The following is an 833,628-nucleotide window of genomic DNA, read 5'->3' on the forward strand; positions in this document are numbered from 1 at the left end:
TTACACCTGGCCTGAGCCTGTCGACACCAACATGGGACTATTGATGATTGGAAACATGTTGCCTGGTCGGACGAGTCTCGTTTCAAATTGTATCGAGCGGATGGACGTGTACGCCTGGTCGGATTAGTCTCGTTTCAAATTGTATCGAGTGGATGGACGTGTACGGGTATGGAGACAACCTCATGAATCCATGGACCCTGCATGTCAACAGGGAGCTATTCAAGCTAGTGGCGGCTCAGTAATGGTGTGGGGCGTGTGCAATTTGAGTGAGAAGGGACGTCTGATACGTCTAGATACGACCCTGACAATTGACACGTACGTAAGCATCCTGTGTGATCACCTGCATCCATTCATGTCCCTTGTGCAATCCGATGGACTTGGGCAATTGCAGCAGGACAATGCGACAATGCGACACCCCAACGTCCAGAATTGCTACAGAGTAGCTCCAAGAACACTCTTCTGTATTTAAACACTTTCTCTGGCCACCAAACTCTTCGGTCATGAACGTTATTGAGCGTATCTGGGATGCCTTGCAATGTGCTGTTGAGAAGAGATCTCCACCCCTTCGTACTCTTACGGGTTTGTGGACAACTCTGCAGGATGCATAGTGTCAGTTCCCTCCAGCACTACTTCAGACATTAGTCGAGTCTATGCCACGTCCCGTTGCGGCAGTTCTGCGAGCTCTCGGCGACCTACACGATATTTGGCAGGTGTACCAATTTCTTTGGCTTTTCAGTGTACAACAGCCACAGCCTTGCATCTAGTGTGTATTTTATGGATTATTCTCTTGTGTGACAATATAATCTCCAGAAAGACCCATATTATTCACACTTCTTGGTAGATGTTTTTTTAGAGTGTTATGTAAATATTGTCGAAATTCCATCAAGAAAACACAAATCACCCACACCACTTGCAGTCGTGCAGCCCGAGATAAGTACTCAGCTTCCTCCATGATTAACCGCGGCTGTTACATTTCTTTCTTCAGTTTTCTTCTTCCCACACTGTTACTAGCCCGTTTGGCTTACACATCTGAAACCGACTCTCGTCAGTAAATACAACCTTATTGCTGAAATCAAACACATCGGATTTATGTCCTCTTCCAAATGCTACCCGCTCTCTTCTGTTGATTTTATTGATGTTCGACCTCCATACCCAGCTTCACATAGTACATTTCTTGCAGTCTGTGCTGAAACAGCGTTTCCTGTATGCATCTGAACTGCAGCAGCAAGTTTTGGATTTTTCTTGACTTCTCTAAGTAGCTGTCGTTTTTCCATCTTGGATAGAGCTGCAGAACGACCGCTTCGTGATTAATTTTCGTACGTTTTGGTCTGATTAAACCTGTATATAATAGTCTTCACTGTTTGGTAAGTATGCCTATGGTTTCTCCGATCACTTGTAAAGATTTTCCTTTCCATGCAGCTTGGTGCAGAATTGTCTTACTTCTTGTCTAGTTTCGCGACATTTTCAATTTGTATTACTTAAATACCTCTCAACGGCTTTGAAAACGGAGAACTATCAACCACAGTGGATGAAACGCAGCTGTCATAAGGAGAGGAAGAGGGGCGTGTGTCAGTACGGCACCACAGCTCGGATCGTGTTTACTAGACCAGTACTTGTTTGACGTTAAATGGGGTACGGTTATAAATAAGGTGGATTTGTTCTCAAATTAAGCAACACATGAACCGAAATAGCGGTTTTTTTCTAAATTTAGGTATTAACGGGTGTAAGTAAATAGTTATTGTTCGTTTCTTAGCTACATTTTTGTGATTGTGTTGGTTATATTCTATGCGCTATGGCCGGACGAATATTTTTTGAAGTCACTGCACACGTTTCATCACCTATGCTCTACAATGCCGTTCTCAAGCAAATTACAGCATAATTGTTTAGTCCAGTCTTATCTAGGGGGTGTAACCCAGAAATTTGATTGTGCACGTGGACGCACGCCTAACAGTACAGTCGTGTAGCGGCAGGCCTGCTGGAACAGCTGTGCCTCACGTGTGGACCGGTTCGGACCAGGCTGGTATATGGCCTGGGAACACGACACCCCGGTGCAGCACGCAGGCGTCTTTCTGTGCTATTCACGCACACATAACTAGCGCTGTCGGAGATGAGACATAAACCTGTTACTCGTTTAAATAATCGGGCATTGAAGTGAGATTAATACAGGGTGGTTGCAATTAAACTGTCGCCACTCGAGAGGCCTCCCATGGAAAACGAGTGATGGTAGGGCAATGAAACTTTGAGGAAACATTTGTAAGAACATAAGGAGAGAAATAACGAAACAATTGAAAGAAATTTTAATTTCCACAAAAGAGGGTAACATTTGTTAACCATCTGCATCCACGACAGCCTGGAATCTCACTAGAGATTCAAATGTTTTTTATTCCAGTCTTTGATCACAATATCAATTCTTTTGACGATGACCAGTTTCAGTCCGTAATGACCATCCTCAGATCTACAATCTACAAACATATACACCTAGTGAGCAGTGTGTCTTTCAACACAATACAGCAATACGTATCACAATATACTATCATACAGCCAGGGAAATGTACAGATAAAATACGGTAAAACGTACCTTTTCTACACAATGTCCTGAAGTGATAAGGCCATAATGGCATCGTCAGAACGTATAAATATAATCAGTATAGCATCGTCACATAGATCTAAAATAAGGTGTCATTATTGCAACTGGCTACTGAGGTACAGTCGCTACCAGAAATCTGTTTGCCTACATACTACCTAGATGTCGCTACTGTGGGCTTAGATGTAGTCATCATTTACGCAAAAAACATAATCTGATAAAAACACATTAGGTAAAATACACGTAGCAGACTTTTAAATATTGATAACTATCATAGCAACCAATTGTGATACATTGAAAGACGAAAACAGTTACCGATATAAAATTATTAAAAGGAAATATATGAAGAGAATAGATCCGACCCTTTTATGATGAATTTACGGTCAAAAATTAATATACGTAATACATTGCCTGGAGCAACCTATAAATAACCCATGAAAGATATATGACAGCTGAAAAAAGACAGATCAATGATCACCGCCCTCGGTTGGGTCGCCCGCCAGGATGTTATTAGGCGCGCACCGATCGTAAATGATAACTACAGCTAAGCCCACAGTAGCGACATCTAGGTAGCATGTAGGCAAACAGATTTATGGTAGCTGCTGTACTTCAGCAGCCAGTTGCAATAATGACTGTGTGGACGATGCGGCCTATTCTACACATTATTTTAGATCTGTGTGACGATGCTGTGCTGATTATATTTATACGTTTTGACGATGCCATTATGGCCTTCTCACTTTAGGACATGGTGTAGAAAAGGTACGTTTTAACGTATTTTATCTGTACATTTCCCTGGTTGTATGATAGTATATTGTGATACGTATTGCTGTATTATGTTGAAAGACACACTGCTCACTAGGTGTATATATTTGTATATTGTTGATCTGAGGATGGTCATTACGGACTGAAACTGGTCATCGTCAAAAGAATTGATATTGTGATCAAAGACTGGAATAAAAAACATTTGACAGTATTGGATCACTATTCGTATGCGCGATTATGTCGCAGCTGGTGTCACTAGAGATGGTTCGCAGCAATTTTCGAACGGTGGACCATGGAATGTTAAGCTGTCGTGACACAGCTCGTGCACTGCTTGGAGATCGCCAGGTGTGTCCAGCATTCTCAGCCGTGGCAGCAATAACTTCAACAATTTGTGGCATAATTGGCTGTTGGCCTCTGCCAGGAGCAATTCCCAAATCGCCAAGTAATTCTAACTACCGAATAATGTCCTTCAACTCCGGTGCGGAAAAAGTACCTCTTCGTGTTCCTCGCGAAGACCACCAGCACTATTCTATTGCTATTCTTTCGGTAAGACAACATCACGAGTAAAGCCCTGCTCACCTTGTCCAGATCCATGATGACTGTCTGCATGTGTAATGCACACTGACGCTTGTGTTTCAACCCCACGTCGGCGTACCAGTAACGGCGGCTAACGGCAAAATAATGACACCAACACTAAAAACAAGGCAAATCCTGTAGAGTACAGTCTGAACATCATTCCCATAAAATTGGGTACCCATACAGACATATCTGCCACAGATCACCATCTCTTCCAATTTACAAAGCAGGCAAGCCTCCAACTTTCACGTTCTGTAACGAGACGTCCATCATCTTGTCGTATTGTGCGATTTCACCATTCTAAATCCACTTTCTATAGATGATCACGACAACACCAAGAAAACCACTGAGGAGCTTCGCCGCCTGCGAGATATTTGTTCCCCGGCGTTGAGCGAGATTTCCCCACTTGCGAGCTATCGTCACTGGCACAAGTAGCGAAAGTTTAACTATAACCATCGTGTATAGGCTGCCTACGTATGCTCTTACCCTGTGACCTTAATATTCACTACTTTCGCATAAAACAATTTCTATGTTCATTCGTTTCAAATTCTGCCTCTATACGGCACTGATGAGCTATGAGGGGCGTTTCAAAAGTCCGTGCAAAAATAAAAACTACTTACGTGTTTGGGGTAAACCTTTTTTTATTTTCCGACATAGTCTCCTTTTAGATTTATACACTTCGTCCAACACTGTTCTAATTCGTTCATCCCTTCCGAATAATAGGAATTGTCCAAGTCTGCAAAATAGCTACTAGTTGCTGCAATCACCACCTCGTTTGAATAAAACGTTTGTTCCACCAGCCATTTCTTCATAATTGGGGAACAAATAGTAGTCCGAGGGAGCTAAGTCTGAAGAATAGGGAGGATGCGAAACGAGTTGGAAGCCTATTTCCATTAATTTTGCGACCATAACGCCTGAGGTGTGTGCTGGTGCATTGTCGTGATGGAAAAGGATTTTTTTTGCGGTCCAATCACCGGCGTTTTTTTTTTTTTTTTTTTTTTTTTTTTTTTTTTGCTGCTCGGTTTTTAAACGGTCCAATAACGATGAATAATATGCACCTGTAATAGTTTTACCCTTTTCCAGATAGTCGATAAGGATTATCCCTTGCGAATCCCAAAAGAGAGTAGCCATAACTTTTCCGGCAGAAGGGATGGCCTTCGCCTTTTTTGGTGCAGTTTCTCCCTTGGTAACCCATTGTTTAGATTGTTCTTTGGTCTCAAATTGTTCAAATGGTTCTGAGAACTATGGGACTTAACTTCTGAGGTCATCTGTCCCCTAGAACTTAGAACTACTTAAACCTAACTAACCTAAGGACATCACACACATCCATGCCCGAGGCAGGATTCGAACCTGCGACCGTAGCGGTCGCGCAGTTCCAGACTGTAGCGCCTAGAACCGCTCGGCCACCCGGCCGGCTCTTTGGTCTCAGGAGTGTAGTAATGTATCCATGTTTCATCCACTGTGACGAAACGACGCTTGAAGTCCTGCAGATTCTTCCTGAACAGCTGCAAACAATCTTTGCAACACTTCACACGATTTCGTTTTTTGTCAGTCATGAGCAATCGTGGAACCCATCTTGCGGATAGTTTTCTCATGTCCAAATGTTTATGCAAAATATTATGTACCCGTTCATTCGAGATGCCCACAGCACTAGGAATCTCACGCACCTTAACTCTTCTGTCATCCATCACCATATCATGGATTTTATCAATGATTTCTGGAGGCATAACCTCCACAGGGCGTCCAGAACGTTCAGCATCACTTGTGCTCATATGGCTACTCCGAAAATTTTGAAACCACTTATAAACTGTTCTAATGGAAGGTGCAGGGTCACCGTAATTTTTGTCAAGCTTCTCTTTAGTCTCCTGAGGCGATCTGCCTTTCATAAAGTAATGTTTAATCACCACATGAAATTCTTTTTCGTCCATTTTTGACAACCACTCCACTTCCTTGATTCACACGAATGACAAACACAAATAAATAGACCAATATGGCCGAAACTTGGTGTGCATTCTTTCCAAAGATGCTACTAACTAAACATGACCTCGATACGCGCCGGTGGTGCCATCTCTCGGACTTTGCACGGACTTTTCAAACGCCCCTCGTAAAATTTTATGACCAGCTCAAGATTGAATGCCGTCTGATGACGATCGCGTACGTGACACGGTAAGGAAAGTATATAGGTTAGAGGAACAGAGACGAATGCGGAATCATTCAAGCGACGATAGCTCGCAAGTGGGGAAATCTGGCTCGACGTCGGGGAACGAACATCTCGCAGACGGCGAAGCTCCTCAGTGCTTCTCTTGGTATTGTCGTTAGCATCTATACAAAGTGAACGTAGAATGGTGAAATCGCTCTAAGACGACAAGATGATGAATGTCTCGTCACAGAACTTGAAAGTTGGAGGCTTGCCCTTTTTGTAAAGTAGAAGAGATGGTGATCTGTGGCAGATATGGAGATAGAGTATAACGGAGTTGCAAGCACAAGTATTTGGAGCACACCGTCAAGAGCAGATTGGAAACAGGGCTCCGCAGCAGAGGAGCTCTACCTGTTCCCATTTTGGGCTATCTACATCGGATGAATGACGTTTCTTGCGGGTCGATCGTCGTGTCCGGATACGCAATCATGCAGAAGAACGGCTGCTCGAAACATGCACCTGGGTCACTCGCCGTTGATGGCAGTATTTACCTATGCTTGCGTGGGACCTGTGGTAGTAATCGAAGGAATCATGACAGCTGTGAACAGTATGGCAAACCACCTACATTCCTTCATGATTGATTTCTTCACCGTTAGAGATGGTATCAACTCACGTTGATGTCTTGACCACCAAATTCGTGGAACACATGTGCGATACTACCGTGCACCAGTTCTGCACCCACGAACCACAAGTGCCTAATTTAAGGGCAGTGCATGAACTGAGCTTTGGCATCGGGTGCCACATACCTCCGAAAACCAACCAAGGGTTTGTCAAATCCATGCCACGCAAAAGTGCTGCTACATTGCATTCCACCAGTGGACGAACACACTATAAAACACACGGGCATAATGTCTTGGCTCATGAGTGTATATGGGTCATATTCAGTTCTTTAGTTTAAATCAATGTCGTTATTCATCCACTCTAATTTCTAACTCTATGCCATATGGCTAATTGGAACGGCATTTGGATAATCTCAGCACACATTCAACATGTGGCATGTTACGTAGCACTATTGCCTCACCACCACTGTTTTGGATGCTGCGGGTGAAGAATTCCACTGTGAGATGGGTTCAGCTGAAACTACTACAATTTAATATCCATATGCATATTAAATAAAGGCCATGAATGAACACAGGTCAAGTAGATGCAAGTAGCTACGCATGGCAGGTATGACCTCAGATAACGATCTTCCCTCAAGGTCAGTGACTTCCTGTGTCAAGCTATACCTGAGGCAACTGGACAACTTATATTCAAGGTCATCCAGGGGAGCCTCCAACTTACCCATCAACTTATATGTGGTACATTCAAGGTCAACCCCCCCCCCCCCCTCTTCCACCCCAGACTTGCCTACGCAGTTGTATGTGGTGCATTCGAGATCATGACATAACCCAAAACTGGTCACATGGTCGTCGGGCATTTATGGGGGTTATATTCAAGTTCAGTATGTAACCTGAGACACCATCCATGCATCTTAGGCAATTGTATGACTCAAGATTAGCAGCAAAATGGAGTTCATCGCCTCTCCTCCCCTTTCCCTCTGGACCAATAAGATAAAGCTTTCCCCGCCCTTCTAAATCCTTCATAACTAGAACAATTATATGGACAACTTCATTTCTGTGTTGTGCGCTATATGGAGAGCATGAGGTCTGCTGTAAAAAAATCAAATTCTAAACTATTATTAACAATAATTTTTTTATCTCAACGGTTCACTTATACTCTATAGTGAAACTGGCAGGTCGTTTTTGTATGTACGAGGGCAGTTCAATAAGTAATGCAACACATTTGTTTTCTCGGCCAATTTTGGTTGAAAAAACCGGAAATTTCTTGTGGAATATTTTCAAACATTCCCGCTTCGTCTCGTATAGTTTCATTGACTTCCGACAGGAGGCAGCGCTGTACGGAGCTGTTAAAATGGCGTCTGTAACGGATGTGCGTTGCAAACAACGGGCAGTGATCGAGTTTCTTTTGGCGGAAAACCAGGGCATCTCAGATATTCATAGGCGCTTGCAGAATGTCTACGGTGATCTGGCAGTGGACAAAAGCACGGTGAGTCGTTGGGCAAAGCGTGTGTCATCATCGCCGCAAGGTCAAGCAAGACTGTCTGATCTCCCACGTGCGGGCCGGCCGTGCACAGCTGTGACTCCTGCAATGGCGGAGCGTGCGAACACACTCGTTCGAGATGATCGACGGATCACCATCAAACAACTCAGTGCTCAACTTGACATCTCTGTTGGTAGTGCTGTCACAATTGTTCACCAGTTGGGATATTCAAAGGTTTGTTCCCGCTGGGTCCCTCGTTGTCTAACCGAACACCATAAAGAGCAAAGGAGAACCATCTGTGCGGAATTGCTTGCTCGTCATGTGGCTGAGGGTGACAATTTCTTGTCAAAGATTGTTACAGGCGATGAAACATGGGTTCATCACTTCGAACCTGAAACAAAACGGCAATCAATGGAGTGGCGCCACACCCACTCCCCTACCAAGAAAAAGTTTAAAGCCATACCCTCAGCCGGTAAAGTCATGGTTACAGTCTTCTGGGACGCTGAAGGGGTTATTCTGTTCGATGTCCTTCCCCATGGTCAAACGATCAACTCTGAAGTGTATTGTGCTGCTCTTCAGAAATTGAAGAAACGACTTCAGCGTGTTCGTAGGCACAAAAATCTGAACGAACTTCTCCTTCTTCATGACAACGCAAGACCTCACACAAGTCTTCGCACCCGAGAGGAGCTCACAAAACTTCAGTGGACTGTTCTTCCTAATGCACCCTACAGCCCCGATCTCGCACCGTCGGATTTCCATATGTTTGGCCCAATGAAGGACGCAATCCGTGGGAGGGACTACGCGGATGATGAAGAAGTTATTGATGCAGTACGACGTTGGCTCCGACATCGACCAGTGGAATGGTACCGTGCAGGCATACAGGCCCTCATTTCAGGGTGGCGTAAGGCCGTAGCATTGAATGGAGATTACGTTGAAAAATAGTGTTGTGTAGCTAAAAGATTGGGGAATAACCTGGTGTATTTCAATGCTGAATAAAACAACCCCTTTTTCAGAAAAAAAATGTGTCGCATTACTTATTGAACTGCCCTCGTAATAACAATGATATAACAACTTACGGTTTATTAGCAACAATTTTCTGTTAACAATACTTTTTGTGCTTTATTAACATATATTTCAATCTTTCTTTTACATATATTTTATTGATAAAGCTATTTTACAATAAATAATTTTTTCTGATGACTTAAACACATTGCTAATACTATCAGTTACATTCATACACTAGTTACTAGTAGAGGGAAAAACTCATATACTACATTTCCCATTTTTTTCCATGTTCTGTATACACTTATCATTTCCTATGTGGTATGTGTACATTTTCGATCTGAGCCTCACAAAATCACAATCTATGAACTATTCACTCCTCTTTCATAATGCCAGTAGCCTTCTGGCTTTGAAATGTTATTTCATAAAGATTATTGGTTCAAATGGCTCTGAGCACTATGCGACTTAACTTCTGAGGTCATTAGTCGCCTAGAACTTAGAACTAATTAAACCTAACTAACCTAAGGACATCACACACATCCATGCCCGAGGCAGGATTCGAACCTGCGACCGGAGCGGTCGCTCGGCTCCAGACTGTAGCACCTAGAACCGCACGGCAACTCCGACCGGCATAAAGATTATTGGTCGCATAACCAGACATATCGAATGCTACAGGATTGTACCTAATTACTTCTTCATACGGATCACAGACTTTCACCCTACAGGTGAAACTCTCTCTATTCATGCAAGGTCATTAGAAATCAGCGAAGTTTTGCTTCGCAATCTCATAGTGGAATCGGTGCATATGGACTTTCGAGACGTCCAAAACACACCTACTGACATAGACAGGCTTCGTGAACTGCGTCAGAACCTTAACCATCTCCACATCGACTAGTTCCTGATTAAAGATGGTGGCCCACCTGAAATTTTGCCAGGAGATGTAATCTCTTGCGCCATAACGACCTCTCCACCCCCCCCCCTCTTCTCCACCGGTAAATTAAAGGAATCTGACAGTATTTTCTAACATTTTGCATGGTTTTCCGGAAAATTGAACCATTCACTAATTTATAAACATCTTTTTCGAAGTTACACTTTGCGAGCGCCCTCTGTTTGGTGTTTACGTCAATGTACTGCTTCAACCAGCGACGCTACTTGAAGGAGATGCTGTGGGTGGTTCTAATAAGTTCCATCGGCAAGCTGAGAAATTGTTGGAGGTAACTGTAGAGGAGAAAATATCTCTACTTATTCTCCAGTAATATCATCAGCTTGGACATGGAGCCATTGTACAGGACTAGGCAATCTGGACACAGTGGCAACTTGCTGTATTCGCCATGCAAATGAGTAGGACATGTCAGCTCTGCCTCCAAAGCATATCCTTCACCAATATCAGCAGCAACATCATGGATCTTTTCCTTCAATCTGGCAATTGTCTCTTTGGATAGCCATCAGATCCTCCAAACGGAAGAGATTGTTGCATGTTACTTAAATCATCATGAAACGTAGTGAACCCAGCAAAAGGGGCATTACTTTCGGTGTGATTCACTTAGGAAATGAAATGTAATGTTCAACGGACGTCAGGGATGACTCTAAGCTTATCCTCTTTCAAACCAAAATCACTCAAGTGCTCAACAAGAAAGTGAGCATCATACCCACTCAAATTATGGAAGGAGACAGATATGTGTAGATATTTCAAGTTGCATGTGTTATAGGCTGCACCACAGAACTTCCGTGTTAGACGACAATGGTCTCTACGTGTCATTTCTCCTTCTCTACCCAATGGCAGCCCAGAAATATGACACTTAACTGCTTAACTGCTTGTCCGTATAAGCCATCACTCTCCAGCGAGTTCGTAATGGCTATGTTGTCGTGATAAACACAATCGACTACCCATGCACGTTTTTCGAGTTGAGAGAGCAACCATCTCGCAGTATTATCCCTGAGGTATGATTCGAATTTGTTGAGTTTTGAGCCATACGAACATACAACTTACTATGCTGCAGCATACGGTACGTACCGTTCTGTGATGGTGGTATGTAAGCGACTGAGATCGCCTTCAGCCGGCCGCGGTAGCCGAGCGGTTCTAGGCGCTTCAGTCCGGCACCATGCGGCTGCTACGGTCGCAGGTTCGAATCCCACCTCGGGCATGGTTGTGTGTAACGTCCTTAGGTTTAAGTAGTTCTAAGTCTAGGGGACTGGTGACCTCCGATGTTAAGTCCCATAGTGGCTAGAGCCATTTTTTTGATCACCTTCACAATGCACTGCAGGAGCTAGGAGACACTCGAAGTCAGCATATACAATGAAGGGATATAGATCCTGGTGGTTCCTAAGGAACATCTCGTTCTCATTTGCGTGACCCAAAAGCTGTTCACAGACTACGAGGCGAAGGTCTTTCACGCCTTGACTCTTGACACCTGGGACGAACTTGGTGGCAACACAATGCATTCCAAGATGCTGTGTCAGGATTTCATGACATGATCCGACTGAAATGTTACATTCTTCTGCAATCTCTCGGACAGTCAGTCTTGAATTGGCATGTACATATTCGTCGGCATTCCTGACAGGAGGGTCGTCGGTAGACGTCAAAGGACGTCCTGAATGAGGGCCATCTTTAACTTCCGTCTGGCCATTTTTAAACCGAGTGAACCATTCATAACACTGAGTATGGATTAAGCACTCATCGCCTAAATCATTAGGTGTGTCTCTGTAAAGGTTTTCTTGAGTTTCACCCCAAAATTTAATGCAGATGCATTGCTCCTCTAACTCTGCAATCTCGAAATCTGCAAACTGTGCGACACAACTTTCTACTCAATACAGCACTTAACAAGAACTAAGAGACATACAACAACGAAACTTCCGGCAGTTGCACATTAAACACAAGCGTGTGCAGGAATGCCAATCGCATTTCGCTCCAACACACTACTGGCTCGAAATTATGACTGTTTTGGAATTTCTTGAACAGGCCTTGTATGTGAGATATTGGCTTCCATAAATCATCCAAACAACATATTATGGCACGTCTATGAAGGAATGTTTTGAGCACTGTCCTGTGGAGCTGGCTCGGGCTCTGAGCACTATGGGACTTAAAATCTGAGGTCATTAGTCCCCTAGAACTTAGAACTACTTACACCTAACTAACCTAAGGACATCACACACATCCATGCCCGAGCCAGGATTCGAACCTGCGACCGCAGCGGTCACGCGGTTCCGGACTGAAGCGCCTAAAACCGCTCGGCCACAGCGGCCGGCCCCTCCTGTGGAGTTCACAGACACTGTCTCGGTATCTATTATGATTCAGTAATGCATCTTTCTTAAAGCTCTGGCATGATTGATATTATTTCACTCGTGTGAACTGTATTCCCTGCGGCGGCTGGTGCTGTGTGTCACAGTAATCGTTCTATGATTTCATTAGGGTCATCACAGTAAATATACTCCAGAGGTAGTGTGTTCAGCTTTTTTTATGCAGAATGCCAATGCCAACACTTTCGCAATGTACACAGTTAACATTGGTTAAATAATGTTGATGTGTTTTCTGATGATTGTAATTTTTTTATCGTCCATTTGGGGTGTTGTCTCGCCTATGTGCGTTAGTCATATGTAAAATTACAGACTACGATCTTATCTCTTTCAGCAAATAGTTTTTGGGGTTCAAAGTTTTTAGGAATCTTAGTTCCATTAACCCGGGTACTACCTCTAACCCCTTTTTCTCCAGTGAGTATTGTGTGCTTCATTAAGCATGTAGGACACTTTCTCTACATATACGGCTAGTCCCGGCTGACCCCGTATGCCACATCTAATCTGCTAGCACTGTGATGGTTGATGAAATTGGCAATAGTACATTCTTATTCTTCTTCCTCCCTTCCCCTTCTTCTGCTACCATCTGCAGTGTGTGAGAGCTGTTTGATACTTTCTGTTAGTGACTTAAACATTTCAGTGAGAGACTGTTCCCACTCCAGCTGTCCTAATTTTGACAGCTCATATTTCAGTCGAGTAGGCTTCCACGCCTTGGTGACTTTACGTGTTGTCACCATATACTAAACTGACTTCAGTATGGTGTATCTCTTGTATACTCTTACACAAGTGGCAGCTGACACCACTTCACCTCACTTGCAAGAAAACAAAATAAACAAAATTACTTAAAATGGTTCAAATGGCTCTAAGCACTATGGGACTTAACATCTGAGGTCATGAGTCCCCTAGACTTAGAAATAGACTTAGCCTGTGGGCTAAAGATGACACGGCGGCCGGTCGGTACCGTTGGGCCAGCTATTACTATTATGTTGTAAATGCAAGGTGCCAGATTAATGGAATACCTCCTATTAAAATGCACTGTGTTAGTTGTAAAAGTAATACGTAATAAATAAATGATTTTGTTCTGAATGTATCTTTTTTCTTTAAAAATAACAATATGTGTAGGCAGGTTGGTTGGATTATGGTACTGGGAATCTACTTAGAAATCAAACATGCTACTGATAAAGCCACTGCGTCTACATCTTTTCTTAAGCTTTTAATTCATAGTGAAATAGTGCCTGTTGCTGTTGGAGAAGGACCATAAAGCACTCAACTGTATGAGTGTTGACCATTATGAAGCTATGCGTATGTAGGCAGCTTATCGCACCAGCAGTTCTCACCAAAGCCATGGCTGCATCTATCTCTACGGTGGTCAGACGCTCTCGCACAAACATCGATGAGTGTAGAGACAGTGTGGGAGGCGGTGGTAGGTGGTGGCAGATGGCAGCAGCAGTGGGCGGTGTGTAGTGATGGTGGTGGCGGGCACACGCAGGAGCCAGGTTGTGGTAAGTAGCAGTATTTTTTGTATGCTTGCTTGTTCATTAAATAATATAGGTAGGTTTTTCTGAAGGATAGGACCGGTGGAAATAACAACAATTTATTTGCAGGACATATTTTGTTTTATTTACATATATACATTTTTAGTCACTGTATAGCACTGTATATTGTAAAAACTTAACTTCTGCATGCCTTAAACTCAGCTTGGATAGCATCCAGTCCAACAGATGTGACAACATATATAGAAATGCCTTCCATGAATTCTGCTTCACTGGATTTTATACGATTTACAAATGGTTCAAAATGGTTCAAATGCCTCTGAGCACTATGGGACTCAACATCTTAGGTCATAAGTCCCCTAGAACTTAGAACTACTTAAACCTAACTAACCTAAGGACATCACACACACCCATGCCCGAGGCAGGATTCGAACCTGCGACCGTAGCAGTCCCGCGGTTCCGGACTGCAGCGCCAGAACCGCACGGCCACCGCGGCCGGCTTTACAAATGGTTCAAATGGCTCTAAGCACTATGTGACTTAACATCTGAGGTCATCAGTCCCCTAGAACTTAGAACTACTTAAACCTAACCAACCTAAGGACATCACACACATCCATGCCCGAGGCAGGATTCGAACCTGCGACCGTAGCAGCAGCGCTGTTCCGGACTGAAGCGCCTAGAACCGCTCGGCCACATCGGCCGGCTACGATTTACATTTATACACTTTGGCACTGGGGAAATACATGTACTTATACAATACTCTAATTGCTTCATATTTACACTGTTCTCATGCAAATAGTCCACAAAATCATAGTATGCACTTCTTACATATGGACACCAGTAACAAAGTCTGTCTGTGGTGACCACTAGGCACAGTATAACTCGCGCATAATAAGAACACGACTGTGTCTGATGTACACACATGTTCAGAAATAACACAACGCTTTGAATTACCAGAGATAGGATGTTTGTATTCACAGGACATGTACATTAGTATGTTCTGCAGAAATTATTAGCATTTTCGTCACCTTGGTTAAGCATGTGTCCTGTTGTCTAACAGGTAACGGGGCTGCCATCGGCCCTGATAAATTGTTCCATGCGTGATGGCATTGATGTGTATTAGGCGTGAATGACATCCTGTGATATAGCCATCCAAGCTGCATTCACCTGGTTCCAACGTTCATCTGAGGTGACTGGCATTGGGTAACAGTTTGTATTCAACGTTTCACCATATCCCACATGTACCCAATAGCACCTCACACCATAACGCCCTGAACTGGCGAATGCGAATGCAGTCACTGTGATGTCACTCCCCTGTCTGCGGCAAAGCAAAATACGACCATCGTTTTGAAACCAACCGAACCTGGATTCGTCCGAAAACACTATCTGATTCCATTCCCCAGTGACGTCATTCCATACACCACTGCCATTTAGCATGTTTCTGCACACTGATCAAAGGTAGGTGGAGAAGTGGACAATGCGCATATAGACCATGCCGTAATAAATGGCGACGGATTGTCACTCCGGATACTGTACGATGTGTTCCACTGTTGCGCCAGAACCAAGGAGGACACAGATCCGTCCTGCAGTCCTATTTAGATGAGGTGTCGATCTTCTCGGTGGGTGGTCCAGGTGGTGCGACCTGACCCATCTCGTCGTATTCTACGGCCTTCTGTGAACAATTCTCCATAGACCCGTAGCATTACTGAAACACTTCGTCCCACACGAGTATCACATTCTCCCATGCCAATAATGTGCCCTCTTTCAAACTCACTGATTTCACAGCATGGTTCACGCATACATCTATGAGACATCCTGAACGTCTGCCCAAGTCATGCTGATCCTTTATCTACGGTTTATAGCGACAAAGAGAGCCACGGGCACATTTTACCATTAGGTGGTGCTACGTCGCGATATCGACGTTGACCTTGAACCCACAGGCTGACATGATTGAAATGCTAATCATTTCTGCTGAACGGATTAATGTACATGTCCCGTGAATATGAATGTCCTATCTCTAGTCGTTCAAGGTATTGTGTTTTTTTCTGAGCACGAGTCTATATGTCTGTTTCCCCTGACAATTCAAGCACTACCTCTCCATACATACCAACTATGGAGACCTTCCTACCGAGCATATGAACGTCCGTAGGAGTATCAAATGGGTGTAATCCATCGCCATCTTTTTCTCTATACACTCCATCATATGAGACCGGTGTAATCCATCGTCATCTTCTCTATACACTCAAGCTTGTTACAAAGGTAGTGCCACTCATACCACGAATACTGCACTTAGGCACCGACACATTGTGCATTTTCTACTTCTATAGCTACTTTAAAGTCATTGTCAGGTGCTAGGCCTACATTCACACGTTTAGACCCACTAGCAGTCAAATGGTATGTGTTGGCGAACGGTAGTACTCTTGTGGGACTTAACAGAGACTTAGTGAACTGAGAAAGTGACGGTGCAGAATAGCTGAACGGGCGGGTCCAATAAATCAGGAAGCCACCTGGTGGCTGTTGTTGCTGTGATGGTATGTTGAACACTCGAGTGTCCTCGTCCAGCATTTCAGCAGTTGCGAGACCAGGAACCCATTGTGCTGCTGGAAAAATAGCAGAACGGAAGTATAAACGAATATATTAATAGCAATAAGAATAATTATATTGGATGGACAAATACTTAGCTGCGACTCAGCCTTATTCTTCTTATTATGCCTTGGGGCGCCAACTGGTTCCTGCTGATGTTTCATGATGATCCTTTCACTCTGAAGAACAGACGTGAAATGAGGAAGCTCAGACAATTGGATTCTTATAATAAAAAGGGGGATGGGATAGGAGAACTTTACTCCTATTGGTCGACAGGTTTCCCATCTTTTTTAAGCCTTCCTATTTGGTACAGAGAGAAGTGGTTGAGGGGTGCATGGGAAAGATGTGCAACCTGGTACTCACGGCCTTTTGTATCTAGAACCAGTACTGCCTCAGGTGTGTGGGTAGGAAAGGAAAGAGGGGGGGGGGAGGGGAGGTGATCTTGAATGTCCCACATAGAAGCAGGTCAGAGGTTGCCCTGGATGTCCTTGAGTATAGCTCGCCCAATTGACTCAGGTGTACCCTGACACCAGAAGTCCTTATTAATGGCCATGCAATAAGAATGTTATCTGAGCTCGTAACTACTGATTCAGTATTTCTTGATGATCAAAAATCTTTTGTTTATGTATCTTACCAACGCTTATTAATGAAATTACAGTCATCTTGGACAGCTATGAAACTTGTGACTGGAGTTAGAATTTCTTGATAGGGAGGATGCAGCATATTATTTTGAATAGACAGTCTTCCGAATGTATCTACAGATATTCAGGTACGCACCACTAGAAGTGTATTAGGAACATTGCTGTTCATGTTGTATGTTACGGATCTGGCAGACAATATTAATAGTAGCCTCAGACATTTCCAGCCGATGCCGTTATCCAGAAAGAAGTACTATCTGAAAAAAAGCTTCCCACATATTCAAGGAGGTCTTAAAAAGTCGTGCACTCCACAAAATGAAAAAAAGAGCATCTAGAATGTCATTCGACATGTACTACCTGAGTATACCATGTTGGAGCGATATAGAATGAGATGATCACATACGTAAAGTACGTGGCAGATTTTGGTTCGTTGGTCAGATACTGGGAAAATACAGTCAGTCAATAAGTTTGCTTACTAAACACTCGAGTGACCCATCCTGCAATACTGCTGAAATGTGTGGTACCCATACGAAACGGGTCTAAGAGGACATTTTGAGCGTAAACAACGAAGGGCTACACCAATTCTCACACGTTTGTTTGACCCATTGGAATGCTTCATGGAGATACTGTGTAAATTATCTGCCCATTGTAATAACGAGGATATGTAATTAGCTGATTTAGTGCTTGTAGAAGTTAAATACAAAATATTCAGAATGTTCCTACATGAGATGCATGACACAATTAACATGAATAGTGACACAGTTGTGAGACCTGGAAGAGATAGAGATAAGGTTCAATAGCTTGTGAACCAGCTACTCCTGCTATAAACACCTGTGACTGTCTGACACTCCTTACCACCTCTGCATTTCTTATATCTTTAAAAATATTGCTTGGCCCCTGCACACAATGGAAGTATCCTAGAAATGCAGCAAGTTCTATTTATTATTTGAGGGCCATCTAAGCACAGGAAAGTTGAAGGATGTAAGGGAGCTCAAAAATGTGTAAGTCAGATAGAGAATACAGAAATTTTTATTTAATATAATCAAGTAAGCAACTGACAATGAACTATAAAGTTCAGGCTTCTGAATATTGTTGCGAACTAAACTGAAATGGCTCTAAAATGTTCAAATGTGTGTGAAATCTTATGGGACTTAACTGCTAAGGTCATCAGTCCCTAAGCTTACACACTACTTAACCTAAATTATCCTAAGGACAAACACACATATCCATGCCCGAGGGAGGACTCGAACCTCCGCCGGGGCCAGCCGCACAGATGGCTCTAAACTTCGTGGGTCTCACGTTTTATTGGAAGACTGCAGAAAGCAAAATTAAGAAGACTTCATTATCTGTGTAGCTCGTAAAAGCAAGGTAAATGAAGCAGAAATTTAATATAGCTGACTGAGCATCACCAAATGTGATAAATGCAAGCTGCTCAGAAGGTGGGTTATGCTACTGCCTGAGTGAAACTTACTTTCTTCTAGTAAAAGAAGTAGTCGCCAGTCATTACCAGCTGAAAGCCGGGAAACGAATATTATCTTAAAATAAAAGTTCTCTCGAGAACCTCCACAATTTCCAAGTTCCACTTGGAGGGGAAATTAAACGCTGCTGTAAATGTGACCAACGAATATGTTTCTTTTTCTAAGTAAAAACAGGGGAAAGCGATAGTAACTTCCCACTCAAATCTTGTGAAAAGCATTATTATGGTTCACGAGACTGGTAACAGTTACGAGCTGTCTGTCTCCATTGGTCAGTGCCAACTGCACCGTGCCTGTTAGCGGGGCGTTACGTTACATTGGACAGCCCTTAGTTCTGGAGGAAAGCAACGAACTTTCTCACATCAGGGAAGCGCCAGTAGGTGCCCTTCTCGTTGATCTGCAGACAAAAGGACACATTTCACCCTCAAGCACCCTTGAGGGAAAGGTGTAGTGAGGGCCGCACCCTGCCTGTGGCAACAGGATTAGCGCCAGGAACTGTGAACAATAAGCATTTCGGGAAACGGAACCATTTCCACGAAAACTGGCTGCCACCCAGGAGTAGCTCGTTCCCCACTATTGAGACACCGTGAAAAGCCTTCTCTTGACCTTACCGGTCTGCCGGGCCCTCTTCTGGTGATAAATGGCAAACTCATGAGCAAGCAGTGCCCTTGGTGGGGAAAGTGGCCTTTCCAGTAAGGACCCTGCAACTGTTCTACAGGCACACCCAAAATCGATTGCCCATTTCCAGTTCGACTGTGTTGTGCAGTTAGCGATGATTTACGTTGATTCTGTTCGTGCGATTTTAGTTACTAGCATCAGTCAATCCAGTTTGTGTATTCTGTGATACACATATTTATTCAGAAGTGATGGATCAGCAAACTACATCGCAAGAAAATGTGCACAACACAAAGAAGAGGTATTTTCAGAGTAAAGAGCATTCAATCGCCTCTAACGTAATTACAGCTTGTATTCAACGAGTTGAAACGAAAATAACTGCCGGCTAATGTTGCCAGTCCCACAAAAAGCGCTGCAATTTATGCAAAAGTCAGTCTTGCTACAACAGAATGTATGTAGCCATGTATGGAAGTGAAACATGGACGATAAATAGTTTAGACAAGAAGAGAATAGAAGCTTTCGAAATGTGGTGCTACAGAAGAATGCTGAAGATTAGATGGGTAGATCACATAACTAATGAGGAGGTGTTGAATAGGATTGGGGAGAAGAGAAGTTTGTGGCACAACTTGACTAGAAGAAGGGATCGGTTGGTAGGACATGTTCTGAGGCATCAAGGGATCACCAATTTAGTATTGGAGGGCAGCGTAGAGGGTAAAATACTTGATATAAGTAAGAACATTTAGAGATGAAGGCGAAAAGTCCTTTTATATCACGTAACATGGGTGTGCAACATTAAGTATAGGAAACGTTGGCTGGTTCCTGGCATTGACGGCATCATGGACAATGTTAGTCGAAGCAACAGGATTATTGTGGTGAATACTAGATCTAATGCTGGCTTGATTTATGTGTCTACATCAATCCTGATCTCTTCGAAATACTTCCCGTTACATGATACACCCTCATGCCAACTCTTTTTCCAAAACCGGGAACTTTTCTGGAACTCTATCTTCGGGACAGATTTTAGTCCTCTCAGCGACGCGTTTTCAATCTCGTCTGTGCCTGTAAAAGATTGCCCTTTGTAGTCTCCTTTATTTCTGGGAACAAAAATAGTTACATGGAGCGCATATGGACGCTAGGCCATCATCATAATATTGTTTTTGGGCATAAATTCACGAATACGCAACGAAATGTTAGCAGGTGCATTATCGTGGTATAAAAATCAGCTTCACGCGAACGACATTGAAATTCTGAGTAATACTCCTCATTGTTCGTTTCACCTTGTAGCAAAAACTCATGGTACGCTGTAATGTTAAAATCGAAGAACACTGTGAGCATTGCCGCATAACCTTTACATATGACCGCACTTGTCGATCTTCTTGCGGTCTTGGCTATCCAGGTTGCTCCCACTGAGGCGTCATATCCGTCAACTCGTGTTTCGTAACTTATTATGGCCCGTTTCAATACCTCTGTATCGCTGTTGACTTCATCTAGCGGCTCCTGAGCAACCTGCATTCGCCGCTTTTTTTTTTTTTTTTGTCCAAAATTCGACGATTTCGGAACAAATTTGCTCAAAACATAGGAAACAGTTTCATGAAATTAGCCCGTTGATATGTCAACAGCATCACCGTCCTCTCTGACTGTGCTCTAGCGATCTCTCAAGTCATTTGTTTCACTTTTTCCACGATTTCATCGCATGATGTGCTGGGGCGTACAGGGAGCTCATCGTCTTCAGTGCCCTCACGGTAACACTTGTAAGTCCTTGTTTTATTCATTGCATTTTCGCCAAAAGCAATATTTAACATTTCTGAAACCTCGATGTACTTTATTCCATTCTTATAACAAAATTTAATACAAAGTCTCTCATTCATTTTTCTACAAAATGAAGGATAGCTTGTAGTACCAAAACACCTGTAACATTTCGACAACTGACAATAAACTTAATGTTCCATATACCTAACATTGTACAGATACTTCTCAGACATGTTTACCAACACAATGACAAAAAATTGGTGCGAATCGGACTAATACAACACGCGAAATTACATATTCCTCGTTACTTTTTAAGCGCTCCTCATGTAGCAAGAACTGTTGCGTATCAGCACAGCCATTCAAAGAAAACTTGTACCTCTTATTAGCAACGCAAACTGAGAGTAAGCCTTAAATTCTATAGGATAGTTGCAGTATATGGTGTTCAAAATTCTTTCGGAATATATCCATCGTTTCAGGAGGAGATAGTAGACGAATATGCATTCAGATGAACAGCCAGTCGATTCTATTTGTGTATTAGATATATAAAATCTAACTTCCGTTCAGACGTTAATAATGTTGTGCTTCAGATGAAGACAATCGTCTTTTCTGTTCCGTATGGTGCTGACGAATTTATCTAAAAATAAATGCTGCCCAGACGTATCTGCGCATTTAATTGCCGCAGATTTTAAGCGCGCGCCGTGACAGGGCCGGTACAACTTTGTGAAACAGTCTGTACAAGCACGGGGACCAACGAGATACGCGGGCCCTGCTGTGAACGAGGCCCACGAGAAAGCAGGCCGCGACGCGTACGTCACGAAGGTAGGCCTGAGGTGCTATTCTGTATAGTTCATACCGATCGGTGCAGTAGGTTAGCCTCAGTAGTGACGTCATTTTCGGTTCTTTATCCGAAGTTGCTATTCTGTAAGCTTCTGAGGCCTGTTACCGATGGGTCGTCCTGCCGACTTCTCGACAACTGTACAGAGAGTTTTTGGATTTCGGTATGGCGCTCTCGTTCGGTTTGGTGTGATTTATTTACACCTAGAATTTGTTGTTTTAAACATATTGAGCGGTTTTAGCGTCGGATTTAGTGGTTATGTTACTGAAGAATCACCGGGACGCGTCTGGGTGGAAAGGAAGTTCATAAGAGACTAACTTCCTTTGTTAGAAATATGGTTTCTATTGTTATTGTGAATGATTATAACATAAAAAAATAGTTTCAGTCAATATTCTCACAAAATACCCATTATTTTAAGTAATTAAGAGTTTTAAAAAATCATTAAATTTCAAAAGGTCGGCTCTGCTTACGTATATCACATGAGTGTTAGCTGAAATTACTAGTGACTTCGCATACTTTTTCCACAAATGGTTTACTTATTAACTATCGAAACACGTTTAAAACTTTTAAGTAACTACGCGAAGCAATTTTGTCAAGCCTGCTAGAGGAAACCTTCCAAAATTTCATGCATTTACAGCTTATGACCGCATCATTCCGCAACTGTCAGCCTATGTCTCTCTTGACTGGAATTATGGGGAATAAAATGCGTGGGCAAGCGAGTTGTAGTAGCCCAGTGTGTAAGGCAGCATGTCACAGGGTTGGGTACCTGCTGTAACAAAAAACTGAGTAAATGGGTGTCATCGGCTGTCCGCTCTGAACAGATTCAACAAACAATACAGAACAAAATGAGATCAACACAAAAAAACTACCATGTACAAGATCGTAGGTTCGCATACCGCTGGGTACAAAAAATTTTGTTTCCTCTTTTCGTTTGTGTAACACATTCTGAGACTTCGTTAATCGTCAAAGTTAAGCATTATTCTGATATATTCGTTGTTATTTACACGTAAGAAATCGCTTTCTCAGTAATGAGTATCTTCGATTTCGTGACTGAGATATGTTTAAGAAATGAAAGATGAAATTGCTGTGCGTGAAACAACTGACAGTGACATTTATATTCTTTCTTCTCACAAATTATTCACCTCGTTTTTCTGAATACGTAGCGATTTCGGAGTGTGTGGTCAGACAGGAATCTAAGAGCATAACTTAAATTACTGCAAATGAAATTAGCAGCAATCGTCTTTATACTTCAGCTTGTCACAAGTATTTATCTGCGCTCTAATCCTTAACAACAGTAGACAGAGATAAAAGATCCCCACCACAATATTTTTAAACTATACCACTATGTATGAAATATTTTGATTCAGCAGATGCATGTTATAAGCTTCAACGAACTTCTATAGCTGCACTCGCCACACGCTCTCGAATAGGCGTTTTTTAAAATTTTGTTTTTATGAACCAAATCGGTGATGTATCATATAGGGAAGTAGGCTACTTCATCATTTGGATCTCTAGCAGCGAGTTACGACCACATACTATGCATGTTTGTATTCTTTGACACTCTCGTAAACAATTTTTCGGGTTCGTGGAGATGTGTTCTGTCTATGCAACTAATTGAAGGCAGTTTGTTTATTGCCATACTCCTTTCGCTTCTTTTATTTGTTCAGCATCTTTACAAATAAAAGAAGCGAAATGCGTGTGGCAATAAACAAACTGCCTTCAATTAATTTCATAGACAGAATGTACCTCCGTGAATTTTGAAGCAACTAAGGAACGATGGAAAACAGAAAAAATGACGAATTTTTCGGGTGTTTCTATTCACGTATTTGTACAATGCGGTACTACACTCAATTCCTAACTCATAATCCGAAACGTAAAATCCAAAACAAGACGTCGATGTGAATGAAAATAAAATGGCATAATGAGACATTTATGACAGTTTCTAGAACACAGCCAATATTCTGTCATTGTCATGCATTCATGGAAGCATGTGGCCAGCGAAATTTGAACAGTATTACGTACTCTAACCACTGACAACAGCGTTTCGGTTCGCTGGGACCATTCGGCATCGCTTCCGAAATGGTTACAGAATAGTGCTGGGGCTCTCGTTCATAAACAAGACCGTTCGATGCGCTCGCATACCGAACTGATCGGCAAAATGGCGGAAAGATGCAGACTAGGGCCCTTGAACTCTCTCGCTCGCTCGCTCGGCACAGCAGACAAAATGCGTTTCTGAACATGTTAACTCGCAGCTGGGCGTGTAACAAGAATTGCATCTTCTACTGCAATCTGCTATTATGAAGTCTTACTGATTAACAGTACTACAACGAAATTTAATTTAAGATCGATACTCGATATAAATGGCATAATGGCTTGTTTATTTCCTATGGGCCCTGCACGAAGCCGAGCATTCACGAAGTGTGACGGACAAGCCGACTAGTGTGACGTCACAAGTTCGTTGTATGGCCCATATATCTCGTTGCCCCCTTCGCGAACACTCGGCTTCGTGCAGGGTCCACGCGAAATCAATACTTAATTGAAAAGGTACCCACTAAAGGTCTTCATTTTGTCGTGTCCTACTGAGAACTTGCATGCATTTAAACGCGCAGTCAAGAATTATTAAACTCGTCTGAAATTGTTACTCACTCCCTACCGGACACGGCTTTTGGCATTGCAAGACCTGTAATGTAACGTGCTGTGACGTACGCGCCACGGCCTGTCTTTCTCATGGGCTTCGTAGAAGCGCCTATTGACGTATTGGGTAAGCATAATGGGGACTCGTTTGCTCGCTCATGAGGTTTCAGTCGGACTATACTTGCCGCTCCCAGCACAATGTAGCAAACACACATAGTTAATTATTGAGTAATCAAGACAGAACAGAGACAAAATCGCAAAGCAATATGTGACAGTCATGTCACAACTGAAAACCATAAACTTACAAATGCTTGAAGATAGATGGCAACTATCCTGGAAAGCCTACATACGACAGTTGAAGAACCTGTATTAAGTGAGTAATCTAGGAATAGATTCATTCCCCTATGCATGGTCCCTATATGGGTCACAAAGAGAAGAGTAGAGCAATTCAGAGCTCGCAAAGGCATTTAAGCAATAATTCTTTCTATGCTCAAAACACAAACAGAATGTTAAGAAAGGCAAGCAAGTGGTACAATGGGAAGTGCATCTTGCCATACACTTCATAGTGGTTTGCAGTGTAGATGCAGATGTAGAGCGTCGAACTACAATAAAAACACTACATAAATTATACATAGGATTTATTATCTTCGTTTTCAACATCGACATGTGAACACATCATTGCTTTAGTGCATGATGCGCTTCATGACACCATGGGAGGAAATGTATGGTCAAGTGCGAAAACGTATATCTACGTGTATATCTGGCAGGACATGGATACCAGCCCGGAATTTATATTGTTGGACATGGGAAACCGCCTAAAATCCACATGCAGGCTGGTCAGCTCACCAGCCCTCGTTGTCAACAATGAAGTGGATTCGATCCGGGCCCGGGCCTTCTCATATCTTGGAAGCATTGCTTAACGAGCTCGGCTAGGTCAAGGTTTGTTTGCAATTCATAGTAGTATAATTAATATAAAAATTTTTTCTTATTAAGAATACATTCGCTTTTTTTCAGTGCGTATGTTTATTTTAAAATAGAATTGCCCACTAAAAAGCCGTGGTACCTTGCTATGGCGTCAAGTGTCTTTATGCTGCCCATCAGACGTTACTGATGTTAAGACAGCTATGTTTCTTGCAAAAAAGACAGCTATGTTTCTTGCAAAATCTCGCTAACGAATCAAGTTATCTGTAAATGGTTACCCCTAACTTCGTGAGCATAAGAACATACACCTGGCAGCTGGAAGAAAAAATATTATGGGTACTGGTTCGGATGAAGTGGGGTAAGAAGAAAATCGGCTTTCCGTGAAATCTAAGGTACTTCAGACTAACAGAATTTCACGAAACATGCTTTCAAAAAGCTGTGAGCTTAGTACATTTTGCTGGGACTGGTAAGTATTCGAGTCCTCGCCAGAAGAGAGTGGGATCTAGAGGGCTCAGTAGTCCTGTGGGATCAGCATAAGGCTTTCCATGCCGTCTCAAAAGCGGGGAACAAGCGCTTCCTGGGTGGCAGGTAGTTTTCGCGAAAATGGTCCTGATTCTCGAAACGCTTATTGTGGAAATCCTCTTACTGCCCAGCGCCACTTTTTTCCCCTAAGAGTGCCTGAAGATAAAATTCGCCTTTATGTCTGCACATCAAAGAGGAGCTGCCTAATGGCACATTCCTGCCATGAGAAATTTCGTTGCTTCCTTCCCATATTATGGAATTTGCAGTCCAGCGTAACACCCCTGCCACCAGATGCGATGCGGACGCTGCTGCCCAATGGAGAGAGACCGTATGAAACCAGTAGCGACATCATGAACTGTTATGATGCGTTTTGCAAGGTTTGAATGGCAACAAAAGTCTTAAGGCTTCCGTGGACGCTTGGTGACAAGCTGCCTGTTGACTTCTGACTCGGGTTCTTCGGCTGACATTTGATTGACGATTTTTCTAACGTTTCACCAGCACGAGTGCCTGGCATTGTCAAAGGTTCACCCTCCATTGCTAGTGGTGGGCTGGAGTAGAGCTCGCGGCAGCAGATGGTACGTACCTGGCACGCCAACGTCCAAGACGTGAAATAGCTCGTGAAGACGCATGCATGAAGGAGCTTGGTGATGGCTTGCGGGAAAATTGAACCCATGTCCTCCAGAGGGTAACAAAGAAACAACGTCAAAGCTGATCAGGATGTCGTTTGGTCCAAGTTTTCGTTTCTTCAGCTTCTCAATGAAATGTCCTGAGTCCTTTATGTGACAGTCTTCCCCACGTGTGGTTGGAGTAGAGGGGCCAAGTGTTTTGCCAGTTTATACATCAGTAAGACAGGAGCGCTAACAATTGACCTTAATGAAATATTATTGTTATGGATCTTTGGTACTCCATACAGCTGAGATGGAAGGGTTCTGTGTTGCGCAGGTTCCTCTGTATGTCAGCCGACAGAGGAGACGTCTTGATTAACCGATACGTATTCTGTGTGATCCGATGCGTCGGATCTACGATTAGTTTTCGGTATGTCGTCTGTTCTAATAGGCCTCAGGTCTTCTGCTCGTAATCTCCGGTCTTCATTACGACTGTTGCCTTTTCCTTATCTACAGGCAGTACCAATACACTCTTGTTGGCACTGAGACTCTTAATAAGTTGTTTGCGAGATTCCGGAAGCAGGTTAACAAGTCGATTCCAGACCAGTCACGCACAGTGATCAACCTCACTGAAGGACAATTGACCAAAGAGGAATAGTTCGTCCTTCAAAAAGGAGAGAATTTCGCTATCATTCCGAGACCTATACCTGTGGAGAACATCATTGCTAATACCGAAGCGGCCATCTGGACCCTTCCTCGTGAAGGAGCTGAGGAAATACGCACTGAAACCGCCAGGATACTACGCTGAGCAAAACCACCAGCTTGCAACCTGAGAAAGAAGAGGTACAAGCTATCAAGAGTAGTAACGCCGACAAGAGTATATTGGTACTGCCTGAAGATAAGGGAAAGGCAACCGTCGTAAGAAAGACCGAAGACTATGAGCAGAAGATCCGGGACCTATTTGATTAGACGACGTACCGAAAACTAATCGCAGATCCGACACATCGGATCACACGAAATATGAATCGGTTAATCACGGCCTCTTCACTCTCGGCGGACATACAGAGGAATCTCCACAACACAGAAGTCCTTCCATCTGGGCTGTTTGGATTACCAAAGATCCATAAGAACAATGTTTCATTAAAACTGACTGTTAGCGCTTCTGGCTCACGGACGTACGAACTGCAAAACACTTGGACTCTCTGCTCCAGCCGCACGTGAGGAAGACCGATACATACATAAACGACTCAGGACATTTCATTGAGAAGCTGAAGAAACTAAAACTTCGACCGAACGACATCATGGTCAGCTTTGATGTTGTTTATTTGTTTACCAAACTGCCACGAGTGACTCTCTGGAGCACATCGGTTTCACTTTCCAGCAAGACATCACCAAGCCTCCTTCATGCATGTCTTACCACGAGCTATTTCATGTGGAATGGCAACTTCTGCGAACTGCTGGAAGGCGTCTCCAAGGGTAGTCCCCTTAGTTCAGTGGTGGACAACTTGTTCATGGAACATTTCGAAGCACATACACTGGACTTGGCACCTTGAAAACCTAATGTGTGGTACAGATACGTCGATGATACCTTCGTTGCGTGCAGCAATGATGAGGAACAGAACAGTGACTTCCTGAGACACTTGAACAGCCTCCATGCCAACATAAAAATTGCCAAGGAAGTAGAAAAGGACAAACAACTACCGTTTCTATATGTGCTGATCACAAGGCATTGTGGAAACCTGGGACACAGCGTGTATCGAAAACCGAAACACACGGACCGATATCTGCACAAACTGTCAAACCACCATCCGAGCCAGAAAAAAGGTATGATTAACACGCTCGTAACGCGAACAAGACGAATGTGTAAGCCACAGTACCTCAGACGAGGGATGCAACACCTGGAAAGCAATGGGTACTCCACCAGTTTTATAAGTTTAACAGAGACAAACACTCGACGAAGTGACATAGCGGAAAAAGAAATATCGGGTACACACTTTCTGCCGTACATCCCCAGAGTAACGGAGAGAACCGGCCGTATATTCCGCAAAAACACGTCGTAAAGAATATTTATAAACCGACAAAGAAGATCAAAGAGTGTCTCAGATCGACAAAGGAGAAAAGGGACCCACTTGCTATGTCGAAAGTATACCGCATGCCATGCACATGCTGAAATGTTTATGTCGGAATGACGGGACGATCAGTTAATACTAGGATCACAGAACATAAGCGGCATTACAGGTTGGAGCAGGTAGAGAAATCGGCCGTGGCAGAGCACGCACTGTATGAGGCCGACCACATATCATTATACTTTAGTTTGCTACAATTTTCATAACATTCCTCTGTATTATTCCGGAAGTACGCATACGAAATTGTGCTAAATACACACATAAAAAAAAGTTTTGCATCACCCCAGTTCCCAGAATTCCTAAAGATAGACGTTGACTGTGGATATTGTATCACAGACACAGTCCCCGTGACTGTTCAGAGATGTCACTAAACCCGCCAAAGATGTAAACAACCATGCATGAGCAGCCCCTATTAGACGGAGGGAGTCCGACAGGCGATCAGTTCCAGTCATTCCACCAGTAAGGAGGACAGGAACGTACATGTGATTAGCAGAGTATCCATGTAGATGTAGATGTAGGTACAGATGTAGATGTTTGGAATGGTTTTGGCGTTAAAAGTCAATGTCACGCTGCCACAAGTAAAAACTGATAATACACTCCAGCTGTAAATTGTTCTCTTTAGACACACTGCAAACTTAGTTTCAAAGGCTCTGTTCTGTTTAGCTGTCTTTTTCTTCCTGGCCCTTCAATCACTGTCTTCAAATACGCGAAATATAATAACTTATCAACTGTTTTCATTACTATATAGTTAATTTTCGGTATATTGATGTTACAAGACGAAGGGTAGTATGAAGTATTAACTATCTCCTCGAAAAAAAAAGTTGGTAATTAATTTTTTGTTTGTTTACAGTTACATGCCTGTAGTCCTGTACATAATGAAATCCACATGCAACAGTAGAGCAGCTCGCCACCAAACGACCCGAGACGAAATGGTGGAACCCGTTGATAGAGAGTATCGTGCGGCAATTTGTTTTCTGCACGTGAAGAGCAAACACGCTGTAACAACCCATGATGCGCTGATGTCGGCAACAACGAACCATTGTACGACACACTGGTCAGTTGGAGCAGACGCCTCCAATTAGGTTAAACAAGTGTCAATGACGAAGAACAAAGTGGCAGAACGTCTGTCAGCAAAGAACTGGCAATCGGAACAGTAGTGGAGGCCCCGCTGCTCAAAGACAGGTGTATCGCAGTAGAGGCGATAGTGGAAAAGGTGAAAATGAAACATGGGTCTTTTTCCACGACATATTGAACACGACGATGGTCACCATTGCTGGGTTTCTCGACTTCTCACACACATTGCAAAAGCCCTCCGAATTGAGGCAGCAGCGCAAAAATTGCAGCTGTATCGGGCCAGTCCAGATGAGTCCTTTAGCCGTCTACTCACTGTGGACTAGTGCTGGTTGTCGCGTTATGACTCCGAGACAAGCAGTGGAGGAGGCGGAGGAGGAGGAGGGAGGTGATCAGTGTTTAACGTCCCGTCGACGAGGCCATTAGAGACGGAGCACAAGCTCGGATTAGGGAAGGATGGGGAAGGAAACCGGCCGTGCCCTTTCAAAGGAACCATCCCGGCACTTGCCTGAAACGATTTAGGGAAATCACGGAAAACCTAAATCTGGATGGCCGGTGACGGGGTTGAACCGTTGTCCTCCCGAATGCGAGTCCAGTGTGCTAAGCACTACGCCACCTCGCTCGGTCAAGCAGTGGAAGGAAAAATGTTGATGCACCACCGCCCAAAGAGGCGATGACCCATACATTGTCGAGGAACCTGATTTTGAGTGGTTTTTGGGTCTGTCATGGTGTAGTACAAACAGATTATGCTCGTAACGGCCAAACCACCACAGTAGCGTACTACGACGGCGTGCTGAAAAATAATGCCTCCGTATTTTATATGTAAAAACTCTTAAAGCTTGTTAAACAAAACTGCTGCTACGGTCACAGGTTCGAATCCTGCCTCGGGCATGGATGTGTGTGATGTCCTTAGGTTCGTAAGGTTTAAGTAGTTCTAAGTCTAGGGGACTGATGACCTCAGATGTTAAGTCCCTTAGTGCTTGGAGCCATTTTTTGTTAAACAAAACAAACCTTGTTATCGTTCTATATCATTATTCTTTATGTCCGCCTATTTATTTCTCAACATAATCACCCTGGTGACGAACACATTTCTCCCAACGAGAGACAAGTTTGTTGATACCGTCACTGCAGACGGTTTGACTTTTTGGCGGAGCCACAACCTCACCTCTGCTTGTATTCCTTCATCAGCATAAAAGTGAAATCCTCGATGGCATTCGTTAAATTTTGGAAACAGATAAAAGTCGGATGAGGCCAAGTTCGGACTGTATGGAGGATGATCTGTGACACTGAACCCAAGGCGTCGGCTTGTTGCAGGTGGCGCAGCGCTCGTGTGTGGTCTGGCATTATCATGTTAGAGGAGAGGGCGCTCCATGTGTGGACGAACTCTTCGAATTCGAAACTCGATTACAGCATGCTGTTTCTCACTCACCGACATAGTTACGTTACACACCGCCACGTTACACGCTGCAATTCTGGGCCCCCTTGTTCCAGGCGACTTGAAATACGCAGACGTGAAGAATAAAGATATAGAATGTTAACATAATACGTTTTATTTAAAAAGCGTTAAGAATTTTTTATGCAAATTTAAGGTGGAGGCAGGAGCAAAGCAAGGAAAGGGAAGGAGCTGATGATATCAGCTGCATCGGGACTTTATGCGGAATCAGCGGCGACGAGTGAAAATGTGTACCAGATTGGGACTCAAACCCGGGATCTTACTAGGCAGTTGCATTAACCACTGCGCCACCCAGGCACAGCGTTAATCGCAAATTCACGGACTAGCTCTGCACGCTCCTCGGCCGACTCACATGCCTGCCTAGCGCCACCACTTATCCTCACACCCCGTCCATCTCCACCGTGCTGTCCGCGGCTCCTGGTCTTGCGGTGGCGTTCGCGCTTCCCGCGCAAGGGGGCCCGGGTTCGATTCCCGGCGGGGCCAGGGATATTCTCTGCCTCAAGATGACTGGGTGTTGTTTGTCTTTGACCATCTTTTCATCCTCATTCACCTGCTAGTCGCCGTAGTGGCATTAAAGGAGGGGTCTCACGGCCACCAATGCCGTACGCTCATTATCATTATGCTCCGTACTCGCTAATTTTCGATTCCTGCTAGAGGGAGAAAGTAACTGTGCCTCTGCACTGATGGGTGTGGATTCATATCCTATCGAGGTGTGATCAAAAAGTCAGTATAAATTTGAAAACTTAATAAACCACGGAATAATGTAGATAGAGAGGTAAAAACTGACATACATGCTTGGAATGACATGGGGTTTTATTAGAACTAAAAAAACACCCCATATTTCTAGACTCGTGAAAGATCTCGCGCGCGTGTCGTTTGGTGATGATCGTGTGCTCTGCCACCACTTTCGTCATGCCTGGCCTCCCAGGTCCCCACATCTCAGTCCGTGCGATTATTGGCTTTGGGGTTACCTGAAGTCGCAAGTGTATCGTGATCGACCGACATCTCTAGTGATCCTGAAAGACAACATCAGACGCCAATGCCTCACCATAACTCCGGACATGCTTTACAGTGCTGTTCACAACATTATTCCTCGACTACAGCTATGGTTGAGGAATGATGGTGGACATATTGAACATTTCCTTTGCTTTGTCTTACTTTGTTATGCTAATTATTGCTATTCTGATCAGATGAAGCGCCATCTGTCGAACATTTTTTGAACGTTTGTATTTTTTGGTTCTAATATAACCGCATGTCATTCCAAGCATGTGTGCCAATTTGTACCTCTCTATCTACATTATTCCGTGATTTATTCAGTTTTCAAATTTATACTGACGTTTTGATCACCCGGTACATCACTGCATGGTGTCTGTTCTTTCAGAGCCGGCCGGTGTGGCCGAGCGGTTCTAGGCGCTTCAGTCTGGAACCTCGCGACCGCTACGGTCGCAGGTTCGAATTCTGCCTCGGGAATGGATGTATGTGATGAAACTTCCTGGCAGATTAAAACTGTGTGCCCGACCGAGACTCGAACTTGAGTTCGAGTCTCGGTGGGGCACACAGTTTTAATCTGCCAGGAAGTTTCATATGAGCGCACACTCCGCTGCAGAGTGAAAATCTCATTCTGGGATGTATGTGATGTCCTTAGGTTAGTTAGGTTTAAGTACTTCTAAGTTATAGGGGACTGATGACCTCCGCTGTTAAGTGCTCAGAGTACTTTGAACTATTTTTTCTAAGTTCTAGGGTACTGATGACCTCAGATGTTAAGTCCCATAGTGCTCAGAGTCATTTGAACCATTTGTTCTTTCAGACACGTCCGAAAGAACAGGCAGCACGCATTCATATGGTTTAAGGTCGTTCACATTAAAAAAATCGGAGGCATTATATGTCAGCGTACCCTCGTACTGAAATTCATGGCGAAGTTGCGTGAGGCCCTCAAGGCGAAGCGTAACGGGAAGCTGTACAGTGGGGTGTTCTTGCTCCATGGTATCGTCCCAGCTTACTCTGCACACGACACAATCAAACATGCTGCTCATTTCTGCTATTAAATTTTGCTGCCCCCCTCCTCGCTCCCCGTGTTCTCGTGACATGGCGCCCAATGATTTCCTTCTCTTCCCTCGCTTGAAGAAACCATCGCATGACAGGTATGTCCAGAATGACTACAGGATCCGAGATGAATTTCGAGCTGGAACATTAGTTTGTACTACTTTCTTTTCTACACAGGGTGAACTCAAATTGGCGCACTCGGATGCCACAGCGTGATTCCTAGAATACTAGAAGAACAAAAACGTAGCTAGCAAAATTTCGTTCCGTGCGCATTGTCTGTAGAAAAGACACGTAGAAGGAAAGCAGTTTGGTAACACTGTAATCACACGTGCGGGAGAGCAGGACAAAGTGGCCGTTGGGGTCCTCGGCGCTCTACATTAAGGTGACAAGAGTCATGGGATAGAGATATGCACATATACAGATGGCGGTAGTACGGCGTACACAAGGTATAAGAGGGCAGAGCTGTCATTTGTACTTGGGTAATTCATGTAAAAAGGATTCTGACGTCATTATAACCGCACGACAGAAATTAACAGACTTTGAATGCTGAGGAGTAGTTGGAGTTACACTCATGGGACATTCCATGTCGGAAATCGTTAGGGCAATCAACATTCCGACATCCACATTGCCAACAGTGTGCCGAGAATACCAAGTTTCAGACATTACGTCTCACCACAGACAAAACAGTGGCTGTCGGCCTCCACTTACCGATCGAGAGCAGCGGCGTTTGCTTGGAGTTGTCAATGCTAACAGACAAGCAACACAGCGTGAAATAACCGCAGAAATCAATGTGGGACGTGTGGCGAACGTATCCGTTTGGACAGTGCTCCGAAATTTGGTGTTAATGGGCTATGGCGGCAGACAACTGACTCGAGTGCCTTTGCTAACAGCACCACATCGCCTGCAGCGCCTCTCCTGGGCTTGTGACGATATCGGTTGGACACTAGACTGCTGGAAAACCGTGGCATGGTCAGATGAGTTCCTATTTTAGTTGGTATGAGCTGATGGTAGGGGTCGAGTGTGGCGCAAACCCCACGAAGCCGTGAACCCAAGTTGTCAACAAGGCACTTTGCAAGCTGGTAGTGGCTCCATAATGTTGTAGGCTGTATTTACTTGGAATGGACTGGATCCTTTGGTCGTACTGAACCGATCATTGACTGGAAACAGTTATGTTCGGCTACTTGGAGACCATCTGCAGCCATTCACGGACTTCATGTTCCCAAACAACAATGTCATGTTACTGGGCCACAATTATTGCGATTGGTTTGAAGAACGTTGTGCACAACTCTAGCGAATGGTTTGGCAACCCAGATCGCCGGAAATGAAACCCGACGAACATTTATGGGACACAATCGAGAGGTCACTTCGCGCACCGGCAATTCTTTTGCAGTTATGGGCGGTTATAGAGGCAGCATGGCTGGGCCCAGTCGCCCCATCAAGTACAACCCGTCTGCTGTGCCGTTCCTCCGTGTTATAATAATTTTTGTGGGGTTCAGTTATTTTATGTAAGGTAAGTGGCCAGTTTGTGTGTTTGTTGTGGAGAGGGAATGAGACTTAACGCCTTTTTAATGAAATTGTGTTGCAAATGTCATATCTTGGCTCCATAATACTACGTTAGTTATTGGAATTTCGGTCATGCTTTTGGAGGATATATACGTCATTTGTGTAAAGCCGTTAATGCGGGCAAAGTGCCCATCTCAGTGGTGGCTTCTCGTCACTTTGTGTGGAGGAAGACGTAACAGCTGTGGCGGGAAGAAATTGTTATAACAGTGACCTAGAAGAGGAAAACAAAGAAGCAAAAGGAAAAGAAGGAAAAACGAAAACCTACCGAAGAGAAGACATGTAGTAAACAGAAAACTGCGAAGAGCAGAAAACCCAATCCTAGAAGAACTCTTTTTAACAACAACAATGAAGACACAGAGCGAATGTAGTAAGAAGAAAAGTTTTTAAATTGAAGGCCAGAAGAGCAGTGGATTATGTATCAGCTGTGCTGTCTCTGGGCTCACGAACTTTGTATGGGAGCTGAGGAACATTTTCGATTTTTATTAGTGAAAAATGTAATTCGAATTATGTTTCACTATAAAATATATTTAGTTGTTTCTTGAAACAGTTATTTTTCTCCCTTGTTTTTGAGTTTAAGGCTAAGTGGCCACTTTGCCAGCTCATGTCGGGCAAAGTGGGCGTTTCACCGCCTTGTGAAACCAGAAATGTTCGAAGTACTTAATTTGATCCCAAACTGAGTAAACCACTATATTTTATTCTTCAATAGTCGTAGAGTATAATAATTGATTTCTATGCATTTCCATCAACTGATAATCAGCTTAAAAAATAGGAATTCCTTAGTCTGGCCACTTTGCCTGGCTCTCACCTAAGACAAGCATTTTCATTCAACAGTTTGTAGTTGTGCTCTACAGTTAGCGCAGTGAGTATGGTTTTGCGTCAGAATATTCGAGTTCGAGAGTTCGATCCCTGATCTACATGTAATTTTTATTTGTTTTTCAGACTGCATGATATGATAATCAGCTTCTTAATCGTTATCCACCAATTACAGCAAGTCTTATACAAAATACGAACAGTTAATTAATAGTAACACAGAAAGGAGAGTATGAACTTTTTTATTGTTTCCCTTTTAAAGACATATTTTGCTTTCAAATGTCTCTCCTTTGCCTTCCATGCTCTGCAGCCCTCCATGCTTTCCAGCCCATTGTCAGCTCTGTAACTCTTATATTCAGCAATACCCCCATCCCAAACCAATAAATAAAACCCCAATTCGACCCCTCTCCTTCTTCGTTCATCTCCGTTTGTTTTTTCCTGTGTAGTTTCCATGCAACCCCGCAAGCGATATTGTCTAAGTAAACCTATATTGTGTCACACGACTTCATCAACAGCATTCGAATGCAGACTCTGCTATGCATTTCTACGATTAATTCGGTCGATTAGTACCAAACATCATGTATATCATTACATTTCCTTATGACATCACTAACAGAAATAACAACGTGCTGCACATGTAATTATCGAACTCTGAAACTTCCTGGTAGATTAAAATTGTGTGCCGGACCGAGACTCGAACTCGGGACCTCTGCCTTTCGCGGGCAATTGCTCTACCAACTGAGCTACCCAAGCACGACTCACGCCCTGTCCTCACAGCCTTACTTCTGCCAGTACCTCGTCTCCTACCTTCCAAACTTTACAGAAGCTCTCCTGCGAACTCTGTTACTATTTTGATTAGCATCGTGGAATAAATCCTAATTATGTCTTTCAGCTGCCATTCTTACTGAAAGTAGACTGTATATTTGATATCACAGCATAGATAAGATTTGTAGTTATTTCTAGCTGATGACAGGTAATTAATTTTGATGACGGGTAATTATTTTTAACTGCGCATCACTCTTTATGAATACTTATGGTATGTCTCACCAATAATTGTTGTCCTCAGCTTTAAAAACTGTAGTTGTAGGATGTCTACGTTTAAGAAACAGTGTATTCTACAGTATTATTGGGCTGATCAAAAGTAGAAAATGTATTTAAAAAAAAAAAACGAAATCCTACTCTCCAGCTCGAGTATTCAAATGTAAAACTTTACCCACTGCACTAATTTGGCAGCAAAGCCGAATATTATTGAATGACGATAGTCCTCGTGCATGTGCAGGGTGACAATTATTGAACTATATAAAAAAACTTAAATTAGTTACAAATTATGGCGTGCAGGCACTTTATTAAACACGTAAACTTCACTACAGATACACGTATTTTGGTTATGACATGTTCGATATGCCTACCGTCATTGGCGACGATGTGGCGCAGACGAATAGCGAGATTCTGCATGATCCGCTAAAGTGTCGGAACATCGATGCTGTCGATGACCTCCTGAATGGCTGTTTTCAGCTCTGCAATGGTTTTGGGGTTATTGCTGTACACCTTGTCTTTAATGTAGCCCCACAAAAAGAAGTCGCATGTGTTCAGATCCGAAGAATATGGCGGCCAATCGAGGCCCATGTCAGTTGCCTCTGGGTACCCAAGAGGCAGAATGCGGTCCCCAAATACTCCTCCAGGACACCACTATCCTGCTTCGGTGGAGTCGAGCTCCGTCTTGTATGAACTAGATCGCGTCGAAATCAGGGTCACTTTGTATAATGGGGATGAAATCATTTTCCGAAACCTTCACCTTCCGTTCGGTAGTCACCGTGCCATCAAGGAATATCGCACCGATTATTCCGTGACTGGACATTGCACACCACAGTCACCCGTTGAGAGTGAAGAGACTTCTCGATCGCGAAATGCGGATTCTCAGTCCCTCAAATGCGCCAGTTTTGCTTATTGTCGAACTCATCCAAATGAAAGTGGGTCGCCGGCCACGGTGGCCGAGCGGTTCTAGGCGCTTCAGTCCGGAACCGCGCGACTGCTACGGCGCAGGTTCGAATCCTGCCTCGGGCATGGATGTGTGTGATGTCCTTAGGTTAGTTAGGTTTAAGTAGTTCTACGTCTAGGGGACTGATGACCTCAGTTGTTAAGTCTCATAGTGCTTAGAGCCATTTGAACCGTTTTGAAAATGGGCGACAACAATAAGCCGCGTGCGCATGCGCATACTAATTCCTATCATGCCCCGCGGCCAACCGTGCAGTTTGAACATCATAACGCAAACCGATCAGAACTTATGACGATTTTATTTCAAACAGTTCAGTAATTGTCGCCCTGTTATTACTGCGTTTCCAACCTGACTTCCTTTGATGTCGATTTTCTACCGCAAATAAGCGCTTGCCGAAAATCTGTTAGTGACATTTTTGTACCGTTAGTGTGATGGGAATCGCACTGTGATTCCGTATGTGCGATGTAGGTTCACCCTGATAGCCTATTCGTATCAGATTACGAGAGATCGTCATAAAGATACAATTATCACCCTCAAATCCCTAACTGCCGCTTTCGGGTCATACAGACCCGACCAGTAGAGCAGGGTTAGTAGTGTCGCTCGTCGAGACGGGGACAAGAGTGTGTGTTTGGGCACCTGTTGGTGTGCAGCGTGGGAGGAGCGGAGGCTGGTCCACCTGCGAGAAGCTTTTAGTGGCCCGGAGAGGCCGCGCCGCTTCCGGCCATCCCGGCGCGCGGCGGACGTCATTAGTCAGGCCGCGCCGGAAGCCGCCGGCGGGGGAAGGCCGGCCCACGCCGCGCGCCGCGCACCACGCGCTCCTCCGCCCGCGTCAATACGCTGCCACAGACACACACCACACGTCGCGCTTAACGGTACTAACTCGACACGCGCAGAGAACTACCCCGACACGACCGCCACTGCTTCCGATACCCACTGCCTCACAGAACAAATCGAGCACCCAGCAGAGGAGGAGGAAATGAAACTTCAGGAAGTATTTGATGTTAGTTCAGAGGTTACAGAATTACAAAGAACTTGGCAGTATGAGCCCATCTTATCAGTATGACGTTCAACCACCTCTGGTCTGGATCAGTACACTGATTCGGTCTGGAAGGGTGCCATAAGATGTATCCTCTCCTGAGTCAAGCCACAATCGGGTAAATGATCCTCGATATGCTGCGTACTGGCACTGGGACGAAGTCAAAGTCCCAACTTGTCGGACACATTGTGCTGAAGCCGGAAAGAAACTGCTACACCTGCCTAATATCGTGTAGGGCACCCGCGAGCAAGCTGAAGTGGCGCAGCACATCGTGGCGTGGACTCGACTAATGTCTGAAATAGTGCTGACACCAGCCAGCCTCTGTGACCGAGCGGTTCTAGGTGCTTCAGTCCGGAACCACGCTGCTGCTGCGGTCGCAGGTTCGAAACCTGCCTCGGACATGGATGTGTATGATGTCCTTAGGTTAGTTAGGCTTAAGTAGTTCTAAGTCTAGGGGACTTATGACCTCAGATGTTAAGTCCCATAGCGATTAGAGCCATTTGAACCATTTTTGAAGAACTGACACCACGAATCCTGCAGGGCTGTCCATAAATCAGTTAGAGAACGAGGGGGTGGAGATCTCTTCTGAGCAGCACATTGCAAGGCATCCCAGATATGCTCAATAATGTTCATTTCTGGGGAGTCTGGTGACCAGCGAAAGTGTTTAAACTCAGAAGAGTGTTCCTGGAGCCACCCTGTAGCATTTATGGACTTGTGGGGTGTCGCATTGTCCTGCTGCAATTGCCCATGTCCGTCGGAATGCATAATGGACATGAATGGATGCAGGTGATCAGACAGGATGCTTACGTACGTCTCATCTGTCAGAGTCGTGTCTAGACGTGTCTGGGGTCCCATAACACTTCAACTGCACACAGCCACACCATTACAGAGCCTCCACCAGCTTGAACAGTCCCCTGCTGACATGCAGGGTCCATAGATTCATAAGGTTGTATCCATACCCGTACACGTCCACCCGCTCGATACAATTTGGAATGAGAGTCGTCCGACCATGCAATATGTTTCCAATCATCAAGAGTCCAATGTCGGTGTTGCCAGGCGAGACGTAAAGCTTTGTGTCGTGCAGTCATCAAGGATACACGAGTGGGCCTTCGGCTCCGAAAGCCCATATCGATGATGTTTCGTTGAATGGTTAGCATACTGACACTTGTTGATGGCCCAGCATTGAAATCTGCAACAGTCTGCGGAAGGGTTGCACTTCTGTCACGTTGAACGATTCTCTTCAGTCGTCGTTGGTCCCGTTCTTGCAGGATCTTTTTCGGTCCGCAACGATGTCTGAGTTTTCATGTTTTACCGGATTCCTCGTGAAATGGTCGTTCATGAAAATCCCCACTTCATCGCTAGGTCGGAGATGTTGTGTCCCATCTTTCATACGCCGGCCTTAACACCATGTTCACACTCACTTAAATCTTGATAACCTGCCATTGTAGCCGGCCGCTGGACCGAGTGGTTCTAGGCGGTTCAGTCCGGAACCGTGCTGCTGCTACGGTCGTAGGTTTGAATCCTGCCTCGGGCATGTATGTGTGTGATATCCGTAGATTAGTTAGGTTTAAGTAGTTCTGAGTCTAGGGGACTGATGACCTCAGATGTTAAGTCCCATAGTGCCTAGAGCCATTCGAATTTTTACATTGTAGCAGCAGTAACCGACCTAACAACTGCGACAGACACTTTTTGTCTTATACGTTTACATATCTCTGTATTTGAATACGCATGCCTATACCAGTTTGTTTGGCGCTTCAGTGTATATGCACTGTGTCATACTTGCCTCATCTGGTCCATATGGCAGTTTCTCGCACTATCCCTTGTCTGAAAGTATTTCACATAGTGCAGTATCAATGAAGCGCAGTACCCTATTTGCTTTAAAAGATTAAGAACGGAATGAGCCACAACGAACTTGCGACACCATATAAAGAGAAAAAACTTGACGATTCGTTCATCGCTTACAATAAAAGTAGAAAGTAGCTGATCTGTTACCTGTCTCTACATAATATGCCTTTATCTGCTTATAGCTTTTGGAAACGGACGATTTACCATGAAAAACATAGTTCTTCAACCTCAGTTTTCGTCCTTTAACTCTGACTATTCGTAATCCACAAATAGTGGTATGCTCCTTGGTTACAAAATGACTTTTGGGCAGAGTTTCAAAAAAATGGTTCTAATGGCTCTGAGCACTATGTGACTCAACATCTATGGTCATCAGTCCCCTAGAACTTAGAACTACTTAAACCTAACTAACCTAAGGACATCACACAACACCCAGTCATCACGAGGCAGAGAAAATCCCTGACACCGTCGGCAATCGAACCCGGGAACCCGAGCGTCGGAAGCGAGAACGCTACCGCACGACCACGAGCTGCGGACTGGCAGAATTTCAAAAACTTAGAATCAATACTAGTGATTTTTAATAGTATTCAGCCACTTACCGCTTTAGAGAAAAGCCGCGAACGGTGGACAGACTAAGTTTACTTTTATTTGTATATTTATTTTAATATTTTGATTCTATGTAGCTTGAAACCGAGGAAGTCAATTTTTTTCAGTCTTTGTTCGATTTCTACGTTTATTACAGGAAATAATCGGAACAAAAATTTCAGGTTTAACTATTGAGAAAGTAGTGGCCACTGATAGCCAATACACTGACTCATAAATGTTTGCAAGTTTTTCACAATAAAACCTCGAACTTCGAGAAACGACAGCATAAGCAAAGTTGTAGACCTATTAAAACACTTGATGGGGAAAGCCCGCGTTGACGTTAACCTCTGACAACTTCTCCCCGTTAAGAACATCATGCTCTTTACTATTTGCTAGAAGCTCTTCTATCCAGTGACAAAGTAGGTCTGATATTCCTTACTGTTGTCTTTTGCTCATGTGCCGAAAATGTAGGACTGTATCGAAGACCTTCCGGAAGTTAAGGAACACGGTACGAACCAGGGCGCCGGTACCTATTACCTTGTGGGTCTCGTGGTATAAATCAAGTTCCTACTAAGTACCTGCCCAGGCGTGCGTCCTAACAGCCGGAACTCACGAGGGGTCAGTTCTTAGGAGGACAGCAGGATAAGTGGGGTATTCTACAGAAGTTGCTATGTACCGGTCCTTCGAACTGACAGCAGCTTTATTTAACTCAAGCAGCAGCCCCGTCCCACAGTGAGTCCGACTTGTTACCGCCGCGTGACGACTTTGTCAGCTCTTGGCGTATTCCCACAAAGTATCTGTGTGCCTGTGAAGCCGACTCGAAGCGTCCCAGTCTTCACTGCGACGTTTAGTGCTGGCACATTCACGAGACTCCTGCGCAGTTTCGTTATAAACTGCTACAGCAGAGTTCCAAGCGGACAGAAAGCCACACTGCTGAATACAATATCGGATGAATGCGAATCGTGTTGCTTGCATTGATTTGTTACAAAGTTTTTTATAACAGTTTTATAACAGGGAAACGTATGTTGTGTCATAAAAAGCCGCAGTAGCTAAAAACCGATGCCACATTTGACTTTCTTTAGTTTCTTAAAGACCCTGCGAGATATGTAACGGTATATTACAGGACAACTTATTTACGATTCTCTTGTAACCTACAGATTTTTGCTGAAGAATGGTAAACAGTAGAAGACCTGACCAATTACAGAGAGGCGTCGTATTTGTGCTCAACATTTTAGTTTTCTTAACTACACTCCCACTTAAATCAGTGAATGTCGAATGTAGAAAACTTTTATGGAATGCAACACCTATATTGTTTAGAGTACCAAATAAGCCACCACAACTTCGGCTGAAGGGAAAACCACGCAGACGTGATAATAATACGTCAAAAGCAATAAAACTGTTTCCCAACACGAAAGAAAACAATTCTACAATTGTTGCTACATATGAGCCATAAACAGCAAGGATGGCCGATAAATTCGACGAAGCCCCTCGGCTACACTGTCTAAGAATCCTTTTAAGTAATACCAAATTAAGATAACCTGAAGATGCCTAAGTAAGGCGAAACGCGTAGTTGAAAAATAAAAAAACTAAAATTGCAACCAAGGCTGTTCTTAACCAATACTGAGAAAAGATGGATGATTTACTGAAGAGAAAAAGCTTCACAAACTGAGCACTTCAATAACGCGTTGCTCCACCTCCGGCCCTCATTCAAGCAGTTACTCCGCTTAGCATTGAATAATAGAGTTGGTGGACGTTCTGCTGAGGGATATCGTGCCATTTTCTGTTCAATTGGCGCGTTAGATCGTCGAAATCCCGAGCTGATTAGAGGGCCCTGCCCATCATGCTCCACACGTTCTCAATTGAGAAGAGACCTGGCGACCTAGCTGGCCAAGGTATGGTTTGGCAAGCGCGAAGACAAGCAGTAGAAACTCTCGCCCTGTGCGGGTAGTCATTATCTCGCTGAAATGTAAGCCCAGGATGGCTTGCCATGACAGGCAACAAAATGGGGCGTAGAATATTGTCGATGTACTTCTATGGTGCAAGGATGCCGCGGATGACAACCAAAGGGGACCTGCTATGGAATGAAATGGCAGCCCAGACCATGTCTCCTAGTTGTTGGGCCATATCCCACGGCTGCCCAGGGCGTTTCCAGACGCGTCTTCGCTGGTCATCGGGGCTCATTTCGAAGCGGGACTCATCACTGAAGACAATTCTTCTCCAGCCAATGAGATTCCAGGCCGATAGACGCCATAGAGAGCGGTGCGATACCAACCTGACTGTCACCCGCCAAACGTCCCGAAACCAGGAGTGATGGTCTGGGGTGCCATTTTGTCAAGTGGGAGAGGGGAAAGAAGGGGTTACTGGTTAGTCTGCGCTCCCGAGTGGTACAGAGCAAAAGGCAGAAGGACAATTCACAGTGAAGGCATTCGATTGTTTTCTTCTATCTGAGCCAACAATGGTACAGGCATTTACTAGAAATGCAGGTGGTGAGACTCGGTAGGGAACTCGTTGTGGAGACTCTTGGACAAACAGGGTTTTGAAATAGTTGTTTATTCCAGACAGGACTAACTAATACACTGGAGGCTAGTTATAGGGTTAGAAAAAGCATGTCTAACACTATTACAACAGAAGCCAGTGCAAAAGTCCCAGGAGTGGATGCTAACCACAGTAGCAAACACTAGCAGCATCTTAAGGTAACAACTTAGTTGGAAAATAAAACATACTGAATGTGACACTGTTCACTGAGGCACTCCAAGAGAGAGAGCAAAAGCGGAGCTGGCCCGAGGCTGGAGTCGACGGACGCCGATTCGGCGCCCAGATCGTCTAACTGAGAACTCTGCCAAAATGCGGAATCTAGGGGTTTTAAAGAGTCGCGTCGGGGCACTGTTTTTCCCACTTAAAGCCACCCAGCCAATCCTGTGAGTCTCTTGCTGGTGACTGCCAATCACGGTTTAGTTAGGTCCCCTCTACTGCTCCTAAGGCGGGAATGTTAATGCAGTTGCACTAACTAAGTCCGTATTTGGTATTAACATTGTTCAGCTGATAGCTAAACGTAACTGCTCTGCTTTATACGCTATTACATGCCTGTTGGTTACAAAGTTCTACGGTGGCAACCTACCACAGCGTATGGACGACATATGAAGTTACACGTTAAATCCTTGAAGAGTAACTAACGCCCTGGGACCGCGTCTGGGGGCGTCTGCATTTTCGCAAAGCTCTCCCCTTACTGTTTATTTCGTGTAACAATATCTCTCCTACTTTCGTCTGCCCTCAGCATCGTCTCTGCGTCCGCGCCATGGAACGCCTGTCCTCCTTTCTCACACCATCAAGATAACACTACAGTAGCAAGGAATAATCAATATATTACAATTTCATTTCATAGCAGCCCCTTACAGCACAGCGATGCGTCGACAATATTCTACACCCTGTTTTGTTGCCCTTTATGGCAAGCCATCCTGGGCTTACATTTCAGCAAGATAATGCCTGCCCACACACGGTGAGAGTTTCTGTTCCTTGTGTTCGTTCTTACCTTGGCTAGCAAGGTCCCCTGACCTTACCCCAGTTGAGAGCATTATGGAGCATTATGGTCAGGGCCTTCCAACCAGCTCAGGATTTTGATGATGTAAGGCACCAATTGGACAGAATTTGGTACCATATCCCTCACGAGATTCCCCAACAACTCTACCAATCAGTGCCAAGCCGAATAACTGCTTGCATAAGGGTCAGAGGTGGACCAACGCGTTACTGACTTGCTTAATTTGTGAAGCATTTTCTTTTGAAAAAATCATCCAACTTTTCTGAAATTGTAATTGTTTGTTTCTGCATGTACATCACGTCTACCCTTTTCCGTCCCATTCGGGTAACTTCTTCATGGTGCAACTTTGTTTTATTCTTAGAGTGTATTAGGATTTAAAGCTCTATTTATGTTTTTGTCAGAGTATACGCTCCATGTGAATGTAATCTTTAAATAATCGAGCTCTTCCTCCGAGTACTGTGGCTCGTACATTCTTTTAGCCCAGCTCACCAATGTCTTAACTACTTCTTTTTTCTGCTTGGGGGCCGAGCGGTTCTAGGCGCTTCAGTCCGGTACCGCGCGACTGCTACGGTCGCACGTTCGAATCCTGCCTCGGGAATGGATGTGTGTGATGTCCTTAGGTTACTTAGGTTTAAGTAGTTCTAAGTTCTAGGGGACTTATGACCACAGCAGTTGAGTCCCATAGTGCTCAGAGCCATTTGAACCATTTTTTTCTACTTGGGATGCAACTGGAATTTTAGAGAAGGTCTATGTCCGTGCGAGTAACTATTCATCTGTTCCCTACCTGCTGATAATTTATAATTATTTTGGTCGTTACGTTTTCATTCATTTTTGTGCTACGATCTTTCCATTTATTTTTATACACCTTGATCCGTTTTTTTGTACTTTGAAGTCCTAGTTACTGACTGATTGTGTTATTCCACATTATATCGTATAGTCTATAGCCAGCTGCTCTTCTTAATAACGTCATTTCCGCAGCTTGTATTGTTAGTTCATTTCCAGCTGTTAACATCCCTAGTCTCACAGCCATCCCATTGCACTGCATTGTTTTATAAAATTGTTTTATCGTTTTTTCCTCGCCTTTTTATTTAGTGTTCTTCCTATGGTCCCGTTAATATAACCAAATCTTTCGATTATCTTCGGTATGTCTTTTTCGTTTTTGAGGTGAAGCAGAATTCATTCACTCTGTACGTTTACCACAATTTTTCTTAGGTCCGGGTCTTGACCTTTGAAAGCCTGGACTTTTGGTTTACAGGTTGAAATTGTTAAGTTGAAGGTCTTAGCAGCAATATCTAATTTATAAATGACTTTTTCAAAAGTGTTCTCTCTTTCAGCTATAAGAAGTTGGTCATCAGCGACGTCTGTTTTCATTAGATAACTGCGTTGGTTAAATTTATGGCTGTAAAACCCTACATCTTTGAGTCACTGTCTCAACGTATCATCAACATCGATATTGAGAAGAATCGGAGGCAAACGAACAACCACGTCATAAGCCTAAATTTGTTGTTACTTTTACATTCTCTTTACCGGCATAGGCCGCTTTGGAGACTAGATACATTTGTTGGAGTACTCGTAGTAAGTGGTGTGGAATCCTTCAACTTTCTAGTATTTCCCACAACGTCGCCCTACCTACATTGTACCTGACTGAACAATATAGTTACGCAGCCGAACTCGTGATGCCATATGACATGTGTCAAATGAAGCGAGCCACTTGAGTGGTTGCGTGAGGGAGCAACTGACCGGGCCACAGGACAGCGCGTTTGGGCCTCCGCGGTGACGCACGGCGACAAGGTCGCTCCCAAGTTCCGCAGGAGTCGTTGACTCCCCGGCCGACGCGTGAGCTTCCGTCAAACTGCCGCGCGCTGCTGCTCATTCTACTCTGGCGTTGCTCTGGTCTTCAGTGGGAAGACTGCTTTGATGCAGCTCTCAACACTACTCTATCCTGTACACATCTCTTTCTTTCTGCATAACTGCTGCAGCCTACGTCTATTTGAACATGCTTATTATATCTAGCCTTTGTCTCTGTCTATAATTTTTAGACCCCACCCTTCTCATTATTGCCAAATTTAAGATTCCTCTCTGCATTTGCGTGAGTTCTATCAGTATATCCCCTCTTTTAGTTAGGTTGTGTCACAAATTTTTCCCATAATTCGGCTCATTGTTTCTTCATTGGTTACTCGATCTACACGTCCAGTCTTCAGCATTCATCGGTAGCGCGACATTTCAAAATCTTCTGTTTTCTTCCTGGCTGAAGTGTTTATCGTTTAGTTTTTATTTCTGTACAAGACTACACTCCAGACAATAAATAACCTTCAAAAAAGACTTCCTAACATTTAAATGTAAAGTCATTGTTAATAGATTTCTCCTGTTTAAAAATAATTTTCTTGTTACCGCCAGTTTGAACTTTATATCTTCTCTGCTTCGGCCATCGTCGGTCATTCTGCTGCCCAAATGGCGAAACCCATCTGCTACTTTTAGTGTCTTGTTTCCTAATCTAATTCTCTCAGCATCGCTTCGACTACACTCCATTAACCTTCTTTTGCCTTTGATGATGATCATCTTGTAATCTCTTTGCAAGACACTATCCATTACGTTCAACTGGTCCACTAAGTCCTTTTCGTCTCTGAGAGAGTTACAGTGACGTTTTTATTTCTTCTCTCTAAACTTCATTCTCCTTCCCAATTTGTCATTGGTTTGCTTTACAACTTGCTCAAGGTACAGACTGAAAGACAATGGGGAGAGTCTACAACCCTGTCTCACTATCTTCTCAACAACTGCTTCCTTTTCATGTCCTTCAACTCTTATAATTACTGTCTGGCTTCTCTACAATTTGCGAATAACATTCTGCTCCCTGTGTTTTATCCCTTCTATCTTTAAAATTGTGTAGACCATCCCAATTTCTCAAAAGCTTTCTCTAAAACTTCAGATGTTATAAAAGAGTGTTTACTTTCCTCCTACATATCCTCTAATATACGTCGGGTCAGTATTGCCTCAAGTGCTACTACATTTCTCAGAAACCCAAACTGATATTCCCGAAGGTCTGCTTCTGCCCGTTTTCCCATTCTTATGTAAGTAACTCTTGTCAGTATTTTGCAGTCATGACTTTTTATTTTGATAGATCGATAATATTCCCAGCTGTCAGCACTTGCATTTCTTGCAAGTGGAATTATTACATGTTTCTAGAAGTCAGAGGGTATTATACCTGTCTCATATATCTTGCACATGGATGGAATAATTTTCTCATGGCTGGTTCTCTCAATAATCTCAATTTAACACTATAGCTGTAAAAGTAACGATTTCATGTAGATGCGTTTTGTCTATGCAACAAAATAAAAGGCAGTTTGTTTCGCTTCTTTTATTTGTGAAGCGTCTTCAGTGGCCTGTAATACACGTTTCTTTTTATACATATAATAAATGTATTATATAGTACTTACAATATCTTACTATGTTACATGTTGTAACGTTTCCCTCTTGTTTTTCAGATTAGAAACAACTTTTGTAGCACAAATATCGTGATGTTAAATCATCGTTCCAGTGTTGTTAGTCCATATGTGTGGTCCTGGAGATGTGTTTTTTCGGTTTCATGCTCTATCTATGTTTTTCATTTTTTCTATATGTGTGTGTTTGAGTGAGTGTGTGTATTCCGTTATGTGTCGTTCTTTATGACAATAGTTTTCTTTTTTTATTATAAGTGGATATTTGTGTGTGTGTGTGTGTGTGTGTGTGTGTGTGTGTGTGTGAGAGAGAGAGAGAGAGAGAGAGAGAGAGAGAGAGAGAGAGAGAGAGAGGAATAGAGAGAGACAGACAGAGAAAGAACGAGAAAGAAGGGAGGAGAAAGATTCATTAATTATATACTCGGATTATATTTCAGATTTCTGTTACTTATTATTGTTGTGGCCAATATGATCAGGGAGTTATTGCTTATATTAATTTGGTCATTTATTACTTTCTTATTCATTGGCTGCAAAGAGCACTTTCAATGAAAGAGAAAGTAATTAATGACCAAATCAATATAAGCAATAACTTCCTGATCATGTTAGCCACAACAACATTACTTAACAGAAATCTGGAATATAACCAGAGTATATTATTAATGAATCTTCCTTCCCCCCTTCTTTCTCATTCTCTCTCTATCCCCCCCCCCCCCCTCTCTCTCTCTCTCTCTCTCTCTCTCTCTCTCACACACACACACACACACACACACACACACACAGAACAAATGACAATTATCAAACCACACACACAAAACACAAACAAAAGATAAAAGACCACATTAGCGACAATTGGCAACATTACACTCTGTAAACACGCAGATGTAGATCACAAAATGAACAGTGCAAGTGATGTGTTACAATAAATGCGCGTGAAAAGACGCGGGAAATCGGCCAGCTGGAGCATGAAGACCGAATGAACACAGCTCTAGGACCATACATATGGACCAATATGGACCAACAACGCTGGAAATCCCAAGTAACACACCAAATGATAATTTAACATCACGATATTTGTGCTACAACATTTTTTTTCTAATCTGAAAAACAAGAGAAAAATATGACAAAATGTAGCATAGCAACATATTATAACTACTACATAATACATTTATTATATGTATTAAAAGAAATGTGTATAGCAGGCCAAGGAAGATGCTTCACAAATAAAACAAGCTAAACGCGCATGGCAAAAGCAAACTGCCTTCCATTTAGTTGCATCGATAGAACACACCTCCATGAATGTTGAAGCAACCAAGAAACGATGGAAAACGAAAAAATTACGGTAACGATTCAATTTTGTGCCATATGTATTCTGTATTGTCAAGACGTATATTCCTTATTTTCGATAGTAAACGGCATTACTGATATAGCCATTACATATAAACACCTTTTTGCTAACCTATTAAGAACTGTGCTCACGAATGCTCCATCTGAAAGGGATCTCTTTCCTGAAGAGATTTTTCCGTTCTGCACTTTGATGCTCAGTCGCCATGACTGATCTGACATTAATGGCAACAGCTGAAGTTACGGCAGCTGAAGTCGTTGTCATTTCAGAATAGTTCCAAACTGAATCGCGACGGCACACTTAGGACACTGCAGGCACACACGGAAATTCTGCCGTACGACGGCCAGCCCATGCAATGGCAAGGAACGGCCACTTGTCTTCAAAACAGATTCGCATACTGGGACTATGCATCGATGTCAGCTGTTTTCGACAGCTCGCCGTTGTGGCCGAGCGGTTCTAGGCGCTTCAGTCCGGAACCACGTTGCTGCTACGGTCGCAGGTATGTGTGTGATGTCCTTAGGTTAGTTAGGTTGACGTAGTTGTAAGTCTAGGAGACTGATGACCTCAGATGTTAAGTCCCATAGTGCTTAGAGGCATTTGAACCATTTTTTGTTTGCGACACATGAAAATCTGAGCCGGACCGGAACTCGAACCCGGATTTCCCACTTATTACTAGCGGCCGCCTTAACCATTGCGGCTATCCGAGCATTCCTCCGATACTAAGTTCCATATTTCAGGTAGTCGCAATCCTTATGCTTGCACAATTCGTGATTCTCACAAAGGGGGACATATATCGTCATTTTAGGGTGTTGAGGCAGGGTTACATAATTGACGATTACAGTGTCTGTGTTTGTACGGTTATGAAACGTCCCCTTAGAAAAATTAATGAATTACTGTGCTGATAAACCTCTTACATTATTTGATTTTCAAACAGCTGAACAGAACTGAACGTACTCAGACATTTCGCTCTTTACCTATTCTGATCAACACTAAACTGACACACAATATTTTTAGCGCAACGCAGTCTGACTTTCAATAATCCCCACAAGAGACTGGCCCTGACTAACATTAACCTATACCTTTCACAAATCACTTACCTCACAAAAATCTTCGTTACTCTGACTACTGCAATACAGCGAACGCCACTACTGCTAGCTAAATAAAAGATTAAAACTACTGAAGGCACTAACTACTGATAGGCATAGTTAGCAAATGAAAGATTCTGATAGAGAACAAACAATGTATTTGATGTGTTGGCAAATGTGCCAACACCTTGTAGATAGAGGAGGCCTAAATGCACGCTATAATCTAACGCAGACGAGCGTGAATTCTGGAACAGGATACATAATTAATGCTATAAAGAAAAGTACGTATCGTCTGTTTACTTAACTTTAATTCATCCTTGTGGTACATCGCTCTTGACTATACAAATGAGACTCTCTCCAGATATGGTTAATGGCGCCTTGCTAGGTCGTAGCCATGGACTTAGCTGAAGGCTATTCTAACTGTCTCTCGGCAAATGAGAGAAAGGCTTCGTCAGTGTAGTCGCTAGCAAAGTCGTCGTACAACTGGGCGAGTGCTAGTCTGCCTCTCTAGACCTGCCGTGTGGTGGCGCTCGGTCTGCGATTACTGACAGTGGCGACACGCGGGCCCGACATGTACTAATGGACCGCGGCCGATTTAAAGCTACCACCTAGTAAGTGTGGTGTCTGGCGGTGACACCACAGTATTTACCTTAATGGTGTTCAAAAGTCATAATATATATAGCAGTTCATGACATCAAGTCTTACAAATTTACTGTCTCTGCCGGACACACGCCCAGATCATCCGCTCTCAAAACTCCGCCACCTCACTTCCCACATCCACCACTACTGGCGGCTCACCTCCAACTGCGCAACGCTACGCGCTGTTAACAGCCAACTGCCCAACACTACAATAACAAATTCCAACAATGCAAACCAGCCACAGACTGCACACAGCACAGTCCGTGATTTTCATACAGAGCGCTACGTGACGTTACCAACATAAAAACCTGAACAGCTTACTTACACGATGTATGCATCTTCACAACACAATGTCCTTCAGACACGCATGCATGCGGGAATCACGAACTGTGCGAGCATAAGGGCTGTGACTACGTGTCATCTGGAAGTTGGATGCGTCCTGGATCGGTGGTCGGATAGTTACTGTTGGTAAGGCGACTACTCGTGGTAAGTGGGAAATCCGGGTTCGAATCCCGGTGCGGCACGAATTTTTATGTGTTTAAATCAGCTGACGTCAGTGTCTAATCGCAGTATGCGAATCTATTTCGTAATGTTTTCACAGCTGTAGTCGTCAGTGGCTGTGGGTAAGACTACGCATTAACACGGTCCATCAGGTGATAGATAGTGGAGGAAACGCGAGTGAGGGTAGCGGTTTGAAGAGCAGAGGGGAAAAAAAAACCTCTGCGACAGTGGGATGGGTAGTAAGAGCAGTAGTGGCTTACTAGCTGCGATATTTCATGCAATGTTGGATTTGTTAGTATGGGTATCATGCATCATTACCGTGGCAAGCGATGGCGATGTATCCCAGTTGCTGCAGCCGCTACATTCCTGGAACAATCAAGATCATTATACAGTAGTGGGAGATCGGCCATAGATCATCTCACTGTGTGGGGGATGTGTATAGCTTGTCTGCGTGCAGTGTACGGTACGGCTTCCCTGCGTGGTGCCAGTTATTCGGCAGTGTCTTCCAGCTGGATATCCAGTAATGGCGTCTGATTAACAGGGGCTCACCTGTACCGTTATGTTTGCGTATTCTTGGCCATAGATGTTAGGTCATGTTTTATGTTTCCATCTATGGTTGTGGTCGTAGTTCCCCAGATTCAGAATAAACGGGTTCTGCGAATGTCTGGAGTTTCTGTATAGTCTTGTGGTGAGTTTGTGGATTACCTCCGTGAGAGTCTCAAGTCGGTATTCCCGGTGAAGGTCCGCGATGCGTGTGTATCGTGGAGCATTGCTTATGATTTTGAGTACTTTGTTTTGTATGAGCTGCAGACGGCGCAGGCGTGTAGGCGCAGCGTATCCCCAGACAGGAGCTGCGTACGTCATCAGGGGTCGTATAAGTGTCGTGTACATGGACCTCGACACCCTTCTGTTCAGTGTGCTACGCCTCTTGAGCATAGGTATGGGCGCCGGTAGACAGCAGTTGTGTTCCCGCCACTGTCCGTAGCCCCGTTACAACAAACATGCTAGTTCCTGTTCATGCTAACCTGAATGAGTCGCCCCAAGTGCTGAACTACACCCACCGTACACTGCTTTCCGTCCTTCGGGCCCGGGTTCGATTCCGGACTGGGTCGGGGATTTTCTCCGCTCAGGGACTAGGTGTTGTATTGTCTTCATCATCATTTCATCCCCATCCGGCGCGCAGGTCGCCCAATGTGGCGTCGAATGTAATAAGACCTGCACCACGGCGGCCGGAGCTGCCCCGTAAGGGGCCTCCCAGCCATTGACGCCAAACGCTCATTTCCATTACCGTACACTGCGGGTTTATCGCACCACTGGGCCATCGGTGCCCTCGAAGCTTTGTGCCATTTGAAAAGGGACGCAATTGGCACTTGTCAGACCACACTACAAGCTCCCAGTCAATTGCTGTTCAGTTTCTGTGTTGTGTGGCCCATTCAAGACGTGCAGCTTTATGCGACGCAGTGAGCACTGGCCATTTGCGAAGTACTCGTCTCCAAATGTCACTGAACGTCGAAATGAGATATACTGAGATAAGCAATCGTCGAATAGAAAAGCAACTACAATCGCTTAGTAGTGGAAAGACATCAGGACCAAATGTGATACCGATAAGATTCTACTACGATTATGCGGAACAATTTGTTTCCGTTCTAGCAGCAGTTTATCGTAGATCGCTGGAACAACGAAAGGTACCTAGCGACTGGAAAAGGGCGCAGGTCATTCCCGTTTTCAAGAAGTTGATCCCAATTGTAGACCGATATCTCGACGGCAATCTGTTGTAGAATTATGGAACATGTTTTATACTCAAGAATTATGACGTTTTTGGAGAACGAAACTGTCCTTCATAAAAATCAACATGGACTGTGCAAACGGAGATCTTGCGAAACTCAGCTCGCTCTGTTCCTCTATGAGATCCATAGCGCTGTAGACAACGCCCTCACGTTGATGCTGTGTTCTTGACTTCACGATGGCATTTGACACGTCCCGCACTGCCGTTTAGTGAAAAAGATACGAGATTATCGAGTGTCGGTCCATCTTTGCGATTGGATTCAAGACTTCCTTGCAGACAGCACTCAACACATCGCTCTTATGGGAACAAAATCAACCACGTAAAGGTCATTTCTGGAAGTGTGATAGAATCCTAAGGAAGTGTGATAGGACAGTTACTCTTTACAACGTATATAAATGATCTATCAAAAGGAGTCGGATGCTGTTTAGGACTGTTCGCAGATGATGCGGTTGCCTATAATAAAGTGGCAACGCCGGAAGACAGTATAAATTTGTAAAATCAGCTACAGAGGACTGTTGAACGCTGTAGACTCTGGCAGCTGACCCTGGACGTAAATAAATGTAACCTATTGCGCATACGTCGTGAAAGGAATCCACCAACGTACAGCTACAATACTGGTGAACATTTTTGGAATACAGTGATCAATAGATTATTATATTTTAACTAAAGTTCAGTGTTGATCACAACACTTATGTCTGTATAACATAGGTGACCGGTTTCGGTTATATTTATATAACCATCTTCAGACCCGTGGCTTCCTTGGAGGATTGTAGGCGGAGCTCTCCTCAGCTGCTACGAAGCTGAGGAGAGCTCCGCCTACCATCCTCCAAGGAAGCCATGGGTCTGAAGATGGTTATATAAATATAACCGAAACCGTTCACCTATCTTACTGAGACATAAGTGTTGTGAACAAGACTGAACTTAAGTTAAAATATAAGCTACAATACTGATGATAAACTGCTAGAAACAGTATCTATGGTAAAATATCTAAAGAGTATCCACCCAGACCAAACTTACGTGGAATGACCACATGAAACAAATAGTAGGAAAAACAGATGCAAGACTGAGGCTTATAGGAAGAACCTTAAGGAAATGTAACTGATCCGCGAAGGATGTAGCTTATAAGGCGCTCGTTCGACCGATTCTTGAGTACTGTCGTCAACATGGAATGCTTACCAATTAGGACTGACAGAAAAGATGGAGAAGATCCAACGAAGAGCGGTGCGTTTCGTCACGGGATCGTTTAGTCTGCTCGAGAGCGTTACAAAGATGCTCAAAAAACTCCACTGGCAGATGTTACAAGAGAGGCGTTGTGCATCACGGAGAGGTTTACTATTGAAACTTTGAGAGAATACTTTCCGGGAAGAGTAGGACAACACATTACTTACTCGCACATAGATCTCGCGAAAGACCACAATGACAAAATTCGAGAAGTTACAGCTAATACAGAGGATACAGACAGTCACGCTACCCACGCGCCATTCGTGGTTGGATCTGGGTAGGGATGATTAGTTAGTGGTCCTAGACGCACCCTCTGCTGCATACCATTAGGTGACTCGCGGAGTATGATATAGATTTAGACTGTATGTACTTCTTTTCGAAGCGTTCGCTCGGAAAGTGCATGCGATGAGAGAAGAAATTCTTATTTTTCAAATCGATTGCCATTGACATGGCTTTACAGCCGTCTCTGGTCTATCTTTTTACGCCGATTGTTCTTAGATGGCTGCAAGGGTACACCATTGGAAGTCAGCTGTGATACATCTACAAATCAGGCAACACGACAACTCCTCTGCACCATTCTGTAAAGTCTCCACGTTGACCACCGCGCGACTGCTACGGTCGCAGGTTCGAATCCTGCCTCGGGCATGGATGTGTGTGATGTCCTTAGGTTAGTTAGGTTTAAGTAGTTCTAAGTTCTAGGGGACTGATGACCACAGATGTTAAGTCCCATAGTGCTCAGAGCCATTTGAACCATTTTTTTTCTCCACGTCGACCCATCGTATAGCGTTGATTCAGTACAACAGAGTGGTACGTGCACGCCCTTTCACTGCCGTGACACGTCAGCGGTGGAGGGTCACAGAGGCAAGCTGGTACCAATTCCACTGCACTCCAAAACGACCAGCGGCCTCTTTTAAGGGGGAGACTAATATTTTGTCTGGTGAGGCTATACATGATCATTTTAAGCATATTTCTAACAATGTTACCAGTGATACAAAACCGGCGTTGAATGTCAACTACACTCCTGGAAATGGAAAAAAGAACACATTGACACCGGTGTGTCAGACCCACCATACTTGCTCCGGACACTGCGAGAGGGCTGTACAAGCAATGATCACACGCACGGCACAGCGGACACACCAGGAACCGCGGTGTTGGCCGTCGAATGGCGCTAGCTGCGCAGCATTTGTGCACCGCCGCCGTCAGTGTCAGCCAGTTTGCCGTGGCATACGGAGCTCCATCGCAGTCTTTAACACTGGTAGCATGCCGCGACAGCGTGGACGTGAACCGTATGTGCAGTTGACGGACTTTGAGCGAGGGCGTATAGTGGGCATGCGGGAGGCCGGGCGGACGTACCGCCGAATTGCTCAACACGAGGGGCGTGAGGTCTCCACAGTACATCGATGTTGTCGCCAGTGGTCGGCGGAAGGTGCACGTGCCCGTCGACCTGGGACCGGACCGCAGCGACGCACGGATGCACGCCAAGACCGTAGGATCCTACGCAGTGCCGTAGGGGACCGCACCGCCACTTCCCAGCAAATTAGGGACACTGTTGCTCCTGGGGTATCGGCGAGGACCATTCGCAACCGTCTCCATGAAGCTGGGCTACGGTCCCGCACACCGTTAGGCCGTCTTCCGCTCACGCCCCAACATCGTGCAGCCCGCCTCCAGTGGTGTCGCGACAGGCGTGAATGGAGGGACGAATGGAGACGTGTCGTCTTCAGCGATGAGAGTCGCTTCTGCCTTGGTGCCAATGATGGTCGTATGCGTGTTTGGCGCCGTGCAGGTGAGCGCCACAATCAGGACTGCATACGACCGAGGCACACAGGGCCAACACCCGGCATCATGGTGTGGGGAGCGATCTCCTACACTGGCCGTACACCACTGGTGATCGTCGAGGGGACACTGAATAGTGCACGGTACATCCAAACCGTCATCGAACCCATCGTTCTACCATTCCTAGACTGGCAAGGGAACTTGCTGTTCCAACAGGACAATGCACGTCCGCATGTATCCCGTGCCACCCAACGTGCTCTAGAAGGTGTAAGTCAACTACCCTGGCCAGCAAGATCTCCGGATCTGTCCCCCATTGAGCATGTTTGGGACTGGATGAAGCGTCGTCTCACGCGGTCTGCACGTCCAGCACGAACGCTGGTCCAACTGAGGCGCCAGGTGGAAATGGCATGGCAAGCCGTTCCACAGGACTACATCCAGCATCTCTACGATCGTCTCCATGGGAGAATAGCAGCCTGCATTGCTGCGAAAGGTGGATATACACTGTACTAGTGCCGACATTGTGCATGCTCTGTTGCCTGTGTCTATGTGCCTGTGGTTCTGTCAGTGAGATAATGTGATGTATCTGACCCCAGGAATGTGCCAATAAAGTTTCCCCTTCCTGGGACAATGAATTCACGGTGTTCTTATTTCAATTTCCAGGAGTGTATTTTTTCAACACTTTTATGTGTATGAGATTGGAAACAAGTAGAACACACAAGATACTCGTCTTTTTACAATGCAGACGTTGCCACTCCTGCCTTAGATGTTTTAGTTGTAGTCATTATTCCGAAGACTAACTTGATGCATCTCACCATTATAGTCTATCCTTTGCTAGCCTCCTTGGTCTCCGTAATAACTACTGTAACTTACGTCCTTTCGAACGTGCTCTACAATTTTTTCCCCTATACTTCCCTCCTTTAACAACCTGATGATTCCTTCATGCATCAAGATAAGTCCCGTCAAGTGTTGCGTTCTTATAGTGAGGCTGTGCCATGAAATTTTTCCCAAAATCGATTCAATACTTCCTCGTTGGTTATCCCATTTACCCATCTAAGCTTCAAATTCTTCTGTATCACCACATATCAAAAACGACTGTTCTCTTCTTTTCTGAACTGTTTATAGTCTATGTTTCGCTTTCGTATAAGGCTACACTTCAGACAAATACCGTCAGAAAAAAACATTGGAACGTTTAAATTTACACTCATATTAAAAAAATACGCTCCTTTTCAGAAATGATTATCTTGCTATTGCCAGTCTACATTTTGTACTCTCTACACTTCGGCTACCGAAACCTGTTTTGCTGCCCTAATAACGAAACGTATCTCCTACTTTTAGTGTCTCATTCCCTACTCTAATTCTATCAGAATCGCCTAATTTACTTCGACCATAAAGAAAACTATTCCACCCGGTGTACAAGATATATAAGGCAGACGTAGTACCCTCAGACTTCTAGAAGCATGTAATAATTTCACTTCAAAAAAAGGCAGGTGCTAACAACTGCGAATATTATCGAACTATCAAAACAATTGATCTTTGAAGAATCTATCCATTCCGTTCGCCTGCCCTTCCTTTGCCTTCTCATACAGAATTACGAAGTCGTCAGCAAAACTCACAGCTTTTTTTCTTCTCCATGAACTTGAATTTCCTTTAGAAACTCCACCTTGTTTTTCCTCAAAGCCGGCTCAACGTACAGACTGAATAAAATCTGGGAGGGTCTACATCTTCTTCTCGCTCCCTTCTAAACTATTTCTATTTCACGTCCTTCGAATCTTACAACCGAAGTCTGGTTTCTGTACGAGTTAACCCTTCGCTCCTTGTATTTTATTTCTGCTACCTACGGGATTTCGAAAAGTGTAGTCCAGTCAACATTTTCAAAAGCATTCTCTGACCTCTAATTTACAACGTACTTTTACCTTTCTTTGGCCTCTCGTATAACCAAAATTGTAGAGTCAGAAAGATCATAATGGTGCCAGTAGAATATCTTTGTCATTCAGATATTTCCATTAGCGCTTGTTGAAATGGTATACAACATATGTTGATCACATCATCTCTGTTTATTTGATGGCGTCATGTAGTGGCATGCCCTCAGAGTGGAATGTGGTCAGCTGCGGCATGGACAGTCACAAAGACTGTCCGCAAGGTCGTTCAGTGCCTGCCAGTTCGACCTTCAGCGCTTTTGGGTCTCGTGTTGCGGAACGCCACTACAGTCCCACAGATACGTTACATCTCTGTGAGACCTCTCTCGTAGTTCATTCGGACCGTCCCGTGAAGGAGGCGCTGAATTTTCAGGTCTTTAGGACTTTGGATTCGTTTCTCTAGCAACACTACACGGTTGGATAAATATTACGAGTACATACTTGAAGGAATAAAGTAAGTATCAACCTCCTCTAGTTACTTAGTCAGTCTGCTAGTTGCACGTTCCGCGGATCATAATTGTGAGCGCCCGCTGTGGTAAAAACCGAAAAGGAAAGGAAGGTTAGGGTTTAACGTCCCACCGACAGCGAGGTCATTGGAGACGGAGCACAAGCTTGGACTGTTTCAAGGGTGAGGAAGGAAATCAGCTGCGCCTTTCCAAAGCAACCATCCTAGCATTTGCCTGGAGGGATTTAGGTTCAAATGGCTCTGAGCACTATGGGACTTAACATCTGAGGTCACCAGTCCCCTAGAACTTAGAACTACTTAAACCTAACTAACCTAAGGACATCACACACATCCATGCCCAAGGCAGAATTCGAACCTGCGACCGTAACGGTCGCACGGTTCCAGACTGAGGCGCCTAGAACCGCTCGGTCACTGCGGCCGGCCAGAGATTTAGGGAAATCACGGAAAACCTAAACGAGAACGGTCGGATGTGGGCCTGAACCGCCGTACTCCCGATGCGAATCTACTATACTGACCATTGCAACATGGAGCGAATCGGTTTTACAATTACAGTACATCTTCTCAGCATGACTGATTTATGCTTAACAATGTTCAGTCTCTCTCTCTGTCTTAATCACACACACACACACACACACACACACACACACACACACACAAAATCACATTACTACCCATTCGGAAATTCTTCTGTGTAGGAGAGGGAGTTGTAAAGCAGATATAAATTCAGTCTGTGTTTGAAGTTAATTTTATTATCCACCAAATTTCTTACATCACTTAACATATGCTACGAAGTGTTTCGAGTTTTCACCGGTCTTCAGTCGACAAAATACAGTCACATATTTATAAGCTTTGTGTATATGTCGACAACACCTGTACAGAAACTGTGTGAAGTTTCTCATTGTGTGACACATTTCTTCAATAATTTCGTATTCATGATAGCATCCATGTAAATCGTATATCCACCGTCACAGTGGTATTCCGATAATTCGCAGCAAGACGATGATGGTGAGAGGTTATAATAAGATGATCATTAAGAAAGGAAAACAAGGGTAATGGAATTTGGTGAATTAAATCAGGCGATGCTGAGAGAATTAGTTTACGAAATAATGCACTAAAAGCAGTAGATAAATTTTGCTATTTGGGCACCGAAATAATAGATGGTGGCCGAGTAGGGACGATATTAAACTCAGACTGGCAATAGCAAGAAGAGTATTTCTGAAAAAGACAAATTTGCTAACACTGAATGTAAATTTAAGTGTTAGTAAGACTTTTCTGAAGGTATGTCAGGTATGTAGCGCTGTAGACAAGTCAAAAGTATGATAAACAGTTCATAAAAAAACGTTTTCGAACTGTATTGCTACACGGGAGTTCTGAAAAATAGTTGGATAGACTGAATAATCAAGAGATACTGAATCGAACCGTGGAAAAAAGTAACTTGTTTGAAAAAAGGGAACAGCTGATAGGACTCGTTCTGAGACAGCAACGAATAGTCAATTCTGTAATGACAGAAAGTGTGGCAGCGTGGGGAGGGGGGGGAGGTAAAAATTGTAGAGGGAGTACAGAGCATGTATCTCGAGCAGATGTCGGTTGCAGTGGCTATGAAGATAAAGAGAGGCTTGCATGGGATCCACCATCGCGGAAATCTGCTTAATCCAGTCTTAGAGCTGAAGATCGGAAAACAGTGGTAAGATATTTTAGAGAAAGAAATGCCAGTTGTGGAAGCATCCGCAGCTAAAACATTTCTCCTCAAAAGCAACCCGTCGTTCACTACGTTCACATGCAGCGCAACTAGTGGGAGACAAAAATGGAATTCCGGAAACCGATTTTCGCTGTGGAATTTACATGTTAAATCTGAACCTATTTTCCTATCCCGATCAAATATATATTACCTGATTGTAAATTCTCCATACTGCTCAGAACCGAAAGAATAGAAATTGCGTCATCCAAACATTTCAGAGCTTAAGCCTTTGCATGTTCGAGAAAAACGTATACATGCAAACACATAAAAAACATTTAGAATGCAATATTGAGCACCTTTTCGCTTTATCCTTTGTATCTTGTTTTCTTTCTACATCCGAAGCTTTTTTTTCTTTACAATAGAGCTGATTTTTTCGCTGTTGAAACAACTTTCATTTAAAACATTTTCCACTTACCGAAGTTCTAATTTTTGCTCAGTGTAGGTTTTTTTTTTCGTTACCCAGACATAGTAAAAGTCTCACGTGTTTGATCTATCTTGTAGGAGGATACTCATTGGGGAAACTATTTCAAATGCTCATGGAACCTTTGCCATATGCAACGTAAACGAAACAAAAATGATATAGAAATTAAGAAAACTATAGCACGAGTGAGCGCTGCTAAAAATAGTTACGTTTCTATGTTAACAGATGGTACCACCCCTCCTATTCCTATGCATGCGCGGTCATCACCACACTCGGGACTTTACAGCTTGTAAGGTGCCTCTTACGTGAGGAAGACATTTTTGCCAGTTTTAATATATTATTGTTTCTTATTGATGCATTCACGATAGTTAGGAAGTGCTGTAGTCCGTAGCCGGCCATGAGTCGGAGAGCATTTCCCACGTTGGCTGGCTAGGTGACGAAGCGACCATATGTCGCACGTAGTGGGGTGGGGCTCAGCGCTGCACCGTAGCAACAAGCGTCAGCCTGGAAAATATACATGACGGGAAGTACCGCCATCTTGACGCCAAAGTCACCGATTTTGGTTATTTATATTTAATAATTAAAGTCATTTATGACAGCATAAATACTAGGAGGAGCCTCTGGATGTTTAAAACTATTTATCATAATTTTGCCTCGTTAAAATTCACACCCGTTCATTAACAAATGCATATCTCAGTATGTACGAATTTGATCGGAAATCCACGAACGACGACGGAACTAGTAAGAGATACGGACTGCACGCCAAAGTCGGCAATCGGCGTGAAGAGCTCGTCCTGTCTTTTTCGATGGTAGCCATGCTCTCGGTTACGAGTAGTTTGTGACATGAGTGTTTCATTATTGATCTAATAGGAATAAAAGTGATATTACGGCATTCGGAATGTTAATTTAGAGTAAATAGGTACCCCACAGTTGATCGACAGCAATTTCAGATAATTAGCTTCCACCGACAGACATCCAATGTGCCAATGAAGAATCTTCACGGGACGACATTTACGAGAGCTGCACCGCGAACAGGTAGGAGGAAATCCGACGACACGACCCACCAAGGCGGATCAAGGAAGGTCGGACTTACACTCGTAAATTCCGGGTGGAAATGCTGACCAGTTATACTGTACGTCACATATACCACCGTCTACGGACTCGCGGCTAAGCAGAGTAATAACAGTATTAGTTTAAAAGCGAGGGGATCTCGCATTTGGCACCCCTTGCGACGGAATAAAACTGCGTGGGAGGAAGAGCATTTAGAAGACAGTTGCCAAATCTTGCAATTGGCATCCATTTCGGTGGACTAAAGCTGTGTGAGAGGAAGAGCATTAAGAAGACAGATGCCAAGTTTGCATTTGGCGTCCATGACGTTGGATAAAACTGCGTGGGCGGACGAATACTATCACGAAGATTATTATTGAAGACACCAAATTTGCATTCGAGAGTGCCGACTTGTAAAAAGTGTTACGAACAGCAAGTAATGGTGTTTTCAAGTGACTGAAACGGAAGCAGGAAGTGAATAGTGAACTTACAACTGGTAGAGGGTAGCAACATTAAAAGTGAACGGTACGCGTCGCGGAGTGTGTAATTGGTGTCGCGAAACGCAGTTAAGTCGTGTTGTGGAAAAATCGCGTCTAAGGATTACGAACATTTCGCGGTCGCGAGTGGAACGATCGATCGTCGGGAAGACATCGAGGGAAAGGAGGCGGCAGCAACGGAAGTGCCAAGGACCGCCACAGATACAGAGGAGGCAGCAGCGCGCGGCAGGCAGATCGAAGGAGCGGCATAACAGGGGTGCGCCGGAGGCGCGCTCGCGGCAGTTCGGAGTTCGACGCTCGGGTGCAGCAGTGGAGCCAGCCTCAAATTAATGCCACGGCTGGAGAACAACATAATTTACCTAACGTAAGTCGATCTTTAAACATTCTAGGGGTGATACATTCGAGATTCGGGTGCAGAAGGGTATGTTGTTGAGAAATGGGAGCCGGCCGCGATGGCCGAGCGGTTCTAGGCGCTTCAGTCCGGAACCGCGCGAGTGCTACGGTCGCAGGTTCGAAACCTGCCTCAGGCATGGATGTGTGTGATGTCTATAGGTTAGTTAGGTTTAAGTAGTTTAAGTTCTAGGGGACTGATGACCTCAGAAGTTAAGTCCCATAGTGCTCAAAGCCTTTTTTTTTTTTTTTGAGAAATGGGATAAAAAATGTTAAAATGAGCGACTTAACGGAAAACATAGAGCAAAATATGGCCCAAGCCAACGCAAATTTAGTTGAGAGTAGTGATAAGTTATTAACACTTGCTAGGTGTAAAGATCGACCGGAAAATGAAATGGTTGATGTAATAGGGTATGATGAGCAGGGAAAGATGGTAGAAACTTTAGAAACGGCAAAAACAGGGGCTTCGTCTCCCACTAGAAACGTTGTTAGAGAGGGTGCAAACACAGTACCGGAGGCTGTACAGAGTAGAGGTGAAGAATTGGGCATCAGGGAAATGTTGATATCTATAATGGATGGTAACAAAGCGTTGAGTAAGAAAATAGAGGAAGCTAACCAGAAAACTAGGGAAGAAATCACTTGGAGAAATTAAGAAAAATACTAATAGTAAATGAATTTTATCCATAGTGGATGCTGTCGAACTCCGTGAATGTTCCTTTATGGGGTTGTAGAAAAATATCCGCTTCAGTCACAATAAAAGGTTGTTTATTCGTCACACGACCGGTTTCGGGCTTGCACCCATCTTCGTTTACATGTTTGTACTGTTGGAGATCACTGTATAAATACAAAAAAAATTATTTGCTGGTGACTACACAAATACAAGTGGGACAATTGTAAGTGGGAAGGCAGCATTTGACGAAAATATATCTGTACTTACAAAAAGATGAAGCACCATTATTACAGTTATGCTGTGATGATAGTTTTGCCACTTAGTTACACACTTATCGTCATTTTCACGTCCATATATCAGGTATAGCTCCATATTACACTATTACGATGTGCGCTACACTATGTTTACATACAAACATGTGGCCTGTGGTCAAAGAACTTCGATGTAGCAGATGTAAAGATGTTGATCATACAGAAACTCGTAGATTCTGGTCAAAGAACTTAGCCACAGGAATTGCAAAGGTGTTGCATATATAGAAATTTAATAAGCTATTATAGACTGCGACATTTCTTGACACACATTATGAAATTTTTTGTTTCACAATTTTGATGGAAAACTTAGATCTATATAGGAAGTACAATGTTGTTATATATATGAAATTACTCAAAGCTATTACAAAATTAAATAAATGACAGCTAGAACTGTTTTGAGCCACACTGTTGTCAGAGAACTTACATGTAGGAGGTACAATAATGTTACATATATGAAATTTTTGAAAGATATTATACATTATAGAATTCCATTTACAGCTTGTGTTTACAATATGACTATTACAAATTATGATAATGACCCTTGGACTGTTGTATGACTCCTACATTAAATTTCATAGAATATTACTTTGTTATTATATCAGAGGATAATTATTTTCTGTTTTTGAATATTTCATGAAATATGTGAAGATAGGATTTGTTTGCAAGTTCCACTTGTTCGTTCAGAACAAGATCTGGTGAGTTAGAGCTGTGGATATAAATTTCTAGTTCTTCAAGCAGATTCATTTTCTTTCCTTTGTTCACAGTGTGTAGTATTTGTAGGTTTTCTGTAATGGCTGTGGCTGAGTGACCATGGTCTTTTAGGTGCATTGCAAAGGTGGATTTATCAAAATTATTTAGCTGGAAGGCATCCATATGCTCACGGTATCTTATAGTGAAACTCCTTCCAGTTTGGCTTATGTAGAACTGTGGGCAATTGTCACATAAAAGTTCGTAAATACCTGATTTGTGGTGGCATTGGTTGTTTGTCTTACTGTTGTGGATGATGTGCTGTTGTAGTTTGTTGTTAGTGCAGAAAGAAATTTGAATACCAGTTTTCCGGAAGAGGTTGGCAATTTGGTATGAAATTTTACCTATAAATGGTATACAGGTGAATGTGTTTTTTCCTTCTTGTGAATCTGATTTAGTAGGTGTGGATTGTTTCTTTTTGATTTTGTTGTTAAGTTTATCAATTACATCTGGTTTGTATCCATTTCTCCATGCAATTTCTTTTATAATGTTAATTTCTTTTTGTTCATCATGGAGGCTGAGTGGGATTTTATGTATACGATTAAGTGTGGATCTGAAGAATTCCATTTTGTGTTGTGCTGGATGACATGAGGAGTTGTTAATGACAACATCACTAGTGGTAGGTTTTCTGTAAATCTGGAAGGCATGTTTGTTGTTTACATTAGATATTGTAAGGTCAAGAAAATTGATGCCTTTATCTACTTGATGTTCTACAGTGAATTTGATGTTGTTGTACATGCTGCTGAGGCCTTTAGCAAGTTTCTCAATCTCCTCAGTTGTACCATTGTACAAGATAATAGTATCATCCACATACCTTTTGTAGTATATTATTTTTAAGTGAACTATCTGATCTGAAAAATGTATTCTCTATATGGTTAATGTAAATATCTGCAAGTATTCCTGCCAAACTACTTCCCATTGCAAGACCATCTTCCTGTTTATAAATTTTGTTATTAAAAGTAAAACAATTGTGTGATAGGACTAGTTCTGGCAAGTCAATGAGTTCACATATCTCAGCCTTGGATAGCTTTTTGTGCTTTAATAGGTTGTTTCTAATTATCTGAATGTGTCATGTACAGGAATGTTGGTGGGTTTACTATGTCCATTGAAGCAAATTTGGTACCCTCTGGTATTGGTAAGTCTTTGATGTGGTCAATAAGTTCATAGCTATTCTTAACTGAAACTCGTACCGCACCAACCATTCAAACTGAGACCCCATGTGATACCTGTGGCAAGAAGGGAGGCAATAGAAAAAGAGTTACATCTAAAATTGCAAATTATCGAAAGATTGACGAGTCAGTATTGCAATCCGTTAGTATATGTGACAAAGAAAGATGGTTCAGTGAGAGTAACCTTGGATACTAGGATATTGAATAAGATAACAGAGCCTAAGAATGATAGGCCAGAATCTCTTGAAGAATTATTGCAAAAGTTCGAAGGGGCCAGTAAATTACCTAGCCTCGATATGACTGCCGGGTACTGGCAAGTAAAATTGGCTGAGAAATGTAAACAGTACACAGCTTTTGTATTAGAGGCAGGTGTTATCATTTCAAAGTTCTAGCATTCGGATTGAATATATCGGTAGCAGCGTTCATAAGGGTGTTGGATAACATACTGGGAGAAGAATTATTGTCTAGAACCACCGTTTATGTGGACGACATCCTGATTGCTGCCAGTGATTGGCAAGAGCACAATAGGATTCTGGACGACGTGTTGAAAGCGTTTCAAGAGGGCAATGTTAGCGTAAATTTCGAATTCGGAAAGAGCGAAATACAATTTTTAGGGCATATTTTATCAGCAGAGGATATTAAGCCGAATCCTAAGAAATTTGAGTATATCAAAGAAATAAGCCAAGAAATAAGAAACAAATAAAGTCGTTTCTCAGTTTGTGTAATTTTTACCGAAAATTCGTGGATAAACAGGTATTTAATGCAAAGTCACTGCATAATTTAACCGGAAAGAATTGTACCTTGGGTGTGGACAGAGCAGTGTCAGAAAGAGATCGATGACATGAAAGAAGCTCTATGTAGAGGGGGAATACTCTACCACCCTAAACTGGACACAGAATTTTGTCTGTCAGCAGATGTTCGGAGTTTGGAACTCGTGCCCACCTATTCCAAATGATAGAGACGGAATAGGGGGTACAACATCGAACTGTCGGATTCGCGAGTAGGTTGTTGACAAAATGCGAGCGTAACTATACCGTTACTGAAAAGGAGGCATTGGCCATAGTATAGGCCTTCAAAAAGTTCAGATACTATTTAATGGGTAGAAAAGTAAAAGTATACACGGACCACAAGGCTTTATCTTTTATGAAAAGCTGCAGATTAACACATGGCAAACCCACTCGTTGGACTATAGCTCTTCAGGAATACCAATACGAGATACATTACAGACCTGGTAAAGACAATGTAGTAGCGGACGCGCTGTCCAGATCGCCATTGGGGATGAACCAGGAGAATCAAGATGTGTCGGATTCTCGAGAAAACCATTTGTTATATATGAAAGGGGTGGAATATGTGGATAAGATTAAAAGCTCCACATTCAGCATAATCCATTTTATCATTAACGACGACCCACTCAAGATGGCGTCGGTGGCTAACTTACACGCTACATCTGCACATATCCTTCACAATCTACTGTTCAATGCATGGTGGAGAGTATACCGTGCCTATATTATCACTATTCTGCACTATTCTATTCGCATATTCAGCGAGGGAAAAGGACTGTCTCTAGACAATCCCTAATGTAGCTTATCTTATTCCGATGTTTTCTGCGCGAGGTACACGATGTTGAAAGAACCGTCGCACCGTTTCTGCCAATACAGGTTCTCTGAATTTTCGCGGGAACATATCGTCTTTCTTCAGAAGATTTGCATTTAAGTTCCCGAGCATTTCTACTATACTTTCGTATGGGCTGCACCGACGAGTTACGATCCCAGCAGAGGGTCTCTCGATTCGTTCAGTGGTTGGTTGGTTGGTTGATTCGGAGGAGAGGACCAAATAGCGAGGTCATCAGTCCCATTGGATTAGGGAAAGATAGGGAAGGAACTCGACCGTGCCCTTTCAGCCCTTTCACAGGAACCATCCCGGAATTAACCTGAAGCGATTTAGGGAAATCACGGAAAACCTAAATGAGGGTGGCCGGACGCGGGTTTGAACCATTGTCCTCACGAATGCGAGTCCAGTGTGCTAACCAGTGCGCCACCTCGCCCGGTCATTCGGTATTTATTGTCATGGATAATTAATTAGGTTCAAATGGCTCTGAGCACTATGGGACTTAACTACTGTGGTCATCAGTCCCCTAGAACTTAGAACTACTTAAACCTAACTAACCTAAGGACATCACACACATCCATGCCCGAGGCAGGATTCGAACCTGCGACCGTAGCGGTCGCGCGGTTCCAGACTGTAGAGCCTAAAACCGCTCGGCCACCCCGGCCGGCCAAGAATCGGGACTTCAAACACTGACTTAATGTCAGGGACACCTCGACACGAGCAAGAGTAACCAATAGCGTTTCACTGCAGTCGGGTCGTGTGAAGTGACGTTCCTCGAATGCTACTTTGGAGACGTCGTATTGGATTTCATCGTATTTTGTTGTTTCTGTGTTATAACTTGCGTGTTAAGACAAAATGTCGTTTCGAGGCAATGGCGCATTGTAGATTATGACAAACGACACTCTTGGGACGATTCGTTACAATTAAATGTCACTTAACGACACATCAGCGGTAAAAAACGTTCAGGAGATCCTAAGACAACGATACTAATGCACAGTTCTTCCTCAACGGCGTAGTCTTGTTGTTAGAGATATTTGATTAAGGTGTCAGAGGAAGTTGCTGCACATCCTGTTACGTGGTAGTAGTTCTTATCCATTTTCGCGTTTGTAACAGATACCGGTTCTTTCTTATTCATGTAACAGAAATGTGTTCTAAAATATTCGATGTTATTTACATGTTTTTTGCATATAAGAGCGTACTCTCTTCGGCAAGAGTTTCTTCGAGTATGTGACTTCAGTCTGATTAAAAAACAGGAGACGGGACTCCTGCAAACGGAACGACCAGCAATGATATTTGTATTCTAGCCTGTTACGAATACTTTGCTGTTTATTCTGAATACGTCGCAATTTTTGAGAATTGTGAATCATGTACCGTCAAGAGCGACGTTCATCATTAATGGATTAAAGTTAAGTATCAAACTAATTACGTCCGCTTTCTGAATTCTAATTCCTTGTCATGTTCTTCCCTCCTCACGCCAGCCTGCGTGAGCTAAAACGCGTGCATTTCGGCCTCCATTCATAACACGGTGTTTGCTCTTCTGCCAACACAACAGTATCCAATCCGCTTAAAACAGTTAAAACAAGCTAAAAACTTACAAGAATTAAGTTCTAGAGTTTAAAAATTGTATGGGCGGATACCAAAAAGCCAGTATACAAAAATAGAAAAATCTTTCATTCTTTTTCCAAATTTATCCTTGATTTTGTTTATAGCTTGCAGGATTTATAGATTTAACAACTTCAGGGCTAGGGAGCAACTCCGCTCACTCAACTATTGCTTCCCTTTCACGTCTATCTACTTTTATAGCTGCAGTTTCTGTAGAAGTTGTAGATTACCTTTCGCTCTCTGTCTTTTATCCCTGCGCACTTCAGAATTTCAAAGAGTGTATCCCAGTCAGCGTTAAAATATTTCTGTAAACCGATACAATACAATGTGGGTTCTGTTAGATAACTATTCATCGAGCTATCACTTGTGAAGATCTAAGTACGTTCATATCTCAGTTAGCAGTCGGCGACGTCGTGGATTGTGATGCTAATGTGCGACGCACACCAGCCACGAGGACCGAGGCGTGCAGGTGACCCGTTGGACCGGAAGGCGAGTGCAGGCGCGGCCGAGCTGCGCAGCTGGCCGCGCTTCCCAGAAGCGGGCGCGCTGCACCACGTGACGTCACGGGAGGGGCGAAAAAAACGGCCAGTCGCGAGGTCAGCGCTCCGCGGCCAGCGCCAGATACCGCCCAAACAGGCTCGCCTTTCATGGCCCGCTGCCGCCTCAAATCTCACCGCGTATCGTGGCCACCGATCTATATACCTTATGGAGTAGTACGCGCCGTATGTTACAGTGGCACTTTACTGTGTTCACTGGTACCTGTTGGACAGTATCGTTCGATGTTCTCGAACGAAAGCATTATGCTTTCGGACGCGTTGTGCGAGGGATAACACACAGTAGCGGTAGCCAGCGGTGTTGGGTGAACACAATGCTTTCTGGTGTACCATCATTCACCACGTTTACAAGCAATACTACTTGCGAAAGACGAAAATCGAAATTCGGAAACCGATTTTCGCTGTTGTCTTTACGTGTTGTGCCTGAATTGATTTTGCTTTTCCAGTCAAATAACAATTTTCCGGGCATCAGCTATTTCAATTTACTCAGCGCTGTGAAGCGATGTTACATGTGCCTTGTGAATTTTGAAGAGAGTGTGTGACTTCCTTGAGCCTAGTTTACATGACGACATTGGGTTGCGCCACTCGTTGCGTGGAATGAGTTGCACGCAAATGGTTTCATATTTGACTGTTGACACGGCGAAACCAGTATATACTTCAGTTTCGTCGTTTTGTGGGGTCTTGAGTTTTGGCAGCTGCTCGTCGCACGAGTTGTGATGGAGTTAAAGCTTGTTATGTGGAATCGCTGCATAAGATAAAAATATGAAACGTGTTTCGATTCGTGACTGGATGAAGAAAAGACGCCAGCACGGTTGGTCAGCATCCTTGCTAAAATAATTTGTCATGGAAGACCCAAGAAGTTCTTTTAATTCTCTTAGAATGTCACCAGAACTGTTAACGTTTCATCTAAATAGAGTTAATTATGCGATAAGGAATATTGATATTGTAATGCATGAAGCACTGTCGCCAGAACTAGAATTACGTATCACATTGCATGCATTTCAATCGGGAACTCTCAGCATGTTATAAGATGCGATTTCAGTTGGTGATGATGCTTTTTCATTAACACCAATAATTATTAACAGTAATAATTGTTAACATTGACAGCAGTAAATATTCGAAACAGACCGCATTTAAGAAGAGAATGGTTTGCAAACTACTCTCTTGAAGATGGCAATGTTTCAAAATTCAAACATATGCGAAAGGGGAGCACTGCTGCGACGTTTTAAATAGATGAATATTGATTAAAGAATGTAGCTTCTTGAATTGCGTAGCCTTCCCTTCCGTCAACAATAGTCCTTAAAAAAAAAGAGTGGACCAGCTCGAACGATGGGATTTTAGTCTTATAGACAAGAGCATTTCTACAGCTAGAATTACATTTGCTTGTATTTTTCTTAATTCAGTTGTGTATGTGCTCCTAATCCAATAAATTTTGCCCTGTAGCTCAGATGTCAAACTATCTACGTTCTGATCGCACACGACGGTCTCAGGAGCAGCAATATGTTGCTTATTTTTGTAATCAGCATCACTGAAATTCCACTAACACCTATGCAAAGCATAGATATCCAAAAAGCGAATATTATTCTCCGTTCCCCACTTCATATTTCAGTTTGTCTACATTCTACGAACACACATAACCTCAAAACACATGCAACTAGTGTCGTCAAAGTTGGAACACGCCGAAACCTTTTATTTTCACCGACGAGCTGCGCAAACGCACGGCGCGCATGCGCAGTGGCCGGTACCGCAGTTGCCTGCAACCTAGTGTCGTTGTGTATACTAGGCTTAACATACGTCAGTAAATAGGTTAGGAAGATGAGGTTGCCTAAGAATAGATATTTAAAAATCTTATCCAAGCCATGCCTGCGAGACAATTTATTATACTCGCAAAGTACAGGCGCGTTTTGCAAAGAACTGTGATGTGATCAGCGACGGAAAAGTATTGAACTTCTTTGTTTTGGAAAGTTGGAATGAAATGACACATACATATTTCTGTTCACATAATTAATAAATGTTTTGTCACCGGCCCTTCATTGTGTGCAAGAGCCCCTGCCGCTAAAGTAGAATGTGGGTACAGTATTTTACAAATTAGCCAGCTAGGCAGAATACGCGGTTAAAGTAAAGCAGTTAGATTTTGGTAATTTAGTAAACATAACGTTATTTTCTTATAATGTCTGAGAATACAATCACAAAATTTTTCATAATTCTCCGATTTTTTATGAAATTGCAAAAACAGTTTTATTTGCATGATACAGATATCTGTTTTGCATTTAGTGCTCTGCACGAATGTAAAACTCTTACTTCAAGGCAATCCACATCTGAAACTGCTTTTCTGGGTTTTATTCATCATCTCAGTTAGAGCAAGACATGGAACATCCTTGTTGTTGGTGATTTCACAAGTTAGCTGTTCTGGAAAGGGAAGGATAAAGGGGCTGGGATGATGGCAAAATCTTTAAGGGGGGGGGGGCGGCATTGAAACTCATTGGATTACTTTTTTAGGCTAAGATCAGTGCCCAATCTTCCAACATTGATTGGAATTAAGCTTAATGAGAAGTTCAGGCAGGCAGATACTAGATATGTTAAAATATCACAAGATTCTCATAACAGTACAGTGAAAAAATGTTACTATGTCACAAGATTCACATAAAAGCACAGTGAAAAATAATGTTGGTATATTGCATCAGAATATCAGGGGATTAAAAAACTAAGTAGATGGGCTTCTTGTTTGTCCAGAAGATTTCGAAACTACGGGTGGAATAGATGTACTAAGCCTGTCTGAACATCATATAGTCACAGGTATGGAGATGGTAAATGTAGGTGGGTATAAGCTTTCAGCGTATGTAAGTAGAGACATTATGGAGAGAGGAATTGCCATATATGTTAAAATCTGTCATAGTGTGAAAAATTTGAAAACTAAAAAATTTTGCATAGAGCAAACATAGAAGCACGTGCATGTGAGCTTAAACTAAATAATGGCACTTTTATAAGTGAAGCCATGTATAAGTCCCCATTGGGGAATTTTCAACTATTTTTGAAAAACTTGGATTCTTTGTTGTGCTATCTGTCAGGCAGAGGAAAGCAAATTATTGTTTGTGGGGATTTCAATGTAGGTTTTCTGAAAGAGTCAGATAGAAAGCTTGACCTTGAAGTATTACTTGGTTCTTTCAATTTGACATCAGTTAATGATTTTCCTACTCGGGTGGTACAGGAAAGGAGCACATTGTTAGATAATGTTTTCATAGAACAAGATAAATTTAATTAAATAAAAACTTTTCCTGTTAAGGATGATCTGTCTGACCATGATGCACAGCTAGTTACAGTATACGATATAGCTCCATACAGTAGTGCAAAACAGTCCTCCAAAATAGTGCATTCAATTAACGATTTAACAATTGAAAATTTTAGGGAAAGCTTGCAACAGCTAGACTGGGATGAGGTGTACAGGGAACATGATGCTAATTTAAAATTTAACCTATTTCATGATACCTTTGTGAGTATATTTCAAAGCAGTTACCCTAAGATAATAGTGCAATATAATTGTAAGAATCCATGTAAAAATCCATGGCTTACTTAAGGGATAAAATATGTTGTAAACAGGAAAGGGAAATGTATCTTACAGCTAGGAGGAGTAATGATCCCGAAACAGCGAAACATTATAAAAACTACTGCACTGTATTTAGAAATTTTGGTTAAAAGTCCAGAAGTATGTGAATTATGTCTGAGATTAGCACATCTGATAATAAAATTAAAACAATTTGGAATATTGTTAAAAGGCAAACAGGGCAACCGAAATCACAGGAAGAGTGTATTTCTACCAACTCAATGAAAAGTTTGTTAACAAGAGGTCAGAGGTAGCAAACATTTTTAACAATTATTTTTAAGTGTTGTACAGAAAATAAGACCCAGCTATTCATTAGAAAATGCAAGACAGTACATGGAAGAGTTAGTACGTATGCAATTTGATAAAACTGAAATTCCACCCACCTCTCCTTGAAATTAGGAAAATGGAATTGATGGAATTCCCAACAGATGACTAAAAGCTTGTTCCCAACAAATAAATGGGATTCTCAACCACATATGTAATAGCTCATTGAAACAGGTCATTTTTCCAGATATACTGAATTACTCTACAGTTAAACCATTGCATAAAAAAGGGGATAGGTCTGATGCTAACAACTACCGCCCAATCTCACTTCTGACAGCTTTATCCAAAATTCTTGAAGAAGTAATATATTCAAGAGTAACATCACATATTTGTAAAAATGAAGCACTAATGTAAGGGGTTCACCACACTGCTGGAGCAAATGTCATCTCCATGTAGTGCTCACTTGATAGAACGACAATTCACAGGCGCTGCCTGAGACATAAAATATCTTTGCCCCTGTCGAATGAGAGCTGCAATAGAGTCGTGGGTCAGAGCAGTGTATCCCGCAGTTGCAGTCGCTCGCTGCTACAGTGTAGTTGTAGTCTGTCGCTGGTACAGCGCAGTTTATAGTTAGTAGTTAAACTCACAGTGCAGAACAAATTGTAAAATTTTATCATATGGAACTGAATAATAATTGTGATCAGCCACAGAGCTAAATGGTACCAAGGAATGAGATGATGATGAACAAATGAATAATTGTTAATATAATGAAAGTCAATCATCTATTGTGAGGTAAATTTTATTATTTTTATTGGTATGCGCGTAATTAAGTCACTTGTCTGAGATGTTAATATGAGTTTGTTTCAATCTTTTCTTTTGTGATTCGTCAGAACCAGTTGACCCAGATTAGTAATACATTCAATTTTCCCGTGTAATGGGTTGTAGATCTTTATCAATAACGTAAAAAATTTTCAGAATATAATTGCCTGATCAACAGAACAAGCTCTGCTAACGGTATACTATGCCTTACACATCGCTAGCAACGGGTTCTACACAACGCTGGTGACTACTCTGAAGGACAGTAAAAGGTGCAAACATGTAACTCTTTTGTATCGGTTTTAATAAATAGTTGCCACAATTTAAGTTCCAACCCTCGTATGTATGGGGCGTTTCCTTATTAGTATTGCATCGTATTTCTTATCATTACTTTTCGTTTTATTCACTCTCTCATTCCTCTTGCATGAGCTCCTGTGAATGTGAAAGTGTATGTTGTTGCCGAATGTAGACAAAGTACTATATCGAAAAAACGTATCACCGTATTATTATGAGGACATAAACACACACATTTGATAGAGTGGATTATATTAGCGTATTACAGCATATTCTAAACACATTCTAGTTCAAATTACTAAAAAGAAGCAGGAATTGTCTTTATTTCTGGAAGACATGCTGACACTGCGATATAAGCTTTCTTCAAATAAATACTGAAAGCTGTTTGGAGCTTGCGGAAACGAAAACAGTTACATGATATAAAGTAGACACTACAACCAGGCGCAGCAAAGTTTAGTTAACTGCCTGAACTAGGAAAAAAAATGAGTTTGGTGTAGCATGTACGCTTCATAAGGACTGAGGATGTTAGTATGAAAGTATAATCTTATACTACATTTGACGAGTAACGATATTTCAAGAATATGGAGATTACTGCCTGCTCAATCGAAATCAGTGTTTCTGAATAAATTTGCGGCAACGGCCTTGCAGCAGTGGATACATCGGTTCCCGTCAGATCACTGAAGTTAAGCAATGTTGAGCGTGACCAGGATTTGGATGGGTGACCGTCCGGGCCACCACGTGCTGTTGCCATTTTTCGGGGTGCCAAATTAGGAGCTACACGACAGAATAGTAGCGGCTCCGGTCAAAGAAAACCATCATAACGACCAGGTGCGCTGACCACACGCCCCTGATATCGACATCCTCAGCTGAGGATGACACGGCGGTCGGATGGCCCCGATAGGCCGCTTGTAGCCTGAAGACGGAGTGCCTGCTTGTATAAATTTGCAACCAAAACAAAATAAAACTTCTTGCTCAGTTCAGTATCTTTTTTACTGTTAACATTCGCAGCCATTCTTCCTCAGTTGGTACTTCAAAAATTATGCTTACATGTATATAGGAACGACATGTATATAATAACGCTGTTTAACAGTTAAATATCTATTTTGTTTTTAACGAAACATGTTTCACATGTTTATACAGGGTGGACAAAATGAAACTGGCCTGAAAAATATTTACAGTAAGACTTACGCAGCATTGACACTTCTTAATGGCCATCCCACAAGATGATGCAAATTTGCCACCGTTGACGTCGATCCAGCGCTGTGGCCGATTTATGAAATAGTGGGATACGTATAGTAGCTCTGCCTGAGGAACAGCGGAAAAAGCACTTTTAGCGTTCTCGTGTAGCCATTCCAATGTGTGAGGATTATTTCAGTATAACTGGCCCTTCAGTCTGCCCCACAGGTAAAATCACAGGGGAAAGACCAGGCGTTCGAGGTGGCCAGGAGACGGTACCACTGCTCCTGCTGATCCTCCGCTCATCACCGAAAGCTTCGTGCACTCGTGACAAGCTTGTCATTGAAGTGTGTGCCGTTACTCTGTCTTGCTGAAAATATCCATACAGTCGTTCATATTCTGTGAGCTGATCCACATACGAATTCAACAGTTTCCGAACATACTGGATCATTAACAGTTTGGTGAAAGAGTAGTGTTACGATGCAAAAACAAGACATTGCACAGCAAACACTAATTTCCAGTTCGTGCAAAGGCTCTTCAAAGTACTGATGGTGATTTTATGGTGTTGTCATACACTGATAGGCTGAACCAGGCCTCACCTGAAGAAATAAAAAATATAATAACACAGCAAAGTAGTGAGGACAGAGGAAGTGGGAGTTGCACATGTTAAGACGTGTGACATCAAGCAACTGGCACATCTAAATCACAGTTTCCATCATTTTCTTTGATGGGCAGTACTGCTGTTAATTAACAAGGGTCGATTCCGGTGTCTTATAATTATTTCTGGAGCAGTCTTATTTTGTCCACCCTACATGAGGCAACATCAGTTGTCTATAAATAATACACTGAAGAGCCAAAGAAACTAGTACAGCCGGCCGTGTGGCCGAGCGGTTCTAGGCGCTTCAGTCCGGAACCGCGCTGCTGCTATGGCCGCAGGTTCGGATCCTGTCCCGGGCATGGATGTGTGTGTAGTCCCTAGGTTAGTTAGATTTAAGTAGTTCTAAGTCTAAGAGACTGATGACCTCAGATGTTAAGTCCCATAGTGCTCAGAGCCATTTGAACCATTTGAAACTGGTACACCTGCCTAATATCGTGTAGGGCCCCCGCGAGCACGCAGAAGTGCCGTAACACGACGTGCCATGGACTCGACTTCAATCCTGCCGTGACGTCAAATATGTGGTAACTAGAAAGCCTGCCTTCTCTGATCGCTAGACAACTTTCAAGCAAATCGTACTAATGACTTTGATTACGAAATGAACAATGACAATACTTAACTTCGATAATAACACAGAAGTGTCGCTAGCAAGGGACGACATGCAAATAAGAGATCTCTTCCGTTATATACAATTCCTAAGTCGCTGGTCTGGAAGCGCCTAATCTTGATGCTGCTGTAGAAGTGGGCCGCGGCCAGTCGCCCCGTCGCTTATGTTCTCTTCGGAAATTTGCAAATTTGTGGTAAGTTCCTATGGGACCAAACTGCCGAGGTCATCAGTCCCTAGGCTTACACACTACTTAATCTAACTTACCCTGAGGACAACACACAGGCCCATGCCCGAGGGAGGAGTCGAACCTCCAGCGGGGAACCACGCAAACCTTGGCAAGCTGCCTCGAACCGCGCGGCCAACCGTCGCGGCTGTTCTCTTCGCATAGAGGCCGTTACTGTCGCGTTGTCGCCCTGGAGAAGGGTCGGTCAGCGTGCGATTGGCTGACGTCTTCTCCACAGCCCTCTCTGCTCTATCGTTCCCGACTGCCGTGCCGGCGCTTGAAAAAAAAAATGGCTCTGAGCACTATGGGACTTGACATCTATGGCCATCAGTCCCCTAGAACTTAGAACTACTTAAACCTAACTAACCTAAGGACATCACACAACACCCAGTCATCACGAGGCAGAGAAAGCCGGCGCTTGATATTACGCCGTAACACGACTTGTGTCTGTTGTAGTGCTGGAGGGAACTGACACCATGAATCCTGCACGGCTGTCCATAAATCCGTAGATCTCTTCTGAACAGTACGTTGCAAGGCATCCCTGATATGCTCAATAATGTTCATGTCTGAGGAGTTTGGTGTCCAGTGGAAGTGTTTACACTCAGAAAAGTGTTCCTGGAGCCACTCTGTAGCAATTCTGGACGTGTGGGGTGTCGCATTGTCCTGCTGGAGTTGTCCAAGTCCGTCGGAATGCACAATGGACATGAATGGTTGTAGGTGATTAGGCAGGACACTTACATGCGTGTCACCTGTCAGAGTCGTAACAGTTCACTGTTGACATGCAGGATCCATGGATTCATGAGGTTGTCTCCATCCGCTCGATACAATTTAAAACGAGACTCGTCCGACCAGGTAACATGTTTCCAGTCATGAACAGTACTACGTCGGTGTTGATGGGCTGGTCGTGCGGTAGCGTTCTCGCTTCCCACGCCCGGGTTTGATTCCCGGCGGGGTCAGGGATTTTCTCTGCCTCGTGATGGCTGGGTGTTGTGTACTGCCCTTAGGTTAGTTAGGTTTAAGTAGTTCTAAGTTCTAGGGGACTGATGCCCATAGATGTTAAGTCCCATAGTCCTCAGAGCCATTTGAACCATTTGTTGATGGGCCTGGGCAAGGCGTAAAGCGTTGTGTTGTGCAGTTTTCACTGGGTATGCGAGTAGGCGTTTGTCTCCGAAAGCCCATATCGATGATGTTTCTTTGAAGGGATCGCACGCTGACACTTGTTGATGGCCCAGCAATGAAATCTGCAGCAATTTGCGGAAGAGTTGTACTTCTGTCACGTTGAACGATTCTCTTCAGTCGTCGTTGGTCCCGTTCTTGCAGGATCTTTTTCCGGCCGCAGCGATCTCGGAGATTTGATGTTTTTCCGGAATACTGATAATCACAGTACACTCATGAAATTGTCGTACCGGAAAATCCCCACTGCATAGCTTCCTCGAAGATGCTGTGTCCCATCGCTCGTGTGCCGACTACGTCACCACGTTCAAACTCACTTAAATCTTGATAATCTACCATTGTAGTAGCAGTAACCGATCTAACAACTACGCCAGACACTTGTTGTCTTATATAGGCGTTGCCGACCTGCCTGTTTACATATCTCTGTGTTTGAATATGCATGCCTGTACCAGTTTATTTGATGCTTCAGTGTAGTTTACTTTATATATTTTGTTAAGAGGCATGTAGTGTTTCGTGGAAGCATAGATTCACTATTTAAAATTACAGGGTTGTGACGTATCGCTTTCTTTTCTTTTCATGGGTGTATTGGTTCCATTAGTAGGGGTGGCCAAGAATTCGGCTCGCGAGCGGTGCCCTCGCAGGAGTCCGATAGCTCTTAGCCTGCCTGAAGTTTTCCCCCACCGCTACGGCACGCTGACTAAACTGTCTAGCTTGAGGGGGGGGGGGGGGGGGAAGACGGGGATACTGAGAACGTGTGCCACATTTAAATGACAATGCTATCGCTCAGGATACGACTTGGCTTTATGTTGCACATTTCCCAACAACATGAATCGCAAGCAAAACAAACTTTCAGAATTATTAATTATTTTTGGCGCACTGAAGACGTAATTTTTATCTGGTGGAAACTGATGGCAGACGGTCAGACGCAGGCAGTTTCACAGGTTTTCGCACTCAGGTTGTCACATAATCTTGACTTACTTTATTTCACAATCGAAAAAACGGCTTTCACAGAAACTTGCGGATCGAAATATTGTAACAGTTTTGAAATGAAATGTGTGCGAATTTCTAAGGGGGCAAACTGCTGACGTCATCGTTCCCTTGACTTACACACTACTTAAGCTAACCTATGCTAAGAACAACACACACATGCCCGAGGGAGGACTCGAACCTCCGGCGGAACGGGCAGCGCAATCCGTGTCAGGGCGCCTCTAACCGCGTGGCCACTCCGCGCACAGTATCAGTTTTGCAACCTCATTATGGAGACGGGGAACTACACCTGAGGAAAACAATGTAGACGTACTGGACAGTTTTAACATACAAAGATTTGCATTTGATATGGGAATTATACTGCAGATCAATCAGTTATATCTGTACATGCACATGGCGCTTTCAAATGAAGCGGCAAATGCTCTCAATGTTAGCTGTAAGATTGGCAGTGTCCTCAAAACGTTTAGAAAACTATCCTTGTAATTCTTTCAAGGCCACGATGAATCCTTCAAACCTCGCGTTTCCTTTAACACCAGTGAGCTTAGGGAACTGGATTGCGTTTGTCAGAATTTTTCCCCTCCACAACGATTTTCTTTTTAGATGAAGATCAGAAATAAGTTATTTCTCACATTTCAGTGTCTTACTGTGGGCAGTGTGCAGTCAAGTCCACTTAAAATGAGATGTCCGCAATCCACTCAGGATTTTTCGCTTGTGGAGAGGAAGGTGGCCAATGAGGTGCGATATCGTTTTAACGTCACAAGTAGAATGTGGTTGCCTCCATATCATATGGCTTTCAACGCCCTATATGGGAGGTTTTTTTCGATAGGTTAAGTCTTCCTCTAGTTTATGTTTTTAGTGTTATAACTTGTGTGGTATGGATGCATAACGTTTCAGTGCTACGGCTCAATAATGATCTACCAAAAGCTCGTGTTTTTGGTACGGTTTGCACATTAAAAATCAAATAATGACATTTGTAGATATAGTCTTCGCAAGGTATACACCACGTACCGAGGCCTAGATGTCCTGCCGAAGCTGTAGTGTGGCTGATGGCGCTGTGAGTTGTGAAGTGAACGGTACTCGTAGGTGATTTGCGTTCACCTCCATCCAGATTTTTTCCACCTTTTGTTTTCTAAAAGATTCTGGGTCTTTCTTATTAATTCATTACAAGTATTACCTCGAAAGTCTAAGTTATTTATTATAAATTATGTATTTGCTGCAAGATGTTATTTATTATAAATAATGTATTTGCTGTACTACTTGATGCAACGGCCAGCGACTGGAACATTTTCCTACTAGCCAGAAATCACAACGTGGCTGCCCGTCTATTCCAGAAAGTAAACACAAATTAGACACTAGCAGTTTCTGTTACTATGAAACATTCTATAAAATATGTCTCTTGGCTTTATGGACTGGCTCGAGGTTTGTGTCTCGCCGGTGAATATCTTTTTGAATGATGGTGAGCAGCTTCCAATAAATCTCCTCTTCCATTGAAGTGAAATTACGAAACGAGTCTCGATCTTGGAATCTATGTAATGAAGTACGTTACTTCAGATGATGGTAGTCAATGCAACGTCGAGAATATGGATATTATGCATGCGCATACTGATCTTAGACACTATATTTCAACTATATTAAATTTAAAACTGAAAATGGGACGAAGATTCAATTCAGTTAACGAATAACTCTTACTACTATGCATCTCAGTTCGTTGTACAGCATATGCTGTGGTTCTCTACAAGCAGTGTGCTGGTCAAGCCATCGATGAGTCCAAAATCTTCTTCACGATTTACTCCGCTCTTCTTCAACAGTCATTAACAAAGTTAACGCAGCTATTTTACGCGTGTTCATTTTCGTAAAGAAACTGGTGCATCCTGGAACTGGCGCTGAAGAGCGCTAAGGTCGCAAATCACGATGAGAAGCACGTTCCGTGAGATGTAGCAGGTCGTTACAGAGCGTGCAGCAACCACGACAGATACCACGTCGGTCCCGCTTCGAACGACGCGTGTAAGGTCAGCTTAATTCCAAATTTGTTAACGTGAACATAGGGCAGCTGTCTGCCATCATGCTAGATAACATGCTTTGACCTAGATTGCCTTGGGGTCAGACACGCACGAGTCCGCCATCGATATTAATTCCGTCGCGTTGCGAGAATATGGTATCGACGGACGTCACCGTTGGGGCCACGCAGGGCTCGAGCACGCTACGAGCTGCGTGCCACTTCCATGCTACTGCTAAACTTACTAACTCTGGTCTGTGCCGCCCCTTGTAACAAATCTCTACTATTCCCGTGGCCAGTTAACGACTCGCATTTTCGCTCTGTGTAGCTTTCCCCCATTGCATCTGAAACTGGAATTACACTGATGAGCCAAAGAAACTGATACACCTGCCTAATATCGTGTAGGGCCCCTGCGAGCACGCAGAACTGCCGACTCGACTAATGTCTGAAGTAGTGCAGGAGGGAGCTGACACTTTGAATCCTGCAGGGCTGTCCGTAAATCCGTAAGAGTACGAGGGGTGGAAGTCTCTTCCGAACAGCACGTTGCAAGGTATCCCAGATATCCTCAATAATGTTCACGTCTGGAGCGTTTGCTAGCCGGCAGAAGAGTTTAATCTCAGAGGAGTGTTCCTGGAGCTACTCTGTAGCAATTCCTGCTGCAATTCCCAAGTCCGTCGGAATGCAAAATGGACATGAATGGATGCAGGTGATCAGACAGGATGTTTACGTACGTGTCAACTGTCAGAGTCGTATCTAGACGCATCAGGGTTCCCATATCACTCCAAATGCATACGCCCCACACCATTCCAAAGCCTCCATCAGCTTGACGGTCGCCTGCTGACATGCATGGTCCATGGATTCATGAAGTTTTCTCCATACCCGTTCACGTCCATCCGCTCGATACAATTTGAAACAAGACTCGTCCGACCAGAGTACATGTTTCCAGTCATGAACACTCCAATGTCGGTGGTGACGGGCCCAGGCGAGGCGTAAAGCTTTAATTCATGCAGTCATCAAGGATACACGAGTGGGCATTCGGTTCCGAGAGCCCATATCGATGCTGTTTCGTTGAATGATTCCCATGCTGACATTTGTTGATGGCCCACCATGGAAATCTGTCACGCTGAACGATTTTCTTCAGTCGTCGTTGGTCCCGTTCTTAAAGGATCCCTTTTCCGGAAGCAGCAATGTCGGAGATTTAATGTTTTACCGGATTCCTGATATTCACGGTATACTGGTTAAACTGTCGTACGTGAAAATCCCCACTTCAGCGCTACCTCCCAGATGATGTGTCGCATCGTTCGTGCGCCGACTGCATCACCACGTTCGAACCTACTTGAATCTTGATAACCTGCTTTTGCAGCAGCAGTAACCAATCTAACAACTGCACCAGACACTTGTTGTCTTATATAGGCGTTGCCGGCCGCAGCGCCGTATTCGGCCTGTTTACATTGGTCTGTATTTGAATACACATTGCCATACCAGTTTCTTTGGCGCTTCAGTGTAGTTCCTCTGATGTCCACACAAGCATGGTAGCAGTAGTGGAACAAGGAGAGAGTCGCCCCACTAATATCATTCAAGATGGCGGCAGTGGCGACAAGTGACGTCTGCTAATGACGCGAGTAACGTTATCCAAGATGGCGGCCGTGACGTCAGCTGATGACGTGAGTACCGTTATCCAAGATGGCAGCTTTTTGCGGGAAAGTGCCATGCCCCCTGCCACACCCCCCTGCCACGACCCACTGGCGGGAAGTTTGAATTTTGGCTGGAAATTGAATTATTTGCTTCTCGGGTCACAAACACCCCTTTCCAACTTTTTTGCGTGATGGTGCGTCATTCTCTTGGAAAATGGGCGGGGATTGCGAATTTTTGAGGGAATTTTCCTCTAAGGTCTTACTCCTGCAGCTGAGGGGACTTACTATGGCGGGAATTCAGAATTTTTGCAGGAATTTTGCTCTAAGAGCTTACTCCTGCTGCTGAGGGAAGTTAGTATGGTGTTGCCCCCACTAAAGGCGGCTCATGATGTCATTCTATTCGAATATAATTTGTTTAAATTTTTGTAAATTAATTTAAATTTGTTGAAATATATTTCGATTTACTACTTACCTAAAGCCTTATTGGCTTAGTTTGGTTTTACTACCACAAGAGGCTGCGATATCAGTGCTTGTTGAGCTGTCAGTGTGGAAGCAGCATGAGGAAATGCTGATGCCAGACAGGGCGAGTTTTAATAGCAGTATTACATGCACTCATTCAGCCGAGGAATGCACCCACAGCTCACTGCATGAAGAATGGAAGCGAGCATTAATGAATGAACATATGAAGAGGAAGAATAAGGTCCTGCAAATAAACGCTTTGCATTAAAGATGCATTACACAATGCTTGGAAACATCTGCCTCTGGTGGAATCGTCTGTCATTTATAAAACCTACGTATAAGCTCCCACCACACAAGAGACAACTGCCTGCGATCCACCAGACCAAAGAACTGACCTAGTTCGCGAGTTCGCCGCTAGAGGGCGCTGCGATATGTCACGTGATCATCTAGTTAAGTCCATAGGAGCACAGCAACATGATGACATTACGTGTTGTTGTCAGCTGCATGTGTACCCCAGCCTCCTCATTCACCCGGCGGTCTGGAGGGGGAAATTGGCGGGAAAAGGAATCAGCCTGTTCTGGGCTGCTGGAGAGAGGAAGGAGTGTACTTTATTTATTTTTGGAACAATTTATTTAGGGGCAGATTTCACATAGTTTATTTATTACGTTGATACACAACACTCACCATGACATGCTTGAGATCACAATACACAGTTTACAGACCTGGAAACTACCCGTAAATCCGCAAGACCGCTACGGTCGCAGGTTCGAATCCTGCCTTGGGCAGTTCTAGGGACTGATGACCATAGATGTTAAGTCCCATAGTGCTCAGAGCCATTTGAACCATTTTTTAACTACCCGCAAATAATGCAGTACACTGATGTACAGAGACAAAGACAACTCATAAATTACCGAAATAATCCAGTACACAGCATACAGATGTGCAAACCACTCTTAGATCACCGAGATAATGCTTAAACACCCGAAAATAATGCAGTGCACAAACACTCAGTGCACCTAAAAAAACGCAACATATCAGCGACTCGAACCCTGATTCTACTGGATGGAAAACTTAAGTGCACCCTCTAACACATGCAAACTGTCCAGATGCGGGAGAGGAAGGTTAACTTAGTGTACTTTATTTATTTTGGTCGGGAAACTGACTCAAATATCGATCCTAATTACATAATTAATCACAAATATTGGTCCTAATTATACAACTGTATGCATAGCGCTGCACAAGGACAGCAATACTCCGCAAAAACTGAAAATACCGTACAACTGGTGTTATCCTGCTGGGAAAAAATTTCGCAATACCACTCGAAACAAGGACAGAAACACTCAAACTCCATCCTACACCTATAAGCTAGAGGGGAGAAGGGTAAGGTATAATCTTCATTCTTCTTGGTGTGAAATACGTTCAACTGACTTGATGCTGGTGTTTGATAGAGCGGAGTTTAAAAAGTATATTACCTGCAAGCATACAGTATTGTCACTGTTTTCGGGAGGACGACGGTTCAATCCCGTCTCCGGCCATCCTGATTTAGGTTTTCCGTGATTTCCCTAAATCGTTTCAGGCAAATACCGGGATGGTTCCTTTGAAAGGGCACGGCCGATTTCCTTCCCTATCCTTCCCTAACTCGAGCTTGCGCTCCGTCTCTAATGACCTCGTTGTCGACGGGATGTTAAACACCACTAACCTAACCTTGTCACTGTTTGATGTCAGAGTTCACTACATATGCCTACTAAAACCACTCTACAGCCCAGCTAACCGAAACCAATACACACTATCACTGCTGATCGAAAAAATACGTCACACCTCGAAATTGTCGTGAAAAAAACCATTACTCGTATTAAAAAAAATGTCGTGTGACTACGGCCTCCCATCGGGTATTGAATGGGTCATAATACAAAACATTTACTGGGGAAAATCGTCGTCCTAAAATACTTCAGGTGAACTTGCAGTCTCCTCAATGTACAATTACAAACTACCGATAATTCACCTACAGGATAGAAGGTCCGAGGGACCTACTTCACCAGAAGCCTCGCGACACGTGCCGTCTGCCGCCCGCCTTGATACGATCACCCTTCGCCAATACAAAAGCAGGTATAGTTAACTAGCAGATACAAGGGCGGCTTTCTCACTGCATCTTGACGTCTAAAGTATAGTGGCGCTGACATCAACTCGACTCGTATAATAAGGCAACTATTAACAAAAGGGGGAAAAACATTCGCGATGATAATAAATGTCCTGTTTCCACAAAAATGGACAAGGCCCAGTTTCATTTAATTTTTACATTCGACTGAGAAGCTTATCCCTTCTGTAAAAACCTTTACGTGGAAACTCGAAAAAGAAAATAGAGGAATCTCATATTTACACTCATGAATACCGATCTTGGTGATGTAACAGATTCCAAATCACCCCTATAATTTACAAAGTCAAATAAGGTGTTTCTCATACCTAGAGAACCAGCAAACGTGTCTTCCACCTACTAGACGCACACACCACTATTGACGTTCTCTCAACTAAATAAAGACTTGAAATGTGAACAAGCAGTCAACGGAACAATTTACATTGGAGGGAATAATGGCCCAGCACAAACACATGTCCATATAACTCTCACGAAGGTTGTCCAACACATACTAGCAAGGGAACTTCCCCATCGCACCCCCCCCCCCCCCCTCAGATTTAGTTATAAGTTGGCACAGTGGATGGGCCTTGAAAAACTGAACACAGATCAATCGAGAAATCAGGAAGAATTTGTGTGGAACTATGAAAAAAAATAAGCAAAATATACAAACTGAGTAGTCCATACGCAAAATAGGCAACATCAAGGAGAGCGTGAGCTCAGGAGCGCCGTGGTCCCGTGGATAGTCTGAGCAGCTACGGAACGAGCGGTCCTTGGTTCAAGTCTTTCCTCGAGTGAAAAGTTTAATTTTTTATTTTCAGACTATTATCTGTCCGTCCGTCCGTCCGATGCGAGGTAACTGCCCCGTAGTATGGGGGCGCTACACCTAAAAAACATTGAAACACACGACGTCAGTCGACTACAGCGCACGGAAGAGGGAGTATTCCTGCTAACGAGGCTCTCTGTTGACTGTTCCCTACTTTGGACGAGAGTGCATTAAATACGTGAGATGTATTCCGTGGGCAATATGAATACAGCAAATATAGATCGCGACTTCAATAACAAGGTCAATGAATATTTTCCGAACTGTAAGGGATCGGAAAGTTCCTTAAGGGATCGAACGATTGTCGAACATTTGTATGATTATTTCCTACATTTGTTGATAAACAGTACGTGTGGTGATGACGATACCTTGCTGATTGCTGCGGGGCTGTATGTACCCGATGATGAGATTGTTGACGATCCGTACGAAGAACACGAAGAGGAAGTACTGCGACTTCAATCTGATGGTATTTCTTTGCGTTACACGAAGGAAATGCTCCAATACAGGTTACTGTCCAAACCAATTAAAAGACGCAAATATACACTCCTGGAAATGGAAAAAAGAACACATTGACACCGGTGTGTCAGACCCACCATACTTGCTCCGGACACTGCGAGAGGGCTGTACAAGCAATGATCACACGCACGACACAGCGGACACACCAGGAACCGCGGTGTTGGCCGTCGAATGGCGCTAGCTGCGCAGCATTTGTGCACCGCCGCCGTCAGTGTCAGCCAGTTTGCCGTGGCATACGGAGCTCCATCGCAGTCTTTAACACTGGTAGCATGCCGCGACAGCGTGGACGTGAACCGTATGTGCAGTTGACGGATTTTGAGCGAGGGCGTATAGTGGGCATGCGGGAGGCCGGATGGACGTACCGCCGAATTGCTCAACACGTGGGGCGTGAGGTATCCACAGTACATCGATGTTGTCGCCAGTGGTCGGCGGAAGGTGCACGTGCCCGTCGACCTGGGACCGGACCGCAGCGACGCACGGATGCACGCCAAGACCGTAGGATCCTACGCAGTGCCGTAGGGGACCGCACCGCCACTTCCCAGCAAATTAGGGACACTGTTGCTCCTGGGGTATCGGCGAGGACCATTCGCAACCGTCTCCATGAAGCTGGGCTACGGTCCCGCACACCGTTAGGCCGTCTTCCGCTCACGCCCCAACATCGTGCAGCCCGCCTCCAGTGGTGTCGCGACAGGCGTGAATGGAGGGACGAATGGAGACGTGTCGTCTTCAGCGATGAGAGTCGCTTCTGCCTTGGTGCCAATGATGGTCGTATGCGTGTTTGGCGCCGTGCAGGTGAGCGCCACAATCAGGACTGCATACGACCGAGGCACACAGGGCCAACACCCGGCATCATGGTGTGGGGAGCGATCTCCTACACTGGCCGTACACCACTAGTGATCGTCGAGGGGACACTGAATAGTGCACGGTACATCCAAACCGTCATCGAACCCATCATTCTACCATTCCTAGACCGGCGAGGGAACTTGCTGTTCCAACAGGACAATGCACGTCCGCATGTATCCCGTGCCACCCAACGTGCTCTAGAAGGTGTAAGTCAACTACCCTGGCCAGCAAGATCTCCGGATCTGTCCCCCATTGAGCATGTTTGGGACTGGATGAAGCGTCGTCTCACGCGGTCTGCACGTCCAGCACGAACGCTGGTCCAACTGAGGCGCCAGGTGGAAATGGCATGGCAAGCCGTTCCACAGGACTACATCCAGCATCTCTACGATCGTCTCCATGGGAGAATAGCAGCCTGCATTGCTGCGAAAGGTGGATATACACTGTACTAGTGCCGACATTGTGCATGCTCTGTTGCCTGTGTCTATGTGCCTGTGGTTCTGTCAGTGTGATCATGTGATGTATCTGACCCCAGGAATGTGTCAATAAAGTTTCCCCTTCCTGGGACAATGAATTCACGGTGTTCTTATTTCAATTTCCAGGAGTGTAGATTATGAAGTGAAGTAACAAATAAATTTAAGAAATTAAAGGGATGGAGGAAAAAAGCGCAATTAAATATTGCAAATAAGTCGTGGAACGAGGTGGGACCCGAAGACAGAAGTTCAGTGAACTAGGGAACTATGTATACCGACAATTTATTAAAGCCAGAAATGAATTAAGTGCAGTGCATGATACAGACCTACAGATTTGGGGATTGCATTACGCTAAACAAATCGGCCTGGACTTCAAGGCTTCATCTCATTGGCTTGTCACGTTCAAAAGAAAATACAAAATTACGAGCAGGAAGATTACGAAATATGTAAGCAAGAACTACGCGAATAAACTGGAAGAACCTTTAGAGTGTTCCAAGACGTTTGTTACAGAAACTAACGTCAGATTCCAACAGTATGAAGACGCATATATTATCAACACACATCAGTCCGGTTTTAACTATGAAATGAAATCGACTCGCACGTTATCGTTAGTTGGAGAAGGCGACAGGGAATGTACTGTAGACCAGCTGCATGCCACTTCACATAGTTATACAATACAATGTGCTCTGAACAAAGCAGAATTTCTTTTACCTACATTTCATTTATGTTTGCAGGAAAAAAATGGTGCATTTTGGACCGCAAGTTCAGCAACAGGTGAATAGGGTACTTGCGCAAACGCCGAATGTCATTGTGAATTGCAGTGCGTCAGGAAAAATGAAGAAAAGACTAGTGAAAGACTTTAATGAACGTGTGATTGCTCCTTACGCGGACAAAGATTTTGCCTTATTCCTTGACAGCTATACCGGACAGAAGGATCAGGCACTGTACAATTTTAGTGTGGGAGTAGACGTGATTACCATTCCTCCAGGTTGTACACCTCTTGTGCAACCGTTAGATGTGTTCGGTTTTCGGCAAGTGAAATACTTTGTGAAAAGATTCTATGATTTTGCGAAGCTGCACGGGTACACACAGCAGTATTGTTTACGTGATCGTGTGTCAATTATCAAAATTCGGGCACTCACACATAATTAGCTTCGCTCTCCAAAATTCCAGGAAATGTTCAAATTTGCTTGGACGTATGCATAATTTGACGGTCTACACACAGAAAAATTTGAAAACGTTAAAAACATATGTTTTGACAGAGCACAGGGAAAACTGTGCGACTGTGAAACTGTTGCATTCATTTGTTGCACATTATGTGACAAACTCTTATGTTTTCATCACTTTTTTGGGAGTGATTATCACATCCACAAGAAAACCTAAATAGGGCAAGGTAGAAGAATCTTTTTAGCCATTCGCCAAGTGTACAAGTTAGGTGGGTCGACAACATATTCCTGTCATGTGACGCACATGCCGTCACCAGTGTCGTATAGAATATATCAGACGTGTTTTCCTGTGGAGGAATCGGTTAACCTATGACCTTGCGGTCAAATGTTTTTGGTTCCCATTGGAGAGGCACGTCCTTTCGTCTACTAATCGCACGGTTTTGCGCCGCGGTCGCAAAACACAGACACTAAACTTATTACAGTGAATATTGACGTCAATGAACGAACGGACAGATCATAACTTTGCGAGAATAAAGAAAGTAAACTTTTCACTCGAGGGAAGACTCAAACCAAGGACCTCTCGCTCCGCAGCTGCTCACGCTAACCACGGCGCTCCTGAGCTCACACTATACTTGATGTTGTCTATCTTGCGCATGGACTACTCAGTTTGTATATTTTGCTTATTTTTTTCATAGTTCCACACAACTTTTTCCTGTTTTCTCGATTGATCTGTGTTCAGTTTTTCAAGGCCTATCCACTGTGCCAACTTATGAAGACTTAAGAAATGTACACTGGCTTTTCAGATTTCTAGTGCTACGCTATCCGCTAGAAATGCTGTCTGGGATTTGGAATCAAGTCCCCCCATTCAAGCACATATATGTGTTGGATCCTATGGAGAAGTCCTTTAATTATTACAGCCACTAGTGAATCATATTTCTGGCATTCTCATATCTCGAAACGAGTCACCTTTCTTGAACCTACCTGCTACAGTAAAACTCTCAACGTCGTTTACGATATGCTAAATGGGAGTTTTACGAAATCATTAACCACCGGCCCGGTTCCCCTCCAACATGCGTTTAAAACTTCATGCCAATCCATATATTGGTAGATATTGTTTTGTCAGTTTTCGGTAAATGAGATTAACTGCAATTGCCATTTGTTGATATAACATAATAATTATTTTCTGAGGATCTCATACTGTATCGTCCTGTCATTATAGATCAAGCTCATGTAAGGTCCGTGTAATCTGGACGCCTTACATTGTTAACTCACATCAACGGTCTGACAAAATTCTACACACATTTGTGGACACACGTTTTCAGAAATACTTCTCCGTAAATATGGCGTGGTGTATTAGACAATTGGTTGACTGGGCATGTCGTTTTACCGCAATGCCTTACAGGGATATAAACACATGAGTCGAACTGATCGGTTTATGAACAGTGTTGCCCTCATAAAAGAACGCCAAGACGACTTCGGGAGAGCTACACACGGTATTGTCAAGAGAATTCGAAAGGGCATTTGAAAGTTATGTGGTATTTGTTTGGATTACATGCTGACAGGTGCGATGGAAACATGTTATATGGAATGCATTATTTGAATTAATCTACATAGCCCCTCTTAAAATATTTACTGTTCCTCCTGGAACACACTGTATAGAGATGTGGAGCAAAAACAGTCCTGTGTGTTAGTTTGTATTACTTTCTGCTTAATAGGTGTGAAACTTTCTTGTGCGGTACTGCTTTACATAGTTCACACACAAGACCTTTTCCTCCAAACAATATTGTTTGTTAAGTATTAAATACTCAGTATTGATGTTCCACAATTATTTATTTGATAGTTCGTTATGAACCGACTTTCGGCTTCTTCGTCAGTCAGTCAGTCGGAAAACTTAATACTAAACGGATAGTCCACACAACTTCAGTGAAAATTCATAGCTGTACAAAGATCATTGTACAAAGACAGGTGACATGTTATGAGTACATCAATACAAAACACAAGCGTAATGTAATACCTAAAGTGACTATGAATAAATAAATCTTATATTACAGCATATTCAAATATTAAAACTATATGAATGCACAAGCCAAAAATATTGTGCAAGTGAGTTATGTCAAAGGCTACTATGCCATATGGAAAAACTGGTGAATGTGACGAATAGATCAAAAGGGGGGGAAGAGGGGCAAGAAAGACGTCTATGGAATGTGGGTGTAGAACAGTTATGGCAAACTTACTATCTAACGGTGAGAGAAATAATAACTGGCTGCTACTACTTTAATAAAGGTGAGTAATGGAACTCATTAAGGACAAAGTCAGCATTCATTGATTGGGGTTTATTAATGGCCAGAATTTCAAGTATTGCTAGTTTTCTGCCTTATAGTTCCTTTATGGAGAATATCACCGTTCACATCATATGAATGACATTCATTTAGAGCATGCTCAGCAAAGGTGGAATCTTTCTTTTTCAGTCTCCAAATCCTTTCATGCCCAGTTAGTCTAACATTTATAGTCTTACCTGTATAACCCACATAAATCTGCCACACAGATTATAGGAAATTCTATAAATCCCACTCAGTTCTAAAGGTGGAATTTCATCTTTACCGTTGAACAGAAGGTGAGCAACAGTATCCCTAGTGCAAAAAGGTGGAGTATATTTCTTGGATTGTAGTTTCCTTGCAAGAACCTGTGAAGTCCTTCCACATATACCATGGGGGCCCATTTGTTATCAGTTTGGTTATTTGCTCTCTGGGGTGGAGAAAGGAGTGCTGTTATCCTCTGTCTCTTCTATTTTCTGAATATGTTATCGATTAGCATAGGGCTATAACCATTGCTGTGTGCTATTTCTTTAATTATTTTCAATCCATTTTCAAAATCTGTTTTGGTTTGTGTTATAGATAGTAGGCAGTGTACCATGGAGTGGAAGCCTGCATGTTTGTGTTTTATAACATTCTGGGAACTTGCTGGTATTACTGTGCCTGTTGAAGTTACTTTCCTGTACATCTTAAATAAATGCTGCTGCTTACTGATGTCAATGGTGAGGTCTAAAAAGTTGATAGAGCCTCCTCCCAACTCCATTGTAAATTTGATTTTACTGTGGCGTGAATTCAGATATTGCAAAAACTTATTTGTCTGGCGGTGCATGTTTAATATTAAGTTATCTGACGATTGCCTAAGAAGCCGAAAGCCGGTTTATAACGAACTGCTAAATAAATAATTTTGGAACATTAATACTGAGTATTCTCGTTATTAATATGTCTCTATTCCTCCAAGAACCGATGGAATATGCCGTAAATATTATCAAATGTGCTAACGTAGCTCAGTTATCTGTCATGTAGAACGAGTTATGGAAACAAAAGTCTAAAGTCGCATGACATACCTGGTTCAATTGTGAATGCTTAAAACTAAACATAACACCGAAATACATGATGCTAAAGTCAAGAAGTACCATGCAAGCAGACAACAAAGCTGTCCGTGTTGCCGAGAGGGCTTGGGTGAATGAAGAAATGAAAAAGCCGTATGTAGCGCGTGATACTGTGCGTCGAAACTTTAAAATTGTTCACATGGCAGTTAACCACTCCTACACCATTGTGAAATCGACGCGTTTGATAAAGCAGTCCGAGAAGATTGGCTTGTCAGAACAAACCTGATGTATCTCCGCCAGAAAGCTAAAATCGAACAGTTATCTCAGCTGAAACGAACCCCAGCAACCACTAAACATCAACAGTTTGCAGAACGTGTCATCAACCTATCAAACGTATCTTCTGAATAATACGAAATTTGAAATAAGGAAATTAAATATGCTCCGAAATCCAATATTTCCGAAAAACAGCTAGACATAGTGTGTCTACGAAACATCTGGTAGTTCATGAACTAAAAACTGTAGATAAAGATATATCCGAAGTTGGCTTTAGGAATCAATGAATGTAGTTCACATTATGAAAAAACTGTATTCTCAAGATGTGATTGCCACCAAGGGTGACAAGAGGAACAGTTTAATGTCACTTAATAAGATAGAATAAATTGAAATAGCGTTCAATTCCTCAACGTTGTAGAGTTCTCTGAGTTACCTAACGATCCCACAACGAAATATTCTGTGGAAGTGAAGAACCTTATTAAAACCTGCAAATCCATATTTACTGACAATGATTCCAGATACCTCACAAACATGAATCCAATAGCACCCAGATTATATGGGTTACCTAAGCTTTACAAAAAAGGTGTTGCAGTAATACCTGTAGTGCCTTCAGTTTCAGCACCTTGTCGTAAATTAGCAAAAGAGTTAGATTCACAAATTAAAACAAAAACAAAATTTCAGCTAAAATTTGTAACATCTAATTCATTAGTAAAAAATAAAAAGCTAAAAGATGTACCCTTTCCATCTAGAGCAAAACTACTGTCATTGGATGTTAGCAGCTGGTTTTCCAATATTCCTGCTGCAGAGGCAATGGAAATTTTTACAGATTTGTTACATAAAGCCACAAAAAATCCAGTTGAGACAGAAGATATAAGGATGGCAACTGAAACATGCTTAAAGCAAAACTATTCCTAATTTCAACTGGCTATGTACAGTAAGTCAGATTGTTAGCAACTGGGTCTACACAAAGCCCCTTATTAGCTGAAATGTTTATGGATAATTATGAGCAAACACCTTTAGTTGAAGAGCCCCTGAGTTCTAAAATACAATATTGGTCTAGATATGTGGATGATGTACTATGCTTGTGAGACAATGTTGTGGCCTGACCTCAAAAATTTTATTTCCTGTGCCTGAATCGTAAGTCTCTTTCCAAATTTCTCTTTGGTTTCCTTTACTGCTTGCTCAGTGTACCGCCTGAGTAATACATGTGATAGGCTTCAATTCTGTCTGACACCTTTCTCAAGTCCCTCGGCTCTTATAACTGCAGTCTGATTCTCTGTAGACGTCGTAAATAACGTTTCTCAACCTGTATTCCATCCCTGCTACCTTTACAATTTCAGAGAGAGTATTCCTGTGAACACTGTCAAAAGCTTTCTCTAAATCTACAAATGCTATAAAGTAGATTTCCCTTCCTTCTGGCAATCTTCTGACATAAGTCGTAAGGTCGGCATTGCATCACGTATTCCTACGTTTCTCCGGAACCCAGACTGATCATCCGCGAAATTGACTTCTACAAGGCTTTCCATGCTTCTGTAAATTGTTTGTGTCAACTCTAACATGTCACCTTGATGGTTGGGTAATATTAGCAAGTACATTCCTTGGAAATGTAATTAATACACTTTTCTTGAAGTCTAGTGACATTTCAGCTATCTCATACATCTTGCATACCAGGTGGAACAATTGCAGAAAAGCAGTCTTCCGTATGATGACCACGACAACAAAGCAGTCCGTCTCTGTCGGCGTACAAGTAAAGACAAAACGAGCAACAAAGGCGGGATTAAGTAATCGGATGCTACTTTGTCAACACAAATACAGTATCGAAGAGACGAAACGCTTCCGGGAAAGCCTGCAAATAAATAGTGTGTGAATTCCCAGGTCAAGCCATATTGATAACTCTGCCACTGGGAGATATCATGGAAATCCCAGCGCCAGTCCCAAGCCTGGATAAAGGAGGATGTTGGGTGGGGAGCTTACAACCGTACCCCGGAAAAAAGAGCTCGTTAGGGAACCAAAACACAAAGGGCAGCCGGAGAGATGTAACGGATAAATGGCCTTGACAGCATAATCGGCGTATGAAATGGTATTTAGTGAAGAAAGGGAGTTAGAAGATGGAGAACCAAGGCAGCGGGCAAAGAAGAAAATGCTGCAAATGCTTCTAAGAACTATGGGACTTAACATCTGAGATCATCAGACCCCTAGACTTAGAACTACTTAAACCTAACTAACCTAAGGACACCACACACATCCACGCCCGAGGCAGGATTCGAACCTGCGACCGTAGCAGGCGCGCAGTTCCGGATGAAGCGCCTGGAACCGCTCGGCCACAGAGGCCGACGGCAAAGAAGAGTGGGCGTAGATTGTCCAGGAGGCCAAGGGTCTTCACGGGCTGTAGCGCTAAGGAGTAAGTAAGTAAGCCGGCCTGTGTGGCCGAGCGGTTCTAGGCACTTCAGTCTGAACCGCGCGACCGCTACGGTCGCAGGTTCGAATCCTGCCTCGGGTATGGATGTGTGTGATGTCCTTAGGTTAGTTAGGTTTAAGTAGTTCTAAGTTCTAGGGGACTGATGACCTCAGATGTTAAGTCCCATAGTGCTCAGAGCCATTTGAACCATTTTAAAAGTAAGTAAGCCATACTGATCAAGGGAGTCGGTGACGTACGCGCTTAGAATGAGAGGTAGCGCAAAAGACTTTTATGACGCTATACTAATCGTATTTTACAAAACCTATTTAGAGCAATTGGTAAGACCAGCCCGTGAGGGGAAGCTGTTGGCTCCGCTGGCAACGAACACGACCTAACTTTCTGAGTTAGAGAAGGTAGACATAAAACTCAGCAAGCGCAAGACTTTTACAGTGAAATGAAAAGTCACAGGATAGCGATATGTACACATACAGATGGTGATAGTATCGCGAACACAAGATGTTAAAGGGCAGTGCGTTGGCGGAGCTGTCATTTTCAAAATGGTTCAAATGGCTCTGAGCTCTATGCGACTTAACTTCTGAGGTCATCAGTCGCCTAGAACTTAGAACTAATTAAACCTAACTAACCTAAGGACATCACACACATCCATGCCCGAGGCAGGATTCGAACCTGCGACCGTAGCAGTCCCGCGGTTCCGGACTGTGCGCCTAGAACCACTAGACCACCGCGGCCGGCTGTCATTTTCACTCGAGTGATTCGCGTGATGAGGATCCCGACTTGATTATGGCCGCACGACGGGAATTAACAAACTTTGAACGCTGAATGTTAGTTGGAAATAGACGCAAGGGGTATCCCATTTCGGAAACCGTTAGGAAATTCAGTATTCTGAGATCCACAGTCTCAAGAGTGTACCAAGAATACCACATTTCAGGCATTACCTCTCGGCTGTCACGACGGACAACGCAGTGGCCTATGGCCTTCGCTTAACGATCGAGAACAGTGGCGTTTGCTTGGAGTTGTCAGTGCCAATAGACGAGCAACATTGCGTTAAATAATCGCAGGGGGGAGAGGGTGGGGGGACTTCCAATGACTTGTTGAGTCCTTGTCACGTCGATTTGCTGCACTACGCCGGGGAAAAGAAAGTCTGACACGATACTGAGTGGTATCCCATGACTTTTGTCATCTAAGTGTATAGCATCACTGATCACTGGTGCAGAACGAAAAGTGAAGGAAGTTAGAAAGATATTTCTGCGTAACGAGAAGGTGATAGACTGGTTTCCAAGTATTAGAAGATAAAGAGAACGCGTGGAAACATCAAAGAAGTGAGAGTCAGGAGAGCTACGAGGAAGTCATTTGCAGACGGAAATTTCGAAAGATAAGAGACTTTACAAACTAGAATGTGAGAAACAACTATAATGTTTCATTAAATCGCAAAAAAGTGTGACATGGAAGTGATTAAAAAGTGCCTGAACAGTCAGCAGGAAACTTTTATATGTGGGAAGGAGAATGTGGAATATTTCTATTAGGTAAGTAGAAATATTATACGATGGAAAATGCTTAGGGATGCAGGTATTAATAATAAATTAAGAAATGTTGCTACTTAATAAATCTGTCAAAGAGCAACTTGTACATGGCCAGGTACACTCTCAAGGTTAAGTAAATAAGTTTCCAAAAAATATCGTCATCACGGTCATTAGAGAGATAGGGCATCTGAATGGACAATGGTGGGGGAAGAATTTCGCTGTGGCCTCGTTGAAGGACCCATATCGACATTTGCCTGAGGCGATTTGGGGAAAGCACGTCAAACTGAATCACTATGAGTCGGCGGTGATTTGTAATATGCTTCTCTTCAATACAAGTACTGATCTCTAAGCTACTTCCCTCCCTGTCTTCTCTGTGATAAGACTTTCTCATTTTAACCGTCTTGCTTCGGTCTGTGTCTATCTGCACTTCGGGAGACACATCAAACGCCAACCTGATCGTCATGAGCTGGTGAGTGCGCATTCCAGCAGCGCAGTTGGCGCATTCGACTCTCTGCCAACGGTGACGTCATGTGCCTCCGCTCTGTGTTACTCGCCAACCCCGACCTGCAGACGGCAGGCTTTGCTGGTAGCGCAGCGGCGCTGCCATGACGTCACCGGTGGCGCCACGTGCGCGTGACCTGGCGAGGTACTGCCCGCGCCCATTCCGCAACGCCAAGCCAACGGTGAAACACTGCCAGACTCGTTCACGCAGCACAATTAGCTGTCGGCTTGATGGTGCCGTGAGCACGTTAAACACGATAACTTCATCCCGAGCTACTGCGTAATGTGATATTGATACGTAACTATTTGAATTTTTTGTGTTTCAAAATTAACCGTATGCTTTCTAAAGGCGTATAGCATATAGGCCTATTCATTGTTATTAGTGTTGAAATCTATTACTCCTTGAATATATCCATCTCGCTTTAGATAGGACACAAGGAAAATCCACACGGTCATTCAGTCAACTGTTTTCAGTTGAAGGTTTGTGCGAGTGCATTGTAGCCACACAAACCTTCAATTGAACACGGTTAACTGAATGCTCGGCGTGCATATTCCTGCTGTTTCCCTTTGTTTACAACCGTCTTCAGCAAGGGGACGAGTTAGGTTAGCCCAGATACGTGTACTGCGTACAGAGGAGTCAAAGTCAGTTTTGCGTTACATTTCTAATGATGTGTTTACGTGAACTGTAAACTATGTTACGTTTTTACACAGGTCATGAGGAGAGGAAGTGGCGTACCACTTAAAAAATGTAGGGTGACATATAAAAAGGACGTACTGCTGTTCATATCTCCGTAACGAACAAGTCATGCTGCTTAATGTCTCCCTAGTAACTAAACAACATTTTCTTGGCATTTTTTTATTTTGCTTCTGCACAAAAATGGCAACGCCCTTGTCGCAGTGGATACACCGGTTCCCGTCGGATCACCGGAGCTATAAGCGCTGTCGGGAGTGGCCGGCGCTTGGGATTGGTGACCATCCGGGCCGCCATGCGCTGTTGCCGTTTTCCGGGGTGCACTCAGCCTCGTGATGCCGATTGAGGAGCTACTCGACCGAATAGTAGCGGCTCCGGTCACAGAAACCCATCCATCGTAACGACAGGGAGAGCGGTGTGCTGACCACACGCCCCTCCTATCCTCATTGAGGATGACACGGCGGTCGGATGGTCCCGATGGGCCACTTGTGGCTTGAAGACGGAGTGCATTTCTGCACAAAAAGTTATTTGCTGTGGTCAAGATAAATGGGATACCCTTACCCTTATCGTCAATATGTATAACATCGCCATTTTCTCCATTCTTTGATCTGATGTTCTGACTTGTATGTGCGAAAATACTTCAAATATCATCGTAAACCAATAGTCTTGATCTCTAGTGTATTAAGTTTAGGAAGCATAACAAATCAAGAAATATTTATTCCGGGTGGTTATAATTAAACTTTCGCTACCGGAGAGGAGCCTCATGAAAAACCGAGCGAGGTGGCGCAGTGGTTATCACACTGGACTCGCCATCAGGAGGACGACGGTTCAATCCCCATGCTGATTTAGTTTTTCCGTGATTTCCCTAAATCGCTCCAGGCAAATGCCTGGATGGTTCCTTTGAAAGGGCACGGCCGACTTCCTTCCCCATCCTTCCCTAATCCGCCGAGACCGATGACCTCGCTGTTTGGTCTCTTCCCTTAAGGCCGATTGGTTCTAGGCGCTACAGTCTGGAACCGCGCGACCGCTACGGTCGCAGGCTCAAATCCTGCCTCGGGCATGGGTGTGTGTGATGTTGACGGGCACAGGCGAGGTGCAAAGCTTTGTGTCGTGCAGTCATCAAGGGTACACGAGTGGGCCTTCGGCTCCGAAAGCCCATATCGATGATGTTTCGTTGAATGGTTCGCAGTCTGGCACTCGTTGATGGCACAAAAAAATGGTTGAAATGGTTCTGAGCACTATGGGACTTAACAAAAAATGGCTCTGAGCACTATGGGACTTAACTGCTGTGGTCATGAGTCCCCTAGAACCTAGAAATACTTAAACCTAACTAACCTAAGGACATCACACACATCCATGCCCGAGGCAGGATTCGAACCTGCGACCGTAGCAGTCCCGCGGTTCCGGACTGAGGGCCTTAACCGCGAGACCACCGCGGCCGGCGGGACTTAACATCTGCGGTCATCAATCACCTAGAACTTAGAACTACTTAAGCCTAACTAACCTAAGGACATCACACATATTCATGCCCGAGGCAAGATTCGAACCTGCGACCGTAGCGGTCGCGGCGTTCCAGACTGAAGCGCCTAGAACCGCTCGGCCACCTCGACCGGCTGTTGATGGCACAGCTTTGAAATCTGCAGCAATTTGCAGAAGGGTTGCACTTCTGTCACGTTGAACGATTCTCGTCAGTTGTCGTTGGTCCCGTTCTTGGAGGATCTTTTTCCGGCCGCAGCGATGTTTTACTGGATTCCTGATATTCACGGTACACTCATGAAACGGTCGTACGGGAAAATCCGCCCTTCATCGCTACCTCGGAGATGCTGTGTCCCATTTTTCGCGCGCCGACTATAACACCACGTTCAAACTCACTTTACTCTTGATAACTAGCCATTGTGGCAGCAGTAACTGATCTAACAACTGCGCCAGACACTTGTTGTCTTACATAGCGTTGCCGACCGCAGCGCCGTATTCTGCCTGTTTACATATCTCTGTATTTGAATATGCATGCCTATACCAGTTTCTTTGACGCTTCTGTGAGCGTAATGCATAAGCCCTAGAAGGGTTGGTTACAGTTAACTAAATTAACTCGTCCGAATTCACAAATTCACAAGTAATTCCATCTCAGTTTAACAGTAACTATTTGATATCACATATCTACATTATATATTTAATTTTCCTGCACACATGGTGAAGAAGAGTTCCTTGTCATACCGTGTAGTCTCTTGTCGCTTGGAGCGTGAGTACGTATCTTCGAAGTAGAATATTTTAACGTCACCAGGCGCCGGATGAATGCTGCGCATTGTTGTGTTCGACTGTCGCATCCAAGAACAGACTGTTTGAATCCTCCGTGATTCCACGTCCACAAAGCGGTGACTCAACAGCATGAATGCGGTGTAGATGTAAAATTGTCGCGGTCGATGGTACTTTGTTCTTTACTAACGATACGCTCATTTCCAAATCCCATGTCTACGAACGATACGCAGAAACTCCCATGCTGGGCCGAGACTTGAAACTGCGTCGTCCGCTTCACGAGAAAGCGATACAATTGCGAGAGCACGAACGTCAATACTTCTAGTCTTTTTTTTTCTGTTTATCTCTTCAGCTGTAACCAAGCGAAGTGTCGCAGTGGTCAGCACACGGGGCTCGCATTCGGGAGGACGACTGTTCGAATTCCCCTCTCCCTATGGGATTTAGGTTTTCCGTGATTTCCCCAGATCACTTAAGCCTTAAGGGATTCTTCCTGCAAAAAAGGCACTGCCGATTTCCTTCTCCATCCTTCCGTAATCCGCGCATGTGCTACATCTACATCTACTCACCACAAGCCGCTTTCAGTATATGGCGGAGGGTACTTTGTGTTAGACAGTGACTTCCCCACTTTCCTTTTGCAGTCGCAAATAGTTCGCGGGAAGAACGATTGCCGGTAAGCCGCCGCTTGGGTTAGAATATCTCTGATTTTGTCTTCATGGTCTCTTCGCGTGATATACGAGGGGCGTTTGAAAAGTCCGTGCAAAAATAAAAACTACTTACGTTTTTGGGTAAACCTTTTTTTATTTTTCGACATAGTCTCCTTTTAGACTTATACACTTCGTCCAACGCTGTTCTAATTTGTTGATCCCTTCCGAATAATAGGAAATGTCCAAGTGTGCAAAATAGCTATTAGTTTTGCGATCACCTCCTCGTTTGAGTAAAATCTTTGCCCCGCCAGTCATTTCTTCAAATTGGGGAACAAATAGTAGTCCGAGAGAGCCAAGTCTGGTTTGCGATCACAACTGCTGAGGTATATGCTGGTGCATTGTCCTGATGGAAAAGGACTTTTTTGCGGTCCAATCATGGGCGTTTTTCTTGCAGCTCGGTTTTCCAACGGTCTAATAACGATGAATAATATGCACCTGTAATAGTTTTACCTTTTTCCAGATAGTCGATGAGGATTATCCCTTGCTAATCCCAAAAGACAATCCCCATAACATTTCCGGCCGAAGGAATGGTCTTCTCCTTTTTTGGTGGAGATTCTCCCTTGGTAAGGCATTGTTTAGATTGTTGTTTGGTCTCAGGAGTATAGTAATGTATCCATGTTTCATCCACAGTGACGAAACGGTACTTAAACTCCTGCGGATTCTGCCTGAACAGTTGCAAACCATCCTTGCAACACTTTACAAGATTCTGTTTTTGGTCAAGTGTGAGCAATCGCGGAACCCATCTTGCGGATAGCTTTCTCATGTCCAAATGTTTATGCAAAATATTATGTACCCATTCATTCTAATGTCCACAGCACTAGCAATCACACGCACCTTAACTCTTATGTCATCCATCACCATATCACGGATTTTTTCAATGATTTCTGGAGTCGCAACCTCCACAGGGCGTCCAGAACGTTCAGCATCACTTGTGCCCATATGACCAATCCGAAAATTTTGAAACTACTTATAAACTGTTCTAATCGAAGGTGCAGGGTCACCGTAATGTTTATCAAGCTTCTGTTTAGTCTCCTGAGGGGTTTTGCCTTTCAGAAATTAATGTTTAATCACCACACGAAATTCTTTTTCGTCCATTTTTTGACAGCCACTCGACTTCCTTGATTCAGACGCATGCCAAACACAAATGAATAGACCAAAATGTCTGAAACTTGGTGTGGGTTCTTTTCAAATGCCCGCATCTCGTGGTCTTGCGGTAGCGTTCTCGCTTCCCACGCCCGGGTTCCCGGGTTCGATTCCCGGCGGGGTCAGGGATTTTCTCTGCCTCGTGATGGCTGGGTGTTGTGTGATGTCCTTAGGTTAGTTAGGTTTAAGTAGTTCTAAGTTCTAGGGGACTGATGACCATAGATGTTAAGTCCCATAGTGCTCAGAGCCATTTTCGTTCTTTAAAGGTGCTACTAACTAAACATGACCTCGATACGTGCGGGTGGTGCCAACTCTCGGACTTTGCACGGACTTTTCAAACGCCCCTCGTACGTAGGAGAAAGCAGCATATTTGTTCACTCTTCCAGGAATGTAAGCACTCGAAACTTTAACAATAAACCACACCGTGATGCAGAATGCCTCTCTTGCAGTGTCTTCTACTGGAGATGTCTGATCATCTCTGCGACGCTTTCGTGCTTACTAAATGAACGTGTAAGAAACGTGCTGCTCTTCTTTGTATTTTCTCTTTTTCGTCTATCAGTCGTGACTGGTACGGATCTCATACCGACGAGCAATATTCAAGTACTGGTCGAAGGAATGTTTTGTAAGTGACTTCCTTCGTTGATGGACGACATTTCCTGAGGATTCTTCTAATGAATCTCAGTCTGCCATCTGGGTTACTCGCTATTAATATATGTGGTCGTTCCATTACAAATCGCTACGTACGCATACTCCTAGGTGTTTTCTGGAAGTAACTGTTTCCAGTGAGTGGTCTACAACTGTATAGTCATACAATAAAGGGTCTTTCTGTCTATGTATTCGCAATACGTTACATTGTTTTATGCTGTGGGTCAACTGCCTCTCTCCGCACCAAGCCACTACCCTCTGCACGTCTTCCGCATTTCGCTGCAATTTTCCACCGACACGACTTATCTGTAAACAACAGCATCATCCGCGAAAAACCTCACGGAACTTCTGACGCGCTCTACTAGGTCTTTTAGACACATTGTCAAAAGTACTGGTCCTATAACACTCCCCCGAAGTAACTTTTACGTCTGAAGACGTCTCTACGTTCAGAATCACATGCTGTGTTTTGTCTGCTAGAAACTCTTCAGTCGAGTCACACAGCTGGTCTGATACTCCGTGCGCTCGTGTTTTGTACATTAGGCTGCAGTGCGGAACTGTATCGAATGCGATCCGAAAATCAAGGAACACGGCATCTACCTGGGCGTCTGTATCTACTGCTTTCTGCGTCTTGTGGGCAAAATAAAGCGAGCTGGGTTTCATAAAATCGTTGTTTTCGATAGCCACATTGGTTGCTACACAGGTGATTTTCGGCACGCAGAAATGTCATAACATGCGTTAATGAAACATGTTCCAAAATAATACAACTGACCTACGTATGTCTCCATTCACCAGAAAAAACTAAAGCTCTATGTTTCTGTCTAAACTCAGGCGGCCAATAACTAGATGGTTTACCTTTGTGTGTATCTTCCACAAACGTGGGAGCCGCCTCACCCACCTAGTGAAGGGAGGAACTGTAGCTTACCATTACAGGAAAATCAGAGTTCAGCATCCCGTTGACGACGTCCAAGATGCTACTCCAGGCGGGCGTAAAATGAATGCGCGCAACGGAAAATACTGAACGCGAAAATGAAGATTTGGCCCTGTCTGACTACCCCTGAAGCAGATCTTAGGATCTCTTAATGGTGATATTGTCTCCTCCTTCTTGTTCTTTAACGTATAAATTACAACATAAACATAAATGAATGATTAAGGCAACTAGTAACTACAGAATGATAAATGCTGTTTCTTCCTATACATTTATTGTAGATTAAAACCCCTTTATATATTACAAATGTTTGTATATCAATGTCCAATGGACATAAAGAGATACAAATGAATTTGCTAACTAATATAACTGATCAGTTACCCAAATCTACCTCTTTTTATGGCTACGCAATCTAATACAAGCAACGCGAGATGACTGACATCATCTACGTACCAAACACTAGAAGACCCTACTTTCAAAGATGATCTGAAGTAGTGTGCAACGTCAGTGGAATTAAACTTACGTGATAATAGCTGTTCATCTTTATAGCCCTGAGAAGCTGAAGCAATTAGAAATATCACTATATGTACTGCATCCGGTGCGTCGGAGTCATGGTTCTCGTACACATGTGGAAAGATGGAAGAACTCCATCCACAAAATACACTACTGGACATTAAAATTGCTACACCAAGAAGAAATGCAGATGATAAACGGGTATTCATTGGACAAATATATTATACTAGAACTGATATGTGATTACATTTTCACGCAATTTGGGTGCATAGATCCTGAAAAATCAGTGCCCAGAAGAACCACCTCTGGCCGTAATAACGGCCTTGATGCGCCTGGGCATTGAGTCAAACAGAGCTTGGATGGTGTGTACAGGTACAGCTGCCCACGCAGCTTCAACACGATGCCACACGTCATCAAGAGTAGTGACTGGCATATTATGACGAGCCAGTTGCTCGGCCACCATTGACCAGACGTTTTCATTTGGTGAGTGATCTGGAGAATATGCTGGCCAGGGCAGCAGTCGAACATTTTCTGTATCCAGAAAGGCCCGTACAGGACCTGCAACATGCGGTCGTGCATTATCCTGCTGAAATGTAGGGTTTCGCAGGGATCGAATGAAGGGTAGAGCCACGGATCGTAACACATCTGAAATGTAACGTCCACTGTTCACAGTGCCGTCAATGCGAACAAGAGGTGACCGAGACTTGTAACCAATGGCACCCCATACCATCACGCCGGGTGATACGCTAGAATGGCGATGACGAATACACGTTTCCAATGTGCGTTCACCGCGATGTCGCCAAACACGGATGCGACCATCACGATGCTGCAAACAGAACCTCGATTCATCCGAAAAAATGACGTTTTGCCATTCGTGCATCCAGGTTCGTAGTTGAGTACACCATCGCAGGCGCTCTAGTCTGTGATGCAGCGACAAGCGTAACCGCAGCCATGGTCTCCGAGCTGATAGTCCATGCTGCTGCAAACGTCGTAGACCTGTTCGTGCAGATGGTTGTTGTCTTGCGAACGTCCCCATCTGTTGACTCAGGGATCGAGACGTGGCTGCACGATCCGTTACAGCCATGCGGATCACATGCCTGGCACATCGACTGCTAGTGATACGAGGCCGTTGGGATCCAGCACGGCGTTCCGTATTACCCTCCTGAACCCACCGATTCCATATTCTGCTAACAGTCCAGAGTCGGGAACGTGATGGTACGCATTTCTCCTCCTTACACGAGGCATCACAACAACGTTTCACCAGGCAACGCCGGTCAACTGCTGTTTGTGTATGAGAAATCGGTTGGAAACGTTCCTCATGTCAGCACGTTGTAGGTGTCGCCACCGGCGCCAACCTTGTGTGAATGCTCTGAAAAGCTAATCATTTGCATATCAGAGCATCTTCTTCCTGTCGTTTAAATTTCGCGTTTGTAGCACGTCATCTTCGTGGTGTAGCAATTTTAATGGGCAGTAGTGTACAAAAAAACTCCTTCAAACACTTGGAAGGCAGAAGACGGTCCTCCGACTAACATAATCTAATACTGTGTTCTCTTCTCGGTGTTCTACAGAGGAGAAACGCGGACTCCCAGCCACAAGGACGGAGTTCAGATAATGTCTCAATGTGATTATAGGCAGAAGAAGTGCTCTCAATCACTGAATGCTGCGTACTCAACGACGACTCCCTAGCCGAAGGTAGGTATAATATCTCCTGAAAGAAAAGGCAGCAAGTCCATCTGTAACAACTAAGCTGATACTGAGCGAGCGTCAGACCCGCGCGCTCAAAACGGAAGACCTCTTCCTCTCTACTGCTGGCTTCCCAGAAAAGCTCAGCTCCCCTCCATCGTAACTGCAGAAGGAGAATCATATATTCTGGAAACCACGGAATATTCTTCCTCTGTACAGATTCTTCCGAACGCCGACGAACCATACTGTCTTTTGTCGTCCAGGGCGGAAAGTTTGCGAGGAAATCCCTACCCCGTTAAGTAAAATTCATACAATGGCACGCTTCTCAGGGTGAAAATCCTGGTAAATAACCCAGCCTGTATGATTTACGAAGTAACGCTTCCTTGTTCCTCTCTGCTGCGTCCAAGATTTTCAGGGTTTCTGGTTATCCTTCCGGCCTAGCTACACTACCGGTCAAAAATGGTTCAAATGGCTGTGAGCACTACGGGACTTGACTGCTGAGGTCATCAGCCTCATAGAACGTAGAACCAATTAAACCTAACTAACCTAAGGACATGACACACATCCATGCCCGAGGCAGGATTCGAACCTGCGACCGTAGCACTACCGGCCAGCCGCCACTCTGTTGTGCTTCAGCACTCAGATGCCCCGATCGTCCGGCTAGGGCTACTTCCTCTGTTTATCAGGACCAACACACCTGTGCGGGCTTTTCCACCCAGGGTCTGACCTACGCCTGCCGTTTCATTTCCACTGGCGTTCCAACCTCTACTAGTAGAGGCCATCATTCATTATGCCGTTTTGATAATAAAGACACTCCATCACCTTTCATGTAATAAGCGTTAACAACTATTTACAAGGTGTATGTGTCAATGTCAGTCTTCTTTAAATGTTCATATAAACGATGTACAGCCTATCAAATGATACCTAATTCCAATTGTAAATCATGGCAAAGTATGTAGATAAGTGCTTGTAAGGTGCGAAATTATAGTCACCTTACAGACGGTGTAATTAGATACGGGGGCACAAGCTTCGATAGGTCAAAATGGGGAGGGTAATCGGCCATGTTTTAAAGAGGCCGTCCCGGAATTTGTCTTAAAAACGTTTTATAGAAATCACGGAAAACCTAAATCATACAGGGTCGGCAATTTGAACTCTGTGCCACCTTGGGCAGTTTTTGCATTACATACCTGTAACTTAATTACTGATGCATCCAGTAGGAACGTTGAAGGTAACACACTCTTAACAGGAAGCGCAGAACTGAAATTTGAATCTGCCTGTGTATCCAACAGTGTAAAGAACGAATTCTTAATTTTCTGGGAGCTGATAGTCATGTAAGACACTTTAATAAGGTGATAGAGGAACTTAGCTTTCTAGTGAAAACTTCAGAAGTGGAAATTGTAATGGGACTTCAACGAGAAGAACGTGGAAAAGGTCAATGCAACATATGTTGAGCTAGTTGGGAGCGACCTGATGTTTAGTAAATATCAGTATGTGGCAGCCAAGATCGCCTGTTGTAGTATATTTTTTATTTTATTTTCTGAATGACAGGTTCAGGCAGAATCTAGCTGTCCAATTCGAAGATGACATGTAGACTGTCGAAACCGGTCATTGAGGAAATAAAATAAAAGATATTAAAGTACGTTATCTTGGCTGCCACAAGTTCTTATTTACCAACCGTATTGAAGCTGGACTGTTAAGAAATAAGGCTGCAGGCAGAGGAAACGGAATATGTTTTGAATCTATTGGGTTAGGTAGGACTTCTGAGACGGAACGCAGCAGAAGAATATTTCGTCCATAAGAGACGGCATTATGAGGGCTACGACTGTTGATCAACACAAATAAAACAGTTTCTGCGTGAGTCACTTGTTTATTTTGCCACTATGCGTTTCGATGGTTCACATCAGCACCTTCACGTAAAGAAATGTTAATTTACATGGCTAGTGTTGATGAAGAATACAGACGTCTTTTCACAGTCGCAGACTAAGGACAGCGAAGGTTATTTTGCGTCGCTAGCTAATGATAAAGATTGTTGATTTAGAAAAGGTACTTTAGGGGTAAAAAAACATGAGTGTCTGACAGTGAATTGTACTTACAGAGACGGTAGAGTTGTAAAAGGTCTGCGACTGTGAAAAGACGTCTCTACTCTTCACCCACACCAGCCATATAAATAAACAATTGTCCACCTGAAGATGATAGTGTGAACCATCGAAACGCGTAGTGGCAAAATAAACAATTGAGCGACGCAGAAACTGTTTTATTTATAACGTAGCAGAAGAAAAAGAATATGTACTGCAGCTAACAGGTAGACAGGACTTTTAAGGAAAAGGCAACAGAAGAAACGGAATATGTGCAGAGACACCATAAGGAGTCCTTTAAGGAAGAAGAATTTTTAAGACCGTAATGATCGGTGAGGAACTGTACTAATTAATTCTGAAGGTGAAGTTGTTTCTTCACAAAGTACTTTCTAGTATAGGGTAAAAAAAGGTAAGTTTGTCATCAACCTGAAGGATGATTTGAACGTCAGAGCGCTAATTCATTTGGCGTGATGATATTAGGGATCGTACAGTGTTGCCCTCTTGCGACCATGCACCTGACCTACTACCCAGACGTTTATTGGGGGACTTATATTTTAACGTGGATTCCGAACTGCAGTGCAGCTCCGCATTTTTCACATTAGCAAAATCTGCAAGACGGGGAGAAGGGAAAAGCGATAGCTAAAGATCCGAGTACTGACAGGGATTTGAACCCGAGCCCTTTACATATGTAGTCTGGTTCTTTACCGTTACGCCACGAATCCAAATTCCTGAGTACGTCGAAAACCCTGGGCTGTCGACATCAGTGTGTTTAGTTAATTCATTTGCATCTTTGGCTTCGTTGGAATTAATTTCCGTCCATTAAGACTGCGGACCAGTAGCAGCGTATGAGATTTTAGTGCGAGAAGGGCACGGTGTTGGGTGTCATGTAGTAGTGTAATGAGGTGGCGCTAAGTTTAGCCAACTGGCGAGGCCCTGAATCAGTGGGCGTTGGCCCATTAGACACGTAACCGCCACGCGGCCTGTCCCGCCTACGAGCTACGCGGCTGTCGACTGCTGCAAGACAATCTGCGCGCGGATCTCTGCTGCGACTAGAAACATCTCCCAGTACTCTACAAGGCAAACAGTATCATTTCTACGTTCTGTAAGTCAAGGCAAAGAAAGTGACAGACAGCATTGGCACGGTGTATTTATTGTCGGGCGCAGTGATCGCGTCAGCTGTCTAACCTGCGCATTTTTTTTATATTCCTAATTTTTCATTTTTGTAGCGCTATTTCCACGAGACGATAATCTTCTTCCTCTCATCGTCTAGCAATCGGCGCTTTTAGACTCTGAAAACCTCCCTCAAATAAGGCTGTATATCACATTTTTGGCAAAGTTGAGTTTTCACTGGAATAAAATGGTACATCACATGAGACGTGCTACGGTAGTAACAAATGTCTTTTATTTCTGCTAACAGGTTGAGCTATTTGTAGCTGTAAAATTGGCCATCCTCGAGGAACGTTGTATATCAATGAAAATGACGGACGTGACTGATATAAGTTCCAGTCAAAAAGGTAGTGTGTCGTTAATTAAAGTGTAGAAACGAAAATAGCTCCATCAGACTGGAAGCAGAGTGTCAAGAAAAGTAGGAGAAACAGTATAAAATATTGTATTTCTACAGCTGGTAAAGACGTGTCTCAAAAATCAACATCAAAAATGATTTTGTGGCTGTTAATTTTCTTGAAGTAATTACGGAATCTGGGCCGGCCGGGGTGGCCGAGCGGTTCTAGGCGCTACAGTTTGGAACCGCGCGACCGCTACGGTCGCAGGTTCGAATCCTGCCTCGGGCATGGATGTGTGTGATGTCCTTAGGTTAGTTAGGTTTAAGTAGTTCTAAGTTCTAGGGGACTGATGACCTCAGCAGTTAAGTCCCATAGTGCTCAGAGCCATTTTTTTAACGAAATCTGACTCAAAATTCAAAATTACTGGTTACACGGTTGAATATCAGTGCAGATGATCTAAAATGGTTCAAAAGGCTCTGAGCACTATGGGACTCAACATCTATGGTCATAAGTCCCCTAGAACTTAGAACTACTTAAACCTAACTAACCTAAGGACATCACACACATCCATGCCCGAGGCAGGATTCGAACCTGCGACCGTAGCAGTCGCGCGGTTCCTGACTGAGCGCCTAGAACCGCTAGACCACCGCGGCCGGCGCAGATGATCTAAATGCAGCGTACCTGCGTCTTACTCATAATGTCATTCAACATTGGATGAGTCATTCTATATTAAAAACAAAAGAGAAAATCAACTCAAGTTAACATCACTATACCTGTGCAATGCCTGTGCGTCTCCTCAATACGTTGCAGGTGTCAGCCGTGGTCAGAACAGTGTCCTGCGTAGTTGTGAGTGCTAAGTTCTATGTGGTCCTTCCACATTAAATCGCTACGTACGTATAGTCCTAGATACGTTATGGACGTGACTGTTTCCAGTGATGGTTCTGCTATCGTGTAATCATACAATAAAGAGTGTGTCTGCTTATTTATGCAAAGTATGTTATATTTGTTTATGCTGAGGGTGAACTGCCAACCCTTGCATCAAGCGTGGATCCTTTGAAGGCCTTCCTGCATTGAGCTACAATTTTCTTGGGTTACAACCCCTTTTTATACAACGGCATTATCCGAAAAAAGCTTCAAGGAGCTTCCGACGTCATCCACTACGCTAGGTCATTTTTATACCGGGTCAATTTCTTAAAACATGTACCGCAAATATTACGGAAATAGAAAGCGCTATTAATGTGTGGTTTTCCCAGAATGAATTGGTAATTAGGGACTCGTGTTGTTAGCCAATAAACAGATTGTAGTAATACTTTGAGAATCTATTTTTGTGCAAACATGCACTTTTGTAAATGGAACAATGCCGATTGACATTAACAAACTAACAGTAGGGAAATTAGAATGCCAGTGATGTTTGTTGCAGAAGTATACTGCGAGTCGTTTAGAAGGTTTCGTATTTTGAAAAGCTCCAACACGGACACGTGTACAATACCTGTGGTAGAAACACTAACGAACAATGCAAGTGCATACACTACTTATGTGGATTCTGATCAGTATTGAGACAATTGACCTACAGGGGTTGCGTCAAAATGACCACCGGCAGCGGCTGTACACGTTTCCGGTCCGATATGGAACGACTGCTGCACGCTTGCTGGGATTTCAGCGAAGATGTCCGACCAGGCTGCAGTAACATGTCATTGCACATCATCGGATGTAGTTTTATGTCCTTGCAGACAGCGTATTTCAGTTTCCCTCACAGAGAAAAGTCTGCTGCCCTCAAACCCGGGGAACGGGCCAGGCAACGTACGGGTCCTCTGCGTCCAGTCCAACGACTCGGAAACAATTCTTGAAGACATCCTGCAGTACTTGGTGCACTATGGCCTAGACAGCCGTCATGTTGTTACCACAGGTTCCTCCTAGTCTGCAGAGGAGCGTCTCCCCGTGGAAGAAGGTCCGTTAGGAGGCTGCAATACTTGGGCGTGTTCCGTCTATAAAAAACGGCCTGTGAGCTGATGTTTCACTATCCCACGCCACACGTTTTCACTACACGGACGCTGACGTACCACCTGACGAAGCCAACGGGGATTGCCAACACACCAATAGTGGATGTTTCGGAGGTTTATCTGCACATGATAGGTATATGCAACTTCACCACTACACAAGATAAGTTATACATCTGGGGCCCATGTACAGAAGTTAACACGATTCTCATAATCGTTTCATCGCAGCTCTTCTACATCTATACATCTGCATGGTTACTCTGCAATTCACACGTAAGTGCATGGCAGAGGGTTCATCGAACCATTTTCATACTACTTCTCTACCATTCCACTCTCGAATAGCGCGTGGGAAAAAGGAACACCTAAATCTTTCCGTTCGAGCTCTGATTTCTCTTATTTTATTATGATGATCATTTCTCCCTACGTAGGTGGGTGTCAACAAAATATTTACGCGTTCAGAAGAGAAAGCTGGTGATTGAAATTTCGTAAATAGATCTCGCCTTTGTTTCAGTGACTGCCACCGCAACTAGCGTATATCAGTGACACTCTCACCCATATTGCGCGATTACACGAAACGCCATTCTATGCACTTTTTCGATGTCCTCCGTCTATCCTACTGGTAAGGATTCCATACCGCGCAGCAATATTCCAGCAGAGGACGGACAAGTGTAATGTAAGCTGTCTCTTTAGTGGGTTTGTCGCATCTTCTAAGTGTTCTGTCAACAAAACGCTGTCTTTGTTTCGCCTTCCCCACAATATTATCTATGTGGTCTTTCCAATTTTAGTTGCTCGTAATTGTAATTCCAAGGTATTTAATCGAATTGACAGCCCTTAGATTTGTGCGATTTATCGTATACTCAAAATTTATCGGATTTCTTTTAGTACCCATGTGGATGACCTCGCACTTTTCTTTGTTTAGTGCTAGCGTCATCTGCAAACAATCTAAGGGGGCTGCTCAGATTATCACCTAGATCATTTATATAAATCAGGAGCAGCAGAGAGCCTATGACACTACCTTGCGGAACGCCAGATATCACTTCTGTTCTACTCGATGATTTACCGTCTATCACAACGAGCTGTGACCTCTCTGAGAGGAAATCACGAATCCAGTCACACAACTGAGACGATACTCCATTGCACGCAATTCGATTAATAGTCGCTTGTGAGGAACGGTATCAAAAGCCTTCTGGAAATCTAGGAATATGGAATCGATCTGAGATCCCTTGTCGACAGCACTCATTACTTCACAAGAACGATATTTTCTGAATCCGTGTTGGTTATGTATCAATAAGTCATTTTATTCAAGGTGATTCATGATGTTCGAGTAGAGTATATGCTGCGAAATCCTACTGCAAATTGAGGTTGTGTGATATGGGTCTGTTATTCAATGGGTTACTCCAATTTCCTTTCTTGAATATTGGTGTAACCTGTGCTACTTTCCAGTCTTTAGGAACAGACCTTTCGTCAAGTGAACGGTTGTATATGATGGCTAAGAAAGGCGCTATTGTGTCTGTATACTTTGAGAGGAACCTGATTGGTATACCATCAGGACCGGAAGACTTGCCTTTCTTAAGTGATTTAAGTTGTTTCGCAACACCTAAGATATCTACTTTTATGTAAAAAAAAAAATAGTTCAAATGGCTCTGAGCACTATGGGACTTAACAGCTGAGGTCATCAGTCCCCTAGAACTTAGAACCACTTAAACCTAACTAACCTAAGGACATCACACACATACATGCCCGAGGCAGGATTCGGACCTGCGACCTTAGCAATCGCGCGGTTCCGGACTGAAGCGCGTAGAACCGCTCAGCCACCGCGGCCGGCTACTTTTATGTCACTCATGCTAACAGCTGTTCTGGTTTCGAATTCTGGAATATTTACTTTGTCTTCTATCGTGAAGGAATTACAGAAAACTGTATTTAGTAACTCCGCTTTAGTGGAACCATCATCGGTAACATTTCCGTCGCTATCGCGCAGTGACGGTATTGACTGTTTTTTTACCAATAAACGACCAGAATCTCTATGGGTTTTCTACCATATTTAGAGACAATATTTCATTGTAGAAACTATTAAAAGTATCTCGCGTTGACGTCCGCACTAAATTTCGAGCTTCCGTGAAGTTTAGCCAGTCTTGGGGATTTTGCGTCCTTCATGGAGAGAGATGTGAAAGGAATGGAAGCTACGTCGATGGAGAATGCGTAGGGCACTTGTTTGACTCATGACATTTCCTCGTGCGATTACGCAGGAACTAGCGTGCGGATCAACTGCAACAGCAGTAAGAACACGAATTTTCCCCTCTTCTGTCTTCAGTTGTTTCCTTCTGTAACGTTGTCTAGGTGTTACACTACTGTTCACACGTAACTAGTTGAAGAGGATGGTAAATAATTGTCCAAATGGTTGACGTCTGTTGGGATCTCATGCCACATACACCGTACAAGAACGAATTGCATTCTTCGTACACTCTCCATGCAACATGAGCATGTCGGCTTTTTCTGCATTGGTAAATCCTATCTCCACTCACGATCTACTACTTGGACTGTCACACACTGACTAGCAAGTCGGAATGAACTCAAGGAACACACAAGCACACTGTAAGCAAACATAAGAACATCGTACCCACCAACTATGCAGGTTGAATGGCACAAACAAGAGTCGGTATGGAAACTTCTCAAAATACGATATCACGTAAACGACTCGCACTAGTTCAAATGGTTCAAATGGCTCTGAGCACTATGGGACTCGACATCTGTGGTCATCAGTCCCCTAGAACTTAGAACTACTTAAACCTAACTAACCTAAGGACATCACACACATCCATGCCCGAGGCAGGATTCGAACCTGCGACCGTAGCGGTCACGCGGTTCCAGACTGAAGCGCCTAGAACCGCACGGCCACACCGGCCGGCGACTCGCACTAGTCTCGTGAAGCAAACACCACTGACTTTCTAGTTGGCCCTGCTTTCAGTCTGTTAATGTCAACAGGCGTTGTTATATTTAAAAAAGTGTTTGTTTGCACAAAAATACTATTTCTAAGTATTATTACTATCAGTTTATTGGCTAACAATGCAGGCCCCTGACTAACAATCAGATCTGTGAAAACGGAACATCTGTGGTACTTTCCATTTCCGCAATATTTGCGGTGCAAGTTTTAGGGGATTCACCCTGTATATTGTGGAAAGTAATGTTCCAGCAGTATTCCCTTGAAGTACTCACAAACTTACTTTTACGTCTGGCGATTTCTCTTTGTTGAGAGTGAGATCCTGTGTTTTTCTTTTTTTTTCCCCTAGAAACTCTTCCTACGTATTTTCATGCCATGTGATATCAAAGGAAAGTGCCGTGTGAAGTAGGGCGACTACATTCACGCAACGTGACCTCTGTCTTCATCACATTTTACTGGTCAAGTACAGAAATCCCAATAGCGTCATTAAGACCTTCACCTGGGGTGAAACATCCTGATTTGTCGGGAACACCTCACAGCTACAAAGACCAATAACTAATAAGAACTGGAGTTAATGAATATTGCGCGAGATCCAATATACTTATTGCAAGCAAAATGGCTTCCATCGTTCCTCTGGCTTCATTCAGATATACTGATTCTTAGACTGGTCTAAATGATTTCTATTTTCGAATGTGTATAAGCGAAGAGGCTATTATCATTTAATCAAGGCAAGTACTGACTGTTGTATATCTACATCTACATTACATACGTACGGAGGTGTACAAAAAAAAAAAAGGTTCAAATGGCTCTGAGCACTATGGGACTTACATCTATGGTCATCAGTCCCCTAGAACTTAGAACTACTAAAACCTAACTAACCTAAGGACAGCACACAACACCCAGTCATCACGAGGCAGAGAAAATCCCTGACCCCGCCGGGAATCGAACCCGGGAACCCGGGCGTGGGAAGCGAGAACGCTACCGCACAACCACGAGCTGCGGACGGTGTACAAAAATATGGAAAAACAGCGATAAACGCCTGCTTGACGATAAATGAGATGCTGGGAAGCCTACAGGTTGCGCCGTTGTATTTGAACACGAACGGCACCTGTGCAATATCCTCAATACCTTGCAAGAGTCAGTAGTGGTCAGAAAGCTGTTTTGTGTAGTTGTGAATTCCTTATGTTTGAGCGAAGTGAATTCGAACGAAGACAGGTTGCTGGTCCTCGTGTGGTGGGAGCTTCTGTAAGCAAGGAAGCCGGAGTACTCGTATTTCAATAGGCACCAATCGAAGATTTATTCCGTGCACAGGAAACGCGGAGCAACATCAGCCGCTATGTCACAACGCGGACTAAAGTGCGTGTTGAGTGATGGTGACGGACGATCATTGAAGACAATTCTGCCGGCTGGTGTGGCAGAGCGGTTCTAGGCGCTTCAGTCTGGAACCGCGCGACCGCTACGGCCGCAGGTTCGAATCCTGCCTTGGGCATGGATGTGTGCGATGTCCTTACGTTAGTTAGGTTTAAGTAGTTCTAAGTCTAGGGGTCTGATGACCTCAGATGTTAAGTCCCATAGTGCTCAGAGCCATTTGAAGACAATTCTGACCAAAAATACGAAAACGCGATCTGTAAAAGTCACTGCAAGACTGAATGTCGCACTCGCAAACCCTGCCAGCACCAAAACAGCATGAAAAGAACGCCATAAGCTGTGAACTGAAAGGCAAGCTGGATATCCGAAACCACTCATCACTGATGCAAGTGCTCGTACCAGAAAAGCGTGGTGCCGAAGCGATATAACCTGGGCTAAGGACCAATGGAAGAATGTCATTTTGTCGGATGATTGTAGTTTCAAACAGTATCCAACTTATGACCGAGTTTATGTACCAAAAACTAAACACGGCGGGGTTTTGGTAATGATTTAGGCAGCCATGTCTTTGTATCCCGTGGGCCTCATAGTTACTCTGCAAGTGTCGCATTATTGCCAAGGATTATGTTACCATGTTGGCTGATCATGTCCATCCCACAGTACACTGTATATTCCCCAATAGTTAGTCCCCTAGAACGTATAACTACTTAAACCTAACCAACCTAAGGACATAACAAACATCCAAGCCCGAGGCAGGATTCGAACCTGCGACCGTAGCAGTCGCGCGGTTCCGGACTGAAGCGCTTAGAACCGCTTGGTCACCGCGGCCGGCCTGTCACATCTCCCCTGGCCGCCACATTCACCAGGCCTCAATATCATTGAGCCTCTGTGGCCTCCCTTTCAGAGAAGGATGCGCGATCGCTACCCGCCTGGGTCATCTTTGCCTAAACGTGTCACTATTTAACAGGAAGAATAGTGACAAACTGCCTATTGGCTTCTGTCTCGGGTTCTTCGGCCGACGTTCATCTAATGATTTTTCTGACGTTCCGCCAGCACGAGTGGCTGGCATTGTCAAAGCTTCACCCTCCATTGCCGGCTGGCGGAACGTCAGAAAAATCATTAGATGAACGTCGGCCGAAGAACCCGAGACAGAATCCAATAGGCAGTTTGTCAACAAGTGGCCACGAAAGCCTTAACAATTTTGTAGGAAGAATAGTACAAATTTCCCTTGAAAACCATGCAGGACCTGTATTTATGCATTCCGAGACGACTGGAAGCCGCTTCTAATGACAATGGCTCTACACCATACTGGGCACGGTAATGTGTTGTGTTTTTGTTGTTTTCATATTTTTGCCCCCCCCCCCCCCCCCCCATGAACCATGGACCTTGCCGTTGGTGGGGAGGCTTGCGTGCCTCAGCGATACAGATGGCCGTACCATAGGTGCAACCACAACGGAGGGGTATCTGTTGAGAGGCCAGACAAACATGTGGTTCCTGAAGAGGGGCAGCAGCCTTTTCAGTAGTTGCAGGGGCAACAGTCTGGATGATTGACTGATCTGGCCTTGTAACATTAACCAAAACGGCCTTGCTGTGCTGGTACTTGGAACGGCTGAAAGCAAGGGGAAACTACAGCCGTAATTTTTCCCGAGGACATGCAGCTTTTCTGTATGATTAAATGATGATGGCGTCCTCTTGGGTAAAATATTCCGGAGGTAAAATAGTCCCCCATTCGGATCTCCGGGCGGGGACTACTCAAGAGGACGTCGTTATCAGGAGAAAGAAAACTGGCGTTCTACGGATCGGAGCGTGGAATGTCAGATCCCTTAATCGGGCAGGTAGGTTAGAAAATTTAAAAAGGGAAATGGATAGGTTAAAGTTAGATATAGTGGGAATTAGTGAAGTTCGGTGGCAGGAGGAACAAGACTTTTGGTCAGGTGATTACAGGGTTATAAATACAAAATCAAATAGAGGTAATGCAGTAGTAGGTTTAATAATGAATAAAAAAATAGGAGTGCGGGTTAGCTACTACAAACAGCATAGTGAACGCATTATTGTGGCCAAGATAGACACAAAGCCCATGCCTACTACAACAGTACAAGTTTATATGCCAACTAGCTCTGCAGATGATGAAGAAATTGATGAAATGTATGACGAGATAAAAGAAATTATTCAGGTAGTGAAGGGAGACGAAAATTTAATAATCATGGGTGACTGGAACTCGTCAGTAGGAAAAGGGAGAGAAGGAAACATAGTAGGTGAATATGGATTGGGCGGAAGAAATGAAAGAGGAAGCCGCCTTGTAGAATTTTGCACAGAGCGTAACTTAATCATAGCTAACACTTGGTTCAAGAATCATAAAAGAAGGTTGTATACCTGGAAGAATCCTGGAGATACTAAAAGGTATCAGACAGATTATATAATGGTAAGACAGAGATTTAGGAACCAGGTTTTAAATTGTAAGACATTTCCAGGGGCAGATGTGGACTCTGACCACAATCTCTTGGTTATGAACTGCAGATTGAAACTGAAGAAACTGCAAAAAGGTGGGAATTTAAGGAGATGGGACCTGGATAAACTGAAAGAACGAGAGGTTGTAGAGAGTTTCAGGGAGAGCATAAGGGAACAATTGACAGGAATGGGGGAAAGAAATAGAGTAGAAGAAGAATGGGTAGCTCTGAGGGATGAAGAAGTGAAAGCAGCAGAGGATCAAGTAGGTAAAAAGACGAGGGCTAATAGAAATCCTTGCGTAACAGAAGAAATATTGAATTTAATTGATGAAAGGAGAAAATATAAAAATGCAGTAAATGAAGCAGGCAAAAAGGAATACAAACGTCTCAAAAATGAGATCGACAGGAAGTGCAAAATGGCTAAGCAGGGATGGCTAGAGGACAAATGTAAGGATGTAGAGGCTTGTCTCACTAGGGGTAAGATAGATACTGCCTACAGGAAAATTAAAGAGGGCCTTGGATAACAGAAAACTAGCTGCATGAATATCACTAGCGGTAAGATAGATACTGCCTACAGGAAAATTAAAGAGGGCTTTGGATAACAGAGAACCAGCTGCATGAATATCAAGAGCTCAGATGGCAACCCAGTTCTAAGCAAAGAAGGGAAAGCAGAAAGGTGGAAGGAGTATATAGAGGGTTTATACAATGGCGACGTACTTGAGGACAATATTATGGAAATGGAAGAGGATGTAGATGAAGATGAAATGGGAGATACGATACTGCGTGAAGAGTTTGACAGAGCACTGAAAGACCTGAGTCGAAACAAGGCCCCGGGAGTAGACAACATTCCATTAGAACTACTGACGGCCTTGGGAGAGCCAGTCCTGACAAAACTCTACCATCTGGTGAGCAAGATGTATGAGACAGGTGAAATACCCTCAGACTTCAAGAAGAATATAATAATTCCAATCCCAAAGAAAGCAGGTGTTGACAGATGTGAAAATTACCGAAATATCAGTTTAATAAGTCACAGCTGCAATATACTAACGCATATTCTTTACAGACGAATGGAAAAACTGGTAGAAGCGGACCTCGGGGAAGATCAGTTTGGATTCCGTAGAAATGTTGGAACACGTGAGGCAATACTAACCTTACGACTTGTCTTAGAGGAAAGATTAAGAAAAGGCAAACCAACGTTTCTAGCATTTGTAGACTTAGAGAAATCTTTTGACAATGTTGACTGGAATACCCTCTTCCACATTCTAAAGGTGGCAGGGGTAAAATACAGGGAGCGAAAGGCTATTTACAATTTGTACAGAAACCAGATGGCAGTTATAAGAGTCGAGGGGCATGAAAGGGAAGCAGTGGTTGGGAAAGGAGTGAGACAGGGTTGTAGCCTATCCCCGATGTTATTCAATCTGTATATTGAGCAAGCAGTAAAGGAAACAAAAGAAAAATTCGGAGTAGGTATTAAAATTCACGGAGAAGAAGTAAAAACTATGAGGTTCGCCGATGACATTGTAATTCTGTCAGAGACAGCAAAGGACTTGGAAGAACAGTTGAATTGGATGGACAGTGTCTTGAAAGGAGGATATAAGATGAACATCAACAAAAGTAAAACAAGGATAATGGAATGTAGTCGAATTAAGTCGGGTGATGCTGAGGGAATTAGATTAGGAAATGAGACACTTAAAGTAGTAAAGGAGTTTTGCTATTTAGGGAGTAAAATAACTGATGATGGTCGAAGTAGAGAGGATATAAAATGTAGACTGGCAATGGCAAGGAAATCGTTTCTGAAGAAGAGAAATTTGTTAACATCGAGTATAGATTTAAGTGTCAGGAAGTCGTTTCCGAAAGTATTTGTATGGAGTGTAGCCATGTATGGAAGTGAAACATGGACGATAACTAGTATGGACAAGAAGAGAATAGAAGCTTTCGAAATGTGGTGCTACAGAAGAATGCTGAAGATAAGGTGGGTAGATCACGTAACTAATGAGGAGGTATTGAATAGGATTGGGGAGAAGAGAAGTTTGTGGCACAACTTGACTAGAAGAAGGGATCGGTTGGTAGGACATGTTTTGAGGCATCAAGGGATCACAAATTTAGCATTGGAGGGCAGCGTGGAGGGTAAAAATCGTAGAGGGAGACCAAGAGATGAATACACTAAGCAGATTCAGAAGGATGTAGGTTACAGTAGGTACTGGGAGATGAAGAAGCTTGCACAGGATAGAGTAGCATGGAGAGCTGCATCAAACCAGTCTCAGGACTGAAGACCACAACAACAACAACAACATATTTTTGCCCCTGCGACTCCCCCCCGTCCGAGGTTCGAGTCCTCCCGCGGGCATGGGTGTGAGTGTTGTCCTTAGCGTAAGTTAGTTTAAGTTAGTGTAATTAGTGTGTAAGCCTAGGGACCGATGACGTCAGCAGTTTGGTCCCATAGTCATTACCACCAATTTCCAATTTTTTGCTTACAAATAAATTTCTTTTTGGATAGGTTCAAATGGTTCTGAGCACTATGGGACCTAACTTCTAAGGTCATCAGTCCCCTAGGACGTAGAAATATTTAAGCCTAACTAACCTAAGGACATCACACACATCCTTGCCCGAGGCAGGATTCGAACCTGCGACCGTAGCGGTCGCACGGTTCCAGACTGTAGCGCATAGAACCGCTCGGCCACCACGGCCGGCTTTTGGATAGTTTCTGCCTTGAGCAAACACAATTTTTTCTTCTTTTTACCCACACATTTTTTTTGAAGTTACAACATCATTAGTAGCTTTTTATTTTCGTTCTATTAAATAACAGAAACTGTTTTTCTACTGTCTGTCCATATAGAAATTTAACTTTTTTGAAAATGTAATCACAAATTTGAAAACAGCCAAAAACTGTTTATATGTAAATTGATAACAAATATTGTGGTTTTCCGTATTTTGCGCTACAGCTCTTTTTCTTTATCAGTTCGTCGTCTAAAAACATTGAGAACTTGCTGCAGTAAGTTATTTACGTCAAAAATTTCCTATTTGTATACCATCATTTCATTCTATTTGGAATACAAATACTGACGGAAAAAGTCCCAACACCCAAAAAGGAGTTATGCTCCTTATTCAAAAGTTGGTAAGCGTGTCTCTACATCTGAAAGATGATGTCTATTCAGATTCCACACCAGTTACGTAAGAGTGGCGCCAGTAGTGCCACTATGACAGTCCAAATCAGGTTTGCTTTAAATACGCGCTGTAACGGTCGTGAGTGTTAGTTACCTTTGAGACTGGACGTAGTGAGTTGATGTTAGTGAAGAGTGCCTTATCGACACCTCACTTGGTTTGAACAAGGTCGTGTAATAGGGTTACTAGAAGCTGGATATTTCTTCTGCGATAGTGCAGACGGACTTAGCAGGAATGTGGTCACTGTACATGATTGCTGGCAGCGATGGTTACAAGAATATACGGCCGCAAGAAAACCGGGTTTCGGACAGCCGCGTGGCAGTACCGAGAGGGAAAATCATCGTGTTCGGCGTATGTCTCTGGTGCGTCGTACTGTATTTGCGGCAGCAACCTGAGGTGCAGTTTGCATCACAGTAACAACGAACTGTTACAAATCTGTTATTTCAAGGACAGCTCCGAGACAGACGGCCTGTAGCGTGCATTCCATTGACCAAAACCGCCGCCGTTTGCGACTTCAGTGGTGTCAAGCGAGAGTTCATTGGAGGGCTGGGTGAAGGGTCTGTTGTGTTTTCTGATGAAAGCTGGTTCTGCCTCGGTGCCAGTGATGGCCGTTTGGTGGTTAGGAGGGGGCAAAGTGAGGTCCTACAACCAACCTGTCTGCGTGCTAGACACACTGGCCCTACACCTGGAGTTAAGGTCTGGGTGAGATTTCGTATGACAGTAGAAGCATCCTCGTAGTTATCCCACGCAACCCCGACTGTAAATTAGTACGTCAGTCTGGTGATTCGACGTGTTGTGTTGCCATTCATGAACAGCATTCTGGGGATGTTTTCCAGCGGTATAACGCTCTCTCACATACCGCATTTGTAACCCAACATGCTCTACAGTGTATCGAAATGTTGCCTTTGCCTTGGCCTGCCCGCATCTCGTGGACGTGCGGTAGCGTTCTCGCTTCCCACGCCCGGGTTCGATTCCCGGCGGGGTCAGGGATTTTCTCTGCCTCGTGATCGCTGGGTGTTGTGTGCTGTCCTTAGGTTAGTTAGGTTTAAGTAGTTCTAAGTTCTAGGGGACTGATGACCATAGATGTTAAGTCCCATAGTGCTCAGAGCCATTTGAACCATTTGAACCTTGGCCTGCTCGATTACCAGGCCAGTGTTCCGTTAAGCACATGTTGAACACCATAGGACGACAACTTGAGTGTCATCCACGGACAGCATTTACAATCCCTGTAGCCTACTGACCGACCAAGTGCGACAGCTATGGAACTCCATCCCACAAACTGACATCCGACACCTGTACAACACAATGCATGCACCTTTCCATACTTGCATTCAACATTCTGACAGTTACACCGGTTATTAATGTACCAACATTTCACATTTGCAGTGGATTGTCTCGCACATACATTAACCTGTAAGATTACAATGTTAATCACTTAAATACACACATCAAAAAAGTTTTGCATTACCTCGGTTCCGAGAGTTCCGGAAACTGTACAGAAAATTGGAATAGAGGTCAATATAAACATCATTTCCGCCCTTTTTATTGCTCATGAAAACTACACATGTTTTACCACAGTACGGCGAGACCTTCAGAGGTGGTGGTCCAGATTGCTGTACACACCGGTACCTCTAATATCCAGTTGCACGTCCTCTTCCATTGATGCATGCCTGTATTCGTCGCGGTATACAAGTCCATCAAGACACTGTTGGTCCAGATTGTCTCACTCCTCAACGGCGAATCGGCGTAGATCCCTCAGAGTGGTTGGTGGATCACGTCGTCCATAAACAGCCCTTTTCAATCTGTCCCAGCTATGTTCGATAGGTTTAATGTCTGGAGCACATGCTGGCCACTCTAGTCGAGCGATGTCGTTATCCTGAAGGAAGTCATTCACAAGATGTGGGGGCGCGAATTGTCGTCCATGAAGACTACGCAGCATCTCCTCCGAGTTAGTGATGAAATGGGGATTTTCCCGTAGGACCATTTCACGAGGTTAGTGTGAATATCAGGACTCAGGTAAAACATCAAATCTCAGACATCGCTGCGGCTGGAAAAAGAACCTGCAAGGACGGGACCAAAGACGACTGAAGAGAAGCCTTCAACGTGACAGATGTGCAACCCTTCCGCAAATTTCTACAGATTTCAATGCTGGGCCATTAACAAGTGTCAGCGTGCGAATCATTCAACGAAACATCAATGATATGGGTTTTCGGAGCCGAAGGCCCACTCGTGTGCCCTTGATGACTGCACGACACAAAACTTTACTACTTGTCTGGGCCCGTCAACACCGACATTGGACTGTTGATGACTGCAAACATGTTGCCTGGTCCGACGAGTCTCGTATCAAATTGTATCGTCGGAAGGACGTGTATGGGTATGAAGACAACTTCAGGAATGCATGGACCCTGTATCTCAGCACGGGACTGTTCAAGCTGGTGGAGGCTCTGTAATGGTTTGGGGAGCGTGCATGTGGAGTAATATGGTACCCCTGATGCGTCCTGATCCGACTCTGACAGATGAAACGTACAGAAGCATCCTGTCTGATCACCTGGAGTCGTGTCCATTCCGACGAACTTGGGCAATTCCAGCAGGACAATGGGACACCCCAGAAGTCCAGAATTTCTACAGAGTGGCTCCAGGAACATTATTCTGAGTTTAATCACTTCCAATGGGCACTAAACTCTCCAGACATGAACATTATTGAGCTTATCTGCAACACGTTGATCAGAAGAGATCTTCACCACCTCGTACTTTTACGGATTTATGGTCAGCCTTGCAGGATTCACGGTGTCAGTTCCCTCCAGCACTACTTCAGGCATTAGTCGAGTCCATGCCACATCGTGTTGCGGCACTTGTTGTGCTCGCGGGGGCCCTACACGATATTAGGCAGGTGTACCAGTTTCTTCGGCTGTTCAGTGTATATATCAGTCATGTCTGTCCGGCTTTCGTTAGGCGTTTTAGTGATGAAGCAGAGAACGGACAACAGAGGCCCGTTCCAAGCTAATGACATAAGCGCTGGGAAAGAGATGTACCTAAGGATATGTAGTCATGCCAACCGATGCGTCCGCAGCTCGTGGTCGTGCGGTAGCGTTCTCGCTTCCCACGCCCGGGTGCCCGGGTTCGATTCCCGGCGGGGTCAGGGATTTTCTCTGTCTCGTGATGACTGGGTGTTGTGTGCTGTCCTTAGGTTAGTTAGGTTTAAGTAGTTCTAAGTTCTAGGGGACTGATGACCATAGCTGTTAAGTCCCATAGTGCTCAGAGCCAACCGATGCTATGCTTTTGTCTGCGTGCTATGTTTTCCTTCGTAGGCCGAACGAGCCTACAGTCTAACACTCAGTGTCACAACCACGCTTCGCGTAGAGCGAGTGGCCAACATAGACTGTCCCATCAACGGCGCCAGGCCGCTCCGCGCAAAACACTCGCGCTTCGCTCCTACCCGTGTTGAGACACCCAAGTGCATAATGAACCGTTTTATTCTAAATTGTTCAAACTGTCAGTGTATTACGAATTGTGCTTAAAATGTAATGCCTGTGAATTTTTTATGTCGAAAGTCTTAGATCTGTTTAAATAAAACAGACTTCGTTAACATTCTGCGTCTTTATTTCTCAGGTATAGATATTTATTTCTGAACATAGTCATCCTGGTGACGATCACATTTGCAGCGAGAGATCAGTTTGTTGACACCGTCGCTGTAGAATGTCTGACTTTGTTGACGGAGACACAACCTCACCTCTGCTTGCATCGCTTCATCACTACCAAGGTCCTCGAAGGTGTTCTGTAAGTGGCGGAAACAGATGAAAATCGGATGGGGCCCAGTCGGAACTGTATGGTGGATGATCGATCACAGTGAATCCAAGGCGTCGGATTGTTGCAGATGTCGCAGCGCCCGTGCTGACTGATACGGCAAGAAAGGAAGAATGAATCGATTGTTGGTGGTAATAACGATCATCCACCTTTACCTCCTCTGCATTACTGCAGATGACGTGTCACTGAGCACATTTATTTTGTGCATGCAGTACACGTGGGGCGCCTAGTCGTTTCCACTGCACTGTGTGGAATACGAAGGTTCTGTTATAGTTTACTAACCTGCTGTCTTCAAGTTGATGTCCCCAGCGCAGAAAGCAGCACGCAGGTCTTAAGTTCTGTATCTGGAGGCTGAAACTGACTTTTAGCGAGGTTCTGTTCTGAAATAATGTATCACTTCTTTGGGATGCCACTCGCGTATTTTAATATAGCCACACAAGAAGACTACATGATCTTAATACAACACCTTCTGATACAGCAAAGTACATGATGAAACACAATGTTTACGAAAATGTATCTCTACACTATTTGTGGCACGTGTCTGTGCCTCATGACTACCGGAGTGAATCTTTTAGTACTGAATACTGGCAAACACATCCTGCCACAGACAACGACTGTACATCTCGACTGCCTAATCCAGAGTGACGAACAAGAACTTAAATAAAAATTGGAAACACATCCTACGACAGACAACATGTCTGCTCTTCTCGACTGCCTAATCCAGAGTGACGAACAGTCCGAAACACTTCGCGCGCCATACCAGAAAAGGCGTGACCCGAAAGCTTCCGAAGTGCTTCGTCTGCAATTGCGTCAGTCTTTTGTTTTTGATTTAAATTGTTTTTAATAATTCTAAAATGACTTATTGATAGTCAGCTGTTTTATATTTATATTAAAATGTGAAGTCATTCCAATGAGTAGTTTAATTAATAATAATAACTATACTTTAAAGTTTTGACGCCCTTGCTCCGAACACAGCAGCCAATCACAGAGCAGTAGCATTATGCAGGCGGTCTTTCTCACGGGAATGATACCGAATCTAACATCTGTCACAGGTACCTCACACCACATTTCGTCATCTATATACTTTTTGAAACTCCACTGCTCTGGGAACAGCTTCTTGGAGCCTAATATGATGGCTGACTAAGCCAGAAATATTACACTGAGAGACTGCTCCATGTGTGGCCCAAGTTTTCTGCGGTTAGAAACTCGATTACAACACACGGTTGCTCACGCACCGACATAGCTACGTTACACTCTGCAGTGTTACACCCTACAATTCGGAGCCTTTTAGTGGCAGAGGGTTGCAGCTTGTGTCAGTGATGCGGTAAAGTCGACCGAGTAATACGCGTCCGCGCCCGGGTTCCCGGCTAAATGGTTCAAATGGCTCTGAGCACTATGGGACTCAACTGCTGTGGTCATCAGTCCCCTAGAACTTAGAACTACTTAAACCTAACTAACCTAAGGACATCACACACACCCATGCCCGAGGCAGGATTCGAACCTGCGACCGTAGCAGCAGCGCGGCTCCGGACTGGAGCGCCTAGAACCGCACGGCCACCGCGGCCGGCTCCGGGTTCCCGGGTTCGATTCCCGGCGGGGTCAGGGATTTTCTCTGCCTCGTGATGACTGGGTGTTGTGTGCTGTCCTTAGGTTAGTTAGGTTTAAGCAGTTCTAAGTTCTAAGGGACTGATGACCATAGATGTTAAGTCCCATAGTGCTCAGAGTCATTTTTTTTTTTTTTTTTGTAATACGTCGACCGGTTTTGAGAATAGAATAAAAAATCGGAAAGCATTACTTGTACTCTGAAATTCCAGGCCGTAATGATAAGTCGAAAAGGATGTTCTCTTTCGTAAACGCCCAGTGGAAAAAGAAACGTAATGAACTGCAAAGCGACACAGTCACATTGATGATGATGTTGCTGTGATATTTAAAATTATCCTGTCAAGATTTCCACGGAATGATTTCAAATGACAAATATCAATACTTTAACTACAGATTATTCTTATTTCCTTATAAGTCTGATTCAAATGGCCGAAGTTGTTGGGTATCTTTCCTTTCTCCTTCCCAGAAGAACAGTTAATTCTATATTTTGTTTAATCAAGAACTTTTACTTTGGCATCAGATTATCTTAGGTAGACGACTGAGCAATTACAAAGGCTGAGCACTTAGTTGCTATCATAATTGCCAGGTTATAAGGCTGGTTATTGATTTTTAATTTTAAAAAGTTTAAAGTTGATACTGCAAAAAACTGACTGTAAGTAATTATTAATGAACGATTGAAAAGACCCAGATGACTCTATTCCTATTTAAAGCAGATAGTCCAGCCTTTAGGCCAACGGCCTTGCCGCAGTGGTAACACCGGTTCCCGTCAGATCGCCGAAGTTAAGCGTTGCCGGGCTGGACTAACAGTTGGGTGTGTGACCATCTGCCGAGCGCTGTTGGCAAGCGGGGTGCACTCAGCCCTTGTGAGGCAAACTGAGAAGCTACTTAACTGACAAGTGGCGGCTCCGACTGCATACGTCCGGGAGAGCGGTGTGCTAAGGATGACACGACGACCGGTCGGTAGCGTTGAGCCTTCATGGTCTCTTACTGCAGCTTTTAGCGCAAAATTTTCAGCTAAATATGACGTCGAGTCCGACTTTCCTAGTATTGAACCTGGTAGCCCTACTCCCAGTGTCATACCAATCAACCAAAGTCTGTCACCTGCTTTTCCTACGACTGGGCCTATATGATGGTTTCATTTCATAATCTTACAAATTGCTGCACCCTGGTACTTGTATCAGTTGCCTCATTCCGGTCGTGACTCACTGATACTTCATTCATAGGATATGGCGGTTTTGAGTTTTATGAAGAGCTCTATTTTACATTTCTGAACATTTAATGCAAGTCCCAAATCTTTAAATCACTTTGAAATCACAAGATATGACTAAATACTTGTGCAGCATTTTTTCAGACAGTACTTCTATTATACACTCCTGGAAATGGAAAAAAGCACACATTGACACCGGTGTGTCAGACCCACCATACTTGCTCCGGACACTGAGAGAGGGCTGTACAAGCAATGATCACACGCACGGCACAGCGGACACACCAGGAACCGCGGTGTTGGCCGTTGAATGGCGCTAGCTGCGCAGCATTTGTGCACCGCCGCCGTCAGTGTCAGCCAGTTTGCCGTGGCATACGGAGCTCCATCGCAGTCTTTAACACTGGTAGCATGCCGCGACAGCGTGGACGTGAACCGTATGTGCAGTTGACGGACTTTGAGCGAGGGCGTATAGTGGGCATGCGGGAGGCCGGGTGGACGTACCGCCGAATTGCTCAACACGTGGGGCTGAGGTCTCCACAGTACATCCATGTTGTCGCCAGTGGTCGGCGGAAGGTGCACATGCCCGTCGACCTGGGACCGGACCGCAGTGACGCACGGATGCACGCGAAAACCGTAGGATCCTACGCAGTGCCGTAGGGGACCGCACCGCCACTTCCCAGCAAATTAGGGACACTGTTGCTCCTGGGGTATCGGCGAGGACCATTCGCAACCGTCTCCATGAAGCTGGGCTACGGTCCCGCACACCGTTAGGCCGTCTTCCGCTCACGCCCCAACATCGTGCAGCCCGCCTCCAGTGGTGTCGCGACAGGCGTGAATGGAGGGACGAATGGAGACGTGTCGTCTTCAGCGATGACAGTCGCTTCTGCCTTGATGCCAATGATGGTCGTATGCGTGTTTGGCGCCGTGCAGGTGAGCGCCACAATCAGGACTGCATACGACCGAGGCACACAGGGGCAACACCCGGCATCATGGTGTGGGGAGCGATTTCCAACACTGGCCGTACACCACTGGTGATCGTCGAGGGGACACTGAATAGTGCACGGTACATCCAAACCGTCATCGAACCCATCGAACTACCATTCCTAGACCGGCAAGGGAACTTGCTGTTCCAACAGGACAATGCACGTCCGCATGTATCCCGTGCCACCCAACGTGCTCTAGAAGGTGTAAGTCAACTACCCTGGCCAGCAAGATCTCCGGATCTGTCCCCCATTGAGCATGTTTGGGACTGGATGAAGCGTCGTCTCACGCGGTCTGCACGTCCAGCACGAACGCTGGTCCAACTGAGGCGCCAGGTGGAAATGGCATGTCAAGCCGTTCCACAGGACTACATCCAGCATCTCTACGATCGTCTCCATGGGAGAATAGCAGCCTGCAATGCTGCGAAAGGTGGATATACGCTGTACTAGTGCCGACATTGTGCATGCTCTGTTGCCTGTGTCTATGTGCCTGTGGTTCTGTCAGTGTGATCATGTGATGTATCTGACCCCAGGAATGTGTCAATAAAGTTTCCCCTTCCTGGGACAATGAATTCACGGTGTTCTTATTTCAATTTCCAGGAGTGTAGATCACCGCATCATCCGCCAAAAGACTACGCTAGTGTTAGTACTGCGTGCAACGTTATTAATATATTCTTATGTAATAATTTGTACTGTTATACCCTTAATTCCCGTGAATTCTCGAGAACCACTGAAAAGATGGTAACTGAGTTCATTCATGGCACTGGCTTTGAATCCAATACGCTATTGCATCTTCCAAGACGGTAATACACGCTCTGAACCGGCTGAATATTTTTGAAATTGCTTGGATAATGACAACGAGGGCCCACCTCCGTAACATAGTAGCCAGTATATATGGCTCCCATGCGGAAGAATCCGTTTCGATTCCCGGTACTGCCAAGCATAATTTTCCTTGGTGGAAGGGCTGGTACTGGGTGCACTCGGTCTCCTGATGCCAATTGAGGAGCTTCTTGAATGAGAAGTAGCAACTCAAGGTCTGGGAAGTTGGTAAAAACGATAGAGCGGTGAGCTGACCAAATGCTCCTCCATACCGCACCCGCATCACCCCACACGGCAGAGGATGAGACGGCGGCCGGTTGACACCCGTTCGGTCTTCAGGGCCTGGACAAGGAGCTCGTTTGATAGTGAGAATGGAAGAATACGTCCTCCTTGGCCTTCATAATCGTCAGATTTGAATGTTGTTGAGTTACTGTAAATTGCAATGGAAAAACAATGAAGAGCCCGTTACGTGCCTCCAGTATCTGTTAATTGAAACAGTTTGTTTTTTTAGCGAGTAACACTAAAAACACATTGAATATTTTTGTCGAGGACGTGATCATTAATTTGTCGTATGATGGTATGGCTGTATACTCTATTTTGTTAAGAAACTGAACTTGTTAACGCACACGTATGTGCGCTGGATCTCTGGTCGTATAGCACATGTGTTTTCTAACGACACTCTCTTCGATCCTTGAGCAGGAAATGCAGAAAGATAGCGCCGAGCTTCCTGGAACGCGGAAAGAATGATTCACCTATCCTCTACACAGGGAGACATCTACCAATAGCTGTAAACGTCTGTAGCTGCAAGTGAAATATGCCCAAGTAGCTGTCACGCAATCCGCGTACAAGAAAGTACTGGCATACTTGCCTCAATAGAGGAAAGGTTGCAGTAGCTTTCAGCTTTTTTCTTTCATATTTACTTCGAATATGATCTTATAGGATTGTAGGACACTGAACTACTACAGACGTGACACGGAAATACTACATGCGTAGACGAGATAACACTTTTGTCTCTCCGACGGGATGAAATCACCCTGACTTGCCGCCGAATACAACACTTCCATTAACGTACGGCTTTCTACTCCGGTGGGAAGATCCTTCAGTTTGTGACAGAGCGAGGTGGCACAGTGGTTTTAGTATAAGGGCCACGCATTTCGGAGGACGACGGTTCCAGATTTAGGTTTTACATGATTCCCCTAAATCGCTCCAGGCAAATGGCTCCTTTCAAAGGACACTGCCCTTTTCCTTCCCCATCCTTGAAATATTACGAGCTTGTAAATTTTATATTCGGACCAGAGGGCAGTGGCTATCGTTAAGTGGGGACCTTCCCACTGTCTTACCTAATTTTGAGACGAGTGTTACAAGACAGGGTTACAAGAGCGTTATGCATTGTCTAGTGTCCAACCTAATGTGCTACGTTGTACGTTCAAGTATGTAGCAGAGTGGCTAGCTCATCCTTTTTTTGTGTAGTGATCTGCCATAATCTCTCAGTCTCTTTTTTTTCAGCTAAACTCTTAAGAACTAACAACCGAAGAATTTTTACTTTGCTCACGCGCTCATTTTCTTCGTATGTGTGTGTGTGCTCGCGCTCATCTTGAAACTGCTTTATTTTCATTTCGGTGTAGGGTGTTTTATTTTACGGATGCACATGGGTTTCTTAATTCACGTTGCCACATCGTTCTTAGTTAATGACAGCAGGGAACTGAAATTTCGAGATCAGCACAAACGAAGAACAAAAGTTGCATACCGTATAAGGATGATGGCCGGCCGGAGTGGCCGTGCGGTTCTAGGCGCTACTGTCTGGAACCACGTGACCGCTACGGTCGCAGGTTCAAATCCTGCCTCGGGCATGGATGTGTGTGATGTCCTTAGGTTAGTTAGGTTTAAGTAGTTCTAAGTTCTAGGGGACTGATGACCTCAGCAGTTAAGTCCCATAGTGCTCCGAGCCATTTGAACCATTTGAGGATGATGCGTTAATAATGGACAGAGTGACACAAACATCTTAAGACGGTAGGATAGTAAAAATAATCCTGTAGTTTATTTACAGAGTTGTGACATTCGTTCTCAAATAATGGCATTCTTTTAGGCTCTGTTATGCTTACCGTCGTCTAGTCCCTTAACTGTCAGTTCCCTTACTCACAGTCTTTTGAAAAAATGAAGAGATAAATTAATATTAGGTCTTCTTTGTAATGTGTTTCATGGCGAAATATACATAAAACAAGATTGACACTGTGTTATGCTAAGTTAGTATGCTTCATCTGTGTCAATATTAGGGCATTATAAATGGAGTAACGTAACTTTGTGATTGACAGCATGAAACTACGTAGCAGGCAACACAGTGAGCTCTTCGTGCTCGAGGAAGAACTGTGATTGGCTGGCGACTGCTCCCTACCACTCTACCCGCTGAAACGTCAATCACAAAGTTGTTTTAATCGAAGCGTAATTAACGAAGGAAGACAGCTCCCTATAACAGTATGTAAATATGCCTAATTGAAGCACAACCGGCAACACTGCGACGCGCGAGGAAAGAAAGAAAAAACAAGATGATGGTAATGAGCAGCGCGTGCGTGCTCGCTTCTACCACGCAGCTCGCGTCGGATGCCTCCCATTAGCTGGTGTTATCAGCGGGCTAATTGCTCGGGATGCAAGGCTACAAGCCGCACGTCTCAATGAACCAGACCGTTCTCTCTCAATGGGCTTGCTGAGACGCGGAGGTTCCTTAAAACCAAAACAGTTCCAGTCATTAATACAACACGCTGCATAAAATACCTTAAAACCGTCCTTACACTGAACTGGAAAGCGTCCGTGGACGTGGAGTGGGTCGAATTTTGTGACGTCACGACGTAGAATTTCACGTACCAAACCATTGCCAAGCGTGAAAGGCGGAATCAGACACATCAGATTTTTGCTTCGTGGGGAGGAACGTGGCCAATGAAACGCAAGAACATTTTTCTACGCCACAAGCAGAGCTTAGAAGACGCCACACTGGAATACGTTGCTTGCAAAAATGGTTCAAATGGCTCTGAGGATACTGCCTACACTACGCTTGTCCGTCCTCTTTTAGAATACTGTTGCGCGGTGTGGGATCCTTACCAGATACGACTGACGGAGTACATCGAAAAATTTCAAAGAAGGGCAGCACGTTTTGTATTATCGCGAAATATGGGAGAGAGTGTCACTAAAATTATACATTTGGGCTGGACATCATTAAAAGAAAGGCGTTTTTCGTTGCGACGGAATATTCTCACGAAATTCCAACGAGATTGGGATAATAGAGAATTGTGAAGGTGGTTCTATGAAGCCCCTGCCAGGCACTTAAATGTGATTTGCAGAGTACCCATGTAGATGTAGAGGTAGATCATCATAATCATTTTCTCTTTCTATGCGGACCTGTCACATTAATGAAGCCACCGATGTTCGATATCAATGTGCCAAGTGTGAAAGCATTTCCGAAACGGCCAAGTTTGTAAACTGTTCTTTGACTCCGTGGTTGAATTGTACCGTGTGTAGCAAAATGGCACACCATGCTGTCTGTTAGACATTTTACATCACTGGGTAAGTGGTCAAAAATTTTTGCTACAGCGTTGTGTACCCCTTTCTGTGCTAAAGACAACCTTAATGTTGAGTAATGAATGTCATTTTTTCTTCTAGTATTGTAATTATGTACCTCATTGTTCCTTTTGAACTCTAGTGGATTATTTACAACAAATTTCGTGAGGGAATAAAAAAATGGCTCTGAGCACTATGGGACTTAACTTCGTGGTCATCAGTCCCCTAGAACTTAAAACTACTTAAACCTAACTAACCTAAGGACATCACACACATCCATGCCCGAGGCAGGATTCGAACCTGCGACCGTAGCAGTCCCACGGTTCCGGACTGCGCGCCTAGAACCACTAGACCACCGCGGCCGGCCGTGAGGGAATAAATGTACTGTGAAGCAATAGTCAGAATGCCCAACTCCTTAAACAGATGTCTACTATATGATCGCGGGTGAGCGTCACATATTATTGTTACAGGACGTTTTTGGGCAATGAAGACTTTCTTTCTTAAAGATGAGTTATCCCAGAACATTATTCCATATGACATTACTGAATGAAAATAAGCAACATATGTCAGCTTACTGATTTCTCTCTCCCTAAAATTTGCTATAATTCTAAGTGCAAATGTGGCTGAACTAAATTGTTTTAGGATTTCCAAAATGTGTTTTTTCCAATTTAAATTCTCATCAGTATGGACATCTAAGAATTTTGAAGTTTCCACCCTGTGTAGTATTTCGTCACCATGTGTTGCACTTCCCACTGTTGCAGTACCCCTAGAGGTACACAACTGAATATGATGAGTCTTTGTGAAATTCGGAGTGAGACCATACGCAGAAAACCAGTCAATGATATTTCTGAGAACTTTGTTCACCATTTGTTCCGTTTCTGTATGTATACTGGCAGTGATTACAATACTGGTGTCATCTGCAAAAAGAACTATTTCTACTTGTTGTACACTAGACGGTAAATCATTTACATATATGAGAAACAGTAGTCGACCTAAGATTGAGCCTTTGGGAGCCCCATACGTGATTTCTCTCCAGTCAGAATTATGTCCCTGGATTCTGTTGGTTGAATTACTACTAGTACAACTTTCTGCATTCTTTTGGTTAGATATGACATGATCCATTGGTTGGCTACACAGGCAATCCCATAAAACTTGAATTTATCTAGGAGTATACTATGATCCGCACTATCAAATACCTTGTACAGGTCACAGAAAATACCTACCGGTGCTATTTTGTTATTTAATGCTTGTAATATCTGGTGTGTGAATATGTAACTGGCATTCTCAGTAGAGCAACCCTTCTGAAACCCAAACTGTGATTTGCTGAGGATGTTATTGTTGCAAAGGTGAGATACTATTCTAGAATTCAGCAGTGAAATAGGTCGGTAGTTACTGACGTCTCTCTTATCACCTTTCGTAAAGATGGGTTTAACAACGCCATATTTTAGTCTCTCTGGAAAAATGCCTTGAGTTAATGATGTATTACATATTTCGGACAGTACCGGACTTACTATACGGGAATAAATTTTTAGTAGTCTATTGGAAACACCATCAAAACCAGAAGAGCTCTTATTTAACTCATTGGATTTTTTCTGGTTGGTTATAATTTTAGTGAATATATTTTACAGAGAGAAAACTGACAGGGCTAAAGGTCTTTTTTTGTCTCTCTCGTTTCTAGTGAAGAGCAATAATTACACCATTGTTCCCGTATTCATCCACAAATATTCTGTAAATGTTTTGTATAACTTTTCCTCGAGCTTTAACCATTAGTATCATCTCCAGCCCCTTCCTTTTTTTCATACGTCGAATGACATTGCCCAATACATTTGACATTATGCGCCAAATGTTACTATTTTCATTATTGACAGTGTATGTTCCTGATCCATCTCTCAAAATATGCTGACGCCCGAAGAAATCTTGGAATGTTCGCATAATTTTCTCTATGTTTTTAAGTACAGTAGCACTTGACATTGTAACTGACAAACGTCATGATTGTTTTCTTTATTTTCGTTTTGTTTTCAGCTACCAGATTTCATTACATCTACTCAAATCCCTCGAAGACATTCTGCATGTTCTATTGTGTTCTCATCGCCGTATTTCTTTAGCACTCTCCTCAGACACCGACCAACAGATAAGCTTTAGCGGTACAATGAATGTATCTCTCCTTCGCTTTAGTACCTACTGCAGTCCATTTGATTTCATTTTCTTTAGCTTTTTTCGTACTTGTTTTAAAATATTTCTTGTTAAATGTCGCAATACTTGTTGAGTAAAAATTTTAGGCTGTTTAATTTATTTCTTGATTCGCTGTGCCTATGTAACGTGAACATTTAGCATTATTTTTCGTCTTTTCTCCCCCGGTATTGTTCCATTGGTTCACTGTGTGTCCTTTTTGTTCTTGTGTCCATCCCAAGTGTTGTGGGATACACTTCGTAGCAAAATTTTCGTTCCTGAATTAGGGTTCTAAAGTTCATTTTATCTTCAATTATTTCTTCATGAAGGCTAATTTATTTTATGTCCTCATGAACTTCTGTTAGCCAGTAGTTGTATTTTTTACCCACCCGGATGATAGCCGTACGTGTTCGTCGTAAGATTTTTCTAAGAGTCTTTCTTTCTTGTTTTTCAATGACTTTCGTTTGGGGTCTGCGACTAGTTATCATGATTTCAGATTCTTCTTCTTCTGTTTTAACAACTGTGCCAGAATGCTATAATTTTCTTTTTTGCGATACAGCATTTTTATTGCATCTGTTCCAGATAATTTTTTATGGACTTCACTAATGTTTCATTTTTCGATTTGTCTCTGCTGCACGCGAAATGTAATGACTGTGTCATCTAAAGCTTGTATCGTACATTTTAGTCAGCTCAGTGCTTTGTGCACTGGAGAATATCTAAAGAGAAATCGTCTAGAGTGTGACTACTTTTTACATTCTCTGTATGCTTGAAGGTGTGTTCAGTGCGAGCGGAGATACTTGTGTGGGTACCGGCTGCTGTGCTGGTGGGATGGAGCTCCGGCGCGGAGCAGCGAACGTCCTTGAGTCAAGGGCACTGGTAGGCAGCCAGCAGCCACCTGCAGCGAAACATTAATCAGCAACGTCGCTTTCCATCAACCTAGGAACGCGCTGCTCAAATTTCCGTGACAGCACCTCTCGTTACCGCAGTGCACCTCCCACCCTCTCTGGACAAGTTTTGCAACCCCAATTGGCTGAACCCCTGTAGCGGAGACAAAGAGGTCTGCCTGCGATGTGGACATCCCGATACGAGCTCTACCACGTTCGTTTGCCAGGCCTATAGCTGACAAGGAACTCCCTATTTGTAGTTCTCTGAACCCGTGTATTATACGCACGATATAACTTGCCGCTTTCGTCGGAGCGAAGGAATCAGAGGAGCACGGATGACTTGCAACCGGTCCGAAATGTATCCGCTCGTTGCCGACCTTACCAACTAAACAACACAATACGCAGTGGCGTTGTAGGTGCCACAATGAATGCAATGTTGATTGCAATGGGTTGCTTGGCCCGCGTGAAAGAGGAGGGAATCGTTTCGCTTAAATCTCTTCTCCTCCCGTAGCAGCCCATAAGCTTGGTGGCGATCTCGGATAAGTGACTTATCGTTAAAAGGACAGCTCAGACCGAAACAAGAATAACCATTAGTATTTCACGGCATTCGGGTCGGGTCACGTGACGTCCCCCGCTTGCTACTTTGGAGACTGGATTTCATCTCATTTTGTTGTTTAAGTATTACAATCTACGTATAGCGACAGTATGCCCTTTCAAGGCATTGGCGGACTGAAAAGTTATCACAAGCGTCACTCTTGGTAAGATTTGTTACAGTTAAATATCAGTTTACTTCACATCAGCGGTAAAAACTCTTTAGGAGATCCTGAGATAAACAATGCTAATCCAGACATCTTTCTACATGCAATTTTTTTTCCATTTTTCCGCGTCTGTAATAGATTCTGATACTTTCTTATCCATGCAGTAAAAGTATGTTCTCAATATTCGATGATATTTACATATAAGAGCGTGCTCTCTTAGGAACCAGTTTCTTCGATATTGTAACTTCAGTCTGATTAAAAAAACGAAAGAGGAAACTCCTGCAAATGAATACGAAAACTTTGCTGTTCATTCCTAACATGTCGCAGTTCCCTAGGATGTGCATAGGCAGGAACCTTAGAGGGAAGCTTAAATTACTGCAAGTGAAACAAGCAGCAATGCCATTTATATTCTCGATTTTCACAAACATTTATTTGCGATCGAATCGTTAACAGTAGTCTACTTTTGTAAATTCAGCTGTCAAGATAAAGATCGCACCACACAGCGAGTGATAATGAATTTTGTACAAAATAGAACTGACATATGGTGTCCGACTGTGATTTGTACCATAATTTCCATACTTCAAGTTCTGCATCTCGCTAAATGATCATTTAAAGAAGAAGTATACACTTAACTGCAACAAGCAACTCTATTTGTCAAGACAACTGTTCGGTACACTGACTGCTACAAACTACAAAAAAGTTTTCGGTGAATGTTTTCGATATGTGAATGCTCCAAAAGCAGAAGCCAAAGATAAAAATGTCTTCGTCAGATCCATGGAGGTATAATAAGACGAGATGACGCTACAGACTTTACGCTGGACGTTACTTGGCTCCGAAACATTAGCAGAATACTGTTTACGATTTCTTCTTCTTCTTCTTAACTTCTGTCATGTACACGCAATAGTTGTTGTAAATAGGAAATGTTACACGCTTTCGTGAATAACATAGCGTCAGGAAGGAATTCAAGCCATTTTTCTGATATTAAATGTGTATTTGGTCCAGTAATATGACGCATTTCGTATCGTTAATGTAACTTCCTTTTTGGCTTACTTTTCTAATAACTAGGTAGGGAAGTATGTGATATAAAAAGATTGCTTTCGTAATACAGCGATTTCCATAATACGGACAGAGGAAACTGATGTTCGGCCAATATACGTTCCCGAAAATGCGGAGAAGATATTTTGCTATGTGTGGTCGCTTTATTTCCTACAGCGTTCACTCAGAGAGCTTATAAAGTTGGACTGATAGGAAATCTTAAGTCAAATGACAGAATAAAATCATTACAGTAGAAGGAAACAGTGCGACGAAAATTCATGTACATAAAAGAAAACATGGCGTGAACAAGTGCGCCTGCGAATCAGGTGTGATTCCTTTACACTTTGGAGTTAATCAGATTGACTAGTACACCTGTAAATGACGCAAGTTGGTGGTTTTATCCAGAGGCTAATGTTTGGGTCAACCAACATGGCGGACGTCGCTTCAAGTTTTGAGGTCAAAAAAATGGTTCAAATGGCTCTATGGGACTTAACAACTGAGGTCATCAGTCCCCTAGAACTTAGAACTACTTAAACCTAACTAACATATGGACATCACACGCATCCATGCCCGAGGCAGAATTCGAACCTGCGACCGTAGCAGTCGCGTGGTTCCGGACTGAAGCGCCTAGAACCGCTCGGCCACCACGCCGGCTTTTTGAGGTCATGACAACACCCATTATTATACCTTCACGGTGAGATTGCATACAGGCTCATCTGAAGCAAAGCAGTTCTATGGGCCCGCGCTACCCTGAAATGTTATTGGTTATTGTTGTTTCGTGCCGAGCTGTCCGTAACAATAAGTGGATACGTGGCCTTTCTGACCTCTTGTGTTTCCGAACCGTTTTGTATATGTCAGAGATAGCGCGCGACTTCCTTCCGAGCAGTTTCACATAGTTGGTTTTCCGACCAGAGCCTCCCCCACTGGTGATTTACGCCAGTCCTTTAGCAGCAGCGGATGGCTTATCACCGTCAGTTAGGCAGTGCCCTCGCCGACAGCCCCCGTTTCTGTACAGCTTAGTAGGCCTAACCTACACTGCGAATAACGGTAATAACTGCAACAACGAAAGGGAAGCCATGTCTTCTCAAGTATGATAATCGTTACTGGGTCCACAGAAAATGCGATGATTATATGAATGGTTGTGCGTGAATTCCAAACGGAGCAAGAGTCGAAGCTGTTTAAAAATTGCAAACGGTGGGATCATGCCTGAACAGCAACATTCTAGTCCACCTGCCGAAGCAGAGGCGCAGATTAAGAAACAAATGCGTAACTTCAGGAAAAGAGTTCACGAAGAAAAGACAGTGCTTGTTTTCCAAATTTTTAGACAGGTATTTCAGGATTTGAAATTAAGAGAACTCAAAGACTGCATTGTGTTGCCGGCCAGGGTGGCCGAGCGGTTCTAGGCGCTACAGTCTGTCACCGCGCGACAGCTACGGTAGCAGGTTCGAATTCTGCCTCGCCGCCGCATCGGCCGGCGGAAGATACTGGGACAACCCAGAATCCTGGTACTTTTGTAGAGATTCAACTGAGCAAAGTCGTTTGAAATTAAGATAACAATAGTGAAGAAGCGGAGAACATCCCGTGTGGAAATAGAACTATTCTTATGTTCAAACAACTGTACACCATGCACGTTTACGTCGGAGGCACAGAAGAAGAGAAGAAATTATATCCTGTTTTAATTGCTTTACTCCCAGACAAAAGTCAAAATACAAACGAAAGATTATTTTTCTGTGTTTAACATTAAGATGTCTAGGTGGTCACAGAAATCTGCAGTGCTAGAGTTTTAAATGGACACAGTCAAACCTATGAAAACAGTGTTCCCCGAATCATAGTTTTTCGGTTGCAGTTTCCATTTCATCCAATGTATGTGGAAGAAAATACAAGAACTGGGATTAACGGAACAGTACAAGGATAGAGAAGAACTCCGACTGTTTTGTCACATGTCTGCTGAAAAGGAAATGAACAGTGGAGAAAAGGTCATGACATTCGTAGACTATATGGTCAGCTGGCTATTTTGGCCGAGCGGTTCTAGGCGCTTCAGTCTGGAACCGCGCTGCTGCTACGGTCGCAGGTTCAAATCTTGCCTCGGGCATGGATATGTGTGCTGTCCTTAGGTTAGTTAGGTTTAAGTAGTTCTAAGTCTAGGGGACTGATGACCTCAGATGTTAATTCCCATAACGCTTAGAGCCATTTGAGCCATTTTGAGACTACATGGTCAATCAACGAATGGAGAGTCCTAGTACGCCAATTGAAATATAGAATGTTTTTAACCAGCAGCACAAGACCACGAATGCTGTCGAAACTGGCATAGGAAACCGAACTCCTTAATAAATCAAAAACATCTGAACGTGTACTTTCTGAGAAATAAACTGAAGGAGGTAGCAGTAAATACTATATTTGAAATTAAAGAAGATTCTATTGGTCTGCCTCTTTAAAAAAGAAGAAAAGGTACCTATATCTTGACAAAAGGTTAAAAGACGTTATAAGAATACATAATGAGTGGGGAGATTTAAAATTATGTTTAAAATCTCTGGTTTTCTTGAGTGAATAATAAAAATGCTTAAAATAAGACAAGAAGTTTAATCATTTGCTGCAGAAATAAAAAGGCAGAGCCTCCCCACTGTTCCAGATTTCTTTGACGGTCGAAAAAACCCACGGCAGAAATATATGAGATCGGAAGTACCACTCTGACGACAATGTTCGCAAAGCCCACGGTCGAAAAGTTCACAATACCATTTGCGACTGCAACGCTCTCTGGTAGCAGCTCTCGGCTATATCTCTTGTTGATATAAATTACAGAACTTAAAGAGCAGGAGTGTAACAATTCCCATCTACTATGTTTTTTTTTCCTAATGTGGTGTTAAAGGGCTTTTCTTGGTAGATACTCTAGTTACGTATTGTCCTCCAATGTATGAGTTCTTTTGTTACCTCCATTTCATTTCCACATTGTCCCACAACTTGTTACTTTGCAATTCAACTAAGTCCCTGTTGGAAGTCACTAGAAAATTAATTAAATATTGAGTAATAAGGTCGCCATTGATTTTGTTGTTGTTGTTGTGGTCTTCAGTCCTGAGACTGGTTTGATGCAGCTCTCCATGCTACTCTATCCTGTGCAAGCTTCTTCATCTCTCAGTACCTACTGCAGCCTACATCCTTCTGAATCTGCTTAGTGTATTCATCTCTTGGTCTCCCTCTACGATTTTTACCCTCCACGCTGCCCTCCAATACTATATTGGTGATCCCTCGATGTCTCAGAACATGTCCTACCAACCGATCCCTTCTTCTGGTCAAGTTGTGCCACAAGCTCCTCTTCTCCCCAATTCTATTCAACACCTCCTCATTAGGTATGTGATCTACCCATCTAATCTTCAGCATTCTTCTGTAGCACCACATTTCGAAAGCTTCTGTTCTCTTCTTGTCATCTAGAAAAGAAAGAGGTAACTTCTGCAGTTCTTCGAGTCTACGCATTCAGGGGGACGGCGGTTCAAACCCGCATCTGAACAGCCAGATGTAGATTGTCCGTGATTTCCCTAAATTGCTCCAGTCAGAAGCCGCTATGGTTCCTTTGAAAGGGCACGGTCTATTTCCATTCCCCTCCTTGACACAATTTGAGCTTGTGTTCTGATGACCTCGATGTCGACGGGACGTTAACCCAACCTTCCTTCCTTCCCATGTGTCTACATGAGAACAGCTACTCAACTTTCCTAACCATATATTATCAGTTGACACTTTTGTACTATAACTCACAGTAAACATTCATCGACATTTAATTTAAATAAAATTATTACGACGTACTGACAAAAAATCTTACAGATAATGTAATCGGTAAATAAACAGCGGCGAAGTGTCTACACAGGAAAACTTAGAGACTCATCAATGTACTGCACCTCCATGGAACTTCACCCTCTCGAGGACTGTGGATGGGGGTGCGCGACGGGACCATTCAAAGATAAGGGAAATTAGAGCTGGTACTGAGGCGTTCAGACAGTCGTTTTTTCCTCGCGCGATCTGCGAATGGAACAGAGGAGGGTAAATATGACTTTGGCTCGAATTGTGCCCTCCGCCACACACCGCTTGGTGGCTAGCAGAGTATATATGTAGATGTAGATGTAGAAGATAAGGCCTGTTGTGTGACAGCTCCTTCAAGAAAAAAAAAAAAAAAACGGCTTACTTTTCTGGAGCCGGCCGTTGTGACCGAGCGCTTCTAGGCGCTTCAGTCCGGAACCGCCCTGCTGCTACGGTAGCAGGTTCGAATCGTGCCTCGGGCATGGATGTGTGTGATGTCCTTATGTCCTTAGGTTAGTTAGGTTTTAGAAGTTCTAAGTCTAGGGGACTGATGACCTCAGATGCTAAGTCCCATAGTGCTTAGAGCTATTTGAACCATTTGAACGTTTCTGGAACGCTTCCTCTGGACGTGTCCTGCCAATAAAACGCAGTCTTTGGTTAGCCTTCTCCACAACATTTTCTGTGTGTTCCTTCCAATTTAAATTGTTCGTATTTGTAATTCCTACGTATTTAGTTTAATTTACGGCCTTTAGATTTGACTGATTTATCGTGTAACCGAAGTTTCACGAATTTCTTTTAGCACTCATGTGCATGACCCCACACTTCTCGTTATTTAGGATCAACTGCCAGTTTTCTCACCATTCACGTATCCTTTCTAAATCGTTTTGCAATTTGTTTTGATCTTTTGATGACTTTATTAGTGTACAAAGAACCTGAGACGGCTACTCAGATTGTCTCCCAAATCGTTTATATAGCTAAAAGGAACAGCAAAGGACGTATAACACTACCTTGGGGAACGCCAGAAATCACTTCTCTTTTACTCGATGACTTTCCGTCAATTACTACGAACTGTGACCTCTCTGACGGGAAGTCACAAATCCAGACACATAACTGAGACGATATTCCATAAGCACGCAATTTCGCTACAAGCCGCTTGTGTGGTACAGTCTCAAAAGCCTTCCGGGAATCCAGAAATACGGGATCCCTTGTCAGTAGCACTCAACACTCCATGCGAATAAAGAGCTAGTTGTGTTTCACAAGAACGATGCTTTCTAAACCGATGTTGACTGTGTGTCAATAGACCTTTCTCTTCGAGGTAATTCATAATGATCGAACACAATATATGTTCCAGAATCATGCTGCATATCGATGTTAATGATATGTGCCTGTAATTTAGTGGATTACTCCTACTACCTTTCTTGAATATTTGTGTGACCTGTGCAACTTTCCAGTTTTTCGGTACGGATCTTTCGTCGAGAGAACAGTTGTATATGATTGCTAAGTATAGAGCTAATGCATCAGCATACTCTGGTGTACAGTCTGGACCAGAAGATTTTCTTTTATTAGGTGATTTAAGTTGCTTTACTACTTCAAATGGTTCAAATTGCTCTGAGCACTATGGGACTTAACATCTGAGGTCATCAGTCCCCTAGAACTTAGAACTACTTAAACCTAACTAACCTAAGAATATCGCACACATCCATGCCCGAGGCAGGATTCGAACCTGCGACCGTAGCGGTCGCGCGGTTCCAGACAGTAGCGCCTAGAACCGCTCGGCCACTCTAGACGGCTGCTTCACCACTCCGAGGATATTTACTTCTATGTTACTCATGTTGGCACCTGTTCTTGATTAGAATTCTGGAATATTTACTTCGTCTTCTTTTGTGAAGGCATTTCGGAAGGCTGTGTTTAGTAACTATGTTTTAGCAGCACTGTCTGCACTGTTGCACAGAGGAGTCATTGACTGTTTCTTGCTGCTAACGTACTTCACATAATACCAGAATCTCTTTGGATTTTCTGCCAGGTTTCGAGATAAAGTTTGGTTGTGGAGACTGTTACAAGTATCTCGCATTGAAGCCCGCGCTAAATTTCGAGTTTCTGTAAAAGATCGCCAGTCTTGGGGATTTTGCGTCTGTTAAAATCTGGCATGTTTTTCTCGTTGTTTCTGCAACAGTGTTCTGACCCGTTTTGTCTACCAAGCAGGATCAGCTCCGTCGTTTGTTAATTTATTTGGTATAAATCTCTCAATAGTTGCCGACACTGTTTCTTTGAATGTAAGCCACATATGGTGTACGCTTATATTATTAACTTGGAAGGAGTGGAAAAAAATGGCTCTGAGCACTATGGGACTCAACTGCTGAGGTCATTAGTCCCCTAGAACTTAGAACTAGTTAAACCTAACTAACCTAAGGAGATCACAAACATCCATGCCCGAGGCAGGATTCGAACCTGCGACCGTAGCGGTCTTGCGGTTCCAGACTGCAGCGCCTTTAACCGCACGGCCACTTCGGCCGGCTGGAAGGAGTGGAGATTGTCTCTCAGGAAGCAGTCAAGCGAATTTTTATCTGTTTTTTTAAATAGGTAAATTTTTCGTTTATATTTGGAGCATTTGTGGATTACAATATTCAGTCTTGCTAAGACAACTCTTTGTACAGTAATCCCTGTATCCGTTTTGATGCTCGTTATTAACTCATGATTATTTATTGCTAAGAGGTCAAGTGTGTTTTCACAACCGTTTACTATTCGCGTGGGTTCATGAACTTTAACTGCTGGAAATAATTTTCAGATAATGCGTTTAGCACAATTTCGGATGATGTTTTATGCATACTTCCGGAATTAAACATCTATTTTCGCCAACATATCGAGGGTAAATTAAAGTCACCACCAACTAGAATCGTATGAGTCGGGTACGTGTTTGAAATCAAACTCAAGTTTTCTTCGAACCTTTCAGCAACTGTATCATGTGAATTGGGAGATCGGTAAAAGGATCCAATTATTATTTTATTCCGGTTGCCAACAATGACCTCTGAACATACTAACTCACAGGAACTATCTACTTCAATTTCGCTACAAGATGTACTACTTCTAACAGCAACAAACATGCCACCGCCGTTGGCCGTTGTGGCCGAGCGGTTCTAGGCGCTTCAGTCTGGAACCATGGATGTGTGTGATGTCCTTAGGTTAGTTAGGTTTAATTAGTTCTAAGTTCTAGGCGACTGATGACCTCAGAAGTTAAGTCGCATAGTGCTCAGAGCCATTTGAAACATTTGACACGATGGGACGCGACATAACGCGATGTTGATGTGACGCTGAGAGCAGTGGGATGGAACTCGCATACTTGGATGAAATATTTAAACTTTAAAAATACGAAAATTAGTAAAAAAAGTGGAAGAATACGTAAAATTGTGGAAAATACGGAAAGTGAGAGTGCTTTCATATCAGCCTAGGCGTAGTCTCTGCTGATACCTCGAATGGTGAAACTCATATGACATTAATTTTAATTTGTTATTAACAAACAACTCTATGATGTGACTTAATGTAACTACAATAACATTAATTTGTTATTAACAAATATCCACAACCTGAACCTGTCCCTATGGTGCACAGCTCCGGAGTGAACGCACTCTCTCAAGAGCCCAGTTATAAAAGATGAAGTTTGTGAGGGGTTGCTTGAAATACGTAGGTCCAGAGGAAGAGGAGGGGAGGGGAGGGGACTGTGTGGGGATGATCTTTATCAACCGCCAGTGGTTTCCCAGGGGGAGGGAAGTGGGGAAGAGGGGGCTGACATTGAATATAGGTCTTCCAAGGGTGTAAACTGATATAGGGAGTGTAGCCTGAGAACCCTCTCATCTTATTAGTGATCTTGATCTGACGCCCCCTGTATCTAGTATGCCCACTAATAACCTACTAACATCTTGACAACATAACTGACATTCAAGCCATTGCGATGCGCGATTTGATCAAAGTCCCAAAGACTTTTTTGACGGGTATGCGCCGTTGTGCGAATGTACTGCGCGTTGTAGTCAAGTTGGAGGTGACAATGTAGATCACGTGAAAAATTAGATTTCTGTATATTTTTTTTTATTTTTGATTGACGGGATAATTGTATTTTATTAAATCTGCTTCATTAATTCATGTTTCAGTTCTGAATTTCTCGCTTTTCTGATTGGATGAAATGGAAGCTAGAGCTTTGACGTATACACTGATGAGCCGAAGCTTGATAAGAGCTGCCCATCGCGAGATTGAGTGCCGCCTGGTGGCGCTGTTGGCGCGTGAGGCAGTGAGGAAAGTACACTACTGGCCATTAAAATTGCTACACCACGAAGATGACGTGCTACAGACGCAAAATTTAACCGACTGGAAGATGATTAGCTTTTCAGAGCATTCACACAAGGTTGACGCCGGTGGCAACACCTACAACGTGTTGACATGAGGAAAGTTTCCAACCGATTTCTCATACACAAACAGCAGTTGACCGGCGTTGCCTGGTGAAACGTTGTTGTGATGCCTCGTGTAAGAAGCAGAAATGCGTACCATCACGTTTCCGACTTTGATAAAGGTCGGATTGTAGCCTATCGCGATTGCGGTTTATCGTATCGCGACACTGCTGCTCACGTTGGCCGAGATCCAATGACTGTTAGAAGAATATGGAATCGGTGGGTTCAGGGGGGTAATAAGGAACGCCGTGCTGCATCCCAACGGCCTCGTATCACTAGCAGTCGAGATGACAGGCATCTTATCCGCATGGCTGTAACGGATCGTGCAGCCACGTCTCGATTCCTGAGTCAGCATATAGGGACGTTTGCAAGACAACAACCACCTGCACGAACAGTTCGACGACGTTTGCAGCAGCATGGACTATCAGCTTGGAGACCATGGTTGCGGTTACCCTTGACGCTTCAACACAGACAGGAGCGCCGGCCGCGGTGTTCTCGCGGTTCTAGGCGCGCAGTCCGGAACTGCGGGACTGCTACGGTCGCAGGTTCGAATCCTGCCTCGGGCATGGATGTGTGTGATGTCCTTAGGTTAGTTAGGTTTAAGTAGTTCTAAGATCTAGGGGACTGATGACCACAGCTATTAAGTCCCATAGTGCTCAGAGCCATTTGAACCACAGACAGGAGCGCCTGCGAAGGTGAACTCAACGACGAATCTGGGTGCACAAATGGCAAAACGTCATTTTTTCGGATGAATCCAGGTTCTCTTTACAGTTTCATGATGGTCGGATCCGTGTTTGGCGACATCGCGGTGAACGCACATTGGAAGCGTGCATTCGTCATCGCCATACTGGCGTATCACCCGGCGTGATGGTATGGGGTGCCATTGGTTACACGTCTCGGTCACCTCTTGTTCGCATTGACGGCACTTTGAACAGTGAGTGGACGTTACATTTCAGGTGTGTTACGACCCGTGGCTCTACCCTTCATTCGATCCCTGCGAAACCCTACATTTCAGCAGGATAATGCACGACAGCATGTTGCAGGTCCTGTACAGGTCTTTCTGGATACAGAAAATGTTCGACTGCTGCCCTGGCCAGCACATTCTCCAGATCTCTCACCAATTGAAAACGTCTGGTCAATGGTGGCAGAGCAACTGGCTCGTCACAATACGCCGGTCACTACTCTTGATAAACTGTGGTACGTGTTGAAGCCGCGTGGGCAGCTGTACCTGTGCACGCTATCCAAGCTCTGTTTGACTCAATGCCCAGCCGTATCTGGCCGTTATTATGGCCATAGGTACTGGGTACTGATTTTTCAGGATCTATGCACCCAAATTGAGTGAAATGTAATCACATGTCAGTTCTAGTATAATATATTTGTCCAATGAATACCCGTTTATCATCTGCATTTCCTCTTGGTGTAGCAATTTTAATGGCCAGTAGTGTAGATTTTCCGATTGTGCATCGTTGGTGCGTTTCGTGGCATCTATTCGTAGAAACTGTTTATTTGCATGTTTTACCGGTTCAATGTTATGTTTTAGTCCATTTAGAAACTACATATTCATTTGTTTTGTTTACAATCAACTTTCGCCACCTCTCGCTTCTTGTTAATTGTATATTACCCCACCAAACAACATGAATTACGAACGTTCTTATTCTTATTACTATTTGCTTAGCGCTAGCCTGTTTACATAGCCTGGTAATTGTTCCGTGTCAAAAATGGGCTAGTCAATAGTTTTATTATACCTGACACGATATGTCTCATTTCTAATATTGTTCGTGTTTGACATAAAAAAGTGTAAAGCATCTCGAATATATACGTTGTTAACACACCAGTGGTAAATGGGCCAACTATTTTCCAGGGCTTCTTACAAGAAATCTCCTAACTCATCTAAATGGGCTAAAACAGTTGCGTCATTTCCCACAATCCGAGGAACGGCCCGAGGTGTTTGTGATGCTTAGAGACAATCTCCCTGAAAATGGTTCCACGCGACGCCGGTCATAGAGCTTGCGTCGTACGTGAAACACAATGTATGATGACTTAATATGGATTTCACATTTGTAGGATGCTCTTTGAAAAAGCTGTTTTCCAATATACAGGAAATGGCATCATTTGGTTTTTTTTAAGTTGTGGGTTGTTAACAAGTTGTGATTTTTTATGCTTTTTGCCTCAATCCTATTTTGATATTTGCCCCTTTGTTGTTTGAGTATACTGAGGTGGTGAAAAGAGGCCGCTTACTAAGCAAGTAAGAGTTTGAAACTAATACTTATGCGACCTGTGTACAGCTCAAGAAAATTCGAAAGGGAACTTGTCCCACTGTCGCTCAGTAACTGAGCAGTCTCTAACGAAGCACGTTCCCGAAAGTGCAGCTGAATTTCAAGTTCCACGGTGAACAATACATTGCCACATTAATAACGATTTGAAAACAAGAAGGTTCAGACCGACTGAAACTGACAAGCAGCAGCGATTTGCAGCCTGTTTTGCGTTGTTGGCATAATTTCCTGACGGCGTATCTCCCCATTATCTGCCAGAGTTGGAATGGAAGATATCTCATGATATGATACGCGACGTGATATCGTCACAGTACCTGCCCGACCTTACCACGCCAGAATATGGGGAATAATGTCCCATGTGGCTCAACGTAGGTAAAAGTCTAATGAAGAATTGCAGATAATCGTGGTTGAGATGCTCGGAAAGATATCAGCGAGAACATGGAGACGCTGAAATGAGTGACAGCATTGTTTTTTGGTGCAGTTCTTGATTTGTTTGATACAAAAGAAAGGTTCAAGAGCGGGACTGAAATTAAAGGTGAAAGAATATCAGTGATCAGATTCTCTGAAAGATGAAAGCAAGTAAGAATTACAGGATCCGTTGAATGGAATTAACAGTCTAATGAATACAGAACATGGACTGAGAGTAAATCGAAGAAAGACGAAAGTAATGAAAAGTATCAGAAACGAGAACAGCGAGAAACTTAATTTAAGAATTGGGGATGACGATCTAGACGAAGTTAAGGAATTCTGCTACTTAGGCAGCGAAATAACCCGTGATGGACGGAGCGTTCCTGGTGAAGAGAAGTCTACTAGTATCAAACATGGCCTTAATTAAAGGAAGTAATTTCTGAGAGTGTTCGTCTGGAGCACAGCATTGTATGGTAATAAAACGTGGACTGTGGGAAAACCAGAACGGAGAGAATCGAAGCATTTGAGGATGTGTTACTACAGATGAATGTAGAGCATTAGGTAGACTGATATGAATCGGCAAGGAATGGAGTATAGGGAAAACATAGGCAAGGAGAAGGGATAGGATGATAGGACATATGTTAAGACACCAGGGATTATCTTCCGTGGTACTAGAGGGAGCTGTAGAGGGTAAATCTGTAGCGGAAGACAGAGAATGGAATATATCCAGCAAATAATTGAAGACGTAGGTTGCAATTGCTGCTATGAGATGTAAAGGTCGGCACAGGAGAAGAATTTGTGGCAGGCCACATTAAACCGGTCAGAAGCCCCCCCTCCCCCCCCCCCCCAAAAAAAAAAAAAATAAATAAATAAATAAAAACTGTATATCAACATTACGAGTTGTATCCAAGATTTTTTAGAAGGGTGCTTTCGCACCTGTGCCACCTGTCGAAAAGCATTGAAAGTGACCCTGTTGTACTTGTTGTATGCCTACACGGCTTACACACTATGCAGACACAGAAAGACCGGTGAACACGTGTTGGCTTCCCCATTCTCCCCCGACTTGCCATTCACGTCTCGACGCCGCGCTGTCTGTCTCCTGCTCAGTCGCTGTTGGAGTACTCGTTATGCTTTGTCTTCTGCTGCCCCTGTTAACAAATATCGTTGAACGTGTACCGCAGCGGAATAATTTGTACGATTGTATCGAACGGCAACATAAAATTCCACTTTAAAAATCGCACATTTTGTTCGTAACGAGAAGCAAACCGATGTTCTCCGTTGGCGCTAGAGCTTTCGATTTGTTCTTCTATTTAAGGATTGTAGTTTAAACATTTTGCCTATGCCGTTGTCACTGTTCACCTTTAGGTCCAGCATTTAAATCTTAGGTTTGCCACAGCGGTCTTCTGTTATGCACTTCATCCCTCGACAATACGTCATCTTCAAAGTAGTTGAAAATTTCGTTGCTCAAAAACTAAATCGTGTTTGTTCAAATCTTTTAACTGTTACAAAGTGCATGTTCTGTAATTGCACTACTGGCCATTAAAATTGCTACACCACGAAGATGACGTGCTGCAGAAGCGAAATTTAACCGACAGGAAGAAGATGCTGCGATATGCAAATGATTAACTTTTCAGAGCACAAGGTTGGCGCCGGTGGCGACACCTACCACGTGCTGACATGAGGAAAGTTTCCAACCGATTTCTCATACACAAACAGCAGTTGACCGGCGTTGCCTGGTGAAACGTTTGTGATGCCTCGTGTAAGGAGGAGAAATGCGTACCATCACGTTTCCGACTTAGATAAAGGTCGGATTGTAGCCTATCGCGATTGCGGTTTATCGTATCGCTACACTGCTGTTCGCGTTGGTCGAGACCCAATGATTGTTAACAGAATATGGAATCGGTGGGTTCAGGAGGGTAATACGAAACGCCGTGCTGGATCCCAACGGCCTCGTATCAATAGCAGTCGAGATGACTGGCATCTTATCCGCATGGCTGTAACGGATCGTGTAGCCACGTCTCGATCCCTGAGTCAACAGATGGGGACGTTTGCATGACAGTAACCATATGCACGAACAGTTTGACGACGTTTGCAGCAGCGTAAATTATCAGCTCGGAAACCATGGCTGCGGTTACCCTTGACGCTGCATCACAGACAGGAGCGCCTGCGATGGTGTACTCAACGACGAACCAGGGTGCACAAATGGCAAAACGTCATTTTTTCGGATGAATCCAGGTTCCGTTTACAGCATCACGATGGTCGCATCCCTACATTTCAGCAGGATAATGCACGACCGCATGTTGCAGCTCCTGTACAGGCCTTTCTGGATACAGAAGATGTTCGACTGCTGCCCTGGTCAGCACATTCTCCAGATCTCTCACCAATTGAAAACGTGGTCAGTGGTGGCCGAGCAACTGGCTCGTCACAATACGCCAGTCACTACTCTTGATGAACTGTGGTACACGGCATGCAAGCTCTGTTTGACTCAATGCCCAGGCGTATCAAAGCCGTTATTACGGCCAGAGGTGGTTGTTCTGGGCACTGATTTCTCAGGATCTATGCACCGAAATTGGGTGAAAATGTAATCACATGTCAGTTCTAGTATAATATATTTGTCCAATGAATACCCGTTTATCATCTGCATTTCTTCATGGTGTAGCAATTTTAATGGCCAGTAGTGTAGATTTTCCGATTGTGCGTCTATTCGTAGAAACCGTTTATTTGCATGTTTTGCCGGTTCAGTGTTATGTTTTAGTCCATTTAGAAACTACATATTCATTTGTTTTGTTTACAATCAAGTTTCGCCACCTCTCGCTTCTTGTTAATTGTAAATTACCTCACCAAACAACATGACTTTACGAACGTTCTTATTCTTATTACTATTTTTCCTCTGTCAGGTGATATCAGTCTATGAAAGTTTTATGATGTTCGTTATGGGACACATAGGGGCAAAGGATTAACAATACACACACGAAAATTCTAAAAATGAGTAAACGATTTATTCTTCTGGCATCAACTGGCGGGTCTGCTTTTGCGCCACGCTTATCAAAAACATATTACGCTAGTGCCCATACTCACTCGTTGAAATTATTGTGTTTGTCCAGTGTGTCGCTGATCTTAAATGTTGATTTCAAGTGTATAGTAAGGAACAGTGGTAATCATATTTTAAGGTGTGTGTGACGAGACAGAGATAAAGAAGCAGATATTTTGTATACTTGACCTTATCGTAATTGATTTTGTGTGTGTGTGTGTGTGTGTGTGTGTGTGTGTGTGTGTGTGTATTGGGGGGTAGGGGTCTCTGAGTAGGGGGAGAGAGAGAGAGATAGAGAGAGAGAGAGAGAGAGAGAGAGAGAGGGAGAGATCTGAACCGCGAACTTCAGCAAAGGGGCCCGACACTGATGATTGTTTGTATTACTTAGAATGGAATAATTACGTCATCGATGTTACGGCCTGATGTCATTGAGGCCAAGAAAACCATATAGTCCCAGACATTTATCCAGTGGTCGTGGTCTTTCGAGAAACCCCAGCTCGTGACACGCGTGAGGTTGAAGTGCACTGTTCCTCCTTTGGAATAAGACTAAGTCTTGCTCAGAAGTCTCTTAGCGATGTCGAGACCGTAAAGAGGCAGAGGCTGGTGCAATGAGGACAGGTAAGAGGAATGTGTATACGGTGGCTGTTGCGCAGGATAAAAAGTCAAGGACTGTTGAACCTGGCCAGCAAGGCGAGGCCAGGGTATTTCAGAAGCTCACGCGATGGTGCAATTGGTCGCGCGCAGAGCCCTCTGTCGGCAGCACATCAAAGGCTCCTTAAGGAGCGCAGCATTTTGCGCCCGCTTTGACGCTGTTTTATTCCGGGAGGGCCCGCGCCGAACGGACGACCTGTAGTGGCTGCCCCCTCCCCACCACCAGCCGCATTCCCTCTCCCTCTCCCCTAACCCCCTCCCACGGCCGAGCGGTAGCGGTTCGGGGAAAGCCGGCTGTGAGGCACACGTGTGCTGGCGGCGCCACTTGTGCAGGAAGTTTATGCTACTGCTGTAGCATGGTTAGGGGGGAGGGAGGTGTAGGCGCCTCCCGAGATGCGCCCGCAGCTCGTACTCATCTGCCATCTGCTCCTGTCACTTACCACACTCAACACTTCCTGGCTTAAATGACGCGTCACTGGCCACAAATCCCTTACGTAGGCGGAATTTGGGACTTCCGCTACACTCACTAGGTGAAGGCGGCGCCAGACACACGGCATTCACCGAGCAAGTACTCACCGAATGCCGAATTGCTCGCCGCGGTGTCGAGGATTACTCGCACCTTGAACCAGATTTGCGTACATTGACCTGCGTCAAGTCACTCCGTGAAAAGTATTCGCCGTTGACTAGTTTTATGGAATGCAAACCGTTTCGGAGCTAGTAATTAGCGTAGCTGCTTCTGTTGCGCTGTCGTGTGGTAGTATGTCAAGAATCGGAGAAGAATAAGACAGTGAATGTTGTCAATCAAAGCAGGGAAATACAAGTATTAATCAGCTAAAAGGAAATGTCTGTTCATAACCTGTTTTTTAACGTTTAGTCATTGATTTACTTTTTATGTGTAATTCATGACGTTTGTTGTTGTAGGTATAGTCGCGCAGTCTTATTGGCAGAACAGAACCATCGGTAAAATTCGAAAGTCTAATGAAGATTTTAGCTGTGTTCATTACCAGAATGAAAAATGCTCATATCGTAGCACAAAAAAGGCGAATATGTCCTGGGCAGTGTTAGTGGTGTAAATGAAGAGAACTAGCTTTTCGCCTTATCTGGCAGCATCAAAATATCTTGACATATTCGTGCTTTTCTGCTTTTTAGTATTAGTATCCATGTAACGTAATACAATGCATCGTCCCAAGTAAAATAACGTGATACATGATGTCATGTCGCACAACATGACACATGGCATCATGTCATACAACATGGCATTTGTCATGTCATGCAATACGACACAACTTGTCATTAAAGTTTAGTATTCATGCATCCCCACTTTGATATATTTCCTGTTGTTACAAATGCACCCCCACTCTCTAGGCCGGCCGTGTGGCCGAGCGGTTCTAGGCGCTTCAGTCCGGAATCGCGCTGCTGCTACGGTCGCAGGTTCGAATCCTGCCGCGGGCATGACTGTGTGTGATGTCCTTAGGCTAGTTAGGTTTAAGTAGTTCTAAGTTCTAGGGGCCTGATGACCTCAGATGTTAAGTCAGTGCCTGGAGCCATTTGAACCACTCTCTAGAAGCGCATACAATATGTGTCTATTCGTTCTTACACACCTCATCACAGATGTAACACGTGTGGGTCCAAGAGGGCTTACTGCGCTGGGAAAGTATGTTAACTCGTAAGAAAGCGCGAATATGTAAAGATATTTTGATTTAAATGCCTTTGAAGCTGTCAGACAAGTCGAAAAGTTAGTTTTACATCCCTAACTGTGCCTAGGACATATTCGCCTCTTTTGTGCTACGATAGGAGCATTTTTCATTCCGGATTCCAACTTTTACTCTACCATAATGTTGACATAAGACCGCCATAGCTCGGCAACCGATGTAGATTTTTGTTGACTCGGGCGACGACAGATCGGGTATAGCTTTTTTTATTGTCTTACGAACTATTTTGTTGATATCGTGGCAACGGATAAAGCTTTCTTAACAAAACAACAGGACTACCACAAAATACATGTAATTGTGTACATTCTTACAAAACATGAACCGATTCGGACAAGTTTGAAACATAGAAATGGCGTGCGTAAAATAACTCTTTTCAGTTCACGTAAGAACGAATTTGCGTGATAAATTTAACTCGACTTTAAACCGTCATATCTCGACGGCGGATAAAGATAATTGGATAAAAATTTCGTTTTGACTTTACCCATTTATCTATCTGCGTGCAAAGTTTGAAACAATTCGCACATGTTTAATGTATAGAAGTGGTGCAATTCAAAAACCTCCCAGAAAAACTTGTTTTTGCAGGTAAAATCCGAACAACGATGACTGTTCTTGTACGCAAAATCCGAGCGTTGCACTTACAAACAGTGCCGTTAGCTCAACATTAATTTCAGCTCAGTTAAAATCTGTTGCAATGGGAAGTAATCGATTCGCACAATCTGCCTGGGTGCCAGCTCTGGTTCGACGTTCAAATCTTGCTTAATATACTGTAACATAGCTACAGTATGACAGATGTTCGAAAGGCTACACAGATGGCTGCTGGTCCACGCTAAACCAGAAACTATTCACCCCATGTTCCCAGCTAAAACACGAACAGAGCACCAAGAATACCCCACCCCCCCCCACCCCCCCAACCGCGATTCTACGCGCGGCTTTTTCAGACGTATTTTATACAGTACAAGGATCATGGAACTGCTCTTGTTATTTACTTCGCAACAGTGTATATATAGTATATGAAATAATTATACTTACAGGTCAATAGCACAGGCGGCTCTGAGGTACCAGGTATCGGCCCATGCTGAAACATCCATGTTAGTACGTGTTGTAGCCGTCACGGCGAATGCAGGCGCTGACTGGCGTCCAGTCGATCGTATAGATGGCGAACCCTCTCCTGGGATACGTTACGCCTCGCCTGCTCGATCTGTTCACGTAATTCTGTAAGAGTTGCTGGCTGACGAGTCGAATGGAGACAAGTCCGGAGATCGTGCTGGCCCGGGAAGTTGCTGCACGTCTTGCTGAACAGGTTTAGTTTCACGGCCAGTGTGTGGGCGAGCCTTACCTGCTGGAACAACACAGCACCTTCCTGTTGCAAGAACGGCAAAAGAACGCGTGTAACAACACTCTGTACTCAGCGAGCGATTGTTGCTTGTTAGCGTCCCGCCAGAAACACCAAAGATGAACGAGAGTTGTAGCTTGTGGCACCCCAGAGCATAAGGGTGTAACGCCGGAAATGCATATCCTCCTATTTCCATCTATTGTGCTCTTATTTTCTTTCCTTGCTTTGTTACCTCAAGATATGACATTTCTGTCTCTTTGTATATTGTAATTGTTTTACTATTTGTATATTTATGCATTTATGTCGATGTATAATTGGTTTGTTTCGTAAATATTATTTGTATTTTTACGCTGGGTCTTGCCTAGGGAAAACTGCTATCGAACGATTACGTCGATAGGTCGTGTGAAGAATCAAAGTGTGTAGGATCTTTGGTAGTGTTAACTCTGCCGCGTGGAGCGCGGGCTGAGCAGAAGGAGTCTGGCTGGAGTAGCGAGTGGAGCAGGTGTGTTGTGTGACGCTCCCGCGAGTTGCCGCGCTTTCGGGGTTTGGCAGCATGTAATTGCGATCGACTTGCGATGATAGTTTCTGACATGGTGTCGCGGACGGGAAGCATTAGCTGGCGCACAAGAGCCCGTTTCGTCTGGTGACCGTGTCGAGAAGAAGGCGCGCCAACATCCAGCTTCTGCAACAGCGACGGCCGACAATGAGTGACTGTCGCCACCTCCTCGATCGACGGCTTCAAACCTTCAATCAACCAACAAGGAAGACTGGACGCACGTAAAGTTCTAGAACTGTATGGCAGACCTCAGCATTTTAAAACTGTTCAAATCACAAAATTACAGCAACGTAGCATGAACCTTTGTTGCTCATTGTCCCAGTTGCATTACCAAGCAGGGTCCCTTCCTTTTCCGGAATGAACCCGAGTGTCACTGAAATTCAAACGCCAGCATTAAAGTAATATTCTATTTCACTGCTTTAATTTCAAAGTTCAGTTAAAGTATGCACAGCTGGCTACAATATTCAGATTACACAAGCACAAATTAAGAGTGCGAGTTTTGTCACCATATTTTAGCTTACCTGTGACTGCAGCTCAGCTTGGTACGTACTAAATTTTACTATTGTTAATTGTTCAGAATCATTTAATTCAAGTTCAAAGTTAAATCTCTTATTTCTAAATTGCGTAGATTCAAGTAGCTTTTGAAATGATTGTTGAGGTAGTCCAAGACTAACCGTGTTTTACTGAATTTCGATGTGCTTCAGAAAGAAAGCTCACTATTAACTTCAGTCACTAAATTAACTTTCGATTTTCCGGTTTTATTAATTCTTTTGCTAAATTAAGTCAGGGTGTAGCGAAATTTATTACTTCTGACAAACTTTCAGTTTTCACACTACACGTGTCAACCTTCAGTTGCCACGCTTCTAGTGCTAATTATATGTGTAATAACCTTTCTTTTTCAGTTACTATAGTAATTGTCCTTAGGACTGGCGACCGTGATTTCCCCCAAATCTCAAATACCTAATTACCGCTAGTTAATTGTTAACGTAACGGCTGCACATTTACTTTCTTTATTAACTTTACCCCTTTTCAAAATTAATTTCCACCAGTTTCATTAGCACATTTCCTTTCATTTAGATGTAACCCTTTCCTCCCTCTTTACCGACAGGTTAACTTCGGTGACGATTGCTTTTCCAAAACTCCCATTAGGTACACGCGGTTTCATTTTTCACTGTCATTAAGGTCGGTAAGTGAGGGGGAGGTTACAAGGGGCCAGTGTGTCTTGAACGAATGCACTCTACGAGACAGCGCACGCCAGGGTCTACGTCGTACGCACAAACGACCATCACTTGTAGTGTGACTAGGGCCTCCCGTCGGGTAGACCATTCGCTTGGTGCAAGTCTTTCGATTTGACGCCACTCCGGCGACTTGCGCGTCGATGGGGATGAAATGACGATGATTAGGACAACACAACACCCAGTCCCTGAGCTTAGAAAATCTCCGACCCAGCCGGGAATCGAACCCGGGCCCTTAGGATTAACGTTCTGTCGAGCTGACCACTCAGCTACCGGCGGCGGGCATCGCTTGTAGTAATAGTAGTAGTAGTAGCTTTATTCATCCTTTGATCTCTTTTTACCAGGATTTAGGACATGTCAAAGTACAGGGCTATTACAAATGATTGAAGCGATTTCATAAATTCACTGTAGCTCCATTCTTTGACATATGGTCACGACACACTACAGATACGTAGAAAAACTCATAAAGTTTTGTTCGGCTGAAGCCGCACTTCAGGTTTCTGCCGTCAGAGCGCTCGAGAGTGCAGTGAGACAAAATGGCGACAGGAGCCGAGAAAGCGTATGTCGTGCTTGAAATGCACTCACATCAGTCAGTCATAACAGTGCAACGACACTTCAGGACGAAGTTTAACAAAGATCCACCAACTGCTAACTCCATTCGGCGATGGTATGCGCAGTTTAAAGCTTCTGGATGCCTCTGTAAGGGGAAATCAACGGGTCGGCCTGCAGTGAGCGAAGAAACGGTTCAACGCGTGCGGGCAAGTTTCACGCGTAGCCCGCGGAAAATTGGCTCATGCCACAACTGGAGACCGACAGCGCCGACTTCATCTTTCAACAGGATGGTGCTCCACCGCACTTCCATCATGATGTTCGGCATTTCTTAAACAGGAGATTTGAAAACCGATGGATCGCCCGTGGTGGAGATCATGATCAGCAATTCATGTCATGGCCTCCACGCTCTCCCGACTTAACCCCATGCGATTTCTTTCTGTGGGGTTATGTGAAAGATTCAGTGTTTAAACCTCCCCTACCAAGAAACGTGCCAGAACTGCGAGCTCGCATCAACGATGCTTTCGAACTCATTGATGGGGACATGCTGCGCCGAGTGTGGGAGGAACTTGATTATCGGCTTGATGTCTGCCGAATCACTAAAGGGGCGCATATCGAACATTTGTGAATGCCTAAAAAAACTTCTTGAGTTTTTGTATGTGTGTGCAAAGCATTGTGAAAATATCTCAAATAATAAAGTTATTGTAGAGTTGTGAAATCGCTTCAATCATTTGTAATAACCCTGTATTTACAAACTTAGATCAATTTAAAATAAGTTAATTTGTATAGACATATATTTACAGACTTCTAGTTAGGGAAAATCATTAGGTCTCTTCCTGGTATACAATACTTTTTTTACAAATAACTTATTAAATAATGTAATGCCACTATCAGTCACTGCACACACTATACACACATTGTTTCATAATACTTCACTCACCACACACACACACACACACACACACACACACACACACACACTTGTGATCTCAGTGTCATTTTCTGTACCGCAACGTCTCATTTGCTATCCTGAGAAGCTGAGTCAGCATCACTCCATAATGAGTGAGGTGCTGAGCTCAGAAAGAGGAAGAGGTGTTAGTATTGTGCTATGCATAGCTTGGGGGTAACTATTTCTAGAAAGGAAAAAAAGAAGGAAAAAAAATAAAGTGAAGGCGTTATGTGGAATGTTAGATATTTTATAATAATAATAATTATTATTTATTTGCATGAATTTTTTTGTCAAATCGCTACTCTGTTTTACCTATGTAATCCTTCAATGTATAAAATGTGTTGCATGACAGGTACTTTTTTAGCTGCCTTTTTAAGTAAGTGTATTTTTGCAATTTCTTTAATCTCTTTTGGTAATTTATTGTACAATTTTATTCCCTGATAGTAAATGCTGTTTTGAGTTTTATGTTTATTTTTTCTCGGTAAATGTAAGTTGAGTCTATCTCTTATTGCATGGTCATGGACAGAGCTGTTTGTGCAGTAATTACCAATGTTATTTTTGATGTGTACAACTGACTGGTAAATGTATTCACATGGAGCAGTTAAAATCCCCAATGTTCTGAACAGATCTTTACACTGAGCTCGACTAGTATTTTTGGTTATTTCCTTATGGCTGTTTTCTAGAGTTTGAAAATTGTGTTCATATTTTGTGCATTTGTTCCCCAGAAAAAAATGCCATAGCTAAGAATTGCGCGTACATATGAATAATATGTAACTAAAAGACACTGCATGTTACACACTGATGATAGGATCCTTGGCATAACATGCTGGCGACATTTTGTTTGCAAGTACCTTTGTGTGTTCACACCACTTCAACTGAGAATCAATATTCACCTCTAGAAATATTGCATTTGTTACAGAGTCTATAGAGGTTTTGTCATTTTCCCTCTTCAAACTGAAATTCGTGGCATTAGTTTTCTTTATTTTCAATGTCAATTTATTACTTATTGACCAATCATAAACTTCCTTGAGAGCTTCATTTGCTTTCTCGGCAGGTAGTTTTCTTGTTTTCTCAGTGACTACAATATTGCTGTCATCAACGAAGAGGATGTTTTCACCATGTGTGACACTATTGGGAAAGTCATTGATGTAGATCAGGAAAAGTATTGGTCCTAATGTGCTACCTTGCGGAACACCTGTATTAATGTATTTTGGTTCTGGTTAAGTGTTTTACTAAATGTTTAGATCTATTTGAAGTATGTGTTGTCTCTACTCTTTGTACCCTATCTGTTAGGTATGATCTGAACCAGTCATTAGCTACCCCTCTTATTCCTAATGCTTGTCATTTATTTAATAGAATCTTGGGGTCAATTGTATCAAACGCCTTAGAAAGATCCAAAAATATGCCTGTGACACACTCACCGCATCAAGTACTTTTGTGAATTCTACTATGGCTGACTCCGTATTTTTACCGCTTCGGAAACCAAACTGTGATTCGCTTAGAAGATTGCATTTATTCAGGTAATTCATTAATCTGTCTTTCATAATTGTGTGCAGGTGAAGCCTGCTTTAATCGCCGAAGACCACAGCGCGCCATTCCATCTTGCAAGTGACCATCTGACGGCGCAAGTCGAGTCGTGCACGTCGACGCTGTGGCACGCTGCTAATAACCGGTTCGCAGCAGATTGTGTCCGTCTTCAAAAGCCGTCTTATCTGTGCTGTGGTAGCTGCCACTGCTGCCCTTAAAATACGACGACCTTGGCGGACGTGCAGAACCTCGTCTACAGGTGTGAGAATGTTCACGTGATCGCTGGTGCCCCCATCGTTCCACAACTGATGCCTCCAGAGCGTTTGCACCACACGGAGCCTTCTGGCTGCGAGCATTCTCTATTAAACACAGGTGCGACACCCCCGGGATAACAAGGCCGCACAGCAGTGTTAGTGACGTCACACTAAGCGGCCCATAGCCGACGCAGCAGTCCACGGACACCTCCGTACAGACGCGCCTGATGCTAACGATCTTCTGTCCGTCATACAGAAAGGAGCGAACTAACTATAATTCGAACCAAAGACCAAATTATATATATTCTTGTAAACAGCATAAAGGTTCATAACGAAATACCGATTACATATACGGGCAGGAATAGGTTCTAGAACTCCTCTGAAAAGTGTTTATCTTCAGTACCAGAATGAACATCAAATTGTCAGGTTTTCTAAATAGAAAAGCACTTCGTTAGTAACAGACAGCAATAATGAGACTTGCAGTTGGTGATTTCTACGTGGGAAAGGAAATAAGCTGTAGAGAGATTGAAAATGGTAAGTAAAGAGAGCCTCAGCCTTTTGCTCACATTCTTACATGTAATGCACTTGGTTGTTTTTCATTTCCTTACCTTTCATAACATTTTTAATATTGTTTCAAGAAGTGTATCTTCAATAGCAGAGTGAACTTCAAATTGTCAGGCTTTTCTTAAAGGAAAGAGCAGTCCCTTAGTATCACAGTGCAAGACAGAATCTTGTGTTCAGTGATGTCTATGTTAAAAGGAGAATATTTGATATCTATCTTGTGTTTCCATTCTTTATTACTGGGGATACACTTGTAAAAATTCTTGAAAAGAGCTGTCACCATGAACATATGAGTAAATTGACAATAGTCATGTGTTTTATGAGATAAAGTGTGTGGTAGTTACATGACGGTCAGGATTGCGCTACGAACGTAACTTCTTTGGGTGAAAATTGAATCGGTTGGTTGTGGTTAATTTCCTCTTGCATATGTTTCAACGTTCTTCGTGTGTTGTTTTATGAATGCAGTGTTGTATGAAGTCTCCCAATCTTGGTTCCATAGTTGATGTGTTCTGTAAGATTACAAACTCACATTTTCACAATCCTAAATAAGGCACCAGTTTAGTTATGAATCAAGTTTAATATGCTGAAATTTCAATGATCAATGTTAAAATAAATTTCCAAATATAAACTGATTTATTTCTTTTTATTTAAATTCTCTTATATATATATATATATATATATATATATATATATATATATATATAAGGTTAACTTCCCCAGACAGCTCACAGCCTTTAAACCGCTTTTATTGTCTATCAGCACCGCTTTCGTAGCAAATTAAACCAACAACGATACATCGTGTCCCGTCGTAGTATAGCAGCTCGACGTGGCATTGGCGCAACAAGTCATTAGAAGTCCCCTGCAGAAATATTGAGCCACGCTGCCTCTATTGCAGTCCATAATTGCGAAAGTGTTGCCGATGCAGGATTTTGTGCCAGAACTGGCCTCTCAGTTATGTTCGATGGGATTCATGTCGAGCGATCTGGGTAGCCAAATCATTCGCTAGGATTGTCCAAAATGTTCTTGAAACTAATCACGAAAAACTGTGGCACGGTGTGCGAACATGAACTACTTGAATGGGTGCAGATGTCTCCAAGAAGCCGAACATATCCATTTCCAGTCAGTAATCGGTTGAGTTGCACCAAGGGACCCAGTCCATTCGAAGTCAACACAGACCATTATGGGGCCACCACGAGCTTGCTCAGTGCCTTGTTGATAACTTGGATCAATGAGGTTGTGGGGTCTGCGCCACACTCGAACCTTACTATCAGCTCTTACCAACTGAACCCGTCTCACCAGGCCACGGTTTTCCAATCGTTTAGAGGACCTATTATGAAATTATATCTCTGTTGCACATGCCTCTAAGTGCTGCTCTGAGCAAAATTTATTAATGTCAATATTCTTAAATTTAAAACTGTGTTTAACAAATGTGGCAACTCCTCGTTTCTCCATCTTTTGTCTACAGAAGTAGGAGGCTAACTTAAATTCTGTAAGGTTTAATATATCTACACCAGTGATCATATGATGTTCAGAGAGGCAAATTATATCAACTGGGTTCGATGACCCTAATTCATCAATGCACATAAGTAGTTCATTAATTTTACTTCTAAGCCCTTGAATATTTTGATGCACTAAAGATAGTTGGCATTTCACATATACTGAGATGAAATCGGGTGGAAATAAAATTTCTGCTGATTGCTGTAAATTTTTAACCAACAGCTGTGTTCGCTGATCCAATATGCCAGGATTATGCTGTTTGATTTCTTTCTCAAACTTAATGTTTGTTTCAATCTTTACTTCTCTCATAACTTGACTTTGTTCTATCCTAAAAAAGGTGCTGTTGACTTTGTTGTGTCCTACCTATCCTAAAAAAGGTGCTGCTCCAACACCTATGACCACTGGTATATTACCACTCATGGCAATGCTCCCCCCTCCCCCCCCCCCCCCCACCTTACATTTCCTGCTATTAGCCCAGCCAATTTACCCTTACCTTTCCTGTTGAGCCCTGGAGACGCACTGTAGACGATGTCGTGCTGTCAGCAAAACCACACCCGTCGGACGTCTACTGCCGTAGCCCATTAACGCGAAATTTCACCACACTGAGGGTCTTCCGACACCTGTTCGGACGGAGTTTAGTTTTTTAGTCCTAAGGGATTACTTCGTCGTATATCCGCCACTGATGTCTGCGGTTATTTCACGCAGTGCTGCTTGTCTTTTAGCATTGACAACTCTACACAAGCCGGCCGATGTGGACGAGTGGTTCGAGGCGCTGCAGTCCGGAACCGCGCAGCTGCTACGGTCGCAGGTTCGAATCCTGCCTCGGGCATGGATGTGTGTGATGTCCTTAGGTTAGTTAGGTTTATGTAGTTCTAAGTATAGGGGACTGATGACCTCAGATGTTAAGTCCCATAGTGCTCAGAGCCATTTGAACCATTTGAACTCTACTCAAACACCGCTGCCCTCCGTCGTTAACTGAAGACTGTTGACCGCTGCGTTGTCCGTGGTTACAAATAATGTCTGAAATTTGGGATTCTCAGCACATTCTTGACAGTGCGTATTTCGGAATATTGAATTCCACGATTACCGAACTGAACGTCCCATGCGTCTAGCTCCAGCTACCACTCAGAGTTCAAAGTCTGTTAATTTCCGTGGTGCGGGCGTAATCACGTCGGAAGCGTTTTCACATGAATCACCTGTGTTCAAATGACAGCTCCGCCAATGCACTGCCGTTTTATACCCTGTGTACGGGCTACTACCGCCATCTGTATATGTGCATATTGCTGTCCCATGACAAAGTCACCTCAGTGTATAGAAACTAATAATTATTAGTATACAGGATGGTCCATTGATCGTGACCGGACCAAATATCTCACGAAATAAGCGTCAAACAAAAAAACTACAAAGAACGAAACGTGTGTAGCTTGAAGGGGGAAACCAGATGGCGCTATGATTGGCCCGCTAGACGGCGTTGCCATAGGTCAAACGCATATCAACTGCGTTTTTTTTTTAAATAGGAACCCCCATTTTTTATTACATATTCGTGTAGTACTTTAAGAAATGTGAATGTTTTATTGGACCACTTTTTTCGCTTTGTGATAGACGTCGCTGTAATAGTCACAAACATATGGCTCACAATTTTACACGAACAGGTAGGATTTTTAAATTAAAATACAGAACGTAGGTACGTTTGAACATTTTATTTCGGTTGTTCCAATGTGATACACGTACCTTTGTGAACTTAATCATTTCTGAGAACGCATGCTGTTACAGCCTGATTACCTGTAAATACCACATTAATGCAATAAATGCCCAAAATGATGTCCGTCAACCTCAATGCATTTAGCAATACGTATAATGTCAGGCGTTCTCGGTGGATCACGATAGCAAATATCCTTCAACTTTCCCCACAGAAAGAAATCCGGGGACGTCAGATCCGGTGAACGTGCTTCGAAGACCAATCCACCTGTCATGAAATATGCTATTCAATACCGCTTCAACCGCGCGCGAGCTATGTGCCGGACATCCATCATTTGGAAGTACATGGCCCTTCTGTCATGCAGTGAAACATCTTGTAGTAACATCGGTAGAACATTATGTAGAAAATCAGCATACATTGCACCATTTAGACTGCCATCGATAAAATGGGGACCAATTATTCTTCCTCCCATAATGCCACACCATGCATTAATCCGCCAAGGTCGCAGATGTACCACTTGTCGCAGCCATCGTGGATTTTCCGTTGCCCAATAGTGCATATTATGCTGGTTTACGTTACCGCTGTTGGTGAATGACGCTTCGTCGCTAAATAGAACGCGTGTAAAAAATCTGTCATCGTCCCGTAATTTCTCTTGTGTCCAATGGGAAAACTGTACACGACGTTCAAAGTCGTCGCCATGCAATTCCTGGTGCATAGAGATATGGTACGGGTGCAATCGATGTTGATATATCATTCTCAACACCGACGTTTTTGAGATTCTCGATTCTCGCGCAATTTGTCTGCTACTGATGTGCGGATTAGCCGCGACAGCAGCGAAAACACCTACTTGGGCATCATCATTTGTTGCAGGTCGTGGTTGACGTTTCACTTGTGGGTGAATACTTCCTGTTTCCTTAAATAACGTAACTATCCGGCGAACGGTCCGGACACTTGGATGATGTCGTCCAGGGTACCGAGTAGCATACATGGCACACTCCCGTCGGGCATTTTGATCACAATAGCCATACATCAACACGATGTCGACCTTTTCTGCAATTGGTAAACGGTCCATTTTAACACGGGTAATGTATCACGAAGCAAATGCCGTCCGCACTGGCGGAATGTTACGTGATACCACATACATTTGTGACTATTACAGCGCCATCTATCACAAAGCGAAAAAAGTGGTCCAACTAAAACATCCATATTTCTTTACGTACTACACGAATATGTAATAAAAAATGAGGGTTCCTGTTTAAAAAAGCGCAGTTGATATCCGTTTGACCTATGGCAGCGCCGTCTAGCGGGCCAACCAATGCGCCATCTGGTTTCCCCCTTCAAGCTAGACGACTTTCGTTCTTTGTAGTTTTTTCGTTTGACGCTTATTTCGTGAGATATTTGGCCTGGCCACGATCAATGGACCACCCTGTATACTGAAGAAACATACAAGTAAGCGACCGAAAAACGACATATGAAAATCTGTAGACTTGAATTTCTTCGTGCTTACAAATTTGTTACGGAATAGTATAGAGAAGATTTCAACAGTTTCTGACTTCTTATCTTACAGCAAGTGACGAGAACAAGTATTTTCTTTTTATTCTCTCTTATAATCACGTTTTTGAAAAACACTGTGCATGAATTTTACTCATAAAAAATTAAATTAATGTGCCCAATTAAACAACAAGGCTCTAATTAATTTCTCAGTTGATTTTTTTTCCAGTGTAAAAATCGTTGAGTTAGAAGCGATTTTTTACTTTCGGGAATACCAAGGTATTTCTAGAGTTTATCAGCGCTATAATTTTTCTGAGTGTTGGCAGGTGCCGGCCGGAGTGGCCGTGCGCTTCTAGGCGCTACAGTCTGGAGCCGAGCCACCGCTACGGTCGCAGGTTCGAATCCTGCCTCGGGCATGGATATGTATGACGTCCTTAGGTTAGTTAGGTTTAATTAGTTCTCAGTTCTAGGCGACTGATGACCTCAGAAGTCAAGTCGCATAGTGCTCAGAGCCATTTGAACCAGCCATTTTTTGTTGGCAGGTATTTTTGTAGCGAAACTATATTCCCGGCTTTCAAAGATTGGAGCCCCTCACCAACCAATCGGCTGCATGTGATTGTGTATTCACACTCCTCCTACACCCGTGTTGCGTGCTAGACCAAGGGGTGTTGGCTAGACCCGTGCATTCGCGTAGCGAAACCGCGTGATCAGCATTCGTAGCACCACGTCTTCTTCCAGTGATTATGCATTTCTCGTTCTAGTCAACTTAACAAACATTTCTCAACAAATGTCGAAAATATGTTGTTGGATACACCCTTTTACTGGCAATGAGGTGTACAGCTGCAACAGTGATGCAAAAGTATTAAATGAAATCAGTTGTGAAGCCACAGTTCATCTCTATAAAGGTATCAGTTCGGAAAATAAGACCCACCGATTGTCTAGATGTGTTCTCGATTTAATTCAAAAACACTACCTCTTTTGGGAAGACATGACCCCATTATCAAGTTCTTAAAAATATTATGCCAAGCTGTATTCGTAATGGAACCCTATCTTCCCGAAACATGTTGTGTTTTTAAATTGAATACAGCACACATTTGGAACAACTGGTGCGTCCATACGGATAAAAATACTTTCGGTGAACTGTTATTCAGAGGCGAGCTCCCGCTTCTGGATCCTACGTCTTTGCCGCAAGAAGACTGCAACTTCCCTTGTTACTTTGAGGCGAAAAAACCTTTATTCTCACAACACACATAACGAGCTAAGCTCCACACAGACAATTAACTGATGAAAAGTGCATATTTAATTATAGATTAGCTAGAGAAAGGAGGTACGTAGAATGTTGTTTCGGTATGTTAGTGCCGAAGTTCCTGGTGTTGGTTCATAGGAAACCACATTGCATATTTCTGTTTACTTCTATATAATCTTTCTTTTAGACAAATTTCTTAACACGAGTAGCGTACATCTCTGAAATTGTCACTCGATCTGTACACCATGGGCACAGTGACCGTCAATTATTTTCTTGAGAAACTGCTTGAATATAGAATATCGTATAATGAAGTTGAACTCTTATATATTATACGCATTTTATTTCGCCTCTGTCATGTACTTTTTCAATCAATATTAGTGTTAATGCGTCCAAAACTGTCATGGAAGCTTTTCAGTGATGAAACTTAGAAGTGACCCTCATGTTAAGAATTTATTTGCAGTTTAATTGGATGAAGATGCTATTCATTTAATGAAATGCACATACTATACAAATATTTTAAGGTGTTCTCAATTCTTCATAAATCTATTCATTCATTATTTCGAAACTCTTGGAATATGGACTACACTGTTATTGGCGACTGGCTGGCCTCCTCTGTTAGGAAAAGCTGTGTTCCAACAGTGACTAATCTTACCGTGGATGACTGTATTTTCTCCATCATGTCTGAAGATTCGGCAGTCTGATGAGTTTCGCCATTATCCATAACTGTTGCAGGAGCATCAACTGCAGAATTAGATTCAGCACGGAAGTCAGCTAAGTCACTTTCACGAATGGATTATTCTAACAATGCTTCCCTTATAGCATCTTTCGTTCATAGGATATAATACCTACGTGCCATTTTCGGGTAAATGTACTTCGCATTCACCGAAGTAACCGTTAGACAATGTATACACCAGGGGCACAGCGACCCTTCAAATTTTTTTCTGTCACATTAATTAAACAACAGTGCCTCTCAACTTTGAACGTTCGTCCTCTACTAGGTCTCACTCATTGCTGAATTTTCATTGGTGGCAGCGCGCTGTGTATTTGCAGTTGCTCATGCACAGAAACAAGCAAAAAACTCCAGGGTCAGAGTGACCCTGGTGTATACTTCGAGGGTTAAATTAATTTCGATTACTGCACGTGTCTCTGATATTTCACTTGCAATTATTTCTCACTCCTTATGTTCTGGGTACAGAGACAATCACAGAACAAAAGGAGAAATTCTCGTAAATTATCATTATACAGAGCAGGCGAGCGGTGTGCCAAAGTGTATCACGCTACATTTATCTGTCAGCGGTGTGCAATGCCAGCCGACGCTGTTATGTCGTCAGTCAGGTGCGCGCTGCCCCATTAGACTCTGTGTGTAACACCTGAAGCTTCAACCTGGGTGCAAGCCACGTGCAACTCTTGTTCGGCAGCTGACTGAACGTCACCGCTACACGGACTGCCGCTGCGGGGATTTCACGTTTTTGCAGCTGCTGCTGTGAGCAGCAAGGTAACTCCTTAATTCGTTCCTCACCCGTCTCTCAGCACAGGCGCAGCGAAATGAAACTTGTAAAAATGCGTGCATGAGTTTTTAACTTAACATCGTTTGAAAGGAATGAGATACACTGGATTCACCCATTTTCTATAGATTATGGAAAGGCCTGTGTTGTTTTGCATAATTTTATGCTTTAGGGAGTCGACTATGGAACTGACCGTCAATTATTTTAACTGAGATATGTTATCGATAACTAGGCATCAACAAGTGCAGGCAGCTGGACAGATACGTCGCGAAATTTCAACAAATAATGTGGAGGACAAAATCATAAATTACTTTTTGACTTCATCTGGGTCCGAATACTATCAGTTTCCAAAATGATAATTGTCTAACGGACTATACAGGGAAAGATTTTAATAAGCCAAGGTAAGAGACAAGGGTTTGCTTTCTACTGCCTACGCTTCTTAGTATTCATACCTGAAAATGGAAAGAAAGGGCGCCGGAATGGATTCATATAAATAAGAGTAAATACACTCCTGGAAATGGAAAAAAGAACACATTGACACCGGTGTGTCAGACCCACCATACACTGCGAGAGGGCTGTACAAGCAATGATCACACGCACGGCACAGCGGACACACCAGGAACCGCGGTGTTGGCCGTCGAATGGCGCTAGCAGCGCAGCATTTGTGCACCGCCGCCGTCAGTGTCAGCCAGTTTGCCGTGGCATACGGAGCTCCATCGCAGTCATTAACACTGGTAGCATGCCGCGACAGCGTGGACGTGAACCGTATGTGCAGTTGACGGACTTTGAGCGAGGGCGTATAGTGGGCATGCGGGAGGCCGGGTGGACGTACCGCCGAATTGCTCAACACGTGGGGCGTGAGGTCTCCACAGTACATCGATGTTGTCGCCAGTGGTCGGCGGAAGGTGCACGTGCCCGTCGACCTGGGACCGGACCGCAGCGACGCACGGATGCACGCCAAGACCGTAGACGTGTCGTCTTCAGCGATGAGAGTCGCTTCTGCCTTGGTGCCAATGATGGTCGTATGCGTGTTTGGCGCCGTGCAGGTGAGCGCCACAATCAGGACTGCATACGACCGAGGCACACAGGGCCAACACCCGGCATCATGGTGTGGGGAGCGATCTCCTACACTGGCCGTACACCACTGGTGATCGTCGAGGGGACACTGAATAGTGCACGGTACATCCAAACCGTCATCGAACCCATCGTTCTACCATTCCTAGACCGGCAAGGGAACTTGCTGTTCCAACAGGACAATGCACGTCCGCATGTATCCCGTGCCACCCAACGTGCTCTAGAATGTGTAAGTCAACTACCCTGGCCAGCAAGATCTCCGGATCTGTCCCCCATTGAGCATGTTTGGGACTGGATGAAGCGTCGTCTCACGCAGTCTGCACGTCCAGCACGAACGCTGGTCCAACTGAGGCGCCAGGTGGAAATGGCATGGCAAGCCGTTCCACAGGACTACATCCAGCATCTCTACGATCGTCTCCATGGGAGAATAGCAGCCTGCATTGCTGCGAAAGGTGGATATACACTGTACTAGTGCCGACATTGTGCATGCTCTGTTGCCTGTGTCTATGTGCCTGTGGTTCTGTCAGTGTGATCATGTGATGTATCTGACCCCAGGAATGTGTCAATAAAGTTTCCCCTTCCTGGGACAATGAATTCACGGTGTTCTTATTTCAATTTCCAGAAGTGTATACTGACATACTATTATACTGTATGTCCGCCCATGAACAACGGACCTCACCGTTGGTGGGGAGGCTTGCATGCCTGAGCCACACTTACAGTTGTACCGTAGGTCCAACCACAATGGAAGGGTATCTGTTGAGAGGTCAGGCAAACATATGATTGTTAAAAAGGGGCAGCAGCCTCTTCAGTAGTTGAAGGGCAACAGTCTGGATTAGTGACTGATCTCGTCTTGTAACATCAGCCAATACGGCCTTGCTGTGCTCGTACTGTAAACTGCTGAAAGGAAGGGAAAATCTACAGCCGTAATTTTTCCCGGGGACATACAAATTTACTGTATGGTTTAATGATGACGGCATCCTCTCGGGTAAAATATTACGAAGGTAAAGTAGCCACCCACCATTCGGATCTCCAGGCAGGGACTGCTCAGGTGCACGTCGTTATCAGGAGTAACAAAACAGGCGTTCTATGGATCGGAGCGTGGAATGTCAGATCCCTTAATCGGGCAGGTAGGTTAGAAAATTTAAAAAAGGAAATGGATAGGCTAAAGTTAGATACAGTGGGAATTAGTGAAGTTCGGTGGCAGGAGGAACATGACTTCTTGTCTGGTGAATACAGCGTTATAAATACAGATTCGAATAGGGGTAATGCAGGATTAGGTTTAATAATGAATAAAAAACAGAAATGCGGATAAGCTAGTATTAACAGCGTAGTGAACGCATTATTGTAGCCAAGGTAGACACGAAGCCCACACCCGCCACAGTAGTACAAGTTTACACGCCAACTAGCTCCGTAGATGAGGAGAACTTCACTAATTCACGAATTTAATATCACAGGAGACTGGAATTAATAGGAAAAGGAAGACAAGGAAAAGTAGTAGGTAAATATGGACTGGGGGAAAGGAATGAAAGAGGAAGCCGCCTGGTAGAATTTTGCACAGAGCATAATTTAGCCATAATTTAGCCACTTTGATTAAAAATCATGAAAGAAAGTTGTATACGTGGAAGAGACCAGGAGACACCGGCAGACTTCAGATAGATTATATTATGCTAAGACAGAGATTTCGGAACCAGGTATTAAATCGTAAGAGATTTCCAGGGGCAGATGTGGACTCTGACCACAATTTATTGGTTATGAACTGCAGAATAAGATTGAAGAAACTGCAAAATGCAGGAATATAAGGAGACGAGTCCTGGATAAAATGAAAGAACCATAGGTTGTAGAGAGTTTCAGAGGGAGCATTAGGGAACGCTTGACAAGAACAGGGGAAAGAAATACAGTAGAAGAAGAATGGGTAGCTTTGAGAAGAGATGAATTAGTGAAGGCAGCAGAGGATCAAGTAGGTAAAAAGACGAGAGCTAGTAGAAATCCTTGGGTAACACAAGAGACATTGAATTTAATCGATGAAAGGAGAAAATACAAAAATGTAGGAAAGATGAACGTCTAAAAAGAGAGATCGACAGGAATTGCAATATGTCTAATCAGCAATGCTTAAAGGACAAATATAAGGATGATGAAGCATATATCACTAGAGGTACGATAGATGCTGACTTTAGGGAAATTAAAAAGACCTTTGGAGAAAAGAGAACCACCTGTATGAATATCAAGAGCTCAGATGGAAAACCAGCTCTGATGGAAAGAGGACGTAGATGAAGATTAAATGGGAGATATGATACTGCGTGAAGAATTTGACAGAGCACTGAAAGACCTAAGTCGAAACAAGGCCCTGGGAGTAGACAACATTCCATTAGAACTACTGATAGCCTTGGGAGAGCCAGCGCTGACAAAACTCTACCATCTGGTGAGCAAGATGTATGAGACAGGTGAAACACCCTCAGACTTCAAGAAGAATATAATAATTCCAATTTCATAGAAAGCAGGTGCTGACAGGTGTGAAAGCTAGCAGACTATCAGTTTAATAAGTCACGGCTGCAAGTTACTGACACGAATTCTTTACAGACGAATGGAAAAGCTCGTAGAAGATCACTTTGGATACCGTAGAAATGTTGGAACACGTGAGGCAATACTGACCCTACGACGTATCTTACAAGATAGATTAAGGAAAGGTAAACCTACGTTTCTAGCATTTGTAGACTTAGAGAAAGCTTTTGACAGTGTTGACTGGAATATTCTCTTTCAAATTCTGAAGATAACAAGAGTAAAGTACAGGGAGCGAAAGGCTATTTACAGTTTGTACAGAAACCAGACGGCAGTTATAAGAGTCGAGGGGCATCAACGGGAAGCAGTGGTTGAGAAGGGAGTGAGACAGGGTTGTAGCCAATCCCCGATGTTATTCAATCTGTATATTGAGCAAGCAGCGATGGAGAGAAAGAAAAATTTGGAGTAGGGATTAAAGTCCGAGGAGAAGAAATGAAACCTTTGAGGTTTGCCGATGACATTGTAATTCTGTCAGAGACAGCAAAGAACTTGGTAGAGCAGTTGAACGGAATGGACAGCGTCTTGAAAAGATGAACATCAACTAAAGCAAAACGAGAACCATGGAATGTAGTCGAATTAAATCACGTGATGCTGAGGGAATTAGATTAGGAAATGAGACACTTAAATCAGTAGGTGAGTTTTGCTATTTGGGAAGCAAAATAACTGATGATAATCCCAGTAGGGAAGATAGAAAATGTAGACTGGGAATGGCAAGAAAAGCATTTCTGAAGAAGAGAAATTTTTTAACATCGAGTATAGATTTAAGTGTCAGGAAGTCCTTTCTGAAAGTATTTGTATGGAATGCAGACATGTATGGAAATCAAACGAAACGTGGACGATGAACAGTTTAGACAAGAGGAGGATAGAAACTTTTGAAATGGGGTGTTACAGAAGAATGTTGAAGATTAGATGGGTAGGCCACGTAACTAACGAGGAGGTACTGAATAGCGTTGGGAAGAATAGAAATTTGTGTTACAATATGACCAGAAGAAGAGATCGGTTGATAGGACACATTCTGAGGCATCAAGGGATCGCCAATTTTGTACTGGAGGGAAGGATGGGGGGAGGAGGGGGGGTAAAGATCGTAGAGGGAGGTCAAGAGATGAATACAGTAAGCAGTTTCAGAAGGATGAAGGTTGCAGTAGTTACTCGGAGATGAAGAGGCTTGCACAGGATAGCTCGGAGAGCTGCATCAAACCAGTCTTTAGATTGAAGACCACAACAACAACAACAATACGAATATATGCTAATGACATTGTATTAATGTCAAATTCTGAAGAATAACTACAACAATCAGTCTATCTTTCAAAGTTTATAGGAAACGATTATAATTTCAAGAAAGCAGTACATAAAGCTAAGGTAATGTCATTCCATGGGAAATACCCACTACGGAATAGAATTGTAACTGAAGATGATGTTTTGGACCTAGTTCAGTACTTCATTTACTGGGAAGATATATCACTTTTAACGAAGATAAGAATGTAGATGTTAAATTACAGATATATCTGAGTAGATGTGGCATTATAAGCAGAACATTAAAAAGATACAGGAGGAATAACAAAAAAGAAATTCTACAAGCTGGTGGCTGTAATTGTTCTAGTGTATAGCGGTGAAACCTGGGTTATTAAGAGAACAGATTCTAGCCACATTCAGGCAGCTGAAAAGAAATTTTTACGAGCAGTTAAAGGCTACACTAAGTTGGACAGAATTCCTGAGGAAATCATAAAACAAGTACTAAAGAATTCTGCAGTAAATCACAAAATAAAAGAACACAAACAAAATTATAAGAAAAGAAACGAGGATTCTAAAGATGGCCTTACAATACAAACCCACAGGAAATAGAGATATAGGATGGTCACTTAAGAGATTCGACTAATTCATCCATGCCTTTTCTTTTCTTTTTTTTATTGTCCTGCACCGGCGCTCTGCTACTGTTCACTCATATCGTGACTAAATCGAGTAAGTGAACTAATAAGACCAGTTGTAGTCGATAATGTCAACGGTCCTCACCGGAAAAAACGTAGGAAGCGTAAAGTGTAGTGGTAAGCGTAGCGCGTCGCCATTGCGCACACTGCAAGTTCTCAACCAATATGCGGGCGAGTGCAAGCACGTGGCATCCACGTTGTGATAGACAAACATGTCATGAAGCGCCCTCGCGGCTGAGTTAACGGCATGGTAGCATTGGTTATCTTCAGGAACTTACGCCAACGTTCGCGAAGAGTATTCGCCTTCTCTCGCGCACACCGCAGTCGTGCGCGGTCCACGCGGGGAGGCCACGCGCCTACTGGGTTATATTGCGTGCCCTATTTGACTCCGCATGCCTAGTTACAGAGTAACCCAGCACTGTACTCCACTCATTATAAGCTTAACACGGCAGTTAACAGTGCGTTATGTGTTCTTCCCCTTTCCTTGTTGCCTACCCGAAGTCTCCTTCCCGCGGAATGTTGATCAAACACTGTCAAATACAGTCGGGTATGACTATTATGGTTCAAATGGCTCTGAGCACTATGGGACTCAACTGCTGTGGTCATAAGTCCCCTAGAACTTAGAACTACTTAAACCTAACTAACCTAAGGACATCACACACATCCATGCCCGAGGCAGGATTCGAACCTGCGACCGTAGCGGTCGTGCGGTTCCAGACTGTAGCGCCTTTAACCGCTCGGCCACTCTGGCCGGCTGACTATTATGTTACGTTGGTTTTGCAGCCTCGCAGCTCTGTCGTAGCCGTGATGGTGCATTCAAGCCGCACATCTGCGACATTAACATATCAGTCCAACTACAAAACGTCGAACTACAAATTCCATTGGATATAACATATTACACGGTAAAATTTCGAAATGCGCTTCGAAGGATCAGACGTAAAGCGAAAATTACCAGGGAGAACGAGCAACGGAAACACCGGTCGCAAACATAGGATACTTCATATGCTTGAAATACGTGTAAGGTCAAAGCGTACTGTCCAGATTTCACGGTATCACCAGTTAATGAAGCCACAGAAAGAAGGCGATACTTACAGTTATATGGCATCTAACTGAGATGGTCGAAGTAGAGAGGATATAAAATGTAGACTGGCAATGGCAAGGGAGGCGTTTCTGAAGAAGAGAAATTTGTTAACTTCGAGTATAGATTTAAGTGTCAGGAAGTCGTTTCTGAAAGTATTTGTATGGAGTGTAGCCATGTATGGAAGTGAAACATGGACGATAAATAGTTTGGACAAGAAGAGAAAAAAATGTGTGAAATCTTATGGGACTTAACTGCTAAGGTCATCAGTCCCTATGCTAACACACTACTTAACCTAAATTATCCTAAGGAAAAACACGCACACTCATGCCCGAGGGAGGACTCGAACCTCCGCCGGGACCAGCCGCACAGTCCATGACTGCAGCGCTTGAGACCGCTCGGCTAATCCCGCGCGGCGACAAGAAGAGAATAGACGCTTTCGAAATGTGGTGCTACAGAAGAATGCTGAAGATGGGTAGATCACATAACTAATGAGGAGATATTGAATAGATTTGGGGAGAAGAGGAGTTTGTGGCAAAACTTGACTAGAAGAAGAAATCGGCTGGTAGGACATGTTCTGAGGCATCAAGGGATCACCAATTTAGTATTGGAGGGAATGGTGGAGGGTAAAAATCGTAGAGGGAGACCAAGAGATGAATACACTAAGCAGATTCAGAAGGATGTAGGTTGCAGTAGGTACTGGGAGATGAAGAAGCTTGCACAGAATAAAGTAGCACGGAAAGCTGCATCAAACCAGTCTCAGGACTGAAGACCACAACAACAACAACATGGCATCTAACACACTCGACACAGAAACTCTGATCAACTCAGATGTTATTTCTGAAATTTACTGTATCGGCTTCTCAAAACTTCTATAAGACATTAAGCACGATCTTTCTCTCGCTGCTTTTTAAGGATATCCCTTGCCTATGGTTCACTACAAAACACGAAGCAAGTTCGCAAATTTTCACGTCGTATACTCAAGACAAGATCACATCAGCACGCCAGGAAAAACTACTGTTCGATGAGACTTGAAAGAAGAACTACATAAGTTCAACATGTAACATGGAACTTGGCGGTAGGCAAAAACAGCGAAGACTTTTAATCCTTTAGGGTGTCTCATTGTGGCAGTGATGCTGGAAGAACAACGAAATAACTGATGCACAAACATGTCCTATTTTTAGTGGCGTTCCAACGTGCAGTGTAGGGGCGCTGCGTCCAACATATTTCCTGATCCGGCTGAGCTGTCGTTTGTTTTCATTATTGTTGAACTTAAGATGCAAAAAGTGTAGTCGGAGACGTGCAGTGGCTGAGCCCCTAATGCTAAGAGGGAACACTACACAACATGGCGCGAGATTATAGGCCTCACAGACAGAGTCCTGCTGCGACCTGGTTTCACACATCGACAGTGACCAGAACTAACAAGATGACCGATACAGTACAAATTATCTCGGGGCATGACTGACGAAATGTAAGGACATACTGACCACTCAGAAAAACAACCACTCATAATCCAAAATCAGAACTTCGATACAACATTACGCCTATAATACAATGCAAAAGGAATACCATAAATAACTCTGCGAAATATCCAAGTAGCAGTTTTCAGATAAATAATACAACCCCACTCAAAACACAGTGATGAGTCGAAAATTATGACCATCTCTTTACTGCCGTGTTGGTCCACCTTTGGCACGCATTACAACAGCAGTTCTGTGTGACATGGATTCGGTAAGTCCTTGGTAGATTTCCGGAGATATGTGACAGCAGGTATACACGCACTCGTCATGCAGTTCCCGTAAATTATGCACCGTTGGTTTGTGGCCGCGGATATGGCGCCCAATAGCGTCCGAGATACCTTGCATTAGGTTCAGATCAGACGAATACGGTAGCCAAGACATGAACGTGAGTTGGCTACCGTGCTCCTCAAATCACTACAGCACGATTATGGTCTTGTGACTCGGACAGTTATCATGCTGGAAGATGCCACTGTCTCGGTGGGCTCATCAACCACGTAGCGATGCAGATACTCTGCAATAATGTTCGCTTAGTCCACAGCGGTCATGGGTCATTCTTTACTGCGACAGTTCCTGTGGAAGCGATGGTGTATGCCCCCACAGCTTAACCTGTAAACTTAAACATCGGTCTGAGAGACCGTTTGGTCTCTATTTTTTTTAATCTCTTGTGTGGTAACACTGTTGTATTTGCCGCTATCCCCTCCACAGTACCTTATATTGGCAAATGATTTACGTAGGAGGAGATTTCAGTTCCGTTTATGGCTTTCAATGGTTCAAATGCCTCTGAGCACTATGGGAGTTACCATCTGAGGTCATCAGTCCCCTAGAACTTAGAACTACTTAAACCTAACTAACCTAAGGACATCACACACATCCATGCCCGAGGCAGGATTCGAACCTGCGGTCGTAGCGGTCGCACGGTTCCAGACTGTAGCGCCTAGAACCGCTCGGCCACCAACGGCCGGCTATGGCTTTCATTGTTAGGTATGTATTAATGTCACAGATCTACTCGACCTGATGTTTCGTATTACGTATAAAATGGCTCGGTCTGTTAACCGGATGTTTTGCATTACATGTAATTTATTTTCTCTGTTACAGCTTTTGATTCGTGATGTGTTTTTTTATGTTTCAGAAGATGCCATGATGGATAATGCTTCAGAGAGCGCTCGAAAATCTGCAGAAGGCCTAATGAATGAGAAAATGCGGTACAGTGATGCCAATTTTGAGAAGAAATTTTCAGAGAGGTTGCAGGAGAGTCGTGACGAATTCGAGGTGGAATATGATAACTCAGATTCGGATTCTGACTTTGTAATTACCGACGCAAGAGAAGATGATAAGGGAAGAAAAAATAATGGTAATTGGCAGAAAGTAAGTGAGCTTAGTGGTGATGATGATGACGATTGTGACAATATGTTGGAAGGTGAACAAGAGATAGTTCCTGACTATACACATGGAAAATACGAGGGCCGTTCAGAAAGTAACCTCCGGTTGATTTAAAAAAATACACCAAGTTAAATAAAAATATTTTAATATATACATCTTACAACTACATCTTTGCACTATTTTTCTACATAGTCTCCATAGCGATTGAGGCACTTATCGTATCTCTTCACAAGCTTTGAAATTCCTTCTGCATAAAAATCACCCGCTTGTGCCTGGAGCCAGCCTGTGACCGCATCTTTGAGCTCTTCGTCGTCATCAAATCGCTGTGACCCGAGCCATTTCTTCAAATGCATGAAGAGGTGATAATCACTTGGCGCCAGGTCTGGGCTGTAAGGTGGATGGTTGATAACGTCCCACTTGAAGGACTCAAGAAGGGCCGTTGTTCTGCGAGCAGAGTGAGGACGGGCGTTATCGTGCAAAAAAACGACACCGGAAGTCAGCATACCACGGCGTTTGTTCTGTATAGCCCGTCGTAACTTTTTTATTGTTTCACAGTACACGTCTTGATTAATGGTCGTACCACGTTCCATGAATTCAACCAACAACACCCCTTTGGCATCCCAAAACACCGTTGCCATCAGTTTTCTGGCAGAAAAATCTTGCGAGGCTTTTCTTGGTTTGGTAGGCGAATTTGAATGTGCCCACATCTTTGATTGTTCTTTTGTCTCAGGGTTCACGTACTTAATCCAGGTTTCGTCACCGGTCACGATTCTGTTTAACAATGGTTCTCCTTCGTCCTCATAACGTGACAGAAAGTCTAATGCAGAGGCCATTCTTTGAGTTTTGTGGTGGTCGGTAAGAATTTTGGGCACCCATCGTGCACAGAACTTACGGTAACCCAATCTTGCTGTCACTATCTCGTACAAGAGAGTCTTAGAAATCTGTGGAAAACCAGTAGACAACTCCGACATTGAGAAACGTCGATTTTCACGAACTTTTGCATCAACTGTCTGAACGAGTTCGTCAGTCACCAATGATGGTCTACCACTCCTCTCTTCATCATGAACGTTTTCTCGTCCACTTTTAAATAAACGTACCCATTCACGGACAACTCCTTCACTCATAACTCTTGGTCCGTACACGGCACAAATCTCACGATGAATAGCTGCTGCAGAATATCCTTTGGCTGTAAAAAACCTTATGACAGCACGCACTTCACATTTGGCGGGGTTTTCTATTGCAGCACACATTTCAAACTGCCACAAAAACTAAACTAGCGCAGGTACGACGTTCACTCGACCACGGCTTGATGCCGACTGACCTGTTGAGTGCGTGAACGCACAGATGGCGTCGCTACTCCCCCCACAACCCGCACTGTGACCGATCGGAGGTTACTTTCTGAACCGCCCTCGTAGTTGGCGTTCTAGATAGTTTTGTTGGTTATTACACGTATATTGTCCTTCAGTGTCACTGAAGACTAGTATTGTAACTGTTTATGAAATCCGAAATTGATTTTGAATAACTAAAAGTTAAATAACGCTCGATTTGATGTGTGATACAAAAAGAAGAAAAATATCACCCTACACACATGAACAAATTTTTAAGAATGATAAATCTGTGAAAAAGTATGATGGAGGAAAAACCAGGCCTCTGAGACCGGATGTTTCTAATTATATATATCGACCTATGTTTCTGTTTAAGGATTAATAGTGCCCCCACCGGCCGGCGTCCGTGACGCGGTGCGTGTTTCTCGCAGCTGTTCGCCGGGATGGCGGCATGTCCGGACACAAGTATTGACCTGGTGTAACAAGAAACGTGATTGATCCGAACAGGCCGCACGTTTCCGACGATCCACGGTCCAATCTCGATGCTTCCGTTAACACTATAACTGTAATTGACGATGTCGTTTGGTCCAAATGGAAACACGTTGTGGTCATCTGCTCCGAAGCCCTACGTTCAGCAATATATGTTGAACGGTACGTTCGTAACAGCTGCCTCCACCAGCACTGTGCTTTGTCGTCAGATCTGCCACCGATCGCTGCTTATCCTACTTTACAGAGCGGGCAAGCCTCCCATCTACACGTTCTATGAAGAGGCTTGGATGTCCAACACCTTGCCGCCTACTTGTCGTTTCGCCGTCCTTGAACCACTGTCCATAGATGGTCGCGACGGTTGTACGCGAACATCCGACCAGCTTCGTCGTTTTCCGAGATACTCGTGAACTGCGCCGGGCCATACAACCTGCCCTTGTCAAATGCGCTTATGTCAGTGGATTTCCCTATTTGCGGCCCGTATCGCCGTTACAGTGATTCACCATTCGTCTCTACTCCACTTATATAGGGTGTCCCACTTATCCTGACCACCCTAAATAACTGTTTGTCCAGATACAAATTATAAAATTTTTCAAGCAAATGTTCTTTAACTGTCAAGGGGACATCAGTCAGAATGATTGCCTTTGTTGTAGCTTTTTTTTTTTCAAAGATATGAACAGCTGTATGACTTTTTTAAATGGCACCCTGTATTTTTTATTCGGTAATTCATTTCCTCTCCGAAATACCTATTCAAAAATGTATCACAGTGTACCATTCACTGAAACACAAAGTTATTAATTACGTAAGACAACAATGATGTTGACGCTTCCAACACTTCGTGCAGGTACTCGGGGCAATGGAACACATTCACGTGCTGACGTTGACAGAAGACAAATGTAAACATAAGTGGAATGCACACCAGTCATTCCGACAACCATCGTCAGTTGAAAAGTTTTGTGAGTAGAATGTACACCAACGAAGAGGTAGAAATGCTACTCATCTATGGGGAATGTAAATTAGCAGAACAGTAATTGCAAACTGTTTTCTTATGCACGGGTACATTTAGTACAGCAGTTTAGTCCTTTTAAATACCGTTGTGTAGAGTAGGCATACAGTAACGGCTGTCTTTCCTACAAACTGCATCGACATAACGTTTCTTTTATTGTTGTTGTTGTTGTTGTTGTCGTTGAAGGTAGGCGAAATGCTACGCAGGTGGCGAAACTGTACAGAGAGCGATATCCTGGCAAGAACCCACCATCCTGACAGATGTTTTCTCGTCTTGCGACGCTTCAGGAAACGGGAAGTTTCAACCCGCGACAACGCAATCTTCGTAGCGCTCGCACAGACGAAGCTGCTAATGTTACTGTTCTCGTTTCCGTTGCTATGAATCTACATGTGAGCACACGACAGCTTCAACACGAGATTCGCATTCCTAAAACCAGTGTACATCGTATTCTTACACGTCACTGGTTCCGTCCTTACCATGTACACACCTACATCAAGAATTGCGTGGGAATGATTTCCAGAACAGTGTACATTCCTTTCAGTGGGCACAGCAGCAAATCCTCGCCAACCCGAATTTCTTCTCCAATGTTCTATTTATCGATGACTGTTCCTTCTCAAACATTTACCGATGAATGTTCATTCTCAAACACAGGACAGTAAATACACTCCTGGAAATTGAAATAAGAACACCGTGAATTCATTGTCCCAGGAAGGGGAAACTTTATTGACACATTTCTGGGGTCAGATACATCACATGATCACACTGACAGAACCACAGGCACATAGACACAGGCAACAGAGCATGCACAATGTCGGCACTAGTACAGTGTATATCCACCTTTCGCAGCAATGCAGGCTGCTATTCTCCCATGGAGACGATCGTAGAGATGCTGGATGTAGTCCTGTGAAACGGCTTGCCATGCCATTTCCACCTGGCGCCTCAGTTGGACCAGCGTTCGTGCTGGACGTGCAGACCGCGTGAGACGACGCTTCATCCAGTCCCAAACATGCTCAATGGGGGACAGATCCGGAGATCTTGCTGGCCAGGGTAGTTGACTTACACCTTCTAGAGCACGTTGGGTGGCACGGGATACATGCGGACGAGCATTGTCCTGTTGGAACAGCAAGTTCCCTTGCCGGTCTAGGAATGGTAGAACGATGGGTTCGATGACGGTTTGGATGTACCGTGCACTATTCAGTGTCCCCTCGACGATCACCAGTGGTGTACGGCCAGTGTAGGAGATCGCTCCCCACACCATGATGCCTCGGTCGTATGCAGTCCTGATTGTGGCGCTCACCTGCACGGCGCCAGACACGCATACGACCATCATTGGCACCATGGCAGAAGCGACTCTCATCGCTGAAGACGACACGTCTCCATTCGTCCCTCCATTCACGCCTGTCGCAACACCACTGGAGGCGGGCTGCACGATGTTGGGGCGTGAGCGGAAGACGGCCTAACGGTGTGCGGGACCGTAGCCCAGCTTCATGGAGACGGTTGCGAATGGTCCTCGCCGATACCCCAGGAGCAACAGTGTCCCTAATTTGCTGGGAAGTGGCGGTGCGGTCCCCTACGGCACTGCGTAGGATCCTACGGTCTTGGCGTGCATCCGTGCGTCGCTGCGGTCCGGTCCCAGGTCGACGGGCACGTGCACCTTCCGCCGACCACTGGCGACAACATCGATGTACTGTGGAGACCTCACGCCCCACGTGTTGAGCAATTCGGCGGTACGTCCACCCGGCCTCCCGCATGCCCACTATACGCCCTCGCTCAAAGTCCGTCAACTGCACATACGGTTCACGTCCACGCTGTCGCGGCATGCTACCAGTGTTAAATACTGCGATGGAGCTCCGTATGCCACGGCAAACTGGCTGACACTGACGGCGGCGGTGCACAAATGCTGCGCAGCTAGCGCCATTCGACGGCCAACACCGCTGTTCCTGGTGTGTCCACTGTGCCGTGCGTGTGTTCATTGCAGTGTCCGGAGCAAGTATGGTGGGTCTGACACACCGGTGTCAATGTGTTCTTTTTTCCATTTCCAGGAGTGTACAAGGAACGTGCATTATTGGTCCAGCGACAATCCACGATGGCTTAGACAGGTGGAACATCAGCGTCAATGGAGAGCTAACGTCTGGTGTGGGATACTTCGTACTACAATTATTGGACCTTATTTCATCAATGGTAGTCTAAAAGGCACAGCGTATGCCAACTTCCTGAGACGAATTCTTCCTCCTCTTCTGGATGAATGTGGTATCAACACGATGAATGTCCAGCACATAATGTCTTGCGTACACGTCGTGATCCGAACCGAAGGTATCCTGCCGGATGGATTGGTCGAGGAGGAACAGTTACTTGGCCTGCTAGGTCTCCTGATTTAAATCCTCAGGACTTTTTTCCTTGTGGATGCATTAAAGACGTCGTCTATCGCGATATTACAACAACTCCAGAGGACGTGCAGGAATCTATCGTACTTGCTGGTAATTATCCTCAGCAGGCAACACTGGAAACAGCAAATAATTCTTTCATTCAACGAGTGCAACAGTGTATCGGTGTCCAGAGTCACCACTTTGAGCATCTTTGAATGTTCTGCTCCTGGGCAGCGGTACAGGAGAGACAAAGTCAATTTTGTGTTATGTTTTTACTTGGTTTTCATTTGTTTTCTGACAACTCCAGCTAGTGGACGAGTTTGTGATCCCGGGTTCAAAGTGAATGTTGTGTTATGTAATTAATAACGTTGTGTTTCAGTGAATGGTTCACTGCGATACATTTTTGAATAGGTCTTTAGAAGAGGAAATGAATTACCGAACAAAAATACAGGGTACCATTAAAAAAAAGTCATACTGCTGTTCATATCTTTGTATAAAACAAAGCTACAACGGAGGCAATCATGCTGATTGATGTCCCCCTGACGGCTCACCAAGGGGCATTCAGACTCTAGGTGGGTGCTGGTCATAATGTTTTGGTTCATCACGGTATATTACCAAAAAGTGTACAAAGCATGAATGAATCAGCTGCCATGCCTTCTATAGACAAAATCATCATCAGCTCCTCAAACTTCTTTTCGATTGATCGCGCAAAATCCACATTCTCGCTCCCTCCTTCCCCCTCCCGTACTCACACATGTATGATAAAAAAATTAAGTGAACTGCACCAACGTGATGAAAACCTAGCACGCTGCGGATTCTCCCTCAAATACCACAGCAGAGTGCATTATCTGTGGAATGTGGCCAGCTGGTTCGGTATTCTTTTCAGGTGGCAGGAAACGGTAGGACTTCATTAAGTACAGAGATAACTCCAAGGGCCTGGTACAGAGCGGTTCGCCACACAAATACAGGAAGGGATAAGGTAATTGCCTTATTAGCAGTTCCTTGCACCGTTTACAAGGCAGACGATACCGACACTTTCGTATTTCTTACCGTTGCTTCCTTTCGCTTTTTAGATGAACGAAGACTGGTTTGATAGTTCTCTATCCTAGACGAGCCTCTCCTCATCCAAACTGAAGATTCTTTGATGCCTCAGGATGTGTCCTGCCAATCGATCTCATCTTTTAGCTACGCTGTGCCAAAATTTCTTGTTCCCCAGTTAGAATCTTTAGTTCCTCATTAATTATTCAATACACCCATCTAATCTTCGGCATTCTTCTGCAGCACCACGTCTGAGAAGTTTATATTCTCTGCTTGTCTGGACTTCCGCACAAGGCTGCACTTCAGACAAATGCTTACTAAAAATAGTTCCTAAGATTTCCTAACGAGTTATTTTGCTTTTTAATAACGAAGGTGAGTACATACAATGTCTAAGAACGCGACAGCACCTACAACGATGACAGTTACTGTATTCAGCAAACATACTATTTCAAGATTATAAACATGGCTGAAACAGCAACTGTTGAAATTCTTCACGACAAATGATGACAGCCAAAACAGATGCAGGATAAAGATTTATTAAAAATTCTTGACCAAGGTTTCGGTATATATAAATATACCTTCATCAGAAGTAAAATGTCCTAGTGTTAAGCAGATGAAGCTTGCGCTATGGAACACATATAACAAGAACGAGCACTAGTGTTATGCGCGGGAAACTCGCGTAACGTAAACGGTAAAATACATACTAGCGAAAACATCCAAAATGTTAAAGTAAAACGAAACCATCTCTTGCTAGCATGGCGCTTTCCTCAAGAAAGGACACAGGATATTTTAACTTCTGAAGAAGGTATATTTATATACACCGAAACCTTGGTCAAGAATTTTTAATAAATCTTTATCCTGCAACTGTTTTGGCTGTCATCATTTATCGTGAAAACATACTATTTTCAATTTGACTCTTGCACGTATGTTTGCTGGTTTTCGTAACTAGTGCGCTCGCTGCTGAATAGTCGGATACATTACGTCACGTTGCCAACGGCCTTGCCGCAATGGTAACGCCGGTTCCCGTCAGATCGCCGAAGTTAAGCGCAGTCGGGCTGGACTAACAGTTGGGTGTGTGACCATCTGCCGAGCGCTGTTGGCAAGCGGGGTGCACTCAGCCCTTGTGAGGCAAACTGAGCACCTACTTGACTGAGAAGTAGCGGTTCAGGTCTCGGAAACTGACTACGGCCGGAAGTGCGGTGTGCTGACCACATGCCCCTCCATTTCCGCATCCAGTGACGCCTGTGGGCCGAGGATGACACGGCGGCCAGTCGATACCTCTGGGCCTTCATAGCCTGTGCGGGAGGAATTTCTTATTACGGCACGTTGGGTCCTATAGCACTTGGGAATGTCATGTATGACCGAAATGGGTCAATCGTGCGAAACTAAATACAGTAAATTCGTGTAAACAACAGCGGAGGTGGGACCATTACATTGTCCTTCAAGTAAATAATCTTTAATCAAGTACAGTCGAGAGAAAAGTTTTGGATTATGCAGACGACAGGAATCCTCACACACGCGGAAGTTACGTGCTCAGAGACACGAGTTCTACATCCCAAGTAGTGTACAGATGACTGCCTGCACTATTCATGCCACTAACTCCGAATTCCCATCTGCGACCTAAGTGGTGTCAAGCTAGAACTCATTGGAAAATAGAAATGAGCGTTTCGCGTCATTGGCCGGAAGGCCCCTTACGGGACAGTTCCGGCCGCCTTGGTGCAGGTCTTATTACATTCGACGCCACATTGGGCGACCTGCGCGCCGGATGGGGATGAAATGTGATAATAACGGCGTGTGACGAGGGCCTCCCGTAGGGTAGACCACTCGCCTGGTGCAAGTCTTTCGATTTGACGCCACTTCGGCGACTTGAGCGTCGATGGGGCTGAAATGATGATGGTCAGGACAACACAACACCCAGTCCCTGAGCGGAGAAAATCTCCAACTCAGCCGGGAATCGAACCCGCGCCCTTAGGATTGATGAAATGTGATGAATACAACACAACACCCAGTCCCTGAGCGGGAAAATCCCCGACCCAGCTGGGAATCGAACCTGAGCCCGTAGGACAACAATCCGCCACGCTGACCACTCAGCTATCGGGGCGGACGAACTCATTGGAGAGCGGAGTGAAGAACTGTTTCTGTGTCCGTTCCAGTGACGGGCATATGTTTGTTAGAAGGATGCCAAATGGGAGCTTTGAACCGAGCTATCTATGGCGTAGACACACTGGATCTGTGCCAGTAGTTGCTGTCTGAGATCAACTTCTTGCGACATCAGGGACACTCTGGTCTTTATCTCAAGAAAATTGACTGCAGAGTTGTACGTCAGATTGGTGATCGAACCGGATATGCTGCCATTCATTTGTAGTACTCAAGAGGCTGTTTTCCAAGAGGATACGCGCGTCCTCATACTGCTGCTGCCACCTCACGCGCTGTACGGAGTGTCGACCAATTACTCATGCCTGCGAGGGAAGAGTATCTCACAAAATGAGATACAGCACCTGTACCATACAATGCAAACGCGCTGGACTAGAAATATGTATTACAGGAACTGGCATCAAGCGCAGTTCTTGTGACTTTGCTAAATGCGAACATTGCAGTCTAGGAAGCGTACAAAGGTACAAAACCAAAACACACTTAATGTATTCATTTTATGTTCTGAATAGTGCACACTTTAGAAAAGTGTAACCATCGTCCGTGGACGAAAAATTCAGCAGAAAGATTTCTTGTGTCGGTTACTTTAAGGTCAGATCAGTCTAAATCACCGCACCCAGAACGTTATGCAAAAGCACATTATAATGTGACTGATACCATCTTATCTCGATCATTTATCGTTGCGGTCTTTGTGTGCCATTACTAGTGAAACGCCGCTCACACTTCAAAGTGTTGATTCAGTGCAATCACAGATTCAGATGTGGAGAGATCTGGTCGACCGTTACGTTGTTGGCTTTTAAGATGGTGTTAGTCAAGATTTGCGGGCGGGCAAAACAGAAGGTATTCGTGCCTTCTTATTTTCCTTCTCGCAGCGATCTAACTACGTCTACTTACAGACTTTATTACTCCTTGCTGATAGGTATTCCACTATTGTATCTGTTTCTTATCTCATGTGGTGACATAACATCACCGAACTTCTGTGATAAACATTTATACATTGTTACTATTTTGTAATAACGACGTGTGGTAATGTGTATGTATTATAATAATAATATATGATTATAAATTTCCGTAACTAAGCGAAATGGGTATTCTTCAAAGGCAAATGACCAGTTAGATCAATGGTAATACCAATTTAACGCTAACTGAATTCCCCGCTGTGCTTGGCAGAACATAGCGATAGAAAAAAATAGAAATACTTCACTGACATGCTACAATAATTTTACATATTGCTCACTAAATGGTTTTTGGCCTCTCAGGCCATGACCGGAAGATGGAATAAAAAGTATGTTGATGCTATAGTAATTCTGTCAGAGACTGCAACGGACTTCGAAGAACAGTTCAGTGAAATGAACAGTGTCTTGAAAAGAGATTATGAAGTTTACATAAACAAACGTAAAACAACCTTAACGAATGTAGTCGCATCAAATCAGACGATGCTATTGGAACTGAATTAGGAAATGAAATAGTGCAGGTAGTCGTTGAGTTTTGCTATTTGGGCAGCAAAGTAGCTTATGACAGCCGAGGATATACACTGATGACTCAAAACACTATGAACACCTAATTAATAGCTTATTTGTCCGTCTTTAGAACGAAACACATCACCGAGTCTGCGTATCAGGGATCCGACAGTTTGTTTGCAGATTTCTGGTGGTAGAATCCTGAAGCGATGCAGTCCTTCAACAAAGGAAATAGCTGATTTACATCTACGCACAAATGGCTCTGAGCACTATGGGATTTAACATCTGAGGTCATCAGTCCCCTAGAACTAGAACTACTTAAACCTAATTAACCTTAGGACATCACACGCGTCCACGCCAGAGGCAGGATTCGAACCTGCGACCGTAGCGGTCGCGCGGTTCCAGACTGAAGCGTCTAAACCCGCTCGGCCACACCGGCCGGCCCATCTACGCAGAGGTCGCGTAATCTGCGTAAATAACGGGCCGCTGATTTGCATATGCCGTCATGGCGCCCGATAGCGACCCAGATTGGTTCCAAAGTATTTATATCAGGCGAATTTGGTCGCCGTGGCACCAACGTGAGTTCACTATGATGCTACTCAAGCCATTGTAGCACCGTTGTGGCTTCGAGACACGGACAATTACACAGCTAAAAGATGACATCGCCGTCGGGGAAGAGTATCTTCGGTTACTAGTACTTGTCGCACGCAAACGCAGCAGAATGTCTCCCATAGCATAACACCGCTCTCACCTGCCTGCATCAGTGGCGCGCTGCACATTTTGAGCAGCCCTTCACCTCGATGACGGCGTTCGTGCACACGACCATCGACCTAGCGTAGCAAAAATGTGATTCACTCGAAGAGACGACACGTTTCCATTGATCAACGGTCGAATCCCGATAGTCCTGTGATCGCTGCAATCGTAATTCACGGTGTCTTTTGGGCAACATGTGAACACGTAGGGGTGGTCTGCTGCGCTTACGGTCTATCCGATGATATACACGGTTGGATAGAAAGTTTTTGTAACAGACAGGGAGCAGTATGTCGTCCTGAACGGGGTGGCTTCAACAGAAACAAGGATAACTTCAGGTGTGCCCTAGGGTAGCGTAATAGGTCCTCTGCTTTTTACAAATTTACATGAACGATCTGGTTGATGGTATTGACAGCGGCCTTAGGCTGTTCGCCGATGATGCTGTAGTCTACAGGAAAGTAGTATCACACGAAAGTTGCGAACAAATCAATGAGGATTTGCAGAAAATAGACGCGTGGTGTAATGACTGGCAGTTATCTCTCAATATTAGTAAGTGTAACCTACTGCGTATAACAAGGCGAAAATCCCCATTAACGTACAAGTACAAAATAAATGCCCAGTCTTTGGACGAGGTAACGTCCGTCAAGTATCTGGGTGTGACTATTCTAAATGGTCTAAAATGGCCGGCCAGAGTGCCCGAGCGGTTCTAGGCGCTACAGTTTGGAACCGCGCGACTGCTACGGTCGCAGGTTCGAATCCTGCCTCGGGCATGGATGTGTGTGATGTCCTTAGGTTAGTTAGGTTTAAGTAGTTCTAAGTCCTAGGGGACTGATGACCTCAGAAGTTAAGTCCCATAGTGCTCAGAGCCATTTGAACCACTTTTTTTTAATCTCAAATGGAATGGTCAGATTACACAAGTAACGGGTAAGGCGAACTCTAGATTGCGGTTTATTGGTAGAATCCTGAAGCGATGCAGTCCTTCAGCAAAGGAAATAGCTTACAATACGTTAGTTCGTCCAGTCTTGGAGTATTGTTCGTCTGTATGGGATCCTTACCAGTTGGGTTTGATTCGAGCGATTGAGAAGGTCCAAAGAAGAGCTGCAAGATTCGTGACTGGTACATTTAGCCATCTTGAGAGCGTTACAAATCTCATAGAAAGTGTGAAGTGGGACACACTTGCAGATAGACGGCGTGCTAAACAGAAGGGGCTGCTCACTAAATTCCGAAATCCGATCTTCACCGAGGATACCGACGATGTAGAGCATATATTATTACCACCAACTTTCAAATCGCGCAATGATCACCATTCAAAGATAAGGGAAATAAGAGCTCGTACTGAGGCGTTCAGACAGTCGTTTTTCCCTCGCGCGATCCGCGAGTGGAACAGAGGAGAGGGGGGGGGGGGGGGAGAATATGACTTTGGCGCGAATTGTACCCTCCGCCATGCACCGCTTGGTGGCTAGCGGAGTACATATGTAGATGTAGGAGTTCTATGTTCAAAAATGTACGATGAACTGTGTACTCCGAAGCACTTATGCATGCACCAGCATTGTGTTCTTTCGGCAGAGATGTCACAGATCACACCATCTATCCTACTTTACAGTGCAGACAAGCCTCCAAACCCCACCTTCTGTGAAGAGTCGTAGACGTCCAACCCCTTAGCGCCGAGTGGTAGTTTCACTGTCCTACCTCTTTCCGTAGATTCTAGTGACATTAGCGCATGAACATTCGACCACATTCGCCGTTTCCGAGATACTCGTTCACAGGCTCTGCGTAATAATAATCTGTCCTCCGTCAAAGTCGCTATTCTCAATAGATTTACATCCCATATCTTCGCTAGGGTGATCCCCCTCCGCGTCTGCTCCGCTTACATACTTTTGTTACCACGTCACGTGCCCGCAACGCCACCAGGCGGCATCCAACGTCTCGGTGTGAAGTGGTCTTAAAGTTTTGGCTTACCAATGTATAATGCAGACTGGAAGCATCAATAAAAGCAGTTCTGAAAAGCAGATGTTTATTAACATCGAATACAGATTTAAACAGAACTTTGCAATGCGTGCAGCCACAGTCGTTAAACTTCATAATGAATGAAAGTCAAATGAACCGCAAGACAGCTGTACACACCTGACCGCCTCCCGTGCTGTACCGTTGCAACCACCACAGGTACGTCACCGCACTATTCGCCCCGATGTGCCTGTTTTATTTATTTTGACGACTTTCCCTCTTCAGGCGTTTGATTTTTTACTACGAACGTTGGGGGCGACTTGGTGCGCTATTGTGACGCTGTTTTCATCTAAGTATGCTGTTTTAATTCAGGGAAACTGGGTGTGACAATAAGGAAATCACGAATTACAGCTGTCTTGGGGTTCATTTTACATTCATTATAAATTTAAATGTTAAGAAGTATTTCTGGAGCTATTTACCAGTAGTGAGGTCTTGTACTGAAGTGAAACATTTTAGACAAGGGTGTCACCCCAAGTACCATTATCCAAGATGACGGCGATGGCGTCATCCAAGATGGCGGCAGTGACGTCATCTGATGACGTCATGCAAGATGGCGGCTTTTGGTGGGAAGTTCGAATTTTGGCGGGAAGATAGGTCAATTGGGCTACCTCCACTTCCATCAGGACAATGCAACACACCACAGCTACCTCCACTAACCTAAGAAAAAGGCGGAAAAAAAGGAACTTGGGCTACATGCACTAACTTAAGTCTTCCAACCTTCACTTCTTCCTAGGTATTGGTGGGGAAAGGATTCAGCCTGTGCTGGAGATAAGTCTTTATTTTGCATTCAGTCTTTATTTAAACAATTTGAGGCACTACCACCACTCAGTGTGTTCGCCACGAGGTCCAGGTCCAGAGTCCAACAGACCTAGTACACAGTACTGCCACCAGAGGGCGCTGTTGTCCCTCCCATGACGTCATTCATAGATGCTGGTCTGGGGGGAAAATGATGGGAAAATGACTCAACCTGTGCTGGGCTGCTGGAGAGAGGAAGAAGTGTATTTATTGTCGAGCAATTTATTTTGGGATGGATTTCACATAGTTTATTTATTACACTGATACAAAATACACACTCTGACATGCTTGGGGTCACACCACGCAGCCTGCAGACCTGCAAACTACTCGTAAATTACCAAAATAATGCATATATAATGCTCTGCCAACATGCTTACAATGCTTAAACAGCCGGAAATAATGTAGTCCACAAACACTCATTGCACGTCTGTGTGGAGTGACCCCAAGCATGTCAGAGTGTGTATTTTGTATCAATGTAATAAATAAACTATGTGCAATCTGTCCCTAAATAAATTGCTCGAAAATAAATAAAGTACACTTCTTCCTGTCTCCAGCAGCCCAGCACAGGCTGAGCCATTTACATGACAATTCCCCCCCCCCCCCCCAAGACCACCAACTAGAATGACATCACAGGAGGGCAGTACTGTGTACTGTGTACTAGGTAAGTTGGACTCCAGACCTTATGGTGGACACAGTTTCCCGCCATTTTCCCCCACTGCAGACCGCCATCTTGGATTATGTAACTGAACAGACAACAACGCCTTCTGTTGGCAGTACTGTGTACTAGGTCAGCTGGACTCCAGACCTTGTGGCGAACACACTGGATAGTGGTAGTGCCTTAAATTGTTTAAATAAAGACTGAATGCAAACTAAAGGCTTATGTCCAGCACAAAAATGGTTCAAATGGCTCTGAGCACTATGGGACTCAACTGCTGTGGTCATCAGTCCCCTAGAACTTAGAACTAATTAAACCTAACTAACCTAAGGACATCACACACATCCATGCCCGAGGCAGGATTCGAACCTGCGACCGTAGCAGCAGCGCGGCTCCGGACTGGAGCGCCTAGAACCGCACGACCACCGCGGCCGGCTGTCCAGCACAGGCTGAGTCCTTTTACCACTAATCCCTAGTAAGAAGTTGTAGTCAGATAACTTAGGTTAGTGGAGGTAGCCTGAGTTCCCATTTTTCCTGCCATTTTCTTAGGCTAGTGGAGGTAGCAGTGGTGTGTTGCATTGTCCTGATGGAATTTGAAGTTCTGGCTATTTTCTGGGGGAGGGAAGGGGAGGGGGGTTAGGTTAGTGGAGGTAGCCCAATTGACCTATCTTCCCGCCAATATTCGAACTTGCCACCAAAAGCCGCCATCTTGGATGACGTAATAACCGCCATCTTGGGTAACGGTAGTTGGGGTGACACCCCCTCTTCCCCCTACTGAAGAGAAGCTCTTTAAATGTGGTACTACAAAAAATACTGATGATAAAATTGGTATATTGGAGTCGTTGAATTGAAATGAGGGAAAATGAATTTTTTGACACAACTTATCTGTAAGAAGGGATCGGTTGTTTGGGCCTATCCTGAGGGATTGGGGAATCGTCAGTACGGTACTGCAGTGAAATGGAGGGTAAAATTGTTGAACGAGACCAAACGCGAGTACAATAAGCAGATTCAAACGTATGTTGCTAGCAGTAGTCTTACAGAGATGAAAACATTGCACAGAATAGACTGTGTGGAGAAGTGCAGCAAACCAGTCTCCGGACTGAAGTCGACGACGACGACAACATCAAAAACAGCAGTGGTAATGCACAAAAGATATGGAGGTCAGTGTTCGGATGCGTCGCTCCGCGTTGTGGTAGGAGAGGAGAGCCGGCGTCGATTTTTGGGATCGATGAAGCGTCGGCGCGTTTCCCTGGAGGCGAGTGTTTGTAGCTAGTAAGCGCGCGGCGCGCCACACTGCAGCAGCTTGCGAAGTACGTACTGTTAATCAGCGCGAGCTTCGATTCACAAAGCCCTGTCTCAAACCCTTATTGTGCAGACATTTTAACGCAGCAGCTGGAGGGATGTTTAGAACTACGGTTGCCTAAATTTACGGTGGAGGTTGGGTCTGAACCGTCTCGTTATGGCACATAAGCGAGCTATTGCGCGGTTGCCGTTACCAAATGATTTGAGTACTCAGCTTTCGTGTGGGTCGTGCATTGCTCGTTGTTTTGCTTTCTTACTCTGAAATGAGTGAAGAGAATAATCCTAGTCCATTACGGTGTTGGAGCACGACGCTCACAATAGCAGAAGGGAAAGGCCATAATGAGAGGACAGTTCTGAGTTCCCAGCAGCACAGATCACGGGTATAGATCGCCAGCCCTGCGAGGGGGACGCGGGGTGTATTTTTCCTCACCTTTCCTACCCCTTCATTCCTCATCCCCCTCCCCCTGTACCCAGTCATTGGGTCGGCCAAGTTCTTTTTGTATACGTTCGCTTTCGACTGCCACGTTAAAATGACCGCACTATAATTTCTCTGTTGCTGTGGGTAAACATGGCGAAGCCTTACTGTCGCAAACACGCGCCTTTCTTACTTTTCCATCGTTTGTTCCAGGAGTACAACACTTGCAACCACTGGAAAGTGACCGGCAGACATTCAGTCCCATCTGCAATGCGTGCCACCGATGAATCTTCAAAAAGGTAAAATCTTGAATAATTACTACCGACGGTGAGCTTTGCACAATGCGTTACAAGTGTAGTATGGTACTACATCGTTTTGTACAAACAGTAAGGCAGCCCTCAGCCTGAAGGTTAGTACGAGCAGCACTGTGGTTTACTAAGCGTGGTACTATTGGAGCTGGTATGCCATTAGCTTCCTCTGAGATTTGAACTGACTTAGCCAGCCAGTTATAGCGAGATCTACAGTCTGACGTGAACTCCGAACCACGGTGCAACTGGGATTTTTCACAGTAACAAAAATTGCCAAAGCTGAATAAGTGATGGTAAAATGTAAAAGTCGTGTGACTACCTGTCGGGTAGACCGTTCGCCGGGTGCAAGTCTTTCGATTTGAGGCCATTTCGGCGACTTGCGCGTCGATGGGGATGAAATGATGATGATTAGGAAAACACAACACCCAGTCCTGAGCGGAGAAAATCTCCGACCCAGTCGGGAATCGAACCCGGGCCCTTAGGATTGACATTCTGTCGCGCTGACCACCTTTTTTTTAATATAATTTTGTTCGCCTTTGTTCGTTGCATCTGCTCGGGGCGGACGTAGTAAGACATCCGTTTAAGTTCGTTGTTGATCGATTAACTCAGTTTTTTTTTTTTGTTTAATTACAAAGGGTAGCTAACCCTCTGACCGAACACGCTGAGCTACCGTGCCGGCAAATTGTTCGTTGTATTTGTTCGGGACGGACGTCCTATGATGCTTGTTCAAGTTCATCGTTGAGCCATTCACTTAGTTTTCTTTTTTATTACAGAGGGCAGCTAACCATTTGATCGAACATGCTGAGCTACCATTCCGGCTACCACTCAGCTACCGGGGGCAGATAATAAGTGATGATGACAGATAAAAATCCTAGGACTGAGCAGTAATCGACCTCGAAACTTTTCTCTCTTTTAGCACTTGCTTTTCCTCGCTAGTTTTTTGCTTTCTTGGGCAGTTGTCATTTTTGTAATGCAAAACCTAAGTAATTGCATTCTGATTTTAAACTGGAAGTAAGGAATCTTAACATATTAACTGTATCTCCTTTTTAATCAACTTCGAAGACGTCATAAAAGAAAAAAGATGATAGATGAACTTCTTCTCTTTGTTTTCTCCTTTTTCATTGTACTCGAAAATACGAGGGGACTTTAAAAAGTAAGTTACACATTATTTTGGCAGATCAAGTACCTTTTATTAAATGCAGCACTACACATCACAGTGACGCAGATACATGACAACTGTTTTTCAACATAGTCAACAAGTCTCTGCAAACAACGGTAGGAACGTCCTATCAACCGTCCAGTTCCTCGATGATAGAAATCAGCTCCTTGGTCACAGAGCAATTTGAGAATCGCTGTATGAACGTCTTCATCGTTGGAAAATTTCCTTCTCTTTATATGTTCTTTTCACCTTGCCGAAATTATTGCGTGGACATTGTCATCTATGCTCAATGTCGATAGTCTTCCTTTCCAATCGGCACCATCAACGCTTGTGTGGTCTTCGTCAAATTGTTGGCACTAATTCAATGCGGCTGCACGCGACATTTCATTTCAGAATGTCAAATCAAACACTTTCAGCCGTCTAAATTTCCACACTGTTATTTTATTAGGCTACCAGTTTTGGCGATATATTACGCCATCTTCGGGCCACCTGATCGATGTGTATTTCAACCTCGGTGCCAGTCAAAACAGGGGCCACCACTCAAAGATTGGTAAGTCCGCGGGACGGCATGATTCTTATGGACAAATATTCAAAATTGTGCACAGATTCACGGTGAAATTGTGGAGGTATATGGACAACATGAAATGTCACCGTATGTCCATCTTGTCAGCGACAGTTGCGGGACCTCGGCTGTTCAGTACAGAATGTCAAATCAAAAACTTTTCAGCCGTCTAAATTCCAAACTGTTATTTTATTGGACTGCCACTTTCGGCGATATATTACTCCATCTTCAGGCCCCCTGACCGACGTGTAGGAATATTAAAACCACTTCAAACATCATCTGCCGACAGTAAGCAGTTTGGAAATTTAGGCGGATGAAAGGTGTTTGATTTGAAATCCTGTTCTGAACAGCCGAGGTCCCGAAACTATCTATGAAAAGATGCACATACAGCGACAGTTCATGTGGTCCATATACCGCCAGAATTTCACCGTGAATCTGTGCACAATTTAGAAGATTTGTCCTTAACAATCATACTGTTCCGCGGACTTCAGTTTGGGGTGCTGCGTTATTTCACTCGGACTCTGTGAACATTCTGTTATTGTAAGGCGGCAGAAATGTGTCTGTGGGAATCCCGGAACATGCAGTCTATCCTTATACTGCGACAAAAAATGGTTCAAATGGCTCTGAGCACTATAGGACTTAACAGCTATGGTCATCAGTCCCCTAGAACTTAGAACTACTTAAACCTAACTAACCTAAGGACATCACACAACACCCAGTCATCACGAGGCAGAGAAAATCCCTGACCCCACCGGGAATCGAACCCGGGAACCCGGGCGTGGGAAGCGAGAACGCTACCGCACGACCACGAGCTGCGGGCTACTGCGACACTCTTGTTGCGCAAGGCTCTTATCGTGGGACGGAATGTGTACATTACTTTTTCAAGTCACTAAGTATAAACGAAAATTAATTGTAATTAACTGTATTACTCCTATTTTAAGGATGCAGCAGCGTAAATATTGATTTAAAGAACAGTGAGCCGATACAAACTTTTTGCGTCTTCTTTTTCACCCTGCAGGCTGTAGGTCGTATTAACTTGTTTTGCGCCAAATAACATTTACTGCTTGGTAAGCGGAGACGATCCCCACATAGCTACATATCTTTGGGTACTTAGATCGGCGCTGTAACACTGAGCAAGCCTGAAGCACAATTGTTATGTACATGGCCGTAAAAAGAAAGCAACGAATACTTTTGGAAAAGTTACAAAAGTAGTTGGAAGTGGCCTTCATTTTATGATTCACTTAACTGAATAAGACGTTCCATGGTCTTAAACAGGGAACTGCAGCAACAACATTGTCCAGTGTCTTTCTGTAATTGGGGAACAATATTAGGGTTAGTTTGTAAGCATTTATCTCCACAACAAACCGATAAACAGAGATAAATCAGTATACTAATTTTTCCACAACCACTTCGATCTCACTTGACGATGTAAACACTGATCCAAGAAAGTCACGGTGTTATTGGCTGTATGAGCTGTAGTATTGTCCAGCTGAGAGCATGTGTAGTTTAGGTATAGTGTTTACAAATAATATGTACACTGTTTACAAATAGTTGCATTATCTATGTGTAATACTCACAGCCCCGTGTGTCATGTAAGAATGTGATGAAGATAGTCCACGTGCCACTGCACAGTAACACAAACTTCATGAGTGTGCAGAGGAGACTCATGTAGTTGATGAGAATTTTTCACAGCTCTCTTGCAACAATTTTGTGCAGTCACATATTCAACATGAAATTAGAATGATATTAATACCTACAGCTGCTAACGGGCATCTATATACACTCCTGGAAATGGAAAAAAGAACACATTGACACCGGTGTGTCAGACCCACCATACTTGCTCCGGACACTGCGAGAGGGCTGTACAAGCAATGATCACACGCACGGCACAGCGGACACACCAGGAACCGCGGTGTTGGCCGTCGAATGGCGCTAGCTGCGCAGCATTTGTGCACCGCCGCCGTCAGTGTCAGCCAGTTTGCCGTGGCATACGGAGCCATCGCAGTCTTTAACACTGGTAGCATGCCGCGACAGCGTGGACGTGAACCGTATGTGCAGTTGACGGACTTTGAGCGAGGGCGTATAGTGGGCATGCGTGAGGCCGGGTGGACGTACCGCCGAATTGCTCAACACGTGGGGCGTGAGGTTTCCACAGTACATCGATGTTGTCGCCAGTGGTCGGCGGAAGGTGCACGTGCCCGTCGACCTGGGGCCGGACCACAGCGACGCGCGGATGCACGCCAACACCGTAGGATCCTACGCAGTGCCGTAGGGGACCGCACCGCCACTTCCCAGCAAATTAGGAACACTGTTGCTCCTGGGGTATCGGCGACGACCATTCGCAACCGTCTCCATGAAGCTGGGCTACGGTCCCGCACACCGTTAGGCCGTCTTCCGCTCACGCCCCAACATCGTGCAGCCCGCCTCCAGTGGTGTCGCGACAGGCGTGAATGGAGGGACGAATGGAGACGTGTCGTCTTCAGCGATGAGAGTCGCTTCTGCCTTGGTGCCAATGATGGTCGTATGCGTGTTTGGCGCCGTGCAGGTGAGCGCCACAATCAGGACTGCATACGACCGAGGCACACAGGGCCAACACCCGGCATCATGGTGTGGGGAGCGATCTCCTACACTGGCCGTACACCACTGGTGATCGTCGAGGGGACACTGAATAGTGCACGGTACATCCAAACCGTCATCAAACCCATCGTTCTACCATTCCTAGACCGGTAAGGGAACTTGCTGTTCCAACAGGACAATGCACGTACGCATGTATCCCGTGCCACCCAACGTGCTCTAGAAGGTGTAAGTCAACTACCCTGGCCAGCAAGATCTCCGGATCTGTCCCCCATTGAGCATGTTTGGGACTGGATGAAGCGTCGTCTCACGCGGTCTGCACGTCCAGCACGAACGCTGGTCCAACTGAGGCGCCAGGTGGAAATGGCATGGCAAGCCGTTCCACAGGACTATATCCAGCATCTCTACGATCGTCTCCATGGGAGAATAGCAGCCTGCATTGCTGCGAAAGGTGGATATACACTGTACTAGTGCCGACATTGTGCATGCTCTGTTGCCTGTGTCTATGTGCCTGTGGTTCTGTCAGTGTGATCATGTGATGTATCTGACCCCAGGAATGTGTCAATAAAGTTTCCCCTTCCTGGGACAATGAATTCACGGTGTTCTTATTTCAGTTTCCAGGAGTGTATATCAACGGGGACAGGTGAAAATGTGTGCCCCTACCGGGACTCGAACCCGGGATCTCCTGCTTACATGGCAGACGCTCTATCCATATTTTTTTTTAAATCTCATTTTTGTTCTATATTGATCGTTGACTATGTTCGTGGCGGACGTCCCATGACACCCGTTCGGGTTGTTCGTTGATCTGTTCACTCAGTTTTTTTTTTATTACAGAGGGTAGCTAACCCCTCTGACCGAACACGCTGAGCTACCGTGCCGGCATCCATCTGAGCCACCGAGGGTACAGATGATAGCGTGACTGCAGGGACTATCTCGCTCACGCCTCCCGCGAGACCCACATTCTCACCTTGTATGTCCACACACTACATTCCACACACTACATTCGTAGTGTCCGACCACAACACACTCATTTCTTGTGGAAGACATTCTTACCAAGTCCCGTAAGAGTTCGGGGAATATGTGTGCATCCGCACAGAAGAAGGAGGTCATGGCCGGTGTTGCCAGAACTATATACTTATAGGGATATGGTGTCTGTTCTTTCGGACATGACCTTCTTGTTCTGTGCGGATGCACACATATTCCCCGAACTCTTACGGGACTTGGTAAGAATGTCTTCCACGAGTAATGAGTGTGTTTGGGTGCGACACTACGAATGTAGTGTGTGAACATACAAGGTGAGAATGTGGGTCTCGCGGGAGGCGTGCGCGAAATAACCCCTGCAGTCGCGCTTTCCTCTGTAACCTCGGTGGCCCAGATGGATAGAGCGTCTGCCATGTAAGTAGGAGATCCCGCATTCGAGTCCCGGTCGAGGCACACATTTTCACCTATCCCCGTTGATATATATCGACGCCCGTTAGCAGATGAAGGTATTAATATCATTCTAATTTCGTTCGTACAGCTGTAGGTGACATGTCCGAAAGAACAGACACCATATCGATATAAGTATATTCAACATGGTGTGGAACTCTGCCTCGTCGGACCAAAACCAAAGACACCTTTCACTTCCAGCATTATACGAGTACGAGGGGCATTCAATGAGTAACACTAGACTTTTTTTTTTTTTTTTGGAAGCAGGTTGGTTTTATTCAATATTCCAATACACCATATTATTCCCCACTCTCTTGGCTACAAACGCCAAGTTTTGAACATGATCTTCATTCAATGCGACGGTCGTACGCCACCTTACAGGGAGAGCCTGTACCACTCTAATGGTCGACATCAGAGCGAGAGTCTTGCTGCATCAATAACCTCCCCATCATTCACGTACTGTTCCCACGGAAGGCATCCTTCATTGGTTCAAGCAGATGGAAGATGGAAGATGCGAGATCCGGGCTGTAGGGGGATGAGGAAGAGCAGTCCAATGAAGTTTTGTGAGCTCCTTTCGGGTGCGCAGACTTGTGTGAGGCCGTGCGTTCTCATGAAGAAGGAGCAGTACGTTTGCATTTTTGTCGTGACGAACACGCTAAAGCTGTTTCTTCAATTTCCTAACGGTAGCACAATAAACGTCGGAGTTGATCGTTGTATCATGAGGTAGGACATCAAACAGAATAACCACTTCAGAGTCCCAGAAGGCCGTCATCATGACTGAGGGTGCGCTTTGAATTTTTTCTTCGGAGGAGAGGCAGTGTGGCGCCACTCCATGGATTGCCGTTTTGTTTCCGTTCGAAGTGATGAACTTATGTTTCATTCCCTCTGACGTCGTTCGACAAAAAACTGTCAAGATCACCATCGTAACGCGCAAGCAATTCTACACAGATGGTCCTTCATTGCTCTTTATGGTCTTCTGTTACGCGGCGACGAACCCAGGGGGCACACACCTTTGAGTGCCCCAACTGGTGGACGAGTGTGTCAGCACTCCAACAGCGACATCCAGGCGTGCTGCGGCGTGTTCGATTCTGATCCGTCCATCACCTCGAATGAGAGTGTCCGCACGTTCACATATGGCAGGAGCCACAGCTTTGCGCAGCCGGCAACACACGGGAGATCGGACAGCATTACGCGACCTTGTTGCGATGCTGACAGACGCCTCGCCCAACGACTCACTGCCAGGTCTCCGTAGACATTCTGCAGGCGTGTAACTCAATGATAGATCTCTGCTTGGAACACACCGTCGTTACAGACGCGATTTTGAAGGCTACGTATAGCTGCGTATATTGGAACTTCATGAAACTACAGGAGCTGAAGCGGGAATATTCCACGATGTTCCACAAGAAATTCCGCATTTTCAACCGAAACTGGCTGAGACAAAAAAAAAAAAAAAAAAAAATATGTGTCTGCATTACTTATTGAACGTCCATCGCAAAACCATGAACCACAGACAGAACACTACACATTTAAATTTTCTTCAGGTGCACTACTGGCCATAAAAATTGCTACACCACGAAGATGACGTGATACAGACGCGAAATTTAACCGACAGGATGAAGATGCTGTAATATGCAAATGATTAGCTTTTCAGAGCATCCACACAAGGTTGGCGCCGGTGGCGACACCTACAACGTGCTGACATAAGGAAAGTTTCCAACCGATTTCTCATACACAAACAGCAGGTGACCGGCGTTGCCTGGTGAAACTTTGTTGTGATGCCTCGTGTAACGAGGAGAAATGCGTACCATCACGTTTCCGACTTTGATAAAGGTCGGATTATAGCCTATCGCGATTGCGGTTTATCGTATCGCGACATTGCTGCTCGCGTTGGTCGAGATCCACTGACTGTTAGCAGAATATGGAATCGGTGGGTTCAGGAGGGTAATACGGAACGCCGTGCTGCATCCCAACGGCCTCGTATCACTAGCAGTCGAGATGACAGGCATTTTATCCGCATGGCTGTAACGGATCGTGCAGCCACGTCTCGATCCCTGAGTCAACAGATGGGGACGTTTGCAAGACAACAACCATATGCACGAACAGTTCGACGACGTTTGCAGCAGGGCTATCAGCTCGGAGACCCTTGACACTGCATCACAGAGAGGAGCGCCTGCGATGGTGTACTCAACGACGAACCTGGGTGCACGAATGGAAAAAGCGTCATTTTTTCGGATGAATCCAGGTTCTGTTTCCAGTATGATGATGGTCGCATCCCTGTTTGGTGACATCGCAGTGAATTCGTCATCGCCATACTGGCGTATCACCCGGCGTGATGGTATGGGGTGCCATTGGTAACACGTCTCGGTCACCTCTTGTTCGCATTGTCAGCACTTTGAACAGCGGACGTTACATTTCAGATGTGTTACGATCCGTGGCTCTACCCTTCATTCGATCCCTGCGAAACCCTGTATTTCAGCAGGATGATGCACTACCGTATGTTGCAGCTCCTACATTATCCTTTCTGGATACAGAAAATGTTCGACTGCTGCCCTGGCCTGCACATTCTCCAGATCTCTCACCAATTGAAAACGTCTGGTCAATGGTGGCCGAGCAACTGGCTCGTCACAATACGCCAGTCACTACTCTTGATGAACTGTGGTATCGTGTTGAAGCTGCATGGGCAGCAGTACCTGTACACGCCATCCAAGCTCTGTTTGACTCAATGCCCAGGCGTTTCAAGGCCGTTATTATGGCCAGAGGTGGTTGTTCTGGGTACTGATTTCTCAAGATCTATGCACCGAAATTGCGTGAAAGTATAATATATTTGTCCAATGAATACCCGTTTATCATCTGCATTTGTTCTTGGTGTAGCATGTTTAATGGCCAGTAGTGTATTAACTCGTGAACAGCGTGAATTATATACGAACTTAACTTGGAAGCACTTGTGTAATATCTTGTGCTTACGACCATCGCAGACACCAGACTGGTTACATCGATGACTACAGTCTTCTTGGCACTCTAAGTATATGGAACGTGCATATCAGTCAATTTTTATGGTGTTAGCACTTTCATTCGACCACTTCTGGGTGCATCTGCCACATTTCTTGACTTCTGCAACATGTTGTACGGACGCTTGGTGGTGGATTTGTTTGATGCATCCTTACCATATTGTTACCTGTATGTGAAGCTGTTCCGAGTCTCGGCATAAACGGCACGTTTAATGCACTGGGTGATAATGAAAAACCTCTGCTGTGATGTGTAATCTGTTTCCTCCCCAGTTAAACAAAGGCAGAACCTAACAAAATCGCGTCAGATTTTGAACACCCTGTAGTACTGATTAGGAAAACAAAAAATGTAACAAGGAACCTACGTAAGCTTCTTGTCGCCACTTTTGAGAGAAAAAGAGGGAAGCGGATTTCTAACTCCTGCTAAGTGCAGGTGAGAAACGGCCGTGGCCTTCTTGCGTGAATCATCCCGGCATTCCGTTCCTATGTTTTGAGGAAACTAGAGAGAATCGAAATGATCGAAGGATGACTTGAAGCCCCGCCAACTCTTTCCCCCACTCACGATTACGTGCTATAACCATGGGTGGGATCATGTTATGGCGTCGTCGTACAATAAATACAGCAGCCAGAATATGTTCGAATGCCTCGCCGCCGCACATTATTCCCAATACGGACCAAGACGTATCTCTCCTTTGAAAAGAACACCGCCAATTTACTTTCCCATATTTGTACATCTAGAGCTTATGCCCCATCTCTAATGACCACGTAGTCAACGGGCTTCTTGAAAATAAAATGCAACGAATGTCCCACACAGTATGTTGGTCCTACTGGACGCAGGTTCCGAACTGAATTTGTGGAACATGTGCATGCAGTTAGACTAAACGCTCCAAATAAATTTGTCGACAAATATCATGCTTTTGCCAACATGTAGGATAATCCGATAATATTTCATAAACTAAACAGAGGCCACAAAAAAGTCACTTAGAAAAGTTGTAAATTTTCATACAAAACAGGAAATGTGGACATAACGTATTCCATGACAAAACTGAGACAGTGACAGTGAACTTTTTAGAAGTTTCTCTGTCATACTAGATACTGCCATCTCCTCTTTAGTGACAGAATATAATAAAACCAGAACTTGATATTCAGTACATTAGATCGATTGATTATCATATAAATATGCTCAAATCTAAGCACACATTTTGTTTTTAAAAAGGGTACTTTTTGTGAGAAAGTCCTAAAGATGTAAACGCATAAATGTACATACATCAAAAACAATTCTCCATCACCTCGGTTCCGAGAGTTCGGAACCTGTACAGAAAATCGAAATAGAGATCAACACAAACATCATTTCCGCCCTTTTTATTGCTCATGAAAACCACTCATTGCATGTTGTACCACGATACAGCGAGACCTCCAGAGGTGGTGGTCCAGATTGCTGTACACACCGGTACATTTAACACCCAGTAGCACGTCCTCTTCCACTGAGGCATGCCTGTATTCGTCGTGGCATACTATCCACAAGTTCATCAAGGCATTGTTGGTCCAGACTGCCCCCCTCCCCCCTCAACGGCGATTCGGCGTAGATCCCTCAGAGTGGCTGGTGGGTCACGTCGTCCATAAACAGCCCTTTTTTCAATCTATCCCAGGCACGTTCGATAGCGTTCATGTCTGGAGAACATGCTGGCCACTCTAGTCGAGCGATGTCGTTATCCTGAAGGAAGTCATTCACAAGATGTGCTCGATGGGGGTTCGAATTGTCGTCCATGAAGACGAATGCCTCGCCAATATGCTGCCGATATGGCTGCGCTATCGGTCGGAGGATGGCATTCACGTATCGTACAGCCTTACAGCGCCTTGCATGACCACCAGCGCGTACGTCGGCGCCACATAATGCCACCCCAAAACAGCAGGGAACCTCCACCTTGCTGCACTCGCTGGACAGTGTGCCTAAAGGCCCCCACACAGCGCTACTGCATGCTTGACAATCACGCTTGCGCAAGCGTGCTAGCTGAAGCGTGCCCAAATTCCTCGCGCCGCCACACGACTCAAGCACGCACGTACAAGCATCAGTTTGTTTACATTGGAAAATGTCGAGCACAGACGACAATGCGCTTCCTGTTGCAGCCTTTTTGCTTGTTTTACGGAAAGAACAAAAGAGGAAACGCGATATGTGGAGTAAAGAGTGGCTTAAAAAACGAAAATCGTATTCTCATACAAATTTACGGAGTGAATGGAAGATATATCCTCGTGATTGGCATAATTATCTCAGGATGAATGAGGAAACGTATTTGAATCGTTTGTCCTTCGTGACGTCTTATGGCTTAACAAAAAAAAGTTCAAATGTGTGTGAAATCTTATGGGACTTAACTGCTAAGGTCATCAGTCCCTAAGCTTACACACTACTTAACCTAAATTATCCTAAGGACAAACACACACACCCATGCCCCAGGGAGGACTCGAACCTCCACCGGGATCAGCCGCACAGTCCATGACTGCAGCGCCTAAGACGTCTCGGGTAATCCGGCGCGGCATGGCTTAACAACAGAGGATTCTAATATGCTACCATTGTAAAAGTCTACTGCAGGAAACATTCCACTTGACGCAAAACATGTGAGAGGGGAATTTAGGAAATACTTTGTGAATGAAGGACAAGTTCCTTGGCAACATTATTTTGTGCATTAGCAGTAAAGACAAATGATTGTCTGGTGACACTTATCGGCGAAGAGAACGTGATGCCAATCCTGAGGTGTCCATTCGGCGTGTTGTTGGGCCCATCTGTAACGCGCCGCATGGTGTCGTGGTTGCAAAGATGGACCTCGCCATGGACGTCGGGAATGAAGTTGCGCATCATGCAGCCCATTGCGCACAGTTCGAGTCGTAACACGACGTCCTGTGGCTGCACGAAAAGCATTATTCAACATGATGGCGTTGCTGTCAAGGTTCCTTAGAGCCATATTCCGTAGGTGGCGGTCATCCACTGCAGTTGTGGCCCTTGGGCGGCCTGAGCGAGGCATCGACAGTTCCTGTCTCTCTGTATCTCCTCCATGTCCGAACAACATCGCTTTGGTTCACTCCGAGACGCCTGGGCACTTCCCTTGTTGAGAGCCCTTCTTGCCACAAAGTACAATGCGGACGCGATCGAACCGCGCTATTGACCATCTAGGTTGAACTACAGCCTTCTTCCTGGAGGAATGACTGGAACTGATCGGCTTTGGCCCCCCCTCCCCCTCGTCTACGCGTCTAATAGGCGCTGCTCGTGCATGGTTGTTTGCATCTTTGGGCGGGTTTAGTGACATCTTTTAACAGTCAAAGGGACTGTGTCTGTGATACAATATCTACAGTCAATGTCCATCTTCAGGAGTTCTGGGAACCGGGGTGATGCAAAACTTTTTTGATGTGTGTATGTTGTCAGTATCTTTGATTTGCGGTGTAAGCTGGTTAAGCTGGTAATGATCTTCGACTTGCAAGACACTATATCTCTGTACCTGCCCGGTCTCTAAACTGTTTACTGTTTTATGTTTACGTGCAATATTCAGTGATACATAACGACATTTAGTGTCCTTTATGGTGGACTAAGGTTGTTAGCCTTTATAATGTATGATTTCAGTACCACATTACGGATATAGGTGTCACACAGTAAGTAATTTCTAGAGAAATGAATCGTAAGGAAGTCACCTGGCTGCATTCAGGAAAAGAAACACTCAGGTAAATCACTGATCTACCTGAAGATTACTGTGTAATTTCTCGAAACGCGTTGCGGAAGAAAATGCGAGCGACTGCAGCAGATAACAGGTTTAATTTCCCCTTTAAACAGATGAGCTGTTACGAAATGCTAGAAGAACAATAGCAGCGGCATTCCGTGAAGGACGTTCGGCGTCTGGTCGCCTCCTGCGGACAGATACGTGAGACGTGCCAGATAAGGCGGCCCGCCAGCGAGGCAAAAGGCTCCGTGCGATGTCGTAATCGTAAAAAGAACTCTGCCTAACCGTTCTTATGACGAGAACGAAATATTTCACCTCGCAACGATAAGATACCGATGTTTCGCGCAGACTGCACATACGGCCGATTTCTATAGCGATCCAGTTTTTGTAATTCTCATTTGCGAATTAACTCTCTGTTTTATATCGAAGTCATTTTTCAGAGCGTATGAAGCAGTCCCACAACATGTAAGGATCAAAATAAGACTTTAATTGCTGGCTGTTTCTTAACTCGTCGCCAGGGCGACTATTATAGACGAATAATGTCATGTGTGTGCTGTTTATGACGAGACTGGCGACCGGCTCTTACTGAAGCGTGTTTCTTTTTGCGTCGCCAGTCTCTCGACTGATATGGGACGGTCATTTCAGAGTCGCTCCTGCACATAACTAGCTCAATTATTTGCTGGATGTATTCCAATCGTTGTTTTCCCCTACAGTTTTTACCCTCTGCAGCTATTTCTACTACCATGGAAATTATTCGCTGATGTCATATATCCCATCATCTTGTCCGTTCTTTTTGTCAGTGTTTCCGTATGTCCCTTCCTTCGCTCATTCTGCGGAGAACCTCCTCATTCCTTACCTCATCAGTGCAACTAATCTCCAACATTCTTCTGTAGAACAACTTATCAAACGCTTCGAGCCGGCCGCGGTGGCCGAGCGGTTCTAGGGGCTTCAGTCCGGAACCGCGCGACTGCTACGATCGCAGGTTCGAATGGATGTGTGTGATGTCCTTAGGTTAGTTAGGTTTAAGTAGTTCTAAGTCTAGGGGACTGATGACCTCAGATGTAAGTCCCATAGTGCTCAGAGCCATTTGAATCATTTTTGAGACGCTTCGATTCTCTTCTGTTCCGATTTTCCCACAGTCGATCATTCACTACCAGTGTCGGTTCTGTTCTATGCAACTCCGAGGTGAGTATATGAGGCAGCAGTTCAGTACTTATCACCAAAATCTTGCACCGCAAATATTGCGTAAGTGGAAAGTGCTACTGATGTACGGTTTTTACAAAATGGATCGGTAGTCAGGGGCTCGTACTGTTAGCTGGTAGACAAACTGTAATAATAGAAAGTGTATTTTTGCGCAAAAACACACTTTTTTAAATGGAATAATGCCTATTAACATTAACAAACTGAAGGTAGGGCAAATTGGAATGTAAATGGTGTTTATTACAGGACTCTAGTGCGAGTCACTTACGAGAAAACAGGATTTTGCCAAAGTTTCCACACCGACTCTTGTTTGTGCCAGTCAACCAGCGTAGTTGCTAGGTACGATGTTGTCATGTTTGTTTACAGTGTGCTTGTGTTTTCCCCACCGGCCTCTGTGGCCGAGCGGTTCTACGCGCTTCACTCCGGAACCACGCGGCTGTTGCGGTCGCAGGTTCGAATCCTGCCTCGGGCATGCATGTGTTTGATGTCCTTAGGTTAGTTAGGTTTAAGTAGTTCTAATTGTAGGGGACTGATGACCTCAGATGTTAAGGCACATAGTGCTTGGGGCCATTTGAATTTGTGTGTTCGCTGAGTGCGTCCCGACTTACATATTGTACACGTGTTGGTGTGGGAACTTTTCAAAATACGACATCCCGTAAACGACTCGCACGAGAATCCTACAATGAACACCGCTGATATTCTAATTTACTCTACTTTTAGTTTGTTAATGTCAATAGGCATTTTTCCATTTAAGAAAGTGTGTGTATACACAGAAAACGCACTTTCTGAGTATTATTACAATCTGTTGATTGGCTAACATTACGAGCCCCTTGTAACGCCGGAAATGCATATCCGCCTATTTCCATCCATTGTACTATAAATTTTTTTCCTTATTTTGTTACCTGAAGATATGAAATTTATGTGTCTTTATATATTGTAATTGATTTACTATATATATATATATATATATATATATATATATATATATATATATATATATATATACTCCTGGAAATGGAAAAAAGAACACATTGACACCGGTGTGTCAGACCCACCATACTTGCTCCGGACACTGCGAGAGGGCTGTACAAGCAATGATCACACGCACGGCACAGCGGACACACCAGGAACCGCGGTGTTGGCCGTCGAATGGCGCTAGCTGCGCAGCATTTGTGCACCGCCGCCGTCAGTGTCAGCCAGTTTGCCGTGGCATACGGAGCTCCATCGCAGTCTTTAACACTGGTAGCATGCCGCGACAGCGTGGACGTGAACCGTATCTGCAGTTGACGGACTTTGAGCGAGGGCGTATAGTGGGCATGCGGGAGGCCGGGTGGACGTACCGCCGAATTGCTCAACACGTGGGGCGCGAGGTCTCCACAGTACATCGATGTTGTCGCCAGTGGTCGGCGGAAGGTGCACGTGCCCGTCGACCTGGGACCGGACCGCAGCGACGCACGGATGCACGCCAAGACCGTAGGATCCTACGCAGTGCCGTAGGGGACCGCACCGCCACTTCCCAGCAAATTAGGGACACTGTTGCTCCTGGGGTATCGGCGAGGACCATTCGCAACCGTCTCCATGAAGCTGGGCTACGGTCCCGCACACCGTTAGGCCGTCTTCCGCTCACGCCCCAACATCGTGCAGCCCGCCTCCAGTGGTGTCGCGACAGGCGTGAATGGAGGGACGAATGGAGACGTGTCGTCTTCAGCGATGAGAGTCGCTTCTGCCTTGGTGCCAATGATGGTCGTATGCGTGTTTGGCGCCGTGCAGGTGAGCGCCACAATCAGGACTGCATACGACCGAGGCACACAGGGCCAACACCCGGCATCATGGTGTGGGGAGCGATCTCCTACACTGGCCGTACACCACTGGTGATCGTCGAGGGGACACTGAATAGTGCACGGTACATCCAAACCGTCATCGAACCCATCGTTCTACCATTCCTAGACCGGCAAGGGAACTTGCTGTTCCAACAGGACAATGCACGTCCGCATGTATCCCGTGCCACCCAACGTGCTCTAGAAGGTGTAAGTCAACTACCCTGGCCAGCAAGATCTCCGGATCTGTCCCCCATTGAGCATGTTTGGGACTGGATGAAGCGTCGTCTCACGCGGTCTGCACGTCCAGCACGAACGCTGGTCCAACTGAGGCGCCAGGTGGAAATGGCATGGCAAGCCGTTCCACAGGACTACATCCAGCATCTCTACGATCGTCTCCATGGGAGAATAGCAGCCTGCATTGCTGCGAAAGGTGGATATACACTGTACTAGTGCCGACATTGTGCATGCTCTGTTGCCTGTGTCTATGTGCCTGTGGTTCTGTCAGTGTGATCATGTGATGTATCTGACCCCAGGAATGTGTCAATAAAGTTTCCCCTTCCTGGGACAATGAATTCACGGTGTTCTTATTTCAATTTCCAGGAGTATATATATATATATATATATATATATATATATATATATATATATATATATAAGAATAAATTTGGGAATGAAATTAGAGGTTAGGGAGAAGAAGTAAAAATTGAGGTTTCCTGACGACATTGTAATTCTGTAAGAGAAAGCAAAGGACTTGGAAGATCTGTCTAACAGAATAATAGTGTCTCAGAAAAAGTTAAAATATTAACATCAATAAAATTAAAACATATTTTGTGGTCTGTAACCAACGGTTCCCGACAGCTCACCGAAGTTACGCGCTATCGGGCTTGGCTAGCACTTGGATGGGTCAGCCACCGTTCGGGTCTGCCGAGTGCTGCTGGTAAGCGGGGTCGATCAGCCCTTGTGTGGCCAGTTGAGGACTACTTGACTGAGGAGTAGCAGATCCGGTCACGAAACCTGACAACGGCCAGGAGAGTGGTGTGCTGACCACATGCTCCCCCGTATCCGTAGCCGATGACGCCTGCGGGCTCAGGATGACACGGCGGCCGGTCGGTACCGTTGGTTCTCCGCGGCCACTTCGGACGGTATTTGTTTGTTTTGATGGGATGCAACGTAATTAAATCAGGCGAATTAGATTAGGAAATGAGAAGCTAAAAATAGTTGACGCGTTTTGCTTTTGGGCAGCTACATGACTGACGCTGCCGTAACTAGTGAGGATATAAAATGCAGACTAGCAGTAGCAAGAAAAGCATTTCTGAGAGCTGCATCAAACCAGTCTTCGAACTGTAGACCATTACAACTCAAAATACCCAATAATAGTAAATAATACTTCATTACGAACAAGGACATGGTTCAAAGTCTAAAGCTGGTCACGCACTAATGAACAACAACCAGCAGCTGCTTACTACAAGTCTCGTTTCGTTTTTGCTTGTCAGGGTAGTGTTTCATGCTTAAAAGTGTCTTGTTGCCTTTGTCATTGTTGTTACGAAATCTTTTCTCGGTATCTACTCAGAAGAAATTCATTCAGTGACTCATTTTCTTGAATGCATGAACGTCAGAGCCGAATGGGCCACGTCCCAAACATTAGTGGCAAATAAGTCTCATTACCATATCTTTTGTTCTTCGGTGCTGTATCCTAGACACAGAGAAGGAACCAGATCTTCGTTTCATAATAACAGTATTCTTGTAAAACTTTCTCATAAAGACTCTTATTCAGTATTCCTGGGCAGTGCTTATGAAGAGTTACCAAGTAGCTAGCTCATCCTTGAAGAAGTGTCTCGGTAGAGATTAACGTATGTGTAGTCCCGACTTTGTAGGTGTATACTGTGTGAACCAGAACTACGCGGAATAATTTCGGACGTTGTTCGGGGATATTTTCTGAGTCATTTGGTTACAGGGTAATAATGTAATTATGATTTATTCGGTTTGTTACTCCATTTACATTTGTTTTGGTGAAAATACCTTAGCAGCAGTTGTTGCATAAACGTATTTGGCAATAATATTTTCATCATTTACCGCTGTGAGAAGAAATGAAGCACATTTTAGAACCTTAATAATTGCTGCATTAGAAAAAAGTACTGTCATGCCATTAAAATACGTAAAACTGAAAATTCAATTCTTGGGTTTAAGAAGACTTACACATTTTGAAGCCCGTGTAGTGATAGGTTTTCATTTGGCGATAAACGGCAGCATTCCCTGTATGTTTCCGGTCCTTTATATCCATAACAGTTCTTTTATGATTCTGAAGGTGACCAAAAGAAGTAATCCACAACCTCATTGGAAGGCTAAGGCGCAGAGTGGACGTTGGGCTGCTTTCGTGTATGCGTCATACGGCCTTGGACTGCCGACAGTATCGATCAGCGAGTAATCGACACAGAGAAGTGGTAATTATCTTTCGGGTCAAGTGCCGCACCTTCCATCTGGTCCAGGTTGGCCGCCAAGTGCGAAATACTGCCACCCTCATAGCTATCACTTTCAAAGTGAAACGTGAACGATTTAACAATTATGACATTGCGAGCATGTGGACAGGCTGACAGCGGTACAGTGCGTCAAACAACCTATATCCGTATTGAATTGGGGCGTGGTTATATTTCAGGTGGTTCGAATTTTCGGAAATGAGTCATGACACCTGGTTCACCAAGTATGAAGGCCGATCGTGACATACTGAGACTGGTCTCTGTCACCACACTCATTTAGTTCGCTGTTTCAGTGTTTGTAACACCTTCTTCGAAGTGCTCCCCATCTGCCATAACGTGCGTTTTGCTACATTTTACACAATTCACCGACACATGATACAGCTTGCATTTCTTGACCACTGCCCTAATGGATTCAGCTCGAAATTTACGGAAACATGCCATTACTTATATGCATGCAGAAGTATTAAGTGGGAAATTATGGCTGTAAAGCGGATGTGGCTAAGCTCGAACAGAATAACGTAGCCCATACCCAAAAACGCATTCTAGTTTTCAGCATTTGGCGATCCCATCCCTTTCTTCCAAAGGGACGCCCGCTCTTTTCACTGCCGCCTGCTGACTCGCCCACTTGGGAATTTATCGTTGCTATCTCTTTACTACACAGCATAGCACAGCAGTGCTCACGCAACATCGGTGCAGCGAAAGTTCTTCATAATCAGCCCCATGCCATTATATGCAATAACATGAAATTTTCGTGGGAAGAGGCAAACGAGAAAGCAAAAATCTCACTAAAAACTGTGCATGAGAAGTTTGTGGGAACTACTAGGTATTTCAGTGGCACAATAAAGAGAAAAAAAACTGGAAAGGGAAAACGTGGCTGCAAGTACTTCCAAGGACGTCAATATTTCTCAAGGTCAATCCTTCCAAGACCAAGAAAGTAACTATAGAAAAAACAATTTGCAGCTTCCACCGTCACTATGTATGATCATCCTGTGCAGTTCACTAACACCACCGCTAAACTGTAAACTAACACGGAAAACCCCACGTACTGACTGTAGAATAAAAACCTCATAGCAGGCTCTAACTACTAAATAGACAAACATCAGGATTGCATCCTCCCATCACACTCAACCCTTTGAAAACTTTACTCCGAACTGTCGTCTTTTATGCCAGTGTCGCCTGAATTTCCTCTCCACCAAAAGTCTGTAACTACTACCAGCCGTCCGCAGCTCGTGGTCGTGCGGTAGCGCTCTCGCTTCCCACCCTCGGGTTCCCGGGTTCGATTCCCGGCGGGGTCAGGGATTTTCTCTGCCTCGTGATGACTGGGTGTTGTGTGATGTCCTTAGGTTAGTTAGGTTTAAGTAGTTCTAAGTTCTAGGGGACTGATGACCATAGATGTTAAGTCCCATAGTGCTCAGAGCCATTTGAACCATACTACCAGCTTCCTCGAACGCCATATATCTGTCCACCCTCCCCCCTTCCCCTATCCCAAACTAAATTTCTCGCATATTTGACACCAGCCACCCAGTTATTTCATCACTCGTTACCAACCATCGTAGTTTGCTGCGCTTGTAACAGCATATACTCCAGCCGTACCCATACAGTCACGAAATTCGCCCAGAAGCAAAGTGAAGAAACAGGTAGAAGATGGGAATTTAAGGAGATGGGACCTGGATAAACTGAAAGGACCAGAGGTTGTAGGGAGTTTCAGAGAGAGCATTAGGGAACGATTGACAAGAACAGGGGAAAGAAATACAGTAGAAGAAGAGTGGGTAGATCTCAGAGATGAAATAGTGAAGCAAGCGGAGGATCAAGTAGGTAAAAAGACGAGGGCTAGTAGAAATCCTTGGGTAATAGAGGAGATATTGAATTTAATTGAAGAAAGGAGAAAATATAAAATGCAGTAAATGAAGCAGGCAAAAAGGAATACAAACGTCTCATTAATGAGATCGACAGAAAGTGCAAAATGGCTAAGCAGGGATGGCTAGAGAAAAAATGCAAGGATGTAGAGGCATATATCACTTGGGGTAAGATAGACACTGCCAACAGGAAAATTAAAGAGACCTTTGGAGAAAAGAGAACCACTTGTATAAATATCAAGGTCTCAGATGGAAAACCAGTTCTAAGCAAAGAAGGGAAAGCAGAAAGGTGGAAGGAGTACACAGAGGGTGTAGACAATGTCAATGTACTAGAGGGCAATATTATGGAAATGGAGGAGGACGTAGGTGACGATGAAATGGGACATATGATACTGCGCGAAGAATTTGACAGAGCACTGAAAGACCTAAGTCGAAACAAGGCCCCGGGAGCAGAAAACATTTCATTAGAGCTACTAATAGCTTTGACAGAGCCTGCCCTGACAAAATTCTACCATCTGGTGAGCAAGATGTATGAGAAAGCCAAAATACCCTCAGACTTCAAGAACAATATAATAATTCCAATCCCAAAGGAATCAGGTGTTGATAGGTGTAAAAATTTCCGGATTATCAGTTTAATAAGTCACCGCTACAAAATACTGACACGAATTCTTTAGGGACGAATGGAAAAACTGGTAGAAACCGACCTTCGGGAAGATCAGTTTGGATTCCGTAGAAATTTTGGAAGACGTGAGGCAATCCTAGGACTTAGCTTAGAAAATAGATTAAGGAAAGGCAAACCTACGTTTCTAGCATTTGTAGACTTAGAGAAAGCTTTTGACAATGTTGACTGGAATACTCTCTTTGAAATTCTGAAGGTAACCGGGGGTAAAATATACGGAGCGAAAGGCTATTTACAATTTGTACAGGAACCAGATGGCAGTTATAAGAGTTGAGTGCATGAACGAGAAGCAGTGGTTGAGAAGGGAGTGAGACAGGGTTATAGCCTATCCCCGATGTTATTCTATCTGTATATTGAGCATCATGGTGAGCTGCATCAAACCAGTCTCTGGGCTGAAGACCACAACAACAACAACTTCAGTCTGTACTTACTGCAGCTTTTCATAACATCTACGACCTTGATATGAGAACAAAATTAAGATCGCTCACAACTGATTTTACCGCATTACGTCTACTCTGTGGTATGCAAAATACAAGCAGAGCTTACAACAAAAGGCAGCTATCAAGCAAATGCTCCCACAGAGCTGTCGTCTCGGTGCCTGCATTACGAGTAATCACCTGTAAAGAGGTGTGTATTCTTAATACCAGCAACTTTCGTTTTATCTGCAGAGTAATCGAAAAACATGTGTATTATTAATTTAACTCTGTAGAACTAAAGTCGCTTGAAACAACAAAAAACTTTAATAAAAATACAGAAGTCATATTTGAATAATGCGCCCAATGACTACAGCCATGGCTATCGAATGGGAAAAGACGGGCCTACTATTCTGCGAGGAAAGCGCCATGACTCGTTTGGAATTAGTATCGCGGGAAAATGATGAACCGAAGTAGGCCTACAAAGTACAAGTTTTAGGTGGTTTTTCACACTAGCGAAAGTGAACGCATCGAGCCAGCCGCCGCATCCTCTACAGATACATACCCGTAACCGTGACAAAAGCCTTTGAGCGTGTCTGGAAGACGGGTAAATGAAGTGTTGTGCAAGGCGCCCGCTATCTCCCCAACAGCATCTGAAACACAGATAAGGACAGGGACGGCGCAACGACACACAAACAGCAGGCGTGGGCCGAGATAACTGGGCTAGCGGCTCACGTAAAATGGGGCGACGAGGCGCAGCGGCAGACAATCCCAATTCTGATATTCAGCAGTTTTCTTAGGTTCAAATGGCTCAAATGGCTCTGAGCACTATGGGACTTAACATCTTAGGTCAGCAGTCCCCTAGAACTTAGAACTAATTAAACCTAACTAACCTAAGGACATCACACACATCCATGCCCGAGGCAGGATTGGAACCTGCGACCGTAGCAGTCCCACGGTTCCAGACTGCAGCGCCTAGAACCGCACGGCCACCACGGCCGGCTTTTCTTAGGTCTCTACAGACAATGCTTAGGGCAGTTCCTTTAAGCAGATCACTTTAGATTCGTCCCCCCCAATCAATCCTACCCCCCCCCCCCCCCCCCCACCCTCCACGTCCCCGTCCCCGTTCACATACACAGAGGACTCCTCTACCTCATCCTCACATTTCCTTTTTCGATAGGAAATGTCTCCCGCTGATAAAGAGATCAAAGTCGGCAAGGCGTTAGGTCTTACAAAGAAATTAATTTAATGTTGAAAGGCTTTGCCGTGCAAACACATGAATTTTTCTATGAAATTGAACTCAACCTGGTACTGCTCGCGTAAGTCGTGTTTATATGCCAGTCGGTTACATGGAATCATCGTACGAAGATGGGTCGACGTGGAGACGTGACAAAATGGCATTAAGGGATCCCTCGCAAACGGCCATTGCTCACAGCGGCACATGAATTTTTACGCCTTCAGTGGGCCAAACGTTAACCTTCCTTTCTTAACGTAGCATTATTTTACACAAGTGGTAACGTGGGTCCAGTGGATCCCCATGATGTGTTAATGCTGCTAGATACGTATAATATTTAATACAAAATAATGAAGAGGCAACCATATAAATTATGAAATTGAATGAATTACGTTTATTTCAAGAAATAATGCATTTTGTTACATTAGAAAACAGGTAATGCCTACCGTTATGTTTACACAATAAAAACTGAACATTCAATGATTCAACAGTTTCCTTCTGATGTAAATGTCGTGTGACTAGGGCCTCCTGTCATGTACGCCGTTCGCCGGGTGCAAGTCTTTCGATTTGACGCCGCTTCGGCGACCTGCGCGTCGATGGGGATGAAATGATGATGATTAGGACAACACAACACACAATCCCTGAACAGAGGAAATCTCCAAGTCAGCCGGGAATCGAACCCGGACCTTTTTTTTTAAATCTCATTTTGCTCTATATTGTTCGTTGAATTTGTCTGGGACGGACGTCCGATGATAACCGTTCAGGGTTTTCATTGATCCGTTCACTCAGCTTTTTTTATAACAGAGGGTAACTACCCCTCTGACCGAACACACTGAGCTACCGTGCCGGCGTCCCTTAGGATTGACATTCTGTCGGGCTGACCACTCAGCTACCGGGGGCGGACTTCTTCTGATGACACCCATCACAGACTGTAAGCAAATGTTTCATGCATATATGTTTTCCACACTGATGACAAGTAATTCGAGTTTTTACGTCCTTATTTCTAGCGCAGGTGACGCACCTCCTCTTCGCAGCTGGCACTTCTTCTTTTGCTAGTTTGTCATTGACTTTTTTTTCTGCCTTTTGGCGAATTTCTCTGGGTAAGCTATCTATTATTGTCCTCATCCTTGCACCAAGCAGAATTCAATTTCCCAAAGAAAATCCTCTATGCGAATTTCTTTTCAGGTTTATTGCTTATAAAAATTGCAAGGCTACTGGTTCTAGCTAGATCAATCATGCGAAAGAATGTCGTCAGAGGCCATGAATTGCACTTTCTTGCAGCTGAGTATGTGGCACACAACTTGTCCATTACATCAACATCCACGTTTGTGTCGCTGAAGAATATTATTATATTTTGTTTCTTGTTTTCACGGGAGGTAGGGTAAACTGACGTATCTTCAAGATGAACAGAAGAAATTAATAGTGCATTTGTATTCTTCTTTAGGGCATATGAGAGTAAAGTAAAATAATTTTAAAAGGCAAACATCGTTGTTTTCACATCTCTCTTCTTAGCCACAAATTGGGGAGGCTCGCTTGTTCTTCGTCAGCGCGCCGACGAATGTGAGGTTTTCCTCCAACAATCTTTGGACAGTAGGCATACTAGAAAACCAGTTATCTCCAGTTGTGTTCCTACGTGTACCAATCAACGGTTCTACCAGCCTCCTAACCACATCAGCTGCAGAGGTGGACAATTTGTATGGGACATCATGTTGATTTTCAACGTAAATCCGCATGGAAATGGTGTACGAAGTTTTTGCATCTGCTAGAGAGAAGATTTTGAGGCAATACGTGGCCAGTTTGCTTGGCAAATACTGTCGAAAGCTACAGCAATCTCTGAATGAAACGAGCTGCTCATTTACTGTCAAATATTCAGAAGGTACGTAACTGGCTCTGCAGTTTTATATGAAATGTTCAAATATAAACCGAACCGGTGCCAGTTTGTCTTGTTGTTTACGTTGTGTTCGAATGTTTATGCCATCGAACCCCACGTACCCCAGGAGTAACTGGAAGCGGTTCAAAGTGATTGTTGTTGCAAAAACTTTAATTTCCATTCCCTCTATATTCCACAAGTCAGGCAAGTTTCGGCGACCTGAACGAGTGGATCCTGCTAAAATTAGAAGCCCAATGACAGCTTTTACTTCAGTATCATCAGGCAAATATTCAGTCCCGTCACTCTTATTCTTTTCCTTGTCTTTATCAATTTTTACGTTTGTACTGACTGTAATAGCCCTAATAAGTGTGGTAGCTATTAGCGCAGAGAAACAATCATTGGGGGATTTACAAGTCTTTGCCGATCCCTTTACTCCAGGACTGTGACACTGTGATTGGCAGGAGCCTTCGTCCATTTTGTACTCTGGTCGTTACCTATGAAAAAATTAGACAGGTCTGAATCTGCAGCATCTGAATCACTTGTGGTATTACTCTCAGACTCGATATAGTAGCCTGACAAGGAATCAGAAGACAGTCCATCTAGAGAGGTATCTTCATCTGAAACCTTCTCAATGAAGCAACTGGAAGCGTCTTCTTCCATCACCTGTTACAAAAATAAAATCAATTAATGAGCATTCCAAATTCAAAAACTTAAAACTGGCAGGGAAGCATGGGTACGCGAATTTATACCTACTTGTCCGGCACTGTCTTGTAACGAAAGCGTTAACGTGGAGAGTCTAGGAAATCCCCAGCCACTAAATAACTGTCAAACGCTAACAACAATGCGCAACACACGAATGAAAAACTGGTGATGCGAAGTAAACCGATGTGTGAGAGGATTGTTAGACGGCAGGCAGTGTTGCCAACTCTTTTCATATAAATTAGCTAAACTAAATGTGCTGGGGGTCTGTCGGATCACATGTTAACAATTAAAGGTTAAAGAATTTGACAGTAGCTGAGTAAAGGCGTGTAGATTGATCCGACGAGCGACATTTTGCCTTTCTTCAAATGATACAAGACGTCGAGTGCACTGAAAACCCAATGGTGAGTCTAACCTGGGCTATGTAGAGAGTGTAGTTTAGGCTCAAGATGGTTCTGTAATGTTTTGGGGTTCCGTCTACTCCTTCTGGTTACCGTGAACACGAACCAGGATGATTATTTCAACTTTCTCACAAAGCGTTGCCCTTTTGTACATCTTCATGATGTACTGTGGACAGTTCTGTCTTCGTTGATGAAATCACCTGTCTTCACATATACGCTACTGGTTTCAAAAATGGTTCAAATGGCTCTGAGCACTATGGGACTCAACTTCTGAGGTCATTAGTCCCCTAGAACTTAGAGCTAGTTAAACCTAACTAACCTAAGGACATCACACACATCCATGCCCGAGGCAGGATTCGAACCTGCGACCGTAGCGGTCTCACTGTTTCAGACTGCAGCGCCTAGAACCGCACGGCCACTTGGCCGGCACGCTAGTGGTTTGACGAACACTCAGGCCCCTATTGTACCTCGAATGGGCCTCCTAAGTCACCCGATCAGAATCCCATAAAAAATTCGCCGGACTATTTGGAACAGTGGGTGACGCGTAGCGCTCAACATCTCCGCAATTTGGTAGCCCTGTCATTAATGAGTGGCTGCAGCCCGAGGGGTAGTTGGAATAGATCGAGGTCCGGTGGAGTGGCCACCAAATTCCCAGGATTTAAGTCCATTCTAAGGCAGTTGAGTATCCGAGGATGATCAGGAACCTTAACACACTTCCTACAGCTCAGGGAGCGGACTGTTAATATTTCTGCTCGCATTCAGGCACATGTGTTCGATGAAGTCAGTGAGGAATGGATGGATCGGGTAACGAGATGTTCAGAACGTGCTCGGTAACATGTCGAGCATATTATGCAGCCTTTATGTGTTATCACCAAAATTTTCGTCGCTTTGTACAAAATACGACGTTACTCGAGACTGAAGCTATGTTCAAATGAAAGAAGCCATGTTTTTGCTCGTGCTGTTCTCTGTTTGATATGTCGCATGCTCCAGGTTTCATTTGAAAATTCAAATAACAACAAAGATGGCGGCTTCCAAAATGACCATCATGTTGGTAATAGAGCCACGCAGCCCACCTCCCCCTTCCGTTTCTTAGTAGCAGACTTTAAATTTCTGTTTACCTAGCTGTTCTTGTTGTTTCGGAAGTTCCGCACCTTTGGACCACCTGAACTGTTGGACTGCACGATGCACGGATTCTAGAAGAGACTCGTTGATCTCAATTACTGAGTCGTACTGTTCGGTACAGTTAACACAGTGCAACGCCTACGAGTAGTCACGCAGAAAGTGCTGAGGAACAGGGAAGGAAACGGGATTTCAAGTTGTGGCGGTAGCAACTCACGTTTGACTCACCGATCCCTCGAATAAAAAACAGTGCCCCGTAGTTGGAAGAAAGGACAGATCTTGCCCATTTACCGGAACAATAGTGGAAGTGATCCACAAAACTACCGTCCAGTATCCTTGACATCGATTTGTTGTAGGGCCTTAGAAGATATTCTGAGCTCAAATACGTATAATGAGGTATCTCGAACAGAATGACCTTCTCCATGCTGACCAGAGAGGATTCTGAAAAAATGGATCACGTGAAACCCAACTCGCACCTTTCTCACATGACATACTGAAAGATTTGGATCAAGACAGTTAGGTAGATGCAATATATTTTGATTTCTGAAAAGCATTTGTTTCAGTACCACATCTACGTTTATTACCAAAAGTACAAGCGTATGTGATATCGAGTAAAATTTGCGACTAGATTGAGGATTTTTTGGTCGGAAGGACGCTACAGGTTATCTTGGATGGAGAATCAGGGCCCCAGGGAATTGTATTGGGGCCCTAGCTGTTCATGATGTACCTGGTGATCAAAAAGTCAGTATACATATGAAAACTTAATAAACTACGGAAAAATGTAGATAGAGAGGTAAAAATTGACACACATGCTTGGAATGACATGAGGTTTTATTAGAACAAAAAAAAACAAAGTTCACAAAATGCCTGACAGATGGCGCTGGACAGCAAAACGTCAGTGACTGCGCATGACAATCGTGTATAAAACGAGCTGTATTGAGAGAGAGAATCAGATGCGCCAGCAGCCCCAGCATGTTGAAGTTACCTGAAAAGGCGCTTTTAGTGAAGCTGTATTATCAGAATGGGGAATGTGCTAGTTCAGTGTTACGATCCTATTGCCATAGGAAGGGGATTGGAACGGGTAAAGGTCCGTTGACAAATGCAGCTGTGGCGAGAATGATTTCGAAGCCACAGGTTGTTTAGACGATAGACCCCGTAGTGGCCGACCGAGCACAAAGCGTAATGCTGCTGAGACAGTTCAGGAAGAAATGGAGACTATAGCGGGTTCGTCTATGCACGAGGAAGTCAGCGCTCGTGCAGTCGCACGTCGCACCGGCATTCCGTACACTACTGTTTGGTTGGCACTTAGGGGTACCTTCCGATGCTGTCCGTACAAAATCCATCGGCATCATGAACTGTTACTTGTTTAGTGAAGCGGAGGGCATTTGCGGTGTGGGCGTTTCAAAAGATGGCGGAAGATGACGATTGGTTGAGTAACGTGTTGTGGGCCGACGAAGCTCATTTCACGCTCCGAGGGTGTGTCAACGCCCACAACTGCAGAATTTGGGCTACCGAAAATCGTAGAACTTTCGTGGAAACTCCATTGCACGACGAGAAAGTCACGGTATGGGTTGGATTTTTCACATCTACCGTTATCGGGCCTTTTTACTTCGAGAAAATGCGTGATTCTGGTTTTGTAACTGCTACCGTGACGGATGAGAGGTACGCCGATATGTTACAGAATCGCATCATCCACAGTCTGACTGATAAACACCTGCTGGAACGTACGATGTTTATGCAGGATGGCGCTCCACCCCATACTGCTAGACGCGTGAAAGGTCTCTTGCGCGCGTCGTTTGGTGATGATCGTGTGCTCAGCCGCCACTTTCGTCATGCTTGGCCTCCCAGGTCCCCAGACATCTGTCCGTGCGATTATTGGCTTTGGGGTTACCTGAAGTCGCAAGTGTATCGTGATCGACCGACATTGCTAGGGATGCTGAAAGACAACATCCGACGCCAATGCCTCACCATAACTCCGGACATGCTTTACAGTGCTGTTCACAACACTATTCCTCGACTACAGCTATTGTTGAGGAATGATGGTGGACACATTGAGCATTTCCTGTAAAGAACATCATCTTCGCTTTGTCTTACTTTGTTATGCTAATTATTGCTATTCTGATCAGATGAAGCGCCATCTGTCGGACATTATTTGAACTTTTGTATTTTTTTGGTTCTAATAAAACCCCATGTCATTCTAAGCATGTGTGTCAATTTGTACCTCTCTATCTACATTATTCCGTGGTTTATTCAGTTTTCAAATTTATACTGACTTTTTGATCACCCGGTATATTAATGACCTTGCAGACATTAATTGTAACCTCAGGCTTTTGCTGATGATGCAGTTGTCTGTAATTACAGTCTGAAAGAAGCCGCATAAATATTCAGTCAGCTGTTGATAAGATTTCAAAGTGATGCAAAGATTGGCGACTTATTTTAAATGTTCATAGATGTAAAACTGTGTACTTCACAAAACGAAAAAGCGTTCATTATGAGCGGATCACAACTGGAATCAGTCAACTCACACAAGTACCTGGGTGTAACATTTTGGAGGGATATGAAATTGAATGATCACATAGGCTCAGTCATGGGTGAAGCAGATAGTAAATTTCAGTTTATTGATACAATACTGTGGAAATCCAATCAGTCTACGAAGGAGATTGCTTGCAAATCACTCGTGCGACCCATCCTAGAAAATCGCTCAAGTGTGTGGGTTCCGTAAAAAATCGGGCTAACAGGGGATTTTGGAAGTATACAGACAAGGGCAACACGAATGGTCACAGGTTTGTTATCTATGTAAACTACTGCGAGAAAGCCGACCTGTGTGGCCGTGCGGTTCTAGGCGCGTCAGTCTGGAGCCGCGTGACCGCTACGGTCGCAGGTTCGAATCCTGCCTCGGGCATGGATGTGTGTGATGTCCTTAGGTTAGTTAGGTTTAAGGGGCTCCGGAACGCCCTATACTTGCAATGTTAAAATAACGCTTATAAATTACATCTTTCCTCACAAAGTATTTGAGGTAGGAAGTTGAACTTTTTACAGATTATTTATTGGAATATGGGCTACAATTTAACACAGGGATTTTACAAAATTTTAGTTCAGTTATTAAAGATGATTTTTTTCAATTGTAATGAAAATTCACAACATTTTTTTGCAATTTTTTATTTATATATTCAAAAATATACAGTTTTTTGGAAAAAGGCTGTGTTAAATTATGCAGAAGGTACTGTGTAACATTTACTGGAAGTTTGAAACAAATATGTTTGGAAAATCCTTAGAAAACATGTAATTAGTATGAGAAAATAAAAGTTTTGGGAATCGAGCGACAAAGATTGGATTAACTTTTTAGTGCATTCCAGGTCCATAGGATGGATTATCTTCATCCTCTGCAAACTCCTCCTCCAGCTTCCTCTTGTTCCTCCTCCTGTTTACTCTTGCTTGTATTTCTAGACTCTTTACAGCCCTGTCTGCAGCCCGAAGGCGTTCCTTGTCTAAAGCAAGCATCGCTCGTACCATGTTAGAACCTATCTTCATTCCCATATTTCTAAATACCTTGCACCTTACAATGTTGCCATCATTGAAAGTCGCAACAGCAACTTTACTTTTACTCATTATTATACTTCAACAAAACAGAGACTCAAGAAACAGAATTAATTACGAATATTTTCGAGATAACGACAGAGTAAATAAACATGAAACAATCGACAGTCACACCAGCGATATATATTGAACCATCACAGGTTAGCCACAACACATACTTTATCTCTCATCACTAAAATGTACCTGATGAACACGGACGTTAATAATAACACCATTTGACAGCAGTTTAACAGCGCCACAGTGGGTCACGCCCATGTAGAACACATTTCAAAAAAAATTTAAAAATAGTTGTAGTCTTCGGAATTGAATAAATTATATATCTATTAAAAGGTAATAGTCTGCAGATTCAGAAAACGCAAAAAAGTAAAAATTGAACTTTTCATGATTTTGAGCCTTTCCGGAGCCCCTTAAGTAGTTCTAAGTTCTAGGGGACTGATGACCACAGATGTTGAGTCCCATAGTGCTCAGAGCCATTTATTGCGAGAAAGCCCACATCTTAAGTTTCAAGAACTGGCTTTAAATTATGATTCCAAGAATATGCTACAATCCCCTACATGTCGCTCTCGAAGGGGTCGTGAGAACAAGATGAGATTAATTACAGCACGCACTGAGGCATTTCGACGATTATTCTTCCCGCGCTCCATGTGAGACTGGAACAGGTGTAAACCACACTAACTGCTGCAATGGAACGTAACATCTGCCATGCACTTCTCAGTGGTTTACAGAGTATAGATGTAGATGACTCAATATAAGGAAGGAAGGGTTATGTCTGACATGTGACTGAACTCTTGCAAGGAAATTCAACGGCTGTGAAGGATGGCTGTAAGATTTCGTGGCAATTTGAAGCCGTGAGTTTAGTCGAGAACAGCAAAAATCTCTGACTACGCCAGCCACGCTCATTTGGTACGGTTTCCAAGTACAGCTCATGTTAACCACTTACAATTTACATTTATGTCAAAGTTGGGAAAACAAAAGAACTCGGAGGCAACGTTCTTTATGGAAACGAGATAGATGTACATGGAGCGTCCACTAACCTTCTATCAGAAGTCGCATAGCGAATCCTACAAAAATCATATAAGAGAAAGCAACGCAACAGCTTGCAAAATCTGTTACAACTTTGTAACAACAGTTATGCTAGATCACCGAAGAGGCGTGTGAAAAAAAGAGCTTTATACGCGATTGGGAAGTACCAAAGTAGTGAAATATTACCGAATAAACACTTATACATCGCACAAAAATGTTCAAATGTGTGTGAATTCCTAAGGGACCAAAGTGTTGAGGTCATCGGTCCCTAGACTTATACACTACTTAAACTAACTTATGCTAACAAGGGAACCTCCCCATCGCACCCCCCTCAGATTTAGTTATAAGTTGGCACAGTGGATAGTCCTTGAAAAACTGAACACATATCAGTCGAGAATACAGGAAGAAGTTGTGTGGAACTATGAAAAAATAAGCAAAATATACAAACTGAGTAGTCCATGTGTAAGACAGGCAACATTAAGGAAGTTGTGAGCTCAGCAGTGCCGTGGTGTGGTGGTTAGCGTGAACAGCTGCGGAACGAGAGGTCCTTGGTTCAAGTCTTCCCTCGAATGAAAAAGTTTATTTTTGCAAAGTTATGATCTGTCCGTTCGTTCATTGACGTCTCTGTTCACTGTAATAAGTTTAGTGTCTGTGTTTTGCGACCGCACCGCTAAACCGTGCGATTAGTAGACGAAAGGACGTGCTTCTCCAATAGGAACCGAAAACATTTGATCGCAAGGTCATAGGTCAACCGATTCCTCCACAGAAAAACACGTCTGATATATTCTATACGACACTGGTGACGGCATGTGCGTCACATGACAGGAATATTTTGTCGACCCACCTAACTTGTACACTTGGTGAATCGGTAAAAAGATTCTTCTACCTTGCCCAATACTACGGCGCAGTTACCTCGCATCGGACGGACGGACGGACAGATAATAATTGTCTGAAAATAAAAAATTAAACTTTTCACTCGAGGGAAGACTTGAACTAAGGACCTCTCATTTCACAGCTGCTCGCGCCAACCACGAGACCACGGCGGTCTTGGGATCATATTATCCTTCATGTTGCCTATCTTGCGCATGGACTACTCAGTTTGTATATTTTGCTTTTTTTTTTTTCATAGTTCCACACAACTTCTTCCTGTTTTCACGATTGATCTGTGTTCAGTTTTTCAAGGCCTATCCACTGTGCCAACTTATAACTAAATCTGAGGGGGGTGCGATGGGGAGGTTCCCTCGTAAGAACAACACACACACACCCATCCCCGAGGTAGAGGGGGGAGGGGCCGCACAATCCGTGACATGGCGCCTCTAGGCGCAAATTGAGACGCGTATAGCACTTGTGGCGCGACGCAGCGGAGCGCGCATTTTTGTGGCTTCACAGGTTCAAATGGGACCGCGCAAATTGCGACGCGACGCGACTGGGACGCGGCACGCGCTGCGCCAGGTCGCGCTGCGTAGTGTTGTGGCAGTTTCTCGTGCCGCGCGCCACGCAAGCACCGCGGCAGGGGTGAGGCAGGGAGCGGGAAGGCGGTCCTGCCGTATGTTCACTTCGGCATGGCGCATATGGGCAGGGCAGTGGAAGTATTGCCCACCCGAAAAATACGGCCTTACTGTACACTGAATCTTATTATCACTGAGTAGTGTTTCGTTTCTCGCCGTTTAAGCGCTCCATCTCTTTTCACTAGTACATAATAGTTTTCAGTTACATATATCTGTACAGTTCTTTGTTTTGTTTATTCTTTTGTCAAGAACAATGCACAGTTCAATAACTGGTGAGCCATTAGCCACTGGGATTATATCTTCTGCCTCCGCAATGTTTTCAGACCGTAAGAAGGGACAGACGATTCATCGTGCAGGTAGTGAACAAGGAAGTAAGGAATATTATAAAATCACACGATATAAAAACAAGGCAGGAAAGTAAAACAAGGTTATCTACTTGCTGCCTGTTATGCTGACGTATTTCTACGATCTGTTGCAAAAAGTCGAAAAGCCGTAATTTCGACAGATAAGACCCCTTTGTTCAAATGGCTTTGAGCACTGTGGGACTTAACTTCTGAGGTCATCAGTCCCCTAGAACTTAGAACTACTTAAACCTAACTAGGCTAACGACATCACACACATGCATGCCCGATGCAGAATTCGAGCCTGCGACCGTAGCGGTCGCTCGGTTCCGGACTGTAGCACCTAGAACCGCGCGGCCACCCCGTCCGGCAAGACCCCTTTGTGCATCTGGTAAAAAGCGTCCAAGCGTTGAAGTGCATAAGTTTCACTATCGTTACTTGCATATGGATGTAATAAGAGACTTTATATTATGTACATGTGGACATCACATTTCTACTACAAGCTAGAAACAGTCGAAAAGCAGTCACAAATAACAATGTTTTAATTGGCTCGCCGTGCTGAGAAAAAGCATTTCAGTTTTTGCATACACATTATTAGCATTAATAAACTAATTATAGAACAGACTACACAAATGAAAAAAAATGGTCGGTATTACTACGAAAGTAGGAGGATCCTGAAAGAGTGTGGTGATTAGATATATTTAATTTGTTGAAATGTATTGCTGACAAAGGTGGATGTACTTTCATGACAATGTTTTTCGATCTCCCGCTCACAAGGCACACATGGCTACCTTCCGCATTCCTTTCGCTCGCATTATGCTCAGCTGCTGACAACGCACTGGCCATTGTGTTGAGCGAGAGATCAATTGTTTATTTTTCTCAGTAACAACTATTTTATTCGCGAATCACACATTGTCAGTTTGGCAAGCCGTAAGTGAGTAACCAGCATCTGGCATGTGCCTATCATTCCGCCTGAAGGAACGCTCATCATTAATTTAATACTGCTCAGATCAGGAGAATGAATAAAATCCTGTGGTAAGTTTCTTCCAGTCGTTCAGTGTTAAAAATACGATGGATTCGTGTTTATTTTGATACTAGGACACTCTTGTTTCACTAGCTGTCGATAACTTTTAAAAAATTAGTGACTGAAAAAAAAAATATATAAAGGGAAGCATAACTACTGGTATATCGCCGTAGATAGGAAAGTTCCATGTGTTTACGAATTGGCAAAATACTCTACTACTTGTGTGCTATCATACGCCAAACTCTCGTTTCGATGTCTCGAGCGGTTTAGGAGATATGAGAGATGTGAATATTTCATTCTCGCGGGCGTCAGATCGGGAGTGAGCGCGCCACATAGGATCCATTTTCTCGAGATCGGAGGAAGATAAGACCACCTCCCAAGTCTAAAGAAAAATTCAACATGTTAGCTAAATTTCATACGCAGCAACATATGGTGTAATAAGCACTAAACGCAAAATCATAGCGACCCCTATTTTCCATTGTAAACTTTTCGAATTTTGAGTAGCGTCTTACTAAAATGTGTATACCACAAGTACAACCATTAGCGAGATTATGGACACTTCAGCACGAAGCTGACATATAACGCTACAAGCAAGGTAAAAATGAAATATTTTTAATGAATAGTTTCTGTAAAATCGTTTGAGAAAGATGACAGTGTGCTCGTGATTCGTTCCTGTCAGCGCAGAGCGTCGCCAACCTGCGCGTGCAAAATACGTATGTGTACTCGTCTCAATATGCGTTGGACGTGGAATGTGCGCGTCGCGCTGAAGTCTCGTGTCACGTCACACGTGCTATACGCGTCTCAATTTGCGCTTCGAGCGGCCACTCCACGCGGCTACATCGCACAGTTAAACGGAATGCACTGTACGTTGAGGTATACGCCATATTACTGTAACACTGTGATGCAACATTTTCACTGCAGTGGACAGCTTTTACTGGTTAATCCTGCGGTGTTTTCAATCAGTCATGAGTCTGCAAACTCATGCAGAGCATAAGGGAGTGCCCGCTGCAGTGGACCGAGTGAAAACGTCAAAGAAGCGACCATTAACAACTGTCCACTGTAGTGGACGTTGCGTACCACAGGTGTAAACACTTTTTTATAGTAAACAGAATGCATGCACACAGAGTGAGGCGCCTAACATTTTCAAAAATGGTTCAAATGGCTCTGAGAACTATGCGACTTCACATCTGAGCCGGCCGTTGTGGCCGTGCGGTTCTAGGCGCTTCAGTCTGGAACCGCGTGACCGCTACGGTCGCAGGTTCGAATCCTGCCTCGGGCATGGATGTGTGTGATGTCCTTAGTTTTGTTAGGTTTAAGTAGTTCTAAGTTCTAGGGGACTGATGATCACAGATGTTAAGTCCCATAGTGCTCAGAGCCATTTGAACCATTTTTGAACTTAACATCTGTGGTCATCAGTCCCCTAGAACTTAGAACTACTTAAACCTAACAAAACTAAGGACATCACACACATCCATGCCCGAGGCAGGATTCGAACCTGCAACCGTAGCGGTCACGCGGTTCCAGACTGAAGCGCCTAGAACCGCTCGGTCACATAGTCTGGCTCTAACATTTTCACCTCAAATATGTGCTGACCATGGAAAAGATAGAAAATAGCGGAATTCTATTTATTTTGCGTGTGTAGTGTAACAGGAAGAATACATAATTAAATTTATAGATGATCGAGGGGGGGGGGGGGATCCAAAGTGCGAAATTTAGTAAACCCGTCTGCCACTTGAAGTAGCAACATAGGTGGAACTGAGGTTGGACGACAGAGAGGACTCTGTCGTTCCATACTGTTTTATGGTTCAAATGTCTTTAAGCACTACGGGACTTAATATCTGAGGTCATCAGTCCCCTAGACTTAGAACTACTTAAACCTAACTAACGCGAAGGACACCAGATACATACATGCCCGAGGCAGGATTGGAACCTGCGACCGTAGCGGTCGCGCTGTTCCAGACTGAAGCGCCTAGAACCGCTCGTCCACAACGGGCGGCCATACTGTTTTAGCCTTGTGACAGTTCATTAATGGTAGTGGCTAGCGAGTGGTGGCGTACCAATGTCACGGCGACCCACGGAGAGGTATTTTTAATGGGTGAGAGATCTGGAGAATGTACTGGACCGGGTAACGGTCGGACACCTGTGTGGAGGTAGGTCAGGGCAGCAGGTCTTGCGCCGTCTTGTTAAATGATAACATCACGGAAACCTAGAAATAGGGCACAGACACCGACGACAACAAGTTAGAAGTGTGGCGTGCTGTCCATATTACTGGCAATGCGAGCCAGAAGTGCTCGTGTCGCGTACCTAATGGCATCCCGTAACTTCACGCCAACTGTTGGGCCCCTATGATCATAGGAATCTGGGGTACAGAATTCTCACACACTTCTAGAAGTGATTTCCGGTGATTCCGCAATTACCACCTTCTCCTTAGAAAGTGTAACACCAGACACTCGAAGATGGCGTGCGGGCTTTATTCGTTTCTGAATTGTTCTCAGTTCTATAATAATGAGCTCACTGCTTTACAGCGGATCACACGAAAGCGGAAAAAAAGCCGCTCTTGTGTGTCGTGCTTACTTTTTTCATTGCCTTCTTGCAAGCATTGATGTCTAATTGTCTACGTAGTGTATCCCAACTGTAGTGGAATCGAATTCCCCGTCGCAGTCTTTTTAACGTAATCAACAATAGCTAAAAGCAGAGCTTCCCGGAGCATTGCAGGTTTTCACAGAACGGCACGTGCAGTCGTGTGCACTGCGCTATGCAGCTTTGTTGTCTTCATCAGGATCTCATTATCACTATGCTGAACACATCACGTCACTTCATAGTGCTGAGAGGAAGCATAAGCCTCTTTACGAGGTTCGGTGGGCTAGTTTGGTGTATTACATTTATTTCACAACAAGAGAACACTTCTACCAGGCTCAGACATACAGACTCGAAATGAGGATAATGCCGTGGACTTCATTTGACCAAAGCCGGAAACAGCGATCATTTACACTTTTCAGGGCTAGCGGGGCCCAACGGGGGTCAGCAAGTGATGTGTTAAATAATAAACAATTCGTCACAGGTCGTCAGCTCGCCCCATGTCTAAGTAATTCCGAATTAGAAGGATTCGTACCTCTAGCAAGAGAAAGGGGCAGAGCGGTCAGCTTTACACTATAATGGGTCTGACCACTATGGGACTTAACATCAGAGGTCATCAGTTCCTTAGACTTACAACTACTTAAACCTAACTAATCTAAGGACATCACACACATCCATTCCTGAGGCAGGATTCGAACCTGCGATCGTAGCAGCAGCGCGGTTCCGGACTAAAGCGCCTGGAACCGCTCGGCCACAACGGCCGGAAGCTTTACACTCTCTGGGCTGCTCCCCAATAGTCTTTTCTCTTTTGAAAAACATTCACTTCCGACATCCACCTTCCGATATTCTCGATTTGGTTTCGGGAGACGAAGGCTATATAGAATAATAAAACTTGTGTTTTACGTATTTTCTTAAACCACGATACTCGTTATGTTTACTGTGCAATTTTCTACAAGTATTTGACATCTGGATGTTCACTGAATAGACACCATTATTTCTCTTATCGAAACTACACGCGACAAATTTAGTATGTTCTAACACGTGTACTTGGTAATTTGTAATGCAGTAAAGCCAAGTACTGCCAGAGCCAAAGCGGCTCCAAAATATTATAATATTAATAAATTCTGATCTCAAGAAACACTGTGGTATGCTTTTTGGCCAATGAGAGCACAAATACCAACAAATCTATCGCTCTCTGATAAAATCAGAGTTTTATTCCTGCTATAATGCAACTACATACACTACTGAACGATCCCTCAGTGTTCTAAGCAGAAAAAAAATGTTGCTTCGTTCTACGAGTATGTGGCCGCGCGGTTCTAGGCGCTACCGTCTGGAGCCGTGCGACCGCTACGGTCCTGCCTCGGGCATGGATGTGTGTGATGTCCTTGGGTTAGTTAGGTTTAATTAGTTCCAAGTTCTAGGTGACTGATCACCTCAGATGTTACGTCCCATAGTGCACAGAGCCATTTGAACCATTTCTACGAGTACAGTGAGTGAAAACAGTTCATGTCGGTTGTGCTTGCTAAGGAAAGGGTTGAAAAACCAGATTTTACTAACATGTTCATTAACAAATCTGAGCAACAGGCTCAACGATTGTTATTCCACTTAAAAGAGGAACAGGTGAAGTTCAGTGAGGTGACAAAAGTCACGGGACACCTCCTAATATCGTGTCGGACCCCCCCCCCCTCCCCCCCACATACACACACAGAAATATTGAGCTATGCTGCCCCTATGGCCGTCTATAATAGCGAAAGTGTTGGCGGAGCAGGATTTTGTGCACGAACTGACTTCTCGATTGTGTTCCAGTATTCGATGAGATTCATGTCGGGACAACTGTGTGGCCAAACCATTAGCAGGAATTGTCCAGAATGTTCTTCAAACCAGTCGCGAACAACTGTGGCCCGTTGACATGACGCACTGTCATCCAGGTAGGATTGACGGGGGACATCGAAAAAGTGCAAAGAAGGGCAGCTCGTTTCGTGCAATAGGGGTGAGAGTGTCACTGATATGATACACAGGTTGGGCTGGCAGTCACCGAAAGTAAGGCGGTTTTCTTTGCGGCGAGATCTATTTACGAAATTCCAGTCACCAACTTCCTCTTCCGAATGTGAAAATATTTTGTTGACACCCGCCTACGTAGGGAGAAATGATAGTCATAATAAACTAAACTCCTCCCGAACAGGCCATGAAGGCCCAACGGTACCGACCGGCCGCCGTGTCATCCTCAGACCACAGGCGTCACTGGATGCAGATATGGAGGGGCACGTAGTCAGCACACCGATCTCCAGGCCGTATGTCAGTTTCCGAGACCGGAGCCGCTACTTCTCAATCAAGTAGCTCCTCAGTTTGCCTCACAAGGGCTGAGTACATCCCGATCCCCACCAGCGCTCGGCAGACCGGATGGTAACCCATCCAAGTGCTATCCCAGCCCGACAGTGCTTAACTTCGGTGATCTGACGGGAACCGGTGTTACCACTGCGACAAGGCCGTTGGCGATCATCATAATAAAATAAGAGAAATTTGAGCTCGATCGGAAAGATTAAGGTGTTCCTTTTTCACACGGGCCATTCGAGAGTGGAATGGTAGAGAAGTAGTATAAAAATGGTTCGATGAACCCTCTGCCAGGCACTTAAGTGTGAATTGCACAGTAACTATGTAGATGTAGATGTAGATTGTTGTTTGTGAATATGAAGTTAATGGACGGCTGCAAATGGTCTCCAAGTAGCCGAACATAACCATTTCCAGTCAACGATCGGTTCAGTTGGACTACACAACCCAGTCCATTCCATGCAAACACATATCACACCATTATGGAGCCACCGCCACCTTGCACAGTGCCTTGATGACAACTAGGGTCCATGGCATCGTGGGGTCTGCGACACACTCGAACGCTACCATCAGCTCTTACTCAACTGCCCATGCCACGGTTTCCCAGTCGTCTAGGGTCCAACCGACGTGGTCACCAATCCAGGACAGGTGCTGCACGTGATGTGCTGTTTGCAAAGGCATTCCCGTCGGTCGCCTGCTACCATAGCCCATTGACGCCAGATTTCGCCCCACTGTTCTAACCGATACGTTCGTCGTACGCCCCACACTGATTTCTGCGGGTTTCACGCAGTGTCACTTGTCACTTGGCACTAACAACTCTACGTAAACGCCACGCCGGCCACTGTGGCCGAGCCGTTTTAGGCGCTTCAGTCCGGAACCGCGCTGCTGCTACGGTCGGAGGTTCGAATCCTGCCTCGGGCATGGATGTGTGTGTTGCCCTTCGGTTAGTTAGGTTTAACTAGTTCGGACTGATGACCTCAGATGGTAAGTCCCATAGTGCTTAGAGCCATCTGAACCATTTTGTAAACGCCACTGCTTTCGGTCGTTAACTGAAAACCATCGCCCTTTGCGTTGTTCGCGGTGAGAAATAATGCCTGAAATGTGATATTCTCGGTACATTCTAGACACTGTGTATCTCGGAGTATTGAATTCCCTAACGATTTCCAAAATGGTTCAAATGTTTCAAATAGCTCTGAGCACTATGGTACTTAATATCTGAGGTCATCAGTCCCCTAGAACTTAGAACTACTTAAACCTAACCTAACGACATCACACACATCCATGCCCGAGGCTGGATTCGAACCTGAGACCGTAGCGGTCGCACGGTTCCAGACTGAAGCGCCTAGAACCGCTTTCCGAAATGGAATGTCCTATGCGTCTAGCTTCAAATACCATTCCGCGTTGAAATTGTGTTAATTTCCATGGTGCGGCCGGGCCGTAATCACGCTGGAAGCCTTTTCAGACGAATCACCTGAGCAGAAATGACAGCTCCGCCGGTGCACTGCCGTTTCATACCTCGCGTACACGACACTACCGCCATCTGTATTTGTGCATACCGCTATCCCATGTCTTTTGGCACCTAAGTGTATCACATTTTGTGTACTTTCGTTTCACATGTGTTTCTTTATAGATATTCTTTTCTTCATCGCCTCCTGTTAAGAAAACAATAATTTTATTATTTTAATTGTAATTTGTAAACTATCATTTAACATGATTGAAACTACGGGTCTGAGAATATGAATAGACGTATTTTTTGTAAGCCAAGTTATAGATCGCAGTGTACAAGAATTTGTAAAACTGGTGCTCTGCACTTTCACTTTCGAGGAAGATTCGTCAGATGCTTTCGCGAGTGATTATTTTTGTTTATAACCAACAGTATCCTCATTCCTGATTGTTTGCTACTTCAGACTTTTCCCGTTCAGTATTATTTTAACATTATTTTTACTGTATATGAATAAAAATACTTTTTCTAAATATTTTAGTGATTTATTTTCTAACTTGTTGTTCATTTTGTTAGATAAATGTCAGATGTAATCGTAAAAGAGTTAACTTCAGATGACCAGCTTCAAAACTATGTCACATCCGTAATTATTTTAATAATACGAAAAGGTTTACTTTGAAGACAATGCCGGCCGCGGTAGCCGAGCGGTTCTAGGCGCTTCAGTCTGGAGCTACGCGGCTGCTACGGTCGCAGGTTCGAATCCAGCATCGGGCATGGAAGTGTGTGGTGTCCTTAGGTTTAAGTAGTTCTAAGTCTAGGGGACTGATGACCTCTCATGTTAAGTCCCATAGTGCCTAGAGCCACATGAACCATTTTTGAAGACAATCGTGTTTACCTTTTAAGTATCAGGGTAATCTAGTTATAACAAATGTTGATTGGAAAACCGCCATTTTCTGGGATACAATAATAATTGGCAGTTTCAGAATCGTGCTCCCACCTGGTCAAATTTCTGCGGACACCCGTGCGTATGACGATCACGAATGCAGTCTGGCAACGTTCGTCCCCGTCGGAGCTTCCTCACACAGATACGTCCATTGTGGAACCGGTATTCGGCTAAAAAGATGGCTCGCTAGCACTTCTCTGTCCAGTGTGGTCACTGGGCCCGCCAGCGCCGACGCGCCCCTCTCTGCCTCCGTGCCAACGGAAGCCGCAACAGTGGCCGCTGTGCTGACAGTCAGTGGCAGTATTGCCGGCTAAAAATAAATTATATCCTCTGCAAGCATAATCAAAGTCCGCTACATTCCGCTACAGTATCAGATACACTGCTCAGCAAAAGTTAGGAATACTATCGTAAAATGTAGTCTAAGGTACTAGAGGTCTCACTGATGTAGGCACTTCATGCATTATCCAGCTAGCGCCCATATACTGGACGCTGTTTAGTCCGCAGCTCGTGGTCGTGCGGTAGCGTTCTCGCTTCCCACGCCCGGGTTCCCGGGTTCGATTCCCGGCGGGGTCAGGGATTTTCTCTGCCTCGTGATGACTGGGTGTTGTCTGATGTCCTTAGGTTAGTTAGGTTTAAGCAGTTCTAAGTTCTAGGGGTCTGATGACCATAGATGTTAAGTCCCATAGTGCTCAGAGCCATTTGAACCAACCTGGACGGTGTTTACTACTGGCACGCTTTGTAGCGGTACACCGCGAGAAGTCCAGTATCAACAACAATTTCACTCAGTTTGTGTTCAGCACTGCAGTAACACGACACATAGAGACATGCAACACTTTGAGAGAGACAGGATAGTTTCTTTACTTTCGACAGGTCATACACACCAAGATGTTGCGATCGGTTTCATGTCTAAAAATGGCGTCTCTAAGATGTGGAGAAAGCACAGAGAGGCGGGAAATGTGAACGATAGACCTCGCAGTCCTCGTATAACGTTTCCTGCAACAGTAGGTTCGCAGGCGCCCAACATCAACTGCCAGAAATATTGGAAATGACTTCTCCCGGGCAACAGGGATTTGTATATCAGACCAAACAGTTCTTGGACGATTGCATCAGGATGGCCTTCATTCCAGAAGACCAATGAGAAGTTTTGCACTGAACCAACGGAATCGACACAATCGAAGGGTCTGGGCTCTTGCTCATCAACACTGGACCATTGTAGAATGCAGTAATGCCGCGTTTGCTGAAGAGATCAGGATTGGTTTGCTACCGGACACTAGACGTGTTAGAGTTTGGAGAAGCGGTAGATGATATCAGTAACGCCAATACATTCAGGAAGTCCATCTCTTTGCAGTTGCAAGTGTAATGCTCTGGGCGGCAATAATGATGGCACGGCGGGCCCCTCTAATTCCCACGTACGGCAATTTGACTGGTCCCTGATACTTCCAAAAGGTCGTACAAAGGACGTGAAGTCGGTGACAACTTCATCCTAGTCGACCATAATGCAAGACCGTGCCTGCCGCTGTGACCGAGCGGTTCTAGGCGCTTAAGTCCGGAACCGCGCTGCTGCTACGGTCGCAGGTTTGAATCCTGCCTCGGGCATGGATGTGTGTGATGTTCTTAGGTTAGTTAGGTTTAGATAGTTCTAAGTCTAGGGGACTGATGACCTCAGATGTTAAGCCCCATAGTGCTCAGAGCCATTTGAACCATTTTGCAAGACCGCACCGTACTCTAGCAGTGTCCCGGTATCTTCAAAGATGCAACATCATGCGAATGCGATGGCCAGCACATGCCCCAGATATGAATACAATGGAGTATTTATGAAACCTGTTGAAGGTGGCCATTGCACAGCCTCCCGAATCCACCTGTCAATCTTCAGGATCTCACTGAATCTGCCATTGAGGAGTGGGACTTCATACCCAAAGGTAAACTTGATAATCTCATCCAGAGCATGCCTCACAGAGTGGAAGAACTTATCCTTGTGTGGGGAGGACATACTCCCTACTGAAGACTGATAATCATTACCAAGAGGTAAAGATTTACACTATTTTTGTTTATACAACATGTACACTTAGGGGAGAGCCTGCTTTGTTACGTGATTATGTTTTCTAACTAACTAAAATCGTTCTTGTTTGCAGAAGGAATTATGTTTATACTCTTAATAAGTTATTGTACAATCCTCAATGAGTGTACTGTAACAAGTCATTGTACTAAATTCTATGATATCCCGAACTTTGTTGAGGTGTGTATTATTTATAATAGAGCATGCGCAAATTACTGACGATATATAGGTTAAATAAAAAAGCTTAAACTATAAACAATTATACTCCACACCCTTCTAGCTAGGCCATTTGACGATCAGCAACAACAAGGATGACAATGACAAACTTTTAAGATCGTGGATCATTCACAAGGTCGCTGTTTATGTAACAATTGCAGATTAGTGCAATAGGTACGTTTCTCTTCATATGGGATTTGAACTTGCGAAGGTACAAGGAGTTCGTTCACTAGGGTGTTTTGTTAGCTTCATGTGTGAAATGTTTCAGGTTTCTTAACCTGGCATTTGAATACATGAATCTGTAAATATATCAATATTTTGGTTACCTAATGGTAGTTCAGTCCATTTATAGGATATTCTAGGACAACAAAGAGAGGTTTTTATCTTCTTAACAAACTGTTTTCGTATATGTTTAAAGCGTCTAACTTCTCGGATGAAAGAGAATCTGATAAAATTGACTGCTAGAATTTTGATAAATCTGCTCTCTGGATATTGATACATACGGTATATATTTCATTCAGTATAGTGTTTTACTATACTTAGTTGTCATCATGAATTAGATTTAATGAAGTCCAATGTTTATTATTATTATTATTATTACTTGTATTCGATGATTGTAATGAACATTAAGTTACACAACTGAACGATTCGAAGACAATTTCCATTTTCTCGTTTGTTTACTAATCCTATCATGGTAATTCATCAGTAGATGATTCCAGCACCTGTTCATATTTGTTAGAGAGCTGACACATACATTTTCCGACCTTAAGGATATGTTCCTCCGTAATTAGATATGAAATACAACAACGCTGCTTGTTTTGCAAGTCAAGTCATACTCCTAACAAGTCACTTAGCGTTTCTGGATTTAGTGTATTATGTTCTTAGTTTTAGTGTCTGACATCGTATACCAAGCCCGTTCGATATCTGCATCTCCATGAGGCAATACTAATATTATTTTTACTATAATCTGTTCATCATAAGAATAAACCGTATGTAAACAAACACAAACGCGATGATTGGTCAGAAGCCGTAGCACACGTACACTCTTGGAAGTAGGTCTTCCTTATGGATTATGTATCTTCGTACTAAGTTACGTTAAATGAAACTTTAAGATATTCACATGTATTAACAGTCATCAACGTTTTTCTTAATCACACTTTAGCTACCCAGTTTTTATTTCAAAAATCAGGTACAGTCACGGCATCTGCAGCGTTGTGCTCTGATTGTCGCGCTGTTAATGCGCAGTATGAAAATGGCTGAGGCTGCTTTCTGTTCCGTAGTGAAATACGCGCGTGGAACACAGTTTAAAAGTGCCGAGAAATAGGCTGTTCTTAATGTTTTTCGTATATTGACGGGGATAATCAAATGGCTCTGAGCACTATGCGACTTAACTTCTGAGGTCATCAGTCGCCTAGAACTTAGAACTAATTAAACCTAACTAACCTAAGGACATCACACACATCCATGCCCGAGGCAGGATTCGAACCTGCGACCGTAGCGGTCACGCGGTTCCATACTGAAGCGCCTAGAACCACACGGCCACACCGGCCGGCGACGGAGGAAATCGTCTTTAAAGTGTTCCCGGTGTTGTATATAGTGCAATTGATTAACAAACACATATTGAATGTGTAGCGCAGTCATTAGTGCTCTGTAATAAAAAAAACTGAGTCAAGCAATCAACTATCAACTTGAACGGATGTCTTGTGACGTCCTCCCAGACCAAACTTATCGAAAAAAATGAAAAAAAAAGTACCGTAATGGACTGTGAACCAAACGTTGTTATTCGTGCGTTGGTTCGAATCTCACTCGTAACATTTTTGTCTCGTTCAACGTGAAATACCAACATCTCGTAATTATAAAACTCATCATCATTTTTTATGAGTAATGCACATCTCCTTGTTTCTAATTACATATTGGACGCGAAACTCCTGTTTCGATTTCAAATACAAATTCTTAATTATCGATGTTTTATGAAAGGCTGTTCATAAAAAGTTGTTAAAATTAAGAAAACATAACAATTTAATTTTTAGGGCAAAAATGATTAACCAGATACTCACTATTTGGACTATGTCCATCATTTTTTACCACAGAGGTAGGTACGTATCGTAGAAACATGAAAAACAATCATTTTCACAGCATCAGGCACATCTTACAAATGCTGCATTTTTACATTGGGTACTGTACCACTGCAATATGAACCCAACAGAACTTATCTGGTGCCAAGTTGCGGGATTTGACCCGAGGAGTAACAAGACTGTTGAACTGCCAGACGTACTGGAACTAACGCACGCAGCTTTTTCACACGTCACTGCCGAACGGGATGGTGAACGGCTCTTCATAAAAGAAGAAGAGAAAATGCTGCGGCTGGTTGGCTTCGTGGGTTCTGTTTTTGATAGGCTCGTTATTAACGTAGCAGGTGACACACCCAGAACTGAAATGTATTTCTAGGATTCGGATAAGGAAGGAGCTAAGAGATTACCAGACGACTGACTGTAAGTAATACCTTCAGTGGCTTCAATATTTAACTATAGGGTGAAATCCTTCAGTACTCTCTTACGTTACACACAGCTTATGCTGAAAAATTACCCCGTGGTTAAGTCAGGAATTTTTATCACTGTTGTTTTTAGTTAATAGTACGTTAGCTAAAAACGATAACGTGTTGCGGTTTTCGTCTAGTCGTCTAAGGAGCGTATTGTGGGAGATTTGCAATGTATTATTTCATCCTGCTTAAAAATTAAATGACATTCGACGCTGTATTGCTCCTCTGCTCGTCTGTTTTTACGTGTGAACTGCAGCTGGCCACGTCACTGCAAGCTAGCTGTACCAGCTGACCGGTCAGTGCCGTCCAAGTGAAATGCGCCGGTAAAGTTGTAGTCCCGTATTGTCACCAAGTCGATGTGCGCGTGACAAATGGTTCAAACGGCTCTGAGCACTATGGGACTTAACATCTATGGTCATCAGTCCCCTAGAACTTAGAACTACTTAAACCTAACTAACCTAAGGACAGCACACAACACCCAGCCATCACGAGGCAGAGAAAACCCCTGACCCCGCTGGGAATCGAACCCGGGAACCCGAGCGTGGGAAGCGAGAACGCTACCGCACGACCACGAGATGCGGGCTGTGCGCGTGACGCATAGCACAAACCGTACCTTGACAGTACTCGAGACTGCTTGGCTGCAGTCCCACGTGAAACGGAAATCCAATGAGGTTCCAGCAAACGCGGAAGAATACATAGTGCAATGTTTACAAATGGTTCAAATGGCTCTGAGCACTATGGGACTTAACATCTATGGTCATCAGTCCCCTAGAACTTAGAACTACTTAAACGTAACTAACCTAAGGACAGCACACAACACCCAGCCATCACGAGGCAGAGAAAATCCCTGACCCCGCCGGGAATCGAACCCGGGAACCCGGGCGTGGGAAGCGAGAACGCTACCGCACGACCACGAGATGCGGGCAAATGTTTACATCAGGTTTATTCTTATGATGAACCGATTGTAGTTTGGCAACATTCGAGATTGCATACTGTTCATAGGAAAATGTTCTCTCACCTACTGCACTTCACAATTTGACGCTATTCTTTGAGCCTAACGTCTCGTTTTATGTATTGGGAAAGTACACCCTTAGTTTCTTTAACTCTATGATGGCTTCGTTTTCATTGACGTTCCTTTCATATTTCTCGGTAATCTCTGTCGTATATTGTTGTCGTCTCGTGTGTCAATTGGAGTTTTGATTTATAGTTCCAGTTATTACTGTCGACTGACAGATGTCGGCGGCATCATTCAGTGTATCTGACACTTTAAATATTATCGTCTCAGATGTCATCAGATCATTCATACAGGAAAGAGTATGAAAGCGTGCAAATTAAACTGCACATAACATGCAGTATTAGTCTGTAAATTACTTGGAAGATGGAAAATTATGGGCCTTTCCAGTCAGCCAAAGGAAGTTAAATTATGCTACATTTTAACAATATCAGAATTCCACCGCTACGCCGCGTAGGTCAAAAACCTCTGCTACGTGTAGTGGAATTCTGCTATGGTTAGCAACAGTGGTCCCTCGTGCTCCATACTTCTTCGCACTGTTGTTGGGGATATTTGTCTCGCCTTAAACAATGCCATTCCCTGGCTCCACGTACGCGATATTGTACGAACTTGCACGGTCGAGCGAACACTGTGTCTGTCCTATGGGACACTAGTCGCGTCGGCTCGTTGACATCCTGCATGGCGCTGAGCACCCTGAACCCTGACAGTCATGTGATTCCGAGTAATGCGAATAGGAGTTTTGGGGAACGAGAAACCACACAGTATCCATCTATCACGATCCTATCGCTGCTGAGCTCCTACACGTATTGGTACACCTTAACCACGAAGTATAACAAGATTCTCTCTCAAACAACGAACATCCAAGTGCCATTACTGAATAAGAAATCCGCTGCATCATCGTTCCTTGGCTCTGAGCACTATGGGACTTAACATCTGAGATCATCAGTCCCCTAGACTTAGAACTACTTAAACCTAACTAACCTAAGGACATCACACTCATCGAAGCCCGAGGCAGGATTCAAACCTGCGACCGTAGGAGCAGCGCAGTTCCGGACTGAAACGCCTAGAACCACTCGGCCACAGCGGCCGGCCCGTTCCTTATATACAGACCTTTTGATACTGTTGACTGGAATACTGTCTTTGAAATACTGATGACAGCAGGGCTAAAATACAGGGAGCCAAAGGCTATTTACAATTTGTACAGAAACCGGACAGTAGTTACAATATTCGAGGGCCATGAAAGTAAGGCAATGGCTGCGAAGGGAGTGAGACAGGCTTGTAGCCTATCCCCGATGTTACTCAATCTGTACACTGAGCAAGCAGTGAAGGAAACCAAAGAAACATTTGGAGATGGAATTACAGCTCAAGAAGAAGAAATAAAAACCTTGAAATTTGCGGATGGCATTGTAATTTTGTCAGAGACAGTAAAGGACCCGGAAGAGCAGCTCAACGGAATGGACAGTGTCTTGAAAGATGGAAGATGAATATGAACAACAGCAAATAAAAAAAGTGGGGGGGGGGGTTACGGAAAGGTGTCGAATTAAATTAAATTACGTGATGCTGAGAGAATTAGATTAGGAAACGAGACACTTAAGGTAGTAGAAGAGGTTTGCTATTTGGGCATGAAAATAAGTGATGATGGCCAAATGTATACTGGCAATGGCAAGAAAAGCGTTTCTGAAGAAGTGAAAATTGTTAACGACCAGTATGTATTTAAGTTTTGGGAAGTCTTTTCTGAAGGTATTTCTATGGAGTGTAGCCATGTATGGAAGTGAAACATGGACGATATAAACGGTTTAGACAAGAAAAGAATAAATATTCTGCAAATTTGGTGCTATAGAAGAATGTTGAAGACTAGATAGGAAGATGGCGTGACTAATGAGGGGTACTGAATAGAAATGGGTGCAAAGAGATTTGTAGCACAACTTGACTAAAAGAAGGGATAGGCTGATAGGACACATTGTGAGACATCAAGCTGTTGGAGGGAAGTATGGTGGGTAAAAATTGGAGAATGGAGTCGCAAGATAAATACAGTAAGCAGATTCAGGTAGATGTAGGTTGCAGTAGTTATTCGGAGACGAAGAGGTTCAAATGGTTCTGAGCACTATGGGACTCAACTTCTGAGGTCATTAGTCCCCTAGAACTTAGAACTAGTTAAACCTAACTAACCTAAGAACATCACACACATCCATGCCCGAGGCAGGATTCGAACCTGCGACCGTAGCGGTCTCGCGGTTCCAGACTGCAGCGCCTGGAACCGCACGACCACTTCGGCCGGCGGAGACTAAGAGGCTTGTTCAAGATAGAGTAACATGGAGAGCTGCATCAGAACAGTGTTCAGACTGATGACCACAACAACAACAATATGCAGAGTGTACATCATATTCTCACCTTCTGTAATTGCCCTGAAATGCCAAGATTTTTGTACGTTTCCAAGCATGTAGGACACCTCATGTCAGTTTGACGTTTGTTGCATGTCGCCTTCACGCCTTCGATGCCCAACAGTCTAAGTTTTAACTATTTAAAGATCAATGAAATTGCTTTGCACTCAGACAACCAATGACCAGAGCCTCAAGTGAGAAAGACTTCTGGGTGCTACCTGTTCTTCATATTTATGAAGCGACTTATCTTAACTGCTTCGCTCTATATTGTTCGTAAGGAACGGTACAACGCTCAGCGGAGGGTACTTCATATGAATGTTAGAGATATGCAATTTTTTCGGTTAATAAACGAAGAAAGAAAGTCTCTCTATACGCCTGTGCACGCGGCCTGATTTCTCTTATCGAATACTTAGGATTGCTGTATTATACGTACGATGGTAGCAGCAACAGCCTTCCTCGAATACCGGTTCTCTAAACTTGCCCAAGAAGGTTTTGCGATAATCACGTCGCCATTGTGCTAAAGATTAGCGTTTAAGTTCCTAGAGCATATGTGTTGAACTTTTCTATTCTCTTTACCGACCTGGTACAATGCTAGCAGCGTGACTCTGAATTCGTTTTCTGTCTTCGTGACTTGCATATTTGGTAAGGATTCCGAACGCTGGAGCGGCACTGGAATATCAGTCGCACTAGCCGACACTGCTCCAACGCTGCCCGATTAGCCCAGTCAACAAAGACACTAAAACGACTGGGGGAAACAATTCGTGTAGTCACAAATTTTAGTACAGTGGTAGGAGGAAGTATCGTGAACAACGTACTAAAAATCCTGACTAGTTGGGTGTGAGCGTGGTGGAGGTGAGGGGGGGGGGGGGCGGTAGGGAAGGAGTTAAGTCACTTTCCAAATTTTTCTTGAATTTACTGAAAATCGTGACCTCTAGCAAAAATGTTTTCCAGTACCAAATTAAACTAAACAGAATTTCTTACAAAATAGATCTTAATATTCTATTTTTCTATTGGATTAATAGTTTCCGTGTTGTTGAAATAGTGGTTCAAATGGCTCTCAGCACTATGGGACTCAACAGCTGAGGTCATCAGTCCTCTAGAACTTAGAACTACTTAAACCTAAGGACATCACACACATCCATGCCCCAGGCAGGATTCGAACCTGCGACCGTAGCGGTCGCGCGGTTCCAGACTGAAGCGCCTATAACCGCTCGGCCACATCGGCTGGCTTCAAATAGTGTTTTAATGGTATAAATTTATTGTTTACTGTCAAATGAAGTGGATTAAGACCAGATACTAAATGTGTATACCACATCTAACTGCAGAAGAACCCTATTACTGATAAATTGCGTTCTGGCGGTGTAACTGCTTGGAAAATACAAGGGATGAAGGTTAGAAGTGTGAGGAAAGGAAGGTCACCGTATTGTGGTCATGCACTTCCGTTCTTCAAAGGTCTGCAGACTGAAGAGAAACTACATCACAAAAAGCAATTACGAGGTGTTCCACAAAGTTACGCCGACCCTTTCGCAGTTCGCCCGATGAATCATTGGCGACACAGCGTACATACATGCCCCGTGGAGGTTTATTTTCAGTTCACAGACAGACTATACCTTCCCAGAATTTGCTGTCCAGCTCCCTCAAGCGAGTGGACAAAAGAACTTTATTGAGTTCGCGTTTATACAGTGGAGCTATATTTAGTTTATTGCACGAGTACTTACTTGCATTTGTCAAGTAAGTTTTTTAAGTAAAATATGTTCGTGTAAACAATGATTGAGAAGCTCTTTATTTGTATGTGTGATGTTGTCAGTGACCTATGTAGTGTTCGTAGGAAAGAGAATGGATTGGAAAAAGTGGTATCTTGCTGCTGTCCGTTGCTGACGGCGTTTTATAAAGCTGTGTAATCATTTTGTACTCACTCATTAGTAAATTAATGAATGACTAGGAAGTTACTGCACTTCTCTTCTCTTTAACAGTGTTCCTGGTAGACTGTGAAACGTCCCCTTAGAAAAATTATACATGACTGTGTTTAAACTGACACACAATTTTTTAGCGCAACGCAATCTGACTTTCAAAAATCCCTGCAAAAGAATGGCCCTGACTAACATTAACCTATACCTTTCACAAATCACTTACCTCACCAAAAATCTTCGTTACTCGAACTACTGCAATACAGCGAGCGCCACTACTGCCAGCTAAATAAAAGATTCAGACTACGGAAGGCACTAACTACTAATAGGTATAGTTAGCAAATGAAAGATTTTGATAGAGAACAAACAATGTATTTACCTTACTAGTGTTCAAAAGTCATAATATATATAGCAGTTCATGACATCCAGTCTTACAAATTTGAAAACTCCGCCATCTCTCTCCCCACATCCACCACTGCTGGCGGCTCGCCTCCAACTGCTCAACGCTACGCGCTGTTCACATCCATCTGCCCAACACTACAATGGCAGACAACAATGCAAACTAGCCACAGACTGCACACAGCACAGCCAATGATTTTTCATACAGAGCGCTACGTGGCGTTACCAATAAGAAAATGTAATCAGCCTACTTACAACTGCATATGTCTCTTCTAATCAGGAACTGCCGGCACTTGTACAGTGGGGTGCACTGAGAGGAGCCACTTGCTGCACATCCATAGCGTGTCTTGCAGGGTGGCTGCCAATATGTCTGATGGACATTAATCTGCTCTAGTGCATCGATCTTTAGTTCCATAACACGGAGGTGACCTACTTCTGTTACAGAGGGAGCCAATTTGAGTGAGCCTCTGGGCCTCTTCAGGTCCTGGAAAAGCTGAGGGTGAGGTGATACATTTGACACCCTTCATGCTGCGAAAACTATTCCTCTCACTGACTGTGAGGACAATGAAATCAACACTGACGAAAACGTATTGCCAGCAAGTTACTCATGAGACAGGCTCTCCAATGTGGTACACAGTTGTCAGCTACAACTGCGAAGATCTATTACATAACGGCTCACTTAACAACTGCAAATAAATACTCACTTAATAAACTGAAAATAACTCCACCATATAAATACCAGCTCAATGAAGTTATTTTGTCAACCCACATAGGCCCGCATCTCGTGGTCGTGCGGTAGCGTTCTCGCTTCCCACGCCCGGGTTCCCGGGTTCGATTCCCGGCGGGGTCAGGGATTTTCTCTGCCTCGTGATGGCTGGGTGTTGTGTGCTGTCCTTAGGTTAGTTAGGTTTAAGTAGTTCTAAGTTCTAGGGGACTGATGACCATAGATGTTAAGTCCCATAGTGCTCAGAGCCATTTGAACCATTCAACCCACATAGAAAGCTGGACAGGAAGTCGCTGGGGAGATATAAAGTGTCTGTAAACTGAAAAGCGAGCCGTGCTTGTAGTGGGGGCAATTGCCTTTCCCGGAAGAATGCTGCTGTACATGATAACTAAGAATCAGTTTGCCTCTAGCAGTGGAGAACAGTGCGCAGAATCTATCCATATGCGTTTCTTGCGCTGCTGTCTAGTAACTCATATCTGTATTCCGTGTTGTGTTTACGCACTTTGTGGAAAATAAACACCCCCGGGCACGTCTGCACGCTACGTCGTCAATAATTCATAAGGCAACCTGCGGAAGGGTAGGTGGTGGTGGTAAGTTCCTATGGGACCAACCTTCTGAGGTCATCGGTCCCTAGGCTTACACACTACTTAATGACAACTTAAACTAACTTACGCTAAGGACAACACACACACCCATGCCCGAACCTCCGACGCGGGGAGCCGCGCGAACCGTGGCAAGGTGCCCTAAACCACGCGGCTAGACAGTGCGGCGGAACGCAGGTATTACTTTGTGAAATACCTTCAGTTGCTTCTCGTGATGTGGTGCATTACAGGGATTGGGGAATTCCCTGCTCGATCTTCAGTTTGCATATCTATGAAGGAGGGATGTACAGTACATGACCACAATTCGGCAACCTACCTCTCCTCCCGCTTCTAAACTTCACCCTTCACCTTTCTCACCGTGTTAAGTCGCCAGAACGCAGTTTATCCCTTAATAAGGTCTACTGCAGTTAGATGTGGTACACATATTTAATATTTTTTTAACCCACTTCATTTAAAAATAAACATTAATTATATTCCATTAAAATACAGCTTTTAATCATCTGAGATTTTTCCATCCCTTGCAACGCGGAAACTATTAGTCCTAGAGAAAAAGCAAATAGGACTTTTCTTGTGAGAAATGTAATGTAGTTCATTTCTGTAGCGGGAAACTTTTTTTCTAGAAGCCGCTGTTTTCAAGTTATTCGAGAAAAACATTAAAAAAGTGATCTTTAAATGGCCCTCCACCCACATTCTCGCACCTCAACGGTCAGGATTTTTAGTATATTATTCATGACACTTCCTGCTACCACCGAACAAAAATTTGTGTCTACACGAATTTGTTCCCCTAGTTTTCCTTCGTTGATGACCACATGGGGCATAGGGCCCAGTAAGCAACCGTCGGCTCGCTCGCGGGTAGGCGGTTGTAACGCAACTGCACGCGTTTTGAGTGGGATTGTTGATATCGGGAATCCGATATATCGATATTTAGAAAGGTATCATTATTAGCTGCCGATATATCGAAGAAAATTATCGATATATAGACGGAAAAAATACCGACGTTTTCAAAGTTATATGTTTCTGTTGAATAAAATACGAAATTTCATCCATCAAGCAGCGGTGTTTGTGCAGTCCCGCAGGAAACAGACGAAAGGTCTGTCCATACTGCATGACAGACTCTTCATTTATTTTTCTAGCCCTTCATCAAATATTTGTATCACTACAACAGATCATGTTTCTTCAGAATGAATTTTCACTCCGCAGTAGTGTGTGCGCTGATTTGAAACTTCCGAGCAGATTAAAATAGTGTGCTGGACTGGGACGCGAAACTCGGACCTGTACCTTTCGCGGGTAAGTGATCTACCGACTGACCTATCCAAATACGACTCATGACCCGCCTCACAGGCTCATCCTGAGTACGACACATGAGCCGTGCTTGGATAGCTTAGCCGCTAGAGCACTTGCCCACGAAAGGCAAACAGCCCAGGTTCGAGTCTCGATTAGGCACAATATTCTGATGTGCCACGAAGTTTCGGTGGCAGACATTATGATATATTCGAAGCGAGGCATAATCGCTAGCGTAGCTGCTCGACGGCTGACGCTCTCGTATGGTATTCATTAGTCTCAAAATTTTGAGCTTCGATTTCTCGAAAATGCTTGAAAAGCGTATGGTACTAGAGCGGCATTTATTACATCTAAGTATGTGCAATAACCGTGTGAAAGAGGAGAAAAATTGGAGACCCGTTGATAATATTCATCCCTTTTTAGTGTTATTTCTAAATATTTAAATGATGTAAAGTGCTCCAATTAATCACCACTCTTCGCTATGTGGAATTTTTTGGCTTTACCCACATTTAAAGAGAGCCATCATTCAAAACAACAAGTGCAAAATTTGTCCATGTCTTTCCGCATTTCCTTACGATTAGCCAATAACGATATCTTTCAGTAGACAACAGCTTCGTGATTGAATATTTACACTTACATTTGTCTTTACTGATGATGCATCACCTAGCTAATTAAAAGAGGCGTTTTTGCATTAAATTTCAGCAACAAGTTGCACGAAAAGATATAACGTGTTATTGTTAACTATAGCCTGATAAAGAAATAGAACCTTTAAAATCACGTTAGATTGAGAAACTGGAGGAATTTAACTGAAGATTATGCGTCTGGAGAGGGAAAAAAAAGAAAGAAGGTAGAACAGGATGTGTAAGATAATCCCACCAGCGTCATTCCGGATGCAAAGGCCTCGACTGAACATACGCGTCTCTATATCTGCGTGACATACTGATCTCTGACACTAGTGATTGGCTGACGGTAGAGAAGAACCTCCGAATTAAAGTGGAAACGTTGAATTAAGGCCTGACTGCTGTTCTATTCTTTTGTAATTCCTACTTTGTTATAAGGCAATCAAAGACCTTGTACTTTACCGTTTGCATGATTGGTGTATTTCATTTGTACCTGTTTCATATCTGGTAGTACTACTTCTACACTACAGCAGTTTAACGGGTCTGTTTAGGTACGGTTGTAGTTAGTTGTAGATGCAGATGTTACTTCTTGATGTCTTCTGTTTGCAGGCAATTAACTACTAATCTGCCTGTTGTTAATGTGATTTGTGCTCCATTTTTCTTCCAATGTGCGGATTAATAATTATGAATTGTCATTGTCAGCGACTATGTTTCTTTATGTCCTGTGTCGTATACTGTCCGTCGGTCAGATTAATCTCGGATGATTGCCGGTCTAGTTGGTCTGTACGGCATGTATTTGTCATATGGTGTACGTCATGTAATTTCCGATCGTGCCATTTGTCTGGGTCTCTCAAAGATGTCGTCTTGCATGTTTGTTGATGCTGCGTAAGTGTTTAAGGAGACCAAACAGCTGAGGACATCGGTCTCCTACTCACACAGTGTAGTGTAAATTCTGTGTGTTGTAAATGTCTGCGTAGCGTGTATTTGAGGCGGAACATGAGAACCAGTCCAGTATTCACCTAGTTCCATGTGGGAAAGAGCATAGAAATCACATACAGGCTGGCCAGCACACCCACCCCTCGTCGTTAATCCGTAGGGGCCGGCGTACCCCTCCGTCTGGGAAACGGCTGCGTTAACACGTGGGACATGCATGTTTGCCAAGCAGCATGTGTACTGTACACTGTAGAAGTATGTGCTCAGGGGTGCCTCATTCCCCGCAGTAATTCTCTTTTCCGTGACTCAATGAAGGGCCAAAGAAACTGGTGTAGGCATGCGCTTTCAAATACAGAGATATACCGTATAAGCAGGCAGAATAAGGCGCTGCGGTTGACAACGCCTATATAAGACAAGTGTCGGGTGCAGTTATTAGATCGGTTACTGCTGCTACAGTGGCAGGTTATCAAGATTTAAATTAGTTTGAACGTGGTGTTATAGTCTGCGCACGAGCGACGGATACAGCATCTGCGAGGTAGCGATGAAGTGGGGATTTTCCTGTACGGCCATATCAGGAAATCGGTAAAATATCAAATCTCCCACATAGCTGCGGCCGGAAAAAGATCCTGCAAGAACGGGACCAACGACGACTGAAGAGAATCGTTCAGTGTGACAGAAGTGCAACCCTTCCGCAAATTGCTGCAGATTTCAATTCTGGGCCATCAACAAGTGTCCGAACCCTTCAACGAAACATCATCGACATGGGCTTTCGGAGCTGAAGGCCTACTCGTTTACCCTTGATGACTGCACGACACAAAGCGTTACGCCTTGAGTGAGCCCGTCAACAACGATTTTGGACTGTTGGTGACTGGAGGCCTGTTGCTTGGTCAGATGAGTCTCGTTTCAAATTGTATCGAGCGGATGGACGTGTATGGGTATGGAAACAACCTCATGAATCTATGGACCCTGCATGTCAGCAGGGGCTGTTCAAGCTGGTGGAGGCTCTGTACTGGTGAGGGGCGTGTGGAGTTGGAGTGATATGGGACTCCTGATACGTCTAGATACGACTATGACATGTGACACGTACGTAAGCATCCTGTCCAATCACCTGTATCCATTCATGTCCATTATGCATTCTGATGGACTTGGGCAATTCCAGCAGGACACTGCGTCGCCCCACCCGTCCAGAATTGCTACAGAGTGGCTCCAGGAACACTCTTCTGAGTTTGAACACATCTGCTGACCACCAAGCTCCCAGAATATGAACATTATTTGGCATATCTGGGATGCCTTGCGACGTGCTGTTCAGAAGAGATCTCCACCTCCTCGTAGTCTTACGGATTTATGGACAGCCCTGCAGGATTCATGGTGTCAGTTCCCCCCAGCATACTTCAGACATTGGTCGATTCCACGCCACGGCGTGTTGCGGCTCTTCTGCGTGCTCGGTGGGCCCCTACACGATATTAGGCAGATGTACCAGTTTCTTTGGCTCTTCACTGTACATTGGGGAACGGCTGTGTGCGGTCAAAAAGTGTACCATGATTTGACTGGGTTCTGCGTGGTGCATTTTGGAGCGCTTCTGGATACCGGGGAAAAAGGAGTAAACTCTACGGCGTGTAACAATGGCTTCCCACTTACCTTGCTGCGCATTCACTCGCCACTGTTTTAGTTGGCGCTGGTTGCTCGTGTCTTCCAAGGTAATGTTCTTCTGGCTGCAGTGTACGGTAGGTCACTGGAAGAGAGAAGCGTTCCCTGTGATGGCAAAAACACGCAGGTCATCCTCGTTGTCAAGAAGCGCACACGAAACTATACGCTTATATCACTGAAATCACTCTGTTGTAGTAATTTTGGAAAACGTATAATACTCGCATGCTGTGACTTTTTGGAGATCTAAAATCTCCGTTGTATGAATCAACGTGTTGTATTCCACATAGAATGATCGCGTGAAACCCAACTCCCTCTGATCGTGCACGAACCCCAGAAGGCAACAGATAACGGCGTCCTTGACTTCCAGAAGGCATTCGATATAGTTCTGCACCGCCATCTAACGAGCAAAATACGAACGTACAGAAAGTCAGCCCAGCTGTCTGATTGTATTGATGAATTCTAGCAAACAGATCACACGTGTTATTCTGAACAGAGAGAGATACTTTCAGATGTAAAAATAACTTTCGTCTTACCCCAATTGAGCGTTATAAGGCTATTACTGTTCACGATATACCGTTTTTCTCACCTGTGGGTCGCCAGCCTCATCTTTTTTGGTGTTTTAACAGATTTACCAAGCGCAGGCATTGCCTGTAGGGGGAGCGACTGTTAAAATTAAGTTTTTGAAAACATCGACAAATCGCGCTTTGTATTTGTTTATTGACCGGTTTCGCTCTTCATATGAAAAAGAGCATCATCGAAATATACACTGCAAAGATACAAATTCAAATTGACGTTACGTAATGTACATAGCACTGCGTCAACTTTACAATCAATTTCATCTTTGACGCTGTCAATGTCATCATTTACTATTGTATTTTAAATGTACTTTGAACGTAAGTTGAAGTGCAATAGTACAGCCAGTTTAGTTTTTAGAGCTGTCAGCCAACTTTAGACGTAAGTCGCCGTACTGAAAGTACACTGATGATACAAAGAAGCTGGTACACCTGCCTAATATCGGTTAGTGTCCCCTCGAGCACGCAAAAGTGCCGCAGCACGACGTGGCATGGACGCGAAGTAGTGGTAAAATGGACTGACACCATGAATCCTGCAGAGCTGTTCATAAATCCGTAAGAGTACGAGATCTCTCCTGAACAGCATGTTGCAAGGCATCCCAGATATGCTCAATAACGTTCACATCTTGCGAGTTTGGTAGCCAGCGCATGTGTTTAATCTCAGAAGAGTGTTCCTGGAGTCACACTGTAGCAATTCTGGGGACGTGTGGGGTGTCGCATTGTCCTACTTGGATTGCCCAAGTCCGTCGGAATGCACAATGGACATGAATGGATGCTGGTGACTAGACGGAATGCTTACATACGTGTCATCTGTCAGAGTCGTATCCAGACGTATCGGGGTCCCATATCACTCCAACTGCACACGCCCCTAACCATTACAGAGCCTCCGCCAGCTTGAGCAGTTCGCATCTGCCATGCAGGGACCATGGATTCATGAGGTTTCCTCCAAACCCATACACGTCCACCCGCTCGATACAATTTTAAACGAGACTCGTCCGACCAGGCAACATTTTTCCAGTCATCAAAGTCCAATGACGGTGATGACGGGCCAAGGCGAGGCGTAAAGCTTTGTGGCGTGCAGTCATCAGGGGTACACGAGCGGGCCTTCAGCTCAGAAAGCCCAGATCGATGATGTTCGTTCAATGGTTCGCACGCTGACACTTGTTGATGATGAAGTTCTGTTTTTGGGGCGCTCAACTGCGTGGTTATCAGCGTCCATACAATTTCCCAAACTTTGCTCAGTCCAATCTCGCCACTTGCATGAATGATGATGAAATGAAATGATGAGGACAAGACAAACTCCCAGTCACCTCCAGGCAGGTGAAAAATCCCTGACCCCGCCGGGAATCGAATCCGGGACCCCGTGCTCGGGAAGCGAGAACATGACCGCGAGACCACGGGCTGCGGACGACACTTGTGGAAAGCCCAGCATTAAAATCTGCAGCAATTTGCGGAAGGGTTGCACTTCTGTCGCGTTGCCTGAAGTAGTTGTTGGTCCCGTTCTTGCAGGATCTTTTTCCGGCCGCAGTGATGGAGATTTGATATTTTACCGGATTTCTGATATTTATGGTACACCCGTGAAAGGGTCGTACGGAAAAATCCCCACTTCATCGCTACCTCCGAGATGCTGTCTCCCATCGCTCGTTCGCCGAGTGTAACACCACTTTCAAAATCACATAAATCTCGATAACCTGCCATTGTAGAAGTAGTAACCGATCTAACAACTGCGCCAGACACTTGTCTTATATATGCGTTGCCGACCGCAGCGCCGTATTCTGCCTGTTTACATATATCTGTATACCAGTGTCTTTGGCACTTCAGTGTGGAATATGTACTTTACGTAACGTCAGTTAAAGTTTTCCGTGTTACCTCAATTTGTATCTTCTACGGTGTATGTTCTGATGTTGCTCTTGTTCATTTGAAGAGCTAAGCTGGTCAATAAAAAATACGAAATGCGACTTGTGGCTGTTTTCAGAAACTTAATTTCAGCAAATGTCTGCAGTTTCGTTCTTGCAGTGTGCAGCTGGAGTCAGCCCAAGCAAATACTACTAATTATGCCTCTCATGCGACCTCGATTTTCAACGGTAAGCGTCGGTTTCTTCCGTTACTAAGAATATGTTTTTTAAATCGGATTTTTACGTGCTGTGCGGCAGTGCGGTCCCACATTATTTTTGTGCGATATCCGTTTTATCAGTATGTAGTAGCAGGGACAGTAAGACACGAAGAATAATCTAGTACTCAAGCAGCGACTGAACAGCGGCTCTGCACGGCGGTAACAGCGTGGGCCAGGTGTGCTGTCACTGCTGAGTAACTGGTTATTCTTCGTGTTTTAGTGTTCCTGTTAACACGTGTAGGTAAGACGAATATTATTTCTTTGGGCTGACTCCAACTGCACTTCGCAAAAACGAAACTGCAAATATCTGCTCAAACACCAGAGAGAATGCGCCAGACGACTCTTAGGAGAGACACCCTATATATAAATGCCCTACTGGGTAACGTCGGAAGTTCCGTGAGGCTTTTCGAATATGCTATTCTATAGAGAGAAGTCAGAACACTAGAAAACTGTAGCGAAATACAGGAAAACGTACAGAGGATCGACTCTTGGTGTTGGGATTGGCAGCTGACACTCAACGTAAAAAAAAAAAAAAAAAAAAAAAAAAAAAAGGTATTGCGCAAAAGTAGGCGGAGAGGCCCATTACTGTGTGATCACGCGATAGCAGAGGAGTCACTGGAGACCGTGACACCCATTACGTAAATAATTGGGAGTATACGTCCGGAGCAATTTAAAGTGGAACGAACAGATAAAACAGATCGCACTAAGGCAGTCTGAGATTCATTGAAAGAATCCTAAGGAAATGTAATGCATCGTCGATGGAGTTAGCTTACAAAACCCTAGTTCGATCAATGCTTGAATATTGCTCTTCAGTCTGGGATCCGTACTAGAAAGTATCGATAGATGAAAGAGAATATCGAAAAACGTGACAGGTTCATTGAATAAGCGCGAAAGATTCACTCATGTGGTAGACGTTAAAGAGGCAGTGTGGTTTACTGTTAAAATTCCGAGAGCGTATTTTCATAGCAGATTCACCTCCTACGTATACAAAGATCAGCCAGAACATTATGACCACCCACCTAGTAGCCGGTATATCCACCTTTGGCACGGATAACATCGACGACGCGTCGTGGCATGGAAGCAAGGAGGCCTTGGTAGATCGCTGGCTGGAGGGAGATGGCACCACATCTGCACACGCGAGTCAACTAAATTCCCGTAAATTCCGGGGAGAAAGGCGCTGAGCTCTGACGCCACGTTCAATCATATCCCAAATGCGATCGGGCTCAAAAAAAATCTGGCGAGTTGGTGGGCCAGAACATCAATTGCAACTCGCCACTTCGTCCCTCAAACCACTCCATCATACTATTGGCCTTGTGGCATGGTGCATTATCTTGCTGAAAAATGCCACTGTTGTCGGTAAACATGATCAACATGAAGGAGTGTACGTGGTCTGGAACCAGTGTGCGATACCCCTTGGCCATTATGGTGCCTGGTACGAACTCCACTGGACCCATGGATGCCCACGTGAATGTCCCCCCCGAGCCTAATGGGACAGCCGCCAGCTTGTCTCCGTCCCACAGTGTCAAACAACTGTTTCCCTGGAAGACGACGGATTTGCGCCCTCCCATCTGCAAGATGAACAAGGTATCGGGATTACTCAGACCATGCAACGTTCTGCCACTGCATCAGCATCCAGTGCCGATGTCACGTGCCCATTTCAGTCGTAATTACCGATGTCGTGATGTTAACAATGGCACATGCATGAGTCATCGGATGCGGAGGCCCATCTTTAGGAGTGTCCGGTACACTGTGTATTCAGACACACTTGTACTCTGCCCAGCGTTAAAGTCTGATGACAATACCGCCCCATTTCGCCGCCAGTCCTGTTTCACCAATCTGCCCAGTCTACGACGTCCGACATCTGTAATGAGGGGTGGCCGCCCAACCCCACTACGTCTGGTCGTGACTTCACCTTAGTTTCGCCACGTGTAGAAGACACTGACCACAGCACTCCTCGAACATCCGACAAGTCGTGCAGTTTCCGAAATGCTCGTGCCGAGCTTCCGGGCCATCACGATCTGCTTTCGGTCAAACTCACTCAGATTGCGCGCTTTCCCCGTTCTACACGCGGACATCACGCTTGTAACCCCCCGTTACTAATCGGCCTATCCTGCTTGCGATATAAAATATGACCGTGGATCGCGTGTGTGCCTAATGGATTTTTACTAATTGGATAAGGCTATCTTTCCCGAAGACGTAATACCGACAAGTAGGAGGAAAGTGTACAACCGACCCTTCTGATAGAAAAGTCTACTAAAATTAAAAGTAATTAAACCTAACAGGGCTATAATTTGGAAAAATGAGAGTTATTTTGTGCATTCACTCACGAACTACACCGGACAGAAAAGGGGTACCACTGATCATGAATCCAAAATGGCTCTGAGCACTATGGGACTTAACATCTGTGGTCATCAGTCCCCCAGAACTTAGAACTACTTAAACCTAACTAACCAAAGGACATCACACACATCCATGCCCGAGGCAGGATTCGAACCTGCGACCGTAGCAGTCTCGCGGTTCCGGACTGAGCGCCTAGAACCGCGAGACCACCGCGGCCGGCATGAATCCAAAAGTTACACTAATGAATGAAAAGGAAATAATTAACGGTCGCTAGCCCACTAGGGCAGTTTACATCCAAAATCCTGTACAAGATGATGAGAAAGAAAAACAATTATTATTAAACACTGACGTGGCAACTAAAGGTTGTCACGTTTTTTGACACTAATTTTAAGTGAGTATGTAATGATAAAGAAAACTGAGAAGTCACTCTTACGTTATGTTTGGCATTAAATTTTGAAAAAGGCAATCGAGTAATGATTTGAAAATATGCAATTAAACTGTATGTTGAACTTCGTTACATGAACAATGACTTTCAGTGACCTCAACATAATGTCATCAAAGAAATTTAGGAAAACAGCAAGCACATTTTTACTTTGCTGTTACTTATTTTGCAAATTAGATTTCATATTATTGTCTGAACAACGAGCCTTCTTTACTGATTTGAACAGAATTAAACACTAGAATACGTACCAAACCAAACAGCCATGTGCTCCAAGCTATATGTAAAATAAATAAAACTTCCGCACTCTCAATTTGTGCATTTCTTGAGATTTCGATTTTTTTCCAATGATTGATTCTCAAACTTGAAAAATGAAATTGCTTTACTTTACTCATATACTGAAACCTCTGTTGTACAACAGTTAACTGAAAGTAGACTGAGGCTAAAATTCTTAAAAGAGAAATTATTCATTAATAAACTAGCTGTAACTACCCAATTTGTTTGTTATGACACTCAGCATATAAGAAAAAAAAGGAACAAGAATCCTGCTTGGTAACAATGTCTGGGGGCAGTGAGGACACAATCGCCCTGAGTTTAACTGATTATTATTTAAATAAATTTTATCAATCAAATTACATTCAGTTGTGCTGCTGGGTTAGCCGTTAATACTTTCTACCAGCGAACAGTCTCACTTCAGCGCTGTGCATACGAAGAAACTCGGAGCCGATGACGAAACTGTGTTGCTGGAACTGCTGCTGTTGTTGAAGACAGTAGCATTTTGTGGAGCCACGGCTAATTACAGGAACGGGCAATCGTAATTAATATAGCCTCTTCCACCCGTCCACTGTCCGTACTCCTGCTACTAGACATCTGGCCGGCGCGCATACATGATGCCGCCGATAACACGACACTTCCGCACACTACAAGCGCTGGAACCCGTCTCCCTCTCTGTCTGCGCGCTCCGCGTAACAGCTCCCTACCCAAAGATTTTACAACGTACAAGCACTTCTATTATCGTTGCTAGTGGATGCAAATAACAATTCCTTTGGCTTTTTCCCAAAGCTTATAAGTTTCACAGTAAGACACAGATAAATACTTTTTTGCGGAGAACACATGGTGTGTCGTGGGGCAATCACTCAGTTTTTAAAATAATTGAAAAGCCACAATCGCTTCAACATCGTTTACTAGATGACCGGTTTCAGCACTCTGAAGGTGCCATCATCGCATCTGTGAAGGTATAACAACAGGTTTGAGGGAGGGCTTACATGAGTTAACTATATACGTAACAATTATTACAGAACCACATACCTGAAACGTGGATTAACATTTATAAAACCATATGGACATCATGGCACATGAGGCAGACCATATGATAAAAATCATTGTCTCAACCAATAACAAATAATAAAAACCTGCTCTCATTGACGGTCTTTCCATAGAATACAAAACTGAAGTCACCATATGAAACTCACTGCTCGTCTCACACCGGTCGGCATCATTACTGCCCTATTCCGCGCAGGCTTACCTGCTGTGATTCTTACTTTACTTTACTTTACACGTGGCTAAGGCCTTATCGACCATACACCTGCTCTACGAGCCTCTTCCAATTATTTCTATCCAGGGAAATTGTTGTCCAATCAGAGTTGATGCCCATCCTAGCTGCATCTTCCCGGATATTCTCCATCCACCTAATTCGAGGTCTTCCTCTTCTTCTCTTTCCTTCTAATTTCTTAGTGGATGCTATTTTGGGTAGTCTGTTCTCCGGCATCCTTGCTACATGACCAGCCCAGTTCAGTCTTCTCTTCTTTAACATTTCCACAATGGTACTATGTTTGTACAGCTCCCGTAGTTCTTCATTTTTCCTTATCCTCCACTCCATGACATTTTCATCGAAGATTAGTCCAAATATTTTTCTTAGTATTTTTCTTTCAAATATCAACAGTTTTTCTTCATCTTTTTTCCTGAATGTAATAGCTTCACATCCATATAATGCTACTGGTACAATAGTTGACTGATAAAAACGGATTTTGAATTCAGTACTAAGTGATCTCATCCTTAAAATTTTGATACAGCTGTAAAAAGTTCTATTAGCTGCTGCTAGACGGGCGTCTATTTCTATTTCTGCTCTATTGTCTCTGCTAAAAAGACTCCCTAAGTACTTGAAGTGGTCAACTGCCTTGAAAGTGAGACCATTTACGGTCAGTGGTGTATTCTTTTGGAGTTTTTTACTTATGACTAGATATTCTGTCTTTTCTTCATTCACATGAAGTCCAGCTTTCTCAGCTATTTTGTAATAATTTTGCATCATCCTGATTAATTCAGCTTTTGAAGTGCTTATTAAGGCTACATCATCTGCATAAGCAAGTCTAGTAATGTTCTGTCCCTGCAGTTGGATCCCTTGTGGATTAGTTTTGGTGAATTCTCTATCAATCTTCTCTAAGATAATATTAAATAGAATAGGTGAGATGGCATCCCCTTGTCTCAGTCCAGTGTACACCTTAAAATTTTCAGTCTCTCCTGCAGGTGTCTTAACTTTGCATATGGTTTCTTCCAAACACATTTTAACTAATTTGATTAATTTTAATGGTATTTCAAATTCTTTCATGGTGTTTAAGAGTGTCTGTCGGTGTATGCTATCATAGGCCTTCTTGAAGTCTATAAATAGAATATGGATATCTACATTAAATTCCCATGCCTTCTCAGTTATTTGTCTCAATGTGAATAAGTGATCCTGCTGTGATTCTAGCGGTTCACAAATTCCTGACGTCCTTATATGAATAAAGGTAAATTATAATATGTAGTTTTGTAAGGCGCCAATGGATAATGTCTGTTCCTCAGATGCTTTTACTTTGTAATTGACGTACTTTATAGTGATTATAGTATGTAGAGGAAATGTATGCGCAAATGTGGGCTTTGCATGGGTATATGACAAGCACTTATAGTAAAGTTGTATTTTAATAGTCGTGAGTGGTTATACCGTGGGACTGTGTGTGCGCTGCTTGGACAGCGCTATCTGGTGGCCGTCAACGGACAACGGACTTCTACCTAAATTTACACATACAGTGAAGCAATGTCCTTACTTATTAAAAGAAAGCATTTAAATTACAAATATTGACATACAATTCAGAAAGAAATTATATATCGGTAGCAGGTGTAATGCATTCTGCATTTTCGGTGTTACACGCTCACTCATATTATATGCACCGTTCGTGTGTCTGACTAGCAGTCATTTCTCGGCAGGTGACGCTGCTATCGCCTGGACGGGTTCATATCGATAGTAGGTGGTCATAGTGTTGTGAGTGATCAGTGTCTATCGCGAAAAGACTGGAGGTGATATTAGAGAGATTTGAACTCACATGGAAATTTACCAACAATATTTCTTCCCGAGGACCACACGTGACTGGAACAAAAAAAAAAAAAAAAATATGGCTCTGAGCACTACGGGACTTAACTTCTAAGGTCATCAGTCCCCTAGAACTTAGAACTACTTAAACCTAACCAACCTAAGGACATCACATAAATCCATACCTGAGGCAGGATTCGAACCTGAGGCCGTTGCGGCCGCGCGGTTCCAGACTGTAGCACCTAGAACCGCTCGGCCACTCCGGCCGGCTGACTGGAACAGGAAAGGGTGTAAGTCACAATGATACACAAAGCACCCGCTACCACGGGCCTTTAAGTTGCCTTGCGGAGTATAAATGTAGACGTAGGCGTAAAATAGAGCTTCTGACGCTGTCTAATAAATGTTTTATGCGTAATGAGAACATTAGAGGTCTCATTACACTTTCCTTGTCCCTCCGGTATACCGTGTGGGATCCATTAGTCAAAGCTTCCGTGACTTACGTGGAAGCCAATTAGACATTTTCTTTCCGCGGGGGAGAGTTACGGACTGGGTTTAAGGAGACGGGCGCTCGAGGCAGAAGGCTGTTTCGTGCCGCCAGACCGCGTGGCGCCGCCGGCGGACTTGAAACGAGCCGTCCGCTTATCTCGGCTCGCATGCGGTTTCATTACGCAGCACAGGACGTCAGCGGAGGAAGCGGTGGCGGCATCTCTTCCTTTTCCGCTGAGTCCCAAGTGCGAATGAACTCAGGTCGCACACTCGCGTCCGGCGTACAGCCTACGCGACGGTGTTCAAATACACTACTGGCCATTAAAATTGCTACAACAAGAAGAAACGCAGATGAGAAACGGGTATTTATTGGACAAATATATTATACTATAACTGACATGTGATTACATTTTCATGCAATTTGGGTGCATAGATCATGAGAAATCAGTAACCAGAACAACGACCTCTGGCCATAATAACGGCCTTGATACGCCTGGGCATTGAGTCAAACAGAGCTTGGATGGCGTGTACAGGTACAGCTGCCCATGCAGCTTCAACACGATACCACAGTTAATCAAGAATAGTGACTGGCGTATTGTGACGAGCCAGTTGTTCGGCCACCATTGACCAGACGTTTTCAATTGGTGAGAGATCTGGAGAATGTGCTGGCCAGGACAGCAGTCGAACATTTTCTGTATCCAGAAAGGCCTGTACAGGACCTGCAACGTGCGGTCGTGCATTATCCTGCTGAAATGTGGGGTTTCACAGGGATCGAATGAAGGGTAGAGCCACGGGTCGTAACTCATCTGAAATGTGACGTCCACTGTTCAAAGTGCCGTCAATGCGAACAAGAGGTGACCGAGACATGTAACCAATGGCGCCCCATACCATCAAGGCGGGTGATACGCCAGTACGGCGATGACGAATAACACGCTTCCAATGTGCGTTCACCGCGATGTCACCAAACACATATGCGACCATGATGATGCTGTAAACAGAACCTGGATTCATCCGAAAAAATGACGTTTTGCCATTCGTGCACACAGGTTCGTCGTTGAGCACACCATCGCAGGCGCTCCTGTGATGCAGCGTCAAGGGTAACCGCAGCCATGCTCTCCGAGCTGATAGTCCATGCTGCTGCAAACGTCGTCGAACTGTTCGTGCAGATGGTTGTTGTCTTGCAAACGTCCCGATCTGTTGACTCAGGGATCGAGACGTGGCTGTACGATCCGTTACAGCCATGCGGATAAGATGCCTGTCATCTCGACTGCTAGTGATACGAGACCGTTGGGATCCAGCACGGCGTTCCGTATTATCCTCATGAACCCACCGATTCCACATTCTGCTAACAGTCATTGGATCTCGACCAAAGCGAGCAGCAATGTCGCGATACGATAAACCGCAGTCGCGATAGGCTACAATCCGACCTTTATCAAAGTCGGAAACGTGATGGTACGCATTTCTCCTCCTTACCCGAGGCATCACAACAACGTTTCACCAGGCAACTCCGGTCAACTGCTGTTTGTGTATGAGAAATCGGTTGGAAACTTTCCTCATGTCAGCACGTTGTAGGTGTCGCCACCGGCGCCAAACTCATGTGAGTGCTCTGAAAAGCTAATGATTTGCATATCACAGCATCTTCTTCCTGGCGGTTAAATTTCGCGTCTGTAGCACGTCATCTTCGTAGTGTAGCAATTTTAATGGCCAGTAGTGTAATAACGCAACCGTTATTAACTTCATCACACCAGAGAAAGGAATGTATTTTTCTTTCTCCGTAAGTACAGTTCAACAAGAGAACCAATTTGTCTTTCTGTTCTGCATTTAGTGAACCACTTTGTAGGAGGAATTTTAACGAATGAGGAATGTTCTTGAGAAGAAGTGCCAGTGCCTACGAAAGCGATATTGGCGAGAGCAAGGCAGGTTATGAAGGGAAGATGGTTGTCCAGAAAATTTACAACAATAAGAAAGTGGGCGAGTGTCGAGCATTTTTGCGGTCTACAGTCCTAAGAATTGTTAGAGAGATTCGAACTCAGCGTGCAGGCTCAACAATCATTCTTTCCGCGAACCATTCGCTACTGGAATAGGAACTATGGGGCATTGACAGTAGTACATAAAGTGTCCTTCGCCACACACCATAAGATTTCTAGAGGAATATACAAGTAGTCACTGAAAATTTAGGTGAATTGTCTCAGAAAATAAAGGAAACAAGAGCTACAAAAAAATGGCTCTGACCACCATGAGACTTAACTTCTGAGGTCATCAGTCGCCTAGAATCCTGTCTCGGGCATGGATGTGCGTGATGTCCTTAGGTTAGTTAGGTTTAAGTAGTTCTAAGTTCTAGGGGACTGATGACCTCAGATGTTAAGTCCCATAGCGCTCAGAGCCATTTGAACCATTTGAATGCCTATCTACACTCCTGGAAATTGAAATAAGAACACCGTGAATTCATTGTCCCAGGAAGGGGAAACTTTATTGACACATTCCTGGGGTCAGATACATCACATGATCACACTGACAGAACCACAGGCACATAGACACAGGCAACAGAGCATGCACAATGTCGGCACTAGTACAGTGTATATCCACCTTTCGCAGCAATGCAGGCTGCTATTCTCCCATGGAGACGATCGTAGAGATGCTGGATGTAGTCCTGTGGAACGGCTTGCCATGCCATTTCCACCTGGCGCCTCAGTTGGACCAGCGTTCGTGCTGGACGTGCAGACCGCGTGAGACGACGCTTCATCCAGTCCCAAACATGCTCAATGGGGGACAGATCCGGAGATCTTGCTGGCCAGGGTAGTTGACTTACACCTTCTAGAGCACGTTGGGTGGCACGGGATACATGCGGACGTGCATTGTCCTGTTGGAACAGCAAGTTCCCTTGCCGGTCTAGGAATGGTAGAACGATGGGTTCGATGACGGTTTGGATGTACCGTGCACTATTCAGTGTCCCCTCGACGATCACCAGTGGTGTACGGCCAGTGTAGGAGATCGCTCCCCACACCATGATGCCGGGTGTTGGCCCTGTGTGCCTCGGTCGTATGCAGTCCTGATTGTGGCGCTCACCTTCACGGCGCCAAACACGCATACGACCATCATTGGCACCAAGGCAGAAGCGACTCTCATCGCTGAAGACGACACGTCTCCATTCGTCCCTCCATTCACGCCTGTCGCGACACCACTGGAGGCGGGCTGCACGATGTTGGGGCGTGAGCGGAAGACGGCCTAACGGTGTGCGGGACCGTAGCCCAGCTTCATGGAGACGGTTGCGAATGGTCCTCGCCGATACCCCAGGAGCAACAGTGTCCCTAATTTGCTGGGAAGTGGCGGTGCGGTCCCCTACGGCACTGCGTAGGATCCTACGGTCTTGGCGTGCATCCGTGCGTCGCTGCGGTCCGGTCCCAGGTCGACGGGCACGTGCACCTTCCGCCGACCACTGGCGACAACATCGATGTAGTGTGGAGACCTCACGCCCCACGTGTTGAGCAATTCGGCGGTACGTCCACCCGGCCTCCCGCATGCCCACTATACGCCCTCGCTCAAAGTCCGTCAACTGCACATACGGTTCACGTCCACGCTGTCGCGGCATGCTACCAGTGTTAAAGACTGCGATGGAGCTCCGTATGCCACGGCAAACTGGCTGACACTGACGGCGGCGGTGCACAAATGCTGCGCAGCTAGCGCCATTCGACGGCCAACACCGCGGTTCCTGGTGTGTCCGCTGTGCCGTGCGTGTGATCATTGCTTGTACAGCCCTCTCGCAGTGTCCGGAGCAAGTATGGTGGGTCTGACACACCGGTGTCAATGTGTTCTTTTTTCCATTTCCAGGAGTGTATTTCATAATTTATTTGAAACGATAACCAGTAGATGACCCAGCATTCCTTGTCCAACTGTGATAAAAAAGTTGGCGGTTGAACATTTTTATTGCAACTGGACAAAATATGTTGGGGCATCCACTGGCTATCGTTTGCAATAAATTATGAAATAAATATGTAACCCTGAAGATGTGGCTCTAATACCGCGAAACTAGTTTGTTCATAAATATTATCATACAGCTGAAGCGGCCTTTTTCATCATGGTACAGTTCTACAGCGGTGAACGCTCACAATACAAAATTGGCTGCAATGGTGATTATTTTGTTATTTTGTTTGTTACTGTTGTTTCTTTTATTGCCTGAGGTCATTCACCGAACTTTTCACACGCAACTTGTAAATGTAGATGTTTGAGGCAACTCTCGATACAAATCTGTTCTGTGCTGGACTCTTTATCTCTGCATAAGTACCATAATGTGAAATTAAAACTGAGTTATAGAACTCAAAAAGTCATCGAGTTTACCGTATATCGGTGAAGATAAATCGTATGATCCTATCTTGGTATTGAGCCGATAATGTAGTACAGGTTACACTTCCGAGATGAAAATGGTAAAGCTATAATGAACCAGAAGTTTAGTTTGAACACTACTGTGATTTTCTAGACGTAGTCCTACTGGAGATCGTATGCCCTTGCCTTCCTCAGACCTATGAACTGACTTATCCAGACAGTTACAAAGGGACCTACTATACTGTTTAACGTGAATTCCGAACAACGTTGCAGCTCAACACTTTTCACATTATTACATTGCCAAAGGTGAAAGAAGTGAAAATGTCAGATAAACATGTGATCAGGGATAAAAACTGAGACTTTCGGATTCGTAATCTAGCTCTTCACCACAGAGTCACTGATCAAATTGTGTGTCGAGGACTGTAATTTTTTTGGAAGGAAAATGAATTTTTCGGCGCTTCAAAAAAAAAAAAAAAACCACTGCCACAAATGCACTCGACATGTGATCGGCGTCACACTGATTCAGTCCCACCTTTGCAACCTGGCACCGGTGAGCACTCTGGTCTCGGAACACCGAGCGCCGCCACAGCGTGCCAAACTCAGATTAGCGCGCACGGCGAGCAGTTCAAACACTCGTACGGAAAGGAGGCTTGCTCAGGCTGTTCGCTGCTCCGAGCAGAACCGGCTGTCGTGGGCTGAGCGGTAAATCATGGAATGCGGCGTATTATTAGTTGTTGGCGTGGGGGAGCCGCCCAGCCTTGTCCTTACGTAAGAGTGCGCCTCTGCGTTTCACAAACGTCGTCTTTCGCTGTTGGAATTGCACGGGTTGTAGTTTGAAAAGCTTCCCGAGGGACCAGCGTAGTTGCGCTGCTGCTTTTATGTATCGTTTCCCGTTTTTCTGAAAAAAATGTGGCATAATTTGTGGACAAGTGATGGGTGTGGGCGTCCTCCACCATTACCTATACCGACGTTCCACAGGGTTCAACATTTGGACCACTCTTGTTCTTGCTAAGTGCACCTTCGTGTCTTACACTGCCTGAACAGAAATTGTGCTCATTACAGATGGCGGAAACATAAACTACATTCTCTGAGTACTACATTTACCAGTCCGTAACGCACATCAAAAATAGTCCTCATAATTACTCCACAAACAGTTCTCCCCATGCCCATGGAACATGATATGGACTGAACTTACAAATACTAAGCAAGAATAAACATAAAACTCAAAATAATGTTTGCTACGTGATACTACAAAAATTCTGTTAAGTTTAGGTTGCTCGATAAATCATCTAAGTTTAAAGATTATCGATCCAGTGGAACCATCACAGAGAAAATGTTGTGGGGAAGGCGAACCAAAGATTGCGTTTTATTGACGAGACACGTATAAGGTGTAACAAATCTACTACAGAGACTGCCGATACAAAGATTTTCTGTTCTCTTCTGGAGTATTCTTATTTTTAATTTGCTGACCTTTAGCGTTAACCATTTAACCAGAGAAGTGCCTAATTATAGATTTGGTATACAATATCACATGTTCAACGTAGGCATTATAAATTACTTTAATACCAATTAAACTTCGTGGTGCACTTTGTACATTCACACACTCGACACAGTCCATACAATGAGGTGAAAAAGTCATAGGATACCTCCTAATATTATGTCGGATCGCCTTTTGCCTGGCAGTTCGACGTGATATGGACTCAACAAGTCGTTTGAAGTCCTCTGCACAAATATTGAGCCATTCTGCCTCTATAGCTGTCAGTTCACAAAGCGTTGCCGGTGCAGAAGTTTGTGCACAACCAGACCTCTCGATTATGTCCCATAAATATTACAGGGGATACATGCTGGGCGATCTGGGTGCCAAATCATTCGCTCGAATTGCCCAGAATGTTCTTGAAATAAATCACGGACAATTGTGCCCCCGTGGCATAGCGCATTGTCATCCATAAAAATTGCATCTTTGTTCGGGAACATAGTATTCATGAATGACTGCAAATGGTCTTCAAGAAGCGGAACATACAGAGGACCCATTCCAGGTAAACACAGACCACACCATTATGCAGCCACCATCAGCCTGCACAATGCCTTGTTGACAACTTCAGTCAGTGGCTTCTTGGGGCACTACGCTGTAATCCTACCATCGGCTCTTACCAACTGAAATCGAGACTAATCTGATCAGACCACTTTTTTCCAGTCGGCTAGGGTCCAACCGACAGGGTCACGAGCCCAGGAGAAGTGCTGCATGCCATGTCGTGCTGTTAACAAAGGCACTCAAGTCGGTCATGTGATACCATAACCCATTAACGCCAAATTTCGCTGCACTGTCCTAACGGATAAGTTCGTCGTACGTCCCACATGATTTCTGCGGTTCTTCCACGCATTGGTGATTATGTGCTAGCACTGACAACTCTACACAAACGCCGCTGCTCTCGGTCGTTAAGTGAAGACCCTCGGCCACTGCGTTGTCCGTGGTAAGAAGTAATGCCTGAAATTTAGTATTCTCGGCACACTGTTGACACTATGGATCTCGGAATATTGATTTCCCTAATGATTTCCGAAAAGGAATGTAGCTCCAAGATCTATTCCACATTTAGAGTCTGTTAATTCCCGTCGTGCGGCCATAATCACGTTGGAAACCTTTTGACATGGATCATTTGAGTACAAATGACAGTTCTGCCCATACACTGCCCTTTTATACCTTGTGTACGCGATTCTGTCGCCATCTGTATATGTGCATATCGCTATCCCATGACTTTTGTCATATTAGTCTACATCACTACGTCTCACGCTGTATCCTTTGTGTCTGACTTATGAGTGGATACCCACTTCTTGCAGAAACAGGACAATACTGACATAGTCCGTTGTTGACAGCTGACGAAACGGGTTTCTGGAGTATTATTGGTCGGTGTCGCGGTACCAGATATGACTGACAGAGGACACTGAAAAAGTTCAATGAGGCGTGACTCGTTTTTTACTATCGCAAAATAGGGGAGGGGGTGTCACGGATATGATAAGCCAGTTGAGACTGCAATTATTAAACTAAAGGCGTTTTCCGTCGCGGCTAAATTTCAGTCACCGTCTCCTCTGAATGCTTAAATATTTTGTTGACTACCACCTAAATAGCTATGAACGATCATCATGATTCATACTGCAATAGTCAAGTAATTCTGTGGATCCCCTTACGTGTGAATTGCAGAGTAGTGATGTAGATATAGATGCAGAAGGAATAAAGTTGCACAATAATTTTCCCACTGAGATTAAACATATTAGGAAACTCAATGTATTTAGAAAGGCAATTAAAAAGTACCCGTTATGCAATACAAAAAAAAATGGTTCAAATGGCTCTGAGCACTATGTGACTTAACTTCTGAGGTCATCAGTCCCCTAGAACTTAGAACTACTTAAACGTAACTAACCTAAGGACGTCACACACATCGATGCCCGAGGCAGGATTCGAACCTGCGACCGTAGCGGTCGCGCCCTTCCAGACTGTAGCGCCTAGAACCGCTCAGTCACCCCGGCCGGCTATGCAATACATTCCATACCGTGACGGACTGCTTCACACACTTTCACGCTGTAATGTTCTTCTATTTCTTGTCTGGAAAACCTTAGTCCCAAAGCTCTGCAATGCATGATGCTAACACATCAACTTCTTTCTAAGCTCAACGTCTCGCTTGTTACCGAGGGATGCTGACTCAGTTTTTCAGGACAGCAAAGGGGAAGCTGCGTTACGCAAAATGGAAACCACTGTCACTATGACGTGATGGCGGCTGATAGTACGTGTAAAGCTACATTATGAAAGAGTGTGTGTATAATATGTGTAGCGTGTGCAGTGACTGGTTGTAAGAAACGGATGGACATCGTAGCACTAGAATTCTACAACATTAGACAACTTCTTTGAAAAACTGTATCGTACAGTGCTGCTAAAGCGAATGAGACTGCGCTGTTTTCAACAGACTGTATTCGCCAGGATGTAGGAGTTGGAGACTGAAAAACAAAGATTCCACATTGCTCTGAATGAGGGAATGACATTCCTATGATATGAAATGTAACGTTCTCCACAGAGTAACTAAAGGCAGGAAACTAATATTACTCGAAATTCTGACCAATAATAGACGCAAATCAAAGAATCATGACCTCGCCCTTAATAACCGAACACAGTTTTATTACTCACGCTTACTAAAGTAGCGGCAGCTAGTTATAATTGCCCCCATCTTTACATAATAAGCCTGTTATAATTGTTCCACACCCACATTCCAAAGACTTCTTTCTCCCCGGCCTTCTCCACCCCCTCCCTTTTTTCGGTCTGTTTATCACATTCACCAGTTTATCCATATGATACAGTAGCATGTGCCATTACTCACTTGTACAACATACATCGTTTATACGTTCATGTCAAATGTCAAAGTACTCCACCGACTAAATAAAGGACATAAAATGGATTTGATAGAAGAACTGGAGATATATTCACGTTGCAGAAAATATTAAGATAAAATATTAAATGAAAAACTTGAAAGTGAATCAATGAATTTCTTACGGTGTTTCGATAGTATACTTAAATAAAAATAGTAACACATAGAAATAAGCACAATTGTAAAACAGACATAAGTTAATTATGATCCAAATTGTTAAAGTAAATAGCCTCTGTGAAAAAAACATATCATACTCTGTGGACGACCTATAATATCATCTCTGTTGACTACTTGTAAGAAAATCTGTGTCACTGTTTTGCTTATGAAAAATGTTTTCGATGTTTAAAAGTGGAGAACAAGTTGTATGTAATGTTTAGTGTGTGTGAGACTCTGCACAAATGGACCATAAGGAAAATGTAAGTGCAAATTCTTCTAAATTTCGCCACTAACTTGACAAAAAGATCGACAACCAACTAATAATCGCGTGTTTTCTTATATATTACAGTAAAGTCAACAACATGAAGCAGAATCTCACATCGACATGACATAGGAATGACGTAACAAACACAAAAAACGCACTTGCAAATGGGAATAAGTTCCCGAAACGCGTCTTGCGAAAAATAAAATAAAGAAAATCTTGACTCGTAGCAGATGAGTTATTTATAAACAAACCTATTGTTTTCACAGTCGCAGGCTTTCAGAACCATTTATAATTGATCAAATCGGATACTGTCAGTTCTTTCTCTTTGTTGTAGGCACTATGCACAATTACCCACATTTAAAGAGTCGTGGCATTCATAACACCAAGTGGAAGTTTTTTCGAAGTCTTTGTGCATTCCATTACGATTGTTTAATGATGCTTTCTTTCAGATAACATCAATCCGATAATCGTACTAACCCTGTTTTATAAATCGGTTTTGCATACTGAGACCATTAGCACCTCCTTGGGGCACATCCGATGTTACTTTCGTTTCTATTGTACATTCATTGTCCATTGTTAGGGTACATCATTCTATTACTTAAAAATTCATCGAGACAATCACATATCGTCGCAGTCATTCCGCACAGTCGTATCTTGGTTATTAGTTGACAATGTGGTTCATTGCAGAACTGCTTTCAGAAGTCTAGGAACGCGGAATCTATTCGTACATGTGCATCTGCTGTTTGCAAGATATCGTGAATAAGTAAATCAAGCTGTTTCATACGACACGCTGGATTCGTATTCCGGATGAGGGGGTGCGGGAGGGGGCAGGTTCATATCCCTGTCCGATTGTTCTCAATTAGATCTTCCATGTTGTCTTTAGATGACTTGTTTCAACTTTTGGAGATCATTTCTTAACCAAGAACACGACCAATTTCCTTCCCTGTTGCTGTTGTGCATAATATTAAACTTTGTATCATCCAAAGAGGCGAGTTCTTATCCTCAGGTTTTGCTGTTGTTCGCATGGTCTTCAACCACAACACAGGTTTGATGCAGTTCTCCACGCTAGTCTATCCTGTACAGACTTCGTCATCTCTCTATCCATTTGAATCTGTTTGTTGTAGTCAACCCTAGGCCTCCTTCTTCTAGTTTTACCCGCCGCTTCTCTCCATTAAGAAACTGATGATTCCTTCATACATCAGAATGTGTTCTATCAACTGTTCTGTTCTTTTAGTTAGGCCGTACCATAAACTTTCTCCGATATCGGTTCAATACTTTGCCGTTAGTTGTTCTATTTACCCATCCAGTCTTCGGCATTCTTCTGTACCACCACATATCAAAAACTTCTGCTCTCTTCTTGTCTGAACTGTTTATTGTCCGCATTTCACTTCCGTATGAGACTACACTCCAGATAAATACCTTTAGAAAAGACTTTAGAACACATAAATTTACATTTGATGTTAACAAATTTGGAGTCTTCCCTTCGGTCACCTTCAGTTACTTTGCTGCCCAAACAGCAAAACTCAGCTACTGCTTTCAGCGTTTTATTTCCTAATCTTCTTCCCTGAGTATCCTCTACCGTAATTCGATAGTTGAGACAGATTTAATTCGAGTTATATGGGTTATTTAGCTGACAAATCCGGCATTTTCTAGGTACTCATTTCGCCAATTTTATATTACAAACGAAAACAAAAAATGAAGTGCTATTGCAGTGAAGTATGGAAAAAATTTCATTTCCATCTATTCGTGAAAATACCTTTGAAATTATGAAACAATCGTACAAAGAAATACGCGTGATTTACAAATGTGTAAGTACGGTGTCCCAGACAGTTCGTGTGCACTGGAAGCAGTTCCTTCGCGTGTCTACAAAACGATTATGTAAACGTAACTATGGCAACGCCTCATTACAGCTTTGTAGAAGGCTTGTTTTCGCCTACAGCCGTTAGCGCTTTTCAGCTGAAAACTGTCATAACCGCTTCCAGATACCAGAGATTTCCTTAAGTTCACTCGACTGTAGGAGTGTCTTAGGAGTAAAGAACATATGTATTAAAATATAAAACATGTTGAGGAATTTTTTCACATATCTAAATGTTTATGGTGTCATATGTCTTTTACTATGATAGGTAAGTGGTTCCTGCTCCCACAGCGACTGTTGCCTGACAGTAAGGGACTTATGTACCACGTTTTATTGAAATCGGTCTAGTAGTTTAGGAAGAGGTGAAGAACGTACGCAAGCGCGCGGCGCGCGCACACACACACACACACACACACACACACACACACACACATACATTTTATAATACTTATAGATACCATACCGTCTTTTGCAACTGTAGTAAAAGTGTTATTAATACGAAACACGTTTGTCTTTATTTGAAAGCGTTTTCAGTGGCCGTTATTTCCCTTACGTCACTCTTAACGTTCTTCTACACATATGTGTTAGATTTTTGTACATAACACTTCCACTGACACGATATATATTTACGTTTCCATGTTGTGTACGTCCACTGTCATCTCGTCATTTCCTGTTCTAGGTACAAAAATGTTTCAAGTGGCTCTGACAAGGGAACCTCCCCATCGCACCCCCCTCAGATTTAGTTATAAGTTGGCACAGTGGATAGGCCTTGAAAAACTGAACACAGATCAATCGAGAAAACAGGAAGAAGTTGTGTGGAATTGAAGAAAATAAGCAAAATATACAAACTGAGTAGTCCATGCGAAACATATGCAACATCAAGGACAATGTGAGCGTAGGAGCACCGTGGAACTATGAAAAAAATAAGCAAAATATACAAACTGAGTAGTCCATGCACAGGATAAGCAACATCAAGGATTCTGTGATCTCAGGAACACCATGGTCCCGTGGTTAGCGTGAGCAGCTGCGGAGCGAGAGGTCCTTGGTTCAAGTCTTCCCTCGCGTGAAAAGTTTAATTTTTATTTTCAGACAATTATTATCTGTCAGTCCGATGCGAGGTAACTGCGCCGTAGTATGGGGACGCTACACCTAAACAAACATCGAAACACACGACGTCACTCGACTACAGCGCACGGAAGAGAGAGTATTCCTGCTAACGAGGCTCCCTGGCTGGCAGTTGACTGTTCCCTACTTTGGACGAGAGCGCATTAAATATGTGAGGTGTATTCCGTGGGCAATATGAATGTAGCAAATATAGCTCGCGACTTCAATAATAATCGCACGGTTTTGCGGTGCGGTCGCAAAACACAGACACTAAATCTAATACAGTGAACAGAGACGTCAATGAACGAACGAACAGATCATAACGTTGTGAAAATAAAGAACGCGAAGTTTCCGCTGGAGGGAAGGCTTGAACCAAGGACCTCTCGCCCTGCAGCTGCTCACGCTAACCACGGGACCACGGCGCTCCTGAGCTGGGAGAATCCTTGATGTTGCTTATCCTGTGCATGGACTACTCAGTTTGTATATTTTGCTTATTTTTTTCATAGTTCCACACAACTTCTTCCTATTTTCTCGATTGGTCTGTGTTCAGTTTTTCAAGGCCTATCCACTGTGCCAACTTATAACTAAATCTGAGGGGGGTGCGATGGGGAGGTTCCCTTGTGAGCACTATGGGACTTAACTTCTGAAGTCATCAGACCCCTAGAACTTAGAACTACTTAAACCTATCTAACCTAAGGACATCACACACATCCATGCCCGAGGCAGGATTCGAACCTGCGACCGTGGCGGTCGCGCGGTTCCAGACTGCAGCGCCTAGAACCTCTCGGCCACTCCGGCCGGCTTCTAGGTACACGAAATGGCAGTGGATCTACACAAGATTAAAACGTAAATATATTTTGTGTTGCTGAAAGTGCTGGTTACAGAAATCTAACACACACGTGTAGAAGAACGTTAAGAGTGACGTACGAAATAAAAACAATCTGACCACTGAAGATGCTTTACAATAAAGTGAAACGTTTTTGGTCTTAATAACACTTTTATTACAGTCGCATAATGCACTATTAACCTATATAACTTGTATAAGTAGCCGGCCGCTGTGGCCGAGCGGTTCTAGGCCCTTCAGTCCGGAACCGCGCTGCTGCTACGGTCGCAGGTTCGAATCCTGCCTCGCGCATGGATGTGTATGATGTCCTTAGGTTAGTTAGGTTTTAGTAGTTCTAAGTCTAGGGGACTGATGACCTCAGATGTCAAAGTCCCGTAGTGCTTAGAGCCATTTGGACCATAAATGCGACTGTCGAAAACAGGCCACAGAACAAAGTTGACAAAATGTATATTTAATTCGTCCACATCACTTAGGTTTTACTTATGATGGTTTTGGTCTCATAACCTGTGTGCAAGACACTATCCATCCCGTTCAACTGCTCTTCCTAGCCCCATGTCTTATGTGACAGAATTACAGTCTCCTGGGCGAACCTCGAAGTTCTTATTTCTTCTCCCTGAACATTGGGGATAGACTACAGCCCTGTCTCAAGCCCTTATCAGCTCTTGCTTCCCTTCCGTGTTCCCCGAGTCTTAGAACTGTAGTACCTGTCCTGGCTTAAATCGTGCGTTTACTACGTCTCTATCAGCTATAAAAGTCGTTGGCTCTTTAAACGTTTTGCAGTCCATTTGCAAACGCAGCGGGACATAGACCGGACCCCCCAGAATGCTTGTGGACGCCAGTTAAGAGTGAGCGCGGCGCAGCTGCGGCGTCTCCTTTGCTGTTGACCCGGCGCCTCGCTATCAGCCGTGCTTCACAGATTACGGCGCACACGTCACACGATAACGTGCTCCTTTCTTTACTGTAGCTTCTCCAACTTAATCCGCGCACTGACTGCAACTCCTCGGGAAATCGGCACGAACCAATTGTGTCACTGTTTTGTTACTAAATGTAATCACCTGTCACATTTTTTTAACAATTCACATTCAAGAGCTCAGGCGGAAAGCCACTAATAAGAAAAGAAGGGAAAGTTGAGAGGTGGAAGGAATATATAGAAGGGCTACGCGAGGAAAATGAACTTTATGACAATATTACAGAAAGGGAAGAGGAAGTAACTGACGATGAGATGGGAGATACGATACCGCGAGAAGAATTTGACGCTGTACTGGATGACCTAAATTGAAACGAAACATTCTTTTAGAATTATCGAGATTTTAAGGAGTACATGCCACGACGAAGCTATTCCACCTCGTGAGTAAAATACAGAATATGTGACAGGAGAAATACCCTTAGACTCCAAGAAGAATGTAATTATTCCTGTTCCGAAAAAGGTAGGCCCTGACAGAAGAATACGTTTAATAAGTCGTAATAGCAGATTACTGACAGAACTTTACAGAAGAATAGAAAAACTTGCACAAGCAGACCTCGGGGTAGATGAGTTATAGGAACATTGGAAGCTATACTGATCCTGCGACCTATCCCGGAAGGCAGGCTGAAGAGAGACGTTTACAGAATTTGTACATTTAGAGAAACTTTTTGGCAGTGTTGATTAGAATACATTCTTTGAAATTCTAAAGGTAGCAGGCATAAAATACAGGGAGCGAAAGATTAGTTACAATTTCCACAGAAACCAGATTGCTGTTTGAAGAGTTGAGGTGTTCATTCTGTCCATTGGCTAAGTAGAAAAGGAAACCAAGGAGAAATTTGGAATGGGAATTAAAATTGAGTGAAAAGAAATTAAAAGTTCGGTTTTTTTTTTTTTGAAACTGCAGTTCTGTCAGTGACGGTAAAGGACATGGAAGAGGAGACAAACGGGAATGGGTAGTGTCTTGAAAAGAGTTATTAGATGGAAATGAGCGTTTGGCGTCATTGGCCGGGAGGCCCCTCGCGGGGCAGGTCCGGCCGCCTTGGCGCAGGTCTTATTACATTCGGCGCCACATTGGGCGACCTGCACGCCGGATGGGGATGAAATGATGATGAACTGAACACAACACAACACCCAGTCCCTGAGCGGAGAAAATCTCCGACCCAGCCGGGAATCGAACCCGGGCCCGGAGGACGGCAATCCGTCACGCTGACCACTCAGCTACTGGGGCGGACAGTTATTAGATGAACAAGGTTATTAGAAGTAGTAAGACATACGAAAATGAAACTAGGATGATGTAACCTACTCGAATTAAATGTATCTGAAACTATTTCCCAAGATTAATGTTAAAGTTTCAGTACCGCCTCGCGTGACTACGTTTCCCCGGAACTCAAACTGTCCCCCCCGGGGTCGGTCTCTACCAATTTTTTCATTGCTCTCTAAACAATGCGTATCAATATTTTGCAATTTGGACTTATTAAATTGATAGTTCTGTAATATTCACATCTGCCAGCACCTGCCTCTTTCGGAATTGGAATTATTACATTCTTCTTGAAGTCTGAGAGTATTTCACTTGTCTCACATATCTCGCACACGACGTCGAACAGTTTTGTCTTGGCTGGCTCACCGAAGGATCTCAGCAATTATAAGGGAATGTCGTCTACTCCAGAAGTCTCATTTCGACTTCCTTCTTTCCGTGCTCTGTGAAATTCCTCTCACAGTATCATATCTCATCTTATCTTCAGTTACGAGGTAAAAATGAATTAATATTCTGGCTTAATCCTCCATTAGTGTGGCGCGGCCTCACAGACCGAATCCTTCAACACTGTTGATTATTTTTTCTACCAATAGAGTGTGCGAGCTAACCTGCCGTGTACCTTCCTCGTTCACGCTGCTCTACGCGCTACGATTTGGTTTGTTTGGTAGCGGCTTTTGTATGTGGAATCGGCATTGTTCGGTGCCGAAGACGCACCACACTAAGTCTGTAGTGCTAAAACATCCTTGACTGTTAGTTAAAGGCATGTTTAACTTAGTGTCTTTGCAGTTTGATGAGCCTCTTTGTGCTCTTATATAGTCGTAAGGCTAATGGACTTGTACAAAGTGCAAAAAAAAAAAAAAAAGTATGTCTTGAACTTAATGAAGTTTTGTGCAAGGACTGAAAGTGCAGTGTGTGAAATGATTGGTTTCTGTATGAGTATTTTTTTGTTTTCTTCAAAATTTCTTAAATTTATTACATATTCTGATGTATATTGTGTGCACATGTTCAAAAGTATTGCTCGAATGTTCTTAGTTTATTGGTTCTAATCTAGTATATGTCTAATTGATCAGAGAGTTCAAAACTATTTGCTTAATGTTTACTGCCACATTTACTTATAAACGGTCCCTAAGATAAAGGGAAATGAGTGAAGGACAGTTCTATTCTTGTTTTTATTTGAAATACTAATGAATTTATTTAAGTTTGACACTGCATCGTTGGTGGCGATCTGAAAGTTATATTATTCTTGAAGACTCGAGGTTGCCAAGATCGCTAGCAATTCTTTTTATTAGAATGACAGGTTTCGACCGATCTACGCTGTCGTCATGGGATTTTATAACATTACTAGTTGTACATGGTTGTTACAATATTCAAAGTCACGTAGTGATGTTGCGTCAATAAAACGTGGCAGGGAACATTAGCATGTCACAAATAAAAAACACATAATTAAAACATTCAGCATGTTGTGCTGATGTCCCATCATACACTGCTCGTTTGACACCCCAACAGCAACTTGAAACTACACCACTACAGCCGGTATTACACTATCAAATTTCTTTATCAAAGATTTGATCAAAGATGTGATCAAATAATCGTCAAATATATTTGACAAAGATCTTTGACGTGGCGCTAAAAAGTCAAGTTCAAGATGGCTGACAACAACAATTTGTTGTTAACCGCAGCAGTTGCATATACCACAGTTGCACTGTGTGCACATGCGGAAGAGAAGCGGAGAAAAAAAGAAGGAAACGTACCTGGGTGAAGCCGTGGGTTTTACGACGATACGATAAATACATTCAACAAAACTTGTTACGTGAGCTTACAGTGGATGATGTCAGGTCGTATATCAATTACTTAAGAATGGATGAGCATACATTTCTGTATGTGCTCAGTGAAGTGTATCCTCAAATCTCAAAGCACAATATTCACTTAAAACTGCTATATCTGCAGAAGACAGGCTCACTGTAACCCTTGGATACCTTGCTACAGGAGAGAGTTAGGTTAGGTTAGGTCAGGTCTCCAATCTTTTTAATCTATTTTAGTATTCAGGGTGCCTCACGTTGTAAGGCGCCTCATCAGCTTCATACATGTCTCTTAATTTTGTAGTTGTCGGTACACACCAATTGTATTTACCGGCAACGTTGATAAAAACACTACAGATGACAGAACGCTGCAGCGATGCTAGCGCTCCACGTGGTAACATGTCACATTGCAGTGAACAGAAGACAAGCGACTTGTTTGATCAAATCTACAGCGAGGCCCTAGATTTGATCAAATATTTGACGACAGTTCCCTATAACACCATCAAATTCTTTTGATAAAGATATTTGACAACGATATTGGACAAAGAAATTTGATAGTGTAATAGTGGTCTATGTGACTTTCAGTATTGTAATAAGCATGTACAACTAATAATGTTACAAGATCTGACGATGACAGCGAAGATCTGTCGAAACCGCTCATAGTAACTAAAAATAAAAATAAAAAATGTGCTAGCGATCTTGGCAAACTTGATTGTTCAGATTTATTGATTTGTTTATTGTGTTTGTCTGAGGGACCAGCCTCTGCAAATTAGGAACGTTAAGCCACCACACTAGAGAACGGTTAACAATGCGACGGTGTGGCTTAGTGAGGTGTTACGGAGAGTTGGGGTACCGGCTGTGAGGGCAATTTGTCGAGTTGCGGCGAGTCGCACGCTCGAGACTGAGACCGGCGCCAGAGTGCGGAAGTCGGGAGCGATCTCGGGCATTGGCAGAGCGGAGTGTGTCACGTACACGTGAATACGGGTCAGCGACCCGAATTATTTCGGTGGCGGCGGAGCGGCGGTGCGCGGCGCGGCCGGCCGGCCGGAGCGGCGGAGTGGGCGAGGTAGGCTGCGTGCCGCCTGTTGAAAGCCTGGCGTCACCCTGTCTGGGCCGGCGGCGGCCGCGGCCGCGGGCGCTGTTGCCACGCCGGCGCGCGCCGCGCCAGACTCTGTGTCGCCGCTCGCCCGCTCGCCGGCCATTACTCGCCGCTGCCTGCTCCGGCGCGCATTTCACACCGCGCCTCTGCCCGGCCCGCCGCGTCCTCACATCCGCGCCCGACGCGCCTTTTCCGGCCGCGCATTCTTTCGGTTAAAGCGACAACGCGGCGTCTAAAACTCGTTTCTCCCCCTCCACCGCGCGCCTCTCCCCCCCCCCCACACCACCCCGCTGCCGCCCTCTGAAACACGTCACTCATAGTTCGGATTGCCGTGAAAAATCCTTCAGTGTAGCCTAGGTAGCCGAGGCGGAAGGATCGGAGCGCAGCGTACGGGAACCAGTTAGCGTCCGTGTGTGTGTGTGTGCACGCCAGACAAGCGAGTGCGGAGTTTCTTTCCCAGTTTTCTTCCGCGAGCGGGCACGTGCGCGGTCAGTGGGCGGCGACATTTCTCCGGAGTTTCCCGCTAGCGCAACATGGCGCCGGATTATCTCGAGTTTCCCGCTCGCAGAGAGGAGGGGGACTATCTCTGCCAAGAATGAGGAGGGGAGCTGCGCCTTACTCGAGTGTCGAAATCGCGGCGGCCGGCTGTTCTGTATGATCGCGCGGCGAAGCACTGCTCCGACAGCATGGCCCAAGGGCTCGGCCGGGAATCGGCGGAGCAGCCGAAGGTGAAGGACTTGCACGAGAAGAAAGCGGCCGGGAAGACACCCCCGCGCGACGGTCGGGTCGCGGGCTCGCGGAGAATTTTCGCGCCGCAGTTCAAGCTGCAGGTGTTGGACTCGTACAGGCAGGACGCGGACTGCAGGGGCAACCAGAGGGCGACGGCCAGGAAGTACGGGATCCACCGGCGCCAGATTCAGAAGTGGCTGCAGGCCGAGGCGTCCCTGCGCACGTCGCTGGGCCCCGCGCCGGACGCGGCCTTGAACCTGAGCCCTGCGAGACAGCGCGACGACGACGCTCAGTTGGCCCGCCCGCCGCCAGAGCGCTCGGACGGCGAGCCCGAGATCGACGTCGACGTGGACGTGGACGGCGACGACGAGGACGACGACGACGACGCCGACAGCGACGACGGCGACGACGACATCGACATCATGTCGGTGCAGGAGCCGGACCAGGCGCTCGACTTCACGAGCGCGGCGCTCAGCAAGCGGCGCTCCTTCTCGCTGCAGTTCAAGCTCGAGGTGCTGGACGCCTTCCACGCGGACCGCGCTTGCCACGGCAACCAGCGCGCGACGGCGCGCAAGTTCGGCATCAACCGCAGGCAAGTGCAAAAGTGGCTGGGCCAGGAGGTGGAACTACGCGGGGAGGCCGCCTTCCGTGGCGGCATGTACCGACAGCGCCTCGGCCGCTGGCTCGACAACGACGAGCCGGAATCGACAGCCGCGAGTCAGCACTGCTGGGACCTCAGGAAGAGGAAGCTGGACTGCGATCCCTGCGACAGTCTGGCCTGCGCGAAGAAGGCCCGTCTGGAGGAGCCGGAGCCCCTGAGGCCGGCGCACGAGGTCCGAGCCGACGTGTGCGTCATCGGGGACAACTGCGCCTTCCCGCGCGTGCCGAGCGCCGACGTGCAGGAGACGGCGCTATGCCTCAAGGTGGAACGCCGGGAGTCGAAGCCGGAGCCCGCGGAGCGCGCCGTGGTGTGCTCGGTGCCGGCGCTCTACCCGCCCGTGCCGCCGTACGTGGCCGCCCCCGCACCCGCCACCCACGCGCACGGGGGCTGCTGCTGCTACTCGGCGCGCATGCTGGCCGTCTACCACGGCTTCGTCACGCACCCCGATCACCTCTACCCCCTGGATTTCAGATCACCGCCTCCGCCACATCCGCCGCCTCACAACATTCACTTATTCAGGTGAAACAATTCTTCTTCCGTCGCCATTCTCGTAAGCTGCCCTGTTACTTACAGACTAGCCTTAGAGAACATTTTGTAGTGGTTGTCTCCGTAATATCACTCACGTCAGTTCACCAGTTCACTTAGCGTCGATGCTATTCCCAGTATTTGGCATGCACATCACTGTTGCATTCACAATGTTGTAGGCAAATACTGCAGCGGTAGTAGCTGACTTTATTGTAACAGAAGTTTTGCGTGGGAAGTTTCGGTTTTCTCTCTTCTTACAGTACCACCTATTTTACAAACGTACTGATTGTAATACTTGGGGTCCATATCTGACGTACCTGTGGGAATCTATGAGATATTATTCGAGTACAGTACTTATAGTATAGTATAATAGTATATTGTGATCCTTAGATATACTGTAGATGTGCTATTTTGGAATGCGATAGATGTTCTGGTAAGAAATCGTACCTAATTCGGGAATGTTACCGTCAATAAAATAGGGGGATTACCTTGACAGTTTACTTGTTTCTTCTCTCTTTATGTGTTTATTTCCTGAAGTACAGCTTAAATTCAAAAGTAACTAATAAAATATTTCAGTTTTTGTGGATTGAACAGAAACCAGTCGATGTACTCAACCACTAATGTTCTGGTAAGTGTCTGAGTGTAACTGGTGTTTGACCGTTGGAATTATGGGTGAAAAGTGTTTGATGAAATAATCCCAAACACAAGACAATATATTTGATACACAGAAACGTTCGAGGCTGTTTCAAATGACATAACCGGTCACGGAATATAAGGTTATTCTGTTCTGTGAACAGACTGAATTAGGCCTACTGTTTACCTGATAGGCTGAGATTTGTTCCTTTATTTTCGCTCGTAGTGCTTTTTAAAAGAAACTGTACTCTATGGACCACATGAACTAGTTCATATTTTACTTGTACTGTTGTAGACTTTAGCATTTTACTTTCAATTAAGTTACTGTACAAGCCACAGATGTGCCAAAAATATGGTAAACATTGTGGTAGTTCGTGTTGTTACATTACGGTATGCTTACTACAAAGCCCATAGAAAGCAGGTGTGCCTTTCAGTATCATAAAATTAAGAAGTGTGCCATAGGTTTATATTTCTTGTTTCTTTATGAACGCTACAAATCTATTTATACTCCATTGTTACTAAGATTATTAAAATGTCTAGTCCTCTATCTAAGCCATTGGAAGATCAAGTAGAATAGGAATGATCTTTATTCCTTCAAGGGTAATCAAATGTGTATTTTTAGATGAAGTTATTTTTCGACTTAGATCATCAGCATAAATGTTTCAATTGTTGATACCAGATTCCTAATATACCGTTACAAATTAACAAACGCTTATGGATGGCCTTTTCGTGTTGATGGGTACTTAATGGAAGAAATTTATTACTCACATATTTAACTGTGACGCCCTTTTTCGACGTGACTTGCGCAGTTCACAAACCGAAATTTTTATAGTAAGCTGTTTACAAATGAGGTCTATTTGTTGACTTCCTGATATACATAAAATAACACAGTTTTTGTGCGATTTTTAAAAACTCGGTAGTATCACATTTTAAATTTGTATATATATATATATATATATCCTGTAGTTAAAATGATCTGTGAATATCTGTAAATAGTTTAGGCTTGTAAATAAGTGCTTGTGTATATCTGCTGTAAATAATTACTGTTGTACAGTGGATACAATGAAAAATTTCACTGCATATTGTTTCATAGCACAGTGAAATTAAACATGTGCCAATACTCTCTTGTGCCGTATGTTGCTGTTAGCATGCGTACTGATGTCTTCCTCAAGGTGACTGGATGTGATAGTTCTATGACCAAACTCCATATAGTTTATAAATACAAATAACAGTTTGTCAAGTAATCATTAGACGTTTTTGGAGTCTGTACTGAGATTTTAACGTAAATTGTGTCCATTAAGGGCGTATGTTGTACTTGAGAGCGTTATCTGTTTTGTTGACTACATTGGACTACATTTTGTTGAAATCGGTCATAATACTCTGGAACTCATTACATTTTTCGCTTGTTACAGTTTTTCTCTGTGCCTTTACAGCTGTATGTATCTGTCTTTGACATAAATCCGATTTAAAGTTTAATATTCTATGAAATGTGCAACACAGGTTGTTAGGACCACTAACACTATTTAAGCGAGTGAATCCTTTATCAGCTACATTCACATTCACCAATTTTTACTGAACCTGTTCCTAAAACTCCAGTACTAGTAATTAAATTCTGAAAGATATTTACCATGTTACTGGTTAAAAAAAACCGATGTATTTCTAAATAATTGGAGTGAAATAGTAGTATTGCTTAAGAGAGCAGACAGTTTCAACTGAATTAAAAAAGCGTAATAAATAACTTTGGTGATGTGTCAGAGCTCCACAGGTTGTTCCTGAATGTTTGCATTATAGAGTAGACGCTGCAACATAAATTGATAACAGAAAGCATTAACAAAATATACGCAAGTGGCAGAATACTTCTTTAAAGTGCCTTTATGACATGACCAATATTCGTAATTGTTACTTTTCTCTAGCTTGTATTTCGCTAAACCAATGAATTGCTTGCAGGTTATATACAGTTCATATGTCTTACTTTTCCAAAACTTAATTGCCTATGACACTGTTGTTCACTGTTAAATTATGGGCAACTCTGCGTTATGTGGGATGTAGACAATATTTTTCGTGGCTTGACATTTGTTTGTTGTTCCTTATTTTGAATAAAATTAAACGTTGAAGTTTGGAAAAATTATTTTAACGTGTTGTAAAAAATGTTTACTACTTGTAAAGTATTCCAGTTTCAAAGAAAATGTTTAACAGAGTAGCTCTATGTGGCATATTTATATGTTTGTTTATTTTTATAATGTTTTCTATAATGTAGCATAAACATATTTTAAGTAAATATGAGACTTATTTCATAAATTTGCGTTCAAAATTTTTGCAACATACCTTGATATCCTACCTTGTTTCTATCTTCAGTATGCATCCTGACTCTTTCAGATCAGATTACTTCGAAACGTACGTAAACTATATTGTAGTGCCTTCAATCTGAAAAGCTTTTATTTCGACTAACTGAACTACGTTCATATCAATGCTCATGTCGTTCTCACGGATACATCTGACTTTTTTTTCATCTGTGCCTACTGGGAATTTGAAAGTTAAGATTCAGTTCCGGAATATTTGCGAAACCTTCTAACCTTCTCCATGTGACTGATATATGGTTTATTATGTGCACTGCAAGTGTGAGCAAAATATACAGGAACCACGAGATTGAAGTGATCAGAAGTTTTTAAAATGTTCTACATGTAATAACGCCACTCACTGTTAACGACTGCTTAAAGAGCATGATTTATATCAGAGCTGTATTTTTAAACATCTTTCAGTTCATAACTACATCTTTTCGTACGTGGTCTTAAACGACGTAGCTGCAGATAGTTGTATTGTTACAGTTAAAGCATCTTTTGACATGTTTCATGTAGCCGTGAGTGTATGGAAAAATAAATTATTGTGAATTAGCTGCCAGCAACTAAGCTGATGAATAATTTAAATCATATCCTTGACTGCTGTTATCACCGATACGTAAGTGTAAGATCATTTTCAGATGTTGTAGTACTTTTATAAGAGATAACATTGATTGCATTTTTAATTTTCTTTTTCGTGCCAAGATGCCCTACAGAAAATAACATGACTCAAATGTTTCACCTGTGTCACAGTATTCGCTGACAGATGTTTAACGATAACACATCTTACAGTACTACAATTTTTTTCGGCTGTACACGTATTTTGGTACAGGTGAAATATTTGTGGGTGAAAGTAATATTTCGGTTTTAAGGGGCTTGCACAATGAATCAAGCTTGAGATTATAATGATAGAGGCTTGCTTTTAACACGTGATTTTTAGCTATCTGTTTAATACTGCCACTGAGGGTGTAATAACATTTTACTATTTGTTTCTGATGAGCCAAAATTATGTTGCTGATATCCATGATGTGTGAGCTTCATTTGTGTGTATGCGCATACGCCTTTGTGAGTGTGTGTGTGTGTGTGTGTGTGTGTGTGTGTGTCCACTCATAACTGAAGAATAGTGATTCCATGTACTTGTTGTCATAGGTCTTTCCTGACTAAATTGTAAGAATTCATTTCAGTGTCTACGACGTTTCTGCGGACTGTGTTAATCCTAAACTTAAGCGTTTGCTGGTCGTAACCGAGATAAAGCAACGATCGCGAAAGTGACCGTGCCCTGGAGTTCAATTTTCTTTGTTATACTGGGCAATGACGTAGCTTTTATTTCAGAACATTTCCCCTTTCATGTAGGTGAACATTGTTTGGTCCTTATGTTCTGCCGCACCAGTTATAAATCACAGGCTCAAATAACAAACTAATCATGTGGGACAGTCGCTCTCCTGAGACTTTTGAAGACTAACGAGTTTGTAGGGAAGGGAACTAATGGTAACTTCTTTTGGTTTATAGCTCTCATGAGAAGTATTTGTCAAAGAGAGTAGTCAGTGTTAAACTCCATGGCAACAGTATTGAAAGAAATAGGACCCTTCAATTGTTATTACTGCTTTGTTATGCGCGTCCAGTAATCACGGAATCAAATGAGAAACTATCTCCTCTCTGTTCCTCCGCCCCAAGTGGGCCACGCCAAAAATTTGAGGAAATAAAATGTTTGCTGACAAAGACTAAGTAAAAATAATTTATAAATACATTTTTCACAGTCACCCGCAGAATTTTTTAATCACAACTTCTCAGTTTGCTGCCTACATCTGTATGAATTCTTAGCAGACATATTTTTGAGCCACGTTTAAGTGTGCATATAAAGTAAGAACCCTTCAAATAATTGCCATCCAAGTTCGTAGAACTCAGACGCAGAGTTGCAGAGGCAAAATATTAGATGAATATGATGTGGAGTTACTTTTTATACAACGGTTCTAAGAATGTATCTTATGTGTATTATAACTTACGTCAACAAGTCGAATTATAGAGAGAGCCCGATTCAGTTCATGGTGCGACCAGTTGATTTATATAGTGCATGATTTCACTTATTCAATCAGACGTGCACAGAACAGAACTTCAACACGTGGCCAGTAGAGTCCCTTACCATATTCTTGCCAAATCTCTTGTTACTGATCCGTCCCAAGAGCTTTTACTGTAAATTCAACTTTAATACATTTAAAAAGTTCAACTTATCATAAGCAGAAAATTTCAGAAGCAGATGCGACACAAACTACCAGCCACATTTGTCCACATCATCCGAAAACTGGCGTTGATATACGTAAGTATTCTCTTACTACGTTATAAAATGAGCTTAAACATAGATTTTCTTGTGGCAACAGAACAAATAAACTTCGTCCATGTTGGACTGTTTTGACAATGAAAGTTAAATTAAAACAATCTATATGTGTCAGTCACTGATTTTCTCCGGCGAAACGCGTCGTGGAACTGTTTTATTTGAACTCTTATTCGTTAACTGAGTAAGATATTTTTTATAATGTTGATGGACTGTATGAAACAGCGTTTGTAGCATAGTCACGCTTGATTTGGCAATCGTAGGCGAATAATATCCATCTCGTCCTCTTTACCCGAGTTAAGAATGAATTAAATGATGACGATACACCTGTTCAGAACCATTTTTGTCGCGAATTACCAGGAGTAATGGAAATTATTGAACGTGTACCAAGAAAAATAACTATTCTGTCGAAATTGTATGATCTGAACCGGCAGATACTTCTAGAGAGGCTCGGAGTACCTTAAAGGAAGTTATTTTCAAAGTTCTGAATACCACTTTTCAGTGAAACGTGGATGAACTAGCGTTCATTGACGTAACTGAATTCCCGCAGTCTTTGAAGTCTTGCTCTAGCGTAGGTTGTCTTGCCCCCTAGAAGCGAAAGAGACGTAAACTCGACTCATTTCTTGTAAACTCTAGAATGGTTTGGAAAATTCGGGGTTTATGCGCGTGGGCTCCGGCGGCCGAAATTGGTTTACACCGATAATTCTACTTCTTCAGTCTTAATAAAGATGCCGTCAGAATTTTTGTGAAAAACGATAGGATGCCTTCCGAAGTCGGGTAAAATGTGTAATTTACTCATGTCGACGGCTCCGGTCTAGGCACTGAAAAAAAATTCAGCCTCTGTAGCTGTCGGGGAATCAGAGAGATAAAAAAAGCATCTAACACTCGTATAGGTTTCGAGATACAAAAATTACGCTGAGACCAAGAGCGACGTAGTGAACATTTAAAAAGCGAAATTTCTTTGTAATACTAGCGCAGTGAGAAGGATTCCGTGTTATAGTAACGTGCGGCACATAGGTGTAGCTGCAGATGTGGTCTTGGCGATGTCATAAACAATCTGACGTTGTGGCTTATATCGTTGAGAAAACGTCCGCTCTGAAGTATCGCTTCTATTTAAGATGACGCAGGCGCCGTTTCTCAGAGGCTGCGTAAGCATGGCGCCACTGTGGTTAAATGCGGCACCTTCCTGCCCCTCTCCCCCCTTCCCCCGTCTACCTCCCGCATCAGCCACGCCACGCATTAACGGAAACAGCCCTCTGGCCAGACAGAAGAGTCATAAGAGACCGCGTTAGGGCTAAAGTGAAATAAAATTTCCCACAAAAAATTAGTCCCCCAACTCTATTGTGTGATTTTATTGGCATCTGACGTTTTAAGGTCTAAAGTTGCGATGTTATCACGACACGTACTGTGCACCGGGCTGCCACTGTAGCAGTCCACTCTCTACGGGAATAGAAAATGGCTTTAAAGTCTCTATTCCTATTACAATCAAACAAAAATCTGAAATTCAATATGAATTTGTTGTCTATAGTGTCTCTAACTATGTTCGAAATCTATTCTTAATTTTAACTGTCGCTCTCAGGAGCAGTCCAATCCGCACGCTGTCGAAGGCGAACTAATTTAAATAGGACTGACTTATAATGGTCAGCAATGTTTAGACAAAGTAGCATAAGTAGCCGAACATTCTTTAATATTGGGTCAGTTATCCTGTTAATTAGGGGAGAGTGTAGTACTTTGAAACTCTTCTCGGGCTTTCGCCTGTAGCTGGCCCTGCAATAGGGCTTCGGTTTACTGTCTTGCTCCGTTTTGAAAATACAGAGTTCATTTTGTGTGTGCTGCAGTCATTTTATGAAATTAAGAAAATTCCTCGGGAAAAATAAGGTTTCGCTGAACATGAAAAACTCCTCCAAGGTACAACGTGGTCATGAACTTAGGAACAAATATTCTATGCAAATTGAAAACTGCTGCAACCGCGAAAATATTGCCAGAATCCTATTTCATAATCTTTGTGTTATAGTATTACTCTGCTACACAGCAATTGTAAGTGAAATCAAATTAAAAAGAAATGTTATCAAAAACCATCTACAAGTTAAAAGCTGAAATAGAAGCTGTTGACAACTAACACAAATATACATTTTCGAGACAATGAAAATTTTTAAGTCATTAAAGAAAGACAGTTCATTTGCAAGTATGTAACTAGTTTTTAAAATGTACAGAATTTTGTTCACCATAAAATTCTGAAACTGAAAAGTTAATACTTAACTATGTAGAACTCGTGCTATTTACAAAAGCTCTAGGAAACGCAATCTCATGTCCCACAACAGAAACAGTGGAAAATGCCGGAAACTGTCCGTGACGGGATATTCAGGTGGTTCTAAAAATCAATCACTTGATTTATCCACCAGAAACAACACTCTCCCCTATACCTCGTACAAACGTAAAGCAACAAATCTAAAATATACTTGGAGCCTGTCTTCTTACATGTAATCCGTAAACCAATCAGTCTTTTGAAAAGAAGCGCAAACTGTAAACTCTTTCGTGATAAGACAGGCAACTTTTATCACTTAACACAGCTGCCATTTCGTACCTTCGCATCGTGTCATAAATTAGTTTGCATATTCCTCTGCCGCACTCCACTAAAACTGCATCAGGTTTACTTTAGTTTCATTTCATTCCCGGTCTCATCTTTCCACGACACCTTACCTCTTCTTGCGATGGGAGATTTTTGTTTTAAGTTTGATGTTTCTCTTCTCTTGGAATTTAGCTGTAATCAACAGTGGAAATCCAGTAACTGAAACATAAAAGCAACTACAAAATAGTGTATACACTTGCATTACAACTTCAACGAAACTGAGGCACTCGTGCGCCAACATATTACGCAGTTATCAAATGGTCGTGTAGTTCCAGGAATACAGCTTTCGTTCTGTCAAAGATACTTCAGTGCTGTGTATAGTACTATATCAATACAAGAAACTCAAGAGAAATATTTTGTCAGTTGGTTGTTTGTTAGTATAAGTTTGTCTTTCTGGGACTGCGTTTAAATCTTTCGGTGTCTTAGAATTTCGAAAATGAACCTATGCATTTTATTATTGTTCTTCTAATAGATAAAATGTCTTTGTAATTTCACACGGAGGTATAATTTATTTTTCGTCATTTTTTCCGTTTTCCGTCGTTGCTTAGCTGCTTCACAATTCATGGAGGTATGTCCCGTGTGTGCAACAAGAAGAATAGGACTTTGTCTTTTACCACAGGCGTTTCGTTTCTTTTTATTTATGAAACATGTTCAGTGGCTGCAATATACTTTTTTTGTAAGTATAATAAATATGTTATGTAGTAGTTACTATGTTACATTGTGTCATGTTTTTCTCTCGTTTTTCAGATTATATACAAATTCTGTAGCACAATTTCGTGAGGTAAAACTGGCGTTTGGTGTTACTTACGATTTCTTGTGTTGTTAGTCCATAGTCGGGTCCTAGAGGTGTGTTTATTCGGTCCCCATGACTAGCCGCCCGATTTCCGGTTATTTTTTCATCCAAATTTATTACAACACATCACTCGCAATTATCGTTTTGTGATTAACATGTGTGTGTTTACAGTCTGTAGTATTGCCAATTGTCGCTGTGTGTTTATCTTTCGTCTTTTATATGTGCTGTATGGGTAGTTTCATAGTTTTTATTTCTTTTTTGTATGTGTGTGAATTTTGTTATGTGTAAATGTGTCGTTCTTTGTGACAGCGTTTTTTCTTTTTGAGTGGATATTTGTGTGTGTGTGTGTGAGAGAGAGAGAGAGAGAGAGAACGGGAAGGAAGGGGGAGGAAGAGTCATTGATTATTTGCTCTGATTTTTTGTTTCAGATTTCTGTTTGTTATTGTTTTAGTGACTAACATGTTCAATGAGTTATTGCTTATATTGATTTGGTCATTAATTGCATTATTTTCCGTTGCAGGGGCTCTTTGTATGTGAGAGTTTTCTTGCAGTGCCGCGAGTTTTCTGTTGTGATTGTTCACTCTATTAATTTTCATGTCATGTAGAGTACGTCGCGTATATTACAAAACAAACCGCTTTTGATTTACATAATGCTGGAAAAACGGTACAGTAACTTAAAAAATTATTTTTGCCCGGCATAGAGCACTACTACAATTTTAAGCGTTTGTTCGTGCGTGCGTGCGTGTGTGTGTGTGTGTGTGTGTGTGTGTGTGTGTGTGGAGGGGGGAATGAATTTGTATTGCAGAGTAAATATCAGTGAATGCAATAATTTACAGTTATAGTTATGCATCAGTTTCTAAAAATAAGTTTTTCATTTTACTTTAAATTATGAAACTGTTAAACTCTTGGGAAAGGCAAATGCAGCATACTTGAGTCCCGTGGAACATGCCAGACTGAAATGAACTCTACATATTCATGAAAATGAAGTCTTAAGGCTTATAAAACGTACAAGAGGACCAGAGTAAGAACAGCAATGTTATTTAGCACCATATCACGTAAAAAAAGCTGACCGTGGAAGTGTTCGAAACTATGACGAGGAAGAAAGTAATATCCATGAGCGCATGTTCATCAACACATTTCATGAAACCTCCTCCACGATATGGATAACAAGCTATTTTTGAGTGTCATGGAACTGCATACGACGTCGTAGCTCTTTTAATTTCGCTTTCTATTTTTAACTGAAGAGTTATTGTTACCTTACTTAGACTACTTCTCGTCTTATAAAAGTTTTAAGTGGGCATCGTGTTACAGTCCGTGGAGGTATTTGATTTACTTGGCAGTAACCACATTGTGACCATCATTACAGGTAAAATTATTTTTTTTGTTTTGGGTCAGTGTCGTGAGAGTATAGGCTTGCAGTAATTTTTAGCGGATTTTGTTTCAAATGCGATGCAAAATCTTTTCCATATTGTCAATAAACCACAATTTTAATTTTTGTCTAGTTGTTGTTGCTGATATCGATACAAATCATGATACGAATGTTAGTGCATGAAATTCTGAAATACCTGTGTATGAGTTATTAAAAGGTAAAAGCGTTCCGTGTGTCCTTATTGGCCAAGAATCTGTTATTACTGCAAGGTGAGTAATTTCATAGAAGCACTATTCCCAGACCTATAGCTCAATCTATGTATGTGATAAACAGCGTTTCTCTTCTGAGTGTAGTTGCGTGAGCAGGACTAAAAAAATAATGTGTTCATTAATGTTAACACTAATCCCAAACCTTTCGATAAAGAATCGTTCGCATAATCTATGAGACATTTAGCAAAATATTGTGTTGATACTCTAGAAAGGGTCTTGATGCGCTATATCTGGGATATGATACGTGAGGTCCAAGGCCACTTGCCTTGGTTCGCTTGTCTCCTCCCGTCGAAAGTTCTAGTCCTACCTCGGGTATGGCTGTATGTGTTGTCCATAGCGTAAGTTAGTTGAAGCTGATTGAGTAGTGTGTAACCCTAGGTCCGATGACCTCAGCACTTTGGTCCCATAGGAACGTACCACAAATTTATTAGAATGTGTCCCTTGGTGTTTTGCATGCAACTAATACATGTACGAATCACGTTTGCTTTATTAACTGTGAATACTGTATACTTGTAATAACTGGTAACTTTGCTTGCTTGGGCTTTCTGAGATATTAAATACAACGTATCTTTCAGTTCCAGGTTTGGTACAGTATCTCCTACTTTCATCCTTAGCACTATTAGATTTTTGTAATTTTCCTACATTCTCTCGTGAAGTCTTATAAGCTGTTAACATTTTCTACTTCTTTCAGCATGAAATAGTCAACATGCATTGAAGGTAGACACTGGTTGAAATAACAACCCTTTTGTTCGTGAACAAACAGACCGGCACGTACTGAAACAGTGCATTTTATTGAAACACACGCTCTGATAGTACTGATCGTTGTATATTATGTTGAAGCTTCAAACCATTTCATTTTCTTACAGTATATTTCCTGTTACTGCTTGCACAAATTAATTTCAACGATCGAAGAGAAACAGCTTTGCCTGAGATAACGTATTAAACATTTCTTAATCTAACGATTGTCGTAGGGTACTTTTCGAAATGGAAGAAAGTGTAAGGTCAGAAAACTCAGTTGTCGCAAAACGCTCCTGTATGGCAAGACAATTGTACTGTAAGTATAAAAAAATGTGGAAAACAGTTTAGTAAACTAGTCACTACAGAAAAAAACGGTTGAAAATATCATGCCTAGCTTGGACTTTCACGTTACACTGAATATACCTCTTGCAGAGAAAAATATTTATTATCTTTTACAACGCACATGCACGTTGCTCCTCTCATCTACGTTTTCTCTCATCTACACATTCTAAATTTCGTCGTCTTCTAGGTCTTTCCATGTCTCTTTCAGTCTAGCAAAGAACTTTTTTGTCCATTTACCATCCCCCCTCCTGGATTCACGTAGCGTCCTCTTCCGTTTGATTTTCATCATAGTCATAGTTTTGTGTTCTATTCCAGTCTCTCCCTGATTTGTTTGATTGTTGGCCAAATGTCTGACCGTTGCGAAAAAACGCGCCCCACAAATTACACAATGAATTTTTGTCCGGATTTTCATAGCCAAAGGAAGAGTGGGAAATGGACAAACGGTTTATCAAATTAAGCAGTGTGCGGTCTAGTTTAGCGAGAAATACCTTAAATACTTGAAAGTAATCATGGAAATTAAGGAAAGTATAATTAGCGATTTGCGGGAAAATTTTTGTCAGAATTTTCATAGCCGAACAAGGAGTTGGGAACTGACAAATGTGGGGCACCAGATTGCCCAGTGTGAGGTCTAGTTTTGAAAAAAAAAATTATTACTTGAACTAAGATAAACTTAATTAGTGATCTGAGAGAAAATTGGAATATTTCACGAACAGTTGCTGCTAGTTATGTAAATTAACTCTCACGAAGTTCATCTCTTTATATAAGAGATGAGAAGTTACATTGGTGTGATACTTAGCTGCAAATGAAATTTTTTTTAAAAAAGGTCATATTTTGTGAAATGATTTCTCTAAAAGTAAGAAATGAAATATACCAGAGAAACTTTGAATTATGCTCAAATCAAGTTTTCAGAATTTTGTTTTTGATGTGTTTAATTAATACCATATGTTATTTCTCAAGCAACCGTGACAGTAGTCTTTGAAATAGAAGTCAATATAAATTCCACCTGCTATCGTTAATAACTTATCAAGTACTGTGGTTCTTCGGCAGGGACACTGAGTTATCAGATTAAATTTATTGCTTATGTTAACAATGTGTATGATGTTTTAAAGTTCCGTTTACAGTTAAGGCTCTCGGGATGTGCCACTAACACAGGTTCAGGACGAACGTGATCAGAGAATCTTCTGATAACTTGTTGAAGGACCATTTCTGAATAAATGAGTAAAAAAAATTACAAACATATGCAAAATGTCATACGTTATAATCTTTATAAAACATTTTTTAGGAACGTTCTACAAATGTAAGTCATTCATCCTGATATCTGACCTGCATTTTGTCAGTGTTCATTTATTTTTTTGCATGAGTTCCACGAATTTTGTGGGATTTCATATCGCACCCCGGCAAGAACAGTGACACAGCTCAAAAAAGCAATACTTAAGAAAAATCAGTTTTAAGAATTCTATGAAATTTATATTGAAATAGTAAAAGGTTCTTTTAAATATCAAGTCTGTAATTTTGGCAGTAAATTCCATTATAGACCATACAACAGCAATGTGGACATGTAGCTCTGTTTTTGTCGATTGTGAGGTGTTATCAGGTAATTATTAATTAGTTGTTTGAGTTGTATCACTTTTATTGTTTTTCTAAAAACTTTTTTATTTTTGTTATGTCCCCTCGTGTAATACTTTTGCCACTTTTTCACCCCGTGCGTGTGTGTGTGTGTGTGTGTATACTGTAATATGGTACGCCGTACGAACCTCCATCAGGCAAAATTAGTACTTAAGTTAAAAAAAATGAAAAAAGATAAAAATTCTCATTAGACAAGTACGAAATGCAAAATAGTACTTTGTGAGAATTAATACTGTTTGGTGAGAAATATCATCTTCATCTTCTCTTCTGGTATTAGGCAGGAATTGTCTGTTAAGGTACCCATCTCTGGTGGGGTCTTCCTCTGTCTCTTCTCCCATGGCACTTATAATTTCTTGCCATTCTTCGTAGGTGTTCGTTCCATTTTCTTCTGTAATCTCGAACTTTATCATTGAGGCTAAAGATTTGCAGTTCTTCTCTAACATCCTGATTCTTAGCCTGTCTTCTCTTGTGCAACCTTTAACGCCCCTAAGGAATTTCATTTCTTGTGTCTGAATTCGGATTTCCTTCTTCTTGATAATCACCCAGGTCCCACTTTCATAGAGCAGTGTAGGAACTGCAACAGTTTTGTAAAATTTAATTTGAGTGTCTTTCCTCGTTTTGTTTTTTAGGTTTCTGTTAATTGTTCCTCATACTCGGCTGAATTTACTAAGCTTAATTTCAGTATCTCTGCTGTAGCCATGTGTCATTTCACATCCGAAGTAACTGAAATGGTTTACTTGCTCTAAAATCTTCTGATATATCACTATTTTGGTTCTGATTGGTTCTTTCCCCATGAAGGCCATTGTCTTAGTTTTTTTCTGTTGAAATTTGCATGTTAAATTTTGCACTTATTCGTTTTAGCAAATAGATTCCTCTCTGAAAGTCATTTTCCTTGTCTGCTAGGATCATTGCATGATCAGCATATAGTAAATTATTTAAAAGAATGTTCCTGTCTAGGTAGATGCTTTTCTGAAATTCTGATTTCCATATATGTATTATTTCATTAATGTAGATGTTGATCAAAGTTGGAGAGATGCAGCCTTGTCATACCCCTTTGTTAGTTGATATCTCATTAGCTGTTTTACCATTGAGATCTAGAGAGATATTTTTGTCTTGATATAAACTTTTATCGCATTTACTAAATGCTTTGGATATCCACGATTCGTCATTATTTCCCAAAGTTTCTATCTATTGACATTGTCAAAAGCTATTCTAAAGTCAATAAAAGCAATGTGTGTTTCTTTATTATATTTTCTCCGTTTTTCTATTATTTGCTGCAGAATAAAAACTACATCTATTGTGGAGTGTCCTTTCCTAAAACCCATTTGTTTTTCGTGCATTACTGCTTCTGCTAATCTTAGCATACACCTTTTATGCTAAGTCCAGTAAATTAAGTGAGGAATATCAATAAGGAAAAATTTAAGGGACCCAGTTTACGAAAGCATAGAATCATATATAATGTAGGAATACGTTCCCCTGTGAAAAGGGATTCAATATGAACTTCCCTTATAGCAGAAATTTCCATTTGTTTCTTGTTCACTGCAACGCACGAAATTTTATAATATTTACAACAGCTGTAATCGTCAGAACAGCGTTACTTCTTCCAGATATGTGACCGTTTCTTGAGGACATTGTAATGTGAGATACAGACTCCCAACACCGCCATTGTAAAAATCGATTATATTAAAAATTATATTTGACTTACCTTACGCATGAAATGTGTCACAATTTAGAATGCACCATTCTACTTGAATGGCCTATATACACCTCCCAGTAGCAACGTTGAAGGGAAACCGTTCCTGTAGCGATGAATTGTGAAGTAGCCTACAACAAAACTGACACTACTTGCGAGATAGAGGAATCAGATTTTTCGTGCACCTTGGAGCACTACACACGCATATTTCAGTGACATTAGCTAAACATTGTTGTTTCTTACTTTTATAACTTTTCTTGCCAGGGCGCGATGTGTTAAAGTTTTATTTATTTAAAAATTTAATAACTAGTTTTAAAACTAATATACTATTTTGATGAAGGAATGCTGCTGTGTTGGTTGGTAATGGTTGATGAGTTCTGAGTGTTATGTGAAATAAGTTTGATGGTGTACTACAGTTTACATTTGAAAAAAAAATGCGATTGATACCTCCCATCGTAACTCCTCGCATTCACAATAAGGATTATCTCGATCGTGTGAAGATAGCCGGGGAGTGATCCATGATCCCACACGAATTATGGAATTTCTAAACTTTTGATTTGTCTTAACCCATTTCTGCCTAAATTATTTTTTTTTCTTCTGATTTCTAGAAATTAGATATTCATGTGTTTATTGTCATCAAAGATAAGCAATACAACAATCAAAACAAAAAATAATCAATAATTGAAACAAAAAAGAGCGTAAGATATATGTCACGCTAGGGAGAACATACATTTTAGGCACAATATATGACAGCAAGTAAAATAATACACTGTATGTGATTTGCATCAAGTTCAGGCGACAGTACTCACTTTCTGTGATATGGCACAAAACATTCTATGCACAAACCCACATCACATTTGCAGCACATTGTTCTTGGGGTTCCTTTGCAGTTTTCTGCCGCACTGCATCTTCTTTTTTTCTGTGGCACCATGGCTACTAGATGATTTGTTTCATCATATCTAATATCATTCAGCACTCTGTCTTGCTTTGAATTACCTGCAGGGCGTCCAGGACCTCTTGGTACGGCAGCATTGGAAGTCAGGTAACGTTTCACAACGTAGCGCCGGAAGTGCAGCTGAGGCATATTTTTCTATGAAGAATCCACCCATTATGTATAGAGATACCTAGAAGCCATGTAAAAATTGGCCACCACCATTTCTTTCCTCTGACACTCACTCGATATAACGCTACATTTTCATCCATTCGGTCAGTTCCTCCCATATTTTTGTTGTATTCTCCAATTACACTAGGTCGAGGTACAAGTATTCTTTTCTTCTCTTGTCTAGAGTATCGGGCAACGGTGCTGACTGGACAGATACCATGGCTTGTGGAAGCAATTGTTACTGTAGAATTATCTAGCCATCTGGCAACGATTATTCCACTTTCCTTGCTGCTCTTATAATCAAAATCTCCTCTCTTATTGCTTTTGGACATAGTGCTAGAAGGTATGAGATGACACTCCAGGCAGACGATTTTCACGAATAGTCCCAGTCGCACCAAAACCTCGTTGCTTCAGGTAAATCAACAATGTTTGTCAAAATAAAACCTGTAGGGAAGATGTTTGTTCTTTTCAGGAAGAGTATCGATCATTTGAATCAAAGGAGTAGCACATTTTCCAAATGCTTTCTCATAATTTTCATTCCTCTGGGGATCAGCTCCTTGGTATATTTGAAAGTCCACTAGATAACACATGGTTGTGTTTAGAAACCATGCTTTTTTAACCAAATCTAATGGGCTTACCTTTCAGAAACTGTTTACAGCCATGTCTGCCAAAGTACTTTATCATGCTCTCATCATGAGACAAATCCTTCTCAGGCTGAAAATTTTTTCTTAGCATATTTATTAATGGAAGAAGTTTCCACATTCTATCATTAGCATCTATTTTTGTGTGTCACACGAGTGAATGAATCTCATAATTGTTTAAAACCTGTCCCTTCTCATCGTGCTGTGGACCACTTCATTTCTCGTGTCCAATCTAGAATCCCAGTAATATCTTCTGCTAGGTAAAGGATTATAGCCAGAAAGAATTAGAATTCCTAGAAAACCTTTTATCTCTTCATATGTTATTTTTGGATCTGAGCAGTTCTTGAACGAAGCATACTTCGTCGATTCAGTGAGAAGAAATTCAATTACTTCGTCGTTCCAAAATAATCGGAAGCACTGAACTGGAGACAAGTTTCTGTATTTACTATAATCACTCTCAGGAAATACAGAACGAACACTACGCAGATCGTCTTTTTTCCAATCTCTGATTACAATTTTTAAGATCTGTGACTTTTCCTGTTCATCTGGTTTATCATCAGGAGAGAAATTAATGTAGGGTTCACTACCTAACCTGTTTTTACATGCTAAAACCACTACTGCACCAGCCTGGAGTTTCCTTGGTCCAAGATTATTGACGTTTCCTCCCCATCTTCTTCCCCATAATCTTCATTCGAATCCACATTAGCTTCAGGAGGTTCAATAAATATATCTGTTGCGTCTTCTTCCTACCCTTCAAGAATAGCCAGGATCTCATGGAGAGGTAGACCTCTAAAGAGAACGAATCGTTATTTTCACTGTTTTGCCTAGCATGACATATATGCAACACAAAATTAAAACTGTATTTGGAGCCACAAAAATAAGAATTGCATTTTGTAGATAACCATTAACATAAATTTCAGTACTATTAACATTATAATCAACCATAATTTAAACAAATTGTATTATAATTTGCGATAAAAAATGATACTTGCTTCTTATTCCAAGACATAATCTCACTCAGAAAAGTCTTCCGTACTTGAAGCACCAGTCACTGACCACTTAATGCTTGCAACTGACTGAAACCTATCGTAACATGAACAACAAAGCCTCCTTATCTGAAAGCCATACAACAATAGCCACCCCAAACCCAGGTATTGTTGCCAACGAGAGAAAACAATGACAGGCTATTCCGTGACATATGTGTTACGCTAGGCAGAAATGGGTTAACTGTGGTGTAATACCTCAGTGTTTTCTTAATATTTAAAAGTTTCTCAAAAATATTTCTCTTAGGCTTTCATGTTGATGTCGCCAGTTGTCGGCGAATCTATAGTTGCAAGGGAAATCACACATACAATGTAATTTTACATACTTCGCACACACTAGAGTCGAGTGAGTGATAATTAACCAAGGAGCGAACAACGTACTAAACTACATTATTTTTTTATATAAGCCTTCTTAGATGTTCACTTGTCTACATTCTGATGTAACAGCCTTCCCTGTGGGATATCTGAGGATCCTGTCCCACATGTATATGACCACTCGTTTTTGCATGCAACAGGTCTCTTTACAAATGATTGCACGCTTTTCACGAGTCTCAAAGACGACAGTTTGTTTCGTACTAAAATTTCGACTGCACAATCTGCCTTACTTACCAATAATTTTCATTTTCGTGATTATCTCTCAAGCTGAAACTTCTCGTATACGTATGGTCTGCTGCCTAGAAACTGCAGCAGACTGTAGCTTTTCAGTGTTTTTTTGTAAGTATTATTCTACGTTTTTATTTAGTAACGATTTGCAGAGAATAACATTTCGCGGCTGATTCCCTAATTACTACGATAACAGCGCTTACTAACTAACTTAAACTGCATGCTACCCTAACTGCGGCACCCCAAGTTACACCCCACTACATGTGTCAATAATATTATTAGTACTGTGCTTTGCATATTTTGTTCTCAATCCATAGGTTGGTGTGCAACAATTCTCGTTCTTCATTTTTGCCCATATCCCGCAAGCCCTTCAGTTCAGAGCACGTTGCCAATTTCAGATTTTGTTTTATCTGCCTGACTTACTGAAATTTTGGTCTTCCTCGTGGAATCTTGCTTGGCGTTTTTCCTTCTATCAGTTTCACAGCGACGGGGCAGCGTCTGTATATGCGTCCAACTCATCAGTCCCGCCATTCCCTGATAGACTCCAATAACATTTTCTTTCCTATGTTGTTGAAATTTTCGTCACTGGTCACTATCTTTGTGCATAAAATTAAAAAGCATTACCTAATGATTGAACTAATATTTTTCGATGTTAGTAGCTTCTTCTTATTTATTGCGGTCTTAGCTTGTGTAAATAAATAAATGATTTTTCGTAACTTGTTTAAAATATGTAACATTAAAGTATACGCTTTTAAACACACTGTTTGGTGCATGACGGAGGGTAGCTCGTGTACCTGTTATTTCCTCCTTTCCAGTTCCAGTGACGAATGGTTGGCGGGAAGAATGATTATTCGTAAGCCTCCCTGTGAGCGCGAACCTTCCTAAATTTACCTTTATTGTCTTTTCGCGAAATATGTCGAGGAGGAAGCACTATATCGGTTGACTAATCTAGGAACGTACGCTTTCAGAATTTTAACGGTAAGCCACACTGGGGTACACAACTCCTCTCTTAGCATGTGCCATTTGAGTTGAACGAGCATGCCCGTGAATCCGTGAACCTTTCGCACTCACTAAATGAACCTGTGATGAAACACGCAGATCTTCTTTGAATCTTCTCTATACCCTCCATCAAACTTAACCGGTACAGATCCCAGACTGACGACTAATATTCCAGTACCGGTCGAACGAAGGTTTTGTGAGCTAAGTCCTTCGCGAATGGGTTACAGTTCCTGTGGTTTCTTCCAGTGAATGTCAGCCTTACCTGCGTTTACGAGGTGCTTTCGATAAGTAATGCAACACATTTTTTACTCGGCCAGTTTAGGTTGAAAAAATACGGAATTTGTTGTGGAACATCTTGAAATGTTTCCGTTTCAGCACCTGTAGTTTGATGAAGTTTCGACAGGTGGCAGCGCTATACGTAGCCTTCAAAGTGGTGTCTGTACGGGAGGTGCGTTACAAACAGAGAGCTGTCATTGAATTTCTTTTGGCGGGAAACTAGAGCCTCACAGATATCCATAGGCGCTTGCAGAATGTCTATAGAGACCCGGGAGTGAACAAGAGCACTGTGAGTCGTTGTGCGAGGCGTCTGTCATCATCGTAAACAAGGTCGTGCATACCTGTCCGATCTCTGCGTGCCGGCCGGCTTCTCACAGCTGTGACTTCTGTAATGTCGGAAAGTGTGGACACTCTCATTCTAGATGGTCGACGGATCAGAATCGAACACATCGCAGCGCAACTGGACGTCATTGTTGGTAGTGCTGACACACTTGTTCACCAGTTGAGGTACTCAAAGGTGTGTGCCCCCGGGATTCCTCGACGCGTAACAAAAGACAATAAAGAGCTACTGTTTGGCCCAATGAAGGACGCACTCCGTGTGAAGCAGTAGGTGGATGATGCAACAGGCCGTTGACTTCGACGTAGAGCGGTACCATGTGGGCATACAGGCCATCTCAGTAAGGCCGTCGTATTGAACAGAGTTTATGGTGAAAAATAAGGTTTTGCATACAAAAGAGTGGGGAATAATATGGTGTGTTGGAATCCTGAATAAAATCAACCAGATTTCAGATGAACACGTCTTGCTTTAGTTATTGAACGTCTCTCGTAGTTTTACGTGGATGTACCATTTTAAATCGTTCCTTACTCGAACTCCCAGATATTTAATGGATGTGACTGCTTCCAGTGATTGTTCTGCAACTGTGTAATCGCACAATGATGGATCTTTCAGCCGATGTATCCACAACACGTTACATCAAGCTATGTTGACGGTTAGCTGTCAATCCGTGCACCAAGAGACGCTCTCTGCACGTTTTCCTGCATTTCGGTACAATTTCCCGGCGGTTTTTTTTTTCTCTATATGTAGCAGTATCATCCGCGAACAGCAGATATGTCATTTACATATATTGTGAAAAGTAATGGTAACTGTGCTGATAGAAACGTGAACTGTAAACAGTTCAGGTACGAAAAGAATTGAAGCTTTCGAAATATGGTGCTACAGAAGAATACTAGAGACTACAAGGGTAGATCAAATAACTAGTTAGAAGGTACAGAATCGAATGGGGGAAAAATAAATTTGAGTTATAAATCGACTAAAAGAAGGGATAGGTTGATATGACAAATCCTAAGGCAGCAAAAAATCGTCAGTTTGGTAATGGAGGAAAGTGTACAGGGTAAAAATTGTTGTGCGAGATCTACTCGAATACAGTAAGCAGAATCAAATGGATGGAACTTCTAGTTACTATGCAGGGATGAAGCGGCCTGCAGAAGAGAGACTAGCGTTGAGAGACTCTTCGGACTGAAGACTGCAACAACTACTCATTTGACGGTGATTCAGGATCTGTAATCATCTTATCTTCACAGATCTGTAAACGCTGCCAAGTGACTGAAACGGCAAGCTCCGTAATGAGACGTGTGTTTTTGAAATATATATGATAAGTTTTCGTAGAATATTGCACAGAATCCGGCAACACGGGGATGGAAGTCCTAACTGCGCCTGGATGTCCCATCTCATCACAGCGCGTGACTCCAGTTAACTGACAAGTAAGTAGCTAAGAGATACAAGGGAACTACAAAAGGTAAGCTATACATTATTGTAGAGGGCCAAGTAACTTTTATTTGTTGCAGCACTACACTTCAAAGCGACACAGATATATGACACTATTTTTCGACATAATTACCAAGTCTCTGTGTACAACAGTCACCACGTTCTACCAGTCGTTCAATTCTTCGACGATAGAAATCCGCTTCTTGGTTATGGAGCCATTCGAGAACCGCTGTGTGAATGCCCATATCGTTAGAAACTGTCTGTCCCTTCTGGTTTTCTTTCAAGTTGCCGAAAAGATGGAAATCTCGTGGCGCAAGATATGGACTTCACGTTCAGCATCATCCGTGTCTGTGCCGCCTTAATCAAATTGTTGGCACCGTTTCACTATGGCTGCATGCTACATAAAATTTCGGCCATGTAATGCCAGAATTTCAAGGTGAATCTGCGTGAAATTTAAATGTTTTGCACATAAGAATCTTACTGTCCCTCGAACCTTAGCTTTGTCGTATTTATTGCGCCATTTCACTCGTAGACTATTATGCATTTGTTAACCGTACCGCAGCGAACTGTAGTTACTGGTACACCAGAAAATGTACTCTCCTCTGACAATGTGCTATTCTTATTGCGCAATGGTCGTAGCGTGGAACGACATGTATAACTTACTTTCATCAGTTCACACGTAGAGATATTGTGCAGAGAATTTATTTCAGTAGATTTTAAAGAGGAAAGATATTGATTTTACAGCTTGGAACTTTCAAAACCTGCAACTATTTTCCTAGCGCTCGGCTTCCTCTGAGTTTGAGTCAACAATGCCGGACAACCGAGCGAGGCGACGGGGCTCGCTTTCGGGAATACGGTGGTTCAAATCACAGCCCGGCCATTCAGATATACCGGGTGATCAAAAAGTCAGTATAAATTTGAAAACTGATTAAATCACGGAATAATGTAGAAAGGGAGGTACAAATTGACACAGATACTTGGAATGACATGGGGTTTTATTAGAACAAAAAAATACAAAAGTTCAAAAAATGTCTGACAGCAAAGATGATGTTCTTTTACAGGAAATGCTCAATATGTCCACCATCATTCCTCAAAAATAGCTGTAGTCGAAAAATGTTGTGAACAGCACTGTAAAGCATGTCCAGAGTTATGGTAAGGCATTGGCGTCAGATGATGTCTGTCTGGCGTCAGATGAGTTGAGACTCATATCGGCATGATGCCGCTGATTTCCTTCGCTGCTCCAAGCATATACTCCGTCTCCCATGATAACGTCACCGTTGGCTCATTAAGCTCTTATCTCTCTCTCTATCGTAGTGCTACAGAACTTCTGCAAAAATATTATAGTCACATTTTAAAAGCGTCTGCTTCGTTCTTGAGAATCCCGGCTCGCTGCCGCCCTTTTACCCACAGAGCATAGAACTTCTTTCCGCCGGCCGGAGTGGCCGAGCGGTTCTAGGCGCTACAGTCTGGAACCGCGCGACCGCTATGGTCGCAGGTTCGAATCCTGCCACGGGCATGGATGTGTGTAATGTCCTTCGGTTAGTTAGGTTTAAGTAGTTCTAAGTTCTAGGGGACTGATGACCTCAGAAGTTAAGTCCCATAGTGCTCAGAGCCAAAATAATAATTTGTGTACTTGCAGAAAGGCAGACCCATCCTTAAGTCATTATTATTTTTCTACAAGGACAGGAACTGAGCTCAAAACCTCAGTATGATAGTTGTGTTATAGTTGATAGGCTGCTACTCATCCAGTGTAGGTGTTGCGCAAAGTCCAGTGGTTAAATTTCAACCGCACTGTGATAATTACCAATTTTACGTATACACAAGATCCCGTGACATCAAAAACTGATCGGTATTACTGGTATTATTTGAGAGTAGTGTTATCCACTAGTTATCTGCAGGCTAGTGTAATTTTATGCACGTCTTTCATTCGCTGTTGTGTAAGTTTAATGTGGCCGAAACGTATGGTTATTTCTACTACTGCGGGTTAATTTCAGTGGCAGGGTAAACATCCCACCAGGAAGAATAATGTAGCAAAGAGTTCAGAGCTCACGCTGGACGTAAACGAAATAACGTCTCCATAAAGTTAATTACCTTTTTATTTGTTCGCTATAACAGAAAACGATGTCTATTTACCTTCGTAAAACAGTGAGCCATTATTTTGAAACTACAGGCTTGAGTGCGGCACTGTTACGACTGTGTCATTGAGATAGTGCTGCCAGTCCAACTTCGTCTCTGCGAGCATCCACCACGGCAGCTGGAAGCCCGGCTATCATGCCGCTTTTGTGCATGTCGTTGTATCTCTCTCACATAGTTGATGATACGACAGCGACTGGTAAGTATTTGATTTGAACTATTTCGTTTTGTGTTGAAGATCCTCTCAGGGGGAGACACGTCAGCCATCGCACACTCAAACGCTTAAATTTTACACATATATCGTTCATCGTACAAGCATCATTACCTCCATGAGGTAAGAGTAACTCCACTGAGTCTGCAGCGTCAGCTATAGAGGCGAGGATGCGTAGAAGATTAATTAAACAATGTAAGATATCAAATTATGAAGTTCGGTGGGACAGTGCGTATTTAAAATCCATTTCCAGTCACCACGGAGAAATTTTACACTCTATTCACACCACAGTCCACGTGAAGTCCAGTTTAATGCAGATATTGACACGCAAATTCGAAGATGTTAGTGAAACGTAAATAATCTAATTTTGTCCAGCAGAGTAGTAAGGGCAGTATGATGACACGATCGTTGACCAATCATTGGACGTGGTCACATCCATGGATTGGCAGTTGACGTTGGACATAAACGAATGTAGCTTCTTGCACGTAAACAGGCAAAAAGACCGCGAACGGAGCGACTTAAAGTGGAATGGCCTCAAAAACTAATCGCAGGAAAGGTTGATTCTGGTCTCAGATTCATTGAAAGAATCCTCAGAAAGTGAAGTCCTCCCATGAAGGAGGTAGCTTGAAAACTGTGTCCAACCCATACTTGAATATTGCTTATCAGTCTGGGATTCATACCAGGTTGGACAGGTAGACGAAATAGTGAAGATCCTCAGAAGAGCAGTGTGTTTCGTCACAAGTTTTTTTTTAGTAAGCCCGAAAGCATCACAGAGATCCTCATCCAACTCCGGTTGTAGACGTTTCGTGCACCTTTGTGTTGGGGTTTATCGTTAAAACTACAAGAGCGTATGATCATAGATAAGTTAATCGATGTATCCCTACGTATACCTCGCGAGATGACCGTGAGAGTAAAATTATAGAGATTTCAGCTCGCATGGAATTCAGATCACAAGGATGCTTACCGACAACCGTTCTTTCCGCGAACCATTCGCGATTGGAATAGAATAGGGGGGATGTTACAGTGGTACACGAAAGTACCCTCCGCCACACACCACAAGATGGCCTGCGGTGTATATATGTAGTCAAGCCTATCTGGAGAATGGTTATTCAAAATAAGGCGTACAGATTCATCTTATTGCGTGAAATGTCAACTAATTGAGCCTTTGTCACATATTTTCACTCTCCGGGATCAAACAGAGATCTAAACATAGAACAAAAAATAAACTGGCATTTATCAGCAGAACCAGCGAGAGAACCTTAATAACACACGAAATTACGAAAACGCTTTGGAAACTATTCCCCTACACAAACATTAATAAGTACACTTGGCTCCTAGGAAGTTTCTTCCACTGCACAATAGCAACAAAAACTCTGCCACTGCAAAACTATATATTTTACATTAAGAAACACCATAGAATTCAACTGCAAAAGCCAAATGACGTCACAACCTCCTCGTTTTTACAATTACATAATACAAATACACTCCTGGAAATGGAAAAAAGAACACATTGATACCGGTGTGTCAGACCCACCATACTTGCTCCGGACACTGCGAGAGGGCTGTACAAGCAATGATCACACGCACGGCACAGCGGACACACCAGGAACCGCGGTGTTGGCCGTCGAATGGCGCTAGCTGCGCAGCATTTGTGCACCGCCGCCGTCAGTGTCAGCCAGTTTGCCGTGGCATACGGAGCTCCATCGCAGTCTTTAACACTGGTAGCATGCCGCGACAGCGTGGACGTGAACCGTATGTGCAGTTGACGGACTTTGAGCGAGGGCGTATAGTGGGCATGCGGGAGGCCGGGTGGACGTACCGCCGAATTTCTCAACACGTGGGGCGTGAGGTCTCCACAGTACATCGATGTTGTCGCCAGTGGTCGGCGGAAGGTGCACGTGCCCGTCGACCTGGGACCGGACCGCAGCGACGCACGGATGCACGCCAAGACCGTAGGATCCTACGCAGTGCCGTAGGGGACTGCACCGCCACTTCCCAGCAAATTAGGGACACTGTTGCTCCTGGGGTATCGGCGAGGACCATTCGCAACCGTCTCCATGAAGCTGGGCTACGGTCCCGCACACCGTTAGGCCGTCTTCCGCTCACACCCCAACATCGTGCAGCCCGCCTCCAGTGGTGTCGCGACAGGCGTGAATGGAGGGACGAATGGAGACGTGTCGTCTTCAGCGATGAGAGTCGCTTCTGCCTTGGTGCCAATGATGGTCGTATGCGTGTTTGGCGCCGTGCAGGTGAGCGCCACAATCAGGACTGCATACGACCGAGGCACACAGGGCCAACACCCGGCATCATGGTGTGGGGAGCGATCTCCTACACTGGCCGTACACCATTGGTGATCGTCGAGGGGACACTGAATAGTGCACGGTACATCCAAACCGTCATCGAACCCATCGTTCTACCATTCCTAGACCGGCAAGGGAACTTGCTGTTCCAACAGCACAATGCACGTCCGCATGTATCCCGTGCCACCCAACGTGCTCTAGAAGGTGTAAGTCAACTACCCTGGCCAGCAAGATCTCCGGATCTATCCCCCATTGAGCATGTTTGGGACTGGATGAAGCGTCGTCTCGCGCGGTCTGCACGTCCAGCACCAACGCTGTTCCAACTGAGGCGCCAGGTGGAAATGGCATGGCAAGCCGTTCCACAGGACTACATCCAGCATCTCTACGATCGTCTCCATGGGAGAATAGCAGCCTGCATTGCTGCGAAAGGTGGATATACACTGTACTAGTGCCGACATTGTGCATGCTCTGTTGCCTGTGTCTATGTGCCTGTGGTTCTGTCAGTGTGATCATGTGATGTATCTGACCCCAGGAATGTGTCAATAAAGTTTCCCCTTCCTGGGACAATGAATTCACGGCGTTCTTATTTCAATTTCCAGGAGTGTATAATGGATGTCTGCCGGCCACGATGGCCGAGCGGTTCTAGGCGCTTCAGTCCGGAACCACGCGGCTGCTACGGTCGCAGGTTCGAATCCTGCCTCGGGCATGGATGTGTGTGATGTCCTTAGGTCAGTTAGGTTTACGTAGTTCTAAGTCTAGGGGACTGATGACCTCCGATGTTAAGTCCCATAGTGCTTAGAGCCATTTGAACAATTTTTATTATGGACGCTTAATTTAAAAATTTGAAATTGTTATTCAAATCAAAAGAACATTTTATTTTTCGGACTAATAATTGCATTTTAAAAGAAAAATAGCTCATTTGATAAAAAAGAAGAATTTCCGCATTTTGAATTTGTGTACCTCAGTTCTGGTTATGAGAAAGGCTTTATTTTGCGACAATAAATCATTTCATGTAATTATGTTACGGGGCTTAGTTCAAAATTAATTTTTATTTGTATCTAAGGAAAGCAAAGTATTTCATGAAGAAGAATATTTTTGTATAACAAGATGGAAATATAATACTTGCAAATGTAATTTTTCAAAGAGCAAAGAAATATCAGCTGATCGCTATAATAATTAAGCTAGCGGAAGAAGCGTATATAGAGAGCAAAGAGTGGGCTAGATGGGAAAGTTTGGAGGGAAAAATAAGTGAAGTATAATACATAATATCTTGCTAATCTTAGCGCTTAAATTGAATGCTTGTACATTCTGTGACAAACCACATGCATCTAAGTGCTGTGTTTTACACGTTGGTATATAACTGAACTTATATATGTATGTGTGCTTGTAATACTTTGGCAATTTTCATGGTACTTAAACATTTAAGTGTTTCTTTTTTCTATTATCTCAGGTATGTTGCTAAAATTATTGCTAATGAAGGTGTCTCCCTGTTCAGGTGTATTTTTGCTTCTGATCAAGGTATATTTAGATATACCGAAACGGTGGTCAGGGATTTCAATAAATCTTTAACCTGCAAGTGTTTGGCTGTTATGATTTACCGTGAAGATTTTCAACAGTTGCTGCTTCAGCCATGTTTAAAATTTTGAGAAAATCTTCTATTTATTCTCTAGTTCAGTAGAGTCTACCTAATTTAAACTATTTTCACCTGCGAAACAATCCAAGTGTGTAGCATATGGCACGGATTTCCTATAAATACCTACTATCTGATGACGAGCCTGCGGTGTCTCGAAAGCACACTAATTGGACAATAAAAAGTTTTAATAACAAGTAACGACTCATGGCAGTTTTCACGCCAATCATCCGCTTAGTTACACTGATGAGCCGAAACATTATGACCATCGCTTAATAATCTGTTGCTCAACCTTTGGAACGCAATACACCGGAAATTCTGTGTGGCATAGTTCTGCTAGTCCTTGGCAGATAACCGAAATCCTGTGGCACCAGATGTCTACATACTGGTCACGCGTTTCCAGATTACGCGTCGTTGGTTTCTGAGCGTGGAGCTGACGCCCCGCAGCATCTTAGATATTTTTCATTGAGTCCAGATTACGCGAAACACCTACCACACTCCTCAAACCACTGTAACCTAAAGCTGATCTTGTGGCATAGATCGTTATCCTGCTGGAAGATGGCATCGCTGTTGGGAACACATCAAGCATGATTGGAGGCGGGTGGTCCATAGTAATATTCTCGTAGTCCACAGCGGTCATGGTGCATTCAGCTGCTACCGCATGTGCCATGAAAATCAAGATGAATGTCGCCCATCGCATAATACTACCACCACCGGCCTGCGTTCATGGTGCGGTGCAGGTTTGGAGCAGGTGTTCGCTTGGATGACGGGGTATTCAGATAAGACTGTCGACCTGGTGTAACAAGAAACGTGATACATTCGACTAGGTGACATGTTACCATTAATACCGTCCAGTCTCGAAGATTCAGGGCCAATGCAGTCGTAACTGTCGATGTAGTTTGTCAACATGGGAACATGCTGGGGTCGTCTACCGCAGTGGGCCATGCTGAACAAAGAGTCGAACGGTGCCGTCCGATATGTGCCTGGAACAGTACTGTTCTGTATCGTCAGCTCTGCACAGGTCGCCGCTTAGGTAAGATCATCAGTCCCTAAGCTTACACACTATTTAACCTAAATCATCCTAAGGACAAACACACACACCCATGCCCGAAGGAGGACTGGAACCTCCGCCAGGACCAGCCGCCGCCGCTTAGCCTCCTCTACAGAGCGGTCAAGCCTCCGACCCTCAAGTTCTGTGATGAGGCGTGAAATTCCAACACCTTGTCGAATTCTCAAGGTTTCGCCGTCCTACAACCACTTTTCAAAGGTGCTGACGATATTAGCACGCCAACACTCGGCCAGATTCGCCGTTTCCGAGATGCTCATTCAAAGGCGTCGGCCCATAATATTTTGCCGTTAGTCAGAGTCGATTATGTCAGTGGATTTTCCCACTTGCGGCCCGTGTCGTCGCTAGAATCATTCCTCAGTCGTCTCTACACTACTTATATACACTCTAAGACTCACCACGAAGAAATTATCAGAATGGGACGAAAATCCTTAGATGTGATGTACATGTACAGACGAACAGATGATTACAATTTTAAAAAAAATAATTATGTATTCAAGAGAAAGAGTTTCTCAAATTAAGCGAGTCAGTAACGCGTTGGTCCATCTTAGGCCCTTATGCAAGCAGTTATTCGGCTTTGTGTTGATCGATAGATTTGTTAGATGTCCTCCTGAGGGATATCGTGCCAAATTCTGTCCAATTGGCAGGTTAGATCGTCAAAATCCCGAGCTGGGTGGAGGGCGCTGCCCGTAATGCTCCAGACATTCTCTATGGGGAGAAATCTAGCGACCCTGCTGGTCAAGGTAGGGTTTGGCAAACACGAATACAAGCAGTAGAAATTCTCGCGGTGCGTGGGTGAACATTATCTTCCTGAAATTTAAGCCCAGGATGGCTTGATTTGAAGAGCAACAAAACGTGACATAGAATGTCGTCAGTGTACCGCTGTGCTGTAAGCTTGCCGCGGATGACAATCAAAGGGGTCCTGCTATGGAAAGAAATAGCACCCCAGACCTTCATTTCTTTTTATCGCGCCGTATGGCGGACAACACTCGGGTTGGTATCCCAGCGCTGACCGGGGCGCCTTCGGTCTGGAATCTCATTGACTGGAGTAGAGTTGCCTTCACTGATGAGTCCCGCGCCGATGACAAGCGAAGATATGTCTGGGGACGGCCCACACGGCGGTGGTGTACCAACCTGAATGTCGCTCACCATACGGCCAGACATCCAGGAGTGATGGGCTGCGGAGCCATTTCTATTCATAGCAGGACCTCTTTGGTTGTCATCCGCGGTACCCTTGCAGCACAGCGTACTTCGACGATATTCTACGCCCCATTCTGTTGTCCTTCGTGACAAGCAATCCTGGGTAACATTTCAGGAAGATAATGCCGGCTCGCACACGGCGAGAGTTTCTACGGTTTGTCATCGTGCTTGCCAAACCCTGCCTTGGCCAGGAAGGTCGCCAGATCTCTCCCCAACTGAGAACGTTTGGAGCATTATGGGCAGTGCACTCCAACCAGCTTAGAATTTCGAAGATCTGCCACACCAATTGGACAGAATTCGGCACGATATCCCTCAAGATACATCCAACAACCCTCTCAATCAATATCAAGCCGAATAACTGTTTGCAGAAGGGTCAGAGGTGGACCAATGCGTAACTGACTTGCTCAATTTGTGAACTTCTTTCTCTTAAATAAATCATCCAGTTTTTCAGAAATTGTAATCATTTGTTTGTCTGCACATGTACACCACATCCAAGGATTTCAGTCACTTTCGAATAATTAGTCAGTGGAGCGCTTTCTTTTCGCCTAAGAGTGTACTTCGCTTACTATTACACGGGGCCTCAACGCCGCCAGGTGGCATTGAGTCTGGCGATGGGTAATGGTCATCAGATTTTGCTCATCGGTGAATACCTCTTACCTGAAGAGTCTGGAGACTGAAAGATAGGCGTATTTACTTGTTGGACGCAGGTTAGGATTTGTTTCCTCTTTACATCTCCAAGCACTAATCAGAATGACATGTTACTATCCAAAACCTCAGATATGTGACCATTGCCAATGTCAACATTGAGTGATTTAATCTATAAAATAGTTGGTAGGCGCAAAAGATACTGCTGAGCTCGACACCTAGAAACTGGTGGAAACCTACCAAAGGCATGTGATTAGTAGAGAAACTACATCACCGCGACAACGAAGCTGGTCCTGGCGGAGGTTCGAGTCCTCCCTCGGGCATGGGTGTGTGTGTGTTTGTCCTTAGGATAATTTCGGTTAAGTAGTGTGTAAGCTTAGGGACTGATGACCTTAGCAGTTGAGTCTCATAAGATTTCACACACATCTGAACATTTTTCACGACGAAGCAAGTTGAATAACACTCTGGCATGATTCATTTACTCAAATCAAAGGGTGTCAAGCAGGATGGTAGCAGATAATTTGTAAAAGAACTACGGAAAACATACAGTTTTTAATTTTTCAGCACTGACAGCAAGAAACGAATATATCCCTGATTACAGCAGGTGAGCACTTGATCTACTTCATCTCGCTAAGGTTTTGTTAACCTTAATGTTAATGCTGTAGTCGTAGACCGTCATTTATGTGGCACTCAACAGGAGAAGGAATGCTTTCAAAAATCCAGTTAAGCATTAGTCTTCATTTCTTCTACTCTTTGTTGAACACCACAGTGATTTAGTAGGCACAAACCTTGTAACCTGGCATTTTTGGCACATATAAATCGTAAGCTCTACTGTGGACTGAAGACCAGAGCTTTTATTTGCAGTTTGACACTTAACCACCAAGTCACGTTGCAAAACATATATTTAAAATAAGACTACAGCACCGCCACTGCTCATGTTTGTGGATGTTTAGAAAGTCTGTGACCGATTAAGAACAGCATCCGACTTAGTGTATTACGCCAATATGGTATGGATAATAAAACTACTAACTTAATCCAACAAACGAAAACTCAAGAGCGCGAAATATGCGAAGTTTTTGAAACAAAAACGAAGATAACGCAAAGTGATCTGCATTAATTTTCGATCTGATACTAAATAAGATCATAAAAACGTGGTAGAAAGGGACACCTGGAATAAATATGGGAACAAAAACTAAACGAATAAATATCTTACACTTGTCCCTTGTTGACGGCTTATCAGTAATTACGAGGACTAACACTAAAGCTAGAAAGTGATCTCACTTCACCTAACACACAGCCTGACAAGCTTTTAAAACCACCAAATAAAAGTATCCTATCGAACAACAAGTATGCGGGTGAGACTGTCGGAAACACTGGGAATGACAGAGTGACCAATACAACGCGTGCAGAAAAATTATCGAAAGCCTACACAATCAGCTGGAATGTCTAGAAGGAATTCTTTTCCACAAGACTCAAACTTCACCACTACTAGACAGTCACTCTCCCCAGAACAAACTTCACAACTGAGAAATCATCATGTGCGAGTGTCATCGAGAAAATGGTAACAGTGATGTTGAGGACAGGTTCAAGAAGGCATCTGGATGCGCAAAAGCTCAGACGAATTGTTCTTCCTGAGGGAGCGAAGCGACTTTTTTCATTGCACGGAAAAGACGTCTGAGGTTTAACGGTCATATGGTACAAATGATGACTCAGGGTTAACAAACAAAATCTTGTATGTCGTAAATCGAACCCTGCATCCTCCCCCCCCCCCCCCCAAAAAAAAAGAAATCTGCCCCGCCTGATTTAATTCGACCTCATTCCATTAACAATGATTTACACCTGTTGCTGTTCATCTTATAATTTCTTCTCAAGGCACTATTCCTTCCTTGCCGTCTCTGACAGTACTGCAGTGTCATCGACTAACTTCAAAGCTTAAACTTTTTCTCCATGAACTTTATTGCCTTTCAAATTTCACCTTGCTTTCCTTCATCATTTGCCAATGGACAGATTGTGTCTCACTCCTTTTTCACCTGCTGTTTCCCTTTCATGTCATTCGACCCTTATAATTGCAATCTAAATCTTGTATGGGTTGTAGGTAGCATTTCGCTCCGCATATTTTGTCTCTGCCTCCTTCAGAATTTCAAAGAGAATATTCTCGTCAACGTTTTCAGATGCTCTCTAGAATATACGAATTATGTAACTGTAAGTCTACCTTCCTTCAACCTATCTTCAAAGATAATTCGTTGGAATTATTGTGTAGTATAGACATGAATTGGTAGGTCGCTGACTCTGGATCGTGAATGCTAACGGAGTTCGTATGTCAACATTTCACTTCGCGTAGGAGGTTCGTGAGATCTCATAGGACGAAGGGACGGCCACTCTCCTGGAATGCTAAGCAGGGGAGAAAAGGCAGCCGAGATTGGCGCCCTCCGTTCCCCCTCTTGCAGCCCGAGGACGAGGAGACTCCATTGAAACGCAGGTAGCGGGAACTGCTAGCGCAGGCAGCCCTTCCTTGCCGAATCCACACCGGCTGCAGCAGTCGAATGGGGCAGTGTGATGGGGCCACTGCTCTCCCCGTGTGTTAGCAGCTTCCTAGACAACAGTGCTTGCTATCTGAGGCGTCAGATAGAAGACTATGTGGTTATCTAAGAAGAGGTAATACGATATGCATGAGAATCGTCAGAAAAATGAATTCCGATCGCAGCACACTGCCCTCGACTGGAAATATCTGGCTTCGAGTCCTGGGCCGGTGATCATTTTAACTATTCACAGATACTCGTTGTCGCCTGTACTGTCCTAAAGTATCTCGAATCCCTAAGTCTATCTCAATGAAATAGGTGTAGCCTTTCATATGCAATTTTTTGAATTTTAGAGCTGAGGATGGCTCGTCAACGACCTGAAACCGGTAATCAATAAAGAAAATTTGCGATCTTGACGTAGAATTTTTATACACACATGCCTGAACAGTCCTGTTTTTTGTACTGTTGTCCTGGGTAATTCCCAGGGTTGTAAGAATTACTGTCATTTGAGACCTCAAACCAAGTTAAAATTTCTTCAGCGCATCGAAGCATCCAAAGTTCCTCAGTTCACTCTAAAATTTTATTAAAGTATCTTACTTCTCATTAAAATTCTCCAGTTTTCTTAAGTGATCAAGATTTTTTTAAAATTATTGTTGCAACACAGCTTGAAAACATAGAAGCCAAATTTATTTCTAAAATAAGATGGAGTACACAAATCCTATGAGCTACAGTTTTGGGATCTTAACATTGATTCACGCATTAATTTCGACCAGATTTCTAATGTATGTGACATCGTAAATGAGATTATATTTATCCGTGATCATATGGTTATACAGTCTTTGATGCTAACAAACTCTTCTATGGCGTAAAAATACATTGTCGTTTATACGACGTTTGTTTTCAAATACATTAGAGCTGTGACGGTTGGACTCACTATTCCAAGGGTATTACAGATAGCAGTAGAACATCATTCGTATAGTAAAACTTCAAGACATGTTATATCGCCATTCCACAAATGAGCCACTTTTGTATACAAATACATTGTACAAAATGACGATCGCTAGCCACCTTCCAATGTAAATCTCCGGTGAGATGTTTGGCTTGCCTTCGACGCAGCTCTTTTCATTGAAGCAGAGGGGCTGCATATTTAATGGAATTGAAATCTGCCAGGAAAGAAAGGAATTCGGAAGAAATTGGCTATGACCTATAGTAAGGGACCACCCTGACATTTGTCTAAATTGAAAACGGGAAACCACAGAAAACCATTTTCAAGGTTGCCGTGATTGAATTCAAATCACCTAGCCTCTCGATCCAGGGATTGCTAGCTCAGCGCCTCAAGACCAAGAACTACCCCGGTCAGCGGAGAATTTAGAAACATTGGTTGTTATACATTCTTTCCAAATAAATAAAATGCATCACAACAAAGGATGCAATTCCGATATTGCATGTTTTTCCTTTAATTGTGCATATTTCCTCATTTGATTGTGAATGAATGCATGCATATTTTGAGACGTAGTTGTAAAGGAGATTCGGGGAGGGGGGGGGGGGGGGATGCAGGGCGCAGTCGGCTCCGACAAATTCAAGCGGCCCGCTGTAAAAACGAACTAACTATAGAATGTGTTGTCATCGCATCCACAAATCCCTCTCCATAGGCCTATTGGCACCGACTTTCATAAGTGAGTACTGTCAGGGTGACCAGATATATGGCAACTGAGCTAGTATCGATAGAATTTTGAGTAAATTTTTAAAGAAATCAAACCATCGCCGGTTGGGTGACATTTCTGTTGATCAATGCGGGTTTTGGGCGACACAGAGATATCAAACTGTATTTTTATGCATTGATTTTACTTTAATGGTACTTGTACTTACGTTGATCGCATCGATGCCTTGTGAAATACTCAAATATTGCAACCCTATGTTCTATCAGTCTTCAAATAACGACTTCATTGATAACATTAAACTACTATATATAGATAATTAGGCTATTATCGTAGTGCCTACATATATTTAACTTATTATACCACTCGCGGACGAATAAAAATTGGTTCTCCACTTCTTTCTTGTTACAAACTCATCCATAATTAGAAACTATCTGAACAGTATACAGCACAAAAACAATAAACGGCAACAATTACATGAAATTCAACTCCAACTACGAACTCACCTGATTAACAAAACAACAACTGTACTCAAGTACGGCCAACAATGCACATTAGTTCTTCTTGGCTAAAGTGGGGATAGACGAAAGCCGATAGTGTTATCGATATATCGATAGTTTAAATCAATCGATGGAATTGTTGACTACTGATAGTGCGTGTCTGATCTTCGTCGAATGACTGAAAATCGAAATAAAAGGGGGCGATCAAAAAGTTTCCGTTCAAAGGTCGTGCAATCCAGAATCGGTATGTCACCCAGGCAAAATCGCCGTGGGCACTGAGGCAATCATCCCGTCGACGCAATATGTCGAAGATAGAGCAACGTGTCCTACTGTATGAAGACGTCCTCAGCTGCCTGCTGCACATCCTCGTCCGAAAGACGCTGTCGACCCTTCAAGGACTTTTTTAAGGGATCGAAGGCGTGGTAATCGCCTGGGGAGGGATCAGGACTATATGGCTGGTACTCGAGTGTCTCGCACATGAGTTGGCGTAACTTCTGCGTTACGACATTCGCGACATGGGGACGCGCGTTATCATGAAGCAGCAGCAGCCTTTGTCATACCATTCTACAACAGTGCAACCCTATGTTCTATCAGTCTTCAAATAACGACTTCATTGATAACATTAAACTACTATATATAGGTAATTAGGCTATTATCGTTCTTGATTCTCCGATGGATGTCTACCGGTGTTTGTCCTTCGGCAGCCAAGAAAAAAATAGCAGCATGTTTGGTCCAGTCTGGACGCATTTGATAATAACGTTGCCATAATTCAAGTTTCTGCGTTTACTGCACGCACGTCGGAAAGATACGAATGACAAACACTAATCCATTGCCTAAATGTCGGCACTTATATATGCGCATCGGAGCAGTGCTAAGGCGCATATACGATGCAGCAACGCCCTGATACAGAAACTTTCTGATCGCTCCTTATTATATCTCTCAGTTTCACCACACGGCAACTAGGTCGGATGTAATTTCGTTTAGGAGACAGGGTGGGGGGTGGGTGGTGGGGGGCCTCTGGAGCCCCGGGAGCCCCCCTCTGGCTAGGTCCTTGTGGGCAGCTATCTGTCCAGTGCCCTCATACGTAAAGCATCAGTGTATAAAATAAACAAATCATGTTTAAAAGCTCTCTAATAGTGGTGACATACGGCGTACCATGTACAACTGTCTATCGTAGAAGGTAATTATGTTGCAGTACTATGAAACAGACAAACGAATAAACGTTTCACATTATCAACCAAATGAATGTGTCTACAGTACTAAGAAACAAAATGAGGGTACAATTTAGAAACGCTTTTCACAAGAAAATGCAAAACAGACCTAATACAAGATGAGCCACGTAAGAAATCCTTTTTATTTCCTGAAGGATTCAAGATACCGGCGAAGTGTTTTCGCGGGATGATAGTACGTGGACGTACTCGTAATTTGTTGATAGTTAATATTCGAAACTCTTGTATCAGCTAGGATACTGAAGCTAATACTATTTTTATTTTACCGCATTCGAAAGTTCTTAAAGTAACAAATACGCCAAAAAGGAGCTGTCATGCCAAGTTGCGTCGTTATATAAAGTATATATTAAACTTGAGAATATAATGGCTCTGAGCACTATGCGACTTAACTTCTGAGGTCATCAGTCGCGTAGAACTTAGAACAAATTAAACCTAACTAACCTAAGGACATCACACACACATCCATGCCCGAGGCAGGATTCGAACCTGCGACCGTAGCGGTCACGCGGTTCCAGACTGATGCGCCTAGAACCGCACGGCCACACCGGCCGGCTCTTGAAAATATACAATATTTGAAATCATTGAAATAATTCCCTTTTAATACGCTAAATGTTAACACATCCATTTATCAAACCTCCAGGAGTTGGTGGCATTCAATCAGAGTTCCTTTATTACTGTGAGAAGTACACACAAAAAACAAAACAAAAAATGGTGCGCTAGATTCTTTCCCAATATAGTGATAACGGGAAATATACCACGTCAAATGAAAAAGTAAAAAATTGTAGCCGTATTTGAAAGAATCACCCGCAACAAGATTAGTCATAAAATATTCAAATCAGTTCCACCTGAGCCTTCCGATTAAACAAAAGCTGCTCGTATCACGTTCTCTCTTCAACTACTTGTATTAAAGGTGGATTTCAAAAGCGACTGAGATCATCTGTGGTATTTTTAGATTTAGTAGTAGCATATGGCACTAAAGGGACACAAGGCTTAATGTGCAATTTTCTTCGGAATACAACATTCCAAGTGTTTATTGTGAATACATGGAGCAAGCAAATGAAATTGTATAAAGGTCTTCCTCAGGGCTCCTCTCCTCTTTACCATGTATACTGCTGATATAGTAGTAACAACACCCCTAAAATTGGATAAGCTGATGACTGGACAATAGCTGTACAGTACAAGGAGATAAAAAAAAGGGAGGCTGTTCTAATTTTTTTTTTTTTTTTTTTTTTTTTTTTTTTTTTTTTTTTTTTTTTTTTGAAAACTACTCTCGCAAATGGAGGCTCCAACCCAGTTCAACTAAGGCAAAAGTTTCATGCTTTCACCTACGTAATAAACCTGCAAACATGAAAAATAAATGGTTCAAATGGCTCTGAGCACTATGGGACTCAACTACTGTGGTCATAAGTCCCCTAGAACTTAGAACTACTTAAACCTAACTAACCTAAGGACATCACACACATCCATACCCGAGGCAGGATTCGAACCTGCGATCGTAGCGGTCGTGCGGTTCCAGAACGTAGCGCCTTTAACCGCTCGGCCACTCCGGCCGGCGCAAACATGAAACTTAGAATTCCTTTCAGCAATGACACCTTAACTCACAACAAAACACGGAAGATTCTAGCAGTTATTTTAGACAGAGCGGGGAGGTATAAAGACGGAACCTATCACAAATAAGTACCATACTCCGTGACATCAGGCTACCTTTTGGCGAGACGGTACGCAGCTTTCGGTCGATCTATCGCTCAAGCAGCCCACTGATTGAATGCCCTTACATGGAGGTGCCCGTTGAAAAATGAAACCAGATGAAACGAGTGAGTGAACTAGACCCCTACCGGCAAACACTCGAACCAGAAACTTGCAACTGGCACGAAGGTAAAATTTAATTATGACGCATGAGTTAAAATTCACCCCAAGTATCTACACTGAAGCGACAAAGAAATTGGCTCAAGGATGCGTGTTCAAATACAGAGATATGTAAACAGGCGGAGTACGGCGCTGTTGTCGGAAACGCCTCTGTAAGACAATAACTGTCTGGCGCATTTGTTAGATCGGTTACTGCTGCTACAATGGCAAGTTATCAAGACGAAAGTGAGTTTGAAAGTGGTGTTGTAGTCGGCACACGGCGATGGAACTCAGCATCTCCGAGATGACGATGAAGTGGGGATTTCCTGTACGACCGGTACGAGTGTACCGTGAATATCAGGAATCCAGTAAAACATCAAATCTCCGACATCGCTGCGGCCGGAAAAAGATCCTGCAAGAACGGGACTAATCGTTCTACGTGACAGAAGAGCAACCCTTCCGCAAATTGCTGCAGATTTCAATTCTGGGCCATCAACAAGTGCCAGCATGGGATCCATTCAACGACATTCAACGAAACATCATCGGTATGGGGTTTCGGAACCGAAGGTCCAGTCGTATACCCTTGATGACTGGACAACACAAAGCTTTATGCCTCGTCTGGGCCCATCAACACAGACACTGGACTGTTCAAATTCAAATGGCTCCAAGCACTATGGGACTTAACACCTGAGGTCATCAGTCCCCTAGACTTAGAACTACTTAAACCTAACTAACTTAAGGACATCACACACATCCATGCCCGAGGTAGGATTCGAACCTGCGAGCGTAGCAGCAGCGCGGTTCCGGACTGAAGCGCCTACCCTACAACACCCTTACAAGCTTTTCAGACTGTTTCTAACCACCCTGTATAGGATGGTTCCTTAACGATTATATACACTTTGAGGCCTAATGGAGGAGGACACTTTTAATGAGACGCAATTCTAATACAGTCTTTTCCTCATACCCTTTGCTTTAATACATCTACATCTACATGATTACTCTGCAATCCACAATTAAGTGCCTAGCAGATGGTTCATCGAATCACATTTAAGCTACTTCTGCACCGTTCCACTCTCGAAAAGCGCGCGGTAAAAACCAACACTTAAATCTTTCCGCGCGAGCTCTGCTTGCTCTTATTTCATTATAATGATCATTTCTCCCTGCTTAGGTGGGCGCCAACAAAATATTTTCACACTCTGAGGAGAATGTTGGTGATAGAGGTTTCATGAGAAGGTCCTCCTGCAGCGGAAAACGCCTCTGCTTTGACGACTGCCACACAAATTCGTGTGTCATATCCGTGGCACGCTCTCCCTTATTTCGCGATAACACAAAACGAGCTGCCCTTCTTGGAACTTTTCCGATGTACTCCGTCAATCCCCCACTGCTCACAGCAACACTCCGGCACACCAGTCTCTTTAGTTGACCTGTTACATTTTCTAAGTGTTCTGCCAATAGATCGTAGTCTTTGGTTTACTTTACCCACAACGCTATCTAAGTGACCTTTCCAATTTAAGTTACTGGTAATTGTAATCGAAGTATTTAGTTGGTTTATAGCCTTTAGATTTGTGTGATTTATCGTCTAACTGAAATTTAGAGGATACATTTTAGTGCTTATGTAGATGACTTCACATTTTTCACGATTTAGAGTTAATTGCTACTTTTTGCGTCATACAGATACCTTGTTTAAATCATTTTACAATTCGTTTTGATCATCTGCTGACTTTACATGACTGTAAATGATAATCTAAGAGAGTTGCTCAGATTGTCTCCTAAATCGTTTGCGTAGATTAGGAAGAACAGAAGGCGTATAACACTTCGTTGGGGAACGCCAGATATTACGTCTACTATACTCTATCAGGAGGAGGAGGAGATTAGTGTTTAACGTCCCGTCGACAACGAGGTCATTAGAGATGGAGCGCAAGCTCGGGTGAGGGATGGATGGGGAAGGAAATCGGCCGTGCCCTTTCAAAGGAACCATCCCGGCATTTGCCTGAAGCGATTTAGGGAAATCACGGAAAACCTGAATCAGGATGGCCGGAGACGGGATTGAACCGTCGTCCTCCCGAATGCGAGTCCAGTGTGCTAACCACTGCGCCACCTCGCTCGGTACTCTATGAGTTTCCTACGAACTGCGACCTTTCTGATAGGATATCACGAAGATGGTTTCACAATTGAATCGATCTCCACAGGCATGTAATTTAATTACAGGTCACTTGTGAAGAACAGTGTGGAAAGCCTTCTGGGAACCTAAATATATGCCGGCCGGAGTGGCCGAGCGGTTAAAGGCGCTACAGTCTGGAACAGCTCGACCGCTACGGTCGCAGCTTCGAATCCTGCCTCGGGCATGGATGTGAGTGATGTCCTTAGGTTAGTTAGGTTTAAGTAGTTCTAAGTTCTAGGGGACTTACGACCACAGCAGTTGAGTCCCATAATGCTCAGAGCCATTTGAACCATTTGAACCTAAATATATGGAATAAATTTCGCGCCTCCTGTAGATAACATTCATTACTTTGTGAGAGTAAAGAGCTAGTTGTGTTTCACAAGAACGATATTTTCTAAATCCTTGTTGGCTATTTGACAATAAATCGTTTACTTTGAGGTGATTCATAAAGTTCGAGCGAAGTATATGTTTCGAACTCCTATTGCATATCGATGATAGTGATATGGATCCACAATTCCGCGGATTACTCTTATTTCCTTTCTTGGCTATTGGTGTGACTTGTGCAATTTTCCAATCTTTGAGTACGGGTCATTCTACGAAGCCGGCCGGGGTGGCCGAGCGGTTCTCGGCGCTACAGTCTGGAACCGCGCGACCACTACGGTCACAGGTTCGAATCCTGCCTGGGTCATGGATGTGTGTGATGTCCTTAGGTTAGCTAGGTTTAAGTAGTTCTAAGTTCTAGGGGACTGATGGCCTCAGATGTTAAGTCCTATAGTGCTCAGAGCCTTTCTACGAAGGATTGCTAAGTATCACGCTATTGTATCAGCATACTCTGAAAGGAACCTGACTGATTTACAGTCTGGACCGGAAGCCTTGCCTTACAGCAATGGCAAGACCACTTTCGGGAAAACTACCTGTGTCGGCCGCATGGTCGGCCCCCAGGCGTGCGCCGCCCGGCTCGTAAGAGAGCCTGGGTTTCCCACCCCACGGGGGGGGGGGGGGGGGGAGGCAAAGATTTTCTGTACGGATTTTCCCCAAGCTGGGCTGCCCAGACTTACGGCGCCAGGGCGTCGCTTTTGTTACACCCCAAGTGGGGCGCTTTGTCCACTGTGGGCTATGAGTACAATACGTTTCCGGGCACTAAGGCCTTTGGCACCATTCGCAAACGATTCATCGTACTGACAAACACACAGACTTGATATTTCAGCGTGCAGTGATATACGTCGTGTACCAGAACGCCACCGGCAAACTTTCAGATGTGGTAGTATGAAGCAAAACAGGAAAAAGTATCTAGCACACATGGGCTCTAAAATGTATATCTTAACAACTACGAGCACTTGTTTATCTTAGCTACTGAGACATACGTTCCCTTAATGAAAGCTCTCTGCTTTCCATATTTTGAGAAGTGATAGCATGAAAAAAATGTGTAGTAAAAAGTGCATACATTGAGAGCTATGGGCACTACTTCGTTTTCGCAACTGTGAAATACATCTCTTCTACTGAACTAGTGCTCAGACTACTTCAGATGCACATTTTAGAGCCCATGTTTACTGGACACTGTTTTCTTGTTTGGTCCATACTATTTCCTACTAAAATATGGAAAGCAAACAGATTACAGAGGAAGAGATGTGTTTAACATTATCAAAGACGAACAAATGATCTTATCTCTTAAGGTATGTATTTTAGACCTCATGTTTACTGGACTTTTTTCTTCTTTTGGCCATATTATCACATTCGAAAATTTGTCGATGGAGTCCTGGTTCATCCTGTATATTTTTAATATTGAGTAGGAACACAAAAAATTGCGACCTGTCACTTATTTCCGTTAACTAGCTTTCAGGTGTCTTCAGCCTGCAGTTAAGGCATTCACAAGTTACATATTCGTGTTTGTACAGTGAAGCTGAGTACTGCAGGTTGATTCTCTTTGACAATAAAATAGGTAACAGTACAGTGTGTCGTCTTATGTGTCATTTATGTGGAAAGTTGTGTAGTGAAACGAATTTCTTTACTTACTGCGGCGACTTGGCCGGTTTTGGTGTCCAGTAGCTAACCGACAGCTTGCACTGTCAAAGCCTGCCAGCTGAAGCGTTAAATACTACTTGCATGTAATACCTAAAGCTTAAGATATACTGTCTTTCTCACCCTGCCTATCATACACTAACTCATCCCCCCCACCCCTCTCTCTCTCTCTCTCTCTCTCTCTCTCTCTCTCTCTCTCTCTCTCTCTCACACACACACACACACACACACACACACACACACACACAGACTGCCTCCAACTACGCTAAATCATAACATCTCCTCACGTTTTCTTGTGAAAAACCCTTTCGGACAACTGTCAGTTAGTTACATGTTCGTGTATGACTGACATGGTTTCTATTCAGATGTAGAACGAGTCACCACAAAACAGAACAGTGACTTAAGGTAATAAATCGGATTTATTAGTCTTTCACATTTCACGTGTCACGAGGGTAACATACTCAAATTTAACGTTGCCTTCGGTACTACAAATGAAACTAGTTATTTTCAGTAAATTTGTCTATACGAGAGAATTGTAAGAAAAGAAGATATCAGTCTAGATTCAAAATTAGCGTTTTTACTTGTCGGATATTTTACACTACTGGCCATTAAAATTGCTAAACCAAGACGAAATACAGATGATAAACGGGTATTCATTGGACAAATATATTATACTAGAACTGACATGTGATTACATTTTCACGCAATTTGGGTGCATAGATCCTGAGAAATCAGTACCCAGAACATCCACCTCTGGCCGTAATAACGGCCTTGATACGCCTGGCGTACTGTGACGAGCCAGTTGCTCGGCCACCATTGACCAGACGTTTTCAATTGGTTGAGAGATCTGGAGAATGTGCTGGTCAGGGCAACAGTCGAACAATTTCTGAACCCAGAAAGGCTCGTACAGGACCTGCAACATGCGGCCGTGCATTATCCTGCTGAAATGTAGGGTTTCGCAAGGATCGAATGAAGGGTAGAGCCACGGGTCGTAAAACATATGAAATGTAACGTCCACTGTTCAAAGTGCCGTCAGTGCGAACAAGAGGTAACCGAGACGTGTAACCAATGGCACCCCATACCATCACGCCGGGTGATACGCCAGTATGGCGATGACGAATACACGTTTCCAATGTGTGTTCACCGCGATGTCGCCAAACACGGATGCGACCATCATGATGCTGTAAACAGAACCTGGATTCATCCGAAAAAATGACGTTTTGCAATTCGTGCACCCAGGTTCGTCTTTGAGTACACCATCGCAGGCGCTCCTGTCTGTGATGCAGCGTCAAGGGTAACCGCAGACATGGTGTCCGAGCTGATAGTCCATGCTGCTGCAAATGTCGTCGAACTGTTCGTGCAGATGGTTGTTGTCTTGCAAACGTCCCCATCTGTTGACTCAGGGATCGAGACGTGGCTGCACGATCCGTTACAGCCATGTGGATAAGATGCCTGTCATCTCGATTGCTAGTGATACGAGGCCGTTGGGATTCTGCACGGCGTTCCGTATTACCCTCCTGAACCCACCGATTCCATATTCTGCTAACATTCATTGGATCTCGACCAACGCGAGCAGCAGTGTCGCGATACGATAAAGCGCAATCGCGATAGGCTACAATCCGACCTTTATCAAAGTCGGAAACGTGATGGTACGCATTTCTCCTCCTTACACGAGGCATCACAACAACGTTTCAGCAGGCAACTCCGGTCAACTGCTGTTTGTGTATGAGGAATCGGTTGGAAACTTTCCTCATGTCAGCACGTTGTAGGTGTGGCCACCGGCGCCAACCTTGTGTGAATGCTCTGAAAAGCTACTCATTTGCATATCACAGCATCTTCATCCTGTCGGTTAAATTTCGCGTCTGTAGTACGTCATCTTCGTGGTGTAGCAGTTTTAATGGCCAGTAGTGTATATATATATATATATTACTGGGCAGGTAAGCAACGATTTTTGTGGCTGCATATTGGAACTTAAGATGATGGGCCCTTGATAAACTGAAAAAACCAGGGGTTGACGAAAGTTTCAGAGAGAGGGAACGACTGACAAGAACTGGAGAAAGAAATGCACTAGAAGAAGAATTGGTAGCTTTGAGAGATGAAATAATGAAGGCAGCAGAGGATCAAATAGGTAAAGAGACGAGGGCTAGTAGAAATCCTTGGGTAACATAAAAGATATTTAATTTAACCGATGAAACGACAAAATATAAAAATGCAGTAAATGAAGCAGGCAAAAAGGAATACAAATGTCACAGAAATAAGATCGAGAAGAAGTGTAAAATGGATAAGCAGGGATGGCTAGAGGACAAATGTAAGGATGTAGAGGAGCATATCACTAGGGGTCAGATAGATTATCTGATGCCTATTTACAGGAAAATTAAAGAGACCTTTGGAGAAAAGGAAATCACTTGTATGAATATTAAGAGCTCAGATGGAAAACCAGTTCAAAGCAAAGAAGGGAAAACAGAAAGGTGGAAGAAGTATTAGAGGGCCTATACAAGGGAGATATACTTGAGGGCAATGTTATGGAAATGGAATAGGATGCAGATGAAAATGAAATGTGGGATATGATACTGTGTGAAGAATTTGACAGAGCACTGAAAGACTTAGGTCGAAACAAGGCAACATTCCATTACAACTAATGATAGCCTTGTTAGAGCCAGCCCTGACAAAACTCTACAATCTGGTGAGTAAGATGTATGAGACAGGCGAAAGACCCTCAGACTTCAAGAAGAAAATAATAATTCCAATCCCAGGGAGAGCAGTTGTTGAAATCTGTGAAAATTACCGAACTATCAGTTTAATACGTCACGGCTGCAAAATACCAAAACGAATTCTTTATAGACGAACAGAAAAACTGGTAGAAGCCGACCTCGGGGAAGGTCAGTTTAGATTCCGTAGAAATGTTGGAACACGCGAGTCAATACTGACCCTACGACTTATCTTAGAATTTAGATTAAGGAAATGCAAACCTTAGTTTCTAGCATTTGTAGACTTAGAGTAAGGTTTTGACAATGTTGTTCGGAATACTTACTTTCAAAATGTGAAGGTAGCAGGCGTCAAATGTTGTTGTTGTTGTCTTGAGTCCTGAGACTGGTTTGATGCAGCTCTCCATGGTACTCTATCCTGTGCAAGCTGCTTCATCTTCCAGGTACGTACTGCAGCCTACATCCTTCTGTACCTGCTTAGTATTCATCTCTTGGTCTCCCTCTACGATTTTTACCCTCCACACCGCCCTCCAATACTAAATTGGTGATCCCTTGATGCCTCAGATTATGTCCTACCAACCGATCCCTCCTTCTAGTCAAGTTGTGCCACAAACTCCTCCCCAATTCTATTCAATACTTCATCATTAGTTGTGTGATCTACCCATCTAATCTTCAGCATTCTTCTGTAGCACCACATTTCGAAAGCTTCTATTTTTCTTCTTGTCCAAACTACTTATCGTCCATGTTTCACTTCCATACATGGCTATACTCCATACAGATACTTTTAGAAACGACTTCCTGACACTTAAATCTATACTCGATGTTAACAAATTTCTCTTCTTCAGAAACGCTTTCCTTGCCATTGCCAGTCTACATTTTATATCCTCTCTACTTTGACCATCATCAGTTATTTTGCTTCCCAAATAGCAAAACTCCTTTACTACTATAAGTGTCTCATTTCCTAATCTAATTCCCTCAACATCACCCGACTTAATTCGACTACATTCCATTATCCTCATTTTGCTTTTGTTGATGTTCATCTTATATCCTCCTTTCAAGACACTGTCCATTCCGTTCAACTGTTCTTTCAAGTCCTTTGCTGTCTCTGACAGAATTACAATGTCATCGGCGAACCTTAAAGTTTTTATTTCTTCTCCATGGATTTTAATACTTGCTCCGAATTTTTCTTTTGTTTCCTGTATTGTTTGCTCAATATACAGATTGAATAACATCGGGGAGAGGCTACAACCCTGTCTCATTCCCTTCCCAACCACTGCTTCCCTTTCGTGCCCCTCGACGCTTATAACTGCCATCTGGTTTCTGTACAAATTATAAATAGCCTTTCGCTCCCTGTATTTTACCCCTGCTACCTTCAGAATTTGAAAGAGAGTGTTCCAATCAACATTGTCAAAAGCTTTCTCTAAGTCTACAAATGCTAGAAACGTAGGTTTACCTTTTCTTAATCTCGCTTCTGAGATAAGTCGTAGGGTCAGTACTGCCTCACGTGTACAATATTTCTACGGAATCCAAACTGATCTTCTCCGAGGTCGGCTTCTACCAGTTTTTCCATTCGTATGTAAAGAATTCGCGTTAGTATTTTGCAGCCGTGACTTATTAAACTGATAGTTCGGTAATTTTCACATCTGCCAACACCTCCTTTCTTTGGGATTGGAATTATAATGTTCTTCTTGAAGCCTGAGGGAATTTCGCCTGTCTCATACATCTTGCTCGCCAGATGGTAGAGTTTTGTCAGGACTGGCTCTCCCAAGGCTGTCAGTAGTTCTAATGGAATGTTGACTACCCCCGGAGCCTTGTTTTGACTCAGGTCTTTCATTGCTCTGTCAAGTTCTTCACGCAGTATCATATCTCCCATTTCATCTTCAGCTACGTCCTCTTCCATTTCCATAATATCGCCCTCAAGTACCTCGCCCTTGTATAGACCCTCTATATACTCCTTCCACCTTTCTGCTTTCCCTTCTTTCCTTAGAACTGGGTTTCCATCAGAGCTCTTGATATTCATACAAGTGGTTCTCTTTTCTCCAAAGGTCTCTTTAATTTTCCTGTAGGCAGTATCTATCTTACCCCTAGTGAGATAAGCCTCTACGTCCTTACATTTGTCCTCCAGCCATCCCTACTTAGCCATTTTACACTTTCTGTCGATCTCATTTTTGAGACGTATGTATTCCTTTTTGCCTGCTTCATCTACTGCATTTTTATATTTTCTCCTTTCATCAATTAAATTCAATATTGCTTCTGTCACCCAAGGATTTCTACTAGCCCTCGTCTTTTACCTACTTGATCCTCTGCTGCCTTCACTACTTCATCCCTCTAAGCTACCCATTCTTCTTCTACCGTATTTCTTTCCCCCATTCTTGTCAATTGTTCCCTTATGCTCTCTCTGAAACTCTGTACGACCTCTGGTTTAGTCATTTTATCCAGGTCCCATCTCCGTAAATTCCCAACTTTTGGCAGTTTCTTCAGTTTTAATCTACAGTTCATAACCAATAGATTGTGGTCAGAGTCCACATCTGCCCTTGGAAATGACTTACAATTTAAAACCTGATACCTAAATCTCTGTCTTACCATTATATAATCTATCTGAAACCCTCTAGTATCTCCAGGCTTCTTGGATGTATACAACCTTCTTTTATGATTCTTGAACCAAGTGTTAGCTATGACTAAGTTATGCTCTGTGCAATATTCTACCAGTCGGCTTCCTCTTTCATTTCTTACCCCCAATCCATATTCACCTACTACGTTTCCTTCTCTTCCTTTTCCTACTACCGAATTCCAGTCACCCATGACTATTAAATTTTCGTCTCCCTTCACTATCTGAATAATTTCTTTTGTCTCATCATACGTTTCTTCAATTTCTTCGTCATCTGCAGAGCTAGTTGGCATATAGACTTGTACTACTGTCGTAGGCGTGGGCTTCGTGTCTATCTTGGCCACAATAATGCGTTCACTATGCTGTTTGTAGTAGCTTACCCGCACTCCTATTTTTTATTCATTATTAAACCTACTCCTGCATTACCTCTATTTGATTTTGTATTTATAATCCTGTATTCACCTGACCAAACGTGTTGTTCCTCCTGCCACCGAACTTCACTAATTCCCACTCTATCTAACTTTAACCTATCCATTTCCCTTTTTAAATTTTCTAACCTACCTGCCCGATTAAGGGATCTGACATTCCACGCTGCGATCCGTAGAACGCCAGTTTTCTTTCACCTGATAACGACGTCCTCCTGAGTAGTCCCCGCGCGGAGATCCGAATGGGGGACTATTTTACCTCCGGAATATTTTACCCAAGTGGGCGCCATCATCATTTAACCATACAGTCAAATTTAGGGAGCGAAAGGCCATTTACAATTTGTACAGAAACAATTTGTACAGTGGCATGAAAGGGAAGCCGTGTTTGGGAAGGGAGTGAGACAGGGTTGTAGCCTATCCCCGATGCTATTCAATCTATATACTGAGCAAGCAGTAAAGGAAACAAAAGAAAAATTTGAAGTGGGAATTAAAATCCATGGAGAAGAAATAAAAACTTTGAAGTTTGCTGAAGACATTGTAATTCTATTAGAGACAGCAAAGGACCTGGAAGAGCAGTTGAACGGAATGGGCGGTGTCTTAAAAGGAGGATATTAGATGAACATCAACAAAAGCAAAACGAGAATAATGGAATGTAGTCGAATTAAATCAGGTGTTGCTGCGGTAATTAGACTAGGAAATGAGACACTTAAAGTAGTAGACAAATTTTGCAATTTGGGGAGCGAAATAGCTGATGATGGTCGAAGTAGAGAGGATATAAAATGTAGACTGGTAATGGCAAGAAAAGCGTTTCTGAAGAAGAGAAATTTGATAACATCGAGTATAGATTTAAGTGTCAGGAAGTTTTTTCTAAAAGTAGATGTATGGGGTGTAGCCACGTATGAAAGTGAAACATGATCGATAAATAGTTTAGACAAGAAGAGAATAGAAGCTTCCAAAATGTGGTGTGCAGAAGAATGCTGAAGATTAGATGGGTAGATCATGTAACTAATAGAATTGGGGAGAAGAGGAATTTGTGGCACAACTTGTCTAGAAGAAAGGATCGGTTGGTGGGACATGTTCTTAGACATCAAGGGACCACCAATTTAGTATTGGGGGGGGGGGGGGGGGGGGAGGGGGCAGGGTTGAGGGTAAAAATCGTAGAGGAAGACCAAGAGACGAATACACTGAGCAGATTCAGAAGGATGTAGGGTTCAGTAGTTACTTGGAGATGAAGTAGCTTATACAGGATAGAGTAGCATGGAGGGCTGCACCAAACCAGTCTCTGGACTGAAGACAACAGCAATAACATTGAGTACATTATCAGATACTGACCGTCTTAGTGATGAGCGATGAAGATAATTTTTTCTTCCAATGTTGTACTTCAAATTGTGATAAATTCCTTATTGAGAATTTCATTAGCAAATATACATACTGAGAAGGCGCAATAAGAAGTATCAATTCCTTGAAGAGGTGCCTCCAAATCAGTATAAGTGATCAACACATTATTCACAATGGGCAAAAACTATTTCTTCTCTAAGAGATGGGTTACACCAGAAATTTATGTCGTAAAACATTAACGTTAGGAAATATGCAAAAATATTAAAAGCTTGATTTGTTTGTCATCAAAACCAACAATTATGTGAAAAGCAAAAGATACTGAACTTAGCTATTTGAGAAGCTAAATAAAGTATTTCTTCCAGTTTCTCTTTTCATGAATACGTATAAAAAATTGAAACATCGTGCCCTGTATATTCGATTTTTTCCCAGTGGACCTTCAAAGCCAAAATCTTTTCGTAATCATATATTCTTTGTAAGTGTGCGAATACAGTTTCCTCGACGACCATTAAAGAGAAAAACTTCACCTGTTTGAATAGTGTTTGCTGCGAATAATGGAGCACAAGAACAGACCTCATACCGGAATGTACAGCCATCAGTTAGCTGCAGAAGAAAGAGACAGAGTTGGTGACGTCTAACTGAACACAGTACATCGCATTTGTTTCTATGGAAACTGTGTTTTGTTGGTGAATAATTCAATCAACCACAAGTCCTCTAAAATGTTTTCTTTCGATGCCATAACTGGTTTTCGGCTACCATGCCCATCTTCAGATCGCTAACATTTCCAGTCACATTGATGCTTTGATCAGCAGTATGTCGTCTGCTCCTGCCATATATTCAAGTGGATGGCGATTTGTTTTGTTGTGGGCCTTATGGTTATCCAGGATGATGCATATGCTGTCGCACTGCTAACCACTGCGGCACACTTCGTAATATTCTTAACGTCAGTTTGAGCGTCACAAACATGCTATACACAACGAGTGTATATTTACAACATATATATTTACAATATTTGTGCTGTTTGTAGTGCAGCAGCGTATACATCGTCCTGGATAACCACAAGGACCACAACGAAACCAATCGCCATCCGCTAGAACATATTGCAGGAGCAGAGTACATGCTCGTAAGTAAAATATCTCTGTAATTGGAAACGTTAGCCGTCTGAAGATGGGCATGGTATCCCGAAAGCTGTTATGGCATTGAAATAAAACATTTTAAAAGCGTTTGTGACTGGTTGCGTTATTCATCAACAATCATTTATGGCTCCGGTGTTCAGAAGGTCCAACATGGATAAACTAACATTGGAAGTGTTTTGTTTCTAATGCGAGTGTTGACCGAGGTAGCTTTGAACTGCTTCCCTGCGTTTGACCGTTGTGCAGATTTCCACGGAAATTGCAGTGAACCAGTTGGAGACGATGTATTACGGAGTACGTTTTGCAGTCCCAACTGCCACCTCTCGTAATCTGAATGCAATTAGATTGACACAGCATGTATCACTGAGTTTAAAGTGGTGACAATTTTAATCGTGTCTGCCGGGACAAAGCGCGGTTGGCACACCGATTTAAAAGTGTAGCGGTACTCAGATTTGATCTAGATCCTCCAATAAACATATACTCGGTGATCCGTGTTTGGAAGTGTGTGTCCTGTAGTTATACAGCTCAACATTGATCGCTCCTGTGTGGAACTTCGGTGACAGTCCACTTGGTTGTGGAAAAACTTTACATTTGTTTGTAGTAATTATCTCTCACGAAGGGCCGAGCAGCAGAAAGAACTGAGAGTGACTTAACATCTTCGTGTCAGTACACGCTACAAAAATAGTCTTAAAATTACAACAGCATTGGCTCACGTACCTTTCTTGTTTATTGGTTTGGTAGAGGGATCCGTTCTGCCGGTATTGCATCTTCCATTCACTCAGGCGGAATAACGACTGTGGAAGGGAAGTTTCCTGGGAGAGGGAGAAACATATTCACGTAAAGCTGCAATGGCAGCAACAATCAATACGAGGCATTGCGATCTGGTGCTAACGACGGTTTCCTATGTATCTCAAACAATTCTGTTCGATTTAAAATCGGGATTCTGATCAAGATGAATGAACAGTTTATGTCGGAGAATGATTTCATCGCAATCCACGCGAATGATTTCATCGCAATCCACGCGAAGTCTCTCTCTGCTTTCCACTTTGTTCCCATATTTTCGGGGCCAACATATCAGGGGCAGTAGTCATCGTGCTTTAAACTTAATTATTTCTATCCGGATGCCATTTCTGTCCCCACACTATCACTCTAGCCAAACATGCGGTATCTGCCAGTAAATCGTTTGAACTTTATATCTTCTAGTTTATCTTTTATTTATGGGCAAAATACTTCGCTCTGTTAGTGTAGCTATCAGGTTTTTTTGTTCTAATGCATGTTGGGCCTATATGCATACTACCAACGTATGGACGCATTTGTAGCTCGCAATGTTCACTTGTTTCTTTTGTCTATGCTTGTAAATTTTCCATTTTGAAATTTAATGCATCTCATGTCAAAGCATTCCGTGTTTGTTTGTGTTTGCAATTTACTTTTTGTGACTCTTTCAATCTTTTATTCATGTAACAACCATTTTACCCTGTTTGTGTACTTGTAACTGTTTTGTCCTTAATAATTTATATTGCAATGTTTCCACAAACAAAAGCTCAATCTGTGTACACACCTACAGCTCTGCATGTTCATCTAGTCTATTACATGCGTCAGCAATTTATTCACTCTTACATTTACGTAATAAATATTTCACTCTATTTGTTTAGCTGTAACCATTTTTTGATCAACATTACGTGTACATTGTCAACGCGTAAACACAACTAAAACTTGCAATTTTCACTTCCGTTCGCTATCTATGTTCGTAAATATTAGTTAATGGCACAATAAACCGTCTCAACTTCAAAAAGCGACTAATTGCCTATTAAGCCCGCATAAACTGCCAATTCTACTGTGGCTGTTTGTGCGTTGCGTTTTTAATTGTGAAAAAATGATTGCACTCGGCTTCGATTGGAAAAAATATAAACGTGGCGTTATGAATGGTGGCTCTCTTTGAGTGTGGATGAATGTACAATAATGCCCATGACAAAGAGAAAGATTACAAGGTTAGTGGTGAATATCTGGAGCACATCGTATTGTGGAAGTATTTAGGATTTATTATAATGAGACCTCCGGGAGGGGAACACATTGAGAGGAAACATATGTGAAAGGAAGAAGGAGAGAATGAAGAAAGGAAAGATAAGGATGTTCGCACACTGCTGCAACCAGGAAAACTAGAGAATGCAAAGCACGATATGAAAAGGAACATGTTAGATACGCCTGGCATGTGTGAAGAAACATAGGGAGAGAACGAAGAGGTAGAAATTGAAGATTATAAGCTTTTCTACTGAGCTGAAATCAAGAATGGTGAAAACGGAGTAGCAATACTGTTAGGACAGAAACTGGAAAATAACCGTGCAGTATATTGATGGAAGATTAATGATGATACGACTGCAGGTAGTTGGAAAGATGTGGTATTAATACAGGTATACATGCCGACCAGACAGCATAACGATGAGAAAGTGGAAGAACATAATAAGAAGATTCAAGCACTTACCGAGAAAGATGTAGAAATGCCTGCATTATCATTATAGAATACAGGAATGCAGTGGTGCACGAAGGAAGAGACGAAGATATAGCGGGAAAATTTGGGTTAGAGATAAGAAATAAGATAGGGGAAGGTCTAACTAGCTTCTGCAGACAAAACTCACAAAAGGAGACGTTATACATGAATCTCAAATTTGAATAGAGAAAGGTATCAGTTGGATTATATACTGGTACAAAAATATTTAGGAACTGTTTGAAAAATGCCAGAGCTTACCCAGGAGCAGACATAAACTCAGACCACAACCACATAGTAGAAGAAACACAAGTAAGTTGAAAGAAGTGTAGAAAGGTAAAGCAAAAGAAAGATTTTGAAGCTATTTTGACTATTTTTCGACCGTGACTGTCTCAAGAAATATGCAAAGGTTTTTTTTTTAAATTATCGATACCAGTCACAAACTTTGTCAACTATTGTGTTACTTATTTGTTTAGCGACATGTTTCGAGGGTTATACCTCATCTTCAGGCTAAAAGGCATTACAAAAACAACTTTACAATAAGGTAATACTGATGTTATATAGTCTTTTCGTAAATGCTATGATCATCCTGTGGAAGAAGAGCAAACTTAGTAAGAGGCGATGTCACTTTGGAAGCTGGACTGATGTTTGCACGAAAATGTTTTGTAATGGTCACTCACTTTGTTCTTCTGGCGTGGCAGTCTCGTTGTGATGCATTGCAGTGTTTCTATTTCCGTGTCTCTCTTGGTCACTGTTCACAAATTGTCACTAACATAGCAGTAACTTGGGAACACGATCAAAAAGCGAGAAACCGTAGCAGCCCCTGAGGACGATGACGACGATCGAAATCTCGAGGATTTTATTCGAATTGACGCGGCTTGAAAACCGAGAACGTTTTATTCACGATCACAAACAGTTCTGTAGTGCAGTGGACAAGATGACGTCGAAATACATCTGGTTTCGATTTGACTATCGATTTGTCGATTTATGTGGTGTTAGATGTTTACATATCTTCTGCACTTCTTGTTATCATATTACAGATGTAGGCTGGCGGAATACATTACGCACCTATTACAAAATTATTGAACATATCATGATATAAACTATTTATTTTACATAGAAATATGTAAAATAAATAGTTGCTCAATCATTGAAGCGGCTGCAGCAGAGACATTTCGGCAATTCTGGTATTACCAAATTACCAGCCGTCATTTCCCTACAGTCTGGCCATCGAGATCACCTGATCTTAATCCTTGTGACTTCTGGTCGAGGGGTTATCTGAAGTACGTTGTGTTCATTGCTTCAGTTACGAACGTAGCTCAATTGAAGACACGCACTGCGTGACCCATTCTGAGTTTGACCTCCAAGACGCTCCGATCTGTTATGGAACATGCTGTTTCCCGATGTCAGCTTGTGGCGGAAAACGGTTGACGGCATATTGAACTTGTGTCGTGCCAGTCTCACAACAAACAGAAAACTATGTCATTTTGCATTTTATTCCGTCTTTGGTCCCAGTACAATGAAAAACCGATGTCGTTTTGCTTTTTATGTGGTTTTTGGCCTCAGGACAGTTAAAAACCGATTTTTCACATCCGATGTAGTACGACCTGGCCGTGGTAGTTAACTTTACCTTCCAGAGCCACAACTGTTAACTGCCAACTAGTGCATTAACGCACTTTGAGCAGTGCGGTTGGTTGATGTACAACTCAAAATATTACGTTTCATCTGTCCTTTGGAGCCGATCCCATTTAAGTTAAGACGCTTATAGGGGCCATCTGTTCGCACAATCTTCGTTAATTTTTTTCCCATGACGTTTCACCCTGCGTCGATAACGTGTTGTTCAAATTTAACGTCGTTCGGGGTAGTGGTTCTCTTTCTACAGGACTCTAAAACTGCAACTTCAATTGTGGACATCCTGTATCTTGTGAAGGTACCACGAGAATAACATTATGCAGAACCGGCTTGTACAGATACATGTACACCTGTACTGGGCTGGCTCTGAGCACTATGGGACTTAACTGCTGTGGTCATCAGTCCCCTAGAACTTAGAACTACTTAAACCTAACTAACCTAAGGACATCACACACATACATGCCCGAGGCAGGATTCGAACCTGCGACCGTAGCGGTCGCGCGGTTCCAGACTACACATGTACTCTGCAAACAACTGTGAACTGCATGGTAGAGTGTACTTCCTCCTGTACCACCTATTAGGACTTCTTCCTGTACCAACTACGTATGGAGCACCGGAAGAACGACTGCTTAAGTGCCTGTGTGCATGGTGGAATTACGATATTCTAATGTTGTCTTCGCGTTTCCTACGGGAACGAAAAGTAAGGGGCTGTAACATAAACCTATATTCCTGTTATTATTCCCTCGCTCAGTAAGCGAACATAGTACGAAAGACATTAGATACTATTTGTACGAAGTAGTCTCCGCTAATGTATATGTATGCGTATATGGTCATAATACTCAAGAAGGCCGATATTACAAGCTAATGTTTGCTTAGCTGGAGAGTGGAATCAGCCGAAGTCTGACTTCTACATACATCATTACTTGGCATTTCACACTTATATATTTGACCGAGGGCTCATACAACCACTTCCACATTATTTCTCTACCACTTCTCTCCTGAACAGTACGTGCATAAAATAAACATCTAAATCTTTCAGTTCGATTTTTGATTTTTCTTATTTTATTACGACAGTCATTTCACCCTGTGCGTGTGGGAGTCAAGAAAATATCTTCACATGTGGAGGAGATAGTTGCTTTCATGAGAAGATATCGTCACAACGAAATACACCTCCGTTTGAATAATTGCCGCCCCAATTCGCCTATCATATCCGCGACGGTCTCTCCCCTATTTCGCGATAATACAAAACGAGCTGCCTTTTTTTGAACATTTTTGAAGTTTCCGTCGTAATGTCTGACGCGGATCCCACGCCTTGCAGTCCTTCAGAAGAGGATGGTCAAGAGTAGTGTAGGCAGCCGCTGTAGCAGATTTGTTACATCTTCTACCTGTTCTGTCAATAAAACACGCCCTTTGATTCGCCACCCCAGAACATTTTCCATGTGATGGTTCCAAATGAATTTGTTCGTAACTGTAATCTTTTTAGATATTTAGTTGTATCGACAAAAATTAAATTTGTGTGATTTATGGTGTAACGGAAATTTGATGGACTGTCTTTAGGACCCATGATCCTCACACTCTGTTTGTTCGGCGTGAATTGCCTCTTTACTCCATACATATGAGGACGAGCTGAAAAGGAATGCCTGTGAATTTTTGTATATGACTACCCTTAAAACCTTTTTAATTAAACAAACTATTTCATTTCTACATATTTTATTTCTCAATAAATCCTGGCGATGAACACATTTCTGCCAACGAGAGACCAGTTTGTTGATATCGTCACTACAGAATGTTTCACTTTGTTGACGGAGACACAACCTCACTTCTGCTTGCATCGTTTCATCACAATCAAAGTGAAATCTTCGAAGGTGTGCTTTAAGTTTTGGAAACAGATGAAAATGTCGCAGCGCTCGTGTGTGGTCGCATTTTGGTGCTGAAGGAGAGGGCGCTCCATGTGTGGTCGAACTCTTCGAATTCGTGCTTTCAGTTTGCTGAGGGTCTCGCAGAAGCTTCCAGAATCTATGGTGGTGCCTTCAGGCGTGAATTCCAAATGCACCACATCCTGAACATCGCAGAACACTGTGAACATGACTTTGCCTGCTGACGACACGGTCCTGAACTTTTTTGACGTCGGTGATCCTTTGTGGCGGAAGTCCATTGATGCTCTCTTGTTCTCGGTGAAGCTAGCTTTCATCGCCTGTCACGGCGTTGTTCGGGAAGTCATCACCATCACGCTCAAAACATCGAAAGAAATTGTTGACAGAAGTTCAATCTCCTCTGTGTGAGTTGGAGGCACGTTTCTGCGGTTAGGCCTCGATTACAGCAAACTGTTTTTCACGCATCGACATATTTGAGTTAGAAACCACCATGTTACACACTACAATGTGAAGCCCTCGAAGTTTGCACCTTGCACCAGCGAAGCGGGAAAGTCAACCGAGCAATGGGCATGATATGTAATACCCCAACCGATATTAAGAAGAGAACAAAAAATTCACAGGAATTACTCTCGTATATGTTGTCAAAATCAATTTATAATTCTTTTTAAGCTTCCGATGACTTTGCTATACGGGAAACGGCAGTATCATCACCTAAATCGTTGTGTAGATTAAGAACAGCAGAGGGCCTATTACGCTTCCTTGGGGAACCTCGGACATCACTTCTGTTTTACTAGACGACTTCTCGTCAGTTACTGTAAGCTGTGGCCTTTCTGACAGGGAATCATGAATCCAATCGCGTCGTTGAGGCAGCAGCCCATAGCCCCCGCCACCTCCCCCCCCCCCCCTCAATTTTATCAGAAGCCGCTTGTGAACAACGGTGTTAGAAGCCTTCCGGAAAAACTGAAATATGGAATCAACTTCAGATCTTCGTCCGCGAGCCCTCATTACTACGTTCGAATAAATAGCCAGTTGCCTCTCAAGAACGGTATTTTCTGAATAAGTGCTATTTATGTATCAATAGATGGTTTTCTTTAAGGCATTTCATAACGTCGGAACACAGTACATGTTGCAAAGCCCTACTACAAATCTTTGTCAATGATATGAGTCTATAATAAAGCAGATTACTTCTATGTCTTTTTTTGTGAGTTGGACTGACGTATCTAACCTTCCAGTCTCTAGGCATGGTTCTACTGACGAGCGAGCGATTGTAAATGCTTGCTAAAAGTGGAGTTGTTTAGTCACCAAACTCTAAATGAATGTAATACAGTATGGACCAAAAGACTTTCCATTATTAAGTGACGTAAGTTGCTTCGCCACACCGAGAGTACCTACTCAAAAATTACTCATGTTAGCACCTGTTCTAGATTCGAATTTTGGTATACGATGGCTACTCAGAAATAGAAATCAGAGTGAAAGTTGAAAATGTTTTATTTGCAACAGTTAGCTACACCTTCCAGCTACTTCTCTACATAGGCGAAGTTCTGGCTGAGACGTTTGTCGTAGCATTGTACCAACTTCCTGATACCCTCATCATTCAAGGCAGCCGTCTGTGATTTCTGCCTATTCTCTATAGTGATCTGCAGCTTGCTGTCTGTGCCAAAATATTGTCTTCATACCCAGCGGTTCATGTGAATAGAGATGAAAATCAGGGGGAGCCAAGTCCGGGCTGTATGGTAGGTGATCAAACACTTCCCATCGACAACACTGCAGGAGCGTGCTCATTGCCCCCCTAGTATGCAGCCGACAATTGTCATGAAGAAGGAAATGCATGACTGTTAGGTTGTGTGGTCTGCATGAAATCAGGCGAAATCTCTCACAGGCACGCATACTCGCCAGGAGACACTACTTTCTAGGCATCTTCACCTACTCACTGTGCGCTCAAAACTCAAAACAGCGACGTGACGGGATCGACGGACAGTCTAGAGATCCCGTCCAACACATCTGTTCAGAGCTTCATCGGATTTTCACTGTTGTTTTCGTGATCGATCGGACTTTTCTGAACAGCCGTAGTATCTACTTCGCTTACGTTCCAGTTTCGCAAACCAGCGTACTGCCGTGGCTTACGTGAAAGACTGCAGCTCTGCTTGTAACGCTACGCACTCGTGAGTAGTTGAGGTGGAGACATCTACCGAGTATCGTGTAAACCACTTTTCCACCCATATCCGCGGCGATGAGTCATGGCTTGGACTCCTAGGAGCAGTGCACGCGGATATGGTGTGGCACGGACGTCTGGCTGCGACGGAGCGCGGGCAGCGCAATTCAGGCACATCGTCTCCATTCGAGCTAGATGATGATGATGATGATGTTTGGTTTGTGGGGCGCTCAACTGCGTGGTTATCAGCGCCCGTACAATTTCCCAACCTGTGCTCAGTCCAATTTCGCCACTTTCCTGGATGATGATGAAATGATGAGGACAACACAAACACCCAGTCATCTCGAGGCAGGTGAAAATCCCTGACCCCGCCGGGAATCGAACCCGGGACCCCGTGCTCGGGAAGCGAGAACGCTACCGCGAATTCGAGCTAGAGAATGTCGCACTGTATCTTCTTCAACTCATAAATGTTCAGCAGTGAAGAAGATATTGCTTACGTATATTAGGTTTGAGAAAGGAGAAGATATGTGACATTTCTCGATTTGGTGAAAGAACTGAACACGTATTCCGAACGTTTCCAGAATACTGCAAAAATGTTGATATAATGTGTTAGGCCAGCTGAAGTACAGCATTCAGAATATTTTTAAAGATCTGATGATGCTATTATCTGACAGTCAGTATCGGTTACAAAATAAAACTGAGTGTGCATTGTGGCTATTTTTTTGTATTGCAAAAGAAAATGCCAGGTGAATGAAAATAACTGTGGAACCTGCCCAACTGTGCCGGTATTTCGGACGTTACGCACATAACAATAACGGCACCACCAAATTATATATCTGCCCTACATGTACATGATTAATTTGCAATTAAGTGCTTGGCAGAGGGTTCATCGAACTGCCTTCAAGCTATTTCTCTACCGTTCCATTCTCGAACAGCGCGCGGGAAAAACGGACACATAACCCTTTCCGCACGAGCTCTGATTTCTCTCAGTTTATTATGATGATCATTCCTCCTTATGTAGGTGGGCGCTGACAAAATATTTTCTCACTTTGAGGATGAAGTTGGTGACTGAAATTTCATGAGAAGATCTTTCCGCAACGAAAATCGCTTTTGGTTTAATGATTACCATCCGAATTCGCTTATTATGTCCTTGGCGCTCTCTCTCCTATTTGGAAATAATACAAAACAAGCTGCCCTTCTTTGAACTTTTTCAATATCATCATTAATCCTATATTACGGGAATCCCACAACGCGCAGAAATACTCGAGAAGTATGGTCAGTCCATAGATCATATCTTCTAAGTGTTCTGCCAATAAGTAGTCTTTGGTTAGCTTTCGCCACAACATTATGTATGTGGTCGTTCCAATTGATGTTATTCGTAAGTGTAATGCCTAAGCATTTAGTTGAATTTACAGTCTTTAGATTTATGTGTTTTAGCCGGTAACCGAAATTTAGTGGATTTCTTTAGTACTCATGTGGATTTAGAGTCAACTGCCACTTTTTACATCATACAGATATCTTGTTTAAATCGTTCTGCAATTTGTTTTGATAATCTAATGACTTCACAAGGCGGTAAATTGCAATATCATCTGAAAACAATCTAAGAGGGCGGCTCAGATTGTCTCCGAAATCGTTATGTAGATCAAGAACAGCAGAGGGCCTATAACACTTCCTTGGGGACGCCGAATAACACTTAGGTTTTACTCCATGATTTCCCATCGGTTACTACGTACTGTCAGTTTTCTGTCAGGAAATCGCTAATCCAGTCGCACAACTGAGACGATACTCGATAGGCATGCATGGATGTATGGATTAGCGTTAGGTGTTTCGTTGCTGGTGCGACAGATTCTGGCCTTAATGCCTGTACGTCTCCTCATCAAATACCTCCTCACCTGCTCCTCTTCTGGACTCTGGATACCTCCCACAAACGAAGACGAACTCTGTGGATTTGTGGACACACAGATCATTACTTGTTTTGTTGACTACTAGAAAAATGTCCTCTATTTTTGGCATGTGCGTAATGAACGACATTGTGCAGTTGTAAGGCATCCGGATTTTACGGACCTTATGTAAGCTTGATCCATAAAAACAGTATGATACGGTATGTGATCCTCAGAAAATAATAACTATATTATATCAGCAAAAGGCAATTGCAGTTAATCTCATGTACCAAAAACTAACGAAACAATATTTACCAATACATGGACAGGGGAGTGAATAAACAAGTTAAAGAAAACGCATTTTGGAGACGATCCGAGCAGGTGGTTAATGGCATCGGAAAAGATCGGCGAGCTTCAGCAAAGAAAAGGATACGGCCAGAACAATACATTATTCCTTTTAACGTAAATACGGCCAGGACAGAGGGTAAGTGGCTACAAGGCATTAACAGGGCTAGGCTGCGACCCAGCAAGAAAAATAAAATTCACCATTAGCGAGATGGTGATTCATTAAAGCCACACTGGGCAACACAGATGCGACATGGTGGGGAGATCCCCATTATACAAAACCATTTTGAGACCTAAAATGGAGATCTCTCTCTCGTCTCACGGCAGACTGCACAAGTGTGTGGAAATAAGCCGGGTATTAAGAGATTTCCTTTCTGTGAGGTGAGCACGATACGCTTCACGTATCGTGGCGACAGATAGCAAAGTGTTAGTTAAAAATTCCTGAGGGAATTTTTGCAGGCAAATAAATTTTGTACGTCGCTCCAACCTTTAGCGAGTGTGCAATAGCCATTATTTCGACTAGGGAAAAATTAACATTCTACGGAATGCAGGAAAGTTGAGACTCAGTGAATTCATTCAAGGCCAGAGTAGGGAATTACTGTTTCAGATCCAGCATGGAGACAACGCCGTTGCAGGTGCTGCTTGGTAAAGTACCATCGTGCATTAGGCCTCAGTAAATGTTGAGTCTAGATTTTGCCACTCCAACTTGTGTACGCTTTGACCATTGAATATTAAAAGCTAGGATACTAACCCACCCTCACATTGAGTGCATGTGTGTTTTTATTGGTACAAAAAGTAAATTTATTCTCCACCAATTCAGTACACTGACCAGCCATGACAATGTAGATGTAAATGAGTTGATGAAGATTTTTAATCATTCTTCCTTGTGACAAAAATTTTTATGTGTAGAGATAACGATTTTAATAATCGTCAATTCAATATGTCCAAGGGTTAAATATTTTGTTACTGAGTGTCAAAAGTAATTGAACATGATTGTTGTGTATCACTTGACCCCTGAAAGCACAGTTGATAAATTATATGTAGAATAAAAAAGGAATAGCTGTTTTGTCTTTCTAGAATAGATCCCAAACTTTCACTTTTATGAATTCATGCATTCTAGTTATGTGATAGCAGCATTTCTAATGATTTTTGTTACGATCCACACCTAATGTTAGCTGCCTTACAGGGCCAGGTTCATATTTATTTAGAATGTCTGTTTGACACACTGGGTTTGAGAAGACAGTTCAGATGTTTTGTCCATTTGCGCGCTAAGTGATAAGCTAAGTTTGTGCACATTAGTACACTCACTGTGCGGATACAAAGTTCAGACGATGACACATTTGTCTGCAGTCATAAATACAGACAATTTTTCTTCAATTTTCTTTGTAGTGGGCCGGCCGGTGTGGGCGAGCGGTTCTAGGCGCTTCAGTCTGGAACCGCACGAGCGTTTCGGTCTCAGGTTCGAATCCTGCCTCGGGCATGGATCTGTGTGATGTCCTTAGGTTAGTTAGGTTTAAGTAGTTCTAAGTTATAGGGGACTGATGACCTCAGATGTTAAGTCCCATAGTGCTCAGAGCCATTTGAACCATTCTTTGTAGTGTCTTTCTTAACCCACCTTGGAGTTGTGGTGTTATTGCAATGAGTAGTTAATCCACGCCATTTCCCCTCTTACTACCGGTTATTCTCTGGTCATTTGAATGTTCTTCTCTGAAAGACTATACATCGATAGTCCCACCAAGTATGGCGACGTGCCGCTCCCTTCTTGGTGTGATGTTGGTTTCCTATGCTCGGTGGTATATAAATAAAGTACTATTTGTACCTCTGCTCCACGGTCCCTGCACTTGCTTTGGTTCCTGGAAGAGGGCACGGGACATGGTAGCCAGACCACAGGTTGCAGCCCCTGCCCACTTTGCGTCCGCCCCTTCCTTTGGGCGTTGGGAAGGTTCCTTTGGGAAAAAAAAGTGGTCAGCGCCTCTGACTATCACGCAGCGGGCCCTTCTCGATTCCTGGCCGCTCGGGGATTTTCTCCACTCGAGGACTGGCTGGTGTGTTGTTTTCATCATCATTTCATCGTTATCGACACGCAAGATGCCAAATGTGGCGTCGACCGAAAAGACTGGCTGAACTTACCCAGGTGGGAACTCCTGGCCATCAATACCCTACGATCACCTCCTTTTTTAAGATTTTGGAGGGCATCACTGATATTTACCATGACCTGCGATTTTTAAAACTATACTTTTAGGCTTATTTTGTCTGTTTCTTTCCGCAGTTTTGTAATTTGTTCTTCGGGACTATCCACTGAGTCGTCTGCAAAATCTAGACAATATACAGTGATTTTATTTGGGGTTCTTCCTTAATATTGTGGATATCTCCATTCTTTCACCACCTTCCCTAATGCGCTATTGAAAAGTAGAGGTGACAAACCATCTCCTTGTCATACTCCTGACTGTATTTCAAAAGGCTTAGACAGCTCCCACATAAATTCTACTCTGGACGTTATGTTTACGTTATGTTTGTTAAAATTCCTTTAATTATTTATGTTGTTTTATTATCGAGTCCAAATTCCTTTATAATGTTGATTAGTACATTCCTACCAGTTGGATCACAGATCTTTTTAAAAATCTACAAAATTTATCAAATATTTCAAGTTTATGATTTTCCTCATTTCTCTTATGTTCTTAAGGTTCAGTATTTGCTCTGCACAAGACTTTTCCTTCCTAAATCCTGCTTATCCTCTGCTAATTGTGGATGGAGTACTCCTTCAGCTCTCTTCAAAAGTGGTGTGGGCAGTGGCAAGAGGGAGCTTTTTTTATAATTGTTAGGATATGTTTTCTTTCCTGTTTTATGTCGTGGCTCTATTAATGTCGATGTCCATTATGACTGTAAGCTGTTTCTTGTCCAAATTCTAGTAATGGTTGGATATGGAATAATGTTGTCACTAGGGTGTTTTCATAATTTGGCAATTGTATTGTCTTCTTCTCGTGCTTTGTTAGTTTTAAGTTGTCTTATGATCTCTCTGATTTCCTCTGCTGGTGGTGATTTGGAGTCTGGCTGTATTTCGATTATGTTATCAAAATTAAATTCTTCTTTGCATAGATCGAAGTTGTGTAGTTCCTTGAAGTAGTTTCTTAAGTATTTTACAGTTCTCAGTGTTGTTGTACGTCATCTTACGTGTTTTCTGATCTTTAAACTGAAAACTTGGTAGTGTGTACTTCTTTAAATTATTTTTGAAGGTTTTATGAAAGTCCTTATTGTTACTCTGCTTAAAATATGACTCATTTAACGTTAGTTGATCTTTTACATGTTACATTCTGACCTTTTGAGACTTTTTGGTACAAGTTTACTGGATGCCATAAAATTTTTCCTGTTCTTATAGTTTTTATTTGCGTTCCAGATATTCCGAGCTCGTTGTCTCTTTATATTAATTTACCACAATCGTCATTCAGAGAAGCATGCTTTCATTTATTTTCAAGAGTAGTAGTTACTTTCTGCAGTCTGAAAAAGTCGTTTTGAATTTGTTCCCAACATTTAGGTATTTTTTTACTAAAGCATTTTGAAATCATTTTCTGTAGATTACTTATGCATGTCAAACTTTGTGGGTTGGTATAGGTCCTTTGTTTGAAATATTGGTCTAAAATGAATTTAAAGATAGGTAGGTGGTCTGAATCTAAAGCGGCACTCTTGGCAACTTTTACATTGAGTAACTCTACTGCAGAGTGTCTGTTTATAGCAACGCGATCGAGTTGTCTTTTACCACAAATCAGATTTGGCGATAACCACGTAGTTTGTTTTCGATGAAGTTTTTTTAAGAACGTAGATTTTTGTTACAACGTTATACTGTCTGCACAGACTTAAGGGTGTTTGTTTGTTTGCATTAGTTTTTTTACGTGCAGGGAATTTTCCTACAATGGATCTCTGATGACGTTGTATGCGAATTTGTGCTCTACAATCTCCAAGTAGTATTACTGTATTTTTCGATGGAATATGATGTAGGGTGTCTGACACATTCTCCGAAACATGTTGTGTTTGCTCTTTTTTGTTCTGTTCTCATTTGTTGGTGCATGCGTATTTAAAACAGTGTAAATTTTGTTTGATGATTTAAATATTAGCGTGGGAAGTCTTATTAATTGGTTGACATGCTGTTATTGAGTTTAATATATTTTTGTTATCAATGAAACCAGTTCCAAACTGAGTACATATTTCGTAACTCTTTTTCCTGGATTTCCCTTAAATATGCTGAATCATTCTCAATCGAAATGATGTTCATCAGTAAATCTTGTTTCTTGCAGTGCTGTTATCGTTACATATTTTCTCTCTTAGGAAGTTAATTGAAGTATTAAGCTTTCTTGTTTTTAAGGCTCATGGTATTATACACTCCTGGAAATGGAAAAAAGAACACATTGACACCGGTGTGTCAGACCCACCATACTTGCTCCGGACACTGCGAGAGGGCTGTACAAGCAATGATCACACGCACGGCACAGCGGACACACCAGGAACCGCGGTGTTGGCCGTCGAATGGCGCTAGCTGCGCAGCATTTGTGCACCGCCGCCGTCAGTGTCAGCCAGTTTGCCGTGGCATACGGAGCTCCATCGCAGTCTTTAACACTGGTAGCATGCCGCGACAGCGTGGACGTGAACCGTATGTGCAGTTGACGGACTTTGAGCGAGGGCGTATAGTGGGCATGCGGGAGGCCGGGTGGACGTACCGCCGAATTGCTCAACACGTGGGGCGTGAGGTCTCCACAGTACATCGATGTTGTCGCCAGTGGTCGGCGGAACGTGCACGTGCCCGTCGACCTGGGACCGGACCACAGCGACGCACGGATGCACGCCAAGACCGTAGGATCCTACGCAGTGCCGTAGGAGACCGCACCGCCACTTCCCAGCAAATTAGGGACACTGTTGCTCCTGGGGTATCGGCGAGGACCATTCGCAACCATGAAGCTGGGCTACGGTCCCGCACACCGTTAGGCCGTCTTCCGCTCACGCCCAAACATCGTGCAGCCCGCCTCCAGTGGTGTCGCGACAGGCGTGAATGGAGGGACGAATGGAGACGTGTCGTCTTCAGCGATGAGAGTCGCTTCTGCCTTGGTGCCAATGATGGTCGTATGCGTGTTTGGCGCCGTGCAGGTGAGCGCCACAATCAGGACTGCATACGACCGAGGCACACAGGGCCAACACCCGGCATCATGGTGTGGGGAGCGATCTCTTACACTGGCCGTATACCACTGGTGATCGTCGAGGGGACACTGAATAGTGCACGGTACATCCATACCGTCATCGAACCCATCGTTCTACCATTCCTAGACCGGCAAGGGAACTTGCTGTTCCAACAGGACAATGCACGTCCGCATGTATCCCGTGCCACCCAACGTGCTCTAGAAGGTGTAAGTCAACTACCCTGGCCAGCAAGATCTCCGGATCTGTCCCCCATTGAGCATGTTTGGGACTGGATGAAGCGTCGTCTCACGCGGTCTGCACGTCCAGCACGAACGCTGGTCCAACTGAGGCGCCAGGTGGAAATGGCATGGCAAGCCGTTCCACAGGACTACATCCAGCATCTCTACGATCGTCTCCATGGGAGAATAGCAACCTGCATTGCTGCGAAAGGTGGATATACACTGTACTAGTGCCGACATTGTGCATGCTCTGTTGCCTGTGTCTATGTGCCTGTGGTTCTGTCAGTGTGATCATGTGATGTATCTGACCCCAAGAATGTGTCAATAAAGTTTCCCCTTCCTGGGACAATGAATTCACGGTGTTCTTATTTCATTTTCCAGGAGTGTAGATTACACAACTGGACGCAACGGAATACATTGTCTTAACTACTAAAGAAGTAGTTAATCATCAAGTCCGATCAGAAACAGCTAAGAATAACACCATGAATTACAAATTAATTGCCTCGCCGTTATTTAGCAAAAAACGAATACTGGTTAACATTTCTACTCTAGTTTTTCCGTACCTGACGGCATGTGAAATGTTATAACACCCTTGTGGAACAAGAAGACAACTTTCCACTAACTTGTAATCTAGTCAGTTGAGCGTCCTTCTGTGGAACGATAAGCTGTAAGAAAAGAAGCAGTGTGCAGCACTTTCAAGAAGGTGTTCGTGGGGTTAGCTCCATCCTGACCACATGTGCAACACGCCGAAACAAGGACTTACAGATTTAAGGTGGATTCTGGGGGATAGAAAGATACGACTGAGCTGATCGCTTTTGAGCTTTGGGTAGTCGGCCACGTTTGCGCTTCGCCACTAAACCAGAACAGATTCAATTTGACGCAATGTCCACCGCTCGAAGGAATTAGGGGTACACGTGTATCAGCGTTACGTATGTTAAATCTGTTCTCATACAGTCGGTACCTGCGGTCTTATTGCATGGCTTAAGATTTTCTCTTTCAATGTTGGCAACAATTTAAATCATTCGTCATCTGCTGACTGTGTTATGCATTACAGTGTCAGGTGACCCCTCAGAAGGAAATGAGTCCCGGTGCGCCAATGCTTTCTGTTGAGTTACACAGATGGCTGTTGTCATTTGTGGACGTTGTATTCAACCAAGCATCTGCGAGCGACATCTGTTTGATCAAAAAAGGATGGACTTTCGATCGTGCTGCTACAGATGCCAGTGTCTCTCCTTGTGTTATCCATAGGTTGTGGACACGCTACACGTTGTGTCCGATCAGACTGTAAAGATCATGTTACGAGAAAGGACCTTACGACGCAGACGTCCTGTTCGAGTACCCCGCTTGACATGACATATGGCAGCTCGCCTTCGGTTCTGCCGTTCCCATATCAAATGGCAACTTCGTCACTGGCGGAACGTGTTATTCCCAGATGAATCCAGACATCCTCTGATGCAAAGTGATTGCCGTGTTCGTGTGCGGAGACGCGTGGTGAGCGATACCTGCCAAATGTTTTCCCGGAAATCGACAGACTTCCGAGGTTCTGTGATGCTGTGACAGCCACATGGATCTTAGCGTTGTCCGTGGTCGCCTTAGCGCCAGTTATTACATCGAACAGATACTGGTGGACCATGTGGTGGGTGCTTCTACCAGGTTTTCCATTCTTCTGTAAAGGATTCGTGTTAGTATTCTGCAGCCGTGACTTATTAAACTGATAGTTCGATAATTTTCTCACCTGTAGACACCTGCTTTCTTTGGGGTTGGAATTATTGTACTCGTCTTGAATTCTGAGGGTATTTCGCCTGTCTCATACATCTTGCTCAGCAAATAGTAGAGTTCTGTCATGGCTGGCTCTCCCAAGGCTATCAGAAGTTCTCTTGGAATGTTTTCTGCTCCTGGGGCCTTGTTTCGACTTAAGTTTTTCAGTACTTTGTCAAATTCTTCTCGCAGTATCATATTTCCCTTCTCACCTTCCTCTGCGTCCTCTTCCATTTCCGTAATACTGCTCTCAAATACATCTTCCTTGCACAGACCCTGTATATACTCTTTCAATCTTTCTATTTTCTCTTCTTTGCTTAGGACTGGTTTTGAATCTGAGCTCTTGATATTCATAGAGGCAGTTCTCTTTTCTCCAAAGGTCTCTTTAATTTTCCTGTAGGGAATACCTATCTTACCCCCAGTGACATATGCTTCTACATCCTTTCATTTGTCCTCTAGCCATTTTGCAATTCCTGCCGATCTCATTTTTTAGACGTTTGTATTCCCTTTCGCCTGCTTCATTTATTGCATTTACATATTTGCTCCTTTCATCGATTAAAATACGTATTTCGTTTGTCACCCAAGGATTTCTACTAGCCCTCGTGTTTTTACCTACTTCCTCCTCTGCATCCTTCACTATTTCATCTCTCAAAGCTACCCATTCTTCTTCTACTGTACTCCTTTCCCTTGCTCTTGTCAGTCGTTCCCTAATACTCCCTCTGAAATCCTGTGCAACCTCTGGCTCTTTCTGTTTATCCAGGTCCCAACTCTTTAAATTCCTGCCTTTTTGCAGTTTATTAAGTTTTAATCTGAAGTTCATAACTAATAAATTGTGGTCAGAGTCCACACGCGCCCCTGGAAATGTCTTACAATTTAAAATCTGGTTCCTAAATCTCTGTCTTGCCATTGTATAATCAATCTGAAACCTTCCGCTGCCTCCAAGTCTCTTCCATGTATACAATCTTCTCTCATGATTCTTAAGCCAAGTGTTAGCTTTCATTAAATTATGCTCTGTACAAATTTCTACCAGATGGCTTCTTCTTTCATTCCTTTCCCCCAGTTCATATTCACCTACTACCTTTCCTTCTCTTCCTTTTCCTACAGTCGAATCCCATTATCCCATGACTAATAAATCTTCGGGTACCTTAACTATATGAATAATTTGTTTTATCTCATCACGCATTTCTTCAGTCTCCTCCTCATATGCGGAGCTACTTGGCATATAAACTTGTACTACTGTGGTGGGTGTGGGCTTTGTGTCTATCTTGGCTACATTGATGCGTTCACAATGCTGTTCGTAGTAGCTTATCCACATTCCTATTTTGTTTAATCATTATTAAACCTACTTCTGCTTCACCCTTATTCGATTTTGTATTTATGTGACCAGAAGTCGTGTTCCTCCTGCCACCGAACTTCACTAATTCGCACTATATCTATCTTTAACTTATCCATTTTCCTTTTTAAATTTTTTAACCTACCTGCCCGATTGATTAGAAGTCACTTGTGAAGAACGGCGTGAAAAGCCTCCTGGGAACCTAAATATATGGAATAAATTACACGCCCCCTGTCGATAATACTCATTACTTCGTGTGAATTAAGTGCGAGCTGTGTTTCAAAAAACGATATTTCTTGCATACGTGTTGTCTATGTGTCAATAGATCGTTTTCTTCGAGGTAAATCATAATGTTCGAACACGATCAATTTAAACGCGCTAATTCATTTCTTAGCATTCCACCGCCCGTAGTACATTCACCGGAAATTTCATTAATCTGCCCAAGAATTTCTTCCACTTTCATGTCGTTTGCTCACAGAAAATAAATTACTGCAAGTATTTACATGCGGAGAGATTTTCTGTCAACATTGGCATTTTCAGTAAACACATATAAACGTAAAAAGAAACTTAGATTCTCCATGCGGATTTCGGTTGGTCGTGGTTGGCCCGTCGGGAGACCAGAATGTTCTCAGTAGGCCAGTGCTATTTCCACTTTCTTTTCGACAGTGAACATTGTTCTCACACAAACCTTCAACTGCAGACGGTTGGTTGAATGACCATTGTATCTTTTCCACGTGTTTCTAATTGTCTGCTGTCAACTTCAGCAAGTCGTTGAGTTACACTACCCCGGGCTGCGTCACTGTGTTCACAGGAGAGTCAAAATCAGTTTCCTAACCTAACCTAACCTAACCTAACGCGTTTTCAATAACGTCATGTTTACGTGAATGGTAAAATGTGATACGTTTCTGAACCGATCTTGAAGAGAGGAAGTGGATTACCGAATAAAAAATACAAGGTTCAGTTCAAAACAGACATTCTGCTATTCTTATGTTCGTAATGAACAAAGTTAAAAGAAAGACAGTTATCCTGGTAAATATATCTTTGGTAGTTAAAGAACATTTGCTTGATTCGTATTTTATTTTGCTTCTGGACAAAATGTTATCTGTAGTCATGCAGATAAATGAGGCACCCTGTGTGATGAAGATTTTAACTACGTTAGTAATAAATGTCATTACAAGGTGCACCTAAATTCTTTCCTTTTCTAGTTCAGAAAATAGTTTGGTCACAATAAATTCTTTTTTAGATTTTTTGGAAATTATTTAGATTAAGTAATCGCACGAAGGGACAGAGACAGCATTTTTTTCACGATATTTATCTGAGCAATAGAACAGGGAAAACACTCCACCACGCACCGCACAGTGGCTTCCGCAGTATATATGGAGAAACATATGGGTGATAAAAATGAATCATTCAAATCAGAAGTGATAAATGATATTTTCAAAAGTCAGTGAAATTACTAATAACATAACATAAAAACCGTTGCAGTACAAATGACGAAGACACATTTTAGAATCACGCTCTCACGAGCGAGAATACAGAAACGAATAATTAATTTGATGAAAAGCTGCCTCGCCTAATAACGCCTGAGAGCGAAGCCGATGTGTGGACGGCTTTTATAGGCACGTAAAGACGAATATTCGTCCACTTTGATGTGCTACCAAAGACCGACACAGTGCGAGAAACGGCAGAGCCCAACATCGGCACTCTATCAATTCAGATGACACATGTCTGGCACCGCCTTTATCTGAACACTAATTAGCAACTGTTATGGAGAAGAAGCATAGACTATATGTTTTTTCTCGCATCAAAAGTTTTTCGCGTAACCCAGATTATTCACTCTTCTGAACAGAGCCTTTATAATCTTGTAATTATATTATGGCTCTCAGAAGCTTTTTTCCAACAACAGCGACACGGATTATTTATTAAGTCTAAGAAGTGTCCTCTTTTATCATCCTACTAAGTAGAAGTAACTAGTTTATCTCCCTATCCACTACAGTAGTAATGAGACTGAAAAAGAGGCTATTTTCAGGGCTCAAAATCTCTTCAATTACCTTGTCAAAGAAGTACTAGGTGGCTTTCTTGTATAATGGGGGAGCGGGTCATGAGTGGCCATCTCTTATTAAGAGGAAGGAATTAAGAGCTCGCTGACCTGAAGACCACTATTTACCATTTGGCTCTGTGTGCAGCATTTTTGCACTCAATATATGATTCGAAGATGGTAAAATCCAAAAAAGGCCGTCTCCTTATTTCCAAAACATCCTAATTGTGGGAAAACCAAGAAATGTCGCACGTATTAAATTAGACACATTGATGCTAAGAACTGCAGAATTTTGTTGAAACTACGAATAAACGAGTAAAATGGAAACAACTGTCAGTTGCCCATATATGAAATGTTGTCTCAGAGTCTCAACATATCAGATTTCATACAGCTTAGGAAACACTATTTTCAGAAAGTAACATAACGATTTCTTCATTTTCTTCGGTGTAATTGGAGTCAGTGAACCGTTAACAGCTCTTTAGGACTGATTCCAAAGAGAATAAAGTTAAATCAATAATATTAACCTTTCCTTGTGTAGTCATGCTCAACAGTTTAGAAATCACTGCTTAGTGGCTGTTCCTGAGACATAACGGATATTCCGACAGCGACAAGTGAATGGCATGATTTATTTATTTATTTCTCCGACAGAGTGCATGAAATGAGACAGAGTCGACGGTCATACGAAACACAGCGCTCTTTACGCATCAATAATATAACATGTGCTGTAAAGGTGTTGTTAGAGGTAAATAGTGCGATACTCTGTAGTGTAAAATTGTTTATTAATTCTGGATTACTGAGTATTATAAAATAGTCACTCCACCGGTTTCGGCACATTATTAGCATTGACAGATTCATAAAAATATCACGTCAAGAGCTACACTTGGTTACACAATCTCTAAACTGAAAGTGAAGTTTGTTTGTGTGGCCTTAAAATATGGTATCGGAAGCGTAGTGCTTGGAGGGAAAACAAAGGGATGGAGAGAAAACAGCGCATTCCACGCAGTTAAACTCTTCTGTTGTGATCCTATTAGAAAAACTGACACAAAGAGTCAAAATTTTAAAAATGGAGTATCGACGCCTTAACAAGGACAGCATTGTGGTAATAGGGACCCGTAGTACCCGGTGGCTCGTTGCAGAGCATCTGTATTGCAGTGAAACTGTGGTGTCACCGCCAGACACCACACTTGCTAGGTGGTAGCCTTTAAATCGGCCGCGGTCCGTTAGTATACGTCGGACCCGCGTGTCGCCACTATCAGTGATTGCAGACCGAGCGCCGCCACACGGCAGGTCTAGACAGACTTCCTAGCACTCGCCCCAGTTGTACAGCCGACTTTGCTAGCGATGGTTCACTGACAAAATACGCTCTCATTTGCCGAGACGATAGTTAGCATAGCCTTCAGCTACGTCATTTGCTACGACCTAGCAAGGCGCCATTACCAGTTACTATTGATGCTGTAAAACATGTACCGTCAAGAGCGATGTTCACCATTTATGGATTAAAGTTAAGTATTCCACAGCTACGTCCTTCTTTGCTAGTCTAATTTCCTTGTCCTGTTCCAGACCTCACGCCAGGCTGCGTGAGCTAAAACGCGTGCCTTTCGGCTTCCTCTCAAAACCGGGTTGGCTCTCTTGCCAATCCACAACAGAAACACCTGCACAACAGCACAAATCTCGACTGTATGCTCTGCGTGTCTTGTTCGGAAACAAAGTTGTTCCATGCGATTGCAGTCTTTCTCGGCTATTCCACTGATGAATTCTTCTCGGTTTATCAGCCGAGTGGTGGAGTCGTCTTGTCGCAACGTTTCAATGAGTTTCGTACCCATCATATAATTGACACAACAGACAACATTTCTATTACTACCAAGAATTTCGTAGGCGCCCAAGTCATTATGCATGGTCCATCGGTGTTTTGCGGTGGAGTTTTGAACTTCACTCTCGCTAACAAGGATACGAATGAACACGGCAACGGCTGGGTCGCCGTTATTCAAGTGTTTTTGCTTTTTTATGGCAACAGAATATCTATATCTGCTGGAGAACTTGTTTTGGAACTTTTGTGGACATTCGAACCTAACAGACAGCTGTTAATAGACTTGTATTTGGAATTTACTAATTATTTAGATCATTTGCAAAATCATTTGCAAAAGGTGTCATTTTAGGTATTACCATTTGAGAAAGAGGAAGTATTTGCCTCTGTGATATAAATACGAATGAATAAGTTGGTGCAAGGTGAAGCAGACTTGAAGCAGTTTCGTAAAGTTGCTGTTTGGTCAGGCAGGAAAGGTAATTTTGCTTTGGAGTTTCGTTGTAAGAATAATTACTCAATCATTCTTTGAGGAAGGTCTTATCAAAAAGAATAAAAATAATTGTTAAAGTTTACTATTATAATGGAGAAGCTTAGTGATTTAATTGATCGTGCAGAAGTTCGCAATATAGTATCTCCAAATTTGCCACAAGATGGCTTTCCATTGGCTTATGCGTCTGACAGCTTGTTTGTGTACATGGTAATCCTCATGCAAATGGTTGTTGTAGTAAGAGAGGTTGTGTATTTGGGAGTGAGAGTGATTCAGATATACCGAGCAGTGAGAAGTATTCTAGGGTACGAAACTCATTGAAACGTTGCGACATGACGACGCCACCACTCGGCTGATAACCCGAGAAGAATTCATCAAACTTGTTTCATTCACTCACAGTATCTGCTGCTGACAGTTGCAATGCCCACTTTACTCTTCGCCCTCAAGCTGGCAAACAAAAATCTGAACGAAGCGAAAATAAGTGTAAAGAGAAAATTGAGAGAAGCGTTCAATGACTTTGATACTAAAACTTCGTCACCCGATCTGAGTAAAACTCCAAGAGGTTTTGGTAGTATGTGAAATCGGTAAGTGGGTCAAAATCGTCTGTTCATTCATTCACTCAGTGCCCATACTGGCACCAAAACGGAAGATAACAGAGAGAAGGCCGAAATACTGAATTCGGTCTTCCTAAATTGTTCACCGCGAAAGATCATAACACGATCAATCACCGGCCGTGGTGGCCGAGCGGTTCTAGGCGCTACAGTCTGGAACCGCGCGACCGCTACGGTCGCAGGTTTGAATCTTGCCTCGGGCATGGATGTGTGTGATGTCCTTAGGTTAGTTAGGTTTAAGTAGTTCTAAGTTCTAGGGGCCTGATGACCTCAGAAGTTAGATCCCATAGTGCTCAGAGCCATTTGCACCATTTGAAACAAAGAATTTGCTCCCCTTCTAGCAGTAATTTATCGTAGACTGCTTGAGCAACGAAAGGTACCTAGCGACTGGAAGAAAGCGCAGTTCATTCCCGTTTCTAAGAAGGGCCGTTGGACAGATGCATTCAGTTATAGACCTATGTCGTTGACGTAAATGTCCTGTTGAATTGTGCAACATGTTTTATGCTCAATATTTATGACATTCTTGGACAATGAAAATCTCCTCTATAAAAATCAACATGGATTTCGCAAACAGGGACCCTGCGAAACTCAGCTCGCTCTGTTCCTCCATGAGATCAGATTGATGCTGTGTTCCTTTACTTCAGGCACGTCCCGCACTGCAATTTGGTGGCAAAAATACAAGCTTATCGAGTGTCGGAGCAGATCTGCGACTGGATGCAAGACTTCCTTGCAGACAGAATTCAACACTTCGCCCTTAACGGTACAAAATCCACAGATGTATAGGTAATTTCCGGAGTACCCCAGGGAAGTATGATAGGACAGTTACTGTTTACAGTATATATAAATGATCTAGCAGAAAGCGTCGGATGCTGGTTAAGGCTGTTCGCAGATGATGCGGTTGTCTATAACAAAGTAGCAACGCCAGAATGACCTCCAGAGAATTGGTGATGGTGCAGGCTCTGGCGGTTGACCTTGAACGTAAATAAATGCAACATATTGCGCTTACATAAGAAAAGAAATCCGCTACTGTGCATCTACACTGTTGATGACAATCCTCCGGAAATAGTTTCTACTGCAAAATATCTAGGAGTAGCTTTCCAGAGCGATCTTAAGTGGAATGACCACATTAAACAAATAGTGGCAAAAACAGATGCCATACTCAGATTCACAGGAAGAGTCTTAAGGAAGTGTAATTCATCCACGAAGGAAGTGGTTTATAAGGCGCTTATTCGACCGATTCTTCAGTATTGTTCATCTGTGTGGGATCCCCACCAGGTAGGACTGGTAGAAGTGGTAGAGAGGATCCAACGAAGAGCGGTGCATTTTGTCACGGGATCCTTTAGCCGGCGCGAGAGCGAGACGTTACAAGAGAGGCGTTGTACATCATGGAGCGATTTATTATTGAAATTTCGAGAGATCGCTTTTCAGGAGGAGTCGGGCAACACATTACTGCACCACACATACGTCTCGCGTAATGACCACGAGGAGAAAATTCCAGAAATTAGAGCCAATACAGAGGCTTACCGACAATCATTCTTCCCACGCGCTGATAGCAAGTGTGGCAGAGTTGGAGGGCTCAGTTAGTGGTACAAAATGTACCCTCCGCCACACACCATTACGTGGCTTGCGGAGTATGATGTAGATGCATTCAGTACGGGGCTGTTGTGTGTCGAGTTTATTTTTGCGCAGTTTTAGTTGCACGCTAACCGTGACACACAGCAGTATGGACAGGTTTACTTAAGATCGGTAGGCCGATATGCACGTTGTGTATGGGTTCACTGAATGCAGTGAAAGACAGGCACAACGTCGCTATGCTGACCTGTTCCCATAGCAACAGCAGCCACATCACAGTACTTTTGCATTGTACGAAAATTTTACCCTGCGTTCTGACTTGTACGTTTTGGTGATTGCATCTCACACAATATTTTACTGTTGTGAAGCTATTTACGTAGAAACAAAGGTAATTCGGGTATCAAACTGAATAACTCATAATTAAATTTTTATTCTGTAAAGGGCCACCGTAGTTCAGGGGCACCTTATACGAAAATACTCAGAACATATTTTAAACTCCTAAATTTTGTAGATGGAGTTCGGATTCACCTGGATAGTCAAACGTAATTTTGAAAATAAAAGAAATAGTAATCCTGAACCATTTAAATTCTACGAAATTATTAAAAGGCATATTAAAATTCGTTGGAGTGGATTGCTACCCTGTGGCGAATGATGTCAGTGAGTCATCACTGTGAATGCTTTGTAACAGTTAGCGATCGAGGCTTGACTTTTTTTCCTTTCTTTTTTTTACTGAAGATGAAAGAGGGTCCCACGGTTTTCTAATAACATGAATCCAGTCCTTCGACCTAATCGTCCGTCGATTAAGTTGCTACATCACAGTGGCACCTGATCCCAAAGTAGCATTTTCGAATCCAGGCGATAGTTGTGGCGAATTTCTGTAAGGAAAAATTTGAAGAAACACAGCTTGAACTACCGAGAAGAAACCCACTTGTTGGTTTTGGTATGTTGATGGTTATCGGAATTTCTGAACTTTCTAAATGATGTTAAATTAATTCTTATATGAAGTTCGGAGTGGAAAAAGAGAGAAACAATGTCAGATTTAGTTTTCGGATGTGCAGATACATAGAAATACTGACGAAACTTTAGCTCACAAAATTTACTGAAAACCCACTTACACGGACAGATTATCATATTCTTTGATGCAGCCGAAGTAGCGTATTCTTGATCTTACAAGGGGTCTTCTTCCTTTATTACGTTCTTGACATACTTGATAGATTTACCTTCCTCAGGAGTTTGAAATGCATGTCCAATCCAGCGAAGTCTCCTAGCTTTAATTTCGTGTACAATATCTGGTTCTGGTCAGATCACAATATTCTTTGTCTGTTAACAGTAGAACACTGAAGATGGTAAATCATCCATTGTTACTAAACCATCGTAAACATGACTACTCCATATTTTTTTTTAAAGTAGTCACAATTTACGGTTTAAGCAATAGTAAATTATAATTATAAGGCCTCCAGTGGTATGTCACATAGAAAATGAGTATAAAATGGTTCAAATAGCTCTGAGCACTATGCGACTTAACTTCTGAGGTCATCAGTCCCCTATAACTTAGAACTAATTAAACCTAACTAACCTAAGGACATCACACACATCCATGCCCGAGGCAGGATTCGAACCTGCGACCGTAGCGAAATGAGTATAAAACGTACTGGTTTACATCCTGTGCTGACAATACCAGATTGGCAGGAACCTCTAATTGATATCAAATGCAATCTTAATTTTGGGAGGGTTTAGTAATCTAGGGTTAATATTGTCTACTCCACTGTGTTATTCTCTTCGTTCTCTCGGTCCCCACATGTGGACCTTCGTGCACTATTTTTTTCACCGCATATAGGCTCATTTTTCCGCATATAGACCAATGGTCTGCGAAGGGTAGTCTAGTTCTTAGTTTTAAAACCAGGGCGCAGCACCTTATAAGGAACGATTATGTTAGTTTACTGCTGGTCATACGCAGAAAATTGTTACTTCAACAAATCCGAAAGGTATGTAAAAAATTATTGTGCCTAAATATTGTACTAATAGTCTATGTTTTTTACCTAACGTTCGGTAATTATTCTAGATGTTGGGAATTAGTTCAGGTCGCTCGGGGTAGCCTTGCGGTCTAGGGCGCCTTGCCACGGTTCGCGCGGCTTCCCCCGTCGGAGGTTCGAGTCCTTCCTCGGGCATGGGTGTCCGTGTTGTCCTTAGCGTAAGTTAGTTGAAGTTAGATTAAGTAATTAGTAAGTCTAGGGACGGATGACATCAGCAGTTTGGTCCCATAGGATCTTCCCACAAATTTACAAATTAGTTAAGTTTTGCATAATTTTTTTCGTTACTATGGAATAACACATTTTATGAAAGCCCTCGTACGTGGACCTCTGGTCATAATGCATATATGATAATTTCAATTTAGTCTTTGATAATGGAATACTGACAGCTGTTTCTACAAAACTATAGCAATGCATGAAATATTCACTAACAAGCAATTAGAAGCTCTTCTTAACACCGACAATGCGGAATTATTTGACTGGAAAGACGACGAATGTTCGTTTTACACTGAAGACTGTCTCGCTGAGCTTGATTAAACTAACTGGAAAACAATGAGAAGGTGAAGATGTCGTGCCACTTGCTGGGAGAAGAGGCTGTAGTTCCACAGTGAATTACGCTGACAGCTGAGGTGTAGATGGCGTGGAAAATGTGATCTGTGTTTAAGCAGTTTCAAAAGTTAGATTGTACAGTGTTGGGCAACTATCAAAATTTGTTGAGGCAAGGAATGCCTCAAAGTGCAGGAAACATGGTTGCAGTTCGATGATAAGAGACGTGCATCAAATGTGGAATGTGTTTATGTGCTGCGAAAAATAATTATTTTGAAGCTTATCATATTTACTGGCAGAAGCACATTATTACTTGCAGAAATTGTTATATAATTGTTATTTTCTTGCATTTATGATGTTGTCTTAGAACATCAACAAAAATCTGTATTGGAACTCATGTATTTAAAAAATATTAACGTTGAGAATCATATATATATATATATATATATATATATATATATATATATATATATATATATATATATAGGATGAGGCACTAATTGTTGCCACCAAGTGTGATAGGAACTAAAACGTTTGTGGAACAAAAGTTGCATGGGACAACGGGGGCCATAATATCACGTTGGTTTTTTGTTGCAAGTTTGGATCGCGCCAGAGATATGAAGGTCAACTTTGTTTTTTTAAATGGCATGCTATAGTTGCGTACTTATTTTCTGATAGCGGCTATCGAGACGGGTCCAGTGATGTGTAACAGTAAGGTCTTTGAAGGTCAACGAAGGTCAAAAAGTTGGTATGAACTTACACTTACAGATGGTGTCCGAAGTGATGACCATTGGTATGAATGCAGTGTGGCAATCTTCTTATCATGGATTGAGTGGCACTTATCAAAGCACATGCTCTGACAATTCTCTCTCATATATCGTGCAAATAGTAAATATTCGCCGAATACGGCGTATCCATCTAAGGTGCCATTGACACGTAAACGCCATTCGACGGTTTCGCAATACATCACTAATAGGAACGGTAAGACTAGTATCGTCGAATCAAGCGAAAGTGAATGATGTATTCCTTCGAAGAACAAGTCGATATGCTTCTCATTTACGGAGAATACCAACGAAATTCAGTGAGAGCTAGAGACTTATACGCTGAAAGATATCCTCAACGTACTCACCCTACACGTAGTTCATTTTAATGTGTGTATGATAAATTGAGAGCATCTGGGTCTTTAACGCATTGGAAACATATCCGGCAAAGGAAATTTACTATCGTGGAAACGGAAATTGGTACTCTTGCCACTGTGGTTCGAGATCCTTCTGTTAGTTCGCGTCAAATCTGTCATGAGCCAGAGTGGTGTTGTTCGGTTCTGCATCGCCTTAAATATCATCCTTACCATATCAGTCTCCGCCAAGAATTAATTGGTACGGATTGTATGCGTCGCACTGAATTCCGCCGATGGGATCAACTTTAGATTTAGAGGGATGACACATTTATTAATTGATTTTATTTACTGACGAGGTTACATTCACGAGCCATGGAAATGTTAATTTGCATAACATGCATTATTGGGCAACTGAAAATCCATGTTGGCTGCCGTAAGTTGTACACCAAAAACCAAGGTCGGTAAATGTATGGTGTGGGATTCTGGAGGACAGAATTATAGTCCCGTATTTCATCGGAGGAAATCGTTATGGTAGGAAGTACACCACATTTCTGCAAGAAACATTAGGTTTATTATTGGAAGAAATACCTTTAGGAACAAGGAACAGAATGTGGTATCAACACGATGGGTGCCCGGCACATTTTTCGCTGATGGCTAGAGATGAGGTGCAGAGACAACTCCCAAATCGTTGGATTGGACGCGGAGGAGATTAGTCGTGGCCGGCTCGTTCGCAAGACTTGACACCTCTGGATCTTTTGTTGTGGGGATTCGTAAAAGTCATTGTGTATAAAGACGTTCGAACTACACCTGACGATATGCGAGAGAGAATTGTCAGAGCATGTGCTGAACAGTAAGTGCCGATGTGATAAGGAATACCGCCAATCCATGATAAGAAGATTGCAGCACTGCATTGATATCAATGGTCATCACTTCGAACACCTTCTGTAAATGGACGTTCATACCACCTTTGTGACCTTCGTTGACCTTCAAAGACCTTACTGTTACACAACATAGAATTCGTCTCGATAGCCGCTATCAAAAAATAAGTACCCAACTATAGCATTCCATTTAAAAATCAATGTTGACCTTCATATCTCTGACGCGACTCCACCTAGCAACAAAAAACCAACGTCATATTATGGCCCCCGTTGTCCCATGCAACTTTTGTCCCACAAACGTTTCAGCTCCTACCATCAAAACATATATCATTTGCATTTGTATCATATCTGTTAATTAGTTTGCTTGAAAATATGAACAGAAAAATGTGAACAGAAAAATTTCTTGCGATTTTTTTTCTTTTTTAGTCTGAGGAGTGAAGAGGTTATCTTGGATCCCACCAAATATCTTTTTCATAATTTTCCTTTCAAAGGTTTTTGATTTTACTTGTTCTGATTTTGTTAACGTCAATGTCTCACAAGCGTATGTCAGAACATATATGATAAGATGTTTGTGTACACGAATCTTTGAATTTCTTGAAATAAGTTTGGTTTTTATGCATCCAGTAATGCGAAAAAACAGCTATTAACTTTTTGAATTCGACTATTTGTTTCTTCTGTAGTTAACAAAGTTCCAAGGCAAGCGAACTGGGTAACTGTTTCGATTTTCTTTGCGCCAATTTTAAAAGTATGATCTGCCTTAGTTTGCCTTGAGAGAACAGAGTTTTCAGTTCAAATGGTTCAAATCGCTCTGGGTACTATGGGACTTAACTTCTGTGGTCATCAGTCCCCTAGAACTTAGAACTACTTAAACCTAATTAACCTAAGGACATCACACACACCCATGCCCGAGGCAGGATTCGAATCTGCAACCGTAGCGGTCGCGCGATTCCAAACTATAGCGCCTAGAACTGCTCGGCCACTCCGACCGGCGTGTTTTTAGTTTTTCTTTTGTTAATTTCTATTCTTGTTACACGTAAGCTGTCATAGAACATTGTCGTAAGTGAATTAACTTCTCGTTCATTCTATCCCAAGATTGCGATGTTATGTGCATATGCCAGTATGTAATAACACGGACAGATACATTGACAAATTTCAGTCCCCATCCCAAGAAATCAAGATGAATAACTGAGGTAATTATTGAAGGGGCCAAATTAATATACAAGCCAGAGGCTTAGAGGATGAGCTATGTCATTTATGTTTTACTTCAAGAAAAAATAGCTACTTTGACCAAGAGAGAAATAGGGCACTATATCCTAAAATATTTGAAGTTTCCGGAGAATAAGAACCAACTAAAGGGAATGATTTCCTTTCATTCGTAAAAACAATCACAGCTTATATCAGCAGAGTGCTAAGAAGAAACAGTACTGACAAAGTGTTGAAACCCACAAGAAATGTTCGTGAATATTTGGATACTATGAAGGACCCATGCGTACCGCTTGTCAGGGCAGCAGTATATAAAATCCGTTGTACATGAGGTCAAGTGTACACAGAAACTACTATAACAATCATCAACCCAAGGCTTAAAGAACAGAAAACAAATCATCATCTCGGAAACGGTGGATAAATCGGTAGCAGCAGATTAAACGCTGGCACCAGGAACTCGTCAGATTTGATTCCCATTTCTTTAGTCCTGCCATGGTGCAATTGTTACTAGGCTAGGATTTACAGAGAATCCATAGAAATTCAAAAACATAAAAACAACTTCAGCAGAATAGAAATAGAATACAAATAAGACTAGTTCTGAGCAATAGTGTTGAAGAAAGGAAACGACACCAACTCTTCTGCAGTACAAGATCCATACGTGCAATCAGTTCGGCTCGCTGAGCTTGTTTGTCTTTGAATAGCTTCTGTTTTTCGTTTATTGTTATTCCATTCCTTCGTCCCAGAGACGCTGTTAGTAGGTCAGCTGTGGAACAATGCTCCACTCTTCAGCCAAACGAGTTTAAAAGATACAAAGATTGAAATAAAAATTTTAAAAGGTTGATCTACATACATATATTTTTGAAATATACGAAACTAGCGAACCGCCCCGGGTTCGCACGGATAGCGTTAAAAATCCACGGCCGAACGACTGTTACGATAAACCTGCCTCATGAATCATTCTACCTATTAGCGAAAACCGTACCAAAACCCATATTGTAGTTCCTAAGATTAGCCTTTACATACAGACAGAAAAAAACGTGGAGAGGAACTTTGATTTATATTGTGAATAGATATGTGGTGAAGAATTATTCATTTACGATGTTTGAAATGCATACGAAAACAATATCTGTCCTTTAAAACAGTGATCATGAGTTAAACATTACTCTGCATTATACTTCACTTCACTACCGCTTGATGGGAGGTAGCTACATTTAGTAGCAGTTATGAAAAGAGGGAAGGTGGAATGTTCTTAAGGTGCAGTTAAAGTTTTATTGAGATAAGTAGTTCAAGCGAGTTGGGCTGTGACGATAGTTAAAATATGGGAGTAACAAAAGCACACATAGTATTAATGTTGTTCTTTACAGGCTTGGCATGTGATATGGTCGTCGTTGTTCATATGAAATCTACATCTACATCTACGTCTACATGGATACTCCGCAAATCACATTTAAGTGCCTGGCAGAGGGTTCATCGAACCACCTTCACAACTCTCTATTATTCCAATCTCGTATAGCACGCGGAAAGAACGAACACCTATATTTTTCCGTGCGAGCTCTGAAAAAATGGTTCAAATGGCTCTGAGCACTATGGGACCTAACTTCTGAGGTCATCAGTCCCCTAGAATTTAGAACTACTTAAACCTAACTAACCTAAGGACATCACACACATCCATGCCCAAGGTAGGATTCGAACCTGCGACCGTAGCGGTCGCGCGGTTCCAGACTGTAGCGCCTAGAACCGCTCGGCCACTCCAGCCGGCTGCGAGCTCTGAATTCCCATATTTTATCATGGTGATCGTTTCTCCCTATGTAGATCGGCATCAACAAAATATTTTCGCATTCGGAGGAGAACGTTGGTGATTGGAATTTCGTGAGAAGATTCCTACGCGACGAAAGACGCCTTTGTTTTAATGATGTCCATCCCAAATCCTGTATCATACAGTGACTCTCTCTCCTCGATTTTGCTCTTCTTTGAACATTTCGATGTACTCCGTCACTCCTATCTGATAAGGATCCCAAACTGGGCAGCAGTATTCTAAAAGAGGACGGGAAGCGTAGTGTAGGCAGTCTCTTTGGTAGATCTGTTACATTTCCTAAGTATCCTACTAATAAAACGCAGTCTTTGGTTAGCCTTCCACACAACATTTTCTTTATGTTCCTTCCAATCGATGATTTCTTGTGTAGTGTTCATTACAATCATTGCTACGGCTCCTTGGTGTTCACAAACTTGCAATTGGCACTTAGGGTACAACATCATGATCAACTCTACAGCAGAACAAAGATCACCACAGCACATGCCAGAATGGTGAAGAGCAACTTTGATGTCTATGTGTACTTTCGTTAAATGTCTTTATATTCCCATTGAAGCCCGAAGGTGACGTTTATACCTCGAAACATGTTGCTTCATTAAATAATTTAAGTAAGTCAACAAATGTTGTGACTGGCAGCGGTTTCTGAAAAACCTTTTCATACGGATAGCTAGGATGCGGGCCGAGCGTAGGAAGGAAGGGAGGTAACCTGATACGGGGGTTGGATGTGAGGGCCAGTTTCTTTGTGAAGGTGTAAGGCCGTTAAAACGGCGCTGGAAAGAGATACGAAGGGCGTGGAAGTGTAAAGTGAGTTGTGGGGGTGAGGTTATGGGAAGTACGGGATATAAAGTATAAGATATACGGAGGTGTTCAGTGTTGGGAAGGAGATGGAGAAAACTGACGAGCTGGTAAGGGATTCTTGTAGGGGAGGGTAAGCGGTTGCCGACCGTGGTGGCCGAGCGGTTCTAGGCGCTTCAGTCTGGAACCGCGTGACCGCTACGGTCGCAGGTTCGAATCCTGCCTCGGGCATGGATGTGTGTGATGTTATTAGGTTAGTTAGGTTTAAGTAGTTCTAAGTTTTAGGGGACTGATGACCACAGATGTTAAGTCCCATAGTGCTCAGAGGCATTTTTTGAACCTTGTTGACAACCTGGGTCCATGGATTCGTGGGGTCTGCACCACACTTGAACACTACCATCAGCTGTTACCAACTGAAGTCGAGACTCATCTCAACAGACCACGGTTTTCCAACCGTTCAGGACGCAACCGATATGGTAGTGAGTTCACGACAGGCTCTACAGGCGATGTGCGCTTAATTAGCCGAGCGGTCTAAGGCGCTGCAGTCATGGACTGTGCGGCTGGTCCCGACGGAGGTTTGAGTCCTCCCTCGGGCATGAGTGTGCCTGTTTGTCCTTAGGATAATTTAGGTTAAGTAGTGTTAAGCTTAGGGACTGATGACCTTAGCAGTTAAGTCCCATAAGATTTCACACACATTTGAACTTTTTTTTTGTGCAGGCGATGTCGTGTTGTTAGCAAAGGCACTCATGTCGGTCTATTATTGCCATAGCCCATTAACGCCAAATTTCGCAGCACTGTCCTAACGGATACGTTCGACGTACATCTCACAATGGTTTCTGCGGTTATTTCACGCACTGACAACTATAGGCAAATAGCGCCGCTCTCGGTCGTTAAGTGAAGGTTCAAATGGCTCTGAGCACTATGGGACTTAACATCTGAGGTCATCAGTCCCCTAGCTCTTAGGATTACTTAAACCTAACTTACCTAAGGACATCACACTCATCGATGCCCGAGGCAGGATTCGAACCTGCGACCCTAACGGTCGCGCGGTTCCAGACTGACGCCCCTAAGACCGCTCGGCCACTCCGGCCGGCTCGTCAAGTGAAGGCCGTCGGCCACTGCATTGTCAGTGGTGAGGGCAATCCCTGAAATTTGATATTCTGGGCACACTCTTGACACTATGGATCTCGGAATACTGACTCCCTAAGGTATCCGAAATGTAATGTCCCATGCGTCTAGCTCCACCTACCATTCAGCGTTCAGAATCTATTAATTCCCGTCGTGCGGCTGCAATAACGTCGGAAACCTTTTCACCTGAGTACAAACGACAGCTCTGGCAATGCACTGCACTTTTATACACTACTGGCCATTAAAATTGCTACACCTCGAAGATGACGTGCTACAGACGCGAAATTTAACCGACGGGAAGAAGATGCTCTGATATGCAAATGATTAGCTTTTCAGAGTATTCACACAAGGTTGGCGCCGGTGGCAACACCTACAACGTGCTGACATGAGGAAAGTTTCCAACCGATTTCTCATACACAAACAGCAGGTGGCCGGCGTTGCCTGGTGAAACGTTGTTGTGATGCCTCGTGTAAAGAGGAGAAATGCGTACCACCACGTTTCCGACTTTGATAAAGGTCGGATTGTAGCCTATCGCCATTGCGGTTTATCGTATCGCGACACTGCTGCTCGCGTTCGTCGAGATCCAATGACTGTTAGCAGAATATGGAATCGGTGGGTTCAGGAGGGTAATACTGAATGCCGTGCTGGAGCCCAACGGCCTCGTATCACTAGCAGTTGAGATGACAGGCATCTTATCCGCATGGCTATAACGGATCGTGCAGCCACGTCTCGATCCCTGAGTGAACAGATGGGGACGTTTGCAAGACAACAACCATCTGCACGAACAGTTCGACAACGTTTGCAGCAGCATGGACTATCAGCTCGGAGACCGTTGCTGCGGTTACCCTTGACGCTGCATCACAGACAGGACCGCCTGCGATGGTGTACTCGACGACGAACCTGAATGCACGAATGGCAAAACGTAATTTTTTCGGATGAATCCAGGCTCTGTTTACAGCGTCATGATGGTCGCATCCGTGTTTGGCGATATCGCGGTGAACGCACATTGGAAGCGTGTATTCGTCATCGCCATACTAGCGTATCACCCGGCGTGATGGTACGTGGTGCCATTGGTTACACGTCTCGGTCACCTCTTGTTCGCACTGACGGCACTTTGAACAATGGACGTTACATTTCAAATGTGTTACGACCCGTGGCTCTACCCTTCATTTGATCCCTGCGAAACCCTACATTTCAACAGGATAATGCACGACTGCATGTTGCAGGGCTTGTACGGGCCTTTCTGGACACAGAAAATGTTCGACTGCTGCCCTGGCCAGCACATTCTGCAGATCTCTCACCAATTGAAAACGTCTGGTCAATGGTGGCCGAGCAACTGGCTCGTCACTATACGCCAGTCACTACTCTTGATGAACTGTGGTATCGTGTTGAAGCTGTATAGGCAGCTGTACCTGTACACGCTATCCAAGCTCTGTTTGACTCAATGCCCAGGCGTATCAATGTCGTTATTACGGCCAGAGGTGGTTGTTCTGGGTACTGATTTCTCACGATCTATGCACCCAAATTGGGTGAAAATGTAATCACATGTCAGTTCTAGTATAATATATTTGTCCAATGAATACCCGTTTATCATCTGCATTTCTTCTTGGTGTAGCAATTTTAATGGCCAGTAGTGTACCTTGTGTACGGCCATCCGTATAGGCGCTTATCGCTATGCCATGTGTTCGGTCACCGCTGTGTAATGCGCGTACAAGTAAAATCAGCAAGGAAATGCGATCGCCCGTGTTGGGTGTGAGCTTCCGTGTGTCGCCCTGCGGGCCAGCGTGGGCGCTGTTAGCTGTGTGGCGGCACGCGCCGCTGCTTGTCTTTGTGGGATGTAGGTGGCTGGCGGGCGCGCCTCAGCCCGGAGGTGTATTTCTGGACGCCGCGGCGCGCCGCCCATCACTCGCGCCACGGGGCGGACGCAGCTCATCTGCACCTACACATACCATCTCACGGTCTGTGGTGGAGGGTACTTATAACCTCCCCACAGATGTTAGCGTTTTCGTTATTTAAAAACACCAATGACAAGTGAATAAGGAGGATCTGTTCTCTTAAATCAAAAGAACGTGAATATTTTTTAGTGACAATAGCAGCAAACCCGACGAACATAATGATTTTCACTGTTCAAAACAGCTGCGATCTACAGAGATGAATTCCAATGGGACGTCGAGACATCTTTAGAAGACACGAGGTAAGCAAACCTTTCGTCCAGCAATTAGTGAACCACCTAGTACACACTGTTACGATTTACTCTCGCAGTTTATCCGACATGTTCCACGGTGTGCAACTTACTGTCGAGAGCAGCTTGCTGAGTTAGTATGTACAGTGTGTAAAAAAGCTACGTGTACAAGCCTTTAAAATGTTTTGAGCAGATGGAGAGAAACACTTGCTATGTTGCACAGGTACACCGTTTCACCGCTAGAGCTATTTGAAGGTTTCGACGCTAAAGACGTTCAGAGACGCCCGCACCGTAGGCGAGTGGTCAGCGCGTCTGAATCTCATGCGGGCTGTAGTTGTGGTACTGCCAGGGATTCATCGTGGCGGGAGGACTGGAACGGAATGTACTCAGCCTCGTAATGTCAGCTGAGAATCTCTGTCAAATGAAAATGATACAATGGAAAACAGTAAGTTGACTGTTTACTATTTCAAAACTAATCTCCATAACTGTTAAACCATTTATCCCACTGTGAGATTAGACGGTCAGTGCCTTCATGGAACAACGTTTACAGTTGCCTGCAGACCATTATTGTACCCAGACCTGCACCTCTTCGTAAACCGACGGCCACGAATGTCTTTCTTCAGGGCTCCGAAAATATGGAAACAACATGGTGACTGTATATGGGATGTCTAAGGGCTTCAAGTGAAACTTCTGCAGTCTAACTCCAACCACTCAGAAATGTTGACTGACGGATAATACCCGCCCACAAGTTGCCGAGACCGTTGCCAGTACACTTCAGAAGTTTCGCTGGGAAGCCCTTATACATCTTTCACATAATCCCGGTCTCTCCCCATGCGATTTACATATTTTTGCAGCCCTGTAGAAAGACATTCGTAGCCGTCGATTCGCTTCGGACGAAGAGGAACACGCCTGGGTACAGTCATGCTTCCCTAGTGTAATGGTTCTTTATTTACGTGACCATTACGGCACTCCAACCCCAGTTCTCGATACCAGTAATATCGTACTACTTTTCTGCGAAGTAACAGACGTATTTTTGTGACAATATTCACATTTGGTTTCATTAATGTATAGGTACTCCGATGTATCTATATATTACAGTGATATGGTTCTTGTGTGTATTCATTTCTGTGAGACTGTCATAATCTTTGACTTACTTGTAACCGTTGTTTCACTTTGCAGAAGTTAAGTTGTTATTTCGCTTTGTAAAAGAACAGTCAAGTCTTGTGTTTGGTTAAAGTGGAGATTAAATATATGAAGATTGATACAAAACTGTTTTCTTAATGATGTGACAATTAAGAAGAAGTATATGTGAATTTACAAGAAGTTTAATAAAAATGTGGATCGTGAACTACAAGTCAAAAATTATTTCTACCGTACAATTGTTCTGATCTGGGATTGTTTGATCATTAAGAATTTCCTGAAAAACGCATTTGTTAGGTCTTCAAATATTGCTAAAATACAGATCTGGACCTTCTAGCAGTCAAAGTGGAATCACCCTAGAATCAACAAGATGAGCCATAACAAGTTCGACGATATCTACGTGGGAATTCATTCAAGACAAGTGCCAAAATTAATGAGTTTTTTACAGTGACTTCATTATTTCCATTCTGACGATACCATCCACAGTCAATAACTTTGTTGTTGCCCGATAAAGCGAACATAAGCTGCGTGAGTAACATTATTAATCTGATTTCTAACCTACTTTGCAAGTGGTGGTGGTGTTAGACTAGGCAACCACAAACATTTTTCCGCGAAGGCACTGGCCGTCTTGTCTCACAGTGGGATAAATGTATTAACACTTATGGCGATTACTTTTGAAGTAATAAGCAGCTGACTTACTTTTCTTCCATTTGTCTCTTTTGACTGCCCCTTATACGCGAAAGAGACTTGGTGGCTGCATGGCCTGAAAGTTGACAACGGCCGGCAGAGCGGTGTGCTGGCTGGCCCCTGGCCATTCCATATCACGTCCGTATTGCACACACAGCGCAGATGAACCTCAACTCACAACTAGAGCGAGAATATATGGCTACAAAGTTGTAGGAAATGTTCCATGTGACGTTTACGGATCTATGTTATATGTACGGAATGACATCCAAAACTACAAAGTGCCCGACTGCGCGGTGCGGGAAGGTGTGCAATCCATGGTAATCGAAGTCTCTGGAATAAAACCACAGTCTACAAACCTCATAATGTTACATGGTCCAACCCTCCCCTACCAACTATTGGGCATCCTGGAATCTATGTCGGCGATTTTAATTCCCACCATACGAACTGGGATTACTCAACAAACAACGAAAATGGAGAGATCTTATCCGAGTGGATTGAATACCTACGGCTCCACCTTGCCTATGATGCTAAAGACCTGAAAACATTCCGATCTACCCGTCGGCAAAGTGAAACTAACCCAGATCTATGCCTCATAACAACTGATCAAAGCCGGCCGGTGTGGCCGAGCGGTTCTAGGCGCTACAGTCTGGAACCGCGAGACCGCTACGGTCGCAGGTTCGAATCCTGCTTTGGACATGGATGTGTGTGAAGTCCTTATGTTAGTTAAGTTTAAGTAGTTCTAAGTTCTAGGGGACTGATGACCTTAGAAGTTAAGTCCCATAGTGCTCAGAGCCATTTAAACCATTAGCCAACTGATCAAATGATGAATCCACTACTACATACTAAAAGGGTATTACCTGGTTTCTCCCGCACACAACACCGCCCAGTATTACTGAGCCTTGGAGTGCAACTCCCCCTAATTATATCCACACAGAAACCAAGATGGAATTTCAGAAAAGCAGACTGGACAACTTATGCCAAGGAAGTGGACTCATACCTGCGATGGGTCCCACCCTCTGCAGAGAACTATACACGGTTTGTGGGTGTCCATACTGCAGTAGCAAAACGTAACATCCCTCGTGGCTATAGGAAAGAATACATCCCTTGTTGGAATTGAGAAGCTAAAATGCTTTATAATGAGTTCCAAAGAAGATCCTGACATAGGAAACCAAATACTAAACGCCATAAATGAAGGCAGAAGGGAAAGATGGGAACATACAACAAAAAAACCTGGACTTCACCCGATCTAGCAGGATGGCATGGTCTCTCCTACGCCAGTTGGGAACACCAACACCCCTAATTAATAACAACCCTAAAATATCTCCTTCACAAGTAGCATTACAGATAAAACGATAGTATATGATATCTTCGAGAAAGAGATTAAAGCAGAGATTAAAACTATCGACAGCCAACTCCAAGAATATACGGATTTCTCTGTTCCGTTCACAGATCTGGAAATGAATAACGTGATAAAATCTCCTAAACTGAGGAAAGCCGCCGGTCTAGACGGAATATTCCCTGAATTCATCAGACACCTGGGCCCCTCCGCCCGTGCATGGCTTAGACAGTTCTATTGTGACATCATGAACACCAGCCGGGTCCCCTATCAGTTCAAGATAGCCAAAATCCTCGCAATCTTAAAACCAGGAAAGCCACAGGATGACCCAGCTAGCTATCGGCTAATAGCCCTATTGAGCATTTGCTACAAGCTATTAGAAAGACTGTTGTACAACAGAATATATGACTCCATAGATAGACTAATTCCCGCAGACCAGGCAGAATTTAGGAACAAACGGAGCTGCTGTGAACAAGTCCTTGCCTTAACCTCATACATTGAGTCAGGCTTTCAAAGGGCCCAAAAAACCTGCGTGGCTTTTGTGGACCTCTCGGCCGCCTATGATACCATCTGGCTCGACGGACTCATACTCAAGCTGAAAAAAGCGATCCCTTGCCGCAAGACAACTAAGCTTCTGGAAAACACGTTGAAAAATCGCTACTTCAGAGTGAACGTAGGTCAGTCTACGAGTAAATCCTACTCAATAAACAATGGGCTCCCACAGGGATCAGTGTTGGCTCCCCTTCTCTTCAACCTATCCATAAGTGACATGCCAGCAACTAAATCGCAAAAATTCTGCTATGCAGATGAAATTTCAATATCCATTCACAGCAAGACATTCGAAGAGGGGGAAGCTACTCTGTCAACGGACCTTCAGCTTCTCAACCGGTATTATACGAAATGGAGGCTCTGCCCAAATCCAGATAAAAATGAGGTAAGCGTATTCCATCTGAACAATCATGAGGCAAGACGAGAGTTACAAGTAACATTCTGTAATGAGCGATTGACGCACAACAGCCATCCAAAATATCTAGGAATCACTCTTGACCGGTCACTAACCTATAAAAAAACACCTAGAAATAACCAGTCAAAAGATAAAAAATCGAAATAACATATTAAGAAAGCTGACTGGAACCTCCTGGGGAGCTCAAGCTAACACCCTACGCACCGCAGCACAATCTCTTGTTTACTCGGTGGCAGAATACTGCGCCCCAGTCTGGTACAAGAGCACACACACGAAGAAAATAGATGTCAAGCTTAATACCACCATGAGGATTGTCTCAGGAACTCTGCAATCAACTCCACTTCCCTGGCTTCACGCCCTTTGCAATATAGCTCTCCCCTATCTCAGAAGCCAACAAGCAGCTATCCGAGAATGGAAGAAAATTAATGACCCCTCTGTCTCTGAAGATATACCTATGCGAAAAATATTGGACCATCTACCAACTACCCGCTTAAAATCCAGGAAAACTATATGGGAAGACGAAGTCCTCAAATTCCCAGAAAGGTACGACATAGCAAGGGATTGGAGGCAGTACTGGTCGCTGAATCATCACCATCCTCTCATCGCTGATTTTGATCCTTCGATACCGGTGGAAAATTGCTCTCAGCACTATGGGACTTAACATCTGTGGTCATCAGTCCCCTATAACTTAGAACTACTTAAACCTAACTAACCTAAGGACAGCACACACATCCATGCCCGAGGCGGGATTCGAACCTACGACCGTAGCGGTCACGCGGTTCCAGACTGAAGCGCCTAGAACCGCACGGCCACACCGGCCGGCCAGTGGAAGGAATGCAAATGCCCAGAAGAACTTGGTGCAGACTTAATCGTGTGAGAACTAACCACGGCAGGTGTAAGGCCATCCTCCACAAATGGATACTCACTGATGACCCACGATGCGACTGTGGTGCAGAAGAACAAACAATCCCTCACCTGATCTTCGAATGTCCTGCGAGGAGGTTCGAAGGCGAATGGAGCGATATCATGAATGCTACTCCACGTGTTGTTCAGTGAGTGACCTGCTTAGATGTGGACTTGTAATAGCTGCAGTGGCTATCTCCCTAATCTTTCGCATATTGTTGTTTGCAATCAATCATTTAATAATATATTTGTAATTCTTTTATTACATTAATTAATAGTATGTGTGCAATTTTACTCTGTAGATGGCATGCGCTAAATAAATAAATAAAATCACGTCCGTATGAGGCCACATGGCAAAAACTGAGACGGTGGCCGGTCGACATCTCACGGGCTTCAGGGCGTGAACATGGAGTTTAGTTTACATGTTCAGAGACAATGTCAAACTGCCATATGACGAAATTTGCTTTGCATATGATTTTATTTTTATTTATTTATTTGTTTTTTATTTTTTGTGGGGCGCTCAATTGCGCGGTCATCAGCGCACATACAAAGTCCCAATCTTTACACATTCCAGTCTAACCATTTTAACGAATGATAATGAAATAATGGGGACAACACAAACATCCAGTCCCCGGGCAGAGAAAATCTCCAACCCGGCCGGGAATCGAACCCGGGACCGCAGATTTTGCTGAAAATGTTGTCTGCTTACATTGAAGCATAGCTGACATCTGCACCTAACACGCTCAAACACCCAGGTGTTTCACAAATAACGGCTGCAGCTTCAGGCAAACGGCAACCGTACATAAAACGCTTCAATTTCCCTCTCAGAAAGAAGTCCGTAGGTTTGAGATCGGGAGAACTTGGTGGCCAAGGTAACGGTCCATCTCTCCCAACCCAACAATCGGGAAAACGTTGTCTACATGATTTCTTACGTCAACGTAGAAGTGTGTTAGGGCCCCGTCATGCTGGCATCAAATCGTATAGTCGCCATCAAGAACCTGTAAGCGTCAGTACTAACAATAATAATGTAACTGTTCATCCAGGGACGTGGACGCTGATATCAGTAAGGAAAACTTACCCTTCTTAGCAGTAAGACGTAATGGTATTGCATATCAGATTCCAGTGTCTACGTGTTGGAAAGCAGTCAAAACCAGTGTCAGCGTTGGCCTAAGGGTGTTCCAACTCAAACTCTTCAATGGCCCCTAGCGGCGAAACAGTCTACCTCTCAATTTTGGTCTCCCCCAAACGCTCTAAAGATTTGTATACCTATTTTTTTTAATACCCTGTATAGGTGCAGTAATGTGTCGCGACAAGGAAGGTTCCTTTGTTAAATAACAGAAACTGCTACAACTGCTACACCTTAGAACCTGGTGTTGTGTCATAAATGAAGGCGTATTTTGCTGTGTTCTCTACTTTATGATACCGCTCTGTGAATGTTACTACCTCAAGCAGCAGTTTCAGACTTTCTCCACTCACAAGACAGACGCCTAGACAAGTCTCTCCCCGAATGAGCCACTCAGGATTACAACGTCCGTGATGTACTCTCGCGAGCTTGTTGCCGAGAATGGCCTCCCTGGGTGACTCATTCGGATTTATCTAACCGCATCCGCATTTACAGTCACAAACCACGAAGTTTTTATTTCCCCCTGAGCAGCTGTCCAGTCCTTCAGACACGTATAGGCAGTCCTCCTGCATGTTTGCTTTACGGAAGCCACTGCTTGCAGTTTTTGTACCCATTGGAACCCATTCACATCTACCTTCACCTTTACTTCGGCCAGCAAGTTATTCAAATGTTTCAAATGGTTCTGAGCACTATGGGACTCAACTGCTGTGGTCATAAGTCCCCTAGAACTTAGAACTACTTAAACCTAACTAACCTAAGGACATCACACACATCCATGCCCGAGGCAGGATTCGAACCTGCGACCGTAGCGGTCGTGCGGTTCCAGACTGTAGCGCCTTTAACCGCTCGGCCACTCCGGCCGGCAGCAAGTTATTCCATTGTGCCCTTTCTGTTTCATTCTGTGCCGTCTGCACGTACTACATCTAGGTCTGGATAATATTGATTCTAATCTGTATATCAGTGAGGGCAGAGAGGGGGAGGACAGGCTACACACAATTCAGCAATCTACGAGGTGCATTCAAGTTCTAAGGCCTCCGATTTTTTTTCTAATTAACTACTCACCCGAAGTCGATGAAACTGGCGTTACTTCTCGACGTAATCGCCCTGCAGACGTACACATTTTTCACAGCGCTGACGCCATGAACCCATGGCAGAGGCGAAAGCTTCTTTAGGAGTCTGTTTTGACCACTGGAAAATCGCTGAGGCAATAGCAGCGCGGCTGGTGAATGTGCGGCCACGGAGAGTGTCTTTCATTGTTGGAAAAAGCCAAAAGTCATTAGGAGCCAGGTCAGGTGAGTAGGGAGCATGAGGAATCACTTCAAAGTTGTTATCACGAAGAAACTGTTGCGTAACGTTAGCTCGATGTGCGGGTGCGTTGTCTTGGTGAAACAGCACACGCGCAGCCCTTCTCGGACGTTTTTGTTGCAGTGCAGGAAGGAATTTGTTCTTGAAAACATTTTCGTAGGATGCACCTGTTACCGTAGTGCCTTTTGGAACGCAATGGGTAAGGATTACGCCCTCGCTGTCCCAGAACATGGACACCATCATTTTTTCAGCACTGGCGGTTACCCGAAATTTTTTGGTGGCGGTGAAACTGTGTTCTTCCATTGAGCTGACTGGAGCTTTGTTTCTGGGTTGAAAAATGGCATCCACGTCTCATCCATTGTCACAACCGACGAAAAGAAAGTCCCATTCATGCTGTCGTTGCGCGTCAACATTGCTCGGCAACATGCCACACGGGCAGCCATGTGGTCGTCCGTCAGCATTCGTGGCACCCACCTGGATGACACTTTTCGCATTTTCAGGTCGTCATGCAGGATTGTGTGCACAGAACCCACAGAAATGCCAACTCTGGAGGCAATCTGTTCAACAGTCATTCGGCGATCCCCCAAAACAATTCTCTCCACTTTCTCGATCATGTCGTCAGACCGGCTTGTGCGAGCCCGAGGTTGTTTCGGTTTGTTGTCACACGATGTTCTGCCTTCATTAAACTGTCGCACCCACGAACGCACTTTCGACACATCCATAACTCCATCACCACATGTCTCCTTCAACTGTCGAATTTCAATTGGTTTCACACCAAGCAAATTCAGAAAACGAATGATTGCACGCTGTTGAAGTAAGGAAAACGTCGCCATTTTAAGTATTTAAAACAGTTCTCATTCTCGCCGCTGGCGGTGAAATTCCATCTGCCGTACGGTGCTGCCATCTCTGGGACATATTGACAATGAACGCGACCTCATTTTAAAACAATGCACATGTTTCTATCTCTTTCCAGTCCAGAGAAAAAAAATCGGAGGCCTTAGAACTTGAATGCACCTCGTAGTTAACTGAGTGCTCGCTGCCCTCCTAGCTACAGATGTAGCTTTCCATAACACTAATTCTGCAAAGTGTGGATGAAAACACCGGTCATCTTAATGTTGACAGTTTTTTAGTAAAGTCTTTTGTAGCAGTTTACTTATTTTAATCGAAGCACGAGTCGGGCGTGGTGGTCTAGTCGGGGAGTGCGTGCCAGGAAACCGAGACGCCGGTGGATCGAATTCTATTGAAATTTTCAGGCGGTCTTCAACCTACCCTTCACTTCTAAACGATGTCAGGAGGCACCAGGAACGACACGTAGTTCGGATTCTGCTGTAGGTCCCCTTTCTGCGTGTGGATAATTGGGTTAGATTAGGGACACGCAAGTCGCTGAAGTGGAGTCCGATTGAAGGACTTGCGCCCAACCACTGAGCCACACGAAATCATTATTATTATCATCGAAGCAGGAGGACAAAATACCTGAATTCCAATGCTGGTTTCTCTTAATAAACGATGTTTAGCTACTGTGAATTAAGTAAAACATCTATATGTTTTATAACAGTTTGCCTAGACAAAATCAAATTCTCTGGCCGAACGGAGTCGTTTGATGTGCGGCACGATAGCATTCTGTTTGGTTTTTATTTTGGCATTTCTCTGTTTTTGTATTGTTTTAGCCTTTTCACCCTCGTTTCAACCTGGTTCAATCAGTGTTTCATAAACAAGATTTACGCGTCATGAGAATGACGTCACTTGGCACTAGAATTAAAGCAGCAACATTAGCTGACGTTGGGCACTTGGGCAGTTGTGGTGACAGTTTTCGCACGGTATGGACAAGTGCAGCTAGTAGACGCTTCCACGACTACGGATGTGACGGTTTTTAAAACGGCGCTGTATTATTTTTGGTAATAAACAGATCAGCCTACTAACGTACTTTTGCATATTTCCACTCAATAATGCCTTATGGAATAGTTTTCTGGGGTAACTCACCACTTAGACATAAGGTATTGATTGCACAGAAGATAGCAGTGAGAATAATTAGAGGTGTTCACCCGAGGACGTCATGTAGGCACCTTTTCAAAGAGTTAGGTATTTTAACTGCACCATCAAAGTACATATATTCGCTAATGAAACTCGTTACAAATAATCCATCTCAATTCCCGAAGAACAGTGATGTTCATACGTACAACACTAGAGGGAAAAATGACTTTCCCTATTCGTTATTGAAGCTGTCAGTTGCTCAAAAAGGAGTACATTATTCAGCAACAAAAATCTTTGATCATTTGCCCAACAACATAAAGTGTCTGGCAGGTAGCAGATCAAGTTTTAAATCTAGCTTAAAATTATTTCTTTTGGAGAACTCCTTGTACTTCATGGACGAGTTTCTGTTTTAGAAATGGTAAAAAAAAAATGTGCCTCTAAATGTAGTTACATGTGTAGAACTAAAAATTTCAGTAATATTAATATTAGCACTACTCATGAGTGTATGTATATCTTGTAATCTGACTTGTTCCAGATCATATCGATAAAATAATCGGGAAAATGATCTACAGAACATGACTTAACTAAAACTAAATTAAACTGAAACTAGGTTGAAGATGGCGACGTTGAGGCAGCGAGACAGTCAGTGCATCATTCTTGTGCTATTGTTTTTGTACTGAACAGTAATAAACCCTAATCGAACTTTTTTTCGTTATTTATGAAGTTAGGATTACATCAAATATACACTGCCTGACAAAGAAAGGATTACATCAAATATACATTGCCTGACAAAAAAAAAAAAAAAAATGCAGCATGCAGAAGACATGGTCGAATCCCAGTTTAACTTCCTACATGTACACACTCTTGGTGGGTATGTAACTGATTAGGATGTCAAATTTTACACCTTTCAGCCGTCTAGTTTGCAACCTTATTTTATTTGGTAACCAGTTTCAGCGCTTTACTACGCCATCTTCAGTCCCCTGACCGACGTGTAGGAAGATTCTACCTCGTTTGTGATCAAAGCAGGTGCCAGCAATGCTGGTATTAGTAGATTTTTGCTATAGCGATCACTTCAACCACGGCATATGATGGTTGAAGTTATCGCCGATATAGCAAAAATCTACTAATACCGGTACTGCTGGTCCCTGTTTTGATCACAACCGAGGTAGAATCTTCCTACACGTCGGTCGGGGGACTGAAGATGGCGTAGTAAAGCGCTGAAACTGGTTACCAAATAAAATAAGGTTGCAAACTAGACGGCTGAAAGGTATTCAATTTGACATCCTGTATCGAACAGCCAAGTCCCGCAACGATTTCTAAAAAGAAGGACATACAGTAACTGATTAGGGTTCGAACAGTCTGTATCAGGTAGAACGGTCACCACAGTCCATTAGTGTCATGTATGTTTAGCGTTGTTACAAGGTCTGGTAGGGCGTGATTAACGTCAGATGTTGTGCGAACACTGTGAAGGAAACGAAGATGCCGGGTATTCGTCTGTGTGTGAATTTCTAAACTCTAAAGGACCAAACTGCTGTGGTCCCTAGACTTACACACTACTTACACTAACTTAAACTAACTTATGCTAAGAACAACAAACACACCCATGCCCGAGGGAGGGTTCGAACCTCCGACGCGAGCGGCCGCGTAGTCAGTGACATGGCGCCTGCAACCGCGCTGCCACTCCGCGCGGCTCGTATTCGTCTGAGGCACCTTAGGTCTGTTTCAACTGGGAAACTGGTGACGGTCACCGGTAATTGTTTCAACTGGGACACTGGTGACGGTCACCAGTGACGGTCACCGGTAATTGTGATGAACACTCCTGGATCACCGGTGTCCGACACCGCAGGCATTACCAACTGATTAGTTAGTGAAATGGACTCGAGCGAGGAGGAACTTTTGTTAGTACTTCTAAGCAAGAGGAGGAGGAGAATGATGACAAAACATTCATTACACTTACATCCACTGCTACGAGGTCGGCTGGAGAAAATATTGTTTTATACTCTTTATGTCGATCTGAGACAAGATGAGAAGAAGTTTTTTCAGTATTTTCGAATGTCGAAAACTTCCTTTGATGAACTGCTAGGAGAAGTGAAAGAAGAAATCACAGGAATGGACAATAATATTTTAACTGTGTTTTTCGGACCGTAAGGCGGAGCGCCTTAAGACGACGATAAGACGCACACTTAATTTTGTTCTGAAAATTTTGAAATATAAGTACTTTTTTTAAATTTTTCTTCATTCGCCCTGTAGGGGTGAGTTCATGATTTCGATGCTCGCCCATTTTGTTCCTTCTTATCGCATGAAGACTGCGTAAAGATACACTTAATAAATGCAAAAGAAAAGGGGTGAGGGATGCAAATGTGCTTGAAGGTTACTATCCCCTAGCCTTTACAGGCGTAGCAACTAAATTTCGCTACTCTTTTATGTCCGAAAAATAAGCTATTAAATTTGAAAAACAACGTACAACTTACCAATTTTGTTTTATTCATCCATGCTCTTCTCATTGAAATCAGGCACAAACTTCGTTATAATTTCTTGCCAAGCATTCGTTTTCACCACTTTTTTGCTATAGTCATCGCTTTTGACATTCCAAATAGCAAGACGACTTTCTACCTCACTTATAAAGCCTTCCGTGTTAATCAAATCTAAACTCATGGCTAGAATGTTTACAGTATAATGTACAACGAATGTTTCGCGTCACTGTCTCAAAAATAACTGCCGTCTGTTGGCAAATGTGCAGCGCTGTGTCTGTGATCAGTGTTCCAGTGTGAACACTCCAATTCAAACTAATGCGTGTCCGTCGGTGACTGCTGTGAACACAGTGATGTTGTCCGTCACATGTGGCGAGGGTGAGTCACTGCTGGGTCACAGTGGTTCGGTGAGGCGGTGTAGTATCCCGGTGTGAATGCTTCAGTTCAAACGAATGTATCTCTGTCGGCGATCGTCGCTGGTGACCCTCACCAGTGTCCCAGTGTGAAACGAGCCTTACCAGAACCTGTTAGGTTCTGGAAGTAGCCTCATTGTATGTCCCCATTTGGCCGGCTGGTCGAATTATGCAGTATCCAGGTATTTGGGGCACTCGTATGTGACAGTGGCCCTATGTTCGGCAGCATGGAAAGCAGAGGGCAGGCACACTCGTCGTCGAGGTTCCGGTCCACCACGTTGACCTCCAAAGGGAGGATCGCCGTATCGTGTGCGAAGCACATCGTATGCTCTTCACGACCGCGCCTGCGTTCCGAGAACGAGTAGTGGAGTCCTGCGACATTCTGTGTCATTCCGAATCATTGTTCGGAGGCTAGTAGCCGCCGGACTGGGGGATTACTGTCCCATGCGTAAGTTGGCGTTAACACCACAATAAAACTGCTTCATTTGGAGTGGTGTCGTTACCGGGAAGCATGGACTCTTGATGGCATTGTGTTTAGCGATGAACCGCGGTTCTGCACTGCCCCGGATGACCATCGTCGGCGATTATGGGAAGAGGTTCCATTCTTCCAACGTTATGGAGAGGCACAGCGGTGCTACCAATGGTGTGAGGAGCCACTGGGTATGACTGACGGCCACGCCTGCTATTGACTGAGGTGGCCACGCAACAATATGTCGCGGATACCCTGCATTCTCATGTATTACCTCTCGTGCGACAGTACCGTGGTGCCATTGTTCAACAAGACAATGGTCGCTCGCACATTGCATGCGACTCTCTAACTGTCTTCGTGTTGTTGGGGTATATCCGTGGCCAGCAAAATCCCCAGATCTGTCCCCTATAGGATATGTGTGCGACCAACTCGGACGTTGGTTCTGTCCCAGTGACAGTATCCAGGATATCAAGGACCACTTAGAACAGTTGCGAGCCATCTAGCTCAAGAGAGGATACAACCACTTTTGACACCATTAACAACTTACTCATTGTATTCATCCAGGCCAGAGACGATGTAACGTTGTCCTGATGAGCGGGCTCATACCGTCCGGGTCTTTGTGAATTTATCTCTGTTTTGTGATCAGTGAAATAACATTGGCTACCCTCACATCACGTGAAGTTTCATTTCATTCCCTCCACCCCTTTTCATGTTTATCTTTTTTTGTTAGGCGATGTATAATTCAGCTGTGTACCTGTAACCATGGACAACCAACTACTACATGGTAAGTATATCCATAGGAGCTGTGGATCTGGTAGTATAGTTTATTGGTGGGGGATCGTAATAATGCCATATCAAACGTACTACACTCATGCTCATAAATTAAGGATAATGCTGATACATGGTAAACAACACTCTGCCGGGCGGTTTACGGGTTTAAATCACCTCGGGGTATGACCATGCGCTGTATTTGACCTGCGGTCGTCGCACGGTGGCGCTGGCACCAGTCCACATACGCAGAGGTGTGTTTATGCATGTCAGAGTACGGTGCAGCGAGTAAGTGTGCAGACGTTTTCAGACGTGCTTATGGTGACTGTGCATTGAAAGTGGATCAAAGAACACATATTGATGACGTTATGAGAGGTAGAATACTAGGGCGACTGGAGGCTGGTCAAACACAGCAGGTTGTAGCACGGGCCCTCCGTGTGCCACAAAGTGTGATCTCAAGATTATGGCAACGATTCCAGCAGACAGGAAGCGTGTCCAGGCGCTACAGTACGGGACGTCCTCAGTGTACAACACCACAAGAAGACCGAGATCTCACCATCAGTGCCCACAGACGGCCACGGAGTACTGCAGATAGCCTCGCTCGGGACCTTACCGCAGCCACTGGAACAGTTGTCTCCAGACACACAGTCTACAGACGACTGAACAGACATGGTTTATTCGCCCGGAGCCTAGCAAGGTGCATTCCACTGACCCTTGGTCACAAGAGAGCCCATAAAGCCTGGTGTCAAGAACACAGTATATGGTCATTAGAACAGTGGTCCCAGGTTATGTTCTCAGACGAGTCCAGTTATAGTCTGAACAGTGATTCTCGCAGGGTTTTCATCTGGCGTGAACCAGGAACCAGATACCAACCCCCTAATGTCCTTGAAAGGGACCTGTATGGAGGTCGTGGTTTGATGGTGTGGGGTGGGATTATGATTGGTGCACATACACCCCTGCATGTCTTTGACAGAGGAACTGTAACAAGTCAGGTGTATCGGGAAGTCATTTTACACCAGTATGTCCGCCTTTTCAGTGGTGCCCTTCCTCCTGATTAATGATAACGCACGGCCCTACCGAGCTGCCATCGTGGAGGAGTAAAAAAATGGCTCAAATGGCTCTGAGCACTATGGGACTCAACTGCCGTGGTTATAAGTCCCCTAGAACTTAGAACTACTTAAACCTAACTAACCTAAGGACATCACACACATCCATGCCCGAGGCAGGATTCGAACCTGCGACCGTAGCGGTCGTGCGGTTCCAGACTGTAGCGCGTTTAACCGCTCGGCCACTCTGGCCGGCGTGGAGGAGTACCTTGAAACAGAAGATATCAGGTGAATGGAGTGGCCTGCCTGTTCTCCAGACCTAAACCCCATCGAGCACCTCTGGGATGCTTTCGGTCGACGTATCGCTGCACGTCTTCAAACCCCTAGGACACTTCAGGAGCTCAGACAGGCGCTGATGTGGGAATGGGAGTCTATACCCTAGCAGCTGCTCGACCACCTGATCCAGAGTATGCCAACCCATTGTGTGGCGTGTGTACGTGTGCATGGTGATCATATCCCATACTGATGTCGGGGTACATGCGCAGGAAACAGTGGCATTTTGTAGCACATGTGTTTCTGGTCGGTTTTCTCAACTTATGACCAATACCGTGGACTTACAGATCTGTGTCGTGTGTGTTCCCTATGTGCCTATGCTTTTACCGCAAGTTTTGTGTAGTGCCACGTTGTATGGCACCACATTCTGCAATTACCCTTAATTTATGAGCATGAGTGTATAAGCAGATCTCAATATGTGTGCTGGAATGCACAAATTCGCGGTATTTTTCGTAATGGGTAAATAGTTTGCAGATATTGAACTATGGCAGAGATATCAGGAAGCTGCTCGTATAAAATATGAGAGGCACACAGTATCCCTTCCTACCTGTAGAAGACATCCGTAGCACTCTACTCAAAATTTGTTGTGGTTAACAAATTTTTGTGATAGACTGGGACTCGAACCCACATTTACTGTTTTCAGCACCTTAACCATGAGGCAATCTGAGCACACCTCCAAGACTGACTCAGAATTGCATTCTCTGTGATGTTTGCAGTTATCATCCCCGAACGCGACCACCAGAGGTTCTCTGCGCGGGGTATGTACGAATAGCACCACAGGGGAACGTGTTTGTAGGGAGACTGTGGCTTACCCTACAATAATACCTGAATTAAATTCACTGAGATGATGTAAATGGAATCAATCGAATTGAAATTTATAAAACGCAGTGGAGTTGGTTCAGGAGACTGACAGCTACAGCCAGAATTCCAACTAAACGATCCCGTGATGAAACGCCCCACGCTTCATTAGATCTTCTCTATCCCTCGTAATGATACTACTGGGTAATAGTCCCGATCTACATCTATACTGTGCAAGTCACATTACTGTGTGTGGAAAAGAATACTTCTGGTACCAATAACTTTTCGCCGCTTCCCTGTCCCGTTCAGTAATGGCACGTGGACAGAATGATTGTCAGTATAACTCTGTACGAGCTTTAATTTATCTGATGTTCTCGTTGTGGTCATTTTGTAACATGTATGTTGGAGGAAATATTATATTGCCTTACTCTTCCGGGAACGTATCCTCTCGGAATTTCGACAGTAGATCTCTCTGTGATGCGCAGAGCCACCCTTGTAGCGTCTGTCCCTGGTGCTTATGGAGCATCTCCGACTGAACAATACCGTGACGAAACACGCACTCTTCGTTCGACCTTATCTAACTTTTTTTTATTAATTCTACTTAGTAGAAGTCCCAGATTGATGAACGATAAATAGGAATCGGTGGAACAAGTGTTTTACACCTCACTTCTTTTGTGGCTGAGTTAAATTTCCTTTAGATTCACCCAGTTAAACTCAGCCTGGATTCTGCTTTTCCTGCAATTACTGGACGTTCACTGTTAGGCATTATACGGTTGTTACTGTTTCCAGTAATGTTCCACCAACAGTGTAATCATTCGTTAATGCAGATCTTCGTTTATTTATGCACAATATGGTACATTTATTTATGTGCCAGTACCTGCATAGGCCGTCCTGCATTTCGTTCCATTATTTTGGTGTTTCAGTTCCCCTACAGAAAGCGGAATCGTCTGCATGATGCAATAGTTTTTCACCGCATCTCAGTGTTTATAACGTCATATCTCCTGAACTGTATGTCCTACAATGATGTAATTTTGCTAGTACATTCAGCTACGATTTCCTCTTCGGCAAGAAGGAAATCAGTACCAAGACTAAGTTATCTGTGCACCGTTCAATCTTTCGACCAACTTTGGTGTATGGGAGCGAAAGCTGGGTGGATACAGGTTACCTTATCAATAAGATTGAGGTTAAGGATCTGAAAGTAGCTAGGATGATTGCAGGTACTAGTAGACGGGAACAATGGCAGGAGGGTGTCCACAATGAGGAAATCAAAGAAAATCTGGGAATGAACTCTGTAAATGTAGCAGTCAGGGCGAACAGGCTTAGATGGTGGCGTCATGTTACACGCATGGGAGAAGCAAGGTTACCCAAGAGACTCATGGGTCTGGACCTGGATTCGGTTAAGAATGATTCTGAAGTAACAGGCGTAACATCAGAAGAGGCACCAATGTTAGCACTGAATAGGGGATCATGGAGGAATTTTATAAGGGGGACTATGCTCGAGACTGAACGCTGAAAGGCATAATCAGTCTTAAATGACGATGATGATGATGATTCAGCGGTGTACGTGCATACTGTCTCAAAAATGTGTCGTGAAAACAATTAATAGCAAAGAAGTAACACATTAAAACGGTCTGGCTAAGGCGGCAGTTTTACTGCATGAACAGCGAAAATGTAGCAAGCGAAAATTTTTTTCCTTTCATCATTGTGCAGGGGTTGCCAGCGATAAAAAGTTTCGTTATTGTTTGAAATTATGTGTAAACTTTGTTGCAAGTCACTCTGTGGTGTCATTCTCAAATAATTGCCAGGATTAGTTTACGTGTCAAACCTAGGACCTAACTAACGCATGGGCAATGGAATTCCTGCCTCACTATCATGGTGGGTGCGTGCGTAGTGTATACAGATGAATCCAAGTCTAGAGGAACGCTGGTAGTGCTTATCGGGTACCCCGAAGCAAACAACAAGGCCTATACAAGCTGGATCCACATTCCATTATTATGACAGCCGAGTTGATTGCAATTTGGGAACGATACTATTCGCACAGACGACCAGGGAAGACACAATAGTCATCATCTCAGATATTGCCGAAAACAATAATAACGGTTTCACCAACCTCATAGTTGCATCAACTTTCGACGTTTTGTTCAGTATGCAGAGGAACTGTTGCAACGCCGTGATGGTATGGATGAAATGCCACTTCGAAACACCTGTAAATGAACAGATAGATGCCCTACAAATCAGGCATCTCTGTGTGGAGCTATTAGTTATGATAAACTACTTCTCACAGATACGATACCTACGCTCACAAAGCTGTCGTCCTCGGACTGGCAAGAGGAATGGTTGAGGACATCCAAGATCAAAGATAGTGAATACGCACTAGTTCATCCCACGATTCCAAGAGACAGTTATAGAAGGGCTGAAATTTAATAGGCAGAATTGCAACAAACATCTTCATGGGCTCAACATAAAGACCATCACTCGATGTATTTGTGTAGAGGAAGAAGATCCAAACCACGTATTTCTCTGATTTCCTCGGAACACGTATCACATGAACGTCCTTTCAAGTAATCTTCGGACTCTTGGTCATCAGTTTCCAAGCAGCCACCAAACCTTGTTAGCATCCAGCGATATAGTAACGTGTAAGCTACTGTACGAGTTGCCAACATCGAGATAATCTACTGCTCTTGGTACTTAGAATACAGAGGAAGAAAAAAAAAAAAAGGTTCAAATGGCTCTAAGTACTATGGGACTTAACATCTGAGGTCATCAGTCCTCTAGACTTAGAACAACTTAAACCTAATTAACCTTAGGACATCACACACATCCATGCCCGAGGCAGGATTCGAACCTGCAACCGTAGCAGCAGCGCGGTTGCGGACTGAGGCGCCTAGGACCGCTCGGTCACAGAGGCCGGCTCCAAAAGCTCAATTAACTCACTGTATCACCACGTGCTACACTGCAGAACATGGAATGCTCAGTCTCCAAATGTATGTCACTACGTACCTCCTATATGTATATGTTTGAATACTGATGTAACTATACAAGTTGCTGTAATACACGACTCTGATTCTTGTAAACTGTTTACCTGTTCTGTCTAGATGGTCTTACAGACCTGCAAAAATATTAAATTATCGATCCGCAGCTTTTGAAACAGTTCGTACATGCCATACAAAGAACATTTTGTTGTTAATTTAAATATATAGTCATTAATAGGGGCTGAGCTGGAAATATCGCGAATGTGTAGAAACGGCGATTTACCATTTCTCATTGTGTTAGCAGTAGAATTTTTATAGTATACTACCACTGTGTATCCTGTGTTCCATTTTTGTGTTGTTTACTCGTGATAGTCTACTTTGATTGTAACATTTCCTGTGTTCAGATGGCTGTATGAGCATGTTCCGAAAGCCAATAAATCAAAAAGAATTCTCAAATAACTGATGAATAAAATCTGGGCATTCGCGCGTCATGGGATACACTCCTTTTTCCTTTCATTTGTAGGCGGTTATTACCCACACAGAGGTTCTTTCCAGACAGTAAGTGATATGTGTACGAAGTTTGGTTGAAATCGGTCCTGCGGTTTTGGGGAAAATGTGGAACATACATACATACACTCTAAGACAAAATAAAGACGCACCACGCAAGAGTTATACAAATTGGGCGCGAACTGAAATTCATACAGGTATGGATGAAAACTGCAGAACTGTAAACCTTGGCGGCCGATTGATCAGAGTGCCACGCTGTAGTGCAATTTCACCGCACAGCTGGCAAGGATAGCAAACAGAGGAAATGTCGACACAAGGGCGTAAAGTTCTCATTTCGTGTACCTAGTTGGACAGTAACTACGACTCGCAGACAGGCGCGTGAACAATAGTCGTAGATGTCAGCATTTGAGAGAGGACGTGTAGTTGGACTCAAAGAAGCCGTTTGGAGCAATCGGTGAATCGCTCGACATTTGAATAGGAGCGATGCCACTATTCGACGATGTTGGCAGGCAGGAATGAGTGAACGTAGTCGAACAAAGGGTCAAGAAGAAAGCAGTCGACATAGAGAGACGGCAGAACGTGAGACCGAGTAATCGTCAAGAGGCACTCAGAGCACCTGATTCATCGTTATCATTGATCCTATGTCCAACTGGTCAACGGGTGCTTCAATGAGCACAAGAGCCATTAATGGGCGGCTCACAGAAAGGGTGCAGAGCTCACGGCGGCCCTTGTGCCGACTACAATTGACCTCCGTACACCAACAAACCTGTTTGCAGCAGTGTCCGACACATTCGGTCTGGAATCTCATTGACTGAAGTAGAATTGTCTTAAGCGATGAGTCCCGCTTCGAACTGAGCCCTGATGACCAGTGAAGACATATTTGGAGCCGCCCAGGACAGCCTTACGGCCCGACAACCAGCAGTGTGGTCTGGTGTGCCAACTCATTTCATAGCAGGAACCCTTTGGTTGTAATCCGCGGCACCCTTACAGCACAGCGGTACGTTGAGGATATTCTACAGCCTGTTTTGTTGCCCTTAATGGCAAGCCACCTTGGGCTTACAGTTCAACAAGATAATGCCTGCCCGCATGCGGCGATAGTTTCTGCTGCTTGTCCTCGTGCATGCCAAACCCTACCTAGGCCAGCAAGGTCGCCGGATCTCTTCCCATTTGAGAACTTTTGCAGCATTATAGGCAAGACCCTCCAACCGCCTCTGGATTTGAAGATCTAACACACCAGTTGGACAAACATTGACGCAATATCCCTCAGGACATCCAGCAACTCTGTCAATCAGTGCCAAGCCGAATAACTGCATGCATCAGGGCCAGAGGTGGACAGTGCGTTATTGTCTTGCTCAATCTGAGAAGCTCTTTCTCTTGAATAAATGATCCATTTTTTCTAAAGTTGTAATATTTTGTTTGTCCTTGCACGTACATCAAATCTATCGATTTCCGTCCCATTCGGACGTACAACGTTCGTCGCTAAATAGAGCGCGTGCAAAAAATCTGTCATCGTCCCGTAATTTCTCTTGTGCACAGTGGCAGGACTGTACACGAAGTTCAAAGTCGTCGCCATGCAATTCCTGGTGCATAGAAATACGGTACGGGTGCAATCGATGTTGATTTAGCATTCTCAACACCGACGTTTTTGAGATTCCCGATTCTCGCGCAATTTGTCTGCTACTGGTGTGCGGATTAGCCGGGACAGCAGCTAAAACACCTACTTGGGCATCATCATTTGTTGCAGGTCGTGGCTGACGTTTCACATGTGGCTGAACACTTTGTTTCCTTAAATAACGTAACTATCCGGCGAACGGTCCGGACGCTTGGATGATGTCGTCCAGGATACCGAGCAGCATATATAGCACACGCCCGTTCGGTATTTTGATCACAATAGCCATACATCAACACGATATCGACCTTCTCCGCAATTGGTAAACGGTCCATTTTAACATGGGTAATGTATTACGAAGTAAATACCGTCCGCACTGGCGGAATGTTACCTGATACCACGTACTTATACGTTTGCAACTATTACAGCGCCATCTATCACAAAGCGAAAAAAGTGGTCCAACTAAAGCATTCATATTTCTTTACGTACTACACGAATATGTAATTAAAAATTGGGGTTCCTATTTTTTAAAAAAACGCAGTTGATATCCATTTGACCAATGGCAGCGCCATCTAGCGGGCCAACCATAACGCCATCTGGTTTCCCCGTTCAAGCTAGACAAGTTTCGTTCTTTGTAGTTTTTTCGTTTGACGCTTTTTTCGTGAGATATTTGGCCCGGTCACGATCAATGGACCACCCTGTATACAAGATCTGTTCAAAAAATTCTGGAACATTCGTAATTTCTCGCCTATGGTGTGTTCGAGCGAAATGCAGTTGCCATCCCTACACACGTCTGTGTTTAATGTGTTACTACCGGAAGTTTCGTTATTGTATATCTCTTAGTTAGTAGTCACTGCTGCATTCAGTAGAGAGCTGTGTCGCACAGTTTGCGAATTTCGACATGGGAGAGTTACAGGATCACCGCGTCTGCATTTAAAGTTTGCGTGAAACTCAAGGAAACCTTTACCAAAACACACCATATGATGCAGGAACCTTACGGCGATGAGTGCTTAAGCCGTACTAAGTGTTACGAATGGTTCACACGGTTTAAAAATGGCCAGATGGAAGTTAAAGATGACCCTCGTTCATGACGCCCTGCGACGTCTACCTTCGACGCTCGTGTCAGGAACGTCAAAGAAACTGTGCGTGCCAATCCAAGACTGACTTAACCGAGAGATTGCAGAAGTATCAGTTGGATCATGTCACGAAATCCTGACACAGCATCTTGGAATGCATCGTGTTGCCGCCAAGTTCGCCCCATGGCTTATGAGACCAGAAAGACTGAGAACGAGATGTTCCTTAAGAGAATCGTAAATGGTTATGAGACGTGGGTCTACGCTTATGATGTTGAGACCAAGATTCAGTATTCACAATGGGCCAGGAAAGGTTCTCCAAGACCAAAAAAAAGCTCGTCAGGTCAGGTCAAATGTCAAAGCCATGCTGATTGTTCATCATGAATTCCTCCCACAGGGACAAAACATTAATCGATAGCAGTATCGGGACGTGTTACGACGCCTGTGAGAATATGTGGGAAGGAAACGGCGTGAAATGTGGCGTGATAACTCGTGGCTCTTGCATCACGATAACGCACCCGCACCTTCATACTTGTCGGTGTGTGATTACTACACAAGAAACGAAACCACTGTGCTGCCTCATCCTCCGTACTCTCGAGACCTGGCCCCTGCGTACGTTTTTTTTTTTTATTTTCAAAGTTGAAAACCCCATTGAAAGGACGAAGATTTGCAACGGTAGACGAGATAAAAGAAAATTTGCAGATGGCGCCTCTCGCGATCCAGCAAAAGGCTTACCAAGACTTCTTCCGGAAGTGGAAACGGCGTTGGGACCGGTGTATCGATTGTGGAGGAGTGTATTTCCAAGGAGACCATGAAAAATAGTACAAGATAAGCGTAAAAAAATTCTGAGGACAAAGTTCCGGAATTTTTCGAACATACCTCGTATATCCATTTGTATATGTAATATGTATGGAGATGAAACCTTCCGATGTCTCCAGGTATCTTCCACGTATAAAGTCTTCTTTTACGATTCTTAAACCAAACCGATGATTAAATTACCTTCATTCTTTTTCCCCAGGCCATATCCTCCTACTATTTTTTCCTTCCTTCTCCTGTTACTACTATCAAATTCCAGTCTCCCACCACAATTAAATTTTCCTCTTCCTTAACTATATGAATAATCTATTTCATCTGATAATACATTCTTTCACTCTCTTCGTTATCTGCGGATCTAGTTCACATTTAAACTTGTACTACCGCGCTGGGTGTTGACTTCGTGGCTCTCTTGGCTATGATAATGCGTTCACTACGCTGTTCATAGTAACTTACCCGCATTCCTATTTTCTTATTCATTGTAAGACACACTCCTGCATTACTACTAATAGATTTTGTATTTATAGCCGTGTCCTCAGACCAAAATCCTCTTCCTCCTGCCACTGAACTTCACTAATTCCCAGCACATAACTTCAACCTATCCATTTGCCTTTTTAAACTTTTTGATCTGTCTGCCCGAACATTCTACGATCCGACCTATAGAATGTCAGTTTTGTTTTTCCTGAGGGCGTCGTCTTCCTGAGTGCTCCCCGTCTGGAGATCCGAATGGGGGCCTATTTTAGCACCGTAATACACCATTTATATAGAGTGTAAACAATGTCTTGTACTTTTGGAGCTCTGCAGCTCACAGACATTGTAAGTGTGTCATATTAATAATGAATTCTTTGACGTAAGCTGCTTGTTGGTATTATTCTGGTAAAATAAACTAATACCAACAAGTAGCTTGCTTCGAACAATTAATTGTTGAGATGACATATATACTGCAAACAGTAACGGCCCTATTGCACTTCTTTGAAGTAATCCTGAAATTACCATTACATCTGTTAATTTCATCCCGTTAAGGACAACATATTGAGCTTTTTCTGCTAGAAAGACCTGAATCCATTCACAAATCTGATCCAAACACAGGCATACCGAGTATCGGTTCACTTAACAGCAGAGCGAAGCAGTGTCGAATTCCTTCCACACGTCAAGGAATATGGTAGCCTTTGTCTACGGCGCTGTGGATTTCGTGGACGAAAAAAGCGAGCAGAGTTTCGTACGAATGTTTTACGGAATCAATTTTGATTTTTATAGAGGAGATTTTCGTTCTCCAAAAACATTACGATACGTGAGCAGAGAAAATGTTCCATAATTTCACTACAAATTAACTCCAGCAATACTGGCTATAATTACGTGCTTCTGTCGGACGACCCTTCCTTAAAACGAAAATGATCTTCGCTTTTTCGTTCTTTTACCCAATCGCTTTGTGTCCTTGCTTACTCCATCGTTTACGATAAACTGCTGCTAGAGATGAAGCAAGTTCTTTCATATAATTTCTGTAGAATCTCACAGGTGTCTCATCCGATCCAGATGCCTTCCGCTATTGACCTATTTTAGTTTATTTTTCTATTCCGTGATCGCTTATTTCGAAATAAGCCATTTCGTCATTCATGCGATGATCCAAACGAGGAACCGTTTTATAAGCAGTGAAACACTTTTGAAATACTGAAGTCAGTTTTTCGGCCTTTTTCTTTCTTTCATCTTCCGTTTCGGTGCCCATATTGTCAGAGGGACTGAATAGACAATTTCGATCCGCTTCCTGGCTTTACGTAAGAACGAAAGTACTTAGGAATATTAGTTAGATCACTTGGCCAAATTTTACTTTCGAATTCATTGAACACTTCTCGCATTGCTCACCTTAGTGAAAATGGCTTAGATTTCTCCAACTATATGAGGAAGTTCTCTTTTCTTTCTTAGAAACTCTGTAATACGCCTATGAACCGGTGTGAGTCTTTCCAATCTCTCTAAACTCTGCTCAGCGCATACTGGCTAACACTAATTGTAGAATGCCTGTAAGTTTTATACATTTTTTCCCTACGTCTTCGTCTTCAGAGTTGGATATCTGATGTTGTATACTCGGATAGTCTACATTTTGTTTCCTACCACTCTAGCCAAGTAAAAATATTTTTCCACCTTTCTTAAAATTCTTTCTAACACCTGCAGCCGTCGATGCTTATAAAAATTTTGTCGCAGGATTCTCTCATTCTATACTTGAAAAACTGAAGTCTCCCCTATTACAGCAGTATTATCGGGGAACTTACTTACAGCCCGCATCTCGTGGTCGTGGGGTAGCGTTCTCGCTTCCCACGCCCGGGTTCCCGGGTTCGATTCCCGGCGGGGTCAGGGATTTTCTCTGCCTCGTGATGGCTGGGTGTTGTGTGCTGTCCTTAGGTTAGTTAGGTTTAAGTAGTTCTAAGTTCTAGGGACTGATGACCATAGATGTTAAGTCCCATAGTGCTCAGAACCATTTGAACTTACTTACAATATTCTGTAAGGTTTTTTTTTCTGTAGCCGGCCGATGTGGCCGTGCGGTTAAAGGCGCTTCAGTCTGGAACCGCGTGACCGCTACGGTCGCAGGTTCGAATCCTGCCTCGGGCATGGATGTGTGTGATGTCCTTAGGTTAGTTAGGTTTAATTAGTTCTAAGTTCTAGGCGACTGATGACCTCAGAAGTTAAGTCGCATAGTGCTCAGAGTCATTTGAACCATTTTTTTTTCTTTAGCGCTCTGTCACATCGTCTCCTGAGTCAGAAAGTCTATAAAAGCATCCAGTTAATATGTTTGACCCACCTTTGATGTTTACCTTCACCCAGATTATTTTAGTTCGGATTTGGGAGTAAGAAATCAAAGGAAATACAATTCCTCTGTAACGGCCCACCGGAGGTCACGGTTCCCTTGTACCAAAACACTCGGAAAATATCTCTGAACAGCCTTCGAAGTTTTCGTGGCGTGTATTCATATGACAAGCAAACGTTTTCTTTCGTGGCAGTAAAATCATAAAACTGCCATAAAAATTGGCTTGGTTAAATACGTTGTTTACGAATGGCTAGATGGTTCAAATGGCTCTGAGCACTATGGGAGCATCAGCGTGCGATTTCTTCTATTGGAGTCATTTTAAAAGCCTGGTGCATCGTAGTGACCTGCCACAACAACAGAAGAATTGAAAAGTAAGCTCCGAGAAGCAGTTGTCAAATGGCTCTGAGCACTATGGGACTTAACTTCGAAGGTCATCAGTCCCCTAGAACTTAGAACTACTTAAACCTAACTAACCTAAGGACATCACACACATCCATGCCCGAGGCAGGATTCGAACCTGCGACCGTAGCGGCCGCGCGGTTCCAGACTGTAGCGCCTTTAACCGCTTGGCCACCACGGCCGGCGAAGCAGTTGTCGAGATACTTCGAACCATGCACAGATTATCCAAGAAACTGCAGGAATGTGTGTGCAAAATTAGAGCTCACCTGCAAGATGTCATCTTCAAGAAATAAATTTACTTTACATATTCTGATAATGCATGTTTATTACTACTAAACGGCATAAATAAACGTATTTAAAACGTCTTTTCACAGTAATATTTTATTTTTTCAATTTCACATTTCTCTGAATCACTTACTGTATAATGATTCAAATGTGTCTCCTTGGCTCATCAAATAGTCACTTAAACATGTTCCACAACAATCAATTTGTCGCGTGAACTAGTTTTTCGCATCCCATTTACAAATTTAATACTACATCTGTTCATTAATCTTGCATTCTGAACGTTAGGGCCCAATTATCTAATTAAATATTTCATACCTGAGCACCACGTCCCTGTACCATGGCAAAAGAAGTGATAAACTTTCAGCAACACTACAAGGCCACTCCCTTTTCCACATCACCCATCCGCTGCATCCTTGACGTACCTGCCTAAAATTATCTTTCCAGTCCATTTAAACAATTTACTGCTTGTAACGACGAAGAAGTCAATTATCTTCTTCAGTAAGGCAAGGAAAGAAAGACCTCGAAGCATTCCCTGTTATAAGGTGATTTCTAACAAACAAAATGAATTTCTGCCACCAGTCGGTTTATGAATGTTGTTTTATTTTGATAAACACGGAGCATTTAGAGAATTTATTTCATTTATAGGAGCTTGATCTTACGTGTTTTATATACACTGATGGGCCAAAACAATATGACCACTGCCCGCCCCGCAATTAAATGCCAATTGGTAGTGTTGCGGGTACGTGATGCGGTAAAGAAACTATTAGGTCTGCAACTTTGCTTCCGCCGTTTTGCAATAGACGGCAGTAGCGACAAGTGGGGTTCAAGTGGTTGGTCGTAGGTGTAATACAATATGCTTAGGCATCTGTTAACATATTGCCATAAAAATATTAGTCGATTTGTGATCGCATCTTGAGGTTATTCTCGATTAAGTACGTCAACTTAGGTACCCTTTTCTCGCCATTTGCGGGAAGTTTTAATTTTCTACGTTAACATGAAGAAATCTGTGGCTGTGGCTCTTAAAATGCTGGGTAGGACCAATGGTGACGGAACTATTAGTGGAAGAATGTACAGAGAATGTTTTCAACGCCTTAAGAACGGTGATTTTGATGTCGAAGACCAGCATGGCGTGGGAAGACAAAACGTTTTCGTAGCTACTGAAACAGATGAAGACAATCATAGGACATCATTATCGAAAGCAATTGATGCTTTCGAGCCCAGCACTAAAATACAAACGGCCAAAATACAGCGATAGACACGAAAAGGTAATTTTGTAGCAGGTCAGTGCTCGACTCCATGTCGCAAAACCCGTCAATGTATACACGGGAACGTTGAGATGAGAAGTCCTATCCCTCCCGCCGTATTCTCCATACGTTTCTCTCTCTGATTACCACCTTTTTCGATTAGTGGCATACAGTCTGGCTGACCAGCACTTTCGATTATATGAAAAAGTGCAAAATTGAATCGATTCATCGATCCCCACAAAAGACGCCCAGTTCTTCCGCCACTGGATTCGCATGTTATCTGAAAGATGGGAGAATGTAGTGGCCAGCGTTGGGAAATAATATGAATCATATTTCTTTTGTAAGCATTTCACAATAAAACCCCGAACTTCGAGAAGAAAACGGCGGAAGCAAAGTTGTAGACTTAGTGTATCAGAGGACCACAAAAAATGGTTCAAATGGCTCTGAGCACTATGGGACTTAACATCTTAGGTCATCAGTCCCCTAGACTTAGAACTACTTAAACCTAACTAACCTAAGGACATCACACACATCCATGCCTGAGGCAGGATTCGAACCTGCGACCGTAGCAGCAGCGCGGTTCCGGACTGAAGTGCTAGAACCGCTCGGCCACAGCGGCCGACAGAGGACCACAGACGACTGGGGAATTATTCTAGCGACGACAGAGGCTGCAAATGGAGAAATCCACTGACATATGCGAATTCGAAAAATGGAAGATAGCTATGGCCCAATGCCTGCGCACGAGTATCTTTGAAACGGCAAACCAGCTCAGCAGTTCACATGTTGCTGTCGTGAGCATCTACGGAAAATGGTGAAGGACGGTGAAACCACGAATAGACGACAGTGTTTGAGGTCTACGCGTGATCGCAGAACGTGTAGTCTGAGATTTACCCACTGTGTAAGGCGGGATGGGTGGCGATCTGTGGCAGAGTTGACGACAAAGTGCAATGCTGGTTCAGACACAAGCGATTCGGGGAACGACGCTCAGTGAACATTTTTGAATACAGGCTCCGCATTGGACGACCCCTACCGGTTTCCATGTTGACCCAGCCACGAAGCCAGATGCGATGCCGAAATACTAAATGTCTTTTTCCAAATCTGTTTCACAGAGGAAGACTGCACTGTAGTTCCTTCTCTAGATTGTGGCACAGATGACAAAATGGTAGATATCGAAATAGATGACAGAGGGATAGGAAAAACAATTAAAATCGCTCAAAAGAGGAAAGGCAGCTGGACGTGATGGGATACCAGTTCGATTTCACACACAGTACACAAAGGAACTTTCCCCCCTTCTTGCAGATGTGTACCGTAGGTCTCTAGAAGAGCGTAGCGTTCCAAAAGATTGGAAAAGGGCACGGGTCATCCCCGTTTTCAAGAAGGGACGTCGAACAGATGCGCAGAACTATAGACCTATATCTCTAACGTCGATCAGTTGTAGAATTTTGGAACACGTATTATGTTCGAGTATAATGACTTTTCTGGAGACTAGAAATCTACTCTGTAGAAATCAGCATGGGTTTCGAAAATGACGATCGTGTGAAACCCAGCTCGCACTATTCGTCCACGAAACTCAGAGGGCCATTGACACCGGTTCCCAGGTCGATGCCGTGTTTCTTGACTTCCGCAAGGCGTTCGATACAGTTCCCCACAGTCGTTTAATGAACAAAGTAAGATCATATGGACTATCAGACCAATTGTGTTATTGGATTGAAGAGTTCCTAGATAACAGAATGCAGCATGTCATTCTCAATGGAGAGAAGTCTTCCGAAGTAAGAGTGATTTCAGGTGTGCCGCAGGGAAGTGTCGTAAGACCGTTGCTATTCACAAATATATAAATGACCCTGCGGATAACATCGGAAGTTCACTGAGGCTTTTTGCGGATGATGCTATAGTATATCGAGAGGTTGTAACAATGGAAAATTGTACTGAAATGCAGGAGGATCTGCGACGAATTGACGCATGGTGCAGGGAATGGCAATTGAATCTCAATATAGACAAGTGTAATGTGCTGCGAATACATAGAATTATCATTTAGCTACAATATAGCAGGTCAGCAACTGGAAGCAGTTAATTCCGTAAATTATCTGGGAGTAGTCATTAGGAGTGATTTAAAATGGAATGACCATATAAAACTAATCGGCGGTAAAGCAGATGCCAGACTGAGATTCATTGGAAGAATCCTAAATAAATGCAGTCCGAAAACAAAGGAAGTAGGTTACAGTACACTTGTTCGCCCACTGCCTCAATACTGCTCACCAGTGTGGGATCCGTGACAGATAGGGTTGATAGAAGAAATAGAGAAGAACCAAAGGAGAGCAGCGCGCTTCGTTACAGGATCATTTAGTAATCCACTCCAGTCGAAGACTCTGCAAGAGAGACGCTCAGTAGCTTTTGTTGAAGTTTCTACAACATACCTTCACCAAGGAGTCAAGCAGTATATTGCTCCCTCCTACGTATATCTCGCGAAGAGATCATGAGGATAAAATCACAGAGATTAGAGCCCACACAGAGACATACCGGCAATCTTTCTTTCCACGAACAATACGAGACTGGAATAGAAGGTACTCAAGGTACCCTCCGCCACACACCGTCAGGTCTCTTGCGGAGTATGGATGTAGATGTAGATGTAGATGTAGTGGCCACGGGGCATCAACACTGCGCCATCGATCAGTGGAAACGTGTTGCCCGGTCGGATGCATCACGTGTCCGGACACGCTGTCATCGAGCAGGAATGCTGCTTGGAACATGCACAGCGCCACTCATGTCGTGGGGACAGTATTCTATGGGGGACATACACTTGAGCTTCCATGAAACCTGTGGCAGTAACAAAAGGCACTATGACAGCTGCGCACTACACTGAGGTGACAGAAGTCATCGGATAGCGATAGTCACGTTTACAGAGGGCGGCAGTACCGCGTACACAAGATACAAAAGGGTAGTACATTGGGGGAGCTGTCATTTGTACTCAGATGATTCGTGTGAAAAGGTTAAAATGGTTCTAAGCGCTATGGGACTTAACATCTGAGGTCATCAGCCCCCTAGACTTAGAACTAATTAAACATAAATAACCTAAGGACATCACATACATCCATGTCCGAGGCAGGATTCGAACCTGCGACCGTAGCAGCAGCGTGGTTCCGGACTGAATCGGCTAGAACCGGTCGGTCACAGCGGCCGGCCGCATGGGACATTCGATTTCGGAAATAGTTAGGGAAATCAACAGTACGAGATTCACAGTGTCAAGAGTGTGCCGAGAATTCCAAATTTCAGGCATTACGTCTCATTATGGACAACGCAGTGGCCGACGGCCTTCACTTAACGACCAAGAGGAGCGGTGTTTGCGTAGAGACGAGCAACACTGCGTGAAATAACTGCAGAAATCAATGTGGGACGTACGACGACCGTATCCGTTAGGCCAGTACGGCCAAATCTGGCGTTAATGGGCTATGGCAACAGACGACCGAATGGAGTGCCTTTGCTAACAGCACGACATCGCCTGCAGCGCCAATCCTGGGCTTGTGCCCGTATCGGTTGGAACCTAGACGACTGGAAAACCGTGGCCTGGTCGGGTGAGTCCATATTTTAGTTGCTAAGAGCTGATTGCTGGGCTCCCAAGATCAGTATGACACTTAGCACGATGAGCGGAGTATCAGTGCAGCAACCAAGCGGAGAGGAGGCCTTTCGTCGCCACCCGTCTATCTCTGTGTTGGCGTAAACTGGGAGAGATAAGCAGGGGGCATGTTGGCATTTGTTTGGTTTGGAGTGCCGGGGAACCTCAGGAGTGGATTGCTAAAAACCCGCCGAGCTGTCAGAGGCATGTTTATCGGAATTTCTCGGTGCTCCGGTTCTGTTTATCGATACTGAAGTCCGCGTCTCCATGAAATTTGCAGACTGGATTGTATGAGCAAAAATTTCTGTGCTAAAAAGTCTGTTAAATATTTTAATTAGATCTTTGTATACTGAAGAGCCAAAGAAACTGATACACCTACCTAATATCGTGTAGGGCCCCCGCGAGCACGCAGAAGTGCCAGCAACACATTGTGGCATGGACTCGACTAATGTTTCAATTAGTGCTGGAGGAACTGACACCGTGAATCCTGGAGGGCTGATCATAAGAGTACCAGGGGTGGAGATCTCTTCTGAACAACACGTTGCAGCGCATTATAGATATGCTCAATAATGTTCATGTCTGGGGAGTCTGGTGGCCAGCGGAAGTATTTAAACGCAGAAGAGTGTTCCAGGAGCTACTTCTTAGCAATTCTGGACGAGTGGGGTGTCGCATTGTCCTTCTGGAATTTCCCCAGTCCGTCGGAATGCACAAAGGTTTTGAGAAAATCGACACAAACGAGGAGTGGAAATGAGAAACGTTCCAGGTGCTAAATCTCTTATTTGTCAGGAGAATCAAAAAACATTGTATATCTTTCTGTATATAACATGTTTGAATCCAAAAACTGAGAAAATGTTCTGATATTATAGAATTATGCTGCCCATCTCATTATTGCAAATGATAAGGAGACAAATTAGAAAATAAATAATTTCTTAAGAACTTTCTAAGTGCCATATCAGGTATCTGACTGGTCCATTAATACGGAGGCACGACGTTTTATTTGTGTTGAGTCTTGTTCCGTGGGCAAGGGAGGAAATGTTGTTTGATTGATGGCTGGTATCCTCTTTCTACAACACAACTAGACACATGTATTATTTAAATAAGCAGGAAGCTACTTATCTTTAAGAGAGTCCATGTGCTGTAATACAAGCTCTTCTGTAATAGTCCTCGTTAGCCTCACTGCTGGTGAAGTACTAGTCCCGCTATAAACACTACTCCGGTCGCTATACACTCCCGCAGCCGGTGATGTGAACTGACAGTCGCCAACTAGGATAGTGACTGAACTAGTGGCTGAGCTAGTGACTGAGACTGAGTGACTGAGCTACTGCGCTAGACTGAGACCGTCCGATCAGCGGCGGCGATCTAAATACACTCAGGCTCATAAATTAAGGTTAATGCTGATACATGGTGAAACAACGCTCTGGGTGGGAAGTTTGCGGGTTTAAATCACCTCGGGGTATGACCATGCGGTGCATTTGACCTGCGGTCGTCGCACGGTGGCACTGGCAGCAGTCCACATACGCAGAGGTGTGTTGGTGCATGTCAGAGTACGGGGCAGCGAGTCAGTGTGAGGACGTTTTCAGACGTGCTAATGGTGACTGTGTGTTGAAAATGGTTCAAAGAACACATTTTGATGACTTTTTGAGGGGTAGAAAGTGTGATTTCAAGATTAAGACTATGATTCCAGCAGACAGGAAACGTGTCCAGGCGCTACAGTACGGGACGTTCACAGTGTACCACACCACAAGAAGACCGATATCTCACCATCAGTGCCCGCAGACGGCCACAGAGTACTGCAGGTAGCCTCGCTCGGGACCGTACCGCAGCCACTGGAACAGTTGTCTCCAGACACACAGACGACTGAACAGACATGTTTTATTCGCCCGGAGCCTAGCAAGGTGCGTTCCACTGACCCTTGGTCACAAGAGAGCCCATAAAGCCTGGTGTCAAGAACACAGTATATGCTCATTAGAACAGTGGTCCCAGGTTATGTTCACGGACGAGTCCAGGTATAGTCTGAACAGCGATTCTCGCCGCGTTTTCATCTGGCGCGAACCGGGAACCAGATACCAACCCCTTAATGTCCTTGAAAGGGACCTGAATGGGGGTCGCGGGTTGATGGCGTGGGGTCGGATTATCATTGGTGCATGTACACTCCTGCATGTCTTTGACAGAGGAACTGTAACAGGTCAGGTGTACCGGGACATCATTTTGCACCATTATGTCCCCCTTTTCAGGGGTGCAATGGGTCCCACCTTCCTACTGATGGATGATAACGCACGGGCCCACCGAGCTGCCATCGTGGAAGAGTACCTTGGAACAGAAGGTATCAGGCGAATGGAGTGGCGTGCCTGTTCTCCAGACCTAAACCCCATCGAGCACGTCTGTGATGCTCTCGGTCGACGTATCGCTACACGTCTTCAAACCTCTACGACACTTCAGGAGCTCCGACAGACACTGGTGCAAGAATGGGATGTTATACCCCAGCAGCTGCTCGATCACCTGATCCAGAGTATGCTATCCAGTTGTGCGGCCTGTGTATATGTGCATGGTGATCATATCCCATATTGATGTCAGGGTACATGCGCAGGAAACAGTGGCTTTTTGTCGAACATGTGTTTCGGGACGATTTTTCGCAACTTATCACCAATACCGTGGATCTACAAATCTGTGACGCGTGTGTTCCCTATGTGCCTATGCTATTAGCGCCAGTTTTGTAAAGTGCTACGTTGTGTGGCACCACATTCTGCAATTATCCTTAATTTATGGGCAGGAGTGTACTTGTGGTCGAGAGGGCGCTGACGGTGTGTTGATTGCCAGTCTGTCTTTGACCTCCTCCTGATAGGCGCACTGTCGATCTCCTTGCTACATCTTTGCCGGCCGATGTGCTGACGACAGATTACGGCAGCACAATTTGTAATAATACAAGTTCACAAAAACAGCAGTAATGTTTTAAACAGTAAAACTATCGTCAACACAACACAATTTATCTCATACTTGCTAAATTTTTTACAAGAGCATAACAAAACTAAACACAAGAAAAATCTCTCAGTTTTGACACCCATTTCTCACACAGTTCCATTCACTGAGTCAGTCGCCGGCAGTTGTGGCCGAGCAGTTCTAGGCGCTTCAGTCTGGAACCGCGCGCCCACTACGGTTGCAGGTTCGAATCCTGCCTCAGGCATGGATCTGTGTGATGTCCTTACGTTAGTTAGGTTTAAGTAGTTCTAAGTTCTAGGGGACTGATGACCTCAGATGCAAAGTCCCATCTAGGGGACTGATGACCTCAGATGCAAAGTCCCATAGTGCTCAGAGCCATTTGAACCACTGAGTCAGTCATTGCAACGTTTTCTGTAGAGCCCTCAGTGATGTTGAGGGATAAATGGCTGCATTGTCAACAGTTTTTTCTGTTTTATAACTTGTAAACATGTCTGATCTTTCAGATTAATTACGACATGATATAGATCTGCCACGAATTTTCCTGTTTTGACTACAATGACATTTTTCAGAGTAAGAATTTTTATTACCCAATTGAGATGGACGAGTATGAGACACTTCGATCACACAATATTTCTGGACTTCTTACATGCCTTCATTGTCAAAAATGATTCAACAGCATCTATAATTTCAAAGAAGCTAGTTTTATGCATTGGAGTTGTACGGAATGGATTCATAGCTTTAGCTGACTCAACAGTCTTGCGTAAATCATCCGGAACAAACGTCTGGCTTACCTTTCTTCGTTCCTCTGCAGTTGTCAAATCCCCGTCGCAGCTCAAAAAGCTGCACCTACTCACAAAAAATTTGTATGATATCTCTTTAAACCATCCCACCCTTAGCGGAAACATCATTAAAAACTATATGGAGGAGACCTTGCTTCATGGAACTTGGAACTCAAGAGGGCAACACTGCCTGGCACAAAGACCAAGCGCCATCTATCAATGAAGTCCTTGATTTGGCACATGGATCATATACAGGATACCGAGAACAGCAACAGAGTACCGAGAACACAAAAGTAATGGAAACGCGTTTTGTAAAAAAATGACAATTGAAATCGTTGACATTTCCACTCTTCAAATGTTTTCCGTATTTCTGATGACGTTAATGAATATAACACTTTGGCGTTTATTCCTCTGGGTGAGTAGCGCAGGTGTCCTTTTCCCTTTGCAACGTTCAATAAAAGGCCTTGGAATATCCAAACATTACATTCTTCAGCTGTGGCGATAAGCATCTGATACAACTTAAAATGACGACGCAGGACAGATTGTTGCTTGGATAGACTGGTCGTCGATGACGACGTAGATACGGTTTCTCGTCAACTTGACAGCTATTGTGCGTGGAGGATTTTCGTGGATGGTCGTCCGTTTAGTTTACCTAATTTCCGGCACCATTTTTCAGTGACAGGGTACTAAAGTGGCGTGTTGTAGATCATCCTCGACCAGGGTACTGCGATGGGCTTCGTCCCGCAGGTCGGCTGTAGTCATCTGCAGCTGGCAACCGTGCATGGAAAGGCCCTGTTGTTCGACAACTTACCGTTTAAAAATCGTCGAACACTCATCTTTCTCCAGAGTAGAGTACAACGTGCTCAAGTGGTATAAAATGAGAACATGCTAATGAGAACATGCTAGCATGTTGTCCTCAGTTTTCCAAATGTCCGTTGTTCTGCGCGGCGTTCGAACCTGATGAACCAATACAAGTTAATAGCGTGTTTGGCTGTCTTTGGAACACAATATAGCAGAGATACTGCGTTGCAAGGATTCGCCAAAACATTAGTAGGTTTCTGTAGGTATGCGGCACCAAATATCTGCGCAATTCCCGTAAATTCCAGGTGTGCTGGTTCGTGGGTGTTAAACTGGCACGCGATAGCATTTCAGATGTCTTCCATCGGGTTCAGATCATGTGAATGTGATGGCCTAGACGTCAATGTAAGTTCAGTATCACGCTCCTGAGACCACTGTAGCACGTTTGTGGCCTTGTTACACGAACAGTTATAGTGCTGGAAAATGCCATCGTTGTCGGGGAACATATTAGGCATGGCTGGATGCAGATGGTCCGCAATAATGTCCATATTCACTGAGGTACAGAAGTCATGGAATACCTCCTTGTATCGTATCGGACCTCCTTTGGCCCGGTGTACTGCAGCAACTCGACGTGGCGTGGGCTCCACGATTTGTAAAAACTCCCCTGGAAAAATACTGGGCCATGTTGCCTCTATAGCCGTCCATTATTGCCGAAGTGTTGCCGGTGCAGGATTTTGTGCACAAACTGAACTCTAGATTATGTCCCATAAACCTTCGATTGGTGGCCAAATCATTTGCTCGAATCGTCCAGAATGTTGATGAAACCAATCGCGAAAAACTATGGCCCAGTAACGTGGCGCATTGTCATCCATAAAAATTCCATAGTTGTTTGGAAACATGACGTCCATGAATGGCTGCAAATGGTCCCCAAGAAGCCGAACATCCAGAAGACCCAATCCATTCCATGTAAACATAGCCCACACAGTTATGGAACCACCACCAGCTTGCACAGTGCCTTGTTGAAAACTTGAGTCCATGGTTTGGTTTAGTCTGCGCCAAACTCCAATACTGCCATCAGCTCCGTCCAGAATGAGATTTTCACTCTGCAGCGGAGTGTGCGCTGATATGAAACTTCCTGGCAGATTAAAAGTGTGTGCCCGACCGAGACTCGAACTCGGGACCTTTGCCTTTCGCGGGCAAGTGCTCTACCATCTTCGCTACCCAAGTACGACTCACGCCCCGTCCTCAGCTCCGTCTCTCCGGCCACGCCAGAGCGAGCTACACTCGCTGGGAAACATTCTAGCACATATCAATATCGATAGAGTACGACAAGCCTTAGCGGATCATTATCTTATGCGCCCACACACTTACACCTCAGACTAGTGTGGAAGCAAGTACAACTTCCTAATACATCTGATGACGTGTAGATGATGATGATAATGAGGTCCCATACTCCGAGGAGCGTAGGGGACGATGCAGGAGACCCGCACCGCCGTACTAGGCAAGGTCCTAGTGGAGGTGGTTTGCCATTGCTTTCCTCCGATCGTAATGGGGATGAATGATGATGATGCAGACGACACAACAACACAGAGTAATCTCGAGGCAGAAAAAATCCCTGACCCCGCCGTGAATCGAAGCCGGGACCCCGTGTGCGGGAAGCGAGAACGATACCGCAAGACCATGAGCTGCGAACTGACGTCTAGAGGTAGATCGAAATTATTTTGGCGAATCGCTGCAGTTTTGTTCATTGGACTTAAAACTCTATAACAGAGAGTTTCAATGTTCTTATAAAAATTTAGTTTCTCGTCAACATGCAATCCCACGTCCTTTGCTACGGCATATCAATTAAAGTTATGTGGGGGTGGTCAGAAACCGTCTGAAAAGCTTGTAAGGGTGTTGCAGGGTAGGCTGTTCTGAGAAATAATTGTTAAGAAAAAATTCGATACGTTGCGTCGTTTCCAGCATTGAAGTTAGCCAATGAGGCCGTTGCACGCGCAAACTCACGAGGCCCGCCAGATACAATCAGTGTCAACTGTTCTCATAGGGTAGACGACAGCACACGAGACTGCTCAGCCTTTTGTTCGGATTCGAACCTTGCTACCCTCCAATGTCCAGTTTTTGTATCGCTCAGTTGTTCGGTTTTTGGATAATGATGTTCGGTGTGTGGGGCGCTCAAGTGCGCGGTCATCAGCGTCCGTACAAGGTCCCAATCTTTGCACCGTCCAATCTAGCCACTTTCACGAATGATGATGATGGAGTGATGAGGACAACACAAACAGCCAGTCCCCGTGCAGAGAAAATCCCCAACGCGGCCGGGAATCGACCCCGGGATCCAGAGGCAGCAACGCTAGCCATTAGACCACGTGCTGCGGACTCGGTTTTAGGAAACCAAACGGACACGTTTGGCGACACCGTCTCTGGTGGACCGCTTGAATTTGCGGGCGCAACGGCTCGATTGGCTAACTTTAATAATAATTAACTTGGAAACGACGCAGCATATCGAAATTTTTTCTCAGCAGTTATTTCTTAGCACAGCCTACACTGCAACATCCTTACAATCTTGTCAGACTGTTTCTGACCACCCAGTATACAATTAATAAACCCTAGCATCATTCACATCTGAATACGAGATTTCCCGTTACTATTATGTCTTGCATCATTTGTTCCTTCCACGCTGATTGCTGAATCATGTTCTCCGTTCCCTGGTGCTATTAAGTACCCCAGGTATCATACTCAAGCCGTCTGTCTGTTTGTGCTCACTACAGCGAGCGAATCTTATGCTCAAACGTCAAAGGAGAGGTTAAAAGTCTCGAAAAGGGATGTTCCATTTGAAGATGTGCCATGTATAATGGCCGAATGTTGCGGCTACATGCGTCGAATGGCACTGGTATAGACATGATATCTGAGCAGTCTGTTACAGACAGGTGTGCACTGAAAACGGCAGCACGTCGCGACGTAAACGATCTGGAACGTGGGATGATGACCTGGGCAAGAGTCATGGATCATAGCATATTGGAGATTACAGGGGAATTCGGAGTCCTGAGGCAAAAAGTGTCTAGGGTGGATCTTCAATCATTACAAAAGTAAAATAACATAGTGCAGTGTCGAATTCAATCTAGCGATGCTGATGGACTTATATACATTAGGAATTGAGGCACTAAAAGTAGTAGACGAGTTTTGCTACTTGGACAGCAAAATAACTGCTGATGGCCGAAATAAAGAGCATAAAAATAAAAACGAGCCATAGGAAAAAAACGCCTTTTTGAAAAAGAGTTATTAGTTAATATCGAATATAAATTTAAGTGTTAAGAATTTTCTGAAGGTATTTGTTTGGAGTGCAGCCTTTTATGGAAGTGAAACATGGACAGTAGTCCATTCAGACAAGAAGAGAACAGCTTTTGAACCGTAAATATGGATATTATCACTTTCCCGTCCGCACGTCTCGTACAAATTTATTCGCTTGGCGCCGGCAGCGCTAATTCGGATTACTTGGCTTGTCGCCGGCCGCTAGTCACCTTTCCGTTGACAACAAGCTTCAAACACATTGACTTTTGTGCGCTTTAATTTTTCCGGAAATCCTCTATTTTGCCGTATCGTTCTACAAACTCGAATTTTCTTTTCAAGTAACTTCTCAGCACGTTATACACTGTTATAATTATCCATGTATAGGTGAGGCCACTTTCCATAAAAAGGTGTCAATAGTTCCATCACTGTTTTTGCCAAAGGTTGTCCAGAGCCGGAATATATCTTGAATGAGGAAATGTCTCCTGTACTCGAATCACACAGCATCCGAATGAATTAACTGTCCACGCCACGGCACCATTCCTTCATCAGTTGAGATGTTTTGACTTAGATTAAACGTTTCTTTAAACTTTTTGGAAAAATAATCAATTACGAATTGCACTTTGAAACGCCAGTCGGCATTATCCGGTTTATTGCTGTTGTCGGAAAAATGTAAAAATGATAATATTTGTCTGAATCGGTTGCGGGACATCGTTTTGCGAAATATCGGTGTATCTATCAACGGATTCGTTGACCGGTAATCATCGATCCTTGCTTTTTTTAGAATTCCCATAAGAATAGCATGCCCAAACCACTTTCTAAGTTCAGATACCGTATCGTCGACAAATTTGGCATTTTTTTTATCCAGTTTCCTTCTATTGTATTTTTGACTGTAATACTTGTTGGTTTCGTTGCTAATATATTCAAATAGATCGATCCAAATATATAATTCTACGATATCTACGACGCTCTGTGTATCTTTGGGAAATATGTGTGGACCCGGAGATCCTTCAAATTTATTATTGGTCCTCAGTAAATCATAGTCTGTCTTCTTCGTCTGATTCATCCGAATCAGTTGGCAACCGTAGCGTTCGCCGAGTTCTTCTTGGACGTATTTCACTACCTTCTGACGTTTCTGCTTCACTTTCTTTCCTATATATATATATATATATATATATATATATATATATATATATATATATATATATATAAATCCAATGTTTTCTTCCCAATGTGGTTAGCACACTGGACTCGCATTCGGGAGGACGACGGTTCAATCCCGTCTCCAGCCATCCTGATTTAGGTTTTCCATGATTTCCCTAAATCGTTTCAGGCAAATGCCGGGATGGTTCCTTTGAAAGGGCACGGCCGATTCCCTTCCCCATCCTTCCCTAACCCGAGCTTGCGCTCCGTCTCTAATGACCTCGTTGTCGACGGGACGTTAAAAAAAAAAAAAAGTCTTCTTCCCAATCGGCCAAGTCGACCGGAACGTCAGACAAGACGTCCGCGCATTCATCGTATATACTCGTATCGTCTCTTTCGTCTGCCATGATGAAAGTGCACAAGTACTTATAAAAACGAAAACCTTGTTGACGTGTGTAGCTTATTGTGTACCTAAACAAAACACCAACAGAATGAAAAAAATACTAAAGTGCTGTCACCGGCCACTGTGGAGTCGCTGGCCGTTGACCGCTACTTCGCGCACGACATCACTGTGGTGTCGCCGGACGGCAAAGTGTTAAAAACATATTTCTGGCTGGACTGTATGAAGATAAATGCACCGCATAGCCTACAGCAACTGACATTCGATATCACATGCTGTGCCTTCCCAAGACTGCCTACCACTCAGTGGAATTTGGAAGACTGATAACGGCATCTAATAAAAGACACGCTTTGACGAGGATATATTAGACTGGGATTCATATCGCTAACCGACCTTTTAGGTATTGATTTTCGGTAGTTTCCGTAAATCGCTTAAGGCAGTTCTTAGGATGAGTTCGTTTGATAAGCACACGTCCAGTTCCCTTTCTCACCCTTTTCTTGTGCTCAGGCTACTGCACCTCGTCGTCAACGTGAAGTTTAACGGTTAATTTTTTTTTTATCACAAAGTCACAAATACCGCTTTATCAAGTAACAATGTGAGCTTCAGATTGTCCGCTCAGGTGACATGGGTTCCCATGGAGTGAACGAGTACTCGTCAGTCAACGTGACTGTGAGTCAGTAACCTACCCACAGGGATCGTCGTGTGCACAGCACGCTTCGTCATAGCCTCAATGCGTGCGGCCGTTCTCGCGCCTGCCTCAGCGCCCACTTCCGCGAACTGCTTGCATATTTACAAAGTTCCCGGAATCCCTGTACGTTGCAGTGGAGAGCTGACTGCGTTACACTTGGCATTTACCATATGGTGGGATATTGCGCTACCCCGACCTCGAATGAACGACTTAGCTAATTTTTCGCGGAGAACATCTCAGGCGAAATAAATGAAGTAAATAATTATTTATGGTTACCTTCATTTACCCATGAAATGTTGTTCTTCTGCATTGGTGAATGTTTCAAAGAGCATAACATATTTGTGGGTGTACTACATTATTCAAACGACACGCTAATTAAAGCGTGTCATTTGAATAATGCAGTGCATTCATACACAGATTCTAGGATTTATTGAAGAAACAAAAGATTGTATGACTGTCTTTTACATGAACAGACAAAAGAAAATAAAATGAAATAATTAAATGCAGTATTAGGAAATGTAATTCCCCCGTGGGTTCCAGAGATCAACCGTCGTGTCCTGCTCCACTATAAGGCGTCATTTGAATGCAGTATAAAGGGTCATCGGGTCACCACACCGTTCTCCAGACCAAGGAGCCGCTTTTTCTCATTGAAATAGCTCCTCAACAGCCCTCGCGAAGCTGAGGGCACCCCGTTTCAGTCCTTCCTATAACGAAAAATCCCGAGAATTGAACTCGGATCCTCTGCATGGCAGTCAGACACGCTCACCGTCCAGCTATGGAGGAGGACACTCAAACCTATAGCGGGAGTTAAAAACTGGTATTTTATTCTTGCATGTTCCGCACATGATATGTTATGTTAACCGGGGACCTAGAAACGACGTAGAGGCTCCGTCCCCGCCGCAGCCGCGGTGGTCCGCAACCCCACGACGACTACCGCAGTCCACTTCACCCCTCCGCCGCCACTTCACCAATGAATTGTGCTCAGAGTATACATCTGCCCCTAGGAATGTCTTACAATTTAATACCTGGTTCTGAAATCTCTGCCTTAGCTTTATATAATCAGTCTGAAGTCTACCGGTGTCTCCAGGTCTCTTCCAGGTATACAACCTTCTTTCATGGCTAACCAAGTGGTTGCTATGGCTAAATTATGCTCTGTGCAAAATTTTACCAGGCGGCTTCCTCTTTCATTTCTTTCCCCCAGTCGATATTTACGTACTACTTTTCCTTCTCTTCCTTTTCCTACTAACGAATTCCAGTCCCCCGTGATATTAAATTTTCGTCTCCCTTAACTAACTGGATAATTTATTTTATCTCATCATACAGTTTCTCAATCTCCTTCTCATCTGCGGGGCTAGTTGGCATGTAAACTTGCACTACTGTGGTGGGTGTGGGCTTCGCGTCTACCGTGGCTACAATAATGAGTTCCCTATGCTGTTAATAGTAGCTTATCCCCATCCTGTTTTTTTATTCATTATTAAACCTAATCCTGCATTACCCCTATTCGATTCTGTATTTATAACCCTGTATTCACCTTAACAGAAGTCTTGTTCTTCCTACCATCGAACTTCACTACCTGGCCGATTAAGGAATCTGACATTCCACGCTCCGATCCGATCCGTAGAACGCCAGTTTCCTTTCTCCTGAAACCGCCGTCCTCCTGAGTAGTCCCCGCCCGGAGATCCGTATGGGGGACTATTTTACCTCCGGAATATTTTACCCAAGAAGACGCCATTATCATTTAAACATGCAGTGAAGCTGCACGCCCTCAGGAAAAATTACGGCTGTAGTTTCCCCTTGCTTTCAGCTGTTCGCAGTACAAGCACAGCAAGGCCGTTTTGGTTTATGTTACAAGGCCAGATCAGTCAGTCATCCAGACTGTTGCCCCTGCAAATACTGAAAAGGCTGCTTCCCCTCTTCAGGAACCACATGATTGTCTGGCCTCTCAACAGATACCCCTCCGTTGTTGTTGCACCTACGGTACGGCTATCTGTATCGCTGAGGCACGCAAGCCTCCCCACCAATGGCAAGATCCATGGTTCATGGGGGGTTATAAGAGGTTATGAGATGATTATCCAGAAAAGAAAAACGATGGCAATGGAATGTAGTCGAATTAAGGGGGGTGAAAATGATAAGATTAGAAAATAAGATACTGAAAGTAGTTGGTGAGTGCCACATGATAATGGTCGATTTGAAGAAGATACAAAATTCTGACTGGCAATATCAACAAAAACATTTCTAAAAAGAGAAATTTGAGGCGTTCGGCCGTAAAACATGATAATCAACAAAATGAAAACTTACAGGAAATCGGCTGTTAAGTTTTGAGGAAAATATCAAATAGTTTGCTCTAACAAAACTCACATAATTATATTGCGCAGATATTCTACGTGTACTGAAAAGTAAAATTCGTCTTATCTGCTCCTCATAACATTTTGTTTGCGAATATAACAACTAAAATCAGAGGAAAGATGCCCGTAGATACCATATTTTTCATTCACGTATGAGACATTGCTACCTTGTTATCTGCCAAATACCATGTTTCACAACAACTGAGGTTAAATGTTGCTTCTGGTACGTGGCAGTTACCACATAGATGGAACCTTACCAGGTGGTGTGCGGTGGTGTAACATGATAATCACATTGGAAATAAAATAAAGTAGCCAAAAGTTGCATTGCCAATTGTTTTATTAGTAGTTTTTAGGTACAATAATTTTACATTTAATGCTCAGGAACTAAGCTCGTGTAATATCCGTTATATGCCTTTGGAATATACTTGAACAGGCTGTGGACATCGCGCAATTTTTCCTTTTTGACTGGTATTGGTGTATTATACAGCAGTGGAAGAGGTGCGTTAAATTTTCCCAGAAAATCTTCTCTAAGAGGACGACCTTTCAGCTTTAATGATATTTCTTCACCAGATCCGAAATATGATTTATAAACAGTCAGAGAATCTGGTTCTTCGCGGACCAACAGAAGTTTGACAGACGCAGCAATTACATTCTTGGGTGCTCTAAACAATGCCTTCAGTGAACAAACTTGAAAGAAATCTCCCTGCTGCATTATGTACACATTAAAGGGAGGTGAGCGTTGGGCGTTTTTCAAGATCTGTCCCCATTCCTCCGGGCAGTACACATATTGAATGTGATCCCTCGCATACTGCTCTCCTCGGCCGAAATCTCTATCTGATGGCAATATAGTATGTCCAACTACTGGAAAAACATGTTCAACACGTTTTACACGGCCACTTGCCAATAATTTAAGCCAGAGAGCGACTATTGTCCAGTTTTTATTTTGACCACAGCAGTTATCTGATATTACTATCAGTTTCTTGCACTGTATGTCATTCACGGTGAAGTGTTTCAATATGCAGCTTGCAATTTCATCACTTCCTCTCCTAGCAGTAGCCTCGTCCCTGTAATAAAAGTACCCTACGTTATTGGAGCAATCATGAATGCTGAGGTTGTAGCAAAACAATTTCCTTTTGTAAAATTCAGGTCCAGTGGATAATTTTGGAATGGGCAACGTGTGTTGGAGATCAAATGTTAGAACAAGGGCTTCTTTGTCCTCTGGGGCAACTTGCAAAAATTTTTGGCCGGCAGCAGCATGTAGGTGGTGTTTCTCGATTTTGTGTCCAATTTCTTGGGCTTTAGCATCATTTTTATCGTTTTCAACTTGTTGCAGTTCAATTCTCATTGAGTCGCAGTCCTTACATGTGTCTATCTTAGGAGACTTGAATCCTATATTAAATTCTTCCGTAAATATTCTTCTGAACTTGTCTAAAGATACAGGACTGCTAGCACTTTCTGAACAGAACTGAGTATATTCTTCAAAACAACGTTTAACTGTGTATTCCATAGACATAAATATCTTATAAGGATTTTTGCGCCTGGTGTAGTGACTTTCGTTTTTGGGAAGTTTTGATATAAAAATACGCACATTTTTTTATATCGTCCTCTGAATACTTTTTCTTGTGGTGCCCATGTGCACCTCTTTTATCTGATGGTGGAGTATGAGCGTGATTATTTTTTTAAACCAAAATTTCGACTCTCCCCCTACTTTTTTGCAGTCCGTGGGTGTTGAGGAAAGTAGTTTTACATACTTCTACTTTTTGCCCTTCAACCAAGATATTGTAAGTAATGGTAAATTTTCTTCGAGAGGGACTTCCACTCTTTTTCGTACTTCTGGCAGTTTTTTTAACATCTATTAGACCAAATAGATAAGCGTTTTGGATGTTATAGTTTCCCATTCTGTTGAACTCTTCAAACACCGAGTGTCGTTCGTCAGCATCAATCTTTGAAAAACATTTTTTCTTACAAACGCAATCTGGGCCTGCTTCTCGAGGTGCTTGTGGATTTCCTTTTCCTCGATAACACAAACAGATTTTACCTAAATTTCTTAATTTTTTTTATTTTTTTCCTGTTGGTTTACCCCACGTTTCCTTTTTCTACCTTTTTTTGTTTGATTTTTTGCTGATCATCTACAGTCTCCTTTTGTTCAAGAGGTACCGACGATCCTGCTTAACGGACTCTACTAGGCGGATTAGATTTTCCAGAAGCAGTGGGTGACCTTACATTCGCATTGTTTTCATCATGATTGTTGGTTGTAGACCTACTGGTACATGGTTCCGATTCACAATCCTGGTGGATATTGAGCGCGGTCGATTTCTGAAACAAAACAAGGAATACTTGTATCGGAAAGCTCATTACCCTTCTTTCTAAAAAAAAGTGCAAGGGATAATAATAAAAAATTTCGTGTGCCTCCCGATTCTGTTGCTAGTCTATCAACTGGAAGCCACTTGGGAGGTTCCCGTATCCCCAACCTGCAAGAGAAGGGATCTACAGTTCACCGCGGAAGCCGAACCGCGGCTGTATCTGGCGTAATTCGTATCTTATTGAAAACGATCGGTCCGAAGATTAACTGAAAACGCTTCGTGATCCGACCAGGATTCAATCTCGTGACCTTTGGCTTGGTAGTCAAGCGCTCAAGTCGCTACACTACAGGACGTAAGGTAAAAGTGTTGTGTTTACGTTTCAGGTAGACATTTCTTCTGAAGATCTGAGTTACACCATGATAATAGAAAAAATCCTGAGTGATTTAACCTAGTGGGTGTAAAACATGGTAACTAGTAGATACCGTGATCACCTTTGCACATACTTATAATTTGCGAGTCAAAAATGAAACCTGTTTCGGTTATTTCTATATAATGCATTGTGTTTATGTTTTACGAAGTTTGGTTACCACGTACTCAGTTCATATTTGATGAAAGAAACGTTCAGAATTTCTGTTTTTGAAAAGTTTCAATACGGAACAGGCAGTAAATCTTGGTATGTGCAGTACATACCATCTTTTACTTCAAACAGATTAAGAAATAAAGGCATCTGTTCTTACCTTTTTGAGGAGTAATTTTCATCCGATTTGTTTGCACTCATCAACAGGATAATACTCTGGGCTTTCATCTTCGTCATTACAGGAAGAACTGTAGTCAGAATTATTGTTAGCGCTCGAAACTTTCGATTCAAGTTCCTCATCACTACGGAACAGACTGTGTCGGGCCGCCACGTTTGTTACTTACAATGTTTTACCTGCAGTCAGCTGTCACTTACCATAACATAATACCAACATAATTTCTTACAACGTACACATCTCCCACAGATTCCTTCACCAGCCTATAAAATCAGCTGTAAGGAGTCCGACTTTGCCAAAAACGCCAATTGGCAAAAATTGTTAGATACCATGTTTTACGACCGAGTGCCTCGTTTATAGACATCGACTATAAATTTAAGTGTTAGAAAATCTTTTCTGGAGGTAATTATCTGGAAGTGACACGTGGACGCGAAACAGCTCAGATAAAATGGGAATAGGTGGTTTTGAAACGTGGTGCTGCAGGAAAACGCTGAATCTCAGATGGGTGGATGCAATAACTAATTAGGAGGCTTTGAATCGAGCTGGGTTAATAAGAAATTTGTGGCACAATTTAACTAAATCTATGGACCGGTTGATAGGACACGTTGTGAAGGGTCGAGGAATCGTCAGTTTGGTAGTGGAAGGAAGTGTGAGGGGTATAAACTGTAGTGGGAAACCAAGACTTGAATACCACAGAATAGACTACCTTGGAGAGCTGCTTCAAATCATTCTTTGGACTGAAGAGCACAGCCTTTTTTTAAATTTATTTTTGGCTTTATGCAACAAAGGCCGTACAGCCAACAGTAGTTACAAAAGCGCAAAGTTAACACAATTGAAATTTCCACAGTAGAAGATTAAAAATAAATCGAGGTACGGACACAAATTCTTAATGTAAAATCAGACTGCTAAAAGACGAACACCATACAGCCAGGAGTAGTTCTAACAGTGGTAAGTTAACATTGGTGCAGTTTTCACAACAGAACATTACGACCCAGGTTTCGAATCGGTTCCATAGCAGTGTGACATCCACAGCAACTTGTAATTGGAAGCTGGTAAACGGTTCGTCGTTTACAAAAAAAATTTCTTAATACAAAATAAAAACACAAACAGACGTACCAGTTTTCGAAACGAGCTTGTTCTATGGGAGGAAAACATCCATACAACTTATATAGATCAAAGGTGGATACCGGAGTCTTTTAAATAGTTCGCAAGCAAATAATACCTATACATATCGAACCGGTGAAGTAAAACAGTTACAATTGCAGGGAGGAGGTAGCCGCTCTCAACCAGTTTTTTTGCATACAAGACCGCCTGTGCTGCCGAGTTCATGGTATACGCCAAAATAACGAGGTAAAGGTTCGCCGCCGCAGTTGTGTCCTGATCACAGCGTCATGAAGCGTTGATTTTCAACCGGTGTAGGTGGGCGGATGAAAATCTATGTCCCCGGCTCATGCGGATGGGAGACATAATATGTCGTCTAGTAAGGTTTATCGAGGTGAACCATGGCCGAGAAGAGACGTTCGGTTGTATGTCCGCCAAGTGGCCGCCCTTGACAGTGCTGGGATATGTGCCATTCACAATTCCAGTCGTGATAAGCAGTTTTCTTGACCTTGGAGTTAAAGTCCGTATAAGTGACTGATGATGGGCGGAGCTGTCCTTCTGCAATGCTGCTTTTAACGCAGCGGTCAGCAGGTTGTTCATGGAGAATGCCATGATGCCCTTTTATCCAAGCGACGTCAGTGCCCAGTGTCCGTGAGTCTACAGCGGCCTTCAAGGTATCCAAGAAGACCACAATATCTTGCACTGGATCTGTGTGCCACGTGAAACCAGTATGAAATCGTAAAAAATATTACAAATGATAAAAGTCTCACTTTTGAATGTATCTGTGAATCTTGAGATTATAATACACAACTCTGCAGTAACACATAGGATCGCGTGATTTTTTCTTACGAGTTCTCGATGGTGAGCGTCCAAGATCATTAGGGCACAACTGTCTGGGCGGTAAATCCGAAACTGAGTATTTTGTAATAAAGCAGCAATTATCGGAATCAAAACTTCAGACAGTACGCTGTTTTGAGTGAAAAATCGACTGCCTGCCGTCCAACGTTAGTGGCACTACACTGAAAAACAAGTTTCTAAAAAAAAAAGAAGTACTTTATGCATGCTGTTGCAATCGCGCAGAAAAACCAAAGCGGCCCATTTTGTCGCCAGAGATTGTATTAGCTGCTGGCGCTAAGGTTTCTTATTACTTCTGTAAGATCTAACTAGCGGTCGGTTGTGGAATGCTGAGGTCTCGGCTTGCTCTGTTACAGTCGATTCTCATTGGACCGAACGGAACGTCGAAACATTCCACATCGTATTTTGAGCGCCAGCGCTGACACAACCTGTCAACGGAACGCGACGAAACGGAACGGAACGGGGTCGAACGTCACCGTCATAGATTCTCTGGAAGACTGTTACGATGTTGACGGCGTCTGCTAGCGGCGGAAGTCCATCTATTCTTGTCGGGCTGCTCGGGTTGTGGTAGCCGACTCGGTGCTTATGTCTCTTCTTAATTATTTTTTATTGCTTGCTTACTTTTAGTGACGTATTGAGGAGCCTGAATGATAGCTTGATGTTTTTCCTCCGTGCGTTATTTCACAGGAGACCCACTACCTGACAGCGAATAATTATTTAGGTTTTACAACTCAGCATACACTGTGTGAAAATAACATCTCAAATAGACAGAAAGTTTTTTCATAAACGAAACTTCCTTCTGCAGTGTAACCGTATCTTCCACTGAAGGAGAGAAATACATTTTTTGGTTATTATTTGACAACAAGAAAAATAAAAAGATCATACGACACGAGACATTTAAAGCCGTTTTTGTCCCTATCTGGAACACTAAAAACCGAATTTTAAAAAAAAAAGTTGTTATAAAAGTTATTCGTCTGGAAGTCGATGTCTGCTCGATACCGAACAGGCAGAAGTGGAGTCATCTGTGAAATCTTAAATCGGCACCTCCAATTTTTATTTCGGATTCGGTTTCTCCGGAAAAAAATACTCAACTTCTGTATTTAACATGTTTTTCGTTGCGTAGTAGATGGCAGTGTAATCGACAAAAATCGAAATAGGTTAATAACCGTTGAAAACATAATAACTCAAGAAATTCGCATGAGATCAGGGTTCCAGGAGGTTAGAAAGGCAGTTGCTTAAAATCTGTAATGAGAAACTGGTTTTCATAGCAAAAAAGAACATAACACATTACGTCGTCCACATTATTGGTGGAGTTTCCTTCACAGTTCCTAGGTAACGCTAAAAGTAGTTTTTAATTCATTGATACACAAGCCAACAAATTGTTCCAAGTGCTTTTCATCATTGCGATATCTGTGAAAGATAATACACCAATAATGCGGTCAAATAGATTTATTATGTTCTGGAGAATAAAGTTTTTGTGCTACAAAAATCGGTTTCTCATTAAATATTTTAGACTATCTGCTTTTCTGTCCTCCTGGGATCCTTATCTGATGTGTATTTCTCGAGGAACTATTATTTTCTAACGATTTTAAACCCTTTTGATTTTTGCCGGTTACAACGCCATCTAATTTTACCATGCAACGAAAAACTGTTAAATACAAAACTTATGCATTTTTTTTCTCGGAGAATTCGAATCCGCAATGAAAAGTAGGGGTTCCTATTTAAGATTTCAGAGTTGACTCACCTCCTGCACCCGACCTTCAGGTGTCCCCCTTCGAGACGAACAATTTCAATTACAGCCTTTTTTTAACGATTTGTAGTTTTCCATGTATTTCCAAAAACTATTTTAAATACCTCACCCTGTATCCACTGCTTTGAAAATCTTCTTTTATTACGTTTGCAAGTAAAGAACTTTTCGAGTAAGTAGATGTTAAAGTTTGAAATATTTGTTAGATACTTCCTCCATTCTTTTCGTTTTTCAGCAAAGCGTAGAATTTACCATACTACCTTTGTTAGGACATTGATTATGATGTAGGCTTTCATTGTTACTACGTTCGTCTACATAAATACTCCTCAACAGATTCAAGATATGTCAATGTAAATAATTGACTACAAATCTGTCAGTACCAAGAATATCGATACAAAACCTCGATAATCGATACAGACTCCAATGCTACAGTCCGCCATCTTGTGTTGTGTGTATAACATCGAAGCAATTTGTGCAGTGAATTACGTTGGCAATCAGTGACAAAATACAATGTGCAATAGTGTAATGTCAATCAACAGCTCCGCCATTACACCAGTGATGGAAGTGAAGCAGTAAGATGATGAAATTGTAAGTGATCAACAGTCATATAAAAGCCTTCACACTATTTTCGTAATACATTAGTGCTGCAAATCTATCTGCATCCTATACAGGCTGTGATATACATAGTCAACCACAAGGAAGAAAACCTGCAGAAGACATCACTGATTTCGATTTCTAGCCATACACTGCCCCCCTCCTTCTCCGCAAATGCCACACCAGCAGCTACAGTAAAAAAACAATGTACAAAGAGTTCTAGATTAATCTAGTTTAAGATTGTTTATTTTTAAGTAACATTTCTCTATATGTATGTATGTAGTATGTATGTATAAACACCTAAAGATGAACAGAACATGTTCTAAACGCGTTGCATTATGTTAGATTAAGCATAAAATAAAAAGTGACTGGTAGCAGAAACTTGAAATAAATAACTCCTCAAGCCACTGTACAGTGCATGGCGGAGGGTACATCGTACTAGCACTATCAGTTTTGTTGTTAGTATTTGCAGCCATTTTCCCTCTGTTGATGCTGCAATTATCCTTCATCATATAGATAAGAAAAAATTCCGTGTTTTGCAACTGAATCTTTTATTTGTGTTTACTAAACATGTTTCGCCTATTCATCCTACACCTCGTCAGTGGTATTCATTTTTATGTCCTTTTCATGTATCCACGTGCTTCTGTATGTGCTAGATGCACGTAGTACAAGTTTCCAGTTGTTAAGTCACATTTAAACATTTCACTGCGCATAACCTATCCTGTTGCACTCTGCACGTGGTCTTGATCACATACTGCAGGGCTGACTCATCATGTGAGCAAGAGCCTGTGCAGTATGCAACTGACTAGGTTAAGTCCAGCGAAATTTTTAAATGCGACCTACCAATTGCAAACCTGTACTACGTGCATCTTGCACACACAGAAGGACGTGGATGTACGTTAAGGATATAAACATGAATAACACAGATGATGCCTAGCTTGAATAGACGAAACATCTTTGGTAGACGCAAATAAAATATTCTTTGCATAAGATGGAGTTTTACTTATGAATACGGTGAAGCATAACTATTTTTTTCTTATTTCATTCGCTTAACGAATGAGAGAAATACTGTATACTTGTCTATACAAGGTGCTCAGGAACAGCCTGAAGGGCTTGTAAGGGTGTTGCAGGGTAGATAGTGCTGAGAAATAACTCTTAAGAAAACACTTCGATACAATGCGTCGTTTCCGATTTAATTAGCGTTGAAGTTAGCTAATTAGGCCGTTGCGCGCGCAAATGCAAGCTGCCCGCCAGAGACGTTGTGGCTAGACGTATTCTTCTTTTGGTTTCTTAAAAACTGGATGTAGGACGGTAGTAATGATCGAACACGAGCGAAAGACTGATCAGTCTCGCCCGCTATCATCTACGTTATGAGAATAACTCACACTAATTTTACCTGGCGGGCCGCTTGAAGTTTTGCGCACAACGGCCTGATTGATTAACTTCAATGCTAAATAATCCAGGAACGGTGCAACGTTTACAATTTTTTCATTTATAATTATTTCTCAGGACAGCCTATCCTGCAACATCCTTGCAAGCTCTTCAGACTGTTTCCGACCACCCTGTATGTGTCTGAGCGCGCCCTGATCTGCTTATCTTCTCCTCCTGATCGCTTCCCGATGATGACAGAACGGTAGTCACGCAGGCTCTCTAAATTGACCCAACAGGATTTCGCGAGAACTATGTCGCCTTTCTCCGAAGCATTCCCACTGAAGTTCCTCGAACATTTCTGTTACATATTCTTATGGGCTATGCCGACCTCTTACAATTCTATCAACGCATCTCCGAATTGAATGTCTGTTGTGACACGTACCTGATAAGGACTACAACCAGTGGAACAATATTCTAGACTTCGACGCTTTAGCTTCTTTGCCGGCCGCGGTGGTCTCGCGGTTCTAGGCGCTCAGTCCGGAATCGCGCGACTGCTACGGTCGCAGGTTCGAATCCTGCCTCGTGATGACTGGGTGTTGTGTGATGTCCTTAGGTTAGTTAGGTTTAAGTAGTTCTAAGTTCTAGGGGACTGATGACCACAGATGTTAAGTCCCATAGTGCTCAGAGCCATTTGAACCATTTGAACCTCTAGCTTCTTTTAAGCGTTTTGCTTTACAGATGCACCGCACTTTCCTAGAACCCACCCGAAGAAAGTATATATTATGTTCTCCTTCCCCAACGCTGAGTTTACGTGATGGTCCCATTTCATACCTCTTCCTAGTTCTGCGTTCCCCCGCCCTCGACAGGACGATCGGACCCAATCGACCACCGTGCCATCATCCTCTGATAGTGGCATCATCTGCTGAGGTACAGAGGACCATGTGATTGGCACACCGCTCAACCGGTCGTTGCCGGGTTTCTTGACCTTGGAACTCCTACCAAGTGGTCGACTACCTCGTTAGCTGGTCTCACAAGGCTGAGTACACTACGGACCAGTCTTCTCACCAAGGGAAAATTCCTGGCAGTACCGGGAATCGAACCGAGGTCCCGACCACTTGGCAGTCAGTAGCGGTCTACTCAGCTACGGAGGGTTAAGATACCACTTCTTACAAGGGAAACTCCCCATTGCACCGCCTTCAGATTTAGTGGTACGATTACTCAGTGGATAGCCAGTCAAAAACTGAGCACGGATCAAGCATGATAATAGCAAGAAGGTTTACTGAACCGTGAAAAGAAAGCAAAATAGAAACAGTGAACGGTAGAAGGACAAGAAGTGCAAGAAGCTGTAGCAGCAATGGCGTGGCAGGGAAGTAGTCACTGTGCTGGACTGCTCTTTTTTTTTCTTCGCTGTTCGCTGTATTCAGATTTGTGTTTCTGTCCTGGAGTAACGTCCCTTTGCAAAAGCAAGGCGTAAGAAAGAGACCTGTAATGATAGTTGATTCTGCACAACTACTGTATTAGCAGCCGAAAGGAAGTCGCTTTCGAATGGGAACCGTTTGATAAGAAGGCGACAAGTCAACCGAATCTTCCACCTGAAAACACGTCTAATGCATTCGTACACGGCATTAGCGACAGTACGTGTGTGTCATATGATAGGAATCTCTTACCGACGCACCTAATTTGCACGCCTGGTAAGTGAGTAGGATATGCGTCCTACCCGATGTAGGTGTTCGTATGAATGTGCACGTGATCACTCTCAGGGAAATGACGAAAACATAGTAGTTTGTCACGTAAGCTGCAACAAATGAACGTAAAAATTTCTCAACCACACAATTTCTCTGTGCTCCATCAAAACATATGTTTTTCACGTTTTTGAAGTTGCGTTCCGTTTTGTAAGTTTTGACTCTTGAATTACTTTGTTGTAACATAGTTCACACCTGTCTATTTGTTGTTTTCATTCCTGTGAGACGTCTATGTGGTATCTCGCCTGCTGTCAGTATTAATCACGTTTACTTGCGACGGTAATATATTCTTACCACTTGACTTGCATTCTATAACCAGTGTATAGTATGACAACTACCAAGACTCAGAAAGAGAACAAACGTTTCAGTGACCGGACGGACAGTTCATAGTATTGTGACAAAACGGGCGCAAAAGAGAGTTAAACACTGCTCGCCCGCATAGCAGCCCAACACCGTGACTACTTAACCACCACTACATTACTGTTGTGGGTTGCTGTATATTACGCCCCTAGTCCTTCGACCATTCATTATTTCTATTTTGCTTTTTTTTTCGCAGTTCAGCACACCTTCTTCCTGTTTTCATGCTTGATCTGTGTTCAGTTTCTGATGGGCTATCCTCTGAGCCATCTTACCACTGAATATGAGGGAGTTGCGATTGGGAGTTTTGCTTGTTAGTATTAAACCTAAATACTTCCACTATGTGACATGCTCAAGATGTTCACTATTGATCTTGTAATAAGATATCATCGGGTTCCTTCTCTTTGCTGTATTCGATATCTTACTCTTTTCCACATTGAAAGAGAGCCGCCATTCATTACATCAAGTAGAAATTTTGTCCAAGTCTTTCCGCAATTCCTTGAGATCGTCCATCGAACGTTACTGTCCTGCGCACAACTGCAGATTCGACGAACAGTCTTATAGTTAGCAAAGTACGACACAATTTATCTATATTGTCTGAAGACGACCACTATTACTAAAACAATGAATTTGTTTTTTTATTTTCCACCACAGCCACAATTATCTTTACTGATTACCCGTTTCGACCGTCTCCAACGGCCATCTTCAGATCTGAAAATAAATATTGAAGCCTCCAATCTGAAAATATGATTGCGATTTGTCGCAAAACGAAAAAAAATTAATCTCGCAGTGCTGCTGATTGTATATGACAATTAGTTTACAGATACTGAAGATATTGGAGGTTCTGTTACGCTACCTTGGGCACACCCGATGTTACTTCCATCCCTGTGGAACATTCGGCGTCCAGCCTAACTTACCGGATTTTATTAGCCAAATGATTCTCAAACCAGTCCATACTTGCCAAGATATTGTGATCGTGTCTTGATTAGTACTCGACCTACCAATGTAAAGACACTAATCGCAGGAGTCACTGCATACACGTATACAAGGTGTTCCTCGTAGGAGTCGCCAGACGCATTGTCTCTGATGTGTGGGAATTGTTTTAAATTTCGTTTTTGCTGCGTGTAGTTAGAGTTGAAACGTCCCCTTTCAACAATTATACAAGACTATGCTTAAACTGACACACAATATTTTTAGCGCAACGCAATCTGACTTTCAAAAATCCCTACAAAAGAATGGCCCTGACTAACATTAAACTATACCTTTCACAAATAACTTACCTCACAAAAATCTTCATTACTCGAACTACTGCAACACAGCGAGCGCCACTATTGTCAGCTAAATAAAAGATTCAAACTACAGAAGGCACTAACTACTGATAGGGATAGTTAGCAAATGAAAGATATTAATAGAGAACAAACAATGTATTTACCTTAATAGTCATAATATATATAGCAGTTCATGACAAAATTACAAAACTCCGCCATCTCTCTCCCCACATCCACCACTGCTGGCGGCTCACCTCCAACTGCGCAACGCTATGCGCTGTTCACATCCAGCTGCCGCTGCCCAACACTACAATGGCAGACAAAAATGCAAACTAGCCACAGGCTGCACACAGCACAGCCAGTGATTTTCATACAGAGCGCTACGTAACGTTGCCAATAAGAAAATATAAACAGCCTACTTACATAGCCCCCATGCTCCCCACAAAAAATTTCACAAATTGTTTTGGCCAGTGGCCAATAATGATTTGATAAAATTTTTCATAATTACACTAACAAAGATATCCAATGCACACACTTATTGATATAATGTTGGTCAAAAGCTAAAATTTTCTCACAGTCCATAAAGACAGTCCTGATCATTCATCATAATAGTAATTACAGTTTTTTTCACAAAGTCTCATCAGTAAAAAAAATTGCACACAGAAGTAGTGGATTTCCATGCAGTCTTGAAGAAGTAGTGGTGTCCTTCCAACGGAAAGACAGTGCTGACTCTTGACATGCTGACAGGTAATGGGCCACAATGGAGCAAACCCACAGCAGAGTCATTCGAAGTTCTGAAGAATATTGGTAGGTAGGTCATCACAGAGCAGACCCACTGTAGTCCTGGTAGAGATTACGGTATTGGTGGGCCATCAAAGATGCAGACCCACTGTAGTCCTTGTAGAGATGGCCAGCAGCCATATGCTGCGACTGTGCAGGTGCACAATCACCATCGAAGAGTCTTGCAGAGAAGATAGCAAGTCCATAAACCACCACTTGTGCACGCACAAAGTTTTTGGGAATTGTCCTTAGAACCAGCAATGCTGTTATCCAGTCCCTTGCTGAATTATTAACACATGTTCAAACACTAACAGTCCCTACTTCTCACATATTGTCCATATACTATGACCAACAGAAATGTGTGCAGTGAAATAAATGCTTACAAGTTACTTAATTTGATGAACTGGTGTCAATTACAATATTATAACATGAGAATACAATTACAAAGGTACAAAATACATCATTAAAAACATAACAATACAGATAACATTTGTAGTAATACAGGCTTTACAAAAAAAATAGAAATAACATATACATCAGTGTTACAGGAATTATGACATGAGTACATACAGAAAACATCAGAATAACTTGTGAAACATCAACTTCACACATGAGCATTAAAACAAAACAGAATAAATAGTGTCTAAGCATATTTAGAAGATAAATAACATATTATTAATGCAAATTATATTTAAGGCTAACAGTATTCCTCATCATAGTGAATGTAGCTGAGTATTAGAAAAATTCTACAACATAAATCGTATCAGATAAACACATTAAGACAGGAAGAACACAAATACACAAGGGTACACAAACATATAGCGGAATAACACAAGGAAAGGACAGGTTTTGTTTTATTGCAGTATTTTGCAAACAAAACTTTCTTTGCTTCTTGGAGATCTCCATTCATTCATCATTATTCCCAAAAAGTCCTTCCTGTATTCTATTCATATTTCTTTCAAAATAATTATTTCTGATTGTACAATACTCATTTGGGCCCAAATCTTTTTCATATAACTTCGCAATGCATTCTTTACCTATTCTCCATAGTCAGTTTCTTATATAGTATACCCCCTCTTAAGCTAACTTAAATCTACTGAGCTCAGATGCTAAACTAAGGGACGAGGCAATGCAGCAGCACATAACAAATTAACACAAACCACAAGGACAAAAAATTCAAATTGGCAAAGCAATTGCAATATTACAACTAATATAAGGCACTGTGCAGCAAACAAGGAAAATAAATCCGTAGTAAAACTAGCTTAGAAGAGTAAGACAAATTAAAATTCAGTAGCACTATGCCTGGCAAACAGCAGCAGCAACTTATATCTAAACATGACATAGCTCAAGCAGAAAAAATATTACAGTAAAAACAACAATGCAGATAAGGGAAATGTATATTCACATCTTAATGTCTATGTAATTAAAGTGGTGCACCACAAAAACTAATTCTACAAAAAATTACCAAGTACTCGAAAGGAAAATTATATGTGCAGTTACTGTTATTAGTCCCATCTTATTGTTCTTTCCATTCCAAGAGCTCCTCTTTCGAAGAATGTGGATCATAAAATAATTATCTAATAGATCTGTTGACAGAAAGTTTTCACATTAGCAAATGCATTTTATTTGATTTTATAAAACCAATGCTGCAACACAGCTGGAAACTAGATATCAAATGAAATAAGCAACTATGAAAGGCAAAGCATAAAAATATCATTCAATAATCATGTGACATTTCATAAGTTAGTAGAAATTCTCTCAACTCTCGTAGAAAGACACTTGTCATAATCAGGTGTATAGACATAAAAATATTTCTCGTCATTTCATTAGGCATTTCAGTAAATATCATAAATGAAGAGCTCCACAGTGTAATCATATGTTTTCAAGTTCGACCATGTCGTTTTTGCGATGCTTTCTACAATGGAACGTCAATAGCGAGGATAATGGCCTCCCTTTTTTTTCTCCACCTAATGGCTTTCTTTTGTCAGACGACTACCTCTCAGCTGGGCGCCCAAAACGCATTACGTGCAGGTGGTCACTTACCTTTCTTACTGAAATATTTACGACAGCAGTTTCTGCTACAGTGACAGTCTCATATAAAAATATTTCACAGGTCGAAAATTTGCGTTTCAATTCTGTAGAAACAAAATCCTGTAAATATAACAGTGTCCAAAAAATTTTCGCCAGCATTGTGATACATTCACGCATTTACACACATTTCATAACTCTTAAAGTACGATTCTTGGTTTCCAACATCCTTTTTCACAAGTCAGAATCCCTATCCACTACTCATTATTCCTTACCTCATTATACATATATATATATTCATCGACACTTCTTCAATATTTCATCATAAGAGATACGTAGCATAATCAAATAACTCATATAGCCTATTAATCATAAACATACCTCAGCAGCATAATACACATCGTCGTCGTAATAATAACATCATAACACCTCAGTCAAATCTCAAAAACGTCGTAGCTTTCTGCAATAGTTTCAAAACCTAAAGAAAATTCTCTGCTCATTTCAGTAGTGTCATCTACCTCAAACGTACTTTAAAATCATTCTCCCTTACCAAATACATCATTCAAAGCTCTCATAGTATCACAATGGTACCAAAAAATATGAACAGTTCACACAGTACAGACAAAAATACAATTTCGTAAGTGTGAAGTAATCCAACTCTGTAATTGCGTAAACATGTGTCACTGACGTAAAAAAAGTTTGTCTCTCTCAGTTAAATGATCAGATAGCTGTGTAATTTATGTGTTAGAGAAATATGGTACCGATGTGTAAAGTTGTATAAGCAAATACCATATTAGCTAGGGCTCCTTGTGCTTGCCAAACACATGATACACAAAGTAAGCGTGTACCCCCCTGAGGATTAATGTAATTATACCCTCAGGTGTTACAGATTACAGCAATGGAATGAAATGTATCACGGAAAACTTTCTTTGTAATTCAAAAATCTTTAAAAATAAATGTTTTAAGTACAAAATCAATCACTCAAATACGTGTCCTGTAGCGATAAATGTGCATCTTGCTGTAAGATAATCTCTCTGGAAGTGTCGTAGTTATTGTCCTCCGAAAGCTAAGTTCTGCAGAAGTCAATGTACTTACCTCATGATAAACAAAAGTGAAATGCTTTGCGTATAGATTTCTTAGTTATTACGCTTATTGTTGTGATGAAGAAATTACTGTGCTGTAACGTATTGTTGTGCTACGGAAAAGGCTGTCTCATTGTAGCTATACCACAAAAGTTACTATTAAACATGTTTTACTTTCCAGAAGAATTCAGAAAAACTGTGCAGATATAAAACAGATACACCGCAAAAGCAACATTGTAAATTGTCACTCATTAGTAGCGTCGTGATATAATCGTGTAGCTGTCACATAAACTAACCACTGTGTCATCTGGTATCTCTCAGAAAGTACTTTAATTCAGAATGTATTTTCAAGTAAACCAAAATGTTGCATTAAAATCTCATTAGCAGTACCAGTATATGTCCTAAGTATGTAAGCCTCATAGTCGTTAGGTAATCGTGCAACTAACAAGTAAGAATGTACACACACAGTAACACTGTGTCGTCTGTTCGCAATAACAATGCATTCGTAATTTCTGTTTAAATAAGTTCTCTTGGTTCTTGAGTGGATATTGAACTTCAAAACATTGTTGCATGTTAACAGTTTCTCAGTATGACAAATTGTACAAGTAGCGTGAAGTGAAAATTGCAAAGACTAAGTTAAAAAGCAGATTATCTGTCAATAAATGGTTTTACATGTGAAATGTGGTGTAAACCTTTACTCTTCCTAGTACGCAGAGTTTCAACTGCAACGCAATTATCATGTGGTATACGTCGGATTCTGTAAGGTCCATTGTAAACTAGAAAGAATTTGTGACTCAAGTGTTTCTTCTTATGTGACAATGAATGAGCTTTAATGAGAACTTTCTGACCAATATATAATTTCTTTGCATTTGCTTTACCGTGTAGTTTTCTCCTTTTGTCTGCTGCAGATTTTATATTTTTAAGAGCCAAATCAATTATGTCTTTGTGTCGAAGTTTACGTGTATTCGGGAAAGGTACAAGCTCTCTGATTCTGTTCGGTGGTTCTTCATTCTTTAGTACAAGAGTAGGTGGTAAAGCAGTGGAATCATGAGCCATTTCATTCAGCACATTTTGAAATAAGTGTAAATATCTGTCCCAATGCTGATGATTTCTGTGACAATACAGTCTGCAAAGCTTATTGATTTCTTTCATAATCCGTTCAGAGGGGTTACAATGTGGTGAGTACAATGAAATAAAAACAGGTTTGATTTTATGATTCCGAAGCATGCGTGACCAAACAGCAGATCTGAATTGCGGTCCGTTATCTGAAATGACTTTACTAACGTGTCCAACTTCACGTAAGAAATTTTTAACAAAGGCGTTGGTTACAGACCGTCCAGTGGCTTTACGTAACGGAGTGAAAGAAACAAATTTTGAAGTAAGTTCAACAGCGACTAGAACGTACGAAAATCCATTCGATGTTCTGACAAGGGGTCCCAAGAGATCAACAGCAGCAAATTCTTTTAATTTAGAAGGAATGATAGGAAACAGCGGAGCACGATGTGAGACAGTAGATGGTTTCGCCTTATGACAAAGTTTACAAATAGACAAGACTCTTCGAATTCTCTTTTCCATATTGTTAAAATAACAAGTCGTTCGAAGAATATGATACCATTTTCGTGGGCCAAAATGTGCGTAGCTGAAATGAATGTACCAAATGAGCTTATTAACAAAATCGTCTGGAATGCAAAGTACCCATAGCTTGTCGTCAACAGTGCAGCGTTTGAACAGTATGTTGTTTCTAACCAGGTAATAATGCCGAATCTGAGTGTGTGTCTTTTCATGCCATTTACTTTTGATGTCTTTCCAAATCGGATCTTTATCTTGTTCATGAGCAATGTCCTTTAAAGATGTGGTGATGAAGTTTTCAAAGGCGACTTTCTGAATGTAAAGAATACTGAAATTTTTCTCAAGGTTGCCTTCTGTGTTACTTTTCTCAAGCCCAGCCGGTGCGCGTGACAGCGCGTCCGCAACAATGTTCTCCTTGACGGGAATGTAGACTATTGTGAAGCGGAATTCTTGCAGAAACAATGCCCAACGTTTTAACCTGTCATGATTTAATTTCGAAGACATAAGAAATTGTAATGCACGATGATCACTGTATACTTTTACGTGCTTATCAGAAAGAAAGGAACGGAATTTGTTAAATGCCTAAACGATCGCTAGAGCTTCTAATTCAGTAACGGAATAATTTTTTTCAGATTTTGCTAGCACTCGGCTAGCAAAAGCAATGGTTTTCTGAACGGTAGTGTCATTTTCTATGGCTTCTTGAAATAAGTGCGCACCAAGACCGACTTTAGATGAATCCGTGCTAAGGCAGAAATGTTGTGACAGATCTGGATGAGCTAGTATTGGCGCGTTAAGTAGCGATTCTTTCAAAGAATTGAATTCCAACTGTGCTTGTTCGTCCCAGTTCCAAATAGTATTTTTTCCAGTGAGAGAACAAAGTTTTGGTGTAACAAGAATTTGCATATTCAGAAAACGACGGTAAAAATTTACGAGACCTAGAAAACTGCGGACTTGTCTTTTTGTGGATGGAACTGGAATGGCTCTGATTGCTTCTAGCTTTTCAGGATCCGGCTGAATGCCTTCAGAAGAAATAATATGTCCCAAAAACTTCACCTTTGTCCTACCGAATTCAGACTTTTCCAAGTTAATTGTAATTCCAGATTCTGCAAAAATACGTAACAAACTGTTGAGGGTGCGATTATGTTGTTCCCATGAAGCTTCTGCTATTAGAATATCGTCCACATATAAGGTGATGTGACGTTTTAAGAACTCAGGTAGTATGGAATTTAGCCCGCGAATGAATGCTGCTGAAGAAATGTTCAAACCAAAAGGAAGTTTTCGAAACTGATAACAAACGCCGAAACAAAGGAAAGCTGTGTATTTTCTACATTCTGGATGAAGTTCGATCTGATAAAAGCTGGATCTGAGATCAATGGAAGACAACACTTTTACACCATTAAAATTTTGAAGAAGTTCTTCCATCGTCTGCGGCCTGTCTGTTTCAGGAATAATGATAGTATTGATTTGTCTCGAATCTAAGACAAGCCTGATCGATCCATTTTTCTTCTCAACAACATGTAACGGATTGTTGTATGAGCTTACTGCAGGCTCAATAATGCCCGCGTCAAGCATAGATTGTATTTCTGTTCTAACACAGTCCCTATAATGTGCTGGAATTACGTATGGTCTAACACAAAATTTAGTATGCTCACGAACACGAAATTGGTATTGAAATCCCTTGATTGTTCCTGTCTTGTGAGTAAAAACTGTGGAATGTGCTTGTAAAATCTCAAAAAGGTCCTGCCTATCAGTGTCATTACAATTCTCAATTGTTAGAATTTTATTCTGAATTAACTCATTAGTTTCAAATATGCCGTCGATATCATCCCTGTCAGTACTTGCAGAGTGATTGTTAGTGTCTAGTTCCGTAGAAAATTCCGAACTGTTGTCTAACAGAAGATAAAGCCGATTAATTTCCTCGTCATGGTTTGAGAGCCAGTCTTCAAATTTCAAAGCTGTTGACTTACCTTCTTTCTCTAAACTTATTTCAGCATCGTGAAAGCTTAAGATTGCTTTGTATTCATTCAAAAAGTCTACTCCCAGTATAATTTCCGTCGACAATAATGGAACAATAAGAAAGTTCATAGAGAAGCTGTGGCTTTGACAAAAGAATTCTAAGTTGGTTTGTTGGCGTACATCTACACTTTTTCCAAAGATTGCACCTTGTAATTTAATCTTACGTAACGGAAGTGTGGGGCAATCGTTCGATTTGTTGCATTTGCTAAAAGCTGTTTCACTAATTACTGAAATGGGACTGCCAGAGTCAAGTACTGCCGTAAATTTTACGTCATTTACAGTAATGTGAATCACAGGATATGCAATGTTGTTACGTTTTACGTCGTGTTCCTGGAGTAAGATGTCCCTAATGTCTTCCATTTTTACGTAATTACTAGCTACGGCAGCTGCGTCGTCAGTTTCATAAGTACGTTTTGTGGCTGCCAGCGGTGTGAGTCATTGCCTATTGTCTCTTTGTTGGCGCGCATCGTTATTGGGATTAGGAGACTTAACTTCCACAAATTCACGTTGTCGAGAGTGCTCTGCTCTATGTAAGTAGGCTGTTTATATTTTCTTATTGGCAACATTACGTAGCGCTCTGTATGAAAATCACTGGCTGTGCTGTGTGCAGCCTGTGGCTAGTTTGCATTGTTGTCTGCCATTGTAGTGTTGGGCAGCGGCAGCTGGATGTGAACAGCGCGTAGCGTTGCGCAGTTGGAAGTGAGCCGCCAGCAGTGGTGGATGTGGGGAGAGAGATGGCGGAGTTTTGTAATTTGTCATGAACTGCTATATATATTATGACTATTAAGGTAAATACATTGTTTGTTCTCTATTAATATCTTTCATTTGCTAACTATCCCTATCAGTAGTTAGTGCCTTCTGTAGTTTGAATCTTTTATTTTGCTGGCAATAGTGGCGCTCGCTGTATTGCAGTAGTTCGAGTAATGAAGATTTTTGTGAGGTAAGTTATTTGTGAAAGGTATAGTTTAATGTTAGTCAGGGCCATTCTTTTGTAGGGATTTTTGAAAGTCAGATTGCGTTGCGCTAAAAATATTGTGTGTCAGTTTAAGCATAGTCTTGTATAACTGTTGAAAGGGGACGTTTCATATGACGACCCTTAGCCGAGGATATTTCACTGGAATCTTCTGATATTTTCTTCTAGTTTGTGTAATTAGTGTAGCTTTTGTTTATTGCTAGCACGTAATTGCAGAGAGAATTTCCTTTGTAGTTGCAGCCTTTCATTGTTGTACAGTTGTGGCATGCATGTAGATTTGCACCAAGTATTTCGCAGCTACGCTTGCAATTAACTACATATTTTTTTTCTGTGCTATGTTAATGTGTTCTCTTATTTTTGCTCTTCAAATTGTGCTTTTCTGTGTTATCGTGTGAAATATTGTGACAATAATGGCGTGTGAAAAACGTAACACTAGGCTCCAAAGTAAACTGAGAAATAATAGTGACGACGAGTGTAGCTTATCAGCACCACTGTGTAGTGAATTAACAGACATTCGAAGTAGTAATTTGGTAATTGTGCATAGGGAAATGGAGCGGGCGTCAAATAATGGTGTAGGCAGTGAAACAGGTAGTGAACAAGGAAGCATTATCGATCGATCGGTCGGCAACAGCTCGCCTCAGGAATCCGAAATGATAGGACACAATTTTGCAAATACTGTAGATTCAGGTTTTGCGTCCTCACCGTTTTCTCAAATAAGTCAAGATACATTTTCTGCTTGTCAAAATGTGAATGTTGCTGGTGCAAATGCACTGCCGAAAAGCGTAGAGGAACAGATTCCAGACACTAATGCATTGTTATTACAATTAATGCAACAAATGGAACTAAATCAGTGACAAACACAGCAAAAGCTTCAAAAGTTAGACACAATGGAACAAAATCTTCAAAAGTTAGACACAATGGAACAGCACCAGAGACAAACACAGCAGTAGTTACACACAATGGAACAAAATCAGAGACAAACACAGCAAAAGCTTCAAAAGTTAGACTCATTGGAACAAACTCTCGAACAAACACGTGAAGATTTAACTGCTGAGTTACATAACATTGAATCGAAATGTCAAAAAGTCTGTAATGACGTAAAAACACAAATTTGTGAGCATTTCCAACCTATTTTTTCGCGTCATGAAAATGCATTACAGAATCACGAAGTAGCCATAAAAGAACTGCAAACCATTGTTCATGAAAATCATGAGACCTTGTGGGCTAAAATTGACTCAGTTGCATCTACCGATTCGGTTACGCAACTTGCAAAAACTCAGGAAAACTTAAAGGACACAGTAGATTCGATTTCAACACAAATGGACACTCTGAAACTTGGTTAAGAAAAACACACTGAGGAAATGTGTTCACTATCGGAGAAAGTAGCCGAACTTTCGGATCAGGTCACTAACTTATCTACAAAGGTAGATGATGATCTGAATGACACAAGACCTGTCGCCTTCACTGACACAGAAGAGTATGAACAAATTAGGAAACTGAAACAAAATCTGAATCAAATTAATACGCAACACCAAAGAGAAATCCGGGAAGTACAAGATCAGCTGACACAGGTAATACAAGAATTACGTGTTTCAGAGGCCACTCGCGCTCCAATACGGGAAGAGGGACATGGAAATACGGAACAGCCACAAAATAATAACTCAGGGCACTTCGGAAATTATGAAAGAAATTGGCAAGGCGCATTGGATTTTGAGATGGAACCGCCGAAACGAAGTAACAATGAGCGATGTGCTACTCGTCGACACGATGATTTTGACAATAAGCTGTTCATTACTACACGTAAATTTAAAACATTTAAGAATTCTGGCAACGACATTCATCCACAAGCGTGGCTCCATCAATTCTCTCATTGTTTTCCTCCCAACTGGTCTTTGGAGCACAGGTTAGAATTTATGTGTGGCTACTTAGAGAATGAACCCGCTGTAAGAATGCGATTGGTCATTCACGATTGTCACAGTGAAGGAGAATTTTACCATGCGTTCCTCTCAGCATACTGGTCACAAGCTACACAAGACCGAGTAAAACATAGCATCATGATGATGAAACACTTTGAACAATCTGAATTTTCCAGTCTTTTCAAATATTTTGAAGACATGTTGCACAAGAATCAGTACCTGTCAAACCTATACAGCCCCTCAGAACTCATCCGCATTTGCTTAATCAAATTACCTGAACATTTACGGCATATTATTTTGGCAGGACGTTGCAAAGACGACATTGAAGCTTTTCAGGGACTCTTACAAGAATTAGAAATTGACACAGACAGTCGCGGGATGCGAAAAGAGGAAAACAATCACTACAGGTCACATCCGTCACAATTCCATGACGACAGAAACAATAAATGGCCACGACAAGCCTATTCTTACAACGTAAATCGTGACCAAAACAGACACCACCCGTATGACAACCACTGGCAGAGTAATAGTTACAGAGAAAGATCGCATTTCCGTAGTAATGAATATGACAGAGACAATCATAGAAACAGACAATTTGGCAACCAGAACTATTATTATCACGGGAGACAGAATAACTTTAGACGCAATGGTCCAGCGCGCAGTTACGACTCAGGGAGAAATTCTCCACCACGTGACCAACAAGAAAGAAACTATGGAATCTACCGACATGACGACAGACGATATGATTGGAACGACAGACCTGAATTGCATCAGAACTGGCGGGATTCAAACAGAGCGCTACGTAACGTTGCCAATAAGAAAATATAAACAGCCTACTTACAGAGTCAACCAAAATACGCGGTTTGTCCGGAAAATACGTATAAAAGTTGAATAATAACTTTATTACAATTATTCAGGTATTACAATATGGTCTCCTTCAAAGTACTCGCCCTAAGACGCGATACACTTCTGCCAACGCCGTTTCCACTGTTAATAACATTGCTGAAAGTCTTCAGTTGTGATGTTGTTCAGTTGCCGTATCGTTTCCGCCTTGATGGCTTCCACATCTCCCGAGTGCCGCCCCCGAAGCACCATTTTGCCTTTCGGGTTCAAATGGCTCTGAGCACTATGGGACTTAACATCTGAGGTCATCAGTCCCCTAGAACTTAGAACTACTTAAACCCAACTAACCTAAGGACGTCACACACATCCATGCCCGAAGCAGGATTCGAACTTGCAACCGTAGCGGTCGCGCGGTTCCAGACTTAAGCGCCTAGAACCGCTCGGCCACACCGGCTGGCACCTTTCGGGAACATGCAGAAGTCACACGGGGCTAAATCGCGTGAATAAGGCGGGTGGTCTGTCACGGTGATTGAGCTTCGGGCCAAAAACTCGCGCACAACGAGCGACGTGTGAGTGTGCGCATTGTTGTGATGAAGGATCCACCTGTCCCCTTTTGCCAACTCCGGTCGAACACGGGCCACACGAGCTCTGAGACGTGTCAGAACTTCTACGTAAAAATTTCCGTTCACTCTCTGGCCGGGAGGGACAAATTCCTTGTGAACAATGCCCTTAGAATCAAAGAAAACAATCAACATTGTCTTCACATTGGACCTTGATTTTCGCGACTTTTTTGTTCTCGGTTCTCCTGCTAGTTTCCATTCCTTGCTTTGAGATTTGAGCTCCACATCGAATTCTTAAAATCAGGACTCGTCTCCAGTGATGACTCGGTTGAGAGAGTCCCCTAGTTCCTCTGCTTCCGACCAATCCTCACAGCACTCGACCCTCTTTGCTTTCTGTTCTGGCGTCAAGAGCTTCGATTAGATTTTCGCACACAATTTCTTCCTTTCAAGTTTTTGTGTCAGGATTTCGTGAACGATTGTTTTGGGGATTGACAGCTCGTCAGCAATCATTCTGACTGTCAATCTGCAGTCTTTAAGAACACAAGCCCGAATTCGTTCAACATTTGCATCGGAACTCGATGTCGACGGGCGTCCTGGGCGAGGGTCATCGTTCACTTCTTCTCGGCCATCCCGGAACCTTTTTAACCACTTGTTCACGGTTGGTTCCTTCATTGAATTGTCTCCCTCCGTAAACCTGTTTCAAACACTCAAAAATCTCACGGCCATTCTTGCATAGCTTTGCAAGGAACTTGATGTTGACGCGCTGTTCCTCAATCAGAGAGAGCTCCATGCCGACGGCAGGTGTAAAAGGGTAACTGCCAACAAGCTGCCGCACACTCCCACCATCACGCAGAGTGCTCTGACTCGAACTGAGCGTTGATGGGATTGATTACAGCAGTTGTCCCACCTGGCGGTGACTGCAACCGGTAACATAAAGACATTATTCAACTTTTATACATATTTTCCGGACAAACCTCGTAAATGCTGCTCATCTCGTCTTTCAAACGAAGCCCAATGTCGACGGAAAGCGTCGGTTTTTTTCCCCCGTTGCTTTTTAAAGCGGAATTTTACATTCCCATTCGACAGAGCGATCCTAAATTAGTCTAGTGCGATATTCGTTTTATCAGTGTGTATTAACACGTACAGTAAAACACGAAGAATAAACAGTACTCCAGCAACAGCTGAGCAACACTGCAGCATCACGCAGCGCAGGCCAGGGCGGTGCTGTCGCTGCAGGCTTATTGGTCATTCTCCGTGTTTTACTGGCCCTGTTAATAACTACTGATGTCCGCCATCGGTAGCTGAACGGTCAGCGTGACGGATTGTCAGTCCTCTGGGCCAGGGTTCGATTGCTGGCTGGGTCGAAGAATTTTCTCCGCCCAGGGACTGGGTGTTGCGCTGTCATCATCATCTTCTCATCCTCATCGACTGCAGGTCGCCGAAGTGGCGTCAAATTGAAAGACCGGCACCCGGCGAACGGTCTGCCCGGCGGGGGAGGGAGGGGGGGGGGGAAGCCGTAGCCATACGATTAAATAAATAAATCCTACCGATAAAACGAATATCGCACTTGGGTAGTTTGGGGCCGCTCTATCGAATGGACTCGTGAAGTTTCACTTAAGCAATATTATTGTTAGTAACGGGAAACAAACCATCACTTTCATAGACACGGGGTATCGCATGAGAGACGAGAGTAGCAGAATTTTTTTAGGCTCACTCTACTACACATTGCAAAAACTACATTGGAAGTATCTCCAGAAGCACCAGAGAAAATGGGCCTCACGACTCTTACGAGTGATGCCGTATATGTATAAATTTTTGGGGGTTGATGTAACTGTTATGCATAAACTAATGTAAATACTCTATGCGCGTTCGTGTGTGTGTGTGTGTGTGTTTGGATATGCCTTCTAATTTGTACACATCGTGGACTGGAGTCTGACTGGATGGATAATATCCGACGATCTCAAATATGTAAAGAGTGGAAATCTCAAATGTTCGAAGTGCCAAATCTCACATTTGTCAAGAGAGTAAAAAACCTATATATCTCCTTTTGCACATGACTTATTTGTATCCAAAAAATTGAGAAGGTATTTTGATACAACAGAATTATGCTTCTCACCCCATCACTGCAAAAATTAATCAGGCAAATCAGAAAATAAATGATTTATTAAGAATTTTCTTGGTGCCATACTAGGGAGACTGTCCATAAGTGTTAAAAAGAAATTCTTTGTTCCTAATGCCATTAATACTGGCGCACTATAAGTACAGAATTACAGCGATAATGTTTTAATCGGCACAACTGGAATCAGTAAAAATGGTTTCTAATATCTTTTAAATTTTTAGAAGAAAAGAACAAAATTATACTCAAGGAAAAAAATCTCTCTGCATTGACTTCTGTTTCTCACACAACTTCATTCTTGGTTTCAGACGTTGCCATGTTAACTCTAGAACTCATTGTGCTGTTGAGGAAAATGGCTCTGTGCACTGTGGGACAACCTCTGAGGTCATCACTCCCCTAGAACTTAGAACTACTTAAACCTAACTAACCTAAGGACATCACACACGTCCATGCCCGAGGCAGGATTCGAACCTGCGACTGTAGCGGTCGCGCGGTTCCAGACTGTAGCGCCTAGAACTGCTCGGCCACCTCGGCCGGTGCTGTTGAGGAAGCAATGGCTGGTTCAAATGGCTCTGAGCACTATGCGAATTAACTTCTGAGGTCATCAGTCACCTAGAACTTAGAACTAATTAAACCTAACTAACCTAAGGACATCACACACATCCATGTCCGAGGCAAGATTCGAACCTGTGACCGTAGCGGTCGCTCGGCTCCAGACTGTAGCGCCTAGAACCGCACGGCCACTTCGGCCGGCGAAGCAATGGCATCGTCATCAACAGGTCTTTTTGTTTTGCAAATGATGAACATGGCTGTTCATTCAGATGAAGTATGGCATGGCGTGCAGCAGCCATAGTCTCTCCTATTTTGAATAAACTGACATTGTATTCCATTCTTCTGTTGCAGACCAAAAATTTTTAATAGCTACTTGAAATGAGTAAGTATGAAACGCTTTGACCATATTGCACTTGGAGGTGCTTCACACCTCCATTGACAACGATGTTTCAGCAGCGTCTTTAAAATCAGTTGAATTACAGCTTTAGCTGACTCTACAATTTTGTCTCAATCTTGCGGAATAAAGAATTCGAAGCACGTCAGTTTGAACTCCAGAGGGAAGCACTACTTGACGCAATGTAGCCATGAATGTTTGAAACATTTTTCTCGGAGATTTGGCATTTGGAACAACTCTACGGACATGCAACAGAGTAGCGAGAACACACCACTGAAAAGGCGTTTTGTGAAAAAATAGCAGATAGAACGCTTGATATATATGCATATGGTACAGTGCTGAACGACTTACAGAAATTTAGGATGAGTAGGTCTACCCGTTTACCTGCATCTATTGCTTGCTACCATTGCTACTCCTTAAAGATTATACTATGTTCCGGCTTTTTGTAAGAGGGTTCTTCCTCATTTCAGTAGTGGGCTGAGCGACGCGCACTATAGTGTGAATATACTATTGTTCGTCAGTGCTGTTTCGTTTCGTTGACATCCCGCGTGAATAGACCTGTAGTCCTTTTCTACGTGCTACGTAGCAAAGTCGTTCGCAACCCCTCGACGTTATCTTGGCACAAAGGCATCTTTCTGGCAGTTATCTGCGTATACCATAGCCGAACAGTTTTGTTGCTTGTTAAATCTTTGTGTAATGACGTTCCGAAATGCCACTGAACTGCTGTACAGACTGTTGCGGATGAAATTCGGGAACAATATACGAGCGCTATTCGGAAAGTAAGGTCAGATAGATCGCGAACTGGAAACCACAGTGAAAATACGATGAAGCTTTGCATAGATGTTGGACAGTGTCTGTACTATGCCCGTCGATCGCGTCACGTGGCTCTTTTGACTTCTGAGCTCCTGGGAAATAATGTATCCCACCAAGTACAAGTGCCTGAGAGATATTTCGCCTGATTTCACGCAGACCACACAAAGTAACCGCCATGCATTTCCTTCTTCGTGACAGTTCTCGGCCACACACCGCACGGGCGGTGAGGATGCTCCGGCAGCGTTTTAAATACACTCCTGGAAATTGAAATAAGAACACCGTGAATTCATTGTCCCAGGAAGGGGAAACTTTATTGACACATTCCTGGGGTCAGATACATCACATGATCACACTGACAGAACCACAGGCACATAGACACAGGCAACAGAGCATGCACAATGTCGGCACTAGTACAGTGTATATCCACCTTTCGCAGCAATGCAGGCTGCTATTCTCCCATGGAGACGATCGTAGAGATGCTGGATGTAGTCCTGTGGAACGGCTTGCCATGCCATTTCCACCTGGCGCCTCAGTTGGACCAGCGTTCGTGCTGGACGTGCAGACCGCGTGAGACGACGCTTCATCCAGTCCCAAACATGCTCAATGGGGGACGGATCCGGAGATCTTGCTGGCCAGGGTAGTTGACTTACACCTTCTAGACCACGTTGGGTGGCACGGGATACATGCGGACGTGCATTGTCCTGTTGGAACAGCAAGTTCCCTTGCCGGTCTAGGAATGGTAGAACGATGGGTTCGATGACGGTTTGGATGTATCGTGCACTATTCAGTATCCCCTCGACGATCACCAGTGGTGTACGGCCAGTGTAGGAGATCGCTCCCCACACCATGATGCCGGGTGTTGGCCCTGTGTGCCTCGGTCGTATGCAGTCCTGATTGTGACGCTCACCTGCACGGCGCCAAACACGCATACGACCATCATTGGCACCAAGGCAGAAGCGACTCTCATCGCTGAAGACGACACGTCTCCATTCGTCCCTCCATTCACGCCTGTCGCGACACCACTGGAGGCGGGCTGCACGATGTTGGGGCGTGAGCGGAAGACGGCCTAACGGTGTGCAGGACCGTAGCCCAGCTTCATGGAGACGGTTGCGAATGGTCCTCGCCGATACCCCAGGAGCAACAGTGTCCCTAATTTGCTGGGAAGTGGCGGTGCGGTCCCCTACGGCACTGCGTAGGATTCTACGGTCTTGGCGTGCATCCGTGCGTCGCTGCGGTCCGGTCCCAGGTCGACGGGCACGTGCACCTTCCGCCGACCACTGGCGACAACATCGATGTACTGTGGAGACCTCACGCCCCACGTGTTGAGCAATTCGGCGGTACGTCCACCCGGCCTCCCGCATGCCCACTATACGCCCTCGCTCAAAGTCCGTCAACTGCACATACGGTTCACGTCCACGCTGTCGCGGCATGCTACCAGTGTTAAAGACTGCGATGGAGCTCCGTATGCCACGGCAAACTGGCTGACACCGACGGCGGCGGTGTACAAATGCTGCGCAGCTAGCGCCATTCGACGGCCAACACCGCGGTTCCTGGTGTGTCCGCTGTGCCGTGTGTGTGATCATTGCTTGTACAGCCCTCTCGCAGTGTCCGGAGCAAGTATGGTGGGTCTGACACACCGGTGTCAATGTGTTCTTTTTTCCATTTCCAGGAGTGTATGTAGTGTTTGACCACCCACTACACAGCAGCAACTTAGCTCGCTCTGATTTTCATCTCTGCTCACATGAACAGCTGGCTGTGAACACAGTGTTCTGGCACAGGCAACAAGCTGCAGACCAGCGTACAGAATTGGCAGACAGCACAGGCGGCTGCCTTCTATGATGAGGATATTGAAAAGTTGGTAAAATGCTACGACAAATGTCTCAGTCGGAGCGGCGACTCCGTAGAGAAGTAGCTGGAAGGTGTAGCTAATTGTTGCAAATAAAACATTTTCGATTTTCACTGTGGTTTCCATTTCGGCAGCGATCGAACTTTACTTTCTGAATAACCCTCGTGGTGTACGGTATCTCAGCGTCTATGGCCAACTTTACTAACTGCATAGCTCTGGTGGAGAAATGAAAATTACAGTTCTAAAACAACACTCTGGTGTTTCTAGGTGTGACTCCATAGTACCGAAATATTATTTAAAAAAATAGAGGATTTTTAAAGGATTGTGTACCATGTTTTCTTCGGTCCGAAGATTGGTTTGATTCAGCCCTCCACGCTGATCTTCATGTGTGCATGACTACGGCGACCTATAGCTATATAAATCTGCTTACTATACTCTGACCCTGGTCTGACTTTACTATTATTACCCTCTCTACTAGTCTCCATTACCAAACTGATCATTCCTTGATCCTTGCGGATGTTCCCTATCAACCGATCCCTTCGTTGATAGTGACATAAATTGCTTTTTCTCCAATTCTATCCAGTATCTCTTCACTAGTTATTTGAAAACCCATCTAACCGTCAGCATTCTGCTGTGGCCCCACATTTCTGAAGCTGCTGCCCTTTATTCTTATATGCCCTGTTTATCGTCCACATTTCACTTTCGTTTGGAACTATACTCCACACAAATACAGGGCTATTACAAATGATTGAAGCGATTTCATAAATTCACTGTAGCTCCATTCATTGACATATGGTCACTACACACCACAGATACGTAGAAAAACTCATAAAGTTTTGTTCGGCTGAAGCCGCACTTCAGGTTTCTGCCGTCAGAGCGCTCGAGAGCGCAGTGAGATAAAATGGTGACAGGAGCCGAGAAAGCGTATGTCGTGCTTGAAATGCACTCACATCAGTCAGTCATAACAGTGCAACGACACTTCAGGACGAAGTTCAACAAAGATCCACCAACTGCTAACGCCATTCAGCGATGGTATGCGCAGTTTAAAGCTTCTGGATGCCTCTGTAAGGGGAAATGAACGGGTCGGCCTGCAGTGAGCGAAGAAATGGTTGAACGCGTGCGGGCAAGTTTCACGCGTAGTCCGCGGAAAATTGGCTGATGCCACAACCGGAGACCGACAGCGCCGACTTCATCTTTCAACAGGATGGTGCTCCACCGCACTTCCATCATGATGTTCGGCATTTCTTAAACAGGAGATTGGAAAACCGATGGATCGGTCGTGGTGGAGATCATGATCAGCAATTCATGTCATGGCCTCCACGCTCTCCCGACTTAACCCCATGCGATTTCTTTCTGTGGGGTTATGTGAAAGATTCAGTGTTTAAACCTCCTCTACCAAGAAACGTGCCAGAACTGCGAGCTCGCATCAACGATGCTTTCGAACTCATTGATGGGGACATGCTGCGCCGAGTGTGGGAGGAACTTGATTATCGGCTTGATGTCTGCCGAACCACTAAACGGGCACATATCGAACATTTGTGAATGCCTAAAAAAACTTTTTGAGTTTTTGTATGTGTGTGCAAAGCATTGTGAAAATATCTCAAATAATACAGTTATTGTAGAGCTGTGAAATCGCTTCAATCAATTGTAATAACCCTGTATAGACGGTGATCTGTGTCATCTCTGCCGAAAGAGCATAGTGCTGGTGCACGCACAAGTGTTTCGGGGCACAACGTTCACCGTACATGTGGAGCTCTGCAGCAGACCACCACTAAGTATTCAAATGTTGACCCAACGACATCGTCAGTTACGATTGCAGTGGGCACGGGACCGTGGGGATTCGACCATCGATCAGTGTAAACGTGTCGGCTGTTGTTCTGTGAATCACATTTTTGATACGTGCATTCGTCTCCACAAACGCTATCATCGAGGTGAACGGCGGCTCGAAACTTGCAGCGCGCCACGGACAAAGGCTGCTGGGAGCGGTATTATCCTACGGGAGACATTCTACTGCGCTTGCATGCAACCTGTCGCAGTAATCGAAGACGCGCTGTCAGCTGCGAGCAACCTGCATCCCTTCATGCTTGATGTCTTCGCCGACGGCGATGTCATCTTTCACCAGTATAATTGTCTGTGTCTCGGAGCCAGAACCGCGCAACAGTGGTTTGAGGAGCTTTGTGGTGAACTACGTTAATGTCTCGCCGCCCAAATTCGCCTGATGTAAATCCTATGAAACCCATCTGGGTGCCATCATCGCGTACTCAAATCAGCGGCTCTTTATTTACGCAGATTACTTAAGCGCGAGGGAAAAAAATAAAGAAAGATAAGAGGATATGCCATAAAGATACATAGATACACTAATTCAGGAGACAGAGAACGTAATTCCTATCATAACTGCCAAATTATAAGGCTGCTTACTGAAGTGACCCGTGCTTAAACATCTAATGCTACATACCTCCAAAAATCTACCAACAACCTGTCGCATCCGTGACAACGTAGAATCAGTGATGTATTTCGTTCTAAAGACGAACAACAATCTATTAAGTAGGTGGTCATAATATTTTGGCTCTATCTCTGTATTAAAAGCACCTCACAAATTCTCTGACTTTTATTCTATCAAATCCCATCCAATGCATACTTTAAATTATCCTAAGAATACGAAATATTCTAGTTCTTCCTTGCATACTTTCTTAGCATTGGAGTACAGAAATGAATGTTATGGATGAGGCTTCTGTTTGCATTTAATACTACTTGCGTCTAGAATTGCCACGTTCAAAAATACAAAAGCTAGACTCGGCTCAGCACTGTATTTAGAGTCCCATGTTTTTGTGAGATCTGATTTAAAAGTACTTAAACTAAATAAGTAATCAATAAACAGCCTTACAATTTGGCAGTTATGATAGCAATTACGTTCTCAATCTCCTGAATTAGTGTATCTATGTTTATTTATGGCATATACTGTTATATTTCCTTATATTTTTCCCTCGTGCTTCCGTCATTAGCTTACAAAAGGTCTTAGTTGTGCTTGCTCTACTAGATCGCTAAATGCCTAACAAAAGCTGGACAGGCTGGGCTTATATATATTTGGCCGGATAAAACTGTAAAAAGCCGGACATGTCCGGCAAAAGCTGGACATCTGGCAACCCTATGTGTGTCCATTACATTACTGCGCACAATTACCTGATATTTGCTTTAATTTTACCCTTACTTTTTTACGGAGGTACTGAGGTAAACTGAACAGGCTAATACAATAAAGATAGCAGTATGGAGTTCATTAAAAAAGAAATATTTGCATTCCTAGACGCAGTATTTTCAGCTTATCTTCTATGTCCACGAAATTACATTAAGAAACTGAGAAAGAGAACTGTTGGGCCCCTTCGAAATGGGAAATAGTTATCTGGATACACTGAACCGTTTCCTGCATCCGGTCTTTCTGCCCACGTGCTGCCTCAGCTTCTGCTGTGATGGTAAAACCCGTGGTATATGTTCTACATATTTTATTCCAAGCCTCGTCGTTTTTCTGAATTTGTTCGGATTATCAGATATTGAAAAAGAAGACCTGTATTATAATGCATACTAATGATGCACACAGTGGGTTGTGGGTAGAAGCAAAAGAGCTTCCTACTTGACAATATGTACCGAAACTGCATGCGAAGTACGATTAGCGATGACTCTTTCTGGCCGCTCAATGAACGTCAGTCTACAATTCTCTGGTCTAAAATCATGGTTACGCAAACTGTCTGAGAAAGAATGGACAGAGGATTGGCGCATTTTGTTAGAAGGTGCCCATGATTTCGACGGGAGCAGGAAACTGATAACTACCTTGATATGAATGCGTAACAAACTATGGTTGAACACCTTCCCACTTTCATCGGATAGGTATGTGCGGCTATCGGAAAAAAGATACTTGCTGTTCTCCTGCAGTTTCTTCGAACCACACCAAATCAGCTTGCTACAAAGCCCTTTTGAAACTGAAGTTACCGCTTTTAACAAGCCTCCTGAAGATACTCAAACATACAAAGCAGTTGTTGATTTTATACAAGACGTTACGTGTATACGGGAAATTTGTTTTACTATCTGTGGATGCAAAAACACTCAAATCTCCAGATGTATGCTCCTGAGTCATTCTAACTACTTACAGTGAGATTTTTCTATATGCATGATTTTATAACTGTACCGAGGTGTTGGCAGTATGTTTTGAAGTACCCAAACCAAATAAAAAAATGTGAATCACTTGACAAGCCACACGACAGCGGCAGGACTGGCGCGAAAATCAGAATGTGCTAGTGGTTCTTGACGTGAACGCTAGGTGTCAGCACCAGCTGGAGTCTGTGAAGTCATCCGGTGTGAAGGGAAACCTGTTGCGCACGACTGCCTACTGCGCACAATACCCACACTCGTGGGCGTAACCTGCGAGAAAAGGGGAGGGGAGCTGTCTCCTTCCGCCCTCCCTCCCTTATACAAAGAAATCACGCTCCCGGCAAACAGAACTCACTTCCTGCCCCGCCACACATACAGGCGTACAGTTTAAAGAAAGCCAGAAAATGTAACGGATATAGACAAGTAGTAACTGTTCTTAAACAATTCATTTGTCACTAAATCTCAAAACTTTAGCAGTTAGCCCTCTTCCCCCTCCCCTTCTGCTTCAGGGGAAACAAAAAACAAAAGAAGTGAAACACACGTCGGCATGAAACAACATGCCCGTAACGCAGCTGATCGATAGGACTCGACTACACTTTTATCTTTAATCTACAACTCATCTTATAGAGTGTGACGTATGACACTTCCTTTTTTTGTTTTTGTTTTTCTTTTTTTATTGTGGCCTTCGGACATTATCCACTCCGCTAACTTCCAAAACATGATATGTTACAGCTGCTGCCAAAAAGTGATGGATATATCTATACAATGAAAAATCATGCACAGTGAGTAGTGACTTCACACTGGTAGGAAGCTGTTGTCCACTAAGCAGTGCAGCAATTCGATTGTCGCATGGTATCGCATTGAGCAGCCGAAAATAATGTGAACTACGTCCTCTCCCGCGACGCAATCACACAGGAACGAATCAGTTCGCATTCGAAGCTCTCCATGGTTAAAGCAGAGGCGGAGCATGGTAACCAGTAACTTCTTGTGGTGCATACCAAAAAAATGGTTCATATGGCTCTGAGCACTGTGGGACTTAACATCTGTGGTCATCAGTCCCCTAGAACTTAGAACTACTTAAACCTAACTAACCTAAGGACATCACACACATCCATGCCCGAGGCAGGAGTCCAACCTGCGACCGTAGCGGTCACGCGGTTCCAGACAGAAAAACGTCACTATTAAGGCAGTTTTGAAGTCAGACCTACGAAAATTGGTGTTTATTTCTCGGTCAGAAATAAAGAAGTACTGTTTCAGCATTTTTGGAAATTTAACCCCTATGGATCAAAGCTCTTTTGAAAATAAATCATTATTAAAGAACTATTAAAGTATTTTTAAAGCTACGTCTATGAAAACTGGTGTTTGACTTATCTGTTACAAGTAAAAAAATACGGGTTACAGTGCTTTTGGAAATTTGACTCCGAAGGGGGTGAAATATGAGATGAAATATTTTATGAAGTAATTAATTATGAACGCACTTTGCAAGATAAATCTTTGAAAATTTGCATTTGGCTTTTCGATTAGAAACAAAAAATACATGTGTCATTGTTTATGGACATTCAAACCCTGAGGCTGACATAGGGGATGAAATTATTTGTGGAAATATTTCATTATGCAAGCATTTTTGAAGTCACATCTATGAAAAATTGTACTTCACTTCTTTGTTAGAAATTTTTAAAAAGTATGCATGTCACTATTTTTGGAAATTCAGCCCCTAATGAAATGAAGTACGGGGGTGAAATGTTTTATGAAAATGTTTCACTGTGAATGCATTTTTAAAGTTAAATCTATGAAAATCGGTATTTAGCTAGTCGGTTAGAAATGAAAGAAACACGTATTTCACTGTTTGTGGAAACTCAACCACTAACAAAGTGAAACAGGGCCACACTGATTTACTGACTCACCCAGCCGAAACCACTAGGGATAAAAATTTGAAATTTGGAAAGGGTGTGGATCTTATACTGTAGGTATCGTTTAAGAAGGGATTGTTCGAAATTGTACTCCTAAAGGATATGAAATAGGAAATGAAAGGCTTTTTGAAAATATGTCGCTGTTAAGATAGTTTTGAAGATAGAACAACGGAAATTGGTACTCCGTTTCTCAGTCAGAAATAAAAAAATACGTTTTTCAGCATTTCTGGAAATTCAACCCTTCAGGGTTAAAATAGTGGGTGAAAGTTATTTGGAAATTATTCACTGTTAAAGAAATACTAAAGCATTTTTAAAACTACATCCATGAAAACTGAAACGTGACTTCTCGGTTAGAAATAAAAAAAAAATACATGTTTGAATCTATTTGGAAATTCTGCCCTCTAAAGGAGTGTTGTACTGGATGAAAAGTTGTATGAAATTATTTCATTATGAAAACATTTTCAAAGCTAAATTTATACAAATTTGTATTTGGCTCCTCTGTTAGGAATTAAAAAGTACCTATTTGTGGACAGTCAGTCCCTTAGGGGGTGAAATAGGGGATGAAAATTTTTCAAGACAATATCTATTTACATTAAAAAAAAACTTAAAGCTAAATCTATAAAAGTCTTTATTTCATTTCTCTGTTCGACATAAAGAAATTTGTGTTAGGGAATAAAAGTTCCTACGGAAATATCACCACAAGAACAAAAAGGCAGGATTAAGAATAACTTTTGACTCCAGCTACCAGAATCGCTTTTTCGTCAGTACATTCGAAAAGACTATGCTTCTATCGCTTAATTGGCGTGAAAAGTTTAGAAGGTGTTGCAGTTTGTGAAAAACATAAAAATTTGATTAAAGAAAAAAAATCTGACCAGAACATAAAGACTACGCGAGCGACGCAGCGGGTGCTAAGTTGCTGATTGTATTTTATCTAAGCCGTCAGCATATTTAAGGCCTTCTAGTATTGCGGTGAGCTCCCGTGTGAGTGAAGATGTTTTCGGAGGGAGCTGGAATTGGGCACTGTAATATGTCTGTTTGTCATAATATGCGCTTTCAACGCCATCTGCAGGAAGGAATCTCTCTGTGCAGAGATGGTGCGCACGTTTCCAACCATTTAAAAAATACTTTAACCTTTGCAGGACCCATAATACTGTAGGTTCCATGTGTGGTGTATCCGTTCGAATGTCTAAATCTGCTACCGTATTCATGTAATCTGTTATGAAACATGAATGCTGCGAGACAGTTGTGATTCGGTGACACAGTGGCGAAATGCCATAAACAATATATGCTAGTGGCGGAAGTTTCTTCAGAAACGAGCAACTGCTAGTAAAGCATTACTCTGCCAACATCCGAATCCTCGAAAACAGAGGATCTTGCCCAAACTGTGCGCTTTTGAGTGCGTATTTCGTGTATCATTATTGCTCCCTCTGTCCGCCCCAGTAGCTGAGTGGTCAGCGTGACGGATTGCCGTCCTCCGGGCCCGGGTTCGATTCCCGGCTGGGTCGGAGATTTTCTCCGCTCAGGGACTGGGTGTTGTGTTGTGTTCATCATCATTTCATCCCCATCCGGCGTGCAGGTCGCCCAATGTGGCGCCGAATGTAATAAGACCTGCGCCAAGGCGGCCGGACCTGCCCCGCGAGGGGCCTCCCGGCCAATGACGCCAAACGCTCCTCATCATCATCATCATTGCTCCCTCTTCCCAGTTTCGATCGCGAATGATGCCTGGGAAATGGTTCTTGATAAACTTCCGTATGAATTTGGATTTCTCTAATTTTACCTTCATAGATCCGTAGGAGGTGACTCTTCTAGGACCGCACGCTCTCTGACATTTAACAGCAAACCAATTCATGCACAACTCCTCGCTTGTGGAGTCTGTCACTAGAGTTAAATAAGGTTTTGCAACACGCTTTCGCACCAGCTAAATGTGCGTGGGGCGAAACGTACTGCTCCTCTTCGGATCTCTATCTCTTGTGTGAGTCCTCACTGGTAACAAATGTAGACTGGAGGGGGAGGGGGGGGCAATAGTCGAGTACCGGTCGAACGAGGATTTTGCAAACTACCTCCTGCGTGGGTGGAGTACGCATCGAGTCAGCCTCAGTTCGATATTGCCTTTCTTATAAGAGGTGATCAAAATGTTTCCATCCGAAGCCTATTCTAATAAAAAAAAATGGTTCAAATGGCTCTGAGCACTATGGGACTCAACTGCTGAGGTCATTAGTCCCCTAGAACTTAGAACTAGTTAAACCTAACTAACCTAAGGACATCACAAACATCCATGCCCGAGGCAGGATTCGAACCTGCGACCGTAGCGGTCTTGCGGTTCCAGGCTGCAGCGCCTTTAACCGCACGGCCACTTCGAACGGCTCTATTCTAATCTCTCGCCCACATGTTATTGCTTATATACCTGCATCGTAGTCGCTCTGGGTTGCACATAAGTTGCAGTAGCGCCCTCAAACGGAAACTTTTGATCGCTCCTTGTACAATGGCGAAAAAATACACTACTGGCTATTAAAATTGCTACACCAAGAAGAAATGCAGATGATAAACGGGTATTCATCGGACAAATATATTATACTAGAACTGACATGTGATGACATTTTCACGCAATTTGGGTGCATAGATCCTGAGAAATCAGTACCCAGAACAACCACGTCTGGCCGTAATAACGGTCTTGATACGCCTGGGCATTGAGTCAAACAGAGCTTGGATGGCGTGTACAGATACAGCTGTCCATACAGCTTCAACACGATACCACAGTTCATCAAGTGTGGTGACTGGCGTATTGTGACTAGCCAGTTGCTCGGCCACCATTGGCCAGACGTTTTCAGTTGGTTAGAGATCTGGAGAATGTGCTGGCCAGGGCAACAGTCGAACATTTTCTGTATCCAGAAAGGCCCGTACAGGACCTGCAAAATGCGGTCGTGCATTATCCTGTTGAAATGTAGGGTTTCGCACGGATCGAATGAAGGGTAGAGGCACGGGTCGTAACACATATGAAAATGTAACGTCCACCGTTCAAAGTGCAGTCAATGCGAATAAGAGATGACCGAGACGTGTAACCAGTGGCACCCCATACCATCACGGCGGGTGATATGCCAGTATGGTGATGACGAATACACGCTTCCAATGTGCGTTCACCGCGATGTCGCCAAACACGGATGCGACCATCTTTATGCTGTAAACAGAACCTGGATTCATCCGAAAAAATGACGTTTTGCCATTCGTGCGCCCAGGTTCGTCGTTGAATACACCATCGCAGGGCTCCTGTCTGTGATGCAGCGTCAAGGGTAATCGCAGCCATGGTCTCCGAGTTGATAGTCCTTGCTGCTGCAAACGTCGTCGAACTGTTCGTGTAGATGGTTGTTGTCTTGCAAACGTCCCCATCTGTTGACTCAGAGATCGAGTTGCGGCTGCACGATCCGTTACAGACATGCTGATAAGATGGCTGTCATCTCGACTGCAATTGATACGAGGCCGTTGGGATCCAACAAGGCGTTCCGTAATACCCTCCTGAACCCACCGATTCCATATTCTGCTAATAGTAATTGGATCTCGACTAACGCGAGCAACAACGTCGCGATAAGATACACCGCAATCGCGATAGGCTACAATCCGACCTTTATCAAAGTCGGAAACGTGATGGTACGCATTTCTCCTCCTTACGCGAGGCATCACAACAACGTTTCACCAGGGAATGCCGGTCAACTGCTGTTTGTGTATGAGAAATCGGTTGGAAACTTTCCTCATGGCAGCACGTTGTAGGTGTCGCCACCGGCGCCAACCTTGTGTGAATGCTCTGAAAAGCTAATAATTTGCATATCACTGCATCTTCTTCCTTCCTGTTGTTAAATTTCGCGTCTGTAGCACGTCATCTTCGTGGTGTAGCAATTTTAATGACCAGCAGTGTAAAATCGCAATACAAAAAAAAAAAAAAAAAAAAAAAAATTAATGTAGAGTAATGAAATTTCGCCAATATATTTCTCTAGGATATATATTTAAGTGATTAACATTGCAAGATCACAGGTTAATGTAAGCGCGAGATGAGCCGTTGCAAGTGTGAAATGCTGGTACGTAATAACTGGTGTAACCAATAGAATGTTGAATGCAAGTATGCAGACGTGCATCCATTGTGTTGTAAAGGTGGCAGACGTCAGTTTGTCAGATGGAGTCCCATGCCTGTTGCACTTGGTCGATCAGTACAGGGACAGTCAATGCTGTTTGCGGGTGATGTTGGAGTTGTCCGATGACGTACCATACGTGCTCGAGTGAGGATAAAACTGGTGGTCGAGCAGGCCAAGACAAAATGTCGACGTCCTATAGAGCATGTTTTGTTACAACAGCGCCATGTGGGCAAGCCTTATCCTCTTGAGAAACACCCCCTGGGATGCTGTTCATGAATGGCAGCACAATAGGTAAAATCATCAGATTGGCACACAGACTTGCAGTCAGGGTCCTTGGAAATCGCACACCAGACCGTAAGTCCAGGTGTAGGTCTAGTGTGCTAGGACGCAGATGGGTTGGTTGCATACCCTAAGCTGGCCTCCTAATCAACACACAGCCGACACTGGCACCGAGACAGAACTAGCTTTCATCATAAAACACAACAGACCTCCACCCTGCTCCCCAATGGGCTCTCGCTTGACACCACTAAAGTCACAAATGGCGATCAAAAGTATCCGTTTGAGGGAGTTACTGCTACGTATATGCAACCCAGAGCGACTACAATGAAGGTATATAAGCAATACACCACACATAGAACCTACAGTATTTATGGGACATGCAAAGGTTAAAGCACTTTTTAAATGGTTGGAAACGTGCGCACCGTCTCTGCACAGATAGATCAGTGGAATACATACAACAGGGCCTCTATCACGGAGCTGTCTTTGAAGTAACCAATTCATAATAGTTCGTTGTCTCACTATGGTGCCAACTGCTGCTCAAATTGCTGCTGAAAATGTAGTATGATGCGCCAGAGTCATACGCTGTTCACGATGGTGTTCCTCTTGCGGTAGTACCATATACACTACTGGCCATTAAAGTTGCTACACCAAGAAGAAATGCAGATGATAAACGGGTATTCATTGGACAAATATATTATACTAGAACTGACATGTGATAACATTTTCACGCGATTTGGGTGCATAGATCCTGAGAAATCAGTACCCAGAACAACCACATGTGGCCCTAATAACGGCCTTGATACGCCTGGGCATTGAGTCAAACAGAGCTTGGATGGCGTGTACAGGTACAGCTGCCCATGCAGCTTCAACACGATACCACAGTTCATCAGGAGCAGTGACTGGCGTATTGTGACGAGCCAGTTGTTCGGCCACCATTGACCAGACGTTTTCAGTTGGTGAGTGATCTGGAGAATGTGCTGGCCAGGGCAGCAGTCGAACATTTTCTGTATCCAGAAAGGCCCGTACAGGACCTGCAACATGCGATCGTGCATTATCCTGCTGAAATTTTCGCAGGGATCGAATGAAGGGTAGAGCCACGGGTCGTAACACATCTGAAATGTAACGTCTACTGTTCAAAGTGCCGTCAATGCGAACAAGAGGTGACCGAGACGTCGCCAAACACGGATGCGACCATCATGATGCTGTAAACAGAACCTGGATTCATCCGAAAGAATGACGTTTTGCCATTCGTGCACCCAGGTTCGTCTTTGAGTACACCATCGCAGGCGCTCCTGTCTGTGATGCAGCGTCAAGGGTAACCGCAGCAACGGTCTCCGAGCTGATAGTCAATGCTGCTGCAAACGTCGTCGAACCGTTCGTGCAGATGGTTGTCGTCCTTGCAAACGTCCCCATCTGTTGACTCAGGGATCGAGACGTGGCTGCACGATCCCTTACAGCCATGCGGATAAGATGCGTGTCATCTCGACTGCTAGCGATACGAGGCCGTTGGGATACAGCACGGCGTTCCGTATTACCCGCCTGAACGCACCGATTCGATGTTCTGCTAACAGTCATTGGATCTCGACCAACGCGAGCAGCAATGTCGCGATACGATAAGCCGCAATCGCGATAGGCTACAATCCGACCTTATCTCTGTCGGAAACGTGATGGTACGCATTTCTCCTCCTTACACGAGGCATCACAACAACGTTTCACCAGGCAACGCCAGTCAACTGCTGTTTGCGTGTGAGAAGTTGGTTGGAACGTTTCCTCATGTCAGCACCTTGTAGGTGTCGCCACCGGTGCCAATCTTGTGCGAATGCCCTGAAAAGCTAATCATTTGCATATCACAGCATCTTCTACCTGTCGGTTAAATTTCGCGTCTGTAGCACGTCATCTTCGTGGTGTAGCAATTTTAATGGCCAGTAGTGTAGCAATCTGTAGTCCGGTCTTCATGCGACCATACTTTCTGTGACCCCCACTGCCAGCAATAATGTACAGGGCTATTACAAATGATTGAAGCGATTTCATAAACTCACTGTAGCTCCATTCATTGACATATCATCACGACACACTACAGATACGTAGAAAAACCTCATAAAGTTTTGTTCGGCTGAAGCCGCACTTCAGGTTTCTGCCGTCAGAGCGCTCGAGAGCGCAGTGAGACAAAACGGCGACAAGAGCCGAGAAAGCGTATGTCGTGCTTGAAATGCACTCACATCTGTCAGTCATAACAGTGCAACGACACTTCAGGACGAAGTTCAACAAAGATCCACCAACTGCTAACTCCATTCGGCGATGGTGTGCGCAGTTTAAAGCTTCTGGATGCCTCTGTAAGGGGAAATCAACGGGTCGGCCTGCAGTGAGCGAAGAAACGGTTGAACGCGTGCGGGCAAGTTTCACGCGTAGCCCGCGGAAAATTGACTCATGCTACAACTGGAGACCGACAGCACCGACTTCATCTTTCAACAGGATGGTGCTCCACCGCACTTCCATCATGATGTTCGGCATTTCTTAAACAGGAGATTGGAAAACCGATGGATCGGTCGTGGTGGAGATCATGATCAGCAATTCATGTCATGGCCTCCACGCTCTCCCGACTTCCCATGCGATTTCTTTCTGTGGGGTTATGTGAAAGATTCAGTGTTTAAACCTCCTCTACCAACAAGAAACGTGCCAGAACTGCGAGCTCGCATCAACGATGCTTTCGAACTCATTGATGGGGACATGCTGCGCCGAGTGTGGGAGGAACTTTATTATCGGCTTGATGTCTGCCGAATCACTAAAGGGGCACATATCGAACATTTGTGAATGCCTAAAAAAACTTTTTGAGTTTTTGTATGTGTGTGCAAAGCATTTTGAAAATATCTCAAATAATAAAGTTATTGTAGAGCTGTGAAATCGCTTCAATCATTTGTAATAACCCTGTATAGTGGCTACATTCTTGACATGTCTTTCTGCAATATCCTAGAAGCCCTATTACACGACCTGGTTCAAACTCAGTGAGGTGTCAGTAATGGCGTCTTAAAGACATTATTCACTAACATTAACTCACCACATCCAATCTCAAAGGTAACTAACCCTCATGACCGTTATAGTCTGTATTTAAAGCAACCCTGATCTGCATCCACATAGAGGCACTGCTGGCGGATCTCTTATGCGACTGGCCCGCATTCTGAATAAACATCGTTTTTCAGATGTAGAAACACGCCTACCAACTTTCGACAATTTCTTCTTGCTGTTGCGATTGTACAATTAGCTTCCTGTGGTAGTTCCATTTTAAATTGCTCCATACCCCACACTCGTACATATTTAATGCATCAGGCTGCTTCCAGTGACTATTCGGAAGTCATGTAATCATGCAATGATAAGTCTTTCCTCTCGTTTATGCGCAATACGTTACATTTGTTTGTGTCGAGGATGAACAGCCAATCTCTTGCAACAAGCATCGATCCTCTGCAGATCTTCTTGCATTTTCCTAAAATTTTCTATCTTTGTGGCATCATCCGTGTGACAGCTCATGGAGCTACCGACATTACCTACCAGGTCTTTTATACAGGGTGTTCAAAAATGTGTCGAGTACTTTGAGAGGTGGTAGTACTCTCGAAAAAAGAAAAATGAGTCCAATAAACATGGGTCCGCAAATGCATACTTTTCGAGATAAGCGCATGTTTATAGGGAAGGCTGCGTGAAGCTTGGTTGCGGATATTAGCACAGTGTTTCGGCAGGGTATTATGATGTCTTACTCCCAGTACTCTACCTATAATTAGGTGGTCTTCAGTCAGTTGTGTTGTTCGAGTCGTGTTGTAGGCTACGTTAGTTTTCGACCTTTTTGTGTCCCTTATTGTTCAATAGTGTCAACCCTGGGTAAATATCATGGTGTTTTACCTTCTTCCAAACATGGGTACACTTAAGTGTTTAGCCGCGCAGGATTAGCCGCTCCGCGGCTGGTCCCGGCGGGGGTTCGAGTCCTCCCTCGGGCATGGGTGTGTGCGCCTGTCCTTAGGGTAATTTAGGTTAAGTAGTGTGTAAGCTTAGGGACTGATGACATTATCAGTTAAGTCCTATAAGATTTCACACACTTGAGTGTTTGCTCTTATTGCTCTGTCTGTATGTACAAATGGTGTAGTAGATTTACATGTTCTCTCTTCCACACCCTGTTAGCAACGGAAGCCTATACTCGACAAGTGAAATGGCGGATATGATATTTTGCTATGGTTTAGCAAAAGGAGATTGCTGTGTGATATGCGGTCCTTAGCAGACAGCATTGACGGAGGACATCGAAAACGTTCAGAGAAGAGCAGCCTGTTTTATACTATCGCGTAATAGGGGAAATATTGTCACGGATATGATACGCGAACTCGGGTGGCAATCATTAAAACAAAAATGTTTTTGGATGTGGCGTGATCTTTTCATGATTTTTCAATCTCCAAATTTCCCTCTGATGGCGAAATTATTTTTTTAATGCTCGCCCACACAGGGAGAATGATCATCGTAATAAAATACGAGAAATCAGAACTCGCACGAACATATGTAAGAGTTCGTTTTTTCCACGCGTTGTTCGAGACTGAATCGGCACACAAATTGTGTGAAAGTGATTCTATGAACCCTATACCTGGAACTTTTTTTTTTTTTATAAAAGCCTTTTGAGGCAACTGAGCACGTCAAAACGAGTGGTTTCCAATGAATACGAGTTTTACTAACCAGACGATGTTTTAATTCTTATTAATCAATTAAAACAGGATAAAGATGAACTGGTAACTTTCGCAACTCTTCGCTTAGATAAAGCTCAATTTCAGTTTTGTAATCCTCTGATGACACGGAATCGATTGATATACGTTTCAATTATATCCTATACTGAAGCGCCGAAAAAACTGGTATAGAGATATGTAAACAGACAGTATACGGTGCTGCGGTCGGCAACGCTTATATAAGACAAGAGGTAACTGGCGCAGTTGTTAGATAGGTTAATGTAGCTACAATGGCAGGTTATTAAGATTTAAGTGAGTTTGAACTTGGTGTTACAGATGGGACACAGCATCTCCGAGGTTGCGATGAAGTGGGGATTTTTTCCGTACGACCCTTTCACGAGTGTACCGTGAATATCAGGAATCCGGTAAAACATCAAATCTGCGACATCGCTGCTGCCGGAAAAGTATCCGGCAAGAACGGGACCAACGACGACTGAAGAGAATCCTTCAGCGTGACAGAAGCGCAACCCCTGCACAAATTACTGCGGATTTCAATGCTGGGCCATCAATAATGTCAGCGTGCGATCCATTCAACGAAACGTTATCGATATGGGCTTTCTGAGCCGAAAGCCCACTCGTGTACCCTTGATGACTGCACGACACAAAGATTTGCGCCTCGCTTAGGCCCGTCAACACCGACATCGTACTGTTGATGACTGGAAACATGTTGCCTGGTCTGACGAGTCTCGTTTCAAATTGTAGCGGGCGGATGGACGTTTACGGGCATGGAGACAACCCAATGATTCCATGGACCTTTCATGTTATCAGGGGACTGTCCAGGCTGGTGGAGGCTCTGTAATGGTTAGGGGCGTGTTCAGTTGGAGTGATATGGGACTCCTGATACGTCTAGATACGATTCCGACGGGTGAAACGTACGTAAGCATCCTGTCTGATCACCTACATTCATTCATGGCCATTGTACATTCCGCCGGACTTGGGCAGTTCAAGGAGGATAATGCGACATCCCACACGTCCAAAATTGCTACAGAGTTGCTCCAGGAGCACTCTTCTGAGTTTAATCGCTTCCGCTGGCCACCAAACTCCCAAGACATGAACATTATGGAGCATATCTGGGAGGCCTTGCGACATACTGTTCAGAAGAGATCTCCACCCCCTCGTACTCTTAAGGATTTATGGGCAGTCCTGTAGGGTTCATGGTGTCAGTTTCCTCCGGAACTACTACAGACATTAGTCGAGTCCTTCATGGTGTCAGTTTCCTCCGGAACTACTACAGACATTAGTCGAGTCCATGCCACGTCGTGTTGCGGCACTTCTGCGTGTTCGCGTGGGCCCTGCTCGATATTTGGCAGGGATACCAGTTTCTTTGGCTCTTCAGCGTATTTGATTTTTATTTTGGCTATCGATTTGTGTTTTTGTATATTTTAGGCTTTTCGTATTCCTTTCTGTCTGATTTAGTCAACATACTATAAACACGATTTTCATGGGAATAGAATCGGCAGTTTGTGAGGGACTGCGAATATCATTCGGCTACACTAATTTGTCCAACTAGTTGACCATGAGCATAACTCAAAATTTCATGAAACTAAATTTGAATCAGAAGTCACGCTACAATATAAATCAATCGGCGCCATAACAACGACTTCAGAAACTACCATGTTACGAACAGATCACTCATCTGAGGATGTCAGTCTTGCCACAATATAGAGTCTGTTGCAGTCAAGCGACTACGAAAGTAATGGCTTGGTGCATAAATTCATAGCGTTTTTCCATAAGTTTAATAAACGCAAGAAATACGCGTGGTTCAAATGGCTCTGAGCACTATGGGACTTAACATCTGAGGTCATCAGTCCCCTAGAACTTAGAACTACTTAAACCTAACTAACCTAAGTACATCACAAACATCCATACCCGAGGCAGGATTCGAACCTGCGACCGTAGCGACTGAAGCGCCTAGAACCACTCGGCTACTCCGGCCGGCTGAAATACGCGTAACAGAGACTTTAGTCATTAGTGATATATTGTCCTTCACTATTTACAACCGTCTGGTAACGCTGGGGTAACTTCGATTCCGTGACTGTAGAAATCACGTGGTTTTGAGGCGAAGAACTCGCCGAGCCACGTTCGGAGCGTATTTTCATCCGGAAAGGAAGTTCCTTGAAGGTTGTTTGATGGAGAGCGGAAAAGGTGAAAATCTGAGGGCGCTAGATCAGGTGAATAATGTGGGTGTGGAATGCGTTCCCAACCCAGTTCCTGTGCAGTGCTTTTTGTCAGTGTAGCAAAGTGGGGGTGGGCGTTATCGTGGATAACATCACTTCACGCATTCTTCCTTGTCGTTGTTCTTGGAATGAGTCTGACTTCTTGACAATAAATGTCAGCAGTGATGGTTACACCTCGGGGAAGCAATTCGTAGTACACTAAACCGTCGATGTTCCAACAGATGCATAATATTATGTTTCGTGGATCAGCGCAGTTCTTTTCGCTGGGAGTTGCTGCTTTGTTTGGGCTTAACCAGTGCTTTCTTCTTCTCATGTCAGCATACAAACACCATCTCTGGTCACCAGTAACGATACAGGATAGGATTGGTCGGTGTTTTTCAGGAGCCAAGCAGAGATACACATCTGACCGCCCGCTGATTTTCGAGATTTTTGGCTTAGAGCATGCGATTGTTGAACCTTCCCCATTGCATGCAAATGTCACACGGTGGTAGAATGATCACAGTTCAACACATTTGCAAGTTCTGGAGTACAATTACTTAGATGATGGTTGATTAATGCCTTTTAACGATCTTCGTCAAATCCCCAATTTTTTCCTTAACATGGGGATTCACTAATGTCAAAACGAACCATTATCTTGCCGTGCTCTGTACAATGGCACTATCCCCATACACGGCTCAGATGTTTCTGGCTACTTTCGCAACAGAAGAATATGTCGGAAATGTTCCGATTTTTCAGCTTGGCACTCAATTTTCTGGCGTCCACAGCTCCACTCACTATCTCCAAAAAAATGGTTCAAATGGCTCTGAGCACTATGGGACTTAACATCTGAGGTCGGCCGGCCGGTGTGGCCGTGCGGTTAAAGGCGCTTCAGTCTGGAACCGCGTGACCGCTACGGTCGCAGGTTCAAATCCTGCCTCGGGCATGGATGTGTGTGATGTCCTTAGGTTAGTTAGGTTTAATTAGTTCTAAGTTCTAGGCGACTGATGACCTTAGAAGTTAAGTCGCATAGTGCTCAGAGCCAGCCATTTGAGGTCATCAGTTCCCTAGAACTTAGAACTGCTTAAACCTAACTAACCTAAGGACATCACACACATCCATGCCCGAGGCAGGATTCGAACCTGCGACCGTAGCGATCGCGCGGTTCCAGACTGAAGCACCTAGAACCGCTCGACCACATCAGCCGGCTCACTATCTCCAAATGACAAAATTAGCAATATGTAAACTGCAAAAACAGCATTGAACTGAAAAAAATGACAGTCGGTAAATGAACCCATAGCAGCCGTTATACTAACATGCAAAACAAAAACGCTACGAAGTTATGCACCAACCTAAAACATATTTTCAAGTCGCCTCTGAATTGTTTTACCCTAATGAGAAGATGACAACACTGATGCGGCGATATACGCTGCTCAACAAAAAGGTGAAATACCCAGAAAGTATTGTCAAGTGTCAATGAAATTTCATACACGTAAACATCATCGGCGGGTGTGTAAATGATCAGAGTTACAATTCTCTGTGACAGATAGAATGCCCACGAGAGTGCTTTAGTTTTCTTCATGTTTAGTATTGTGCCTGGTAGGATAAGTAACAGCCGTGAACAGCGTCAGATGTCGGGCTATCACTGTGAAGGACACGGAGATGTCGCGTACGCGTGCGAGACGGCGTTATCAGCACGCGGCAGCGTTTGCAAGGATCGTCACTGTGGGTCTCCATTTGGCCAGCTGGTCAGATTGAACAATATCCACATGTGTGGGGCAATTGAGTACGATAATGCTCCGATGTTAGACTGTGTGCGTACGTAGAGCAGGTATACTCGTCGTCAAGATTCTGGTTGACCACGTCTAACCACCACAAGGGAAGTTAGCCATATTGTGCACCAAGAACATCGTAACCCTTCCACACCTGCGTTTGCCATCGGAAAACAAGTAACGGACACGCTGCAATGTTTTGTGTCATCCTGCACCGTTGGTCGCAGACTAGCAGCAGCCTGGCTAGGGAATTACGAATCTACGTGTATGTTGCCGTTAACATCACACCACAGATGGTTCAGATGGCTCTAAGCGCTATGGGACCTAACATCTGAGATCATCAGTCCCCTAGACTTAGAACTACTTGAACATAACTAACCCTTAGGACATCACACACATCCATGCCCGAGGCAGGATTCGAACCTGCGACCGTAGCAGCAGCGCAGTTCCGGACTGAAGCGTCTAGAACCGCTCGGCCACAGCGGCCGGCATCACACCACAAATGGCTGAGTTTGGAATGGTGCCATGAACAGGAAACATGGACTGCTGATGAATAACGTCATGTTGTGTTCAGCGATGAATTGCGGTTCGTCACTATCACGGATGATCATCGTCGGCGGCTTTGGTGGCTGGGAAGAGGTGTCGTTCTTGCAATGTCATGGCGATGCACAGCGGTGTTAACTGCACTCCAGGAGCCATGGTGTGAGGAGCCGTCGGGTATCAATGCAGGCTACGGTTGATAGTGATTGAGGGACTTCGGACAGCAGAGCAGCACGTCACGGACAACCTGTCTCTCAGATGACAGCGTTATGGTGCCATTTTTAAACAACGCATGGAACATGTCTCTGTGAACTGTCTGTGTGACGCTGAGATGGTCTCTTGACCAGCAAGATCCCCAGATATGTCCCAAATAGAACATGTGTGGGTTCAGACCTAACCTCCAGGCTGTCGTGGTGCCAGTACCTGGGATATGGAGTACCAGTATCAGCAGGTGAAGGCCAACTGGTGGTGACCTACAGTAAGAAAACGGCGTTAGAAAGGACCTATTTAAACGTAATTATCCATTATAGCCGTATAATTCAGTGTAAACAAATATTTAAGACTGAGTACTTCTAGTTATGTTTTATTTACGTGAGTATTTTTTTACATTGTGTTCGATCGTTACGAAGGAAAGTTACGTTAATTAGGTCCTTTCTAACATCGTTTTTAACGTAGACCACCACCATCCTAAGGACCTCTTATCGTAAGGGAGAATAAGAAGCCAAAAACTTATGTAAACTATAACAAATATGTATTTTGAATTGAATAACCGTCTGAAGATGACTCTGTCGGTTCGTAACCAATTACGGTGCTATTTATGAAAATAAATAGCGTTATCAGTGGTGGCTAGTTGCTTTCTTCTTCTTCGAAAGAATCAGCCTATATTTTATACACAACCACGGCCTCAGAAAGTCAGTTTTCGACAAAACAGAATCCAAGAGGGCTGCATAGATTGTCTCAAAAACCATTTATGTAGAATAGGAAGAGCAGAGGGCCTGCGAACTACATTGGTGAAAGCCAGATATCACTTATGTTTTACTCAATGACTTTACGTCGATTGCTACGAACTGTGCCCTGATTCTTGAAGTTTTCCCGGCGAATTGAATGTTCGATGAGATTTCGGGACTGCAGCCGGATCATGTTGACTTCTTGCCACGATATTTCGGCTGGCAATCGTCCAGTCATCTTCAGGTGAGTGTCAGTCACTGGAGACTGCAAGTTTTCCTTTATTGTATTTCAATTTCCCATCGGGGCGGGCTGGCAGCAGCATATGAGCTGCTCTTCAGCTGAAAGACATAGAACAAAACAATACAAGACATTTAAAAATAACAAAGGAGAAAACATGGTGAACATAGGTACAGAAAAGGGGGAATATCATGGAAGACAATAGACAAATAAAGGGGCGAATGTAAAATGGAGATAAAAACCGTAAAAAAGTAGCACACACAAAAAGCCACACACTGGGACTATTAAAAGAAACAAGGCGCAGTGTGACCGGAGCATAAAAGTATCGACGGATGGCGTAGCACAGAACAAACACTGACAGTAACACTAAGCACATGGCCAGCACACAATTAAAAGCACTCCTCTCTACGCACAGGAGAAACAGCACTAAACACAACACTGACGTGGCACGATGATCAAAACGAAGTATCTGCCAGGCGCAAGGAGATGAGGGAGAAGGGAAGAAAAGAGGGAGGGGAAGAGAGGGGGGGAGATGGGCTGGGGCGCGCCAGAGGGGGCCAGGTAGGGAGGCATGTGGGAGGGAAAGAGGCAAGGATGGGGGCAGAGGTTCATGGGGGGGGGGGAGGAGGAAAGTCCGCTCTAGGGAGAAGGAGGGGAGAGGAAAAAAGGGGCACTGGTAAGGGGGGGAACAAAGCCAGGTTATAGTTGGAAGGAAGGGTATATATCACGGTGAAGTTCATCATCTGGGAGGGGGAGGTGCTGGAAATTGCCCTGATGAAGGAGATGGAGGGTGTGGAGGTGGAGAGAAGAAGGGATACAGCGATAGAGGCACGGCAATAGGTGGGGGTTGGAGAGGAAGGAGGAAACCAGGGGGTGGGGGGATCGAGCCTGTGGACAATGTAAAGGATGCGGAGATGTTGGAGGAACAGGAGGAGGTAGGGGAAGGGGATGACTTCATACAGGAGCTGTGTGGGGGAAGGAAGGCAGATAAAGAAGGCAAGGCAAAGTGCATGGCGTTCGAGGATTTGCAGGGCCTTGTAAAAGCAGGTGGGTGTGGAGATCCAGGCAATGCTGGCATAACAGAGGATACGACGGATGAGGGATTTGTAGGTGTGGAGGATGGTGGAAGGATGCAATCCCCACGTCCGGCCAGACAGGAGCTTCAGGAGGCGGAGGCGGGAATGGGCTTTCTGCTGAATGGTCTGGAGGTGAGGGTTCCAGGTGAGGTGACGGTTGAGGGTGAGGCCAAGGTATCTCAGGGTGAGGGTGAGTTGGATGGGACGACCATAAAGGATGAGGTAGAAATCATAGAGACAGGAGGAGTAGGTGGTGCGGCCTATGAAGATTGCCTGGGTTTTGGACAGGTTGAGATGGAGGAACCACTGGTTACACCAAGTGGTGAACTGGTTAAGGTGGGTTTGGAGGGTGCGTTGGGACCGTTGAAGGGTAGGATAGAGAGCTAGGAAGGCGGTGTCATCAGCATACTGGGGAAGCTGGACAGATGGGGTTGGCTTGGGCATATCCGCCATATACAAGGAATAAAGGAGAGGGGAGATGACAGAGCCCTGGGGGACGCCAGCAGTGGGATAAAAGATACGGGAGTTGGTGTTGTGGAGGGTGACATAGGAAGGATGGTGTGTGAGGAAGGAAGCAACCAGACAGACAAAACTGATAGGCAGGGCGTAGGTTTGGAGTCTAAAGAGGAGACCGGGATGCCATACACAGTCATAGGCATTTTGGAGGTCGAGGGAAAAAAATGGCGGAGCAACGGGAGTTGAGCTGGAGGGAGAGAAGGTGAATGAGGTTAAGGAGTTGGTCTTCAGCGGAGCAGGAGGGTCGGGAGCCACACTGGGTAAGGAGGAGGAGGAGGTGGTGTTGGTTAAGGTGCTGATGGATATGGTGGGAGAGGATGGATTCAAAGACCTTACTGGAGATGGAGGTAAGGCAGATGGGATGATAGGAAGAGGCGGCAGAAGGGGGTTTGTTGGGTTTGAGGAATAAGAGGATGCGAGAAGTCTTCCACAGGTCAGGGTAGACGCCAGTAGAGAGGATGATGTTATAGAGATGGGCAAGGACAGGCAGGAAGGAATAGGGGCTTTCTCTAAGGTGGCGGTAGGTCACACAGTCGTGACCAGGGGCCGTGTTGCGTTTGGACTGGAGGATAAGTTAATGTCTTGTGCTGTGATTGGAGTGTTGATGTCGGAGGAAGGCCAACTGCCCCAAGTACTGGAGACTAGGAGCAAGTGGAGCGACCGAGGTATCGACACGTTCAATGATGGTGGGGAAAAGGGAATAATCAAAGTGGGGATCATCTGGGACGGAGAAGACCTCTGAAGGGTGGGAAGCAAAGTGGTTGGCCTTACTGAGTTTGTCAGGAAGGGGGCGGTCATTATGGAGAAGGGGGTAGTGGGGAGCAGAATGGGAACCAGTAAAGCGATGGAAGGCGGACCAGTACTTGGAGGAGTTGATAGGGCGGGTGGCTTTGAGTCGTGTGCAGGTCTGGCGCCAGTCTCGGCGTTTCGTCGCTGTAATAAGGTTCTGTATGTGTCGCTGTATTTGCTGGTGGTGTTGGAGTGTATCCCTGTCACGAGTGTGCAGGAAGGAGCGATAGAGGCGGGGGGATTCACGGAGGAGGACAGCCCGCGGAGGGAGAGTGGGACGGTGGGGGTGAATGGTTTTAGTAGGAACATGGGCCTCCACGGCGTCAGTAATTACCTTGTGAAGGAAGGACGAGGCGTGGATGATGTCGTCAGGATGGCGATAGGTAAGAGGGTAGCTTTCGACCTGGGTATTGATGGATTCCCGATAGGCATCCCAGTTGGCACGGTGGTAGTCATGGACGACCTTGGGAGGGGGTGCAGGATGGGGAGCCGGAGGGGGGCGGTGAGCAGACGTTATGGTGAGAAGGACGGGGAGGTGATCGCTATCTGTGGAGCCAAGGATGGCGACGGCGATACGCCCAAGGAGGTTGGCGGAGGCAATCACAACATCTGGGGTGGTGTCACTTTCGGGTCGGGTGTGCTGGGGAAGGGGAACAAGGTCACCTTGGATCGTGGAGAGGAACTGATGCCACCGCCGAAGGCTGCAGGAGAGCGGCTGTGGACGTTGAGGTCGGCGGCAATCACGTAGGTGGAGGAGGTGCAGTCAGTGTGCGAGATGAAGTCATAAGTAGAGACTGCAAGTTCCCGGAGTCAACTTTATAGCAAATAATTGGCGCGAAAACGCATGCGCATTGGCCTCCGTCACAGGAGCGTCCTCTATCGAAATCCGTGCCCTCTGGAGCTAACGTTCTATCTGTGGCGCGCATGCGCATGTGTAAAGGTGAAAACTACATGTCTGCCCTCTGTCAGAATGCGCGCCCGCGTCGGTAAAAACAGACTTCAGATGTCGCCAGACGTGTCATTATGAATAAAATGTCTTCTCTCAGAGGAAATTAGAGAGATCACCGGGTCCCAGGCCTTGTCCAGTTGAAAACCGCCATCACGATTTCTAAGATTTTGCGCTAGGCGTATCTCCACAGATTCTTTAATGACTGAATCCCAGAAAGTTTTCGCTGGAGACAAGATTTTCGTGGCAGAAAAATCCATAGCGTGTCCTGTGGTTATACAGTGCTCAGCTACGGCCGACTTCCTGGGCTACGAAAGGCGAGTGTAGCGTTCGTGGCTCTGAGCACTATGGGACTTAACATCTGTGGTCATCAGTCCCCTAGAACTTAGAACTAATTAAACCTAACTAACCTAAGGACATCACACACATCCATGCCCGAGGCAGGATTCGAACCTGCGACCGTAGCAGTCGCGCGGCTCCGAACTGTGTAGCGTTCGTGTTCAACTCATCTTTCATGTACTGTGCGAGTCGTCTGACCGATGTTAAGTTTGCCATATTGGCAAGGAATTTTATAGATCCCGGCTTTCCGCAGTCCCAGATCGTCCTTTACTGAACCGAGAAGGGCACTAATCTTCGCCGGTGGCCGGAAGATTACTTTAACTTGATGTTTCCTTAGAATCCTTCCTATTTTAGATGAAAGGTTGCCTGCGTATGGAAGGAACGCCCTGGACTTGAATAGCTCCTTATCTTCTTGATTTTGTAGGTGGTCACGTTTCTTCCTTCTTAGCGCTGTTCTAATCTGATGTGGAGAGTAACCATTACCTCTGAACACCGACTCTAAATGTTCCAGCTCCTTTGTAAGGCTGTCTCCATCAGAAACAATATGAACCCGGTGCACCAACGTTCTAAGACGCCGGTAGTTTGTACAGAATGATGACAACTAGACGCTTGCAGGTAAAGGTCCGTATGTGTTGGCTTACGGTAGACAGTGTCCTAATGGCCCATCCACTCTCTTAGTAACCAAGACGTCCGAAAACGGCAAGCAACCATCCTTCTCTATTTCCATCGTAAACTGGATGTTCTTGTGGTGTTGCAAGAACCGTGACGGTTCTTCTTTACCATGGGGCTACACTACAAAAGTGTCATCTACATATCGCCAGAAAACGTTCGGTTTGAGTTCTGCCGAGTCTAGTGCCCTTTCTTCAAAGTCTTCCATAAAAAATTTTGCTACCAAAGGTGAGGGAGAACTGCCCATGGTAACACCATCAGTCTGCTCAAAATATTCGTTGTTAAATAAAAAGTAAGCTGAGCAAAGGAGTGATGGAAATGCGCTGTTATGTCGGCCGTGAACTTATTTCTGATGAGCGACAAAGAATCCATAAGAGGAACCTTAGTGAAAAGTGAGAGGACATCAAAGCTGACTAGTAAGTCAGTTTCACTTAGTTGAAGTGACTTCAGTCTATTGATAAAGTCAGCCGAGTTGTGAACATGATGCACGCACTTCCCCACAAAAGGTCTCAGTAGTGGGGCGAGATGTATCATATGTGCGGGTGTCAATTTTGTGACGATCGGCCGTAACGGAACCTCTTTTTCATGGATCTTCGGAAGACCGTGTAACCTGGGTGGCACAGAACTATGAGGTCTTAGTCTTTTGGCCACTTCTTGCGGAATAGAAGAAGAATTCAGCAGGGCTGATGTTTTCCTTTGCACTTTCGCTGTGGGGTCTTTGTCAATCTTCCGATACATTGGTTCACTCAGCAAGTTGTAAATCTTCTGATTATAAACCTCACGCGGCAACAGCACTGTAGCGTTTCCCTTATGCGCTAGTAAGATCACAGTGTGAGGATCTTCTTGTAGCTTTCGTAGTGCGGCCCTTTCCACAGCAGAAATGTTGCTCTTCTGACGTGGAGCTTTCGAGAGTAAACGGCAAGTTTCACGTCTTATTTCTTCTGCACCATCACTAGGAAGGGGTCTAACAGCTTCCTCAACAGCACTAACAAAATCAGTCAGAGGCAGGGTTCTCGACGTAGGGGCGAAGTTCAAGCCTTTCCCAAGCACAGACAGTGTAAAGTGTTACGTTGTCTAAAACTTTATCCGTTAAATTGACCACGGAATGTCGAAAAGCATCTTCTTGCGGTAACGTTGCTGACAGCCGGGCGAACTTCGAAACAGTTCTACATGCGTTTACGTTTGCAATCGCTGTTCGCATACTTTACGTTCAAAAACATATTTTCTAGTTAATGTGACCACACACTTTTTTCTTTATTAGAATCAATGTATTATCATCGTATTGTCCAGCTAGGATCAATATTGTTTAGTTTCTTGTCATCTGCATGCTGTACACGCTCTATATCTTTCCATATAACATCGTCCCGCACGTCATTGTGCTGGGGGCGTATCGTGATTTCTTCACTACTAGCAATGCTTTCCAAAAAAGTGAATTGTTTGTTCGCAAAGTACATGCATTTATCCTCCGTTGTCCATTTCTCAGACTAAGAATAATGTGAAGCTGTATATATAACACATCCCACAATCGAAACTACTGCTACAATCTGTTCTTGCTACGGCTATTTTCGTATTTCATCTAAAACCTTAAAAATATATGAGCGTTCCACGAGGCGAACACGCAACCTCTTGATTTGCAAATGGTTCAAATGGCTCTGAGCAATATTGGACTTAACATCTGAGGTCATCAGTCCCCTAGAACTTAGAACTACTTAAACCTAACTAACCTAAGGACATCACACACATCCATGCCCAAGGCAGGATTCGAACCTGCGACTGTAGCAGTCGCGCGGTTCCGGACTGAAGCGCCTAGAACCGCTCGTCCACCGCGGCCGGATCCTTGATTTGCATACAGATGTGTTACCCGCTACGCCACGCACTTAAAGTCGCCATATACGTAAATGATTCGAATTGCATTTCTCTGTATCAGGTAGAACGCCCACTAGAGTGCGTTACTGATCGTGTTTGACTTTGCTACCATTCCTGGTAGGGTTTGCAATGATGACCCAAAACATTATTACTGCCTGCTTAATAGCTTGTTTGCCCGTCTCTGGAACGAAAAGCATCACTGAAACTTCCTGGCAGATTAAAACTGTGTGCCCGACCGAGACTCGAACTCGGGACCTTTGCCTTTCGCGGGCAAGTGCTCTACCATCTGAGCTACCGAAGCACGACTCACGCCCGGTACTCACAGCTTTACTTCTGCCAGTATCTCGTCTCCTACCTTCCAAACTTTACAGAAGTTCTCCTGCGAACCTTGCAGAACTAGCACTCCTGAAAGAAAGGATACTGCGGAGACATGGCTTAGCCACAGCCTGGGGGATGTTTCCAGAATGAGATTTTCACTCTGCAGCGTGCAGAGTGAAAATCTCATTCTGAAAAGCATCACTGATTGTGCGTATCAAGGATCCTACAGTTAGTTGTTGGGTTTGTGGTGGTATGTGGCATTAGATGTCTGCGCACAGGTCATGTAATTCGCGTAAATAGCAGACCGCTGATTTGTGTACGCGGTGATGGCGCCCGATAGTGACCCAGACTGGGTCCAGAGGATTTACATCAGGCGAATTTGAGACATCAACGTGAGTTCACTTTAATGTTCCTCAAACCACCGCAGCACGGTTCTGGCTCCGAGGCACGGACAGTTATATTGCTGATAGATGACATCGCCGTCGGGGAAGACATCAAGCATGAAGGATGAAGGGATGCAGGTGGATCTCAGCTGTCAGCAAGTGCAGGAAAATGCCTGCCATAGCATAATACTGCTTCCACCAGCCTTCGTCCGTAGCCCACTGCACGTTTCGAGCCGGCGTTCACCCGGTGACGGCACTTGTGTAGACGTCCATCAGCCTAGTGTACCATAAATGTGATTCACCCACAACAGCCGACAGGTTTCAATTGATCGGTGGTCGAATCCCGATGGTCTCATGCCCACTGCAGTTGTCATGCCCACTGCATGATGTCGTTGGTCAATATGTGAACACTTGAGGATGGTCTGATTGTGGAGCTCCGTGTTCCATAATGTACGATAACTGGTGTGCTCTAGAACACCTGTACGTGCACCATCATTGTGATCTTTGGGCAGAGATGCCACAAATCACCATCTGTCCTACTTTACAGAGCAGACAAGCCCCCGAACCTCACGCTCTGTGAAAAGTCGTGGACGTCCAACGTTTTTGGCGCCTAGTGGTAGTTTCACTGACGGTAGTACGTGAACAATCGACCAGCTTCGCCGTTTTAGAGATACTCATTCACAGGCTCTGCGTAATAACTTTGTCAAAGTCGCTGATCTCAATGGATTTTTCCCATTTTCTGCCCATATTTTCGCTAGGGTGAACCCCATCCGTGTCTGCTCCGCTAACATACTTTTGTTACCGCGTCCCGTGCCCACAACGCACCCAACGTCGCGATGGCAGTAGTCATAATATTTTGGCTTATCAGTGTATAAGAGGCATGAACGACGTCAGGTGTTGAGTGAGCACTGTGAAGGACAAAGAGATGCCATCTACTGGTGTGAGATAGCGTTATCAGTATGTGACAGAGGATGAGAGGGATCTCGTTGTGGGCCTGGATTTGGACAGTTGATCGATCGTACAGATTTTTGAGGCATTCGAATGTGACAGTGTCTCGATTTTAGAACGTTGGGGAAGAGATACTGTCATAACCTGTTCACGTCTGTGCTTCCCACCTGAGAACAAGCAATGGAGTCCTTGGAACACTGTGTCATCCCGCACCACTGGTAGGATAGTAGCAGCAACCGCACTAAGGAGTTACCGTCTCAGGCGTAGGCTCTCGTTAACACCACAACACAAACTGAGAATGGTACCACGACCAGGAATCACGGATTGCTGATGAATGGCGTCGCACTGTTCAGCGAGTCTCGCGCTTTTGCGCTATCCCGGATAACCATCGTTGGCCTGTAGGGCGGTCACGTGGGAAGAGCTCCCATTCTGTCACTGTTCCGCAGAGGCACAGTGGTGTCACTGTACTCCTGGCGCTACGGTGTGAAGAGCCGTCGGGTCTGACTTCTGGTCACAGGTGACTGAGGGAACTCTGATGGTACGACAGTATGTCACGCACGTCCTTATGCGACAGTACTGTGGTGCCATTTTTCAGCAGGACAGTGCACGTCCCTACATGGCACGTGTCTCTATGTATTGCCTGCTTGATGATGAGGTACTACCAGGGCCAGTAAGAACGCCAGATCTGTTCCCAATATAGGCCTAGCATAAAGGGACCTGCTCGGACGTCAACTAAGTCCCAGTGGCAGTATGCAGGATATCGAGGACCAGTTACAGCTTGCCCCAGGAGAGGATACAACGGCTTTATGACACCCTTCCCAACCACATCAGTTCATGCATCCAGGCCAGAGGGGGTGCAAAGCCATGCTGATAAGTGGGCTCGTACTGGCAAGTTCTTTGTAAATCTAACTCGATTTTGTAATTGCTGAACTAACGTCACATACGCTCTCGTAAACTGACGTACGGCCGGGTGAGCGGTATGCTGACCACATACCCCCTCCATATCTGCATCCAGTAACGCCTGTGGGTTGAGGACAACTGGAGGTCGGTCGGTTCTGTTGGGCCTCCATGGTCTGTTGGGGCAGAGTTGTTTTTTTACAATCTCAACCCGTGAAGTTTCATTTCGTTTCCTGCTTCCACTCTGGGTGCTTCAATATTTTTGTCATGTAGTGTATTGTGTATAATAATAATAACTGTCATAATAGCAGTGACAAGACTACTTCAAACAAGATTTGTACGTACATGTGGAATAACAGTACTAACAACTAGTAGCAACCAGATCAATAATAATAGCAGTATTACTACAAGTATTATTATTATTATTATTTATTTCCTTTCTCAGACGTTATGTCTGGTTAAAAATGGAAAGTGACGCGGACCTTGATCAAGCGTGATTTCCTTTTAACTGTACGGTATATGTTACATTGCATTGAGGAACTTTCGGGTAATTGAACATGTATCAATAATTACAGATTCCTGTCGTTGTATATATACGTTTGGATGTATTATTATTATTATTATTATTATTATTGATAATGGGAAAGATATATGCTGGCTACAGGAAAATTAAAGAAACGTTTGGAGTAAAGAGAAGCGACTTGATGAATTTCAAGAGCTCAGATGGCGAGCCAGTGCTAAGCATTATTATGGAAATCGAAGTGGAAGTGGATGAAGAGGAGGTGGGACATATGGCACTGCGAGAAGAATGTGACAGCACTGAATGACCTTAGTCGAAACTAGACCCCTGCCATAGATGACATCCGTCAGAATATCTCTCTATCTCTATACCACGACAAAACTATTCTACCTGGTATGCGAGATACACGAGACAGGCAAAATACGTGCAGTCCATCAGAAGGATGTATTTATTTTAATTCCAAAGAAGGTAATTGCTGATGATTTCGAATATTGCCGAAAAATCATTTTAATAAGTCTTGGTTCACCGATGGTCCAATGAGGCGTTTACCTGCAGTATTTGAAGCTTGTAGTTAAGTCCTGAAGTGGTTCAGTGATGTTTGGCGGCGTTTCTCGTATCATGATTTGTGCCGACCAACAAGTTTGAATTTCATAGAGGGGCTATATGTCCGCCAAATTCGAAGGAAATTTCTCGTGTATTTGAGACCGTAGTCTGTTTTGTTACGACTCATTGAAATTATCTTTAACCTTCTTAAAATAGCTCAAGCCGACTATTTCATCACAGAAAACGCAGCCGACGGAAGTGGCCGTGCGGTTCTAGGCGCTGAAGTCTGGAACCGCGAGACCGCTACGCAGCGCCGGCTTTAGGGTGGGGCGACCCGGGCGGTCGCCCAGGGCGCCGGGGCCCAAGGGGCGCCACGTACTAAACGCATGTAAAAAAAAAAATTACAATTTACAATCACCCATTTCGCGAAACTAAAATATTATTCAGTCTCATTCAACATACGTCACTAATCTCACGAATGCGCGATGAATTCGGGGTAGCAGAAGAGAAATCATGCTGAATGCAATCTTCGTATTGTCTGCAACCATCCATGTTTGACGCGGGCTAGCACGGGCTCTACCAAAGCGCCTCTCTTATTTGTTTCAAGAACTGCAACAAGGAAGAGCCCATGCAGCCGCACCATCTCTCGTTCACAACAGAAACTACCGGTCGCTCCAAATACACTCCTGGAAATTGAAATAAGAACACCGTGAATTCATTGTCCCAGGAAGGGGAAACTTTATTGACACATTCCTGGGGTCAGATACATCACATGATCACACTGACAGAACCACAGGCACATAGACACAGGCAACAGAGCATGCACAATGTCGGCACTAGTACAGTGTATATCCACCTTTCGCAGCAATGCAGGCTGCTATTCTCCCATGGAGACGATCGTAGAGATGCTGGATGTAGTCCTGTGGAACGGCTTGCCATACCATTTCCACCTGGCGCCTCAGTTGGACCAGCGTTCGTGCTGGACGTGCAGACCGCGTGAGACGACGCTTCATCCAGTCCCAAACATGCTCAATGGGGGACAGATCCGGAGATCTTGCTGGCCAGGGTAGTTGACTTACACCTTCTAGAGCACGTTGGGTGGCACGGGATACATTCGGACGTGCATTGTCCTGTAGGAACAGCAAGTTCCCTTGCCGGTCTAGGAATGGTAGAACGATGGGTTCGATGACGGTTTGGATGTACCGTGCACTATTCAGTGTCCCCTCGACGATCACCAGTGGTGTACGGCCAGTGTAGGAGATCGCTCCCCACACCATGATGCCGGGTGTTGGCCCTGTGTGCCTCGGTCGTATGCAGTCCTGATTGTGGCGCTCACCTGCACGGCGCCAAACACGCATACGACCATCATTGGCACCAAGGCAGAAGCGACTCTCATCGCTGAAGACGACACGTCTCCATTCGTCCCTCCATTCACGCCTGTCGCGACACCACTGGAGGCGGGCTGCACGATGTTGGGGCGTGAGCGGAAGACGGCCTAACGGTGTGCGGGACCGTAGCCCAGCTTCATGGAGACGGTTGCGAATGGTCCTCGCCGATACCCCAGGAGCAACAGTGTCCCTAATTTGCTGGGAAGTGGCGGTGCGGTCCCCTACGGCACTGCATAGGATCCTACGGTCTTGGCGTGCATCCGTGCGTCGCTGCGGTCCGGTCCCAGGTCGACGGGCACGTGCACCTTCCGCCGACCACTGGCGACAACATCGATGTACTGTGGAGACCTCACGCCCCACGTGTTGAGCAATTCGGCGGTACGTCCACCCGGCCTCCCGCATGCCCACTATACGCCCTCGCTCAAAGTCCGTCAACTGCACATACGGTTCACGTCCACGCTTTCGCGGCATGCTACCAGTGTTAAAGACTGCGATGGAGCTCCGTATGCCACGGCAAACTGGCTGACACTGACGGCGGCGGTGCACAAATGCTGCGCAGCTAGCGCCATTCGACGGCCAACACCGCGGTTCCTGGTGTGTCCGCTGTGCCGTGCGTGTGATCATTGCTTGTACAGCCCTCTCGCAGTGTCCGGAGCAAGTATGGTGGGTCTGACACACCGGTGTCAATGTGTTCTTTTTTCCATTTCCAGGAGTGTAAAAGAAAATACAGACTGTGAAATATACATTACATTATGATGTAATTAATACGAATGTATTTATATCGAATATTTGTGACTTAATGACTCATGTACATTAATTAATAGATCATGCAATGCGTGCACTTCATTCATAGAGAAGTCTCCCCTAACGTACTGAAATAATACAGCGCCACACAATGTTTGTTAGACTGCATATGTTGGCAGCGCTACGATTTGCACCCGCATGTCAGTAATTGTCAGTAAGAGTCGGAGGCAGCGGTCATGTTTTCGTAGCTGAATAATTGTGAGTGAAACGAGTGTCGTGACTGTGTCAACATTTTAATTTTCTGGTAAGTGCGAAAAACATTTTTATCTTTCAGTTCAGGTTTTTTTTCTACACTCCTGGAAATGGAAAAAAGAACACATTGACACCGGTGTGTCAGACCCACCATACTTGCTCCGGACACTGCGAGAGGGCTGTACAAGCAATGATCACACGCACGGCACAGCGGACACACCAGGAACCGCGGTGTTGGCCGTCGAATGGCGCTAGCTGCGCAGCATTTGTGCACCGCCGCCGTCAGTGTCAGCCAGTTTGCCGTGGCATACGGAGCTCCATCGCAGTCTTTAACACTGGTAGCATGCCGCGACAGCGTAGACGTGAACCGTATGTGCAGTTGACGGACTTTGAGCGAGGGCGTATAGTGGGCATGCGGGAGGCCGGGTGGACGTACCGCCGAATTGCTCAACACGTGGGGCGTGAGGTCTCCACAGTACATCGATGTTGTCGCCAGTGGTCGGCGGAAGGTGCACGTGCCCGTCGACCTGGGACCGGACCGCAGCGACGCACGGATGCACGCCAAGACCGTAGGATCCTACGCAGTGCCGTAGAGGACCGCACCGCCACTTCCCAGCAAATTAGGGACACTGTTGCTCCTGGGGTATCGGCGAGGACCATTCGCAACTGTCTCCATGAAGCTGGGCTACGGTCCCGCACACCGTTAGGCCGTCTTCCGCTCACGCCCCAACGTCGTGCAGCCCGCCTCCAGTGGTGTCGCGACAGGCGTGAATGGAGGGACGAATGGAGACGTGTCGTCTTCAGCGATGAGAGTCGCTTCTGCCTTGGTGCCAATGATGGTCGTATGCGTGTTTGGCGCCGTGCAGGTGAGCGCCACAATCAGGACTGCATACGACCGAGGCACACAGGGCCAACACCCGGCATCATGGTGTGGGGAGCGATCTCCTACACTGGCCGTACACCACTGGTGATCGTCGAGGGGACACTGAATAGTGCACGGTACATCCAAACCGTCATCGAACCCATCGTTCTACCATTCCTAGACCGGCAAGGGAACTTGCTGTTCCAACAGGACAATGCACGTCCGCATGTATCCCGTGCCACCCAACGTGCTCTAGAAGGTGTAAGTCAACTACCCTGGCCAGCAAGATCTCCGGATCTGTCCCCCATTGAGCATGTTTGGGACTGGATGAAGCGTCGTCTCACGCGGTCTGCACGTCCAGCACGAACGCTGGTCCAACTGAGGCGCCAGGTGGAAATGGTATGGCAAGCCGTTCCACAGGACTACATCCAGCATCTCTACGATCGTCTCCATGGGAGAATAGCAGCCTGCATTGCTGCGAAAGGTGGATATACACTGTACTAGTGCCGACATTGTGCATGCTCTGTTGCCTGTGTCTATGTGCCTGTGGTTCTGTCAGTGTGATCATGTGATGTATCTGACCCCAGGAATGTGTCAATAAAGTTTCCCCTTCCTGGGACAATGAATTCACGGTGTTCTTATTTCAATTTCCAGGAGTGTAGTTACGTCTACTGACAGGTGAATTTCTTTATTTGTTATAGATCGAATATTGTGGTCGCGAAATAGAGCAGTGTCCAAGCAATAATTTGTCGAATTATTAAATCATGCCAGAAGAGAAGGAAATGATTAAAAAAAAGCTTTCTGGTTCAGAAAATCGGAAAAGAAAAGCTGAAAAAGAAAATGTTTTTGAAGAAACTAAAAAGCACATGAATATTTATAAGTACCTTAAAGGAAATTCTAAGGCAAATACTTCAGATATTGAATCAAAAGTCCATGTATCAGCAAATATTTCTTCAGACTGTGAACAATTATACACAAAAAATATACAATCACCTATTGAAGGTGATCAAATTGACCAGCGCAGTACATCTTTGCATGAATCCTCTGATATTTCTCCAAGTCAAAATCAACACATGACATCTGTGGTCGATGAAAGTATCAACGTTCTTGCAATAAAAGAATACAATGTTTCTGATGTAGGTACGTGGCCAAAAGTACTTAATGCTAGAGATATAGATCGCATTATAATATGTGGACCCTCACAAGTATGTCTAAATAACTTTCCAAAAGATGAAAATGGGCGTCATTTCTCTTCAACTCATTACACAAGAAAACTGTCAAATGAAGAAACTATCAGACGACGGTGGCTAGTTTATTCTGTATCAAACGACAGTGTCTTTTGCTTTTGTTGTCGACTGTTTGATTTAAAATCAACTACTAATTTGACTACCACTGTGGGTTTCAGAAATTGGAATCATTTAAGTGAAGCTCTGAAACTGCATGAAAATAGTCCTAACCACAAAAAAGCATTTACTCAGTGGACTGAAGCTGAAATCAGGTTTAAAGCTGGATTAACTATTGACAAGGAAGAACAAAAGCTAATTTCTAAAGAAAGTTTACGATGGAGCAATGTGCTTCAAAGATTGATGCACATTACTTTGTATTTGGCTGAAAATAATACGGCATTCAGAGGGTTATCAGATAAATTATTTACCCCAAATAATGGAAAATTCTTAGGTCTTGTACAGTTATTGGCAAAGTTTGATCCAATCATGGAAGAGCACGTCAGACTGGCATTGAGTGGTGATTTGGCTGACCATTATTGCGGCAAAAATATACAAAATGAATTAATAGAACTCATGGCATCACACGTTATGTCTACAATCGTATCCCGCATAAAGCGTTCAAAGTACTATGCAATCATAGCTGACTGTACTCCAGATATAAGCCACAAAGAACAACTTTCGATAACTTTAAGATGCGCCGACATAACAGAGGATGGCGCAAGTGTAAAAGAACATTTCATCTCATTTCTGCAAATAGATGATACAACCGGTGAAGGTCTCACAGAAAGCATTTTAAAAACATTGAGTGATCTTGACCTTAACATTAATGACTGCAGAGGACAGGGCTACGATAACGGCGCGAACATGAAGGGGAAAAATAAAGGCGTCCAGAACAGAATTAAGAAGTTAAATCCACTAGCTTTTTTTGTGCCATGTGGATGCCATAGTTATAATTTGGTATTGTGTGATGCGGCAAAATCATCAGTAAAATCCGTGACACTGTTCGGAATGTTACAAAAAATGTTTAATCTATTTGCTGGATCGGTAAATAGATGGAAAATTTTGACCGACCATTTGAAGATATACACCCTGAAAAATGTAAGTGACACACGCTGGGAAGCTCGAATTGATAGCGTCAAAGCGGTCCGTTATCAATTATGCGAAATGCATGGCGCTTTGGTTTCCTTGGCCGATGCTACTGAACAAAGCGATGCTGCGGTGTCACACGAAGCGACAACACTAGGAGGACAATTAAAAGACTTCAGCTTCATTGTTTCTCTCGTGACATGGTATGATGTTCTGTTTCAAATTAACGTTGTGAGTAAAGCAAGTCAGTCACCCACAATCAACTTTGTCGAGTTTATGGGAATCCTTGACAAATGTTGCTCTTATTTGGAAACATATAGACAAACAGGTTTCGAACAAGCTATTGTAACAGCAACTGAACTGGCTTCGGATCTTGATACGCAGCCATCATTTAAACCACAAATGCGATTAAGACGTATTAAACGCAGGCCGTGTGAAGAGGCTGTTGATGATCAAATAACTGACCCAAAAAAGAAGTTTAAAGTAGAGTTTTTCAATGCACTGTTGGACACCGTGCACATATCCATGAAAGAAAGATTTGAACAGATGCAAGAATTTTCTGCGACGTGGCGTTTATTGTTTGACATTAAAAAAAATCAAAATAAGGAAGAACTAATACAATGCTGTTCTAAATTACAAGAAAAGTTAACTGTAAACATGAAGTCAGATATTGATGGAAATTTGCTGTGCGACGAAATTTTAGGCCTGCAACACTATCTCGAAGACAGCCAGGCAACGCCTATTGAAGCCTTAAACTTCATAAAAAAGCATAATCTTCAAGAGTTATATCCCAACATCTGGATAACGTTACGTATTTTGCTAACAATACCAGTGACTGTCGCAAGCGGCGAACGCAGTTTTTCCAAACTGAAGTTGATAAAAACGTACTTGCGGTCTACAATGTCTCAAACAAGACTAACCAGTTTGGCCTCACTGTCCATTGAAAATGAAGTTGCAGGAAACCTGGACTTTGCTAATCTGATCAGAGACTTTGTCGACAGAAAAGCGAGAAAAGTAAAATTTTAGTTGTTTATAATTGTTTTTCATTAGGCGTAATATGTTTTGTGTTCAGATGACTGACAGAAAATATAGGTTTATGGCTTACAGTTATATTAAATTCAATAAAAATATCGTACCCAATTCAAAATTAGTGTTTTTTCGTTATACATATTACCTCCTATACATAAAAATCAATTGTTTTGTGTTAGTCTCACCAAAACAAAGAAATGGCTTGACCAATTTGAATAATTTTTGTTTTGTTTTGTTCGCTTTAGTACAGGGGTGCTTCAGAAAAGAAAAGAAATATTTGGGATATACGAGCCTGTTTCAACCACATTTTACGCATCTTTTCTTTGTTTGGAACACGCAAAAACAATTTTCTGGAGTTTTTGTAGATGTACAGTGCAGTACTACGCAATATTTTTAGACAATTTCCCAAAACGTGAATGCCCAAACAATATATCACTGCTATACTGACTGTTACGGCAGCGACAGCAGCATGCTGGACTGACGTCACAGGCTACACAAGACTCACATGGAGCGTCTTAGCGGGCTTTCAGATTATTTGGATTTTATTTCCATTTAAAAAAATAAAATACTCAAATTTACGATGGAAAAAACCATGTTATGATCATAAGATGACGCCATTAACCACTTAAGACGATTTCTAGAAAACAGTCAAATACCGTGTTGCAAAGCACTGCCAGGTTCGCTATTTATACAATAAAGGGCGCCAACTGGACGACTCGCCCGGGGCACCTGGATGGCTAAGGCCGGCCCTGCCGCTACGGTCGCAGGTTCGAATCCTGCCTCGGGCATGGATGTGTGTGATGTCCTTAGGTTAGTTAGGTTTAACTAGTTCTAAGTTCTAGGGGACTAATGACCTCAGAAGTTGAGTCCCATAGTGCTCAGAGCCATGTGTGAACCAAAACGCAGTGAAGTGCTATTGGGTGAGATGATTCACAAACTTTCGTAAGTAGCTGTACGCTATGCCGTAGCAAAACAAAAATTTAGTCAGAGCCAATTTCCTTATTTGCTGAGGATATCACGATACTTTACCACTTGCTTGAGGTTCCAACAGCCCCTTCAACAAAACAGTTACGTTTTCAGTATTTAACACACCAGAAACTGAATTACATATCTTTTTTTTTTAACCATCAACTGAAGTTTTCAAGTGCACAACTATTATTTTGTATCGCACACTAAGTTGATATATACGCTTCTTCAGTAGAACATTCATTGCTTCTACTCAGTCACATTGCGCTTTCAGCTTTTTTTGAACATGCAAGGCAGTAAATTTGACATCATAAACAGGTGTACTAGCCACCAAGAGAATGAAATTCCACCATAAGATTATAATAATAGTTTTACTGCATAAAAAAACAGAAATTATCAGTATCCATCAGTGTCTACATACTTAACCATAACCGAGTATTTACGAGCCTGATTTTAAATCGTTGGGCTTTTCTTAATGTTCCAACCACAGTGGAGATGTCAGCTGGGTTAACGTGGGTTGCCACAAGGAGCGCTGTAAATCGTGTGTTAGTCACGGTGTGAAATTTTAACTTGTCGGTGCCCGCTCATTCAGGTTACGGTGAACGTGAAATAAGATATTGCATTTCGTTCTACACAATCATGATGAGTAAGCTGCGGAAACTACCGTCTTTCAAGATGAAAAACATGCTCACCACAGAGCTGTACGCGTACGTCCCTGGTCTGGCAATCACACAGTCATCCTGTCGCACCGCGCGCCTCGATCACCCAATTTTAATACCACCGAAAACATCTGCGACTACATGGAGCAGCAGGTGGTGGAACTAAACAATCGGCATGCTCGCAGGTTGCTAGCTGTGCGGGATGTAAGCGTCAATCAGTGGGAGAAGTGAATGTGGCGCATTCCTCGCCGAAATGAGACTATTAAGAAGACCGGAGACGGTGTTATACGATATTACAGTCTTGCCTCCGAGGATGACTAATTTTTTATTCGGTGTGCTAGTTTCATAGAAGGAACATTAGAAAAAAATATTTTTTATTCTAGTAGAATTTTTAACACTTACTCATTTTAACCATATTCGCCTCATCCGATTTCTGGATGGGTGCTAAAGACCTAGATGTCGTGTCCCAAACACTTATATCATCCATATGTGGTATTTGTTCTTTCATATACGTCCTAAAGAGCAGACACCATTTCGATCATATAGCCACTATGAATCAAAATACAAAGGAGTTAAAAATATTAGCTGCCAGTGGACATTGATTTACGAGGGCAGTTCAATAAGTAATGCAACACATTTTTTTCTGAAACAGGGGTTGTTTTATTCAGCATTGAAATACACCAGGCTATTCCCCAATCTTTTAGCTACACAACACTATTTTTCAACGTAATTTCCATTCAATGCTACGGCCTTACGCCACCTTGAAATGAGGGCCTGTATGCCTGCACGGTACCATTCCACTGGTCGATGTCGGAGCCAACGTCGTACTGCATCAATAACTTCTTCATCATCCACGTAGTGCCTCCCACGGATTGCGTCCTTCATTAGGCCAAACATATGGAAATCCGACGGTGCGAGATCGGGGCTGTAGGGTGCATGAGGAAGAACAGTCCACTGAAGTTTTGTGAGCTCCTCTCGGGTGCGAAGACTTGTGTGAGGTCTTGCGTTGTCATGAAGAAGGAGGAGTTCATCAGATTTTTGTGCCTACGAACACGCTGAAGTCGTTTCTTCAATTTCTGAAGAGTAGCACAATACACTTCAGAGTTGACCGTTTGACCATGGGGAAGGACATCGAACGAGTGTGTTCGCACGCTCCGCCATTGCAGGAGTCACAGCTGTGCACGGCCGGCCCGCACGCGGGAGATCAGACAGTCTTGCTTGACCTTGCGGCGATGATGACACACGCTTTGCCCAACGACTCACCGTGCTTTTGTCCACTGCCAGATCACCGTAGACATTCTGCAAGAGCCTATGAATATCTGAGATGCCCTGGTTTTCCGCCAAAAGAAACTCGATCACTGCCCGTTGTTTGCAACGCACATCCGTTACAGACACCATTTTAACAGCTCCATACAGCGCTACCACCTGTCGGAAGTCAATGAAACTATACGAGACGAAGCGGGAATGTATGAAAATATTCCACAAGAAATTTCCGGTTTTTTCAACCAAAATTGGCCGAGAAAAAAAATGTGTTGCATTACTTATTGAACTACCCTCGTATATTAATGGGGCAAGTTGAAAATCTGTTAACAAAATGGCTCTAAGCACTATGGGAATTAACATGTGAGGTCATCAGTCCCATAGACTTGGAACTACAGCTGACCGGTGTGGCCGAGCGGTTGTAGGCGCTACAGTCTGGAGCCGCACGACCGCTACGGTCGCAGGTTCGAATCCTGCCTCGGGCATGGGTGTGTGTGCTGTCCTTAGGTTAGTTAGGTTTAAGTAGTTCTAAGTTCTAGGGGGCGGATGACCTCAGAAGTTAAATCCCATAGTGATCAGAGCCAAAACTTAGAACTACTTACACCTAACTAACCTAAAGACAGCACCGCATCCATGCCCGAGGCAGGATTCGAACCTGCGACCGTAGTAGCAGGGCGGTTCCGGACTGAAGCACCTAGAACCGCTCGGCCACAGCGGCCGGCTTGAAAATCTGTGCCGGACCGGGATTCTGAACCGGAGTCCCCTACTTACAAGGCAGATGCACTGACCACTACGCCATCCGGACACAATTGACACCACAACCCAAGCTCGAACTCTTAGGGGAATCGGCGAGATGCCACGAGTAATGAGGCTAATGAGTGGGGGCACTGTATCAGCAGTATAAGTTGAGCATATGGGTCTGACGGGAGACGTACTATGGTAGTCCCTGGAATTGCGGTGACCACAGGGTCCAGATGGCGTACTGGTCAGAGCGTCTGCCTAGTAAGGAGACGACGCAGGTTCGAATCCTCGTTCTGCACAAATTTCCAACTTGCCCCATTGATATAAATCAATGCCCACAAGCAGCAAATGCCTTTAATTCCTTTGTGTCCGCGCCAGTAATGCCGGCACGGTAGCTCAGCGTCTTCGGTCTGAGAGCTGATTGGCCTCTGTAATAAAACAAACTGTGTGCTTCCACTCAACAAACGAACTTGAACAGATGTCATGTGACGTCCGCAACGAACAAACAACGAAAAAAAATATATATATAGCTGAGTGGTCAGCGCTACAGAATGTCAATCCTAAGTGCCCGGGTTCGATTTCCGGCTGGGTCGGAGATTTTCTCCGCTCAGGGACTGGGTATTGTGTTGTCCTAATCATCATCATTTCATGCCAATCGACGCGCAAATCGCCGAAGTGGAGTCAAATCGAAAGACTTGCACCCGGCGAACGGTCTACCCAACGGGAGGCCCTAGCCACACAACATTTATATTTTACCATATGACACCAAAACATAGTCCGCAGCTCGTGGTCGTGCGGCAGCGTTCTCGCTTCCCACGCCCGGGTTCGATTCCCGGCGGGGTCAGGGATTTTCTCTGCCTCGTGATGACTGGGTGTTGTGTGATGTCCTTAGGTTAGTTAGGTTTAAGTAGTTCTAAGTTCTAGGGGACTGATGACCATAGATGTTTAGTCCCATAGTGCTCAGAGCCATTTGAACCAACCAAAACATATACAGTATAAGGTAAGATATGAAATTCGTCGCGGAAAATTTGATTTTCAGTGTTTTCTGTATGAATGTTCTACAAACGTCTCGCAAGTGTAAATAAGTAACGGCATTCTACTCCCTACTGCGTCCATGGGCTCTGTGAGGCGCAGAGTATTTATGCCGATGTTGACGGACGAGCTAAGTTCAGAATGAGAGCACACTTACTCCAAATGTGGAATTTCCGAGTAAATAAATCCCTTCAAAGGAAGTGCATAGGCACGCCGCTTGTGTTGCTGACAGCAGAGGGAGTGGCGAGAAGACGCCTGCGAGGCAGCGAAGTCTTATGATGGATGCGGCGGAGAGGTACCTCCTGCACCCGCATCACAAACGTGTTGCCCCTAGGGAGTAGAGATACTCTTCCAACCTGTATCAGGCTATTGTGCCTGAAAGAGAGCAGATATCGACGAATAGCCCAAAAATATAGAACCTAGCTCAATTTAATATTTAAAAAAATGGTGAATGAAGAATAATACTTACTTAATGTCAATCAAACAAATCTCACGCGGGCTCGTGGATTTTTCATGCCGTGTTCCTTGACTTCCAGAAAGCGTTCGATACTGTTACGAATTGTCACCTGATGAATAACGTATGGAATATCAGACCAGCTGTGTGATTGTTTAAAATACGTCGTAGAAAACGGAATACAGCATGTTATTCTCAACGGAAATAAATCGTCAGACGCAAATGTAATTTCGGGAGTACACGAATGGAGTGTTATAGGACGAATAAAAAAATGACTCTGAGCACTATGGGACTCAACTTCTGAGGTCATTAGTCCCCTAGAACTTAGAACTAATTAAACCTAATTAAACTAAAGACATCACACACATCCATGCCCGAGGCAGGATTCGAACCTGCGACCGCAGCGGCCTCGCGGTTCCAGATTGCAGCGCCTAGAACCGCACGGCCACTTCAGCCGGCTAGGACAAATAACTTTCACAATATACGACGACGTACTGAAAAACAGTGCCTTCGAATATTTTATGTGAAAACTCTTCAAAATTTTTAAAAAGAACAAAAGTTATTGACATTCTACGTCTTTATTCTTCGCGTCTACATTTTGCAGCGCCCTGCCACTCAAGGGCTCCGATTGTAGCATGTAGCATGGTAACGTAGCTATGTCGGTGCATGGGAAACAGCGTACCGTAATCGAGTTTCGGATTCCACGAGTTCGTCCGCACGTGGAGCACCCTCTCCTTCAGCATGACAATGCCAGATGACACACGAGCGTTACGACATCTGCAACAAGACGCCTAAAGTTCACTGTAATTCACCATCCTCCATACAGTCCCGACTTGGCTTCATTCGATTTTCATCTGTTCCCAAAACTTAAAAAGAACACCTTCGAGGTCTTCACTTTGATGATGATGAAGCGATGCAAGGAGAGGCGAATTTGTGGCAGCGTTAGCAAAGCCAATCATTCTACAGTGAAAGTATCAACAAACAGGTCTTTCGGTAGGAGATGTGTGTTCGTCACCGGGGTGACTATGTTGAGTAATACACTGAAGCGCTAAAGAAGCTGGTATAGGCATGCGCAATGAAATACTGAGATACACAAACAGGCAGAATACGGCGCTGTGGTCCGCAACGCCTATATAAGACAGCAAGTGTCTGGCGCAGTTGTTAGATCGGTTACTGCTGCTACAATGGCAGATTATTCAGATTTAAGTGAGTTTGAAAGTGGTGTTATAGTCGGCGCACGAGCGATAGGACACAGCATCTCCGACGTAGCGATGAAGCGGGGATTTTTCCGTACGACCATTTCACGAGTGTACCGTAAATACTAGGAATCCGGTAAAACATCCGATCTCCGACATCGCTCCGGCTGGAATAAGATCCTTCAAGAACGGGACCAACGACGACCGAAGAGAATCGTTCAACGTGACAGAAGTGGAACCCTTCCGCAAATTGCTGCAGATTTCAATGCTGGTACATAGACAAGTGTCAGCGTGCGAACCATTCAACGAAACATCACCCATATCGGCATTCGTAACCGAAGGCCCTCTCGTGTACCCTTGTTGACTGCAGGACACATAGCTTAACTCCTCGCCTGGGCCCGTCAACACCGACATTGGACCGTTAATGACAGGAAACATGTTGCCTGGTCAGACGCGTGGTGGCCGAGCGCTTCTAGGTGCTTCAGTCCGGAACCGCGATGGTGCTGCGGTCGCAGGTTCGAATCCTGCCTCGGGCATGGATGTGTGTGATGACCTTAGGTTAGTTAGGTTTAAGTAGTTCTATGTTCTAGGGGACTGATGACCTCAGATGTTAAGTCCCAAAGTGCTCAGAGCCATTTGAACCTGGTCAGACGAGTCTCGTCTCAAATTATATCGAGTGGATGGACGTGCGCGAGTGTAGAGACTACCTCATGAATCCATGGACTCTGCGTGTCAGCTGGTTGGTTGGTTGTTTGGGGGAAGAGACCAAACAGCGAGGTCATCGGTCTCATTGGATTAGGGAAGGACGGGGAAGGAAGTCGGCCGTGCCCTTTCAGAGGAACCATCCCGGCATTTGCCTAGAGCGATTCAGGGAAATCACGGAAAACCTAAATCAGGATGGCCGGACGCGGGATTGAACCGTCGTCCTCCCGAATGCGAGTCCAGTGTGCTAGCCACTGCGCCACCTCGCTCGGTGTGCATGTCAGCTGCTGGAAGCTCTGTAACGGTGTTGGGCGTGCGGTTGGAGTGATATGGGAACCCTGATACGTCTGGATACGACTCTGATGGGTGACACGTACGTAAACATGCTGTCTGATCACCTGAACCCATTCATGTCCATTGTGCATTCCGACGGACTTTGGAGATTCCAACAGGACAATGCGACACCCCACATGTCCAGAATTGCTACAGTGTGGCTCCAGGAACACTCTTTTGAGTTTAAACTCTTCCGCTGGCCACCAAACTCCCCAGCTATGAACATTATTGAACATATCTGAAACGCCTTGCAACGTGCTGTTCAGAAGAGATCTCCAGCCGCTAGTACTCTTACGGATTTATGGACATCTCTGCAGGATTCGTGGTGTCAGTTCCCTCCTGCACTACTTCAGACATTAGTCGAGTCAATGCCACGTCGCGTTGCGGCACTTCTGCGTGCTCGCGGGGCCCGTACACGATATTAGGCAGATGTACCAGTTTCTTTGGCTCTTTAGTATAAATACGTAGATGTGAGGAATAAAGATATAGAACGTTAATAACGTTTGTTTCAGCTAAAAATCTTTAAGAGTCTACATATAAAAATTATGAGGCATTATTTTCCAGCACGCACTCGTATATAAACAGCCTAGTGCATAACGTCGGAAATTCCATGAGACTCTTCGCGAATGACGATGTTGTAAACAGAGATGTTGCAACGCTAGAAAATAGTGGCGAAATGCAGGAATACCTCGACAAGATCAACATTTGGTGAGGAACGCGCGTAAAAAATGTCATTTATTACCTATAAATAAACAGAAAGACCCATTACTGTACGATCACGCGATTTATGAAACATCACTGGAAGCAGTCACATCCATTAAACATCTGGGAGTGGGCATACTCAAACTATTTAAAGTGGAACGATAACATAAATCTAATCGCAGGAAACTCAAAAGCCAGACAGATTCGTTGGAAGAATCCTGAAGAAACGTAGCCTATCCACGAAGAATATTCGGATCTGCGTCCAATAGGATTAACAGAGGAAATAGAGAAGATTCAACGATGAGCAGTGCGTTTTGCCCTAGGTCCATTGAGTAAGCACCAAAGCGTCGCAGAGATGCACATCCATCTCCAAGGGCAGATGTTGCGGGAGAGTGGTCTGCATTATGGTGTGATTTGCTGTTAACATTCTCATACACACCAAGAGATGGCTTACAGAGTATAGATGTAGGTGTCTTTCTTAATGTTGAACGAGGAACTCGTGTCAATGAGGGTTCTGCTTAATTTTAATTATCCTTTTTTATACATTGCCTAAAGAAAGTGACACATCCAGAAGACATGGTCGGCTGTCAATATAACTTCGCACACGTAGGCACCATCGGAGGATATTAAATAATTGGAGATGCAATTATCTGGGGCAGATAGGAAGGTCACCACAGTACGTTAGTGTTCTTCGTATCTAGTGCTGCCACCAGGGCTGGCAAGGCATATAAGCAACAGGAACAGCGTCAGATCCTGAGTGGTCACTGTGAAAGACACTGAGATGGTGCGTGCTCGTGTGAGACAGCATTATCACCACGTGACAGAGTTTGAAAGGAGACTCGTTTGGCCGGCTGGTCGAACTGTGCAGTATACATATTTGTGGGGCATTCGGATGTGAAAGCTGTCCGATGTTAGATAGCATAGGAACGTGTGGTCAGGTATACTAGACGTCAAGGTTCCAGTCGATCAAGTCTGATCAGAGAACAATTAATGATCTCCCTCCAACAATCATGCCGTCCCACACCATTGGTAACTGACTAGTTTAAAGTAAACTAAACTCCGTCCGGACAGGCCATGAAGGTTCAACGGTACCAGCCGGCCGCCGTGTCATCCTCAGCTCTCAGGCGTCATTGGATGCGGATATTCTGAGTCGCTTGCCAACAGCGCTCGGCAGACCGGATGGTCACCCATCCATGTGCTATCCCAGCCCGACAGCGCTTGACTTCGGTGATCTGACGGGAACCGGTGTTACCACTGCGGCAAGGCCGACTAGCAACGTCTGGACTAGGGAATTACCGTTCCATTCGTTAACTGCCGTTGGCGTTACAACGCACCGGCTGGGTCTGGAGTGGTGTCGTGACCGGAAAGCATGAACAGCTCACGAATGTGCTCGCATTGTTTTTAGCGATGAATCGCGGTTCTGCACTACCCTGGATGGTCACTTTCGGTATGTACGGCCACAACCTGGGGAGAGGTCCCATTCTTTCAGTGTTTTTGAGAGGCACAGCAGTGTTATTGTACTCCTAGCGCCGCGGTGTGGGGAGCCGTAAGATACTACTGCTAGAGGTTATGGCTAGTGGCGACGGTGCGTCACGGACATACTGCGTCCTCGTTGTTACCTCTCATGCGACAGCATCGCAGTGCCATTTTCCAACAGGTCAATGCTCATCTACCTGTGGCGCCTGTCTCTGTGAACTGCCTGAGTGATAAGGTACTTCTATGGTCAGCAAGCTCCCCAAATCTGTCCCCGATAGAACATATATTGGACAAGCGCAGTCATCAACTCTGTCCCAGTGTCAGTATCCGTACCAAGAACCAGTTACAACAGTTGTCGGCCAGCTTGCCTCAGGAGAGTATACAAAGACTTTACAACGTCCTTCCCAAGCAAATCAGTTCATGCATTCAGGCCAGATGGGGTGCAACTTCATACTGATAAGTGGCCTCATACTGCCAAGTAATCTGTAAATTCGGCTCGAGTTTGTAATCATTGAAATAACATTGTATATCATCTCAACCCGTGAAGTTTTAATTCGTTTCCTCTTCCTCTTTTGGGTTCTTCAACTTTTGCAGTATATTTGATGCCGTGTCGGCCAGTGCACATCGTAAGTCATACTCAATGTTCATTCAGTCTTTGCTTTCGTTTTCATTTGTTTTTTGTAAATCATTCTTCAGACTGGTATGACGCAGTCCACCACGACTTGCTCTGCTGTGCCATCCTCTTCATCTCACGGCTGTAGTTAGACCAAATATCCTCGATTATTTGCTTGACACATGGGCGTCCGCAGAAATCTGTCCAAGGAGAGGCAATATTTTAAAACTGCCATTTTTATATAAGTCATTCGGTGAGTTTGAGAATGTAATTTGAGAGGAATAGGCCTAAATCTGTTTTCTGCTCTCTCAAAAGGATTGGCAGTGACCTAAAAGGCGAGTGCTCACATTATAATATGCAAAGTAGTTCGTTTTGTACTATCAGTATGAATAGGTATGCTATTCTTTTTTAGTTTAACGTACTGAAATGACTTCAAGTGACCAAATCGAGCGTATCCGACGAGTTGGGAAATGAGGCTAAACAATTTTATTAGATATATTTATATTCATATTTCATTAATGTTAACATTAAAAATCTGATACAGAGAAAAATGAGGCTGACTGAGAAAAGCCCCTTGGTTGAAACTTCCTGGCGGATTAAAACTGTGTGCCGGACCGAGACTCGAACTCGGGATACTTCCCTTTGGCGGGCAAGTGCTCTACCATCTGAGCTACTCAAGCACGACTCACGACCCGTGAGTTCGAGTCTCGGTCCGGCACACAGTTTTAATCTGCCAGGATATCTCGTTCTGGATCCCCTTGGTTATCTACAAAACTAACGATCAAAAATGCTATTTAAATTCGAGAAAGAGCAAATAAATTTTATTTAACTTTGGTGCAATATATAACACTGCTTGCTTATAAACCTGCACGTATGAGCATGTTATTGGATTTATTACATTATTTACATGCAATCTATTTTCGAAGTTGAACGAAATTTATTTTGGAAGCTACTTTTCTGGGTTGTTTGGATTAATGTAACCCGCCGCCGGCATTCAAACCCCGCAAACCAACCTTAAAATTAACCGGTGAATCGACTCTTGAGAGTCTACGGAAAAACCAACATGGACATCTTTTCATCAGTTCTACAGCCATGCCAAATGGACTGAAGAATTCCTAACTTTATAGATTCTAATAACAATACCAATAAAGTATATAAAACATTGTAACATAATAGTAGTCATTTCATTACACCAATGCTTAGAAGTTAGCTTTAGCATTATGTCCAGGCCGTTGCAGTTCAGGAAAGTACAGCATTTGAAAGCATTCGTCCGAAAATTTGAGAAGTACATGTGTCATGCAGTTAATTTAACGACTACAACGGCGACAACATCTAACGACTTTACAACTTCTTCTCTAATAGGCCCGCAGCGTACATAAGGTCAATACGATGTGAAATTTTCTTTCAACAAGTACAGTGTTACCTACAGATTGTTTTATATGCCTCATATTGATTACATTGATTCACAATGAGCTCGTTTCGGTGGGACTGCCATTTTCAAGTGGTTTCAATTGAGCTGTCATAATTGTTATAATATACTTACGGCTACGTACTTTCTATTTAATATTAAATTATATTGTACTTACGTCTAGGTGGAATGGTGTACATGGAGAGAGTTTTCTCTCTTGTAAAATGTCATTATTATGAGTCACGTAATTTCTTACGTTTTAGAATCTTGGCGATTTCATATCGTACTTCTTGACAGTTATTTGACGGTTTTCGCCCAATCGGGGCTTTACGTTTACAGAGGAAATTGTATTGCGGAAGTTCAGGGATATTGTCTGAGTTTCAGAGAGTGTAAATTTTTAGATATGCGAATCTTAAGGTTATCTATTGTTTTTTATGCGTCGTGCCATTTTTATCCTTTTCTTTTTACATTTTTTCAATAAAATTTTCTAAGCAGATTTTATGTTTCAGATCTGTCTGTTCATTGTGGAAGTTGTTCGGACATTTTTCGTATGTGTGTAAATTTCCATTTCTTCTAAGATGTTCATGGCATGACCTTTACGTATTTCATGGAATCTGCAAAGCATTTTCGATTTGTTCTGCTTTACGATTTTGTCTTCTCAGATGTAATTTTGTAAAAATTTCTTGCGACGACTGCGCTGAATTATGTATCGGACATCCAAGAAGAAACTTTGGAATCAGATTTAACGAAAATACAAGACACTGTGAAAGTAACTAATCAAGTTTTTTACTAACACTTGAGAAGCCAAAACACAAGGTAGAACAAATCGGAAATGCTTTGCAGGTTCTACCAAAATAAGTAATGTAGAAGTAGATATCCTCGGAGTAGTGAAACAACTTAAAACCCTTAATAAAAGCAAGCCTTCTGGTCCAGACTGTATACCAATCAGGTTCCTTTCGGAGTACGTCGACGCAATAGCTTCATACCTAATAATCATATACAATCACTCGCTCGACGAAAGATCCATACCCAAAGACTGGGGAAGTTGCACAGATCACACCAATATTCAAGAAAGACAATAGGAGTAATCAACTAAATTACAGGCCCACATCATTAACCTCAATGTGCAGCAGAATTTTGGAACATATATTCTGTTCTAACGTTATGAAATGTACCTATTGGCACATAGTCAACACGGATTTAGAAAACATCGTTCTTGTGAAACACAACTACGTCCATCTTGGGTTGTCGGGTGTTCTGCCGGATATCAGCGTAGTACTTGCACGATATTTCGGTCACGTAGCTCGAGACCTTCATCAGGTGCGACCTGAGACTGCTCCTCGAGTGGACCTGGTCCAGTATTTATGCCTATGGCCTTCCCCATCCACCAACGGCTGCAGGCGCTTCCTCTGTGGTCCGCGCCCATTCCCTGCGACTGTGGGCGCGGACCACAGAGGAAGCGCCTGCAGCCGTTGGTGGATGGGGAAGGCCATAGGCATAAATACTGGACCAGGTCCCTTGGCCGCTAAGGTAAATACTGGAACTGTCCCCTACAAACTCCTGCAAATAAATTCCCAATTGGGAGATATCCACCCCTTTCCCCACACTCTAGCAACACAAATAATAAACGGTGACCAAACAGAACAACTAAAACCCATGGCTGAAAAGGGCAAATAGCAAGCCCTAAAACAGCCCGCTCTGTCCCCTCAGGGCAGAAAATGAAAAGTGCAAAAAAAAAAAAAAAAAAAAAAAAAAAAAAAAAAAAAAAAAAACTCGAGGAGCAGTCTCAGGTCGCACCTGATGAAGGTCTCGAGCTACGTGACCGAAATATCGTGCAAGTACGACGCTGATATCCGGCAGAACACCCGACAACCCAAGATGTCATTAGATCGCCGGGAAAGCCTGAAGAGTTACAACTACGTCTTTACTCACACGAAGTGTTGAGTGCTATCGACAAGGGATTTCAAATCGATTCCGTATTTATAGGTTCCCAGAAGGATTTTGACACCGTATCTCACAAGCCGCTTATAATCAAATTGCGTGCTTATGAAATATCGTCTCAGTTATGCGCCTGGAATCGTTATTTCCTGTCAGCGAGGTCACAGTTCTTAGTAACTGACGGAAGGTCATCAAATAAAACAGAAGTTATTTATGGTGTTCCCAAGATAGTGTTATAGGCCCTCTGCTGTTACTTATCTATATAAACGATTTAGGAGACAATTTGAGCAGCCGACTTATATGGTTTCCAGATGACGCTGTAGTTTATCGTCAAGTAAAGTCTTCAAAAGATCAAAAAATTGCAAAATGAATTATAAAAGATATCTGTACGGTGCGAATATTAGCAATTGACCCTAAATAATAATAATAAAGTGTGAGGTCATACACATGAGTCTTAAAAGGAATCAAACTTCGATTACACGATGAATCAGTCAAATCTAAAGACCGTAAATTCAACTAAATACCTAGGAATTACAATTACAAACAATTAAATTGGAAGGAACGCATAGAAAACGTTGTGGGGAACGCTAACCAATGACTGCGTTTTATTGGCAGGCCACTTAGAAAATGTAATGGACTTATTAAGCAGACTGCCTACACTACGCTTGTCCGTCCTCTTTCGGAGTGGGATCCTTACCAGATGAAATTAACGGAGTACATCGGGAAAGTTCAAAGAAGGGCAGCATGTTTTGTATTATCGAGAAATAAGGGAGAGAGTGTCATGGACATGATACAGGATTTCAGGTGGACATCATTAAAACAAAGGCGTTTCTCGTTGCGGCGTGATCTTCTCACGAAATTTTAATCACCATCTTTCTCCTCCGAATGCGAAAATATTCTGTTGACTACGACCTACACAGGGAGAAACGATCATCATAATAAGATAATGGAAATCAGAGCACGTACGGAACGATATAAGATTTCATTTTTCCCGCGCGCTGTTCTAGAGTGGAGTTATAGAGAATTGTTGTAATTCTTGTGAAGGGGGTTGCTGAACCGTCTGCCAGGTCCTTAAGTGTGATTTGAGGAGTAGCTATGTAGATGTAGATAATATACCTAAAGATTATGTTATAAACATCTTGGAAGAAATCGAAATGTACATACAAAAAGTAATAGATAACGTTAAGATTCGCGTATCTAGTAATTTACCATTTCTGAAACTCAACGTCTCTGAACTTCCGCAACATAATTTCCTCTGGAAAGATAAAGCATCGCTGGAGCGAAAACTGTCCAACAACTGTCTGGAAGTACGATATGTATCGTCATCTATGTCTTTGCATTCAGTTTTTGCCCTCAACTACATCCTTTAGTACCATGGAAGTTATTCCCTGATGTCTTAACACGTATCCTGTCATCGGCTGCTACCGGAGTCGACAGTCTGCAGGTGGTCCACAGGTGTGGAGCCACCCTTCTAAAACAAAAACAGGCAAATAAACAGAAACTTGAAATCAAGAGGTAGTGTCAGATGGAGAGGTAGAAAACGTTCAGGTCATTCTGGAAGCCACCATCTTGCACGCTACTTGTAATTTTTAAATGGAATAGGGTGCCGTGACTTATCAAACAGATAGAGAACTACACGAGAAAAGGAAAGATGTATTTCATTTGAGGATAGCTTTCTTCATTTTCAAGTACCGTTGCATTTTGTATGGAAGAAGGCAACGTCTGGTGATAACACATCAAGGCTACAGAAAGCGCCCATCGTATTGCCCAGAAAGTTGTAAGATTTCCGTATCTGCCTTACGTATTCCTCACTGACGTTAACCTACACATACACTGCCTCTCTCTAGAGGCGATTAAGCAGTCACATTCATATGCGAATATGACGAGTAGAAATTCTGTAGTACATTGTACAATGGGATACACTTCACAGTGGTTTTCAAAGTTTGGATGTTAAATATAGATATTTATAGTAGAGCACTGTTAGCTCGTGACGTTACGTTCAGCGAAACAAGCTGCATTGCACGAAATTCAGTTGCAGAAATTTACGAAGTGTCCAATAACTTAGGGGTCAATATAATAAACGCAGGAAAGGATCGTAGCGAAATGTTCCGACATCAGGAACTAATCTTTGGAAACGACTGTTTCAGGCGGTTCACGTCTAGCGTGAGCAATGTGTGTAAAACACGCGAAATGTTGATATCAGACATCTGCACGCCGCGTCGATGCTGGCGGTGCTGCACTGATAAACAATGCTTAGTCGTCTGTGATATGTCCAAGATGGAATCTGCTCTTTCTTACTGTTTATAACAAGTTAGCAAAGACGGAGCATGAATAGTACAGGAATATATGTAATATACCGCTAGCCATTAAAATTGCAGCATTATGAAGGCGACATGCCTCTGAGGAAAAGACTTGCCAAATGTTACATCTGGAGCGTTGCACTATATGGAGCTGAGACCTGGACATTGAGGAGGGATGATGAAAGATGATAGGAGGCACTAGAGATGTGGATATGGAGAAGAATGGAAAAAGTGAAGTGGGAAGACTGAGTAAGGAATGAAGAAGTATTAAGAAGAGTTGGAGAAGAAAGAAACATGCTGAAAGTCATCAGAAAGAGAAAACGGAACTGGATTGGACATTGTTTGAGGAGGGACTGATTATTGAAGGAAGCAATAGAAGGAATGATAGAGGGAAAAAGGGGAAGAGGAAAATGAAGATATAAAATGCTGGACAATATCAAAGGAGGCAAATATTCAGAAATGGAAAGACTGGCTATGGACAGACGAAAGTGGAAGAGGCTTAACTCATGACAACATCTGCCATAAGTCAGAATACCAATACATACATACATGCAACAAACATCAAACTAACATTAATTATACTAATGCTCAAACACGCAAATGACTTATCATTCCAGTGTACCCACATAAACTGAGTTGGCAAAAGTCATGGTATAACTCCTAATATCGTGTCGGACCCCCTTTTTTCCGGTGTAGCGCAGCAGCTCGACAACGCGTGGACTCAACAAGTCGTTGGAAGACCCCTTCAGAAATACTGAGCCATGCTGTCTCTATAGCCGTCCATAATTGCGGAACTGTTGCCGGTGCAGGATTTTGTGCACAAACTGACCTACCAGTTATGTCTCATGAATGTTTGATGGGACTCATATCGGGCGATCTGGCTGGCCAAATCATTTGCTCGAATTGTCCAGAATGGTCTTAAAACCTACCGTGAACAATCGTGGCCTGGTGTTATGGCGCAATGTCATCCATAAAAATTGCATCTTTGTTTTGGAACATGAAGTGCATGAATGGCTGTAAATGGTCTCCAACGAGCCGAACATAACCATTTCCAGTCAATAATCGATTCAGTTGGACCAGAGGATCCAGTCCATTCCATGTGAACGCACCCCACACTGTTATATAACCACAACCGGCTTGCACAGTGCCCTGTTGACAACTTGAGTCTATGGCTTCGTGGGGTCTGCGCCACATTCAAAACCTAACATCAATTCTTACCAACTGAGATCGGAACTCATCTCACCAGGCCACGGTTAACAGTAGTCTAGGGTCCAACCGATATGATCAGGAGCCCAGAGAAGCGCTGCAGGCGGTGTCGTGCTGTTAGCAAAGGCACTTGCGTCGGTCGTCTGTTGTCATAGTCCGTTAATGCCAAATTTCGCAGCACTGTCTTAACAGATACGTTCGTCGTACGTCCCACATTGATGTCTGCGATGTGTTGCTTGTCTGCTAGCACTGACAACTCCACGCAAAAGCCGCTGCTCTCGGTCGTTAAGTGAAGGCCGTCGGCCACTGCGTTGTCTGTGGCGAGAGGCAATGCCTGAAATTTGGTATTCTCGGCACACTCTTGATTCTGTGGATCTCAGAATATTGAATTGCCTAACGATTTGCGAAATGGAATGTCCCATGTGTCTAGCTCCAACTACCATTCCGCGTTAAAAGCCTGCAAATTCCCGTCGTGCTGTGATAGTTATGTTGGAAATTTTTTCGCATGAATCACATGAGCACATATGACAGGTGCGCCAATGCACTGTCCTTCTATAATTTGTTTAAGCGATACTACCGCCATCTGTTTATGTGCATATTGCAATCCTAAGAGTTTTGTCATGTCAGTGTATCGCTGTAACAGTTTGTGGGGACGTAAAAAGGAATGTTCGCATCAGTTGTGGGTAAAGCAGTTCATTGATAGGATACTGATAAAATTTAGGCAGTCTACAAACGAAAGTGCTATAAAACCATTTGTACGACCCATCGCTGAATATTGCTCCAGTTTAATCAACTCATACCATGTAGGACTAACAGAGATATTTAACGAGTACAAAGAAAGACAACATCACTGGCCACAATTTTGTTTGAGCCGAGGAGAGTGTGACGAAAATGCTGAATAACCTTCTCGTGCAGATGCTTGAAGATAGACGCCAACTATCTCCAGAAATGCCCTACGTATCACTGCAGAGGCAACGAAGCAATCACTTTTTCCGCGCATCATTTTCGAATGGAACGGATAGAAACCCCAATACATTGTGCAATGGAATGTACAATCCGCTATGCACTGGTTTTCAGAATACGGATGTCAGATGTAGATATTGATGCTAGGGCGCTATTAGCCTCGAAACGTATCGTTCATTTTTTTTATGGTTTTAGGGCGCAAAACTGCTATGGTCATTAGCGCCCAGTCTGTGACTTAGGAAAAGGCAGAAATGGGAACGAGACTCAAAAAATTGGAGAAACTAAAAATAAGAGAGCTTAAAAAACCACTATACAAGAGGGTTGGTTGTCCCCAAAAAGAGCTTCAAATAACTGTCGTCATCTCACTGGCACTTATAAACTCGAGAACGCGATCGGCTGAGCGCATGTCATCTGCTAAAATGGAAGATATATCAGGCGACAGCTGTAGACGGGCGCGTAACGGAGTAAAATAGGGGCACTCAAGTAAAAGGTGTCTTACCGTCCACAGCTGAGAGCAGTGGGAACAGAGTGGGGGAGGATCACCACTTAAAAGATGTCGATGGCTAAACAGACAGTGCCCTATCCGGAGTCTAGTTAAAATTACCTCCTCCCGACGACGCGTTCGGGAGGAAGAGGTCCAAGCACAGGGAAGAGCTTTCACGTCCCGCAATTTATTATTGGGAAGTGTCGACCAATGTTCGTGCCATAAAAGAGTAACACGACGACATAAAACACTCCGTAGATCGGTGAAGGGAATCGTGCGAATAGCTGGCTGAAGAAGAGACTGCAGCCTTGGCCGCTATATCGGCCGCCTCATTTCCACAGATACCAACGTGTCCTGGGATCCAGAGGAACGCCACAGAGACGCCCCCCAAGTGAAGCAAGTGGAGGCAGTCCTGAATCCGGTGGACCAGAGGGTGGACAGGGTACAGTGCTTGGAGACTGAGGAGAGAGCTGAGAGAATCTGAACAGATAACATACTGTATCTGCTGATGGCGACGGATGTATTGGACAGCCTGGAGAACAGCGTAAAGCTCCGCAGTATAAACCGAACACTGGTCGGGAAGCCGAAATCGATTTGGGGTGTCGCCAACAATATAGGCACTCCCTACACCTAACGATGTTTTCGGGCCATCAGTGTAAATAAATGTGGCATCCTTCATTTGTGCACATAGAGCAGCAAATGCCCAACGATAAACAAGTGAAGGGGGTACCATCCTTGGGAAATTGACAAAGGTCACGGAGCAGGCAGATCCGGGGACGGAGCCAAGGCAGTGCTGTACCCCAAGTTGTCAAGAACGTTTTAGGAAAGCGGAAAGAAAGAGAATAGAGCAGTTGACGGAAGCGGACTCCCGGCGGTAGTAAGGAGGAAGGGCGGCCTGCATTCCCTAAATCCAAGGAGGCGTCGAAAAAAATGTCATGGGCCGGATTAGCAGGTATGGAAGACAGATGGCTTGCATAACGACTCAGAAGGACTGCTCGCCGATTGGACAGCGGAGGTTCAGCAGTCTCAGCATAAAGGCTTTCCACAGGGCTGGTGTAAAAAGCTCCAGACACTAAGCGTAATCCACAGTGGTGGATAGAGTCGAGACGCCGAAGAATAGACGGCCGAGCAGAGGAGTAAACTATGCTTCCATAGTCCAATTTCGAGCGCACTAAGGCGCGATAGAGGCGGAGAAGGACCACTCGGTCCACTTCCCAGGAGGTACTATGCAGGACACGGAGGGTGTTGAGGGGTCGCAGACAGCGAGCCGAAAGATAGCAAACGTGGGAGGACCAGCACAAATTTCTGTCATACATAAGACCCAAGAATTTAGCGACGTCCGAAAACGGAAGGTTGACAGGTCCTAGATGTAAGGAAGGTGGAAGAAACTCCGTACGACGCCAAAAATTAACACAAACGGTCTTACTGGGAGAAAAGCGGAAGCCTGTTTCGATGCTTCAAGAGTGGAGGCGATCGAGACATCCTTGAAGACGTCGTTCAAGATGGCTGGTCCGTTGAGAGCTGTAGAAGATCGCAAAATCGTCCACAAACAGGGAGCCCGAGACATCGGGAAGGAGACAGTCCATAATTGGATTTATGGCAATGGCAAACAGTACAACACGGAGCACGGAGCCCTGGGGTACCCCGTTTTCTTGGGAGAAAGTACGGGAGAGAGTAGTGTTCACCCGCACTTTAAATGTGCGCTCTGTCATAAATTCGCGAAGAAAAAGGGGCAGCCGACCTCGAAAGCCCCAAGAGAACAGTGTGCGGAGGATGCCTGTCCTCCAACTGGTATCGTATGCTCTCTCCAGATCAAAAAATATTGCTACCGTTTGGCGTTTCCGGAGAAAATTGTTCATGATATAAGTGGAGAGAGCAACAAGATGGTCAACTGCAGAACGATGCTTTCGCAAACCGCATTGGGCAGGTGTTAAAAGACTGCGGGACTCCAGCCACCAAGCTAAACGGCAATTCACCATACGCTCCAAAACCTTACATACACTACTCTTGAGAGAAATGGGGCGATAGCTAGAGGGGAGATGTTTGTCCTTTCCAGTTTTCGGAACAGGAACGACGATAGCTTCCCGCCATCGTCTGGGAAAAGTACTGTCGGTCCAAATTCGATTATAAAGGCGAAGGAGGTAACGCAGACTATGGGTTGATAAATGCAGCAACATTTGGATGTGGATACCATCCGGTACTGGGGCGGAGGAGCGAGAAAAAGAGAGTGCATGTTGGAGATCCCGCATGGAGAAAACAGTATTGTAGCTTTCGCGATTTTGAGAGGAGAAAGCAAGAGGTCGCACTTCCGCTGCACGTTTCATCGGGAGAAACGCTGGCGGGTAATTTGAAGATCTGGAAATCTCAGCAAAGTGTTGACCCAATGAGTTAGAAATTGCGACGGGGTCCACTAACGTATCATGCGCGACAGTGAGCCCAGAGACCGGGGAGAAACCAGGCGCGCCAGATAACCGTCGAATCCGACTCCAAACTTCCGAGGAGGGAGTGAAGGTGTTAAATGAGCTAGTAAAGAGCTCCCAGCTTGCCTTCTTGCTATCGCGCACGGAACTGCTTATAGCGGATACAGTTGGCCAAAGTAGGATGGTGGCAGAAAACGTGAAGAGCACGTCGCCGCTCACGTATTGCGTCAAGGCATGCCTCGTTCCACCAACGAACTGGGGGGCGCCGGGGCAATTCGGAGGTGCGCCGTATTGAACGTTCCGCATCTGTAAGGATAACGTCTGTAATATGTGTGACCTCATCGTCGACGCTAGGAAAGTGACGGTCATCGAATGTCGCTAGAGACGAAAAAAGTGTCCAATCGGCTTGGGCAAACTTCCAGCGTCGAGGGCGGATATATGGCAGTTGAGGCTGCAGTCTAAGGACACATGGAAAGTGGTCACTCGAGTGTGTATCATCAAGGGCGAACCATTCGAAGCGCCGAGCTAGCGGAACAGTACCGACCGAAAGGTCCAAATGAGAGAAATTTGTCGTGGAGGCAGACAAAAATGTAGGGTCCCCAGTGTTGAGGCAAACAAGATCCGCTTGGTGGAAGACGTCTATCAATAGTGAGCCACGTGGACAAGGATGTGGAGGTCCCCAAAGCCGGTGGTGGGCACTGAAGTCCCCAACCAGCAAATAGGGGGGTGGAAGCTGACCAAGAAGATGAAGGAGATCAGCTCGTGCCATTGATGTGGACGATGGAATGTATACAGTACAAAGAGAGAAGGTCTATCCAGAAAGGGAAAGACGGTCAGCGACAGCTTGGAAGGAAGTGTTTAAGGGGATTGGGTGATAATGGAGAGTATCATGGAGAAGAATCATAAGTCCTCCGTGTGCTGGAGTGCCTTCAACAGAGGGGAGATCAAATCGGACGGACTGAAAATGGGGGAGAACAAAGCGGTCGTGGAGACGCAGCTTTGTTTCCTGAAGACAGAAGATGACCGGCGAGTAGGATCGTAAGAGGATCGACAATTCATCCTTATTGGCTCGAATGCCGCGGATATTCCAGTGGATAATGGACATAGGGTGAACAGAAAATGGAGGAATGGGACCAAGGTTGCCGTCAACTCAACGACTGCTCAGAGCTTGCGACCGACGGCGTGGAACGGCATTCAGCCGAAGGCAGAAGATCCTGATCCACAGGTTGTTCAGGAGCAGCTCCTGCCACCAGCGATCGGCCAGTTGATCGGCTGCCAGCAGTGCGCCTCGGCGACACAGAAGACGGCCGAGGGCGGCTACCACCAGGTGGTGCTGTACATGAGACACGCCTTGGCGGAGGAGAGGAACTGGGTTTCTTATTAGCCTTCTTGGAAACATGATGTTTAGATGAAGGAGGAACCGATGGTTGTGAAGTTGCGGTACGTAAAAAATCTTCACGAGTATGCTCTTTTTTGGAAGTCTTGGTGTCTGACTTTTGGGATCGAGATTTAGCAGAACCCGAAGGGTGAGCCATAGAGTGAGCAGGCGAAAGTGGGGAGGTTGAACGGGCGATCTTTGCGCTGGCCGATCTGATGACCGGGGCACTAAAGGTGAGATCACAAGTCTGCGTCGCCGCCTCCTTTGTTTGTCGAGGAGAGGCAAGGACAGTGCTGTATTTTCCTGTCTGAGGCACAGTGGGCTTTCGACTTGTGAATAAATTTCGAGCAGCAAAGGTCGACACCTTTTCCTTCACTCTGATTTCCTGAATGAGCTTTTCGTCTTTAAAAATGGGGCAATCGCGAGAGGAAGCAGCGTGGTCACCCATACAGTTGATGCAACAAGGGGATGGAGGTGGACAAGCACCCTCATGGGCATCCTTGCCACACGTAACACATTTGGGCGGATTGTAACAGGACTGGCTGGTGTGATTGAACTGCTGACACCAATAGCAACGCGTAGGGTTTGGGGTGTAAGGGCGAACGGAAATTATCTCATAGCGCGCTTTGATTTTTGATGGGAGGTGAAATTTGTCAAATGTCAAGAAGACAGTACGGGTTGGAATGATGTTCGTGTCAACCCTTTTCATGACTCTATGAACAGCCATTACGCCTTGGTCGGACAGGTAGTGTTGAACTTCCTCATCAGACAATCCGTCGAGGGAGCTTGTATAAACGACCCCATGTGAGGAATTTAAAGTGCGGTGCTCTTCCACCCGGACAGGGAAGGTGTGTAGCAGTGAAGTACGCAGCAATTTTTGTGCCTGGAGGGCACTGACTGTTTCTAACAACAAGGTGCCATTTCGTAATCTGGAACAAGACTTTACAGGACCTGCAATTGCGTCGACACCTTTGTGAATAAGAAGGGGTTGACCGTGGAGAAGTCGTGACCTTCGTCAGACCGAGAAACAACAAGGAACTGTCGCAACGATGGAAGGACTGTCTGTGGCTGAGATTCATTGAACTTACGCTTGTGGGCAGACATAGTAGACGATGAGGAAACCATTGCGAAAGTATCCCCCATTATTACCGGCGTCTCCAATGGCGCGCTCCTTCCTTGTGGGGGCCCTCTCTGAGGGCACTCCCGCCTTAGGTGATTGTTCACACCTCAGGTCACACCTCCCGAGAAACGGACGGAGGAACCAGTCGGCACTTTCGGAAGGTATCAGCTCGGGTAATCACCCCTCCCTGGGCCTGGCCGTTACCAGGGGGTACGTACGTGTCCTACCTGTCTACCCGGGGCGGGGAATTACGCGTTACCGCGTCACCGGCTACGCATGGAAATGCGTGGGTCGGCCTTCAGACACGTACAGGGAGGAAGAAAGAGAAAGGGAAAAACAAAGAAAGAGAAATGAAAGAAGAGAGGTCTCAAACGCTGCAGCGGAGAAGAGGTAAGGAAAAGAGAAGGACAAAGGAAGGATGAAGACATGCAAGCAGAGAAAGCGAAGAATGTGTTACATTTTCGAGCGTCCGTCTCCGGACGTAGGCACAAACCATACTCCCAGAGGGGGAGAAAGGGAAGGAAAGAGGCGGTGGTGAGGGAGGGGGGCGAAGATGAGGGATGGGGAAGGATGCGGAAAAGGAAGGTATGCGGCCCGGAAAGGAAGGAGGGCCACATTAGCTCAGGGTCCCGTGCTCGCTACGCACGTATCCACAAAAGAGTTGTGGACCCCCTGGGGGGACGTATCGTTCAGAGAAATATGCTGCTTTGCACGGACTATCCGGGTCCAGAAAGTTACAAAGTGTTCCAAAGCTTGCTTTACTTACTTCACGTGTTCAGGATCAGAAAATCGCACATAGCTATAAGGCTCGTCTTACACTGGATTCTGTTTTGTGCCTTCTGTTGATTATCATCTTCTATGCCGATCTGCAGCAAGTCCTCGTGGCTTCAGTCCCGTCACCTTTTCTTTGGTCTTCCTAATGGTCTTCTTGTAGAGAGAGTAAAATCCACGGATTTCAGAGGCCATCGTTGTTTATTCATTCGAGAGGTATTTCCTGTCCTTACTAGCTGCTTGCTTCTTGTCGAGCCTACCATGTTTAGTCTATTGTAGATTTCATTCAATCATGTGACCACTGTCCTCAATTCATCTGATATATCCTCCAAAATCCAGATCCGCTTAATTAATTGGTGAATTTATTTGTGGAATCTCGCTCCTCTAGCTTGAATGACTTCTGCCTGGATTCCATCTTCTCCTGGACGTTTGATGTTCTTCAACTTCATTATCTGAATCTTTATTTCCTCCATTGTAAGTGATCGATAATATAGATCTACAATGTCATGATATGTATTTTAAGATCAGGTGATACCAGCATAGCTCTGCCGAATCATGTCATGAGTAAAATGCTTTTTAGTGATATTAGCGTAAAAAGTTTTCTGTTATTACGATGTCATGAGATTGTAATTCAAACAGATCTTTAGGTCCATCACAGTTGAGGAGCTCTGTGAAGTAATGTTTCCATCTCTAGGCAATGTTGGCCTCAAAGGTGAGTATGGTCCCATAATTGTCCTTGCCGAAGTTTTAGCTATTCTGGTATCCCTTCTTAAAGAAGTAAAATTTACGGTACATCTTTTGCCTCCCTTTCCCCAAAAAATCTTGTTGAGCCTCCTGTACATTTATTTGATGTACATTCTCTTTGCTCTCCTCATGGTTTTTTGGGTACTTCTCCTTATTTCTTCGTAGTGTACTTTGCCTTAAGCGAAATCTGCTCCCCGTGGCCAGCTCTCGGTGGCTTCTCTTCCCTTGGCTAATGCGTTAACGCATTCGTCCCAAAGCTTATGTATCAATATAATACAGGCGGTACAGCATCGTAACGATGTGTTCCGGTATCTGGAATGAATCATTGGAAACGATGATTTCGACTGGTTCAAGGCCTAGCGTGAGTAATATGTGAAAAACATGCGAATTTTTTATGTGAGACAACTTCACACCGCGTCGATGATGATGGTGCCACAACGATAAATAAAACTTGATGATTAGTTAACGAAGATGGAGCACGAATCGCGCAGGAACTGCGAACATGCACGAAATATACCGCTGGCTATTAAAATGGCAACATTATGAAGGCGGCATGCCACAACGCCAAACTGGCATGAATTGCACTAGTTGCTTGAACATGCAAATGGTTTGTAATTTCAGTGCAAACACATAAAGGACGCAGTACTATCGTCTGCATTCCGTAGTTTTAGACAGAGCATGCAGCGGGTTTCTCATTCAGAAATCGCATTTGAATATTGTCTGTTTGTGAGAAGATAGTGTCATGCCTGATTTAAGAAAGAGGACAGCGGCAGGATCGTGGTCTATCGAGAATGCGGCTTATCGTTCCGTGTTACTCCTCCTTGTGTCGATCGGGATCCTATGACAGACAAATATCGATCGGTTCAGGCAGTCCGCAATCAACTTCAAGAAGGATCTCAGTGATCCCACGCGACTAACTAAAGAGAGGACAGGCATATTGTTCGTTCAACATGCAGGATCATACAGCTACGTTTCGAAATTTCAGTCAGGAAATGGACATGTTTGCTGCAAGGTAGATACCCACACGGACAGTGGAGCACAACGGATTGTCGGCATAACGACCTTTTCGTGGGTTATCTTTATGCGGCAGCGGAGAGAGGCTCGGCAACGTGGTCATTTACGACAACGCTGGACACAGGAGTAGCAGCACTTCGTCCTTTAAGACGAATCCGTGTTCTGCGTACAGAATCACAATGGACGTGTCCGTCTGTGGAGGCTCCAAGGAGTTCGAACGTTGTCAGAATGCATCCGCAGTCCTCTTCTGGGCCTAATACCTGGAACATAATCACGTCTGGTATGCATGGACAACAACCGTTACAGTCTTGGCATACTGCAGCTGCTTGCTGTGTTCACGGGATGTTATCTTCCAACAAGATACTGCAAGGTTGTATGTTGCTCATGCTGGCCAGCAATTTCTCCATTGCAGGGAACTAGCGCGCTACCGCTTGTCAGCCATTGCAATTTATGAATTAGAACATGGTGCTGAAACAGTGTGGAACTACATAGTCATTCAAGCTCAGTTCGACTCTATGCTCAGTCGGGTTAGATCCATTGTTTCTACCAGAGGTGGTAGCTCTGAATTATAAATTTCGCACCCTTCGTACTCTCAAATCACTGTTGCGCCACAGCTTCCTTTTACTTGGTGTGGCTGAGGTAACGGGAGATGTCATCAAGACTTGCCGCAAGAAGCGTCAGGGAAGCAGGACAGAGGGATGCCATCGAGGCATTCTTTGGGAAGAATGAGCGAAGTTGGCACAGCAAGATTCGCCGTCCAGGCCATGCCACACGCAAAGCTACCACACTTCTAGGTCTAACTGCCAGTGGCAGGGACGAGCACCGCTGATACAGCAGAAATACAAATATATGCTGGAGTAACCCCGAGCCGGATTACCACACAGCTTAGCCTGACATTAGTCTCCTAGCTGTCCTACGCGACAAGGAGTGCGAGTCTGTCAAAATGATGATGCGTCAAACTGCCATAAATACTGTCTATTTTAGCCAAGAAGTACCTGCACCCAGCTACGAGAGGAAGTCTACATCAGTCACCGTCGGGAAGTGGGTTATCTAGCTGCCTCAAATGGATACTGACTTCGTTAAGTTGTGTGTGCTCGTGCGGGTTGAACTGGTGCCCTGTAGACAGACGGCCACCTGTTGGCTGATTTCCATCAACTGCACGTCTCTTACTTGTGGGACCGTGGTCTGCCTAGCTGCCTTGTGCAGGCATACTCTAGTGCTGCCCATTTGCCTAGCGCGGGCATACTCTGCTGTTGTTGGTTCATCCTGTGCGTGCATAATCTACCTCTACCAGCTGCTGTGGCCGCCATATACGCCGGGGTCCACGGTTCAACCCCGTACGCTGTGGTGCGTCCTGCACTAACCCATGCGCCAGCGCCCGCGCCTTCCCGAGAGGTCGTCACAGCTGTAGTCCGTCCTAACCGGAGAGCTGACACGGCGGTATCCTGCCTTACTCCAGCCTGAGCTGGATGCTCCAGCGAAGACCGCATGCTACATTCGCTACCCTCGACGCGGACCACGGCCAATGTTGACCGTGACCACAGTCTGCTACAACACAACGCTGTAAACCTCTGAATATATAATACTGTTACCCTCTTGAATTATCAGAAGACAACCACCCAATTCCTACCCACAGCCACGCTGCAACAACGCCCAGGGTGAAGAGTCGAACACATTCCTGATCTTCAGAATAACGACTGTTCCGCTCGCTGTAGAGGTCAAGGCACCCCAGACCTAAAATTTCCTGGCAGACTAAAACTGTGTGCCAGACTGACTCGAATTTGCGACCTTAGCCATTTGTGGGCAAGTGCTCTACCGATGTTGTACTGCATACCTTGCGGGACTAACATCCCGAAAGAAAGGATGTTGTGGAGACAAGTGGTTCAAATGGCTCTGAGCACTATGGGACTTAACAGCTCAGGTCATCAGTCCCCTAGAACTTAGAACTACTTAAACCTAACTAACCTAAGGACATCACACACATCCATGCCCGAGGTAGGATTCGAACCTGCGACCGTAGCGGTCTCGCGGTTCCAGACTGACGCGCCTAGAACCGCACGGCCACACTGGACGGCTTGTGGAGACAACCTTGGGGACATTTTCGCGAATGAATTTTCTCTCTGCAGTGGAGTGAGCGTTGATAAGAAACTTTCTGGCTGATGAAAAATGTGTACCGGTTCGGGACTCTACCTTACACTTAACATTCAACAAACTGGTACTTTCTGCAGAGAATACTTACGATATAATAAATCTCAATAGAGGAAAACAACAAAAAAGATGTTAAATGATATTTCCCAAAGAATTATGAAGCAGGTCTCAGAAATGTAACTCTAGTCAAATTTTGAAAACAATATATTCATTTCTGTACGACAAACGGTGTCTTACCAACAAGTGATGTAGCACTTGAGGAGGAGTCAGTCAATAGGATAGACTGCTCCAAATTTTTGGGAGTACATAATCGATGAAAACTTGAACCGGAAAAAGCATATTACTGAGCTTCTGAAACAGTTAAATTCAGTTACTTTTGTTCTTCACATAACTGATAATCTTGGAAACACTCGAATCAAACTACTGACATATTTTGCGTATTTCCACTCAATAATATCTTACGAATTAATCTTATGGGTAGCTCATCACTTGCAAACAAAGAATTGATTGCACAAGAGCGAGCAGTAAGACAAATCAATAGTGTTCACCCACGAATGTCATGTACGTACCTCTTCAAGGAGCAAAGCTTCTTAACTGCGCTGTCGCGGTACATGCATTCACTAATGAAATTCGTCGTAAATAATCCATCACAATATGAGAAGAATAGTGATGTCCACACATACAACACTAGAGGGAAAATTGGCCTTTATTATTCATTATCAAAGCAGCCAGTGGGTCAGTATGCAGCAGCAAAGACTTTTGACCATTTGGCCAGTAACATATTGTGTCTGACAGGTAACAAAGCGTGTTTTAAATCTAACTTTAAAAAAATCATTTCTATTGGGTAACTTCTTCTTACTTAACCATTGGTAGCCAAGAAAAAAAAGAGAAAATAATTTGTTTTTAAGCGTAGTTGCATGAATATGACTAAAAGATAATGTGCTCATTAATTCTAACACTAAGCATGAATACATACCCCATAAACTGTCTAGTTCCATGTCATTTCGATAAAAGAATCGTTCAAATGATCTATGGAACATGTAACTAACAAACTAGGAAAGTATGGGATGAGGCACTGGCGGAAGTGAAACTGCGAGGAGGGGTCCCGACTCATGTTCGGATACCTAAGTCAGTGGTGCACTTGCCCGCAAAAGGTAAAGAACCCCTAGTTCGGGCCCCGGTCAGCCACACAGTTTTACTATGCCAGGAAGTTCTATAGTAGCGCACACTCACTGCAGAGTGAAAATTAATTCTGGACACTCAAGACCTCTACATCACCTACAAATTTGATATTCTGCTCTCCCTGCTGCACTGGACGCGCACAATAACTAAAATTTCTTATTTGTTATCGTTCCTGGAGTTACAGTTTTAATGGCCAAGAGCGTAAACGATGGCTCAAGATGTAAGGGCAAATGCCGAAGCACCTAGAGTAAAAACTTTCCTTTCAGGAGACATCCTGACTGGAAGAAATTTATCGCTTTGTAGAGAAACTTATGGAGTAGCTGATCGTTCATGTCACAGTCAGCTGGTCACGGTTCATGGCAAAAAAATATTGTTCAAATGGCTCTAAGTACTATGAAACTTAACATCTGGGGTCATCAGTCCCCTAGACTTGGAACTACTTAAAACTAACTTATTTAAGGACAATACACTCATCCATGCCCGGGGCAGAATTCGAACCTGCGACCGTAGCAGCAGCGAAATACTGTTCACTCAGTATAATTACAGGACATGGTGGTGAATTGTTTGTTATAATATTCATGGATAATCACTCGTCAACTTGTCCGTCATCACTTCAAACATTTGCTACGAACTGTAGTTGTTGCCGTAAGTTGTTAACATAAATAAAAACCCGAATGGTCATTATGAACCGTTGGTTCCTTTTCTCAGTTTGGTAATGGATGGTGTAAACTGTACTCGTACTGAGATCTGAACATGGAACCTTGCGTTTCGGTTACAAGGCTCTAATAATTAAATTTTAAAATAAAACTGAAAATGTTAGAATGAATCTTTTGTGTTCAGTGTTGTCAGTGAATCATTGCCTCCGTCTGCCATCTTTCGTACTTCAACCTCCAGTGTCTCTTCGCCCAGGAAAATATTTTTGTTCCTCTGTGGCGAATTCATTAACGTGCTAAATACATATTGATCAGATGATGTGTTCCCCTCTGCATTCGGGAACTGCTTCTGGATTTTCAGAGTTCCGGGTGTAAATATTTAGTAGCCTGTGACGGACAACTTCCGTTGGTGATGCTCAGATAACAGGGTGCAAATCGAGTTCTGAATGAGATTCCAGAAAAGCTCTCATATCGCATTCCCTGTTATGGCGTGCTTTTGTCGCTCTCCCGCTGCTTAATATGTCGCTGCCACCTAAAGGGAACATACGCGCGAAACTACTCATGTATGTTTTGTGCCGTACGACGGTACTCAGTACAAATTCGGACGGAGAAAGTACATATTCCAGCTATGGAAACGGTAATCCTGTATGTATGATTTACAAATAGTTATATGAGAGGTACATTGGTATAAATCTCCAGTCACACAAGTCGAGTCCTCCCTCGGGCATGGGTGTGTGTGTGTGTGTGTGTGTGTGTGTGTGTGTGTGTTGTCCATATCGTAAGTTAGTTTAAGTTAGAGTAAGTAGTGTGTAATTTAGGGACCGATGACGTAAGCAGTTTGGTCCCATACGATCTTACCACAAATTTACAATTTTTTTTTACACAAGTCGACTCTAACGTGCAGATGGTCCCGACAGTGGTTCGAGTCCTCCCTCGGGCATGCGTATGTGTGTTTGTCCTTAGGATAATTTAGGTTAAGTAGTGTGTAAGCTTAGGGACTGATGACCTTAGCAGTTAAGTCCCATAAGATTTCACACGCATTTTTTTCGACGCTAACGAGCGACATACCAGTCGCGAAATTCACGCAAGGTCTGCAATCAGTCACACACCTTTGAAAATAGTCCTTTTCAGATTTTTATGCAGTTTAACGATTTGTCAGTAGTTAAGTCATTGAAGTGGGAGAAGCTGGCTGTATTTAGTAACATCTGGTGGCGAATCGTCAGTGCTAGCAATACATATGTACATACACCCTCTGTCGGACAAGGTCCGAGACTTTTTCTTCCTGGCGTATAAATTACGTCAGCGCAGAAACTACGCTGACAGCTGGAACTAACATGTAAACAACGGATATGAATTCGACCAGTCGGTTGTCAGCAGCCAGTGTTACGTAGTGCACGTGCGGCCGTAGTGTGACAACGTTGTTGTGCCACAAATCGCAACGGAGCGACATCTCTATAGCAGAAAGACATTCTCCAGCCTGTTTGCAAGAAGAGAGAAGTGTTGTGCAAAGTTGGTACGGCGCACTTTGACTCCCGAACACAAATATGGACGCGTGGACGCCTGCCGCGACTTAATTGAAACGAAAAACGTGGGCAGTTCTTTCCCGAAAAAAAAAAACAATCGCGGGTGACAAGTCTTGGCGCTATCAGTACGAATCTACAAAAAAACCATAAAGTGCAGAAACTCACATGAAACGTTAACACATCAAACCAATGTGACGTGCGAGCTAAGCAACATCCGAAAGAAGGACTCTTCTGACCGTTTCGCATGGTTGCATCAATGTTTTGTGTATTGAATTCAAGTGGGAGATATACAGCGTAGAACACATGAAGCCTTAATACCACCCTCTTAACTTTTCTCTGTTTTTCATTATTCCAGTCCCGAAACTTTTTGGAGAGAATGAGTTACATCCTTTGTGGCAGAGGATACTTCTGCTATCTCTATCATACCTCCTTTTCTTTTCTGCTCTGTGCGGTAAGAAAGGCTGTCGGCAATCCTCTATACAATCTACTATGTCTATGATTTTGTCGTCATACTCGTTTCGCAAGGTGTACGTGGGGAGAAGTAATATGTTACGTGACTCTTCTTGCAATGTACGTTCTCGGAATTTTAACAGAAACAACGCATCTCTTGTAGCATCTGCCACTGGAGGCATTCTCGTGACGCACTTGAGCTTAATAAATGAAACGTTAACAACATACAACTCTCTATTTAGGATCTTTCATATCCCTTCTTCTCTCAGTCTCATGTGGAAAGTGTTCAAGACTCACAAGATATACGAGGCGTGGTTTTTAAGTAAGTGCCGTTTTGAAATAAAAAAAAGACGTGCTAAGATATCTCAATTTTATTTTTACATGAAAGCCTGTACCTTAATCTACTTTTCTACATAATTTCCGTCAATATTGAGGCACTTGTCATAACGTTGTACCAGTTTTTGAATACCCTCCTCATAGAAGTCGGCCGCCTGACTTGTTAACCACTGCATCACCACTGTTTTGACTTCGTCATCATCTTGAAGACGCCCAGGTGGTTCTTCAAGTGCAGGAACAGATGGTAGTCACTGGGCGCAAGATCGTGGCTGTACGGAGGATGATCTACAGTTTCCCATCGAAAAGATGAGATCTTTGGTCTGATTCGCCACATGCGGATGGGCATTGTCTTGCAGCAAAACGATGCCCTTGCTCAACTTGCCACGTCTTTTCTCTGAATTGAACGGCGCAGATTGTGCAGTGTCTTACAGTAAGCTGCTGCATTGATTGTCTCATTACGAGGCAGAAATTCCACAAGCAATACTCCTTTTCTGTCCCAAAAAACAGTACACATGATTTTCCGGGCAGAAATTGTTTGCTCAAACTTCACTTTGCTGGGTGAACCTGAATGCCGCCATTCCATTGCTTTGATTCTGGTGTGACGTAGGCCACCCATGTTTCATCGCCCATAACAATTTGGCTCAAGAAATCATCACCGTCGTTGTAGTACCGCTCAAGGAAAGTCAAAATGGTTCAAATGGCTCTGAGCACTATGGGACTCAACATCTTAGGTCATAAGTCCCCTAGAACTTAGAACTACTTAAACCTAACTAACCTAAGGACATCACACACACCCATGCCCGAGGCAGGATTCGAACCTGCGACCGTAGCAGTCCTGCGGTTCCGGACTGCAGCGCCCGAACCGCTAGACCACCGCGGCCGGCAAGGAAAGTCAATGCACTGTCTAAACGTTTGGTTTTGTGCACATCCGTCAACGTTTTCGGTACCCAACGTGCGCACAATTTTCGATAATTCAAGTGCTCGGTTACAATGCCATACAAAACACTACGAGAAACATTAGGAAAGTCATCCCACAAGGAGGAAATCGTAAAGCGTCTGTTTTCTCTCACATTATTGTCCACTTCCTGGACCAAACTTTCATTAACGACCGAAGGACGCCCACTCCGTTGTTCATCATGCACATTTGTGCGGCCATCTTTAAATGCTCTCACCCACTTTCTTACCATTCCATCACTCATAATGTTTTCTCCGTAAACTGCACAGATCTCACGATGAATATCGATTGCTTTTAGGCCTTTAGCACTAAGAAATCTTATAACAGCCCGTACTTCACAGTCGGCGGGACTCACGATTATCGGAGGCATCTTAAACACTCAGTACACAACGTAAACAGGGAAGAATCAGACTGTAACGGCATCAGTGCATAGATAAGGTGCAGGCTTTCTGTAAAAATAAAATTATTGAGATATCTTAGCACGTCTTTTTTAAATTTCAAAACGGTACTTACTTAAAAAACACACATTCGTACTTAAGAATCGGCCGAACGATGGTTTTGTAAGCTTCTTTTTCTCTCAGAATTCTTCCTATGAATCTGAGCCTATCATCTGTTTTTCCTACATCTCGTTTTATGCTGTTCCACTACTTGAGGCCGCTCCAGACGCATACTCGTAGATGCTTTACTGTTTGTGTTCCCGATGACTGATACCCTATGTTGAAGGTAGCGTCCTGATATTAGTATGAACTATGTTTGTGAGAACTAAAGAAGACCTAAATCAGCTTCAGTCCACTAACTGTAGATTATATCAGATACGTCAGTTTCCAAAAAGGGAAAGATAAAGAGGGTACGAAAGCGAAAATGTAGTCCTGAAGAGACTAAAAATGCATACAATGACCATGCAAAATAGAAATAATATAAGATGGAGAAAATCGTTCCGAATTACCATGAAGTGCACCTCGTTAGTTGTCAAAGATTCAGGCAAAACCACTTAAGTTACGTCACATGGCTGACAACATACTTCAGTGACTTCACATAATAAAAGCCATCTTCATAAAAAGACATTTTGGAAAGGAACGAAACAAGCATTCAACGGTTATTGAAGAGATGTACTGTTCCACGGTTTCGCGATTCATTTCTATCACCTGTAGGGAAATTTCAGGATATGGTTTAAACGCGGCCATCACATATGCCACGTTTCTAATTTCCTGAAACCAGTCCTCCATGATGAGACTGTTTTAGGCAGCAGATGAGGAAGATACCGTACTACAGTGTTGTTACTAATACAAACAGTGCTGTCACTGGGCAGTGTTGAGCTAACCAGTACTCTGAGGATTATTCTTTTAGTTCGTCTTCAAAAACTGACAGTAGACTCCTTGAGGAGTAGCGAACCAAGCTGCATGGAATGGTGCCTATAATATCGAATTTATTTGAGTGAAAGAGCGAATTTATTTGAGTGAAAGAGCTAATTACATGTTCTGCAGATCATTCGGACAATTATTGTAGAAATAATGTGGAGAAAGTCAGTTTTTCGAGACCCGTGTACACGATTTGTTTGTGAGTATGGTTAGATGCCCGCCCGGTTGGCCAGTCTGTGGATGGTTTTTAGGCGGTTTTCCATCTGCCTCGGCGAATGCGGGCTGGTTCCCCTTATTCCGCCTCAGCTACACTGTGTCGGCGATTTCTGCGCAAACAAGTTCTCCACGTACGCGTACACCACCATTACTCTACCACGCAAACATAGGGGCTACACTCGTCTGGTGTGAGACGTTCCCTGGGGGGGGGGGGGGGGGGGGCACCGGGTGGCCAAACCACATAATAACCCTGGGTTCGGTGTGGGGCGGTGAAGTGGTGAAGTGGACTGCGGTAGTCGTCGTGGGGTTGCGGACCACTGCGGCTGCGGCGGGGACGGAGGTCCCCGGTTAACATACAATACATACAATACAATGGTTAGATGCTGGCCATCTGCAGGTTACAAAGTAATACGCTGTATAACGTGGCATTTCGTTATAAACTGCTTATGCTGTTTATGTCTGTTAAAATTCTGACATGGGAAGTCAAGTATAGCGTGCCTGATACTGGAATTCCAGTTAATGAGAGAATCTGCAAATTACAAACTTCAGTTTTAATTACTGAAATTCTCAAGTCTTTCTTTTGTAACAGTGTTCTGCTACACATGCATATACGAGTAATTTGCTCTCTATTACCTTTAAGATTATAGTTAGCTCAACTTGAGGGCGTCGATCTTTTCTTGGCACTGTTTAGTATGTAAGTGATTAAAGTAAATAACACACATACAATTATTTCTTTTGAGTTATCACTAATTATTTTCAATATTGTTTTGGCACCGACTGTTATCAAATGTTCAAATGTGTGTGAATTCCTAAGGGACCAAACTGCTGAGGTCATCGGTCCCTAGACTTACACACTACTTAAACTAACTTAACGTTAAGGACAACACTCAGACCCATGCACGAGGGAGGACTCGAACCTCCGGCGGGAGAAGCCGGACTGTTATCATACAATCATACTATTGATTGTACAACATTTTTTCAGTGTATAAGATATTGCAGTGGCTGTGATATTCTGAATTACGATTCAAAGTTCGTTCGGAGATGCGAAAATTGCATCTTATTTTGAAATAATACAGGCATTGCAATATCGTATTTATCCGCCGACACCGGACCAGTGACTATCAAGTAAAGTATCTCCCCTGTATGGGAATATACATAATGGATGTACGAGATCAGGCTGTACACGCGTGTTTGACGACATATGGAACTTCGGGTCTGGTCATGAGTCGCGCATGGATAGCCAAATGGTAAGGCGACCGCTCGTGATGGCGGGAAATCCGAGTGCGAGTCCCTGTCCTGCGCAAATTTTCATTGTCATCATTCTGTTCTACAGCTGATGGTTGTCCATATTCGTAACTGCGAATACATTTAACTTAGCTCGTAACGGTTGTAGTCGCCACAGTGCCTTTTCCTTTGACGAACTTTGCACCGTAATTCAGAATAACAGGCACTACAATGTCGAATTTACCGCCGACACCGGGCTAGCGACTTTCAGTAGATGACTCACCTGTACGGGAATATACAGGGTGGTCCATTGATCGTGACCGGGTCAAATATCTCACGACATAAGCGTCAAACGAAAAAACTACAAAGAACGAAAATTGTCTAGCTTGAAGGGGGAAACCAGATGCCGCTATGGTTGGCCCGCTACATGGCGCTGCCATAGGTCAAATCGGTATCGACTGCGTTTCTTAAAATAGGAACCCCCATTGTTTTGTTACATATTTCTATAGTACATAAAGAAATATGAATGTTTAGTTGGACCACTTTTTTCGCTTTGTGATAGATGGCGCTGTAATAGTCACAAACATATGGCTCACAATTTTAGACGAACAGTTGGGAACAGGTAGGTTTTTTAAATTAAAATACAGAACGTAGGTACGTTTGAACATTTTATTTCGGTTGTTCAAATGTGATACATGTACCTTTTGTGAACTTATGAGAATGCATGCTATTACAGCGTGATTACCTGTAAATAGACATTAATGCAATAAATGATGAAAAAGATGTCCGTCAATCTCAATGCATTTGGCAATAGTGTAACGACATTCCTTTCAACTGCGAGTTCAAATGGTTCAAATGGCTGTGAGCGCTATGGGACTCAACATCTGAGGTCATCACCCCTCTAGAACTTAGAACTACTTAAACCTAACTAACCGAAGGCTCAAATGGTTCAAATGGCTCTGAGCACTATGGGACTTAACAGCTGAGGTCATCAGTCCCCTAGAACTTAGAACTACTTAAACCTAACTAACCTAAGGACATCACACACAGCCATGCCCGAGGCAGGATACGAACCTGCGACCGTAGCAGTCGCGCGGTTCCGGACTGCGCGCCTAGAACCGCGAGACCACCGCGGCCGGCTAACTAACCTAAGGACATCACACACAGTCACGCCCGAGGCGGATTCGAACCTCCGACCGTAGCGGTCGCGCGGTTCCAGACTGTAGCGCCTAGAACCGCTCGGCCACCTCGGCCGGCTCAACAGTGAGTAATTCGCCTTCCGTAATGTTCGCACATGCATTGACAATGCGCTGACGCATGTTGTCAGGCGTTGTCGGTGGATCACGATAGCAAATATCCTTCACCATTCCCCACAGAAAGAAATCCGGGGACGTCAGATCCGGTGAACGTGCGGGCCATGGTACGGTGCTTCGAAGACCAAGCCACCTGTCATGAAATATGCTATTCAATACCGCTTCAACCGCACGCGAGTTACGTGCCGGACATCCATCATGTTGGAAGTACATCGCCATTCTGCATGCAGTGAAACATCTTGTAGTAACAACGGTAGAACATTGCGTAGGAAATCAGCATACTTTGCACCATTTAAATTGCCATCGATAAAATGGGGGCGAATTTTCCTTCCTCCCATAATGCCGCACCATACACTAACCCACCAAGGTCGCTGATATTCCACTTGTCGCAATCATCGTGGATTTTCCGTTGCCCAATAGTGCATATTATACCGGCTTACGTTACGGCTGTTGGTGAATGACGCTTCGTCGCTAAATAGAACGCGTGCAAAAAATCTGTCATCGTCCCGTAATTTCTCTTGTGCACAGTGGCAGAACTGTATACGATGTTCAAAGTCGTCGCCATGCAATTCCTGATGCATAGAAATACGGAACGGGTGCAATCGATGTTGATTTAGCATTCTCAACACACACGTTTTTGAGATTCTCGATTCTCGCGCATTTTGTCTGCTACTGATGTGCGGATTAGCCGCGACAGCAGCTAAAACACCTACTTGGGCATGATCAGTTGTTGCAGGTCTGGTTGACGTTTCACATGTGGCGGAATACTTCCTGTTTCCTTAAATAACGTAACTATCCGGTGAACGGTCCGGACACTTGGATGATGTCGTCCAGGATACCGAGCAGCATACATAGCACACGCCCGTTCGGCATTTTGATCACAACAGCCATACATCAACACGATATCGAACTTTTCCGCAATTGGTAAACGGTCCATTTTAACAGGGGTAATGTATCACGAAGCAAATACCGTCCGCACTGGCGGTTTTTTACATGATACCACGTACTTATACGTTTGTGACTATTACAGCGCCATCTATCACAAAGCTAAAAAAGTAGTCCAACTAAAACATTCATATTTCTTTACGTACTAGACGAATATGTGACGAAAAATGGTGATTCCTATTTGAAAAACGCAGTTGATATCAGTTTGACCTATGGCAGCGCCATCTAGCGGGCCAACCATAGCGCTATCTGGTTTCCCCCTTCAGGCTAGATGAGTTTCGTTCTTTGTAGTTTTTTCGTTTGATGCTTATTTCGTGAGATATTTGGCCCGGTCACTATCAATGGACCACCCTATATATGGTAAGGCGACCGCTCACCGAAGTGGGAAATGATAGTTCGAGCCCCAGTCAGGCACAAATTTTCGTTGTCGTCATTCCACACTATAGCTGTTAGTTGTCCATATTCGCAACTGCGGATGCACTTAATTTATTTTAGTATGTCTACCGCTTTGTTAAAATAAAACTTATTCTTTAACTTTCTTATACAGTAGTCACACTTAACTGGTTCCCTCAGTATTCTGTCTACACTTGTTAATCATCTCAGTATATCTACAGCACTCCCACATCTTCCGCCGGCATCACTCGTCTGTCCAACACCCCGACGACCTAAGTCTCTCGGATGTGTGCGGATGCTACGAACGCTGGTTTAGCGTCCCCTTTCCAGCGATTTTGCATCCTGGCGTCAAATACGATGCTTTTCACAGATCGGCACCACATGGCTTCATACGACCTGCCGATGTGTACAACATTGTTCCATACGATTTCCTTTTCTTATTGGCGCTTTTTCTTACGAAGCAGCTACATAGAACTCAAGCTGAGTCCAGTTTGGACTTATGAATTCATTTACCTGTCGATAAATTTAATTATTTGTCCGTTAGTAAAATGTGAGGTGACATCGAAGGTTTTCGAAGATTTGGCCACCTTACGACTGGTTTAAATTTAATAAAAATGAACGGAAGTTCACTAGACAATATGTGTCACCCCCTTAAAAGATCAGACAGGTCTCTTTGGAGCGCTGCAGCTCTCACAATACCGTCAGTGAATTTGCCTGCACTGTTGGGGTATCGACGTGGACTGTCCTACGTGTCTACAAGAAATTGTGTATTACACGCAGCCGTATAACAAAGTGTAAGAGCAGTGATCGCAAGAATGTCCTTACCGACAGGGGCTGGAGATAAGTGTTACATCTTGTCAGTGAGAATAAGTTTCTAGCCTAATAGGAATTACTATTGTCGGTGAACGCATACCCATCTCAACCAGTTTACAAGCGAAAATTGCGAAGGGATATGCATACAATGGACATTTGGAGTCGAATATCTTACAAAAGCCTATTGCTCATAGCGGCACGTAGGGCCCGACGTTTCGATGGCTCAAAGAACAAAGAAACTGGAAGGTTTCGCCGGTTTTAAAATTATGCAAAGCGGCGCGTGTGCCCGCCGGCGTGACCGAGCGGTTGTAGGCGCTACAGTGTGGAACCGCGCGACCGCTACGTCGCAGGTTCGAATCCTGCTTCGGGCATTGATGTGTGTCATGTCCTTACGTTAGTTAGGTTTAAGTAGTTCTAAGTTCTTAACTCCACAGAAAATGGCACAGTCGGTGCAATTTAGAAGTCAACACTGATGCAGTTGAGAAGCCTTAATTTAGCTGCATATGAGATAACTGAAGAAACTCGTTACCTCTCATATTTGTTTAACTGAGGCCCTTGTCAGGGCCAAACGTGACGGTATACGGTGTTAGTATGTGCCTTCTGAGAGTGACTCATTTTTTGTCCCGCCTGCCTATTAGTCTTTAATACTATAAGGGGCAATCAAAAAGTTTTCGTTAGAAGCTTATACAGTCTAGAATCGATATGCCAATCAGGCAAGATCGCCGTGAGCATTGAGGGAACAATCCCATCGACGAACCAGGTTCACCATTCCCGTTTGATAAAACACCGTGTCCTGCTGCATGAAGAAGTTAGTACCTGCTGTACATTTTCGTCCGACAGGAATCGTTTATCATTCAGGGCATTTGTTAAGGGAATGAAGGCGTGATTACTAAGAGTGTCTCCCACTTGGATGAGGCTGGCCTCCAGATCGACCGGCGTCTTGTCAGGTCATGTCCAGCGTGGAACTTGGAGCACTATTTCACAGTGGTGGTTTTCAGCAGATATTCTGCCCCATACGCATTCTCCATTGTCCGGCGGAGTTAAATGGCGTTTGTCCTTCGGTAGCCAAGAAAAAAGTAACAGAACTTCGGTCCTGTCAGGATGCATTTAGTAATAACGTCGCCATAGTTCACGTTTCCGCTATTACCCCACGCACGTCGGAAAGAAACGAATGTCACATTAACCCCTTGCCAGTTGCCAGTGCTTATATACCCGCATCGGAGTCGCGCTACATTGCATATACGCTGCAGCAACGCTTTCAAACGGAAACTTTTTGATGGGTCCTTATATTCATGTAGCTTGTAACACACATATCTTTCTTTTTGTTTTAGTTACACATGCTACTAGTTTCATTCAAAATTCGTGTATGGAATAAAGTGAGCTGTGTAGAAGAAACAATTGTAGGCTAGATATAAAATTTGCTCTGCTACTTGACAGGAATTTTATATTACTGGTGCATGTTAAACTCCTATCTGATCCATTGACAGCTTCTAGTGTTGTAATTGGGGACATCACTGTTCTCCTCAACTTGTGGTATATTGTTTATGAAGAATTTCGTCGACAAGTGTATATATTGGGAAGGAGCGGTTAAAATGCCTCACCCCTTGAAGACGAGTCTGCAAGACTACAGTAGATGGACGCCAAAGAGTATTCTCTCTTCTCGCTTTCATGCACTCAACGCTTTCCTTCTGCGTGGTGTTTACCCCGGAAATTATACCTTACTACATTAGTAAGTGGAAATAGGCAATATATGTGAAGATATGATTTGTTTGTTTCCAACACAAACAGTTATGCGAAGAGCAAACGCTGATGAAATTAGATGAATGAGGAGCTGAGTAATAGTGCGTCATAGTATGCAAACTGATGTAAATGTAAATACCGTGTGGCTAGGGCCTCCCGTCGGGTAGACCGTTCGCCGGGTGCAAGTCTTTAGATTTGACGCCACTTCGGCGACTTGCGCGTCCATGGGGATGAAATGATGATGATTAGGACAACACAACACCCAGTCCCTAAGCGGAGAAAATCTCCGACCTAGCCGGGAATCGAACCCGAGCCCTTAGGATTGACATTCTGTCGCGCTGACCACTGAGCTGCCGGGGGCGGACACATATTGACGTAAATAGCGTGTTGCAGCCGGGGCGCCTAAACCAGACGCCGTTTCTGTGGAGCGCGGTTTTGCGACGGACAAAAAGAAGACGAGCAAAAGGAAAGGGGGAGTGTGATGGCGGAGTAGAGCGGAAAAGGACAAGAAGAAGTTGTGGTGGTGGTGGTGGTGGTGGTGGTGGTGGTAGTAGTAGTAGAAGAAGCAGGAGAATTGATGTAATTGGAATGCACTAAAATCGGAAGTGGGCTGTGACGTATAAAAGAAATCGTAACGAGTTTTTACTGTACTGTTCCCTATGACCTACCTCTCCCTGCTTGTGTCTTATTTTCTACTACTAGTTGGAGCTACTCTCGTTATGACAGGTGAGCCAACGCAACGAGAGTTTAAAGAATATATTTTACGTCCTTTTTTACCGTTTTGCATGATCAGCATTGAAACAATGAAAAGAGATCGCGTTACTGTTGCAAGAATATCAGTTGAACTGTATATATTCCACGCTCTGAATTATTCAGATAATAGCATATTTCCTGTCCGCACCATTGGCTAGTTCTGGTTCCTATTGTGATCGCCGTAACCGGTTTTCCAGTTTTTGAGGGACGAGGACTATTCTGCAGACTGGAGGTAATAGGCCATTCTGCAGACTGGAGGTAATGGGCCAGAATGTGTGAGAAGGGGTTCGAGTTGCACTTAGCACTCGCTAAGTGGACAGAGGTCTCCTCTTATAACTTGGAGACATCAGTTAGCTGGCGGTAGCGTTTGATAAGAACAATATGAACTCGAGGAGGTCTTATAGAAAACAGTAAATTCCATTTGGTCCAATGGAAACTTGTGGTGTTTTTACGTGTGTCCATTTTTAACTTTAAGATGTTATTCTGTTTTGTTTGTGGAGGAGATGCTAAACAGCGGTTCGAAACGGCGTAGTCCCTATTTGCGGTGCTCATTTTCTTATCCAGTGGTCAGATCTTTGAGTCTTCTGAAAGCAGTTGGATTGCTACAGGGCGTTGTGGTGTCGGAGTAGTGAAAATTTTAACCCTGTTTTGCGTGTCAAAGCATAGCTGGCGACCCTTATTGAAATGGATGGTACGTGTGTAGCAGTTCAGGGAAGTAGTCCGGGTCCGCCAATAAACGGTTCCGAGAAAGTCTGCACAGCAGTACGTCGCGTCATTTATCTCGTGATCCGCGAATAGAGACGACTGTGTCGATACTGGCTGCGGCAGCGACCTCGAGTGTGTCTTCGCCGGACGCTACAGTCCTCCGAGGCAAGGGCCAGAAGGAACGTTTTAAAATGTCTACCTTCAAAAAAATGGTTCAAATGGCTCTGAGCACTATGGGACTCAACTGCTGAGGTCATTAGTCCCCTAGAACTTAGAACTAGTTAAACCTAACTAACCTAAGGACATCACAAACATCCATGCCCGAGGCAGGATTCGAACCTGCGACCGTAGCGGTCTTGCGGTTCCAGACTGCAGCGCCTTTAACCGCACGGCCACTTCGGCCGGCGTCTACCTTCAACTTTATTGTAAAGTCAGATTGATATCGATGAAAGAAGAAACGGGCTAAGCAGCGATAGGGGCTAAACAAAAATGGTGAAATATCAGCAGTGGAGGGGGGTTCGCAAATTCGATTTTTACCCTGGTTCGCAGTTAGCTTGGTTACTCCACCGAGTATACTATCATACGCAGTTGGATTTGAGACAGCTAGTTCGTAGCGTGTAGCACTCTCTCTCGCGAGACAACCAGAGTTTTGGTGATCCATCCTGCTCCATGACCATTCAGCTGCAACCTGTAACTTATACAGATTTATAGGGTTGCGTTCAAGGCGAACACATTTACCTCGATGGTGTCCCAGACTTGCTCACTAGGTGCGCCGGAGGTAGGAGGGACGGTTTACAAAACACCTTCATGACCGAGCAGTGTTCCGCATACCAATTTGACGATTCTGGGCAGTGAGTTCTCTTTTGTAAACAAACTGGCCACCTGAGTACTACGGGAGAAAAACTGTAGGGAGGTCCTTAGGGTTGGATATACACTTAAAAAAACAGGTAAAATAGTTTAGTATGAGATAACAAAGGGGTAAAACCTATGTGGTTATGTCACCAACATGGTGGCCATTTTAAATGCATGCAAGTAATTTAAAATCGTTTGGTATGAGATAGTAAAGGGGTAAAACGTATGTGATTATGTTACCAACATGGTGGCCATTTTGAATACAACCTCGTAATTTTCAAATAAAAAGTGGGTCATGTGATATAAAGGGTGTTCGAAACTCTTTAAATCAAAGGTCTAGGTGTGACAGAACACGTCATGCGGAACAACTTCTGTTAGAGAAAAATGTTCACATGCTTCCCAGCGATGCCAGGCATCCTTTAGTATTCGCCGGCCCTGGGACAACAAGGTTTCAACGAACTACCAGGGTCTGCTAACCAGGTGTGCTGCATACTGCCTACCCCAGTAAAATGACAGAATAATTTTCAACAACAAAACCTTAACAATGAGTGTCACTAAGCGTAGAAAGATATTTAGAAGCGAATCAGTACTACAGTTTTACTGGGCCTATCCCCATTAATATGAAGCAGATAACTGTATTATAGGTAACGCAAAAGTCATACTTACACAGCAGAGTGCCTATGCCCTACTGCCTCTCAGAGGCATGACCAATACAAATGGACGCCTCGTGTCGTCGGGAAGCGTCAGTAAGCATTTTGTGCCGGCCGCGCTGGTCTAGCGGTTCAGGCGGTCAGTCCGGAACCGCGCGACTGCTACGGTCGCAGGTTCGAATCCTGCCTCGGGCATGGATGTGTGTGATGTCCTTAGGTTAGTTAGGTTTAAGTAGTTCTAAGTTCTAGGGGACTGATGACCTCAGAAGTTAAGTCCCATAGCCCTCATAGCCATTTGAACCATTTTTATGCATTTTGTGTCTAACAAATGTTGTTCCCCATGACACGATCTAGTACCCCTAGACTTCTGATGCAAAGACTCTGAAACACCGTCTATATATAAAACATAATGAACCACGCGAGAAAGACAATGGTGTGTATACCACACGACTCCCTTCGCAGCTGTCAGTTCTGAAGTAATATTGAACACGGTATAGTCGGTAACTTGAACTTAGTCTCAAGTTAACAGAATCCGCTGACCAGCTCTACTGTTGACAAATGGGATGCGTCACTTCATGTGGTTTATGATCTTTGCTCGGCAAAACGAGCAGTGGGCCCAGCAACAGATGTTACCTTGCAGTGCAAGCGTCAGAAATGACTGAGGCAGCAGCGACGCCTTGCTTTTAAAGTCATTAAATTTATTAATTATGAGAAGGAAAAAGTAGATTCGAAGCTGGGTTCATCATTGAAACAATTATACTCCAGCCAACGAGGTTCCAGGCTGAAGACGTGTCTGGAGATGCCCCGGACAGCGGCAGGATGCCAACTTAATATCGCCCGCCATACCGCCCGACGACCAGGACTGATGGTGCCGTTATTTAATTATGAACTTTTGTAAAAAGTGGAGATACTTTTTTCAGTACCAATTCTCCGCAAAAGCCTATTTACGAGATCTTCACAAAAATTCAGCAGACTAATACCTTCCAATTAACTTCAACAACTTCACCCAAGTTTTCATTTCCGCACAATACGTACAGAGTCGTGTAACACAATAACAAGTCCACAACACAAGTCTTGATCTTTCTAGATCACAAGATCAGCTGAAAACTTTTTCAATACAAATTATGTCTTTCATCCTTTTACATTGTTACAACAAATACGCGTAGACAGAACTTCGAACTCTTAGCATATTTTCCGTCCATATGGCTGCCGACTTGATGGGGAAAAATCTCCGGTGGCGTTAACGCATTATCAAATTGCCAGGTATAGATTGGGAGTGTTATGCCATCAAAACTGGTGCCACATACGGATTCGTCTGGCATTGTTCTGGATCTCTTGTCCGAAAATTATCTTGAGCAGATAGAGAAACAACTCGTGAGGGTAACGTCTTAGACCTCCTGGCAACAAACAGGCCTGCACTTATCGAATCAATTAAGGTAGAGCAAGGTATCAGTGATCATTAGGCTATGACAGCATCTATGACGACGGGTCCCACAAGAAACGTTAAGAAAGGTAGGAAGATACACACACATCAAAAAAAGTTTTGCATCGCCCCGGTTCCCAGAACTCCTGAAGATGGACGTTGACTGTGGATGCTGTATCATAGACACAGTCTCTTTGACTGTTGAGAGATGTCACTAAACCCGCCCAAAGATGTAAACAACCAAGCACGAGCAGCGCCTATTAGACGGAAGGGGTCCGACGGCCGATTAGTTCCAGTCACTCCACCAGGAAGGGGGTACACGGCTCGTGTTATCTGTAGTTCACCCATGCCTAGACGGTCAATACCGGGGTTCGATTGCGTCCGCATTATTACTTTGTGCCAGGAAAAGCTCTCAACATGCCCAGGCGTCTCGGAATGAATCAAAGCGATGTTGTTCGGACATGAGGAACCGTTGATGACATGCCTCGCTCAGGCCGCCCAAGGGCTACTACTCTAGTGGGTGACCGACCTACGGATTGTGGCTCTAAGGAACCCTGACAGTAACGTCACCATGTTGAATAATGCTTTTCGTACAGCCACGGGACGTTGTCTTACGACTCAAACTGTGCACAATAGGCTGCACGATGCGCAACTTCACTCCCGACGTCCATGGCCTGGCTCTTCTATGCAACCACGACACCATGCAGCGCGGTACAGATGGGCCCAACAACATGACGAATGGACCGCTCTGGATTGACATCAGGTTCTCTTCGTCGATGAGTGTCGCATATACCTTCAACCAGACAATCGTCGAAGACGTTTTTGAAGGCTGAAGGCCTTAGACACACTGTCCAGCGACTGCAGCAAGGTGGAGTTTCCCTCTGCTGTTTTGGGGTGGCATTAAGTGGGGTCGACGTACGCGCTGGTGATCATGGAAGGCGCTGTAACGGCTGTACGATACGTGAATGCCATCCTCCGACTGATAGTGCAACCATATCGGCAGCATATTGGCGAGGCATTCGTCTCCATGGACGACAATTCGCGCCCCCATCGTGCACATCTTGTGCAAGTCTTCCTTCAGGATAGCGACATCGCTCGACTGGAGCGGTCAGCATGTTCTCCAGACATGAAACCTATCGAACATGCCTAGGATAGATTGAAAAGGGCTGTTTATGGACGACGTGACCGACCAACCACTCTGAGGGATCTACACCGAATCGCCGTTTAGGAGTGGGACAAACTGGCCCAACAGTGCCTTGATGAACTTGTGGATAGTATGCCACGACGAATACAGGCATGCATCAATGCAATAGGACGTGCTACTGGGTATCAGAGGTACCGGTGCGTACAACAATCTGGACCATCGCCGCCTCTGAAGTCTCGCTGTATGGTGGTGCAACATGCAATGTGTGGTTTTCATGACAATAAAAATGGCGAAACTGACGTTTATGTTGATCTCTATTTCAATTTTCTATACAAGTTCCGGAACTCTCAGAACGGAGGTGATGCAAAACTTTTTTTTGATGTGTGCATTTGCTCAGCAAGGGTGACAGGATACAAATTACAGAATATCTCAGCAGTCAGCATCAAATATTTGGCAAAATGTAAATGTCGTGTGACTAGTGCCTCCCGTCAGGTAGACCGTTCGCGGGTAACTGGCATTTCAGAAAAGGACAAGAACAGGACGGTTGGCAATCTCAACACTAGCCACCTAGTATTATACAAGGCGCTGTTGCAAAGCTCACCCTTAGCTCAGGAAGTCTTCCACCTATTGAACAGCGATTATTTTGTATGACTACGACGGATAATGTTTCTTATGTTTCAGGTGGCTGGCGCGCCTCGGTTAATTACGGTGAATGTATGGAAAGACGACTCACCCCGTTGATGCGTCGGCAGTGCGTCAGTGAAGTTTTCCCAGGTAGGTCTACTGTTCACAGTAGCTCTGTTTGCATCCGCTATTGGCTTCAGAGCTACGCCACAGTCGCTACTTTTCTATACACCATACTCCACTGTTTTTAAGCCACACCATGAAATACTCCTTCGTCTGCAAAGATGCCGTGGCGTCACGCGAAATTTCACTGGCGTCCGCGGCCACAAGCCTCCACAGTCTAATTTAAGTTAGCTGTTTATTTTTGGAGCTGATCTGTCAAGCATCGATGGATGACTCGGTTGCCAAGGGAATATTTGAGAGAAAGGCGACGTTGTTCTCGCGAAACTGTATTGCGCGAATTTAACGAACTGTTTATTCCAGGAAACCTGTACAACATTTCTGCTACCACCATCCTATATCTCGACAAGGGATCGTGAGAAGAAGACAGTAGAGATTAGGGTCCATGCAGAGGCATATAGACAGTCATTTTTCATTCGCTCAATACGTGAGCAAAATAGGTAAGCACATCGCTAATATTGGTATGAAGTACCCTCTGGCATACTCTGAACACTGACTTCCAATGTGTACAGTGTGTTTCAGGAGAACCTGCCAATATTTTAGGAGTTGGTGGTATTCACTAATTCGAATAAAACATTGCATGTAATGTGTCTCCTATTTTTACCGATTACAGAGATACACATTCGTAGTTGTGCAATGACAATTCTCGATTTAAAGGGGTATTTATCTCAAGATATTGGGTTTTAAAGGGATGATAACACGGTTTAAAGGGACACTTCTCGTAATAAGATAGTAGTCATACAGTACAGATAACGATCTTATCTCAAGGTCACTGATAAGATAAGGAACTGATAAGGTAAGAACTTCCAGTGTCAGGTTATATTTTACATTGGGCATGCAACACACAAATAACCTTAGGCATACAAGTACAAATGACCTTGAGAGATAAGATAAAGATTTCTGGCATCAAGTTACACTTTGAGAGGGGGTATTATGTTACAGCTCCATTCCCCTCCCTCACCTGACAAGGCCTTCGAGTGCCAGGTTACACTTGACCTTGACAAGGGATATCATCTATCAGCTGAGGCACTTGGGCAAGGTATATTCAAGGTCATCCCCCATTCTCTCCCCCTCCATGCCTGCCCACACTCTAGGGGTACAGCCAGCTCAAGCCAAGTTTGGTTATTACTGATTTAAATACAACATTTCCCATTTAATCTTTGCCTCATTGTTTTTTCATTCTGTATAGAGTATTTTATATTTTAATCATCTTTATATATACAATATATGAGAAACGGAGACTAGCAGCAGCAGGTGAAGAAAAATCACTCATATACACTTGTTACACGTACATACACGAGTGTGCACATAATTTGCACACAGTTAGTGTGCAGTCATTCATGTATACTCATACACACAATGAACCATTCGTTGTCATGACATGGCAGCCTGACTTTCAGCAGCAGCACTGTACGTGCCCTTAAGGCCTTGCGCTGGAAAGACTACTTGGTGCACCATATGCAGAGCGGTACCAACGCTCTCGAACAAACACATCTTGTAATCCTCTATCGTGAAAGTCTTTCAGGCCACATGATGTACCCTGTTAGCCTGTCTTTGAGTGAGACCTGCATCTTTGTGGTAAGTGCACATTTTTGACCTGAGCCCCACAACCTCCACAATCTGTGACATACTCGTCTCGTCTTTCATCAGGCCAATAGCCATCTTGTTTTTAGGTATTATTACATAAGGATTTTCGACGACACATCTAGTAGATGGATCCATATAAAGTAGTTTGGGAGCGGCGAAGTTTGGCTTCATAAACTCTTAGTGGCAGCACTACATGTGCAGTCTGGAGAGGCCCAGAAGACACATACTAATATACTAAGTGTCCATAATTAAAGTTCCAGTTTCAAAACACTGTAGAAAGAGAACCACTGCTCAGAATAACGTCAATATGATTGACGCAGGTGGAAACATCATGGAACATACAAAAAAATTAACGAAAATTTGACCAATAGATGGCGCTTAAGCATTAGAATATGCCCACCAACATATGCGCAGTACACGTTTGTTCCTCAGTCTGCGTCCGAGACGCCCGACGTGACTGTCTCGATGAAAGATCGCACACTGCAGACAAAGCTCTTTTAAAAGACAGGTGGCTGTGTGCCAGTAGGTATGCAGAAGTTTCGGACACTCAGCGGAATGAAAAAAGGCATTGGTCCAATGTCTGCTAATCGTCTGGAGAAAATGATTAAAAATTTCGAAAAGGCAGGTTCTTTTGAGGTGCATTGTGGTAGAGGGAGTAAAGGAGTTGATCGCCGGCCTAAGTGGCCGCGCGGTTCTGGCGCTGCAGTCTGGAACCGCGAGACCGCTACGGTCGCAGGTTCGAATCCTGCCTCGGGCATGGATGTGTGTGATGTCCTTAGGTTAGTTAGGTTTAACTAGTTCTAAGTTCTAGGGGACTAATGACCTCAGCAGTTGAGTCCCATAGTGCTCAGAGCCATTTGAACCATTTTTTGGAGTTGATCCGACGCCTGTCGAAGATGTGACCACAGCATTGGAGGTGGAGTCGAGAGGTGGTGTGCAAACATGCAGAGCATGAGGAATTGCCTGAACGCGGACATGTCTGCGAGCACGGTGCATAAAATTCTTCAAAAATGCTATCCATATCAAATCAACCATGTTGAGGAGTTGCTTCTTGCAGTCCTGCCGCAAGACAAACGCTCACTCTCGAATTTATTGCTCTCACGGAAGTCGACAGTTAACGACCATAGAACATTCTGTTGACAGACGAAGCCCATTTCCATTTCCAAGGACATGTTACTACGCAGAATTTCAGAATATGGGCAACGGAAAATCCGCACGCTCATCAACGGGTCCCACTTCACTCTGCAAAGACCGCAGCTCGCGGTCTAGAGGCTAGCGTTGCTGCCTCTGGATCATGGGGCCCCGGGTTCGATTCCCGCCCGGTTTTGGGGATTGTCTCTGCCTGGGGACTGGGTGTTTATGTTGTCATCATTGCAATATCATAATCATCATCGTCACTCCGCAAAGGTGTGGTACGGGTTGAGGGCATCGTTATTGTAGGGCCATATTTTCTCAAGCAGATGAGTCCTGCAGGTGATTGTTTGGCTGGTTGGTTGATTTGGGGGAAGGGACCAAACAGCGAGGTCGTCGGTCCCATGGGATCAGAGAAGGATGAGGAAGGAAGTCGGCTGTGCCATTTCAAAGGATCCATCCCGACATTTGCCTGAAGCGATGTAGAGAAATCACGGAAAGCCTAACTGAGGATGGCCGGACGCGAGTTTGAACCGTCGTCTTCCCGAATGCGAATCCAGCGTGCTAGCCACTGCGCCACCTCGCTCGGTCATGCACGTCGTGTTACCTGTACCTTCAGTGGTAAATGATATGAGTCTTTTCCCCACCAACGTCATTCCAACCCGTGGTTGTGTGGGTAGGATCATTTTTATGCAAGGTGGCGCTCCTCCAGAAATTGCACAGCCAGTGAAGTGGCTGCGGCAGAGGCATTTCCGAAATGCTAGAATTATCAGCTGTCATTTCCTTGCAGTCTGGCCGTCCAGATTACCTGATCTTAATGCGTGCTACTTCTGCTGTTGGGTTATCTGAAAGATGTGTTTAATGCTCCAACTATGAAAGTAGCTGAACTCAAGGCATGCATTGCACAACACATTCTGAAAGTGACCTCCGAGGCACTCCGATCTGTTGTGGAACGTGCTCGTTCTCGACTTCAACTAGTAGCAGAAAACGGTGGACAGCATACTGAATATACATTGCGCCAGTTTCACGGCAATTAGAAACCGGTGCCATTTTGCTTTTATGCGGTTTCTGGCCCCAGGACAGTAAAAAACCGATAGCATTTTGCTTTTCATGCAATTTGTGACCCAAGGACAATCAAAAGCTGAGGTCATTCTGCTTTTTAAGCGGTTTTTGGCCTCTGGTCACCGATTTTTTCCATCCGATGTGGTACGACCTTGCCGTGGTGGGTGGGCTTATCTAACGAACAGTGTCACTATTGTTGACCGCTGAACTTGTGCAGTCATGCACACTGAACAGTACGGATGGTGCAATGTGCAACTCAAACGACAGCCATCGTATTTGATTCATCTGTCATTTGTAGCCGACACCATTTACGTAAAAATGATTATAACGTCCTCTATTAGTAAAATTTTCGTGAATTTTTTTGTTCCGTGACGGTTCCCCCTGCATCAGTAATAAGCTATTCCAATTTGACGGCATTCTGAGCATTGGTTCTCTTTCTACAGCGTTTTGAAACTGGAACTTTAATTATTGATACCCTGTAGATACGTTTCATGAACTGCGCTGAATCTTAGCCATCTCCACAGCGACTAGTCCTTGACTGATGATGGTAACCCACTTGAAATTTGGCCCGGTGATGAAATCTCTTGCACCATAACGTCCATCCCAACAGTAAACTACATGAATTTTATGGCATTCCCAAGCACTTTGCATTGTTTTCCCGTGAATTTTTCATTAATTAAAAAAAAATCGAAAACATACGTCATGGATGCCATCATTTCGGTGTTTAAATCAATGTACGCCTTCAACTAGCATGACAGGTTGAAGCATATGCCGCGGGTGATTCTTGAAAGTTTCGTCACACACCCGAGACAGTACTTGAGGTTTCTGTAGTGTAGAATATATCTCTCCTTGTTTCCCAGCTTTGTCATCAGTTTGGGACGTAACCTTTGCGTGGGACTAGGCGGCAAGTCACTGTGTGCATCATGCAAATGGGTGGGATATTCCATGTTGGCCTCCAGGAAATGTCCACCACCAGAATCCTCAGCATCCATTTCCCATCTGGACATCCATCGGAACTCTCCAATTGGGAGAGATTGCTGCATGGCTTGCCCGTAGAGGTTCTTTGCATCAAATTAAAGAATGGAGAATGCAATTATGTTGGGCAATGTAGTTTTGTGGAGTATCCTCCGAATCCCGGTATTTGTAAGGAAAGACCCCATTCTTCATCACAAGCTGAAACTTTGCATCATCGGAACATGCAGTGCAGGTGATATGCATATAATCCTGATGTATCATCTCAGAAAGTTTCTGAAGAGGAACATGCATGAAACATAGCAAAGACAGGAAGGAGAGCATTAGTATTGGCGTGATCCTCTTGGAAAATGCAGTATACTTTTCATCAGTGTCAGGAATGACTCTGACCTTATCGTCCTTCAAACTGAAATCACTCAAGTGCCTAAAAAGAAAGTGAGCATCGAACTCTGTCAGATTGTGGAAGAAGATAGGTACGTATCGTGGCAGTTGGAATTTCAAGTTGCAGGCATTGTGGGCTCCACCGCAGAACTTTCCTGTTAGATGACAGTAGTCTATATGTGGAGTTTCTGCTTTTCTGTCCAATGGCAGTCCACAAATATGACATGCTGCATGCTCATACAAGGCATAATTCTCCCGTGAGTTGGTAACAAACTCAGTCCTATATTATGAAGGGACAGCACTCCTGTTGATGGGCGTTCTTAGGTCTAAAATTTTTTCATCCTCGGTAGACATTTGAGCAGGTATTGGTTTATGGCTAGAGCAATCAATCAGATGCCTTTCTAGACACTTGCTCTTTGTTAAAGAGTTGAGGCATCTGCAGCAAAAATACTTTGCGCTGTCATGTTTCGACAGTTGGGCGGAAAGTAGGTGGGATTTTTTTATGAGCCTGATGTAGTTTTGCGTCTCACTCTTGGAGAAAAGTGACAAATCTACCTGTTTGGAGCATTAACCGATAAATGTAGAAAAGTAGAGGGTTACAACTGCTTTACGCTTGACTTCTTCCTGCACAGTGTGCTTATGGTCACGGACATCTAGCTTGCTATCATCATCTATTTCTAGGAGTAATCCGGGTTCTGCTACATGAATTTTGGTAGGGCCTGGGGCTTTAGAAGGAATGAGGTGCCTCTGGATTTATAATGCCCACAGATATTAGATGTTTCGTAAGTATTGGCGCTGGAGAGCGTTGAAGCCTGAGAACGAACGGTTGTGACTGTTTGGTGTCTGAATACGGAAGATACGCAATCCTTTAGCCGTCTGTGTACTGCAGATGGACGACCTGAGCCTAATGAGATTCCTGCGCATGCGCCACATTTCTCCACACAGCACTCGTGCGCATCCTACTGTGGACCTTGAGTGGTCTGTCAGTGTAGTCACGTTGTTGACAGCAATGCGACGTGTACCAGTACACGGCTGCAGAAATTACATTAGGCGCAACAGATTACAGTTGTTCTTGTCCACAATCACAGGACGTATCTTCTGTTATGAAGCCCCATCTCTTCAGGTTGTCTCTGGATCGTCCAACTTTTGATCGTAATCTGTTTAAAGATTTCCACACGAGCCAGCTCTCTTTGTGTCCAGGTAGTAGTTCTTCAGCTTCTGGCGTCTGCAGGTGAGGCGTCGACTTCTTCCATAACTCCAGCCTTGCCTTCTCTGGTGAAATGGTGAGCTTCTCGGATGTACTCAGGAAGCTCTTTCACGATCTCAGCCGTTGCTGTGGTGGATTATGTCCGTGCAGTGGATGGGAACTGTCCTGTTCCACTGTCAGTCTCTCCTTGTTGGCAGCCACTGTTCTGCGTATCCATGGTGGCGCTATTCCAGCCAGGAGGCAGTAGAGCTTATCAGTTGGGGTAGGTCTTAAGCAACCTGTGATCAACCTGCAGGTTTCGTTGAGAGCAATGTCTACTTGTCTGGCATGAGATGACCTGTACCAGACAGGAGAAGCATATTCAGCAGTAGAAAAACACAGTGCCATTGCAAAACAGCGAATAGTTTGTGGATGTGATCCCCACTGTGTCCCCGCTAGTTTGCGAATTAGGTTGTTTCGAGCGGAGGTTTTCATTTTGGTGTTCTTGCAGTGAGTTTTGAATGTCAGAGTTCTATCGAGAGTGACTCCCAAGTATTTAGGTGCGTGATGATGCTGGAGTTGGATGCCTGACCATGCAATATGTAGCTCACGATTAGCTTTCCTGTTCCTTAAATGAAAGGCACACACTTTCCGCCTGAGGTGTGTACATTGTACAGTAAAGTAAGAGCACTTGGCGCTTGGTACCTGCGAATACTATTCCCGTCTACTGTTTTTCCTCTGGTAGGTGCTGAAACGTAACGGGTTTGGCGTGTTGCCAATGAGCACCCGCTCCAACCATATCATCAGCAGAAAGTGCAGGCGTTATGGGAGGATGGCTTTCCACGTCGGATACAGTTTGTTCATTGGTGTCCGCCTCCGTAGCGTAGTGGTAGCGCTACCGCCTACTACGCACGGGGCCCGGGTTCGATTCCCAGCAGGGGACTGGACCTTGTGTGTCCATCCTCAGTTTCATCATCATTGACTCGCAAGTCGCCGAAGTGGCGTCAACTAAAAATGACTTGCAATACGGCGGCCGAACTCCCCCGACAGGGGCCTCCTGGCCAACAATGCCATCCGATCATCATGTGCAGTGGTATTTACAGTAATGCATACTCCAGCCACTATTCCCTAGCTTGGTGCTATTCGCGGACCAATGTACTTTTACTAGGGACGGCATATTAAACTTCCACAACATGCATGTTTGGACTACGAAAATCGGTGTGCGTCGATGATTCAAAATCATCAACGTAGGCTCGGTAGTAACATCTGGGCGTGGATAATTGGTGACCGTATCATTGATCCATATCTACTACCAAACAGACCAACAGGGCAGATCTACCTCTCATTTATTAGAGATGTTTTGTCTACCCTATTGGATGTAATGCCACTAAATGTTTGGATGGACATGTGGCTGCAACACGACAGAGCTCCAGCACACTTTGATGTCAATGTGTGGATTCATCTCAGCGTCGCATATCCCAATCAATGGATTGATAGAATAGGACCAGTTCCACGGCCATGGTATATGGCACACCTGTAATGTCAGTGGATCACCTTATTGCTCGCGTCCACGGAGCGAATGAAATACTTCAAAGACAACCACACGTAATGACTGGTTCATGTGCGTGGGGCTCAGCACCGCCGATGTATATATTCTGCATATGACTACTAACCGTCCGGCTTTTTTTTCCGAACGTGTCTGGCTTTTTATAATTTCCATCCGGAACATTTGTTTTTTAGAGAATTTCCAGCTTTTTGGTTATAAAGTTGCAGTTTATGATCTGACGAATTTCAGTGTAGTGTAATTGGACTGTCGGCCCGTGTGGCCAAGCGGTTCTAGGCACTACAGTCTGATTACGAAAACAGTGCTATTCAAACCAATGTTTTTCCCTTACAAAGTTGTCGAAACGAAGCTCCAGAAAGTATTGTCAACTGTATTATAGATACTGTGAGAAAGCATAACTACACAAATTCTCAATTTACTGCTTTTGTTGGTGATATCGCACATATTACCTTGGTGCTCTTGCACGCGCAGGAAAAAAAGTGTGTATTGTGGTCTCAAATAACAGTTTTTGGAATACTACCTACGACCAGCTTAAGGACAGAACTGATGACACTTTCTGTAGGACCTGACTATCATTTTGCAGGACAATGCTCAAGCACGTACATTTACTGATTTCTTTGACTGATTGGGCTACTAAGTGCTATACTACCTACTGCACTAAAAATGGCTCTGAGCACTATGGGACTTAACATCTGTGGTCATCAGTCCCCTAGAACTTAGAACTACTTAAACCTAACTAACCTAAGGACATCACACAACACCCAGTTATCACGAGGCAGAGAAAATTCCTGACCACGCCGGGGATCGAACCCGGGAACCCGGGCGCGGGAAGCGAGAACGCTACCGCACGACCACGAGCTGCGAACCCTACTGCGCTGCCCTGACTTGAGCCCTCGTGGGTTTTCTATTTATTTATTTATTTATTTAACCTGATCAGATTAGAGCCATCAGGCTCTCTCTTACATCGGACCAGTGTTCCACACATGCAGCATTTTGCACATCATAGTTACATCGTGACAGTAGTTTGAAATAAGAAAAATAGATTAATCTAGTGACAATATGAATAAAGAGTAATGACTAAGACCTAATAAAGTAAATACTGGCAGTATTTTTACAACAGCTGCTATACATAAAAATAATAATACTAACAACAGTAAAAGTAAAGAAAAAATGAAATAGTAATGGTATAGATGAGAAAAATTGGCAATAGTAATGAAGATTTGTGCAGATGTACATTAATATATTGGTGTATAAAGTACATGTTTACTGGTATAGCGAGTTTTGGGGAAGGGAGATTTAAAGAGGCCGCATCAGTTAAGAAAAAACGAAACTGAGGAAGATCTAGTGGGAAAGAAGGAAGAAATGGGGTGAAGTGCGTTACTGTTGCTTAAGTAGATACGTCATTAACTGTTTTTTGAAGCCAGACATGTTACGTAGTGGAACAGAGAGGATTTTATTATGATGGCAACGAGTGTTTCTGTCATATTGTTCAGACATGAGCGTTAAGGACGAGGAGAGATATGAGGGACAGTGTACATTTATAAGACAGTAGATGAGACAGAGTGTATGGAAATCCCTGCGTTTGTCTGCACGCAGCCAGAACAGTTGTGCATATGCTGGTGAAATGTGATCAAAAGGTCGAATGTCACAGAGATACCGGACGCAGACATTCATGACCAGTTCCAGGCTTCGCGAATTTTCCTGAGAGAGACCTTGTAGGATAATATCGCTGTCGTCAATGATTGGGAGTATAAGCGTTTGTACTAATTTCTTTTTCAGATCGAAAGGGAAGAGTTTTTTATATTTTTGTAGGGCATGAAGGGCTGCTGATGCTTTTTTGCACACTGCAATTACGTGCTCTGTCCAATTTAGATTTTCATCTACACTCCTGGAAATTGAAATAAGAACACCGTGAATTCATTGTCCCAGGAAGGGGAAACTTTATTGACACATTCCTGGGGTCAGATACATCACATGATCACACTGACAGAACCACAGGCACATAGACACAGGCAACAGAGCATGCACAATGTCGGCACTAGTACAGTGTATATCCACCTTTCGCAGCAATGCAGGCTGCTATTCTCCCATGGAGACGATCGTAGAGATGCTGGATGTAGTCCTGTGGAACGGCTTGCCATACCATTTCCACCTGGCGCCTCAGTTGGACCAGCGTTCGTGCTGGACGTGCAGACCGCGTGAGACGACGCTTCATCTAGTCCCAAACATGCTCAATGGGGGACAGATCCGGAGATCTTGCTGGCCAGGGTAGTTGACTTACACCTTCTAGAGCACGTTGGGTGGCACGGGATACATGCGGACGTGCATTGTCCTGTTGGAACAGCAAGTTCCCCTGCCGGTCAAGCAATGGTAGAACAATGGGTTCGATGACGGTTTGGATGTACCGTGCACTATTCAGTGTCCCCTCGACGATCACCAGTGGTGTACGGCCAGTGTAGGAGATCGCTCCCCACACCATGATGCCGGGTGTTGGCCCTGTGTGCCTCGGTCGTATGCAGTCCTGATTGTGGCGCTCACCTGCACGGCGCCAAACACGCATACGACCATCATTGGCACCAAGGCAGAAGCGACTCTCATCGCTGAAGACGACACGTCTCCATTCGTCCCTCCATTCACGCCTGTCGCGACACCACTGGAGGCGGGCTGCACGATGTTGGGGTGTGAGCGGAAGACGGCCTAACGGTGTGCGGGACCGTAGCCCAGCTTCATGGAGACGGTTGCGAATGGTCCTCGCCGATACCCCAGGAGCAACAGTGTCCCTAATTTGCTGGGAAGTGGCGGTGCGGTCCCCTACGGCACTGCGTAGGATCCTACGGTCTTGGCGTGCATCCGTGCGTCGCTGCGGTCCGGTCCCAGGTCGACGGGCACGTGCACCTTCCGCCGACCACTGGCGACAACATCGATGTACTGTGGAGACCTCACGCCCCACATGTTGAGCAATTCGGCGGTACGTCCACCCGGCCTCCCGCATGCCCACTATACGCCCTCGCTCAAAGTCCGTCAACTGCACATACGGTTCACGTCCACGCTGTCGCGGCATGCTACCAGTGTTAAAGACTGCGATGGAGCTCCGTATGCCACGGCAAACTGGCTGACACTGACGGCGGCGGTGCACAAATGCTGCGCAGCTAGCGCCATTCGACGGCCAACACCGCGGTTCCTGGTGTGCCCGCTGTGTCGTGCGTGTGATCATTGCTTGTACAGCCCTCTCGCAGTGTCCGGAGCAAGTATGGTGGGTCTGACACACCGGTGTCAATGTGTTCTTTTTTTCCATTTCCAGGAGTGTATTATTACTCCCAAACTCTTTGTTGAGGGAGAGAAGTTGATATTTGTTCCATTTAGGATTAGAGATAGTACGGATTCCTTATGTTTTGGGCTAATGAGCTTAGAGTGACCAACAGGTACCACTTGGGTTTTAGATGGGTTGAGTTTTAGTCCTATGTTCTGTGCCCATTTTAATAGTTCATCGTGGTCATCACTGAAATTTTTAGTAGCTTTCTTAAGATTGATTGGTTCTGCACTTAGATACAACTGAAGGTCATCAGTATACATGTGATATTTGCAGTAGGTCAGCACCGATGACATCATTGACATACAGAGAGAAGAGTATAGGACCTAATACTGAGCCTTGGAGAACGCCTGACACTACCTGCCGCCATTGTGATTTTATATTCCCGGACATGACGCGTTACTGACGAGACGTCAGACCAAAGACTGCGTTTTATTGGCAGTACACTTAGAAAATGTAACAGACCTACTAAGGAGACTGCCTGCACTGCGCTTGTCCGTCTTTTAGAATAGTGCTGCGCGGTGTGGGATCCTTACCAGATACGACTGACAGAGTATATCGAAAAAGTTCAAAGAAAGGCATCACGTTTTGTATTATCGCGAAATATGGGAGAGAGTGTCACAGAAATGATACAGGATTTGGGATGGACATCATTAAAAGAAAGGCGTTTTTCGTTGCAACGGAATCTTCTCACGAAATTCCAATCACCAACTTTCTCCTCCGAATGCGAAAACATTTTGTTGACACAGACTTACATAAGGAGGAACGATCACCAAGAAAAAATAAGGGAAATCAGAGCTCGTACGGAAATATACAGGTGTTCATTCTTTCCGCGCGCTATACGAGATTGGAATACTAGAGAATTGTGAAGGTGGTTCGATGAACCCTCTGCGAGGCACTTAAATGTGATTTGTAGAGTATCGATGTAGATGTAGATGAGCGAAACCATTGCACTGCACTTGGCGAGAAATTTAGACCGCTAAGTTTGTCAAGTAAGATGTCGAAGTCGACAGTATCAAATGCTTTGCTGAAATCTAAGAAACAAATGATAATCGCTTCTTGTCTATCCATGGCAAGATTCAGGTCATCTGTTACCTTTATCAACGCGGATGTTGTGCTTCGATGTTTACGGAAACCTGATTGGTATTCGTCTAGTAGGTTGTTAGTAGTTAGGTAGTTGGTGAGCTTGTCGTGGACTATGTATTCTAAGGTTTTAGATAGTGCAGGAAGAATGCAGATGGGGCGGTAGTCAGAGGGTACAGTGGCAATGTCCTTTTTAGGCAGTGGCTTAATTTGCCCCAGTTTCCAGGCCTCAGGGAAAACACTTGTGGATCAATAATAAGTTTTACCATCTGGATAGTGATGCCACCATGTCCAGCAGATGTTGATTTAATCCGCACGATGGCTTTCTTGACAGTATTGCAAGTGATGTGTTGTCGATAGAATTTTTCTTTGCTACAATCGTTCATCCCCATGACGTAATCAATGATTCTCTGTTTTTATTTTTGCGGTTCAGTTGTGGTTGTAGGTAATGTGAAGAATCAGTTTAGTTATTCAGCTGGGACCATGGGATTTTCTGCAACTTTTATTTTGCCTAAACCGAGAGTACGGAGATTTTTCCACAGGATAGCTGGTCTACGTCTATTGTCAGTTAATGCACGGGCATGCTTGAGCTTAGCATTTCTCACCGCTTGCCTGACTGTTTCTTTTCTGCTTGTATAGAGTATGATTTTAAGGTGTAGGGTGTATCTTGTATGCTCGATGTGCAGCGTCTCTGAGATTCATCAGCTGTTTTAGTTCGTCAGTCAGCCAAGGTGCAGGTTTCGTTTTAACTCTTCTGGTCTTTATTGGAGCATATTTGTCATATACTTGAGTAATTTTGTTAGTGAAATCCCGAAGTTTCTCATTTATGTCCATGAGGGCAGTAGAGGTCATCCCCCAAACTACACTCCTGGAAATTGAAATAAGAACACCGTGAATTCATTGTCCCAGGAAGGGGAAACTTTATTGACACATTCCTGGGGTCAGATACATCACATGATCACACTGACAGAACCACAGGCACATAGACACAGGCAACAGAGCATGCACAGTGTCGGCACTAGTACAGTGTATATCCACCTTTCGCAGCAATGCAGGCTGCTATTCTCCCATGGAGACGATCGTAGAGATGCTGGATGTAGTCCTGTGGAACGGCTTGCCATGCCATTTCCACCTGGCGCCTCAGTTGGACCAGCGTTCGTGCTGGACGTGCAGACCGCGTGAGACGACGCTTCATCCAGTCCCAAACATGCTCAATGGGGGACAGATCCGGAGATCTTGCTGGCCAGGGTAGTTGACTTACACCTTCTAGAGCACGTTGGGTGGCACGGGATACATGCGGACGTGCATTGTCCTGTTGGAACAGCAAGTTCCCTTGCCGGTCTAGGAATGGTAGAACGATGGGTTCGATGACGGTTTGGATGTACCGTGCACTATTCAGTGTCCCCTCGACGATCACCAGTGGTGTACGGCCAGTGTAGGAGATCGCTCCCCACACCATGATGCCGGGTGTTGGCCCTGTGTGCCTCGGTCGTATGCAGTCCTGATTGTGGCGCTCACCTGCACAGCGCCAAACACGCATACGACCATCATTGGCACCAAGGCAGAAGCGACTCTCATCGCTGAAGACGACACGTCTCCATTCGTCCCTCCATTCACGCCTGTCGCGACACCACTGGAGGCGGGCTGCACGATGTTGGGGCGTGAGCGGAAGACGGCCTAACGGTGTGCGGGACCGTAGCCCAGCTTCATGCAGACGGTTGCGAATGGTCCTCGCCGATACCCCAGGAGCAACAGTGTCCCTAATTTGCTGGGAAGTGGCGGTGCGGTCCCCTACGGCACTGCGTAGGATCCTACGGTCTTGGCGTGCATCCGTGCGTCGCTGCGGTCCGGTCCCAGGTCGACGGGCACGTGCACCTTCCGCCGACCACTGGCGACAACATCGGTGTACTGTGGAGACCTCACGCCCCACGTGTTGAGCAATTCGGCGGTACGTCCACCCGGCCTCCCGCATGTCCACTATACGCCCTCGCTCAAAGTCCGTCAACTGCACATACGGTTCACGTCCACGCTGTCGCGGCATGCTACCAGTGTTAAAGACTGCGATGGAGCTCCGTATGCCACGGCAAACTGGCTGACACTGACGGCGGCGGTGCACAAATGCTGCGCAGCTAGCGCCATTCGACGGCCAACACCGCGGTTCCTGGTGTGTCCGCTGTGCCGTGCGTGTGATCATTGCTTGCACAGCCCTCTCGCAGTGTCCGGAGCAAGTATGGTGGGTCTGACACACCGGTGTCAATGTGTTCTTTTTTCCATTTCCAGGAGTGTATTTCTTGTGCCTCAGTTTCGAGTCCAGGCAAATTCATGCGTTTGAAGTCTCGATATGTAGACAGTTTTTGTTTCTTTTTATGACATTCTAGTGAATACTTCATGAAAATAATGTCATGTTCAACTCGATTTCTAAATTGAAGGAAACACTTCACGGCAGTCGCCTCAGTACTGCTACAAATGCCGGCCGTAGTGGCCGTGCGGTTCTAGGCGCTACAGTCTGGAGCCGAGCGACCTCTACGGTCGCAGGTTCGAATCCTGCCTCGGGCATGGATGTGTGTGATGTCCTTAGGTTAGTTAGGTTTAATTAGTTCTAAGTTCTAGGCGACTGATGACCTCAGAAGTCAAGTCGCATAGCGCTCAGAGCCATTTTTGAACTGCTACAAATTCGTCGGGCAATAGACAGCACCGCTCGAACTGTCAACACAATTGGCACTGCTAAGAGTATCCTACGACCTCCACATCGCTGGCAATGGGTTATACACAATGCTGGTGACTGCGTTGAAGGTCAGTAAAACTTTGAAACACGTATCTATTTTGTACGAGCTGTAAATAAATAGTTGCCACTATTAAAGTCCCAACCCTCATATATATATATATATATATATATATATATATATATATATATATATCACACAAAAAAGACTTCCTGAACGATCGACATTCGTCGGTGTTCACCAAAGGTATATATAGTATAAGGTGCAAAAAAAAATACTGTTAGTAGAACACAAGTAACTGATTCAAAACGTCTAGTAAGGTGTTTGTTCATTTCGTACGGTTGTCCCAGAAAAAGAAAAAAAAAGAAAACAGTTCATCTCGTGACAATATTTTGGAAAAGTAGACACTACTGCTGCGCGTACTGGCATATCGAGCGTGAGAGGCAAACACGTAGACCACAACGGCCGTCGTGGTTGCGTCACTGTAACACGCCGATCGTCGGCAGTTGTCGGGTTACCTGTGCAGACGTTATTGGAACTATGTTTTATGTTAGGATGGAAGGGAGGTTTAGTATCACTGAACTATGCGATATTCATTTAATTTATAGCAAGGCAAAAGGAGTTGTGAGGCAGCTGTAGGAGTTTATCAAGAGCGCTTCCCACAAAGAAGACTTCCCGAACGATCGACATTTGTTGGTGTTCACCAAAGGTTTGTTTCATCAGAATTCTCTACTTTTACTCGATTATTTTGCGAATAATTTGTAACAAAATACACGGTAGTTATCTTTACCTCTAATTCTGTATGCGAAACTTATGTCTGTTCTGATGTGGTTTCGTTTTATTATTAAGTAAATCATGACAGACTACAGCTTACGAGTACATACACTACTGGCCATTAAAATTACTACACCACGAAGATGACGTGCTACAGACGCGAAATTTAACCGACAGGAAGAAGATGCTGTGATATGCATATGATTAGCTTTTCAGAGCATTCACACAAGTTTGACGCCAGTGGCGACACTTACAACGTACTGACACGAGGAAAGTTTCCAACCGATTTCTCATACACAAACAGCAGTTGACCGGCGTTGTCTGGTGAAACGTTGTTGTGATGCCTCGTTTAAGGAGGAGAAATGAGTACCATCACGTTTCCGATTTTGAAAAAAAGTCGGATTGTAGCCTATCGCGATTGCGGTTGATCGTATCGCGACGTTGCTGCTCGCGTTGGTCGAGATCCAATGACCCTTGGCGGAATATGGAATCGGTGGGTTCAGGAGAGTAATACGGAACGACGTGCTGGATCCCAACGGCCTCGTGTCACTAGCAGTCGAGATGACAGGCGTCTTATCCGCATGGCTGTAACGGATCGTGCAGCCACGTCTCGATCCATGAGTCAACATATGCGGACGTTTGCAAGACAACAACCATCTGCACGAACAGTTCGACGACGTTTTCAGCAGCATAGACTATCAGCTCGGACACCATGGCTCCGGTTACCCTTGACGCTGCTTCACAGACAGGAGCGCCTGCGATGTCTTACTCAACGACGAACCTGGGTGCACGAATGGCAAAACGTCATTTTTTCGGATGAATCCAGGTTCTGTTTACAGCATCATGTTGGTCGCATCCGTGTTTGGCGACATCGCAGTGAACGCACATTGGAAGCGTGGATTCGTCATTGCCATACTAGCGCAGCACCTGGCGTGATGGTATGGGGTGCCATTGGTTACACGTCTCGGTCACCTCTTGTTCGCATTGACGGCAATTTTAACAGTGGACGTTACATTTCGGATGTGTTGCGACCCGTGGCTCTACCCTTCATTCTATCCCTGCGAAACCCTACAATTCAGCAGGATAATGCACGACCGCATGTCGCAACTCCTGTACGGGCCTTTCTGGATACAGAAAATGTTCGACTGCTGCCCTGGCCAGCACATTCTCAAGATCTCTCACCAATTGAAAACGTCCGGTCAATCGTGGCCGAGCAACTGTCTCGTCACAATACGCCAGTCACTGCTCTTGATAAACTGTGGTATCGTCTTGAAGCTGCATGAGCAGCTGTACCTGTACACGCCATCCAAGCTCTGTTTGACTCAATGCCCAGGCGTATCAAGGCCGTTATTGCGGCCAGAGGTGGTTGTTCTTGTTACTGATTTCTCAGGATCTATGCACCCAAACTGCGTGAAAATGTAATCACATGTCAGTACTAGTATAAAATATTTGTCCAATGAATAGCCGTTTATCATCTGCATTTCTTCTTGGTGTAGCAATTTTAATGGCCAGCAGTGTATTTAAATTGCATAGATTGAAATATACTGGCTCTTTCTACCCCGCTCGGAAGGCAAGAGGCCCACAACGCGAAGAACGTACTTTGGAACCTGAGGATGGACCGCATCCACGAAGATCGTGCTTATAGTACTAGAAGCATCACCCGCCAAGTGGGTAAATCGCACACTGTCTTTCATCGCACTTTGAAAGAGGAGTGTATGCAGCCATACCACATTCAACGTTTACAAGCATTGGAAGAGCATATTTCTCTCCGCGACGAGAACTCTCGAAGTGGTTTTTGTTACAAAGTGCGCAGCATGATTTTATAAACAAAACACTCGCCACAGATGAAGCGTGTTTCACTCGCGACGGTATAACCAATTTGCATAAGATGCACACGTGGAGTGTCCAAAATCCGCACCACGTAGTAGCAACACATTTTCAGCGCCGTTTTTCCGTAAATGTATGGGCGGGTATAATCGATAATTACAGTATTAGTCCTTACGTTTTACCTGCGCGATTGTCTGGTAACAATTTCCGAACCTTTCTAGGGGAAATATTGCTACCAACTTCATTACAAAATATTCTGCTAGCCGTACGTCATAACATGTGGTTCCTCCACGGTGATGCTGCACCCCACACTGGTCAGAGAGTACGAAGATGTTTAAATAGACGATTTCCAGGACGATGGATAACACGTGGTCCACGTAGATGGTCAGCACTCGGCCCTGATTTAAATCCACTGGATTATTCCTTTTAGGGCAATATGAAGGAACTTACAGGGTGTTTCAAAAATGACCGGTATATTTGAAACGGCAATAAAAACTAAACGAGCAGCGATAGAAATACATCGTTTGTTGCAATATGCTTGGGACAACAGTACATTTTCAGGCAGACAAACTTTCGAAATTACAGTAGTTACAATTTTCAACAACAGATGGCGCTGCGGTCTGGGAAACTCTATAGTACGATATTTTCCACATATCCACCATGCGTAGCAATAATATGGCGTAGTCTCTGAATGAAATTACCCGAAACCTTTGACAACGTGTCTGGCGGAATGGCTTCACATGCAGATGAGATGTACTGCTTCAGCTGTTCAATTGTTTCTGGATTCTGGCGGTACACCTGGTCTTTCAAGTGTCCCCACAGAAAGAAGTCACAGGGGTTCATGTCTGGCGAATAGGGAGGCCAATCCACGCCGCCTCCTGTATGTTTCGGATAGCCCAAAGCAATCACACGATCATCGAAATATTCATTCAGGAAATTAAAGACGTCGGCCGTGCGATGTGGCCGGGCACCATCTTGCATAAACCACGAGGTGTTCTCAGTGTCATCTAAGGCAGTTTATACCGCCACAAATTCACGAAGAATGTCCAGATAGCGTGATGCAGTAATCGTTTCGGATCTGAAAAATGGGCCAATGATTCCTTTGGAAGAAATGGCGGCCCAGACCAGTACTTTTTGAGGATGCAGGGACGATGGGACTGCAAAATGGGGCTTTTCGGTTCCCCATATGCGCCAGTTCTGTTTACTGACGAAGCCGTCCAGGTAAAAATAAGCTTCGTCAGTAAACCAAATGCTGTCCACATGCATATCGCCGTCATCAATCCTGTGCACTATATCGTTAGCGAATGTCTCTCGTGCAGCAATGGTAGCGGCGCTGAGGGGTTGCCGCGTTTGAATTTTGTATGGATAGAGGTGTAAGCTCCGGCGCATGAGACGATACGTGGACGTTGGCGTCATTTGGACCGCAGCTGCAACACGGCGAACGGAAACCCGAGGCCGCTGTTGGATCACCTGCTGCACTAGCTGCGCGTTGCCCTCTGTGGTTGCCGTATGCGGTCGCCCTACCTTTCCAGCACGTTCATCCGTCACGTTCCCAGTCCGTTGAAATTTTTCAAACAGATCCTTTATTGTATCGCTTTTCGGTCCTTTGGTTACATTAAACCTCCGTTGAAAACTTCGTCTTGTTGCAACAACACTGTGTTCTAGGCGGTGGAATTCCAACACCAGAAAAATCCTCTGTTCTAAGGAATAAACCATGTTGTCTACAGCACACTTTCACATTGTGAACAGCACACGCTTACAGCAGAAAGACGACGTACAGAATGGCGCACCCACAGACTGCGTTGTCTTCTATATCTTTCACATCATTTGCAGCGCCATCTGTTGTTGAAAATTGTAACTACTGTAATTTCGAAAGTTTGTCCGCCTGAAAATGTACTGTTGTCCCAAGCATATTGCAACAAACGGTGTATTTCTATCACTGCTGGTTTAGTTTTTATTGCAGTTTCAAATATACCGGTCATTTTTGAAACACCCTGTATTTATGATCAGCAAGTAAATAACGTGGACGAACTTAAGCAGAGGATGTTCGATGTTGTCAAAGCCATAGATGCAAATGTGCGTGGATGTGACCAAATGCGAAGAAACTGGGTTCGCGGTAATGAATCATGTGTCGAATAGAATGGTGGGCATTTTGAACACTTATTGCAGTATTGGTGTAACACGAAACAGAGTAATGTGGCTTTCATTTTCGTTACGGTACTGTTGTAGAAAGGGAAAATAATTTGAATTTAATTCTCGTTACGTATTGTATAAAGCGGAAAATGTTGATTGTAATTAACACACAACAAATTACGTGGTATTTGGTTGATTTTGTACTAATTGAATTAAGTACAACCAGACGTTCTCTCTTTTACAACATTACCATAACGAAGGTCGTGATAGAAAAGTTAACATCAAATACAATGTGTTTCCCTTAGTACAAAATCAACCAAATTCCACGTAATTTGTTTTGCGTTAATTACAATCAACATTTTCTGCTTTATACAATACGTAACGAGAATTAAATTCAAATTGTTTTCCCTTTCTACAACAGTACCGTAACGGAAATGAAAGCCAAATTACTCTGTTTCGTGTTACACCAGTACTGCAATAAGTGTTCAAAATGCCCACCATTCTATTCGACACATGATTCACACACACACACATATATATATATATATATATATATATATATATATATATATATATATATATATATATATAACGGTATAACCTGCCAAAATTATACAGACAATACGACTCGGTGCGCTTTAAAAAAAGTCTAATGAAACGTAACGGAGAAATAATCGCAACTCCAAGAAAAGTTGGTAGGCGTGTTTTTATATCCGAAAGATGATGTCTATTCAGATTTCGCGCCAGTCGCATAAGAGAGGCGCTAGTAGCGCCACTATGAAGACGCAAATCGAGTTTGCTTTAAATACACACTGTAACGGTAGTGAGCTTTAGTTGCCTTTCAGATTGGACGTGTTGAGCTGATGTTAGTTTAAGGCGACAAAGACGCAGTTATGAGCAACAGTTCGCACCACAGTGACACAACAGACTGTTACAAATCGGTTACTGCAAGGACAGCTCCGAACAGACACCCCGTAACGTGCATTCCACGGACCCCAAACCACCCCCATTTCCGTCTTCAGTGGTGTCAAGCGAGGGCTCATTGGAGGGCAGGATGGAGGCCTCGGCGCCAGTGATGGCAGTGCGTTGGTTAGGAGGTGGCCAGTTGAGGGCCTGCAACCAACCTGTCTCCGTGCTAGACACACTGGACCTACACCTGAGGTTACGGTCTGGGGTGCGTACGTCAATCTGGTGATTCGACCTGTTGTGCTGCCATCCATGAACAGCATTTCAGGGGGTGCTTTCCAACAGGATAACGCTCTCCCACGTACGTTGTTGTAACCCAACATCCTCTACAGAGTGTTGTGCCTTGGCCTCCTCGATCACCAGATCTGTTTCCAATCGAGCACGTATGGGACATCATCGGACAACTCCAGCGTCATCCACAACGAGCATTAACTGTCCCTGTATAGATCGACCAAGTGCAACAGGCACGGAACTCCATCCCACAAATCGGAATCCGGCACCTTTACAACACAATGCATGCACGTTTACATGCTTGCATTCAATATCCTGGCGGCTGTCGGTTACTGATTTACCAACATTTCGCATTTGTAATGGCTGATCCGCCGCTTACATTACCTGTGATCTTGCAATGTTAATCATTTAAATGTGTTACCTAGGCAAATGTATTCCCAAAATAACATTACTCTAAATTAATTACAAGGTGCATTCAAGTTCTAAGGCTTCTGATTTTTTTTCTCCGGACTGGAAAGAGATAGAAACATGCCCATTGTTTTAAAATGAGGTCGCGTTCATTGTCAATACGTCCCAGAGATGGCAGCACCGTACGACAGATGGAATTTTACCGCCAGCGGCGAGAATGAGAACTGTTTTAAATACTTAAAATGGCGACGTTTTCCTTACTTGAACAGCGTGTAATCATTCGTTTTCTGAATTTGCGTGGTGTGAAACCAATTGAAATTCATCGACAGTTGAAGGAGACATGTGGTGATGGAGTTATGGATGTGTCGAAAGTGCGTTCATGGGTGCGACAGTTTAATGAAGGCAGAACATTGTGTGACAACAAACCGAAACAACCTCGGGCTCGCACAAGCCGGTCTGACGACATGATCGAGAAAGTGGAGAGAATTGTTTTGGGGGCTCGCCGAATGACTGTTGAACAGATCGCTTCCAGAGTTGGCATTTCTGTGGGTTCTGTGCACACAATCCTGCGTGACGACCTAAAAATGCGAAAAGTGTCATCCAGGTGGGTGCCACGAATGCTGACGGACGACCACACGGCTGCCCGTGTGGGATGTTGCCAAGCAATGTTGACGCGCAACGGCAGCATGAATGGGACTTTCTTTTCGTCGGTTGTGACAATGGATGAGACGTGGATGCCATTTTTCAATCCAGAAACAAAGCGCCAGTCAGCTCAATGGAAGCACACAGATTCACCGCCACCAAAAAAATTCGGATAACCGCCAGTGCTGAAAAACTGATGGTGTCCATGTTCTGGGACAGCGAGGGCGTAATTCTTACCCATTGCGTTCCAAAGGGCACTACGGTAACAGGTGTATCCTACGAAAATGTTTTGAAGAACAAATTCCTTCCTGCACTGCATCAAAAACGTCCGGGAAGGGCTACACGTGTGCTGTTTCACCAAGACAACGCACCCGCACATCGAGCTAACGTTACGCAACAGTTTCTTCGTGATAACAACTTCTAAGTGATTCCTCATGCTCCCTACTCACCTGACCTGGCTCCTAGTGTCTTTTGGCTTTTTCCAACAATGAAAGACACTCTCCGTGGCCGCACATTCACCAGCCGTGCTGCTATTGCCTCAGCGATTTTCCAGTGGTCAAAACAGACTCCTAAAGAAGCCTTCGCCGCTGCCATGGAATCATGGCGTCAGCGTCGTGAAAAATGTGTACGTCTGCAGGGCGATTACGTCGAGAAGTAACGCCAGTTTCATCGATTTCGGGTGAGTAGTTAATTAGAAAAAAAAATCGGAGGCCTTAGAACTTGAATGCACCTCGTATTTTTGGTGTTGCGATTCTTTCTGAAAGTGTGTGTGTGTGTGTGTGTGTGTGTGTGTGTGTGTGTGTGTGTGACTTACGTGGAGTACGCGGCTGAGTATCTCGTCCGACTCTGTTTCCTGCATTTCGGAAGAAAAATAGCCGAGTATGACACTCTTGCCAAACATTCCACGCCACTCTTCAATTAAATCGCCCTGCGATATCACACCAGTTCTCCCCCAAATTTGGACGATGCGCTTCTCACCAACATCACTGCACTCTTACAAGCTGGGCTGCTATTAGCACTTTCGAACTTATTAATCATTCCTCCCGCTTACTTTACGTCATATTTATTTTTACAACCACCTTCCGCAATGACCGACGGTGCTGCTCGTCAGTACACGAGGTCTTCCAGGTGTCGCTTTAGCTGTGGTTGCTTCTTCTCGTTTACACTTCACAATCACGTCACCAACATTCGACTTGCGCAACCTCAGAACTTTTGAAATGTCCCTGATGGATTTGTTACTCGGGCGACATCTAATGACTAGTCCACGTTCAAAGTCACTGAACTCTCCTTCTGTTTCTGCTTCTCTGCTGACAAACTAACACTCCCCGCCACCTTTTATACTGGTCGGCCCACCTTTCGTGACATACAGTGGTCAATTCCTCATTATGCAGGGGTGTTATATACACTCCTGGAAATGGAAAAAAGAACACAGTGACACCGGTGTGTCAGACCCACCATACTTGCTCCAGACACTGCGAGAGGGCTGTACAAGTAATGATCACACGCACGGCACAGAGGACACACCAGGAACCGCGGTGTTGGCCGTCGAATGGCGCTAGCTGCGCAGCATTTGTGCACCGCCGCCGTCAGTGTCAGCCAGTTTGCCGTGGCATACGGAGCTCCATCGCAGTCTTTAACACTAGTAGCATGCCGCGACAGCGTGGACGTGAACCGTATGTGCAGTTGACGGACTTTGAGCGAGGGCGTATAGTGGGCATGCGGGAGGCCGGGTGGACGTACCGCCAAATTGCTCAACACGTGGGGCGTGAGGTCTCCACAGTACATCGATGTTGTCGCCAGTGGTCGGCGGAAGGTGCACGTGCCCGTCGACCTGGGACCGGACCGCAGCGACGCACGGATGCACGCCAAGACCGTAGGATCCTACGCAGTGCCGTAGGGGACCGCACCACCACTTCCCAGCAAATTAGGGACACTGTTGCTCCTGGGGTATCGGCGAGGACCATTTGCAACTGTCTCCATGAAGCTGGACTACGGTCCCGCACACCGTTAGGCCGTCTTCCGCTCACGCCCCAACATCGTGCAGCCCGCCTCCAGTGGTGTCGCGACAGGCGTGAATGGAGGGACGAATGGAGACGTGTCGTCTTCAGCGATGAGAGTCGCTTCTGCCTTCGTGCCAATGATGGTCGTATGCGTGTTTGGCGCTGTGCAGGTGAGCGCCACAATCAGGACTGCATACGACCGAGGCACACAGGGCCAACACCCGGCATCATGGTGTGCGGAGCGATCTCCTACACTGGCCGTACACCACTGGTGATCGTCGAGGGGACACTGAATAGTGCACGGTACATCCAAACCGTCATCGAACCCATCGTTCAACCATTCCTAGACTGGCAAGGGAACTTGCTGTTCCAACAGGACAATGCACGTCCGCATGTATCCTGTGCCACCCAACGTGCTCTAGAAGGTGTAAGTCAACTACCCTGGCCAGCAAGATCTCCGGATCTGTCCCCCATTGAGCATGTTTGGGACTGGATGAAGCGTCGTCTCACACGGTCTGCACGTCCAGCACGAACGCTGGTCCAACTGAGGCGCCAGGTGGAAATGGCATGGCAAGCCGTTCCACAGGACTACATCCAGCATCTCTACGATCGTCTCCATGGGAGAATAGCAGCCTGCATTGCTGCGAAAGGTGGATATACACTGTACTAGTGCCGACATTGTGCATGCTCTGTTGCCTGTGTCTATGTGCCTGTGGTTCTGTCAGTGTGATCATGTGATGTATCTGACCCCAGGAATGTGTCAATAAAGTTTCCCCTTCCTGGGACAGTGAATTCACGGTGTTCTTATTTCAATTTCCAGGAGTGTAGTTTTGATAGGATAGTGTACGTATTATAATGTAACCCAAAGAAATACAGAAGATGTTAATCAAAGGCAAATGTTTAAGTTCAAAGTTGATTTTCATTAAGTCCACCTCCGACTTCAACACACTTTCGAATTCTCTTTATAGCGTCACGTTTAGCTCTTCTGAGGTTATTTTGGCGTTCTTTAACGAATGTGTAACATCCGCTACATTTTTGTATCGAACACTGGCACATGCAGAAATTCTACATGTGTTTGTTATGGGACTATGTCTTGTTACTGTTGTTGCGGTCTTCAGTCCAGAGACTGGATTGATGCAGCTCTCCATGCTACTCTATCCTGTGCAAGCTTCTTCATCTCCCAGTAACTACTGCAACCTACGTCTCTGAATCTGCTTTGTGTATTCATTTCTTGGTCGCCCTCTACGATTTTTACGCTCCACGCTGCCCTCCAATACTAAATTGGTAATCCCTTGATGCCTCAACACAAGTCCTACCAACCGATCCCTTCTTCTCGTCAAGTTGTGCCACAAACTTCTCTTCTCCCCAATCCTATTCAATACTTCCTCATTAGTTATGTGATCTACCCATCTAATCTTCAGCATTCTTCTGTAGCACCACATTTCAAAAGCTTCTATTCTCTTCTTGTCCGAACTATTTATCGTGCATGTTTCACTTCCATTCATGGCTACACTCCATACATATACTTTCAGAAATGACTTCCTGACACTTAAATCTATACTCGATGTTAACAAATTTCTCTTCTTCAGAAACGCTTTCCTTACCATTTCCAGTGTCCATTTTATATCCTTTCTACTTCGACCATCATCAGTTATCTTGCTCCCCAAATAGCAGAACTCCTTTACTACTTTAAGTGTCTCATTTCCTAATCTAATTACCTCAGCATCACCCGACTTAATTCGACTACATTCCATTATCTTCGTTTTGCTTTTGTTGATGTTCATCTTATATCCTCCTTTCAAGACACTGTCCATTTCGTTCAACTGCTCTTCCAGGTCCTTTGCTGTCTCTGACAGAATGACAATGTCATCGGCGAACCTCAAAGTTTTTATTTCTTCTCCATGGATTTTAATACCTACTCCGAATTTTTCTTTTGTTTCCTTTACTGCTTGCTCAATATACAGATTGAATAACATCGGGGAGAGGCTACAGCCCCGTCTTACTCCCTTCCCAACCACTGCTTCCCTTTCATGTCCCTCGACTCTTATAACTGCCATCTGGTTTCTGTACAAATTGTAAATAGCCTTCGCTCCCTGTATTTTACCCCTGCCACCTTCAGAATTTGAAACAGAGTATTCCAATCAATATTGTCAAAAGCTTTCTCTAAGTCTACAAATGCTAGAAACGTAGGTTTGCCTTACCTTAGTATATTTTCTAAGATAAGTCGTAGGGTCAGTATAGCCTCGCGTGTTCCAACATTTCTACGGAATCCAAACTGATCTTCCCAGTCGGCTTCTACCGGTAATTTTCACATGTGTCATCACCTGCTTTCTTTGGGATTGGAATTATTATATTCTTCTTGAAGTCTGAGGGTATTTCGCCTGTCTCATACATCTTGCTAACCAGATGGTAAAGTTTTGTCAGGGCTAGCTCTCCCAAGGCTGTTAGTAGTTCTAATGCAATGTTGTCTACTCCCGGGGCCTTGTTTCGACTTAGGTATTTCAGTGCTCTGTCAAACTCTCCACGCAGTATCATATCTCCCATTTCATCTTCATCTACGAACTCTTCCATTTCAGTAATATTGTCCTCGAGTACATCGCCATTATATAGACCTTCTGTATACTCCTTCCACCTTTCTGCTTTCCCATCTTTGCTTAGAACTGGTTTTCCATCTGACCTCTTGATATTCATACAAGTGGTTCTCTTTTCTCCAAAGGTCTCTTTGATTTTCCTGTAGGCAGTATCTATCTTACCCCTAGTGATATATGCCTCTACATCGTTACATTTGTCCTCTATTCATTCCTGCTTAGCCATTTTGCACTTCCTGTCGATCTCATTTTTGAGACGTTTGCAGTCCTTTTTGCCTGCTTCATTTACTGCGTTTTTATATTTTCTCCTTTCATCAATGAAATTCAATATATCTTCTGTTACCTAAGGATTTCTACTAGCCCTCGTCTTTTTACCTACTTGATCCTCTTCTGCCTTCACTAGTTCATCCCTCAAAGCTACCTATTCTTCTTCTACTGTATTTCTTTGCCCCATTCCTGTCAAACGTTCCCTAATGCTCTCCCTGAAACACTCTACAACGTCTGGTTCTGTCAGTTTTGACTGTCTTATCAAAGGAATACTGTCTTCCACTTCATCCACACACTGTTCATTTGCACGGTCAGATGAAATATGACAGGTGGGCACTGCACTAGTCTCACTCAGTTTAGTGAAAATAAGCTTGACTGGTACTTCGAGGTTAAGAAATCGTCTACCATATTCTGCACAGGGAGCAGCAGCTTTTCCATTACAAAATCCGTGTACAAGAACCATATCGGCATACTCAGAACTTGTAAATACGTGCGGCATGCTTACAAATGTCAATCATTCAATAAACCCACTGCAACTTGATTAATAATACACGACTGAAAACTTGTCTCTAATCAGCTGTATCTCTGTATCCAATAAAAGTTGGACCATGTTATATAGAATGTTTTATTCGACTTAGTCTATACTAACTTCTCTCGAAGTATTTACTGTTCCTTCTCAAGCATGCTGTATATGTGGATGTAATGCATGAAAATATGAAGAGGAGGTCCTTACGCAGCGGTAGTCAAATGGTTGCTCCTGCTGATGATAATGGCGATACAGAAATTCGCGCTAAGATTGTACTGTGTTTGTCTCGGAACCGAGTGAGTGGTGTGGTGGATATTGAGAAGAATGCGGGTGACGAAATTTTGAGAGAGGCTGGATGGCTAGGAGCCAACGTGCGTCATGAGGTGAGAAAGACGGCCAGTGCCCTAGCTGACTGGCCGTAGCGCCAGCAACGCAAATAAAATTCACTCCGCTGACATCTGCTAGGGTTGCTCGTGAGCTCAAAAAGAGGCGAGTTGTCACTGGTGAGAATATTAAAAGTTGTGCTAGCCACGTAAAGATGAGTCCTGCCTTGGAGCCGTCGTGGAAACACTTTGGGTACTGCTGACGTGGTCTTTCCGTGGGCAGAGTTCTCGCTTCGTTCCTAATGACAAAATCACTGCAGCACAGTGCGGTTATGAAACGTGTCGAGAAGTATGCAGAGAGGGCGGCTCCGCCCCTTCCGTGTGGAGGTGGGGACTCGTTCGGCCTCCCAGCTGCCAATGCGCTGCTGGCCAGTGGCTCGCAAGCCGGCAGCGGTACGCACGTGGGATGCTGCCTGCTCCTGCTTCACCAGGGTGAGCACCATAGCTACCAACGGCTCGCGTTGTTTGTGTTACACCTCGTCAAATCTCGGGCTAGCGACGTCCGTAGTTACTAACACCACGACGGGTCTTCCCACTGTAATTTTTTCGGATGTTCTCAATGGACAATCCAGTCTAGTTCTATATGGTTTATTTCGTTCATTACGCATTTAATGTATAATAACTTTTCTTGTTATATTCGCCGGATCGCATCTTGGTTTCATACCTGGCAACATTTCTTACTCCAGGGATCGAAATGTTCATTTGCAATTCACTTTGTAGGTCATTGTAGTCCTTAAAAACGAAATTAAATAATTTTTCTTCTTCTAAACTGTCTTGTCTGCTAAGAGGAGCATTTTCTCTTTTTTTAAAAAAAAATAATACGTTTTCCAGTATGCTTTGCTCGGTGTCAAATTTTTTTTTATTACATGCATTTGAAAACATAAGTTAACGATATAATCTAAAATTAACGATTCAGTAATTTACGAACTGTGGATACCCAATCTTGTCTCACTTACTTCCTCTGAGAAAGCAAAGTGTCAGGAATGACATATTTTATTTTAAGCACAAGGTTTTTACTGCACTATTTATTTATTTACACGTGGTTATACCTGTTACACCATCTTCACAGGTACACTTGATGATGGCAAAACGCCGAAACGATCTCGTCATGTAACTTGTATCACTACGAATAAATAAATAAAATAATAACGCAGCAAAAAACTTGTATCTGAAATAAAATATGTCGTTCTTCGACCTCATGCAAGCTGGGGGCGCACTGGAAAGGAAAAGGTGTGAGGAACTGCGGCGGAGTGGACTGTTTTATTGTATTAGTATGTTGCACTAATTGTTTCACATTCTTTCAGCATTCCAGCGGTTCTACGAACGATTTATGTATTGGGAGCTTCATTTTATAGAATTGCACCACTATATTACAAGCACTGAGCACTAAACAGGTACCTGGAGCAATTTCTCAAATTCATTGCAGAATTCGGTTTGTAACTGCACATAAACATTCACAATATTACTCCAATATGGCAGACATATAGCTGACGCCAGGATATCGATTATCGACTATGTGACTAGCTACCTGGTTTTTGACCGCCATAAAACAAGGGTAATGGAATGTAATCGAGTTAAATAAGGTGATGCTGAGGGAATTAGGAAATGAGACATTAGAAGTAGCAAATGAGTTTTGCTACTTGAGCGGCAATATAGTAGATGATAGCCGAAAAGTACAGAGGATAGAAAATGCAAACCGTCAATGACAAGAAAACAATTTCTGAAAAAGAGAACTGTGTCATTATCGAATATAAACTTAAGTGTTAGGAATTATTTTTTGAAAGGATATTTCTGGAATATAGCGTGTACGGAAATGAATGTTGGACTGTAAACAGTTCAGACAATAATAGAATAGAAGCTTTTGAGATGTACTGCTACAGGTGAACGCTGAAGATTAGATGTTGTTGTTGTTGTTGTTCTTGATGTGGTCTTCGGTCCTGAGACTGGTTTGATGCAGCTCTCCATGCTACTCTATCCTGTGCAAGCTTCTTCATCTCTCAGTAACTACTGCAACCTACATCCTTCTGAATCTGCTTAGTGTATTCATCTATTGGTCTCCCTCTACGTATTTTACCCACCACGATGCCCTCGAATACTAAATTGGTGATCCCTTGATGCCTGAGAACGTGTCCTACCAACCGATCCCTTCTTCTAGTCAAGTTGTGCCACAAATTTCTCTGGCCGAGCGGTTAAAGGCGCTACAGTCTGGAACCGCACGACCGCTACGGTCGCAGGTTCGAATCCTGCCTCGGGCATGGATGTGTGTGATGTCGTTAGGTTAGTTAGGTTCAAAAATGGCTCTGAGCACTATGGGACTCAACTGCTGAGGTCATTAGTCCCCTAGAACTTAGAACTAGTTAAACCTAACTAACCTAAGGACATCACAAACATCCATGCCCGAGGCAGGATTCGAACCTGCGACCGTAGCGGTCTTGCGGTTCCAGACTGCAGCGCCTTTAACCGCACGGCCACTGCGGCCGGTGGTTAGTTAGGTTTAAGTAGTTCTAAGTTCTCGGGGACTTATGACCACAGCAGTTGAGTCCCATAGTGCTCAGAGCCATTTGAACCATTTGAACAAACTTCTCTTCTCCCCAATTCTGTTCAATACCTCCTCATTAGTTATGTGATCTACCCATCTAATCTTCAGCATTCTTCTGTAGCACAACATTTCAAAAGCTTCTATTCTCTTCTTGTCCAAACTATTTATCGTCCGTGTTTCACTTCCATACATGGCTACACTCCATACAAATACTTTCAAGAAACGACTTCCTGACACTTAAATCTATACTTGATGTTAACAAATTTCTCTTCTTCAGAAACGCTTTCCTTGCCATTGCCAGTCTACATTTTATACCCTCTCTACTTCGACCATCATAGATAGATCAAATAATGAATAAGGGAGGTACCGAGTCGAATTTTAGAACAGAAATTTATGGTGTAAGTTGACTAAAACGAAGGGTTGGTTGGCAGGACACGTCCTGGGGCACGAAGGATTCGTCAGTTTTGCAATGGAGTGAAGTTTAAGTGCTGAAAACTGGAGACGGAGGTCAGTGTTCCGATATGTAAGAGGGTTCAAATGAATGTATGTTACAGTAGACATGCAGAGATGAAGAGGCTTGCACATGATAGACTAGCGTGAAGAGCTGCACCAAAGCAGTCTTCGGACTGAAGACCACAACAACAACACGAAGATGACGCCTTAGAGCTTTGAAATGGTTGGAGATGAAATAATTTTTTACAGAACTCACTATTACGAATTTGGACATTATGTTGAAAAATGGCAATAAATTTGAGTGTCTCTTCTCATTCTTTGTATTTCTAATCCCACTTAATCACACACAAACACTAAAATTTCTGAGGATGTTTATATGCAAATATATCAACTTACGACAGAAACGGAAGGCAGGCAGCTCCATCCATGCTTCATGGTCAGCCGGAGGAAGTCAGTAATTCACTGAAACGGCACGAAATTCCCGTCTAAAGAAAAGCTGCTCCCTGTCCAGCAGCAGGCTACGCTTTCCGGTGCAATTTCTGGAGGGACGTGCAGCCCAAATCTGTCTGCACTTACCGAACTGTGAGGTGCGTTCAGTGAATGATGCAACAATTTTTTTCTCGGCCCATGTTGGTTGAAAAATGCAGAGTCTGTTGTGGGACATCGTGGAATATTCCCGCATCAGTCCCTATAGTTTCGTGAAGTTGCGATAGGTGGTGGCGCTATACGTAACCTTCAAAATGGCGTCTGTAACGGAGGTGCGTTGCAAGCAGAGAGCTGTCATTGAGTTTGTTTTGGCGGTAAACCAGAGCATCGCAGATATTTATAGGCGCTTGCAGAATCTCTACGGAGACCGGACAGTGAACAAACCCAAGGTGAGTCGTTGGCGAGGCGTCAGTCATCATAGCAACAAGGTCGCTCAAACCTGCCCGACTTCCCGCGTGCCGGCCGGCCGCACACAACTGTGATTCCTGCAGTGTTGGAACGTGCGGACACTCTCATTCGAGGTGATCGACGCATCACAATCAAACACCTCGCTGTTCAACTGGACGTCCTGTTGCTTGCTGAAGCGATTTCTGAACTGAATTCTGGGTGGACGTTACTTTTGTTCCTGTTCCCCACAGTACGTAGATTTCGGAAACGTTCCTAAGTTTCTGAAAGCTTGAAAATGACTCATTTTACATCTGGAACTGAAAGTGTAAAAAGTTGGCAGTAATAGAGCCGTAATGAGGTGATCCTGCACCTCTGGCAGGACTTTCAAAGCTGCGCCTACCTGCCTCCACCCCCCCCCCCCCCACTCCACTCTCCACTCCGCCCCCCCCCCCCGCCCTAACTTTCTGCAGCTTTTTGTGCTCAGAATTATCAAATTTTTTAATCTTGTAAGTAGGTTCAATAAAAAAAGTAGCTTCATTCAAAATTGTTATTTAAGTGAACAACGGTGATGAAAAGTATTGCACAGAACAAATTAAATGTATCTAGAACACATAAAGTGCAAAATATATAAACCCAACAAATAAGCTGAAAATATCATAAGACTCTGTACCTCGTTGGTTTTAGAATGTTGTATCAAGGGACATGTTTTATTTGAGCCTTATAAATTATTAATAGTGCATAAATTATTATTTATAAATAAAAACAGAAGGACTATAAGAGATGAGAAAATATCCTTTTCCAGGAATAGTGTTTTTCTTATAATTGTACTTTTCATTTCTTGACGTTGTGCGAGACAAAGACATTGATTCTGTTTTTGAAATCAGGTTTATCAGCTGTGTTGAATTCAATCGACAAGGCGTAAAATTTCATTCGCGCTGGAATAACAACAAAATACTAAGGCATAAATAAGAGCTGCTTTCAGTGGTCTTAGACTTCTTTCTCGCCAATTCTATTCATTACCTCCTCGTTATTTGTATGAGCTGTGCATCTGACTCGAGCATTCTTCTGCAGCACCACATAGCAGAAACTTCTGTTCTCTTCTTGTCTGAACTGTTTATCGTCCACGTTTCACTTTCGTACAAGGTTACAATGCAGACAAATATCTTCAGAAAATACTTCCTAATACTTTAATCAATATTCGATGCTCACAAATTTCTCTTCTTCAGAAACACTTTCCTTGCCATTGCCGCACTACATTTTATATATCGTCTCTCCTTCAGTCATCATCAGTTATTTGACTAAATCACAAAACTCATGTATTACTTGCAGTGTCTCGTTTCCTAACCTTAGGTGACAAAAGTCATGAGAGAGTGATACAGACGGCGGTAGTATCGCGTACGCAAGGTATGAAAGGGCATTGTATTGGCGGAGCTGTCAGTTGCACTCAGGTGATTCATGTGAAAAAATTTCCGATGTGGTTATGGCCACACGATGGGAATTAACAAACTTTTAACGTGCAATCGTAGTTGGAGCTAGATGCATAAGTCGTTCCATTTTGGAAATCGTCGGGGAATTCAATATTCCGAGATCCACAGAATCAAGACTGTGCCGAGAATACCAAATTTCAGGCATTACCCTTCACTACACACAACACAGTGGCCGACGGCCTTCACTTAACGACCGAGAGCAGCGGCGTTTGCGTAGAGTTGTCAGTGGTAACAGACAAGCAACACTACGTGAAATAACCGCAAAAATCTATGTGAGACGTACGACGAACGTATCCGTTAGGACAGTGCAGTGAAATTCGGCGTTAATGGGCTGTGGCAGCAGCCGACCGACGCGAGAGCCTTTGAAAACAGCGCGACATCACCCGCAGCGCCTCACGTTGGCCCGTCATCCATTCATTTCCGTGTCCGGTCAGCATTTCCAAAAAATAGAAGCTGCGATAGCTTTGTCATTTCCCATTTGAATGGAGACCGGCTGTGAAAGGATTTGCCGTCAGCGCGCTTCTTCTGCCGTTGCCCAGGGTACACCCGATTGCTACTCATGTCTTGGTCTTCTCTTATTGCAATCTTCGTGGAGGTTTCTTCCATGTACCCCAATGCTGGCCCGTGATCATATCGGATGGACGCTAGACGACTGGAAAACCGTGCCCTGGTCAGATGGGTCCCGATTTCAGTTGGTAAGAAGTGATGGTAGGTTTCGAGTGTGGCGCAATCCCCACGCACCATGGACCCAAGTCGTCAACAAGGCACTGTGTAAGCTGGTGGGGGCTCCATAATGGTGTGGGCTGTGTTTACATGGAATGGACTGGGCCCTCTAGTCCAACTGAACCGATCATTGACTAGAAATCGTTCTGTTCGACTACTTGGCCACCATTTGCAGCCATTCATGGAATTCATGTTTCGAAATAACGACTGAATTTTTATGGTTCAAATGACTCTGAGCACTATGGGACTGAACATGTGAGATCATCAGTCCCCTAGAACTTAGAACTACCTAAACCTAACTAACCTAAGGACATCACACACATCCATGGCCGAGGCAGGATTCGAGCCTGCGACCGTAGCGGTCGCGCGGTTCCAGACTGAAGCGCCTAGAAGCGCGCGACCACAGCGGCCGGCACGGAATTTTTATGGATGACATGTCACCGGGCCACAGTTGTTCGCGATTGGCTAGAACAACATTCTGGACAATTTGAACGAATGATTTGGCTACCCATCGAACGTTTATGGGACATAATTCGGAGGTCAGTTTGTGCTCAAAATCCTGCACCGGCAACACTTTTTCAATTATGGGTGGCCGTAGAGGCAGCATGGCTCAGTATTTTTGCATGGGACTTTCAACGACTCGCTGAGTCCATGCTACGTCGAGTTGCTGCACTCTCCATGCCGGGCCTTGTACCTTAACTTCTTGAGTAATTTGTTTTGCCCCATCAAACATTGTTTTAATCTCTCCATCATCTGCCGCGCTGGTTAGCACATATACTTGTGCTACTGTGGTGGGTGTTGGCTTCATGTCTCTCTTGGCTGTTGATAGTAGCTTACCCGCATTCCTGTTTTCTTATTCATTATTATACCTACATCTATATTATCCCTATTTCATTTTGTATTTATGACCCTGTACTCACTTGACCAGAGGTCCTGTTCCCCCTGCCAGAGAGCTTTGCTAATTCCCACATATCTAACTTCAAACTATTCATTTGCCTTTTTAAATTTTCTAACCTTTCTGCCCGATTAAGATGTCTAACATTCGACGCTCCGACCCGTGGAAAGCCAGTTTTCTTTCTTCTAGTGACGTCATCCTCCTGAGTAGTGTCCGTCCGAAGATCCGAATAGGTGACTACTTTTCCCTCCAGAATATTTTACCTAAGAGGATACCATTATCATTTAACCAAACAGTAGAGCTGCATGTCCCCGGGAAAAATGGCGGCTGTAGTTTCACCTTCCTTTCAGCAGTTTGCAGTACCAGCCAAGCAAAACCATGTTGATGTTGGCTGATGTTACAGGGCCAGATCAGTCAACTATCCAGACTTGCGTTAGCAACTACTGAAAAGGCTGCTGACCCTCTTCAAGAACTACCCGTTTGTGTGGTCTCTCAACAGATACTCCTGTGTTGTGGTTGCACCTACGACGCGGCTGTCTGTATTGGTTGAGGCCTGCATGACACCCCAGCACGGCAAGGGCCACTGGTCCCTGGAGAGGGCGGGGGCGGGGAATGGGACATCTACCGGTTCTAAAATCAGGATGGTGCGTAAGTGTGATTATGCGTGAAATTTCAATGATTCTCGGTCTTAATCCCAGTATTTAACGATGGTAGTTTTTATTTTACATGGGTCAGTGTTATTATATATTGTTTATTTACATCTAAATTAAAACCATTTTTGAGTGGAAGTATATACAGGGTGATTTTTTGCACCCTGTACAAACCCTAGGGATTGATCAATTAGAGGATACAGAACAGAAAAGGTCTAATGAACTTAAGTCCGGAAATGCATGGTTTCCATGTTAGAGACCATTTATTCATTGTACATTGTTACAGAGACTGCGGTCTAATACACGCTGTACCATGCAGCCACAGTTACAGTGTCTGTTGAAAATGGTTTCCATGTGCCTCAACGCATGCATGTACGCACCGTAGCATTTTCTGTCTTACACGTTCACATCGTCCAGGCTGCATACGAACAGTATCAAAGGCAGAATGAATACTCTGCTCCAGTGTCTCCACATCTGGAGTGGGCACTGCATACACGATACTTTTTTGATTGGTCCATAACCAGAAATGGCACGGGTTGAGATCTGGTGAACGAGCAAGCCATCCAACAGGACCACCTCGTCCGATCCATCGACCAGGGAAGACACGATTGAGAGGCGTCCGGACGTTAATGGCGAAGTGGGCTGGAGCACCATCCTGTAGCAGCCACATAACCCTTCGAATCATCAATGGTACTTCCTCCAGCAGGGAAAGCAAAGTCACCAGCAAGAAACTCCGATGGATCCGGCCTGTTAGGCGACGTGAGAGGAAGACTGGTCCCAAAATACGATCGCCAGTTATCTCAGCCCACACATTCTGGCTGTACCAATGCTGATGATTGGCTGTCACCATACCGTTGTGGTTCTGCATACTATCCCACAGACGATTGTTATAAAAGTTGAAGATACCACTCCGCGTAAAGGTGGCCTCATCTGTGAATAGGGTGGATGACACAAATCCCCGAACCGTGGTTGCCTGGTGAAGAAACCAGTGACAAAACTGCTCCCGATGTGGAAAGTCTGTCGCTAGTAAGCCCTGCACATGCGGTAAGTGATAAGGGTAGTAACAATTGTCACGGAGAATGTTCCACACGGTCGTCTGGGTTACCCTGTACTGGCGGGCAAATGCCTGGTACTGACACGGCGGTCGCCTTCCACAGCGTTAATCACATTTTCCTGGAAGTCTGGTCTCCGAACATTTCTGGTAGGTCCTTCATGATATCCTGCTTCCTGAAATGACCCTGTCTCAGACAAACGGCGAAATGCTGTTGCAAACACTGAATTCTGTGGTTGTTGTTGGCCGGGATAGGCCTCCTGATGCAAACTTGCTGCCCGCCTCCCGTTGCCATTTGCCTTTCCGTAAATAAACACCATGCAGTAAGCACTGGGAGATGAAGAAGCTTGCACAGGATAGAGTAGCATGGAGAGCTGCATCAAACCAGTCTCAGGACTGAAGACCACAACAACAACATCGGCAAGCTCTCGATTGGAATGCGGAACGACTGTGTACAACGCTGTATCACATCCACTACAAGGTGAGTCAGCAACGGAAGTGAATCGGACACAACGTTACCAGTTACTATGGCAGGAGAGGGCGCTAGGGCATGACGTATGAGGAACAGTACCACCCTCTAGGAGGAAACCATACATACTGCAACTGTGGCTGCATGGAACGCGTATTATACCGCAGTATCTGTAACAAAGTACGACTGAATAAATGGTCTCTAAAATGGAAACCATGTATTTCCAGTCATAAGTTCATTAGACCTTTTTTGTTCCGTATCCTCTCATCGATCAATCCCTAGAGTCCGTACATGGTATAAAAAATCGCCCTGTGCATCACTTTCTACGAGCATCAGCCATTTATGGCATTAAATGGATTTCTATGATAAGAACGACTGAATATTATTTTGAAACGCCATGAGACATAATGAAATACTATTTCTCAGCCCCATAGACTCCATAGTCACAGGTGAAAATTAGGTAAATGTAGACCTGTGAGACAATCACACGATAAAATAACTATTTAAAAATCTAAACAACAAAGTACATCTGGTGTAACAAATCATTCCCAACCATGACAGGGGACTCATCGACTTGGCTATTGTGGATACCAGAGTCGAGAACTGAAAATACACAAACGATTGAAGGCATAAGAAGTGGCCATTACGCCACATGTTAATGGCCTCTGCACAAGATACCATAATAGTATCTGTGATAAATTTCACAAAGTTTTGTGTGGATGAAAGAAGGAAGCGTCAGCAGATTACACATCTCATTGGCTGTCCAGGTGTCAACAAAAAGAAGGGCTTTAGTTTTGTCTTATATAACTGGCCACATTACTTGTTGCGGGAAGATTTTTAAATGGTTCAAATGGCTCTGAGCACTATGGGACTTAACATCTGAGGTCATCAGTCCCCTAGAACTTAGAACTACTTAAACCCAACTAACCTAAGGACATCACACACATCCATGCCCGAGGCAGGATTCGAACCTGCGACCGTAGCGGTCGCGCGGTTCCAGACTGAAGCGCGTAGAACCGCTCGGCCACTCCGGCCAGCCGAACGCCTTGATGTTCGGTAAATTTATATTCATATTTGCAGGAAAATGCCCCGTGGGCTCCGGTACAAGGACATACAAATGGGACAGCAGAGTACCATCCATCAAGATCCAAGGCATTATCTTATAAGAGCTTGTGTTTGCCGATAAGGATCCAACCGCACCAAAGACATGCTTGCTTTCCTTTACTGCGAGAGTTGTATAACCCGTAACTCTTTATCAAATCTTGATCTGGTGACGATTTTATGACCTTTTTGTTGAATATCAGCAGTCCCTTCAACCAACCGCTTGATAATTTTTTGGGTTATTTTGCGACAGACAATCTTTTTCTTAAATTTAAATTTCTTTACTCACGAGCTGGAAGCTCTGAACTGCAGTGAACTGTGAGGGTCAATTCTCCTCTTTGTTTTCAGTGCCCAAAGTCTCAATGTTCGGTCATGTATTATTGCGTTTTCCTGTCCCTTTGCATCAAAATTATCACATAATTCACGATTTATTATAACCTGCAGAATTTTTGGGTTCGACCAATGACGTTGTATTAGCCTGATTTCAAAGTTTTGCAACACATTCTTGATTTTTATTTTCCTTTTCTGTACTAACACTGTTGCATTTTTCAGGCGCGGTGTCATATAAATTGCTAATCCAGGACGACGCAGACAGAGAGGATCAACATTTCCATCTTTTCCCCATGATTGTTTTGTCCATATCTTGCACAAATCAGCCAGATATCCTTCTGGAAACTTCATTCGTTTCCTTGGAGATGATGGCTGATCAGATGAACCGCTGCTTCCCTGGAAATCCGCCGCTGATGACATTGTTTCATTGCTCACTGCCATGGCACTATCATTTTCTTCATCTGACGAGTCTTGACTTGATGCCTCTTCATCTATTAAAAGTGTAGAAACCTCTGCTATTACGGCATCCTCTTCTGTCAACTTTTGCTTTATTTGATCATAAACAACACCTTTCTCTTCTATAGGCACACATTCTGCAACACCAAAGTATTCTACTAACAATTCCACAATTACTGCCTGCCTCGTCGTCCAAGGTGAAATCAGCACACTTCCACATCACAAAGATAATCTGGTTACTCTAACAGCAAACACAAACCCATCTAAAGTATTGCGACCGCTGCGCTGCTTTCAGAGCGATATGTAAATGGAGGGCGATGTAGAGAGGGGAAAACTATCACCACCCCAACTATTTCTCTCTCTCTCTCTCTCTCTCTCTCTCTCTCTCTCTCTCTCTCTCTCATCTCAATAACGTTACAGCATAGCACTTTATAAAGAATTGTTCTTTCTAGTCAGTAACAAAACAAAATCAGCTTTGTTCTGTTGCCTGCAACAACTACCGTGACCTTGTCAGATCCTCCGCATGGGAACCTGCGTACTGACTATTCACTGTGCAGGTTTCTCAGCCATTGTTGTTATGGCGATAACGTATGGCTGAGGGAGAGCCTGTTTAGATCTTAAGCGGACTTGTTCATTTCGGAATAGATGATACAACTGACCTGGGTTTTGAGCTTCTTTATCGATCTGTTGCTCTACCCTGTTATAGCTTGAAATGGTGCTTCCAAGATATTTTTACTGGTCTGCTGTTTCCAGCTGTGTATCTTCAAGCCTGATCATTCTTTTTTCTTCTGCCTGTTAATTGTCACGGCGACCACTTTTGATTTCTTTATGGTTAAACTATGTGCTTTTAGATGGTCACTTCAGGTGACCAGTCTCTCATGGTGTTCTATCTGTGTGATAACGCAAATTACTGCGTCATCCGCAAATAGAACTGCTTTAATACCCTTATCGTTGTTCTGCTTCATTCCTTTCACACGACAATATTGTCGCAGAAGAAGTTCTGTAGTACAGGCACCGTGGTGTAGTGGTTACGATACTGCACTGTTGCATGGCTGTGAGTTCAAAACTCGTCTGAAGTGTAAAATTTTAATTTCTATATTCGGTTCAAGTACATTCTAGAAGTATCCACAGATATCAAGAATCATTGTACTGGAATGTTCTGTAACAGCCGGCCGCGGTGGCCGAGCGGTTCTAGGCGCTTCAGTGCGGAACCGCGCGACTGCTACAGTCGCAGGTTCGAATCCTGCCTCGGGCATGGATGTGTGTGATGTCCTTAGGGTAGTTAGGTTGAAGTAGTTCTAAGTTCTAGGGGACTGATGACCTCAGATGTTAAGTCCCATAGTCCTAAGAGCCATTTGAACCATTTGTTCTGTAAATGTATGTATACCGTATGCGTTCTGGCTGGAGCCAGTTTGCTCCGTTCTCTTGTACGTGCAAGTGCTGAATAAACCTTCGTTAAGTGAAGTTAGTGTTCGTCATTCATCTAAGTACACCTTTTCTACGTGACATTATTCTGGTGGAGGCGCCTGGTATTTGAACTTGTGATAGCGCACATTATCAACACAGTGGCTCCCATCAGGCCACGACAGAGCCGCCGTTTACGTGGCGAGGAACTCGACTTCGGGCCGTATTCAGCAGATCACAATCTATCGGAGACAGAGGAAGAAGTGGACGTTTCGATGACAGCAACTGTTTGCCACCACATGAGACATCCTTCCGGGGTCTCTGGTGACGATGGCCAAGATCCAAACAAGTGGCTGAAGGTATATGAGCGAATAGCCAAATTTAACAAATGGGATGACACTGTGTGTTTGGCTAACGTATTTTTCTACTTGGAGGGCACTGCCAAGCAATGGTATGAGAACAACGAGGAGAAGTTCACAAGCTGGGAAGTATTCCAGGCGGAACTGCGCAAGTATTTCGGCGACACACAACGACAGAAGTGCAAGACTGAAGACAAATTAAAGTGCAGGGCACAGCGTCCAGGAGAAACTACAGCATCCTACATTCGAGACGTCTTGGAGCTGTGTAAAATAGTGGATCCTAGAATGAAGGAGGAAGATAAGGTTGTACATCTCATGAAGGGTGTTGCTGAGGACATGTATCAGGCCCTACTTCTGAAGGAGGTTTCGACAGCAGACGATTTCATAAAATGGTGCCAGTATATCGAGACAATGTATCAAAAAAGAATTACATGCAAGAAGTTTGAATGGCTTCCAAACGTCGTATCGATGTCTGTGATGGAGGAAGGAACTGATTTCACAAGTTCTCTTCGTCAGAAAGTGAGAGATGGAGTTCAGAAGGCACTTGGATTGCTCGGCGAGCAAAAAACCGAGACGCTTCAAGAGGTCATAAGGAAGGAAGTGGAACAGACATTAAACCCAATCTCTCGTCCTTCATTTCCCTTTAAAACGGTGAAAAATTCGAGACCCAGGCAACAATACGTTCCTACAATGCCACATGAGGAACCTGTTTGAGCACCAAGGAAGGCTGACGTCTGGAGGACCCAGGATAACCAACCAGTATGTTTCCACTGCGGACGACCGGGACATGTGGTGCGCTATTGCCGAGAAAGGCGACGGATATTTGATGATGCCCGCGCCAGAAGATAGCAGACCGATCTTAGCCTACGGCAACTCCTGGACGACGAAGATGAACAAGAAGATGTGGGTGCAGGACGACGTAGGTCACCATCGCCGCAAGCTAGTCGCTGGAGAGGACGCTCCCCAACACGCCGATCAAGGTCTCCATCGCCGTTTAGAAGCTCCAGCCGATCACCTAGCCGCCGCAACCTGGAAAACTAAAGGATGCAACCTTCCTTGGAGGTGAGGCCGCCGAAGAGAAAATCACTACAAAAATTATAGGAAACTACACCGATATCCTCATGGATGGTCGACCAGCCCAAGCTCTTGTGGACTCTGGAGCATCATATTCAGTCATTTCGGAGAAGTACCGTCGCCAGTTGCAGAAAACCGTATTCGTCGACAACAAAACATCTCTGCTGAAGGTGGCTAATGGGAAATATGTAAAACCTGCAGGAAGATGTGTCATTCGTGTGGGTATAAGTGGCCATACACAACCCTTAGAATTCATCGTCTTACAAGAGTGTAGTCATGACGTCATTCTCGGATGGGACTTTTTGAAAGCTTCTCAGGCAATTATAGATTGTGGTCGCTCGAAGATTATACTAGACGAGATGAGATACTGTGGACAGGAAAATGTGCATCCGAGTGTGTGGAGACTGTGTGTGTGCTGGATGAAGTAATCATTCCTGCAGGTCAGCGCTAGAAAGGTAACTGTCATGTGTCATGCCATGCATCAACCCATGGATCTTATAGTGGAATGTAAGAGAAGCATACTACTGAAGAATAATTTGGTCATCCCAATCTATGTCGTCTCGTCTAAGGACGGATTGTCGATAGTTAACTGTCGCCGAGAACCTGAGATCCTTCCAAGACGCATGTGCGTAGCAAACGCTGAGCCGTTAATTCTCGAACATCTGAGTGTCATAGAAACACTTCCATGCCGAGTCGGTGAGCGAAATTGGCTCTACCACTACGAGACAAGATCTTATAACTCGACTATCACCAGATCTAACTAAGGAACAACAGAAGAAGCTACTTGCCATTCTTTCAGAGTTCTCTGAATGCTCCAATCCACAGGTGAAGTGCAAATTAGACAAATCGACGGTGAAGCACCGGATTAGAACTGGAGACCATCAACCAATCAGCCAGAGAGCATACCGTGTGTCAGCAACGGAACGTCGAATAATTCGCGACGAGGTAGAGAAGATTATGAAGAATGACATCATTCAGCCTTCACAGAGCCCATGGTCATCACCAGTGGTTCTCGTCGGGAAGAAGGATGGCAGTTGGCGTTTTTGTGTTGATTACAGGAAGCTTAATAAGATAACTAAAAAGGACGTTTACCCTCTTCCACGAGTTGACGATACTCTAGATTGTCGGAAGGGGGCTAAGTTTTTCTCAGCCATGGACATGTACTCGGGATACTGGCAAATCAAAGTAGATAAGGCTGATCGGGAGAAAACTGCATTCATCACCCCTGAGGGCCTGTATGAGTTTAAGGTCATTACGTTTGGTTTGTGTAATGCACCAGCAACTTTTGAACGGATGATGGATAATCTTCTAAGTCATGTGAGGTGGACGATGTGTCTGTGTTGTTTAGATGACAGTATAGTGTTCTCAGAGACATTTGATGAACACGTAAAAAGACTGAGGGCCGTTCTTATGTATCTCCAACAAGGCGTACTGAAACTTAATCCAAGAAAATGTCTCTTTGGGGCAAAATAAATCAAAATACTTTGACACCTTGTGTCATACTAAGGTGTGTGGCCAGACCCAGAAAAGGTGAGATCTATAACGGAATTTCCTATTCCTAAAAGTATAAGAAATGTGAGAAGCTTCCTCGGATTATGTTCTTATTACCGCCGTTTTATCAAAGACTTTTGTATCAAAGCCAGGCCACTCCAAGTGTTAAAAGCCGATGCTAAATCTATCTAGTGTGGTGCTCAACAAGATTCTTTCAATGTGCTGCGAAAAGCTCTGACGACTGACCCTGTACTTGGTCTGTATGATGAGAGAGCACCTGCAGAACTACACACAGATGCCAGTGGGTATGGCATCGGTGCTGTTTAAACAAAATGACTCGGAGCGCTATGGGACTCAACATCTTAGGTCATCAGTCCCCTAGAACTTAGAACTACTTATACCTAACTATCTTAAGGCCAGCACACACATCCATGCCCGAGGCAGGATTCGAACCTGCGACCGCAGCTCGGTGCTGTTCTGGTGCAAATTACTGATGGAAAAGAGAAGGTTATAGCCTATGCTTCTAGGACACATACAAAAGCCGAGGGAAAGTACTCAACTACAAAAAGAGAATGTCTTGCTGTGATCTGGGCCATGTGCAAATTTCGACAGTATCTCTATGGAAGGCCATTCAAAGTTGTTACAGACCATCATTCACTTTGTTGGTTGATAGGTAGGTCTTGAGGATCCAACAGGACGACTCGCCAGGGTGGGCACTACGTCTTCAAGAGTATGGCATTACCATAGTGTACAAGAAGTGGAAGAAAACACCACGATGCCGACTGTCTCTCAAGAAACTCTGTGCAAGACCATCAAGACTTTGATGAAGATAGTGACTGTCTCGCTGCACTCCAGGATCTCTCTGCTGAGCAGACGAAGGACGCCAAGATAACTCAAATTATGCTTGCCTTAAATCGCTCAGAGGATGTGAAAGGAAAATTTAAGGTAGTTAATGGATTACTCTGCAAGTAAAACTTTGATCCGATAGGAAAGAGGTGGCTGTCGGTGATTCCTAAACACATGCGCTTAGATGTTCTACAGAAATTCCATGACATACCTGAGGTCGGACATTTAGGATTTATTAAGACCTACGATAGAATCCGCAAGAGATTTTTCTGGTCAGGTTTATTTAGGAGAATCCGTCACTATGTGTAGCACTGTCGAGACTGGTTCAAATGGCTCTGAGCACTATGGGACTTAACTTCTCAGGTCATCAGTCCCCTAGAACTTAGAACTACTTAAACCTAACTAACCTAAGGATATCACACACATCCATGCCCGAGGCAGGATTCGAACCTGCGACCGTAGCGGTCGCGCAGTTCCAGACTGTAGCGCCTAGAGCCGCTTGGCCACTTCGGCCCACTGTCGAGACTGCCAGAAGAGAAAGGCAGTTCCTCAGTAACCACGTGGCCGACTCATACCAATTCCACCCACCGAAACGGCTTTCCAGCGTGTTGGGATTGACCTCCTCGGACGATTTCCAACGTCTGCTAGTGGCAATAGATGTATTATTGTTTGCACTGATTATCTGACAAATTATGACATTACAAAAGCCGTGAAAACAGCCGAAGCATTCGAGGTACCCAAATTCATCGTGGAAGATATTGTATTAAAACACGGTGCCCTAAGGTCGTTAATTATGGATCGAGGGAAAGTTTTTCAATCGAATCTTGTGACAGAGATAAACTGTCGGTGCAATATTACTCATCACATGACGACTGCCTACGATCCGCAAACTAATGGGTTTACTGAACGCCTCAATAAGACCTTGGCCGAAATGCTATCACTGTTCGTCAATGTTGAGCAGAGCAACTGGGATGAGGTGCTACCTTTCGTGATGTTTGCCTACAACACCGCCAAACAAGACACCACAGGATTTACGCCATTTTACCTGGTGCATGGGCGTGAGGCGACTACGTTACATCCTGATGACGTAGACGACGACTACATCGACCAGGTGTTAACCAGAGCTGAGGAAGCTCGGCAGTTAGCTCGACTCCACACGCTGCAGGCTCAAGAAAACGATCGCCAAAGGTATGACTCGAGCCACCGCCCTGTTGTCTACCGTTCGGAAGGTTGGTCTCTCTGAGAAGTTCCTCAGGCGCAAGACGACGAAAGATCAGAGATACGGTCCACGTCCTTCGAATGAAGCCCTACAAGGATCCTGCCAGCTAAGGTAAATTCGAAGCTCCAGCGACAGGCAACAAGTTGAAAGGTGACGAAGAGCGTAGCGGCAAAAGAAGTTCTAAGAAGATCACCGCCAGGGCGAGCATCAGTCATCGGGAGTCGGAGTATGCAGGACTGATGACTCGTTCCCGGACTAGGACGATGTAACACCGAGACGCTGTGGCGGAAGAAGGTGTGTAGTACCGTGGTGTAGTGATTATGATACTGAAGTGTTGCATGGAGGGTCGCCCAGTGATTATCTTTAGTTGTGTGACGACGAAATTTTCATTAATTCTCATTAATTCCACTGATAAAGATGAGTAATTGTGCAGCGTCTTCGTTATCTGTGGTCTCGTCCATTGCCAAGGAAACCCAAACAAAATCTTTGCTCGTAGTCTTCAGCTGTTCTGTGAGTTCCCCACTAATTAAATGAATGCGCTACACTATGGTACTTCTTTTGACAATGAAATGCTTTCAGATTTGCTTCCAACATCAGGACACAAAATACTTGCACTCTGTACCGTACTCTGCTTAATAAACTCGCCATCAGATAGTGAACTGTTGCGTTCAGCAGCGTTATAAGCTTTCCTGAAACTTGCTTCTGTAGTGCTATTCTGAAGTGTTGATTGCTTTGTAAATAAATTTTGTCGCTTCTTCAGCCCTTTCACACCCTCCGCACCTTTTATTTTGCGTTCTTCAGTGGAAAGTTTGTAGCCAAATTCTCTGTTTTGTTTCGTAACGTTTCAGATTGTACTCCTTAAACATGACTATCATTTCATGACACAATAAACATACTGCTTTACTCCCAGTTTCAAAAAAAAAAATATGTTTTAGTCCATTCTTCATCAAACACGACATGCATCAGTGATTTTGCGTTTTTTCGGAGTGTTCGTGGTTCCACTAAAGCTGGTTATTTATGTGTTTACTGTTGCACAGTCAAAAGGGAAATAAACCAGATCAATCGGAACAGCGCTACGTGTCATACTATTCGCAAAAATCAAGTTGACGCTCAGCGCTCCCATAAGTCACCGCGCCGTTTGTCAACTTAGTTTACGTGAATACTATCTACACTGCGCATGCGTGTAGACATGGCCGTCCTCGTGGAAATCGCTCGCGTAAGGGAAGGAAATCTCGGTACAAGGCGGATTTTTCTGACCGGCTGCCACACAAAAACCATTGGCGGGCTGCATGTGTCCCGCTGGCCCCTATTTGCTCATACACCGAATATGCAATAAAATTTGGAGGGGGGAGGGGGGGGGCGGTTCCCATTTGAAAATACAATGTTGATCCGCCCACGCAGGACGAGTGCTTCGGAGGTGGTCAGTTGTAGCACAGACATTTGTCCCCATTACTAATTTTAGCTCTTCGCCTAAAGCATTTTTTTGTTGTTGTACGATGCGTCGTTTTCGAGATTTTTAGTTGTCCCAGGTTAAAACAAATACCCCGTGCACAGTTTCTAACAGTTATTGAAAGACATCTCACAGGACATAAAGCAATCCATTTAGTAGCAACATCACGGATATCCCATCCATTCTGTATAAACAGGTCCATATCTTCTTAACAGAACGTCTGTAGATCATTCGATCGGTTGCTCGGGAATCCTAAAATGTCCCGCGTGCTCACCAGACTTAACACATTCGGATTTTTTATCCATGGGGAAAATTAAAACAAGAAGTCTACAAGGAAACACCGACGACCTCCGAAGACATGAAATGCCGTATAACGTGGTACAATAAACATACGACCGTACCTAAGTTCTGTGCCTGTTCACGTTTGGTACACAAGAGCAGAGGTTTGTCGGACCTCTTCTCCTGCCGGCCGCTGTTATCTTGTTACTATTTGATCGAGTTTCGCATACGTTATGTCGCTGAAGTCCTCTTCGAAGGCTCTTTCCAGTGCAATAGAAAAAAGTATTTACTTCGATAAAAAAAAACGTTGTCGGTGTAGTAATCGGCAGCTCTAAACGCTAAAAATTAATTGCGTACGTTTACTCGTGAATACATTTTTGTTGGCCTCTCCTAGCTTCCTCACGATGTATACGGCAACCTGGCAAAAATCTCCACAAACGCTGCAGTGATCGTATGAATGCATATCACATAAACAGTTGCAATACCCAGTGCCGTCAGTAACGCTGGGAAACCTCTCCAAGATATGATTTACACATACTTTAACAAACGGACAAGAGATTACAAACAGATTTGTATGAAGGACTTGAAAGCTTCATAAATGGTAAAAAATAGCGAAACAAGTTAATGCATGACAATTTAGAAAGCAATAATACGATTTTTTAAAAAAAAATGTTCTTCCCAATAGATTGCCTGTTTCATTAACATAAACATTTTGTAATTCCCTTAGCTTTCTTGAAAAAACATTTATCTGTATAAGCATGTGGACAAAGGTTATAGAATGCGAAGATGGTACACCTCTAACCAATACAGAACTAGATGATAAGCGATGTTGCAACAAGATGTAAATGGATAACGATAGAAAACTGGATCGTGCAAACATTCCACTTGGGAAGGAACCAAACATCTTAAAAGTAGTAGTCCGCCAACCTACAGCTAAACTGAAAAATAACAAAGCAGTTGAACCTGACGTTATTACTGCCGAAATGGTCAAAGCAACTCGAGAGCTTGATTTGGAAATCAGGCAAAAAATTTGTAACAGCGTATGGAATAACGAAACATGGATAGAAAACTGGACTATGTTGGTAATGATTCCTTTTCATGAGAAAGGAAACGCACAACATTGTGATAGTTACAGAACTATTTGATTGATTTCATATACCAGCAAGATTTTTCTAAATGTCATCCATGAACGACTGAGAACCCACTTATACAAAGAAATACCATCAGAGCAACCTGAGTTTGTGCATAATAAAGTCGAGAACACATTCTCAATGTCAGACAGCTAATTAAAAGTGTAGAGAATTCAATATCCCTTCAGTTCGTTGTTTCTTGAACTATAGCAAAGCTTTCAACTACATTCAGTGGAAAGAAATGTGGAGTGTGCTAGCGGAAATGAGCGTTTCTGGTCACCTTATTGCCCTTATCAGAAAACTCTACTTTAGAGAACTTTTAACATTGCAGCGCGTCAGCAATCGTGAATAATTTAATGATTATAAAGAATCCGCCTCGATTGCAAATAGAAACCGAATGTTGGCCTAGGTTTCGGCGCGGATAACCACGCCTTCTTCGAACACACTGAAACTACAAACTGCCTAAAGAACGCCCAAAAGGGCAAAAGACTCACATAAAATGTAAAATAAAGGGGACGTGTGTACCATGTCAATAGCTGTACTTAGCTCAAACGTCAGAAGCGTGCTTCCTCGGTGGGCCGCGGGCTCTCTGGTAAACTGAGGTGGCGCTGGCAGCTAGGCTGTGACAATGTCAGAAAGGAACGCGCATGCGCAAATTGAGAAATCGTCCTCTTCCATGTGGTTGGCATAAAGTGTGTTACGAAAGTGATCCTATGGCCGGGTCAAAGGTGCAGGAAGTTAATGCGTGTGTATGTATAATGTCCTAGCTCGAGGATAATTTTATAGAACTATAGAACGTGGATAGGCTGAAACTATATAAGTGGGATAGCAAATTCCACGGATGGTCAAAACGCATGCACGCAGGACAGACAAAGTACCATCCGCTAGAAGCAGGATAAAAATATGGGGGAAGAATAACCCATTTTTCAATTACTTGTGGTCGGTGATAGTATTTGATGAATACGCTTAGATAAGCGTGTAAAGTTACTATATTAAATTCTAAGCGCTATTGACCAGAAAAGGGTCAAATTAGTATGACAGGCTTAATGGAATTGCGTGAAAGGGCGTGCAACATCGCCTTCATCGCCCTTAATATCTAACCACCGACAGAGGTCATTTTGAATATTGCTATCGGTCATGTACGACGTTTGAGCTAAGTACAGCTATTGACATGGTGCACACGTACCGTTTATTTTACATTTTATGCGAGTCTTTTGCCCTTTATGGCGTTCTGTATTGATGTTATACCATGCCTCTTTAGGCAGTTTGTAGTTTTAGTGTGTTCCGAAGAAGGCGTGGTTATCCGCGCCGAAACCTAGGTAAACACCCGGTTTGCAATCGAGGCGCATTTTTTATAATCATTAAACTCTACTCTGTTAGTAAAGCAGTTATCAGACTGGAGAAAGCTATTTCAAGTCCTTTTAAACCACGTAAAGGAGTTAGACAGGGGTGCATTCTATCACCAGTTCTATTTAGCATCTACGGAAAATATGTTATGAGAAAATATCTTCATGACTTGGCAAGTGGTCTACGAATTGGAGGAGGAAGAGTCAGTAAATTAAGATTTGCTGATGGCACCTCGCTGTGCGTCGAATCAAAAGTGGAAATGAAGCAGGGCTCTGAGCACTATGGGACTTAACATCTATGGTCATCAGTCCCCTAGAACTTAGAACTACTTAAACCTAACTAACCTAAGGACAGCACACAACACCCAGCCATCACGAGGCAGAGAAAATCCCTGACCCCGCGGGGAATCGAACCCGGGAACCCGGGCGTGGGAAGCGAGAACGCTGGAAATGAAGCAACTACTGGATACAGTTAAAGAGAGAAAATAAGAAACTTGGGCTATCAGTCAATAAGAAAAAGACCAGCATCATGACAACTGACAGAGATGAACCACTGCCAGCTACCGATGTACTATCGGAATATGAAGAAGGTGATCACTTCGTCTACTTGACCTCAGTTGTTCAGAAAGAGGGTGGCTCTACACAGTAAATACGGCGTAGAACTTATCTGGGTAGGTATGCTGCATCGAAGCTGACAATGATTTGGAAAGCCCGAGTCCTAATCAGACATACTGCATTCAGACTACATTCCAGTTTTCCTTTATGGGACTGGAATTTGGACGATAACTGAAGGAGACTCCAAAAGAACTGATACTTCTGAGATGTGGACATTCAGGAGGTTACTGAGAATATCATGGATGAACAAACGAACTAACAACTCAGTCCTTCAAGAACTCAGGATAGAGATTAGGTAGGCCAGTATTTGTATCCAGCGAATCGTTTAGTTCTTTGGTTACATAGTTCAACGACAGGAAGATAACTCGGAAAAGATGATCATCCAGCCAAAGTCGAAGAGCAAACATTGCAGGGAAAACTAGTGCAAAGGCCGGCAAAATTCAAAACATACTGTTAGGAGGATCGTGTGATGAGCCACCAACTTACAACTATGAAACAGGGGGTATTGATGTTGAAAAGAGTGTGGTATGTGGTAGTTATTTCCTGTATTAACATGTCTCATAATGTCACTCAAGTATAGTAATAGACGAGTTCAAGTGCAATATCTTAACAGTGTGATCATGTTTGAAAGTTCCACCCACTGCAGTTTAAAGGAGGTTCTGTGTGAGTCTAATCGATATTTTTATTTCCTTTAATGCATCATGTGCCACAGTTTGGAATATATATTTCTCCCAGACGTAATTTAAGGTTTATTTAACTTAAATTAAGACATATAAAGGCACAAAATATTCTCTTCTAACTGGTACATTCTGGGCAAATCTAACAGACCTTGGCTACCTAACCTCACTGGCACACCCATCAGCTATGGTCGCAGGTTCGAATCCTGCCTCGGGCATGGATGTGTGTGATGTCCTTAGGTTAGTTAGGTTTAAGTAGTTCTAAGTTCTAGGGGACTGATGACCTCAGAAGTTAAGTCCCATAGTGCTCAGAGCCATTTGAACCATTTGAACCACACCCAGCAACAAAAACATCACACTCATGGCAACTGTATTGGGACAAAATATTGTTCACATTCTAGATTTCCGTCAGAGAATGGCACAGTACTGCCGAAACGAGTAGCGGCAAACTAAATATCGATATTAAAACGTGAGTGAAGCAAAAAAGTGTGTTTATATAATTCGTGCGACAGTATCTGATATCATCCGCTTCCCTATCACATGGATAAATTTAAGTAAATTCCATACGGTTTTTACCATTTTCTCTGTTGAAACATTCGAAGAGTCCGGAGAGAAACACAGCCGATGTTAAAAATAACAGAAACAGTTTCGGTCGCGTTTTCAGATTTTTTATTTGTTAGCAACCGGTCTCGGCCGTTTCCTCATACCAGCTTCAGGCTTATCACCGCCATTATGGTTGCTGGCGGCGGTAGACGGAGTGAGGTCCGTAGAAGTACGGTTGAGCAGTGATAGCTGTACTTCTACGAATCTCGTTCCGTCTGCCGCCACCAGCAGCCATAATGGTGGTGATCTGAGGAAAGGGCCGAAACCGGATGCTAACAAACAAAAAAATCTGAAAACGCCATCGACACTGTTTTTATTGATTTTTAGCATTTTATACCGATCGCTATGCACCAGTCAAGAATGCTTTCAAAAATTTCAAAAAGTAGTTGTTGTTGTTATGGTCTTCAGTCCAAAGACTGATCTGATGCAAGCTTCTTTATCTCAAACTACATCGATCTGACGTTGCTTACTGTATTCAAGCCTTGTCTCCCTCTACAATTTTTACCCCTAACACTTACCTCCATTACTAAATTGACAGCTCCTAAATGCCTCAGGCTGCGTCCTATCAACCGATCTCTTCTTTCAGTTAAGTTGTGCCATAGATTTTTTCCCTAATTCGATTCGGTACCTCCCCTTAGTTATTTGATCTACCTATTTAATCTTCAAGGTTTCGCTGTACCACCACTTCTTGTCTGAACTGTTTATCTTCCACGTATTACTTGTGCACAAGGCTGCACTCCAGGAAAATGCCTTCAGAAAATACTAGCCAACTCTTAAATTTATATTTGATATTAACAAATTTCTCATTTTCAGAAACGTTTTTACTTGATATTGCCAGTCTGCACTTTAGTCTCTCATTCCCTTATCTGATACTCTGAGCATCGCCTGATTTAATTCGACTTTATTCCACTGCTCTTGTTTTACGTTTGTTGAAGTTCGTTTTATAATTTCCTGTCAAGATAGTATCCAGTCAGCTGAACTGCTCTTCCAAGTTCGCTCTTCCAAGTTCTTTGCCATCTCTGAGAGAATTACGATGTCACTGGCAAACCTTAAAGCTTTTGTTTATCATTTCCGAAGTTTAATTCCTTTTCTAAGTTGCTCCTTGGTTTCCTTCACAGCTGGTTCTATGTACGGATTGAAAAAAGTCGGGATGGGCTACAACGCCATTCAGTTCCCTTGTCAACTACTGCGTCTCTTTCATGTCAGTCGACTCTTTTTAACTACATTCCTGTCTCTGTACAAGTTGTAGATAACTTTTTACCCCCTGCATTTCTCCCTACTACTTTCAGAATGTAATTCTCGAGTTAGCAGTCATAAATTCTACGCTCGACAGCAATATCAGTCTTTAACGCCTCTCCGACTGCCCGCTGACATGGGCTGAGTTCCTTTGTACAACTGCTTTTCTCGAGGGCAACAACGAGAACTCGCGGCGCTACGTGTCGCCGAGTCGCGACGGGCGCTGATAACCTCGCTGTTGTGCGCCCTAAAACACTTATCATCATCATCATCATCATCGCCGAGTCGCCTGGCAAACATTTAAATTCCAGCCCACTGTTGCCTTCTCAAAGAATTTACCATCACTCAAATGGTTCGGGGCTTGGAAGGGCATTATGATGCGATTCCAATGCGGCGGCTGTGGCGACACAGTTACCAGTCTGCTGCAATATTAAAATAATAAACAGAAAACAATTTCACAAAAAATATATTAAAATAAAAAGTAGTACTCACACAGTGAGGACCACATGTCGCTGTTTTCTGCTGTAGAATTTAGCTATGACTTTGGAGCTGAAACCTCAATGTTGGTTACCATGCTCTTCTCAGTTCTTCTGCCTAATCACACCCAAGTAATTCACAGCATACTGGGATAAATTGGCCAAATATTTGTGACAAAGGAGAATACAAATGTCATTGCTGATTCCAGAATCTGTTGTTAACGCGAAGAAGGAATAAAAAGGATAGGAACTTACTTCCTTCAGTTCTGTAACTAAACGTCATACCGCCACGCTGAAAACATGCAACATTTAACAATATTATTATTTATGTTAGGATCTCCTGAAGTTTTTACCGCTGACACGTAATTAATCGACATTTGACGATAGAGAGTTGTTTTGAATTTTCTCAAAATACGTCTTTTTGTCAGTTATAACTCATTCGTTGTGAGAACAGTCAAAACGCACCTCAAGAGACAAAAAGAAACTTCATAATAACGCACTTCATCAAGCAAACGCTGTTGTCAATCAAGGAATTTCTTAGCAATTGAAAGTAACGACACATGTTTTGCCGGCCGGAGTGTCCGAGCGGTTCTAGGCGCTTCAGTCTGGAACCGCGCGACCGCTACGGTCGCAGGTTCGAATGCTGCCTCGGGCATGGATGTGTGTGATGTCCTTCGGTTAGTTAGGTTTAAGTAGTTCTAAGTTCTAGGGGACTGATGACCTGAGATGTTAAGTCCCATAGTGCTCAGAGCCATTCGAACCATTTTTGACACATGTTTTCCTCTCTTATTTCATTTATTCGTTCGTCAAACTCTCGCTGGGTGATGAGACAGAACTGTCAATGTTAGAAACAAACGAGTATCTTTAACACTACCAAAACATTAATATTAAATATCAATTAATGACGCATTGAAGCATAACAGAGAGATAAAGTGAAAAGGATTTGAGAATAAAGGTTCAACCACTCTAAGGATTTCCCTTCATTCTAAGCTATGGAACATGAAAATCGAATCGAGGTTGGTACGAATCCCTTAGGCTGAATTTGCTAAGCCTTCTAGAAACCCATAAGAGCAGTTCTCCGTGAAAGCTACGTCCCCCCCCTTCGCCTCGCAAAAAAATCTGCTACATGGACCTAACCCGCATTTCAGACTAGAGCCGGGCTAGATACTACCTGTTTGAAAAACATCACTCGGTATCAACAGTTATAAATACAGTGACTGCTATTATTTAAATCCCGTGTAGAAAATAATCTAAATGAGACCTGATAATTTAAATTCTGTAATACATCACTCAAAAATATTTTTTTTTTTCGGGCAGCTTTGCCTCAGACCTTTGAACTACAAGCTGCGCCTGATATGCTCGCAGTGTAACACGATCTGTTTCAGTACTCTTACATTTGGTTGTAGTTTTAGCTCAATTTATGAAAATTACGTAGGTCAAAACAAGGCCCCGGGAGTAGACAACATTCCATTAGAACTACAGACAGCCTTGGGAGAGCCAGGCCTAACAAAACTCTACCATGTGGTGAACAAGATGTATGAGACAGGCGAAATACCCTCCGACTTCAAGAAGAATGTAGTAATTCCAATCCCAAAGAAAGCAGGTGCTAACAGATGTGAAAATTACCGAAATATCAGTTTAATAAGTCACGGATGCAAAATACTTACGCGAATTCTTTACAGACGAATGGAAATACTGGTAGAAGCCGACCTCGGGGAAAATCAGTTTGGATTCCGTAGAAATACTGGAACTCGTGAGGCAATACTGACCCTACGACTTATCTTAGAAGCTAGATTAAGTAAAGGCAAACCTACGTTTCTAGCATTTTTAGACTTAGAGAAAGCCTTTGACAATGTTGACTGGAATAATCTCTTTCAAATTCTGAAGGTGGCAGGGGTAAAATGCAAGGAGCGAAAGGCTATTTACAATTTGTACAGAAACCAGATGGCAGTTATAAGAGTCGAGGGACATGAAAGGGAAGCAGTGGTTGGGAAGGGAGTGAGACAGGGCTGTAGCCTCTCCCCGATGTTATTCAATCTGTATATTAAGCAAGCAGTGAAGGAAACAAAAGAAAAATTCGGAGTAGGTATTAAAATCCATGGAGAAGAAATAAAAACTTTGAGGTTCGCCGATGACATTGTAATTCTGTCAGAGACAGCAAAGGACTTAGAAGAGCAGTTGAACGGAATGGACAGTGTCTTGAAAGGAGGATATAAGATGAACATCAACAAAAGCAAAACGAGGATAATGGAATGTAGTCGAATTAAGTCGGGTGATGCTGAGGGTATTAGATTAGGAAATGAGACACTTAAAGTAGTAAAGGAGTTCTGCTATTTGGGAGCAAAATAACTGATGATGGTCGAAGTAGAGAGGATATAAAATGTAGACTGGCAATGGAAAGGAAAGCGTTTCTGAAGAAGAGAAATTTGTTAACATCGAGTATAGATTTAAGTGTCAGGAAGTCGTTTCTGAAAGTATTTGTATGGAGTGTAGCCATGTATGGAAGTGAAACATACACGATAAATAGTTTGGACAAGAAGAGAATAGAAGCTTTCGAAATGTGGTGCTACAGAAGAATGCTGAAGATTAGATGGGTAGATCATATAACTAATGAGGAGGTATTGAATAGGATTGGAGAGAAGAGAAGTTTGTGGTACAACTTGTCTAGAAGAAGGGATCGGTTGGTAGGACATATTCTGAGGCATCAAGGGATCACTAATTTAGTATTGGAGGGAGGGCAACGTGAAGGGTAAAAATCGTAGAGGGAGACCAAGAGATGAATACACTAAGCAGATTCAGAAGGATGTAGGTTGCAGTAGTTACTGGGAGATGAAGAAGCTTGCACAGGATAGAGTAGCATGGAGAGCTGCATCAAACCAATCTCAGGACTGAAGACCACAACAACAACAACAACAACAACAGTGTATTTAGTGAGAATGGTCTCAGTGTGTACAATGTGAAAGGTAGCCTATGGCCTCAGTCATTCTCCCATTTGTCAAAGACCGCGAGTGTGTCCTTGCGAGCTACAGTATATTAAGTCACCTACGTGCTGTGTGGACGACCATCCTGACACGACTGGAATTTGATTTGCCCCGTCCTCCTGCGAGCCTTCTAACCTAAACAGTCTACAGCAACAGTTTAAGGCAACAAATAGCGACAGACAAAAGTTGCTAGAGGTTCGTGTATCTATGAAAAGATCTGTGCGCGAAGCATACAACTACTACCACCGTCATATCTTAGCAAAAGATCTGGCCCAGAACCCGAGAAAATTCTGGTTGTAAGTAAAATCGCTAAGCGGGCCTAAGGCTTCCATCCAGTCACTCGTTGAGCAGTCTGGCGTGGCAGTTGAAGATAGCAAAATGATCGCCGAAGTTTTAAATTTCGCGTTTAAGAAATCGTTCAACAAGGAGATTCGTACAACGTGCCTTCATTTGACCATCGAACAGACTCCCATGCGGACGACATAGTAATAAGCGTCTCTGGTGTAGAGAAACAACTGAAAGTGTTGAAAACGAATAAGTCGCCAGGTCCGGATGGACTCCCAGTTCGATTTAACAAGGATACTATACGGTATTGGCGCCTTACTTGGTTGTATTCATCGCGAATCTCTCGCCTAGTACAAAGCCGCAAGCGACTGGAAAAAGGCGCAGTGACTCCTGCATATAAGAAGGATAAGAAAACTGAGTTGCACATTTACAGACCAATATCCCTAATACTGGTTTGCTGCAGAATTCTTAAACATATTCTCAGCTCAAATATAATAAATTTTCTTGAGAACGAGAAGCTTATGTCCACGAATCAGCACGGGTAAAGGAAGAAGCATCGCTCGTGTGAAACAGCTTTCCATTTCCTCACATGATATCCTGCGAAATATGGATGAAGGAGAGCAGGTAGACTCGATATTCCTAGGTATCCTACCGAGCGAGGTGGCGCAGTGGTTAGCACACTGGACTCGCATTCGGGAGGACGACGGTTCAGTCTCGCGTCCGGCCGTCCTGATTTAGGTTTTCCGTGATTTCCCTAAATCGCTCCAGGCAAATGCCGGGATGGTCCCTTTGAAAGGGCCGGGATGGTTCCTTTGAAAGGGCACGGCTGACTTCCTTCCCCGCCCTTCCCTAATCCGATGAGACCGATGACCTCGCAGTTTGGTCTCTTCCCCCAAACAACCCAACCAACCCCTGGATATCCGAAAAGCATTTGACATGTGCCCCACTACAGTCTGTTAGCAAAGGTACGAGCATATGGAATAGGTGTCCAGATATGTGAGTGGCTAGAAGACTGCTTGCCGGAGTGGCCGAGCGGTTCTAGGCGCTACAGTCTGGAACCGCGCGACCGATACGGTCGCAGGTTCGAATGCTGCCTCGGGCATGGATGTGTGTGATGTCCTTAGGTTAGTTAGGTTTAACTAGTTCTAAATTGTAGGGGACTGATGACCTCAGAAGTTAAGTCCCATAGTGCTCAGAGCCATTTGAACTAGAAGACTTTTTAAGTAGTGGAACTCAGTATGTAGCCCCCGACGACAAGTGTTCAAGAGACGAGGGTACCGTCAGGAGTGCCCCACGGAAATGTGATAGAACAGCTACTATTTTCTGTATACATAAATGATCTGGCGGACAGGGTGGTCAGCGATCTCCAGATGTCGAAGTTAAGTGATTGTAGCAGAACACAAGATGACTTAGACAAAATTTTTAGTTGGTTTTATAAATGAAATTTATTTCCAGCGTTAGCAGTGTCCTGCTTGACCCAGACGCATCGGTTAAATATCTCGGCGTAACTTAACAAAGCGATATGACATGGAACGAGCATGTGAGGACTGTGGTAGGGAAGGCGAATGATCGACTCCGGTTTATTGGGAGGATTTTGGAAAAGTGTGGTTCATCTGTAAAGGAGACGACGTATAGGACACTATTGCGACCTATTCTTGAGTACTGCTCGAGTGTCTGGGATCCGTACCAGGCCGGACAATTGGAAGATATCGAAGAAAATCAAGGGCGGGTTGCTCGAACAACACACAAGTGTTACGGAGATGCTTCGAGAAATGAAATAGGAGTCCTAGCGACGTTCTTTACGAGGAACACTATTGAAAAAATTTAGAATACCAGCGTGTGAAGCTGACTGCAGAACGTTTCTGGTGCCGCCAACATACATTTCGCGTAAGGGCCACGAAGATACGAGAAATTAGGGATCATACGGAGACATAGAGACAGTCGATTTTCTCTCACTCTTTTTGCAGGTGGAACGGTACAGGAAATGACTAGTGGTGGTATAGGGTACCCTCCACCACGCACCGTAGGTGGCTTGCGGAATACGTATGTACGTGCAGATGTAGACACCTCCTACCAATTTTCTCCGTCGTCGCTCAATTTATTGTAGGTGCAAAATTTATCTTGCGCAAGTGAGGACACATGCTGGCGACAGTAATGAGTTGCGACAGCCTAAATGGAGAGAGTGTTGCCGTGTGCTCGCTGGGGTATTTTGTGTTGTTGGCGGCCGTCCAGCGGCGACTTGGCAGCGTCCGCGTGGCGCCACTGCCGGCGCCGAATAACCAAGGATCACCGCCACTCACCAGACAGCTGGCCCGCGGAAAGCCGACCACACTGTCACCTCCAGTTCCCCTGTTCAGTCTACTTCTGCGGAACCCACACACAAGCACTCCGCACGCACAGACTCGCCAAGGCGCACCTGGGAGTTGTGACCACAGTTTCGACCGAAGGAACACATTGGCCTCTTCATCTACTAGGGGGCTACCTTTCAAGCCATGAATTGAAGGATTCTTATATCTAGCTTGCCTGTTGAAGAACTAGAGAAGAATGACAGTTCTTGTACAGGCGTTTTCAGTGTTTCGATCAACACTTAAGTGAGAATTGCAGGGCAGTCATGTGGATGTATATATAGAACTTCAAGAAAATGCTTAAATCTCAGTACGATAAGAAATTGTTTGGTTTCCGAGTTAATGAAAATCTAAGATAAATAGACAATGCAGAAGCTCTTTTCTTATTGGTGACTTCAAATTATATCTTATTTCAACTAAAGACTGTTTATAACAACAGTTTGACTTCTGTTAAAATTCTGTACTAGACATAATACCAATTTTGCATCTACATTCTACAACTGTCCCTATGCATCCTATCTGATCATCACTCTCGACAGAATCTTAATATATAAAAATCATATCGATAAACCAAAAGCTAAAATACAAACACCTAATGGCATACTGAACGAACTGACATCTGCAAAACGGGGACTCCGTTCCACAGCACTCACTACATGTTTTTCAGTTGCTAAGTATGGATGTCCAGTTTAGGAAAGATTTCATTACGCTGGAAAAATATACGCGTTCCTAAACGATTCCTGCAGGAAGATAACTGGCTGCCTCAGACTTACCAGAGAGTACCATTTATATTTATTATCGGATATTGCTCCAGCAGATATCAGAAGATCATTCCTGAGCTTGAAGGTAAGACACAAACAGATAAATGACTAGTGCCAACAGCTACACAACCATTAGCCCATGCTAAAAGGCTTAAATATACGCGTAGACGAAGTTACGTATATTTAGTACAATCAACTGAAACTTCCATAATATCACTATGGGAGGAGACTATCTAGAAGCCCTTATCACAAAGCAAGCTCTACCCAAGGTTCCTACCTAGACTGGCGAGACCGGAAAACGTGGTAGAACTGACTTCGTACTGGTACAGGGCGATCAAAACAACTTATGAAAAGTTGGGGCTACACAGACACTGAAAAGTGTGAATGTCGTGAAATACAAACAATGGCACACCTTCCAAAATGACCGTTAGTGGATACACCGAGAGAGTGTACTCAAGAGGACCTCCTGAATTGTACCGAGACAGCTGCAGCTTACACCGAATTCTGGATGAGCGAAATATGATACAGCTTATATTTATGATTGTGTATTTCTGTGTTTCACTAGTATGGTTCTACACACTGAGATGACAACAGTCATGGGATAGCGATATGCACATTTAGAGATGGCAGTAGTATCGCGTACACAGGCTATAAATGGGCAATGTATTGCCGGAGCTGTGATTTGTACTCTGGTGATTCATGAGAAGAGGATTCCAATGTGTTTATGGCCGCATAACGCGAACTAACAGATTTTGAATGGGGAATGGCAGTTGTAGCTAGACTCATGTGGCTAGACTACATACCAGAAATCGTTATGCAATCCAATATTCCAGATCCTCAGTGTCAAGAATGTACCGAGAACACCACATTTCGAGCATTATCTTCCACTACAGACAATGCAGTGGCCGACGACTTTCACTTAACGACCGAGAGCAGCGGCGTTAGCGTAGAGTTATCAGTGCTAACGGACAAGCAACACTGCGCGAAATAGCCGCAGAAATCAATGTGGGACATACGACGAACGTATCCATTAGGAAATTTTGCTTTAATCGATTATCGCAGCAGACGACCGACGCGAGTGCCTTTGCTAATAATACGACATCGCCTGCAGCGCGTCTCCTTGGCTCATGATCATATCGGTTGGACCGAAGACGACAGGAAAACCGTAGCCAGGTCAAATGAGTCCCACCTTCGGTTGGTAAGAGTAGATGGTAGAGTTCAAGTTTGGCGCAGACCCCACGAAGGCATGGACCCAAGTTGTCAACAGGACACTGTGCGAGCTAGTGGTGACCACATAACGGTGTGGACTGTGTGGAATGGGCTGGATCCTCTGGTTCTGCTGAACCGATCATTGACTGAAAATGGTAATGTTGGCCTACTTGGAGCTCTTTTGCAGCCATTCACGTACTTCATGCTCCTCAACAACGATGTCGTGTCTCTGGGACACATTTGTTCGCGATTGGTCTGAAGAACATTCTGGAAAATTAGAGGGAATGATTTGGCCACCCAGACATGAATCCGATCGCATATTTATGGGGCATAATCAAGAGAACAATTCGTGCACAAAACCCTGCACCGGCAACACTTTCGCAATTATGGATCGCTACAGAGGTAGCACGGCTCAATATTTCTCCAGGGGGCTCCCAACGACTTTTTGAGTCCATGGCACGTCGAATTGCTACAGTACACCAGATAAAAGTAAGTCCGACACGATATTAGTAGGTATCCCATAACTTTCATCACCTCAGTGTATAAACTATGTACTTGTATTATTTTCAGTTGTTCAGTTTTTTGTGTAGCTGTTGGCGCTAGTCATTTATCTGTTTGTTCCTTACCTTCAAGGTCAGGAATGATCTTCTGACATCTGGTGAAGCAAAATCCGATAATGAATATAAATGGTACTCTCTGGTAAGTCTGGGGCAGCCAGTTATCTTCCTGCAGGTATCGTTTAGGATCGCGTATATTTTTCCAGCTTAACGAGATCTTTCCCAAACCGTACATCCATACTTAGCAGCTGAAAAGCAGGTGGTCAGTGCCGTGGAACAGAGTACGTTCTTGTTGGCGCACCGTTTTGCAGTTGTCAATTCGTTCAGTATGCCACTACGTGTTTGTATGTTAGCTTTTGGTTTCTCGATATGATTTTTATATGTTAAGATGATACTTATTAATACAACATTGTTAAGGCTTTCGTGGCCACTTGTTGACAAACTGCCTATTGGCTTCTGTCTCGGGTTCTTCGGCTGACGTTCATCTAATGATTTTTCTGACGTTTCGCCAGTCGGCCGAAGAACCCGAGACAGAAGCCAATAGGCAGTTTGTCATACTTATTAATGTTTAAAAATCCCCCAAGCGGCGTAGATGTCGCTGAGATAAGTAATTTCATATAAGACACACGGGGCTGCAAACGTCGGGAAATACCCCAGAAGTGGATGACAACTGTTAAACGTGTGACGTCACCAAATGACGTACCTTGTCGCACATGCAGCGGTGGAGGCTACCGTCCTGTCCCACCTAATCATCAAACCCAAGTCGTAAGTATTCACGTCGGTGTGGCTCCAGGCCTACGTGCGGGTCTGTAGCGAGTGGGGTTCAGGATTCGAGTCTTGCGTCTCTTTTTGCTCTGCGTTAGACAGTTATGTGTTTACATTGAAGTAAGATGTATTACTTTATTTACCGGTCTCGCGGTTTCCGCTGGTTAACTGCAAAGTACTGTACATCGAAAACCTGAGTCACAAGTAAACAAGTATAAACTTCCGAATTGCATCGCTTACAGTAAATGACTTACGTGTTCTTTACTGAATAAAGTCTGTAAACAAAACAGAAAGGACAAAAGGAAAGAAACACAAAATTAGAACAGCTTTCGCTTGGTTTCGGCTAGGGAAATAATTTTGTAACTTCTAAGTTTACAACAAACAGATCAGATTTACAAAAGGTGTTCGGAAAGAGAGTAGCCTAAGAGAGAAATGCGTAGCACTGTTCCTTACGGACGAGGGTAGGATCGACAAGCCCAGTCGCCGCACGTGTGGCGAGCTACGTCAGCTGGTGACGTCACATGTTCCACATTTGTCATCCACTTTTGGAATATAGTGTCAGCGTCATCTACGCCACTTCCGGGTTTTTAAATCGTTAATAAGAATCATCCTGTATATTTTATGATGTAGTTCGAACACGAATAAATAAATCTGTTAAACAACTCCTTTCCAAACACATACAAAATTTGTTGAATTTCTTGAAAATTCAAAGCGAAATAAAAAGCTAGATGTGACTATGGATGACATTTTATTTATTAAGTAACAAGTTGTTGTGGTAGCCGTCGGTCCAATGATTACTTTGATGCATCTCTCTACGCTAGTGTTTCCTGTGGAATCGCCTCAATGTCTGCATAATTACTGCAGACTACATTCATTTCGACCTAGTTACTGTAGTCAAACCCGATATGCCACCCACTCCACTCCATTACCAAAGTGATGATTCCTTGATGCCTCGCCGGCCGGTGTGGCCGTGCGGTTCTAGGCGCTTCCGTCTGGAACCGTGTGACCGCTACGGTCGCAGGTTCGAATCCTGCCTCTGGCATGGATGTGTGTTGTAAGTAGGCTGTTTATGTTTTCTTATTGACAACGTTACGTAGCGCTCTGTATGAAAATCACTGCCTGTGCTGTGTGCAGTCTGTGGCTAGTTTGCATTGTTGTCTGCCATTGTAGTGTTGGACAGCTGGATGTGAACAGCGCATAGCGTTGCGCAGTTGGAGGTGAGCCGCCAGCAGTGGTGGATGTGGGGAGAGAGATGGCGGAGTTTTGAAATTTGTAACACTGGATGTCATGAACTACTATATACACTCCTGGAAATTGAAATAAGAACACCGTGAATTCATTGCCCCAGGAAGGGGAAACTTTATTGACACATTCCTGGGGTCAGATACATCACATGATCACACTGACAGAACCACAGGCACATAGACACAGGCAACAGAGCATGCACAATGTCGGCACTAGTACAGTGTATATCCACCTTTCGCAGCAATGCAGGCTGCTATTCTCCCATGAAGACGATCGTAGAGATGCTGGATGTAGTCCTGTGGAACGGCTTGCCATGCCATTTCCACCTGGCGCCTCAGTTGGACCAGCGTTCGTGCTGGACGTGCAGACCGCGTGAGACGACGCTTCATCCAGTCCCAAACATACTCAATGGGCGACAGATCCGGAGATCTTGCTGGCCAGGCTAGTTGACTTACACCTTCTAGAGCACGTTGGGTGGCACGGGATACATGCGGACGTGCATTGTCCTGTTGGAACAGCAAGTTCCCTTGCCGGTCTAGGAATGGTAGAACGATGGGTTCGATGACGGTTTGGATGTACCGTGCACTATCCAGTGTCCCCTCGACGATCACCAGTGGTGTACGGCCAGTTTAGGAGATCGCTCCCCACACCATGATGCCGGGTGTTGGCCCTGTGTGCCTCGGTCGTATGCAGTCCTGATTGTGGCGCTCGCCTGCACGGCGCCAAACACACATACGACCATCATTGGCACCAAGGCAGAAGCGACTCTCATCGCTGAAGCCGACACGTCTCCATTCGTCCCTCCATTCACGCCTGTCGCGACACCACTGGGGGCGGGCTGCACGATGTTGGGGCGTGAGCGGAAGACGGCCTAACGGTGTGCGGGACCGTAGCCCAGCTTCATGGAGACGGTTGCGAATGGTCCTCGCCGATACCCCAGGAGCAACAGTGTCCCTAATTTGCTGGGAAGTGGCGGTGCGGTCCCATACGGCACTGCGTAGGATCCTACGGTCTTGGCGTGCATCCGTGCGTCGCTGCGGTCCGGTCCCAGGTCGACGGGCACGTGCACCTTCCGCCGACCACTGGCGACAACATCGATGTACTGTGGAGACCTCACGCCCCACGTGTTGAGCAATTTGGCGGTACGTCCACCCGGCCTCCCGCATGTCCACTATACGCCCTCGCTCAAAGTCCGTCAACTGCACATACGGTTCACGTCCACGCTGTCGCGGCATGCTACCAGTGTTAAAGACTGCGATTGAGCTCCATATGCCACGGCAAACTGGCTGACACTGACGGCGGCGGTGCACAAATGCTGCGCAGCTAGCGCCATTCGACGGCCAACACCGCGGTTCCTGGTGTGTCCGCTGTGCCGTGCGTGTGATCATTGCTTGTACAGCCCTCTCGCAGTGTCCGGAGCAAGTATGGTGGGTCTGACACACCGGTGTCAATGTGTTCTTTTTTCCATTTCCAGGAGTGTATATTATGACTGTTAAGGTAAATACATTGTTTGTTCTCTATTAACATCTTTCAATTGCTAACTATGCCTATCAGTAGATGGTGCCTTCTGTAGTTTGAATCTTTTATTTAGCTGGCAGTAGTGGCGCTCGCTGTATTGCAGTAGCTTGAGTAACGAAGATTTTTGTGAGGTAAGTGATTTGTGAAAGGTACAGGTCAATGTTAGTCAGGGCCATTCCTTTGTAGGGATTTCTGAAAGTCAGATTGCGTTGCGCTAAAAAATATTGTGTGTCAGTTTAAGCACAGTCATGTATAATAGTTCTAAGGGGACGTTTCATATGGCGACCCTTAGCCGAGGATACCTCACTGGAATCTTCTGATTTTTTCTTGTAGTTTGTGTAATTAGTGTAGATTTTGTTTATTGCTAGCGCGTAATAGTAGAGAGAATCTCCTTTGTAGTTGCAGTCTTCCATTGTTGTACAGTAAAACAGTTGTGGCATGCATGTAGATTTGCACCAAGTATTTCGCAGCTGCGCTTGCAATTAACTACATATTATTTTCAGTGCTATGTTAAAGTGTTCTCTTATTTTTGCTCTTCAAATTGTGCTTTTCTGTGTTATCGTGTGAAATATTGTGACAATAATGGCGTGTGAAAAACGTAACACTAGGCTTCAAAGTAAACTGAGAAATAATAGTGACGACGAGCGTAGCTTATCAGCACCACTGTGTAGTGAATTAACAGACATTCGAAGTAGTAATTTGGTAATTGTGCATAGGGAAATGGAGCGGGCGGCAAATAATGGTGTAGACAGTGAAACAGGTAGTGAACAAGGAAGCATTATCGAGCGATCGGTCGGCAACAGATCGCCTCAGGAATCCGAAATGACAGAACACAATATTGCAAATACTGTAGACTTAGGTTTTGGGTCCTCACCGTTTTCTCAAATGAGTCAAGACATATTTTCTGCTTGTCAAAATGTGAATGTTGCCGGTGAAAATGCACTGCCAAAAAGCATAGAGAAACAGATTCCAGACACTAATACATTATTATTGCAATTAATGCAACAAATGGAACAAAATCAGAGACAAATGGGACAAAATCTTCAAAAGTTAGACACAATGGAACAAAATCAGAGACAAACACAGCAAAAGCTTCAAAAGTTAGACACAATGGAACAAAATCTTCGGAAGTTAGACGCCACACTTGAACAAACACGTGAAGATTTAACTACTGAGTTACATAACATTGAATCGAAATGTCAAAACCGAGCGAGGTGGCGCAGTGGTTAGCACACTGGACTCGCATTCGGGAGGACGACGGTTCAATCCCGTCTCCGGCCATCCTGATTTAGGTTTTCCGTGATTTCCCTAAATCGTTTCAGGCAAATGCCGGGATGGTTCCTTTGAAAGGGCACGGCCGATTTCCTTCCCAATCCTTCCCTAACCTGAGCTTGCGCTCCGTCTCTAATGACCTCGTTGTCGACGGGACGCTAAACACTAACCACCACCACCGAAATGTCAAAAAGTCTGTAATGACGTAAAAACACAAATTTGTGAGCATTTTCAACCTATTTTTTCGCGGCATGAAAATGCATTACAGAATCACGAAGCAGCCATAAAAGAACTGCAAACCATTGTTCATGAAAATCATGAGACCTTGTGGGCTAAAATTGACTCAGTTGTATCTACCGATTCGGTTACGCAACTTGCAAAAACTCAGGAAAGCTTAAAGGACACAGTAGATTCGATTTCAACACAAATGGACACTCTGAAACTTGGTTCAGAAAAACACACTGAGGAAATGTGTTCACTATCGGAGAAAGTAGCCGAACTTTCGGATCAGGTCACTAACTTATCTACAAAGGTAGATGATGATCTGAATGACACAAGACCCGTAGCCTTCACTGACACAGAAGAGTATGAACAAATTAGAAAATTCAAACAAAATCAAAATCAAATCAATACACAGTACAAAAGAGAAATCCGGGAAGTACAAGATCAGTTGACGCAGGTAATACAAGAATTACATATTTCAGAGGACACTCGCGCTCCAGTACGGGAAGAGGGACATAGAAATACGGAACAACCACAAAATAATAACACAGGACATTTCGGAAATTATGAAAGAAATTGGCAAGGCGCATTGGATTTTGAGATGGAACCGCCGAAACGAAGTAACAATGAGCGATGTGCGACTCGCCGACACGATAATTTCGACTATAAGCTGTTCATTACTACACGTAAATTCAAAACATTTAAGAATTCTGACAACGACATTCATCCACAAGCATGGCTTCATCAATTTTCTCATTGTTTTCCTCCCAACTGGTCATTGGAGCACAGGTTAGAATTTATGTGTGGCTTCTTGGAGAATGAACCAGCTGTAAGAATGCGATCGGTCATTCACGATTGTCACAGTGAAGGAGAATTTTATCATGCCTTCCTCTCAGCGTATTGGTCTCAAGCTACACAAGACCGAGTAAAACATAGCATCATAATGATGAAATGTTTCGGACAATCTGAATTTTCCAGTCTTATGAAATATTTTGAAGACATGTTGCATAAGAATCAGTATCTTTCAAACCCATACAGCCCCTCAGAACTCATCCACATTTGCTTAATCAAACTGCCTGAACATTTACGACATATTATTTTAGCAGGACGTTGCAAAGACGACATTGAAGCTTTTCAGGGACTGTTACGAGAACTGGAAATTGACACTGACAATCGCGGAACGCGAAAACAGGAGTACAACAATTACAAGTCACATCTGTCACAATTCCGCGATGACAGAAATAATAAATGGACACGACAAGGCTATTCTTAAAACGTAAATCGTGACCAAAACAGACACCACCCGTATGACAACCGTTGGCAGATTAGTAATAATTACAGGGAAAGATCACCTCTCCGCGGTAATGACTATCACAGAGACAATCAGAGAAACAGACAATATCGGAACCAGAACTATTATTATCACGGGAGACAGAATAACTTTAGACGCAACGGTCCAGCGCGCAGTTACGGCTCAGGGAGAAATTCTCCACCACGTGACCGACAAGAAAGAAACTATGGAATCTACCAACATGACGACAGACGATATGATCGTAACGACAGACCTGAACTGCATCAGAACTGGCGGGATTTAAACAGGGCAGGGCCCTCTCGTCACGGTGAATTTGTAGAAGTTAGGTCTCCAAATCCCAATAACGACGCGCGCCAACAAAGAGACAATAGGCAATGACTCACACCGCTGGCAGCCACAAAACGTACTTATGAAACTGACGACGCAGCTGCCGTAGCTAGTAATTACGTAAAAATGGAAGACATTAGGGACATCTTACTCCAGGAACATGATGTAAAACTTAACAACATTGCATATCCTGTGATTCACATTACTGTAAATGACGTAAAATTTACAGCAGTACTTGACTCTGGCAGTCCCATTTCAGTAATTAGTGAAACAGCTTTTAGCAAGTGCAACAAATCGAACGATTGCCCCACACTTCCGTTACGTAAGATTAAATTACAAGGTGCAATCTTTGGAAAAAGTGTAGATGTACGCCAACAAACCAACTTAGAATTCTTTTGTCAAAGCCACAGCTTCTCTATGAACTTTCTTATTGTTCCATTATTGTCGACGGAAATTATACTGGGAGTAGACTTTTTGAATGAATACAAAGCAATCTTAAGCTTTCACGATGCTGAAATAAGTTTAGAGAAAGAAGGTAAGTCAACAGCTTTGAAGTTTGAAGACTGGCTCTCAAACCATGACGAGGAAATTAATCGGCTTTACCTTCTGTTAGACAACCGTTCGGAATTTTCTACGGAACTAGACACTAACAATCACTCTGCAAGTACTGACAGGGATGATATCGACAGCATATTTGAAACTAATGAGTTAATTCAGAATAAAATTCTAACAATTGAGAATTGTAATGACACTGATAGGCAGGACCTTTTTGAGATTTTACAAGCACATTCCACAGTTTTTACTCACAAAACAGGAACAATCAAGTGATTTCAATACCAATTTCGTGTTCGTGAGCATACTAAATTTTGTGTTAGACCATACGTAATTCCAGCACATTATAGGGACCATGTTAGAACAGAAATACAATCTATGCTTGACGAGGGCATTATTGAGCCTGCAGTAAGCTCATACAACAATCCGTTACATGTTGTTGAGAAGAAAAATGGATCGATCAGGCTTGTCTTAGATTCGAGACAAATCAATACTATCATTAATCCTGAAACAGACAGGCCGCAGACGATGGAAGAACTTCTTCAAAATTTTAATGGTGTAAAAGTGTTGTCTTCCATTGATCTCAGATCCAGCTTTTATCAGATCGAACTTCATCCAGAATGTAGAAAATACACAGCTTTTCTTTGTTTGGCGTTTGTTATCAGTTTCGGAAACTTCCTTTTGGTTTGAACATTTCTTCGGCAGCATTCATTCGCGGGCTAAATTCCATATTACCTGAGTTCTTAAAACGTCACATCACCTTATATGTGGACGATATTCTGATAGCAGAAGCCTCATGGGAACAACACAATCGCATCCTCAACAGCGTGTTACATATTTTTGCAGAATCTGGAATTACAGTTAACTTGGAAAAGTCTGAATTCGGTAGGACAAAGGTGAAGTTTTTGGGACATATTATTTCTTCTGAAGGCATTCAGCCGGATCCTGAAAAGTTAGAAGCAATCAGAGCCATTCCAGTTCCATCCACAAAAGGACAAGTCCGCAGTTTTCTAGGTCTCGTAAATTTTTACCGTCGTTTTCTGAATATGCAAATTCTTGTTACACCAAAACTTTGTTCTCTCACTGGAAAAAATACTATTTGGAACTGGGACGAACAAGCACAGTTGGAATTCAATTCTTTGAAAGAAGCGTTACTTCACGCGCCAATACTAGCTCATCCAGATCTGTCACAAGATTTCTGCCTTAGCACGGATTCTTCTAAAGTCGGTCTTGGTGCCCATTTATTTCAAGAAGCCATAGAAAATGACATTACTGTTCAGAAAACCATTGCTTTTGCTAGCCGAGTGCTAACAAAATCTGAAAAAAATTATTCCGTTACTGAATTAGAAGCTTTAGCTATCGTTTGGGCATTTAACAAATTCCGTTTCTTTCTTTCTGGTAAGCACGTAAAAGTATACAGTGATCATCGTGCATTACAATTTCTTATGTCTTCAAAATTAAATCATGACAGGTTAAAACGTTGGGCATTGTTTCTGCAAGAATTCCGCTCCACAATAGTCTACATTCGCGGCAAGGAGAACATTGTTGCGGACGCGCTGTCACGCGCACCGGCTGGGCTTGAGAAAGTAACACAGAAGGCAACATTGAGAAAAATTTCAGTATTCTTTACATTCAGAAAGTCGCCTTTGGTAACTTCATCACCACATCTTTAAAGGACATTGCTCATGAACAAGATAAAGATCCGATTGGGAAAGACATCAAAAGTAAATGGCATGAAAAGACACACACTCAGATTCGGCATTATTACCTGGTTAGAAACAACATACTCTTCAAACACTGCACTGTTGATGACAAGCTACGGGTACTTTGCATTCCAGACGATTTTGTTAATAAGCTCATTTGGTACATTCATTTCAGCTACGCACATTTTGGCCCACGAAAATGTTATCATATTCTTCGAACGACTTGTTATTTTAACAATATGGAAAAGCGAATTCGAAGAGTCTTGTCTATTTGTAAACTTTGTCAAAAGGCGAAACCATCTACTATCTCACATCGTGCTCGGTTGTTTCCTATTATTCCTTCTAAATTAAAAGAATTTGCTGCTGTTGATCTCTTGGGACCCCTTGTCAGAACATCGAATGGATTTTCGTACGTTCTAGTCGCTGTTGAACTTACTTCAAAATTTGTTTCTTTCACTCCGTTACGTAAAGCCACTGGACGGTCTGTATCCAACGCCTTTGTTAAAAATTTCTTACGTGAAGTTGGCCACGTTGCTAAAGTCATTTCAGATAACGGACCGCAATTCAGATCTGCTGTTTGGTCACGCATGCTTCGGAATCATAAAATCAAACCTGTTTTTATTTCATTGTATTCACCACATTGTAACCCCTCCGAACGGATTATGAAAGAAATCAATAAGCTTTGCAGACTTTATTGTCACAGAAAGCATCAAGATTGGGACAGATATTTACACTTATTTCAAAACGTGCTGAATGAAATGTCTCATGACTCCACTGCTTTACCACCTACTCTTGTACTGAAGAATGAAGAACCACCGAACAGAATCAGAGAGCTTGTACTTTTCCCGAATACACGTAAACTTCGACACAAAGACATAATTGATTTGGCTCTTAAAAATATAAAATCTGCAGCAGACAAAAGGAGAAAACTACACGGTAAAGCAAATGCAAAGAAATTATATATTGGTCAGAAAGTTCTCATTAAAGCTCATTCATTGTCACATAAGAAGAAACACTTGAGTCACAAATTCTTTCTAGTTTACAATGGACCTTACGATATGATAATTGCGTTGAAGTTGAAACTCTGCGTACTAGGAAGAGTAAAGGTTTACACCACATTTCACATGTAAAACCGTTTATTGAAGATAATCTGCTTTCTAACTTTGTCTTTGCCATAAAACGTTTCACTTCACGTTACTAGTATGCTGTAGAAACTGTTACCATGCAACAATGTTTGAAGTTAAATATCCAGTCAAGAACCATGAGAACTTATTTAAACAGAAATTACGAATGCATTGTTATTGCGAACAGACGACACAGTGTTATTGTGTGTGTACATTCTTGCTTGTTAGTTGCACGATTACGTAACAACTATAAGGCTCACATACTTAGAACATATACTGGTACTGCTAATGAGATTCTACATCTACATCTACATTTATACTCCGCAAGCCACCCAACGGTGTGTGGCGGAGGGCTCTTTACATGCCATTGTCATTACCTCCCTTTCCTGTTCCAGTCGCGTATGGTTCGCGGGAAGAATGACTGTCTGAAAGCCTCCGTGCGCGCTCTAATCTCTCTAATTTTACATTCGTGATCTCCTCGGGAGGTATAAGTAGGGGGAAGCAATATATTCGATACCTCATCCAGAAACGCACCCTCTCGAAACCTGGCGAGCACGCTACACCGCGATGCAGAGCGCCTCTCTTGCAGAGTCTGCCACTTGAGTTTGTTAAACATCTCCGTAACGCTATCACGGTTACCAAATAACCCTGTGACGAAACGCGCCGCTCTTCTTTGGATCTTCTCTATCTCCTCCGTCAACCCGATCTGGTAGGGATCCCACACTGATGCGCAATACTCAAGTATAGGTCGAACGAGTGTTTTGTAAGCCACCTCTTTTGTTGATGGACTACATTTTCTAAGGACTCTCCCAATGAATCTCAACCTGGTACCCGCCTTACCAACAATTAATTTTATATGATCATTCCACTTCAAATCGTTCCGCACGCATACTCCCAGATATTTTACAGAAGTAACTGCTACCAGTGTTTGTTCTGCTATCATATAATCATACAATAAAGGATCCTTCTTTCTATGTATTCGCAATACATTACATTTGTCTATGTTAAGGGTCAGTTGCCACTCCCTGCACCAAGTGCCTATCCGCTGCAGATCTTCCTGCATTTCGCTACAATTTTCTAATGCTGCAACTTCTCTGTATATTACAGCATCATCCGCGAAAAGCCGCATGGAACTTCCGACACTATCTACTAGGTCATTTATATATATTGTGAAAAGCAATGGTCCCATAACACTCCCCTGTGGCACGCCAGAAGTTACTTTAACGTCTGTAGACGTCTCTCCATTGATAACAGCATGCTGTGTTCTGTTTGCTAAAAACTCTTCAATCCAGCCACACAGCTGGTCTGATATTCCGTAGGCTCTTACTTTGTTTATCAGGCGACAGTGCGGAACTGTATCGAACGCCTATCGGAAGTCAAGGAAAATAGCAACTACCCGGGAGCCTGTATCTAATATTTTCTGGGTCTCATGAACAAATAAAGCGAGTTGGGTCTCACAGGATCGCTGTTTCCGGAATCCATGTTGATTCCTACATAGTAGATTCTGGGTTTCCAAAAACGACATGATACTCGAGCAAAAAACATGCTCTAAAATTCTACAACAGATCGACGTCAGAGATATAGGCCTATAGTTTTGCGCATCTGCTCGACGACCCTTCTTGAAGACTGAGACTACCTGTGCTCTTTTCCAATCATTTGGAACCTTCCGTTCCTCTAGAGACTTGCGTACACGGCTGTTAGAAGGGGGGCAAGTTCTTTCGCGTACTCTGTGTAGAATCGAATTGGTATCCCGTCAGGCCCAGTGGACTTTCCTCTGTTGAGTGATTCCAGTTGCTTTTCTAATGCAACATTTTGGTTTACTTGAAAATACATTCTGGATTTAAGGTACTTTCTGTGAGATAACAGATGAGACAGTGGTTAGTTTATGTGACAGCTACACGATTTTATCACGACGCTACTAATGAGTGACAATTTACAATGTTGCTTTTGCGGTGTTTCTGTTTCATATCTGCACAGTTTTTTCTGTATTATTCTGGAAAGTAAAACATGTTTTAGTAGTAACTTTTGTGGTATAGCTACAATGAGACAGCCTTTTCTGTAGCACAACAATACGTTACAGCACAGTAATTTCTTCATCTCAACAATAAGCGTAATAACTAAGATATCTATACGCAAAGCATTTCACTTTTGTTTATCATGAGGTAAGTACATTGACTTCTGCAGAACTTAGCTTTCGGAGGACAATAACTACGACACTTTCACAGAGATTATCTTACAGCAAGACGCACATTTAGCGCTACAGGACACGTATTTGAGTGATTAATTTTGTACTTAAATCATTTATTTTTAAAGATATTTGAAGTACAATGATACAAAGGTTTTCCGTAATACATTTCATTCCATTCTTGTAATCTGTAACACCTGAGGGTATAATTACATTAATCCTCAGGGGGGTACACGCTTACTTTGTGTATCATGTGTTTGGCAAGCACAAGGAGCCCTAGCTAATATGGTATTTGCTTATACAACTTTACACATCGGTACCATATTCCTCTAACACATAAATTACATAGCTATCTGATCATTTAACTGAGAGAGACAAACTTTTTTACTACGGCAGTGACAGATGTTTACGTAATTACACCGTTGGATAACTTCACACTTACGAAATTGTATTTTGTCTGTACTTTGTGAACTGTTCATATTTTTTCGGACCCATTGTGATATTATGAGAGCTTTGAATGATATATTTGGTATGGGATCACGATTTTTAAAGTACGTTTGATGCAGATGACACTTTTGACATGAGCAGAGAATTTTTTTAGGTTTTGAAATTATTGGAGGAAGCTACGACGATTTTGAGAGTTGACTGAGGTGTTATGATGTTATTTTTACGGCGACGATGTGTATTATGCTGTTGAGGTATGTTTATGATCAATAATCCGATGCTATATGAGGAATTTGATTATGCTATGTATTTATTAAGATGAAATATTGAAGAAGTGTCGACGAATATGTATATGTGTAGTAAGGTAAGGAATAAGGAATAGTGGTTAGGGACTCTGACTTGTGGAAAAGGATGTTGGAAACCAAGAATCATACTTTAAGAGTTATGAAATGTGTGTAAATGCGTGAATGTATCACAATGCCGGCGAAAATTTTTTGGACAATGTTATATTCATAGGATTTTGTTTCTACACATCTGCAACACAAATTCTTGACCTGTGAAATATTTTTATATGAGACTGTCACTGTAGCGGAAACTGCTGTCGTAAATATTTCCGTAAGAAAGTTAAGTGACCACCTGCACGTAATGCGTCGTGGGCACCCAGCTGTGTCAGGCACCTGGAGAAAAAGCCATTAGAGTGTGCCTTTTCAGAGGCACAGGTAGAAAAAAAGAAAGGGGAGGCCATTATCCTCGCTATTGACATTTCCTTGTTGAAAGCATACTGTGAGCTCGTAATTTATGATATTTACTAAAATGCCTAATGAAATGATGAGAAACATTTTACATCTATTGTCTTTGTAGTTGAGAGATTGCTCATTTTGTTTAATATCTGGTTTCCAGCTGTGTTGCAGCATTAGTTTTATAAAATAAACTTAGATGCATTTGCTAATGTGAGCACTTTTTCTCAACAGATCTATTAAATAATTATTTTATGATCCACATTCTTCGAAAAAGGAGCTCTTGGAATGGAAAGAACAATAAGAGGGGACTGATAACAATAACTGCATATATAATTTTCTTTTCGATTACTTGGTAATTTTTTGTAGAATTCGTTTTTGTGGTGCACCACTTTAATTACATAGACATTAAGATGTGAATATACATTTCCCTTGTCTGCATTGTTGTCTTTAATGTAATATTTTTTCTGCTTGAGCTTTGTCATGTTTGGAGATAAGTTATTGCATTTGCTGCTGCTGTTTGCCAGGCATAGTGCTACTAAATTTCACTTTGTATTACTCTGTTAAGCTAGTTTTACTACTGATTTATTTTTCTTGTTGCTGCACATTGGCTCATATTAGTTGTAATGTTGCATTGCTTGGTAATGTAGATTTACTGTAGCTTGCTTTGCAATTTTCCATTTTTTTTTGTCATTGCTGTTTGTGTTAATTGTTTTGTACTGCTGCATTGCCTCGTCCCTTAGTTTAGCATCTGAGCTCAGTAGATTTAAGTTAGCTTAAGAGGGGGTAGCCTATAAGAGAATGAGCTGCGATGAATTTGAAGAAATGCACTGAGAGGCTATACGAGAAAAGTACAGAAAGCAGGTATAGATAGGACTTTTGGAAATAATGAAGAATGAAGGGAGCTCTCCAAGAAGCAAAGAAAGTTTTGTTTGCAAAATACTGCAATAATCCTTGAAGGAAGCTCTCCAAGAAGCAAAGAAAGTTTTGTTTGCAAAATACTGCGATAATCCTTGTATTATTCCGCTATATGTTTGTGTACCCTTGTGAATTTATATTTTTCCTGTATTTATATGTTTATCTGATAAGACTTATGTTGTAGAATTTTTCTAATACTAAGCCACATTCACTATGATGAGGAATACTGTTATCCTCAAATATAATTGGCATTAATAATATGTTATTTACCTTGTAAATATGCTTCGACATTATTTATTCTATTTTATTTTAATGCTCATGTGTAAAGTTGATGTTTCAAAAGTTATTCTGATCTTTTATGTATGTACTCATGTCATAATTCCTGTAACACTGATGTATAGGTTATTTCGATTCTGTTGTAAAGCCTGTACTACAAATGTTATCTGTATTATTATGTTCTTAAAGATGTTTTCTGTATCTCTGTAATTGTATTCTCATGTTATAAAATTGTAATTGACACCAGTTTATCAAATTTAATAACTGGTAAGCATTCATTTCACTGCACACATTTCTGTTGGTCATAGTATATGCACAATATGTGAAAAAAAGAGCTTCTGTAAAGTTTGGAAGGTAGGAGACGAGGTACTGGCAGAAGTAAAGCTGTGAGTACCGGGCGTGAGTCGCGCTTCGGTAGCTCAGTTGGTAGAGCACTTGCCCGCGAAAGGCAAAGGTCCCGAGTTCGAGTCTCGGTCGGGCACACAGTTTTAATCTGCCAGGAAGTTTCAGGACTGTTAGTGTTTGCACGTGTGTTAATAATTGAGCAAGGGACTGGATAACAGCATTGCTGGTTCTAAGGACATTTCAAAAAAATTTTTTTGTTAGTGCACAATTGGTGGTTCATGGACTTGCTATATTCTCCGCAAGACTCTTCAATGGTGATTGTAAGGACTGCAGTGGGTCTGCACCTCTGGTGGCCCACCAATACCATACTCTCTACCAGGACTACAGTGAGTCTGCTCTGTGATGACCTACCCACCAATATTCTTCAGAACTTCGAATGACTCTGCTGTGGGTTTGCTCTGTTGTGGCCCATTACCTGTCAGCATGTCAAGAGTCAGCACTGTCTTTCTGTTAGAAGGACAACACTACTTCTTCAAGACTGCATGGAAATCCACTCCTTCCGTGTGCATTGTCTTTTACTGCTCAGACTTTGAGAAAAGAAACGGCAGTTTTACTGTGATGAATGATCAGGACTGTCTTTATGGACTGTGAGAAAATTTTAGCTTTTGACCAACATTGTATTAATAAGTGTGTGCATTTGATATCTTTGTTATTGTAATTATGAAAAATTTTATCAAATCTGTATTGGCCACTGCCCAAAACAATTTGTAAAATTTTTTGTGGGGAGCATGGGGGCTATGTAAGTAGGCTGTTTATGTTTTCTTATTGGCAACGTTACGTAGCGCTCTGTATGAAAATCACTGGCTGTGCTGTGTGCAGTCTGTGGCTAGTTTGCATTGTTGTCTACCATTGTAGTGTTGGACAGCTGGATGTGAACAGCGCATAGCGTTGCGCAGTTGGAGGTGAGCCGCCAGCAGTGGTGGATGTGGGAAGAGAGATGGCGGAGTTTTGAAATTTGTAACACTGGATGTCATGAACTACTATATATATTATGACTGTTAAGGTAAATACATTGTTTGTTCTCTATTAACATCTTTCAATTGCTAACTATGCCTATCAGTAGTTAGTGCCTTCTGTAGTTTGAATCTTTTATTTAGCTGGCAGTAGTGGCGCTCGCTGTATTGCAGTAGCGTGAGTAACGAAGATTTTTGTGAGGTAAGTGATTTGTGAAAGGTACAGGTCAATGTTAGTCAGGGCCATTCCTTTGTAGGGATTTCTGAAAGTCAGATTGCGTTGCGCTAAAAAATATTGTGTGTCAGTTTAAGCACAGTCATGTATAATAGTTCTAAGGGGACGTTTCATAGTGTGATGTCCTTAGGTTAGTTAGGTTTAAGTAGTTCTAAGTTCTAGGGGACTGATGACCACAGATGTTAAGTCCCATAGTGCTCAGAGCCATTTGAACCATTTTTGAACCTTGATGCCTCAGGATTTGTCCTATCGACCGACCCCTTAACTTTTCTACCCAATTCGATTCATTACCTCTTGATTAGTTTCGCAGTCTATCCATCAAATTTTCAAAATTCGTCTGTAGACCCATATTTCAAACGCTTTCGTTTTTTTCTTGTGTGAACTGCTTAAAGTCCACGTTTCATTTCTCCATAAGACTACAACCTCAGACAAATAATTTCAGAAAAGGCTTCCCAACACTTAACTTATATTCGAAGTTAATGTTTCTTTAAAAAAGATTTTTTTCTATTTGCACCCTGAAAATAATAATTCATTTTTAATTTCTCACTTTCTGATATAATATATGAAGACACTGGGTGAACTGAAAGCTCTGCAGGATGGTCCAGCCTTGTAAAAGGAAATTGGTGATGAATAGAAATTTAAAGTCAAGTATAGGGGGCAGTCAAATGAAAACGAGGCAGATTATTTCAAAAGTAATTGCCATAATTCTTAATAGATTTATGCCACTGTCAGACAAGATGTTCAATGCCTTCATGAAAAAATGTTTGTGGTTGCCCACATAACCACGATTGTACTCAAGCGTGCACCTCTTCGTCCAAAGCAGATCGACGGCCGCGAATGACTTTCTTCGGGGCTCAAAAATATGGAATCGCATGGGGCGATATCGGGACTGTATGAAGGATATGTAAGGGTTTCCCAGAGAAACGTCTGCAGACTAGTCGAAACAATCTGTCCCCATTCAATATCCACATTTTTAGAGCCCTGAAGAAAGACATTCGTGGCCGTCGATTTGCTTCGAACTAATAGGTGCACACATAGTTACAACTGTGTTTCCGTAAGCAACTGCAAACATTATTCCGTGAATAAATTGACCTTCTAGTCCAGAAATTCCCAAACTCTTCCTCTGACGGAGCTCTCTGAGAATCCTACTGATTTGGCGGAACACTTATTTTATTTTGAAGGACAATAAAATTTTTAAAAAATTAGAAAACTTCTTTTATTCAGTGATTAATTTTAAATCATGAATAATAATACAGAAATCATAACAAAATTAAAAACATAGCTAGTTCCGTCAAAATGTCGAAAAATAAAACCACCATACAAGTAATAGTTTTTCGCGGAGCACTTATTGACTTCCCACGATACACCAGCGTTCCGCGGGACACAGTTTGGGAAACCCTGGTGTAGTAAAACTGGAAATGCCGTGTGGCTAGGGCCTCCCGTCGGGTAGACCGTTCGCCTGGTGCAAGTCTTTCGAGTTGACGCGACTTCGGCGACTTGCGTGTCGATGGGGATGAAATGATGATGATAAGGACAACACAACACCCAGTCCCCGAGCGGAGAAAAGCTCACACCCAGCCGGTAATCGAACCCGGGTCGTTAGGTATGACATTCCGTCGCGCTGACCACTCAGCTACCAGGGGCGGACCTTGGTCTAGTGTTACAGTGGGATAAATGTATTAACAGTTATAGCGATTACTTTTGAAATAATGAATAGTTTACTTACATTTTTCCATCTGTCTCGTTTTTGTTTTACTGACCCTTGTACACTGGAGGAAAAAAAAAACTAGTACACCTGTAAAGACAACGTCGATTTTGATTCGATGACGGCATATGCCAGCAGGGGGATAGTTGATGTACTGATGATGCCGGCCGCTGTGAGCGAGCGGTTCTAGGCGCCTCTGTCCGGAACCGCGCTGCTGCTACGGTCGCTGGTTCGAATCCTGCCTCGGGCAGGGATGTGTGTGTTGTCCTTAGATTAGTTAGGTTTAAGTAGTTCTACGTTCTAGGGGACTGATGACCTCAGATGTTAAGTCCCATAGTGCTTAGAGCCATTTGAACTGATAATGGTTTCAGCGTCGTCCGCCACCATATAGCGTAGTGGCACAGCGACCAGAGCGCCATTTGTGTTTACCCTTATAAAGGGAATGCTGACAGCCAGAAGGCTAGTGTGGTGCAAACGTATGAAGCAAGCAGGCAACCATGCCACAGAGACGCATTCGTGCTTCCTACAGCCAGATGAGCGAGTTTCACAGGGGTCAGATCACGGTCTTCCGAGCGGCAGGTTGGTCCTTTCGGAGAATTGCCACACAAGTTGGACGTGCTGCGTCAGTTGGGCAATGATGCTGGTATCAGTGATCACGTGAACATTCTCAGACACGTAGACGAGGTTCCGGACGTCCACGCACCGCAGTGGTCCGCCAGGATCGTCGTATTGTAAGGCCAGCAGTGGCAGATCGTACAGCTACCACAGCACAGATAAGAGGGCTTGTGAGACCAGATGTGTCAACACGAACTGTTGCGAACTGGTTATTAGCAGTGAGACTACGCACACCTATAGCCCACCTTCCAGTCAAGACACAGCATCGAAACGCACGTCTCGAGTGGTGCCGTCAGACGATCATTTGGAAGGTGGTGTGGCGCGCCACGGTCTTCAGCGATGAAGGCAGATTCTGCCTGCACGCAAGTGATGGTCGTTTGCACGTTCGACATAGACCTGGTGAGCGCTGTCTCGTAGAGCCCATTCGTTCAGAGCGCACTGGCCCCATACCTTTGGTGTTTCTGGAGGGAAGAATGTTGTTAGACTCATTCTTTTGCCATTCTTGAGACAGGAAGATCCTGTCGGTCCAACAAGATGATGCTCGCCTTCACACTGCCCATGAAACTCAACGTGCTCTACAAGCCGTGCAGCAACTTACCTGGACAGCAGAATCTCTGGACTTGTCTCCAAGCGAGCACGTGTGGGATGTGATGGGACGAGAAGTGACTCCTGTGACTCGACAGCCAACAACTCCCACAGAACTACATGAACGGGTCGAGCAGGGCGGCATAACTTATCCGAGGACACCCTATTCGCCACATGAATGATAGTCAGCGCCTACACTGCCGCCTATGGGGGCTATACCGCCTACTAATATGAGTGTTTCAGCATGGGTCGATATCTAGAACCTCAGAATGGCTTGTGTTTTTGATTTGTGAATGTAATCATTTCATGTACTCCATATCCACTACTGCAACAACAAATCTTGAGTGAACTGCAAACCTCTAAAAGCGGTACTAATTTTTTTCTGGCAGTGTAGTATGAGATGGGAGAGGGGGGAAAGCCTGTGATGCTCTGTTACAAACATGGCGGTCATTTTCGAGCCAACCGTCTTGGGTGCAACTCACAATTTTCATACGATAAGTGGCTCGTGTGACGTATCAAACAGATAGAGAATTATACTAGAAAGACGATTGTTCTTCCATCTGAGCATTTTATAAACCAGGCGTGCCTTTTTCCAAGGTGAACACATACATCGTTCCTCGGCGTCCCAGATGCGCTCAAAATCATTGGGGTCTGGTAACATGACAGGTCACACACGGACTCTCATGTCGTAGGGTGATACATCGTTCTGACGTGACTTGTTTCTTAAACTGTATTGTACCCTAGGGATAAACCGAATGAGGCAGTACTGTTTTAAACAAAGCGGCCTTGTACATGGGAGGGTGCAAGATCCAATCTTCATCCAGTCACACATATTTAAGTTTTGCATGGTTTCCCTAAATTACTAGAGGTAAATGCCGTGATAGTTTCTATTATAAGACTCCAGCCGACTATCTGCCCCATCCTTGTGGTACTAGACCTGTAAGTATGTAAATGTCTATATATGTGAATTACTTTATTTTTGTTGTTCTTAAATTGTAATACTGAGACATCTCGAATGTCCGTGAAGCGGACGTATACGGATGAATAAAACTACTACTACACTACTGGCCATTAAAATTGCTACACCACGAAGATGACGTGCTACAGACGCGAAATTTAACCGACAGGAAGAAGATGCTGTGATATGTAAATGATTAGCTTTTCAGAGTATTCACAGAAGGTTGGCGCCGGCGGCGACACCTACAACGTGCTGACACGAGGGAAGTTTCCAACCGATTTCTCATACACAAACAGCAGTTGACCGGCGTTGCCTGGTGAAACGTTGTTGTGATGCCTCGTGTAAGGAGGAGAAATGCGTACCATCACGTTTCCGACTGTGATAAAGGTCGGATTGTAGCCTATCGCGATTGCGATTTATCGTATTGCAACATTGCTGCTAGCGTTGGTCGAGATCCAATGACTGTTAGCAGAATATGGAATCGGTGTGTTCAGGAGGGTAATACGGAACGCCGTGCTGGATCCCAACGGCCTCGTATCACTAGCAGCCGAGATGACAGGCATCTTATCCCCATGGCTGTAACGGATCGCGCAGCCACGTCTCGATCCCTGAGTCAACAGATGGGGACGTTTGCAAGACAACAACCATCTGCACGAACAGTTCGACGACGAAAAATGAAGGTGCAAAAGGAAAGAAACTCAAAATCTAGAACAGCTTTTACCTGGTTATAGCCAACAGTCTTACCGCAGTGGTAACACCGGTTCCCGTCAGAACACCGAAGTTAAGCGCTGTCGGGCTGGTCTAGCACCTGGATGGGTGGCCATCCGGTCTGCCGAGTGCTGTTGGCAAGCGGGGTGCACTCAGCCCTTGTGAAGCAAACCGAAGAGCTACTTGATTGAGAAGTAGCGGCTCCGGTCTCGGAAACTGACGTACGACCGAGAGAGTGGTGTGCTGACCACGTGCCCCTCCATACCCACATCCAGTGACGCCTGCGGGCTGAGGATGACACGGCGGCCTGACGGTACCGTTGGGCCTTCGTGGCCTGTTCGGCCGGAGTTAAGTTTAGTTTTACTTGGTTATAGCGAAGTAAATACTTTGGTAACTTATACGTTTACAACAGACCACATTTACAAAAGGTTTTCGAGATTTGCACCATTTGACCGAATGCAAGTATTGCATCACTAAATCACCTTTTCACGCCGAAGTCCAACCGCTGCACGTACGGCGATGTACGTCATCTGGTGGCGTCACATGTTCAATATTTCTCATCCATTTTTGGGCGGCCAGCCGATGTGGCCGAGCGGTTCTAGGCCCTTCAGTCTGGAACCGCGCGACCGCTACGGTGGCAGGTTCGAATCCTGCCTCGGGCATGGATGTGTGATGTCCTTAGGTTAGTTCGGCTTAAGTAGTTCTAAGTTCTAGGGGACTGATGACCTCAGATGTTAAGTCCCATAGTGCTCAGAGCCATTTGTTCAAATTTCCCGATATTTGCGACCCCATGTGTCTTATATTATTTTACTTGTCTCAGCGTCACCTACGTCTTTTCGGTAGTTTTTAAACGGTAACAAGAATCATCCTGTAGATATAAATGCACATGTCGATTATTTTACTCCCATTTCTCACTCTTACGTTTCAGCAGGACGTGCCAGCGGCATTTTATGACACAGAAAAAAGTGTACCCTTTTCTAGCGTAATGAAGATCAGGAGCAAGGGTGGCTACAAAACAGACCTAAAATCCTTCAAGAATGCGAAGGAATGTTTCTTAAAGGTACAGGTAAACTTGTTTAACTACTGTTTTTACTTTTAGTAACAGTCTCATTTCTTCTACGTCTGCATCTATAAAATTATATACTACGCAAACCACTGTACAGTACGTGGCGCAGGGTATATCTTACCAATATTATTTACATTATTTCCTATTGCATTCGCATATTCAGCGAGGGAGATATTACTATCTATATGGCTCTGCATGCGCCCTACTCTCTCATATTTGATTCACATAGCCGCTACATTATATAGTCCTATATTTGTGGCAAAATAGCCACACAGTCTTCTTCCAGTACGGATTCTCTATTGTATAATAGTCTGGGGAAATACTGCAGAAATTGAAAAGGTTTTCAAAGTTCAAAAATGAGCAGTGAGAATAATATCTGGAGTTACTAACAGAACATCTGGCACGAATCTTTTCAAGTCTCCCAGCAGGGTGTCCATAAACCCCCTATCATTTCAAAAAATCATGGCTTGGAATTTTTTTTATTTTACGCGTCTAGTTCCGTAGGACCAAATTGAGGAACAAATATCTACGGTCATAGAAGGAGTCAGTACATGAAATTAGAACAGAAAAGTAATAACAAATAAAATAAAATGTTTATGAAACCTAAAAAGACGACAAGCTATAAGTTGATATAAACGCAGTCAGTAATATAACATAGCAGTCAGCTTAATGTTTCAGTGGACTCCTCAACAGAATAGGAGTGATTCATGAGGAGAGACTTCAGTTGAGATTTGAAAGCGCGTGGATTACTGCTAATATTTTTGTATTATTGTGGTAGCTTAATGAAAATGGATGCAGCAGAATACTGCACGCCTTTCCGTACAAGAGTCAAGGAGGTGCTATCCAAATGCAGATTGGATTTCTGCCTAGTATTAACTGAATGAAAGCTGCTAATTCTTGAGAATAAGTTGATATCGTTAACAGTAAACGACACTAAAGAAAAAGAAACGTATAACGACATTAATTAATATATAAAGAATATATATAAAGAAGAGAGATCAGTGTCAGAATATCCGTACTAATCAACAAGGATCGACAAGAGGTTCGCGAACTTACACCTCTTATTGCCCGAACCGACCGTTTCTGAGCCAAAAATACCCTTTGAGAATGGAAAGTGTTCCTCAAAATACAACACCATACGTCCTAAGCGAATGAAAATAAGCAAAATAGACTACTTTTCATGTCGAACTGTCATTTACTTCGGATATTGTTCTCATAGTACAAATGGCAGCAATAAGTCTTTGAACAAGATCCTGAACATGGGCTTTCCACGACAGTTTAGTATCTATCTGATCACCAAAAATTTGAACTGTTCAGTCTCACTAATCATATGCCCATTTTGTGTAACTAAAACGTCAGGGTTTGTTTAATTGTGCGTTAGAAAATGTAAAACCTGAGTCTTACTATGATTTAGCGTTAATTTATTTTCTATAAGCCATGAACTTATGTCTTGGATCGCACTATTTGAAACAGTGACAACGTTGCACACAATATCCTTTACTACCAAGTTAGTGTCATCAGCAAACAGAAATATTTTAGAATCATCTGTAATACTAGAAGGCATACCATTAACAGAAATAAGGAACAGGAATGGCCCCAGAACTGATCCCTGGGGCACTCCCCATTTAACCATACCCCACTCCGACCCCACATCATTGCCATTCTCAGCACTGTGGGGAATGACTTCTTGCTGTCTGTTCTAGTTGGAAACTATTTGAGATAGAGAATCGTGGTTTGTAGTAAACCTTTTAGCAACTGTCAAAGTATTTTTTCTTTGTCCTGTTTTGCAGATTAGAGTGCATCAACATGGCGACAGTTCTGAAGAAGGCGCAACGTGTCATCTGGTATGCAGGATACAAATCTGTGAAAATGGGACTGTGGATTTATTGGCGCCAGTATGGGAGAGCATCACTGGAAGAAAACAAGCACCATGTGGTGGTTCAAAAACTTTACAGATACGGCAATGCCAGACACCTTCCTCGAAGTAAACGTCACTCTATGTTTCCAGTACCTACTGACAGAATGCAAGCTGCATTTCAGCGCAGCCCCTAGAAGACAATTCGTCCTGCATATCGTGAATTTCAGGAAGCGAGATAAATGGCCATAAAGTGGGCGTGTCGTGACGGTCGCATCCCATAGCACCCGCGTTCTCCCGATGTCACGCCGTTAGATTTCGTTTTGCGAGTTTACGTAGAGGATCGCGCGAGCACACAAGCAGTGACGTTGCTGCCCTTCGTGCACGAATCAATGGGGCAATCGGAACTGCTACTGCTGCAATATTGACCCGTGAATGGACAGAACTCGGTGTCCTACGAGCAACGGGTGGGGCACGCTCTGAAACTCTGGCATAACAGAAAAAATCTTTGAGAGACGCTAAAAGTTGCAACGAAAAAAATGGTTCAAATGGCTTTAAGCACTATGGGACTTAACATCTGAGGTCATCAGTCTCCTACACTTAGAACTACTTAAGCCTAACTACCCTAAGGACATCATACACATCCATGCCCGAGGCGTTTGAACATGCTGGTTACATACTGACTGGATGTTTATTTTAATTGTCTTATCCTGAATTATATAATTTCATTTATGTTTTTGCTATTTTTTCTGAGTATTAATCCGTATTTTAGAGTGATTGAAAAAAGACAAAATACGCTATCCTTATATAGTCAAAGGTGACACACGCCATCTGTCTCTTCAGCAAGTATATTACTCTTGATAACCTAAATGTTACATGTTCAATGTTAGTTTGTTGACAAATGTTATGCCTAAAAATGTTACATTTTTCAATTTTTGCACTCTTTGATAGACTGAATATCATATTCTGTAACTTATTTACGTTTAATAGTTAACCATGTGCATTAAACCAGGAAGCTGCACTTTCTCCCACAAAACTCGTTCTTTTGAAAATGACTTCAAATACATAGATTATAGACAGAAAAATAGTATCATCTGCGTACATATATGTATTTACATCTATATTATCCCGTAAGTTATTTATTTGTATCAGGTATGGAAGAGGTCCTAATTTTGATGCTTGTGGCACCCCATGTTGAACATCGAGTGTGTTTGATAACTGACCTCCTGAACTCACCACCTGCTTTCTGTCATCAAGGTATGATTTCATTAGTCTTAGACTTTTGCCACAAACTCCATAGTATTCTAGTTTGGAGAGCAAAACATGGTGGTGAACATAGTCAAAGGTGTTACATAGGTCACAGAAGGTTACCTGTGTGTGAGTTCACTATAATGCTCCTCAGATCACAGCGGCATGATTCTGGCCTTGTGACAGGGTCAGTTAGCTTGCTGGTAGATGCTATCACCGCTGGGGAAGAGAGAAAGCACGAAGGGATGCAGATGGTCCGCAGTAATGTTCACCGATTACTGCCACAGGTCATATGGAAGTCCAGGTGTATGTCTTCCTCAGCTTAATACTGCCCCCTGTGGCCTGAGTTCGTGGCGCAATGCAAGTTTCCAGCAGGCGTTCACCTGGATGTTGGAGTATCAGGACACCACTATCTACATGATGTAACAAGAAACTTGATTCATCCAACCAGGTGACAGGCTGCCATTGATTCACAGTCCTTTCCCAATCATCCCGTGCCCCTTTTAATCAAAACTGACAATGTCACTGAGTCAACGTGGAGACACAATGGGGACATCTACAACGGAATTTGATGTTTAAAAATATGTGTGGAACTTCGTGCTCCAAAACGTTTTTGCATTCAGTAGCATTGTTCTCTGTCATTATATCTGCCACAGATCACTACCTAACCTGGTTAGGAAGGAGGTAAGTCTCCGACCTCCACGATCTATGATGAGGCCTGGACGTCCAACACCCTATCGCATCAACTCGTGGTTTTATTATTATTATTATTATTATTGTTATTATTTTAGTATTATTTTTTACATTTTAGCTGCTATTGTTATTCTCAGTAGCATAACTTATTATTTTGCCAGTGGAATTGTTGTAATTGTTTCTGCTTCAGGAATACCCCAGTCTGAGGTAAATAATATTATTCTTATTATTATTTATGATTGTTAATTAAGCTAGTAACAGAGGTAAAGTAAAGATTTTTGTATGTATACAACCTTGGTTTCCTGTAGAAGAAAATCACTGGGTATGCCTTTTCAGCTAAACGTCTAAAATTCGATGCAGCGCCAGAATGGTCCTTGCAGACAAGAAGATGCAGCAGATGAAATAAGGAAGCGATACAAAGATACATCTCTTGTTATTTTCATGGTAAGCATTCCTGAATCAGCAAACTTGTCCCACATATCTTTATACAAAGCAGGTAAACAGTTTAGCATAAACATTTCATTTGTGAGTTTTGTTTTTACTAGTCATTAATGCACCAACTTTGTCCTCTATTTTTCCGATTATACTGCAGCATGTAGCATCTGTACAACTGTCTTGAGTTACCAGTTCCAGTGTGATAGTAGCAGCATTTTTTGTAAATATTTTGCCTTGCTACCAACAAGGTAAATTGTCAGGCCCCATTACATTGTGTTGATGTAATGACAGCCACAGATCTGCTCTCAGTATCAGTATGTTGTTTCATGAGAGTGTATCAAGTTTTCATTGAAAACTTTGAGAGATACAAAAAAATAATTTAAAAATTCTAACAGACATTGCATAATCATGTGATAAACAGCATTTTGCAGCTCATTTCCTATTTGAAACTAAGAGCTTGGAAGGAAATGAGGGAAAACCAAGAATCCATGTGTTGGCAGTATAAATAGCCATCTTCATTTGTTCCCTAATGCACAGCCAAGCATATCCAGATGCAAAGACAAACAAATTCAATGGAGTAGCAGGGAATGCATCAAAGTCAGCAGATCAGACAGGTATTGAACATGATTTTGAGGAAGTACCTCTCATTATCAAATCATGGTACATTGGTATTAATTTTTGTAGGACACACTTAGGTTACTTGCTGTGACACCTTATTTTTGTAGTCCCCCATTTAGACCTCAAAAGTCACTTATTAACACTTGTTTATTGCACTCAAACAAAAATATGATGTATCATTCATAAGTGTTACTAATGCTGTGAATTTTCGAGACTACAAATAAAAACAATCAACAGTAACACACTTGAATTTTGGCGATGGAAACCACTCGTAGGCGACATGAAAATTAATCACTTAGCCAAATGGTATCACAGTCCATCAAAGAAGAACGAACAGCAGTAGTCTGATGTCTGTGTACTCAGATCTCAAGCAGGTCCAGATGTAACCTGCACAACCCAAAGAATAATCAGTGAAATGCAGAGGCATTGTCAGTACTTTAGCTGGGGGTGGAGATGAACACATTCATTTGCAGACAGAAGTGAGACTAGACCAGTGGCCACTTGGCCCTAAATTGGCTGGCTTGTGGGCTCATATGACCTGCCAAATGGAGAAGCTGTGTTGTTTCCCTCTAACAACAGGCCCACCAGATGTAGGATGGCATATCGATAGTATTGCATAATATATCAGTACGTTAATCATGTTTGTTGAGTAATAATCAGATACTTTAATGTAGCTCTTTTCTGATTGTTGAAACTTGGCTGACTTTGGGTTACTATGGAATATTTACTCTTGTTGCCAATGTTCACAACATAACAATTTTGTGTGTCATAGCAATACAAATTCATTTATTTCAGAAGCTATAAGTTAGCTGCCCTGAGTGGAGGAGGCAGGGCTTGTCATTGCAACCAATGTGCCATAATCCAATTGCAAGCATCTGCAGCTTAGCATCTGCCACAGAAAGGCTAACTTAATATGCACGATTAGTAGATAAACTGAGGAACATATTGGCTTAACAGGTAACAAACAGACACAGTAGATACATTGACCGCCCAGTGTGCTAGAAGATGCTGTGAAGGGCGATTGTAAATATTGGTGGAGTCCCATTTCAAACTACATCAACATTACCCGTGTAATTATAAACGTACTTTGATGAACATGGGATCCATCTCTTTCTGTTCTTTCCAACACCATCACACCACACCATCAGCCGCTACCAACTTGTAAAGCAACTCACTACTCCAGGAAGTGTCTATCCTAGCCTTTAAACTCCAGAGGTGATGGTCATGTGTCCCAGCTCATCTGTGTGTAATACGACACATGGTTAATGGTGATACTTAGTCAGATGAAATGAGAAGATGCGATGTACTGATAGCAGCACAGAGCATGTGATAAAGTCTGCAAAACAGCACAATGTGGATTGAAGAATACCACAATGAACACCAAAGAAATAGCGGACAGATATAATTAATGAAGATATATGTATTGCAGACCTACGTCTAGAAAATGCATTGGACTGAACCAAGTGGTGAATACTAATTCACAAAACAAAACCATTGACCATATGACAATGATGGGAAGAGTAATAAGAAGGGGTGGTGTAGCATATGTGGTGGTTATTGTAATGTAGCACTGAAATTGAAAGTTATGTGCGATAAACGTATCTACTGTTACAATCCGAGTTAACTTATTTTTTGTCTCTTCAGCAAATGCACTATCATAACGAAACACGTACTTACAAAAACTGTTCAAAAAGAAGTTGAGCAAAAACTGTATATCTGCAAATATCTGTGAGCTACATTCAAGGGGTACAGAGAATGAAATGTTTGAAGTGTCATAAAAAAAAAATCATGAAGTAAAAATAAATGCAATAACCAAAATAAAGGGAGTCTGTTGAGAAATGCAAATATTTGCACATCTGCAGAATCAAAATCAGCTGCTGGGTAACATTCAATATTGTCAATGCAGTAGTCTTCTTATGGCAACACTTTATTAGCCAAGATGGCAAATATTGGTACAATGATAACTAGTTTCAACAACTGCCATCTTCAGATCACTTAGTACAAAGTACTTGTACCTACATCAGTCTCTGAAGTTAGACGCTTTGGCATAACCATGTTCTACAAGTTTACTCTCAGTTAAGGCATTATTATGTTTCACTCAATAGCACTTCGTAACACAATAGGTACATCAAAATGGTACAATACGCAGTAGCAAAATACATTCAAAGTGTCAAGAAAAATAGTGTATATAAAAACCAACTAAAATCAGATATGCATCTTCAGTGTACGTCTGAAGAGAAACTAATAATTCTGAAAAAAGACAGGATATGGCAGCAATGATATTACATGTAAGAGCACCTGATAATGGCAACACGCTGAATGGCTTCATTGTGAATAATTTATAAAATAAAATTTAAAGAGCAGTGTAGCTGGCTGATATTCCTAATAATCATGTCATTAAAAGACATAGTTTGCAATGCATGCCCCAATGAACAAAAGTTATTAAATATTGTGTTGCACCACATCATGCATTGTAACATTCTTGGATTGCCCTTCATTAGTCAGTGGAGAGAGCCTGACTGAAGAGTATACAAAAGCCCTGGTGTCTTTTTTGGTGAACTGCTCTCAGAATGCAGGTTTACAGGTTTACTTTTACTTTCAGTATACAGCATAACTTCCTGTGAGAAGTTTATTTATCAATATATTTAAAATTTCCTCACAGCACAAATGAACATAAGATGGGTGCCTCCTCTATAGGCTAGAAGGAGAACTTTGTTGATACCATTTAGAAATAACCAGTTTACAACTGCTCGTGTTTTACAGATCAGAAAATTGTTCACAACAGCACAAATGTGCACAACCTCACATTTATCCACATTGTATCCTGAGATTCTCACTTTTTAAGGCATGCCATTTTATTTTACTGTTTGCCTATTTTACAAGGCAAAACCAATTGAATTATTCAGCATTTTCAAATTTTTAAGGTCATCATTAGGTATCCCAATACTTTTACACATAGTAAATGTAAAAAGGATGAAAACAATGTTCCCAGGCACCCTGATATATCATGTTAACTTTTGGAGTAACTAATGGTGTAAATAAGAACTCTTAATTAGTTCTCTGAAAATTTGAATGCCAGAAATTTGTGGATTTTACATTTATCAACTGTATACTTGTTGGTAAAACACACTTTCAGTGTTTCTCATGTTTTGCCATCTGTCTTTGTTTACTTGTTTCGTCTTTCATTGCTGCCCGTTTTCTCTTTTTCTGCAACTCACACAAAGAATAACTACTGTATTAGTTTCTGACTAGGTTCTTTGTCTACTGAATAATAGAAACAAATGTACTACAATTAAATGAATAAAGTAAGTTTAATTTTCTTAGGAACAGCAGAAACTTTCCCAGCAGGAGAACAACTTTTTGTCTTTTGGTACAAGCCGACGGACAGCTGAACACAGTAATTATGGAAACCATGCTGTTATTGTCAAACAGCCTTTCAGTGCTGATCATAAAACACAGATGTGTGCACTTCTATGAAATAAAAATAGTAAGTCATTACTCATTTCAGATTATATGATATTATTGGATTTTTAAAAACTGTGGTCTCTGTTCTGTTTGGATCCTAAAATCAGCTGTAAGTTTTCAGTTTTTTTTTCTTTTCTTTTGGTGAAAAGGTTGTAGAAGCTAAATGAACAGTGTATAATTATGTTTATCTCATTACATTAAATGAACAATGCATGACTATTTTATATGTTATTAAGTTAACTTTTTCCAAGTACATACAAACCTGGGTATAAGCAAATGATGTAGTGCATTTGCTAAGACACAGGTCTCGGATTCAGGAGGATGGAGACTCACACTTTGTCTGGGCATTTACATTTAAATTTTCCAAGGTTTCCTGGAATCATTTCAGGGTAATGCCAGAATGGTTTCCTCAACAAGGCAACGGCCAACCACATCTGCTGTCTTCTCCACCTTAAACACGCGTTTATTCTTATGTTTGTATATATAACTTATGTTTTTCTTGTATTAAGCTGGTGGATCCTATATCACTGTCAAATGATCCCTAGACAAATAAATTATTGATTACTGCTTGAAAACAGAGAATACACTGATGAAAAGCACTGCAGCTAAAATTATGAGTGATAGAGAGCATGAATATTCCTAGACAGCATGCCAAAACAAGAACTAACTGAGCATGAAAATTTGGTAACTGTTTTCTTCATTCTATTATAACCTTTTCATCACCCCATCTTCTAGTTGACACTCAAAAGCAAATTAAGATTGTTTTGTTATTGAATTTTACTGTATCTAAGAGTAAGCATTGATGATGTAATGCATATAATAAGGAGGTACTAAATATATTAGCATAGTAAAACTGTAGAATTGTATGTTTCAGGTACCAAAAAAACCATCAGTGAAGAGAAAAGGTCTACAATAAACACCTTACAATAACAAAACATGGAGTATAACATGAAAATAAAGCTACAGTATTGCAAAATGGACTTACATTTCAACAAACAAACAAACAAACATTTTTGTGAACACATGGTCATTATTTGGTACAGAATTAACCAAATAAGGTGGTGCCATCATAAAGTATGAGTGCAATCTCCATGTAGCCCTCTGGATTTAGTATTTCTGTGGTTTCTGTAATGCAATCAAAGCAAATTTCAGTCTGATTCCCTCTACAAGACCATTACCTACTCGTTTCCTCCTGCATCCTTGTCCTTAATTTCAGTGGGGCACTGAACTGTAACTTTTTGTTGCATGTGAAATTATACATCACATTAAAGAAAAGTGCTGCAAGATGCATCTCTTTTATTGATATGTCATGACTATTTCAAATTTGTGCCAGTAAGGATAGCATTAATTTCACTACAGTGAATTTACTTCTATTTCTTCATCTGTTTTACTTCAATCAGCAATCCAGTTTATGTGTCTGATGTAATTTATTTGTAATTATAGGTTTTCTTTGTAAGTGTAAGTGACAGCAGTAATTATTATACATACCTAATAAAGGCCTGTAAACAGAGATTAATCTTCAGTTGTGTCTTGTGTCTGAATTTCTGCTAATTTATAACTAAATCACAACCGTTGTTAAACTTTCACTTCCTTTATAATCTTATTAGCATATTTAGTCTGTCATGTTAACATTGTTATCTCATTTTTAATTACATTTTTATTTTTTTCTTAAGGGCTTCGTTCGTACTTTACTTTTGATTTTAGGCTGAGGTTGTCACTCATTAGCATACCAGATATGTTCCATCGGGTTTGGATGAGGTGAGTGCAGTGGCCAAGACATCAATGTGAGTTCACTAACATGCACCTCAAACCACTGTAGCATGATTCTGGCCTTGTATCACAGACAGTTATCCTGCTGGAAGATGCTATCTACATCGCGGAAGACATAAAGCATGAAGTGGTGCAGGTGCTCGACAGTAATTTTCACCTAATCCACACCTGTCTTAGTGCCTTTGATTACTAACACAGGTCCTATGGAAGCTCCAGAGAATGTCCCCCATAGCATAATACTGTTCTCACTGGCCTATGTCTGTGGCATGGTGCACGTTTTGACTCGATATTTGCCTGTATTATGGCCTATCTGGACACAACCATTGACCTGTTCTAACAAGAAATACGAGTTATTTCCTGTTGGGCATGTGGAGCACCTTGATGCAGGTTCTGCAGCTGTATTATTGGTTTTGAATAAATTCCAGTATCAGTCACACTTTTCTCTTTATTTTAAAAACCACGACCAGTTTTGCCCCCCGAGGTTGTTATCCAATAGCATATGTCACGTGCCCTGAGAGACTACCATTTGACCTGTGTTCTCTCAGGATGCCTCACATATACCACTGGATAATGGCCTTGGAGCTGAAACTGGTTGTAGTTTTTAAAATGAAAATATAACATGACTTATCTGACCAGGTGACACATTTCCACTGACCCACAGTCCAATTTCTATGATCCTGTGCCCACTGCAGTCACAATTGACAATGTTATTCGGTCAATGTGGTAACACATAGGGGTGTTCTGCTGTGGAGTCCCATGGTCAACAATGTGTGCTGAACAATGTGCTCTGAAACACTTGAGCCTGGACCAGTGTTATATTCTGACTTCATATCTGTCACAGAGTGCTGCCTATCCTGCTTTACAGACATGATAAGCCTCTGATGACCATATTAATTGATGAGGTGTGGACATCTAACATCTTGTTATTTACTCATGGTGGTTTTACCACCCTTTGTCCACTTTCCATAGATACTCACAAGAGTAGCATGTGAACAGCAGACCAGCTTCACTGTTTCCCAGATTCTCATTCCCAGACACCGTTCTCTAGCAACCTGCCCCTTGTCAAAGTCACTTATGTTAATGGATTGCCCCCTTTTCAGCCCATGTCATTGCTAGAATGATTCCCCATTCATATCTGCTTCACTTACACACTTTCCTAATCACTTGACATGCCCCCAACACCACTAAGTGGCATTCTCATTGTGGTAATGTTTTGGCACTACAGTGTATTTCTTGTAAGCTTGTAGGTGGGACATTTCTGAAGTTTGCCTGTCTCGAGGTGTATGGCTTGTGGGTTTTTGGTTGGCATCAGAGGGTGGGCACAGTGGGATTTTTCTACCTCAGTTTCATTTTTCCTGCATCAACCAATGTGTTTTCTGAAATGAATCTTTCTCTCTGCAGTAGGAAGTGCACTGTTGTGAAAGTCTGTGTCACACTAAAACTATGTGCTAGCCCAAGATGCAAACTGAGAACCTTGGTCTTTGTGGACAGTAGTCTTTCCAATGGAGCTATCCAGACCTTCTCTGCTTTTGAAATAATAACATTCTCATCCGGAAGTTTTTCCACAGATTGCATTGTATTGTAGCAACAAACTCATTAACACATGACGTTCAAAATTTTGCTTCACTATGAGGAGCAATTCTTTCAGAGGAACTCATGTGAACAGTGAAGCATTAAAACTCACCAATATGTTACCTGAATCCAATTTTAGTGTCCCTAGGATGGCCGCAAACTGTGCTGAATTTTTAATGTGGTAATTGCAGTCACTCATGTCTACCCTTGGTAGACACTACAGATGAGGTGGCATTGGTTCCTATCATTGCAAATGCTTCATGATCTTTTAAGGTAACACAGAAATGTCCAGCAATATAGTTGTCTTCTATGTGATGCCAAATGTTGGGTCCTTGTCAATTTTCTTGTAAGTTGGATCATTTAGGTCTGCTGCCAACATACATTTCAAGTAAGGACTGTGAATATGAGATAAGAGAAGTTAGGGCTCATCAATATAAAAAACTTGCATACTTTGTTTACTTTTGCAAAAGTGTGTAATAAGACTCATTTGTGGTGCAAATTCAAGAACATCATGTAGAACCTGTTCAGGGAACTGGACATTCTAACTGCTGCTTCTCACTGTAATTATTCCTTAATGAAATTTGTTGCAAATTATGTCTCTGTATCCAGCCAATAGCTAAATACATGCTATCAACACTAGGAATAAGAAGAATTTACATAAAGACCTAAAATCACTTACCTTGGTCCAGAAAGGGGTCCAATATTCTAGAACATTTTCAATATGTCGCCAGAAACTGCTAAAAACTTGGTTTCAGATGGGGCACAGTTTAAATACAATTTGAAAGACTTTTTGGTAGGCAATTCCTCAACTCTACAGATGAATATCTTAACATGGACTGTTAGATCAGGTTAGGTAAATATATCTATTAAATTTCAGTTTTGACAGCATTGGTCACAACAATCAAGATCACTTATTTTTTGTACAGTACATTTATTACAAGTGCATAACTATGTTTCAATATGACAATTTGTTAATTCTGTAAACAATATCAGTTCAAATTTACTGTAATGTATTCACATATCTTGAGAATCTTCTGAGAAATGATCAGGGAAGTGAGTATTATATTCAAATCTTTTACACTTTCTGACATTTCCACACTGCAAGAAGCATCTAATTTTTGAGCCTATGGAAAAAAACTGAATCTAATCCATAATCTAATCATATGTAATATGGAGGCATATAGACAGACGTTGCTCCCTTGCTCTATTTGTCAGTGAAACAGGAAAGGAAATTACTAGCAGTAGTACAAGGTATCCTCTGCCATGCACTGTATGGCAGCTCGCAAAGTATGTATGAAGACAAAGTCAATTAGTTGGCACACAGTGGCATTCTCTTTGTGAGCAGTAAGACTGACTATGTCACCATGATGTAATTTCTTGGGGACTTTCTTCTCAGATGCTGAGATGTTAGACATGAAAGTTCAAATGGTTGTAAGAATGTGGCACACAGTTTGACAAATTTCTTCAGCTGTTTCAGATAAAAGTCATCTTATGTCTTGTTTCACTCTACTGGTGATACCACATTTTGGCAGTATTCTGGTTGATACAGCAAAGACCATAACTTTGGTGAGAACTGAAGAAATGCTGTGTCTAATTCTATCTCAGTCAGATTCACAGCCCTACCTGGAAGTGGCTCCAAACAAGAATGGAATCAAGCCCGGCTTCCAACCACCTGCAAAAATAAGAATTTGTTTTGTATAGTGTGAAGGACATTCTTGAGATATAGTGATCTAGGTCAAAACAAAGAGCATCAGAGCATAGCACAAAAGACACACTAAAAATAAACAAACAAATTGGGCTGAATATAATCACTGTACCTCCATGTGACAAAAATGAGTAGATTTTGTTACACATAAATGTATAATCCTTAGTAAGTAAAGTTTCTGAACTCCATTACTGACTAGATCAAATTAATTGCAGCATTCTCTGTGTGAATGAACACTGGATTAAAACTACATAAATAAACCTATTTGTGCTATTTGGTTACTTTCTGGCAACCAGTTACTGTAGACCAAATATTGCCAATCTATATCAATAAGAATATGAATTTGGAATATGCAACTATAAATCTCACCAAACTCTCTATAGAAGGTGTTTTTGAAGCATATGCTGTGGCAGTACACACTCAAAAACTTATTATTGAATCTGTTTACTGAATGCCGGCTTCTGATGAAATAACATTCACAGAAAACCTCTCTGCTTTAATTTTAAAGACTGCTAAATATCAGCATTAAAATATTTTAATCACAGGAGATGTTAACCTAGATACAAGGGTAAAGAGAAAAAAAATTGTTTTGTTTACTACATATGTTACGATCAATGAATTTTTACTGCTTAAATGATGAAACAACTAAGACGGAAACAAGGCTCGACAATTTAATTAGCAGTGCATGCAGAAATCAAGTGGAATGTGACTCCAAATTAGGAATATCTGACCATGACAGCATATGGCTCAAAACTGGAAAATGGCCTATTGATACTTCCAAGATGTTAACTATATACAGAGTCCTCAATGAAAAGAATACTGAAATAATGAGAAAAGAATTGAGACCAATAGAGTGGTCCAGTTCATTAACAGTGACAAAGATATTAATGAATGATTCTTCCCATTCACTTCTATCATAAAACATGCACTAGGCAGTAACTTCCTCATTGTTACTGAAAGATGCACCATTAGCAACAGACACAAACCACTTGATGACTAGGTTTTTTTTACCTATCGAGTTACTTGTAAAACCCACATTGTGTACATGATCAGTGGTGGATGAATGAATAGCTCAGTGACTGAAATGTGAAAGAAACCCAAGTGACAAGCACCTTGATTGAAATGGGTACTGGGATGCATATTGTATAGAGAGACAGTACAGTTTGGTATCACTGTTGTTCAAAAACTATGAATTTACAAATAAATAACAATAGACTGTGTTAGTATAAGTGACCAATGTTGCCTCAACTGTATCAAAGGCAGCATTTGTTGTATGAACCGGCTCAAGGGTCTAATTCAGAGTACATACACTATGTGATCAAAAGAATTGGACACCTGGCTGAAAATGTCTTACAAGTTCATGGCAGGTATCGATGATGGTCGAAAGGCCTGGCACGAAGTCGGCATTCCAAAACTTCCCAAAGGTGTTCTATAGGATTTAGGTCAGGTCTCTGAGCAGGCCAGTCCATTACAGGGATGTTATTGTCATGACTGTCATGTAACCACTCTGCCACAGGCTGTGCATTATGAACAGGTGCTTGATCATGTTGAAAGATGCAATCACCATCCCCGAATTGTTCTTCAACAGTGGGAAGCAAGAAGATACATAAAACATCAATTTATGCCTGTGCTGTGATAGTGCCATGCAAAACAACAAGGGGTGCAAGCTCCCTCCATGAATAACATGACCACGCCATAACACCACCGCCTCCGAGTTTTACTGTTGACACTACACACGCTGGCAGGTGATGTTCACCGAACATTTGCCATACCCATACGCTGCCATCGGATTGCCACATTGTGTACCATGATTCGTCACTCCACACAAAGTTTTTCCACTGTTCAGTTGTCCAATGTTTACGCTCCTTATACCAAGTGAAGCATTTTTTGTCATTTACCAGCATGATGTGTGGCTTGTGAGCAGCCGCTTGACCATAAAATCCAAGTTTTCTCACCTCCCACCTAACTGTCATAGTACTTGCAGTGGGTCCTGATACACTTTGGAATTCCTGTGTGATGGTCTGGATAGGTGTCTGCCTATTACACATTATGACCCTCTTCAACTGTCAGCGGTCTCTATCAGTCAACAGATGAGGTCGCCTGTATGCTTTTGTGCTGTATGTGTCCCTTCATGTTTCCACTTCGCTATCACATCGGAAACAATAGACCTAGGGATGTTTAGGAGTGTGGAAATCTCGCGTAAAGACATATGACACAAGTGACACCCAATCATCTGACCACGTTCGAAGTCCGCGAGTTACGCAGAGCGCCCCATTCTGCTCTCTCACGATGTCATGACTACTGAGGTCACTGATATGAAGTACCTGGCAGTAGGTGACAGCACAATGCACGTAATACGAAAAACATATGTTTTTGGTAGTTTCCAGATACTTTTGATCACATAGTGTAGTTATAGATTACATGGAGTGGATAAAAATGATATAGATTCATTGGGGACAACAAGGCTCATATTTAGTGTTGAGGCTAAGACCTGTTCTGAGCATGTGGAGGTGCTGCGACAAATGAGGCAATTTTGGTATGGACAATGTGAGTCTACCATAGGGCTCAGTAATCACCACATTGGATATTTTGGAGGAAGCAGGTACAGCTGGGTCATATACTGACAAAAACCACAAGCATATCATCAGTGATTCTGCATTACAAAGTAAAGTGAGCCATCTGCAAGGTAGTGACTGGCAAGTTGTGGAAACACTACTGTTACAGTTTAAGGATTTATTTAATGCACAAGGTTCATTATCCATGACTCATATTACCCATTGCATAGTGACAAGGAGTAATGCTCCAGTTTATAAGAGGCCATATCATATACTGAAGTGTTTACAACCGCTCATGGGAGAATTTAATGACCAACAGCTGGCAGGAGATGATATAGAAACCAGTGATGGTCCATGGCCCCAAGGAAACTGGCGGATGGCACCAAGAAATATTGCTTTTATTCTGGCTATAGATATTTTAACACATGAACTTCCACTACCTCCTATCCAATACTGAATTTTACAGACACACTTCACAATTAAGGCAAGTACTTCTCTACAATAGATTTGCGTAGTGGGTACCACCAGATGAAAGTAGCACTGGTAGATAGACCTAAAACAGCGTCTTCAGTTCCAAAGGAGCATTTTCAATTTCCCCGGATAACATTCAGACTTAAAATGTGCCAGCTACATTTCAAAGACTACTAGATGGAGTTTTGAAATGATTGAAACCTAGGTAGTGCTTGGTGTATCTCAATGATATTACAGTTTGTTTGGAAGATATAGGTGAACATGTGAAATGGTAAAAGGAAGTATTTGATTGACTAAGACCAATGCATCTTACACTAATTATTGACAAATATAACCTTGCCAGACACAATCAAAGTTAGTGAGGAGAGTGTATAAACTGATTCCCATTTAGTATCAACAGTTTCTGAATTTGCAACTCCATAAACAACCAAACAGTTACAATCTTTTCTGGGGCTTTGAAATGAAAGTATTACTGAAAATTTATTAAAGACTTTACACCCACTACTGGTGTTTCCCAATTTTGATAATGAATTTATCCTTTCCTATGGTGCAGGCAATACAGCTATCAGTTATGTTCTGAGTCAGGATATTGATGGAAAACAGTATCCTGTGGCATACGCTTCTTGACAGTTGGACAGACTGGAACACAATTACTCTGCTACATAGAAGGAAATGTCAGTGGTGATTAGAGGATAATGTACTTTAGATGTTACCTATACAGGCAGAAATTTAGGGTAATAACTGATCATGCTTCCTTTAAACGGCTATTAGGCTCAAAGGATCCCTCCAGCAAATTAACCTAGTGGGCCCTAAAGTTGAGTGAGTTTGATTATATAGTTGTTCACAAATCTTGTAGAAGAGGAACAAATGCAGATACTTTGAACTGCAAGGTAGCAATATTGCAAATACTTGGGAAAAGTGTGACCAGCAGAGAGAACAGGCAACTGACATGAACTGTCAGGAATTTAGGTCGCAGGCACAGTTCACAACACATGTAGCCTTACTTTGCAGATCTAGAAAACGTGGACTGTTCATAGTTGTTCCTTTGTCACTAAGGAATGAAGTGTTACAACAGGCACATGACTGCATTTTGTCAGCTCAGGGGGCTGAAAAGTGACTGATAGAACAGTAGCCAAAAAGTTTTGGTGTGTACAAGGAAACATGATGTGCACCAATATGTGAGGAACTGCATACCATGTGCACAGCGGGAAGATCTCAGCCATGAAAAGATTCCTCTTCAAATGTGATCAGAGATGTCCAAACCTTTTCAAATAATAGGTTTTGATAATTTAGGTCTGTTGAACAGGACTCCAGCTGGTAATAAATACATATTAACAATCACTGAGTTGCCATGGCATTGGTGAATAATTGTATTCTTGAATTTGGTGTGCTGGGAACCTTAATAACTGATTAATAACCTTAATAACCGCTTATCTGATTTGGTGAAAAACCTTTGTCGTGTACTTTGTGTTCACAAGTTACGGACAAGCCCATTCAGTTTGCAAGCAGATGGATCTATGGAATGAATTCACTGGACAATATTGAAGATGGTGAGTTACTGTGCCAACAGCCAACACCACTGGAACACATACCTTAGTTATGCCATCAGTGCATACAGTTCTATACTAGTAATGCTCTCTTGTTCTACAAGGTGGTCTATGGATGAAAAATGCCTTTGCCTTTAATGTACTGAAACCAAAGTTAGGATCTGATGTTGGGTCAGAGAAGAAATATGCAGAAAGAATACACAAGGTATAGAAAACAGTTTGATGAATCAATACAAAAGTACTGGTAAGGCAAGAATGTGTGGGACAGTCAGCAAGTCAGTTTCCATATTGGTCACCAACCCATATATGTCAAAAGGGCAAACCACGAAATTTTTAATGAAATATAAAGGCTATAAAGATGACCTCCCCAGTCAGTGTGAAGATCCAGTTACCTACCAAAACTTCTATTGTACATATTAGCAGAGTAAAGCGATTTGATGGTGCGATAGATGCCTTACCACAAATTCTGGTAACAGTACCACAACAAAGCAACAAACCAAGGAATGTTATGGGGACTGGTCTGTGAATACCAGGGGAGACCTTGAAAAAATTGTCAGTTTTCTAAACAGTGTAACTCAAAGAATAAGATTTGTAAGCCCGTATAATGCTTACCAACTTTTAAGACATCTTTTGGGAACATTTTTGTGTATGAACAACAGCTTTAGCTCTCACACTTATTTTTAATTGTATTTTTTTGTTGCAAGTGAAATAAATCATGCTAATTATTTATGTACATCATACTTATTCAAAATACAAACAAAGTGGAAGGTATATTTTTTTCCTGTAAGTTATTTAAAGCAGACTCTCAAAAAGACGCTGCTGTCATATACTGTGCCGGCCGCAGTGGCAGAGTGATTCTAGGCGCTTCAGTCTGGAACCGCGCGACCGCTACGGTCACAGGTTCGAATCCTGCCTCGGGCATGGATGTGTGTGATGTCCTTAGGTTAGTTAGGTTTAAGTAATTCTATGTTGTAGGGGACTGATGATCTCAGATGTTAAGTCCCATAGTGCTCAGAACCATTTGAACCATTCATAAATTGTGGTACAAAAAATTTTAAGTAAGATTATCAAAAATTATAGAAGTGCATCAAGCAAACGTATTTTCAAAGTATTTAGTCGTACCAGAACAGTTTATGGTACTGTTCCCATATACAATTGTTGAAACTTTCATTTGGATTTTGAGTCCTACCATGTAAACATTTCTCTAATAATCTTGTGTAACTAAGATCCTTATATATAGGTTTTATAACTTCCATTGTAGCAAATAGCAAAGAGTGTTTATGGTTGTTGGTCTCAGCTTGAGTAACAGCCCTCTGGTAGCCACACCATGAGTCACTGCCAGGTGGGCAGAGTGCATGAAATGGGTTGTCATCTGTGGAGGATTTATGAAAGAATGTAGCCCATACTGCATTTTTCATTCCCTCAAGGTCATTTTTATTTTGTCTTATCGCTTGTCCATAATAATACTGCAACCTGCCTATTTCTTCATCTGTAAGCCAACCACATCCACTAATGCACTTACCATCAGCTAATTTCTTTCCCTTCAAGTTCCTCTTCATGTTCTTCAATCTTGTACCTAACCTTTTCTGAACATGTTCAACGAATTCCATTTTTTCAATTTTTGTGTCAGCATAAGTTTTGTATTCACATGCTTTTTGGTACCCTTTTGAGTCTACATCTCCTAGGTATGATGTATACATCACATCATATTTCCCCACTGACCTGTGAAATATCTTCACAACATGTTCTGATTCCATCCCTCTACTATAACCTCTAAAATTAATCAAAAATTTATGATTTTCAGTTCCACTAGTACAGCCATGACAGTACTTTGTAATACATTCCACATCAATGACTTTACCATTGTCCGAGGAGGTAGCTGTCACTACACCATTTAGGGAACTATAGCCTCTTCATTGCCAGGATGCATCTATGACTGCAGACATAAATTTATTGCTGTCATACCTGTCTAAACTTCCCTGAACAGCATTTTTCGTTCTATCATTTGCTACTTCTTCTGAAGTCTGTAGAATAATTTCATTGTACCTGTCAAACCTTGTAGGGGGAGGTAAGTCCATAAGTGCACAGAAAATTTGTGCACTTCGGTACCCTTTGCCTATATACCTCATAGCATAAGCACGTTTAATATTTGTGTTATGCATTCTCTGTTTAGTTATGCCACAAATACAACCACATTCACTTAAATCACAAAAATTACAAACAATTCTTAATTTTGTTGCACAACCTCTTCTAGCATGGGTCCCCTCAACTACCTTCACACCACTGTTGCCACATTCCTTACACTACAAAGCTTTATTTATTGGTTCAGCTAAAGCATAGAGTTCAACAATAACACAACCTGAATCAATAGTTAGTGTCTATATTATTAGCAGTAATACTGTCAAGCCCATTGTCCAAATATTTCAGTTTTAGCTCCGAAGCACTTGCAGTAATTGAAGCTGATTCAAGCTTTGCATCACATTGTATTTCAGTATTATCAGAGTTAATCCATTTGGTGAACCGATTTCCATAAAATTTGCATTGTTTACACTGATCATCTTAATTATTTCCATTGCTTTCAAGTGAAATAAGAAACTCGCGCACACAATTAATTCACTACAAACAAAATATTCACACCAAAACAACAGTACACAATGACTAAACTATCTGTAAACAAAAGATAAGCAACTGTAAAGCTTTTGCAGTTTAACCAACTTAAGGGAGTAAAAAGTCATAAAAATGAAATAAATGAGAGCAAAACTTTATTTTTAACAGGGCTGACTGTGTGCCATAGGGACGTCGTGGTGCGTGCAGCCACTTTCGAATTCCTCTAGTTTTGGTACTTTCTGTAGTCCATTTTCCTGAAGTAAACCTTTCCTCATTCAGTAAATTAAAAAGAACTTTTTAAGAGAAAAATGAAAAAAAATTGATGTTTTGACAGTTATTCATGTGCAAGTCTCCTTAAGAACAATGTGCTACCAAATATTCTTGCCATGCACAGGGAACTGCAAAAAAATTAGATCGAGGGACTAGTTTACAATGTACTTTTCCACTTTTTTTTTTAGATATTATATTGGTGGAGTATGTTAGAGTTTAATCAGATTTTAACATAAGTCATTCATAATAATAATTATTATTATTATCAGGTGGGCATACTTTTGAAGAAGGTAGGGGAATTGACATGCATTCCTTTCCCCTACGTGGCATAACAGCAAGGACGCACCAAAGAATAACTGTATTTATGGTGAAGTGGGAAGCAGGAAGTGCAATCCTGAACCAACCACTAAACTCTGGAGTGTTGTTTTCCGAACACAGCCAGATGTATTAATGACTAGTCATCACTGGACACTGAGGCTACATTTTGAAGTATGGAAAGTTAGAAGTGAGATTTGCAGGCTACAACAGATATTCATGGAATTACACGAGGGGCACAGAAAGAAGCCATTGTATCGGCGATTAAAGACTAATACCAGGAGCTGCAACCTTCATATGACATGTTAAGAAAAGATAGTGCAAGTGTTGGGTGTAGTGCCGCAAGCAGCTATAAGTAGAAAGAGGGGATGGATCAACACAGGTGAGACATTATTTGGGACAGCAAATGAAGTAGATGTGCAAGAATTTAATACAGCGATAAGCAGGTGCAAGGTACCATAGAATGTGTACAAACCACAGTAGAGTGGTAATTCACTCAACTAATGAACCTGGAACATAATTTATTGAGCAGTATCAGAGTGATACAGGAGGTAGCTAAAGAACTCAGGGAATGTGTGCGCAATCCAAGGCAATGAATGAGTACCTTAGGTGAGAAGACGACCATTGCTATAATGTTACGGGTACTGGCCAACAGTGTTACTGATGCAAGACTTCAAGTTTCACAAGTGCAAGAAGCCATACATCATGCAGCATGCGAGCAATTAATTTTGGCATTGATGCCGCCGCAAAAAATTTTGGAAGGGTTATATAAAGCACGGAGAGATTTTCTGCCAGATCCTCAGAATGTAATCAAGTTGACACAAAGGAATTTAGCACTATTTTATAAATAAAGGATCTGCAGGAATGCACAACAGGGTGTAGTACTATTTGTACAAATGGATACACATTCTGTGAGGTACAACTGTTCACTGGTGAACACGATACCATGCAGTGCCACAGAGAAGTGTTGAAACCTGAATCACATTTTCAGAAAAACCCACATGATTTACTCAGTCTGTTCACCAGAAACTATAATAATCAACTGTTTTGAGGATGGAAAACCTAGTGGCAGGGAAAGAATGAAACTATGGAACAGTGGCATCTTGATCAATGGCATGACTTGTGATATAGCAAGTGAAACTATCATTTGCCTGCAGCCATTACTGGTATGGTCATGATTAAGTTGTTAACACTAGTGCTGAAAAAGGACAATTCATTATGGAACAAATGTTCAGGCATGTTCAAAATTTTTGAGAACAGTACCACAGAAATGTCATTACTGTAAGTGTTTGAACTACTAGCATAACCACGTTTCTCATAGCAACTTGTAAGCTCTACCTATGCTCGAGGTGTAAAGCTGTCAGTACATCAGACCTACCATTGCATCAGATACCTGTGGAATGGCTTGACACCGTATGTAAACAATAAAAATTAGATTTACTTGCTGTAATACTTATCATCATATTTTAATAATTTGAGATCAAAACTACACTCATGCTCATAAATTAAGGATAATTGCAGAATGTGGTGCCACACAACATGGCACTACACAAAACTGGCGATAATAGCATAGGCACATAGGGAACACACATGACACAGGTCTGTAAGTCCACGGTATTGGTGATAAGATGAGAAAACCGTCCCAAAACACACGTGCTACAAAATGCCACTGTTTCCTGCGCATGTACGCATCAATATGGGATATGATCACCATGCACACATACACAGGACGCACAATCGGTTGGCATACTCTGGATCAGGCGGTTGAGCAGCTGCTGGGGTATAGCCTCCCAGTCTTGCACCAGTGCCTGTCGAAGCTCGTGAAGTGTCCTAGGGGTTTAAAGACGCGCAGCGATTCATCGATCGAGAGCATCCCAGATGTGCTCGATGGGGTTTAGGTATGGAGAACAGGCAGGCCACTCCATTCGCCTGATATCTTCTGTTTCAAGGTACTCCTCCACAATGACAGCTCGGTGGGGCCGTGCGTTACCATCCATCAGGAGGAAGGTGGAACCAACTGCACCCCCAAAAAGGCGGACATACTGGTGCAAAATGACATCCCGATACACGTGACCTGTTACAGTTCCTCTGTCAAAGACATGCAGGGGTGTACGTGCACCACTCATAATCCCACCCGACACCATCAAACCACAACCTCCATACAGGTCCCTTTCAAAGACATTAAGGGGTTGGTATCAGGTCCCTGGTTCACGCCAGATGAAAACCCGGCGAGAATCACTATTCAGACTATACCTTGACTCTTCCGTGAACGTAACCTGGGTCCATTGTTCCAATGACCATGTACTGTGTTCTTGACACCAGGCTTTATAGGCTCTCCTGTGAGCAGGGGTCAGTGGAATGCACCTTGCAGGTCTCCAGGCGAATAAATCATGTCTGTTCAGTTGTCTGTACTCTGTGTGTCTGGAGACGACTGTTCCAGTGGCTGCGTTAAGGTCCCGAGCAAGGCTACCTGCAGTACTCCATGGCCATCTGCGGGCACTGGTGGTGAGATTTCAGTCTTCTTGTGGTGTTGTACACTGTGGACGTCCCGTACTGTAGCGCCTGGACACATTTCCTGTCGGCTGGAATCATTGCCATAATCTTGAGATCACACTATGTGACACACGGAGGGCCCATGCTTTGACCTGCTGTGTTTAACCAGCCTCCAGTTGCCCTAGTCTGCAGGTCAAATGCACCGCATGGTCATACCCCGAGATGATTTAAACCTGCAAACCACCCACCAGAGCGTTGTTTCACCATGTATCAGCATTATCCTTAATTAATGAGCATGAGTATAGATTTTAAGGAACAAAGTGGTAATGAGCAGTAAAACCCACTCTTGTGAATTGTTAAACAATAATTGCTAAATATAATACTTTGTAAATATAACCTATGTATATGGAGTTGTTCTAGTGTGACACTAACTCAAAGTTTAGGGAGAATTTCTTGAAGAAAGGAGGACTGTTGCCTGGCAACCCTGTCCTGGTACACCAATAAATTGTTGAAACTATTGCTCAACACAGACAGTAAGAGACCCAAGTCCGACTCAGTGTGCCACAATCAAAATCTAGAGCATGCAAAGAGTATCAGTACTGCAAAAGTTAGGTAACACTCATAACTCAGTGAGCAGAGCTACAGTAAGGAGAGCAAATGGTGCGGTGTGACAGACCCACAACATTGTTCTGCAAACTCTACAACATGGAATAACAACAGGCAACATCCGAGCTCTGCTCCAAGTGTTCTAGTGGATGAGACACCATGGTGTCGACAGGACCACTGACACCTCTGGTTAAGTGAGGGCTATTGGCCACCTAACCTGCTATAATGACATGTCGTCTGGCTTTAAATACCCCTGTTTTGGACATCTTGTCCTCAATGTCTGATCATTCCATCTGCTTCACTGATCCTGACGGAATAACCATCTTACTTGTTACAGGTTAATTCTGCAGGCAAACTGTGATGTGCTGCTTGCCGTCTGTTTGAAGACTTCAACTATGAGACTGCAGTCTATTGGCTGTGGGTGAACTTAATCATTCCATGCCATCACTTCTGATGTGTCGCAACCGTGACTGATAGAAGATACAAACCAACTGGGCCTTCCCCTGGTAAAGGGCCAAACAGATTTACTGCAAGCCGCCATTGTCTACTAGCTGGATGGGTGCCCGATTGCTGCCTCACAGGCTGTACACGTATCGCCTTCTTGGCTGTAGCCTGTGTGTGCTGGGGGAGACCTGGATGCTGGAAGACGCTGAGGATGCAGATTCAAGCATATGTCCCTCTTTGAGAGTGCTGAAGCCATCATGTCCACAGAGTTGCGTCCGCACGGCACCTCGCGTAGCATCACTACCACAACCCACACCCATGCAGTGTGTCAGACCTGCCGCAAAACTACATGGAGCCCTCAGGATGCTGCATCTAGCATTCCTCGCTGACACTTGAGCAAGCAGCTTGACCCATTTGCTGAGTGCCAGGGAAGACAATATTCATTGCAGCAATCACGTTAACAAAATGTTATTACAGATACTGCCGTTCCACTGACAACTTCTGGCATAAAACTGTAACACTCACCGGTCCTTGGAGCTCCATCTCCAACACTTGTAACATCACCACTTCAGCTGTCCATCTTTGATGCCCACTGACTGCCTGACCTGAGAGGTTGACCTTTACAATTGGCATCAGAAGTGATTGACCATGTTATGACTGGTGGTTGGAAGTGGACCTCACGATAATGTGGTACGCCAGTATGACTGGTGTGTGGAAGTGAACACTGATTGTTGATAGTGCACTACATAACACAGTTTATTTATTGGTGATGTAATTTGCATTATGATGTGACAATGATGACTAATTCATGGTTTATTGTCTGACTTCAATGATTTTATGTTTGCTAATATGATACTGTAAATGCTTTTAAAGGCCTGATGGTTAGTTGACCGAAACTGGTTGTGTAAATAAAGATTTTATCAGCAACTCTGTGGTAATCATGACACTTTTCAAAGTGGGAAAAGCCATAACCGATGTCGTATGAGCAAGCTAGGTGGTCAGCAGGGAACTATCCTAGGGAGCAGGTCTGCGAGAAGAGAGATTCAGAGAGTAAAAAGGAAGAATTACTACTATAGTTTGAACCCCATCTTGCCTAACAAAGTGAGTTGTGATCCCCCTGGGTGCACTAAAAGTAGTATACAATTTTTGCTTTTTGGGCAGCAAAGTAGCTGGTGTCGGTCAAAGTAGAGGTGGTCTAAACTGTAGACTGGTAATATGAAGAAAAGCATTTCTGACAGAGAGGAATTTGTTAACATTAAATATGACTTTAAATGTTAGGATCTGTTTTCTGAAGATATTTGTCTAGAATTTAGCCTTGTGCAGAAATGAACTGTAGAAGATAAACAGTTCAAACAAGAATAGAATGTGAGCTTTTGAAATATAGCGCTACAGGAGAATGTTGAATATTAGATGGGTAGATCAAATATTAATGACGTACTGAACTGAAATGGGGAAAAAAGTGGAAGGCCATGGCTTGGATGTGGTAAGCAGGTTCAATTGGATATAGGTTACAGTAGTTATGCAGAGGTGGAGCGAGACACTAAGACAGGCTAACATACGAGACTTGCACTAGACCAGTCTTTGGACTGAAGATCACAACAATGAGATCTAATCATCAATGAGTGGCTTCATCTGGATAGATATGGCAGAAGATAGTTTTGGGCTCACTTCCTCGCCATTATTGAGGCTAGACACAGTGTCATACAGTATTAGTGTGATGCTTCTTGAGGGTGCCTAATTTTTTGTCTGGTGCACTGATAGCACAACACACAGTGTCAACATCAGTGTGCTGACTTTTGTCAAAAGACCAACTCACCCAGATTCTCATAATTTCCTGTGATAGCACAGTAGAAAGCTGAGGTAGTGAACTTGTCAGAAGCTCTGATTAACCAGATCCACTAACTGGCTATACTCCACTCAAATGACTGCCCCCATCTGTTTGCTCCAGCTGGACTGATTGTCAGACAGTGACAACTACAGTAAGTGAACAACAATTTGGAACTATTACTTCCAAGTTACCCAAAACTGCTGACTAGCCCTATTGCTAGGCCAAAAGGAAGGGAAGGGATGATTAGGAATTTATATTGTGGATGAAAAGCTTCATAGAGATAGAGCATAAGCTGTTGTTGGGGAAGGAAACTGAGTGTGTCCTTTTCAGAAGAACGATCCCAGCATTTTCTTCAAGCAATTTAAGAGAATCACAGAAAACTGGCCAAATTTTAATTCTGGCACTCCCAAATAAGGATCCAGCATCTAATCACTGTGCTGTGTGTGTGGTTTGAATGGAAGGGAAAAGTTAATAACAGGTTAAAGCTGTGAGATGCCAATGACCTTGCAGCAGTGGTAACATTGGTTTCCATCAGTTCACTGAAATTAAGCACCGTAGGGCTTGGCTAGCACTTGGATAGGTGACCACCGGGTCTGCCGAGCATTGTTGGCAAGTGGGATGCACTCGGCCCTTGTGAGGCAAATTGAGGAACCGTTTGATCAATTAAGAAACAGCAACTCTGGTCACAAAAACTGATGACAGCCAGGGAAGCTGTGTGCTGACCATACGCCCCCTTCCATATCCGCATCCAGTGATGCGTACCAGCTCAGGATGCTCAGGATGTCATGGCAGTCAGTCAGAGCTCTTGGATCTTCTGATGCCTGTTTGTAGAGAGAGAGAGAGAGAGAGAGAGAGAGAGAGAGAGAGAGAGAGTAGTAGGATTGCCTGTATGTCTCCAGGTTAGTCAACTGGAAAAGCACTGCTTGCAAAAGTGACTTCTGGGATGGAATTTTGGCCAGTTTTAATTTTTATGTACATTTAACACAGTGGATATTTAATCAATTTCACCAAAAATAAAAGATTTCACACCATATTACGTGCTTCTTATCCAAAAATTACTCCGTAAGTTCCTTTGTGTTGTTTTAAAATTTGGTTGGACAATGACTTTTTTCTGAACCTGTATTGCACAAAAGAGAACTCATGCTCTTGGTATTTATCCCAAAATACTGTACCTGTTGTTTACCAAAAACTGTCTTGTGAAGGAAAATGGCTCTGAGCACTATGGGACTTAACATCTGTGGTCATCAGTCCCCTAGAACTTAGAACTACTTAAACCTAACTAACCTAAGGACATCACACACATCCATGCCCGAGGCAGGATTCGAACCTGCGACCGGAGCGGTCTCGCGGTTCCAGACTGAAGGATCTTATTGTTGTTGCTTTATAAATGAAGTATCAAATGTCAGTTAGAAATTGATTCCAGGTGTTTCCTTTACAATCTTGTATTATTATATAAGTACATAGTGAGAACATTTAAAAACATTGTGTGCAATTTTCCTGCTTATGTGATAGTAAACAGGAGGAGTTTAATTTGTCTGCAATTGACTAAGAAAGTTATGAATTCACTATGAAGCAATAGGGTCAATACGAATCATCCAAAACTTTTCTACATGTATTACTAATGCTGTGTGGTCGAATATCGAGAGCAGCGCAAGAAGTAATGACCACCACGGAGATACTGTACAGTAAACTGGTATCATGAGATGCCAATGAGAAGCTAGGAAGAAGCTGGGTCTCCCGTAGTTCCGAGGCACCTCTGCCCTGGAATAGCATTGCCAGAGGCCAGGAGAGCAGTTCTGTTTGAGGTCAGATCCTGCCCACTTCCATGAAGTTCCTATCGGAGTAATGTCGGCACGCTGCCTTCTCGCCATGACATAGCGCGTGTCAGCCATCAGGGAGTGAAGAGACTTACGTCTCCTGTAAACTGTGCCTAAACGCCAACACTATCAGAAGTGTCAACAAGTGTCTACGAACTTGTGTTTTCTAGTGACTGTAGTGAAGCTGCAGTATGGCCCTTCTGAACTTGTATCAGTTTGCCACAAAGTAATCATGTCTTATTTAGTGTGTTCTGAACTGCTCATCAACACGTGCAGTTTAATAGTTACAGCCAAGCCTGGTGAGCAAAGATAAGTTTTGTTGCAATTAATTAAGTATTACTTATTTTGGGTGTACAAAGTAACTGCATTATTACTGGTCACCTCAGTGTCTAAGAAGTCGTACACATCATCTGGAAAATTATCATGAAAAACTTACTACTTATACCGCAGTACCACATTATGGAAACAAACTTACACTATTAGTGGCCGGGAAATAGTGATTTTACAAAAATTTGCTCAGAATAAAGAATACTGTAAGAAATTAAACTAACTTAGTTTTTTTAAAAATTGTCACAAGTTATTCTTTTATTCAACTTAATGTGTCACACACAGGATGGTTGTGTTTAAACAGACCATAAAGAAGGCTAAGTGAGAAGTCTTCATCAAATGCAAAAATAACAATTTTGCCTACAGAGTTATCAAAGAATATCAGGAAGTTCTGATTGTATATGAAATAAAATTAAATTTGTTTGTCCAGAAGTTCCTGATCCATATCTACAGAGACAAGATTTTGCAAACTATTTTAACTCATTTGATATGCTGGAGCTCTGATGATATCCTTGCACTTGACTTGAACTACTTTTTCCTGCTGAAGCCCATACGTCTGGCCTAGATGTCTTTCTATGAATGACTGTTGGAAATATCTAAATGTCAGCTGCATCAAAGTTAAGCTTATTGCTATCTCCTTCACACAATTTGATGTGAAGAAGTCTCATACCCAAATTTGCAAATTCTGTAGAATAGGTAGTATCAGACAGATCATACCCAAATTTTAATATAACATAGCCTGATTACATATGATGATGCTTCATTCACTCATACAGAGATTAGCATCTACTATACAAATGGTACTTATTTCTGTGTATTTTTATATATGTATTCACAGATGTACCTGCATGTAACCCCCCCCCCCCCCCCCCAACTGTGCACACTTTTACGCACAAAATTTTTATTACTGTGAATATTATTATCTACATAAAGCTCTATGTAGAGGCTGATAATAAATGATGCTGTTATTTCCAAAAATGTGATCTCTTATGAGAAATGTTAATAGTCTGATCTTTCAGCTGATCAACAGCTGGAGTGATGACAATATTGTACATATACCCAAAAGAAAACTAATGTATATAAGCACAGCCAATGATGAATCACTTGAATCAGTGTCATCATTTATATACCTCTGTATGATAAAAATAGCACAAACATGTGAATCTTAAAAATGGTAAATGTAAACACCAACTGAAATTCATTTGCAGTGTAAGTTCTTTGTGAAGGAAATTGCTTACAAGATGATCATGAAGATCATCTTTTGGCACAATGCATCTGTCTTACAATATATCAAATTAAGGAAGAAAATATAAACAAAAATGGCATGATTTGTGACAGGTTTCTCTATTATACTGCATGTCATATGAAGTGCCAATTTTTAAAACTGTGAGACTGTTACCAGCCACACACTATTTTAAGAACTCACTCATCCCCCCACCCCCCTCCACTCGCACCATTTTTTTCTGCTTGTTGGACCCATATCAAGAACCAGAAGATTTATGACAAACAACATGTTTGTTAACTTGTGCATCTGCTTCATACGGGAGCTGTTGTATGCTGCAGTAAGTGGTTTACTTGAAGATGAGTGATTAAGTACTTCTTCGTCTATCCTAGATATCGCCTCTCACATCTGATTTATTGTATGAGTCAGTTTCAGTTTTGATTATAAGCAGCATATGAACATTAATTATCTTTGCATGCCTGTCATTTGCTAAGTTGGAATCTTCTGTATTTCATTGCAACCAAAAGAGTGCAGATAGTACGTATTTTTTCCAATTGCTATCTCGATAAAAGCAAGACATTGTGATATGTACTGAAGTCCACAGCCATTATCATGCTTCATCCCAACAGCAACCATGAATGGAATTATAAAGGAAGGAAGGAAGGAAGGAAGGAAGGAAGGAAGGGAGTGAGTTTAGGATTTAACATCTCTCAAATAATTACACTGTCGGCAACAGATCTCAAGCTGAAACCAACCATCCTGTATTCGCCTCAACTGATTTAACGAAACCACAGAATGACACGATGACAAGGAACACTGATACAAGGAACCCTCTGCTACACACTGTGCAGTAACTTACAGAGTAACTAAATAATCGTGCAGTAATTTTCATTTATTGCAACCTAAGGTCTGGCATTTAAGAAACTGTTTTGAAAACCAATGTACTTTATTTTACTGCAAAACCACTGACATTATCTTAATGAATAAATAAGTTGTCAAAGTTCCAGAAATGCATTCCATTCTGAGTAATCCAGTGTTTCTTGGGATCCCCACACACTTTTGATAAATCAAAGCTAATTCTTTATTTTTGATCTGATAATAACAATATTTTGTACAAGGAGACATAACTACCAACATCTGCTGGAAAGAAAGGAATATGAAACCTTCACAACATCAGTTTGGAATGCCCTTAAATTTAACTACTGTTCCATGTAGCAACGTAACAGTAGATACAAAATAAACCTCTAATCATACACTTACTATTACAAAATTACAGACACAATATTTATTTTGAAACACATTTATTTGTCACACTGAAAATACAACAAAACATACAACAGCAGCCCACACCTTCAGATACCATTGAAAACAAATATTCACAGTTGGTAGTGTTGACACAATGTATAATAAGTACTTACTAAAATGTGAAATACATTTTCCATCACTGTGACTAATGAAGCACATGAATACTACGTACAACATTAAGTACCTCATGGAATCAGATTCACAGTACAGAATGAAATACTTAAGACTTTTTAAAATAAATTACTACAGATATTAACACAAAGTTCCTTGAAAATACAGCTACACTGGACATCTTTAGATGGTTTCTCTTTTTCAAATATGAGATCACATAAATCACAACAGTGAAATTGAACTTCAGCTTAGGAATGATATTTTGCTTAATAACTGTGGAATCATTTAGGATACCAAGTTAAATGTAAAATACGAATAGGCCCAAATACTCTACACTAAAATGAAACAAATTTACTTTATTGGCACACAGTATTTACATCTGTACTTGAATGTATTCCTTTCATTCTGTGCAATAAACATAGTTAAAAGAAGCAATAATATGACTTCTGCTGCTTTACACAATTTTTATAACAACATATGAAAGTATAAATAATAATCCATACATGGGAGACATCTATTGATTATCCTGAGGCCAAAACTGTTGTATTTTTAATCTAATATAAATGACATGCATAATTAAACTATTTGACATTTCTGCACTGAGAAACAATTACTAATTTAAAGACATTTCCTTATATTTCTTCCTCTATCTACATCCTAGCACAGAAGGGAAGAAATGACACAGCAGACTATGGAGTTTTAAGGCACATTCTTCATTTAACAATGCACGAGACACTTAGCCTATTTTGTCATGTAGTTATTTCAGTGGCAGTTAGTCTACTTCGAAATAAAACATCTTTAAGGGGCTGCAACCTCCATGTTATCTGGCACAGGACATAAAGGTAAAGTCATGTAACTAAGTATGCAGACCAATGTACAAAACTAATTATTTCATAACATACATGTGTAGTTTTAAAATGGCCTGATTGCTGAAATTACTGGCAACAAATACTCAGAGATGAAACTGCAACCAACCAGCATTCTCATGAAATATATTACAAAACCTAGAGTTACTCATGCAATTTAACTAAAGGCATTTTCAGGAAGACATCGTAGCCATTCAGGCAGTTAATACAACAAGAAAATGTATGTACCACATGACTAACGTCCAATGACACACTAAATGTAAGGGTGCCAGAAGAGGTCACTCTGACCACCTTGTTTTCTTGTCAGCTCATTTCAGTTAATTATGTTTCCACATTGCACTGGAAACTTATAACACTTACTACCAAATCTATCAAGATGTTAGATACTCCAGACTGTTTGGCTCATTCAGTACACACAGTAACAACACTGATTCGAGAACAATAAGTAAAATCTAAATCTCTTCTTACAGTCACAAAAATGAGAGCCTGCTTCCTAAGCCTTAGAGCTTTACCATTCACTTAAGTACAGAACTGGAAGAAAATTGTACTCTACTTTGTCAGACAAAGCAAAAAATCCTAACAAATCAATGGTGACCATGTATAATAAAGCTGTGTGGTATAATAGCTACACTAATATAGTGTGGCAACATTACATTCCTGAACATTTAAGTGCCTTTATAAATGACATAGGACAGAGGCAAGTTATCATATGTTTTAAATTTTTTTACAGCCCCTGTAAGATACTCTCCAACATCTCAAAATTATTGGCCACATATGAACATTTATTCAACAGTCAACTGAGAGCATTTAATAATTCCAATCAAAATTACAGAATGTTCTAATTATTATACAAGCTTTCTGGAGAGACTCACAATGGGGACTATAATGTCAGTTGCTCCTACTTTTTAATTTCTAATATATCAACAACACAAAGAAATACTGATATTTATACTATTAAAAATATAAGCCATAATTTAAACTTTTTATACTTTGATCGATTAAAAAAATTCTAGCTTGAACATTAATGTATTCAAACGTAAGTAATTAAAAAAAAACTGATATATGTAACAAATGAGTTTTCTACTTTTACTGCAGCATTATCAGCACATTTTATTTTAATGTTGGACCATATTTAAGAAAAACCTGACATGTGATACCCATTGAAACCAGTGTGTTTTCATAAAAATAACATTGTGGTATATTATCATAGAGTAATTTGCTTTATGATTGTCACCAAATAACAACAACATATTTACTTGAGCATGCTCATTGCTATAGAAACAAATAGTAAATGTACTGAAGCTTTGCAAGAAGAGTTGTAAAACAAGTTTGTCTCTTAGAAACCCAACAATGGTAACATCATGATATGATCTATAAAACATGACTACACAGACACATACCCAGGAAAGTGTCATTGGACGACACAGACTCATACCCAGGAAAGTGTCACTGAAGATGACAATACACCAGTAAAGTTCACAGTGCTCTCCCCCCCCCCCCCCCCCCCTTTCCATGTGTGCAATATCAGCAGAATTGCCATGTCCTAAGAAGCACTACTGTAATTACAGCACAATATGTTATAAGGCTTCCACAGAATGCAATAAGCACAATGAAGAGTTAAAGTACTCCAACAATCTGACACAAAAGAAATCTAAGTAGGAAAATGCTGAGCACAATTTTTGCAGTGTAGAGTTTGATTACTGGAGAAATTCATCATTAAGTTCTTGTCTGGATGAATACAGTTACCTATCCTCTGAAGCATATAAAAAAGATAACTTACTCGCAGTATTTCTTGCAAACAATGTTCAGTAAAACAGTTTGGGGTATAATTATCATCATACTCAAATTTCAGATTGTTAAACACAGATGAAAAAGGAATCACAATGCTGTTAAAAATAAGGTCTAAAGCAGTTTGGTATGTAGAGTGTAACAAAGGCCGTCTTCAGAGATGTCTGGCTTTTTCGGCATAACTGGTGTCAAGACTCACTGTGCCAGGCTATTGTTTCATTATTCTTTATAATTTGGTGAACTACATCAATTGTATGCGAGTTTGCAAAGATTACAACACATTATTGCTGGCTCTACGGGAACAGTTAATGTCATGTAATTCTGATTCATATTCAGTGGTGTCTCCCAGTAGCAGATACCCCATTGACTGCCACCCTCAAACCCTAATATAGTACTAGAAGAATGAAGAATGTGTGTGTCAGCATAACTTTTTTCATGTTTATGCAAAGATAACAGAAGTGAAACCTCCAATCATGCTCAAAATTTGTATCAATGAGTCCGCAGCTCGTGGTCTTGTGGTAGCGTTCTCGCTTCTCGCGCACAGGGTCCCGGGTTCGATTCCCGGCAGGGCCAGGGATTTTCTCTGCCTCGTGATGACTGGGTGTTGTTTGTCTTTCATCCCCATCGACACGCAAGTCGCCGAAGTGGCGTCAACTCGAAAGACTTGCACCAGGCGAACGGTCTACCCGACGGGAGGCCCTAGCCACACGGCATTTCCATTTTTTTGTATCAATGAACAACCTTGTACAGCAGTATATACTTGTCTCCTAAAGATAGCGTACATCAACCTGAGAGTGGAAGACAGACATGGATAAAGCAAAATAGCTAAATATTTAAATTGAAAATTTCCATCAAATGAAACAACTTTATTCTACTTACTCCATTAGTATTTGTTCCATTCTTCAGTTACTTTACAAAGCACAACTGTATATGAAATATCATAAAGTATCAGCACATAAAATTCACAATCTGATTTTCATGTGATCTACCCTAAGTGATTGGGCAAAGGCTGGAACTGGAAGTCCCCTCCCAAATATTTCCAATTTGGAATCCCTCTGCTAAACCCTCAGCCCACTGGGATATTCGGCTGAAAAGATGAAATTTCTACAGTAACATACCCTGTTGCACTCAGAAGTATGGAATAGAAGAAACACACCAATGAGTTGACTTAACTAATTGTAAAATGGTGTAACTTGACAAATCAGAATCTAGTCCCGCCTATTGCTGCAACTAAACTTTGCCACACGACAAAGTCGGGTGCATTGTTTTTTGTGATATAAGGATATCAAGAAATATAGGAAAATGCGTTTGTCGACAGGCATGAATGTTCGATTTTAATGATACTGAGTTAATTGACGAGCAGAAAAAGGAACAACAAAGTAACACTAAAAGGCAATGAGATGCTAAGGTAAGACAGCTATAAAATACAGCATACAAAATATCGAGTAGTTACGAGAGTAATTTCAGTGCCTTCCACAGAGAGGAAGAACAAAATGAAAAGTGCATAACTCAAAAATTCTATGCACAATTTACATAAATGTGCTATGAAGCAGCTGTGTCTCTGCAAGGTTAATAGTGCAAACAAACACCAACTTGATCTTTCTACCAGGAGTGCTAGTCCTGCAAGTTATGCGGGAGAATTTGTGTGACGTTTGAAAACTAGGAGAGAGATACTGGCAGAATAGAAGCTGCTAGGGCACATCGGGTGTAGTGCCTGGCTAGCACAGTTGGTAAGAAACAGGCAAGATTTTGGGTTTGAGTCCCAGTTGGTGACACATACTTTTAATCTACCAGGAAGCGCGCGCGCGCACACACACACACACACACACACACACACACACACACACACACTGCACGGTAAAAAATTCATTCAAGAAACACCAATCCTGACGAAAAGTACAGCTTTTTCCTTATAAATTCCACCTCAAATAATGAATAAGTGATGGCCAAATGACAATGTTCATTTCTAATAGCAAATGATATTGTGGATCAACATTTAATTGTGGCTTCTTATGTCTTAGCATACACAGCCTTTTGCAAGATAAATGTTTTAAGCATCTCTGACAGCAGTCTAGACTAAAATCCTAAGCAAATAACTCCGAAACTTGGAAATAATGCGAGGTTCACCTTCAGGCCTTACAAAACAGTATTTTATGCACCTTCTGCTGAAATATCTTTCAATGAAAGTGGCAAATTGTTCCTGTTTTCTTGAAGCAACTTGGGACTCAATTGAGAGATTATTTATCCACACTGTGTGTCACAGCACTCCATTTGTAACAATACTGAGGAGTGCATTAAGTTCAAATTTCTGCAACTTACGCACGCGCGCGCGCGTACACACACACACACACACACACACACACAAACTATAAACTGCCGTGTCACTCTGTTTACTGTTTGCAATAATGCTAACTTTAAACTGTACTTATCACAGAAATAAACTCGTATACATAAAACACGGTACGTAAGAGCATAGTACAACTGGGATATAAAAAATGCATGAATTACTGGGTGGATATTGATGTTAAGAAAACCAATAACAACTTGGTATTCCTGATTTGGAGCAGGTGTCTTCATAAACTTCTACAGAGAATATCAGACAAGTTTTTTTCTTTGTTTTCAGTAGAAAAGCAGCAATGTGAAGAGAAGCACATTACGACTGAAAACTATATCTCAAATAACTCACTTTTTAGAATGTAACCGTTAATCAAATTCTGGATGAATTACAAATTACCACAGTCTATCATTACTGAAAATACTGCTATGCACAAGCAACCATATATAGATTTGGAAACTACTTGTGTGATATAATAAGGTGGGCACAGAACAATCATCCACATCTGGGAATTCTAGTTTTCTAAAATAAGAAATTCTAAACAGGTATTTTGATCCACTGTATAAGGTTATCTGTTAAGGCTAAGTGACAATATACAAATGTGCACAAAAATGTACACAAGTTTACTCAACAATCCAGAAAATGTACCTCACTTATATCATGGACAATAAAAATGAAGAGTTTTAAATGAGATTCATAACACAATTTTCCACACCCAGTTACAAAGCAATATAATCTAGTAAAGCATTTCAAAGAGCATACTTTCATCCCAATACATTTAATACAATTACACTCAAAAAGTACATGTTAAGAATTCCCACCTGTGTACTCTATAATTATAACCAAACCTAAGACATTATGAGCTAATACAATTTTGCACAACAATGGACAAGAGAACAGAAAACTGCTCCAATGCACCACAAAATGTATACATGATAGTGGACTAGGCAGGTATCTTAAATAAGACAAAATATAAAAATATAAAATAATACATAAAATAAACAGCAAAACAAAAACAACTAGTCTCAAAGAGAAAATAACATGAAATTTATAAAGTCCATAAATTAATAAGAAAATAAAGCTATATGCTTAAATATTATGTGTGAACACACAAATGCAGGAAGTTGTCTGGGTAACTGAGATGTTCACTCATCCACTGCAGAGGAGTGTCTAATGGAGGTTCAATTCCGTGGGTTACCACTCGTACTGGAAAATAAAGACAAGCTTTTTTATGCCAATGACTTAATCTGAAATCATACACCTGTTTCAAAACAAAAAAGAAATACTATTCTTATCATAAACATTAAATACTGTCACTATTATCATATGTCCTCCTTTTTCAATACATTTAAATATTATTAAAATTTGTTTAGAACAATTGTGCAAAGTAAACAGAATTAAAATATCTAAGCTGATCACAATTATACACTTAGAAAGTCATTTCTTAGGTTTTCAATGTTGAGCATCAACTGATTTTTTCCATAAGCTAACGAAGTTTTCATCCATTCTCTTTCTCTGTGTGCCTGTCGATGACACCATTTCTGCTATTCGGTGATTTACCTCTCTTATTTCATTCTCGTGGTCCCTACTCGAGATTTTCACAAATTCAGCAAAATGGTAGTGCAATCAACCTCTAACATCACTCCTCTAAATTTTCCCGACAAACTTCTTTCAGAAAACATTTCTTTCAGGGATTCCTATTTATGTTCACTGAGAATCATTTACACTTCTGTATTATCTAGTCTGATCTGCAACAATTCTCACAATTCTTTAAATGCCTTCCTTCACTTCAATGTAATATGGACACTAAAAGCTTGAGAAATACTTTACAAATGCTTACATTAGAGTCTTATGCATCATTCCTATAAAAACATATAGTGCACCTAAGCAAATGTCTTCCATTTGCCTTCCCCACTATGGTGTTATAGTTTCATTACACATTTCTTTAACCTTTGGCAGTTTAGAAGTTTACAACTAATCCAGTAATATAATACAGTTTTGTTTTGTTTTAGGGTGCAACAACAACTAGGGTCATAAATGCCCATGTCAGAGACGTAGTACACAAAGAGAAAAAAGGTGTTAAAAGGCTTACACGTCAAGCCCAACTGACAGAAGGAAAGACAACTAAAAACAGGGACTTGGAGAAAGGTCCATAAAATACACCATGAGAAATAGAGGTCCTGAACTTAAGATTAAGTGTCCTTTGCCATATTGCGACGACCGACAAAATGTGAAACGTGGTAAACAGTCTGCACGTTGTTCACCAAAACAGCCAATAAATCAAAAGGCAAACATAAATGAGAGAGTTGTTGTTGCTGCTGTTGTTGTTGTCTTCAGTCCAGAGACTGGTTTGATGCAGCTCTCCATGCTACTTTATCCTGTGCAAGCTTCTTCATCTCCGAGTACATCTACATCTACATACATACTCCGCAATCCACCATACGGTGTGTGGCAGAGGGTACTTCGTACCAAAACTAGCTAGCATCTTCTCTCCCTGTTCCACTCCCAAACAGAACGAGGGAAAAATGACTGCCTATATGCCTCTGTATGAGCCCTAATCTCTCTTATCTTTGTGGTCTTTCCACGAAATGTAAGTTTGCGGTAGTAAAATTGTACTGCAGTCGGCCTCAAATGCTGGTTCTCTAAATTTCCTGAGTAGCGATTCACGAAAAGAACGCCTCCTTTCCTCTAGAGACTCTCACCCGAGTTCCTGAAGCATTTCCGTAACTCTCGCATGATGATCAAACCTACCAGTAACAAATCCAGCAGCCCGCCTCTGAATTGCTTCTATGTCCTCCCTCAATCCGACCTGATAGGGATCCCAAACGCTCGAGCAGTACTCAAGAATAGGTCGTATTAGTGTTTTATAAGCGATCTCCTTTACAGATGAACCACATCTTCCCAAAATTCTACCAATGAACCGAAGACGACTATCCACATGCTTGTCCCACTTAATTTCGCTCTGCACTGTTACGCCCAAATATTTAATCGACATGACTGTGTCAAGTGCTACACTACTAATGGAGTATTCAAACATTACAGGATTCTTTTTCCTATTCATCTGCATTAATTTAAATTTATCTATATTTGGAGTTAGCTGCCATTCTTTACACCAATCACAAATCCTGTCCAAGTCACCTTGTATCAGCAAACAGCCGCACGTTGCTATCCACCCTATCCCAAAGATCGTTTATGTAAATAGAAAACAACAGCGGACCTACCACACTTCCCTGGGGCACTCCAGATGATACCCTCACCTCCGATTAACATCACCATTGAGGACAACATACTGGATTCTATTACTTAAGAAGTCTTCGAGCCACTCACATACTTGGGAACCAATCCCATATACTCGTACCTTAGTTAGGAGTCTGCAGTGGGGCACTGAGTCAAACGCTTTCCGGAAGTCAAGGAATATGGCATCTGTCTGATACCCTTCATCTATGATTCGCAAGATATCATGAGAAAAAAAGGGGCGAGTTGTGTTTCACAGGAGCGATGCTTTTTAAATCCGTGCTGATGCATGGACAGCAACTTCTCTGTCTCAAGGAAATTCATTATATTCAAACTGAGAATATGTTCGAGAATCCTGCAACAAACCAATGTTAAGGATATTGGTCTGTAATTTTGAGGATCCGTCCTTCTACCGTTCTTATATACAGGCGTCACCTGCACTTTTTTCCAGTTGCTCGGGACTTTACATTGGGCAAGAGATTCGTGATAAATGCAAGCTAAGTAAGGAGCCAATGCAGTAGAGTACTCTCTGTAAAACCGAATTGGAATCCCATCAGGACCTGGCGATTTATTTATTTTCAACCCATTCAGCTACTTCACAACCCAGTAAATACTGCAACCTACATCCTTCTGAATCTGTTTAGTGTATTCATGCCTTGGTCTCCCTTACGATTTTTACCAGCTGCACTTCCCTCCAATACTAAATTGATGATCCCTTGATGCCTCAGAACATGTCCTAGCAACCGATACGCTTCTTCTAGTCAATTTGTGCCACAAATTTCTCTTCTCCCTAATTCTATTCAGTACCTCCTCATTAGTTATATGATCTACCCACTTAATCTTCAGCATTCTTCTGTAGCACCACATTTCGAAAGCTTCTATTCTCTTCTTGTCTGAACTACTTATCATCCATGCTTCACTTCCATGCATGGCTACACTCCATACAAATACTTTCAGGAAAGACTTCCTGACACTTAAATCTATACTCGATGTTAACAAATATCTCTTCTTCAGAAATGCTCTCCTTGCAATTGCCAGTCTATATTTTATATCCTCTCTACTTCGACCATCATCAGTGATTTTGCTCCCCAAATAGCAAAACTCATCTACTACTTTGTGTGTTTTATTTTGTAACCATCAAAGATTGAGGGCACTGAGCAAAAAGTGGTGGGGGAGCACAACAAATGGTGATTGCTAAGAAGACAGTGTCCAATACGCAACCTTGCTAAAATGATCTCACCACAGCGAGAGGGCCATGAGGAGGTTGTCCAAGCCACTGGGAGAGGTTTAATTCGCTAGAGCTAGTTCCCATGAAGGGAGAACCAGTGGTGATGCCAAAGTGTACACCTCCTGTGGCCAGATGGGAACACAGAGATAATCAAAGGGAATGGAATGGAAGAACTAATGGGCTGAGGCACGAGGACTGCAGCCTCGGCAACAGCATCAGCGGCCTTGTTTCCCGTAAGACTGATGTGACCAGGGACCCAGATAAACATCACATTGACTCCATCAAGAGTGAGTAAGTGACAGCTGTCCTCGACCTGTTGCACCAAAGGATAGATGGTTTACAGCACACAGGTGATCTGAAGGGCACTGATAAGAGTCGGAGCAGATGACACAATTGAAAAGCCTGTGTCGCCGGATGTACTGCCTGGCCTGATACAGGGTGAAAAGCTCTGCTTAATACTGAGCAGTGTTCCAGAAGCCAACACCGAAAAACGTCTGTGCTAACAACGAAGGCACACCCAACACCACAATCAGTCATAGAGCCATCAGTGTACACAAAGGTACCATCGCCAAGTTCCATGTGAACATCGTGAAACTTAAAACGATAGAGCGAGGATGGAGTAGTGTCCTTAGGAACGGAATGAAAGCCAAGATGAACACGGGCCGCCACACGATGCCAAGGTGGTGAAGGGTACACACCCATTGGGAAAGTGGCAGGTGGTGTGAAGTTAAGCTGCTAGAGCAACACCCAAAAGTAAACTCCACAAGGCAACAGAGAAGAGGGAGACGCCCCTTACTGCTGATCAAAGGAGTCATCAAAGAAGGAGGCACAGGATGGGTGGCCAGGCAGACAAATAGCATGTGTATCTGCCGAGGAGAAAATCACGGCAGTATGACAGTGGTAGTTCGGTACCTTCTGCATACAGACTCTAAACCGGGCTAGTGTAAAAGGTGCCAGTGGCCAAACAAATACCACGATGGTGGATAGTATTGAGATGCCATAAGAGGGACGGACGTGCATGTGCATAAACTAAATACCCGTAGTCTAGTTTTGAACAGACAAGGGACCGGTACAATTGGCGGGGGGTGGTCCAATCTGTGCCCCAGAAAGTACCACTGAGGACACACAGGGCATTGAGGGACCGCATGCAGCAGCTGGCCATGTGGGAGGACCAAGAAAGTTTCCTATTGAGCATGAGCCCTAGGAATTTTGTAGTTTCAATGAACAGAAGACAACTGTCCAAGATGTAAAGACAGTGGAAGAAACCAATTGTGCCGTCAGACATTCATACAAACGCTTTTGTCAGTGGAAAAGAGAAAGCCATTGTCAATGCCCCATGAGTAAAGATGATCGAGACAATACTGAAGACAACACTCAAGGAGACAAGTCGGTGGAAAACTGCAATAGATAGCAAAATCATATCACTGAAAAAGGAGTCGGAGATGCATGGCGGGAGACAGGCCATTATCGGTTGGTTGGTTGGTTTGTGGGATTGAAGGGACCAGATTACTAGGGCCATTCGACCCTTTTTCCATGAACTTGAAACACCCACAAGGAATAAAAACAAACAATGGAGATGACAAGAGACGACACAGGGCAAGAAAGACACAGACAGAGACCAAACAAAAGGAATTAAAATCACAACAAGTGTGACAGTGGTTGGCCGACCATAGAAACAAAACAAAGGAAAAGAATACCACCAAGAAACGCACTGAAAACTCCAGTCTAAAATCGTAGGCCAAAGGCCAGACTCAATACAAAAAAGACAAACACTCAGATCTAGTGATAAAAACCCCCTGCATGAATAAAACTCAAAATTACATCTGACAATGCAGCATCATCTGATAAAAGTGCAGGAAGTGTACCAGGCAGCGCAAACGTCTGCCTGAGCGGAGTTAAAAGTGGGCAGTCCATCAAGATGCGGACCACAGTCAACGATAGCAAAGAGGACAATGCTCAGGACGGAACACTGAGGCACACCATTTTCCTGGGTAAAGATGTCCAACAAGGCAGAACCCACATGTACATTGAAAACTTGGTCTTTTAAAAATTCCTGAAGGTAACGGAGCATGCAGCCATGGAAGCCCTGGTGTATTGAGAATGGAGGATACCAGTCCCCCAACAGGTATCACAGGCTTTCTCCAAATCGAAAAACATGGCCACAGTCTGGTACTTCCGCAGAAAACCATTCATAAAATGGGTGGACAAAGTGACAAGATGGTCAACTGCAGAACGGTGCAGTGTGTTTGAAATCCACATTGTGCAGTGGTTAGTAAATTGCAAGACTCGAGCCACTATACCAGCCGGGCATGAACCATACATTCCATCACCTTGCAATAATAGCTGGTGAGAGAAATGGGGCAATAACTAGAAGGAAGGTGTTTATCCTTAACAGGTTTAGGTATGTGTATGACACTGGTTTCATGCCAGCATCTGGGAAATGTGCCATCTGCCCAGATGCAATTGTACATATGAAGGAGAAAGTGCTTGCCCGCAAGAGAAATGTTCTGCAACATCTGAATGTGAACATCGTCTGGACCTGTGGCAGAGGATCAGGATGAAGTGCATTGTAGCACTCACGATTCTGAGAAGCGAAGGATATTGTCGAGACTCCTCCACTCATTTCAGATGGAGGAAGGCAGGGTGATAGTGGGTGGAGCTTGAAATCTCTGTGAAACAGTGGCATGCACAGTGTCATCGCATTCTTGCAGATAGTGTTGGAGATAGCAATAGGGTCCACGATATCATCTGCTATGGTCAGGCTGGAAAGTGGGGGATGGACCTCGGTCCCAGAGTGTCATCGGAGGTTGGCCCACACGATGGAAGAGGGACTGGAATTGGTAGAAGACCTAGTAAATGAAATCCAGCTAGCTTTTCTGCTACCTGCAAGAATGCGACGACACTGTGCACGCAACTATTTTTAACAAATGCAGTTTGCCATCGTAGGACGATGGTTTAAAATTCGGACAGCACGTCTCCACGCACAAATTGCGTTGTGGCATGCCTCAGTCCACCGAGGGACTGGGACACGGACCAGTAAAGAGAAAGTCTGAGGAATGAAACGTTCTGCGGCAGTAAGGATAACGTTTGTCTCTACCTGGTCATCACAACTGGGGAAATAATGTTCATCAAAGGTCGCCAGGGAGGGTAAAGCCTCCAGTCAGCCTTGGAAAGCTGCCATTTGGGTGTGCATGTACGTGGGGCAGGACTCAGCAAATGGATAGCACATGGGAAATAGTCGCTTGAGTACATGTCAGAGGGAACGGACCACTAGAGACCATGGGAAAGCTGGGCAGTGCAGAAGGAGAGGTCCAAATGGGAATAGGTGTGCACAGAGTCTGAAAGGAACGTCGCTGCTCCTGTGTTAAGGCAGATGTGGTTAAGTTGATTGAAAAGGTAAGCCATGAGGGCACTCCTCCGACAGGTCCTGGGAGAGCACCAAATGGGATAGTGTGCATTAAAATCACCATGCAGCACAAAAGGGTGAAGGAGTTGCCCAATAAGCTGGAGGAAATCTGCCCTGGTGAAATCGAATGACGGGGGGATGTAAACAGTACAAAGGAAGTGAGGAAGGAAAATGCAGACTGCAACATCTTGAAGGCAGGTAGTCAGGGAGACGGTTTGACTATGAACGTCATCCTGGATGAGCAGCATGACTCCCCTATGAGATGGAATGCCGTCCTTGGTGGAAAGGTCAAAGTGGATCACAAAGAAATGCGAGAGCTCAAAGTGGTCATGAGGACACAATTTTGTTTCCTGGAGGCAGAGAACAAGTGGACATTGTGATTCCAAGAGCAGCCTAAGTTCTCTTGTTGGCTCTAAGGCTGCAATTGGAGGAGAGTCATGAGGACGAAAGGGGAGTAAGGTACAAATGAAGGGCTGCCATCTCAGCAGCTGCCAAGTGCCAGCCTTCAAAGACTCACTGGTACAGGGGACAGAGGCTGGAGGATCCTGCTCTACAAGGTCTACAGAGGCATCAGCATTCTCCCTTTGTCAGTGTGTGGAATATAGGGCAGAAAAACTCGTGGCAGTGCACAACAGCGGCAATGAGGTCAGCTGGGTGAGGATATTATGTGGCAACACCATCACAGAGGATCTCCAAGCCGGCGAAGGAGAAGACTGTTTGCCTTTGATTGATTTCTTGAAGCCTTTCTGGTTGGCAGAGGAAGACTCAGATATTTGTTGGCTGGAGGGACATAAAAAGTCATCACGGGAGCATTTGTTCTGCCGTTTCCAGCCTGCCAGTCCTGTACCAGGTGACTTTGCTCCATGGAGCAGTTGGACAGCTGGAGGAGGAGACGGAGATGCTACTGTGACAATGGGCGATTTTACAACTGCACTGCTACATTTGAGGTCGCACGACTGTGTGATCGTGTCCTTCACGGAGCAAGTTGTAGCAAGAACAGTACTGTAAGTTCCGGATGGTAGAACGCACGGTTTCCAACTAGCCAACAACGTGCGAGCGACCGGGTACGGCACAGTTTCCTTCACCCGTATCTCCTGGACAGCACGCTCATTGAGATACATGGGACAATCTCAGGAGGGGGTTGCACGGTCACCATTGCTATTGATACAGCGGGAAGAAGAAGGCAGACAATCACGCTCGTGAGCATCCCTACAACAGGTTACACACTTGGCCAGGTGTTGACAGAACATTCAAGTGTGGTGGTAACGATGACACTGGTAGCAGCACATCGGGTTTGGAATGTACTGTCGGACTGTGATTATTTCATACACTGCTTTATCAAAAGTGAGAAAAAGAGTGCACATGGGTACTACTAAGGATGCATCTTCATTTTTAATCACCCAATGGACTGCAATGACACCCTGATCAGAGAGGTACATTTCGATTTAGGCCTTGGTCAGACCATCGAGCAGCCTAGTGTAAATAACACAATGGGAAGAATTCGGCATTTGATGGGCCTCGACATGAACAGGATAGCTGTGGATGAGTGAAGCTGCAAGTAGTAATATGATACTACAGAGCTATTTCATGTTTATCTTGTTTTTATGTGCATTTAAGCATAAAATCACAGACTAATACTGTCCAAGTCTTTCTGCATTTCCTTACATCATCCAGCAATGTTACTACCCTACAGACATGATCAGAGAAAACCAGCACTGCTGACTACTCTATGTACACAGAGAACATTTGTGCTCCCATTACAGGTCCGAGAAGTATACCTGATGTTACTCTTGTTTGAACTAAAGATTGGGCTTCCAGATCAGTTCTATCAGACAATTTTTTGAGTCAATCAGATAATTGGGAAAATGTTTGTATTATCCTGTTCTTGTTGCCAAATGGCAATGTGATAAATACCTAATGCCTTTAAGAAATCTAGCTACGTAGAGTCTACGAACATGCCTGTAGTTGGCTCAAATGGCTCTGACCACTACGGGATTTAACTGCTGTGGTCATCAGTCCCCTCCTGTAGTTATTTACAAGGACATGCAATAGAGTCCCTATTATTTTTAGTATACATAAACAATTTACCATGTAGATTCAGACACGCTACAAGATCATACGTTAACAATACTGCTGTGTACAAGAAAGTATCACTTTTGGACGATGTAAGGAATTCTAGAAAGACTTGGACAAAATTTCCACTCAGTGTAATGAAAGGCAGCTCTCTCTAAATGTGGAAAAACGCAAAATAATGCCTCTAACAAAGAGGAAGAGTAATACAGTATCCAATTACAAGATTAGTGGTGAACATCAAGACAGACTGAGTGTAGATGGCAGATACAGTTATGCCATTCCATGCTGCTTCAACTCTATCCAGAGTTCACCAATGATTGGTATGTGTCAGTGTGTGTGTGTGTGTGTGTGTGTGTGTGTGTGTGTGTGTGTGTGTCTGCAGTCCGTGACCAGATATTTTCCGTGGGTGACATGTATGGATAACATCCTGACTAGGGAACACTCCTGACAACCTCTGTACATTAAGTAGGGCGAGAGAGAATAGGCAACATTTGGTCTCGCACTATCTTGTAGAAAGATAACATCACAGAGACCTTGAAGAGACATTACAGCCACAGGCCTAGACACATTCAAAATGTAATGGCTGCTGTGAAAATTACCAATTATACAAACCATGGGAAACCATATTATGTACCCAATGGCACCCACTATCATTACACCAAATGCTGGATCCATATGACAATGGTGAATGCATACGATATTGCAGTGCCTGTGCTGTGCTATTCACAGCTGTATAATGGAATGATGCCGATGAAAATTGGTGGCAGGTCGAGACTCAAACCAGGATTTCTCGCTTATTGGAAGTAGTCGCCTTACCTGTAGGCTATCAAATCATGGCTCACAGCCAGACCCAAACTTCCACATTTCATTAACCATTTGTCTACAGCCTGGACGTGTACTTTCTTATGTCTACACCTGCACAATGGAGACATTTTAATTGAAAGTCGCTTGCCGGGTGTTGGTGGATAAATACAATATTGCAGTGCCAGTGTTATTCAGAAATACCACACAATGTTCCTTCAGACATGCAGGCAAGCAACTTTCAATTAAAATGTTTATCCTGTGTGGGAATACACATTTGACTGTATGAGTGCAGGTTGCAGACACATGGCTGACAACAAATTGAAGTCTGGGTCTGGCTATGAATCGTGCTCAGATAGCCTGATGGTGAGGTGAACGCTGGCAAAAAATGGGAAATCCTGGTTCGAGTCCAGTTCCACACATGGTCATTCTTGTCATTTCATTATATAGCTGATGGAAGTCCACATTTACAAATGTGATTACATTTAATGTATGATGTATGCAATCTGGACACATTCATTCTCTTCCAAGCTTTCCCACACATGTACATCCATAGTGGTACTTACGCACTGCATATGTTTATAGCAAGTGGAGTTGGATTGCCTATATTATAAAATTTAACAAGGAGGTCAGTCTACATGGTGCAGACTACAGTTTTTTTTTTAACCATGACCACCTACTTTGAAAAAGGAATGACAGCCAAGGGGTACCCAGATATTTGGGTGGCCGAATAAAATATACAGCACACATGTCTTCCCTTCTATCTTTATAGATGGCAATGCTCAATTCGCAGTGCCGGTTTCGTTTCGAGATTTGCCTGAAAACTGTGTTGGTGATAACACCTATCCTTGCCAATGCAATCATTCTACAAGTTACAATTTTGACCAGATTTTGTCCCCGATCACCACTGATGATAAATGTTACAAAACTACACTGAAATGACTCAATTCTGACAAGTCTTGACCAAAGCACAGTTCCATGATCATAAAGCATTACAAATGGTGTCCCATGTTTCAAAATTCTCTCTCCCTCAAGAAACCTGGTGGTGTCTGGAGCTTCAGCAGTCAATACAGGCCATGTAACCATTTGACAGTAAGTGTATGAGGCAGTCAACATGGAAAAACTCACCAACAGGTTAATTCCAATCCAGTGAAAGGGCACAATTGCAGGAGGCGGGAACTGAACCTGTCTCTCGTACTTTGCCAGTCAATACTTATGATTCCTATACCACTACATACAATTCACAGATATTTCTGCAGAATTTTGTTTCTCAGATAACTTTTGTATCAACCAAAAGAGACAAACAAAAGCACAGCTCACTGAACCCAAGTTTAATCTTCTTCCACATATAAGCAAACAACAGTTGATAACACACACAAACACAGAAACAATTCAGGCACTGATACAAGCAGTTGCTGACAACAAGTGTATCACAATTGGTAGATAGCATGGCAGATGCCATACCGTGTGCGCAAGTCATGAGGCCATTGTCAGAATAATTGAAACGTAGCATGCCAGCGGCCTTGCACCACAGTGGCCAACTACAGGGTTATAGCGCCCCCCCCCCCCCCCCCCCCCCCCGCCCCCTTTTCCCTTGCGAAATGAGAGCTCTGCCAATGCCGGAGTCAGGGCAACTGTTTAAACGAGCACAGTCTCTGCAGCAGGAGGAAGGAGATATGAGGCCAGAACCGGTGAGTATGGGCGGAAGTGGTGTGGCCGTGGACATGCTCAGCAGTCACTCCCCCATGAAGAACCATAAGAGAAGCCCGGTGGCAAGGGCAATGTTGGCATGTCGACATCCAGTTCCCTGTTCCTCAGCATAGTGGAACTGTGCCAGCAGTGAACGTGTCACCCGCTCAAATGGAGGTTTTGTTTTGTTTTAGGGTGCCCATGTCATAATCTTATAACACTAATAAGGAAAAGAAGTTCAAAGTGAGAGAGAGCGGATGTCCTGAGCCAAAGATTAAATTAAATGTTCTCTGCCATATTGTTATGAGAGATAAAACGTAAAACACGGTTGACAGTCCGCATGTCATTCATTAAAATGGCTGATTACTCAGGTGGCAAACATACAATAGAACATAAGCAATTAAAAAAAGAGCATTCAGTAAGGAAATGTTGAACCATCAAGGGTTGACAACAATGAGCACAAAGTAGCTTGGGACCACCACTTAACAAATGGCAATGGCTAAAAAGACGGTGCCCAATACACAATCTAGGTAAAATGATCTCTTTGTGATGAGAGGGCTGAGAGGAGGTTGGCCAAGCTGTTGGGACAGGTTTAATTCCCCAGAGTTTGTTCCCATGAAGGGAAGACCAGTGGTGATGCCAAAGTGACACCACCTGCTGACAGATGGTAACAGAGATCATCAGAGGGAATGGAAGAACAAACGGACCGAGTTACGAGAATTGCAGCCTTGGCAGTAGCATCAACAGCCTCATTTCCCATCAAACTGACATGACCAGGTATCTACATGAACATCACAGTGACTCCCTCAACTGCGAGCAAGTGGAAGCTTTCTTGAACTTGTTTCACAAAGGAATGAACTTTGTACAGCACACAGAGGCTTCGAAGGGCACTGAGAGAACCAAAGAAAATGACAATTAAAAAGCCTGTGTCGCCGGGTGTACTGGGTAGCCTGATACAGGATGAAGAGCTCTGCAGTAAATATTTAGCAGTGTTCTGGAAGTCGATACCAAAAATGCTCGGTGCAAGTGACGATGGCACACCAAATACCACAGTCAGTCTTGGAACCACCAGTGTACACGAAGGTGCTATCGCTAAGTTGTATGGGAAGGTCGAGAAACTAACAGCGATAGATCAAATCTGGAATAGTTTCCTTGGGAAACTAATGAAGTTCAAGATGAACACAGGCCGCCACATGAAGACAAGGTGATGAAGGACTCACATTCGTTGATAACATGTTAGGTAACATGAAGACAAGTACTGGAGCAGTAGCAGAAAGTGAACTCCAGGAGGTAACAGAGAAGAAGGGCAAGTCCCATACTGGCGGTCAAGGGAGTCATCAAAAAAGAGGGCATTGGCACCACTGGAGGTGGGTGGTCTGATCCGCTCCCTAGGAAGTACTGCTTACGACACACAAGACACTGAAGGACCACATACAGCGGGCAGCCACATGAGACACGCATCACAAGCAACAAAGTTTCCTATCAAGCATAAGTTCCAGGAACTTTGTGGTTTCAGCAAATGCGTGAGCAATGGGCCCAAGACGTAAGGACGATGAAAGAAACCCATTGCACTGCTAGAAATTCATACGAACGGTATTGTCAGAGGAGAAGTGGAAGCCACAGTCAATGTTCCATGATTTCTGAAGACACCGTTCAAGGAGAGAAGTCTGTGGAAAACTATGATACATCACAAATTCCTCAACAAAAAGGGAGCCAGATATACCTGGCAGGAGACAGGCCATAGTAGGGTTAATGGCTATGGTTAAATGTCGATACAGTCCGAACCCACATGTACTTTGAAAACTTTTGTCTTTTAAAAACTCCTGAAGGGAATGGGACGGGTGGCCTCAGAAGTCCCATGTGTGTAGAGTACGGAGGGTATCAATCCTCAAGCAGGTGTCGTACGCTTTTTCCAAATTAAAAAACAGAGCTGCAGTCTGGTGTTTTTGCAGAAAATCATTCACTGTCAACTACACAATGGCACGTTCAAAATCTACATTGTGCCGTGGTTAGTAGAGCGCAGTATTTCAGCAAACACACCCAGTGAGAGAAATGGGACAGTACCTAGAAGGAAGGCATTTGTCCTTACCAGCCTTAGGTATGGGTGTGACGGTGGCTTCACACCAGCAACTGGGAAATGTGCTACCTGTCCAAGTGCAATTATATGTATCAAGGAGAAAATGCTTGCCCACAAGAGACATGCTCTGCAACATCTGAATGTGAGCATCGTCCAAGCCCTGGGGCGAAATATTGTGATTCAGTGAGAGCACTGTCTAGCTCCTTCACAGTAAAAGCAGCATTGTAGCATTCATGGTTCTGAGAGGACAAGATTAGCACATGAGCTTCCTCAACTTGGTTCTGATGGAGGAAGGAAGGGTGACAGTGGGTGGATCTCAACATCCCCACAAAACAGTGGCCTAAGGTTTGGAAATAGCAATAGGGTCCACATCTGCTATGGTCAGGCCAGAAATCGGGAAATGGACCTTGGTCCCAGAGAGCTGACGTTAATTGCCCCACACGACGGAAGAAGGAATGAAACTGTCTAAAGAACTAGTAAATGAAATCCAGTTGGCTTTTTTGCTATCCCAAAGAATGCAATGACACTGTACATGCAACTGTTTATAACAAACGCAGTTCGCCATCGTAGGACGATGGTTAAAAACGGGGAGAGCATGCCTATGCAAGCGAAACACATCACAGCATTCCTCAGTCAACCAGGGGACTGTGACATGGCACAGTAATGATAAAGTGCAAGGTATGCAATGTTCTGGATCAGCAAGGATAACATTTGTCACATTCTCTACCTGGTCATCACAACTGGGGAAATGTTGTTCATCAAATATTGCCAGGGAGGAGTCAAGCCTCCAGTCGACCTTGTAAGTGTCTGAGTGAATGGACCATTCAAGATGACAGGCAAGTTGGGCAGTGCAGAACAAGAGCTCACAGAAATAGGTGTGCGTGGAGTCTGAAAGAAAAGTGGGCATTCCAGTATTAAGGCAGATGAGGTTGAGTTGACTGAGGTCAGTTAAGAGGGCACACCTCTGACAAATTCTTGAAGAGCCTCAAATAAATTGTGCATGTTAAAGTCACCAAGCAGCAAAAAGGGGTGAGGGAGTTGACCAATAAGCTGGAGGAAGTCTGCCCTGGTGACAGCAAATGACGGAGGGATACAGACATTACAAACAAAAAAGGTGGACATGGACATGTTTGTATGGGTGCACAACAGCAAGGTCTTTAGCACCCACACAACGACAGTTTGAGATGAGTGTCAGTAAAATACACTAAACAGGAAGACAACACAGCATGTAAAACACAGGTAACAAAAGCTGGAAAACTATGTGCATACCCACACAGAACCACAGAACGAAGTACTGCAATAGAAAAACATTAATGACACAGGAAGAAAGTGGTAAAAGGAGCTAAAACAATATAGCAGATGGACATGGCTGGCTAACCACAAGAATAATAAAAAGGAGAAGCCAGCCACTCCACAACACACTAAAACCTCCAGCCTAAAAGTTTAGACCAGAGTCCAGACACACCACAAAACTTTAAAACTTTAGTCACACTAGTCTCATCATCAACTAAAACAGAGGGCAGAACAAAAATGTTCAAATGTGTGTGAATTCCTAAGGAACCAAACTGCTAAAGTTATCGGTCCCTAGACTTACACACTATGAAACTGACCAAAAATGTCATGTTTCAATTTATTTTTTATTTGTTAGTACAACTCATGGACAATAAGTTCCCAAAGTTTCAATGTTGAAATCGCATCCGAAGTGCCTGAAAATTAACTGAAAGTGTGATGCGACCTCCCTGCCACGCCCACGTTTTGAAGCAGCACTTCAATTGCTTTCAATAACAACCCTTACATTCACAAGGAGAGGCTTCCAAATTGTATCCTGGATCTTGTCAAGCCCACTTACAGGTTTCTGGCCGATCCTGCACTTCTCAAAAAGTGTGTTCATGGCAAAACCCAAAATCCAATTGAGTCTCTAAATTCACTCATATGGAAACGATGCCCTAAAAACACATTTGCACCTGCTACAGTTGTCAGAATTGCAACTTATGATGCAGTTATTGTATTTAATGATGGGAAAGTTGGGAGGATGAAGGTATTAGAAAGAATGAGCTTCAAGATAGGAAATTTTACTCAAAACATCCGAAGAAAAATAGATTTACAGTGCGTCACTGCAGCTGAAAAGTCAGTTGAAGACCTGGTAAAGGAAAGAAGACAGACAACAAGAAACCAGAAGAGAAGCCTTGAAGGGAAAGACGACCCAGAGTACAAATGTGGTGCCTTCTAAAGAAGTGACACAAGGAAAACAGTAAGGTTAAACTTTAAATTGCGTTTCCTGAAAAGTTTGTTTTTTAAAGTTTATGTACCTTTTCCTCAGATTCTATATATGCTAGAATTATGAAATTTTGTACACATATTTAAGTAAACCTAATAAATTTGTCTCAATAGCAAATTTTGAAATTCTGATTGCAAACTGAGATATGGGGCGAAATGCTTGGAATTTTGCATGAATTTAAAATTGTACTTGTGGAATTATAATTAAAAAATTATGAAAATTCTCCTATTTGACCTATTCCAAAAACCCCATGAGAGAAGCTTACAACATATAAACAGATAAAACAGAGAAATTTTTGTAGAAATCTCTTGAATACTTTCTGAGAAAAAGGAACATACATTATTTTTTGAAAATAAAATTTCAAGTTTCATTAAAAAAAATTGAACATATATAATCAAAGGATTTTATATGTAAATGTGTTACTTTCATGTAAAGCGTAGTACAAAATTTCATTGCCTTATCTTCAAAACTGTGGATTAGGTGCATTTTTGAAATAGTGTGTGTTCTTCATCAACTTCCCCCCTTAAACTAACTTATACTAAGAACAACACATACACCCATGCCCGAGAGAGGGCTCGAACTTCCAGCAGGGCGGCACGCAATCTGTGGCATGGTGCCTCAGACTGCATGGCCACTCTGCACAGCTAGAGGACAGATCCCCACCAATATTTGCTTCTGCCCTTACATCACAATATAAAATGCTCTCTGTTATAATATGGCGGATAGAGATGTACACGCCACAAGCATCACAAAACGGGGGATCCTCTTGCTGTAGTAAAAATCTGTGTGTGAGAGGGCCGTGACCAATTCTAAGACGCGTGAGGATCACTTCATCCTGCCTGAGCAACTGGCACGAGCAACACCATGGCTGGGTTGTTGACTTCACCAAGCGCAGCTTATTGGCCATCACTGCCAGCCATTCCTCATCCCACAACTGCATGCACTTCCTGCGTAGTTCAGAAATGACAGCCTGCAAGGGAATAGGACACTGTGCCACATCCTGTCCTCTGCAGGCCTCCTTGGCAGCCCGATTGGCCTGTTCATTTCCCAATGACCCTGCATGACCTGGCCCCAGCAGAATAAAACCTGCTTACCCTGCCGTTGGAGCAAGTACAGTTGGTCACATATCAGTTGGACCAACTCCTCAGCTGGGTAAACGTATCAGCAGTACCCTACAAATTAAAATACCTCAGAGAATACTTCATCCAAAAAGGTTATGTACTAGACACAAGAACAAGGATGACCAAAAAGCTCTACGTGTAACTGAGAGGAGGAGCGAAACAGAACAAGATTTAATCAAAGAAACTCGCGCACAATTGGAGACAAGTGTGGCTCAACCTGCTCAATACAAACGTCAAAGCGACGTGGTACAAAGCAATAAACAACACTGTACCCACAAATGAAAGGTTACCAGCAATTCACCTGAGACCGTCAGGAAAATGTCAGACCTGTCACAAAAATGTTACCTTGCAACATCGTTTCTAATGCGGAGAAATGAAATAAATATGGGAGATATACAAAACTATGCTGGCACTGATAAACAGAAGTACACCCGAAAGGATAAACCATCCTGGACATAAAACCATTCCCCAGACCAAAGAAACAAACCACCACTTGGATTTTAGGTCAAACAGTGTATGCAGTAATAGAACAAAACGAAGAAGTTATCATGGAATACCTCTCGAACTTATGGGAGGAAAACAATAAAGCCAGGAGATCCAAAGGATACAAAACAGAATTCTCTAACTTCCTCAGAATCGCCAAAGAAGCAGCCTTCAAGAGAGCCGTGCCAGCCCCCTTGCCGTCACCGCCAGGCTGACCGCCACAGACGGAGCCCAGCTGAGGGAGGGCAGCAGCCCACAGCAACACCCACCGCCGCTCCAGCCCACCACTGCAGCGCGTGCCACACTTACCAGCCATCCCAGAAAAACTGTCGAAGTGCTTCTGTGAAGTTCTCTTTCAGTGTCGAGTGCAGTGTTTGTGTTTAGTGATACACCAATGCCCTTGCTGGGAATAGTTAAAGTGAAAGCAAAAGCAAGATCACCCTTCTTACACCAAATCAATAATAAGCAAATAATCAATTGCCAATTCTATGTCTTTGTGTTTCCTAATACATTAGAAAAATATTGTCCACATTAATCACTACCAAAAACTTATAATTAAAAATGGTCAAGTCCATTATCATGACACAGAAAGACTCAAATTCGAAAAAAGATTTAAATACAAATGGAAAAGGTTTTAGAAATGAAATAAATGAACTCAACACAGTGATGCAATAAAAACAGTAACTATGAAAATGGAAAACTGTAAACAAAATGTAATGAATTTTAAAACTTAACTTGTATCTACTATATACCTTTGAATTGAATAAGGTTTTACGTGTTGTTTAAAAAAAAAGTGCAAGTTCTGTAATGATTGTAAGGCACTAAGGCCAACCATTTGCTCGGAATATGATGCATCTGCTATAGTGCTTTCAGGATTGCGTGGAGCTCTGCTGAGAAAATGGTATTCTTGTCATGAATGCAAATACTGGTGAAATGGTCAGAGAACACGACAGAGCAGCCAAGGGAATTCTCTTGTTTGGAGCCATCTGTATACACTACCACGAAATTGTGATGCATATCTAAAATGTTAAAAAACAGAGATAGAAATGTAAAACCTGACGTATGATCTTTCTTAAAATTCGTCAAGTCTAAGTCTGGGCCTCCAGAGAAGCCAAGGTAGAATTCTGCCCCCACCGTGATGTAAAACATGAAGACTGGGCACTTCCATCTCTAGATGGCAATCTTGCACAAATCCTGTAGGGCCTCGTTGCCTGGTGCCGGTTATGAAAAAGCCTTTCCAGTGGAGGCTGAGCAAAGGTATGGTAGGTGGGTTGTATGGTGTGGACAGTGTTCTATAAGCCTGGCACACCGTAAGTAGCCGTTGCCCGACTTGAAATGGCATTTCACCAGCTTCTGCACAGAGGCTTGGTATGGGACTTGTTCTGAATGCTCCAGTGGCAAACCGAATTCCTTCATGGTGCACCATGTCCAACATCTTTAAATAAGATTGTCTCTCAGACCCATACACCACACACCCATAATCGAGCCGAGATCACACAAATGCCCTGTAAAACCGCAGCAGCCAAATCCTGTCTGCTCCCCATGTACTGTGACTAAGAAATTTTAAAATACTCAAATCCTTAAGAGACCATTTTTCTCAGGTCTTTAAGATGTGGTAACCATGTAAGCTTAGAGTCAAATATGATGCCCAGAAACCTCACTGTCTCTTTAAAAGTAACTCCAGAAAGTTTAACATGGAAAGAGAACAGTTATAAACAAGACACACAGACTTCTTGGTGGAAAATTTTAAAACCACTCTTCTGCACCCACTCATCCAAATGTTGAAGAGTTAATTGCAACTGACGTGTTGTTGTTGCGAACCTTTAAGAAGAGCAAAACACAGAGAAGTCATCCAAAAAGAAAGAATGCTGGACAGGACTTTTCACTATGGACGTAACGCTATTAACAGCTAGGGCAAAGACAGTCAGACTTAAAATGCTACCTTGAAGGACACCGTTCTCCTGCTCAAAGCAATCAGACAGGACGTCACTGACTTGGTACCTAAAATATCGTGGCGAGAGGAAGGACTGAATAAAAATGGGATGACTACCACGAAAACCCCATTCATTAAGCTGCTCCAGGATAAGGGACTCCAAGTAGTATTGTAGGCCTTCTCGAGGTCAAAAAATGTACGTAGAAGGTGACGCTGGTGTAGCAAAGCCTGTTGTATAGCCGCCTCCAGGAGGCAAGGTTATCAAAGGTGGAACTATACCTCCTGAACCCACACTGAAAGTGTCTAAAGAGTTGCCTGGATGCTAAAAGCCAGACAAGACGGCAGTTGACTATCCACTCCAAGGTCTTCCTCATGCAGCCAGTGAGGGCAGCACTATGGTAACTACTTGGGCATATATGGTCTTTCCCATGTTTTAAAAGAGGAATTAAAATAGTCTCACACCACGAGCCAGGAAAGTGACCTGACACCCAAATGGCGTTAAGAAGTGCGAGGAGGATATCTTTGCTTCGCCTTGTGAGGTGCCACAGCATACTGTAATGGATCCTGTTGTGACCAGGAGATGTGTCACGAGCAACAGATAATGCAGAATCCAGTTCCCACATGGAAAAAATGGGCAGTTGTTTCTTCATCAGAGGTGGACCGGGAGTCCAAAATACATCTCTCAGCAACCACTCTACGGCACTGGAAACGTGGTTCCTGACTATCTGTTGCAGTAACGGTGGAAAAATATATTGCCATAGTCTGGGCAATGTCTCACGGATTGGTTTGGAGAGTGCCGTTCCCTGCACAATGTTCGAACTGAGCCAACTGGCTATGAAGTGTCCAGTCGGCTCAACTGAGCACCCGTTGTGGTGGTTTCCTTTTGGGTTCCACCCCATCTGGCAGGTGAATCCGGACTGGGAAGACATCACTTCTGTGCAAGTCATCGGCCACTTCCCATTGAGCAGTGTGAGCGAGAGCTGGAGAGCAAAGTGAGAGATCAATGGCAGAGAACAATCCAGTTGCTGTGCAGAAATGAGTGCTCTGTCCCGCATTTAGCAAGTATGTGCATGACACAAGAAGTGCCTCAATTCCTCTACACCTAGGGCAGGTAGTTGCAGAGCCCCTAAGTACATTGTGTGCATTAAAATCACCATAGAGGCTGAAGGGGTAGGGGAGCTGTGTAATCAGGTCGTTACGGCCTCTTTATCAAGTGCATCATGTGGGGGCAAGTAAAGGGAACATACTGTCAACGGATGATGCATCTGCATTGATACAGCAATTGCTTGTAAAGACGTCATAAGAGAGAGAGGCGAAGAGTGGTTGTTGGTAATGATGAAAATACCTACGCCTCCTCTAGCTCTCTCTCCACTCAGGTCATCCTTTTTGTGAATTACATAGCCTCGTAGCTCAGGGATGTACGACTGATGGAAATGAGTCTCCTGGAGAGACAGACACAGTGGTCTAACCTGAGATAAGAGACAGAGTTCCTCCATATGCGTCCTGAACCCCTGCAAGTTCCACTGTAGGATGGGAGCCACTTCGTCGTCGTAGTTTTAATTTAACCCTATCTTTGGACCATGGAGGTGAAGCACTTTTAGAACGAGGGAGAGTGGAGGAGTTGCCTGGATCCAAGGCATCTAACTCCATGATGTCCTCCTCATCAGTCAGACCTGAAAGAATGACGTCTGACGGTGCTCGAGACAGCTTTTGCCGTGCATCTTTTCCTGCACCCTGTCCCTTCGACATGAGGGAGAAAGAGGGCATTTAGAGGCACTCCGCTTGTTATGAGCCTTCTTGACACTCACCACAGAACTGTTGCTGGTCTTTTCTGTGGTGGCTGCTTGTATTGCTCTATCCTTACTTGTTTTGCCTTGGCATGTACACATGCAAGTACAGGTGCTGATGATGGATAGTTGTAACCGGATGACACCTGCATCAAGGCGTTGCCTTAGGAAAAGGTTTCTGCGACATGGAATCATAAGAAGTGGTGAAGATAGAAGGGTTCGTCGCCTTACATTCCTTTTTGGTTTCAGCATAGGGGATCTGCTTGGTGGTTTTTACACTGTGCCTGATCAAAAGTATCTGTACACTTGGCTGAAAATGACTTTCAAGTTTGTGGTGCCCTCTATTGGTAATGCTGGAATTCAATATGGTGTTGGCCCACCCTTAGCCTTGATGACAGCTTCCACTCAAGCAGCCATCAGGTGCTGGAAGGTTTGTTGGGGAATGGCAGCCCATTCTTCACGGAGTGCTGCATTGAGGAGAGGTATTGATGTCGGTCGGTGAGGCTTGGCACAAAGTCGACGTTCCAAAACATCCCAAAGGTGTTCTGTAGGATTCTGGTCAGGACTCCATGCAGGCCAGTCCATTACAGGGATGTTATTGTCATGTAACCACTCCGCCACAGGCAGTGCGTTACGAACAGAGACTTGAACGTGTTGAAAGATGCAATCGCCATCCCTGAATTGCTCTTCAACAGTGGGAAGCAAAAAGGTGCTTAAAACATCAATGTATGCCTGTGCTGTAATTGCACTACATAAAACAGCAAGGGGTGCAAGTCCCCTCCATGAAAAACATAACCAAAACATAACACCACTGCCTCCGAATTTTTTACTGTTGGCACTACACACACTAGCAGATGACGTTCAACGGGCATTCGCCATACCCACACCCTGCCACATTGTATTCTGTGATGCGTCATTTCACACAACACTTTTCCACTGTTCAATCGTCCAATGTTTAAGCTCCTTACACTAAGCAAGACGACATTTGGCATTTACCGGCATGATGTGTGGCTTGTGAGCAGCCGCTCAACCATGAAATCCAAGTTTTCTCACCTCCTACCTAACTGTCATAGTACTTGCAGCGTATCCTTATGCAGTTTGGAATTCCTGTGTGATGGTCTGGATAGATGTCTGCCTATTACACAGTATGACACTCTTCAACTGTCGGCGGTCTCTGTCAATCAACAAATGAGGTTGGCCTGTACACTTTTGTGCTGTACGTGTTCCTCACGTTTCCACTTCACTATCACATTAGAAACAGTAGATCTAGGGATGTTTAGGAGTGTGGAAATCTCGCGTAAAAATGTATGGCACAAGTGACACCCAATCACCTGAAGTCCGTAAGTTCTGCGGAGCACCCCATTCTGCTCTCTAATGATGTTCAATGACTACTGAGGTCACTGATTTGGAGTGCCTGGCAGTAGGCGGAACCACAATGCACCTAATACGAAAAATGTATGTTTTTGGGGAGTCCTGAATTTTTCGCTCCTCTGCAAAAACAGCTCTAGACTGGGGGCTCCCGGATCAGTTAACGCAAACTGCTGAATATGGACAGTCTATCCCAGCTTCGTGGGCTGCCTTTCCCCCATTTCCCATAGGTCATTTCACCCCCGCAACTCAGCGTTGTGTGACCAAAATGATGGCATTTGTAGCACTGCTTAGAGTTAGGTACATAAGGCCTAACTCCAAGTCAGAGGAAACCTACCATGATGTGATCAGGCAATGCTGGAGAACTAAAGTTCACAATGAAAGTGCCAGTCTTCTCAATTTCTCCATTATTTCTATGCATCGTTTGCTCTATGTCCACTATCCCCTGTAATTCCCATTCCTGTGGATTCAGGAGTTTCTTATAGAGGTTTTTACCATCCTCGCAATCCGGGCGGTCAAGCCAAGATCCCCATTCACTGCGACACACAATGCTCCACTGCCGCACCACACAGTGGTCATTGAAGCATGCCTAGAGCTTATGGTAACAGGAAATTGGCAGCGTTAACCAGTCCCCAGTTCAGGAACCTCGGGATCACCAAGCCTGTACTCAGCAAAAAAATGCTGAGCCCCTGAGGGCAGGAAAGGTGGAGAGAGGAAGGAAAATGCAGACTGCAATAGCTTATGGCCAGGTGTTCAGTGAGATCGTTCGGCTATAGATATCATCCCAAATGAGCAGCAAAACTCCCCAACAAGGTGGAATGCCATCTTCAGAGGGAAAGTCTAGGCAGTCTGGAAGGATACGTGGGAGGTCAAAACAATCATGAGCACGCAATTTCGTTCCCTGGAAGCAGATAACAACCTCACATGGTGCTTCCAAAAGCAGTCTCAATTCTTCCTTGTTGGATCTAATGCCATGAATATTCCAGCAGAGAAGAGTCATAATAGGGAATGAGGAGGGGGGGAAACAAATGTATGGTAGTCACCTCAGCAGCTGTCTAGAACCAGCCTCCAAAAACTCACTGCTGCATGGCACAGAGGCTGGAGGATCCTGTTTCTCGAGATCTACAGTGGCAGTGGCACTGGCCCCGGATTGACCTGTGGATTCCAGGGCAGAAAAACAGTAGGTGATACGCACTGGAAAAATGGAGGTCAGCCAGGTGAGGGTATCACGCGGCGAAACAGTTGAAGAGGATCTCCACGTCAGGGAAAGAGAAGACAGTCTGCCTTTATTAGATTTCGTAGGGCCTCTATAGTTGGCAGATGAAGATTCACACTATTGTTGGTTGGAGGGACATAAAAAGTCTTCACAGAAGTATTCTTTTTATCCTTTCTGTCCTGCTGGTTGTGTAGCAGATGATTTAGCTGCCTGGGGCAAAGATTTGGTGGCTTCTTGGGCAGTGTAGGAGAAGGAGATGGGGTGCTACCATGATATTGAGCAATTTTACAACAGCAGTGCTGAAATAGAGGTCGCAAGTCTACGTGGCCATACCCTTCGTGGAGGAAGGGATAGCAAAAACAGTACTGTAGGTGCCGGATGGTAAAATGCAGGGCTTTCAACTAGCCAACAACTTGCGAGTGACAGGGTAAGGTTATTTTTCCTTCACCTGGATCTCCTGGATGGCCCCCTCATTGAGACACACGGAATATACAGGGGATGAGGTGGCTCTGTCGCCATTACAACTGAAATAGCGGGGAAAAGAAAGCGAGCAATCGCCCTCGTGAGCATCCCTTCCACAAGTAACATATTTGGCCGTGTTTTGACAGGACATGCGAGTGTGGTTGTAACATAGACACTGGTAGCAACACATTGAGTTTGGAATGTATGGTCAGACCATGATGACTTCACTGCCTGCTCTGATTTTCGATGGAAGCACTATTCCATCAAACATGGGAAAAAGAGTGTGTAGCACTAAGGTTCCATCAACCTTTTTGATTACCCAAAGGACCACAGTGGTGCTCTGATCAGAGAGGTAAATTTGGATTTCTCCCTCAGTGAGACCATCAAGCACCCAAGTGTAAATAACACCACATGAAGAATTCAGTGTTTGATGGACCCCAACACGAACAGGATAGCTGTGAAGGAGTGAAGCTGCAAGCAGTTGCTGAGCTTAAGAATCACAATTGGTATCCAAAAGCTATGTGTCATTACACAAATGATAGCAGGATTTCACAAGGCCAGCAACTGCAATAACACCTTTCTAAATTATAAACTCATTAACTGTAGCAAATGACTGACCACCTTCAGAAAATGACACCATGAGGAACCAAGGTGCAGATGGGAGAGTCATGAAATCTTAAGCCCCATTCCTCTTACATTTAGTGGATATAGTCTGAGATGGTGATTGGCTCACTGCGAGAGAGAGAGATATAGAGAGAGAGAGAGAAAAAACCTATGATTTCCAAGGTCTCCAATGGCATGCTCCTTCCAACTGGGGGCTCCCATTAGAGGGGGCCTCACCCACCTTAGGTTACTGTTCACACTTCAGGCAGATCTCACGAACTCTTAACAGAGGGACCAACTGGCAAGTGGGAAGGTAACAGCTAAGGCAATCATGCCTCCCTTGGCCTGGCCTGTACCAGGGGGTACATGTGAATTGCACCTGTTGACCCAGGGCTGGGAATTATGCATTAAGCAGTCACTGGTTAGGCATCAAACACATGGGCCAGCCTTCACGAGCACAAAGGGAGGAAGAAGGAACAAAGAGAAACCTCAAACATTGAATCAGAGGAAGGAGAGGAGATGGAGAACAAAGATAGAAAGAAAAACAGATGAGGGACTGTTCCGATGCTGGGCTATCAAAACTGCAATGTACATTTCCGAAACTATCCAAGACATGTTTCCCCAAGGGAGAGGGGGAAAAGAATAGGAGGAGGAGAGGCATGCAGCATGGAAAGGAAAAAGGTGCTGTGAAGGCTGGGGCCAAGCATGAACTCACCGAAGAGTGGTGAGCGTCCTGGGGGGGCTCAAACGGGGGCACCGATGCTGAAGAGCCTGAAGGCGCCATTCCAGCCAGTGAAGGAATCGTAGGTGACAGCAAAGCACCATGGGAAGGCCCAGCAGCAGGTGCCAGACAACTGGACCCGGATGAAAAGCAGGAGGTGGCAACACCCACAAGGAGGGCAGGTCTGCCCCTGCAGCAATGATGCCCCGCAAGGATGGGACAGGTGCTGAGGGATGAGGTGGTAGTGGCAGTGAGGACGCAGCTGGTCATGGTGTGTACCATACAGAGGTGGCAGCCTCAGCAGCTGTGGATTGTGGCTGGACTCCACTTCAGTCAGCAACCAAACCCCTGAGCTCTTATCGCAGAGCCAGTAGTGAACAGCGACGGTGGTCACGCTGATAGATGTTGGTGGGGCGGCATGAGCAGATACAGGAAGGGTGCTTGGCTGGCTACCATGGAGCATCTTTGTTAGCTTCCCATCCTCCCACACCAGCGTAAACCTGAATGAACTCAGGTGTCATCCATGGAGTGGTTTGTGACATACTATTTCATCTGAAACTTCAACATACGAACAAGATTTTCTGCCTTGCCATTAGATTCAGGATGAAAAGGACAAGCAGTCACGTGGCAAATGCTTTAATTAGCGCAAAAATAGTAGAAGACCTGGGACACAAACTGTGGATTTTTATCTGTCACATGCTTATAACGCAATCCTTCAATAGGAAAAAAATGTTGGAGAGGGCCTGAATCATAGCCACGGCTGATGTCGAAGGACAGCGGATAACATATGGAAATTTGGAGAAAGCATTGACTATCAGGAACCTGGAAGAATAATTTAGGATGGGTCCAACGAAATCAACACGGATGCATTCCCGTTGACACTGTGGTGTTGTACACGGAGAGAGCACCGCCTGTTGGGTAGCACACTGAGAGCAGGCCGTGAGGAGATGTACATTGTCACCGTTGATACTGGGCCAAAACATGTCCTGACAGGCCAATAACTTGGTACGTAAAATACTACCCCCCCCCCTTCCCCCCAAAGTCCCTGTTGTAGGAGCTGAAGTTGTTCCACAGTAGGTGGCCAGGATCACATGCCTACGTGACAGCTCGTCCATAACTAAGAACACACCTAATACCAGAAGCTGGTGATGATGGGAAGAACAGTTGTACAGACGATCAAAAGCATGTAAAACTGGACTGGCAGTGATGGGAAGAAGCTGGGACAGCACATTGATGTTGGCATGTTGCGATGTAGGCTTAAAATGTATTTCACAGTTGTAGCATGACAGAAACGATGCCCAACACTTGAGGCAATGCTGTTTTTGTTGAGCAATGAAGCAGAAGGATTAAACAATGAAACCAAGGGCTTGTGGTCAGCGGCGGTGGAACTCAGACCCATACAAGAACATATGAAACTTTTTGAGGGGCTGACAATAGCAACCACTTCATTTTTAACTTGCAACTCGAGCTGCTGCGCTGAGTTGAGCACTTTTGGTGCATAAGCTATGGGCTTTCAGAACCATCCTCATATCGATGTGCATGAATTTCCCCAAGTCCATACTGAGAGCTGTCCGTAGACAGAACAAAGTGGTGGCCAGCGTGGAAAGTAGCCTAACACGAAGCAGAATGTAATTTAGATTTTAAAAATGTGAACGTGGGCTTGCAGACTGGAGTCCATTGAAAAGGAATGTTCTTATGGAATAACTCGTGGAGGGGATGAGCGAACGTGGCCGGACCTGAAATAAATTTGTGACAGTTAAGCAATGTTACCTAAAAACACTGAGTTCTTTGACATTTGCAGGGTGAGGTGGAACTGTGAAAATGGCGACATGATGACAAAGGTTTAACACCATCCTGAGAAACTTCATAGCCACAATGAACCACAGTTTATTATTTCTCCAGTCACAAGCAAACAATAGTTGAGAACATAGACACAAACATATAGGCAACCCAAGTACTGTTTTCAAGCAGCAAGTACTGTTTCGAGCAGTTGCTGACAATATGTATGAACACAATATGAGTGCAAGCATCTGCAGCACTGTACTTATGAAGAGGGGGGCTCTGGCAGCGAGCACAGTGGATGCCGTGTCATGTGCACAAGTCATTTCGCCCACCACATGTGGCCTGTGGTGGCCGACCTCTGCAGAAGCCAGTGGCAGAATATTCAAAATGTAGCATGCCACTGGCCTGTTGCCATGGCAGGTATCTAAGTATTGAGTACAGAGTTATAGTAATTTTCAAGAATCTTCTAATTCATGATGTCTGTCCATATACCAGCAGATCGAATTTTACCCTATTTTCCCTGTTTTTTGCACGTTCCCATAAAATTTTCTTCTACATTATTTCATTTTCTTCTTCAGAAACAGTTAATTTAGTTACATACAGTCCCCACAAAGTTTACCAGATAGAGGATGATCTAGTCAAAGAGCCACAGGTATGCTTAACTTATGAGTCAATCAACTGCAAAAAATGTACTAAGCAACTTTTATACCAAACTGATTTTAAACACTATAATGAAATAAGATCATGGGGACTGTTAAGGTACCCTCAGAATTATTGCAGTCTAAGTTGAGAGGTGGTGGTTTAGGAAACGCACATCACTGGTGTCACAATTAATTTCACAAACTTTTTCTTTTTTTTTTTCTTTTGTACAAATTCAGAAACAACAACAACAATGCTCAACACTGATTACTGTATGTACATTTACCAAGTCACACTTTAATAACACATTGTAAGAGACCCAAAACTACATGTTACATTTAAATATAAAGACATCACCAAGCACTTAACTATAAAAATCCAAGAAAACAGAACACGCCAATATTAAAGTTCTACTATTTCATAGGGTCCTACGGACACAGTATTTCAGCAATTTGACATGCCGCAAATGTCAGGTGCTATAATATCACATACTGGCACATTATCAAGACAAATTGCACACATACTGAAAAAGCACTGAGTAAAAACATTCTTTTGCATGCCCAATAAAACATGGGCATTATTGGCAAGTATCGAAGATGACCTAGGTTGCAGGAGGCTGCTCTATATCAGACTGTGTGCCAATGTGGCAAGACGTATACAGGAAAACAGGCCCACAATTGAAGATCAATGCTGAGAACACCAGCAGCACACTTGAATCGAAATTCGCACCAGGGACCATCTTATCAATCGAAACTATGGCTACAATCTCAGTATGGCTTGGGAAGAAGCACTATGAAGTATTGCCCTCATTTCACACTATACCCGTGGCTGTTTGATCACAAATATGCCAGGAGAAACTGAATAATCACATTAAAATTCTAGTTTACGTAGAGTGAATGCCCATACCATTGGATAAATTTGGGTAGACTTCTTGTAGCAAATGCTGAAGGGTTTTGCGCTGCCCCTCTTCTGTCACAGGTTTCACCAGTTTCTGCAGGAATGGCTCCTCACTATTATAACAGCGGAATGGTATATACTTAAATGTCTCATCACCAGTAACTTCCATGAGTTTTCTATTGGTTGCCCAAAATGGATCAAACTTATCTGAAAATAACAAAAATACATATATAGATACTCATTTAAAAGATAATTCTGACATTACAAGAGGAACTAATAAAAGGAAGTAAAGTATTAATTCCTTTAACAACCAAAAAACCTACACTTACTATTAGCCACTACTAAACTATGATTGATCTTCAACATCTGTTAATAATATGCTTCACAGAAATTCATCTATGACATGCTTTTATGTTCCAAATTTCCACATCAATTATATGTTTCAATATTTTAAGCTTAGCTCTCACTTGTGCTTTTAGGAATTTCAGCCATCATTAAAAATAACTAAGTGCATTCTGGAGTTAAAAAACCCAGGGTAGCCTTAAAAGCCTCCACAGTACAGTGTAAGTTGAGAAATTTGTAAGCAACAATGTTACAGAACCAACGAAGCTGCTGGTTTAGGCTCTTCACTCAGCTCCAGACCAGATATCCCCAGGACACACCAGAAATGATACTACAGATAGAAAGCTGTTCTGATATCCCTCGAGTACAGCTAGTTGTTGTGACCACATATGCCAAAGAATGATCCTTGATTTCAAGGAACAAATAAAATTAATATGACCACAGATAAACAATGTCCTGCAATTCACATAACTCAATGCCACTTTGCTCCCAGCCACCTCGTGCTTACCCATCCCAATATTCATGAAAGTTGTCAATTCTCATGCTAAAAGAGAATATTCATACCTTTCTCTTGTTCAACAGCCACAACAAGATCTAGGGACTCTCAGAACTAGTAAATATCCACTTCTCCTAAAACAGTGATAGCAAATAGGCAGATGATGGCTGAAGGTCTAACATAAACCCCGAGCTCATGGGGTAGGTCTTTCCAAGCATGAACACTGTTTCTGTTTTATTACCCTTTTTGTTCTAGGAGAGCATGACTAAAAAGTGTTCAATGATGCACCTCAACAAAAATAAATGAAGGCTGATACAAAAGTGAAATATGATGAAGAATGTTGGAGAAGACATTTGTAGTAAAGCACACTTAGCACCTCTAAAATTAAATAAATAAATAAGTACTTCATTAACAAAACAGGAGATTATACTCCACATAAAACAGCATGAGAACAGCTCTATTTTAAATTACTTATCTTGAAGTACTTCATCTGTAGATTGATGTCAACGTTACATACACAACAAAGCAAATAAACGTCATTATTTCAATTTCTCGAGAGAAATTTCATTATTATAATGAGATATATGTATCACTCACCATTCTGCAGTCCAAGCCACAACTGCATATGGTCCTTCTTTTGCATGTTTGATACAACTTGACTTCTGTGTTTTAGAACATCCGCCTCTTTCACACAGGCCATGAAGTGTGATTCCACAGCTTCTCTAAAAGACAACATATTGTTCATAGTTTGACTAGTTTAATGATAAATATGACACTAATTATTTATGTAACTAAACAATAACATGGACTTACCTACCAGGGCAGTGAAGTAATTCTGTTTCAGGAAATTTTTCAAAATGTACTGTTATATTCCAAGGCAAGTTACTTTCAGATGCGTACAAGTCATAAAGGACACCAATTGGATAATGCCTGGAAAGAAAAAAATTATCAGCAGGGGGAAATGGCAAAAAAGCATGCTGCTTTGCAATAGGCTGCTATTAAAATCCTTTTTGGCTTGCAAGTGATATTACAGAAAGTAGAAACAAATGTAATCAATATTCAACTTACAATGGCAAACTGGTATTTAGAAACTGTAGAAGAGAAAACTAGCAAATCATTATTCATAAGTTTTAAAACTCCAAACCAACATAAATTTTACGTCTTAGGCTGTACAGCCTGAGATACAAAGCTCCTCAACTTGTCGTTGCCATTCTGTATCTGTCTGGCCTAAAAATACTGACATGGATTTTTGTGATTCAATCTAGTTTACACTTCATATTTATTTTTACAGTAGAACTGCACAGATTGCTAGATTCTTATTTCTAATACTCTTGTCACTGCTCTAAATCACATTATTTGCTTTTGGAGAATGAAGGGGCACATTGTTATTTGATGTAATATCCTTTGCCTTATCTGCCTACTGGGAAATAAGTGAACTACTCATTATTCTTGACATACTTTCATGGTTATTTGTGATGAAAACCTACAGCTGCATGTACAAGAGTAGGTGTTTAGCTTTCAGAACTTAATGTCTGAGTGATAATATTTATCTTCAGAATAGGTTGTTTTAATGCTGACGTAAGTGATGAACCATGGACCATGGACCTTGCCGTTGGTGGGGAGGCTTGTATGCCTCAGCGATACAGAGCCATACCGTAGGTGCAACCACAATGGAGGGCTGTCTGTTGAGAGGCCAGACTACATGGGGGGCCTTGCTGTGCTGGTATGGCAAATGGCTGAAAGCAAGGGGAAACTACAGCCGTAATTTTTCCTGAGGGCATGCAGCTTTACTGTATGGTTAAATGATGATGGCGTCCTCTTGGGTAAAATATTCTGGAGGTAAAATTGTCCCCCTCTCGGATCTCTGGGCGGAGACTACTCAGGAGGACGTTGTTATCAGGAGAAAGAAAACTGGTGTTCTATGTATCGGAGCGTGGAATGTCAGATCGCTTAATCGGGCAGGCAGGTTAGAAAATTTAAAAAGGGAAATGCATAGGTTAAAGTTAGATATAGTGGGAATTAGTGAAGTTTGGTGGCAGGAGGAACACAACTTCTGGTCAGTTGAATACAGGATTATAAATACAAAATCAAATAGTGGCACTGCAGGAGTAGGTTTAATAATGAATAAAAAAAAAAAAGGAGCGCAGGTACGCTACTACAAACAGCATAGTCGACGCATTATTGCAGCAAAGATAGACACAAAGCCCACGCCTACCACAGCAGTACAAGTTTATATGCCAACTAGCTCCACAGATGACGAAGAGATTGATGAAATGTATGATGATATAAAAGAAATTACTCAGATAGTGAAGTGAGACGAAAATTTAATAGTCATGGGTGACTGGAATTCAACAGTAGGAAAAGGAAGAGAAGGAAAAGTAGTAGGTAAATATAGAGTGGGGGTAAGGAATGAAAGAGGAAGCCACCTGGTAGAATTTTGCACAGAGCATAACTTAATCATAGCTAACACTTGGTTCAAGAATCTTGAAAGAAGGTTGTACACATGGAAGAGACCTAGAGACACTGGAAGATTTCAGATAGATTATATAATGGTAAAACAGAGATTTAGGAACCAGATTTTAAATTTTAAGACATTTCCAGTGGGAGATGTGGACTCTGACCACAGTCTTTTGGTTATGAACTGTAGATTAAAACTGAAGAAACTGCAAAAAGGTGGGAATTTAAGGAGCTGGGACCTGGATAAACTGAAAGAACCAGAGGTTGTAGACAATTTCAGATAGAGCATTAGGGAACGATTGACAAGAACAGGGGAAAGAAATAAAATAGAAGAAGAATGGGTAGCTTTGAGAGATGAAATAGTGAAGGCAGCAGAGGATCAAATAGGTAAAAATACAATGGCCTGTAGAAATTTTTGGATAACAGAAGAGATACTGAATTTAATTGATGAAAGGAGACAATATAAAAATGCAGTAAATGAAACAGGCAAAAAGGAATACAAACGTCTCAAAAATGAGATCGACAGAAAGTGCAAAATGGCTAAGCAGGAGTGAGTAGAGGACAAATGTAAGGATGTAGAGGCATATATCACTAGGGGTAAGATAGATACTGCCTACAGGAAAATCAGAGACCTTTGGAGAAAAGAGAACCACTTGTATGAATATCAAGAGGTCAGATGGAAAACCAGTTCTAAGCAAAGATGGGAAAGCAGGAAGGCGGAAGGAGTATACAGAGGGTCTATACAATGGTGATGTACTGGGGGACAATATTACTGAAATGGAAGAGGTCGTAGATGAAGATGAAATAGGAGATATGATACTGCGTGAAGACTTTGACAGAGCACTGAAAGACCTAAGTCAAAACAAGACCCCGGGAGTTGACAACATTCCATTACCACTAGTGACAGCCTTGGGAGAGCCAGCCCTGAAAAAACTCTACCATCTGGTGAGCAAGATGTACAAGACAGACAAAATGCCCTACTTCAAGAAGAATATAATAATTCCAATCCCAAATAAAGCAGGTGTTGATACGTGTGAAAATTACCGAACTATCAGCTTAATAAGTCACAGACGCAAAATACTAACACAAATTCTTTACAGACGAGTGGAAAAACTGGTAGACGCTGACCTCGGGGAAAATCAATTTGCATTCTGTAGAAATTTTGGAACATGTGAGGCAATACTGACCCTACGACTTATCTTAGACGATAGATTAAGGAAAGGAAAACTTAAACTTACTTTTCTACCATTAGTAGCCGTTGAGAATGTTGACTGGAACTGTCTCTTTCAAATTCTGAAGGGTGAAGGGGTCGAATACAGGGAGCGAAAGGCTATTTACAATTTGTACAGAAACCAGATGGCAGTTATAAGAGTCGAGGGACATGAAAGGGAAGCAGTGGTTGGGAAGGGAGTGAGACAGGGTTGTAGCCTATTCCCGATGTGTGCAGTAAAGGAAACAAAAGAAAAATTTGGAGTAGGAATTAATATCCATGGAGAAGAAATAAGAACTTTGAGGTTTGCCAATGACATTGTAATTCTGTTAGGGACAGCAAAGGACCTGGAAGAGCAGTTGAACGGAATGGACAGTGTCTTGAAATGAGGATATATGATGAACATCAACGAAAGAAAAACAAGGATAATGAAATGTAGTCGAATTAAATTGGGCGATGCTGAGAGAATTACATTAGAAAATGAGATGCTTAAAGTAGTAAATGAGTTTTGCTATTTGGGGAGCAAATTTACTGATGATGTTCGAAGTAGGGAGGATATAAAATATAGACTGGCAATCGCAAGGGAAGTGTTTCTGAAGAAGAGAAATATGTTAACATCAAGTATAGATTTAAGTGTCAGGAAGTCTTTCCTGACAGTATTTGTATGGAGTGTAGCCAAGTATGAAAGTGAAACATGAATGCTAAATAGTTTAGAAAAGAAGAGAATAGGCACTTTCAAAATGTGGTGCTACAGAAGAATGCTGAAGATTAGATGGGTAGATCACATAACTAATGAGGAGGTAGTGAATAGAATTGGGGAGAAGAGAAATTTGTTCCACAACTTGACTAGAAGAAGGGATTGGTTGGTAGGACATGTTCTGAGGCATCAAGGGATCACCAATTTAGTATTGGAGGGCAGCATGGAGGGTAAATATCATAGAGGGAGACCAAGAGATGAATACACTAAGCAGATTCAGAAGGATGTAGGTTGCAGTAGGTACTGGGAGATGAAGAAGCTTGCACAGGATAGAGGAGCTTGGAGAGCTGCATCAAACCAGTCTCTGGACTGAAGACCACACCACCACCACCACCACCACCACCTGCTGAACACATGCCACCATATTCGACAGCTAGGAAAATGTTTTGGAGAAAATATTGTGACAATATAAAAATGCAAATGTCTTCTTCGCAGAATTTTGGTCACTTTATCCACCTGAATTCTAATATGCTCTATTACCTGGCAGGCAGATGTATTCTATGGAGGAACTTAAAACAGTTAGTCCCAAGTTCTATGCTACGACTATTTTGCAATATAGTCCAGTCAACAAATGAAAATTAGCAAATAATCATGTGATCACAAATGTTTGTACAGTGGTACTAATCGTGTTATTTTTCAATCTCCTGCAAAGCAGAAACTATCCATCCCACAGAAAAACGAATAGGACCTTTTTCGTAAGAAATGTAATGGAGTTTAATTCTGTATCAGGAAACATTTTTCCTTGAAGCTGCAGTTTTTGAATTATTCAAGAAAAACACACAAGGTAACCTTTATACACTTCCTATACCAGTGCGCACAGCCCACCAGTCAGTAATGTAGTATGCTGTCCATGGGCCCCCTCCCACTCCTGTACAAAAATTGGTGGCTACAGGAACTTTTCCCCTACACAACTCTTCTTTGATCTTCATTGACTAGGCTAATAAGAGTGGCGCATTGCCAGAAGAGAGTTTCGGTTGACTACAGAGAGAGTTATGTTGCATTAAAGTGAACAGCTACATCACAGAGTGGGAGCAAAATGGCGCGGCAACTGGAAATTTACTCCAAAGTTGAAGTATGGAGAACAGTATGATTTTTGTGGGTAACTGCACACAGATTCATCATGAAATTCAAGCAGTATAAGGGACAAATGCAATGTTGCATCCAGCTGAAGTGAAACGATACCAACAATTTGGCCAAGGCCACACAGCCAAGAGTTGCTGACCAGGAAGGAAGGCAATCTACATTGACGACAGACTTTTCAACAATGAGGATGTTCACACAGTGGTTCTCAAATGGCTCCGTGACCAAGGAGCAGGTTTCTGTTGTCGTGGAACTGAATGATTGGTAGAATATTCCGACCACTGTTTACAGTGACTTAGTGACAATGTTGATAGTTTCGGTGTCACTTTGAAGTGTAATGTAGCATTCAATAAAAGTTACTTGGCCTGCCATAACAATGTGCACTTCCTTTTGAACGTCCCATCATATTTACAGATTGGAGGAAAGATTTCCGATTTACTAGCTTTTTCTGACTTTGTGTACATGTTTTGACAGTCTGTGTAGCAAAAACACACTGTGAATGGGTGAGAAATTTGAAGCGGTAGTACACATGAAGCAGTAGTACACATCATCATCTCCAGTGTCTTTCAGCATCATGTTGAACTCTCCATCAACTATTGTGAATCAATTTGGTAAATGAAAATTGGCAACAAAATCTGCATAAATTATTAAGCCACTAATTTAACACCCATCCCAGAATGGTCATCAAAGTACAACACTAAAATGTTGATATTCATTCAAGATAAAGTGAGCCTATACAATATAAAATGTAAATAATTTAGGAGTACAGTAGACTACTCAATGAACAGCAGAAGCATTGAGTTGTCGAAAGGCACACACAACTGAGAAAGAAAATTTAATCGAAAACGCAAATTTTGCTAGTACTCTCAAGTCTTGGGTAGAGTGAAAAGTTGCTACAACTTCGTGTCTAACACTCTCAGACCAATTTGCCTCCACAGTAGAGGGGTCGGCATGTCTCACTGCCACACAGACAACCCAGGTTTTATTTACATTACTGCCAGAGACTTTTCCTCGGTGGTTGGACTTAAAAGGGGTGCACTCAGCCTTCAAACGATATGTGAGGAGTTAACTGAATGAGACATAGCAGTTCCAAGGTCAGGGACACTGACTATGGCTGCCAAATGTGGTGCTGATCTCATACCCACTATACACTGAGGTGATAAAATTCACGAGATACCTCCTAATATTGTGTTGAACCTCCTTAGCCCAATGCAATGCAGCAACTCGACAAGGTACGAACTCAGTAAGTTGTTGGAAGTCCCCCACAGAAATACTGAGCCATGTTGCGTCTATAGCTGTCCATGCCGGTGCAGGATTTTGTGCACAAACTGACCTCCTGATTATGTTCCATAAATGTTTGATGGATAGCCAGATCATTCAATCAAATTGTCTATAATGTTATTCAAACCAATCGCGAACAATTTTAGCCTGATGACATGGCACACTGTTACCCATACAAATTACACTGTTGTCTGGGAACAGTAAGTCCATGAATGGCAAATGATGTCCAAGCACCAAACATTTCCATTTCCAGTCACTGATCAGTTCAGCTGGTCAAGAGGACCCAGTCCATTCCATGTAACCACAGCCACACCATTATCGAACCACCACCAGCTTGCACAGTGCCTTGCTGACAAGTTAGGTTTATGGCTTTGTAGGGTCTGCACCACACTAACCCTACCATCAGCTCTTACCAATCGAAATTGTGACTCATCTGACTAGGCCACAGGTTTATTGGGACTCATGTGACTAGGCCACAGATTTCCAGTCACCTCAAATCCAACTGATATGGTCACGTGCCCAGGAGAGGTGCAACGGATGAGATCGTGCTGTTAGCAAAGGCACTTGTGATGGTCTTCTGCTGCCATAGCTGATTAACAACACATTTCACCGCACTGTCCTAACAGATACGTTTGTTGAGTGTCCCGCACTGATTTCTGCAGTTATTTCACACTCTGCCGCTTGTCTGTTACCACTGACAACTCTATGCAAACACCACCACTCTTGATCATTAATTGAAGGTCGTCAACCACAGTGTTGTCTGTGGTGAGAGGTAATGCCTGAAATACGGTATTCCTGGTACATTCTTGACACTGTAGATCTTGGAATATTGAACTGCCTACCAATTTCCAAATTGGAATGTCCCATGCATCTAGCTACAACTACCATTCTGCATTCAAAGTCTGTTAATTCCTGTCATGCGGCCATAAACATGTTGGAGACCTTTTCACATGAATCACTTGAGCACAAATGACAGTGCTACCAATGTACTGCGCCTTTATACCTTGGAAATGTAATATTAGTACCATTTGTATGTATGCATATTGCTATCCCATGACTTTTGTCACTTCAGTGTATTGTATCCAAATGAAACCATTGGCAGAGGATGACATGGTTGCTGGTAGGTAGGGCCAAATGTGGAATTGGTGTATGTTTCTGTCTGATACACACTACAATGCACCACTTCTACCCAAATGAGATTGCCTGCTGGGATATGTAGTACAACAGATCCAAGACTGCAGAATACACAGGCAGAAACTCCAGATACCCAAATGATGTGTTTAATGACTGAAACAGGCAGAAACTCCAGATACCCAAATGATGTGTTTAATGACTGAACCATTTAGAGTATCACAGTGCGAGGAATTCCCACTGACTGGGCAAGTTACGAGGGCTATCCACAAAGTACATTACGTTTTCGTTTGTGTCCGTTAGGGGCGGGGCTAGTGCGGCCATCTTGGTGTCATGGCATTCCGCCGCTCAGTCGGCATCCTGCCGTGCTAGTGAGAGGTTCGTGCTGTACTCCGTTGAGTTACTGTGACAGTTTGAAATGTCAGCGTTAATTGAAAATGCTGCGAAGTGTGAAGTGCGTGCTGTAATAAGGTTTCTAACTGCAAAAAACTGTACACCGATAGAAATCTATCGGCAGCTTTGTGAAGTGTATGGGGACAACATAATCACTGAAGGTGGAGTGCGTCAATGGGTCATAAAATTTAAAAATGGCCGAACTAACGTTCACTAGAGATGGGCAAAACTGTTCTTTTCAGAGATTGGATCAGAACTGTTCACTCCCTGAAACGAATTAGCTCTTTTTCATGACTCACCACTCATTTACAATAGAAAATAAATGGATGGCACATTGCCCTTTAAACTTGGTTTATTCCAGTACTATACCCGTATTTTGATCTTATTTGATCCTATTTTGAAGTAACACAGATAATGAGTAAGAATTTTATATTGTTTATTGAAATTTCCACGATATGACAAAGTTTTTGATTATTGATTTATTTTGTACTATCATGGTTTTTTGGGTGATCGGAAAATGTTGTAACTTGAGATTTACATTAACAATATATTTGGCTATAATGTATTAAAATTTCATTAACCTCATACAAATACATTGCAAGCCATATATTTTTAAAGTGAACGTTTCCTTCCGAAGACGCCTAAAATCGCAAAATCCGTACCAGAATAAGAAAAAAAAATATAAATTTGACTGTAAAACGAAAGTGCTGCATATAGCCTTATGCAGAATAAAACAAGGAAAATATTGGTGTATCACATTTTGCGATACGTTTATCGGTTCGCTCATAATTAAAGCGTAAATTCGAGTGTCTATAATAAAAATCCTATAGTAAGAGGAGTCATCAGGAACCTAATCTAATCAGTTTAAACAAATAAAAATAAAATAAAAACAATTGATGTATACATGACATAATAATGTAATATACATAGCGGTATTACTACGAAGAACAATATCCAGTAGGGACGAACTCCGATGCAGAGGCGCTGAGTCGAGCAGGTCGAGCCGCGAGCTGTATTACTGCGTGAGCTGAGACCGCAGAGACCACAGTGACACCTGAGTCGCTTTGCTCAACGCTCTGGCTAGAGTCGAGACAGTGGGGTGAGCGTTGAGCGGGCGAGTTCCGAGGGTGGGGGGAGCGGCGAACTCACCCGCTCCGAGACAAATCGTCCGTTCCCTTGCGAGCAGGTTGTTGCAAGTAGTTCCTATGTTATCCGCTAGGTGGCTCTCTGTCCTGTTGCTCGCATCAACTGCCCAGAGGGCAGGACGTGCGACTGAAACGATCGCCGACAGAGTGCAATGCGAAGTTAAGCTGCGCCAGACACTGCGCGCGGCAGACGACGCAGAGACGGCACGGCATATGTGAAACACAAAATCCAATGGGGCACTGCACAATGCAGGCAGCCAAGGTAGAAGCAGGGCAGAGGCCGGCGCTGGCTGTGTTGTGTGGCGTGCACTGTGCTCTGACCAGCAGAGGCGCTGCTGATATGCTCCATCTCTCTCTCTCTCTCTCTCTCTCTCTCTCTCTCTCTCTCTCTCTCTCTCTCTCTCTCTCTCTCTGCCGTGGGAAACGTTGGAGCTACCGTTCTTTTTTTCTGAATCACTGATTGTTCACTCCTTTGAAAGATTCAACTCTATGAATTAGTTCAAGAGCGGATCCCCCATCTCTAACGTTCACGACGAAGAGCGAAGTGGAAGACCCAGCATAGTGACTGCCGAACTTGGAAAAGTCGATGCCGCGGTCCGTGAAAACCGTAATTTCACAATAACGGAACACTATGAGTTTTCCACAAATTTCATGAAGTTTGTTGCACAAAATCATTACCGAAAAGCTTGGTTACCACAAGTTTTGTGCAAGATGGATACCAAAAATCTTGACAGAGATTCACAAAAATCAGCGAATGGCTGCAGCGTTAACATTTTTGGACGCTTACGAGAAAGATGGCAACTCATTACTCGATCGCATCGTTACTGGTGATGAAACATGGGTTAAGCATGTGAACTGCGAGACAAAATTGCAGTCAATGCAGTGGGGGCACACAAATTCCCCCAAAAAACCCAAGAAATGCATGAAGACAATGTCGGCAAAGAAGGTGATGGCGACTGTCTTTTGGGACAGAAAAGGTGATTTTTTGTGGATTTCCTGGAAAGAGGCACTACACTATACTCTCAAAGGTATTGCCAAACTCTGCACAACCTCAGGAGAGCAATACAAAACAAGCGCAGGGGAAAGTTGGGCTCAAAGATCTTGCTGATTCACGACAACTCCCAGGCCCACACGGCAAATGCCACTCGAAGTTCTCGAATCTTTTAAGTGGGAGTTGTTTCCTCGTCCGCCGTACAGTCCCGACCTGGCACCGAACGACTTCCACTTATTCCCAGCAATGAAGAAGTGGTTGGCTATGCAGCGTTTTGATGACAACACACAGCTTCAAGAAGAGGTAACCACGTGGTTGAAGGCGCAGGCAGCCGAATTTTACGACGAAGTAATTTCTAAGCTCATCCATCGCTACGATAAGTGCCTTAATTTAAATGGCAACTATGTAGAAAAAAAATGGCAAATAATAAATTCATACGAGAACACAGAAATAAGACAAAAGCAGTGTGGTCAGTTGTTCAGTCTGAACTAGGAGCCAAAGTAAAAATTCATGAGATTTTGAAAATTAGACATGAAAATGAAATTATAGTAAACCCTGTTCAGATGTCAAGTTGTTTCAATGAATTCTTCCTAAACGTAGTAAGATCGGATGTGGATATGACATTCTATCAGGGCATCACAAATTTGTAAAACAGCCAGAACACATCTTTTAAACAATTTGAAAAAATAACCCAAAGGGATGTGGAAAAGGAAATATCGTCTCTAAAAAACAAAACCTCACATGGGTGGGATGAAATAACAACATCTGTAATCAAGTATGTGTACGATATTATTTCCCAACCACTGTCAATTATTATAAATCAATCTTATGAACAGGGATGCTTTCCAGAGGTATTGAAATATGGTGAGATCAAACCTCTATTCAAGAAAAGATCGACAGAAGATATGGGGAATTACCGCCCTATCTCTCTCTTGCCGGTCTTCAGTGTTTGAAAAGATTGCAGCAAAACAAATTAATAACTTTCTTACTGTAAATGATATAATTTTTAAAAACCAGTTCGGATTCCAACAGGGTAAAAGCACTGCGAATGCTATAAATGAGTTTATCCAAAAAATATGCTCCACGTTAGATAAAGGTAGAAAGGTCACAGGTATATTCTGTGATCTGACTAAAGCTTTTGATTCAGTGAACCATGCATTACTCCTCCACAAATTACAGATGTATGGAATCAGAGACACTGCTTTAAAATGGTTTAGCTCTTACCTGTCAGGTAGGAAACAAAGAGTAATTTTAACTTCAAATGGAACCAATTATTCATCAGACTGGAAAACAGTTCCCCAAGGAGTCCCACAAGGTTCGATATTGGGTCCTTATCTGTTTCTTTTTTACGTAAATGACCTACCACTTGCTATTGATGTTCATTCAGTCTTATTTGCTGATGATACATCAGTTCTAATTGAAAATGAGGTATCTGAAAATATTCCAGAAAAAGCCAAAAATACTTTAGAAAAACTTGAATCTTGGTTCTATCAAAATGGACTAAAACTAAATGTAACTAAAACCAAAATGATGCAATTTGAAGCTAAATCAGTAGAAAGGAGTGAAATAAAGATAACTTGCAATGATCAGGATATCACATCTTCTGGGGAAATTCAGCAAATGTCACTAGGCTCCTAGTATTACAAAAGAAAGTAATTAGAAATGTGTGTTGCAAAAAAACGGGAATCCTGTCGACCACTGTTAAAAAATTTAAAAGTACTATCTATCCCCTCACTTTACATATATGAGATGGTGGTGTTCCTATATAGAAATCAACATACACTAGACAACTTCCGTTTTGACCACAACTACAGCACTCGCCACAGAGATAACTTCAAACTTCCAATACATCGTTTAAAACTTTATGCCCAAACGCCAGAGTATATGGGGTTAAAAATTTTCAATAAAATAAAAGGCAGTAATATATTTAAAATGGAGATTGGTTCACTGAAAAGATTGCTCTTTACTCTCCTGGTGGAAAAGTGTTATTATTCTGTCGATGAATTCATTGAGGACAGCTTCACAATCTGAACACAGGGATTGTAATACATTTATTATTTTATGTACATGTGTAGCTGTAACTTAGAAATGTAAACTTTTGTATTTCTCTTAAAAAAGTGAAAAAAAGTTTCTTTTGTAAACCTTGACATGTCTCCTGTACATCAAATCAAATGATTTGAAAATTGTATGTAATGAGATGAATAAACCACATAACATAACATAACATAGAAAAGTAGTATTTAAGTGTGGCTTTCATCTGTATATAATAAAAAAAATTTCCAATACTTTATTTATTTTTAATTCCAAAACATAATGTACTTTGTGGATAGCCCTTGTATATCCATTAACTGCATGAATTATGCTTAATGCTCCACTTTTGGATACACAGCTGAGCTGTTGTTCCCATTTTATGTACAATATTTTCAACAACTGACCCAGTTGTCTTATTCAGGTATTGCGAATTGTGCTGTTATATGTACTTGCTGCCTGGACTCCAATCATTCTGGTATCTATGGCAGTGTTGTCAATACTAACATTGATGATTTGAAGAAAATTTTTAATAGTGTCAGTTGTTTGACAACTCTAGTAATGTTTTTGATATTTATCTTTGGTCACATTTACAAGCTGGTTCACAAATTAGGACCATTTGTATGACACATAAGTTTGTTGTTCAAGGTCTTGTCTGCAGTTTTGTGACTTAAAACAAGTACTGGCTGCTCAACTAAGTTTCAGCCAGTGTCAGAAGAAAGTAAACCAGTTACAATGTGTTATCCTCAGCTAAGGAGACTACATGCCAGTTATTAGACAGAGATATGCACTGGAACTGTAAGGAGCAGATAAGTGAACATCAAGCAAGTTATTTCCACATACACATTACATTAACATGCAAACTATGCCAACAGACCATCACTGAGTCTGGTGCTCTGGCCCACACAATTACGGACTACCGAAACTCACCAGTCTGAGCTGAGAAAGACTGACGCCTTCTCTGATACTCAGCTTGTTAAACAGCTTTTCCACTCTCGCTTTACCATGTGTAGTTGGTCAGCAGCCCAGCTGTCAATGCATTTTGCAATGGGTATTCATGTTTACCAATGTGAGCAGTTTGTCAGAATTTATGAGATGGTGACAGTTACAAGCATCCTCAAGAACTGTGTGGTGTGTGTGCCTTTAGCCCTCATACAGTCACATAAAAATCTTTCAATTTTTAGTGCTCATAGAGTAACACATATTTTGCCACAAGTGGTTGTGCATACAGCAACTGACCAGGAAGTTAGAGCTAGCACTCTTACAAAGTCTGATCTTATTTCATGTGAGATTTTTCACATAGCTCAGTCATCTGAACATGCAACAGTGCACTCTACGTTGACTTAGGTGTGAAAAAAGCCCATCCTAGATAACACAGTTCCCGAAAATCAAATGATGGTAAAACAATGACATCATCTGCAAATTCTGAACAAACGTGCAAGTACGTTGATTAGGTATGAAGTTGAACATGCCCCCTCAATGTTGGCTCAAGCCAAGATGCAACATTTCTAGGTAGAAATTCTGGTTGTGGTTGTGGTCGTGGTCATTGTGGTGATGGTTGTAGCAGATACAAAGAAATCCTTTACTTAGTGTTTCTGTGTTCACAGCTGGGACAATTTTTCACTGTGCAACATTCCATATTTTGAGTGCCTCAAATGTGAACACATGGCCCCCGTCTGCTGGAGTTACCCATGGCCTCTCCCATAGTACGATACTACAATAAACAGCTTCAGGCTGGTACCATTACTTGACACCAGAAGTCCACCCCACTAGTCAAAGACTGTGGAAGCATATTTTCAAGTGGATATAGAAGCTAATTAACACTGACGCATATAGGCAAATCAGCTCTTCATCTTTGAAGGCAACAAATTTTGTGCGGCAACACACAGTAATCAGCCTATCGCTTTAAAAGACCCAGTAGCTATCAATTTTAGCTACCAACGAGTATGTACGTTCATGACCTTTATTTTGCTGTGCTTTCACCAGCAGCAACCTACATTTTCTGTCTGGACGTCTTTACTGATTGTGGCTTTCTAATACAAGATTCAGTTAGCGTTATCTCTAATAGTATCCTGTTTAACAATTCTGAGGAGCTTATGGGCCCTCAACAGCAGGGTTATCAATGAACAATTTGGCTACAATACAGGGTCTACTCACATTCGAAGCACATATAATTAAAACCTAATGTTACTATTCACTTTTTTCTGGCCTAGGTCTATGCCTTTTCCTATGAGCAAGTAGTTAAGGTAGAATGCAATCTTTTACAAGCATCAGATTTTTAACACCAATAGCATCTAGTCACTGGGAGACACCCATGGTTATAATTGCAAAGATTAAGGCACTATTTGGATTTGTGGCAATTTATATCATTCACCTATTCTCACATTCATCTGATTACACACCCAGAGGAGTTAGTGGCCAGGTTAATAAGGCAAATTATATGCTAAGACAGATTTAGCTGATGCTTACACGTTAACTATTTAAATCACCTCCTCGTGATGAGATGGATGAGAGGAAGTCACCCAAGTCAAACAGAGGGCTTTAACATCACTGTGCTTGTTCCCACAGAGATACGATCAGTATTTGTACCACAGTGAAAGAGCATTCCTACATATATCAATGGTGAGATTGTCCAGGGGCCAGAACCTCTTTAAGGTCTGGATAACAGAGTTGCAGTCCTGGCAGTAGCCTCATTCCCCAACATACTCCGATGTCCAAGGACCCACACAAATCACACTCTGATGTCAGCATCAATGAAACAGTAAAGACATTCTTGGATGCATTTTAACAAGGCGTAGTAAGTGTACGTCACACACAAGCTCAAGAGACTTCTCAGAGAATCAGAGCATACGACAGATTTCATTGAATTTAGAATGTGGCCTGATATAGGTCAAACAGCTCTGCAGTACAAATTGGGCTCTCGTCTAAATGGTGATACCTGAAAACCTCTTTGTTGACAACAATGTCATCCTTGGAACCATTGGTACAAGCATATGTGCTCTCCCTAAACTGCATACAAAGCTCCAGAAATTTTGAGCAAATGACCGAAGCTACAGTAGTGTTCTTTGGAAGCAAAGTAAGTTGAAGATGTGCACAGAGCTCTGCATGGAGCCAAGAGGGGTGGGGGGGGTAAACCATTACTCCTTGGGAACATAGCAGGTCACATGAGATGAAGTTTTCATAATAGCATTTGAAAGCAAACTCTGGGAGGCAACAAAAGGCAGAGCTTGTCTCACCATCAACAAGCATATTTGCAGAGGACATCACACCAGAATGACAGGATAATTCAGCAGTTTCTGCATAGAGGCTCATAAATGGACTGATGGAGAACACAGCAGTAGCCAAACGGATTCTGCAGTATTGAATCATTTTAAGGTGATGAAAATGGACAATTGAGCAAATGAATATACGCTGCATCTGTAGTCCAATTTCGACTGGACTAAGGATTGATACAAATGAAGGACTGTCCAGTCAGAGGTGCTACTTAGAACACAGGACATACAAAGAATGGACACAATTAGTTTACCAAGAAGATACATGGGAGGACCAACATACTTTTCTATTGAGTGTTAACCCCAAGAATTTCATGGTTGTGACAAATGTGACTGAAAAGTAAGGGCAATGGGAGAATTCCTTGTGCTATAAGACCGGTTGGTTGGTTGGTTGATTAAAGGGACCAATCTACTAGACAGGTCTACATGACTGCAGATCAGAGAGAGTCTACTGCACAAAACCTGTGGCAAGAGAAACCCAAGGTGTATGAAATGTCAATGAAAGGGAGGTAACACATAAAAAGGCATGCAAGGTGTCCCTCCTAGGGAGCATCTGGAAGCTCTTGAAAGCAGAGGTACTTCACTCAAATTGATTTAGTCTAGCAACATGGACAGGGCAAGGGGAGCACAGGGAGACAAAAGATAAGCAAGTCTCACAGAGCTTGCAAGAGGGAAGAGCAAAATAGCTGGTAGGGTGAGGACTGGGTTGAACCACCAAGTATGATCCGTGCAGAGGTGGCAACAGTGCGTTCTGCCAATCCCTCCACAGAGTGGGGGGTGGTGGTTAGTGTTTAACGTCCCGTCGACAACGAGGTCATTAGAGACGGAGCGCAAGCTCGGGTTAGGGAAGGATTGGGAAGGAAATCGGCCGTGCCCTTTCAAAGGAACCATCCCGGCATTTGCCTGAAACGATTTAGGGAAATCACGGAAAATCTAAATCAGGATGGCTGGAGACGGGATTGAACCGTCGTCCTCCCGAATGCGAGTCCAGTGTGCTAACCACTGCGCCACCTCGCTCGGTCCCCTCCACAGAGTGGTGAATCCTCCGGCCAGAGGAGGAAGCCACGTGGTAAAGGATTACGTCCGATGCGCAGTTTGGTAAGCAAAACATCCTTCCAGCGGTGAAACTGACATTATATCCTCCATACCTGTGTGGTCAATTTGAGTGACCATAGCTTGTTTTCTGTCACCTGCAACCATTCAGTCTCCCACTGACCCATGATGTATCTGTCAGAAAATGATATGATGGCGTGCAACAGGATGGGGACATTGATGGACAGCACCATCCCAACATGCTTCCGGCAGCTTTGTCGGCCATGTTGTTTCCCTGTATCCCAATGTGGGCCCAGGTACCCAGCAAAAGATCACCACCTTGCCACAGTGTTGGAGCTGCTGTAAGGCATTATTGATGAGCTTAATCAGGATAACTTTGGTGAAGTGCATGCAGTGCACTAAGCGAGTCGGAACAGACAAGAAACCTTGTATGGTGACATATGTGAATCATCTCCAGTGCCATCAGAATGCCAAATAATTCCACATCATAATTCGTAAATTGCTCCGGAAGATGCACTTTAAAAACCCTATTAAGGAAAACAGCAGAACAACTGAGGATATTCCACTTGCTGGGATCCATCTGTATAAACAACGACAAAACTGTGGTACCTACTTAATATGGATGAAAACAAAGTTGTAAAAACATAATCTCGAGAACAAGTTTTCTTGGATTGTGTCAAGCTTAAAAATCACTTTGGGCCTCTGAAGATGCCAAGGCAGCAATGTATTTCATCCCTCGCTGTGTATTTTGATGCCTGATAGATCCAGATCCTTGAGACAGTCTGTAGCATGTATCCCAAATGGCTTGGTCCCATGGGGATGAGCCCTGAACAGCCATTCAAAGGAGGGTTGGACCACTGCACTGTTGAGCCAAAAGGATACATCACCGAATCCAGAGTGGTGGTTCACCAGCCTCTGCACACACACTCACAACTGAGCTAGTCCGAAAGGCTCGAGTCGATATCCGAATGTCCTCATGGTGGACAGCATCTAACATCTTGAGGTAGGAAATATGGGCTGATCTGTAGACAATGCTGCTATAATCTGAACACAATTGAACAAGTGCCCTACAAAACAGCAGGAGGCAGGACCTGTCAGCTCCCCATGTTTTTCCACTAAGGCATTTCAAAATATTCAATAACTGGAAGTCGTTTGTTTGTAGGTCTTTCAGGTGTAAGAGCCAAGTTAAATTCAAATCAAATCAAATATTAAACCCAAAAAGCGCAGTTTCTTGAAAATGTAAAATATTGTCCCCCATTGTGAGCACTGCCAATGGCCTTGCCGAAGTGGTAACACCTGTTCCTGTCAGATCACTGAAGTTAAGTGCTGTCGGGCTGGCTAGCACTTTGATAGGTGACCATCCGGTGTGCCGAGTGCTGCTGGCAAGTGGGCTGCACTCAGCCCTTGTGAGGCAAACTGAGGAGCCACTTGACTGAGAAGCAGCGGCTCTGGTCTCATAAACTGACAGACGGCTAGGAGAGCGGTGTGCTGTCTGCATGCCCCTCCATTTCCACATCCTGTGCGCTAAGGATGACATGGCAGCCAGTTGATACCACTGGGCCTTCCAAGGCCTGTTCGGACAGAGTTTATTGTGAGCACTGGTTGCTTATAACTTCAATGAGCACAGTTAAAACTGCACATGTAGGTTTCTCTGGTGAGAACTGAAAACCAGTTGTCCTGGCCCATGTTTCCAGCCTTCTAATGGTCAGTTGTAGCTGCCTCGTTGTCGTAGTCTTAAGATCAGAGGAACAGCAGAAGTCATCCTCAAATAAAGAGCATTTGACAGGGCTCCTGAGTGCGGAGGAAATGTCATTGATAACAATGGCAAACAATGTGACACTGAGGACACTGCCTTGGTGGACCCAATTTTCTTGAACACAGCAGTCAGACAAGGCATCTCCAACGTGAGGTCGAAAATGCCAGTCCTTGAGAAAGGATTGGATAAGAAGTGGAAGGTGTCCACGTAATCCCCAGTCACGAAGTTGGCGAAGATTGTTGTACCTCCAAGTAGTGTCACATGCTTTCTTGAGGTCAGAAAACACACAAATGAAACTGTTTCGGTAGAAGAAGGACTCCTGTACGGCTGTCTCCAGTAGAATAATGTTGTCAAGGGTGGAACAGTAGCACCTGGAACTGCACTGGAAGCGTCTCAGGTGACCTCGGGATTTGAGCAGCCAGACGAGGCGGAGGTTGACCATACATTCAAGAGTCTAACTCATACAACTGGTAAGAGCTAAACTCCGGTAACTGTTAGGGGCGCTATGGTCCTTGCCTTGTTTCCAGAATGGAATTAATATTTCCTATTTCCAAGTCGTGGAGTACTGTCTATCAAACCAAATCTGATTGATACAAGAGAGGAGCTGTCCTTTCACTTCAGGTCACAGATGACAAAGAATGGCATAATGGACATCATCAGGTCCTGGAGCAATGTCTGGCTGCAGACAAAACTGATTCCAGTTCCCACATGGAGAATGGAATGTTGTAGACTTCCTCATTGTGTGAGAAGAAATTGAGCTTCCTCGTCTCCGCAGTCCTACAGAACACCTTAAAAGCAGGAGCTTGTCTGAATGAGGTTGTGGCAGTAAAGAAGTGTTCAGCTAAAACCAGAGCCATGTCTTCTGACATGTCCACCACGACCACATTACTTGACAAGGCCACAATGGGATGTGTACTGCCCTTGCCGGAAATCTGTCATATTGACTCCCAAACTTTCACAGTAGAAATGGACCAATTAATGGAAGTTGTGAATTCCTTCCAGGAAGCCCTCTTCCAATCTTTTATCACTTACCTAGCATATGCTCTCCCAGATCTGAAGGCATGAAGGTTTTCTATAGTTGGACAGTGTTTGAAGTTCCGCAGAGCTGTTCATCCGGCCCCAATTGCCAATCAACAGTCATCATTCCAGCAAGCAACCTGTTTGATCTCACAAGTGATCTGGGCCACCATCTCCTGTGCACAATCCTTTTGTTCAAAAACAGCATGTCAACTGTACTGCAACCAATTTGCCCTTTGCGTCATCCATCTGTGTGGTCTCCTCCCAGTCGAGAGGTGGTCACTAGAATGTAAATCTGTAGCCACTTCCCACTGAAATGAGTCTGCAACAGCTGGGGAACAAAAACAATGGTCAATGACTGATAAAACCCCTGTAGCTATGCAAAAGTGTGTCATCTGACCTGCGTTCAAAAGGCAGATATTCTCAGAATGGATGAGTCACTTGATCATCTGACCTCTGGAACAAGTGGTAGCCGAGTCCCCACAGCACATTGTGTGCATTGAAGTCTGTCACAAGGAGGAATGGGCATGGGAATGCCAGGAAGAGTTCTGCCAGTGCGTCTGCATCTAAAGCATCGTTTGGTGGAAGGTAAAAAGAACACACAGTGATATTAAAAGGTACTATAACTTTCATGGGAATTGCTTGTATGGTCGTGGTAAGAGGAACAGGAGAGGAGTGGCATCTGTCACCAATGAAAACAGCCAATCCACATTTAGCCCTGTCTCCAGCAGTATCGTCCTTCCTATATGGGTGGTAACTCCATATTGCAGGTGTGTTGGTGACTTTAAGATTGGTTTCTTGTAACCACATGCAGAACGGTTTCTCCTAAACCAGGAGCTGTAATTCTTCCAAATGTGAGTGATATCCATTTATATCCCACTGCAATACCGAAGTCCCAGTGGAAGCCATTGTTTAGAGAAGGTTATTGTTGTCTTTCTCCCTCAAAGGTGGAAATTTACCAGGGAAGTCAGGGGGAACATTAGCCAGTTCCCAGCTCTCCAGTTCCTCCAACTGTAAGTCCATACTCTCAAGAGCAGAGTCCCCATCAGAGAGTGAGAGAGCTCACCAATCTCAAGGTTTAACTTTTCTTTACTTATGGGAGGAGGTGGTTACTTGGGTTGTGGAGATGGCTTAGCTGGCTTCTGATAGTGGGTAGTGGTGTGTGGCTTAGGTAGTAAGCCCATTGCTGACGGCTTCCAAATGACTGCTGTTTCAAGTGGAGCGTTTCCCCCACAGGTACACCGCCAAGTGCATGAGCTTGTACTTGAATCTGTGGTCCGAGTTTGTGTGGAGGCTTTGCACTTAGTGATTGGCGTCTTAAGGGCTGATGCAAAAGAAGTAGCAAGAACCAGAAGTTCCATAGCTGTGCAATCTTTTTTTAACTTCAACCATAGGGTATGCATCTCTTGACATTCAACTCCTGAAGTTTCCTTTCATTGTTGTAAACCTCACACTTTTTTGCTCCACATTAGGTGATCCCAGGAGCAGTTTACACATTTCGGAGGAAGTGTACAAGGATTGCCCGATTCGTGAGCTGAGTCTCCAAAATTGCCACACGTAGCCCTTCCATTACATCCCATAGTGGTATGGCCCAATATTTGACATTTTTAGCATCGCATTGGGTTAGGAACAAATGGGCGAAACTTAAGACAGATATAGCTCACAAGGAAATGTTCAGGTAATTCTGGAGTACAAATAAATGTTGCAGATTTTTCCAATTTGCCATTGACTCTCCTCATATAGTTCTGCACTTCCATGACACCCACATTTTTCCATTCTTCATGTAACTCCGCACTGTCCACCTCCATTATATCGGAGCAGTTAACCACACCCTTACTAAAGTTAAGGGTGTTATGTAACTCAGCCTCAACTGGGTAGTCATCTAAGGCCTTACATCCCAGAAGCTTAGATATTTGGTTTGAATTAGCAGTTTCAACTACAGCTGTTTAACTACTAAGTCGTTTGACACTTTTTAGAGACCTAGCAACACCTTCCAATGCCTTGGGAATATAGAAAGGGGAGACCTTCTCAAAGGTTCTCCCTGTTCACTTGATTATAATGAAAGTGTTGTGGCACACTAATGCCCTGTTACTATGATTCTGAGACTTCTTTTCAGGAGGGCTAACCAACCGAGCTCTTTGATGAGTGGGTGTAGGTACTAACTGATGGTAAATCCGTCCCATCAGGAGTAGTAGTTTGATGAGGCCATTCCATAGGGATGCACAAGACACTAGGAAAACAATTGTTAACTCAGGCAAAGCCCTGCATGCCTGAGCAAGCCTTATACAACTGGGTGAGGGGCCTGTTAGAGACTGTTTTGCCTCAACAGCCATTCACCTCATCAGCATGTAGCGTACCTTAAGGTTAAGGGATTTTTTTAAAGAGGTGTGTACCTTCCTCATGGTCCAGGCGGTGAAGCCAAGACCCCATTCTCAAAAACACACAACATTCCACCACTGCGCTACATGGTGGTCACTGAAGCAGCATGCCCAGAGCTTACAGTGACAGAGGGTTGGTGGCACTTACCAGTCCTCAGCTCAGGAACCCCGGGGTCATCAAGCCCGTACTCAGCAAATGAATGCCGAGCCCCTGAGGGGGGAAGCAGCAAGAGCATGAGGGCCCACTGTAAGAGATGTAACGGGTGGGAATACTGTTGCCAATGTGGGTGGCATCATAGTAGATGTATCATATGACAGTTTTACGTGCTGGATGCAACTGCTTATACTACTTCTTGGCCTCTTGGTAAGTTAGCTTGTCCAGAATCTTATATTCTTGTATTTCCATCTATCTCTGGAAAATAGTACAATCTGGCGAGCAGGGAGAATGGCACTTTCCACAATTGACACAGATGGGTGGAGGTGCACAAGGAGCATTCACATGCAGTGCTCATCCACAACGTCTACAGGTTGCGCTAACATTGTAATGCTAAGACATATGTCAAAATTTCAAACACTTAAACACTTTAAGCATTGCACAAGAGAGTGGGGGGGGGGGGGGGGGGGGGGGGGAGGGGGGCACACACATACAGTTTCACATCACCATCCCCTTGACCTTTACAGGCAATGAATCATCCTCAAAAGCCAAGATAAAGGCACTGCTAGCGCGCTGTTGTCCTTTGGCACCTACGTACACTTTGCCCATCGTGTAAAGCCCGTTGCTCCACGTTGGCGCATAGCTCATCATCGGATTGCAAGAGCAGGTCTCGGTGGAAAATGATGCCCTGAACCATATTTAGACAATCATTGGTAGTGACAGTCACCAGTACGACACCCAACTTGTTACAAGCTTCCCCCAACTTATACCTCCCGAGATCACGAATGTAAAATTACAGAGATTCGAGCATGCATGGAGGCTTTCCGGCAGTCGTTCTTCCCGCGAACCATACGCGACTGGAACAGGAAAGGGAGGTAATGACAGTGGCACGTAAAGTGCCCTACGCCGCACACCGTTGCGTGTCTTGCAGAGTATAAATGTAGATGCAGATGTTTACAGGGTACTCTACCTAGTCATCATTGCTGCCGAATTTTGTTTGTCAAGGTTTGGCAAACCTAAGGCGTAAAGCTTGCACTACGCTTTAGAAAGCTGTCAAGTTGTCTTATGCCTGGACTGTTAGCAGTTCAGCAAGGGAATTACACATGGGAAATGGTTGCTCGAGTGTGTCCGAGAAGACTGACTACTCTAGACAGTGAGTAAGCTGAGTGCTACAAAATGAGAGATCCAGGTGTGACGATAAATGTGTTGAATCTGTAAGAAATATAGGTTCACCTGCATTGAGAGCAACAATATTCAGCTGGTGCACAATATCTGCCAGGAGTGCATCCCTTGCACTGACTCTGGGAGAGCCCTCAAATGGAATGGTGAGCACCGCAGTCACCACGCAGCAAGGCAGGTGTTGGGAGCTGGGTGATAAACTGTAGTATGTCTGCCCTGGCAAGAACAAGTGACATGGATATGTAAATGTTGCAACAGAAAATGTAATTTCACAAAGGGAAATACAAACAGCAACAGCTTGCAACAGGGTGTTTAGTGGAATGATACACTGTTTCAGGTGAGCGTCCTAACACCCCTCAGCTCGAGCTACAGCCTCAGGAGGAAGGTCGTTATATACTGGGGTGAAGAGTGAAATATCAAAATTGTCTTGAGGCTGTATTTTCATTTCATGCTGGTATGTAACTGCTGGGGATAGTGAACACAGTAGCAGCTGCAGTTCTGCCCTATTCAATCTAATGTTGCGCCTATTCCATTGAAGGATAGCTACAGCTAAGGATGAGAGATGGCAGTTGTGTTAGTAGCCATCACCCTGGCAGCTTTAGAGTGCCTGGTTTTGTATGCACTGGACTACAATGTTCAGAAGCAGGAAGATCCTGCTCCATTATTTCTTCAGCAGTACGGGTTTCCTCCCTGTGTCGATAAGTTATCTCTAAAGTAGACGGACGATTGACGATTCATGCTGGTGAAGTGCAGGTTGGCCAAGTAATGTTTTTTCACAGTTTTGCCTTCAAGGACGATCTCCGAGCTGGGGAAGGGGAAGAATGTTTATCTTTGTCTTCTTAGTTCTTTTGTATTTGTCAGACAAGGATCTGAATTTTCACTGACCAGAGGTAAGCAGGAAATTTTCTTGGAGTATTCCCTCTTAAATTTCCCACCTTTTGTGGAGTCACAAGAGACTTCTTTTGAGGGTTAATGTTTGATAATATGTTGTGCAGGTAAAGTAGTGGTCGATGAGGATACCACTTCTGTGCTTGGGGATTTCACAATTGTGGAGCTGAGCCGAATTGTAAGTCATAGGTTTGCATGGCCGTATCCAGTTTTGGTCATGGTGTAGCCACGATAGTGCTCTAGCTGCCAGATGGTGTTATAAAAGGCTTTCAGGTAGCACATTTTTTCTGAGCAACCGTAAGTGAAACATTTTCCCTCACCTCAATCTCCTGTACAGCTTACTCGGTGAGGTATAGAGAGCATTCACAGGATGAACCAACGTAGTCTCCCCTGCAGTTTATGCAATGGGGGGAAAGGGTGTGTGCAATCTCTCTCATGTACATCTCTCCTACAATCTGCACATTTTGCTAAATTTTTACAAGACATAGAATATGACTGAAATGTTGACACTGGTAGCAACATATTGTGTTTGATATACAGGATTTACATTGATTGCCTTGTAGTCTGTCTCGATCTTCAATTAAATATAAGGAATACGTACAGGCAGACACTAATTCAATGTCTATCTTCTTTGTAACTTGGTAACCTTGTATTTCTCCCTCACCCAGACCATCAAGCAGCCAGGTAGTAACAACTACCCATGAGCAATTTGGAGTTCAATGGGCCTCTACACGAAAGATGGTTGGTTGGTTGGTTGGTTTGTTGGTTTAAACGGGGAGGGGGGGGGGGGGGGGGACCAAACTGCAAGGTCATTGGTCCCCTGTTCCCAGTAAAATAATTACACAAGGGAAAGAAGAAAAGAAAGGAGACGAACAGCACAATAACAGGTGAATGGAAGAATGACAGAAGGACAACCAACACTATTATGGACAAAACAGGAAAAGAAAACCACACAGAGAGGCAAGAAAATAGTAGAAGGGATAAAAACAAGAGAGCAGATGACCGTGGCTGGCCGACCACGAGAATAAAAAGGAAAAGCCAGCCACTCTACGACACATTAAAACATCCAGCCTAAAAGCACTAGACTGGAGAACACAAAGCGACAAAGGACATGCGGGAAGACGTATATAGAATGATAAAACCCACCATCACATATAAAACATAAAACTAAATTAGCCGACAAGGTGCTATCAGCTAAAATTAATGGCAACAAGTCCAGTAACTGAAGAGTCCGTCGCAGGGCAGCCAAAGGAGGACAGCTCATCAAGATATGGGCCACTGTCAGCTGGGTGCCACACTGATACCGAGATGGGTCATCACGACACACCAGGTAGCCGTGTGCCACCCAAGCGTGGCCAATGCGGAGCCGACAGAGAACCACAGAGGCCCTGCGAGAGGCCCGCATGGAGGTCTTCCACACATTCGTAGTTTCCTTAATGGCACGCAGTTGGTTGTGCATACTGAGGTTATGCCATTGTGTCTCCCAAGGCCGCAAAACCTTGCGGCGTACTACTGAATGCAGGTCAGTTGCACAGAAGCTGATCTCCACAAGTGGTTTCTGCATAGCGTGTTTGGCCAGCCTGTCGGCAAGTTCGCTGCCTGGGATACCAAAGTGACCTGGGGTCCAGACAAACACCACTGAACGACAGGACCGTTCCAGGGTGTAGATGGACTCCTGGATGGTTGCCACCAAAGGATGATGAGGGCAGCACTGGTCAATAGCTTGTACGCTGCTCAAGCAGTCATCACACAGAAGAAACAACTCCCTAAGGCACGAATAGATGTGCTCAAGAGCACAAGATATAGCCAACAGCTCGGCAGTGAAACCACTGCAGCCATCAGGCAAGGAATGCTGTTCAATATGTCCTCCATGGACATATGCAAAGCCGACGTGATTATCAACCATCGAACCGTCAGTGTAAACCACTTCATCGCCTTGGTACATATCAAGAATTGAGAGGAAGTGGCAGCGGAGAGCCGTGGGGTTAAGTGAGTCCTTAGAGCCATGTGAAAGGTCCAGGTGAAGCTGCGGCCTAGGTGTACATCTTGGAGGCGTATGTGAATGGACCTCAAGTATAGGTGGTAAAGGCAAGGACTCCAGTTCGGAAAGAAGGAATCGGACACAAACTGCAGTTGGAAGCCCTGACCTGGGCTGCCGATGTGAGAGATGAACCGCCGTAGGTGGGAAAAGGAGACGGTAATTCGGATGCACAGGAGAACTATGAACGCATGCAATGTAACTGGCCAGCAGTTATGCACGCCTAACCTGTGATGGAGGGACTCCGGCTTCCACCAGGACACTGGTCACCGGACTCGTCCTAAAAGCTCCTGTCGCTAGGCGACGCCACAGTGGTGCACTGGGTCGAGTAAACACAACACTGAGGGTGCCTTCGAACCATAAACCAGACTCCCATAGTCAAGGCGGGATTGAACACGGGCTCTGTAGAGCTGCAGCAGCATAGAGCGATCTGCACCCCAGTTGGTGTTGCTCAGTTAGCGAAGGGCGTTGAGGTGCTGCCAGCACTTCCGCTTAAGCTGACGAAGGTGAGGAATAAGTCAATTGGGCATCGAAAACCAGTCCTAAGAATTGATATGTCTCCACTATAGTGAGTGGATCGTCATTAAGGTAAAGTTCTGGTTCTGGATGAATGGTATGACGCCAGAAGAAGTGCATTACACACGACTTTGCAACCAAAAACTGGAAACTATAGGCTACAACCCATGACTGTGCCTTGTGGATGGCTCCCTGTGGGTGCCGCTCAGGAACACCAGTACTGGTGGAGCAGTACGAAATGCAGACGTCATCTGCATACAGATAAATTGAGACAGACTGCCCTACAGCTGCTGCTAGACCATTAATGGCCACTAAAAATAGAGATACACTCATTACAGAGCCCTGCGGGACCCCATTCTCCTGGATTTTGGGGGGAACTATGGAAGGCAGCAATTTGGATGCGGAAAGTACGAAGCAACAGGAAATTTTCGGTAAAAATCGGGAGCGGGCCTCGAAGATCCCACTCGTATAATGTGTCAAGGATATGATGTCACCAGGTTGTGTCATACACTTTTTGTGTATCAAAAAAGAAGGCAACCAGGTGTTGGCATATGGAAAAGGCTCATCAGATGGCAGACTCGAGGGACAAAAGATTATCAGTGGTAGAGCGACCCTGGTGGAATCCACCCTGACATGGAGCCAGTAGGCCACGTGACTCCAGGACCCAACCTAACCACCAATAACCAAACGTTCCAGCAGCTTACAGAGAACATTCGTGAGGCTGGTGGGCCGATAGCTATCCACATCAAGTGGATTTTTACTGGGTTTTAGCACCGGAATGATGGTGCTCTACTGCCACTGGGATAGAAAGACGCCATCACACCAGATCTGGTTGAAGATGACGAGGTGATGTCACTTGTAGTCAGATGAGAGATGTTTAATCATCTGACTGTGAATGCGATCTGGCCCAGGAGCAGTGTCAGAGCATTATGCAAGGGCACTGAGGAGCTGGGGTGTTATAGGATTCACTGTGGCGTGTAGTGAACCAGAGGACTTTCCATTCCAGCTGCCGTTTAAGAGTGCGAAAGGCTGGGAGGTAATTCTCAGACACAGAGACTCAAGCATAGTGCTCAGCAAAGTGCCTGGCAATCGTGATTGCGTCAGTCAATAGATAACATGCCATTTATGTAAACACTGGGAACACGTGTTGGGGTCTCGTACCCAAAAACTCATTCAATCTCCGCACAGACTAGCGAAGGTGACTTATGGCACCTAATGGCCAACATGTATCTCTCCCAACGCTCCTGCTTCCATCCTCTGATAAGTTGGCAAATGCGAGCATGGAGCCATTTAAAGGCTATGAGGTGCTCCATGGAAGGGTGCCACTTACGCCACTGTAGAGCTCGCTGACGCTTCTTAATTGCTTCAGCGACTTCCGGCGACCACCAAGGGACTGCCATTCGCCGGGGCACCCGAAAGAGCGAGGAATCGTGTTTTCTGCCGCAGAAAGGATTGCTGTAGTCACCTGCTCAACCATCACATCGATGTTCCCATCCCTGACGTGATCGTGAGACAGGGATGACATGGAACATTCAATGAAGCAGTTTATGCCTCAACGTCATCTGCTGCCACTGACTTATTACCTGAGTAGTCTATATCCATTGCGTCTGACGGCCCGGTGAGATCTAGGTCCTCAGCAGACGCCAGGATCTCCACCTCATCTGCAGACACAGAGCCCGTAGGTAGTGGTGATGAGGGAGCCACCGCAATTCCCTTGGTCTTGGGGATTTTCTTTTTGGATTTCTCTCGCTGCTCGTTGGGTTTTCCTGGCTCGGAGGACTTCATTGATTCAGTCTCCGGGACTGAGGATGAGCGTGAAGCCCTATGACCAGCTGCTTTTGGGCTCTTCAGCCAGTGGCGGGTGTAATCTTTCCTACTAGCAGAAACCTGGGAAGGTAGTGACCCAAGGGACCCCATCCAAGTGATAAGAGCTGAAGAAGACTTATGCTTCTCCAACACAGAAGCGGGGACTGATATCCCCGATGGTTGGGAGGGAGGAGGGGGAGGTGTTCCTCCTGCAGTAGGTGGTGCAGGAGCAACAGGGAGGGAAGTGACCCCCCACCATCAAGGGGCAGGTGTAGTCTTCTGGCTCTGAGAGGTGACTGGGATTGGCAGAGCTGATGGGGCTAGAACTGTTGTACCATTGGTGTAAGACGATGTCATACGTACAGGATGTAGGCGTTTGAATTTCCTCTTAGCCTCAGTGTAGGTCAGTCGGTCCAGGGTATTGTACTCCATGATTTTCCTTTCTTTCTGGAGAATCCTGCAGTCAGGTGAACAAGGCGAATGGTGCTCTCTGCAGTTGACACAGATGGGAAGCGGGGCACATCGAGTATGTGTGCTATCTCGACATGTGATGCTGGAAGTACAGCGGGAAGACATATGGTAGAACTTCCAGCATTTTGGGGGGAGAGATATAGGGCCTTACATCACAGTGGTAGACCATCACCTTGGCCTTCTGGGGTAATGTATCACCCTCGAAGGGCAATATGAAGGCACTGGTGGCAACCTGATTATCCCTCGGACCCCGGTGGACACGCCAAACAAAATTTACACCTCGCCGTTCTAATTTGGCACAAAGCTCATAGACAGACTGCAAAAGAAGGTCCCTGTGAAATATGATACTGAGGACCATATTTAAGCTCTTATGGGACGTGATGGTTACAGGAACATCCCCCAGCTTGTCAAATGTGAGTAACGCCCGTGACTGGGCAGAGGATGTTGTTTTGATCCAGACTGATCCAAATCTCATTTTGGAGAAGCCCTCCACCTCTGCAAACTTTTTCTCTAAATGCTCAACAAAAAACAGAGGCTTCATCGTCGTGAATGATTCCCCATCAGCCCTCGAACATACAAGGTAAAGGGTCGAATAAGAGCAACTGCTATCCTTAGCCTGATTTTCCTCCCATGGTGTGGCCAGGGAGGAAACGACTTGGGGTCGTACTTCTGTGCGTTGAATTGAGCCTATGAACAATTACACGCTGCTGGTGTTTGACCACCAGCAAGAGATGATGTACTACACTTCATCACATGTCATCTGCCCTGTTGCCACCCACTCTGAACAGGGCCTTGCATGGGCGTCACCCAGCCGCAGCAAAGGCCACCTGGCAGGATGGCCATTGCCAGGAGTCCCGGTGCCCCAGGGTGACGGAAATCTACTCCGTGGCATATGTGGGGAGTTAACAGTGCAGGCATCACCAGAGCGATCCCTGTGTTGTCAGGGGGCTACAACAAACAGGGTACATGGTGGTCGCACTACAATGGACTGGCTACCGTACTGGATATCAGGTGGAACCAAGCAAAAAAGTCAGTGTAGAAAATGATACTGCACAGCTGATGGAAAAATACACAACCAGGAGAGTGACCTCACCCAACAGTTGGTTAATGAACAAAAGTGTAGATCCACATGAATGAAGGATGCGATAGGTCTTAGCGCATGACGGACACGATGCACCATGTAAGGCGCTCTTCCCCAATTGGCTTGCTCTTCGGGAAAATTTTGAAAAATGGAGGTCAAACCCTACAGAGGACCATCACATGAAGGCTAAATTGAGAGAGACTCCTTTTAGTTGCCTCTTACGACAGACAGGAATACCTCGGGCCCATTTTAACCCTCACACCCGCAGGGGGTCTACACGAAAGACGTATCCATGGAGGTGTGTAGATTTCAACACTTTTTGTGCCTGGTATGCCCTATCTGTTGTGATCAGCAGGCTGGTTGGCCAACTGACTGATTTGGGAGAAGGGGACCAAACAGTAAGGTCATCAGTCCCATCAAATCAGGGAAGTAAGTCTGCCATACCCTTTCAAAGGAACCATCCCAGCATCTGCCTGAAGCGATTTAAAGAAATCATAAAAAACCTAACTCAGGATGGCCAGACATGGGTTTGAACAGTTGTCTTCCCAAATGTAAGTCCAGTGTGCTAACCACTGTGCCAACTCACTTGGTCTTGATAGAAGGTTTCCGTCATATAAGTTAGAGCATGGGTTTGCAATTGTGTCTACTTCTTGGTGAGTGATGAATGGGTTTACATTAACAAAACTCTAATCGTCTTCTGTGTGTCACAACTACCAAGTAGTGATGTGCAGCTGGAAAGTTCATTAGTCCTTTGGTTTCTTCCCAGTTCTCTTTGTGAGATGGAGGTTGAAAGGATTGGTTTGGTGTGCACATTGTGATTTGACTGCCATATCTCCAATGGCATACTCATTCCTGCTCAGGCTTCCCCATGAAAGGGTACTAACCTGTCTTGGGTTATCATTCACACATTTCAATCTCCACACACAGGGACCAACTGACCATTGAGAAGACACCAGCACAGTCACCCTACCTGGGACTGGCCTTTATCAGCAGGTACATGCGAGCCCTACCTGTTGACCCATGTTCTGGGAATTAGCATTACCGAGTCACACTTTAGATGTCAAATATGCCAGCCAGCCTTCGGGAACACACAGGAAGAAAAAGAGGAGCTGAAAGGAAGACTTCAAATGCTACACTGGATAAAGAATGCAAGAAGTCAGTGGACAAGAAAAGAAAGAAAGAATTATTCCAGGAAGAATAGAAAGAGAAAAGCCTGCGACACAGGAAATGAAGTAAAACTGCAAGGGCTTGGCCCCATGCTCACCAACCACTCATTCATATCACCACCAGACACTCAGCGACGTAGCACATTATACACATCTCAGTTGGTTCGAGTACCTGCCAAAAGCTACAGAACTGGAACTAGAGGACTATTTCTCTACGTATCACAGATTCAAAGATCATCAGGTGTCATCCAGATGAACACACGAGTGTCCATGTGCCACGTGGTGATGGCAACTACACTCAGGCCTCATCCTCAAACTACTACACGAGGCACACTGCACAATGTTGAGGTTTTGGTTGATTTGGGAGAAGGAACCAAACAAAGAGATCATCGGTCACATCAGATTAGGGAACGATGCGGAAGGAAGTCAGCCGTGCCCTTACATAGGAACCATCCCGGCATTTGCTTGTAGGGATTTAGAGAAATCATGAAAAACCTAAATCAGGATGGTCAGATGTGGGTTTGAACCACTGTTCTCCCGAATGTGAGTTCAATGCGCTAACCACTGTGCCACCAGACTTGGTACAATGTTGAAGACGAGGGTGTTGCCAACTGTGTGCTGACAGTTCCAGCTTTCATTCACCAGTACTAATTTGGGCTCATGTTACTTGTTACATTCACTTTCTTCTGCTTTTTCTGCTATCGGCATTGTGCTTGGTTTCCACTTTCTACATAGTTTCGTGGCAGTGACCTGCCTAGTTTAGAGCCAGGGTATGACAAATGTGTGTACCCAGAAGGGTTAGCAAGTAAGTGTATTAGAAAACTGCTACAAAAGAAAAGAGTGCTTCATAAAAGATTTAAATGAGTTCAAAATCGTGTTTATAAACATAAGCTGAAAGAGGCAAAACCAAACACAGGAGAGCAATATCAGTGCATTTGATGAACTATAAAGCAAAATCTTGGCTATCAACCTGCTAAAATATCTCTACAAGCTTTAGCCTTGCATAAAGTCAGTAAACAGATCAAAGTCATCTGTACAGTCATTGAGAGTTCATACTGGCACCAAAACAGAACAGTACATGAAGAAGGCTGAAATGATGAATTTTATATTCTGAAATTCAGTCCCTCCTTTCAACCACCCAGCAAAAGCTGGAATGACAGTAACTGATATATGGAACAGAAAATCAACTACAATACCTGAAGAGAGGATATTACAGGACCAGAAGGGGTACATGTATGATTGAATAACTGACTAAATTAACTATAGATTATAGGAAAGAATTTTCTTCCCTTGTAGGAGCAGTTTATCATATGTTGCTGGAGGACCAAAGTACAGAGTGTATAAAAAAATCATCCAATTTTTAAAAAACTTGTAACTATTATGTTATTTGAGATGTGTGTGTAACAACATACTGTTGGAAAGAGCAAACTCTCAAGCTTTATATGGTTCCCACTGGGTAGCAGTAGTGGCACCCACTTCAGTTCTAGTAAAAATGAGGTCAGGGCAGCAGAAAGTGTTTTGTGTTCTACATTTTGCGCCATGTGTGTCATTAATAACTGTTCAGTGTGACTTTCGTACTAGGTATGGTGTGGATCCTCCTACAGCACAGGGCATTAGATGATAGCATGAGAGGGACTCTCCAAAATTTAATGTGTTTTATGCAGTTTCACAGGAAATGGTGGATGGTCCATTTTTCTTTTGCCGAGAACGCTATTAGAGGAAGCACAACCTCAACATGTGTGAGAACTCTCTTTTCAGACAGTTGCAGACTGATTCATTTACCAACAGTATGGGGCACCATCACCCAGGCATCTGGAAGTCCAGGAATTTGAAAATCAAAGGATTACTGAACAATGGATCGGTTGCAATGGTCCAAATGATTCAGGCTTACATTGCTGGTCTCCAAGGTCACTGGACCTGACTGTATGTGATTATTTCTTGTGGAGATTTATGAAAGACTGTTTATGTGCCTCTGTTACCAACAACAATGAATGAACTATGACATTGCTGTGGAAGCTGTAACTCAAGACATGCTCGCTGCAGTGTGGGAAAAATCTGAATACCACATTGATATATGCTATGCATCTAAAGGGAGGCATATTGAAAACCTATGAAAAAGCATGGAAAAAAAACTTTTTGAGTTTCCCGTTCATCAAAAAACAAAATTCATTATGTATGTTTATTAGTTTCAGATATATAGATGTGCCAAATCAGATGATTCTTTTTGATACATCCGGTACTTCAAGTAATAGGAAAAATAAATAGGTTATTCACAATTGCAAACACATGGTTGTCAGATAGATACACATAATTATAGGCCTATATTGTTGCTACAGAATTATGGAATGCATTTTATGCTCATGATCATTAACCTCTATGGTGAATGACAATCTCCTCTACAGATATAAACACAGAATCCACTAACATTAATCTTATGGAACAAAGTGCACCCTGTTCTTTCTCAAGTTGCAGAAAACTGAGGATGGTGACCAGTTTGAGGCCATATTCCTCGCCTTCTGGGATGTGTTTGACATAGTTCTGCTTAGTCACTATGAGCCTACAGAATGTCAGACAGGTATTGTGATTGGCTTCAGGACATTCTAATGGACAGAACTCTACACATTATTCTTGCTGGGATGAAAGCTTCAAAATAATGGTAATTCTGGTGGTATCTGAATGCGTATTGTAGGGCCGTTACCGAGTAACTGTCTGGAGTGATGCAAAATGAAATGATTACATAAAGTTAGTTGTATGAAAAGCAAATTCTGGACTATGATTCACTGGATGAATCATAAGGAAATATAATTCATCCTCAATGAAACCAACTAGAATCTACATTTGAGCAATTTACGAGTATTGTTCATCAGCCTGGGATCAATACTGAGTAGTATTAATACAGGTTATAAAAAAAGATACAAAGACACATTTTAGTCATGACTTTATTTTGTAAACGTGACAGAATCACACAGAGGACGAGCAAACTACAGCTGTGGGTGGTACAGGAGAGGTGGTGAGCATTATAATGGAGAGACATGCTGTTAAAATTCCTAGAGTGTATGTTATAAGAAGTCAGGAAATATATCACTTCCTCCTTACAAGGTGATCATGATGGAAAAAATCAACCAATTTCATGCTTATGTAGAGGCCTCCTTGTAGTCTTCTTCCTGCACACCATTTTCAAATGGAACAGAAATGGGGAAATGCTGAGAAAAGCCCCACCCTGCATCCGACCTCGACCAACCCGATGAAGGGTGAAGATAGTTACACAGCAAACAATGTCCAAGATGGCAGATTGAGAGCAGTAGAAGTGAGAAGGCAAACACATAATGGACATCAGTTGGAGCGTCAATAATAAAAAGTAGATGAGAGAAATAGGTAAAGCAGCAGGTGGGTGTCCCCGGGACTCTGGATGCAATGGGAGTTGCCCCACCACAGCCTTCTCATCCCTGCTCCGGTGTAGTCAAGGTGTTAAAGAGCACCCATTATTCAACAGAGTGATACCTATAAAATAGAAAATGTGGTCTCACAGAACAGGAGACTAATGGCATCTGAGAACCAGTTCAACTGTCTGGCCACAAGTCCATCTCGGGTGGCAGTGTCTATACTGTGTTTGGCCCTACCTTTCCTTTAAAACAGCTTCCACTCTTGACGTCATTAATTTAAATAAGGTGATGGAACATTTCCTGGGGAATGGCAGACAATTCTTCTTGGAGAGCTGCAACAAGGGAAAGTATCAACATGTGGTGGGTGGCTCTGATATGGTGTGAATCCTGCATTGAAAAATATCCCACTAGTGTACCCCTCACATCCCATCTACCCAATTTGAATGGGTGCCCTGCCATATTGATCCAACTTTTTCACCGGCAAAGAGCAATTAAGTACAAAAAATGTTCAAGTCAATATCTTCACTGATACTCAATGTAGGACAACAAAATTCCTAAGCCCTTCAGATAAGAAACAAGACCACACTGTAATTACTCCACTTCCAAATTTCTCCATAGAGGCAATCAATGTCAGTCACTACAACAGCCACAAATTGACATCTCCATTCTTCATTCTACATCTACAACTATATCCATACTCCGCAATGCGCATGGCATAGGGTATGTCCCGTTGTACCAGTTATTAGGGTTTCTTCCCATTCTATTTACGTACAGAGTGCAGGAAGAATGAATGACCGAATGTTTCTGTGTATGCTGTAATTATTCATATCTTGTCCTCACCATCCCTCTGTAAGGGATACGGAGGGGGTCATAGTATGTTCCTGGAGTCAACATTTAAAGCCAGTTCTTGAAACTTTGTTAGTAGATTTTCTTGGGAGTCAGTTTACGTCTATCTTAAAGAGCCTGCCAGTTCAGTTTCTTCAGCATCTCTGTAACACTCTCCCATGGGTCAAACAAACCCGTGACCATTCATGCTGCCCTTCCCTGTATACATTCAATATCCCTCTTAGTCCTATTTGGTACGGTTCCCACACACTTGAGCAATATCCTAGAATGGGTCACTCAAGTGATTTGCAAGCAATCTCCTTTGTAGATTGATTGCATTTCCTCAGTATTCTACCAACTAACTGAAGTCTACCACCTGCTTTACCCACAACTGAGTCTATCTGATCATTCCAGTTCATATGCCTACTAAGTGTTACGCCCAGGTATTTCTTGGCTGATTCCAACTGTGACTCAGTGATATTATAGTCATAAGCTACTACATTTTTTTCATTTTGTGAAGTGCACAATTTTACATTTCTGAACATTTAAAGCAAGTTGCAATCTTTGTACCAATTTGAAACCTTATCGCTGGCCAGTGTGGCCGAGCGGTTGTAGGCGCTTCAGTCTGGAACAGCGCAGGTTTGAATCTTGCCTCGGGCATGGATGTGTGTGATGTCCTTAGGTTAGTTAGGTTTAAGTAGTTCTAAGTTCTAGGGTACTGATGACCTCAGATGTTAAGTCCCATAGTGCTCAGAGCCATTTGAAACCTTATCAAGATCTAACTGAATATTTATGAAGCTTCTTTCAGACAATATTTCATTACAGATAACTGCATTGCCTGGAAAAACTCTGAGGTTACTATTGTCTGCAAAGTCATTAATATACAACATGAACAGCAATGGTCCCAATACACTTCCCTGGGGCACACCCAAAGATACTTCTGCATCTGCCGATGACTCCTTCCCAGATAACATGCTGTGTGCTCCCTACCAAGAAATTCTCAGTCCAGTCACAAATTCCACTTGACACCCCATACGAGCATACTTTTGACAATAATTGTAGGTGTAGTACCAAGACAAATGCTTTTTGGACATCAAGAAGTACTGCATCTACTGACTGCCTTGATCCAAAGTTTTCAGTATTTCCTGTGAGAAAAGTGCGAGTTGGGTTTCACATGATCAATGTTTTTGGAATCCGTGCTGGCTGGCATGGAGGAGGTCATTCTTTTCAAGATTCCTTATTATGTTTGAAATCAGAATATGTTCTAAGATTCTACAACAAATCAATGCCAAGGATATTGGATGACAGTTTTGTGGATCATTTCTACTAATCTTCTTGTAGACGGGTTTTACCTGTGCTTCCTACCAACTACTGGGCACAGTGTTTTGTTCACAGGATCTACGATAGATTATACTTAGAAGATGGGCTAATTCAGCTGCAAGTTCAGGATGGAATCTGATAGGGATTCCATCAAGTCCTGGAGCTTTGTTTAGTTTTGACAATTTGAGCTCAACCTCACTCATCTTTTCAGTGGTTTGTGGGTTAAATTGGGGTAATACCCCTCGATTTTCTTTCATAAACAAACATTTCAAAACAGAGCTAAGCATTCCAGCTTTTGCTTCCCTACCCTCAATTTCAGTTCCTGTCTCTTTTGCTGGGGACTGGACACTAACGTTGGTGCCACTAACAGCCTTTATATATAATGAAAATTTCTTTGGGATTTACGAAAGATCATTGGCAATATTCAGGTATGGTAGACACTGAAGACTTCACGCAGTGCCATCTTGACCACCAAATGCGTTTCATTCCGCATCTCTACTATAGTCCTATGCTTTGCTAAACACCTATTATGCAGCAGTCTCTGTTCCTTTAGAAGTTCAGATCATTTCACTGAGATAACAACAACACACTAGTGCCCAAAAGTTAAGCATAAATGGTGGGTAGAGGACAGGGGGGAGAGGAAGGAGGGGGGGAGGGCAATTAAATGAAGAAAGGAAGGTGTGAAGTTACTGTAAATGACGTAAAATCAATCCACAAACCAGAATTTATTTTTTGTCTCTAGAGGAAAGTAGCACATCTTTTCCAAACAGGTTTACAATTCAAGAACAACAAAAATCACTGCATCTGAGCCATAATGCCCCAGTTGTGTCTGCTGGTGAATGCTCCCACAGCTTCAAGCAGATCACACACAAACCACAACAGTCTTATCAACACTGAATGTGATGTGTCACTATGTGTCATCTTGAGGCTTTGGTGCCAATATTGAAAAACAAAAAAAATCTTCATCACATGCCAGTACAACAGACAAACAAGAGTAATCACTCCACAAGAGGACTTATATCTGACCTAAAGCTGTCATGACATGGGACGTATCGCAAAGTATGCCAGGTGAGGTGTCCACCATGGTTGCCAGATGCTCTGAAATTACTTGCTACATCCCACAGAATGTGCTCCTCATGGTGATATGCAATAACAGTGCTCTCAGCAGCACTTCTAGTCTACAACTGGGCACATAAATTAACAAACTTTCTTTACAAGAATGGATGTGAGTAAAATAACTGTGTTACTTCTGTTAATGATCGTTGAAGAAGAGCGGAGAAAATTGCCAAGAAGATTCTTGGCTCACCAATGGCTTGAACAGCAAATTGCTGGTTGAGGAATACTAAACAATACTGTACAAAGATCTGAGACATGTAATAGTAGAAGTTATTCATCAACTCAATTAAATTTCTATCAGTTTTAAATTGAATACACTGGCTAACAATGAAAATGTTTTAGGATCAAAAATAGTTAATTCTCATGTATTTCCATCTGCTGAATTAAAAAAATCACCATAAAAATGACAAGTTAGCTCTTGCTTTGGAGACAGTGACATTTAATTTTTATAGTCAACATTTTCAATTTGGGGGAAATTTTGTTTTCGGAGTTGGCACAACTGTCCAATAAAAAAAATACAAATGATCTTAAGCTGTTTGTAAGTCATAAAAATAGGTACTGTTGCTGTGACTGAGTTTCATATAGTTTCTGCAGCAATTAAAGCAGAATTTCTGGTTTGAGAGTGCTTTTGTAGTGCAAACTTTGTAAAAATGCCACAAAAATGTGTAAACAAGGTGAATAATTTTTATTATATTTGTGGTGAATTAACTTTTTCCTCACAGAAACGCAAACTTATGTCTCTTGTGAAGTCTGCCTATCAGTATTATTTTGATATGAAAGTAGGGCACCAGGATATGTCTTGGGCTCCACATATATGTTGCAGCACTTGTTCAGTTAGACTGCGAGAATGGCTGAAAAATAAGAAATGGTCTACGACTTTTGCTGTGCCTATGGCTTGCAGGAGCCTACAAATCATACAGATGACTGCTATTTCTGCTCGACTCCATGCATATAGGCAGGATTGTCTATGAAGAAAAGAAGAACAGTGTAGTACCCTAATCTTCGATTTGCTAATCGACCCATTCTGCATTCAGATAGTTTATCAGTTCCTACTCCACCTGAAAATTGTGTGTTTTAAGTAGAAAATGAAGACAAAGTGGAATAAGAAGAAGAAGAAGAAGAAGAAGAAGAAGAACCAAACAAGCTTTCCACATCCCGTGACCCTGATTTTGAGGGAAAAGATGATAAACCGCACAGACTGAGTCAAGTGCAATTGAGTGTTCTCATTAGAGATCTTGACCTGTCAAAGGAGAAGGCAGAAATTCTTGGGTCTCACCTACAGCAATGGAATCTTCTCTAAAGTGATGTGACTGTCTCAGAGTACAGAAATCATCACACGGAACTGCTTCCCTTTTTGGAGAAGAAAAACAATCTTGTTGTTTGTTGTGGCATTAATGGCTTAATGAAATCTTTGAATTTGAACCATGATCTAACTGAATGGAGGCTATTCATACACTCTTACAAGCTTAATTTGAAAGCTGTATTACTTCACAACAGCAACTATCTTCCTTTCATTCCTGTTGGTCATGCAGATCACATAAAGGTGACATATACAAATGACAGCCCTCTTGGACTCAGTCGCATATCATGAACACAAATGGACAATCTAGGGTATTCTAAAAGTCATTGTCACACTCTTACGACTGCAACTGCGGTAGACAAAACATTGCTGCTTCTTATGTATGTGGGACAGCACGGATAGGAAACCCCATTATATTAAAACAGACTGGTCTGAAAGAAATTTTAACCCAATGAGAAAAACGTTGTTGTCGAGCATCTCGTGGACCCAAAACACCTTGTTCTTCCACCCCTGCATATCAAGCTGGGTTTTATGCAAAATTTTGTCTAAGGTATGAACCAAGAAGGATGGGCCTTCAAGTACGTAAGAGAGAAATTTCCAAAATTAAATGATGCAGAAGTTAAGGAAGGTTTCTTATCGGATCACAAATTCCAGAACTTGTAAAGTATCCAGCATTTGACTAATTTTTGTAGAGGGGAAAAAAAGGACGCTTGGAAAGCTTTCAAAGGAGTTGTTCATGGATTTTTAGGCAACAAAAGAGATGATAACTACACTCAGTTGGTGACAGTGATGAACATGGAGAAAGATTCCACCAGGACATTTCTGTTATGGAACAAAGATATCACGGCCCTTGGAATGAAGAAATGTTTGCAGATTACTGTTGGTCTTTGTGTAGGGATGCCCCTGAACTCCATTACAAGAGGAAAGCTAAAAGCCAATGATCTCATGCAGCCACCACGATTCTCTTCAGACCCAACCATCTACGAGGATTTCTTCCAGCAATTTAGAACTCTTAAAATGTAGCTACCATTTAAAAAATTCAAATAAACTTTCAATGTTGTTAGCATATGTAATTGAAATGTGTCTTTTTCTCTTAATCCTTAATACAAAATACTTCCATCTAATGTGTATCACAGAAATTGCTAAGAATTGACTCATGAAGTGTGGGAAACATACAAAAAAAATTTTTTTTTGGCCAGTGATATATTTAAAGTGTCTAATGTCAGTTACTGCATTATAATATCAATATTCTCAATGTTCTACTGACTATCATCACTCTGAAATAACGTACTTCACATACGTTTCAAAACTGGTATTAATTTTGTAATTTCATTCCAATGGAAGAGGAGATTTTCCAAAGCTGCTCACCATCACTGAAAAAGGTTTTTAATTACAAGCATGAGGTTGTATATAAAACCAAGAGATAGGTATAGATACTTTACACAAACTTGCAGATTATCAAAAACTTCCTGCGTATAACTTGTGTTTACTTTCTCACACAAGCTGGCAGTCACGTTTAGATTTCTGGCCACTGAGAAAACATTCCAGTCACTGGGCTATGCAACAATAATTGCAGCAAATGCATCATTTGTAATAAAGAACATTGACTACTACAGATAATACTTCTACTAAGTTAGTAAGAAAGGCCTACAATCTTTTAGAAAGTAAAAGGTGACAAAAACGTTTGAAGCAGCTAGACGCGAACCTCTTGAAGATCGCGATGCTACAAACTACACTACAGTTTTGGCATGGCTGCATTGCCTCAGTCATATGGCGTACCCAGTGTAATGGCTGCACCTACAGATATCATTTCATATTTAACAACGACAAATTATATCCAAAATGATATGCTTTTGATGTATCATCATTGTGTCATAGGATTGAATTGGCATACTTTGACAGCACACAAGTTACAACACTAAAAACAGCAAATATGGAAAGCCTGAACTACTGACATGTAGTCTCCCGTCATTTTACTTTAACACATCTTACCTAAAACAACGCGTTTTCAGGTGATCCTCAATGTGCTGATGATTTGAAACAGGTTACACGCATACTACTTACTCTATAATGAAGAAAACACCCAATACGGAGCTTAAATCCATATAATATGGGAGCTCATATGTTCTGCTTGTGACGTAAAACCGATGCTGCATTTCATTGGCCATGTTCCTCTCCACAAGCCAAAAATCTGACAAGACAGACACACTATTTCACACTTCATTATGTAGTGGAATGTAGACTTCTAAGCTGCAACATCACCAGATCCTTGTCCATGTATGTTTTTCATATCGTATAAGAAGACATCTTAACTTCATGAAGAAATCCAATGATTATTAGAAAGATGCACCAGAATAACTGTTTATGAAAATTCATCTTTTATTACAAGCAGACTGTTTCGGCATTTATTGCCATTGTCAAGAACCTGTGAATACAGTTTTGGTGAGAATGTGTATAAATGTGAATATCATTTACATTATAGCAACTATACTGTATTCATGACTAGATTGATGTGACTTCCATATTACGTCATTAGGGAACTGTCTTATAACTGTCAGTGTTTTGCTTAGATGGTAACTGATGTAAATATATTGAAAATAATATGTTAATTATGGTTTGGCAGTTCTACTCTTATGCCATTATATGTTTACAGAGATTACATAGACGAACAATGATATCACTTTATTAACTAAATTTTGTCACCATTATCTTTTGTCATCGCATCTCCTTTAGCCATTTTTGTGTTATGAAAGTTCGATAAAGTATTTGAGGTAGTATTTATGTCGAAATTGATAAATCGGAAATAACAAATGCAACAACCAAAGATAAAAATATGTCATAACAGTAGACATGTCACACTACTGTGAAACCATAATCAATATATTGTTTTCAATATATTTATGTCAGCTGCCATATAATTAAAACACAGAAGTTATAAGACAGTTCACTAATGATATAATATGGAAGTCACATCATTCTAGATGTGAATACAATACAGTCACTTTAATGTGAATGACATTCACATTTATACACATTCTCACCAAAACTGTATTCACAGGTAACTGACAATGGTGATAAATGCCAAAATAGTCTGCCATTAACAAATATTCATTATTGTGAGCAGCTATGCTGGTGCACCTTTCTAATAATCATGTCATTATCTAACATATATCGTGCTGCTTGCCCTAAAGAAGAAAAATTGTTGACAAAACCTACTGATGTTTGCTGAAAACTGTTGGTGTAACACACAGCTGGCTCAAGTCACAGAACACAGAGCAGTTAGTATGTATACGAGATGTCCAACAGTGTGTCTTCTGAAACTTCCTGGCAGATTAAAACAGTGAGCCGGACCGAGACTCTAACTCGGGACCTTTGCCTTTCGCGGGCAAGTGCTCTACCGACTGAGCTACCCAAGCACGACTCACGCCCCGTCCTCACAGCTTTAATTCCGCCAGTACCTCGTCTCCTACCTTCCAAACTTTACAGAAGCTCTCCTGCAAACCTTGCAGAACTAGCACTCCTGAAAGAAAGGATATTGCAGAGACATGGCTTAACCACAGCCTGAGGGATGTTTCCAGAATGGGATTTTCACTCTACAGTGGAGTGTGCGCCGATATGAAATTTCCTGGCAGATTAAAACTGTGTGCCGGACCGAGACTCTAACTCGGGACCTTTGCCTTTCGTGGGCAAGTGCTCTACCGACTGAGCTACCCAAGCATGACTCACACCCCGTCGTCACAGCTTTAATTCCGCCAGTAGAGCACTTGCCCGCGAAAGGCAAAGGTTCCAAGTTCGAGTCTCGGTCCGGCACACAGTTTTAATCTGCCAGGAAGTTTCATATCAGCGCACACTCCGCTGTAGAGTGAAAATTTCATTCTAGTGTGTCTTCTGCTTATGGCAGTGCACAGATGCATTAACTTACTACAAATTTGTCAAAACTGAGACTGGACCATGAATCAATGTGCTCTCACAGATGAATTCCATTCCACTTTGCAAAATGATACTCACTTCAAGAGGAAGTGACAATTGGTAAAACCATTGGACCACTATGCAGAGAGGCCAGTTGGGTGGTGGTGGTGGTGGTGGTGGTGGTGGTGGTGGTGGTGGTGGTGGTGGTGGTGTCATCGGCGTTAGTGTGGGAAGACACCATGTTGCATGAGAGTACAAAGACAAGGGGATGCAACAACATATGTTTTCAGATGTACAGTTGCTCCATGAATGATAATATCAATCGCCAGTGAGCTTATCTAAGGGATATATTTCCAACAGATGAATATACGAAAAGGAGGACTATCGAGATGTGTCCCTGTTTGAATCAAATAGAAAGAGAAATACACAACTGTGAATAATTGTAGCCATAATTACTTTGCATGTAGAACATGCACTAATGTGAGTATCTGTGTCTGCATCTGCAGATATCTGCAACAATAATTACAATGTGATTAAAATATTATGAAACACTTATTCACTTACAGTCCACAAAATTGCATGAAGCAGCACCACATGTTGGCAGACTATGTTATGTTAAAATTTGGCCATGATCACCTTCTAAGCTCCTATTTTACAACATGTGAATAACAAGGTCTATCTGCAGAATATGCAAAAAGCTGGATAAGGATTCTTCCTGCTCTCTTTCCCAGGGCAGGCAACAACTATCAATCGAGTACTTTAATCACCCCATAGGGAATGTCTGATCACGTTTCATCTGGTTCCTTACATTGTTCAATATCCAGATTAGGAAATAGGATGTTGTTCTTTGGCTATGCACAGTTTTTAAGGTATCAGCATAATTGACATGGTTGTATTCTGCAAGATTTCAGCTCTCTATTTGTTACCCCCTCATGCGAGCACTCTAATGTTCCATGAGGTGCACAGAATTTTCATTTGCTGTTTTGTTCCTTATTTGGATGCTGTCCATACATTCCACATGAAAAGTGATGCATCGCATCTATGCCACACTGCTTGGGTGATGTCTGGATACTTTTGATCACATAGCATAGTTAACAGACGCACTGTATTTCTAACGCAAAGTGTTTCTATTCAATGTATAAATTTTAAAAACAAATTCTAACTAGAATGAAATTTACACTCTGCAGCATAGTGTGGGCTGATATGAAACTTCCTTCAGATTAAAACTGTGTGCTGGATGGAGACTCTAACTGATGACCAATGCCTCTTTCATGGGCAAGTCTGCTACCATTTGAGCTACTCAAGATTGGGTAGTTCAGCTGGTAGAGAACTTGCCTGCGAAAGGCAAACGTCCCAAGTTAGAGTCTCAATCTGGCACACGGTTTTCATCTGCCAGGAAGTTTCAAATTCTAAGTTACAACACAATACAAATTACAGGCAGTTACAAAATTATAAATAATATAAGAAAAACAATCACTTGAATGTATGACACAATCATAAAGTTAAGAGACACTTCTGTAGAGAAGAAATCAGTTCAATTTATGAGAGACAACATATCATGCAAACACATTGAAATCTGTACAGTAGCATGCCAAAATTAGTTTTACAGTGCTTAAAAATGTTAGTTTACAGAAACATGAGGATGCAGTTATTTCTATTTCTGATGTCTACATATAGAGGAGTATGTTTTCTAGTACACACAACTGCCAGCCTGATGAATAAGGCACATCAACAACACATGCTTACAAAGAAGCAAAAGGCAAACAATGCCTCATAGGACATTAGAAAAGATGTTTTGGAGGCATCTTTGATACTATCAAAAATTAAGCATGCAAAAATTTGAATTGGAAAAAGAAGGAGTATAAAAAGTAAATAATTGTGAACACTCGGGCACAGTTGTCAATAAAGGAAAAAATATCCTGGTATGAGTCTGAGATCATTATGAACTATATGAATAAAAGAGACTATAAAGACAATATTGTTTAGGCTCTTCAAGCCATGGGTACAGATGTGTGGACTTCAAGTCTTCACTTTGCAAAATTAATGAACTCTTTTTACCAATATGGGACCTATATTACACATTTGTGTAGGTTGCATAGTCTTACTTTTTGCCACTAGACCTCACCACCCTCCAATCTTAGTGCCACTTACGTTATTTTGAAAATATGGCTCAGCAGAGTGGCTGCCCACCGTGCATGCTCTGAAGGTTGTTTGAAATAATACATTATTGTACACCTTAGATTTACTTTATCTGTTGCTTTTAACACATGAAAAAGTCATATTTCATTGATATATGTTTTTACAATTATTTCTTATTTTGAGCACAGCAGATGATGAAATTCTAAGTAAATATACAAGTACTTCAGGTCACAACCTGTATTTCATAGTCAGTGCAAATAGTTTTTCATTTCAAATTTTAGTTGTTATGGCATTGCATGACGAAAATTCTCCCCATTATCTAATGTTTAGCCATATTTAACTTGATTGTTAGGAAACAGATTATTATAAAATCGAGAATTAATTTATGTTGTTATTTTCAGTTATCGAAGATGAAGAAATACTTCACACACTGGAGGAGAGCAATTTCAGTTTAGCCTCAGACAATGAGTTTTGAAAAAACTCAAATGAGGAGACACTGTCAAATCTGCAGTGGCTATTGAAGCCTACAGAAATCAAAGTTGAAGACACAAAATCTAACACACTGAAGAACAAAGTACATGGCTATAAGTTAAAGTGGACTCAATCAAAAATGGCAAACCAGCAACCAGGAGAAGACAGTTGTGAAGAACTGACCCACAGTGTATTCATGGTATTCTTTGAATATTATAAGGATCTACATCTACATCTACATCCATTCTCTGCAAGCCACCTCACGGTGTGTGGTGGAGGGTACCTTGAGTACCTCTATTGGTATGCCTCTGTGTGGGCTCTAATCTCTCTGATTTTATCCTCATGGTCTCTTCCCAAGATATATGTAGGAGGAAGCAATATACTGCTTGACTCCTCGGTGAAGGTATTTTCTCGAAACTTCAACAAAAGCCCATACCAAGCTACTGAGTATCTCTCTTGCAGAGTCTTCCACTGGAGTTTATCTATCATTTCCGTAACCCTTTCGCAATTACTAAATGATCCTGTAATGAAGCGTGCTGCTCTCTGTTGGATCTTCTCTATCTCTTCTATCAACCCTATCTGGTACTGATCCCACACTGGCGAGCAGTATTCAAGCAATGGATGAACAACTGAACTGTAACCTACTTCTTTTGTTTTCGGACTGCATTTCCTTAGGATTCTTCCAATGAATCTCAGTCTGGCATCTGCTTTACCGATGATTAATTTCATACGGTCATTCCATTTCAAATCACTCCTAATGCGTACTCCCAGATAATTTATGGAATTAACTGCTTCCAGTTGCTGACCTGCTATATTGTAGCTACATGATAAAGGATCTTTCTTTCTATGTATTCACAGCACATTACACTTGTCTACATTGACTTTCAATTGCCATTCCCTGCACCATGTGTCAATTCATTGCAGATCCTCCTGCATTTCATTACAATTTTCCACTGTTATCTCGATATACTACAGCATCATCCGCAAAAAGCCTCAGCGAACTTCCGATGTTATCCACAAGGTCATTTATATATATTGTGAATAGCAACAGTCCCACGACACTCCCCTGCGGCACACCTGGAATCACTCTTACTTCGGAAGACTTCTCTCCATTGAGAATGACATACTGCGTTCTATTATCTAGGAACTCTTCAATCCAATCACACAATTCATCTGATAGTCCATATGCTCTTACTTTGTTCATTAAGTGACTGTGGGGAACTGCATCAAACACCTTGCAGAAGTCAAGAAACATGGCATCTACCTGGGAAACCGTGTCTATGGCCCTCTGAGTCTCGTGGACGAATAGCGCAAGCTGGGTTTTACAAAATCGTCTTTTTCAAAACCCATACTGATTCCAACATAGTAGATTTCTAGTCTCCAGAAAAGTCATTATACTCTAACATAATACATGTTCCAAAATTCTACAACTGATCAACATTAGAGATATATATCTATAGTTCTGCACATCTGTTCGGCATCCCTTCTTGAAAACAGGAATGCCTCTGCCCTTTTCCAATCTTTTGGAACACTATGCTCTTCTAGAGACCTACGGTACACCGCTGCAAGAAGGGGGGCAAGTTCCTTCGCATATTCTGTGTAAAATCTAACTGGTATCCCATCAGGTCCAGTGGCCTTTACTCTTTTGAGCGATTTTAATTGTTTTTCTATCCCTTTGTCATCTATTTCGATATCTACCATTTTGTCATCTGTGCGACAATCTAGAGAAGGAACTACAGTGCAGTCTTCATCTGTGAAACAGCTTTGAAAAAAGACATCTAGTATTTCGGCCTTTAGTCTTTCATCCTCTGTTTCAGTACCATTTTGGTCACAGAGTGTCTGGACATTTTGTTTTGATCCACCTACCGCTTTGACATAAGACCAAAATTTCTTAGGATTTTCTGCCAAGTCAGTACATAGAACTTTACTTTCGAATTCATTGAATGCCTCTCGCATGGCCCTCCTCACACTACATTTCACTTCGTGTAATTTTTTTTGTCTGCAAGGCTTTGGCTATGTTTATGTTTGCTGTGAAGTTCCCTTTGCTTCCGTAGCAGTTTTCTAACTCGGTTGTTGTACTACAGTGGCTTTTTTCCATCTCTTATGATCTTCCTTGGCACATACTCATCTAATGCATATTGTACGATGGTTTTGAACTTTGTCCACTGATCCTCATCACTATCTGTACTTGAGATAAAACTTATGTGTTGAGCTGTCATGTTCTCTGAAATCTGCTTTTTGTCACTTTTGCTAAACAGAAAAATCTTCCTACCTTTTTTAATATTTCTATTTACGGATGAAATCGCCGATGCTGTAACCGCTTTATGATTGCTGATTACCTGTTCTGCGTTAACTGTTTCAAATAGTTCGGGTCTGTGTCACCAGAAGGTCTAATACGTTATCTCCACGAGTCAGTTCTCTGTTTAACTGCTCAAGATAGTTTTCAGATAATGCACTTAAAAAAATTTCACTGGATTCTTTGTCCCTGCCACCCATTATGAACATTTGAGTCTCCCAGTCTATACCATGTAAATTAAAATCTCCATCCAAAACTATAACATGGTCCAGAAATCTACTCGAAATATTTTTCCAAATTTTCCTTCAGATGTTCTGCCACAACAGCTGCTGAGCAAGGGGGCCTATAGAGACATCCAATTACCATGTTTGAGCTTGCTTTAACCGTGACCTTCACCCAAATTATTTCACATTTCAGATCTCCGTCAATTTCCTTCGATTTTTGGAACATTGTTGCAGAACAAACAAACATCTATCATGTGCAAAAGAATTCCGCAAATCTGAACACAAACATTAATGGAACTCTTTCCTTTATTGGCCTTGGGATCCTTATGGGCACACTCATGTTATCACAAGCCACAATGTACAGGAGTACGTCACCTGATATGCCTCTTATCACTAATATTATGACACAGGATAGGTATATGAAACAATTTAATTTTTTAAAATAATGTAGATGACCACAACAGGACTAACAAACTCTGGGTAGTAAGGCCTATAACTAATACTTTGAAGAAAAAGTGAATCACGTAGCCACACTCTAAACATTTCTTAATTTATGATGTTCAGGTGGTCCCTTTCTCTGGAACATGTGGCATGAAAACGCATGTTCCACATAAGCCTAATCCACTTGGGTTAAAGAACTACTTCAGGTTCCACATGTGGTCTAGTTCTTGACTTCACTATTTATATTCAGAAAGGAACATTGCCTGAATCTAATTAAAAGAAATAGATTTATGAGCAGGTTTAATTACACTTTCGAATGCGACAGTTCCAAAAAAAATTGACAGCGTGTAATACACAGTGACAGATTTTTTACACGCATTAAGTCAACTGAGCTTCTGTTAGATAACAATATGTCTCAAACAGAAACTGTCATGAAAAACAGGATTTCTGAGGTGGTTTCAGAATTGAAAGAGTTGATGGTGATTTGAATAGAGGGGATTAGGACAAATATGTAAGGCAAGACAAAAAGGTGTGTGCCCTTAAATGAAAAGATATGTCTTATTCCTCCTATGTTGTAAGTGTAAACACCAGGACAAAAATGTGACCAGTTATACTGTTTATTCATTTTTCTGATTTCACTATTGTTAATCATTTGATTGTGTACAAAAAGTCTTGTGCAAAAGAAGGAGTACCAAATTTAACTATGTGTCTGTATTAAATTTTAGATTGAATTTGGTCAATGAGCTAATAAAAGTTCTCTCCTGTGAAAAAATTCTCTCAGTTCTCCAGAAAAATATGAGAACGAGTGGGAGAGCACTGACAGTTATGAAGCTGATCAATACACCCAAGAGAAGGATCATTGTCCCCCAGCCAAGAAACCTTTGTCGATATGACCAGGTTACACATCTTCCCCAATATGTAGAGCCACAGAATGCATCTAAATGTCACTATGAACAAGACGATTTGCAAGAAGTGTAATTTATATTTATGTGTACTTAAAAATAACTGCTTTTAAAATTAAATGAACCAAAATCTTAAAATGTGTTACAAAATTTTTTTCTTCTACTGATTGAGACCTGAAGTACACATGTGTACCTTAAATGTTTTAGAAAATACAAAAAATGAAAATTTAAAAAATGTATTTTAGAATGTAACTCTGTGTAACAACAATAAAACAAATGATGAAAACATTTTTCTTTATTTATTTTATCACTGGGACTGAAGAGGTTAATGATGTTCGATAAAAGTGCACTTTGCATGATGAATGATAGGAAGTGAACAGGAAGAATTGAGAGTCTGAAGTGGACAGCCAATCACACTGCCTGTTCGTAATTTCCTAGGATTCGTAAATGAAGTTAGCTAGTATTTTGTTTCATTTGTAGTCATTTAAGATTTGCTATTAGGTACCAACCTAACCAAAACCTAAAAAATAGTGACATATTCAGAAAAAAAAGAATAAGAAAAACAGGACAACCAATATTATAAGACTGTGTGGTTCTCAATGGCTACCTATACTATCATCCGATTGACTATGGCCAATGATGATGAACTGCTAACAGCAGCATGCAACAGAAGAGCTGTGGGAACCTTAAGTGCACTTGAACCGAGTTTTTATTATTTATTATATTTCATGGAAACTGTGTAATAAAAAGAACATCAAGTGATCTAGATGGCATTAATTGTTATGCATGGTTGTTTGGTGCAATTAGGCAACATTATCACAAAGTTGAATAGGAAGCTGAAGTACGTCCAAATTGAAACATGAGATAAACATGAAAAGGATTCCATTTACTGATTGGCTTTCACATTAAAGAAAACTGTAAAGCTATGAGTGAAGTCCTATAAGCACATTATAATATATCCCCAAATTTTATTTAAAGCAGGGAAAATGTTTCCACAAATTCTTAATGTTTTATGCTTAACATAGGGCATTAGCAGCTGCAGAAAATTAGAAAGATAAAGGCAATGAAATCAAAGCAGTGCAATATTGGTGCCCACAAATAAAACCAAATTTATTATTGTAAACTATTTGCCTCTAATGGCCTCATTGTGATGAGATGTTAAGCCTAAATGTTCCAGTGCTGTTACACCATCACCAGTGAGTTTCTCTTCATTTAATAGTAAAATGTAACTCACATTGTATCTAAATGTAAGGTTGAGATAACAGTCAGCAGCTTTATAAAATTAATTCAACAAAAGCCTTAACAGTATTTTTGTTGTTAGTGTTACTGTCTGTCTTGAGCAGTCAAATAATGAGTGTAAACAGTTATTTTATCTGCAACTAAAGGAACTTTTTTTTGCTTTGCTATACTTACTATGACATGAAAACATATGTCTAAACCTGTCACAAAAATCACTAAAAAATTAGTAGATCCATTTTTGACATGTTTTTGTTCCATAGAAAGTACAGCAAAGTAAAAAAAAAAATTTCAAATTATTTGCAGCTGATAAACTCATATGCTCATATAATTAAACATGAAGCATACTGGTTTGCATAAAAAAAAAAAGGTCAGCCAAATTCAGAACCAATCCACATAGTCGACTAATGACCACCGATTTAAAATACTGGCTACTCTAAACGCACAGAAAAAAAAAGTTCACACTATTCAGAGACGGACAGCCCACACAGCTTCCAACACTTAAATTAACCAATAACCGTGGCAACATGAAGGGCATCCAGCCACAACATTAAAATAAAATTACCAAATCCAGAAAAAAACACCAGATACTGTGTGATAGAACAAACCTTGGGAAAGAGTGTGTTGCAGCTGACGAACTGTATAAAAATTCTGTATGCACTGAACAATACAATACAAAATGAATCATGAAATGTAATGTTAAGCAGTATGGTTGGTTGGTTGGTTGGTTGGTTGGTTGGTTGGTTGAAGGGTTATGGGACTAAACAGTCCCATCATCAGTCCTTCATTCATTGGAAAGTCCATTCGGAGTTAGCTCCATCAGCCAGAAATCTGACTGAATTATGATAGTATGTAAGAGTAGTAAAATCAAGGCATTAAAAGCAATATAGATGCCAGAGATGGGAAATAATTGCTTCCGAGATAAAATAATATAGCTCAGGTCGGCTTGCAAGCCATAAAACATACCAGGTACCCCCATACCTCATCTGAGGCAAGAGACACCTTCCCCACTAGTCTGGCAGGTGTGTGCTGTCCAATGTTCCTCACAACTCAGTGCGTGACGGGCAGTGTGCCTCCCACAACCATCCCACCCCATCTGATGCAAAGTGTAAAAAGATGGGAATAAAACTCTCTCCAGAGCAAGCATAAAATCTGTTCAACTGTCCTGTCATGATTGACCAGTATCAAAGATAAGGAATGCTTAATGTCTTGCTATCATCTGAGTGCTGTATGAAGGGGCCCTCTTAGAAATACATAAAATATGGTGCAACAGAGAAAAGGGCTAACCACATCTAAAAGAACTAAAAACAGAGTAAAAAAAGGGAGGAACATGTTGGCTGATGGAGGAGATATGGTTGATAGGTCCTCAGACCTACTATGCAACAGGAGACACCCCTAACCTAACCATCCCAAATGCAGTTTAAAACATTAGGTCTGAGAAAAATCACTGACTCTGAGAAAACAAAAGACAAATTCAACTGTCCATACACCATCTGTCAACAGCAGATGCAGGATGTGTCAACCACAACATACGGTGGCTGCTTATATAAGATAAAACTATGGGTTAATATGGAATGACCAATGCAGAGACAATTCGGGGCAGTGGATTCCTTCTGGGAAGAATGGAAGAAGGAATGCCATAATGCTTTGGTTTCCTTGATAGTGCAGAGTTTACTAGAAGGAACAGAAGCCCATCATGTTCCACCTCCGAGTGCGTCAAGGTCTTACCTGCACCCGCAAATCTATGCACAGGATCGTCGAAGCTAATTTTAGGCTAGTAACTGCTTCACTAGACAGTTAGCCCGTTTGTTCCCACAGGTACTTACGACTTAGGACCCAGAGAAAGACAAATGAGCAGGGAGTATGACTAAGGTCAGAGAAAAGGTTATAAATAGCAGCCATCACAGGGTGACAAGAATAACATCGATGAATAGCCTAGAGACTGCTCACTATGTCATTACACATTAAAACATGGTCACGGGAGGTCTGGTCAATAATGTGTAGGGCTCTGTTACTGGCTATTAGCTCCAAAAAAAATACTGTGTTCCTTGCAATGAATGTTGATCCTAACTAGCAGAAAACATAAAAGCAAACTCATACTATCTATGGTTTTATAGGTGTCTGTGTACATGACGGTAGCACTCTCATACTCATGAAGAACCAACAGGAAAAGATGCCGAAACATCACGGGGTGACAAACCTTAGGTTCTTGAAATAATAGATAACTCCTAATCTGTGGTCTGGGTACTAACTAAGAAAAGGTGCACAAGAATACATGGGGAGCACACTAAGGATAGTACCAGACATTACGGCAGAGGGTCTCAAGGTGTATTCCAACTCAGAAACCCATCACAAATTTGATAAGTTGCACAATTATGATATTGTCGTATGATGATTGCCTAAGTTAGAAAGAGTTGGTACTGTTGAAACTGAAGAGGGACAATACAACGATGCTGCTGATCCATAAATCTGGCAACTATAGTTCAGCTGAGACAAGACCATAGTGTAGTAAATATGAAGTGAAGTTATGTGTTCCACACCCCAAAATGTGTGGGAGAGGAAGAACATGAGATTAAGTTGTCGCATGCATCTAGTCCTAAAAATTGGAACTGCATTGCATTGTCCTATTGCTGAGTACCCAGAGTTCTGAACTATTGTATGACAACAGAAATGCATGGCCTCCATTTTCATGAGAGAAAATTGGAAGCCATGGTAGTGTATCCAAGTAGAAGTCCTTGAGAGGCCTCCCTGGAGCTGGGGTTGAGCTGAGGCTACAAATTACGAGCTATACCAAATGTAAAAGATGTCAACATACAGCACAGGAGTAACCACTAGTTTGACAGAGTTAATTAGCCCATTGATGGTGATATGGAAGAGTGCAACACTCAGTACAGAGCCCCGAGGGATGCGACACTCTTGGACCTGTGGGTAGCTGAGCAAAATATCAACTCTAACCTAAAATTATCAGAGGAATAAAAACTGACCAATAAAAATCAGTGGAGTGCATCTAAAGCCCCACTCATGGAGGGTAACTAAAATGTGTTGCAGCAGTCAGTGTTGTATGTCTTAAACACACAAAAAAGTACTACAATGACACTTTGGCATTAGAAAAAGCCTGTCAGAGTAAACTTATGGTTGGTTGTGGATTGTCCCTTCCAGAAAGAATCCTAGTAGGGTGACAAAAGACTCCAGTATAATTTTTGGCTACCATCCTTTCAAGAGGTTTGTAGAGCATGTTGGTGAGACTAATCAGTCAGCAGTTGTTGACAGACGCTGATTTAATGGTCGAAATGATGAAATTACATCTCCATTGTGAAATAATGTTGAAGATCCTCCTGAGTAGATTGATTCTGTGAGTTGCATTCAGATGATGGATCATCAGATCATGAATCAATCAGGGCCTGGTGCCATATTGGGTGATGAGTCAAGAGACTGAAGCAAACCCTACTCAATGAAAAGTTCATTACAGAAATTCAGTGTTACTGGGAGAGGGGGCGGGGGTAGTAAAGAATAGAAGGATGTCTTTGACTTGTCTTTTATACTTTTATGCATTTTTAAGATAGATGGGTAAAAAGACGATGCTGAGGAAGTGCTCAGTACGAACCAATACATCAGTAGAAATATTACTAATGAAACAGTTGTTAATCTTTGGCAGCCAAGCAGAGTAAGGAGATTGGCACACACTTGGGATACAGAGGCAAACATTTCCCAGAAGGAGACTTAAGTACCTCTTGCATTCCTTCTTACTGAGTTTAGTCAGATAGGGAGCCACTTAAAAGTAATGAGAGCAGTATGCGAAGGACATTGACTTGAGACAGTCACGAATAGCTGTTGCAAGGTCTTTGGTCCACCAGGGTGCCTGTGGAGAGTGGAGGAAGCCCATAGAAAAGATGACAGCAGTTCCAGTGGCACCAATTATTGCAAATACATCTGACATTCTTCACACACTGACAATACGACTTCACATACAATGGTAGACCACATGATTCTGCCTTTTTCAGGAAGCGAATACCCTTAAAAAGTGATGATTAATGCTTTGGTATCAGCCTTGTTGTTTGGCGAGCCTCAGTGTATGAAGTGCGCCCCTCGCTTCTCCAAGTTTCCGCGGAATTCCTTGTCCATCTGTAGCATTGAGTCTTAGTGAAAAACGAAACACTGTGTAATGTCTATATTCGTATGGGATTTACAGTAACAAGTAGATTTTTTTTAAAGAGAGGAATGCTCACGACTGGACAGGATTTGATGTTTTAATTAAGACAGTGCCTATTCATAATTGACCGAGAAAACAGAGTTCTCCAAATACATTTTCAATATTCTCATCAAAGAACATTGTCGTAGTAGATAGAAAAGGCTCTCCATCAGTCTGAGCACAAATCAGGAACTGACAGGAGTAAGTACTGCAGTTTCCTCGGTTTTTCTTTCCCCTCATGGCATGGCCAAAGAGTGAAAGTTCTTAGGATTGTAATGATCTGCACTAAAGAACTCGCGTCTATCTGAAGAGGCTGCTCGAGCCTCACAGTCAACAGCTGATAACTTTGTTCTTTTCACTGTGTATGATATCTGCGATGCTGCCTATTTCAGTTGAAGGCTCTCCCCATGGACACTACCGAGCCGGAACAATGACCACCTGGCCTGAGAGCTACTGGAAACAGTCCTTGAGCACCCCAGATGGACAGGTACCTGCTCCTTGGCACATGCAGAGAGGTAACTGATCAGGCATCAATAGTGTATTCTCAGCATAGTTGGGAGTCTACTACCACACAGGTACCTGGAAAACCCTCCCATTGGGCTGGCTATAAAGTTGTGTATCAGATGACCTTCCTCCCACTGCTGTTAACAAAAATTTTGAGAAACTGGAGGTAAAATCCAGATGTAGCCTACTAAGAGAAGTGTTGTAAAATAAATAAAGTAAGAAAACCATTTTCTACATCCTACAAACAAGTCAGATTGTCAACAGGGAATCTGTTCTACAAACCAAGCCTGAGAAAATATACAATCAGGAGTAAGACTGCAACACAGGAAAGGAAAAAGTATTAAAATGGCTGGAGCCCTATGCTCCCATGCATGTACTCACAGAAGATTTGAGTAATCTCTGAGGGGTTCAGCTATATGTTTTAGAGAAAAAGTTTGGCTAACCTACTGACTATGCTCAGTTATGTTTTACTGCAAAATAAAGAGAAAGTCAATGAACTGGTCACTAAAAACAAATGGGAAATAGATAACAAGAAATTTTGTCTTTCTTGAGGTAAAATCTTCAAAATATATTTATTTTTCAAGTAAATGAGGACATAAATATTCAGCTTTGCATAAAAATCCACCCCACGGTACCCAAGAGATCATGCATGCACATTCATTAAATGGCATTGCATAGCAGTGGAACCATTACTCAATAGTGTCTGAAGTATACGAGTAATAGACCCACATTGAAATTTGACTGATTTACAATGTTTTACTTACATGAAAGAAATAATTACATACCAAATCTTAAAAACTAATCACAGCTATATGCAGAAAACAACCAGATAATAGCAAATAGTTCATACCATTTCAGAGCTTGGCCATTGTAGTCCAGCCACATTTCTGCATTCTGTTTATCTGGATGTATATGACGAATGAAATGTTTACGTATCTGTAACAGTAAATGTAAACAAGATGTAATGTCAATTTCAATACACAGAGGTCAAAAATGAAGGCATAAGAGAGATCAACTTATTGAGGACCACAACCCTCTTTCTACAGCATATATCTCATTATGGCAGTTTAGAAAAAAACAGGGCATCATGTATTCTTTTGATTTTTGAGATCCCTGCTTTAGTTACATCAGCTGTTATGAATTGGTAAATATGCACTTTTTTATTTATAAATTGGGAAATCAGAAGTAATGACCTTTAACTGATAGAAAATGTAGATTGACATAATGTAAATTATTTTGAAATTCTTCATACAGCATGTGGGTACAATAATGCACAACAAAATTTCACTTTCCACTTCCTTTCCACACAATTATTTAATTAAATTATGGACTTTTTTACTCACTTCCCATGAGACCACATGAGCCAAAGCTACTTAGTCACAGACAAATCACTAATTCACAGAACACCAATAAAACAGGTAAAAATTTTAAAAAATCACTGATAGTGCTTATCCTGGTTTATTTTAAGGTAAGTCCCTCATTTCCATTCCCAGTAACAGAATTGTGGACCACTTACAGAGAATTCAATGCCCAGTATCCAGATTTTTAATTTCTCTTTAGGTGGATACAGTCTACGATGATTTTATCACATTGTTGACACACAAACTAGGATGCGTTTGGTATACCACACAAAGTAGCCCAATATTTCAAAATCATTTACCAAAACCAGAACAGCATTAGTTAAAACTTGGTAACAGAAACAAGATGGTATTTTCTACTCTTAACTTTTAGATACTGTTGATCAGCATACCACAAATTTTGGTCTTAACATTGTTAATTTATGCTTTACTTATGTGAATGTCACACCATAGGCTACTCTATCTCTAATAGTGAGTAGTGAACCAGGCCAACAACCTTGCCACAGTGGTAACACTGGTTGCAGTCAGATCACCAAAGGTGAGCACTCTTGGGCTTGGCTAGCACTTCAATGGGTGACCTCCCAGATCTGTCGAGCGCTGTTGTCAAGCAGGATGGAGGCCAATTGAGGAGCTAGAGCTATTTGACTGTAAAACAGCAGCTCTGGTCACAAAAACTGACAGCAGCCAGGAGAGCAGTGTGCTGACCACATGCCCTTCCATATCTGAACCCAATGACACCTGCTGGCTGAGGATGACACAGTGATCAGTCGGTACTGTTGGACCTTCCGAGTCCTGTTCAGGTGAAGAAGAGTAGCGAACCAGCACTAAACATAACAACAGATGACTTATTCGAGTATCAAAGGACACTAAAAGCAATGCCTTCTTGATGCAGTCGTCGTCCTTCACCTCTCACTATTCAGTTGCAGTTGCTGCAGTCCATTCAGTTGATACCTCTTTATAATACAGATGTTTATCACCAGGATTTATCTTTCTAATGTTTTTTATGAAACTGTTATGTCAAATCAAATGCCTGATTTAGTTTTTCTTCTCTATACCATGTTAATGATTCTCATTTTCCCTTTAATTTCTTTTAATATTTGTTCATTGGATTTTCTTTCAGTCAAGGATGTTTTTTTGGCTCTTTTCCACGTCCACATTCTATCACTTTTAATCCACTGTACTACTATTGTCATCTGTTACTGTACTTCCGAAATAGCAAAATTCATTTACTTGCATTAGTGGTGTATTTCCTTCCCTGTTTGGTTTATATATCATCATTTTAGAAGTTCTGTATTTATTTTCAATTTGTGGGTGTTTAAGGTACCAGAAGAATATTTAACATACAGCTCATGATTTTCAGGCTCTACTGTTACTACTAGGTACATCAGCAGCAAATCAAATGCATTGTTATGTGCTTAAATCTCATTTTTATCCCTTTGATGCCCCTTTTCATTGTATGTATTTCACTTTCTATAAATAAATTAAATTAATAAAGATGGAGACGAAGGATAGTCTTGCCATGACAGATCATCTTATTGACGACACTTTCTTAAAGCAACTGATACCTATTTCTCTAGTCCAGTTTTTGTATATATTGAATCAATCTTTCATCTCTTTGGTCTATTCCAGTTTTATTCAGTTTTCTGTCCATCCTATAAAAAAGCTTATCTAGCTCAACAAACATAGCACACATTTTCCTTTTCATCTCAATTATTGTTTTTAAAATCATCTGTAGTACCACTAGAGCTTCCACAGCTCTTCTCCTAAATTCAAATTGGTCTTCTCTTGAATGTTGGTTACTATTAGCTTTTAAGCTCTCTTTAACAATACTTTGTAGAATTCTTTAGTGTGGCTTACATATACCACGGTCCTGTAACTTGAACAGTCACTGGCATTTCCTGTCTGAAGTATAATAGTTGTGCAGATTCAGAAGGATGTAGGTTGCAGTAGGTACTGGGAGATGAAGAAGCTTGCACAGGATAGAGTAGCATGGAGAGCTGCATCAAACCAGTCTCAGGACTGAAGACAACAACAACAACAACAACTTATTAATTGCACTGGCAGTGTTCCAGCCTCACGAAAAATGCGCAAGCGCGCGCACCCACACATGCACGCGCGCGCGCACACACACACACACACACACACACACACACACACACACACACACACACAATTTGAACAACTGTTCTTTCACCTATCTCCAGCATTCTTTAACAACCCAGCAAGGATATTACCTGTTGCAGGCACTTTTTTGACGTTTTTCAAGTTGTTTAAAACATTGTTATGATCCAGTAACTGGTGAGCCTGTGACTTCATTTCCACTTCATCCATTGTGATTATTTAATCTCTGACACATAGTTCTCTGATGCACTCTTTCCACCTATCTGTTATTTCAAGTAGCATGCAACCTTTTTCCACCCTTAACTATTTTGCTACATCTTTCATTAAGTCTAATATCTTCCTACTTATTTGTCTCACCCATTTATCTTTTTGTATGATGATTAGAGTTATTTAGTTTCTGATTTTTCTGTTTCATTAATTTTTTAAGCTTTTTCATTCTTTTCTGTAATTCAGTATTTCTTGTATCACCCACGGTTTCCTTGTCTTCAGTTTTTCATTACTTAGTATATCCTGCACTCCTGTGACGCTCTTGCCTTATTTCCTCACAGCTTAGAATTTCCTAATTTATCTAGTCTGTCTCCACTTGAAATTTCTCAGTGGTGTCTTAATACTTCACAATTATATATTTGACTTAATCTCATTTGTACTTTGATGGTTTTTTTAAACATAATACTGCACTTTACTGTAACTATTATGTGATCACTGTCTAAGTCAAATGCATGGTGACAATGATTGGATTTTATTTAGTTTCTTATCTTTGTTCGACTAGAGTAGAGTCTATTTTGTATCTAGCATTATCTCCTAGCACTTTCTAGGTGCTTTTTCTATTTCAAATTCTGAGCCATGTGTTTGTTTGGGCCATTTCACAGTATTAACAGAATTCTAATAAGTCTTTCACCTCTGCTATTCATGTTTTCCAAACCAAATTTACCAACCCTTTTTGAATTGTTGTGGCTGCCCACAAAGGAATTAAAGTCTCCCATTATTACAACATCATTTTTCTTTGTTACTCGTATAAATCGTTCTGCCATTGGGAAGTAAACTTGTTATCCATGGAAGAAGCCTTTGGCTTTACCATCAGTAGTCAATCATTAATATGGTAGATATTAATCACATTTGTTCTTCCATTTTTACCTCTGAGAACATTTGCTCCACCACTAGAGACCACACATTACCACCCAGTTTCCAATACACCTAAGCACATCTAGTTCAGTATGTTTCATTATTTCTTCTAATTCTTCACTTTTACAACTTCTGAACAGAGTTTCACACTGAATGCCACGATTTTCAATTTTTTTATTACATTTAGTATTGTGAAGATTTTACTGGCTGATGACTTGTGTAGCCTTGCAGTAGTCATGGGCTCCGATTCCAATTATCGGTGGTGTGATTTATTCCCTTCTCCTTTTCCATTCTGGCCACAGAGTTTGAGATATCCTTAAGGACCTTTAATGTGGCAGTTTGTATTTGCCTTCAGCATTCTCCTACCATTGATCGTCAGTGAGATTCATCCAACTTTCAGTTTCTCAACAACAGAACAATATATTGCCATAACTTCCTCACAGTGTCATCAAGGAGGAGATGGCTTACACCGGCCTTTTTTTCAGTCCATGCTTATACTGGTCACCTTTGGGGATTCACACCCCTAGCCATGATGAGGAGTGTCATGGCATATCACTTCACCAGAAATAGGACCTAATGGCATTTTTTACTTCCATCTTACCAGTCAACAAAAAAGACAATCTTGCTGTAACAAAGTGTAATTTTTTTTTAAAGTTCTCAGTTATTATATGGAAAGTGAAAACCACTAGATCCTGATGCCTCTTAAAAATAAATACAGAAGGTCACTGGTAACTGCCTGTCACAAACTCACAGCAGATCAGCAGGACATAAAAGGAGATATTTTAAGGAAAGAACTCATTGTAAATGTTCATTTCAAGAGAAAATTTCAACTCCATCAAACCTATAATGTCAATTATGGGACATTTTACATCAAAGGGACCAATATTAAAAAGTGTCCCCACTTGACCCTCTCCAAAGCTAATAAAATTTTATAGGAAGGCTCCATATTGCCTTTGATGGTTATATATCAAATTCCAGTTCAGTATCTTCAGTGGGTGAATTTTTAGGGGCTTTTAAAAAGAGGCTATTCACCTTCACATCATGTACAAAGTGCAAATGTGTCAAGTCTGCTAGGCTTTTTTAAACATTCTAGCAAACATTTGGTAATTTGCTTTAATATTCGTAGACAACTTTTTATGCTGAAACACACCATGGATAAAATTAGGGATTTAGTCACACCTAAATATAGATACAGCTCTCTAAAGTGGCTAAACAATTCATCACGCTATTCTGAGAGCCAAGGTTTGACCAACCATTACTATTTTTCATATGAACCAATCACACCGAAACTTCAGGGGGGGGGGGGGGGGGTGGCTATTCCTACCTATGATGCCTATACATGGATCAAATTAATTAACATTGGATGCCTAGATGAAAAGAGATGCATCTGCACAGTGGGCCAAAATTTCCTATGAACAAATTTTAGGGTATTTTTGGGCGGGACAATATCTCAACTGTGTCATGTTCAATCCTCTTTTTCTAGCCACAGCTGGAAAGAGCACGCTTTAAGCTTTCAGAGGTATATTGTTTAATTTCTGGATCTTGCATTTTGATGAATAAAAATGCCTATCAAAAGTAAAGAAAATGGATTATCAATGGATACAAAAGGTAATACAATTTGAACTTGTAAATCAAAATACACATGATTGTAGTTTTTTTTAATAGTATAAGATTTGCCTATGGTTTAGGGAATGTAACTGTGCTAATAAGAAGTGTTTACATTATTTATTGTGTAGAATACAAATATAATAAAACCTCAGAAAATGCTCTTAAGACTATAAAATCTAGAAGATGGTAATGGAACGCTATGTTACGTCAGAACATTTTAACTCTACAATGCATGGTGGCGCATATCTGCATTGTGACTCAGTTTCCCCAGGCATTATAAAGCAGCAATGGTTTTTTAAGGCTCTATCCTCACAGCAGTGATACAGTGCCAAATCACCTGTTGCTTTCATTATTGGCAGTTTTCTCAGTGGCAGTCTTTTGTGCAGTGTTATCTTTGGTGTTGACATTGTACAATCTTAGTGTTGAGTTCTGAGTGTTTGAATAATCAGTAATCATTGTTGTAGCTGAAGGTAAACACTAAAACAATATGTTTTGATAGCCTAATTTGTATATTCTATACACAAACAAGACTGAATCAGTCACAAGTAATTTACAAATACTGCGAGATTTTACCGTGTGCAACAGCATCCTACATTGTGCTTCAAACCAGAATAATCATGAGCTTTCAAAATTGCTTGTTATAGGTTAATAAACTATTGTCTAAAATGAACCAAGAGACCCTTACACCCTGCTACTTTAGTGGATCAGATGGAGCTGACTGTCATAAGTAATCACCATTCTATTATGTTAAAAAGTAAACTACAACCAGTCAATGAAATGTCACCAATGGACAAGGAGCATCTACAATGTAGGTCTGAGTTGATTTTATTGAAGATGCTCAAATTTGTTCATACCAAAATGCCCTTTTGCTGACAAAATTTCAATTACTGCAGAGGACTAGCTGCAACTCATTTGGTAGAGGAAAACACATAACCAAGAACGCCCATTGCAATGTCTGATAGGTTGAAGTTACTCACTAATGAAGTTTTTAAACCTGGTCAGAAAATTTGTACCAAAACTAGATACAAAGTGGCCCAAAAGGAATCACCCCACCAGGATAAATAAGAATCACCATCCACTGAAGACAGATGTTGTTGATGCTAGCTTTACTGCTAATACTTCATTATCATAACTTGAAGAGTCACCATTAAAGCGTCGATGGACCACCAAAAGTGATTCAATGGGATACAAAAGCACAAAGTTCTGAAAGCCCAAGACAGCATTACTAAGGTAATTGCCATGGCAGCTGGTGTGAGCCAAGTAGATATTGTTCAAATACAAATGGAAGAGTGCCAAAACTGTAAAGATATGGACCTCTTAATTGAAGAACTTAATATTAAGTTTCAGATTTCAAGCAATTGCAGTAAAGTTCAAATTTTGGCCCTGGCCCTAAATAGCTAGACTATTGAAAATATGGCTAAAGAATTTGCTGTTTAAACTAAATTGGTGAAGAAGACTAGGACACTAAAGATGGAAGATGTGATTTTGGCAAAATCTTGCAAACCGAAACGAGAAAAAGCTCAATGATGAAGTAAAACAAAATGTCCTCACTTATTTTGAAGATTTTTCTCATTTATGCCTGGGCAAAAAGGAATGTGTTGCAGTAAGAATAAATAGGGAAAGATTCACAAGCAGAAATGTCTGCTTCTCTTTAATCTGAAAGAAATGTTCATTGCTTATTGCAAGTAATATGGAAATCAATTGAGCTTCTCAAAGTTGTTTGAGCTTAGGCCAAAATGGTGTACTACAGTTGGTACTTGTGGATCACATTCAGTATATGTGTGTGCAATTCATCAAAATGTCAAATTAATGTTGGCTTCAGCGATATCAATCCAAGGCGATTACAAGGATTTGATGAAAAACCTGTATACGGTTTGGAATCAAAAGACTGTATGCTGAAACGTTGTGAGGAATGCCCACAAAAAATGCAACTAGAGGCTTCTCTTGACTATGACCCTGAAGAAACAATGAAATAAAAGCAGTTGATCCATACTGATAGCCACAAATTGGAGACACGTCAGAACTATTGAAGATGTCATGGAGGCACTGATTCTGAAAATTACCATTGTAAGAAGCCATCACATTGTGTCACAACACTTAAGTTCATACCTTAAACAGCTAAAAGGAAATCTTGCAGAAAATGAATTAGTTATACTGATGGATTCTGCTGAGAATTGTAGAACTATTCCTTTGTTGTTCAAGGTGCTGTGCAAGAATTTCATTGGGTGAATTATCATGCCACATTACATCTATTTATTGTCTATTTTAGTGGCAAAGAATGTCAGTGTTAGGATTTGTATTATCAACAACTATCTCCATCACGATACCGTTGCTATCAATGCCTTTCAAATAAAGTTAATAGCATATTTAAAGACAAAGGATGAAAACATTATTAGCATTTATTGCTTTAGTGATAGTTCAGCTGCTCAATTTAAGAATCTCAAAAATTTCATCAATTTATGTCGGCACAAAAAGGATTTTGGCATCACTTGCCAAATGGAATTTTTTTGGAACAAGCCACAATAAATTGCTCTGTGATGGTTTTCAGGGAACAGCAAAAACACTAACTGCCCACGTTAGTTTGCATAGACCCTTAGATAACCAACATTTGACCCCATATGATTTGTTCAAATTCTGTGATTCTAGCATTCCAGGCATAAAGTTTTTTATGTACCAAAAGAAGAAACGGAAAAAATTCAGCCTGATCAAGAAACAAGGTTTGGCAGGGGACACAATTTCTAGATCAAGAGAAAATCATCAGTTTATGCCAATTAGTTGTAATCAGCTCACAGTAAATGAGAGTTTCCAATGATGTTACAGCATTCCCAGTTAATGCCTTCAACACAGATAAAGAAATTCCAACAATCTCAATTGCATGTTTCCAATCAGGACAGTATATTGCATGTGTGTATGACACTTTTTGGTGGATTGGAAATGTGTGTGAAGTTACACATGAACAACGAAATGTCCTCAGCAGTTTTATGCACTCACATGGTTCTGCTCATTCCTTCCATTGGCCACCTGCTAAATTCCTGAGCAACATATTGTCATGACTTCAGAAGCACCATCAACGTAATCACCAGGAAGACAATAGTTATCCACAATATGTCCTTTAGAACTGTTAACCAAAAATGAAACTGACTTTTTAGCATTTTTGTTTTGGAAATTTGCTGTGTTATGTATTACAGTTGTGTTTATGGCATGTGTTAAATTAAGGTTTGAAACTGATCATACAATTGAATAAAAAAATTAATTATGGAACTTAATGTGGAGCATATTTCATTTTTCAATCTTCTCTAAGTGCTAAAGTAATAACTTTTGAAACATATTCTTGCACATCAAAATGCAAGATTCAGAAATTAAACAATAAAACTTTGAAAGCTTTAAGTGTGCTCTTTCCAGCTATGGCTACAAAAACAGGATTGAACATGACACAGTTGAGATATTACTCCCCAAAAATACCCTAAAATTTGTTCATAGAAAATTTTGGCCAACTGTGCAGATGCATATCTTTTCATCTAGGCGTGCAGATTCATATCTTTTCATCTAGGCATCCAATGTTAATTAAATTTGATCCATATAAAGACATCATAGATAGGAATAACCCCCTGAAGTTTTGGTGTGATGGGTTCATATGAAAAGTAGTACTGGTTGGTCAAACTTTGGTTCTCAGAATAGCGCGATGAATTTTTTAGCCACTTTAGAGAGCTGTATCTATATTTAGGTGTGGCTAAATTCCTAATTTTTGCCACGGTGTAATTCAGCATAAAAAGTTGTCTATGTATATTAAAGCAAATGACCAAATGTTTGCTAGAACTTTTAAAAAAACCTAGCAGACTTGGCACATTTGCACTTTGTACATGATGCGAAGGCGAGTAGCCTCTCTTCAAAAGCCCCTAAAAATTCAACTACTGAACTTAAATTTGGTATATAACCACCGAAGGCAATACAGAACCTTCAAACAAAATTTCATTAGATTTGGAGATGGTCGAATGGGGACCCCTGGCCCCCTTGATGTGGAATGACCCTTATGTATTTTGATTAACATTGTAAGTGTGGTTGTGACAGTATGTAAAACTTTACAAGGGGTTGTCCATGCTCCAACTTCCAAGTGTATCTTGGTATTGCCTTTCACAAGTTGTCATGGGAAGCTATGATAGCAGAACAGCTGATTCACTTAGATAATGAAGTAATGAGGTTTTTGTTCCAATTGCAAGAGAAATACTAAGTACTTATTGTACCAAGAACCTTAAAACACAGGGTGCTACAGTGTAAGTAACATTATTTTCAGAGAAACCCTTCATTTGAAAGAGAAAATACAGACAAACGCAATAAATAATTTAACACAGTTCTCATTATGCTTTTGTGGCAGCTTAGAATTTCTGCAGCAAAAGCATAATGAAAACTGTCACCACAGCACAGATTCCACCTTTAAGATAAAATCATTAAAGATATTACAACACTGATAGTGCAAAAGGTGTGTGTGTGTGTGTGTGTGTGTGTGTGTGTGTGTGTGTGTGTGAGAGAGAGAGAGAGAGAGAGAGAGAGAGATTGAGATTAATTCATATATATTAGCCAGCCAAATTTTCAATTATGACCTCTCTTCCTTCAAACGATGGATAAAATTAAAGCAATAATTCGTGATCCTTTGAGCTATTTCCAAAATGGTAAATAGGAGACCAAACTTCGATGAAGAAAACATGTTAACTTTAACCAAATGCCACTGAAAAGAGTCATTTGGAAATTCTTTAAAACAAAAATTTCTGTAGTCACTGTTGGAAGTTGGTTAACCATTGTAAAATACATCAGTGAGAGGTGTGCTGGACATGATGGAAATGATTATACAGCACTTCTTTAACACACTCAAGACTTTACCTTTAGACATTGCCCAGGAAATTTTCTCTGGCGTTTCTGATGGGAAGATTCTGTACAAAATTTCTATTCTGGACACTACAGTGAAAAAGTCTGGTGTGGACAGGTCCTTTGTAGCTGCCAGAATATGAGTTCCTGCCACCTTGTCCTCACCACCTCAAGACCCATTATTGACCAGTGGTAAATAGTGCTAGCAGATGGAAGTAAGTTAACCTGCTGAGTTTCAAAAGCTGGAGAAAAATCATGTATGTAGGCAAAGCAAACCAGATATTTTTTTATTAATATGGGCAAATTCATTAATTCAATAAAAATTGCAAATTCTTTTTTCTTATAATGTCCTTCAATCTTGTGTGCCTGCACCAAATACTGTGCTTCCATTGTAAATGCTGGTACTCACAGTAAATCATCTTGTGACAGATATGGCAACTATAACAGCAACTAAAACGGAATAATCAATGTTTTTTTGTGATACATGTGGATTCCCATTCCCCTCACACAGCTCATGTACCTTTTCAAATTTTTGTATTTAACTGCTGTTATCACATTCAAGAGGTAAGTAATGAAACATACAATACAGTGTCAGTTTTGACTAACAATGCTATCAATAAGTATGGTGACTGATCTCATGCAATCACACATATTTTAATTATGAAAGTTCAGGAATCCTGCAAAATTGTGAGTTTTTATGGCAGGAATGTTCTTGTTTTTAATTCCTGTAATCATATAAAAAATTGTAAATACCAGTCCATACTGAGAAAGTAGTGATTTTGAGAAGGAACACAAACACTATCACACAATGCACAAAGTGTTAAAAAACTGACCGTTATTGTTGGCTTCAACAACTCACAATCAAACTACAATCTTCAGTCTTTGCTGAACAGGTTAGCGCATTTAATTATTTGGGATTTTTGATAACCCACGATCAATATGAAGAAATGAGAAATTACTTAAATTCTGACTTGTGCATTGCCCATAAACACAACACTTATGGCAAAACTAGAATGGACATTCAGTGCCTATTATATTGTATGGTTGTGAGAATTGGCCTCTAAACAGGAAGAACAGAAGAGCTATCAGAAGAGTTGCAATGAAATTCTTGATCAGAATGGCTGCAAAATATCAGACAGGAATGAAAGAAACTCAATATAAATGAAGACAGCAGGAAGATAGTATGTCTGTGAAAAAGGCTTCATTCTACAAACCAACTTGTTAGTGATATGTTGGGGTAAATGGAAACGTCTGATCCGACCCGTGATGTCATTATGGCAAGGAGTTTAGTTTATGAGTTGGTTGTGTTTGTATATGTCATCTTGTTGTGTTTGATGGTGCCCTCTGGTTTTTTTTATTTTCATTTTTTTTTTAATGGTTTTTGGGCGCAAAACTGATACAGTCATTAGTGCCCGGTCTGTGCCTTAGGAAAAGGTAAAGAAAACAAAACTGTAAACCAGCAGCAATGGAAGCGAAACTCAGAAAACCGGGGAAACTAAAAACAGAAGGAAAGCTTAAAAAACCACTATAGAAGGGGGGTTGTTTGTCCCCAAGAAGAGCTTCAAATGACTGACGTCATCTCACTGGCACTAATTAACTCAAGAACGCGATTGGCTGAGCATGTGTCATCTGCTAAAATGGAAGTTATATCAGGCGACAGCTGTAGATGGGCGGGTAATGGAGTAAAATAGGGGCACTCAAGTAAAAGGTGTCATCCACAGTTGAGAGCAGTGGAGACAGAGTTGGGGAGGATCATCACTTAAAAGATGTTGATGGCTAAAAAGACAGTGCCCTATCCGGAGTCTAGTTAATATTACCTCCTCCCGACAACGAGTTCGGGAGGAAGAGGTCCAAGCACAGAGAAGAGCTTTCACGTCCTGCAATTTATTATTGGGAAGCGTCAACCAACGTGCGTGCCGTAAAAGAGCAACACGACAACATAAAACACTCCATAGATCAGCGAAGGGAATCATGCGAATAGCAGGCTGAAGAAGAGAGACTGCAGCCTTGGCCACTATATCGGCCGCCTCATTTACACAGATACCAACATGTCCTGGGATCCAGAGGAATGCCACAGACAACCCCCCAAGCGAAGCAAGTGGAGGCAGTCCTGAATCCGGTGGACTAGAGGGTGGACTGGGTAGAGAGCTTGGAGACAGGAGAGAGCTGAGCAAATCTGTGCAGATAACATACTGCATCCGCTGATGGCGGTGGATGTATTCGACAGCCTGGAGAACAGAGTAAAGTTCCGCAGTAAAAACCAAACACTGGTCGGGAAGCCGAAATTTATTTGGGGTGTCGCCAACAATATAGGCACTCCCAACAACAAACTATGTTTTTGAGCCATCAGTGTAAATAAATGTGGTATTCTTCATTAGTGCACATATAGCAGCAAATGCCCGACGATAAACAAGAGAAGGGATCCTTGGAAAACTGACAAAGGTCACGAAGCAGGCAGGTCCCGGGCCGGAGCCAAGACGGCGCTGTACCCCAAGTTGTCAAGAAAGTCTTAGGAAAGTGGAAGGAAAGAGAATGTAGCAGTTGACGGAAGCGGACTCCCGGTGGTAGTAGGGAGGAAGGGCAGCCTGCATACCCTAAATCCAAGGAGCCGTCGAAAAAAATGTCATGGGCCGGATTAGCAGGTATGGAAGACAGATGGCTAGCATAACGACTCAGAAGGACAGCTCGCCGATTGGACAGCAGAGGTTCAGCAGTCTCAGCATAAAGGCTTTCCACAGGGCTGGTGTAAAAAGCTCCAGACACTAAACGTAATCCACAGTGGTGGACAGAGTCGAGATGCCGAAAAATAGACGGCCGAGCAGAGGAGTAAACTATGCTTCCACAGTCCAATTTTGAGCACACTAAGGCGCGATAGAGGCGGAGAAGGACCACTCAGTCCACTCCCCAGGAGGTACCATTCAGAACACGGAGGGTGTTGAGGGATCGCAGACAGCGAGCCGAAAGATAGAAAACTTGGGAGGGCCAGCACAGTTTTCTGTCAAACATAAGACCCAAGAATTTAGCGACGTCCGCGAACGGAAGGTTGACAGAGCCTAGATGTAAGGAAGGCGGAAGAAACACTGTACAACGCCAAAAATTAACACAAACGGTCTTACTGGGAGAAAAGCGGAAGCCGGTTTCAATGCTCCCAGAGTGGAGGTGATCGAGACCTCCTTGAAGACGTCGTTCAAGAAGGCTGGTCCATTGAGAGTTGTAGTAGATCGCAAAATCGCCCACAAAGACGGAGCCCGAGACATCAGGAAGGAGACAATCCAAAATTGGATTTATGGCAATGGAAAACAGTACAACACAGAGCACGGAGTCCTGGGATACCCCGTTTTCTTTGGAGAAAGTAGTGTTCACCCGCACTTTAAATGTGCGCTCTGCCATAAATTCACGAAGAAAAAGGGGCAGCCGACCTCGAAAGCCCCAAAAAAACAGTGTGCGGAGGATGCCTGTCCTCCAACAGGTATCGTATGCACTTGCCAGATCAAAAAATATTGCTACTGTTTGGGGTTTCCTGAGAAAATTGTTCATGATATAAGTGGAGAGAGCATCAAGATGGTCAACTGTAGAACGATGCTATCGGAAACCGCATTGGGCAGGTGTTAAAAGACTGCGGGACTCCAGCCACCAGGCTAAACGGCAATTCACCATACGCTCCAAAACCTTACATACACTACTCATGAGAGAAATGGGGCGATAGCTAGAGGGGAGATGTTTGTCCTTTCCAGGTTTCGGAACAGGAATGATGATAGCTTCCCGCCATCTTCTGGGAAAAGTACTGTCGGTCCAAATTCGACTATAAAGGCGAAGGAGGTAACTCAGACTATGGTACGATAAATGCAGCAACATATGGATGTGGATACCATCTGGTCCTGGGGCGGAAGAGCGAGAAGAAGAGAGTGCGTATTGGATTTCGCGCATGGAGAAAACAGTATTATAGCTTCCGCGATTTTGAGGGGAGAAAGCAAGAGGTTGCACTTCCGCTGCATGTTTCTTCAGGAGAAAAGCTGTCGGGTAATTTGAAGAGCTCGATATCTCAGCAATGTGTTGACCCAATGAGTTAGAAATTGCAACGGGGTCCACTAATTTATCATACGCGACAGTGAGCCCAGAGACCGGGGAGAAACTAGGCGCACCAGATAACCATTGAATCTGACTCCAAACTTCCGAGGAGGCAGTGAAGGTGTTAAATGAGCTAGTAAAGAAGACCTAGCCTGCCGTCTTGCTATCGCAGATGACACGACGGCATCATGCACTGAACTGCTTATAGCAGATACAGTTGGCCAAAGTTGGTGCCGGAAAACGCAAAGAGCTCGCCGCCGCTCACGTATTGCGTCACGGCATGCCTCGTTCCACCAAGGAACTAGGGGGCACCGGGGCAAATCGGAGGTGCAAGGTACTGACTGTTCCGCAGCTGTAAGAATAACTTCTGTAATATGAGTGACCTCATCGTCGACGCTAGGAAAGTGACTGTCATCGAATGTCGCTAGAGACGAAAAAAGTGTCCAATCGGCTTGGGCAAACTACCAGCGTCTCGGGCGCATATATGGCAGTTGTGGCTGCAATCTAAGGACACATGGAAAGTGGTCACTCGAGTGTGTATCAGCAAGAGCGAACCATTCAAAATGCCGAGCTAGCGGAACAGTACCAACCGAAAGGTCCAAATGAGAGAAATTTGTTGTGGAGGCAGACAAAAATGTGGGGTCCCCAGTGTTGAGGCAAACAAGATCCGGTTGGTGGAAGACGTCTATCAATAGTGAGCCGCCGTGACAAGCACGCTGAGATCCCCAAAGCGGGTGGTGGGCACTGAAGTCCCCAACGAGCAAATACGGGGCCGGAAGCTGACCAAGAAGATGAAGGAGATCAGCTCTTGCCAGTGGTGTGGACAATGGAATGTATACAGTACAAAGAGAGAAGGTGTATCCAGAAAGGGAAAGACAGACAGCGACAGCTTGGAAGGACTGTTTAAGGGGATTGGGTGATAATGGAAAGTATCATGGAGAAGAATCATGAGTCCTTCATGTGCTGGAGTGCCTTCAACAGAGGGGAGATCAAATCGGACTGACTGAAAATGGGGGAAAACAAAGCAGTCGTAGGAACACAGCTTTGTTTCCTGAAGACAGAAGATGACCGGCGAGTAGGATCATAAGAGGATCGACAATTCACCCCGATTGGCTCAAATGCCGCGGATATTCCAATGGATAATGGACATAGGGTGGATAGAAGAGGGAAGAATGCGACCAAGGTTGCCCTCAACTCAATGACTGCTGAGAGCCAGCGACCAACAGCGTGGAACGGCATTCAGCCAAAGGCAGAAGATCCTGATCCATAGGTTGTTCGGAAGCAGCTTCTGCCACCGGCGATCAGCTGGTTGTTCGGCCACCAGCAGTGCGCCTCGGCGACACAGAAGACGGCTGAGGGTGGTTACCTCCAGGTGGCACTGTAGATGAGACACGCCATGGCGGAGGAGGAGAGGAACTGGGTTTCTTATTAGCCTTCTTGGAAACATGACGTTGAGATGAAGGAGGAATCGATGGTTGTGAAGCCGGGGTACATAAAAAATATTCACAAGTAGGCTCTTTTATGGAAGTCTGGGTGTCTGATTTTGGTGCTCGGAATTTAGCAGAACCCGATGAAGGGTGAGCCATAGAGTGAGCAGGTGAGAGTGGGGAGGTTGAACGGGCGATCTTTGTGCTGGCCGATCTGACAACTGTGGCACTAAAGGTGAGATCACAAGTATGTGTGGCAGCCTCCTTTGTTGGCCGAGGAGAGGCAAGGATAGTGCTGTATTTACCTGTGTGAGGCACAGTGGGCTTTCGACTGGCGAATAAATTTCGAGCAGCAAAGGTCGACACCTTTTCCTTCACTCTGATTTCCTGAATGAGCCATTCGTCTTTAAAAATGGGAAAATCTCTAGAGGAAGCAGCGTGGTCACCCATACAGTTGATGCAAAGAGGGGATGGAGGTGGACAAGCACCCTCATGGGCATCCTTGCCACACGTAACACATTTGGCTGGATTGGAACATGACTGGCTGGTATGATTGAACTGCTGACACCGATAGCAACGCATTGGGTTTGGGATGTAAGGGCAAACGGAAATTATCTCATAGCCCGCTTTTATGTTCGATGGAAGTTGAACTCTGTCAAATGCCAAGAAGACAGCACGGGTTGGAATGATGGTCTTGTCAACCCTTTTCATGACTCGATGAACGGCCGTTACACCCTGGTCAGACAGGTAGGTTTGAATTTCCTCGTCGGACAATCCGTCGAGGGAGCACGTATAAACTACCCCACGTGATGAATTTAAAGTGCAGTGTGCTTCCACCCGGACAGGGAAGGTGTGTAGCAGTGAAGTATACAGCAATTTTTGTGCCTGGAGGGCACTGACTGTTTCCAACAACAAGGTGCCATTTCGTAATCGGGAACAAGACTTTACAGGACCTGCAATGGCGTTGACACCTTTCTGAATAATGAAAGGGTTGACTGTGGAAAAGTCTTGACCTTCGTCCGACCGAGAAACAACAAGGAACTATGTCAACGATGGAAGAACTGTCTGTGGCTGAGACTCATTTAACTTTCGCTTGTGAGCAGACATAGTAGATGATGATGAAACCATTGCGGAAGTATCCCCCATGATTACCGGCATCTCTGATGGTGCACTCCTTCCTTGCGGGGGCCCTCTCTGAGGGCACTCCCGCCTTAGGTGATTGTTCACACGTCAAGTCACACCTCCCGAGAAACGGACAGAGGGACCAACCGGCACTTTCGGAAGGTATCAGCTCGGGTAATCACCCCTCCCTGGGCCTGGCCATTACCAGGGGGTACGTACGTGTCCTACCTGCCTACGTGGGGAATTACGCGTTACCCTATCAATGGCTACACGTGGGAATGCGTGAGTCGGCCTAGACACACACACAGGGAGGAAAAAAAGAGAAAGGGAGGAACAACGAAAAGGAAAGGAAAGAAGAGGGGTCTCAAATGCCGCAGCGGAGAAAATGGTAAAGAGAAGAGGTAAGGAAAAGAGTCGCTACGCACATACCCACAAAAGAGTTGTGGACCCCCTTGGAAGGGGGAGGGGGTGTTCTGGTGGTGGTGGTGGTGGTGGTGTTGTGTGTGTGTTTTTTCCCCGAGTGTTATGTAGTGTATTGGGTTCATTTGAGATCTGGTGTTGGTAGAGCGGAGTTGTTGGCAGTGTCCACAGCTTAAGGATTGAAATTGTTTTCAGTGAGTTATCAATTAATTTTTTTTTTTGTTTATGTGCTTGTGTTTTCGATAGGTGTTATTGGTTTGCTGTTTGTGGTGTGGTAAGACATTTAATTTACTGTGTCGCTTCTCTTGTTAGGTATGGATATGACAATCAAGTTCAATAGTGCGATGTTGCGGCAGAGATGGGGGAGAACATGATGTCCATGATTAAGTTCCTGCAGAAGTTTGATTTAATAGCAGAAGTTGTGAGGTATGGGGTATGCCAAGAGAATATGAGGTTGGCAAGAGTTCCGACATCTCAGACCAGGGACGGATACTTGTGGCGGTGACTGAAGGACTACCTCTGGTGTTCCATTAGACACAGTACCTGGTTCGGGAAATCTAGGTTCACCACAACAGAGTGTGTTCTGATTACTTACTATTTTTGTGATAGATCCTCTATTAATTTTTGTGCACATACGGCTGGGGTGAGTGAGAGGACGGCGTTAGATTGGTTTTCGTTTTGTAAGGAGGTGTGTTCTGAGTATGTGAAGTACGGTAAGTTGGGTGGGTTGGGGGTGGTGGTTGAGATAGACCAGCCACAGTTTTGGAAGAGGAAGTATGGGAGCAGTAAGTCTTCGGTTGGTTTATGGGTGTGGTGGGCCTGTTACTTCGGGAGGTGGGTATGCTGATTGTGTTTTCTGTGTTTTGGAGGGGTATACTAAGAGGGAATTGGTGGAATTGATTGAAGAGTATATTGAGGAAGGGACTACTGTAGTTGCCGATTCTTTTTCGTAATACAAGGGTTTGGGGAAGATGGGTTTATTGTTGTAAGCCGTAGTTTAGAGTTTAAAAATTAATAAACTGGGGCATGTACTAAGACAATACAGGGGTTTGGGGGGGGGGGGAGTTAAATCAGTCATAGGGAGGGGGAAGAGGCGCTCTTCTAACCTGCAATCTCACTTACATGAGCATTGTTGGCGGAAGAGCGTCCCTGGGAATTATTGCATTTTTCGTGTTTTTCTGAGGGCAGCGAGTAAGATGTACATGCCGAGGGTGGTTTGTTAAGTGGGTTTGGTACGTGGGGGGAGGGCGGAGGGGGGAAGGAGGGGCGTTGTGGGTAATGGTTGTGGGTTTGGTACGTGGGGGGAGGGCGGAGGGGGGAAGGAGGGGCGTTGTGGGTAATGGTTATGGGTTTAGGTGGGTGGGTTGGGAAGGGGGGGGGGGTTGTTTTATGATTACGTTGGAGAGCGCCTTTTCTGTTGCAGCTGTTTTTGAGTTGTAATGGGTGACTGCATTCCATTTGTTTTGTGTTTTTTATTTGTTCGCGGCGTTTTGATTTTTTGGGGTGGGGGTGAAGTGGGGAGGGGGTTGGTGTTGGTAGGCTGTGAGTGGTTTGAGAGTTTCTTCTTTTTTTTTGTGTGTGTGTGTGTGTGTGTGTGTGTGTGTGTGTGTGTGTGTGTGTGTGTGTGAGAGAGAGAGAGAGAGAGAGAGAGAGAGAGAGAGAGAGAGAGAGAGAGATTGGGCTGGCCAACCTAGTGTGTAGCACTGTAATTTATTGCTAGTACCTAGTAATTATTTTGGGCCTATTGTTCACAAGTTGTGATGTTTTGTGTGTTTTTGAGGTGTTGTGGGTTTGGTTTTATTTATCGCAGTTGTATGTGTTTGTTTTTTGGTACCATCAACTGTGGTTGATCTATATAGGTCAAGGGAAATGTTCAATTCAAATTTGTGTCGTCGTAGGTGCATGTGTTTTGGTATCGTCAGCTGTGGTTGACCTATATAAGTCAAAAGAAATGTTCAGTTCCAGTTTTTGTCATTGTAACTATGTGTGTGTATTCTGGTATCTTCCGCTGTGGTTGACCTATATAGATCAAAGGAAATGTTCAATTCCAATTTTTGTTGTAGCTGTGTTCTGGTATCGTCAGCTGTGGTTGACCTATATAGATTAAGGCAAGTGTCAGATTCCAGTTTTTATTGCTTTATGTGTTGGTTTTGCAGTATCAATAGTTCCGGTTGAGCTATATAGGTCAATGGAAGTGTCAGATTCCTGTGAATTTTTGTAGGTGCAGCAGAATGTGGTAATTTTGTGTTTTTTTCGTTTTTTTGACATTGTTTGAGATCCTGATATGAATTTTTTATGTTTATATTTAGCTTGACCCCACCCTAAAACTCTAATTTCCAGCAGTTGTCGCGTTACTTTGATTATATTTTTGGAGGTAGATGTTACTGTCGTATTTATATTTATTTTCGTGTTTGTCGTCGTGTTTATCTAGTGACGTCATAGGAGTCAGATTGGAGAATGGTCATAACTGCCACATTGATGACATCATGGGTCAAAGCAGATGGGTGGAATCGAACGCTTCTGTAATCCCTGAGGAGATGATGTTTGAACTCAGATTTGAATGGAATGCACCAAATGGATAGCCGTGATGACCATCACCAAACTATAAATGGCTCTGAACTTCTGCCAATGTAGCCATAGTGAGTTGTTATACATTAGAACGTCGACATACAGTTCTTTGGGAAGTGTTTGTAATATTAACTCCCATAGAAAAGTGTCGAAAACACACTAACAATAAAAACAAATACAGCAAAAGAAAAACATAAAGCTGCAAAACATAGAAATCTGATGGGGAATACTGTGCTATTGTGCCATTAAACTGCACTCACCCATCATCATTTTTTAAATCCAAACTAAGTGTGCTGTCTATAACTATGTCAACAACTGCAAAGTTGTTATTGCCATCTGGAAACAGACAAAACAAGTTTCCAGAATAAGAACTATTTGCAGTAGTGCTGCAAATTTAACAATGCAAATGCAGTTCAGTGACAGCAATAAGGGTTCGACACAGCCCCACATATGTTCAAGTAAATTAATTAATTAAAGTCTGAAACACATGTCACCATTTGGGGCAGGCAATGGAAAAACTGTGATGGTGGTCACACAATGATGTGCAGTGCTCTGCTGAGAGATCAAACACACCCAAAAATACATAATAAATAATGGGCCAATTCCATGCATGACACACTAGATGTAAAAAATGTTTCACACACAGAACAGACATGGTAAAAGAGTTGATATAGTTTCAGACCATCATCATCTGGCCTATGTAGAGATTTTGCCCCTCTCAGAAGCACGGTAACAACAGACAAGTCTTAAAAACTCTTAAGACCAAGACATTCCTCTTCACCTCAAACAAGATCAATATGAGAAGAGAGATTTTTTTTCCCTTTTACAAATGTGAAACATGGGCATCTGAAGCTAGGAAGGGGGGGAGGGGGGGGGGACAGACACACAAAAAGAAATGACACTTTTTACAACGCACCATCATTAAATGTTTAAAGATACTGTGGATAGGCAAAGAGACAAAACGTATACAGGTCCTTCAGAAAATGGAGCACTTGCCATTAACACACTGTACAACTGATGTGTAGGCTGTACACTTTGACACGATGGTCTATTGCAGACAGTAGCCACAAAGCTGGCTGATGCCAGAGTTAAATTCTGCCGAAATTTTTACAAAGGCACAGACGGTGTTTAGAAAGGATAGATTGCATGCAACCGGTGGTGGCGTGTTTGTCACTGTTAGTAGTAGTTTATCCTGTAGAGAGGTAGAAGTGGATAGTTCCTGTGAATTATTATGGGTGGAGGTTAAACTCAACAACCGAGCTAGGTTAATAGTTGGCTCCTTTTACCGACCTCCCGACTCAGCAGCATTAGTGGCAGAACAACTGAGAGAAAATTTGGAATACATTTCACATAAATTTTCTCAGCATGTTATAGTCTTAGGTGGAGATTTCAATTTACCAGATATAGACTGGGACACTCAGATGTTTAGGACGGGTCGTAGGGACAGAGCATTGAGTGACATTATACCGAGTGCACTATTCGAAAATTACCTTGAGCAATTAAACAGAGAACCGACTCGTGAAGATAACATCTTGGACCTACTGATAACAAACAGACCCGAACTTTTCAACTCTGTAAGTGTAGAACAGGGAATCAGTGATCATAAGGCCGTTGCAGCATCCCTGATTATGGAAGTTAATAGGTATATAAAAAAAGGGAGGAAGGTTTATCTGTTTAGCAAGAGTAATAGAAGGCAGATTTCAGACTACCTAACAGATCAAAACGAACATTTCTGTTCCGTCACTGACAATGTTGAGTGTTTATGGAAAAAGTTCAAGGCAATCGTAAAATGCGTTTTAGACAGGTACGTGCCGAGTAAAACTGTGAGGGATGGCAAAAACCCATCGTGGTTCAACAACAAAGTTAGGAAACTACTGCGAAAGCAAAGAGAGCTTCACTGCAAGTTTAAACGCAGCCAAAACCTCTCAGACAAACAGAAGCTAAATGATGTCAAAGTTAGCGTAAGGAGGGCTATGCATGAAGCGTTCAGTGAATTCGAAAGTAAAATTCTATGTACCGACTTGACAGAAAATCCTAGGAAGTTCTGGTCTTACGTTAAATCAGTAAGTGGCTCGAAACAGCATATCCAGACACTCCGGGATGATGATGGCATTGAAACAGAGGATGACACATGTAAAGCTGACATACTAAACACCTTTTTCCAAAGCTGTTTCACAGAGGAAGACCACACGGCAGTTCCTTCTCTAAATCCTCGTACAAACGAAAAAATGGCTGACATTGAAATAAGTGTCCAAGGAATAGAAAAGCAACTGGAATCACTCAACAGAGGAAAGTCCACTGGACCTGACGAGATACCAATTCGATTCTACACAGAGTACGCAAAAGAACTTGCCCCCCTTCTAACAGCCATGTACCGCAAGTCTCTAGAGGAACGGAAGGTTCCAAATGATTGGAAAAGAGCCCAGATAGTCCCAGTCTTCAAGAAGGGTTGTCGAGCAGATGCGCAAAACTATAGACTTATATCTCTGACGTCGATCTGTTGTAGAATTTTAGAACATGTTTTTTGCTCGCGTATCATGTCGTTTTTGGAAACCCAGAATATACTATGTAGGAATCAACATGGATTCCGGAAACAGCGATCGTGTGAGACCCAACCCCCTTTATTTGTTCATGAGACCCAGCGAAATACGGAAGCGTCCGATCCCGCCCGTCTGCTTTGACCCATGACGTCACAAATATGGCGGAAACAAAAACAAACACTTTCCACAAGAAGCCTAATGACACTAACAGGACAAGTGCGGGAAATAGGGTGTTTTGGGTGGGGGGGGGGGGGGGGCAAACTAAATATAAACAAATTTAGACATCTTGCGTAGCTACAACGTGTAAGTGAAGACAGCCATGCATGAATACCCACCCACCTCCCCAGGGGTCGTAACCCCTGCAACCCATAGAAGATAAAGATGCTTCAGTAGCTGATTAGTGTTTTTTGTCTTTTTTTTTAAAAAAAATCTCACAGGATAGAACGAACAGATCAGAAAGATAAATATAATAAACTAAAACAGAAATTGGAGGAAACAGATAATTAAAATAAGTAATAAGCGTTTCTAATTTAAAAAAAAAAAAAACTCACGAGATAGAACGAACAGATCAGAAAAGTAAACAAAATAAGATAAAACAGAACTGGAGACAGCCACACTCAAACCAAACTCCGCGCCGTCATGATGTCACACACGACAACACCCTTACGTCACGGGTCAAAGCCGACGCGTGGGATCGGACGCTTCTGTCGACCCAGACCCAGAAAATATTAGATACAGGCTCCCAGGTAGATGCTATTTTCCTTGACTTCCGGAAGGCATTCGATACAGTTCCGCACTGTCGCCTGATAAACAAAGTAAGAGCCTACGGACTATCAGACCAGCTGTGTGGCTGGATTGAAGAGTTTTTAGCAAACAGAACACAGCATGTTGTTATCAATGGAGAGACATCTACAGACGTTAAGGTAACCTCTGGTGTGCCACAGGGGAGTGTTAGGGGATCACTGCTTTTCACAATATATATAATTGACCTAGTAGGCAGTGTCAGAAGTTACATGTGGCTTTTCGCGGATGATGCTGTAGTGTACAGAGAAGTTGCAGCATTAGAAAATTGTAGCGAAATGCAGGAAGATCTGCAGCAGATAGGCACTTGGTGCAGGGAGTGGCAACTGACCCTTAACATAGATAAATGTAATGCATTGCGAATACATAGAAAGAAGGATCTTTTATTGTATGATTATATGATAGCGGAACAAACACTGGTAGCAGTTACTTCTGTAAAATACCTGGGAGTATGCGTGCGGAACGATTTGAAGTGGAATGATCACATAAAATTAATTGTTGGTAAGGCAGGTACCAGGTTGAGATTCATTGGGAGAGTCCTTAGAAAATGTAGTCCATCAACAAAGGAGGTGGCTTACAAAACACTCGTTCAACCTATACTTGAGTATTGCTCATCAGTGTGGGATCCGTACCAGATCGTTTTTTTTTTTTTTTTTTTTTTTTGTGGTTTTAGGGCGCACAACTTCAATGGTCATTAGCGCCCTGACTACTCTAAAAATGCACCGCGAGCCACAAGTTGACAACAACAACTAAAAGGAAAAACACAATAAAAGACAGACTGACAGGCATAGGATTAAAAAACTTCATCAAATGTCCTTAGCAAGGTGTGTCAAATTGATAAAACAAAGAACACGAGCAGCTGCTCGTGGGTCATCCGCTAAAACGGCATCGAAAGTGATAGGCAGGTTAAGATCGAGGCGCAGTTGGTTAAGATCAGGACAGGACATTAAAATGTGTCTAACCGTCAGCAAGTGCCCACATGGGCAGAACGGCGCCGGCGCAGCCGTCAGCAGATGGCGATGGCTGAACCGGCAGTGTCCAATCCTTAACCTTGCTAAAACGACCTCCTCCCGCCGAGAAGGGCGTGAGGAGGACGTCCAAGCCACGGGAAGAGGTTTTAAGGCCCGAAGCTTGTTGTCGGTAAGTGCAGCCCAATCGGCATGCCACAGCGACACAACGCGCCGACAAATGACCCTGCTAAGATCGGACGATGGGACACAACAAGAAGCTGTCCGAGGCTGGAGGACCGCAGCCTTGGCCGCGGCATCTGCAGCTTCGTTCCCAGGGATACCGACATGGCCGGGAACCCACATAAAGCTAACCGGCGGACCGACGTCCACCAGCCGCTGAAGAGAGCGTTGGATCCGGTGTACGAAAGGGTGAACCGGGTACGGATCACTGAGGCTCTGGATGGCGCTCAGGGAATCTGAGCAGATGACATAAGCAGAATGTCGGTGGCGGCAGATGTAAAGAACAGCCTGGTAGAGGGCAAAGAGCTCAGCTGTGAAGACCGAACAATGGTCATGGAGCCGGTATTGGAAACTTTGTGCCCCGACTATAAAGGAACACCCAACCCCGTCATTGGTCTTAGAGCCATCTGTATAAATGAAAGTCATGGTGATGAACTTCGAACGAAGTTCCAAAAAACGGGAGTGGTAGACCGAACTGGGGGTGACCTCTTTTGGGAGCGAGCTGAGGTCAAGGTGAACGCGGACCTGAGCCTGGAGCCAAGGTGGCGTGTGGCTCTCGCCCACTCGAAAGGTTGCAGGGAGTGAAAAATGAAGGTGTTGAAGGAGGCGACGAAAGCGAACTCCAGGGGGTAGCAGGGCAGAGACATACAACCCGTATTGACGGTCGAGAGAGTCGTCAAAAAAGGAACGATAAGACGGATGGTCGGGCATTGACAGTAGCCGACAGGCATACCGACAAAGCAGTATATCGCGCCGGTAAGTGAGCTGCAATTCGCCAGCGTCAGCATGAAGACTCTCTACGGGACTGGTATAAAATGCTCCGATCGCAAGTCGTAAACCCCGATGTTGTATGGAGTTGAGGCGGCGTAAGATGGATGGCCGTGCAGAGGAGTATACAAAGCTCCCATAATCCAGCTTGGAGCGGACGATCGACCGATATAGACGAAGTAGGACGGTTCGATCCGCTCCCCACGACATACCACTGAGAACACGGAGGACATTTAAAGAACGGGTACAACGGGCGGCCAAATATGACACATGTGGAGACCAGCTAAGTTTCCTGTCAAAGGTAAGGCCTAAAAATTTGGTTGTCTCCACGATTGGGAGAGCAACGGGACCAAGTCGTAAGGACGGTGGGAGAAACTCTTTGTAGCGCCAGAAGTTAATACAGACCGTCTTCTCGGCAGAAAAACGGAAGCCATTGGCGACACTCCAGGAGTAAAGACGGTCAAGAGAACGCTGAAGACAGCGCTCCAGGACACGTGTACGCTGCGCGCTGCAATAGATGGTAAAATCGTCCACAAAAAGGGAGCCTGATACATCAGCTGGGAGGCAATCCATTATTGGATTGATCGCGATGGCGAACAGAGCGACGCTCAAAACTGAGCCCTGTGGCACCCCATTCTCCTGGCGAAAGGTGTCGGACAGGACAGAACCCACACGTACCCTGAACTGTCGATCCATTAAAAAGGAACGAATAAAAAGAGGGAGGCGACCGCGAAGGCCCCATGTATGCATGGTGCGGAGAATGCCCGCCCTCCAACAGGTGTCGTAAGCCTTCTCCAAATCAAAGAACACAGCCGCGGTCGGGCGCTTCCGCAAGAAGTTATTCATAATGAAGGTCGACAAGGTAACCAGATGGTCAACAGCAGAGCGGCGCCTACGAAATCCACATTGTACATTGGTAAGTAGGCGTCGAGACTCGAGCAGCCACACCAATCGAGAGTTAACCATTCGCTCCATCACTTTACAGACACAGCTGGTAAGTGAGATAGGTCGATAACTGGAAGGCAAGTGCTTGTCCTTCCCCGGCTTAGGAATCGGGACAACAATAGACTCGCGCCAGCATGCGGGAACATGTCCCTCAATCCAGATGCGATTGTATGTACGAAGAAGAAAACCTTTACCCGCAGGAGAAAGGTTCTTCAGCATCTGAATATGAATAGAATCAGGCCCTGGAGCGGAGGACCGTGATCGGCCAAGTGCGGTTTCGAGTTCCCGCATGGTGAATGGGGCATTATAACTTTCACAATTCGAGGAGCAAAAGTCAGGGGGCCTAGCCTCCTCTGCCTGTTTGCGGGGGAGGAAGGCAGGGTGGTAATGAGCGGAGCTCGAAACCTCGGCGAAAAAGCGGCCGAAGGCATTGGAGACAGCCTCAGGGGCCACAAGGACTTCATTCGCGACCTTCAAGCCAGAAACTGGGGAGTGGACCTTAGTGCCAGATAGCCGGCGCAGGCTACCCCAGACAACAGAAGAAGGAGTAAAACTGTTGAAGGTGCTTGTGAAAGCAGCCCAGCTGGCTTTCTTGCTTTCGTTAATAATACGACGACACTGAGCACGTAATCGTTTATAATTAATACAATTCGCCACTGTAGGGTGGCGTTTAAAGGTGCGTAAAGCACGTCGACGAGCACGTAAAGCGTCTCTACATGCTGCAGTCCACCAGGGGACCGGTACACGACGTGGAGAAGAAGTAGGGTGAGGGATGGAATATTCAGCAGCAGCGAGAATGACTTCCGTGAGGTGTGCGACCTGACGATCGCAGCTTGTGAAGGTTTGATCCTGAAAGGTCGCCCTGGAAGAAAAGAGCCCCCAGTCTGCCTTGGAGATGGTCCAACTAGAGGAGCACGGAGAGGGAGTATGCTGCAGGAGATGGATAACACACGGGAAGTGGTCGCTCGAATATGTATCAGCAAGTGCATACCACTCAAACCGGCGTGCAAGTTGGGGAGTACAGATAGAGAGGTCTAAATGGGAATAGGTATGAGATGTGTCCGAAAGAAAAGTAGGGGCGCCAGTATTAAGGCAGACAAGATTGAGCTGGTTGAAAAGGTCTGCTAACAAGGAGCCCCTCGGGCAGGAGGCTGGAGAACCCCAAAGGGGATGGTGGGCATTGAAGTCTCCAGTTAACAAAAACGGTGCAGGTAGCTGAGCAATAAGTTGCATCATGTCTGCCCTGGTAACGGCAGATGACGATGGAGTGTAAACGGTACAAAAGGAAAACGTAAAAGTGGGGAGAGTAATGCGGATGGCAACTGCCTGCAGGCCGGTGTGCAACGTGATGGGATCGTAGTAAATATCATCCCGGACCAGCAACATAACCCCTCCATGAGCTGGGATACCTACCATAGGGGGTAGGTCAAAACGCACAGAGGTGTAGTGTGCCAAGGCAATGTGATCGCATGGGCGTAGCTTCGTTTCCTGGAGGGCTACGACGAGCGGACGATGCAAGCGGAGCAGCAACTTCAAGTCCTCTCGGTTGGAGCGAATGCTGCGAATATTCCAGTGAATAAGTGCCATCGTAAGAAAAGGAAGAGGAGAGAAGGGGTCACCTCGAAGGCCGCTTAGGGCCTGGCTTCGAGCGAGCACTGCCGCCGCTATCAGTAGGCGGACAGTCATCGTCCATGGGGTCTATAGGGTCATCGGCCATCTCGGGAGGATGGCCGGGAGGGGGAGCTTCCTCCGCCGGTGAACGGCCAGATGTACGGCTACCGGCGGTGCGGCCAGGCGAAACGGATGACGGCCTGGGGCGGCAACCGCTGGGTGGCGCAGGAGAAGAGATGCGCCGTGGCGGGGAAGGAGAACTGTGCTTCCTATGCGCCTTTTTGGAAGGACGTTTGGTGGAAGTATCGGTCGAAGGCTGGGAGGTCGAGGGACGGAGGAAGTCTGCACGGGATGGTTCCTTCTTGAAGGACCGTGCATCTGACTTCGGTGTCTTCGACTTAGCAGAAGCTGAGGAAGTGGCTGGTGTCTGTGGTGTGATGGGAGGAAGAGGAGACGTCGACCGCGCGATCTTAGCACTGGCCGAACGGACGACCGTGGTGCTGAAGGTCAGATCGCATGTCTGGGTTGCGACCTCCCGGGTAGTCCGAGGAGAGGCGAGGACAGTACTATATTTCCCCGCTGGGAGCAGCGTGGGCTTCCTACTAGCCAATAGCTTGCGAGCAGCCGAGGTTGACACTTTCTCTTTGACACGAATTTCTTGGATGCAACGTTCGTCCTTATAGACAGGACAGTCGCGGGAGGATGCGGCATGGTCACCCTGACAGTTCACACAATGAGGAGACGGAGGTGGACAGTCACCCTCATGGGCATCCCTGCCACAAGTGACACATTTAGCCGCATTGGAACAAGACTGTCGAGTGTGATTGAAACGCTGACACTGGTAGCAGCGCGTAGGTGTCGGGACATAGGGGCGAACAGAAATAACCTGGTAGCCCGCCTTGATGCGCGATGGCAGCTTAACACTATCGAAGGTCAAGAAGAGTGTCCGGGTCGGTACAAGGTCGTTGTTGACCTTTTTCATGACCCGATGGACAGCCGTCACGCCCTGCTCAGCGAGGAAAGATTGAAGCTCCTCGTCAGTCAATCCGTCGAGGGAGCTAGTATACACTACACCACGAGACGAATTCAAAGTTCGGTGGGCCTCCACCCGGACAGGGAACGTGTACAGGAGGGTGGCCCGAAGCAGTTTTTGTGCCTGAAAGGCATTCTCAGTTTCTAGTAATAAGGTGCCGTTACGCAACCTGGTACAAGATTTGACAGATCCGGCTATGGCATCAACGCCCTTCTGAATAACAAAAGGGTTGACAGAGGAAAAATCCTTTCCGTCCTCAGTGCGAGAAACTACGAGGAACTGTGGGGCAGGCGGTAGTACTTTTGTCACTGTTGGCTGGTCACGTTTCCGTTTTTGGGTCGAAGTCGAAAGCGATGGAGTAGAATCCATTGCGGAGGAATCCCCCATGATTGCCAGCGTCTCCGATGGCGCGCTCCTTCCTTGTGGGGACCCTCTCAGAGGGCACTCCCGCCTTAGGTGAATGTTTACACCTCAGGTCACACCTCCCGAGAAACAGACGGAGGGACCAATCGGCATGGTCAGAAGGTATCAGCTCAGGCAATCACCCCTCCCCGGGCCTGGCCTTTACCAGGGGGTACGCGCGTGCCTTACATGTCTACCCAGGGCGGGGACTTACGCGTTACCCCGTCACCGGCTACGCGTGCGAACGCGTGGGTCGGCCTTCAGACACGCACAGGGAGGAAGGAAGAAGAGGAAAAAGAAGAGAGAGAGGGAGAAAGAGGACAGACTGTCTCAAACGCCGAGGCGGAGACCAGAGAAGGCAAGGAGAAGAAGGCAATGAGAAGGCAAGGAGAAAAAGGCAATGAGAAGGCAAGGAGAAAAAGGCAATGAGAAGGCAAGGAGAAAAAGGCAATGAGAAGGCAAGGAGAAAAAGGCAATGAGAAAAAGGCAATGAGAAGGCAAGGAGAAAAAGGCAATGAGAAGGCAAGGAGAAAAAGGCAATGAGAAGGCAAGGAGAAGTCAAGGGAAAGAGTAAGGAAGACAGTGAGGTGGAGAAGAGCAAAGAAAGGGACCAACAAAAGGAAGGAAGAAACGAGAAGTTTAAAACCAAAAAGACCACGATTATAGGTCGTGAAGATCGTCCGTCTCCGGACGCAGGCGCTAACTACCCCCGTGAGGGGGATGGACTCCTTTTAGTCGCCTCTTACGACAGGCAGGAATACCTCGGGCCTATTCTAATCCCCGGACCCGCAGGGGGGGTACCAGATCGGGTTGACGGAGGAGATAGAGAAGATCCAAAGAAGAGCGGCGCGTTTCATCACAGGGTTATTTCGTAACCGTGATAGCGTTACGGAGATGTTTAGCAAACTCAAGTGGCAGACTCTGCAAGAGAGGCGTTCTGCATCGCGGTGTAGCTTGCTCGTTACTTGAAACTGTTGGATTCTCAATAAGAGTATGAAAAAGCTATAATATAGCTTTGGTAAAGAGTTACTAGAAGACTTTCACAGAAACAGCAATTACGTTCTGCAAACAGAAACTGAATTGTTAGTACCCACAGGACAACATTAATCAAAACACTAAGTTTGGCATTCCTGTTAAACTCAAGCACTTTTTTTTTTAGCATGGGACAGGTGATCAAATACTAAGGAGGAAACAAACATTTATAAAGTTACCACTAACTTTAAAGTTGTAAAAAGCTTGAGACAGGACACAGGGCTAGCAGCAGTCTGTTTTCATCTAGCACTTGAGAAAAATCACATGAGAAATTACAAGCAAAACTATATTGGCATCAATTTGAAGGAAAAACCCTCCACGTTAATTTTTTGCAGACAATATTATGTTTGTATCACACACACAAAAGAACTGGAAAATATTATGGAAACTGTACAAACAGTAGCAATGAAATCTGGGCTGAAAATAAATGCCTTCCACATTGTGACAGAAAGCCAAGAGTAGAGAACACAAGGTTACAAGTGGATGTTAACAAATATATGTGGGTCAAGAAATCCAAATATTTCAGAACCACATAAAGTAAACCATGTGAAAGATATAAAAGTCATACTGCAGTTGGGTAATAGACACTTCTATACTCTCAAAACACCACTGAACACACTGACTGCATCAAAGGAGCTCACAAGGTATTAACATTCTTTGTTTTTCTTTATAGATTTCAGACTGAGCATAACAGTGCGAAAACTGAAGCACCTTTTCTTTTTTGTGAGGAAGGTTCTTGGAAAAATCCATGGACTATGAAAGCTAATTTCTAGGATTGGAGAGTTCTTCACAATTCAGAGCTAAAGGGACTGTAAAAGCAGTCCAAGAGTGTAGGGTTGGCCATAAAAATAATCCAAGGAAAGCTTGGAATGAAAAATGACAGCCAAAGATTACTAGGGACACACAAAACTGTGAAAGACTCATGAGGAGACAAAGGACGAGATGGATACACAGAGCAAAATAAAAAATACAAATGCTTGGGGCCAGGCACAACTGGAGCATGATTACAAAATATGGAAAGAAGTGTAAGACTCGTCATGACATTGTGCAGATTCCTTGGCTTGAACCTGAAGAAGTGGGAAATCAAATGAAGGAGCATCAGACTGCAAACGTTTTGGTTGTCATGTGATTCAGTTATGTCCACCTCTGCTGTCTGAGGTGATTAAAACTTCTTCGCTCTTCATAGATTTACAACGGCAAACATCAATTTACATAGCACATTTTTCAGCAATATCTCTTCACTGAATAAAAGTTCAAATTCACCAGTTACGCAAATATCTGTTCATCAGTCTGAAAACCCAAAGACAACACCTAAAAGTACTCAATTTCCATGTTGTGGAATTATAAACTTCCAGTAGTGAACCACAAATTTAATATATTTTTCTAGACCTCAGGCAAGACATAATATCAGCCTGTCACTCTTTTCATTTAAAATAAATGTTGCCAAAATCATTACATCACTCAAAGCTGGCAGTCAGTATTAACTCGTCTATCCTTCACAACTGCACATTTTAAGCATTCAATTTATCAATTAATGATAAGAGTATTACTGTGCAAAAACATTTAACTTCCACAAGTCTGCTATAAGTCTGTTATAAAGGAGTCTAAGAGTCATTGCACATAAAGTATTTACGTAGTGCACACAAGCAATATTGGTCCATCCAATGTCTACTGTGCACATTATAACTTTAGCTTCACAGGACCATTAACTAAGGGAACCTATGAGATCATCAGAGCAAATGATGAACAGGAAGTGTTACAGGATTACTGGTTTGACTAACATCTTGGTCTTTAGCCCATGAACATCTGCTTCACTCCCTCCAATTCATGTCATCTATTACGGCAAACTGAGCAGATTAGCCGAAGCGTTCGATACCACTTCAGCACCTCACAACCAAATTGCCACCTTCCACTAACTTAGTCCTCAGGCATACTACAGATCAGTATGTCACCACATCTAAGATGTCATATTCACATTCAATGGCTTCACCAACTGACGTCCCAACTGTTAGCTTTCAACTTAAATGAGACCTCTGAGACTATGGGACAGATCGGTCTGAGACAGCACCAACTACACCCAAAAAACCAATACAGATACAAGGGAAGTATTGTCAGTGTTCTGTCCTTTCTGGACATGTGTGATGTTACACACCAATCATTACATTACAGGATGAAATCAACTGCTCAAAAATTGTTTTGCACAACCTCCACATCTACAAACATGCAAATTTAGACACATTTGGAGTAAGGGATGAAATAATAAATCTTGAGAAATTAAAAGGAACTTTACTGTTAAATAAATCAAACAATAACCAAACTAAAAGCAGCCTATTTGAAAGTTGTCTGTTTTGCATACCTGTGAACTCATTATATGCTGGTGGGTAATAATATTGTGTTCCTCCCCTTCCCACCACCCCACCCCCCATGCATTTTAAAACATTTGGGTCTTCCTTGGTATGTCAGCCATCCTGAGATCATCCAGTGTGTGAGGAAGGTTTACTAAACTAAACACAGCAAGCTTAATTGTCCCTGGATGTACACAATCAATTTCACGACAGCATATACCTTAGGCCATTCCATTTTGTTGACTATGCTTGTGCATCATCATATTGCAACACAAACCTATGAACAACATTTCTCTTGATATCAATAAGAGGTATTGGACAGCTGCACAAATTACATTCTTCTCAAGTTAGCTTCATATAATAATTTGTAAGCAGCAAGCAACAGGTGACAGGATTAAGTGTTAATAACCACAGAAAGGCCACATTTTCAATGTTTTGTACCTTGTTTTATTAGCTGAAAGCTCGAATGTTATCGCTGTGTTATATGCCCATTCCACAGGCACTTTCCCTAGCTGACAATCCTTTTTGCCACAATAGTGGCAATATGCAAACAATGTAAGTTTGAAATAAACGTTTGAGACGTGTACTCAAGCCACGTTCATGACTATAGAGACAAGGCGCTCTACTGAACTGCCCTGAAAACTAAATTTTATTTTTATCTCCATAACACAGGTGGATGGTAACTATTTCCTGTGGCCAGAGGCGTACAGAGAACGATATATCAGTCAGTCATCTCTCTCCCTCTCGCTCTATCGTACTATATGAGATGCACTGACAGTGCTACATTGCAAATCATTTTGCCTTCTGGTACGTACCCGATAATGTTAAAAATATTCACTCAAAAGTTTGGGCAGAAAACCATCTCCTGACACTATAGTGTGAACATGAATGCTACATAGTATGAATATAAAACTTCCAACAAAATTGAACTGTACATGATCAGTACTTTAAATAAAATTATACATAAGAAAACGAGAATCAAATCAGTTTCAGGAGCTTTTTTGTTTTTCAGAATGTATGTCGAAACTCACCTTATCTGTCACTAATGGGAAATAGCTTAACCTGGGAATCATCAGGTACACTGGATCAGGAACCTGAACGTCATGCACTTCTTCTGAATTTAAATGAAAACACGTCGGTATCCGCCCATTCCAAATCTCTCTCAGTATTTCTCTATCATTCGCCATTTGCAACAGTAATGTTACACACAACTAACTAATCTACAACTAAACATAACCGTAACGCACAACAGACTAGCTGTAACATAAACATAGAGATGTAATATCGCAGCCGTCAGCTTCCGAAAGGAAGATCTTTGAAACTGTTTTTACGAGCTCATGGAATCAAAACACACAATGTTTTCAGTGGCTTAGAGAAGAAGAGAAATATTAGAGAGGTAAGTTGCATTAAAATTAAAACTCCTGTTCATTCTTTAATGCTCTACATATAATCGTAATTTATTTCATGTAGCACCGACTAAACATGCAAAACTCGATTAACACTGAACGTCACGGAATGGAACGAAACGCGTAAACATTTCGACCGATTGGCGGCATTCACACAAACCGTCAAAGAAACTGTATGGAAAGGATCATTTATGGGAAACATATTGATTTGCTTTGTGCTAATGGGCGGAGCAGTAGGCGGAGGGGCGACATCTGTTACCATCAGCATCAGCAGTCAACATACCGTAGAGGCACGATGCGCCATGCGTGTTCTTCTACAATTTTGTTTTAACAGCAAAAAAGTCACCTCTATTGATTGAGACAAAAACAGTTGTTTTTCACGTTATTTGACCTACATCTACATACATATTACGCAAGCCCCTGTATGATGCAGGGCGGAGGGAATCTTGTAGCACTATTAGTCAATTCCTTTCCCGGTACGCCGCAAATAATGGAGGAAAATATGACTATCTAAATGCCTCCGTACGTGCCCTAATTTCACTTTATCTTAGTAGTCCTTTCTCAGGCCTACGTTGACGATAGCAGAATCTTTCTGCAGTCAGCTTCAGATGCCGGTTCCGTAAATTTTCTCAACAGTGTATCGCGAAAAGAACATCATCTTCCCTCCAGATATTCCCATTTGCGTTCACGAAGTATCTCCGTAATACTCGAGTACTGATCGAACATATCGGTAACACACATAGCGACTCGCATCTGAATTGTTTCGATGTCTTCCCTTATTCTGATTTTGTGGGGATCCCAAAGAGCAGTAGTCAAGAATGGGTTGCGCTTGTGTACTATAAGCAGTTTCCTTCATAGATGAGGCACATTTTCCTAAAAGTCTCCCAATACATCGAAGTCAAACATTCTCCTTCCCTTCTAACACTCTTACGTGCTCGTTTCATTTCAAATCGCTGTGCAACGTTACGCCTAGATATTTAATCGAAGTGACTATATCAAGCAGCACATTACCAATGCTGAATTCGAACAATACAGGGCTGTATTCAACAGGAGACGAATACGTTCGTGCTCTGAAAAAAATCATTAAAAGAAACTGAAGAAAGAGCGCAATTACTCGGACAGAAACCGGTCGAGAAGTATGACGAGCTTGATCAGTATCAGAGACGCAATTATCGCAGGCTGTTAGGTATTCCAGGGAACAGTAGATGAGAACACACGAATTAGGTATGGATCTTGCCCACGAGAAGCTAGGCCTGCAGGTGACACTGAATCACGGTGACAGAACTCACAGAGCGGGACGTAGGACTTCAGGATATACGAAACCTAGACCGATAATAATGAAGTTAGTGTCGTACAGGAAAAGTCTGAAATCTTCAGAGCTAGGAAGAAACGCTGACAATACGAGAGGATCTCACCTCTGAAAGATTTAACATTTGGAATAACGCGCTTTCGAGATTTGGGCTACAAAAAGTATGGGCAAATGATGGCAGCATAATGGTGAAGACCAAAAATGGAAAAAGATCAGTTTGCAATGCAAATGAATTGGGAAGCCTGTGGTTTAGGAGTTAAGAACATATTAAGGCTTTCCGCTTCCATTTTGTGTGTTTATATTTTTATTGTAGACTGTAGTTAGCCATAAGGTAACTAAAGTATTAATTGTTGTGTTTCGATTCATCACTAAATCTTGCTTTTCCATTGTTTCTAATTTACTTTGTCAGTTACTCTACTAGCTTAATATTACTTCCATTTTTATTTAACAATTTATTATCACATTATTGTTATAACAGTACTTATCATTAGTGTCATTAATAGTGCACACTGTTTTTATTTCACATATCTTGTTTTCAATACTGTTGTGCACATATTATTCTAGCTCTGATTAGCGAGATTCTTTTCCTGTCACCACTCAGTTATTCGATGGCTGTTGCAGATCCTGCTGGACTTGGCCACAAAACCACCCTACTTCCTGAAGCTACCAGTGCTTTCACTTCCTGGAACTTGCGCTGCTCCACCCTGGTGTATTTCTTACCTTTCGTCCACACGATGGTTCCAATGTTGGCGCTAACGCTGGCCAATATTTATGCGACAGTGATCACACCTTGGAGCCAACATTCAGTTGAATTTGTTTAGAGCCACCTTAAACATGGCTAGCACACAGACTGTTGAAGGTGCATTTGCGGTTTTGAGTGTGAATAATTATATTTTGTCATTGCAAAACAAAGAAAGGAAAACACGTAAAAGAAGATGGTGGGCTAAATCACTTCATACATTTCGAAATCAGTAAGTTTTAAAAATGCTATAAATTATCAGTTACCGTATTAAAATTTCTCCAACCTTATTTTATTTATACTTATTCTTGCAGGTATGACAGACGCCAGTTATTATTAGGCCAGTTCATGTATGAACCCTCAGAACGATTTGACAACTTTTCTCATATGTCAACAACTGATTTTGAGCTGCTTCTTCAAATGAGTGAACCACAGGAAAAGAAAGATAAGTTTTGGAAGGAAGCTATACCTGCCTAAAGTCCGCTCGGCAGTGACGCTTCCATTTCGTGCTAAGGGAGACAGTTCAAAAGCCTACATCTCTTTTTTCAAAGATCCACTCAAGTGATAACAGTGATAGTGTCTGAAGTTTGCAAAGTAGTTAAGTGTGGCCTTGAACGATTATTTTGAGGTAATGTCCACTTTTAAAACTACATTTAATAACCGAAAACGCCACTAAGTTTGAGAAGTGTGCCTTTCCTTTTTAACTATCCACTCATGTGATGTCACTGATAGTAAACGAAGTTTGCAAAACAGTACATCAGGCGTTGAATGACTATGCTACGGCGGTGTCCACTATTAAAACAGCGTTCAGGAACCAAAAATACGATTCGGTTTGAAAAGCCTAAGAAGAAGGATAAATAACTCCGTGTCTTACAGTATGGATACTACTCAGTGGAAATCAGTTAGAATAATTAATGACTCCACTACAGATGTTTTTAAGAACAGTTTACAGTAGGTGACCCAGAATGAAATTTATGATGAAACATATGCTAACAGGAAAAAGAGCTTCCACATAAGCTTATCAGAACAGACACTAAACAGCTATGAAGAAAACCATGTATCACTAGAGGGATTAGAGTATACTGTGAAAGGAAAAGGGAAACGTATTTTTTGGCAAGAACGAGTAGGGATTCCGCAACAGTTGCGCAGCACAAAAGCCACTCAAGATTACCAAGAAAGTTATTAAAACATCAAGCAACATGCATATAATGTCAGAAATCAGTCATTCCAACAACAGACTTAAGACTATATGGAATGTAGTGAAACGAGAAACAGGACAACCAATAACAGAACAGGGTAATATCACTACTGAACTAAATGGGAGGGCTGTAAATGATGAGTCATAGGTATAAATATATTTAATAGTCATTTCTTAAATATAGTGGGAAGCTTAGGGACAAGCAGTTCAAGAGAAAAAACACAGTAGTATTTTGCAAAAGTTACTCTCATAAAATTTAATTATATAAACGTATCAACAACTTCTCCTTCTTAAGGGGCTCCGGAAAGGCTCAAAATCATGGAAAGTTCAATTTTTACTTTTTTGCGTTTTCTGAATCTGCAGACTATTACCTTTTAATAGATATATAATTTATTCAATTCCGAAGACTACAACTATTTTTAAATTTTTTTTAAAATGTGTTCTACATGGGTGTGACCCACTGTGGCGCTGTTAAACTGCTGTCAAATGGTGTTATTATTAACGTCCGTGTTCATCAGGTACATTTTAGTGATGTGAGATAAAGTATGTGTTGTGGCTAACCTGTGATGGTTCAATATATATCGCTGGTGTGATTGTCGATTGTTTCATGTTTATTTACTCTGTCGTTATCTCAAAAATATTCGTAATTAATTCTGTTTCTTGAGTCTGAAATGAAATGGCTCTGAGCACTATGGGACTCAACTGCTGTGGTCATAAGTCCCCTAGAACTTAGAACGACTTAAACCTAACTAACCTAAGGACATCACACACATCCATGCCCGAGGCAGGATTCGAACCTGCGACCATAGCAGTCGTGCGGTTCCAGACTGTAGTGCCGTTAACCGCTCGGCCACTCTTTCTTGAGTCTCTGTTTTGTTGAAGCATAATAATGAGTAAAAGTAAAGTTATTAGAAATCCTCTGAAGGCTTTTAAGAAAAGGAGAAATGTTGGAAAGCCAAAGGTATGTGTTATTACTGTAAACAATAAAGACGATAACCAAGTGAGTGAACCTAACCTCTCAAGTACACCTGCCCATAGCAGTCAAAGTGGGAAAGAAAATACTTCACAGAAGAAGCTTGGTTCAATTAGTGAAAACTATGAATGTTTTATGGGCGAATCGGATGTGAATGAAATATTTGATATGTCGGTTCTCAAAGGAATTTTTTCAAACTGTGTAAGATGTATTCATTGTAGTGAAGTTGGTCTGGAACTCTCCATAATAAAGCACGTAGGACTTGCTAGTGAAATACAACTGAAATGTGATAAGTGTTCATACATGACCACCTTTTGGAACAGTGTTGCAGTAACTGCAACTGAAGAAAATGGTAGCAAAATCTACGAACACAACATTAGATTTGTTTATTCCTTGCGTTCAGTTGGTAAGGGTGCTACTGCAGGTGCAATTTTCTGTGGCATCATGAATCTTCCAAATCCCCCAACCAAGTTTACGACCTATAATAAATTAATAGGGTCTAAAGTAGAAGATATCTGTATAGAATCTATGAAGAACGCTGTGGAAAAGGCAGTAATGGAAAATAATGGTAACAGAGATTTGACTGCAGCGTTCGATGGTACCTGGCATAAATGGGGACACACATATCTTCATGGTGTAGTATCTGCCACCAGTATGTATACAGGGAAAGTTTTAGATGTAGCAGTAATATCAAAGTATTGTAGATGTCCACAAAAATATAAAGGTACACATGAAAATAATTGCAAAGCTAACTATAGTGGCAGTAGTGGAGGAATGGAAGTGGCTGGTGTTGCCAGTATATTCCAGCGTTCTGAGGCGTGTGATAAAGTGCGATATGTTAATTACCTTGGTGACGGTGATTCTAAAAGTTTCAAACATGTTCAAGGACTGAAGCCCTATGGTGATGATGTTGTAGTGCAGAAATTTGAGTGTATTGGACACGTACAGAAGCGAATGGGAACAAGACTTTGGCGACTGAAAGCTTCGTACAAAAAACAAAAACTCAGTGATGGTAAAGGGTTGGATGGGAAGGGAAGGTTAACTGACAGTGTAATTGACAAAATACAGAACTATTATGGAATGGCTATTAGGCAAAATACACAAAGTGTCGACGAAATGAAGAAGGCTGTTTGGGCTCTTTTTTTTCATGCGTCTTCAACCGATGAAAATCCCCAACATAGCTTGTGTCCCAAAGAAGAAGACAGTTGGTGTAAATATAACAAAGGATTGCTAACTGGTGAAGTGTACACTCATAAGCATAGTCTGCCTCATGCAATAATGGAGGTGATAAAACCTATTTTCAGAGACTTAGCAGCACCTGAACTGTTGAAAAAGTGTATTCACGGAAAAACTCAAAACCCCAATGAAAGTGTAAATAGTGTTATATGGTCGAGAATCCCCAAGACTGTATTTGTTGGAATAGAAACACTTCACTTTGGTGTGTATAATGCTGTTGTGACTTTCAATTATGGCAACATTGTAAGGTGCAAGGTATTTAGAAATATGGGAATGAAGATAGGTTCTAACATGGTACGAGCAATGCTTGCTTTAGACAAGGAACGCCTTCGGGCTGCAGACAGGGCTGTAAAGAGTCTAGAAATACAAGCAAGAGTAAACAGGAGGAGGAACTAGAGGAAGCTGGAGGAGGAGTTTGCAGAGGATGAAGATAATCCATCCTATGGACCTGGAATGCACTAAAAAGTTAATCCAATCTTTGTCGCTCGATTCCCAAAACTTTTATTTTCTCATACTAATTACATGTTTTCTAAGGATCTTCCAAACATATTTGTTTCAAACTTTCAGTAAATGTTACACAGTACCTTCTGCATAATTTAACATAGCCGTTTTCCAAAAAACTGTATATTTTTGAATATATAAATAAAAAATTGCAAAAAAATGTTGTGAATTTTCATTACAATTGAAAAAAAAATCATCTTTAATAACTGAACTAAAATTTTGTAAAATCCCTGTGTTAAGTTGTAGCCCATATTCCAGTAAATAATCTGTAAAAAGTTCAACTTCCTACCTCAAATACTTTGTGAGGAAAGATGTAATTTATAAGCGTTATTTTAACATTGCAAGTATAGGGCGTTCTGGAGCCCCTTAAATTAAGAAAATCATACATTCTCTCAAAAATAAGAGCTCATTTGGTTCTGACGGTGTGGCGTCGATTGGTCACATCGACCACGTAAAGCATGATCTTTGAACTCTTAAGTGCTCTGATGAGCCGCCATGTTAATGTTCCAGTCAGCCTTTATACCTTGTACAGTGAACACGTCTATCTTCCTTTGTGCTGAAATATATGTATGTATAGACATTTATGGGAACAGTTTGTTGCACACCAGCTGCGTGGAATTAACAGGTTTTACGTTCGGCGCCATGGCTGCCTCACCCAACGTTTTATACGAGGATTTGGAGGCTCAGCTACTGCTACCAGGCCACTCCAATCCCCTGCCAACGATTGTTTCGCCGCTAACGGACAGTAATTCGCGATCTCCAACGAAGTTAAAGTCAAACTTTGCAGCTCTACAACGGCCGAGTGTTAAGCCGTTACCTCAAACAGTGGACTCAGGTTTCATGTTGCCGGACTGTGCTCACCACCATGTGAAAGGTGAAGTGTACGATTTCTAGAATCGTGTAACGATCGATCACTCGTGTAGTGTTCAAAGGGACGCAATTCGCACATGTGCTTTGATTCTCTATGAGCCGCAAGTCGGTTACAGTAGTGCCATGTGCAATGCCGCCATTCGTGCAAAACGCACGCTGCTATCAAGCGCCAGCCAGAGTGGCCGTGCGGTTCTAGGCGCTACAGTCTGGAACCGAGCGACCGCTATGGTCGCAGGTTCGAATCCTGCCTCGGGCATGGATGTGTGTGATGTCCTTAGGTTAGTTAGGTTTAATTAGTTCTAAGTTCTAGGCGACTGATGACCTCAGACGTTAACCCGCATAGTGCTCAGAGCCATTTGAACCATTTGCTATCAAGCTATGCCAGTTTTGCCTTCCTCACAACTTAATAATGGACATTTTATAAATAAAATTCGCCAGGCTCAACCACCAGATCTGTCGCCCAGTTTCTCGGCCACGTTGGTTCGAGAACACCTGACGGTGTTTCACCATCCAGGAACATTGTACCATGACAATGTGACCTTCAGCAGGTTTCACCAGTGATTTATGGTCCTACCACATGGGGTGCATTTCTGATGTGCACAGAAAACTCTCACTGTTGCCACGCTAAGTACAAAAACCGCCCCCCCTACCCCCCCCTCACTCACGGGGGGCCCCGATTCCGACCATACAGCCCCTCCCTCCTTCCGCAGTACCGTCTGCACCTGCCGCGCTAGCGTTCCCTGTTATTTCCAAGGTGGACAATTTATGTACTGTGCCTTTAACCTCCAGTCCAGTTTACGGGCTTATCTCACGCGCCGCTTATCCAATCGTTCCCACGATACCGACCATGCCTGCCGTGTTGTGCTACCGTGACTCTTCAGGGACATTGCAACCGGCCATTGTTTCAGGATGTGTTTGCTAGTAACACACCCACGCCAGTAGCGGCGGGTTACAGGGCAGCCTATCCTACCAAGGGACATCAGACCTTCCAAGATATGCCGAAGCCACCCTCGCCCCCCCCCCCTCCTCTCCCAGCCGTGAAGCCACCTCCTTTATAAGAGGACAACCCTGTTTCATGGTTCGCACTTGTGGAGCACCTTTTTGAGTTACATGAGGTGACCAATGACAACTCTAAATTTCTATGTCTCATCACACACCTCTGTGACCACTCAGATTTAATTTGTGACCTCCTCCTTTCGCCATTGCCGCCACCAAAATACGAGTTCGCCAAGAAGACAATATTGGACCGACTCGCCTGCTCGCCACAGGAATTAATAATCAAGATCCTGTACAAGGAACACCTGGAGGACCGCACTCCGTCACAACTCTGGTGCTGCCTTCGGCTACTTGTGAGTGAACACACGATGCCAGACGTTACCCTGTCAGCAGTATGGTCTGCCAAGTTACCTACCAACCTGCAGATACACCTGCTTCCACACTCCTTCGAGTCTATCGGCTCTCTCCTACGCATTGCAGATCAGCTGTATGCACTACTGCACAAAAACAACCAGCACACCTCTCACCGTTGGTTGGCACTACGCCGCCTGTTTACCGGCCGTCTGTGGGCAGAGGCAGGGCTAGTTCCGCCTCCATGCCACCTACACCACCGGGCAGTACTCGTTCGCTCTCTCCTCTTTCCGAGCACTCAAGATTCGTATACACACCTTACGTCCCGGTTTACATTCCGGAAAAGATCAGCAGGGACAAACCTCCTCCGCTGTCACAATCACTGCCACCGCCACATCCGGCTCATCCGTACTGTTGGTACCACAAGATTTTCGGGTATGAGGCCAAGAAGTGCAGATTACCTTCGCAGCACCCAAACGCCAAACGCAGGATCTAAAAGACGCCGAGTCCTGCGGGGAACTTCATAGGCATTCTCAAACATTGCACTCCGTCCACTCGTCCTCTTGGACCAGTGGTCGATTATACGTGACCGACATTTCGTTGGGGCTTGTTTACTTAGTCGACACAGGTGCTGACGTGTCCATCATACCTACATCGTTGGCTACTCCCGTTTTTTCACCGACGAAGTCGCTTCTACGCGCTGTCAACGAATCAACATTACAAAATGGTTCAAATGGCTCTGAGCACTATGGGACTCAACTTCTGAGGTCATTAGTCCCCTAGAACTTAGAACTAGTTAAACCTAACTAACCTAAGGACATCACAAACATCCATGCCCGAGGCAGGATTCGAACCTGCGACCGTAGTGGTCTTGCGGTTCCAGACTGCAGCGCCTTTAACCGCACGGCCACTTCGGCCGGCTCAACATTACAAACTATCGGCTCTGCTAATGTTATGGTGCATCTTTCTCCTTCTCTACGTTTCCTATGGACTTTTTACATCGCCGACGTTGACGAACCATTTCTCGGTACGGATTTAGTGTCCCATTACAAACTCTCCCCGAATATAGTCCAAGGTTCAGTGCTACACCACCCTTCTGACACTGAGGTACCATGTGCTGGCACTTATGCTCGTCATTCTGTTTCCGTCACGACATGTGATTTGCTTCGCGAGTGCTCCACCCTCACGGACAAAATTGTTACCTGCATCACTAATCTACTGTCAGAGTATGATGCAGCAGCGCAACTACATTGGCAAAACGACGAGTTGAAACAAAGCATCGCACACACTTTCGACGAGCTCACCGCGGCTCGTACCTCGCTGTCTGTGTGGCTGGTCCCAGCGGAGGTTCGAGTCCTCACTCGGGCATGAGTGTGTGTGTTTGTCCTTATGATAATTTAGGCTGAGTAGTGTTTAAGCTTAGAGATTGATGACCTTAGCAGTTAAGTCTCATAAGATTTCACACACATTTGAACATTTTTTTGAACCTCGCTGTTGCAACTGTGATCCACAGTTCCTTCACCTGATCGACCTTCATCAGCAGACACCAGCACGAATACTCATCAGGTTAGTTCAAAAACATTCATTGCATGTGACAATTCACATTCAGTGATCTCTGCATCCGCCACACGCCCACTACGTGCAGTGCCATGTGTTCAAACAGTGCTTCTAATGACAGTCGTGTGCACAATGCGAACACGCCCACTGCGCAGGCAGCCGCCCCACATGTTGGTAAACATTCCCCTCTCTTGCGCGCCAACCACGTGATTCAGCGGCCATCGCCGTTCCCCATGCGACGCCAACGCCTCTCTCGCCCACACCGGTTACTCAAGGCAAAGCTAACAACAGACAGTCGCTGCACGCCCCGATTCGCTCCATGCCGCATGCACAGCCAACCTCTCCAAACAAGCGCACGCCACATTCACGTAATAGGCATGTGACTTTTGTGTTGCCATTTCCCACTCGCACTAACGGCTATGCCTCATCGCGGCCCTCTCGTCCCAAAACTCCACGTCAGGATATTACTCAGCCTCGTGTGCAGTTCTCAGTCTCTTCCGTCACTGACGAAATGACACACAAGATAATTACCACTGCTGGCCCTCCTATTAGGCACAAGGTTAGACGCCTCAACCCTATTAAGTTGCGAGGCCCGGCAGCAAATTAACGAACTTCTGGAGGCAGGCATTCTACAGCCATCGGACAGCAATTGGTCTTCACCGATTCACCTCATCACCAAACATGACGGTTCTTTTCGAACGTGTGATGATTACAGACGCTTAAACGCTCGTACCGTCACGGACAATTACCCAGTGCTGAACATAAACGATTTCACCCATATGTTATTGGGTGCCACAATCTTCAGTGTGATTGACTGTAAACGTGCCTATCACCAGATTCCTGTAGCGCCAGAAGACATTCCAAAGATTGCTATCATCATGCTGCTCGGTTTGTTCCAATACAGTTTTATGCCATTTGGTTTAAAGAATGCAGCACAAACGTGACAACGTTTCATTGACTCACTCTTATGACAGTTCGAGTTCTGCTTTGCATACCTGGATGACATCCTCATTTTCAGCAAGTCGACTGAGTACCACAAAGATCACTTATCCCAGGTCCTCCAGACCTTGAACTCCAATGGTGTCAAGGTCAACAAAGATAAATTCTAATTGTGCCAGACTTCTGTGACATTTTTGGGTTACACCGTCTCCATAGATGGAATACAGCCTCCCAAAACCTGCATGCAGGCTATCACGTCATCACCACCCCCAGCTACGTACAAAGAAGTCCGACGTTTCCTGGGCACTATAAATTACTACCGCCGACATCTACCTTCTGCCACCGCCGTGCAGGCTCCTCTGACGGACTTGCTGTCCGGCAAACAGATTTCGGGCCTTAAGCCAGTCCGTTGGACTGAACCTATGCTAGAGGCCTTCAGGGCTCTAATGACACCGTTAGCTCACGCCATCGTACTCGCCCACCCCGCTCCGTCTGCCGAGTTGTTCGTCAATACAAACGCCAACGACATCGCGGTCAGGGCAGTATTACAGCAACGCAAAGGTGACACGGTTTCACCCCTTCATTTCTTCTCTAAAAAACTGTCTACAGCACAGAAGAAATATTCCAATTTTGATAGAGAACTTCTGGGGGTCTATGAAGACTTCAAACACCCTGACATCGAGAACCGTTCTTTCTTTATCTTTACCGACCACAAACCACTGGCGGACGCCTTTTGCAACCCTCCCAAGGATCCACCCCCTCGGCGTTTCCGCCACTTCGCCCTGGTCTCTCAATTTACTACGGACGTACGCTACATGAAAGGCACAGAAAACATTCCCGCTGATTTCTTTTCGCAGATCAATACTGTCTCACGCATCACACCTCGTCCGAAACGCCTGGGAACTTGGCTTTGGTAAACACAAGCGATGTCTGACGATCCGTGAGGAGAGCTTGAGATTCCTCGTCAGAGGCCTGGAGACCTCGCCGCTCTCTGGTTTCTGTAACAGCTTGAGTTATTGCAAACTTCAGAACACTCGTATCTGTCAGTTCTTTATGTTTTCTTGCAGAGGCTGCCTTTGCATTATCCGAAGAATTATGAAGCCCATCCAGGAATACCATCCACTGATAGTGAACAAGGAATATTCAGTCAAATGGTTCAAATGGCTCTGAGCATTATGGGACTTAACTTCTGAGGTCATCAGTCCCCTAGAGCTTAGAACTACTTAAACCTAACTAACCTAGGGACATCACACACATCCATGCCCAAGGCAGGATTCGAACCTACGACCGTAGCGATCGCGCGGTTCCAGACTGTAGCGCCTAGAACCGCTCGGCCACTCCCGCCGGCTGAATATTCAGTCAGCCAGAGTTGTAATTGAATGTACATTTAGTATAATGATTCCTGTTTTTAGAGTGTTTCAAAAACCATTGTTGTTTGTACAACAAAAAGCAACACTTGCAACACTCACTGATGCAATATTGCACAACTTTTTAAAGAAAAGCAGAATTTCACAAACTTTATACATGCCTTAAAGTGCAATACAACATACCTTATAGGAAAATCAAACTTCAATACTACCACTAATACACCTAGGTGGCCAACACAAAATCCTGATGTTAAATATGATAACATATACAAGAACTTACATGATAATAAAAAAGAATATAAAACAGCTTTGTTTCAATTCACCTATCTCTTTATTCATTGTGTATCATCCTTGCTATAATCTTGCCCAAGAAAACCGTCCATGTACTTTTGTACACTTCATCAGGGGTCCAATAACACTCCACACCCCACACCATTACAGAGCCTCCACCAACTTGAAGAGTCCTCTGCTGATATGCAGGGTCCATGGATTCATGAGGTTGTTTTCGTACCCGTACACGTCCATTCACTCAATACAATTTGAAACGAGACTCGTCCGACCAGGCAACATGTATCCACTCATCAACAATCCAATATCAGTGTTGACGGGCCCAGGTGAGGCATAAAGCTTTGTGCCATGCAGTCATCAAGGGTACACGAGTGGGTCTTCGGCTCCGAAAGTCCATATGGATGATGTTTCGTTGAATGGTTCGCACAAGACACTTGTTGATGAACCAGCACTGAAATCTGCGGTAATTTGCGGAAGGGCTGCACTTCTGTCAAGTTGAACGATTCTTTTCAGTCGTCGTCGGTCCCATTCTTGCAGGATCTTTTTCCGGCTGCAGCGATGTCGTAGATTTGATGTTTTACCGGATTCCTGATATTCGCGGTACACTCGTGAAATGGTCGCACGGAAAAATCCCCACTTCATCGCTACCTTGGCGATGCTTGTCCCATTGCTCGCGCGCAGACTATAGCACCACGTTCAAACTCAATTACATCTTGATAACAAGTCATTGTAGCAGCAGTAACCGATCTGACAACTGCTGCAGACACTTGTCTTATATAGGCGTTGCCGACCGCAGCGCCGTTTCTGCCTGTTTGCATGTCTCTGTATTTGAATATGCTTGCCTACATCTGTTTCTGTGGCCCTTCAGTGTATGTTGTTACGTATGAAATTTAGGTAACATATTGAATTTTTCGTTGCACTTGGGTAGAGGTGCCTATCTGTCACCAGTCTAGAGAAAACTGATCTGACATAGCACACTCACTTCCGATGGCGCCACACCAGCGATAAAGCCAACGTGAAATATCCCTAAAATTCTCCATATTTCATAAACGATTTTGGATATCGAAATGAGATTTTTGTAAATGATAGCACAGAAAGAGGAGAGTATGTTGCCATACCGTTGTTATGTAAAACTTCGTTATCTATCATGTTATTCCACGAAAAACAGACTTTTTCGATGAAAGAATGTAATTTATAAAGGCGATAGATAGCTGGTGAAATGCTATGGGTTTTGAAACAACATAAGTGAAGATATTACTCTTTTTTTTTGTACCAAGGATTTTCTTTTTCGTAAGCTGCTGACCTTTGTTTTCCTCAGCGGCTTACTTAACAAACTTAATAAACCATTGTTTCAGAATTCTCTTGTAATTGTGTCTGCACAAAATGTTAGTGAGGCGAACTGTCTAAACTCTGCTGTGTTTTGGCAAAAGAAGCAAATTTTAACATGAAAGCCGGAGAAATGTGTAAGTTTTACTCAAAATTCACCACTCATGACGCTTCTCTGAAAGTTACAAATGGTTAACAAGCCAGGCGAAAATAAATCGCTGTATTTTTGGCGGAATTCTTTTTAGATACTAACCAAAGCAGATGTGACAGTAGATCTTTTTGAATGGTCACCGTGCAAATGTGCGCATGGAGGGGCCCCACTTAATATTTACAAAAAATGTGAGTGTAGTCTTCAGTTTAGAATAGCACTTCCCCTCCAGCACTCGGCATTTCCCCTACAATGCCTGCCCATAACCCCTGCCACTACCACTCTCCCCACACATGTCCTGCCGTCTACGCATCTACTGCCCACAGCATTCTGTGTGGACTATAACAGACAGGGGGCTGGAATGAGGGTGTACATATGCTCTGATTTATCACCTACTGTGAAACACACATCCAACAATGAACAAGTAGAATATATGTTCACAGAGTTCAAATCCTGTAACAAAGTGACTAATATGTGTCCTCTGCAAACCATGTAAAGCAGGTGGGCTTGCCTGCTTTGGAGCTGGTCTCTCAAGTCTTGAATCAATGTATGAGCATGTAATTATAGCTGGAGAAACTAAAATAAATTTTTTATACAGTAGTCCTACTAATATGAAATTTAAGTGGATGCTTTGTTCTTCAGATGTGATGCTACTTCAACTCGTCCCCACCCATCACATGACCAATAGTCACACTCTCATAGATATATTCGGAACGAAATCCCCAAGCAGAGTAATTCGTACCTCTCAAATATATGCACCTGGAATGCCAGCCCATGACATGATTTTCATAATGTACTCATTGCAATGTCCCAGAAAGAAACCACAACTGACAACACACCAAGACTTGAAATGCATTAATTTATCTGACCTTACAACTGCGGCACAAGAAATAGCTGGGGGGACGGCTCCTGTTCTCTTCTCGGACATAAAAAAATCTTGAAGGATTCACTAACAAATTTACTCAACCTTATGACAAATATGCTCCTCTAAAGACCGCAAAATTGAGGAGGAAACCTGTACCTAGGTTAACTGAAGAACTGAAACAGCTCATGAAACTCAGATACAGTGCACATCACGCGTATACCGAGTGAGGTGGCGGAGTTGTTAGCTTGCTGAACTCGCAGTCGGGAGGACGACTGTTCAAACACATGTCCAGCCCTCCTGATTTAGGTTTTCCATGATTTCTGTAAGTCGCTTCAGGCAAATGCTGGGATGCTTTCTTTGAAGGCTCACGGCCGACTTCCTTCTCCATCCTTCTCTAATCCAATGGGACAGATGGCCTCACTGTTTGGTCCCCTCCGCCCAAATCAACAACCGACCTACATCGAGCATACAAACTATGACCTAACCTGAAAATCGTATTACTTGCAAGCAGAAGCGGAACAGTCAGTGAAGCCATGAGAAATGCTAAACTCAGACATGCTAGTATATTAAATGACAACAAACATAGACGAGATGTCTCATGGAAAAACCTGTGTGATCTTCAGACAGGTAAAGTAAAAGTTGCAGCTGATCCCATGTCTCAGCCGAATAACTGATCAGATACTTTACATTACTTACAACCACAACCAAACCGAAAACGAAAGAGAGATTTATTGATTACCTTATGGGGATAGTTGGCTGCAGCCACATAAAATTCTAACTACTGCATGTTACTTGCATTACTGTCAAATAAGCCATAATGGGTATTAGATCAGCAACTACTGGAAATGATGGCATCACAGCCCAAATGATGAAGTTTATTACTGATTCACTATAACAGATATCTTCAACCAATCCTTAAATGACGTCGAGACACTACCTCCAAAAGCAATCCATGTACATGTGTGTGTTTTAGCGTTGGTTTTGGAACTTAGTATTGTCATTTGGAGGAACAAATATATACCCTGGCTGGGTTGGGACTTCGTATCAATGTATGACGGCACAAAAAAAAAGCAAGCCCCATCTGGTCGTTTAGGCGGTAAGAGCGTATTTATACTTATATGCTTACATATGGAAAAAATCGAAAAATATCGAAAATATTGGAAATGTCAAAAAATTCGATAAAAATTACGATATAGTCACACAGGATATCTTCATTTATACTTAGAGTGTAATTGGAACATGACATAAACTCTAGGTCAAATCGTCTGGGGGAGAGCTCTTGGATGCTTTCGTAGTAAGCTATGAGGATGAGTGATCTGTTAGTATCATTGAGCAATATGCCACCTAATTGACTGACATCTGTGCTAAAGGTTGAGAACGCAAGCTCGTTGTAGATGTCATGGAGTATGGATTTTGAGTACTTAGAAAAACTCCGATCTTTCGTACATATAACATGTTTCGAACTATTCTCTCCGGTGATATCATTTGTGCGACGTTACTGCTTTCGACGCATATACAATATAGTGTTTTGGAGAAGAAGCGACGATCGCTGGAGAGTTAAGAGGGGTCCTGAGATGTCGTCAGTCGCGATTGCACGCCTACCCGCGGCTACGATCTGTACAGTAGGTCATGTCAATCACACAGCTGAATTAACACTGTCGACAAGACAGTGCTTGCCTGCCTGCAGTCTCCTGTAGCAATTTGCTGTTATGTGTTTTACCGTCATATGGTATTATAATTTAAATAAACAACTACTCTCTTGCTATAAGGTGCCTGGGTGTCTTCAAAGTGAATTTCATCCAATAATATGGCGTTTTGCATATAAAAAATAAAATCGCATCCATCATTCCCGATGGCCCTGGAGTATGCGTATAAAAGAGTAATTACAACTGCATTTAGAAGGTATGACTGAAAGGATTTTATGCCTTTTCCAAGATGTTTTATACGATTTATCTACTAACTGTGTTTGTCTATCTCTCTATAATTTTTAATTATTTGAAGTGGATATCGATTACTCAGTATCGTGCTGCTGGTGTGTGCTCTTACAAAAGAAAGCGTATTCTGAGCTGTTTACTAATACTACAGCTGGCGCATAGGATTATGCGTATGATTTTATCAAAACACAAATCTTAGTTCTACTTAAAATGATATCAAAGCCATCCATATTTTATAACGATAGGTGGGTAGCATTATCATGTTCTTACATATTGTTGTCGGTCTTGGGAACTGTATCCCTCATTTTTATAGACATCTGGGCTGATACTTTAATTAAAATACACCACCAAATATGCGTTTTCGGTGCGCTGAGTAGCAATGTTCATGTAGATCGTAGTTGCTGGCCCCCACCTCATGACTCTGGAGTATCCAAGTCATGGCGCACAAGATATAGTGTTAGTTCTATCACATTTAGAAGATCATGTGAATGGAAGTGTCGTCGATAACGATAGCTACTCAGTAGTTTTTTACTACTACAGAGAACAAACAGCGTTAGTAAAAAGCATTTCCTGTTGGTGGTTATGTTGCCATGCTATGATGCAATCCAGTGTCTGTCCTACATTTTTATGGACACTATTGCAGACCGACAGGGCGATACATGCTCTGCAATGTGCTGGCCACAAGTTTGGTAAGAAATTATTGTGGTAAAGCGGAGGAGGAGGAGGGAGATTAGTGTTTACGCCCTGCCGACAATGAGGTCACTAGAGATGGAGCACAAGCTCGGATAATGGAAGGATGGAGAAGGAAAACGTCTGTGCCATTTGCGTAAGTGATTTAGGAAAATCACGGAAAACCTAAATCAGGATGACCAGACATGGGTTTGAACTGTTGTCCTCCCGAATGCGAGTCTATTATACTAACCATTGCGCTATCCCACTCGGTTTGTGGTAAGGCATTCCATTCCTCTAACGGCACTGTTGACAACTGATGGATGGTTGCTGGTGCATGTGGAAGTGCTGCTGTGTGTCATCCCAACACATAATATACATGCTCGATGGGATTTAAGTTGGGCAAGTGGGCAATCCAGTCATTTCCCCAAATACCTCGTTCCAAGAGCTCCTCCATCTCTGCTGTTCGGCGCAGTTGCGCATTGTAATCCATAAAACTTAAGTCAGGCCTGAAAGCACCTCTGAAAAAGACACGCATTGCAAAGGGGTACTATGTCATAACAACGTTCAGCCGCGCGGGGTAGCCACACGGTCTGAGGCGCCTTGTCATGGTCCGTGCGGCTCTCTCCGTCGGAGGTTCGAGTCCTCCCTTGGGCATGGGTGTGTGAGTTGTCCTCAGCGTAAGTTAGTTTAAGTTAGATTAAGTAGTGTGTAAGCTTAGGGACCGATGACCTCAGCAGTTTGGTCCCATAAGACCTTACCACAAATTTCAATTTTTTTTCATTGTTAATTGGTGAATGTACCGTGCTCAAAGATTTGGCTGTCAGGACAACTATGCAATGTTAAGGATCACCACAGCGCAACACATGGACCACCAAAATGATCAACGGTCATGTTCGATAATATTGCTGGGTGCATTAAGTGTTCCAACATCTCTCTGTATGATAATACATCCAGCATCACTAATCATGCTGGATCCACTCTCATTTGAGAAGAGCATGCAGCAACCCCTCTCCCCACTGGTGCTGTCCCTATACTCTCGACACCATTTCAAACAATGCCTCTGATGTGTGAATGTCAATGGAATACAGCTTACTAATGATCAGGCAAAGAGACCAACCCCACTACATAGTCGCCCTAAGACTGTGGAACGTAAGACTGGAGCCCTTGGAGGCCAGCCAGTTGTATCCACTGTTTTACTGAAACTAAACTAAACTCTGCCTGAACAGGCCATGAAGGCCCAACGATACCAACAAGCCACCATGTCACCCTCAGCTCACAGGCGTATGTCAGTTTACGAGACCGGAGCTGCTACTTCTCAATCAAGTAGCTCCTCAGCTTTCCCCACAAGGGCTGAGTACACCCCGCTTGCCAACAGAGCTCGGCAGACTGGACGGTCACCCATCCTAGTGCTAACCCAGCCCGATAGTGCTTAATTTCTTTGATCTGACAGGGACCGGCGTTACCTCTGTGAAAAGGCTGTTGGCCCACTGTTCGACACACACTGTCTTTTCCCATTCCTTCAAGTGCCTCGTGTTGTGGAGCCAGCTCCATTTGGTGCTACAGGCAAGCTGACCCACATATGATGTGCCGCTTTCTGTGCACGGTTGTAAGACCTCAGGCAACATGCCTCCGCACTTCCATTCATTTCCAAAGAGTGGTTAACACGTGATCCAGTCACAATAATGTGATACCCTCTATGTTCGATGTCAGTGTGCAGTAACTACTTGCAGACAGCGTCTTTAGCTGGATGTGTACATGTTGTGGAAGACTGTATTTTTAATGGCTTATTCCATAGTGATAGGATGCAACACCTTGATACTCTACTTAAAACATGACAATCAGGACCTATAATGGTTTATAAAAAAAGTGCTGTACGCCTATAGTTTTAATGTGGAAATCAGTCACACAAAACGGCTATACTGGCAGCTGAACTAACAGCGGAATCCGGAGCTACTCTGCCGGATGACTGGAAGTAATTTAGTCTGGCACATTACATCCTACAGAATCAAGAATGTGAAACGAGCTCTCTTATGCTCTTGCAGCTCTGGCTGATAGAAGCGCCGTCTTTCCACACGTCACGGTTTCACTACACAGTGACAATGTCAGTATGGTGGTAGCTACGACTGGTCTCTGAATCAATAATGTATCACTTAGATAACTTGTTTAGGATTATCGTGGTGTGTTACAACAAAATACGAAATTTCATCAATAGTCTGAGACTCTTACCAGGTTCGACTAATGACTACAGGCTACAATCATCGCGAGAGCTACTTCCATGGAAGTCTATTTTTTACTGACAATCCAGTGCTTACATACGTATAATTCTGAAGAAATATTAGAAATAGGAGAAGTCATCCGCTTAGTAAGGAGTGCGTTACAGCTACAAGAGTTACTGCTATAACGCTGGTCAGCAACCCTATAAAACACATTGGCTCATCAGAACCCTTTTCTTCTTCTTTGTAGGAAACAGTGTGTGAGACTGGCTTGTGATACATCGATCCTAATTTAATACTACATACGTTGTCAGAACGCATTGTTAAAGTTACCCATCATGGCATATTTGTCTCAGAAGGTTTTTTCCTAGTAAAATATCACTGTGCAGGTAGACTCTGCTACCATTCCTCTCAGAAGTATTAGGCTCCGATATTACCCAATTTATGCGTCATCATGGACAACACTGTCTTTTCGGAGCTCTAATGATATGTGAGAGACGTATTCGTGGTAGAATATTAACGTCCAACATCTGCTGATATTATTGTAACCAGTACAAGTACGGGTTGTTTTTGCTATTAAACGATGCTTTTTTTGTTAATAAGATTATATACAGCAGCGCACAGACGCGTAATATAATTTAATTTTACAACATTATTATTCTGACAGTCTCTGCTGTCTACTTCGCGTTCGACAAGCGATACGCTGGTAGCTTTACCAAGCAGGTCTCTGGAGATTAGCTATACCGAGCGAGGTGGCGCAGTGGTTAGCACACCGGACTCGCATTCGGGAGGACGACGGTTCAATCCCGTCTCCGGCCATCCTGATTTAGGTTTTCCGTGATTTCCCTAAATCGCTTCAGGCAAATGCCGGGATGGTTCCTTTGAAAGGGCACGGCCGATTTCCTTCCCCATCCTTCCCTTACCCGAGCTTGCGCTCCGTCTCTAATGACCTCGTTGTCGACGGGACGTTAAACACTAATCTCCTCCTCCCTCCTCCTGGAGATTAGCGACAGCGCGTGGGTGATCCTCGGCTCAACTGCTGCATTGTGACCAAAGTGGCGCTAGTTACAGACAGAAGCTATTGGAAAATAATTCTGGTCCATTACTCCTAGTCGGGCACAGGTTGGTGATTCCCCTCCATTTATCAGCTTTGTGCTGACTGCTTCCACGCTTTCCATCAACCAATATCTGCATTCGGGAGGAGCGAGAGAGGTGTTGAATGCCGCCGTATTCCCAGGGCTGCCTGCAGGTTCGCACTGGCGATGATGGTGCTCACAATTTCGTGGTCTGATTGCACTCTTATCAGGTATCTACATCTGCATTTATACTCCGCAAGCCACGCAACGGTATGTGGCGGAGGGCACTTAACGTGCCACTGTCATTACCTCTCTTTCCTGTTCCAGTCGCCTATGGTTCGCGGGATGAACGACTGCCGGAAAGCCTCCGTGCGCGCTCGAATCTCTCTAATTTTACATTCGTGATCTCCTCGTGAGGTATAAGTAGAGGGAAGCAATATATTCGATACCTCATCCAGAAACGCACCCTCTCGAAACCTGGACAGCAAGCTACACCGCGATGCAGAGCGCCTCTCTTGCAGAGTCTAAAAATGGTTCAAATGGCTCTGAGCACTATGGGACTCAACTGCTGTGGTCATAAGCCCCTTGAACTTAGAACTACTTAAACCTAACTAACCTAAGGACATCACACACATCCATGCCCGAGGCAGGATTCGAACCTGCGACCGTAGCGGTCGTGCGGTTCCAGACTGTAGCGCCTTTAACCGCTCGGCCACTCCGGCCGGCCTCTTGCAGAGTCTGCCACTTGAGTTTGCTAAACATCTCCGTAACGCTATCACGCTTACCAAATAACCCTGTGACGAAACGCGCCGCTCTTCTTTGGATCTTCACTATCTCCTCTGCCAACCCAATCTGGTACGGATCCCACACTGATGAGCAGTACTGAAGTATAGGTCGAACGAGTGTTTTGTAAGCCACCTCCTTTGTTGATGGACTACATTTTCTAAGGACTCTCCCGATGAATCTCAACCTGGCACCCGCCTTACCAACAATTAATTTTATATTATCATTCCACTTCAAATCGTTCCGTATGCATACTCCCAGATATTTTACAGAAGTAACTGTTACCAGTGTTTGTTCCGCTATCATATAATCATACAATAAAGGATACTTCTTCCTATATATTCGCAATACATTACATTTGTCTATGTTAAGGGTCAGTTGCCACTCCCTGCACCAACTGCCTATCCGCTGCAGATCTTCCTGCATTTCGCTGCAATTTTCTATTGATGCAACTCCTCTGTATACTACAGCATCATCCGCAAAAAGCCGCATCGAACTTCCGACGTGTAACTCTCTTTTCCAACAATCACTGTGTTTGTGTTGTTCACGTTTTTTAATCGTCTTGGTAACTGGTCTTTGGAGGATACGCTTATCGGTATATGGTGCCCGATCCCTAAGGCCGCCTTTTATAGTATCGTGACCTGTGTGAGTCTATGACTTCGAATGTTGGAAGAGTTTCTTTTTTCTGCTGCACTCTGACCATTTCTGGGTCTCGTTTACGTGTGGCAGTGTCGTATATGATTATTTCGGCATCTATTTGTGAACCCTCTAGTGATGCCACGCTGTACTACTACGACAGTCACATGTCTGGCAGATGTAGCCAATCATCGACGTGGTCCTAATCTAAATTACATACCATACTCGGATATTCCCGTGGTTAGTAATGTCGCACATACTTGCAGGGTTTATTTTGTTACGAGTCTTCATTCCACCTGGGAGACCACCTAGCTGAAAATGGAGTCACTCACGTCAGTTTGCCGCGCGTGTTAGCCGTGCGGTCTTAGGCGTCTTGCACGGTTCGCGCGGCTCCCCCCCCCCCCCCCCCCCGTCGGAGGTTCGAGTCCTCCCTCGGGGTATGGGTGTGTGCGCGTTGTCCTTAGCGTAATTTAGTTTAAGTTAGATTAAGTAGTGCGTAAGCCTTGGACTGATGACCTCAGCAGTTTGGTCCCATAGTCCTTACCACAAATTTCCAGTTTTCCACGTCAGTTTCAAAAGCATGCCGGCTGGAGGGAGGAGAAGGGGAACATGTTTGTGGTTGGTCCAGAAAGAAAGGGTGGTGGGGAGAGAGGTGCCTGGCGCTTAAACTGTTAGCAGCAGTTATCCGCAAATGGGTCCACGATTTCCTCTGGTGAGTGTTTAGGTGCCTACGAGTTAAGACTGTTTTGCCTGAGTATTCCATATAGACATTATAGAGCAGCAGGGAGAGGGAGTGCGTGGCGCTTAAACTGTTAGTAGTGATTATCTTCAAAGCTGTCGACGAGTTAAACATATTTGGTTGTGGCTGGATGCCCCCTCCCTGGAAGGTTCAGCATCAGTTGTGCCAGATACGGCAGGGTTAAACATCCATTGAGCAAATTTCTGTACCATGCCTGGGGACGTGGTGCTACGTTTGGTTTGATTATACTATGTAATTATTTCTGGGAGGATATGTGTCCATTTGTATGAACTGCGAAGATTAAAATGCAAACCACATTTGACCTTTTAATGTTCTATTCAGACATTCCACAATACTCTTATAGAGATGGGGCCCCTCCACGCCCGCACCAACGTGGTGACCAAACCAAAAGTTCTACTGTCACCTCCGTAAACATGTTAGTTACCTAGTAGGTGGATCACAGGATGCTGGGCTGTGATGTTGTCCGTGCGTCTGGATAAGGCTACGCATTAACACGGTCTATCAGGTGATAGATAGTGGACGAAACGCGAGTGAGGGTAGCGATTTGAAGAGCAGAGGGAAAAAAGTGCCATGGCTCGTTCCGTGGGAAAAAAACCTCTGCGACAGTGGGATGGGTAGTAAGAGCAGTAGTGGCTTACTAGCTGCGATAGCTCATGCAAGGTTGGATTTGTTAGTATAGGTATCATGCATCATTACCGTGACAAGCGATGGCGATGTGTCCCAGTTGCTGCAGCTGCTACATTCCTGGAACAATCAAGATCGTTATACAGTAGTGGGAGATCGGCCATAGTTCATCTCACTGTGTTGGGGGATGTGTGGAGCTTGTTTGCATGCAGTGTACGGTACGGCTTCCCTGTGTGGTGCCAGTTATTCGGCAGTGTATTTCAGCTGGATATCCAGTAAATGCGTCTGATTAACAGGGGCTCGCCTGTGCCGTTATGTTTGCGTATGCTTGGCCATAGATGTTATGTCCTTGCAAGTATGTCTTTTGGTCTTTTATGTTTCCATCTATGGTTGTGGTCGTAGTTCCCCAGATTCAGAATAAACGGGTTCTGCGAATGTCTGGAGTTTCTGTATAGTCTTGTGGTGAGTTTGTGGATTCCCTCCGTGAGAGTCTCAAGTCGGTATTCCCGGTGTAGGTCCGCGATGCGTGTGTATCGTGGAGCATTGCTTATGATTTTGAGTACTTTGTTTTGTATGAACTGCAGACGGCGCAGGCGTGTAGGCGCAGCGTATCCCCAGACGGGAGCTGCGTACGTCATCAGGGGTCGGATAAGTGTCATGTACATGGACCTCGACACCCTTCTGTTCAGTGTGCTACGCCTGTTGAGCATAGGATAGAGCTGTTTGAGCCTCGCGCTAGCTCGGTTGGTCATGTGTTGTATGTGGTCCCCCCAGAGTAATTTCCGGTCCAGCCAGACACCGAGGTATTTGACTTTCTCGCGAAAACGTATTGGACGTGCATGTAGAGTTATTGGTCTGCAGTAGCGGTGTTTGCGCAGTTGCTTTGGTCTTTTAGTGAACAGCGCACTTGTCGACGTTTACTCTAACACGCCATTTCTCCAACCAAGGCTCGGCCACTCTGAGTGCAGTCTGTAGGCGTGACGTAATGTTTGATGGTTTCCAATCTTGCGCAAGGATGGCTGTGTCATCCGCGTAGATTGCCATCATTGTGTTGTGTGTGGTTGGGAGATCGTTTATGTAGAGGTTAAACAGTAGGGGCCCTAGGATGCTTCCCTGGGGTACTCCCGCGTGTATACCGTGTCGTGTTGATTGTTTTCCCTGCACGTCAGTGTTGAAACTCCTGTCTGTGAGGTATGAGTGTATTAGACGCAGCAGCCCGTCGGGGAATCCCGCGTCGCTGAGTTTGCGGATGAGGCCGTTGTGCCATAGACGGTCGAAAGCCTTTTCGATGTCCAGGAACACTGCCCCTGTAGCTTTGTTTATGTTGAAGCCATGTGTTATATGTTCAACGACCCGTAGGAGTTGTTGTGTTGTGGAGTGGTGATTCCTGAAGCCGAATTGCTCCGGTCTCAGGATGTCATTTGTTATGCAATGCCTAGTGATGCGTTTGAGAATCACCTTCTCAACAATCTTACTGAGCGAGCTCAGAAGGCTGATGCGTCGGTAATTTTGTGGGAGGCTGTGGTCTTTCCCCGGCTTCCTGAACATCAGGACCTTGGCCGTCTTCCAAAAGGCGGGGAAGTGCTGGTGTTTTAGTATGGCATTCGTTATGTGTGTTAGGTACTCAGTTGCTTTATCCGTGAACTCCTGGAGGACACGGTTTTGAATGCCATCATGACCAGGGGCTTTCCTAGCAGCGGAATGCATTATAGCCCAGGAGACTTCGGCTGTACTAGCATGTCGAATGTCGTCGCGCGATGGTTGGGCTAGAATGCGTGTAACCTCTTGGTCAGTTGCAAGTGTGAACGCTGGATCTGATGGTACCAGGTTCGGTGTGAATGACGCTGCGAGTGTTCGGGCCATTAGTTCTGCTTTCTCTTCCGCTGAGTATGCAGGTCCGTCAGGCCCTTGAAGCGTTGGGGTGTATATTTTCTCCCTGGTGAAGTGTCGGGCTAGTTGCCACACGCCAGGTCGTGTGGTGTCCAGCCCTTCGAGTTTTTGGTTCCACTGTTGTGTTCTGTGTGTTTGTATTTTATCGTGTATGATGCCCTGTAGTCTGTTAATGTGCCGTTTGAAGTACGGGCGCCTGGTGCGCTGCCATTGTCTCCTGAGGCGATTCCTCATTGAGATTAGGCCCAGGATTTCCTGGGGCAGGGCCGCACTGCGTTGTTGTGAGGTGCGATCAGGTATGGTGCCTGCCATTGCGTCCTGGACGGCGTTGGAGAGGGTTTCTACTGCCTCGTCAATTTGTGCTGTTTCGTTAATTTCGTGTATAGGTGGGATGTGGCTATCAAGCGTTTGCTTGAACAATGTCCAATTCGCACGCCCGTAGTCCAACATCTTGCGTTGTTCCGTGTGCTGCAGTGTTTCCTCAATGTATAGTACACTCCTGGAAATTGAAATAAGAACACCGTGAATTCATTGTCCCAGGAAGGGGAAACTTTATTGACACATTCCTGGGGTCAGATACATCACATGATCACACTGACAGAACCACAGGCACATAGACACAGGCAACAGAGCATGCACAATGTCGGCACTAGTACAGTGTATATCCACCTTTCGCAGCAATGCAGGCTGCTATTCTCCCATGGAGACGATCGTAGAGATGCTGGATGTAGTCCTGTGGAACGGCTTGCCATGCCATTTCCACCTGGCGCCTCAGTTGGACCAGCGTTCGTGCTGGACGTGCAGACCGCGTGAGACGACGCTTCATCCAGTCCCAAACATGCTCAATGGGGGACAGATCCGGAGATCTTGCTGGCCAGGGTAGTTGACTTACACCTTCTAGAGCACGTTGGGTGGCACGGGATACATGCGGACGTGCATTGTCCTGTTGGAACAGCAAGTTCCCTTGCCGGTCTAGGAATGGTAGAACGATGGGTTCGATGACGGTTTGGATGTACCGTACACTATTCAGTGTCCCCTCGACGATCACCAGTGGTGTACGGCCAGTGTAGGAGATCGCTCCCCACACCATGACGCCGGGTGTTGGCCCTGTGTGCCTCGGTCGTATGCAGTCCTGATTGTGGCGCTCACCTGCACGGCGCCAAACACGCATACGACCATCATTGGCACCAAGGCAGAAGCGACTCTCATTGCTGAAGACGACACGTCTCCATTCGTCCCTCCATTCACGCCTGTCGCGACACCACTGGAGGCGGGCTGCACGATGTTGGGGCGTGAGCGGAAGACGGCCTAACGGTGTGCGGGACCGTAGCCCAGCTTCATGGAGACGGTTGCGAATGGTCCTCGCCGATACCCCAGGAGCAACAGTGTCCCTAATTTGCTGGGAAGTGGCGGTGCGGTCCACTACGGCACTGCGTAGGATCCTACGGTCTTGGCGTGCATCCGTGCGTCGCTGCGGTCCGGTCCCAGGTCGACGGGCACGTGCACCTTCCGCCGACCACTGGCGACAACATCGATGTACTGTGGAGACCTCACGCCCCACGTGTTGAGCAATTCGGCGGTACGTCCACCCGGCCTCCCGCATGCCCACTATACGCCCTCGCTCAAAGTCCGTCAACTGCACATACGGTTCACGTCCACGCTGTCGCGGCATGCTACCAGTGTTAAAGACTGCGATGGAGCTCCGTATGCCACGGCAAACTGGCTGACACTGACGGCGGCGGTGCACAAATGCTGCGCAGCTAGCGCCATTCGACGGCCAACACCGCGGTTCCTGGTGTGTCCGCTGTGCCGTGCGTGTGATCATTGCTTGTACAGCCCTCTCGCAGTGTCCGGAGCAAGTATGGTGGGTCTGACACACCGGTGTCAATGTGTTCTTTTTTCCATTTCCAGGAGTGTATTACAGGTTGGTGGTTTGAGGGCAGATCGTTTTCAACGGCGACGTTGAGTGTCGCTGTAATGCCCTTGATGAGGGCCATGTCTATCACGTCTGGCCTGTGTCCCCTCTGATAGGGAATGTGCGTCGGTTCAGTCGGCGCTAGTATAATGTAGTTTCTGCCTAGTGAATGTTCGTACAGTTTTTTGCCGTTGGGATTTCGTATGCGTGAATTCCATTCTGGGTGTTTTGCGTTTAGATCTCCAGCGACTATTACTCGCGGTGAAATGTTGAGTAATGTGCTGATATCGCGTGTTGAGATGCCTACAGGGCTGTTGTATACCGAAATCAGTGTGGTGTAGGCTCCGTTGAACTTGACTCTGACGGCCGTAGCCTCGATTTTTTCCAGTTCAGGGAGCTCTATGTTTGTGTGCTCAATGTCTTTGTGTATGACGATTGCAGTTCCACCTGCCACGGCGTCGCCCGGTCGGTCGGTACGATAGACACAATAGCCAGGAAAGTTTAATTGTTTGTGCGGTTTAAGTTTAGTCTCGCTCAGTAGCGCGACAAGGATTCCCTTGCGCTCCATGAACGCGGCAAATTCTGCCCTTTTGTTGTGGATCGAGTCTGCATTCCAGAACAGGATCTGTGATAGTGTGTGCGGGTCTGCGTTATGGGCCGGGTGTGGCATATTATTCATGTAAGAGTGTGAAAGAGTGTTGTGATGGCAGTGTGTATGACAGCCCAGTATTGCCCGGGTTCGGCAATACTCGTCTTCAGGTTGGTGAGTGTTGAGCAGTGATGTACTCCATACCGCTACATCACGTCTTGAAATACCCATTGTAAAACTCTCCACCATGATTGGTTTGGAGGTCATCCAGGCATTGATTCATACCTGTCTGCAATAAACGTTCAATCACATCCATGGAATTTCTCCCCATTTTTGTTTAAACAGGTAATGCCCAGGCAGATTTGGTATCAATAACCATTAAAATATATTTGAATCCATTATTCTCATGTGAATATTCTCCCTTATTTACAAGATCAGCCTGCAATAAGTCATCCAAACCTTTAATCATAACATGCCTACAAGCGTATGTTTTGCATGCGTATTTGTGCAATTCTCAAACTACTGTCTTCATACTCATTTGATTATACCTATCTCCCTAAGCTCTGAAATTATTGAGACAACTTCATTGAAATGAACGGTGTTGCCCACAGCAGCTGATGCCATGAGCAGTTGTAGTCGATCTATCATCTCATTGGGGTCGTTGTGGTATATATACTGAGGAGGCTGATTGCTGACCCTTTCATATGCTGAATGTCAATACCATCACCACTGCTATACCGACCGTCTAACAATAGTGATTTTATAATGTCTCTGTATTTCGGACTGCATCGGTTTCCTGTATACACCAGTCAATTGTAGTATTTCACCACACATCTCCAGACTTTTGGGTGAAAATTTTACTACTTTTGAGGGTTTTAAGAAAATGAAATTTAGTAGACATGGCGTTCTTTGAAATTCAGTATCCCCTAACTGCATTGTTTTTCCATTTTAAGTTATAGGCTGCATGCCCAGCATGTATGATTTTTCACCACTGACACCGAATGTTTTGTCTGGCCTAGATCACTGTTACAGTTAATGAAACTGGCAATAGCATCATCATCATCGTCGTGTAATTTTTCTGAGAGTTAATTGAGAGATTCAGTAACATTTAAACGTTTCTCGCAGTGTCTGCTCTCGATACAAATGTCCTAACCTTAGCAACTGTAACTTCTCTCGAATGGCCTTTAATTCAGCGATGACCTTATATTTAGTCGACATCTTGCTACATACTAAGCGAGCTGCTTCGCAGGCTACACCTTATATACATTTTGCCCAACTTTTACAGTCAAGTCATGCACTTTCTTTTCAATTCCATCGACTCTTACAGCTAAGTCATCTCCTTTCTTAGAATAATGCGGGTGTACATCTGTAGTTCCTTAGCCCTAGCATCTACTTCGTTGATCAGTCTCAGAAGCACCTGTACATACATCTCAAGCTCCTTAACTTTACGTTTGAGAGACTGAAATTTTCCATCTATGCACAGACTCATTCTCTTTCTAAGCACACCTACCCTCTCGGGCTGATTGCCTAACATACGTGCAAACTTGCCCATGGTGTGATTTATACCAACATACTAATCACTTTTTTCTTCTGGAGGTTCCATCTATACCTACTATCATTCAGTTTTCTTGACTTTTCACAAACAAGAAACCCATACTATGTGTGATTCCAGCAATCTGCACACATCTTTACAAAACCACTGAATGACATGTTGGTCATGTGCCTGGTAAATATGTTTTAGATTCAGATTGTTTTGTCTGAAAGCTGGTAATGAGATTTGCATTATCTCTCACCAACTGTTTTGGGCTTCTGGAATATGCCTGACTCGATTAAACTATTTCAATAGCCATATGATGATCAAAACAGAAATACTGTAGAATCTGATCTTGGTTTTCCACAGCAACATTGTCAAATATGAAGACTATGTTTGGCTTTTCTTTTCCTGGTGGAAGAATTTGACTGCTTTGACTGAATGTCATGTATGGTACATCATCAGCACCTTGCAGTATCTTTTGCAGTAGCTGATATTTGGGCTGAAACAGCGTTTTTGAAAATACACAAACATAGCCTAAACGGAGATCCACCTGAGTGCGTTTGTAACGAAAAGAGAGCATATGTCTTGGCACAGTTGAATGGACCTACAGTTATCACTTTTATGTTATCGGGTAGGAGTATCCCATTCTTTTGCCTCTTCTTGTTCCGGTCTCCTTCTGCATCATCACAGGGCCAGCCACTTACAACAAAGTCCTGACACTTCACCCACTTGCCCATGATACTGATTACATCAGGTTTTGGTGTGCAATGGGCTATTATAGAAAAATAAATGTTTGTAATAATAATAATATATGGAGCCACTATAGCGCAATCATCTTACCGACTAAACTAAAATGGCTTCACCTTAAATTATGTTATGATAGGGTGGTTAAATAAGATAAACAACACAGATTTGCTATTATATATATATAATTTACATGCCAGCAATGATATATAGGCTGCAATACGTCAACAATTGAACTGATTCATTTTTTACAGTATTTCCTGAATAACTGTTTCTTGTATGCACTAAATTCCATATGTATTTCTCTCAAACTCATGGGTGTACCTTTAGCTCACAAGGTGGCTTGTGCGTAGGCGTGCAGTGGCCTGGCTGGTGCAGTTCCTGGAAGATATGTCTTGCAGTCAGTGCAAAGACACGATTGGAAGATTAAGTTCAGTGAGTTATGTTGGCATTGATTTGGTGATGGCATTCCTCTCACGACCGGAAAAAAAGGGATCTATTTCATTATTTTACCTCTGTATATGGGGGTTGGATATTTAATAGGGACAACTATTTATTTAGAGCTCGTGTATAGATACGTGTTTCAAAGTTTTACTGACCTCCAAAGTTGTCACCAGCATTGTATATAACACGTTGCCAGCCACGTGGAAGTCGGAGGGTACTCTTACAAGGGAACCTCCCCATCACACCCCCCCTCAGATTTAGATATAAGTTGGCACACTGGATACGCCTTGAAAAACTGAACACAGATCAATCGAAAAAACAGGAAGAAGTTGTGTGGAATTATGAAAAAATAAGCAAAATATACAAACTGAGTAGTCCATGCGTAAGATAGGCAACATCAAGGTTACTAGAGCTCAGGAGCGCCGTGGTCCCGTGGTTAGCGTGAGCAGCTGCCGACCGAGAGGTCCTTGGTTCAAGTCTTCCCTCCACTGAAAAGTTTAATTTCTTTATTTTCGCAAAGTTATGATCTGTCCGTTCGTTCATTGACGTCTCTGTTCACTGTAATAAGTTTAGTGTCTGTGTTTTGCGACCGCACCTGTAAACCGTGCGATTAGTAGACGAAAGGACGTGCCTCTCCAATGGGAACCGAAAACATTTGATCGCAAGGTCATAGGTAAACCAATTCCTCCACAGCAAAACGCGTCTGATATATTCTATACGACACTGGTGACAGCATGTGCTTGTACTCTTGGCGAATGGGTAAAAAGATTCTTCTACCTTACCCGATTTCGGTTTTCTTGTGGATGTGATAATCACTCCCAAAAAAGTGTTGAAAACATAAGAGTTTGTCAAATAAACTGAAAAACAATTAAAGTTTTCACTGGAGGGAAGACTGGAACCAAGGACCTCTCGGTCCGCAGCTGCTCACGCTAACCACGGGACCACGGCGCTTCTGGGTTTAAAGTAGCCTTGATATTGCCTATCTTGCACATGGACTACTCAGTTTGTATATTTTGCTTATTTTTTCGTAGTTGCACACAACTTCTTCCTGTTTTCTCGATCGATCTGTGTTCAGTTTTTCAAGGCCTATCCACTGTGCCAACTTATAACTAAATCTGAGGGGGGTGCGATGGGGAGGTTCCCTTGTTAGTAGCCCCACCAGTCAAACAAATCAGAACAGCTTGCACTGTATGTGCTTGAGCATTGTCCTGCAAAATGATGGTCAGGTGTTGCTGAAAGTATCATCACTCCTGCCTTCAGGCTGGTTGTAGGTTGTGTTCCAAAAATGAACAGCATGTGATCTTGGTGAAATGTAAGCCCAGGATGGCTTGCCATGAAGGGCAATAAAAGGGAGCATAGAATATTGCCAATGTAAGGCTGTGCTGTAAGAGTGCTGCGGATGACAACCACAGGGATCCAATTATGAAAAGAAATGGTACCCCACACCATCACTCCTGGTTGTTGGACCTTATGGCGAATGACAATGAGGTTGGTATGCCACCGCTGTCTGGGATGTCTTGAGACACGTTATCACCATTCATTGGGGCCTGAAATCTCATTGCCTGGTGTAGAATTCCCTTCAGTGATGAGTCTCACTTTTAACTGAGAACGTTTGGAGCATTATGGACTGTGCCCTCCATCCAGCTCGGGATTTAGACACTCTAAAGCATCAGTTGGACAGAATTTGGTACAATATCCCTCACTAGGACACCCAACAGCAGTATCAATCAGTGCCAACCTGAATAACTGCTAACATAAGAACCAGAGATGGATCATCGTGTTATTGACTTGCTTAATTTGTGAAACTCTTTCTCTTGAACATATCATCAAATTTTTCTGAAATTGCAATCGTTTGTTTGTCTGTATGTTCAGATCACATCTACCGATTCCCTTCCCAAATCCAATTACCCAGCAGGCAGCACCGGCCAGCAACAGCAGTTTTGTGTTTATACACAGCATTTCGTTCAGTGCTTTTCTCACAGTCGATCATCTGTCAAGAAAGGGAATATTATGTGTGTGCTTATCTGGACTGATTAGTGCTTATTTACGTTATCTGAGAATCTGGTATTTCTTTCGTGCATTAACTTTTGTGTGAGCTGATTTTTCATTGAAAAGTAACTGTTCATATATCTGCTTTAAGTATTGTTAACTTACTTTTGTTGTAAGTGCTTCCAGATATTGCTACCTTAGTGTGTAGTAAAAACTTTGCAGAGCAGATTTTAGTGCTTCTTTATTCTTCTTTTTTATATTCTGTGTTCAGTCCAACTTTAGTAGCGCCACAGTTGGGGAATTTTAGGTTTTTCTGAGGTCTCTTTGTTATTTCTCAATTAGTCCTGATTTCTCCGTTTGTATTTTTTTAGATTTTATACTGTTTTTTACATAGTTCGTTATGGATAGAACTATGCTTGTTGTGTGCAGACAGAAAGAGAATTGGCCGCAATCCGGAAAGAATAGGAAGCTCTGTTGGCTATTGCTCAAAGCTGCATCAAGATCCAAGCACCAGTGACAAAGCCCGCAATTCCTTTGGTGCTTTTGGAAAGTCCTGGTAACCTTGATACCACTGCATCTTCCAGAACACATCATATGACCAATCTGTCTTCACTTAAGGACGAGTGGAGAAGATTGGTGGGTTTGCATATTTCTGGGTGGAGGGCAAGATTGGAAACTGGGCACATAGCTGGCTCTTCACATCTTAGCAGCAGGTACGAGGTGCTACCCAGAAATGCTAAAACATCTAAGCCAGCATGGGATGCCTCTCTTGTTGGGCTAGTGGCTGATTTTTCTGCCCAGTCTGAACAAGTGTAGAGTCATTGAGAGCTCCGACATTAGAAGGATAGTGGAGCCCCTCAGGTAAATAGCAAGCAAATCAGGAAAGAATGCTGGTGTGCACTCAGTATGCCTCCTCGGATGGCTCATCCAAGACATAGAGGAGGCTCAGTCAGTGGCCATCAAAAGCACTGGGTGCAGCCAGCTGCAAACTGTGGCACACGTCAGTACGAATGACAATTGCCACATGGGTTATGAGGCCATTCTTTGTTCCTTGCAGCGGTTGGGTAATCTAACAGCAGCTAGCATTGCATGGAGGCAGCAGGTTAAGCTGACAACATATAGATAGTTCCCAGAGCTGATTCCAGTCCTCTCATTTGAAGCAGAGCCGAAGGTTTGACTCAATGCACTGAAAATTCCGCAATGATACTGGATGCTAATTTCTCGACCCCCACTACTGTGTGGATAACTGTTGGGCTCCCCTCAGTAGGTCAGGTGTGCACTACACAAGGAAGTGGCTACTGTGGCGGTAGAGAACATGTGACATGCACTCCTCTCCCCTACCCTCCCCACCCCTCTCCTCCTATCCCCTCCCATTTCCTCCTGCTGTACTTGTGATAAGTGATGAATTGCCTGCCAAAATCAATAAAATTCATTCATATGAATGCATCACCAACTTCTTCCTCTGAAATTAAGAAAATTATGCATTCTCTAAAAAAATAAAAGCTCATGCGGTTGGGATGGTATTTCCATTAGACTACCAATAATTTTTTCCAATATAATAAGCCCAGTCTTATGTCAAGTATGTAATGAATCACTGACATAAGGCATTTTTTCAGACAGACTAAAATATGCTAGTTTTAAACCCCTCTTTTGGAAAGGTGATATGGGAGATGTTAATAACTACCAAAATGTTTCACTGCTGACATCATTTTCCAAACTTTTTGTGGATTTGGTGCATTCCAAAATAGCATCTCACCTTAGCAACAATAATAAGCTCAGCAAATCACAGAAGGGTTGCTCTAATTAGAATGCCATTTACATTCACCAGATTTTACAATCTTTAAATAACAAAATAGCACCAGTCGGTATTTCCTGTAAGATATGATAAAGTATTTGTCTGTGTGAATCACAGTATTCTCCAAGATAAATTCAAGTTTTATAAGATTTAGCCAAACAATGGCTAATGTCATCTTTAACTTAAAGAATGCAGAAAGTTGTGCCTAGCAGTTCAACCAAAATAGTCTAGAGGTGTAATAGTGACAGGGAAGCAGTCACATATATGTGGTTCCTCAAGGCTCATTCTTAATTCCAATACTGCTCCTCATATTTTTGTAAACGATCTTCCGTTTAATATACAACAAACAGAATAGTTAGTTTGTAGATGACAGAAGTATTATAATCAATCCAAGAATACATACAGAAACAGAAGAAATGGTAAACAAAATTCTTAAAAATATCATTGAGTGTTTTTTTTTTTTTCAAATGACCTCAGTTTAAAAAAAAACTACATATTCAATTCTGCATATCTAGGGGTACTACACCAATAATAAGTGTAATACTTGGCAAGGAAATAATAAATAGGGTGGAAACTTCAAAATTCTTAGGTGTCTGTCCATATTGATGAAATTTTAAACTGGAAAAAGCACATTTTGGAACTCCTAAAACAACTTACTCAGCTACATTTCCACTTCAAATCATTACAAATGTTGGAGAGAGACAAATCAGTAAGTATATGTAAATGTAGGCTGTTGTCACAGTCAATAAAATTCTTCTGGTTTGAGGCCTCACTGTCAACTATAAAATTCCTACGTTTCGGCGACTGTTGCAAGTTGCCTTCCTCAGGGTGTATTGCTGACCCTGAGGAAGGCCCCTTGCAACAGTCACCGAAAGGTCGGAATTTTATGGTTGACAATGCGGCCTCAAACGCAGAAGAATTTTATTAAATCAATAAGTATTTTCATTTAACAATGTAAGAAGCTGGGCATTCTGATTACTACTTCACAGTGTATTTATTCCCTCATGAAGTTTGTTGTAAATAATTCACTGAAGTTAAAAAGGAACAATGATGTACATAATTACAATACTAGAAGGAAAAATGACGTTCACTGCTCCATATTGAGGTTGTCTTTAGCACAGAAAGGGGTCCACAATTCTGCACAGAAATTTTTGATTACTTACCAAGTGATATAAAATGTCTGACAAACAGCAAAGTAAAATTTGAAAATAAGTGAAAAAGTTTCTCATTGATTGTTCCTTCTGTTCCATAGAAGAATTTCTGTATGATGAGTAAAAGTGGTGGGTAGGAGCTACTAACTCACATCCGTATATTTAAAAAAATTTTAAATGTTCAGCATGTAGCCATGTTTGCATATTAATTTGTGATGTGAATGTAATATGACTCATTCCGCATCATTAGGATTCATCATACAAACAAACTTCCTTTTTAAATGTCCTCTCAAGGGATGTCACTGACAGTCCCTGAAGTCTGCAAAGCAATATGTGAGACTTTGAATGACTTTGTTAAGGTAATGTCTCCTTTCAAAATTACATTCAGTAGTAAAAAGCACCATTACATTTGAAAAGCCTACGTTTCTTGTTTAAATATCAACTCAGGTGATGTCATTGATAGTGTATGAAGTTTGCAAATCCAATATTTCTAATACCATAAAATTCCATCACAGAGTTTAAGGACATTTCATTACAAAATAAAATTTAAGAATACAAAATAAGACTTAGTCACTATCTTAGACATTAAAGACGCCCTTTATATTAAGACTGTCAGCACAAGCATAACCTGTTTCTTGTTGTGTCATTTGCTTTGTGGCTGTTGCATGTATTGTAAATACTGGTTGACAGCTGAACTTGGATGGAGTGTTACATATTGTTTTTTCGCCGTTTTTCGTACAAAAAACTGTCTACAGTGTGCATTATTTGCTCTCTATTTTCCTTCAACAATTTTTTTTTATTTTTTTATTTTTTTGCGAACAGTTGGCAATACAATTCTACAGAATCGGACTCTGCTTCCTTCATTTCCGATAACGTTTTTAAAATAGATATTGCCTGATCCATTTTTCTCTTTCTGTTTCCTGGTTCTGGCAGTCTGCAAGTTTGTATTTGATAGGCATGTCTGTAAACTCATGTCCCACAGATTTAGCACCTACGTTTTCACTCTCATTTTTATTGAAAAATTCTGAAAGAAACATACGATGTCAGTTAATGGAAACTGTACCCTATAATTAATGTGTACCACAGTCATTTTATACTGTTTTCATGAAAGTAACTACTTGTTTCTGTTTTTTTCTTATACTGTTTTCATGAAAGTAACTACTTGTTTCTGTTTTTTTCTGTTTCAGTTGCCTGAAAGTAGTGTAGAATGGCTTCTTGTAGCACAAAGGTTTGAAAACACTTGGCAATTCCAACATTGTCTGGAGGCTTTGGATGGAAAACATGTCAAAATACAGGCTCCTATCGTTAATGGATCACAGTTTTTTAATTATAAAAGTAGTTTCAGCATAATGCTACTAGCTCTAGCTCTCGTTGATTAAAACTTTCTATTTGTGGATATTGGTACCCATGGCTGGATGGGTGATGGAGTTTTCCGTGAAAGCCTGATTCACTGCAAACTTCTGGACAGTGGTATCTGCCAGTTCTTTATGTTTTTCTGGCAGGTGCTGCCTTTGGATTATCGGACAGAATTATGAAGCCCTATCCATAAGTACCATCCACTGATAATCAACAGAGAATATTCAGTTTGCAGTTATCACTTGCCATCATTGTACTTGAATGTACATTTAGTGCAATGACTTCTGTCTCTAGAATGTTCCAAACACCACTATTGTTGGCATCATTTGTAACACTCACATGTGTAGTATTGCACAACTTTTCTAAAAGGGAGCAGAACTTCACATAGTATGTACATGCCTGGAAAATACAATACAAAGTATCTTACAGGAAAATCGAACTTCGCTACCCTTACTAATACACCAAGGTGGCAACACAAAATGCGAGAGAAATACTTGAAGAATTGCAGGTAACTTTTATTCAGTCCAATCTTAAATATGAAAGTATGTATAAGAGCTTACATCATAGTAAAGAAGAATATAAAGTAGCTTCGTTTCAATTCACTTACTTCTGTATTTATTGTGTCAGTTCCATTCTTGCTACAAACTTGTCCAAGGAAACTGTTCATTAATTCGTAAGTAAACAATGTGCTTTTATACACTTCATCTGCCAATGTCACTGAACTGTCAGATTGTTTAGTGGCGGGAGGGAGGGAGGGAGATTATAGTTTACCGTCCCGTCCATAGTGAGGTCATTAGAGATGGAGCAAAAGCTCAGATTGTGGAAGAATGGGGAAGGAAATCAGCCCTGGCCTTTTCAAAGGAACCGTCCTGGCATTTGCTTGAAGCAATTTAGGGAAGTCATCGAATACCTAATCCTGGATGGCTGGATGTGGAATCGAACCATCGTCCTCACGAATGTGAGTCCAGTGTGTTAACCACTGTGCTATGTCACTCTGTGATTGTTTCGTCTCGTTTTGGTAGCGACGATAAACCAAACATTAAGCATCAGTATTGGTATTTCGATTTGAATGGTTTCTTGAAGCTGCAGTCCACAAATGAATATGTTGATTCAGTTTCAGAAACTCAAGTACCTGAGAATTGCTCCTCTGTTCAATTTGAGCCATTTCGGAAAAAAATGAAAGAAATATGACAAAGAACAAGCGAGCAAATAAACTCAGCTACCAACGAAGAACGAGCGAACACCCAAACTCAGACGACAAAGACAGAAAACAAACAGCGCTGGTGCCAGTGTGTGGTCAGCGTATCGATACTGGCCCAATGTCCTTTGATGTTTGGTTGAAATACAGACAAGCAACTGAGTCGAATCAACATCGGCACCACTGCTGGTTCCAATGCTATTTCATCGATCCACACGTCTGACGAACATTATTGGCACCCACGTTGGCCCCAATGAGTGGAACTGGCCTTTATGTATTGTTCCCTCACAAGCACTGGCCCACAGTCGGAAGTATCCTTGAACATTCTACACCCGAACACACCACGCTCCACACTGCACATGCAAATGTCCAATCTCTGTCTGCTCATCTAGACAAGTTCTGTAATATACAGGGTGTTACAAAAGGTACGGCCAAACTTTCAGGAAACATTCCTCACACACAAAGAAAGAAAATATGTTATGTGGACATGTGTCTGGAAACACTTACTTTCCATGTTAGCACTCATTTTATTACTTCTCTTCAAATCACATTAATAATGCAATGGAAACATACAGCAACAGAACGTAGCAGCGTGGCTTCAAACACTTTGTTACAGGAAATGTTCAAAATGTCCTCCGTTAGTGAGGATACATGCATCCACCCTCCGTCGCATGGAATCCCTGATGCGCTGATGCAGCCCTGGAGAATGGCGTATTGTGTCACAATACGAGCACGAAGAGTCTCTACATTTTGTACCGGGGTTGCGTAGACAAGAGCTTTCCAATGCCCCCATAAATGAAAGTCAAGAGGGTTGAGGTCAGGAGAGCGTGGAGGCCATGGAATTGGTCCGCCTCTACCAATCAATCAGTCACCGAATCTCTTGTTGAGAAGCGTACGAACACTTCGACTGATACGTGCAGGAGCTTCATCATCCATGAACCACATGTTGTGTCGTACTTGTAAAGGCACATGCTCTAGCAGCACAGGTAGAGTATCTTGTATGAAATCATGATAACGTGCTCCACTGAGCGTAGGTGGAAGAACATGGGGCCCAATCAAGGCATCACTAACAATGCCTGCCCAAACTTCACAGAAAATCTGTGTTGATGACGTGATTGCACAATTGCGTGCGGATTCTCGTCAGCCCACACATGTTGATTGTGAAAATTTAAAATTTGATCACGTTGAATTAATCCTTATCCGTAAAGAGGACATTTGCACTGAAATGAGGACTGACACATTGTTGGATGAACCATTCGCAGAAGTGTACCCGTGGAGGCCAATCAGCTGTTGATAGTGCCTGCACACGCTGTACATGGTATGGAAACAACTGGTTCTCCCGTAGCACTCTCCACACAGTGACGTGGTCAACGTTACCTAGTACAGCAGCAACTTCTCTGACGCTGACATTAGGGTTATCGTCAACTGCACGAAGAATTGCCTCGTCCATTGCAGGTGTCCTCGTCGTTCTAGGTCTTCCCCAGTCGCAAGTCATAGGCTGGAATGTTCCGTGCTCCCTAAGACACCGATCAATTGCTTCGAACGTCTTCCTGTCGGGACACCTTCGTTCTGGAAATCCGTCTCGATACAAACGTACCGCGCCACGGCTATTGCCCCGTGCTAATCCATACATCAAATGGGCATCTGCCAACCACGCATTTGTAAACATTGCACTGACTGCAAAACCACGTTCGTGATGAACACTAACCTGTTGATGCTACGTACTGATGTGCTTGATGCTAGTACTGTAGAACAATGAGTCGCATGTCAACACAAGTACCGAAGTCAACATTACCTTCCTTCAATTGGGCCAACTTGCGGTGAATCGAGGAAGTACTGTACATACTGACGAAACTAAAATGAGCTCTAACACGGAAATTAAGCGTTTCCGGACACATGTCCACATAACATCTTTTCTTTATTTGTGTGTGAGGGATGTTTCCTGAAAGTTTGGCCGTACTTTTTTGTAACACCCTGTATTTCAGGACATGTACGTCCACGTAATAGGCCTACTTCAGTTGGAGACCTGGCTCAAACCAAGTATTTCCACAAGTTCGGTAAATCTAGGTGCTACGTATTTCTAAGACAAGACGGGTGTAACAGACAAGGGGATGGAGTAGGGGCACATATATGCGCTGATTTATCACCCACTGTGCTACACACATCCAACAATAATGAAAATAAACAAGTGTAATATATGTTCACAGAGTTCAAATCCCTTAACAGAAAGTGACTAATTTGCATCCTCTACAATCCTCCTGAAGTGGACGGTTTTGTCCGCTTTAAAACTGCTCTCTCAAGTCTTGAATCAACATAGAAGCATGTACTTATAGCTGGAAATCGTAACATAAATTTTCTACCCAGTAGTCCTTATAGTGTGAAATTTAATTTTTTGCTTTCTTCTTCAAATGGTACGCTACTTCAATTCGTGCCTACCCATCACATGACCAGTTGGCACAGTCTCATAGATATATTCAGAGCGAAATTCCCTTACATTGTAATTCGTGCCTCTAAAATATCTACGCCTGGCATGTCGGACATGACATAATTTTCATGATGTATTCACTAGAATGTCCCAGAAAAGAAACCACAACTGACAACATACTGGGACCTCAAATGCATTAATTTATCTGATCTTGCAACTGAGGTGCGGACACTGGGCATGCAAACTACACCCTACACCTGAAAATCGTATCGCATACAAGCAGACACAGAACAGAATTAGTGAAGTCATGAGAAATGCTAAACTCACGCATGACGATACATTAACTGACAACAGACATAGACCAAATGTGCTATGCATAAACCAGTAGCGGTAAAGTATAAACTGGTATAGGTAAAGTATAAACTGCAGCAGATACCAATATCCCAATCAAAGAACCAAAGTGGTAGTTTGCATTACGGGCACAACCACAATTGAACTGCAAATGAAACAGAGACTCATTGAATACTTCATGGAGATAGATGACTGTAGCCACGAAAAAATCTGTCTAAAGCATATTACTTGCAATAAAGTCCAAAAAAAAAAAAAAAAAAAAAAAAAAAAAAAAAAAAAAAAAAAAAAAAAAAAGCCGATTGCACAATCCAGGGATAAATCCAGAGATAGCTACCTGCGGAATAGACTAACTTAGCGTGCAGATTAAGATGGAATGCGCGTTGTACGACGCCATTGTATTCTGTGGTTAGTGGTTGGTTATTCCTGGAATTGCAATCATGTCCAGTTTTGTAGGAAATGACTGAAAAGCACTTTGGGTATTTGCTCGTACGTCATTTCGTACTTACGTAGTCGTTGTCTGCAGAAATAGCATGTGAAAAATGAGTGATAAGAATTCCATGCCGCAAAACTGTTTGCTTGAGGATACTTCGAGGCTACTAGATATTGTAAATGAGTTCAGGAGTGTTAATATTGATTATCCAGCTTGAGCTGACTGTAAATAATTATGCCAGACGTATTTCGCTTTTATTTATAAAGCATCTTCCGTGGTTTTAGTGTTTCTGTTACTGTGCGGAATGAGAAACAGTTTACAAAACTGAACGGTAAATAATGCAGCGCGAGCAATACTGCAAAATGGCACAAACTGCCAAGTGCAAATGTGAATCGAAGTCTTTCAACGTCAACTGCTGCTAGCAAGGAGGGGTGGAGCAGAATATGCAAAGAAACAACAACAGCATGGAAGAGGCTTTATAACTAAAAGCGAAATGCGACTGGTGTAATTCTTTTTAATTAAACTTTAGTCAGCTCAAGTCAGATAACCAATATTAACATGTTTTAACAGTTGCTGAGGAAGACGTCCACGCAAACAAACGTATTACGCGTTCAAGAGCCTTGGATCTAGCCCACTCGTCGCTTATAAGGTGCCTAAAGGATGCTGTGTTCTCCGGAATGCTATATCTACATCTACATCCATACTCCGCAAGCCACCTGACGGTGTGTGGCGGAGGGTACCTTCAGTACCTCTATCGGTTCTCCCTTCTATTCCAGTCTCGTATTGTTCGTGGAAAGAAGGATTGTCGGTATGCCTCTGTGTGGGCTCTAATCGCTCTGATTTTATCCTCATGGTCTCTTCGCGAGATATACGTAGGAGGGAGCAATATACTGCTTGACTCTTCGGTGAAGGTATGTTCTCGAAACTTTGACAAAAGCCCGTACCGAGCTACTGAGCGTCTCTCCTGCAGAGTCTTCCACTGGAGTTTATCTATCATCTCCGTAACGCTTTCGCGATTACTAAATGATCCTGTAACGAAGCGAACAATTCAGACAAATAACATTAGTAGTTTTATTTCTATAAATCAGTTGACAACACTTAACTTTGGAGTTACATCTTTGTCGCAAGTAACATGCAAACAGTAATAGTCTTCGCAATATACAAAGTCCAGACTAGTAACTGATACGGATCACAACTAGTTATGCTTGTAACATGCTCCACAAGTACATTCCTCTACTGTCAGTACACTGAGCCGGTCTGAGCGCTGAGGCTGGTTTTTTTTTTCTTTATTGTGATTTCATTCCCCTGCCCCATATGGGCAGGGGAGGGCTGTCAGCGGCACAATCCGCCGCTCTTCAGCCGAGTGACACGACAACTAAAACAAGAATAAAATGATACATACATAAGGAGATAAAAAAGGGGAACATAAAACAGAGTAAGGGGAGAAAATGGAGGTAAAAATACACTGACATGTAGACGTTCATGGGGGACAGTTAAAAAAGTCACCAGAAAGTTAAAAAACACAGTTGGCGATTCGTAAAACACAGAGAAGACACTGAATGCGCATGCACAGATTAAAAGTTGGCCACAGTATTAAAAACACTCCGAAACAACACACTTAAAACCTACTTGGAGCACACACGACGAAGAATAAAACTACCAGGTGGGACCTGCCGAGGGAAAGGTCAGAGAGGATGGAAAAGGAGGGGAGAGCATAGGGCAGCTGGGGAAGCGGCGGGATGAAGAGAGGAGGGGCAACCGTGGGTTCACGAAGAGGCAGGAAACACGTGGGGCGGGAGAGGAAAAGGGAAGACAGGGCAGGAGGGAGCGCAGAGACAATGAAAGGAGGCACAAGAGATGGAGGGGGAGTAGGAGGGGAAAGCCGCTCAGAAGGAGGGAGGGGGAGGAGAGGGAGCCCTGAGGAGGAGGCAGGAAGAGGGGGTTAGAGTTGGTAGGAAGGGTAGATGTCAGGGCGATGCTCATCATCCGGGAGGGGTAGACGGTGAAAGTTGTGTTGGGAAACGAGATGGAGGGACACAACGGTAAAGGCGCGGCAACTGGTTGGGGGTGGAGAGAAAGAGAGACACCAGGGGGTAAGGGGGATCAAGGCGGCTGACAATATATAGTGTGCGGATGTGTTCAAGGAAAAGGAGAAGATGGGGGAAGGGGATGAGGTCGTAGAGGATGCGCGTGGGGGACGGAAGGCGGATGCGGAAGGCGAGGCGGAGTGCATGGCGTTCGAGGATTTGGAGGGCTTTATAGAACCGGGCAGGGGCGGAAATCCAAGCGACGCTGGCATAACAAAGGATGGGGCGGATCATGGATTTGTAGGTGTGAAGGATGGTGGAAGGATGCAGACCCCACGTCCGGCCGGACAGGAGTTTCAGGAGGCGGAGGCGGTTGTGAGCTTTGTTTTGGATGGTAAGGAGATGGGGCTGAGGCTGGCAGGAGCGGCGCTTATATTTACGTCTTACAGGGGGCGCTCCTGGCACGGTTCAGTCAAATTCCGTGCACCATGGTCGACGTTTCCTCACCGCCTTCTCTGGTCAGGCATTCTGCATCTTCATTCCAGTGTCTGTGGTTACGCCAGAACAAAGAGTGTAGCAGAAAACACGAAAACTGCTACAGTCTCATTCAATGAAAATATTAGTGCAAAACATCTAACTAAATTGGTAGGATATTTATATGTATAACAATATAATGATAAGTCATGAAATTAGTTAAAGGAGCAGGTATTTGTTATTTGACCAGTAAGAGGCTTTTCTAGACTTCCCAGTACAATATGAAAAAAAAAGAGGTGTCAGTTTCCACTCACAAACGACATCACGTGGAGCAACAGAGCAGCTACAACACACGTACGATTCTTTTTAAGAAGCAAACACGTAAATATTATGCCCAGAAAAGGAAGCAGAGGCTACATATTGGTGGTGCCTCATACATGGAATGTAAGTTGGAAATTGTATACAATGAAATACACGGGTTGATGAAGTTGTCAGCGGAAGGATGCCACAATCAGTTCGATTCAGATGCAACATTACTACCCACGATAGTATTCCATAAAATGTAGCTACATGGTAAATGGCGAATTGTAAGTAGGAGCATAATATAGAAGGAGCGCTGATAACCACGCAGTTGAGCGCCCCACAAACCAAACAAACATAATATAGAAGGAACTGTGAAATCCGGTCTGCTTTGTGAAATACTATTACAACAAAGACAACATGATGGAGATTGATTTGAATGAAAATTCTGAGAGGTGTCCTGACTAGCTTGTAGTGTATTTGTGTCTTAGAATGAATAATTCATTACAGCAGCGATGGGTGTTCTAGAGAAAATATCCTTGCTGAATTATTGAACACTATTTGTGCATCCACTTTTTTATTCTTGAACATCCATTAATCCTGTTTCTATGATGTAATTATTAATTATATTGAGGGTATAGATGAAGAATAAAATGCCAACATTAACAATAAGTGAGCATATATTAAACTGGAGGTTGTTGTTATTGTATCTCACCCTAAACTTTTGGGGAACTGCGACTATTTCAAACATAATTTTGTCCTGTGCAATCATCTCTAGCAATTATATGTAATATGGGAGGGAAGGGAAAGTAACTAAAGGCATGACAACTTCACTGTTTATTCCTTCTTTTCTACAGTCATCACAGATTAGAACTTCCAGTTTTGTTTTCAGGATAAAACTACCTGTTATCAAATGTACAGGAATTAACAGAGTTGTAGCTGGTGGTGTTTCAAAAGTATCTTGAAAAGAACCAAAGAATGGAGGAAGAACTGTACTGGTTAAAAAAAACCATAAAGTTCAAAATTAGGATCAGAAAATAAAAATTTAAACAAATGATTTCAGAATAAGACTACGTTAATCCATATACATCTGTTTATTTGATTTTCATTTCATTATGTCGTAGAATTAAAATAATTTAAAAAATTGTCTCTTGTGCATGTTGTCCAATGTCATATACGTCCTTTTCGTAATCTCACTAGCTATTCCCTTACCAATACCAATGAAATAGTGTCAGTAGTAGCTGGTTCATTCGTGGAACAGAGTTAGAAAGAAAGAAAAGAATGACATGAGACAATTCAAAAGCAATTTAAAAACATAACTTGCCAGCCACTCGTTCCACTGTTATTATGTAAATTCAACAACTAAAGATTCCTATTAGCCGAATAATAAGTACCTATGTTCTTATAATCTAACGATAACAATTACTTTCTGATAAATATGGACGTGGTTATGTGGATAATACTAATAACTGAGAAATACAACAGCTATCTGCTATAGCTTTCCCAAAAAAATTAAAAAAAGACTTTCCTGTTGATTTTAGTGTGTTAAACTTAGCCTGAGTAAGTACAAATAGTTCACAGGCTTCAGTGAATAATGATATCTGGGAGACAATGTTGTTGCTCTGAAGCATTAAGGCCAAATCACACTGACCATCATGGCACCGTCATGTCAAGGTGTATTCACACTGCCCGTCATGGCAGGTCATGACAATTCAACTCACGTTATCCCAACACGCAGTGCTGTCCTCAACTGTTCTTTTTGCGGGAATTGCGATCTCCGCAAGGTGATTTTCAGCTGTTGTTATGCGCAAAATGCACATACACAGCGGTGTAGTTTATATACATGGATGCTGGAGCCCACATTTGTATGAAAATGACATTTACTGGACTCAAATGACTTGCAGGAACAGCTTGTGCATTAGAGAAGGGAGGCAGGAGTGCAAAACAACACAAAGAAAGTTCGTGGGTCCGAAAAAATGTCATTACGTGGTACCGAAGTGGAATTTCACACACTACACAGAGATCGTGAGAAAGTGCAATCTGCATTTTATACACTCCTGGAAATTGAAATAAGAACACCGTGAATTCATTGTCCCAGGAAGGGGAAACTTTATTGACACATTCCTGGGGTCAGATACATCACATGATCACACTGACAGAACCACAGGCACATAGACACAGGCAACAGAGCATGCACAATGTCGGCACTAGTACAGTGTATATCCACCTTTCGCAGCAATGCAGGCTGCTATTCTCCCATGGAGACGATCGTAGAGATGCTGGATATAGTCCTGTGGAACGGCTTGCCATGCCATTTCCACCTGGCGCCTCAGTTGGACCAGCGTTCGTGCTGGACGTGAAGACCGCGTGAGACGACGCTTCATCCAGTCCCAAACATGCTCAATGGGGGACAGATCCGGAGATCTTGCTGGCCAGGGTAGTTGACTTACACCTTCTAGAGCACGTTGGGTGGCACGGGATACATGCAGACGTGCATTGTCCTGTTGGAACAGCAAGTTCCCTTGCCGGTCTAGGAATGGTAGAACGATGGGTTCGATGACGGTTTGGATGTACCGTGCACTATTCAGTGTCCCCTCGACGATCACCAGTGGTGTACGGCCAGTGTAGGAGATCGCTCCCCACACCATGATGCCGGATGTTGGCCCTGTGTGCCTCGGTCGTATGCAGTCCTGATTGTGGCGCTCACCTGCACGGCGCCAAACACGCATACGACCATCATTGGCACCAAGGCAGAAGCGACTCTCATCGCTGAAGACGACACGTCTCCATTCGTCCCTCCATTCACGCCTGTCGCGACACCACTGGAGGCGGGCTGCACGATGTTGGGGCGTGAGCGGAAGACGGCCTACCGGTGTGCGGGACCGTAGCCCAGCTTCATGGAGACGGTTGCGAATGGTCCTCGCTGATACCCCAGGAGCAACAGTGTCCCTAATTTGCTGGGAAGTGGCGGTGCGGTCCCCTACGGCACTGCGTAGGATCCTACGGTCTTGGCGTGCATCCGTGCGTCGCTGCGGTCCGGTCCCAGGTCGACGGGCACGTGCACCTTCTGCGATCACTGGCGACAACATCGATGTACTGTGGAGACCTCACGCCCCACGTGTTGAGCAATTCGGCGGTACGTCCACCCGGCCTCCCGCATGCCCACTATACGCCCTCGCTCAAAGTCCGTTATCTGCACATACGGTTCACGTCCACGCTGTCGCGGCATGCTACCAGTGTTAAAGACTGCGATGGAGCTCCGTATGCCACGGCAAACTGGCTGACACTGACGGCGGCGGTGCACAAATGCTGCGCAGCTAGCGCCATTCGACGGCCAACACCGCGGTTCCTGGTGTGTCCGCTGTGCCGTGCGTGTGATCTTTGCTTGTACAGCCCTCTCGCAGTGTCCGGAGCAAGTATGTTGGGTCTGACACACCGGTGTCAATGTGTTCTTTTTTCCATTTCCAGGAGTGTATTTCAGAGAGTCGAAGTATCAGTTTTTTTTCATTTGTTACATCAAACTGCACACAGAATTACTAAAAGGAACGCAGTGTGACGAGCTGCCATCACATCCCGTGAAAATTTGCTTTGTTTTGAAGCTAACTTTAGTTGCTAGTCCAGACCAAATTTTTGTGCAACAGTCATGTCTGCCTCAATACCCCTCCCTTCAAGATATATACCTTTTCTTTACATGGTGTATTTGGCTTTCAATAGTTAAAGTGCCTCATTTGTACTGGGGTTAGCCAGTGAAATCCCATAGATATGACCATTGATGCTTACAAAACTGTTTCACACACAATTCAGAGAGCTACTTAACAATAAATAGGCCTGACACAAACAACTTGCAGTTTCTGAAGGTTTCTTTGTGTAGCATACAAATGCCTGACAACATGCAAATAAATTCACCAATGAATCAATCTGACTCTACCCACAGTACTTTATTTCGTTTCAGATTGCAGCCATATTGCTATCCGTTTCATTGTAAAATATTAAATGCGGTACCAGTATCTATAAAAATCCACTTTATAAATGTTGTAGATGACAAGTAATTTAGTATGCTTATGTTGTACAGTTCAGATTGCTGTCTCATTGCTTCAATTAATCTGTCATCATTTATTACAAATTTTAACAAAAGAAATAACGAAATGAAACGACTTATAGGAAACAACTGATATCACCGACGAAAACCACGATGAAATAAAATATAGACATCAGTGCATGGCCATCTATCTGGAGGACATGAATTTGTAGGTCACGTGAGCAGCAACGAACGGATGACGTCAGATGCCAAAACTTTATTCCAGAGAAACCTCGACGATGCCACGACGAAACAGCCAGTCTGGATGTCGCCATTTGAAATACATTTCAGAATGTTTCGACGGACGAGACGTGAGGTGATGTGATATGACGGCCAGTGTCAATTGGCCTTAAGTGGGGCTATGATCCTCACCAATGGAATGGCATTTTCTGCTATTGATGTAAAGTGGCTGAGCGAAATTGGGAACTACTGTTTTACCAAAACGTTTTTCAACACGAAAAATCGATGTTTCGTCTAACAGTACACGTAACTGGTGTGGTTTTCCGATCTGGTTAAGTCTATTATGGCACTGCCTGCTAAATAAAACGAAACAGCCATTTCCACTAGTGCAGCAATTGTAACACACGCCAGAGAAACGAGACTCTTTTTGCACGAATCATCATTTTGATGTGCCTGATTTACATAAACAACACGACGGAATTCACTAATTACTGAAATGAAATGTGTATTACTACAAACAAACAGAATTATTTAAGAAAACAGAAAAATATTCTCACCTGTCCGTCTCATGCTCCACTTTCTCACGTAAAAAATTGAAAAGAAAGTACAACTTCCTTTGATAAGTGAAATCCGGATATAAATTCGGAATCAGCGTCATTTCACTTTCTTCTCTTCCCTCATTGTCATGAACAAGTCAACTAAAATCTCATCATCGCTGTCAGCATCTGCCACTGTTCCTGCCATTTTGAAAACTTATTCCCCAGTTAAGCTCGCTAACCAGCTAGAAATCGCCGGTTAAGTTAACCCTACTTTATTCTCCAGTTAGGTGGTATTATGGGTTCGCTCAACATGTTTCTCGCGCTATTCTGAGAATAGAGCTTAATCGGCTACTAACCAGAGATTGCACAACTGGCCCGATGCATATTAGATTGGGGTCTACTGGACATGACTACCTCACAACCCAAACGATGAAGTTTATTACAATTTCGTTAAGTTCCTGATCATGCTACCGTAACAGGGGGAAACTGCAATTTGTCAGCTATAGAATGACAGGGTCATGTGATCAAACCTGGTGCCAGAAAGAGAATTTGTATAACATTACTCTGAATGTCTTGTCCGAAAACTACTTTGAGTAGATGGAGAACCAACTCGTGACGGTAACATCGTAGACCTTCTAGCAACAAACAGATGTCATTTATTTGAATCAGTTAACATGACTACAGGTATTGCAAGGGCTGTTAAGAAAGGAAGGAAAATGTTTTTGCTTAGCTAGAGTGGCAGGAATCCGGTTGCAGAGTATATGAGTTTTTTGTCATCTATCTTCTGACTGGTTTGATGCAGCCCACCACGAAAGCCTCTCCTATGGCAGCCCCTTCGTATATGACTATTGAACAGCAAATATGCAGTGCTGTGGACGAAAAATGGAACATAAATTGGTAAAATTCAAACGCATCATTCGGTACACCTTAGACAAATATGTTTTAGGCAAAGTTTTAAGGGATGGAAAAGACACACTGTTGTTTAATATCTCTGTTCACAGTCTAATATAACAGTCGCGACACTCACTGCTGTAAATGTTGTTCCCGCTTGACAGTTGGTTCCGAGTGGCGAGAGCCACGCGTCAAATGCGTCTTCAGCATAATGTTTGTTTCGCATCCCTTTCCTACGTAATTTATGAAATATTTGAATTATTGTTTTGCCTCCAAGCTTTGTGTAATATCAGAAGACAGATGTTCCTAAAAATGATTCTAAAATAAGCACAAGTAGGGATAAAAATCATGAATCCAATGGCAAGCTACAACACATTCGTGAAGAAACACTTGTAACGTTGGATACAACTGCAGCTTACCACGTTGATATCATGGGAGAAATATGCTGTGCATCTCCTCAAAGTCAATAACAACGTCAGAAGTGCTGTCATATGTTAAATGTGCCATTAGTGTTTTTTTTAAATCCAATGACATATTCTTTAGGTTATCAGTATCGGAGAAGTGCTGTACCTTCTGCTTTAAAAGGTGAAATATGTTGTCACTTATCACACATTATTTGTATGCCTACCACATGCTTCTGTAATGTACACACTAACAGAAACAAAAAAACATTTTGACAAAACCTGTATGTCTGAGTGCTGTAATATAATAAATTAGGAGCGAATAGCTTATTTTCGTCTTTCCATCTTGCAGCACGTTTCTCCTTCAGTGGCATGCTAATCTGGCTTAACAAGTCAAGAGCATTAAAAAAATGGGCTATAGTCTTCAAAATTTGTTTGTTCTTCTTCACTTGATCCTTCTGATACAGTTTCTGTTGTTGTCGGTACTTAAAATAATAGGCAGTTTCCTTGTCCCGTAATAGTTTTGCACGAAGTCTAGCAATCTGCACATTCTGACACACGCTTTTGCAAGACACGGATAACTGCACTGAGTCTCACCCCTTCATCGTCAAAGCAGGTCTCTGTTGACGATCCAGATAAATCTGGAACTCATATATGGAGAGTTGAACCGGCTGCTTCTGTGCCACAGAAGTGTTTTAGCTTTAGATGGATTGCCGAACCTTAGTGGTAGTTTCCTCTTCATCGTCAGTTGAGGGCGCTTATTAAAGATGTCAAACTGTCTGAGTACTACATTCCACACGAGTTTATTACTGTCTGCATTAGTGAACTGGTTTTGTTCGAAGTGTAGCGAACATAAGATAACATTATAATAAAGGTAAACAGGATCCTTTTTCATAAGACCTTCTTGTCTGCTATTCACTAGTCATTTTCTGCTCCTAAAAGGAAACAATCATTAATACACATGTAATTTGCAAGCGAATCCTGACGATACACTTTAGTAACATGACAGTGTATACCTCTCATGGTCCTTAGGTAACCTAACAAAAAGGCAGATGTGGTTTCTTATTGTTGTTGTTGTTTGCGTTTCAGACGGTAATATTTGTCAAAAACCATTGTACAAACCAAAATAAATCACTAATATTCACTTTCTCTTTCACGATCGCACCGAACCCAACAGATTTACTTACTGACCACAACATATTCGAGGCGAACTGTCGCGACTGTTGTTGAACTATGGCTGTGTTAGTAAGACAGGCGTCTAAAGCTAGCGAAATGAGCGATGCTCAACTACCGGACCTACCGATAGATGGCTGTAGCGCGTGCCGGCAAGAGATCGTATCATTGAGTGTCCGCCATATCTGAATTTGACAAAAAACAGTGTCAAAACACGGACGAAAATGTTTTTCGTTCTGCGCCCTAGTAAGTATTTTATATTGGATGTTCTAGATATCTACACATCAACATAATGAAGTGTTTCTAATCTAGCGAGAAAAAACGGTGACAGTTCTACTATGAAATTCCTAAATTCGAGTGCGTTTTGAAAGTTTGACAATCTGACCTATAAATTGATTACTATTTTATGAGTGCTTTACTTATTTGCCCGTTTTAAAACACTATTTAAGATTCAATGGAGGTCAACAAATTACCTTACTTGCCGAAGCTTTTAACTACTGGTATAATTCGGAAAATCAAGTGTGGACAACTGTGAAGACCTCTCTTGGAAAGAAAGGTGCAAAGATATTTAAGAGATGTTACAACATAGATGACATACAAATGCTGAACGACGTGAAAATGAACGTACGGAGAGCAGTGAAAGAATCATGAACTTGGAAAGTAAAATTCAGAGGTTAACTAGGGACTGAAAAAAATGCAGGTCATTCCCGTTTTCAAGATGGTTCGTAGGAAATATGCATATTAAATATAGGCCTCCTTTGTAAATCATCTATTCAATCACTCAGTGATTATACTGGCATAGAAACGGAAGACGACAGATAAGGGCGAAATACGAAATGTGGTCTTCTGAAACTTTTTCACCGAAGATCATATATCGTCGCTCCTTTCAATCATTGCACGAATGCTGAAATTGCAGATATCGAGACACGTGACTGCGGAATAGAAAAGCAATTATAATCGCCTAGTAGTGGAAAGTCATCTGGCTCAGATACTATATCTGTAAGATTGTACAGAGATTACAGAAAAAGACTTGTTGCCCTTCGAACAGCAGTTCATTGTAGGTCGCTGGAGCAACGAAGGGTAACTATGGGATGGAAAAAAAAATTGCAGGTCATTCCCGTTTTCAAGATGGGTTGTAGGAAATATGCATATAAATATAAACCTCTTTGTATAAATCAACATGGGTTCCGGAAAGAGACATCCTGTGACACTCAGTCCACTATTTGTCCACGATATCCAGAGTGCTGTAGAAATTGGCTCTTATGTTGACGACATGTTCCCTGTCTTCAGGATGCCATCTGATGTGATTGCGTACAGTTATTTTGTGGAAGAAGTACGAACTTCCCGAGTATCGGGCCAGATTTGTAACTGGATTCAAAGCGTCACTTTCAACATAAGAAAATCGAGAGATGTAAAGGTAATTTCAGGGGTACCCCAAGTGTGACAGCACTGTTACTGTTTGCATCATACAGGGAAGCAGATGCCAGACTAAGATCCATAGGAAGAAACTTAAGGAAATGTAATTCATCCACGAAAGAAATGGTTTATGGAACTCGTATTCAACCGATGCTTGAGTATTGCTCATCAACTTGGGACCCTTGCAAGGCTTAAATGGTAGAAGATGTAAACAATATTCAACAATGAGCGGTGAGTTCATCACAGGATTGTTTAGTCAGCATGAGAGTGTAAGGATACATTTCGTCATGAGATAGTTTAGTTGGCATGACAGAATTACAGATATGCTCAACAAACTCTAGTGACAGACGCTACAAGAGAGGCGTTTTACACCATCGAGAGGTTTTCAACTGAAATTCCGATGGTGTACGTTTCACGAAGAGTCTGACAACATATTACTTCCCCCTACATACATCTCGAAAAATGATCACTATGAGAAAATCGAGAAATTAGAGCTAATATAGAGATGTACTGACAATAATTCTTCCCTCACATCATTCAAGAATGAAACAAGGAAAGGGGGGATCACATAGTGGTACCGGACTGGCACATACCATTAGGTAGGGTGTGAAGAATAGATGTAGATGTGGTTCCACAGCATTATTTTGGACTCTTGAGGATAAACAAAGTGACCCGTAGAAAAGTTTTTTCTAACGAACCAAAGAATGAAGCAGTGAATCACAGATGAAAGGAGGCTGCTTTCAAAATTGTGAGGGACCATTGCACCAACAAATAATCTAACAATGAGCAAATGTTGGTACATGAGGCAAATGGACAATGGTAGTCATGAAGAAGTGACACAGGTTTGTGTACATTGCCTTTAGTTCATAAAATTGTATCCCTTGTCAGATAGTGCAATCTAAAGCACACAAACAAATGAGCTACCAGGAAAATGCAAAAATCGCAGCAAGTGATTCACATAATGGAAACATTTTGAGATAACTCTCATTGAGAATAAAGGGCTGATTGACTTATAATTTCACAAAGAGATCGAGGACACAAGGGACAATTGGCACTACACCTTAAAAACTGTCGCTAGCTGCATAAAATGCCTGTCATAAAAAGTCTGGCTTTGTGCAGACACAGAGACCAGCTCCAGGAAGACAATATTACCTCCAATACAGGTGTGATGTAGACTTTGTCACGAAAGACAAATCTCATCCACATGGAAAATCAACCAGTATAACATCTCAATTGTTCTCGCATGTTAAAATTGAGCTTATTCACCTGATGGCATCCACCATTCACCATTGTCTACTCAGCAGCATATGTAAACCAAATATTATGGGCTTTTTTCCTACTTGACGTTTATACTGAATTTGTTGGAGTATAATTTTCTTTAAACTACTCAATTTTGTCTTTTCTTTTGGTTAACATAAATACATCTGTAATGTATTAATATTAATTTATTATTATAAATTTTATTTAGTTAATATTAGTGGATTATTTTAATCCATACATTTATCAAATGAATTACACGGTCCTATCATTGATAGAGAATAATACTGTCACTTAATTAACATAATTATTAAAAAAATAATCAACTAGATTAATTATGACAATGTAATTATGTATATTGATTTAATTTATTAACTTAATTAAACTTATTGTAGAATAGAAATATTTACTTGTAAATTATTATATATTACATCAATTGTTTTAACTTAACCCTTTGACTACCATTGGGACGTGTATGTCACACAGTATGTTATTGTAGAACTGCTGCATCTTTTAGCTGTGTATCAATGTTCCACAGGTAAATGGAGGCCTACTAATGATTAGCAGAATCCTTATCATTACAGATTACATCTGTAGGTTGTGCTGTTGTAAAATTTCATTGTCAACCCTCATGTCTGTATAGTCATATCAAATTAGTTTGGACCTGCAGATAAGCAACTCAATTACCATATTTGCTAAGTGGGTTGCCTACATGCTTTTCCTCCAACCCCGTTTGAAAACAAAATGGTAGAAAACATTCTTTTAATATCGGAACTTCTGACTAAAATAGTAATTAAACAAACCATACATAAATGTTTTTGATAGGTAGTCAAAGGTTTAAGTACTTTATATTACATAATATCATCAGTTTTCTGATTGGTTTACTGCAGCCCATCATGAATTCCTCTCCAATGCCAACCATGTCATCTCCGAGTAGCACTTGCAACCTATGTCATCAATTATTTGCTGGATGTATTCCAATTTCTATCTTCCTTTACAGTTTCTACCCTCCACAGTTCCCTCTGATACCACGGAAGATATGCCCTGATGTCTTACCAGATGTCCTACCACCCTATCCCTTCTTCTTGTCAGTGTTTCTCATACATTCCTTTCCTCACCAATTCTGCAGAGAACGTCCTCATTCTTTACCATACCAGTTCCCTTTATTTTCAACAGTCTCTAACTATCTTCTCTGTTGATAGTGAGCGAACAGAATTCACAATTTTTTGTGACAGTACTCATAATATGTGCTATTTTCAAAATATGTCCACAAAGTGCTTCCTGATGCACGATACAATTGATCGTAAACAAAGGCGCAGAAGTGTCATCATTTGACACAAGGCAACAAATTGTTTGTGTTTGCCTAGCATGCAAGGTGCACCATTTGTGGAAATGGATGCAAGTTTCTGAAATGGCAGATCATATTCATGTAGTGTCTTTCAATGTCAAAATTGTAAGCAAGTCATCTTTTACACTGAAATCCAAAAATATCAATCTTGCAAAAATCATAAATTAATGTGAATCGATTTAATCTACTGATTCATCTAACACCAAAGAGAAACACAAGCAGGATTGAAAAACTGTTGACTTTTTGTATTTGCCACCATTAATTCCACGTTTCTGTTTTCAGTCAGTCTTCACAGAGTCATGTCTCTGATGGCTGATATTATCTCTGACACGTTTTTAAATGTGGAAAATAAAGACTCTTTAGGTGCCGGAAAGCACTAGTTAGCACAATACACTTTCCAAAATGCAGAGGAAGTTATGGAATAAATTAGCAGGGATTTGGTGATACAGTGATGAGCCTAAACTTCCACTACAACTATCAGCTACCATTCCATTTGTGGTGAATATTTCAAAAACACAATGAAACTTTGGCCACCCAGAAATAAATACAATGATCTAAATTTTTCTTAAGTGCTTTATTAAAACCCATAAACAAAAAAATTTAGTATGGTACATAAATCAAACAGAATGACCCAATAACAAAATTATGAAAATAATGAAAGGTATTGGGATGAAATACAACACATACAGCTCCTAATTTAGCTGAGCACAATACCTCCAATTTCGTCCATCTCAGACCCAAATCGGTGGTCTGTTTTGAGAGAATCATGTAACAAACACGATATAGATGAAAATACAGATCAATTTGCAGTAAAATGACATTGATGGATTTTGTCCAACCAGATTCTAACACACTTTTTTTGTATACAATTATAAGTCACAACAGGTTGACCAACTGTTGCACAAGAAAACTTGACACTACATGGTGCCATTTAGCACATATAGACGGAACTTTACTACCAAGCAGTATATACTAAACCCCCACCTGAGAGCCGGCAGTGAGCTGTAAAACTTTTGGAACATGATAGGCCAAAGTAACCACAGCAGTCAAAGTATACATGATTCACAGTATGGCTAAAGTAGCATTACATATTGAACATCTTTATGCACTGTAATAACAAACTGTTCTTTCCACTCACCATGGAAATTGTATGTTTTGCTGTGTCTAGCTGCACTCATTTTTTACAAACACGTAACTAATTGATAACTATCACATGGTGCGTGTACTCCAGTACTCAGTAGCAGTCAGGAGGCTTCACACCGCAGTGGTTTGGAGATGTTCGTTGCCACTTGTACAGCATACTAGTCACTGGTATTGACTGCATTGTTGCTGAGCTGTGCTGTCACTGTTGTGAATACTGTTGTGCTATTTTAACTAAGACTGTTTTGAAAATGAGTGGTGAGACAGTTATTTGACATGTCAATCAATACAAACAGCAATCTCAGTTTCAATAATACAAAGTATTTAACTGATCAATACTTCTGTTGTGCACATAGTTGTTTCCTGGAAGCTTGAAAACAGATATTTGTGACAAATTTGCCACATTTGCTTTTAAAAGACTGTTTCTTGTATTAATCTCAATGCTGACATATGTTTATTGAAAATGTTGTTCCATGAAAGGGAGGACACCAGTGTGCTATGCAAAATGTACTGTACATTTATCACACCATAACAAGTTGGCACTTAGTAAGTGGAAGCTTAACTGCGTAAAGACAGAGACTGAGCAGTCCTAAACACTCACATCACTAGAATAATTTCCTCCTGAGGGACTGCATTTAATATTTCATGTATGATGGGCAGGGAATTTCTAAACAACACATCAACAACAAAGGTGCCAAAAACAAGGTCTGTAAAAATGGCCTTAACTGAATTGCCCAGTTCCTTATGACCAGTTGGAAAAAAAATTAATTTTTTTTTTCAGAATGTTTGAAAAAACACACTGTTGACAATCCACAGCTGTACACAATACTTCAAAATTAATTCACTGACTGTGAATTTGTTGACCTCAGCTGTATTAGGTATATAGGGTTTGTATAAAATGTATCCAGAAAACTTTTGGAAAAATAGATTTCTTTGACATACTGCTACAATGGCTCAAAATTCTTTCAAGTGCAGCCCTTGAGTGTCAATACACTTTTGCCAGCAGCTTTTCCACTACTCAAAGCCTGGCTGGCATGTGGAATCCGGAATGACCTTAAGTGTAGACATGCAAGCTTCTTTCACAGCACTTAAAGGGTTCCATGATGATGTCCTTTGTGGAAGGAATTCACTTTTGGGAATAGGAAAAAGTCTGCTGGTGCCATGCGGGTACAGTAAGGGGGTTGGGGAATTGTCGCAATGCCATTTGTCATCAGGTAGTCAGTGACCTTAAGCAGGTATGGCTGGGTCATTGTTGTGGAGCTATTTCCAATTTCCAGTTATGGCTGGTCTCACCCGGTTGACCCTTCTCTTCAGTCTTTTTAGCACTTCTACGTGAAAAGCACCATTCACTGTCAGCACAAATTTGTAGTGGACCGTCCCCTTGGCGCCGAAGAAAACAATGAGCATGGCTTTTACTCTGCTTTTGCTCATTCAAGCCTTTTCCAAATGAGGTTATGCTGCAGTGTGCCACTTGGAACTTTGCTGCTTTGTTTCTGGGTCATATTTGAATATCCAAGCTTTGTCTTATGTGTTTACATTGTCCAAAAAGTTTGTGTCTTCTTCAATGTGTTCCAGAAGATCTTTGCAAGCAGACACTCACCTCTGCTTTTGCTAATCCATCAAGACCTTCGATATGAGTTTAGTGCAGATCTTCCACATCACAATCTTCAGTGACAATGGTGTGCACTGTCATCTTAGTATTAATGCCAATTGCATCTGTGACCACACGTATACGTAGCCGTTGGTATGATTTTGGCACTTTACGCACATGTTGCACATTGTCCTCAGTTATTGATGTCAACAGCCATCCAGCATGGAGTTCGACCTGCTTTCCTCCTCGAACACTTGGAAAATCATGGCCAATGACTCTGTACTCGATTTGATGGTGTACCATTCTTCAGTTGTTTACTGCATTTCATGCTTGCAATGAGTCACTTGACAGGGTTGTGCTAAAAACAAGACCTCACCTGAACAAATGCTCAATGGCAACTGGCACTTGATTCCTGTTAAGGTCACATCCCCTATCATCGAGTAAGCACAGTGCAAGTGCACTGTGATGTACAGCCCTGTCAAAAAAAAAAAAAAAAAAAGTTTTCGACGCTTCACACGGCCTCTGTACATTTACTACCCAAGAGTGACATATGAAAATCTGTGCCAGACCGGGACTCGAACCTGGGTTTCTCACTTATCCTGAATGGTCACTTCAACCACTTCAGCTAGCCATGCATGCTCTCCACACCGACTCAAACTTCCACATGTCACACTGTCTGCATCCTTGTATCATAGTCCACTAAATCCATCACGTAATGCTCGCAATATTGCACGATGAACAGGAAACCCGAGTTGGAGTTCTGGTCTGGCATAAATTTTCACGTCACTTTTGGGTGGTCGATCTGTATCAAATACAACTGACATCAAAAAATTCACAGTCAGCTAATTAAGTTTGAAACATTTAAAAATGTTGAGAGAATTGCCATCAACTGCCACCAGAGTTGGTAGCAGAACTCTGGTGGAAAATGAGGACCAGAAATTTCACCATTCTGCTCCTTGGAAAATTAACAATTAGAAAAAAAATGGTTGAAAATTACAAACAAATATATAAGCTGAGAGCTTAAAACGTGGGGAAACTGAATTTTGTGCTCCTCTTCAACTCTGTAGGTTTGGAACCTGGTTGGTACTGAAGGTATACCCTGATAGTGACATTATGGCTGATGTTTCAGTGAGTATATAGGGGGTCAGCACACAGCCAACTGTAGTTCTTTCTCAGTTGCCATATACTCACTGTGTTGCCTGGTTTGTAGATACATGTGACTGGCTGCAAGGGACAGATAGGGGTGAGCCACATACTGAGGCCTTTGTGTATACTGCATCTATCTAAAAGAAATATTCAAAGAAAGACTGGTAATATACATTACTGACTAATTTCTTTGTGAAAATTTCCTTTCTGCATCTGAAAAAATCAGAAACCATTGTTAATTTGGAGAGTTTGCAGGAAGAAAGGAAAAGATTGCGGGGAACTCTGGTGAGCTTTACGTTGCATGTTACTTACATATCAAAATTGTTTTTAAAGCGGAAATAAGAGACATACCTCATTCTAATGTGGAGTAAAAATATTGTATATAATGGCAGAAATGCAACACTGAAACTGACCATTCTGTGCCATACAAAATTCATGTATGTGTTTTGTGTTGTGTGACTTGATAAACTTGAGGGAATATGGAATAGTTGTAGGTAAACAACTAGAATTATCTCAGATGACATTTAAAAGCATTTAGAACAGAGAAAATGAGAAGTGACTGAGGCAGGTGTCATAGGACAGGACGCAGACAGTCTCCTTGTCGAAGTGGGATCTTCCCCCTTCTTCTGATGGCACAAACTCGTGCTCACTTATGCAGTCACCATCTGACAATTTCCTAATCATCCAACTTATTGAATTCTTTTTCCATATGAGGGTATTGATCCTCTGACACCTACCCTTGGGTGGGCTTAACAGTTGGAATGCACCTTGAGGCTCTCTGCCATGATATCCTCGCCTAGGCTCCTTAGAATGTGCTCCATGTGTTTTCCCTCACAATCCTCATTGGTTACGACTCTGACCACAAAATAGGACCAATCTGTTTCACAGATCTACAGTTTGTCACTGCCATGAGCTTTCAGCATAATTTCCTCTAAGTTGTTTGCAATGATGAAAGTCATAATACATGTTTACAATGAATTAACAATTGCTTTTTCAGTTTCTTTTGGAGTCAATTAGAGACAGATTATTACAGATCCAGTGGTCTATTTATGTACAGCATGTCACTTAATTGATAATACCCATAATATTTTGTAACTTGTTGGAGATACCAAAACAAGATTGTTGGAAAACAATAGTATGCCATAGGTTAATATGTACAAATTTTAACTAACCATGACTTAGATACAGAAACACCTACACTACTTTTTTTTCTATAGAACAATACTCATGTAAAGAAACCAATACATACAATAAAACTTCATACCGACTGGACAGAAGGATGAGGGAGATGGAGAAGAGTGTGGTTTGGGGAGAGGTTTGTAGCTGACATCATCTCACTGCCTACTGGATTGACTGGTCATTGGTTGGTCGATTTGAGTTAAGGAACTAAACAGCGAGATCAACAGTCCTTTGCCCACGAGATAGTTCATCTGGAGTTAATGACGTCTGCCAGAAATTTGACCAAATTGTTAAAGTATGTAAGTGTGGTAAAATTGAGGCACTGAAAGTGATATTGATGCCAGAGCTGAGAATTAATTCAAGGAGAAGTAAAAATATATGGGTTCAGCTGGCACATAGATCAGAGCAGATGAAGGGTTGCCAGGGCTCATCTGTGGTGGGATAAGACCCATCTGCATCTGACGTCCCACTACCCTAATTAATGATGAAGACAGTTAAGAAGTAAAGAATGCCTTTTAGCTGGGAGATTCATAATGATAAAAGTGATCAGGCTAAAAACAACAGACAACAGTTGGACCAATAATAATTAATTAAGGTGAGAGGAACTATCATGTCAGTATGTGAATAGGACCAGGTGAGTGTTCCCCAGGGCCCTGCATGTAAACGGGGAAGGGGTCAGGTGCCCTCCAACAGTCTACCCATCCACAATCCATTATAGTCAAGAGCTTTAAAGATGCAAACACCACACACTGCCTCAGGGGAAGCACAAGAACCTGTTCAACTGTTCATATGACATCAGCCAGCATCGAGGGTACGGTATCCGTAAGGTCTTACCTTCAAGTGCTACCCTTAAAACGTAAAAAGAAGGTGTGACAGAAAAAAGGACTAATGACATTTAAAAGCATTTAGAACAGAGAAAATGAGAAGTGACTGAGGCAGGTGACATAGGACAGGACGCAGACAGTCTCCTTGTCGAAGTGGGATCTTCCCCCTTCAATTCTGATGGCACAAACTCGTGCTCACTTATGCAGTCACCATCTGACAATTTCCTAATCATCCAACTTATTGAACTCTTTTTCCATATGAGGGTATTGATCCTCTGACACCTACCCTTGGGTGGGCTTAACAGTTGGAATGCACCTTGAGGCTCTCTTCCATGATATCCTTGCCTAGGCTCCTTAGAATGTGCTCCATGTGTTTTCCCTCACAATCCTCATTGGTTACGACTCTGACCACGAAATAGGACCAATCTGTTTCATAGATCTACAATTTGTCACTGCCATGAGCTTTCAGCATAATTTCCTCTAAGTTGTTCTGTAGTATCAGGGTACTATTGTCATCTGCACTGATGACTCTATGACCATGGATAGGTTGGGATTTGCTGTTACATCTCCAACCTTACACATATGAAAAGAAACAAATGTGGATAAAATAGCTAAAAAGGTTATAACATTGTGAGGAGTAAACCTACGAAATGACACTCGCTCACTTCCACCTCATTCGTGTTAACCCATACAATCACTGCAAAAGATCTAGAGAGAGAAATGTGACTAGCTGACCACTTACAAAAAAACACTGGTAAACCAGTCACCATATTAACACATTAAGAACATCCCACTAAAATTTTAGCAAACAAGTTGGATGTATCACAAAGCCTTAAAATTTTCACCACATTTATTTGACCATCACTTAAAATAGATGGCAGATCTGTCAGCAAATCTGCCACTGCCCTCTGGTCTCCCTTGATTGAGTTTTAATTTGTAGTGACTTTATGAGCAGTCTCCAGGCTACTGACAGACATTACTGTTGTCACTCTGTGGTTCCTGCTGTCAATGACTTTCCCTTTGACCTTAGTCGTACTGCCCATTCAACTGTCTTTCTCTTGGTCCCAAGTCATGTCAGTAACCGAAGGATTGAAATGGCCATCTGTTAGGCTAGAGAAACTATCACTCACTTAACATTGCTTTGATGGTCCCAGGTGTTGATTTGTGGTGCATATAAGACCTCTGGTCACTCAGAAATGGAACATTTGGTGGGCTACTGTCCCTCTAATAAACTCCACGCCATCAAGGGGACTACTGTGCAGGCTATTACATCCATTCAGCATTGAAGATACTCCCACATGGTGGTTTTGGAGCTTCACAGACTGTAGCTCGCATCCTCATGGAATGCCCCCTCCTCCTAGCTCCACATACTAAGCATTATCTTCCAGATTCTATGCCTCTAATATTGGTGGAAGACTCAATGGGAAGTTGAACTAGTACTCTGCTTTCTCCATGAAAGTGGTTTTCATTCTCAAATATAACATTTAAAACTACTTTCGGGGTGGGCATGGGGTGACTGGCGTTGGGGCAGTTGGTGTTGGAGCATCTCCCACTGCTTACAACATTTCACATTCAAGAGATCATTCATTCAGGAGAATCGTACAAATACCGTCATCTGACCATGAGACAGACTCCTGTATGGAAGACATAGTAATATGCGTCTCTGGTGTAGAGAAACAACTGAAATATTTGAAAACAAATTACTCACCATGTCTGGAAGGAGTCCCAATTCGGTTTTACAAAGAGTATTCTATGGCACTGGCCCCTTATTTAGCTTGCATTTATCATGAATCTTTTGCCTAATGCAAAGTCCAAGTGACTGAAAAAAAGTGCAAGTGGCCCCTCTATATAACCAGGGTAAAAGAACAGACTCGCAAAATTGCAGACCAACATCCTTAACATTGCTTTGCTGATGAATTCTTGAAGATATTCTAAAATGGAATACAATAAACTTCCTTGAGACAAAGAAGCTTATGCCCATGAATCAAAATGGTTCTAGAAAGCATCAATCGTGTGAAACTCAGCTTTCCCTTTTCTCGCGTGATATATTGCGAACTATGAATCAATGACAACAGGCACATTCCATATTTCTAGATTTCCAGAAAGCATTTGACATGGTGACCCACTGCAGGCTGTCCGAAGGTATGAGCATATGGAATAAGTTCACAAATATATGAGTGGCTCTAAGACTTCTTAAGCAATAGAACGCAGAATGTTGTCCTCGACGGCGAGCGTTCATCAGACAGGGGTATCGTCAGGAGTGCCCCAGGGAAGTGTGATGGGACTGCTGTTGTTCTCTATTTACATAAATGATTTCGTGCACAGGGTGTGCAGCAATCTGTGGTTGTTTTCTAACGATGCTGTGGTGTATGATAAGGTGTCGAGGTTGAGTGACTGTAGGAAGATACAAGATGACTTTGACAAAACTTCTAGTTGGTGTGATGAAGGGTAGCTAGCTCTAAATGTGGGAAAAATTAAGTTAATGTGGATGAATAGGAAAAACAAACCTGTAATGTTCAGATACAGCATTAGTAGTGTACTGTTTGACACAGTCATTTCATTTAAATATCTGGATGTAACATTGCAAAGCAATATGACATGGAATGAGCATGTCAGGACTGTGATAGGAAGGTGAATGGTTGACTTCAGTTTATTGGAGAATTTTGGGAAAATGTGGTTCATCTGTGTAGGAGGTTGCATATGGACACTGATGTGACCTAGTCCTAAATACTGCTCGAGTTTTGGGGACCATATCAGGTCAGATTGAAGGAGGATATTGAAGCAATTCAAAGGTGTGCTGCTAGGTTTGTTACCAGTAGGTTCAAACAACATGTACATGTTATTGAGATTCTTTGATAACTCAACTGGGAATCCCTGGAAGGAGGGCAACATTTTTCGAAGAATAGCATTGAGAACGTTTAGAGAACTGGCATTTGAAGCTGAGTGCCGAATGATTCTACTGCCACCAACATACATTGCATGTAAGGACCACAAAGATAGGATATAGACAGTTGTTTTTTCCTCACTCTGTTTGTGAGTGGAACAGGAAAGAAAATGACTAGTAGTGGCGTAGTGTACCCTCCATCATGCACTGTATGGTAGCTTGCAGAGTATCGATGTAGATGTAGGTGGAACTGACTTCAGAACAGGGCAGACTTAAATCACTCTGAGGTAACGCCATCTAATTTCAATGCCTAAGCCTCGTTACAAAACCAAACAGGCTCAGTGACCCAGAGTCATTACTGAAATTACCACAGCAATGCAAGGTCCGATAAACGGGGACAAACACGCTCCTACAACCAGAGCCACTATGTTATAAGATGCAGGCTCGACCCATTAAATACACAGACTTTTTGAATCTGAAAACACATTCTGTTGAGCTACCATTCTGTACGTGCCACTAGAACCAGAGAGTATGACTGTTTATTGAGTTTCAGCGAAACCACAAAACACTGATTGATGATGGTCAGCCTGCTACTTGCTTGCTGACTTCAACACTGAGAGGCAACCATCCTGATGCATACCACAGCCACGGTCTGCCACTGCTGCCTACTGAGTCAGCACATATGCGGTGACTGGTGAGCAGCCAGCCCTCCTTATCTACTTGGTCATTGCAGATGTTGTGCTAGGTGCCATCTTTGAGCTAACCAGGCGAGGACATCCACACTGTCCCCTGGCCGACTCACGAGCATCTGCTGCAGTCTTGAGTGATCCCTGGTGGGTGACTGGGCTCTAGTCTTCACGACAACTGGCATCCTGGACCACAGTCGGCAGTCTCCACCTGAGCATATGATGGGGTGTCTTTGAGCTTACCATGCTACCATCACCAGCACAGCACTGACCTCTGAAGACAGTTATACCCTCGTAAACTCTGTCCCACCAGTAAATGTTTCTACAGGTAATGCTGTATCACTGACTGGCAACACATGATTTTGACCTTTTCTGGAAGTGAATCTTCCTTTAAAATGAGAGTGAATGTGTCAGTGTCTACCTTGTTGTCAGGCAGACCTCGACATACACAACGAAAATGCACATTAGGGATCAGTGAAAAATTAATCCCTGTACTATGTTGAGGTTTGTACAGGGTGTGATGGTGACAGATAAATCATGAAGTTGTTCACAAGAAAGTAATGTCTGGGACTGTGTACAATTTTCCTTCTTAGTTAAAATAGAACCAATCTGTAATTTGCTGAGACAAGAGGGTTCACCAAATACGTTTTCACTCTTTTCCTCAAAAAAACATTGCCTACTGGAATAGGTTGTTCTTTATGCAGGTATGTCAGTGACACTGATACGTATGTTGCTGAGCTGATGCATTATGGCCTCCAGCTTAATAGCATGTTAGTCTAATTTTGGAATGCAGTACATCAGTGACTCTGGGAGGCATGGGGTACCAGATGTCTATGCACAAGTCGCACAATTCCTGGAAATTATGGGCTATTTGTTTTGTGCGCGAAGCTGGCACACAAACCACAGGTGAATTTTGTGTCCAGCACAACATCAGTTCACTACCCTACTCCTTACACCACTGTAGCAAAATTGTGGCCTCACGACATCGACATTTATCCAGCTACAAGACTCCATCATCATCGTTGTTGGGGAAGACATCGAGAATGAAGGGATGCGGGTGATATGCAAAATGTTCACATATTTCACAGCTATCATGGTGCCTTCGATTACAACCACAAGTACCTTGGAAGTCCTGGTAAATTTCCTGCACAGCATAATAATGACCCCCCCCCCCCCCCCCCCCATCCTGCATCTGTGGCACAGTGCGTGTTTCTTGCAGTTGTTTGGATGTATGATGACTTATCTGGACACAACAGTCAGCCTGGTGCAACAAGTAATGTGATTCAACTGACCAGGTAACATGTTTCTACTTATCCATAGTTCAATCTGAATGATACCATTCACACTGCAATTGTAGCTAATGATGTTGCTGAGTCAATATAGAACCATTAGGGGTCATCTGTTACAGAGCCTTATGTTCAACAATGTGAGCTGAATGCTTTTCTCTCAAACACATGTCTGCAGCTAGCATCGTACCCTGTCATCAAATCTACCACTGGTTGCGCCTGTCCTGCTGTAACAACTGGACAAGTCTCGAATTTTCATGTTCTGTGACAAGACATCAATGTTCAATGCCTTACCACCTACTAGTGGTTTTGCTATCCTTTAATCACTTTCCACAGATATGACAGTAGAATGCAAACAACTGACCAGCTTCACCATTTCTGAGATGCTCATTCCCAGGTACTGGGTCATTTACAATCTGCCCCTCTTCAAACTTGTGAATTTCCCCATTTGAGGCATGTATTGTCACTAGAATGATTCCCCATTTATCTCTGCTCTGCTTATACATCTTCCTTAGCCTGTCATGTGCCCATAACGCCACCTTGATGGCATTCAGTCTCAGACTGGGGAATGGCAATAGTGTTTTAGATTATAGTCTAATTGTGTGAATACATCAGATAATATGACTTTGTGATTGACTTTTCAGCAAGTCAACTGGAAGGAGCCAGCCAATCATTGTTCTCTCTCAACTGACACATTGCACATTGTTGCCCATTTGGTGAGTAAACACAGTTCTTATCAAGTGTTGCTGGCTGCCAACAGGCAACACTTCCTCTGCCACTGCTATCTGTCAGCCACGAAGTTATTTTATTTTAGTTATAGTTCATATGAAGGAAACCACCAACTACCAAGACAAAGTGAATAGAAACATGTTTAAGTGGGGGTCTGAAGAGAAGCAGCTGAAAACTTAAACTAACCAGCCTTTCATAACTGTAAAGGACAATGATCTCATATGATTCAATAATTGTTGATGAATTATATAGAATTACCTCCAAAATAGACTTCATTATTGATCAGTTGAAATGAAAAACAGTCCTCTACAAGCGAACTGCGTAAACAGCAAATTATTGGATTTTGTGGCATGGACTAAACCACACAGAATATTTATGTTGTAGATCAGGCATGGGAAACCTTTGGGGACCAGTGGGCCTGATTCAC

At 43.2% G+C, this 833,628-nt stretch overlaps 2 protein-coding genes, 1 long non-coding RNA gene and 3 pseudogenes across 7 annotated transcripts; 4 read left to right on the top strand and 2 right to left on the bottom strand.

Annotated features, from left to right (window-relative positions):
* Positions 1-75,106: 75,106 nt before the first annotated feature.
* On the top strand, positions 75,107-75,224 carry LOC126186004 (5S ribosomal RNA; annotated as a pseudogene).
* A 118,583-nt stretch (positions 75,225-193,807) lies between these two features.
* On the top strand, positions 193,808-620,318 carry LOC126185160 (uncharacterized). 4 transcript variants are annotated; one of them, XR_007536968.1, is made up of 6 exons: positions 193,808-193,829; positions 194,450-194,535; positions 526,260-526,352; positions 613,459-613,566; positions 617,500-617,662; positions 618,515-620,318. It is a non-coding gene; the product is annotated as an uncharacterized LOC126185160 (long non-coding RNA). The 4 variants fall into 4 exon arrangements; XR_007536966.1 differs by lacking the exons at positions 193,808-193,829; positions 194,450-194,535; positions 526,260-526,352 and adding an exon at positions 554,409-554,558; XR_007536969.1 differs by lacking the exons at positions 193,808-193,829; positions 194,450-194,535; positions 526,260-526,352 and adding an exon at positions 590,986-591,003.
* LOC126186147 (5S ribosomal RNA) lies at positions 233,188-233,305 on the bottom strand (annotated as a pseudogene).
* LOC126185158 (uncharacterized) lies at positions 279,476-284,041 on the top strand. Its single transcript, XM_049928003.1, has one exon. The coding sequence runs from the start codon at positions 279,893-279,895 to the stop codon at positions 281,117-281,119; it is 1,227 nt and encodes a 408-aa protein (XP_049783960.1). The 5' UTR covers positions 279,476-279,892; the 3' UTR covers positions 281,120-284,041.
* LOC126185469 (5S ribosomal RNA) lies at positions 608,283-608,400 on the top strand (annotated as a pseudogene).
* Positions 620,319-622,084: 1,766 nt separating the features above from the next.
* On the bottom strand, positions 622,085-766,370 carry LOC126185159 (autophagy protein 5). Of its 2 annotated transcripts, none has more exons than XM_049928005.1 (6): positions 766,106-766,370; positions 732,584-732,669; positions 677,044-677,160; positions 676,828-676,952; positions 675,402-675,599; positions 622,085-622,654 (listed from the first exon to the last, which is right to left on the bottom strand). In XM_049928005.1, exons 1-6 carry the CDS (start codon positions 766,259-766,261, stop codon positions 622,602-622,604), a joined length of 735 nt encoding a protein of 244 aa, XP_049783962.1. In that variant the 5' UTR covers positions 766,262-766,370; the 3' UTR covers positions 622,085-622,601. The 2 variants fall into 2 exon arrangements, with proteins under 2 accessions (XP_049783962.1, XP_049783961.1); XM_049928004.1 differs by lacking the exon at positions 622,085-622,654 and adding an exon at positions 644,621-646,800.
* Between the last annotated feature and the right edge of the window lie 67,258 nt (positions 766,371-833,628).

Source organism: Schistocerca cancellata, chromosome 4 (assembly GCF_023864275.1).
Source record: "Schistocerca cancellata isolate TAMUIC-IGC-003103 chromosome 4, iqSchCanc2.1, whole genome shotgun sequence".
Lineage (NCBI taxonomy): Eukaryota > Metazoa > Arthropoda > Insecta > Orthoptera > Acrididae > Schistocerca > Schistocerca cancellata.

What these genes read in the sequence shown, in the direction of transcription:
- LOC126185158 (XM_049928003.1), top strand. Translation starts at nt 279,893, where the DNA reads ATGGCCCAAGGGCTCGGCCGGGAATCGGCGGAGCAGCCGAAGGTGAAG.
- LOC126185159 (XM_049928004.1), bottom strand. Translation starts at nt 766,261, where the DNA reads ATGGCGAATGATAGAGAAATACTGAGAGAGATTTGGAATGGGCGGATA. An exon ending in GTGGCTTGGACTGCAGAATG is followed by an intron (nt 675,600 to 676,827) that starts GTGAGTGATACA and finishes TGTTATTTTCAG; the next exon opens with ATAAGTTTGATCCATTTTGG. An exon ending in CTACCCAAATTTATCCAATG is followed by an intron (nt 646,801 to 675,401) that starts GTATGGGCATTC and finishes TTTATTTTCCAG; the next exon opens with TACGAGTGGTAACCCACGGA.